This window comes from Eubalaena glacialis, chromosome 11, assembly GCF_028564815.1.
Source record: "Eubalaena glacialis isolate mEubGla1 chromosome 11, mEubGla1.1.hap2.+ XY, whole genome shotgun sequence".
Classification (NCBI taxonomy): Eukaryota; Metazoa; Chordata; class Mammalia; order Artiodactyla; family Balaenidae; genus Eubalaena; species Eubalaena glacialis.
In genome coordinates, this window is record NC_083726.1 from 51,006,830 (window position 1) to 52,067,395 (window position 1,060,566).

Consider the following 1,060,566-nt stretch of genomic DNA (forward strand, 5'->3'; position numbering starts at 1 on the left):
TGAACACTTATTTTTCAATAAAAAATAATGATTATCATGAATAAAAATGTAATCTGATACACGTCTAGTTTTCCTCTCCTTGACTATCACAAAATGTTATACCACATCATTTTATTTTCCCAAGGTTCTAGCACTTAATCAGCAAATTCTTTCATGGAGGCTATGATTAGATCCAAAGAAACATTTTTTTTCCCTTCACTCCTTTTCTTGCCTTTTGGCAGATAGAATTATCAGGAAGGCATGTCAAGAATGTATTTTCCTGGTAATAGTTGATTTAATGCCAGTGTCACTTTGAAAGTGGTGGCTTGATTTTTTTCCTTTGGACCCTGATATGATTAAGAGTATAGGTATAATAGTCCGTTGTTGATTGCCAATATTCAGTAGAAATTTTTTTCCTTTGTTAGAAATAAAGCCAACATAGCATCTATTTGCACCTTTGTGTATTAACTATTCTATGTTGCCTAAACAACAAATATAGAATAATGTTAATAATGATAATGATAATAAAATGATAATATTTTAAGTGCCAAGTACATAATATATGATCAACAAATATTTGTTTAATATTGAATAAAATAGAACTGAAACTGGTATCGAGCACTGTGTATAAAACGTTCATATTAAACTTATTAAATTGTTAATAAATTTCAGAGATGTGTATTTCACTATTTTTGGACAGAAGACTTTTATAAAGTTTTTGCCTAGGAGACCCATACTTAGCTTTGGGGACCCATTTAACTTGGGGACCCATATTTAACTTTGTCAGTGGGCTGTGTTATTCAGGGCATCCTTGACAATAGCAATTAGTGACATTTTTTTCCTCCCTTTTGTAATAAATATCCCTGCATTTGTTGCCCATCCTACAAAAGCCCCTGTCTCCACTATTCTCCTAGAGTCTGCATTCTAAACCCTTTGCTCAACAGAGAATTCCATATTTATTATTGTTAACTAAGTACTGTTATGCTTTCTGTTATTATTGTTTGGGTGCAAAACACCATCTTCTTAACTCACATTTATCAGAATGCTCAGGAATTAGCAGTTTCACTCATATTACTCCCTAAACCTCTCTTCTAGATTTCACCTAATGTCAAAACAATAGGCTCTTTCTTTTTAAAATCTCTCAGAGCCATTACTTTCCTTTCACTCACATTATAATCACCTTTACACAACCCTCAACATATCATATCTAGAGATAATCCCCTTCTTAATTACAATATCTCTTTCTTAAATTCATCCTAAAGGATCTTATAAGATAGATCTTCCTAAAGAGCTGCCAAAAGACCTCATGGTTAGGGATATGGGAACTTGGGATCTAATCTCAGCTTTGCTCCTTCTAACAGTGTGACGTCATGAAAACCACAAACTCCTTTAAGACTCAATTTCCTCCTCTGTGAGGGAGAGGGGTTGGGGGAGGGATGGAGTGGGAGTTTGGGGTTAGCAGATGCAAACTATCATATATAGGATGGATAAACAACAAGGTCCTACTCTATAGCACAGGAACTACAGTCAATATCCTGTGATAAGCCACAATAGAAAAGAATATGAAAAAGAATAGATATATATTTTTGTATAACTGAATCACTTTGCTGTACAGCAGAAATTAACACAACATTGTAAATCAAGTATGCTTCAATAACATTTTTTTTTTAAATTTCCTCCTCTGATTTTAAGACCAAGTTACTGTAGGAGCACAATAAAGTTCTCCAGTGGTGGAAGAGATAGAAGTAGCATGCCTTACAGCTTTCCCTACTCCTTTAGATCCCATAATCTCCAAAGTGACAACACAATTATCAGTGGCTTAAATCCAGGTGAGATATACCCCTAGCACCGCCACTGATAAAGGGGTAAGAGACTCCCCAATCTTATTGCCCAGGTACCCTACAATTTCACTGCCCTATAACACTTCTAAATCACATGCCTCCCCAACTTAGAGACCATCAGTGGCTTCCTATTCCTATCCATTCATTAACTCAACAAATATGTACTGAGCACTTAACATGTGCCAAATCTTTTCTGGGTGTTTAGTGGAAGGTGTCCTCAGAGCATTTGAGTTTAGCGGGGAAAGCACACAATTTAAGAGGCAGTAGCAATAAAATGTGATATGTGTTTGGTAAAAGATATTTTGTGGGCATTTAATTGGAGCATTTAACCTCATCTGGGGAGATCAGAGAAAAATTACCAAAGGAAATAAAGTCCAACCCTCTTTTCTTCCAAACTTTCCATCTTCTAATCCCATCTACATTTTTTTTTTTTTTTTTTTTTTTTTTTTTTTTACTGTGTGTTTGCTACTCTCCCTTGCATACCCTACTCTCCAATCAAATGAAGAATACATTCTGTGCTGAGTGTCCTCTACACTGTTATAAGACCACTGTCTTCTTCTCGATTAGAAAGATATATATCCTGGAACCCCTCTCTCCTGCCTATTGCTAAGCCATAGATATTTCCAAGCAGTATTTTAGATGTTGGGGAGCTTTTCATTCTAGCCTAGCAGCAAAGTTTTGGGCGCATGTTTTTCTGGGCTGATTTTATAACTAGTTTGTCTCCTTTACACTTACTTCAAACTCTGCTGTTCAGCCACCACTGCACAGCAGTCTATAATCCACAAAGTAACTTACTGGACTTGTTGCACTAAGGTACAATCATTTGCTCCAAGGAAGTTTATCAATGGTCCCCTCAAGGATTCTGGGGATGTTTGAAATCCATCGAGATAGAGAAGTATGCTGGAGACTTTGAAACATATTCTAAAATAGCATCTGGGTCCCTTGTTGTAACGTCAGGCATGGGTGCATAAAATAGATTGAGTCCAACTGTGCCCATTATGTACTTGTGCTTCACACCATTAATGATGGGCGAGAAATCAAATCAAGCATTTTCAGCGCTATCTCAACAAGCCATTCCACCAGGAAATCATTGCCTTCAGTCAATCAGGCACTGTGAAGTCATTTCAAGTATTTCCATCACTCTCATTTCAGCCAAATGCTTGCTGTGCTTCCAATAGTACAATCCTTTCTGAAAGGAGTTTAAGATACAAATTGACATTTGAAGGATTAGACAGGACAGTGGTTGAACTCTGTTCTGAGCTTGGATTCTGCCACTCATTCCCTGCGTGCCTATCACAAGACACCAGCCCACCCACACCTATTTTTCCATTTGAAACTAGAAATTGATGGCTCTGGGGAGGTATGTGCCTAAAAGAGTATCTGTGAAATTCGTGGAATGCTTTGAAGAGACTGTCATATAATTTAAGTTCATCACTATTGATATTAATCAGCCATTTTTCTTGACACATTATTCATGTCAATTAATTAATATAATTACTAGTACTCAACTTTGTCTTTCACAATGAGCATAGCACCTCTTTTGTCCTTATTCTTTTTTTTTTCTCTTATTTGCATTTAGCCTTTTACTTAGCAGTAATCAACCATACATACTTGACTCATGGAAAAAACAACACATTAATCATTATGAGTCATTAAATAAATTCTTCTATTTTTGAGAAAAAAAATAATCCCTCCCCCAAATAATCTCTACTCTCTGCCAAGATTTAATACAGTGGCTGTTAATAATTTTTCCTGCCATTTCTACCTATAAAAAGCTGAGAGTCTGAAAGCCAACAGCATTTGATCACCTTTTTCATGCCTTACGCAATAATTCGTTCACCTTGAAAACATTAGGATTGGCCTCAGTGATGGACTGAAAATTCTCTTCATTGCAAGACTGAAGCATAGACACAGCCTGAGGCAGTCTGAAGTTTTGACTTGGAATTTACATCAATTAGACTGGGGGTTAAGGCAATATTGAGCCAATCTAAGGCAAAAATCATATAAAAGGTAAAATCTACTTTGACTGCCGTCCTCCTACCTTCTATTTTTATTTTACCCCAGTATCCTTATGCTGTCCATAGTTCCCAATTTCTTCCCAGCTCTATTCCCCGCTTATGCTTTTCTCTTCCCCTATGAAGTTCTTCTAGTCCAATATTACCAAAATCCTAGAATCTCAGAGTTGGAGAAGAATACAAGCTTGTCTGGTTCAAACGTCTAGCCAGTGCATCAATTGTGCCTACAATATTTGTCAGAATATTTTCCAGCTTCTGCTTGAAATCTCCTGAAATGAGAAATTCACATCCTCTGGAGGTAGCCCATTTTATTGTAAAGATTAAAAGAATCTTAATTGATTAAAAGAATTTTTTTCCATTGGATCAAAATCCTCTGTTAGTTTCTACTCATGTCATTCATTTTGTTTGTTTATTGAGGAGGGGACAATTGGGCAGAATCTTTAAGTGTAACACTAAGCGTTTCCAGAGAAGAGAGGATGTCTTCACCTCCAGCTGGACAGAGAAAGCAGAAAGAGCAGGATATGAAAAAGCACAGAAAATTTGGCTGCAAGTAGTTTGGGGCAGATAGTTTTACCCCTCCTTATCTGTTTCTTTCATGTCTTGGAGAATCTTTCATCCTTTACTAACCACGTTCTTCTCCAGGACCTTGTGCTACCAGAGATCACCTTTGTTATCTTTTGTATTCCTGTCTCTCCTGCATCCTTTCAAGTCTTCCCCAACATAAATGCCTTCCATCAACCCTGCCTGGCCTCAAGTTGCCACCCTCCTTCTTCATTTCATAAATAATTCATGGCAAGAGTCGCCCCATGCTCCTTAAGGTATGGTTCATGAAAAACTCACATCAGACTCACCCAAGTGCTTATTTAAAAAGCAGCCTCCTGGGATCCAGCTTCAGCACTAATAAAAGCTGTGTGGCAATCTGTCATTTTTTTCTTTCAAATCAAAGTTGCGTACCACTGTATATAAAATAGATAATCAACAAGGACCTAGAGTAGAGCACAGGGAACTATACTCAATATTCTGCAATAACCTATATGGGAAAATAATCTGAAAAAGAATGGATATATGTATATGTATAACTGAATCACTTTGCTGTACACCTGCAACTAACACTACGTTGTAAATCAACTATACTCCAATATAAAATTTTTTAAAAGTTGCTCTAAGATTTGAGAACCACTGAAGTAACCAATTGTCCCAGTGTCTTCAATCCACTGTACAAAGCCTCCACCCCATCTCTTTACTAGATCAGTGCTTTCAAAGAGCATCAGTGGACATCACAGTGTTAACCCCACAGTCTCTTCTCTACAGCAACTACCCCCCTTTTTCTAGAGTTGAAAAGTGCAATAACTTCAATGAAATATTTACTAGATAATCTTTATTAAAAATTTTAAGGTTTTTTATTGAAGTATAGTTAATATAATATAGAAATATATATATATATTCTTTTTCAGATTCTTTTCCATTGTAGGTTATTATAAGATATTGAGTATAGTTCCCTGTGCTGTCCTTGTTGTTTATCTATTTTATATATAATAGTTTGTATTTGCTAATTCCAAACTCCTAATTTATCTCTCCCCCGCTCCCCCTTTGGTAACCATAACTTTGTTTTCAAAGTCTGTGAGACTGTTTCTGTTTTGTAAATAAGTTCATTTGTATCATTTTCTGGATTCCACATAGAAGTGATATATGATATTTGTCTTGCTCTGCCTGACTTACTTCACTTAATGTGATAATCTCCAGGTCTATCTATGTTGCTGCAAATGGCATTATTTCATTCTTTTTTATGGCTAATATTCCATTGCATTTATATACCACATCTTCTTTATCCATTCATCTGTCGATGGACATTTAGATTGTTTCCATGTCCTGGCTATTGTAAATAATGCTGCTATGAACATAGGGGTGCATGTATCTTTTTGAATTAGAGTTTTGTCCAGATATATGCCCAGGAGTGGGATTGCTGGATCATATGGTAGCTCTAGTTTCAGTTATTTAAGGAACCTCCATACTGTTCTCAGCAATTATCCCTTCTTAAAGTTCTAGCCCCTTGTTTTCTGAAGTCACCAACTTTTGGTGATTTTTCTCCTTACTTTTGACTCCCCTTTCTCTGTTCTTTTCTCTGACTCTTCACTTGCTCATACTTCAAATGAAATTGCTTTCCAGGTGCTCACCCATGACCTTTTTCTCAAACTACATGTGCTCCCTGAGCAGTTCTTCTAAACAACGGCTCCAATTCCCATCTATATATCTATGATCCCCAATATCCATGATCTACTCCAACTCTATTACAAGCTTCCTACTGGTCATAACAAACTATCAAAGTCAACATTTAAAAAATAGAGTCCTCTCCATAGTCCCTCCTCCTCCAACCTGTTTCTCCATTTTTGAGTTAATAAGATATCAGTGAGGATGCTTTTAAGGTAAGTAACAGAAAACCCAGGCTTAATTAGTTTGAACAAAAAGGAAAATGTATTATTTCATATAATGAGCATTATGGAGATAGGTCAGTCCCTTGATTGGTTAACTCAGAGGCTAAATGACATGAAGCAAGACCCAACGTCTTCTGTTTTTACTTCCTGCCATTTTCAGTCCATTGGCTTATCCTCAGGCTGGCCTCCCTTGAGATCACTGCTGCTATTCCAGACATCATATCAAGACAGGGAAGTGTCCACTGAAAGAAGGTAGGAGCTATTCCTTTTTCTGTTTGTCTTTATATCAGAAACAAAACAAAACAAAATCTTTCCCAGGAGCCCTCTAGAAGACTTCTCCTCACATCCCACTGGCCAGAATTCTGTCACATGCACTTGTCAAAATCACCTACTTTAAAATGGAAAGAGAGGGACCACTGTGGTAGGCTTGCCCCTCTCACACCATGTGGCTGCCTTGAGGATGGTGGGTGTCTGAATAAAGTCAGGGTTCTGTTAGAAAAGGGAGGAACTTCCCTGGTGGCCCAGTGGTTAAGAATCCGCCTGCCAATTCAGCAGACATGGGTTCGATCCCTGGTCCGGGAAGGTCCCACATGCTGCGGAGCAACTTAGCCTGTGCACCACAACTACTGAGCCTGCACTCTAGAGCCTGCGAGCCACAGCTATTGAAGCCCGCATGCTCTAGGGCCTGCGTGCTGCAACTACTGAAGCCCACTCGCCTAGAGCCCGTGCTCCGCAACAAGAGAAGCCACTGCAATGAGAAGCCCGCGTACTGCAATGAAGAGTAGCCCCTGCTCTCCGCAACTAGAGAAAAAAGCCCGCGCACAGCAACGAAGACACCATGCAGCCAAAAAAAAAAAGAAAAGAGAGCAGGTAGTTGAATCAGTTATGATTAGGTTTGACCCAACTCAACGGTAGTTTAAATATATAAAGAAATCCAGAAGCAGACAATCCAGGACAGTTGTATTAGCTCCATAAAGTGATGAGGGGTCCAGGCTCCCTCTAAACTTCCTGTTCTTCTGTATGAGGCTTCCATGCCACAGTCCAGCCAGCATCTTCACTCTAGACAATAGGGTCCCAGAAATGAAAGAGAAGAGTCCGATCTCTTTTAAAGAGACTGCCCAGAGGTCCCAGGCAAGGTTTCTACTCACATTGTAAAGGAAGCTAGTAAATGTCATTTTCAGCCTGATATGTTGTCCAGGGCTTTGTTACCAAAGAAGAAATTCTAATGGGAGGCAACCAGCAAACCTGCAATGGGGTGAATGGTCGTATAGGCTGCCAATCATGTCTGCTACTCCCACCATCCATCTCAAGCCATCCAAGCTAGAAACCAAGCATCTCTGTTTCTTACCATTGACATACTCAGTAGCACACTGGGCCCCAATGATTTTGTCTGTAACAGATGGAACAAACCTTTTCTTTTATCTTAACTCCCACTGCCTCTGCCTTAGATCAGACCTTTATGATGTCCAGACTCTTGTAATATCTTCCAGTCCTCTCTGTATCTGGACTTCTTATTTCGGTCTCTTCCCCACACTACCTTCAGGTTCTTTCTTAAACTCAACTCTGATTTACTAAAAGAACTACAAAAGCACTCTACAGCTTACAGAATAAAGTTAAGTCACTTAGTATGCCAATCAAAACTCTCAATACTATGACCCCCAGCCAACCTCCTACTATTCCCTGCACTTTAGTCACTTCAGACCAAATCCTTTTAGAGCCACCAGCTCTGATTAATTTAGTGATTTTTATTTTGATAATATATTACAATATGCTATTAATTTATATTTTTCCCCTTGCTCCATGGGCTGCCAAATGATTTCAGCCAATGAGATCTCAATGTGCTTTCCTAAGTTATGAATATTCTGCAATGTGTATGGCCTCTCTATCATTTACTTTCAAGATTTGGCAAAGAGTTTGAATACATGATGGCTAACTAAAGGTGCGCACATTATATTCTTGAATTGATCACAAAGGAGCAAATGGAAAATAACTACCTGGACTTAAAAGGCAGGGTTTTCATTTGTTTTAGTTTTTTTTCCCAGCTTTATTGAGGTATACTTGACAAATAAAAATTGCATGTATTCAAGGCATACAACATGATATTTTGATATTTGTACACATTGTAAAATGATTGCTATAATCAAGCTAACTAACCTATCCATCACTTCACATAGTTATGATTTTCTCTGTGTGAGAGAACACTTAAGATCTATTAGTAAATTTCAAGCATACAATACAGTATTTTTTTAAGGTATACAATGTGATGATTTGATACACATTTATATTGTGAAATGATTACTGCAATAAGATTAGTTGACACATCCTTCACCTCACATAATTGCCATTTGTTGTTGTTGTTGTCGTTATGGAGAGAGCATTTAAGATCTATTCTCTTAGCAATTTTCAAGTATATAATATAGTACTGTTTTCAATAGTCACCATGCTATATAATTAGATTCCCAGAACTTATTCCTCTTATAACTGGAAGTTTGTACCCTTTGACAAACAGTTCCTCATTTCCTCATCCCCTGGCAACCCCCAATCTATACTCTCTGTTTCTGAGTTTGGCTTTTTTAGATTCCACATATAAGTGAGATCATACAGTATAAAACGCAGGTTCTGGGGGCTTCCCTGGTGGTGCAGTGGTTAAGAATCCACCTGCCAATGCAGAGAACACGGGTTCGAGCCCTGGTCTGGGAAGATCCCACATGCTGCAGAGCAACTAAGCCCGTGCACCACAACTACTGAGCCTGCGCTCTAGAGCCCGTGAGCCACAACTACTGAGCCCACATGCCACACCTACTGAAGCCCGCACACCTAGAGCCCGTGCTCCGCAACAAGAGAAGCCACCGCAATAAGAAGCCCGCGCACCACAACAAAGAGTAGCCCCCACTCGCCGCAACTAGAGAAAGCCCGCGTGCAGCAATGAAGACCCAACACAGCCAAAAAAGAAATAAATAAAATAAAAATTAAAAAAATAAATAAACAAAACACACATTTTAAGGAGGCTCAAGACATCCTCAAGGAGGTCGGGGAAAAAAAAGAGTAGCAATGCACAGATAATTAGGGATTGGTGAAAGTCCTTTGACATTTGAGAAGCACTATAAATATTACTGCAAACCAGGAGAATTAACCATATATTATTTAAATTGGAAGATGCTTAGGTTGGAGACACATCATGACTCCAGGGATTTGAAGACAAATAAAGAGAAACAACTGGGGGATGATACTGGGAAAATATTTCCCAAAATTTATGCTATAATAACCCATATTTATTGATTTAGTTAGTGCTTTTATTTCTAGAAATGAATCCCATTTTTAAGTACTGACAGGCAGAAACAGATTTATCATGAAGCTAATTAAGCTTAAGCATAAAGACCCCACCAGTACAATTGTTTTCTGAGTTCATGGCAGGGTCATAGCTCTGTGTTCATGTAGTTGGATAGGTATTTTTAATAATTTAAAAGTGATAGCAAAATTGCAAAAATAAAATTGGCTGTTGCCAATTGTCCCAATTATGTGCTTTATAGCAAACTTAGGACAATGTATTGTATTTACTTCTTTTTGCATGGCTTTTTTTTTTAAAATTGAAGTATAGTTGATTTATAATATTGTGCTAGTTTTAGGTAGACAGCAAAGTGACCCGGCTATACACATACAGATACATCTATTCTTTTTCAGATTCTTTTCCATCATAGGTTATACATGATATTGAATATAGTTCTCTGTGCTTTACAGTAGGTCCCTGCTGTTTATCTACTTAACGTATAGTAGTATGTATCTGTTAATCCCAAACTCCCAATTTATCCTCCCCCCTCCACCTTTCCCTTTGGTAACCACAAGTTTGTGCATCATGTCTGTGAGTCTATTCCTGTTCTGTAAATAATTCATTTGTATCACCTTCGTAGATTCCACACATGACATCATATGATATTTGTCTTTCTCTGACTTACTTCATCTGTGTGTGATATTCTCTAGGTCCACCCATGTTGCTGCAAATGGCATTATTTCATTCCTTTTTATGGCTGAGAAATATTCTATTGTATATATGTACCACATCTTCTTTATCCATTCATCTGCCAATGGACATTTAGGTTGCTTCCATATCGTGGCTATTGTAAATAGTGGTGCTATGAGCGTTGGAGTGCATGTGTCTTTTTGAATTAGACTTTTCGTCTTTTCAGGATATATGCCCAGGAGTGGGATTGCTGGATCATATGGTAACTCTATTTTTAGTTTTTTAAGGAACCTCCATACTGTTTTACATAGTGGCTCCACCAATCTACATTCCCGCCAGCAGTGTAGGAGGGTTCCCTTTTCTCCACACCCTCTCCAGCATTTGTTATTTGTAGACATTTTAATGATGGCCATTCTGACTGGTGTGAGCTGATACCTCACTGTAGTTTTGATTTGCATTTCTCTAATAATTAGCGATGTTGAGCATCTTTTCATGTCCCTGTTGGCCATCTGTCTTGTTTGGAGAAATGTCTATTTAGATCTTCTGCCCATTCTCTGATTGGGTTGTTTGTTTTTCTGATATTGAATTGTATGAGCTGTCTGTATACTTTGGAGATTAACACCTTGTTGGTTGCATTATTGTATTGCATTTACTTTTAAGTCTCTTTCAGTCTGAAACTGTTCCTTACTCTTTCCTTGACTTTTATGACCTTGGTGCTTTGAAAATTACAGACCAGTTATTTTGTAAAATTTCCCTCAGCCCAGGTTCATCTGATGTTTCCTCAGGACTGGAGTCAGCTTTTGCCTTTGTAGCAGGAACATCACAGAAGTAATGCTGTGTTCTCATTGCATCTTCTTGGGTAGTACATGATTTCCATTTGTCCTACCACTGCTGATGTTAACTTTGATTATGATTGAGGTGGTGTCTATTGGGTTTCGCTAGTCTAAAATTACTCTTTTTCCCTTTGCAATTAACGTCTTGTGGAGAAGTGTTTTTTTTTTTTTTTAATTTATTTATTTTTGGCTGTGTTGGGTCTTCGTTTCTGTGGGAGGGCTTTCTCCAGTTGCGGCGAGCGGGGGCCACTCTTCATCGCGGTGCGCGGGCCTCTCACTATCGCGGCCTCTCTTGTTGCGGAGCACGGGCTCCAGACGTGCAGGCTCAGTAATTGTGGCTCACGGGCCCAGCTGCTCCGCGGTATGTGGGATCTTCCCGGACCAGGGCTCGAACCCGTGTCCCCTGCATTGGCAGGCAGACTCTCAACCACTGCGCCACCAGGGAAGCCCAGAAGTGTTTTAATACTACGTGAATTTCCTATTCTTTCACCCGCTAGTTTTAGCATTCATTAATGACTTGAATTATTATTATACTGGTTGCCCAAAGATGATCATCTAATTTGCTCATTCTTTCTACATGTGTTAGTTGGTATTCTACTGGAAGAGCCTTCTCTTCTCCCTATTTATCATTCATTAATTAACTAATATTGGTGTGAATTCATGATTGTTATTTTATTCAATGAGCAATAATCTGTTATTATCATACTTTATTTTGATCTCAAGTTGTCCCAGATTTGGCCAGTGGGCACCCCTTCAAACTGGTTTCTGTGAATCTTGACATGTCCCCGGAATCTCTTGCTTTCTAATAGAACAAGATTTCCAAGCTTATCTTGTAATTTCACTGCTCTAAACCTGCAAAGGTATTGACAAACCAAGATCTGGGCACTGGGAGTGCTCATTCCTTTCGGGGTATTGTTATTCCCAAGCCTTCTCAGTGGAGAAGCTAATGGACATACTCATATACACACATTTACATCTATATTTATTTTTATATCTTTCCATACATGAGTTCAACCAATACCTTCTATTGCAATCCAACATCGCAAGGTTCATTTTAGTTCATTTAGTTTAGCATATTTATAACTCTGCTCTCTGACAGTGAGAAACCTGGCTCCCAAACCTAAATTTATTTATCTTTTGGGTCAATTCCCCCTTTATGTAATCAATCTTCTCCCCCACCCCTGCCACATGGTTGCCCCCCTCACCTTGCGTCAGAGACCACCTGACTGACCATACATTGGTTTTCTCCTCACCCAACTCAGGTTCTGACACCCTGCTCTGGGCTGCCATGGCCACCACTTCAACCCACTCATTCCTACCCTACCCTGAGCTCGGATTTCCTCTTTACCACTGTTGGACTCCAGTGTCCTGCACGGGGCCTCATGGGCACTCTGGTCAGTCTTCCTGGTCTCTGAAAGCCAACATCTATCCATTTCCTCTTCCCTCTCACACAGATGCCCTTTACCTTCACCCCATGGCTTTGATACCTCATGCTGCCACCACTGCAACTGCCACTCCTGACAGACACCTACTTTGCTTGGTCCCAATTAATGCTGTTTGGACCAAATTATTCAGAAAATTAGAGTGGGAGGGAGGAAGGATTTTTATGTTTTTATAAAATAAGGATACTTATGCTTTCATAAGTTTGGAGATAGATTTTTTTTTTAACCACAATCAGTTAAGAACACTATCTCTGGGCTTCCCTGGTGGCGCAGTGGTTGAGAATCTGCCTGCCAATGCAGGGGACACGGGTTCGAGCCCTGGTCTGGGAAGATCCCACATGCCGCGGAGCAACTAGGCCCGTGAGCCACAACTACTGAGCCTGTGCGTCTGGAGCCTGTGCTCCGCAACAAGAGAGGCCGCGATAGTGAGAGGCCCGCGCACCGCGATGACGAGTGGCCCCCACTTGCCACAACTAGAGAAAGCCCTCGCACAGAAACGAAGACCCAACACAGCCATAAATAGATAAATAAAATAAAATAAAAAAAAAAATTAAAAAAAAAAAAAGAACACTATCTCTTCCCACTGCAGTTTCCCCTCTGTTACATGATCCTGATGGAAGAAATTCTCACATATTGAGGTATGGGCAACTCATTCTGGCTTATACATGATTTAACTTAAACTTGATGCTACCTAGGACAGCCTGTCCTACAGCCTGTCAAACATGCATTGTATATCTGCTTTAACCATTAGAGAAAAGAATCCATTTAAAAATCAAAATGGAGTAACTGTGGTTCAGGCATCCAAAATGGAGCCAAGTGACCATTGTGAATGTGGTTTCAGACACATTTCTGCATCACTGAGAGCTTGAGTTTTCTGAACTGTATCAGACTCAAGTACACTACCAGCCATTCTCAAAACAGTATCTGTAAGCAGCTTCCAGCTGCAACCTTATGGTCTCAAGTTCTCCCCTTGTAACTATGCAACCAAGTTAGACCCCAACCAATCCTTACTTAACAAGCACTCTTACTTCTTGCCATCTCTAACCCTAATTCTTGGCAAGCAGCTTAGTCATTTTGCAGTTTTTGCCTCTATAAGCCTCCCCCATTTTGTAGTCTGGCGGAACACAATTCAAGTACTTCTTGAATCTGTCTCCCAAGCTATAGTCCTCAGTTTGGCTCAGATAAAACTCTTCTCTATTCTTATTACGGATTGGTTGATCAGTTACTTCCGTCGACAATCGCTTGTGTTGACTGGCACTGGAGTGGCCATCAGCATTTTGGGGATCCAGCTAAGGAGAAGTTGACCTGGAACTATATTTAGTCTGGATATACTGGAATATATTTACGTGGAACAAATATTATGTATTTATATTTAACTTTATTTTGCCACCTGAAAAGCATTTATGTGTGACTTTATTGAACAGAGTAAAACATCTGTTCAGTTGTAACCTGCCACTAGGCAACATTTACAATTAAACACTGTGAAGATCTTATTATTGATCATGAATAAGTTTGCAGAATATGTGCCATGTGCAGCTCATTCCTTAATCTTGCTGGAGAAGAAACTGGCCCACGGTTCCTGAGGTTGTTGATTACCTTGGTATTTTGTAAATCTGTATGTTTTCTGGTTCATCTCCTAAATAGGGTATCTAAACCCACAAAACCAATCTGGATTTATTTTCAGTCTGGATATAACAGTGTGATCTACCCATTATGAAGCTTTTCAGGATTTGCAACATGAACATAAGATGCAAAAAGTTTGCGTAAAAGTTAATAAAACTCAAAAATGCAATTTAGCTGTAATTTGGCAGTCATTTTATAAACATTTCCATAGAACTAGGGAGAAATTACAGATTCCTGATTTGGATGTATATGAAGGGGATGTATTTAATTTTATCATAATTAAATTTATTTATTAAAGAAATATAAAATATTCAGATGAAATTAATTAAATATGAAACACGATGAGTGGTAAAATCTATAGAAGTTATTGTGACACTGAAAAGTCATTCATAGGAAGAGATAAATTTTGAATAAAAGTAATAAAAAGGCTCATGGATATTGTTTGATAATCTAATTAATTGGGGTGAAGCATGTGAATATAGTGCAAAAAATATTAAATTTCTTGCCGATTTGACACAAAATAACTGACATTGAGAAAGAGGAAATAAAACACATGATATGCCATCAGAATGAAAACATTAATGACAACAGGATGATAATTTCATTAATTCAAAGAGAACTGAAGATGAGTCACTGCCAAAAAGAATTTCAAACACTCTGAAATCTTACAGCTTATGCATAAAAGTACCTTGACGGTGTTTCCCCAAATTTGAAAACACTCCTAAAAATTTAACATGGCATTAACAACAAAGAGTTGTAAAACTGAAACACTTTTTCTAAACTGATAATAAGAAAAATCAAATGTTATCAACCATTCAAGGAAAATTAATGAATTATATTTCTTTTTTCAATATATACCACGTTGCAAAATTGTTGCCATGTGAAGAGGGTATCAAAGAGTTTAAGCCCCTCCAAAATGATAGGGAAAAGTATTATAGAGTTATGTTGGGCAGCTAGCTCATTCAATATTATTCGTTCAGTATTATTGAATATTATTCAATACTATTTTGTTTTTCTGGATTTTGTGAGCTTTGTGATATTTGTCAGTTTTTACAGTCGTAACTTGTCATCTACTGTCTCATTCTAAATGCATCTTCACTTTAATATTTAATTGTATATTATAAATTTTTACCATTTTCATTAAAGAGGGTCCCTCAAGTATATAATCTCCAGGCCCAACATGGTCGGAATCTACCCTATAGAATTTATACAATTCAAGCAGGCTGTCAAGCCTTCACAGATGCTGTTCCCTGTGCCTGGAGCTGCCACACACCCTTCTTTTGTTACTTATTAATCAAGATGTAACTCAGGTAGCCTCCTCTCCCTGTAAGGAGAAACCTTACAGCCCTCACCCATCTCCCAGGCAGAGTGCTTTCAGAGCAGTGTGTATATATCGTATTGTAATAAGATACATAATTATATCCGCTAATAGGCATGAGCTCCTTGAAGCCAGGACAGTGCCACACTGTCCCCAGCCTTGTACCTGTTAGGAAGATTTAGTAAATACTGGGTGACTGATGAATTTATGAATGAGTTGTAATATCACACAATAGGGTGAAATATTAAGACATACAGTTGCCAATAACCAGAGATAGTATGGTCCTTTCTTTTTTATCATGTTACTTAGATTTCTGGGTCTTTGCCTGAGCGCTTCTGTGCCTGTAATCCAACTCTTATAGCAGGTCTTCTGTTGGTAGAAAAACACTTCTCATTTTCTAAAGTCATTGGTAAGGTATCCTTTACAAACAAGTAATTCATTAGGCAGGATAAAAAGGAAGAAAAAGAGAAAGCTGAGTCCACAATTTCATGGGGGATTTGTCGTTTCTTTGTAGTGTGGACAGAGGAACAGGAGCCCTTGGAAAGAATTTCTTTTCATTTCCTGATTCATACAGCAGGCTATGCTTATACACGCTGAGCTTTTTTTCTGCTTTTGTTCCTCCTTCCTCCATGGTATATTTCATTTCCTCCCTAAAACTGAACACATTAGCTCTTTCTCTGGGTCAGCTCTTGTGCACTGCTTAATATCAATGTGCTTAACTGCAGAAGTCACTTGTCAGGCCTGCCTGCTACTGTGATTCCTGTTTGTTCTCACCATTCGTTCAAGTCCAAGCCGACTTGCACGAAGCCATACCTGTCTTTGCTCAGGTCTTTAATGTATACGGTGTCCTAGACTGGATGTACCGCCATGCCCTGGACTTGACTGTCCTGCTGTGCACTGCAAAGTTAACTGGAGCCTCCGTCATTTATAAACAACATGCTCCCCATGTTCTATATCTGAACATTGTTTATTGAGATGCGGGCAGCCCTATTATCACTGAGCAGTTTGATTACTGCCTTGTGCTTACACTTTATATTCATTTATGCATTCCTTTATTTAACAAACTATAACTGAGTACTTCGTATGGATTAGGAATAAAAGTAATAAAAAGGCTCATGGATATTGTTTGATAATCTAAGTAACTGAAGTGGAGTGAAGCATGTGAATATAGTGCAAAAAATAGTAAATTTCTTGCTGATTTGAAACAAAATAACTAACATCAAGAAAGAGGAAATAAAACACATGATATGCCACCATATTAAGGTATTGGGGGTATAATTCATAGGACTGGGTCTTTGCCCACCAAGAGTTTTGCATGTAATTATAGAGTTAGGGAAAGCAGAGGACTTTTGGAGCCAGAACATTTGGGTTTGTGTCCTGGCTCTGCCTCCTACTAACTGTGAAAGGGTTTACCTGTCAGGTCTTCAGCTTTGTTACATGTAAAATGGGGAAAATAATATTCATGTTCTAGTGTTGTTGTTTGGATTAAATGATATAGCGATAATTTTCAAATCATCATTACATGGTAGATTAGGGAAGGGTATGTAAGCATCCCAAAGTTTTCTCTATTTTAATTATAAACACACCTTTTCTCCTTCGAGGAAATGAAAAGGCTGGGTCTACCAAACAGCACCAAAGACCAGAGAAGTGTTCTCAATGCCAAAACCCAGCCCCAGGAGAGGCCAGCCCAACATAAGGCGGAGGGAGCCACGCCCTTGTTCCTTCCTAAGCCTTTCCAGCATCAGGCCCCAGGCCCAGAGCTGGCAGCAGTAGTGGCTAGCACTTGATAGTGACACTGACTGAAAGAAGCATCAAAGAGAAAGAAGCTGTGACAGCTGCCCCCAGCCCCAGAGCAGCAACAAGGGTGAGAGCACCCAAGAAGTGAAGATTCCAAAGAGAGAGAGCCATATCCCTCGGATTCCCAACTTCCAGGCACTTAGTACAATGAATATGACCTTGACAGCAGCTTTAAGCTGCTGCAGGAGAAGCCAATGACGCTCCCTTGATGCAGAAGGAAACAAAAGGGTCCAGCGTTGGGACACAGAGGGTAGAGAGTTGAGTCCAGAACGATTCTTCCCGGGACAGTCAAGAACGGTTGGTTTCACTGAATTCTTGTATTTCCTGTAACTACACACCACTTTCTTTCCAGTTTCCTGCTTGGGAGACACCTGCTACCTGACCAGAACTGCAATCCTAGTGCATTGAGTACTTTCTGTCTGCCAGACACCTTACTAGATCGTATGTATCTATTTCACCTTCACAGCTTCATAGGAGTGTTATTCCCATTTCACAGATGAGGAAGAGAAGAAAAGTATCTTTTCCATGATCACACAGGGAAGAACTTGGATTTCAACCTGGGAGACTGAGTCACACAACCAGGCTGCTTCCAGGTCCCACTTTGTAGGTGCTCTGCTTTTATGGCTTGAATATTGAGTGACTCATGGGCCTGCTTCCCTCTTCACAAGGCCCAAGAGATTCAAATATGGGCACTTACGGTTTTCATGGCTATTACTTACTTTGTCATCTCCTGAGGAGGGCAATGGAACTGTGGATTGTACCCCAGGGAATTGTTGGAAGTGCTGTTCAAGGACCTTCCTCCACTTCAGAGGACTCCGTGTGTGTGTGTGTGTGTGTGTGTGTGTGTGTGTGTGTGTGCACGCACACACACAGCTACTGCCTGAACTAACATTGCACAGAGGAGACTGCTGTCTCACAGTCAGCAGTAGGAACAGGGCAATATTCCTGTCTAGTGTTTATATCACCTCACTTCTCCCAAGAAACCTCTCCTGAATGAATCTACCAGGTTGTTTATTCTCACACGTGGCTATATAGAATGATTTATCTCAATCCTAACGTAAAAGCCTTTTCTCTGTTTTGTTGATATCCATACTGAATAGTGTCGGTGCTCAGGAAGTATTATCACTTTGAAAGCACGGTGATTATGTTGGGGGTGGGGAATGGAGGGGAGAAAGCAGTGAGAGGAGCTGGGCTTTCCCCCGCTCCGGTGCCGCGGCATGTGGGATCTTAGTTCCCTGACCAGGGACGGAAACCGTGGCCCCTGCATTGGAAGGGCAGAGTCTTAACCACTGGACCGCCAGGGAAATTCCAAGCTGGGCTTTTTGAATAAAACGCACTTGCACGTGTAACCTGTATTTCCCCAGCCACAGCAGCCTTGGGGAGATATTTTTCAAAAATCAAGGGACTTTTAACAAAAGAGTGTCTGTCTGGTCTGGCCCTTCCAGATGAATCGTGGGAAGCTCCAGCCCCCTTCCAGGCTTCCTGGGGTAGCTAAGGAAATCCTCAGAGGGTGTGTCACCTCACACTGGATTTAATCCTGCAGCATGGAAGCGTTTGCCCCCTCTTCCCCAGTGGTACTTGCTTGCGTGTCAGGTTGTGGTCATACCCCACGACCAGATGGCCGTGGTCCTTGCTTTTGACTCAGGTAGCACAGCCCAGGAGATCCCAGGTGAAGAGCATTTCTGGCTTGTAACCACTGCGACCCGTGCCAACCACCTTCCAGCTGAACTGAGGAATTTACTCCGCTCCCCCATTTGGGTTGTATTCTGTTACAGGCCACAGAGCTGCGCTGCCCAGCCTGTATTTTACAAGATGCTGATGATTAGCGTCTTATCGGACACTCTTCCTCCCTGGACTCTGGTCTCTGGCTACAGCGAGGGCCGGAGGGAATCTGAGCAACATGAACCTTGCTAACCTCAGGCCGCCCCTCCCCTCTGACAATGACCCATTGTCCTTGGTCCAAGCTTGCACACCTCAACCTTCTTTGAGTGAATTCCTTCCCACAGCCTTCCACGGTTCCTCTTGCGAATAACTCCCTGGCAGGCAGGACTTCCTGGCACATCCTCCAGACATGGTAGTGGAATATCAGCCTTTGCACTTGTTTCCCAGACCCAGGTCTCACTCTAGAACTTTACTAGACATCGGCTCCCCTTGGTTATTTTGAACAGTGGATTCTAAAGAATTTCTGTGCCATGAGTGCTCCTCTCTGAAGGACCACTCCCCACTCACTCCCCGTACCCACATGAGAGTTACAACTGGGTTGGGAATTTTTTCAGGTTATATCATAAGACTCCTGTTTAGAAAGCTGTTTCATTCCTAAATTTTCATTTTAAAAAGTACTCTTTAAATTATTTAGCAACTAATGCTTGATATTAAATCCACTGGAATGGCCTATTTTATCCTAAATATATGTGAAATTAGTTATTAGTAAGGGTTATCCTATTTATGAAAATATTGTGGAAAATTGGAAACTTGGCAGTCAGCCAAGACAAAGCAGTATATTTTAAACCTTTTATTTTTTCTTTTGGAACAAAGTCCATGCTACCCATCTCTAAACTGAAAATTTCTCAGACATCTACTGAAGGAGGTTTAATGGTATTCCCACTGAGGACAAGATGAAAATTTGGGGCAGCTAATTATCTTTGAGAATTTTTTAAAAGGTCTTGACTTTAGGACCTCTACTGAGAGAAAAGCTAAATTTCAGTTGCTTCTCCTATAACTTTTAATACCCCTCCCACCAAAAAAAGAAACAAAGAAAGAAAAAGAGAAAGCTTATTAAGAATTTAAGTAAACACAATCACAGCACACAGAACAATCACAACAAACACCAAAAAACACTTTTTTTTTTTTTTTTTAGTTTGGGCATGCTGAGGAGTTAGCTTCAATTTTTGAAATATTTAAATTAAGTAAGTGGAATTTTGAATGTATTATCTTAGCTGTTATAATGTGGCTAATCTTGGTTAAGCTTGTAATGTGTTGCTTAGAAAAAGACAACTTAATTTTCTTATTTCTTATCCCCAAGGAGAAGTATATGCATATGTAATCAGAATAATCCTGACTAATAATTAAACTAAGGGTCTTCCAGCTTCATGATATGGTGAACTTGTCCTAAATTTTTTCACTCTCTCCAGCAGTTGTTTTAATTTGGATCTTGTCTGTACAAAGTGTGTAGAAGTGAATTGTGATGTTTTGCATGAGTTTTTTCCTGGATTCACTGGACTCATTTTTATTGAACTAAATGAAACAGACCAAGAGAAAAATATACAGGGGATATACTTGTTTGAATAGCTTAGTAGAGATAGCTCTATTGCATAGTAAACAAAGGGCAAATGCCCCGTGGCCCTAAACTTCAGTGGCTTTGTAAAGCAGTAGAAAACAGGCAAGGGCAGGTCAGTCTCTGAGAGGCAGAAAGAGAGAAGTGGAGGTACACTGACAGCAGCCGATAAACACAAGACTGGAGGCTGAAGGTAGAGAGTATCGTCACATTAAATAATTATTTCAAATAATCTATGCGAATTCAACTATGCTTGCTTGGGAGAGAGAGAGAGAGAGACGTTAAAATAGCACCTGCCTGCCATGCCCCTCAACGATCATCCTTCCCAGAGTGAGTCATACAAGAGACATGAGTCTGATGTGACCCGAGTCTCAGTTCCCCTGTGAACCTCTTACCATATTTGAATATTCAGTGTGGCCCTTCAATACAAGTCAATTATGTTATCTGCTGCTCAACCAAAGAAACAAATCTACTCCAATGCCAAAAGAAAAACTAGCAGTTCATGATAGATGGTCTCATCTCCAAAGGGGGCTTTGCACAGACGTTTCAAGGGTAATTTTCAACATCTCCACTTTGTCTTGAGCTGATTTGAGAATGCCACCTCTGAGTAATTTGCTACTCCGACATACAACCATCTTATTACCGTTTACCTCCATCCCCATTCCCACCACCTCTCAGGGAAAAACCTATGATTTCTCTTCTCTGTTCCATATACACTTGTGAAAATATGGGACTAAGTGATTTGTCTCCAGATCACTCTTCAGCCAGGAGGAGCTCAGCAACGCCATCCAAACCTGGGCCATTGTTGACAACATACACCACTGTATACTTCGTCAATTTCTGCTCAGTTTCAACTAGTGGAAACCCTGATTCCAACTTCTCCAGTCTGAGACTCTGGTGTCACTGTCACAGTGAGGTCTGCCCCCACCAAGCTATTTAAAACAGTGATATCACTTATCAACATTCCCAATGCCTCGTGCCTTGGTGTCTTTTTTCTTTTTCTCATGGCTTTATCACCATCTCACTTTTTTATTTTGGTTATTTTATTCTGACTTTTCTTTGGACACTTCCAACTTTCTTATTATTTTATTGTTTGTTGCCTGTCCCCCCATACTAGAAGTAAACTCCACAGGGCAGGGATCTGTATCAGTCTGTCCACTGATGCATCTCAGTCACCTAGAACTGTGCCTGGCCTGCGACAGGTGTTTAATACATATATGCTGAATGAATATGTGAGGCTTCTGCATCTGAAGTTCCTGGGGAGAAATAATTTCAGGGGTAGTCACTGGCTTATAGTTCTTACATCTGTGCTACATTCTTTCACTTTATCATCATAAAAACAGGCCATTGCTAATTAGCAAAAATTTTCAAAATTGCTCATCAGTTACTAAATGCACATGAAGGTACAATGTCCAAAACGATTGACCATTTTTATAATAGATCAAAATCCATTACTGCAAATAGATTTGGAGCAGAAATTTGTATGACAGAAATATCTAAATCTAGCCAATGGTCCATTTATTTTAAATTAGGTTCTTAACCACAAAATCCTATTACCACAAAGTGATTTAAAGAGATTCTTCATCTTCTCTTTAATGTAACTTTACATTAAGTATTAAGGAGACTTCAATTGGCTAGTTTGATGAGGAATCTACATTTTCTAGACCACAAGAGTAAAACAAATGACACTTTCCTAAACTCTGCTGTTATCAAACTCTCAATAATGGCTGTCTCCTTCTGAAGTGTTTTTCGTAGTGAAGTAGGCAAGTCTTGAACTTTTACCTCTTTAATTTTCACCTGCAAGTGCCCTCAAGGGTAAAAATAATATTTTTTAAAGTTTGAAGAATTATTTAAAACACCAATCCACATTTTTCTTCATAACGTTAGAAATATAACACTGCCTGCTCACTTCAGGTGTACCATGATGTGTCTGATGAAATTGATATTAGCAAATCAATGAAGTGCCATTTCAGCACTGTGGGTCACATTTTTCTCTTTTTATTAAAAGTCTAGATTGTCCAGAGTCTCATTTTCTCATGTTCAGCCATTGTAATTTGTACAGCTGATTTGAGCTGCAAATGTATGGAGACCATATTTTCTGAAACCAAAACAGGTAGCATGCTGTAATGGTTTTGAAATTCAAACATGCGTTGATTAGTATTCTGCAGGCACCCCTCGCGGCCTGGGCCTGATCTTAGGCATGTTCTCTATCCTGAGACTCAGTTTCTTCATCCAGAAAACGAGCCTATTAACACCCAGTTGGCAGTATTACTGTGGTTAAACTCTCAATACAGTGTCTGGCACCTAGAGGCTATTATAAGCCATAAGTTGTAACTGTAATCATAATCATTAATTTTTCTGACCTGATCCTTAATTTATCTGAGAAATATCATACCGGCACAAAACATAAATCTCTTAATTATGTTTAATCAATTGCTTTTATAGAAAAACATTACATGGAGTCAATGTTATCCTAAAAATCCAGGTCATAGAATCATTCTTTATAGATCTTGATTCTTGTCCAAGAACCTGGAAGTAATTTTAACATTTTAGGAGGCCCAAAGATCACTAGTGGTCTTTGTTTAAGCAAAGGGACATATATACCATAATATACCATATATTTCTCATTGTTTTGGGTTGAATTGTGTCCCCTACAAAAAGACGTCGAATCCTAACCCCCAGTACTTGTGAATGTGATTTTATTTGGAAATAGGGACTTTGCAGATCATCAAGTTGAGGTAATTAGGATAGGCCTAATTCAATATGACTGTGTCCTTATAAAAAGGGGAAATTTGAACACAGAGACAGAGGCATACAGGGTGAACACCATGTGAAGATGAAGGCAGAGATCGGGGTGATGCTTCTACAAGCCAAGGAAGACAAAACAAAGGAACACCAAATATTGCCAGCAAAATGCCAGAAGCTAGGGGAGAGGTCTCGAACAGATCCCTTCCTCAGGGCACTCGGAAAGAACCAACCCGCTGACACCTTTCTTGGACTTCTGGATACTAAATTTCTGTTGTTTAAGCCACCAGTTTGTGGTACTTTGTTATGGCAGCTCTAGCAAAGTAATAGATTCACCCAAGTCACACAGTGACTGTTGAGGGAAGAGGGAAGTGGTGTATTTGCAATTCCCAGCATTGCTGCAACATCAGTATGCTCAACTTCTAGTTCTGAGAAGGTGAGCAGAGTCTAGAGTGTATATTTCACCTGGCAATCTAAACATACCTTGTTGCCTGGCCATCGGCTGAAAAGAGAGAGAAGTAAGTTGAAGACATGCAAGCTTGCTGAAGTGTTGCCAAAAAGATGGTGCTGATACAGAGGTCTTAACGTTCTTTCCCCGCCTCAGCTTCAGGCAGAGAAATCTTGCCACCATCAGGGCGGGGATTTTTTTCTTTTTATCCAAAGAAAGAAAGTTTTAAGCATTCACCCTTCCCCTAGCTTCCTAAAGTGAGCTGAAGCAGCAGCAGCTGGGCAATTACCAGTCTTAGCCTGCAAAGCATCATGGGGCTAAAAGAAGATTCATCACTTCCCACTTCCCCACCCCAAAGCAGAGCCCATCCAGCCCACCTGTGGCTAGTGCGCCCAGCAGAGCTATCAGCTGTTGGTGCTTATCCTGAATCAACCAGTGTAGTGTTGGAAAGCATCCATCAGGACACACACACACACACACACACACACACACATTTGGGGTCTCTAAACAATGTAGTCACTAGTAGTCAAAGTTTATCAACTACCTGGTTTATGCCAAGCATTGTGCTAAGCATTTTGCTTGCATTATTTAGCAAACATTCATTCAACTATGATTAAGAGCCTACAATGTGGAAACCATTGAAGAGGGTGCAGGAGATAAGATGATGACTAGGACAGATACAGTCGTTACCTATGGCAGAAAGTATTTTTTGCTTATCAAATATCCACTACAACTTTCTTTCCCAATTTAGACTGTGCAAAATCTCACTCTCCCAGCCTCCCTTGCAGCTTGGAGTTGCAAGCAACCTAGTTATGGCCAAGCTCAAGAATGAAAAGTTTGCTTTCCCACTAAAATGAGACAAATATGGCTATCTTCATCTCTTTTCCTTTCTTCTGGCTTTGTTTTAGATGTGATGGCTGGAGCTGCAGCAGCCATCTTGAACATGAAGTAAAGCCCAAAAGAGCCAAAGGGACATCGTGATATTGTTGAGCCTCTGAAACATTACCAGCAGCCACTATGTCTGTACTTTTTTTCGATGAGGAAACTGAATCTCTATTTGTTTAACCCACAGTTAATCAGGTTTTCTGTTAGTTGTAGCTAAATGGATACAGTTGCTTTGATGACATTTGTAGTCTATCTGGGGAGACAGACATAACCAATTTATTTCACAAAAATGATTTAATTGGCATTGTGACAAGTGCTATAAAGGAGAATTATAGGGCACTAGGAGCATGCATAATGGGTCTGTCCAATTCCAAGTCTATGCTCTCTGAGAACAGAGCTGGGGATAAGCCAAATTCTGCCACTTAACTAGTTGCATAACTTCGAGCCCATTACTTAACCCTTCTAAGCCTCAATTACTTATGTAATCTGTGAAATGGGGAATATAATATTATCTCTCATAGGCTTGCTGTGAGGATTAAGTGATAAAATACACGTAAAATGGTTTGTAAGTTCCTGGCATATAGTAAGCCTAATTATTATTATAAGTAAGCATTATTATATTATGTATCACACATATGTTAATAGCACATATATATATTAAGTATTCTTACAGTAGGCAGAATTCTAAAAGACCCCCCCAAAATTCCCACTCTCTGGTATACAAACCCTGTATAATCCCCTCCCATGAGTGTGGATAGAACTTTTTATATAATAATATAGATTCTGGGTAGTAAATTATATTGACAAAGATAAGCAATGAATAAGGAGTAAATTTAGTAAAATTTTTTATCATATATAGGAGTGATTTAAAATGTTGATTCATTTTTGAGTACAAAAATAAGAGAAATATATTTTAGAGGGTTTTAAAATTTTAAACATATCCTTAGGAGAATTAATAACAAGATGTCCACATTCTAAATCACAAAAAAAGTGGGTAAAAATTTCTTTATATTGCCGAAGGGAAACAAAACAGTATGAAAAGCAAGAAAACATTAAATCGACAGTATAAAACAAGATGATATAAGACCAAACATAACAGTTATTACAACAGATATAAACATATTAAACATGACTACTGAGAGATTAGAAGTCCAAGATACCGTTAAAACTTGAAATTCAAACTATGCTCTACGACACAAAGTTGGCAGATCTGGGATTCTATCCTCCTTCTCTTGGGCATTGAAGCTTATGCGCTTTCTGCTACATCATGCTGTTTACCTAAATATGCTAATGAAATGAAATTCTTTACATTTCAGATATTTAAGTTCATTTTATCTACATATGTAAATAATATGTGCTAATTAAATAGTATAACGTTTCTTTTATTGTTGAGGGAGTAAACAGGTTTCCTGAAAATAGATCCATTGTGTATTCTGATATACAAAATTTTTAAAAAGTACTTGAATTTGATGATATACCACTCCTGTGATTATATCACCTAATATGGTGAAAGGGAGGTTATCGAGGTGGGCCTGCCCTAATCAGGCAAGCTCTTTAAAAGCAGAGTTTTCTCCAGATTGTAAGAATCTGAGAAAGAAGTCAGAGAGATGTACTCCTGTTGGTCTGAAAGGAGCACTGACCATGCTGTGAACTGCGGCCACATGACAAGGAGCTGCAGACAGACTCCAGGAACTGAGAATGGGCCTGCCCTACAGCCAGCAAGAATATAGGAACCTCGGTCTACAGCAGCAAGGAAATGCATTCTGTCAACAACACACGAGCTTGGAAGAAGGGACCCTGAGCCTTAGGTGAGATGGGAGCCCCAGCCAACGCCTTGATTTCAGCCTGGAGAGACCCTGAGCAGAGAACTCACCTAAGCATGACCTACAGACCTGTGAAATCATAAATTTCTCTTGTTTTATGGCACTAAGTTTATGGTAATTTGTTATGCAGCTATAAAAAATGTATATTATATATCATATTATATTTTGTGGAAAGGTATGTTGCATTATATATTGCATCAGGTTAAAGTCTAAGATGCTTTTTCAAAGAGATTCAAAAATACAGTGGATTAGAAAATATTGGCATTTATTTCCCTCACACACTGAGGTCCTGAAGTGGGCAGTGCAGGTCCAGGTTGGCTTTCCTCTGCATAGGCATTCAGGTGCTCATGTTTCTCCCATTTTGTTACCCTGGCAACCCCCCCTCAGAAAGAGCCTTGTCTTCACCTGCATGGTCAAAAATGGGTCCTGGGCAGACTGGGAAGAGGGAGAGAGATCAGGCCCAGAGCATCAATTTCATTTTAAGCAAATGATGCAGGAGTCGTACTCATCACTTCCATTCACATTCCATTTTTGAGAATTGAGTCCTGTGACCACACCTAGTCTCAAAGGAGAAAGGGAAATGCAATCTTGGGGCGGGATGGGGTTATGCCCAGGAGAGGAGAATGGATTTTGGTTAACAGTGAGCAGTTTGTACCACAAATATTATAAAATGCTAATAATCACTGTGCTATACCACCAAATTACTCTCCGGCCTTGCTTTCCTGCTGAGCTCTTTGTTTTGATTACTTTGGAGGGGGCCACATTTAACTGCAGCAGAGACACCTCACAATTTTGTTTTGCTGAGTCATTCATTCATGAGGCAATGTTGACCTCTGCCTGGAATAGCAGTTACGTTAACATCCACCATACTGCTCGCCGCTAATTATTGCAATTCATAATCAAGTATAATCTTCTTAGTGCTTTGTGAACAGGTATGAATATGTTCTAGTCAGTGGTTTTATCCACCTACCCATCCTCACCTGTGACCTGGCGGGGAGGAGGGGAATGCTAAAAAAGGCAGGAGGCAGAGCCCTCCCTACACACAGCCTGGCATTTCCCTCCCCTTCATCTTGCCCCCTCTGGAGGATTTTAGGAAGAGGCCTGGTACAGGTTAGGGCCCATTTTCCTGGTACTTAGTCAATGGGCTAAGAGAGTTGTGCATTGCTGGGCAGTATGGTACTCGTGGCAAGAAAAGCCATGAGGGCAGCTTCCCATTTTCTTTGGGGATTAGGCTGATCAAAACACCCCTCTGCTGAGACTCCCCCAGGGACTGCGGATGGGTGTTTTGCAGGGATATGGAGAGAATGAATCTTATTTTGTTGAATGAATAGTCATTCAATAGTCATTTCCCTTATCCATTTTAAGGGAAAAGGGAACATTTTCCACAAATTTTCAGAACTCCTGTCACAGAAGCTTATGGATTGTTTATTTCCTTTCCTCTAAAGTTAGAGCCCAGAGTCAAGGATATTTTTCAAAATATCATGTATTTTGCCAACTGTATAGAACTCCATGTGTTATTTCATCCACAAGACATTTTTCTAATGCTCTTTTCTCTGGGCTGTAAGTTGATGATACCACCAGGCCTTGAGAAAAAGTCAGTCTTCCAACAGAATTGCTATCAAGTATCAAAAGCTCTCAGATTCTAATAACATCTTTTATAAAGGAGCTCAAAGCACCTCCCCAAATGATAAGCCCCTTCTCTTATTCTGGTCTACACTCTCACAGCAAATAGGACACTTAGTTATTAGCAATATTTAGTTCTTTTTTTCCTCCCAAGAATATTTGTGTGGTTTTTTTTGTGGTTTTTTTTTGGTTTTTTTTGTCACACTGCCTGGCTTGTGGGATCTTATTGCCCCAACCAGGGATTGAACCCAGGCCCTCAGCCGTGAGGGTGCGGAGTCCTAACCACTCGACTGCCGGGGAATTCCCCAAAGAGTATTTCTTAAGTAGCAGAATCCATTTTATTTCCAGTCAACCCATCTCAACAAATGGTTCAGTTCTCCATACACTAAATTCAATCTCTGCAGAGGCAGAAAGCTGGCCTTTGTAACTCCTGGCTAGGGCAGTCTTATGTAAGAAGAGAGATCATGACCCTCTGGAATGGCTCAAAGTATGGTTAATATACTGACCAGACAACCTAAGCAAGATGGGATCTAAGGCAGGAAAAGGAAGAAGTAAGGAATGTGACTCTCTTACTGCTGTCTCTTTCCCAACACTTCTCAATTCCAAGGACAAGGGATGGACCTGTGCTTTATTAAAATAATAGGCAAGCATGCAGGTGAGGAGCACGTCTGCCAGCAGTGTTAGGTCTCTACCTGATCAGGTAGGTACAAAGAAGAAATAACTTTCTCCTCTAAATTTCTGAGAACACAAGTTCTAGGTACCTGTACAGAAAGAGTACTCATTCCCATTATGGTTTGAGATTTTTTCCAGACCTCTGATGAGCTACTGAGGTAGGTCTAATTAAACATTAAACAAACTAACAATATCTTGAATTTGCTTGGCCATTTGTAGTCTTCCCAGCGTTTCACATCTTTTGTCTCGGATGTTGCTCACAGCAGCTCGTGGGAATAATAATCATAGGAGCTCTATCACTGGACATTTGTGGACATGCTGTGTGCCAGGTGTACACATGCTCACTCACTGAATCTTCACACAATCCTGAGACTTAGGTTCTGTTATTAGCCCCATTTTACAGATGAGGCTTAGAGAGGTTGAGATTCCCAAGTTCACCCAGTGATATGTGACAGAATCAGCACTGAGAACCTGTCTCCTAGGCTCAGGTGCTAAACCACTACACTTTGTTGGCTCAATGGCGTTTAGAACATAAGTGACCAGTAACAAGTAGCATTGGAACTAAGACCTATTTGCCCTGTTGCTTTTTTTTTAATTTCACCATTCTGCTGGTTTGGGGGCCTCTGATGCTTTATGCTGTAGATAATCTTCTCACCTAGATCCACTGTGGCTGTGGTTTCCTTCACTGTGGTTACTCGGGAATGAACCTTTTCCCTCAGGTCAAGTTCAGGATTTGAAAACTTTAAATTCCTTCAAGGTGACATTTTACCGTTTCATAGTCTCAAGCCTCCTGCAGCTTGTGAAGGAGTGATTTCAGACATCTACTCCCCACAGCTCAGAGAACAATTCATTTCAATCCTGGGACATTGCCCAGAATTCAAGACAACTAGATGATCCTTTCCGTCTGGCTTTTCATTTCCTTTACTGTCAAAAGCTCTGTCTACAGGCACAAACTATTAGGTAAAGAGGTGGGGAAAAAACAGCATTCTAGATCAGCGGTCCCCAACATTTTGGCCCCAGAGACCAGTTTCGTGGAAGACAATTTTTCCATGGGGCGGGGGGCGGGGGAGGGAGATGATTCAGGCGGTAATGTGAGCGATGGGGAACGGCAGATGAAGCTTTGCTCACTTGCCTGCTGTTTACCTCCTGCTGTGCGGCCCAGTTCCTAACAGGCCACAGATGGGAACCGGTCCGAGGCCCAGGGGTTGGGGACCCCTGTTCTAGATGATAGCCTTTACCTGGTGTTTTGTGTTGGGAAACAAAAAGTCCAGATAATTGATGAGTTTATTTATTCATCTGGATATTTTGGAATCATGTATACATTGGAAAAATATGCTCTATAAGGATTTATCACTAATTAAAGAATAGTAGTATTAACCCATCCAATTTAATCATAATAAAATCTGTTCAGTAGATCTAAAATAAGTCCAATGAGTCTAGGAAAAAGAAAAGTTCTAATTATTTGTGCCAGAGAATGGCTTTAAAAGATAAACATGAGGGAAGCTTCTATGACAGTCTTTTGACAACTCAAACGTATTTATAAGTGGAGACAGCAAATACAGTAGAAATGTCTTCAGAGACTTAGCTTGAAATAAACAAAATTATAGCATTCTCCTGGGGACTCGTTCTTGATAGGATGGCTATTGATCAAAAACAGTCTTGAATAAGTGATAAAGGGGCTACGGGGTTGAACATTTATTTTCCCTGTTCCTTAAATTCTGCTATTTACTATCGGTGACTTTTAAAAAAATCAGCCAAAATTTAGAGTTGTCAACAGCTAACCTAATTTAATTTTAATTTTATTTAAAATTAAATTCAATAACAAAGTTCTATTCTATTTAAAAGGATCAAGTGATTCTTTTAAACAATAAGCATAAAACCCATTACTCAAAGTCAATAACAATTCTAGAGATGGTTTTAGTAGAAAGTAAGGCTATTTTTTAACAATGGCAAAGTTAAACATTATTTGCAAATTTTTTTTTTTAATATTTCATAAATTTATCAGCAAAGGAGTTGGCCATCTCCAACATACTTGGTATAGATGACATGGAAAGAAGAAAGGAGTTAACATTTAGTGATCCAGAGCTATATATTGAGGAATAATATTAAAAGACATAAAGATCTTTATGATAGATAAGCAAAAATTTTTACGATCTGTTGTCTGCCAGTATCTCCACATACCATAGCCCACCCAGAGCAGAGCCATCCCTCAACCTGGACTGCTTACTTAAAGATTACAATGTGTGAGGGAAATAAACTCCTCAAACATTACATTATTCTCTAATCCTCCATAATTTAGGATCTCTTTGAAAAAGCATCTTAGACTTTACTTGACACAGTGCTCTGGCTAATCGCTTTAAAATGACAACCTTGCCCCAGCCCAAAGGAATTCATTTTTTAAATATGTATCACTTAGGCTACTTGCTTTTTGCAAGTCTGATGCCCAATCCATTGGCAATGTTGAGAATGAACTGGACAAAAAAAAAGTCTTTTGGACCAGATGGCATCAGTAGGAAACTCCCTTCTGGCTCCCTTACTTCTCTAATGGTGGGATGGCAACTACTGGTAAGAGGCTGGGCAAGGTATTGTAGTATTTTGACTCATAACATTTTCACAAAAGCAACTCTTTCCCCATCAGGTTTGGACAGGTCGTGTACCTGACTTTCCCGGTGTGGGAATGCCATGTGCTAATAAAACCACATGAGAGGTAGATTCTGAGGTAGATTCTGCTACCTCTCAGTGTATCTTGTTTCCATTTATCCCAGGACCCCAAGTGGCCAAAAAAAGTTTTAAAAGGAAGAGTGGGGTTCCTGGTTACTTTAATAGTATATTTCACGGTCTATTTTAAATTTCATTTTCACAACAAACCTTCAAGTTAGGGCTTCCCTGGTGGCTCAGTGGTTGGGAATCTGCCTGCCAATGCAGGGGACACAGGTTCGAGCCCTGGTCTGGGAAGATCCCACATGCCGCGGAGCGGCTGGGCCCGTGCGCCACAACTACTGAGCCTGCGCGTCTGGAGCCTGTGCTCCGTAACAAGAGAGGCCGCGATAATGAGAGGCCCTGCGCACCGCGATGAAGAGTGGCCCCGCGCTTGCCACAACTAGAGAAAGCCCTCACACAGAAAACGAAGACCCAATACGGCCATTAAAAAAACAACAACAACAACAACAAAAAAAAACTGTCACAATTTAAAAAAAAAAAAAAAAAAACCTTCAAGTTAGATAATACTTTGCTCATTTTGCAGATGATAAAACGCTCCAAAAGGACAGGAAACTTGCCAGAAGCTAGTGAGTTGGGAAGAAATAAAGCAGGATTTAACGCAGGTGAGTTTGCCTCTAGAGTCCCAAGTTTTCCCACCGACTCTTCCCTTTTCTTCCTTCTATGCCATGTCGGCTCTCTTCCGCTCCCACTTAAGTAAGGGATTGGCATTTAACAAGGGGTTGGGTGGGATGCCAAGATAAGAACTGCACCAAGTGGATAGAACAGAGCTGCTGGTTAGAGGACCCTTCCATATGCGCAGGCAGTTCAATGAGCTGGGAGGCAGAGAGTGCAACGGAAAGAAAAGCAGATCTTGCACTCAGAGCAGGGTTCAGATTCCATCTCCACGGTTACTGAATGGTGTCTGCTGCCTGCAATTAGTGTGGTTACATGTGACATTAGATTCCTAGGAGACACATAATCAATGCACCACAGCCTCTCCACTACATCCACTGCATCTACCCTCCCTCCCTGCAAAGTGTGTGTTCCTGACTCCCAAGCCCCGCCTGCACGTTAGAGTGTATACCAGGGGGCTCTGAGCCCTCTTTCCCAGTCCTGCCAGGCCTGAGAAGTCTTTGTGGTGGCATCTTATCCCCAACCTACCTAGTTTTCATTCTCTAATTTTTAGTCAGAAATAGAATTGAACTTGTCATGGTTTGAACTTCTTGATGTGGAAGGTAGATTCCTCCCTAGGAATCTTCCAGCCCCCTGTTCTCAGTTTCCTCTAACCCTGCTCCTTTAGCAGAATCGTACTCCCTCCTCCCAGTCCCAGCATGGAGCTGCCAGCATGCCTCATGGCTCTGGCTCCCCAGATCATTTCAGAGGTAGCCCTGGAACACTTGCTGGGCTGCACTGGGCACTTAAGGGGATTTGTGCTCACTTGGATTTGCACAAATCACCTCCAGCCTGGCTCTCCATATCCCTCTCCAGAGTGGTGAGGACAAAGCAGAGATTCTCCAGAAATAAAGGATAAATCTGCCACTTTCCTGGTGAACACCTTTCTTCCCACCCTCCTGTCATTCAGTGTCTACATTTTCACAGACAGCACCATATTTTCTGAAGATTTTTGGGGAGGTGAGAAGAAAGTGGGTTGAGAGTATCACTATCCTACTACAGAATAGATTCCATTTGATAAGGTATAATTTCTAGAATAAGCTTCTCTCTTGACATTAGAGTTCTTATTGCATTTGCAGAGAAATGTATTAGTTATTGAATCTTTCACCACTTTGTATTACGATAAATTTTAAACACATTCAGAAGTGTAGAGAATAGTACAATGAACTACCATGTAGCCATCACCAGCTTCAATAATTGTCAATTCATGGCCAATCTTCTTTCATTTATACTCCATTCCACATCTCCCGTCTCCTAGATTATTTTATACAAATCCAGAAGTTTATATCACTTTATCCATGAATGTTTTATAATACGTCTTTTAAAAATAGGGATTCTTTCTTTAAAAAATAAGCACAATACCTTTATTACACCTAAAAGTTAATAATAATTCCCTAATATTATCAAATACCCAGTCTTCAGATTGCTCTGATCATCTGACCTAAGAGATCATTTGTTTACAATTGCTTTGTTCAAATCAGGAGCCAAAATTATACATACATTATTATATTAATGTGTACAAGAGCATATGTTACACATTAATATGTCTCTAAAGTTCTTGGAATATATGTATCTTTTCCTTTTTTGTCTTTCTTGCTGTTTGTAGAAGAAAGATATTTTGTCCTATAGAATTTCCCACATTCTGGATTTTGCTGATCGCCTTCCTGTGATATCCTCTGTCTCCTGTATTTCCTATAAAATTGACAGATGTAGCAGCCTTGATAAGAATCTCGTTCAGTTTTTATGACTATTTTACAGTTAGGGTTGTATATTTTCTTTTGCATCATATGGGGAGGCGCAGAGTGTAGAGTTGATTCCTTTTTGTACTGTTAAACTTGATCAGTGGGTTCCGATATTGTCAGCTTGATCATTTTTTATAAAGTTCTCCATTCGTTTTTCACCTATGGGTTTAGAAGCCATTGACGATCATTGCCCAGATTCTTTATTTCATTAGGGATCATAAAGTGGTGATATTTAAATTCTAGTATCCCTTCTGCATTTATTAACCGCAATTCATTAAAACAAACAAATGAACTTGACTTCATCAACTCTTTGATTACTCTGAGATAACCATGGTTCTTATAGTAAAAGCATGGTAAAAGAATGATAAATGCTTGATTCTGTCTCTCCTCCTCCTTCTGGTTACCGGTTTCCAAAGATGACTAATGAGTATTTTTAAGTATCATTATAAACTTGTGTATTTTTTAACATATTTAATACAGTTCTCTATAGATAACATTCTTTAGACTGTAGGTATGGATATGCAATTATAGATAACAGAAAGTCAAGGACTGTATGCTAATCTAAATCAGGAAATTCTGAAGGTATATAAAGGACAGTTGGTGGAAATTCGATCAAGCTACGAAAAGCAATCAACCACAAAAAAATCCTCAAAGATTTTTCTCCAGCAAGCAAGGAGACAGGGAGCAGTGCAAGATCCAGGAGTGATGGGCAGACTAAGGAGCGGGCAGAGCCAGTGAGTCAGCACTGGGGCAGTTGCAGTGAGAATCAGACTTTGAATCCTAACTAAAGAGGTAGAGCTGGGAGCCAGAGAGGAAGGTGTGAGTAAACCTGGGATCAAGGGGAGGAATGGGAGCCAGCAAACCCAGCAGGGAACCTCGAGAGACAGCTTTTGAATTAGCGTAAGGTGTTAAACTACAACAGCCTAATTTAAGTTGAAGCAACTGTGCATCTGTACCTTGACTAACCGCATATGAGCTAAGATGCGCTCACTTCTGTCGTCGTGCAGTCCTGCTGGGCATGTATTACAGCTCAGAGGTAATAACAGGAGGAAGGCAGCACAAACAGGGGAAAGGAAGAAAGAGAAAAGCCTTAGGTTCAAGAATATAATCTTCGGAGCAGAAATCTTTCCATTCTTCCCTTTTCTCATGCAGTAACCCAAAGACACTAGGAAAATTCTATGGAGATTGTCGAGGATCTGTGTTATCCCAACAGAAAGCCATAGCTGACACAAATATTTTTATATTCTGCCTTGAGCTAATGTAAAAATGAATGTCACAACAATTTTGATGAAGATTTTTACCATGAATTTTAAGGAAAGGTATAATAAAATCTTCAGAGATCACAGTGTAGGAAAGGCTCTTAAAGGTCATATAGTTGTAGTCCTAAATGAGAATAAGACAATTCTTATTCCATTAGAAAAAGTTGACATTTAGGTGAACTAATTCAGCAGAGGGCTAAGCTCTTGCCTCCTGGGCATGGAAGAAATAACAGCTTTATGAAAGAGTTTTAATAATAAAAAGTAACAAGCAAAACAAACAAAACTCACAATCGTAAATTTTTCTTACAAGAAGTATTCTCATATTTTTGAAATTGTAGATTGCCTATTCAATTTTCGTTTTAGAATTAGTAGTTTCAAGCCACCTGCAAATGATTAACCTTGAGACCAGAATTTAGAATAAATATGGAAGTATTTTGAACTGAAATATGAAATCAAACATGTGGATTTGGGGAAAATTATATTTCGTTGACATTTTTCTTTTTGTTGAACATAGCTTCATTTATCTACCCTTAACTAGAAGAGAGAAATTTTATGTTTTTAAAAGATCCTTATCTCTTGGCCTTCTTTTACCCTTCCTTTTATTTAAAATACAATATTAAGGCCTCTGAAAAACAGAAAGTTTACCAGACATAGTATATTTTCACTTAAAATATTGTGACCATTTGTAACATGTCTTATGACAGACTGGTCATAGCCTTAACTTCAGCCTGTTTTTCCTATTTTTTAACTGCTAAAGGAAGCACCCTTTCCAAAATTGCCTACAAAAAAGTCACATTTAATGGTTAAAAGCATAACTTGACTTTTGAAAGTATTTTCACTTTCTTAACAAGGCAAATCCTCATTATTAACATTGAGTATTTTAGGGCAAGTTCACACATGAAGTTGGAGCTCACTCTTCACCAACATTCCTCCCTAAATATGCGATCTATTGTTTTTTAAGGAAATGCTAGATGAACATCAATAAATGTGTACATAAATCTGAAAATAAATGTTTAAACATAACACACATTAATTAAAAGAATGTATTTGGAAAACTATTTTAATGGATATCTCCTAAGGCAATGGCAATATTACCTCTTCAAATTGTGTTTGTGTGTGTGTGTGTGTGTGTGTGTGTCTCCAGATGATACCAGAATAACCGTTACAGTATTATGGAGTATTATTTTGAGGATGTAAATGAAGATTCCATAACTAGTCTCTACAAAATTTGGTGTTACCCTCTTCTCCCCTACAATAGTTTTAAAATATAATTTTAATTATGCTGTGCAGACACTTATGAGCTTAAATGAACCAAATGCTGTCCTTGCATTGTGTGTCAGAAGGCTAAGCCACAAATATCCAATGTTCTATTTAAACAGTAATAAGACAAATTCTGAATGCCTCGTTATTCTTATTTTAACAGAAATCATGATATTCTGAATATTTCATAGGGATATTAAAACCTCAAGGGCCAATAATTTTGAAGTAGTTGTCCCATCTAAGTAAGATATGACTTATTTAGATATGAAATATCTTAAATCAGATATGACATATCTATAGAAGATATGGCAACAAAATAGTTACATGAATTACATCAGCCAGGCTTGAAAACATGTCTTATTATTGTAGTCACACTCTTTCTGAAGACCTGAGTTACTCTGTAACCACTACCCATCTCCCAACACTGTCCTAACCAAAGGAGGTAGTATTCTTAGAAACTGTTTACTCATGGGAATGACTGTTACATTATTTGTCAAAGTAAAAATGGTGTGGAAAAATTGACCTGACTTAGAAAAGAATTATTGATTCTTTCAAACTTCCCACCCCCTCTACTTTTGTGGAGTTAAACAAAATAGGTAGACAAAGACAGAGTAAGTTGTGTGTGTGTGTGTTGTGTTCCAGAAAGATTACTTTAAACCAGACATAAGTTTAGCTATTTTACAGAAAATAGCTCTGTGTCTCTCCATGGATCAGTGATATGGTCATTTTTGACCTCTTGCAGCACAACTCAAATAATAAAAAATTCAAGTTAGACTTGCCATTCATTCCAAAGTAAAACTGACTTTCAGATCATTATCAGAACAAAAGCTCTGTAAACAAACTTTTGAACCATGAAGCAAATAACTCCCAGGTGGTACCTCCTAGAGTCAGGCAATTCTAGCCTTCATTATGGAAAACAGAAAATGTCTCCATAGAAGCAAGCCTGTGTCAGCATGTCAGTTCTATAACCCCTCTCCCTCTTCATCTTAGGAGTAGTGTGATATCCAAGGTAAAGCCTGGAAGACCCCTTTCCCAATGTTTGTCGTTGTTGTTGTTTTTTTTAATAAATTTATTTTATTTATTTTGGCTGCGTTGGGTCTTCGTTGCTGTGCTCGGGCTTTCTCTAGCTGCGGTGAGCAGGGGCTACTCTTCGCTGCGGTGCACGGTGTTTTCATTGCAGCGGCTTCTCTTATTGACGAGCACAGGCTCTAGGCATGCGGGCTCAGTAGTTGTGGCTCGCGGGCTCTAGAGCGCAGGCTCAGTAGTTGTGGCGCACGGGCTTAATTGCTCTGCAGGATGTGGGATCTTCCCGGACCAGGGCTTGAACCTGTGTCCCCTGGATTGGCAGGCGGATTCTTAGCCACTGCGCCACCAGGGAAGTCCCTGTCATTGTTTTAATGTAGTCATAAATCACTTGTAAATAGATACTACATACTGTCATGTGACAATGTTTAGTTTGAGGGATATGTAAGGAAGAGGTGCAGAGGAAATGCTTTTCTGTTGCCTACCTGATAGGGGTGGAGCATGAGGTTTGGTCCAGTTGCACATTTGAGCCCCGACTGGTTGGCATCATCACCTCTCCCAACCTATCTATGCTAATTGGGTCTCTGTCCAGCAGTAAGGATTTAGCTGATACACAAAACATGGAAATGAGTCCATCCCTTTCAGTCTGGATTCACTGCATCGGTGGGACAGATCTGCATATGACCCATTGCAAAGGTTAAAATGGTGCCCTATCAGCTTGTACAACGAAGAAATTAAAATTAGGAAATGCAAAATTGAATAGGCTACTATTTCACTGCAACTTCTGCCTTTATTTCATTGGTTACACTATTTGATCACTACCTATAATTGTTTTGAGGTTTTGGAAGACAAAGGACTATGTTACATGATTATTTTACATGTGATTTCATAATCAACTGTACCAAAACCGAGCTTTTAAGTCAATACTACAAAAATTCACAAGGTAGTGTTGTCTCCCTAACCATGAGGTATATCACATAAGGGAAAAAACTAGGGATTATATTTCTTTTGTATTCATGAAGCAACTGTCCTAGCACTGAATACCCTAGACATAGACATATGGCTCCTTGATTATAATTTGTTTAAAATATTCCATGGTAGCTCTCTCTATAATTACAATGTCTAAAACCTTTAAATCACAGAAGTAAATTCTAGTAGAATAACATCTAATTTTAAAAATTTGTAACAGCTCACTTATGGGGTACTTAGTATGTTCCACAAAAAATAAGTACTATTATTATCTCCATTTTACAGACAGAAAAACAAAGTCTCAGTAAGATTGCTCAAGTTTACATAGATAGTAAGTGATGAAACTGGGATTCCAATGCAGTTCTGTTGGATTCTATGCTGTCAGCCACTGTGTTACTCTTTCTCCTATATTTACACATTTCATGTGAGCCGTCTGTACTTGAATTTTTATTTTTCAACTTTAAGTTTTTCCAATTAAAAAAAAAAAAAAGGATGAGCTATTGTGGGAAAAATATTTCAAATGGGGATGGTGCGAGGTAGCTGTCAGTTGTCCTTGATCCCTTAAGTTTGTCTGCCCACCCATGAGGGTTGACGTGTTCTCCATCTTTGTTACTGTCTGCACTTTGAAAGAGCCCAAGAATATAAGGGCTACTTACTCATCAGTGCCTTCAGAGTGGACCAAGGAAGAGCAGGTTACTGATTTTCAGTGTGAATGATTTTTATCCAGTTAGAAGTCAGGCAGTCTACCGATATTGCTATCAGAATTAAATGCAACTCCAGAGCTGGCAGGGGTGGACCCCCAGGAATGTTGTAATGTTGTAGATGATATATTTTGTCCTTTTTGCTTCAGACTGGATATTTTATTTAAAGAACTGCTTGGAAACAGTTGCCTCAGAAGAATTGGGAGGCGTGGGGTTAGTCTCTGGAGGGACCCTTCAGCATTAGCTAATTCCCCATTTCCTGGTTGGGCAGTGCCTTCCTGCTGCCTGTCTAGGGATTTTTCCATCTCTTCACCGTAAGTCTGTTTTCCTGAGAACAACTCCCCATCTGGTTTCATCTGTCTCCCTAATCTCCTGGCAATTTCTACCTGCTGAGCTGGTTGCTAGTTGGTTAAAATGTGATAAATCAATCTGATTATGTCATGACTGGTGCTAATAAGTTAATGTTTTACATACCTCAGGTATGTTTTAATGTGAACTTCACGGAGACCATGTCACCTTGACCCAAAGACTCTCTTTCTAGGAGTGGGAAGTGCAATCTCAGTAACAGAAGAAAGAATAACACCATGGTGGTCTCAGAGTCTATAGGATTAAACTTAGAGGCAGAAAAAAGAATTACTGTTCAGAAAAGAGCCCTGGTTGGTGCTTATGTCAAATGATTGGGATCACTGAACAGATCAGGTGGGAGAACGGTAATAACACAAAGCTCTTGACCCCAATCTATACTTTGGTTAACAGTTTTCCCCCTTTAGAGAATATATGCTATAGTGAATCTTTTGAAAAAATTTTTTTCCTTTTGGTGTCTTAATAAATCTATAGTTGTAGTATAATCATGAACAAGAAATTCTTACTCTTGGTTTAGTAGAGACTGTTTAATAAATTACATTCTTACGAGAGACCATTGAAGCAGTAAAAATTGCTAGTCTTCTACTCCAACTGAAAGCCTTTGTCTGAGCAAGTTGTTCGAACATGTTCAGAGATGCCTAACGTGGGAACATATACGAAGATCAATTGACTGTGGGAGAAGGCAGGGATTAGTCACTCACAAGTTGGCAGCGTAAAGACTAGGTAAAGGGCTGTACACCAGACTGACAACCATGAGATGAACGGACACCCTGGTTTGGTTTGGGTGCTCGCTTATTTCTTAATGAATTAAAGAGTTTTCCACAGACTTTATTAATAAAACTGCAAAAGAAAGAAGATTAGAATACAATTTAATAAAGGGTATTTAAAGAGTTTCTCTATTCATGGTATACTCCCTAGGGATTATTGATTTCCCAATAGTGAAAACAATGGTTAACCAGTCGGATAAAGTGTGAAACTATAAATAAATGAATGCTTAACATGTCAAGTATCAAATGCTAACGTAACAAGAACACTCGTGTTATGCAATTGCTTGATTACCTCAAAATACCTGGTCTAGGGTAAATTCTTACTAGACAACATCTTGGTTTTCAAGTATCCCGTGATAACCAACATAACCAATCTGCTACCTATAGGGCTACTTTATTTGCTGAATGTTTCTGAGATAAGGCTGATGCTAGCAAATATTTTATCACTGACGCTCTTACGGGATCCCCTCCATATCACATGCTGCCATGGTCTACTGTGGATAGGACTGTGTAGAAGGATGGTGAATTGGGAGTGATTTTAGGAAGGGAAGGGTCAGTCAGGCTGAAGGAGTTTGGAAGCACCAATGAATAATCAAAAAGAAAAGTATCATTTTCTTTCTGGAATAGAGATGGTGGAAGTGGATAAATGCAGAAGTGGCTGTTCTTAAAATCCCCAACCCATTCAGTGTTTTCAAAAATGGAATAAGGCCAACTGTCCCCCTCCTCCCTCCAGGATCATTGGTGTGTATATCAGAGAAACATATTGAGAAGAGGAAATAAACTAAAGAAAAATTACATGATGATCTTTTCTCTTACCAGTCCTTTTATTTCCCCTGTTCTAAGTCTAGTTTAATCTCACAGAATGAGTTCCTAAGTCTTGCTGGTAGCATCAGCCAATATCCAATTCATTGCCCATTATTTCTACAAAGCATGATGATTTTCTCCAAAATGCACGTAAGCACAATGTAGAACACTTGAAGTATTTTCCATTGCCCTTACCATGTAAGCCCAATTAAAAATTTCTTGTAAAAATTCATCACAAAATGCAGAGACCTATATGAATATTTCTGGTGCTTTGTATTACATCCTTAATATTTTTTGGAAATAGCCAGGAAAGAATAGATTCTAAAATGCAGTGATTCATCTCTCAGACCTCATTATTCTGTCCTCACAATGTGTAGCACAATGAAATGACTGACTAAGGACTTTGAATACAAGTAAATATAGAAGCTCTATGTAAATATGCTTGTCGAATCAGGAGAAAGGAAGAAAAAGCTCCAAGGAGCTGTTCATGCTTGCTTTTATCTAAAGTGCCATTTTCTCTGTACATCAGATAACATATTGATTTCAGTGTACTTCAATTCTCAATTTTCCATAAACCATAAAAACCTTAATGACTTTTCCGAAGCTCAAGTGAGAAACAATCAATTAATTTTCCCAGTAGTTCAACTCTGTCAAAATTAAAGTGCTATTTTAATGAATTTTTCAGACATTTAGGATCTACACAGCAGCAGCTTAATGCCAAAAGCCTTTCTCTTACCATTGCAAGAAAAGTTTAAATATATACCAATTAAATAGAGAGTTCAAATGTTAGTGTTTGTTATAGACATGAAAATGCAAGTCGCTTTACATGGCGTGTTTCTAGGGTTTAACTTAATGCTGAGTCCACAGCAGCTCCAGACAGAACTGTTGCAGAATCATCTATAATATAATAGTCAAATCAGCTACAACCCTTGTGACACCATTCCTCTGTGTTGTGATTGAAGAATAACCAAAAGGGCTGTCCAGTTTTCCCCCATACGTCTCATATCTTACCTAAAATTCCCACTGCTAATACTACCTCTTTGAAATAAGGCGTTCTTTTTTTTCTTTTCTTATTGAAGTATAGTTGATTTACAATATTTTGTTAGTTTCAGGTATACAGCAAAATGATTTGGTAATACATATACATATATGTATATGTCTATACTCTTTTTTTATTCTTTTCCATTATTACAAGATGTTGAAAATAGTTCCCCGTGCTATACAGTAAATCCTTGCTGTTTACCTATTTTATATATAGTAGTGTGCATCTGTTAATCCCATACTCCCAATTTATCCCTCCCCACCCTTCCCTTTGGTAACCATAAGCTTGTTTTCTATGGTTGTGAGTCTGTTTTTGTTTTGTAAATAAGTCCATTTCTATCATTTTTTTAAGATTCCACATATAAGTGATATCATATAATATTTGTCTTTCTCTATCTGACTTACTTCACTCAGTAGGATAATCTCTAGGTCTATCCATGTTGCTGAAATAAGGCATTCTTTAAAAGGCCCTAGTAAAAATTCCTGGAAGGAAAAGAGGTTAGGAAATCAGCATGGTCTCATTTGCACAGTAGTGACCTATAGTACATTAGCACGTTAGCATGGATTAGTTTATCAGATTAGTCAATTGTCACTTAGAAAGCAGCGATCACAGTTGCGACAGGTGCAGTTTGGGGATGGTAGACAGGAGGTGAGAAGGTCTGTATCTTGAAGTGACAACATGGAAGTTTCCAGGGAGAAAGAGAACAAACAGCAGTGATGGAAAACAGGATGCTGAGAAGGGTCAGAATTTGAAAAAGCTAGGGGCAGCCTCAAAGTAAAATTTCTTTCAGGCTGCTCGGAATATGACTAAGAAGAATAAAACACTAGAATAGTAATTGGAATTGTGAAGTGAGTTTAAAATAGAACTAAATTACATGGAAAAAGGATACTATTGTCGAAGTTTCACTAGTAGCATGTGGACCGTTCTTTGTTGAAATACAAGTTCAGTGATGTTGCTGGCTTGATAAAATTCACTTTGTTTGGGGGCCTGAGAAGATCAACTGTGGTCCTGAGAGGATGCCATCATGGCGTTTCAGCCGTTAAACAGACCAATTTGCAAATTGTTGCTTCCTGTTAGATTTCAGGGTGGCTGTAGACAGTCCCATTTCTTGGTGCTCATCTAGTCTATTGTTCCTTCAAATTTTTAAGTACTTCCTTTGTCTACCCTTTAATCATCTATAGGCATTTCCAGAGTATAGGTCTTTTTTGATGTCCCTTGGGGCTGACTGCGAAGTGCAGGGCGGGGGTAGCTTCTTGGTCAAGCTCTTGGGACTTCCTGCTTCTTCACTTCTGGAAATCAGGTTGGTATTTCTTCTTGGAAACTGAATTGCCTCATGGTTTCAAGGAGGAGCTAGCGAGTGTCATTCTGAGCTAAGGGCAGTTATACCTCACCCAGTCTTCATTTCCAGTCACACTGTTTCTTAAAGCTTAGGCTACGGTGTGGGTGGGCAAAAGGAAGGGGCTGATTACCATTCAGGGCATAAATAAAAATCAGGAGGCAACCCAGTCACCAAGCACAAGAAGGAAAATCATGTCATAAATCTCAGAAGTTATTTTCCATTTACATAACCAGTAGCAAATATCCCTTGCAGGGCTTAAATAATGTAAATGTAAACTAGGAGCGACTCTATCCATGGATCTTAATGAAACATCATATATAATAAGTATGGAATAAAAAGGCTCATTGAACAGATTTTTAAAAGTCAAAGAGAATATAAACAAATGCTCATACATGCATAATATATATGTGTCAAGCGCTTTGCATTCAACCCTGAGGCTGGAATTTTCAGGTTATAAAGATAAATAAGCTTACAAATCCCTAAGGGGCATCTTTTTTTTTTTTTTTTTTTTTTTTTTAAGTCTTTTGGTACATCAGACAGAAACTGATCTGAGGTTGGCGTTCCTGGGGATTTCAATAGATTGGCTGGTCTGGACCCCACAGCTAGTGTAGAAATGAATGCTGCTTAGTGATAAGTTAAAGGGGAGACAGATTTGTCTTCACAAAATGCCTTGTTCATGCTCTTTGCTCAGACTCCCTGCAATTATGATATCTATTTGTTTCATTCCAGATGTTCACTCCCTGCTACTTTGAAGTAGGCAAGTGAGCATTATTGTGTATTTCTTACACATAGGAATAGGAAAATTCTAGAAAGCTCAAACCTTTTGTAAATGGCTAGGCTGGCAGAAGAGAAAATGAAACCCAAACTTCTCAAATTCAATTTCTTAGCCTATTTACTACAGAATTGCTGATAGATATTCCAATTCCAGAGTACTTGGAAAAAAATCTCGTCTTCAACTATTTGCTTTCACTATTGTTTTTAAAGACAATATTTACTAAGATTTTCCTATTTAAAATGTAATATTGCCCTTTAGAAAAATTGAAAACTATAAAAAAGTATAAAAAGAATAAAATTCACAGATAATGCTAATACCCAGAGAGAACATATTTTGACATTCTCTCTTCCCCTCTAAAAAAAGTTAGATTTATACTATATATACATATTGCTTTTCATTAATCTAGGTCATCTATTATATTAATATTATATAAATACCTATTTTATGTACTATTAAGAAACAAGAAAAAATTGCTGATAATTTGAAACAATGCTTAACTACTTAGAATTATTATTTTATACTTGTTGAAAAAATCCTCTAGACATAGGTTTTTATCAGATGTCTTGAGCTTACATGAATAAAACATAAGTGAAATTAATTCAGTAGGTATTTCTAAAACTTTTTCATATTCAAACTTCAACTCTTATGATTCAATCTGTGATTCAGACTTTTCAATGTTTGTGTTTTTTTGCACAATTATCTTCTTTCCCTGCTAGGGTATTGGTGATAGGGCATTTTTTGAAAGTGTTCTGCTATTGTCTCCAGAATTTGCCTTTAAGCTGATGTCCCCTATGTGCAAGTTTTAATATACAATGCACAGGCAATTAAACTTTAAGAAACACGATGATTTTAGATATGTAAAAATACGAAAAACTATGCATCTTAGAATCTATGAGATATGGTATACGCAACCTTCTTTTTGGCTGAACTTTATATCAAGAGAACTTACTTCTATCTTTTAAATTAATGATATTTAAGGGCTGTACAACATTCAATATAATTTATGTAAACAATTCCCTATTATTGCACATTTAGGACCTTTCCAATTTTTTGCCATCGTAAACTAAAATGTGATAAACATCTTTGAGAGTAAACCTTTGTCCACATCTTTGATAATTTCCATAAGAGAGAGTTCCAAGTTAGCCTAGCTAGGTAAAATGATACGCAGTTTGCACTTCCTGTACACTGCCAAATTGCTTTCCAAAATGATTGTATCAATCTGTATGTTAACCAGTAGAATATGCAGGCACACGGTGTTTTCTAACCAGTGCTTTGCACTATTCGTCAACAGTATGTACAAGTTAAATCTTGCTTCTTGGGCTTCCCTTGTGCCACAGTGGTTAAGAATCCGTCTGCCAATGCAGGGGACACGGGTTCGAGCCTTGGTCCAGGAAGATCCCACATGCCAAGGAGCAACTAAGCCTGTGTGCCACAACTACTGAGCTTGCGCTCTAGAGCCCGCGAGCCACAACTACTGAAGCCCGGGTGCCACAACTACTGAAGCCTGCGTACCTAGAGCCCGTGCTCTGCAACAAGAGAAGTCACCGCAATGAGAAGCCCGTGCACCGCAACGAAGAGTAGCCCCGGCTCGCTGCAACTAGAGAAAGCCTGCGCACAGCAATGAAGACCCAATGCAGCCAAAAATAAATAAATAAATTTATTAAAAAAAAAAAATCTTGCCTCTTGGGCAACCTACCCTTTCCTTTCATTTCTTCCTTTATTTTTATTTATCACCTGCCAACATGATAAATAAGTCCTTTCCCTTTTTGGTATTTACTCCTTTACTGAGTCCATGAATTTCAACCAAGAAAGCTCTTAGTTATCGCTCAGCCAAGTTATACTAGATGTGGCTGGCTACCTTAATTTTCCCTCTGAAGTCAGTTTCCTTAATCACTTCACTACTCTAATTTTTTAGATACTCAAGGGGCTAAACCTGAATATATTATTAGACGCTTTTGGTCATGAAGGTAGGAAGCATCTATTTAATTTTCTTGATGAAATGCTTATTTCTGTGTAGTCCTCCATTCAATTACATATTTTTGCTCTTTTCATAATAATAGTAAAAATAATAAAAATTCATTGCTCTCCATTCTAACCTAAAAGGTTTCTTCTAGAAATATTGTCAAGCCTTGTTGAAATAAGTGAAATTTCCATTACTAGCACATTTATCGGCCAGTCTTCATGATCATTGGAGATTTATTTAGGAAATGAAAACTATTTTTAATATTCATCCTTTCAGCAAGCATCCATTGGGCATGCACTACAAGGTACAATACTTGATGTCTGCAGCAATGCTAAGAAGCAAATGCCACATTCCTCGCTCTATGATGATGATGATGATGATGATGACGATGATGATGATGATAATCATAGAAATTTATTGGATTCTCCCTGTATGCCAAGTACAGGTCTAAATGCTTGACATGTACTAACTCATTTAATCCACCCAACTACAGTATGAGATTGGTTTTATTATTATCTCTATTTTATAGATAAGGAAACAAAGGCAGGGAGAAGCAAGTAATTATCCAGGACCACACAGATGGATTTGAACCTGGACTATTTTAGTCCAGAATCAGCTTGCTTAATGTATACTTCCCTATAAAAACTTGAGTACAGTAAGATAGACTTACACAACATAACTTGCAATAATATACTATCACTAGGAAAATATGGTAGTACAGGGGGCTGGGAAATTAGAGAAATCAAGATCCAAAGAAGAGGTAGAATATTAATGGGCCTTGAAATACAGAAACAATATTGTTTTGAGTAGAAATGAAAGTGGATAGTTCCATGTGGGGTGGAATGATAAACTCTAGAGCCCAATACCTCTGGGTTCAAATTATGACCCCAGCACATACTAATTGTAAGGCAAATTCACTTAGCCTCAGGAACTCAACCTATTTCAGTTGTAATGAGCAAAGATATAAGAGTTTGGAGGCAGATGATTTGTTTAGGGAATGGAAGTGATGCAAAGTAAAGGGGGTTTAAGGGGCTATTGGGGGCAGTTCAAGGAGAGAATGAAGGATGGGAGGAAGGGAGGGAGGGAGGGAAGGGAGGAAGGAAAGGAGACAGGGAGGGAGGGAAGGAAAGGAGAAAGGAAGGAAGGAAGGGCAGGCATATGTGGAGAGCATTTGCAGCTGAAGGCAAAATGAAATAGGTATGGGGACTTGCTGGAAGACTTGAGACAGCAGAAAGAGAGCATGTCATTTTACTCAAAGGGAAACAACAAGGTTGGCAGCGGTGTGGTTTGGAGTAAGGAGGGGCTGAAGAAGTGAAGCCGCAGGAGACTACTGGGATTATCCAGGTGAAAGATAATAAAGGCAGGAGTCAGGGCAATGTTCATGGAAAGGAAGGAGAGAGAGTCAAGAATAATTTCAAAGGTAGATTTGAAAGAACTTGGTAACCAACTGGGGATTTGGGACTGAGTCAAAATGTTCCTCTGGTTTTCGCCCCAGGGTCCTGAAATGATGATCATGCCTTTTTGCAGAGGGAAATTGCAGTTAGGTTAGGAGTGAATCAGAACTGAAAACTTGGGTGTCAGCAGTATGGATGACTTTGTGAAAAGTTTGAATTTAAAGGCAAAGAGAGGATGGAGAGTTTGAGTGTAATTCTAAAGCTAATTTACGAAGATAAATCTCTTTTGGATTAACTCTTTTCTTTAGCAAAACCAAAAGTTAATTCTATTATGGAGTCTTCTTCTCATTCTTATCAGGGACCTTTATTCTCTTTTTGGATTTGGAATTCCTGTGAGAACTTGATGAGAACTATAGACTTTCTTGTATCCCCAAGTGCATGTGTGGCGGGGAGGTGAAGGGCGATGGAATCATAAACATTCATACAAACATTTGCACACAATTTTAGGGAATTCTTGTACTTTTTGAAACCCAGCCATGAGTCTCAAGAGTCTGCTCTGCATAACTTCTTTTTTAACCAATGCATTAATATATTTTCCAACTATAATTAACTACAATTTAGGTCCTGTGCTAAGCGCCTAAGTGCCAGCTCATTTAATCCTCGCCATTACATTGCCATATAGGTACTACATTTCAAACGTGGAGGAACACATAGGTTAAATAAATTGCCCAGAGTTACAGAGTTATTATGTGGTAGAGGCAAGATTTGAACCTAGGTTTCTGTATTAGGTTTCTCCCTAGAAACAGAACCAGTAGGATGTGCGTGTGTGTGTGTGTGTGTGTGTGTGTGTGTGTAAAGAGATTTATTCTAAGGAAGTGGCTCATGTAATTACAGACGGTCATGAGTCCCAAGATGTGCAGTCAGCAAGCTGGTGACCAGGAGAGCTGAGGCTGTAGCTCCAGTCTGAGTCCCAAGACTTGAGAACCAGGAGAACTGATGGTATAGTTCCCCTCCAAAGGTTGGGAGGCTTGAGACACAGGAAGAGGTGAAGTTTCAGTTTGAGTCCAAGGACAGGAATAATCTGATGTCCTACGTCAAAGAGTGTCAGGCAACAGGAATTCTCTCTTACTCTGGGGAGGGTAAGTCTTTTTGTCTTATTCAGGCCTTCAACTGATTAGATGAGGGCCACCTACATTAGGGAGGGCAATCTGCTTTACTCAATTCACGAATTTCAACATTAATCTCATCCAAAACACCCTCACAGAAACACCCAGAATAACGTTTGACCAAATATCTGGGCATCCCATAGCCTAGTCAAGGTGACACATCAGATTAACTACTAGTAGTCCCAACCACTGTGCCCTGTACTGTCATTTAAAAATAAACTCTAGGGGATTCCCTGGTGGTCCAGTGGTTAGGGACTTGGCACTTTCACTGCCAGGCCCCCAGGTTCAATCCCTGGTCAGGGAATTAAGATCCCACAAGCTGTGTGGCATGGCCAATAAATAAATAAATACACTCTAATATTTTTCTTAGATGAACTTTCATTTGGCTTTCACACATGCCTTACTTAAATTACTCACGTTAGAGCTGCTGCTTCTCCCATGTTTCCCCTTTCCCCAGTTATGTTCTCCTAACTGAAGATTTTAAAGTAAAACCCACTTGGATTCATTCTGTTTGCTTTCTGCTCCCTTTATTTTTTCCCTAAGAAGATAAACTATCCACGGAAGCTTCCTCTTGCATTTTAAATTTTCAAAGAGGGTTTTGCAGCTAAAAGTGAGTTAACAACATCTAAAAGAATCCTTGGGTACCCACTAGGAGTGCATATTAGGTGTTAAAAGAGTTTTCAAATTCACTGCATGCAGTAGAAAAGAAGTGCTGGGTTTTGGTAGCAGTATTGAAACTTCCAGGTGGCTGTTCAGTATGCAGTGTGGGTGTTCGTAAAAGTCAATGCACGATTAAAAAAATATATTGTGGATGTTTTTAGGCCCTGGAGCCAATCCAAAATAACAGCTGGGATCTTACATCTCCTGGGGGACTCCTCAAACTTATGAAATTCAGTCCCAAGAAGTCATAACACTCTGTTAGAGTGAAAGGCCCTGTGAGCAGGAGACTGGAAGCTTAATTGGCGGCACAGAGGAAATGCAAGGGCAGCTACGGACTCTCTCCATCACACACATTTCCAAATTCTTTAATGAACTGAGTGCATCCACGTAAGCTTGAAAAGGTGATCAAGCAGCCACATTAAAGCCTTTGGTTTACAGGTTTTTTTTCCCTTTTGTACCAGGTGAGAGAGGCACTAGTAGTAAGAAAACATGTCTCTTCTCCACCTTATTTTGAAAATTGTAAATAGAAAAGTAGATCAAGCGAGGCCACATTTAGGAGTGTCCTATGCCCTGTGCAGTCAACTGTGTACCTGTCAAAGTAAAACAATTGATTTAAATTAAACTTTGAATTCTGTAAATGCAGACTGCAAAGCCATTCAAAGTGCACAAATACCTTGGAAGGATTTATGTTCAGAAAAGGAGCATAAATTCTTAAGTGAGCAGATGTTTAGAAACAGACATTGCAATTGTAGTTGCGGTTGTAATCTTTAAAGAACATTGATTTTCAAATTTAGTAAAGGAAAAAATAATATATCTTATATCCTACCCCAATAGCACTATAATTTCCTTGGAATAGGTTTTTAAATATAATGCTTTGAACATAAGATGGCTTTGGACAATGGAACCAAATATATCAGACTGAATTTTAAATGATTTAGTTCTTTTTTTTTTTTTGGTTTGATATTATCAAGTGGTGATCTCACAGTGTTAGGCCCTATTTCCCTTAGATAATATGCTAGGGGTAGCCCTAGTGAGGTTAAATACCATCATCATCAACCATCATTGACTGAGAGCTTACTGTCCCTGGCTCTGGAGACGGAAAGAGATAAGCCCTATTTCCCCCTGACAGAGCTTAGAGCCCAACTGATGGCTTAGATGTACATACAAAGATGAAACAAGGCATTGGATATTGTTGAACAAGGGTTTAGACAGTAAGTACTTTGAGGTTGGGGAAGATATGAATCTTAAGAGTTTCTTTACCACTCTCAGTTGTATAATCTGTAAAATAATATTTGACCGTAACACACAGCAGAATGTATTAATTTAATCTTCCACTACTAAACATCAACTTCCTTCTTGTATCTCTAGCTTTTAGCCCAGAGTCTAACACATAGTAGGAATTTTGTCTACCCTAGCTAAAATACTATTATTTTAACAGTTGTGAGCTGCAACTCCCTAGCAACTGTAATCTGTCACTCATCTTGGCAGGATAACTGCACCACTGATTGCAATGTAACTATAAGAGTATGGTTTAGTCCCTACCTTAGTGTGTAGGTCTTCTGGAATTAGGCTTGTTAGAACAACCACATACAAAATATGCTATATAAGATGCTATTAAAACAAAAAGCAAGCACGCCAATGCTGCAGTCATTTCTATGTTGTCAAAACCTAAGTCTTTGCGGTGTACAGGCACCGGCTGTCCTGGTTATGGCTGGGTTTACCCTGTCCCTTTGGGAGAATCTATGACAAATGCCGTTCTCCACATAAGACTGGTGGGACTACATCTTGAAACAAGAGCAGGACAAGAGGAAAATACCCAAGGAGCCTTGTTAATTTTAGGATGGAGAGTGGGTCATTTAAGGGTGACAGGTGCGACATTCATATTGATTTTCTGGATTTTACTTCTCAAAGAGTCTGGAAAGAAGATTTGAGCAGCTCAGATGGGATTTCTACTGATAACCCCTGGGATGGTTTCACTCTGCCCTTCCTTTAGCCCTTCAATTCCTTTACTCATTGAGGTTCCTGGGCCTGGGCCTCTCCTTTGTTTAGGAGAGATAGCTACTTGTCTTTGGCAGCTCGGCAGTTCTGCAATGACAGACAGCCACCCAGCCAAGGGGCAGCGGCAGGAGCAAACATCCCAGCCTGATAAGACTGCTTATGCAGTGGCAGGGAAAAAAAGATTCTATCTTCCTGTCTTTTGTAGTTATTACATTCCTCTGGCTGTATTATTACGTTTCCAAGGGAAGAGAGAGAGAGAGAGAAGCCTGGCAAGGGCCAATGTCCTCAGTTTCGGAGAGCAAACTGCAGTTCCTTCAGAGGCCAAAATAAACTGCAGGACAGAGAGAGTCCTAAGTGGTTGGTCCCTGACAAATACAAACCAGTAGTTATAGCCTCAGGGGCCCCAAATTCTTCAGTCCCCATCAGACACTCAGGAGGTGAAGACTTAGGTATTATCTAGCTGGGCCCCCAGCTAGATAACCCCGCAGGACAGGCAGTTAGTTGCCAAGTGGAAGACTGTCAGGAAGCCCTCCTAACAGTATCCTTTCGAAATCACAAGCAAGCGCCCCCAAGTCTGGGCGGAATCTTCCAGACTCTACCGTAAAGCTGCCCTCTCCCCTCAATTCATTCTTCCACCGATATTCTATGAACCTATGACAAGGGGAAGAAACTAATCATAAAACCTGATCATAAAACCCTTCTTATACTTGAAGACAACGATTAAATATTCACTGAGCCGAGGTCTCCCGGCTTCACTGAAAACAAAAGAGGTTCTCTACTCACGCCCTTCCCACCCCAGCAGAAAATGTATTCCCGGCCCCGGCCGGCTCTGACCAGGCGAAAGTTGCGATTTCTCTCAGCTGAGGGCAAAGTTAGCGACTCCGCAGCTGCGAAGTCTCAGCTAGGGGGAGGGGGCGACAGCCCGGGCCGGGGGGAGAGCGGCGGGAGGAGGGGCTAGAGGGAGAGACACTGCCCCCTACTTCAGCAAGGTCGTCGTCCAAGCCGGTGCAGCCGCCGGTTTGGGTTCGGGGAGGGAGGGGCGGCGGCCGCGGCTCGGCGCCAGGCTCGGTACCTGGCAGGCCGGCCGCCCGGGGCGCGGAGGGTGTGAGCGCGCGCGCCCCCTCCGTGCCCGCTCAGCCTCGCGCGCGTCTCGGGGGAGGCTCCGCCGCCAGGCGCCTGGGGAACCCGCAGCCTCAGTCCTGCCGCCGGCGGAGCTTTGTGCGGCGGCGGCGGCGGCGGCTCCGAGTCCCACCTGCTGGCGGCGGAGAGACAAGGAAGGGGAAGAAGGAGAAGGAGGAGGAGGAGGGGACAGAGGCGGCGGCGCGAGCCCACTCCCGCCGTCCGCGCCCACCTCCCGGGGGCTCCGCAGCCCCTGCTCTCGGCCTGGACGCGCCCCCCGCCCCCGGCCCGGCCAGGCCTCTCGGCCACACGGCCGCCGCCGCGGCTGCAGCCCCTTCTGCCCGGCCCGGCCAGCCCGGCCCGGCCGCAGCCACCCGGAGCCGCCGGCGAGTTTGAGGCGAGCGCGGGGCGCGCGGCGCCGCCTCGATGCGCCCGGGAGACGCCTCGGCGCCCCAGCCCAGCTGAACAGCCCCGAGAGCGCCGCGGCCGGCCCGGGAGGGCGAGTGGGGAGGCGCGGGGAGGCGCGGCCAGCCCCGGGAGACGGAGAGCGAGCGGGCGAGGAGGAGCGAGCCCGAGAGCGAGCGCAGGGAGCAGACACCATGCCGGGCTGGAAGAAGAATATCCCCATCTGCTTGCAGGCGGAAGAGCAGGAGAGAGGTGAGCGGGGCGACCGGGCGGGGAGGGCCGGGGAGGGGGTCCGGGCCGGGGGCCGCCCCGGTGCCTCCCTCTCCCCGGGCTCCCTCCCGACCTGTCCGCGGCCGACGGGGGAGGGGCGCCGCGCCCTCCGGGGTCGCGGGGGAGTCCGGGCGGCGGCGGCGTGCGAACTCCAGATTTCTTTCTTTTTTGGGGGGGTGGGGGGTGGGGGAGAAGGAGGGTGCTGCAGTAGGGAACTTTTAAGTCGGGCAGAAATTTTTTTCTGGAGAGGACGTGGGGGGGAACTCTAGCTTCTCCAGGGCCCATTTGCACGTGGAGCCCCTGGCGGCCTTCTGCGGGGTGGGTGCTGGGGTGACCGGGCGCCGGGGTGGGGGTGGGGGGGGAGTCCTGCAGTGTTTTAAGTGAGTTTTCAAACTTTCCTCCTCCCTCCCGTGGTCGCTTTCGCGGTGTCCCCGCCTCGGGCTGGGCTTTGATGGTGCTGCCTAGCCCACCCAAAGTTGCTGGAGAATCAGCAAGAAGGAGGAGGAGGAAGAGCGTGGGGGACGGCAAGTGGGCGCTGCCGCAGGTCTCCAGAGGGGGAGGGGAGGAGGGGGAAAGCCGTCCCTAGGCTGAGGGTCTGGGGCTGAGAGTGCCTCGGAGATGAGTTATGCCCCAACGCAGTCCCCGCTGTCAAGTTAATACCGCAGGACTGCGGGCTTTTCGTAATTGCTGTCTGTTTCCTTTGTAAAAGGCAGCTCTCGGTGCCAGGTGGCTTGTAGACCTTTTGTGATTCAGCCTGACAAGTGTACTGGGCACGTTGCTTTTAAGTGACTTGCGGCGAGGAAAGTTGAAGGCCTGTTTTGCACCTCCAAGGCTCGGTTCTGTTGAGGTCATTTCATGGTGTTTGGATTGTGCGGAGGTTGGCCGGGGAGTTCAGCTCGGTAATCTGGAGATGATGTACTGAGTGTGCCAGAATTTCCTCTACGGGCGCACGGGGCCATGGGGGTGTGCGCCGTGGCTCTGCTAGCGTCCAGAGGGACCCTGGCTGGCAAGGTCCACCAGGGTTTATTCCTCTGCTCCTACCACCCCGGCCTGCCCTGCTTCGAGGAAAATGCTTTAGAGTTGGAAGGGTTTCAGGATGCTGGGTCCGCATGGGCTGTGCGACCGCCTGTGCCGAGGATGAAGGGTGCTGCGTGGGTGGGGGGCGGTGAGGAGGCCAATCTGGTGAGTGGAATAGGCAGAGTTGTCAGGGGAGCGGAATCCAGCAGAATGACGAGTTGGTACGGAGGGTGGCTTGGTTATTGGGCATGCCAAAAGTTTCAGGTTTTGGAAATAATGCCTACTACTGAAGAACGAATGTACGATTTTCAGTTTTTCTCTAGGTGGCACAACCTGTCTTTGGTTTATATCCTGTTTAATGACTCAGGGAATTCATCCCTTTTTTAACCACTTCCTTATTAGAGATGTGCGTTCATTTTCCAGCACACGTTCTGGTGACCGAACTTACGTTCACCGACTCAGAAGGCACCCCTGCTTTAGAAATACTTCTGCTTTTCCCTTTAGTAGGTCATATCTTAAAAGGTGCAAATAGTAGTACCAATAATTTATAAGCAGGTAAAAGCACTAAAATGAAAGCCTTCTGTCAAGCGTGGAGTGTCTGTCCTATCAACTCAGCGTCACAGTGCCCTTGGTGTTAAATGTATCCGTTTGCTAAAAAACCATTGCAGTACTGCCAACAGGTTTTATCAGAATGCTGAAATGGGTAGATTTTTGCATCGTGACAAAAGGTACTTGTATGTCTTTTAGAAATATATGGTAACTTTGAAAGATGATCGCCTAATCTGCTTGTTGGAGATAAGACTGAATTTCCTCCAGAACATAAAAATCTGAGTCAGAAATTGGGTATTCTGCCTTAACTTCTCCAGTAGGAGAAAACAGGGAACGTTTGTTACTCGGTGTCTTTTTTCACTAAAAAGTTTCTTACTTCTTGCTTATATTAAGTGATGCTTTTCTAATTAGTATTGTTTTTGTTTGGTTGTGGCATTTCTTTTTGAGGCCCTGCTTCATTGGGAATGCACAAATGTGTGTTTTGTTTCTTTTAAAATCTCCTACCTGGTGTTTGTGTTTCAGTTGTGTGTGTGTGTGTTAGTGTATCCATATATATGTATACATATATTTGAATGAATTGATTTTTAATGCATGTGTCAGAGGATACTACTTGAGATTGTCTTATCGTTTCGGAAGAATTTTATTGTAAAATAATGAGCGGTTTTCTATTTGCATTTGAAATCAGATTGTATTTAGCATTTTTCCTTTTAAGTGATTCAAATAGTGTTGAATTAGGTTCTTGTCAAATATAAACAGAAATATTAAACTATCAGGTTGGTTAGGAAAATAAGGAACATAAAGGGAACAAATACATTTTAAATTTTGTCTGGGGATAACATTGACCAAAAAGTCCATTTCTAATATCTTACCATTAAATTCTAAGGTTGGTTGTGCTCATAGAACCATTGTTCTTTCCACATTCCCCCAACCCCAGTTTACATTTAAACATTCTAAAACCCATTATGGAGACTACTCTAGCATACCATTTTTTCATGTAGATTTTATTTAGCTAAATCTCTTTCTGAAACTTAATGCAAATTAATACAGGCTGCTAGCTTCTTTAAGGACCACGTATTTGAACAAGTATTTCTAGGCATTATTCTTGAAAAAAAAATGCTAATCTCAATTCAAAGATTTAGGGAACCTGCCTTCTTGGTATTGTCACATACAAAGAGAGGTTTGGCCAATCCATATGACTTCATGCCATACCTACACACCATTCATAACTTGGGTTCACCTTGAATGCCTCTGTCAAGATGATATTGAGTGAACTATTGCTACTGCATGCAGTGCTGAGCAGAGAAACTAACATATGAGTTGCTGCAGGAAATGCCATCATTTCCAAAATGGCATGTTAAGATTCACCCATGTACGGTAAAAATTCACCCATGTGCTATTAAAATTCAGGACACATTTCTCTGTCTTCCCCCCAATTTTCTGCCTGAGCTGATAAACCCAATCCATTTAGAAACTGCCTAATACACTTTTGGGTAAATGTTTTAGAAGAAGAGAAATGATTCTGAAAACTGTTCTGTTTAATATCCCTTCCAAGCAAATTAAATTAAGCAATTTATTTGTTGTTTTAATCTGCTTATTAGCTGATTGTGTGTAATAAGAATATAGTTGTTAAGGAAAATCTTAGTGTAAAGGGATAGGTGCCTCAGTAATTAATGATGCCTTTCTTTTGCCTTGTAGCTTCCCTTCTGATTTGTGTGGACTTGGTTAGTAAATGTTTGTGTGTGTGTGTGTGTGTGTGTGTGTACACATTCTCCGTGGGAAAATGTATACATTTCGTATATCTCCCCTCCCTCTTGCCTTTCTGTTCTTCTCATAAGTTTTGGAGGTCTACAAGTGAACTTGAGAACTTCCCTTTGGACCCCTGTAGGAATTACTGTGTCTGGGGTTTTGCTTCTGTTTTGTCGGATGAGAGTATTTGGATCTTATTAGACGTAAAGAATTAGTGTTTATAAAATATGTATGAGAAAGCACAGGGGGTTTAAATAGTGTGCCTTTATTACATCTTTGGTTTGTTTCATTTTCCACATCACAAGGAGATCTGGTGACCCTACCCCACATAACCTGCTTAATAAAAAGTCCAATTTGAAATTTGAGTCTTGACTGGGAAATGCTGTGGGGAAAAGAGAAGAGATCAAAATGCACAAGAGTCTGCTGTGCATTGGGCACTGTGTTTGACATTTCCCGAGCATTATTTGGTATAGTCCTTACCACGTGCCAGTAAGGTAGCTATTATTATTTCCCCTGACAGTGGAAGAAAGTGATGCTCAGAGAATGAAAAAATTTGCCTCAAGTTACAAAGCCAAGACTTAGGGCACCAGTTTCTAGAGATAATTCGAAAAAGAAATTGTTACTTTTCCTAAGATGAAGGTTTTAGCTTTATATTAACATTATAATGTCTTACGGTTTTTCTTTTAGACAGAATTTTAATAAACTGCCACCAAATATTTCATTACGAATACACGAGAAGAGTTTTGTAGTTACATATCCTGCGGAAAAGCTTCTAAAGTATATTTTGGGCTTTTGAAAAACTGTCTTTGCTAGATAGATTTATTAACCCTAGCTGTAAGGATTGGCATGTCAGCATATTTCTAAGTGGAATTATTTGATTAAACTTAAAGAGACTCATGTAAATGAATGGCTTTTCCCCCAAGGACTTGAAATATTACATAGTTTTCCTTTTTTTTCAGAGTATTTGCCATGAAGGCAAGAATTAAAAAGAATTAGGTATTTTCCCTCACTGTGATGAACTAGGAAACTACTCTATTGTTAATAGCCACTGTACATTTGCTCTTTTGCCAACTTCTTATTTAATTAAAGCCATCCATCTGAGCTCTCAGCCTGGCTATCTATCAGAAGGCCCAGTGGCCAGTGGTTTTTTTCTGCGGCAGCCTTATTGGTTTTTCATGAAGAAAAAAGAAGTATCAACTTAAATTGGTAAAGGATATTGAGAATTGAATATCATGGGTTTTAAAATGGTTATATTAAATGCTGTGTGAAGGCTGATGGTTTAAGGCATTTAGGATTTGATCAGTTGATTTTCAGTTAAATTACAATAGTAGTTCAGTAATAAAAAATACAAGAATAGTAGTAATACAAAGTAACACATCTAACAGAGAATGCTATTCAAACACAAGAGCAAAACCTGGGTTTAAATCTATTGTTTTATCTTTTAGGAAAGTTTATTTCTCCTTAAATTCAAAGGTGTCCTGAATATAAATATAAAAATCTGTCGGAACAAAATTCCATATTCAAGATATCTGTTTATTTAGACAGGTCAGTGGCCAAAGGGTGTTGTCAGTTTCATGGGAAAGTTAACGTTCTTTAAGTACTATCTGCTGATTAAAATGCGCCTGATTGAATTTCTTACCGCCTTTCATTTCAACAGTGATTAAACTTTAAGTACTAAATCAGGTGTTGCGTAGAATGTGAAGACAAGGCTAGTGTCCTGGATAGATTCCTTTGCCTCACCCAGCAGAGTGATGCAGGACAAGGTATTTGAAGTGAAACAGCTGTGGGTTTAAAGCCACTTCAGCACCTCTTAGCTCTGTGATCTTTTAACTTTTCAAAGTCCTTGTGTTTTCTTCTTTAAAATGAGCACAAGTAACATCTACCTTGTGGGAGGAGTAAATGAAATTAAAAAGTGTGGGGGAATTTCTGTCAGTACCTTGTATATAGTTCAAGGCTGAGTAATGGCAACCGGTATTATTTTTACGCTATCTTGATATAGATCTGTAAACTCGACACCTCAAGGCGTCCTGATGATGAAATGATAAAAGTTTTTATTCTTTAAAAACTTCATAAACCAGTAAAAAAGAAATTCCAGTGTTTTGTGAAAAGCTGTGTTGAAACACAGAGCTTTATGAGGCCAAGGTCTTTGATATATTCTAGTCTGACCCTCTCATGAAGAAGAAGAAACTCCAGTATAGGGGGAAATGTACCCAAGGCCACATTTCATACATTTAATAAACAGTTATTGACAACTAACTGACATTTGGGTGCTGGGGATGAGCAAATCATCATTCCCATTGTCATGAGATTATCATGCATAGTTACAGAGTCATGGATATGATATCCTCTCTTCTCCTGTACAGATTAGCTCTGGGGGAGCAGAGAAGAGGGGTTGAATGTGCCGAGGGCAGGTGGGAAGAGGGAAGCTTCTGAGGACGCTCTCAAAGGAGGTGGCACAGAGGAAGTGTTAAAGGACTTGAAGGAAGGGGAGGAGTGCAGAAGGTTGGGAGGGGATGTGAGGACAGATATTTCAGGCAGGGGGCATGGTGTGTTCCAAAGCATTATGGAATAAAATATTTTAAGAACCACTACTGGTTTCTTAAGGGGCTGAAGCATAGAGTATGAATATGCATATGGACTGTCGAATAAGAATAACGTATTTCCCCAAGAGGTGGGGAGACTGGGTGGGAGAAGATGAGACCACATTTGGAAGGACTTTGTATGCCAGGTGGCAGAGTTCAGATTGTATCCAGCAGGTGATGAGGAGTTAATTGAAGGATTTCCAACAGAGGAGTGAAGGGATCAGATTTATGTCTTAGAAAGGTCATCTTGGTAGCAAGGAGGGAAGCTTAGGAAAACAAGGGACTGGAGAGGTGGGAATTGGGTAGGAGTCTACTGCCCTGTTGCAGGCCATGCAGAGATGTTCAGGAGGAGGACTTGGTGAGCAGGTGAACGTAGGAAATGTGGAGGGCGTAGGTCTCTGGTGAAGATAGTGATTAGATTTACAGTTGTGGCTTGAGACCCAGTACCTTGATACAAAGCCTGGTATTCTTTCCACTACATGTTGCCTTTCTTTACTCCCCCCTCCCCAATCTATGTAGGGGAAAAATGTAAACATAATCTGGTAGAATAATGTAAAAATAGACAACCACCAAAGTGATTGGGTACCAGGCTGGATCATGATGATAGCTTAGTATGCACTAGTTTTTTCTTTTAATTATATAAAATTCATATAGTATCTAATCTTAAAGGAAAAATAATTATTATTCTGTACACTTATATCCGAATACTAATCTGGAATTTAAAGTGATTTTTTTTTAATGGACAAAAGAGAAAAGTGGTAGTTATTATCTTATAGAAATGTCTTCCCCTACTAATAGAATTGGGTGGGGTTTTAAAAAATTATTATTTTCTGAAAACAACTAAATTCTCTATGAATAAAGTTTAAAAATAATTCTAACATTGGACTCAAAAATTCAAAAAGTGGGTTAAAGTCCTCCCTTGGCCATGTTCTTGATTACCTGGTCTAGGCACAGCCTGCCCGTCTGAACCTCCATTTGTTCATCTGAAAGTAGAGATGATTCTTGTCATACTGACCTCCTAAAGTTGTTATCGGGTGAAAGCTATTATTGCTATGTGGTTACATTACAAAGGGAAGAAGTTGTTGAAAGGCTGAGATTCTTAAAGCACATCTATTAGCTGGCCATTTCTGGATGGAGGCGTTATTGCATAACTTCTGTTTCATAAACTGGAAGCCTTCATTAAAGAATCTTAATTCTTAGTTTTCCAAAATGAAGTTCAAATATGAGAGTCCCCCCTTAGGCTCCCATTGATAACAAAATAACTCAAGTGATGTAACTGAGTTACACTATATACACACAGGCTGCACAGTTCTTGGAAGCAGCCTCTTTCCCCACTGGCCTTGGAAGCATCCCGCTCAGATGCTGAGTGCACCTTGCTACCTCTGCCTCTTGAGTTTCTGCTGCTCTCCAGCCTAGGTTTCTGACCTCAACGCAAAGCCCAAGACACCATTACTTCTCAAATTGAAATCATGTATGGAACCTTGTTAAGGAAGAAAAAATTCTTGCAGCCCTCCACTGCTGACTTTATTTCTGTTACGTTACTTAAATATGTACTAACGTAAAACTAGGTGTAAACTCCTGATGCTTATAGGTCTCATACAACCACAGAACCAAAACAGATTTTACAAATGAAATGTAAACAAAACTACCAAAAACACAATAACTTTCAAATGAACAGCATCTACTTTATGCGACTTGATATTGTTTGCCTGAAACAAAATTCCCTTTTGTAGTATGAATATGGTACTTGCTGTTATGGAAAGTAGTTGAACTACTTTCACTTTTTCCCTAGTTGAACTCCCATGGAACGTTGGTCTCAACAGTCTGATGTCACCTGGTCTTTCCGGGGCATGAACATGTCATTTGCTTGTGAAGTTCTCTATTCTCATTGGTCTGTTTTGCACCATTGTGATCCTAAATACAAACCCCAGTATTGGTAATGCAGTTGGTGGTAGTATTAGGCTGATCTACATTAGTACTTCTAAGACTACTCGTGGTGAAGGGCTGTTTTTCCTCCAGTCTGATATGTGGTCCTATAGTGACTGCACCATGTGAAACTTCCCACATGAGTCTGACCACACCTGCACTTGTCTACGTCCTGTTCAGTGAGATGTGCCCATTCATCACGGACTTAGATGTTGGGGCAATGCCAGACTGCTGCAGGAATTTCTAAACACCTACCCTCATTTTCAGTATTCATCTAACCATGGATGGGTGATAAGCAGTTTTCTGACTGGCACTTTCCGTAGACCACACTTTGGATAGTACTGGTTTAGAATATGTTTATGTAGCTAGTGTTGGGAAGCAGAGTTCAGAAGGATGGGTGTATGTGTGTGTGAAAATGGACACGCTACTATTAAAATATACAAATGAAATGTTTATTTTCTATAGCTGCTTTCACTTTGCCTTCAAGATCCCATTCCCACTGAAAACACCTGATCTTGTCCATTAAGAGCAGGTTAGTTTCCAGTTTAAAGACTTTTTGGTTGTTTCATTTCTCAAGGGTTTTCCCTTCCCTCATTCCCAAGATGGTGTTCGGGTGAATGGGAAAGCTCAGTATCCTCATGGCCCTGGGTGAAGGGCATTTTATTCATTGTGTGACCCTCACTGTGTCCACTGCTTTGGAGTTGGCATGCTTGGTGACTGTGAGTTGTGCCCTGGTATCCACTGAAATGAGACTGGTCCCATTTGGTCTTTGAATGTCATCCTGGCAGCTGATTTGGGCTTCCTGGACCTTGCCATTGAGTCTGGTTGTAACATCCTTATAGCCTGTGACCTTTTTGTCAAACCCCAGGCCTTATCTAGGTTCCAGTCCTGTCAACATTTCTATATCCCTCCTGGGAGCCAGAGAACACAACAATTTCCCCTGAATCATTATGGAGTTTGTGGGATCTTGGGAGGTGCCAACATCCCTACCTGTCTTATGCCACCTTCTGCATATATTGCCACTGTATTGTTCCAGTGCTACCTTGAATTCTGCCTATGCCCAGTAAGGGACCTTCATGCTAGCAAGACGGATCATTGGTCAGAGTGTTTATTAGTGTCCTCAAAACCAAACAGGTGTTAGCTTTTCTCTCCTTTTGTACTTGTCATGAGTCTTGAATCCTTGCAGGGTATTGGATACTTACGTCTGATCTTTTGTCCCTCCCTTCTTTTTTTTTTCTTTTTTCTCTGCTGTCCCAGATATCTGGAGTGGCTTAAATGACTTGAAAACTTAAAACTGGAAGGGACAGGACTCAGCAGGGTGAATAAATAATAAGGGAGAAGAGTCCAATAGGCCATCATTAGGTGGACACCTGTCCGTAAGATCTGAATGTCAGGGAAAAAAGATATAGAGAAGAACTGTCTAACAGTCCAGAGATAACGTAGCTTGAGGCTGGCAAGTAATTTTGACCAGTACCTTCTCTCGGCCTACCTTGTACACAAACTTTTCTCACTTAATAGTTTTATTAGAAATCTGTACTTTGTATTTTATCAGCAAATGTGTGAACTTGAGAACTGACATATTTCTTTTCATGGTTGGTCGTGTAATTGCAATGTGCATTTTCTGTTATTCACGTATTTTAAAGGTTTACTTTGTATTTTGAATAAAGATCTTTAGAAGAGATTAAGACTTTTTTGTATGAATTGATGTTAGAATTAATAAATATATTTTTTACTGGTGAAGTGTTCATTTCTTTTGCTTTCACAGTTGTTGAATATAGCAGACAGTATGAAAATTTGATAGTTTGACAGCATAAGTTGCTAGAGTTTATATCTTTTTTAGGTACAGTTCATCATTTGAGAAAAAGTTAATGAATGTAGCTTTTACCTGTTAGCGCATTAAAAATAACAGCAAAACAGTGGAAAATAATGTAGGTAAACATTCAGATAATAATGTAGTAGATATTTATTTGTTCATGTATTCTGATATATAATCTGAGAATAGTTTTCCTCCTTGATACCTTCTGATGTCAGGTATTTCTCCTGTTACCAATATTCAGAATTTCCATTGAAAAAGTGCACTAATATCCTCAACTTAGTCATAAGGATTTCTACCTTGCCCTCTTCTGAAGTGTCAGGATTGTTGATTAAAAGAGGGTGGCATTTAAAATTAGATTTTTCAGATGAATTCAAGTGTTTCTTTTTAATATGTAATTTTCTAGTATGTGCAGAGCACATTTTCGTTAAATGAGAACCTTGAACAAGGGAATATAAATTTAGTTTCTCTGTTACTATTTCACTTCCCCCTCCTATAATTTTAGTTAAGAGAATGACAGTTTGCCAGGCTAGAATCAGATACCTGTAGTGCTGCATCTACTAAGAAGTAAGAAAGCACCTCATCTGGCTTTCTAGTGAATTTGAATGCCGATACACACACACACACACACACACACACACATACACATACATACATACATACATACATACATACATACATGCATGTTTATCCTACCACCAAAGAGTAGCCCTAGTTTTCTCACCAGCAGTCATCTAAAATTATCAAGTGTGATCTGGGCTCTGCATTCCATGACTGCATTGACTCAGAATCCTACCCTCTCAGCCTCTGCTGCTCATGCTGAAGAAGCAGGGAGAGCAGTGTATTAGTCTGCTTGTGCTGCCGTAACAAAATACCCCAGGCTGGGAGGCTTAAACAACAGAAATGTATTTTCTTACAGTTCTGGTGGCTAGAAGTCCTTGATCAGTGTGTCAGCAAGGCCAGTTTCTGGTGAAAACGCTCTTCTTGGGTTGCCAGTGGCTGCCTCCTGTCTGTGTGTGCTCACACGGCCTTCCCTTGGAGCATGCATGAGGTTGGGGGTTGGGGGTGGAGAGAGTTCTCTACTCTTTCTTCTTTTAAGGACACTAATCCTGTGGGATCAGGGCCCCACTCTTACGACCTTATTTAACATTAATTGCTTCCTTGGGAGCCCTGTCTCCAAATACAGTCACACTGTGGGTCAGGGGTCTCAACATAGGAATTTGGCAGGGTTGGGAGTGGGGGAGACACAAACATTCAGTCCATAATGGGCAGGAACAGAAGATTAATCAATGGTTTAGGTAATGTTCCTGTAAATTTCATCTTTAAGTGTCTGGAAATGGCTCCTTTTGAACAGAAGGTGACATACTCGTTGCTTCCCCTGTGCTCTCTCAATTGGTGGCAGTTTTCTCTCACATACCCCTGGAGGAGGAGTAGAAGGTTCTCTTTGTCCTTCTTTGCTACTTCCAGACTGTTCTTCTCTCCTTCCTAAAAATCCTGAATTTTGAATCTCGTGCCATCAGACCACAGAAACCATGGTTCCTCCTTGTTGCAGTCACTTCCTGCAGGCTTTGACCACTTTCACTCCTGGCTCACTATTGTTCCAGCCCTACTTCTGTCATAATTCTTGTGATTTCAATATTCACATAAACTGTCCCTCTAGTTTCTTCGTTTCTCAGCCCTGCATCCTCCTCTCTTTCAGTTGTTATATCTGCCACATGGCCACACCTTAGACCAGCAGTTCTTAAAGTGAGTGTTCCTGAGACGCTTTCCGAGGGTCTGTTATTTCCATAACGATACTCAGACATTAATTGCCGTTGGAACTTTCATGCATTTATGAGTGCACAGTAGTTTTCAGAGGTTACATGACATGTGATGAACATCTTCATTCTGGCAGCTAGTGAAATGTGTACTTGTATATTCTTATGTTTAAAAATTTTCTGTTTTAATTCTAATATGGTAAATATGAATAGACCTCACCCACGTTACCAAAAACTTTTTGGAACACTCACTTACTTTTAGGAATGTGGTAAAGCCACCCTGAGACCAACATGTTTGAGAACTGCTGCCCTCAACCTTGTCACTGCCAGTGACTGCTCCCCTCTGGCTCATCTTCGGGTGTCCTGCTCTCCAATCAGCACCTATCTTTCTAACTCAGTCTCTGTGATCCTGACTCCAATAATCCTCAATCCCACTAGGACCTAAAACCCATTGATCCCACCCCCTTTTTACTATTCCACACCCCTCTCACGTCCTCCTTTCCCTTTCCAGCCTCAGTTCCTTCATATCATATAATCAGTCTTTTGGGTGTACTCTTAATTTCCTCTTCCCTCTTCCATGTTGTAGGTCTCGTCTAGAAAACCTGGTTAAACTCAACTTTCTACCACCCTCATTTTTGCCTCTGCCGTTTAATATGGTTGGAGAAAAACACTCAGCCAAGCTGACTGGTTTCACTTTAATTTCAAGATTGCTACTCTCAAATGCACTTTTAGTGCTGCTGGCTTACCAAGCTACATTTGCTTGGTCTTCATTCATGCTTCTGCTCTCCTAGATGACCGATACTCCTGCTTTCTCCTCTCTCCTCAAATCTTCACCGCCTCTGCTTCCATTCTCACCCTTTGTTAAAGACTTTGCTCCCTATTTCACTTAGGAAATAGAAGCCGTTAGAAGAGAAGTTCTGTTTGCATCTGTGCCTGTATATTCTGTCTTCACTCCTGCTACTACGGTTGAACTGCGTGCTTTTATTCAAGGCCAGCCTTCCACTTGTGCATCAGATTCCATGCCCTTGTGCCCCCTCCAGGACGTGGCTCCAGCATATTCTCTGTCTCTCCGGCATCATTAGTTTCCCTCTCTACTGAATTATTGCCATTCAACCATGATGTTATTTCACCCACTTTAAAAAACAACCCTCTCTTGACTCTTACTCTGTCCAGTTACCACTCCACTTTTCTGCTTCTCTTAAAAGCAAAATCCCTTGAGAAATTTGTCTGTATTCACTCTTTAATATTGAATAGTTCTCCACTTATTCTCTCTTGAACCTAGTCCAATCCAGTGTTTGTGCCCTATTCTGTCTCCTTCTACCAAGGTGACCAGTGACCTCCATATTGTTAAGCCTACTAGCTAATTCTCAGTCCCGTATTACCTGACCAGTCAGAAGCATTTGAGATAATTAACTACTCCCCTCCTGGAAGCCTTTATTCACTTGGCCTCTAGACTGTCACATTGTCCTACTTCCCTTCTCATTCCTACTTGGTCTCTTTTGGTTTATTCCTTAGATCCCTGTTGTCTAAATATTGGAGTGCACCAGGGTTTGGTCTTTGTGCTTCTTCTTCTTTTGTGCTGTCATCTGGTCATCAATACATGATGCTTTCGAAATTTGTGTCTCCAGCCTGGTCCTTTTCCTGAACTCTAGGCTTCCCTGTTCACAGGACTTCCAGCGTCTTCATTTGAAGGTCGAACAGGCAAGCAACTTACCTAACATATCCAAACTCAAGCTCCTCGTTCGCTCCCTCAAACCCACTCCTCTCTGGTGTTCCCCATCTTTGTAAATGGCGCATCCATCTTACCACTTGTTCATGTCAGAGCCCTTGGTATCTTACTGGGACCCTCTGTTTCTCTCACACTGCACATCCAGTCTGTCAGAAAATCTTGTTGACTACACCTTCAAAATATTATATACCTAGGGGCTTCCCTGGTGCCGCAATGGTTAAGAATCTGCCTGCCAATGCAGGGGACACGGGTTCGAGCCCTGGTCTGGGAAGATCCCACATGCCGCGGAGCAACTAAGCCCGTGAGCCACAACTACTGAGCCTGCGCATCTGGAGCCTGTGCTCCGCAACGGGAGAGGCCGCGACAGTGAGAGGCCCGCGTACCGCGATGAAGAGTGGCCCCCGCTCGCCACTGCTGGGGAAAGCCCTCGCACAGAAACGAAGACTCAACACAGCCAAAAAAAAAAAAAAAAAAATTATATATCTAGAATCTGACCATTGTCATCTACCTCTGCCACATCCAATGCAGTTCAAGCCACTATCATCTATATTTACGTGGCTTATTGCATTCTCCTCCGAGCTGGGTTTTCTGTTTGTCCCCCTGTCTTCTGTTCTGACAAATATCTTATGCGGAACAGGCATAGTGATGCTTTTAAAATATCTGAGGTCTGCTCAAAACACTTCAGTGGCTTCCCGTTGTGCTCAGAGTAAAAGCCAAAGGATAAGGCCCTCCATACCCAGGCTTCCTGCTACCCACGTGTCCTTGTTTCCCCATACTCATCCCTCACTTGCTCTACCGTAGGCACCCTGGCCTTAGAAACACCCAGTTGGCTTCTGTCTCAGGGTCTTTCTTCGCCCTCGCCCACCCCACCCCCCTTTGCTTGTGTGACGCCCTCTCTCACCTTCTTCAAGGCTTGGCGTAAATGTCACTTCCTTAGTGAGGCCTCCCCTCCCAGCCGTACTTGAAATAGTAACCTCCCCAACACCCCTCCTCTCTCTTCCTTGCTTTCGTTTTTCCCATGGCACCCTAGGACATGCTATTTCTTTTACTTTTTTATGCGTATGTTGTATATGCCTATTGCTTTTTGTTAATGGAAGCTCCACGAGGGCAGGGATTTTATCTGTTTTGTTAACTGCTCCATCCCCAACACACAGAAGTATTGGGCTCACCATAGGCGCTCGGTAAATCTCTGTTGAGTGAATTGAGGTGCCAAGGCAGTGGTACTAAGAAAGCAAGAGAAATGGTTTTCAGATGACGGAGTAGTTATGTTCCTATTTACGTTTTGCTTTCAGGGTTTGCGTTTGAGCTTTACGCCATCTTGATTCCAGGGGAAGAGGAAACAGGAACAGTTTTAGTACTACTCCCGTATCGTTCCTGGTCTCCCCTTTGGGGCTGAAGAAGAAAGGAGGCAGATGAGTAGAGAGTTTCCCTTCCAGTACTGGCAATCTGTGGACTGGCCCTTGAAAAGTGCTCTTCAATGTCTTAAAACTATAAGTATTTTCTGCTAGAATATACCTCTGTTGATGATACAGTTGGTGTTGGAAAGCAGAAAAATGACCGAGGAGTGTTTTACAGTGAAAATCTTTTTCTTGATGTTCTGAAATATGATTGTTGTGTCAGCAGCTGTGTCGTAGCCTTATTTGTGTCCACGCCGCCTACCATGGTGCAAGGCACTGTGTAGATATTTAATATTTGTGAAATGAATGAATAAATGAGACAAAATAAGTTTGCATTATGAAAAATCATGGTAAGAAAGAAATAAGCCTATCTGCTCCCCTCTATCTAGAGACAAAAACTATGTACAAGTCAAGAGTAGAGTATATTACTACCTGGTACCAGGACACATCATTGGATTACATCATGCAATTGCTTTAAGTGAAAAAATAATTTTTGTTTTTGTTATATGTGGCATTTGAAGAAGCTGTACCAAGGACAAGGTGTTTTTAAAAAGCAAATCTGAATGGTTTACGTATTTCTTTATAGTTTTTTTTCATTGTTGATCCTTAGAAGAGAACTGAAAGCAGTATCTTTCTAACAGCCTCTTTCTGGCCCTAGATAAGTCCAGTTGGTTTTACCAAGTGTGTAGTAACATGCCAGTAAAATGAAGATTAGTATATTTTGCCCTAATTTTTCTAAGCCAATTCATTATACTCTAATGGAGTGAAATTAAAAAAGGCCTTTAATTGAATAATTTATTATGTCATTTGTTTTTTTCTTGATATGAAACACAGGAAGCAGTACTTAATTTCCTTTCTTATTACTGAAACCAAAGGACTGAATAGTTATATGGCAAACCTATTAGGGAATGTTTATATGTATTCTTAGGAAAACATTTATAATGTTATTATATAGCATCATTCTTTTTTTTTGGCCGCACCGTGCAGCATGCAGGGTCTTAGTTCCCTGACCAGGGATCGAACCCATGCCGCCTGCAGTGGAAGTCCCTATATAGCCTCATTCTTGGTTCTAAGGCTGTGTTTCATATGTACATGCACTCTTAACTAGTACAATATTTTTTCTTTAGATATGGTTGATTGCATGGTAGATAATCTCAAAGTTCAGCATAACCATGAATCGTACCTAGATTAAGGAAACCAATTTAATGCAATTGTTCCTCCCCACAAAGCACCTCTTTAACAACTAATTTTCCTAGGCTCCTATTACATGTAAACTGTCATTTGCTTGTGTATCAGTGATTCTTTATCCTCACAAGATCCCTACTTTAGCTCTTTCTAAATTCCCAAGGTATTTGCTCGGTTTCCCCCCTTATCCCCCAACATTAGACTATCAGAATAATGATCAATTCTATTACTTCCGTATGTTTTTTTTGTCATGCCTGGCACAAAAAAGTCTCAGGCGTTCAGTAATCACTTGTTGATTGATTGATCTAAACCCCTTCATCTCCTGTAGACTGTTTGACTTAAGGAAGACTCCCAAATGAATCGAAGGCCCCTCCTGGGTTCCTTGTCATGTCATCTAGATTTGGGATGTATGCAGTGGATGAGGAAAAATACTCAGTGATCAAAAGTTTACTTTCTATTATGGGAAAACAATTTAGGAAACTTGACTATACTGCAAGATAATTAGAGATTTCGGCTTGTAGGGTCAGAATGGAATTTGAATACTAACTCCTAACTGGCTCTTTGGCCTTCGACAAATTATTTGGCTTCTCCTTTGTTTCCTTTGTAAAAAGAACGTAACAACACGTACTCTGCAGGGTTGTAGTAGCTTTTAAGAGTAGCTCTAAAAGTACCTGTCAGTAAAATCTAGAGGAGTGTACTAATTACAAGATGATATCAAGGTAAGTCCAGGTTTTTGTGTAATTGTGGGTGATGCAGTTACCTGAGGATTGTTTTTCAAGGTGGGTTCCAGGATGTTTGGAGATCCCTGTATCCCGTGAGGAGTAAGGGGGTCATTCACAAATTTCTGCCACTAATATAAATATTTGGTAATAGTAACAACTGGTTAAAAGTATTTGAAAAAGTGATTATGAACATAACCTAGAAATTCATCTAGGCTAATTTGCATCAGACTTAAGGGCCTGAAACTCATTGTAGAATTATACATCTCTGGATAAAAGGACTGATTTTAAAACCACATGCCTCCATTTATTTCACTGCTGATATGTGGTTCGGTTTGACATCAAGCTTGTGAATCACAATTTCCAGTTCTTTTCCTGTCAGTGACTGCATTTGAAGAATAGCTTTGTTCACTGCAAGGCTTTCAAGATATGTTAAACCAAGACAATAAACTAAACACACCAAGTAAACTATTATCCTTCAGTGTAGAAAACCTGCAAAGACGTGATGATTTATAAAGATTTTGTTTCAACACTACAGTTAAATGCTTACAGACAGATGCAAAGCAATACAAAGCAAAAACAGCAGAGCCACTCTCTGACAAGGTTGTGACCAAGCTAACCTGGGATCCAGAGAGGATTCTTTTGCCAGCCGAGACCCCTTCTGCCACTGGAACCTTGCATTATTTACAGCCAAAGGAGCTGCCTGGCTTCTCATTCCACTGACGCCTAGATGTTACCTCGTTGACCCCACTCTGTTCACTGTCTAACCCGGTTCTGAGCCTCCCAGGGGGACTCTGCCTGGGAGAACTTGATTTGTTGTCGAAGTCAGCGCTGATGGCCACTTCCACTTGGTACTCTGTCCCATCACAGTAGGTTTAAAGAACGTACTGCCAGGGTACCAGTCTAAATGGATGCTACACATCGCTGAAATAAATCAGGAACATGGGGCTGGTTATAATCCAAGCTTTCACACATAACTCCTTAGTGGACAGATCGTCAAGTGGAAAATTTTTAACAATCCCTGTGCAGAGTGCATTGCCCTGCCCCTGGTAAATGAGCGTTGAATAATTAGCCTGGCTCGGAAGCAAATGATGGGTAGCCATAGGGATCCCACTGCATGCTGTGGTCCAGCCCACCTCTTGGTCGGGGTGATGAGGCTGCCACATCCCTCTGGTCCATCTTCAGACTCCGCCTGGGTCCCTGTTTCCTGTTCCTGGTTCCTGCTGCATGATCTTCCAGGATGCTGATGCTTACTTCTTGCCCACTCTACCATGTAGCCTGAGTCCTGCCAGCATCCTTGAATGCCTCCTGTCTGGTCTGTTTCTCCTCCAGTCATTGGTCTTTTTCTGTGTCCTAAGTATGTGCTTTGTCCAGGATCTTCCTGAATCCCAGAATACTGATTTTAGTTTTTGCTAGGACCCATCATTTCCCTGGTTCCCTCCTTTCTGTCTGGGTACCCCAGACAAACTCTGAATTCAGTTTCTTCTCTGTCTCCTTTGAAAATGAGTACCTGCAGAGTTTCTCAGAGGTTTATTTATGCAGAAGTTCACTGTGCCTCTGGTATGCGGGTGAGTTGAGGAGAAGGGGTAAAGCAATGTGAAGTGGTTGCCAAATTTACTTGATCACAGGATTCTTGCTGTTGGAGCATCTTGAAGGGTGATGTAGTTCACAGCACACTTAGAGAAATGTTGCCCCATAGACTAGTAGTGATATTTGGGGCTTGAAAAAATGTTAAGAGCAGGTGTTATCTCCTCAACAACAGAAGAACATCAGTGCTGTAGAATGTTTGATTTTGAACTTTCTTGATGTTTTCTCTGTAGTGTTGTAGTGTCAGCCTAATTAAGATCTTTCCTCTCAGTTCTGATGTTTGGTTACTGAGTTTGCCTTTTCTGACTGCTCTGTTCTCTCTAATTGAGGAAAGTCAGCATTTGTCGAGAACCTACTATGTGTCATATGCTGTGCTAGTTGCCGGAAACACAAATAATGAATATGCTAGGCCTGCTCTTGAAAAACAAATTAGAGTGCAAAACAGATATTTTATGAAGGTGGTTCTATATCAAACCAATTATTTTGTTTTTCTTCATTTCAGGCCTCAGACTTTTATTTTTTAAAAACAGGGTTTTTCACTCCAAATAATAAAGGATCCCCTTAGGGTAGAGAAGAAATTTCTGAGCATGTTACAAAAAATAAGAAATAGATACGTGCATGAAAATTTAATATTTCTGTACACCAAAACCTACCATAAACAAAATTAAAATGCAAACTATAAACTAGGAAGAACATTTGCAACATAAAAGACAAAAGTTTACTATCCTTAATAAAATAAGCACACAGTATCTTTTAATAAGTCATTGTTGGATGAATGAGTGAGTGAATAAATGAATAAATGAATTCAAAGCAACAAGGACAAAAAGCACCCCAGTAGAAATATGAGAAAGATTGGGACTTCCCTGTGGTGCAGTGGTTAAGAATCCGCTAGCCAATGCAGGGGACACGGGTTTGAGCCCTGGTCCGGGAAGATCCCACATGCCGCGGAGCAACTAAGCCCGTGCACCACAACTACTGAGCCTGCGCTCTAGAGCCCGTGAGCCACAACTACTGAGCCTGCGTGCCACAACTACTGAAGCCCGTGCGCCTAGATCCCGTGCTCCGCAACAAGAGAAGCCACCACAGTGAGAAGCCCAGGCACCGCAACGAAGAGTAGCCCCTGCTTGCCACAACTAGAGAAAGCCTGCGGGCAGCAACAAAGACCCAATGCAGCCAAAAATAAATAAATAAAATAAGTAAATTCATATAAAAAAAAATATGAAAAAGATGTGAAGAGTGGCATAGCACAAGTCACGTGTGTGTGCACACACAGAAGTACAAAGCCAAATATACAAGAAAAGCAAAGAGATGGAAATTAAAACAAAATAACTTTTTAATCAAATCTTCCTTAATTTGATAAATGCTTATTAAACACCTGTTATCACCATGTTGTTAAGTTGCTTTATGAATTGTATTATTTTATTTAAACAACAATCGATATAAAATAAGTATTGTTATCCTCATTTTACTGATGAGCAAAGGGCTTAAAGAAACTGTCTTTTTTTTCTTTATTTAAAAAAACTTTTGGCTGCGTTGGGTCTTCATTGCTGCGTGCGGGCTTTCTCTAGTTGTGGTGAGCGGGGGCTACTCTTCGTTGCGGTGCGCGGGCTTCTCATTGCGGTGGCTTCTCTTGTCACAGAGCATGGCCTCTAGGTGCGCGGGCTTCAGTAGTTGTGGCACGTGGGCTCAGTAGTTGTGGCTTGCAGGCTCTAGAGCGCAGGCTCAGTAGTTGTGGTGCACGGGCTTAGTTGCTCCGTGGCATGTGGGATCTTCCTGAACCAGGGCTCGAACCTGTGTCCCTTGCATTGGCAGGTGGATTCTTAACCACTGCGCCACCAGGGAAGTCCCAAGAAACTAAGTATTTTAATTAGGATTTTGGAGGCAACATTTGAACTCATAGCTGTATGCCTTTAAAGTCCATGCTCTTATCTACCATAGTGTTCTGTTAGCATTAAAAATACCATGAAGGGCATTTGATGATATGGCAAGTTGTTTATGAAATAGAGTTAATTAAAAAAACAATTGCAAAACAATATGCACACATGATCCCACATATATTCTTTTAAAAATGGTATAGCATAGAGGAAAATTTGGAAAGATATATACTAAAGTGTAAACAGTGCTTTTCTGTGACTTTTATTTTCTTTTTGTTTACCTATACTTTCTAATTTTTCTACAATGTATATATATTGTGTTAAAAGCAACAACATTTTAAAAATTTTATTATATTTGGGTGTGTCCGTGCGTGAACACGACAGAATGTTTTGAAGTTTATATAAGAGATTTTACAGAACCAACTTTTGCCCAAAAGGAGGTGAAAGAGGAAACACCCAGGGAATAGAAGAATATGGCTACTGGTGCAAGGAATTCAGAGTGACTGAGTAAATTGCTACATGATATGGCTAGACAGCTGAGAGAACAGGAAATACAAATGTTTAATACATATTTGGAGAAATAGTCAATATAGGTAATTAAAGACCTACAAGTAAAACTACCATGAGATAACTTTTTATCTGTTAGAGCAGGAAAGCTTTTTCAAAAAGAGTGCTGAAATAGATACTCCAAAGGTACTACTTTGGAGAAAGCAATTTGATGATTGGTATCAGAAGTCTTAAAATTGTTTATACAAGACTTGGCCCAGTAATTCAACTTCTGGAATTTGATCCCAAGTAAATAATCCTAAACCCCGAAAAATCTTTATGCAAAAAGATACATGGCATTTCCCATAATAGTGAAAAATTGAGAACAACCTAAATGTGCAGAACTATGGTCATGGGGTAATAAGTCATAGGATAGATCATTTGATGATTAATTTATCCTACAAATATCCAGCCACTGCTTCAGTGTTGAGGACACAGCAGTGAACAAAACCTTTTCTCGGGCTTCCTTGGTGGCGCAGTGGTTGAGAATCTGCCTGCCAATGCAGGGGACACGGGTTCGAGCCCTGGTCTGGGAAGATCCCACATGCCGCGGAGCAACTAGGCCCGTGAGCCACAACCACTGAGCCTGCGCGTCTGGAGCCTGTGCTCCGCAACAAGAGAGGCCGCGATAGTGAGAGGCCCGCGCACCGTGATGAAGAGTGGCCCCCGCTTGCCACAACTAGAGGAAGCCTTTGCACAGAAACGAAGACCCAACACAGCCATAAATAAATAAATAAATAAATTAATTAATTAATTAAAAAACAAAACAAAAACAAAAAACCTTTTCTCCAAATGATTTTTAAAAAGAGGATTTCCATAACATGGGAAATGCTGCCTTTTTAAATGTTGGGTATAAAAAGTGAGATATTAAATTGTAAATATATTGACCTCAATTGTGTAAAAAAACCCCAACAAAACAGAAAAAAGCTTAAAAGGAAGTGCATGAAAATATTAACAGTTATCTTGCAATTGGATTGTGGATTTTTTTCCTTTATATTTTTCACTATGTCCCAAATTTTCTACAATAAAAATATATTGCTTTTTAAGTTAGAAAAATAAACGTAAAACTTAATTGCTGTTATTATATGTTTGCAGTACTCTCTTTAAATAGGAAAATAGGAACTTATGTCCAAGCTATGATGGGAATTTAATAGATCTAATTAAAACTACCAGAATTCATGATTTTATTGAGCTCCTAAAACATCTTTGGTTTTACTGATATGTTTAAAAGTCTTTAAGATGCTACTTTCATTAAAACACTTCTGTAGTAAATGGTAATTGTATATCAAATAGATAAAAACTTACATTCAGCAGATCAAAAAGTCCAACACGATGTCAATTTGATTAGGTAAATGCAAGTTTAACAGCCTAGTAATTCTTTAGTCTTCTTATTTTGCATGCCATAAAGAGTGCAGTAATATAATTAAAATTCTGAAAACGGCTATTTAGAATAATGGTGTGTTTTTTCCTTTTCCTCTTTTATAGTAAGATGAGGGAATTTAAATTTCCACTCAAGCATTATTTCCTATAGTGAAGGATCCCACTACTGTGATTCTAAGTAAACTTTAATTATGTTCTATACTTACACATAAATTTATTTTGTGTAATTGGTTTGTGTTTTGAAATGTTTTAGATAGAGTCCCTTAAGTTTAGGCATTGTTTTTATGCTTTCTGTTTGAAAACTGGGTTTGAATTAAAAATAAAGATGTTTTAAATTTAAAGTTATAAAAGTTCAATAATGGCTTAAAATGTTGAGCAAAGGTCAGGACATTCTGTATTTTGGTTGTACGAGAATTTATTATGACCTATGTAAATGCTCCATAAAATATAAAACTCAGGACTCAAAATTATTAAAATTAGCCTGAAATTCAGTCGTGTTAGAGTTAGTCATAGAGCAAAAAGCCTGGTTAGAAAACTGAAGCAGTGGCAGGAGTCTTGGGTAGACTGGAACCCAGGTGGATTGCATACTTGTTCTTTCACATGAGATTGCATCATGGAGGGGAGCGCTGAGGACGGAGCTCCTCTGTCTCCACAGTCATTGCTCTCAGCACCATACTGTACACGTTCCTGCCCCTTCCAGTGGGGCAGGAGGTGAAGACTTGTTGGCTTTGACTTGGAGGCTGAACCCAGTTGGGAAGCAGAGGTCAGTGAAGAGAGCTCAGGTTGCTTTCTTTCCAGATTCATCAGATGATAAAGTGGCTGCTGCCCCTCTGTCTCCATCTCTTCTTTGTGGAGTGCTCTTCTCTCCAGACAGCCTCACCGCTGGGGTGTGCTTCAGACGCCAAAATGTGTATCCCAGAATTGGGGAAGTTAGTTGTGTGTGTTTCAGGTTCATGTTCCCCTCTAAGGAGTCTGCTATTCAGGCCTGGCCAGTGTGTCCAGTCATCCCTGTACCTGGTGCAGGTCTGGTGGCTACGGTGGCAGTGCTGGCAGTGCTGGCATCCCTGGTGCCATCACCAGCATTTGACTGGTGTCGGTGATCGCGGACAAAGCTCTCAGTCGGTGTGAAGTGTCACGTGTGCGAGCGCAGCCTCCAAACAGAGTGGTCTGGACCAGCCTACAGCCAGCATGGGCATCTTCCTCTCAGTCTTTTATTTAATGGGGCTGCACCTGAGTTGAAACTTGAGGCTAATTCCTTAATGACCTGGGAATTCCATTAGGTCTCACACTGGCTTCCGCAGCCCTCTCCTCTCTGTGTAGAGTTTGGCCTCCCCAGACCCAGACTGTGGGCAAGGGACTCCCTTTCCCCTCAGGGAACTAAAACAAAAGGTCACGGCCTTCATGATGGCCCTTACAGGAAAGCTGCATCCTGTAACAGACATGCTGTGGGGTTGGAAGAGTAACACAGCAGAAAGAACATTTTTCTCAAGTAATACCCTGTTTCCTGTTAACTTATTAACAGGGCTCTAAGCAGTAGCATGATCTGGATTTTCCTGCTTCCTCAAAACTCAGCAGAAGTTGATGTTGGACCTCTTTCTTCCTCTGTCACTCTGTCTCTGTGTCCCTCCCCATCCCTTTCCCTATCCCCCTCTCTCTCTCCTGACACAGGATCAACAGTATTTTGCTTGCTAATTAACTTAAAGGAAAAAAAAAAAATCTGAGAATAAAATGGCCCATTCTTCCCAGTGTAGATGTCTTGATTTTTTTTCTAAACAATGTTATTTAATTAATTTTTATAATAGCTTTTATTATTTATAATAGCTTTAAAATTTATTTTTAATTTTTTAGGTGCTAATTATTTATTTATAAAAAATTTTTTTTAAATTAATTTTTATTGGAGTAGAGTTGATTTACAGTGTTGTGTTAGCTTCTGCTATGCAACAAAGTGAATCAAATCCCATCTCCTCTGTGTTGTTTGATTTTCTCCATGGGCAGAGCTAAGGTAGGGTTGACAGCACAGACCCTAGAGATGGCCTGCTTCCATTCAAATTCTGGCTTTGCCATTTATTGGTTCTGTGATCCCAGGCAAGTCTTTAATGCCTCTGTGCCTCAGTTTGCTAGTGGTTGAAATGGAGATAATTACAATACCATCCTCATCTGGTTGTTGTGAGGATTAAATGAACTAACATATGTAAAACTCTTAGTACATGGGAAGTACTCAGTGAAAACTACGGTGTTGGCCAACTCAGACTCTCGTTCTGGATTAGTAGATGCAAAAAGCATTTTAAAGTAATGTCTTCAGGGCTTGGATTGTGTTGTAGAATTCTTTGAGGGTTTTTAAAGAAATGTAGACTAGTATAGTACATGACTCTAGATTAGAATCTGTTTAAATTCTGAAACAGAAACATTATGACAGTCACTAGAGGAGAATTAGAAGTAGCTGGTGTCAGCTTGAACACGCAGAATGAGATAAAGAGCAATTGCGATACATAACATCCTGGGAATCAATGGGAATTTTACAGTAATTATGACCACAGTTGTACTAGGTTTTCACAGGAGCTTTTTCTTTTTTTAAAAAATTAATTTATTTATTTATATTTGGCTGTGTTGGGTCTTCGTTTCTGTGCGAGGGCTTTCTCCAGTTACGGCGAGCGGAGGCCACTCTTCATCGCGGTGCGTGGGCCTTTCACTGTCGTGGCCTCTCTTGTTGCGGATCACAGGCTCCAGACGTGCAGGCTCTGTAGTTGTGGCGCACGGGCCCAGCCGCTCCGCGGCATGTGGGATCTTCCCAGACCAGGGCTCGAACCCGTGTCCCCTGCATTGGCAGGCAGACTCTCAACCACTGCGCCACCAGGGAAGCCCTCACAGGAGCTTTTTATTTCAAAGATTTTGAAGGGAAATGTACAGTCACTTAGAAAAAGCTGTATAAAAAAACTGTAATCACTTTAGTTTTCTATAGAAGGTAAATGTGAGTAAGAAAATGGTACAAAGGTTTAATAATACCAGATCTATCAGTGGTAAATCCAAGCAGCTTAATTTCTGATTTACTTCTTTAGTATCTACAAATCCTTGTTCTCTCAAGGTGGGAGCAATTTACATGTGAAATTTAGGAGAAAAATTGTTTGGATTAAATCCCTTAGGAGAATGTAACATGATTTCCTTCTGCAAAAATATTTAACTGGTCGAAGAAATGCCCCTACTACCCACCCCCCTACAAGCTACCCGCCCTAGGAACAAACTGATGGAAATAGCTCTGGGGAGAAATTGGAAGCATCATAAGCTTTTCTCTAAGCATTAGTGTGTTTTTCTAGTTCTTTTAGAGTTGAATATTCAGAATTAATAGGCAAATGTTTTAAGATTAAAACTCATGGCTCTATTATAAAAGGTGCTCTCAGGGTCAGTCTTACTCGTGGGTAGAGTGGGCTCTAAATAAGTTGTTTCAATTCAGTGGCTGTGAAATGCCTTTGAATTCCTTCCAAATAGTTTCTTTATCTATTGGCTGTTTGAAATTCCACATTAGATTCTCCCTGTTTTTAAACTTCAAGTTTTGTTACCTTCTACAAATGCAGATGTCGCAGGCATGACTAAAATAATATGTCCAGCCTTACAGTAATGTGTTAGTGAGTTTATAAACTCTTTTCCTGATTATGGAGTTTTTGTTTGGCCTTAAACAGTACTGCGTAGGGAGGGTGCACCGTGATTCTTGGTTGTTGGGAGAAGGAGACGCCCTGACTGTGATGGTGGTGGTTACATAAAAGTGGGTGGCTAGAAGCCACATGTCATCTGCTTCGTTCCTTTGCTCTGGGATAGGCCTTCTTTTTTGATCTTTGAGTAAACAAGCGGAAAAAAAAAAAAAAACCTCTAACATTATGCCTCCATACTTTTCATTGTATCTCTTTTAAGAGGGGCTGATATATTTTGCTTTTGACTGAGAACTTAGGATTACCCTCTCTTGTCCTCTGAGAACAAAGAAGATATTTGGGAACTGGACACTTACAGTTCTGGTGAAAGTGAAAAGATTTTCAGATCTTCCCAAGTTCTCCTAGCTGACTTTAGGACTTTTTTCCAGTGTTTAGCCATTCCTTCCATTAGCAGGCTCCAGGAGATAATGTAATAAAAATGAATATTTAATCCATGGCTCTTAAGAGACTGAAAACCACAGGAAGAGTCTATGCTGTATCAGTTCCAACGATGGCAATAGACCTGCAAGGGCTCCCAGAGGACTGTCCTCTCGGCTGCAGTCCCCGGCACCTGCAGAGCCATCCTTGGCCTCTGTCAGCGAACAGCACACACCTGCTAGCCTTTATCTCCCCACACTAGTGAGGCCATTTAAAACCAAGACAGTGGGCAGATGGCCCTGCCCTGGGATCCTTTGTCATTCCAAATTGGGCTGTCATGTGGACAAGTCCATTTGTCTCACGGGAGGCTCTTCTCTGCCTGTTTCCTTGCAACTTGCCTGAAAGATGTGTTCTGTTCCTGTCCAGATCGTTCCTCTGGACACTGACCCTTTCCTTCTCACTCATACTTAAGAGTCTAACCCTTTGTGCTTCGCTCTGTCCCAGTTCCCTTGCTCTGACTTCACTCAGATTGTTGCAACTCACAGTCATGATACACCCCTTGCCCATCAAAACTTTAGTCTTCCAATCTGGTGCCACCCTAATTGTTCTCACCACTGAATTGTCCTCATTCCTGGCCTCCCGACCACTTGCAGCCTGGCCCTCTCATAGATTTACGTTTACTGAGATAATTAAAGAAATAAAGGGATTTAAAGCCAAATGCTAGGTAGGAGACTGGAAAATTAGGACACACAATCCATGAGACATGAGACAAGGAAAGAAATATCAATAAAATGCCTGGCAGAGAAATAAAGATATTTATATCCTGTGAATTGAAATAGAATGAAATTACAGGGTTTTGAGGTATCCTTTGACCCTCTGCTAAACAAAAATATGGAAAGAGATTGTGAAAAATTCCATACTTCAAAGACATGAAGCTGATTTATTTTATTACTTTTCATAGAAAAAGGGGTTTCATTTTATGATAGTTTTATGAGCAAAGCCCAGATCACAGAAACATATGCCTACAAAATCAGTGGGCAATAAATGAATAATCATGTTGTTAACATCACTGTGGTTTTGCTAGAAAGATGCAGGCATTGGATATGCTCTGAAGGAGCTTACAGTGTAACATAAATTCAACAGTAAAACGCATAAATCAATTAATTTACTAATTGCAAGTCTTCTTTTGCTGTTGCTTTTCTTCCTTAAAGTTTCTTACAAAAAAGAGACAGACATATTAAAGTTTTTAAATGTATTTGCGATTCTTAGGAATGGGTCCACACTGATATTTTGATACCAAGTCATCCTTGGATGCTAGGTGAACTACTTTGGGACATTTACTTGAATATCTGGTTTTGCTGAGGATTATCCAGTCCTTTTTTGATTTGAAGAAGTTTGAGGTAATTAAGCTTTTCTTCCTTTCTGTCTCCTTTGTAGTTGAAATTACAGGATGACCAGTGTATTTGGTTGAATGGTGTAATAGTGATGATGATTATAAATAATTCTGATAGTAATTGTATCAGTCGGGGTTCTCCATATATGTATGATGACAGAGAGGAGAGGGAGACATGGGGGGTTGGGGGGAGAGAGAAAGAGATATTGATATATTTTAAGGAATTGGGTCATATGATTTTGGAGACTTTGCACGTCCAGAATCTGGTGGTGAAGGCTGGCAGTCTGGAGGCTCAGGGAAGAGCTGCAGTTTGAGTCCAGAGGGAGTCTGCTGGCAGAATTCCCTCTTGCTGGGGGAGGTCAGTCTTTGTTCTATTAAGGCCTTCAGCTGTTTGAATGAAGCCCATGCACATTATGGAGGGGAAGGTGCTTTACTCAAAGTCCACCAATTTCAGTGTTTTCTCAGCCAAAAACCATCATCATAGAAACATCCAGAATATTTGACCAAATATCTGGGCAACGTGGCCAAACCAAGTTGACACATAAAATTAACCATCACAGTAACCAACCTTCACTGAACATATTTTGAGTGCCAGTTCTTTCTGAGCATTATCTCATTCACGTCTCTTATTAACTCCATTGTTGGGCATCTTAATTCCACAGTGGAAGATACCTTAGGGATGAAGTGGATAAGTTACCTGCTCAAGGGTACACAGTAAGTGGTTGAGCTGGAATTCATGTTTCTTTTTTAAAATTTTTAAAATTTTTAATTTTTTAAAACTTTTTATTTTATATTGGAATATAGTTGATTAACAATATTGTGTTAGTTTCAGGTGTACAGCAAAGTGATGGTTATACATGTGTCTATTCTTTTTCAAATTCTTTTCCCATCTAGGTTGTTACATAATATTGAGCAGAGTTCCCTGTGCTATACAGTAGGTCCTTATTGGTTATCTATTTTAAATATAGCAGTGTGTACATAACCAATCTCAAACTCTGTAACTGTCCCTCCCCATTACCCATCCCCCCTGCCCCGGTAACCATAAGTTCATTCTCTAAGTCTGTGAGTCTGTTTCTGTTTTGTAAATAAGTTCATTTGTGTCATTTTTTAAGATTCCACATATAAGCCGTATCATACGATATTTCTCTTTCTTTGTCTGACTTACTTCACTCAGTATGACAATCTCTAGGTCCATCCATGTTGCTGCAAATGGCATTATTTCATTCTTTTCAATGGCTGAGTAATATTCCATTGTATATATGTACCATATCTTCTTTATCCATTCATCTGTTGTTGGACATTTAGGTTGCTTCCATGTCTTAGCTATTGTAAACAATGCTGCAATGAACATAGGGGTGCGTGTATCCTTTCGGATCATGTTTTTCTCCAGATACATACCCAGGAGTGGGATTGCAGGATCATATGGTAGTTCTATTTTTAGTTTTTTAAGGAACCTCCATACTGTTCTCCACACAGTGGCTGTACCAATTTACATTCCCACCAGTGTGGAATGTGGAGTTCGTGTTTCTTACCTCTCTCCTTAAACATGAACAGGACAGATGGGTAGTAACTGTTGGGGTCCTGTGAAGGGACATCTAAATTGAGTTCCAAAACACTATCTGTGAGAGCAAATAGTTTATTCACTTCCTGAGATTGTGATCAAAATAGGGCTTTATATCTTTATGGGAAGGATCCCAGGGCAGGGCTCAGAAAGATCCCTTCAAAGTGTTACTGACAGACTAAGAAGCATAATTTTAAAATGGCGTATTTTGTGTCTGCGGTTGAGGCAGAGGCTTTCTCTAGTTACATGGAATCAGACTATTTCAACTTGCTGCAGTAGGGGCTGGCCACGTACTATTGGAGCTCACGCATTACTTGCTGGAGAAGGACGGGGTGTGGGATGGAATCTACATGGGCTGTAATTACCCTGCAATTATCTGGAACTTGGCTAATAACCAGAGGGTATGTGAAAGAGGCCCACAAATGCCATAAAAATCATGGATGGTAACCCAGGCCTTGAGTCAGCCTGTTTGCTCTTACTGGAAACACTGGTTTCTAAGGTTAGGGCAGTGTGAGAGGCTGTCAGTTAGAAAGGGGGGAGGGAGGAGAAACCTTGCAATGGGCAGACAGCTGGAGAGAAGTAAGAAATAATAGCTGGTTGACTAAACTGGGTGGAAGGGAAAAGCTTAATAAAAGCAAACATAAACCTAAAACATACCACAAGCAGGGGCCATGCACATATTAAAACATCCTTTCGCACCAAAGACCATTTGACACCATATAGTAATTGTCATTCATAATAAGTTGCCAGGAGTTCAAATCACATTTTGAGCACTTAGTTAAGAAGGCCTAGAAGTATGCAGTACATTCTAGAAGCATCCCCTGGAAAATCGGTAAAATGTTTTAATGCTTAGCCTTCATTTATCTAGAAAGAGATTTCTCCATAATGTTTCACACTCCTAGGTTCTGGATATAGATATCTTTATGAAACAATAATCATTATTATGAGACTCTTTTGAATTCCTCCTATTGGTACAGACCCAGTGTTGCAGTGCTTTTTTGGAAATGGAGCTGTCAGCCTTAATTGACTTTTGACTAGCACCCATGTTGGCTGTAGTTTAGAGTTAGAGAGCCCAGCTGTGCTGAATTCATTTCCAGTGTTAAAACTCAAATTCATACTGCCTGTGCAGCTAGCCTGACTGCCTTTTATCCTGCATGAAACAAATTTGTTTTCGTTTGATATACTCATAAGGGAAGAGTCACTATTTAGAATTTATTTCTTTGTGCCCGTGTCTGGTAGAATGTGGCATGTAAAAAAGACCCAGGACCTGTTTTCTTTTATCTAAACATGTGAGAATAAGCCTGGTATTTAAGCAGTAATTGAATTCGAATGGTGTATTTACCAGTTGTGCTTTGGGGAATTGCCAAACAGTTAAAAATGTAACATTCTACCTGACCCAAATATAAATCTTGTCTAACTCCTGATTTTCAGTAAGGTTGTTTATAACTTTAAGTTTTCAGGACCTCTATTTTTCATTTTAAAAATGTTTTGGGAATAAGTGCTAAGAGTGTATGTATGTGTCTGTGGTTTGTGGCTTTTTCTTGTTACGTGTGTATAGAGATTTGGGGATGAGTTTGGTCATATTGCTGTGGAGCATATCAAGGCCTTGCCTAGGACTTCAGGATCTGTGTAGAGTATGGATTTGTAGTGAGTGCATATAGTTATTGCTACATTAAAGCATTGATTGATCATATTCTTAGTCAATAGTGGATCATTTAAAGTAAAATGGGTATTCGTGGCCATCAAACTAATTCTGAGGGGAAAAATGCCCCGCTGATTTGTATAGAATCAGCCTTTGCTAAGAAGGAATGGGCAGATGCTTGTGTGATGGATATTTCTGGGATGTTTTCCTCCACTCTTCCCCCTCACCACCATATTCTGAAGCTAAATTTGAAACGCCTTGGTTGAGAAAACACATTGTATAAGTTTATACTAACGTATACATCATTGTTTTTCAGAATAGGCTCAGTGGAGCAGTAGCTCAAAGGCTGTTAGTAGATACGAAAAAAAGCTCTACTGGTGCACTTAGTTTCAAACATTATGAGAGTTTTCTGATGCTTTTATATTAATGTGCATTGTGAAACTCTAAGGATAGAGTTCTACTCTTTTAATAGGTAAAGATGTTTATTCCAAGCCACAGACACCGATTGGAATTAAATTGAAAAGAGAGAGAGAATTTATTAAAAGGATTTAGAGATGTCTCATGAATATGATGGTGGGGATGGAGCCTGGGTCACCAGAATGGGCTGGAAAACTTTTAGCATCCTCTCCTCATGTCCTTATTTCTGTTTCTCTCAGTGCCTCTGCTCAATTTCTTCCCTTTCTCCATTGTTAGCCTTACGTAGTGAGTCTCCTTGGAAGTCCTTCTTCTTTTAATAACAGTAAAGAAAGCTCTTAAAAAGTCATTGGTTAGTCCTTCATTAGCTGGATTAGTACTGGGTGGTCAGACAACAGTTACAGAGGTCAGATGGCCAGTGCGAATTGTATTGATGAGTATATGTTTGTCATCAACTTGAATATTTAAAGTTGATAAATAGCTTTTGTCAATTTCAGTATATTTAGTTTAGTGTGTAGCTTAAAGTAGCTTTAGTCATACTAAACCCCCCCTGTTGAAAACTTACTTAAAGAAAAACCTGTGTGGTGTTGTAGTTGACCTAATATTTAGCAATCAGATGAAACTTTCTACAGTCTAGGTTAATGTCCTGCTGATAGACTGAAATATAAAATGAAATAAAATTCATAATGTTAACATTTTCTTGAGGACAAAAGGTTGAGTAAACTTTTCTGGTCATCACCCATGCTAAATGCAATCCTACTTCAATGGTTTAGGACCTAGATTTAGTCTTTCACATGTAAGGAAATGATAAATACCGAATTTAACTCTTTTGCTTGAAATATAGCTCATTTTCTTTATGCCTGCTTTTGCTTCATATGAAGAACATTGTAATTCCTCTTTGTCACAATGCAATAAAGTTCCATTTATTTGGAATCCAAGAGCTTAAATAATCATATTTTCTTTCTACAGCAATGTATAGGGAAAATCGATGTTCAAAATAATGCCCTTCAGGCACTGCAAGAATTGACTTCTGAATCTCCAAAGGAAGTTTACATTATGTTGGTATAGCATCAGCGTTAGAATATTATATTCTTATTCATACAACATTGGTACAGTATTTAACTATGTGCTCATAGCCCCCAAGCCATCCTGGTTTACACACTTGCTATAGACTCTGTGGGATTTTCATGTCTCCAGAAATAGGGGTAATGTTTATTTAGTGTGTTTATGTCTTTGGATTCATATTTTTGTGAAATTTGGAAGGAGAATAGGGGCAGGAGGTGATTGGGAGACAACTTGGGCAACTTGTGGAGAGCAGTCAAAGTTTCTAAGTTTCAAAGCTTCTAAGTAGAAAGGGTCTTAGAAGCATTGGATTGGAAGGTTTAGTAATTTGGAGCTACAAGAAGAAGGGAGGATTTTAGAGGCCAGCAATTTATGAAAGAGATTTAATTACGATGCTATTACAGCTGAGAGTGCTGTGTAGGTACAAAAGTGCTGCCATCTTTATTCTCTGTTATTGTGACTATACTCATTGAGTAGAACATTAGGCAAGTAGGAGGGGACGCTAATCTATTCTTGTGATAGTGACTCTGACAGAAGCAAAAAAGTATAATGAAGTGCAAAGTTGGCTTCTAAGTTTTTCCGCTGTGTCCAGGCTAATTAATGATAAGACTTTGTACAAGTCACTTAATCAGCCCAAGCTTCCAGTTCCGGTGGTGAAAAGATGGGGTTGAACTTGATGTCATCTAGCTGTAAATGCTGAATGATTTTTATGAAAATTTTAGTCGAAGAGAAGTCATATTTACACCAACTCTCTTCAATATATATTGTAATCCATTTATTTTTATCCATTTATTTCTTTAGCAAATATTTTTTGAAAACCTAGTATATGGAGGACTTGGGCAGCGTTCTAGTGTTGAGGGTATAGCGTTGTCCCTGCTTTCTTAGAACTTATATTCTATTGGGAAGGGAGGCACAATGCACACATGTTAAAAAAAGATCTGTTTGTATATATAACATGTCAGGGAGAAGTGAGCTATTTTCCATAGGGTGGTTAGGGAAGAGAGTTTCCAGTTTCCAAGTAGAATCCAATTTATTCCCTCTCTCCTGTTTTCCTGATATTTTTGATGTCCCCTTGGCAGCCTCACGTCCTTGCTAACCTCTCCACTCCACAGGATCACATTTTCCAGCAAATACACCACGAGCACTTATTTAAATGCCTCATCACTGGCAGCAGTGCAGCTGTGTTCATCATTGTCTATTCTGATTTGTATGATGTTCCCATCCAAACTTACCTCAGGGTACATTTGCACATCTAATTACAACATTAAAACTATTAATAGCCCGATAAAATACGACTCAGACAAATGTCTAAGCAAACAGCTGGCTGTTCCATTGTGTCCTGTAGGACAGGCAGATTCAGACTTTGTTCCCTGACTCGAGGGCCTGAATTCCAAACTGCGCCATGAACACCCTACCGAGGGGAGGCTTAGGCAGGAAGTATCTAATTCAAAGAGATGTCCGGAGATGAAAAAGCCTGCATGAAACCGGAGCTTTATGGAACTGCGTGGAGGAAAAAAATGGTTTTCTTTCATTTTATCCAGAGGAAGACCGCGACTAAATTCACACTGGGCCAGAAGACAACAGAATATTGGTACAAGGTGTTATTAAAGTGCCTGACCATTCTACAGAACCCAGAAAGTTAATATCTAAAATTTCTGAGGAAAGAAGGCTAGGAATAACTTAATCATGCTTTTTCGATATTTGAAGGAGTCATGCTGTTATCACTTGGAAACAATGGCAGGCTCTATTTTCCACAAGTGATTGAGTTTGTGCGTTTATTAAGAGAGAGAAAATTTGGTAAAATTGGTTTTATCTTACTGGCACACAGTAAGCCTTCCTACTAGCAAAACCAGTGAAGTGGGATATTTAGGAAACAAGTTAATTCTCCTTCCGTGGTAAGTTTCAGTGCAGGAGGCAGGCTGTGATCCTAAGGGGAGTAGGGAATTCTTCCTCCAGGATTGATCTGTGTCCTCTGGCAGGTTGCGTTTGCCCACGTGGATTGAAGCTAATAATTAAGCTCTATTTTTGTTTCTGAAACATCGACTGAAAAATGTAGACCTTTGGGAAAACTTTTTTTTTTGGTGGGGGGCAGGTGTAGTTGCTTTACAATATTGTGTTAGTTTCTGCCGTACAACGAAGTGAATCAGCTATATGTATACATATATCCCCTCCCTCTTGGACCTCCCTCCCACCTGGACCTCCCTCCCACCCTCCATCCCACCCATCTAGGTCACCACAGAGTACTGAGCTGAGCTTCCTGCGCTACACAGCAGGTTCCCACTAGCTATCAGTTTTACACATGGTAGTGCACATATGTCAATCTCAGTCTCCCAGTTCATCCCCCCCCGCCCGCCCCCCGCCCCTGCATCCATATGTCCGTTCTCTATGTCTTAGATTATAAGAGTTGTCCCTTATTGGAATGTACTGTTGAGAGAGGTCTTACAATCCTTCCTTTAAAGCTTTTACATAAAAATTTATAGTTTCATCGGCCTTGACAGATTAGCTATAATACTCCTGAGGGGGAAAGAATGGGTGAAAACAAATCTCCAAGTTGCTTCTTACCTTCTGATTCTATTATGTGCTGCCTTTTCAGATTCAACAAACATTTAGGATCACAGGACCACTGAGCCTGATATTTTCAAATTATTAGTTTATTTGAGGTAATTCTCACAAAAACAAAGGAGGTGACATTGTTTCTATTGTCGGTATGAAGAAACCGAGGGTCCAGTAGGTGAGTGAAGTTGTTCATTGAAAACAGCACAGCTAGGAAGGGGTGGGGAGAGGGCTTGGAACCATGGCTCTGGACCTGGATGCTGCCAGTAATGAGCGCTAAGGTCTCAGGCCGATTTCTGGTCCTGACTAGACTCTGGTTTCTTCATTTGTAGAATAAAGGGTTTAGAATGCGAAGATTTGGATTAAGTTTCTATCCCAAACCTCTGTAACACATGACCCAGGGGGAACTTGAGAGAGGTCAGTACTTAATGAACAGGTTTTCATAAACAATGTGAGAGCACCTTCTGTAGAGTACTGAGATACGTGTTTGAAAATAATAGAGTATTATTCCTGGGCTGGGGATTTTGGGTGTGGAACGCAGATAAAAACTGACATCTCTACATGACCTACTAGTGAAATGCACTGAGGCAGTGGAGGAACGGCATTCTCTTACAGACATTTCTTGATTTTCCTTATCTTTTTCCACATTTACTTTCCTATCCCAGATCCCCTATCATCCATCTCCTTTAAAATTTTCTGATCCTGAAACTTGCTATATTTGATTATAACTATGAATAATTAGGAGGCAAGAAAAGAAAAGGTTTCTTTATTCTTCTTGAAAAAAATGAGTTCTCAGCCTAGGGAAAACTGTCCAGGGCTGAGCTGTTCAACACGGTGGCTACTAGTCACAAACGGCTACCAAGTAATTGAAATGTGACTAGTCTTAACTAATATATGCTGGATTTCGAAGACTAGTAAGAAAAAAAGAACATCAAATATTTCATTAATAATTAAAAAAAATTGATTACATGTTTAAATGGTAATATTTTGAATATGTTGGGTTAAATAAAATATAATACTAAAACTAACTTAATCTGTTTCTCTTTATTTTTTTAATGTAGCTTCTGGGATATTTAAAATTATACAAGTAGCTTACATTTGTAACTTTCATTATATGTCTGTATCATAGTGCTGGTTGAGATTATTCTCAACCACAGGCAACTCCTTCCTCTCAGTACGTCTCGCATCCTCCAAGGTACATTTGGCAATGTCTGGGGTCATGTCTGATTATTACACTGGGCATACTACTGCATCTAGTGGGTGGTGGCTGGAGATGCTGTTAAACATTCTACAGTGCATAGGACAGATACCCACACCCCACAACAAGAATTATCTGGTCCAGAATGTCAAGAGTGCTGAGGTTGAGAACTCCTGTACAGATGGTTCAGAAAGGAGAAGTAGGGGAAAAAGCCTGGGAGCTAAAACTGCTTATAGGTTAATTTGATTTGAAATATTAGACTGCATAAGTATTTAGCAGCATTAAAGAATGACTCTTATTGTAGGTAAGAGTAAGGAATTGGAGATGGTTAGGGTTAAAGCAACAGGCTTTGTTAGTTATTTCAACAAATATTTATTGAGTGACTACAAATCTTTCTTAGAACAAGATGAGGGAAGAATAAACACACATATATATAAACATACACAAGTACTGAAATCTGAGTATATGCAAAGCTTCTACAGGGAAAATAGAGATAAATAAAATACAACTTCTGCCCTCAAAAAGCCTGCAGGCTGGTAGGGGATGGCATGAGAAATGCACTCTCTTGTAAGCAGCATATGATGTCAGAAGAGAGATGTGGCAAAAACAATGACAACCAAAAGAACTATGGATTTCAAAGGAAAATATACCAGTGTTGGTTGGGGAAATCAGGCAAAGTCTTCATGAGACTCTTCTGTTTGAAATGTACCCCCAGTGGACAGGATAACTACCCATGGAGATGACGGAAAGGCATACACCACAGAGGGCACAGCATGGCCCAAGGCAAAGGGGAGTGTGGGGAATATTCAATAGTCAAGTTGACTTTAGAATCCCAGTGTGGAGCACTTAAAAAATGAAAACCCCAAACAAAAGAAGTGAACAAAAACAAACAACAAGACTGAGGTCATTTATAACAGATTGGCAAGATGAAAAGAGAGATGAGAGACACATAGAGACAAAGTGTCTAGGACGAGGCAATTGACTGGAGGTCAGTAAATAAAGGAAAGGAAGGAATCAAAGATGATCCTGGGGTTTTAAGCTTGGGTGTCTGGGGACATTAATAGGGATAGGGCAGGAGGATGGGTTGGTTTGGCAAGAATGGAAAGATGATGAATTCAGGATTGCCTTGTTGAGTTTGAGGTAGTAATACGTATCCAGGTGGTGGAGAGGTTGAGGAAGCCCCTGCGAATCAGATCTGAGGCCAAGAGAGTAATAAGGACAAGAAATAGAGATGTAGGGGATCATCTCAGGTAAAGTGGTCACTGAAGTTTTGAGAATGGAGAAGATTACTTGAGGAAGGTGGTACCCAGTGAGAAGGCTAGGATACACCCTTAGGTGTGACTGTCTTTAGGTGATGAAATGAGGAGAAGTCAGGGAAGGAAGTAAAAGATGAGGCAAAAGACACAGAAAGAGGATTCTGTGTAATTTAGCATCACAGAAGTAATCATAGAAGCTAGGAGGAGTTTGCATTGGGGATGTTCCACAGTGGTCAGCAGTACTAACAGAGTGTGGAGGTTGAAGCTGGAGCGACGTCAAGGAGTTGGATTTCACCACGCGAAGGATGTTGGTAGCCTTCTGGTACCGGGTGGAAAGCAGATGGTAAGGAACGAAGGAATGGGCAAACTGCTTCTGGGGACCCAGACTGTCCCAGAGCTTCTGTTGGGGAACAAGCACGTGCTGATTTTGTGACATTCTTTCTGTGGGGTCATTCATTCCTTCAACAGGTATTCATTGAACATGTATCTGTTTATTTTATCTACCATGGGGTGAGTGATTAGGCGTGTACAGAGACAACTAAGGTGTAATCTCTACTGCCGCCTCCACCTCTGGGCTCAGGAAAACAGAGCTAACAGGGTCACTGCTTGAAAAAAATGACAGAAGGAAATTTTTAGTAATTAGGCTCCTAAATCCTAAAACTGTGTCCTTGTCCATATTTCTTCTCTATCAAAGCTCTGACAGTCTTGAGTTGATGTCCTAAGTAAGGGATCATGTCTAATTCTACTTGCCCTTATGCATTTCGGCTAAAGAGAGTGTTTCTGGTAAAATAAATAAAATGGAAATGATGGGGGGGGGTGTTCAAATACATAAGTAAACTCTTCCTAGCACTGATCACCTGTTCATAGCTAGAAGTAAAGTAATTTGAATTTTTAATTTTATCTACTGTTTTTAAAATGGCGAAACTGGAGGTCTGACTGCTTCATTTTAATATTTATTCCTGAGGGGGACTTGGGAAATAGCTGAACAGGTTTTTATGGATTAAAGAGAGAAAATAACAGTTCCAAATTGGAAACTTTTGCCATTTGAATATTAAAAAAACATGTTAAATGGTTATTCTTGGTCTTTTCTACATGTACCTCATTGCTAGAGTTATGGTACCATAAAGAGGTGGTGTTTCTCAATCTGGACTGGGTGGGGGATGTATTTATATTTTACCTTAAGGTTTACATCCCTGTGCACGTCATGGTTGATAACTTTTACTTCCCTACAGCAATGATCTTTTGATGTCCTAAGGAAAGTTTGTAGTAAGACTCTGGATAAGATTTTTTTCTATATTATTGTTATTGGAAATAAGTAAATAAAAACATGTAAGCAATTCACATTTGAAGAACTTAAACATTTTAAAAGACAAAAGTACAGAAAAATACAAAAATAGAAACACGGTTGCTAGAAATTACCTGCAGTATAAATAGTCAAGGTTTCAGTCAGCATGACTGGCAGACGTCATTACTGCTTTTGTGGAACTTTGATTTTAAAAATAGATGGAAAAGTCAAAGCAGTGTTGTGTGGTTGCCAGAATTTTGGTTTGGTAATCAAAATGTATCAGCTTTACCTCTGAATTTGCGAAAGGTTCATTATTTGACCTTGGTTAAGTTTTACGTAAACCTATTTAATATTTAAGCCCAAGGCTTCATGTTTATAAAATGAGAATACCAATGAATCTCATTATCAGCTTCCCAGCGATTAAGTCTACAGGGCTATCTTAGGCGCTGCAATAAGTAAAAATTATAAAAACTTGAGAAATTCTATAGCCAGTGTTCCCCACAAGTGGTATTGCCTGCTTACTTTAAAAAGTGACTTATGAAGTATTAGTAATGTAAAATGTAAAAAGTACATTCACTAGGAGTATAGTAAACAGTAAGAGTATTCCTGATCTCTGCTTTTGGGAAATATTATTTCTTAAATTATTGACATTAAAAACACGGTATGGAGAAAAAGGGAAAGGAGTCACAGCATTTAATCTTTTTAGTCAAAGATATTAAAGAGGTGGAAACTATTGAATAAAGAGAATTCTTAAAAATTATTCATAAATGCCTATCCACCAAGCTAGCTATGTTCTGTGTAAGAGTAGATAATAGGGGTATGGGTGATGTTTCCTTTCCCAGCAATCTTTTCACAACACTTTCTACTTATATGAATACTGAAAATTGCTGTCATAATTACAAGTATCCACTTGATCCAAAATATGCTTGTGAAGAGACTACTAAAAATGTCATTTATTTAAAATTGCCTCTGTTCAAATATGGTTCGTTAATTGTAATGTTCAGTTTTCCAAAGGCAGTGTTTGAAATCTCTGGATTTGGTGATTGGTGTAAGCACAGACCCCAGTTCTCCCCAAATTCCTAGCAGAATGGCTGGAAGGGTATAAAAATAGGGGGAAATCTGCATTAACAAGAGAAAGCAGAAACAAGGAAGGATACAGTCCCTGTGGCAGAAAGTGAGGGGAATTTTTGTGAGCAGTTCCTTGGTGGGTCTGGATTGAAGGATGTCCCAGAGCCTTTTCCCCTCACTGGATCCAGAAAATAAGCAAGTGACGGAGTGATGCAGTGTTTGGAGGTGAGGGCAGGTTGAGGCCCGGCTGGTGAGCATGTGACCACAGCATCTTGAGACTGAAATTGCCTCTACGTGTCTCCCCACATCATTCTTACCCTCTTCCAATTCCTTCTCCTCACTAGACTCCATGATCCTTTTAAGGGGTAGGTCTGTTACGTGATCCCTTTGCTTAAGTGCCTCCAGGGGTTTCGACTGTTTTTAGGATCAAGGCAGACATCCAGAACATGGACCTTTCTTGCCTTCCAGTTCCGTGTCCACTATGTCTTCCATGCTGCAGCCACCCTGACTTCATGGGCACCACTGGCTCTGGCTTTTCGCACTGGCCCCGAACTACTTCTACCACTTGGACATCTTCTTGCCCCTCTTTCCTAGTTAATTCCTCATCATCCTTCAGATCTTAGCTGCATTGTTCCTTCCTTAGGGATCATCAGAGATCTGTGCTGTCATGGCATGCTGTGATTCGAATTGTGCAGTCATTTTCATGATTATTTACTTAGGATCTGTCTCCCCTGTTAGACTATGAGCTCCACTTATGAGTGGTATCTGTCTGTGTGCACCGTTGTATCCCTAGCATTTAGCGTAGCACTTGGCATATATTAGATATTCAATAAATATTTATGAAATGGATGGATTGATGGATGGATTGAGGGATGGTAGCATTTGGATTTCAACAGCTACCTAGGATACCCTTTTGACCTTTTCTCCCTACAGAGACAACTGCCACAAGCAAAGGACCAGGCATGGTGATAGGATGTGGTGTGGCTGCCATATCAAGCAGAGGTTTTGGAAAACGGGGCATTTCCCAAAGAATAGGTTCCACGTTGGAGGCCCAGAGACTTTCATTCTGGTTCCTTCACTGTCCCCACGGGCTGCTGGATGTCCTTAACTGATAAAACAGTCTTCTTCTTCCTCTTCTTCTGCTCCGGATCATCTTCTCTTCAATCTAGATAAGGATGTGTTTCTAAGAAAGATTTGGATGGGAATCCACAACAAATTCTGCCAAAAAGCAACTCAACTCCTATTAGGAGATTATTTTATCAGAAAAATAAGGCTCCCTCACATGGATTCTATTAAGAGATTCTGTTATTCAAAAGAAAAGGATCACTGTTTTCCCTAAAGCTTCAGAGGAATTGTTTCCTCTGTGATAGATTGACCATGAGATATGAGACGGTCTTAGAAAATATGTTTTTCTGCTTTCAGCAACACTTGAGGGTTTGTTGCACGTATGGAACTATAGCAGTCTAAACAGGCCATTAGGTAAAGGAAGGAGAGGAAGGATTACACAGAGCTGAAAGACGTGGGAGCCAGCCTCATAGAAATAGTGACAAGAGCTAATGTTTATTGAGCACATACCAAGGGCTAGGCATTTTTCTAAGGCCCTATGTGTTTTAACTCATTTAATCTTCATAACACCCCTATGAGGGATATGCAGTTATTAACTCCATTTAGAAAACCTTTGTCGAGGAGTCAGTAGACAGTGGCACACTGAGAAATAGTCACCAAAAAAGTAAAGTAGAAAACAAACTTGAGGAAAAAAATTCAAACATAAAGGAAAAGGGATGAAAATGTGGAACCTGTGAATATCTGGGGAAACCGTAGTAGCTTTTAAAGGTTTTATACTTGGGTGGTGAGATTAGGGATGGTTTTTACTTTCTTCTTTATACTTTTCAATTTTTTAGCAGGAACGTTTAAAAAGACACTGTTCTTTGAACAAAAAGCATAGTTGGCAGAAAGCGTCTAAGGTTTTCAATAAATAATCTTAATAATTCAATGAAAATTAAGTTGCGCTAGAGACAGTGTTTAGGGAGTTAGGCAAAGAGTGAAGCAGCCCAGGTAGGAAGTAAACCTCCTAATTGGGAAAACAGACCAGGGATTCATGCTGCTGAAAGATGGTGACTATGCACTTTCACTCTTCCAAGTGGAAAAAAAAAAAAAAAAAAAAGGGAAAAGAACAGCACTGGCTAGTTAAGAGCATTTTGAGAATTCAGATTAGAGTGCTGAGAAAGCACTGCTGTACACAATAATTAGAAACTAGTTAATAATGTATGCTTGTAATTTCAATAATTTATTTATTTTAATAGAATGTGCATAATTGCCTGGGTCATGTGTTCTTTCATTTATCCACGTCTGGGGTATAATAAACCTAGCTGACCGACCCTTGCCATCATGACCCAAGATACCACCTGGTGGCAGATGTAGAAATTGCAAGTTAAAACGCTGGGGAGAAATAAATCTGAGCCAGTCCCGCCTTAGATATTCAAGTCCATGAGGTGTTACTAAAGGTAATGAACGTTGAAAAGTGCTAAGGCTGTCTTTGTAATGCACATTTATTTCTTTTAGCTTATATTTCTATAGAAATAAAAGGCTAAAGTGTAAGCTTGCCCAGAAGAAAAAAATAATTATAAATTAAATGGATATGGAATTTAAAATTCCTTATTTTCTTAGTTTTCTAAAGGCAGTCTTCTGTTTTTTGAATTGCGGAATTTTTTTTCACAGGCTGTGTGGTTGTTCTCTTTGCTTATTCTTATAGAGGGAATTTTATGCTTTCTCATAGTCGAGTAGAGAAGGTCTCATTCAGAAATTGGCATAGGTTCTCAACCACATCTTTTGGAGGAATCCTCTGTATTAAATTAGTGGAAAAAATGGCAGTGAGAAAGTTGTTGTAATTTCTTTGAATGGAAATAAGTTTTTGAATACTGTTGGTAGGAGAACCACTGACTAGGAATAATCATGACAAACATTATTGTAATGATCCTCTGCTTAAAAATACATGTGTGTCAGTCCTTTTCTTTCTTTGATTGTACCAGGAATTCAGTAAAATTAAATATGGAAGAGTAGCCATTTGTATTTCTGATCTTTTGTAAGTTTCTAGGACATAAAGAGACCTAAAAGATTGCATATGTGAAGCGATGAAGGTCATAATACTTTTCCTCTCTACAATTTATAATTTAGACTTTGTACTTAGGACGCAAATAAAATGGTAAGATTTTTTTAAATGGGTCTTTTATTACAGAGGCAGCCCCTGACTTACAAATGGGTCTGTGAATGGCCAAAGGCCTTTAGAAACAGTGAAGCAGTCAGTTTTATTTCAGCTATGCAGCCTCTGCCAGGATTGCCCCTCCTTTCTCCTTCATGTCCCTTTCATTGCTGTGGTTTAAACCACTCTCCCCTTTCTTCCCCAGCGGTTTTTGTTATCCACCCCACCCCACTTTTTATGGCTGCAGGTCTGTCCTTCTTTCTACACTTCCTCCTGCTCATCCCAGTGTAGCCCCAGCCAGAACTCTTGAGACACTTTCCTCCTCAGCAGGAATCTTCCCGTGAATCTTCAGTCTTTAGGGCCATCATGGTTATGATCTTTTGTATTTTATCTTTCTCTAGAATGACGGAAAGTAAAGAAAGGGAAGATGATGAGTGATGGGAGGAAAACATTATTATTTTTGATGACTTTTAACTACTTGTTGAGAAAGGACCCAATGTTCCCCAAATGTGGACCTTCTCAAAAGGGCTTTTTGTTTGCTTCGGGGACCTGAGAGTTGAGAAACGGCCGTGAAACTTCAGTTTCCAACCCTGGCTGAAAGGTGCTGGGGTTAACAGTGGAAAAGGAAGTGGGGGAGCTAATCTGTAATAGCCTCATGAAAGTAAAGAAGGAAGGAGAAAAGAGGAAAAGTTAAGGGAAGGAAAGTAAAGAAAAAGGAGAGAAAAAGTGAAAGAGGGAGATAACCTTGGGTCCCCATTGGGACATACTGGCCAGAGACACCTTACCCTCTATCTGGTTTAATCTCAGACTCTTACCTTCTTAGCCCCTAGTCCACTACTGGTGTGAGGCTGACAGGGAGGGAGGGAGGAAAGGATGGGAGTAGAAGTTCTGGATTCCACTGCCTTAGATTACTTCTCCCCAAACCGATTTATAGAGTCAGTGTAATCTCAATCAAAATTCCAGCAGACATTTTTTTGTGGAAATTGACAAACTGATTCTAAAGTTCCTATGGATATGCAAAGGACTTAGAGTAGCCAAAAACAGCTAGAAATGAAAAAGAACAAAGTTATATGACTAGATAACTGATTTCAGCATTTATTATAAAGCTACATTAATCAAGGCAATGTGGTACTGGTATCAAGACAGATGAATACGTCAGTGGAACAGAATGGAGAATCCAGAAATAGATCCACACATACATGGACAGCTTCTTTTTGATGAAGATGCAAAGGCAGTTCAGTAGAGAAAGGATAGTCTTCAACAAATGGTGCTGAAAAAATTGAATATCCATATATAAAATATGTGCTTCGGTCTACATCTTACATCATAAAAAATTAACACAAAGTGTGTCACAGGCCTAAATATAAAACTTAAGAAAACATAGAAGAAATCCTTTGTGACTTTGGGTTAGGTAGACATTTCTTAGCTACATCACCAAAAGCATAATCTAAAGACAAACAAATTGATAAATTGGATTTCTTTAGAAAAAAAAAAATCTGCTTTTCAAAAGATACTGTTAGTAAGTGAAAAGACAAGCCACAGACTGGGAGGAAATACTATATTTGTAAGGCATATATCTGATTTTGTATCCAGAATATAAAGAACTTTCAAAACTCAATAAGTAAACAAACAACCCAATTTTTAAAAATGGGCAAAAGATTTGAACAGACACTTAGGCGAAGAAGATATATGGATGGCAATTAAGCACCTACAAAGATGCTCAGCATAATTAGTCATTAGAGAAATGCAAATTAAAGCCACCGTGCCATACCCATGCACATCCGTCTGATAGGTGTAAAATGAAAAGATGAACCATACCAAGTGTTGGCAAGGAAGTGGAGAAACTGGAGCTCTACTACACTACTGATGGCAATGCAACATGGCACAACCGCTGTGCAAAACATTTTGGCAGTTTCTTAAGAGGGTAAAGTTTTACCTGCCAAATCATCAAGCCATTCCACTCCAAGGTGTTCGTACAAGAGAAATAAAAGCATGTGTATATTCAGATACTTGAATACATGAATATTCATATCAGCTTTATTTGTAATAGTCAGAAAAGCAAACAACCTAAATGTCTATCAACAGTAAATGGATAAACTGTATCCATACAACAAACACTACTTAGCACTAAAAAGAAATGAACTATTTATACATGCTACAACATGGATGAATCTCAAAATAATTACCCCTGATCCTCACAAAAGAGTGCATACTCTGTGTTCTCATTTATATTAAATGTGAAAAATAGTCAAGCAGATTGTTGTTCGCCTAGAGACTGGAAGATAGAGTGCGGTGGGTGGAAGGGATTAACGAAAAAGTTGTGAGTAAACTTTTGGGGGTGACGTAGTTACTATCATGATGGTGGTGATAATTCCTTGGGTGTATGCAGAAGTAAAAATGTATCAAATTATATATTTTAAATATATGCCATTTTTTGTATGTCAATTATACTTTAATACAGTTGATAAAAAAAATATTAAGTTTAACCCACTAATGTGTATTTACTCTCACTGGTTTAAACGTGCTTTTTTCTTTTAAATTTATATTTATTTATTTATTTATTTATGCCTGCGTTGGGTCTTCACTGCTGTACGTGGCCTTTCTCTAGCTGTGGCGAGCGGGGGCTACTCATTGTTGCGGTGCGCGGGCTTCTCATTGCGGTGGCTTCTCTTGTTGCGGAGCACAGGCTCTAGGCGCGGGGGCTTCAGTAGTTGTGGCTCGCGGTCTCTAGAGCACAGGCTCAGTAGTTGTGGTGCCCAGGCTCAGTTGCTCCGCGACATGTGAAATCTTCCCGGACCAGGGCTCGAACCCGTATCCCCTGCATTGGCAGGCGGACTCTCAACCTCTGGACCACCAGAGAAGCCCTAAATGTGCTTTTGAAGAGTATCTGGTTAACACTTTCTGATAGTTTAAGTTGATGATTAAGTGTTTGTCATATTTAAATGTTTTTAGACATTAAATGTTATGCACAGGCTTAAAACGACACCATTGGAGAACCAAAATTTCATGAGAAATACTCTGAAATAAAGCAAGATTAATTATTAAATCAAAACTTTCTCCACATGACACTGTAGAAAGTACAGTGTAATGACATGCTATGTACTAGGGTTGAAGACTCTTCCACATTTATTCATTCATTCCTCAAGTATTTCTGTATTAAGTCCCTTTTGTTTACTTGATACATAAAGTGAAAAAAAAAAGTCACAAAAAAAGAACTGACTGCCAGAGGGGTTCATGTTTTAGTTGCGAAGATGAGATTAATATACATAAATTAGCAGCAATTTAAGAAAGCCATTAATTGAGATCAAGAGTACTGTGCTTGAAGTTTGTTTCCTGTAGTACTTACCTTTTCAGGTATTGATTGAGAGCTCCAAACTTCTGCAAAGATAATGACATTTTCTCACGTTTCAGGTCTTTACATTAATCTTTCATGTGCACACATTTTATCACGAACCACCTCTCTCTATTTTAGTGATTACATCTAAGGATTATAGGGGAATTTATTCTGCGTTTATCCTCCTTTTTAACATATCTACCCAAGACCTGACTTGATAAATCACTAATGCCGTTGCTGGCCTTGTCACCCTCTCTTGAAATTATAGCAACAACATTCAGAACTATTAGCATTTTTTCTAGACGTTACCTCTCCAGCTGTGAAGATTTTCCTTATGATTCATGGGACACTTGCAAACTGAAGGTACTTTCTGGAGACGCACTTACCTTTTCTCCTGCTCTTATTTGGAGTGGCTTTACAGTGACCATTTTTCATGGTGTACGTCGTTAACGTATTTACCTTCCTTCCGTCGTATTTCATCCTTGAGTATTACAGCTCTGCGTAGTCAGGGCCAGAGGAGCCGCTGGGTGCCTGTCGCTGGCTCCCAGGCCAACTGGGTGAGAAGAAAGTGTCTCTATTTACATCTTGTTATCGCTCAGGGCCCCCTGAGGTGCCAACTATGCTTGCTTGCCTTGTGCAGCTACTCAGCAGATTTTTGGATGGCCCGCTTCCCCCATAGATTGTATATGTGTATGCGTCTGTGTGCCAGCTGTGGGCAGAATTTCTAGAAGGCAGTTGACCTGTTGTGCCTGAAGCCTCATTTTTTTTTTTTTTTAACATCTTTATTGGAGTATAATTGCTTTACAATGCTGTGTTAGTTTCTGCTGTATAACAAAGTGAATCATCTATACATATACATATATCCGCATATCTCCTCCCTCTTGCATCTCCCTCCCACCCTCCCTATCCAACCCCTCTAGGTGGTTACAAAGCACCGAGCTGATCTCCCTGTGCTGTGCGGCTGTGAAGCCTCATTTTTGAAATCCTTTCTCTGTCCCCAACTCAGGACCCCTTTTTTACCCCTTTTCAGGTTCACAGTTTTTGTGCTTTGTTCTCCTTATTAAAACCTGCTCTTAGGAAAAAAAAAAACAAACCCTCTTATCAGCTCCATTGAATGTGAGTTTAAGCCAACTTTCCTTTGATGTATTTGCATTTTAAAGTCTTATTTCTGAGTGTGGTGTGCAAGCTTTTCAAGTGTTTCTCAAGTGTCCTGTCTTCTATCATCTTTAGAGAAAGAAACCATTTCAACCTAATTTCTTATACTTACACAGACACAAGCTGTGAAGCAAAGTGATGTTTCTCTTTCAAGGGATGGTATCATGTGCATCTTAAACAAATACATAGACAATTGAAACTACTGTGCTACAAATGGTGTGAAGGACCTCTGACCTCCCAGTAACCCAGAGTTACATGGCTCTGGACTTAAGATGTTATTGTGCCCTTAAATCCTTACTCCAGCCCCTGAGAAGCAGATAACAGCAGTGATGGTGGGGCCAGCCATAAACCACAGCTGGGAGTCCTGGTAACCAGAACTCATCGTAATCAACCATGCTTTTTGCTAATGCCACATTGTTTTTGCATCTCGTGTGGGGATGATGTTGTTTCTGAGGCCCAGCAGCATTTTCTGATTTTATGCCAACTGTTCTGTTGTCAGCTGCCAAGACTCCTCCTGAACCACGTACCATGCATCCTTCCTCCTGTAGAAATTGAAGGGAAATCGCTCTCTTGCCGTCGCAACATGGTTGCAGCCCCGAAGCCAGATTGTTTGCACTTGGCATCCAACGAGGATTGTTTGTTTCCTTCCTTGCAAGGCTTTGGGTATTCAATGCTGTAGTCAAGACATGCATTCTGCTTCCCCCCATACTCTCTCAATTTCAGATACCCAACGTGGAATTCCTGTCAGAAGTCTTTTCAGAGTGGTTCTCCAAAGCTCCGAGGATGTTCTGAATTATAAGAATTCACCAGACTCAAGCTGTAGTGAAGATGCCAGTCTGTCTGCTGTGAGCAGGATTGATTTTAGGGCATCTCTGAAGCTTTTTGTTTTATTCTACTCAAAATCAAGAGAATGTCTCTTGAGGACAGTGAAATATGCCCTGGCACATTTCTCCTGAGCACATTTATATTTCAGCACGAAAGAGTCCCCTAAGCGTGCTAAGAATTTATCTAGTGAAGGTTGCAATTTCTCAAGTCCCTTGTAACTACTGTTGATTTGATCTCTGGGATAATACACATGTTAACAGTGTGGAAGATTATCAGTGTACACTTCTTTTGATCAAGGTAGAACTCTACTTAGACATAATTACTGATGTGTATGAGTGCATGTTTTCGTAGCTTTTTTCTCTCCTAGATAATAGGAGAGAAGTCATAGCACCTTAGAAGGTGCTATTTTAGTTTTGTAGTAGACATTCTGTTATTCACCACTCCTAATTAGTCACCAGAAGAGGTGAGGTTTTGTTTTTTCATTTTTTTAATTATTTCAGTCTTAAAATTTTTAACCATTTTGTAAGGAAATCTTTCTAGAATATATTGAATACTTTTCAACTTTTTAGACCAAAAACACTCAGTGTAATTTGATGACTTTTTTTGGATGACTCAGAGTCATTAATTACTGCCTGCAGCTTTTCCCAAATTGGTGTCAGCAGAATAGTTATCTACTGCATAGTAATAGGTGTCTTTGAAAAACAATGCTCTGTGATCAAATAAATTGGGTAAATACTGAGTAAACAAAATGAAGTAATTTTCTTTTTTTTTTTTCAGAATTACTCAGAGCTTTTACCATATTCATGTATATTTTAAGTCTCCACGGAGAGTTAGAGAATGGAGCTTTTCTCAAATATAATGAACCAGAGAACCCCCTTTGTGTTAGATTGTTGTAGTTCCTGAAGAAAATCTTTAGAAAATTTGGGGAAAATGCTGCTTTAGTGTGATAAGCCTCTAGGGCTGTCAGTATATATGGGATTATTTGCCTCGATGTTGAATGACTCACATTGCTGCTGGATTTTTATGTCTCCTTTTAAATTACATTTTCTGTACATTCTTGGTTTTTACCATTTTCACTTGTCACTGTGAGTGTTCTGGCCTCTCCTAAATGCCGGAGCCCCTCCCCTCCCCTCACATCAGTTATGATTGGGGCACCCATATAATTGGTTGTTCAAACCGGAATACTTTTGGAAGCGAAAGGGAACTCTGTTAATAGTTATACAGGGACAGTAGCTGTAAACTGACTCTCCAGGGCAAACCAAGATTGTTGCGGCTAACACAAAATTAAGACAAACTAACCTAATTTAAACAATAGAGGGGTTTTACTGGCTCATGTAACTGAAAAATCTCAGAGGCTGAGTTGGCGTCTGCTGTGGCTTGGTCAGAGATCTGGCTTCATTTTCCTGGCTCTAAGTATATATGGTTTATCCTTGCACTGGCCTGTATCATGGTGCAAAATAATTGCAGTTTTTTCAGGTTTTACTTCTGGCTGTCTGTGTTGCATAGTTTGCCATCAGAAAAGAAGAGCATCTTTGCCCAGAATTATTAGTAGAAATCCTGAGCTTTGTGCTGATTGGACAAACTCCTGAACCAATCCCCAAGGAATTCTGAGTGCTTATTTATTGGTTTGGATATGATGCAGCAATTAGTGTGGAAGGGAGATGGGAAATTCTGATATTACCATGGTTATCAGAGAATATCCCTGGAGGGAGGACTGAATCCCACCTAGATAGAATGGCTGGTACACATTGGAGCCTGGATAGAATGGATGTTGGGGAGACATGTCTACTATATGTCCCTCCTTATTTGTTTCTCCAATTCTGTAAGAGATTTCATTACCAGATACCTAAGTTTATTAGAATTTTCTGTAAAATAATAAGATGGGCCCAAAAGGCCCTCCTGTAATGAATGTGCGTGAATACTGGATTTGTCACATGTATTTGGGCTGTTCAGAGGCTTTTTTTTGCTTTCTTCCTTATTCTCAGTTGTTTTCCAGGTAGGTAGATGGAGTAATTAGGAAGGATTTGGTCAATAAATTACTGAGAAAATATTAAGAGTACATCCCCTAATCAGATTGTTTTTGACCATTTTATTACACACGTAATATATTTTCATCATTAAAAATATAGCAAAGATAGATAAGCAACTTGAAGATAATAAAAAGTATTTGGAATCCCATTGCTCTGACTTAAAAACAAGAATAATTTTTGACCTCCTTCTGAAACAAATATGCCTATTTTTATGTAAGCTTTTGTGTATGGAAATGGAAGGTCTACTGTGTCTTTGAAAATCAGAAAAAGCAATATTTATTCTGTGCTGCACCTGATATTTTCTTTCCCCAACAAATGTTACCCAAATTATATTATGTGGTAATTTATAATGTTACCTGACTAATGCTTTAGCTACCTGTTTTCCCTTCTATGAAATGTAGATTGAAAAATAATAGATTTTCTCACAAAGGTGAAAATGTTTCTCTTAGACATAAATTATTTTCTGTTTACAAAGCTGTTATATTTATTTAGCATATCTCAAAGGAAGATTGTTTTCCAAAAGGATTGTTTCGAGACACACAGTTCTTCAACGTTCCGTCAGAGCCCTATAAGGAATTTGATGCACATTTCTTTTTGAGAGACTTATCTTTCAGTCCTAAATATATAGGGACATGCTGGGAATTGCATGTCTGTAAATATGGGGGTCTTGGGGAGATGCTTGAGAAGGGACTGGCGTGGCTGGGCCAGGCAACGGAGTTTGTGATAAGAGTACGGTCACAGCCCTGTCTGGCTCCTGGTCCTGCTTCTACCCCTTCACCTTACCATCCCTGAGTCTCAGCTTCCTCTCTGCAAAATGAGGATAATGCCATTTACACTTAAAGGGTTGTTTCAAGAATTAGATAGAACATGGTGTATAAAGCTCTTGCCCCACATTAGGGACATGGTAAATATGTTAATTGCTCTTCATGGGCAGGTCCCAAGTGAGAAGTTGGAAGGCATTTTGGAGGTCTTCTGGTCCAACCTCCTGCCAATGCAAAAATCTGTTCTGGAGCACGTCTGATTGATGGGTCTTCAGGCTCTTATTAAATAAGCCAGGGGGCCCCCACTGCTTCAGAAGGTAACCTACATACATTTTTGGTCAGCTCTAATTCTTAATGATAGCAACACAATATTTTGCTTGTAGTTTACAGAATGTTTTCACATCTGTTATTCTAGCTGATCTCTATGGTATAATGTGTAAAGTCGGTAGAGCTTTTAGGAAGCTTTTCCTTTGAACCAAACCTGCTCTTCTCTAACTTGTACTTTTTGATCTATAGAGCTTCATGGAGCCAGTTTTATTGTGACAGTCTTTCTGATTGGATCCATTCAACAACTGTTTATTGTGCAACGGCTGTGTACCAGGTACTTGTCTAAGCAGCAGAGATATAGCCGTGAGAGTAAAACAGTCTTGTTCCTGCCTCCCTGGAAGTTATAATCTAGTGCAACTATAGCCTTCAGTTCAAATCCAGCCCATTGTCTGTTTTTATAAGTAAAGTTTTATTGAAATATAACCACACCCATTCTTTACCTACAGTTTATGACTGCTGTTGTGCTACAACAGCACAGTTGAGTAATTGCAACAGACCCTGTGGTGTTTATAACATAAACTATTTACTTTCTGGCCCTTTACAGAAAAATTTTGCTGACCCCTGGTCTGGTGGATAAGGTAGATATTAAATTCTTGAACGCATCACTAAATACGTCGTTGCATATTTCTGTAGTGCAGAGCGCTAGGAAAGAGAAAACAGGGAGAACCTAATTTAGGTTGGGCAGTAACTCCTCCCTGAGAGAATACACTTAAGCCCTGAAGGACAAAAAAAGAGCCAGAAGATTGTGAGGGTGTGAGGAACACATAGGCAGAGGGACAACTCACAGGAAGTCCTGCAGAAGGAAGAGGGCTTGGCATAATTCAAGAACTAAAAGGCCATTGTGGCTGGAACCAAGTGAGGAGTGAAGGTAGGTGGTTGGAGGTTCAGCTAGAGAGGTAGGCAGGGGCCAGATCAGGCAGGGCCTTCTGAGAATACTGTACTTTCCCTAAGGGCACTGGGACATTACTGGAAAGTTTTAAATCGATTTGCATTTCAAAGCAATTACGTGGAGATGGAGAGAAGTGGTTGGATTAGCTCTTTGGTGGACCAGTTGCTTTGGTGGGTGAGTAAAGGGGAGTAAGGAATCTGGGATGATTCCCAGTCATCTGATGTAAGCAACTGGGTGAATGAAGTTGCCATTTATGAGATGGGGAATTCTGGAGAGGAAGCAGGTTTGGTGCGAATTGGTAGTGATTTGAGTTTTGGAGAAGTTTAGTTTGAGATGCCAGTGAGATATCTAAGTAGAAATGTCAAGAAGACAGTTGGATGCACTAATGTGAAGCCTAGAGGAAAGATATGGGTAGTTATTATAGTTTGGATGCCTTCAGCATTTGAGGTTCTTTGAAGTCCTGTTGGTGGGTGAGATTGCCTGGGGACATGAGTACGGGGGGGGGGGGCGGGGAGAGGGCTAGGCTCAAGTCCCAGGGGCTCCGACATTGATTATTTGGGCGGAGGAGGAGAGGGACCCTCCAAAGGACAATGAGGAGGAGGAGCCAGGGGAGTAGGAATCGACCTAGGAGAAGTGGCATCCTTCTGCTAAGCAGAGAGAGTGTTTCAAGAAGGTGGGCAGGTTTCTATGCCCCGTAGCACTGTTGCTGATTGTCAGGCGGAGACTGAGTGTCCTTCAGGTTGCAGACACGAAGAGCACTGGTGACCTTAGCAAGAGCAGGCTCAGCTAAGTGGCGAGGGCAGAAGCCAAGTGAGGATAGGTTGAGAGGTACATGAGTAGGAAGGGAGGATGAAGAGACATTTTTCCAAGTTGTTAAGCTGTGAAGGAAAGGAGAGAGAAGGCAGCTGCTAGCGAGGGAGAGGAGATGCAGACAAAAAGTTGTATTTGTTTCTAAGATCTTGAGCCTCAGTGGGAAGGAAAGAGTAGGGTGGGGAGGGTGAAGAGACAGCAGAGTAAAGGGTACCAGATGAAGCCTCTGATATTCCTAGAGGGGAGGGAGCCTGAGCCCCCGGGGGAGGACTGGCTTTCCATAGGAGGAAGGACACGCTCTCCATCGTAACAGGAAGGAGAGTGGACAGGAGAGATGCAGGTGCAGGTAGGCTTGCCCGTGTGCTGGCAGGAAGTTGCGGGAATGTCCATGAGTGGCTTCTGTCTTCTCTGTGAAATATGAAACACGGTCACCTGCTGAAAGGGGGAGGGGTAGATATCAGGAAGGAAATAACAAGAAAATGCAGAACACAGGACATCGTTGTTGCTGAGAGAAGGAGGGCGTGTTCATCAGAGAAAGCAAGTAGGGTTGCTGGTCAGTTGAGGGTGACGTTGATCACTTTACCGTGAACTCATCTCTGGTTTTGTGGTTGTTCTGCAGGTGAGCTCAGATACTTGAATTCATGGATTGAGAGCACATGGGTAGGTGAGGCAGAAGGTGAGATGGGAGGGCAAAGGGCAAGACGAGTAATGGTGTCTCCCAGAGAGTTACTGTAACGATGGACTATGGAATCTAACTTGGCAAAGGAGGATAGTGCATTCAAGAGGGGACTTACAGATAGGGATAAAGATCAATGGGTTGAAGATGCCTCAGACACACACACACACACACACACACACACACACACACTGTGGTGGTACTTGAGCTACCAACCTGGAAGTATAGTAGACTGTGGGCAGTGAATAAGATATCTGGATTAGTGACTTCAATTTTGGTGCCCAGGAGGTGGTTAGTGAAGTTGAAGAGGTCAAGGAATCGAGATACCAGTGTATTAGGTCACACAGGATGATAGATTTGGGGTGAGACAAGACCTTAAAAGAGTCCTTAAAGCTTCAGTGATGGAGGTGAGTTGATAGAAAAAAGAAAGAGGGGAAAGTCGATCTGCACCTTAGAGGAACAGTGACCTAGAAGTGGTCTTGGAAGACCAGACTCCCAATACTGGCCCTAGGTAAGGTCTGAGAGCCTAGGCAGGTGTGGCAGACCTGAATCCTCTGGCGATAGCCAGGTTTCAGTTCAGGTAAGGAGGTGAAGGCAAGGAAGTGAAAATGGCTGTTCAGAAAAGAGGCTGAGGATATGGAGGTTCAGTGGTCTCTGCAGTTCCAGAGGCCACATTTGAGGATGTAGGAGGGTGGGATGTGTGGTCACTGGCAGGGCAGAGAGCGTCTGTTGAGTCACTGGGGAGATGATAGCTGTGGTGGTCTGCACCACTCGAGGCTCCAGTGAACCATGCCTCCCTGTGTCAGGTCCTTACACAATCCCCTTCACTTGAATTTGACCTGAGTCTGTGATGTGCTTTAACCAACAGAACGTGGCATTAGTGAGGCAGTGCCAGTTCTAGGATTAAGCTTCTGCTCTCCTGAAAGCCCCAGATGCCATTAAAGGAATCTGGTTTCCCTGCTGGAGAGACCATATGGAAAGGCCACGTGGAGAGGGAGAACCCTTAACCCTACATGGGGAGAGAGGGGGAGAGGGGAGGGAGGAGAGGAGAGGAGAGGCCCAGGTCATCTTAGCCGAGCCCAGCCCTCAGCCAGTCTGCCAGCTGAATGCAGCCACCTGGTGACTACTAGCAAGGTCAACAGAAGAACTGTCCATCTAAGCTTAGCCTAAACTGCACAGTAATGACAAAAAAAAGATTATTTTAGTCGCTAAGTTTTGGGCTGGTTTGTTAGCAGCAGCAGGTAACTGAAGTGGTGTTTGAGTGCAGAGGCCTGCGTTTAGGAGGTAACCAAGGAAAGCAGAGAATGTAAGGCATCCTAGTGGATTTGGTTTTGATGTTCCCCCAGAAGTAGGACATAACATGATTCAGCTGTGGCCTGGACCACAGGCTCAGGAGTTGTGGTATGGAGCCTACATTCCCCGTTTCTGCACTCAGCTCTTGTTGACAGGTTAGTTACAATGAGGTGAACACACCACCACTAGCCTGTTCTACCAGAGGTTCTTCTTCTGGCTAATGTCTTAATTCCTTCAGTCCTTTTTCACATCTGGTTTTGAAACTCCTTAACATTCTTAGCACCTTCCCCAGGTATAGTCTAGCTTGTCAGTGGCTTTCTTAAATATGGTACCCATAACTGAATTCATCAGTTCCTGGTATGGTTATAGCTTTCATAATAGAAAGGGACTGTCACATTTTCTTGCTTTAGGCACTTTTCTTTTAAAATGTAATTTCAGATTGCTTTAGCTTTTGGGGGAAACTGTAACACTGTTGACTCATATTTTGCTTGAAGGCAACTGAAACACCTATATCATTGTCGTTGTTGTCGTCTTTTTTTCTTAACACAAAGCTATTAGGTCGTCTTTTTTTCTTAACACAAATGGCTATTAGGTCAAATCCTATGCTTGTGCAGTCAATTTTTGGAACCTAGGAATGGAGGATTAAATTTAATTTGCTGTGTTTCGGCTCATTCATCTAATCTGTGGTCACCATTTTGAATCCTGGTTTTGTTTTTTTTTCCCCTTTTATATTACCTGTACTCTTAGCTTTGCATTATGCACAAGTTTAAGTATATATATGTATATTTTTTTATCATCATCTGAATCACTGATGAAAACTATGCAAAAGGAAGGTTCGGAGACAGTGCTGTGGTATACCCATGGAAACTTTGTCTAGGTTGACGCCAGACCACTGAAAAACACCCTTTGAAGTGGTGGTTCAGTGTGCCTCCTTGGGTTTGTTACTCCTCTCCCTTTAGTAAAAGCTCACTGGGGAGGTTATTTGAAAGTCGAAAGAGAAGTATCATGAGAAGGGTATCATGAGCACTTTTGAAATTCTTTTTTTAGTGATAGATCTTGATATTGGTTCCTCAACTAGAATTTCTCTAGGATGGACTCAAAGTTTAGTCTAAAGTCTTTTTAAAAAGGTAGCATTCGGTTCTCCCCAATTCCAGATCTGTCCTTTAGGTGCACATCCGGGATGTACAGCCTTCTCAGAAGCCTTCCTTGAGTCCTGTATCTGTCTTGGCTGAGGATACACAGATTGTAGTCTATTTCAGTCAGATGTTGAGGAGCCATGAAGGACTTTCACACCATTGATCCATCCATCTGTGGTCAGTCTTTAATTCACAAGTGGAAACATTTTGGGCCAACTATAAATTCAGCACGAATCACAAGCTGTTAATGTTTCTAAAGAGTCTGTGCATATAAAACCCTTCTGAGAATGATGGTAGGTAAGAATATGCTCTTTGTGGGTTAAATTCCAATCCTCAATTATATAAAACAAAAGTAGTGTGTTCTAGCTATTTTGACTTTTAACAGCACCAGATACGTCCCACATAGCTTTTTATTTTAAAATTAATTAATTAATTTATTTTTGGCTGTGTTGGGTCTTCGTTTCTGTGCGAGGGCTTTCTCTAGTTGCGGCAAGTGGGGGCCACTCTTCATCGCGGTGCGCGGGCCTCTCACTATCGCGGCCTCTCGTTGCGGAGCACAGGCTTCAGACGCGCGGGCTCAGTAGTTGTGGCTCACGGGCCTAGCTGCTCCGCGGCATGTGGGATCTTCCCAGACCAGGGCTCGAACCTGTGTCCCCTGCATTGGCAGGCAGATTCTCAACCACTGCGCCACCAGGGAAGCCCCCGCATAGCTTTTAGATGAGCTGAGTATGCACCCTCCTGTCAAAGTTAAGTGAAAGATAAGCATCTTCCTCCAATGCTGTTAGCGAGGCAGGTGAATCCAGGGGCTGATTACTCTCAAAAAGAAGGCTAAATAATTCCCATTGTCAAAGTCTTTGGCAATTAGAGTTACAATATCAAATAAATTACTTTTTTGCTTGATTCTCATGGGAAACAGTTTGTAGCTAATTCACTGGAGGGACACAACAGGATGCAGTTTTTAAAAATAGAAATCTTGATTAAAGTAGCCAGCTGGTAGTTCCTGCTCTTAAAATATTTCAGACCAAAGTCACTGCTATCTGTTTTATGATAAAAAAAACTCTAGTGTCTCAGCTGCTTAGGCCCTTGAAACACGTGCACAATGAATTCCTGAACCACATTTTATCTCCGGTTTGCAGGTTTTCTTCTAGGCCACCTTTGTGTCAAGGTGAAATGACTTTTTTTCTTGGAGACGGGAAGGGGCCAGGTTCTTTAATTTTTATAACTATATGGCATGTACATATTTGTTAGTGAAAGCATATAGATTTTTTCTTTTTTAAATAGTTAATAAGGACAGCCTGGCAGCTTGGAGAGTACTCTTCTAGAATCTCTTATTATTAATTACAAAATTAACAGCATCTGTAGTTTCTTGAGCACTTACTATTTGAATGCTAGCTTGGTGCTAGAACTTTATGTATGTTATGTATGTTATTTCACGCATAGCCCCGTAAGAGGTTGGTGTTATCATTGGTGTTTTACGGGCAGGAAAATTGAGGCTTAGGGATATGAAGTAACTTGTTCAAGGTCACATAGCTAGTAGGTTGTAGTGCTGGAGTTCAGATCCCATCCTCTCTGCCTCCAGAGTCTGAGCTCATAACCACTGTGGCAAACTGCTGTTTTATCTGCTCTGATTGGATGTGTCTTTTATTGTACAATTAAATCAAATTCCTTTTTTGAAAGTAAGCAGAATGTAAATAATAATGTATTGAGTGACCTGTTAAAATGAATTCCTAGTCTTATTTTTGGCAGTTTTTAATATAAATTTATTTATTAACATCTTTATTGGAGTATAATTGCTTTACAGTGTTGTGTTACTTTCTGCTGTATAACAAACTGAATCAGCTATATGTATACATATATCCCCATGTCCCCTCCCTCTTGCATCTCCCTCCCACCATCCTTATCCCACCCCTCTAGGTGGTCGCAAAGCACCGAGCTGATCTCCCTGTGCCATGCAGCTGCTTCCCATTAGCTATCTATTTTACATTTGGTAGTGTATATATGTCCCTGCCACTCTCTCACTTCGTCCCAGCTTACCCTTCCCCCTCCCCACGTCCTCAAGTCCATTCTGTACCTCTGTGTCTTTATTCCTGTCCTGCCCGTAGGTTCATCACAACCATTTTTTATTTTGGATTCCATATAAATGTGTTAGCATATGGTATTTATTTTTCTCTTGCTGACTTACTTCACTCTGTATGACAGACTCTAGGTCCATCCACCTCACTACAAATAACTCAATTTCGTTTCTTTTTATGGCTGAGTAACATTCCATTGTATATATGTGCCACATCTTCTTTATCCATTCATCTGTCGATGGAAACTTAGGTTACTTCCATGTCCTGGCTATTGTAAATAGTGTTGCAGTGAACATTGTGTTACATGACCCTTTTTGAATTATGGTTTTCTCAGGGTATATGCCCAGTAGTGGGGTTGCCGGGTCATATGGTAGTGCTATTTTTAGTTTTTTAAGGACTCTCCATACTGTTCTCTATAGTGGCTGTACCAATTTACATTCCCACCAACAGTGCAAGAGGGTTCCCTTTTCTCCACACCCTCTCCAGCATTTATTGTTTGTAGATTTTTTGATGATGGCCATTCTGACCGGTGTGAGGTGATACCTCATTCTAGTTTTGAGTTGCATTTCTCTAATGATTAGTGATGTTGAGCATCTTTTCATGTGTTTGTTGGTAATCTGTATATCTTCTTTGGAGAAATGTCTGTTTAGGTCTGCCCATTTTTGGATTGGGTTGTTTGTTGTTTTGATATTGAGCTGCGTGAGCTGCTTGTATATTTTGGAGATTAATCCTTTGTCAGCTGCTTCGTTTGCAAATAGTTTCTCCCATTCTGAGGGTTGCCTTTTCGTCTTTTTTATGATTTCCTTTGCTGTGCAAAAGCTTTTAAGTTTCATTAGGTCCCATTTGTTTATTTTTGTTTTTATTTCCATTTCTCTAGGAGGTGGGTCAAAAAGGATCTTGCTGTGATTTATGTCATAGAGTGTTCTGCCTATGTTTTCCTCTAAGAGTTTGATAGTGTCTGGCCTTACATTTAGGTCTTTAATCTATTTTGAGTTTATTTTTGTGTATGGTGTTAGGGCATGTTCTAATTTCATTCTTTTACATGTAGCTGTCCAGTTTTCCCAGCACCACTTATTGAAGAGGCTGTCTTTTCTCCATTGTATACTCTTGCCTCCTTTATCAAAGATAAGGTGACCATATGGGCTTGGGTTTATCTCTGGGCTTTCTGTCCTGTTCCATTGATCTGTATTTCTGTTTTTGTGCCAGTACCATACTGTCTTGATTACTGTAGCTTTGTAGTATAGTCTGAAGTCCGGGAGCCTGATTCCTTTAGCTCCATTTTTCTTTCTTAAGATTTTTTTGGCTATTCAGGGTCTTTTGTGTTTCCATACAAATTGTGAAATTTTTTGTTCTAGTTCTGTGAAAAATGCCATTGGTAGTTTGATAGGGATTGCATTGAATCTGCAGATTGCTTTGGGTAGTATAGTCATTTTCACAGTGTTGATTCTTCCAAACCAAGAACATGGTATATCTCTCCATCTGTTTGTATCATCTTTAATTTCTTTCATCAGTGTCTTATAGTTTTCTGTATACAGGTATTTTGTCTCCTTAGGTAGGTTTACTCCTAGGTATTTTATTCTTTTTGTTGCAGTGGTAAATGGGAGTGTTGCCTTAATTTCTGTTTCAGATTTTTCATCATTAGTGTATAGGAATGCAAGAGATTTCTGTGCATTACTTTTGTATCCTGCTACTCTACCAAATTCATTGATTAGCTCTAGTAGTTTTCTGGTGGCATCTTTAGGATTCCCTATGTATAGTATCATGTCATCTGCAAACAGTGACAGTTCTACTTCTTTTCCAATTTGGATTCCTTTATTTCTTTTGCTTCTCTGATTGCTGTCTCTAAAACTTCCAAAACTGTTTTGAATAATAATGGTGAGAGTGGGCAACCTTGTCTTGTTCCTGATCTTGGAGGAAATGGTTTCAGTTTTTCGCCATTGAGAACGATGTTGTCTGTGTGTTTGTCATATATGGGCTTTATTATGTTGAGGTAGGTTCCCTCTATGCCTGTTTTCTGGAGAGTTTTTATCATAAATGGGTGTTGAATTTTGTCGAAAGCTTTTTCTGCATCTATTGAGATTATCATATGGTTTTTATCCTTCAGTTTGTTAATATGGTGTATCACATTGATTGATTTGCATATATTAAAGAATCCTTGCATTCCTGGGATAAACCCCACTTGATTATGGTGTATGATCCTTTTAATGTGCTGTTGGATTCTGTTTGCTAGATTTTGTTGAGGATTTTTGCATCTATGTTCATCAGAGATATTGGCCTGTAGTTTTCTTTCTTTGTGACATCTTTGTCTGGTTTTGGTATCACGGTGATGGTGGCCTCGTAGAATGAGTTTGGGAGTGTTCCTCCCTCTGCTATATTTTGGAAGAGTTTGAGAAGGATAGGTGTTAGCTCTTCTCTAAATGTTTGATAGAATTCGCCTGTGAAGCCATCTGGTCCTGGGCTTTTGTTTGTTGGAAGGTTTTTAATCACAGTTTCAATTTCAGTGCTTATGAGTAGTCTGTTTATATTTTCTGTTTCTTCCTGGTTCAGCCTTGGAAGGTTGTTCTTTTCTAAGAATTTGTCCATTTCTTCCAGGTTGTCCATTTCATTGGCATATAGTTGCTTGTAGTAATCTCTCATGATCCTTTGTATTTCTGCAGTGTCAATTGTTACTTCTCCTTTCTCATTTCTATTTATGTTGATTTGAGTCTTCTCCCTTTTTTCCTTGATGAGTCTGGCTAATGGTTTATCAATTTTGTTTATCTTCTTGAAGAACCAGCTTTTAGTTTAATTGATCTTTGCTATTGTTTCTGTCATTTCTTTTTCATTTACCTTTGATCTGGTCTTTATGATTTCTTTCCTTCTGCTAACTTTGGGGTTTTTTTGTTCGTTTTTCTCTAATTGTTTTAGATGCAAGGTTGGGTTTTTTATTTGAGGTGTTTCTTGTTTCTTGAGTTATGATTGTATTGCTATAAACTTCCCTCTTAGAACTGCTTTAGCTGCATCCCATAGGTTTTGGGTGGTCGTGTTTTCACTGTCATTTGTTTCTGGGTACTTTTTGATTTCCTCTTTGATTTCTTCAGTGATCTCTTGGTTATTTACTAGCATATTGTTTAGCCTCCATGTGTTTGTATTTTTTTACAGTTTTTTTCCCTGTAATCGATATCTAGTCTCATAACGTTGTGGTTGGAAAAGATACTTGATACGATTTCAGTTTTCTTAAATTTACCAAGGCTTGATTTGTGACCCAAGATATGGTGTATCCTGGAGAATGTTCCGTGAGCACTTGAGAAGAAACTGTATTCTGTTGTTTTGGGATGGAATGTCTATAAATACCAATTAAGTCCATCTTGTTTAATGTGTCATTTAAAGCTTGTGTTTCCTTATTTATTTTCATTTTGGATGATGTGTCCATTGGTGAAAGTGGGATGTTAAAGTCCCCTTCTCTGATTGTGTTACTTTCGATTTCCCCTTTTATGGCTGTTAACGTTTGCCTTATGTATTGAAGTGCTCCTATGTTGGGTGCATAAATATTTACAATTGTTATATCTTCTTCTTGGATTGATCCCTTGATCATTATGTAGTGTCCTTCTTTGTCTCTTGTAATAGTCTTTATTTTAAAGTCATTTTGTGTGATATGAGAATTACTACTCCAGCTTTCTTTTGATTTCCATTTGCATGGAATATCTTTTTCCATCCCCTCACTTTCAGTCTGTATGTGTCCCTAGGTCTGAAGTGCGTCTCTTGTAGACAGCATATGTACGGGTCTTGTTTTTGTATCCATTCAACCAGCCTATGTCTTTTGGTTGGAGCATTTAATCCATTTACATTTAAGGTAATTATTGATATGTATGTTCCTATTACCATTTTCTTAATTGTTTTGGGTTTGTTACTGTAGGTCTTTTCCTTCTCTGTGTTTCCTGCCTAGAGAGGTTCCTTTGGCATTTTTGTACAGCTGGTTTGGTGGTGCTGAATTCTCTTACCTTTTGCTTGTCTGTAAAGGTTTTAATTTCTCTGTTGAATCTGAGTGAGATCCTTGCTGGATAGAGTAATCTTGGTTGTAGGTTTTTCCCTTTCATCACTTTAAATATGTCCTGCCACTCCCTTCTGGCTTGCAGAATTTCTACTGAAAGATCAGCTGTTAACCTTATGGGGATTCCCTTGTATGTTATTTGTTGCTTTTCCCTTGCTGCTTTCAATATCTTTTCTTTGTGTTTAATTTTTGATAGTTTGATTCATATGTGTCTTGGCATGTTTCTCTTTGGGTTTATCCTGTATGGTACTCTCTGTGCTTCCTGGACTTGATTATTTCCTTTCCCATCTTAGGGAAGTTTTCCACTATAATGTCTTCCAATATTTTCTCAGACCCTTTCTTTTTCTCTTCTTCTGGGACCCCTATAATTTGAATGTAGGTGCATTTAATGTTGTCCCAGAGGTCTCTGAGACTGTCCTCAATTCTTTTCATTCTTTTTTCTTTATTCTGCTCCCTGGCAGTTATTTCCACCATTTTATCTTCCAGCTCACTTATCCATTCTTCTGCCTCAGTTATTCTGTTATTGATTCCTTCTAGAGTATTTTTAATTTCAGTAATTGTTCATCACTGATTGTTTGCTCTTTAGTTCTTCTAGATCCTTGTATATGTTTCTGGTATCTTCTCCATTCTGTTTCTGAGATTTTGGATCATTTTGACTATCATTGCTCTGAATTCTTTTTCAGGTAGGTTGCCTATTTCGTCTTCATTTGTCTTGTAGGTTTTTACCTTGCTCCTTCGTCTGTAACAAACTTTTTTGTCATTTCATATTTTTGTTTTTGATGGGTGGTGCTGTATTCCTGTCTTACTGTTTGTTTGGCCTGAGACGTCCAGCACTGGAGTTTGGAGGCAGTTGGATAGAGCTGGGTCTTGGTGCTGAGACGAGGACCTCTGGGAGGCCTCACTCCGATTGATATTTCCTGGGGTCTGAGGTTCTCTGTTAGTCCAGCGGTTTGGACTCGGAGCTCCCACCACAGGAGCTTGGGCCCGACCTCCGGCTGGGGAACCAAGATCCCGCAAGCCTGTCGCTGGGGGTTCCTCCCATCCCCTTAGTTGTCCATGGTCCCACACCAGTACCTGGTAGGTGCCCTACTTGTGAGGAGATGCGAATTCCGTGTCTTCTTAGTACGCCATCTTGACTCCTTAATATTTGAACTTTTAACACCTCAGTACCTATTTTTTGCACTGATAACTTCTGGAATAGGGTAGGCTTCAGGTTTAAGGCAGTAAAGTGTGGGGCTGGAGGTGAGCTTCCAGGAGCATTTCAGTAGAAGAATATAAGGTTGGAGATTGTCCCCAAGTCCTTGTCATCCTCCCCAACCCTTAAGCGGCCGAGTGTGGACAGTCCAGAAGCGGGGACTCGGCTCGTCTGCCCTAGGGCATAGTCGGGGGGACCTCCATGGACTCCAAGGGCGAGGTGAGGATCGCCGCTGGATGGGAAGGGGTGGGCTTATGATGCAGGATTTAGGAACTCTAATATAAATCTTTATATGCAGTATGGTGAATAAACTTGAGACTTGCTTATCTGAACTCCACATTTTCCCCCCAAAGATTTGGCTATTTATGCAGATTTTCTTTTACTTTTTAAAAATTTCATTTTTTATGTGTGTAAAGCTGTACTCTGAACATTAATGAGGCAGTATCCCTTATCCTCCCCTTTCTCTACCACACATATGAAGAGGCAGTGGATGTTGTCAGCATTTAGACTGGTGGTATCTTTTCAATGAGTATGGAAGGATTTGATGATATTCTGTCATTTTTCAAAAAGAAAAGTTAAAATACATGCATATTATCCTACGTCACAGAATCCTTTAATATGATTGATTCCTTCTGAAGCTGTATACAGTGCAGATGTTTTATTCATGAATTGTTATTTCTGCAAAGACTCAGTGGGTTCCTATTTCATTTTCCTTGGCTGAATATGCCATGATTTGGTTTTTTGTTAAACGTATCCTTATATAGGCAGTGTTATTTCTGAGATGTTAATGCACATCGTAACACTAGAACACAGCTGTTTGTAAAACTTAATGATGTTGACTGAAGTTAAATCCCCATGAGTTTATAGTATAGATTTCAAAGGCATTGATTGTGCAAGAAAATTCTATCTTTGATTTATGTGGCAAAACTGCTATTATACCATGACCTTAATTTTCCTGTGGTGGCAGGGGTGTTGTTGGGGAAGACATTGAAAAGAAAATATGTGACTAGTAATAGTAACAAGAGGAATGGGGTGTGGAGTGAATGCATCTGTCTAATAAGCTTTTAATCATTGTATATTTATGAAAATAATTACATGCCTAAGTCTAGACACCAATATCATCTTTGCTCATTGCTCTTCTCTCATTTGCCTCACATTGTTTTTTTTGGGGGGAGGGGTACATCTTTGCATTGCTTTTTGCTCATATAAGAAATGCAGTGGATTATTAAAAGTATAAAAGAGGAAGATAGGTTGTTTCTACCGGTCACACATATTTTGGATATTACTTTTCTGAATAAATGCTGAATAGATTTCTTTTCCTCTCCCATATAAATCTTGTTGCTCTGAATTTTGGAACATACAGGCATCCCTCAAAGCTATTACATGTTCAGTTCCAGACCACCACAGCAAAGTGAATACTGCAGTAAAGCTAGTCACATGAATTTTTTGTTTCCCAGTCCATATAAAAGTTACACTATTTACTGTATTCTGTTAAGTGTGCAATAACATTATGTCTAAAAAAACAAAATAACATTATGTCTAAAAAATGTATATACCTTAATTTAAAAATACTTTATTGCTAAAAAATGCTAACCATCATCTGAGCCCTTGGAGAGTCATAATCTTTTTGCCTCCATGTTCATGGCTGCTGACTGATCAGGGTGGTGGTTGCTGAAGGTTGGGGTGGCTGTGACGATTTTTTAAAAAAAAATAAATTTATTTATTTATTTTTGGCTGCGTTGGGTCTTCGTTGCTGTGCACTGCTTTCTCTAGTTGCGGCGAGTGGGGGCTACTCTTTGCTGCAGTGTGCGGGCTTCTCATTGCGGTGGCTTCTCTTGTTGCGGAGCACGGGCTCTAGGTGTGTGGGCTTCAGTAGTTGTGGCTCGCGGGCTCAGTAGTTGTGGCTCGTGGGCTCAGTAGTTGTGGCACATGGGCTTAGTTGCTCCACGGCATGTGGGATCTTCCCGGACCAGGGATTGAACCCGTGTCCCCTGCATTGGCAGGTGGGTTCTTAACCGCTGTGCCACCAGGGAAGTCTTAGACCGCAAATTCTTAAACCAATCATCTGTTGTCCTTTGTGTGTGTGTGACAACAGGAGGAAAATCATAATTACCTAGTTAGTAATGCGAGGTGTTTTTTGACCCCTCCGCTGGCCTATCACAACCATGTTCTCCCTACTTGGGCTTTATTTCCCATTATGGACGTTAAAAGGAAATCATAAAGGTGAGCACTGGTTGCCCTAGCCTGATCCTAGCTCTGGATTCCTAGGAATTAGAGGAAACAATCTCCTTGCATGTTCTTGGCTCTACAAACCAAGGCAACAGTTTGTCTTTATGAAGTTTCTCATGGTAAATGGGAAAACAACACACACACAAACAAACAAAAGCCCTTTTTGGTTTACTTGCTGCTTAGCTCTGCTTTGGACCAAATTATTTCCTCTCTTCCTCTCTTTGGAGCCTGCTCCTGTCTGTCTTTAGGTTGTGCCAGCCAGCATCCTCTTAGATGCACCTGAAAGTCTCCTCAGATGCAGGCTGGCAGTGTAGCTTTTTTTTTTAATGTCAGTGCCTACATGACTGGACACAGGCAGTGGTGGGGAAGTGACTTGTGACTTGCTTTTGGTCCTTGTATTTTTTTCTGACTTGTTTTTGGATGCCTCTTTCTATTTTTTTTTTTCATATATGCTTATCCTTAGCGTATCAGGTCATTAGAAAACCTGGCACCATTTTCCCCTCCAAAATGTATTAAAAGTGACTGTGCTCCCTAATCCTCACCTTTGGAAAGCCATGGAACTGGCATGTGGATGTGAGGCTTAGAGGTCAGGGGAAATGGAGGTTTAAGGTAGTCCTGCCTCACCAGGCAGATTAGATGCCTGGGTTCCCTTTCTGTACTTGGTCTGAGAAAGTCTTATTAAATGTGACATAAATCAACGGTCTTTATTGTTGGCACACTCGTCAAGGATGCTGCCTTTAGAATTTTCCTTGTTGTGTTTAAATGTTGATCTGCCTGTGGTTAGATCACTGCATTTACTAACTGTGTGACCATGGACAAGTTGCATAATCTTTTTGTGTGGCAGCTTCCGTAGCTGGGTTTAATAATAAGTACCTAACTCCCAGGGAGGTCAGGAGGAGCATCTTCATCTGGGTGGTTGTCTTGGACACTGCCAGGCACACAGTGAGCGTTCAGGAAGTGATTGGTGCCATCATACAGCAACAGCAAAAGATGGAGTTCCACTCTGGAGTTAGGCTCTGCATTTGAATCCTGGCTCTGCTATTTCTAGTCTTGGGATCGTGGCTTTATGTTCCTTGGCTGCAAAATTTCCATGCAGATGATGCTTCCCTCATAAGATTTTTGTGAGGACTTAAAGAAATCATCCAAGTGAAGTGCTTATAGCACAGTGCCTGGTTGATAGTAAACAATAAAGTCAAGTAATATTATCATTGTAGTGAATTTCTGATAATTCCCTGACTGTCTTTATATTTCAGGACTTTTCAACTCATAGTGTTTGAGTTGTCAACATTATGTTTATGATGGCCAAAGCTGTTATCACCAGACTGCTTCCTCTCTGCCCTGCGAATTCAGAGTAGATGTAGAAGAAGGGATGGAAACTTGGTTTCTGAAATACCTGAGTTTGTTTTCTTAGGTACCGTTTGACTTTATAAAGGGAAGAGAGCAGCAAGTGGTTAAGAATATTTCCCCACATCCTACTTAGGAAAAGACTGCTTTGGTCAGATGTTCATAAGAAAGTAAAAATTCTTACTTTCGTACTTCCTGCCCACAGTGATGAACATAAATTGATATTTTATTTGTCTTCTTTTGAAGTTAATGCAACAAGGCTAGCTTATGACCTTTAAAAAACGCTCCCATGGTTTCACTTGAAGACAGCTTTTCCCCATTGCTTTTAATCCTTTGATAATATATTAAATTTATCTCTCTTTCCGGTATGTGCGCATTTCAAATGTTTGTACATGACTGTGACCTATCTTAGGTGAAGCTTGACCAAATTAGTCATATACTCTACATTCATTCAGTTTTCTCAAAGCTTAGTTTCATTCCCAGTTCTATAATATTTTTATTCCTTCCCTTTAAGCTTAAAAATAATTTGTAGTAGGTTCTGCTGTCAGGCAGTGCTCAACATTTAACTCGTGTGTTTTCGTGCGGTGTCCTAGAAAGGATATTTTCTTGTCTCTCTGTTTCTTTCATTTCCATCCAATGAGAGTGTCCTGGGTAGATCAAATTTCAACATATTATATTCTCTGCATAGCCAGGCTTGTTGGTTTTGTAACAGTAGACCTTTATCCTATTCATGGAGTGCCTTCTAAACTGGGTCCTCATCAAGTTCTGAGAGGTACAGTTTTGCCCACTGAACAATTTCTTAATTTAGTCCAACTCACTTTGCCATCCAGGTGATTTTCCAGATTAAGAATCTTGACTCTTTCAGCTGCTAAGTGCTAAGGATGACTATTACAACTGGGGCTTGTTTAGTAAGAATGTAGTATCCACAGTATACTGTGTAACTGAAAGCATGTAGCTGGCTAGTGCTACTCAGCCAGTTAAGACCTTTTCCATGTAGCACTGTACTCATCTTATAGTAGGTTGAATAATGGCCACCTGAAGATATCAAGTCCTACTTTCTGTAATTTGTAAATGTTACTCTCTTTAGATAAAGCGTCTGTAGGTGCAATTACGTTAAGTATTTTGAGATGGGGAGATTATCCTGGATTATCCAGGTGAACCCTGTTTGCCATCACAAGTGTCCTTATGACAGAGGGTAGAGGGCAGTCACAGAGAGAAAGTGACATGAAAGGTGGAGGCAAAGATTAGAATGATGCAGCCCCAAGCCTGGAAACGCCAGGACAGCCACTTGGAGCTGGCAGAGGCAAGGAAAGACTCTCCCCTGGAGCCTCTGGAGGGGGCGTGGCCCTGCTGGATTTCAGCTTTCTGGCCTCCAGAACTGTGAGAGGAAAACTTTCTGTTGTTTTAAGAGGGCAATTTTGTGGTGATTTGTTACAGCAGCTTCAGGAATCTAATGTCCATCTATTCTCCTCTCAATATGTTCATTCCCAAGTAGATGAGGGAAAGGAAAAATGATAGGGATGATCATTTTTGAAATGTCGGTCTTCATTACAGAATTAGTGGTAGGGAACTACATACTCAGGAAGTTAATTAGACTCATACTGCTGTAAATAACACAACATAATAATCAAAGTACAGCATATTTTTCTGTCTTTAGCATTAGATTGCCACTTAGAATGTGAAACTGTTCAAGCACGTTGGTGTTGTCCCGTTTGGGGCAGAAAGCAGGGGGAAGAGGAGGAAAAGAGGGTGAGATGATACCTAAATTACTGAACGGTGGTGCTTCCACTTACATTTTGCTTTTCTTTAAGTTGTACATTTAGGAGTGTAGCACAGTTCCTTACGGGGGAAATAAGGCAGGTGCTGCCTTTCCAGACCACGGCTGCCACGTCTTCCTAGGACGTAGTACACAGAGGGACCTGTCATCTGCTGGTACTTAGCTAGGGAGAGTAGAAAGCAAATGGTAAGGAGAAATCAAGGTGCTGATGGGCAGGTTGGAGGCATCAGTGATGGCTGGCTCTCTCTTCCCCAGACCTCCTTCCCTGATGGCAGAAAGGCAACTGTAACTCTGATTTAACCCTGATAAGGACAAACGACTTTTTGTTTTAGATATGTCTCTGGAGTTAAATATTAAAGGAAAAGGAAAGAAAGGAAAGGCAAAAGAAACTAATTAAAGAAAAGCGAAGTAGAAAACCATGATTCTGGTACAGTTCCACAGGAATAGGGTCTGTCTGGGTTCTCTTAAAAAGGATTGCATGACTACCTAAAAATGAGAACAGAAGCTAGGTACACATACTATGTCATGAACCCAATTATTCATAGATGGCTGTAATAATAAAAGAAAATAGTTGTTTGTTTCTTTAAACCAATTAGAGATTTTTAATTTACTTTGTTGTATGAATTGACTTGTGAAGAAGGCCAGTATCATCGCCTGTTTAGCACCTTGGATGACAGAACCTTTGTGAGGTTGCAAGTTTAGGAGGTTTGCTAAACAAACATGAGATAATGCACTACATCAGGCTTCTCTGTTCCAGTCTGTTCTGTTACTGGTGTGCAGCATTTACCAATTATTCTACTGGTATAATCTGTGGCAGTTTTTCATTTACATTCTTTGTAATATTTAGGTCAGTGAATTTCAGCATGAAGATTTGCTGATATAAATGCTTTGCTTCAGGTTGTCTTCAAGTGTTGACAGATTGTACAATTTACAAACACCGTTTTGAGTAGCAAAAAAACAATCCTGCTGCAGTTGTTTTGAATAGGGAGCACCGGTTGCATTTATCATTGCTCTAATAATAGTGAAAGTACTACATATGTTTCAATTGAGTTTGAATCCAGTACTGTTCATTTAATATGCAGGACTTAGGTGATTCTAAACCTCACATTTCTCTCTTGATTTGTAACTTGCCACATATTTTCCTCAGGGTATTTTCCCCCGATCTTATGTGCAAAACTCTCTGTCTTGGGTTGAATTCAGCTTTATTTTACATCTGGGCAAACGTACTCTTCTATCCAGGTAGGATATTGTACAAACGGCTGGCAGGGACAGGGGACCTACTAGGTGTGAGATGCCTGATTAGCTCAGAGAATCTCTGCAATGGGAAGTAGGAGCCAGAATGGTTGGTTGTGTGGACTTGTGAAAAGTGAAGGGTTGGTCTGAGAGGGTCACAAACCCCAAGGCAGGTGAGGTAATAACGAGTGGGATCTTCCGGGATTCCTGGGGGGCCTGTCGGCTCTGGTCTCTGGTTATCATTTAGGAATGCAAGGTCAGAATTCCTAGGACTTCTCTCAAGAGAGACCACAGATGGGGTTTTTGGGTAATATCCTGATTATTCAGTTTGAGTAATTAGTTGAAAATTCTTAAACAAACAAACAAACCAGAGGATTATGCTGTGTGGGCCAAATAAAGCATGCCTGGGTCTGTGAGCCTGTGGCCTCTGGTCAACACTGATTGACTGATTGGAGTTCTCCAACCCCAGAGTCTTACAGAAAATATTTATTGGCTCGCATCTGCTGCCTCTCTCTCCTCCATGACTGCAGATGTATCGTGATTATTTTTTTCCTCTCTTTTCACTCCTGGAGCCTGTGGAAGAGAATTTAAATAGCTCACCAGCCCTCAGTATAATTTATGTTGGGAAATAGTGGTGGAGGGTTGGCTCTTTTAAAGCAAAGAGCTGAGCTAGAGCAAAATCTGAAGAGAAAATCAGAACTCATTTCAAAAATCTCCGGTAGGAACAGAGCTAGGATAAGCAAGTAAAGTAAGAGGGAGAGAGACTGGATTAGCCCGGAAGCATTTTTACAGAGATACACGTTCAGGCAATGTGACATCAGTGCTAAATGAAGGTGGTTCCAGAAATATGGCAAGTCTGATTTCTATCCTTTAGGGTAGAGTTTGCAGAACACCCAGTTAAATTTGAATTTCAGATAAACAACAAATAATGTTTTAGTATAAATACGTCCTCTGCAATATTTAAAAAAATATAAGTATGCCCCAAATATTGCAAGGGTCACAGTTGTCCTAAAACATTTTTTGTTGTTTGTATAAAATTCAAATCGAACTTGGCATCTTGTTTTTGTGTTGTTTGTATTTGCTAAATCTGGCAACCCTATATTATGAGCCTGGGCAAAATTCAGAGTCTAGGGCAGAATACCTGAAATTTATAAGCCAGAAGATAGTGAAGAATTCCCACAAATTCTTTCAGTGGTATTTGGATTGATTGTCTGATGTTGAATTGTCCTCATGAACTTACTGAATTTTAAAATAACCTTTACTAGAATTGCTGCAGGCAAGGAGATAGACTGATCTATGTGTGTGCAGAGCTATCATGGAAGTTTATAGGAGAATACAATTCAGCTGTTTGTCCATAATTGATTGAAAGCTCTCCAAAGGGATGACAATTTTAGGGATGCTTTAGAGATCGATAGAAATGATTGGTTAGGCATATTAGCAGATACAAAATAATGGAAAGTGATTAGATATTAGTAATGGCTAATATCTAATTCCTCTTATTTGGCTAGCAAAGAAATAACGACTTGGGGGAAATATTGCTAATTCCTGCACATTACATGTTTCATAGAAACATGGTATTCTTTTATTTTTATATGAAACTGTCGTTAAGTATTAGATAATTGAAAACGTATTCTTCTTGCCATCTCATATTTACCTAATTTATTTATAAAATACTGTGATAGTCCCTGGGGAGAAAAAGAGAAGTACAAGACAGAGTTGCCTTCTCCAAAAGGTCCCAGATAAGTTTGAGGGGACAATAAACTTGGGAAAAGATAGAGTAATACATGATATAAATGTGTGCTGTCGTGTAGCTAGTTACCCTGTGTGTTGTAGCAAAGATTTTGAAATCAAGGAGGAGAGAAATCTTTGAGCTCCTCAATCTGGAAAAACTTAATGGGAGGGAGGAAGAAAGGTCGGGGGCTTTGAAATAAAAATGGGATGAGAAAAGTTATGAGTGCAGGAAGGTATAGGACAAATATTCAGGGGAGCGAGTGTCCAGTGTAGCACGTGATCATCTGTTATTATCAAAACATCTCACATTACAACCAAACATTAACAACTATTGTGAGTAGGTGGAGCCATCATTTATAATTACATCTTGATTCTCTCAATATTTTTATTTTTGCTATTTTCACTATGAATCCTTTTTTGCATTTTTCCTTTTAGGCATCTCTTTTTGCTCCCATTTGTGTGTTAATTATATAGATAGTTCTGTATTATTCTTTTCCTTATTGGTGGTTGATGCCATTCATCATTATCTTTATGACCTTTAGCTGATTTCAGTGTTCACTTCCTTAATCCTCATTCTTGGATGATAGTTTTGCTTTGTTTCTTGATGACTTGGCTAAAATGTTCATTCAATGAACAAACAAAAAAGTGTATTTGGAGTACCTGTTGTAAAGAGGCAGTGAAATGTAGTGGTTGAGAGTATGGGCTGTAGGGATAGCTTGCTTGGGTTTCAACCTGGCTTTAGCACTTGCTAGCTGTGTGGCCTTGGGCAACTTACACCACTTTCCTGGATCTTCGTTTTCTGAGCTGTAAAATAAGATATTAATAGGATGTTTCTCAAAGCTGTGAAAATTGAATAAAATGACTCATATTCAGACCATGGCACACTAATTACCGTTACTTTATTATTTTTTGCTCCGTTGGAGATGTGGGGTATGAACAAGGCAGACAAGGTCTGCAGTCTTGGAACTATTTTTCCTACTGATATAAATGTTATGAAGAAAACATCCTAATGTGATAGAAACTGTGGGTATGGGGTGTGGGCAGCTTTGGAAAGGGTGGTCAGTGAGAGGCACCTTGAGGAGATGTCATTTGAGCTAAGATTGGAGTGAGGGGAGTAGAAAAATGGGGATATAGCTGGAGGCACTTAGGGTGCAAACACCCTTTTAAAAAAAAGCTTTGGAGCATGTTTTTATGCTGGTGAGCATGACCCACTAGAGAGGGAGACTGCATGCTGCTGGGTGGAGAGGAATAATGGCAGACGTGTGGTCTCTGAAATGGGCAGACCAAGGTACAATCAAAGGGGCTGGTCTTTGTTAGAAGCTGGGGCTCCTCTTCATTTACAAATGCACGTGAACCTGATACAGGTGAGTTCCTGTTTAGCTGCTTTATTTTCTCTTTGACAAGTGAGGTGAGGTCTTTGGTCAAGGAGGAGCTGTGGGGATTGGAAGGGGAAAGATGGACAGAGAAAAGGATGGAGAAGCCAAGTTTGAAAGAAGAATGTGTGAAATGAAGTCATCAGGGTTAGGTAGTGGAAATCCAGGCAATTCTTAATGGCCATTTGGGATTCATGGTCATGAATTGAAAATGAGACTAGTCAGCAAGGTTGCATGCATAAACAAGCATTTTTCTCAGAAAGGTACAGGGGTTGTATATTTTCTGACATTTCTACAGAACTAAAAAGTGTCTTCTCTAACCTTCAAGCAGAAATTCCAACTTCCTCATGTGATTATCTGATTAAGAACTTTTATTTAAAACTCTATGGTCTAGCTTGTCCAATTGAACTTTCTGCAGCTATAGAAATGGTCTATATCTGTCCTATCCAATATAGTAGCCTGTAGCCATATGTGGCTATTGAACACTTGAAATGTGGCTAGTGCCACTGAGTAAGTAAAAAAAAAATTTTTTTTTCGCTTTCCATTAATTTAAATTACCATTCTGGACAGCACAGTTGTAGACATTATTCCATTGCCTTCTGGCATTTATTACTGCAGAAGAGAATCCAAACTCTGTCTTGCTTTCAGAAAAATTGAAATTTTGTAAATGATGGATGTGACTTCTAGATTCTTAAAAATAACTTGCTGAGCACATGACAATTGCTAGTCCTTTCCCAGGTTTTGAAAGTTTTCTTTTAGCATATCTTTTGGATGCTGTGATTGACAAAACCCATACATTTAGAGACCGTATAGACCTGGGTTTGTATCCGAGCTGCACAAATTACAGGTTGTGTGGCCTTTGGAAAATGCCTTAACCTTTCAGAATTATTTTCTTCCAGGAGAAAAATCAGGTCAAAATACAGGGTATGTTCCTTTTCCCTGCTCTGCTCAATTCGTTTGCTTTGGTTTCTACTTTAAGAATACCTGTTATTCGTTCTGATCAGACCTTCAGAATGGTTACCTGCAGACTCATCCTTTTCAGTTTCTTCTTTTGGGTCCTTTCTCAAGTTTGTTCTTCATCTTCATTCCATTTTCTGTTGTGTAAAGTCTGTTTTATATTGCTTCTTATGTGAATTAAATTTCTTCTGCTGTGCTTTTTATTTTACTACTCACTTTTCTTATTCTGCCTGTTCCTGTTTAATAGAGGCAACATCTTCTTGAGTCTTAGTGTGAGCAGTAAACACTTATGCTCTATGTATTACATGCCTTTTTGTAAAAAATAAAGAGGAGGATTTTGCATTAAATTCTTAGGAAATGTCACTCTTGTGCTGTAGATTTTTTTCGAAGGTCCCATTAAAAAACCAAACAAACAAAAAACCCTTCTTGAGTAAAGGCAGAAAGCCAGTATTGGAGAACAGTCAAGATTTAAAGACTAATTGTTTCTCTCTGTCCGTCTCTCTGTCCCGGGATTGCCAAGGTCTTCAGTTGGAAGCTGTGTGGTGAACTGTTGCCACAATTCGTGGGACGTGACATCAGTGCTGGTTCTTCCGTCTTCCTTTTAAGTGAAAAGCCTGTGGCAGAAATTTCTGGAAGTGAAGGTTTTTCTCAGGTTTGGAATGAGGTGTGGGAGGTAAATGAGGTGCAAGAACTTCTTTCAGTAGGTGGAATTTCATTCAAAGGAGTGGAAAGGTGAGAGAAATCCATACAATTCCAAAATTCTCAGAGGACAGTGGGGATATGGTCTTAGGTAAAGCCCTAATCTCACTCTGCTCTGTCTCCCAGGATGGGCCAATCTCTGTTAACAACCAGTGCCTCTACCTCATGCCATTTTTTTTCCTGTGGTCCCGGGTAGGGAATCAGTCAGTTTGGCCTGGGCTCTTCTGTTCATTCAGGGACCAAGCAAGCTGTTGGTGGGGTGAGGTAACGGTGGTGTCGAAGGGGTGATTCAGTAAGTTCACTCTTGAGACTCCAAGGCCATTAGGTAACCTAGAGGCAACCAGAGTGTCTCAGTCCCACTGCTTTGGCTGAGTTGGTGGCAGGCCTCTAGAACCTCTGCGTGCAGTCAAATGTCCCTTTTTTTTTTTTTTTTGAAAAATTGTAAGTTTTAGATCATTAATTCACATTTTTAACAGACTTTTTGAGGTCTAATTTACATACACAATTCACCTGTTTAAAGTGTACAATTCAATAGTTTTTAGTATATTCAGAGTTGAGCAATCATTACCACAATCAATTTTAGAACATTTTCATTGCCCCCTCAAAGAAAACCCATACTCATTAAGTAGTCACTCACCACCTCCCATCCTCCTGCCCCAGCACCCAACTCCTCAGCTGTAGGCAGCCACTAATCGACCTTCTGTCTCTGTAGATTGACCTATTCTGGACATTTCATATAAGTGGAATCATATGATATGTGGTCTTTTGTGACTGACTTCTTTCACTTAGCGTAATGTTTTCAAGGTTCATCCATGTTGTAGCACGTGTCACTATTTCAGGTATTATATGATGCAGCAGTTTCACTCCTAGACGTATCCCCCAAAGAAATGAAAATATATGTCCACATAAAAACTTGTATACAAATGTTCATACCAGCATTATTCATAATAGCAAAAAAGTAGGAACAAGCCAAATGAACATCAACTGATGAATGGATACATAAAATATGGCGTATCATACAATGGAATATTTTATTTGCCAATAAAAATGAGTGAAATATTGAAATGAAAAAATTGAAAATGAAAAAAATTGGAATTCAAAAAAATGAATGAAATATGAAATTGTTTTTTTATTGCCAAATAAAATATTTCATTGTATGGATACACCACATTTTATTTATCCATTCATCAGTTGATGAATGCTGGTATGGACATATGTCCACCCAAGAACCTATGCACAAATGTTTTCTTTTGGGTATATGTCTAGGAGTGAAATTGTTGTGTCACATAATATCTCTATAAATGCTTTTGCTGCATCTCATAAATTTTGGTATGTTGTATTTTCAATTTCATTTATTTCAAAGTATTTTCTAATTTCGCTTGTGATTTCTTCTTTGATCCATTGGTTATTTGGAAGTGTTTTTTGATTTCCGCATATTTGTGAATTCCCCAGATTTCTTTGTTATCAATTTTTAGTATCATGCTATTGTGGCCAGAAAACATCCTTTGTATAATTTCAGTCCTTTGAAATATGTTTGTAGCTTTGTTTTACGGCCTACCATATGGCCCGTCCTGGAGAATATTCCAGAATATGTACTCTACTGTTGTTGGGTGGAGTGTTCTATAGGTGTGTGTTAGGTCTAATTAGTTTACAACACATGTCTTAAACATTTGTTAAATAGACTTACCAACTGTTTAATTGGGCCTTGTTGGTATTTAAATGTCTCTGAAAGAGGCAGCTGCCTGTTTGGTTATACTTTCTCTCTGAATTGACATATATCCAAACACACTAAAATTGAAAATGTATTAAAAAGCAAAACCAAAACAAAGATTAAAAAAAAAGAATACTTTTAAAGTTATTATTCTAGGGTACAGGTATTAAGCTTTCACTGAGGGATATAGTTTCCAAAAGCAGCTTGTTTGCTTATTCAGTTTCTGTTACTGAATTATCTTAAAAGCAATAGAATTACTGCTTCTCTAAGAATTGTGCAGCACACTGACCAAAAATTCAGTTTTGGAGGAGATTCGCAGGTTGTGATGAACATGAATCCTGCCTTACGTCTCTGCAATTGGCCCTGGATATCTGCATTAGCAGACCACAGCCCTTAGTGTGGATGGGATCAAGATTTCAACTGAGTGCAGTCAATGCTATTAAGAAAACATACCCACAGTATTCTTGGGAATTTGAACATGGCTAAAAGCGTCTCAGTATTACTGTGAAATTTCTGTTTAAAGCATATTTTGGGTGGTGTTTGAATGTGTCCTGTTCTGTGAAAGCAGTTTCTCTTTCATGAAACTGCTGAAATTGAGGCCAATAGTGCTGTTAATCTGGAATCCAAATTGAGATGGGCTCTGGCTGAATACACCCTAGAGACTTAAAAAAAAAACTATTCAGTTTGACAAATTCCAGTGTTTTCACTGATGTAGTTAATATTGATTAAAGTATACTTATTATCATTAAGTATCATTTTAGGTAGAATAAGTTGTTTTTGCACAGCATTTATATCACCATTAAATATCTAACTGGCTCTATTTCAACATTGCTATTAATAAATCATTTGACTCTCACAATAGGAATTCGTGACTGTGTTGCCCCTTATTGAAAAAGTTGGTTGTACCCAAGCTGACTTCATTTTTTTCTGTACTCTTTCACTCAGAAATAATAATTTGCAGGAAAGAAAGTATTTTGACTAATAATTCCATTTTTTACTTTGACCCTTGATGTTATATACAACGTCTTGCTTTCCTGTCACTTGGCTGTATGGAAGAAATATTTTTTTTCATCCCTTGCCTGCTGTGACAATGCCTTATTCTAATTTGGAAATGAAGCCACATCTCTGATCGTGACTAAACATATTTTCTATTGCACATTTTTTGGTAGAGTTCAGATAAGTGCAGAGCTGATTATTCATGAGCACAGTTTATCTTTTAAACAACCCTTGCCCCCAGCCTGTTCTATATTGTATTAGACATATTTGTGTGTGTAGTGGAGAGAACTGATAATAAGGGTTTCAAATCCCAGCCTGACCACATTACTATGTGATCCTGGACAAGATACCCTAAACTTATGAGCTTTGGTGAGCCCTATGTAAAATGGGAATGACGTTGGGAAAAGAATGTGACGTGGATATAATTGTCCAGGGCAAGATACCCCAAATTTATGAGCTTTGGTGAGCCCTATGTGAAATGGGAATGACGCTGGGAAAAGAATGTGACATGGGAATAATTGTCCACGGTGTTGCAAGGGTTAAATGGGTTCTTGACTGCAAAGCGCCTAGTACAGCACTTGGTGTGCAGAATAATCTACAGTTGTTAGCTTCCTTTTCCTTCCTGTCTCTTCTTTCCAGTGGTGGATAAGCTCTTTCGTGTTGATCGGTTTATATTATCCTGTATTTTTCAAACCTGGCCCAGAGCTGGAACCTAATAAGTGTCACATACATTATGTTTACAGCTTTAACCACCTCTCCCCAGAACTTCAAAAGCAAATCCCATCTCCCTAGGTTTCTAACTTTCCAGAATTTGAGTCGGTGTTTCCCTCATCCTTGCTATGGACCATGCCTTTTAATGAAATATATTGATATTTAGTATATTGCTGGTCAGGAATAGGCATAATATAATGATCTGAGAACTAGCAGTAATACTTGCATTTATTTTAATTCTATGAAGTCTTACCAAACAACATCTAACTGTGTAGTTGCACATTTTATCATTTTCCCTGGGAATTGCAATTCCTTGAACATCATTTACACTTTTCTTCCTTGCCTCTCACATTGCCACAGTCATTAAAGCTGATTGTATTCATCTCTCCAGTTTGTAACTAAAATTCCATGAAAGGTTTTGGTGCTGCCAGCCAGATCATGCTGGAGCCAGGGATTCCATTTCCCACTAACAAACTAATAGCTTCCCTTATTTTTCTTCCTTGTGTAGTGACAGTGTTTATTGTTGTTCCAAAGCCAATTTACAGCTTAACTGTAGAAACGCTGTATTTTAATCTGACCATGTTAAACTTAAAAAATTCAGAAGTCTCTTAAGCGTGAGATAAAGGTTTTCCGTTTAATGATGATTAATAACCTATTTAGAGGTATTCATCTGAGGAACTGAGGATAATTTTGCCATCAGGCCATTTGTATTAGGGCACAAACAGATGGGTCTTACTCTGAACCCTGATGGCAAACAGATCAGACACCCTTTAATTGCTTGGGGAAGAAGATTCCTATGGCCATGTCTCCTTCCCAAGGACACACTGATCTTCACTGTGACAAATCTCAAATCTGATACATTTCAGCAAGGCAGAAACCCTCACTGCATTCATTTGGTAAAAACTTCCCCTACTGTGCTGCAGTTAGTCACTCAGAGTAACAACAAAGAAAAGACCCTCCAGTGAATAAATCTGCCTTTTGATTGTGAAGCTGCGGCAAGTTTACATACAAGAGAATTAAATGTGAATCACACAGAAATTTAGAAATGTTAGAACACTGGTTGGAAATTGCCTATGACCCTTGGGAATGATGGCTTGAGATTCAGGAATTTGTGATTCACAGGACAGTCTTCTTCAGCCTCTTGTCTTGTTTGCAGTTTGTTCTATGGGACTGGTGATACCTTTTTTTAGAGGGCTGTTTTGATGGTGGAATCTAAAAGCACTGGTTCAGCGTAAGTGCTCAGCAGGTGGTAGTTATGATGACATTTAGTTTCTGGAAATATTTATAAATGAAGGTTCTGATCACCAGTTAGCTTGCCTATCCATTATTCTAGTTCATAAAGTTAAGAAAATCTCAAAAAGTAAGCATCTTCCCTTGTAAAGTTGTCAAGTCAATCCTTTATTGAGAGTTAATCAATAAGCACTTAGCTTCTTAACTGTCTCTTGAATAACTAGATAAGTGAACAAACCATACAATTTATCAGAATTTGGGACAGCAACCTAAAATTCCCAAAACATGGATCAAAACTCAAGTAGTTATCAATCATAAATACAAGTTCTGGAACATCAGAGAGGTAACACCATGCTGTGCATCTTGTGCATGCCTAGTAAAAACATACGGTTATTTCTTGGGCAAAGAAATAAGTGGCACCATTAGATTACAAGAAAGAATTAATTAGCACCATTATTTTACACAATCAGAAAGATTATTGTTTGGAGTCCTTTCTTAATTACTTATTGATTTGAAGAATCTGTGACTAGAGGAGACTGTTAAATTTATCTATTTCCGATCTCTGGTTTTATAAATGAAGAGACAGAGGCCCTGGGGGTTAAAGGACTTGGCTCTAGGTAGCTACTTAGTGACTGAGGCAGGCTTGGAAATCAGGGTAGATTTACTGAGGGCATGAAAGAAGAGAAAAAGCCCATCTTGTGGCCTTGTGCACCTGTAGGGCTATTGACTGGCATTCCGAAAAGCAATGGTGGTCGTCAAGACTGGCAGAGAAAAGAGGAGCTGAAAGAGGCAGTCTTCTAAAAAGAAGACTTTAAATGAAGGAAAAACCTCTTCCTTGCTTATTTTTGATGGGACCAGCAAGAGTGTGAGTACCATGCTTTGGTGTCCACTCCGTGGCCCTTCAACCCTGTAAACGGAAGGTCAGCTTAACCTGCTCCAGGTAGAGCTCCTTTCCAGAAGGTGAGGATTCTTGCAGTTGGACTGCAGAGATGACCTATTGAGTTCACGTGGGTAGATTTTCTCTCTTGGCAGATACACCTATACATTGGTAATTGGGATACACAGCTCTGCACTCTAGCTCTCTAGACAGGGGAGAAGGTTAGCGTCCTACAACGGATGAGGCTTGTGAGGAGGGAGAGAGAATGAGTAGGTTGTTAAGAGGGCAGAGGTCTAAAGGGCAGGGTCGGCTATCAAAAGAGAAGAGCCTGGATTCCCATCTCTCATTGCAGTGTATCTCCAAGATTCCTACCATCTATCAGTATCATTCATTCATTCATTCATTCAACGAATACTGGTTGAGTATCTGTTACCTGTCAGGTACTGTTTTAGGTGCTGGAGGTATCACTGTGAACAAACCAACAACTACCCATGTGTTCACAGAACTTAGATTATGGTAGGAAGAGACAATAAATCCTATTTCTCCCCTCTCCTACCTGCCTCACCTTGATATCCTGCCTTCCAGGTTCTTATTCCTCGTTCTTTCCAAGAAACAACCAGGAGTTCAGCACTATTCCAGTTTATTTCACCTTCTTCTGACCCCTGGTAAGCTTTATCCTGGTAAGCCAGAAGGCTCAAATACTCCTGCTGAACCCTTTATTTGCCTAGCAGACCCTAAATAGGGAAAGCTCTTGTATGTTTTTTTTACATTTACAGAATGTCTCTGAGCTTCTTGAAATTTCCATATGTCTCCACATCATTTTCAGATCAGAATTTTGTTAACACAAGTGTATCTCTTGCATGGATTGTGGATGTGGATTCAGAGGGAGTGCAGAAATCAAGATTTGTGATTAAGTAATGTATAAGATTTAGGTCAGGTGGGGGAAAGGCATCTCAGGCTGGAGAACAGTATATCTCAAGGGTGAAAGTGATGATGAAGAGAAAAAGTAAGCAGAAAATTTAATAGGATGACCCTGAATTTTAGACACAAAACTTACTGAGCACTTGTAATCAGAAGGAAATCAATAACTGCTGCTGACCATTGACCAGAGGCACAGGAACTACAGTGTTGGAGTTGTTTTCTAGTGTCCTTAGTGAAGGATCTACAAATGGCATGCCATTTTGGTAAAGTGAACTGAGATTTTGATTTACAGTGTTTTTTAGGGCAGGATGAAATGTTTCAGAGGAAGTAGGTGTTACTTGAAAATGACATTTTCATCTTTGAAGCCCGAGTGGCAGTGTTCATTTTGTCCAGTTTAACATGATAGAAAAATTCTAATCTTTCATGGTATCAGTCCTGTCTCCCTAACCTTTCCCATTAGAAGGGTGATTTAACCTCAAATTTGGTCCTCAGGAAGTTGAAATTGGATCACATACAATTAAATTATAAATGGAAATGTCTTGGAGCTTTATAATAGGAAATTTAAGCAGTGAAAAATTTATTTTAAAAATAACTCATGAGATATTTAATTAGGATGTTGTTGACATTACTTATTTAATTCATTTATTTATTGTGTAGGTACATTATATTTAGCTTTTGAAAAGGTGTAATTGCTTTGTCATGACAGATTATATTTTCCAAAGATGGCTGCCACAATATATCTCCTACCGCCAGCAGTTCTTACAGTATGACACTGACACCCTTTCCGTCAAGTGGTGGGATCTATGTCTCCTCTCTTTGAACTTGAGCCGACTTTACGATTGCCTTGACCAATAGTTGGAAGTGATACCATGTGACTTATGAAGCTAAGTCATAAAAATGCCATGGACTTCCACCTTATTCTTTTGGGATGTTTACTCTTGGAATTCAGCCACCCTGCAGTAAGGAAATGTGTAGGTATATTGGCTGACTGCCCAAGCTGAGGTCCTCTCTGATGCCAGTGATCTACTAAATGAGTGAGTGGCTTTTCAGATGATTCCAGTCTGCAGACATAGAGTCACCCTCTGCCCCAACAGCCTTTCAGCCACCCTGGTTGACACTGTGTGGAACAGAGACACATCCTGCCCAGATTGTGGATTCATGAGCAAAATAAAATAGTTGTTGCAGTTTTAAGCCACTAAGCTTGGGATAGTTTGAGATATTTTATTTCCCAGCAGTAGATAAACAGAATACATGGCTAGCATACCCAGACTTAAATGAGTCTTATTAGTCAAATTGCTGTAAGCGGGGTTGCTTACTTAGTTTGCCCACACTAGAGAATAGTCTCTTCAGTAGCCGGACAGAGTCCGTGTGATCTAGTCAACAGATAATAATATCTGGATGTATTTTTAGTATAATTGAGAGTGAGATTATCTACATAGCTCTATCACCTCCTAGTTTATGGAAAAGTTACTTAGTTTCTCCATCTGTAAATTGGGGATGATGCTAAACCACTTAACTCATAGAGTTGTGAGGATTCAATGAGTTAGTCCATGTAAAGCACTTAGAACAACACTTGGTACATAGTAAGCACTCAATAAATGTTAGATACTGTTAGCATCATTTTAATTCTGATGCTTTATGAACACAATTGGAGGGTTTGTGGAGAGCAGTTGAACTCACGACGTATTATGACTATTTTATAGCTTTCTACATGTTCTTACATATGATAAATTTTGTATGCCACATAATGGCTTTTGATATTAGTCCCAGGTTTCTCCTCGGTAAGGAGCGCAGGTGAGAGTCTTTAATGAGTGGGGACATGGACATGATTTGGCCCCAGACTGGATCTTCCCTGTGCTTTTGCATCTGCTGAGATGTCTGCTTTTTGCTGTAGGCTCATTATAACTGTGTTTTCTTCCTCTTTGCTTATGCTCTTGAAATATAGTCTTTAAGTATAGTCTTGATTTATCTGTGGATTTCTAAGTGTGGCTTTGCTTCTCGTGGGTTTGTTCTGTAAATTGCTGGCTGTGGTCATGTAATGCTGTATCCCCAGCCTGAACATCCCCATCTGTGTTTTCTTTGCTGGAATTGATGTCTTCTGTGTGCTTCAAAGATAGGAGGCGGGTTTTAAATCTCCCTTGGTGGGAAGAGGTGCGTCCTGCTTGGAGTCTGATTTGGAAATAGATACCCCATTGTGCAAAAACAAAGATACCAGGATACTTCCTGGGTAACACCATTAAGTATACCTTGGATAGCGGCAGCCCTGGGCAATACTATTTAACCACTTCATGCACAATATGCTGTCCTTTACATTGATGATAACTGGCTGATGACATATAGGTATGGAATTTAATTGGCTACTTATTGGGCTTATATTTCTGATTTTCTTGTGAATTATTTTGGAAACATAGAAACAACTTCATCAAATCCATATATAACATAAGGTATTTAACATTTTGCATTGGCTTTATTGTTGAGTTACAGTAAATTTTTATGATGCAACTATTAAAGTAATTACCTACAAATTTATTTTCAAAAACTTATTAGTAAACTAAAAATATTGCTAAGAGTTAATTATTTAAACATCTATTTATTGTCAGTAATTTATTTCTGGTCTTGACATTAAATGTTAATAATATTTTAGATTTTTAAAATAAAAATAACAATAATGCTTTGTTTTTATTTTGTTTTGTGAGAATAAAGTACTTCGACACACCTGTCTGTGTAGAAAGGGAGGCTGTTATTAACCTCCAATTTTATAGAGAAAATTGAACATTCAGCCAAAGCTGAAAAATGATTAAATTAGTTAGAATTGCATTTCACTCTAAATAGCAAGACTCAAAAAAGGTTTCTTTTTCTTTTGCAACAAAATGTCAAGAGGAAAGCATTCCAGTGTTGGGATGACAGCTCCATGATGCCATAAGGGGCCTGGATTTTTCCCTCTTTTGTCTCTACCTTTCTTAATGTGTGGGTTTTGTACTCATGGTTACAAGATGATGGCTCCAACTTCAGGTATCACATCTGCATTCCAGGAAGACAGAAGGGGGAAGGTCAAGTGTCAAAAGCACATGACAGCTGAGTTTATCCCTTTTTATCATGAAAATAGTAGCTTTCCCAGTAATCCCATTCCCTAGACTTCTGCTTACATGTTGTAGGTCATATAGCCCCTACCAACTTCCAAGGAATGGTGTTAGTTATCTGCCATTGCATAACAAATTATCCTACCTTACAAGCTGAAACCACAAACATTTATTATCTCATAGTTTCTGTGGGTCAGAACAGAGGCTTAGCTGGGTGCCTCTGTCTCAGTCTCTCATAAGGCATCATTTGGGGCTATGGCGTCATATGAAGACTTGACTGGGGGAGAATCTACCTCTAAGCTCATTCACGTGATTGTTGGCAGGGTTCAATGCCTAATGAGTTGTGGGACTGATGGCCTCAGTTCCTCACTGGCTGTTGGTCACAGTTGCTTTGTTTCCTTCCATGAGATCCTCTCCACAGGTCAGGTCACAACAGGGCAGTTGGCCTCTCTTAGAGAGAACAAGGGAGGAGAGAGGGTAGCCCAAAATGGAAGTCCCAGTCTTTTTTTTTTTTTTTTTTTTTTAAAAGATTTTATTTATTTATTTATTTATTCATGGCTGTGTTGGGTCTTCGTTTCTGTGTGAGGGCTTCCTCTAGTTGTGGCAAGTGGGGGCCACTCTTCATCGCGCTGCGCGGGCCTCTCACTATCGCGGCCTCTCTTGTTGCGGAGCACAGGCTCCAGAAGCGCAGGCTCAGTAATTGTGGCTCACGGGCCTAGTTGCTCCGCGGCATGTGGGATCTTCCCAGACCAGGGCTCGAACCCGTATCCCCTGCATTGGCAGGCAGATTCTCAACAACTGCGCCACCAGGGAAGCCCCCCCAGTCTTTTTTAACCTAATTTTGGAAGTGACATCACATCATTTTTGCCCTGTTCTACTTATTAGAAGTTTCATTAGGTCCAACCCACGCTCAACAGGAGGGGGCTAGACAGGCACTACAAGGTGGGAATCATTGGGTGCCATCTTAGAGGCTGAATACTTTTAGTTGCGATGTTACCATCACACACAAAATCAGGAAGAAGTGGAGAAGGGCTGTCGGGTAGGCAGTTAGCTATCGCTACCATGTGGAGTGGATAAAGAGTACAGAGTTTGGAGTTAGAAGGAACTGGATTTGAGTCCTTGAACTGCCACCTATTAAATGAACCTCTGCCACCTGTAGAATAACATCTTTGACCTATTTCCTCAACAAAGTCACAGGCTTATTGTCCTAATTAAATAAGGTAATGTAGCATAAAAGTGTGCTTTGTAAATTCTTAATGAATTTTTCCCAAAGGTAAAAGGAGCACCTTCCCCCAAAATAACACATTGTAGCCCAGACATACAATTCTAAGATTGACAGTCAGGAAGCCTGAAATCTGGGCCCTTTAAAACTTCCTTATTTAGAAATTACCATCTTTTTGAGTAGGCCATCTCACCATCTAGGCATATGTAAAGGACCTGTGTATGGCAGAGCTGAGTGCTTTCTGCAAATATGCTGTTAGAATACCTTTACCAATCGAAGTATGTGCTTCCTTTACCTTTGGAAAATTATAGTTTTTCGTTTATCGTTTTAAATAGTGTCTTTATCTTCTTACCTTTATCTAACCAAAGACAGGTTATCTTAGGACCTTGCAGCAAAGCTACATTTTTTCTTTTCTGCTTTTTAACCTTAAATCTAAGATCCAGGTTTTGTAATAGATAGGAACTGATTCTCAAGGGGAAATCCCTTTATGTCACTTTGAGTGGATTGACTAATCAATCTGTGTCTAGAATTCAGCATATTCGTACAGTAGAATCACTAGTCTACTACTATGGTCATTATATATTTATCCAGTTATTCATTCAACAAATATATTTTGAGGGCCTGCTTTATGCAAAGCACCAAGGAAGCTGCTGTGGGGAAGACAGACCTAAAATGTGGTTTTGGCATCAAGGAATTTATAATGCAAAAAGGGAAGTAACACATGAAAACAAATAATTGTAATAGAGGGCAGTTTCTGATGAACATCATAAGAAGCGCTAAATGTTAAGGGGATTTAGAGAGAGGAAGGGAACACTTCCCGCTGTGGATCATTGGGAAAGCCACCCTAGTCATGGCCAACCTCTGATTAGAGATTATGCACATTAAGCGTGTGAAAGGAAGACTTGCTGACATTGTCACCTTCTCTGCTTAAGTGCTTGGTTGATGTAAATAGGAGCTTTGTTTGCTATAATTCAATTGGAATAGAAGGCCTTTTAAATCAAAAATACTTAACCTCTCTGCCCTAGAAAAAGTAGGAAACAGCACATTTGAGGAAGGACTCAGCTCTGCTGTGTATGGGTCCTTTACATCGCCTAGTGGGGATTTGGCCCATGTCCAAAACGGGGTAGTGGAGAACAAGGCAGGAAGAATGGAGGAAGATGAAAGGCACTGAGTAGAAACAGTAGCCTGGATAAGATGAATAGTCAAAACTTCGTCCAGTGGCAGAGGCGCTCTTGCATGCTGGTGGAGAAACGCGCTGCAGTCGGATGGCCTGGGGTGTCAACCTGTGGTTCTGCTGCTTTCTGATTATGCGACCTTGGGCAAGTGAATTCCTTCTTGTCTTAGTTCCCTCATTTATATAATATGGATAATAATATTTTAATTTCATAAGTTTGTTGTACTAATTAAATGACGTACTATGTATGAATTCTTAGAAGAGGGTCTGGCCCACGGTAAGCAAGCAGTGTGTGTTAGTTATGATTGTTTGAAGTGTGGTGAATTTCTAGAATGCCCGTCAGTCCCATTCAATAGAAGTACAAAATAATTTTTCAAAAGCCAATGGGTTGGGGCCTCCCTGGTGGCGCAGTGGTTGAGAATCCGCCTGCCAATGCAGGGGACACGGGTTCGAGCCCTGGTCCGGGAAGATCCCACATGCCGCGGAGCAACTAAGCCTGTGTGCCACAACTACTGAGCCTGTGCTCTAGAGCCCGTGAGCCACAACTACTGAAGCCTGTGCACCTAGAGCCTGTGAGCCACAACTACTGAGCCCACGTGCTGCAACTACTGAAGCCTGCTTGCCTAGAGCCCGTGCTCTGCAACAAGAGAAGCCGCCCGCGCACCGCAACGAAGAGTAGCCCCCGCTCGCTGCAATTAGAGAAAGCCCGAGCGCAACAACGAAGACCCAACGCAGCCAGAAATAAATTTATAACAACAACAACAACAAAAAGCCAATGGATTAACTGTTTTTCGTATTTCATCTCATCAGAGAGAACTGAGAATTGAGCAAACCTAGTGAATGATAGTAGATTGTGACCATTCTGATTTGGCCGTCTGCTGTGTTGTAGAAGAAGGGGTATTACAGGAGCCTTGCTGGCACTCCACTTAATACACTCATCGTAGCCTGATTAGTTTCCTCGGGCTGCCACAACAATGTACTGTAAACTGGGTGGCTTAAAACAACATACATGTATCCTCAGAGTTCGGGGGTGCTAAAAGTCCAAAATCAAGATGACAGCAGGGCCATCCCCCTCTGAGATTCTGGGTAGAATCCTCTCTTGCCTCTTCCTAGCTTCCGCTGTTGGCCTTTGGTCTTTGTGGTCCTTGGCTTACCTCTGCCTCCCTCCAGTCTCTGCCTCTGTTATCACGTGGAGATCTCCCCTGTGTGTCTCTGTTTTCACAGGGCTTTCTCCTCTTACAAGGATGCCTGTCATAGTGGGTTAGGGCTGACCCTAATGAATTCACCTTAATTTGATTACATCTGCAAAGACTCTATTTCCAAATAAGGTCACATTCACAGGTCACATTTTAAATAAGATCACATTCGCATTCATAGGTACAGGAACATATCCTTTGGGGAGATATAATCCAGCCACAATCCCCACACAGTGTCCTCAAGATTGAGATTTGGAACCTTAGGAGGCATGGGGAGATGTTTTGATGAGTTCACGAAGACAGGAGCTGTAGAGCTCTGGCTAACCTTTACTGCTGGCTAGTACGGGCTGTTGCCACATAAAGTAGGTTAGCAAGTCACTTTCACTCTTGAGTCCCCTCACTGAGTTTGTTTCCACCTTCCCCAAATGTACGAATGCATAGAAAAGCAAAAGTAATTCCAGAATTATCTAGTGGTGGTGGTACCTGCAAGGTGACGGGATGTTATTTTGTTTTGCTCTTTTTCTTTTTAATAGAAGAGAGGCTTTGTGGCTTTGGGGATGTTGTGTGAATCCTCAGGTGGGCTCATGAGGATCAAAATGTTTGAGATTTATTGCTGTTTAGGGAGAGCAGTGTATTTTCTCTTTAATTCCTTGGGAAGAGTCACACATGGGATCACAGCCGGTTTAGTAAATCATACATCCTGGGGCAGCGACCCAGATGGTGTAAAGCTATTGACCTAGCACAGAGGGTGGAGGTGCGCTGCTGAAGGCATCAAGCCTGGCCGGCCTCCACGGGCTCGAGCTGTGGCCGTGTCACGGTCTACCACTTTGACATTTGTCCCCGTGGATCCTGAAAGCTGCAGATAAAATTTTCAAAGGCTTGGCTGCCTGTAATTTAAGAATGAACTTGGGGGCTTCCCTGGTGGCGCAGTGGTTGAGAATCCGCCTGCCAGTGCAAGGGACATGGGTTTGAGCCCTGGTCTGGGAAGATCCCACATTCTGTGGAGCAACTGAGCCCGTGCACCACAACTACTGAGCCCGCGTGCCTAGAGCCCGCGCTCCGCAACTAGAGAAAAACCCGCGCGCAGCAACGAAGACCCAATGCAGCCAAAAATACATAAATTAAAAAAAAAAAAAGAATGAACTTGGTTAGAACTCAGATCAAGTAAGAGAAAGTGAAAATGTCATTGCACAAGAGAAAAACGAACAATCTGGTGGAAATGCAGTAGTTTTAAAAACGTTTTTGTTTTTTCTTTAGTTGTTTTTGTTTACTTTTTATCTTTACTTTTGAGGCAGATACTTCTCTTTTTGGCTTTAACTGAGTAGCATTTAATGTTTGGGGGAAAAATAGAAAACAGCTGGTCTGAGACATGAAAAAAATGCTGAAGTGTGCATGGGGACACTATCCCTCATACAGTAGCATTGCCTCCTTGGGAAAAATATGACCGGTTTGGAGATGTTGACATAATTACCCAAAGACAGAGACTGAAGGGGGGACAGAGTGGTCAGTTTCCAATTATGCAGTCAAGAATAGGTAAATCAAAATTACATGATTTTCATATACATGCATCGACTTGATCTACAATCAAAACAGTTTATTCTATAGAAATGCTTTTAAATCAAACTTTCAAAAATTTTAGAGTATAGTACTTTGTCATTACTTCTTTTTTTCAGTGTAATAAAAGGAAGTTCCTTTCTTGTATGTGTGAATATGTACTTTACCCGATCGAAAACTCATCCCTACACCACCCACCTCTTGGGTTGAATCTGTGTATTAACTCCTGTTGAGGTAGTTTCTGGATTTGGAGTTAAAGTGTAAAATGGAAGACTTTATTAAAAAGAAGAGCCCCAACTCTGGAACTAACTCGAGTAACTGAAGAAGGCATTCTTTAATGATACGTTACAAAACTAGAGTGTTTGGGCTATTATTGTTACATGCAACAACATAATTATGAGAAAAAGAAGCCAGGTGCAAAAAAGTATTTATTGGACGCTTCCTACTATGCTCAAACATAGGCAAAACTAATGGTGTTAAAAGTCAGAATAGAGGTGTGTTTTGGGGAGATGTAGTGACTTGGAGCGAATACAGTGAGGGCGTCTCAGCTTCCGGTAGTGCTCTGTTTCATAACCTGGGGGTTGATGGCTTGAAGGATTCATCTTGTGAAAATTCATCAAGCTATATACTTAATCACTTGTGTTCTTTTCTGCTACATTTATTTTACATTTTAAAAAGTTAGAAAGATATGTTATAGAACTTAATGGACATTCAGAACTCTTAAGATAATTTTATCCTGAAAAAATTTAAATTCTGTGGGCTGGCTGATACATCTTGATGAAAATTTGCCCCAATCTTAAACATGGCAGATTTGGGAGTGCTAATGTTTATATATATATTGTTTTTCATAATTGCACCAAAATTGAGGAATCTTTCTCTGGGAGCTGCCCATTGATATTCCTGGTAATTAGCAACCTGCTTCCGTTTCTCAAATTGTATTTCAATCATATAAGTGTGTTTAAAATTAGCTACAATTTATATTCAGTGGGAGTCAGAATTAGCTACAATTTATATTCAGTTCAGAACATAGAATTTGTTTCTCAAATTTCTCATTAGCTCTGAGGTTCATAAACTTGGATGTATGTATGTGTGTTTGTGAGTTTTAAAAATCTAAGGATAGGACAAAAGGGAAAAACTAAGAATATGGAGGAGGTATAGAAGAGTTGAAGAAGAGTGAGGGTAAGTGGAAATAATGAAGACACAAATCTTCAGATGTTCATTTAAAAGTAAGAAAATGAAATACTTTTTTGGCCAGACATGTGACACATCCAGTGAGGCGTTTGTGTTTAACTCCTGTTGGTTTTGAATGGACTGAGCTGTTTGAACTGAGGAAGAAGTGGTGGTGGTGGTGGTGGAAGGAGTTTAGATATTTTTTTAAATAGCTTTATTATTATTTATTATTATTATTTTTTTGGCTGAGTTGAGTCTTTGTTGCTGCACGCGGGCTTTCTCTAGTTGTGGCGGGCAGGGGCTACTTGGGCTTCTCGTTGTGGTGTCTTCTCATGTTGTGGAGCATGGGCTCTAGGCACGCGGGCTTCAGTAGTTGCAGCACGCAGGCTCAGTAGTTGTGGCTCGTGGGCTTAGTTGCTCCGCGGCATGTGGGATCTTCCTGGACCAGGGCTCGAACCCGTGTCCCCTGCATTGGCAGGCGGATTCTTAACCACTGCGCCACCAGGGAAGTCCCAGATTTTGTTTTAAGTATTGCTCATTCAAAATACTTTGATCAATGCTAGGTGAGGGATGTAAAATAGAAAATATGATACATAATACAGTATAAGTCTGCCCATTGAGAATGTCTCCTGCCTGTTAACATATTCTCTAGTTGGAGAAACAAGGCATTTAGAGCTAAAATGTTTAAATGAAATATATGTGCAAGATAAATGATATAAATACATACCATTTATAACATACATAACAATATAAATATTGTTACTACAATATTTGACACTTACTGTTTATTTGTTTGCCAGTTAGGTGACAAAGACCAACTTTCTAATAGAAAAATGGCAAAGGACTAGGCCAGGTAACCTATAAGGAAAGATTTACAAATGGGCAATACATATATAGAAATAAGTTCAGCATCCCTAGTAATCAAAGAATCTCAAAATTTCATCTATCAGATTGGCCAAATTTATAAAGAATGATAATAGCTAATATTAACGAAATTTTAAGGAAACCAAGACTGTCAATTGGTACAATCTTTCCAGTGGGAAATTAATCAGTTTGTATCAATATTTACAATGTACGTACTCTGTGACCAGGGACAGATAGAGGGTTTGTGGAGCCTGAGGCTTATACATTGGGGGAGGGGGAAGGGAGGGTTCTTTTTAAAAAAAAAGATTCTAAAGTTATGCATACAGAATTGGGTATGAAAGTAAATATTTAGTTTTAATGAGAAAAAAATCATAACAAATTTTTATAAAGTTGGTAAATACCACAAATGTCACAAAATTCATCTCTAACTGGCAAACTTGAGTCAGTCTGACTCTAAGGCTTGGCTCACAACAGCTTTGTTCTGACAGCCTCAGAATTCATCACCATGTATGTCTGTTGACTACTAAAGACCAAAAGGTATTTGCAACTTCTCACCACCTCTAATGCTGGTGCCCTGGTCTAAACCTCCATCTTGTCTCTCCTGGACCATTGAAATAGCTTCCTAACTGGTCTCTGTGTTTCACCCTTGAATGGAATTTACATGTTATGTTTATTAACATTTTTAGTAATGAGCTTCCTGACATTCCTCTATAATAATTTATTTCTGTATTACGTTGGTTACTCTTTGATTGTCTTTGCAGATGACAGTGGTTTTGTATTTTCTACAAAGGCACAGGAAAGATAATTAAGTCTTCTAGCATGGTAGATGGAAATTTCTTTTTATTAATAGTTAGGATGCATAGAATGTGAAAGTTCACATGCACACATACTTGCTGTTTGTAGTACTGCTATAGGTTTGTTGTACTTATAATTGAATATACTCCATTACTGAGTACATTCTCGACAGGAAATTACTTCCATTTAGTCTAGGCACTGAAAATGGAATTCAGTACTTTGCGTATGATTTTAGATGCCTGATGATTGGAAGAATTTTCTACCGACTAGCTCCTGGCTCTATACATTTCAAATCTTGTTTCTCCTCTGTTACCCACATACTTCTAATTCTAGGCTTGGCAAGAGGCATTCTCATTGTGATGTGTGACCTTTGGCCCTGGAGAGTGAGGTGGAATGATGGGCAGTAGGAATATTCCTGGCCATTTCTCATTTGGAATAGCTATCACTAACTATCTTTGGAAGTGACCTCAAAGTCCGTATTATAAAAGCCACTAAACTAAAATACAATTCCCAACTCAGTTTGCCCTTATTGGATTCTGAAAATGCCCATGGCTACTAGATAGCCACTCAATATAAGGGGCGACTTGGTGAAAGGGAAACTGGAGTGGAAGGCAACAGCAGTCATAATAGATGCAGTTAAACTATCTTATTTTTACAAATTTTACAAAAACATATGGCCATGTGAACATATTTTGATGACTCTTCTCATGTCTTGGAAGAGGCTCTAGCAAATGAGGGGGCCTGATGATTAAGTTTTATTAGGCACTTAATATACATGCCTCTCTTTATGACCAGTAATTGTACTTCCAAGAATTTATCCTAAGGAAAGTGTGTAATAAAAATCAATAAGAGCAAACATTTGTTGAGTGCTTACCATGTGCCAGACACCCCGCTAAGACTTCATTTTTATTTTTTATAATGAGCACTTTGACTACTTTATAACAAAAACTGTATTTCTATTTTTAAAAAAAATCCAGAGAATAACACCAATTTAAATGAGGGTTTGAATTTAGACAGTTTTGAATTATGATCATTTTTACTTAATCTTTTCACTCCCTATGTATGAACCTGTTCATTAAATTTAAGCACTAATTACTTACTGAACGCTAGGCAGGGTTCTAGATGTTCAAATCCCTGCTTTCATGAAGCTTACATTTTATATGAGGAAGCTCTAGATAAATAAGTCAACAAATAAGAATGAATAAGTAAAGTCCATGATACATTAGATAGTTTTGTAAGTATTAAGGAAAAAGAATACAGCAGACGAGGAGGTAGAAATGCATGTGTATTGGGAGTAGGGGTTGAGATTTAAATGGGTCACATCATGGAGAAGGTGACATTTGAGTAAAGACCTGAAGGAATTAGGCAGCTTTGTAGAGCATAGTAAGAATTTTAGCTTTTGAGTGCTGTTATGCAAAGCATTTGGGATATGTTGAAGAATAACACGATCTGACTTGAGTTTTAAAAGTACCCCTCTGGCTGCTGGGTGGAGAAAAAGAGAGGTCAAGGGTGGGTGGGATAGGGAGATGAACTAGTGGGAATTCTAGTGATCTGACTGGGGAGTCATGGGGCTGTCTGTGGCCCAGGGAAGCAGTGTTGTAGGTGGTGAGAAGGGGCCGGGTTCTGTGTTTGGTCTCTAATAGTCAGATAGACATCTGAGTGGGGGATTCTAAGGCAGTCACAGCAGAGTTCTTAAGAGCCTACTCGAGACTACAGGTTCTGCCACTCAACATGATTCACGGGGACTTCTGTTCATGTCTCATGGTGATGTCTTTCTTTAGGACTGGAAAGACAAAAACAAATGTTCTGGAGTTTGTGTAGCAAGATCTAATTGCAAGGAGATAGATTTAAATCTTTCCTGCTCTGTCTTCTAGCCAATTGTTATTAAAAAGTAACTTAGAGATAATGACAGGGTGGGGTATCCTTTTTTGTTTGTTCATTTAGAATTTTTATATTGTAGCCACTACAATCACTTGCTTAATATCTTAAAAAAGAGAGAAAAAGAAATGAAAAGAAAGGAAAAAGAAAGAATGCCCTCAAAGCCCAGACTTAAATATTCAGTACGCCATGGGGTCTTCTTATATAATTGTAATGCCTGGATTAAATTGGAATGCTAGTAAGGAGAAGCCACAACTGTTCAAGTAGATGATGTACTTTTATTTGATATATATCTTTGGTAAGAAGCAATATCTACCTACACAATTATTTCAGTGTCATATTACATTTCATCTTTTATGGCATTGGAATGGAATTGCTATTTAAGGTAACAGTATATCTTTCCTGGAGTTCTTTAAAAATAGGATAAACACTGGCATAGCTGTGATGTTTTGATTTAGGCCAATAGAGGTCAGATTACTTTGGCAGACCGCAGGTCCTTTGATTTAGTAAGGTGAATTCATTCAGAATTCACAAATCGTTTCAAAATACACCTTACTATATGGAGGCAGCAGGATCTGAAGCAGGGGAATTACAGATGTCTTTAACAGACTGCAAGAAGGTTTTTGAAGTGCATTTTCCTTTTTTAAAAAGTTGTCGTGTCAGTCAGAAAATTTAGAAAGTATTACAAGACTCTGAATAAGCTAGATAGTATGTGTGTGTGTCTGTGTGTGTGTGTGTGTGTGTGGTGTTAAAGAATGCTTTTACCAAAAAAGTACTTTTAACCATAGTTCTCCTGAAAATAACATAGTTTTACATGACACATGCATTTATAAAAATTGTGTGTTACCATGTTTATAGAAGAAGAATGATGGGCTGTGTTTTAGGAAGAAATTGAAGCAACTTTTGTGTGAAAATTCCTAGGTGGTATTGAAATAGAACTAGGACTAGGCGCTCGGGGGTCCTAAGGTCGGCTTTTATCTTAGTCTCTTAATAGTTTCGTGATGTGTCAGAGCTAACTTTAATAGTATCACTGTGTCCCATTTTCTTGTATCTTCCTCTCTTACTCCAGCCCCCGTCTGGGGGTTAGAGATTCCTTGAAGAATCTGAAGGCAGCATGGAAGCTGTCCCATCAAGAATGCACATGTATACATAAGAGATTTATATGTAAATTCAGGGGTGTTTCATGGTTTCTGGAAACCATCTGTATACCTTAGCTGAGTGTGAGTGAATTAGAATGTGTCAGTAAGAACTTGGGGGCTACAAGAGATGCCATGTGAACAAAGGTTAGAGCACCTCAGCCTAATTAGCTGGAAAAAGAAAAGCTCGGGAGACAGGCCAATAATGAACTATCACACATATTTGAGGAGTTGGCATGTGGAAGGAGTAAGTTTATTCTGGGTTGCCTTAGAGCTGGGCGGTCCAGTACTGTAGCCACTGGCCGCATGTGGCTATATAAAATAAAATAAAAGTAAAGTAAAGTAAAGTAAAAAGTAAAGTAAAGTAAAAAGTAAAATAAAATAAAATAAAAATAAATAAAATAAATTCAGTTCTCCAGTGACAGTGGCCACATTTCAAATGCCCCATGGCTACTAAATTGAGCAGTGCAGGTATAGAATATTTTATCATTGCAGAAAGATCTATGGGACAGAGCTGCTCTAGAGTTTTAAACTTTAAACAGGGTGGATTATGGAAAGGCAGATTTCATCTTATTATGAACAAAAGCATGCTGTCAGTTTAACTGTCCAGTGCCTGTTCTGTTGAGTTGGCTGCCTCAGAGAACCGTGAGCCTCCTGCCATTGATGGACTCATCCAAAGACTGGATTCCTTCCTATTTGGATTGATGTGGAAGAGATTCCCACACAGAACCTTAGGGTATTTAAATGGGAAGAGGACTCAGTGATTCAACCTTTTTTTTTTTTTTTTTAAACTAAGGATGAAGACAGACTCAGAGCCAAGTGATTTTGCCCAAGGACCCGTGACTGGTTAGTGGCAGAGGCTACGTGTCCTTATGAATCCTAGACAGTGTTTTTTTTCCATTCCACTCCCTGTCTAACGTTTTAATAACAAGGTTCTCATGGTTCCTGTTGAACAACACATTTCTGATTCTGGTGTCAGCCAGCTTTTCTGCTGTTCTTTCATACTACTCTGCAGCCCAGCTGTATTGGAACACGTTGTTGTATTATATTGTATTGGCCGCATTGGAACATAATATTCTCATTACTGCTGCAAGTCTTTCCCATAGCTGTGCCCTTTATCAAAGTGACATTTCTTCAGAACCTTAATTCTACTTATTTTCTAACTTGTGTTCAAGCCCCAGAATGCTTCAACTCGCACAGTTCCTTTTCTTTGCTGAACTACGTTATGACAATGTCCTCCAACATATATACTCCTTGTGATGATTACATTTTGTTTTGTCAGTCTGATTAGCTTCTTAAAGGCTGAGGTTAGTGTTTTCATGTGTATATCCTTTTTCTGTCTTTCTCACTAGAATATAAGTTCTGTGAAGGCAGGGACCATAGCTGTCGTCTTCATCACTGTATCCCTACTGTCCAGCACATGGCCTGGCATCATAATAGGTGCTTAATGAATATTCGTTGAATGGATGAATTTTTGTCTTTCAAAGTACCTGGTACTATGCTAAGCTTGTCATGAGTTCTCAATAAATACTTTCTGTTCTCTATAAAAATAAATATTAAAAATATGAGTATGAAAAGACAGCATAAGGAGCTTGGAAGTCATTGCTTCTATCCTTACAGTAAGAAAAAGCTGAACAAACTGAAAATCAGTGATTTTTTTTCTTAGCCCCATCAGTAGTTGTGGGGCAGATACTACCCCGAAATTGGGAGAAGCAGGTAAATCTAGACAGTCACCACTCAGATTTGCTTGCCTGCAGCTGAAGCAGCAGAGCCATAAACTGGAGGAACTACTTAAATAGTAATTTTGCTGAATTGCAGGAGGCTCAGTGTAGTTCAGCTTGAGACTGAGAAACTCTTAGGCACAACAGTTTTAGAGGGGGGTCTCACACTTATGTGGATTTTGCCTCTAGAACTCCATCAGAGTCTCACAGGGAAGAGTCAAGAAAGATACTTTGCTGACTCTGGCAAGAGGAGGAGAAATGTAACCACTGTAAAATACAGAGCATTCTCTGTAATGAAGGTCTACTCTCCAGGGGAAATGACTTTAGCAGAGTCCTACACCACCTGGGGAAAGGGCATTTCTCTGACTTAAGCCCTCCCTAGCTTTTCTGTATCACCTAAGGCCAGGAGGAAAAAAGCTAAGAAACACTAGTAGAGGTCACAGCACAGCAACACAAGCCTACCAAATGACTGAGATTTCATCATGCGATTCTAGAATGCTTCCCCTTCTGCACTCCTTACCACCGCACCAACTGGGCTCCCCTATAATAACAGTAGATTACAGCTGAAAGAGCTGCAGGATGCAGACTTTATCCAAGGTGGGTTCTTAGGAAAGCCTAAAGATAATAGAGGAGACAAAACAAGGACACAGGAGAACTTTGAAGCTTCTGGCACCTACGTCTACAGCAGGCATTAAACACAGCCCAGCTCCTAGCCAGCTTAATAGAATACCTCACACTGAAGTCCTGTTTACCTTAGTTCCTATTATCCCGTATGTGATGCCTGGCTTTCAACAAAAAACTACAAGATATGCTAAAAGGCAAGGAAAAACACAGTCTGAAGAGACAAAGCAAGCATCAGAGCCAGACTCAGGTATGACACAGAGTTTGGAATGATGAGACAGGGAATTTAAAATAACTATGATTCATACATTAAGGACTCTAATAGAAAAAGTAGACAGCATACAGGAACAAGTGGGTAATGTTTGTTAACAAATGGAAAATATAAGAAAGAATCAAGTGGAAATGCTAGAAATCAGAAATGCAGTAACAGAAATGGAGAATGCCTATGATGGGCTCATCAGTAGACTGGACATGACTGGGCTAAGTCTCAGTGAGCTTGGAGACAAGTCAGGAGAAACTTCCCAAACTGAAATGCAAAGAGAAAAGATCATGAAAAAAACAAAACATTCAACAACAATTTCAGAAAGTGAAACATTTATGTAATTGGAATTTCAGAAGGAGAAAAAAGAATGGAACAAAAGCAACATTTGAAGTAATAAAGACTGATATCTTTCTAAAATTAAGGACAGGCACCTAACCTCAGAGAGAGGAAGCCCAGCAATCCTCAAGCAATATAAATACCAAAAATCTATGGGACTTCCCCGGCGGTCCATGGTAAGACTTAGCGCTTCCACTGCAGGGGGCACGGGTTCGATCCCTGGTAGGGGAACTAAGATCCCGCATGCTTGCGTTGCAGCCAAAAAAACCCCCCCAAACACCCTCCTCCAATCTATACTTAGGTATATGATATTCAAACTGCAGGAAACCAAAGACAAAATCTTGAAAGAAATCATGGGGTTGGGTGGAGTCAGGGGGAACCTTACCTATAGAAGAATAAGAATTACAGAGGACTTCTCATCAGAAACCATGCCAGTGGAGTGAAATATTTAAAGTATTGGAAGAAAAAACCCACCAGCTTTAAATTCTATATCCAGAGAAATTGTGCTTCAGAAGTAATGAATAAATAAAGACTTTCTCAGACAACAAAACTGAGGGAATATATTACCAGCAGACCAGCTCTTCATGAACTGTTAAAAGAAGTTCTTCAGAGGAAAAGAAAATAAAGTTCAGAAACTTAGATCTACTTAAAGGAAGTGTTTCAGAGAAGAAATAAATGAAGGTAAAATAAAATCTCTTGTTTTTTAATTGATCTAAAAGAAAACTATTTGGTTAAACTAATAGTGGTAATGATGTATTTGATGATTACAGCATGTGGATAAATGAAATGAATGACAACAGTATCATAAGAGATGGGAGGGAGGAAATGGCAATATTGTTGCCCCTTTGTATCTGTGGTTGCAGAACCCAAAGACATGGAGGGCCAACTGCGCTATGCCATTTTATATAAGGGACTTGAGCATCCATGGATTGTGGTATCCACAGGGGTCCTGGAACTGATCCCCCACAGACACCAAGGGATGACTATACTCTGTTATAAGGTACAGGCGCTACACATGAAGTGGCATAGTGTTACTTGAAAGTGGACTTGGATTAGCTTAAAGTGAATATTGCAAATTCTAGGCAACCACTAAAAAAAATTTTAAGCATAATTGATATGCTCAGCAAGGAGTTAAAATATCATATAAAGCGCTCAATTAAGATAGTAGAAGGCAGAATAAGAAGAAAAAAGATGAAAACAAATAGAAAACAGTTACAAATATAGTAGATATTAATCCAGCTATATACAAATAAATTTAAATGTGAATGGTCTAAATATATCTAGTAACTAATTAAGAGATTATCAGAGTAGATTACAAAAATAGACCTTGCTCTATGTTGTCTATAAGGAACCTACTTTTAATATAAAGCCTCAGGTTAAAGTAAAAGATTGGAGAAAGATATACCATGTTAATACTAATCAAAAGAAGGATGGAATTACTATCTTAATTTCAGACAGAGAAGACTTCAGTACAAGGAGAATTATATAGGGTAAAGAAAGACATTCAAGAATAATAAAGGGGTTAATTCTCCAGGAAGACATAACAATCCTAAACATGTATGCACCTAATAACAGAGCATCAAATACGTGAGACAAAGACTGATGGAACTGCAAAGAGAAATAGATAGTGCCCTATTGTATCTATAGACTTCAACAGCCCTCTTTTAGTAATTGATAGATCAAGGAAGCAAAAATTAGTAGGGATATAGTTGACTTGAGTAGCACTAGCAATCAACTTAATCTAATTGTCACTTATGGAATACTCCATCCAACAAGAACAGAATCCACATTCTTCTCAAGCTTGAATGGAACATTCACCAAGATAGATCACATTTTAAGCCATAAAACACATCTTAACCAATTTAAAAGAGTAGAAACCATACAAAGTATGTAATGAGAGTTAAACTAGGAATCAGTAAGACAATTGGAAAATCCCAATGTATTTGGAGATTAAATAACACTCATAAATAACACATGGGTTGAAGAAGTCACAACATAAATTTAAAATTTTTTCAACAAAATGAAATTGAAAATACAACTTATCAAAAATTTTAAGATGCAGCAAAAGCAGTGTTTAAAGGAAAATTCAAAGCATTAAGTGCATATATTAGAAAAAAAGACACAACAAAGCAACAAAGATGTCTTTTAATGATAGATGGATAAACAAACTGTGGCACAGCCGTATAAAAAATAAGTCAGTGGAGGAGAAGAGATAGTCTCATCTGCAGAATTACAAATATCGATGTCGCTACTTCGCCCTCGAGAAGGTGGAGCATAGCTCTTCACTCCTTAAGTGCAGGCTGTGCATAGTGACTTTGTTCTAAAAAGTACAGTGTGGAAAGGAGGAAACAGGTAACTTTACAGTGGTTATATTAGTTACAAATATACCTCAGCCAGGTGATTACGATTGACAGTGGCAGTGATAAATGGTGTTGATATTAGTACTTTAATGCTCTTTATAGGATACGGTGAAAGTGACATTTTACCTCTGTAGTCTTCATGCCCACCCCCCCATGAATCTAGTCTAATCATCAGACAAATCTTAATTGAGGGACAGTCTACAAAAATGAGTACTCTTCATAACAAGGGAAGTCTAAGAAATCGTTAGAGCCAAGAGGAGCCTAAGGAAACATGACAACTAAATGAAATGTGTTATCTTGCACGGAATCCTGGAACAGAAAAGGGTATTAGTTAAAAATGAAGAAAATCTGAATAAAGTAGGGATTTTAGTTAATAATAATGTATCAATATTTTCAGTAATTGTAGCAAATGCACATGTAGGATGTTAATAATATGGAAAACTCTGGGGTTATAGGAATTCACTGTACTATATTCACAGTTTTCCTGTAAGTCCAGAACTGTTCTAAAACTACATTTTATTTTTTAAAAATCACTTTAAATATATCTACACATTTTATTTGTAGAACTCTTACCCAAGGCCATTTGGTCCAGTTTCAAGAATTTCTGCTGAATAGAACTTTTGGTATTAATGATATTCAGTTTATTTCTGGAATATAGCAAGTCTTTTGTTTCCCCCTACAAACATTTGCAAGGACAAAATTGTCTGTTAGTTGTTAAAATCCTGTGTCTTCCATATATTTTTCAGTGCTTGTGTTATTCATTGTCATTTTACAACTTGCTACTTAAGGACAATACATGTTGAGTCACGAATGAAAAAGTCCATCTCTTTCATCTACCCTTTATTTTATTATCACGTTGTGAAGTGCCAGTATGGAGAAGGTGTCACTTTGAAAGCAGACTGCCTGGCAGAAGCTGCATTTTGCAAGGGTGTCATCCAAACTCTGGGGAGTTCTGTTATTCAGAAGTCTTCCCCTGTTCATTCATGCATTAAGAGTATGAGCCTTTCGGTTTTCTCCTCCTGACAGAGGAGAATGTTGCCATGACAGCTGTTAGGAGAGTGGAGATGCGGTAAAGAGCATCCATAATGAAAAGAGAAAATAGCCTAGCTTCTTGGATCTCACTGATGATGCATGGAATAGCATGCGTGGATTCTCAAAATGCACCTTAAAAATCTGTTAGCTTCATTTGAGGCATCATACTTTATAGACACACACATAAACATACACACACAGTTTAGTTTTCAATAGCCTAAGCAGCAAGTAGAAAAATTAAACCTCAACTAAAACCATCCATAGAGCCCTCCTTCCATCTTTAGAATGCAGGCTGAATATCTGCCATACTGAAGATTTTAAAAAATTGTTTTGAAAATGGTTATTATAAAGAGAAAACTTTTCCAAAAAGAGAAAATCTTTTGTTAAAGGATTATTGCACCTCAAAACCTGAAAAGAGGTTAGGGAATTATCAGAGAGCTAAGTAGGACTTATCTCTTTTCTCCCAGAGAGAAAAATACGTTGTCTTTATCCAAAGACATTGAAAGAATATTTACTGATTAAAGTATATGATATCTTGCATTTGCCTCAAAATAATATGGGAGTTGGGGAGGTGGTTAGGATATAGGCGACACAAGGCTGGCTATGAGTTGATTACAGAGCACTGTTAGGGGCTGAATTGTGTCCCCCCGACCCCATTCATATGTTGAAGCACTAACCCTCAGTTCCTCACAATAACACTGTATTTAGAGATAGGGCCTCTGAAGAAGTGACTACGTTAAAATGAGGCCCTGCCGGTCGGTGGGTCCTAACCTAATTTGACTGGTGTTCTTGTAAGAAGAGGTAATTTGGACACACAGAGACATAAGGGAAGCACGTGCATAGAGGAAAGACCACATGAGGACATAGGGAGAAGGCACCCCATCTATAAGCCAAAGAGAGAGCCTCAGAAGAAACCAAATCAGCTGCCACCTTGATCTTGAACTTTCAGCTTCCAGAACTGTGAGAAAATAACTTCCTGTTGTTTATGCCACCCAATCTGTGGTATTTTGTTAGGGCAGACCTACCAAACTGATACAGATACCTATCACATCATCAGAGCACACGTCCTCTGCTCTCTGGGTACTTACAGATCAGAAGGGAAAACAGACGAGTAATCTGGCAGTAACAGTATATAGTATGGTAAGTGTTAAAGGGGACGTTTAAGTTGCTCTGGGAACCTAACGATGGATAACAAAATTGGAACTGGGAGAATCAGGGAAGACTTGCTGAAAGTAGGTGGGAGTTAGCCTGGTTAAAAGGGCAGGGGAAGAGAGCTTTAAGTAGAAGGAACAGTGTGTACAGAGGCCTGGACATGGGAGCGTGGCATGTTCGGGAAATCAAAAGCAGCTCAATGGGGATGAAGTCCAGGGTGCGTGTGAATGAGGGAATGGGGAGATTTGGCATAAGAGTATTAACCTATTATCACCCCCCCTCTCCCCCCGTGCCACACACACACACACACACACACTTATTTTGTTAAATATCAGTTGGTCTCTCCCCACTGGAATGAAACCTCTGCTGTGCCTTTTTGGCTTTTGTTCACTATTCTGTTTTCATTAGCTGGAACGGTGCTTGGCACGTAGAAAATGTTCAACAAAAAATTTGCTAAATAAATGAATGAATGGAAATCATGATTTGTTCTTTTAAGTAATCACTGTGGAAAATATTTGGAATGTGGCCCCAAGCAGGGATAGGTTAGGAGACTGTGGTATTAGTGCTGCTAAAGTTGATGGGGGAGGTGTGGACAGAAAGACTAGACTGATGGAAGAGTTAGTCAGGACGTAGAATCAAGAGAACTTGTAATTTGACTGGATTTAGGGTATGAGGCAGAAGAGGGGAGTCCAGGATCACTCCCAAGTTCCAGCCTTAGGCACTGAAAGAAAGATAGGTCATTTCCCGAGGCAAGAAATGTACTAAGAACAGTAGATTTGGGGGTGGGTTGGAGGTACTGAGTTCAGTGTTTGTCATGTTAAGCTTTAGGCAGCAGAATGATGTCCACATGGAGATGTCTGCTTGGCTGTGACTGTACAGGAGGGTTTCCTGGGCTGGATCTAGAGTTAGGAACCTTCAACTTCAAGGTAAAACGAAAACCAGGGAAATGATGCAGTTATTCCAGAAAAGTATGTAGACACAGAAGATAAGAACAAGGAGTACTGAGAGTGAAATGGAAACAGAAAATCAAAACAAGCAGTGAGAAGGTTAGTGCTCTTCCCAAAAGTTCTGTGAATTTCTCATTGCTATGTTTGTCATTACCTTATAGAACTTTAAGAAGAATGTGTACTTTAAGTTGTAGCTCTGAAGCTATAATCTTGGTAAGTTGCTTAACCACTTTATACATCGTTCTTCTGCATCTTTAAAATGGGTCCAAGGATAATGCCTACCTCTAGGTTTGTTGTGAGGACTAGATGAGGTAGATATAAAGCTTGAGAACATAATATGCACCCAATAATTGTTAGCTCTTATCATTATTATTTTTAATTATATTATGTCTCCAGTTTGGAACATTAGTGCTTATGGCTTCCAAGATCAACCACAGAAGATTTCTCTAGATGTGGACTTTTGTTGAGTGGGGTGGAGCACACCTTTATATTATGTTTGTGCATGTGTATGTGTGTGAATAATCACACAGTATACCTACCAATTACTAATTACAAATTGTAAACCAAATGATATTAAACTCAAAGCAACACTGAATAAAATACAAACTCCAGAGTAAATTAAGTGTGCCATTGACTAAACCTTATTCGTTACTGTTAATCAGACTCTCATTGTTATCTCATTTTGTTTTCAGATGGACCTTTGTATTAGTACCTTAAATATCTAAAAGTCCTGGACTCCTACACAATTATTGGCTCATTAAAGTGTGTATTTGCAGTTTTTTTATCTGTTGTCTTTAACTGACATCTTGCTAGCAAGGCTACCTATGGGGTGTCCAGTTCTTACTGCTTCCTTCCTATTTTATGCAGAGAAGCTGCTTTCATTCTCTAATATCATGCTTTGGTCTAAATAGCACCGTTTAGCTATAAGAAAGGCTCATTACAAAGGCCTCATGCTTGAGTTCACTGCAAAACACACCCCTCTGACCATCTTTTCCTCATCAGAAAAGTCCTTCCCACCTGATCCACTTTTCCCATCTTAATTCCATTCCCCTTTGAAGTCCAATGTGGAAGTTTCTTTTCATAAAACTGTTTACAATAATACATTAATCCTGTTAGTAGGTTTCTATACATTTCAAAAAGTCACCTTTCCTGAAGATTTCCTTTTATTATTAAAAATAGACTGTTTTCTCCCTAAATGTTGAAACTGTTAGCTTGGGCTACACTTGTATCACTACTACCACATCCATGGCAAAAATACATGTTTTAATATCCAAGAGGGAGGAAGAAAACTATAACTATAAATATATATACCATTTGAATGAGGCTGACCCCAAGGGCAGGCTCTCAGGCAGGACTGGCCTACTTATGGGTGACCTCTCTGCCTCAAAACATCATTCTTCATGCTGTGAGGCTATTTTCTAAAAATTTTGTATGGTAATTCTGCATGAAAGCCTATCCTTGTGAAATACATTAGAGTAAATGTCATTTTAAAAAATAGAAATGTATTCATTCATTTGTTCATCACCCACTTCCCAATCAGTGGTTATTTTTTGGATGCCAGGCAGTAATGGTAGTTTCTTAGCGTTTAGTAGTGAACAGAGTAGATGTGGGTCTGGCTCTCATGGAGCTTATCGTTCAGTGGGGAACACAGACACTAGACAAATCCTATTTAAGTATTCAAGAAATCTTTGATGAACAAATGAGCTTAAAAATATTGGGATTGAAGGTGATCCCAAGAAAGGGGAAGCCAGCTGATTTTTTCAAACCCCCCAAACCTCCTGAAACTTCTACAACTTGGGCTGTCATCAATATCAGAAGATACCACAGGCAAATCAGGCTTTTGTGGTTTTTCCTCAAACTTAACTACTTCTCATAACATTGTCTATCTTAACATTGATGATGCATACCGAATGCCAGATAACAAACTCTAAACATAATCACTTGGAATGCTTCATATTTGTAAGGAAGGCTTGCTTTTTTTCCATGTCAAGTTACTCATCCTTTCTCCTACCCAAATTCCCTGTGTCCTCTACGCCTCCCTATTCTTACTCCTTCTGAAATAGTAGTTATCTTTTCCCTTGTGTGGTAAGCATCTGAGAAAGAGAGACATTTAGGAAGGCGACCAAGGTTGGGGATTAATGAGGAGTGAGGCAAAATTTCATCTCTCTTTTTATAAATGTATGCCTGTGCTGTGGCTTGTTGAATTATAACAGAGGTTTGAAAATAATTTAGGGGAGATTATAAAAAATATTCTCTGTATGAATAAGACTCTGAACCAGTATATACAATAGTTTGTTTTGCAGTAGCAGCATTTAGCACTGTTGGTGTTCGTGGCACCAGATACTCCTGGTGTTCCTTCCGGTTCTGTGGTTGCCCCTCCTCTATTCCTGACCCATCACAGTCTTCAGGTGGGGTTCCTAAAGCCCTCATTTCATCACACTTTATGTCAGGGTTTTTCAGCCTCGGCACTATTGAGATTTTGATTCGGGTAGTCTTTGTTGTGAAGGCCTGCCTTGTGCATTCGTTGTAGGATGTTTAGCAGCGTCCCTGGCCTCTCTTCACTAAGTGCCCCCGTTTGTGACAACCAACAATGTCTTCAGACATTTTCAAATATCCCCTGAGGGTCAAAATAATTCCCCTACCCCTGGTTGAGAACCACAGCTTTATACTCTTTTCCCAAGCAACTCTATCTTGGATTCACTTATGGTCTACATGTTCATCATGCTCATTGTGTAACCTCAGTTCAGACCTTGTTTTTGAGCTCCAGTGACAACATATCTTCCTGGATATTTCAGAGAGACTGCAAAGCTAAAAGTCAAAATGCTGATCTTCTTACCATACTTCCTCTCTTGGTGTTTCCTATCTGGTAATAAGGCTCTATCATCTACCCACCTCCCTCATTCCCTGTTTCTAGTTAATCACTAAGTGCTGGGTGATTTTGTATTCCAACTCTGCCCCAGATCCATACCCTTCTCTTCATATTTATCCTCCTCCCTACCCGACCCCCAACCACTGCAGGTCAAGCCACCATCATCTGTTCCTAGACCACTGATGAGCCTCAACCCGGGACTTCAGGAATTTCTACTTCCCTTCAATCCATTCTCTATATCACTCAGAGGATCTTGCAAAACAATAAACTTGAACAAGTCACTTACATGTGCTTCCATCTGCTTTTAGGTTAAGGATGCAAGTCCTTAACAAGACCAGATGGCCTGTGTGATCTGGCCTTGCCTACCTTCCCTTCATTTCCTGAGCATACCATATGTCTTCCCACCGCCATGTCTCTGCACGTGATTAGAATATTCTTAGCCAGCTCCCCCTCAACCCCATCATCCTAGCTAATTCCTAGTATTAGGGATATATATTTATATTTTTTTCTCTTCTCATTTGAAATTTCACTAATGCTGCTATAAAGAAGATGGTTCGTCAGCTCCATTTTTTTGTGTGCATGTTTCCTGTATTCAGAAAGTTCGAGAAATGTGATAGCATGAATATCTATGTTATATCATTTTCTTAAAATGAGAAAAATATATTTATAAAAATATGAAACTAGCATGAGAAATGAAGAGGAGATGGAATTATATACGTATATACACATATACATATATATTTAAAATTGTCTTTAAAAATAGTATTTCCTACGTATCAATTTTTGGTGTGTGTTTTCTGATTTTTATTGTTGTTGTTAGAATGTATCGAAATATTTGAACAAATGCTGTGGCAAGAAAATGTACTGTATTATAAAGATTCAAGAAGAGATCATTTGTGGCTACTGAGCCAGAAATGTATATGAGTCATAAATTAAACCTGACAAACTTGTCATAAAATACAAGTTTTAATAGAAGCATAATCTTTGCTTTCATGACTGTGTCAGAATCAGTAATACATCATCAGCTCTTTTTCACATTGGCTCACATAATGCAAAGATGTGAAAGCAAACACATTTTTTAGTCCATGAGCAAAATTGTAATGTAAAATGCATTTTACAGAAAAAAATTTACAAAAAAGTAAATGTGGCTTAGGCCAAAAAAAATCTATAAATAAGCTTAAATTGTAGAATACAGAATATGGAAAGTAATTGTTTAAAAAGAAATATATATATATATACATATAACAGGCAAAGAGTTAATTTCTTTAATATACAAGCACTGTTACATGTCAATTTAAAAAAATGTATACCAATAGAAAAGTGGACAAAGTACTTGAACATAAAAAAGTTTAAAAGGAAATTCAAATGACAAATGTTTAAAACATTGTTCATCCTAGATAGGAATCATTTATAACTACAAAGAAAGTTTTGTCCATTAAATAGAAAATGAAAAAAAAAACGATACCTGGTGTTGGAAAATATGGAGCAGTGGGCAGTTATTCTCTGCAGATGGGACTCTGGAAGGCTACTTCATAATATGCCTCAAGAGCCCTAAACTCACAATTTCTAATTCTAGGAATTTATCCTAAAGAAATAATTAGTCATGAGTATGATGATTTTGATACCAGAAAGTTTATCCCAACATTATTTATAATATCAAAACACCTAGAAACAGTGTAGATATGCATCAGTAGATGATAATACATTATGATTTATCCATAAAATAGAATATGATGCTTTTCAGAAAATGATAATTTAAAGTGTGCATTTACATGGAAAAAATACTTATGATGAATTGTTAGGTCAAAAATGTAGGTTACACTTAGCACCCAGATCTTGGTTCTTAATACCATTCTCCAATAAAAGAAATCAGGAATCATTGGAGAAATAACTGATTTTAGGGCTATTTCAGGAAATCAAAATGAACTTGGAGCATCTTATAGTGCCAGAAAGTAAGGAAGTGTTAAACAAAAACAAAACGCACAGTGAGAGGGTATTTCAGAGGGTCACAGGGACCAAAGCTGGTACAATTTGAGCAACAGAATAAAGTGTTGGATTATAGTTCCAAGTATGAAGTAAATATTCATGAGTGTATACTAATATAAATAAATGATTGAATAAATAAATGGAGAGCAAGAGAAATATGGTCCATGCAGAGAAATGCCAAGTAATTTACATAGATACTCCACCCTCAAGGAGGTGGAATGCAGCTCTCCATTTGTGAAGGTGGCCTACACAGAGGGACTTCTTCCAAAGAACACATCATGGAAGGGTAGGGGGAGCAAGAGGATAGCTTTACAGTGGAGGAACATGAGAACATTACCTCAGCCATGTGATCAAAGTAAATATCAATAGTGATAAGTTACGTGGATTGTATGCACCCTTGATATAATGTGGTGAAAGTGGCATCTTACCCTGTGATCTTCCTTCTCCAAACCCCAAACCCCAGTCTAATCATGAGAAGAACAGCAGACAAATCCCAATTTAGGGAAATTCTACAACATACCTGACCAGGAATCCTCAAAAGTGTCAAGGTCATCAAAAATAAGGGACATCCAAGAAACTGTTAAAGCCAAGGGTGGCCCAAGGAGAAATCATGTCTCAGTGCAGTGTGTTAAACTGGATAGAATTCTGGAACAGAAAAGGACATTAGGTTAAAACTAAGGAAATCTTAATAAAGTATAGACTTTACTTAAATGATGCATCGGTATTGATTATTTAATTGTAATTAGTAGAAGACTGAGATCAAGGTGTTGGAGAGTTAGTTTCTTCCAGGGGCCACGAGGGAAGGATCTGTTCCAGGTCTCGCTCACTGGCTTGTAGATGCCTGTCTTCTCTCTGTGTCTTTACATTGTCTTCCTTCTGTACATATCTGTGTTTAAATTTCCTCTTCTTATGAGGATGCCAATTGTATTGGATTAGGGCCCACCCTAATGACCTCATTTAAGTTTTGTTATGTCTTTATAGCTCCTATCTCCAAATATGGTTACAATCTGAGCTACTGGGAGTTAAGACTTCAAGATAAGAATTTTGTGCCAGGGTGCGGGTTGGGGGGAACACATTTCAGCCCATGACACCATATTTCTCACTGTCAGAGAAAGAAGGGATGTTTACAGATAAGCAACAGAGGAAGGCTAGAACAACCCTGTGGTGATAGATTAGGATTGGAGATACTAGTGGGACTCATGTTTACTTTAATATATATGCATATAGATGCAGAAATAAATATAGTTATGTGTGTGCACATGGTTAGTATATGTGTACATATTACATAGCTCATCTGCCGAGAGGTCCTAGAAGCAGTGACATTCCAGTAGCAACAAACATACCTACTGGCAGTTAGTTTCTAACTACCATTCTCTAAGCAAAGGAGAAATGGCTGATTCTAGGACTGAGACAAGAAAAATATGATTAGTCTGGGAGAAAATTAAAGGAGAAAAAGGATATGTACATAGTCTCAAACTATCTCATCCACTCCAAATATTTATTAATTACTGTGGTGGTTTTTACATATGTCCACAAACACATTTATATGCCTCCCTCCAAGAGGTGGAGCTCAGTTCTCTTTAAGTATGGACTTAATGACTCACCTTCTTAAGTTATAGGAAGAAAAATAGGAACTTTTCAGTGGAGAAACCTGTCAGACACCACCTTAACCAAGTAATCAAGTTCAGCATCACCAGTGGTAAGTCCTGTTGATACCACGTACCACTGGTAGGATGAAGTGGGAACAGCACTTTACCTCTGTCACGTTCTTCCCTCAAATCCATAACCCCGGTCTATTCATGGAAAAAAAAAAGAAAATTCTCAGATTAAGGGACATTCTACAGCATGTTTGATCAATTTGCTTCAAAAGTGTCAAGGTCATGAAAAACAAGGAAAGACTGAGAAACTGCCAGTAGTTTCTGCCAGACTGAGAAACTGAGAAACTAGAGAAAACTAAACATAATGATTGAATGCCACATGTTATCCTGGACTGGAAAAGAACATTAGTGGGAAAACTGGTGAAATCCAAAAGTCTGAAGATTAGTTATTAGTATTGTATCAATGTTAATTTCTTAGTTTTGATAAATGTTATTTAAGATGTTATCATTAGGAGAAGCTGCTTGAAGGGTATATGGGAATTCTTTATACTACCTTCACAACTCTACTGAAAACCTCAAATTATTATAAAATAAAATGTTAAAAAAATGTAGCATACGTAATAGCATGGATTCACTCAAAAGCTATTTATTAAGTGCTTGATATGTGGCAGATATTCTTCTATGTGCTAAGAATCCTGCAATGAATAAAACATATTATTCTTGCCCTTATAGAGCTTTCATTTTATTACCAATTGATCTTTTTTTTAAAAAAAAAAACTGTATTTGTAAATATGTAATATATACTGTAATATGCATTTTGCTTTTAAGGTTTAATTGGATGATAAATGTAAACATTTGAGTGAAGGCGCTGTTGTTTGAAAGAGAAAGTGTATAATTTGGACCAGAATATGGGGATTTGGAAACAGGTCTTGCAGAGATTACCTCGTTCCTTTAAATCAGTGGTTCTTGAAGTGTGCTCCAGGAACCAGCAGCATTAATGAGAACTTGTTAGAAAGGCAAATTCTCAGGTTGAACCCCAGTTTTGTTAAATTGGAAACTCTGGTGACCGGGTTCAGCCATCTGTGTTTTAACAAGTCCTCCAGGTGATTCTACAGCTCCAAATCCCAGTATCCTTAGCTGTAAAATGCAAACAATAATACTACAGGCCTCTGATGGTTTTATGTATGAGTGTGCAATGCAAACCAATTTAGCAATTGCCTGGCATATTGTAAGTGGTTCAGTAAAAGTACCAATCAAGGCCAGATACTGCCACCTCTTCCCTCGGATATTTTCACAGCTAACTCCCCTACCGCCTTTGGGACTTTGCTTGAATGGCACTTGATCAAGAAGGCCTTGTTCGACTGCCCTCTTTATAATTGCAACATGCCTCTCCCTCTTGCCCCGCTGTCTGGAACTCCCAATCTCCTTTTCTTCCTGGTGTGTCCCCCCCACCTCTCATAGCACTTATCACCATCTCATAAATTATCTAACTTACACATTCATTATGTACGTTCCTAAATGTCTGTCTCCCCCTGCTAGATTGTAACTCCTCAAGGGCAGGGGATCTTTGTTTTCACTGATGGAGCCCAGGTGCTAAAATCAGTGCCTGACACATGGTAGGCACTTTAATATTTGTTTCCACAATGAATGCTTGATAAAATCACTTTATGAAAGCAGGCTTCCAAGTGTTCTTCAAGCGCTTTAGGTGTTCTGAATGTTTGATTTGACTTGTGAAATGCTTCCATAATTAGGCTGTGCTTTGGGCACTGGTTAATGGTCTCTGTACCCCAAAGCCATCTGGAGAGCTGCTGGGGGTTGAGGCAGGAGTGGGCTAGTCCCAAGTGGCTGGATTCTGGGAGAAAGTTCACTGGCAGAAGGACTGTGTAGCTAAGAGAGTTTGAAACTCACTTCTCTATACCATTAAGCTGAAATGAGTTTGTTTTCCCAAATACTGCTGAAGTCTGCAGCCATTTTTTCTTGGTGAGAGTGGCAGTTAAGAGGTGCGGATTTGTTGCCGGCAGAAGGAACTGAGTAGAGATGTCATGAGGAAAGAATTAGGAGACAGAAGAGATGAGACAGCGGGGGTTTAGATGGACCAGGCAGAAGCACAGGTTGCGGTGAATGAAGTAGGAGAGGTGATAAAGGCAAAAGCCCACATGAGGAGAAGGCCTGGAAACCCAGTAAGAGAAATGTGAACTCTGTGCAGGGAATCAGCAGAGGATTCTGAGAGAGAAGTGTTGTGACAGCTGCAGACGAGATGGGTTTTGACAATATTTTTTTTAACAGATTTGGGGATGGGAAAAATCTACTGAGCCAGAAACCAGATTTTGAGTGTGAAGTTTTATTAGAGGATCCTCATTACCTAGGTGGGAGATGGCATGCACATGTATGTATGTGTGTGTGTGTGTGTGTGTGTATGTGTGTACTTGTGTATGGATGTTTGTGTGTGGATGTGTGTATTTGTGTATGTTTTTGTGTGTGTGTGTGTATGTGTGGCTGTTTTTATGTGTATTGGTGTGTGTGTATTGGTGTGTGTGTATGTGTCACACTCTGTCTTTGGTCTGTCGTTTAGTAGCTAGTCCAGGATCACCCAGTGTTACTCAGTTTTGTTTATTCTTATTCTGGCCTCTCTGTTTCCTTTTTACTTTTTTTTTTCCCTAATCTTTTATAGTGCTGCCTCTTTAATCTGTCATTCTTGGGGAGAAAGAAGAGTCTTCCTAAGAAACCACTGAAACCTGTGAGCACTGAGGCAGTGACAAAATCATGACCGTGCTTTAGTGATAGCACTTCTAAAAGCCTTTTTCCTCTCTTGCTCTGCTGAGCAGAATTTGTTTTCTTTTTTTTTACAATAAATTTATTTATTTTATTTATTTATTTTTGGCTGTGTTGGGTCTTCGTTGCTGCTTGCGGGCTTTCTCTAGTTGCGGTGAGAGGGGGCTACTCTTCGTTGCGGTGCGCGGGCTCCTTGTTGCTGTGGCTTCTCTTGTTGCGGAGCACGGGCTCTAGGTGAGCAGGCTTCAGCAGTTGTGGCACGCAGGCTCAGTAGTTGTGGCTCGCGGGCTCTAGAGCGCAGTCTCAGTAGTTGTGGTGCACGGGCTTAGTTGCTCCGCGGCATGTGGGATCTTCCCGGACCAGGGCTCGAACCCGTGTCCCCTACATTGGCAGCAGATACTTAACCACTGTGCCACCAGGGAAGCCCAGAATTTGTTTTCTTGATGTCTCAGGCTAACCATTGTGAGCATTATGACTTATGCTAAGAACAAACAAACCCAAACTACCTCTCTAAGTGTTAGTTTTCTTGTTTAAAAATGGGAATAAGGACATTATTACCCAATTCAGAGAGTTGCTTCGAGGTTCGAATGAGATAATCTTTATGGAGCTTCCTCAGGGCCTGGCACAGTTCCGAGTCCTGAGTGAATGACGGCTGCCAGTGTCACCGTCACCATCCTCCAGCCCCCGAGACTGAGTTAGATAACTCCACCTACCTTCTTGTTCTTTCCCTCAGAGCCTTGGCTCACATGGAGCATATCTGTTTGTTCACACTGTGGTTTAATGTTCAACACATGGAAGACACTTGATAAATACTGACAAAACGAATCAATGAATACATGATTATTTTAGATATTTTTTAGATTAAAAGATATTCTCAAAAAATGTCATTTTCCATTTGTTGCTGGCTGAAAGATTTCTTTGGGGATGTGGTGTACTTTCTGTGCTTTGCAAGTGTACCCCAGTATAACATTTTCTCTTCTGATTTGGGTTGCAGCTATGCTCAACCAACTTTGGAATTTAAATTTCTATGTGCCGCAGAGTGGAGCTGTACAGAATATTTATAAAAGTCCTCATGTAACTCTAATCATAAACTTGAATCACTTTGCAAGGATGCACAACAGAAATGAACTAAAAATGGCATATGTTTACTCATCAGAATCATGTTCCTTTCAGTCTTCTAGGGCCTGGATCATGTATGCAATTTATGAAATCATTCATCCAGCAGCAAATAGAGAATGTCTTTGATGAGATGTCAAATCAGATTGAATTGTGGTCATGAAAGATGTTGAGTATATTGAGTCAGAGGAATTTGAACTCCATTGAGATGAAACATTATGCTTTGTATTGAAATGAGAAAGCAAATGTTTACCTGCCATTCATATTTTGTTTTTACGTCCCGTTTTACCATAGCAAAGAGCAAGAAGATGTGATCAATAATGGAAAAAAAAAGAATGGATTCTGGTGTTGCTGTTCATACTTCAGTTATAAAAGGAGATTGTTGTTCACCCTTTTATTGGGTCGAATTAATAGGCCGTTGATAAATAATACTATATGTGATTTTCATTCGTAATCTCGAGCTTTGAAACTCTCTACGTTTATACAAGAGCAAGTCAGTGCTTTAAAATATAATCTTTCTTGATCACTAGGATCTCTGATGCACTCACTGTCCAAGATCTAAAGGACTATTTCGGTCTTCATCTTGTTGAATCTCTCATCAGCGTTCTACCCGATGGCCACTCCCTCCTTGAAACTGTCTCTTCCTTTGACTTTGGCACATGATTTTCCTTGACACTTTCTGTGTGCTCCTTCTCTGCTCTGCCCAGCTGCTCATCCTCAAGGCTCAGTCAGCCTCAGTCTTCCTCTTTTCCCTTCCCTGCCCTCCCTTTCCCTCTCATCTCTTCTCACTTTATACTTTTTCCTAAATAATCTCATCTGTGACCCTATCTGTCGTCAGTTACCTGCACTATGCTATTGATTCCAAAATCAAAATCTTCAGCTCATACCTTTCCTCTGCACACCAGACCTGCCTATCCAAACATTTACCCTTTGCCTCTAGGGCATGTCCGTGGCTCAGTGTAAAACCCTTTTCCACATCACCACTGCCCACCCAGGTCTAGGTGAGAGACCTAGGAAGTATCCTGACTTACATTCCCACCAATAGTGTAGGAGGGTTCCATTTTCTCCACACCCTCTCTAGCATTTGTTATTTGTAGACTTTTTAATAATGGCCATTCTGACCGGTGTGAGGTGGTACCGCATTGTAGTTTAGATTTGCATTTCTCTAATAATTAGTGATGTTGAGCGTCTTTTCATGTGCCTATTGGCCATTTGTAAAAACATTATTATATTATTACAAGATATATTATTATTTATATCATGATATTAACAATTGGTATCATCTCTGCAACCAGGTGAGGCTTCCTCATTATCTTTTTTTAATCACACTTCATAGCGTTTAACAGTTATACCTTATTTGTGTGTTTATTTGATTAATATTTGCTTAGACTATAGGTTCCATGACAGCAGTGATCACAACTCTTTTATTCATCATTTTCCTCCCTGGGCCTGTCATGGGGCCTATATAAATTAGTCTTCATAAATGCAGGTTACATGGTTGAATGAAAGCCAAAGATACTAAAATATTTGCAAATTGTTCTTCTAGATGCCAGATGTTGTCAGTCTTTAGTTTCAACATATTATCAGCAGTTTCTTTAGAAGCAGTTTCTTTTATCTTGCAGGATGAGCCCAGTGGCTGACCTACATACTGCCCACTGTCTCTGAGACATAGACTAAATGACCATATATTCGTCCGTATTCAATACTTTTTCTTAATGAATGTAATGCAGTTAAATATCAGCGTGTTTATTTTTCCAGTATTTTGGGCCATGACCCAGTTTACCTTATGATTTATATAGACACACATGCACACACACACAACTGAAGTAAAACTTAAGAAACCAATATTTTCCATTGCTGCATGCAGTATATTCTATAAATTTCTATTCTGTTCTTGTTTGTTCTTTTCTATTTTATGCTATTTTATCTTATTTATTGATTGACATGGGTTAGAACTAACAATTGATTTCACAGTTAGAAAAAGTTTTTTTTTTTTTTAGAGAATATTTTATTTTTGAAGCTGTGGCTTTTCATAGATATAAATGTTAAAATCAAGTAATAATTGATTAAGATTAGATATACATTTTATTTCTAAGTCAATAAAATTATTTTGATTGAAGAAAGGAAAATGTTTTTGAGGGTCTAGGACACAATCTCATTGAAAGTATATTAACTCTCTATAGGAGAGTTAATATATCAAAATTGTTTTCCAGCTGGCACTTTGAAATATTAGTTTTGAGAACTATTAGCTGTTTTGGAATTCCCTTTTTTTGTACCTAAAACTATGTAGTACAATATGGACATTAAATTTGGTTTTGAATCCATCCATCAGGACCAGAAATGTTTTGACAGTGTTTTGATGAAGATTTGGGTGGAGAAAGACAAACACGAGAGAAGGAAAATTTAAAGGAAATAGAAACTCTTGTCTGTTTAGTTCATGACGTTGGATTTGTACAGACAATTTTTGAGAAGTAAAGCTTAAAACATCAGGTTGGTGGGATGCCACAGCCAATCAGAGAAGTGAGGATGGTTAGCGTTAATGCACTTTCCTGTCTACTTTTTAGAATAAGATATACAGTTTGTCATTAAGACAGTTTAACTTTAATTAATAAGACAAACATTCTTTTAAAAAGGTTTTAAAAGAAAGGTACATTTTCCATTCATCTTTAATTTAGCCTTAATCAGTTCACTGTGACCATTAGCTACTGGGCTCGCGAAGTCCCATCTTAGCCATAGATTTGCACTCACATCACGTACGTAGGCTCTTTCTGAGTTGATTGTACATAGACCTCTCATTTGACTTTTAGTTGCTCAGAGTAAAACTGGAGGAAAATGGCTTTATGATTCTTTCCCCCAGTCAGAAGGATATTCTACTCGTCTTTTTGTTTTCTTTTTTCTTCATAGAAAAGTCTCGAGAATTTTTCTGTAGGAACTGGTGCAACTAGGTTAATATACATACCTTTTTTCTAACAGCTTTTTTATAATCAATAATTGAAAATATGGTCTAGGGTGCTTGTAATTATGTCTTCAAATCTGTTCCTAAAGAGTCAAAACCCCCATACAAAACATTTTTAACAAAATTTAAGCAATTGCTTTTTGAGTAGTTTAAGCTAGTTTAATTAGATTAATTTGGTTAAAAAAAAAAAAGGAAATAATGCTGAATTAGAGGGACAGGTCTTTTGCTCTTAATTTTCTCTCCCTTTCAGGTCGGCTATGTGCTTCTAGTTTATGCTTTTAGCTGCAACACATCTTTAGTAATTTATGAGAGATTCTCTAACATTGGCTAAAAATAGAAGTGAAAGTAGATGTACATAAAGTGAAATTCTACAGTTCTAACTTTCTGTGGTAGGAAGTGAGGAATTTGTCCTTGATGCAAATTGAAGGAAAGATAGAACTTGTATTAGTATCTTTCCTTTCTCTCCCTTTCTCCTCTTCCATTTACGGATACATCCTCGGAAACCCAGCTCAGACAAAACCTCCGTTTGAAGCCACCTTCGTATCTCTAGGAAGTGAGTCTCTCCTTACCTGGTGTTCCCAGTATACAGTATTTGTTCATTATTCATCTGTCTTACAGTAGTTCATCTAGTCATATGTCTGTCTCTCCCCCTGGACTCTATGCTTCTTTAGGACAGGTACCATCACTTATTCATCTTAGGTACCCTTTTGTATGACGCTGTCTTTAAGACAGTCTCTGCCCAGTAAGATTTGATGGTTCAACAGCAAATTTCCACGTCACGAGTTCTTAAGCATAGTCATGCCCTACATCATTTAGCTAAATGAAATAGAGAAGAAGGAAGAGAAGAAAGAACAAATAGGTATCTAACAAACCCAGTGTCAGAGAAACTGACTAAATACTATTTAAGGACAGATCTAAAAGTCCACCCTCCCCCGGAAGGATATATAATGGCAATTTAAAGTATTAAAATATTTCTAATATCTGAGAAACATCAATTTTATAAATCAGTCTTTTAATGTATTGCAAATAACTATCATTAATCCACTCTACATGCTCGTCCATTGCTCCGCTTAGGTTTTCCATTTTCCTGAAAAACCACCTCATGATGCTAGTTTAGCCCCTCTCTTCCTCCTTCCCCAATTAACCAAATGGAGATTTCAAGGTGTAACCCATGCAAAATTTATGTGTGACTAAAAGGACGCATCTGTTATTTAAAAACTAAATAAATAAAAAATAAACTGATCTATTTAATTCTCATGCCAGCTGAATTTCTAGCATCTCTAAGAACAGGTTGGCAAGAATAAAAAATGGGCCTTCTCCGTCAAAAAAAACACATTTAATGTAAATCTTTAAACCCTGGCCTTGGGAATAAGCACATCATCTGATTTTTAGTTTTAAGCTTTTTTTGCTACGATGGGAGGGGCTTGTATATCTTGATGTGATCTGACACTCTGAGGTGAATCCACTTTATAAAGGGATTTTACTGGCCATTCTTATATAAACAATGAGGTCCTGAATGACAGAGGAGGCAGGAAAGAAAATCGTATAGGAGCAGCTCCCTTTCTACACTGAACTAGGAAGGTGGTTCTTTAATTTCAGCCACAGATGTTGCTTACAGAGCCTGTCACTGTGTTGTATGGTTTTATGTCTTATACTTGGTTATTGATTAGGTTGGTAAATTTAAGGAATCCTGCAGAAACAGCCTGTCTCAGGAGAAGTCTCACTGGTAAGAAGATGCTGAGTCGCTGATGCTGAACAGTGTCTAAAATTTTGGTTGCGATTCTTGTTCACAATGCCTTGTCAGTGATGTCGTGGGAGCAGCCGTCAAATCAGAGCATCAACCCTTTCTATGCCAGAAGTCACCCATCTGTCACCTGCTCAGAAGAGTACAAAAATTATTGTCACATCTACAAGCTAAACACATGAAGCATCATGTACCATATCAACTATTTTCACCTCCTCCAAAATTCTCATTCTTTACATGTTCTCCCCTGCCAGCATTCAGGAGTAATCAGTAACAATCATGGTGATTAAGGGGAAACTATGGAGATGGAAACTGAGCATCATCTTCTAAACAGTTTCACATTTATAATGTAAGGCTTGAGCATATCCTTATGGCTACTGTGATGACAGGGGTCTGGGAGGGATGATTAATATGCAGACCACACCAGCCCACTATCAGTAGATCTTACAGGAAATAGACTAGAATCTGTGGGAATAGCAAGATTCATCACTATGTGTGGGCTGAAAGGGGACAGGTGAAACTATTTGTTTGCTACCTACACCTAGAGGAGAAAGCTCTAGCCATTATGTTCTTAAAAGCACTCTGAAGCACTTCTGCCCTTCTCAGGTGTGGGGATGAGAACTTATGTTAAAGCAGGGATTTTTAAAGGGACAGTATTAGCAAAGCCCAGAACATGTTTGAAATGCAAATTTCCAAACCGTCTGAAACCAAAACTCTGGAGATGAGGCCCAGCAATCTGTGTTTTGCCAAGCCTTCTAGTTGATTCTGATACATGTTCAAGTTTGAGAATAACTGTAGTAAGGTATCTAATGAATAATACACTCTTAATGTCACTTTTGGAAGTCATGGTAATAAACTTTAGGCTAGCTCTTATTTAGAGTTGGTGTCCATCATTTAGGGCATGTATTTGAAGATATTTATAATGGGAAAATGTCATTATTTAAAACCACAGTACTACTTAAGAATTGTCAATTATTTTTAAGGAAAGACTGTAATCTCAGGCTCTCTAGTGGGTTTGCATTATTCAAAACTGGGCCTGGAATTGAGTTTATGAGTGTGGAGAGAATTGAATTGCTCTAAATAATAAAGGGAGATTATGTAGAATTTTCTTGGACGAGGTGGGAAGTAGAAGGAGAGAGAAGAGCAAGCAAAGGGTGGGGAATCTAGATAGAATGGCCCTATGAGAAGTCTTGGAGGGAAAGAAGTAGAAAGATCTTTCAGGAAAAGGTTAGATTGTTGACCAGGCAGTGCTGTGTTGTAACCCCTTCCCATGACCCACCAGCTTTCTCTATAGATGTTCTCCTAAGCGCAAGAGCGGTGAATAATTGCCCAGCAGGAAGAAGGGTGGGCTCTTGGGGGGTTCCATGTTTGGGTCTGTGCTAAGGTTGAGGAAAAGAGTAGCTGCAGGGTATCAAGCAATGAATGAGAATTCTGCAGAAGTGGAAAATCAGAGCCAGAGCACAGAAGCCTGCAAAGCTTGCTAAAATATGGAGGAGTACATTGGATTACTTCATAGAATAGTCAGAAATAATCTGATGGATTATTGATGGACTAATTAATCCATAATCTGATGGATTAATTGGATGAATGTTTGAGCCAAACGTTTTTATTTTTTATTTTTATTTTTTTGGCTGCGTTGGGTCTTCGTTGCTGTGCGCCGGCTTTCTCTAGTTGCGGCAAGCGGGGGCTACTCTTTGTTGCGGTGCGTGGGCTTCTCATTGCAGTGGCTTCTCTTGTTGCAGAGCACGGGCTCTAGGTGCAGGGGCTTCAGTAGTTGTGGTGCACGGGCTCAGTAGTTGTGGTGCATGGGCTCAGTAGTTGCGGCTCGCAGGCTCTAGAGCGCAGGCTCAGTAGTTGTGGCGCATGGGCTAGTGGCTCTGCGGCATGTGGGATCTTCCCGGACCAGGGCTCGAACCCGTGTCCCCCGCACTGGTAGGCGAATTCTTATCCACTGTGTCACCAGGGAAGTCCCGAGCCAAACATTTTTGAATTTTACAGGGTGTGGTGGTCAAAGATGACATTTGGGCTCCATTTTTTTTTTTTTTTAAATTAATTTATTTATGGCTGTGTTGGGTCTTCGTTTCTGTGCGAGGGCTTTCTCTAGTTGTGGCAAGCGGGGGCCACTCTTCATCGCGGTGCGCGGGCCTCTCACTATCGCGGCCTCTCTTGTTGCAGAGCACAGGCTCCAGACGCGCAGGCTCAGTAGTTGTGGCTCACGGGCCCAGTTGCTCCGCGGCATGTGGGATCCTCCCAGACCAGGGCTCGAACCCGTGTCCCCTGCATTGGCAGGCAGACTCTCAACCACTGCGCCACCAGGGAAGCCCATGGGCTCCATTTTTATTGTAACAGTTAGGTGAATGTTTTTGTAGTGAGTCTTGTTATCCCGTGAAAGAGAATGGCAATTCCATGTTAAAAACGTCTTGCATATTTTGACTTTTAAACTGTTGATGGGGAAAGAGTACAAAATGGCTCAGTGGTGGATTTTGGAGTGACATCTTGGGCCCTGCAGTGCTGGAGAAAGCAGCTGACCTTTCCCTTTCTGACCCTCTGTGTTACTGTCCTGTCTTTTGCCCCCTCTCCCATCAGCTCCTCAGGCCACACAGAAGACTTTCTCACACAGCTCAGAGTTCTCCAACAGCACGCTAACTCTCGGAACCATGCTCCTCCTTTTTTCTTCATTGCTTGCAATGAATAGACTGGCCTCTCTTCAACAAAGTGGCCCATCAAAAACGTAGTCTTGTGACTCGAATGAATCAGTACTCCACTTAATCAATGTGAATTTCCAGCCTGTATGTCACATTTACTTAAAGGGACATAGCCGTTTACATGGGAAAGATAGACTTTTTATCGTAGCCTTGAGGTCAAGCTCTCTGTCATGCTTCACGTTTATAAAGGAGGAAACCAAGTTGCCCACAGTTCACACAGTCATCTCACGTGAGGACCTTAGCGATCGTATTGCCTAACCTCTTCATCTAACAGATGGAAAGCCTGAAGGGTTGGGGTAAATGAGTTGCCTCAGCTAAAGAGTGAGCGCCTTTCACAGCACAAAAGCCTCTCAGGGTCCTTTCTGTCAACAACGTAGAGAAAGGCATCAGATGGCCCTGCCACTGGCAGTTGGCTTGGAAGAATCTATAGTACTGTATAACATTAACCCCTGCAAAGCCTGGGAGTTGGAATTATTGATCATCTCAGGGTATCAGGGAAATATTAGTGATGATAGTTTTTTAACAATATTGGTTTTTTCTTCCAGATTACCTGGGTCAAAGTGAATCTTTTAAAAATACTGAACCTATGAGGATATTAGATAGGACCCAACTTCCTGCTTCAAATGGATACAAAGGGAACTTAAAGACTAATATATATATATATATTACATATATATATATATAAATATATATGTAATATATATATATATATATATATAAAATTAAATTCTCCTACTGATTTAGTAGAGTTTTAGTTACATTGCATTTTTAGGGACCACTGAAGATCTTTTTTAATTCAAGAAACAAAACATACGAACCAAAAAACCTTGTAAATGTTCTATGGTCCAAAGATTAAGAAGATGATTATGTGATATCTATCAAATGAAATTTCGCAAGTGGAATAATCTGTAAATGCATTTACTGTAATGCTGCTTCCCTTTTAAGAATTTAATCAGGGACATGCTTACTGCCTTTCTTTCCTTTTGCATTTATTATGAACCGAAGCAATTTCACAGAAAAGAGGAGTATAGATAACATTAAATTCTAAATATTTGTAATACTATCTTTTTTATAAAGATGTCTTTAATGCTTATAATACTTAAATAGAGCAAATCAATTTATGAATATCAGTTAAGTTGTTAAATACATTGTGGTTCCTTATGTCATTCAAAGATCCTCCCATCAGAAAATTCTTCCTTGGCAGTGTCCCTCCCCTTCTCCCTCAGCCTGGTACTTGTTCCTGGAATCCCCAAGCCTCCCCAACTTGGGGCCTTTGCACCTGCTGGACCTCCTGCTGTGAAGGCCCTAACCACCTGTTCTCTGCCCCATTCCCTCTCTAGGATAACCCCTATTTGATCTTCAGATGAGGCATTACCCAGAGAAATCCAGGGTTAGATCGTTTTAGATGTGCCAACAAGAATGATGGAAAGATTCTTCATAAGAGTAGAAGACAAAATTATCAACAAAAGAATCCTCGAATTTACATGTTTCCAATCCACATTCTCATAAAGCACCACCAAAAATGAAGTTTGCAGTGTCACTACACAAAATGACTGCCTTTCTTACTACCCTTCTTACTAACTACAGGTATTTCCATGGAATGAAGGATGTTAGGCATGATTAGTAACAATTGGTCTGAAATATATCCCCTTCCCACAGACTATTTAACATATACCTCCTTGTTCAGTTCAGTTATTAAGTCAAAGTTGGGGTCATTTGTATACATGGGTGAGGAAGCTCAGGTCAAAGGAAGTAGGAAGATCTAGAGTGGTAGTGCTATGCGTGGTGGTTATCTACACACTAATGTAAATTTGTGAATGAAGAAAGCTTCACATTACTTAGCATTAGGAAAGACTTTGGACAGCTGAGAAATAACAGAAAAACTGAAAGAAAAAAAAAAAAGGCTGGGAAAAGAAAGACAAACTATTTACTTTGGAATTCCTCCCCGAGGCCCTGGTGGCAGCCACTACTGGCTACGAGGCCTTGCATAAATTCTTCTACCTCTCCTGGGACTCAGTTTCCTCATGAGAAAATGATGATCATAATAGCACCTTCCTATGGTCATTGTGAGGATTAAGTGAGTTAATGCATGCAGTCCACTTAGAACTGTGCTCAACACCCAATAAATGCTCAATGAAAGTTATTTGATAATAATACTACTATTAGCCCTTTTTAGGTTAGTAACTGTCTTATCAGTTCTTCTATGGGTAGTGCTTACCGCAGAGCCTAGCACAGGGCATGGCATGTAGTTGATGTTCAATAAATGTTTATTGTGTAAGTGATGGGATGATTTCTGTCTTTTTTTTTTTCTGATTCAAAAGTTGTGGGCTTATAAATATATTTTTATACATATACATGTATCTATTCTTTTTCAAATTCTTTTCCCATTTAGGTTGTTACGTAATATTGAGCAGAGTTCCCTGTGCTATACAGTAGGTCCTTGTTGGTTATCCATTTTAAATAGGGCAGTGTGTACATGTCAATCCCAAACTCCCTAACTATCCCTCTTTGAATGTAAAAGATGAAGGGATTTGATAACTCTAGTGATCCTTACAGATAGAGATTATAAATAATCCTCCACTGAAGAAGGCCAGATATTTCAGGAAGATCAATAATTCAGGACGATCATGGTTATGTTACTGATTGCCTTTTAATTGTATGGTGTTTTATTTATCAGTCTATTTATGATTCCGTTTTAAACACGTCAGGGGTGTAATGAAATAAAAATTGAAAGGTGGCAGGAAATAAGAATGTAGAAATGAGCAAGGATTTTCAGACATGGTACCTTGATGACGCCCCAGCAGCACCTCGTGGTAAAACCAGATGGGTGGAAGGAATGTTTAGCTTTGAAGTAGAGAAAGCTCTAGAGGACCAGCTTCTTTGTGGAGGGGGGATTAGATTTATGTTGTGTAGCTCAGGACCGAAGTCTAAAAATTACTGGGGAGAAGATTTAGATTCATTGTAGAGAAGACATTTCAGAAATGGCAATAGTGACCTTGTAAAAGGAGTGAGTCATTGGAACTGTTAATAGAGACCAAATAACCACATGTCAAGAATGTTATTGATAGGATTCCTATGTGGCCTGGGAGACTGAGACTGAATAACCTCCATGGGGTTCCAACACTAAGATTTTAAAGGTGGCCAAATGAATCAGTTGATTTGGGTTCTGGTACACTTAGGCAGTGTGACCTTGGGCAAGTCACTTACCCTCTCTGAGCTTTCTCACCCACTTAGTTGGTATAAAAATATCTACCTGTTCTGAATGAATTTTTAAAAAATTACATGAATTGATGTATGGTCTTGTAACATGTTGTTAAGGCATACTTGCGTTTTCTGCTTATTTGTCATTTCCTGCACATTCATTAAGTGTTCTAGTCACTGGAGACTATGCTCAGCATTGTGATTTATTTTAATCAAATGCATTATTATTTTCCCTAGGAACTTTTTTGTGGAAACTGTACTTATTCAAATAAGAAAGGAGACTTTGATATCAAAAAATGGAAATCTTTACTCAATAAAAAATGAATTTATATCTTATTTCTTTTTACAGAGGACTTAAAATAGGTTATTTTTCTGATAAAAACGCACCCTCTTATTATTTTAAGACATCGTTCTTCTGTTGAATTTTAGATTGTTGGAATTCAGTGGGTGAAGTTTATGAGCCTTTATTCATGCTGATAAGGAGATTCTCATCACAACTTTCTATAATTTGCTTTTCAACTTTGTAGAAACTGAATCAGTAGTCTGTGATGGCCCTGATGATTTTCCCGCTCTTCAAGGACTATTCAATTAGCTTGGTTTAATTTTGCTAGAAAATGCTCAAGCAGTTAATTTTTATAGAAATTAATGACATTTTTATTCTGGAACCATGTGCTTTCATTTTAATACACAGGGAATGGTTGACTGCTTTCACTGATGCACTGATACCTTTAGGAGAAGAATAGCTACTATGCTGATTGATATACTTTTGTCATTCTTTTGGGGGCAGGTGGCCACGACCAGATCGGAAGGGGTGGTGGGGTTTGTAGAGAAGGAAAAGGACTGAAGAACTAACACTGAGCGCCTACTGTTTGCCAGATTGTTCATTTAATTTTCACACTGCTCGAGGTGTGTAGCATATGAGCTCCATTATCTTGGTGATGACATTGAAGTTCTGAGAAGTTGTTCACGTTCCCAAGATTCTCAATTTAGTAAGCCATAGAGGTGGAATTTGGATCCAGGTTCTTCTGACTCTAATGTCCATTGCCTCTCTTTCTGCCCTGGGCCTGTTTGAACCAGAATGAGCCCCAGAGATGGTCAGTTCTTGCCCCGCAACACACACACATACACACCAGTTGTCATCAGAAGTTAACTTCTGTCATCAGAAGTTATTTGGTTCTTCTGTGAAGAGAAGAACCAAAAAGGTCTACACAGGCTGATTTGTTTCTACTAAGGAGATTTTGCTGTTTCACATTATACCTTTTAGAAACTAACTATACCAAACAAACTGTATTTTATTTTTTGAAAGAAGTCAGGAAAATGAAAGAAATATTCTCTTTTGTAACCATCTGGCATCTTAAGATAGTGAAAGCACATAGCAGTTATGTGCATATTTTGTTTTATAGAAAGACTTCTAAAAATAATATTGTAGGATATAAGCTGGTATTTTTTAAATTTTTGAATGAAGGATAATTATGGTTTAAATGAGAGACAGTGGAGTACATTTGTAAATTGTCAGTTATTTTCCTTTATATCTGTAAAAGTAGAATGGGAAATATATTTTTTTCCCAATCAGAAGATTTAATCTTTTTAAGTAAAAGAAGGCATGACCCTTTTGTAGCTAGAATTGAAATTGTGCTGAATGGACTATTTCTACAGCCCATGCCTCAGTGGAAACAGCACACAGGCCTTAAACTGTGTATATCTCACTGTCAGCTCTGACCTCAGGGCCTAGTTTACACACAGTTACTGTATTTGTCAGGATTTATATTGGCATTTATCTATTTTTAAGTACTTGTCTCTCCACTAGCCTGAGAACAATTTGTGGATAGGAACTTACTCATTTTTAGATCCCTAGAGCCTAAGATATGTAAAATCCTTAATAAATGTTTGCTGATTGACTGTATTGTAGTTGGATGACTTATTCATCCACCTTGCCTCCCAAAAAGAAGTTGGTCTTGACTAAAGGAAATGCTCTCAGCTTTGGAATCAGCCCGGAGTAGGTGAACTTCAAAGTCCCTACCTCTCCAGTGATTTAATCTACCAACCTTCCTCTGACACATGAACTATACCTATTTTTCTTTTTTCTTTTTTTTAAATTGAGATATAATTGGCATATAGCACTGTGTAAGGGTACGATGTACAGTGTGTTGATTTGATACATTTATGTATTGCAGTATGATTACCACCTTGGCATCAGCTAACACCTCTATCACATCCTTTTTTTTCAAATAACCTTTTTACTTCCTCCCTGATGTTGAAAATCAGCTTTCCCTTGAAGACACTGCTTCTTTAGCAGACTTCTCTAATGAAGGCCATGCCTTCTCTCATTTCTCCAGATTCATGGGGGCTGATAATCAAACCTGCAGAATTCTTCATATACCCCTCGGACACTCCTAGACAGGTGCTCCCAATAGAAGTACAATGCTAGCCCTCAGATGTCATTTAAAATGTTCCTTTAGCCACATTAAAAAAGTGAAAAGTAGGTGAAATTGATTTTATTTAGTCTAATATATCCAAAAATTATTTTAACATATACTTAATATAAAAAGTTTCCAATGATGTGTGTTCCATTTTAAAATTCATACTGAGTCTTTGAAATCTGGCGTTCATTTCACACTTTCACAGCACATGTCAGTCTAGAGTAGCCACAGTTCTAGTGCTTAATAGCCTCTTGTGTCTAACAGCTACTGTACCCGACATCTGGTTTCAACTATTGTTCCCCTGCAATTTCTCAACATTTCAGAGCCTTTCTCTTATACCACCTGATTTTCATTATCTTTGCTGTGACCAACAAGCACTTTTTGGAATTATAGTGGCATCAACTGCCATGCAGTTTCCCTATATTCCTTTCCCTGTCATCATGTTTGAAGATTCTACGGTCTTACCATCTCTCAGTGTCTTAGCTCATCCCCACCTCACTCATCACCATCATCACCCCCAAATCTCTTAACCTCCACAATTCCTTTCTCTGAGTATGGTTCCTGGCATTCTGTCATTCCCCGTCATCGCACTTTGCCTCCTTTTTGAACTGTGGGGAAATCATTTTTACAGTTACTTCAGGTATGAGCCTGTGAATTACCAGCAAATACAAAGGCCTCAAACCTATTTGTGCGCTGTTGCTAATAAGAGGAGCCTACAGAGGAAAGTCATCCAGAGGAAAAAGCAGTCATTGGCTTCTCCTCCAAACTGAGCCTAATGGGAACTGTGTAAAGATGGGAAATGGCAGAAACCACTACTGAGTCCAGCCCTTTCATTTTACTGAGGAGAAAACTGATACTCAGAACAGTTTTGTGGCTTGTCCAAGATCACAGAGCTATTAAATGGCAAGTTTGACCCCGGACCCAGGTACCCTGACTCCGGGCCTGACTTTTTTTTATTCATGCTGAATAAATATGGTAATTGTGTAGTTACCATGGTAGAACAGTATAATACCACGACTACCTCCTGGAGATTCCACAGGTTAAGAGCAGAGTTCCCAGCAAGACTGCCTTCACTTCAGATGCCAGCTGCAAGTTTGGGGGGTTTCCAGGCCACTTGCACTTCTGACCAACTGACTACAAATTCAGGGGTTGCTACAACTCCCTCAGGTTTGATAATTCACTAGAATGACCCATAGAACTGAGGAAAGCACTAATGTTTACAGTTACAGTTTTATTATAAAGGCTACAAATCAGAACCAGCCAAATGAAGAGACATATAGGGCAAGGTCGAGAAGTGTTTTGAACACAGAGCTTTCAAGTATTCTCTCCTTAGAATCAGGAGACATTGCCCTCCAGACACATTAGTTTGTTCATCTACCAGGAATCTCACCAGAGCCTTGGTGTCCAGAGTTTTTATTGGGGTTTCATTGCATAGACATGGTTTATTGAATCATTGGCCATATGATTGAACTCAATCCTTAGCCCCCCTTCCCTCCCCAGAGGTCAGGCTGATATCACAAGGCTCAAAGTCCCACCCGTCTAAATCTCGTGGTTGGTCTTTCTAGCACTGCTGGTCCCCAGCCTGAAACTATCTAGGGGCCCACCTTGAGTTGCTTGGTTAGCATAAATTCAAGTGCGGTCTGAGTATCTACCATGAATAACAAAGATACTCTTGTCACTTGGGCAGTTCTAAGTTTGGAAGCTCCCTTCCAGGAACCCAGCACAAAAGCATTGTTTTATTATATAACATTCTTTATTATACAGCAGACAGAAATTCAAAACCTATTTGGCTTAGGAATTTTACTGAAGACATAGCTGGCCCAGAGATAAGAAAGTAGCAACTAAAAGAGGCAAAAAAACCCAACCAAACAAACAAAAAAATCCTGACTAGGAAGGGAATCTCCATAGCCAAAGCTCAAGTTCATCTTTTTGTTAGAGGGGCAGCTGCTAAGGGTAGAAAAGAACCATGAATGAAAACATGGTTTACTCCTATTTTTCATCCAGGCCCCTTCTGGAGGACATGGCATTGCAGATAGATTTAAATTGCTTGGGATAAAGTTGATGTCACCTGCTCTTTGGCTTGAGGGCTTTGGCAATTCCCCTTTCATTACCTCATAGGTGAAGGAAGATCTTTGCTAATGAAGTTCTTTCTGGTGTCTCCTGGGCAGAGGGTAAATCTCATAACAGATATTTGTTCAGTTGCTTACTGTGTTTCCTCCATCAACTTCCACGATCCCTGTAGGATTTTTCAAGTTTAAACAAGTATTTACATGTGTTTAATATCTAGTTAAAACAAAAAGCTAAATAAGTAGACAGCTTGTGTTGAAAAGAGGAAAAACATTGGACTGAGTTAAACATTCTTTGGTTTAGGGAACTTGATAATTTCACAGGTTTTTGTCACTTGATGTTTTTACTGTTAAAAATTTATTGAAGCATGTTTTTAAAATTCATTAAAGTGTTTATTGGGCAAACATGTTTTTTTAGTATCTGGCATATGGAGGGCTGTGTGCAAGACACTGGTCCACAAACATGACCAAGACTTCATCTCCCCTTTTAGGTGTGCTGCCAGATGATTATATACAGTGTAGCAAGTTCAGTTAATATGGTTCTTTCTTGTGTACTGTGCAAGCACAGAGGAGAACTTAAAGAACCCCTGGGGAGCAGAGATATAAGGGTCAGAGAAAGTTTCTTGGAGGAGGTGGTGTCTGAACTAAGTATTCAAGGATGAAAAGGTGTTTTGCCTGGGAAAGAGTGTAGCCAAAGCCTCTTCCAGGCAGATGTAAAGCAAGAGCAAAGGCTTGGGGGTAAGATGGAGCACGCGTGTTTGAGAAACAAAAGCCATTCTGTGGACTATAAAGTGAGTTGTAAGAAGTGACCTGAAAAGATAAGAAGTGATCACAAAGGAGACTTTTGAGATCTTTTAAAAGACGAGATCAAGGACAAGAAAGTACCATTCAAAACAAGGTGCTCTCATCTGAGAATACAATCTGCAAGAGAACATTTTTAGTACACTTTGGGAGAATGAGTAATGCTGCTGGGGGAGGTTAGTGGGGTTAAGACTGGGGAGAAAATACCTCTATTAACGGTAACTTATGCAAGGGAGAACAACCTGCTGTAGGAAAAAAAACCCACTGAATATCATGTGAATCTGATAAAATTTAGATCTGGGCTATGGTTTAATGCTATGCAGAATAAAAGTTGCTTAGTCACTTGTTTAGATCCCTGACACTACAGTATTCAAATATTTCCAAATATAAGCAGGGAAGCAGATTTCACTTTGATGGAAAACATTGCTGCAGTATGTTTGTAGGTGGTACATTTATATATCCATTCACTAAAATGTAAGCTCCATGTAAGTTCTATGAGGGCAGAGATGTCATTTTCTTCATTACATGTCCTTATGATGTCCTCAGAGCCTATAACAGCAGCCAGCACATAGTAGGCCAATTAATTTTTGTTGAAAGAACTGAATATGCAGAAACTAAGATGTATACCCTGGTTAAAATGTGTAGAGGAAGAAGTTAAATAATAGCTATTATGCATTTAGTAGGACAAATGAATTTCAGAATCAACAAAATGCTAAGCTGATTTTATCCTCAGACTAGAGTTATGTGTGGGGAAAATGTCAGCAGTCATTCCATATAATATAAGACAGAATTTATTTTTAGTTTAATTATGCACAAGTGATCTCATCTTATATTGTAGATTTCTCTGGAGAATTAACATGATGATCCCAAACTCCTGTGAAGCTCCTCTGGGAAGAGGTACACTCTTAGTCATGCCTTTGTATTGGTATAAGACTTGGGAAAGTGGTGCCAGCCTCCATTATTGTTGACTATACTTAAGAAAAAGGTTAGGTCAGATCATCAAAAGGTTATTTGCTTTGGAAACTTATGCTCAGCTAACAAGCCCAGTATCTGGGAGAAAAATTAGGCCAAAGGCTAAAAGATGTCACACATAGGAAAGATTCTTAATAAAAATAGCAGTTGCCACCTATAAGAATAATATCATCCCTTGGTAAGTTTACTGTCATTAAAGCACATTGATAATCTGTGAGTCTTTTTTCCCCCTCTGATTTTAGTCCCTTGAGCCTAATGGCTTGGATATTGTTTCTTAGTATATACAATCTTTATCCTTCTCCTCACTTGACTGAGAGACTCAGTTCAGTGTTGGTGTCCAAATAAGTGACCTGTTTGCTTCAGTCTTAGAGCTGGCACATAGGAGTCCTCAAAAAATACTTGTTTGAGTGAATCCCATTTTGTTTTATTTTATTATACTGTTTTTTTAAAATTGAAGTATATTTGATTTACAATGTTGTGTTAGTTTCAGATGTACAGCAAAGTGATTCAGTTATACATGTATGTATATATTTTTTAGATTCTTTTCCCTTATAGGTTATTACAAAATATTGAGTATAGTTCCTTCCCTGTGCTATACAGTAGGTCCTTGTTGGTTATCTATTTTATACATAGTAGTGTGTATATGTTAATCCCAAACTCCTAATTTATCCCTCCCCACTTTCCCCTTCGGTAACCATAAGTTTGTTTTCTATGTCTGTGGGTCTATTTCTGTTTTGTATATAATTTCATTTGCATCATTTTTTTTAGATTCCACATATAAGCATTATCATATGATATTTGTCTTTCTCTGTCTGGCTTACTTGAATAAATCCCTTTTTAGAAGTTAAAATATTTGAGCAGGGCTTCCCCGGTGGCGCAGTGGTTGAGAATCTGCCTACCAATGCAGGAGACACGGGTTCGAGCCCTGGTCTGGGAAGATCCCACATGCCGCGGAGCAACTAGGCCCGTGAGCCACAGTTGCTGAGCCTGCGCGTCTGGAGCCTGTGCTCCGCAATAAGAGAGGCCGCGACAGTGAGAGGCCTGCGCACCACGATGAAGAGTGGCCCCCACTCGCCGCAACTAGAGAAAGCCCTCGCACAGAAACAAAGACCCAACACAGCCAAAAATAAATAAATAAATAAAGTAGGTGACTGTAAAAAAAAAAAAAAAAATATTTGAGCAGTTGGTAGATGATTCTGAGGATTCCTTCCCAGGACAGGAATTTGTTCTTAGAGTATCAGAGTTTCCAATTTGTCACCTTTCTCAAATGACTAATGAATTAACAACAATTAAGTACTAACAGATGGTTAGACTAATGGGTGGATTTATGCTAGTTTGTGCTTTTGTTGCTCCAGACGGATGGAATCTTCATGATGCTCCCTTTGGGGTGGTAGATCAGAGCCGAGATGCACGGTGCTTCTGGTTCTTGGGTTCCACTGCCTTTACCAAATTTGCTGGTAGCCAGGATCCTTTATGTTATCACTTAGTCTTGCTGGATTGTGGTTGAAAAGAATAGATCTTTGATGCTCTCAGCCTGTAAGATATGAAAAGTAATATTTAATGACTTTTCCCTACCTATACAAATGCATGTATTTTAAACACCATTCAAAAGAATTTCACTTTTCTTCTGTTATAATCTTTGTATTCAATGAGTATGGTAATGTCTAGCCATCAAATCATACAAGTTCATTGTTCTATTTAGTTGTAAGAAGCCTTCAGAATTTGGCATATAACCTGTTGTTGATATTGGGGGCCATGAAGCGATATTACAAAATAGTAAAAAGAGAGGTCTAAAAATTCCATGGTGTTTAGCAGAGTTAAGGAAGAAATTATTGGATGCAGTTTCAAAAAATTATGGAACCTTTCCTTACTGGTATTTTATCACTATTCTCAGATTTCTAATTTCTGGGGTTGAATTCTCTCCCCTCATCCCACTTGTGCCCCTATATTTTCAAAAAGGATGTACATATGGTTACTCTTACTGTTTTCTAAACCTGACATAGTCTTCCCAAATGCAAAAAATGGCAATCATGCCAATTACTTTTACTTAGAGATTTAAATAGTGCTTGCAGATTTTAACATCTCTCCTACAATATTGAAATAGACAACTACTCCCTATTTCTTCCCTGAATTCCACTGTCAGTCTTTCTCAGCAAGCATGCCCTGGTTTCCCTTTCTTCATTCTTGTATTCATTGCTCAATCACCTGCCAGAGTGATCTCCTTCGTTATCCTTCTGAAAAGTCCAAGGATGTCAGGGGCCTCCTAATCATGCAGTATTCATTCTTTTCCCTTGATGCAGTCACTGACACTGATGGTCACCTCTTTGCCGTATTTCAGCCTTCCCTCTGCCTCCGGTGATCTCTGTGACCTGACACGGCTCTCATTTAGCTCTGGGACTGCTGCTTCTCTTTCTTCCTCCAGTCCTTAACTGTAGCAAATTGTAAGGTTCATTTCCTGGCCTCTTGCTTTTTTCCTTTACTCCACTTCCTGTGAAGAGGCGTACATTCTCTTCCCTCGGCTTTCAGTGTCCATTTGAAGGCAATCCATTTAGAAAGCAACAGTGCAGAACACAGTGTAGAGGGGGCTAAGGGAAGAGTGCATTGTGTCTTAGGAAATATTTCACCCCGTGCACATTGGTGGTTGTGGTTTTTCCAGTACTTCTGAAATCCATCATTTGATAGAGTCAGGAGAAGATCCCACCTAGGTCCATTAGAAGATCCCACCTAGGTCCATTAGAGCTGCTCTAAGTTAGGCTAGATTCTGGGAGCCAGGGGAGATCTGGCACACCAATCTTCCCTTTGCTTTACATCCTGCTCCCTAGCAGACAGTGAGTAGGGCTAAGAGCTCTGTGAATCACCTGTTTGGTCAATATATGAGCCTGGATAGAACTCCCCTCCTTGTAAGGATGAAAACAGAGTAACCCCTAAGTTTGGGGCCCACAAAATAACAGTGCAGGTTAAGGGGAAAAAGCAAAAGCTGAAGGATCAGAAGAAGAGAGTATTTCTGAGTATAATTTATTACAGGAAATAGCATGCTATTTTAAATAGGCATCCTACATCAACTACAAAGAAACAGAAGCTCACTAATAGCACAGAAAGTCCAAAGGAAATGATGCTTTGAGGTAAAAAAGAGAACCTGGATGACAGGAGGAAAAGAAGGCAAGGGGGAAATAACCAAATGAAATGACAGAATTAAAATTTGCATTGGAGTGTTTAAGGAACAGAATTGACATCATGGAAAATATAGTCAATCTCATGTAGGACAACCTTAAAATGGTCTTCTAGAACACAGAGAAAAAGTGCACTGAGATGAGAAAGGCAAACAGGTGACGGGATCAAAGGTGCTCCCTATGTTAGGGTCTGGGCATATAAACGTGTGGGCATAGAAATGTGAACAAGGCAAGTTTCCAGTTCCCCATGACCTCACAAGCTAGTTGGGTAAATAGATCTAGGGGAGGCTTCCTGAAAGACGTAAGATTTGAGTTGTCCTTAGAATGGGTAATGCTTGAGCAGGAAAGATAAGGGAGGAATGGTGTTCCAGGAGAGTGGCAGCTTGGAAAAAGAGAGATAGGACAGCATAGGGTACTCATTTCTTCTATGTGCAAACCCCCAATTCTGGTGTGAGCAATGCAGAAAAGGTCTGTTCTTTGTGGAGCTTATGTTCAAGAGGAAGGGAACTGGAAAGGGAACAAATACATACATAATTTCATATTGTGATATATTCTGTGAAAGAACCAAATCAGAATGACATGGTAGAGCATAACTGGGGGTGGGAGGACCACTTTAGATAGGATGGTCAGGGAAGGCTTCTTTTGTAAAGTGGTAATGTCTGAGCTGAGACAGGAATGCTGGGATGCAACCAACCATGAAGGGAGTCAGAAGAGCCTTCTAAAGAAAAGGCACAACAAGTGCAGAGGCACTGAGGCTGGGCATGTTCAGGATATGACCCACAGCCTCATGAATTTGGTTAGAGCTGTTGCTGAACTTCTAATTTGCATTGCTCTTATTTTCTTACAAAGATCAAAAGAAGCATTTGGAGAGAGTACTGGTCTTGGAAGTTACAATGAGCTTGATTCTCTTTTCAGCTCTGCTAGTAATATCTTAAGAACTTTGGTCAAGTTATTTAACCTCTCTTGGCCTCAGTCCTCTGATCTGTGACATGAGGGTAATGGTTGGATAAACATACCATCTGCCCCTGGGGTTACACAGTGGTATGTCAGTGAGGACAACCCACAGACAGAATATAGACACTACTCATCTTCCTGGGTTATTAATTTCACTAAAGATTTGGGAAAAATTATATGTGAATAATATTCTGCATTAGAACACAAAACTCCCTTGCGTTTTAAAGATTAGAAAGTCAAATGCCAAAGATATTTCATGCTTTTGACAAGCTACTTCAGGCATGATTTCTATGTTCATAAAAACATTTCCCTCATGGATTTCAATGGAAAAGTTTGAAAAGCATTAATCTAGACACTCTGTAAGGTTTTTTCCCTGCTGTGATTCTATGACCATGATTCTTTTAAAAGTTCTTCATCTTTGAGTTACTTATTGTTAACTTTTTGCCTCTATTAATGAATGAATTATCCAATGAATACTGTTTTATGTTGCTTTTAACTTAAGGGAATTCCTTTTCAATTCACAAAAGAATTTTAAAACCAAGCATCAAGGGTATTAAACATCAAGTTTTGAGAGAGGGAAAAGAACCTTACAAATTATTTGTGGTAAATGTTGTTTGGACTTTACAACAATAATCACGGATGCCTCACTCTCCAGCTGGGTCTTGGAGGAGGTATGCTGCCCTTCTGGTCAGAGTTTACATTTAAATGCATCCATGGATTCTAAAAGCACATTTCTTCTCTCCTAATCTGGAGTTCAGCCAGTAGCTTCCAGAGGATTATATGAGGATACTTTTAACTATGGGTAACAGAAAACCCCACTTAAAATGGCATAAACAATAAACAGTTATATTATCACATATAACTGGAAGCCAGAAGTTGGGCAGTTCCAGCTCCATTTTTCTAGTATCTCAGGTCTACTCTCGTCTCCATGTCACCTTTTTTCTCAACCTGGCTTCCACCATGGTCACAAGATAATTGCCACCACTAACAGCAGTTGTCCCTAATTACAGTGGAAGAAAGGGCTTCTTCTCCAGCCATAGACTAAAAATCCTTTCCTCTGGTCTGATTGGTTGACTTAAGTTATGTGCTGACTTCTGAACCATCAACACCAGGGTGAATGAGATGGTCATGGTAAGAGTGCGCTGGCTAGACTCAGCCTTGGATCTGGGGATAAGACCTACTTCCCCTGAGAACTATGGGCTCAACTGAGAGGGGGAGACCTGAACTAAATCATGGCTCCATTAGGAAAGAGGTAGGAGAGGATGGGTACTAGGTGGCAATCACTCCTATAAGGTAGGAGTCTATAGAAATGACAAAAGATGTTTTAATAGTGAGTTCTGATTTGTTGTTGGCAGCCACACTCTATGGAGTAGCAGTGTCCTTCTTGTGAACAGAAACAGAGAGGGACTGACATTTTCATTTAGAAAGCATTTACTGAGTTCCTACTGTGTTTTAAGAACTGAAACCCATAGGGTAGTCACGTAAACAAATAATCAGAATAGTGATGGAAATGACCAAGAGCACAGGGACATGTCTTATTGATCTAGTCACCTTTTATCAATATCTGCTCAATGATAAGGTCTATGGGAGTGGGGACTTTTCGACTGCTTTGTTCACTATGTGTGTCTAACACCTGACACACTGCCTGACACATATTGAGCACGCCACATGTATTTATTGAAATAACAGTTATTGGAGCCAGAATCATTAATGATTTCTGAATGGATAATGGAATAATAGAGGCTTGTACAACAGGAGCTCAGTTATAGGCTTGAGTAGTTGGAGGGTTCTGTGAGGTAAGAAGTCCGGGGAGATAATTCCTTCTCACTTGGAGGATGTTAGCATGTAATGAAGGACTTCTGATGTTGGGAAAGCTCTGAGACTTTGATATCATGTAACAAGTTAGGAGATATCTATGCCCTAGAAGACTTTTTAAAAATTTATTGAATGTGTACTATGTGTTAGATGCTGTGCTAAATATAAAGTTATTATAAATATAAAATTTAGCACAGCACCTAACACATAGTACATATTCAATAATGAATGAGTGAATGAATGAATGAGTGAATAAATGGTGAGCTTTCTAAACAGATTTACAAGAATATCGTGATTAGATTAAATAGTTCATATCTAACTGCGCCTTCGTGAATTTATTTTTTTTCTTTGCTTTTAGTGGTGTGATTTGTGATAATATTAGTGCTTTGTGATTTTAATGGCGAACTATATTTCTAATGGAAAAATGTAACCTAGTGAAATATGCTTTGACTCAGTATTCCAATGTCAAACAAAAGTCTGTTATTTGGAGCACACAGGCATAGACTTTGCACCTAAAAGAATCGCCTTCTTAATGTCTGAAAGCAGATAAGCTCAGGGTCTACTAACCAAATATGCAAATTGATGTCTAAAATCATATAGAATAGCTTGACAGTGTATTTGGGAAGGACTTGAAAGACCATTTAATCAAATCCTCCCATCTTGTAGATGGAAAACATGGGATCAGACATGCAGGGTGATGGCATGCTACTTCAGTGCTGGGAAGTGGGAGAGACAGAACTCAAACTCAGGCTTTTCAACTGAACTGCAGAACTTCAACCATATGAGGAAATAAAGGAGAATTGAGAGCAGCAGCCTTATTGTAAAACTCTGATTTTAGGCAGTAGCTTAGCTTCGAGCCACGGGAGTCTTGCAAGTGCTGAATAGACCTTTATTTCACTAATGGACCATTTGGAATAAGGAAAAAAAACATGAAAGTAACAGCCTCCTTAGGTGGTGGAGAACATTATTATGTGTAAAAGACTGAAGTTATTGTCAGAGGAACTGGTAACATTGATTGTATAACACGGAGAATTTTAAACAAAAACTCCGTGGCGACTCCTTCTGAAGTACATGGTGGGGTAATGACTCTGCTGACGTTGAGGAAGGAAGCATTACTTTGAGATGCTGCTTTAGTTTACTGTGTTAAGAAGAGTCTGTTTACCTCTTAGAATATCTATTATCATTGTTCCTATATTAAAATGTCTAATACCTTTAGTCAATTTATTCATTTATAATTCCTACCTTCATGCTGTTTATCCTTATTGTTCAGAAATTTTCTCAGACAAGTTTAACTATAATCCATATGGTTTTAGGACATCTTCCAGGTATCCCTGTCATTCTTTACCCCCTCTAAATGACCCAGACAAATGAAAACTCAATGTATGTTCATTCACTCTCCTGTATGATGTAAGAGGGATATTGCATTCTACTTTCCACAGGTCATACATACGTGAGAATGTGTTTCTGCTTCCTTTTTCAAAATAATTATTTTCTGGAATGTCATTCCTGGCCAAACGCATGGCAAGTTTCGGTACTTTGCATGGGGCTTGGTGATCTGCCCTAAACCCATTTCATTGGTACTCTCACATTCTGTGTCACTTGTAGGCATCAGTGTGTATGTATAGATCTTTATTACCTATTAAAAATAACCTCTGACTTTGTATATGGGATGGTGATTTAAAAATTCTTTTGGCATGGTTTCTTGAATTCGTAGAGTCCTGTGGATTTATTTACTTATCTTCCCAAGTGCCCCAAATCTGTTAGAAATGCGAGAGTCTCATCATTTCTTTTAAAATAACATCACTCATGATCTGACTTATTTATATTTTGAAGGAGAAAATTCTTATCTTGCTGTATTAACTTTCATCCAGCTTCTCTTCTGAGCTAGGCATCATTTGCTTTGTGATACCTCTCAGTGTTCTTTCAGTTAGTCAGTCCAATACAAGACCACTGTTCAAATCAGCCAAGCACATCTCCATACCAAGTTTGTTGCCTAGAAAAGACAAAAGGAAGTCAGAGAATGTGATCATCTCTGTGGGCTGATGGTGCAACTCTGGTTGAGTTAGATAAACATATCTATATCACTCTACCTGCAGTATGGGCTTAGTTTATTTTCCAGGGATTTTCCCTAGATTTTACATGGAATTTGTTTTAATGTATAGTTCATTCAGCAGATGTTTATTATGTGCCTCCAGTACGTAAGGCTCTTTGCACTGTGGTGATTGTGACAGATATGGTGTAGAATTACAATACTTAATTACAATACGGACTAACATTGTTTCAGTGCTTCCTAGGTTCCATGCATTGGTGTGCTAAAAATTTATCTCCTTTAATCCTTTCAAAAGCTCATTAAGTGCAGATACAGTTATTTCCATTTTATAGATGAGTTGGAACTTAGGGTAAGGGATCTTCCGAAGATTTCTCAGCAAGTGGATGGGATTCCAACCTGGTCTTTCTGCACCCAGAGTCTGGGCTCTTAACCCATACTGACTCAGAAGTACAAGGGGGTTTGTGGATTTGGTGGAGGGAGCTCTGCTGGCCCTTATCTGATAGTTTCTGCTTTTTTTTCTGAAGTGGAAGATGAGATCGTCTGTTGAGAGTTGAGTGGGGTTAAAAAGAGGATAGAAGTTTTGTGGAAAGTTGAAGAGATTTGGAAGAACTCTTTTTTTCAGTAGGAAGGTGAGATGATGGTGGAGACTGAGTAGAGTGTCAGGCATTTCCAAGGAGTCAGTCGATGCTGTGGACCATGAACCAGTGGTGGTCTCAATTGGCCAAATAAGGTACAGTGCTGCAATACAAATTTCTTTAAAAGAAAGTCAAACGGCCTCTAATAACTATTTGTATTAATTGAGATAGTTTCAGCTGCCAGTAGTAGAGACCCGAGATACTAGTAACTTAAGATAGAGGTTCATTTTTCTCATATGCAAAAGAAATCTTAAGGTAGGTAGTCAAGGGCTTCTATGATATGTATACAGTCATCAGTGGCTCAACTGTTTTTATCTTTCTGCTCCACTCTTCTTAGGCCAGGCTTTCCATCTTCATGGTCACCTCTATTCACAAGATAACTGCTGGAGCTCTGGCCATCATGCCCACATTCCAGAGAACAGGAGGGAGAAAGGAGGAAAGGCGAAGGGCTGTCAACTTGAGTCAGTTCTCTTTGAATAGCGTTTTCCAGAAGCCTGTCAATGACTTCTGCTTAAATCTTTAAATACTCTTTCATACAAAGGAGTTTGGGAATTACAGAGTTTTTTTTTTTTTTTTTTTAAATTCAGGCACATTGCTGCCTACAACAATACAGGGACCTGCTTTTAAAGGAAAACAAAGAAAGGGGGATGTTGAGAACAACTGCAGTCTCTGCAACACTTTTCTGTTTCCAAACCTTCTCTTGTACACCCAACATTTGGAAACTTCAGATGAAAATTAGACATCAGAAAGGTGCGTTGTGAAATTCTCTCACAAGGTTAGAATGTAAATAGCTGCTGTTGTTTTTCACTTTAAGATGACACGAGACCACGGAGTCATGATTTTATAGAGGAAAAAAAAGGTCAAAAAAATGATGCTTCCTCTTTTTTTTTCTTCCCCAGGACAAGCCTTGCACTCTGTAAATTGTTCCGGGGTTACTGATGTATTCTAGAGGAAAGGAAGCTGGTATATTAAAGAAGTGTTTACTGCTGATTGTTCTGTGTATTTATTAATTGGTTTTCTTCATTCTTTCCCAAAGAGAATTTCACAGTCCTTGGTTCTTCTTATAAACAGTTGGTTTCCAAATGAAATGTAAACCAGCTACATCCTTTCTAAAAAGATAGGGTAAAATAAACACTTTTGAAATAAAAACAGTTTGTTTCATATTAATAATTTTCTGTACTTCTGCTCTTGGAAGCAGTGGTCCTTTTTTCTAATTCTCTTTTCTTTCACATGGCAGGCAAGTGGGAAAATTTGGCGTATGGTCAGTGGTGGGAGACGCCCATGGGGTCTGCAGCGTGTGGGCGCAGTGGCAGGATTCAGCAGCCCTGGGAGACAGCAGTGCACAGGGCCGCGGGGTGGGAAGGTGGGTTCAGGTGGGAATTAGAAATGAACACGGGAAGGAATTGCTCAGGAGCCTGGCTGGAAGGCAGCCCAGATTCCTTCAGATGATCTTCATGGGAATTTTTTGTTCTTATGTATCAATATGTCAATACTCAGGGGCCTAGAGCCAGGAGCCAGGAGTAGTCCCCTTCCTCAGTATTGTGTGTGGAATCTTGCATGGGGCTTTAGGCAGCTGACGCATCTTGGGTTTATGGAAAACAGTTTTCCTGGATATTTTGTCTGTCTTTCAGGATGACATATCAGGTGGGAGGCTACTGTAGCATTTTCTTTGCTGTTATAAACAGTTCTCTGAGCTGAAAGGCGTCCAAACTCATCTATTATTTCCCTCAGGGTGAGAAGTGATGTCTCCTGTTTGGAAACGAAGGCTCACATGTCACCTGCCTTTAAAAGTAACATCAGGGCATCTCATTTCCCCATAGTGTGACCTTAATGTCCTGTCCTCTGGATGCCGGTGTTCAGAGGCTGGGTTATGCCATCCTGAATGAAAGGGGGTGACAGGAAGCATCCTTGCCTCAAGTTACAGTTTGCCACAAAGTATTCAGAGGAGTCCTCGTATGCCTTACTCCAGTGAATGGAGCCCACTGTTGCATTCCCATTATCTGGTGATGGGATAGGGGTGTTGGGGAGGTAGAGACTGTTACACTCAGAATACGTGGGATTCTCAGCAGGGCAGTGGAGTCCTCATGGACGCTGATAAGGTGTGAAAAGCAATTGATAGGATCAGAATGCCCAGGAAGTGTGATGCTCAAGTAGAGAAAAGATGAGGAAAAAGCTGAATAGAGATTCTCCCAAGGTTATGAAATTTTAAAGAAAGTCTTTTGGGGTCTGGGCCTGATTAAGGCTGTTCATGTCCACCAGTAAGTGAAATATGTATGAATTAGCATAACTTCTTTTTGCCCTGGAACCATGAAAATATTGACTAAGAGTGATCAGCGATAGAGAGACAATTCTGAACCAGACACCAGTAGGTCTCCTTAGTCCTTGAGTTTCTTCCATGATTTCCCTGATGGGACTTTTCACTCTGAACAAATTTCTTGGTGTCTCTGAGAGTCACCGAATGGTGCTGAGCGCCTTTTGAGCTTTTGGGACATGAACGTAACATGTGCCTTGTCATCGTGATTGTGGGGTTTTCTCTAGCCAATTCAGCTGCTTGGGGGAGATAGAGAGAAAGCATAGGTTTGGGTATAATCAAGTAATCATGCTGTTGAGGGAGCAGGGACAGGGATGAATGCAAAGGAGTGATGGCAGTTCTGGGCCAGGAGACATGAAGCTGGGTAAGCAGGAGACTGAGGACACGAGGAGAGGTGAAAGTAAATCGCTGACATCCTTCATTAACGTGGGTGGAAGAGAACGTCGCTTGACAATGCAGGACAACTGAAATGTTAATATTTAATCCAGGTCAATCAAAATTTGGCATTTTGGGCAGCTTAATTGTTTTCTTGTTTCATCCCAATTATTGATAATCCTTATGGGCTTTAGGATTCAAACTGATTTATAATTGCCAAAATTAAATGCATCAGCAAATAACCTATTTATATAAAATTTCTTTATATACCTATAAAATATCTCTGTTGGATTTATATTATTGATAATTGTTTGCTCGTCTAATATCTCTGGTTAATTTGCATTATTTAAATAACTATGTAATACCTCCAATGTACAAATAAATATTTCCACCCAGAAATACTTTAGCTTTACCAAGGTAAAAATTTTCTTAAGGTGTTTTTGTATAGAAGACTTTAAAAAAAATCTGTTAATATTTTCTTAACACATCCACAGCCCTTTTCTTTATTTGAATGTCTACTGCCTCCTCTGTCCTACTTTGATGGAGAGGTATGTCAACGTTATACATGGTGACACATTTTTCTGGCTTACTTCACTTCCTTATCCCTCTCATTGGAATGGAGAATTGAGATAGTCCTCTGGGGGGCAGAATCAAGCCCCAAACCAAATTCTTTCTTCATTTCACTGGTGTCATTGAGGTGCCTCCCTTTATATCATTAGGAGACAGCCAGCAATCTATTACGTAAGATAAATAAAGGAGAATGAGATAATGATAAGTGCAAACAAGTTCCTGTGTAGTCTAGAAAAGCAAAGGGAGTTGCAGAGAAAGAATTTGCAATTTTTCTCCAGCACTGCCTAGAGGGCAGGTGTTCTGATTATTAATGAGTCATCCTGCTCTTTCCACAAAAATATCCCCAGGGTAGAGAAGGGTAGTTCATGGGGCTCCATGGCTCAGCTTCCCTAAGGAGTATCATAATCTGTGCTTTTTCTGTTCTCACCAAACCAGCTGCCAGTTGCTAACTTTGCTTCCAAGTGAATACCCTCCCCCTCCCCCAACCCCCAGGAAGGATGTGTTCCATATAGATACGTCCCTAGTTTTCAGGTCAAACAAAATCTTACATTTAAATAATTGATGATTTTAGATTTAAATAGGTTTCTTTCTCATTAGATTCCTGTGAATCCATTCCATTATACCCATTACAGCATGGGGGAACCAAACAAAACTGCTTTTCTGAAACTGTAAAAAGTCAGATCATGAATCATGGTGATGACAGAGGTCCAGCCCCTTGTGAGCCTGAAGCTCAAATGACCATCTGGCCTCACCCATTTATGAACTATTCATGAAGTATGTTCAATATTTGTGGATTATTTTTTCATATACACTTTAAGGTTATTACAAGGCTCTAAAGAAAACTTAAATGATAAGATTCTGTGACATTTGTGTTAATTTATTCATGTATTCTTACTCTTCATGTTACATTTTTATAGAATGTCTTTACCTTGTAGCATTAATGATATCCTGGGAGTTTGGAGACAAGTTTCCAAATGGAGATTGGTATTTAAATTTAGGCTTAACATTTTCTTTTAGTTTATCTTGAGGATATCACTGCTTTATTGTGAGAGCTAACATAATATGGAACTTTATAAATATGAGAAAGAAGGGATCATTTTTCTGCTTGAGAAGAAAACTTATTGGTGCTGATAAGGTTTTTCTGAATAATTTAGAATAACTGTTGTTTGGAAACATTTTAATCCTCTAAAACTCTGAAATTTGGGAGAATTAGGGGAAAGTACAGAATAAAAGGAAGTACATGTGGGAATGTCATCGGTTGGTTTGGTGGTTAATCTTATGTGTCAATTTGTGTGGGTCACCAGGGTGCCCAGATATCTGGGCAAGCACGAGTCTGCATGGTCTGTGAGGGTGTTCTGGCTGAGATTAACATTTAAATCGGTAGACTGAGTGAAGCAGATTGTCCTCCCTCCTGTGGGTAGGCCCCATCAAGTCAACTGAGGGCCTGAATAGAAAAAAAGGCTGATCGTCCCGTGAGTATGAGTAAGAGAGAATTCATCCTGCTTGTCTGCCCTTGGAGTGGAACATAGGGGTTTTTTTTCCTGACTTCAGACTCAGACTGGAACTGAGGGTGGAAACTTTGGCTCTTCCTGCATGTTGAGCCTACGGGCCTTTGGACTGGAGCTGTACCCTTGGTTCTCCTGGCTCTCAGGCCTTCGGACTCAGCCTGGAACTACACCAGCAGCTCTCCTAGGTCTGCAGCTTGATGCCTCACCCTGCAGGTCTCGTGACTGATCAGCCTGTATAACTGTGTTAGCCAATTCCTTATAATAAATTTTTTTCTCTCTATATAGGTGTCTATCTGTCTTTCCACATCCTAGTCGTTTTGTTTCTCTGGAGAACCCTGACTAATGCAGTTGAACTAAGTTGTTTTGATTCAGAGATATAAAGAGAGAGATGAGTAATTATTTTGAAAATTACAACACCAGAGGGAACATTATATAAAATGACTTAATTTGTCCAGTTTAATGTTTCCTAGAATGTCTGATTTAAAGAGAATTATTCTGAGAAAACAGGGGAAATTGAAACAGTGTATTAAATGTGGTTCAGAACATTCTTTAAAATGTCTAGTGATTGAAATTAATGCAGTAAATTTCCCCTCTGACAGATTTTAGGTGTTGGATAAATAATGATTAAAGTGAAGCCGTACACTTGGCATGTGATAAAGGAAATCATGTCTTTACTTTCCATTTATCAATTACTGTCATACTTTAGTTATATTATCATGAAAATATACACTTATAAACCCTGATTTATGCTTGATAGGCATCATGGCATAGTTTTACCGTAAACAATTAAGAATAGATCCTATTTAACAAGATTTTTTTCCTTTCTGGTTCTCCTGTTACTCAACAGTTCATTCCTAGATTGAGGAAGGTGCCTTCACAATATTGGAAAACTCTTTGCTTTGCAGGAGGTACTGTATTTGAAATCATGTATTAGGAAAGCATAGATATTATTGATTACTGACCTTTGTTGTTTTTTTGTTATTGATCAGAGTGGCAGCATGTGACTGTGTCCTAAATTAGGGCTATGCTGATAAAGTATAGAAAGCTTAAAAATAAGCATAAGTAAAACAAGAGATGAAGAACTTGAAAGTATTCTTTAAATACATGGGATGCAATTTGAAGATTATGGTAGACTTTCAGAAAACGCTCTCCATATTAAATTTTGTAAATCCTCTAGACATGTTTCATATCACTTGAAAATAGATCTTGAAACTTGGAACATTTGTAAGTAAAAAATACTTTCTAGCTTTAACAAACAAACAAACAAAAATCCATTCTGATGTATTTTATAAAGATATATTCCTAGTGCTATGTGATATCTACCCTGTGCTGAACGAAGTTAATTTTAACACAGCGAAGGAAATATAAATGATCTCTTTAGAATATCAGGCCTCCAGGTAAAGTAAAAGCCTTTTGATCCTAGGCCAAAGGGCATAATAGAAGAAACTGTAATTATTTAATGTTAAGATTTTTTCCTTTACGCAAACCTTCAGTTCCTAGATTTTCTTGACTGTTTTTTTCTGATGGTGGCTCTCTTAACATTTTTGCAAAAAGAAAAAAATAAAGATTTAAATACTCTTTTTTTTTTAATCACCTAAGAAACTTGTTGGAATCTGAGGTTTTGAAGTATGTGCATTTTGCCTTTGAAAAAACATAATGCTTCTAATACTTTTTGTTTGAAGGTGGGATTTTTTTGAACACGAAAGGTCCTTTGTAGTACAGGGGCAGGTTCCGAAGCAGGTGGCTGGAAGGCAAAGTGCTGAGACTGCTGTCTCTACACAGCCAGGACCTCCCAGGGGAGTTGAGCTCTACATGCCTCAACCTGATTAGGCCTAAACTGTCTGTGGGTGGAGGGGAGCATGAACACACGGAATGCTCTTGCACATTCTCCAAATAGGCATGTCCCAGCCCCTGAGAGCCCCCTCGCTGTGGACTCCAGCCTGAGAGGGCAGCTGTATAGTCATTCCCCTGTCATTCGTAGGGGTCACAACCTAAAATATCACGTAGGACACCTTGTCTTTTAATTGTGAATTTAAAAGATCATTTCATTTACCATTTTCCTTTTTTACTAGGCTTTCTTACAGCATCGTTTAATAGGTAGGGCAGGGGTGGGCATACTTAGGGCTCAGAGGGGCCACACTGTGCACTGCGCTGGGCACGCACACACATGCATGCACATGCCTGGCGTGCCATGGTGTCCAGCCAAAGCTCAGTAGGTCCCTAACCACCCAGCCTTGCCCCCTCAAGGCTCGCCAGGTGCCTTCTGGCATAATCAGTTCCTCGCAAAGGGCTCCTGTGGGAAGAGTGTTCCGAACCCTTCTTCTCACTTTGCGTCCAGTTTTGATTGAGTGTTAATAGGTGCAGGACCACCTGAAGGTGGAGTGGGTTCGATTCTTCGCCTCGTCCCCGGTGCCTAGCGCAATGTCTGGCCCACACTCTTAGCTCATTGGTTTTGTTTATTGAGCAGCAGGAAACAGTCCTGAGGAAACGTCAGGCTTGCAGCCTGGCTCGCTCATTACCCAGCATACACGACGTGGGTCCCACCCTAATTCAGCCTGTTTAATATCTTTCTCATTCACTGAAAGCCCCACACGGAGAAGCTTCACAGTTGGGAGATCTGTGCCATCTCCGGAACCTGCCTGTTTGGCGCGCACAGTGATTGAAGACAAACACTGTGTCCAGGCTGCCGTCCTGTTTGATGCCCACCCGCATCTGATGCCTGCTGAGAAAGCGGGCTCTGTGTGATCTCACCCACTTTCTGTCTCGCTCTCCTTGGTCATAATGTACTCTTTTTCCTTTTCTAAAGCTAGCTGTCTCCTTGTCTAGACAACCCCCTCTTCCATCTCCAGATGGCTTTGTCTGGGAAACCCATACACTTTCTCACTAGAACTCCTTCCCCGGGACGCACAGGCAATTAAGCTAGTCTGACTCTCGTGGTGTTACTCCAGTTAGAAAGCATTTGCCAAATAAGTAAGATTTTGCCAAAAAGAAAATCACAGCATTTTTTTCTCAGTTAGTGAATTTCTCTGGGATGTTTATGCCTTTCAATGGTTAACACCCTTTACTTGGAACATGTCAGGAAGGGCATCTCAAAAGCAAGGTTCTGGTCTGCTGAGGTCGCTGTGGGACTTCATGTCATTCGCCTGTAGAGGGCCTGGATATTAGGAAATGAATTTCCTTTAAGATCAGGTAAATTGGGAGATAGAAACTGGGCCATCCAGAGGCATGGTTTATGTCTCATAAAATAGGAAAGCTTGTTTTCTTTCTCAGATTTAATCTGATTTTAATTCAGCTTTCTGATGGGACCTGCCTGCAGTGTCTTCGTATTTGTTTTTCTCGAGCCAAGGTGCATGCAGATTCTTTGGTTTCCAGGTCTTAGTGTCACGATCTTCATGTGCTCTGTGACCCACCAAACTTCTCATCAAGGAAAAGTTGGACTGGGCAGCCCTCTCCCAAGGGCAGTATTTATTTATTTTTAAAATTTTATATAGCCACTTATTACAATCATTCAATGCCAGTTATATGCACTTACTTGTGCTTGGTTTGTCTTTACACTTATTACAAACCATTTCCTTTAAAAGCTACATTTTATTTTATTTTTTATTGTTAAAGAACAGAAGAAGTGATCCAGGGCAGATACAATAGAGAAAAAACAAATAGGTCAAAAGAGTAAAAGAATAAGGTAACTTTAAGACCTTGAACTGGTTTTTTATTTCTTAAAATTATAACATTTCCTCTCATACATTTTCTAGATTTGGTGTTAACAAAATCGATGCCCTTTGAAAGTCAATGATAACAAGGAGAAAATACTCAGAATACTAATTTGGATAAATGACATTTTAAAATTCAAAAAGTATTTGCTGAAGGTAAATTAGTAATGAGTGGGTTACTAGTCAGGGAGATTGTTAGGTAAATTTTTTAAATGTTATTATAAAACATTTCAGATATATAAAAAGAATAGACTAATACAAGTGCATACATATGCACTACCCATCTTAAAGAAAACATAACCAGTACGGATGAAACTGTATATACCTTGCCAAAACATTTTTCATCTCTTCTACACACAGGTAACCAAAACCATTAATTTAGTATTTATCATTCTCATGAATCTTTTTATGATTTACACACGCATATGCACACACACAGTCCTTCTCACTTTACTTTGCCTCATTCTGTCTTCTAAGTTCAAAATGTAGATGCTTGGCTCATTAATTTTCAGCCTTTATTCTTTCCTTATAAACATTTTTTAAAGCAATAAATTCTTCTCTAGTTACTATTTTATTTTTTTAACATCTTTACTGGAGTATAATTGCTTTACAATGGTGTGTTAGTTTCTGCTGTATAACAGAGTGAATCAGCTCTATGTATACATATATTCCCATATCTCCTCCCTCTTGTGTCTCCCTCCCACCCTCCCTATCCCACCCCTCTAGGTGGTCACAAAGCACCGAGCTGATCTCCCTGTGCTATGTGGCTGCTTCTCAAGGGCAGTTTTTAATATCGGCATTTCTTACACACTGTGACATGATATACTAATTGCTCAATTCTGATCAATGATGCATTAACACATTCCAAGATTTTCTAATGATTTCCTTTTTAATTTAGTCTAAAGTAGATTCTAATTTATTCCTGTGATACTGCTCATTAGTTTATGATATTCTTTCTTAGGTGGAAGAGAAAGGGTTAGAATTGAAACCAACACACCATGAGTTGCCAATCCTCTGTGATTATTGCTGATGTGCCAGTAAAAGTTTTGATAATTGCCAGTTATATTAATGTCTACATCATGGTTATTAGCAAAACAGCGGAAAAGATGATGCAAGTAATATTTGCAATAACATGATTCATATTCATTACAATTAAAAAAATCTATAAATTCTATGTAATTCAAAACAACAAAATATGTAATATATTCTTATGCTTGTTCTTCAATAACGCATCTCTTTTGCTTAATTAATTTTACCAGTAGAATAGTTTTGGGGAAAGAGACTCATATTTTAAAAAACTTATTTGAACTAATAGTAACTGTATATATTCATTTTTCCCACATAAAATGACAAAATTTTGAGGTCTTTTAAATTGCAGTTTCTTGACCCATATGCCTATAAAATACTTTCATAAATACCATAGCAAAAATTCTATCATATTCTGTTTATTTTATCAAATTTGATTTTGTCAAGAATAGGTTGGGGGAATTCCCTGGTGGCACAGTGGTTAAAAATCTGCCTGCCAAGGCAGGGGACACGGGTTCGAGCCCTGCTCCGGGAAGATCCCACATGCCGCGCGGAGCAACTAAGCCCATGTGCCACAACTACGGAGCCCGCGTGCTGCAATAGCTGAAGCCCATGCGCCTAGAGCCCATGCTCCGCAACAAGAGAAGCCACTGCAATGAGAAGCCCGTGCACTGCAACAAAGAGTAGCCCCCGCTCGCCGCAACTAGAGAAAACCCACGTGCAGCAACAAAGATCCAACACAGCCAAAAATTAAAAAAGAAAAAAAAGGTCAGGTTTTGGGAATATGTCGTATATGAACCTCATCTGTCAAATGTGTTGTGAAGAAAATAAAGGTCAAGAACTATGCTTCTAGAGATACTAAACTGAATGAATCAAAAGGAAAACACCTGTTCAGGAGTATTTATAACCTTACCAATATTGTTAAAAACAAACAGACCAACCCCAAAGAATTAGGTAGCCAAGAAGGATTTCTCTTATCATTACTGGAGCCAGCATTATTGATTACTTGACTCCCACAATCTTTGAGATAGATATCATAGATCAAATTAAAAGCACTTACGATCCCAGAATTTGCTATTTGTACAGTGAGAAAAGTGGTTAAAATTTAGAGGTAAAGAAAAGATCTCCTTATTTCTAATAGTATCCTTCTATAGTCCATAGACCATTCCTCACTAGTTAAACAGGGATGGCAATAATAATACCAATCTCTTAGGATTGTTATAAGAATTTAATGGCAACAGGAGTGTACCATGACGTACTATAGCACAGTAAGTACTGGCTATTATCATTATTGAGCCCAGGCTGGTGATGATTCTTCAAAACCAGTGTTTATCTTTCTTTCTTTCTTTTTTTCATTTAAGTATAGTTGATTTACAATGTTGTGTTAATTTCTGTTGTACAGCAAAGTGGTTCAGTTATACGTATTTTCATATGTATTTTTCATATTCTTTTTCATATTCTTTTCCACTGTGGTTTATCACAGGATACTGAATATAGTTCCCTGTGCTGTACAGTAGGACCTTGTTGTTTATTCTTTCTATGTATAATAGTTTGCATCTGCTAATCCCAATTTACTCCCACACCTCCCCCACCCTTGGCAACCACAAGTCTGTATGTCTGTTTCTGCTTCAAAACCAGCGTTTAAATGCCTTTTTTTTTTTTGCCGCACCATGCGGCTTGTGAGATCTTAGTTCCCTGACCAGGGGACTGGTGCCGCCTGCAGTGGAAGCACAGAGTCCTAACCACTGGACCACGAGGGAAGTCCCTTAAATGCTTTTTTGATGACAGGAATGAAAAGGAATGAAAAGGAATTATCTACTAGTAGACTAGATTTCAATATCAAATGGTATAAACAGTATAATATTTAAATGTCCTTTCAGCTTAATTTATCTTACTATTACAACTTTCAGATTTATCACTTGAATGACCTCCTGACATAATTGAATAGAAAACATTCCTATTTGGGCTGAAGACGTTGAATTTCCATCTCCAGCTCCAGAAAGCAGCTGTTCTTGTCACATTATTGTCCTAAGGAGTCACTGTATATAAACAATACCAAAGCTATTGTTGCTTTGTTAGTAATTCTCCAACAATGGGAGTCTGTTTGTTTTTTTTTGAGGTGGTAATACCTGTTCCTAAAATATTCAGGCTTGTGGCATTTCTGGTCGTATTTTCCAAACTATGTTCCTTGGGACATTAGTTTTGTAAGATGCTCCAAGAAATGAGAGCATTGTGGTCAGACAAGTTTACTGCCCATTCTGGGTCCATTTTGGAAGGTCCACATTGCATGTTAGCTAGTTAAAAGTTCTGAGAAGTCTTGGAGTAAAAAAATACTGGGAGAAACAATATTCTTTGGTACAGTATTTTGGAGTTTCAAACAGGCACCTTTTCAGGTACTTGAGCAGATCCAAAGCTGCATCTTGATGCGGGTTTTGGCCTGAGATGCTGCTGCAGCTGACTTGTGTGGAGATGATGAGGTGACCCCTTACCCAGGCAGGGATTTTAGATAGTTTTTCGGCTTCTTTAACGGAATGTTAACTTTGCACTCTCATGTTTAGTACCCTAAGTTCTTCTTCCTAGCATGGATACCAGGTACCTGTGCTACATTTTTTTTTCCTTAGAGCTTAAACTTGAGGTAACTTCCATCTATATCCTGTAACAGCTGCAGTAGAGGAAGAGAAATAAAGAAAATAATAGTCATCTTTTTCTGTGAATTCAAATTCCACTCAGGAGTTGATGATCACAATTCAGAAAAGAACTATATTTCTTGACTTCTTCAGTATAACTCTCCATTAAAACACCCTCACTAAATGGTATTAATACTGTGCCCTCAAATTTTACAGATCTATGTCATACTTAACATTAGGATTGTTTTCCAGCCTTTTATTGCATGTTTTTGTTGAAGACATGGTATTGCTAAGTGTTCTTGTTTAAATTCCCTTGATTAGTATGTCTTGATAAACTCTGTTTGGAATTTAGTAGTAAAAATGTTTGTTCTTTCCTAAAAAAAACCCTGGATATTTCATCTTATCAGATGTATCAAGTATAATTAAGTATTCTTTCATGTTTTCCTTTTTGCCTAGGCTGTCAGAAAGATCAAAGTCAAATTTAATACACACCATAGTAATAGCTACACATGCTTTTTAAAATTTAAACAGGCTTATATACTACTTCAATTCCCTTGGAAGCAGGTGGTACTTAAATTTTATGTTAATAGTGAAAGATACTTATTATGCAAAGCGTGTGTTCAGAAAATTTATCTTCAAACCATTTTAACTGATAAATTTTTTCATAGAGATAAAGTTATATGTGTGTTAGTTATATGTGTTTCACACTGGCCTTCAAAGATTCTTAATTTTTAGATAGCAAAAGTCCTGTGCCTAGAAATTGTGGTTAAAAAGAAAAAGAAATACCAAAATGCTTTATAACATTACATAGGTAAAACAGTTTGGAATTTTTCTTAAGCATGGTAATTTTCTAAAGATTTCAATAAGTAAAAAGCAATTAAAAATGAAACAGTAAAATTTTAATGAAAAATAGATGCTGGCCATGAAATTTGCAAATGTAGGTAACATTGCTTTCTTGTTTGTTATAGATTGACCTTCCTTGATTACTTCTTGGTGTAGGTTTATTCAGTGAAAATCGGAGACATAGTTATCTTAGGCAGCAAATCTCAGATGTTCGTGCAGGCAGTGATGGGAGCTATTAGTCACCATGTTCATTCCAGTTTTAAACAGCATGTTGAACTATGCATTTGAATGATGGACAGACAACACACTGAACATAGCATGTGTTGTAACAACATCAATAAACCATTTTAGTGTATGTTCTTATATTTTTTGTCACCCTCTAGATTTCCATTAGTTTTGAATGTTAATATTGAAGAAAAATGAGCTTTCAAGATCTGTAGTCACTTTTCATCATGTCTAGTTTCATTTACACGTTTTTTCTTGATTCCATGATGGCACCAGGACTGCTCTTAAAATTATCCCAAATAAAACAAAGTTCTCACATAGAAGGAATGATTTCATCAAGTCCCCGTTCTCCCCAGATTCTCTCCCTTTTTGTCTTGGTTGCATGAAACCATAATATAATTGGTGTAAATAAAGGCTGTATACCTAGAGGGTGGAAAGTCCAGGGAAGGGAATGATGACTGAACTCAAATCTTCAAAGACAATTTTGTGGAAAAGGTTAACAGACCTGGTCTGTGTAGACTTGACAGAACTAGAGCTGATGGATTGAAGCCACAAGAACATAGATTTTAGCCCTAAAAAGAAAAATTGAGAATAATTACAGGTGTTAAAAATAGAATTGGCTACCTTGTAGAATTACCCACCATTGGATATATTTAAGCAGAGTTTCAAAGCCAATTTCAAAGCCAGTTTCCAGATGTTAAAGCATCTGTTTTGTGGAATCTCAAAGCTCCCTGTTCTTCCCCATCATAGCACCCTATCACATTCTGCTCTGAATTTTGCATCATTTGTCTATCTCCCCATATCCAGGAAGAACCCCTGGAGGACAGCAGCCGTGTGTTACTTATTTTGGTATCTCCATCCCTTAGCGCAATGCTTGTCACAGAGATGCTCAATAAATATTGGTTGAATGGATGAATGCATGAATGGATGCAGTTCGAAATAAGTTTTTTTTAAACTTATGTTTTTCAAGCTGCAGAACCAGTACTTCAAGTTGAAGTCTGACATGGAGGTCTAGTATGTAAAAGAGATAAAAATGTTGCTGCTCTGGTGAAGTGGAGTTCTAGAGCCTGGAGACCTACCCACTTAGTCCTTGAAGCACCTTTGAAGAACAGTTAAAAAATCTCTGATCTTCAGAGTTGAACTTAGAAGACTTCTTTGGTTTACTTTCTGATCCCCGACCTTAGGTCTCTTAATTTCAAGTTTTCTGTCTTTCATTTTCAGACTTTTTCTTTTCCTCACAATGTTTCCTGAGGTTAAGAGCCAGGTGCTAAATAGGAGAGGGCTGTGCTAGTATTTACCCCCAGACCCAATTTCTTAGGTTCTTAGGCTAGAAAGGCTGTATGACACATTCCTCGGTTCTTGCTTGAACACTGTTGCCATGGGCTTTTAGTTTCAATACATCTTGGGTCCTCACTGTTCTGGCTCCTGGCTCTGACTGTGGTTGAACTGGAAGCTTTGTAAGCCCGAGGTCATTACCAAGATGTGAAATTACGTTTTACAGAAGCCAGGAGAAGAAAGGAAAGGGGAGGCCCAACCCTGAAGATGGAAATAGGTGTCTGAATGGCCCTCAGCCCTGCTTCCTCTTTTGCACTTGGGCGGAGAGAGAGTGAGAACTGGGGATTAGTGCTAGTGATGAATCTGTCAGCAAACTGACCAAAAAGACAGAGGAAAGGAGACTAATGAATGGCAAGAAGACAGGGGGGAGATGGGTCCCTGGCCTGGGTATTGCTTCCATGCAAGGGATATTCATAATTCAAGTGCTTCTTTTATGTCTGGAATTCCATGTTCTACCTGTGCCAGTCATCCTAGTAATAGTGCTTTTCAACCTTGAGAGTCCATTAAAAGAAGACTTTGATTAAATGCACTGACCAGAGATTATGATTTGCTTAGATGAGGTGAGAAATTGAAGTGGTGGGGATGAGATATTTTGGATGCTATCAGTTTTTTTTTTTGTTTTTTTTTTTGGCTGCGTCAGGTCTTAGTTGCACCATGTGGGATCTTTTGTGCGGCACACAGGCTCTTCGTTGCGGCGCGTGGGCTTCTCTCTAGTTGTGGCGTGCGGGCTCCAGAGTGCGTGGGCTCTGTAGTTTGCGGCACGCGTGCTCTCTCATTGAGGCACGCGAACTCAGTAGTTGTGGCGCATGGGCTTAGTTGCCCCGCAGCATGTGGGATCTTAGTTCCCCGACCAGGGATCAGACCCATGTCCCCTGCATTGGAAGGCCGACTCCTCACCACTGGACCACCAGGGAAGTCCCTGGATGCTATCAGTTTGTGGAAAGTCTTTGATCCCATTTTCAGGAGATTTGACACTATTATGGAAATAACTTGGAACCATTTTATTGTGTTTGGTCAGCTAACTAGAGATGGTATTTTTATATATATTAGAAGAGAACTAGTCTGGAGTAAAGAGAAAGGGAAGGTAGGGGAGGGGATAAAGAGAAACAAAGAGGGCCAAAAGATGTTTGGAAGAACATTGTAAACCTTGTTCCCACGCTCCCTGTAGCCACCTCCATTATAGCAGCTGTCAACATATGATTACTTGCATGACCCAAAGAATGTACTCAGTAGCCGCTCAACACATCCTCATTGGCTTTAAGTAGGAACGGAGTCAAAGAGTAGAGTGTGGAGACAGAACGGACGGCTGGCAGCAAGGTTGGGGATGATAAGAAAAGTTAAATTGACCATGTGAGCTGATGCCGAAATGTCCCTGTTGAGATGTTCTGTAAACAGGTTTTAGGTTAAAACTAGTTTTGCATATGGAACAGTTTTCAAAATCCTTATCAGTACCGAACAGGTGAATACCCTATTTGTCTGAAGCATCCTGGATTTAGCATTCACCGCAGGCTGTCATGACAGCCTCATCTCCCTGTCCCCCAGCAGGTGACCTCCTCTCTGACTTCACAGAGGACACTGGAAGGGTGTGGTGGCTGGTGTGAGAGAGGCCGTTTAGGTGGAGGTGAGGGAAGTACCACAAGCTAAGGCATCATAATGTATCGATAGGGCAAACTATGAAACAGAAAGGAATGCTGACACGGACAGAGAGAAGGAATGAGGGAAAGCAGATTAAAAACATTAAGTTAGCAAGAAAAAAATTTAATAGAAGTCCGTGGACAATACTAGCAAACAAATAAGAGAAAGGGAAATAGCAGAAATATCAAGGAATGTGCTAAAAAGGAAGAAGGGTGTTTGATGCTAGGCTCTAAGTAAGCACCTGTGATGTATGACGTTTAACGTTATCAGCTCTGTTGAGGGGCAGAGTTTAAGCCAGTCTTGGGGGTGCAGCAGGTTTCCCTTGGGTCCTCTTAAATCTGGGGTTTGTTTTCAGGGCGGAAGTTGGAGAGGGTCAGTGTGCAGGCAGACATCTTGTGTCTACTTCTCTTAGACCTGCAAGAAAGACATCTTCATGGCTGAACGTTACTGCAGCTGTTTTCACCAGAGGACCCCTGCAGACGTGCAGACGTCTTTCAACCAGACCCCTCTCTGGCTCACTCCTTCCCTTTGGTCAATGAACATAGTGTCCTCCAGAAAAATGCCTCGTCCACCATGCATTCAGTGCTCCCTTATCTCATGCCTTTGCCTCATAGACAAACTCTCTGGAAGAGAGTTTTCAAGACATAGCACTGTTTCTTCAGATCACATTCACCCCTCAACTTGTTTTAATACAGTATCTACGCCTGTCTGTGACTGTTCTGAAACCATTCTAACAAAGGTCACCCGTGACAGCCAACCTGCTAAGGACCAGGTGACATGAAACATTTTAGTGTTCCTCCTCCTTCACAACTGTCTGTGGGAAGGCATGCCTCCTTGAAGTTCTCTCCTTCCCTGATTTTGGTGACTGAGTTTTTCATGGACATTTCCCTTTTCTCTGGTAAGGTAGGCCTGCCTCTGATCTTCACTGGCTTCTCATCTACCACTCACACCCGGCATATCAGTCTTCGACTGCCCTCTTGCTGAGCTGCGTTCTACCCTCTTTTATCCATCTCTTGTTCTTGTGGGTTTTGATACTGGGTGTCATCAGAATCTATATTTTCAGCCAAGACCAGGACATTTAGAAGCCAGAAACCCTGACATTGTATTTCTTATGTGATGCAGTTTAAAATAATAACACTACTGAGCCATTAAAATAAGTTGAAGGAAATTTTAACAGAGTTCTTACAATTTCCATGATGTTGATGCCTTTTTGGGAAAATAATAAGTCTCTTTATTTTTCCAAAAATTTTTTCTTACTTTTGGTACTCTAATTTTGCTGATGCCCTAGTCTTTGTCATCTTGCAGGGTAGTCCAACATTGTTCTTGACCTCCCAGTGTCTCTTGATAATTTGTATCTGCTAGTCTTACATTGGCTTGGCCTCTCTCCCTTCCCTTTGCTCCAGCCATCCTCTTCCTAAATAGCTCAGAAAACAAACAACTAATGGAACTTGTTATGCATTTGATGTAAGAATCTCATTCTCCTTTACTTTTCCACCTAGGTCTTCTCTTATTTCTTTGTTCTTATTGGAAGTTTCTCATATGTAACCAACAGTTAACTGTTCCCAATTTCCTTTAGCCCCTCTTCTTCACATTACTGCCTTCCATCATGTGTCAATGATGCAGCATATGAAGTTACTGGAAAATGACAAGTACTCCTGACTCTAGGCATTTGCAGAGGCTGTTCCCCCTTTCTGGAACACTGTGTCCTCCCTCAGCTGACAAACCCCTGGATAGATCTCAGCTTACTGCCTGCCATTTCCTCCAGGGAATCTCCCCTCACCCCTTAGATGATGTGAAATCCATTTGCTGAATGTTACCCATCCTCCTTCCCTCCTCTTTGTAATTTTCAGTGCACTTGTCATGATTTGTTTAATACCTCATAAAATGCATAAGAGCAGAGACCATTTCTACCTTGTTCAAGGCTATATTTGCAATGCCTAATGGTCTTCCCATTACTATAAATAAATGTTGAATTGAACAGATGAGATATAAATAATACATTGGCAAAGTCCTACTTTATTTTTCCAGACCCAGTTCAAATGTCATCTTTCTATGAAGCCTCCCCATCCCCAGGCAAAATATAGTTCCCTCAGAGGATTTACACATTCCATTATGGCTGTTCAGAAGTCAACTAACAAAACTGTCAAGGTCATGAAAGGCAAGGAAAGACTGAGGAAATGTCACAGAATGGAGGAGACTAAAGAGACGTGATGATGAATAAATATAACATGGGATCCTGGCACAGAAGAAGAACATCAGTGGAAACGCTGGTGAAATACAAATAAAGTGTGCAGGTTAATTAATAGTATTGTACTAAGCTCAGTTTTTTTAGTTTTGATAATTGGTATGAAGATTTTATAAGATATTAACATTAGGGCAAGCTGGGTGAAAGGGATGTGGGAACCTTTTGTACAATCTTTAGGACTTTTCCCAAAGTCCAAAAGTATTTCAAAATATTAAGTTAAAGTCAACCAGGAGCTTTCCATAGACAGAAAGTATGCCTTAATAGTTAGATTCTCAGCCACTAACAGTGCCCAGCCTAGTAGGTGCTCAATAAACGCTGAATGAATTTACCCTTGCTCGCTCCCACTTTGGTTATTTGCAGTCTGTGTTTTCTCTTTGGCCTTCCTGCCTTACCTAGCAACAGCTTGGTGCCTTTAGGGAGGACCTGGTCCCAGAGTGCCTGTGCTTGAGAGGCCAGCATCCTGCCTTTTGGTGGCAGTGATACTGTACTGCATACACACTGTGTATTGGCAGTTTGCTTCCATCAGGACTGAAGGTAATAAAGAAGAGTTGTAGTAGAGAAAAACAAAATAAAAATGGGGAATCTGGTCTCCTTATACCTTGATTTTTAAATTGTTTGTATTTTATCTTCGAATTGAAAATTTTTGTTTCTATTTGAATGCCAAGATATTCCGGCCAGATTCCTGACTGAGCATCTTTTTTTTTTTTTTTTTTAAATAATGATTCAATTCATCCTTATTTTATTTTATATGTTGTGGACTGACCACCTTTTTACTAATAGCTAATCTCAAATTTTGTGTAGAAAATGTCCCTCTAAAATGTCTTAAACATATAAAAGAATATCTTTATCTTAATATATTATGGTAGAAATCCAGAACACTATAGCTTTTAAGATAACTTGTAAAGGTTGAAAAAATAAGTTTAAAACCTCAGAAATCCTTGTAAAAACATCCCTGAGCATTTCTAAGAGCTTTCGTTTTTTAAGAAATAAATTTATTTATTTATATATTGGCTGCGTTGGGTCTTCGTTGCTGTGCGCGGGCTTTTCTCTAGTTGCGGTGAGCGAGGGCTACTCTTTGTTGCAGTGTGTGGGCTTCTCATTGTGGTGGCTTCTCTTTGTTGCAGAGCACAGGCTCTAGGCACGTGGGCTGCAGTAGTTGTGGCTTATGGGCTCTGGAGTGCAGCCTCAGTAGTTGTGGCGCACGGGCTTAGTTGCTCCGCGGCATGTGGGATCTTCCCAGACCAGGGCTCGAACCCGTGTCCCCTGCATTGGCAGGCAGATTCTTAACCACTGCCCACCAGGGAAGTCCATCTAAGAGCATTCTAAACTTAGTCCATCACTGTAGAATGACTATATAATAGCACGTATAATTAATAAGAGCTATAATAAGACCTTCTAATCAGCTGGAAATTTAAGAAAAGCCTCCTAAAGGTGGAACCCTTGATAAACGTTTACGGTCAGTGTGTGGTTATTTTCCTCTTGCACGTAAAACTTTTGACTTGCAATTATTTCCTATTGAAAACACATGGTACTCCATTTCAGCCATAACTTCACTGTCATTTGCTCACATAAACCATGCACTACTAACAACAGGGTTAAGGTTGTCTTAGCAAAGAAAAGTCCCTCTTGTCTGTTTCTTGGCATCCTCCCCTAGGGACTTCCTGCTTTGCACAGCTACCTACCTGGGTATTTCTGTGGCATCTATCATCTCTGTATCTAGGCATTCACACCTCACAAACACAAACATCCACAGATGGAAAGTGTGGAGCTTGGAGCAGAGGCTTCCTACAGAGAACGTTTTTACAGTTTAACAAGGCAGCTTGCCACACTCTTGTTTCTTTAGCATAAAACTGAACTGGGGGGCTTCCCTGGTGGCTCAGTGGTTAAGAATCCACCTGCCAATGCAGGGGACACAGGTTCGAGCCCTGGTCCGGGAAGATCTCACATGCAGCAGAGCAACTAAGCCTGTGCGCCACAACTACTGAGCCTGCGCTCTAGAGCCTGCGAGCCACAACTACTGAGCCCACGTGCCACAACTACTGAAGCCCGCGTGCCTAGAGCCCATGCTCCGCAACAAGAGAAGCCACCGCAATGAGAAGCCAGTGCACCACAACGAAGAGTAGCCCCAGCTCGCCACAACTAGAGAAAGCCCGCGTGCAGCAACGGAGAGCCAACACAGCCAAAAATAAATAAATAAATAAAATAAATAAATTTATTTAAAAAAACACCAAAACCTGAATGGGGCTATTTCAGCTAGAATTTGAAAGAAAAGAGGAAAAAGAGAAACCCCAGTTTTCATAGATAAGGCCATTTTTAAAACATTTACTGAATACCCAAATGCTACCCACTTTGTGAGGTATCACAAACATTTCTGCACGGTCAACATGTGTGGAGACTCAGCAACATTTACTGTATCTGAGGACTGTAAGGGGGACATTACATTTCGTGAGTACACTGCACAAGTGGCCTAGCTTCTAAACTCCCATTTGCTTTTCCATTCAAAAGATTAAAAAATTACCAACCTTACATTTTAACAAGCTTTCTAAATTTAAGGGCTTGGGTCTTCCATACACAAAGAACTAAATATATGATGATATCCCTAGGTAGTTATATTTTAAGGCACAATCTTAGAGTATAAATTTCCAGCATTTCGTACAGTTACCTTACTTTTACTGTTTAATTCGTAACATCAACCAGCTCTCACATCAACTAGTTCTCTGAGAGCCTTGCTCCTTATCATTAGGACTAATACCTTCATGACTTCCATTTTTCCATGCCATTTTGTACAACAAAATAAGAAAATACACTGAAATATTCAAGTAAGCACCGCTGCTCGCTGAAAGATGGTGTCACTGTTCAAACTTACGTGTTGGCCAGTAGGCAGGACCATCATGCAGTGGTTTGAAACATTTGTTCAATAACTGATGTGCAATAGTCTGGGTTAGACAAAGCTTGAAGACATATCTACAAAGATTATACCACACTGCCCTCTAGCCTGTATAACAGGAAGAAAAATGGCTCCCCTCCCTGCTGTTCATTTCTGGAGGTACATTATTTAGCAGCAGCCTTTTAGCTATGGGCAGGCTCAATATATTTGTTATATAAAGGGTACTAACCACCTGTTGAATACTCCCTACAATGCTTTTTCTTATAGCAGACATTATCAAATCACTTTCTTGAAGAGCCAGAGACTTCTTGCAGAAGAAATATCCAGTATCCTAAAGTGCTAACAGGTGCAGAAATAGCACCACTGTGTCTGGAGACTCTATCTTTGATTGAGTCAATGTAGAGAAGAGCTCCATTTCCCACCTTTCCTCCCTTCCCCGCACTGAAAGCCAGCAATCCATAAACGATCCTTGAATGTGACCAAGGCAGGCGTCCTTGGTGTTGTCTAATTATCACTGATCCTGAACTCATTATTTTCTGTCACCCACATTCTCTCCCCTCATAACATTTTGGGAAAGAAAAAAAAAATCTATAGATTTAAGCCTTCCTGTCTATGTTGATTTAAGTTCAAAAAGTAGACTTTAAGGAGAAAATTTAGTATTTCTTAGAAGCTTTCTTTGATTACTAGTTCTCTGTGGTTCTCTTCCCCACCTCCCCTTCTAGGGGAAATCTTGAAAAACTAAAACTTGAACCCCAAGAATTTCATTAAACGAGGTCCACAATATATATTTTCTTTAGAGATTAAAAGGATTTTTTTCACATTTTATTTTATTTTTTTTAATTTATTTTTTGAATTTTATTTTATTTTTTTATACAGCAGGTTCTTACTAGTTATCCATTTTCTACATATTAGCATATACATGTCAATCCCAATCTCCCAATTCATCACACCACCACCACCACCCCCGGCCGCTTTCTTCCGTTGGTGTCCATACGTTTGTTCTCTACGTCTGCGTCTCTGTTTCTGCCCTGCAAACCAGTTCATCTGTACCATTTTTCTAGGTTCCACATATAGGCATTAATATATGATATTTGTTTTTCTCTTTCTGACTTACTTGACTCTGTATGACAGTCTCTAGATCCATCAATGTCTCTACAAATGACCCAGTTTTGTTCCTTTTTATAGCTGAGTAATATTCCATTGTATATATGTAACACATCTTCTTTATCCATTCGTCTGTCAATGGGCATTTAGGTTGCTTCCATGACCTGCCTATTGTAAATAGTGCTGCAATGAACATTGGGGTGCATGTGTCTTTTTGAATTATGGTTTTCTCTGGGTATATGCCCAGTAGTGGGATTGCTGGGTCATATGGTAATTCTATTTTTAGTTTTTTAAGGAACCTTCATACTGTTCTCCATAGTGGCTGTATCAATTTACATTCCCACCAACAGTGCAAGAGGGTTCCCTTTTCTCCACGCCCTCTCCAGCATTTGTTGTGTATAGATTTTCTGATGATGCCCATTCTAACTGGTGTGAGGTGATACCTCATTGTAGTTTTGATTTGCATTTATCTTTAAAATCTCCAAATTGCAGAAGTAAGTAAATAGTAGAACATAATTTATTCTACTCTGTCACTAAGTAACCTTGGAAGACTTTTTTTTTGCTAAAAAGGCAGTCTCTTTCCTAATTATAGAAAACAGTTAATGGGAAAAAGTACTCCTGAGGTTTGCGGTACATAGACTTCTTAACTTAAAAAAATATACTGCTGCATATTTACACTCTGCCATAAAGTACTATAATGAATAATTAAAATAGAACTAGAATTGTCAAAATAAATGATAACTATGGATTGTGGTAGGGTGCTCTTAATTTTTTTCATGCTTCTTTTGCTTGTTGATTTGCATAGCATAGTAATAGGCAAGGGATTTCCCAGTCATTCAATGTGAATTAACAAGAAGGTATTTTAATGGGCATTTTGGTGTCATTTCAGACTTTAGCCAGTTATTTAATTCTGTTCTCTTACATTGACTCTAAAAAATAACTTAGCTATTTGTTTAAATAGTAAGTGTTTGGAAGTAAACAGATCAGAACTTCATGGTTGGAAAAATAACATGTAGCAATTAATTTTTAACAGACATGAAGCTTTCCCTAGTGGCTCGATTCTGAGCGTTGAAGAAATGAGCAAGTCAGACAGAACATGTATCTTTACTATTAAATAATTCAAAAGCAGTAAAAACAGTATACTTTTAGGATCTTTATATTTCATCTTGATGTATAAGCTCTTAAAACCACAACAACAATATTTCTGTGTCTATATCTAAATATATTAAATGATTTCTAAATGAATTTTCCCAAAAGACTGTCACTATTTCCTACCTTAGGCCACTGGTGCTGAAAACTCCACTTCACTCTGTCTGTCTCTCTCCCTGTATCTCTTTTGCAACATTCCAAAATGGCTAAGGCTAAGTCACCAGGTAAGCCTGGTGACTTCAACCTTGAGCTGATAACTCCACTGAGAACTAGCAGTTTTCATAAGTCGCTGCCTAGTCTTGGAGCAAAGGACATGGCATAGGACGAAGACCACTGAATGGCTGTTGGGAGCCTGCTCAGGTGACCTGAGCTTTGAAGCTGATGCTCTTCCCATATCCCTGAACCTTCCCAGAATTCTTGCCTAAAGCATCCCTCAGGTCAGCTATTTCTTCCAGGTCGGCACCTAATGTCACATTGTGAAGGAACGGAAGTTTTTATCCATGGCTCTGCTAATAATGGCATCCTCATTTAACCTCACGGTGTATTAATATGATCAAATGGTGCTAAACATGTGAGCCTAAATCCGAAACAAGGAATTGTTGAGAGTGGGCAAAGGGGTGCGGTAGTGAGGTAGGAGAGAAGGAGAGATTTGAACACTTGTTGAATACCTACTAAGTGTCAGGTGCTTGATGTGTTTGATCTCACTGAGTCATTGCAACACCATTATAAGGAAGTAAGGAACTGGTTTCCCAATATTGCCTATGAAAAATGTTAATTGCTTTTCCAGTGTTACCCTTGCCCAATGAATCATGATCTTGGATTGCCAGCCAGGTATTTTTGGCTCCAGAGCTCATGTTTTCCCCACATATACACATGCTCAAGAGGATTTTCTCAGGTAGAAATACTTACTTTTGTTGTTGTTGAAAGCACTGTGGCTTTAAGGCTTTAATGTATGGCATTGCTCTTCACACAGTATGATACAGTTGTGCAACATTACACAGACGTTCAGTTCATTATTGCAGTGACCAGGTGGCAAGGAAATAAGCAGAGCAAGTCTTCGCCCTCCTTTTCCTGTTCCTTCCTTTCTCTTGTCTGATACCAGGTTTTCTTTGGGCCAGCACTTAGAGTTGGACCTGTGGTTGAGATATTACTTGCAGGGCAATAAATACTCCAGGTAAAGAGTCTCAGTGGCTGATTATAAAGGTCAATCCAGGTTTATTAAGTCTAGCATACATCCCAACTTTCTCGAGATAGCCCTGTGTTCAAGTGCTCTTATTCTTTGCCATAAAAGCAATCTCTTAAATGTGTACCATCTCACCTATGTGAGACTATTCCATACGTTGGCACAAAAGAAAAAAATCTTCTGTCAAACCATATAATCTGATTTTCCATTCAGAGATTATGTTGACTATAGCCACAGGGTACCAGGAACCGTAAGGATAACCTAGTGAAATATTTACAGCCTTCCTCTCCACCAGATGTGTCCCAAACATGGTTGAGTGAAGCCATCCCTTGTGTAAGCAAGAGTGACAAATCTTAGGGCTACATTCTGCTTTCATGTCTTCTTTGGTCTGTTGCTTAAAATAACTGAGCTTTATATTCTTTTCCCTCATCATGTGAAATTGCAGATGTTTACTGGTTTCATTCTTTGTTGAATTAACTCCCCCTCTAATGGATGTTTTTAGTTTTCAAAACAAAGCTTTACATTCCAGTTTGAATAGCTCCCTCTGACATGATCAACTTCTGTTATTTTACTTATATAATCAAGATTTCCTTTCATTTTCAAGCTAAAAATACTGTAAGCAATGTGAGTGATACATTTCCATGCAAGTGGTTTAAATATCCTGGTCTGTTTTCATCCCCGGGTTTCCACTGCCCTGGGAGAAATGTGGAGTTAGGGGAAATACTTTTAAATAATATGTAGGGCTTAAAAGTCAAGACCAGAAGTATTCTGTCTAGTTTATCTTGTTAGTAACTGATAGTTACCTACCCAGTATCCATTCTGCCTTCACTCACAAGAAACCTAGTTTTTTTTCCCCAACTGGCAGTGTGCCTGGATAAACACCTTTGTTTCCCAGAACCCCTTAGGTGGTCAGTGAAGTGAAGCTGAAGTGGTTGGATGGGCTTCCAGGAAGGCTCTGTTAGGCAGACTGAGCCAGCTGAGAGGCATGAATTTTGGCCCTTTCCTTCTTGCTCCTCTTCCTGCTTGAAATGTAGTATCTGGAGCCTCACCGCAACCTTGGACCTCCAGGATGAAAGCCACTTAGAAAGATAAGATTCAGGGTTCCTGATGATTTTGGAGCTGACATGGCAGTGTATACCGCCTACATCTATACGGTTGTCCCTTGGTATCCGTGGGGCGTTGGTGCCAGGACCTGATGGATACCAAAATCTGTGGTTGCTCAAGTCCGGGATATAGAATGGCATCCATGCATACGGAGGGCCGGAGGGACCATTGATCAAAGTCGATCCTCAGTCAGTTGAATACGAAGATACAGAAGATACAGAACCTGTGGATGTGAAGGGCTGACTGTACTTCCTTTGTCTGAATCGGAAGTAAATTTCTGACTTGTTTAAACTACACATTGGAGCTTCCTGTTATATGCAGACAAACCTAATCATACCTGATAGGTATGATTTAACTTTCCCATGACCGAAATACAGAGACATCTATTCCTACTTCACTGGTCTCTTCTCTTCTCCCAACTCTTAACTCCCTCCTTCTCTACTTATTACTAGCATTCAAGAGGACATTCTCAGACAGGAAGAGCCTGCCTGAAAATCACATATGCAGACTGGTCCGGCTGCAGAATGTATTCACAGCTATTTCTGCTGCTTCTTCCTTTGTTCTCCTTTGAACACAGAGCATTTTCAGAGGCGCGGGGACTTTTCACAGCAGCGCTCACAGTAGTTGTGGGGTGGGGTGTGCAGGGCAACTGTTTTGCAGGCACGAACCACTGAAGTCTAGAATCTAGCCTGTAGGACAGGATGAGTTGGACAGGGTTAGAGTCTCACATGGGGCAGGAACATAGCTTCTTTCACATGATGTCTACAGGAAGTAGATTCTTTCCTGCCAGGAGCACTTCACTGGGTGAGTGTTTCATGGACCCGTGAAGAAGAGAGCTCCCTTCAAGCCTTTACTAAGAGGCAGGGGCCCCTTACCTGCCTTCCTGCAACTTTCTGTGGCTTTGCTAACGTCAAAGAAGATAGAGGTCACATTCAGCCAAGGGTAAATTAAAGGAGTGATCCAGTGAGAAGAAAATAAAACCTTGAAGGAACATTATGGACATAAATTGGGAAGGTGGAGTGAGTTACTCGGGCATACATCCAAAGAGAGGGGCAGGAATGCAACATAGAGAAGCAAGACCACCCGATGCCTTTCTCTGCCACATCCCGCTGTTGGAAGGGACGATGCCACCATGTGCACGCTGTGTCATATAGCTGTCACCCTCAGTCACTGTCAGGATGGTGGGTGTTGAGGTGTTACGTAAACCTCCCTGCTCAGCAGCTCAACCCCTACCAGCATTCTCTGTTTCCCCTCTAGGCACCGAAGTGCTTGGCATGTGTGTAGAGTGTAATTTCAAGGTAGGTTATAATTGTCCAAAATAAACACACTACATTGGGTACAAGCTGGATTAGGAAAGAGGGTCGTAAAAAGAAATCTGTGATGATAATGGTTTGTAAGTTGATAATGAATGTGCTAACAAGATAAAGCTTTTATTAAAATTACCAATCAAATCTCATTCTCTCTCCCTCTCTCTGTCTCACATAAAAAAAAACTGGGAAGGATTATTTCAGGTTTACTTAGCATAGGTTCTTCATTTTAGGAAATGTGTGTGTGTGTATGTGTGATATATATATGTGTGTATATATATACACCCACATATATATAACATATGCATTCTGAGGGCAACGTCAAGAGCTTGGAATGGGTCCAGAGAAGAGCAAATGCACTTATCAATAGGTTGGAAAATCGGGCCTTTAACAAAAGGTTAAAGGAGTTGGATGCATTTAGTCTGGAGTAGAGGCAATGTAATCATTATTAAAGAGCTGTTATTAAGGAGGACATTGGCCAACGTTCTCTCTCCCCATGGAAGACATATATAAAAGGAATTGTTTAAACTCAAGGAGAAGAAAGGGGTTTAGTTTAAATAGTGGGAAGCATTTCTTGAAAGTGAGCATCATTAAAGAAAAAAATGTCACAAACTATAACCAGTTATTGAGGAAGGTTGGGGAATCTGTGTCTCAAGATATTAGTGTCATGGGCATAGTGCAGCCTCTGAACTCAGAACTGGTTTTGAACCTTAGTTCTTGCTTTAGTTAATATGAATAAAATTATCTTTAAAATTCCTCCGCTCTGTAGGATTTTCAGGGATTATGGAACATAGTATTTGGACAAGCATTTAGGTGATAAAGGTGATAGATAAACATGATTTTTCCCTCTTAGCTTCCAAATTATTATTCGTTTGAGATTTTATAGCACAAGGGTTAGGCAGTATATTCTTGTCAGTATTGATTGTTTTCCTTTGTCTTGCAAAGGATTTGGCTTTTATAGAAAAATGGATCCTAGCATTTTGTGGCAGGTGATTATTATTACTGGGATTTACAAAGCCCTAACTGATGTGTGTGTATGTGTTTGGATTCACACTGACACCAAAAACAAAACAATATAAAAAAGGTATTTCAAGATCAAAGTCAAGAAAAATTAGGTGTTGTAAGTCACAAAAAGAAATCACTGGTCTAATACTCTATGCCTGAGGCACAGTATTAATTTCCCCTGTTTTGCTATAACTGGATCTGTTCACATTACCGGGCTTATTGTCACTTTGTCCACTCTTTGTGAAAATCTCTGTATAGAGGGAACACTGCACTGTTTGATCTCAAAGGCCACCATCATTGGCTCCCTCCCATTCGTGTGTAGCTGGTCTTTGAGGCAAGCGTTCTGAAGCTGCTGCTTGCCCGCCTTGGCTATAATATCAGTGTCTTAATCAAATGGAACAGAATGTATTTTTCTTACCTAAATGGTATTTAAGCATGTGCAGGTGTTTAAACTAGTGTCAGTTTTCCGTATTGCCAGAGGCTAATCGAGAAGAGGCAGAAACTCTACAAGTTGTTCTGCTTTGACCTTCACTTTCATAGAAGGCTCCAAGAGTCTTAGGCTGTGATCTTAACTTTTCTTGCTAAGTGGGGGGAATATGGTTTCTAGCTCTCAGGACAGGGCTTTCCAGTGCTTTTGGTGAGCTGTTTCCTTCCTGTAATAAAGGGAGCAAAACATATTGAGGGCTTTCCGGGTACCTGGTGCCAATCTAAACGCTTTACATGTATTAATTCAGGTCATCCTCCCAACTGCGCCATGAATTTAGTACTATTTATTATCGTTCACATTTTTAAAAAATTTTTATTTATTTATTTTTGGGCTGCATTAGGTCTTCGTTGCTGCGCGCGGGCTTTCTCTAGTTGCCGCGAGCGGGGGCTACTCTTTGTTGCAGTGCGCAGGCTTCTCATTGCGGTGGCTTCTCTTGTTGCGGAGCACGGGCTCTAGGTGCGCAGGCTTCAGTAGTTGTGGCACATGGGCTCAGTAGCTGTGGCTCAAGGGCTCTACAGCGCAGGCTCAGTAGTTGTGGCTCACGGGCTCTAGAGCGCAGGCTCAGTAGTTGTGGCTCACGGGCTTAGTTGCTCCGCGTCATGCGGGATCTTCCCGGACCAGGGCTTGAACCCGTGTCCCCTGCACTGGCAGGCAGATTCTTAACCAGGGAAGCCCCATCGTTCACATTTTATAGGGAAGAAAATGGAGACAGAGACTATGAGTAGTAGACTGATAGTAGACTAGGAGGATCTAGCAGCTGGCAAACGACTGAGCCAGTATTTGGTTTCAGGCAAGCCAGCTCGAGCTTGCGTGCTAATCACCGTGCTGCACTGCCTCTCAGTTTGAGCAGCTTCCTTCTGCTGTGGAAGCAGGATTTGGGAAGGGTCTGGAAAATGCCTTGACACATTCTAATTATTGTTTCCTTACCGCGGACATGTTTTTTGAAATTGTGGAACCAGAAACCTGCCAAGCCATCTTCCTAATCCTTGTTTCGTGACACTTAACTTAGAATACAGAATTTGTTATGGCTGGTTAACTTGGAACTCTCCTGGTTCTAAAAACAGCTTCCCGACTTTCTCTCCAGTCTGCCAGAGCAGTTCTTGTGGCAGCCTTTTAACCCCTTCACGTCTTCCTTCCCGTCACCTTGACCTGATCTTATACTACGGCCACCCCTTGAAGAAGGGGGTGTCCATTCACCTACAGAAACACATCACAGGTGACAGCTTAGGAGTTTCTTTGTTAAGATTCAAGAACACTTAAATCCTCTCTTGTACATCCCATGGGGAATCCCGGCCCACCAAAGACTTTTTTTTTTTTTTTTTTTTGGCAAATTCTCACAGTCACTTCTAGCTTTGAGTTTGAGTTTTAGTTCTCATGGAAGTCTTGATCGCCCTTGCTCTTTTCTTCCCTCTGCTCCATTTTAACCTATACGTGGCTTTTCACCTCTAGATTTCCCTGTCAATTACTCAGACAAGACATTTTTAGGTATAACAGACTTTACTGAAAGTTTGGGGCAACAGGGGACAGTTAGCAGTTACATTACCACAACACAGATAACCTGGAATTGAATTTATTTATTTTTATGTTACATTGGAGTATAGTTGATTTACAATGTTATGTTAGTTTCAGGTATACAGCAAAGTGATTCAGTTATACATATACATATATTCATTTTTTTTTCAGATTTTTTTCCCATATAGGTTATTGCAGAATATCGAGTAGAGTTCCCTGTGCTGTACAGTACGTCCTTGTTGATTATCTGTTCTATGTATAGTAGTGTGTATATGTTAATCCCAAACTCCTAATTTATCCCCCCCCGCCATTCCCCCCGGTAACCGTAAGTTTGTTTTCTACATCTGTGACTCTGTTTGTGTTTTGTAAATAAGTTCATTTGTATCATTTTTTTTAGATTCCACATATAAGTGATATCATATGATATTTGTCTTTGTCTGACTTACTTCACTTAGTATGATAATCTCTAGATCCATCCATGTTGCTGCAAATGGCATTATTTTCATTCTTTTTTATGGGTGAGTAACCTAGAATTGAATTTAGACATTCCTTTTCTTAAATGTCCCTCAGCCACTCCATCACAGAGAATTGTCTCACAAGTCATCCTTGCTCAGCCTCACGCTGCTCCAGTTCTCACTATGCTTCAAATTCAGTTTTTCTCACTTTTTATGCAGAGTGGTGTAGCACGACACACTCTTTGGCTCCATGCCTGCCTCTATCTGTCTAAGGATTCATTACTATCTTGCCAAGCAAAATGGCCATCCACTCTTTACCAGCACGGCAGAACTGGCAGTGACTTTGGAATTTCAGCCTTTCCTCTCCCTTCTCTGTCCCACCTCCTCACCTCTGCTCAGGTTCTCAAAGTGCAAAAGATCAGAGGAGAACACATGTTTTTTTCTCAATGATACGAATTTTGGCTTTCCTGTTAGATGCCAGAGTAGCTACAGTCAGTTTGAATTAAATACAAATTCGGGCTAAACTAGCAACAAAGGAATAGTAACATTATAATTAAGACACATAACAGGAACCACAGACTACAAGGTGTGTATAACCTCCTTTCCTTCTGATAAATGAACGTTAATATGAAATTAAGCCAGTAGCGCACAGACATTAACCATAGGAGGTAGTGGCAGGTCTGAGGCTACATTTACCTTTGAAGACAAATCCTTGAATAAGGCAATGATTGGTAATTATTTTTGCTTATCAGTGGTGCTCAGTGGAGCATGCAGTGAGCTTGAGACATACAGGGCTCAGGCAGAAAGAAGCAGAGAGAATTCAGACCAAGTGAGGCTGTTACAATTGACTGTGCTGACAGGGCACCTGAGTAACCCAAAGATGTGTCTAAAGAATGGGTGTGCTGAACATGCATGGACCTGGACGGCATTATGCTTAATGAAACAGACAGAGAAGACAAATACTGTATGTTATCACTTATATGTGGAATCTAAAAAATAAAACAAACTAGTGAATATAACAAAACAGAAACAGACTCACAGATCTAGAGAACAAACTAGTGGTTACCAGTGGGGAGGGGGAAGGGGGGAGGGGCAAGATAGGCGTAGGGCATTAAGAGGTACAAACTGCTGTGTATAAAATAAATAAGCTCCAAGGATATACTGTACAGCAGGGGAATATAGCCAGTATTTTACCATAACTATAAATGGAGTATAAGCTTTAAAAATTGTGAATCACTGTGTTGTACACCTGAAACTTATATAATAGTGTACATCAAGTATACCTCAATAAAAAAATTTTTTAAGTGGTCTAAGGTCATAACAAAAAGAATGGGTGTGGGCTTCCATGGTGGCGCAGTGGTTAAGAATCTGCCTGCCAGTGCGGGGGACACGGGTTCGTGCCCCGGTCCGGGAAGATCCCACATGCCGCAGAGCGGCTAGGCCCGTGAGCCACAACTACTGAGCCTGCGCGTCTGGAGCCTGTGCTCCGCAACAAGAGAGGCCGCGACAGTGAGAGGCCCGCGCACCGCGATGAAGAGTGGCCCCCGCTCGCCGCAACTAGAGAAAGCCCTCGCACAGAAACGAAGACCCAACACAGCCATAAATAAATAAATAAATAAATAAAAATTAAAAAAAAAAAAGAAGAATGGGTGTGCTTGGCAGTCCGTGGGCCCGCAGGTTGACAGTCTGGCAGGCGAAGTGCACTGCGGCTCCTCGTGGAGCATAGAGGGCAAAGTCAGGCACGGCTGAGCCATGTCAGAGAACCTGGTTCCTTCACAGCAGAATGACCGCCACCGCCTGGAGGAGGGCAGCAAGATCCCAGGGGAGGGTTAGGTGGGGTACAAGCCCAGCGGCTAGGGCTCCAGTCCCAGAGGGAGCCTAGGTTATTGGTCAGTATGTCCAGGAAGATTACAGAAAAAAGTTGTCTCAACACAGTGACTCAAAGAATTGCCACTGGGAGGCCTCACAGGTGCCCCCTGCTCGTCCCCTGTCGGGGCAGATTGACAGCAGAATTGAATTCTCAGGTCTGTGTCTGGAAGGCAGTCTGTGTCTTCTAATCAGCCTCTTGCCATTGTCATGATTAGCTCAGGAATCAGGGCAGGCCTGGGCCCATGAGGAACTGGGAAGGCAAAGGCAGGGAAATGTGGCAGGAGCAGGGATCCCAGAGCCCCATTCTGTGCACACTGTGCCCGGGTACCGAAGACCCGGGCCTTCCTCCTGGGGCTGGGCAGCTGGAAAGAGCATCTTCCTGTCCTCACGATGAAAAAAATGAAAAAGCACTTCAAACCCCAAGTTCATGTATTTTCTCAAACTCATTGGAGAGCCTGGTTGCGGGACAGCCAGCTGACCCCAAACCTAAGGAGACAGGTGGCTGGCAGAAGAGACAAGATGCAAGCACTGGCTTACCTGCGGTAGACAGCGCGACGCTGGATGGTAAACTGACTGTGGAGGAATGAGAGGGTGTGGAGGCCGTAGGGGTGGCAGTGGTGGGAGTACACACTCCCTTAAGGGTTTTTCTCCATGAGCCCCAGTGGGCACTCATAGGAAAGATTGGAGAAAGACTTCAAAGTGTTCTCTCTGGATAGACCTATGATACTAAGTGAGGCAAGTTAGAGAAAGACAAACGCCCCATGATATCACTGGTAAGCGGAATCTAAAAAAATGATACAAATGAACTTATTTACAAAACAGAAACAGACTCGCAGACATAAAAACAAACTCATGGTTACCAAAGGGGGAAAGGAAGGGGTGGGGGAGGGATAAATTAGGAGTTTGGGATTAGCAGATACGCACTACTATATATAAAATAGATCAACAACAAGGTCCTACTGTATAGCACAGGGAACTATATACAGTACCTTGTAATAGCCTCTAATGGAAAAGAATCTGAAAAAGAATCACTTTGCTGTACACCAGAAACTAACACAACATTGCAAATCAACTATACTTCAATTAAAAAAAAAGGAAAGAAAACAAAGTGTACTCTGTGGATAAAATAAAGCAGGAAAGGGAAGTGCTCTAATTCTAAAGGCTGGGCTTTGAGGATGAGGAAGCAAGGCACATGGACGTCTGAGGAACGAGCTGTCCAGGCCAAGGGGACAGCAGGCATAAAGGCTCAAGTTGGGAGGAGCTTGGTTGATGAGCAGAGTAGAAGGGAGGCCAGTGTGGCCAGAGCAGAATGAGCAAAGACTCAGGTAACGAGAAATGAGCTTAGAGAGGTAATGAGGACCAGATTCTGTAAGGTGTTTTAGAAGACTGACGGACTTTGGTTTTTTGTTTTTTGTTTTTGTTTTTTTTAACATCTTTATTGAAGTATAATTGCTTTACAATGGTGTGTTACTTTCTGCTTTATAACAAAGTGAATCAGTTATACATATACATATGTTCCCACATCTCTTCCCTCTTGCATCTCCCTCCCTCCCACCCTCCCTATCCCACCCCTCTAGGTGGTCACAAAGCACCGAGCTGATCTCCCTGTGCTATGTGGGTTTTTAACTGGAGAAGCCCCGGGAGGGTTTTGAGCAAGAAGTGATATAACATGACGTTTGGTTTAAAGTAATCCTGAAAATAGTTTGGCGATTCCCAATAAAGTTGGACATACACATACCATCTAACCCCGCAGTCAAACTTCTGGGTATTTATCCTGGAGAAATGGGAACTTAATGTTTGCACAGAATCCTGTACAGTTTCATAGCAGCTAAATTTTCACAGCAGTAAATGTTCATAGCAGCTTTATTCGTAAAACCCCCAAACTGGCAACAACCCAGATGTCCCTCGGTGCTCAATGGGTGAATGGAAAAACAAACTTTGGTGCATCCAGACACTGAAATACTACTCAAGAGCAAAAAGAAAGAACTATTAAATACACAGCAACTTGGATGGAGCCTAAGGACGTTATGCTGACGGAAAAAAAAAAGCTAATCTCAAAAGGTGTTATAGTCTGTGATTCCATTTATGTAACGTGTTCAAAATGGCAAAACGATAGTGATGGAGAACAGGTCGGTGGTTGTGAGGGTGAGGGTTAGGGAGGATGTGATTGTAAAGGAGCGGCACAGGCATTTCTTTGTTGCGAAGGAAGAGTTCTGTATTCTGATTGTGATGTGATTGCACAAATCTGTATGTGTGATAATGTTTCATAGAATCAAACAGTGAAAAAAAAGAGTGTATGAAAAAATGTGGTGACAATCCTAATAAGGTCTGTAGTTGAGTTAATGGTATTGTACCAACGTCAGTTTTCCTTGCTTGGAAATATACTATGGGTATGTAAGATGTTATTTATTGGAGGAGCTGGGTGAAGGGTGCACAGAATCTCTCTGTATTATTTTTGAAACTTTCTTGTGAGTCTAAAACTACTTCTAAATGCAGTTTAAAAAGGAGCTCCCTGGCAGTTCCGTTGAGTCAACACTGATGGGGGAAGAAGGGGAGATAGGAGACCACTTAGGAGGCTACTGCCTTATCCAGGTGAGAGGTGATGGTGGCTGGCGCCAGGGCGGGGCCAGGGTGATAGAGCTCCTATCTGTCCCTTCTGGGCCATGCAATAGAGCCACTTTCAGAAGTGCCAGACGCCCAGCCTGTCACTACCCTGTCACCATTTCTGCTGTCATCTCTGGATCTAGTCTGTTGCCCGTTGCTCATGCTGCTTTCTGCCATCGTGGCTGCCATTTGAGCTTCACAGCCACTGTAGGTGCTGCTGCCCCTGATGTCACCATGGATTCCTGCTTCCTTGTGCCAGAATTGCCCAGATCTTCACAAGTCCTTGACTTCTACTGTCTGAGCTGCATTTCCTCTGCCCGTCCATTAGGAAGAAGACCACCACCTGCCCCGTGTGGTTGGAACTGGACTTTGCTACTGTTTCCCACTGGAGGTGTATCACATTCTCGTCTTCCCACTGCTTCTTTCTCAGGAAACTTGGTGAAATCCTCTTGGGAAGCTTTTAATTCCTTTTCCACATCCATGGGGAAGAGCTCAGTTTAGGCATATTTTCCAAAAGGGTCTCCTCACCTCTTAGCTCTTTCTCAAGACACATTCCCATCTGAGAGAAGGAAGGAAAATCTCTGTGCCAAAGTGTTTTCCTGCCTACTGATTCAGATTTATGATATGTATTCTCACCCTCTCTTAGGAGCATGGCTAGCTCAGTGATCTGTGGGGAAGGACCAAAGTCACAGTCATTCCACTTTTCCACCCCCTGTGATGTGGAGGATGCAGCTGCCCCACTTCTGTTTTTGGCAGCCAACCCTTCAGGCATCATCCTCACATCAGCACACTGGCCCACACCCTTCCAGTGCATCCTTCTGGTGGGAAGGTAACTCTCCCCTCATTGATTCCAGGCCACAGCGAGGCTCTCCACCATCCCGTCCTCCTGGAAACATATACTGATGGCTTTGTGATCACTCAGATATGAACACTATTCCCGGGCTGATAGCCCTGCCAGGTCCTTGGTATACAACATTTACATTAAGTCCTTGAGCGGTTCTGGACCGTTGAGTCATAACTGCAACCTATTTCTTAGTAAGATTGCGAGAATCCTTGTATGAATTTTGAATCAATATGGCATTATCTCAAAAAAAAAAAAAAAAAAAAGTTGGGACTTTTGCCAGTTGCTTCCAAATGTAGAAATCTTCCTTCTTGGAGAAATATAAAAGCTTTAGCTTGCTTTGAGATCCTTCCACCTTTATTGCATTAAAACAGACTTTTTATTAAAGTGCACATGACTTCTAAGCAGCTTATAACAATCATAAAATTGCTACTAGAAAACCAACTATATAGTTTTTAGATCAACATTAAAATATAGCAACACTTTACTTGTTTACTCATTTCTGCCCAAAATCCATATGTTTTCTGTGATGTTATTTAAGTCTCTAAGAAACACATCATAAAGTCATTGAACAACCACTGGTAATCTTGTAAGATGCAAGATCCAAAGCCTTAGTTTCAATTCCCACATTGATGCAGTTCTTTCTAGACATAGCACTTCTGTCACCCTGTTACATTCCCTGCCCTCCTGCTAAGATTTATCTTTAGTCAGATAATTTATTTTTCGGATCTAAAGATGCTTAACCCATTAACCTGTATAATAAACTCATTTGTATTCCAGTTATAATCATCTGAATTATTTACATTTAAAAATTTTTTCTCTCTGCCTGTTTTTCTAACTTTATATTCCCTGGAGCTCACTCTCGGGTACAGAGCGGAGAGTGATATTTACTTACAGGTGTATCATTTCTGAACCCTGTGTCATTTTTCTGTCACTCAGACTAATAAGGAGCTTCTTCAGCAGTCTTACATTCAGGATTTATCAGTGTTAATCTTCATCATCAGTGTTTTCTCAGACAATTGGGGTCTCCTCAACCTAAATTATACTTAAATTCAATTTTATAAAAAGATTTTAGTCTAACTTTATATTCAACAAAATTGAACTTTGAATGTTCTCAAATCAATTATTACAGCAGTATAAATTTGTGGATAAAATATTAGCTCTGAAACAAAACTGATTTGGATTGGGATCCTTAGTTTGCCACCAAATGGCTATACTTGTGAGCACTTTAAATTTTCTAAGCCTTGGTTTATCCATCTATGAAATTTATATAATAACCTTAAAGGCCACATATGTAAAACACTGAGTACCATGCATGGCATACAGTAGGCACTCAATAAATAGCAGTTATTATCATTGCTATAGTAATGTTGTTATAACATAGTTACTATTGTTACAAATGCAGTCTCCAACTCAATGTGAAATGTGAAAGGTTAGCACATTATGACACATGATGGCACTTGCCATCATTCTCCACCCGGGAACACAGCTCAGGGGTCACACATTTATGCTTTAACTATTATACAGATAGTGTAAAATTAAACTTAATAAAATTAGTATTATCTAATGTTTATTAAAATTTGGAAGCCAACTAAATGTATCTATTCTGATCAGAAGCTAAGGATATATTTTAGTTTGTGTCACTGACCATTTAGCACGGTTTATAAGCGTAGTTTTAATATTCAACATATATAATAGATAATGTTCAGTATTGGATCACAGTTCTTCAAAGTCTGTGAAACTGTAAAAAAAAAAAAACAGAATGCTTGTGTATGTACAGACAAACAACTAGACTTAAAATAGAGGAACTGTAGCAGGGTAGGAAGAAAGGTTTGATAGAGGAACTGTAGCAGGGTAGGAAGAAAGGTTTGATAGAGAAACTGTAGCAGGGTAGGAAGAAAGGTTTGATAGAGGAACTGTAGCAGGGTAGGAAGAAAGGTTTGATAGAGGAACTGTAGCAGGGTAGGAAGAAAGGTTTGATAGAGGAACTGTAGCAGGGTAGGAAGAAAGGTTTGATACAGAGCCTGCTCTTGACTTTGTTCCTTTGGACAAATCATACACCTTCTTAGAGCTTCACTTCTCTAGATCAGCTGTGTTTTCTAGCATTACTTCTTCGTTTACACCGCATTGTGGTTATAGAGAACCAGATTGTTTTTTCAGATATCTTCAAACTTTGTCAGACACTATATTCTTCAGGTAAAAATGTGGCTTCATTTATTTAAATGTGTCTTTTGAAGTCTGAAGATAACAACTCTATTTTTTAGTAGTATAACATCATAGCCTCAAAAAATTTTTGTTTCTGTTAGCAAAATAGGATCTTGGAAATTGAATTTGGGCCCATGGTTCTCAACCCTGGCTGCACATGCTTATAACTTGAATAGGCTTTAAAATGTTTTAGTTCTTGGGCCCCACCCCTGACCAGTTGGATTAGAATCACCAGGGGCGAGACTTTGTTAGAAGCTCTCCAGAATCTAGATGATTCGGATGTACGCAGAGGACAGAGAACTGCTGACGTAGGCCTATCCTTATCTAAATTAAATTTCCTTTTAATTAAAGCAGCATTTTTCTTCTGATAGGGGGCCGTCTGGGAATAAATGTCTTCACATTTATTGGTAAAAATCTTCTTTGGTTAAGGAGAAGTACTTTAACATGGGAGGCACCTCTCTGCTGCTTTTAGTAAAATAAACTTTAAAATTTATAAAGAATCTTTAAAAATCATCGTAATCATATCTTGCTGGTCAGTTCCTCTAGAGATTTTTTTTTAAAGATTTTTTTGATGTGGACCATTTTTAAAGTCTTTATTGAATTTGTTGCAATATTGCTTCTGTTTTATGTTTTGGTTTTTGGCTCCCAAGGCATGTGGGATCTTAGCTCCCCAACCAGGGAGCAAACCCGCACCCCCTGCATTGGACGGTGAAGTCTTAACCACTGGACCGCCAGGGAAGTCCCTCCTCGAGATTTTTATCTTAGAATAGCAATATATAAAACATGATAATCCAAACACACTGTCAAAACATATGTCTTAGCCTGTTTGGGCTGCTGTAACAAAAATACCACAGTCTGAGTGGCTTATAAATAACAGAAATTTATCTCTCGCAGCTCTGGAGGCTGGGAAGTCCAAGGTCAAGGTGCCGGCAGATTTGGTGTCTGATGAGAGCCCATTTTTCATAGATGGCTGTCTTCTCACTGTGTCTCCGTGTGGTGGAAGGGGCAAGGGAGCTCTCTGGGGTCTCTTTTAGAAAAGCACTAGAACCATTTATGAGGGCTGCATCCTCATGACCTAATCACCTTTCTTGCTTGCCTTCTAATACTATCACCTTTTGAGTTAGGATTTCAACATATGAATTTTGGGGTGGATACAGACATTCAGTCTATAGCAACATATATAGAATTTTCAAATTAGTTAAAAGGCAACTAAATATCAGAATTAAGTATCCTTGACTTCTAGAAAAAAAAAAAAAAGACCTGGATGAAGATACCTATAGTTTATTATTGTATCATTAGAAATGATAATGCTATCAGCTAACATTAACAGGATCCTGGTATTGCAGACAGTATTCTAAGCACTTTAGGTCGGGATTTCATTCTGTCCTCACAACAATCCACGAGGCAGATACCATATTACCCCATTTTTACCCATGAGAACATTGAGATACAGTGAGTAACTTTACATCTATAAATATTATTTAAATATTGTCATTAGTAATTACAATTTGAATTCTAAGCCTTCTCAAAAATTTCTGTACCTTAGTAGTCCTTATGATTTCTAAGTTCTGCTGGTATTTGAAATGCCAACCTTTATTAAAGTATGTTTTGCTCCTAAGGCAAAGCCAGAAGGCAAAGTCTTCAAAGCAGTTGAATCTCCTAGGCTGACATGGTTAACAAAGCCTGAAAAGCAAAGGGTAAGATCAAGTGGTTCATACTCCACAATTTTAATTGCTTTGCTTTCTCAATTCCCCAACTTTCAAGATTTGAAATTCATTTAACATCTAAGGAGGGATGCTTGGAGACGGTGAGCACTGGGAGAAAGAACCCAGGGAGACTGAAACCTCGTTCCAGCTCTCACTTAGGGGTGTGATCTTGCAAAAAACTTGAACCTGTTGAAATATCATGTCGTGCTATCCAATAGCGGGAGCGGAGTGGTAAGAGCAGTAATTAACAAGAGAGCAGCATCTGCCAGAGCCTCTTCACAGTACGGCTGGCACGATCAAATGAGATATTTGTTGGAGAGTGCTTTTGGCTATATGATGATATTTAGATACTAGTTTTTTTTTTATTACTACTACCTTGTCATTATTGTTACTAGTATTATTTTTGCTTATGTTTACCACCAACCAAAAGTGGTCCCACCTTTCCAGAGTAGATGGAGGGTAGGATGAATGGGTACTTGAGATGGGAGCCAAGCTCAGGAGTCTACCCTTGTAAGATCATTGGGAGATTTTAAGCTTTGGAACATGAAAATAATTTTAATTGGAGAATCTCTTAGATTTGCTTTCAAAAAAGAATTTTGACTGCAGAGGGAGAAGATATGGGGGGGCGGGGTTGTAAATGGGCCTGAGGAGTAAACAGAAATTGAAAAGTAGAAGCCACCCAGGATATAGATCACTGTGAATGTATCCATCCAAATGCACAGTTTTTCATTTTGAAAACTAGTCATTTTGTTCTATTTGTTATGAGCATTTTTAGCTTGAAAGCCTCTGTTATATATGCCTTAAAGATAATCTCCTTTTTCTTTAAAAATTATACTATATTAAGACTGATATCCACTTATAGAGTTAATTCTCAGCTTATTTATTTACTTTTCACTTGAAAGAATCCAAGCTAAAATATTAATAAAACATTGTGGCGCACTTATACAAGCTCACTATTTGATTAGAGGAGGTAGCAGACAACTCTAACCCCTGCAAATATTATCTCATTTCCAATATAAGCTTCATTATGATTTGAGAAAGTTCAGTTTTTAGGTACTGTGCGATCTAAATTAGTGGTAGGCATGTTCATAGCCCGTATTGCACAACACACGCTGGAATTCTATTCCTCAGCCTTTTCTCCTCTAATTTTCAGGTGCTGACGTCATTCAGTTTGATTCTGCTTTCAAGGAAAAGAGTTTGGACTTTAGGGGGTTAGGAACACCTGGGTTTGAATCCCAGTTTTGCCACGTATCAGCTGTGTGACCTTGTACAAGTTCATTCACTTCTGTGAACCTTGGACTCCTTCATAAAATGGAGATACTGTTGCCCATGTCATGTCATGAGGTTGTTGTGAGGATTGAGTAAAGAGTGAGTGTGTTATAATACCAGGTTGTAGAAGGCCTTCAGTACATTTTACCTACACTGCCCTTTACCCGCCACTCCACAGTGCTTTTTCTACAGTTTTTCCTATCATTTCTTCCTTTAAAATAGAGAGTTTTCCTAGGGAGGCAGGAGGAACTAACTTTTGCTCTGCGTTGGATCTTTCCAGGGTTAACTTTGAACACAAAGATGCTCTCAGTTTAATTTTCCATAAGTTGGACATTGAACGTATGGGAGGATTTTACATGGAGAGTCACATACCATAACTTTACTCTCCTCCTCCTGTAGCACTTAAGTCTCCATTTCCCCATTTCCTCATAAGTTTGCCCATTCAAGGTAAGAAGGTCAGTTCTATGTTAGCTCTTCTTCTTCACGTAAAATCTTAGTCTTTCAGAGTTCTCCTTTTCTCTCAGGCAACATCTGGAAAGCAGAGTGCGGTGTGGGCTACGCAGCCTCCAGACCTTGGTGGAGGGGCCGCGGCTGGCTCATCAGCTGTCCCCTGGTTCTCCCTGCCTCCTCTGAGATGGCTTATCCTGCCTGGTCTTTGGGCACCAGCCCCTGCCCTCACTCCATCTGCTACTGACGTGTCCCTGCTCTGATCTTAGCACAGTCAGTGCCTGGAGCTCTTTCTCTGACTTCGCCATCACTTCGGCTTTCTTCCCGTGCTATTTTCTCTCTGAGATTCAGCCACACCTGCGTGAAATCCTGGCTTTGGTCTACCCACAGCTTTTGTTCCAGCTTCTCTTTGTCTCTGGCTACCCGGGTAGGATAGCACATTTCGCCGTAGCTCACAGCCGTCCTCTATGACCCTCTCAAGGGCCCATGGGAATTCTCAGGTCTCCTCCATGCCCTGCTGGTGCCCACGGGAAATGGTGTGGAGGGAAGTGGGAGTGACTAGTTCTGTCTGTCTAAATCTGCCCGCTGGCATTTCTGCTCTGTTGCAGCCTTCTTGAGTTGGCATTGGCACCACTGAGAGTTTCAATTGAACAGAGACCAGGAGTGCCCTCTGCTTTTGGATGCTGAGTCTCTCTGAAGAGTTCCTGTCTACCCTCCTGGGGTTTTGATCTCAGTGGGCAAAATCCACCAGGCTCATTGTAGAATTTTATTCCCAGTTCTTCAAGCTAGTTTTGTTATTTAAAGCACATCTTCAGAGTCCAGGGGAAACAAACCTCTTTTAAGTACCCAGCTCTTACAAGGGAAAAATCAGCATTTCCATAACCTGTTTTTGTTTTTTTCTTTTATTAATTTATTTATTTTTGGCTGTGTTGGGTCTTCGTTTCTGTGCAAGGGCTTTCTCTAGTTGCGGCAAGCTGGGGCCACTCTTCATCACGGTGCGCGGGCCTCTCACTATCGTGGCCTCTCTTGTTGCGGAGCACAGGCTCCAGACGCGCAGGCTCAGTAGTTGTGGCTCACGGGCCTAGTTGCTCCGCGGCATGTGGGATCTTCCCGGACCAGGGCTCGAACCCGTGTCCCCTGCATTGGCAGGCAGATTCTCAACCACTGCGCCACCAGGGAAGCCCCTCCATGACCTGTTTTAAAAAAAGCCTACTTAAAATCCAAGATGGGCAATGGCCCTGCCATCTCCTTTAAGCAATGGATGCCTCAGCTGAGTAAAGGACTTTGAAGTAATGAGAACTGCCAGGATGATGCATATTTAGGATGATATTTCAGAATATTCTATTACCTGAAAAGTAATATTTTTATTCTTTTATTTTCTGTTTCGCATTTAGTTTTTTGCTTTGCCTTTCAGTCTAAGAAATTGCACATCAGAGATTCATTGTGCAGCTCTTGTATTCAAGACTAAGCTTTATCTCCGTGAAACCTGCGACTTCTTTTTTTATAATCCATTTACAATTTTTGTCTCTTAAAGCTTTCATTTCTTATAACTTCTACATTTCATGATTATTCATTTCCAATTGATGTCAACTCTGCTGAATAGTAGTATTTTAAGCTGCATTAACTTTCCTTCCTATTCCTATGTATTTTGATTCTTATTTCTCTAAAATAAATATATCATTTATCATAAGATGATTCCAGAGGGTAATAGTCTCATTTTCTAGTCTTAGCCTTCTCTACCAATTATAGATCCTCAATGATATGCTTTATATAATTATTAGAGGCTGGAGAGAGGCAATTTTTCAAACAGCTCTCTGTTCCCTTGTGGCTGACAAGAGTTCTAACACAGCTGGGGGAGGTGCAGATCTCTGCTCTTTGTAGTAAGCAAAAGCACTAAGTGGTCTCACTTAAATTATTAACAAAACACACAGGTCAAGCATGCAGCCTTTTGCCCTGCTTTTCCCCATTTCTCTGCTCTTAAAAGCACTATTGTAGTGTTGCCCAAAAGGCACTCATACATGCTTTGAGTTAAGAACCTGACTCAATTTGTTGGAATGTGTTGGAGAGCTAACATTTGGTAATTGCAGTTTTTCTTTTCATACATGCAGGCACAGTGGAGCGATCAGCTTCTCTAAATGGGTGATAATAATGGTAGCTAACACCTTTGAGCTGTGTGCCAGGCATTATGCTAACCACTTTTCAAGCATCATCTCATTTAATCTTTACAGTCCCTTGAAATAGATACCCATTTTGCAGATGGAAAAACAAATTTAGAGAAATTGACCAAAGTCATACATCTGGAAGGTAACAGAGCCCAAACCAGGTCTGCCCTTTTCCCCGTCCTGTAATATAGTGTCTGTATGGGGACATATTTGAGAGTGAAATGGGACACTGTTGCTATTTTTACTGGGATAACAGTTATAAATCAGAGCTTTTCTGTGCAGACTAGGACATATGTTTACCCTGACTATAAGCCCTCTTGGTGACTAGGACGTATGTTTACCCTGACTATAAGCCCTCTTGGTGGGGAGCTTTCAATCACTGAGACAGTAAAGGAAGACTTTGGGGTCCTTTCCAAGGTCCTTTCTCCAAGGTTGGAAAGTCCCTAGCTTCTAATCAGATTCAATTTTTACTCAAATTTCAGTTTTCCATGAATGTGTCCACTGATGCAATACTAGGTAAACATGGTCAGGGCTGTACCCCCATCCCCCCTTATTTGTATTATAGAGTTTCAGTTTGTTTGCTGAACATACCATTTGCTGAACATTTACCATGGGTTGGGTATTTTGATGGGTCGTGGGAAAATGAAGATGAAAAGACACAGTCCATGCCCTCAAGGAATTTATAATCTAATGTGGAGACAAAAGCCGACAATGAAACAGAGTAGGGTGAAAAGAGCTCTGAAGGGGAGGAGGGGATGCACTGATGCCCTGGGACCATGACTGGCAGAGTCTGTCAGGGGCTATAAGGGAAACCCCTGAAGCAGAGGGACTTGATGGAGTTTTCTGTGGAGAATGGCTGGGAGGGGCAGAGACCAGAGAGACAGGATGAACATCAAGCGGTAGTTTCGGTTATCGCAGTGAGAGATGATAGAGGCTGGGGCCATGAGGATGCAGTGGAGTGAATAGAAATGAATGAAACAGAGGGGGTAGAATACACATAACTTGGTGTTTAATGGGACGTGAGGGGTGAGAGGGAAAGACCCTTCCTTCCTCCCAGTTTTGGTTTCTTACCATGCTTGTGTGTTTGTCTCCCCCATTTCTGGAGCCAGAATCCAGGAGTTCTTTAGGTATGAACTCTGCAGAAAATGGCAGAGGAGAGCGAGTATTTAAAGCAGCTCAGATTCCTTGTCTGTGAGGCAGACATAATAACCTTCCCAGTCCACAAAATGGGAGCATGAGGAAGGTACTTTTGAAAGTAAAAAACAAAATATGAAATAAACAGAATCCTATTATTATAAGTAATATTAATGATTATAATATTCATTCTGGACTTATCCTGAGATAAAATGATGATGATGGTGGTCATAGTAGTTAATACCTTATTTGGCACGTAATACATTCCTGACACTGTTCTCAAGGCTTGAGATGTATTGACTGATTTCATTCTCACAATACCCTGATTTTACAGAGAAGGAAACTGAGGCACAGAGAAGTTGGGCAGCCTAAATTTTGATGGCCTAAAATGGGTTTTGGTTCAGGTCTACTGGCTCCTCTTACAATACTTCCTTTTTTCTCCTGTACCACCCTTGTCAGATCCCAAGTACAATATACTTTGCATCCAGTTTTTATCTGGCCATCTTGGAGATTTCCCGCCCGTGTACACTGTTGCCAGCTTTCCAGACGTAGTTCCCATTCTCATTTAATATTAGCCTTGTGTTGACTCCGGTGCTCGAACATCTACGTTGATAAAGTTGTGGTCCTTTAAGCGATGGCAGACTGTATTTACACAGGGGGTGGGTGGTGGTGCAGGAGAATAGGGCCCAAGGCTTAGGTCTCTGGTGAGTGTTTCACGATGAGGTTCAATACCTGTTCTTTCCATGTGCCCCCAGCGGAGCAAAATGGTGCCTCTGCATGAGATGGAGGGTGTAAGACGAGGAGGGAGGGACAAGGGGAGGAAGAAAAGGAGCAAGTGCACAGGAAAGAGAAAACGACAGAGAGGAGGACAAGGAAAAGGGAAATAATAGGAACTAGAAGTAGGAATTAGATGCTGCCTCTCTGACCGATTAAGCGGATGAACGGATGAAAGGACAAGATTTTAAGTGCCTGCTGTGTACCAGGCATGCTCAGGCCTTTTGCTATCAATTATCTCAGTTCTTCCTGGCAACGACTCCACCCTTTGTGGAAGAAAAGGCAGTACGACCGTTTTATTTCTAACAGCCCGTCGCCACACACTGCAATGTCAAAGTTTTTTCTGGCTGGGTTCCCAAGGGTTCTCGAGTAGACAACTTGGCTGGGAATTTTCAAGCTGTTCAGCCTTCCACAGCTTTGTGTTTGACCGTTTCCCCCTTATTTGTAAAAATATCCTTGGGTTTCATGCCTGCAATCCTTAGATCCTTTTAACAAGACCTTCCAAAGCTGTAAAGCTCAATAGTGCTGGGATGCACGGTGCAGGGAAGGGAGTAAAACGAAAGTTCTCCATCCCTACCAGGTCCTATGAAGGAAAGAGTGTGAATAACGGGTTAATAGAGCTCTTAAGTTATAAAAGTCACAATTATAGATGCGTGTAATTTTTAGCACAGAGATATATTAATTTGCATTCAGATCATTAGAGCCAATTAGCAGCTTCAGCTTCTGCAGCCATGCTTTAAGTCTTTTACCCTTTACTTCCCTGGTGAACCCCAGATCACATCTTCACAGACTAAGGCTTAAAACTCACCTCTGGTGTTAGTGTCCAAAAAAAAGGAAGTTCTACACTGTCGCCCCCTGCCCGCCATACCCAGAAGCTTCTTCTCCTCTTTCTCTCTTTTTTTCTGTCCATCGGGGCCTTTTTCTTTAACTGTATATACTATTCATTAGAGAGCCCATTTGTAGCAATATCTGAGGAGTTAATAAGGGAAGGGAAAAGAAGTGAAAACTCCCTTTAGTCCTCTTTTTCCCACTGAATTGAGACACCTGTAATTTTCAGGAAAGGAAAAGAACAGAAGAGTAACAGAAATTCTGCTTGAAAACCTGACTTCTAATGTTGGGCCACAGGCAAGATCTAGAAATTTCTCCATTCATCTCACCACTTACTTGGATATGCTGTCTGTAGGGAGCACATACTAAATGAACCTTGAGAAACATTAACAAAAGTCTACTTAATTTTTAAGAGTTTGCCTATGGAGTGGTACCGGTCAGTTAATCAGTTCAGCATTCTTTTGGGATTCATTTGGCTAATCTTTGGCTACTATCAATTGGTTGCTTTTGCTGTATTCCAATTACATTATAAACTGGGAGTTGGAAGCGATAGCGTCTACATTCCTTATTTGCTGCTAATCATCGCATCCTTATAAATAATTTAAAAATTAGTTCAGGAATCCATCATGCCCACGCTGATTGTCTTTATCCCTGGTGATTGCTGCAGTCTCGCTGATTGTCTTTATCCCTGGTTATTTGCTGCAGTCTCTCTGGTTTCCATTCCCAAGTGGTTGCGAATGGATCAGGATCTCCCGACGGTGGTGATGATCGATGTGTGTGCTGACCGATGAACTCAGCGTCAAGGCACTTTACCTTCACTGCGTCCTCAGTTTTGTCGCGATGCATTTACTTTGGATCCCCTGTTGAATTTCCCGTCAGTGTAATTAACACGGCTATTTCTGACCTTCTCTAAGACAAAGCTTTTAGCCACCCCCACCTCCCTTCCTCTCAGCAGATGATCTTACCCGTCACAACTCTAGAAAGTGTGAGGTTCTCAGGCTTCATCTGCTGCCTCCCTTGCACCCTCGTTTGCCCTTAATTGCATCCATCCTTCACTCCTTCCTAACTTTGCATGGCTAACCACCTCCTCTTTGTTCTTCACGAGCTGGCTTCTGCTCACTGCTCCAGCTGCATCTTTTCCAAATACTCACACTCCCTTTTGTCTCCGCTACAGTAGGTGCCATCTGCATTTCTTCAAGTGAACCTTGCTGTAAACACCTCCACCTACTGTGAGCAGACACCTCAACCTTTGCTGAATTGGTTTCACTCTCCCTCATCTGAATGCAGCTCTGAGGTCTGGGTTTTAGATACGCCTCCCACAGGTTCCCAGACCCTCTGCGCATATCTTTATCATAGCACTAATCACACCATATTCCAACTGCCTGTAAACTGTCTTATCTAGTCTTATATTGCTGCATCTAGAGTAGTGCCTGGTACGTAAGCGTCAACAAATGGGCATTGAAAATTGAGCATTGAAAAAAAGGATGAATGAGTGAATGTTGTAACCAGTTGCCAATCAATCCATTCTGCTTTGAGAGTGACTCTTAACTCTATTGCTATCTTTGTCAACCCTCCTTCACTGACAAGTTTTCTTCAGCTCAAGCTTTTATTTATTTTGGGAGAGGCAGTTTGGTTCAGTGGTTTCATGTATTGTCTTTTTGCTACCTTGTTTTAGAGCCCCTGTATCTTAGTTTGCTAGCTGTGTCCAAATTTCCTAGTCTCTGTGTCTCATTTATGTCTTGTTCCCTTTAAATGAAAGAAAATAATCACACCCCTTCCATAAGGCTGTTCTATGAATCAACTGAGGTAGTTCCTGTGTAGCCCTTACTGCCTAGTACATAGTAAATGGTAATTATATGTAAGTTATTTTAATTACTTCTAGCTTCTACTTTTACAATTTTCTTTTCTATTTTTGTAAACTATTTCAAACATGCAAGTAGGAATAGAGGCTGATATAACAAGCACCCATGCAGCCGCTACCAGCTTAAGAAAGAAATCAACAAAGACAATAAAAGCCACCTCAGAACCCTTTCCTATATCAACTTTTCCCTCGTTTCCTTTTCTTCTCCCTTCCTCCATCCCAGAGATAACTACTGACCCAAATTTGGTGTTTATCATTTGTATGTATATTTTTACACATTGACTGTGTAGCTAAGAATTATGAATGCAGTATGGTATGCAATGCATTGTCCTCTAGTTACCTGCCCCCCAATGCATCCCTCAAATCAGTAATTCATATTATTTCTAGAGTTATCATCCCAAAACACAAATCTGTTTCTGTAAATCATTCAGCTTTTTTCCTTCCTTCTTTCCTTCTCTCCTTCCTCTCTCTCTCTTTCTAGACTTGGTGTTTTCAGGGCAGTTTTAATTTACAACAGAATTGAGAGGGAAGTAGAAAGATTTCCCATATACCCCCTGTTCCCAAGTATAGCTTCTCCCATTATTAACATTACTCACCAAAATGATCCTTTTTTTTTTTCAAGGATGAACCTCCATTGAACATCACAATCTCTCAAAGTCCATAGATAGTTTACCTTAGAATTCACTCTTGCTGTTATACATTCTGTAGGTTTAGACAAATGTATAATGGCATATATTCATCATTATAGTATCATATAGAGTATTTTCACTGCCCTGAAAATCCTTTGTACTCTTGCTATTCACCTCTCTTCCCCTGTGCCCATCAGAAACCACTGATCTTTTTATTGTCTCCATTGTTTTGCCTTTTCCAAAATGTCATATGGTTGGAATCAAAGACTACAATATGTAGCATTTCCCAATTGACTTCTTTCACTTAGTAATATGCATTTGAGGTCTCTCCATGTCTTTTTATAGATTAATAGCTCATTTTCTTTTAGCGCTGAATAATGTGCCCTTATCTAATGTATCACAGTTTATCCACTCACCTACTAAAGGACATCTTGGTCACTTCCAAGTTTGGGCAGTTATGAGTAATGCTACTATGTAAACATCCATGTGCAGGTGTTTGTGTGGACACACATAAGTTTTCCTTTGGGTAAATACCAAGGAGTGCAATTGCTGGATTGGATGGTGAAGAATATGTGTAGTTTTGTAAGAAACTATCAAACTGTCTTCCAAAGTGACTGTATTATTTTGCATTCCCTCCAGCAATGTGAGTTCCTATTGCTCCACATCCTCATCAGCATTTGGTGTTGTCAGTGTTCTGGATTTTGGCCATTCCCATAGGTGTGTCGTGGTCACAATCTACTGTTGAATCCCTATTACATATATTCTCATCTCCTATAAGCCGTTATTCAAATGCCACTATCTCAGTGAAGCCTTCCCAGGACATTCTAAAATGGCAACACCCCCATTCATTTTCCTTTCTTCCTTTTTCTCCACAGTACTTTTTACCCTGTGACATACTATGTATTTGTTCTTCTTTATCTTTTTGTATATTTCTACAATTAATTAAGTAAGCTCCATGAGGTCAGGAATTTTGTCTGCCTTGTTTCCTGCTGTATCCCCACTGCCTAAAACATAGTAGGTGCTCTGTAATATTTGTTTAATGAGTGTTGAATATATAGAATACTGCCCCAGCTCCTCAACCTGGATTTCAAATTTATATTTATTTTGGCCCTCTGCAGTGTTGCTTCCCACCCTAACACCATCATTCCAATTTGTTCTGCATCTTCTTCTCTCCCAGGCCTTGGTTCAAGCTGTTGCCTGTGTCTGGGCTACCTCCCTCTCCTACTCATGTCTGCTTACCAGAGCTTTTCTTCTTCCTCAAGCTCAGTTCAAATCCTACCTCCTCCAAGAAGCCTCCTCAGGTTCCCCCAGTTGAAATGAATCTCCTCTTCTCCCAGGCTACTTCAGCACTTTGTTGCTCTCTTACAACTTGTTTCATGGTCTTCCTTGTTTCAGATTTATTTATCTGTGTGTGTCCTGCAGGAATGTGGAGGGTAGGAATCCCTGCATTCCCGTCACTCTCCGTAGCACCCAGCACAGTGCTCTGCCCCTCTGCTCAGTGAGGGCTCAGCCCATCTTGTTTAATCAATGAACCTGCGTGTGAGGAGGGACTTCAGAAAGGCCATCATACCCCTCAGAAAAGAGTTCTGAACTCTCGTTTAACGATTGTTTGACAAAGTGACCCTTCTAGATGGCAAAGCACTGAGGAAACTTTAAGCTCTTCTTTAGTTAAAATGATGATACTTCGTTGTAATTCTCTGAATATTTCCATGATGTCAGCCCACGGTGCAGAGTAATCAAATTACTTTAATTCCACATCGTCTCTCTCATTTGCCATACATTGTTCCTATTGCTATTCCTTTCACTTAATTTATTATATTTTTTCATTTAAAATTAATTTGTCAGCATAGTCTCACTTTTCTAATCCAGCTGACTTTCTGCCAGCTAAGTTTTATGTGTGGGTTAAAAGGGAAGAATGAACATGTGCGGGTGTATGTAGAATGTCATTTTCTGCTTCACAGGCTAGGAGAGGCACTTCCCATCATAAAAAATGTGCAAATTAGGGAATTTCCAGAAATATAAGTCTGTATTCTGCGAGCAATCATGCTAAGTAAGAGGGAGTGTGTAATTTACCTTTGATTTTGGCTATAGCTACTTTTGTAGAGAAAAATCGCTGGCTATGGCTTTATTTAATAGGATGGAGTAGAATGTTAAAGCTGGGTGAGACCTTAGATACTCCTAGTCCAGAATTTCTTTATCTTCTCAGAACTAGTGCACTCTTTTTTGACAAATATTTAGTAACAATGCCTTACTGGCTTAAAATAAATTTCACCAACAATTTAATCAACAAACACATATTTTTAAAAATCAGTATAACAGCCTGACTGAAATATCCAGGAAAAATAAAATAATATATAATAAAATTAAATACATGTATATAAAATTATATGTGTATATAATTTACATATAAATAAAATTAAAATTTGGAATATATATATAAAAGTGTGTTTATAATAAAAATTATACACGTACATATACATGCATCAGTATCGGTATATAAATGCTTGAGCATGTCTCTTCTGGAAACATGAAGTAGTCAGATGCACCCGTACATAGAATTATCATGAATGCAACAGCCATAAATGCCTTTGGATAAAGGTGTGTTGTCTTGGCAACTCAAATACCGTATGTTTTATGTCAATGGTATGATTTTCCCAGATAGTGAACTATAATTTAAAAAATATTCAAAGTGAAGCACCTTCACTCATCCATACACAGTCACCCACACGTACACATAGACTGCAGCTGCATGCCTGGAGAAATCAGGGTGTATTAAAATAGCACGAAACAAAAAATACTTTGTGTTTGCATGTGGAAAAGGAGTTACTTTGTAGGCTCAGGTAGTTACAAAAAGGGTTTATTGAATATCTGAATGTCTGGTAGAACATTTGGAAAATCATGCAGAACATAGGACAGTTTTCCTCTAGTGGAATTGTTCCACTCTTTACAATTTCTGTGACTGACCCTTGCCCCCCACATGCCCACAAGACTGGTCCACAGTCATTGTGATGCCACCTCCCTGTAAATGTCCAGATTGCTCCCTAGCAGCTCATGCCACCCAGTTTCAAATCTCTAGTCTAGTTCTACCACCTTCTAAAGGACTTTGAGAACCAGAAAGTCTCAGTTACCTGAGACTAGTCACATAACTAGTTAAGATCTATGAGGCTCATGAGCTGCTTGACAGCTTTGCTCTGTCTATAGCTACTGTGTCCATCAGACCTATCGTCAGAAATATCTAGACAGATGATAATTACGAGAAAATGTGAAATCGGACTGCCTAGAATTTTAACTTGCCACTTACAAGTTTTAGGCAAATAATTTGTGCTAGTTAACCTGTTTGAGCCTCAGTTTCTTAAATAGTAAACCATAGGTAATAATAGAACCTAACTCATAGAGTTGTTTTGAGGATTAGTAGAAAGTGTGTATAAAGTGCTTGCTATCGAGTAAACATTTGGTAAAGGATGGCCATGATGATGATGATGATGATGATGATGATGACGATGACAACGGTGACAATGACAATGAAAAAGAATTGTACTTGAGATAAAAAATTTTTTTATCCTTGATTTTTTTCTAACTTAACTAGACATTTTTTTCTTTAAGCAGCTAGATCGCCTAGCCTAGTTTTTATTTCAGTTTGATCCTTATTATCACTCTTACAGATTTCTTTAAGTTAAATGCTCATCCTTTTCCTTTTAGCTAATACTGTAATTTAAATTGCCTAGCCCTTGAAATCTTTTCTTCACTGACACACTGGAGATTTGAATACATGACTTTATATGAAGTTGTACTAATAAAATCCTGTTTACATTGGTAGAGAATAAATGTCTAAATTTTATCACACCACTGTTTTTGAAAAAGGTATTTCCCTTCACTTTTGTAGAGGCTGTATTCCCAGAACTTAGCTGCTATAATGATTTCTTCAGTAGCATACAAATTCTGTATTAATCTCTCAGCAGTTTTCTCAGTTAAGTGCACTTTTATGCTTGGCAGGATTAGGGTAGTCTAGGAAAATTAGTTTTCTTATTACTTTTCCTGTTTAATTTGTAACCAGTTAAAACACCACAATATGATGGATGATTGAGCCTAGTAAAACAGCAAAGTTAAGGGGTAGTTGGCAGACTTTGGTTAAGCAATGAAGTCTTCCACTACCTCTCAACAAACAGCCTTTAAGACAACCTCATTATTAAAATGTACATCCTAGCAAAATTCTGGGTGTGTGTGGAATTTGATTACTGACTAAATAGCACCGATGCCAGGGTTTTATTTTTATGGTTGATGTGTAATGTTTGTAAAGCAGCCTGTGGAGTGGGTGAGCCCTGGCACTCACAGAGGAGCTTGCATGGAAATGGAATTTTGCAGCTAGCTAACTATATCCTGATCACTTCCTGTTCACTTAACAGGGACACATACATGCACACTTCCAATTGTTCGGTCCAATCAAGAATCATTCCTGGAAATCTAGCTCAATTTACATATTTTGCTTGTGGAAATTTAATCCTTTCTTGTGATGACAGTCCAGGATGTGAGCCAGTTATTTTCTTAAGAAGCTGAGGCCCCATTTTATAACTATGTAGTTATTACCAACTTTATTTTGAGGTGGGTTCATGGGATAATGAATGAATAAGACAAGGTGACCTAAGACCCAAGTATGCCTTTTTCTTTCATTTATTCAATCAATAATTGCATCATTTTACAAATGTTTATTGAACACCTACTCTGTATGAAGCACTACTATGCAAGGTGCAGGGAATATGTAAGATAGACATGGTGCCTATCCTCATGCGTCTTATTACCAATTCTGATGGATTTGACTTTAGCGTACAGACAAGGTATGTATGCAGGAAGTGTAATATATCTTAGAATGTAAATCTAATGACCATCTCATGGAATGTCAGCCATCAAAAGTTTAAAAATTTAGATTCCTAGCCAAATATAAAAGAGCTAGCATTGTAGTGCATGAACTGTATATTCATGAAAGCAATGTGTAATCATAAAATTCTTGTCAACAGACATTAGTTGAACAAACACTATGTAAATGAACTGGGTATCTGTGGTTAAGACCCAAGCCCTGGCCTTGAGGAACAAATGCACATTCCATTAAAAAAGATGCTGGGTATATTTTCTTCAGGAGAGGTTTGGTACCTTAAGAGTAATAGCCTTCAGTTGTTACCTTTGCAATCGGACAGTCAAAACTTTTAAATTTGCCAAGAGAATAACTGATGAGCGTATATCTTGAAATAACCTATATCTCCCCCAGATCACATACCCATGAGAAGAAAATGTCCTTCAAGAATCTTAAGCGACCTTTCCTAGCAGAATCCGTTTTTGCCTTGAAGGGAGTCAGGAAAGACTTCAGGGCATCTTTTGGCACTGGCGTTAGAATGTAGAGAAATGTAATTGAATTTTTCAGTGGAAAACTCACCTGCAATGATCTGCTCAGTGAGTATGATATAAATTATCATGCTGTTATCAACACCATCTTCCATCTGTAAAACTAGGGGAAATACATGAGCATCATAAAAACCCTTTTACCATCAAAAGAATTTTATATTCATGACATTGCTCTGAAAGCAAACACAAGATTTTTCAAGAGATCTTTAACGATTTTGCAGAGGAATCATAGCACTAGGAGCTTATGCTAAGCTGGAAGAAACACAGACTATATATTAATTTGGACTATTACTGAGAGATTTTAGTATTCAGAATGTAAGTAGTCACTAGATTTCTTCTAGAAGGGTATTCCATAGTCAAATTATGTACTGATGGATGAAAAATAGAAAGCAAAATTGAGAAAGTCAGCTTCTCTTTTTGGGAGCTATACCAGATATAAAGTATTATGATAATATCAAGCCTCGAAGTACCCCAGCAGTCTAAATGTCTGACTACGGCTCCTAGACATCTTTAGAATTAACATTTGGGTTCTAAATCCATTTTGCCAGCATCACTGTGTCAGATTTCATTTTCCAAAGATGGATGCAAAACACCTCTCATTCCACACACTCTTGCACAACATGATTTTGCCATTTCCTTATGAATCTAATTTCCCTCCTCTTGATTCTGGGCAGGCTTGTGACTGCTTTGGCCAATAGGGTATGCTGGAATTAACACTGTGTGGCTTCCAAGATGGGTCATAAAAGTCAGTACACCTTCCCCCTTGTTCATTGGAATACTTGAGCTGACAAGTAACAAGTCTGATTACCCTGAGGCAACCATATTGTGAGGAAGCCAAGGCATCTCTAGGTGCTCCAAACAGTGGTCCTAGTCTTTGAGTCATATCAGCCCAGGCAGCAGAGATGAACAATGAAACGGGGTCTCCAGGTAATTCCAACTAGAAAAATCATTGATAAGGTAAACTCAACATCATAATGACAAAGCATTATTGTCAACTGCGAAGGTCTGGACAAAGTCTTTCCTTCTCTGTAGAAGAAGTATTTGTTGAAAAAGTTGGAGAAGAAATTTGCACATTTATGGTAGACATAATTATATCAGCCACCATTTTAAAACACTAGGTGTTTTATATATATTCCTGGTACGGGTTGATGCCTATATTCCCTTTCATAGTAGATGTAGCTCTTTCAGTCAAGATTTATAATGGGAAGCAACACAAACCAACTTGGGCTGATTAACCAGAAAAGGACAAGGCTATTAGGTAGCTCACAGAACTGTGAGCTAAACATGTAAGAACAATTGAGTTTAAACTTACAGGAACTATCGTAAAACCATGCATCAGAACTGGCCTGATGAATAAACTGCAGCTGCTTTTGCTGCCCACTGAGCACCAGGGGGAACCTCTGGGCTGGCTGCCCGTGATTGTTGGGTGCCTCTGCTGCCACCAAAGCCAGCAAAATGACCTCCTCCCAAAGCTTGTCCCCTCAAGTTGCTTGTTTCCAAACCAAAGAGTCAGGAGCACGGACTGGCTGGCAAAACCTTGTCCAAGTGCCTGTTTCCTAGCTGCAAGGGAGTTTGGGAACTTGACTTTTCCGGATTCTGCCCTGATGAAGCCAGAATCCATAAGGCTGCAAATTCCCCAAACGTAGTGAGAGTGTTTGGAAGGTGCTGGACAGCTTGAAAACATGACAGTTATGTATGAGATGGGATGCATTAGAAGAAGACAAACAGAAGTCTTGCTGCCCACAGCTCAGAAGATTGCATTATTCCAATGGTGCCAAAAAGCCAAACTAGAGACAGCTGATGGAGCGTTCAGGTCTACCCGCAGGCTTAAATTTTATACCAATGTACATAGGTCAAGAAAAACCCCTTGCCCCAGCACATCGCTCAATCTTATTTTACTTTCAAGTCTCTCTTAGCAAAACCCCTACCTGGCATAATGTGGAGATAGGGGGAAATATGATCAGAAGCAATGAAATAAATAAGCTTAACTCTGTAGTCTTTACACTGTAGGGTGGGGACGGGGTTCCCTGCCCATCATCTCCTATCTCTTGGCAGAGTGTGGTCCTGAGAACAAATGATGATGATGGTGATGGTGCCAGCACTTATTGAGTCTTTACCACATGCCAGGCACTCTTTTAAGTACTTTATACTTATTAATTCTTTTAAAACCTTATAACAACCCTATGAGGTAGGAAATGTTATTATCTGATGTTACAGATGAAAAAACTGAGGCAAAAAGAGGCCACGTAGCTAGTAAATGGTAGTGCTGGCATGTGGACCCAGGTAGTCTGACTCTAGATCTGCTTAAGCACTGATAAATAGGGATTTTACAAGGTATCTTGGTGGTTGTTCTTTCCCCCCTTGTCAGAGTGGATGCCAGGAATATGTAATGTTTATATATTAACTAGGGGGAAAAGTAGAAAGTGTTCTAAAACACAGGGTTTCATAAGGTGGGCCTGTTTGAAAAAGGAGAAAAGAGCACAGAACTGCAACATTGTCTCATCCTTCAACAGTCTGCCTTCCAGACCCTGCTGCCCAGGAAACTCTTCTTCCTTCTCTTGCAATGATTCCAGTTGTAGCTTTCCAACCTTTTGCCTTGTTTAATCATCACACGGGTGCTGAGAGATTGGTCATTATGCCTCTATTTTACACATGAAAAAATGAGTCTCAGAAGGTTAAGTGTTATGGTCAAGATCAGACAGACCATAAATGATAAAAACCAGGCTTTGAATACAAACCCTACATTCTCCACTGCTGTGTAAGCTCTACTGTTAAGGATCTCAGTGAAATGCAATAGTTCAGCACAGGAAACAAGATCAAAAAGCAACAATGGCAAGGGCACCAGATTGGTATGTAGTCTTTGGAAGTGGAGTGGCTCTTCATGAAATGGCAACATATGAGGCCATGACTATAAATCCTAGCATTTAAGAAAAGTTTACATCTTGTTGGTCAAGTACCCATCTTTCCAGTCTGAAAGCACTTGTCAATGATCCTATGAGAATCATGAACCCAGTCCCTGTGCCTTTTCCATCTCCATGTCTATGCCCAAGTTTGGCTAACCTTACATGAGAAATAACTTCTGCAGTTAGACCAAATGCATTTGGTGAGACCCAGAATGAACAAAATAGAACACTTAAAAATGAGAACTGAAAAATCAGCTAATTTCAGCCTAACATTTATAAACATTTATGTTAGACTAAACTGATATTCTCTCTTTCTTTGCACCAAGAAATGTTTTGTGGAGGAATAGCATTGCCCTCTAAGAGATTAAGATTAAAAGAAAAGCTTTGGGGTCTGTCCACACATGACTTTGCCAAACATTTCTCCAACCTGTTTTTGTCAATCCTGGTCCATTTCCTGAGGTGAAATTAAATTTACAAGTTTGCATCCTATTTAGTAATACTGCTGTGATTTAAAAGGCACTTGAAAGTGCATCCCTTCAGCTACACCTGAAATTTAGCAAGCATATGCATATTTGCATCAACTCTCTCGTGGGATGTTTATTTCTGTCACATACTTAGCAGGTTTCATCTCCAGTTGGGGACTCTGTTGGTCACTTTAGAGCAGTGGTTCTTATAGCAGATAGTTTTGCTCCCCAGGGAGGATTTGGCAATTTCTGGAGATATTTTTGGTGGTCACAACTGGGACTGTGCTGCCGGCATCCAGTGGGTAGAGGTCAAGGATGGTGCCAAACATTCTGCAGTACCCTGGACAGCACCCCACCTCCCAACAACAAAGAATTATCCACCTACAGTGTCAATAGTGCATAGGTTGAGTATCCTGCCTAGGTGTCTCTCTATGGATCCTTTCTTACTTTGTGTGTCTGTCTCTCTTCAGGCACAGTCCCAGAATCTGGATTTAATGCAAAGGGAAAAAAATACCCTTTGTTTTTCCAAACTCTGCCTGACAATACTTGGAAGTTTTTGGTCTGAATGTTTAGAAAATGCCTGAGCTTAGGGCCTTTCCAGAATTGTTACCAATGACTGTGAATCTCCAAGTCCAGCATCCTATATGATACTTTTGTATTTTAATCCTTAGTTTGCACTTGTCTTCAATGCATGTCTGTCGCTCTTCATTCCACTCAACTCTGCCATTTATTTTCTTTGCCACTTATGTTTATCAGCTTGACTTCTTATCTGCAACACATTATGGCTTCATCAGCCAGATGATTTATATCTTAAAAAAGGTTAATTAAGGTCAGCTGCAACAGACTCTTTGTTTTAACTCCTTTTCGTTTAGAGAAATTATACATTTCTCCTTCCTTCTTGTTTGTAGTTTTGAACCAGTTTTCTTCCCTTGGCAAAAACATTTTCCCAATTACCACGCAATTCAGTTGGAAAAGTATGCCCAGTGAGTTCTCCTTGGCCACAAACTGATGTCAATCTCTTAAAGAATTCTAGATGTAAATTCTAAATGTAATTCTAAATAGTATCTCCCCTGACAGAAACCACAGTGGCCTTTCCACCCAGCAGTTGTGCTTCCTGATGTGGTGAGGGGTTGATTCAATTAAATATTGAGTATCTATTATGTACAGGTCAGTATGCCAGGCTGTCAGGGCATACAACCTGAATAAGACAACCTTTGCTAAACAGCTTAAAACCTAGTCAAGGGTGGTAAGATATGTACATAAATAACTGTAATATACTGTTGAAATAGATGTACATATACGAGAGATGCAGTTTCCATGGTGTGTCTGAAGCCTCTTGCTGGTAGAGCTTGCCTGCCAGTCATGCATGAAAGTTCAAGTTACTGATCTAGACCTCTGAAACCCATATTCTGTGTTAGAATCGTGCTGACAGGCTTCCAGACTTCTCACGTAAGGATAATTTTGGAAATGACAAGTTGTACATTTTGGCCCAGTGTGTCACTGTTTCATCCTGAAGTTCCAGGATGAAACAACCACTCCTGGTGATTTATTTATGTCTAGTGTGTCAATTAGACTCAGATCATCACACATTCTGAACATTAATTTGACCTCTCTGCTTCAAAAGATTATTTTAGCTTTCAGATCTCCATAATAACTGCTGAACACCTAGGCAGGATACTCATAATAACTGCTGAAGGAAGGACTCAAATGAAATTTTTGTTTAATTTCAGTGTTCTTTAATTTCACCATTTTGGGGATAGATGATTGCCCTCTCTTCCCTCCACCCCAACTTACATTCTGTAGTCTTTTCTCTTCTTGAGGTGGCCTGGTATAAAATAATAAGATTTGGAGTCAAATATATCTGGATTTAAATCCCTGCTGTAACTTTGTGTGTTTTAGGGTAATTTTTCTAAATTCACAGAAGTATGATTTCTTTGCCTGTACAGACAGGATAATAACATCTACTTTTCATAGTTTTGAGAAGATTCATTAAGATGACATATAAAATGCTTGCCAAAAAATGCTTCAGGGAGTCCTCTCCCCACCTCTTCATCTTCCTCACTTAGGTGATATTTCTTAGGGAACTCTCTCCTCCTCTGTCTCAGCTTCTGTGGCTTCTGTTGCTTCACTGTTTACCAGGCCAGATTCCGCCCCCCCGACTCCCACCCCGTCCCTTCCTGGCCATTCTGATCAACAGCATACATTTTCCCACTTGTCTTCTAAAAAGTTACGTTTAATGTAAAATTTTAACTAATTCCATAATTTACCATTGCTATCATCTGAATGTTTGTGATCCTTCCAAATTCACATGTTGAAATTCTGACCCACAAAGGTGATGGTATGAGTAGGTGGGGACTTTAAGTAAGGAAAGGTGTAACTTTCATGAATGAGATTAGTGCCCTTATGCAAGTAGTCCTAGAGAGCTCCCTTGCCCCTTCTGCTATGTGAGGACACACCGCAAAGTCGGCAGTCTGCAACCTGGAAGAGGGCCTTCACCAGACCCCGACCATGCTGCCACCCTGGTCTTGGATGTCTAGTCTCCAGAACTGTGAGAAATAAATTTCTGTTGTTTATAAGCTACCCAGTCTGTGGTATTTTGTTATGGTGGCAGAACAGACCAAGACAAATATGCTTTCCTTTGGTTAAGAGAGCCGTGTGTTATATTTTTAAGCAGTTTTCCTTCTATAGCCCACATGTCGAGATTAATTATGTGGTACTTTTTGTTATCCCATCCTTTACCAATCACTACTTCCTATTTACGATTCCTATATTTGTATTAAAATAAAGAATCATATTTTTCTTTCCCTATGGAATTGAAAACTTAGTGTAGTTTAATACCAAATTTTTCTGCATGTCTTCGTACAGAAGATTTTTGTTTCCTGTTTAGCAATCTGTTTTTGACTTCAAGGTGGTTCATTTGAGTACCTTGTATATACAAAGCAAGGTGCCTTAAATTCATTATCTCACAACTCCACAAAAAGTTGTGAAGTATCTCTGTCATGAATAAAGTTCTTTAGCACCACATGTGGTATTCTGGTAGATTTATTTTTATTTAAAAGTGTCTACAGATAATAGATGTTCTGCCATTTTATAAAGAGATACCATTATGAATCAGTTCTTTTCAAAGAGTGGACTTTAATAATTTTGTTTCTATTATATATTGAACATAGACAAGATAATTATAATATATATATAAAGTATAAAAACAAAATAACATTGCATATCCACCAACCAGTTTAAGAAACAAGTATTTTTTTAAAAAAAACTTTATTGAAATATAGTTGATTTACAATGTTGTGATAGTTTCGGATGTACAGCAAAGTGATTCATATTCATATATATACACATATATATTCTTTTTGTACGTTCTCTTCCATTATAGGTTATTACAAGATATTGAATATAGTTCCCTGTGCTATACAGTAGGTCCTTGTTGGTTATCTCTTTTATATATAATAGTGTATATATTTTAATCCCAAACTCCTAATTTATCCCTCCCCCCTTTCCCCTTTGGTAATCATGAGTTTGTTTTCTATGTCTGTGAGTCTGTTTCTCTGTTGCAAATAAGTTCATTTGTATCATTTTTTTAGATTCCATATATGATACTTGTCTCTCTCTGTCTGACTTCACTTCATATGATAATGTCTAGGTCCATCCATGTTGCTGCAAATGGCATTATTTCATTCTTTTTTTATGGCTGAGTAATAATCCATTTTATATATATGTATATATATTATATATATTATATATACCACATCTTCTTTATCCTTTCATCTGTTGATGGATACTTAGGTTGCTTCCGTGTCTTGGCTGTTGTAAATAGTGCTGCTGTGAACATTGGGGTACATGTATCTTTTTGAATTATGGTTTTCCCTGGTATATGCCCAGTAGTGGGATTGCTGGGTCATATGGTACTTCTATTTTTAGTTTTTTGAGGAACCTCCATACTCTTCTCCATAGTGGCTGCACCAATTTACATTCCCACCAACAGTGCAAGAGGGTTCCCTTTTCTCCACACCCTCTCCAGCATTTATTATTTGTAAACTTTTTGATAATGGCCACTCTGACTGGTGTGAGGTGATACCTCATTGTAGTTTTGATTTGCATTTCTCTAATAGTTAGCGATGTTGAGCATCTTTTCATGTAACAAGTGTATTTAAAAGCTCCTGTGTGTCCTTTGCCTACTCCAGCCCCGCCCAAAGATAACGTTTAAATGCTTAAATTTTGTATGTTTAAATTTATAAGGAAAACAATGATGCTAATTCAGTGTTTCAAGCTTTTCTGGTATTGAGTCAATTGCAGTCAAGGGGCACCAGTGTCTGTCTCAGAAGGTCAAATTTTGGTCATCGGTTTTTAATGCACAATATGAAATAACTGCCTTTTCTTTTTAAAATAATTTATGAGCAGGTTTTCCCCTTATTTCTTATAGATTTTTTCATATGGTTATAAGTTATTTTATATGTTTTCTCTGGGTGAAGTGCTGGCACAAAAGCTACCAAGTGAGAAGTCTGTTGGTGGCAGCCATTAAAGTCACAACCCCAGAGGGGCTCCAGATAAAAGACCCAGCAAAGGAAGGCCTTGGGTCCTTGTTCTTTTCTTGCTTTACAAAGACCCCTGAGCAAAAGCTATGGTGTTCATTTAAATTTGCTTCTGCCGGTTGACAGAAAGAAATGGAGAGTTACATATAGAAGAAAAACATTAGATTTAGGTAAAGGAGAAAAGTGGGTTGGGGAAAAGGCAGTAGGAAAATTGCTGAAGAAAGTTGATCATTCAGGAATACAGAAAGATGAGCATAAAGATATGCCTAGGGTTTTGTTTTAAATCTTGGGATCTTGGGGAAGAAAATATTATTTGTTTCACTCTGAAGGTTAGAAAAAGGAAAGAGATAGATCAAGTGATCAACTGACAGAGAGAGAGAAAGATGTGGGTGAGTGGATGGGTTGGGAAATGGATGGGTGGGTGGATGGATGGATGGATGGATGGATGGATGGATGGATGGATGAGTGGATGGGTGGATGGACAGATATAGGAGAGAATAGACTGTGTTGCTAACTACTGTAGATTGAATGTATCTTCCCAAAATTCATGTGTCGAAATCCTTAACCCCCAAGATGGTGGTGTTGAGAGATGGGGCCTTTGGGAGGTTATTAGGTCATGAGGGTGGAACCCTCATGAATGGGATTGGTGCCCTTATAAATGAGGCCCCAGAGAGATCCTTCATCCCTTCTGCCTTGTGAGGACACAGCATAAGGGTGCCATCTGTAAGCCAGGAAGTAGGCTCTCATTAGACACCAGATCTGCCTGTGTCTTGATCTTGGACTTTGCAGCCTCCACAACAGTGAGAAATAAATGTATATTATTTATAAGCCATCCAGCCTGTGGTATTTTGTTATAGCAGCCTGAGAGGACTAAGACCTTTGAAAACTCTATGTACCAAATTAAGAAGATCCCTTTGCAGCTAGAAATGAGGATATTTCTGTCCATGCAAAAAAAGCTATGGCAAAGATCTGCTGTTCTGATAATCCTTCTTACTGCCCTCCTACTCTTAAAAGATTTTCATCTTTTGTAAGGGAGAAAGTTATAATTTTGAGAAAAATAATAACATTCTCTGATTAGGAATGGTGTTTTCTTTTTTTAATCAGGAATTTCATCACAAATTGTGATTCATTCCAAAGACACACTCAAGAATGTACAGATGACTCTGTTTCTGCATAGTAAAAATAAAGTTAGAATCACCGCAAAGTTTTTCATATTGGATTTTAGAGCAATAATCTTCTTGCTGTGCTTCTTTGAGCTAAAATATTGAAAGCTAAATTTTCAATTTCTTTACACATTTAACATAGCAGATCATTCCTTCTAATTTGAAAAGTAACTGTAGGTCTGGGACATATACAAACAATGCTGTTTCTTGGTCACTGACTTTTTAAGGGCGCATTTAAATTCTTCAGCCCTACAGGTCAAACTGCATTATACCACATTTCATTAGAAAAGGAATCTATATAGGACTAAGATGGTAACAAGTTCCAGCCAGTGAGCCATGTATTTCAAGAAATATGCCATAGACAAGAGATTAGAACTACAAAAGTTTTGAACCAGTAACGATTTTCTGGATTTGATCTGTAGAGTTACAGGGAGCTTGAAAAATGTCAGCACTTTCCAAAATGCTGTAAACAGGTCTTTAAAAGATTGTTTTATATAGTCACATCATATTATTGATGACTGGTCTTCATAGGTCTAGTTTAGAGCTCAATTCAAGAGCGTGTATTGAGTGTCAGGTTAACATAATAAGTATAAGGTTTCTGAAACAGTCTCTGATATTTAAGAGTTTAGACTACTTGGAGAAATGTGACATGTATTCAAAAAATCATAATATCGTGTAGATGAATGCCATGAAGAGTAGACCAAAAAAAAGAGAAGAATTTTCGTTGAAAGCGATTACTTTTGGTGGGCGTGAAGGAGAAGCCACGAGATGAGGTCAGTAAATGAACGTCAAGTGCTGAGAGGGCTCCTGGCTGAAGGTATTCTCCGTAAGTGGTGGATATGTTTCCTGTAACTGAGTGAACTCCTGCCACTTGGCACTATGGGAAGGGACAGAGGTCTCTGAGATCAGAACCTTTGAGCGGTGGTGCAACTGCTCAGAATATAATTTAAGGCACTGACCCTGGCCTCCCAACCCCCCTCAGTGCTGTGCAGTGTGCCCCTCCCCATCACTGCTGATCTGAGAATAGCTGTGGGTCTGTGAGGAGACAGATTCAGAAGCGTTTATAGCAGTAGATATTGCTGTGACATTTTAATTGTACTTTATAAAAGAACTGATCTGCAATGAACTGTGAAAAACACACCAGTGGTTCCTTACCACGGAATGTTTGAGGAGCACTTGCCTGTACAACCTTCCTGCTGCATCTTCTGTCCTTTCCCTTCATTCTCCACCTGCTTCCCACCATGCACCAGCGGCCTCCTAGCTATTACTTGAACTTGCCAAGCGAACCCTTCGTCTTGTGCTTTTCCTTCTGCTTGGGATGCACTTCCTCCACGTGACTACACCTTTCTCTCCCTAGCTTCCTCCAGAGCTCTGTTCAGATGTTACTGTACCAGAACCGCTTGCCCTGGTGACTGAAACACGCCTGCCTCATTACTGTCTCCTTACCTTGATTTCTCTTTCTTCCCTAAGTAATTCATCCCTGGTATATATTTATTGAGCTATTACTTATTGTCTGCCCCACCCTACTAGAAGTCAACTCCACGAGTCCAGGGACTTGTTTATCTTGGACACTGCTGTAGACTTAGCACCTGGAACAGTGCCTGACTCATAGCTGGCCTTAATATTTGTTCAGTGCATGAGTGCAGGAAGAAGTGAGTGAGGGAATGAATGGCAGAACAGTTGCAGTGGGGCCAGAAAACGCAGATATGCTCTAGGAAACAGGAAGTAATTTAATTTGGCAAGTAAGAAGGAGAAGAGAAAGTTTTAGTCAGCTCTAGTTTCGGTTCAAGTGGGTAGAGTCATATTTTGGTTCTAGACTTCAGCACTTAAAATAAAAGAACATTCTCCTTTTTCTGAGCTTTACCAGATGCCATATTACCATCAGGGATCCTTTTCCTGACCAGCTTGAGATGTGCTTGTTTTGTTTTGGAATTTCAGTCTCAGTGCCGTAGTATTCCATAGCTTAATTTTCATCATCTTTACCCTGTAAGAGTTTGCTCCCAAAACTCTGGTTCAACATTCCCGAAACTGCCGCATATTGGAAATTTGTATGGATGCAGGCAGAGAAGAGTAATGCTGTCTTAACCATTTGGAAAGATGGAATGCAGGGTGCGGTTTCCTTTCCAGTACAGCTGGGGCCTCAGGCGATGCTCAGTTCATGAAAATGTACAGTTGGGAATCATCCCGCTAAGGGTGATGAAGGCCTGGGGTGGGGTTAGCCTTGACAGTTGGAAAGAAAGGTCAATTTTCCCCGGCTACTGAGGAGATCCTGAAAGATGAGACAAGACAGCTGGATGAAAAATCTGCACCCCACGTGAGCTCCCAGCACTCTTGGCATTGCTGCTGTTTCCTTCCAAGAGCCATTTGGTCTCACTCAGAAGAAAGCAGTCCCATTTATGAGTGACAAGGAAGCCGTTTTCTCCTCTTGGAGTGGCCTGGTATACAAATAGCATACATAATTAATGTGCCCCAGAAAGCTGTTTAAATTAATTATGGGATTGTCCCCCAAGAAATATTCTACAGGAGGAAGTGCTTTAGGTGTTTTCAGCTAGGATCTGGGAGTGCTAGGTTCTTTTTTCCTCTCACTGTTAGGACTTTGTGACCTCAGGCAATTCACTTAATGTTCCCCAAAATACCTATAAGATACTTTATTGATCCGTATTTTATTCATACTTTCCACTTCTAAATCTTTGGAAAACCTCAGTAGAGCCATTCGCAGGGTCATTGAATGAAAGCCAATAATGCCCTTTGAGATCCTTTATAGAAATTTGCTTAAAAGGGCCTGGCTACATATATTTTTTCTAACATCCCAAAGTAGATATTTCACAGCACTAATCATTATTCTTTAATATGTGCAGTTAAACCCATCTTCTTAATTCTTTAAAATGGAAGACTGCCTAAGACCTATGTGATCAGCTCTTGCAACTAGACTGAGTGCATATCAGGTAGGAAATTGTTAAATAACTTCAAAATTATATTACTACTCTGATAGAGCAAGTTGCACTCTCCTTGAAAGATGTCAGTAGGAAAGTCTTACCTAAGCCTCCCATCTTTCCCATTTATTCCTTTCTTACCATTTGTGCTAAAGAATTTGACCAGTTTTAAGGCTCAAGAGGTACTTGTGTGCAGAAGTGAACTCGATTGGGGGTTTATATTTTCTGCTGTTATATCTGTTTCTTGCTTGGGGTGCTGCAAGATAGTGTGCGCTAATATTTTGTTGATTAGGTCATGTAAACTCCAGTGGTACCCAGAAAACCAGGTTTTCTTTGGAAGAAGGAAGCAGTTCTTTCTTCTCCACGGCCATATGGGATTTCTGGGTTCAGCCTTTAGTCCTGCGTCAGTATACATATCTCTATAAAACTGTTCTACTTCTCTAAGCAAAAGGGCATAGATGCTGTACAATATTCTCTCCAATAAACAAGTGCAGAACAGTAGGAAGTTGCTTTAATTTGCATAAATCTCATTGAAAAGCCATAGAAATCTTTATATTATTATTCCCAGGGGGTTATCTCATAAAAAGCCATAGAAATCTTTATATTATTATTCCCAGGGGTTTATCTCGTATTTTTTCCACTGCACGTCAGCAGTCGTCCAGCAGATGGCACTGTGTGGTAAATGGATGACAGCTTCCTTTTGCAAACGTGTCTGTGTGCATTTCTGGCCTATATATTTACAAATACTCATTCTGTTAACATTACTGTGGTGGAGCGAATGACACTTGTTTGAAATACAAGGTATTAAATGTCAGAGATTGGTAAATTTGTGTCTTATTCCAGCACATTATTATATAGTGTTGCCCTATAGCGCTATAGTGAAACTGTTCATTGTTTCTTAAGGAGCTTTTTATTTTCTGATGATTAACACTGGAGTTCACTTAATAGCTTGTCCTAATAGGGTAGAGATATATCAGTAAAGAATCCCCATAGAGTATTAGCCTGGGTGTCCCCATCCTCTGGTTTGTGTCGAGCAAAGGATGCGGTTGGGCTGAGGGTAACAGCCCTCAAAGAGCTGCTCACAAATAGCTCCCTGTTGCCACTTCATGGAATATTGTGGTGGCCAGAAAGGAAGGAAAGGAAACTAGTACGTAGTTACTCAAAGTGTGGTCCTTTGACCCCAGCAGCATGGGTCTTCCTGGGTGCTTGTCAGAAATGCAGTGTCTTGGGGCTCACCCCAGATGTAATGCATCAGAATATGCTTTTTAACAAGATTCCCAGATAATTCATATGCATGTTAAAGTTGGAGAAACACTATTAAGTGCCTCCTTTTCCGTTAATGTAAAGCAGATGTTGAGAGCCTGCTGGAAGTCAAGCAGTGCACCTGGGCTTGGGTGCAGCTATGGCCAAGTCAGGATACCAGCCAGCAGGGAGCTTAGAGTCAGGGGATGGAGAGGGTGTTTAAAAAAGAAGAAATTCAGCCATGTAGGTGCTAAGAGAGGTATGTACTAAGGGCAAGCATGTGTTTGGTAGGCAATGGGCTGAGATTCACATTTAATCTTTGTGACAGCTCCGAGAGAGAGAAATTACTGTCCCAGAAGAGGAGACCATGCAAAGTCACTCACACGGCCAGTCAGTGATGAGCAAAAGCATAAACCCAGCTCTGCCAGGCTCCAAAGCCCATGGTTTTGAATAAGCTGCATCCTAGAAGCCCAGGCTCTTCCAGTAAGTTATCTATCCTTATCACCTCTGTTATAGATAACAAAGGAAAGGGTTGATTTCCAGACCAAGGATCTGAGGACCTTACACTGAAATATCAATTTTGGAAAGTTTGTGAGTTAAACACTGAAGAGTGACTCCCCAAATGGGGGTGGTGATCACTTATACCTTGTGTGTGGGTCGTCTGAGTTCCTCCATCTAATACAGCCTTGCCATCCTGAGGAAGTCGAGACTGACTGCAGATGGGTGGCCATTGGGTACCTTTAGCTGGAAAATTTGTAATAGAGTGGGATTATATTAATGCTGAGCTCAGGAGATCTAAGAACCAAGTATTCTCTCCCAAATCCAACCCGGTGCCACTTGCAAATCAGCGTTTTCAGGACACTGACTGAGCCCTGCATCGCCCACAGAGCACTGGTTTTAGGAATTGCCCAGATTGGCACTGATCTTTTCAAAACCATTTTCAGGGGTTAATATAGTTGTAATTACCTGCACTTACAGGAGCCTGGTTGTGTTAGCTAAATGTGTTGATGAGTCTCCCACAGAGAACAGAATTAGATATCTCAGTAAGAGAAGGAAGTTACATCTATTTTTTTGTTACTGTATGTAGGAGGATTGTTGCTTAGTCTGAGAAAATTGTTTCAGAGCCTTTTTTCTTCTTGTATTATCTTTTACTAATTCATGTATTGAACATATCTGTAAGCAGAAATGAATGTTAAATTTGAATAATGGTTTACAGCAGACTCATACGTATTTGGCAACAATAAAACTTGCTTCCTGAGAGGAAACCATGGGTCATAGAACGAGGCTAAAGGAACTAACTGGCCTGTTGCCGTCTTTGATGGCTAACATTGGTATTTTTCAGAAAATGCAGGGAATATTTATCTTAGTCTTTTCAGCCTCATTTTGTTACTTCCAGGTAATTTGTTGCATTTCCTATCCTCGAGTCAAAAATTGTTCTGCTCTGGCTTATTTATCTGATATCAGCGATGAATGCACATTCCAAATATGCCTCATATTCCCAAACAGGCAAAGTGGTGTAGGGTGTAGTAGAAATTGTTAGGGAAAAATGTATACCTGCCCAAATTCACAGGGATTGGGTAATAGATAGGAAAACGAGGTGGAAATGGTTAGTCATGATGGGTATGGTGATAATTTGTCAACGAGTATCCTTATCTCATTCTTGGAAGGAATAGCTCTGATACACTAAATCTCTCTATAACCAACACGAAGAAAAAAGATACTGAATTAACACAAAAGTACTAGATTTTTTTTTTCCAGGGATGAGATTTTCCTCCCTTTCAGTTACTACTTCCCTCATATACCCCTAAATGCTACTAGTTTGCTTTTCATTTTTAAACTTGCTTCAACTCCACGTCTCCTTAGAGTCAAGGATTTTATTTTAAATGTAGAGAGATGACCACAACTATGAAAGAAGTTTATTGTGAATCGTTTCTGGTGATTGTCTCAAGACACTTTCAAAATCGGGCTCTTGACCATTTCATTTTACCCTCACCTTTCTCTGTAAGAAAATGAAATGTTTCCGAGGAGAACAGTAGACTTTGTTGTCTAGTATTCCGTCCATGGGAAAGCCGGTAACGGTTGCCATCTGCAGAAGAGACGAAAATGCCAAGGAAAAAAAGTCAATTTGAGTGATTTAGATTTTTAAGAGTGGTTCTGGGACATAATATAAAGTCGATTCATATTCATCTTAACTTCTTAAACATACAAAGCTCAGAGTCATAAAGCTTACCATGGCAGTGAGGGTAAATTATCACAAAGAAGCAGTAAGGGTGCCGTAGGTATTCTAAAATCTGCGGAGCTTTGTTGTAGTTAAGAGCATGTGGACCACCTTGAAAATTAGAATAAAAAATCTCTCTTGTATATATAGTAATCCTCTCCTAACCATATTGGTTAATTAAACAGAACATTCTTTCCTTTATCAAGCTGAATAACTTCACAGTACTGACAGTGGAAAAATACATTTAAAAAACACCCAAACAAACGAAGAACGCATGAGAAATGTGTTGCCCATGCTAGGGTTGCCCTGGAAAATACGATCAAAGGAAAGGTGTAAAGTGTACCTTCCCCAATCCCTGTGCTCCAGCCAAGCTGAGTTACCGAGAGCCCTGCGAATGTGCCGCGCAATTCCACACTTCCATGCTCCGCATTCATGTTGCCTCTACCTGCAGCGTCAACTTTGACGCTCCATCCTCTCTGCACGCTTGATGAACTTGCACGCATCCTTCAAGACTTGGATCAGGTAGCCTTTAATCTTTGAAGCTAGCCAATCACTCCTGCGCTCCTCTTTCCGTTACAGTCTCCTATTCTTATTCTTGTCTCACTGTGTTGAAATTAGATGATGATATGCCTCACGTCTCCCCACCCCAGATGAGCTTCTTGAAGCCAGGAGCCACATTTTATTCATTTATGTCTGCCTAGTTCATGGATGGAAAATATATGGCCACATGCCTCCACGCTTCAATTCTGCATCTGTGGCAGACACTACAAGTCAATCATGGTACTTTTTCTCTCGGAATCTAGGCATAGCCGCATGGTATTTTTGAACACCATGCTTCGGTCAGCCGCTTACTACAAATTCATTGTGATTGACACACTGGTTTCAGCTTCCTTGCTACCCCTGGCCTAGGAGAACACCTGGCTCAGAGTAGGCATTATTTTTATGTGAAAAATGATGCTAAATGGAAACCTTATAAAATCCATGTTTGATTTGACTTTTGATTTAACTAATCTGTTGGAGTTGAATCTAGAAATGTTATAAAACTTTCTGGGATCTCAGTCACTGATATTCAACCACTTCTGTTGCTTTGCTTTCATTATTTTGAAGCACTCTGAATTAAATAATATTAAACAGGTTCTTTTACATTGTAAGACTTTTCAAGCCTTTATATGCCAGAGTGCACTAGGAATCTGCATGAAGAGAATAAAATATTTCCAGTTTCACAAACTTATTGGAACAATGAGGGAATGTTTGATGGAACTAGCATTCCTCAGAACCCACTTTGGGGAACACTGCTGTAGCAGATTCTAGCTGGTTCTGTTCATGTCATCAGCAGACTGTGTTATTCCGTGTTTGTATTTGGTAATCAGTACTCAGTAATCGGGATAATGAGAACCTCAGACTTTTCTTTTGCTATCTTAGAATGACATAATCTATGATATTCTTGTAGAAACATGGTGAAATGTTGACTTCCTCTAGTTGATTTGTAAATGCTTTAACCTTCAAAAATATACTATTAATTTAAAAAAAAAATCTTTCTGAAGAATGAAGATAAAGCATTAAGTGGTGTGTGTCAACAGGCTTGGATTCAAGAACCAAGCCTGACATTCCCAAACTCTGTGAGAGCGTACTTGTCATTTCTCTTCATGCCCTTAGTTTTCTCACCTATGAAGTGGGGATGATTGACTCTGACATGAGAATACAGGCTCAGAACAAACAGTGCAAAGATGTATTTTCTCTCTGCTTCATTCCAGATGTAACACTCTTGAAGCTATTTTTTAAACCAACTTGCTCAGAGAGTAGTTTCATTTCCAGAAGATAAGGATGTCCTTGAAAGTGACTAACAGCATCTGACCAGTTATATAACGTGCCTTGTGTACAGTAGCAGCTGGTAAAGCCTAATATTTCTAAGTCAGTCTTAATGACTTAGTAACATAGTTGGAGACATTTGATAACCAATGTGATTTCTCCGCAGCCTTCCAGCCACCTTCTGTCTTCACACACACCAAAAAAAAGCAGATGGGTAGGGAAGAATAGCCTGAAAACATCTCTTCAAACAGTGACGATGTTGATGAAGAGGGACACTGTAATTTAAAAATAAGTAATTTCTTTTAACAAAGTGCCATGGGAATGAAGTCCATAGGAAAACAGGTTGGGGTTTCTCCATGTTACCTGCCTGGCTGGGTAGTGTGGGTAGTAATGTTCCTGTCCTTGGCCCCATCTCATACACGCCTCTCTTGCATCAGCGCTATGACTTTTGTTTTAAATTGGTAGCAGCATCTATGTATTGGTCATGAAGCTTAGGCTGCACATAGGTTGTTCGGGTTTCATTTTGCGTTTTGTTGCAACACATTCATGCAGTTGGAAAATTTGGAGATTGCAACCCAGGCAAGATTTAAATTCCAGTCTTACCACTTATCAATGATGTGCTCTTGCCAAACTATTTAATTTTTCTTAGTCTCCTTTCCTTAGCCATGAAATGGAGACGGTGATGTATAGGATTGTTGTGAGGATTCCATGAGACGATATAAGTAAAGAACCTGGTGTCTAATCGCTGCTTGCTAAATGCTGGTTCCCACAAAGCCCTCCTTCATTAGTTACCCCTGGAGTAACTAATATGATATTAATCTGTGCTTTCTATGTCGTTGCACGTTTCCATTTTAATACAATCTGTTTATCTGTTCTTACAAGATTGCACATCAAGGGTCCAAGTACCTTATTTATATTTATATTCCCAGTGTATAATATCTAGCATACAGCAAGCGCTCAGTAAGCCTTTGCTTTATGGATTCTCTCTCACTTTATTTTCTTCCTTATCCCTGTCAATCCAATGAGTGTGAAAAGATTCATCATTATTTGTTAATCCTAATAGGGCCAGACATGTTTTAGTAATTTTGTGAATCAGAAAAATAACTCTCTGTTTTAAATATCTATTTAGAAAAAAAAAAGATAGACTTGTATGTATGTTAAAACAAAAACTCCAATGACAGCAACCAATCATATTCATGAATTCTCAAATTATATTCTTATAGAATTAAGTGTAATCGAACTTCAGATATTGAAGTCTTTCTGCAGCCTCAGTGTCATGTTTACTCTCAGTAATTGGGGAAGAATTCTGGTGTTAGAATGCATGCCAGTAATTGTTGGCTCAAGAATTCGTGAAAGGTACACACTCGATTGGGGTTTTAACTTTGGCTCATGATTTATAAGTGTATAAATGGCAAAAAGACATTTCAAAATTGTATATATTCGTGCATGTGGTGTTAGAACTTCTGAGAAGCTCTGATTCATTAGAATTGAGCTGACATTTATAAAGACATAAAACTCCTGTGTAGCAGCAGCTTTAATTATTACTTAAGAGCAGAGTTGTTAAAATGGCTCCCTCAGGTACTTGAGCTTTTGATTATGTAAGGAGAAAAAAAAAGATAAATTTCAAAAATGAAGTTCAGTTATCCAGTTTGCACTGCCAGTTACCCTATAATTCATCGTGGGGACAACTTTTACATTTGGTCTAGGAAAGAAGCCAAATATCAAATGTGTCCTTGGCGGCTGACAGGTAATGATAGCGTCTTAAGAAAAAAAAGCACCTTGCCTCTTGTAAGAAAGATTTGGGGGTATTTACAGAAGTATTTGAGCATCTTCAGAGTACATGAGCTCTACAGCAACTGGAAGATTTAAAAATCTCCCTTTTCTGTTATTCATGTAAAGAGTTCTCTCATGGTTACTGGAAAATGCTCCCAATCAGAAGAAAAAGCCCCCAGCGTTTGACCCATGAGACACAAACTCTGAGCTAATAACGTCTTAGTCATCTGTTACTTTTCATATTTATCAAGGGGAACTTTAACAAGGAGAGCAGTTGCCTGGGAGGGTTAAGATGCATTCTGCCAACGTGGCATGTTTTACTTACTCTTATGTTTGCAATAAATGGAGGTTGGTTTGTGTTAGGATGTGAGTCTATTCTCCGAAGACATATATGCTGATAGCACTAATGATTTGCAGTATTTAACAGCAAAACTGTTTTACTTGCTGTGACTCCAGGCTTTGAATTATAAATGGAATCATTTTATATCTTTTGTCATTAGTTGAAATACATGGGAATTGTCCCAGATTTCCCATTAATAATGTATCGAGTAAATATTTCAAAATCATTAAATATTTCAAAATCTATTTCTATTTTGAAATAGAAATATTTCAAAATTGATATCTCTAATTGGTATTTAGAAAAATATGTTTTATCAAACTATACATTTATATAAATTTGTATAAATTTACACGGGTTGGAAAAAATATCCAAATTAATTTTAATGTATACAGTGGTATGTTATGTTTATTTGTGTGCATAAGCAGTTTTTATTTGCTTATTGTTTGGGGTGATTAAAAATTCTGCCCAGACTCAGGAGGTATTAAGAGGTTGTTTCCTACTGTGGTCTCATTCTAAATGACATTTCTTTTTCTTTGACCTCAAGTTTAACTTCTTGGGAGGGCTGCTAACTCAGCACAGTAAGTAAGTCTTGGCCTCTTTCCTGATTTAAAGCTAATCATATGCAATTTTGGAAAGGCATCAAATTTACTTTCGAAAAAAAAAAATCTCTGGCACAGCTAATGGGAGATATAATTTTCATGACTAAAGTAGGTACAAAAAAGTGTCCAAAAATGGAAGAATGAACTTGTGTTTCCACAGACAGCCCTTTTCAGAGTCTTGACCCAGTCCTTCTCAGCTAAAGTTGCTGGCCCTATTTATGGAAGACTTTAAATACCCCTAAATTGCAATTAAATTTTTTATTTGAAATTGTATCCCCTCTATTTAGAGATTATGACTCTAATGCATGATGATGTGATGAGGAAAGGAAGTGTTAGTCATGAAGAAGTTAGAATTGTGAATGGGGTGACCTGTCATGATAGGGTTTTTTGTTTTTTTTTTAACAGAAGTATAGTTGATTTACAATGTCGTGTTAGTTTCTGGTATGCAGCAAAGTGATTCAGTTACATAAATATAAATATTCTTTTTCATATTCTTTTCCATTATGGTTTATCACATGATATTGAATATAGCTCCCTGTGCTATACAGTAGGTCCTTGTTGTTTATCTATTTTATATATAGTCGTGTGTATGTTAATCCCAAACTCCTCATTTATCCCCCCTGCCCTCACTGTCTTCCGCTTTGGTAACCATAACTTTGTTTTCTATGTCTGTCTGTAAATAAGTTCATTTGTATCATATTTTAGATTCCACATATAAGTGATATCATATGGTATTTGTCTTAAAATACTTCACTTAGTATGATAATCTCTAGGTCCATCCATGTTGCTGCAAATGGCACTATTTCATTCTTTTTTATGGCTGAGTAGTATTCCATTATGTATATATACCACATCTTCTTTATCCATTCATCTGCCAATGGACATTTAGGTTGCTTCCATGTCTTGGCTATTGTGAATAGTGCTGCTATGAATATTGGGGTACATGTATCTTTTTGAATTAGAGTTTTCATCTTTTCCAGATACGTACCCAGGAGTGGGATTGCAGGATCGTATGGTAACTCTATTTTTAGTTTTTAAAGGAACTTCCATACTGTTTTCCATAGTGGCTGCAGATAGGTTGGTTTTTTATAAGGTTTACAATTATGATTATATAAAGACACATTCAACCTAAAAAATGCAAATGGTTTGTGATTAAAAGAAGAATGCTCAGTCTTTTCATAATTTGCTTAATATGAGAAAGAAAAAATGTATGAAGAGACTGCAATTCAGAGAACAAAGAAAGAGGATCCAAGATCCTGCTCAGCCAAGTACTAGTGAGCACCTGGTGACATTACCCACTTTCCATGGCAGGGATTTTAGAGCTAAAAGGGAACTTAAATTAGCCCATATTACATATAGAGAAACTGAATCCAGAGAGGTGAAATTGGTGTGCCCAAGCACACTTTAGCTGCGTCTTCTGATTTCCATTGCATCATAGTCACTTCTAGAATGGCCCGGCTGGTCAAATCTACAGGATGGCTGTGAGGCCCTGCAATATGAAGATTTGGTTAGCTGTTTGCAGTATAAAGAGGCTATATAAATTTCAAATGTAATTATAATATAACTCTATATTTTGGCTTTGGGCAGCTGAGCTCTTGGATGGACAGCTGTTCTAGCTGTGAAAACATCTTCCTACCCATAACTTCCTCTTTCGTCAGAGACAGAGGCACTTGCCAATGTTCCTGCTTTAATGCGCAGCCTCCTGTTTCCAGATGTCCTGTGTCTTGTGAAAGGGTGTTGTTCTTTCAGATGGGGAAGCTTTTAAAAAGGAATAGCTGTATCACTTACTAATAGTTTATCTCCATGCCTTTTATTCCCAAATTCCTCTTGCTTTTCAGTTTATCCTTCCCTCTCAAGAAAACTAGGGGTAATTTAAATAGGGGAAGGAGGGGAAGAAAACTAACATTTCTTCAGCACTTACTATTGGCCAAGTATTCCCTCAAATCGCATTTGGCATGAGGTCAATATGAATAAATAAATCACTAAAAGATTCCAGGTATCATGGTAGATACCTTACCTGCATCGTTAATGGCTGAATAAATCAAGGCTCAGAGATGGTAAAGAAGTCAGGGAGAGAAATGAAAGAGCTAAGAAGCCCAAAAGGAGAGACAGCGCAAGGAGAGAGGTCACATTTTCCTTTTATCATTAATTAAAAAGAGAAGAAAGAAAAAAAGGAAAGAAGGGAGGGAGGAATGAAGGAAGGAAGGAGAGAGGGAGGGAGGGACATTATTTGCTGGCTGGTCCTATCTGAAAATAGTAAATAAATATATTTACATATTTTTATTTCAGAAAGATGTGCTTTTAAGAAAATGTGCTCTGCATTTCTTTGCTAACTCTATTCAGTAACTCTTGCAGCAAAGTTCCTCATGTCCTAGGCATCCAAGAGGCACCTCTAGGTATTCCTGAGAACACCCTTTGGTATCACTGAAAATGTTTTGTTTCTGTTGCATCCCTTTCCCATCTCAGGCTAAGATTGCATCAAGATCTGTGATTTCAAGATACAAAGTTGAAATCCATTCTTACGAAGTGTTGAAACAAAAACAGCATGTAGGGTGATAGATGTGAACTTGATTTATCATGGCGATCATTTCACAACATATGCAAATATCGAATCATCATATTGTACACCTGACATTAATATAATGTTATATGTCCATTACACCTCAATAAAAAAGAAATCAAACAAACAACAACAACGAAAAACAACATAAAAACTTTGCCACCTGCAAATCCAATAGGGTGATATTTTACTGAGTCTTACAGTACAGTTTCATCACCTGACAGAGGGCTGTCCTGACTGTGAATCCACAACTGTTCCAAGATCTTGAAAATTGTGCAGTCACCTCTCAGGAACCCAGATCTGTGTTCACAAGGAGGGCTGGACGACAGAACTACAGTTTAAACTGCTTGCTGACTGGCCAGAGTTGTCAGCTAACGTCCTAGAGAGATAATGTGTTCAAAGAATGAGCTGTCACCTCCCGTCACCGTAGTTTTCCAGATTCGTTTTCATCTGTGGGATTTGTAATACAATTCATCTCCTCTTTTGTCTCATATCCCCCTTACATTGACTGGTGCTTCCTTCTTTAACCAGTTACCGCTCTGCTTATCTAGACGTGCCCGGGGTTATAGAATGTAAGTATCTCCGTACAGGAGAGACTGAAAAGGGACTTTAAATATTATCTGGACGCAACTTCTTCATTTTGTGGATGAGAAAATTGTGACACAGAGATGTTAGGAGGCTAGGTCAGAGTTATTAAGCTGGAGACTGGCAGAGCCAGAAGAGCCAGAATTGAGCTTGGAATTAAGCTGGAGACTGGCAGAGCCAGAAGAGCCAGAATTGAGCTTGGAATGCGGGGCTTTTAGTCCAGTGCTTTCTGCACTAGACTACATCTGCCAGCCAAGAGGTAACTTGATCCTTGAAAATAAAGAAGAGAGATAGATTGTTGTTGTTGTTTGCAGTCAGAACGGCTAGAGCTTTAATGGACATTTGGCAACTTCTTAGCTGAAGACCGTTTTCCATCCTTTTCTAAGGGGCTCAAGCTATCAGCACTGCCAACCCCCTGAACACTGAGGGACAGAGATGAACAGGGTGAGGAAGGGGTCTGGTGCCCTGACTCTCTGGGCCCCTGAGCAGGGCAAGAATCAGACACTGTTGAGTGGTGATAGTGGCCCATTCATGCTGGGGCAGGGCTGGCAGTGCTAAGATGGGTCCAGAGCACCGTCCTCCACCATTTGAAGGCAAAGGGCACCTGGTGGATGTTGGCACAGGGATTGTAAATAGGGCTATTTTGTTTCTTGTAAGTCTATTTGTTCTAGGGCAAGCCCACATGTTTTTTAGGAACTAGGTATGTCTTCATTTACCTTCAATTCAGGAGGTAGTCTGGGTTTAACACGATTACAGAGAGGGTGGTAAGGAGGAGAGGTAATAAAAGGATTTTTAAGATCTAAAAGAATTTGTAATATAATTAGGGAAATGAAAATAACACAAATTGTGGTGTTGGGTAAAAAAAAAAGAGGTTTCAAAATAAGTGGCACAGTAGATGTTCAGATAAAGGGGAAAGAACACAGGCTGGAGTGACCTGCAAAGGCTTCACAGAGGAGGTTGGGATGCGAGATGAGCTTTCTGTACCTATAAGAAATGACCAGATAGAAGAAGAGGCTCAGGCCTCCTTAGCAGGAAGGAGCAGGTATCAGTGTTCCCAGCACTGAGTGTGCATTGGAGCCTGTAAAAGGTAGGAGGCTTATCTCGGGGAGATGAGGTGGGACTGGTGACACGGGGTGAGATGAGATGCTATCTTGAGGGCCGCTAGATATCCTGGAGGAGAGACGTGACGTGTACAGGTTGGATGGGAGTTGGGAAAAACTAGGCGGGCAAAAGGCAAGAGCTAATGGACTCCAGAATACTTATAATTAGAAGCTACATCAGCATTCTTTCTACTTAAATTGAAATTTATTTGGAATGTCCATCTGGCTGATTCTTTGATGTCATAGTTTAGATGTCACTTCTTTCAGAAAGCCTTCTGTGACCCCTGGGTTGAGGTTATTTTCCTTCCTATGTGCTCTTGTAGCACCCTGCACTTCTCCTGCCATAGCCTCTCCCATGCTAGGTTGTAATTGTCTAATGGTTGGCCACACCTTTGGACTGTGAGCTTCCCAACCACAGGACTCGTTTCTGTCTTGTTCACTGTTTTATCCCCAGGGCCTGGTAGAGTGTCTGCATAGAGATAATGCTCACTAAATTCTTATTGAATAACTGAGTGACAGACCAGCTGAAAGAAGAGGAGAGACAAGAGGGTGGAGGGGAGTGGGGAGAGAGAGGGAGAGACAGAGAGAGAAAGAAGGGAAGGAAGGAAAAGGAGAAACAAAGATTCAGAGATAAAACTAATTTAGGGTTATTACAAAGAACTTTGTTTTTTGTTTTTTTACAAAAGAACTTTGTTTTCAACTAGGCTTCATGTGCCTTTCCACAAAGCCTATTCATACTGATTTAGTATGATGTTGGCATCATGGCCTTTGGAAGTCACATATGAAGCAAATCATATCACTCATCGACTGGTTCTGTCTCCTGGTAAAATGAATCAAAATGTTCAAGTTAGTGAGGGAAATTATGACAAACCCAAGGATCAAATAAACTTACTTGCTGCCTCTTCAATAAATGTTTTATTTTAAATGATGATACTGCATCAATAAAAAAGAAATTAAAGCACATTCTCATATCCTCTTTCCACAGTTTAAATGCTGTAGGAAAAATCTCATCTTGAAGTGAGTTTTTAACATGCTACCCTTGGATCCTGAGGATGTTTAGGAGTCTGATGGAATTGTCAGACACGTCCTCAAGCAAAATTTGTGCCATTGTTACCTCATGAGTTCCTAGAAACAAGGATTTTCTGAACAGACATTTTCATTGCAAGATTCAGTAATCAAATTTAAGATGTTTACCTGAAACCTACTCTTTCTATGGAAATAAACCCAGCCATTTTGCCTTCGGGGTTTGTATAATGATGCAGATAAGTATGTATAATGGATAGCAGCATCTGATTAATTACTGTTAAATAACATTATTTAATTTGCCAAGTAAAAATAAATCATAGAACTGGAATTGGTTTAAGATGTTCATTAAAATTCTTACACCTGATGTCTTCTCAGCAGGAAAGCACCTTTTTGTGGAGCAAATGACAAGGTATATATACAGGTAGATAAGAACTAAGTATATAGTGAGGGGAAGCAAGGTGAAACTGTGCCTGGGGAAGTGAGAATACCAGAGTATTCAGGGGTTCATAAACGGTGTTAGAGACTTGTCTTTATTCTAAGGCAATAGGAAATCTCCGAAGGGTTTTAGGGGAGGGTGGAGAGGAACTTAGAGATGAGAGAGTGACGGATGGGAGGCCTTTACAAGGCTGTTGCAGTAAAGGGTCCAGGGTGATGCGCTTGTAATATAGTCTAAGTGCTGTCTTGACCCTGTTTGGGGGCCTTGGCTGGAGACTGGTCAGTTCCCCTTCGGGAGCAGCTGATTAAGTCCACACCACTAACCACCTCCTTTCTTGGGCTCTCACTCTCTGGCCCACTCTCCACCTGCCCTAATCACCCCAAGGCCAGATGCCAGACACCCAGGCACAGCCCCAGTGCCCCAGAACCTGCTGAAGTTACGAGCCATGATTCCCTGTGTGCCCCCCGTCCTCTGCCCCGTGTGGTGTGACACCTACTCCCTCTCTTGGGAACTGTGAGTAGAAGAAACCGTCTCTTCAATGGCAGTCATCTCCCAATCTGTTGGCTTTACCATACCTAAATAATAATAAAACCTATTAAAACAATGCAGGCCTAGGTTGGTGGTGGAGACAGCAAAAACCTGGTCAATGCAAAGGTAGGTATGAGATAACAACAACGTTATTCCAAGATAGGTCCATATTGAGGATGAGAGGAAAGTAGGTGATGAAGATGACTTGTAGATTTCTGGCTTGTGTCACAGGGGTCATTCATCAAGACCAGGAAAACTGGAAGAGGCCCTGGGTGTGGGATAAGGTCTTGAGTTCAATTTGGGGTGCATTGATATGGGGGTAACTTTGAGATACTCAGGTGGAAATGTCAAGGAGACAGTCAGACAGACAGTTCAAGAACTGGTGACTAGATCTCGTTGAGAAAAGAGGATTATATAAATAATAGACTTTTAAAAATCTTAGCAAGTGAGAATTACAGATGGTAGCAATCACCAAAGATAGCAGACTCCAGACTGCTTATCATGGGGAGTACCTCCTGCAGGGAGTGAGACATGAGCATTGCTGGGTTGAGGCAAGAGGACGCTAAGCAGGAGAAATAAACAGTGTGAACAAAGGTTCAGAAGCAAAATGTGTGTTGCAGATTTGGACAACAATGAATAGTCCAGCTGATGAAAGCAGACAGTTTGTATGGGGGAGGAGTAGAGTACCTTAACACCAATCATTCCCCCCCTTGAAGACCTGGAAGGTAAGGAGTTTATTTAAGGTGCCAGCAGTCCTCTGGGCACTTCCTTAAGAGAATTAAATAGAGTTCCTCTTGTTCAGGCTTTTGTCTTTTAAAATAGATGTTCCTGCAGGACGGAAATTCTCCTTTGCCTGCTGATTACTCTCAGCTAGTGTAGAGGCTATTAATGTTTGAGGCTCAACAGAAGATTAACCAAACATTATTATGTTAATTTTTTTAGCACCAACTATCAAAGATTTATTATTAGTCTACTGTGGGCCCAAATCATGGGACCCAGCCCACGATCCCACGGAAATTATGGTTTTGTTGGGAAGACAGAACTTATACTTACCCAATGATTTAAAAGAGAGAAGTGTAACCTAAAATTTAAAGCCAGAAAGAATATGTCATGAAATATTTCTGTATTTATCCTTAAACATTTTTATCGTGTATTTCTTTTCAATTGCGGTAAAATATACCACAATATAACATAAATTTTGTCATCTGAACATTTTCTTAGTTTGGTAGTGTTAAGTACATTAACATTGTTTTGCAGCCAATCTCCAGAACTGTTTTCATCTTGCAAAACTGAAACAATTAAATTAAACAATAACTCCCCATTCCCTTCTCCCTTTCCAGTCCTTTCATGTAAGTGAAATCATACATTATTTGTCTTTTTGTGACTGGCTTATTTCTTTTTTATTTTTTGGTCGCGCCGTGCAGCTTGCGGGATCTTAGTTCCCTGACCAGGGATCGACCCCGGGCCCCCAGCAGTGGAAGCATGGAGTCCTAACCACTGGATTACCAGGGAATTCGTGACTGGCTTATTTCATTTAGCATAATGTCTTCAGGGTTCATCTGTGTCCTAGTTTGTGTCAGAATTTCCTTCTTTTTTTAAGACTCAATAATATCCATTCTGTGTATATACCACATTTTGTTTTTTCATTGATCTATTGATAGATACTTGGGTTACTTCCATCTTTTGGTTATTGTAAATAAAGCTGCTATGAACATGAGTGTACAGATATCTCTTCAAGATCTAACTTTCAATTCTTTTGGACATATACCCAGAAGTGGAATTGCTGGATTATATGATAATTCTAGTTTTAATTTTTTGAGGAACCACCATACTGTTTTCCATAGAGGCTATACCATTTTATATTTCCAACAGTGCATAAGGGTTCCAGTTTCTCTACATCCTTAACACTTGGTATTTTGGGGCGTTTTTGATAGTAGCCATCCTAATGGACATGAGGTGGTATTTCATTGTGGTTTTGATTCACACTTGCTTAATGATTAGTGATACTGAGTATCTTTTCATGTGCTTATTGACCATTTGTATGCCTTCTTTGTAGAAATGTCTATTCAAGTCCTTTGCCCATTTTTAAAATAGGTTGTTTTTATGTTGTTGCTGAGTTGTAGGAGTTCTTTATATATTATGGATACTAGCCCTTTATCAGAAATATGCTTTGCAAATATTTTCTCCTGTTTTGTAAGTTGGCTTTCACTCTGGGCTATTTCTATACCATTAGTTTCCATGTCTGTCATTATACCAGTACCACACTATTTTGGTTACTATAGTTTTGTAATACATTTGGAAATTAGAAAATATGAGACCTACAATTTTATTCTTCTTTTTCAAGATTGTTTTCACTATTTGGGGTCACTTGAAATTCCATACAAATTTTCAGATGGATTTTCCTATTTCTGCAAAAAATACCACTGGGATTTTGATAGGAATTACATTAAATCTGAAGATTACTTCAGGTAGTATTGTCATCTTAACAATATTAAGTCTTCTAATGCATTAAATGGGATATTTTTCTACTTATTTATGTCTTTAATTTGTTTCAGCAACGTTTCTTAGTTGTTAGTGTACAAGTCTTTTGCCTCCTTGATTAGGTTTATTCCTAAGTATTTTATTCTGTTTGATACTATTATAAATGGAATCTTTTTTTATATTTAAACGTTTTGTTATTAATTCAGAAATAGTAGCTCACATTTCAGAAATTGGTTTAGGAGCTTTTGCCCCTCTCTCCACTATTACTTGGTATTTTGCCCCTCTCTCCACTATTACTTGTAAGGGTTTTATAAGGAATTTTTTGGACAATTTCAGTTAAAAGCTTTTTCAGTCTGATGAATGAATCTCTTCCCAAATACAAATTTATGTAATATTCCAACAACTTTAACAACCTTTATTCTATTATAAATATCAAGTGGTTCTACAGACTGAATCTTTGATTTCAAGGACATAAGAAGCTGGTGACTTTCTATATTTTACTTTTTAGTTTCCAGAGACACATCTTACACGTGGAAACAAATGAAAATATGACCTGTGCCACTAAGCCAAAAGCCATTGGTCCATGATTTATTGATTAACTCATTCAGCAGTATCAATTGGGTATCCATTATGTGCCAAACATTGGAAATCTATACAAAATTTCATTTCTGGTAGTATCAAAGAAATTCCTCTCAGTCCTACTGGAATTTTTCTCTTTTATCTACACTCTTCTGTTCTGATTTTTCTAGCTTCTCGCCTTCAAAAGATATACAAAATAATTTTATCATAATTACAAAAATACTAATAGCTAACATTATTTAGAATTCATAATGTGTTAGGCAGTATATAAGTGCTATACTTATTATTAACTCGTTTATGACTCATAACAACAACCAGAGGAAACCAAGGCAGGGAGTGCTGATGGCCACACAAGGTTAATTGGAGGTGTTGGGATCCAACACAGGAAGTCTTGATCAGAAACACTAAAATATAGACAAGTGATGAATCATGGATTCATCATTCAATCAGTATATCAATCATCAATCAATTCAGTATAAAATCATATGTCTAACATATGTTCAGTAGTGCATGTACAAAATTTTATATAGAATAAGATTATAAGTAATTATATATTATGTAAGTTGTATATATATAAAAACTAATAAGAAATATGAAGATGTTATCAGCAAGCATTCTAGACGTTTGGGTTTTTCTCTGGGTAATTCATTTATTCATTTAAAAACTTTTTCTATCGTGGGCATCATTTTTATTTTTAGAAAAAAAGTTTAAAAATGTGCCTCATCTCAATGAGGGGACTAATAACAAAGCACTTGAAATTAATCTCCGTGTTGGGAGTGGCATAGGGGCAAGAGTAGAGGAATCACTGATGATCTTATTTTGACAAAAATAACTAGGCCTGTGAAGATTATAGAAAACTTTAGTCCTGTACATACTTAAAAAATAAAATCTGTGTTTTGAACGTGTGTGTTTAGTTATTTTGCCTACTTAGCCTTTGTAAATGTGATTTGCAGAATTGGGAAATATAAGCCTTGAGCTTGGCATTTGTGAAAGGAGGATGTTTACCCCAAGATGCTCCCCAGAAGTAATGAAGGTGTCTTTGGGCTGCTGGAATGGCTCCCCAGTTTCTGTGGTCTGGTTGCTTTGTATGTCAGTTAACTGTGGCCACCTATATGGACGTATTTCCTGAAATCCTAGTTGAGACTTGAGATTTGAGCCCAACTTAACTGAGTCCAAAGGCATGAAACTGAGCTAATACCTGTAGAAAATAATTTAGGGAATGAAGGGTAAGCCTCAAAATGTATATTGAGGAATGTGAAGGATATGGAAAACACCCCAGGTAGTGCCCTGCTTCATCTCATGTCTTTGTGTGTTAGAAGTATTTTAAGGGATGTTTGCTTATTAGATAAGGATGCATGTTTAACTAGACTTGATCTCTTTCTTTCTATAGGAGGTTGCTCCTAGCCTCCTCTTTGGCCCTAGCACATGTCATATTTCATTACATGACCGTATTTGTTTTATTAGTAGTATGCTCACTGAGGACAGGAACATAATCGTCTTGGTATTTCTTTAAGGCCTAGCAGAGGGGCAAGAAAAGAAGGAACCAACACATGGGAAGCATTGACTATATGCCAGTCACTCAGATAGATCTTCAGTTTAGGTTCCTTTTTGCCTCCCACCCCGACTCTGAGCATTTCTCTCATATCCTGGGGAGCTCAGCTATGCCAGATTTTGCAAATAAAATACAGGGTGCTCAGTTAAACTTGAATTTCAGAAAGGCAGAAAATGCTTTTTTGTTAGTGGAAGTATAGCCCATGCAGTGTTTGGGATATACTTATATTAAAAAATTATTCACTGCTCCCTGAATTTCAAATTTAAATGGGTCTTTTACCTGGCAGTTGGTATTTTACCTGGCAATTCTTTTAAATTTTAAAATGGTTTTAAAAATATTTTAGATAGTTAGAAAAAAGTAGATGAATGACCAGCCAATTAAAATAAAAAAGATTCACTGGGCTTGTGTGTGCGCATTTAACAGTACTGTTGTTGGTCAGGTACTGGAAGACCAGAGGCTGACATGACTTCTACCCTTGAATGTGCCTCAGGCAGCCCAAATGACCAGTTAGAGGCCTTGGGGACTCTTGTCTGGCGCATAGTAGGAGTTCAATAGGTTTCAATTTAAACAGTAGATTTCTCAGTAATATGAAAAATCTTAAGGTCTTTCAGAGTTGATACTACGCCCTGATGTTGTAAAATGACTTCACTTTACAAGGTGAATGATAACATCACTGGCAAGAAAAATGCCGGCCAATCAGCTAGGAAAAATTTTACATCCGCCTCATTAACAGGGCAGCCCTCCTTGTCATTGTCTAATGATCTTGTTCCTTTACTGCTCTTGTCTAGGACAGATTTTCTTCCTACATTGTTTTCTAGTCATTTCCCTAGCAGATTAACATTAGGAAAATGTTGAGCTTTCACAATTTCATTAGCAATTAAAAGCCACCACCCCAAACTTGTAGCTCATTATTGTTCCTTGATAAGAATAACCTCCATTGCTTTATACTTGAAATAATAACTATGGAGATTAAAAGCTCCTCAAACTTGCTTTAGTTGGCAATCAATAGCAGGAGCCTATTATTATTATTATTACTATTGTTATTACTTAAAATTCCCTAGTAGTAGAGATAAATAGAGATCCTTTAATTAAACATTGAGGAGTTGTTTATCCTTGTACTTGGGGTAGCTGTAGCTTGAGGCATTTATGGGCTTGGAAGAGAGAGAATTTGTTTGCCTAAACTACAAAACAGCAATGCAGGACCAAAGCCCTAGAAATACCAATATCTAAATTAAACGAATTTCCCATTTTGGTCATGGTTTAAACTGTATTGAATTGGCAGCCTTATGGATTATATTTGCTAGCTAGAGTATCTGTTGAACACACTGTCAACTATAAGTGGAAGTATTATGGAGATAAGAGATGAGATTGGTACAGAGCGCCAGTGAGTGGGAATTCGTCTGACCCTCTGCGGACCTGAAACACTTGGCAGAGAACTTCCCACAGAGCAAGTGCGAAATTAACACGTGTTGAGGTGAACTTTATGTCCCCCTCCGGGTCTGACCAGGTAGGATACCCATTCTACTTAGGATACACATTCTCCTAAGTAAGCTGTCACTTAGCTGACTACCTGTTTCAGGAATCCATTGTGCCATGAATTCTTGTTTTCTTTTTTGGCTTTTGAAGCCCAAGCTTGTCCCTTTGGGGATATATCTCTTCATTGTTTCTCACACTACCCAGCTGCTGAAACTGAATTGACTGAGTTGAATTTTGCAGATGTTCCTTGTATGACTGTGAGTCTTCATATAGTCTCATACATATATTCATGGACTGAGGCATTAGTGTGTATATGCAAAGACATGTTTAAAATAAACTCAGAGGTGAATACTACATGCAATTAACTTGCAGAATTAAATCCTTTTGAAAGTTCTCATTCCATAGAATTGTGTCTATTACAATTTGACCTCATAAACTGGTAACATAGGAGAGAGACAGCTGGGCCTGTAGACTTGAATTACAAGCCCACAATGGTCTCTATAATAGGTACATTAGGGATTCTAGAATCACTGATTTGGCAATTTTGCCTACTAAATTATTCCCCGTCCGTTATTTACCAGCAGTGAAGGAGAGGATTCTTTTTGTTCAGTAAACGCAAGTTTTTCCATTTTTCTCTGTTTCCTTTTGTATTTTTACCTGGAATATGAGCCTATTGGGAATTAAATCCAAAGTAGTCTAATGTTCTTTCACAGCAATGGTCCTATTACAGTAATGCTTATTACTGCAGCGGCCAGCACTTAGTGTCTTGATTTCATTCCTGGGCTAGAAAACGCTCAAGCCTGTGCCGGAGTTCTTGTTGTATTTGTGACCCAGGCAACTCATCATTTCTGCCTCTGCTCTGACTTGCCCTTTAAAATGTCTTTTTCACTGCTAAGTTTAAAATTGGCCTTTATACATAGGAGGCTGCCCTTATCTATGACCCCAATATTTCGCTCTGACAATTTTGTTATCCTTATGCCTCTTCTGTCATCCTTTCTTATTTATTTGTCTTCTCTTTATTTACCCTCTTCTATTTTCTCACTTGCCTGATTACCGCTATTACCAAACCAGAAAGAATCACCTGACTCACTCACCTATTTTTATCAATTCAAACCAACGTATACCCTGCCCCCTTTATCAGGCAATGTTCTGTCCTTGTGCTTTCCTTTCCTATTATTTTAACCCAGTCACTGACCCCAAACATTCCTAATCAAATCCTTTGGCTTTATTATGTCTAAGTTGATTTGTCCCCATGCATGAGTGAGTGTGTCACACCTTTGCTCCTGGCAGGAGTCTTGTCTGATCGGAGCTTGCATCTCCTGCATTTGCTCTGGGCAAGTAGAGTCCTGTCTCGTTAATGTAATCCTGATGTTCTAACCTCATCTCTCTATCTGCTAACGATTTTACCCATTACCCACCAAGCTTTCTCACTTTGAAACACTAGAAGTATTTTTTAAGGTTTGAAAATTAGTGCTCTAAAAAACATAGAAGCATAAATAGTACCCGGTGGTAGATTAATGAATGAAGAGTATTTCTTCTACCTCACCTATTGATGTTCTGGGAAAGGCTGAACTCATTGCCTTTTCCCTAAAACTGTTCTCCTGCTGGGTTCTAGATCCCCTTTCTCAAAGAACCCAAGCTTAAAACTGGATCCTCACCCCTGATGCTCTCCTCTTTATTCTGCCTTAAGAATATTTGACCTTTCTTCTCTACCCATTCACTCCTGCCCTGGTTCCCACCCTCAGCCCCATGTGCCTGGACTATTGCAGTAGGTTTCTACTACAGGTTTCTAGTAGGTTTCTAACTGGCTTCCTACCATCCTTCTCCAGTCTACTCTCCATACTGCTCATCAGTGATTTTTCTAAAACTCAAATTGGTTTGTGGCTGATCATTGCTTGCAAGATCAAATATTAACTCCTTAATGTGCCCTTTCATTACTTTGCCTTGCCAACCTCTCCATCCTCTTTCTACTTTTCCTGCACACATTGCACACTGGACTAGTTACAGTGGGCCTCTCTGGGCATTGGTGCCTGTAGCCACTGCTGCAGGAATGCCTTTCTTTTTGGAAACTATACAAAGTGCCCATCAGTGATTGGCTCAGACATCTTCTCTGCTCTGAAGCCTCCCTTGACTCACCCAAGTAGCGTTAGTCACTTGCTTCTTTGTCCTTTCTCTGTATGTTTTAGCTACCTTTGTTAATGCAACTCTTCTCTAAATCTCTCACTGTAGTGTGAGATTTTGAAGGTTGGAACAATGCCTTATTTACCTTTGTATCCTGCTGGCCTGCTATGGCTCATAGAAGGCACTCAGTAAATATGTGTTAAATTAATTTGAATGAGAATAAAGGCATTACTAACTTTTTCTTGGAAAAAGGAAAGCCATGAGTAGTGAGTCTAGGGAAATAAATGAAAGTGACAGAATCTGATGTTTCCACGTACAGTGGAACTGATTTCGTACTAGGTTGTGTTTTTTTTGTTTTTTAAAATTATTTATTTATTTATTTATTTATTTATGGCTGTGTTGGGTCTTCGTTTCTGTGCGAGGGCTTTCTCCAGTTGCGGCGAGTGGGGGCCACTCTTCATCCCGGTGCGCGCCTCTCACTATCGCGGCCTCTCTTGTTGCGGAGCACAGGCTCCAGATGCACAGGCTCAGTAGTTGTGGCTCACGGGCTTAGTTGCTCCGCGGCATGTGGGATCTTCCCAGACCAGGGCTTGAACCTGTGTCCCCTGCATTGGCAGGCAGATTCTTAACCACTGCACCACCAGGGAAGCCCCATACTAGGTTGTTTGACGGCAGTTATCATTTGGATAAAGGCATGCATTTCCTCCTCTACAGCCCTCATTTGAAGGATGGGCTTTGAAGAGAAAAACAACATGAATGTACCCTTCCTTTCTTTGAAAGAGCAGTGGACTGCTTTGATGGTCAAGCTTCCCAACTGTGAGCGATAAACATCCTCCTCTAATGAACTAATCATCACTCATCCTTTTGGTGGGGCACCCGGCTGCCAGCCTGCAAATGAGGCCTATTAATGATATTACTCATTTCCAGTCTGTAAGGGTGAACACAAGGGAAGGAGGACCCTAAGGACTCCTGCTGGCCGTTAATCCATGATATTAATGGAAGCATTTTTATCAATGCCAGTCTCTCATGTTTCTAATGAAGGAATTCTCGTCATTTCATTGTTTACAGTTAAAGTTAAAAGGTATGTGTGTTTAAAAATAGACATTAAAAAATTATTACACTTGTATTTTCTCTCCAAATTTAGTGAAATCAATTTCCGAGAGGGTGGTTGTGGGGATCCTTCTAAAGACATTTCTACTTCAAGAGCTATGGCCTGTTTTAAAAGATGTATTGAAAAGCATGCTAATGTAATTGCCACTATGTCACCGCCTGAAAGCGCCCATTAACTAGGGGCAGGCTTATATAATAGGGTTGTGGATAAAGACCCAGGAAGTCTGGAAGCCAGAGAAGGCATGGGGGAGGCAGGCATCTTCTGGAGGAGATAAGGTCCTGACACTCCCAGGCCTGGGCTCCTCCAAGCATTTAGAAATGTGTGACGTTGTTATCCATGGGGAATACTTACTCAGTGTACCTTAGATGGGTGCAGAGATCTTAGACACATCAGGATGGCAAAACCATCATGTCATATTTGTTATTTCCTTAGAGCTTTAACTCCTTACCAAGAGCAGTAGCAGGCTTGTATAAAAGAGCTCTTTTTATTACCTATACATATGGTCCAGCCTATTGCATGCTTCTACTAAAATGACATAAATCATCAGCAAACCTTAAATATTTTAAAGCTTATTTGAGGCAAATACAGTGGAGAACAAGATATAAAGAAATGCTAACATACTGGCTGCTAATTTGACTATTATTAATTGCTATTTAACGAAACCTCAGTTTTTCCTTGATCCGAAGGAAAAGCTTTAATTTCATTTTCCCTTTGGGATTATAAGCGCTTTATCTTGCTTTATCATACATCTGTATTAATTCAGAGTCACTGTTTTCTCATGCATATACTAAACTGCCAGTGAGGAGTAGAAGGCCATTGCTTAATCATTTCACAGAGGCAGTGCAATATACTATTTAAATCCTGGTTCTACCACTTATTAAGTGTGTGACATAGAGTGATAGAACGTCCCCAAAGCTTCAGTGTGATCATTTGTTAAACGGAGCTAATAAGAGTAACACTTAACTCATTGGTCTGCGTGGAGGATTAAAGGATATAATCCTTTTAAACTGTTATTTGATGCTGGGCACATAGTAAGCCTTTGATACACTTTGTTTGTTATTATCTATTAAGGCTTTTCTCTCTACTCTCAATTCTTGAGCTTCCTTATTTTTTTAAAGGAAAATAATATTGTTACTCGTTTTACGTAGTTGCGCACAGTATCTAACTTCAGGATGATTTTTAAATGACGGAGATCATGATGACAGGAATCCTAAGTTTAGGGTTGATGGTGAGGGTCCCGCATTGGGGTGGGGGAGGGGTGCAGGTCTGTAGGTTACAGTGAATAGGGGAGGGTGTGAGGGGGAAGGAGAAGGGGAGAGGAGCTGGGAAAAAGGAGGAGAAGCTTGGGCCCAGTGACACAGGAGAGAGGCCTGCTTCCCCTGGAGAAAGGGAGGCCGCATGGCAGAGTCCCAGGGTGATGTGAAGACACCCTGGATCTCCACGGGGTGGGGGTGGGCAAGATGGGGGTTTTATGGGTCTCACCTGGGGCCCAGCAAAGAATGGTTGACAATATGGTGATGCTTCTGAAGAGAAGGAAAAGCAGTGCTGCTCTCGTGCCAGAGTAAAGAGGGTGGCAAGAGTCAAATATTCCAGAAGGACCGCTATGGAGTGCACACCCTGCCTCAGAGCCCTGGCCAGGGGTGCCTGTAAAACAGGCAACCTTGCTCCACGCTAGACCCACTCAAACACCTTCCTTAGGGCCAGCGCTTGTGGAAGCAGCCAGGAAAGCTGGCTGCATCGTGCAGCTATGGCCCCAGCTTTAAGGAGGAAATTGGCTTTGTGCAATTGGGAATTCCTGGATCAGGTTCTGCCCTTAGTTGGCTCCGTTCCATCTCTCTGTCTCTGTAAGCTGGGCACTCACTTCAAGGGACACCAGAAGGAACACATCTCAAAGCAAACCCCCTTCTGCAAAGGTGAAAAGAGCTCAGAAAGTCGGGATGCTTGTAGTCATGCCATTGGGATCGAGGGTCAGAGACTTTGCCTGGTGATATCCAAGATCTTCCCCCGGGGAACCACCTGTTACACAGTATCCTGTAATCACTGATATGCTCTACTTAACACGATCTCACTTGAATGTCACAACATGCCCGTAAAATAAACAGGGTAGTTATCATCATCCCCTTTTTATGGGTCTGCCTAAGGCCAGATAAATAGTCAGTGGAGAAGCCTTATGTAGAATTTGTTTCTCTTTATTTTCAGTCTGAAGGTTTTCTTAACACCTCACTCTTACCAGTTAAATACTCACCTCCCAACCCCCAGTTTGCTCCATTAACAGGGCTCAGCTTGCAGTAAATCACTTCCTTACCAAGCTCTGCAGTTCTGAGAGGAACATAACAGATGTTCCATAAACAGATGATACGGTTTTTAACTTGAAATATTCATTAATTCCAAGGACAGATGGAAGGAAATATGGATTAGGCGTTGATTTAGAAGGAAGGGTACCAGCTGAAGTTCAAGAAGCCCCTTTGTAAAATGGCCCTGGTCTTTATAGGAAGATTTTAGGTATCCCTGACCTTGAGCCCCAAATGAAGCGTGAGGCATGGTGCTCATGGCTTTGGGTCTGTCCACGTCTGAGATTTAAATCAGTTACCACAGGAAGCTATAAAACCTTTTTCTCTGGAGGTATTTCCAACTGAGGTAGATAATTTCAGAAGGGACCTGGCCACAGCTTGAAGATGAGCTTAGTGACCGCTTGGTATTTTCCAAGCGTGAAACTAATTCGGTAGGAATGCACAGGTCTTAAGCGTACACAAAGAGAGTCTCAGAGGTAACTTGTCTCAGTTCACAACGTGTCCTGATCTTTTGCAGAAGCTAAGATTTCTCCAAATATGGCTCTGGATAAAATGAGGAGTAGTGCAGAACTACTGTGGAAAGCCTGGCTTATAATTCAAATTTATTAATAAATAGTAATCCTGGTTAAAAATATGTACTGCACACCTTACATTATTCCAGGGACTTTTCTAAGCACTGTGTACGTGTTAACTCATTTAGTTTTCACTGTGGCCCATGTGATAGGGTGTTTTGTTGTCCTGGTTTTACAGGTAGGGAAACTGAGGCTTCCCGAGGTTAAGTCACTTGGCAAGTAAGAGGTAAATCTGGGTTTATAACGTGGTCCTCCAAAAGGGCAACACATCCCTCCTTGGTGTGAAATCTAGAAAGAGCGTATGCCTTGGAGCTAGACTGACTTGGGATTCCAGCATTGCCATTTTCAGTCTGTGTGACCTCAGCAGAGTTACTTCTCTGAGTCTCAGTTTTTAAAACTGTAAAGGGAGGATGAAATACTTGCTTTGAGGTGTTGTTTGTGGGGACACACATAAACTGTTTGCTGTTGTAATTTTGAAGTATGTCCAGAGAAGTTGGTTGGGTCAACATATGACATTTTGAAAGGAGTATGATTAGTCCTACCTTTAAACTTGGGGTGACCGAGCCAACTCATTCTTTCTCTTGTCATTCTTGAGGGAAATTGCTAATGTAAGATATCTCAAAATCCTTGACAATATCGATAACATTAACATAATGCTAATGTGAATACATCAACACGAACTAATCAGCCTTCCTGGAAAAACAGAGCCAAGTGTCACCTTGTACAAGTAAAATAGCAACTTTCTGTGGACCTCTGAACCTGGCTACATGGCCAGCTCCCAAGTAGTTGGTGGGAATGAGACTCAGAAGTTACTGCCTTGGAGAGAGAGTTTCAGATGCTTGCTGAGGCCTCTGAGGGCGCCCTGGGGTGGGGGAGTGGCAGGCAGCCTAGACCTGCTCCCACCCACCACTCCCCGTCACCTTCCATCAGAGCAAAATTGCTTTGATCTCTTTTATATATTGAGATTTCCAGGTACGATTTTGAAAAAAACAATTCTGTTTTTTAAAAATGTTTGAAAATCACCTTTTAAAAATATGCTGGCCTATATTGCGTTAAAATATTAATAAAGTACTTCAAATAGTTTTGCAAAATGAGTATTAGTAACCAGTGGTGGAAAAAAAGGTGGTCATTTTTTTCAACCTACCACAGGGACAGAAGGAAAAGTAGGGGAAATGTTTTCCGAAACGGTGAAGAGCCTTCACTCAGCGGCTCAGTGAGGGGTCATTGGTACCCCGTGATGAATGCTTCTATTAGCAAGAGCACTTTTCTGAGGCGTTACAGGACACAACCCCCGACCAAAAATAAAAAACAAGTGAAATCCCTTCCCTTGATGAAGTTCCCATCCAGCAAATGAAATATAAAACACCCGTGAAAACAACTGAAAGTTCAGAGTAAAAGAAAAAGTAACATAAAGCTCTTCCGTGCAGAGAAGCAGACAGAAGGATGCGCTAGCAGAGGGCAGAAGGCGCTCACAGAAGGCTTCCTCGCCCAAGGAATAGTTGGAGCTGATATTTAAAGAAATGATGGTAATGTAATTTCCACTGCAAAAGAGAGGTAAAACTCACTACATATAATAAAAGTCAGACTAAAAAGTGGTAGGGGTAAATCATCCTTGATTCCATTTTTACTTATCTAAAATGAGATAATAGTTACGAATGTGTTTTGAAAATGTGAAAGCTATGGGGATGTGAGGTGTTGGTTATGAATAATGCTGGTAATCTCCACATCATATTATATGAGTACTGCACATCAGTAGGTTAGAAAACGGATGGCGTGGCCTTACGTTTTAAAGGGTTAACTAAATGTCAGGAATTCTAAGTATCATGCCTACCTACGAGTTCTTTTCCGTATAGCCTTTGGCAATCTCTTTAACCTTATACTATCACGTACAGCATCAGCCATAATTGTGATCACATTGTCTACAGTTCACAAGGACTGTCTTGAATTTATTTAAGCCTGTAGAAAGAATGTGTCGCATGAATGTTGAACTGGTGTTGCATGAATGTTGAACTAAGATACAGTCACCGTCTCACCATAATGCTGGTAAATTATGTCATCCTGGGACAAATATCTGGTCCATCTTGATCTTGAGGCATAGGAATGCCAGATGCAGGGCAAGTCCAGTGTTTGACAGCGATGTCTCTGCTTTTTGGTACAGGCTGAAGGGTTTCCCAGTGAAAGAGCCATGAAAAGACTCATACTCTTCTTCTCAGCAGCCTCCAGCCACTGAGCAAGTGCTGAAAAAACTAGAACTCTAAGCACCAAGAAAATTCCAAATAAGATACGTTTTTACTAAAAGGATTCTGTTTAAAATTTGAATTATAGGCAAATATTTAGCTAGTGTTCACGGTCACTTCAAAATAATATATCAAAAGAGCCAGTACTCAATTATTGAGGGGACAAAAGGGAAAATGCATAATGCAGACTTTTAGTCTTCTAAAATCAATATTGTCATCCTTCTCTTCCACTAAAAATGAATCTACTAATAAGTATTAAAATACATGAGTGTAGCAGACAGACCCTTAAAGTGACCTTCATCCCGCTGCCTGATGGTACTCATGCCCTTGTGTGATCCCTCCCCTTGACTGTGGATGGTGACTTGCTTCCAATCAATAGAACAGGACAAAAGTGACAGGATATATGTGATTATGTATATGTGATTATGTGATTGTGTTACATAAAATTGTAGTGTGTCATGCTGGGGTGTCTCTCTCTCTCTCTCTCTCTCTCTCTCCTTTGCTGGTTTTGAGAAGGCAAGTAGGCATGTTGGGGAACCCTGGGTAGCAAGGAACTACAAGCAGCTTCTACAAACTGAGGGCAGCCACCAGCTGACCACCAGCAGGACCCTGAAGCTCTTAGTCTTACAGCTGTAAGGAACTTAATTCCGCCAACAACCTGAGTAGGCTGGGAAGTAGACTCTTCCCCAGTTGAGTTTCAGATGAGAGCTTAGCCAGGGTGACATGTTGATTGCAGAGGACCCAGCTAAGCCTTGCTCAGACTCTGACCCACAGAAACTGTGAGATAGTAAGTGTGTGTTGTTTTGAGCCACTATGTTTGGGGACTATTGTTTTGCTATGTAACAAGAGATGTTAGTACAATGAATGTGATTGATTTTTCTCTCTACATCCAAAAGCTTGCATCAAGGAGAAGAGAGAGAAATGCAGGCCATAGGTATTAAACAAGATGCTAATCATTTTGGAAATTTTAAAATATATTTAGGATGTATATTGTTTCTATATTGATTTCCCTATACCCAGACTCTCTTTTATGCATTTTCAAAGACAAAACACAGACTATACCAGGTGAATATTTTGAAAAGAGGAATTGAACTTATGATATATTCAGAATATGAGAATTATTCCTACCTTCACCCCAATTTTTATTTAATTCAGTGGCATTTAAAATTTTGAGCTTTAGAGGAAAATCATTCCTTCCTCACTTTTAAGTTATTTTTTCATTGGATAGAATGTAATATGTTGTTGTTTTTTTTCTTTTCTGTGGCTTCATTTTCATCTAATATGTATAGTACAGAGATTTCTCTAGTTGACACTTTAAATCTCTAGTAGCATTTGAAGTAGGAATACTGCTGAGGATTTAGATTCAATTACCAGAAAATAACATTTTGCTAACTTTTCATTTCAGTTTGCCTAATTCTTTATAAGTACTTTGGAATCATAGACATTCAATATTAGTCAAAGGTTTAGTTCCTTAATTCTTAATCAAAAATTTTATTTCAGAGACATAGGATACTTTTTAACATTTTAAAATATAGTTTTGTTCCTTAAAAAAGGAAAAAAGAAATTGGCTACTAGTCATCCAAAGGGCATCCCCATCATTTTATTACAACAGCAGCAGCAGCAGAAGAATTGTATTAAATGTCAGAGACATTTATGGGTGCTGATTACTTGCAATTATCCTCACAAACATATGGTGAGTAGGTACTGTCATTATGCCCATTTTACAGATGAGGAAACTGTGGGATAAAGAGGGCAAATGCCTTATCTAACGTCTCAAATGTAGTAATTGGCAGAGTAAGATGGTAACCAAGCTGACTCCAGAACTAATCCCTGAAAATAAGGGTGGAGGCATTTTTATAATAATCTAGCTTCCCCAGGAGAAAAGGCAGTTAATGCCATTTGTACTAAATAATATGATCATGCCTAAAATAAAAAGACTCTGTATTTAACTTCTCATGCTTTGTGTGTAAAATCACACAGAGAAAAGTAATAACAATAATGCTATTAAAAAGTCCCTGTTAAATGAATTACAAAGCAAAAATTGTTATAACATGAAAAAATTTACTTAGGAACTACTTTAAAATTTGTCCTTGTGAAACCATCTCTCCTGTATTTACTGTCTTCCTTTGCCTTGCCAGTTTTTTCAGTCATTCTCTCTTCCTTTTTAAGAGATCCGTAAATATATGCTGTTGCTGATTACTCTTCTTTACAATGAAGAACAGTGTACATTGAAAATCTCACCAGAGTTTCAGAGTTTCATGAGATGGATAAGGAGATGTGGACAAACTGCTCAAACCTAAAAATAGAATTGAACTAGTTAAAAATTGAAGATGAAAAATAAGACAAGAATAGTGGTAATATGGGCACTTCAAAAGAGGATGATTTGCGTGTCGAGGGATTTAGTGAAGCCTTTGGGAAAATTAATAAAGCCCTTGAAAACTTACAAAAATGACCTTTTTAGACTGAACTGTGTAAGTCCATTATAAAGTAAAGGATGTTAAATTCTTCTATCGTATAATTTTGTGCTATCATATAAATTTACCCCAAATTTTAAAAATTATGCCCTCTCTAAAAACAATAAAAGTCAATAGCTGATTCATCTTTGGGGGTTCAGTTTTCCAGCCTTCTTATTTCTGCTCAGTACTATGAAATTTAGCTTCTGTTTTAAGTGGATTCACTTTGAGTGGCCTTTTCTCGGTACCAACTATCCCTGAACGGTAAGCCCCCCATGCTTCCTGTAGGCAAAGCACAGTTATTTAACTCCAATGGATAAAGTGAAGGAGAGACTGGGCAACCACTTGTCCCGATTATGGGGAGGGCATCTAACTTGATGGGGAGAAGGTGGTGTTGGACTTAGGACCTTCAAGGCTAGCCACTTGCAGTGCCAGAGTCCTATGAAATCCCCTGAGTTATGTCAAATCAAAAAGACCCAGTGAGAGCCTTGAGGCGAGCAGTAACTGCCCGGTGCCATTCAAGGAGAGGCTGATCCTGTGAGGCAGCCCTGGCGTAGAGGCCTTACCGGGGCCTGGGGCTTCAGTAGCACACGCTGAGTCTTTCTTTATTCACCTTTCTTTTCTCTATGGAGCATTACCTTTTAGCAGCCCCAAACAACCTCTCTGAGAGTGCCATTCAACCAATAACTCTTGCTTCTTTACTTCCCGCCTGTGTGTGTGTGATTTTCCAGTTGACGATCAAAATGCCTTATCCTTGAACCTCTTTGTGTTTAGGGATTGTGCCTCACCCACCTTTTTAAAATCCTGGCAGACTCAGGGCACCTCTACCATGGTTACACTATGGAAATCACTGCTAATGCTATTAACATTTGAAAACTTGTCAGGCTTTCACAAAGAATGAAACATTAGGTCCTCGGGACAGCTGGAGCCCATTTCTATGTACTCTCCTGAAAAGGACAGAGCTGTTAGCAGAATTAGAACTGGTTACGCTTGGGAATCACCAGGTGCTCTGTTTCAGAGTTGAGGATAGTGTTGCATTTTCTTTCCTACATGTTGTCCAGTGGATAAGAAGTTTAGTCCAGGCATGGCAATAAGAAGCGCGTGGATATGTGTTGGTGTTTGGGACCCAGAAGAGGGAGGCTTATGCTCTCTCCCCCAAATTCTTTCAGAACTCTTTTCCCATGAGTCCAGCTTGCATAGTTGCTATAAGTTAGTGCCAGGATTCTCAGGTCTAGAAAGCATTGTATAGAGAAATGATTCCCAAGTATCACAGGTGGTGTCTACTGAGTAAATACTTGATTTCCAGTGTTGCTTCTATTAAATGTCTCTAATTTTTTCGGTCAAAGAAGAAAATCTTAATTCATCTCCCAAAGAGGTTGATATGTGTGGTTGTTAGATGCCAGAGTATGTACTAAATACTGAGGAAGGAGAAAGGTGAATCTTAATGAAGGTATAATTTTCTTATAAACCAATACTTGAGCAAGAGAAGCTTTAAATGATCATTGATCATTTTTTATCATGAAAATGTTAATGTGCAAAGCACTTTACTAGACTAGACATTATTGGGTAATTAACCACATAGAAATCTAGAGATCACCATCCTCAAGGAATTTTAATCTCCCCAAACAAATACAAACGTAGCAACTTGAGAACCATTACCAACATGTACCAAATAGCGCATAATTGTAAAAAATAATTCTTTGCAACACTCCCTTGATTTCTTGGGAAATTTTAATATTCAAGGTGTTTACACATCTGAGGATATATAATCATATTTACAACTGTCACATAAGCTATCATATTGTTCAATCCCCTATTTCACAGATGAGAAAACAAGTCTAGAGAGGTTAAGTCATTTACCCAAGGTTGTGCAGTTAGTTAGCAGGCTCTTCTGGAACTAGTAACCAGGTCTATTTTCAGTAGGAGACCTATTTCTGCATCACTAGCTTTGGCTTTGTAAATGGAATGGCATACTGACCTTTGGAACCTTTCATAGGTATGCTGAGAAAGCGTAAGATTTTGTTAGCCATAAAACATTATAGGTGAAAATAAGAAAACAGAGTGATGAAGCCACCCTCTACCACGTATTCTGCTTCTCCATATGTTGCTGTATGGCTTCTAGGCTTTTGTTAAGTCACTTACAGTCAGTCTAATTCATTTCTTCCTAGTCCATCTGCGTGTATCAACTGCATGATGCTTTCTGAATAACAACTCTTTGAAAAGAAAAGAAGGCATATTTATTTGGATGCTGTGTGCGCACACACACACACACACACACTAGATAGACATGACACCATCACTTAGCCCCTATTCTACCTCTGGTCCAAGATAAGAAATGCTCATATTTTGGGTGTTTGTCCTGGGATGAATGTGGTTGTCCAAGGATGTGACTCTCACAGCCCACCTTAGATCATGAACTGATTGCGGCAGAGCCTCCACTTTTTGTTACTTGATGAAACATACAGATGCCCCCCTCATTCGGGTGGGGGGGGTCCAGATCCCATATTCAGTCCCCCTTCTTTCCATCAGAGACCACCTACTTTCACAAGACTTTTTCAGAAGAGGGGAGTTGCTTATGATCTCAATGGTTTGTTTCTAAAACCCAGAAGAGTGAGTATGTATTAGAGAGATTTTTAAATTACTATTGGCTCAATTTCCCTAGGGAAACTAGTTAGCAGCACCAAAAATTAAAGTATAACACTGGCTAAATTGTATTGACAAAGATAATGTTTTTATTTCTGTAGACTGACATTTGTTTAAACTTTTTCCAACCCAAGTTATAAAATTACAAACATAATCTATAGGAATATACTTTATTTCTTATGGCAAAAAGCAAAAAGTCAGAGACAGTCACAGTTATTCATATCATGGTGCTCCTGAATTGAGTACTCATGGCATCTATTAAGAAAAAAGCCAATAATCATTGACCTTTATTCACCTCTAACTCTCTATATTTTGGCTGAAACGCAAAGTTTATAGCACCATTTTTGTAGTACTTATCTGATGATAAATTTTAAAAACAATGTCAAGTTAAATTTCTTACTGAATTTCACTCTTCTCTACCAAGGTCATAATTTTACTATAAATGCTAGAATAGGAATAGGTTGAATTTTGACAGTGAATATTAAAAATTATCAGTTTAGCTTGACATTTTGAGCATATAAATCTCAGAAATTACCTTGTACTGGTATTATAAAAAAATTGTTTCAACATAGCAATGTGTGTTATTTAAAAACTTATTTATCAAATATTTTTTAGTGCCCAGTTCAATTCCTGGTACATAATAGTTATTCAATAAATATTTATTAACTGTTGAGTGAATGGTTTAATTCATGTGTTTTTACCATAATTGCTTTGTGAGGCAAGTAACCTAAGAATACTATAGTGTAGCTACTTACAGAAAACATTTGAAAGGTTGATTACTTAACATCTTAAAATATTGATGTTTCTAGTACAATTCAATATAACTACTACTTTATGGTATACATTGCTCTAGTTGATTTTTAAACTTTGTAAAAACTTTTTACCAGCTGAGCTCATTGACTGAAAGGATTGAATTTGTAATTTTATCCTTAAAATCACCAAAAGAACAAGGTTTTGATACATACACAACAGTTTGTATGTATCAAAAAAAAAAAAAAAATCGAATGGAGGCAGATCTAGTAACTGAGGTGGCCAAGCAAAGGGCCTCCTTCACCAATCCATGTGGAAGCAGTTACAGACAAAAATTTTAAATTAAAAGTTGATTCTTTCAAATGTACTAAACTAAATATGTGTAAAAGACATTTAACTAAGTTGTTGGCATTATACTTCTGAAATTATTAAAGCTTTACATTGCACTAAAATTTGGGGGAAACCCTTTGTGAGAACTTGGAGGAAATAACAGAAAACCAAGGCTCTTACCTGTTTTACTTAGCAGTGATTCTGTATAGCAGGGTTCTCAAAGTATAGTGGACCCTTGGGGGTCCATATTATTTGCTGTTACCCGATGGTGGATAACACCTCTGGAGCTTTAGTACCAAGACAGTGGCATCAAAATGCGCCACGACTCATTTATTTTTCACCACCATATGCTTGCAATTAAAAATAAAAAGTGGGTTTCACGTAAGAGTGCCTTTGGTGAAACAATAAACATGTTTTAATATTCTGTGTTACAAAATGGGAAGCAGTCTTAGAACACTTCTGTTGCATACCAATGTACTAGGGCTGTCTCGAGAAAAAGCACTTGCCAGACTGTTTGAGTTGTGAACTGAGCTAGCCACTTTACCATGGAATAACATTTTACTGAAAGAACTGACAGGCTAACTATGGTTATTCAGACTTGGGTATTTGGCAGGTATTTTTTTGAAAACGAACAAAATGAACCTGTCACTTCGAGGATAGCAACAGATAATATTTGTTACCAGGGATAAAATTCGAGCTTTCAAGTGAAAATTGGAAGTTTGGGACACTTGTATCTACCATCATGAGCTTGACAGTTTCCCAATACCGTAATACTTAATGACTTTTCTGAGATGAGTGGTGACAATTAATGTGATGTATTGATATGGTATAATGGAATATATCAACATTTGCAAGACCTACATAATTCACTGAACCATTATTTTCCAAGTGACCAATACATGGTGCTATAAAATCATATGTAAAAGTCCATTCAAATGTAAGATAGACCAATGGATTTTAATGTAACAGAGTATAAAAAGTTCATTGACAAAGTTTCAGATTCCACACTGAGACTAATCTTTAAGAAACTACCCCTTGTTGATTTCTGGTGTAGTCTCAAAGAATATTCACAACTATCTGAAAAGGCTATTAAAATACTACTTCCTCTTCCAACTACATGTCTGTGTGAGGTTGGATTTTCTTTGTATGCTTTGATCAGACAACATATTGCAACAGATTAAATGCAGAATCTGACATGAAAATGCAGCTATTTCTTATTAAGCTATAAATTTGATTTGTAAAAATATACAACAGTGCCAATATTCTCACTGAATTTTTTTGTTTTGAGAAATGTAGTTATTATTCATAAAATATGTTACTTATGTTAACATGTCATTTTAAAATAAATTAGTACTAAATACACTTTCAGATTCTCAGTTTTATTATGGTAAATATAGATATAACTGATATGCTGTTTGATGTCCTCAATAATATTTAAGAGGGTAAAGAGTTCTTGAGACCAGATAGTTTAAGAACCACTTAACGTGAGGTAGTCCATGGGAAAAAAAAAAAACATATACTGTGGTGAAATTTTTACTCCCTATCAGAGAGTCACAATGCACAGTGGCATAGAAGCTCTAAGTCCTTCAGTTGAAAAACATGCTTAATTTTGTTTAACTTGGCAGTTCTCAAACTCCTGAATAAAATCCTATTTGTTTTCTGAGGAAGAAGTGTTTGTGAGGAACACTATTGTGCAAATATTGCTTCATTCACATCTTGCTTCAAAGATCTAGTGCCTTGCCTAGGTTAAGATGTTACTGTATTGCAGAATTTCATTCCTTTTAAAGGCTGAATAATGTATATATGTATATACTACATACTAAATACTATGTACTATAATGTATAGTATGTATATACTATATAGTAAATACTGTATACTAAATTTTCTTTTTCCACTCACCCATCAATGAGTATTTGGGTTATTTCCACATCTTGGCTATGGTGACTAGTGAACATGGGAGTGCAATTATCTCTTTGAGATCCTGATTTCAGTTCTTTTGAATAAAGATCCATAAGTCGGAATGCTGGATCATATGGTAGTTTTATTTTTAATTTTCTGGGGATCCTCCGTATTGTTTTCCATAGCAGCAGCACTGTTTTGCATTCCTACCAACAAGTTTCGGTTATGTAAGATGAGTTAGTTGTAGAGATCTGCTGTATAACAGTGTGCCTATAGTTAAAATACTGCATTGTACATTTAAAAATCTGTTAAGGGGGGACTTCCCTGGTGGTCCCGTGGTTAAGACTCTGAGCTTCCAATGCAGGGGACACAGGTTCGATCCCTGGTCGGGGAAGTAAGATTCCCGCATGTTGCGTGGTGTGGCCAAAAAAAAAATTAAAATGAAATGAAATGAAATAAAATAAAATAAAATAAAATAAATCTGTTAGGGGGCTAGATCACATGTTAAGTGTTTTTACCACAGTAAAATAAAAATAAAAATTTAAAAAATTTATTTTAAGCCCCACAGTTCTCTAGAATAGAATAAAAGGGTGGTAAGCTTAATCATGAGACAGGTGATATAGCAATATGTAATGAACGTAAGTGGCTGAGGATCTAGTTTTTTTAAAATTTCAAATGTTTTCGAGATTCTGTAAGAAGTTCAAAGTCTTTCACCATCAGAATTCTTGTTTCTTGTCCTATTTGCATTGGTATAACATAAAAATAAGGCTGTTAATATTAGAATAATCACTTGAAAATTCTAAGACATTGCCAATGAAAGGTTTTGAGGCTAGATTTTAAAATAATAGCCTCAAGTTTTGGTGTTTACTTCAAACATGCCAGCATGGCTTTTTGTAACAGCAAGGGATTTGAAGAGTCATACAAGTTTGGTTTCAAATACTGAATCCATAATGTATTGAGTCTTTAAATGGGCATGTTTATGAATATTGGCATCTATAAAACGGGCTTATTTTACCTAGCTGACTAGGTTATTGTAAAAAGAAAATGAAATTTCGATAGAGCCTGTAGTATAGTCAATACACAGGAATTGAGTGCTCCTTAGAGGCCAGGCTCCGTGCTCAGTACCAGGGTAACAAAGATGAATAGAATACTGGTTCTTTGCTGAACAGACTTTGAAATCAGCTCCAGGGAAGACCAAATAAGGTCTCAGTCACAACAGAGAATAATAATGCTATAATAAAGTAAGTGAGGGGAGATAAATTAGGTATGCTCCAATACTTATTCACCCATTCTTTAGTGAACTCCCACATTTTAGCTAAGCACATAGGTACTCAGCTGGAGAAACCCCATTTCCCTTCCTTGATTTCAGTACAGTGTGTCCATATAACGATGGCAGCGGGCAGAAGTAGTATGTGCAATTTACTGGTTCTGTGTTTGAAAGGAAACTTTACCATTTTTCTCCTTCTTTGGGCTGAGACTTGGCCATGGCAGTGGTGAGCCAAACTCATGGCTATAAGGAGAGCACACCAAGCTATACCATTTCAGATAGAAGGAACCCAGATCCCTGGGTGACTTATATAGCAGCGCTACCTGCCATCTACTTTCCCCAATCCCCAGCCACCATCCACCAGCGCAGACCCTAATATGAAAAAGAATACCTCCATCGTGTTTCAGCACTCTTACCAATTTGCTAGTGTCCTAATTAATAGAGTAAGCTCAGGACACTGTAACTCCTAGACCTGGACCACTTGGAAGAGATGGGGGAGGGTGAGCCCAAGACAAGCCTTCCTGGAGGAAGGGCTCCTTGACCTGGGTTTTGAAGGGTTGTTGTGAGTTGGAAAACACTCCTCCTCAGGTGGATCTGACCCCCCCTCTTAGGAACCCCTCCGCCATGAGAATCACTGATATGATGCCATATAATGAGACTTGACTTTTCTTTAGTATGATTCCAGTGGAAGATTGCATGAAATAGGAATTGCTTCATTCTTTAAACAAATGTGTATGGAGCACTTACTATATACACATAAATAAAGAATATAAATAGCCAATGTAGGACCTTCTTACCGATTTTCTTTGTGTATTTACTTTTTCTACAAACTTGTCACCCCTCCCTCCCCCATATAAGCTTCATTAAGATGTGCTCATTGTCTGTTTTTTAATTTTTTTTTGGTATCAGTTGTACTCGATGCCATTGGTCACGTAGTTAGCATGCAGTAAATTCTTTGTTGAAAGAGCCAATGAATAAAGATGAATAAAAGGAATAATATATGCTTAGACATTCAGCCCACAGCAATAAATAGGACAGTTTTGCCCTTGAACTCACAGTTAACTAAGCAGATGATTACAAGTTTGTGTAAAAAGCAACTATGATAGCATCGAGGAAGATGTTCTGCCTTTGAAACTCGGACAGTCGTTACTATAAAAAATAATTGAATTTTATTTCTTTAATAACGCATTACAAAATGAGCGCATGCTTAGATATCCTTGTCCCTAAGTGGGCTCTGAACAGTTCAACTTTAACTATATCACTAAAATAGCTACATCAGTTCTTGAGAGTTTGAAGTCAGTAGGGTACTGCTTAGGGAAAGAAATTTACTCAGTGATGTACCAGTGATATGAAAAAAAAGTCAATATGGATATGGATAACTGACTTTCAGTGACCACGAGGATCAGATGCAAATCATGACTAACACCTTGGGCCCTACAGGAGAAAGCTTCCATACTGGGGAGCAGTGTGTATTCCAACGTTAAAGAAAATTTCTTTAGTTCGTATCTGTCAATTTTAATGTTTGATTAGTCAAAGGAAAATTTTTTCCTGGATGTAAAATCTGCGTCAATAATTTGCCTTTTCAATAATTTGTAATTGAAAAGTGTTATTGTGTAACAATTTTAAAACTTAATAAATAAAAATTCAACAGAAAGTTTTCACATACTAAGTGGGATTTTGGCATTGAAATTATGAAGTATGTTATGAGAGTTTTTTTCTGTATGTTTTCATGTTGTATCTTTATTATATTTACTGAGTAACTGATAAATGCAGATGACAAATGAAATGACAGTATTACGAAACCAAATATGTTTAAATAAAGAAAGCTTCCTCTTTACATACAATCTAAAAATGAAGGTAAATGCTGATAAATACAATAGTTACCTAGCACTCTGTAGCACTCAGTACTCATTTGATTTCCCAGACCCCTGTATAATCTGATGATTTCTTCAAAGTATTTCCTTGCTTTCATTGAAATTGATGCAAACTGTTTAAAGAAATTTTCCATTAACAAATGAAAGCACAATCAAGTTTCTAACAGAATTTGAATGCACAAAAAAATACTCCTTATCTTTAGAAGACTTTTCTTGAATAACTCCTAATTGGGTCTCTAATTTGATTCCCTCTAATCACTAATTATTTGTGTTGTTTATTAAATAAAGCATAGAGCCACCTGCCTAAACAGTAGTACATATAGCCTAAGTTTGCTAGTCTGCAAATTGACGAATAAACTAAGCCAGTTCATCCATCTGTGAAATATTTCAAGGTCGACCATCCATTGGCTAAAAGATTTTGAGTTAAAAAGACAGTGGAGGACAGTGCTTACAGTTTGATAATGTCTGCTTACTGAGCGTGAAATGAAATTTAACTGTGGCATGTCTGCATTTGTAAATTTATCATGGTTGTTTAGGCTTCTTGCAAAATGAAATGTCAGGCAGTCATTCTGAGGTTCCAAATATATTAGGCTTCAAAGAGCTTGAGTGAATGAGATGATTCTTTCAGTTTTAAAAGATTTTTTTTCTATTTTTTCCATCATGTAAAATTAATATATTCACTCAATAACTACTTGTGGAATAAGCGTAGGAGAGTTAAAAATTAAAACTTAAAAATAATTTCCAAATTGGAAATTCTAAATGTGCCACATGAATATTATAGGGGTTTCAGAAATTTGCAAAGTATCAGAATTCATACGTTCCCTGAAGATGTATTGTCGATAGAAAGATTTAGACTAGGAAGTCTCTTCTAGCTGCAAGATATTATTATTTTTATACAGCTAGGTGCTTTCAAGTGATGAAAAAAAACTAGTGCTGATTATGAAGTCCTTTTAGGTAATGGTGAGAATTCATCTGATCTATTTAAGCTCCATATTGATGGTTCTGAACAGTATATTACCAAATGGCTTCTATTGCCTGGGAATTCATTCGTACTTCCTTCTGCCGTCCCTCTGTCCCCTACTACCTTCCTCCCCCCTTCCTCCTTCCCCCCTCCTCCCTCCCCCTCCTCCGCTGCCCCCCCTCCTCCTTCTTCTCCTTTCTTTCTCCTTCTCGCATTCTTTCATGTGCTTCTCGGCCATCTGGATGTCTTCTTTGGAGAAATGTCTATTTAGGTCTTCTGCCCAGTTTTTGATTGGGTGGTTTGTTTTTTTAATATTGAGCTGCATGAGCTGTTTATATATTTTGGAGATTAATCCTTTGTCCACTGATTCATTTGCAAATATTTTCTCCCATTGTGAGGGCTGTCTTTTCATCTTACTTATGGTTTCCTTTGCTGTGCAAAAGCTTTTAAGTTTCATTAGGTCCCATTTCTTTATTTTTGTTTTTGTTTCCATTACTCTAGGAGGTGGATCAAAAAATATCTTGCTGTGATTTATGTCAAAGAGTGTTCTTCCTATGTTTTCCTCTAAGAGTTTTATAGTGCCCGGTCTTACATTTAGGTCTCTAATCCATTTTGAGTTTATTTTTGTGTATGGTGTTAGGGAGTGTTCTAATTTCATTCTTTTACATGTAGCTGTCCAGTTTTCCGAGCCCCACTTATTGAAGAGACTGTCTTTTCTCCATTGTATATCCTTGCCTCCTTTGTCATAGATTAGTTGACCGTAGGTGCGTGGGTTTATCTCTGGGCTTTTTATCCTGTTCCATTGATCTATATTTCTGTTTTTGTGCCAGTACCATATTGTCTTTATTACAGTAGCTTTGTAGTATAGTCTGAAATCACGGAGTCTGATTCCTCCAGCTCTGTTTTTTTCACTCAAGACTGCTTTGGCTATTCGGGGTCTTTTGTGTCTCCATACAAATTTTAAGATTTTTTGTTCTAGTTCTGTAAAAAATGCCATTGGTAATTTGATAGGGATTGCACTGAATCTGTAGATTGCTTTGGGTAGTATAGTCATTTTCACAATGTTGATTCTTCCAATCCAAGAACATCTCGCCATCTTTTGTTATCATTTTAATTTCTTTCATCAGTGTCTTACAGTTTCCTGCATACGGGCCTTTGGTTTCCTTAGATAGGTTTATTCCTAGGTATTTTATTCTTTTTGTTGCAGTGGTAAATGGGAGTGTTTCCTTAATTTCTCTTTCAGATTTTTCATCATTAGTATATAGGAATGCAAGAGATTTCTGTGCATTAATTTTGTATCCTGCAACTTTACCAAATTCATTGACTAGCTCTAGTAGTTTTCTGGTGGCATCTTTAGGATTCTCTATGTATAGTATCATGTCATCTGCAAGCAGTGACAGTTTTACTTCTTCTTTTCCAATTTGTATTCCTTTTATTTCTTTTTCTTCTCTGATTGCCATGGCTAGGACTTCCAAAACTGTGTTGAATAATAGTGGTGAGAGTGTACATCCTTGTCTTGTTCCTGATCTTAGAGGAAATGCTTTCAGTTTTTCACCATTGAGAATGATGTTTGCTGTGGGTTTGTCGTATATGGCCTTTATTGTTTTGAAGTAGGTTCCCTCTATGCCCACTTTCTGGAGAGTTTTTATCATAAATGGGTGTTGAATTTTGTCAAAAGCTTTTTCTGCATCTATTGAGCTGATCATACGGTTTTTATTCTTCAGTTTGTTAATATGGTGTATCACATTGATTGATTTGCGTATATTGAAGAATCCTTGCATCTCTGGCATAAATCCCACTTGATCATGGTGTATGATCCTTTTAATGTGTTGTTGGATTCTGTTTGCTAGTATTTTGTTGAGGATTTTTGCATCTATATTCATCAGTGATACTGGTCTCTAATTTTCTTCTTTTGTAGTATCTTTGTCTGGTTTTGGTATCAGGGTGATGGTGACCTCATAGAATGAGTTTGGGAGTTTTGCTTCCTCTGCAATTTTTTGGAAGAGTTTGAGAAGGATGGGTATTACCTCTTCTCTAAATGTTTGATAGAATTCACCTGTGAAGCCATCTGATCCTGGACTTTTGTTTGTTGGAAGATTTTTAATCACAGTTTCAATTTCATTACTTGTGATTTGTCTGTTCATATTTTCTGCTTCTTCCTGGTTCAGTCTTTGAAGGTTATACCTTTCTAAGAATTTGTCCATTTCTTCCAGATTGTCCATTTTATTGGCATAGAGTTACTTATAGTAGTCTCTTAGGATGCTTTGTATTTCTGTGGTGTCTGTTGTAACTTCTCCTTTTTCATATCTAATTTTGTTGATTTGAGTCCTTTCCCTCTTTTTCTTGATGAGTCTGGCTAATGGTTTATCAATTTTGTTTCTCTTCTCAAAGAACCAGCTTTTAGTTTTATTGATCTTTGCCATTGTTTTCTTTGTTTCTATTTCATTTATTTCTTCTGTGATCTTTATGATTTCTTTCCTTCTGCTAACTTTGAGTTTTGTTTGTTCTTCTTTCTCTAGTTCCTTTAGGTGTAAGGTTAGATTGTTTATTTGAGATTTTTCTTGTTTCTTGAGGTAGGCTTTTATTGCTATAAACTTCCCTCTTAGAACTGCTTTTGCTGCATCCTATAGGTTTTGGATCGTCGTGTTTTCATTGTCATTTGTCTCTAGGTATTTTTTTATTTCCTCTTTGATTTCTTCAGTGATCTCTTGGTTATTTAGTAACGTATTGTTTAGCCTCCATGTGTTTGTGTTTTTTACGTTTTTTTCCCTGTAATTGATTTCTAACCTCATAGCGTTGTGGTCAGAAAAGATGCTTGATATGATTTCAATTTTCTTAAATTTACTGAGGCTTGATTTGTGACCCAAGATGTGATCTATCCTGGAGAATGTTCCGTGCACACTTGAGAAGAACGTGTAATCTGCTGTTTTTGTATGGAATGTCCTATAAATATCAATTAAATCTATCTGGTCTATTGTGTCATTTAAATCTTGTGTTTCCTTATTAATTTTCTGATTGGATGATCTGTCCATTGATGTAAGTGAGATGTTAAAGTCCCCCACTATTATTGTGTTACTGTCGATTTCCTCTTTTATAGCTGTTAGCAGTTACCTTATGTATTGAGGTGCTCCTATGTTGGGTGCATATGTATTTATAGTTGTTATATCTTCTTCTTGGTTTGATCCCTTGATCATTATGTAGTGTCCTTCCTTGTCTTTTGTAACATTCTTTATTTTAAAGTCTATGTTATCTGATATGAGTATTGCTACTCCAGCTTTCTTTTGATTTCCATTTGCATGGAATATCTGTTTCCATCCCCTCACTTTCAGTCTGTATGTGTCCCTAGGTCTGAAGTGGGTCTCTTGTAGACAGCATATATATGGGTCTTGTTTTTGTATCCATTCAGCAAGCCTGTGTCTTTTGGTTGGAGCATTTAATCCATTCACGTTTAAGGTAATTATCAATATGAATGTTCCTATGACCATTTTCTTAATTGTTTTGTGTTTGTTTTTGTAGGTCCTTTTCTTCTCTTGTGTTTCCCACTTAGAGAAGTTCCTTTAGCATTTGTTGTAGAGCTGGTTTGGTGGTGCTGAATTCTCTTAGCTTTTGCTTGTCTGTAAAGCTTTTGATTTCTCCATTGAATCTGAATGAGATCCTTGCTGAGTAGAGTAATCTTGGTTGTAGGTTCTTCCCTTTCATCACTTTAAATGTATCATACCACTCCCTTCTGGCTTGTAGAGTTTCTGCTGAGAAATCAGCTGTTAATCTTATGGGAGTTCCCTTGTATGTTATTTGTCATTTTTCCTTTGCTGCTTTCAATAATTTTTCTTTGTCTTTAATTTTTGCCAAGTTGATTACTCTGTATCTCGGCCTGTTTCTCCTTGGGTTTATCCTGTATGGGACTCTCTGTGCTTCCTGGGCTTGGGTGGCTATTTCCTTTCCCATGTTAGTGAAGTTTTTGAGTATAATCTCTTCAAATATTTTCTCGGCTCCTTTCTCTTTCTCTTCTTCTGGGACCCCTATAATGCGAATGTTGTTGCATTTAATGTTATCCCAGAGGTCTCTTAGGCTGTCTTCATTTCTTTTCATTCTTTTTTCTTTATTCTGTCCTGCAGCAGTGAACTCCACCATTCTGTCTAACAGGTCACTTATCCGTTCTTCTGCCTCAGTTATTCTACTATTAATTCCTTCTAGTGTAATTTTCATTTCAGTTATCGTATTGTTCATCTCTGTTTGTTCTTTAATTCTTCTAGATCTTTGTTAAACATTTCTTGCATCTTCTCGATCTTTGCCTCCATTGTTTTTCCGAGGTCCTGGATCATCTTCACTATCATTATTCTGAATTCTTTTTCTGGAAGATTACCTATCTCCATTTCATTTAGTTGTTTTTCTGGAGTTTTATCTTGTTCCTTCATCTGGTACATAGCCCTCTGCCTTTTCATCTTGTCTATCTTTTTGTGAATGTGGTTTTTGTTCCACAGACTGCAGGATTGTAATTCTTCTTGCTTCTGCTGCCTGCCCTCTGGTGGATGAGGCTATCAAGAAAAGTCTGTTTTTAAATGCCACACATTTATTTGTTTATTTATGTTTCTTGGTTGGTTGATTCCTTTTTCCAGAGCATTGCATTTCAAAAAGCTTAGGGTTTTTTTTTTTTTTTAAATCAATTCATTTGGCTATAGGAACATTCTCTTGCTCTTTAAAATAGTTTCCTGTAGTCTCACTTCTTTTTTGAATTATGATGACTAATCTAATTTAAATTTCTCTTCGTTTCTTTCTTGTAAGTGCTTTGCCATATGATTCATCTTAGCTTCTTGACCTTTTCCTCTTAAAGTCATTTCTTAGACCCCTAATTCTAGCTGTCATTTACAGGCACACTTGTCTGGTTTGCTATCAAAGTACTTACAAGTTGTTGATTTTTTTAGGAGTTGTTTATCCAACTTGGATTAACCTGTGTTCTTACCTCTCTTCTTTACTTTTATTATTAAATCTTTGGCTGGTTCATTCCTTTGTTTATGCATTTATTTGCTCAATTATTTCCTGCATACATATTATGCACTCAGTATTTATTAAGTAGTGGGTGTGCAGCAGGGGACAGGAAATTCCAAGCCATCTTTCTACTTGATATTAGCTTTAGTTATAAGTTTAGTGAAGAGTTTGAAACCATTAGCTTAAAAGGGCTTTTGGAGTGTCTATAGCTTTAAAGATTTATTTATTCACTCTGTAAAATGTATTTAGCACCTGTGACATGCTAGATACTTAATGCATGCCATCTCTAACCAATCTTTAGAACTGGCCCTATTTCATATTCTTGCTGACCGATTTTGGTGTTTAATACACTTTCAGGAAGGACACTTTAAAGGCCCTTGTGTAATTTAAATAGTATGTTTCCATGAACCATGAAGAGTATGTGCTCATCTCACACTAAATCTGATTCATTCATTCTACTAATGCTTATGGTTTGTCTATATTGCTAGGCATTGTTCACAGCTGGGAAACAGAGCAGTGTACATGAGGGTAAACGCCCCTCTTCTCACAGAGATCATATTCTAGAAGAGAAAAAGCAGATAACATACGCGTAATCACATTGTGAAAGAAAGTAATTTCTGACAAGGAGAAGTGACAGGGTGATACGATGGAAAGTGACTGTAGGGCTATATCACAATGGGGGAATCTGGGGTAGCCTCACCAGGAAGAGAGAAAAGTTGAGCTGAAGCCTAAATAATACAAAAATATCCATCCATGCAAACATCTGGGGGCAACACATCTGGTGCAGAGTGAACAGGAAGGACAAAGACCCTGGGCTTCCCATTTTGCCAGGGACAGGAAAAGATCAGTGTGGAAGGTAATATGAGCAGATGCTAAAGAGGTGGGCAGGGGCCAGCTCAACTTGGGTTTTAAAGGCCCTGATAAGGTTTGTTGAGTTTTACTTTGTATGTATTAGGAGTACCTAGAATTCATTGCAGAGTTTCAAGAAGGGTAGTGACATTATCTGATGTATGTTTAAGGTGGTCATTCTGATTGTTGTATGGAAAATAGAGCAAGAGTAGAAGTAGGGTGCCTAGTTAGAAAGGATGCTGTCTGGATTTAGGGGTGGCAGTGGAGCATAGATAGGTAGGCTTGGGAGATATCTATCTATCTATCTATCTATCTATCTATCTATATATATTTAATTGAAGTATAGTTGATTTACAATGTGTAAATTTCTGCTGTACAGCAAAGTGACTCAGTTATAGACATATATACATATATATATTCTTTTTCATATTCTTTTCCATTATAGTTTATCACAGGGTATTGAATATAGTTCTGTGCTGTACAGTAGGACCTTCTTGTTTATCCATCTTATATATAATAGTTTGCATCTGCTAATAGGTTTGGGATATATTTTGAAGGTATAGCTGATAAATTTGATATGGATAGTCTAAAGGAGAGGAATCAAGGATGACTCTGGTTGCTGGTTTGAACAACTAGAAGGATAATACTCTTTACTAAGATGGGAACTATGATGAGAGGTACAGGGTTGAGGGCTGTGCCTAGAGTTTCTGACCTTGCTATCTTGGACATGCCTGTTACGCATCTTAGTAGAGAGTTGGATACGGTTAAGTGAATCTGGAGCTTAGTGGGGGCATAGCATATGGGTGAGAGTATAAAAGCATTCTCCTTTTATTTAATACCACAGTGCCAATTATAAATTGCACTAAGATACTTTCTGTGTTTATTTAGCCTTGCTTCCATCATCATCCAGCAATGAAATACTTAAAAGGCATAATGTACTACATACCTGTTTGGTATACTGTACCTCCATTTGGTAAAATCAGTGCAGAAAAAAATCAGTTTAGGCATATACTAGGTATTATGCACACTTGCAAAACTAATTTGGTTATTTTGAAAGACTTAGCAACAAACTCTACACTTTACATCATTCTTCTTGAAAACAATGATCCAATAGTTTATATTCTTTTTTCAGGTATATTTTATACAAAACAGAGATTCCAGCCTTTCCTGATAAGATTTTACATTTTGTTTTCACCATGAAGCTAAATTTCCTGACATGAAATACTTAGTTAGAATCGGTGAAACTTAAATAGGTAGACCAGAATTTCTTTCCTTGGGTTGGCCTTTGAGCTACATGGATTATGAAAATTTTCTCTCATAATCCGTAATTCCAGAAACATCCAATTCCAAAAACATCTACCAGAGGTTAAAAATAAATAACAGAGAAAGGCAGAAATGGGTTTATTTTCAATGTCCAAAGAAAGTAAGGAGTGTGTGTTGTTTTTTTCTTAAGCCATAGTGTCAAAAGCCTAATTTAGTTTTTCTAACAAGTAGCCATTACTGATCCTCAAACTGAAGAGAATCTTTCACATCCTGGGAGGACCCGAATAGGATTCTCCTCATGGGTGCATTGTGTGTCAAGATGCACATTCTTGGACCGACGGAAACAATGATCAGTGTCAGTCACGATCTGGGACAATTTCCTTGACATTTCCTAGGCGGTCACTGGTCTATTTCTCAGGCTCCCCCAATGTGTGTTTGGGCCAACTCAGTGCCTGGGGCTGGGTGCTCAAGTGGTCGCAGTCAGAACTGAAAGAAACCTCAGAACTTACCTAAGACTTCATCCATTCATTCCATTTTTAAACATGTATTGAACATCTACTCTGTGCCCGGTGCTCTGCCAGAGACCAGAGATCCAAACATCAATAAGATATGGCTCTTGTTCTGTGTACCTCCCCGTCAAGAGAGAAAGACAGATTTTTAAAAAGGGGCCTTTGTAATACAGCGTGAACTGTACTAGATGAGTCGGCAATGGTATCCTAGTCAGCATGCACTAATATGGCCGCATCAGGAGCCCCTCCCAAATCCAGTGGTTTCCAACAATAATCATTTCTATTCTCCCACTCACGGGTGTGCAGGGAGTGGGTTGCAATTGAGTTAACTAAGGCTGGGCCCAACCTGGCAGCTCTGCTTCAGACTGCTAAGCAGGTGGGCTTGGCTGCAGCGGTGGGCTTAGATCCGCTCCGTGTCTCTCATTCAGGTCTGTCTCCCCTTTAAGTGGCAGTGACTTACTGGCTGTGTTCCCTTGGAGCATCTCAGGGAGGTCAAGGCAGCAAGCCTAAATTTGTGCTTTAATGCCTCCACTCACATCCCTGTCTTCTTCATGCGCTGTTAGCCCAGGTGGACTGGACACGGTTTTATTTCCACTATACAACAGCTTTCCCACTCTTGGTGAGCAAGGTTATGCAAATCTAGTCTCTTCAGCCATCCTTCAGTCAAGTATTCATTCATCCATTTATTCACTCTTCATTCCATCTTTCATCTGCTCATCAGACATTGAGCATATAACATGTTTTTGCAACTGAGGATACAAAGGTGAAAAAATCACCACGACATTTAGGCAGTTTTCTCAAACTTTTTTGCACTAAGGGAATTTGAAACACAAATGCATTCCCCTTGCAGATTTTTAACTTCACATCTGAAGTTTTTCATCATAATTTTCCTCATTTATATATTTGTGAAATAGATCATTTCTAGCACATTATACATTTTAGATAAACCTGTAAGATCATTCATTTGAATGTATACAGTGACATCAAAATTACTATAGCAATTTGTTATAATCATCATTTAAAAGATACTGTACTGTTCAAGTAGAAGAGCTCTTGAGAGGCAGCATAGCATGATAGTGAAGAGCCTAAACTCTAAACTGCCTGGTTTATTATTAGGAGGTTTATATCTATTAAATTATCTAAGTAATGGTTATATGATGTATGAATTTCATTTCACAGTAGTAAATATGCCACCCTCAGCTGTGCGGCGGAGAACAAGTTATTTAACTATTCTGTATCTCCTTTCCTCACCTACAAATAAGGGTAAAGGACTGTGCCACCTTCATAAACTTGTCGGCAGGATTAAATGAGTACACGAAGTTCTTGGAGGCAGGCTCAGAGCAATAGATGTTTAAATTTGTTGTTGTTGTTATTATTATTATTAAGGGTTAATTGACTGAAAACAGCCTTATAGGAAAGAAGAGCAAAGGCAGTTTTTCATAAGTAAATGAAATATATACTTATAATTTTCCCTGAAATAAAACAATGATAGCACATCAAACAATAAAAATATGCGTGCCATTTTACGTATCTCAAATCAGTAGTAATGACTACCATGCATTAACTGACTAGACTTTTGAGTCAGGGGATGTTGTGAGGAGGCAAAAGTTACGTTAACAGAGGCAGAAGCAAAGAGCCGTCAGAGTGCAGAGGAAACGTCCTTTATTCTGCTCCAGGCGAGGGTCTGGGGTGCATCAAGAAGACATAGGTCTAAGGCTGGGCCTTGTAGGATTTCTAGAATCTGGTGCGAACGTTGGGTTTGAATGTCGGTGGGGATTAGAGAGGCTGAGAATGATGTCTGACATCTTTTCTAACATCAAAATTTTGTGAATCTAAATTCCTAAAAAAAATATTTAATTAGATTACCTATCTTTTGTTAACTAAAGTATCTTGGCATTGTTATCATATTAATGCAAAAAAAAAAAGATTTATTGAGCATCTACTATCTGCCAGGAGCAATGAGTGCCTATCTCTGTGTGGATGTGTCTCCTTACCCACAGATAAGTATGCCTGAGGAGAGTATAGAAAACATTTACTTGTACACTGAAAGCATTTTACTTCAGGCTCTGATGCGCGCTGTTTGGACCATGAGCTATTGTTTTGCTGTTTATTTTTTTAACAGTGAAAACAAGTGTTTTCATTACTGAGATAAATGTACGAACTGGAGTGTTGGTTGAGCTGCTGCAGGGCTTTGGTGACTTTATCTAGAATGACTTAATTCTCGTATACCAACAGACGGTGTTTTCCTTCTAGTAAACCTAAGTGTAGTTACTGGCAGAATAATAATTTAAATGCCTTGGATGTGGTGTGAAGACTTATTTTTAATCTGAAGCATTCATTTTGGAACTTAGTTTCTCTTAAATTTTACACAAATTCATGAAGAGCAAGAAGACAGGAAGGATTAGTATTATACCACTCATATTTCTTAGGATATTACCTGTCTTTGAATATCAACTGCTGAAATAGCTAAGTGTTAAAATTAGTCTTCACACTTCTAAGTATCTTAAACAGGGTGAACAAAGGCGGGGCAGAGGGTAGGTACTACACATATAGGAAGAAGAATCCCAGGGGTAGGGCAGCATTTGCTTGGTTAATTTATAGTTTAGCTCGGTGGTTGTCAGAAGGAACAACCCATTGTTCCTTCCAAAAACCTATTGGAAATTTAGAGGGACATTTTGGATTGTCACAATGCTGGGTAAGGTTGGAGGGAAGGGGAGGGTAACCAGCATTTTGTGGATGCAGGCTTGGGGTGCTAGAAGTACTGAAATGAGGGAGAAACCCTGACAAACCATCCTGCATCTTTATAACATTCAAATATCTATATGAATAAATATTCCTGTAAGTGAAAGCTTATTTATAATTATTTGAGCCTAGAAACTAATACTGTTATATGCAGAGGCATACATACTGTTATATAGAGAGGCATAAATCTATTTTTTAAGCAGACTTTATTTTTTAGAGCAGTTTTAGGTTCACGGCAAAATTGAGCAGAGGGTACAGAGAGTTCCCATCTACCCTCCTACCCCCCTCGCACGCATAGAATCCCCTCTTATCAGCGTCCCCCACCAGAGTGCTCCATGTGTTACAATCCGTGAACCTACGCTGACACATCACTGTCACCCAGAGCCCATTAGGGTTCCTTCTTGTTGTTGTACATTCTATGAGTTTGGACAAATGCATAATAACATGTACCTAGTATTGTAGTACCATACAGAGTAGTTTCACTGCACTAAAAACCCTGTGTGCTCTGCCTATTCGTCCCTCCCTCCCTCCCAGCTGACTTCTAGCAACCACTGATCTTTTTACTGTCTCCATAGTTTTGCCTTTTCCAGTATGTCCTATGATTGGAATCATACGGAATGTAGCCTTTCACATTGACTTCTTTCACTTAGTAATATGCATTTAAAGTTCCCCTATGTCTCATCCTGGCTTGATGGCTCATTTTTCTTTGGTGCGGAATAATATTCCATCATCTGGTGTATCAGAGCTTATTTATTCACTCACCTATGGAAGGACAACTGGGTTGCTTCCAAGTTTTGGCAATTCTGAATAAAGCTGCCATAAACATCCGAGTGCAGATTTTTGTGTGAACTTAAGTTTTAAACTCTTTTGGGTAAATACCAAGGAGTGTGATTGATGAATTGTATGGTAAGAGTATGTTTAGTTTTGTAAGAAACTGCCAAACTGTCATCCAAAATGGCTGCACCATTTTGCATTCCCACCAGCAATGACTGAAAGTTCCTGTTGTTCCACATCCTCGTAGGCATTTGGTGTTGTCAGTGTTCCAGATTTTGGCCATTCTAATAGGTGTAATGGGTATCTCATTATTGCTTTCATTTGCATTTCCTTGATGCTGTATGATGTGGAACATTTTTTCATCTGCTTATTTGTTGTCTGTAAAACTTGCTGAGGTGTAAAGTCTTAGCCCCATTTTTCAATTGGCAGTTTGTTTTCTTATTGTTGAGTTTTAAGGGTTCTTTGTATATTTTGGATAATAGTCGCTTATGCGATGTGTCTTTTGCAAATAGTTTCTCCCAGTCTGTGATTTGTCTTTTCACTCTTTTGACATGAGATATTTTTCAGTTTTAATATATGGTGAACATGCTAATTTTTACTGTGCTATCTGTGACTCTACCCTTTTAGTTTCTGTAAATTGTATGGAATGGCTTTTGATCATCTCTCAAATTTGAAATTTTTTATTAGAAGTAGGTGCAAGGGTCCAGCTTCATCTTCTGGTGTGGTCAGTGTCCTCAGATTACTAATTTAAATATCTATTGTTAAACATATATCTAAATGTAGATTATTATTAAGACATTTTATGTTGAAATTATGTATGTATGGGTTGCATAATCTATAAATTTCATTTAGACTAATAATAGGGCATATTACAAATCTTTGCTGCAGTAAAGTGGTGTTGGGTCTCACAGGGTCATTTTCAGGACCCAGAGTGTTTTCCCTGCCTGCTCTGTCATCTTCAGTATGTCCGAGTGTCTCCCCTCAGGTCACAGGGAGTCTGCTGCAGTTTTTGGCATCACATGTAAACACCATGGCATCTAAGAGGGCCAGATTGATTTAATGTCTCACAGATTTCTCTAATAGATTGGATGTTCCATACTACTACTCAGAAAATACTCTAACCACTACTCAATCTAAATAAACACAGAAGGGCCCTACTAATCAAGAGATCTAGGGAAGATCATAAATCGAAGATTTAATCTCAATAGTTGATCTATTCCTCTTTTCCTAAAAGGCAATAGAGAATCTAATTCAGAAGAGTATGGAAACCATGAAAATGCTATTCAGGCAATTACCTACTTCCCAGAAAGAAAAGATTTAGCTTTTTTAAAAAAAAAAATTTGCTGGCATATATTTGCTATTCTTGGTTGAAGTACATTTTGTTGACTAATTCAACCTGCTTTATTTTCCCATGTGAACAAATTTTTTTCTAAGAAAATTAATTTTATAGTTTAGTGAACATTTAGTGCCGCAGACCGGCTGCAGAAAGCTGGGAGTTCCTGGCGGTGAGGGGTAAGGAACTGAAAAGCACCAGTATGGGATCAGAAGGGCCAAGACAACTGATGGTTGCAAGGCAAGTTTATTCAAAGAACATGATCACATATATAGGTTAGTTAAGGAACAGAAAGAAGGCAATAAATCAGTAAACCTTGTTTTCCACATGATCCTGTTGCCACCTGACTATGCGTCAGCATGCCCAGTGGGCCATTCTTTGGAGTTACAGACCGTCCCTTCAGGGCAGCACGTCCTTCTTCTGGGGAGCAACCAGGGGCTCTTTAGCCGGAGCAGAGTCCTGGGATTAACCAGGGGCTCTTTGGCCAGAGCAGACTCCTGGAACGAAACTGGCCTCCAGCCATTTTCCTTTTTTACGCTCAAAACCACAGAGTCAGGAGTGCATACCAAGAAAGAGACAAGCAGTTCTCCAGAAAGCAGAAAGCTGATTAAGCTTACAGCTTGGGGGCTACCACAATTTAGTTCAACTGAAACCAATTTGTCATAATAATCTTCTTTCTTTACATGAAAATATAAGGGACCTGAAATTTCTCTTAAAGAAATTTAGTGTTTTGGAATTGGCAGGATAATACCTCAACCAAGGTTCACAAGCATAAAACCTTACAGGGGCCAGATGGTAACTGGATGAGAGAATTGGGCCCAGGGGAGGGGACTGTGGCTAAGTGGAAAGCACATGTTTATTTATGGTTGGCAGCCATCACTCAGTTCTAATCCATAGTTGCCATGTTGGAACTTGGCCCAGAGTTGCCAGATCTTTGACTTTGCAAGGAAAAAAAATGCTAATGTCTGATTTATTTGTGAAATTCCTGACTTTCAGATATTGGCCCAGTTAAAAAAAAACAAAACTCTAATGTGAGCCAAACAAAACACAATTGTGGGAGTTACTTGTTCTGTGAACTGCCATTTGCAACCTCTAAACCATCCCATCTGTTTAGACTGTAGGGTACAGTCACTGGGGAATAGCACCACTTAACCAGTGTTTGCGTTATGGGGTGAAAGGGTGATTCTACAGAAACAGTAGTGTACTTAACTTGAATGGACTTGAACTTCACTCCACTAATTTATCAACTCTTGTGGCGTATTAGTTAATTATTGCAGTGCCTCAGTTCATATAGATTTTAGGTTGCTAAATATGGAGTATTCAGGATAGAACATGGGAAAAATTCTGGGCCTGGAGTTATGGGCCCAGGATGATGGGTTAAAGAATCCTGTCCTCGTGCACACCCCTCAGGCAAGGTAACAAGTGTCTTGCCTTCTGTCTTTTGGATTGTGACACATACACAATGCTCCTTTCCCCTCGCATCATACACTGCCACCTTTCTTCATTCTCTGTGACCCAGGTAGACTCCTCTAAATACCTGATTCCCTATTCCTGCTTCCCAAGCATCTATGATTGTTTCAATAGGGCTGTCACCTCCTCTCCCATACCTCTCCAAATATATGGCTGAACTCAAAACTTTTCCCTAGCACCACTAAATCTCATCTTATATAATAATCATGTCATTATAATGACATACCAAAATGTTAACCTTCTGAATAAAATCCTACAAAACTAGGAAAATAACAGGAAGGTGCTTAAGCATAATTTCTGTGTATTTATGAGAATGGTTTCATATGTAGATAATTTTACTTTGCATTGTTTCTTGTTAAAAAATGGTTGCTTATCACCGCTTGGGAAACTCTCAGCCTCTTTAAATACTAAAATTAAAAATCAGTAAACTGTAATGAAATGTTTTAAGTTTGGTCTCTGGGAAAAGGATCTTCTGTTAAAGCATCATCTGTTTTGTAATGTCAGTCCTTTCAGGTTGAACTGGGAACTAATAACTATAAAACTTAAATAATGTGGACTCCACAAATTTAGGAGTTATAGTAAGTCAGGGATAGTTGGGTAAAATTTGTTGCCTGCATTATCTCGGGGGGACAAGTGTATTTGACAGATTAATCATGTGACCCAGGATATATGTTTAGCCCAATTGAAAATGAAAGTCCGCTACTATTTTCAAACTCCATTTCAATAGCAAATGACGTACATAGAAAAAATTGAATCACTGAATGCAAATAATAGATAATCTCTGAATTTGTATGAAAAAATACCTGGTACTAGGTGATACTTGGCAGTGTTACCTTCATGATCTTGGATAAACCAGTAGAACACCTTTGAACCTTCTTTCCTCATCCATAGGGGTATCACCTCATTATAAAGGTTGTTAGAATTAAATGAAAGAAAAGGTTATGTATTATTATTATCATTTATTTAGTGACCTATTCAAGATCCAGACTCCAGATCTTCACATTTTTAGTTCACTGTTTTTAAACTGTTCTAGTTTATTTTTTTTTTTTGAGAATAATAAATGATTTGAAACCTACAGACAAGTGATTTTTTTGTTTAAAGATGTTCGTAGAACATTTTATAGTATCTTTTTGTCAGCATCATTAAGTTTGTGTTTCTCTTCATGGGCTCACTCATAAGGCATAAAGAAGAGAAATCTCTAGGAATAGGGGAAATTCATGTAATCATTGAGCGTAACTGTAAATCTAACTGTACACATTTCAGAGATGAAATGTTCTTGATTGATGAACTTTTACCTCTTTGAGTAAATGTCTCCCTACTCCATCATTAGCAGTTAATATCTGAAGATAGAGAACTGTCAAAATCTAGAGGAGAGACAGATTGCCTGTGAATCTAAGAACAGAAAAGGCAAAGTGCAATCACTTCCCTCTGGGATGTTCCTACAAACTTGATATTGCATAGATATTGAACGACCTTTATACAGTGAGAAGCTTCTTTAAAAATTACATTTCTGGGAATATGGAGCTTCTGCAGAATATTATTAGTTTAGTAGGTAATATGCTAACATGTTTGATTCATTATATTGTAAACAAATCGAATTTTTCCTGGTGTTAAAAATTTGCATTCATTGGAAGATCTGAAAAAGAAACTGGAGAGGAAAAGATTATCCATGATTAACGCTGACCTGTCTAGACTTTAGTGTACCTCTTTAGTCTAGTCTGAAGTGTTTCTGATTGTCATACTTTAAAAAAAAAAAAATAGTTGAGATTATAGAGACAAAGGATGAACTGGGTGTGAGCATTTTTCAAAACTTCTCTCCCTCGTTACATCTTCATCAAGAACTAAATTTTATTTACTATTTAGCCCATTTGTTTGCATCGTTTTTAAAAAAGTGTAACAACTCAGCTAGATTTATATTTGAGTTCAGTGTAAGCAGAAATTGGATTTGTTTATATTTCTTTCCCCCAAACCATGCACTTTCCTTTATTTGCTGATTATGGTATGCTGTTGCTAAGCCTATGAGAAACCTCTCTGTGAAGTGCATTTTAATATTTAGATCAAACAGCAATTGGAATACATTAATGCCCAGTGGGTAAATGTGTCATTTGAAAGCAGCTGCTGAGCCTTCTCCCTGCTACTCCAATTAACACATACTGCACACTTTTGTCAGCAAGAGGCAGTGCATATGGATGAAACCACTTTGCAGCTCATTAATATGATATGCAGGAGTGAGCAAAGGCTTAATCAATCTGCCCATTGCAAACAATACCTTGCCAAGACCTTTCCCAAGTACATGCTTTGCCCTAAAGGGTGCTAGGCTCTAGGGGGTGGGATTAGCAGGTAAGAAAAAGTCGCCTGGGTCTCTAGCTTTGGTTCAGTCCATTGACTAACAAGTTTCCCCGCCCCTCTCTTCTCCTTCACCCCCCCTCCCCTGATGATGGAGACATTGGGTAGTGAAATTCTAGCGCTGGGACTCCTCGCCTCTCAGCGGAATCGCTCGTTGAACTTTTTTTGTTTTGTTTCAAAGCTATTTGAAGTACAGAGCTTTGCTGTTGATTTTTTCTCTTAGTCTTTCATTATCATTTCACTTGCTCTCTTCCTTTTTTAAAAAAATTCTTTCTAAATTGCACACTTGACATTTTACTGAGCAAAGTAAGAAATCTTGTAAACCCAATCGTTGTTATTTTTTCCTCTCCCCTGGCTAAAATCTCTGCGTTGGTGGTAGCACGGAGGCAGATGGAAGGGTAGCGCGTCCCCCAGCCCAAGGTTTCATGCATGCTCCGGCGGCTCCCCAAGCAGCTGGGCTGTTGCTCCACTCTGGTGCTGGCTGAGCCAGGCTGTGCGGTGAGTGAGAGATGGACCGCTTCCTGGGTTTTGTCAAGCAGATAAGAAGATCTAGGAGAAGAAAGGGGAAAAAGTACCGACCAGAAGAGGATTACCACGAGGGCTATGAGGATGTCTATTATTACGCCTCAGAGCATTTTCGAAGTAAGCGCTACCCTCCACCCTCCTGTTCCTTCTCGCATGCTGGGGCTAACAATAAACCTTGTGTGGAGCTTTAATCTTAAATGCAAAAGGTTTTCCAGATGGTGTTCTCTGGGAGCTGTCTGTAAGTACTGAAGTGCTACATTTTGCTTGATTTGTTGCAAGAATAGCTATCAGATAGCATCTAGACAGTATAAACTGTCCAGATCTATACACATGGTTAATATTTTCAGTGTAATTAATTGATTATGTTAGCATTTTAATGAGCCACTCAGAAAAGTATCTTGCAAGCCCATGTAGTAGGTGGTTAGAATACGTTCGGTTTTAACTGTTGCTCTTAGATAACTGTTTTTTCTTTTTAATTAGGAGAGTAGTTTATTTGGAAGAAATAATTGTTCAAGTTAATGCTGATAATTACTGTTCCTTATGCAGACTTCTAGACAGTTATCTATGATTAATCCGAGGTGTTGTTTGTACAAGGAAGTTCAAATGCTTTTCTCTGATGCATGTTGATAATTTTATTACTAAGTTAAGGGAACTCTTATTTGCTGTCAACTAGAAGCAGTGATACCGTAAGAAAAAAAGAATATATCTATATTAAGACATTTGTAAATGAGCTTCTAAATAGCAGAGAACTAGAATTTTTCTTGTGCTTATCATTGCTTTAAGTTCCTGGTGAGGTTTAGACTTGTCCTAATAGATTTAAAATGCCTAGAAACACCTAAGGGTGCAGAGAGAAAGCAGCTACATGGTTTATGAGGTGTCCTAAATGGGGAACACTGGCAGTTATGCATGCTCTACATTTACAAAATTCAAAATTATTTTTATCTTCTTGAATAAGGATCTTTATAGACTTATATTTCGGTTCTAATATATCCTGGCCTTTTGATGTTTAACCATGAATATATACCATTTACAACTTGTGAATGTTGACTGATAAATCATTTAGATTCCATTTCCGTGGTATTGAAATCCATGAGAATTAGTTCTAAATGCCAGAAATTCTGTTGTGTGATGAAAGTTGAGGGTTGAAAATTCATGTGGTGGCAATAACACAATAATGCAAAATTATAATTCTTTGACATTTGCTTGAATAATATGGCTGTGTTGCTTTTACAGAGTAATTCCTGAGTTTTAGAGATGTTTCTCTTTCATCATGCTTTTACATGAATAATCTGTTCTATTGTAGTGACGATCTATGTTTCCTGAACTTAGTTTCCATTGAATTTAACTAAGATTTGTGTCACATCAAAAAATACTGTCAGTTTGCGTGCATAATTCTGAAAACTCGGAGACTGAAAAGAAAAAAGGAGCTTAGGAACTTTTAGTTACTTTGGTGTTCATTGTACATATTTCTTACGACCAATATATACTGAGTCAAATTCACACCTTCTTGGGTTTGTACTGTGATGTGTATGTGCAAATAGAATCAAACAGTCTCAAATTCCTGCATCCTACTAGTTTTGGTAAGAATTTAAAAACAACAGAACTACTTTATAAGTTTACAAAATGCACCCACAAGGAGAAATATTTATGGAGATATCTAAGAAGTAGCCCTAAACTAGAGTTAGGAGAATTACATATCAAAGACAGTAGTCTTCATACATTAAATGCAGTAACTTAAAGAGAATCATGTTTTATCTGATTTATCAAGGTCATGCTGAGGATAAGATGCTGAACATCAAAAGTCATTTGCTTTAGATGCAGAATGGACATGTTTTCCCCGATGATTTATCAGAAAGTACCCGTTATGTAACATATAACTTTTGGAGTTAGATGCATATCGAATCTCCAACTTCAAACTACTACATAATAAACAGAAGGTGTCACAATGGGCTCTGACACTTGGGATTTGACATTTCATCAAATGTCAAATTGCCAGGGCTTTTAAAGAAGCCATGTCATACAACATAATGACCTCTCAGTGCATCTTTTGGCTTCCGTTTCAGGTCCTGTCTGAATGGGGTAGGAAAGACATCCCCTTATATTTTACAGGTGTAAAATAGCTGTATTTTATAGCTGAAAAATAGTAAGGGTGAGACTCATCCTTAAGACCAATCCTCAAAGAGTTAACATGGTTGAATTTAATTACATCTACAACGTATCTATTCTAATTAGTCTTTGGCATAATTTGAAAGTTTTATGCCCTGCATTTCACTAGATGGCTTAGAAAAATTATTTACATTGAGACTCAAAACTTGGTGAAATTTACTGATGACGTCCACATCTTAGTTAATGGTGCTATTGATAAACCAGAAGTGTCATTATTATTTTTCTCCCTGTGGTGTTTGTTTCTTGAAAGAAACTTACCTCTCTGTTTTGTCAATTTATCCAATGGTTCAGATTACCACAAGGACTTTATACGTATAATAATGAACGACTGAGCTTAGAAAGACCTTCCCAGAAAGGTCCCCAATATGTCTGCCCTTCCTTTAGTACATTCTCAAGTGTTTGCTGATATTTAACTTTATCCAAGATAATGTCTCTTCTATTGTAAGGGTTCTGGTTTCAAATTTTGCCATCTTTTCCTTCATCTGAAATACAACAGAGCTTATAATTTCATGAAATGCCAAAACCTGAATTAAAGTATCACTAGGGTCTGACAGTATGAAAGAGAAGTTATCCTAAAAATTGATAATTTTTCTGTAACTCCATCAAAACTGAGTTTTAGCAGTGATCATGGTGATAGACTGATTTTAAATCTTCCCTGATTTTATGTTGACTTAGTGAATGTCACTGTGCATGGGATGACTATCTTTGGTTTTTTAAAATCTGCTTTCATCATTCATCTATCCTTTCATAATTCTAAAGTTAGAGTTTAAATAAACTAAACAATTATTTTGGGAAAATGACCACACTTTTCTGGGGTTTTGTTTCCTAAAATGTGACAGAAGAGACATTTGTTTCTTAAGATTTTTCAAGTTCTAGGACTCTATGATTTTAAACTTTGTTTTATTTTCTAAAGCAATTCAGGTAAAGGTATTGGCTGAAGGATTTTAACCAGGATTTAAACTAAAAAATTCACCTGTGTTATGGGGAATTGGTTTTTCTGGCAGGAATCATAGGTAGGACGATTCTTGTTCCTTTAAGTTAGTAATCTATCATTGGATATGCAGGAGTTTTGGAGAATGTTTATAAACCTATGAAATTCTGAACATGTTGGTAAGTCCTAGACCTCATCTTTTATGTAATCTTATCTGCCGAAAACCACCATTTACTCTGAAATTCTCACATGGATGATTCATTTGATATTTTTACTTAAGAAAACCTGGCACTGATTACAGAACTGATTTATAAACCTTACTGCAACAAAAAGCTAAAAAAAGGATACTGAAATTCAGTTTTATGGTATTTGTTGCTTTTATTTGTTGTTCCCTAAATACTGGCTTATGACAATGCCTTTTTAAAGACTGGCAGATCATATTTTGATTAGTCTGTTATACAAAAAATTAAATCCTCTGATCCTGTTTTTAATGTATATTCTTATTTAATCACATAGGATAATATTCAAGTTCTAAGACAGATAATGTGCATTTTATAAGTATTCTCTTAGCTCTGTTCATATCCATGATAGAAATCCTGACCTGCCTGAGTCCAGACAGGGTATGGTTATTGAATGACTTGAAAAGGAGGAATTTGTTTATCTCTTACTAATGTGGAAGTATGTGAGCCACTTTCACTTATGGCCCTGGCGCCTTTTTGCACATGTGTAATGGCTTTGAATTAGGCATGGAGTTCCTCCAAGGTAGCCACTCTTTTCTGCTTTCATCCTGACTCACCTAGGCAGGTGTGAGCTGTGCGGTGAAGCTGCTCAGGGCAGTCAGTCCTCAGCGACCCATTCACCTTTCCCACTGAGGTCCTTTCAGGAAAACCAGAGAAAGGGGGAATATGGTTTAGGTCTTTTGAAAATAGGTCATTTGTATTTACAATTTTTTTTTTGTTCTTTTGTTGTTGTTGTTTGCCTATTCTAATAGGTATCGAGCAACAATTGTGATGTATGTGCATACAATCACTGTTAGCTAAGTTACTTTATTAAACAATGTCTGCATCTAAAGTCCCTAGTTAGCCAATTCAGGCTTTAAATTGCCTGAGATGTTCAAAATGCATTTTAAGAGGGCTGCTCACTTTCTTTTATTTCATTGAAAGATGTCCTACACTGTTCTTAGAGGAAAAACAATTTTGGTAGTGGGTGTTTGTAGTGTGAGAATTTTTAGGAATTGTGGGTAATTAGTTCAAGCAATTTCTTCTCACTAGTTTCCTTTACAAGTTTGTTTGTTTGTAAATTCATGTAACCACATCCTCTCTGCTTCCTGGAATTGACATCAAATTCGGATTCTGTCTCTTGATAAGCATGCCATAAGGATAGAGTGAGAACTTTCACCTACACTTTGGAAAGATGGCTGGTCCCTGCTCCTCTGTGTGCAAAAGCTGAACACAGCAATCACAGGGTGGGGGAGTGAGGGAGAGGAAGGGAAGAAGAGAGGGCAGCACATTTCATAGGTCATCCTTACCTATCTGAGGTTTCCAAGCATAAAATCCATTTATTTCTATGTTAAAAACAGTGATCATCGAAGTGGCAGGTCTTAGATGTGAGATATGAATGATTCAAACCTTAGCTGTACTTAGTTTGATTCACAAAATCCCAAATGAGAAGCATCGGTTATATAGAAATAGGGCAAACTTGCTTGTTTTATGACTACACTGCTTATTTTTCTTTCCTAAGAATTGCTTTCCATCTCTAGTATAATGGTTTGGTTGAAAATTGATTGGCTACCATGTTACATTTGCCTGGGGTGTTTTGTGTCATCAACTTCATTATCTCAAGCTGTATTTTTTTCCCACATGGAATAGTTTAAAGGAATATTAAAGTTGAAAGGGACCTTAGAATCCATTTGTCCAATCTGAGTCTTTTTTTAGATGAATAAAGTAGGATACAAACAAGGTAAGTGGCTTATGCAAGCCCCCACTGATCCTCAAGGCAGACCTGATAGAGTCTGGTCCTCCATCCTTTATTCCAGACTCATCTTTTAGTTCTCCGATGATTCTTCCGAAATTTAAGGGCTCGGATCCATCTACAAATGAATTAGAATTTTAATTTCCCTTGTTGGTGGCTTTATTCTTTTGAGCAGTGGATCATCTTATCTTAAACTAAACTCTTGAACAAAAACTAACTCCTAATATAATACTGCAAGTGAAATTAACTTGGTGTCTTATTTATAGATGATGCTAGTCACAGTGACTGTCACTGACTCAAAAACCAGCCAACAATATTTTTTGTATCACCTCCCATTTGCTCTGTGGTTTGCAAATACAGCCACTTCTGCCAACGAATATCCCTTCAGGAGACTTAAAGTGGCATAAGTCTATCAGGAATATTAGAATTAGGAGGATCCTTGGAGTTCACTTAGGGAGCCCTGCTATTTCATATAGGAAGTTCTTTCTCAGCATCCCTGCTATATGGACCTCCAGCTTTTATTTATATCCTTCCAGTATGAACACATTCATTTCCAGACTAGGCAAGTCATTGAATAAGCCTATGTCTCTTTTAAACAAGCTCTAAATTTTATGTTAAGTTGTTTGCGTATTCCAACAAATACTGTAATATGCTCAAAATTGTATCTTGACCCAGATAAACATAGACTCTATTATATTTAATGTGCAATAAGATTTCACGCCTCCCCTCTCTTCACATTATTCTTTTGCCGACGTAACATATGGTATGTGGAGGTGAGTAATTCCTTCAATGCTATTTTTGTTTTAACTACACAAACCCAGAAGAGCTCTGCATTGGGCCCACATCCATTTGGTAATTTTTCTTTTTTCCTTCTTTCTTTTTAAATTTCTTAAAGGTCACCAAATCTCCCATTTATTTAATGAGAAATACATATTGTGCTTTGTGTTTGCATGATGTAGTGGACATCTATTTGTCTGCCTTGAAAATCTTTTTTTCCCCCTGGGAGGAACAGTTCTCATATTTAAAATATTCCTGTTTCTATTCCAATTTGGTCATTATTGATTAATCAGAACCGACATAACTATATTATACCATTGCCTTGGCTATGGTGATTGGTCTGGCAATGGACACATAAACCAAGCTGGGTCAATGAGAGCGCTCCTCTGGGAGCTTGCAAATTCAACTCAGTGCCCTTTATCACATGGAAAAAAACAGTCTGGAATAGGAGAGAATCAAGTAAAAGAGATGAGAATAAAAGATCAAGAGACTTTTCACAGTTTTTTGTTTTTTTTTTTAAAGGTTAGCGTTGTTTTTTTTTTTTTAATATTTTATTGATTGATTGATTGATGCCGGGTCTTAGTTGCGGCAGGCGGGCTCCTTAGTTGCAGACTGTGGGATCTTCGTTGTGGCATGCGGGATCTTTTTAGTTGTGGCATGCAAGCTCTTAGCTGCAGCATGTGGGATGTAGTTCCCTGACCAGGGATCAAACCTGGGCCCTCTGCATTGGGAGTGCGGAGTCTTAACCACTGTGCCACCAGGGAAGTCCCCCTCTCACAGCTTTGTAGTCACCAGTCCAGACCTTGGGGTCTCTAGGGCTGCCCACATTGAATTTCATGTAGCTAGAAAGGACCAGAACCAAAACTGGAACTCAGATCAGCTCGTTTCTAGTTTGATCGTGTGGGTAATTTTTTTAATTTGGAAAATATTATTGTTTGGTTTTCTCATCGATAGAAATAAGTGCCAGAGGTAGAAACTAGATTCTTTCAATTAAAGTTCCGACCCTCCAAAAAAGTAATTTTCTTAATGGGATTAAGAAACTCTGTGACTTTAGAGGAATCATGTGGATCTCTATGCTTCTTCAGTTTCTTATTTGTAAAGTGAGGGTACTCCATCCCAGTGCAGAGGACCAGAGACCCTCAGAGAGGATCCATTGACAGTTCTAGATACAGTATGTAGAGCTGTGTCTCTCAGGGCACCACACAGCCAAAGCAGCTGGAGGAAGGAGATGGCCAGTAGACGGATTTGAGCAGAAGACATGATTTCACCTAGCAGCATAACTGCTGTGCATTTAACGTTCTCTGCCCTCACTTTCTGTTCAGAGTTAAATCTTGTTTGAGAGGGGGCCACACAACTTCCGTATCCACATCTCACTGGAGTTCTGCCACCAGTATCTATAGATGCATAAAAGAGGGTTTGGATACACAGAAGACAATTCTTTCTCATCAGTATATGCCCTAAAACTAGGTGCTGTAGAATACCAAGTACAGGACAGTGAGTCCCCCGAAAGGACATGCGTGTGTGCGTGCGTGCGCGCACGTGCGTGTGTGCGTGTGCATGTGTGTGTGCATGAGAGAGAGAGAGAGCGCACTCCCCCAACTCACACACAGGGCTTGTATAGATATTTGTGAGGTCAAAAACAACACCCTTTCTTAACCCTAAGGCAATACCTATTTCTCCAGGCAGGCTGTGTCCTGCTGGTTAAGGATGTGGGACCTGGGTGAGACTACCTGAGTTGGAATCATTGATAAGTGAACTTGGCAAGTAAATCTGTCTGTGCCTCAGTTTCATCATCTATGAAATTGGGTCAATAACTACCCATCTCTTAGTGTGGGTTACTGTGAATTGAATGACATAATACAACACTAAGTGCTTGACACATAGTGAGCACTTAGTAAATGTTAATAGAAGAAAGCCTTATTCATAAATGTATTAAGTAAAGCACAATGGATAGTTATGAATGGCAGGCTAAGGAGCTTACATTCATTGTGCAGGCACTGGGGCACTATTGTAGGTTTTCAAGTAGAGGTAGAGCCAGCAAAGAGCTGTACTTTAGGGAGATTAGTATGGTATTAGTGTATAAAAGGGATTAGAGGTAGAGACATAAATAAAAGGGCACATACAGCAGTTGTGGGAAAACATAGGTGTGAACAGAAAAAAATATATTCGACACACTGAGTTTGTGTTGTCAGGAAGATGTCCAAGGAGAACTGTAAGGAGGCAGCTTGAAATATGGAAGTTGGAATTGTGGAAAGGGGATAGGATTCAAGAGATTTGGAAGATGTGTATATAGATTGGATGGATGAATCATGGGACTAGATGACCTTGATAAGAAAGAGCGGTCTTTTGACTCTGTCTTATGCTGACTATTCTTGGGACCAAATGAGGAAAACTGATTAAACATACAATTCTAATGATGTAACAGAGAGTGTCAACAGATAGAGGAATCAATTCTGTGGATACCTTAATAAGAGAATTCTTAATGAGCACTGAATGCATTGCCCATTTGATTAATTTCTTATAATGCTGATATAAAAGATTAATTGCAAGTTGATTATGCAAAGGAAATGCAACTCAAAATAGGTGTTAGGATTCAAAAGTTGGATTTTTATTGGTGTTGTACATTCGGTTTTGGTGTCCTGGAGAGAAAGCAACTTCTAAATGAGTTTAGAAAGAGGGGATACTAGTATGTGCTGCAACATGGAAGAACCTCAAAACATGCTAAATGAAAAAGCTAGACTCAAAAGACCATGTACTGATGCAGACGGGCACAAGGTTTCCTGATGGGGTGATAGAAATGTTTTAAAAATTAGACTGTTATAATGGTTGTACAGTTCTGTAAACTTACTTAGAAACCATTAAATTGATTTTTAAAAAGATAGAGTGATAGGCACTCAAATGAATATATGTAAGGTTTTTGTTTTTGTTTTAGCAGCTCCCAAATGAGCAGAGTTTATTTTCCACTATGGAATGTCCTAGGCATTAGCTTAATCAAGAAGTGTTTGTTAAGTCCCAACTCAGAAAAAAAGCAAATCAAATATGGAATACAGAATGATTCACCATGATGCCAGAGGGAAACACTTCCAGTGGTATTTTAGAGTATATAACAGAATTGATTATATGCCTTTTTTATTTGAAGTGTTAGAATTCCACTCCGATATCTCATTAACTATTACATAAGCTTAGAGCCAAGAAGCTTTTCTGAAACATTGAGCCATAGAACTGAGCACTTTGGGTCAGTAGATTTGAACTAAATATCAGCACTTAGGTCTATAGTTATGTAGAAATTGAGTTGGACTTCAGTTAACATACTAATATACCTTTGAAGTGTATTACTTAATATACTAATATACTTTTGAAGATCTCTGTTCTAGAAACTGCCTGAACCGAGTCCAAAATACTATGGCTAAACAGATTATCATAATTAAGTCATTTTAAATTTATTTATTTAAATTAAGTAATATTTAAGGTGGAGAATAATGCTTGAATTTTCTCCTTTACTGCCCTACCCTGCCAAGAATAGAAAGACAACTTATGGTAAGCACCCCATCATTTTTATTCGTTCAGCAAATATGGATGATACTCTTCGCATGCCAGGCGTCATTCTAGGTGCTAGGGATTGGGTGGTACAAAAGACAGAGAAGGTCCTTGCTTTACTGGAACCAGAAATCTAACGGGGGAACAAAAAATAAAGCATGTCAGGTACAGTGGAGAAAATCAAAGTTTTACGGGCTAGAGTTCTAGAGGTAGTAAAGGGGGTGCGTGTCTTAGCTAAGGTGATCTCTCTTTGAGAACTAGATGTTTGGGCTGACTCTGATAGAAGAGACAGAGCCACCTTGTGATAATCTGCATAGGAGCCAGGGCATAAAACCCTCCAGTATTAGAAATGTGTTTATTCATTTTCATACAGCGCTTGCATTGACATCTTCTGAATGAGCTGTTTCTTAGCCTTCATTTGTAAAATCAGTTGTTTGGAATTGCGACTGCATTTTCCCCTAGATTTCAAGCTACGCCTGACCCTAAAGGCCTTTGCAATATTTCACTAACAGGTAAAGTATGGCTGTGGCCAAAGGAGGGGTAGTTAGTGGAGAAAACCTTAATTTTGCTGAAAAAGGTAGGGCTGCAGTTGCCTTTCATGTATAGGAGTCTTCTGTTAGAAGACTTCTGCCAAGTTAAGGGGTGCCTAAAGTGGCAGCAGTGTTTTGGAGGAATGAGAAAATAGTTTGCTTTACCTTTAGATTAGTGTCACTTGATTCTAAACATCCATTGAGCACATTTCTTAACCTAAAAGTGTACTTGCCATGTAATCAGAGGATACTCTATCCTCTGTATGCTTGTTTTATAGTTTCTTGTTCTTTTTCTGTAAGACAAAAATATATCCCACTTCTCCCTGGTCTTTGAAAATCACCACAGTATAGATACTGAACGGCTTGTGCATTTTATAGGAAACATTATACGTCAAAGAATTTTTTTCCAGAGAGTGAGCAGAGTTGTACAGGGTCTTTGGGTTACAGCCCATAGCATTGCCAGTCTCTGTGCTTTATGGAGAATTGGACCCTTTACATTTCTGTTGTTTATTATTTTACTAGCAGTAGATAGCCAGGGAATTTTATATTGCTTGTTGGAATATTAAGTTGTTTTCCAGATGAGTTACTATTTGTTAACTATGATTTATAGGATAATTTTTTATATTTAGAAATAAATTCAGTGTAAGATTTAAAATATTTTTCTGTTTTTTGGCGATTGTCTGAATTGCTTTTCTGGAGATGTGTCAAACCAACAAACTTAAAACTTATGCCTGATTTCGATGCTGTGATGAACGCTTTGTGAAAAGAGGTGCTTCTGATCACTGCAGAGCTGGTCTTAACGTTTTCATGTTGCTCTTCTGCTGGTGGTGGTATGTGAATCATGAATTTGCAGGTGTGGAAAATATTTGATTTGTGAAGCCCCATTTTTGAGATAAAACTAGGCACATGTCATATGCACTGGTTAAATGTCAAATGTAACCAGTATAGAATGTGAAGCCAACAGTGGCATCTTGCTGATTCTAAAAATTGAATGTAGGTTAACAAATAGCCACAGTGGAGAGTTTTGCAGTCACAGTTGTGGCTAACATTTTTTTTTTTTTAACATCTTTATAGGAGTATAATTGCTTTACAGTGGCGTGTTAGTTTCTGCTGTATAACAAAGTGAATCAGCTATATGTATACATATAGTGCGATATCCCCTCCCTCTTGCGTCTCCCTCCCACCCTCCCTATCCCACCGCTCTAGGTGGACACAAAGCACCGAGCTGATCTCCCTGTGCTATGCGGCTGCTTCCCACTAGCTATCTATTTTACATTTGGTAGTGTATATATGTCCATGCCACTCTCTCACTTTGTCCCAGCTTACCCTTCCCCTTCCCTTTCCAATCCAAGAACATGGCATATCTCTCCATCTGTTTGTATCATCTTTAATTTCTTTCATCATTTTCTTATAGTTTTCTACATACAGGTCTTATGTCTCCTTAGGTAGGTTTATGCCTAGGTATTTTACTCTTTTTGTGGCAATGGTAAATGGGAGTGTTTCCTTAACTTCTCTTTCAGATTTTTCATCACTAGTGTATAGGAATGCAAGAGATTTCTGTGCATTAATTTTGTATCCTGCAACTTTACCAAATTCATTGATTAGCTCTAGTAGTTTTCTGGTAGCATCTTTAGGATTCTAACTGTATAGTATCATGTCATCTGCAAACAGTGACAGTTTTACTTCTTCTTTTCCGATTTGGATTCCTCTTATTTCTTTTTCTTCTCTGACTGCTGTGGCTAAAACTTCCAAAACTATGTTGAATAATAGTGGGGAGAGTGGGCAACTTTGTCTTGTTCCTGATCTTAGTGGAAATGGTTTCAGTTTTTCACCATTGAGAACTATGTTGGCTGTGGGTTTGTCATATATGGCCTTTATTATGTTGAGGTAAGTTCCCTCTAGGCGTACTTTCTGGAGGGTTTTTATCATAAATGGGTTTTGAATTCTGTCAGAAGCTTTTTCTGCATCTATTGAGATGATCATATGGTTTTTATCCTTCAGTTTGTTAATATGGTGTATCACATTGATTGATTTGCATATATTGAAGAATCCTTGCATTCCTGGGATAAACCCCACTTGATCATGGTGTATGATCCTTTTAATGTGCTGTTGGATTCTGTTTGCTAGTATTTTGTTGAGGATTTTTGCATCTATGTTCATCAGTGATATTGGCCTGTAGTTTTCTTTCTTTGTGACATCTTTGTCTGGGTTTGATATCAGGGTGATGGTGGCCTCGTAGAATGAGTTTGGGAGTGTTCCTCCCTCTGCTATATTTTGGAAGAGTTTGAGAAGGATGGGTGTTAGCTCTTCTCTAAATGTTTGATAGAATTCGCCTGTGAAGCCATCTGGTGCTGGGCTTTTGTTTGTTGGAAGATTTTTAATCACAGTCTCAATTTCAGTGCTTGTGATTGGTCTGTTTATATTTTCTACTTCTTCCTGGTTCAGTCTCAGAAGGTTGTTCTTTTCTAAGAATTTGTCCATTTCTTCCAGGTTGTCCATTTTATTGGCATATAGTTACTTGTAGTAATCTCTCATGATCCTTTGTATTTCTGCAGTGTCAGTTGTTACTTCTCCTTTTTCATTTCTAATTCTACTGATTTCAGTCTTCTCCCTTTTTTTCTTGATGAGTCTGGCTAATGGTTTATCAATTTTGTTTATCTTCAAAGAACCAGCTTTTAGTTTTATTTATCTTTGTTATCGTTTCCTTCATTTCATTTTCATTTATTTCTGATCTGATCTTTATGATTTATTTCCTTCTGCTAACTTTGGGATTTTTTTGTTCTTCTTTCTCTAATTGCTTTAGGTGTAAGGTTAGGTTGTTCATTTGAGATGTTTCTTGTTTCTTGAGGTAGGATTGTATTGCTATAAACTTCCCTCTTAGAACTGCTTTTGCTGCATCCCATAGGTTTTGGGTCATTGTGTTTTCATTGTCATTTGTTTCTAGGTATTTTTTGATTTCCTCTGATTTCTTCAGTGATCTCTCGGTTATTTAGTAGTGTATTGTTTAGCCTCCATGTGTTTGTATTTTTTACAGATTTTTTCCTGTAATTGATATCTAGTCTCATAGCCTTGTGGTTGCAAAATATACTTGATACGATTTCAGTTTTCTTAAATTTACCAAGGCTTGATTTGTGACCCAAGATATGATCTGTCCTGGAGAATGTTCCATGAGCACTTGAGAAGAAAGTGTATTCTGTTGGTTTTCGATGGAATGTCCTATAAATACCAGTTAAGTCCATCTTGTTTAATGTATCATTTAAAGCTTGTGTTTCCTTATTTATTTTCATTTTGGATGATCTGTCCATTGGTGAAAGTGGGGTGTTAAAGTCGCCTAGTATGACTGTGTTACTGTTGATTTCCCCTTTTATGGCCGTTAGCATTTGCCTTATGTATTGAGATGCTCCTATGTTGGGTGCATAAATATTTACAATTGTTATATCTTCTTCTTGTATTGATGCCTTGATCATTATGTAGTGTCCTTCTTTGTCTCTTGTAACAGTCTTTATTTTAAAGTCTATTTTGTCTGATATGAGAATTGCTACTCCATTTTCTTTTGATTTCCATTTGCATGGAATATCTTTTTCCATCCCCTCACTTTCAGTCTATATGTGTCCCTAGGTCTGAAGTGGGTCTCTTGTATAAACAGCGTATATACGGGTCTTGTTTTTGTATCCATTCAGCCAGTCTGTGTCTTTTGGTGGGAGCATTTAATCCATTTACATTTAAGGTAGTTATCGACATGTATGTTCCTATTACCATTTTCTTAATTGTTTTGGGTTTATTATTGTAGGTCTTTTCCTTCTCTTGTGTTTCCTGCCTAGAGAAGTTCCTTTAGCATTTGTTGTAAGGCTGGTTTGGTGGTGCTGAATTCTCTTAGCTTTTGCATGTCTGTAAAGGTTTTAATTTCTCCATCAAATCTGAATGAGATCCTTGCTGGGTAGAGTAATCTTGGTTGTAGGTTTTTCCCTTTCATCACTTTAAATATGTCCTGCCACTCCCTTCTGGCTTGCAGAGTTTCTGCTGAAAGATCAGCTGTTAACCTTATGGGGATTCCCTTGTATGTTAATTGTTGCATTTCCCTTGCTGCTTTTAATATTTTTTCTTTGTATTTCATTTTTGGTAGTTTGATTAATATATCTCTCGGCGTGTTTCTCCTTGGATTTATCCTGTATGGGCCTCTCTGCGTTCCTGGACTTGATTGACTATTTCCTTTCCCATATTAGGGAAGTTTTCAACTATAATCTCTTCAAATATTGTCTCAGTCAGTTTTTTTTCTCTTCTTCTTCTGGGACCCCTGTACTTTGAATGTTGGTGCGTTGAATGTTGTCCCTGAGGTCTCTGAGACTGTCCTCAATTCTTTTCCTTTTTTTTTCCTTATTTTTCTTTGCAGTAGTTATTTCCACTGTTTTATCTTCCAGGTCACTTATGCGTACTTCTGCCTCAGTTATTCTGCTGTTGATTCCTTCTAGAGAATTTTTAATTTCATTTATTGTGTTGTTCATCACTGTTTGTTTGCTCTTTAGTTCTTCTAGGTCCTTGTTAAATGTTTCTTGTATTTTCTCCATTCTATTTCCAAGATTTGGGATCATCTCTCCTATCATTACTCTGAATTCTTTTTCAGGTAGACTGCCTAATTCCTCTTCATTTGTTTGGTCTGGTGGGTTTTTACCTTCCTGCTTCATCTGGTGTGTATTTCTCTGTCTTCTCATTTTGCTTAACGTACTGTGTTTGGGGTCTCCTTTTTACAGGCTGCACGTTTGTAGTTCCCATTGTTTTTGGTGTCTGCCCCCAGTGGCTAAGGTTATTTCAGTGGGTTGTGTAGGCTTCCTGGTGGAGGAGACTGGTGCCTGTGTTCTGGTGGATGAAGCTGGATCTTGTCTTTCTCGTGGGCAGGACTGCATCCAGTGGTGTGTTTTGGGGTGTCTGTGAACTTATTATGATTTTAGGCAGCCTCTCTGCTAATGGGTGGAGTTGTGTTCCTGTCTTGCTAGTTGTTTGGCGTAGGGTGTCCAGCACTGTAACTTGATGGTTGTTGAGTGGAGCTCTGTCTTAGCATTGAGATGGAGATCTCTGAGAGAGCTTTCACTGTTTGATATTATGTGGGGTGGGAGGTCTCTGGTGGGCCAATGTCCTGAACTCGGCTCTCCCACCTCAGAGGCTCAGGCCTGACACCCAGCTGGAGCACCAAGACCCTGTCAGCCACACAGCTCAGAAGAAAAGAGAAAGAAAGAAAAAGATAGAAAGAAAAAATAAAATATAGTAAAATAAATAATGTTATTAAAATAAAAAATAAATAAAATTATTAAAAATAGAAAAGTAATAAAAAAAACAGAAAAGAAAGAAAGAAGAGAGCAACCAAACCAAAAGCAAATCCACCAGTGGTAACAAGTGCTAAAAACTGTACCAAAAAAAAAAAAAAAAGCACAGACAGAACCCTAGGACAAATGGTAAAAGGAAAGCTATACAGACAAAATCACACAAAGAAGCATACACGTAAACACTCACAAAAAGAGAAAAAGGAAAAAATAAATATATATATATATAAAAAAGGAAGAGAAAAACCAAATGAATAAACAAATCTACCAGTGATAATAAGCTCTAAATACTAAACTAAGATAAACATAAAACCGGAAACAAATTAGATGCAGAAAGCAAACCCCAAGTCTACAGTTGCTCCCAAAGTCCACTGCCTCAATTTTGGGATGATTCGTTGTCTATTCAGGTATTCCACAGATACAGGGTACATCAAGTTGATTGTGGAGATTTAATCCGCTGCTCCTGAGGCTTCTGGGAGAAATTTCCCTTTCTCTTCTTTGTCCGCACAGCTCCTGGAGTTCAGCTTTGGATTTGGCCCCACCTCTGCGTGTAGGTCGTCTGCGGGTGTCTGTTCTTCACTCAGACAGGATGGGGTTAAAGGAGCAGCTGATCTGGGGGCTCTGGCTCACTCAGGCCGGGGGGAGGGAGGGGTACGGATGCGGGGCGAGCCTGCGGCGGCAGAGGTCAGTGTGACGTTGCAGCAGCCTGAGGCGCGCCGTGCGTTCTCCCGGGGAAGTTGTCCCTGGATCAGGGGACCCTGGCAGTGGCGGGCTGCAGAGCCTCCCGGGAGGGGAAGTGTGGAGAGTGACGTGTGCTTGCACACAGGCTTCTTGGTGGCGGCAGCAGCAGCCTTAGCGTCTCATGCCCGTCTCTGGGGTCCGCGCTGATAGCCGCGGCTCGCGCCCGTCTCTGGAGCTCGTTTAGGCGGCGCTCTGAATCCCCTCTCCTCGCGCACCAGGAAACAAAGGGGCAAGAAAAAGTCTCTTGTCTCTTCGGCACCTCCAGACCTTTTCCCGGACTCCCTCCTGGCTAGCTGTGGTGTGCTAACCCCTTCAGGCTGTGTTCACGCCGCCAACCCCAGTCCTCTCCCTGTGATCCGACCGAAGCCCGAGCCTCAGCTCCCAGCCCCCGCCCGCCCCGGCGGGTGAGCAGACAAGCCTCTCGGGCTGGTGAGTGCTGCTCGGCACCGATCCTCTGTGCGGGAATCTCTCCGCTTTGCCCTCCGCACCCCTGTGGCTGCGCTCTCCTCCGTGGCTCCGAAGCTTCTTCCCTCTGCCACCCGCAGTCTCCGCCCGTGAAGGGGCTTCCTCGTGTGTGGAAACCTTTCCTCCTTCACAGCTCCCTCCCACTGGTGTGGGTCCCATTCCTATTCTTTTGTCTCTGTTTTTTCTTTTTTCTTTTGCCCTACCCAGGTACGTGGGGAGTTTCTTGTCTTTTGGGAGGTCTGAGGTCTTCTGCTAGCGTTCAGTAGGTGTTCTGTAGGAGCTGTTCCACGTGTAGCTGTATTTCTGATGTATTTGTGGGGAGGAAGGTGATCTCCACATCTTACTTCTCCGCCGTCTTGAAGGTCTCCCTGCAACACTTGTTTTTATAAACTGTGATCGGCAAAAAATATTAACGTGTGGAAAAAATTAATTTTGCAAGTATTTTGAAGACATGAATATGAACTTACTTTGCTCAGTGAGTTTCACCCTGCCTAGAATCATGATCACTTTTAAGGGAGCAGCTGTCAAAATTTATGGTGAGAAATACAGGTGCTCAGCTGCTCGTTATAAATTTCCACTTTATGGATTTACAGTGGCCTTTCATTATTGGAATAGAGTTGGGGAATTCCCAGCACGTAAGAACTACTGTTTATGGCTCGGTTTTTCTACCAATAGCAAGTTTTCATGACTTACAGGAACGAACACCTCTTTCATTCTTTAAAATCTCAAAGCGTTTGTGTAATGGTGTATTTAGAACCATTTGGAAGGTGATCAGGCATGAAAGGAAACTTTGAGCAAAGAAAAACTATTGGGATCTTCTAGTCCATCTCTCTGATGCTACATATGATGAATATTCTTAACAACATAGGAATTTGCTCAGTAATTGTTTTTTAAGGCTTAAAGAGAGAAAATATTTAACTCGGGGGCACATAGTCTGCTAAGAATAGGACTGACGTAAGTATTTAAGTCTCTTAACTTGGTGTATTTTTAATCTTATCTTTCTCTAAACCTTTCCCGTTGAGTCAAAGATTGTCTTCAAGTGAATCTCCATCCCACCCCAATCCCAAGGGTTAGATCTGGGGGCACGTATATATACAAATGATGCCTTACTTAGTCTGTCAGTTTGTAATTACCTATATGTCTCTCCTGTGAGTACCACTCTTTATATTCCAGCACCTAGGACAGTGCCTGGCTGCCTGGCACATTCTGGGCCGTCAGTAGATGTTTCTTGCTTAAAAACCTGTGGAGACTGATTCCCATGAGCCACCCACAGACACCTATCTTATTCTTTTATAGTAACTCATTCATATATCCATAATGATTAGGAAGTTTAGAAAATAATACTCTTTGGTGGGAAGAATTTGCATTTGCCCTATCTGTAATTCTGATACTACCCCTCTGTAACTCCACGTAGCATAAGATAGCACAGCTCTTACAACAAATTTTTAAGAGAATCTAAATGCAAAGAAAATGTAAGGGGAAAAGAAATGTTTGTATTTTATAATATTTTATAGACCTACCTTCTTTTTTTCAACATACACTTGTTACACACTTCTTGAGACTTGGTCTTCTGGGGTTAGTGCATGCTGGGCCCTGTGCTAAGCACTTACATGAGTTATTCATTTTCACAAATTGAGAAGATATTATCTGTGAGACAGATATTATCATCCTTATTTTCCATAAAACTAGGGCCAAATGAGCTTAATTATCTGAGCTGTTAGATGTTATTAGCGAATATTCATTAAGCAGTTACTGTGTGCTGAGAGTGGAGCCAAGTGCATCCCATCTCCCACCTACTATGCTGTGTGCCTTCCTCCCCCATGGTGCTGTTTGAGGATGCTGTTGTGATAGGAACCTCTACCCTTTTGATAGGTTGATGAACTCCTGGGTCATCTTGGACATAATTCCAAGTTTCCAAAGGTAAAAAGACAGCAAAAGCAACTGCTGTTATGACTGTTTTTGTAACAAGGTAAATTTTCTCCTCAGTCCTGTTCATTCAATCATTTTGAAATCAGTTGTGCTTTGAACAGGTTTATTTGCCATATTACATTCTGGTGTAACTTTGTGAGGTTTGTGTGTGTGTGTATTCTTCCCCACTGAATCTAAAATTAGGAAATGATGTATATAATTCACAGCATATTTGGATTAGAAGAAAACTTACAATCACCAAAGTGAGCAAACATATCCAATCTAGGGTGGGGTCCTTGACTAAGCCTTGTTCATAATCCCACAGAAGCATAGAAGTGACAGCAGGAGGGCTGGGACACATTTGGTCATCTGAATATGAATGCATGTTGTGTCTATGCTACCTAAAACGCAGATTATTAAAAGTTAAACTGTCCAAAACCAGTGCATCTGTATGAATAAAAATGTGAATATGGGTATAAATCTGTCATAAAAACAAAGAGTTCTCTTAGGGGTTCCAAATAAATCCTAGAATTTATGAGAGTTAGAAAATGATATAGGAACTAGTTTTCTTTATTTATTTTCTCTATTACTAAGTCACACATGAATCATATCCCACCCAGATAAAATACTCACCTGTGAAGTTTGCTGATGGGAAATATTAATCAAGTAGAGTGAAGTTATTTACTATAAGGTATAAATTTTAGGAATGGGTAATATTCTGATACTTGACAATGGTGATCAAGGAACTCTCAGTGCCAGGTTACATCATTTATATTATCCAGTTTGAGCTTGACTCTATCAAAGTATCATCCTTGGGGTTTTGTAAATGTCTCAGATAATTAGCTGTTTATTCTTTTTTTTTTTTCATTTGCAAGTTTTCTGTTTTTTACTTAATTTTTTTTTTCCTTTAAGCTGCAAGTTTCCCAAGTCATCAGAAATTAAAATACTTTATTAACTTGACAGGGATCTCTTAGTTTGAAATATAACAGTAAACCTCAGAAATGACCTGATATTACTTAGAATTATGTAATGTTAAAAGCAAAGTATAAATTTTAAGTTATATAGCGAAAAGTTATAGGGAAGTGTATCATTTTTTAAGGTGATCAATCAGTTATTTTGAATTGTTAAGACACTGGGCAACTTTTAATAATATCAGGTTTTCTCTCTCTATTTTTATATCCTTTTCTTTTCAGAAATCTCATTAAATCCCCCTTTTCAACCTCTCCCTCACCATGAAACCTGAATGTTAAACTCACCAGACCCTTCGGTCCCTACCTGTCCCCTCCACCTGTCAGAATGTCGCTGACTTCTCATTCTTTCATTAGAGGTCCAGTTCCCCTTCAGTATGTTGTCTCCCCTGGACTGCAGCCTCACGTGCCTGCCCGTGCTTGGTCTTAGTGACACCAACGCAACTGTGGTCTTTACTCCTGCTCTCAGGTCGCTGACATTGTTGGAGTAAAAAGACTGTACAGCCATGGAGGTTGGCTGCATTACAACTTGATGAGTTCCAGCCTTAGCTGGGCTTTCAACACTAGTCATCAGTCTTTCTTGATCTCTAGCCACTCTCTTACCCTTTCCCCAAGCAATTATTCCCCTATTGTACCTCTCTTCTGAAGTCCCAACCTGCTCTTCCCCTCCCTAAACACACTCTCAACCAAAGACATAGACTACTTCTCAGTTTTCTTGACTCTGCTTCCCCACCTCTCCCCACCTCCCAAATATCTTTTACAACAACAACAAAAAATTCCACATGTATAGCTTGGACTTTGTCATCCCCAAAGCACAAAGAAGGTGCTCAGTTAATATTAGACTGATGGATGCCTCAGGGTCCTCTGGATTCCACACCTGCCGCTTCCCTGAAAGTGATCCAGCAAAGATCATGAGTGACCTCCTGAATGTATATTTAGCAGCCTTTAAAACTTCATAACGTTGTTGATCTTTCTGTAGCATTTGACAGTTGGTCATCATTTTGGTTTTTGAGTCTTTTCTCTCTTGGCTGCTCCATCTTTTTCCTGGTTCGTCTCCTCTTTTCTGATCACCTATTTCTGCTCCCCCTTTTCCTGGCTTTTTTGCTTTCCCCCCTCTTGTAAACTTTTCCTGGGCAATCTCTGTCTCCCTCTTCTTTGTAGTTTAGATGGCACGAATGAGATCATACTGCCAACTGTCATCTGGATACTCCATCACCTCAGATTTCAGCATTTCCTAAACTGAAATCTGTACCTTATCTCCCACCCCACACGTTTGTTCCACCTTCCTTCTTTCTTTTAAAGGCACAGTCCTCTAAAAATTCGTCCAAAATAAGAAGCTCAAAATCATTCCTCACCCTACCTTCTCTACATTTTTCAATTATATTTTATCTACTTCATCTACTTTATACTTTATCTTTGTATTCCCTCTGCACCTGGGCTAGCCCATAGAGCTTAATAAATGTTTAATTTAATTTTTTTTTCACACCAAAATGTAGACAACAAGAATGGTGGATTCCAAGGGACTTGTCTACAACTTTGATGTATATATTAATATTTAGGCCTACTGGAAAGATACGTGGCAGTTTATGATGGCTCGAGGCTAAAATTTTTCTGAGGTAATGTTTTCTATTAATGTCGTAGTATTTCAATTCATGATTTTGACCTTGTTCACTAAAAGCAAAGTGACCAACTTGAGTCTCAAGAACCTGTGTAGCTGGAAATACAGCTGGAAATTGGAGTCGAGAATTCAATAACCATTGATTGCCTCAGTACAAAGCAGTTTATTGTTGATATCTTTTCCCTAAAATGGAGTCAATTATTCTTACCAATGCATTTTTATTAACGGACTGGCTATTTGGACTAAAATAATGAATTGAAGAAGTGCAGGCGCATATTGAAAATTTGAAAAAGTGTTTTTCAGTGACCTCAAAATGTTGATCTAATAAATCAGAATATATCAGAGGAGGTTTAGTGAAGAAAGGCAATAGAAGTAATGAGAACGTGTAATTGATTCTAAATGGTAGCTCTAGATATTGTTTAAATTTAACATCAAAGAAAATTTTGTCTCTTTTTTTATAGAATGGAACTTTTTTGCTTACAAGAATCATTAATTGACCAAAATGTTTAGAATTTTCATGTTCTTTGTAATTTTCACTCAGTTTTTTAAACAATTACAATAACTCTTTTCTCACAGAGAATAAATTTAAATGAAAGTATGAGAAATTTAAATTCAAGGGAGAAGTAATTCACATCGCATGGTTTTGGAAAGAATGATCAAGACCAAGCAACCTTTAGAGTGCAAATTTCAAATTTAAAGACATATTTAAATAGTTAATAGAAAATAAATTTTGCATGCTAGTAAACAAAAAATTAATTATGAATCATTCTTGTCTATTTTGTAGTAAAGCCTGAATATTGTAGTTTTGCTAGTAAGCACTGCAGTAATTATACTTTTATTTTATTTCAGAATTTTACAGTACTTTTATGTCCATTTTACTTTGTGGTCCTTCTAGCAATCTTATGAGTTGATAAATTAGCTGTTGTTTTGTTATTCCCTACTTTATAGATGAGGGAAAAGAAAATAGTGGAAAATTAAATGGCTGTACAGTGTCAAACAGTTAGTGAGTAGTGGCACTCCTCTTGATTCTTCTGGGCTTTTCTCCTTTCCTGAATGGACTTGGAGATCTATTGAAACAGCCTACCCTGCCCTATTTATCCTCCTGTGCCTGCAATATAACAGATGCATAAAGTGTATTTGTTGAACAGATTACTGTACGCTAGAATGGAATTTCAATTGTCAGTCTCTTAAAGAATCTTACTGCTCAAATACGATATTTTATCAACCTAATACAATTATGCTGTGCACTTGAAACCATTGAAACTGCATTTTTAAAGTCTTCTAAATGAAGTACTTTTTATAAATTGAGACTTGTCACAGGAAACATAACAAAGAGGAAAAGGATGAGTACTTTATTGTTAATCTATTTGGGGTTAATTCCATTCTATTAGTTCTCTATGGCTGCATGACAAATTATCCCCAAATATAGCAGCTTAAAACAACAAACATTTATTATATCATAGTTCAAGTGGGTTGGAAATCTTGTGCATCAGCTGAGTCCTTGGGCTCACTGTGTCTCATAAAGCTGCAATCAAGGCCTAGGCTGGACTGGGTGAGGATCCCCTTCCAAGCTCATTCATGGGGCTGTCGTCTCAGGTCCCTGCTGGCTGTTGCTTGGAGACATTAGTTTTTTCCCAAGTGGGCCATCTATTAGGTAGCTCAAAAATGGCAGCTGGTTTCCCTTAGAGCAAGTGAGCTGAGAGAGCATGAAAGGGCATGCCAGACAAAAGCTACAGTCTCTGTAACTTAATCTTGGAACTGACAACCCATCACTCTTGCCTTCTGTTCATTAGAGGATAGTCACCAGCTCAGCCCACACTGAAGAGGATGGGATTACACCAGACTGTGAATACTAAGAGGCAGAATCATTGGAGGCATCTTAGGGCTGTGTAGCCCATTCATATGAAATGCTCTTGTTCAAATAGACTAAATCAGAAGTAAAATTCCGGTAGACTGACCTTCACCTTGTTCAGACTTTTGAAGGAAAAAGTTAAAGAAACCCAGCTCAAACTGGCTTTAGACCTCCACCCTCAAAATCAATTTATTTGTTTATTTAACAAAATAGTCATGGGGTTGTCCTGACTTTAGGTCCAGCAGGATTCTGTTTTGTCCTCCCAACACTCTGCTTTCTTAAATAGTCCTGAAGGGCTTCTATTGGCCTGTCTTGTGCTTCGGGCTCATCCCTATGGTTATCGGGAATGGAGTTCCCCAACTGACCAGTTCTGGGTTATCTACCAGGCCTGGAACCTGGGGGAAAGTGACAGAAGCAGAAATCCAAATCATATGAACTGCGAGTGGGGGAAAGAAGGATTGAGGTGCTGTCCTCACAATAAGTGTTTTGGCTAATGGGCAAGCAAACCAGCATTTGCTCTCATCCATCCTCGTTACGGCCCTACTTGTTCTCATTCATGCAATTTACTATGTTTGTGGAGGACCTAAAAATGTACAGGAGGGCAAATCTTACTTTGGTGGCAAGAATAAGTACTACTCCTGAACAAAAGAGTTCATGCTAAATAATTGTTTAAAGCTAACAACAAACGGCAATCCATAGTTTTGCAGTGTGTGTCCTATGGAAGCAAAATGTTTCCTAAACTTTTTTGTGTAACCTTTAATCATTACCAGAGCTCATCCCTAGGACTGAATCCAGTTCATCTCTCTGGAGTTTAGCATGAATGCAAAGCCTTATTAATATGTTGGCTCACAGAATGCACAGGTGTGTGTGTGCCCGGATATTAATTGGGGTCAGCTGGGGCCACTGGGGGGTCAGATACTAGGTATCCAGGGTCACTGGTGTGTAAAATTAAACCTAATAAGCTGTAGCTATGGCTTTATAGCAGCTTGTTGTTGTTTTGTTTGGGGCTTTTTTCCCCTCCTACTTTTACATATCTGAAAGATGAGACCTGAGGGATCAGCTGGGCTCTTTTTTAGAAAGAAAGTGGAAGTATTAGACTGCCACTGTGATTCAGTTAAACTGTATGAGGTTGATAGCAAAGCCAGTGATCGTTTGTCAGATCTTGGAACCCTGTGGATCCATTTAAATGGGACTCTAGCGTAAGCATGCCTGTGGGCTCCTCCTCTAGTCCCGTGAGGATCCCTGGGAGTCAGAATGTCCTGGACGGCCAGCCAGCCAAGGCTCTCACCACAGTACTTCAGGCAGCAGCACTTGCAGGCTGGACATTTGATGGGGAGACTGTCCAGCAACATTCATTCTTGAGTGCTTATTACTAGACATTGGGTAAGGCACCGGGGTTGCTGAGGAAAACAGTGGTCCCTGTCTCTGTGTGATAAGAAATAAATCACATCTGCACTTGGGTTCAGGAGAGAAGAAAGCAGCTGCTTAACTGGCCCTGAATTAAATGGCCATGAAGGTGAACTTGCTTCCTGAAACCGCCGTCCACAGCCCTCCTGCTGCCCCATGGTTGCCGCTTGGTGCCCATGGTGATGTTCTTTCCAGGTCTGCTCACCAACAAAGTACTTATGGCCTCCGTGTGTCTCAGGTGTTTGGTTCCTGTGCCAGTTCAAAACTCCTCTGTCCTCTGTTCATCCATGAATACTGATTTTTATTTTGCAAAGCAGGGTCATCATATCCATCCTTCAGAGCGGATTTTGGTTTTCTCTACCCCTCCACCAACCATCCCCAAATTCCCAGTCTCCTTTACCTTCTCCCTAGCACTTATCCCAGTCAAAAAGTTATCATCTCAACACCAAAACGTACTGTCATTTGCTAAACCAAATTACTTTCTTTTTTTAAAACTCACAAGGTGTGTGATTGTCTGGTAACCCATGTTATTATGGATGAGTTTTATGGTTTATTTTGCTTTTGTTTTTGTTTTTTTGCTTATTAACCCCAATAAGTCTTCAAATGTTGAGATTTCAGGCAACATAGGAGAGAGCGTTTGGACTGGATTGCTTTTACTAAATTTTGCTTCTAAGCGTATTCTATTTAGATACGAGGACACCTTGATGTGGGGAATCCTCGGACTCTCCTGGAAACAGTTCCATCTCCGCAGCCTTCTTCCTTTGTCCAGTACTTAACTTTCCTCTACTTTCCTTTTCCCGTATCCAGCTTCATCTTTGGTGTTTGAGGCCTATGCTGACTTAGTAGAATATTAAATAGCATAAACTCATAGAGCTGTGAAATTGCTTTAAAAATCAGTCCTCGGGTGTGATAATCAAGAGAGCCAGAACGTGGAAGGGAGGGATGGGCCTGCTGCACTTGGGCTGGGCAGACCTCTCTAGAAACATTCTGTTGGCTTTGGGGAGATGTGGGCAAACTGAAGCAGTGCCAGAGAAGAATGACTAGATGCAGGAACGGCACATATGGGCTGGCTGAAAGAACAGAAGGTGTTCACCTTACTTAAGAGAAGACTTCGCAGAAAAATAGCAGAGAGGAGGTTGGAGGTACAGCAGTGCTGCCATGTGCAACCCCAGAATTTGCTCTCTGTGACCTTTAAAAACAAGGCTAAAACCAGTGTGTAGCTTTGAGGAAAGATTCTTTTTTCAGAAAACAAAATGGCATCTTTTCTGTGACCACTGTTAGCAGTGCAATGAAGGAAGGTGTGCACAGAGAACCAAGATGACATCTAGCTTATATATTATGTGCTAACTCCACTCAGCTGGTGGAAGCTGGCTGTAGTACTATAAGCAGCCTGGCCCTGGACATAGGAGTACAATGAACTTGGCTTTGAATGCCAGCTCAGCCCCTTCCACCTGGGTGACTTAACATCAGACTCTCAGTGGCCACACCTCTAAAAGGGGAATAGTAGTAGTACTTATCTCACTAGGAATATTGTGAGGCTATTAAAGGGGATGATGCCTGTAAAGCAGTTAGTACAGTGCCTTACACGTACTATAAGTGATGCATGTTAGTGTTGAAAAAGATTGTGAGGTCAGAGAAAGAAAGATTCTGAGATCATGGTAGGTGAGAAAGCAAGCCCTGCTCAGTTGCCATGGGAGTGAGAGAAAGTATGCCATATATTTATCATCTTTGGGATATAGTTAGAATGAAACGATCATTTATACTCAAGTCGTATTTTATTTTTATGTTACATAGTTATCTACTTACATCTTAAAAAATAAATTAGAGGGAGCATTGGCTTAAATTAGGGACCTTCTCCCATGTATATTTCCTTTTGTTCCCTCCATCTTTATTTGTATTTCCTAAGTTTAAAATTATGACAGTTACATGGAAGGAAAATACAATTTTTGTTCTCCTGTTAGCCTTGCTAGTCTTGCCACATGAATGAATTGGAAGGAAGTACATTTTACAATGCATAATGAATGAGCCTGTGCTTCTTAAATGTCTTAGTTCTACTACAGATTAGCTATTTGGAGAGAACGTGAGGGAACTCAGATGGGAAAGCAAGCTATCTTTTTGACAAATCAAATATGTCTTATCTGGCTATACTTTTCTTATATTTGTATTGAACTCAAAATAGTGTATTTTCAGCACTTTAGTGTATGAATAGTTACTTAGACTCTACTTGGAGTACCTTATTGTAAGTATCCATGGACACTTAAGAAGAAAACTGTAAAATTGATGTGTTGGCCGTGAATCTTTAACGCTGCCTGTTGTATGTTGTCAAGAACGTTGCTAAGGACGTAAAGCTGTGTCATTAAAAGAGGTGATGTTGCATGGTCATCTATTTGGGTGTTGAATAACTTCTAGAACACTAAGCATAGAGCCACTTCACTTAGAAATGGCTGCCAAGAGGAAAATGTGAGTGCTTACTGAAGACAGCCTTGATCCAATGGATGTATCTTCCTCAGATATGAATAAGTGAGAACAACTAGATTTTAACATAGAAATAAATTACATACTCACTTGTTTTTTCCCATGACACAATGATTAAGGAACAACACATCTATTTACTCATTTACCCGTCAGCTTAGAAATACGGTGATGTACTATTCATTCAAAGAAGCAGTATTGCCCCTTGGCTAAATCTCAGATGCTAGAATGAGAACGAATTGAAAATCCTGGCTCCTCTATTTTATTGGTTTTTAACCTTGTCAAGGTATACGAACTTTTCTGAGCATCTCCAGTTTTACCCTCTGTAAAATGGGGATAACTGTGATACCTGTTGTCTGTTGTGGAGATTAAATTAGATCAAAAGGAATGCTCTTGTCACAGTTTGCTACCTGGTAAGCCATAGAGTAACAAACGTTATTATTGGGAAAAATGGTTTACGAGTCAAGAGTTATGATGAACCCAGCTTTGTCACTGACTAGCTGTGTAATTTGGGGCAAATCCTATCAGTTCCCTGGACCTTAGTTTCCTTAACTGTAAAGTGAAAGAAATTGATCAAATGACCTTGAATATTGCTTCCAACTCTAAAATATTATCCTCGTTAGCAGAAGCATTTAAAAACTCTAAAACAAAAAGCCTCCATTATTCCTAAGTGGTAGTTAACTATTTCAGTCTTTACTAAACATTCCTTTATGTGAGGGGAAGACCTTTTGCTTTTTCCCACCTCTGTTTCCCTAGGAGTTTCAGTGCCACTAGTTCAAGGGAAAGGTGTTAAGGAGAAAATTAACACCTTGTTTTTAGTGTGTGAACACTAACCGCTTGTAACTGCTCTCTTTAAGGTGGCTCTCTGTTAATGAGCTTGGAAATTCTGTTTCAGTCCATATTCTTAATATTCCTTTGTCAAACACAAACCTATCCATTCCTGAGTTAGCTTTTTATCGAAGTCTGCAACCGTATAGAAAAGTGCACAGATTATAAGCATACAACTTGCGGAATCTTTGCAAAGCGAACACACTCATATAATTAGCACCCAGATCAAGAAACGGAACATTCTCAGCACCTCAAACTCTCCCTCACGCTCCCTTCCCGTCACTAACTCCTGTCCAAGGTTAACCGCTGTCCGGATCTGTGCTACTGTAGATTGCTTTTGCATGTTTTTGAAGCTTACGTAAGTGAAACCACATAGCAAGTAGTTGTTTCTGTGCTCATAGTGTATGTACATACGTGCAGCTTTAATAGACACTGCCAGAGAGTTTTTGAAAATGGTTCTGCGAATTTATACACTCTCCCCCCGCCACCCCCAGCCTCAGTAGGGAATGAGAATTCCATCTTTAATTATTTATCTACTTTAAAATCATGTTTCTTAAAGCAAGCTACTGTTTTGAATTAGGTTATACAGATTTCTTCCTAACACCAGTACCTTCTACTTCGGGTGATAATGTACTCTGATTTGCCCTGGACAGACCCTGGATATACCAAGTTTATACCTATTGTCCTTGTATAATTTTTATTAGTGCTCCCTTCACTTTTAAATTGTCTTAGATTGAGGGGATGAAAATGTTCTAAAATTAGATTTTAGTAATGGTCGCAGAACCCTGTGACTATAATTCTAAAAAACATTGAATTGTACTTTATATGGGCAAATTTTCTGGTGTGTGAATTATATCTCAATAAAGATGTTTTGAAAAATTGTTCTAGTTTAGATGATAAATCATGTGGTCATCCTGCTTGACCCCTTTTCTACCATTTTATTTATTTATTTATTTATTTATATTTTTGGCTGTGTTTGGTCTTCGTTTCTGTGCGAGGGCTTTCTCTAGTTGCGGCAAGCGGGGGCCACTCTTCATCGCGGTGCACGGGTCTCTCACTATCGCGGCCTCTCTTGTTGCGGAGCACAGGCTCCAGACGCGCAGGCTCAGTAGTTGTGGCTCACGGGCCTAGTTGCTCCGCAGCATGTGGGATCTTCCCAGACCAGGGCTCGAACCCGTGTCCCCTGCATTGGCAGGCCGATTCTCAACCACTGCGCCACCAGGGAAGCCCTCTACCATTTTAAAAGTGAGAGAAAGAAAAAAAGGAAGAAACTTAATGTGTCTGGCTGCTTCTTTTGGAAAATACAGACCTCCCTGGCATGGTTTTTGAAGGATTTGTTAACGAGATGCCATCCAAAGCAAAGAAAAATTGATTATGCTGCACCAATCCATTAAGCTACTCTTTTGAAAGGGGAACCCTTCCACTGGCATTGAGTTTATTTTATAATTTACCAAAAATAAAGAAGACTTCTAAAATAAGCCTGCCTTAAAGTTTGGCTATGAGATTAAAATTTTTAATTAAAACTATGCTCTGTTACAATTTCTAGGTAACTTACTACCCTAAAACTCAATAGTGAAATAACCATTTCACCATGCTCTTGGATTCTGTGGGTCAGAGATTCAGATAGAGCACAGGAGAGGTGGCCTGTCCACTCGACACTTTCTAAGGCCACAGCCTGTTGTTGGCGGGGACCTCAGCTCAGCTGTCAACTAAACTACCTACAGGTGGCCTAGTTTGGGCTTCCTCACATTATGGCAGCTGGGTTCCAAGAGGGAGCATCCCCAGAGCACAAGGCAGAAGTGCATGGCATTGTTATGATCTCGTCTTAAAAGTCACCTGCAGTCACTTTTGCCATGCTCTGTTGGTTAACTTTGTCACAAAATTCTGCCCAGATTCAGGGGGAAGGGACATAGACCTAATCCTTTGATGGGAGGGGTGTCAAGGGCACCATGTAATAAGAACATGTAGAATGGGAGTTATTGTGGGGTGCAGCCTTGGAAAATATGCCTCCCACTTCCCTGGATCTTCTCTTTCCTTCACCACTATTGTTTCTGTCCTGCTCAGTTTTGATTCCACTCCCAGTAGTTTCTCCTCAGTGTGGAGTCCTGTCCTGGAAGGGATCCCTGGCTGGATCAGATTCAGAAGTTCACGGTGGGTAGCCTGCCAGACCATGTCTTGGCCCTCACTGGCTTTTGGATTGGGCAGTTTCAGCCACTATGATCGAACTGGTCTGCAACACTCTCTAGTGAATACCTGTTGGCTGTTTGGAGGTTCTCCTGTTCTCAGATCCACCAGAGACCTCTTTGCTTCTCTGCTTTCTCCTGCACAGGTGCTGATGTTGTTCCTCTTGGTAGTCTGTCCTCACTAGCTTGGAATTTGGAGTCTGTGAACAATCAGTACATCATCTCCTAGTTTTGTCTGAATGTTGTCCCTAGGGTTTTGAGTTGGCTATCTAGTTACTCTCTGTTTTTATGTGGGGATCTGGGAAGATCCAAAATTGTGCTTCTACTACTACCATCATTTTACCATAATTCACCCAAAGTGATCTTTAAAAATGTGAATCAGATCACACCAGTGCTATTTAAAACTTTCCGGTAACATCCCATTGCAAGCAGAGTGAAATGCAAACGTCTTACCTTGAGCACTCAGCATATCAGGATTTTCATGCCTCCTCCACTGCCTGTGCTCAGGCCACACTGATGAATGTCTAATCCAGGTTCCCTGATTCTGTGAAAGCTATCATTATGATCTCTAAGCTGCTTTGTCTTGAGGACCTCAGTTTACTGAATCGCCTTCCCATCTCTGATACAGTAGACCTGTGGCATTCATGGGGAATATGCCTAAGGGGCCTTTCTTGTTTCCACAAATTCACAAATACTATACAGTTTGCTCCATAAAATGAAGTAAAGTATGACTGAAAAATTTAAGTGACCTCCTAATGTTTCTTTGAATTCAGAACTAAAATCAGTCCTAAAGCCTTTAAAATAAATCCAGCCACTAACATAAATGCTGTACTACATTAAACAAGCTTTTTATTGATATTGTCAAGAGGTGCTTACTATTCCCCTCAATGCTCTATGGTGTGGCAGATAGTGAAGTCCAGCTTAATTTGAAAATCTGCCGTATTGACCTGGAATAGAAAAGGCAAACTGTCCTTGGGCACCTGAAATCTGATATCACTTGTTAAAAAAAGCATCTTCTTCAAGTACAGCACTTCATCACTCTTGAGCTGGTGTTCTAGTTTCTCCCTCTGGTCCTTTATGAATTCCTGTTTTGGGAGACAGGCTTCCAAAGTGATGTGGTCAGCTGTTGTGCTCTCCCCCAGACCTCTCGTTCCATAGAGCGCTTCCCCTCATTTCCAAATCACCTCTCGCTTGGAGGTGAGGCCAGTTCAGACCTCGCCCTCATGTCTGGGCTGGTGTTGGTACATGCTCCTTGGCTGTCCATCAATTCTCATTTCCCTTTCCTACTTTGCAGTTTTCACTGTTGAAGGATTTGGCACCTCCTGAATACTATGAAACTATTTGCATATAGAAATATGGCACCAACCCTGTACTGAAAATTCAGCCTTCATTCCTCATTCATTTCCTGCTTCTGTTTTTCTGTGTAAGATGCAAATCTTTATTGTGTCTTTAATTTTCCTTTCCCCGAGGAAATACAATCTGCACAACAATGCAGAAACAGGATATCCCCCACTGCTTGATGGTAAGGCTCATGGTTTCATACAAGCCTTATGAACTTTTCCTCTGGAGAAGAAAATCCCAGCACTATACCATTTTATGGTACACCTTTGTGTACCAAGTACTTTATATACATTTATCTCTTTCATTTCCACCGTAATCCTGCAGGGTAAATGATCGTATCCCCATTTTACTGATAAAGGAAACTAAGGCTCAGGGAAGTTAAGTAAAAGCAAAACTCGTTTTCATTACAGGTCCCACTAACTCACAGTCTCTTTACCATTCTCGTTAGTGTGTGGGTACATGTGTATTTGTATGTATGTGTATATATGGATATCTATCTATATGTTTTTGGAGAGAGAGCAGCACTGTCCAGTAGAAATATAATATGATCCACAAATGCAACTCACATATACAATTTTATATTTTAGTATAGCCATATTTTTAAAAGCCAGAACAGGTGAAGTTAACTTTAATGATATATTTTATTAAACCGGTATATACAAATTAGTGTCATTTCAACATGCAATCAATCTAAAAATTGTTAATGAGCTATGTTACATTCTATTTTTCTGTACGATTCTTCAAAATTTGGTATGTGTTTTACACTCACAGTATGTTTCAAAGAGGACTAACCACATTTCAAGTGTTCATTAGTTATGAGTGGCTAGTGGCTGCCATATTGTATTGTACAGAGAGAGGAAGGGCGGGAGGGAGAAAGTAATAATGTATAAGAGGTTGTACAGTACGAAATAAGACTCTCTACCCTGTTATTCCTCAGTTCCTCCATCTTTCTCCTCAAAGGCCAACACAACTTTTTATGTACTTTTCAAAATTATTCTATACGTCAAGTATATTTTTCTTCATTTTTTTAACACAAATAAAGGCATACTATACACACTTTTGTATTTTAGTGCTTTTTTTTTTTCACTTAACACCATAACTTGGAAGTTATTCCTTAGTAGTATGGGTGTGTGTGTTTATGTGTCTATGCAGATATGCATGTATGTGTGTATCTGTGCATATTCAAACAAATTCAACAAATATTTATGGACAATCTACTATGTGCCGCATGCTTTGCTAGGCACTTGGGTTCTATCAGTGAGCAAAATTGATAAACACCTCTGCCTTTGGATGTTACATTTTAGAAGAGTGAGATAGACAGTAAACACCTAATTAAGTAAACTCTTTAGTATTTTAGAAGGTAATAAATGCTATTAAAAAAAAAAGAAAAGGAAAAGCTGTAGCGGGTCAGGAATTTCCATTTCCAATGGGGTGCTCGGGGGAGACCTTATTAAGAAGGTAAGATTTGCTCAGTGTCTTGAAGGAGGTGAGGGGTTATCTGTGGATAAATCTAGGAGGGAGGGTGTTCCAAGCAGGGGGAGGGCAGTGCAAAGGCCCAAAGTGGGAGGGTTCCTGGCATGTTTTTTATTTTTAATTTTTTTCATTGAAGTATAGTTGATTTACAATGTTGTATTAGTTTCAGGTATACAGCAAAGTGATTCAGTTATATATATGTGTATATATATTCCTTTTCAGATTCTTTTCTATTATGGGTTATTGTAAGATATTGAATATAGTTCCCTGTGCTATATAGTAGATCCCTGTTGGTTATCTATTTTATATTTAGTATATATGTCAATCCCAAACTCCTAATTTATCCTCCCCCTTTCCCCTTTGACAACCATAAGTTTGTTCTCTAAGTCTGTGGGTCTATTTCTGTTTTGTAAATAAATTCATTTGTATCATTTTTTTAAAGATTCTGTATACAGGCAGTATCATGTGATATTTGTCTTTGTCTGATTTACTTCACTTAGTATGATAATCTCTAGGTCCATCCATGCTGCTGCAAATGGCATTATTTCATTCTTTCACGGCTGAGTAGTATTCCATCGTATACATGTACCACATCTTCTTCATCTGTTCATGTGTCGATGGACATTTAGGTTGCTTCCATGCCTTGGCTATTGTAAATAGCGCTGTAGTGAACATTGGAATTCATGTACCTTTTAGTGAGGAGCAGTGAGAAGGCCAGTGGAGTGAAGTGATTGGAGAGGGCAGTGGGTCTTGTCTACTTGAGAGGCTCCTGTAACCCCTGGAACTCTTGCTGTGAGAGTAAGGAGGTCTGCCACGTTCTCACTGGCAGCCACAAAGCATTCCAGTGTTTGGAGGTACCATGTACCAGTCTCCTATTGAGAGGGACAGTTAGGTTGTTTCTGTCCTGTTTGATATTCTAAACAATGACATAGTATATATCCTTGAATCTACATGTTTTTGCTCACAAGTGTGAACTTTCATGTAGAATAAATTCCTAGCAGTAGAATAACTCATTGAGGAGATGCTAATTTTTAATTTTCCTAGATATTGCCAGTTTACCCTCTAAAGAGGTTGTACAAATTTATATTCTCACCCACAATGTAGGAGAGTGCTATTTTCCTATTAACACTGTAGCCATTAACCAACGATTTTATTTTTGCCAATTCTGTGAGTAAAAGTGTTCCCTTACGGGTATGATTTTGGGGTGATCCCTCCTCCACTCTAAATCATATAATAATGTGGTTTCTATCCCGCTCCTCTTCCTTTTCTCAGGGCTCCCAACTGCTTTGCACTTTACATCTCTTCATAGCATTTATTGCTTGTATTTTAATTGTTTATGTCCTTGTGTCCCATTTTTTTTTATTATAAACTTCTCAAGGGCCAGGCTAACCTTATTTTTTATACCCTCCCCCTGTGCCTAGAACTTTGCTTAATGCACCATGAACAGTTATCATATCTTTGTTGATTAATGAGTGAATGACATAATTCTGTTTGAATTATGCTATATAATCTTATACTTGTGTTATGAATTTGATAATTAAAATGACAGCAATAGCTGTCACTGAAACACTTTGATTTATTGGATTACATGTTTCTAACTGCTAGCTGAGAACAATTATGTATTCCATCTGTAGTGTTCAGGATGGAAATAGTCAATGCGTTTTCTTATTTCTAATCCCCAAAGTAAGCATTTCTTTAAATATACAAAAACCTGAGTGGGACTGAATTGGATCCTGTGCAGGTGACAGTTTATACAGTTCAATCAGATTTCAGTAGCTTTGTCTGCTTCTATCTGGTTTGTCATCTTGAAGCTGAGCAGCAATTTCTGGTTTGCAGCCTTGGGCATCTGGCTGCTGAGGTCATGAAGTTAACAGCTATACTGTCACTTAGTTTTGAGAACCTTGAAAATGTGATTTGAAAATGGATTTGGGCAGAGGATTGTGTGGGCTGAGGGAGATGAGCCGCGTTTCCTGGGCTGGCTTTCCCTGTACACTTGGGTCCCTGGAGAGAATAACAAATGTTCCATGTCGGAAATGTTGTACTGAATCTCTCTCCCCCATGCACAGAAGCATATGAAGGGTTCTGAGAAGCCCAGCAGTAAAGAAACCTCTTTATCCCAGTGTTTCTCAAATTAATTTGACCACAGGAAATTATTTTTTTTCCTAGTAACACCTGTCAGTATATCACAGGATATCAGTTTTCCACAGAACAGAGCTGGAGAAAAAACAAGAGAAATTGGTGGGGTTTTTTTTTTTTTTCCTGTTTTTCATCTTGTACCAATAGAGATGATTATATAAATTTATAAATAATTATCACTAAATATGTCTATTTTCAGTTCCTAGCCTGTATTCATCAAATGAAGAGTTGCTGTCTAGTATGGGCTGGTTTGTAGCCGTTGACCACAGAAATAGGCCACAGATGAATTGAATGTTTTAATTTATTTATCTGTTTTTGTAAATAGACTACATCCTAGGACTAATTAGAAACTTTAAAGTTAACCTGAGAGCTTAGGAACAGGTATAAGACGGAAAATGGACATATGAAGAAAGTGATGATTTTAAAAAGTAAACCTAGATATTAATTTCTCCTAACTGTACAACATCTTCACATATCTGAAATGTTGTCAGAAGAATGCTTCTAAAACTTCTGTCTGTATTGTCAAAGAAGCCAACTGATGACCACTCTTGCTTGTGTTTTAAATTATGGAGATTTACTTAACAGGCACTGAGAACTTTAATCTGTGCATAGAAATTCTTAAATGGCCCTCCCCTCCCTTTGTTACATTTCGTGTTTTTCAGGCTCTCTAATGCACTCAACTTGCTTCTTCCTCTTCTTGTCATTTCCCTCGCTTCCCTCTCTGTACGCCTTAAAAACATCCACTAGGCTGGCAATTACAGGCTGAGCACAGATGCAGCCTTTAATTTAATTTCACATTCCATCATTTGAAACATGACCGAGTGTGTGCTGCTTCTGGCCTTCAGAGTGCTGGGAAATCAATATGTGAATTTACCTCCATCTTTTCAAATCATCTTTGAGAGAGAGAAGCACCTCCTGTGAAATGAGAGGCTCAGACCGGCGAGGTGTGGCTGTGTGTCTGAGACACAGCCCCAAGTACTTGCACTCTCCCACCCCACCCTGCTTTGTGAATGAGTTCTGTTCTACAGTATGTTTGTAAATTGACTGTTTGGGACTTCGAGCACTTTCTTTTTCCCTTCTACTGAAAAATGTTGTTCATGATTATTATGATTCTAGACCAGCCCTTAAAAACCCATTAACCCCTACTGTATCTAAATCACATGTAATTCATGGAAGCTACATTAGTACAAGTTTATTTCCAGTTGAAGACAAGGAACAGTCCTGCTCTCTTGTACTGGAGTGATGGTTCCATTAGTGCAGCTTATGGTTGCATTTCCTTTTAGCATCCAGATCTTATTGGTGACTCATATTCAGCTCGTGGTAAGATGAAACCTCCAGGGTTTTTCCTGCATCAAATGAACTAAGGTTAGAGCTGCACCGCCCTCTGCTTTCTTGTACCTGTGCAGTTAAAATGTTTCATATTAATGAAAAATATATTCTTGTTACATTCCATCTCATCTGGTTTTGTTCATGCAAGTGGAGTGCTTTATTAATCTTCTTTTAATCATTATTCAACACATTAGCTTTAACTCAGTTGTGTCACTTTCATATTGGGTTAGTTTTATTTCTGTGCTTTTATACAAACTGTGGATAGCAATGTGGGACATGGCAGCTTCAAGAGCTTCAGTTTTCAGAGCATTTTCACAAGAAAACATAGCTCAGTTGAGCATCCCTCAAACTGTGAGGATGGAGCTAATGATCTTAATGATCTTCATTTCTGTGGATGGCAGAATAGAGGCAGCAAGGTTATCAATAAATGATGACTCTGAACCATACTCTAAGCATTTAGTTTTGTCCTTTTTCTACTACATGACAATAAATCACTGAATGTATTCTCAAATATACTGTTCTCTATTTTTTGAACATATATATATATATATATATATATATTTTTTTTTACTCCCATCTTCTAGCACCATTTAAGTTTACCGTGACTACACAGATTAACCACAGTAGTTCTTAGATCACTGACCCAGTAGTTCTTGGATTCAGGAACTACTGTGGTTCATCTCTGCAGAGTTGTGGGAAACTGGAATGTATTATGAATGCAAGAAAGGAGCTCAGCACTTATTTTTGATTTTGATATTTTCTTAACATTATAGCAACAAAAACACCCCCCCAGCAAAAACAAGAACAATGGCCAACAATGAGTTGGTTCCTTTCTTTCTTCTTTCCAAGACCAGAGCTTATATAACCAACCTCAGCTTCCAAAGGTACTGCCAACCTGAGGGTACATAAGGGCCTCAGTAACTATTAAATTGTCATTTCTAGGCCCTGCCTCCTGTCATGATTCCATTGTGTGTCCGCCACCACTAACAGAATTGCAGGAATTCCTTCTCCTCTTAAATCTCCTCCACATACCAGCTCTCCAACTTGTTTTGGAAGTCTTTTGTTTACTTGGCCCAGAAAGTTCTGTTTTCCCAGCTGCCATGAGTTGGGGAGCCTCTCTTGTGGCTTTATGGGTCTCCTGCCACTCCTAATGCTCCGAGGCATGGCTGTCCGCCTGTGTTCAGCCCCCATTTGAATCTGCAGTGGGCTTCAAGGGTCAACCCAAATGGGAAAAGCTCTTTCCCTTCCACTTGTGCTATGCTTTGTAACATGGACCTTAGGGTGGGCTGCTCTGTGCTCTTCAAAGCCTAAGGGGCTTTAAAGAAGCAGTGGTTTTCTATCTCCAGTCTCCAGAGTTCTGGCACAAACCTAAGGGCTGGGGGAAACACACACTAATGACTCAGAATCAGGCATCCCTCTAACCTGGCGCCATTATCCTTTTAGACCAAGCCTTTGTGTGGCAGCAGGCTTCTCTCTTAGGATATATTATTCCCTTGGTGGTTTCTCATTCCTCTGTTAAAGACATACCCCATTCCTCTGTTAAAGACATACCCCATTAGCCCTTCAGACTGCTCAGCTGTGGCTGAAGCTTGGCACTTGCAGGATTTATGCTCTCAATCTTGTATCCCATCAATAAAATGTCCTTTGTGTCATTTTCAGTAATATTCCAAAGGATCCAACTTATTTGGGGTTTTAGCTCCCCATACTGTCCTTTAGGATCACACTCTAATATTCTTTCTTGATTATGTGCCAATTCTTCCATGTTGTATAATTTCTCATCTAAGATCTAAAACCACTGAGGGGTTCCCTGCTCAATTGCTCTCTACTGAGGTAAACTAGGGTAGGGTTGAGGGTTCCAGCTCTGGACATCCCAGGCCCAGGGTTACATTCTGGCTCTGTATATGACTTCAGGCAACTCACTTAATGTTACTAAGCCATAGTTCCCTAAACTATAAAATGGAGATGATGATACAGTACCCATCTCATGGGGCTGTTGGGGCATAATGTGAGATAACCCTGTAGAATATCTGTACAGTATCTAGAATATATTAAGCTCTCAGTAAGTCTTGGCTACTTGGTTATCACCACTATTATTATCATTTTTATTATAATTTTTCCTTTGCCATTCAAGCATTTTTAGGTGCCATTTATATGTGTAGGTCCTGTTTGAATAAGTTAAAGACTCTTCCATCAGTTTTGGCACATGCAATGTGCCTCCATGGACTTACCCTCCATAGTAGATCCTAGGCTTGGCTGTAGGTGGCCCAAATCCTAAGGACTTGGTCTGTTTCCAGAGCTAGCGAGCTAACTTTTCTTGTTTACTTCAGGGTTAAGGGAATTACTTTTTTTCAAAATCATTTAGAAGGAGACTCTCTGGCTTTGAGGTAGCCTTTGTTCACAAGAGCCCCTCCAAAAGCCAGGTCAGTTGTGTAACCCTCTAAGCAAATTTGAATGAGTCTTAGAATTCACCTGTTCTTTGGTGGAGACTCTGGCCTGGAATTGGCTGAAAGCAGATTGTATCCAAAACTTTAGACCAAAATGAGCCCCTAATTTAATTCAGCCTTAACATCTACTCCATAAATACAAAGCAACAGACAGTGAGTGGGCCTTATTTTATGATGTACTCTATGGTTTGATTATTTGCTTGGATAGGAGTGCGTGCATTTTGTGTGTGTTGTGTGTGTGTGTGTGTGTGCAAGGTCTTGTATGCTTATGGCCCAATATACACATTTCAGTACAGTTGAAACTTAATGGTGCGTTGTGTTGCTATATTAGATTTGAGTATCAGGTTGGAAAAATGTCATAATGAAAATAAAATTATCATTATTAAAATGAATTTCCGTTAAATAAGCATTTTCTGAATTTAAGTGGGAGATTAGGACTCTCAAAGATGAAATGGCCTGTGGTGTTGAGTCTTCGACATGTCTCTGAATAATAAACCACAACACATAGGCCAGCTGCTGAGTTTTGTACTGTGGCATGGACTGATAAGTTAAATCAGGGATGCTGGTACCATGAGATAGGGAGTATAACTTGTTATATTTATCAACATAAAGGGGAGAAAATCCATAATACACAGTAAAGTTAAAGCAGACCCCTGATCCATCCAGCTCATCTTTTCGAGCTTCATTGCCCATATGTTTATTCCTCAGTCACCTGCTTCTCTCTGGCCATCTGATGGCCCTCTTCCAATTGCCCTGCCTCAGCTTCCCCCTAGGCTGAACCAGTGGGTCAGCCTCAGGACGTCACTTCCCGCCCTGCTATTTGCCATTCTGTTCTGGTTAACTCTCCGCTCCATGGAATGAAAGACCTGAGTCCGTCTTCTTTTCTTTTTCTTGGCAAAAGTTACTTTCACAGAATAAACTTGGGCCTGACCCGGCTATAAAAAATAAATGTCATAGCACGTCTGTGAATGAACTTCATCCTGAATCAAACTCTCCATCCAAGCACTCTTAAATTTTGGGTCCCCTGAGCAATAACTTAGTCTGAATTTGAAGCTTGATTGACCTAAAAGACTGCCTTTCCTATTATCTGGTTAGTCATGTGTTTATTCATTTATTCTATCCTTCATTCAGCATTTGCTGAGCATCCACTATGTCATAATAAAAACAAAAGCTCACATTTTTTGGACACTTATGTGTTAGGCATTGTGCTAAGTACTTTATATGCTTTAGTTCATTTCAGTAATCCCATGAATTAGGCATTATTATTACCTCCATCGTACAGGTGAGGAAATGGAGGCATAGGGGGTTAACTAATTTGCCCCCAGGGTCACCAGCTGGTGAGTCCCATATTTTTTTTATTGGAGTATAGTTGATTTACAACATTGTGTTAGTTTTAGGTATACAGCAAAGTGATTCAGTTATACACATATATATTCTTTTTCAGATTCTTTCCCATTATAGGTTATTATAAGATATTGAATATAGTTCCCTGTGCTATATACAGTAGGACCTTGTTGTTTATTTTACATATAGTGGTGTGTATCTGTTAATCCCAAACTCCTAATTTATCCCTCCCCACCTTTCCCCTTTGGTAACCATAGTTAGTTTTCTGTGTCTGTGAGTCTGTTTCTGTCTTGTAAATAAGTTCATTCATATCATTGTTTTAGATTTCCACATATAAGTGATATCGTATGATATTTGTCTTTCTGTGTCTGACTTACTTCACTTAGTATGATAATCTGTAGGTCCATCCATGTTGCTGCAAATGGCACTATTTCATTCTTTTTATGGCTGAGTAGTATTCCACAGTATATATGTACCACATCTTTATCCTTTCATCTGTTGATGGGGTGAGTCTCATTTGAATGGCTCTAACACCCAGCCTTCAACCAAGTTACCAGAGGAGTTTTAAGTTATGTGCAGTTAAACTATTCTATTATCCAGTCCTCTTATTCCTCACTAATTAAACCTGAGAGTGTCAGCATGGTGGGCTCAGGAAGGAAACAGCTCCTTTCCGAATACTCTATTATTTTTTGTGAGCTCAGGAGTGGATGCAGAGAAAGTGATGCATGCAGCCAGGAAGACATAAGGAGATATTACAAAAAAGTTATTGGTTGTTATGGTGGACTTGCTGGAAAGGAGGATTTTTTCCCTCTTAAATTCAGAGGGTTTGCAGCAATAAGAAAGATAATGAATCTGTTTCTGTTGAAAAAGAATAGATACGTGTATATGTATTACTGAATCACTTTGCTGTACACCTGAAACTAACACAGCATTGTTAATCAACTATACTCCAATATAAAATAAAAATTTTTAAAAAAAGATAATGAAGAGATGCTCAGTACGCTGGAGACTTTGTGACGGAGTCAATTTCTCAGACACTGTGTTCTGAAAATGTTACCTGTGAATAATGTAATGAAGAAACCACATCTCAGGGGATTCACTCTTTCCCACTTCTAGGTTAGGACTCAGTGGCCTTTCTATGCTTGAGTCATTTTGATTATTAGGGGAGAACTATTTCATATTCATACAGGAGGAGGGAGTAAAGAAGTGGTTCTCAAACTTTGTTGAGCACAATCACAAGGGAGGAGTAGTAAAATGAAGTTTCTGGGACCTCATCCAGAGTGCTCCTGATCTCGGACATCTGGAGTGGGGCCTGAGAATCTGCATTTCAGCGGGCACACCAGGGAAATTTGATGACAGTGGTCTGAGGACCACACTTACAGAAAGGCTAATGTAAAAGAACATTTCTAGCCCGAGAACCATTTATGCAACTGGATCCACTTAATGGAGGCAGTGATCCTCAAAGTGTGGTCCCTAGACAGCCCAGCATCACCTGGGAACTTGTAAGGAATGGCAATTCAGACCACCTAAGCCAGAAAGTCTGGGGGTAGGACCCAGCAATCTGTGTTCTAACGACTCCAGGGGATTCTGAGCAAGAGCCACTGGCTGAAGGGAAGAAAAGCGCTGTTGTAGAATCCTGTACCATTGGTTCTCAGATGCAGCTGCACATCAGAATCACCTGGGGAGGTTTAGAAACTATGTCACATTGCCAGAGATTCTGATTGAGTTGGTCTGGGATGTAGGCTGGGTATCGGGATTTTTCCAAAGGTCCCCAGGCTACTCTAATGTGCAGCAGAATTTGAGAACCACTGTCCTATAGCTCTGATTACCTGAGGTTTTTTTTGTCACCCTGTAATGTGAAAACTCTTTAATGTAAGCATTGCCTTTGTCCCTAGTCACCCATAATGAAATGCCACTGCATCAGGAAAAGGATAAATGTTATTATATATAAACAGTGTCTAGCTGACTTGTTTGTTTTCCATAATTCACGCTTATACTGAGCATGGAGAAGGCACAGAACTTCCTCGAAGCCATTGGGAAAGTCAGAGCCGAGGGTGAAATAAGAACACAGTGTTCCCGCCTTCACTCCCGTAGCCCGCTATGCAGTCCACCAGGCCACGTAAACTCTCACATCACTGACTTCCTCAATTCCCGCAGGTGTATCTTCCCCTGTGCTGGCAGAATCTCGTCTTTATTACCATGGAAGCAATTGGCAAGGTTGCAAGTCCCAACCAACCAAATCTGTAGCATCTCCAGCTGCATGTGGCTGTATGTGAGTGTGCATTTTTAGACAAATACTTCAGTGATTGATGATGGTAAAAAATGTCATTTGGGGAAGTGGGTGCCTGCTAAACCGAGATTATATAAAATATTAATGTCAGTGAAGTTAATCAGAAAGTGCCAGCAATTTGCAAATGGCATTCCCTGATGGAAGACACCCTTACCTGGTTTTATCCTCGAAGCCCAGGCAAGCAATAACTAATGTGCTGCCCCGCCTCCACCTTCAATACAATATATAGCAAACAGAGCATTTAATCAGTGTCACTGGATGTATAGTTGTGACTCTAGCATTTCTCAAAGTGCTTCTTCAAGGACATAGAGGTTATTACTCATTGCTGAAGCAAATTGATTCTACGTTTTATAAGCCTACAGGATACAAACATTCGACAGGAATTGTGTTGATTCTTAACCCTGTCTTCTTCCTGTTATGCGGTCTGTGGTTGTTTTAACAAGGCACATCACAAATGAGTCATTGGACCTCAACATTGTTCCCAAGGGGAACAACCCAAGGCTATTATCTTGTTGTAAGACATTACCTCATACGGCACCAAAACATGTATGCATGTTATGTCTCTGGTGGATAAAGCTGAGGAGAGGCAAACCGACATCCTGGCAGGGCTGCTCCGTCTCAACTGACTCATGTATGAATTATTTGCTTGTCTTCTGCTTCAGTGATTATGTAATTTTCTCTCATGTTAGTTTCAATTTTTCGGCCTACTGTGAGAAATCATGCCTGGTAGGCTATTAATCCTGTCAAAGGTCAGTTATACTGATTAAAGCTATTTTTTAACATAGAGACCGCCGCTTGCTGCGAAGGCAAAAACGATGATGAATAGCATTCTTCTTCAGCTTCTACTGCTTAATTAGGTATATCAGAAAACTCTGGTGCCTTTAATCCTGTCCCAGACCTTTCCATTGGAATAACTCTTTAAACATCTAAGCACAGATGATATGAATAATGAAAGTCATTTTGTTTATTTTTTCCTAAGTCCCTTATCCTTAGATGCATCTTCTGAGAATTTCTTCCCTCCTCCCATCTCCCCTTCTCCTCACTGCTCATCCCCCAGAGCTGGTTGGCTTCTTCTGATTTGGCGTGTGTCTGGAGATGCCTTGTTAATGTGAAGTACCTTTAATGTAAGTGCAATCTGGAATTTGCAAGTATCTCTTTGTAACAATAAGACTAGCTTACACTGAATTTTTAAAGCAAATCAAATTAAAGCATTTATATTCAAAAGCTGTACAAAGACTTTTCTGAGATTTGAAGATGATTAGATTGGTAGGAAAATAAAAGAAATTAATCCAAAAAATTGTGAACCATTCTTTAATCCTCTGCTTTGTTTAATGACTATTACCTGGAAGCACAGAAAAGATTTAGTGAAGGGTGTGTAATGCAAGCAAACCTCAGGCAGTAGCTTGCTAAATTCTGTATCACTTCACATTCTGTCAAAGTGTTTCCGATTTCGTGGATGAAGAAACTGAGGCAAAGATGTGTTATGACCTGCCTTTGAGCCAGTGACCTCTAGGCTATGGTTTTATTTGGGGTTTCTTCACTCCTTGAGGAACATGAGGGTTTTGAAACTGACTTGTTAGCTTTGCTTTTATATGTGCGCTTTTCATAGTGTAATTCAACTAAAAACAAGCCAGCATTCCTGTTGATATGGGAAGTGTGTTTGCCACAATTAGTGTATTATACCTCTGATTAATTATAAAAATCTTTTTGGGTTTTTTTTTTATTAGAAAAACGTATGGATTTCAAGCATGATTTTCATTTAAAATAACTGATTTTATTCTTGTCAAATTGGGGGCCAGTATTAAAAAGGTACTCCATTTCTCCATGGTCGGTTGTTACCTAAGCCTAGGCATGCTAAATTGACTTTCAGTATTTAGTATTTATGCTTCTACTCATATTTTTTGGTAATTATCAAAGCAGTTAGGTCACCTGATCTACTGCTCAATCATCAGGCTTATCTTCCTTTAGTTAATGATGTCTTGTTCACTTTGAAGTCATTTTAGTTTTTATTTAAATGCCTTAAAACCAAACCCTTGAACCATAGAATTTTGAGTCTCCTCAAAATTTAACTTAAAGATGATCAAACCCAACCTATTTTTAATGGGTAACAAATTGCAGTAGAATGGGGAAACCAGAGTGATTCCCTTATCCACATGTTCATTCTCTTTCTCATTCATAGTCAATGCTTGCTCAATGGCGGGTGGATTCTTCAGTAGGTATTACTCAAAACTTCACTTGTTGAGAATATGCTTGCGTGAACACTGAATTAGAAAGAACAAGTTGGAACTCCGTTAAATAAAAATCACAAGTATACCATTAGCAAGTTTATATTTTGATGAAAAGATTAACCAGTCTTGGCCTTGATTGTTGATCTTTAAGTCAAGGTCTTGTCAATACCTGGAGAGGCTCCTGTACTGTTATTGCACCGCCCTAAATGTAAGACTGCCCATGTATAGCTGTTCCTCGTGTGTCTGATTCCTTGCAGGGCAGCCACGTGGGAGGGAGGGGTGATCAGCCAGGCCTGATACGAAGTGCTGAAATCTAAAGTTGACCAACACACAGTCTCTGCCCCCAAGGGGCTCACAGTCTGGTGGGTGGAGACAGACACATGAGCTCCAAGTATGATAGGGTAGATGTTTTCATGGAGGTGTGTGTGCTGTATGCTAGTAAAGGCTCAAAGAAACGAGTGACAACTCTGCCTAGAATGCCAGCCACCTTCTGAAAAGAGATGCTATGTACAGAGAGCTGAGAAACCTAGATGAGCTTTTATCCAAAGTCCAAGGGGAGCCCCAGGAATTGAAGTCAGTCCTGGAAAGGACCACTGACCTCCACAATATCTCTGCCACTTGTTGATGGATCCACTAAATTCAAAACCTGGCACTTCAGCTCTCTAAGGTTTTAATTCCTTTTGAAAACATTCTTTTGATGGCGCTGAGACTTCAAGTTGTCATCAGTCATTTACATCTTAGTGTGGATGAGCTTGAGGTGTTTTTTCTGAGCATGTTTTCAGAGTATAAGGAAAAAAACCAGAGCCACAGGATAGTAAGTCATGGAGAAGGGTGGATAAAGAGGCTCAGAAAGCTGGCTGGTAGCCCCAGAAGAATAGACTTGGGTGGTCTGGAAGTTCTGAAGATAACTACGCCTTCACACCCTTTCCCTAAGCAGGTCCTATCCCTGCAGTCATCACCCCCTCCTGTTCATCCTCCTCGCCCACTTCCTCCTGCCTCCCCCATCTTCTCCTCCTGCCTCTTCCCTCAAACCCACTGTTCAATTCTTTCTCTCAAATAGAATGGAGTAGTGAGTCTTCACACCATTTGTTAAAGGAAAAAAAAAAAACTGCTTTGGCTTCACTTATCGAGAGCTTCCTACTCAGCATAAATCTTAGTATGTTTTCACTAAGGCAACGTGAAGGAGTCTTAGGACATTCACCAGTGGAGAAGCCAGAGGAAGCAAGGAGAGTGTGACCACCAGGAATGAGGATCAGATCTCCCAACCCACACATGGCGACCAGCCTCCTTCATTTCGTTACATGGAATTCTGTAATATTACGCTCTTGATTTCAGCTAAGATCTATTTAAGAAAACAAACTAGGACATTGCTCCTTACTATTTCACTTGCATAGAGTAACACTTCAAAGGAAGAAGTTCTTGACTGACTAAAGAAAAGCCATTTCAAAGACTGTCGGTGGTGTGAATCAACAAGGGAGCCTTGACACCAGGAGCTCTTCATCCGCAAGATAGGCTGGAGGTGCTCAGAGGATAGCTGGAAATCCATTCCAAATGGATGGTTCTGCAGCGGCTTGAACATTGCCCTAAATGACTCCATTACCTTTTTCAACTTTAAGAGCGTTTGAATCTATGAAGCATCATCACCAGATCAGATGAATAGACTGTGACCAAGGGCCTGTCCCATCAGGGAGTAAGACCAAATGTGCCGTCAGTGATAGGTATGTATTTAGTGAGATAAGGAACTCCATCTCCTTTCTAATCATGTACTGTATTGAAGTTTCAAGAAAGTAACCTTCTTCATGAAAAAAATATGAATACGTGCACTTCAGTTTCCTTCTCTATCAAATAAGGATGTTAATACAGTCTACTTCATAAAGTGTTGTAAGGATTAGATGAGTTAATTCACATAAAGCACTTAGAACAGTGTTTGGGACATAGGAAGCAGTAAAGTATTAGCTGCTACCAGTCGTACTGTTGTTATATTTTGCAGTCTTCATAAGCTGTCCTCCTTCTCATAGATAGGGGAACGTGGTAGTGACTCTGTACAGGCAAGAGATGGTAGGCTTTGCTCAAATTCAAGTGACTTTCTTTGTGTCTGATTACATTTTATTCCAACAAAGAAAAATATAAAGAAAGGAGAAAGACAGCACGTTTGTCCGTTTCCACCCCTCATTCTTTCAAAGAACTGTAAATAATAGGCCTTATAAAGTATATAAGCCTTCTAAAATATATCCATGACTAGATGGGGTTTTGGTAATTATAACCCATTCATTTGCTGTGAGCTGTAGGTGAACTTCTTGTTATAAAATAAAACACATCCCTGAAAGGTTTAGCTTACATTAAATTTTGGTCAAAGATCTCAGTATAATTTAAGTCATAACTATTATCAAAATTATTTTGTTACTTATTAGGTTTTCCTAAGGCATACCTTGAGGTTGCAGTAGGCTGATGTATGAAGATGCCCTAGCCAAGCCACATTAAGACTGCTAATTAATAGTGAAATGGCTGTAGCCTAAAGCCAAGATCAAGGAATTCTAGCTCCTTTCATCTTTAATATTCACACTAAATCTTCCATTCCTTATATTGGTGAGCTATTGGCCTCTGATTCTTTTCCATTTAGTTTTTTCACTCTCCGCCCAGTTTTTCTGTGGCCAGAAACACAAATGGAACCTATTTTCCAAATGATTGTTTATATGCAGTTTCATTTGGACAGCCACATGGCCTCTCTGCATGGCCCACATCACTCTTGCCTTTCTTGTTCACAGCTGCCCATCAAATAGGATGGGGAAGCGTGATGCCCCATAGCTGTCCATGGCAAGCTGCATTTGCCTTGTTCGGCAATGTTAGTGCTTTGCTGTACCACTTTGTAATTTGTGTCACTTGGATACAAGTGGGAAGACTTTTAGAGAATTTTCAGAGAAAAATATAAAACAAACTCCTTCAAAATGTGAGAACATAATACATGCTTAGCAGGCTGTCATGGGTGATCTGTATATAATTATTACTCAGTTTTAAGTGGTACTTAAGCCCTTTGTCCAGGATGAGAAGATTCATTTGTATACATCATCATTATCCCTCCTGACATGGGCTTTGGTGACATTAATCTGTGTTTTATTTCCTGCAGCAGTAACGATGGGGTTGTCTTCTGTGGCTTTATTATGTTGTCATGTTTTCTCGGTGATCGTCCTCACAGCACAAAAGACATATCTCATGAGGGGATAAACTCCAAAGTAGCTGACATCTAACAGTCATGCTGGCAAGCATCTAGTTTTCTTCCACTTCATTCTTTTTCCTTGTCAAGCTGAGTCCTGGGGAATTATCATTGACTGTGGTCAGCCCGACAGTTGTTTGTAATTTTATGTCAGAACACATTTCTGAGGTGGAGCTTGTTTCTAAAGACTGGGTAGCTTGCACAGGGGTGGGCTAGAGGAAACATCAGTCCAAGCCTGCAAACAACTAGCTGATTTGAGGGAAGCTTGGCACAGAAGAGTAGATCACTAGGGTGACTGATTTGGAGAGACCAGCAAGTTGCAGTCAGTGGCCTTTGTAGTTCGAGGGTCAAGTTCTAAATCTGATGATGGAAGCACCAAGGGGAACAAATGCACCAGATCCTGTGTTGAGGATAGCAAGGGTCACTTTAGTAGTAGAAACCTAATGATCCCATTTTAAAGCTACAATTTTTTAAAAAGTATCTCGTATGACTTTTATTTGCATTTTGCAGTAGCAGAACAAACAATGTGGGCATGGCTTCTGTAAACAGAATATTCAAGAATATGATGATCAGTTACTATTCTCTGTACTTCAGCTCAGTAGCCCCTGGTCACAGCCTCATATACAAAACACATGAAATACAAGGAATGATGAAATGAAATCGACCAGTATTGTTTATTAATTTGTTAGATGTTTTAATGAAGACAATCCCCAGGGCAGAATCAATCTGTGTAACCACTGCACATTGTCTAATCTCCTGTTGAGGCACTTAACACATTACCTTACAGTTGTGTGTTCCATGTCTGTCTCTTTCAGAACGTGACCTCATTTCTCTTGGATTCCGCAGCGTAATGCCCAGCACAGAATGGTGCCGGTGGTGTTTGGGGAATTGAATTGAACCAAATATTGCATCTGTCTGCTGAAAGATTTAAGCAGATGTTTAGCTACAAATTTTAAGTTGTACAGAGCACACTGTGAAATAAAAATAAGGGGAAACTAGGAAGGATATTAACAACAGGTAATAGGAAAATGAGACTGGAACGGAAGACAGGAGACATGCTTGCAGCCCCCAGCCCCTTTTCCTGTCAGCCTGCTCTGACCAGGGGGAGATGAAACTCTCAACATAGCTGTATAGCAGGAAGCTTCCTCCAGGCCAGCTGAATTGCCTGCAGTCTAGAATCTCCTAGTTGACAATTATGCCTTCACATTTAACGTTAAGTAAAACTCATACTAAGTAAATATAAAGGGCCAGAAAGTTTTGTCCAAGTTTGTAGAACCATGCTTTCAAAATAGAAGGTGACTATCACAGAAAGAGCAAAAAGCATGGAGACCCAGTTTTAATATTATTTTAATTTATTATGTGTAGGCACAGAGCTAAGTGCTATACAAATATTAACTCATTTATTTTTCTTAATAACCCTCTAGGGTAGGCAATATAATTACCCTTATATTACAGATGAGGAAACTGAGTCAGTGGGAAATAAAGGCTAAAGAAATAAGACCTGCTCAGGGTTACATCATGGCTAGTATGTGGCAGAACTGAGACTCACCCTCAGGCTGCATAGCTGCAGAATCTGTACTCTTTCCTGCTGTGCTGGGTTGTGTCTCTTTTGTTCAGTTGTTGAATGAAACACAAAGACTTGAGGCAGCTGAGGTTTGGCTCTTTTAGCTCTAGGAGTCCTTTAAAACTCAGCTTATAAACACCAGAAGCCCTTGAGATTGATATCTTAAAGCTCCTCTTTCCATTAAAAACATATTTAATGAGCCTTGCTATGTGCTAGACTCCAAAGGAAAAGCCAAGATAAAGGTGACACACGTCCTCCAGAAGCTTTCAATTGAGTAGGGTGGTAATTTGGGGGCTTCTGTAGAGTTCAAATCTTTCATTGAATTATGCTACCTGTCTGGCATCCTGGCCAGAATCATGGTAACAGACAAAGATGCCCCAGACTATCTGGGGGGAGCAATAAAGAATACTAACAGGATGAGGCACTAACATTGAAACAAGTTCCAGATCGAATTAAGGATGTACAGAATATTGATAGTGTGTAATCCTCATTGTGTATGGATTTTTGTCCCAAATTAATTTCACAATACTCCTGTTTCCAGAAGTACTTCTTACTACTTTTTTTTTTTCTAAACTAACTGCATTTTGTAAGTATGTATTATTTTTCACAGATTCTATAAATTTTCTGTTTTATTCCTATAATAAAGTATACAAGAAAGGTTTATTTTCTTCCTAGATTTGTTTGGGGAAAAACGATAGAGAGAATTTTATGCATCTGTGAGTCTTTTTCATTTCAAAGAATCGTTTTGGGGATTTAACAACAACGAAAAGATGCGTGTAGAGCATTGGCAGAGTTCCTGGCACAAAGGAGGGCTCAGATTGATTTGACTGAAAGCGAGGCAGCATCTCTCACACACATGGTTAAGAGCCAGGCTCTGAGGGCAGAAAGGCTTCATTTCAAACTCCAATTCTGCCACTTCTTGGCTCTGTGGCCCAAGACGAGTTCTCAGTTCACCTTGATAACCTCAGTTCTTCCTCTGTCCTATGGTGATGATGAGACCTACTTCACCACAGGTGGGATTAAATGAGATAATGCATAATGCCTGGCCCAAGGAACTCAGTAATGGTTAACTGTCTCTACTACCACCATACCGCTACCACCTCTGCCATCACTAAAGCCCAACTACCACCGTTATTGGGGCTTTTGTGACCGGTTTAATATCTACAATAAAAAGTTAAGATAAAAACCAGGTACTTACAAAAAAGGGTACTTATGGAATGAAATGTTATTATATGATTTAACTTTCTAGACTAGTTCTGATATCCAAGTCAAGGATCTGTCTCCAAGAGACAGGTTTACTGCTCCAGTGAGTTAACTCTCAGGTATCAGAACACTGTGTTCTAGCCAGAATTTTCTAGAGACTCACCTGAGGCAAGGATTGAAGTACGAGGACTTTATTTGGGATATCCAGGCCAGTGAGGAAAAGAAACAGGGGAGGATGTCACAAAAAGACAAATGAGCTATCAAAAGCAGCAGTCAAACTCAGAAACAGAAAGTAGGATGGTGGTTGCCAGGAGCTGGGGGGGGGGGAGGGGAAATGGGGAGTTGTACAGTGGGTACAGAGTTTCAGTTTTGCTAGATGAAAAAGTTCTAGAGATCTGTTGCATGACAGTGTGGATATACTTGACATTGCTGAACTGCACATGTGAATATGGTGACAATGGTAAATTTTATGTCGTGTTTTTTACCACAATTTTGAAAAAGGAAAGGGGGAAGACAGTTACCTGCCCACCTCCCTCCCATCTCCCATAGGTCACAGTTTGCCCCTTGGGAAGTTAACTCCCCACATGTGCAGGTTGCATTGGGCCTCTCCAGCTGTTGTGTGGGACGCCAGCTTCCACATCGGTAAGTAGAAGGAGAAGCCAGAAGCTCCAAGTGGGTGACTGATGGGCCCAGCTGCCCAGCGGCAGCCATATTAAGGGAACATTCAATATTCCCAGGACACGTGATGCTGGTGATGTAAACTGAGCTCCCCAGGTAGGAGGAAGCATGGCCAAGGGAGTCTGAAGATGGCAGTGGTTTCCCTTTTTGTTGTGTTAATGAAATAATTGCTACTGCGCTCTACCTTTCTTTATTTATTTTTTTCTTTTTTAATAACAAAAGCATTGCTGTGAGTCAGTATGCCTCATATTAGAAGCCAATATATCATTATTACTTGGCTGGATGCAGAACGTGATTGTTCCTCTTGTTCTTTGCCCTCTTTGCCTTTGGAAATAAAGTGAGTCCTAATTACTTATCCTAGTTACTTATTTATCACATAATGCAATGAGAGATAGCAGTTTCAAGATATTTCATATTTCTAAAAAAATATGAAAGTCTTAATTTGTCATGGCCTTTTTAATGTTCTAAATATTAGCAAGCATCACTGTAGCAATTGTGTTCTCAATTCCTGCTCTGGACTTTTTCTCATAGGAAAATTTCCGGGTAAATATCACAGGTTCCCTCAGTGTTTTCTTTTAGCCCAACTTCCTTTTGCTTTACTAGAATCATCACTATGTTTGGGAAGACAGATCAGTCCGTATTCCCTAGGGGGAAAAAAAAAATGTAATGGCATTTTAGAAAATATGAAAGTACTTCTTCACATTTTAAAAAAAAAATTCACAGAAAATGTGGAAGTCATGCTTATTTACCTCTTGATAAATGGTGGCATAGTTTTGTGTGTAAGGAAATGGAGTTTTGATCATAACCCTCAGACCAAACTCATATGACAACCAACTAGATAAAAGGATATTAGAATGAGGCAGACAGACTCTGGAAGATGGGCTTCCCAAAATGCTGGAGTGTAGAGTTACTTTGAGGAGCATCTGGGCTTTCCTCCCTTCACTACTTTCTGGTCTCCACTTCCGCCCTCAGATGGGGCCGCCCTCAGGCTGATGTTGGTTTGAGAGTTGAGAGAACTCCATGTTAGGCTTACTTTTTCTGGAATAATGATATATACCTGAGTTGTAAAGGGCAGTGGTTTAGGAAGAATTGTGCTCTTGGGTCCTTTGAGACCCTACCCTGAGTGGGCTGTCTGCCCTTGCTCAGCATCCTGAGGGCCAACAGAATCTGCACTGAGATATAATGTTTCGTCTCTTTCATTAATTAAACAGGGGATTGAATCCAGTCGTATTGTCTGTGTGCATATGTGTGAGCGTGCGTGTGCATTTGCTTCATCCCATTTTATAGCTCCAAGAAATCCTGCAGTATGGGAATGCAACTTGGGGAGAGAGGCAGGCACGTAATACTTAGGAACTCAGAAATGGATGGGTTTTGTTTTAATTTTTGATTTTATAGACTATAAGTTGAACCTTTACATATTTTCAGTTTTACATTAACATTCGTTTTGCAGGCCCTCTAAAATTATTGGGTTGGCCAAAAAGTTCATTCAGGTTTTTCCATGTTACAGAAAAACCCGAATGGACTTTTTGGCCAACCCAACATTTCTGGCTAGATTTTTCTTGAAGGAATACTAAAGGTATCCTTCCAACGATCTGTTTTCCTTTGTCAAAAAGAAACGTAAAAGTATTCTAAAAATTGCAACAGATCATTATTATTTACCAGCAGGTTGTCCCTTAAACCCTAGGTGGCTATTAAGATTCAGAGTAAGACAAACACATCTATAATAGTTGTATTTGGTGGTTCAAATTGCCAAGCATCATAAAGGAGAAGAGTAAATGATATATCATGTTTATCCAAAAAAATGTTACTGTTTAAGCGTGGAGTTGAAGTGCAAGTTGAATACATTGTTGGATCCAACCGTAGTATTTTCTCATCAACTACAAAAGAAAAGTGTTTTCTTTTGTGTTCTAAGTCAAATACAGGTATAAACATTCTAGTAAGTTAATACAACACTCTCAGATACCATCCATTGTTCAAGAACTTTCAGTAAACATTCATTGAGTACTCACTATGAACTAGGTGTTACAAGATTCCCAGATGAATAAAACAGGATCTACCTTCAGGGCGCTCACAAGCTAGTTGATGAATTAGACAACAATAAATAATAAATATACATAATAAATGCTCTGGGAACACAAGGAAGAAGGTGATTAATTCCACCTGAGGGGGTGGAAAAGACTTTGCAGAGGAGGAATCTTTCATCTATGACTGATTTCATCTGTGGTGTATTTGTTATGGTAAATAATGCTAGCTGTATAACAGATCAACTCCCACATATTAGTGGCTTAACACAATAGGAGATTTATTTATCACTCATGTCATAGGCCAACAATCCAAAGCGGTGATGAAAGGTGTCTCTGCCTGACACAGTGATTTGGGGACCCTGGATCCTTTCCAGTTGTTGCTTTACTTTCTTCCAGATCCTTAGAATCAGAGGTCTGCGGATGGAAGTTTTTATGGGCCAGACCAAGAAGGGGTCCCTATCACTCCCATTCACATTCTGTTTTCTGGGACTCAGACATATGGTCACATCGAGGTGCAAGGGAGATGGAAAATGTATTTTAGCCACATGCCCAAATAGAAGGGAACACAGATATTAGTAAATGCTAGTAATCTTACTGCAATGAGTTTTTTTAGATTAAAAGTAAGGTTGGAGATACACACTACTATTGTATATATATAAAATAGATATACAGCAAGGACCTACTGTATAGCACAGAGACCTATATTCAGTATCTTGTAATAACCTATAATGGAAAAGAATCTGAAGAAGTTTTATATATATGTTATACACATATATATATTCACACACATACATATACATATATATAACTGAATCACTTTGCTGTACCCCTGAAACTAACATCAACATTTACAAATCATTTTTTAATTTAAAAAACGAAAAAAAAGTGAGTTTGGATAGGAATATACACAGGAGAGAAGTGCATGAGAAACACACAGTGATCTGAGTTTGGGAAAGAGGACGTTTTCTACTTTTTCTCCGTGCACAGCCTAGTAGGCAGGCGGGGATCAATGAGAAATAATACTAGGAAGGTAGTTCAGGGCTAGATTATAAAAGTTCATAAATACCTTACTAAGGAGTTTCCACTCGCCTTAGAATTATAGCTCTTCATTGTTGTTTTAATATTGTAAGTATTAGTTGACAGATTTGCTGGGCTGAATTTTTTTGAAGTAGACTTTATATTTATTACTTGTGATGGGAGGCATTATATTTTCATAATGCAATTTTTAAAAATTCAAGCTTTGTTTTTTCAATAGGATTATAATCTTGAAGGTAAGGGCCACGTTTACACTCCATATATTTCCCTATAGTTTCCCTAGGCCACCGAGGTACAAAAGTACTCAGTCAGTGTTTAATGAACTAGCTGACAGTTTAATAACAGCTTCACAGAAATGGCTTTTATTTAAATAGGTGTAAGAAAGCAGTGTCACTGGCCCATGGTACTGTTTCTAAATAATTCAGTTCATACAGACTAGCAGCAAAGGGGCATCTGTATTGAATCATGAGATGAAACATGTCACTTGCCCATAGGTCCAAGGCTTTGAGTTGGGACAGAATAATGAGAACAATTCTTATTCTCTAAGTATTTTAGATTTTGAATTAACAAATTGTATATCGTCCTTGGAAAATCTTTACCATATTTTTGAGTATTTAGTCCTATATCAGAACATTGGTCTAATTTACTATATTTTGTTTCAAACTAGAAAACATTTAAAATAGACATGTGAATTCAGTTTCCCTGAAAATAGTAGATTAATGGGACTCTCCGATGGAGGATTATGCAGGTGTTTATAAAAATACTTAACACTCCAACCAGTTTACTTTGTTCATCCCATGCCAAGGCCCTTATAACCATAGTCTCAGTTGTTGCTTAAATGGAAGCTTCTAACCATAATAAATTGTTATGTCAGACTTCGTTATGGTTTGTAATATGGATAAATATTTCCTCTATACAAGAAGCATTTTCATTAGTGACTTGTTGAGAAATTGAGGGCCTGCCAGTGAGAATGACAGTCCAGTGTACGCTCTCTCTGTGCCTATCGCGTCAGCCTCTTGGATTTGTGACATTACTTACTGATAGTTCCTCGTGATGGCTCTGTGCTTTGCTTTTATTTGAAATTGCAGCAGGGTAATTGAAGTCACTTTAAATTTCACTTCCCACCATTGGAGCCTAATGGAGACTTTAAGCTGGTGACACATGTTCTTAGCACGTTCAGATTACATGGGGAACTTAAAAGCAAATTTGCCAAGTTTATGAGTTAGGCAAATTTGGTACAAAATCTAAATCTATTCATTTTAACCAAACAAACTGTGAATTGTTTCCCACTGGGGTTAATGAAGGCACTACACTAAGTCTATCTTCTTATTTAATTCAATACTCCTTCAGGGAGCGTCTGCCTGAGAGCCAGTCGTGAATCCCAAGGAGAAGTCCTCTACGTCCTGCCCTTGAGGCGCTCACCCAGTGGGGAGAGAGAGCCTCAGGGAGGAGGTGACTTTCGAGCCAGGTTAGAATTGAAATATACCAAACCAAGCAATCAGTAGTTCTTCTGTGGGCTCCACCCTGCCCTTCTGGAAGAAGCAATCACGAATATTTCTTTACCTTTAATTTCCAAAGTGTACAGACTAGGTCGGGGGTTCGGGTAGCTACAGACTACCTAAATGCAAAACATGGGAAGAGAGAATAGTTTCCCAGTTATGCTGTTTACTTCTCTTCTGTCCATACGTTTGTGCATCCATCAACAGGCACATGTCTCCTAGTCTCCCTGCTCCCCTGACTCCTCGATGTGCTTTAGTTTTCTTAATCTTTTTTATTTTTCTGTTCTTTTCTTCTCTATTACAGTTAGAAGTGAGAGAGGTGAAATTTTTCCATGATGGAATATTGATGAGGACAGCCACTCCAGCATCCCCACCTTAAAGTCTAATAATGAGACCTCTGGAGCATTCCACAAGCTGCATCTATAATTCTTTCTGAATTTCTCACTTAAAAAGTATTTTTTAAAATCTAAAACCTTTCTTAAAATCAGCGCTGTGCCCCGTAAAGCAGACTACTACAATAAATATGTGAAGATGAAAGAGAATGAAGTTATAGCAACCTTAGAATATTTCAGTCTTTATTAGTTTAAATCAGTCTTCCTATTACTTTAGGAGATGCATTACAGTTCATTGCCTATGCTGCTTTAATGATCGAATGTAAAGAATTTATTTTAGATATCTGTGGTTTGGTGACTTAACCCCTATTTCACAAGTCTTCTGCTGATTCTGTGAAATTCTACTGCTGTTCATATGTGTCATTTAAGAGTGATTTTGGAATTGTATTCCCTTTACTACTCTTACTTTAATACTCTGTAGGTATTTTTGGCACTCTGATCTGATCTAACAGATTTATTCAAAGTCGTTATTGAAAAGCAACTCTATGGGGCTTCCCTGGTGGCGCAGTGGTTAAGAATCCGCCTGCCAATGCAGGGGACACGGGTTCGAGCCCTGGTCCAGGAAGATCCCACATGCCGCGGAGCAACTAAGCCCGTGCGCCACAACTACTGAGCCTGTGCTCTAGGGCCCGCGAGCCACGACTACTGAAGCCCGCGTACCTAGAGCCCGTGCTCCGCAACAAGAGAAGCCACCTCAATGAGAAGCCCGCACACCACAACGAAGAGCGGCCCCCACTTACCTCAACTAGTGAAAGCCGTGCGCAGCAACAAAGACCCAGTGCAGCCAAAAAATAAATAATAAATAAATAATTTATTTAAAAAATAATTATTAAAACAAAAAAAAACAAAAGCAACCCTGTGTCCTTAGATATGTACAGGGAGTGGCAGCCCTGGCTTGACCCTGTTGATTCTGGGTTGCCTGGACAACAGGCAGCTGGGACAAGGCGGAGGAGGAAGGGCTGCCTCCTTTTCCTGGTGGGTGAGATTATACCAAGCTCAAATTCAGCTTCCTGCAGGACCTGTGACTCCCTCCCCTAGACAGGTCCACCGTAGCATCCGGACGCTTGGCTTTCTCCGGCCATTCACGTAAGCAGCTAGCACCCTACGTTGCAGCTGCCTAACAGTGAGGCCTGAGCACTGACGAGGCTGATTCCCATGCTCGCCCTAGAAAGTGGAGGCTCTCGGGGGAGCTAGATTCCTCCGTTGGAACTCAGACTCACACTGTGGCAACAGCAGCACCCCGCCCAGCACGCTTCTCTGTGGGATGATGAAAGCATCAAGGAGCCTTTGGCTTACAAATATTTTCCTTATAAAGCCTATTTAACTCATGCCATGTGGTGTTGTGCAGTTCTCCCCATTCCTGGTCCTTGACAGGTGTGATTCACCTTGTCTGATGGTACTGGGCAAAAGAAAGTAAGCGGATATAATCTCTACCCATTAGGAAGGAAGAAAAAGGCATGCACATTCTCTGTGGTATAGACAATGGGCATATAACTTGCCATGCATTATCCCTGGTTTGTTGGGGCTGACTCTGTGGCAGTGGTGGAATCCATAAAGGTATCCTCAACTGGTACTTGGTTGTCTGCCTGAGAAATGAGAGGAGTATGGAGGGGTAACCCAATGAGATAATCTGCTTTTATATCAGTTTTAAGACATTAACTAAGGTAGCAATTTATTTCTCTCTCATGTACCCATCTGGGCAGAAACAGTCCATGGCAATAGGGACCCAGGCTCCTTCTACCCTGCTGCCCTCTCCTCCCCAGGGCATTGTCTTTATCCAAGATGTCTCACCACCACTGCATCTCCATTTCAGCCAACAGGAAGGGCGAAGGAGGTGGGGAGGGGCATTCAGAAGATGCGCACATAGATTCTGCTGCAGGGGAGGCTGGGAGATGAAGTCATCCCCACTGACCTCAGGTGGCAAAACTGCCAAATTTCCCTCCACAGGAAATCTGACTATACTATATACTAGTCAGTAAAAAGGATTATAGTTTTACAAAATTGGCATCTAGGAAGAGTCAGTAAAACACAGCACAAAATGAGCAAATGGCTTATGGAACATTCAGTTAGAGAACAGAAATAGCCCCATCAGTTTTGTCATAGACGAGCCTAATACATTGCCTAATATATGGCTGGAAAAAGGCTAGTATTCTGGGGTGAATGACAAGGTTAGGACTGTTGAGAACTGGGCTTGTTTCTTTCATAAAGCCTGCTGACCAAACAATATGGAAAAACAAGTGGACCAAACATGGTGTCATTCATTCAACATTTGCTCTGTGCCTCGTAGGTGCCAGATACTGTGTTAGGAATTATGACAATGAGATTGAAGGAGACATAGTTTTTGTTTTTGAGGAGCTCATATTCTAATGAGAGAGACAAGCATGTATCAATAATTAAAATATTATAATGGATATACCCAGATAAAATCAGGGATTCTGTAAAAGAAGGGGAGAATGGAAAGAAGGGATACTGGTGAGCAACTAGCAGTCTCTGATACAGTTGCTATAGTAATTAATTTATCCAACAGATGTTTATTAATTGTCTACTAAGTGTTAGCCCTGCTCTAGGTGTTAGGGTTACAGTAGTGATCTATCTGTCTATCTATCTATCTGTCTATCTGTCTATCATCCTATTATCTATCTATCTATAATGTATGCACAGTGAAAAGTCTGGGGTTTATACACATACTAAGTCTACAAGAGTGATCACCTCTGGGGGTGGATACACTTCTATACAGTATAAATTTTATAGAGTGTATGTTTTGTCCATATAATTTAAAAAATTACTTTAAAATGGTAGTAGCAAACAAATTGGAGCATAGACTATTAAAATACCCAGGAACATCTGGATAGGAAAAAACACATGGAAAGTCCGCATAGCCAAGAAACAGCAGACCATTTGTGGGCCCAGCGCTCGTCACTGGACATTGGGAGGCAAAGAAATTAAAATTTCCTACACAACAAAGGTGGAACTGGACCTTAAGTCTCTGTGGATCCTAAGGCAGCTAGGCACATGGTATTCTTGACACAACTTTTGGTTGGTTACTGATAGGACTTTGGGGTACATGCCATCAACAACTGGGAGGTAAAGGGAATGTGCTGCTGCCAGTTGAGTAGGGAGAGTTACAAGACAACCAAGAACAAATACCACGGGAAACATGTAAGATATAGGGATTACTGTTAGCCTTATTTTACAGATGAGGAAACTGAGCACAGAGAATTAAATATATCTTCTAGGATCCTGCATTTAAAAATGGTGATGCTAGGATTTGTGTCCAGGCAGTTTGGCTCTACTGCTTATAGTCTTGGTACAAGTAATTTATAATGATGGCTTAGCACAGTGGAGAAGTTGTAGAATAAGAATGCAAGATCAAAAGAAAAAAGAAAATATATGTAGCCAAGAAGCAGATATATACATATACATACTTACATGTAAACGTTAATATGTATAAATTTCCCTTCCTCTCTTCTTTATAATTTTTGAACTATTATTGAATATGAATTACAGCTTATTATACTCAAAATATTATTGTAACTCATATTTCATTCTCTATGAAATTAAACAAAAGCTCAAACATTTATTGACTATTTCTGAGCGAGACAATCTACAGTTTTCACCAAGTCCTGGAGACAACCCTGAAAGAAAGGTAGGTGTCGTTAAACTCATTTTTCAAATTAAGAGATTAAGTCTCAGAAAGTTTAAGTAACTTGGCTCTTGCCGTGTATAAGCTTTTGCTCAAATCGAGATAGAATTGTACCTGTATAGCCTTTCTTATTTTGTTTGTGATCCCGTGCAATATTCTGTTCTCTATTGTCCAAAAATAAATTCCTTTTGAAATGATTTTATTTTTCTCTTGAACCTTACCTACCTGTTTAGTCACCCAATGAGAAAACACAGGAAGAGATGCTTCTTTTGATTCACATTTATTGTAGATAATTTAAATTTTGGACCCCTGTCAAGAACATATAGCTTGCCTGATTTTAGAAGCATCTACTGAAGTACATTCTTTTCATGTACACAGTTGCCTCTTGGATTGTGTAGGCAGTAATGCTATGGTTATTATTCAAATTAGAAATGGCTCCATTTGATATCTCTCCCCCTTTTTTCTAGTTTCGATTTTTAAATAATTTATACAGCCAAACAACCTGGACATAACTTTTAGTTATTCACCTTTTTTATCCCTTATATTTTTTCTAGAGATCATCTTAAATTTTATTTTTTTGTATAGAGTATATAATTTGTTAATTTCCTTCTCAGTTCACTTCTTTTCACTTCTACCTAAATATATTTTTTCAGTTTTTCTAATCCTAAACCCAATTTACTGTTCTGTCTATCCATGCTCTCTTATTTATCATAATATATAATTTAATCTTAGCTAGTCTGCTTAGCTGTCATTACCATTGTTTCCATAACTCAGAAGAATATGGTTTAATGTATTGTAACAGTATTTGACCCATAAGTGGATTCTAAAAATTTATTGTTCTGCTAGCGGTGGTCTGGAGTAGATAGGAACAATACATACCTGAAGGATTCTCAGCTCAAAAAGAACTCTTTGCCATTGATTATGAATTAGAAATCCATTTGGATTAACACATACCCTTAAAATGTCAGCGCTTGCTGAGAATCTTAATCCAATCAGCCTTTTACACCTTAGTGCATGATATATTACTTTAATGAGATAATCATGTTCTTTTTCCCTTAGTACCTAATTGAGCTCAGTCGCAATGCTGTAGACATATGGGTGATGTAGGTATTCCGAGGCGTTCCAGGGAAACCTCTGATAGATCTGCAGGATTTCAATTGAGACATCAACAAAGGGGCGCTGAGGAGCAGAGGTGGAGAAGGGCGTGTCCCTATTTAGTGTCTTAGCAATAGTTTCCCTGCCCCTTTATAGCATGGACAGTTTCCCCAGTTCTATAAAACAATTCTTTGCGAACTTCATTGTGCATGTGATTCATCTAGGGATCGTAATAACCTCAGTTTCTGATTCAGCAGCTCTCAGGTGCAGCCCAAGATTCTGCATTTCTAACAAGTTTCCAGGCGATGCTGCTGCTGCAGCATCTGAGTACCACACTTTTTTTTTTTTTTTAATTTATTTTTGGCTGTGTTGGGTCTTCGTTTCTGTGCGAGGGCTTTCTCTAGTTGTGGCAAGCGGGGGCCACTCTTCATCGCGGTGCGCGGGCCTCTCACTATCGTGGCCTCTCTTGTTGGCGGAGCACAGGCTCCAGACGCGCAGGCTCAGTAGTTGTGGCTCACGGGCCCAGTTGCTCCGCGGCATGTGGGATCTTCCCAGACCAGGGCTCAAACCCGTGTCCCCTGCATTGGCAGGCGGATTCTCAACCACTGTACCACCAGGGAAGCCCTGAGTACCACATTTTGAGTCCCAAGGCTGTAAAAGGTGTCCAAGAAAAGTTTTGAAAATAAGTGACTTTTTGGATGTTCTTTCATTTCTAAATTCTTTTTAGCTCCTCTTACAGAGATTCATTTCTCTTCTAAGTTCTCTCAGCAGCATTATTTTGTTTTTTCAAGCAACAAGATCTCTGATGTTTCCTTCCTTTTTCTCTCTCTCTTTTTTTAAAAATTCAATTGACGTGACAGCCAGCAAACCCTGCCAGTGCAGAATTTATCTTTTCTTATGACTAGACTGGCCCTTCATGTGATGTTTATTTTGTGAACTATGCTAAGCTCATACGTGTGAGAACTAACTTCAAGTGAATAAATGTACTCTTCTTAAATTGTAAGCTTTCCATACAACCTACAGCAGCCAAAGTACCACATGCTTGGGTGTGGCTGAGTGCTGGAGGCCACCAGCACTCACCAGCTTTGCCACCTCTGGCTCTGCTGCCCACACTGTGGTCACTGAACATCTGTCCTCCCCTGGCTTCTGGGGCGCCTCTGGGTCCTGCTCCTAAGTGGTCCTTTTCAGGGCACTTTATTATCTTGACCTTCTTCCTTTGGTGTCTCCAACCTTTTCTTACATTTTGAAATGCCCCTGTACCTCTCTGTTTTCAAGATAGGATTCAAAGGTTACTCCTACCTGCTCCATGCAGTTAATTACGGGTCTCTCTGCTCTGTAAAGGGATTTGCATAATTCTTCTAGAGCACTTACCAGCTATTACAATGTTTTATTTATGTGTTTGTCTTAGCACTGGAATGTGAGGTTCTCAAGAACAAAAGCACTATATCTTCTTCATTTTTATTTCTATAGGACCTACTGGGCACAGAATAAATGTTGAATGAATGAATACATTTATTACTTTTAATGTGTTGATATTTTTATTGAAGTATAGTTGATTTACAATGTTGTGTTAGTTTCAGGTGTACAGCAAAGTGATTCAGTTCTATATATATATATATATATTCTTTTCCAGATTCTTTTACATTATAGGTCATTACAAAATATTGAGTATAATTCCAATTAGGTCCTTATTGGTTATCTATTTTATATATAGTAGTGTGTTTATGTTAATCCCAAACTCCTAATTTATCCCTCCCACCCCCTTTCCCCTTTGGTAACCGTAAGTTTGTTTTCTATGTCTATGGGTCTATTTCTGTTTTGTATGTAAGTTCACTTCTATAATTTTTTTTTAGATTCCACATATAAGCAATATCATATGATATTTATCTTTCTGTGGCTTACTTAGTATGATAAGCAGAATACATTTATCGATCAGCCTCTTTTTCTTATCGTTTTCTCTGTCTGATTCCCCAGTTACCGTTTACCTCACATGACTTGCCTTTTATCAGCTTTGATTCGTCTACAATCTTGGCCAAACCAATAATATAAATTATCCATAAGTCACTTGTGTACTTTCTGCTAGGTTTTACTGACTGTTCCTGAATACTGATTCTGTAAAACTGCAGTCCTTTTTACTGACTAGTTTATATATGTTATTGTCAGACTTCCTGTAGAGGTAATTTGTCAGCTTTGCCACCTGGGAACAATAGAAGCTTTTGATGTTACTCACCATCTACGGACCTCATGTGATGGGGCAGTGCTTTCAGTTACAGTTGTCAGGTGCTGCATGAAATGCTTTGTCCCTGACATTCAGGAGGCCCCTGCAATGCAATGCCTCTTACTTTTGCCTTTTATAGGACCAAAGTGACTTTGTTAGAACTGGGAGTCCAATTCATTAATTTCCTGCTGATGATAGATAACATAACCATACAGTACCATGAATTTAGTCATTGTTAACAGTGCTAATAGAACTGTTTGCAACATAATTGGATAGGATTTCTGTGTATGGAACTAAGTTATGATGAATGAGTTACTCAAAGGATGAGGAAAAATCACCTTTAGATTGTATCAGAGCCTGGGTGGTGCAGGGTTGTCTATGCAGAATGTCTCAGACTGAGACACCAGGGACTGGGCTGCGGTGCAGACAGGAGATAAAGAGGTTGGGGAGCCAGGCCTCAGGAGGGTCTGGGGACGCAGGGTCAGTATCGAGGTCTGCCGTGGGTTTAACAGTCCAGAGCAGATTGCTTCACAGTCAGGGACGCTCGTTCAGACAAGTCTTGGCGGTCACAGTGCACAGTAGGATCCAAGCCCAGGAAGACAAACAAGGCATCTTCCTGAGGATCCTGCAGGGATCCTCCTGAGCAGTCTAGGAGCAAGAGGAATCAGAAACTCAGCAAAAACTCTCTGTAGGAGCGATGGGCACCATGCTTTATGACCTCCCAGGCACCAGTCCCCGAAGAATGGAGTGACTAGAGGAGGAGTGAAGGGGAAGGCTATTCTTATAGAAATGGACCATTTTTTTCAGGAATAGAGGGCCATCTTGATAAATGCATTGGTGAAGAATGAAGGGGAAAGAGGGACATGAAGTAAGATTAGGGTTAAGCAATGTTTAATTTCTCTCATTTTTAATGTTTTTATGTATTTGTTTGTTTGTGTATTAGTTGACTACACTGCTTACTTCAGTAACTTTTCGCTGCCACCATCTGGAAAAATAAAAGCTAGGTGGATCTCTAGGGAACACGCTCATGGAATGAAGATAAATATTTTAATTATTACATAGGAAGCAATGGAAAAACACTGAAGGCACCTTCTGAGAAAGAGATAACTATTACCATAAGTAACAGCAAGGAAGTCCGCACAGCTAGAGTGTCTGTATTGGTGCCTGGAAGGTAAGGACGCTACTGGTAATGAGAATTTGCCTCCTTACACAGAAACATACAAATGAAGAAAAGGTCCTCCAGAGATTTCAGTCTTTCCATACTTGTGGCCCTTGTGGTAATCCATGGGGAACTGATGGTTTTGAATAGAAGGTAGATTAATTTGTTGGCACACTAACCTTACTACCATTAACTTTGTCTGGTTTTATAGAATGTTAACTTTCCTTCTCTTTGTTATCCCATACTTTGGTGGGCTTGTACAACATCCTAGACACTCCAGGACAGACTCCTTTTATGTCCTGGTAAAGGTCAAGTGCCTGGTTATAAAAAAAGTCTACATACATTATGGATATCATGTACTCAACTTGCTCCATGGAGAGCATGGCCACTATTCTGTACTAGCTGATGTATTTATTCACTTCTCCCAGGTCCTTGGCTCCTGATCCATGGGATCTAGTTTAATCAGTCAGACCTTGGCTCCGATAGGGTTCTTCCTCATGACCCGTATTCTGATTGGGATTCATAATAAAGTTCCTTTTGATCTCTGCACCACCTCAGATAATAGCAGGACCCCTGTTGCCACCCAGTCTTAACCCTTCCACTTTGGGAGAGGTTTCCACTAACCCAGTAGTTCTCAACACTTTTTCTACCCCAACATATTTGGGGGTAGAAATATACCTACCAGTAACCCACAGCTATAGGCATTGCCCGAAAATACTTTCAGCAAATATTTAATGAGTACTTGCTTTGTGCCAGGCATTACAGTAAGCTCTGGGGTGAATATCCGGGGAATAAAATGCAGTCTCTGCGTTCTAGCTTCAGACCCGTTCTCTTTTTCATGTTTACTCTCAGTGGGTTTTCAGGGGCTGTTTGTTTGCCTTGAGAAATAAACATCTCTTATTGGCCTGTTTATTTGCACACTCTGATGGGGAAAGGCTGCTGGCACTGTGGTATGTTGAAAAGGTTCTTCACAGCTAGACATTAACTGTTCTGTTCACAGAGAGGTATATCCTGCTCTTTTTTTCAATATGAATTTAATTCTTAAGTTGATTATTTTACCTCCTAATTTTGCTAGTCATTAACCGCCTTGAATTAACTATTGTTTTTAATCATCAAAATACAGGTAATAAATCGGACTGACATTCTCTCTTTACCTTTTATTGCCTCATCACGTTTCATTTGCCCTTTTCTTCTCTCAGCTTGCAGTCTTATATTATCATCTGGGGAAACTGCAGCCATTTCCTCAAATGTTATTATTTGTCTTTCCGTTCCATCCCTCACTTGAAACAACTTTACAATGCAATGCTTTTGTATTTTTCTGGGTAAAAAGTGTATGGCGTGATACACCAGACATGGCCACAGATCCATTTATCTAAACAGTGTTAATCTGTTTATCACCTCATTTCCAATTCATCTTTCTTCGGGATGATCTTTGAAGTGCTATGGTTGTTTTTTTCTTGACTTTCTAATTATCTTCCTGTAATAATATATCCTACTTCCGAAGGGTTTGGTGGTTTTGTCAGGAGACCCTTCTGGGCAGCATATCCACTTTAGGCAATTTCATACCAGTTCCTTGATGATTTCAAGCAAACATTTCCATCTGGTAGTTGTTTCTTACTTGGATTCTGTTCTCTGTCTCTCTCTTCTCCCCCTTCTCAGTTTTTCCTAAGGAAACCATTTTATTAGCATTTCACTTGTAACAAATATCCCAACTTTTTTGGGAAAAAAAATGAGTTGAGGAGGCTTCCCGTAAAAATGCAAATGGAACAGTTTAGTTACCATCAGAAAGTAAGATCAGACCTCTCATAGAGGAAACGCTTTATGGAGTTTTTAGCAGTAAACCGCTGAAAAACTGGCAGCCCTTATACATCAAAGGGAAGATATATGAAAGTAAAATAATACAAGAGTAGGGAAATAACCTAGGTACTGTGTAAAACAGAGGGAAGAAAAGGTACAATGGCATATAATTTTACACTTTTGTATTGTGATCTGTTGACAGAAAATTGTTTTCTCTAGTATGAGTTGAGTAAAGAATTGGTAGAGATGATGGGGAACAATGAAAGGGAAAAGTTCCAGGAAAGAAATGGATGAGGAGGGAACTAGCTATTTTCTGAGGGTGGGAAGCTATGATGCTCTGAAACTCAAAGAATATTCAGATTTGTCGCAGTTTAGCTCTGTGTTGTCCAATGCCGTAGCTACTCGCCGCTTGTGACTACAGCGTACTTGAAATGTGGTTAGTCCAAATTGAGATGTGCTGTAAGTGAAAAATACATACCAGATTCCAATTCTTAGCATCAAATGTATATATATTTTAATAATCTTTAATAAGATATGAGCTATCTTCTTAAGTTTTAGGTTGATTACATGTTTAAGTGATAACTTTTGATACATTGGGTTAAGTAAAACGTTACTAAAATTAGCTTCACTAGTTTTTTTATTTTTAAATATGACTACAGAAAATTTGCATATGTGGCTCATATCATATCTCTGTTGGACAGGGCTGGTCCGGCCCTATACCACGTTAGTAGGACTGTCTTGTATCTCTGGTATTTTAACCACAGTTTCACTTTCTTATGTGATGAATTTTGCTTCCTCCTCACATTTTCCCTGGGAATGTGTTCATTTTCTTTAAAGTAGTTGTTTTTTTTTTTTTTCTTTTTTTTTTTTTTTTTTTAAACATCTTTATTGAAGTATAATTGCTTTACAATGGTGTGCTAGCTTCTGCTTTACAACAAAGTGAATCAGTTACACATATACATATGTTGCCATATCTCTTCCCTCTTGCATCTCCCTCCCTCCCACCCTCCCTATCCCACCCCTCTAGGTGGTCACAAAGCACCGAGCTGATCTCCCTGTGCTATGCGGCTGCTTCCCACTAGTTATCTATTTTACATTTGGTAGTGTATATATGTCCATGACACTCTCTCACCCTGTCACATCTCACCCCTCCCCCTCCCCATATCCTCAAGTCCATTCTCTAGTAGGTCTGTGTCTTTATTCCCATCTTGCCACTAGGTTCTTCATGACCTCTTTTTTTTTTTTTTTTTTTTCCCTTAGATTCCATATATATGTGTTAGCATACTGTATTTGTTTTTCTCTTTCTGACTTACTTCACTCTGTATGACAGACTCTAACTCCATCCACCTCATTACAAACACCTCCATTTCATTTCTTTTTATGGCTGAGTAATATTCTATTGTATATATGTGCCACATCTTCTTTATCCATTCATCCAATGATGGACACCTAGGTTGCTTCCATGTCCTGGCTATTGTAAACAGAGCTGCAATGAATATTTTGGTACATGACTCTTTCTGAATTATGGTTTTCTCAGGGTATATGCCCAGTAGTGGGATTGCTGGGTCATATGGTAGTTCTATTTTTAGTTTTTTAAGGAACCTCCATACTGTTCTCCATAGTGGCTGTATCAATTTACATTCCCACCAACAGTGCAAGAGTGTTCCCTTTTCTCCACACCCTCTCCAGCATTTATTGTTTCTAGATTTTTTGATGATGGCCATTCTGACCGGTGTGAGATGATACCTCATTGTAGTTTTGATTTGCATTTCTCTAATGATTAATGATGTTGAGCATTCTTTCATGTGTCTGTTGGCAATCTGTATCTCTTCTTTGGAGAAATGTCTATTTAGGTCTTCTGCCCATTTTTGGATTGGGTTGTTTGTTTTTTTGTTATTGAGCTGCATGAGCTGCTTGTAAATCTTGGAGATTAATCCTTTGTCCGTTGCTTCATTTGCAAATATTTTCTCCCATTCTGAGGGTTGTCTTTTGGTCTTGTTTATGGTTTCCTTTGCTGTGCAAAAGCTTTTAAGTTTCATTAGGTCCCATTTGTTTATTTGTGTTTTTATTTCCATTTCTCTAGGACCTGGGTCAAAAAGGATCTTGCTGTGACTTATGTCATACAGTGTTCTGCCTATGTTTTCCTCTAAGAGTTTGATAGTGTCTGGCCTTACACTTAGGTCTTTAATCCATTTTGAGTTTATTTTTGTGTATGGTGTTAGGGAGTGTTCTAATTTCATACTTTTACATGTACCTGTCCAATTTTCCCAGCACCACTTATTGAAGAGGCTGTCTTTTCTCCACTGTATATGCTTGCCTCCTTTATCAAAGATAAGGTGACCATATGTGCGTGGGCTTATCTCTGGGCTTTCTATCCTGTTCCATTGATCTATATTTCTGTTTTTGTGCCAGTACCAAACTGTCTTGATTACTGTAGCTTTGTAATATAGTCTGAAGTCAGGGAGCCTGATTCCTCCAGCTCCATTTTTCGTTCTCAAGATTGCTTTGGCTATTCGGGGTCTTTTGTGTTTCCATACAAATTGTGAAATTTTTTGTTCTAGTTCTGTGAAAAATGCCAGTGGTAGTTTGATAGGGATTGCATTGAATCTGTAGATTGCTTTGGGTAGCAGAGTCATTTTCACAATGTTTATTCTTCCAATCCAAGAACATGGTATATCTCTCCATCTATTTGTATCATCTTTAATTTCTTTCATCAGTGTCCTATAATTTTCTGCATACAGGTCTTTTGTCTCCTTAGGTAGGTTTATTCCTAGGTATTTTATTCTTTTTGTTGCAATGGTAAACGGGAGTGTTTTCTTAATTTCACTTTCAGATTTTTCATCATTAGTATACAGGAATGCAAGAGATTTCTGTGCATTAATTTTGTATCCTGCTACTTTACCAAATTCATTGATTAGCTCTAGTAGTTTTCTGGTAGCATCTTTTGGATTCTCTATGTATAGTATCATGTCATCTGCAAACAGTGACAGCTTTACTTCTTCTTTTCCGATTTGGATTCCTTTTATTTCTTTTTCGTCTCTGATTGCTGTGGCTAACACTTCCAAAACTATGTTGAATAATAGTGGTGAGAGTGGGCAACCTTGTCTTGTTCCTGATCTTAGTGGAAATGGTTTCAGTTTTTCACCATTGAGGACAATGTTGGCTGTGGGTTTGTCATATACGGCCTTTATTATGTTGAGGAAAGTTCCCTCTATGCCTACTTTCTGCAGGACTTTTATCATAAATGGGTGTTGAATTTTGTCGAAAGCTTTCTCTGCATCTATTGAGATGATCATATGGTTTTTCTCCTTCAGTTTGTTAATATGATGTATCACGTTGATTGATTTGCGTATATTGAAGAATCCTTGCATTCCTGGAATAAACCCCACTTGATCATGGTGTATGATCCTTTTAATGTGCTGTTGGATTCTGTTTGCTAGTATTTTGTTGAGGATTTTTGCATCTATGTTCATCAGTGATATTGGCCTGTAGTTTTCTTTCTTTGTGACATCTTTGCCTGGTTTTGGTATCAGGGTGATGGTGGCCTCGTAGAATGAGTTGGGGAGTGTTCCTCCCTCTGCAATATTTTGGAAGAGTTTGAGAAGGATAGGTGTTAGCTCTTCTCTAAATGTTTGATAGAATTCGCCTGTGAAGCCATCTGGTCCTGGGCTTTTGTGTGTTGGAAGATTTTTAATCACAGTTTCAATTTCAGTGCTTGTGATTGGTCTGTTCATATTTTCTATTTCTTCCTGGTTCAGTCTCGGCAGGTTGTGCATTTCTAAGAATCTGTCCATTTCTTCCAGGTTGTCCATTTTATTAGCATAGAGTTGCTTGTAGTAATCTCTTATGATCGTTTGTATTTCTGCAGTGTCAGTGGTTACTTCTCCTTTTTCATTTCTAATTCTATTAATTTGAGTCTTCTCCTTTTTTCTCTTGATGAGTCTGGCTAATGGTTTATCAATTTTGTTTATCTTCTCAAAGAACCAGCTTTTAGTTTCATTGATTTTTGCTATTGTTTCCTTCATTTCTTTTTCATTTATTTCTGATCTGATCTTTATGATTTCTTTCCTTCTGCTAGCTTTGGGGTTTTTTTGTTCTTCTTTCTCTAATTGCTTTAGGTGCAAGGTTAGGTTGTTTATTCGAGATGTTTCCTGTTTCTTGATGTAGGCTTGTATTGCTATAAACTTCCCTCTTAGAACTGCTTTTGCTGCATCCCATAGGTTTTGGATCGTCGTGTCTCCATTGTCATTTGTTTCTAGGTATTTTTTGATTTCCCCTTTGATTTCTTCAGTGATCACTTCGTTATTAAGTAGTGTATTGTGTAGCCTCCATGTGTTTGTATTTTTTACAGATCTTTTCCTGTAATTGATATCTAGTCTCATAGTGTTGTGGTCGGAAAAGATACTTGATACGATTTCAATTTTCTTAAATTTACCAAGGCTTGATTTGTGACCCAAGATATGATCTATCCTGGAGAATGTTCCATGAGCACTTGAGAAAAATGTGTATTCTGTTGTTTTTGGGTGGAATGTCCTATAAATATCAATTAAGTCCATCTTGTTTAATGTATCATTTAAAGCTTGTGTTTCCTTATTTATTTTCATTTTGGATGATCTGTCCATTGGTGAAAGTGGGGTGTTAAAGTCCCCTACTATGATTGTGTTACTGTCGATTTCCCCTTTTATGGCTGTTAGTATTTGCCTTATGTATTGAGGTGCTCCTATGTTGGGTGCATAAATATTTACAATTGTTATACCTTCCTCTTGGATCGATCCCTTGATCATTATATAGTGTCCGTCTTTGTCTCTTGTAATTGTCTTTATTTTAAAGTCTAGTTTGTCTGATATGAGAATTGCTACTCCAGCTTTCTTTTGATTTCCATTTGCATGGAATATCTTTTTCCATCCCCTCACTTTCAGTCTGTATGTGTCTCTAGGTCTGAAGTGGGTCTCTTGTAGACAGCATATATATGGGTCTTGTTTTTGTATCCATTCAGCCAGTCTGTGTCTTTTGGTGGGAGCATTTAATCCATTTACATTTAAGGTAATTATCGATATGTATGTGCCTATTCCCATTTTCTTAAATGTTTTGGGTTTGTTATTGTAGGTGTTTTCCTTCTCTTGTGTTTCTTGCCTAGAGAAGTTCCTTTAGCATTTGTTGTAAAGCTGGTTTGGTGGTGCTGAACTCTCTCAGCTTTTGCTTGTCTGTAAAGGTTTTAATTTCTCCATCAAATCTGAATGAGATCCTTGCTGGGTAGAGTAATCTTGGTTGTAGGTTTTTCTCCTTCATCACTTTAAGTATATCCTGCCACTCCCTTCTGGCTTGCAGCGTTTCTGCTGAAAGATCAGCTGTTAACCTTATGGGGATGCCCTTGTGTGTTATCTGTTGTTTTTCCCTTGCTGCTTTTAATATGTTTTCTTTATATTTAATTTTTGATAGTTTGATTAATATGTGTCTTGGTGTGTTTCTCCTTGGATTTATCCTGTATGGGACTCTCTGTGCTTCCAGGACTTGATTAACTATTTCCTTTCCCATATTAGGGAAGTTTTCAACTATAATCTCTTCAAATATTTTCTCAGTCCCTTTCTTTTTCTCTTCTTCTTCTGGGACCCCTATAATTCGAATGTTGGTGCGTTTAATGTTGTCCCAGAGGTCTCTGAGACTGTCCTCAGTTCTTTTCATTCTTTTTTCTTTATTCTGGTCTGCAGTAGTTATTTCCACCATTTTATCTTCCAGGTCACTTATCCGTTCTTCTGCCTCAGTTATTCTGCTATTGATCCCATCTAGAGTATTTTTAATTTCATTTATTGTGCTTGTCATCGTTTCTTGGTTCCTCTTTAGTTCTTCTACGTCCTTGTTAAATGTTTCTTGCATTTTGTCTATTCTATTTCCAAGACTTTGGATCATCCTTACTATCATTATTCTGAATTCTTTTTCAGGTAGACTACCTATTTCCTCTTCATTTGTTAGGTCTGGTGTGTTTTGACCCTGCTCCTTCATCTGCTGTGTGTTTTTCTGTCTTCTCATTTTGCTTATCTTACTGTGTTTGGGGTCTCCTTTTCACAGGCTGCAGGTTCGTAGTTCCCGTTGTTTTTGGTATCTGTCCCCAGTGGCTAAGGTTGGTTCAGTGGGTTGTGTAGGTTTCCTGGTGGAGGGAACTAGTGCCTGTGTTCTGGTGAATGAGGCTGGATGTTGTCTTTCTGGTGGGTTCGTCCACGTCTGGTGGTGTGTTTTGGGGTGTCTGTGGCCTTATTATGATTTTAGGCAGCCTCTCTGTTAATGGATGGGGCTGTGTTCCTCTCTTGCTAGTTGTTTGGCATAGGATGTCCAGCACTGTAGCTTGCTGGTCGTTGAGTGAAGCTGGGTCTTGATGTTGAGATGGAGATCTGTGAGAGATTTTCGCCGTTTGGTATTACGTGGAGCTGGGAGGTCTCTTGTGGACCAGTGTCCTGAAGTTGGCTCTCCCACCTCAGAGGCACAGCCCTGATGCCTGGCTGGAGCACCAAGAGCCTTTCATCCACACGGCTCAGAATAAAAGGGAGAAAAAATGGAAAGAAAGAAAAAAAGAGGATAAAATAAAATAAAATAAAGCAATTATAATAAAAAATAAGAAAAAAAATTATTAAGAGTAAATTTATTAAGAAAAAAAATTTTTTTTAATTTTTAAAAATAGATTTATTAATTTTTTATACTAAAAATAAGAAAAAAATTATTTAGAAAAAATTTATTAAGAAAAAAAATTTTTTAATTTTTTTAAAATAAAAAATATGAAAAAACTTATTAAAAATTTTTTTAAAAATAGAAAATAAGGAAAAAATTATTAAGAAAACATTTATTAGGGAAAAAAAATTTTTTAAGCCAAAAAAAAAAAAAAAAAAAAAAAAAAAACGGACGGACCTAACCCTAGGACTAACGGTGAGAGCAAAGCTATACAGACAAAATCTCACCCAGAAGCATACACATCTACACTCACAAAAAAAAGGAAAAGGGGAAAAGTTAATATATCCTGCTCCCAAAGTCCATCTCCTAAATTTGGGATGATTCGTTGTCTATTCAGGTATTCAACAGATGCAGGCACATCAAGTTGTTTGTGGAGCTTTAATCCGCTGCTTCTGAGGCTGCTGGGAGAGATTTCCCTTTCTCTTCTTTGTTCGTACAGCTCCCGGGGTTCAGCTTTGGATTTGGACCCCCCTCTGCATGTAGGTCCCCTGAGGGCGTCTGTTCCCCGCCCAGACAGAACGGGGTTAAAGGAGCAGCTGATTCGGGGGCTCTGGCTCAGTCAGGCCGGGGGGAGGGAGCGGTACGGAGGAGGCAGGGCGAGCCTGCGGCGGCAGAAGCCGGCGTGACGTTGCAGCAGCCTGAGGCGCGCCGTGCGCTCTCCCGGGGAAGTTGTCCCTGGATCACGGGACGCTGGCTGTGGCGGGCTGCACAGGCTCCCGGGAGGGGCGGTGTGGAGGATGACCTGTGCTCGCCCACAGGCTGTTTGGTGGCGGCAGCAGCAGCCTTAGCGTCTCATGCCCGTCTCTGGGGTCCGCGCTGATAGCCGCGGCTCGCGCCCGTCTCTGGAGTTCGTTTAAGTGGCGCTCTGAATCCCCTCTCCTTGCACGCCGCGAAACAAAGAGGCAAGAAAAAGTCTCCTGCCTCTTCGGCAGCTGCAGACTTTTTTCTCGTGCACCCTCCCGGCTAGTTGTGGTGCGCTAGACCCTTCAGGCTGTGTTCACGCAGCCAACCCCAGTCCTCTCCCTGGGATCCGACCGAAGCCCGCGCCTCAGCTCCCAGCCCCCGCCCGCCCCGGCGGGTGGGCAGACAAGCCTCTCGGGCTGGTGAGTGCTGCTCGGCGCCGAGCCTCTGTGCGGGAATCTCTCCGTTTTTCCCTCTGCGTCCCTGTTGCTGTGGGATCCGCGCTGATAGCCGCGGCTCGCGCCCGTCTCTGGAGCTCGTTTAGGCGGCGCTCTGAATCCCCTCTCCTTGCGCGCCGCGAAACAAAGAGGCAAGAAAAATTCTCTTGCCTCTTTGGCAGCTGCAGTCTTTTTCCCGGACTCCCTCCCGGCTAGCACCGAAGCCCGAGCCCCAGCTCCCAGGCCCCGCCCGCCCCGGCGGCTGAGCAGACAAGCCTCTCGGGCTGGTGAGTGCTGGTCGGCACCGCTCCTCTGTGCGGGAATCTCCGCTTTGCCCTCCGCACCACTGTGGCTGCGCTCTCCTCCGTGGCTCCGAAGCTTCCCCCCTCTGCTACCCGCAGTCTCTGCCCACGAAGGGGCTTCCTAGTGTGTGGAAACCTTTCCTCCTTCACAGCTCCCTCCCACTGGTGCAGGTCCCGTCCCTATTCTTTTGTCTCTGTTATTTCTTTTTTCTTTTGCCCTACCCAAGTACGTGGGGATTTTCTTGCCTTTTGGGAGGTCTGACGTCTTCTGCCAGCGTTCAGTGGGTGTTCTGTAGGAGCAGTTCCACGTGTAGATGTATTTCTCATGTATCTGTGGGGAGGAAGGTGATCTCCGCGTCTTACTCTTCCGCCATCTTGCCCCTCCCTTAAAGTAGTTGTTTTACTTGTTTTAGAAATTTTAGTTTTCAAATAGGTAGATATGAGTAAAGAGAATGAACAGCATAACTGGAGAATTATTTTTATGGACAGGCCCTGGAGACAGTTCTCTAAAATAAACGATTTTTAAGTTCTTCTTAAGTAAAAAATCCTGTCAGATTTTCATTATTGATAGATACACCACACAAAAGCACCTAGGAGAATACATTTTTTTAAAAATTTTATTTTATTTATTTATTTTTATACAGCAGGTTCTTTTTTAATAGATTTATTTATTTATTTATTTATTTATTTATTTTTGGCTGTGTTGGGTCTTCATTGCTGCATGCGGGCTTTCTCCAGTTGCGGCGAGCGAGGGCTACTCTTCGTTGTGGTGCACAGGCTTCTCATGAGCACGGGCTCTAGGCGCGCAGGCTTCAGTAGTTGTGGCACGTGGGCTTCAGTAGTTGTGGCTTGCAGTCTCTAGAGTGCAGGCTCAGTAGTTGTGGCGCATGGGCTTAGTTGCTCCGCAGCATGTGGAATCTTCCCGGACCAGGGATCGAACCCATGTCCCCTGCATTGGCAGGCGGTTTCTTAACCACTGCACCACCACGGAAGCCCCAGCAGGTTCTTATTAGTTATCTATTTTATACATATTAGTGTATATATGTCAATCCCAAAGAATAGATTGATTTAGAATACTTCTGTCTTATTCCTATTAGTAGGAGTAGATGTTGCATCTTTCTTGAAAAAGGGAGCTGTGAATGGTTTGTTAAAGAGTGGGGAGCTGTTTTTCTGAGCATCATTCTTCACCACCACGCCCCTGTCTCAAAGATTCGAGAAGCCTTGGTCAAATTTGATGTTTTTTCTTTAATTACATTTCTAACTTTGAAATTTAAATTTGCATACGTTTAAAAACATATGTGTCCATATGCATGTCTTCAGTACATGTAGCTATGCTGAAAGTATGAACCTTTCCATCCAGGGTTGAGAATGAGGGCTTTGGCTGGCTTCTAACTCATGTCCTGGCTCTGTGATCTTAGACAAGTTCCCTCTCCAAACCTAATTTTTCTCAAATGTAATGTCAAGATAATTATAATAACTACTCATTGGGTTGTTGTGAGAGTTAAATGAGATAATTATTCAAAGTATTTAGTACAGTGTCTGGCACATGAATGCTCAGTAAATATTAACTGGTCTTATAACTTTGTGAAAACACCATCTTCATTTACCTCCCCATGTTTTGGCCCTGTATTCTTCTAATGGGGTGAATCAATAGAAGGCTAAGTGATTTTTTCCAACAACTTTAATGAGTTAAAAGCACTCCTGGCATTATAACTCAAATTTAAACTCTTCTATGCCTTGGGCCAGCAGCCAGAAATTATTGCTGGCCACAGTTCAGATTCTAGGAGAGAAGCTGGCATGACTACAGTCCTCACATCCCTGTGTTGAAGTCAGGACCTTACATGGATGCTGACACTGTCATTTGTATCACTTATGCCTCGTAGGCACTGACAGGGCTGGGGATGACCCAGTTGAACTTAGAGGGCTAGAGCAAACTGAGAAAAACATGACCTGGGATAAGATCTTTCCCATGGTAGGGTGGAGGTGGGGATAGGAAAGGCAGGCAGAACACAAATCAGAGGTTATGGCAACAAATAGACTTATATTCATCACTCGAGATCCAGCATACGTGGCATTATAACAAGGACCTCTCTCCACCAAACCACGCCCAATCACCAGGCTTCTGGACACTGGCAGAATTTGAAGATCTTTTCATTCACATCAGGGGCATCTATTAGAAGAGCCTAGATAAAATGCCAGGACTCAGTACTGCAGAGGAGAGCTGGAAGAGACAGGAGCACCGTCCTAGGGATACGGGGCTTGCTGCTGGGGAAGAGGCTCAGGAAGGAATCCGTTTATTCACACTCATGTATGAAGAAGATGGCTGCCCCAATAACAGATAGAAGCTAGTTCAGAGGACTGAGCCTCAACGAACTTGTAGCAAGATTAGCTTGATGTTGATTTTTTTCCCTTAAAGAGCAAAATTGATCCAATATTGTCCCTTAAATCTTTCTTGCCTGAGTTGCAGAACCGGACGTGAGGCTGAGTTTACAAACTAGAAAGGGGGGGATTGGATAGAGGCCTATTAAATGACTCCCTCCCCAGGAAGAGAATACAGAGAAGTAATCAAGTTACAAAAATCCCAATAGTCAGTTTGACAAATATGGGTATCCCCAAGACTGTGAGAAATCCCAGTAATACCTTTAACTGGTCTGTGGGACTTGGAGCCAAAGATTCCTTTAGAAGAGAAAACCTCTTCTTGTGAGATGTGTAGTACCTTAGCAGATAGATAAGTTAGTTGCAGAGTCAGACTGATGGCACCACCATTCACTCTGTGTGCCTTTGTGCAAATTATTTTACCTCTCTAAGCCTCAGTCTATTCATCTGTAAAATGGAGGTAAATTACAGGACCCACTTTATAGGAGTTCTGTGAGGTTTAAATTAGACAATCAACCTAGAATACCTGGCATATTGGTAAGTACTCAGTAGATGTTAATAACAATTATTATTATCTACTTTCTAATCTTAGTTTTCCTGTTGGCAGGTATTACAGTAGACGGTGTACTTCTTTGATGACTTCAATATCATGATCCCTTTAGCCCAGAGCTTTATCGTGACCCAAGCAAAGTGTAGACCCAGTGTTTGTAGTCACTGGAAAATACACTGACTTACTACTCATGCCAATCTGTGAACAAATATCTAAGGCTCTCCTGGTCAAGGAATAAATGCTTGAGGAACTTCTGAGCAAAAGAACAGACAGAAGAACACTGAATATGTAAAGGAGGAATCGGGCAGGATGGCTTTCTAGCAGGAGTGAGAGGCAACGTGGGAAGGTAAACTCCCATCCAGACAAGAGTTTAGCACCTTCACGTTATTGCAATCGGAGAAACATCAAGGGCATTTATTAGTTGCCTGTATTCTCCGTAATTAAGATCTCTTACTCCCACCCATTTCCATTCATTCTCGCTGCTGGCACCATCGTCTCTTCCCTGGAGTGCCTTGGTGGCCTCCTAGCTCGCGTAGTCTCTGTGTCCCCTTTTGCTTCTCCTGATCCATGTTCTCCATGTCACAAGAATGCTGTCTCTCGAAACATGCAATGGACCGTGCCTCTTCTTCCTGCTTAAAATCCTCCAGTGGCTGCACATTGCTCTTGGAATAAAGCATGTCAGACCTTTAACTTACACGGCTCTCGTGCTCCATCCCCCGCCTGCCTCACCCGCTCTCCTCCCGCTCTGCTCCCTCTCCTCCTGGTCCGTCTCTGCATTTCTTTCCAGTCTTCAAACATCTGTGCTTCTCGCTGCCTTGAGACCTTCCAGCCAAGGGGTCCTGGGCACCAGAAGTGGATTCCCCTCACCTGTCCCTTCCCTTCTCCTGTCCTTCTTCCCAAGTGAAACTTTCCTTGATTTCTTTGAGCTGGTTGTTAACTGCTCTCTTTGCACTCGGCCCGTCTTCTTTGCAGTGAATCATCACAAATGTCTTAAATAATCACATGTTTGGTGTCTGCCTTGTCAACTGGAATTTAAAATTAAATTTTTAAAATTAGAATTTAAAATCTAAAATTTAGATCTTATGAGGACATACAATTGGTCTGCCTTGTTCCTTGTGGTAACCAGAATGCCTAACATGGCACCTGGCACAGGGTGCGTGATGATTAAATATTTATTAAAGGAGGGACAAAGGAGTAAAGAAATAGGTCCAAGACAGAGCAAAGAGATGTGGCAATATTGTTTGCTTTTAAAAATAATCTCAAAGGGATACTAGGGTGAAGGGAGAGGAAGAGAGAGATAGAAGTTATGCTGGAAAAGCTAGAGCGATAATGAGTAATGAGGTGATTTTATGAGGTGAGAGTGTGTAATAGAGACGGAGAGTATCCTGGGAGTCACTAGAGGTGAAATAGGGGACGATTTGAAGAACCTAGAAAGGAAAGAGGCAGTCAGTCACAGCGGACTGCAACCTAGGCAGATAAGCATCTCGCGCAGCTTAGGCTAATGACTTAGGAACCTTCTGGTACCAAAGGGAAGGACACTGACCCTTGTTTAGCTCTGTGCTTAATTTAACCCACCGAGATGTACACATGATCATGGCCAATTCTTCAGACATTAGTCTTCCTTGCTGCTTTGCAGCTGTACCTGAAAATTCCTAATGAATAGTCAGTCTGCAAAGCTCTGTGGAGGTTAGCATGTTAGTGTTTCACCGCAGCATCAAAAAGACTTGAGAAGCAAGGGAAAGCCAAAGCAAGCACTGATATATATTCAATTTGAAGACTTCTTTCCCAGAAAATGCCATAATGGACCTCGTCCAACTTTGATGCATCTTTATGACACCAATTCATCTACTTAGCAAACCTCTTTCCCAGTATCTCCTTAAATTTTTCATGTAACTTTTTTTTCCAGGGATTTTTAGCAGCAGATAAGTATCAGTTCAGATACTTAGAATACAGTTCACCTTCTCTGTCCTTTTCCTGGGTGCCACATCGCAGGTCTCTCTCAAGAGCCCTCTTCTTCTTTAACTGTGTCATATCCTAAGGGGCGTGTTTGCTTGCTGGCAAGAGGGGAGTGAAGGGGAGAGCCTGGAGTTACTGTTTAATGCTGAAGCGTATTCCTTGGGGGATGGATTCATGATGAAATTGATGAGAAATGGGATTATGAAAAGATTTGTCTATCTGGAAGTCCCGCCACGTATGATCGATTGCCTCTGTCTTCCTGGAGCTTTCCTTATGTGGCCTATTTTCTCAAACCCCTTCTTGATGGTTTCTTTCCCCCTGACACCTCACTTTCCCTCTTCCTGCCACCTTTGTTCTCAGGTTTTCTCCTCTCTTGTCACCTCACTTGTTGTTTTCCCCTCCTGCTGCCACTTAAACTTTTTATCTTCCTACCAGGTTTGATCAGATTTTCCCCTTTGTCATAAAGGAGTCTTAGAATGACTCCAGGAAATATGGAGCAAGTCAGAAATTTATATTCGGACTCTGGGCTTGTCATCCCGCCAGGGTCCCCTGTCAACACTGGCACTGGGCTACTGAGAGCTTTTATTATTGACTCCACAGTCCCTTCAAGTGACTTTGTTCCTTTAACTTATCTTTAGTCCAGAATTCTTCTTCCTTCCCAGTCCTTTTTCTATGCCTCAGAAAACTCTTATTATCATTTCAACATTATGAACATATGGCTTTTAATATCTGTAGAGTATCTTAAAACCTGCTTATCCTTCTTTCATAAAACCGTGGAAATCTGGTATAAGAAAGCTTACTATTCAGTAGATTTGTGCACAACCTGGGGAAATCATGCTCTCTTAAATAGAATCAGGAAGAACGCAGATGGGTCCACCTCTTCTTGCCCATCGTTGCTCCAAAGACAAGTATTTGCATATTTCTTCACTCCAGTTTCCATATCTGTGAAATGGGAATAATAAGTACCTACTTCCTAGGATTGTCATGAGTGGTAAATGAGTTCATAATGTAAAAATGCTATCAAAAGACCTGTCCATAGTTAATGCTCAATACATTATAGTTATTATATTATACTTAAGCTTATTATTATTACTGAAGCTTGACATAATATGCAGCCTTTAACATACTATCAATCTTATAAAGAGATTTCATACTTCTTTAAGCGTCAGTTCTTCTGGTGATGCTTCTTTCTAATAAAGAATCTCCTAATATTGCCTTTTTGCTGTGTTTTTATAACTCTTTCACCATTCACAAAACTTATGTGTTAATTCCTACCCATCTAGGGAGAGTTCCTTTTGTAAAGTCATTTTCTTCTCACAATGATCTGGGTTGATCCCTTCTTTAAATTTCTTGCTTATTTTGTTCCTCACAAATCATTCCATCATAGACCTGCGGACCAAGAAAATTAACACTTCTATATCATGACTCTGGTTTCCCTCTTTAAAGTACAGTTCAGAGAGGTGATTTTAATTTCTAAACACTAATCATTTTGAGCCTTTGTTACCATAGCAACCACAGTTGTCATCCTGAAACATGATAGCACTGATCACCCCTGACAGCTCACGGACCTGAATTTCAGACAATCAAAAGCAGAGTAATTTGGAGGTCTGTTCGTTTAGAATTTTCTCTTTCACAGTTTCAAGGAAACACAGCTCAGGCTCTCTTCCAATTTGTCAAAAGCAGAAAAAGGCTTGAAGATGGCCACGTTTCAGACCAAGATATCAGTTCCAAACACGTTTTTATTATTCTCTGGAAAATAAGGTTGTAAAAATATAATTGCTGACATAACCTTAATGACAGCAGTTTAAGTATGCTGCTGTAGTTAAAATAGGGATTTTATTATCCTACGCCTCTGAGAGACTAGCATATATACCATTCAGATCTCAGGATTTACAAAGCAAGCAACTTTGATTCTTGCTGTTTTGCTGTGTGGGCCACACATTTCCTTTGTGCCTCTCTGAGTTGCAGCTTGAATAGAAAACCTGGCAAATAGCAATAAGCATCTGTGTTCAGAATGATGCCCTGTGGTGATAGTGCCATGGCTTTCAACACACTAAACTCTGAAATGTCACAAAAGGAGCTACTCTTTCTCCTTTGATTTCCCCTAGAATAAAATGTTTATATATTGCTCCGTGAGGTTAAAACTCTACAGGATATTTTGGTTACAGTTTGAAGAGGGCTCTCTTCTTTGCCCAGGATGTCGTATCCATTTTATTCCTATTTTACCTGATAGGTTAGTTAGAAATTGTATACAGCTGCTAGTTATAAAGACCCAAAGAGAGTGGCTTTAAAAAATTAATTGATTCTTATTCTCCCATGCTGACAATTTTTTAGAGGTTGGCAATTCACATATGAAAATGCCACAGCCCACAATGGGATCCAGGCAACTTCCATTTTTTCTGCTTGGACATCTTTACCAAGTGATTTTTGCCTGGGGCCCCAAAACAGCTACCAGAGCTTCATCCATCTCATCCAAGTTTCAGAGTAAGAGAAAGGGTCACATCCCAGCTAAGTCAGCCCTCTTTTTAAAGGAGTTTTCACCAGAAGTCCCATCCAAACACTATCACTCTTATCTTATTAGCCCGAACTTAGTCACATGGAAAATACAGAGTTTATCAGCTGAATATATTACCATCTCTCCAAAAAAATCAGTGTTCTGTATTAAGGAGGTAGGAGAGAATTGATATTGCTTTGGCAGTTAGCAGTCTTTGCCACAATTGGCCATGTATGAAAACAGATATAAACAGCAGATTCCTCTCTCTTCATCTTGTGCTGTTTTCCACAGCAAATACTTATTTATTCAGCATGTAAATAATCAGGAAGCTATAATTCTTTTCTATTGATAGAAAAATTACTCTTCGTCATGGTAAAATTTAGCCCCAGCACAATCCTTAATGACTTCAGAATCGTCAAATATTTTTAAAGTATAATTTTCATGTTAACCTTCGTGTTTTAAATTATTTAGTAGTGGGCCATTTGGATATGACACTTTGAGTACCTTTTAAAAAGAATGTTGAATTCTCGTCCACATTACATTTCTCAATCCTTTGAATTAAAGCAAGTTTCTTATAAAACTGAAGTCCAGTACATAGATGTTTAAAAACTTAGAAGTCAACACATTTCGTGCATTAATACAAGTCCTGTCTCTGTTGTTAACTCACCGTAGTCCATTTGTGTTTTTATCTCTCTATTATGGCCTGATTATTTTCTTGTCTACCATAGTATCTGGCACAAAATAATGCTCTATCGATGTTTGTTCATGCAGATGAATTTTTAGGTAACATGTTCCCACCCTATTTACTTGGAATTCCAGTGATTCAATAAAGCAGATATTTTGTAAATGACCGTAAGCAGGTCTAAATGGACAATGTATTACTTAACAGTGAATTTTCTATCCAAAACAGTGCATAAGTAATTTTGTGCAGTTACAGCACCTTCATTCCCATGATCTCTAAAACTGAATTTAAGACATGTGAAACTCCAAATGGCTAAGATCATCTTTATGACAAGAATAATTTAAAGTCTCTTCTGAGTCCAGTGCAGTAGAATACTAACTTAATGATAGTCCAAAAATGTTTCTCACTTTTAATCTTTTTTAATGGCAATTATAACAAAGACCTCTTTTCTTTTTATATTCTATTTCATTCTGTCTTGCTTTTAGCTGAATCTATTCCTTTCTTCATTGGCAGTCCAATGGTTCTCCTTCAAATAATGAAATCCACCAGCAGAGAAAATATCTAATGAGATCTCCCTAAGGAAAAAAAATATGAAAACCTTATGGGCTCTTTATGACCCCAGAGCTGAAAGAGTGGGCTTATAGTCTCCTTTTGCTATTTAACCAAGGATAAAACGACTTCAGTTTTTTTTTTTACTAGAACAAATTAGTGTGGTTTATTGCATTAGCACAAAAGTACAGACAGAAAACTGATATCTTAAAAAAATATCTATATTAGAATATATATATAATGACTTTAATTTTAACATTAATAATCATGCTTTCCACACTTACGTAGTGCCTTTTCTTCCCAAGAGTACAGACTATTGTATTTTGACATAAATTTTCAATGACAGGTAAGGCAACCAAAGGCACATGGAGAAATAGAAGTTATATACAAGTTTTTTGCAAACTTGAAATAAGAAGCCACTTTCTCTGCGTATCAGCTCAGTGCTGTGCTCTGGGCATGGGAAACGGGCACGGGAAATACTGCATATGTCTCTTCTTTGTTGATGATCCTTCTGGCATCTTATTCTTGGGCTAGTATCCAGTTAGGGTCTGAGCCTCGTTGTTAAGAACAAGCATATTTTAGGTTAACGATTTGTGTCTTCTTTAGATAACCTATTTATGGCAAAATGATGTGTAATTTACATATATTTTTGAAAGTAATGTGCTTTTTTAGGACAAATGATTATAAATGTTGTAACATCAAGAGATTGCTGCTGATCTTTAATAACAGGAATTGTAAATATAATCATAAGCAGTAAACAATGCATTTTCCAATCATCCTTTCTTCTCCTAAAATGTTACAGCAAACTATGTACACATAGTTCAAATATTAAGACATTTGCAATTATAGCTACTTATGAAATTATTTGTGGTATTCTAAAACCGCTACTAGCCATTAATGATAGGTGATATTTTATAATAGAAATTCAGAGTGGTGAAATTGGATATGATCTTGGGAAATGTTTGTGATTTTTAAGTGTTATTACCATAAAACAAAAACCACTAGTATGGTATATATGTATTGGAAAGCAGATGAAAAATAGAACTACTGTTAAGTGTAATAATTTCACATTTCATTCAGTCATTCCACAACTAACCTGCGGCTACTATATATGAGTTACTCTCCTGGATGCTGGTTTTGTGATGAATTAGAGACAGAATTTTCTGAATATTCATTTAACTATAAGATGACAAGACAAAAAGGAAGTATAAAAATAAAGGCATATATGCAATTATCTAGTTACCTCTAAATTGTGTACCATTTTCCTTAAGATATGTGCTGCAATAAAACAGTGGTTAAGCTTGAGTCTTATAATCAGAGACTTAAATGTGTATCCTGGATTCACCTTCATCATTGAGTAAACCTGTGACCATAAGCTAGTTACCCATTTCAAATTTCTGTTCTGTAATTTGGAAGATACAGTAGTCTCTCCTTCTAGGTTTATTTTTTAAATTTTTTTATAAATTTATTTATTTATTTTTGGCTGTGTTTGCGGTGTGTGGGCTTCTCACTGCGGTGGCTTCTCTTGTTGCAGAGCACGGGCTCTAGGCGCGTGGACTTCAGTAGTTGTAGCACATGGGCTTAGTTGCTCTGTGGCATGTGGGATCTTGCCGGACCAGGGCTCGAACCCGTGTCCCCTGCATTGGCAGGCGGATTCTCAACCACTGCGCCACCAGGGAAGCCCTAGGTTTATTTTTGAAAAAGGAATGAAGTGAAGTGAAGTAATGTCAGGCACAGAGCATGGTACCTGGCACATAGCAAGTATTCACTACATGCTCACTTTATATTGTTACTACAGAGAAGCCATAGACTATTTATTGGGAAAAGCTCCATATACTATACATAAATAATTGTGCACATTCAAAATAAGTATTTTATATGCAGAAAAAGATTAACGTCAATATGGTTTAATCTTAATGTTAACCAAAAACCTTACGGATAAACAATATCAGAAGGTAAAAGGTAAAAATATGTGCCTCTTTTTCATCAAATTTAGGCCATTAATGCTAGTGATCAACATGAACATGTTTTGTCTGAAGAAAGCTTTCTTTCCTTTTTTTTCCCACCTTAATTGAGGTGTAATTGACATATAAAATTGTAAGATATTTAAAGTGTACATCAAGGAAATTTGCTGTACTTATACATTGTAAAAAGATTCTTCCCTTCGAGTTAATTAACAAGTCCATCATCATCTTTGTGTGTATGTGTGTGGTGAAAACATTTAAGTTCTACTCTCTTAGCACATTTCAATTATACAATTCAGTGTTATCAACTATAGTCACCATGTTTTACACTTAATCCTCATGAAGAAAGCTTTTTCTTAATCCAGTTAATCCACCAACCCTTTTTGATCTGACTGGTAAGATGTCTTGGATAATGTTAAAGATTACTGGATTTTGGATTTTAATCAGCACCAAAGAAGGAAGGGAGGGAGGAAGGAAGGAAGGAAGGAAGGAAAGAAGGGAGGAAAGTTGACAGATGTCACTTTAGTTTTATGTATGCCGGGATTCTGTAAGTTAATTAGTGTTGTTAGTGTTTTGTTTAGGTCTCGAAATGAAATGCTGTTGTTTTATTTATTTCTGTAAATTTCTGGTCTCGGCTTGCCTAGTGACTTAGGGCAGGCTGTTGAAGGACTGCATGTTTCTTGCCTGTATGTTGTATGCTTGACACAATAAAAACTGTAGCAGAGGCTACTGGTCCCCTAAATCCATTCTTTCCTTCTTCATTAATAGCAGGACTCCCTGTTGTTTTTTGTTTGTTTGTTTGTTTTTAACCTGGGTGCATTTCTTTAAAGCTACCTGTGAATCTAAGCTCCGGTTAGTTTGACATAAGCTAAAATGTAACATGGCACATCTCGGAAGTGCCCTGCAAAGAAAGGGTATTATCTTCTTTATCTCTTCCTCTCTTCTGCTTCCTGAATATGGATGTAATGGCTGGAGAGTAGGAAGCCGTCTTAGAGCTTAAAGGGGGATCTGTGTACTGAGAATTCTGGGGCAAAATAGAAAGACCCTGGGCTCGGGGCATTGTGATGAACCATTCCAACCTTGCTTCACTGCCTCTGAACTGTTTTGTACAAGACAGAAGAAATCCTACTGTGTTCAAGCCACTATTAATTTAGATTATCTGTCACTCATAACCAAACATCATCCTAAAAACTACTAGTAACATAGGGAAATTTTTATAAATTGTGAATATGAACTGTATAAAAATCTGAATTCTCTTCCTCCATTTCATTTTTGTAGCAAGTCAGCCCTCAAGTTGGATCTTTCGTCTTGGCAATATGTCTGTTGTGGTGTTTTAATCTTTCAAGTGCTTAGTCTCTCCTACAAATTCCTAGCATCTGTGATTATTAATCAACCTCTTTGTGGATTTAACTTAGGTCAAGATTTAGTATCATCAAGAACAGCGCTGTTTAAAAAATTAGAATTTTTCTTTCCCTTCTGTTTATACAGAATTTTCCCTGGTTTCTTTGAGTATATCAGCAGTTCCTCAGAATTTATAGGCATATATCTGTACCCATGTTGTCTGTTTCAGCTTCTACATGTTACCTTACAGATCGTCACAAGACAACCATTCTTAATTTCCCTGGCATTTCTGTTCTTTTTCTGCTTTCTTTCAAGAGTCTTCTATGTTTAAAGAGTGGAGAATTCGTAGAAGGAGTTTTGGAAATTCTTTAAAAAGATTCTATCTCTGTGTTTTCCTCATTTGTACCAGTTAGGTTTTTCTCCACCAACACAGCATGATAGACAAACCCAATGTTTCAGTGCTTACAACAATCCAATCTGCATTTATTTTTCTGCCTCCTGGGTCTCTGGGATGCGGGGCAGCTTTACTTCTGAGGCAGATTCGGTCAGATTTGCTCCACACGTCTCTCCTTCTGCAGCTGGCAGCTACCTGGGTCATATTCTTCCACTGGCTGCTGGGGGAAGAGCAAGAGGACTGAGCCTCTTAAGGCCTCACCTCTGAACTGTCATCCTATCACTTCTGCCAGATTCACCTGGGCAAAGTCAGTGAGGCAGGGCTGTCTATCCCGCCTGTTCCACTGATGTGCGTTGCAGTTACGCGGTGAAGGGTGCAGATCTACAATCCTATTACAGAAAACTGAAAATTTGAAACAATACTTTATTCTACCATACCACTGTGAGTGAACGTAGCTTTCTCTTGATACCCACCATATGCACGTGTGCATGTGTGTGCGTGTGCGTGCACACACACACACACACACACACAACACACATGAGCACAGAATCATCTAATTCTGACTTTAAGATCTAGATGGAGAGAAGTCCAGAAAGGAATAAATGTACTTTGGGAGGTTTGAGCTGTATTTTAGAGTATTCTTTATTTTTATTGTCTTTAGAAAGAGAGATTTAAGTTTTTAGTATTAAAATATAAATGGTTAAAATATAAATGGGTTGGTCGGCTAACCAAACTACCTATAGTATATGTTTAACAAATTCTAAAGGCCAAGGCTATCAGCCAATATCCTGAAGGGCACATTGGGTCTCTAGAGGAAATTTGCTTTTGCTTCTGATAACTGATGTCGCTTCATTTTAGGATCCAGCTGATTTTACTTAATGGACAAAATGAAGCTAGTGGCTAACTTTACTGCCTTAAATTCTTCCAGCTCAGTGATGCTTTGAGAACTGTGCTAAAAATACCCTGCCCAACAGAGTGTAGTTTCTATATATGATTGCAATATACTTTGGGGCCTCTGTGGACATAAAATATTATAGCTCCACGACAGCCTGCTTCACTGGCTGTTAGAGGTCAGGCCAATTATAAATAGGTGCTTAAGCTTTTAAAAATTTATTGTTCATGCCCCCAGATCACAGTCTGAAAAACAGAAACACTAATCATGATGATATGTCGGATACTACAGTTTTATACCAGTTAGGCTGAGGAATAGGCACAAATACACCTCAATATACTTAGTTGGTTTCTAACAATTATATTATCACTCAATATAGTTAGTTGGTTTCTAAAACTTATAATGTAGCTCAGAGTAGTTAGTTGGTTTCTAACAATTTTGGCATCATTGGCTGGGAGAGGAGAGACCTTGACTGCTATGGGTGTATCCTTCTGTGGCCCCGTGTTTTCTGGCTCCCTTGTAGTTGGGTAGGACCATTTACTGGATCTAGACAATGATCTGTGAGTAGGTGTTATTGTGATCTGCTGGGCCAGTGGTAAGAGCCAGCATGCCACCCTCTAGCTGTCCTTTTCTCTTACTGTATTGACCTGGAAGCTGCATGTGGAGATGATGGTACCACAAGATGGAAGCAGCCTGGGTCACGGGGTTACCACAGGGAGCACAGTTACCTTGGATGCTCAGTCAGCCTGCACTACAAACAAGGCAAACAAGAAATGAAGGTTGTTGGAGTTATGGCTTACATTCTCTCAGGTGTGCAGGGCAGTCATTTCCATTTTACAGATAAAGAAAGTGACTGAAGTTCGTAAAGTCAATATATTTTGCCAACCCATAGAGTGATAATCTGACATTTTCTACAGCATGGTGGTTTACAGTTAACCTAACTACCGACTTGTATCGGTGATAGCTTGATTTTTAGTCAGCTGTAGAAAGTTACTGGACCTGTTGCCTTAGAATATTATAAAGCTGTGTGAGAAAATTTACTCATAAATCATGTTAGCTATTATAAATTTTTTCTTATGGAAAATGTTGAGCATTTTTCTATATATTTCAGGGTGCTGTGTGCTCCCCCATCATCACCTCCAACATACACACACACACACACACACACACACACACACACTCAACACCCACACATATACATCTCTATCTGTCAGTGGTTAGTGGTTCACAGTGTCCAGGAGATAGAGACGGTGTGGGACAGAAACAAGAAGATCTGACCCTGCCAGTGCCATTTATTCACTGTGTGATCTTAGGAAAACAATTTCTGAGCCTCAGTTTTCTTCTTCTTAGAAGAAGGGGTTTAATTAGATAAGGGTTTTTTTTCCAAACTGTGAGTCCCAACCAAGTAGTGAGTTATAAATCTGCAGAAGATCTCTGCTAGCATTTTTAAAAGACTTTCACGGCAAAATTAAGAGGAAGTTACAGAGAGTTCTCGTATACTCCCCTCCCCCCCACATGCACAGCCTCCCCCATTGTCAACATCCCCCACTAGAGTGGTGCATTTGTTAAAATTGAGGAACCCACACTGACACATCATAATCAAAGTCCATAGTTTACATTAAGGTTCACTCTTGGTTGTGCACATTTTATGGGTTTGGACAAATGTGTGATTCCATGTACCCATCATTATAATATCCTACTGAGTACTTTCACTGCCCTAAAAATCCTCTGTGCTCTGCCTTTTCAGCCCCCCTGCACACAACCCCTAACAAGTTTTTACTGTCTTTTAACAATCTCCATAGTTTTTTTAGGATGTTAGAGTTGGAATCATACAGTATGTAGCCTTTCAGACTGACTTCTTTCACTTAGTAATATGCATTTAAGTTTCCTCCATGTCTCTTTATGGCTTGATAGCTCCTTTCTTTTTAGTGATGATTCATATTCCACTCTCTGAATGAACCACAGTTTATTTATCCATTTACCTACAGAGGACATCTTAGTTGCTTCCAAGTTTTGGCAATTATGAATAAAGCTGCTGTAACATCTGAGTCCAGATTTTTGTGTGGACGTAAGTTTTCAACTCCTTTCGGTAAATACCAAGGATTGCTGGATTCAGCTACATTACTGGAACATATGGGGAGAGTTTAGTTTTGTAAGAAACCATCAAACTAACTGCCAGAGTGGCTGTAATATTTTGTATTCCCACCAGCAATGAATGAGAGTTCCTGTTGCTCCATTTCCTCATCAGCATTTGGTGTTGTCAGTGATACATTTTTATTATTATAAGAGTAAAATAGAAATGATTAGAGTGCTTAGTAAGGGTAAATGTTATTACATAAAACTTTTGTTTCTGGTGTGTGTGTGTGTCTAACAAATATGAATGTGTGTACTGAGTTGCGATGTAAAATGTATTTTTAATGTTGTGTAGTCACAGTTTGAAATAGATGGTCTCTTACATCTTTTCCAAATCTAACATTTCTTGATTCTGTGAATTTTCACATGCGTACATATGTGCACACACACACAATTTAGTGATTTTAAAAGATATTCATAATATACTAAGTGAAAAAACTCAGTTTTTAAAAGCAATACATATATATTTTATGTGAGTGTATAGTAAAGAAAATATGTATGTGTATAATAGAAAAAAACTGCAAAGTTAATACCAAGATTAGTTGATGTTTACCAGAAGATGTTTTTAAAAATTTTTATTAGTTTCTTTGCCTTTACATTATATAATATTCATGTATTACTTCTATTTTTTTAGATGTACTTTTAAAAGATTCTCTTGTTCTGAAAGGAATCCCTAATTGGTGAGCTTCCATTTTGGTGACAAAGTAGAGAGAAATAGGTGGGCAGTATGGGGAAGAGCGTCTTGCAGTCAGGGCCTGGACGTGCCTGCTGTCCTCCCAGTGGGTGACATAGGGTCATGGCAGGACTCTGCTTTGACAAGGTCCCTTCCACTTCTGCAGGCCAAAGTTCTCTGAACTCCCCAGAATTTTTCTTGGCGCAGCAAATGGTGATGTGGGAAACCCAGGGTGGCAGTAGCTTTATTTATCTGTCCATTACAAATGGACATTGAAAGAAGAAATAACTTCTAAAGGGGAAGTTCTAGGGTACAGAACACCGTATGGTCACCAGCCTCAGATAGTGAAGCCACCTGTTGTTACTATTTTCCCCGGAGTCCATTTTGGACATCAGGTGACCAAAGCCCCCTGAGTGAGTGATAAAGAGATCAGTTTTTAAGGTAAACAGCTGAAGGCTGCCAGCTGACTTTTCACTGAAATGTTCTGTGCTTCAATGACAAGCATGATGTAGGACAAGGAAGAAATTAGGAGCTGGGATGCAGCGAATTCCTCTCTCCCTCAGTGGCGTGAAACACACAGCCTAACACTCAGTTGCAGCTCAGCACCTGTGAGCCTTCTGCCGAGGCTCCGGCTGAGAAAAGGTCACCCTAGTGGCCTGTTCCATGGGTATTAGTGGCACCCCATCTGCTCCTCTTTCTTGAAACCGTCATGGGGCAATTTGCTAAAAAGTGCTGTTATGTGTAAAGAGAGGACTGCCAGCACCCTGCTCAGATGTGCCAGAAACTTCTCACTGTGGGAGAACCAGAACAAGCTTTCCAAAGAAGCTTGTTTCCAACCTAACAGAGCTCTGTACAAGCATCTTCTCTCATTACTCAAGTGTGAATTCCCAGAGTCTCCTAAAAGTAACTGTGCACAATGGGACTTCCCTGGTGGCGCAGTGGTTAAGAATCCGCCTGCCAATGCACAGGGCACGGGTTCGAGCGCTGGTCCAGGAAGAGCCCACATGCCGCGGAGCAACTAAGCCTGTGCACCACAGCTACGGAGCCTGCACTCTAGAGCCTGCGAGCCACGACTACTGAGCCCACACACCACAACTACTGAAGCCCATGCGCCTAGAGCCCATGCTCCGCAACAAGAGAAGCCACCGCAGTGAGAAGCCTGCGCGCTGCAACGAAGAGTAGCCCCCGCTCGCCGCAACTAGAGAAAGCCCGCACGCAGCAACGAAGACCCAAGGCAGCCAAAAGTAAATAAATAATGTATTTAAAAAAAAAAAGTAACTGTGCACTAATTTGACTCCGAGACTCTGATTTTGGACTGGAGGAGTGTCAAGGTGTTATGACATGTGGTCTTGATGCTCTCCTACCCTGTCATTTCTACAAAGCACCATTTCCCTGCTTTATCTTGTTTCTGTTTCCTAACCCATCTTCTCCCTGCCACATCACAGCTTAATCTATAACCCATTGACCTAATAAAAGAAATGCTCATTTTGCTGAACCACTGTTTTCTTCATCAGGTGTGTATTTGCAAAATGACCCTTAAAATGGGTAGCTGTGCTTAATTCTTTGTGCTGAAGCTATCCTAGAAAGTTGCTAATTCTCTGTTTCTCCTACTTTTTCTCGGCATGAAGCGTCTCCAGTTGTTTTGCCCATAGATCCCTTGCTATTGTGTGGCTTTCTAGTGCCTCACAAAACTCCATGGTGAAGTGGGTGTGTGTGCAAAACTCTTCTTTGCTTTGTCAAACCATAAAGAAAACGAGAAACTCTTATTTGACGGAGGATTCCCATGTGTAGAAATTCAGTTGATTATGTTCTTCCGTTTGCTCATTTGTTTTCCAAAAGATATGCTGCCCAGGAACCTGTGGCTCCTGTGACTTGATTTAGGATCAATGAAGGCCTAAGGGCAAATGGGTCTTAAAAATGTAGGGTTTTCTGTTTTGTTTTTCTTTATTGATTTGATGAAAGTACTTCAAAACAATGAAATACCAAAGACAGCATTGGCAAAAACAAAAATTATGGGAACAGGCAGACAGAATGGAAATACTACTGTACTTGTCTTCAAGTGACATGACTGGGGTTAGAATTCTGGTTCTTCCCATTTTACCAGTTTGACCTTAGTCCTATCATGTACCTTCCCACCTGTAAAATGGGAGCTTTTGATCCTATATTACTATTCATCACTAGTAAAGAGTATTAAAGTTGAAATGATTAATTACTTCTGTATTATCTTTATTTTGAATTTCCTTTTCTAGGGACTAGAAGAATTAGAGATTTGTTCCAGAAACCATATAAATCACTACCTATTTTCATAAAATGAGAGCATTCAGCACCTTGCAGTGCCTGAAAATTCATCTTAATTTGTTAATATATGCTATTTTCTTATGTGAGGATAGGTAAAATAATTTTAACTTTCTGTACATGTCCTACTCAGATCCATACCTAGATTATGATTTCAATTATGCTCCTAATTTACTGTTTGATATTGGGTAAGATACGTTATATATCCCTAGGCTTGTGTCCTTATGAGGAAACAAGCAAACTGGATTAGGATGACCTGCAAGTTTCCTTCCGCTCCACATTTTGTTCATCTGTAAGTTGTACCTAAGTCCGCACCTCCCAATTCTTTATCATCGCTGCCCCTGGGAATTTTCAGAGCCTTCATTTTTACATAAATGCAGTGGCTTCTTCAAGACCAAGGCCTCATGGCAAAGTGTCCAGTGTGGTTTAACTTGTGTGAAACTCAGTTACTCAAGTTTGATGATGTTTCTTTTGTTCAGTACTGTATTCTTTATATGCCTTTGGGCAAATGATTAAGTGGAAAAAGTTGGATTATAAGACATTCTGAGTCCTCTCTTGAAACAATCATGTTTACTTAGATTGAATTGTGGTGATGTCTCAGGACTTTGCAGTAAGTTTCCATTAGTGAAATCATAGAATTATAAAACATTAGTTGGTTCTTAGAAGTCATATACTCCATACTCAAATAGTATCTGTCGCTCATCAACATCCAGCCTCTGTTTGAATACCTCTAGGGAGGGAAGCAGGAGGCACATCTTCCCAACAGAATTTATTCCCTTTTTGGACGGATCTAATTTCTAAAAATTTCCTTTTTACATTGTGCAAAAACCTTTTTCCATCTAATTTCCCCCTCCTCCTATTATTATTGTTGTTGCTGTTGTCATGATTACTATTACCATTGTTATTGTTGTTATTATTATCATTGTCTTCTAGAGCAAAACACAGTAATACTCGTCTTTCCTATAAATTATAGCCTTCAAGTTGGGAAACAGTATGACTGCCTTTCTGTTATCTTTAGCCGTCAGAATGTTTTGTTTTGTTTTGTTTTATGCCTCTAGGACCAGACATCCCATTCAGGATAGTCCCACTTTATGCTATTTTCCCAGCATAAATATTAATGGCATCTCTTTTCACTCTCAAAATTTTCCTAATAGGACAATAAATCATATAGTCACTCCACGCCTCTATAATAGTGTCTACCAAAATTATTCTGCAAATTTCTAGATCTCAAGAGTGCTCTATGAGAAACGAGGAAAAATATATTTAGGAAACATTTGTATGTACCATCACCCTTCCTATAGATTCACAAAGAACATCAGTGAGAATTTCTGCAGGAAGGAGATCTGTTTTATTTTGCTTATCCTGCTGTTTTTCAAACTTTTAAAATCATGGAAATACCCAGTGTTCCAAGGAAAACAGCTTGAAATTCTCTCTTTTGGAAAAAGAGCTTAGGTGAATTTTGAATTTTAATTCCTATTATTTTAAGATTCTTTTCCAAATTGTTAAGCAACTTTTTCCCGGAATATTAACCACACTAGCTCTTTGTTTTCTAGCTGTAAAATGAGGGAATTAGAGTGGGCTCTGAAGCTCAACAAGTTGGAAAAACCTTGGCAACCATCATGGAAGAACCTCCCTCATCTTATTTCTCCAGTGTTGGTAGTTCATGGTAACGCAGAATCAACAGGACATTGGGGGTGTTGGCAATCCACTGGCATTATTGAAGGGCATCATTGCAGCCTGGGAGGACTGACCATTGTGTGAATGGTAGCTGGAAACTAGTCAGGGGATTTGAAGAAAACTGAAGAGCAGTTACCCAAGTGTGATGTCAGAGGTGGATCTCCATGGAAACCGTGTTGCGATGACCCCATTAGCACTGATTCGGGCGGTGCTGCCATCTCCAGGAACACATCTTCCCCAGGACACAGGGTACCACCTACCAGTCCTCTCCTACACAAGAGAACCACAGATTTGTTATTGTCTAGTCCAAGAATAGCTATTAACCAAAACAAAAATGGGAAATAGACTTCTTCTAGAACCTCTTATTTGGTTTTAAAATCAATACCTTTTAAAGTCCGCTAATTTAATTTTGTCAATTGGGTACATTGGATTTAAGTGCAATATCATTTATAATTAAAGAAAAGACCAACACAATTACTATTCAATATGCATCACCATTATAAGGCAGAGGCAGCCATAGAGAGTCAATTTTAAAATGATCTGCTGAAGATTACATTTTTTAATTGTCTTTCAACTGCACTGACGTAAATCACTTTGGCAATACATTTCTTGGATTTGCATAATGACAGAGCATGACAAGATTAGTTATTATTTTTAACTACTGGGTTTTCTGGCATGATGCTTGTCATCACATCTGTGTGTATTCCCTTTCCAAGGCCATGGTGATATCACATGCATACATTTTTTGAACCAAAGAAATGAACACTTCCCTGGGTCATGTAGTGATTTTTTTTTTTTAATGGTGAGCAAAAGTACCAGTCCACTATAAATAAACAATATTCAGAGGTTTAAAAGGACCATTACAGAAAGACATCTTAGAGCATTTTCTGTAAAATTGACACGCAGGCTTTTGCTTGTACAGTTGGATTGTGCATGCTGCCCTCTGTCTACAAAATTCAAGAAAAATAAATTTCTGTCTTAAGTTGTAAGAATAGGCTATTACAAGTATGTGTGTCCTGTAACTTGCTGGACTTGTCTTTGTAGGGTAACAGAGACTGTTTCTGATCTAAGTGTAAGTTGTGTTTCTATAAAGGTCACTGTGACTAAGGTTTTTGGAACTTGGAACATATTCTGTCTTAAAAACAGAGCTATGTAAATAGTAAATGGGCTCTCAGCAAGTTTACCAGTTTCTTGTCTAGGCTGTGTGTTTGGTTGTAAGAAGGGTTAAGAAGGGAGACTATAAAATAGTCTGAAATAGCTGAATTAGAATACTTAGGACAAGCCTGAGTTTCCTGTCCTGAGAGCTGGGACTGTGGAGTTTATGAGACTGTCACTTTTCTTCCACTCCTAAGTGCCCCTCACGCCCACATCGCTACCAGTCAAGCTCCTAGGATTGCAGAGTCATGAAGAATCGGGGAGGCACATTTAGCACACAGGTCTTATTTGTCTGTCTGGGGTCCAAATACCTGTGTTCTTAATATCAATACATGTGTCCACTTTGAGGAGCGCCTTCTCAAAGGATGTGAACCTGAAACATAGATTTTTCCACCTAGTCGGTTATTGGAGTACACCAGGAGCTTTTAGCGACCTGCAGATTCCTGGGCTTCTCCCTTTATAGCCCCTGACTTCCCAGATCAGAAATGGGCATGGGCATCTGTATGTCCCCAGGAGCCTCTAATGAGCAGCCAGGTCAGGGAACCAATAATCAAAACATCTGAATCCCTTCCCTCCTGATCAAAAATCCTGTTTCTTCAAATCAGTTAAACTAGACTAAGGAAAAAAATACAAATTATTTTTTTTCTTTTTCTTTTTCTTTTTTTTTTTTTTTTTTTGGCTGCACTGCACAGCATATGGGATCTTAGTTCCCTGACCAGGGATCAAACCCACACCCCTGCAGTGGAAGCGCAGAGTCTTAACCACTGGATTGCCAGGGAAGTCCCCCAAAACACAAATTAAATGAACTCACGTAAGCTGGGAGTAAAAATAATAAATTAAATGTGTTTGATATTTTTAATGCTTCTCAAAGTAGTTTCACTTCATCACATTTGAACTTTATAGCAGAGAAAAAAGGGAGGTTATTATTTTTTAGATAAGGAAACTAACCTTATAGAGCAGCTATAGCAAATCTTCCTTAGCGCAAAATGAGTATCAGTCAATCTCGAAAGCATCATAAATGAGAGGAATTCTAGATGGGTGAGTGAGATCTTCATGCCAGCTGAGCAGTGTATCTTTTGGTCACAGGGGTACCCAGACACTGACGGGGCCTGATTGAGTGTTCCTCTGTGGGAAAACCCTCTTAAGTTATTCCAGATTATCACAGTTTCTTCCCTTCTGAAGCTTCTGGATCTACAGTGTCTTCATCAAAGCTCCCACAGCAGAATCAGTGAGGACAGGCGAGGAGGAGAGAGATGACTAGAGGTGGGGTGAATTAAGCTCTTTATAACTCTGCCTGTATTCCCACGTATTACTTGCTTTAATGTTTTCGTAGTTTCTAGCACAGCTCTGAGCACGACCAGTCAGGCGTAGGTGAAGTGGACAACTCTTCATTTATTCAACCCGTATTTACTGGCTATCTTCCTTATGCCAGGCACTCCTCTTGACATGAGGGCAACAAAGATGAAAAGAAATACTCATGACCATGAGGTGTTTAATCTAGAGGGGAGACAGACACAAAAACAAAAACTACAATTAGAAGGTTGCTGTGGCAGAATTATGCTTAAGCTCAGATCTAATGGATAAAATAAGAGTTTGTCAGTCCAGTAAGTGAGAAGGTTCTAGGAACAGGGATCACGTGCCTTGTCTAAGGAGGAGCAAGACCACGTGACAAGTTCAAGAAAGTACCAGGAGTGCAGCGAGCATTGTCTGAGGGGCCAGAGCCAAGTCTAAATATGGCCCAGGAGACAGATCATAAAAGACCCTGAGTACCTTGCTGAAGAGTTCAGGTTTTTATGCCCTTGGCAACTGAAAATGATTGAAGGCTTTTTAGCTGGGAAATTGGAAGGATCACTGGCCCCAACTGAGGAGGGAGGAGAAAAAACAGACAGGAAGACCTGCACTGGAGAAGCAGAAGTGGGCATAGGAAAGAGCCGGGAGTCATACGAGATATTTATGTAGTACAATCTATGGGACCTTGCTTTGACTAACAGGTGGCTTGGTGGATGGATGGATGGATGGATGGATGGGTGGATGGATGGATGGATAGGTGGATGGATAGGTGGATGGTTGGTGGTATGGATGGATGATGAGGGAAGAATCTAGGCTCACTCCCTGTTTTCTGGCTTGATCACCTGGAAGATTGGGAGCACCATTCACCAAGTGAATACAGAAGTCACTTTTGAAGAAGTCATATAAATAAATGTTCACCAAATAAAACTTAATGACATGCAGTTTTCTCATAGTATACTGAATAACGCAATGTTCATTGTAAACCATGCATGAAAAATGCAGTGATTATTTAATAATTACCATAACTATAAAAGGGGTACACATTTTATGCTGATCTCCTTTGAAGAGGTTATTAGGTACAATTACAAACAAATTAAGATTATGTGATATATTTATTTTAGATAGAGTCTGACACAAACTTTTATAGTAACAGAATAGAAGATGAAAGATTTAGAGGACACATTTCGTAGTCAAGTTGATAATTAAGCCACTTCATATTATTTACTGATCTTCTCTGCTTATGTATTTCCCTTAATCCTTATAGTTTCTTGCGCTCATAGTATTTCAGAGTTAAATTATCATTTTCAATGAATATAGTGTGAATAGAAAATGTTTACTTCAAATGTTTCACATCCTAAATATACAAAATCCTTAAGTTATGAGTTGGATTCTAGTTTTCTTTTCTAAAAAGTCATTAGATTTAAATCAGACCAAACTGATCTGTTGGGTAGATTTAGAGAGTGAAACAAAGATATATTTTCACGTTGGTTTAGAATACTAAGTCCTAAACTTAGAAATTACAACTGAAGACATCTTGTAGGAAATTTTAAAATAATAATAAAATTCTGTGTTTTGTCAAAACAATCTTGCAGTTTGGGGAATTTGACTGTGTTGGGTCACTGAGCTGGCAGTAGGATGAATTTCAGTGAATTTTTTTACCCATGCCAATCTCTGACTAAGGACATTCCCAAGTTTATCTGTCAGGGAGCTTTTTCAGTTTTTCCATTTATAATTCAGTAAATGTTTCCTGACCATCCACTGCATACAGGCTCTGTGCTAGGTCCCAGGAAGCAGAGATGAATGGGGCTTAGTTTTTGTTGACAGAGCCCCTAGAACAGTAAGGGAAGCAGATGTGTAGAGTAATAAATTACATAGCAGCATGGTAAGCTTGTGATTGATAGAAGGGCTCCAAGGTAAGCAAAGGGTAAGAGAAAGAAGAAGTTAACTCTATAATTAATTCTCTGGGGGACAGGGATAATTAGGAAAGGTTCCTAGAGGCAGTAGCATTGGAGTAGAACAATGAAGGGTGAGTAGGTGGGTGATAAAAGTGGAAGATATTTTGGACAAGCCTTGCAGCGCGGGCAAGGGCACTGAGAGTGGGGGTTCAGGACACAAGCTTGCTAATTTCTGGTTCCATTGTTGTGAGAGGGAACCCAAGAATCTACGTTTTTGACAAGTACCCCAGGTGACTCTTAGGCAGACTACGGTCTACCTTAGTGCATCCTTAAATTTTAAAGTCTGTGAGTGGAGATTGCTTTACTTATCACTGAATCCACAGTACCTGGCACACTATCTGGCACATAGTAGGTAATTAACAAATGTATTTTGAGGAACAAGACTGGTTGCTAAACATTTGGCTCTTCAGAAATAATTCCGACTCTATTATTTAGCTGTTTTCTGTTTTGGCTGTGAGTAGATGAGTGTATCACTGCCCCATCCCTCTTGGAGAAAGTAAGAGGGTTGACTATCATAAAGACAAAAATTAAGGAAGGAAATGTTTGATGGATGGGTATTAGGTTATTTTAGTGGAAGAAAAAAGAGGCTACTGGTTTATTTTCTGTCTTTTCTGTCTCAAAGGCTTAAATTAAAAATAAAAGAAGTGGTCTGTGAAAAGTGCTTTCAACTTTCTGAATGTGCACTGTTCATTCAGCACCCATTAGCCGTTTTTTGGATTTAGTAATCTGCTGATAAAGTCCTAGGACTATAGAGATGAAAAAGACCGCCCTCAGCAAGCACTCAACCTAGAGGTGAAGACAAAGAAGCAAAACTCAATTGCCCTACCTGGTGATACATGCTAGGACTGTAGAGTAAGTGCCAAGCACTGGGTTGAGGACTTTCCATATGCTATCCTCTCATTTAATCTAAGAACCTTATAAGACAAATATTTTTCAGATGATGAAACTGTGACTTAGGAATTAAGTGATTCACCCCAGCTCACATAATAGCAAGGGCTGAAATTTGAATTCAATGTCTGTAAAAACACGTTGCTATTACTCACTGCATTTCTCCATCACGATACTCTCCTTTTGCTTATGTTTGGCTTTATTTGTTCACGCCCAAATAATCAGGAAACATAATGGAGCTGTATAAAATGCACTGGCGTCTTAAGTTTCCTCAAAATTCAAGTTCAGAATGGAGAGCTATCCCAGAGGAAACAGAATCCCTATGTCATATCAATATGCTCAATACGCTGTCTGACATCAATCATTCATTCAGTGTCCCTGTAGTCAACGTCTGAACTTGTTTTATGCTGAGAATTAAGGCTTTGCCATTTTCCCAGCTCTTATGGGATCTTAATGATTTTAGTAGGCTTTAGCCATAAATTATGTCCATTTCCTTTGACCAAAAGTACCACTTTCTGCATGATAATTTTATTAATATAAAATATTTTTGCAGTTGGTAAGTACCAAGGTTAACTTAAAATGTAAAAGGATAAATTATGGTCAGAAATCAGACTGCTTAGACACAGTGTGAAGTAAGAGATGTATAGGATTGTATTGAATTTCAAGGTTTGAAAGCGCCCATATTTTTTTTTTTAAATAGTTACTTTTTTAAAAAAAACACCTGGCACTAAGATAAAAAGTAAACTACAGTTCTTGGATAACTCAATTCAGTTGATTTTTCACTGATGTGATAGTTTTACCTGAATATTTATTTTTAAAAATTACGCAAGTCCTAAATCAGTTGGGATTCTTTCTGTTCATACCAACTGATGGTCCAGTTTTGATCTACCCATTTAGGATCTGTGACTCCATGTTCTGTATAGGTTGGCAAATAACTTTTTGGGTGTTCTCAAACTCATTCTATAAAACAGTAGTGTTATTAGTCATACTTTTCCATGTATAACCCATTGAGGCAGACCCAAATAGGCCAATTCTGAGTTCCAAAAGGGCATTTTTGGTAGGTGGATTTTTATTTTATCCATTACTTGTGTAATGCCCTTGGATTTACAGTCATTCAGTTTATAAGACATATAAATTTACCAAGGTTTGCAGCAGTGTGAACTCAATTAATGTAAGAAAAATCCTAACATTGGATACAAATATGTGTTTTACCTCTCATATTTTAGGCATTTAATATCTAAGAGCACAGTGAATTTTGTTTTATTCATATATTTCAAGGCTTAGGCAAAATTTAATTTTCTTGATGTCAAAACCTTTTGTTGAGTTATGGTGAGATAAAATTTACCATGCTCAGGAAAATTCTTGATCATTTAGTTATGCTCATAAATTCTTAGAAATCTCTAGATTTTTTTGTATAAACATTTATAAAATTCTGTTTCTCAAGGACATACATTTACTAATAACAACTGAGATGCATCAATTTTGAATCCACTTTTAGGGAGTTTGCTTTTCATTTGTAAATGGAAGCTTTTAGGAATACCCTTCTTTAAGATCCTGTATTCATATTTTCCTGCTAAATACATTTTTAACCAAACATTTTGAAAATACTTGTTCTTAAAGCAGGAGTCAGAGCAAACAAGCTCCAAAGCAGGTTATCCAGATGATTTAGATCCATCTGAGCTCTAAATCAATACCCAAAGCTATATCTGTACTGGTCTGGTAAATTAAATCACTATGTTTGAAGAATGAAGGAAAAGATATCCTCTATAAAGTCACAACAGATTTCTTGGAGACAAATCTACCATATCTGTGCCAAACACACCATATTATTTAGGGTTTTCAGAAACTCATGTGCTCTGTACTACTGACGTAAACTGTGCTGAAGTGATCCAGAAGGGCAGAAACCTTTGGAAGATTCTTCTATAAATTCATTTCAGAGTTATTTAGACTCACTGATATATTGTATCCCTTCCTCTTCAGAAGCCTCAGTTTGAATTGCAATTTGTGGTTTTATTTTTTAAAAGAACTGCATGAATATTTAAAATGCAATTTGGTGTACTATGTTATTGATCATGCATTATTTATGTTAAGATTCTCTTTAATCATAAGGACTTGCAAAGTGTGTGACAGGGGGAATGGTGTGAATTTCTTCTTTGTATTTGGGGTCATTAACTCAGGGGTTATAGCAACAGTAAATTCTCAAGGTAAGTGCTTTGGTTTCTATGCATCTTGTTTATAGAGGTGCGAAAATTCACGTAAAGGTTTGGAAACAAATTGATAGGGCTTGGAAATATTCATCTACCACGTTCATATGTTTTAACAAATAAATAGTAACTTCCTTCAAGAATAAGACAGATTTACAAAAGATGGAAAAAGCATCATGGCTGACTTGCTTGTTTCCAACGAAAAGGAAAACTGCAGAGCACCTCTCAGGTGGAAATGTCTTAGGGAAGCTCTACTTATTTCCTTAAGAGACTATTTATTATTCTAAGAGTTCCCAGGGCTAGTTTATGATCTTCCAAAGAGCAGAGTATATTTTGTTTATTTTATCGAACTATTTCTCTTCTCTCTTAAGACATAATTCTACCCTCTTCTACTTTTAAAAACACTTTGCAGAGGTGGAACATAAACTCCCGACTCCTTAAGTATGATCAGTCCCTTTGAATATTCTCAACATGATCTAGATTTAAGTCTCTTTTCTATCCTTTTTTTGATGGCAGAGTAGTTATAAAGGTGCAACCTTAAAAGTCAGGATGAATTGGGGTCAGATCCTGGTTCTGCCACATAATAGCTGTTACCTTTGCATCCATTATTTGACCACATTGAGCCTCAGTTTTCTTATCGGTAAAATGAGAGTAAAATTTTTACTTTACACAGTTATTGTAAAATAAGAGATAATTTATATAAAATGCGTAGCAAAGGGCTGAGCAAATAGCAGGCATTTTAAAAAATAGCAACTCACTATAAGCTGGCTGATCTCCTTTTATTAAGGAAATTATTATGCTCCTTGTTATGCTAAGTCTCTCTTCTGCACTTGGTGCTGTGGCATTTTTGGTCCTTTGTGCATACTGTTATTTACCCCTTTTAGTTTAGTTTTGTTATACATTCACAATCCTTCATCAGAAACCCATAAGGAAGTTTTTTTTGAACTACCAGCCTTTAGAAGGTAACACAGTGGCCCCTGTATCACCTGTATGTTACCAAATATGTCCCCTGCCCAGGATTATCCTAACAGCTGCCTGTAATCAAGTATATTAATACTTCTGCAGTGAAAAATGTGGATATTCACATTTAGTGGGGCTAATAAAGATTTATATAGCCTCTGGTTAGCTCAGGTCAGATTCTGCCATCAAAAGGGTTAAAAGCAACTCTCAGTGTTGGGTGTTTTTGGTTTGGGGACCGTAGACAAGAGATTAACTTCAGTCAATCCATGAGGCCACCCTTGAAGATCACTTTGAGTCCTGAGTCTGTCATCAACAGTATACGAGTGTTCCCTCCTCCTTCTGAGTAATCAACAATTTTATAAATATACTTTTAAAAATTTTCAAGTCACTATGATAAAAAACAAAGTGAGCAGAAACCTTTCTTCTTGTAGATCTGACCAGATCCTGAGACGTTTTGTTTTTCATTCATTTAAGAAAGTTGTTTGTCCTTAACAGAAATAGACCCACAGACATAGAAAACAAACTTATGGTTACCAAAGGGGAAGAGAGGGAGGGATAAATTAGGAGGATGGGATTAAACATATACGCACTACTATATATGAAATAGATAACCAACAAGGACCTACTGTATAGCACAGGGAATTATACTCAATATTTTTTAATATAAGGGAAAAGAATCTGAAGAAGAATATATGTATATGTGTATATATATGTATGTATGTACATATATATATGTGTGTAACTGAATCACTGTGCTGTACACCTGAAACTAACACGACATTGTAAATCAACTATACTTCAATTTTTTAAAAAGTTATTTGTCCTTTGCAGACATAGAGAATGGACTTGAGGACACGGGGAGAGGGAAGGGTAAGCTAGGACAAAGTGAGAGAGTGGCATGGACATATATACTACCAAATGTAAAATAGATCTAGCTAGTGGGAAGCAGCTGCATAGCACGGGGAGATCAGCTTCGTGCTTTGTGACCACCTAGGGGGGTGGGATAGGGAGGGCGGGAGGGAGACCCAAGAGGGAGGAGATATGGGGGTATATGTATATGTATAGCTGATTCACTTTGTTATACAGCAGAAACTAACACAACATTGTAAAGTAATTATAATCCAGTAAAGATGTTAAAAAAAAAAACGAAAGAAAAGAAATACTGGAGTCAAGCAATCCCACTACCAGGCATATACCCTGAGAAAACCATAATTCAAAAAGAGTCATGTACCAAAATGTTCGTTGCAGCTCTATTTACAATAGCCAGGACGTGGAAGCAACCTAAGTGTCCATCAACAGATGAATGGATAAAGAAGATGTGGCACATATATACAATGGAATATTACTCAGCCATAAAAAGGAACGAAACTGAGTTATTTGTAGTGAGGTGGATGGACCTAGAGACTGTCATACAGAGTGAAGTAACTCAGAAAGAGAAAAACAAATACCGTATGCTAACACATATATATGGAATCTAAAAAAAAAGGAAAAAAAATGGTCAGAAAAACCTAGGGGCAAGACGGGAATAAAGATGCAGACCTACTAGAGAATTGACTTGAGGACACGGGGAGGGGGAAGGGTAAGCTGGGACAAAGTGAGAGAGTGGCATGGACATATATACACTACCAAATGTAAAATAGATAGCTAGTGGGAAGCAGCTGCATAGCAGCGGGAGATCAGCTCGGTGCTTTGTGACCACCTAGAGGGGTGGAATAGGGAGGGTGGGAGGGAGGGAGATGCAAGAGGGAAGAGATATGGGGACATATGTATATGTATAACTGATTCACTTTGTTATAAAGCAGAAACTAACACACCATTGTAAAGCAATTATACTCTAATAAAGAGGTTAAAAAAAAATACTGGAGTCAAAGCAGGAAAAAAAAAAAAACAGTTATTTGTCCTTGAATATAATTACAAATACTTGGATAGACTCTAAAATTTGTTTCAAAATGATTTGTTTTGAATATTTCCTTTTCTTTGTGTACTTAATACCCCCCAGGAGCTTTTTTCTTATTTTTCTTTGTGTTCTAATTCGTGGTGGTATATTATCTTTTATATTAACTTCCCTCTGCTTATAAAAGTCATGTTCCATGGTAATGGTATTAATTTGTCAGATTTTACAAATTATATTTATATATTTCATCTGTCAAAATCTTGGCAAAAAATGCATTTTCACCAAAAATATCATTTTCAGCCAGTAGAGGGAGTCAACTACAACTAAATGTAGTTTATGACATTCAAAGTAAAAGTATAAATTTTAATTTGTGGATTTTTAAAATGTATGATCATATAGATTTTTAAGTATATACATGTAATCTAAGCATAAATACAACCTAATTTCATGTATTTTCATTGTGGACAGACTAAAGTTTATTTGTCTTTTTATTTCCATAAACATATTTATCTATATTCTTTTGTTCTTCTGCCTAACATTGTTTTAATTTTCTTTTAAAACAAAGTATAAAAAAGATATGAATGTTAAATGAACATATAAAACATGTGTTTATATTTGAGAGCTGTATAAAAACTAATTTCTCTTAATATTTCAAAGAAGTAATAATATTATAGCCCTAATGGTATCAAATTGTATCTTTGTACCTGTGGCTTATTGTTATCAAAGGAACTTTTAAAACTGTTACAAAATCTTAAGGTGAAACAGTATATTACTGTCAGTTTCCCTTATAAACTAATCGCAGGTCCTGCATAGACCGTGTGTGGTGACCCCAGGCTGCGCCAGGAGCACCTGCCTACTTCCGCATCAGTGAGAAAAGCCAGCAGTTCTGTGGCATCTTCTCACTGCCCCTCTGCTACTCTCCTTTGTACCTCTTTTATTACATCACAGCCCTCTTCCGGGTTAGTTTGTTTTACTTTGCTGCACTGATGGGGGAGTATACACAGCAGTTTCACCAGCAAATCTAGTGATCAGGAAGGTGTAGGGACACACCCCTGATTCCATGTCAAAAATCTATCCACTCCTGAGGCTTGTACAAAGGGAGCACCATTAACTGTGTGCTCCACTGCCCACTGTCTCCATCTCCTAATCCTTCAGTGTGGTTGGGCGCACCCCACCAGACATGCTCTTCTATCTGACATACTGTTTTCATTGCGGTTGCTGTTGTTTGTTTAGTTTTGAGAAGAAAAAGAAAACTGAGAAATTTACTCAGAGAATCACTGAGGGGTTGGTTTTATTTTTAATTTTTATTTATATTGGAATATAGTTGATTCACAATGTTGTGTTAGTTTCAGGTGTACAGCAAAGTGATTCAGTTATACATATATCTATTCTTTTTCAGGTTCTTTTCCCATATAGGTTATTACAGAGTATCGAGTAGAGTTCCCTGTGCTATACCAGTAGGTCCCTGTTGATTATCTATTTTAAGTGTGTATATGGATTGGGATTGACATATATACACTAATATGTATAAAATGGATAACTAATAAGAACCTGCTGTATAAAAAAATAAATAAAATTCTAAAATTCAGAAAAAAAAAATGTGTGTATCTGTTAATCCCAAACTCCTAATGTATCCCTCCCCACCTTTCCCCTTTGCTAACCATAAGTTTGTTTTCTAAGCCTGTGAGTCTGTTTCTGTTTTGTAAATAACTTCATTTGTATCATTTTTTTAGATTCCCCATATAAGTGATATCATATAATACTTGTCTTTCTCTGTCTGACTTACTTATGAGAGGTTGGTTTTCTTTTTTACTCTATTTTTTTTTCTTTCTCTTTTTATTTATTTATTTTCTTATTAGTCATCCATTTTATACACATCAGTGTATACATGTCACTCTATCTTTAAAACAATTTATTTGATCATCACTTGGAAACACTGGATTAACATCTACCTGAGCCTGAACTGAGAAAATAAGCATTACAAATTAAAACTTCCTGATAGAATTTAAAAGTAAACTAACAAAACATAACTCTGGCGCTGTAAATCTTTAACATTGCCTTGAATGAATAGTCTTAAAAGATACTCTTTTCATTACAGATACCTAAGATTTAAACAAATAAAATTTTAGACTGATTTTTCCTTTCTTTTTTTTTTTTTTTAAATTACTGTTAATTTGCCCCATTCAGTTCTATGGGGAGCTATGTTTAATTCTGTTTATCAAGTACCATGTAAAAGAGCATTCCGGATGCCATTGTTACATTCCTCCCGCTGGGTGCATGTGCTGTGTGTGTTCTGTGTCCCAAGACACACCCCAGTGCTACTGGGGGCTTCAGAGATTTTATGGACCAGTTCACTTTAAGTAGTCAAAAAGCAGTAACAGGGGATCCTGAAAATATGCCCCTTTAAACTATTAGCAACTTTCTTAGAGACTGTTACACAAATAGCCATTGCTTCTCTCTGTTTCTTTTTTCTTTTCAGTTTTATTGAGGTGTAACCAACAAATAAAACTGTAAGATATTTAAATTGTACAACATGATGATTTGATATCCATGTATATTGTGAAGGGATCCCTCCATCAAGTTAATTAACACGTCTATCACCTCGAATATTTATACCCCCCCTTTTTGGGGTAAAAACATTTAAATTCTACTCTCTCGGCAAATTTCAATTATGCAATACAGTTTATCAACTTCAGTCACCATATTAAACATTAGATCCTCAGACCTTATTTATCTTAAAACTGAAAGTTTGTACCCCTTTACCAACCTCTCCCTGTTTCCCCCACTCCAGTCCCTGGCGATCACTTTTCTACTCCCTGTTTCTATGAGTTTGACTTTTTTTTTTAAGACTTCACATATAAGTGACATCATGCAGTGTTGGACACTGTTGGTGAGAATGTAAGCTGGTGCAGCCACTATGGAAAACGGAATGAAGTTTTCCCGAGAAATTAAAAATAAAACTAGCGTATAGTCCAGCAATCCCACTTCTGGGTACATATCTAAAGGAAACAAAAACATTGTCTTAAAGAGATACCTGTACTCCTATGTTCATTGCAGCATTACTATTCACAAGTACCAAGGTGTGGAAACAACCTAAATGTCTATCAATGGATGAATGGATAAAGAAGATATAATATTTTATATATATATATATGTATATATACATTTATATATATGTATATATACATTTATATATATGTATATATACACATATACACAATAGAATATTATTCAGCCATGAGGAAGAAGGAAATCCTCTCATTTGTGACAACATGGATGAACCTGGAGGGCATTATGCTAAGTGAATAAGCCAGACTTAGAAAGACAAACACTATAGTATAACATTGATGTGGGACATGTTAAAACTGATGGAGGACTGTTTTAGCAAAAATGCATGGGGCCCACTCTCACCACTATTATTCAACATAGTTTTGGAAGTTTTAGCGACAGCAATCAAAGAAGAAAAAGAAATAAAAGGAATCCAAATCGGAAAAGAAGAAGTAAAACTGTCACTGTTTGCAGATGATATGATACTATACATAGAGAATCCTAAAGATGCTACCAGAAAACTACTAGAGCTAATCAATGAATTTGGTAAAGTAGCAGGATACAAAATTAATGCACAGAAATCTCTTGCATTCCTATACATTAACGACAAAAAATCTGAAAGAGAAATTAAGGAAACACTCCTATTTACCATTGCAACAAAAAGAATAAAATACCTAGGAACAAACCTACCTAAAGAGACAAAAGGCCTGTATACAGAAAACTATAAGACACTGATGAAAGAAATTAAAGACGATACAAACAGATGGAGTCATATACCATGTTCTTGGATTGGAAGAATCAACATTGTGAAAATGACTGCACTACCCAAAGCAATCTACAGATTCAGTGCAATCCCTGTCGAACTACCACTGGCATTTTTCACAGAACTAGAACAAAAAAATTTCACAATTTGTGTGGAAACTCAACAGACCCCGAATAGCCAAAGCAATCTTGAGAAAGAAAAACGAGCTGGAGGAATCAGGCTCCCTGACTTCAGACTATACTACAAAGCTACAGTAATCAAGACAGTATGGTACTAGCACAAAAACAGAAATATAGATCAATGGAACAGGATAGAGAGCCCAGAGAAACCCACACACATATGGTCACCTTATCTTTGATAAAGGAGGCAAGAATATACAATGGAGAAAAAACAACCTCTTCAATAAGTGGTGCTGGGAAAACTGAACAGCTACATGTACAAGAATGAAATTAGAACACTTCCTAACACCATACACAAAAATAAACTCAAAATGGATTAAAGACCTAAATGTAAGACACTATAAAACTCTTAGAGAAAAAAATAAGAAGAACACTCTTTGATATAAATCACAGCAAGATCCTTTTTGATGCACCTCCTAGAGAAATGGAAATAAAAACAAAAATAAACAGATGGGACCTAATGAAACTTAAAAGCTTTTGCACAGCACAGGAAACCATAAACAAGGCGAAAAGACAACCCTCAGAATGGGAGAAAATACTTTCAAATGAAGCAACTGACAAAGAATTAATCTCCAAAATGTACAAGCAGCTCATGCAGCTCAATATCAAAAGAACAAACAACCCAATCCAAAAATGGACATAAGACCTAAATAGACATTTCTCCAAAGAAGTTATACAGATTGCCAACGAATATATGAAAGGATGCTCAACATCACTAATCATTAGAGAAATGCAAATCAAAACTACAGTGAGATATCACCTCACACCAGTCAGAATGGCCATCATCAAAAAATCTACAAACAGTAAATGCTGGAGAGGGTGTGGAGAAAAGGGAACCCTCTTGCACCGTTGGTTGGAATGTAAATTGATACAGCCACTATGGAGAACAGTATGGAGGTTCCTTAAAAAACTAAAAATAGAACTACCATATGACCCACCAATCCCACTACTGGGCATACACCCTGAGAAAACCATAATTCAAATAGAGTCATGTACCACAATGTTCACTGCAGCACTATTTACAATAGCCAGGACATGGAAGCAACCTAAGTGTCCCTCAACAGATGAATGGATAAGGAAGATGTGGCACATATATACAGTGGAATATTACTCAGCCATAAAAAGAAACGAAATTGAACTATTTGTAGTGAGGTGGATGGACCTAGAGTCTGTCGTACAGAGTGAAGTACGTCAGAAAGAGAAAAACAAATACCATATGCTAACACATACATATGGAATCTAAAAAAAGAAAAAATGTTTCTCATTAACCTATGGGCAGGACAGGAATAAAGATGGAGGTGTAGAGAATGGACCTGAGGACATGGGGAGGCGGAAGCATAAGCTGGGACAAAGTGAGAGAGTAGCATTGACGTATGTACACTACCAAATGTAAAATAGACAGCTAGAGGGAAGCAGCTGCATAGCACAGGGAGATCAGCTCGGTGCTTTGTGACCACCCAGAGGGGTGGGATAGGGAGGGTGGGAGGGAGACGCAAGAGGGAGGGGATATGGGGATACATGTATACATATAGCTGATTCACTTTGTTATAAAGCAGAAACTAACACACCATTGTAAAGCAATTATACTCCAGTAAAGATGTTTTTAAAAAATGCATGGGTCTTCAATACATAGCTTTCATTACAGGGCACTGAAAGGAATTTTATGAGTGGTTGAATTATGGGCACATTCACATTGTTCCAACTTTGTAAAGGAGAAATAAACAAGAAGGACTTTCACCCACACAAAAAAACCAACCTCTTCTTAAAAGAAATATTACTTGAAGTGCCCAAGAGGGTCATTAAAGACATTATCAGTGCCTCTAAATAGACCAGTACAAGTTTTCACACTTTTTAAAAGAAATCAGTGATTGGCTCGGCAGTAAAATCACAGAAGGCTGCTACTCAGAGAAGAAAGATTGTGTTTACTCTTTTTAATCAGACTTTAGAGACTGAGTATAAGTGAGTTTTATACACATTGCTTATTTACATGGTATGTTTTAGCTTGTCGAAATAAGTGTGTACATTTGCAGAAGTAATAAATCGTGAGATCGGCAAATCTGGGAAAGTCTCAGAGCAGCAGCTACAGCTTAGAAACCATGGCACAAAGGCTCTAATGTTGGCCATCTCCAAGAACATGTGGATTTGGGGACAGAGTGAAGGTTCCAGAGTGGACAGAGCATGAACAGCTTCATGTACGGGAAACAGCTTGCAAGCTGAAGAATTTAAAACAAACGTGAAACAAATGTCTTTAGTTAGTTTTAAATTCTGTGTAGTATTTCACAGTTTATCTGTACAGTATTAACTTTTAGTGCAGTAGGCGAACTGTATGAAAGGATGCTGTTTTTTATATCTTTTTTTGTAGTTATTCTGAGTAGAAAAGTCACGTAAGAGCTATTTCAAATCTTAAGGAAAAAAAGAAAAGTAAAAATGATTGCAGTCCTGTTTCTCAGCAATCATACATTGATTCATTCATACAGTCATTCAACAGGGACTTTGTTAAGGACTCTATTAGGTGAATGATATATAACAGAGAAGGAGACTTTAATGGAGCTTATCGTTTAGATGAGAATTCTAGGCAGAGGAAGACAATATCAACATGATGAGCTGCCTTTGGGGGACCACAGGATGCTCTCGCAATGTTTTGCAGGGATAGCAATGTGGACTGGCTGCAACTTGAAGGAAAAGAAGAACTTATCTAGATAAATAATGGGAAAAAATGTTCCAGGCAAAGGAATCAATAAATCCTTTATTTTTAAGTAGAAAAAAAGAAACTGTGATGATATGCAAAACTCTTGGCTATATTTCTGAATATTTATTTGGGATAGATCCCGACAATGCAGTTACTTCGTCAGGGGATGGGAACATTTTTAAGGCTCTTGTTAAAGGTCATGAGGGAGCTCTCTGCAGAAGTGGTACCCAGTTGACCTCCTATCTGTGGCGCATAGGCTTACATATTCTGCAGAGTGCTTGCGAGCATTGGAGAACTCAATTTCATAGGTGAAAAACGTGTCTCATATTTCTGTTTGGCAGTTCTGTGATTATTCGTGACGCTGAAGAGTTTTTCATTAATTTACTGGATATTTGTGTTTGTCTTTTAACGTACTGTTTCTTCACATTTCTTGTTCACTTTTCTGTTTAGATCTTAGTGGCCTTTTTATTGATCCTCGTGTATTGTGTCAAATTCTTTACCATTCTGATTTACCTTTTATTTCTTTTAATATTAATATTTTTAAAATATGAAAATATTTTGATTTTCTTTACCATTCTGATTTACCTTTTATTTCTTTTAATATTAATATTTTTAAAATATGAAAATATTTGTTGATTTTTTTCTTCCATTGTTTTTATGCTTTGAAAATCCTTCCCTATCCATAGATCAAATATTAACCGAAATGTTTCTCTGGATAGTTTATGTTCTTTGTTTACATATTATGCTTATCAAACTGTAGTGTATTTTGATATCTGTGCAATGTATCTAAATTGACTGTTTTGGAGGAGCTAGCCAGTTTTACCCTCTATTTCTTTGCTATTGATGTATTATATGTCATCTACTGCCTTCTATGCACTGCTTTAGATCTATTTCCTTTCATTGTCACTTGCGTACTTCTCATACCTTTGTCACATGGTTTTTGGGTTGTTTTTTTTTAACTATTTAAATCATTTGAAGTGTACCATTCATTGGCATTAAATGCATTCACAGTGTTGTGCAACCATCACTATTATCCATTTGCAGAACTTTTTCATCATCCCAAACAGTAACTCTGTGCTTATTAAACAATAACTCCTCATTCCCTTCTCCCCCAACATGATTTTATCATAGATTTGTAATCATTTTTAATATCTGATAGGCAGAATATCACCCAGTGCATGGCTTTTCTTTGAAGTTGATGCTCTTCATTTACATATGTGTAGTGATGTTTGAGATGCTTCTCCTGGTTTATCTCCTATCCCATGAGTGGCTCCACCCTCCAACAATCATTTGGGCCAGAAATCTGGGTGTCGTCCCAGGCTCTTCTTTCTTCCTCTCTCCTCACATCCATCAGTGTCCTTTTGATCCCCTACCATTAATATTCCTTGAGTCTCCACTTTGTTTCTACCCCACATGGGCCCTGCTCTTCTTCAGGTCCTCATCACCTGCCACAGGGATTATTGCCTCAGCCTCCTCTTCCTTTGCCTCCTCCCAGCCATCCTCCACACTGGTGCCACCTGATGGTCTTTTTTTTTTTTTTTTTTTTAATTTTGGCTGCGTTGGGTCTTTGTTCCTGCTCGCGGGCTTTCTCTAGTAGCGGCGAGCAGGGGCCACTCTTTGTTGCGGTGCGCGGGCTTCTTACTGCAGTGGCTTCTCTTGTTGCGGAGCACTGGCTCTAGGCGCGTGGGCTTCAGTAGTTGTGGCTCGCAGGCTCTAGAGCACAGGCTCAGTAGTTGTGGCACATGGGCTCAGTAGTTGTGGCTCGCAGGCTTTAGAGCACAGGCTCAGTAGTTGTGGCACACGGGCCTTAGAGCACAGGCTCAGTAGTTGTGGCGCACGGGCTTAGTTGCTCCGTGGCATGTGGAATCTTCCTGGACCAGGGCTCGAACTCGCGTCCCCTACATTGGCAGGCGGACTCTCAACCACTGTGCCACCAGGGAAGCCGTTCCACCTGATGGTCTTTTTAATACAAATATGATCATGCCACAGCTCTGGCTTAAAATCTTCCTGAAGTTCATGACTTTCAGGATCAAGTTCAGATTCTTTGGCAAGGCTTTAGAAATCCACTACATCTCTTTCACCTCTGCTCCACTCTCCCCACTACACACACACATACACACACAGCCAGCAAGCTTAAGCCTAACTGAATTGCATTCACACTCCAGGAAGGCCAACCTCTGTTTAGGTTCCATATCTTTGCTCAAGTCCAGAAACCTCGCCTGTTACTCTCTTTCTCCCTCCCTCTTCCCCTCTCCGTCCCCACCACTGGCTCCAGTCTATTAGGTCTCCTGCCCCTGAGCTTCAGGTCCTTCTGCCTCCTTCCCCCTGGAAGTCACCACACTGCTATGTAATTGTCTGCTCCCTAGAGGTTCCAGTTAGGACCTCCATCTCTCCCGAGCGCAGTTTACGGCACAATAAATATTTATGTAACTAGAGTGAGGGTATAAGTGTACGCCCATGCTCACTTACACTTCATTCATCTCGTAGTGTTTCTTTAAAACTGATTGAAATTAACAAGATTTGTCTGAAATAATTTTTCACAAGGTTACTGGGAGTTGTTTTCTTCCTTGAATTCTAACTGCCACTTCCTATTGCTCACAAAAGAGACCCTCACCCTTTCCTAGTCCACCTCTTGTTAAATAGAATGATTCATTAACTTCTACGTGAAAGAAACTTCCTTTTTCTACCACCCACTCAGTATTTAACTTCTGAATAAGCTATTAATGTGCATTCTATTATGTCTCTTTTTTTGCTATGTTATGGTGACTTTTAATTGAGTTTGTCTTTATTACACTGCCTCTTATGGCCACTTTGTTATAACTCATTTCCTAGTAATTGGATATGTACCTTCTCTGAAATGTAATTTTCTTTGGGCTTGTAAAATGCACAGAGCAAGCCATATACATAAACCCCTTCATATAACTTTTGCTGTCATTAAAAATAGGATCAAAAATTACTACCCTGAAAGCAGAACTCTAGGTATTTAAACTGCGATTAGAAACTGTCAAGAGAACAAAAGAAGTGAATTTAGCCTAAGAGATCCCAAATTAGGGGAGGAAGCATAATTCTAGAGCATTATTAGGTGAAAACATTGAATCACAGTGAAAAGAAGCATTTAGTCTTTCCCTGGAAGACTATCTGAGATTCATAAAGAGTAAACTAAATGAGCCTGGTGGTCTCCTTTTAATGGAATATCATGAATATAATAGAGCCAGCATTTAAAATTTAGCCTGACTGAGTATATATAGCCTGGTGTAAATAGGTAGAAATGGCAGAAATAATACCCTTGTTGGGGTACTGCTGGAGGAATCTGTACTCCCTTTTCCCCATCATTTACGACCCAGACTTCTCAAAGTGGAGTTGGAATTTGTGTTGCAGGACCAGCTCTGTGACACTTGAACGTCTTGAGATTTAGATTTTTGAATGACTGCATTCACTATAATGTCAGCATCCACAGTAATAATTTTTTCAAGTACTTGTACAGATGGGGTTCTAAAAAGAGATTGATTACCAATTAAGTAGATAGCTATTGCAAAAGTAACCATGTAGCAGCTGTGTGAATGAGTTCTCTTAAAGGTTTACAGGAGATACACCATTTAAGCTAGCATGAAGTTAATTTAAGGTTTAATTAATCAGCAGGTATTTATTGAACACCTACTGTGTGTCTAACACTCTGATGTGTGTAACAGCCATTGCCCTCAAGGAGACAAGGTTAATATATATGAAACAATTTGAGGTTAATTGTGTGCTAAACTCTGGGGCACTGCATTATGGATAATAGGAGGAATCCAGAGGAGGAAGAAAGCAGTGAAGGCAGGAGTTGGAGAAGCCTTCTTATGGGCAGCCTAAAGCACATGTATCTATTTATGTTTACACGTGCCCTGTATGTCTTTCCAGAAGTATTCCATAAACTGGTAACAGTGTTACCAAACTCGGGATTGGCTGCTCACCACTCAAAAGCCAATAATTTGAGAGGCAAGTGTCAGTAGAAAGGAAAGTCGCTTTAATCGGGAAAGGCGGCAGTCTGCGGAGAAGGTAGACTTGTGTCCTGAAACCAACTCCAAAGATTCTGCTCAGCCATGACATTTTTTTTTTTTTTAACTTTTTAAACATCTTTATTGGAGTATAATTGCTTTACAATAGTGTGTTAGTTTCTGCTTTATAACAAAGTGAATCAGTTATACATATACATATGTTCCCATATCTCTTCCCTCTTGCATCTCCCTCCCTCCCACCCTCCCTATCCCACCCCTCTAGGTGGTCACAAAGCACCGAGCTGATCTCCCTGTGCTATGCGGCTGCTTCCCACTAGCTATCTATTTTACATTTGGTAGTGTATATATGTCCATGCCACTCTCTCACCCTGTCACATCTTACCCCCCCCCCCATATCCTCAAGTCCATTCTCTAGTAGGTCTGTGTCTTTATTCCCATCTTGCCACTAGGTTCTTCATGACCTTTTTTTCCCCCTTAGATTCCATATATATGTGTCAGCATACTGTATTTGTTTTTCTCTTTCTGACTTACTTCACTCTGTATGACATGACATTTTTTAAAGGAAAAAAAATGGGGGTTGGGGGGGCAGGCAGGGAGAATCTCAGTGAATCATGCAGGCAGGAGGATAGGTTCTGCATCATTCTTCATTGTGTGCAGGCTGGCTGACTCTCTCTTCATATGTTAACTTGCCTGCATTGCTAAAGGGGCTGCTGGGGGTAAAGAGCTAGTTATTTTTTAACTACTTAATTCTTCATTCTTACTTCTGTCCATCTAGGAAGAGAACAGATTAGGCAAGGCATGGTGTGCATTCAGGAGAGCATAAATCAGGAGTTAGTTTAAATTGCCTAGTGATCTCATTCCTATAATTAGGTTCTTTCAAGGTTAGAGGGGAATAGAAATGGGCAAACAGGAAAGCGGCAAAAGAGCTGCTTTCAACAGTAGCTGCTTCTGGAGAAAGGACCTGGGGAAGGACTTACTTTTTTACTGTATTCTCAATTAGATTGTTTGGCTTTCTTACCTTGTGTATATATTTACTATTCACAAAATAAAACGTGTGTTGTTGTATAATTAAAGGTGGTAGCTCAAGGAGCTACTCAATGGAAAAGCATCAATACGCAATTGAAAATATGGCACAGGTACAAGTACGACCTTGACTATTCAATAAATATTTATGTTTTAAAAACATCAGACATCCTCATATATAAAGAACATGATGTTGTAGACAAATAAAATTTTCTTTCTAAATCATTTGCAATAATTGTGATCTTAATTACCTTTTCTCACTCCTGGTTGTATTTTTGATGTGTGGATTCATTGCAGTGCATATTCAAGTCCAGGTGCATGTTGATGCTATGATGATTAACAGAAGAATTTTGACACAGATTTGACATAACCTGCATATCTGATGGCACAAGTCCCATTATCGATGTGTTTCATTCTTTTTCAAGCTCCTAATCTCTGGTTATTTTAAATATTGTAGGAACTATTGCTTGTGATCTTTTCTCTGTTTAATGCTATACATTGAAGATCTTTTTCTAGTTCTAGGATCCAGATGAATCTAGATGTTTGGTGCCGATCAATAATGAGAAGATCAATAAGCTATTATTCTTATTCTGCTTCCCTATACTGAAGGGGTCTTAATTTGCATTTGCTAATTAAAGCAGTTTGTCTGCAATGTTGACATGAGACATGTAGTTTTAAAAGGGTCAGTACTTCCTACAAAGAGAGTAACCCACTTAAAATACCTTCAAACCCATTGCTTTTCATCTTCTTTACACCTCCTCTCCTGGAATTTAGTTCAAAATCAGGGCTCTCAGTGGACAGAGGAAGATGCATTCCTTTCAGCGCCCCCAGCCCCGCCAACTTAGTTCAGTGCAGGCTGATAGCACACTTTAGAGCCATTCACCGTACAACCTAAAGTAAGGTATTCAATTTGTGATTGCCCCAAAAGGGAGCCCTGAGTGAGTCCAAGGCTGAGGACCAGGTGGGTTTGTTTTGTTGACAGTTTTCCCTATTGCCACATAGCTCGTTCTCTGTTCTACTTGAAGATATTTGAGACATCATCAAAAATGGTTTGTTTAAGGGTGTGACAGCTATATTTTCACAAGAAGCTTACAATAATGAAATAAGTACCTGTAGTGGCCCTCTTCGACAAACTCCAGAAGCTTTGCACATATTAGCATAATTACCCTTCCCACATCCCTCTGATGTGAGAAAAGGGTCATGTTTATGCTTCTCTTGATCCAAGGAAAGTAAGATATGGCAAAGGTGAAGTTTACGGTAGGTGAGTAGAGAATGAAATGCAGTCTTTATCTTCCCTTTAGATTTTGCTCTCTTACTTACTGATTGGTAACATTCAAACAATTCCATCCTTGTGTTCATTAAATTTGCTTATTCCTTCATTCATTCACTATCAAATATTTATGAAGCACCTGTTGTACGTCAGGCGCCAGGTCAAACATGTCTACAAAGCGATGTAAACCTTCACTGTTGTACAGCAATGACTTTGGGGTTTACAGAACCCAAGCCACCTCCAAAAGGCACAGTCTGTAAACCACTGAAGTAGAATAATCATTTAATCATTCATTCAACAAGTTTTTTTTAGCATCTGCCATGTTCTTTTAGGGTGGGCTGTCTAACATCCCTCCTAGATCTACATTTCTATAATCATTTTTTAAAATTTCTTTTTCATGTATATTCTGCCTTTTTCTAACGTATGTTCTTTTGGCATCTGGTCTTTATGGCTATTGAGAATCAAGGACTTGTAGAATTTCTTTTCTGTTACTCCACCCATAATAATGTTTAGATTAGTATTCTACTTTACTCAGAAAACAAATTTTTGAAAATGACAAGGAGCATGCAGAGTTAGAATCTTCTGTATATTTAGAAAGTTGAATGGATTGACTTGTATTTCTGTACACCCACTGGGGCAAGGGACCATTCCTGAGGCATGGAAGTAACCTAAATTTGTGAGGAGCCCCACAGTGGGAGGTATTGTGGGGTGCTGTCCTCTTAATAAAATGGGGTTTTGAGATAACAGTAACTCTGCTTATCATTAGCTTCCCCCATATTTATTAGCTGAATTGTAATTTGGATTTGTCTTCACCTCTTCACTTAGTTCTTTAATTTCTTTCAAACTTAGTTCCCATCTGCCCCAGGTGGCATACTGCTTCTTCTACCTGAAATATTTGCTGCCTCCTCCATGGACGAACTCCTACTTATCCTTCAAGATCCAGCTCCAATTCCACGTCCTCTGGGAAGCTTTCCCCCAGTTGTCTTACTCCCTCACTTATCCCTTCACCTCACTAACTTGTTCCCTCCTTTTTGCTTCTGCAACCGTCTGTTGATAATACCAACGTAACATGTATCCTGTTGAATTATGGTTACTTGTTTAAAGTGATCCTGCAAATGTAAATTACATTGCAGAAAAGGTGTTCATTAAACAGTATTTCCATTCCATTCCATCATTTTCAGTAACTCCTAAGAAACTCCCTAAAGACAAGGATCATCATGTGCATTTTGTATGTCCGGTATCCTACCCAGCGCTTGAAACATTTGCTTTTAAACTAGTAACAGCACACAGTAGCAGTTTGGGATAGAATAACCTCCCACGTGCCTGGCAAGGTCTTTCAGATTTATGCTCATGGATCAATCCCATTAGTGGTGAACGTGGACTAGAGCCAAGAGAAGGGGTTGGATCCAAATGCTGACAAGGCGGCAGGATCTGCTCCCCACATGTGGCCCCAAGCCTGTGCTGTGTATGCCAGCCTCCGGTTAATCAGTCCATTTCTAGAACAGGTGTTCTCTGTCCTGCATACTGTTGCTGAGAGCAGAGGGGAAGAGTTGGCCGCCTGATCAGAATTTGTGTAAACAGATGCTGTAAAGGAAAAGCTTCGATTGCCTGCAGTGACAGCAGTTTGGGAGTGACTTGAGGAGTGTCCTCCCTTCTAAGAGCAAGGCTCCTCTTCACACGTGCCTGCCCCCTCCTTCACCCCCAGGTGTCAGAGCCTTTTCCAGAAACCAAGGTCTTTTATGCTGCTCATTCCTCCTGTTGAAAACCTAACACCGGACTTCCCTGGTGGTGCCGTGGTTAAGAATCCACCTGCCAACGCAGGGGACACAGGTTCGAGCCCTGGTCCGGGAAGATCCCACATGCCGCGGAGCAACTAAGCCCGTGCGCCACAACTGCTGAGCCTGCGCTCTAGAGCCTGCGAGCCACAACTACTGAAGCCCACGCACCTACAGCCCATGCTCCACAACAAGAGAAGCCACCGCAATGAGAAGCCCGTGTACCACAGTGGAGAGTGGCTCCGCTTGCCACAACTAGAGAAACAACGCGTGCAGCAACGAAGACCCAGTGCAGCCAAAAATAAATTAATTAATTAAAAAAAAATAATACTAGAAAAAAAAAAAGAAAAGAAAACCTAACACCCCTCACTGCACTGGGAGCCCAGTGGTCCTTATGACTTGGGTAGGGACAGATGATTTAGAGGTGGGACTGAAAAGTGTCTCTCTCTTATTTTAAAAAGAGTTGTCTTCCTTTTATGAAATTAAAACAACAATGACGGCAGTAACAACCAGTAATACTACATGCTCCGGAGAGGTGTCAACTCTCAGATAAGATAGAAAAGTAGAAGGTCCCTGTTAGTCTTGCACTCAGCCTGGAGCTGGATCTGCCCTTAGCTTCTGGGTGTTCCCTGGTCATTGGGATGCCGAGTGTGGTCATCCAAGAATTGGTCACCTTCATCTACCTCCTGGGATATGGAAGCATCTCATTAGTAGTGATTACTTATGATTTTACACCTAGAAAACTGGAATGACAGTATGCTAGAAAACTGTGGGGTGGGGGGAACATTAGACCACAGAAATAATAACAGGTAATATCACCACCAATATCAACAATTAATGTTTCTGTATGTCAAGCACTGTGCTAAACAGTTTACATATTGGGCATTTACTATGTGCTAGCACTAAGCCCATCTGCCAAAATCTTGTCAGAATCATAATTGACACCCTGATTTGTATGGCTATAAAACCGAAACTCTTTGGGGGAGTCTGGGTAAGGGATTCATTTGTGGAAACTCTCTGTTCTATTTTTGCAGCTTTTCATGAAGTCCAAGAGTAGTTCGAAATAACGTTTTTTTTAAACCTCAGAACAGGACTTCCCTGGCGGTCCAGTGGTTAAGACTCCGCACTTCCACTACTGGGGGTGCGGGTTCCATCCCTGGTCGGGGGACTAAGATCCCACATGCTGCACAGTTCAGCCAAAAAAAAAAAGAAAAAAAGAAAAGAAAAGAACAAAACCTCAGAACAACACAGCCCATCAGCACTGCTCTTTGCTGCCCCACCTGGGTAACAAACAGCCTTCTGTAGTAATAGTCAGCCCGAGTCAGGGAGGCTTACAACTCACATCATGCTGGAGACTCTTGTGCAGCTGTACAGAACTCCAGGGCTCCATGTCTAGGGAGTGCCATTCTCATCTTAGACATGGTGAATATATGTACATAGTTAATATGGCACTTTTCCCCCAGCAGATGGCAGTCAAATGTCTTGAGGAAGAGATGCCTTTTTATAATGCTCGCCACTGTACCCTTTGGGCTAGCAGTGACCCTGGCAGTGAGGAGACGCGACACGGAGAAAAGATGATGGAATTGAGAAGTGTTTAGGAGGTGAAATGAGATAGCAAGCTCATAGGATGATTTTATTTTGAAGATGTCAAATTTGACTGAAACCAAATCAACCACTAAATTTATCATCGATTCAAAGCATTTAGTCTTCCTAAGCGTAGTCCTCCCATTTATACATTGTGTAACTTACTTTATTTTAATCATGTTCTCCTCCTTGCAACACATGATAGTCATCTAAGGAAGTGTGAGGGTTAATGGAATTTTCTTGTCCATGAGTAAACCCTTAAAGCTGGGAGTTTTCCCATGAGTGGGCTTTAGGGGGTCCATGACCCCCCTGGAATTATCATATGCTGTGAGCATGTGAATTTATGTGTATTTTACTGGGGAGAGTTTCCCTAACTTTCATTAGATTCTCAGATGGGGTAAAGGCCATAAGAAACGCATTCTGTCCGAGGGCATATCACCCAAGGAGACCTAGAACAGACTCAGGAATGGCAGAGGCAGCAAACGAGGGCCAGCCAGATAACACGGTGAGTGAAGGCAACCTGGGGGGGACTGAGGTGAGCTGCATAATGTGCACCCCAAATACCTAAGGAGGCAGCTACTGCTCAGCCCCTGGTGAGAGTCACCCGGAATGCAGACCCAGTGCGGGATGACCTCTGGATTTTCCGAGAGAAGCCACAAATCCATAATTTTCATTGAACTTCAGAAATTTCTGAAGTGTACAACTCAATCAGAACGTTTGTAAGCATGGTTCAGGCAAAAAGGACGTACCTACAGTTCACGTGTGACCCTTGAGTTGCCAGTTTGATAACCTGAGTTGAGGCATCAGCCTGTGATCGATAAGCTGAAGACCTGATTCTCTTGGGATGTTACCATGTTAGGGAATACTAGTACTTCTACTAATTATTGTCATCATTCTAATAACAACATTCATAGTAGCAGTGGCTAACACTCCAGCACCTATGATGTACCAAGCACTACCCGAAAGACCTGATTCACAGTAACTCCTTTTACCGTCTCTGAAACCTTGTGAGTTAGGCTACTACTGGTTTTGCAGACACTTATATAGCATTTACTGTATGTCACTGTTCTAGGGACTTCTAGGTACAAGCCTTAACTCGTTTAACCCTTATAACAATCCTAGGAATAACTAGGGGCACTGAGGCATGGAGCTATTTAGTAACTGGCCCCAGCCCAAGCTCTTATTCAAACCCAGGCAGACTGGTTCCAGAGCCTGTAACTCTTAACCACTGTGCTGTTCTGACTGCCTCTGTGGTGCTCTGGGTACTGACCACTCTTCAAATACCTCTCAGCTGTGGTGCCTCGTGGTCCCAGAAAAACCCTGTCTACATTAGCATGGCCATGTGGCATTTCTGACTGTCTCAGCCCTGGGTCTTCTTTGAAACTCATCTCATTTTCATGCATCACCAGACATGCTTTATTCAATCTTTGGAGTTTTTAATCTCCTCTGAAATGAGCAGATCGTAAATCCTTTGCTAGATGAGATTTCCAAATAGTGGTGAGAGATGGCCTTGTCTTTTGTCTCTCAACAAGTTTAGCCCCCGCTGACATCATCTGAGCAGTGGAAGGGGTGGAATGAGAGTGAGACTGCGGTGCCGGAGAAGAAAGCGCCCACTTAGCTCTCTACTCACATTTTTGTTTCATCTGAACCTCCTCAAATGAGAGGCTTTCTAAAGGTTTGCACAAAATAAACTCCTGAAATAGATGAGAAATTACGGCTGTAATGACAGGGAATTGACTTTAAGTGCAGCAGCAACGTGGAATCTGTGTCTGATGTACAAGGATGGGATTATGACATGGGAGCATTGTGCTGATTTGTGACACACACTTGTTTCCAGTTCTCTCCAAACCCTGCTGAGAGACTGATAATGGAAAACAGAGGGAGGGAGGGAGACAAAGGACAGGGTGTGAATTTACTCCAAAGCGGTGATATGCCATGAATTATATCAATGGGTCTCTAATTTCCTGCTTCGAAGATGCCCCTTAGATTTGGCTGTTGCTTTACAGCTTTGCATTTTCATCAGCTCGCTGGTTTGTGATGCTTCCTGTAAGCAGTGGGTCTTAGAGGTTGGTGCACTTCCTTTAGCTTATGCTTATGCGAAATATTTCCTCACCTTATGACTCCCTTTTCATCAGTTAAGCTCCTGTGATTCCCTCCTGAAACAAGTTCAGAAGAAGATCTGCAGAAGACCTTTCGTACTGGGGACTAGTTTTACCATCAGTTCTGAAATAAAACATGAAATATGAAGCCAAAAGGAGGGTTTTAAAAGATGCCAGTAAAGAGTACTCTTTTACTGACCGCTGGAACTCACAACCAAAAATATGGAAGAGTGAGTGAGCAAGGGCATTCTGGGGGCATTGTAGAATTCCAGGCTTAATTATATAGCCAATCGTTAAAAACCATCCAGAGATCTATATGTTGGGAAAGGCAGAAGTTGATGGATCTAACTACCTTTTGAAACGTGTATATATTCTTTTAAATCCTGTAAGAACTTGAACGTAAACTTTCCCCTATTTTATTTTTGATTAAATATTTGGACTTTTTTTCCTCTTTTTATGAAAGAAAAATCTGGTGTGTCCATTTGATGCTTTCTCCTATTGGGTCTAAACATAAATCACAGGATTTGCACAAACCTAATGTTTCTACTAGTTTGTGCCCTTGTTGTCATCTAGGACCACAGATACAAACAACTGAAAGCATGTTGCTTAAAGAAACCCCTTACTGTGAGGAATGAAATGATCAGAATTGGTTTAGAAAGTGCAAATTTAGTAGCAGTTGCCCTGCAGTTGAGCATGTGAAGGTTAGTTCTAGAAGTTTACCAAGGGGGAAAGGGGGGGAAGTGATAAATTAGGAGATTGGCATCGACATATACACACTACTATATATATACAATAGGTAACTAATAAGAAACCACTGTATAGCACAGGGAACTCTACTCAGTACTCTGTAATGACCTATATGGGAATAGAATCTAAAAAAGAGTGGATATATGTATACATACAACTGATTCACTTTGCTGTACAGCAAAAACTAACACAAGATTGTAAATCAGCTATACTCCAATAAAAATTAATTTTTAAAAAAAGAAAGAAAATAGGCAAATCCCACTAAGTAAAAATAGATTATTTTCCTTATAAGGCAAAAAAAATTTTAATTAAAAAAAAAATAAAGTTAGAAAGTGAGGCAAAAATCTCATAAAGTCAAAACTACCCCCGACTGATCCTTGTATTTCTTGGGTTGTGCAGATAGAATAGCCGGCCAAAATATAGGGGCTGGGTTATGTTCAAATACAGAATCATCTTCAGTGTGGCGAAATGCTCACCTGATGAGAATCAAGCAAGAACTGAGAACTCGTATGGAATGAGAGAGAGGGAGGGAGGGAGAGAGAGAGAGAGGGAACTCAAAGTTCCTGAAATCATGTAAGTTAAATCTGTATACATTGACTCCACCATATTGCATTTTTTAAATTATAGAAGTTTCAGGTGTACAGAATTCTAATTTGAAATCTGTATACACTCCAAAGTGATTACCAGCACAAGCCTAGTTACCATCCCTCACCATACAGTTGACTCCCTTCACCCATTTTGCCCACCCCCTGCCCCCTTTCCCTCTGGTAGCCACTAATCTGATCTCTGTATCTATGGGTTTGTTTTGTTTTATTTTGTGTGTTCATTTGTTATTGTTTTTGTTTTGTTTTGTGCTTTTAGATTCTTCATATGAGTGAAATCCTATGGTATTTGTTCTTCTCCATCTGACTTATTTCACTTAGCATAGTACCTTCAAGGCCCATCCATGTTGTTGCAAATGACAGGATTTCATTCTTTTTTTATGGCTGAGTAGTATTCTGTTTTGTATATATACCATATCTTCTTTATTCATTCATCCATCCATGCGCACTAAGGTTGTTTTCATATCTTGGCTATTGTAAATAATGCTGCAATGAGCATAGGGGTGTACAGGGTGCATAATTTTTCAAATTAGTGTTTTCATGTTTTTAGATAAATACTCAGAGGTGGAACAGCTGGGCCATATGGTAGTTCTCTTCTTAATTTTTTGAGGGATCACCATACTCTTTTCCATGGTGGCAGCACCAATTTATGTTCCCACCAACAGTGAACATGTTCCACCATGTTCCAACATGTTCCCACCAACAGTGCACAGATCTTTCCTCCAGATCCTCTCCAACATTTATTCCTCGTCTTTTCAATAATAGCCATTTTAACAGGTGTGAGGTGATATCTCATTGTGGTTTTGATTTGAATTTCCCTGCTAATTGTGATGTTGAACATCCTTTCATGTGCCTTTTGACTATCTGTATATCTTCTTTGGAAAAATATCTATTCAGATCCTCTGCTCATGTTTTAATTGGGTTTTTGTTGTTGTTGAGTTGTATGAGTTCTTTATATATTTTGGGAATTAACCGCTTTTGGGATATATCACTTGCAAATATCTTCTCCCATTCAGTAGGTTGTCTTTTTCCTTTTGAAAAATGGTTTCCTTTGCTGTATAGAAGCTTTTTAGTCTGATGTGGTCACATCTGTTTATTTTTGCTTTTGTTTCCCTTGTCTGGGATTCAGATCACAAAAGATCACTAAAACCGATGTCAGTGAGGTTACTGCCTATGTTTTCTTCTAGGAATTTTATGGTTTCAGGCATTACATTCAAGTCTTTAATCCATTTTGAATTAATTTTTGTGTATATTGCATTTTTGATGCAGCATGTAGTGATTTATTTTTTTTTTCTTACCACAAATCCAAACTGCATGCTCTCTTCCAAAGCTTGCTTCTTCCATGAAGCCTGCCTAAACGACCTGGAGCCCCAATCATATTTTCTTCACTTTGGATAAGTACAGCACATATACTGCTGAGAACTATTTCATGATTCATTTATTTGGATCATGAGCTTAAGCTCTTCAAGGCAGATACCCCTGTCTTCTGTCTCGTTTATATCTTGAATGGTATCTAGAACGTGCTTATCACAAGACAATGTGTGTCATTGAACGAATGATTTTACAAAGGCTCAATACTGAACTTCTTCAGTTTCTGGCATGTATTTAAAGCTATCCCCATCTCCTGCTTCAATTAGTATTTTTCACGTAGACTACATTCTGTATCTGAAGACTTCTTATTGACTTATAATTCACAGTTTACAGCTGAGAATTATATTGGGAACTCTCTTGACCCGAAGAAAATTGTCTGTAACAGATAAGTGTTCCAGATGATTAATGCTTCTTATAATTGGTGTTGATTAACTTTTTTTGACAAATCTCAGCCTTTTTTTGGAACAAGAGGGAGAAGGGGAATGGCTTGAGAGATTTGCCTGGAGATGGATATATATATATATATATATATATACACACACACATATACATACATACCCACTCATGTTTTATACATAAGTATATATAAATTATATATTAATAAATACTTTTACAAATTTCATATAGATTTATGTATGATTATTTATATAACAATTTTACAAGCATGTGCAGTTGGTAGGGCAAGCATTACAATTCAAATTTTATAGGTGAGGAATCTGAGGTTTGGAGGGGTTAAGTGATTTCTCTGAGGTTATCCAGCTAGAAAATGATGAAGTCTCATCTCAAACTAAAGTTTCTTGAATTTTAGTATTCATTCATCCATTCATACATGCCTTCAGTGTTCCAGTTACATGTACAGAGTCAAAGACAAACAAGACCCATCTCTTCCTTAAAGAGTTCCCAGCCCAGTAGAAGAGATTAACAGTTAAACTAATAACAGTCCACAGCATCGCAGGCAAGAGTGGTACAGGAAGCAGAGGTATGGATTTCAGGGTAGACTGGGGTGTTCTGGTGCTCCTTGTCATTCTGTACGGCTGGAGCTTTACCAGCAGGAGTGGTGAGACAGGGCTGGAGAAGCAGGCTGCGGATCACTTCATGAAGATCCTGATGGCAATGCTACAGGGATTGAAAGAACTGGGAGAGGGATAATCAACCTTTTTTTTTAAAGCAAAAGTCAGAAGGATGGATCAAAGGAGTATGAGATGAGAATACAGAAGATTAATGCAAAGGGAACACTAAGACTAGTACAAAAGTTAGGGCAAGACATGATGTGGTTGTAAAAAGGCAGTTTAGCATGTGGGGGAATTGGTGGGCAGTTGGATATGGGACTGAAGAAGTCCAGGATGGCACCCAGGTGTTTGGACTGGGGATGATGTGTCATTTAACAGGATAGGAAATGCAGGGGAGGATCAGAAGAAGAATTTGTCACATAACAAAACGTTGCAACCTAGTGGAAGTTCTTTTCATAGTTGTTATAACATAGAGTGCATTAGACATGTGATATTCAATATGGTAGCCACACATGGCTAGTGAGCACTTGAAATAGAGCTTCTCCAAATTGAGATGTGTTGTAAGTGTGAAATACACAGCAGATTTCACTAAGTATGTGGAAAAAATGTAAAATTCTCATGGGTAATATTTTATATTGATTACATGATAAACAATAGTATTTGGATATATTGGGTTAAATAAAATATGTTAATTAATTTTTTCTTAATTTATTTCATCTGTTTCTTTTTCACTTTCTTAATGTGGCTACTGGAACAAAAGAAAATATATATAGTCTTGCATTTGTAGCTTGCATTAAATTTATATTGAATAGCACTGCCTTAAAAATCAGTAGATAATACATGTTCAAAAGGCTTAGGGCAGTGAGGATTTGGGAGCAGCACCTAGAATCCCTCCCGTGTACCTCATATGTGAAGCTGATTTCCCATTGTCCCTTAGGATAATTTTTTTGGGGGGGTTCTGTTGCTATTTTACTTATTTTTTAGACATCTTTATTGGAGTATAATTGCCTTACAATGGTGTGTTAGTTTCTGCTTTATAACAAAGTGAATCAGCTGTACGTATACATATATCCCCATATCTCCTCCCTCTTGCTTCTCCCTCCCACCCTCCCTATCCCACACCTCTAGGTGATCACAAAGCACCGAGCTGATCTCCCTGTGCTATGCGGCTGCTTCCCACTAGCTATCTGTTTTACATTTGGTAGTGTATATATGTCCATGCCACTCTCTCACTTCGTCCCAGCTTACCCTTCCCCCTCCCCATGTCCTCAAGTCCATTCTCTACGTCTGCGTCTTTATTCCTGTCCTGCCCCTAGGTTCTTCAAAACCATTTTCTTTTTTAAGACTCCATATATATATGTTAGCATACGGTATTTGTTTTTCTCTTGCTGACTACTTCACTCTGTATGGCAGACTCTAAGTCCATCCACCTCACTACAAATAACTCAATTTCGTTTCTTCTTATGGCTGAGTAATATTCCATTGTATATATGTGCCACATCTTCTTTATCCATTCATCTGTCAGTGGACACTCAGGTTGCTTCCATGTCCAGGCTATTGTAAATACAGCTGCAGTGAACACTGTGGCACATGACTCTTTTTGAATTATGGTTTTCTCAGGGTATATGCCCAGTAGTGAGATTGCTGGGTCATATGGTAGTTCTATTTTTACTTTTGTAAGGAACCGCCATACTGTTCTCCATAGTGGCTGTATCAATTTACATTCCCATCATCAGTGCAAGAGGGTTCCCTTTTCTCCACACCCTCTCCAGCATTTATTGTTTGTAGATTTTTTGATGATGGCCATTCTGACTGGTGTGACGTGATACCTCACTGTAGTTTTGATTTGCATTTCTCTAATGATTAGTGACGTTGAGCATTCTTTCGTGTGTTTTTTGGCAATCTGTATATCTTCTTTGGAGAAATGTCTATTTAGGTCTTCTGCCCGTTTTTGGATTGGGTTGTTTGTTTTTGTGATATTGAGCTGCATGAGCTGCTTGTACATTTTGGAGATTAATCCTTTGTCAGTTGCTTCATTTGAAAATATTTTCTCCCATTCTGAGGGTTGTCTTTTCGCCTTGTTTATGGTTTCCTTTGCTGTGCAAAAACTTTTAAGTTTCATTAGGTCCCATTTGTTTATTTTTGTTTTTATTTCCATTTCTCTAGGAGGTGTGTCAAAAAGGATTTTGCTGTGATTTATGTCATAGAGTGTTCTGCCTGTGTTTTCCTCTAAGAGTTTTATAGTGTCTGGCCTTACATTTAGGTCTTTAATCCATTTTGAGTTTATTTTTGTGTATGGTGTTAGGGAAGGAGTGTTCTAATTTCATTCTTTTACATGTAGCTGTCTTTTCTCCATTGTATATTCTTGCCTCCTTTATCAAAGATAAGGTGACCATATGTACGTGGGTTTCTCTGGGCTTTCTATCATGTTCCATTGATCTATATTTCTGTTTTTGTTCCACTACCATACCATCTTGATTACTGTAGCTTTGTAGTATAGTCTGAAGTCAGGGAGCCTGATTCCTCCAGCTGGTTTTTCTTTCTCAAGATTGCTTTGGCTATTCGGGGTCTTTTGTGTTTCCATACAAATTGTGAAATTTTTTGTCCTGGTTCTGTGAAAAATGCCATTGGGAGTTTGATAGGGATTGCATTGAATCTGTAGATTGCTTTGGGTAGTATAGTCATTTTCACAATGTTGATTCTTCCAATCGAAGAACATGGTATATCTCTCCATCTGTTTGTATCATCTTTAATTTCTTTCATCAGTGTCTTATAGTTTTCTGCATACACGTCTTTTGTCTCCTTAGGTAGGTTTATGCCTAGGTATTTTATTCTTTTTGTGGCAATGGTAAATGGGAGTGTTTCCTTAATTTCTCTTTCAGATTTTTCATCATTAATGTATAGGAGTGCAAGAGATATCTGAGCATTAATTTTGTATCCTGCTACTTTACCAAATTCATTGATTAGCTCTAGTAGTTTTCTGGTAGCTTCTTTAGGATTCTCTATGTGTAGTATCATGTCGTCTGCCAACAGTGACAGCTTTACTTCTTCTTTTCCGATTTGGATTCCTTTTATTTCTTTTTCTTCTCTGATGCTGTGGCTAAAACTTCCAAAACTATGCTGAATAATAGAGGGGAGAGTGAGCAACCTTGTCTTGTTCCTGATCTTAGAGGAAATGGTTTCAGTTTTTCACCATTGACAACGATGTTGGCTGTGGGTTTGTCATATGTGGCCTTTATTATGTTGAGGTAAGTTCCCTCTATGCCTACTTTCTGGAGGGTTTTTATCATAAATGGGTGTTGAATTTTGTCAAAAGCTTTTTCTGCATCTATTGAGATGATCATATGGTTTTTCTCCTTCAATTTGTTAATATGGTGTATCACATTGATTGATTTGCGTATATTGAAGAATCCTTGCATCCCTGGGATAAACCCCACTTGATCATGGTGTATGATCCTTTTAATGTGCTGTTGGATTCTGTTTGCTAGTATTTTGTTGAGGATTTTTGCATCTATGTTCATCAGTGATATTGGCCTGTAGTTTTCTTTCTTTGTGACATCTTTGTCTGGTTTTGGTATCAGGGTGATGGTGGCCTTGTAGAATGAGTTTGGAGTGTTCCTCCCTCTGCTATATTTTGGAAGAGTTTAAGAAGGATAGGTGTTAGCTCTTCACTAAATGTTTGATAGAATTCGCCTGTGAAGCCATCTGGTCCTGGGCTTTTGTTTGTTGGAAGGTTTTTAATCACAGTCTCAATTTCAGTGCTTGTGATTGGTCTGTTTACATTTTCTATTTCTTCCTGGTTCAGTCTTGGAAGGTTGTTCTTTTCTAAGAATTTGTCCATGTCTTCCAGGTGGTCCATTTTATTGGCATACAGTTGTTTGTATTAATCTCTCATGATTCTTTGTACTTCTGCAGTGTCAGGTGTTACTTCTCCTTTTTCATTTCTAATTCTATTGATTTGAGTCTTCTCCCTTTTTTTATTGATGAGTCTGGCTGATGGTTTATCATTTTTGTTTATCTTCTCAGAGAACCAGCTTTTAGTTTTATTGATCTTTGGTAATGTTTCCTTCATTTCTTTTTCATTTATTTCTGCTCTGATCTTTATGATTTCTTTCCTTCTGCTAACTTTGGGGGTTTTTTTGTTTTTCTTTCTCTAATTGTTTTAAGTGTAAGGTTAGGTTGTTTATTTGAGACATTTCTTGTTTCTTGAGGTAGGATTGTATTGCTATAAACTTCCCTCTTAGAATGGCTTTTGCTGCATCCCATAGGTTTTGGGTCATCGTGTTTTCATTGTCATTTGTTTCTAGGTATTTTTTGATTTCCTCTTTGATTTCTTCAGTGATCCCTTGGTTATTTAGTAGTGCATTGTTTAGCCTCCATGTGTTTGTATTTTTTACAGATTTTTTCCTGTAATTGATATCTAGTCTCCTAACGTTGTGGTCAGAAAAGATACTTGATACGACTTCAGTTTTCTTAAATTTACCAAGGCTTGATTTGTGACCCAGGATATGATCTATCCTGGATAATGTTCCATGAGCACTTGAGAAGAAAGTGTATTCTGTTGTCTTTGGATGGAATGTCCTATAAATATCAGTTAAGTCCATCTTAATTAATGTATCATTTAAAGCTTGTGTTTCCTTACTTATTTTCATTTTAGATGATCGGTCCATTGGTGAAAGTGGGGTGTCAAAGTCCCCTACTATGATTGTGTTACTGTCGATTTCCTGTTTTATGGCTGTTAGCATTTACCTTATGTATTGAGGTGCTCCTATGGTGGGTGCATAAATATTTACAATTTTTATATCTTCTTCTTGGATTGATCCCTTGATCATTCTGTAGTGCCTTGTTTGTCTCTTGTAATAGTCTTTATTTTAAAATCTATTTTGTCTGATATGAGAATTGCCACTCCAGCTTTATTTGATTTCCATTAGCATAGAATATCTTTTTCCATCGCCTCACTTTCAGTCTGTATGTGTCCCTAGGTCTGAAGTGGGTCTCTTGTAGATAGCATATATACAGGTCTTGTTTTTGTATCCATTCAGCCAGTCTATGTCTTTTGGTTGGAGCATTTAATCCATTTACATTTAAGGTAATTATCGATATGTATGTTCCTTTTACCATTTTCTTTGTTGTTTTGGGTTTGTTATTGTAGGTCTTTTGCTTCTCCTGTGTTTCCTGCCTAGAGAAGTTCCTTTAGCATTTGTTGTAAAGCTGGTTTGGTGGTGGCTGAATTCTCTTAGGTTTTGCTTGTCTGTAAAGGTTTTAATTTCTCCGTCGAATCTGAATGTGATCCTTGCTGGGTCGAGTACTCTTGGTTGTAGGTTTTTCCCTTTCATCAGTTTAAATGTGTCCTCCCACTCCCTTGTAGCTTGCAGAGTTTCTGCTGAAAGATCAGCTGTTAACCTTATGGGGATTCCCTTGTATGTTTTTTGTCGTTTTTCCCTTGCTGCTTTTACTATTTTTTCTTTGTATTTAATTTTTGATAGTTTGATTAATATGTGTCTTGACGTGTTTCTCCTTGGATTTATCCTGTATCCTTGGATTTATCACTGTGCGCTTCCTGGACTTGATTGACTATTTCCTTTCCCATATTAGGGAAGTTTTCAACTATAAATATTTTCTCAGTCCCTTTCTTTTTCTCTTCTTCTTCTGGGAGCCCTATAATTCGAATGTTGGTGCATTTGATGTTGTCCCAGAGGTCTCTAAGACTGTCCTCAATTCTTTTCATTCTTTTTTCTTTATTCTGCTCTGTGGTAGTTATTTGCAGTATTTTATCTTCCAGGTCACTTATCCGTTCTCCTGCCTCAGTTATTCTGCTATTGATTCCTTCTAGAGAATTTTTATTTCATTTATTGTGTTGCTCATCATTGTTTGTTTGCTCTTTAGTTCTCCTAGGTCCTTGTTAAATGTTTCTTGTATTTTCTCCATTCTATTTCCAAGATTTTGGATCATCTTTACTCTCATTACTCTGAATTCTTTTTCAGGTAGACTGCCTATTTCATCTTCATTTGTTTGGTCTGGTGGGTTTTTACCTTGCTCCTTCATCTGCTGTGTGTTTCTCTGTCTTCTCATTTTGCTTCCCTTACTGTGTTTGGGGTCTCCTTTTCACAGGCTGCAGGTTCATACTTCCCGTTGTTTTTGGTGTCTGCCCCCAGTGGGTGAGGTTGGTTCAGTGGGTTGTGTAGACTTACTGGTGGAGGGGACTGGTGCCTGTGTTCTGGTGGATGAGGCTGGATCTTTTCTTTCTGATCTAGCCTCATCCGCTGGACTGCGTCCGGTGGTGTGTTTGGGGGTGTTTGTGGCCTTATTATGATTTTAGGCAGCCTCTCTGCTAATGGATGGGGCTGTGTTCCTGTCTTGCTGTTGTTTGGCATAGGGTTTCCAGCACTGGAGCTTGCTGGTCGGTGAGTGGAGCTGGGTCTTAGCATTGAGATGGAGATCTCTGGGAGAGCATTTGCCGTTTGATATTACGTGGAGCTGGGAGGTCTCTGGTGGACCAATGTCCTGAACTTGGCTCTCCCACCTCAGAGGCATAGGCCTGACACGCGGCCGGAGCACCAAGACCCTGTCAGTCACACGGCAGGCTCTTTTTGGCCCTCATCTTCCGGTCCTCTAGCCACCACACATCAGCCACTTCCACACCCTCAGAGTTTCCCAGCGGTGACCCCCTTAGGGTAATTTTAAGAGCTCTCTCTGGCCAGATTGGATGGGTGTGTTTGGAGTCTTCCGGCCCTTAAAGTACTTCTGCTGTGTATTCTGAAGCCAGGGTGTTTAGAAAGTTTCTAAAACTTTCCAAGAAAACTCCCAAGAGACTGGGATTATACGCCCAAGAAGTCTCCTTGGAGGAGAGGCGGAGGCACAGCAAGCCTTTGGGAGCACAAAGAAGACTGAGAAATGGGGAGAGGAGCCCTAGACTTGACCCTGCTTCCTAGAGCCGTCTTAGCCAAGGTCCCCCACATACTCCAGAAGCATCCCGCCCCTTCAGGTGACCTGACATCTGAAAGCCCCAGCCCATTCAGAGTGCTTCATGCCAGATACCTGCAGTGCCTGCCCCCAGCTCTGGTTAATATGATGCTCCCTGAAATGTCTGTTGTTTCTGCTTCTCTAGTACAGGAAAGGGCCTAAGAAAGAAAAGGTCCAGAGGTAGCGAGGAAAATGATATCTGCTCTCAAGACCCCACTTCCTGGACTGAGGTGCTCCATGAGAGCTGCTCTCTGGGCACACAAGTCTGAGAGCTGCGGCTGTTTTGTGCTTGGTCCTCGGCCTCTTACATCCCAATGTATACTGGCTCTACACTTTGAAATAGGACTTCCTGGTTCTCCCTGTCCTTTCTTCTCATGCCCCCTTCATTCATTCATTCTTTCATTCAAGGAAAAAAGTATCAAGAATCTACTGTTCTTCAAGTCCTAGGCCTTGAGATGCTCAAAATGAAAAGACGGGCTCTGTCCTCCAAAGCTTTCAGCACCCTGGAAATTTGACCAATTTCACCAGCATTGCTCCTAAGTATAGTGGGCAAATAGAGGAACTATTTGGAACTCCCTCAACTGCAAAATGGGGTAATCATAGTTCCCCCTGCAGTGGCTTTTTGTGAGGATTCAATGAGGACATGTAAGTCTAGGCTTGGACCATGCCCAGCACACAGGGAGCTCCATGTAAGTGCTGGCCTTGCTGCTACTGCCGATGGTAATGGCATTGATGATGGAAAAGATGACAACAGTTGACATAATGGGTTCCCTGAATTCTAAGCCAGAACCCAGGTGCCCCAACCTCCTCCCCACCTTTCCTTGACTTTGGCTCCCCCATGGCTTCTCCCTACACCCCTGGTTTCTTGGTGACTCTCTACTTATGCTCCTGTCACTGGATGCTCAGGTAAGTCCTTGCATTACTGTCAACACAGGCTTTGTCATGAGCCATAGAGAACTCTGAGGGGCCCCTGCAAGTTAATGCTCCCTGCCTTATGATGGGAAGCTGGGCCGAGGTCTTCTCTAGGCTGCTGGCCTCAGTTTGGTCACCTGGTCAGTTCCAGGCAGGCCCTGCAGGCCCATTTCTGATCCTTTGCTGCCCTCTAGTAGCTATTCACCCAATTGAGCAGCCAGAACATAAAGCTGACCCTGCTTTTGCTGGATTGCAGGGGGCTCACGGAACTGGATCTTTTTATTTTTTTAATTTTATGTTAATTCTGTTATTTTTTATTTGTGTCCTAATGGATATTAGGATGCCTGATGAGAGAAAGAACGACCCTCTATACTGACTTCTTTTCTCTTTTTCTTCATTTCTATACTCCTTCCATCTTTATGGAGTCCTTTTTTTCCCTTTAGAAATTATTAGAGGGCTGTTTCCTCTTAAAGAAACACCTTGAATTTTTTCTCAGAGTCAGTGATCAGTGATTGAGAGTGTTTGCAAAACATCCCCAAGGAGCCCTTTAATGTTATTTTTATAAGGAAAAAAAAAGTGAAAAATAGTGGGCACCATTTTTTTTAAGTGAGAGAGGTGTGGTAATGAGCTTAGGAAGACAGGATATAGTTCGTATAAACCTTTGAATTCGATAAAGTATGGATTTCCTATGAGAGGAGACCTTTCTCCCCCTTGTTTTCTGAGTCTGTACTCCTTATGTAACTGTATTACAGATGGGTAGATTCCGGAGCCTCCTAATGTTTTTTCCAACACACACGTGTGCGCATGCATGCACACACACAGACACACACACACACACAAACACATATGCACACACACATTTGAATATTATTATTTTCAGAAACTCTCATGCTCTTTATAGAGCACTTTGACAAAATACTTTCCTATTCACTATCTCATTTGATCACCACAGCAACCCTGTAAGATAGGTGAATGCAGTATTGTAATAGAATGGCAGAACTGCAAGGGATTTTAGAGACACAACCTCCTTATTTTACAGGTCAAGAATCTGAAGTTCAGAAAGACGTTTAGTTAGTCAAGATCTTTTTGATCCCAAGTGACCGTAACCCAAGCCAAACTGATTTAGCAAAAGGGAGACACTATTGACACATATAACCAAAAAGTCCAGGGTTTATGGTTTTACGAGAGGATGGATCCAGATGTTCCAACAACATCTCCAGGAACCTGTCACTCTCCATCTCTTTCCTCTGTCTTGGCATGGTTCAAAGACAGCTTCTCCTAAACTCGTGATAAGATGGCAGCTCTGGGCATATAACCTACCATTCTTGGTGGAATGAGAGTTATCTTCTTTTTTGTAGTTCTAGCAAAAATCCTGGGATTGTATCTCATCAGCTTGGCTTGTATGACTGCCTATTTCTGGACCTGTTTGTGTGGTCAGCCCTGGAAGGGCAGTTGGAGGGAGTGCCTGCTGCACTCGCATCACATGGTCTGAGAGTGGGTCCTCAAAAGAAAATCAAGGTGTTAACCTTCTTTAAAGGGGGAGGGGGACCTTGATGCAGCGTAGGCCTGAGCAGTTTATAAGGCTATATGGCAATTTGTATCAAGTGGTTCCATAGTCTTTTGGTTGGAATTCTGGACTGTGTATTCTAAGTTGGAATTTATCGCCGCGAATGTACGTTTGCAGCAAAGAGATTGTGTATTTTTCACCTTTGCACTCACAGGGCACATCACGGTGGCCAGCATGAAGGAGGTGCCCAGCAACTTTTATCCGACAAATGCCCAATCTGTAACTGCATCAGAACTTCAACCTTAGCCTTCTGACTCCTTAGGGCATCTCTCAGTTCTGCCATCCTATTTCCTGTGGGTTTTTTTTTTTCACACTTTCTGCCATCATTTCCCTGTTTTTTGATTAAAATATTCTAGTGGGTGGTGGCCTTGGTCACCCAATTAATTGTATGTGTTTTAATGACCCACAATACACATTACTTGAAGGTGTGAAACATTTGTCCATTTCATCGTATCATATATGATAATTATATCCAGGCTTACTTTTCCCTCATTTTATTAAAATTATTTAGATTTTTATATATCCATAGTATGCCTTAAAATATTCAGTTCAGTTTTATTTGAATGAGTCAAGTGTCTTAGAATTGAAGAGGCTTTTGTTGTAGTTTGTTTTCAAAGTATACATTCGCACTGCGGAAAGTTTTACTCCTGTATTCACAAAATGAAAGCTGTCAGAATAATTCCATCCTAATTTATCCTTTCCCTTTCCCCTTTGGTAACCATAAGTTTATTTTCTATGTCTGTGAGCCTGTTCTTCTTTTGTATATGGATTCATTTGTATAATTTTTTAGATTCCACATGTAAGTGATATCATATATTTGTCTTTCTCTGACTTAGTATGATATTCTCTAGGTTCATTCATGTTGCTGCAAAATTTTCATTCTTTTTTATGGCTGAATAATATTCCATTGTATATATATACCGCATATTCCTTTTTTTGAAAAATTATTTATTTATTTATTTATTTTTGGCTGTGTTGGGTCTTCATTGCTGGGCGTGGGCTTTCTGTAGTTGCAGTGAGTGGGGGCTACTCTTTGTTGCGGTGTGTGGGCTTCTCATTGTGGTGGCTTCTCTTGTTGCGGAGCACGGGCTCTAGGTGCACAGACTTCAGTAGTTGTGGCACGTGGGCTCAGTAGTTGTGGTGCACGGGATTAGTTGCTCCATGGCATGTGGGATCTTCCTGGACCAGGGATCGAACCTGTGTCCCCTGCATTGGCAGGCGGATTCTTAACCACTGCGCCACCAGGGAAGTCCTATACCACATATTCTTAAACCAATCAGCTGTTGATAGGCACTTGGGTTGTTTCCATGTCTTGGCTACTGTAAATAGTGCTACTATGAACATACAAACTACTGTACACAAAATAGATAAGCAAAAAGGATTTACTGTATAATACAGGGAACTATATTCGATATCTTATAATTACCTATAATGGAAAATAATCTGAAGAGCTATATATATATAACTGAATCACTTTGCTGTACACCTGAAACTCAAAATTGTATATCAGCTATACTTCAATAAAAGGAAGAAATTAAAATAGCAGCTAAAACAGCAACAAGGTCAGTTTAGAGGTTAATTGTTGTAGTAAAAAGTCCTGTTGAATATGGAATTTCAAAGTTTTTTAGCCATGTGTCACTAGATATGGAAACTTTTAAACAGATACATACTGTTACTTTAGAGATATATCCTTGACAGGCGATAATTATGCTTGTCACACCACAATCTACTATCAGGATGAGTTTGTATTTGCTACTTTCTTTATTCACAGAGCAAGCCAAAGACAGAATTCTTTTTAATTTTAGCATTACTTTTACTTTGCCTTTTTCTTTGTTGCTCTTGCCGCCTCTGACTTCAGTGAAAAACCAGCTGTGTTGTGTGTTTCTTCATATTTGGAAAAGGACAAGGTCCTCATGGGTCACCTTGTCAGAAGTACCAGGAATAAATCTGAGGTACGCTCTGAAAAGGAAGGCACATGGTGCATCCAAAGAGATGGCTTTGTGCCATTGCGATCATGCAAGACTTCATGGAAAAGGGATCATTTTAGCTGTGAATCCCAATGCCCATCTCGAGAATCTGGGCTCTGTAACCAACTGCCAGATTGTAAGACTGCATCCTCTACCAAATACCTAGTGACTAATAAAACCTTTTGCTATTCTGTGTTCAAGCCACTTTATACAAATAAAACAGTTAATCATTAAAACAAGCCTAGAAATGATGTTCACCATTTTACAAATGAAGAACAGGAAGGGTAAGAAACTTGCTCAAGGTCACACAGCCACTTAGTGGTAAGAGCAGGATTCAAAGCCACGCAGTTTGATTCTAAAGCCTGGGCTTTTGGCCACTATACCGTCTTCTCTCTACCTAATGCCCCAGTAAATAGTTGGATTTAACCTGGGCTCAGGAGGATGATTTGTGGCAGGTTTCCTCTTGTACTGCATTTCTCATTTTCTACATATTCCATGCTTTAATGTTTTTCCACCAGATGCTTTTAGCTGACAAATTTCTAAGGTCCTTACCTTGGTGGGAGCTTTCCTGGCCTTCTCATGTTAAGTGGAAGCAGCCTTCCTCCCCTGGCACTGTGAAGGGCATTAGGGCCTGGACGACAGAAGCACGGAGTGTGCGTTGTACCCTCCCTTTTATATCACAACACACCAGAGGCTCAGAGCCACTAAGTGCTTTTTAATCACCCCAGATTTGCAAGAGTATGTCCTAATGACACTTCCTAAAGGGCATCATTACTTCTGCAAAAATGTTTTCTCATAAAATGTTTGTTAAAAATGCCTAATAAATCCTGTCTTGGGCAATTACACCCTCACCCTTCACACTGCTGTCAGTAAATTAGGTCTTGTTCTTCCTCTTTCTCATAGTCGCCCTCAGCTCCAGTTGGGCAGTGGCATGCTCTGTTTGCAGCCCGATCCTAATATTTGGCCTCACTTTGACGCACTCCATAAATTAAGTGGCAGACAGTGGCCGCAAGGATTCTAACCTGTTTGAGGCTCATGGCTGCTTTTACCATCTTTGAAAAGGAAACTAAAAGCAGCAGATTATAATCTAATGATGAGTCAGTGAGAGTGTCCATAAGAAACCGAAAAGGGGGTTCTGGTCACATTTTAAGACCTCCATGAACACTGCTATACCCTCAAGACTCAGGAAATGCCTTATAGTTATTAACTGTGAGGGAAAAACATCAGTATACTCAATACTAGCTAATTCAGGATCTCCTGTGGTGTTTAAATAATGGCCTAAACATGTTTAGCATTTTGAATCAACTGCATTCAAAGAAAAAGAGGTAATATTTAAATAAACAATCAAATGGGGTCTATCAAGCGTGTTCTGTAACAGAATTACAAAATCAGTTGAAACAAGGAAGAAGGTACAAATTAGTAATTTAATCAAATTGTTTCTAATGATATAAAATAGTGGGGTATTTGTTTGTGGAGTTAACCATATTTTTATGTTTTTTTATTTTTTAAATGAATTCCCCAGGTGTAGGTAGGTGGCAGGAAATTTATGGTTCATGATGACTCTTGCTAAGAATCAGGAGAATCTGCAAACAGCAGTGTTTATTTTGGGAGTGGAGATATTATATAGAAGAATGTATACAATGGAGGAGAATCAAAGAGATGAGAAAAATTAGCAGAGTAAGAATGTGTGTGTGTGTGTGTGTGTTCCCACCTACTACTGATGGTGCTATGGAATGGTTTTGAGAAGATACTGGAGTCCTTGAGCCAGTATGAAAGGGTTTTTTGGTCCTCACTCCCCTCCCCCATCCTAGAATTAGTACCATACTGTCATTGGCAGTGATATTCAGAATATTGAAAAACAAGCATGACAAAGATGCCAACCAGTCAGAGCGGACAAGCTATCTAGTCAGAATGGACTCCTTTGGGAAACACTTCGTACGTAATTCATGGTCTGGAGCCTGGAGGTGCCTGTCTTAACTGCCTCCGGTTTCTGGTTCCTTCTGGTCACTGTGGTTCTGGGCACATTTCCTGTGCTTCAGAGGGGCATGGGCACAGGCGGGGGAGAAGGGGACGTTGAAGAAGTGATTGACTCTAGATTTGCCTCCTATTATAAAATGTAACTACACGTAAAGGTTCTTTGTTAATTGGACTTTTTTCCCCCTGTAATAGGGATCACGTTTTCTATCAATGAAAAAGGGACACAGTGAAAAGGCAAAGAGTAGAAAGAATATTCAGCCCGGGTGAGAAACCTTGGATTCTTTCCTTTTCTTTACCACTTACTAGCTGAATGACTGTGGTGAAAAATGCTCTCTCTGAGAACCAGGTTCCTTACCTGGAGCAAAAACCCATAACAGAGTCCCTCCAATGAGACACTGTGTATAGATGTGCTTTGTAATCTGCTTTTAAAAATTTTACATACACACACACACACACACACACACATAGAGATAATACACACAGTATACTTGTATTATACCTTAGCAAAATTAATATTTTTTTTAAAACCCTGAAAGAATTATCGTTTTAAGGGAATAACCAACCCTAAATCCAGCAAGCCCGTATTTTCATATATTGAGTTTAAAAAAAAAAAAAAGAGGAGTAAATTTCATGAACCAGCTCTTCTCCAGATCACCTTGGAACTTAATCAGATATATATTTTGTGTAATTCTGCCTGCTTTTCTGTCTCCATAACCCTCACCTGCTGACCTCAAAGAGCACGTTGTTAAGTTTAAGCCACCATAAAGAATGCGGTTGACGGCTCCAAAGACACGTGCTTGCATTAGTCTGGTGGCTGAGACATGGAGGTTCCTCTGCCCCAGTGGTGGCTATGGTAGGAGACTGTGGTCCAGTTCCACAAGTTGCCTTTAGCTGCTTGGGACCTTTGTCCTGCATGTCAGTAAATTTTGAGATTAAAAAATTCACGCTACTGGAAGGCATTTTGCCAGCATTCGAATTCAGGATCTGAGGCTGGGCTCCAATTAGGTGACAGAAGAAGGAGGGGCTTATAGTAAGAAGGCTGAGTTGGGAATGACTCCCGGGGAAATCTCTGAGGACCAGAGAGGCCACACGTGGAAGGAGGTGGGAACACGTGGCAGACTCCTTCATTTCCTGGAAAAGGGTTACTCCAGGATGGCTCCAGTTCTGTAAGATTCCTGGAGCTTTGAGCATGAGCTCAGCTGGATTAGCTGGATTAACCACGATATACAAAGAGAAAAAAAAAATAAAAAAATCCATAATTTGAGCCCTCGGGAACCTTTAAAAAGGGCTCTAGGATGGGTTACTTCTCCTGCCAGAAAAACAGGATGTTTTGGCAGTTCTGAAGATCTTTCTAGGACCAGAGGACAGAGCCTTAAAGAAAAAAAAAAAGTGTTCTAGTAAAAGAGGAAATATTTGATTATTTTAGCCTTAAGGAAGAAGCAAATTAGATCTGAGTAGGCATAATAGCAGGGGGCAAGAGATTTCTGTATGATTTTGAGTTTTATTTGAATAGACATTAAAAAAATGGGCTAGAGTGGTGATGTTCCACTGGCCAGACTTTACTAATGCTATTTGACAGCTGCATATTCTGAGTGCCTGGATTTAAAGAAAGACAAATTTAGGGAAGGCTCTTTTAAAGAGCTAACTATAAATATTTATCTCATTTTCACTCATAACCCAATTCTCTACCAGTAAAGTACATCTCATTTAAAGCAAACAAACAAACAAAAAATCAAGGAGGCTAAAATATTACTAGGGGATGACCTAATAGAGATGAAAATGAGATGGGTTAAAATTCAAAAACAGATTTGTGCTAATTGAAACAGTTATAAAAATTTGATTCTGCAATACAATCCATTTAATATACTTTCCTATTGATTAGTGGTGGCTGACAGCTCTAGCTAGACCATCCCTGGTAAGGGAATTTCATTCTTTTCAAAGACCTTTAAAGTAGATGCTTACGCTATTAAACTATTTTTCCCACAGATATTATTTTTCTATTGGACTTCAAGTAGGAAGCATATACATTCCAATATCAGTGGGTTGAAACTGACTTATTATGGCATTTATGAACGGAGAGGAAAAAGCTCTATCGTTAAATTTGGAATATTGGGAGTTATTTTAGAAACCAGCTTGAAAGATTTTTTTTTTTTTTACAGCTTTAGAGTAGAGAATAAGGCTGTATGAATAATTTATATAGTCCTGGAAATATTAATCAAATAGTTTGGACAGTGATATATCTTTTTGTTTTGACTAATTCACTGAGTTCCTGGCCAGCTATGATTTTTTTTCCTTTGGTTTTTGGAATGTTCATCGAGGTTCTTGAATTAAAATTCCATACCAGATGTGAGTTTGTATTGACTGTATAGTGAGTAGGCTGGTGCTGGCAGATGAAGAACTTCCTCCACCTTCTTCTCATGTCGTGAATGGATTGTGAAGAGTTTGTTCATTTGCTCTAAACTCCACTGCAGCAGATACTCCCAAATATCTGCTGTGTTGCAAGACTGTTTTATTTGAATAATGAGAAGAATGGTTTGGGAGAGGGTTGTTTGGGAAATAGGATAATAAGGTACTTTAAAAATAGAAACACTTGGCCTTGTTTGCTTTTATTCCTGGTACCTTTAGAAACTGTTGCTTTCCGGCCAAGTCCATTTTTGGAGAGGGTGATTAAAGGGGCTGGGATTCCATCTGCCTGATGATCGCCTTGCCTGCACCCTTTCCCCGAGCCCTTCTTGCATTTCCTCTCTCCATCTAGACTGGCTTGACCCTCATAGATTTGTAAACTGCCACATAGTGCTGTCTTTCTGACTGTCATAGGGCTGCATCTCTTCTGTAGGCAAAAATACTATTCTCTCCTGCATCCCAGAGATAGACTGCCTCCCTCCTTTGCCTTTCTTTTTTGTTGTTAAAAGAACGTAGTATATGATACATACGGTTCCCCCTAAAGTAAGGGTGCAAGCATTTCACTTGCATTTCCCCTTAAATGAGAAGCCCTGAAGCACACTGACCTGATGCTGAGCCGGAAAGGGAAGGGGGTGGAGGGCTGAACTGACTGGAAAACATAGCCCTTTGCCTAAAACTGTAGGTATTGCTCCGTGTTTAGTATTAGATTTATGGAATGGCTCCTCTCCCAGCGTTGCCCCTGCTTTCTACAATTTGGTGCTTTGTTGCTATTGAAACAGCCTCACTTTCTAAGCCATTGTGATTGTGCAGGAGGAGGAGGCTGTGGCGGGCAGGGGTGCTAGGAGTTGTGAATGACACAGGTTTGCCAGATGACAAGTAGCGGACCTCTGCATCAGCCAAGAGGAATTAAGCTTTGTCACTCCCCGCTGGGACTACCTTTCTCCTGGTATGTGCGCAAGGAATTCATATGCTGCTGCTGCAGCCACCAGAGCAGAGCCGGGAGTACACCTTGCCACGCACGGCAAGCAGTGAGCAAGAATGATAGCTGTCTCTTTTAAATGCCGTTGTCAAATTCTGAGGCGACTTACTAAAGGTACCGTAATTTCCTTGTTATTCACTCCGCGAGTACGTCGCAGTAGCCTATAAACACAGTTTAATGGTTTTTACTTTCAAGTATGACTGCCTTTACAATTTATTGTCAGGCAACAAAGAACTCTGAAATAGGTGTAGATAGATAGAGAGATATGGACTGATAGACTGGGCTTTGCTTGCTGTCCTTACGTCCTGATTGTGTTCATGCTGAAATCATGACCCCGGCTTGTGTGTGTCTGTGTGTCTGTGTGTGTCTGTGTGTGTGTCTGTGTTTCTTCTTAGCAACTTCATTCATTGCTGAAAAGAAAATGCGTTTGCGTCCGGTGCTGAAGTTATCATGGGAACCTGTCATTTTGCATGCTGATTAACTGGGCAAGAAAATTCATGTGTGTGTTACTGTCCTTTCCATGACACACGTGCTAAATGCAGCTGGCAGCTTCAGGACCCACACAGCTGACGAATGCACAGAATCATTGTTTATTCTGTTAATTTCTGACATCTCATGAGCTTTGTCCCAGGACAGCTTTAGTTTTTTTGTTTTTGATTTTTTTTTTAGAATTGCATGTTCAGAAATGTAGGTAATTTGAAATGCTTTGGTCTTATGTGCTGTTTGAAGAAGTTTATTTGAAAGTGAAAAACCATTGCTTTGTATCCTCCCTTCAAGAATTCCTGGCTTGTGATTGTCTCTCTTAGAACTCTAAAATATTAATTAAATCTCTCCGTAATATTTTAAATATGCTTTTCTTTGAAATCACTCTCCCTATGCCATCTCATTTACTTTGTGAGCATTCTTTTGCAAAGTTAGTGAATGTTGCTTTTAAAAATCTTGCCTTAGGTGCAGATAGATGTGTGAGCTCTTTTGCCTTATTTCCTTTAGATAGAATCTTCTTTAGAGGGAATTTATTATTTAAAAAAACTTCACTCTGAGTAAAAGTGTGTAGCTGCAAATGCCTTTCTTTTTCAGCCTGTAACATGAGTACTGTCAAGTAATTAATGGATGTAATTATGCTCTAGAAGCTCTGAACCTATAAATATGTTAATGGATGCTGTTTCTATCAGTTTAGCTTGACATATCAGAGTTCTTTTATCACCAGCAGTACAGCTAAAAATGCAATTAATATTTTATTTGGCAGAAGAATGAGCACAAAGCAAATAGTGAGGAATAGATCTTGAGTCAATAACAGGAAAGAGAATAAATACTATAGCCAAACTTACCGAATGCATTTGCAAGTTGTTTGGATAGCAGAGCAAGTCCTTTGAAAAGGTACTTTGGGGAAAATATAGGAAAGACTATCCATTTTAAATTAGGCTGTTAGCATGGGGTAGTAAATTCTGTTTTGACTTTATCCTCTGCACTTGGTACAAATGTACCATTTCTGTTTATGAATCACTATTAACAGACTATCTTTTATGTGATGGTTTGGGCTAAGACTTAGAAGGTCTCTTATTGTAAAAAGTTCTTAGCTGATTTTAGCATTTACTCATCTTGATGTTAAGAAGTTGATGCTCTTATTAGATTATAATCATAAAACAATTGATATCTTCTATTCATGTGTATCAGAGATTCTTTTACAAATCCTACATACTAGGATGAAAGTGAACCTAAGCAATTTTTAGTTTTTACAAATATTTTTAAACTTTGTCCAGTTTTCTGTGTCTTACGGAAGCATTGCTGTCCATTAGTGAAAGGAGATTTAAATGTTTACTAAGATAGTTTTAGAAATCTAGATAAATGAGGAAAGTATTGATACCTTCTTTGTCATTGCTATTTCACTTTTCTTCCCCAAAATCTTTATATCTGCCTCTTTTCTCTTTGGCATCTGGCTGAAGACTGCCAATTGATGACTGCAGTAAAATCTCTATGTGGAATCAATTTGCCATCATTTGGCTCCTCTGTGCATTTGATTGGATGTTCAGATGTTGGCCAGGAGTGTGTCTGAGTAATGCACCACCTACCTTGTCATCTCCTTACCGTCCTGTCAAACAAAGTTCAAGTCCCACCAGTGCTACCTGTTGTTCCAAACTGGATACATTGAGTTCCAGCACCCCACCCCTACCTGTTGTGCTATTTTTCTTAGGCTGTAGTAATGAAACCAAGAACTATATGTAATTACAATCTTTATTTTTTATTTTTATTTTTTAATGCTATTCTTGTCTGCTTACATTCTTTTTATGTATGTATGTGTGTATGGCTGTGTTGGGTCTTCGTTTCTGTGCGAGGGCTTTCTCTAGTTGCGGCAAGCGGGGGCCACTCTTCATCGCGGTGCGCGGGCCTCTCACTATCGCGGCCTCTCGTTGCCGAGCACAGGCTCCAGACACGCAGGCTCAGCAGTTGTGGCTCACAGGCCGAGTTGCTTCGCAGCATGTGGGATCTTCCCAGACCAGGGCTCGAACCCGCGTCCCCTGCATTGGCAGGCAGATTCTCAACCACTGCGCCACCAGGGAAGCCCTGTAATTACAATCTTAAATTACCCTTCTTTGGTTTTTTTTGAGGTGGGGAGTAATGTGCAGGTACGCACTTGGATGAAGTTTCTTTCCTGCCTTGTCCCCCTCCTCACACAGCTCCCACACCCTCACTCTCAACCCCCAAAGGCACATATTTCTTTCTAATACACCTCCTCCAGATATTTACCCCAGTGCCCTGCAACTTGTCTATTAAAAGGAATTAGATTTGCCTAGTTGAAAGTGGTAGGACTTTTGAATTTTCTGTGAGTTTTTAGCAAATGCTTCAAGTTCCTTATTGGACCCCTTGTGGCTAGAACCTTGCCCAGCTCTTAGGAGGGGCAGGGAAGATTTGCTTTGTGTTTCTGAGACTACTTTGCTATTTGTGGTTGATATCACCCACAAGAAAAAACAATATGACAATTATAATATCTTTTTGATTCTCTTAAAGAGAAAAGGATGCAATTAAAGGTAAACTATTTTCTACACACACACACAAATTCTTAGTAGTTTACTTGTGTTTTAGGTTTCTTCATTCATTCATCTATTGTCCATTTAACAAATCTACTATTCTTCATTCATTCTACTATTGTCCATTTAACAAATGAGTATCTACTATGTATGCCAGGCACTGCCATTTTTGTACTAAAATCCTGGGCTGGGACACTTTATAAGGGTATCAAGCATTTTAAAATCAATATATTTTTAACAATAAATTAATTGTTCTTTATTTGTGAAATGATTTTTAAAGATCTATAAAATATACACTTTACAGACAAATCCTTTGATCACCCTGCATAGAAGCATGACCCACAGGTTTATGGCAGAACATATTTTAGGTGGCCTTAGTACTTTTCAGACTTGGGAACTGAGTCTGTTTTCTTATTAAGGCTTCAAGTGACTGTTTCAATTTGTTTGCCTTATGGACCTCCTACCAAGGTAGATCAAGAACAAGAAAATAACCTTTTCTTAAAAGGCCTGGTCCTACAGTTAAGATAGGAACTTTGGGCCACTAAGAGACCAAAATTGTCAAAAGTATTCTTTTACATGTAATAATGAAATCTAGAGAAGAGATGCTGTCTTCTGCCTCTGTTCTAACTCCACAATGAGACTGTCTACTGATTACCTAGCGTTGGAGCCAAATCCAGAAATAATATTTTCTCAGCTTTCCAGGCACATCGAACAAAGGAATTTTCTTGAGCAAGTAAAGCTAGGCGTCTTGGCACCTACCTTCACAACTGCTTACCTCTGAGAGCCTGCTTTCTTTGCCAGGGGTTACAGTATCTTAAGAGAAGTGAATGTGTTCTTGGAGAAGGGAATATATTTTCACAGCTTCTACAGCCATTGTTCTTTTTCTCACGTCATGTTTGTGTCATTTTATTCTACTTGAAATTGGTTGGCCTCCTCTGCAAAGAATCATTTCCTGTAGTGATAACTGGTGTGACCCCACTTCTTTCTCAGGTGCCACTGTTTTTAGTTGGGAGATCGGAACTTCCATGCTCCACTGGTAATGGCATTTTTCTTTCACAAGCTTTCCTCTGTCTACCAAAGTCAACATCAGCCAACAAATATTTACTGACACTCCACAGGGGGCATGCGGCTCTGGTCACCTCTTGTTTTTGGTCTCCATTCATTTTATCTCCCCATCTTCTCTTTAGTGGCTCAGGACTCATGTCCAAAAATCTCTGCCTTCACTTTAGTATAGATTTCAAAATCATTTCTCATAGCTGGCCTAAGTGTCATTTTATTTTCCTTTTTTTTAAAAAATTTTATTTATTTTTGACTGCGTTGGGTCTTAGTTGCTTCACACAGGCTTTCTCTAGTTGCGGGCGAGCAGGGGCTACTCTTTGTTGCGATGCGGTGGCTTCTCTTGTTGCAGAGCATGGGCTCTAGGTACACGGGCTTCGGTAGTTGCGGTGCACGGGCTCAGTAGTTGTGGCTCGCGGGCTCTAGAGCGCAGGTGCAGTACTTGTGGCGCGCGGGCTTAGTTGCTCCATGGCCTGTGGGATCTTCCTGGACCAGGGCTCAAACCCATGTCCCCTGCATTGGCAGGCAGATTCTTAACTACTGCACCACCAGGGAAGTCCCTCATTTTATTTTCTACTTGCCTTCTCTTCCTCTCTCTTCCCAAACACACATATGGCCTAGAATAGAATGAACGTTTCCTGTCCCTTTCCCATTAGCTTACTCCAGGCAGCCCTGTTGAGTCCCAGTGGGGCATCTGAGCTTGTGGCTGGCATCCCACTGCCCCCTGCTTTGCACTCTTTCTTTCTCCTTCCTGATTACTCCTCCCAACCTGGGTATCCTCTCTTCTCCCCTGCTGCCTGGGCATTCCTGGGCCTTACTTTATCCACTGGCACTGGGCAGGATTAAAAGGCACTTCCTCTCAGTCTTTGCTCCGTGCACTTCCCCCAGTCATGGAATCATCGTGCTTGAAAGGGAAGGTCAGACATTAATCTAGGACTTGTCTCCTGATGGAACTGAAACTCAACCATTTTAGGCAGTCAGCAATCTTATTCTTAATTCTCTTCAATAAGAACAGTCTCACAATGTGTCTGATAATCTTTCAAAGGACTATTTAAGTGACCTCTGAGTCTTTTTAAACTCTTCGGCACTCATCCAATGTTTAAAACTTTTTCTATTCAGAAATTCATCTTCTATGTGTAATCTCCATCAATTTCAACAATACATTTAATTTTTTTTTTTTGGTCTTGATGGAAGAGGAAAAATATTTCCTGTGTCTTCCCTTCTGCAATATTCTTGTAATCCAAGGAATTCTGTATCAGCCACTGAGTTCAATGTCATTGTTCTGAATGTGATTGCTCCTCTTTTGATGGCTTCGAATTTTCTGCTCAGGTCCCTCTGCACTTCACCATCTGTCTGTGTCTAGTCTCCCAGCTCCTCTGGCATTCTCCTCTGATGACTCCTCATCCACTCCGTGATATGATTCAGAATTGATTATCATCTGGGTTAAGAATGTTCTCTCTCCCTGCTGGACCTCATTACTCGCATTTCCCCATCCCCATTTCTTCTGCTAACCCACGCTCTCCTCCTCTGTCAGATCCTGCCATCTGGAACAGCTTGACTGTATCTCTCTACCTCATTAACTTTCCATCCCTTTTCACATCTCACCTGAAAACATATCCTTTCTCCTTTGCCTCTACCTCTTAATTTCATCCCCTCGAAGCATCATTCCAGCCTATAAACTTTTAAAAATTCCATGCCCTTAAAAGTTGTTGCACGAAATAAGATTGTCTTATTTTGTTGAAGTGTCCTCTGTTGCTAGGACATGAGCATATTTCTCTCACAAACGGAGAGACCCCACTTGAATAGCAGAATTCTGCAGCTGGATCTCAGGCAAGTCTTGCTGTTTCCCCACAAGTGCTGCTAACTGAGGGGATGGTGATGGATTTCTAGAAGCTGTGATTCTAGTCCAGTGCTCTGAGGGAGTTTACATGGAACTGCGGCTTGGACCACATTACTCCTCGTGGTCTGAAGCTTTCCTTTTGTAAAACTGGCTAGGCTCGTCATAGTTGCAGGTTTATTTCTCCCCCATCTTCTTGGATGGGAATTGCATGCTGGAAATGCTTTTCCTCCTTCCAGAAGCCACGCATCCTTCTGATGGAGTAACAGGCTATCCTTCATATAACCTCCTATGAACAGGAGTCCAGACTCTTCTGATATGACTGTGGCTGTTCAGAGAGGAAAAGCTGGTTCGTTACTGAGAAAAGGAATTCCAATTCAGGATAGGCATTCTCACTTTGGGAAAATGAGACCCAGTATTTCATTGTTGCCCCACTTTTTCTAGAGTAGGAAAAGGGGATGGGAACCATATATTGATACCTGCTCACCCAGAATATTAAAGGGAAATCAACCAAGGTAATACATCACTAATCCCTCAGTGTTCCACATGGTATAGGGGCAACAGAATTGACTTAGAAGTGAGATGTCATGTGACCTTGTCCCAGCTCTTCTGTTTTTACCTGTGTGGCCAAAAAGAAGAACTGAACCTCCTCATTAAACCTCAGTTTCCTCATCTATAAATTAAAAATCATATGCAAAAGCTTTTGTATGGCTTTATGCTCATGTTAGCTATAAGAAAATTGTTTCATTCTAATTTTCTACTGCAATTGATTTGAATTTCTATCTTAGTCAATTTACTTTACTCTGGCAGAAAACGTATTTTTGGCAATTCTAGAGAAGACAAAATATGTATTCTAAAAATTTCTAGAAATATAAGGGAACAGTCAATGCTTAGATCCTTCTCTTTTTTCTCTCTTTCATTTAGTCTCTTGGCATTATTCTGCCCATATGCATGAGAATTATATGTTCGCCTAAAAATTAATCATCTGTGCCTTCTTAAATCTACAGAAGAAAATATATTGTTGCAAAATTTGTTTGGTAATTACTTTAAAGTTTCAATACCACATGTATCTCAAAGAAAAGCCATGCACACTTAGCTTCTTGAAGGATGTTACTTCACCTTTCAAATGCAAAGAGAAACTTTGACCTTGCCATTAAAAAAGCAATTGAAACAAAATGGTCTCATATTTCTCAAGTCAGTGGTAACCACCTAAATTCAGACAAAGCTTCTCAGGCTATTAGAAAATGAGAAAAAGTATTAATTTGTTATTATAATAATAAGAATTACTGTTATTAGTTCTTATTAATAATTCAAACTAGATTATTAAACAGCTGAACATATGAAGAAAAGCACAATAATTAAAATTTGTACAGAGTAAATTTTCTACCCAGTTTTCAAAACAAAGATGAATTAGGAGAAAAGGTAAAATCTAACATCATGTCGCTAAAAATACATTGCTGGTGTTATAATGGAAAGCTGGAACCTGGTGTGGGGGGGCAAGGTGATTTGCAATTTATCCTATTCTATATGCTTTTCAATAAGAGTTGAAGTTATACTATATGTGAACACATATCTTTGCCCTACGTTTTCTTCTTAAAATTCTACCCACTTGTGTGTGTTAGCACACTGTTGTCGTAAGATGTTACTGACTCTGTAGTATTCCATTATGTGGATTACCATACTTAACATATCACCCTAGTTTGTTTCCACATTTTCACTCAAATAAATGATGGTGTTGAGTATCTTTAAAGAATTGCTTTGTATCATTTTTTTTTAGATTCCACATATAAGCAATATCATATGATATCTGTCTTTCTCTGTCTGGCTTACCACAGTGTGATCCATGCTGCTAGGTCCATCCATGCTGCTGCAAATGGCATTATTTCATTCTTTTTTATGGCTGAGTAATAATCCACTGTATAAATATACCACATCTTCTTTATCCATTCATCTGTCGATGGGCATTTAGGTTGCTTCCATGTCTTGGCTATTGTAAATAGTGCTGTAGTGAACATTGGGGTGTATATATCTTCTTGAATTATGGTTTTCTCCAGATTTATGCCCAGGAGTGGGATTGCAGGATCATATGATACAAATGAAATTATATATAAAACAGAAATAGGCCCACAAACATAGAAAATAAACTTATGGTTACCAAAGGGAAGGGAGAGAGGGATAAATTAGGAGTTTGGGAGTAACATATACACACTATTATATATAAAATAGATAACCAACAAGGACCTACTGTGTAACAGAGGGAACTATACTCAATATTTCATAATAACCTGTAAGGGAAAAAGAATCATTTGTGTTCTAAATTGTTGCCTCAGTATATTTTCACTTTAAAATCTCCTGACACACGTCTCCTGAGAAATGTGTTTGGGATACGTACCTCACATGTGTTCTCAAAGGCTTTTTAAAGCTAACAAAGGTGGCAGAAATGTGTTTGGAATACATAGGCCACGTGTGTTCTCAAAGGCAGAAAGAAAAACAGTGAGGGAAGCAGCATTTGGATGCCATAATATCCAAAAAGCGAAGCAAGGATCATATTTCATACAGGAGAGAGAGAGCAGCCTTCAGTGAGAAGGAGGGTGAGAAATGGACAGCCGTTCAGCTTTTTAAGTGGGTCATCATTGACCTTTGAGAGAACAGTTTCAGCAGGGTGGTGATGTCCACAACCAGATTATAAGGGCTTCAGGCACACCTAAAGGTCGTGAGTGCACACCTCTCTTCCAAGGTGGACAGTGGAGGTGAGGCTGTGGCCTGGGAGAGCCTCTAGGGGTGGAGGGTGGGACCACAGGGAATAGGGAAGGGTATTATGAGATAGAGATGTGGGCATTTTTTTAGGTTTAGAGGAAAGAGCTTGCAGAGAGGTGAAACTTCAAGATGCAAATCAGAGGAGAGATGATTCCAGAGCAAGGCAAGGCAAGGTGAGAGGGAGTGAGAGCCAAATGCAGATGGAAGATGCAGATGGAGACCAGCCTGGGCCAGCAAGAGGAATGCCTTCATCATGGAGATGGTACAGCACAGGAAGAAAGCTTTTGAGGTAGACACTAAGAGAGTTAACCTAACAAATCTTTCTTAATAAATTAGAAGGAGATTCGAAAAACTCATATTCTTAGGAGCTCCTAATGTAGGGGTTTCTAAATTTGTCTATGCATTGGAATCACTTGGGAGCTTAAAAAATAATGACACCTGTGTCAACCCCAGAGCTTGTGATTTAATTGACTGGGGATGTGGTCTACGCTTGGGAATTTAAAAAAATTTCCCAGGTGATTCTGCTTTGCAGGTGCATTTGGGAGCCACCAACCTAACCATTTAGGAAGCCCCATGGGGACATCACACTGGTCCTTGGGAATCAGACATGTTTCCGCCAGAGACAAGCCCGGGATTTTGTTCAACTGCTGGGAGGGAGAAATTGAGCAGATTTGACTTCCTGTGACCTTGAAGGCAGAGACCATCTGAAAATGGAAATGGAGCCAAAAGAAAGAGACACCAGGTCCCAGTATCATCACCTGAGCCTCTGGTCAAGAACTACCTTAAGTGAGCTCTGATCTCTGCCCTAGACTTCTTCCGTTATATTAGCCAATAATTTTCCCCAACACCTAAGCTAATTACAGCCAGGCTTTTTTCAGTCACTTGCAATAAAAAGAAGCCTGATATATGGGTGGTAACAGTTGAGGGTACACATTTTGATAACCAGAATCACTCACGTTCCCCAGAACACCAGTACAACCTCAACAAATCTTGGTCCCCCAGCTCCGTGCTGAGTTATGAGCACCACTGCTCATTTAGGATTTCCTTTGGATCATTTTGTTTAGTGGACCATTGATCAAGTGCACCCCTCCCCCCACTTGGTGGTCCACATCAGCATAAACTAGAAGGAATGTCCAGATAGGAATGGAAAGGAATGTTTTATTTCCATGTGGTTTTTCTGTCTTTACTATCCCAGCAGCTAATTCCTCCCCTCCCCTCCGCACTAAGCAGAAGGTGATTGTTTAACGAATTCTGACGTAGACCTACTTACGGTAAAGGATTCCACCCTCATTTGTGTTCTTCAGGAAGTCTGTCACCCCAGCCCCCAGACAGAGGTAGTTGCATGCTGAAGCCAGCTTATACTAGCTTAAAAGAGCCAATGGTTAAATTTTCAAGAGTTTTGTGAGCCAGTTGTTAAACATATCTGTTATTAAACATCATTTTATATAAACTTATGGTTAAATAAATTATATTAAAAACAAAGGTAATAAATGCTCAAACTTCATCACTTCCCAATCATTGCCTAATTATTATTTTGCAACATTTTATTCTCTGTACTCTTAAGGTCTAGTGTATCAGTATGGTGGAAATACTATATAATGGTGTGCTACTGTACATTTCTCCCCAATTCCACAGTCAGTGACATCACATTAATAGCTTTAAATTTGCTATGGTGTGTTTACACCATGGAAATTGGCACACGCAATAAATCAAGGCTTCCCCATAAGCCCCAGAAAGCCAGTTGTTAAACATTTACCAACACACCACTGAATAGGTACCTCTGCTCTACGTATTCATAAAACATGTGTAGATGTCTTTCCTTTTGCTTTCCAAGTGGAATTGTGATTGTCCGTTTATCTGTATACAACCATCAGACTATGAATTCCTTGAAATTAATATACATGCTTTACTTATCATTATATCCCCGGCAAATACACAGTATTTGGTGCAAAGAAAATGCCCTGTTGAAGGGATAGTGTTAATTTCTAAAGGTCTCCTGGATTAACCAATCTCATGTGTTCATTTTGGACTTGGAATGTTTCAGTTAACTCCTTCCTTTTCTCCAGAGCTCTTGATTTTTGAAAATATTCTTTCAGGTTTTCACATCACATGAGAAAGTAAGCACCAGGACTATTCCAAGGAGCTTCAGCATCCTCTAACACCTGCTGATTTCCCAATTTCCCTCCTAACAAGAGGGGTGTTCAACATCCTCCTCCTTTCCCTCCTTCTCTGGAAGCCTGCTCTGGGCAGTCTAGAGGAAGAGCCTGGCAGGAGGCCAGGAACAGCACCTGGGATCTGGAGGCTGAAGGACAAACTGTTGTTGAATTCTGCATGACCAGATTCCCAATTGAATTCAACCTGGGCAATATTTAGGACCCCACAGAGTTACTGATTGAATTGAATTTTTCCCATTCTGTAAAGCTAAGGGACCTCATATAGATCAAAGTGAAGTTCATTTATTGCCTTTGTTTTCTAAATGCTTTGTTGGTAAGTTTGGTTCATAAACTGTGAAAATTCAGTTATAAAGTCTCAGAATCAAAAGAGTTTCCAAGAGTATTAATTCCTAATGATATTTTTATGTTGATGATATTTATTTGTTTTAGATGTATGCCTCCCAAATGTGAAAATCTGTATAAGGATTAGGGGCTCAAATCACACTGACCAAAAACTTTCCCTCAGCTACATCCCAAACGTCAACATGAAAGCAAAAAGGGCAGTTCTAAAAATGGAAGTAATGGATGGATATCAAGAGACCAGAGATTTTCAGAACTTTCTGAAAGATGGAAAGTAGATAAACCAAAGCAGACATTACAGTCCAGGACAAATACAAGAAAAATGGAATGGGGCGGGAGGGAGTCATGCTTCCTGGGAGTGGAGGCACAGATAGGCTCCAAATCTGTGTTGATTTGGGAGATCAGGAAGAAGAAGGGGGTAGAAAATCATGTGATTTTTTTTGAAGGGTGAAACACCTGGGAAAGTCAACCCCACTCCCCTTTAATCACCTTCCATTATAGTATTGTTCCCTAATCTAAACCTAGAAAACTAGCCTTTTAAGATATTCCTGGATATGTAGTGATGATGACCCTCAGAGTAAAACCCTCCTCATTTTGGCATGAAGCTAGTGAGGAATAGGCAGGTATAACATGCCTGTTTACCTTACTGTCTGTTCCCAGCCCGAGGGCTTCAGGTAAAGCCTGCCAGTTTTCACATCCTGTCATTCTGAGGAAAGGTTGATTGAAGAAATATATCTATATAATCCACACTAGCTACTTGTATTAGCAACTTAGTTTTCTATTAATAAATGTAAACTGATAACAACTGACATTTGAGGGCTAACAACTAACTTGAAGAAAGGAGAGGTGATTCAAGAACAAAAGATACATTTTTAAACATTCTAATTATTAACCTCAGAAACATTCAAGAAGGTATAATACTACATACATAAAACAAGACCAGCTATAATGATAAGGGGGCAAAAAATATGCAGAATTGTTAGAATATAAAAATATGACTACTGGGACTTCCCTGGCAGTCCAGTGGTTAAGACTTCACACTCCCACTGCAGGGGGCACGGGTTCGATCCTGGTTGGGGAACTGAGATCCCACATGCTGCATGGTACAGAAAAAAAAAAAAAAAAGAAGAAGAAAGATATTTTTTAAAAGTAGGTACATAGAAGATCAATTGGAAAGACACAGCAGCAACCTAAAAAGACATTGGGAGAACAGAGAGAAAAATAAATTATAATGGATATGACTGATATAAGTTCCTGAAACAAAAGAAAGTTTTCAGATTGAAAAGGCCCATTGAGCCCTAAGCAAGATGACTGAAGAAAGACCTAGACAAATTCTCTTGAAAGTCTAGGACATTATGAAAAAGAGAAGATCCGAAGAGTTTCTCAAGAGAAATAAATATAGACTTCCTATAAAGGAATGAGAGTCAACTTGGTATCAGACTTTTTATTAACACTAGATTCTAGAAGATTTTTTCAATGCTTTCAACGTTTTGAGGAGGTGTGCTTTTAAACCTAGAACTGTCAATCAAGGGTGAGCATAAAATAAAGATACATTTAGGCATGCAATGATTCAGACGATTTATATCCAAATGCACTTTTAGAAAAAAGCCACTGAGCACTTTTAGAAAAACCTTGCTGAGATACTTAAGCAAAGAAAAAATATGTATATGTATATGTATCTCTCTCTCTCTCTATATATATATATATATGTATATATATTATATATACATATATATATATGTCTAAAAGTGGAGAAGCAGTGCGTCTAATTTAAGAGTATGGTAGAAAGATATCCCAGAATGGCAGTTATGTAGTAGAGAGCAGTCAATTCAAATTAGGACATATCACCAGAGTCAGAGGTCCTGAAGAATAACATCTTCCAAAGAACATGGATTTCTTACAATTATTAATGCATAAATTTGATAAAATTAATGATGAAATAGAGATATAAGTATTCTTTTGTCAGCAAGAAAAAGTAAGGCAATTAGAAACCCTAAAGAGTACGAAAGCTGGACAAAAAAGTAAAAGCGCAAATATGAAGCAGTGTAAAATGTGCCATGTTTTTGAACAGTTGTTGGAGAATGACCTTGACCTTTATACTTGGAAGATTTCCATTGAGTAGCACAGATATAGTAACTTAAAACTGCATAAATAACCAAGAGATCACTGAAGAAATCAAAGAGGAAATCAAAAAATACCTAGAGACAAATGACAATGAAAACACGATGATCCAAAACCTATGGGATGCAGCAAAAGCAGTTCTAAGAAGGAAGTTTATAGCTATACAAGCCTACCTCAAGAAACAAGAAAAATCTCAAATAAACAATCTATCCTTACACCTAAAGGAACTAGAGAAAGAAGAACAAACAAAACCCAAAGTTAGTAGAAAGAAAGAAATCATAAAGATCAGAGCAGAAATAAATGAAATAGAAACAAAGAAAACAATAGCAAAGATCAATAAAACTAAAAGCTGGTTCTTTGAGAAAATAAACAAAATTGATAAACCATTAGCCAGACTCATCAAGAAAAAGAGGGAGAGGACTCAAATCAATAAAATTAGAAATGAAAAAGGAGAAATTACAACAGACACCGCAGAAATACAAAGCATGCTAAGAGACTACTACAAGCAACTCTATGCCAATAAAATGGACAACCTGGAAGAAATGGACAAATTCTTAGAAAGGTATAACCTTCCAAGACTGAACCAGGAAGAAATAGAAAATATGAACAGACCAATCACAAGTAATGAAATTGAAACTGTGATTAAAAATCTTCTAACAAACAAAAGTCCAGGACCAGATGGCTTCACAGGTGAATTCTATCAAACATTTAGAGAAGGGCTAACACCCATCCTTCTCAAACTCTTCCAAAAAATTGCAGAGGAAGGAACACTCCCAAACTCATTCTATGAGGCCGCCATCACCCTGATACCAAAACCAGACAAAGATACTACAAAAAAAGAAAATTACAGACCAATATCACAGATGAATATAGATGCAAAAATCCTCAACAAAATACTAGCAAACAGAATCCAACAACACATTAAAAGGATCATACACCATGATCAAGTGGGATTTATCCCAGGGATGCAAGGATTCTTCAATATACGCAAATCAATCAGTGTGATACACCATATTAACAAATTGAAGAATAAAAACCATATGCTCATCTCAATAGATCCAGAAAAAGCTTTTGACAAAATTCAACACCGTTTTATGATAAAAACTCTCAAGAAAGTGGGCATAGAGGGAACCTACCTCAACATAATAAAGGCCATATGCGACAAACCCACAGCAAACATCATTCTCAATGGTGAAAAACTGAAAGCATTTCCTCTAAGATCAGGAAAAAGACAAGGATGTCCACTCTCACCACTATTATTCAACATAGTTTTGGAAGTCCTAGCCATGGCAATCAGAGAAGAAAAAGAAATAAAAGGAATACAAATTGGAAAAGAAGAAGTAAAACTGTCACTGTTTGCAGACGACATGATACTATACATAGAGAATCCTAAAGATGCCACCAGAAAAGTAGTAGAGCTAATCAATAAATTTGGTAAAGTAGCAAGATATGGAATTAATGCACAGAAATCTCTTGCATTCCTGTACACTAATGATGAAAAATCTGAAAGAGAAATTAAGGAAACACTCCCATTTACCATTGCAACAAAAAGAAGAAAATACCTAGGCATAAACCTACCTAAGGAGACAAAAGACCTGTATGCAGAAAACTATAAGACACTGATGAAAGAAATTAAAGATGATACCAACGGATAGAGAGATATGCCATGTTATTGGATTGGAAGAATCAATACTGTGAAAATGACTATACTACGCAAAGCAATCTACAGATTCAATGCAATCCCTATCAAATTACCAATGGCATTCTTTATGGAACTAGAACAAAAAATCTTAAAATTTGTATGGCGACACAGAAGACCCTGAATAGCCAAAGCAATCTTGAGGGAAAAAAACGGAGCTGGAGGAATCAGACTCCCTGACTTCAGACTATACTACAAAGCTACAGTTATCAAGACAATATGTTACTGGCACAAAAACAGAAACATAGATCAATGGAACAAGATAGAAACCCCAGAGATAAACCCACACAGCTATGGTCAACTAATGTATGACAAAGGAGGCAAGGATATACAGTGGAGAAAAGACAGTCTCTTCAATAAGTGGTGCTGGGAAAACTGGACAGCAACATGTAAATGAATGAAATTAGAACACTGCCTAACACCATACACAAAAATAAACTCAAAATAGATTAGAGACCTAAATGTAAGACCAGACACTATAAAACTCTTAGGGGAAAACATAGGAAGAACACTCTTTGACATAAATCACAGCAAGATCTTTTTTGATCCACCTCATAGAGTAATGGAAATAAAAACAAAAATAAACAAATGGGACCTAATGAAACTTAAAAGCTTTTGCACAGCAAAGGAAACCATAAACAAGACGAAAAGACAACCCTCAGAATGGGAGAAAATATTTGCAAATGAATCAATGGACAAAGGATTAATCTCCAAAATATATAAACAGCTCATGCAGCTCAATATCAAAAAAACAAACAACCCAATCCTAAAATGGGCAGAAGACCTAAATAGACATTTCTCCAAAGAAGACATACAGATGGCCAAGAAGCACATGAAAAGCTGCTCAACATCACTAATTATTAGAGAAATGCAAATCAAAACTACAATGAGGTATCACCTCACACCAGTTAGAATGGGCATCATCAAAAAATCTACAAACAACAATTGCTGGAGAGGGTGTGGAGAAAAGGGAACCCTCTTGCACTGTTGGTGAGGATGTAAATTGATACAGCCACTATGGAGAACAGGATGGAGGTTCCTTAAAAAATTAAAAATAGAATTACCATATGACCCAGCAATCCCACTACTGGGCATATACCCTGAGAGAACCATAATTCAAAAAGACACATGCACCCCAATGTTCATTGCAGCACTATTTACAATAGCAAGGTCATGGAAGCAACCTAAATGCCCATCGACAGACGAATGGATAAAGAAGATGTGGTACATATGTACAATGGAGTTTTACTCAGCCATAAAAAGGAACGAAATTGGGTCATTTGTAGAGATGTGGATGGACCTAGAGCCTGTCATACAGCGTGAAGTAAGTCAGAAAGAGAAAAAGAAATATCGTATATTAACGCATATATGTGGAACCTAGAAAAATGGTACAGATGAACCGGTTTGCAGGGCAGAAGTTGAGACACAGATGTAGAGAACAAACATATGGACACCAAGGGGGGAAAGTGGTGGTGGTTGGTGGTGGTGGTGTGATGAATTGGGCAATTGGGATTGACGTGTATACACTGATATGTATAAAATTGATGACTAATAAGAACCTGCTGTATAAAAAAAAAAAGAAGAAGTTCATTTGGTTGAACCCTGAGTGATTGACAGCTGAAACTGGAAACAAATGTGCCATGCTTACCAATGTGAAGCTGTGTTCTCCCTCTTCACCCACTGGACTCTCACTCCCCTTCTATTCCAATTTCATCTGCTTTAAGGATAAGGAGGATTTGTGGTGGGGCCCAGGTCTCTCTGGCCCCAAGGAGGACCAAAGGCCCCATACACTCTGAACTATGGCATGGAGAGGGTTTTAAACTTTTATAACTCTATTGGTTCCTGCACCCAAAGTGCCAGCCTTCTCGCTTCCATGGGAGAGGAGGTGTCCAAATATAGCTAACGCAGTTAGGCTAGGGTTCATAGGGTCACAGTAGGTGAGAGAAGTTTGGACCAACTCAATGTACTTTTTTTGGCTGCTTCTACATCTCATGTATATAGTAGGAATTGGTATATTATATGCATGTACTTCCCATCCCAGTAGTGTCAGGGGGGTTCTCCTAGGAGTTGCGGTAGAAAAGTTGCTTCTACCTCTGGGTTACTGCAACCCTAGCTCTTTGAATTTCAGTGACTGATGATTTTGCTGATTGGAGCCTGCTGTGGGTTGAATTGTATCCTCATAAAAAAATATGCTGATGTTCTAACCAAAAAAAAAAAAAAAACTGCATCAGGGATTCCATCACATTATTTTATTTTGCAAAGAATCATATTTATATAATCGTAATTTTATAATTGTCATTTATTGGATTTTTAATTTTTATAGTCTAGCTGTACAGGGAAAGCACAAAACTAAATTACAATTAGGGAAGAGAATGTAAATGCTATATACTTCTATAATATAAAGATAATTATATACCTAATAAGCTTGGAGGTTTATGGAGAAGAGAGAAGTGAAAGGAAGTATAGGGCTGCTAATTTCCTCAGTTTATGTGGAATATATCTTAAGGTATTATGTAAAGTTAACATGTTACGGAAACAAAAAGACCACAGTTAGAAAGTCTGGCACTGTGAAATGTTGACTTGGATATGAGGCAACTGAACATTTCATGCACTTCTCAGGGAAGTAAAATTTAGTACAGTCACTTTTGGAAAACTGTTTGGTGATGTCTACTGAAGTGTAACTGCTACACATTATCTAGCCCAGCAAGTCCACTCCTAGTTTTATACCCAACAAAAATGCATAAATATATGATTCAAGACTTGCACAAGAATGGCTATTGCATTAGTATTAGTATAAGGCTAGAAACAACCCAGATATCCTTTAACAATAGAATGGCTACATATATTATGGTATTCAATGGCATACTGTATGTAATTAAAAAGAAAACACTACTGCTCCATTCAATAAAATGCATGAATCTCACCAGCATAATTTTGAGTGAAAGAGGCTAAACACGAAAAAGTATACGATTCATGTATTAAAAGGTTTAAAAACACTCAAAATCAAACTATGAGGTTAGAAATCAAGATAATGGTGGAGACAGGAAGGAAATTGATCGGACACTGGTACAGGTCTGTATCTTCATCTGGGCTGTGGTTACATGAGTGTGTTTACTTTGTGAAAACTCATGTAGCTGTTCACTTTTACCTCATGCACTTTGTGTGTACAATAAAAAGTTTATTTTAAAAATCCCAAAGTTGAAGAGTACACTATTTATACTTCATAAATATAACTAATAGAACTACCAATATGAGAGGAAGAGGGAGGAGTGGACGGTGCAAATTTCCGTCTTTCATAGACAACATTGACAAACACTGTTTTAAAATGATAAATGAAGAAATGGTAACATTTATTTTGGTAGTTTCAGAAGTTTGGTAACTGAAACAATTTAAAAATAAATGTTTCCCATTGAGGAATGGGAGTGAGAATGAGAAATAATGAGGAAGGAAATTTTTACTTTTTATCTTTTACTCTTCTCTACCATAACTTTAAAAAGAGAAAGACAAAACAAAAGTAATATTAACAGTAATAATCATAGCTGCCATTTATTTCATGTTTACCATTATTGAGGTACTGAACTAGATATTCTGTATAATTTATATCAGTTAAATCTCCACACTTGATATTCTTCACTGCATTTATTAGGGTGGAATTTATTAACCCAGTTATAATGATATAACCTAAACATAAAGATACCCAATTATAATGCAAAAGACATACAACATTATTTAGAAGGAAAAATTCTCAGCAACCCAGAATATATTTGTTATAAGATTAAGGTACATATATTTGAGTTTGAGCTCCCTAGCAGTTGGGGGCAGGGGAAGCTCTTATTGTGGTTATAAGTCTCATTGCCCATTTAAAAACCTGGAGAGATAATCGGTACCTGGCAACAAATTCTGGAAGGAACGTACAGTATGAATATTTGTCTAAGGTGTGATAGATGCTATAATTATGTTATGGCAAAAAGATGGAAAAGTTATTTGAAAAACTGTCTTATTGACTCACTATAAAAGCCAAGAGCATCATATTATATCATAATGCAGGGAAGTAATTTCTTTAGGAAATGCAGGTAGTAGAGTCAGGACATATTGATTTCTGGAGAGTTTCCCAACCTTTGTTCTTCAGAAAACTAATTATGCTCAATGTTAATAGTTACTTCATCAAAAAGTGGGTTAAATTATCTTTGAAAATGCAGCAAACTGTAATCTCCCTTTCATAGACTCAAAACTATCCTAGCATATTAAAGAGCCTTAGAAGTTCAGTAGAAAATAAAGCTAATTAATTTCGTTTAACCCAGTTTTTTCCCCAGTTTACTTAATGATAGGACCTTTCTTCAAGTAACACTGATACTGCAGATACCAGAGTTTGGGAAACATTAGTTTACCTAGTACAGGTTGGAAGGTAGCAAGCACACAAGCACCAGTGATAGTAGCTTTCAAAACTAGTTGTTTCAGATACACTTTTGGCAAGTACTGGAAGATGAATTTTCTGAGAATTGCCTCAAGTACCAGTATTCTCTGGTATGTATAAAATTAGACCCATAGGATACAGAGTTCAAAAGTATAGAAAACAAAGTTTGTGTCCTGTTAACAGAAACTTAGGACTCTGACAAATTCTTTCCTAGACATACTTCTCCTATTTTTACATGGAAATAAACTGCAGGGTTGTCTGCCGCTAGATGATGCACACACACACCCCCCATCCCTCCAAAGTGCAGAGCTGTCTGCATTTTGAATCTGTCAAATCATTTCACCTCAATTCTAGGAAACCTCTAGGATCTGTGCCATGAAGCACAAAAGAAATGATTCGATTCATAACATTTAAAAGGCACTGTTACAAACTGGCCACCCAATGAAAGAGGCAGATGACCCCCAGACACTGTCTAGTTTTTACTGCAACTACTTCCTAAGGAACCTGGCAAACTGAGTTCTCTACAAAGTATGCCCTACACCCAGAGAGCTGAATGAGTAAACTTTGGGGTGGAGTTTCAGTTTTTCATTTATGTATTAGAGAATGTCTGCCAAATATAAAAATTTTATTATGAGTATATCTTATGCTAAATTCTTTATAGCAGAATTAATCAGTATATCCTGATAACAATGGCGTATGGTCAGCTTTCAGTGTGGTAGAATCTGTGGGCATAATTCTAATGGAGCTCAAATGTTATCAAGTTACTTTGATAAAGGTTAACAGGAAGGGAGATGCCACACCATTTAGAATTAGAATTTGATCTGTCAGACAAGCGTTCTTATCCGTGCTGATTCTGACAGTGGTATTATGGTATACCCTTTGAAAAAGCGTTAATAGCTTGGACTTTTAATCCAAGAGTGTACAGCTTGACTCATAGATAGTTCTGTTTATGAAATCAAAGGCAAAAAAGATCAATGAACATGACAAAAAGTCTTACCTCGTCTCAGTGTGGTAAAGCAAGGGGAGAACAGTTAATCAGCAATGGAAGAGTGGCTCCTTAATGCAAGGTAGTAGATTGAGGGACCCAGACTTACCATTTTTCTTTGTATTTATGAAGAAAATGAGTCATAGCTTTGCACTTTGTTTCTTTTTTTTTTTTTTATAAATTTATCCATTTATTTATTTTTGGCTGCGTTGGGTCTTCGTTGCTGCATGCGGGCTTTCTCTAGTTGTGGCAAGCAGGGGCTACTCTTCGTTGCGGTGCGCGGGCTTCTCATTGCAGTGGCTTCTCTTGTTGTGGAGCATGGGCTCTAGGCGTGCGGGCTTCAGTAGTTGTGGCACATGGGCTTCAGTAGTTGTGGCTCGCGGGCTCTAGAGCACAGGCTCAGTAGCTGTGGCGCACGGGCTTAGTTGCTCCGAGGCATGTGGGATTTTCCCAGACCAGGGCTCGAACCCGTGTCCCCTGCATTGGCAGGCAGATTCCCAACCACTGCGCCACCAGGAAAGCCCTAGTTTTGCACTTTGAATGAAATATAAGATGGTTTCCTACTTTGAAAGGAGAGCCCACCAGGAAGGAATTATGTGCCAAGAAAGTCATTACAGTAAGTGGCCTGATAGAAAAGACACAGGCACATGGGACAGAACTGTAATAATTCTTGGAGGAAAAGGTATTTTTCTGAGATCTTTTTCAACATTTATGCAGGTGATAGAAATTTTTAGAAGAGGTTTTTTGGGGAAAGAAATAACAGGCGTTGGTGAGGATGTGGAGAAAAGGGATCCTTCATACACTCTTGGTGAGAATGTTAATTGGTGCAGCCACTATGGAGAACAGTATGGCAGTTCCTCAAAAAATTAAGCATAGAACTACCACATGATCCAGGTATCCCATTTCTGGGTATTTATCCAAAGAATATGAAAACACTAATTCGAAAAGATATATGCATCCCTATGTTCATCACAGCATTATTTATAATAGCCAAGATATGGTAACAACCTAAGTGGCCATCAGTGGATGAATGGATAAAGAAGATGTGGAATATATATACACAATGGAATATTACTCAGTTATAAAAAAATAAAATCTTGCCATTTGCAGCAACACAAATGGACCTTCAGGGTATTACGCTAAGTGAAGTAAGTCTGATGGAGAAAGACAAATACCATATTATTTCACTCTTATGTGGAATATAAAAAACAAACAAACAACAACAAAAAAAAACAGATGAACAAAACAAAACAAACATGTAGATACAGAGAACAGAGTTGTAGTTATCAGAGGGAAAGGGGGGAGGGTGAAATGGGTAAAGGGGGTCAACCGTATGGTGATGGGTGGAAACTAACTTTTGGTAGTAAGCATGCTATAGTGTATATAGAAGTCAAAATATAATGTTATGCACATAAAACATATGTTGTTATAAACCAATGTTCCCTCAATAAAAAATAAATAAAAGAGGTTTGGGTTTGTTTGTTTTTTGGTTTGTTTTAACCAAATTTTAGGAAGAGACAGACCTGTAAACTATAAAATGTGGGAAAAGCATCATGAAATAATTCACCCAACCATCTATAGAAACATGTGCTTCTGCTCTTCCTCCTGGGGACATTATAACTCAGATGACAATGCACAAGACCCTCAACTCTTGTCAGCCAAAATTGTTCACAGAAACTTACTAGGACCCTTGCCCTGCCCCCAAAGGAATATGTTGCACTGAAAAGATTTTGAAGTTAAACAGTTTATGCATGATTTCCTCCATACTGTACAGACTTTTGGTGGGAGGGTAGAGTGGGGAAATGGGCAGGGAACCTGGTAAAGAAGAGGGAGAGGGAGGAAGCAGGATTCCTGACTTCAGCAGACAGTGAACTGACAAATAACAAAGGGGCCATCAAGATGAGTAGATATTGGTCAGCCATGGTTAGAAGGGAAACCTCTCCAGAAGGACATTTTGAATGGAGTGAATCTGGATCTTCTCAGCCTAGCTCCTCATTTGAAACACAGAAAACAAAATATTTTGAGTGGTTATTTTCTTAATCCTTACTGGGGTGATACACAATTACTGTCATTCTACATGTGCAGGGGTATGGACAACTTAGAATATTAGGGCTTAATTCTCTCACTGAACCCAGAGTGGGAAAGGCTGCAGTGTTATTGATGGGAAAGAAAAGATTTTGCTTTATGTAAACCTTACATGCCCCAAATTTCACTGTTCAACTGATACATATGGTGAAATCTTAAAATAGTTATATTAAGTGCTAAAGATTAATTTGAGGATGAATTAATCATTTTATTTAAAATCTCTTAAGGGCAGAGATGGAAAAAAGTGGATTGGTAATTGTATAAATAGGACACTGGTCATTGTAAAGCCTTGAGAGGGTACTTTTTAGTGATACTTAAAATAAAACTAAACGAGGACTCAGAAAAATATTAGTGTGGGGAAAAGAAAATGTTTCAATTATCTTTTTCATTACTTTGGTGAAATTCTAGACAATACTGAGTGTATGTTATATGGCATCTGATATTCAAATGAAGTCCATCTGAGATTTTAATGAAGACTATGATGAATTTTCTAGACTGGGCTGTCTGTCCCCAAGTCAGATTGAAAAATTGTAGTAGGTATGGTTTGTTTTGGTTTCTTTGCCACCTCCCCTATTTTTCCAGAATCTAACCAGGGTTTTATTTTCACAGGACCTAGCTTTCAGAGCTAGTTTTTTTGTTTGTTTGTTTGTTTTGGAGAGAAGTAGTCTCTGCTTTGAGAGATTGACTCCAAGGGACTTTGGTGGTTTGACCGCTCCAGCACTTGACCTTTTTCATTGGAAATTCTAGATGAGCAAAATCTCCTTAAGACTCAAATCTCTAGGGGGAGAACTTTGAACTCTCTGGTCGGCTGATATTTAGCATAGGAAGTTCAAATCAGCTACATAAATTGCTCCCTACTCATAAAAATAATTCTGCTTTCAGATTACTCTATAGAAGCCATTTTTCCCCAAATATTCCTTAATTTCTATAAGGTCACGGATCTTTCATTACAGCTGGGCACTTGAACATATTTCTGTGTTTCTAGGAAAGCCACCATATATCTGCATATTTTAACTTGTATTTTCCTAAAAATTATAGCATCCATTCCAACTTCAGAATTTATGTGTGTTCAGAGTATAACTAGTGATTTACATAGATCAGAAGATATATGTATGTGTAATCTGTAATATATATTTGTATATATGTAATACATATGTATATATATAACATATATACATGAATACACATATATACACATACAAACATGCACACACAAATTTATTTGATGCTGTGCAAAAATACATTTTTTTTTCCATACTTAAACTGTCAATACTGTAATGGGCACAGCCCATATCTTACTCCTCTCAGTATCTCCAGCACCAGGCAAAATGCCTAGAACATATCAGGCAGTCAATAAATATAAATATATAAATAAATGAAATGAAATTGATATTAAATTAGTAACTTATTTTCTGTTCACACATCTCCCCCCAAAACAGAAATGTGTTAGTGAAATGAAATAGTGGGCTGAAAATGACTTACGAGAAATGTATGTAAAAGTGCTATGTAAAATTTTATATAAATATGGTGTAGTGTTATGTTCCCATGAAATATTAACATTTGAAATGTTATAACTGTACAATATACGTAGTTTTAATAATAGACCCTGGATTAATAATAGTCAATTGAGACTAGGTCATTAGCTGAGGAATAGGTCCTTGACTTAAAATATCAATAAGAGGATAATTCATGGGTGTAATCATTTTTCTTCCTTGCCTCAAATAGCATTAAATGTTGTTCTGTGACATAGAAACAATGTGATAGCTATTCTAATATTAAGATGCTGCTAATCATTTGACTATGTAGGCACATCATTTTAATGGGTGGTGTGTTATGATATTGATTTCATTATTTATTATTTAGCTTTTATTTTAGGGTATGAGTGCTAGAGATTAGTTTTTGTTTGTTTTTAATTGAAGTATAGTTGATTTACAATTTTGTATTAGTTTCTGGTGTATAGCAAAGTGATTCAGGTGTGTGTGTGTGTGTGTGTGTGTGTGTGTGTGTGTATACTTTATTCATATTCTTTTCCATTACGGTTTCTTACAGGATATTGAATATAGTTCCCTGTGCTACACAGTAGGTCCTTGTTATCCTTGTTGTTTATCTCTTTTATATATAATAGTTTGTATCTGCTAATCCCAAACTCCTAATTTATCCCTCCCCCTTGCTTTCCCCTTTGGTAACCATAAGTTTGCTTTCTATGGAGATTGTTTTAACAGCATAACTAAGGTTTTAAGATACATGAAGAAAATTTTAATAAGGACACATTATTGATTCCTTATCCTCAACGATGGCCAACAGTTCACCAGAGAAGAGTTGGGCTGAGGCTGTTGAATTGTATGCAGTGTAGGCACCAACATGAGAATCATGGGAAACAATAGATAGTTTAGTTTTTCTCTCTAGAGAAGCATGAGCATTGATTTATTTTGATGGCTATCTTTGTACAGCAAATGGAATCTTTTAATAGAAGAACAATCCTTTGTTTATTTTGTGTGTAGAACCTATGTGTAAACTTGAGATATATTTGGAGAGTTTGTACTGTAAAATACCATTTTTATGGTCTAAAATCCAGGTAGAACTTCTTTTTATTTTCCACTGGAGAGAGTTTACATTACATAGCAACAGTTCACCAGGAGTTAATAGTTATTGAGCCTCTAGTGGGTACATGGTACAACTGGGTCCTTCAAGAAATGTATCTTTTAAATGTCCATTTTTAGAGGACATACTAGATACACTGTCAGAATGAACAGCCATTTGAAAGGGAAAAGAACTGTTCTCTTAGATTGAGTTCAGTGTATATATATAGTTTATGTTAAATTAGAATCTATATTGAGACATGTCCTTTTTCAGTAACCTATAAAATAAAAATAGTACATTAATAGTCACATCCTCAAGGATTGTGTGACACTATATTACATGCATGTGGAAGTGTAGCTTTTAAATGTTTTGTTTTGAAGGAAATAAAGTTGTTTTCAAAAAGGAATGTACAGTGACAGCTTCATTCATTCCTTCACAAATATTTATTGAGCACCCAAATGTCAGATAAAGCTGTGGGTGGTGGGTATTCACACCACTGTGAGCAAAACAAGTGTTGCTCTTAAACTATGGAGGCTAACTTTTAATGGTAAAGTCAGACAATAAACAAATACACGAATAAATGCACACTCTCAGTGTCATGCAGAAGTTAAAGGAGGACATAGGGGTAGAGAGTAAGGGGCAAGGCACTAAGTGAGATGGGGGATGTCATCTCATCAGGGATGGCCTCTGATGAGATAATATCTGGGCCAAGACCTGAGAGCCATGTGATTATCTGGGGGAAGAACGTTCTGCACAGAGGAAACAGCAAGTGCAAAGGCCCTGAGGTCGGAATGAGCTTGGCGTGTGAGGCTCACTGAGAGGACAATATTGTTAGAGCAGAGTAAGAGTTGAGTAAAGTAAGCAAAGCAAAGAGTTGAGGAGCTACTTTTTAAATAGGGATTTTAAGTTGATTGCTTATCATCTCCATATGCAGTCACACCCCTGAGATCTCTAAAAAGGTACAGATTACAAGAATACAAGGCTTCAAGCTTATTTAGTACCATACTTTACTTTCTAGGCATTTCTTCATGTTTATGAGGACCGTTCCTAGCTGCAAAGAGAGCCCTCATCCAGATCCACGGTCAGCATAGACTGCATTAAGTTCTCAAAGTAATTTGCTAATTAATAGTAGCAATAATCCTGTGCATTGTTTCCACTGGTCTTATTGATTCCTTTTTTTTTTTTTTTAATTAGGATGAGCTGTGGTTTAACAACTTATTTTTATACAGCAGGTTCTTATTAGTCATCAGTTTTATACACATCAGTGTATGTATGTCAGTCCCAATCGCCCAATTCATCCCACCACCACCCCCCCCCTCCACTTTCCCCCCTTGGTGTCCATACGTTTGTTCTCTACATCTGTGTCTCAACTTCTGCCCTGCAAACCAGTTCATCTGTACCATTTTTCTAGGTTCCACATATATGCGTTAATATATGCTATTTGTTTTTCTCTTTCTGACTTACCTTATTGATTCCTTTTGTCTCTACCTCTCTGGGGTTTTTTTGGCATTATCATGTCAATCGAATAAACATTCTTCATCATGTATGTTGTTTAACTATTGAAATCATTGTGTATCATTAATTTCACTAATAAGTACATTTTAAACTTGAGAATTTGCCTTCCTAAGGGTTTATGAGGAAGGAATTACCTTCTTAGGGTGAGAGAAGACAGTAAACTATTCACTTATGAAATTTAAAATATCTTTGGTTCTGTAAGAACCAAAATTTAAGTTAAATCCCCCAGACAAATCACTTTTTCAAATATTTAAGAGTAAACTTTAAAATCACATAAAATAAAGTCCCTCCTGTTGTCTGGAAGACAGTATGGCTATCATGCTTTGTGTATTGTCTTTCTCTTATCCATCTAAGAAGATTTTATTAATTGTCATGGCAGTTTGGTACATGTGGGGTTGGGGGCACCTTTAAATGCCGTGAAAAGGAAACCTGTTGTAGCTGGAAATAAACCAGCTCAAACCCATCTAAACAGAGGAGTGGGGATGGTGCAGCTTTTAGAATCTGCTTCTCCAACCAGAGTCAGATGTCCTCTATTTTTAAGCCTGGAAAAAATTATCTTCTAATCAAAGATCATTAGCTCAATAAAAATAATCTTCTATTGATGGGAAGGACCTAAAAGGACTTTACTTCATTTGAGCAGAAGCTTGGAGAAAGGCTTGGATTTTCAGCCACAAGGACACCTCACTTAAAGACATAGCCTGCGTGTCCCCACCACCTTTCCTGATGCTGTTTTCTGTCCAGGTATGAGGATTAGGCACCAAAGCAACCCCCAAAGACAGCAATGTTCCACTTTGCGTGGGGTCCTCTTGAAGTTTGAGAGGGACTTCTCCGGGGGATCACACCACATGCTGACAGTTCATCATGTTTCTCCTCTCAGGACCCTTGCTGGGAATGCATCTTTGATGGAGAAATGGTCATTAGAGAGTTGTCTCGCATCATTAAAAATGACAACTTGAGGAGGCAAATCTAACCTTTTGATTAATTCCCTGCAACTGGCAATGCTAGACTAGAGTTGAAATGAACAACTCCCATATTTTCTTATTTAAATCAAACTACAGTTTCAACTTTTAGAAATATTATATGTGCTGCCAGAGTCATGACTGGTACTACTGGGTCATTCTAGTAGAGAAAATAGAGAATAGGAAGATTTCCAGATTATTAGGATTTTCTATTGGGATGAAAACCCCATGACTAAACACTAAAAAGCTAAAGAGAAAGTGTCTTTTGTAAATATTTCATTCCTAAAAGAATCTGAGGAGAGAACTAGGTTACAAACTGAAATGCTGACAAGAGCCAGGCGTTTCATATCTATTTAATAAATAAATAAGTGCCATCCTGCATGACCTAGACTGACCTGGACACACTGTTTGCGTGTTAAACACCTAAGGGCACAGTCTTTACGTTTGCAAAGAAATATGTTCTCTCCAATCTGCATGAAACACTGGGCCCTCTCAGTCCATCTGTATTTTTCCCTTTCTTGGAGGCTAGGATACAATGAAAAATTTCCAAACAACAGTTCAAGGAATAATCCATGTTAACTGACAGTTGGCCTTGGTGTCACAGTGGAAATGGGAAGGAAGTGGTGGTGTCACCTTGGAAACATATGGCCTGTTTAAAGGTGGCTGCAGCTCCTCACCTTGATCGCTGCCAGGCAGAAGTACAAGCCTGGTATTGTCAGATATTTAGATTTTGTGATAAAAGCCAGGAATCTGGTTTTTTAATAGGAAACCTCCCAATTTTAAAATGTTGCTTCTGTTTAAAAAATACTGTGTTGGCAAACGAAATTCACTTCTAACTCAGATTTTGCACGTGGTTGCCAGTTTCCAAGCTGTGCATTTGTATATTCTGTAGCAAAAACAGAAGTTGTTTATACATCCATCCATTCCTTTATTCAGTCAACAAACATTTACTGAGTATTGCATCATGATTAGTGCTATGGGGCTTTCAAAGATAAATGAAATATGGGGTCTTTGCACCAAAGAACTGAGTCTAGTGGATGCCTCCCCGCTAGCCTGGAAAACCGTACTCATCATTCAATTATTCCCTATAGTTTTATAGGCTTCAAATCAACACCTACACTTCCAACCTCTCACCTGACCTGCAGTATATCTGTTTTCCTTTGACTATGATATATCAGTAAACCAAGACTACTTGTATCAGCATGAATACATGTTCAAAGCATAATAGTGAGAAAAAAATTTTAAGTTGCAAAGAAATATGCAGAATGATTTTATGTGATTTTTAAGGCACACAAAACAATACTATATATTATAGGAACATTCAACTGTAGGAAAAGTATAAAAACCTCCACAGCTGAAGGATAACAACACCCACTTAAGGACAGTGGTTGCCTCTGGGGGAAGAGGGAGGGAAATGTGATGGAGATGTTGGTCTGTAGTTGTATTTGCAACACTTTGTTTCTTAAAAATTATCTAACACATGTAAACATTTGTTAAATCTTGATGATGGGGGACTTAGGCATCCCATGTTTTCTCCATCATCCTGCTTACAATATTTTAAATAGATAATAAAAATAAAATAAGAATGTAAAAACACAACGTGACTAAATTAGATTTTTTTTTTTATTTCTGAGAGAATGCCTTTTCTAATTTTCACCATTGCTTTAGTGGCACTAGCCTCCCAGACTTAACATATTTAAAATTTCCCTCTTGTTTATCCCTGGGGGCTAATCCAGTCTGTTACTTACAAAATCTACCTACAAAACATCTCTTTCCAAATGAACCTATGGTTACCAGGGGGGAAGGGGGTAGGGATAGATTGGGAGTTTGGGATTGACATATATAATACATACTGCTATATTTAAAATAGATAATCAACAAGGACCTGCTGTATAGCACAGGGAACTCTGCTCAATATTCTGTAATAACCTAAATGGGAAAAAAATTTGAAAAAGAATAGATACATGTATATGTATAACTGAATCACTTTGCGTACACCTGAAACTAACACAACATTGTTAATCAACTATACTCCAATATAAAATAAAAATTAAAAAAAAAATCTCTTTCCATTTTTATTGTATCATTATGGCACACACATCATCATTTAACCCTCTCATCACCTCCCAAAATGTCTGATGACCTCCACATTCCCCCTCTTCTCCATCCTGTGTAATGCCATTACTTTTTGTTCATCACATTGTCATCCTGCTCCCATTGTTCACAAAGCAAATTCAGCTCCTCTCCCTGGCACTTAGGCATCACCATGGCTTGGCTCCATCTTAATTTATAAAGCATGTCTCCCTCTCCCACAGTCCCTCTTTTCTCATCAACCCTCCATTGCTTCCCAGAAACCAAGCACCATTCCATGTTCAACTTCCACAATTTTGCATATGTTGTTTCTCCTTTCCAAAATGCCCTTTCCTCTTCTACTGTTCCAAAACTTATTCCTGTAAGTCTGGTTCACATTCTACCTCTTCTATAGAACTTGACCTGTATTTGTTGTTGTTATTATATTTGGGACACTGATTGCATTCACTTTGGTACTTTATTATGCCTTTTCTTTGCAAGTTTATCTTAGGTGGAAGTTTTGGTTTGGTTGTTTTTGTTGGGTTTTTGTTGTTGCTTTGGGTTTTTTTTTTCCATTTCCTTAAGATCACCTCTCCTTGCCACAAATTTTTGTAGCTATCTCCTTCTGTCCTCCTGGGGTCAACCATTGAGAAGTAGGTCTTCTTATGCCTGCTAGGAATTCTCTTCCTAAGTCTGAGAGTTTAAATCTAGAACTAGGTTCGGTGCCTGGCAGCTCTGCTTTGTCCCTCTTCCCCCGTCAAGCAGTGATTATAGTCCTGGGCGGCGGTCACAGCATTTTCAGCCTCTGCTTGCTAACAGGGTTGGCCGTCCCCGCTGCTCTTTCATGCAGTGATCCTGCATCCATTGACTTGTGCGAGTGAAGGGCTTTTAGTTCCTGTTCTCTCTGAGCCTGTGTATATCAGATTACTGTAGTCTGTACCTAGTCCTGAGGCCAGTAGGCCACTCCAGTCTCTACCCAGTGGTGTACATTTCAGCTCAAAATTCAGTCCACAGAGAAACTTACCTTGTTTTTAAGTGTGGCTATGCCCCCTTAATTTTGCTTTAAATTTTCATTGCTATGTGTCTAGCATGAGCCAGAGGAATGCTTCTCTTGGATAGGGTTTATGGTAGATCTGCCACGTTCTTATAGCAAATAGTTTCTTCCTTTAGGTCTAGTGTGGATCAACAATTTCTTGGGTTCTATATCCTCTGAGTGACATAAATGCTGAGCTGCTAAATTGAGGTGTGTAAGAAACTGAAGAAAGGGAATACTGGGATGAAGCTTCTATTCTACTACATTAGATTAATAAATGGAGGAATTGCTAATCCAGAGATGTTATTATTCACTGATTTTATTTCCCAAATTGGTATCAGTACTCGTTCGAGGTGATACTTCCAGGAGACAGGTGGGCTAGTATAAAACGGCTAAATATTCTGTGAGAACGTGCACTGTTCAGCTTACAGGGGTACCTCACGTTTATAAAGTGCCTGGTTTAAGCTATTTGGTGTTTGGCAAACAGATGCTTGGAAAGTTATAATAAGGTAGTAATTAGATCAATTATATATTCATACTTATGGGAAAGAGATTTTTTTAAAATTATTATGCCATTTTAAATTTAGAAACTCTGTGAAAATTGTATGTAGAAACTGAGAGCCTGAGATCTAGAAATCAATGTCAAGGAATCCAAAGACTCAGCTCTTACCATTGCACCTCCGTCAGGCACAACTTTTCTGGCACAATAGAATTGTAAGCACAATAGGATTTATCACAGAACAACCAAATTAAAATACATGAGTGTGGGATGTTTTAAAGATAGTCTTCTTTACCTCTGGAATCTTTCAAGTAAACCAACTGACATTCGTACTTTATAGATCAAGCAAACTAGAGGTGAAAACTGTAGCCTGTTTTATAATCCTCATGTGCTCCTTTCCATCATTTGCAAGGTATAGATAGGCCCTAAAGAAAATCCCAAGTAAGCGTCTCTGGGGTGGAAATCTTTCATCACATTCTAAGAAGAAAAGCCAAACTTCTGGTGAGTCAAATCGGCTTTGGTCCCAGAAGGGAAAGCATATGTGTGGAGAGCACGTGGGCATGGGCACCAGCTCACAGGTGAGATGCTTTCCCAGCATCCACTGTGCAAAGGCTCCACTTGTTAACTCTACTCATGGACAACCCAACACTAACTGCCCACCGTCAATTAACTTTCAAACTCATGTTTTCCCTCTCCCGCTATATTAGAATATCCATGAAGGCAAAGAACTATCTCCTGTATTTCCTTGATTTCCTCCATAGCTTCCAGTATAGGACTTGCATATTGGAGTACTGGAATAAAGATTTGTTTCATATTATTTGACTTTTCATTAAGAAAATTTTTCACCTTTCCCAGAAAGCAGAATACTTCTCTATCATTCAGTTTGAACATACTACCCAGAACCCCTTTTGCTTCCTAGTATTTTAATTTTTCCCACAATAATTCCCAGATGCCACCTCTGCTAAGAAAACTCTTAAAATACAATGCACATTATAGTGGGAAATGGATCTGGCAGCCCCATGTGCTTCTGTCCTGATTCTAATACTTTTTCTTTAATAAAAACAATGTATTCAGAAGTGATGGATGGTATTATTTAGTTTAGAATGAGTGACTAAAGACTCCCCTCCCTCCTGCTTAAAATTATGTCCATAGAGATTGCCACCAAGCAAAGGAATTTTTTTGCTTATTACCCAATACTGTGAAATTCTGCTTAACGTGTGGCCAGAGTGCCAGTGAATGGTCACAGGCCTGCAGATATAATCCTAATGTGCTTGTTTCCTGTTTTCCCCCAATTAGTCATGCTGTATTAAAGTGAATAACATCTTTTAAAGTCTATTGGCAGCTATTTTTGCTGAAGCACTCATATCCGTGCTTTTTAAAAAGAACAGTAATTGTGAACATTCTGATTTGGAAATAAAGAGAATTTGAAAATGGGGTGGGGGGAAGCTAAATGACGTAGGGAGAAGAACAGTCCCTAGAGCAGAACACAATAGCTCTGAAAGCTTAAGATTTAGGAAATAATTTAAATTTTGCTGATGCCTCTCCTCCAGCCTCCGACTTTCCTGGGCTCTACAGAAGATTGTAGGATGTGAAATGAGTTAAGTATCCGTCCTGCTTTAGGATAATCCTTACATCTATGGACTGTGAATTTAAGGAGATTAATGGATACATTGAGTGAAATTCTAGGATTCTTATTTTGGTGCTTAATATTCCAGAGTTGCTACGCCACTGGTTGTCTGGGCAAAGTGGAATCTGATAAAGCCACAAAGTATATGCATCCTGATGGGAAATGAATGTTCTAGCAGTAGCAGGGGCACCTAACACATGTAGGTGATATATACTAACACGTACTAGGCAATAATAAAAATAACTGCTAACTCTGTTTCCTGAGCACTTTCCATGGAATTAGGCATTGTTCTAAACATTACCCGTATTATCCCCTTTAATCCCTATAACAGTGCTGTGAGTCGGGTATTATTACCATATTTTAGAGATGAGGAAGTTTAGGGACAGAGAAGTTAAGTATTTTACCCAAAGTCATGCAGCGAGATTTGAAATTGGTCTGTGTGGTACCAGAGCCTGACTCCTGACCTCCACTCTGTACCACCTTCCTACATGTACATTAAATACTTGTTGAATCAGTGAGAAGGAGGAGGAGTTTGCGGAAGGCGTTTAATCCTCAAGTGTATAGGGGGTTGCCAGTTGGGTTTGTAAAAGAATGTTACACAACACTGCGGTAATCTGTTACTCTAAAATATTATATACCCAAAACTATAAGTCCCAAGAGGCACACCAGTATATGTTGGTGTTCATTACATACCATGTACCAAATTGCTAGCAGACAAGTCTCAGAGTATCTTTGATCTGTAATGTCCTATGTGTTTCAAACATTGGTTTCTTGTCGAATTCTTCCTTAATAATTAAAATCAGTCTGTGGTCTAAACTCTGAATAGGTAATAGTAGTGACCAGTATGTGTAAACTATCCTTCAAAGAAGGTATTTACGTGTCACAGTGCCTGGCAATTGAGATAACATTTGAAGTATTTCCATTAGCTTCTTTCTACTGAGAAAACTTAAGTTGCCTCTCTCTGACTGTCTTTTACTAAAATTCATATTCCAAAACATAGCATGTTCATCACTTGATCTTTGAGGGCTCAAAATTTCCTCCGAAGCAGACTGACAATGGATATGATAATATCTCTCTAGTAAAATATGCTTTGATTACTAAATTTCTTGGAGGAAACCCACAAGATTAAGGCATATTTCTGTCCTATTGCTTCTTGTCTCCCCTCATCATCTTGAGACACATAGATGGACCTTGGCCAGTGAGGTATCCCATTGGCCAGATGACCCAAGCAGACTTGTAAAAGCATTAGTCTATGAATGACTTAAACTGGGATACAGATTTCTGGTTGCTGCATGGGTGGGGTGGGGTACTCTCACTTGGATGTGGAGCTGACCACCATGGGGTACAGGAAAGGAGTGGCCAGGAACATCTGTGCTTGTTCATTCAGATGTTGGGGAAAGATAGGCAGGGAAAGGACACTGGGATGTGATGGAAAGAATATGAGCTCTGAAGCTTTAAGTCTCAGATCTATCACTCACGACATGTGTTCCCTTAGAGCACTCTAAAAGCTTTCTAAGGCTCAGTTTTCCTTTTCTTTAAAATAGACATAATACTTAGCCCTAAAAGTCACAACTTTGCTCCCTGCGGTATGGACTAGAGTATTTCCAGCCTTTTCTGTCACTACCTGACAACGCAAGAAATTCGGATATATTCCTCTGTCTAAATTACGTATGCAGTTTTCTATTTCAATGTCTTTGATTATGTTGTTCCTTCTTCCTGGCATATCCACTTTCCTCATTTGCATGGGCCTGAAACCTACTTCTTTTGCAAGTCCTAGTTTTAAATACTCTGTCTGAAAATGAAACTTTCCCCAATTCTACGACACAGAAGTAATTTCTCTCTTCTCTGTATTCCAGCCACCCTTTGGGGCACTCGGTGACATTTAGCACGCCCTTCCTTGGATTATACTCATTTATATGCTGCTTTTATCTTTCCTGCTGGATTTCAAGCTCCTTGTGAGGGAGATAATGTCTAGCCCATCACTGTTTCCCTATCCAGTGCTAAGCGTGGCTCCTTGCACATCGGCAGTCAATAATTGTGTGTTTAATTGAGTTGAATGAGAGAGGGAAACTGAACTTTGTGCAAATCTCTGGACCTTTCTCTCTGTCCAGGCTTGAGGGACTCAGCTACTTTGACTGAGTCTGCTTTAACCTAAGGTGATAAGGGAGACAGAGCTGATGACTTTCTCTACTCCTCTTACCTGTATAATCTTCTCTGTTCTTCAAGTATTGGTTGCCTGCTGGTAGATGGATTTTATAGATTGAATACATTTTTTAAATACTATCGAAGAGAATCAAGCCAGACCAACTTCAAACATGAAATTGCCAGGGGAAATATCCAAACAATCTGCATTTTATTTGATTTATGGTTAGGAAATGTATTGATTCTTTTTTCTTTTCTTAGTTATTGCATATGGTATTCTTGCTTTTTAAACTGCAAGAGTGATCATCCCTTTCTTTGCTTCTTAGCCCCTATGAGTCTATAATGATGAGAAACCAAGAGAATGAATTTGCACATTGCCATGTATTTGATAAAATGAAATTTACAAAATAAGCTCAAACTTACAGTGTTCACTTATTAGGATCATCAACATATTTTACACATTGATTTTTTTCCTCTTATTGTTTTAGAAATATTTAGTTATCAAGCTTCCTTTACAGTGTTATTCATGCACTTAGGTGATACAGAAAATGCCTTTAAATGTCCAGTTGAAACTGGACTTTGAGCCGTGGACGCACATTGGACAGTCTGGTGCTAAAGATTTGCCATAAGTGAACCTCCAAAATATAACCAACATGGGAGATAATCTCACCAACTCTCTCATCAACTTCTTGCTCTCCGTGCATTCAGCCACTCTCTCATTAAATCCTTGACTTAAATACATTATTCTATTCACCTGTTTTATTGCATCTCAGCAGCTACTAATAAACCCAAAGGACTCCATCTTTCAGAGCATTTTAACGACTGCGGTAATCACACCGGAATGCTCTACAGTGAAAGGAACATTTTGGCTGAAATTCAATTCAACGAACATCTATTGGGCAACTGCCATGGACTGGAAGACCAGAGATACCATTCCTTATTTTGCTTGAGCTTAGAGAGGGAAAAAGACACATACCCAGCTATCATATAGGTCAAACCATGATGAATATGAGGCAAAGCACCAAGGATGAGGAAAGGAAAAACATGCACACTTGCTGCATACCACAGCTTCTCAGGGATCTATTCAAAACATTTAACAATCTGTATGCCCAGGGCTTCCCTGGTGGCGCAGTGGTTAAGAATCCTCCTGCTAATGCAGCGGACATGGGTTTGAGCCCTGGTCTGGGAAGATCCCACATGCCGCAGAGCAACTAAGCCCGTGCGCCACAACTACTGAGCCTGCGCTCTAGAGCCCGTGAGCCACAACTACTGAAGCCTGCGCATCTAGAGCCCGTGCTCCTCAACAAGAGAAGCTACCACAATGAGAAGCCGGCGCACCACAACGAAGAGTGGCCCCTGCTCGCCACAACTAAAGAAAGACTGCGTGCAGCAATGAAGACCCGATGCAGACCAAAAAAAAAAAAAAATCTGTATGTCCAGACACTAACCAAATAGATTAGGCATCGACCATAGCCTGGAGCAGAGTCCTGCAGAGCCAGGCAGTAGCCCTTATGTTGCCGGATCATGGGAAGGTCTGAGGGCTTCTGGGTGAAGAGGGCTAGAGCTGGAGTAGCTAGAAGGCGCTGTGGTGTGTGTTGAGTGGTATGGGTGCAAGTGAAGGGCAGCAGCTTTTTCCAGCTGATTTCAAAGTATTTCAACATGTTACCCCTGATAGGGCCGTCCCGGTGCAAAACAGCAGAAGATCAAACACAGCCACCCCAGGAGCTAAGTATTATTAAGCAGAATTTAAAATGAGGAAATCACCTTTGAAGGAGGGGATGGAGGCATACAGCTAGTAAAGGGTAGAACTGAGACTAACCCACATCTCCCTCATTCTAAAGCCCGTTGTCTGTAATGGTAACTAATTCATACTGACAAATCCAGAGGAGGAGGAGGAGAAGAGGAAGATGATCATGGCCATGGTTTACAAAGAAAGTGCCTTTTGAGCTGTACCTTTAAATTCAAAAGATATATTATCATCATATCTCCAAGAATGTGTGATACCAGGTGTTTGTTCCATCCCTAGTAAGGATTTTCTAATCATTCTTTTCCTAGCTATCCTTCTTTCCCTTCCTTTCTTCCCTCACCTGTCACTTTCTTTAGATGAAAGTTCTTAATTTAGGGTTCACAGGGGGCCATGCACGAGCTTCAGGAATCTGAGAACCCATTGCATTTGTGTCTACTAACGTACGTTTTTGTGGGAAGATGATCCATAGTTTTCTTCTGGTTGTCAAAGGCTTCTGTTTCCTCCATTACATTAGAGGAAACTAAGAAACATTACACAGATGAAAACTGTAGGTATGATGATGTCACATAATGTAACATTCTGAAAATTCAGCATATCCACTTGAATTTCAAAGACCAAAAGAGTGAGTACTCTCTCTTTGACACTTGCACATATATTATTATCCAGTAACTGGCATTTTCCATTGCACACAGTAAATACTCTAAGCATTTTAGAGAAATAAGAGACCACAGAATTTAGGCACCCAACCTTGGTAGACCTTGCTGGCACATTAGATGTGGCTGACATTAAAGAAATCACCGGTTACATGGGCCGTTCCAGCACATGTGAGGTGATGGTCTAGTGCAATGGTTAAGTTCAAGCTTAGAATCCGACCACTGAGGTTCAACCTTGGCTGTTGTTTCCCTGCTCTGTAGCTTTGGACAAGTTACTTAATCTCCATGTGTCACCATATTCTCATTTTGAAAAGGAGGGCACTGTATTGCCTGTTTTTAGTAGTTAGTGTGGAGAGTTTGCCATCACTGTTGTGCTGGGGTCGCCTGTTGCTGTCTTGTCTTCACATGGGGCTTTCCCTGCCCCATCAATGAGGTGGCAACAGGCGTAGGGAATGAAAACTGACATGATTCTGAAGGCTTGTCCTGTCTTCATGTAGCAAATAAAAATATCTCGAGATTCCAGAACTACTTATTCAATCGAGGAAAACTAAAGACAAAGGAAAGCAACCCCTCAGTTTTCTGCTTTACCCGACAAGGCTTCTATTCTTAGTTCCCTAATATGTTTCTCAAGCACAGTTTACAGTTGTGGCCATAGCAGTGAAACTGTCAGTCAACAAACATTGCTTGAGAGTGCAATACATAAAACACAAAGGGGAATAAAAAGTAATTTCATTTGTAAAAGAGCAAATGTATAGGATATGAAGATTAGCAAGGATTTTGTGAGTATTATCATCCATTACCTATATTAACTGAAATCATGTGTACCTCTTCGTGTTTAGAGTTTTTTGGAAAATGAATGGACCTTGCAGCCCATTTTGAGAAAGCCATGGCAAAGTCAGTTAAGAAACGTCACTTTAGCACTTCTGAACCTTCTGTTGCAGCATCTTTAATCCTCAACAGCATCTCCTTTAATATTGATGGTTCCATCCAATACAAAGAAAAGCCATATTCCTCTGCCTCCGAAGCCCTAGAAGCTTACACTGATGATTTTCATTGAAGCTGTGAGCTTCCTGAAATTAATGATACAAAGGTTAACCTGGATCAGAGCCCTCTTGAATTTCTTGCTAAACTAAACAAGGGTAAGCTTTCATTATTCTCTGAGTTCAATTTTTAATTATCTGTAGGAAGCTGATGCTTTGAAAAGACATATGAGATAAAAGAGTTTTTTCCTTGGGAAATAATTGTGTTAACAGTTCGAGAACCTTTTTATCAGATTGCTATATAATTTTAAGTTTCCAAAACTTTTTCAGCAATGGATTCCTTCGAATTGAGAGTTAGAGAAAACACATCCCAGTCTTGATTTCAGAGTGAAAAAGTTCTGGTCCTGGTATAAAGCCTTGGGCTTTGTGACTGAAAGTGTTACCGAGTCACTTAAATTCTCCAAGTGACAGTTACCTCTTTATAAAATGAGAATAATATTCATCATCATCATCATCATATAACCATACCTCACACAGTGATTGTGGGAACTGAGTATGTGGGAGCACAGTCTGTAAATTGCTATGGCTGGGGGATGCTCGGGCTCTCTCTCTAGCACGGTGAGCACTTGTAATAGAGGAAGGGCACTGAGTTCTGGTTCCCATCCCGCTAATGACACTTGAGATGTGAGGAGAGTCGCTTACTCTTCCTGCGCTTTAGTTTCTTTGTCAATATGATGAGGAGACCAAACTTGACATCTCCATAATTATTCAATTATTATATTCTGTAGATGGCAGAAAAATAAAATTGGTCAACTCCAGTATTACTCATTGAAAAAGAATCATTCATATTAGAAGCTGAAAAAAATACCATCATGAAAGCAGTACTGGGTGTGAATCTGAATTTGTGGCTGATTGACTGTGAAACCCTTGGGAGAATAAACTCTAATCGTAACTTCTCTTTTCTATATAAGTAGGGATAATAATAATAATAATAATAATATTAAAAATGCCTGCTCCTCCACTAAACATGGTCTTTTTGAGACTATAGGTTATGTGCACAAAAGAATATTGGAAAACTGCGTTACAAAAGTAAGGTGATATTTATTGGTTTTGGTCTTAGATTATTATGAAAAAGACACCTACCATATTAGTGCTTGATATGCAAAGTTAGAGTACATGAAACAACTTCTTATTGTTTCATAAGTGAAAAAACAGAGAAACATGAGGATTCGTATGAATATGACACAGTCCCACACGAGAGAAAAACATCTTCCTCAAAGCTAAGTTGTACTGTTTATGATATTTGACACAGTTTGATAAATGGGCAGGCATGATATGGGGATTGCGTCTGAAAGTGTGGTTTGAGTGTCTGCATTATCTATGCAATTGAAGTGCAAAATATGTTGTAATTTATTCAGTAATGCTGCTGGTTTTCGTGGCAGGGATCTTCATTCTTCTTTTGAGGTTCGGTGGTAGAAAGAGTTTTTCTGTGTCTGTTTTTCTTCTTGAATCCAGAGAGAAGAGACTTTCTAGCTGTCACTTGTTAATGGCTTGGAATGTGATGCAGGCACTTGCTCTTTCCTTTTGAGTTATTAACTCCACTCTCAGTGCTATTCTTGACACTTCTTTGTAAAGGCAAATAGAGTTTGTACTTTTTTATGATTATAAAAGTAATATATACTCTTGGGAAGAAAATTTCATAAAACATCTAAGAAGAAAATAGAAACCAACCATAATCCCAACACCAGAGAAGACGGCTGTTAAATGTTCTATGTAAATTTCCCCTTTTTATATACAAATATATAATAGAGTTGTAATAATCCACACTGTACCACAACCTTGTTTATTCACTTGCCAATGTATTGTGAATATCTTTTCATGTCATTAAAATAATTCTTTATCTTTACATTAAATGGCTCTACAGTACTTCACTGTCTCATGACACTTTAGTCATCATTAATATCTTTACTATTCAAAATGTTGCAATTGCCACCATTGTACATATATGTTTGGGTGGTTATTCAGTTATTTCCTCAGGATAAATTCTTAGGAATAGAGTTTCTGGGTCAAATGGCATAACATTTTCAAGGATTTGTTTTATATTGTTAAATTGTCTTCCAGAAAGGACATACCAATTTTATACATTCTCACCAGTAGAATAGAAGCATCCTTATTCCCCTGTAATCTCACTGCCCATGGATATTATGAACTTTTTAAATCATTGCCAATCTGCTGGGTAAAAATTGGTATCTATGTTTATTTAGCATTTGCTTTTCTTCTTTTGTGAATTGCCTAGTAATGATTTTTACCTGTTTTCTATTCTGTACATTTAAATCTTTACTTTACCTAGAATCTATTTTGTTGTTAGGTATGGTGAAAGCCTAATTATTTTTTAAAACGGTTCCACTTGCCACCTTTATCATAACCTAAATTTCCATAAATACTTGGGCTTATTTCTTGACTCTTTGTCCCACTCATCTGTCTATACCACTTCTACACTTTTATCACTCTATTTTAATTACGGTAGTTTTAAAATGGATTTAGTGTGTTGACTAGGACAGAGGGTGGAGGGCTTAGAAGCAGCCATGCCTGTTCTCATTCATTCATTCTTCCAAATGGACTTCAAAATCATCCTTCACAATTTCCAAATGCTGGTTTTCGGATTACTTGGATTAGATTCCTAACCGGCCCCCAGGCCTTGCCTGGTCCCCCCCAGGCCGTTCTCCACCTGCAGCTAGAGGGACCTTCTACATCACAGACCTGCTTCTGTCATGTGTGTGCTGCAGGTGCTGTAACAGCACCTCCCTGGCCAGGAAATAAGGCTCAACCCCCTAATGTGCTCTCAAGGCCTTTTGTGATCTGGCTCCTGCTTGACAATCTAGCTTCAGTTTCTCACCTCTGCTGCCACCACACGCCATACACACACACACACACACACACCACACACACCACCACCACACCATATACACACCACCCAACATATACACACCATATACACGCCACACACATACCACATACACGCACACTTGCCATCCCACCGTGCTCCTTGTTCCATTCTGGTCTGCCTCGCTACTTCTTTTTTTTTTTTTAATGAGGAAGGCAGAATAATTCTTTATTTATTTATTTATTTTTGGCTGTGTTGGGTCTTCGTTTCTGTGCGAGGGCTTTCTCTAGTTGCGGCGAGCAGGGGCCGCTCATCATCGCGGTGCGCGGGCCTCTCACTGTCGCGGCCTCTCTTGTTGCGGAGCACAGGCTCCAGACACACAGGCTCAGTAGTTGTGGCTCACGGGCCCAGTTGCTCCACGGCATGTGGGATCTTCTCAGACCAGGGCTCGAACCCGTGTCCCCTGCATTGGCAGGCAGATTCTCAACCACTGCGCCACCAGGGAAGCCCTGCCTCGCTACTTCTTGCCTCTGGACCTTTCGCATGCTGTTTCCTCTCCCTGGAGTTCTCTCCTTCTCCTCCTCCTCCCCTTCTTGTGGTAAACTCTTCTTTCTGCCCTCAGTTTAGATGTCACTTTTCTCCCTCTCCCCCTAAAGTCCAGTTTAGTTGCTCCTGTTGTGTTTTCCCTTAGCACCTGCAGTGTCCCCAGGGCGGTGTTGAACGCTGTTTTGTCAGACCCTGTTCACTGCCTGGTCTCCCCCACTAGATTGACGAGGCCCTCTAAGCTCGAAGTCTTGTCTACCATTATCATATCCCCCCTTGTAACCTGGCACTGAGAGTGCACAGTCACCTCTGGTTGAAGAATGAAGCAGTGGATGAAGCATTGCTGCTGTGGTCATATCATGTATTGTCTGTGACTCCATTAGCTTTTTTCCTTCAATTTTGGGCTATACCCATTCTATTGACAATATGGCCATTATAGAAACTATTGTCCTCCCCTTTTGCATCCTTATGTTGCTGTCATTAATCTAATTTATGATTTTCTTATTCAGAATAGCGAGTGGTACTCTTTATTTCCCCTTCATCAGATCAACCTGAGCATGATCTGCACAGTGCCAGGGACTGGTAACACTGAGGACCTTCTAAGTTATGTCCGAAGTAAGGGAGAGGGATGGCCCATGACATTAACACCTTTGGGAATCCTTTCAGGTCTTTACGAAATTCTCAACTGATGATTTCTTTTTTTTTCTTGGTTACTTTTGTCTTTTTTTTAAACATCTTTATTGGAGTATAATTGCTTTACAATGGTGTGTTAGTTTCTGCTTTATAACAAAGTGAATCAGCTATACGTATACATATATCCCCATATCTCCTCCCTCTTGCATCTCCCTCCCGCCCTCCCTATCCCACCCCTCTAGGTGGTCACAGAGCACCGAGCTGATCTCCCTGTGCTATGCAGCCGCTTCCCACTAGCTATCTATTTTACATTTGGTAGTGTGTATATGTCCATGACACTCTCTCACTTCATCCCAGCTTACCCTTCCCCCTCCTGTGTCCTCAAGTCCATTCTCTACGTCTGCGTCCTTATTCCTGTCCTGCCCCTAGGTTCTTCAGAACCTTTTTTTTTTTTTAGATTCCATATATATGTTTTAACATATGGTATTTGTTTTTCTCTTTCTGACTTACTTCACTCTATATGACAGATTCTAGGTCCATCCACCTCACTACAAATAACTCAGTTTCGTTTCTTTTTATGGCTGAGTAATATTCCATTGTATATATGTGCCACATCCTCTTTATCCATTCATCTGTCAGTGGACACTTAGGTTGCTTCCATGTCCTGGATATTGGAAATAGAGCTGCAGTGAACATTTTGGTACATGACTCTTTCTGAATTATGGTTTTCTCAGGGTAAATGCCCAGTAGTGGGATTGCTGGGTCGTATGGTAGTTCTGTTTTTAGTCAACTGATGATTTCTTTGGGCCAACCTCTCAGAGACCTTCGCCCGCCACCTCTTCACTCAATGGGACTCATTTAGGCTCATCTTGTAAGACTCACCTCACATGTTATCATGTGAGACTCACCTCAGATGTTTCACATGTAAGACTCACCTCACATGTTAACATGTAAGACTCACCTCAGATGTTTCGCATGTAAGACTCACCTCACACGTTTCGCAGTTTTCTCAGCCCCCACCAGCTGGTGCTCCTGAGTGGTGGTAACACCTGTGCAGATCTTCTTACCACGTCTGCCTTCATGTGTCTGTTTCTGAGTTAGTTCTGTGAGGCATCAACACTGTCTCGATTATTACTGTTTCCACAGAGTCTGGCATAGTTAAGTGAACCGAACTAAACTGACAAACAACCCTAAAGGATTCCTACCTGAATGTGTCAGATAAAACTGTATTTGTCTAAAAGGAGGGGGAAAATGTGACTGTATCTACTAGATGCACTCATACTCAGCCCACTCTAGCACATCTTAGGTATGGCACAGAAATGTGGGTGATCCTCTCTAAGAAGGGCCTAAATTGATAGACAGTTTTCATATTTTATTTCCTTGGTTCATCTTAGAAAGAACTAATTGATGAGCAGGAATAGCCCAGAAGATAGGAAAAGCCCATAAAGTTGAGGGAAAAGCTAAGAACCTGGCTAATTAACTCTTGACTTGTTAATTATTTTTGCTGTCATTTAAAAAAATTATATTTTAAGGTAGTCATAAGGAAACAGTATAATGGCCAAAAGTACTGAACTTTGAGTGAGACGAACTAGGTTTGGATTCCATCACGCACTGTCTCTCTGGGAAGGTCCTCCCTGTCTCTCTCTCTCTCTCTCTCTCTCTCTCTCTCTCTCCTTCTCTCTCCCTCCCACAGCCCTTCCTCTCTCCCTCCCTCCATATATAAAATAGGAAAAGTAATACCTATCAAGGGTGATGTATTGAGGATTAAAATGATAAATGTGAACTAAATAGTCATGTGTCACGTTTTCAGTGTACCCAGTATAATTTGTTTACCCTGGTGGAAGAAAATGTAAAATATGACGTTTCTTAGTGGTTTGGATGTTGTTTTTTTAACTCTTGGTTCTCACCTTCTAACATCTTAACATCACTCCCACCTCCAGCCATAACAAAAAAACTCTGTTTTCACATGGGCAATGACATTCTCACACGAAGGGGAAGAGGTTGCTCTTGACGTTTGTGTATGTAGGCCTGTGGCATGTATCTGAGTGGCCCTCGGGCTTTACATATATGATGTGGAGTCTCGGTTAGCAGCATACAAGCGATTTTTATACTCTTCACGGTGCACTTGGATTTTGCAGCACCTCTGGTAAAATTGTGATGTACATAGCCCACTCTTTTAACCAGTTCAAGTAATTTATTATATCAGAGTTGTGCTTGCTTACTTATCTGTCCCAGTTATGCCCTGAAACTTGAAGTTTTATACTCTATTTATTTATGATCTTCCATTTCTCTCCTGCGTTATCATATTGTAGACACGCTGGGAAACTATAACAATTTGAGATCAGTGGAGGATTTCACTTTCTTCATGGCAGATTGGTTCCCAGGGGGCTCAGTATTTTAATGGACAAAATAAAAAGTTGAGATCTTTAAATTGAGTAAAATTAGTTTTTTAAGCTCTGTACCATTTTTTGTAAATTAAAAAAAAAAAAAAAAAACAGCATAAGAACATAGCAAGGGGAGAGACATAAAAATTTTAACAAAAATTTTGGACCAAAATGGATGAAAGATAGTTAAGCTCTATGCTTTGGGTATTGCATATTGTTATTAATTTCATTTATTTAATTGTTAATAAATAGCCTATGTATGTAAAGTATGAGTATGCAGAGTAGATATTTATGTTTTAAAGAATAATAATAATAGGACATCCACACGCCCACCACCCAGCTTAAAATATAGAATATTGGTGACCATGTGAAGCCCCTATACTCCCCCTGAAGGATATATTGTTCTTTGTCTTCCTAGATGTAATATTATCCTGTGTTTTTCAATGTATTATTCACCTATTTTATGTATAGTTTCTATCCTCCTTTCAGTGTCCATTTTGGTTGTTTCCAGATTTTCCTAATACAAAAGCTGTCCCAATCAACTTCCATGTTTTTATCTTACGTTGCACACATGCTAGAATTTTTCTGGAGTGCACCCCAGGCAATGGAGTCACCGGCTTATGACTGTACACCTAGACCTGGCCAGACTGTCCCTGTGTCTACTCTTATCAGCAGCATACGAGCTCCCACTGCTCCATTATTACTGTCTTAGTGCGCTTGGGCTGCCATAACACTTAGTGCGCTTGGGCTGCCATAACAAAGTATCATAGGCCGGCTGGCTTAAACAACTGAAATTTATTTTCTCACTGTTCTGGAGACTGGAAAGACTAAGATCAAGGTTCCAGCAGGGTTCAGGTTCTGGTGAGGCCTCTCTTTCTGACTTGCAGACTGCAGCCTTCTCACTGTATCCTTAAGGGTGGAGAGAGAGAGCAAGCTTTCTGATGTCTCTTCCTCTTTAATAAGGACACCAGTTCTGTTGGATCAGGACTCTACACTTATGAGTTCATTTAACTTTAATCTCCTCCTTACAGGCCTGCCTCCAATACAGTCACATGATGGGGAGCTGGGGGGGGGGGCTCAGGGCTTCAACATTTGAATTTATAGGGGTATGCATTTTAGTCTATAGCAATTATAAACACTTGCTATTGTCAGAAGTTTTGGTTTTTATTTTTTTTTTGTCAGTCTAGTGTAATAAATTGATATCTCATTGTGGTTTCTTTTTTTGTGGTAAAACATATATAACATAAAATTTACCACTTTAACCATTTTTTAAGGGTACAGTTCAGTAGCATTAAGTACATTCATATTGTTGTTCAACCATTACCGCAGTTCATTTCCAGAACTATTTTCATCTTCTCAAACTGAAACTTCATACCCATTGAACAGTAACTTCCCATCCCCCACTTCTGCCAACCCCTGGCTATCTTCCTTCTATTTCTGTCTCTATGGATTTGACTATGTACCTCACATAGTAAAATCATACAGTATTTGTCCTTTTGTGCTTGACCTGTTTTCACTTAGCACAATATCTTCAGGGTTCACCTATGTTGTAGCATGTGTCAAAATTTCCTTCTTTTTAAAGGCTGAATAATATTCCACTGTTAGTATTTCCATTTGTCATCAAAATACAATTTGTTTATCCACTCATCTGTCCATGGACACAGATTGCTGCCACCTTTTGGCTGTTGTGAGTAATGCTGCTATGGACATTGATATACAAATAAGTGTACAAAAATGGGTGTATTGTTTGAGTCTCTGCTTTTAGGGTTTTTTTTGAGTATATATTATTGAGGTTTTTAATTTTCATTTCCCTGATTACTAAAGAGGTTGAATATTGATCTTATTTTTATTGGTCATTATTGGCCATTATTAGCCATGTGTGTTTTCTTTTCTTTAAATTGTATGCTCCTATCTTTCACCATTTTATTTTTCTAATGTGTAACTTGTATTTAGTTTCCTTATTGAATTTTAGAAGTATTTGTGTATTCTAGGTACTAATTCTTTGTTACTTATATGTGTGGCAATTTTCTTCTCCTTGTTTGTAGACTTGTATTGACAATCTCTTTGTGGTAGCTTTTTGTTGAATAGAAGCCCTTAATTTTAGTGTAGCAGAATTTATCATTTTTTGCTTCTATGACTTCTTATTTAAGAAGTCTTGTACCTTGAGGATATTAAGATTTTTTTTTTTTTAATAGGTAAACCAAATGGATATTTTAGGGAATACAATATAAATTATGGGAGAAATTTAAGGCTATATTAAAAACTTCCTTTATCAGGTATTTATTGAATCCTACTATATACCAGACACCATTAGAGGCCACAGATTCTTTGTCCTCATGGAACTTACATTCTTTCTAGGAGAAAGACAATAGCCAAGTGAATATATAACATGGCACTGGGTTGTCAGGAATGCTATGATGAGAGCCTCAAAGAAGTTCCTGTCATCAGGGCCAGAACACTCCCAGCCGTGTGAGCTATTTGCAAAACAAAAGAAGAAGGGTACAACGTTCAAAGCAGAGTGAGGCTGAAAGGGTACAATGGCAGCCCATAGATAGGACTTCTAATCCAGGCTTGTTCCCTATTTCTGTGAGTTGTGTGAAACTCATCTTATTTATTAGTTAAATGTGTGGTTTGAATCACATAACTGGTATGACTCCTTTCCCCTTGAAAATTTTTCTAGAATCTAAAAGATTTTTGCTTTACTAAGCCTCCTTGGGATAAACTGTTTAGAAGGAAATAATAGGGTATTTAAAATTTTCATAAAGCTAAAAGAACATGGTTCACTTCCAATCATAATTCTTAACTCTGTTTCCCGGGAAGAGTGATTTTTCATCATTTCCAATAAAACCAACGTTAGATTCCAGCTGAAGCACTGTAAATGGATAGCCATTTATAAAGGAATTTCCCTATAATTAAGATGACTGCAGAGAAAGCTATAAAAGCAAGTCTTCCATGATTGGCTGCAAAAAGCAAAGCACTAAAATTGCTAAGTAATACTATAGATTTCAAAATTTATATGTACCTTTAGAGCTAGTCTCATAAAAGGAATGATTATTTAGCAGTCTAAATTCTCGAAAATGGTTTTCATATTGGGGAAATAAATGTAACGCATACTGCTATACTTCTTTATCTATGGACATTAAAACGTAGATTTCACCTTGGAGCGTGTGGAAAATCTTTTCATGGAATGAATGCTAAATTAAGTGTAACAGGTGATTGTGATTAGTCACTACTTATTACCAGGAGAGGAAAAAAAGAAACCTTTGTTGCCTAATGAAATATAACACAACGCAAAAGGAAAATGCAAAGATGGACCATTTTTGAAGTAAAATATAAACCATTTCGCATGTTTTTGAAATACTGAGTGAAAGCATATGCATCTCATGCTTCCCATCATCTGAAGGTTACCCTGGACTCTGACCCTCTTGAACTTGAAGGTTCAGAGTTCCTTCAAGATAATAATCCTCAAGTGTGCTTAAAGTATGTTATTTGACTGCCATTGGCAACTTTACTCTGAGATGTTGCCAATAGAGATGGATGAAGCCAGTGGTTGCTGAGGCTGTGACCAGATGTTACATAGAGTAGATAATAGCAAAGCCTCTGGAACACAGCTTCCTGTTCAAATTTAGTTCCATCACTTGTAGCTGAGAAAACTTGAGCAAGTTGTTTAACCTCAGGTAATTTCTACCCTTCAGTAAAATGGGGATAGTGGTAAATTAATCCATGTCTTTACTAATTAAAAGAAAGTTTTGGCCGTCTTTAAATGCTCAAAAGCTATACCCATTTCCCTATTTCTCCACTCACTCCTTTTTGATTTTTTTTGAACTGGAGATGAAATTTTCATTTATAAAGAATAATTTTAAAAATTGAAGGTAGTCTTATACCTACTGTAGACATTGATAAATTTCTTATTCTGTCCTTTACTGGCTGGCCCTGGAGCAAGTCACTGAACCTTCCTGAGCTTCTGTTTTCTTATTTATGAAATGGAATTGATACCAATTCATAAGGATCATAGGTCTCATGGACTCTGAGTATTACCCTTTATCAATATGTAATGGGTCAGAGCAAGAATGTGCACATTTATCTTAAGCAATGATTTTAAACCTTGGATTCAAGTATGAGTTTCTAGAATTCTGGAAATAATATATATTTGTATTTGTGTACATGGCTTTTTCTGGAGAGAAACTCCTTATCTTTCAAAACATTCTTAAAGGAGTTTATGACTCAATAAAGATTAAAAACCACTTCCTCAACATGAGACCAAATAACTGCTTAAAAAGCAAGACTTTTCTGTAACCTGACCAAATGTATTAATATATAAGGATGTATAAATATATATCTATTTAAGGAAAATGTTCATAAGAACAGAATTTGGTGCTCATTGGAAGCATAGTAGAAAGGAGGATCACAGAAGTAAATACTGGCACCATCCAGGGAGGAGAGGAAATCTTAGCTAATGGTTTCAAGTGGTCCAACCTGAATACCTAGATCATTCCTAACGTATAGAGAGGAGTGTTGTCAAGCTCTTCTTGTTGCAAGCGTTCCTACTTCAATAGTGTTGCCATCCATTTAGATATAGTTCCTTTCGTTTTCATTCCCTTCTCACCCAGCAACCTTCAGAATATATCTTGCCTCCCATGTAGTTTTGCTTACAGCAAATATTCTTGTACCCATGACAACTTTCTCATTATACATCCATCTCAATATACATCAGTCTCCTCAGTTTGATAACATGTTTCTTACTTCTGAGAAATGGGGCCATGCTGGGTGAGCCAACAAAGCAAGTTTCTAGACCTGCAAGGCAGACAGCTTGAAGGAGAACCAGGGTAAAATCACCAAGGAGTTGAGTGCCACCTTGGAGGGCCTCATAGAAGACGGGAGACTGGGACCCCAGTCTACTTACTACCCCTGTGCAGTACTTCATATGTCATTTTCCATGTTGAACTTCTCCAGGAAAGAATACCTACCTCATAAGGTTATACAAGAATGAAATAAAATAATACATGTAAAATACTAACCAGCCCTGGGCACATATTCAGTGTTAATCCCTGCTCATTCCACTTTTCCTCTACTTCTATCACCTTAAAAAACTCACCTGTGACAATCCTCTGCTTAGATGGAAATTTCTGATTCAACCAGTTCACAAGGTGGGACCACCATGCTACGATTTGTCACCAGCCTCCCAGAATAATGACAAAGATAGTATCATTTGTCCCTTTTTTTGTGTTATGTAGAAATCAGGTGGCCGCAGTAGATGGCATTGTAATAGGAAAGAGAGAGAAAAATCTTGCCTCTTTCTAATGCTTGCTAAATGAAGGAAAACAACAACAAAAATCAGTGCTACACTATATATGTCTTTAGTATTGCTGTTGTAGTCATAAAAAGGTTGGGTACAGGTACTGTTTCTTTTTCTCATTAATACGTTTTCATGTTCTATTTGAATACTACCTGTAATATCTCTTGTATCTGAGCAGTAAGCAAAAGTCAATAAACAAATACTTATTAAGCACCTAAAATGTACGAGATATTTTGTGGGGAACAAAAATGAATTTGAAAATGGTCCCAGAGTCACTCCGAAGGGTCACAGACACCTGAAGGGATTCTCTTAGCTCCTGCTCTGCCCCCAGCTTTCCACAGGCCCAAGGTGGTTTAGAAGGTTCCCTCTCAGGACCACTGCTCCTTTTCCCCTCCCCAGCTCTCCCCCCCAACGTCAGTCCCGTGCCCCACTGTAAAGGCAACCTCTAGCTCCTGCTTTGGAAGCTCTCTCTCAGTTCACCTGCCCTGCCTCCAGTCTCCTGAATGAGCCCTTGATAAAGAACCATGGGAAAGAGTTGATAGTACAGGAGACCTTCAAGATGGCAGCAGAGTAAAACGTGGAGATCAACTTCCTCCCCACAAATACATCAGAAATACATCTACATGTGGAACAACTACTACAGAACACCTACTGAATGCTGGCAGAAGATCTCAGACTTCCCAAAAGGCAAGAAACTCCCCACGTACCTGGCCATGTGGCTGACAGGGTCTTGGTGCTCCGGCCGGGTGTAAGGCCTGTGCCTCTGAGGTGGGAGAGTCGAGTTCAGGACATTGGTCTGCCAGAGACCTCCAGGCTCCATGTAATATCAAATGGTGAAAGCTCTCCCAGAGATCACCATCTCAAGGCTAAGACCCAGCTCCACTCAATGACCAGCAAGCTGCAGCGCTGGACACCCTATGCCAAACAACTAGCAAGACAGGAACACAACCCCACCCATCAGCAGAGAGGCTGCTTAAAATCATAATAAGTTCACAGACACCCCAAAACACACCACCGGACGCAGTCCTGCCCACGAGAAAGACAAGGTCCAGCCTCATCCACCAGAACACAGGCACTAGTCCCCTCCACCAGGAAGCCTACACAACCCACTGAACCAACCTTAGCCACTGGGGGCAGACACCAAAAACAACGGGAAGTATGAACCTGCAGCCTGTGAAAAGGAGACCCCAAACACAGTAAGTGAAGCAAAATGTGAAGACAGAGAAACACACAGCAGATGAAGGAGCAAAGTAAAAACCCACCAGACCAAACAAATGAAGATGAAATAGGCAGTCTACCTGAAAAAGAATTCAGAGTAATGAGAGTAAAGATGATCCAAAATCTTGGAAATAGAATGGAGAAAATACAAGAAACATTTAACAAGGACCTAGGAAAACTAAAGAGCAAACAAACAATGATGAGCAACACAATAAATGAAATTAAAAATTCTCTAGAAGGAATCAATAGCAGAATAACTGAGGCAGGAGAACGGATAAGTGACCTGGAAGATAAAATACTGCAAATAACTACCACAGAGCAGAATAAAGAAAAAAGAATGAAAAGAATTGAGGACAGTCTTAGAGACCTCTGGGACAACATCAAATGCACCAACATTCGAATTATAGGGGTCCCAGAAGAAGAAGAGAAAAAGAAAGGGACTGAGAAAATATTTGAAGACATTATAGTTGAAAACTTCCCTAATATGGGAAAGGAAATAGTCAATCAGCTCCCATGGGAAGCACAGAGTGTCCCATACAGGATAAATCCAAGGAGAAACACGCCAAGACACATATTAATCAGGCTATCAAAAATTAAATACAAAGAAAAAATATTAAAAGCAGCAAGGGAAAAATGACAAATAACATACAAGGGAATCCCCATAAGGTTAACAGCTGATCTTTCAGCAGAAACTCTGCAAGCTACAAGGGAGTGGCAGGACATATTTAAACTGATGAAAGGGAAAAACCTACAACCAAGATTACTCTACCCAGCAAGGATTGCATTCAAATTCGACAGAGAAATTAAAACCTTTACAGACAAGCAAAAGCTAAGAGAATTCAGCCACCACCAAACCAGCTTTACAACAAATGCTAAAGGAACTTCTCTAGGTAGGAAACACAAGAGAAGGAAAAGACCTACAATAACAAACCCAAAACAATTAAGCAAATGGTAATAGAAACATACATATCGATAATTACCTTAAACGTAAATGGATTAAATGCTCCAACCAAAAGACATAGACTGGCTGAATGGATACAAAAACAAGACTCTTACAAGAGACCTACTTTAGACCTGGGGACACATATAGACTGAAAGTGAGGGAATGGAAAAAGACATTCCATTCAAATTGAAATCAAAAGAAAGCTGGAGTAGTAATTCTCATATCAGACAAAATAGGCTTTAAAATAAAGACTATTACAAGAGACAAAGAAGGACACTACATAATGATCAAGGGATCAATCCAAGAAAAAGATATAACGATTGTAAATATTTATGCACCCAACACAGGAGCACCACAATACATAAGGCAAATGCTAACAGCCATAAAAGGGGAAATCGACAGTAACACAATCATAGTAGGGGACTTTAACACCCCACTTTCACCAATGGACAGATCATCCAAAATGAAAATAAATAAGGAAACACAATCTTTACATGATACATTAAACAAGATGGACTTAATTGATATTTATAGAACATTCCATCCAAAAACAACAGAATACACTTTCTTCTCAAGTGCTCAAGGAACATTCTCCAGAATAGATCATATCTTGGGTCACAAATCAAGCCTCGCTATATTTAAGAAAATTGAAATCATATCAAGTATCTTTTCCAACCACAAGGCTATGAGACTAGATATCAATTACAGGAAAAAATCTGTAAAAAATACAAACACAAGAGATCACTGAAGAAATCAAAGAGGAAATCAAAAAATACCTAGAAACAAATGACAATGAAAACACAATGACCCAAAACCTATGGGATGCAGCAAAAGCAGTTCTAAGAGGGAAGTTTATAGTAATACAATACTACCTCAAGAAACAAGAAACATCTCAAATAAACAACCTAACCTTACACCTAAAGCAATTAGAGAAAGAAGAACAAAAAAACCCCCAAAGTTAGCAGAAGGAAAGAAATCATAAAGATCAGATCAGAAATAAATGAAAAGAAATGAAGAAAACAGTAGCAAAGATCAATAAAACTAAAAGGTGGTTCTTTGAGAAGATAAACAAAATTGATAAACCATTAGCCAGACTCATGAAGCAAAAAAAGGTGAAGACTCAACTCAATAGAATTAGAAATGAAAAAGGAGAAGTAACAACTGACACTGCAGAAATACAAAGGATCATGAGAGATTACCGCAAGCAAATCTATGCCAATAAAATGGACAACCTGGAAGAAATGGACAAATTCTTAGAAGAGCACAACCTTCTGAGACTGAACCAGGAAGAAATAGAAAATACAAACAGTCCAATCACAAGCACTGAAATTGAGACTGTGATTAGAAATCTTCGAACAAACAAAAGCCCAGGACCAGATGGCTTCACAGGCCAATTCTATCAAACATTTAGAGAAGAGCTAACACCCATCCTTCTCAAACTCTTCCAAAATATAGCAGAGGGAGGAACACTCCCAAACTCATTCTACAAGACCACAATCATCACCCTGTTACCAAACCAGACAAAGATGTCACAAAGAAAGAAAACTACAGGCCAATATCACTGATGAGCATAGATACAAAAATCCTCCACAAAATACTAGCAAACAGAATCCAACAGCACATTAAAAGGACCATACACCATGATCAAGTGGGATTTATCCCAGAAATGCAAGGATTCTTCAGTATACGCAAATCAATCCATGTGATAAACCATATTAACAAATTGAAGGAGAAAAACCATATGATCATCTCAATAGATGCAGAAAAAGCTTTCGACAAAATTCAACACTCATTTATGATAAAAACCCTCCAGAAAGTAGGCATAGAGGGAACTTACCTCAACATAATAAAGGCCATATATGACAAACCCACAGCCAACATCGTTCTCAATGGTGAAAAACTGAAACCAATTTCACTAAGATTAGGAACAAGACAAGATTGCCCACTCTCACCACTATTATTCAACATAGTTTTGGAAGCTTTGTCCACAGCAATCAGAGAAGAAAAAGAAATAAAAGGAATCCAAATCGGAAAAGAAGAAGAAAACAGTCACCTTTTACAGATGACGTGATACTATACTTAGAGAGTCCTAAAGATGCTACCAGAAAACTACTAGAGCTAATCAATGAATTTGGTAAAGTAGCAGGATACAAAATTAATGCACAGAAATCTCTTGCATTCCTATGCATTAACAACGAAAACTCTGAAAGAGAAATTAAGGAAACACTCCCATTTGACTTTGCAAGAAAAAGAATAAAATACCTAGGCATAAACCTACCTACGGAGACAAAAGACCCGTATGCAGAAAACTATAAGACACTGATGAAAGAAATTAAAGATGATACAAACAGATGGAGAGATATACCATGTTCATGGACTGGAAGAATCAACATTATGGAAATGACTGTACTACACAAAGCAATCTACAGATTCAATGCAATCCCTATCAAACTACCAATGGCATTTTTCACAGAACTAGAACAAAAAATTTCACAATTTGTGTGGAAACACAAAATACCCTGAATAGCCAAAGCAATCTTGAGAAAGAAAAACCGAGCTGGAGGAATCAGGCTCCCTGACTTCAGACCATACTACAAAGCTACAGTAATCAAGACAGTATGGTGCTGGCACAAAAACAGAAATATAGATCAATGGAACAGGATAGAAATCCCAGACATAAACCCATGCACTTATGGTCACCTTATTTTTGATAAAGGAGGCAAGAATATACAATGGAGAAAAGACAATCTCTTCAATAAGTGGTGCTAGCAAAACTGGACAGCTACATGTAAAAGAATGAAATTAGAACACTCCCTAATACCATACAAAAATAAACTCAAAATGGATTAAAGACCTAAATGTAAAGCCAGACACTATAAAACTCTTAGAGTAAAACATAGGCAGAACACTCTATGACATAAATCACAGCAAGATTCTTTTTGACCCACCTCCTAGAGAAATGGAAATAAAAACAAAAATAAACAAATGGGACCTAATGAAACTTAAAAGTTTTTGCACACTAGAGGAAACCATAAACAAGACCAAAAGACAACCCTCAGAATGGGAGAAAATATTTGCAAATGAAGCAACTGACAAAGGATTAATCTCCAAAATATACAAACAGCTCATGCAGCTCAATATCAAAAAAACAAACAACCCAATCCAAAAATGGGCAGAAGACCTAAATATACATTTCTCTAAAGAAGATATACAGATTGCCAAAAAACACATGAAAGAATGCTCAACGTCACTAATCATTAGAGAAATGCAAATCAAAACTACAATGAGGTATCACCTCACACCGGTCAGAATGGCCATCATCAAAAAATCTACAAACAATAAATGCTGGAGAGGGTGTGGAGAAAAGGGAACTCTCTTGCACTGTTGGTGGGAATGTAAATTGATACAGCCACTATGGAGAACAGTATGGAGATTCCTTAAAAAACTAAAAATAGAACTACCATATGACCCAGCAATCCCACTACTGGGCATATACCCTGAGAAAACCATAATTCAAAAAGAGTCATGTACCACAGTGTTCATTGCAGTTCTATTTACAATAGCCAGGACATGGAAGCAACCTAAGTGTCCATCGACAGATAAATGGATAAAGAAGAAGTGGCACATATATACAATGGAATATTACTCAGCCATAAAAAGAAACGAAATTGAGTTATTTGTAGTGAGGTGGATGGACCTAGAGTCTGTCATACAGAGTGAAGTAAGGCAGAAAGAGAAAAACAAATACCGTATGCTAACACATATATATGGAATCTAAAAAAAAAAAAAAAAAAAAGTTCTGAAGAACCTAGGGGCAGGACAGGAATAAGGACGCAGACGTAGAGAATGGACTTGAGGACACAGGGAGGGGGAAGGGTAAACTGGGACAAAGTGAGAGAGTGGCATGGGCATATGTACACTACCAAATGTAAAATAGATAGCTAGTGAGAAGCAGCTGCATAGTACAGTGAGATCAGCTCTGTGCTTTGTGACCACCTAGAGGGGTGGGATGGGGGGGTGGGAGGGAGATGCAAGAGGGAGGAGATATGGAGATATATGTATATGTATAGCTGATTCACCTTGTTATAAAGCAGAAACTAACACACCACTGTAAAGCAATTATACTCCAATAAAGATGTTAAAAAAAAAAATGGTCCCAGGTCCAATGATTTTCCAATCAAGCCATTGCCCAGGGAAACACTAGCTTTACTGTAATGTTGGGAAGCTTCCTTCCTATCATTATAGTAATAGGAAGTTTCACTTTCCTCAACTACTGCTTTCAAAGTTATCCCAAGAAATGCAGCCAACATATATGGAAATTTGCTTTTGCAGGAATGTTTTTCGGCTTTTTCTTCTCTATAGGACAATCCCAATAAATGCTAAGAACAGACATTTCTCCTCCAATAGTGACTTTCATCTGTTGGAGAACATCTTTTACTGAATCTAAAAGTGCAATGAGAGGCCAAAGCAGATACTGCTCTGTGATTCATAAGATTGTAACTGAACCATTCTGAGGTCTCTTCTCCCTGCCTACATGGACCATGAAGTCTTGTAATGGTAGAATGACTACGTTTTCAGTGTACTCCCTTAAAAGACCCAGAAAGGTATACTCTGTTTTAAGGTGCTTTTTAAACTAACCTCTCTAAGCCTTACTTTTCTTACTAGTTAGAGGAGATCTATTCTTTCACTCAAAAGAAATTTGTTTGCGCAAATTGAACTCAAAAGTCCATGTTTTTCTTTCTGCCCCACAAGAATTTAAGCTTCTTGAGGGCAAAGAGCGGAGTGAAAAAAAATTAAGGGAGGCTCTAAGTTGGGATTTGAGGACAAGAATTCTGAATTTTTTACATCTTCTTCAGTACCTAGCCAAAAGGGCCTTGTATATTGGAGTTGCCGAATACAAAAACCAAAAGAAAAGGTGCTTAAAGTTTCCGAAGTGTTATATTTGATAGAGTGAGAACCAGAGACTCAAGGATTTTCAAGGGGGAAAAAAACCTTTTTAAAGTCAAATTAAGCTTGTATCATTTAAAACTAGAATCTTGAGGCATTTGTTTCATAGAAAAATTTCAACAGGGAAATATAACAGATGAATGCATGCTTTCAAATGCAGGCTCTGTGTGTATTTAAAGAATTCACTGACCCATGGAGAAGGTAAACATCTCTGGATGAAAATAGGCCCAGTGTGCCTTTGTAGCATGTTTTTAAAGATGATCTAGGTCTATAAACTAGTTACTTTTTATTTTTATATAGTAGTGTATTTCAGTACATTGTTTTAGATTTGCTTTAATAATTAACCGGCTCCTTTCCCCAATGTTTTTACATTGTAGCTCTTCCAGAAATTGACTTCTATATAAAAATCACATTTGAATGTTCACTTGAGGTAAAGCTCTAAAGCAAATATTTATGACTCAAGATTGTAATTAGAGGCTTTAGAACTACGAGGCACTGAGGACTTGGGTCGGTAGAATGCAAGCTTCCTGTTCTTAGGGAGCAGATGGGAAGTATAGGAGGCTGAATTAGCATTTACGTAAGGGATATTTTGATGACATCACTGTGCAACCTCTGTGACATGCCAGTCATCACATGTTAGGTTTCCTGCTATTTGTGTCATGGAGGCTTGTCAGTTCTATATACTGCAAAGTATGAGCGATTATTACTGCAGCCGGAGCCATACATTCTATAGGTCTTGTCAACCTCCCAAGAATTTCCTAATACATTAAAACAAATATTTTCATATGGGACATTTTCATTTTGGAATGGAACCTCTTCAATTAAACTAAATTACAACCATGCAACCGACAAATATTTTTTCTAGAAAATGATAATTGAGTACAGAGAATTACATTTGTCTTGCTAGCATACATACTTACAGTAAAGGGGAAATTGCTTGAATATTGTATTCTGTTTCAGAGAGAGTTAACATTTCTTTAAAGACAACGTTCAATAAATGATTGTTGAGCGCCTACTACTTGTAAGTCTTTGGGAATATAATGGTGCAAAACAGACAGTCCCTGCTTTTTTGGAACTTACGATTCGGTGGAGGAAAATACATCAATCTAATAATGACAAAAATAGATCAGTAGTTCTAAACTGTGAAGATCTGTATAAGAGTTTCTCAGCCTCAGCACTACTGACGTTTGGGCCAGATAGTTCTTTGTCTTGGGGAGTTGTCTTCTTCTGTAGCATCCTTATCCTTACTCACTGTATGCCACCGGCCACCTCTCTCAGTAGTAACAATCAAAAATGTCTCCAGATGTGGTCAGATGTCCTTGGGAAGGGGAAGCAAAATCACCCCTGGTTGAGAACATTGATTTCTATAAAAGAGAAATACAAGGCATTTTGAGAACATATAACAGGGAACCTGGACCTAAATTGGCAAAGCTTTCCCATAAGTGACAGGGAGATACTTGTGTTAAGCTCTGATGGAAGGTTAGCTAGACTAGAATGCTGGGGGAGAGGGGGAAAAGGACATGGAGAAGGGGAGGGGAAAATGAGAAAAAGAATAAGTTATCTTAGGTTTCTTTCTGAAGGTGGTTCTCCAAACATGATAGTTACCCTGGCAAATTCTGCAAGGGCGGGGCCAGCATTCTGCTCCTGTTTGAACCCCCTGCCTTTAGTATAGGGCTGGGGACATAGAGGCACTCAAGGAATTTTCCTTGAAGGCATACTGTGTATCCAATCTAACAGGCACAGTGCTGTGCGCTAGGAGATATATATATGACCAAGCCATGTTCTCTGGTGTCTGTGAGCTCATGATCTCTTAAGAACAAAGTCAAGGTAGCAAGTAATCCTTTTGGGAGGAAGGAAAGTCTCCCCTGAAGAGGTGACATTTGAAGAACAGTGAAGAAGAGGCAGGTGCCAGGTGGATGTGCATTTCCCCAGCTGCTCCAGAGTTGGTTACTTACCACTTGACACTCATGTTGTGGTTTATCAGAACTTCTATCATTGCCCTTAAAACTTTGGAGCACAAAGAGATCTAAACACTCAAATGTAGGAATTAGCACCTAATTAAATAGATAGATAGATAGACAGATATAGATAGACATATCTATTTATATATCTATATATCCAAATCTATCTATCTATATAAAGAGGTGCTAATAAAGGGAGAAATGGTTGCTAATTAGACCAAAACATCACTTGTTCACTACAGTCACCTACCTTATTCACCCCTTCCTGACTACACTGTGAGCCCTGCTACCGTGACATTGACACTTGTAAGACATGTGCTTGACACCTGGAAGCTATTCAGTAAATATTGTGAATTATTATTGAATTAATGAGTGAATAAGCAAGTAGCCTGGTAGTTTCATTTTGTTTTACATGTAGAGCTCCAATGATTGAAGAAGAGTCAGGAAAACCAGTTAGGAGCCTGGTAGTCCAAGATAGAGATTTGGTAGACTTTGGGCATTGTGTTGAATTTCAGGGTTGCAGTTTCCTTCCTAGCTCAGTACATAACATCCTAAGGTTAGATACTGATCTCTGCCATGAAGAAACCATCTGATGAAGAGACAATAGTAATATGGTCTTTCTAAGGTGGGTGTTGACGTGCCTTGAGAGATGAGCAAGAACACCTAAGTATTCTTCATCAAAGGAAAGAGTACAGCTGTCCTCATGTCTGTAGGACGGATAATGGCTCGACAGCCAGTGGCAGATTGATCAAGGGCCTGATCTGGGGTCAGAAAATGGGAAGGCACAGTGTGCAGTGACATTTGGAGCTTAATGTCCATGCAAATGAATTACTTGGATCAAGCAGAGGTGGTCAGAGAGCATAAGAGCACAAATTCTGGCAAAATAGCATCCATGCCAAGTAGTTGGGTGTCCCCGCTCAGTGCCCTTTCTTTTTACCACCTGCAGAGTCACCTCTGTAGAAAGAAGCAGACCTCTCTCTCATCAGGATTCCAAGCTCATTTCAGCACAGTGGAACGTGGAGTTGTGGTGCTGACTCTAGCTGTTTTGAATTGAGACACGAAGGCCTTTTCACCTTCCCTAGCTCACAGGAGGGAGGGACGCAATATGAGACACTGGCAGAAAGAGAGGCCAAGAGAAGTAAGGACAAGGCAGATGTATTAGGACAAACCATAAGCAAATGTTTTCAGGATATGGGTTATCCAGCTACTCCTAGCTTCTGCTGGCTTACATTCAAAACATTTAAGAACTATATCCTCAGTTTTCTTTATAGAAATACTATTTATTTATGTACATCCATTCAGTATATACATGTGTATATATATGTATACATATATATGTGTGCATGTATATTGTCAGAACACAATATATATGCACCTTACTTATAGATATATTAATTTGTAATTGAATTTTTGTTTTTAACTCTTTTAGCATTTGGTTTAAAAATAAGTACACTTTTTTTTAATTTTTTTTTTTATTTTTATGGCTGTGTTGGGTCTTCGTTTCTTTGTGAGGGCTTTCTCTAGTTGTGGCAAGCGGGGGCCACTCTTCATCGCGGTGCACAGGTCTCTCACTATCGCGGCCTCTCTTGTTGCGGAGCACAGGCTCCAGACGCGCAGGCTCAGTAGTTGTGGCTCACGGGCCCAGTTGCTCCGCGGCATGTGGGATCTTCCCAGACCAGGGCTCGAACCCGTGTCCCCTGCATTGGCAGGCAGATTCTCAACCACTGCACCACCAGGGAAGCCCCCAAAATAAGTATACTTTTAACGTGCGTTTGAGACTGATGTTCTTGCTCTGGCCTCTGCCTGGAACCGTCCTCCCCAGAGGTGGGCTGCTCCATGTCCTTCTTTGGGTCTCAGCATTTCCTACCTAATGGTGCATCCTCCCTCCCACTCAGGAACTCTCGGTATCTGAAATTCTTAGTAGACATGAGACAGATATTTCTTGAATCCTGTTTGGAAGATACTTGCAAATGTCTCTGTATACTCTTTATGCTATTTATATTTTTGGCAGAATTCTTATCTAAATAATGCCTGACTCCTCAAATTTGATAGGTTATCTTAAAATTATTCCTTTCTAGAAGCTCTATTTAAAATTTATGTTTGCAAAATTATTCTACCTCAGTAACATTTTCCATTAAACTCTAACACTTAAAAAGCTACTTACATGGGCTCAAACTTTAAGATTAATTGCATCATTTTGAATTTCTTCATTTTATGCATATTGTCAGAGGGTCATTATATTAAAAAATCACTAATACCAACTATGGTTTTCCTTATATAACAGTACAAATGACTATATTTCAATCTAAGTTTGTAAATATTTTATCACTTTATTGAGTCTCTTTGAAAATTAGTGTAGGTAATTTGTAATATTATAAATACTCAGAAAAGAATGTTATAATACCTACTGGTCATCAGTTCATATGGGAAAGTACATATGTGAAAATCTGTCCATTTGCAAGTCTGACGCATGAGCCAGATTAAGGAGTCAGTTCAGTTTGGGCAAAACATAATGTAAGCTATCCATAATGAACGGATTATAAAAATAGAAAAGACAACATTTGAGCTATATTGGTTAACAAAAAATGAAGCTAGTATAATATATGTGAACATGGCCGCTCATCTGGCCCTTTGAAGGCCTGTCTTCAAATGGCAGATTTATAACTATAGGGTCATGACAGATGTGAACATGTGTCTTCTCCTCCCTGAGACCTTTCTGCCATGTGTTTTAAACAAAGAATAACATTACAAGCTTACCACCTACACCAAACCTATTTTTCTGGAAAAGGGACTGAAATACATGATCTAAAAGTAAAATATAGCCTTGCCTTGGTTTTTATTTGCATTTGGCTTTTAAACGTGGCAAAAACCAATAATGGGTTTTCACTTTGAGCTGTTTCTAAATGTTACGTTGGAAATTAGCTGCAAATGTTACATTCTCTTGCAACAAGTTAAATTGGAAATGTTGTCCATGCTAAATGAAATATACCCACAAGCATTCTCAACCATGAATGAGAATTCATGAAAGAAAAATGTACTTTTCATATAACTTTTAAAGATTTACTGTGTAATATGAGAAACTGCACATGGGGAAAACCAAATAATAACCACTATCTTTCCTTAGAGATATAGTTAAAAGGGCAAGAGGTATGAAAATGAATGTATGTGCTGTTAACCATCAGCCTGGTGCTTGCTGCAGAGAATAATTTTGATTCTTTTCTCTATGTCCTTAGTATAAGTGATCACTTTATAGGCTTTATTTCTCTAATACATTCAGAAAGACTCAATAAATTATATTTATTATTCAGATGCAAGAGACATTTTGCAATCTATGTAATGATAAATTTCTAATGCATCCATCTTGCCTTAAAATGTTACTTTACTTATAATTTTTTTCTCTCCTTAAGAGGATAATTCACAACTATAGTACCTGCTATATACTTTGACTTAAAGCTGTAAATCATTTTGTTGCATATTTTTGTACTTCCTGAAATGAGATGTTTTGTTTAATTATTCAAACCAAAGTAATGATATCAACCTCTATGCCACCGTATTCTAGCCTTTTGAGAGGGCAGATATGAGTATGGAAAAAGAGGAACCAATTGAAATAATTTATTTTCTTACAAATTTTTTAATATCTCAAATCATAGAATGGTTTAATTTCCACGGTATTGGACAAACCTTTTTAAATGGGAAGATACTGAGAATAAAAGTTGTATTTCCATCATCTAGCATAGTACCTGGCACCTTGAAAATACTGAATAAATATTTAAATAAATGATTGAATGAATGAATGAGGAAAGAAAGGAGGAAGGAAGGAACTGTGTTTAAAGAGACACCATGCTATGTAACAATAATAATGTGGCTGAAGATTACTTTTATTGAAGGCAACTGATAAATAATAATTTTAAAAGAAAATAATTCAAATATCCCTTAGGGTAATAAGCTGAGGTACTACCAGCTAAAATTGAGAAAAGGACCTAAGGGTTATTTTAGGTAGTTATTTAAATACATTGATCGAATTTAAAGTAAAGAGGTATCAGAAACCAAGTAAAAAGTTTTATTTTTAATCCTGAAAATGAATATTTTTTTAAAAGCTCTGGTCTGCAGCTTTGTGACGGTCTTATTTTTGTTCTTGCTCTCATGAAAGGCACAATATACCTGGTGTATAAGATCAGTCCTGCTGGCTCCTTAATTGTGTATTGTTCTTTGAACATGTCTAATTGTTAACATCTGTCTGATATTGAAGTGGGATGTCCAGAAGGTGAGAGCAGAGCTTTCTGAGGATTGCAGAGCCGCCTACTCAGGAAGAACCAAAGGAAAATCAATTTCTTGTTCAACTCATGGCTCAAAATTATATTGGCCTTTTGGGTGAAGGGAATTTGAGGGTCCTGGATGGTGGCAGTGTATCAGTGCATCTTTGTAACTATCATTGAACCGATTTTTGAGAACTCTCTCAGCACACCATTGGCACAGACTGTCAAAATACCTTTAGTCCCTGGCTGGTTACTCTAGAGGAAAACTGAATACCTTATTTTTTTTTTTTTTTTAAGATTACTTGCACATATTCTTAAGGATCTATGGAGAACAGAGCACAGAATTTGTGGAGTCGTGAACTGGATTTGAATCTCTGCTCCACTATTTTCTACCTGTGCTACCTTGAGCAGGTAGTTTAATGCCTCTGAGTTTTGGTGTCTATATATTATCTGTATTACAGGGATGATAATATCAGCTCATCAAATGAAAAAATGAATCTAAAATTGCACTGAAATTGTAAATGCCTTCTAAATAAGAATTGTTTCTATTAGAGGTTTGTAAGAGGCAGTAATTTCATCCCCAAACAATGAATTACTTTTAACTCTTCTTTGATAATCAAAACCATGTAATAGTAAACCAGTATTTTTAAAATCTCATTCTTTTTTAATCCTCTGTACATGTAGAATTCTCTTTGGATGTTTGCTTTCTTGCTGGAGAATAAAATTAGCTGGACAATATGCAGTCACTCTTTTTGTAACCATTTTGAGAAGGTTGTTCCTACATAACTATCCTCAAATGTCTTTTTCTTTCTCCTTTTGGTTTCTTGTACAAGGCAGATAAAAATGAAAAGTTTAATGTTTTGGCCATTTTATCATCTTCACTGATTTCACCTTCAGTGTTCATTTATTGTTCTTTAGTTTACCCAATACATGGCAAATGCTAGAAACTTACTGCTCCATTCTTTCCGAAGTGGGCCTTGAGTACAAATACTGTGAACTGCTACTTTTGTCAAAGATGCCACCAGGGAGAAAGCAAAAATTCCCTAATGTGTTCTGTTGATTCAGGGAGACCAAGAAAAACCATCCCTAATGGCTGCCGCTACTTATGTCCACTTTTTCCTACTCCACTTGCCCATTAGGCTTGATGATCTAGTACCCAGTTCTCAATGTGTCATTTTAAAGTTGTGAACTGTGAACGTTATGTGTCCATCTAAAAATACCTTATGTGAGTTTTTGGTTGCCTTTTAAAAGAGAAATATAACTCTTACATTGTAGTACTTCTTGCCCTGTGGCTCCTGAGCTATTTCTCTAATCACAGTGTTTCCTTTGATTTTAACGTGTACATTTTAGTTTATCTTATTTTGTCTATCTTCATTTGGATACCTTCTTAACTATCCAGGCAAGACTTCAAATAACTGCAACAGCAACAGACTTGGAGGAAATGCCGTTTATACTTTCATCTGAGTGTTTTAAATACCCTTTGTTCACATCTGCCTGAACATCATTTTTAAGCATAATAGAGTAAGAGGATTTGTAACTTATATTAGAAACCTGTAAAAATAAAATAAACAGATCCTTTATTTGTCTTACTAAGATACGTGATAGTGATAGCTACTGAATGTTTCGTTTTTTCTCTTTTACTGTAGGTGATAGTGGTGCTTGTCTTTTTTCAGCATTCTCCATCTAATAAGCTTCAGATCCTAATTGTTTTACAAATATGACATTTAATCAATGCTCATTCGCAAGAAACTTCATTCACTACATGCATCAATGGCTCTTTATGTTTCATTATGCACATGCATTCATGTAATGGCTTTCACTGTTTATCTTTTGATACTTATTAGACTTCCTTGGCAAAGAAAGCTGTCAGAAAAATTTTAAGTATGTTCAGTTTTAGATACATAGATATATATATATATCAATACGGTTTTGGAAATTGTGACATCCTAATCAATAATGCTTTACTTTTACTTTATTTTTTTGAAGAGGTAGATTCAAATGAGGTAGATTCTGGTACAACCAGATGGTTCAAAACACAGAACATATAAAAAGGTATAAAATAAAAAGATTAATTCTCTTCCACATCCCCCAGCCAGCCAGTTCCCACCACTATGTACACAAAATGGAAATCACATTTATTCGTTTCTTAGAATTCCTCCAGATGTTCTTTATGCAAATATAAGCAAATATAAATTCATATTCAAAACTTTCCTTTTGAAAACAAAATATAGCATTCTATGCACACTCTTCTATATATTGCTCTTTTCACTGAAAAAGTAAATCTTGAAAATCGTTCCATATTGGCACAAAAAGTGTTCATCATTCGTTGTTTATAGCTTCATGATGCTCTATTGTATGAGTACATTCTAATTTATTTAACCAAGCCCTCATTTGTGAACATGTGAGTTGTTTCCAGTCTTTACTTATGCACATTTGAGTTGTTTCCAATATCTTGCTATTATGAAATTGCTGTAATTAATATCCTTTTACATGTATTATTTTATACATGTGTAAGTATATTTGTAAGATAAATCACAGTAATGGAAATCTGGGTCAAAGATTATAGTATGAATTTATATTGTTGATAAATATTGCCAGATTGCCCTCTTTAAAGGTTATACTGGTTCATAGTCCCACCTACAATGTGTGACAGTACCTGTTTCCCCATAGCCTTACCAATATGTATGTTATCCAACTTGTAGAATTTTGCTAATCTTAGAGGTGAAAAAAAATGGTATTTTGTGTGGCCTTAATTTGCATTTCTTATGAGTAAGATTGAACATCTTTTCTTACTTTTAAGAGCCATTTGTATTTCTTTTTCTCTGAATTTTGTTAATATCACAGGCCCATTTTTCTACTGGGTTTTGGTTATAGTGTATTAAAATCAAGTATGTGTAAATATCTCAGATTTGGGCAAATGTTAGAAACTGTTTTCTAACCAAAACCAGTCTTTCTTTATCCTGTCAGACTCTTGGAATATGCCCACTTTTGGATGAAAAGTAGAATATCTAGGTCATCCCTGAGATTTTTACATTCTTCAGGAAATGATTCTAATTAATACTGAGAAAAATAAAGAGAGAATGTGATGAAGCATTCATATTGCTAAATTAAATCATATGGTGATTCAAGTACCCCGATATCATTAGCTTCAATTAAACATCGTTCTTGTAAAACCAATTAAGAACTAAAGCTTATTAGAAGGTAATGTCACTAAAGAAAGATGAATAGGACCACCAACACAGTAGTTTACCAGCATCTTTTTTTTTCTTTTGGCTATGTGGAGGAAAGAGCCAGACCTGAACTGGGGTCTCTTTGGATAAATAGAACTGAGTTATCCCCAGCCTCACCGTAGAGCTGATTTTCTGAAGTTGAAACAGACCTCAGGCTATACATCTCTTCACCTTCTCCAGAAAGACAGACAGACACACACACACACACAAACACACACACACACACACACACACACACACATTTGTACCTAAAGCTTGTCAAATTGCTCCCTAACTCTTGAGGAAATGAATTTGGTTTCCTTTCTCCTATAACTTGCCTCTCAGGACCCAACAGACCTTTCAGAACACATTCTGCAATACCAATAAAGCCCTTTGGGATTCATCCTAATAAATAGATATTTTGCTCTAATTTCAGTTTATGCCTGGAATGCAAGTGCAAGTCAGGATATGGCTATGGCCAGAGAAGGTTGTCCTCATTCAGGATTAGGCCACAGTAACTGCTAATCCCAAACAGCTACTCATTTTTCCCCCAGAGTATCAGAGAGGCAGTGGATTGAGAGAGATAAAAAGAGTCACATCAGTTACTTTCACTTATTTGGTCGGTTGGTTTTCAAGTTCTGAGACCAGAAAGAGTCTGTCCCTCCTCACTTCTTGTACACTGGATTTCAGCTGCCTTTTGATGGCTAAGATCTCCCCCATCGCCTGCCATCCTCTCCCCACATGACTTGCTTGCAGTTGGCGTGAAGGCAGAAAGAAAATCACATATACAAGGTCTGTCCTGGGTGCTAGGAGGATCACTTGGCCCAGGTTTTACCATCATAAAGAACTGCAATCTTGGATTTTTACCATTATTTTCATGTATTCATCCTAGAGATTCACAGACAGCGTTGCAAGGAGTAGGTGTTCCTCTTAAATTTTTAAAATATTGTCCCTGCAGCAGATCATAGAGCCTCCAGTGCATGACGAATAAGCTTTTTAAAAAAATCCTATAATAATAAGGCACTCTTTCAGAGGTTAATATGTATAATGTAAATATTTAAAATATTCCATAACTTTGTTAACTTCATCTAAATATTTCTTTATTTAAAAAAATGCCTATTGTCTCAAATATTTAAAGTGGCCCAGACCTCTCTCAGTGTCCAGGAAATTCCTGGGCACTCAAGAGGGCTATATTATATATATCATTATGTCTCTTAACTGAAGTCACCCAGATAACGAAATGCAGTTATGCAGGTTTTTGGAAGTGATGTTTATGGACATTTTTGGAGAGAAACTATAAAAGTCAGTTAAAACTTTCCTGGTTATATTTTTAAGAGACATGTGCCATTTGGTTGTCCCTGAAAAGGTTTCTAAATTCTAATGCAAGCATACGGTTAATTAAAAGGTTGCCATTTATTATGAACACTAGCATATTCATTTAAGATAAATCAAATTTATGATTAAAAATTATATTTTTACCTGCTGTGCATAATGAATTGCATTTTGGTGCTGGATTTGGGTTTCTTTGTATAGTCAATGAGGTCTATAAAATTACTTATGTGTGTTGTATAATAACGGGCAACCAGCTGTATTTGATGCTGTAGTGGGGACCTGGCCAGGCCTGACTCTGCCTCTCTTTCACTTTGTGAGCTCTTTTTGGCTCACTGCCCACCTCTAAGCCACATGACATTGTAAAATAAGAGGGTTCATTATAATTTCTAGGACCCTTCCCAGTCCTTGAACTCTATGACCAGGAGCATGATTTCATTATTTTAAATTATTATAAAGAATTTTAGTTGTTATGTTTGACTCTAGTATATGGTATATCTATACTACCTTACATATATATGATGGTCAGGAATGCATTCAAAATATATATTCAACAAATATTTATTGAGCATCCACTATGTGCCAAGACACATAGACTATATACGCAAGGACCCTACTCTCACGGAGTTCATATTCTAGTGGAGAAGACAGACATTAGAAAAGCAAATAAATAGACATTTCAGGTAGTTATAGGTATTGGGAAGAAAGTGAAAATAAGTTAATGGATAGAGAGTGACTTGAGAAGAGAGGATCTGGGAAAGGATGCTCAGGGATAAAGAGATGGCATTTTAGCAAGATCAGAATAAGAAGAGGCTGGTTGTGCAAAGGCCTGGAGGAATAATGTTCCAGGTAGAGGGAATAGCAAAAGTAAAAGCTCTAAGGTGAGAATGACCTTAGTATGGTCGAGGAGTGGGAGGAATGCCCATGTGGCCAGAGTGGAGGGAGAAATATACAAGACGAGGTGAGAAAGTTGGATAGAGGGCAGATTACACCTGACATTGGGGTCAGGTGTCTGGATAGTTCTCTCAGTATAGTGGGAAGCCTCTGGATAACTTTAAGCCAAAGAATAATGTGATTTTGCTGGGGGAGCTAGTTAAATGATAATTCTGGCAGTCAAGTGGGCAGTAGATAGGCAAGTTTCAGGGTCTGTTTTCATAGTGCAGAGAGGTGTTGGTGGCTTAGACCAGGTTGGTAGCACAGTAGGTCGTGAGAAGTAAATGAATTGGGGAAATAGTCTAAGGAAGAACCAGCAGAATTTGCTTAGGGATTCAAGGTAGAATGTAAGGGCAAGAAAGAATCCAAGATAACTCAGAGATTTCTAGCCTGAGTAACTGGTTGAATGGGCATGTCATGGGGTTGGCATGGGGGGGAAATCAATCATTCTGTGTTGGACATCTTAAGATTAAAATGCTTTTTTGATGTTCAAGCAGAGATGCCAGATAGACAGTTGTATGTTGTGAGTCTGGAGCTCAGGGGAAGGTCATGGCAACAGATAGAAATGTGGGAGTCTTTTGCATCTTAGAAATGGATGAGAGAAGGAGAGAGAGGTGTAGATAAGTGAAGGAGGGTCATATCTGTATTTCCAGGTCTGAGAGAGGGAGGAGTAAAAGAGAAGGGGGCACCAATAGAGGCTGAGAAGGTGTGGTCATCAAGGCATGGGGGAAGCCAAGACCAACTGCTATATCCAAAGCCAAGAGGATGGAGAGATTGATTCCAGTAATGCTGACAAAATGTCAAGAATGAAGAGATCAGGGAATATTTTTAAAATAATATTAATGCTAATATGTCTTAAGACATGATTTCTAGAGAACCTTCGGACCAGAAGTGAGTGCTACCTATACTGAATTCTAAATGTGTGCTATTTCTGTAGTTATAAACTCCAGGATGCAGAAGGATTTTTCTTTAATGCTTGCACAGAATAAACCTAAATCCAATGAAAAGTAATTGCCCTCTAATAGTGATTCAGGAAAAAGAACAAATCAGTGTGCCCTGGGCAGCCTTCCAGCAGATCTGTTTCTAGCTGGGAGATAAATGATTTATAATACCCAAGAGTACTCGCTTTTTGCCGTATTTCACTTTTGAAAGTAAAATTTCATGGAAAGAAATTTGAAAGTTCTTTTTTTTTTGTAGCTGTTGCCAAACTGGATAAGGATTCCATTCTGTCCTTTGTCATCATTTATCACGTGAAGCAAGGAGTCTAGTGCATATTCATTATTTAAAAGCTGTGGATGCCTTGTTATTGGATTATTTCTCATTTATTTAATAAAAATTTGAACTGAATTGTAACACATAGGAAACTTCCTATATGTAGACAGAGTGTGCGTCCCAGAGTTGGTCTGTATACAAAACGATGTCATTGGAGGTACATAATGGAACAAATACAAACCAGATTTGTGCAATTAGTGATAATTATGCATAAAGGATCAGGTGAACAAATCATCTCCCTCATTCTAACTTAAACCTTTACAAGGAGCATTAGTTCTAGGGCCACCAGGGTGCTATGAAAGTGGTAATTTAATAAATGATATCCTAGTACCATGAAAAAATTGGCATTTGCCCACCTGATATGTCTGGTTTAGGGGACTAAGTTATGCCTCTGGGAGGATTTACCCCATAACATTTTAAAGATATGTTTTATACTTAATAGGTTTCTTGTGTATTTTTTGGATTATTTAACTAAGCTTTTAAGGAGCCATTTTTAGTCCTCTGAGAACTCATCTCTAATCAATTCAATTATGTGTGAAGAGCAGTGGTTTTGTTTCCTGTTGTTGGGTTCTGTCTTTCCCTCATCAAAAAATAAAAACATATGAAAAAAATTCTAGGCTTTAAAAAAATCTCTATTTGCATGATTTTTATTTCTACCAAATATGATCAATTAACATGTATCAAATGCCCAAGAGGTCCATGAAATCATACCAGGCCAAAGTGGCATGAGAAGCTGGTATAATTGAGGCTGGGCTGTATACCAAGGTCTTTACATGCATTCTCCCAATTCTCATAAGTTTGAAAAATAGATATTGTTATCCCCATTTAAGAGATAAGAAAATCACAGCTTACATAACTTGTCCAAAGTCAATGGAGAAACCGAGTTTCAAATATTTTATGAACATAAAACCTGTGTGCTTTCCACATTACTGAGTTAACTCTCTACAAAAGAACCCCCATTCCTCTGCTCGAATTGTTTGCAGTTATATTAGCCAAGAAACATTAAACACTGCATTTGTGTACTATTAAGACAGTACACACATGCTCTGTTGCTGTAAACTTTAAGAAGAAAACCTTTAGAAGAAAATAAAGAATTGCTTCTCTCACCTATTTCCAATTGGCTTATCTTTGCCGATGGCAGAAAAAACAAATGTGGTCAATGCATGCCTCCTTCTATTTATAAAATTTCTAATAGGCCCACGTGACTCACAGTCTAGATGAGAAGAGATCGTTAGTGGATGTGTATCCAATCCTGAGTTTGTTACTCACAGAAGAGCTTGCCCTCAAATGATTCTGAGGGCTCCTAGGATGAGTTCAGCCTTTGCTTCATACTTCTTCTCAATTATGCAAAAATATGCCATACAAGAAGGAAATTCTGGGGTCAGAAGGATAAAACATAAAGGAAATGGAAAAGAAGATGGTTTAATTATGCGAATTGCTCGAGACTTTCTGGTATTTCTCCAACTAGTTTAACGTCTTTTTTTTTTTTTTCAATTAAGTTTGTAGGTATTTAACAAAGGTGGCAAAGCTTTCTACTTCATTTAACAAAGAATTTTTTGACCTAATAGATTTTTAGCTAAAATCTCTAATAATTGGAATTTATAAAAGTGTCCCTTGAAATTGTTTCCTACAGGAAAGATGCTGACAGGAGTAGCACCAGCAGTGCTTACATATATCAGTTTTATTAAGTCTGTTTACATAAGTGGAGTGTTTTTCAGATAATGCACAAATGCTTGCAATACATCCCTAATTGTCAAAGAAGCAAATATCTGAGCTTTATGGTACCCAGAATAACCATTATGTGTTGTTTACTCTTTCTATCGCAATAAATATCAAATGTTTTGTTAAGCTTGTCTTAAGCAAAATCGAAGCCAATAAAGGCTGCTGTTATACAGTGAAGAAATGTGAAGGCAGGCTACTCTTGAAGTCAGTACCCAAATTGTTCAATAGATCTACACACACGTGCGTAACCTTTCTAAGCTACTTCTTTATGCAGTGGATGTGTGGATAGTGCATGTCAAATGGTAACCATGCCCACCTCTACAATGTCTGCTTTGCTGTGCTTGAATTATTCGCTTTGGACCACTGAGATCAACTCATTTCTCACATAACTCTTTTGTGCTTGTACAAGCTGTGTCATTACATATTTATAGGCTGTGTCCAAGAGAAATTACAGTTTCTCTGAAAACATCTTTTGCTAGAATGTGGCACTCCTAGGTGTAGAATTCCAAAGTCTATGAATTATATAAATTAAGGCACAAGTTTGCATATATTTTCTAAAAGTTGAAGTTTCTGGAATATTACGAAAGCTTTTCCATCTTGGGCCTTGCCATTAGCTCTAAGCTTCTTGTTATTCTGCTATAAGGCTAAATAAGACGTCACTGCATTAAAGATGGTAGTAGTCTCCAACTTTTCCTCATTATATTTTGCCCTGCAGAATAGGAGAGGATGACTTGGGGCTGAGGGGTCCTTTTAGATCTCCTGTTCATATGTGTACTTATTCCTAGCAGTGCTCATAAATAGATACATATATATGGATGAATATATCTATGAAATATATATGTATGTATGGATGTATGGATGTGCATATGTGTGTATGTGTGTGTATATCTTTGTGTTTTTCTCATATAGCATTGATGAACTGATCTGGAAAATTTAAACAACGTTTATATTGAAAAATGCTGAGTGATTTCCGTGTCAATATGGGATTTCATAAAATATCTGTGTTTCAAAATATACTGTGGCTCAGTGTTAAATGCTTATTAGGAGTGTCCTTCTAAAGCTTTGACAATGTAATTTTCAAATTTTCACCTTAAAATACCTTAAGGTGAACTACATGGCAGAAGAGAGAGAGTCAGAGAAAGTTTCAGTTTTCATAAATGAACCTCCTCCTGTTAGTATTATTGCTAACAGAACCCAATATAGTTTTACATGATTACTTTCATGATTGAAGTATCCCAAAGCAGACCCAAAATTCAATAATGAAGCTGACAAACAGTGATGGAAGGAAAGGTTTCTTTTATTCTAGATGTTCGTAAATGTCAGTAACTCGTTGATTGGAAAACTGCAAGAGTCCTACTGAGTATAATGCTACAAAATCAGTTTAAAATTAAACATTCGCATTTTGTGGAGTTGAACTGCATTTTCCTTGTTTGTCCTAATCAACTATAAAAGCTGAATCTTTCAATAAAGATGTTTAAAAAAAAAAAGCTGAATCTTTGCTCAGACAGGGTTTATGGGGAAAAGTAGTGAAGTTGATGAAGTAGACATAACCCAAGGAGAGTTAGACAAGCAAGTAATTCGTGAGGAAATTGTACGTCTGAATAATTTGTCTCAGAAGCAAATGAAGATAATTTGATAATCTTTGGACTATTAAATCTAGGTTCCTGGGTTTTAATTTTTATTTTGCCACTGACAAATTGAGTCATAATAGACCATTTAATATCAATGAATTTCTCTAACTAGAAATTCAGCAAATCGTAGCCCATAATGGGCCTTGACAAAAAGATGTGTCAAGTGTCTGCATCTTTATTATGATAGAAAGTGGAAGGACAGGTTTGGGCAACACTCAGATTGGTCTGCAATGGCCAAATAACAGACTCTCCTCTCCACTAAGGGTTGTTTGTCCTGCAGACTCTCTTTATTGAGGCAGTGGGTCCGTATTGGGAAAAGAATGGTCTTTGCTGTCAGACAGACCTTGGTTGGAATCATGTCTCTGCCACTTATTAGCTATTTAGCCTTAGATTTTTAACTTCCCCGAGATTCAGTTTTCTCATCTGTAAAAACGGGGATAGTAATATTTGTGACTGTAGAAGTAAATTCCTGCTCAAAGGCGTTCATACCTTAAAGATAAGCAGGTTGATGTTTACAAGGCAGTTCGGTAAGTGGTGTCATGGGAACATGTGTTTGTTGCTGTGGGATCCCTGTTAACTCTGGTCTATCACTCAGCTTCCTCACCCACCAGATAAAGGGATGCAGCCACCACCTCTTGAACTCAGCCCGTCCTGGTGCTTTATTTACACTATTTTATTCAATCCTCACAGCAATTCTGTGAGGTAGGTACTATTCCCATTTTATAGGTGACGAAACTGAAGCTCAGGGAGAAGAAGGGACTTGTCCAAGGTCACACAGCTAATAAACGGCAGTGCAGTATGAACTATGAAAATTGCATTACAGTAAAATCTAGTGTATTAAAACTGGGTTTGTGTTTTCCATACAAAAGTTATCTCTGTTCTAACACCCTGGTAAGGTTTTGTCTGTGTAATCACCGCCTCTCACTGTAAAACCAGAGAGTCTCCAAAGTACGGCTTTAAATAGTGAAAATCACAGACTTCCAGCCTTCCGACAGCCATGATAAATCCTGCTTTAATCATGCATTAAAAACATGTCATCTGTTTGATAAGCATTCTGCTATTGCTTGACCTAGCAATGAATTAATGAAGCAAAATATGTGACAACTCAAGGCATATGTATGAAATATGTTATTCCCAAGGCATCCAAACGTGATCCTTACCCCCAATCCTGGGCACAAAAAGGTGTTGGTTCTAAAATAGTATATAACAACACCAGCTCACGCTTAGAAATTGAGCTTAAATCTGGGAATTTTCAAAACTAAAAGGAGTTAAGAGATAGGTCCTGAAATGAGCCAAGGCCTAAAGAGATGACAATATTGGAAAGAATGGCTGATAAGTGCTCATCAGCTGGTTTCCAAAAGCTCTCTGTGAAATTCTTAAGTTCAGCAAAGAGTCTGCCCCTGTCTGCCCAGTAACCCTGCTGCACAGAGCCTCTCCTGAGTCTGAGAACAGAGATTGCAGCCTCCCTACTCTGGAGCCTGGCTATTTGTAGGGGTGGCTGGGAGAGCCAGAGGGAGAGGAAAGACAGATTCAGTGATCTTTGCTAACAGCACAAGTCATTCCACCATTTTCTTCGTTGCATTGCTCCATGTCGCCGGGTCTAAGATTTATTTTACCCCTCTAGCTGCGTGAACACTAATGAAAAGTTTGACATACTGTTAGCAGCAGGCTCTGAACCTGTTGTCTGGAATACGAAAGGAGAAAAGAGAAGGTCCCACTATTTATTCATTTTAAGATGATAAACCCCTTGTAGGAACCAGTTCATAAATGCTCTCTCGGGGACAATGGTGGGCATAGAGGAGGAGTTGAGAGATAAATTCAGCCAAATTTCATCTCCTAAAATGCTTGGAGCTTCGTGGCTAAAAGGCATTCTTCCAAGTAGTTTGTTTATGTGCTGGAAAAAAAAAAACTTGAATCTTATAAAGTAAACCAAGAACTCATGATGAGGAAGTGAGATGTGAAAACTTGGAGAAATGATATGTTCTTTTCTCAACTGAAATTTTAGGGAATCTTCAAATGCAGCCTCAAGTCCCTATTCTGTATCAGTGATAGATAGTCACCCAGAATACATCCAGTAGTGACCACTATATGAAAATGTGCCTTTCTTTACACATACACACACACACACACACACACACTATAAAAAAGGATGTCAATCAAATTTGGGCAAATAGTATATCATAGTGGTAAAGAGCATGTAAGTTAAAGCTTTATTTCTACACTTTGCTTCCTGGGAACATTTAGGCACCTTGTTTCATCTCTATAAGCCTCTGTATCCTCAAATTTTCGGAAGTGTTATTGTACCTGCACCTGTGCAATTACATCGTCCTAAGTATTGATAATGTAGATGAAGTACTAAGCACAGTGCTAGGCGTGTATGTACACCCACACTGCTCTCAGCAGCAATATAATTGTAATGCCATTTAGAATTCACCGTGGAATCTCGCATGAGCAATGGCCAATTCTTCCTGAAAACCAGGACTCCTTTTGTAAAATGAAGTTACCATTTTTTACAATTTTAAATATTATTGAGTTGTTGAGAAGAAAAAAGACTATACATGTAGAGGATTTAGACTCGTGCTGACACACAGTGAGTGCTCAGTGTTAGCTATCATTGTGTATAGGAGCATTAGTATTACTGGCATAAAAAATCTTCTAGTTGACTCAAGTATGCTTTTTTTTTTCACATAACTTATATCCCTTACATACAACCCAGGGCTTCAACCTGAGGTTTACTTTTCCTTCCATCTACTTTGCGTTCTGATAACTTCTGGCTTAATCCGTTTTCTCCATTACCACTAAGTCTCATCTCTTGTTTCAGTGTTTTGACTATTAATGAAAGTAGACTCTCAGAAAAAGCATTGCTTTTCTCAGCATATTGGAAACATTCTTTGGAGTATTTTTTCTAAGACCACTGCACACTTCAGCCATGAAGGAAGGAGTTGGGGGTCACAGAGTGGGTTTTGGCACGCGTATGGCCCTTGTTCTGCAGTCAGATCAATGACCCTGGGGAGAAGAGTCTGTGCTTCTAGCTCCAAAATGTTACTCAAGATTATAAATGTACACTATTCATTTTGCCTTTTCTATTACGCCAGGGTGCTAGATGTAGAGACCGATTTTCAGCTTGTATTTTGGAAACTGAGTCTGGACAATATTTATTTTTCCAGTTTCATTAGGAATTTGTCAGCAGTAGGGAGTATCTGATCATTTATTTGTATAAAGTAATTTTTCAGCAGTTGACATTTGTTTGCATTTACACGACACTTGGTTAACAGGAAAAAGAAAGAAAGAAAAAAAGAAGAAAAAATACTGAGCCACTGAACCAGGTTGGAAAGTTACCTTAGTTATAAGATTTCATCATGTCACTGATTGTCAGAGCAACAGGTGAGGGTTTAAAGGCTATTTTCATGGTAATCAAACCTAGACAAGAATGCTCCTCTCCACAGATCAATGTGAATCATTCTTTTCTTCTAATGACACCCAGCATTCATTCACACACTGGCACAAGATTCAGGCCTCTTAAAATAAAGTCATCCTGATTGCATTTTGCTTCCTCTCATTTTCCCATCAATCTTGACCCCATTCTAGAAACTACCTTACTGAAATTTTCTAAATGTAGAAATCTTTGCAGTAATATCATGTAAAAGAAGAGTTCTTGGAGAGCCCTGATTTTACAGAAAGTTCCATCTTTCTCTCTACAGTTTACATTAGAAATGCAAAAAAGTTCCCAGACAAGGGGCAAAAAAAAAAAAGTGATTTAAGTAATCAAGAGATATGATCATTTAAATGATCCAGTTTTGAAGCTGTGACCGTGGTTATTGGAATGTTAAAAAAAAAAAACAATCTTTTTTTTTTAATTTTATTTATTCTTTTTTCACTCTCAGTCTTTTTAATGAAAATATTTTTAACATTTTTCATTAGTTACCTCAAGAAAATCTATGTACTGTTTTAATTATTTTCCTTCAGTCTAAATTGTGATCAATATGTATCCAAGTAACTTAATTTTCTATTATTCATTGGTCAAAAAATTGGGGGGAACCCTAATTTCTCCAAATGTCTTATTTATTTCTATTGATCCTACCATACAGGTCTAGTTGCTATTACATAAAATCATTGATTCATATGCCCCTCCAAGAATACTCAGATATGGTATAGCCTATTTATGCCCACAGGAATACTTTCTCCTGAAGAATGGTACACTTTTAAAATAAGAATTAACAGGTGTGGTTTTAAACAGTCAATACTCACTACGCTGAAGTAATTCATATTTTTTATCAGATTATTAGTCTAATGCTTAGAACTTATTGAACCTAGGCGTATTTCACAGTGTTGAGGTACGGAGAATGCCAGCTGGCATAATCTGATGATCAAACCAAAGATTTACAGCAGATAGGCCTCCCTACATATAGAAAATGTAGAAGCTGTACTGAAAATAAGATTTTAAAGTTTTTAATTGGGGTCTGATATGGTAATGAAAATGAGTTTTATGGCACAGAGTCCATCCCTCTAGAAATTTTTGGTGATGAAGCCTATGACTCTTTTTCATCTGTCCTTGCTGGAAACAATACTAAGAAGAAGCATCGGAGTTATCATTTGTGATTCAGACACACAAGCAATAGGAATGCCAGAGGCAGAAAATGTGCAATTTCATGCTCATTAATTTCAGAGAGGATTTACAAATTAACCTGGCTTGAGATATTACTCTTCCAAAAGGCCTGCAGGCATAATGGAGCAGCACAGTTACCACAGACCACGTCCACAAGGTTGACCAGATGCTTGGGGGCCACAGTGGTCTTATTTATTCCCACGTGAAGATTATAGGTCAAGTTCTGTGCTGGAGACCTTCCTTGCAGATGCATGGAAGCGACTTTGTGTCTGAAACAAAAGAGTTTAAAGAGATAGTACCATGGAAGATGCTTTCCCCCATGTCCCTTCTACGAGGTAGGACATAAGTTTTCATTTTCAGTTGTTCTTTACTAGCTAAGGGGTAGTAACTCAATGCTATTTTCTCTCTCCACTTTAAAGTGTAAGTTGACTAATAGATGATTATTACAGTCAATCAACTGCTGTAGGTAATCTGACCTTAGATGTATCCAGGTACCCCCATAAATCAGCCATGTTAGGACTGTTAAAGTGTTTAAAGTGGATCAAGAGAAGATGAAATTTACTTAAAACCATACATTGCAACAGTTTCATTTCCATTTGAGGAATTCATTCCATAAGCAATTTGATAATTCTAATATTTGAGGTCTGGGGATAGTATTGAAGCCATTCTGCCAGCCTCTTTATGGGCTGCCACTGACACAATCAGGTGACAATCAAGACAGGTGGATCCTCACTAGTTTTGCCTTTGCTGTTGGTCAAATCAATTAGAGCAGGTCTTTCTTCAATGTGTGTGCAGATCACCTGGAGATTTTGTTAAATGTAGGCTCTGATTGCATAGGTCTGGAGTGGGGCCTGAGATTCTCCATTTCTGACAAGCTCCTAGGTGGTGCCCATGCTGCTCATCTGTGGACCTCATTTTGAGTAGCAAGGCATTAGATAATGGAGCAGTGAGGGAGAAAGATGGTCTTACAAGACAGGCCAGCAGCAATATGGGCTGTATGGTTGGCATTCTTTTTAGCTGTGATATTTAATCCCTGAAATGGCGATGTGATTGCAATTAATATAATTTTACAGAACATTCTATCATTGTGAATAAACCACCATACATTTGGGTTTTTTTAAATCTGTAAACGTTTTTTAAATTGTTATTTTATATTGGAGTGTAGTTGATTTACAGTGTTGTTAGTTTCAGGTGTACAGCAAAGTGATTCAGTTATACATATACATATATCCATTCTTTTTCAGATTCCTTTCCCATATAGGTTATTACAGAGTACTGAGTAGCGTTCCCTGTGCTATACAGTAGGTCCTTGTTGATTATCTATTGTATATATAGTAGTGTGTATATGTTAATCCCAAACTGCTAATTTATTCCTCCCCCCTACCTTTCCCCTTTGGTAACCATAAGTTTGTTTTCTAAGTCTGTGAGTCTGTTTCTGTTTTGTAAATAAGTTCATTTGTATTATTTTTTCAGATTCCACAGAAGTTATATCATATGATATTTTTCTTTCTCTGTCTGACTTACTTCACTTAGTATGATAATCTCTAGGTCCATCCATGTTGCTGAAAATGGCATTATTTCATTCTTTTTTATGGCTGAGTAGTTTTCCATTGTGTGTGTGTGTGTGTGTGTGTGTGTGTGTGTGTGTGTGTGTACTATATCTTCTTTATTTTATAAGGTGGTCTTATAAGACAGGCCTGCAGCAATATGGGCTGTATGGTTGGCATTCTTTTTACTTTTTATTTTTTTGTTTTCCTTTTCTTTTTTTTTTTGAATTTTTGAATTTTATTTTATTTATGTTTTTATACAGCAGGTTCTTATTAGTTATCCATTTTATGCATATTAGTGTATACAGGTCAATCCCAATCTCCCAATTCATCTGACCACCACCACCCCCGCCGCTTTCCCCCCTTGGTGTCCATACGTTTGCTCTCTACATCTGTGTCTCAATTTCTGCCCTGCAAACCGGTTCATCTGTACCATTTTTCTAGGTTCCACATATATGCGTTAATATACGATATTTCTTTTTCTCTTTCTGACTTACTTCACTCTGTATGACAGTCTCTACATTCATCCATGTCTTTACAAATGACCCAATTTCGTTCCTTTTTATACCTGAGTAATATTCCATTGTATATATGTACCACATCTTCTTTATCCATTCGTCTGTTGATGGGCATTTAGGTTGCTTCCATGACCTGGCTATTGTAAATAGTGCTGCAATGAACATTGGGGTGCATGTGTCTTTTTGAATTATGGTTTTCTCTGGGTATATGCCCAGTATTGGGATTGCTGGGTCATATGGTAATTCTATTTTTAGTTTTTTAAGGAACCTCCATACTGTTCTCCATAGTGGCTGTATCAGTTGACATTCCCACCAACAGTGCAAGAGAGTTCCCTTTTCTCCACACCATCTCCAGCATTTGTTGTTTGTAGATATTCTGATGATGCCCACTCTAACTGGTGTGAGGTGATACCTCATTGTAGTTTTGGTTTGCATTTCTCCAATAATTAGTGATGCTGAGTAGCTTTTCATGTGTTTCTTGGCCATCTGTATGTCTTCTTTGGAGAAATGTCTATTAAGATCTTTTGTGCATTTTTTGATTGGGTTGTTTGTTTTTTTAATATTGAGCTGCATGAGCTGTTTATATATTTTGGAGATTAATCCTTTGTCCGTTGATTCGTTTGCAAATATTTTCTTCCATTCTGAGGGTTGTCTTTTCATCTTGTTTATGGTTTCCTTTGCTGTGCAAAAGCTTTTCAGTTTCATTAGGTCCAATTTGTTTCTTTTTGTTTTTATTTCCATTACCCTAGGGGGTGGATCAAAAAAGACCTTGCTGTGATTTATGTCAAAGAGTGTTCTTCCTATGTTTTCCTCTAAGGGTTTTATAGTGTCCTGTATTACATTTAGGTCTCTAATCCATTTTGAGTTTATTTTTGTGTATGGTGCTAGGGAGTGTTCTAATTTCATTCATTTACATGTAGCTGTCCAGTTTTTCCAGCACCACTTATTGGAGAGACTGTCTGTTCTCCATTGTATATCCTTGCCTCCTTTGTCATGATTAGTTGACCATAGGTGCATGGGTTTATCTCTGGGCTTTCTATCCTGTTCCATTGATCTATATTTCTGTTTTTGTGCCAGTACCATATTGTCTTGATTACTGTAGCTTTGTAGTACAGTCTGAAGTCAGGGAGTCAGATTCCTCCAGCTCTGTTTTTTTCCCTCAAGACTGCTTTGGCTATTCGGGGTCTCTTGTGTCTACATACAAATTTTAACATTTTTTGTTCTAGTTCTGTAAAAAATGCCATTGGTAATTTGATAGGGATTGCATTGAATCTGTAGATTGCTTTGGGTAGTAGAGTCATTTTCACAATATTGATTCTTCCAATCCAAGAACATGGTATATCTCTCCATCTCTTGGTATCATCTTTAATTTCTTTCATCATTGTCTTATAGTTTTCTGCATACAGGTCTTTTGTCTCCCTAGGTAGATATATTCCTAGGTATTTTATTTTTTTTGTTGCAATAGTAAATGCGAGTGTTTCCTTAATTTCTCTTTCAGATTTTTCATCATTAGTGTATAGGAATGCAAGAGATTTCTGTGCATTAATTTTGTACCATGCAACTTTACCAAATTCATTGGCTAGCTCTAATAGTTTTCTGGTGGCATCTTTAGGATTCTCTATGTATAGTACCATGTCGTCTGCAAACAGTGACAGTTTTACTTCTTCTTTTCCAATTTGTATTCCTTTTATTTATTGTATTCTTTTTCTGCTCTGACTGCCGTGGATAGGACTTCCAAAACTATGTTGAATAATAGTGGTGAGAGTGGACATCCTTGTCTTTTTCCTGGTCTTAGAGGAAATGCTTTCAGTTTTTCACCATTGAGAATGATGTTTGCTGTGGGTTTGTCGTATATGGCCTTTATTATGTTGAGGTAGGTTCCCTCTATGCCCACTTTCTTGAGAGTTTTTATCATAAATGGGTGTTGAATTTTGTCAGAAACTTTTCCTGTATCTGTTAAGATGATCATATGGATTTTCTTCTTCAATTTGTTAATATGGTGTATCACATTGATTGATTTGCATATATTGAAGAATCCTTGCATCCCTGGGATAAATCCCACTTGTTCATGGTGTATGATCCTTTTAATGTGTTGTTGAATTCTGTTTGCTAGTATTTTGTTGAGGATATTTGCATCTATATTCATCAGTGATATTAGTCTGTAATTTTCTTTCTTTGTAGTATCTTTGTCTGGTTTTGGTTTCAGGGTGATGGTGGCCTTATAGAATGAGTTTGGGAGTGTTCCTTCCTCTGCAATTTCTTGGAAGAGTTGAGAAGTATGGGTGTTAGCTCTTCTCTAAATGTTTGATAGAATTCACCTGTGAAGCCATCTGGTCCTGGACTTTTGTTTGTTGGAAGATTTTTAATCACAGTTTCAATTTCATTACTTGTGATTTGTCTGTTCATATTTTCTATTTCTTCCTGGTTCAGTCTTGGAAGGTTATACCTTTCTAAGAATTTGTCCATTTCTTCCAGGTTGTCCATTTTATTGGCATAGAGTTGCTTGCAGTAGTCTCTTAAGATGCTTTGTATTTCTGTGGTGTCTGTTGTGACTTCTCCTTTTTCATTTCTAATTTTATTGATTTGAGTCCTCTTCCTCTTTTTCTTGATGAGTCTGGCTAATGGTTTATCAATTTTGTTTATCTTCTCAAAGAACCAGCTTTTAGTTTTATTGATCTTTGCTATTGTTTTCTTTGTTTCTATTTCATTTATTGCTGCTGTGATCTTTATGACTTCTTTCCTTCTGCTAACTTTGGAGTTTTTTTCGTCTTCTTTCTCTAGCTCCTTTAGGTGTAAGGATAGATTGTTTATTTCAGATTTTTCTTGTTTCTTGAGGTAGGCTTGTATTGCTATAAACTTCCCTCTTAGAACTGCTTTTGCTGCATCCCATAGGTTTTGGATCGTCGTGTTTTCATTGTCATTTGTCTCTAGGTATTTTTTGATTTCCTCATTGATTTCTTCAGTGATCTCTTGGTTATTTAGTAACGTATTGTTTAGCCTCCATGTGTTTGTGTTTTTTATGCTTTTTTCTGTGTAATTGATTTCTAATCTCATAGCATTGTGGTCAGAAAAGATGCTTGATATGATTTCAAATTTCTTGAATTAACTGAGGTTTGATTTGTGACCCAAGATGTGATCTATCCTGGAGAATGTTCCATGCTCACTTGAGAAGAAAGTGTAATCTGTTTTTGGATGGAATGTCCTATAAATATCAATTAGATCTATCTGGTCTATTGTGTCATTTAAAGCTTGTGATTCCTTATTAATTTCCTGTTTGGATGATCTGTCCATTGGTGTAAGTGAGGTGTTAAAGTCCCCCACTATTATTGTGTTACTGTCGATTTCTTCTTTTATAGCTGTTAGCAGTTGCCTTATGTTTTGAGGTGCTCCTATGTTGGGTGCATATTTATTTATAATTGTTTTATCTTCTTCTTGGATTGATCCCTTGATCATTATGTAGTGTCCTTCCTTGTCTCTTGTGACATTCTTTATTTTTAAGTCCATTTTATCTGATATGAGTATTGTTAATCCAGCTTTCTTTTGATTTCCATTTGCATGGAGTATCTTTTTCCATCCCCTCACTTTCAGTCTGTATGTGTCCCTAGGTCTGAAGTGGGTCTCTTGTAGACAGCATATATATGGGTCTTGCTTTTGTATCCATTCAGCAAGCCTGTGTCTGTTGGTTGGAGCATTTAATTCATTCACGTTTAAGGTAATTATTGATATGTATGTTCCTATGACCATTTTCTTAATTGTTTTGTGTTTGTTTTTGTAGGTCCTTTTCTTCTCCTGTGTTTCCCACTTAGAGAAGTTCCCTTAGCATTTGTTGTAGAGCTGGTTTGGTGGTGCTGAATTCTCTTAGCTTTTGCTTGTCTGTAAAGGTTTTGATTTCTCCGTTGATTGTGAATGAGATCCTTGCTGCATAGAGTAATCTTGGTTGTAGGTTCTTCCCCATCATCACTTTAAGTATGTCCTGCCACTCCCTTCTGGCTTGTAGAGTTTCTGCTGAGAAATCAGCTGTTAACCTTATGGGAGTTCCCTTGTATGTTATTTGTTGTTTTTCCCTTGCTGCTTTCAATAATTTTTCTTTTTCTTTAATTTTTGCCGATTTGACTACTACGTGTCTCGGCGTGTTTCTCCTTGGGTTTATCCTGTATGGGACTCTCTGTGCTTCCTGGACTTGGGTGGCTATTTCCTTTCCCATGTTAGGGAAGTTTTCGACTATAATCTCTTCAAATATTTTCTCGGGTCCTTTCTCTCTCTCTTCACCTTCTGGAACCCCTATAATGCGAATGTTTGTGTGGTTAATGTTGTCCCAGAGGTCTCTTAGGCTGTCTTCATTGCTTTTCATTCTTTTTCCTTTATTCTGTTCCACAGCAGTGAATTCCACCATTCTGTCTTCCAGGTCACTTATCCGTTCTTCTGCCTCAGTTAACCTGCTATTGATTCCTTCTAGTGTAGTTTTCATTTCAGTTATTGTATTGTTCATCTCTGTTTGTTTGTTCTTTAATTCTTCTAGGTCTTTGTTAAACATTTCTTGCATCTTCTCGATCTTTGCCTCCATTCTTTTTCCAATGTCCTGGATCATCTTCACTATCATTATTCTGAATTCTTTTTCTGGAAGGTTGCCTATCTCCACTTCATTTAGTTGTGTTTCTGGGGTTTTATCTTGTTCCTTCCTCTGGTACATAGCCCTCTGCCTTTTCATCTTGTCTATCTTTTTGCGAATGTGGTTTTCATTCCACAGGCTGCAGGATTGTAGTTCTTCTTGCTTCTGCTGTCTGCCCTCTGGTAGATGAGGCTACCTTAGAGGCTTGTGCAAGTTTCCTGATGGGACAGACTGGTGGTGGGTAGAACTGGCTGTTGCTCTGGTAGGCAGAGCTCAGCAAAACTTTAATCCACTTCTCTGCTGATGGGTGGGGCTGGGTTCCCTCCCTGTTGGTTGTTTTGCCTGAGGCAACCCAACACTGGAGCCTACCCGGGCTCTTTGGTGGAGCTAATGGCAGACTCTGGGAGGGCTCATACCAAGGAGTACTCCCCAGAACTTCTTCTGCCAGTGTCCTTGTCCTCACGGTGAGACACAGCCACCCCCCGCCTCTGCAGGAGACCCTCCAACACTAGCAGCTTGGCCTGGTTCAGTCTCCTATGGGGTCACTGCTCCTTCCCCTGGGTCCCGATGTGCACACTACTTTTGTGTGCCCTTCAAGAGTGGAGTCTCTGTTTCCCCAGTCCTGTTGAAGTCCTGCAATCAAATCCCGCTAGCCTTCAAAGTCTGACTCTCTAGGAATTCCTCCTCCCGTTGCCGGACCCCCAGGTTGGGAAGCCTGACGTGGGGCTCAGAACCTTCACTCCTGTGGGTGGACTTCTGTGGTATAAGTGTTCTCCACTTTGTGGTCGGTCACCCACCCAGCAGTTATGGGATTTGATTTTATTGTGATTGCGCCCCTCCTGCCATCTCATGTGGCTTCTCCTTTGTCTTTGGATATCTTTTTTGATGAGTTCCAGTGTCTTCCTGTCTATGATTGTTCAGCCGTTTTCCTCGGTTGGCATTCTTTTTAGCTGTAATATTTAATCCCTGAAATGGTGATGTGATTGTGATTAATATAATTTTAGAGGACATTCTGTCAGTGTGAAGAAACCACCATACATTCGTTTTTAAAATGAAGTTTTGCTCTGTTTGGATGTTTTTTAATGTTCAGAATCAAAAGACCTGGTCCCCTTTAAGAATATAGAGCACATCAGTGTCAGAATGAGAAAACTGTAAGAAAACCTGCAGAGTAAAGGATAGGCAATGATGCCATGCAGATGCAAAACAAATAACAAAAGAGAGGAGAGAAGTAGAAGGTTGGAATAGGGGGAATCATCTCTTCATAGGAAAGGGACTGTAATGGAGCAGCTCGCTGCCTCTGCCTCCTGCCTTCAAGCTCAGATCGTTCTTGCTCCCTTCTGATTTAAACCTAGTTGTGTGGACCACTTTACCCCAGTAGGGAAGGAGATGAAATTAATTTATTCTCAAAAACTCATGCCAAAGCAATAGAGCTAAAGTCTGTGTAGCACCCAGAAGCCTCTGACTCTAGGAGAGATTAAGGGTGTACTTTTCATTTGCCCTAGAAAAACAGGGTCATTTTAATCAGGAATTAAGAACTATTTCGGATTGCAGAGGAATATTTGGCCATATCATTGAGTTTGCATTTCTTTAAATTATGCAGGGCCTTGTGCTTGTAGTTATACCTTGTCTTAATAAGTAGAGAAAGACAGAATTAAGATCTATGATCAAAACCATGTGACAGCTAGCCTTCAGGAAATCTTGCTTAAATTTTAGAGTATGCCATCAAACCAGCAAGGCAGCAGACTGAACTGGAAGTCTAATGTCAAAAAGAGAGAAATATATTATATCTGGCTGCTTTTTTGGTCCATTTTCAATCTCTGTCACTACTACAAAACTGACAATGGAGCAAAAAAGCAGCCAGAGATAATATGCAAATTAATAGCTGTAGCTCTGTGCATATGTACTCCTGTTTTCTAACAAGGATGAGTTGCATTGTCTTAGGGCCGTGGTTTGTCAGCTGTTTTCAAGAGTCAAGATGCTTCTTTGTGTCCCAATTTCTGAGTTTTATATCATTAGTATATGTTGAATTTATCAAATGTTTTTTTCTGAATTGTCTGTGATAATAGTTCTCTTTATCTCCTTCGTTCTGGGAATTTTCTGAATTGCAGCAACTGATTTTCAAATGTTAACAAGAATTTGAAAAAGAATAGATACATGTATATGTATAACTGAATCACTTTGCTGTACACATGAAACTATCACAACATTGTTAACTATAATATAAAATAAAAAGTTTTAAAAAATAAATAAATTCTCACTATGGCTTTCGTAAATTTATTAAAAATAAAATGTATGCCTGGAGTATAACCCAATTGAATGTGATGAATTATTTGTCTTTTTAAAAAAATTTTTAAAGATTTAGTTTTTAAAATATATTGTCAGTTTTTCTTATTTTTTGTTTTGTTTGTTTTGTTTTAGATGCACTGTGCTGTAATTTTTCTTCCTTGTAATATTTCTGTCGCACTTTTCTACCAAGACCATGTTGCTCAAACTTACAAAAAAAAAAAAAAGAGAGGGAGAGAGAGAGAAACAGTCAATCTGTAATATGTTCCTGCTGGGCTGGGATAAAATGTTCACAAGACCCAAGTACTGGAAAGATTATGGTCCCACACCACACAAAACTTCCAGGCTAGCTGAAAATGAACATTGCCTGTTTCTTGATTTTTCTGATTGCAGAATTCTGCATTAATTCATCACAGTGGAGCTACCTTTCTCCTACTGGGTCCCACCTCCACCAGTACCCTAAGCCTGTGCTCATTTTGCCCCTCAGCTAATGAACCACATGCTCCAGTCTCAAACCTATGACGTCATAAGGATTCCTCCATCACCATTCATTAATGGTGAATATAAAATTGGATATAAGATATGAGTCTTATTATCTTATATCCACTTTCTTAGTTTGCACATAGTAGGCACTAAAACTTGTGGAATGTAATTGAATTCTAGGGACAGATTATTTCCTTCACAATGGATTTCATTTTGTTCATTCACGAAAAACAGTTTTCTTCTGCGTTCGTAACGATGTGCATGAACGTTGTGGCATGAGCTGGCTGTCTCCCTCCCTACTGCTAGGAAATGGTCATAATGTTTAATTGCACAAAATGCCTTTTTTTCCCTAATCAAGAAGTTGAGGGATTTTCTGGCTTAGCAGGCGCCTCAATTGCACATAATTAGTTGCTAGGAATTGTTTAGCATAGGCTGATTAGTCTCAGCCAAAGGAAATTAAATTTTTTTTTCAATGAAGCCCTGAAAACAGCTAGAGAGTCTTGAAACCATAGTCATATCCGGTTTCTCTGGGAAGCCCAGACTCTGGGAATGGGAGAAGCAGAAGATGGAGACAAGGACCAGCCTGATTACACATGGATGCTATTTGATGCCAGGCAACCATTCAAGGTTACGAGAACATGAGGGGACGTGAGTCCATTCCTCAAGATGGGTTTCTCCCAACTCCAGCATGGGCTTTGGTTGTGATGCAGAATGAAACCTTGCTTCTTAGGTGCCTGCCATTTGCTTTCCAAGTTTGTAAATACCAGCTTCACTCGGAACATGTAATCAAAACAAATGATCTGTATTTGCCCCTCCTGTGTTTGGCACATAAGGAGAGTGGCCAAATTAGGGAAAATGAGAGGGATAGATGGGTCCCCGCCATTGTTGCACTTCTGTTTTAAGTACATGCTTGACTAAGCCCTTTCTGTGTCTCTGTCACAGTGTCGATTCTCCATTTAATGGAGGGCATTTTCCCTAGCCTCATGGGATGTCACCGTAAAGGGGACCCATGCTCTTTCTTGTTATGACCAATGGCAATGGGTGGCCATCATATGTGCCAGTGATTATCTAGCTGCTAAGATGTCATGTTAAAAGGCTGACAGTTCTGATACCCTGAGGTGCCCTTGATGAGTACTTGTAGCATTCACTTCAGTGAGCAGTGACTCACTAGCTCAATGCCTCCTTTGCCCCTATAGTGACTTTCCATAAGGATCCCTTGTTAATATGATCCACCGTCAAAGTCAAGGTTGGGCATCTGGTATGAAAATCAGAATTCTTTTGTTTAAAGGCATTATGTTAAAGGTTGTTCGATAAACCTTTCTGCAGTCTGAACGAAAATTAAAGGAAATATATTTTAATATTATTTTTATAAAGAGTCACAGATTTTGAACATACAATAGGGCAATACTTAATAGCTGTTAGGTGGTGATGTGGCTTTAAAAGCAATAGGGTGTAAACCTAGAAAATGAAATCAGAAGGAGGAGGCAGGATAGCTCCTAACAAATGTTTGACTTTCTTCAGTTTGCTTATTTACAATAAATGCTCTAGTTTGAAAAGTTAAATGCAGTCTAATCAGCTATCAGCAAATATTTAATGAATGCATACTATGAGTCAGGCACTGTTCTAGAGATATTATCTATAGATTGATTCCTTTCTTTGTTATTTGAGCTATTTTTTAATTCACTTACGTAATTAGATGGAACTGGAAAGTCTATTTAGTGTCTTCCTGATAAATCAAAGAAGTATTACCATAGATCTTATAATTCACTGAAACTTTTGAGGCCTTTACTGAGGAACAGTGAATTGTATTGGCATTTATTTTATTTATTTTATTTATTTTAATTGAAGTATAGTTGATTTATAATGTGCTAATTTCTGCTGTACAGCAAAGTGACTCAGTTATACACATATATACATTCTTATTTTATATTCTTTTCCATTATGGTTTATCCCAGGAGATTTGGATATAGTTCCCTGTGCTATACAGTAGGACCTTGTTTATCCATTCTAAATGTAATAGTTTGCATCTACTAACCCCAAACTCCCAGTCCATCTCTCTCCCTCCCCCCACCCCTTGGCAACCACAAGTCTGTTCTCTATGTCTGTGAGTCTGTTTCTGTTTTGTAGATAGATTCATTTGTGCCATATTTTAGATTCCACATATAAGTGATATATGATATTTGTCTTTCTCTGTCTGACTTCACTCACTCAGTATGACAATCTCTAGGTCCATCCATGTTGCTGCAAATGGCATTATTTCATTCCATTTTATGGCTGAGTAATATTCCATTGTATATATGTGCCACATCTTCTTTATCCATTCCTCCATCGATGGACATTTAGGTTGCTTCCATATCCTGGCTATTGTAAATAGTGCTGCAGTGAACATTGGGATACATGTATCTTTTCGAATTATAGTTTTCTCCAGATATATTCCCAGGAGTGGGATTGCTGGATCACATGGTAGCTCTATTTTTAGTTTTTGTTAAGGAACCTCCATACTGTTCTCCATAGTGGCTGTACCAACAGTGTAGGAGGGGTCCCTTCTCTCCACACCTTCTCCACCATTTGTTATTTGTAGACTTTTTAATGATGGCCATTCTGACCGGTGTGAAGTGGTACCTCATTGTACTTTTGATTTGCATTTCTCTAATAATTAGTGATGTGGAGCGTCTTTTCATGTGTATTGGCATTTATTTAAAATTTTTGTCTTCAAATAAGTGACCTTAAAGGTATAAATTGGTTCTGCAGTACAATTTAAATTTACTTATTTTAGGCAAATAAGTATATGGAAGAGAGGGAAGTGAGATTTTTCTATATACACAAAAAGAACTGGCTAAGATTGCTCATTTTTGTAGGCTTCTCCAAAGTAATTGACTTATATGATGCTAGGTGTCTGCTGGAGTGGTGTGTCCAGTCACTTGCCTGTGTGATGCCGAAATGTGTGATACCTGATAACCTATCAAATCTTGTTGTCTATCCAAGAGGAAATAACATAAGAAGGAAAGAGCACAGAAATAGGAATAAAAGAAATTCAATCTAGACTCATTCTAGATGCAGGTCCTTCTATAAATTTTCATCTCTGGACCTCAAGTCCTGACTCTAAAATGAAAGAGTGGTCTAGAGCATCCCTTATAATCATGAGATTCTAGTGATATATCTACAAATGGCCATTAAAGGACTTACGAGAAAACTACCATGGAAGACTCCACAGCTCTCCATGACTGTCTGCTCCCGAGACATTCTTGCCCTTGAATATCCTATTATGGAGCCATCAGCCACTGATTCATTCAGTGTCTTCCCTCTGTTTCTATATTCAAAGGTTGAATCAAGAATTGACTTTGCGTAAATCGCATCAAGAGAATTGATGTGCATTCTCTGATGGGTAGGTTTTTATAAAAGGCCGATGATGCCTCCTGGAGGTTTAAATTAAAGATATATTCTTAGGAAAAAGTTTCTTTAAAAGCAAATGTTAAAAGGTGCCATGCTGCTCTGTTGCTATGCTCTCCTTAACTCATGATGAATGTTGCCAAGATTCTGCCTCACTTCCATTAAGAATTATTGCTTTCACCCTGACTAACTTCGGTAAGCTATTCTCAGATAATATCAAACTTATTTCAGTCTGGTCCTTTGACCAATGCAAATTTTGACTTCTAAGTAATTGTCTACTTCCGCCTATGTTCAGCAAGGACACTCTTGATACCGGGAGTGAGGCTGGGGGCTGGGGAGTGGATAAGCAGAGGCTGGCCAGGTGGCCATCTATAATTCAGTTTCAACCTTTTAAGGATGTGTATAACTAGACTTCTCAGCTCTAAATCAAGGACATTGTTTTCAAATATAAATGAGAAAACAGTTTTACCAGGGTTGACTGCTTCTGTAATGCAAACTGGGTAAATTTCTAAAGACAGGGCTCCTTAAAATAGAGCATCAAGTGCAAAACACCCCAGAGTCTCCTGGTCAAATCTCTTATTGCCCTTTAAGAAAATCCAACACTGAATTCAACCCAAGACTTTAATTGGCTGGACTCTAGACAAATTGAAAACTGAGGAAAGCCCTTAGGCTTCCAAGATGCTGTCCCTGAAACTGGTCATTGTGATTGGTATCTCCTGGCTCAGTGCTCTGTACTCATAAATACACAGTTTCAAAGTTTTAGATAATAAAAGGAAATACATTTTTAAATTGGTTTTATAAAGAATCCAGATTTTAACATATAGTAAGTTTGTTTTAATGGGTGCTATATAAAGCATATTGCCTGGTTATTAAATCAACACTGTGAGAAAAGAGTTCAAATACTCAGGTGGGCATGGTATAGCAAAATGAAGACTTCTGTAGTATAATGCTTGCATTTTGTTTTGTGGTTTGTGATTCTACTCAAAATCACATTTGCAAAGAGAAGAGTCAGAGATCTAGGATACTGCTTCCTAAGCAAAAGTGACGCTGTTGAGTGTATTGGTATCTGAAAGTTGGTAGTTTATCTTTATGGTTGGAAGAATTTAAAGAATTGTGTGACAAATGGAATAGAAACATGAAACAGCATGACTGCCATTTTTTAATTGCAGCTTACAGCAGTGTTAATCTTTCCTTTTTGTCATTGCTTACAAAGACCTTGTTAGTTTTATGAAGAAATCGTGAATCATTTCAACCAGAAGAACATCCTAAAGAGGAATCGATTTCCTCAATTTTGCAACACAAACTACTTAGTTGGGAGAATTATGTTTTCAGATGACTAAGTCTTGTTGCTGAATTAAATCCTTGTTATATTTAATAGTTTGCCATGCACAATATAATGCTTTTTAATCCTTTAATGATTTCCTATCACAACAATGACAACAACAACAACAAACTAACCTGACAGTGTGGCCAGAAGTAACCTTTGGGTCATCCAGCTTGAGTAGATCTGATAGGTAATTATTTTACATTATGTCTCCTCAGGCCATATACATCCTATTCTTGAAAATGTTTAAGGTTGTCACTCAGACATCTCTTTTACTTTATACAAATGTCCCATGCAAACTAGAAAGAATACTTCCTTTCTATTTAACCCTGATATTTGCCATCCTAGATCATTATTCCTATATTCCAAGCCAGACTAAATCCTTTCCTAGATTAAAAAAAAAAATCACTTTACTTAGAATTTGATGGATCCATCACTTGTATGATTTTGTCACCTAGTGTTTTGCTCATTCAGCTTCTTGCCTAACTGTCACAGGTATACTAGGCTTTAGTCCTTCTGTCTCTTCAGTTGCTCTTTTTCTGGTTCTGCAAGTTATTTCCATCTCTTTCTAAAAGAGAGCAAATCAACTCATTGCGATATATGTCTTCTTTTCCCAAACCATCCTTCCTTCCCTGTTCTTCACCTAGCTTCTCTGGTCTTGCTCTGAATGTCCCTGTGCCTTTATTTTCCACTGGATATCAGTTCATACTTCCAAGAGGAACCCACTAATTCTGTGTCTTTATTCCCCTGCAATACTAATACTCTGTCATCTGCTTCTCTGAAATAACAACATTTCTTTTCATTTCCTTTGTTCTTCTACCTGTTTATTCTTAGTGCCCATTGAGCCATTTTATTCCTTCTTTGTCTTCTGGTTACTGATATTCACTGATACTTATTTATCAATGAATATAGGTGACAGGCAAATAATCTGTGTACTGTATTTACAAACTTCTTACCATCCTATGCCTTCATGTGCATTATAGCTTGATCCTGACAATCCTAAGAGGTCGATGAGAAAGTATATCCCTCTTTCATAGGAGAGAAAACTGATGTTCAGAGCATTTTAAATGACTTGACCTTGTCCTATGGCTAACCCAAGGTTAGGACCCAGGTCTACAGACTCTTTCTATTGTATCATATCACCTCTCTCTGGCAGAAGGATTGCAGTCCATTGAAAAATCTTCACTACATTAGAAACTGGATGGAAATTAACCAAACCCTTCATTGTACCTTTGCAGATGAGAGTCCCTACACTAAATCCGCCAGCCAGACAAAGCCGCCTGATGGAGCATTGGCTGTGAGGAGACAGAGCATCCCAGGTTAGACCAGACTGTTGGATTTTTCAGCTGTTTTACTTTTGAACCCTGTTATTTGGTGATCCTAAATAGTTCCAACTTGGTAAAAAAAAAAAAAAATGCTATTTCATAGGGTGGAGACTGCATTCTACACAGCTTGTTCAGACAATGTTCATGAAAGCTAGACTCTGGAAAAGCTTGCAAACTTGTGAAAATTCATCTTGTGTGCAAATCCTTTGTAAAATGACTTGAATTTATATCAGCTCTCACTCATTGACTTACTTTCACCTCTGATTTCAGGGGATGATTCTCACAGCAGCATCTATCCCTTTACTGAGACAAACCCGGCATAACAAAGTAGTTCAAAATTGCTGTGGCAGATCATATATATATGCTGAGTAACAAATTACTCTTTTCTTCTTGTCTCGTTGAACTTGAATTTACTTCCATCGAACAACTCTTGCAGAATTCTGGGACTTTATTTCCTTAGGAAGCTGTGATTAGGTTCCTTGTAGTACAATAAACGATACCTATTTTTTTCAACAAAACATTTTGCAGAAATATCTTAAAATGTCTTTATCCCAAAACTTCCATATTTTGAAACTTTGAATTTGAAAATGACATAAACATTCTAAAATTAAAGGAGTAAGGAGATTCAAAATATTATTCAAACTTTATCTGAACTAGGTAATTTGTGGAAAACCTCTTATGGTAGCAACTATACTTAAGGATTAAAAGCATTAATACATTTAGAAATTTATCAAAATTAATGTCTTTCTATATTATATACGAGTAAATTGAGTACAGCTAAAGCTTAGTGACAGGATTCTAGAGTACAGTAGTTTAACAATCCAGGAGAAACAAAGCAGTGTTTCCAATGTTAAACTGAATGGTTTGGCACATCTGTCAGTGAAAGGGGAATTTTCCATTTGAATAAAGAGCAAGATGAGTCCAGTTTCTGCCCTGTTCATGATTATTGTTTATTTTTATAAGAACTACATGTGGTTATTTTTATTCTTATTCTGAAGGCTTAGACTCATAATGAAAGTACATGGCTTATAAAGAGGCATGTTGTGAATGTTACCTATCCTTGTCTGTGTGCTTTGAAGATTCTAAAGTAATTTGAAATTTGTAATTAGATGGCATCACCCAGTGCTGAGATTTCTTCAATTCCATCCTATAAAATGTCATTCTTAGTGCCGATCACGTTTAGGAAAACTACTGCCATCAGCTATGTGCTGTGTTCTCTGCTTTCTCCTTGTCAGCAGTAAGGAAGTACCCAAAGTTTGAAGCTCAAGAATGCCAGTTATCCATCAATTCCTTCTTGGCCTCTCTAATTAGCTGGTACTTCGTACTCTGCTGGCAAGAGTTGAAAAGACTTCCCACTGTCCTTACCACTTTATGTGGTACTAAACAAAAGCACCGACTAGTCTCATGTTTTCCTTTCATGGGTTTTCTAGTGTTACATACTAAATTATAACAGGTTTATGGGCCAGACTTTTCCTTAAAGTCAATAAGTCATTTTTAACGTTACATGTTAGGTACAGAGAAGTTGTTAATTATAACCCTTAGTTCATGACATACAGTGATTCTTTGTAATAGACTTTTTCCTTTTGTTCTTCCTCAGGTCAGTTTTTAAGTCACTGGAATCAGGAACCTTTTTTGTAGGCTTCAGGGGTTATTTTCCTGGAGTTGGAACATGAACAAGCACCCTTTTGTTCTCTCTTAGAAGGCAGCAGCCAGAAGGGTTGGGCGTCCTCAAAATCTTCTTAATTATTTAGAACAGCCCAAGAGAAAAAAAGAGTTCACCAGCCAGAAGGCTAAGAAACCAAAGTGATTAATAGCTGATTAGGACTTACTGTTATATCTTAAGAAGAAAATTAGGGAACTTCTTGGAAACTGCTTCCTGACTAAGTTCTGACACTTGGAGTTCTGAACCTTTACTGTCTTACCTAAAAATCCCCATTAATTCTTGTTCTGGCAAAAAAAAAAGGGACTCTCCCCTGATCTTTGGCCAAATAGTTAAGTCAAAGGGAGGTCTAACCCAGCATTCAGAAATCTTAACCAGTCACCTACCATGGCAACCTTTATCCCTGTGAAGTCAGAGAGAGAGAGGGAAATGCGCAGAGACCTGGAAAATGCACACTTTTTATTATTTGCTGGAGCTTCAGCTGAAAAATCCCAAAGTGTCCTCCCGAGGAATTAAGGTGGACCCCGGGGAGCTAAAAGAGCAAAATCAAAGTTTACAGCCTTTTTTTCTTTCTCCTGTGCTTATCTCCCAACCCCACTTCCCTCAAAAGTATTATCACCACCCTGGTAGCAAGGAAAGATGTGTCTAAAGAAAAAATGCACCAAGGAACTGAAAAAGGCGTAAAGGAAAGCTTGGCTCCTCTACTGGCCCCTGGATCTTCTCAGTGCAAAGGCACTTCTCAGGGCAGATTTTGGTGCCCCAATTCCTGGGGCCATTTTGGTGCCCCAATTCCTGGGCAGTAAGCAAACACCCGGAAGCTGAAATTTTAAAGGAGCTATGGCTTTTCCTCACATCTCTCCCCACTGATCCAATGATGGTGATTGAATTTGATCATTCATGTGAGCACTTTCTCTGATGGAAGGGGGGGAGGTGTAAGGGAGGAAGAGTATAAGGTAGTGGAAGGCATTTTAAAGCTCTCTATACACGTTTTTATGAAAGCTTAAGATGTTCTTTGAAACTAATTCTATAGAGACCTGATGCTTCCTGGAATAAATATTTGTACACATAAACATAGATAAGGTTTCTTAACATGGGTTCCACTATTTCCATGACATAACAAAGAGTAACTTTTAATAATTCTGACCCAGAGAAGCAACCTTGAATGTTAACAAAAATATAATTTGCTTTTCATTCGTATCAAAATCTACTACCACTGTCTAAACTCAAGATTGCTATAGCAGTTATTTTATAATCACAAGTCAAATATGTATCCTTCATGAAATGACAATTCTAACTGTAAATCCTTTCGTCCCACTCCTGTCTCTTCTCAAAAAAGGGAATGGATTAAACATCTCTTAGGAGCAAAATGCATTTGATTTGGATAAAGGGGAAATGCATTTTTCTTGTTATTTGGAAACTTGTCATTTTAATCGTGTCTCTTATGGCATAATGTGTAAAAAAAAGGTTTTTTAGTCTTTCATAAGGTTTTGTAAAATTTTTAATAACCATAATAGTAAAAAAGAAATGACATGACTATCTATGACACTGAAGTTTAAATTTAAAGACTTAACATTCTGTTTAAAAATATTAAGGAGGCATATTTCAATCTCACTTCTGCTCATTTTTTTTTCAAAGAGAAAATGAATTCCAAGTACAAAGCTATTTTGAACTAACAGATTCTACTACACATCTATGATTATTAGAAAGAATCTGTTGGTCTGATCTTCCTTTATTTGAGAGATTGCTGGTGAATCAAAGTTTGACCACCTGAGGGTTTGTCCAGATTATTACAGGATATCTGTATGATTCTTGGATTAGCATATTTTACAATAATTTGCGGCTTTAGCCACTTAGAGATGAGGCATTTAATCATGTCTGTCTAATGTTCATGAACGGAAAAGACAGGATACTATACTAGACCTGAAGGCCTAGAGTTAGTGTATTATTTATTTGATTCACCTACTTTTTCCAGGTAGGATAGCTTTCTTTGTTTATGCTAGTCTTGACAAAGAATTCTGGGCAATTCACAAAAGCAGGAAGATGTCAAGTGTTCACACCCATTGCATTTCCAAACTTTGGTGCCCCAGGAAAATTATCTTAACTCTGTAGCCAAAATGAGCCCTCAAAAGTTTGTGTGGGAATTTTTTTTCCTCCTAGAATATGAAAAAAGACATTTATCAATTTGGTCATAATTAAATGAAGATGATATGTCTTTCTTGCTTCTCACATTTGAGTATTTGCAGAGGGTGTACAGATATGGAGCTGAGAGTCTGAAATGCCCATTAGCCCAAGATGTATACACTCACGCTGTTTAGAATACATCCAGGAAGCATTGACACCTACTGAAAAATCAAAGTGTGGAAAATAATACAGTGCCCTTGGTATCACAGAGAAGCTGGCAACCTTGAATTGAGGGGGAAGGACAGGAATTTTGAAGGTTCTGCCCTCCCTGTTCAGCATTTTCCTCTTCATTAACACACAATTTGACGCTTCATTGGTCTAAATTTTCATTATTGTAGTAGATATATAGTGTGACATTTACAATAGGATTTTATAGCTCTAACACTCTTCAGGTGGATGAAGGGCATTTCCTCTGATTTTCGGGCCTGGTTCTCCTTCCTCTGTTTAGTTCCACCATTGAGCTGCTCCAAGAAATGGGCGAGTCTCACAGATAGGAAACCAAACTCAGCTGACTCAAGCAAGTATGTCATGTCATAAAAAGCACGGTGCTGCACAATGCATACGTGTATCAAATCGTCACATTGTACACTTTAAATGTCTTACAATTCTGTCAATTACATAGAGAATTTCAAAGGCCAGAGGTCTCTCCCCCAAGTCTCATTTGTTCCTGTTTGAACAGAAAATATCTGTGCGATCCTCTAACACCTAAAGAGAACGTTTGAGCACAATTTAACAATAAAATCGACAAGATGAGAGTGATTCATTCGAGAACGTGTGCTGCTATAGAAAAAAGCCCACAAAAAATATGCAAAAGTAGCTGGAGTCTGTAAATAGAGTGATGCAAAGCAGAACTTATTACTTCTTATGGCAGGTACGCATGAAGGATTTCCCCCGGAGAGCTGATCCACTTCGCTCTGTGGTACATCCTGAGTTCTCAAATAGCGCTGGGCAAAACGAGCAGCTTGATTTGTGTGGTCAGTGCTGCAGCTTTCATTAGCGATTCAGACAAATGACAGTCTATTATGTTTGAACTTCTCTCCCGCCTTAGTAAACACGGGTGAAATATAATGAAGTGGTACATAGGCAGCAAATGATTTTTAAACAATAGTTCTTCCAGCATGCAGTTTAGGGGAAATTATTTGTAATGAATTAGTCCTGTGCTTGGATATTCCCTGAGCCCCACTGTGTTACAGGAGTGGTGGCATTTGGTCAATGTCGTGCTCTGGGTACACGAAGTAATAAGAATGACTCTGACGACGGCCAGCACAGCTTCCCAGTGTGTGCAAACATTTTACAAGGAGGCTCAAGGAGATGTGCACAAGAGCCACAGGAGAAAGTCTTTTCTGTCTACTACTTTGGCAGTGAAGAAAAATGAATTCTCCTGCTCCCCAGGTTAGGGAGACCTTCAGTTCAGGGTGTTTTAATTAAGTGACTTTAGAGAATTTGGCTGGGTGCAAGCTGTATGGATAAAATAGATAACCAACAGGGACCTTCTGTGTAGCACAGGGAACTCTACTCAATATTCTGTAATAAGCTATATGGGAAAAGAATCTGAAAAAGAATGAAGATATGTATATGTATAATGAATCACTATGCTATACACCTGAAACTAACACAACATTGTAAATCAACTATACTCCAATAAAATTTTTTAAAAATAGTTGCTCTGTAAAAAAAATAAAAAATAAAAGAGTTGTATGGATTGCTTGGCACTAGGGAAAGAAAAGAACCATCCTACACAGTTTAATGTAGAATAGAGCAGTTGGGCTCATTAATACTCCTTTCTTATTAGGGCTGACATGACTTAGAACAGCCCCCCAATTTCAGTCGTGTCATCTTCATAACGTTTGTTATGTATGTTTGTTCCACCTTGACTATAATTAATATGATTTTAAGTAAATTTAAATTGATTCACTTTTTTCCTTATCTTTATCCTAAGCTTTATTATCTTGAATTTGATATGCTAATTATATTTTTCTAATGTAAGTTTTTAAAAATTGTAACTCTGAAATTTTTTTTTTAAAGTTTTATGTGTTCCCTCAAATACATCCATCAATATTTACATACACTATACTTTGGGAAACGCTGGCTTGGAGTGAGATTCTTCTCCAAAGAAATGCCTTTGAGAACTTCAGTTTGTCAGTATATTGATGAGTAGTCGTTGATTTATAGTGCAGAAATGGGGCGTTTGGACGGGAGTGGAAGGCATTTGGAGCTTTTGCTATAAAATGGAAAGAAATACTGATAGCGAGGAGAGAGAACAATATTAACCCAAAGCCTAGGAAATAACAAGAATGCAATGATCACAAGAGTAACCTAATCTAGAAAGAGAGAGTGAGGGAAGCCATAGATAAATTATAAAAATACTGGTTGTCATTCATTTCATGCTGTGTTCCAAGTATTGGCCTAACCATTTTGATAAATAATGTTGCATTTCTTCCACAACACCTGCAGGAACTAAGTTTTGTTCATTTCCCTCTAACAGTTGAGGGAACAAGTTGGGAGAGCTAAAGTAACATGCCAAGGTCATAGGGCTAGAAAGTAGTGGACAAAATAAAATTGTATCCAAAATGCATTTAGATAACCATGAATTTCCACCAGAGTCCTGAGCAGTGAGTGAAAGGAGAAGGTGGTGCGAATTCTTAGTGAGAATGAGGTGTAAAGACTGACTCCTAGTGGCCAATGGAGCCTCTTCTCTGAAGTAATGTAAGAAAATGTAAGGTGAGCCGAAGCCTCTGAGTGTGGGTGGCCTCTGCCTGTCCAAGTTGCAGAATCTATCTCAGTCATCACTGACTGTGCCCTTGATTACAGGTGGGTCAGCGAGTAGAGGCTGCGCTCGTAGGGGTCATGCCGTTATTTCTCTAAGTAACTGAGGGCTAGCAGAAACTGAGGAAGCAAGCTGGTAGTTTGCTTTAGGCTGTGCTGTCATTTATTCTATACATTTGTAATTTTCAAGGAAAAGAACTGAAATTGCCGAAGCAGGCTTTTAAATACTTGTTCTTGAACAGGTAACACCATAACTCTCTGCTTTGTGTTTCCCTTCTAAAACCTTAGAATAATACAGAGTTTTAAGATAACACTGAATGAGTAAAATGAGTCACTTTGCTCTGTGGCAGAGCATTTCACCTGGCAAATAGATTTCTAAAATCAGTTCACATATATCTCCCATTATCTGATTCAGTGAGTAAAGACTGACTCTGGGCAATGTGCTCAGTGTATACATTTTCAATTCTCTTAATATTAAACATTCTTGCACATTTCTAAGGACTCTTACTGAGCTAGATGGTAAACTGATGTTAGGAAGATTTCTGCTTCAGAACTGGGGTGGGGGGGAAACTTTATAGCACCTGGGAAATCTTTCTGTCTTTAGGAGTTTGATTACTCCCCTGGTGCTTTCCTGCCTTCTGCATGTAAATGTAAACTGCTTACACATTGATTCCATGCATTTCACCCTTGCATATTTCACCGCATGGCCTTTATTTTTCCTCCAGCCAATCCTTTACTTGCTCCCTAAGTCCATTATAACTAAAATGATCCTCTCTCATTTTTTATATGTGCCTAGTAGTGTTCCAGAAGCTAGCAGTATCCTACAAGCCTCTGTCCTCCTGGAGTTGGCATGCTAGTGGGGAGACTGACATTCAACAAGCACTGACTGCCTAACATAAGGTCAGGCTGTGCTAAGTGCAGTAAAGTGAAATAAACTAGTATAAGGTGTAGAGAGTGGTGGGCAGAAAGACCTGACTCTGTGTTTGAAAAGAAAGTCAAGGATAGCCTCAATTAGGCAGTAACAACTGAGTGAGCCTAAAAAGAGGGGTGAACCCATAATGGTCTGGGGGAAGAGGATTCTAGGCCAAAAAGAACAGCCAGTACAAAGGCCCTGAGTCAGAACAAGCTTGGCTTGTTAAAGAAACTGAGAGAAGGCCAGCATGACCAGAAAGGATGAAGCAATGCTGAGAGTGGCAACTGATGAGGTTGGAGAGAGGGAGAGACAAAGGTAGGTTCTGTAGGACTTGTAGCCAAGGTAAGAGCTTGAGTTTTATTCTTGGTGTGACAAGAAACCATTGCAAGGATTGAACAGTTGAGGTACTGATGCATTTCTTTTTAAATCTCTCTAGCGTCTATATGGAAAATAGACTTTAAGGAGACAGGAACAGAGACAGGGAGATCAGCTGCCATTGCACTATTTCATTCAAGAAATGATGGTGTCTTGGACTAGGATGATGGAGGTAGAGGTAGTAAAAATGGTCAAATTAGATGTAGAATGTGAGAGGCAGAGAGGACTCTGGGATGAGTCCAAGGGTTTTGCTCTTAACTGGGTAAGTAGTGATGCCATTTACTGAGACAGACCCTGAGGAAGAAATGGATCAGTGGAAGGGGGGAGTAGGGAACTCAGAGGAAAGGTCAGTGGAGATATAAATTTTGGAGCAATCAGTTTGTATTTACACCCTTGGGGATGAGGGATAACCATGTTGGTAGTGCAGATAGATGGAGATGGGGTCCAAGGTCTGAGCCTGGGGCTTCCAGCCTTCCGAGGTCAGCCATGAAGGAAGTTTCAGCAAAAGACTTGAAGAAACGGAGGCAGTAGGAGGAGAAGCAGGAGAATGTGGTGCCCTGGAATCCAAGTTAAGAACCACATGGGACCAAGGAGGGAGAAACAAACTGAACCAAGTATTGATGATAAGATGAATAAGATGAGGACTGAGAACTGGCTAACTGATTGTGTAAGAAGAGAGTTTGCAGTGGGCCCTAACTAGAGAAGTTTCAGTGAAGTGGGAGCAAAAGCCTGCTTTGAGTGGGCTGAGATGAGAATACGACCTAAGTAAACAGAGTCAGAGAACATACACAGCTCTTTCAAAATTTCAAAAGACTTGGACTTCCCTGGTGGCACAGTGGTTAAGAATCTGCCTGCCAATGCAGGGGACACAGGTTCAAGCCCCGGTCCGGGAAGATCCCACGTGCTGCGGAGCAACTAAGCCCATGCACCACAACTACTGAAGCCCACACTGCAGAGCCCGCGAGCCACAGCTACTGAGCCCGCATGCCACAACTATTGAAGCCAGTACACCTAGAGCCCGTGCTTCGTAACAAGAGAAGCCACCGCAATGAGAGGCCCGTGCACCGCAACGAAGAGTAGCCCCCGCTCGCCCGCGCGCAGCAGCAAAGACCCAACGCAGCCAAAAATAAATTAATTAATTAAAAAAAATTTTTTTTTTCAAAAGACTCTATCAAGAGGAGCAGAAAAATGGGACAGTAGCCGGAGGAGGCATGTGGTCTCAGAGAGACTCCCTTTTTAAATACAGGAGAGGATACAGCGTGTTTGTGTGCTGATGTGGTTGATCTAGCGGAGTGGGAGAAATTGACGCAGGAGGAAAAGGGAATGAAAGCTAAAGCAAAACCTTTGAAGAGGCTTGAAGGGGGGCATCCAGCATGCAGTGGAGGTGTCAGCAGGAGGGAAGGCAGAGGAATCCAGAGGCACAAAGGCAGGAGGATTATGGTAGGTTTCCTGCTAAGAAGATACGTGAGTCCTCTTCTGACTGCTCTGTTTTCTTCTTGAAATAATAGGTGAGGTCATCACAGAGAGGAAGGAGGGGAAGGGGATGATACAGGCTTGTAGAGTGAGGAGGAGGTGTCATTTCAAAGGCTGGGAGAGTGGATTGCCTTGGGCAACGTCCAAGGATTGCCCTGCAGCCTTGTAGATCCCTAACTAAATAGAACCCTCTTCTCTCTTAACCTGACTTCTTCAAATCAGAAAGGGATGAAATGAACTTACACATCTGATGCTGATGCCCCATGCCGTCCCCACATGTCATATTCCATCTCCCCTTGGAGCTCTCCTACAACTTCTACCTTTCATAAGCATTTCTTTGTATGAACACCCAGAATATCATGTGTTTTTATTAAACCTTCTGGCAGGTTAGCTCATCCTGTTTCAAGTCGCCCTGCAATTATTTTCCTGGGTTCTAGACTTACCTCTAATTTAAGGTACAGTCCCTTATATTCAAGAAAATGTTTCTTTATTTAAAGTTCTCCCACCAAGCTTTGCCCAGCAGGGTTCATAACTGGGTGCGGTCTATGGTTGTTGTATTAAAGACTTCTCTCATCACCTGCTTTAGGATCTGATCACTGTTATGCATCAAACCTTACAAAACACTGAGATGGAATGATGAAGCATGGCTTGTAGTACTCTTACTGGTCTTTCTCTTCCAAACACTGTCCGCGCGCACACACACACACACACACACCTTTCCTTCTGTTTTCCTCTTTCAATATAGGAAACTTCACATCTAACCTCTTCTGCTTAATATTTTTAGAGACAGGAAACTTACTATCTTACAAGGTAACCCCTGCTTTTTAAAATCTGTGTGTGTTAGGAAGTATTCCTTATGCCAACAGGCTGGGGTTTCCCACCTTATACCTCTACCCATTGGCTCTTCTAATTCTTCTGAACTTCCCCAAAGTCTTTCGAGTACTTTAATGCACCTGTCAGCTCCTCCCTGAGCCGTCATTGTTGTTTAACCAGATAAAGCATGTTCCTTCCTTCAGCCTGGCCTTCTGTGACATATTTTCCACACCCTGGTAGCCTTTCTCCATTTTGTCAATGCTCTCTTGAATGTGGCAGCCAAAACTGAATCCTTCCTCCAGCTAAAGAGCGCAGAGTATAAGAAAACCAGTACCTTCCCTGATCTGGGTGTTCTACTCAATTAGTGCAGATTAAGATTGTATTTTTGAATGAAATAATGATGTTTGTTTACACTGAACTTTCAGTCAATAGGCCTTATTCTCATGAATATCCCTCAAGAGCTAGTCTTCCTGCCTTGAACGGTAGCACTTCGTATAATGCTGGCCAACACTGTACCCTTTGTTCAGTTGTCTACACATGTATTTCTGTTATATTCCGCTAGGAAGATTTGAGAAGAGGAGAGGAGGAGGGGTACTAACGATTGTTGAGCATCAATTGTGTACCAGTCTTATTTATTCAAAAGAGGTATTTAATGATCCCAATTTTATGGAGGAAGAAATTAAGGCTCACTGAGGCATAAGTAACTTGCGCAAGTTCATCCAACAACAAAGCTGATATTTGAGTTTAGATTAGTGTAATCCAAAGCCCCTCATCTTTCAGCTCTTGTTCCCAGCTCTCAAATGATTCAGCTCATCTTTCCAACATAGTGGAAATAGTCTCTGTTCCTGCACATCACATATATTTACCACTGTCTTAGCAGTGAATTAGCCATAAATTTGACAAGCATCTAACAATGTTAAGAATTTTGAGCGTACCGTGCTTTGTGACCACCTAGAGGGGTGGGATAGGGAGGGTGGGAGCGAGACACAAGAGGGAGGGGATATGAGGATATATGTATACGTATAGCTGATTCACTTTGTTATACAGCAGAAACTAACACACCATTGTAAAGCAATTATACTCCAATAAAGATGTTAAAAAATAATAAGAAAAGAAAAGAATTTTGAGCATAGCAGTCAGTACCAAGGACAGAGTTCTGCGGCACCCCCACCACCAGAAACCTTGATCCTCCCCCATCAACAAGACTTTCGGCCTTTTGGGTATCATCCTCAGTGAGCTTCAAAGCCACCAACTTTTAGTTCATGGTAGTCTGTTCTGTCCACAAGTTATCATGAGAGATCTTTCTGAAATCCCACTGAAATATTCAAATATGCATTTACACTATATTGTCTTTATATATAGGTATCCCTTGGAGATACTGTAGGTTCAGTTCCAGACCACCACAATGAAGTGAATGTCACAATAAAGCAAGTCACACAAACTTTTTGGTTTCCCATTGTATATAAAAGTTATGTTTACACTATACTGTAGTCTATTAAGTGTGCAATATCATTATGTCTAAAAAAAACCGATGTACATATCTTAATTTAGAAATACTTTATTGCTAAAAAATGCTAACCATCATCTAAGCCTTCAGTGAGTCGTAATCTTTTTGCTGGTGGAAGGTCTTGCCTCAGTGCTGATGGCGGCTGACTGATCAGGGTGGTGGCTGCTGAAGGGTGGGGTGGCTGTGGCACCTTCTTAACATAAGACAACCATGATGTTTGCCGCATCGATTGACTCTTCCCTTCATGAACAATTTCTCTGTAGTGTGCAGTGATGTTTGATAGCATTTCACCCACAGTAGAACTTCTTTCAAAATTGGAGTCAATCCTCTCAAACCCCGCCACTGCTTTATCAACTAAGTTTATGTAATATTCTAAATCTTTTGTTATCATTTCAACAGTCTTCACAGTGTCTTCATCAGGAATAGATCCATCTCACGAAACCACTTCCTTTGCTCATCCGCAAGAAACAACTCCTCATCCATGAAAGTCGTATCAGAGACTATAACAACTCAGTCACATCTTCAGTCTCCACTTCTAATTGTATTTTTCTTGCTATTTCCACCACATCTGTAGTCACTTCCTCCACTAAAGTCTTGAACCCCTCAAAGTCATCCAGGAGGGTTGGAATCAACTTCTTCCAAACTCCTATTAATGTTGATATTTTGACTTCTTCCTATGAATCAGGAATGTTCTTCATGGCATCTAAGAATGGTGCATTCTTTCCAGAAGGTTTTCAAGTTACTTTGCTCAGATCCATCAAAGGAATCACTCTCTATGGCAGCTATAGCCTTACAAAATGTATTTCTTAAATAATAAGACTTGAAAGTCAAAATTACCCCTTGATCCGTGGGCTACAGAATGGATGCTGTGTTAGCAGGCATGAAAACAACATTAATCTCATTGTAGATCTCCATCAGAGCTCTTGGGTGACCAGGTGCTCATATTTTGAAATAAATCTTTTTTTCTGAGCAATAGGCCTCAACGGTGGGCTTAAAATATTCAGTAACCATGTAGTCAACAAATGTGCTGTCATCCAGGCTTTGTTGTTTCATTTATAGAGCATAGGTGGAGTAGATTTAGCCTAATTCTTAAGGGCCCTAGGATTTTTGGAGTAGCAAATGAGAATTGGCTTCAACTTAAAGTTACCAACTGCATTAGCTCCTAACTGACAAGAGAATCAGCCTGTCCTTTGACGCTCTGAAGCCAGGTATTGACTTCTCCTCTCCGACTATGAAAGTCCTAGATGGCATCTTCTTCCAATACAAGGCTGTTTCATCTACGTTGAAAATCTGTTGTTTAGTGTAGCCACCTTCATGAATTATCTTAGCTGGATCTTCTGGATAACTTGCTGCAGCTTCTACATCAGCACTTGCTTCTTCACCTTGAACTTTTATGTTATGGAAATGGCTTCTTTCCTTAAACCTCATGAACCAATGTCTACTAGCTTCAGACTTTTCTTCTGCAGCTTCCTCACCTCTCTCATCTTCATGTAATTGAAGAGAGTTATGGCCTTGCTCTGGATTAGGCTTTGGCTTAAGGAAATGTTGTGGTTGGTTTGATCTACTATGAAGACCACGTTCGTGTGTTCACTGGAGTAGCACCTTTAATTTCCTTCAAGAACTTTTCCTTTGCATTCTTGTTTGGCACAAGAGGTCTAGCGTTCAGCCTATCTCAGCTTTTGATGTCTTCCTCACTAAGCTTAATCATGTCTAGCTTTTGATTTAAAGTGAAAGATGTGTGACTCCTTTCACTTGAACACTTGGAGGCCATTGTAGGGTTATTAATTGGCCTAATTTCAGTATTATTGTGTGTTTAGGAAATAGGGAAGCCCAAACAGAGGGAGAAAGATGGGGGAAGGGCCAGTCAGTGAAGCAGAACACATGAAACGTTTATCGGTCAAGTTCACCATCTTATATGGGTGCAGTTCGTTGTGCCCCAAAACAATGACAATAGTAACATCAAAGATCACTAATCACAGATCACCACAACAAACATAGTAATAATGAAAAAGTTTGAAATATTTCGAGAATTACCAAAATGTGACACAGAGACATGAAGTGAGCAAATGCTACTGGGAAAATGGTGCTGATAAACTTGATGCAGGGTTGCCACAACCCTTCAGTTTGTAAAAAAGCGTAAAGCAAGCCACAACAAAATGGGGTATACCTGTATAATGTTGGTTTGCATGCCTTATTCTTCAGTGGTCTAATAATCCTTTCTAAAATTTTGCCAGTACATGCCATCAATCCCAGAGATCTAAGATTTCCAGAGCCCCTGATTGTAGAAATTTAGTTGCTCACTTATTCCCAAACTTTAGGCATATCTTTCATTTTTATGTTTGTTTCATTATTACATCTGTGTATTCTTTTAATTCTCTGGGAGGTAATTTACCTGACTCTGGAAACTCGAATATATTTTAAACAACTAAGGGATTATTTTAATATCACTTTACTTAACCTTTAGCATAAGTTTCCTCTTACTTTAATCTTAAATTCTGTCCTTTCTAGTTTAAGGTTATTATCCTTGGAAGCTACTGGAGGTGCATCATTGGAATAGAGTAACTCAGCATTTCACCATGCTAAAAGTAACTTGACACCAGCTTCTGTCAGAGGTAGACTTCTTCCCCAGGTTCTTCTTCTTCTGGCCTGTAGAACTTGGAAAAATGACTCTAGTTGACCTTATCATCTCCTGTTAGCTATAGTTCTCACTTGATAAAGTTGTCCATATTTCAATAAAGCATATTCAAGAACTGTTCTTTCCAGGAGGCCAGATGAAGGTGGTAGTCATTATGGTGGCAAGGACTCCTCTTCTGCTCTCAAGGCACAAGGAATAAAGGGAAGAAAATATTAGAAGTTTGAAAAAAAATGAAATGGCAAATATTTAAAATGCTGATTATATCAAGTGCTATCAAGGATACAGGAAAATAGAAACATATATTGTTGGCAGGAATATAAAATTTTTGGAAGACACATTGGTAGCATCAATCAGAGTGTTTAAAAATATATGCACTTTTCCCAACATTTGTGAGAATATATTCTACAGTAATCCTCACACTTGTGCACAAAGATGGAACCATACTTGCCTACTTATAAGATGTGGTAATTTTTGAGAATCATCCCAATCTGATAAAGAAATGCTTTGAAAAAGTGCAGGTAGCCCCCAACAACCACCGTCACCATCACTCACTGCCTCTGAGGGAGAACGTCACTGGCTTTGAAGGAGGGTGACTCCAGGGGTAGAAAGGGACCTCTCCCAACTCTGGTGCCTCACTGTTGAGAAGTGGGGACTGAGAATCCCTTTAGTCGTCCAGGAGTTGGACAGGCGAAGTGTGTTTGACCGTGAAAATGGGCAGGTCTGGGGATAAAGTGTGCCAGCAAATTGGTATTTACAGAGATGTTCATTGGAGCTTTGCTTATTATTGAAATATTGGAAACAACCTAAAGTATCCATCAGTTGAGGAATGGTCAAACAAACTAGGGTGCAGCCATTCTAAGAGAGATTATAAAACTGTTAAAAAGCATGAGGTAAACCTATAGACCATGTCATGAAAAGGTCTCCAAGACATATTGCCATGTTGAAGGCAGCAAGTTAGGGACTTCCCTGGTGGTGCAGTGGTTAAGAATCCACCTGCCAATGCCGGGGACACAGGTTTGAGCCCTGGTCCGGGAAGATCCCACATGCCACGGAGCAACTAAGCCCGTGCGCCACAACTACTGAGCCTGCGCTCTAGAGCCTGTGAGCCACAACTACTGAGCCCACGTGCCACAACTACTGAAGCCTGTGCACCTAGAGCCCGTGCTCCGCAACAAGAGAAGCCACTGCAATGAGAAGCCCACGCACCGCAACAAAGAGTAGCCCCCGCTCGCCGCAACTAGAGAAAGCCTGCATGCAGCAGCGAAGACCCAATGCAGCCAAAAATAATTAAATAAATAAATAAATTTATTTTTAAAAAAAGAAAGGAAAGAAAAGAAAACAGCAAGCTAGCATTGCGTGGTTTGACGCAATTTTGGTTAAATGTTAGTGCCTGAAAAGAGAATGGAAGTTGGGCACAAACTTTGACAGTGGTTTCCTCTGAGATGAGAGGAGGAGTAGAGGGAGAGTGTGGAAGGGTGCCCTCAGGCTTTGGTCCGTATACTTCTGTATCATTTGAATCTTCCACTAAAGTATATTTGTATAATACCTGGGTGGTTTTTAAAAAATGCTATAATAACAACAAGGAATATTAGTGGATTGGAGCCGCCTGGCATATCCACATCTTGGAGGACATACCAGACCCAACCCTGCAGATAGAGAAGAAGAGGAGGAGGCATGCCTGCCAGCTGATACTACACAGAGCCAACAAACTTGTAAATATTTATCCATGTGTCAAGAAGCTCATCTGCAAGAGAGAACTACAAAAATGTGAGGGTATCGCCGTTCATTTAAGTAGAAGAAAATAGAAGATTGGAAACAAAAATGATTACTGGTATGTAATATTTTAAGTCATGCGGAAAAGGGGTCCATGTGTTCCCTGTGATCTCAGAAGCATAACATTAACTTGTATGTCAGAGGTCACCAGCCAACATCATCCCACTGGCTGAGGGCAGCCTAGATACGCTTGGCCAGCAAATACCGTGAGGCAGTACCCATCGCTCTTCACTCTGTTTCATGTCCGCACCCTACTGATCAGGTCACAGATGGCCTGCTTCATTCATTTAATGTATCAGATTCGTACGTGCATTTGGATTTTTCACCCATGCTATAAGGGTAAGTTATAGGAAATCAGATTTGGAAGCAACTTAAAGTGGAACTTTCTAAGAAGTACAGAAAGGCAACCTACTTTACTGGCTGGGAACACAGACTCTGGAGTTAGCCTGCCCCTTATTTGAATTCTGGTCCTGCCACCTACTGCTATGTGAACTTTGGCTGGTTGCTTAAGTTTCATGCTTCATGTATCAGTTTTCCTATTGTGTGAAATGAGAGAGTAATAAGTTAGTGCCTATAAAGCATCTATATTAGCTATCTATTGCTGTGTGTCAATACTACTGCAAATTTCACAGCTTAAAACCAACACACATTCATGATCTCACAGTCTCTATGGGTCAGTTATCGAGGCATAGCTTCTCTGGTTCTCTTTTTTAGGGTCTCACAGAGCTCAATCAGGGTGTCAGCCAGGGCTGCAGCCTCATCTGAGACTTGACTGGAGAAGGATCTGCTTTTAAGCTCACTCAGGGTGTTGGCAGAATTCGGTTCAGGGCTTCGGTTTCTTGCTGGCTGTCAGCCAGAGGCCTTCAGCCCTAACCCAGTTGCCTGCTTTTCCAAAACCCACAAGGGCAGGAAAGCCTCCAGCAAGATGGGTGCTACAGTCTTACATGCATAATCACTTACATGTCATCGCGTACATCCCGGCACCTTTGCCATATTCTACTGGTTAGAGGCAAGTCACAGGTGACACCCACACTCAAAAAGGGATAATACAAGGCCTCATAGTCAGAAGTTAGGCATCATGAATGACCACCTTAACGTCTGTCTGCCACAGCATACTAACTCAGGCCCAGTACCTATAAGGTGCCTAATATGTGTAGTTAGTATTCATTTAAACTGTCTGAAGAAGACATAGGTAGCTTTCTGAGAAGATTAGTTTCTCACACTGGGGGTACTCAGACAGGACTGGATGGTGACTGTAAATAAAATCAAATGGAGGTAGGTCTTGAACCAGATGACCTTTAAGATCATCTGTGATTTAATTCAGCCACCAGACAAGGTGAACAAACTGCCCTCCTCCAAAGTCTCCTGCAGCATCTTTATGCGTTTGTTGCTGCTATTCTTCTTGCATGGTATCTTATCATAAATAGATGTTGAATTTTATCAAAAGCTTTTTCTGCATCTATTGAGATGATCATATGGGTTTTATTCTTCACTTTGTTAATATGGTGTATCACATTGATTGATTTGTGGCTATTGACGAATCCTTACCTCCCTGGGATAAATCCCACTTGATCATGGTGTATGATCCTTTTAACGTATTGTTGGATCCGGTTTGTTAGTATTTCGTTGAGGATTTTTGCGTCTCTGTTCATCAGTGATATTGACCTGTAATTTTCTTTTTTGGGGGGTATCTCTGTCTGGTTTTGACATCAAGGTGATGGTGGCCTCATAGAATGAGTTTGGAGGTGTTCCTTCCTCTGTAATTTCTTCCTCTGTAATTTTTTGAAATAGTTTCAGAAGGATAGGTGTTTTGCATGGTATTTTTTTCATTTTTACCTGACTTCCCCTGTGTAAATGGGAACTAGAGCAGCCTATATGATTTTCTCTGAGAATTCTGAGAGTGACTTTGGTCCCTCTTAAAACAGCCGAGCTTTAGGGGTGGGGTGGGGAGGAAGGAAAGAAATGCATTTTACCTTGACTAAGATTTGCAGAGGTGCAAGCCCTCTTTTCAGCTTCTGGGCCTCTCAAAACCCTAATCAGGTTTGTGTACCTAGACTGCACTCAATGAAGTCCGTGTAACATTACTGGGAAGAGGGTGAGATGATGGATTGGACTTCTAGACTCTCTCTAGATCTTGCTGGTGACTAACGAGGCTTTTTACCCTTCTGATTCACTCACCAGCTCAGCCTCCGCTGTTTGCACTGAAGGCTTGGTAAACATAAACTTTCTGTTTAGTAGCCCAGCCATGGAAGAGGATGAACAAGGCAGTTCCATTGTGGCAGCACAGAATCCAGAAAGCTGTTTTTTATGCCTGAGAAATTGTTGATTTAAGACATACATAGCCTTGCATGTGAATTGCATCAGTGCACACACCAGCCCTATTTCTGCATTCAGCCTCTGAGAAATGTGACCAAAGAACCACATGCACCACACATGCCAACACCCAAGTACACCCTGAGTCACGCACACACTAGCACCTGGCCCTGTTGTGCTGGGGAGGGGGGGAGGGGGATGACTGAGGCACTCTACAGCCATGCGAGTGACTAAATATTAGAAATACAATAACCATGATGCATCCCTGTTATTTCTTTAATTTAAGCAGTTTCCCAGTAGAGTGTTGAGGTGTTAATTGCTTCTGCGCTTCTTTGTTGACAGATATGTTCTTTTTCACCTGGCTACGAGAAGCAATTATTGTAATGCTCTCCTGGGCTTGGTGAGATATTCTTTAATAGATTTTAAAGGTATTGGTAGAGCAGTGTGCTTTTAAAAAGAAACTGTTCTCTGCCCTGTTCATACTTGATAACATGGGTGGATATTGTATTCAGACCACATGATGAATCTGTTAAAAGAGAAATATGCAATGAAGGAAAAAAAGATAGGAGTAATATTTTTTCAAGAAATATATATCCAGATTTCAGATATGAGAAAAAAATGTTCCTGTGTGTGTATATCACTAAGTGGAACGAAGATTAAACAAAACAACAACAAAAAGAAAGAGTAAGACTTTTCTTACAGCATTCAGCAGGGCATATTTCTCATGAACTTCAACACAAAGTTGTTATTTTCTGGGACAGGTGTGGCCTTCCAAATGATGGTCTGGCAGGTCACTAACTCAATACAAATCAGTAAATATTCTTTTACCCGTTGCGTGAAAATGACTTTCACAATCCACTTGAACCACACACGGTTTTGTGTTTCATACTTACATTCAAGAAGAAAAAGAAAAACAGTCTTAGAATTTTTTGTTAGAATTTGGAACTTTTTTTTTTTGGCGAGAGTCACTTTGGCAACCTGCCAAGCCAAGGCAACCCATGTTAACCAAAGTGATGTGAAAAGAAGACTGAATTCAGAGTTGAGAGCCCCTGGCTTTAAGTTCTAGCAAAACGGTTTGCCTGATACGGTGTCCTTAGGCAAATCATCTAACCTTGAAAAGCTTCTGTGTTTTCATCTTTAAGATCCTGGGTTTCTGTGAGAATCAAATGAGAAAATGTGACACTGCTAGACGCTTCTTCAAGTGGTATAGAGATGTAAAATGGTGTGATCAAAGGAAAATATAGGTTTTTGTGGTACCCAAAGCTTATACAATTTGAGGGTAGGCAGCTTTTTAAGGAAAAAAATACAAAAATGTCTTTTTAAAATTTTACAAAACCATGTGACCATGTGAACACCTTGCTAGGACTTCTACCAAGGCTTTAGAAGAAGCCTGTGGCAGTGAAGGTCCTGGAAACTTGAGTCAGTAGCTTTAGCTGTGCGTTATTATTACAGACTTACAGAATGCCGGAGCTGAGAGTGGCCATACCTGCCAACCAGTGTGGGTTCACACCTGTTTTTTCCCAGTAGAAACTTCTTTGGAAACAAAATCTTACATGGAGAAACAGAAGAGAAAACAGATAGGTGGAGCTGAAGTTAGGACAAGGGATTTAGTTAGAACTGTGTCCGTGTGGCCTCCTCCTTCCTTGGGTTCCTAAGAACTTCAGTTGAAAGGGGAGTTTGGAGAAACGCTGTATTTCATTTATTTGAAGACGGCCCCCCGTCCATTTTAACTACCATGAAACCAGGATGCACCTTACAGCTGTTCTTGAACCTGCAGTGGTTGTGATGTCATCGTTATTGCCTGTGCATGCTCTTACTTGGTTGTAATTCCTGGTAATATGATTGGATAAATGCAACCCCTTGAAGTTTCAGGCATTAAATCATTTAAGGACCATTTGAGGCAGGAACATGCATTGTTGTCTAAAACATTCTGTTGACACTTTGGGGGAAGATCAAGGAAGCATAAGCATCATAACTTGCCAAAAGGGGTCTCAGCAGCTTGGAAGAAAGACCAAGAGACAGTAACATAGCCCTCTCTCAGAAATTGGCATCATCAGTGTTCTTGAGGTCCAGAGGACAATGTCATATGGCAAATAAAGACATCAGTGGCACTGGTTCAGAAAGTGAATGTGAAGAAGATATAGAAGTCCTGTAACTGACTTTAACTTACATCTTCCTTCTTATGTATGCACTTCGAGTTCATTTGTAAGTACAAAAAAAATTTAAACTTAGTGGTAAGAAAGCATTATGTTGTAATTTAATTGGCAGCATTTCTTAGTGGTAAATAAAACAATAGCGTTCCTTAAAAGTGCTGGTGTCTTGGAGTCAATGAAATACGGTACTTTTTAAACCATTTAGTTCAATTCTCTCATTTTGTAGTTCAGAGATTAATACCCAGAGAGGGTTTAGTGACTTGCCCAAGGCAATATGGCTGATTTTTCCAGGGCATAATGAACTAGCTGCAAATATTTTTCAAGCAGTTGTTCCCTAGTTAGCCCCAGACTAGAACCCTCACTCTTTATTTCACTAATCATCCCTAATCAGATTTGTTATTATTTTTTAATTGCTTGGGATCTGTATTTCCTACTAGAATATAAATTCCTGAGGGCAACAATGAAGTCTGTCTTGTTTACTGCTAAGTAGCAAGGTGCCTACCATTTAGCAACTGATCATTAGATTTTCCAGCGGAAGGATGGATGGATGGATGGATGGATGAAGGAGGGGTAGATGAAGAGAGGGATAGATGGATGGAAAGGACTAAAACATTTCATACTCAGATTGAGGCTACAAGATAGTTGGATAAGGTGGTGTTATATACGGCAATTGATGTACTAATACAAGTATGGACTGAGCAAAGGAAATCATAATGACTCTGGTTTGTCTGCTTATTCCCTTGCTGCTCACCCTGAGGGGGAGCCTTTCCCTTGAGACAAGAATATGTTGTCTCTCAAGTAGAGCAGGAAAAAAAGAGCTGGACCAGGAGAGGGACCAGGAGAGAAGGCTACCCTGCTTGTCAGGGTGGAGGAAGCTGACAGGGAGGAGGTGGATGTAGGATGGGGGAGCTACCCTTGACTTGGGCAGCACAGCCTCCTCCAGTTCTGGATTCCAGCGGGGTCTCAGTAGGGCTCTAATAAAACGGAAACTCACTGCAGCAGGCTGCTTGCCTTCTCCATGGAGAGTCCACAGGACTCCCTTGATGCCTTGCCTCTTGGTTATCTGCAGTGACTGCAGTTTTCCATCTGTTCCTTTGAAATGGATCAAGTCTCATAAAACAAGAGAGTCAAATAAATGCCTCTGACATCTGTAACAAAGTGATAGAGATGGATTTACTGATTTACTGTTGCCCTGGTGGCTTGGAGTTGGCCTAAGGCTGGCCTTATTTTTCAGCTCCTTTCTCAGTAGTATTTCATCTACATGTTTTTGCATCCATTGTTTAGCAATTACTTTATGACGGTCTGAACATTTATAGCATTCAGTTATCTGAGAAGGCAATCCCCTGCACCTAAAACAGATACAGATTTCTGCCTAACAAACCAATTTTCAAGTCTCAAGTTTCCTGATTTATAAAATGGAAGTGTAATCCTCTTCACAGGGTTATGCTGAAGGTTAAATTAGATGACAGATGTGAACCATTTTGAGAAGTATCAGCTGCTTTAAAAGGATGGATAATCTTAAACGGTGTCAGGGATTTCTTCATTTTAATTTTTCTCTTCAATCCAGTTATCTCACTCATGATAGACTCACGGGTACTTTGGTCTCCATGGAAGGAGGAGGCCAAGCAGCTGTAGCTCTAAGTCCCATTTTGTCCTGATTATTCAAGAAGTCTGATTTCCTGTTGAAGTTTGTCCTTCCTTCATTTCCTTTTCAGGCAGAAAGAATGTTCCCCCCAAGCATTGTTCTTTTAATTGTCTTTGAAGATGCAACGGCCCCTAAACAGTGTTTAGCTTCCTGTCTTGGGCACTAGCTAAGCTCCTAACTCCTTGATGACTTGCTCTCACTAGCAGCCTTACCTGATGTCTGTCTGTCTCAGGGTTTTCCTTTTTTTTTTTTTTTTTTTTTTTTGGAATTTTTGTTTTTAAATTTTATTGAAGTATAGTGGATTTACAATGTTGTGTTAATTTCCGATGTACAGCAAAGTGACTCAGTTATACATGTATATTCTTTTTCATATTCTTTTCCGTTATGGTTTGTCACAGGATATTGAATATAGTTCCCTGTGCTATACAGTAGGACCTTGTTGTTTATCCATTCTATGTACAATAGTTTGCCTATGCTAATCCCAAACTCCCATTCCTTCCCTCCCCTACCTCCCCCTCCCCCTTGGCCACCGCAAGTCTATTCTCTATGTCTGTGAGTCTGTTTTTGTTTCATAGATATGTTGATTTGTATCGTATTTTAGGTTCCACGTATAAGTGATATCATGTGGTATTTGTCTTTCTCTATCTGACTTACTTCACTTAGAATGATAATCTCTAGGTCCATCCATGTTGCTGCAAATGGCATTATTTCATTCTTTTTACAGCTAATATTCCATTGTACATATATACCACATCTTCTTTATCCATTTATCTGTCAATGGACATTTAGGTTACTTCCATGTCTTGGCTATTGTAATAGTGCTGCTATGAACATGGGGGTGCATGTATCTTTTTGAATTTCAGGGTTTTCCTTTGCTTACAGAGTGTTTCTTTCTTCTCACTCACGCAGCTGAACAAGACATATTTCTCATCCCTTGTTCAGCCGGGCTCCCAGACCAGACCATCTGATCACTCTAATCCTAGCATGGGAGCTCTGGTTTTTCATATCTAAATAGTTATTTAATATAAGATACTAGCCAAAAGGATATCCTAAAAGTCATGCAAAAATAAAAGACCCTCCCCCAGTAATATCTCATTAATTTGCTAAGCAAATATTGATACCTCTATTTCTCCAACTATTGGGTGGGAATGATAGTAATATTGCAAGTAAATTTCCTACTCCCCCCTAAAGAAAGTATTTAAACCTCCAAATACACATCCATAGCCTACAGGGGCTTTCCCAGGACCACGGATTGAACTGTTTGTTATTCTTCAGGCTCCCAGGCCATGCTTTGCACCAACCACATTTCATTGAAAGTATAGACATTTGTCTCTTAGACACTTAGAATGCAGAAAGGTAGAGGTTGTGATTATGGGTCTTGGAAATGCTAGCCCCTAGCACAGAGTCTGACAATAGCAGATGCTCACAAAATATTTTTGGACCAAAATGATCCACAAGTAGCTCTAAGAATGCAGTTAGCTTCTCTAGGAGAACATTGAAGATCAGAGTAATTTCAAAGTTAGCTGTGCTAGTTGCTTAGTTTCACTGGTAGAATCCAGGTTTCAATCATGTCAACAACTTTAAAACTGTGAGTACAACCACCTGCAAGTAAAAAGTTCCCAAAGGAAAATCGCCTGGGGCTCTTGAGACAAGTGCAATTATTGGATCTCCTGGCCAGTGCCTTTTGCTGGTCCTTTGGATTCTCAGATATAAATGTCCATCCCTCGGGCAGTCCTGCTCAGGAATCAGGGGAGTTTCACCGAGGTGAGTCACTTCCTGTTTCTGATGTCTTGAATATGGTTTCATCTTGATTTTTAGATGATTTTTAGATGACTACGTAGGAACATGTCACTGATAGGTTTGACATTATTTGCTGTTTCATGACTCCCTACCTGACATGCACACAGTTTATAAAATGTCAGCCTAGCAGAGGATGTACTTTGATTTTCACATTGCTCAAATCTGATCTGACTTAAGATCTTCAGGATTTCTATGTAGAGTACATGGATAGAGTTCAGGGTATCCATGAATTCCCCTGAAACTGTACACAAAATTTTTCTGGGAAGAGGGCCCATGGCTTTCTTTACATTCGCAAAGGAATCTGTGATTCCACAAGTGGTTGAATACTGCTGCTAATTGTTTTGTCTTCTATTCATCACAATCAAAATACAACAGAAGATTGGCAACCTACATACCTGGAATTTTCCTGTATCCAAATAATAATAATGATGACAACCGTAATACTGTGACTAACACATATACTGAACACTTACTATGTGGCAGGTACTATAATAAGTCCCTTATGAGAATTTTATCACTTAATCTTCACAACACCCTAAGGGTAGGTACTTTTTTTAACCATTTTTAAAAATTGAAGTATAGTTAATCTACAATGTTGTGTTGTTTCCAGGCCCTGCTCATCATGAATGTGGTGGTGTGGTGTGTGTGCTTATCTGGGCCAGGTGTGTGTGTGCCCACACGCACGCATGTGCACAGGAATGTACATATCTCAGTGATTCCAGACGCCACCACATGGTTCTCTAGGAACCATACCCTTGACTCATATTCTAAAAACAAATTCTTATGCTTCATCTAAAAGCAAGAGCAGAGAATGGTGTATGAGAAGCAGTAAATATTTTATAGCAAAAATTATACAACTTTATTTGAAGATGTATATTTTTATTGAAGTATAGTTGATTTACAATGTGTTAGTTTCAGGTGTACAGCAAAGTGATTCATATATATATATACACACACACACACACACACACATTCTTTTTCAGATTCTTTTCCCTTATAGGTTATTACAAAATATTGAGTATAGTTCCCTGTGCTATACAGTAGGTCCTTGTCGGTTATCTATTTTATATATAGTAGTGTGTATATGTTAATGCCATCCTCCTAATTTATCCCTCCCCCCCATCCCCCCTGGTAACCATAGGTTTGTTTTCTACATCTGTGACTCTATTGCTGTTTTGTAAATAAGTTCATTTCTACCGTTTTTTTAGATTCCACGTATAAGTGATATCATATGGTATTTGTCTTTGGCTTACTTCACTTAATATCATAATCTCTAGATTCATCCATATTGCTGCAAATGTCATTATTGCATTCTTTTTATGGCTGAGTAATATTCCATTGTGTGTATACATATACATATATATATATATGTATATATATATACATCTTCTTTATCCATTCATCTGCCAGTGGACATTTAGATTGTTGCCATGTCTAAGCTGTTCTAAACAGTGCTGTTGTAAACATTGGGGTGCACATATCTTTTCGAATTAGAGCTTTTTCTGAATATATGCCCAGGAGTGGGATTGCTGGATCATATGGTAGTTCTATTTTTAGTTTTTTAAGGAACCTCCATAGTGTTCTCCATAGTGGCTGCACCAATTTACATTCCCACCAACAGTGTAGGAGGGTTCCTTTTTCTTCACATAAGGGTAGGTACTTTTATTATCCTTGTTTCAGATGAAACTAAGACAAAAAAAAATTAAATAACTTATAAGTTGTGACACTGGGAAGCTTAATAGAAAATTTTGACAATTAAATTATTGATTTTGGAACAGTGGAAAACTGAAAGAATCCTAGTATTGCCATAATTTAAAAGCAGTGATATTTCTTCTAAATGACTCAAAAGACATAATATATCTGAGTCAATTACACCAAGAGTCCACATTTCTGTTTAATCTATTTTTTAAAATGCTGATCTATACATCGCATACTTTCAGGGGTCTCAGATTTTTGTGGCTGGTACTGCATATTTGTGTATCCTCTTTCTCTTGAGGTGATCTGAGAAACTTACAGATATTAATCCAGCCCTCCCGTCACTGTGGGAGATAAATACCTATCATAATTTTGTTTCACATGAATATTTGTGGGAGGTAATATTTATGTGCTCTACATCCCTGCCATGAATCTAACTTATGTTCAGATTCCCAGGGGATGAGAAAAATTCTGGTACATCCTTCATGTCACTATACAAAGGTGGAAAGTACCAGAAGACCTTTCCCTGCTAGTCTGGGTGGCAAGAACTGAGACAGAAAATGCAGCCATTCATCACAGAAACCCAGCTTTGAGCCCGACAGCTTTGCTGAAGCAGGGGATGTTAGAAGGAACTTAAAATGAGTATCGGAAAAAGCATCTGTTTATTTCCTGAGGGGGATAAACATCCTAGTGGCACCACTAAAAGTAATATACAGATAAGACTGCATTGTGAGCAATAATATTCTCTCTAAAAGTAATACACAGGAATAGCTATAGTATTCTGGTATGGGCCTCAATCGCCCTTATGAAGGCAATGGTAAAAAATAATCAACCAAAGAAGCTTAGAGAAATAACTCTGTCTGCTCCTGTTCAAATTCTGCCGCTTTATCATTTTGCTTTGGCACCATCCAGCAAGAATTCTGTTTGCCACAAGCCGATGCTCATCTCCAGGTCATAATTCCCTGTGTTGGGACTGACGTGCCCATTCGTTCAGTAGCTCCCAGGAAGCACCTACCACAGTGCCAGGTACCATTCTAGGCACTGGAGATACAGGAGGGAACAGAACACTATTTCTGTCACTAGCATTTGAAAATCTGTGACTTACTGTATAAAGTATTTATACAATAAATATATCAATAGTATTTTTAATACTCTTGGTATTATGTTTATTTAATATACTATTTATTAATTTATTTTTTGTTCAATAAAAAATACTATTTTTATCAATAGCATTTCTATTTTACTGTTTATGATATACTTTTAAAAATCTAGTGAATGGAACTTCAATAAGTAAAGAGCTCCCAGGGTCTATTTTGCTGAATGTGCCAATGGTGGTTGCTGTTACACGGCTTTTTTTTTTTTTAATTTACTTTTTGGCCACGTTGGATCTTCGTTGCTGCGTGCAGGCTTTCTCTAGTTGTGGCGAGCAGGGGCTACTCTTCGTTGCGGTGTGTGGGCTTCTCATTGCGGTGGCTTCTCTTGTTGCAGAGCATGGGCTCTAGGGTGTGCAAGCTTCAGTAGTTGTGGCACACGGGCTCAGTAGTTGTGGCACATGGGCTCAGTAGTTGTGGCTCGCGAGCTCTAGAGCGCAGGCTCAGTAGTTGTGGCGCACGGGCTGAGTTGCTCCACAGCATGTGGGATCTTCCTGGCCCAGGGATCGAACCCGTGTTCCCTGAATTGGCAGGCAGATTCTTAGCCACTGCGCCACCAGGGAAGTTCTGATGGTTGCTTTTAAGATGCGTTTTTTTCTTTTTGTGATATGGCTCTAAGGTGAGGGTCTTACAGACCCTTTGGGGTGTGACAAAAACTATTCTATGACTGGGTTTTTCCCTGGTACTTAAATCTCATTTGGTTTCTCTCTAACTGGCATTATATCACGTGACTTTGCCCTCTCCAATCAGTCTCAAAAACGCAAACTTCCTCTCTTTTCTGGATTCCCTTCCTCTCTTTTCTAGATTCCTAGTCAGACAAGGTGGAAACCTTGAGATCCTCTTGTCCGTCCTAGTTCCTCACTCCCCACACATTAATTTGTCTCTAACTCAGGGGAGCTCTTCCTCGGTGTATCTGGAGTTCGTGCCATCCACATAGCTACTGATGGATTTCAGTTTTTCATGTGTTGCCTACCTGCCCCCCCAAGTCTACACTTCCCTCATTGCCTTGGCATCCGTCCACACTCCAGTTCTTAGCCTCCCTTGCAGTTAGGTGTGGACGTGGAACAAGTTCTTGCCCTGGGGATGTGAACAGAAGCAGGTCAGTGGTGGTTTTTGAGAGCTTTTTCCCCTTCCCTCAGAGAAATGCAGACAAGATAAAGTCCTAAGGCAGAAGTTTCCAAACTTTCTCAGTTCACAGAGCCCTTGATGTCTCAGTAATTTTTTCACAGCACCTCTAGGTCAAGTGAAATATCAGTAGTTCCACTTATTAAGTAGTTAGGTCCAAACAACGTAATACATATTATCTCCTAACCATTTAGTAGCCATTTGAAGAAATATAATATGTATAAATTTAAAGAATCACAAATACTTAGTAATGGTATGTGTGTGCTTGTTAGGCATTGCACAGTTTCTCAAACCTTCAAATCAAATGAAATACTGACAAACTCATTTCCTGTTCCTCATTGACTTTCACATAGAACTTCCTTTTTGTCATAGAAACCACCAAAAAACCCAGCTTTGGAAAGATAGGCCATCAACAAAAGCAGGGTTGTGTGTTCTAATGTTGAACAAAACTGCTAGTAGGTGGTGGTGTGCCCAACTGATATCACATATGGCTGTAATTCCTTCAAATTTTTAAGATACTCCACCGTGCTCCCATGAGTTCACTTTGAAACCTTGAGGCACCTTGTGCACAGTTTGGGAACCAGATCCCTGGGGGATGACAGAGCCACAAAATGGAAAAGAGCAGAGATCCCTGAATCTCTGTGTGAAGGGGAGCAGGCTGCTGATTGGGAACACTCACCGCAGGCTTGTAAATATATGAGTGGAATAAGCTTCTGTTGTGGTTGAGCCATTGTTCGTTTTTGAATTTGTTGACACAACCTAGCCTAACTTAATTAATACCTTATAGTACTGCAGTGACCTTCTAATGGTTCTCCTTGATCCAAATCTAATGCCTTCCTCCCCAACAGTTCATGTCATCATTACCAAATCTACTGCTTTACGCTAATAACAGGCTAAAACTTTTCTAAAACTCAAAGCTGAGCACTTCCTTTGTTTGCTTCCCAGCCTGATTTCCACCACCAATCTTTCCTCATGCACTAAGCCCTAAATCAGTGTCTCTCAATCTTGACTACATATAAAAATCACCTGGGGAGGTTTAAAAACTACCAACGCCCAGTTCCCCACCTGCAAGGATTATCATCTGATTGCAATGGACCAGTTCCTTGAAGAGCACAAACTACCACAACTCACTGAACCTGAAATAGATCATTTGAATAGCCCTGTAACTATTAAGGGAAATGAATTTGTAATTTTAAAACTCCGAAAAGAAGAAATGTCCAGACCCAGATGGCTTCATTGAAAATTACACAAATATTTTAAAAAGAATAAACACCAACTCTACGCAATCTCTTCCAGAAAATAGAAGAGGAAAGGATGTGTTTCTCAATTCATTTTATGAAGCTAGTATTATTACCCTGATACCCAAACCGAAGAAAGAAAAAAAGAAAACTACAGATGATATCCCTCATGCATATAGATGCAAAAAAAAGTCCTTAACAAAATATTAGCAAATAAAATTCAGCAATATATAAGAAGAATTATATACCATAAGCAAGTGGAGTTTATTTCAGGAATGCAAGATTGGATCAATATTAGAAGATCAATCAATCACTACATTTTCAGACTAAAGAAGAAAAATCACATCATCATAGGCAAAATTCAAACTCATGATAAAAACTCTCAGAAAAATAGGAATAGAGGGGAATTTCCTCAAACTGATAATCTACAAAAAACCTGCAGGTAACATAATACCTGATGAAATACTGAATGCTTTTCCCCTAAGATAGGGAACAAGGCAAGGATATCCATTCTCACCACTCTTATTCAACATAGTACTGGATGTTCTAGCCTGTGCTTTAGGCAAGAAAGGGAAATAAAAGGCATATAGATTGGAAACAAATAAAAACTGTCCTTTCTTGCAGGTGACATGATTGTCTACATAGAAAACCCTAAGGAATCTACAAAAAAAAAACTTCCTAGAACTGTTAAGTGAGTTCAGTGAGGCCACAATATATGAGACAAATATACAGAAATCAATTGTATCTCTGTATACTGGCAATGGACACATGTACATCGAAATTAATAATACAGTACCATTTGCAGTTGTTCTCCCAAAAATGAAATACTTTGGTGTAAAACCAGCAAAACATGTATAGGGCTTGTATGCTGAAAACTACAAAATGCTGATGAAAGAAATCAAAGAAGTTTCTACATAATTTGAAGAGATATGTTTATGGATTGGAAGACTCAACATAGTAAAGATGTCTATTCTTTCCAAATTGACATACAGCTTTAATCCAAATCCTATCAAAATACTCACAAAAGTTTCTATAGATATAGACAAGATTGTTCTAATATTTATATGGAAAGGCAAAGGAACTAAAAGAGCTGAAACAATTAAAAAAAAAAACCAATGAAATAGGAGGAATCGGCCTACCCAATTTCAAGACTTATTATATCGATATAGTAATGAAGACTGCATGGTATCTGTGAAGGGAGAGATACATCAGTAGAACAGAATAGAGAACCCAGAAACAGACTGATTTTTGACAAGATGCAAAAGCAATTCAGTGGAGAAAAGACAGCCTATCCAACAAATAGTGCTGGAGCAGTTGGACACCCATCCCCCTCTTCCCCCCAAAAAATTATATGAAACTTGACTAAGTCTCACACCTTATGTAAAAAATTAACTTAAAATGGATAACAGACTTAAATGTAAACCATAATATTATAGAACTTTTCGAAACTGTGGAAGAAACATGGGAGAAAATTTCCAGGGTCTAAGGCTCAGCAAAGAGTTCTTAGACTTGACAACAGCATAATCCGTAAAAAGAGAGGTTGATCAATTGGACTTAAATGTTCGCTCTGCAGAAGACCTTGTTAGGAGGATGAAAAGAAAATCTACAGACTGGGAGAAAATATTTGCAAACCACATATTCAAACAGGGGACTAGTATCTAGAATATATAAGGAAGTCAAAACTCAACAGTAAAAAAGCAAACAATCTAATTAGAAAATGGGCAGAAGACATGAAAAGACATTTCACCAAAGAGGGTTTGCAAATGACAAATAAGTATACGCAAAAAAATGTTAAACATTTCCCATTAGAGAAATGACTCGAAGTACCCAAGAATTAAAACCATAATTAGATATCACTAACACACATATCAGTATGGCTAAAATAAAAACAATGACAGTCAAGTACTGGCAAGGATGCAGAGAAACTGGATCATTCACCTGCTGGTGGGAATGTAAAATGGTACCACTACCTTGGAAAACAATTTGACAGTTTATTAGAAAACTAAATATGCAACTACTGTATGACCTAGTACTTGTACTCCTGGGCATTTATCCCTGATAAATGAATACTTATGTTCACACAAAAACTTATTCATGGGGCTTCCCTGGTGGCGCAGTGGTTGAGAATCTGCCTGCCAATGCAGGGGACACAGGTTTGAGCCCTGGTCTGGGAAGATCCCACATGCCGTGGAGCAACTAGGCCCATGAGCCACAACTACTGAGCCTGCGCGTCTGGAGCCTGTGCTCCACAACAAGAGAGGCCGCGACAGTGAAAGGCCCATGCAACGCGATGAAGAGTGACCCCCGCTTGCCACAACTAGAGAAAGCCCTCGCACAGAAACGAAGACCCAACACAGCCAAAAATAAATAAATAAATAAATAAAATTCAAAAGTAAATAAATAATAATAATAAAAACTTATTCATGAATGTTTATTGCAACTTTATTCGTAATAGCCCCAAACTGAAAACAACCAAAATGTCCTTCAACAGGTAAATGGTGACACAAACTTTTGTATATCTATACCATGGAATACCACTCAGCAAGGAAAAGGAACTCTTGCCACACACAACTTGGATAAATCACCAGAAAATTATCCTGAGTGTAAAGAGTCAACCATAAAGCTTTCACACTGTGTGATTGCATTTATTTAACATTCTTAAAATGACAAAGTTATAAACACAGAGAATGGGGTAAGGGTTGCCTGGAGTTTAAAGAAGGGGTTGGGGCAGGAGGGTAGTGGGTGATTTATAAAGGATAACACGAGGGATCCTTGTGGTGATGGAAATGTTCTGTATCTTGACTGCATCAAGGTCAATATCCTACTTGTGCTATTGTATTATAGTTCTGCAAAACATTACCATAGGGGAAAGACAAGCAAGGTAAAGGGAACTAGGGGGTCTCTCTGTATTATCTCTTACAACTGCATGGGAATCTTACAATTAAGATTCAATTAAGTTATCTCACAAGTAAAAGTTGCATTAAAAAAATTGCCCATCGATTGGGGGTGGTGTTCTGATCAACTTGGTCTGGGGTGGGCTCACACATTGGTATTTTCAAAGCTCCCCAGGTGATTCTAACATGCAGCCAGAATTGAGAAAGTGCAAATTGAACTGATGGACTTGCACTCCCCAGAACCTATGTAATCGTCTACCATTTCTTGTTCCTCTGCCTTTAACACCTCCCCGCTCTGTTTGCTGAGCTGAGGCCTTCTTTATGACCTAGCTCAGGAATAACTCCTCTGAGGAACTGTCCAGAGCACGACTTGCCCAGTCTGATGATGGATCCTCCCAGGTTGCACCATGGTGGCCCTTTCTTTACTCTGGTTATAGCTCTTATCACTCTTTGTTGTAATCGTCACTTTTTGTCTGTCTCCCCGCTTTCAGCAACTGTTGTTACAATTGTTCACTTTGTAATTCCCTGATCATTTAGCCCCTGAATTTTAGGGACCTTCCAAAAATTACAGGTAACTCCCCTTTCCTGCTCTAAGCCTAATTATACTTTTTAAATAATCAATGAGGCAAGAACTTCTAGATACCAAAAGTTTCACAGAACAAAATAAGGTTATTATGCTGTACCTTTATTCTATGCAAAACATTACAATCTTAGTATTACAAAGCACTAAGATGTTCTAATATGGGTTCTGAATACCCTATGCCTATGATACGTGTTTTCTTTTCATTCTTTCTTGCTTTTGTACATCTAAATAGATCCGGACTCTGACCAATGTTTGGGAGGCAGACACAGAGGCTTTGCCAGCCTCCCCACTCCAGGCCCCTGCTTCCGAGGTGTCTGGTTAATTTTTTAATCTCTCTCAGGGTGGTGTAACATCCAGTCATCGTCCGTCACCTCGTGCAGGTAGGCTTCCTGGGAAGGCTCTTCCTGTTCTTTCATAGCAACATTAAACTGCCAGCTGGTAGACTTTAGGAATATAATTTTTCACAGAATCTTTGCAAGGATACATGTTCCATTTTTGCAATAATATAAAATATAGCTGTGCCCTCCAAATCCTAGTGGCATTTTTTATTGATATTGTGAACTTTATAGATTAATTTAGGGAGAATTGTCATATTTTTACACTGGGCTATGAGCCCACTGGAATATCAGTTCCTAGATGACAGGGATTTTCTCTGTTTGGTTGAGTTCTATCTCCAAAGCCTAGAACAGTGCCTGGCACATAGTAAGTGCTCAGTTTTTATTGAATGAATGAATGGGATGCCTTTTCATTTGTTCTGGTTTTATATCCCTCAGAAGTGTTTTAAAGTTTTCTTCATAGAGATCCTATATATTTTTCATTAATTTTTTTTCTTAGGGATTTTAGTTTTTGGCTATTGTAAATGGTTTTTTTCTTCTGTGATTAACTTCTGACTAGTTGTTGTTTGTTTATAAAAGGCTATGGTTTTCTTCATATTATTATTTTTTTTTTTTAAAATCTTCATCCTTCCTGTTTTAAAATTTATTTATTTATTTATTTATGGCTGTGTTAGGTCTTCATTTCTGTGCGAGGGCTTTCTCTAGTTGTGGCAAGCGGGAGCCACTCTTCATCGCGGTGCACGGGCCTCTCACTATCGCGGCCTCTCTTGTTGCGGAGCACAGGCTCCAGGCGCGCAGGTTCACTAATTGTGGCTCACGGGCCCAGTTGCTCTGCGGCATGTAGGATCTTCCCAGACCAGGGCTCGAACCCGTGTCCCCTGCATTGGCAGGCAGATTCTCAACCACTGCGCCACCAGGGAAGCCCTTCATATTAATTTTTTAACCATCTATGTTATGGAATTTTCTTATTTGTTTGCAAGAATTTTTCATACTTCTCTTGTTTTTGCTGGATATCATTGTTACTTTTCTTAAAACTTTCTGGAGTTCAGTAATTAAGAGGAATGAATTTCAACCCCAAAGAAAAACAGCAGACAACTAAATCTCATTCTATCAGTGAGATTCTTGTTGGTTGAGTGTGTGCTGGTACAGATGTAAACCTGCAATTTCTTTTCTAAGATAATTAAATATGGTGATTAAGGAAACCGTCAAATCCAGAACCGTCTCATTCCTTGCCAGTTGGGTATCATCTGTTCCCTGCGCTGCTTGCTAATTTGGAGAGGCTGCAGTCTTTACTACAGAATCCTCTTAATTTGGGGAGGGATATTTGTAATTTAAATCACAAGGAAAGAAACTGTCAATATATATTGATTTGCCCAAGTTCCACTGTTTCACTGCGAGCTTTTTTCAGTAAGCCTTGATATACAAGCGAACTTATGCAAATGAATGCATCTGTCTTCATTTCTCCTTGCCATTAGATCATTATGCAAGCAATAAACACCAAAAAAGACGTAAAATGAGTGATTAGTCTAGTGGAGAGTGCAGGTTAGCAGAAAGCCAATGCCAGAAACATGTTCCTCCCTCTCCAAACTGCTTCTTTTCTCCTTTCTTCAGAAACGCCCATAAATGATTTAGTCAGTCCTTCAGGGACTAGAGATGCTTATTGGCAGTTAACATTCTTGTGATTCAGCACATTTTCTTGCAACAATATTCTATCTTTTCTCCTGAGTTTTGCCTAATTTAGATTCCGCCATAGGTCTGTTCTTCTCCACTAATCCTGATTGATAAGTACGGACAGATTAGACAGAAGACAAAATTGTGAAATAGATGTTGCATTTGGAACAGCAAGTTTTCATTTTACATTGTTGCCAGGACCATCTCCTCTGTGGCCGCCTTCCCCACAACCAACACCGTGGCATGGGCTCTGTGACTCACTTGCCTCTGTGACTGGGTTTTAAGCATCTCTGACTTTTTCCATCTTTGAGTTTCATTGTCTGACTCATAGTAAGCACTCAATAAATGCTTGAATCAATGAATACACAAATTACTCAGTTAACTGGTACATTAATGTTTTCTTTCTTTCGTGTTTTTAAACTAGCTCTTGGGGAAAGATTTGAAATATTTTTAAGCAAGAGGGTAACTGACTATTACCAGTTTAAAAATTAGCCCAGATGGATTTGTATTTTAACAGAGATCAAAGCAAACTAATTGAATTTAGCTTTTCTAGCTTTTCAGGATTCAGCCAGAGACCTGGGAAGGACCTGGTTCCTTCTGGAGGAAACTGCATTGTCCACGTTCCATAAGGCTACACTTAAGTCCTGGTATCCCATTTTATTCAGGAAGCACACTCCTGAAAACCAGAGTACAAATGAAATTCTTACTAATTGAAACTTATTTCTCACTTGTCTGTTACTACTATTTTATAGTTGCTTCTTTGTGCATTTCTGATTGACCTTTAAGACAGGCCCTTAAAAACCCATGCTCCCAACTCCTTAAGTAAAGCTCTATAATCAAGTGCCCAAACATACAGGGTCAATCTACATATTTAAAGAAAATGCAAATAATTTGTTGGGTAAAATTGTTGTATACATTATGTCTCTGTAATATGGAAAGTCATCATCCATTATGTAATTTTCATTCCTTTAGTTATTAACCTTATTTTTAAAATAATTTATACCTAGCCTTCTGCCAAGGAGGACTGATAGGGGTTGTTTGTTAAATTGACCTCTTCAACTATCAGTTGGGCCTATGTATGTCTTTATGGGATATATAGAGGGTTGTTCTGTTCTGTGTTAAGAGAGCTTAGGTAAAATGCACACTGTGGTGGACTTTTGTTACAAATACTCCTGGTAAGTGATGTGAAGGGCCCTGTGCTTTTATGGACTTGACAAGAATTTTGCTTCTTGAATGTCTATCTTTATTTGGTCTCTCATTCAAAATGTAGTAAATGAAGCTGACATCACTCACACTCACTGACTCTTCCTTGGCTTCTATTTTTTTTTTTTTTAATTTATTTTTGGCTGTGTTGGGTCTTCGTTTCTGTGTGAGGGCTTTCTCTAGTTGCGGCGAGCGGGGGCCACTCTTCATTGCAGTGCGCGGGCCTCTCACTGTCACGGCCTCACTTGTCGCGGAGCACAAGCTCCAGACGCGCAGGCTCAGTAGTTGTGGCTCACGAGCCCAGTTGCTCCGCGGCATGTGGGATCTTCCCAGACCAGGGCTCGAACCCGTGTCCCCTGCACTGGCAGGCAGATGCTCAACCACTGCGCCACCAGGGAAGCCCCCCCTTGGCTTCTATTTTAAAGAGCAGTAACGACTCATGTATACAGTGTCATGAAACTGCCATGAAAAAGGAAGTATGCAGGGCTGCTAAGGTCACAGGATCTGGCAATCTTGAAAGTCCTGCCTAGACTGACATTAATACATCGAAATCAGTGGCCTGTCCCTGTTGCCTTCTTTCCCCAAGTACTCTGTTCTCCTCACTAGATCAAATGAGAGATTATTTCTTTCCCTAACATGATTTGATTTTTTTATCAGCTAATGGGATAGTAGACCAGCAGCAACAATTTAAAAACCTTTATGATAAGCATTCATAAATTTTGAAATTATAATTAACTCTGTCATGTGTAATAAAGGAAAGGGCAGAGGTGTGTAAGTAATCTTTTCAGTTTTTTGACTTTGAAAAAGAAAGTCTGTTCTTGAATTTTAATATGAGTGTCTCTGATGTCCTGGAAGTTCATAACCCCTGAAATTCACAACCTGATCCAAGAGGAGTTGGAAAACTGTCCAGTTTCCCCGTCCCTACCCAGAAAGTGTATGCAGAGAGGGGGGTAATAACATAACAGAGAATTTTAAAACAATGTTTATCATAGTTAGCCTCTGGATAGGTAAATACTGACGCATTTTTATTTCTGAAAGCAAGGATAGTCTTAAAGTTTTCTTTCTGTAGTGCCTAAAATCAAAAGATGTGGGTTCCCTCTTGGTGCGTAGACATTATCCCCACAAGATCAGTGAGATTTTAAAATTTTGAAAGTAGAGAATGAGGGGTTAACGGAAGTTCCCTGGGGATTCTGAGGACCAACCCTGCTTTAACATACTGTGACACATTTTGTAAGAAATGATGTAAGTCACAACATGAAGCTATTGTACTTTGTTTTCTGAAAGACAAAAAAAAAAGTCAATAATATCTTTCTTGAACCTGTAGAAAGCTCTTCTCTTGTGTCACTTGGCTTCCTCAGCAAAAATGTATCGGGAACTTGGAGTCTGCACTATATGCTTTTGTATCATTATTTAAAATTCCATTCTAGCCCCTTGTCTTACGACTCTCAATTGTCCCCTTTGGAATTACAAGGAGAGACACCAGAGAAAGTCACTTCAGAATGACAGAAAACAAAGGGTGAATATTATCCTTGTACATAAGCCATATCAGACTATTGTGAATCTAGAGCGAACTACCCCACTGGTACCCATTTAATAACCTGTAATGGAATATCTGCTCCGCTTTATCTGTATGCTCATCTTTATGAGATACTCTGCAAATTACAATGGAAAAGAGGCCACAGATCTTTTCCCAGAAAAGAAAAAGTGCAAAGAATTTATGGGGAGGAGTCACTTCACCACCCACAAAAACAACCCCTTGCGCTTCTACTGTCATTTACTAAAGCAGATGCTTTTCTTTTAACAGAGGAATTCAAGGGCTCCACCGTGGTTGAACTGATGAAGAAGGAAGGCACTACCCTCGGGCTGACGGTCTCGGGTGGAATTGACAAGGACGGCAAGCCGAGAGTATCTAATCTGCGGCAGGGAGGAATTGCTGCTAGGTAACTGCATTGTGTGGAAACCTAGAGAAAGGAATGTATGATGTAATTAATTCAAAAGTTAAAGCTCCGTCAGAAAAGGTCACTAGTAAACAAACGACACTGCCCTCTGCCGGGCAGAAGCATAGAGGGGCACGTTGCAGAAGCATGGCTTTTCTGGCCTGTGCCAGAATCACCAGGGAGCTCTCGTGTCTTCTCAGGAGCCCCCAGGCTCTCCTAAGATTTTAATTTTAAAGTGTCTGTATGGATCTAGTCCTCAGATTGCCACTGAACAGCAGACAGGCTGCAGTGGGAGTGAGATGGTCCAATCATCTAACGGGGAACAGATGACCCATACGCTGTGGATGAGGGGAAACTGCCACAGAGGGATATGACAAGCCTAGAAAAGGAGGGAGGCCCAACTCCAGGTTTCTAAGTAACAATTTTGCTTCTCCTGCATATTCTCAGCTTTTCTACTTGTGAGATTTTCCTTTCATTAAGACAAAGGGATGGTTTCCAAAAGGACAGAAGGCTTGGTTGAGGAGGTCTCATTTTATCCTTGTTCTGATGAACTACAGATGGCACTGCGTCTTGCTGACAGCAGAATGTCCTGGGTGCTGGGCAGCGGTACATTTGCTTTGCAGGCAAATTCTAAATCTACCTCAGAAAGAGGGGGTGGAATGCCCAGGTTTCATTCAAAGTGAGGTTAATGTCCCTTAGATCCTGGACACCAATATTTGTGTCCACATAAGCACAAATTAAGTTTTAGAGCTCTTAACTTACAAAGTGTCACCTGAAATAGTGATTACTTTCGATGATCAACCTGTTGGTACAGTTTATAAGCTCAATCCAATTGATTGCTCCATGATCTGGGGAATTGTTTGTAAAACAGGCTGATGTCAACACAAGCACCTTAGTCTCCTTCCTTAAACTTCCTTTAAGTTTAAGCACCTTAAACTCCTTCTCCTTAGTTTCTTTTTTTTTTGCATTTTTATTTTTTTTTTTGATTGAAGGACAGTTGATTTACAGTGTTGTGTTAACTTCTGCTGTACAGCAAAGTGATTCAGTTATACATATACACATTCTTTTTTATGTTCTTTTCCTTTATGATTTTTAAGAGATTTCTTTCCACACCATAGCCTCCTTTAACTTTTAACAGTCATGGCCAATCCATGATGCTAGGACTTCCTATGTCTCCAGGGCTTCTGCATATGTAGCCCCTAAAGCAAGTGTGATTGGCAGGGGAGAGGGTAAGAATGTGGTTTTCACATGTATTGATGCTATAATTAAATGTAGCGCTGTGCCAGTTATGTTGAGTATTATCGATCACCAAATATTTATTATTTAAGCCACTACCATTTAACAGGTAGTAAACCAAAATAAGTAAAGATAAGATCCCTGCCCTAGGGGGGTTTATAATCTATTGGGGGAAATAAGGTATAAAAAACATGAAAAGTTTGGGAGCAATAATCGCATTGCATAATAGCAAAAAGCAACAACATAAGGGTTGTCACAGAGCATTAGGCAATTAAGTTGCCAAATAAGTGTCAGTCAGTAAACCTGAGTTAAGAGTGACAACACGTACTGCTGGCTAGAGCGGATTACGGAGGCTTCGAAGGAGGAATGATTGGAGCTGGGCTTATGTAAAACAAATGAACTTGGTATTTTTATTTGGGGAGAAAATATTATTGAATTAAGTCCTATCATAGTTCTTGCTGCCTGCTCTTGGTTTAAAAGTAGAGTTTGACTAAAAGCCCCAGAGTAGCCAAGGTTCTGTTGTGATGGTGAAGAGAGGATAATGTTACTGAAAGCCAGTACTTTCGTTGTACTTTCTTCTTCACCAATACTTCTTTTATTAGTCCCGCTATAAGCAATAAATAGCAAAATAAGCTCACCCTCTGGTTGGCCCTGGACACACTCCCAGTGAAGATACCAAAAGTGGTGAAATGTCCAAAAGGCAGGCAGCAAAAATGAGAGGGAATGAGAAGAAAGGGAAAATTCTAATGTGTCCAGGATCTGGATAATCTGCCCCAAGAGCGCCACCTCTTTATGGGCAGAGCAACTAAAAATAACTTTCTCTTTATTTTGTTTTACGGTGCTCCTTAAAAGTAAAAGAGGTAGAGGGTTAGGAAGAAACTGGAGACAGCAGCAGACCCAGTACCGGACTTCCGAAGTGTGCAGTCAGCATGAGAAGAGGGGTCCACTGAGTCCCTCATCCACCCTCAGCTGCGCACCCGCTCCGAGGAACCAGCCACATCCTAGGAGCCAGGACTCCAGCTGCGTCGGCATTCTGGGCTTGCACGCTTACCCATGATGGGGAAGAGGGAAATATGGTCAGACTGGCCTGCGGAAAGGAGGGGTCCACTGAGGTGACATTCTCTGTTTTGCAGAAGTGATCAGCTGGATGTGGGTGACTATATCAAAGCAGTGAATGGCATCAACCTGGCCAAATTCCGCCACGATGAGATCATCAGCTTGCTGAAGAATGTTGGGGAAAGAGTGGTTCTTGAAGTTGAGTATGAGCTGCCGCCAGCCTGTAAGTCATCGCAAGCCAGGGGCAGAACAGCTGCACCACGTTTTGGCCTAAAACTATTGGTTCCTATCTTTTTCTCTTTTGCCATCATTGTCTTATTACAGGAATGGTAGAGTACAGTTTCTTAATATTTAAAACTTATTTGAATTGCTATAGCCTACTCAGGAAGAATGTAAAAGAGCATAAATAATGATGAAATTATCTAGGACTCATGTTTCATTAAGGCCATCTGTGAACATCATAATTGGACTTAAGCTATTTTAATGAACTGTCCACATATTTATAAATTCTGTGCATTAAGTTCCATCCAGGCTTTGTACTTGTGACTAAGTTTAGGAAAAGCATGTTTAACGTGATTTCTATTGATTCTTGTATAGTTATGTTCATTTCTGAAGCATGAAAATAGAATCAGAATACATTGTTAAGTAATAATAATAGACATAATAAAAGCGCAGCCAACATATTTTGAGAGCTTACTAAATGTCCAGCATTATAAGGAGCCCCTTTTATTGGTACACTTAAATCCTCACCACAAAGAAAGTCAGCATAGCAGAGCTGAACTTTGATGTCAAATAGCCAGTTAAATCCCAGCTCCAACTTTTACTAGCTACATGCCTTTGAGAAAGTTACTTAAGCTTCTTGTGTTTCAGTTTGCACATCTGAAAAATGGGGATGATATTAGTAATCTATGGTATTACTCACAGATCTGTTAAGAGGATTAAATGCGTTAGTATTTGTATAGCATTTAGGACAGTGCCCGACACTATAAAATTTTTTGTTAAATAATAAATATATAAATCAATCAAAACTGTAAGATAGGCATTATTTTCATTATTATTCTCATTTTACAGAGACTTAAGTTAAATATCTTTCCCAAATTAGTAGGCATCAAAGTCGGCTCTTTGCTCTTCTGTACTACTGAGAACTCAGACTGATTATTACTAACCGATAATAATTCATTTGTTTAGCAATGACTTATTGGCATTACTATGTTCCAGTCCCCACAAAGTACATCGGTGGAATTTATATTCTAGCAGGCGAAGACAGATATTAAAATAAAACCACAATAAATAAGTTAATTACAATTGACGCTTGAACAACAAGGCGGTTAGGAGTACCAGCCCTCCGCACAGTTGAAAATCAATGCATAACTTATAGTTGGCCCTCCATATATGTGGTTCCTCCAAAACCAAGGTCCTTCCATATCTGCAGATTCAACCAACCAGGTATAGTGCAGTACTGTGGTGTTTACTATGGAAAAAAATCCACATATACATGGACCCATGCAGGTCAAACCCATGTTGTTCAAGAGTCAGCTGTATGTTGTATGAATGTTATGGGTCATGAATGCTGTGGGAAAAAGAAAATAAAGCAAGGAGGGGGGTTGGGAGTGCTGGGCTGGGGATGGGATTGCAATTTTAAATAGAGTGGTTAGGAACAGCTTCATTGAGAAAGTGACATTACTCAGCGACTTGAAGGAGGTGAGGAAGTTAGCTGTATGGATTTCTGGGGGAAAAGAGTTCCAGAAAGAAGGAAAAGCCAGTGCTAAGATCAAAAGCAGGAACATATCTGGCATTGTTCTGAAACATTAAGAAGGGCGGTGTGTGCTGGAGTAGAGTAAGCATGCAGAGAAGTGGGGGGAGGTGGTCTGAAGTGTAAAGGATAGGAGCGTCTGTGTAGGCCATTAGAGGGGCCTTAAGTTTTGCTCTGAATGGAAGGCATTGTATGATTTGGGGCAGAGGAGTGACATGATCTGATGTATGTTTTCAAAGGCTCTTCTAGCTGCTGTGTTGAGAATAGACTGCAGGGACAAGGGTAGAAGTTTGGAGGACTATTGCAGTGATTCAGATAAAAGATGGTGGTAGAGATGGTGACAAGCACTCATATTCCTGATCTATTTTGAGGATAGAGCCAACAGGATTTCCTGATGGATTTAATGTGGGTTGTGCAGAAAGAGAGGAGTCAGGGCCCACAGGAGGTTTTGAGTCTGAGTAACTGGAAGGATGGAGTTGCCATTAACGGGGGTGGGTAAGCATGGAGGCCGAGCTGACTTGCGAGGAGAAGATCAGTAGTTTGTTGTTTGAAAGGCTACAGTTAAGGGGCCTATTTGCCATGCTGAGTGGAAATGTCAAGACGAGAGCTGGAGATACGGTTTGGTGTTTGGGAGAAAGATCTGGACTAGAAATGTAAATTTAAGAGTAATGGAACTATAGATGGTGTTTGAAGCTTTGGGACCAGATGACAGCACTCAGAGAGTGAGTGTACATACCAATCATGAGTTCTTATTCTTAACATAAAATCTAAGACTGAAAATCTAATGGTGATTTTACAACAAAATCCATTGGAATCTGTGTTCTAAAACCTTACTACAATGTTTTTCATTTTCATTAAGAGCAGGCAGTAAAATAGAGTGTTGAGAGCTTGGGCTGTGTCACTAAATGTCAGTTAAATGTCAGTTTTGTCCCTTTCTAGCTTTGTGACTTAGGGCATTTTATTTAAGTTCTCTGAGCTGTAGGTTTCTCAGCTATAAAATGACTATAATGGATGTAGAATTTTTGTAAGAATTCAAGGCTATACTCCTGTAAAGTATTTAGATCATAAGCACATACTCACTAAGCCACAGTGCGTCTTAGCCATTATTACCATTATTATTATTATTATTACTACTACTAGTACACTGAAAGTACTGTGTTTTCTTGAACTTATAGTCAGTTTGCTTTGAAATCACTATCTTGAACCACTGCTAAGGAGTTAAGAGGAGTCAAATATCTAGAGCTAATGCTCTTTGATTAAGCATCTGTATTCTAGTGGGTAGATGAATATCAATAAAACACAACCTCTTCCTAAGAGGAACTCTTAGTATAGCTCTCAGGGTGAGGCCAGTAGTGGAGATTTGCTGAGTATTATCCAGCAAATCCAGATAATCCAGAGCTGGGGATTTCGGGGTAGATTTGAAGGAGTTTATGTAGGTCCAGGAGGAAGACGAACACTCCAGGCACAGGATATGGCAAGGAGGTAAGAAGATAGTCCAGTACGTAGGTTGAACTGCAAACGGTTTGGAGTTGCTGGAACACAAAGGGAAAGAGAGGGCCTGGAGAGGGATGAGGCCAGTGAGGTAAACAGGAACCAAGTGAAGGAGGGCCTTATAAGCCATGTGGGTAGAGTGTGGATGGTGTCAAGTGGGCAATAAGGAGCCTTTAAAAGCTTTTAAGGCCAAGGAACAGCATCATCAGATCAGGGTTTTTAGACTTATTTTAAGAGGTCAAATGGAGAACAGATCAGAGGCTATAAGCCCCAAGGCTGTTATAATTTCCCAAAAGAGAGGTAATATCCTGAATAACTATAGCATTAGTAGGGTTAAAGAGGAGAGGGTGGGCATCAGAAATATTCAGGGGTTGGTGATTATACCAGCTTTTCCTCCCTCACACAGTAAAGCTGATAGAAAAAGAGAAAATATTTTTAAACACAAAAGTGTGAATTTTGTGGTAGAAATCAGATAGAAGAGGTCTATTCGCCAAGGATTATCTCTGTCTCCTTCTATTATGTTAGATAAATTGATCAGATCTGTGAGTTCAGGGAGGTTGAAGGGATTAATAAGCCTCCCTTTCACTGAGCTTAGACAGCCAGAGCAGGAGCAAGCCAGCAGCAGTGAGGGCCCGGGAGGAGAGCTGCCTGATGAAAGGTAGGCCACCCGAGGCCGAGACTGGAACTCTCTCAACAATCACAGCAATCTGAGGCTCAGCCAATCCCAGAGTCCAGAAAGAATTGGAGGAAGGGGTGTGGGGGGTGGGGGGGGAGAGAGAGAGTGAGAGAGAGAAAGAGAGAGAGAATGGTACAGAGACAGAGATCTGATAGAAGAAAAATGGAACTTTGACCTTGGGCAAGCCACTTACCTTTTCTGAGATTCAGTTTTTTAGTGAAAATGGAATAGTCGATCTTCATGAGCTCTAAAGTTCTTTTTGACTCTAAAATTATGTGGTGTTTTGAGACCGTATTTAGAGAGAATGTTACCAGGCTGTATCTTGGGTATTAGTGTGTTCAAAGTTGGTCTAGAGGAGTGCCTTCAAATTTTTTGGTTGCATAACCCCTAAAAAATTTTGAAATATTACATAATTCTCATCCAACTTTTAACACCTAAAATTCTTTATGATAAACTACAGTAGTTGGATAGGATATAATTTTTAGCATGATGCTTATTTTATACATCTTTGAATACCATTTCCATTCAAACCTTGGAGCTACAGATTTACCTCATTTGTTTTATGGAAAACGTCTGCCACAGAGTCTTGTTGTCAATGGCGGTCCTCACCGTTAAACCATCAGCTAAATCAGACTAGCTTTTTATTGGAAGGAATGCTTCCTTAATTCAAATAAATGTGTTAAAGCATGTCCCTGTGACAGCCTTATTACTTCTTATTTCTAATTCTAAGAAAGATAGACAGATGATAGATGATGATGATGATGATAATATGATGGGGAGGTGCAGCATGGTGGGCATCCCAGGTCTCCTCCCCATGGTTCATTCTGGGATGTAGTCTGAAGAAGCATCAGCTACCCTGGGGAAGCTCTTCCTGTGGCAATGGCAGAGGGAAAACAAGACAAGCCCAACCACAGGAGCACATTTCCAGACTCTGCTCACGTGTCTTAACACCCCATTGGCTAAAGCAAGTCAGCTGTGCAAACCCAATGTAATGAGGTGGGAAAGTGCACAACTCCTATTCTCCTATGGGAAATAGTATATATTGATAATTTAGAAAAACCAAATCCACCATAATAAAATAGAGAATGTCACTTTATGTTATAGAAGTATATGCATATGCACATATAGAAACAAGGGACAACAGTACAACTAAAATACTAGGGAGGAGTATTTTTGCATTATAAAATTGGTTTCTACCTAGCCTTCCTATGTGCCCAGTTTGATTTTTTGGGTAAGCCCCTTAATTGGATTTCTATGTCCACATACACACATGTGAAGTAATGAGTAAAATTCACGTGGCCAAACAGGATGTCTGGTGCTGAATATGAAAACCCAGTCGCCAAGAGCCAGTCATGCAAATATAAATTATAAAGACCAAATCTGTTTCATTAAATATATTAAAATGTAGTCAACATTCCCTTTTATCTTTGTAAGTGATGAACAGCAATAGTGTGGATAATCTAAAGCTGTAGATAATCCCTGAAGTCTTTATATTGACTTTAGATTTGTTTGTAAGATTTTATGGTCAGCAAGATTTAGTTCAAGCAAAATTGAAATTACTTTGTGCTTTGCATCCCCAGAACACTCAGCCAACAAGGACAGGTGGCCCAGAATTAGAATTTGGTTGTATATAATTGAAAGTTGATTTAATGATTAAATGAAATAAAATTCGTAAACTGCTTTGCAGAGTTCCTTGCATACAGTATATGGTCATTAATTATTTCTCCCCATATCTTTTCCTTAATAGAACAGAAAGATCATGTTCTTAACCAGTTTCTTCAAGTGGCTTGTTGGGTCATGGAAATAAGAAAACATTTGGTTTGAACTCAGTTTTTTACATTTAATTAAAACTGTACCTCAACACTTTCAGCTATTTGTATGCACTGTTCCTAGCTGATTAGAATAAACTGAAATTCCCCTGATAGCAAGAATATGACATTTAATTAAATCAGCAGCGTACCAAAACATTTTGTTCAGCTGTAGGTTTATGTTGTTTTTTTAGCAGATCCAAGTTCTTATTGTACTTTATGTCCCAGCTGGCTGTGTGCAGTTTTGTGAATTTAACTGTGTACTTTTCATAATCATGTCCATTCCTTTGAGGATTCAGAATTTCTGATAATTAAAAAATAATTATAATTAATGCTTAATTAAAATTACTTCCTATTTCTGTCAATGGCAAGAAACATTCTTTTCAAAGATACCTTTAAATTCTCTCTGTATGTTTCTTGTTGACAGCTTGATGTAATAAGCCCTTCAGGATTTAGTAACAATGTAAAAAATGTGTCATTGATAATGAACACAGCCTTAGACAATTAGACATCACTGTACAAATTCAAGACAAGGAACTAAGACCATTAAATTCTATAGATTGCCAACTCTTGTCTCCATGAATAAAAATATCCTTGTATCCATAATGATAAAATATTTTTTTAAATCTAGCAAGAGTATACTGTATAATCAGAATTACTCACTAGTTTCTTGAAAAACAGTCTTAAAGAGTAGTTTAGTTACTATTCATATAACTTATCCCCTCGTGTATAATGTAATTAGAGATAGCAACTTGGCAATGCAATTTCATTTTGTGAAATGAGAACAATAACCAGGCAAACACAACCTAAGCATGATAGTATCAAATAAAATTAAGTAGATCTTTATTTTATTAGTCAGTAATAATATTTTGAATGTACTTCGAATTTCTTTTTCTCTCCAAGTTTCATTCAGGTTGCTGGTGTCTTTGTTTAATTGCTATGTATGATGTCAGAAAATCAGTTTGCATCAGCTTAACCTATTAATGGTAATCTGAGAGTAATACTTTTCCTTCTTGTGCTAGCTGCAAAAATAAATATAAAGACAATAATTATTTCATAAGTTTTATAAAAATCATATTATTTTTGCATTATACAAAGGGAAAACAATTCTATTTATCATATGAAGATTGTCTCTCTTGTTATATAGAATTTTAACAATGTGAGTATTATGATCTGTCTAAAAACTGGCTACACAGGAGGGAAGGAAGTATCTCTGATTTTGATTCCACCTGGACCTATATAAGTCATTTATGCACATGACTATTTTATGGTATTTGTATGTCATTCCAATTATTTTTTGTAACATTTTCTTTAAAAACAGATTTTTTTGCTGTTTTATTACTCAACAAGAATTATTTGCAACACGGGATCTGTAGTATTTTATGCCTATCAAAAAATCCAGAGATGGTATTATGATCTAAGACTTATATTTCCCCTCTCTTTCCTGCATTCAGCTGTTCAAGGATCGAGTGTTATTTTCCGAACGGTGGAGGTCACGTTGCATAAAGAAGGCAATACCTTTGGTTTTGTAATACGAGGTAGGTGGCGGTTAGAAAATAGAACTAACAGATATTCTTGGAGAATTTGTCAGTGAAATACTGGGAGTGAACTAGAAAGTCATCCTAAAAAAACCTGATGTTTTCAGTGCCTAAAGTCACATTATAATATTTGCACCCATTTTTCTTTAAAGAAATAAAGCAGTAATTGGGAATCAAAGTGGAATCCAAATGATCTAGCTAATTTATTCCGGTTTGTTAATACAGAACAAGAAGCCATTATTTGTAAACCTTGTGAACTCACAGTCATCCTACTGATTTGCCACTTGTCAACATGTCTTTTGTCTTCCCTTTTATACTTTTCTATATCACTGAGTCAAAAATGTTGATGAATATGGGTGATTTGATATAATGCACTAGGATTAAGTAACTTTGTTTAAATTGTTTTCTCCTAAAATACATATTGTTACTGTAGCTTCCACCTGATGTGCATCAGCTCAATTCATCTTATTTTGGAATGATATGAATAATAAAAATGTTAGGTGACTCCAACTTGTCTACAAAACCATTAATTCTGAGCTGTAATTCTGGCTTTTATTATTTTAGTTTTCTTATTAGTAATTTCATCCCTTAAAGATTACACATACAAGGGACTTCCCTGGTGGCGCAGTGGTTAAGAATGCACCTGCCAATGCAGGGCCATGGATTCGAGCCCTGGTCCAGGAAAATCTCACATGCCACGAAGCAGCTAAGCCCGCGAGCCACAACTACTGAGCCTGCATGCCAAAACTACTGAAGACCGCACACCCTAGAGCCCGTGCTCTGCAACAAGAGAAGCCACCCCAATGAGAAGCCCGTGCACCGCAACGAAGAGTAGCCCCCGCTCGCCACAACTAGAGAAAGCCCACGCATAGCAACGAAGACCCAACACAGCCAAAAATAAATAAATAAATTTATTAAAAAAGACTACACATACATTAATAACTCATAATTCCTAGTATGACAGTGAGGTTCAATAGGGAACTAGGTAAGCATCAGGAATTTTTTAACATTTCTTGATTTTTTTATTTGTTTTTACCTATTACATTTTGTACTTCACCAGAGTCAAAATTCTATCAAAATTATTAAGACATTAATTAAAATTAACTAAGCATCTTAATAAATGTACATGCATCAAGGAATAAAACAGATGTGTTCACTTACACAGACTTGCCTTAATGACTGAGCTTTGGGCATTCGGTTCAATTCTGTGTGAATCATTTAGAAAATCAATCAATCAAATATTCATTAAGGGCATGTCAACATGTCAGCATCAGGCAGAGTACTATGGAGTCATGAGACAGGACCCCTATCTACAGGAGATTACAGTCCAGTGAATTTAAGACGTAAGTTGATAAAGTGCCCAAATGAATATTAGAGAAAACAGGCAACTAGGAACCCATGGAGTGATTTAGACCAGTAGTTATTACACTTTTCTAACCAAGTCCTCCATTTAGGTGGAGCGACAGACCCCAAGATCATTTACCTTAACCATTTTCAAATTTCTGTGCAAAAAAACTAGATGAATGTAATGAAAAGTCAGTGTACAAGTAATTTTAGTTTGGAGGGTGGTATATACAAATCTGGTTTTGAAATATAAATATGAAAGAGAGGCACACTTGAATCACATGCCTACAAGCCTGATTATTGAAATGCTGCAGTAAAAAATACTGCTGGTGCAGATATTCATCACTAGCTGCTGTATGGTTAATCAATAAAAAATCAAATTGCTAATGAAAGAGCTAAACCAACAGTAATTTATCACTTAAGAACTAAAAAGAATAGAAGCAATTGCAATCTACAACCACTTCAAGACAACTGATGATATGATGCTAACAAATGTCCTTCCCACCATTTGCAGGAATTTCAAATATCCATGTGTGCATGCATAGTAAGAATTTTTTAATATGAGCCTAGACTCCTACCTAGTACATGGTAGGCACTTAATAAATGGAAGAATGAATGAATGAGGCCTAGATTTGTGTGGACATCCGACTTCTTGGTATTATACTGGTTTTAAAACCTTAGTAATAATAAGCCAATTTTAGTTTATGAGCACCAAATTTTTGTAGGTTTTAATAACTCCCTTAGTATGTCGGTTGAACATAAAAATGTGTCAAATTTTACATAATTTTTAATGAGAATAAATAAAGAACTTATATTTTCAAATCAGTTTGAGGCCCGTCTGGAGGGTTTTCTTGCTCAAAAGGTGGCCATTGCCCATCCCTTAAGAGTTATTGGTTAATCGCAAACAGAGTTGCAGATTGAGAAAGTACTGTGGATAAATGCTATCATGGCAGGTAAAACTTTATGGCATAGATGGTATTTGAGCTTAACTTAGATCAATGGGGAATACCAGGACATTCAGGGAGGAGGGAGGGGAAGTTATTGCAGATGAAGCATATTCATTTAGTGCTGGAGAATTTCTTCTTACCCAATTAGGATGGGTCTTTTAACAAAAAACCAGGCTTTTAGCTGATGAATGGAACTACGTTTCTAATGCTATATGTCACAGATCCAAACACCTTCACTGCCCAAACAATAGAACCTTGTACCCATAAAATGAAAAATGATGTTCTGGCCTAAATCATGGAGAGTAAAATTTCTGTTAATTCCTTTGCCACCAAGCCAGAAGATGATTTAGGTTAACAGGAAAATTCAATGAACTTATTTATAAAACAGAAAGAGAGTCACAGATGTAGAAAACAAACTTATGGTTACTGGGGGGGAAGGGAGGGAGGGATAAGTTGGGAGATTGGGATTGACATATACACACTACTATATATAAAATAGATAACTAATAAGGACCTACTGTAGAGCTCAGGGAACTCTACTTAATACTCTGGAATGACCTATTTGGAAAGAGTATCTAGAAAGGAGTGGAGATACTTTGCTATACAGCACAAACTGACACAACATTGTAAATCAACTATACGCCAATTAAAAAAATTTTAAATAGATCAAAAAAATTGTGATAAATTAAAAAAAAAAAAAGGAAAAATCACTCTGCCACTAATTTGCTTTTCACTTTGGATGAGGAAATTTCTCTAGTCATTCTCAACTATAAAATTGTAGGTATGTGTACTCATTTAACATATGGAACCCAATATTCAGATTTGGTCTGCATTGTGTCCCTGGCATTGATATTTTTCTAATAGCATGCCAGGTGGGTCATGTTAATGGGCAACCAGGATTGAAAATACCACTGGTCTCTGAGTGGTCTTTTTTATGCTTTACAGCTCCAAACATCTAGAACGTAAGTGAGGCACAAACTAAACTTGGCTCATTATTTCAAATAATGACAAAATGTCACATACCAATAAATTTAGAGTTATCTCTCTCACACTTTAACATGTATTCACTGTTACATACTTGTATTTGGACCTCCAAATCAAAATAGTGGAAAGGTTTCTTGCTGTCTTCAGCCTCTTTCCTCTTCTAAATCAATACCCCTCAGGGGAAAGTACACCTATCTTTTTATGATCACCTTGCAAAAAAGAAGTTACATAATGCTATTTATATAAATATGGTTAAGCATGTGCTGTAACTTACCATCATGATTTTCATTAAAAAAACTTTTTCTGAAAAAATTCTGAATTTTCTTTTTTAATTAAGGAAGAATTTTAAAAGAAGCCATCAAATTGATTGAAAGAAATAAAATACTGAAATAGAACTTTTACCAATCAACCAGAATAAATAAATCGCTTGTAATAGCAATGAACATAAAGGAAGCATTTGCTTTCATCAAGAACAGTGAATGCCTTTTAAATTTTCTCTTAGGTTAGGTTCTTTAAGCTGACCTCTTTACCATTGCCAAATTTGGGAAATGGCACTCTGTTCTACCAGACAAACATTAAATGTTACATGATGGTGAGAGGGTAGACAGCAGAAGCAAGAAGAACTACAATCCTGCAGCCTGTGGAATGAAAACCACATTCACAGAAAGATAGACAAAATGAAAAGGCAGAGGGCTATGTACCAGATGAAGAAACAAGATAAAACCCCAGAAAAACAATGAAGTGGAGATAAGCAACCTTCCAGAAAAAGAATTCAGAGCAATGATAGTGAAGAGATCCAGGACCTTGGAAAAAGAATGGAGGCAGAGATCAAGAAGATGCAAGAAATGTTTAACAAAGACCTAGAAGAATTAAAGAACAAACACCTAGAAGAATTAAAGAACAAACAAACATATATGGATAATACAATAACTGAAATGAAAAATACACTAGAAGGAATCAATAGCAGAATAACTGATGCAGAAGAACAGATAAGTGACCTGGAAGACAGAATGGTGGAATTCACTGCCGCACAACAGAATAAAGAAAAAAAAAATGAAAAGAAATGAAGACAGGCTAAGAGACCTCTGGGACAACATTAAATGCACCAACATTCGTATTATAGGGGTCCCAGAAGGAGAAGAGAGAGAGAAAGGACCTGAGAAAATATTTGAAGAGATTATAGTCGAAAACTTCCCTAACATGGGAAAGGAAATAGCCACCCAAGTCCAGGAAGCACAGAGAGTCCCAGGCAGGATAAACCCAAGGAGAAACATGCCGAGACGCATAGTAATCAAATTGACAAAAATTAAAGACAAACAAAAATTATTAAAATCAACAAGGGAAAAACGACAAATAACATACAACGGAACTCCCATAAGGTTAACAGCTGATTTCTCAGCAGAAACTCTACAAGCTAGGAGGGAGTGGCATGATATATTTAAAGTGATGAAAGGGAAGAACCTACAAACAAGATTTCTCTAGCTGGCAAGGATCTCATTCAGATTCTATGAAGAAATCAAAAACTTTATAGACAAGCAAAAGCTAAGAGAATTCAGCACCACCAAACCAGCTCTACAACAAATGCTAAAGGAACGTCTCTAAGTGGGAAACACAAGAGAAGAAAAGGACCTACAAAAACAAACCCATAACAATTAAGATAATGGTAATAGGAACATACATATCGATAATTACCTTAAAAGTGAATGGATTAAATGCTCCAACCAAACGACACAGGCTCGCTGAATGGATACAAAAACAAGACCTGTATATATGTTGTCTACAAGAAACCCACTTCAGACCTAGGGACACATACAGACTGAAAGTGAGGGGATGGAAAAAGATATTCCATACAAATTGAAATCAAACAAAGCTGGAGTATCAGTACTCATATCAGATGAAATAGACTTTAAAATAAAGAATGTTACAAGAGACAAGGAAGGACACTACATAATGATGAAGGGATAAATCCAAGAAGAAGATATAACAATTATAAATAAATATGCACCCAACATAGGAGCACCTTAATACATAAGGCAAATGCTAACAGCTATAAAAGAGGAAATCGACAGTAACACAATAATAGTGGGGGACTTTAACACCTCACTTACACTGATGGACAGATCATCCAGACAGAAAATTAATAAGGAAACACAAGCTTTAAATGACACAACAGACCAGATAGATCTAATTGATATTTATAGGACATTCAATCCGAAAACAGCAGTTTACACTTTCCTCTCAAGTGCACACAGAACATTCTCCAGGATAAATCATGTCTTGGGTCACAAATCAAGCCTCGGTAAATTTAAGAAAATTGAAATCATATCAAGCATCTTTTCTGACCACAACGCTATGAGATTAGAAATAAATTACAGGGAAAAAGATGTAAAAAACACAAACACATGGAGGCTAAACAATATGTTACTAAATAACCAAGAGATCACTGAAGAAATCAAAGAGGAAATCAAAAAATACCTAGAGACAAATGAATATGAAAACCTGATAATCCAAAACCTATAGTATGCAGCAGAAGCAGTTCTAAGAGGGAAGTTTGTAACAATACAATCCTACCTCAAGAGACAAGAAACATCTCAAATAAACAATGTAACCTTACACCTAAAGGAACTACAGAAAGAAGAACAAACAAAACCCAAAGTTAGTAGAAGGAAAGAAATCATAAAGATGAGAGCAGAAATAAATGAAATAGAAGCAAAGATCAATAAAACTAAAAGCTGGTGCTTTGAAAAGATCAACAAAACTGATAAACCTTTAGCCAGGCTCATCAAGAAAAAGAGGGAGAGGACTCCAATCAATAAAATTAGAAATGAAAAAGGAGAAGTTACAATGGACACTGCAGAAATGCAGAGCATCATGAGATGACTACAAGCAACTCTATGCCAATAAAATGGACAAACTGGAAGAAATGGACAAATTCTTAGAAAGGTATAACCTTCCTAGACTGAACCAGGAAGAAATAGAAAATATGAACAGACCGATCACAAGTAATGAAATTGAAACTGTAATTAAAAATCTTCCAACAGCTTCTCTGGTGGTGCAGGGATTAAGAATCAGCCTGCCAATACAGGAGACAAGGGTTCGAGCCCTGGTTTGGGAAGATCCCACATGCCACAGAGCAACTAAGCCCATACACCACAACTACTGAGCCTGCATTCTGAAGCCCACAAGCCACAACAACTGAGCCCACGTGCCACAACTATGACGCCCGTGCGCCTAGAGCCCGTGCTCTGCAACAAGAGATGCCACCGCAATGAGAAGCCTGCGCACCACGACCAAGAGTAGCCCCCACTCGTTGCAATTAGAGAATGTCCGCACACAGCAACAAAGACCCAATGCAGCCAAAAATAAATTAATTAGTTAATTAAATGAATAAATATTTTTAAAAAATCTTCCAACAAACAAAAGTCCACTACCAGATGCTTTCACAGGTGAATTCTATCGAACATTTAGAAAATAGCTAACACCCATCCTTCGCAAACTCTTCCAAAAAATTGCAGAGGAAGAAACACTCCCAAACTCATTCTACAATGCTACCATCACCCAGATTCCAAAACCATACAAAGATACTACAAAAGAAAGAAAATTACAGACGATTATCACTGATGAATATAGATGCAAAAATCCTCAACAAAATACCAGCAAACAGAATCCAACAACATATTAAAAGGATCATACACCATGATCAAGTGGGATTTATCCCAGGGATGCAAGGATTCTTCAGTATACACCAATCAATGTGAAATATCGTATTAACAAATTGAAGAATAAAAACCACATGATCATCTCAATAGATGCAGGAAAAGCTTTTGACAAAATTCAACACCCATTTATGATAAAAACTCTCCAGAAAATGGGCACAGAGGGAACCTACCTCAACATAATAAAGACCATATACAACAAACCCACAGCAAACATCATTCTCAATGATGAAAAACTGAAACCATTTCCACTAAGATCAGGAACAAGACAAGGATGTCCACTCTCGCCACTATTATTCAACATAGTTTTGGAAGTCCTAGCCATAGCAATCAGAGAAGAAAAAGAAATAAAAGGAATACAGATTTGGAAAAGAAGAAGTAAAACTGTCACTGTTTGCAGATGACATGATACTATACATAGAGAATCCTAAAGATGCCACCAGAAAACTACTGTAGCTAATCAATGAATTTGGTAAAGTAGCAGGACACAAAATTAATGCACAGAAATCTCCTGCATTCCTATACACTAACAATGAAAGATCAGAAAGAGAAATTAAGGAAACAATCCCATTCACCATTGCAACAAAAAGAATAAAATACCTAGGAATAAACTTACCTAAGGAGGTAAAAGACCTGTATGCAGAAAACTATAAGATGCTGATGAAAGAAATCAAAGATGACACAAACAGATGGGGAGATATACCATGTTCTTACACTGGAAGAATCAACATTGTGAAAATGACTATAGTACCTAAAGCAATCTACAGATTCAGTGCAATCCCTGTCAAATTACCAATGGCATTTTTTATAGAACTAGAACAAAAAATCTTAAAATTTGTATGGAGACACAAAAGACCCCAAATAGCCAAAGCAATCTTGACGGAAAAAAACGGAGCTGGAGGAATCAGACGCCCTGCCTTCAGACTATACTACAAAGCTACAGTAATCAAGACAATATGGTACTGGGACAAAAACAGAAATATAGATCAATGGAACAGGATAGAAAGCCCAGAGATAAACCCACACAGCTATGGTGAACTAATCTATGACAAAGGAGGCAAGGATATACAGTGGAGAAAAGACAGTCTCTTCAATAAGTGGTGCTGGGAAAACTGGACAACTACATGTAAAAGAATGAAATTAGAATACTCCCTAACACCATACACAATATAAACTCAAAATGAATTAAAGACCTAAATGTAAGGCCAGATACTATAAAACTCCTAGAGGAAAACATAGGCAGAACACTGTATGACATTAATCATAGCAAGATCCCTTTTGACCCACCTCCTAGAGAAATGGAAATAAAAACAAAAATAAACAAATGGGACCTAATGAAACATAAAAGCTTTTGCACAGCAAAGGAAACCATAAATAAGATGAAAAGACACTCCTCACAATGGGAGAAAATATTTGCAAATGAATCAACGGACAAAGGATTAATCCCCAAAATATATAAACAGCTCATGCAGCTCAATATTAAAAAAACAAACAACCCAATCCAAAAATGGGCAGAAGACCTAAATAGACATTTCTCCAAAGAAGACATGCAGATGGCCAAGAGGCACATGAAAAGCTGCTCAACATCACTAATTATTAGAGAAATGCAAATCAAAACTACAATGAGGTATCACCTCACACCAGTTAGAATGGGAATCATCAGAAAATCTACAACAGTAAATGCTGGAGAGGGTGTGGAGAAAAGGGAACCCTCTTGTACTGTTGGTGGGAATGTAAATTGATACAGCCACTATGGAGAACAGTATGGAGGTTCCTTAAAAAACTAAAAATAGAACTACAATATGACCCAGCAATCCCACTACTGGGCATATACCCTGAGAAAACCATAATTCAAAAAGAGTCATGTACCAAAATATTCATTGCAGCTCTATTTACAATAGCCAGGACATGGAAGCAAGCTAAGTGTCCATGGACAGATGAATGGATAAAGCAGATGTGGTACATATATACAGTGGAATATTACTCAGCCATAAAAAGAAACGAAATTGAGTTATTTGTAGTGAGGTGGATGGACCTAGAGTCTGTCATACAGAATGAAGTAAGTCAGAAAGAGAAAAACAAATACCGTATGCTAACACATATATATGGAATCAAAAAAAAAAAATGGTCATGAAGAACCTAGGGGCAAGACGGGAATAAAGATGCAGACCTACTAGAGAATGGACTTGACACAGGGAGGGGGGAAGGGTAAGCTGGGACAAAGTGAGAGAGTGGTAGTATATATATATGGACATATATACACTACCAAATGTAAAAAAGATAGTGGGAAGCAGTCATATAGCACAGGGAGATCAGCTCGGTGCTTTGTGACCAGCTAGAAGGGTGGGATAGGGAGGGTGGGAGGGAGATGCAAGAGGGAAGAGATATGAGGATATATGTATATGTATAGCTGATTCACTTTGTTATAAAGCAGAAACTAACCATTGTAAAGCAATTATACTCCAATAAAAACGTTAAAAAAAAATGTGGGTACTAAAAATGTAGTGCTTTTAGAATGCACTAATATTTTGAACACCCCGTTTTTAATGGAGGCCACTTCAGCCACTTGAATTTTTCTTTTTTTTAATATTTGGATTTTTTTTTCTTTTCCTTTAGTTTTTGCTTCATGTCAGGTTGTAGACTCACCAGTATAACAGCCCAGGTTGATTGACACCAAATACACCCACCTACACTTTGTTTATAACCAGCAACTGTTCTAATTGGGCTAGTATTTATAATTATTTGATGCTCTTATCACAGTAGTTGTTAAACATTTTATATCTCACCCCGATTACAGCCATATATTTATTGAGAGGAGGAGAAATGTTGACTTTAACAATATATTCTATATAAAATGAGTAAGATTTTTAAGTCTATCATGTGCCAGAAGGAAAACATATGTATTCCTCCATACAACAATAAAATATGTTTCTCAGCTGGCATTTTGTAAGTGAATTTTTTAATGGCAGCAATGAGAGCATTTTTTGATCCATATTCCTTTTCTTTACTAGGGGGAGCACATGATGATAGAAATAAATCTCGTCCGGTTGTAATAACATGTGTTCGTCCTGGAGGGCCTGCTGACAGGTAAACTTCATCTTTCTGTGTCACTATCCAAATAGATTAAATAAAGCTGGGGACTTCGGCATAGAAGTTGATGAATTAGAAATTTCATAGTAACAGATAGGTATTAAGTAAATATGTTGGAATGTGAAAACAAAAGAGTTCAGGCTGCAGAATCAGAAGAAAGTTTGACTCCAAATTCAATGCTTGCTACCCTATGTTTTTGGCAAATGACTTAGTTCTAAGCTCAGTTCCCTCCAACTGTAAAACGTAGATGATAATGCGTACCTTTCAAGATTTTTTGTTTTATCAAAGATTAGAGATTTATGGTGCCTTGCAGGAGGCCTTTCATACTGGAAGGAAATCCAAAAAAGAGGGGATATATGTATATATATAGCTGATTCACTTTGCTGTTGTGTTAGTAGAAACTAACACAACATTGTAAAGCAACTGTACTCCAATAAAAATTAATTATATTAAAAAAAAAAAAAAGGCAGCTGGCCCTTTAACAGCAGGTCCTTGAAATGCATCCTCTCCAATTGGTAACATCCTAACCTGAAAAGACAGGTGGTGGTGTTCTCTGACTCTTACTATTGCCAACGTCCTTATCATGATTATCACCCTTTGATGATGATTATGTATGTCAGAATAGAAGCGACTTTTAGTAAAAGGGAAGGAATATTGTCAGTGTTAGTGTTTAGAGCATTCTCTTCCTGGCTAATTTGAATATCTGAAAGAAGCTCCTTCAGCTTTCCTACAATAAACCTTGGGGGTCCCAACTAAACTCACAACTTAGATGTCTCAAGAGATGCTTATCTTTGTATTAATTTCCCACAGCGAAAGTCTGCTCCATAATGGTAGGGACCACAATGCCTGCCACTAGATATAGTTGAAGGAGAGGAGGAAAATACACTGATTACCCCTGACTCTGCACTATGTTTCAGCCTAGGATGGATTTTTTAACACTTTTCTTAAGCAGTAGAAATAGTAATAATAATAATAAATATTGCTTGTTGAGTGACCACCATGGGTCAGGAACTGTGCTTAGTACTTGGCAGACATTATCTTATTTTATCTTCACAACCATCCACTAAATCAGGTATTTTTATCCAGATTTACAGGTGACAAAACTGAGGCCCAGTATGGTTAAATGACTTGCCAGCTAGGATAGGAATTCAGATTTATTTTCCTTCAAAGCTCATACTGGTAGCTCAGTTTTTTTTTTAAGTCAGTGTTGAATATAAAATGAGAAAATATGAAGACACTGGGTTCTCCTCTGCACTAAAGTGTATTTGCCTTTGCAGAGGATAATACAAAGTCAAAATTTCCAAGGAAATTTTGCTGTTTTTTTTTTCTTCTCATGCCTTTTCTTGTGAATTATTCTTCCTGAAGCAAATGAGTATATTTCTATTTCTTATTAACATTTTAGAGTTGGAGTTGACAGAAATGTCAGGAGCAGGCTACTAGTTTGTGAGCAATGTATTACCAAGTTAATGGAGGACTAAAGGAAATCTAAGAATTTAAGATAAAAATTTAGAGTCAAAATACATAGAGAGTTGCTGGGTGAAAGATATTTAAGACAGCATTTTTATTCTTTCCAAATCCTAAACTTGTAATCCCCGCATTTGATTTTCTCATCTTCATTGACCCTCCCTGAGGCAGGAGGGTTATAATCTGGTAGCCTCTTTGGCTACATTTTAGTGGTGTCATTACTGTCCTGAGGCATCTTCTCCCAGTGCCTTGAGTGTCTGTGGCCACAGAAGGGAGAATAGTATTTGCCTGCCTTTTCCACTGAATGTGAGACTGAATCAATTTAATGATCGTCAAATGGCCTTATAAATCAGTAGGAAAATTTACAGACTAGGGAAATTTTTCACCAGCATTCCCTATCCAGCTTGGGTTCACTGGTGATAAATTGAATGAAATCAGCAGGCTTTTCTGCTCACCTGGCTTTAGGAAAATAGGTGAGTGCTATTTCCTGGGCTCTAATAAATCAATTTTAGACATTTTGGCAAAAACCTAGAAAAGAGAAAATGTGCCTTTATTACTTTTATACCCCAAGAGTTCATCGTGGGTGACCTGGTTATTTGCTAATGTGTAGTTATTTTCTTATGACAGATTTTCATATTGCAGCAACTTTCTGGTCAGGGTTACCTCTCTACTCTCTTAATGTCACACCTGATGCTTAAAAGGAAATGCAAATGGCATAGATGGTAGAATGTGTGTGAAAGAGCCTCTTTGGCTAAGTGACTATTAATGCTAAGCCCCATGATGCTAAATTAATGACTATTTCTTTATTCTCCCTTCAGAGAGGGCACAATCAAACCTGGTGATAGGTTGCTCAGTGTGGATGGAATTCGGCTTCTTGGAACCACACATGCTGAGGCCATGAGCATTCTCAAACAGTGTGGGCAAGAAGCGACGCTGCTGATCGAATATGATGTCTCGGTCATGGGTATGTCGGATCCTGAGGTTGGGATCTCTAACTAAGCTCTACATCATGTCACTGTCTATCCCTGATAAACCACTTTGGATTAAGAATGAAATGTTATGTCCTCCTGTAGCAGACAGAATTTCATCAATACCATTTTACTCTGTTTGAGTTCAGAAAGAGGTGAGAAGTACTTCTCAGCGATTTTGAATTCTTGTGTTGATAGAGTCTGTGATAACATCTCATTCTGTCAGTGTGTTTCACCTAGCAGTCAGCTCTTATACATGGATTACCCTTTGGCAGGAAAGTGTTTTCCCCCTACAAATCACAAAAGTGGTATTATTAACTTAGGGGCTAGTACTTTTTCTTTTACTACATGGAGACTGGAAACAGTAGGGGATTCCTTTCCTTCTTGTTACGTCACAGAGTGAAGCCAGCTGATCAGAATTAATGGAAATTACCATTTTATCATCAGACTTAGGGACAAAGAAAGGAAAGGGGACAAATAGTATCATTGATTAAAATGAAAGTTGAGTACAATATTCTTTCTTGAAATAATGATTCCAATAGAAAGTAATTCTATTTCTACCCTCTCAACTGTAGTACAGCTGGAAAGATATTCTCAGGTGGCTTTTCAATGTGAAGAGAGAGCCAAAGTTTTGTGTAAAGTTGGCTAAGGCAGATAAATTATGAGAGAATGAATTGGAACCTGAAATTGAAACTTAAATCATGTTGTAAATACTTTCTACAATTATCAGACTTCATTGTGTGCCTGACTTTACCAGCAAGTTTTGTCCTGGTAAAATGTAGCCAAGAAAAAAACACTTATTCTGTAACTGCAAACTCCTTTATTTCCTGCTCTATATAATTCACGTAGAACAGTGTTGCTTGAATGTATTCTTAATCTGTCTATTGGCCTGAAATGTCTTTGAGAGGTATGAATCTTCCTAAAAGACTTAAAGTGTGAGTTAAGGAGTTCTTAGCAGAATAAGTGGTATGATATGCCCTTAAGATGGAAAGGTCAGGAATGAATGAATTTTCCTCCCTCTATTCTTCCTTTCTCTTGTCTTCTCTTTCTCCCTTTTTTCTTTCTCTTTTTATTGTTTTGTATGGCTTTTGAGTTAGATGATTTGGGTTCTGTTTTCAATTCTACTGATTTCTAGCTATTAGTTTGGACCATGTTACTTATTTCCCTGTGCCTTAGTTACCTCATTTGTCACATGGAGACCAGCAATGCCTATTTTAAAAGGCAGTTAGGAAGATAAAATAAAATTATACAAGTAAGATATATTTTAACTGATGATCCAATTTATTATTAACATTAAAAATTGAAGCAGATGTTTGACATATTTAACTCATTCAGTCTACAACTATATATTTTTTTAATATTTAAGCTGAGTGACAGGTACCAAGAGTACAGAAATAAACAAAACAGACCTGGTCTCTGCTCTTATGAAGTTTGCAATTGACAAGGAGGAGAGACAGTAAACAGGAACATGACCAAACAAATAAACACTCAGAAAGTGATCATTACCTACCATGAAAGGGATGAACTGGATTCTGTAATAGGGAATAAGGGCAGGCACAGGTGAGGGTTGACAGATGCCAATCAGGAGTCAGTGAGGAGGTGACAGGTAGGCTAAAACCTGAAGGATGAGAAGGAACCAGTTCCCAAACTAAATACAGCAACAGTTTGTAAGTTCTGAGCAGCCCACCTCAGAGAGACAAGGGCTCCCCCCCTGGGGATGGGCACCATTCCAGAGGAGAGCCCTCCATATCTCATTATTACCAGAGTCAGGAGGGGAGAGGATGCCTCACCTGTTTTCCTTCTTCCCTACTCACATTCACATTCTGAATCATGCCTGACAGTTTTCATACCTCAGAGTTCTCAGATATCCCCCTAATATAGGGGAAAGTGCCGTCAGGAAGGAAACTCATTAAAAGTTTCTCTAAGTTGCTAGATATAAGATCAGTATACAAAAATCAGTTACATTTCTATATACCAGCCAAAACCAGAAAGTTAATTTTTAATATACCATTTATAATAACAATAAAATAATAAGGTTCCTATAAAGAATAAATACAACAAAAGTTGTATCTTCCCATTAGATATAGATATTGATATAGATACAGATATTCATATACATAAAGAATACTTAAATAAATGAAGACTTACATCATGAACTTGGGTGGGAAGTCTTAATATCTAAAATATATCATTTCTTTCAAATGCATCCATAAATTCTATTCAGAATCCCAGAAGGATCTTTGGAGGACTTTAATAAGCTGTTTCTAAAACGTATACGGAGTAAGAAAAGTGGGAGGGGGAAAACAGCCAAAATGTTTTTGAAACAATATGAAAGCAGAGAAACTTGTTCTACCCAATATCAAGACTCATTCTAAAATTGTGCCATTAAGTCTATGTAATATTTACATGAGGTAATAAAGAACCCAATGGAAGAGAATCGAATGCCACAGACCACTACAGATATGTAAGCAGAGGTATAGTCTTACATCAGTGGGGAATGGTTGAGTTAGTCAGTAAATGATACTGGGTCAATTAGTTAGCCACATGGGAAAAAATTCAGTTAATCTCCTACTTTATACCACACCCAAAAATAAATTCTGTATTTATATAACCATTTCCCAACAGACTGCTATTATAGATAACTGGAATGAATATCCTTTTACCCAAATCTTTGTCTGTGTATCTGACCTCATTAAGTCAAAGGGCATATTTCTTTTTTAAATATTTGATACATAATTCCAGTTGTCCTCCAGAAAGGTTATACTATTTTATAATGTATTACTACCAGCAATGTTTTAAGTGTACCTGTCTCAACAGAGCACCAGATACAACATTGAATAGTATTGGTTTTAATCTTACTGATTTGTTAAGTAAAAATTACATTAATATTTTAGTTTACTTTTTAAAAAAAATTTCTAGTGCAACTAAATGTTTTTTCGTATGAACACTAGCCATTTTCATCTCCTATTGTCTGCTTATGCCCTGTATTCATTTTTCTATTGGAGGTGCTCTTAGTTTTTTTTTTTTTTTTGATTTGTGTAACTATTTGTGTTTTAAGGATATTAGTTCTTATCAGTTTTTTGTAAAAACTCTTCTTAGTAGTTTATTTGCCCTTTCTGACGTATCAAAGTTCCTTTTCTTTTAAATTTGGATCTAGTATTTTTCTTAGGATATAAATATTAATTTTTTCTAAAGTTACCTAATATCCCTGGATTATTTAATAAAGAATCTATCACATGCCTACTGATTTTTTAAATCATACCTTAAGTTGTTAAATATACTGGACTCGACATCTGGGCTAGCTAGTCTGATTGTATCTAGTTTCACACCAGATTTCAGGATAGGACTTTTGAATTTAAAGTCTTAGTATAAGAGCTCTTATTATCATAAAAAGACACGTTTTTGGAAAATTATTTATCTGCATACTACATTTATTGTATTCTAAGTTTCGCTAACTTTATACAGCAAATGAGCAAACTTTGATTTGGGTTTTTTATGTCTTTTTAAATTCCTTTTTCTCTCTTCTCTTCCATTCAACTCTCTTGCACTTGCTTACTTGCTCTCAGCCTTTTCTCTCCCACTGTGTTCCTCACGCTCTGTCTTCCTTTCTTTCTCCTTCCCTTTCTAGCCTCCCAGTTATTTTTTGTATACTCTATTCTCGGTTTCCCACTTGTCAATACCCTTCTTTATTCTAATCGTCTTACTTGGATTGTTTTCAGTATTCCCCTGTAATTATTATCCTTTCTCTCTGTTTTGTCCTTCTTGCTTGTTTCAATCCTGTTTTTCTAAAACAGGGTTAAAATGGGATTAAGTATAGATAAGGTCAGATAATTGAGAATGACAATTTGTGGAAAGAAGTAAAAAATGGTACCTTAGAAAATCAGAATATAGGATACTTTCAATTAGAATTATTGTTCATCAAATATTAACTAACCTTTCCTTTTACCAATCTCCTTAGATATTAGACTCAATGATTTCATTTCTTCGTATCATCTTCTATAAAATAAGAATAATGATATTTACCCTGTCGAGCTCATTGGGATATAAAAATCCTCAATAATTAAACTTTTAAAGTAAAAAGCTATTTATCTTTAAAGGAAGCCAGGAGATATTTAGAAGTACAAAGGAAATAAAATTATGAAAGAATGTATAAAACTTAAAGTTCATGGACCTCCACTGAGACACCTTTCTGTCACTCCTAGATAAAGCTAAATAGGTGAAAAATTGCAATAGAAAGCTTAAGGTCTTAAATTAGGAAAATGAGGAGCAATAGATCATTAGTATATGAAGATGCCATCAGGTACAAATGGCAGAAACCAATTTAGAATAATTTAAAGAGGGAATTGATTAGCTTGCAAAAGTGGGGAGTCAAGATATATCCTGGCTTCAGAAGAAGTTCAGTAATATCACAGGTGTTCTGTCTCTCAGGTCTCTTTGCCTGGGAAAGGCTCTCCTTGTGTCATGACCAGATGGTCCCAGGCAGCCACAGGTCTATATTATGTTGTGAGTTCATAATGCCAGAAAAAGAAATGAAACTGGATCTCCCCTAAAAGATGCTGAGTGACTTAGCTTGGAGCAAATGCTGACCACTGCAGTAATCACTATGTCCAGGGATATAGTGTACCCTCTGCTCTTTGGCAGGGCAGGAAGGAATGTGTGTTGAACAGAACAAGACAAAGAATGGCACTTTCCCAAAGCAGATGATGTTAGTAATAGATGCCACACATATGAGAATTTTCCTTACTTCACGTCCTCACCAGCACTTGGTATTCTCAATCTGTTTCATGGTAACTATTATTATGGGTATGTAGTGATATCCCATGGTAAATTGAATGTATATTTCCAGGATGAATAATGATATGAAACACCTTTTCATTTGCCACTTGGACATTCTTGTTGCATTATTTTACTTTTAATACCTTCATTTATTTACATACTATTAAAATTACGTCACATTGTATCTTAGGAAGCATGTGTGTGTCTATAATCATAAATATAAATATTGATTTTATTTATATGCTATTAAAAGTACACAAATTATTTTGTAGGAAACACGTGTGTGCATGTGCAGAGATATTGATATCTCATCACCGGAATGAGATATATTTTCTAGTAAATCTCAGATCACAAATTTTAGCAAATTCAGTAGTCTGGGAAAGCTATTGAAACTATCAATTTTATTAACTAAAGTTGAATTTAGTCTTTGTTAAAATTTTAAAGAAAATTTATTGAGATAAGACTGGTAGGAATAGGTCTGGGGGAAAAGTAAGAGTTCAGTTTTGGATATGTTATGTTTGAGGTGTCTATCCATCATCCAAGTGGAGGTATGGAGTATACAGATGGGTCATTAAGCCTGGAATTTAGTGCAGAGGTTAGGGCAGGAGGTATAAATTTTTGAGTCATCAGCACAGAGATGGACCTTAAAACCACGAGGCACCTTAAGGAAGTGAGCGTGGACAGAGAAAAGCAAGGCCCAAGAATGGAGCTCTGGGTCTCTCCAATAGTGACAAATCAGAAAGGTGATGAGGAACCTTTGAAATAAATTGAGAAGGAACATCAAGTGATGGAGACAGAGAACCAAGGCAGAGTGTGGAGTCCTGGAGGCCAGATTTTTCCTTTGTAAAACGGTGGTAATTATACTACCACGCTCACAAGTTGCTGTGAGGAGAAAAAGAGTTAATGCATATGTGGTGTTTGGCCCATAATATGTGCTCAATAAATATGAACTAATTATTTTAAATGGTTATAGGGAAAAAACCCTCCACTTCATTATTGTTGAAATGTATTACCAAATGATTGGGTCTCAGAGCCCTGATGTTAGAAGCCAAATAACATAAAATATAAGGAAAGCTTGAACATCTCGGGGCAGAAGTTCTGAAAACAATAACTTTAGTAAAATGTAGTGCCTTTTGAAGTCAGACAAACTAGGTTTTGAATCTTGGCTGTCTGTTGACCTTGAACAAGTTACTTAGCCTCTCCAAGCTTCAACTTTCTCATCTCTAATATAAAGATGATAACAGTACTTCTTCAAAGGATTGATGAAAAGATTAAGCGAGTGAATACATGTAAAGTGTTTATCATAACTAAACTAAACTTTTGTTGACTACCAGGGAATTAAAGTTCACTGTTTCCATGCTCCACTTCCCTAAAATGAACCTCAGGTCTCCCATTACCCTGGATTAAGCAGCAGCTGGGGCTTTATTCTGTGACAACATTGAGTCCTCAGTAAAAAGAATATTTGAAAAATGATGTGTTCTGGATGGCTTTATTTTCTAAAATTCATCAGAATACTTATTTTGCTTAAACTTTAGCTGAAAATATTTCTAAATAATGTTTTTGAGAATATATATTAAAGATACTTGGGTCTTTGGTAGAGGCACATACAGTTATCAAGGACATCATTCTGAATGTCAGTCCTTAGGCCTGTGTTACAGAGACAAGGGGTACAGATGGTACCAAATCTGTGCTGACATAATTTACTCAGGATTTTTAAAACTTACACGATTCTCTAATAATTATTTATTTTATGACTTTTTCTTCCATAGGAGGAGCAGGGGAGGGCTTTTGGTTACTATGGATTTCTTGTTGGCAGTATTAAACAAGAATGACTGTAGTGTGATATTTTGTTTTTGTTTTGTTTTTATTTCAGCTTTATTAAGGTGTAATTGACATATCTGTAAGATATTTAAAGTGTGCATCGTGATAATTTGATATACACATACATTGTGAAAAGATGCTACACTCTTAGCATATTATACAATACAGTGTTATCAACTATAGTCACAATTTTTACGTTAGATCCTCAGACCTTATTCATCTTCTAGCTGAAAGTTTGTACCCTTTTTTTTTAACATCCTTATTGGAGTATAATTGCTTTACAATGGTGCGTTAGTTTCTGCTGTATAACAAAGTGAATCAGCTATACATACACATATATCCCCATATCTCCTCCCTCTTGCGTCTCCCTCCCACCCTCCCTATCCCACCCCTCTAGGTGGTCACAAAGCACCGAGCTGATCTCCCTTTGCTATGCGGCTGCTTCCCACTAGCTATCTATTTTACATTTGGTAGTGTATATATGTCCATGCCACTCTCTCACTTCATCCCAGCTTACCCTTCCCTCTCCCCGTGTCCTCAAGTCCATCTCTACATCTATGTCTTTATTCCTGTCCTGCGCCTAGGTTCTTCAGAACCATTTTTTTTTTTTTTTTTAGATTCCATATATATGTGTTAGCATACGGTATTTGTTTTTCTCTTTCTGACTACTTCACTCTGTATGACAGACTCTAGATCCATCCACCTCACTACAAATAACTCAATTTCATTTCTTTTTATGGCTGAGTAATATTCCATTGTATATATGTGCCACATCTTCTTTATCCATTTATCTGTCGATGAACACTCAGGTTGCTTCCATGTCCTGGCTATTGTAAATAGAGCTGCAATGAACACTGTGGTACATGACTCTTTGAATTATGGTTTTCTCAGGGTATATGCCCAGTAGTGGGATTGCTGGGTCATATGGTAGTTCTATTTTTAGCTTTTTAAGGAACCTCCATACTGTTCTCCATAGTGGCTGTATCAATTTACATTCCCACCAACAGTGCAAGAGGGTTCCCTTCTCTCCACACCCTCTCCAGCATTTATTGTCTGTAGATTTTTGATGATGGCCATCCTGACTGGTGTGAGGTGATACCTCATTGTAGTTTTGATTTGCATTTCTCTAATGATTAGTGATGCTGAGCATCCTTTCATGTGTTTGTTAGCAATCTGTCTGTCTTCTTTGGAGAAATGTCTATTTAGGTCTTCTGCCCATTTTTGGATTGGGTTGTTTGTTTTTTTGATATTGAGCTGCATGAGCTACTTGTATATTTTGGAGATTAATTCTTTGTCAGTTGCTTCGTTTGCAATTATTTTCTCCCATACTGAGGGTTGTCTTTTCGTCTTGTTTATGGGTTCCTTTGCTGTGAAAAAGCTTTTAAGTTTCATTACGTCCCATTTGTTTATTTTTGTTTTTATTTCCATTACTCTAGAAGGTGGGTCAAAAAGGATCTTGCTGTGATTTACGTCATAGAGTGTTCTGCCTATGTTTTCCTCTAAGAGCTTTATAGTGTCTGGCCTTACATTTAGGTCTTTAATCCATTTTGAGTTGATTTTTGTGTATGGTGTTAGAGAGGGTTCTAATTTCGTTCTTTTACATGTAGCTGTCCAGTTTTCCCAGCACCACTTATTGAAGAGGCTGTCTTTTCTCCATTGTATATTTTTGCCTCCTTTATCAAAGATAAGGTGACCATATATGTGTGGGTTTATCTCTGGGCTTTCTATCCTGTTCCATTGATCTATATTTCTGTTTTTGTGCCAGTACCATACTGTCTTGATTACTGTACCTTTGTAGTGTAGTCTGAAGTCAGGGAGGCTGATTCCTCCAGCTCTGTTTTTCTTTCTCAAGTTTGCTTTGCCTATTTGGGGTCTTTTGTGTTTCCATACAAATTGTGAAATTTTTTATTCTAGCTCTGTGAAAAATGCCATTGGTAGTTTGATAAGGATTGCATTGAATCTGTAGATTGCTTTGGGTAGTGTAGTCATTTTCACAATGTTGATTCTTCCAATCCAAGAACATGGTATATGTCTCCATCTGTTTGTATCATCTTTACTTTCTTTCATCAGTGCCTTATAGTTTTCTGCATACAGGTCTTTTGTCTCCTTAGGTAGGTTTATTCCTAGGTATTTTATTCTTTTTGTTGCAATGGTAAATGCAAGTGTTTCCTTAATTTCTCTTTCAGATTTTTCATCATGAGTGTATAGGAATGCAAGAGATTTCTGTGCATTAATTTTGTATCCTGCTACTTTACCAAATTCATTGACTAACTCTAGTAGTTTTCTGGTAGCATTTTTAGGATTCTCTGTGTATAGTATCATGTCATCTGCAGACAGTGACAGTTTTACTTCTTCTTTTACAATTTGGATTCCTTTTCTTTCTTTTCCTTCTCTGATTGCTGTGGCTAAAATTTCCAAAACTATGTTGAATAACAGTGGTGAGAGTGGGCAACCTTGGCTTGTTCCTGATCTTAGTGGAAATGGTTTCAGTTTTTCACCATTGAGAACGATGTTGGCTGTGGGTTTGTCACATAAGGCCTTTATTATGTTGAGGTAAGTTCCCTCTATGCCTACTTTCTGGAGGGTTTTTATCATAAATGGGTGTTGAATTTTGTCGAAAGCTTTTTCTGCATCTATTGAAATGATCATATGGTTTTTCTTCTTCAGTTTGTTAATATGGTGTATCACATTGATTGATTTGTGTACATTAAAGAATCCTTGCATCCCTGGGATAAATCCCACTTGATCATGGTGTATGATCCTTTTTTTGTGTTGTTGGATTTGGTTTGCTGGTGTTTTGTTGAGGATTTTTACATCTATATTCATCAGTGATATTGGTCTGTAATTTTCTTTTTTTGTAGTATCTCTGTCTGGTTTTGGTATCAGGATGATGGTGGCTTCGTAGAATGAGTTTGGGGGTGTTCCTCCCTCTGCTATATTGTGGAAGAGTCTGAGAAACGTAGGTGTTTCCTCTTCTCTAAATGTTTGATAGAATTCGCCTGTGAAGCCATCTGGTCCTGGGCTTTTTTGTTTGTTGGAAGATTTTTAATCACAGTTTCAATTTCAGTGTTTGTGATTGGTCTATTTATATTTTCTATTTCTTCCTGGTTCAGTCTCGGAATGTTCTTCTTTTCTAAGAACTTGTCCATTTCTCCCAAGTTGTCCATTTTATTGGCATATAGATGCTTGTAGTAATCTCTCATGATCCTTTGTATTTCTGCAGTGTCAGTTGTTACTTCTTTTTCATTTCTAATTCTGTTGATTTGAGTCTTTTCCCACTTTTTCTTGGTGAGTCTGGCTAATGGGTTATCAATTTTGTTTATCTTCTCAAAGAACCAGCTTTTAGTTTTATTCATATTTGCTATCGTTTCCATTTCTTTTTCATTTATTTCTGATCTGATCTTTATGATTTCTTTCCTTTTGCTAACTTTGGGGTTTTTTTGTTCTTCTTTCTCTAATTGCTTTAGGTGTAAGGTTAGGTTGTTTGTTTGAGATGTTTCTTGTTTCTTGAGGTAGGATTGTATTGCTATAAACTTCCCTCTTAGAACTGCTTTTGCTACATCCCATAGGCTTTGGGTCGTCATGTTTTCCTTGTCATTTGTTTCTACGTATTTTTTGATATCCTCTTTGATTTCTTCAGTGATCTTTTGGTTATTTAGTAGTGAATTGTTTAGCCTCCATGTGTTTGTATTTTTACAGTTTTTTTCCTGTAATTGACATCTGGTCTTAATAGTGTTGTGGTCAGAAAAGGTACTTAATATGACTTTAGTTTTCTTAAATTTACCAAGGCTTGATTTGTGACCCAAGATATGATCTATTCTGGAGAATGTTCCATGAGCACTTGAGAAGAAAGTGTATTCTGTTGTTTTTGGATGGAATGTCCTATAAATATTAGTTAAGTCCATTTTGTTTAATGTATCGTTTAAAGCTTGTGTTTCCTTGTTTATTTTCATTTTGGATGATCTGTCCATTGGTGAAAGCGGGGTGTTAAAGTCCCCTACTATTATTGTGTTACTGTCGATTTCCCCTTTTATGGCTGTTAGCATTTGCCTTATATATTGAGGTGCTCCTGTTTTGGGTGCATAAATATAACAGTTGTTATATCTTCTTCTTGGATTGATCCCTTGATCATTATGTACTGTCCTTTTTTGTCTCTTGTAATAGTCTTTATTCTAAAGTCTATTTTGTCTGATATGAGAATTGCTACTCCAGCCTTCTTTTGATTTCCCTTTGCATGGAATATCTTTTTCCATCCCCTCACTTTTGGTCTATATTGTCCCTAGGTCTGAAGTAGGTCTCTTGTAGGCAGCATATATATGGGTCTTGTTTTTGTATCCATTCAGCCAGTCTATGTCTTTTGGTTGGAGCACTTAATCCATTTACATTTAAGGTAGTTATTGATATGTATGTTCCTATTACCATTTTCTTAATTGTTTTGGGTTTGTTATTGTAGGTCTTTTGCTTGTCTTGTATTTCCTGCCTAGAGAAGTTCCTTTAGCATTTGTTGTAAAGCTGGTTTGGTGCTGCTGAATTCTCTTAGCTTTTGCTTGTCTGTAAAGGTTTTAATTTCTCCATCGAATCTGAATGAGATCCTTGCTGGATAGAGTAATCTTGGTTGTAGGTTTTTCCCTTTCATGACTTTAAATATGTCCTGCCACACCCTTCTGGCTTGCAGAGTTTCTGCTGAAAGATCAGCTGTTAACCTTATGGGGATTCCCTTGTACGTTATTTGTTGCTTTTCCCTTGCTGCTTTTACTATTTTTTCTTTGTATTTAATTTTTGATAGTTTGATTAATATGTGTCTTGGCATTTTTCTTCTTGGATTTATCCTGTATGGGACTCTCTGTTCTTCCTCGACTTGATTGACTATTTCCTTTCCCATATTAGGGAAGTTGTCAACTATAACCTCTTCAAATATTTTCTCAGTCCCTTTTTTTTTCTCTTCTTCTTCTGGGACCCCTATAATTTGAATGTTGGTGCGTTTAATGTTGTCCCAGGCATCTCTGAGACTGTCCTCAATTCTTTTCATTCTTTTTTCTTTATTCTGCTCTGCGGTAGTTATTTCCACTATTTTATCTTCCAGGTCACTTATCCGTTCTTCTGCCTCAGTTATTCTGCTATTGATTCCTTCTAGAGAATTTTTAATTTCATTTATTGTGTTGTTCATCATTCTTTGTTTGTTTCTTTGTTTGTTTCTTTGTTTAGTTCTTCTAGGTCCTTGTTAAATGTTTCTTGTATTTTCTCCATTCTATTTCCAAGATTTTGGATCATCTTTACCATCATCACTCTGAATTCTTTTTCAGGTAGACTGCCTATTTCCTCTTCATTTGTTTGGTCTGGTGGGTTTTTACCTTGCTCCTTCATCTGCTGTGTATTTCTCTGTCTTCACATTTTGCTTAACTTACTGTGTTTGGGGTCTCCTTTTCACAGGCTGCAGGTTCGTACTTCCTGTTGTTTTTGGTGTCTGCCCCCGGTGGGTGAGGTTGGTTCAGTGGGTTGTGTAGGCTTCCTGGTGGAGGGGACTGGTGCCTGTGTTCTGTGGATGAGGCTGGATCTTGTCTTTTGGTGGGCAGGACCACATCCGGTGGTGTGTTTTGGGGTTTCTGTGAACTTAGTATGAATTTAAGCAGCCTCTCTGCTAATGGGTGGGGTTGTGTTCCTGTCTTGCTAGTTGTTTGGCATAGGGTGTCCAGTACTGTAGCTTGCAGGTCATTGAGTGGAGCTGGGTCTCAGCGTAGAGATGGAGATCTCTGGGAGAGCTTTCGCCGTTTGATATTATGTGGGGCTGGGAGGTCTCTGGTGGACCAGTGTCCTGAACTCGTCTCTCCCACCTCACAGGCTCAGGCCTGACACCCGTCCAGAGCACCAAGACCCTGACAGCCACACAGTAGATCCGCGGTTGATCAGAAAATGATATAACTCAGGAACAGCCAGATGAAAGGGATGCATAGGGCAAGGCACAGGGAATGGGAGCAGAGTTCCCATGCCTTCTCTAGACGCACCACTCTCCCAGCACCTCCGCGTGTTCACCAACCCAGAAGCCCTCTCTGTAGTGTAATTTAAACAAGGTTTCTTACTAAGAAACAGTAATCTTAGTCATTTTAGTAGATGTCAAATGTAACCTACAAACTATTATAGTTGATAATAAAGATGGAAAGATAGCTAAATGTTTCTCCAAAATGTCATGAATTTTCCCACTGTTGTTCCCAATATTTACTATTCCCATGTATAAACCTTCCAAAAAAATACGTATACTAGATAGATAGGTAGATAGATAATCTCCAATTTAAATCTACCTCCCTCCCTCATCCTGCTCTTATTTGTCTTACTCAATCTCTCATTTTCTCTTTCTTTTGAACTCCCGTATCACTTTCTTGGCAACTCTTGAGGGTATTTACATTTTGCCTTGTCTTAGTTATTGATGAGTTTTTCTGTTGTGCTGCTAGGTTCCATAGATTCCTTGGGGACATTAATAAACTATTTGTTGTTTATTTCTATTGCACTTCATATGGAGTCTTCAGGCGTACTAGGTATAATAGGAGGCTGTTAATGATAATTGTGGATTGAACAATGCATTCACATATAGATTAGTTGTTCTTATGACTAATCATCATTAAGTGGGTATTTATAGAATATAGCAAAATATCAATGTTTATCCTGTAGGTTTGAAATGAAGTTACTTCATGATATCATCTTATGTTACAGAATGACATTATAAATCTTTGAGTCACAAAACCTCTTAATCTACCTGTGGTGTTTTTCTGAATTCCTGTAAGCCTGTGACTTTCCTCAACTATTTATCTGCTCGGCTTCAAACCTTTCCTTCTATTTCCTTCTATTTGCTTAGACTAAGCCAGCATGAAAAACCAAGCATACTGAGAAAAATGTTATCCTTTTCTTAGAAATGCCCAAGTGTATTACATCTTTGCCCATCTGTATGGCTAGTCCTTACTTACATTCAGTCCTAAGCAAACATAAAATAGTAATTTTCAAGTAATTGTTTTATCAGGGATGGATTTGAATGTTATGAGTCTTCAGAAGAGATGATTCATTCTCTTGCAACCAAACAGTATATAGGTTTATTGGTGTTACCACAACTGAATCTTGGCTAGGCTTTGCATTTCATTTTTCCAGAATATGACAACCAAGATATATAATGTCCACCAATGACTTCTCAGGCATAAGTACCAAGAGTAAATTGACCACTATTTGTATTGTCTAATCCGTTTCTTCCAGATGATCTCAATTTACTGTAAACTGAGTTTTTCAAGGGCTCCTAAAAGTATTTAGGAGCATGCTTCCTTGTGAGTCCCCAGCATAACCTTCTCCTCTTCATAGAAAATATCATAAACGGAAGCCCTGAGAGTTTCCTCCATAAAAGAAGTCTAATTTTTAAATGGCAGTAGCAGTTTATTTAGAATGTTACTTTTCTATAATTAAAGGTAGATTTTCTTATACATTCTCCATTTTTATCTAAAGAATGAATTTTTGCAGAATCCTCTTATTCCTACTCACTACTCATTCACTTTTACATATTCAGAGCCACTTGTCATATATTTGGGAAATAAAAGTAGTAGGTGAGGAGAGAGTTACCCTAAATTTTAAAAACTAGATTTTTTATTTTAAATTAATAGATTAGATTTGTTTTTAATTTATACTTTTATAGTATAGTACAATACACAAAAGAGAAAAATGTTGAAATCTTATTTGTACAGCGTGCTGAATTTTCACTTGTATATTCTCCAGCCAGGTTAAGAAATAGAACACAACCGTCATCACCAAAAACCCCACTGTACCTCCTCCCAATTGCTACCCCGTCTCTTCCACCAATGTTACTCCTATCTTGACTTCCTAAGCCATAGATTTATTTTCCTAATTTTTGAACTGTATGTAAATGGAATCATATAGTATATCTCTTTGCTATTGGGCTTCTTCTGTCCAACATTATGTTGTGAGATGTACTCATTTTGTTGCCTGTAGCAGTAATCCTTTTTCATTGTTCTTATAGTAGTCCATTATATGAATAGATCACAATTTATCCCTTTCTTGGTGATGATCATTCGGGTATTTTCCAGTTTGAGACTCTTGTAAATAATGCTATGATGAGCTTTCTGGTATATATCTTTTGGTGAACATGCATATGCATTTCTATAAGGTTATACCCAGAGGTAGAGTTGCTAGTCCATACGTCACATCTATGCTCAACATTACTACCTAGCATCAAACAATTTTTCAAAGTGCTTGTACCAATTTGCATTTCCAGTAACAGTTTCTCTGCCTTTACATCTCACTAGCACTTGGTGTTATCAATCTTTTTCATTTTAACAATTCTGAGAGAGTGTAGTGGTACCTATATGTGACTTTAATATAAATTTCCCAGGTAAATAAGGATGTCAGGCACCTTTTCATTACTGGCCATTTGGATATTCTCCTTTGTGATATTTCTGTTCAAGCCTTTTGATCCATTCTTTTATTCTGTTAGGCAACTCTTCCATCATTATAGATTTATATGAGTTCTTTATATATTACGTATGCAATTCCTTTTTAGTTATATGTATTACAAATTAACCCTAAATACTGCATGCGGAATAAATGCCAAAATCAGTATATATAAGCTATAACATTCCAATAAACTGTATTTGGTTACTTTTTGGAAATTTTCTATGATTTAGACATCCAGAAGCCTAGAAGAAAATGTAATATTTCATCTGGTTTGTTCTACAATATTCAGGTAGATGTTGTCGCTGGATTTTAGTACTGTATTAGTTTTCTATTGCTACGTAGCAAAATATCACAAACTAGTGGCTTAAAAACAGCACCCATTTATCATCTCACAGTTCTGCAGGTCAGAAGTCCAGGCAGGCTTTCCTGGGTTCTCTGCTTTTTTTTTTTTTAGAGTTATTTATTATTTATTTATTTTATTATTTATTTCTGGCTGCATTAGGTCTTAGTTGCGGCACACGGGATCTTCATTGAGGCATGCTGGACCTTTCGTTGCAGCGCACAGGCTCTTCGTTGAGGCTCGTGGGTCTTTCTCTAGTTGTGGCGTGCGGGTTTTCTCTCTCTAGTTGTGGCACACAGGCTCCAGGGTACATGGGCTCTGTAGTTGTGGCGCGCAGGTTCCAGAGTGTGTGGGCTCTATAGTTTGCAGCACGTGGGCTCTCTAGTTGAGGCGTGCAAGCTCAGTAGTTATGGCGCGCGGGCTTAGTTGTCCTGCGGCATGTGGGATCTTAGTCCCCTGACCAGGGATCGAACCGGTGTCCCCTGCATTGGAAGGTGGATTCTTTACCACTGGACCACCAGGGAGGTCCTTGGGTTCTCTGCTTTGCATCTCTCAAGGTCCACATCTGTACAGGGGTTTTTAAAAGTTGGAATCAGTTTTCAACATTTAAAAATAAGGATTTTCCATTTAAAATAAATCTAACTATCTGACTGCTCTTAAAAGTTTGACTCCTCTGGGCCAGCATTCCTGCATGTAACTGTTGGCTTGAGTTGAGTCTCAGGCTGCCTCCTTGGATAGGGGATATTGTCTTCCATTCGTCCAAATTGTTTCCCTGGCACCAACACCTTACAGCAAGTCCCCATCTTGCCTGTTCCCCACAGGCATTTGGGTTTGTGCCACTTGCTTTACCCCAGGACCTTTCTGTTTCAGCCAGAAGAGCTCCAAGACACTGTAGGTTGTGTAGGCGCTCACAAAGAAGGTCCCGACTAGAATTTCCTGTTCCACATAGTCTACATTCTTCTCTACCTAACCTCACATTTCCCAAAACAGCTATGTGAGGGCTCCTGGGAGAAGGGTGAAGATTTTTGGCAGAGTATCAGAGGTGAGAGCTGAGATGCTCCACCTAACTCATTAGCACGATGCACTCTCTCGGTCCCCCTTTTCTGAGCAGCTGTTGGCCTCCACATTCTCTTCCCTACTGAACCTCCTTCTTCATGCTTGTTACACCCTGATTGTTTCCTGGGGCTTGGGGGCAGATACCTACCTTGAAGGCTCATCACTTATAAGTTAGTTTTTAGTTTCTGGGTCTCCGAAGCAATTTGGATAGTCTCATTTTAGTGTCAGAGTACTTACTGACATCTTTAAAGATCTGAGTCCCACTAATGTAAGAATAGAATAGAATATCGTTCCGGAGCTCCTTCTGGAAGTTTAGTATTATATTTGGTGTGAAGGGGATGAATAGTGTATCAGACTGAGAGTAACATGGATTAGCAATCTAATATTTACCTTTTCCCTAAGGGCCCATTTGACTATATTTTAGGTGACATCCATTGTGATAGAAGGGTCTTTTAAATATTTTGGGGCACTGTTCCTCACTTGTAACATGAGGGAACTAGACTACATCATTTCAAAGTTCCTTCCAGCTCTAATATCCTATATGATGCTTTGAATTTAGTAACTTCTCTTAAAAGATTTCAGAAGTTATCACTTTTTTAAATTGACATAACCGTAACTCCAAAGCAAAATATTATAAATAAAAATAGTATTTTTATTTATAAATAAATAAAATAACATTTAACTGTTGTTCAAACTGAATTAAAATGATTACAGCTTAAACCACTATTTAAAAAAGGAAAGTTGGTTGTTTCCTTTGTTAATCACATCAAACCCATCAGTCACACTGACAGTTACAAATTTCCAGGAGATTATTTTCCGGCATTCCCAGAGTAGGCATAAGGCCAGCATGCTGCTGTGAAGTCATTATCTGCAAGGATCTTGATCTTGGCATTCTGAGACATTTAATAAATTAATGGAAAGTTGGTTAAAATTCCCTCATTTTCAGATTGTATATTATACTTCTAAAATTAAACACGTCCCTTAAGGGGAATATTAGCCCTTTAATTTAGTGTATTTTAAAAGATGAAAAACTGACTGAACCCTGTCAGGGGAAATCTCTCTTCTCATGAAGTTTCTTTGAAGTCGTATACATGTATTAGGTAGACTAGAATTGCTTTTCTTTTTGAGAGGGGTAGCAGACAAGCACTTCAATTGACTATAAGGGCAGTTCTAGGCCATCTTTTTAGAGTACTACCAAAGAACTAATCAAGATTACTTCTTTCTGTGGTTGGATAATAATTTTTTTAATTTAATTTAATTTATTTATTTTTTATACAGCAGGTTCTTAATAGTTACCTATTTCATACATATTAGTGTAGACATGTCAATCCCAATCTCCCAATTCATCCCACCACCACCCCCACCACACTTTCCCCCTTGGTGTCTATACTTTTGTTCTCTACATCTGTGTCTCTATTTCTGCCTTGCAAACCAGTTCATCTGTACCATTTTTCTAGATTCCACATATATGCATTAATATACAATATTTGTTGTTCTCTTTCTAACTATAACTTCACTCTTTATGACAGTCTCTAGGTCCATCCACGTCTCTAGAAATAACCCAATTTTGTTCCTTTTTATGGCTGAGTAATAATCCATTGCATATATGTACCACATCTCCTTTATCTGTCCATCTGTAGATGGACATTTAGGTTGCTTCCATGTCTTGGCTATTGTAAATAGTGCTGCAATGAACATTGGGGGTGCATGTGTCTTTTTGAATTATGGTTTTCTCTGGGTATATGCCGAGTAGTGGGATTGCTGGGTCAGATGGTAATTCTATTTTTAGTTTTTTAAGGAACCTCCATACTGTTCTCCATAGTGGCAGTATCAATTTACATTCCCACCAACAGTGCAAGAGGGTTCCCTTTTTTCCACACACTCTCCAGCACTTACTGTTTGTAGATTTTCTGAAGATGCCCATTCTAACTGGTGTGAGGTGATACCTCATTGTAGTTTTGATTTGCATTTCTCTAATAATTAAGTGATGTTGAGCAGCTTTTCATGTGCCTCTTGGCCATTAATATCTCTTCTTTGGAGAGATGTCTATTTAGGTCTTCTGCCCATTTTTGGATTGGGTTGTTTGTTTTTTTAATATTGAGCTGCATGAGCTGTTTATATATTTTGGAGATTAATCCTTTGTCCACTGATTCATTTGCAAATATTTTCCCCCATTATGAGGGTTGTCTTTTCATCTTGTTTATGGTTCCTTTGCTGTGCAAAAGCTTTTAAGTTTCATTAGGTCCCATTTGTTTATTTTTGTTTTTATTTCCATTACTATAGGAGGTGAGTCAAAAAAGATGTTGCTGTGATTTATGTCAAAGAGTGTTCTTCCTATGTTTTCCTCTAAGAGTTTTATAGTGTCCGGTCTTACATTTAGGTCTTTAATTCATTTTGAGTTTATATTTGTGTATGGTGTTAGGGAGTGTTCTAATTTCATTCTTTTACATGTAGCTGTCCAGTTTTCCCAGCACCACTTACTGAAGAGGCAGTCTTTTCTCCATTGTATATCTTTGCCTCCTTTGTCATAGGTTAGTTGACCATAGGTGCGTGGATTCATCTCTGGGCTTTGTATGCTGTTCCATTGATCTATATTTCTGTTTTTGTCCCAGTACCATATTGTCTTGATTACTGTAGCTTTGTAATATAGTCTGAAGGCAGGGAGTCTGATTCCTCCAGCTCCGTTGTTTTCCCTCAAGATTGCTTTGGCTATTTGGGGTCTTTTGTGTCTCCATACAAAATTTAAGATTTTTTTGTTCTAGTTCTGTACAAAATGCCGTTGGTAATTTGATAGAGATTGCACTGAATCTGTAGATTGCTTTGGATAGTATAGTCATTTTCACAATATTGATTCTTCCACTCTGAGAACATGGTATATCTCTGCATCTGTTTGTGTCATCTTTGATTTATTTCATCAGTGTCTTATAGTTTTCTGAGTACAGGTCTTTTATCTCCTTAGGTAAGTTTATTCCTAGGTATTTTATTCTTTTTGTTGCAATGGTGAATGGGATTGTTTCCTTAATTTCTGTTTCTGATCTTTCATTGTTAGTGTATAGGAATGCAGGAGATTTCTGTGCATTAATTTTGTATCCTGCTACTTTACCAAATTCATTAATTAGCTCTGGTAGTTTTCTGGTGGCATCTTTAGGATTATCTATGTATAGTATCATGTCATCTGCAAACAGTGGCAGTTTTACTTCTTCTTTTCCAAATTTGTATTCCTTTTATTTCTTTTTTTTTCTCTGATTGCCATGGCTAGGACTTCCAAAACTCTGTTGAATAGTAGTGGTGAGAGTAGACATCCTTGTCTTTTTCCTGATCTTAGAGGAGATGCATTCAGTTTTTCATCATTAAGAATGATGTTTGTTGTGGGTTTGTCATATGTGGCCTTTATTATGTTGAGGTAGGTTCCCTCTGTGCCCACCTTCTTGAGAGTTTTTATCATAAATGGGTGTTGAATTTTGTCAAAAGCTTTTTCTGCATCTAATGAGATGATCATGTGGTTTTTATTCTTCAATTTGTTAATATGGTGTATCACATTGATTGATTTGCATATATTGAAGAATTCATGATCAAGAACCACTTGATCATGGTGTATGATCCTTTTAATGTGTTCTTGGATACTGTTTGCTAGTGTTTTGTTGAGGATTTTTGCATCTATATGCATCAGTGATATTGGTCTGTAATTTTCTTTTTTTTGTAGTATCTCTGTCTGGTGTTAGTATCAGGATGATTGTGGCTTCATAGAATGAGTTTGGAGTGTTCCTTCCTCTGCAATTTTTTGGAAGAGTTTGAGAAGGATAGGTGTTAGCTCTTCTCTAAAAGTTTGGTAGAATTCACCTGAGAAGCCATCTGGTCCTGGACTTTTGTTTGTTGGAAGATTTTTAATCACAGTTTCAATTTCATTACTTGTGTTTGGTCTGTTCATATTTTCTGTTTCTTCCTGGTTCAGTCTAGGAAGGTTATGCCTTTCTAAAAATTTGTACATTTCTTCCATGTGGTCCATTTTATTGGCATAGAGTTACTTGTAGTAGTCTCTTATGATGCTTTGTATTTCTGCAGTGTCTGTTGTAACTTCTCCTTTTTCATTTCTAATTTTATTGATTTGAGCCCTCTCCCTCTTTTTCTTAATGAGTCTGGCTAATGGTTTATCAATTTTGTTTATCTTTCAAAGAACCAGCTTTTAGCTTTATTGATCTTTGCTGTCATTTCCTTAATTTCTTTCTCATTTATTTCTGATCTGATCTTTATGATTTCTTTCCCTCTGCTAATTTTGGGGGTTTTTTGTTCTTCTTTCTCTAATTGCTTTAGGTGTAAGATTAGCTTGTTTATTTGAGGTTTTTCTTGTTTCTTGGGGTAGGCTTGTATTGCTATAAACTTCCCTCTTAAAACTGCTTTTGCTGCATCCCATAGGTTTTGGATCATCGTGTTTTCATCTTCATTTGTCTCTAGGTATTTTTTGATTTCCTCATTGATTTCTTCAGTGATCTCTTGGTTATTTAGTAGTGTATTGTTTAGCCTCCATGTGTTTGTGTTTTTTACGCTTTTTTCCCTGTAATTGATTTCTAATCTCATAGCGTTGTGGTCGGAAAAGGTGATTGATATGATTTCAATTTTCTTAAATTTACCAAGGCTTGATTTGTGACCCAAGATATGATCTATCCTGGAGAATGTTCCGTGTGCACTTGAGAAGAAAGTGTAATCTGCTGGTTTTGGATGGAACGTCCTATAAATATCAATTAAATCTATCTGGTCTATTGTGTCATTTAAAGCTTGTTTTTCCTTATTAATTTTCTGTCTGGGTGATCTGTCTTTTGGTGTAAGTGAGGTGTTAAAGTCCCCCACTATTATTGTGTTAATGTCAATATCCTCTTTTATAGCTGTTAGCATTTGCCTTATGTATTGAGGTGCTCCTATGTTGGGTGCATATTTATTTATAATTGTTATATCTTCTTCTTGGATTGATCCCTTCTTCGTTATGTAGTGTCCTTCCTTGTCTCTTGTAACATTCTTTATTTTAAAGTATATTTCATGTGATACAAGTATTGCTACTCCAGCTTTGTTCGATTTCCATTTGCATGGAATATCTTTTTCCATCCCCTCACTTTCAGTCTGTATGTGTCCCTAGGTCTGAAGTGGGTCTCTTGTAGACGACATGTATATGGGTCTTGTTTTTGTATCCATTCAGCCAGTCTATGTCTTTTGGTTGGAGCATTTAATCCATTCACATTTAAGGTAATTATCGATATGTATGTTCCTATTACCATTATCTTAATTGTTTTGGGTTTGTTTTTGTAGGTCCTTTTCTTCTCTTGTGTTTCCCACTTAGAGAAGTTCCTTTAGCATTTGTTGTAGAGCTGGTTTGGTGGTGCTGAATTCTTTTAGCTTTTGCTTGTCTGTGAAGCTTTTGATTTCTCCATAGAATGTGAATGAGATCCTTGCCGGCTAGAGTAATCTTGGTTGTAGGTTCTTCCCTTTCATCACTTTATATATATCGTGCCGCTCCCTCCTAGCTTGTAGAGTTTCTGCTGAGATATCAGCTGTTAACGTTATGGGAGTTCCCTTGTATGTTATTTGTCATTTTTCCCTTGTTGCTTTTGATAATTTTTGTTTGTCTTTAATTTTTGTCAATTTGATCACTATGCGTCTCGGCATGTTTCTCCTTGGGTTTATCCTGCCTGGGCCTCTCTACGCTTCCTGGACTTGGGTGGCTATTTCCTTTCCCATGTTAGGGAAGTTTTCAACTATAATCTCTTCAAATATTTTCTCTGGTCCTTTCTCTCTCTCTTCTCCTTCTGGGACCCCTATAATGCGAATGTTGTTGCATTTAATGTTGTCCCAGAGGTCTCTTAGGCTGTCTTCATTTCTTTTCATTCTTTTTTCTTTACTCTGTTCTGCAGCAGTGAATTCCACCATTCTGTCTTCCAGGTCACTTATCCATTCTTCTGCCTCAGTTATTCTGCTATTGATTCCTTCTAGTGTATTTTTCATTTCAGTTATTTTATTTTTCATCTCTGTTTGTTTGTTCTTTAATTCTTCTAGGTCTTTGTTAAATGTTTCTTCCATCTTCTCAATCTTTGCCTCCATTCTTTTTCCAAGGTCTTGGATCATCTTCACTATCATTATTCTGAATTCTTTTTCTGGAAGGTTGCCTATCTCCACTTCATTTAGTTGTTTTTCTGGGGTTTTATCTTGTTCCTTCCTCTGGTACACAGCCCTCTGCCTTTTCATTTTGTCTATCTTTCTGTGAATGTGGGTTTCATTCCGCAGGGTGCAGAATTGTAGTTCTTCTTGCTTCTGCTGTCTTCCCTCTGTGGATGATGCTATCTAAGAGGCTTGTGCAAGCTTCCTGATGGGAGGGACTGGTGGTGGGTAGAGCTGGCTATTGCTCTGATGGGCAGAGCTCAGTAAAACTTCAATCTGCTTGTGTGCTGATGGGTGGGGCTGGGTTCCCTCCCTGTTGGTTGTTTGCCCTAAGGCAACCCAGTGCTGGAGTCTACCCAGCTCTTTGGTGGGGCTAATGGCAGACTCTGGGAGGGCTCATGCCAAGGAGCCCTGGGAAACCTAGCTAGCAGCAATCCCTCTCTCCCCTTAACTTCCATAATGTCTTGTTTATACACCTCATAGTCTTTACCCCATCAGTGTGGTAGTCTAGTTATTTGTGTATGTTACTATCGCTCCTCTATGACGTTATAAACTCCTTGGGAACATGGACTATTTCATACCCATACTGTATCCTTTGCAGTGCCCTATACATGGAAGACACCTATTTCTTGGTTGATTGAAGAAATGAATGAACAAGTAAATGAAGAGTATTTGACGTTGAGACTATCATTCCCCTAAATTTAATAATGTTCAAAATAATTTCTCATGTATTTAGAGCTCTTTTAGCTTATAGTGTACTTCACAACTGCAATCCTATTTTATCCTTCTATTACCTATTAAGGAAACCAAGCTTCCTCTTGTGTTTTTTTTGAGAAAACCTGAAACGATTATGTTGACCACAGGAGTCTGGCACTTTCTGATTAGTATAAGTATCCACAAGACTTCTACGGTAGGTCAGTTCACACAAAGCTGGTGAATTCATTCACGTTTTAATTGAGCACATCAAAATACATTCTTGAAAAACATAGAAGGCTTTATAGGCTTCATGGTCATCACACATTTAATGTTTAATGTTGAAGATTACAGTTCAGGAATATTAGATAAGACCTTTGTTGTTAACATTTGAACATCTTAGGGAACTTTTTGTTCCTTCTCAGTGAACATACATGAGACTGACCTTAAATAAGGCCTTTCCCCCAGTTCACTCTTCTCTTCACAGTGCTGTTTTTTCACAGAACTCCTGTGGTCACAGACTGTTAATGTTCCTGATCTTCTCTTCCTTATGGTACGAAAAAAGAATCTTTCATTCCAAGGCTTCTCATCACCTGTCAGTGGGACCTATGGGATCAAGACTAAATCAAAGATGTTAGAGTAGAAATTATTGTTTGTATATACCTTGTGATGTAAGAAAGGAGGGTATTAGGCTGTTTTAAAAATTAGAAATTTAAGGTTCCTTATTTGCCTGGATGACACAGTTTATAAATGTCAAAGTCAAAATTCATCCTTTTCTCTAGCATAATATGCTGCTATTAGCAAATTACAGTAATAGTAACTGCAATTTACTAAGTACCTATTATGTGCAAGGCAATTTTATAAACATTATCTCATTGTATTCTTACCATAAGAGATAGGCATAGGTATCCCTATTTCAGGAATCAGAGGAAATAAAAGAACTTGCCCAGGTAGAAAGGAACAGAGTCAGAATTCAAACTATTATGTCTGATTCTAGAACCTTTGCTTAAAGCAAATGAACCATCAGAGCAGTCTCTTTTAAAATTTATTTTATTGAAGTATAGTTGATTTACAGTGTTGTGTTAATTTCTGCAGTACGGCAAAGTGATTCAGTTATACACACACACACACACGTTCTTTTTCATATTCTTTTCCATTATGGATTATCACAGGATATTGAATATAATTCCCTGTGCTGTACAGTAGGACCCTGTTGTTTATCCATTTTATATATAATAGTTTGCATTTGCTAATCCCAAACTCCCAGTCCATCCCTACCCCTCCTCCTCCTTGGCAACCACAAGTCTGTTCCAGCAGAGCAGTCTTAATGCAACATTTATATGGTAATTCTTAAAGCTAAATGTTTAGAACTGAACTTGGCTTCTCCCCTTAGCCTGTTCCCCTCCCACGTTTAGAACTGAACTTGACTTCTCCCCTTAGCCTGTTCCCCTCCCATCTTCCCCATCTCAGGCGTTAGTGCCTCCGTCTGAGCAGCTCTCAAATCAAGAGTCTGGGTCATCCTTCATTTTCCCCCACCCCATTTATACCTAGCTCTTCCACAGGGTCCAACTCTCCTCCTTCCAGCCACGCTCCTTGTCTCCATCTTCACTTTCCCCGCACTTGTCCTCGCCGCTCACCCACATACACCACCCTCTCTCTCCCAGCCACCTCCCAGCTTGCACCCATCTCCACTCTTTACTCCCTCTTCATTCAAATCCATGCTCATACAGAAGCCTGAGAGACCTTTACATAGCATGCATGGAATCGTGTCACTCTCATTCAATTGTCATCCACTAAATTTCAGATAAAATTAAACTCTATGCCATGCCTATGAATCCCTGCATGCTCTCCCCCATCTCAACTCTCCATGGTTTCCCAGAAGCTCTCTTCTCTGATTCCCAAGGTTCTTTTTTTTAGCTCCTCCCACATACCAGGCTCCTATCCTCAGGGACTTTGCAAGTTCGGTTCCCTCTGCCAACACCTCCCCACCCTGCACATGAACAAACTCACATTCTTTACCCAGCTATTTTGTACATATCCTTTCATGTCACTGCCTCAGAGAAGACTTCCCTGACACGCTGTCTAAATTAGGTCTCCCTGTTTTATTTACCCAGGGAACTCTTACTTTTCCTTCACAGTAATTATCACCATTAAAATGCTAATTTGTTGGTGAGCTAATCTGCTGTCTCCTTCACTAAACTATAAGCACCATAAGGGCAGGGACAGGGACATTATATATTTTTTAACCGCTGTATGAACAGTGTATGCCTGAAGCACAGAAAAGGTGCACATTAAATATTTGTTGATGGAATGAAATGCAGACAGCTTAAAACCAGCACATCCACTTATTTCACTAAGTTGAGAGTAAATACTGACTCTTCTCTGAAGGACTCCAAAAGTAGTAGTAAAAGATGCAATAAAGCTTTAAGTAACCAATTTGTACTGCTCTTCTGTTAATCTTATCCATTCTTTCCTCCCCTCTCTTCTCTCTCCTCTCCCCTCCCCTCACACCCCCTTCCCTTCCTTTTCCTTCCCTTCAAGAAGCATTTCCTCTAGGTTATCAGTGAAAGCATCAGGGTACCTGAATCCCACAGAGCTACATGGAAGGGCTTTCCGTGAATCATTGGCCCATACCCACAGTTAATTTCTCACCCAAATTTTCATTAGTTATTTTCAGTGATTCCAGAACACCATAGCTCCAGAGTCTAACAGTAAACATTCGTCTGGAGATCCAGACTTTTAGGGAATATACCAGACTCCCCCAAAGAAGGTGCACTGGTATACAAGCAACAAATTATTTCTCTCCAGTTCTTTGAAGATTGGGAAGTACTGGAATCAGAGTACAAAGTGACCTGTATCACCCTGTGTCCAGCCCTTCTATTTTAGAAGACCCTTGTTTTCACCAAGTAGCAAATATGAGTCTTCATGATAGAAGCCCCTAATATATGTCTTTTGAAAGGTACCCTGCTGTGGTATCATGGCTGTTTGAAAGCTTGGTGTCCTGTAGGTCATTTGAGGACCCCCAGCTTCTCTTTTTTTTTTTTTTTTGTAACCCCTAGATCTTTTTTTAAATTTTTTTTTAATTGATTAATTAATTTATTTATTTTGGGCTGCATTGGGTCTTCGTTGCTGCGCACGGGCTTTTCTCTAGTTGCGGCGAGGGGGGACTACTCTTTGTTGCAGTGCGTGGGCTTCTCATTGTGGTGGCTTCACTTGTTGTGGAGCAAGGGCTCTAGGCTCGCAGGCTCTAGAGCGCAGGCTCAGTAGTTGTGGCACACGGGCTTAGTTGCTCCGCGGCATGTGGGATCTTCCCGGACTAGGGCTCAAACCCCTGTCCCCTGCATTGGCAGGCAGATTCTTAACCACTGTGCCACCAGGGAAGTCCCAGCTTCTCTTTAGTTACAGCTATTGCTGCTAATTGGGAGTGTAAATCAATTGTATTGTCCAACCCGTCATGTTCCAAACCATCCACAGAGGCCTCAGCCGTGTAGGCACTGGTACAAGGAAGATTCTCTTAGACACTCAGGCGTGGTTTCAGGTAAACATCATAAATTTGAACCAGCAGAGTACTGAGACCTGACATTTTTAGCCCACTGGAGACTTTCATTCTGGCTTAAGTTTGTGCCTCTCAAGAGGTTAAAAAAAAAAAAAAAACTACTAAGTCACACACTCTCTCTCAGAGAGTAGGAAGGAGTAGCTATCATTAATTCATAAGAACTCAAGTAATATTTCAGCTGCACCCATGTCAAGTCCCACCAGGCTTTTTGCCTTATATACTTTGGTGCATCGCTGTTGGTTGCCTGCTTCTTAGGACCCTCTGAAGTTTTGTTCCAGACTTAGATTATCTGAGATGTCTCATGTGGTGGAGACCTGCTGTGGGCGACTCTGGGACTCCCTACTTCTCAGAGGTGATTTCCGTAACTTGAACACATCTTTTGAATTCCTTAAAAGACAATTTTGTGCTGAGTGGTACATTCACCAGTGGAATCGGCTTCACTTAAGCCTTACTATCCAAACAGAATTATAGTACAAGCTTGGCAGACTTTCCATCAGAATTCTCACACTGGGGAAGGCATATGGGGTGTCTAAAACAGGTTTGAGGGTGGTCAGTCAAGCTGAAGATATCATTTGGCAGGAATATTAAATATCCCACCTGTGAAAAAATGAAAATTAGCTTAATTTTCATAATTTGTGTAGTTGAGAGCCTCCATGTGTAGATTTTGTTTTAGTACCTTGTCCAAGATATGGATTCATTAGCTATCGATTATAAAACTCAATCCATAGCAGTGTAGCTAATCTGAAATTGCAGAGAGAATAATATTGAAATCATTTACAACACTTAAAACTAATTAAGTAGAACAATGCATGAAAATCTAACTAGCGATACACTCAAAGCTCTTTGGCTCCCTCATCCTGCCCTCCTTTCTCTTTCTGTTAGAAATTCTCTTGATGACAACATCACTGCATGTTGCGTAGATGCAAACACTAAAAGTTTTGGAGGCATATAAATAATAATTTAATTTTAAAAATTTTTTATTGGAGTATAGTTGATTTACAATGTTGTGTTAGTTTCTGCTGTACAGCAAAGTGAATCAGTTATACATATATTACATATATTCACTCTTTTTTTTAGATTCTTTTCTCATATAGGCCATTATAGAGTATTGAGTAGCGTTCCCTGTGCTATACAGTAGGTCCTTATTAGTTATCTATTTTATGTATAGTAGTGTGTATATGTCAATCCCAATCTCCCAGTTTATCCCTACCACCCTTACCCCTGCTAACCATAAGTTTGTTTTCTGCATCCGTGACTGTACTCCTGTTTTGTAAATAAGTTCATTTGTACCCTTTTTTAGATTCCACATATAAGCGATATCATATATTTGTCTTTCTGTGTCTGACTTACTTCACTCAGTATGACAATCTCAGGTCCCTCCATATTGCTGCAAATGGCATTATTTTGTTCTTTTTTATGGCTGAGTAATATTGCATATATGTACCACGTCTTCTTTATCTATTGCTCTGTTGATGGACACTTAGGTTGCTTCCATGTCCTGGCTGCTGTAAATAGTGCTGCAACGAACATTGGGGTACATGTATCTTTTTGAATTATGGTTTTCTCAGGGTATATGCCCAGTAGTGGGATTGCTGGGTCGTGTGGTAGTTCTATTTTTAGTTTTTTAGGGAACCTCCATACTGTTCTCCATAGTGGCTGTACCAATTTACATTCCCACCAACAGTGTAGGAGGGTTCCCTTATAATTTAATTTTTTGATTTAATAGTCCTTTCTCTAGCTTTCTCTGGCCAAGTAAAGACAGTAATTTTTCACCATCAACTAGGAAATTAATTAAGCAGCATAGATAACGTCAGCATGTCCTGGGTTTAACCCAAGAAATAGTAGAGAAGGAGAGAACTAACAATTGGTGTGGTTCATTTCTGCCAAGAGTTGTACAAGGTACTTTATACATTTTATTAACTCTGTCATAGCAACTCAATAGTTAATACATTATTATCCTTATTTTTCATAAATGAAGTAATGTCTCAAAGACATTACAATAATTGCACCAAATAACACAGATAATATCATGTTAAACCTAGGCTCAACTCACAGATCTGATATTGTACCCACAGAAGATTGAGTGTAATTATAGCCAGTCTATGAAGCAATAAATGTTTTAAGTATGGATGAAAGTTTTGAAAGCAGCAGAAAAACTAATGGAATATGGCTTTGTTTTGTTCTAAACGTAAGATTCTGAAATTGAAATGTAAGTTTCAGTTTATATTCTTTCAAAAATAAAAGTTTTACAGGGACTATTTAAAAATAAAAGTGAAATCTTATTATTTAAAATATAATTGTTTTAGGTTCATTATTGAATAAAAGTTCATTATTGAACGCCCCATTAAAAATCCTGGAACATCAAATATTTAACATTAAGTACCTAAGAGTGTTCTGAGTATGAAGGAAGAAAGTGAGACACTGAATTAATTATGTACTGGTGTTTAATCATTCAGGCATTTTTATTGATTCAAATTATGGTAAAGTTACTCAGACTAAGGGAGTGAGGCATAATTTTCCAGGAATCCTCCTACTTCTTTTTTTTTTTTCATTTGAAACATATAGTGTTTATTTTTTTGTTTTGTTTTGTTTTTGGAATATAGTTGATTATATATATAGTGTTAGTTTCAGGTGCACAGCAAAGTGAATCAGTTATACATATACATATAGCCACTATTTTTTATATTCATTTCCCATATAGGTCATTACAGAGTATTGAGTAGAGTTCCCTGTGCTATACAGTAGGTCCTTATTAGTTATCTGTCTTATATATAGTAGTGTATATATGTCAATCCCAAACTCCCAATTTATCCCTCCCTTCCATCCCTCCTGGTAACCATAGGTTCGTTTTCTGCATCTGTGACTCTATTTCTGTTTTGTAAATAAGTTCATTTGTACCATTTTTTAGATTCCGCTCCTACTTCTTTTTTCTTTTCTCTCTTACTATCTCAAGTATACACAGAGACATCTTCACAGATTCCTGGGCACTACATCTGCAGCCCAGATTTCCATAGTGAAACAGAAGTGTTAGGATCTAGCTTGTCTTCCAAGTGAGGGGAGGAATAGATAGTCCAGGAAAAGGCCACAGGTGTACTCCCAAAGCAGGGTCTATGTTCACTTCTTAACGTAATAAAGATACCATGAATGATACAGCACCATCAGCAAAGTCGGGGTTCCATGATGAAGGGTTTAAAATGGAACAGTCTGTTAGCTCTTGCCCTTTGGCAAAAACTGTCACCTTTCTTAATTCTACAGATATGTCCAGAATGTCCTTGGGCTCCCTTAAATCCTCAGTTTCCCACCAAAAAGAGTTGGCTCTACTTCCTGCTGTTTCTACTGGTTTAGAGAAGTTTTCTACTTTCACATTTTGAAGTATTTCAGGAGTTGTTTCAATTTCTGTTAGTGGGAGTATATCTTAGGGTGGTGTGAAGTGCTGTTTATCACTTTCAAATGCCTTCCCTTGTCAAGAAGCAGATGCCTACAGAAGATCCTATCTAATCCAATAGGTGAAAAGACGGTGTTCACAACATGTTTCTGAAGACGTGTAAGGGTCCTGGGAGACAATGTTCTTTAAAGTTGATAACACCACAGTAATTGAATCTCAGCATCATTTGCTTGAACCACTATCTAATGCTGGAATTTCTTCAGAACTTTTCTTACCAAGCTCTATTTGAACACCTGTAATAACTGACATCTTCCTGCCGACCAAGCCTACAGCCCAAAGCAACAGCCCTGCACCTTCACTGCATGATGGAATCACCTGGAGGGTGTTTAAAATGCCCAGGCCCGGGACTTCCCTGGTGGTGCAGTGGTTGGGGATCCGCCTGCCAATGCAGGGGGCAAGGGTTCGAGCCCTGGGCCGGGAGGATCCTGCGTGCCGCGGAGCAGCTAAGCCCGTACTCCACAACTGCTGGGCCTGCGCTCTGGAGCCCGCGAGCCACAGCTCTGAGCCCACGTGCCACAACTGCTGAAGCCCGCGCGCCTGGAGCCCGTGCTCCGCGGCGAGGGGGGGCACCGAGGTGAGAGGCCTGTGCGCCGCGGTAAAGAGTGGCCCCCGCTTGCCGCAACTGGAGGAGGCCCGCATGCAGCAACGGGGACCCAACACAGCCAAAAATAAATAAATAAAATAAAATAAATTTATTAAAAAAAAAAAAATGCCCAGGCCCATCCCAGAGGGTTGTTGTGAGAAACAAAGCAAGATGAAATATGTGAAAGCACTTTGTAAACTGTAACTTACAGAAAAAATGTAAGGCACATCATCATGCATCCTGTTAAAAATAATTTCTAAATATTCACCCATCATTCCAACCTATCTAAACTTTTTTAGATCCTGATTCTGACATCCAACTTATTTTCTATCCCTTCCAGCTATATGTCAAACTTTTCTATTTAAAATTTCATTTATGTCATGAATCATAAATGAGTATTATTGAGGACCTACAGAATTCAAGACACTGGACAGTGTGCCTAGTATTCCTAGCCAGTGGTCACATTCGCCCAAGTTGGGGGCCCTCTTAGTGCCCTTGTTCTGTTGATGCCCTGGTCAGGCTTTCTTTGCTTTTTCATTGACAAGGGATTGGTAGTTTTAATACGTAGTAGTCAAATAGTTTCTCTTTTTTTTTAATCTAACCATGTCTTTAGACCTGTACATTTGCCCCATGTTGGTTTTTTTTAATATTGCATTTACCCCCTGTAAAAGCCCAAGGTCAGTCAGAAATATAGATGCTTTAAGTATTTCTAAGTATATTTTTGGCACCTTATAAGTAAATTGGCTTTTAGGATGTCTGCATGGTTGGTATTCATTTGTCTTATTTCAGATCTGTTCCTAGAGAACTAGGGTACTTTCTTTTAATGTAACCATAAAGCTAAACCTAGCACAAGATGCCAGAGTCTGTGTCTTGCCATTAAGCCATTAACTCTTCCTGAATGAACGTTCCCTTCCAGTTTTGGGATGTTAAGAACCCTAAGTAGTAAGAATTCTTTTTCTGTCTGGCAGACACTTACTCCTACTTAAGTAGTTTCTCTGCCTCAGTACAACCTGATGGAGATTCATTCCATTTTCTGTGTGGATCACTTATCCAACTCAGAAAAACCTGACACTGACTATTTTTAGATGGAGGAGGAATCAGGCTTTCTGGAAAATGATGATATGGAATATGATGATTGTGCAGTAGTCATGTATATGCCAAATCTTTTTAATAACCAGGCTAAAGGATTTCTCACTTTGTGGCTAATATTTCTACTTTCTCATTGGTATCGGTCACTTAAATGCCAGATTCATTTACACTTTTTACAGCAAGTAGGACATGAACCTTGTGAGTTTCCTGAAAGCTTGCTGCTAGTAGACAGAATTATGCCCTTTTTGTTAAGTCCTTGCATTGGTACTGACAATGGAAATGCATGCTTCCAGAGCTTGTGCAGTAAGGGACACACACGGCCTTATCTACGAAGTGTGCCCAGGTCACTCTGCCTGAGCTCAGAAATCTCTGTAAGGAATTGTGTGACCTGACTTTTCTCACCCACTCTTTTAAAAGTTTAAAAGCTCTTTATCATTTTTCTATGGGAGACAAGATTAGAGCCCTAGAAATTTTAATTGGAAGATTTTTATTAGTATTCTAAAAAACACATTTAAATATCTATAAAAACTGTCAGTCTATCGAATTTAATACTGAAACCCACCATGTAAATCCTAACAATTATTAATCGTTAGGATTAATTATTATAATTATTAATAATTAGGTTTATTAATAATCCTAATGATTATTTCACATGTTATTATTCCCTTAGCCAGGAGCCTCAACTCCCTCACTGATTTAGTTAATGGGTTCTAGTTTCCCCTGAAGTAAATACACAATAAAACATCACTCTACAAAGGGCCAAGGAAAACCAAGGCAGGCTTAAAGAATAATAAAACCAGAGAACTTATAGTACAAGGTACCCAGATCTGTTAACAAGCTAAAGTAATTAAGACAGCATCATACAGACCGATTGAGCAGTGGAACAGAGAAGAGAGTCTAGAAACAGAACTGTACACATATAGTCATCTAATTTATGACACAAGTGGCATTGCAATGCACTGAAGAAAAATGATCTTTTCAAAAAATGGCCATGGGTCAGCTATATCCATGTGGAGAAAATATATGGTGACCCTCCTTATCCCACACCATACATAGAAATCAATTCCAGATGGACTACTGATGTAAATGTGACAATTAAATAGTAAATCCTGTAGAAAAAGCATAGGAGGACATCATCATGACTTTACAGTAAACGAAGATTTCTTAAAGAGAACACAAAGTATAACCATTAAAAAAAAGAATAATTAAGAACTTCTCTTTATCAAAAGACACCTTTAACAGTCTGAAATAGTAAGCCATAGAGGGGGAAAATATATTTCCACACCACATATCCAATAAAGGACTCATATCAGAATATGGTTTTTTTTTTCAATTCCCAGAAAACAATAAGCCAGATAACCTAATAGAAAGTTGGGGGCAGGGAGATTTGAACAGACAGTTTGTAAAAAAAAGATATCCAAATAGCCAATGAGCCATGAAAGATTGCTCAGCACCTTAGTTGCCAGGGAAATGCACATTGAAACCACAATGCAATACTACTACACACCCACCTAAATGGTTATGATGGAAAAGACTGACCACAGCAAGAGCTGACAAACTTGTGGAGCAACTGGAACTCTCATTCCCTGTTGGTGAGATGGTAAATTTATACAACTCTTTTGAAAAACTCTTCGACAGTATCTCCTTAAACTGAACATATTCATACCCTACAGCCCAACAATTCCACTTCTAGTTATGACTCCCACAGGAATGCATACCTGTGTTCACCAAAAGACATACTAGAATGTTTCTGGGAGTGATATTTGTATTAGCTCCAAACCAGAAAAAACCTAAATGGTAAAATGAATAAATTATGGCTTATTTATACAATGGAATATTGTTTAGCAATGAGAAGGAATGATCTAAAAATGATCCCCAACAATATGCATGAGTCTCAGAAACGTAATATTAACCAAAAGAAGCCAGATACAGAAGAACACAGGCAGAGTCTTTTTTACAAGTACAAAAGTAAGCAATACTAACCTAGGCTGCTAGATGTTAAGATGGTGGTTACCTGTGTGTCAGGGGAGTGATTTAAAGGAGCATGTGGTGTGGGAATTCTTTGATGCTGGTATTGTTCTATTTCTAGGTCTGGGTATGGTTACACAGATCAGTTTATGAAAACCTATCAAGCTCCAACTTTAGGATTTATGCATTGCTCCATGTTTGTTATACTTCAGTAAGAATTTTAAAAACACTATAAGCTAATACTCAGGGTACAAAAGAAAAATCAGTCCTGTAAAATGGAGGTGGCAATGTCAAAATATTCCAAAGTTAATAAAATTACTAGGTTGAGGCTGCTGCAGAGAATGACAGTTAATCACCAGTCATGCTTTAGCTAAACTCAAGGTGACATGGGGTGTGTTATTTAATTTCACTTGCATTGTTTGAACTCTTCTTCTGATACAGTAACTGTTCAACTTGACCCCTTTAACTCCCCAAGAAAAACTTAGGATTTCAGATAAAGCTCATTGGAATACGGAAGGTACATTTTTTGTTGTATGGGAATATTTTCCGAGTAGTGCATTGCAATAGACAAAAATAAGTCAGCAATTTTTTAAAGTTAAAAAAAATTTTATTAGAGTTTAACTCATCTGAAAAGGGTTGAAATTATTAGTAGCATTATTCGAATAGGATGTCACGGATAAAAATACTTTTAACTAATGGGTAAGTTGAAAAGCCCCCAAAGGTACTTTTTATCTGCAGGAAGGTACAGCAGGCAAAGCTGCTGTTACCAAGCACACTCTTTTGCCTCCCCTGGGAGGTTCTAATCAAGCCTCGTGCTCTGATTGAAATGCAGGGCTCAAAGTGGGAAAACTGATTAACAAAATAAAAAACCTAAAGTGTTTCCCATGCAAACAGTCATCAGCGTATCTTATGTAATTATGTAGCCCATAAATCAACACAGCGTGCAAGGACTTCAGTCAGAGTGTAAATATCTTAATGACTGAGACATCTTTAACCATGAATAATTTATACCTGCATGATCCATTTTTCTCAGCCATACTTCACTTCAGCAGAATAAACTAATCTTCCGTCAGCGGATGGGCTCTGCATTATTCCTGATTTTTCTTCTGTTTGTTTTTCTCATTTTGACACAGTCCATTTTTTTCTCTTGCACTTTCTTAAATAAGGGTTCCGCATTCATCCACCCTGTCTGCTTGCTTTTATTTTTCCTATGCATCTTATTAGACATCTTGGAATAAAGCCAGAGCTTTTGGACTCCGGCTTTTCATAAGGCCCTCTGTGGATGGAATTGGTTGGCAGCTAGGGAAATAGGCTTAATACCACAAGGCAGCATGAGCTTCCTGATGTTGCTGTGTGGAAACATTTATTATGGAAAGCAATTGCCAGAAAAGGCTAATGATCAATTAAACGTGAGCATTTGTAGATCCCCTTCTGTGATGCGGAGAGTAACGGCCACATGGTAATGCTGGAACGCAGTACTTGCTAAAATTGTTTGTTTTCCTAGAGCGCATTAAAATAAAGGCAGCTGAGAAGCATTCAGTTTAAATTCTCTCATCTAAGAAGCTCATCCCGAGCATCCCAGCTCACCACGCTCAGCCTCCTCTGACCCCCATAGGTCTCATATCACTGCCATTCCCTTGACATGTGCCATAGATACTTGGTAATAATAATTGCGCAGGCGGTCCAGTGGTTAAGACTCCGCGCTTCCACTTCAGGGGACACGGGTTCGATCTCTGGTTGGGGAACTAAGATTCCCGCATGCTGAGTGGCACGGCCAAAAAAACAAAAAACAAAACAAAATAAAAATAATTGCCTTTCCCTAGACAGCCCTACGGACAGGGAGCTTGAGTCACCTTCTGTGGATGATGACATACTTGACATACTTTTTGACATACTTGAGTAAGCTTCCTAGAAAGCTGGAAATCATATCCCATTAGATAACCCAATATTTTTATAAGCACTTTGACACTACTGTATTAAAGATTTCACAGGGGGTGAGAGGATTGCAAACATTACGTGTCCTGCAGTTTTTTTAAAAAAGTAACTAGACACTTCATGAGGTTCAACAGAATAAATTTCCATAGTGGAATCCAAGAATTCTATCCCATCCCCCTGCCTTTTTGGCAAGGGATCCCAAAGGGTTATGAGAAGGAAGGGATAATACATTTTCATCTTTGAGTCCCCAGTACCTTCTGAGGTTCCTGGAATATAGTTAGCACTCAATAAGTGTATTTTAAAATTCATGTCGTTGGGACTTCCCTGGTGGCACAGTGGTTAAGAATTCGCCTGCCAATGCAGGGGACACGGGTTTGAGCCCTGGTCCGGGAAGATCCCACACGCCGCAGAGCGACTAAGCCCGTGCACCACAACTACTGAGCCTGTGCTCTAGAGCCTGTGAGCCACAACTCTTGAAGCCTGAGCACCACAACTACTGAAGCCCGCGTGCCTAGAGCCCATGCTCTGCAACAAGAGAAGCCAACGCGATGAGAAGCCTGCACACCGCAATGAAGAGTGGTGGTGCCACCGCAATGAGAAGCTCGCCGCAAGTAGAGAAAGCCCGTGTGCAGCAACAAAGACCCAACGCAGCCATAAATAAATAAATAAATTTATTTTAAAAAATTCATGTTGTTGCAGGAATGATGACTTAGGCTGCAGACTTAGAAAGCCCAGTGTGCAGGAATGTGAGATGGGTGATCTTCTATCCTGGCAAGAAGCTAGTTAGGCTTCTCCAGCCTCCTGGCCAAAGCATTTGGACTTGGTCTCAGTCATATATATAAAATGCCAACAGAGCAGGGTCTCCTCACAGAGGACCTTCTTGAATTATCTAACATCCAGCTTCTGCTGGAAACCTAAGTAAGGGAAAAGATTGCTATCTAGGAAGATCTCCAGAGAGACATCCAGTCTGTCTACCCAGGGATCTGTCTTTAGATCAAGTTGACCATCACATTAGCTTGTCGCATTTAGAGACACCAGCATTGATTTGCTTTTTAATCTTATGCCTCAACTTTGATGAAGGAGTAGTCATTATGAAAATGCACTGAGGGCATTACCCATTATATCAGTTTGCACCATCTATATACAAAACTCCATGGGAGAGAGAGCTCTTAGAGCTCCCTGCTACAAGGAAATTTCCACTGTAGGGATGAGAAGACTCCCTCTTCTCCAACAGTGAGAACTGCATAATTGACAATGTTCCTGTAACCGTTGTAGTTCCCAGGAAGTAGCGTCATTTTTTTTAATTGTAACACAATTCACATAACATATAATTAACCACTTTAAAGTATAAAATTCAGTAGCATTTAGTACATTCACAATATTGTGCTACCATCAGCTCTGCCTGGTTCTAAAACTGAAGCAGTCACTCTTTATTCCCCTCTGCCCCCAACCCCTGGCAACTACTAATCTACTTTCTGTCTCTGTGGATTTACCTATAATTTAGAGTCATTTTTGCAATTCAGTCAAAGCATCTCTATTAACCCTTATAGGCAAGCATTCGTAGGTCTTTTTATTCTTCCTGATTGCTTCTTTATATTACATATTTTGTTTAAAGCAAGCAGCCTCCAGACTTTTGTGGAAAGAAGTTGAGTGGAGATATGTACAAATAAGGATATCCTCCTTCTTACCTCCAGAACTGCTCACGACCCTTCTCCATGCTACTCTGCACTGTGACCTGTGTGGCCTGCATTATGGGCTCCCATGTCCTCTGGCTCCAGTTGGGTTTAGCTAAGAGGGAATCATGGCCAGAGATCAGAGGGAGGGAGGACAGTGAGGTCCAGTGTTATTCCCTGGCTTCACCCTGTGGATTCACTGGGGATGGCTGCATCCTTTGGCTGAAGGTCCCAGCTCCTGTCAGCTAGCCCTCTCCGTACAGTCCTTTCTGAATCCTGGTTTCGCTAACAGCTCTATCCTTTGCCTTTTTGGGCCTAGTGGAGTATGGTGCCCTGTTGCTTCTAACCCCGGAGTATTGCATTATCCCTTGTGGTTTCCCTATAACCTGCCCACACATTTCTAAATAAGTAAGTCCCCTACATACGAACGAGTTCCATTCCAAGAGCGCGTTCGTTAGTCCAATTTGTTCATAAGTCCAACAAAGTTAGCCTAGGTACCCAACTAACACAATCAGCTATATACCGCTGCTTTTACGCTTGCTTCCAGACATCCTGGGCCTGAAATAAAGTTACTGTCCTACTGTACTCTATACAGTACTGTACAGTAAAGTACACAAAAGCACAACCACTTGTAGAGGATGCACGCACGTGACAGTGTATGCCAGACACGTGAACTAACTTACGTGATTAGGCATGCAAAGGCACATCGCATCTTTGAAAGTTCGCAACTTGAAGGTTCATATGTAAGGGTCTTACTGTAGTTCCTTCATTAAAATCTCATCAAATTATCCTAATTTGAGTATATCATCTGTTCTTTGCTAGGACCTTGACTTAGTGAGCTTATGCTACTCCATGTTTCTGTTCAGCTGTCAGTCAACGTGATTTGCTCAGAGTCCTCTGCATATCATCTGGTCTGGCAGATTCTCCAATGGCCAGACAGTGTCCTTTCCCAGGCATCCAGAGCATTCACATCTCTTCATGCTGTTACGGTACAGAACCTTTGTTCAATCTCTGAGTGATGCCAATCTCTTTCAAGAGCTCATAATCCTAGAAGTAGCTTATTTACTTGACCATTTCCAGCTATTACAATACCCACTTATAGAAGGGAAATGACCAATGAGTTCAAGTTCCATCTGGAAGAAGGTGGGTTACCTTTCGTGGAATGGATTGTTCCCTAATGATTTTGCCATCAGATAAACTCAAACACTTCTCAGTCTGGTATTATGAGGCATTGAATAGAATTCATTATGCAGGCTTAGAATTTAGACAAAGGAAAAATATCCCTCATCATCAACATCATCTGGGTATGCATGTGCACCCTGTTACAAGAACAGCCATTCAAAGGGTTTAAACATGGGGTTAACATGACTTCAAGTACACTAGGAACTCTTAAGCATAACAATATGACTTAAATGTCTGCATCATCACTACTGTTAGCATAACACCTTGAATAAAATAATAGGTCTTCATTCATTCCATCAACAAATAACATTGAGCACCTACTGTGTACACAGACGCTATGTAGACAGTATGGAGAGTCACAGTCATGAGCAGGACGTACACAGTCCCTACAGCATGGAGTTTACATTATTAAAGAACAATTAATTATAGAGGTAATTGAACAACTAATTGTTGAATTACGTTTATTAGAAGTGCTGTGAAGGGAAAGCATAGGGTTCTGTTAAAGCATATAGCAGACAGGTTGACATGGTTTGCAGGGCAGGGCAGGAATCCCTGCAGAAGTGACATTTGAGCAGAGAGCAGCATTGAAGGAGGGACCAGGGGAGAGTTGGAACATTCCAGGTAGACAGAACAGTATATGTAAGGGGCCAGAGGCAGGAAGGCACACAGTGTTTTTGAAGAATTGAAAGAGGACTAGGAAGCTGGGGCAGAGAGAACAAGGGCAGAATGGTGGTAAAGGAAACTGGTGAGGTAAGCAGGAGCCAGATCACGTAGGTCCTTGAAGACTCCGATAATACATTTTACCCTGTTACAAGAACAGCTGTTGAAAGGTTTTAAGCATGGGGTTAACATGATGAGATCTGCACTTTTAAAAAATTGGATCTGGATTGGGGAAGTGGGGAGCCGTGAGAAGATGAGGGATATATCAGTTGATGGAAGCTTGGACTAAAATGGTGATGATGGATTTGGAAAGAAAGAATGAAATTGAGAACTCTTTAGAAATTAGAATCAAGAGGAATTTGTGAGAGTGAGGGAGAAGATGGAGTTGGGGATGACTCCTGGGTTTCTGGTTTACCTGATAGAATTAAACGTGAGCCATTCACTAGGAGGAGACATGGAGAAGAATCAGTGGAGTGGGGTGGCCTCACCATTCACTTAGGACATGTTGTGTTTGATAGGCTTATGAGACATTCAGGAATTGTGCAAGGCAGCAGTGAAGGATGTGTGCTGGACACATGCATTTGAGAGTGCACATGGTGAGGTGAAACTCTGGGCTGCTAAGGAGAGAGAACAGAGGACTGAGCTCATACGCTGTAAGCTGTTGTCAACAATCCCTGATCAGCTTTACGTGAGATAAGCGCCTTCTTTTCCTCATCATTTTTTTCTGCATAAGTTAGGACCTCATTATGACACAGTCTTGTTAGAAAGTTAAAGTTGTGCCCTAGAAAGTTCTTAATGTGAATGCTTCATATTATGGGATGAATGTACGAAGGTGGGGGACCATCCCTCAAACTCAGCCTTTAAAGGATGTTAGTGTTGTCATCAAAATATTTAAAGGTCTGAGGTTTTTCAGCCCATCTTTTTTTATATAAATTTATTTATTTATTTATTTATTTTTGGCTGTGTTGGGTCTTCGTTGCTGTGTGCAGGCTTTCTCTAGTTGCGGCGAGCGGGGGCTACTCTTCGTTGCAGTGCACTGGCTTCTCACTGCGGTGGCTTCTTCTTTGTTGTGGGGCACAGGCTCTAGGCATGCGAGCTTCAGTAGTTGTGGCACGTGGGCTCAGTAGTTGAGGCTCGCGGGCTCTAGAGCGCAGGCTCAATAGTTGTGGTGCACAGGCTTAGTTGCTCCGTGGCATGTGGCATCATCCTGGACCAGGGCTCGAACCCGTGTCCCCTGCATTAGCAGGTGGATTCTCAACCACTGCACCACCAGGGAAGACCCTGCATCCCATTTTGATAAACATTAATTGTCTAGAATCACCTTTATATCTAGCAGCTCCCCTCTTCTACCCATTAGTAGGATACTGGAATTTAAATTCAGCTATTGTGTATTTTCATAAAGTTTATTAACCTTCTCTAATTTTCCAATTCCCGCTAGGCTCTTCCTTACTGACATTGCTAGTTCTTTGCAGAGTCATAGATTATCAGAGTTAGAGATCTTTTATTGAAGTTCCCTAATTTTACAGATTAAGAAGATGAGGTCCAGGGGAGATGATGGCTTGGGCCACATGGTAAGTTGGTGGCATAGCTAGGACCACCCTCCAGACCTCCAGATCTGAGCCCAGCTTATAATCACACTGTGTCTTCTCTTAACCATGAGTTTACATTTCTCTTTTCAGAGTTCTGAAGCTTTCCAGAGTTCTGAAGCTTTCCACTTTAAATTTTAAAAGAAACTCATTAATTGCACGTTAGGCTCCCCCAAATGTAAATGTTGCATTTGTTGTTCCTTCAAAGCTTTCATGGGGAAAGTACTGCTTAAAGAGAGACTGTTATTCTAGTTTCCATTCCAGAGGTGCACCAGAGCAGCTATGAGTACACTCTCTCTCTCCCTCTAAATTAATGGTGGCAGAAAATATGATACCCTTTTTCTATGCTTCTTAATGTTCCTGTTCCTATCATTTCTTTCTATAAGAAAAAATTTAATATTAATTCTTCACTATAACTGGAACATTAGAACCAAACATAAGAATATAATTTTTAATACCTTGACAAATATATAGGCCAGGAAAAAAGAATAGCAATGTAAGAGTTTATATTTAAACAACTTTCACATATGCCGATAACCTCTTTATAAACTCTGATCTTTAATCCTGATGTAATGCTTTTAAGAAACATGAAAACCTAGTGTGTGTACTGGGTGATGGTTGATGGTGGCTTTATAAAATTTACATCTGCAAATAACTATAAATAGCTGCTTCTTAGAATAAAAGTTCAAGAAAGGTATGTTGGAGGCATAAACTCAAGTGAAAAGACCTGTCACAGTACAGATTCAGCTAGCAACAAAAACTCAAACTTACACTACTAGCTTAAATGTGGAAGAAGTTTATTTCTTGGGAGAGCAAGCAATCTCTGGAGATACAGTTTCAGGAATCTAAGCATCCCCTATCTGGGAGTGCCATGCCCTTGTCTTCATGGTGGGAGATGGCTCACCAGTTCTGGGCCCACAGTGCAACATCAAGAAGGGGAAAATGAGGTAGGGGAGGGCACAGCCATTCTTTTTAAGAGTGTGTCACATCTCACTTCTACTCACTTCCCATTGGCTGGAACTTAGTCACATGGCTAAGTCCTCACCTCACTGCAGAGGACGCTGGGAAATGTTGTCCTTAGCTGGGCAACCATTCGCTCAGCTAAAACTCAGAAAGCTTATTACTAAGAAAGAAGGAAAGATGGGATGCCAAGGAACAACTCTAATTCTGTCATTTGTAAGAGGTTAAGTTATAAGTAACAAAAAACTTTCTTACTTTCATCTGTTAAGCCCAATAAATTTATCTTTAGACAGAAAACCATGTGGAAGAATACATGTGATTGTCACCTCACAAACCTGTCTGTTAAAAATCCAACAAGTCTATGAGAAATGATTTGGGAAATTAGTCCTTCTAAAATTAGTCCTAAAGTTCTATAAAAATAATGTGAGAAAAGGCCCCACTAGGCCAGAGCTCATATGAGGTTCAACCTGAACAGGAAAAGACATTGCAAGGGAGCAAACTCCAGAAAGAGGAGGACAATAGACTTCTGGGGATGGAGCTATAGGCATCAGGTTATGTGCACTTGGCTTAGCAGCAGAACTTTGACTGTTAGAGTTGCAAGGGGGGAAGAACCAGCTACCCTCGTGATGGAAGGACACCTCACACAGGGGCTGGAAAGCCAGCTCACACAGGGACTACAAGGACTGACCAGAATTCTTCACTACGAGGTGCCAGTGAGACAGATGACGTGCCAACCACTGTTGCAGATAGGCCTGGGACCACTCACTATAAACTCCAAGGTGAGAGTAAGGCAGGACCCTGGGCAGCACATGACCAAGGGAAGCACTGGAGAGAAACAAAGCAGGAAACGAGGGAGAAGGAAGAGAAGCCAGATGATGTCAATGGCCTGAGATCAGGGTGTTGACACAGCAGGGTGAGCAGGACCAGAGAGTTCGGTTTATGGGAAAATTATAGCCATAACACCCCAGAATCAAAAAATCCTCTTAGTGGACTAAGACCTTTGGCTCCTCCCAGCTTTTATTAATGGGACTCTGCCCTGAAATTGACAGGAAGAGGTACAGGCCTTTTAACCTTTTTTAGGGCTAAATATTGCCAATCATTTAAGAAACATAGTGCATACAATAATCCTTAGCCCTGGAATATGAATGCAGTTGGCATGACTGTTCTCATCTTTACCTTATTTAAGAAAAATCTTGCTTCATCTGGGACTGAAGATGGCTCTCTCCCAGGGGACTTTTAGCTTCAGGAGTCAGTGCATATTGCCTGAGCTTCAGCGACAGGAATACAGATTTCCTAGTTCACCATATCTGAGTGGTGGCTTGGTGATAAAGATGTACTTGCAGGAAGACAAAGTGGTATTAATGAAGTCTCAAACACCAGAGCAGTAGAAAGTCATAAAAATACTACCTAGAGGACCTTCAAGATGGCGGAGGAGTAAGACGTGGAGGTCACCTTCTTCCCCACAAATACATCAGAAATACTTCTACATGTGGAACAACTCCTACAGAACACCTACTGAACGCTGGCAGAAGACCTCAGACTTCCCAAAAGGCAGGAAACTCCCCATGTACCTAGGTAGAGCAAAAGAAAAGGAAAAACAGAGACAAAAGAATAGGGATGGGACCTGCCCCTCTGGGAGGGAGCTGTGAAGGAGGAAAAGTTTCCACACACTAGGAAGCCCCTTCACTGGTGGAGACAGGGGGTGGGCGGGGGGTGGGGGGAAGCTTCGGAGCCACGGAGGAGAGCGCAGCAACAGGAGTTCAGAGGGCAAAGCAGAGAGATTCCCGCACAGAGGAGCGGTGCCGACCAGCACTCACCAGCCCGAGAGGCTTGTCTGCTCACCCGACAGGGCAGGCGGGGGCTGGGAGCTGAGGCTCGGGCTTCGGTCGGATCGCAGGGAGAGGACTGGGGTTGGCGGCGTGAACACAGCCTGAAGGGGGCTAAGTGCACCACAGCTAGCCGGGAGGGAGTCTGGGAAAAAGTCTGGACCTACCTAAGAGGCAAGAGACCATTGTTTTGAGGTGCCTGAGGAGAGGAGATTCAGAGCACCGCCTAAATGAGCTCCAGAGACGGGCGCGAGCCGCGGCTATCAGCGCGGACACCAGAGACGGGCATGAGACGCTAAGGCTGCTGCTGCCACCACCAAGAAGCCTGTCTGCAAGCACAGGTCACTATCCACACCTCCCCTTCCAGGAGCCTGTGCAGCCCGCACTGCCAGGGTCCGGTGATCCAGGGACAACTTCCCCGGGAGAACACACGGCGTGCCTCAGGCTGTTGCAACGTCATGCTGGCCTCTACTGCCTCCGGCTCACCCTGCATGGCGTACCCCTCCCACCCCCCAGCCTGAGTGAGCCAGAGCCCCCTAATCAGCTGCTCCTTTAACCCCATCCTGTCTGGGCAGGAACAGATGCTCTCAGGCAACCTGCATGCAGAGGCGGGGCCAAATCCAAAGCTGAACCCCAGGAGTTGTGCGAACAAAGAAGAGAAAGGGAAATCTCTCCCAGCAGCCTCAGGAGCGGCGGATTAAATCTCCACAGTCAACTTGATGTACCCTGCATCTCTGGAATACCTGAATAGACAATGAATCATCCCAAAACTGAGGCAGTGGACTTTGGAAACACCTGTAGACTTGGGGTTTGCTTTCTGTGTCTAATTTGTTTCTAGTTTTATGTTTATCTTAGTTTAGTATTTAGAGCTTATTATCATTGGTAGATTTGTTTCTTGATTTGGTTGCTCTCTTCCTTCTTATTTATATATATTTTTTATTTTTCCTTTTTCTCTTTTTGTGAGTGTGTATGTGTATGCTTCTTTGTGTGATTTTGTCTGTGTAGGTTTGCTTTTGCCATGGTTTTACCACTTGTTATCATTGGTGGATTTGTTTATTGGTTTGGTTACTCTCTTTTTATTTTTTTAATTACTTTTTAATATTTTTTATTTTAATAATTTTTTTATGTATTTTTTTTCTTTCTTTTTTTTTTTCATTTCTCCCTTTCTTCTGAGCCGTGTGGCTGACAGGGTCTTGATGCTCCAGCCGGGTGTCAGGCCTGAGCCTCTGAGGTGGGAGAGCCGAGATCAGGACATTGGTCCACCAGGGACCTCCCGACCTCTCATAATATCAATCGGCGAGAGCTCTCCCAGAGATCTCCATCTCAGTGCTAAGACCCAGCTCCACTCAACGACCAGCAAGCTCCAGTGCTGGACACCCCATGCCAGACAACTAGCAAAACAGGAACACAACACCACCCATTAGCAGAGAGGCTGCTTAAATTCATACTAAGTTCACAGACACCCCAAAACACACCACTGGCCGCAGTCCTGCCCACCAAAAGACAAGATCCAGCTTCATCCACCAGAACACAGGCACCAGTCCCCTCCACCAGGAAGCCTACACAACCCACTGAACCAACCTTAGCCACTGGGGACAGACACCAAAAACAACGGGAAATATGAACCTGCAGCCTGTGAAAAGGAGACCCCAAACACAGTAAGTGAAGCAAAATGAGAAGACAGAGAAATACACAGCAGATGAAGGAGCAAAGTAAAAACCCACCAGACCAAACAAATGAAGAGGAAATAGGCAGTCTACCTGAAAAAGAATTCAGAGTGATGATGGTAAAGATGATCCAAAATCTTGGAAATAGAATGGAGAAAATACAAGAAACATTTAACAAGGACCTAGAAAAACTAAAGAGCAAACAAAGAATGATGAACAACACAATAAATGAAATTAAAAATTCTCTAGAAGGAATCAATAGCAGAATAACTGAGGCAGAAGAATGGATAAGTGACCTGGAAGATAAAATAGTGGAAATAACTACTGCAGAGCAGAATAAAGAAAAAAGAATGAAAAGAATTGAGGACAGTCTCAGAGACCCCTGGGACAACATTAAACGCACCAACATTCAAATTATAGGGGTCCCAGAAGAAGAAGAGGAAAAAAAAGGGACTGAGAAAATATTTGAAGAGGTTATAATTGAAAACTTCCCTCATAAGGGAAAGGAAATAGTCAATCAAGTCCAGGAAGCACAGAGAGTCCCATACAGGATAAATCCAAGGAGAAACATGCCAAGACACATATTAATCAAATGATCAAAAATTAAATACAAAGAAAAAATAGTAAAGGCAGCAAGGGAAAAGCAACAAATAACATACAAGGGAATCCCCATAAGGTTAACAGCTGATCTTTCAGCAAAAACCCTGCAAGCCAGAAGGGTGAGGCAGGACATATTTAAAGTGATGAAACGGAAAAACCTACAACAAAGATTACTCTACCCAGCAAGGATCTCATTCAGGTTCGATGGAGAAATTAAAACCTTTACAGACAAGCAAAAGCTAAGAGAATTCAGCACCACCAAACCAGCTTTACAACAAATGCTAAAGGAACTTCTCTAGGCAGGAAACAGAAGACAAGCAAAAGACCTACAATAACAAACCCAAAACAATTACGAAAATGGTAATAGGAACAAACATATCGATAATTACCTTCAATGTAAATGGATTAAATGCTCCAACCAAAAGACATAGACTGGCTGAATGGATACAAAAACAAGACCCATATATATGCTGTCTACAAGAGACCCACTTCAGACCTAGAGACACATAAAGACTGAAACTGAGGGGATGGACAAAGATATTCCATGCAAATGGAAATCAAAAGAAAGCTGCAGTAGCAATTCTCATATCAGAAAAAAAAGACTTTAAAATACAGACTATTACAAGAGACAAAGAAGGACACTACATAATGATCAAGGGATCAGTCCAAGAAGAAGATATAACAATTGTAAATATTTATGCACCCAACACAGGATCACCTCAATACATAAGGCAAATGCTAACAGCCATAAAAGGGGAAATTGACAGTAACACAATAATAGTAGGGGACTTTAACACCCCACTTTCACCAATGGACAGATCATCTAAAATGAAAATAAACAAGGAAACACAAGCCTAAAAAGACACATTAAACAGGATGGACTTAATTGATATTTATAGGACATTCCATCCAAAAACAATAGAATACACTTTCTTCTCAAGTGCTCATGGAACATTTTCCAGGATAGACCATATCTTGGGTCACAAATCAAGCCTTGGTAAATTTAAGAAAATTGAAATCATATCAAGTATCTTTTCTGACCACAACGTTATAAGACTAGAAATCAAAAAATCCCTAGAAACAAATAACAATGAAAACACAACGACCCAAAACCTATGGAATGCAGCAAAAGCAGTTCTAAGAGGGAAGTTTATAACAATACAATCCTACCTCAAGAAACAAGAAACATCTCAAATAAACAACCTAACCTTACACCTAAATCAATTAGAGAAAGAAGAACAAAAAAAAATCCAAGGTTAGCAGAAGGAAAGAAATCATAAAGATCAGGTCAGAAATAAATGGAAAAGAAATGAAGGAAATGATAGCAAAAATCAATAAAACTAAAAGCTGGTTCTTTGAGAATATAAACAAAACTTATAAACCATTAGCCAGACTCATCAAGAAAAAAGGGAAAAGACACAAATCCATAGAATTAGAAATGAATAAGGAGAAGTAACAACTGACACTGCAGAAATACAAAGGATCATGAGAGATTACTACAAACAACTATATGCCTAAAATGGACAACCTGGAAGAAATGGATAAATTCTTAGAAAAGAACAACCTTCTGAGACTGAACCAGGAAGAAATAGGAAATGTAAACAGACCAATCACAAGCACTGAAATTGAAATTGTGATTAAAAATCTTCCAACAAACAAAAGCCCAGCACCAGGTGGCTTCACAGGCGAATTCTATCAAATATTTAGAAAAGAGCTAACACCTATCCTTCTCAAAATCTTCCAAAATATAGCAGAGGGAGGAACACTCCCAAACTCATTCTACGAGGCCACCATCACCCTGATACCAAAACCAGACAAAGATGTCACAAAAAAAAGAAAACTACAGGTCAATATCACTGATGAACATAGATGCAAAAATCCTCAACAAAATACTAGCAAACAGTATCCAACAGCCCATTAAAAGGATCATACACCATGATCAAGTGGGGTTTATCCCAAGAATGTAATGATTCTTCAATATACGCAAATCAATCAATGTGATACACCATATTAACAAATTGAAGGAGAAAAACCATATGATCATCTCAGTACATGCAGAAAAACCTTTTGAAAAAATTCAACACCCATTTGTGATAAAAACCCTCCAGAAAGTAGGCATAGAGGGAACCTACCTCAACATAATGAAGGCCATATATGACAAACCCACAGCCAACATCGTTCTCAGTGGTGAAAAACTGAAACCATTTTCACTAAGATCAGGAACAAGACAAGGTTGCCCACTCTCACCGCTATTTTTCAACACAGTTTTGGAAGTTTTGGCCACACCAATCAGAGAAGAAAAAGAAGTAAAAGGAATCCAAATCGGAAAAGAAGAAGTAAAACTGTCACCTTTTGCAGATGGCGTGATACTAAACATAGAGAATCCTAAAGATGCTACCAGAAAACTACTAGAGCTAATCAATGAATTTGGTGAAGTAGCAGGATACAAAATTAATGCACAGAAATCTCTTGCATTCCTATACACTAATGATGAAATCTGAAAGAGAAATTAAGGAAACAGTCACACTTACCATTGCAAAAAAAAGAATAAAATACCTAGGAATAAACCTATCTAAGGAGACAAAAGACCTGTATGCAGAAAACTATAAGACACTGATGAAAGAAATTAAAGATGATACAAACAGTTGGAGAGATATACCATGTTCTTGAATTGGAAGAATCAATGTTGTGAAAATGACTATACTACCCAAAGCAATCTACAGATTCAGTGCAATCCCTATCAAACTACCAATGGCATTTTTCACAGAACTAGAACAAAAAATTGTACAATTTGTATGGAAACAACAAAAGACCCCGAATAGCCAAACAATCTTGAGAAAGAAAAACGGAGCTGGAGGAATCAGGCTCCCTGACTTGAGACTATACTACAAAGGTACAGTAATCAAGAGAGTATGGTACTGGCACAAAAACAGAAATATAGATCAATGGGACAGGACAGAAAGCCCAGAGATAAACACCCGCACATATGGTCACCTTATCTTTGATAAAGGAGGCAAGAATATACAATGGAGAAAAGGCAGCCTCTTCAATAAGTGGTGCTAGGAAAACTGGACAGCTACATGTAAAAGAATGAAATTAGAACCCTCCCTAACACCATACACAAAAATAAACTCAAAATGGATTAAAGACCTAAATGTAAGGCCAGATACTATAAAACTCCTAGAGGAAAACATAGGCAGAACACTGTATGGCATTAATCACAGCAAGATCCTTTTTGACCCACCTCCTAGAGAAATGGAAATAAAAACAAAAATAAATAAATGGGACCTAATGAAACTTAGCTTTTTCGCAGCAAAGGAAACCATAAACAAGATGAAAAGACAACCCTCAGAATGGGAGAAAATAGTTGCAAACGAAGCAACAGACAAAGGATTAATCTCCAAAATATACAAGCAGCTCATGCAGCTCAATATCAAAAAAACAAACAACCCAATCCAAAAATGGGCAGAAGACCTAAATAGACATTTCTGCAAAGAAGACAGACAGATTGCCAACAAACACATGAAAGGATGCTCAATATCACTAAGCATTAGAGAAATGCAAATCAAAACTACAATGAGGTATCACCTCACACCAGTCAGAATGGCCATCATCAAAAAATCTACAGACAATAAATGCTGGAGAGGGTGTGGAGAGAAGGGAACCCTCTGGCACTGTTGGTGGGAGTGTAAATTGATACAGTCACTATGGAGAACAGTATGGAGGTTCCTTAAAAAACTAAAAATAGAACTGCCGTACGACCCAGCAATCCCACTACTGGGCATATACCCTGAGAAACCATAATTCAAAAAGGGTCATGTACCACAATGTTCATTGCAGCACTATTTACAATAGCCAGGGCATGGAAGCAGCCTAAGTGTCCATTGACAGATGAATGGATACAGAAGATGTGGCACATATATACAATGGAATATTTACTCAGCCATAAAAAGAAACGAAATTGAGTTATTTGTAGTGAGGTGCATGGACCTAGAGTCAGTCATACAGAGTGAAGTAAGTCAGCAAGAGAAAAACAAATACCGTATGCTAAAACATATATATGGAATCTAGAAGAAAAAGAAAATGGTTCTGAAGAACCTAGGGTCAGGACAGGAATAAAGACGCAGACGTAGAGAATGGACTTGAGGATATGGGGAGGGGGAAGGGTAAGCTGGGACGAAGTGCGAGAGTGGCATTGACATATATACACTACCAAATGTAAAATAGATAGCTAGTGGGAAGCAGCCACATAGCACAGGGAGATCAGCTCGGTGCTTTGTGACCACCTAGAGGGGTGGGATAGGGAGGGTGGAAGGGAGACGCAAGAAGAAGGGGGTATGGGGTTATGTATACATATAGCTGATTCACTTTGTTATACAGCAGAAACTAACACAACATTGTAAAGCAATTATACTACAATAAAGATGTTAAAAAAAATACCACCAAATATATACAGTCTTGAAAAGTGAGATGACTCAAAGGCTTGAGGTCATAATATATCAATAATAATAATAATATTCTATGTGTATAGCACTTTATAAATTACAAAATGCTTTAACTATACATTGATTTCCATTGTAGTAAACGCTGAGGAAAAGGTACCATTTTCTAGGTAAGAAAGCAGACTTAGAAAATTTTAGTAACTAGTCTACGATACCGTGATTTCTTCGTTTACGCAAAATATTGAGAAAAGAAGAAATAAGTACAGGTGTTATAAATCCATGTCCAGGCCTCTTTCCCATGTGACCTCTGCCTCTTCTGAGCTTTAAATGACGTAATGAGTTTTCTCACTTATTCATACATTCATCAACAACTATTTATTGTACAACCTCTGTGTGCCAGTCATTATGCTGGGCACTGTGGATGCTGTGATGGACAAGACACATGCTCTGCCTTCACAGCAAGCTTGCCATCTGGCAAAGGACAGAGGCATGTCATCCACACTAGTCATTAAAAATGAGTGAGGTGTGTGCGACAACAGCAGGAAAATAGCAGGCTGTGGGAGCACAGGAGAAAAGGATCTCACCAAATCATAGGTCAGGAGAGGCTTCCCAGAGGAATTGATGTTTACATCCCCAAGTACCAGTTGATGGAATGAAGAGAGTTCCAAGCTAAAAATAAAGCATGTACGAAGATGCTTCTGAGGGCGAGGTGACCCTAGATCAGAGCCAGAATAGGGATAACCCAGAGGATTTACATATTTAACGTAGTGTATGCCTTCCTACTATTGGCCTACTTAGAGACATCATCTATTCACCCTTCCTTCCCATTCATCCATCCATCCATCCATCCATCCATCCATCCATCCATCCATCCATCCATCTATCCATCCATCCATAGTAGGTGCTGTGATGTTTATTGAGTTAATTAATTTTTTAAACTTTTCTCAAGAGACCCAGTATGTGCCAGGCACTGTGCCTAGTGATGTAGAGAGCATAAAGGTACGCAAGACATCATCCCAGCTGATGTGAAGCTTAAGTGTTAATTGAAGAGATAAACCCGTGCACATATTACCGTAATACAAGCTCGATAGAACGGGTGTCCTAAAAGATGCCCTAAGAAGTTACCACGCACTGGACGTGGGGATAGTACACGGAGGGAAATCTAAGTTTCGGTGATAACGTTAACAGATCAACATCAGACTGAACATTCTCCACCTTTTTCATGTGTCTGTTTGATTATTTATTCTGTTTTGTTTTGTTTTCTGAAATTTGTTCTTCCATAGATTCTGTGGCAACAGCATCCGGGCCACTACTAGTTGAAGTTGCCAAAACTCCTGGTGCCAGCCTTGGTGTGGCCCTGACTACCTCGATGTGCTGTAACAAACAGGTCATTGTCATAGACAAAATCAAATCTGCAAGTATCGCAGACAGGTGAGTGTCATAGAAAGTGCCTACTCTTCAAAACTGCATGTGTGTTAAAATATGTAGAGATATATTTATATATGTATATACATGCACATATGTAATACCTACACATATACACACACAGTAAAAAAAGAGCTCTTCTACCAGTTTATGCAAGCTTCATATACAAAACAAGTTACTGTTCTAGCATTTAAAAATTCACCTACCTTATCAGCCACCCCATCATGTAATGTTGCTTCACCCAAATGTTTGGTGTGGCCTTTAGAAATGGGAAAAAAAGTCAAGCAACTCAGCACATTTACCTACTGTGTCCTAGGGTAATAGCACGTTTTTGGTTTAGGGTAGCTAAGCAGATCTTATTATGTGAACAATTAATCCTGCCACCATACAATCTTATTCCTTTTTTTTTGAAATAAATAAAACAACATTTTTTAAATGATACAATCTTGAAAGAAAGGCCCTCCACCGTCATAGTATGTTAGTCTTAGGGTTTCACCATTTTCAAGGGTCCCCGAAAACATCATTCATTCCCAGGACAATAAAAACGCAGGACTTTTATCCTGAACTCTTCTTCCTAATTAATATTTTAGACTTACAAGAAGGGGGAAAAAAGACTACCTTAGCACCTAATAAATTATTTTACAGCTTCTGGTAAGAAAACCCCCAGCTCATAGCTGAAGCACTCCAAGTGCATCCACGTGGAATTTTATTTTTAGATGACTTGAAATGCTTTTGTCTTGAGAAGTAGACTCTGATCACCGTGGAAATGTTTAGATCTATTGGGCTGGCCGAAAAGTTCATTTGGGTTTTTCCACAAGATCTAACCAAAAAACCTGAACGAACTTTTTGGCCAACCCAATACTTGACTACCCAATCTCCCTGCATGTTTCCAGCCCTCTTCTGCCCAGGCCCTGGCCCTGCCTGGTGAACCTCTGACTCCGATGCACCTGTGGCAACCCCTGTAGTGGTCAATCTACAGCTTCACTGTGCTGGCTGTTACCTACATTCAGCCCTTTAACAGTAATGGCCGTTGACCCACGGGTGCTCTCCCATTCAACGGTGCAGGATGCTTTCATTTTCCCCCTGTTTCTTTCCCATTTCGCAGCGGGTAAGCAGTTTAAGCAGCTGTCCACTTGACTGGTACCTCGGGATGCTGACTGCTGTGTTTGCTGTTCTCAACTCATCCAGTAGCCAGTCTCTTGAGTTCAGCAGGATGTAGCAGCCAGCCCCCCATCCCAGCTACCCCCGCGCCCCACTCACCACGAAGGCCTCCTCTGACTACTCTTTGACTCCTGCATAATTTCCATCATCACTGAGAGCTTTTGTACTAGTAATTGTTTAACTCCAGAAAAACAAAATAAAACACAGTAATCAAGCACTGGTGATCTGAGAGCTTGAGTGAGACAATTCTGAGCAAGCACTGGCTCAATCTTTCCCCAAGTTATTCCCATTAACACAGAAAATAGTTGTAAATGACCCTATTCCCATTCTGTGAGTCACATCTTCACATTCTGAATGTTTACCAACTCACAGATATAAAAACCTAGGAGGAAAACTCACAGAAAAAAGTCAAGGGGAAACATTTTCCTGTTCTTCCCTCCCTTCCTGCTCACTTCCCCTCAACTTGCAGCATCACCACCCCCCAAATAATGTATTTTGTATGAAGGACAAAAGAAAAACATTTCCTTGAGTTTTTCTGTATATTCTACAAGGTTTTACATTCCTCTTCATATCCAAGGAACTTAACATCTGAGAGGCGGTGTTTCCTATAACATCCAAACGATTCCTTTTTTTTAAGTAAGTGAAAACTGTGTGAAGTTTTAACTATGAGGACATGAAAGTCGGAATCCAAGGAGGACGGCACGCCATCGTAGTGAGACTTTCTCCTTTCCGTAGATGTGGTGCTCTGCACGTGGGCGATCACATCCTGTCCATCGACGGGACCAGCATGGAGTACTGTACGCTCGCAGAAGCAACCCAGTTCCTGGCCAACACCACCGACCAGGTCAAGCTTGAGATTCTTCCCCATCATCAGACCCGCCTGGCCCTGAAGGGACCTGACCATGGTGAGAGGATCCATCCGGATAAATATCTGTTAATCCTCCTCTTGCAATGATTGCTTCTCCAGCAGAGTTAGAAAGCAGGGAGAAGCTGAGTTTAATTCTGCCTGTGTCATTTCTTTTCAAAACCACAGGTGATCTTTGTTTACTCTTCTTCATCTTCCCAATCCCTTTTCCCAAGCCACAGGTAATTTACTTGAAACCCGCAAATTGAGGAAAGAAACGTTGTTTGAAATAGAATTTTCAGCCTTGTACTATTTAATTTTTTTTTAAAGCCTTTGGTGCAAATTGAGTGTGGAGAGAAGGGAAATAATTTGACTTCCTGTTATTCATATTGAATTTCCACTCTGCTGAAAGGACAGTAAAGGCAAATAGTAAAACTCCCAGTTTTTAAAAATAAAGTGGGTATCATGCCAGACCCTTCAAATATTGGGGGAGGTGGATGGGAACAGTTGCATGAGGGATGACTTTCTCTAGATTTTGTCTGTTCGCCAGAGTCGTTTTTTTCTTAGGATGGAGAACAACCTTTCTGACCAAATATTTCTCCTGGGAGTATCAGAATATTTCACTACAGTTATGCAGTAACAAGTGTCAATTGAGGGAATCTGCATTTTCACTGTCTTGAAGCTCACAGATCTACTTGCTGAGCATTTATATACCATCCCACCTAGGCATCTTTAAATAAAACCCAGTGCAAGAGAAAGGACTTTGAGCCCAAAATCAAATGAAGAAAGACTCTCCAGTGAGGTCTTTGTTCCAACCCTCCTCCCTCCTTTTCCTTAAACCAAGCACCCTCCATTTTTATTCCTTGAAACCAATTCCTCGAAGCCTCACTAATAGTATCAGGGCTCCCTAAAGGCGAAGAACACATTTCTGTATGTTTAGTTAGCAAGAGAAGAATTTTCTCTGGAACCGAAATTTTGCTTATGAGGAGGTCATTTGTATCCTATGTCTTCAACCTTCTAAAACACACTGCACTTTTCCACAGTTTAGGAAAAAAAAGAGGTACCAAATAATTTTCATACTGAATGAGTCAGCTGGATGCAACCTTTTTTAATTAAATGGAGCTTAGACAGCCCTGGAGCTAATGAAAATCTCCAGTACAGCATTCCCTTTATCAGATTTTAATTTTACACATTGGAGTTGGAGAAATGAGGCAGCCGAGGCAGGTTATGAAATTCCGCCTCATTTGAATGGAAATGATAAGGGGGTGCAATTCATGGGAACATTCCCTTCCCGTCAAGGGGCCATGCGGGCCTCTCCCGCTCACTGGCTGAGAAGGGAGATTTCTAAAACCGTTAAGTTTCTTCTAAATTAATCTGAAGTCGCCACTGGATTTGGAGCACAGCGGGCACAACAGTGCCCACTGCCTAGTGCTTTTTCAGCGTGAGATTTCGCTTGGTAAATTCTGGTATCAGTGAATCAGGAAAGTGAACAGACCCTATAAAAATGTCCTTGTCTTTAGCAACCTCATTTTTCCCACCTTTTATTTGCCCTGTATACAAATCATAAATAGTTCAAATAGTTTCCACTCATGAAATATTAAATATTTTTACCTGCCAAGACAGTCTGAGAAGATGAATTTATATATACTAAAATGGATGGAAACCAAAAATTAATTTTTCTTTTCTTCACTGTGGAAAACCTGACATCATTTGTGATTTTTCAGGGGGGTGAAGGGCTGGTCATTTTAGTAATTCTAGCTTCTGTTTTTGACCCTGTCATCCACTTTTGTTGAAAATTGTTCACCATCTTCTTTATCTAACATACAGACATCTCCCTATATTTTACATTAAAATCAGACTTGTATTTCCAAGAAGAAATAAATATTGGCTCTTAAACATAATTAAATCCCCGTTAATCCTCAAAAATGTTATTGCGTTTATAATTCTCAAACTTCTGTTTTGGTATGTAGTGGTGTTGGTTTACATAGTTTTACCCCTTTACTACAAGAAAGTTCTGGTTATTTTTTCAAAATCTCTGATGCCTAAACAGCATGTCTCTCATCCCATAGGTGGATGGAGATATAACATTTCCCAGATTTTGCTTAGCAACAAAGCATTCAGGAAAATATAGCATTCAGGGAAATATAGAAATGGGCACATCAACCAGGAATAGATTAACTGTGCCTTTTGCTGGGAAGTAGCAACATTCAAAAAGCCAACAAGAATGAGTTTTTAAAAGAGCTCAGAAATTGTTCCCACTGAGGGTCTTTGGGAGGCATAGTCATGACTGGAAAAAACTTTGTAAAAGATTTCGGAAAAGAAAATGTGAGCAGAGTCATGAGGTTCTATACATTCAGTACCAGGAGGACTTCCATTTCTGAGCCCCAGGAGCAACCACCAGAGTAGCTGTTGCCTACACCCTTGGACTCCTGGACAGGACAAGAGGGTACACTTAGAGAAGAGGACAAAATTTCAACAGTGATGTCACCATGGAATGATAGGAAAAACATTATATTTTCCTTGCTGTTTATCTGTAACAGAGGACTTAGGAACACACATCGGAAGAGACAGTGGAGTGTGGTGGCTGAGGGCAGCAACTCAGAGTCAGACTTTGAGCACTTTAATTCTGACTCCACCGCTTGGGAACTTAGCAAGTTACCCAAGTTTTCTATACCTCAGTTTCTTCATCTGTAAAATGGGTATTATAATAATACCTACCTCATAGGTATATCGTGAGTATTATCTGAGATAATCCATGTAAAAGCACTTAGCACAGTGCCTGGTATATAGCGAGTACTCAGTGAAAGCTGACTGTTATTATGGGGACCATTAAATGGGAGAATATAAATGAATGTTTTTTGCAAAATGAAAGAGCATGCCAAAAATGTAACATCTAATTTTTAAACTAAAATACTTGCCTAACATATGAATATTAAGTACACCACCATGAAACAGAATAGATTTAGAGTGCACGTTCAAAATAGGCTATAGCTGTCTTCTCTGGCCTACATTGTTTGTTGAACGCCTTTTGCATTCATTATCCATGGCATGCAGTTTTGTGCATTATCGAATATAATTTTTGTCTCAATTATTTTATGTGTATGAAGATTTAGTCCCCAGTAGTAGTTCAAAGTCAAAGTAAATGTTATGACCTACATTTAACCTGCCTGCCACAAATGGCACAGTGCCAGGCATACAATAGGTGCTCAATAGCTTTCTTATTGAGTTATTAATTGGGCTTGACAGTAATCAAAAATGCCCAGTAATTTTCAAAGCACTCCATAAAGAACTGGGTCGAAAAGTGAGTGTAGAATTCTGAAGTTCACTCACTGTACCTCATTTGACAATATTTTACAGAGCTCAATAGAATGGCTGTGGGGTAGATTAGCCAGACCCAGCAATGACTGCATCTTGCTAAAAAGTCTTCTGGTACACCCTAAAGTAGAATGAGGATGGTGAAAGAGAATCCATCAGGGACTTCCTGGACAGTGCTCTTTATCTGAAGGAAACTGCTGCTGCAGTGTGGACAGTGGGGACATGGACCCTCTGGCTGATATTCCTGTTCATTCATGCATGCATCCATTCACACATTCATTCACTCATTCATCAGTCATTATATACCAGACACTGTTCTAGTTGCCATGATACATCTAGTGAGCAAGACAAGCAAAGTGGATTCCTAGTCTCATGGAATTTACATTCCAGTGTAGAGGGACAAACATTAAAAGTATATTAAATAAATAAAGCCATTTCAGACAGTAATAAGTGATATGAAGAATATAAAACAGCAATGGGATAGCATGGATGGGAGAGGGCAGCTGCTTCATCCAAGGAGGTCAGAACAACTCTGAGGTGATGGTACCTGAGCTGAGACCTGAATGATAGTAGGAGGCCAGCCATGCAAACAAGGGGGAGGAGAATATTAGAGGTAGGAAGAACAGGAAGTGCAAATGCCCTGAGGCAGGAAGCAGCCTGGCTTGTTCTAAGACAAGACAGAAGACCAACATGGCTCAAACAGGCAGTGATGAGGAGAGTGCTAGGGGATGAAGCTGGAGAGATAAGTAGGGCTTACTTTTGATTCCGTTTGTAATTGTAACCCATTGAAGTACCTTAAATGGGAGTCACATGATCTAACTTACGTATTTGAAAGATCATTCTGTATTGTGGATACAGAGATGAACCAGGGAGCCAAGTCTGAAGATGAGGAAGTGATCTAGGTGAAGGAGATGGTGGCTTGAAAGTAGAATAGTGGAGAGGGAGATGGAACCCAAACTGGAAACAGCAGTGGATAGAAGGAAAGGGCCAGATGGTTTAGGGTTACAAAATTATGGTGGCCAGAAAAGTGTGCTGCAGATTCCTGAAATATTCTCTAAACTTAAGTGCCCAATGAGTGAAATTTGTTGAGTAAGAGATACATCTATTTCCTTTAAAAGATGATTCATTGGCAAGTAGATAGAAAGTAGACAGAATCAGTGCTATTAATAAAGGGTCATTGGATTTTATTCTGTGTACGAGCATTATGCTAAACACCTTAGGTACATAATTCTCACAGTTGGCCTGTGGAATAGATGCTTTCATGATCTCCACTTGACATATGAGAAAACTGAGGCCTCGAGAGGTTGAGTAACTGGCCAGGGTCATATACAGAAGACGGGCTGGAGCCGGAACAGAAACTCAGGTTGGCCTCAGCCCATGGTGATCTGTCCACACTAGTGCTTTTGTTCCATTTACTGTCTCATTCCAGAAAGGCTGTGAAGTGGCCAGTGAGACTGATATCACGGATGGTATAATCTAAACTCTTATGTAAATAATCCTCCTTTAAATACTTACAGAGTATTTGACCTCACTACATGAATAGATGCTGCAAAATCATTCACATGTAAGGCATCTAACCTTAGAATCATAACAGTAGGAGATAAAAGTTCATATTTTATTTTTCATTTTTTAAGATACTTAAATGAAAAATTTCATGTCAATATAGTAACAAACATAAAAGTGCTCGTATTTCAGGACACTGGGTAGAAAATCAAATCTAAACTATTGAAATTAGAATGGAAATATGATATACAATTTTTTGAAAATAAAGGGGACACCAGAATTTTGAAATTGACTTTATTAAAAATTCATGGCATCTTAAGGAAATATAAAGTATTTGAAATACTTTAATAATTAAATATCTCTTTCAAATGTAAATACATCTTTTAAAAATACCCCCCAAATTGTAAAATATATTGAGACTTTTATCTTCTGATTAGAGTATAAATAAGATCCTGATAATGATAGATGATTAGAGTGGTTTATTGTTGAGAAAAATCAAGTTCAAGGGATGAATAGTAGTGTAATTAAAATGTCAGAGCAGTAAATTTTGATGTGTGACTAGTAAACCCCTTGAATCAGGAGCCAATGTGATTTATCGTTCCTTCTTTCCTTTTTCTCAAAACAAGTGCTACTAACTGGCCAAGAATTGCAAATCTTTAATCACTAATCTTGTGCCATAGATCTTTGTGGGGTTGACTTTTAAGTTTAAAAAAAAATGTTTTTAATCTCTGCTGTGAAGCACAGGGGGAGATTAAAATTGATTCAATAGTCATCTTAAAAGGAGAAAAAATGGGCTGGGGAAAGACATGCATTATTCTTGGGAAGATGAAAAGTTACCATCCCTGATGTTAATCATCAGTTTTGCTGACCACTGAGAAAAGGGCAAAGTCAATATATATATATATATATATATTTTTTTTTTTTGCAAGCAGCTTTCATTTTTTTGTTACACTTTTTATTTGTGCAATTCAGTTACTTTTTCCTCTTTTTTTTTTTTTGGTTCTTTGTTTGTTTTTCTTATTTCTCATCATCACTTCATATGGGCAGTGAAAATTCAGAGGAGCGACAGGCAACCTCCCTGGGATTCCTGGGCCAGCGACCACTGCAGTCTTCACACCTACCATCACTATAATACGTACCACCCTGACCATTGCAGAGCGCCAGCCCTGACATTCGCGAAAGCACCTCCTCCAAACAGCCCTCGTAATGTTCCAGGCTTTCGCCTCCTGGTCTTTTACTTAAATTATATTCTTCTCACCCCTTCCTCATCTGATTCATACCATTTTTGGTTTCATGGGTGTGGTGTGCTTTTCTTTATGTAGTAGCAACTTATCATTTCTGTCATCTCTTAAGTCCTTCTTTTCCATCAGAAAGCATTTGTTGTTAGGAAAGGACGTAAAGGTTCAGAATGCTTTATGTGTGGTCAGGAAATAACAATGCAGAATAGTATATACAGTACAGTATTCTCAGACCTTATTTGTGTATGTGGAATCACTTGTGAAATTCATGTTAGAAAACATCTATGAAAATGAGGTTATGTATTTGGTGCACTGAGTTGTTATTTATGGAGAAACTTGTTTTAATGTTTACTTTTTTGTCTAAAGCAAAATTCATAGAGCCTCTCGGTGTTGCATTATACTTATGAGGATCAGTGCTGCTCCTCAGGCATTTCCGGGCCCTTGTAACTCAGATTCTAAAGCGCTGTCTCCATGGCTCCTGAGATCTGGTCTCTGATTGGTTGGGGTGCCTACTAGCCATTGCTATGCCTCTTGTGTGTCTTCCTGTATTGTTGCTGGTTGGCAGGTGTGGCAGGCTCACACCCCACCTGAGAATGCTCTGTGCCAAGTCCTCACTCTTTTACAGCAGCTTTGTCTTCATCCTTCTCTCCTACCTCCACGAGTGCATACAGCCTGAGTTCCCTGAACATGGGGACTTTGCCTCGAAGCCTCTACTCCACTAGCCCACGTGGAACCATGATGAGGAGGAGGTTGAAAAAGAAAGACTTCAAAAGCTCACGTAAGTGAAATGTTAGCCAATGACTTTTGGCCTGGAGGAAACTTGTGGGTCCGTTGGAGTCTTGGATATAAGGAAGCCTGCAGGAAGAGTGTTTCACAGGTAGACGCTAAGCAGCTCGCAGACCTGTGCCAAAGACCGTTGAAATGATCTCTCTTATCGACATGGTAATGATTGCACCAAATACAGTTTCAGACTGAATTTGTTAGTTCATTCTACCTTTGTCTACAACTTTTTTTTGAGATCTTTTTCTTGCTCTTTTGATCTGATAAAATAACCAAAGATGTGATTTTTTTTTTTCTTTAAGACTCCTTCCTTATATTCTGGGTAGTTTTGGACATGAAATCTTTGTTCTTAGTTTCTTATTCACCCTAAAGCAATTTTTTGAAAACTAGGTCCCCCTTTTGATAAATATAAGAGTTCCATGCAGTTGTTTAATATTATTATAAATTTCATACTAAATTATATTTCATGAACCTCCCCCTGCAAAAAAGGCAATGATAAGTTTAAACATGCCTTTTCAAACTATATCTCATTCCCCTTGAATGTGCCTTTTCAAACTGTATTTCACTCCCCAAGATTCTAATACTTTCCCCAGGAACCTGCCCCGCTGAAAATCTCTGCCCTAACATATATCTCTGTTACTCACTCCAGCGTCAGGAAGATTGAAGGATGCTCATCTTTACAACAAGCATCCTAAGGTCCAGGAATTTCGACTGTGATTCTTAGAAATATGATCTTCTGGGACAGCCAAGCACATTATAGATTAGGCAAGACTAGGAAGATGTGGTTGGCTGCTTGCTTCTGGATAGCTGGTTGTACATGTAAACAAGAAAAGGGTGGTTGAATGCCTTAGGGAAGAAGGGAAGAAACACATCACTCCTAAATTTTTCTTTTGTGGTGACGGGAGGGCAGAATATAATCTCTCATCATAATCACATAAGTTTTAAAGGAAGAGAACACCTATCTCTCCAGCCAGATCTAATCATAGTCTAGAGAGGTGTGAGTATTTCTTGTTTTTTTTGGTGGCCATGATTGTGATTCCTGTAAAGAAGCTCAAAGAAGATGGGACCTCTTCCTGTGCTTACCATGGGGATAAAGTAAGGACCACTCTTAAGTTACCTAAACAAAACCAAACCCAGGTACTTCAAGACTGGTGTTAAAGAGAAAATGTTCTTGTGAGGAAGGGTGGTTCTATCTATTGGCTCTTCAGCTCGTTTGCCAGAGATTCATCTTCAGAGGTGGGTCTGTGGCCAGGCCTACCAATGCCACCATCAGTGTGGGAGACCAGCCATCACCCATACTGGGACATGGTCTCTTCGTGTTATAAGAATCTGAGGTTTCCTTACAAGGAAAACCATCGCAAACCTCCACTGTGGTGTAGTCATGATATTGACGTGCATATCCCTTCAAATATAAGATTTGTCATCTTTAGGTAAATAGAAGGAAGACTGAGAACAAGGAGCTTCTAGAGCCTCATATGTTTCTTAGCTGACTCGAGAGAGTAAATTATTTACTCGTGGAAGAAATGAGTTGAAGGCAACATAGTGAACTGGTTATGAGCATAGCCTCTGGAACCAGGTTGTGTGGGTTCTCATCCCAGTGTCATTAATTTCTAGCTCTAGGACCTTGAGCAGATTTTTTAAGCTCTCTGCACCTTGGCCTTCTTAGTTACAAAGTGGGGCTAATTATAGTATTTACCTTATTGGGTAATTGTGAAGATTATATGAAAATGTGTATATGTGTGTGTGTGTGTGTGTGTGTATATGTATATATTCTCGCCACTGAAAGGAACATACAGGACAAGAAATACATTCTAGACTATATATTCATATATATATGATATGTTCATATATATGTATGAATAATGATATATTCTCATATAATCTTCACAATTACCCAATGAAATAAGAACTATAATTATATATATACAATAATATATAACATATATATATGCTAGAACAGTACTTATTAAATAGTAAGCGCTATTGAAATTGTTAGCTGTTTTGAATAGCTTAAGTGTTTGCTATTATGATGCCTAAATCTGAAATGTTGACGCTGCTCTCAAACTTAGGCATTTTTCACATGGTTCCACTTTGACGTAATACATAGGTTGAGTCTTCCATTTAATGCCTCAGGATTTGTGGTGGATATTTTTATATGAGATTTTTTTACATAAAATGCCTTCTTGTGCAGCACTGCTTACTGAGGGAAAACAGGCTAACAGCCCTCAGCAGGGAAGGGCAATTAAAGCGGATGCATTCATGTTCACACTTCTGCTTTAATGGCCAAACATTTGTTTGTGTGAGGTAAGACTGCTGTCTTGATTAAGGATATTAGTGACTACAAATAAATGATAATCTGTTTGGCTATCTCAGGTGGATGTTTACACATCTTAAAGTTTTTTGTTTTTTGGGTTCTTTTTTTTTTTGGCTGTGTTGGGTCTTCATTGCTGCACATAGGCTTTCTCTAGTTGCAGCGGGCGGGGGCTACTCTTCGTTGCGGTGTGTGGGCTTCTCATTGCGGTGGCTTCTCTTGTTGTGGAGCACGGGCTCTAGGCGGGCGGGCTTCAGTAGTTGTGGCACACGGGCTCAGTAGTTGTGGCTCGTGGGCTCTAGAGCATAGGCTCAGTAGTTGTGGCGCACGGGCTTAGTTGCTCCGCAGCATGTGGGATCTTCCCGGACCGGGGCTCCAACCCATGTCCCCTGCATTGGCAGGCGGATTCTTAACCACTGCGCCACCAGGGAAGCCCTACACATCTTGAAGTTTGTAGTAGGAAACAAAGCCGAGACCACTCTGTCACCAATACCCATAACCAACTGATAAATTCTCTCTTGAAACAGCACATTATTCTCCAACATAGTACAAATATAAGCAGAAACCTGGTTCTAGAAATTTCTTGATATTTATGTTTGCTGTAGACTGTAGCCAGTAGAGCACCACTGACCATGTACCTATCAGAATTTGTCTTGAGAAATCATACATTTGTATTTTAATCAAACAATAAGATACAAAAACTATAAACTTTTATTCCCACTTCAGAAAGACCTAAAAAAAAAACTAATGATAGTTTTCCAAAGTCAGAAAAAAACTGAGGATTTAGTTTTTTGGTTTTCTTTTTCTCTTTTGCTTAAGCTTGGTATGGTCACGTTAGATGTAAAGGTTTTCCCAAATAACTGATAATAAAAGTTTTATTGCTACTCTCACTATACCATGGCTTATTTCCATCACTTTACTTATGTCTTTATTCTGTGCCACCATTTGCTGCCCCCTTTCTAATACTTATGTTTCTATAGCAACCAGGCCATTTGTATGGATGCCGAATCATGGCAAAGTCACAATATAATAAAAGTCTCTTTGCCGTATTGGTGATGAGTTGAGGCCAGAGCCTGCAGAACAGAAAAAATTCTTACATATGTTTCTAATACAAAGGAAAGACATGGCCAGAAAAGAATGAAATCTTCTCACATAAATATTAAAACATTCTGTGTCATTGACCAAAGGGGAAAATACAGGAAGTCTGTAACAACATGTTACAAGGGTTAAAAGAGTAAAGTGCCATGTTTGTGTCACAGGGAAAATGATAAGTACCCCCAGCACTAGGCTTCCAGGAGTGTCACAAAGCCCTGGGAGGGTGGCAGAGCCATGTCACAGAGGGAACCCTCTTGTCACCTCTTCCGGATTCTTACTGACCTTTCCCCCACGGCCTGAGCTGCCCCTTTTTCTGCCACGGAGGCCAAGGCCCCTTCCAGAACCCCATCATCCCCTGTGATGGCAGGGCATGACTGAGCAGTGGGTCTGGCTATTTCCCCCTGCTTCCTACTCCAGTACACAGAGCCAGTGTAGACGCTTGCCTGTTCCCAGTCTGCCTGAATTGCAGAAAAGGGTAGAACTTTGAACACATTCTCAGAATAATCTTTGCCTCTTCTGTGGTTATCACTTACTACTAGGGAGGGCACCATTGAAAAGAGCTGAAAGGAAGAGAGTGAAAAAACCTAACAATTTTTGTCCCTTCCACCAGCCCCTGAAAAAAAGAACAGAAGACAAAGCTCATGGTAAGCTTTTATAAATGACCATGCAGGGAGCCCTCGAAGGGGACAGCTTAAGAGCTGCCTCCACCCCCATTTGGAGAAGAGAGCTCTTAGCCACTCCCACTGTCTCCTGAGCTGGATCACGTGATACACAATGTGCTGAGTCCACAGCAGGCGGACTCTAATGTGGAAAACTTTAGTGAGATACAGGTCTTCAATTACCAGATCCAAGAATGGCAAACACAATACATTAATAAATCTTTGATACCTACGTGGCAGGGGAGATACCATGATCATGAAGGTGGTTTTCCCAGGGCGAGTCTCATCCTTTGTACTCTGGATGCGCTGACCCCTGCGATTTCCCCAAATGAGGGACATTCGACTGCATAATTTGTGGTAGTGGGGGCCTGTGTTCGCACTTTCCCTTGTTTAAAACAAAAATCTTTGAGGTCCATTTCTCTATATACTTTTTAAATGCTTTTCATATCTGACAGTAAATCTCATAGCCATCTAAATTAAGGAAACACTTGGCAGATTTTTAAACTTTAAGATCTAACCAGTTGTCTTTGGCCTCCCCTCCCTTTCTTACACTAGGAAAGACAAGAATTGACAAAAACACGGGGTCATCTTCTGCAGAACCCTCCAAATGGGAGTGAGAACAGGACACAGCAGGTGTGAATCCTGAGCACAACCTTGGCACACACCAGTTAGCAGTATTCAAACACAGCATGTCAGCAACGTAGTCTTTTCCATCTTCACCTATGAGTAGAAACAGGCACACCTCAGGCCAGAACTAGTACCTTGCAGGAGTATTTGCTGCTGGGGAGAGAGAATGCTTTATACAGCTGTTTAAACTACAGGATTATAATTCATACATCACCTTTATTTTCTTCTGCTGGTTGACCACATTAGTGAAGCAGGATAATCAAGCTCATCTTTTTCTCCTCCAGGTAACATTGGTTGTTTTTTCTTCTGGCCCATCATCTTTAAATCTTCAATTTATCTTTTTCATCTCTGGTAGTAATTTTCAAGACTTTAATATGTGTGAGTAATCAGTACATTGAATTTCCAGTGAAATTTTACTGTTTCAAAGAACAGATTCTAGTATGTCAGAGGACTTTTAGAGTTAATGGTAAAATCCTAGATTATTTAATATCATCCTATATTCTTCATAAAATTGTAAAACCAATGTTTAATATATTCTAATTCTAAATTAAATGTCCTAATAATCTCTATCACTTCAACTTGCCTCCAGGCAGAGGTTATGAATTTAATGATACCCATAGTGAATTTCTATTTCAAAACCTTCTGGAGAACGAAATTCCTCAACTATCTTCTCTAACTGTTCCTGAAAAATATAGCAAGTGTCTTCTTTGAGAAAGTCTTTACTATATCTAAACTAATTCCCCCTATTACTATTAAATTACTATTCCTTCTTGATTTTTTCTTAGTGGAAATAGTAATCGGCTGACTTAACAATTCAAAAATAATGTTTAACTCCAAATGAGTAGCCCAAAAACCTATACCAAATTGGGATCGCAAATGGAAAAAAATATTAATGTGAACCTATAGAAAGTTCCATAGAAAGTAAAGTATTCCTGTTGAAGTCCAAAAAGTAAGAAGACAGGGTGCCAGTCATCTGCCAAATAGGTGATGTTCTAATATTATATTCCCACCTGCTGTGAGTACTAACTGGAAAGAAATGCAACTCTCCAGATCCTTACTGACAGGAAATGGTATTTTCTGCTGGTTTTGTGCCATCAGTAACAAAATGTATGGTCTGAAGAGCAATCAAAGTACAGTTGATATCAACAAAGGCACACTAGAAAATATGATCTGAATTAATATTTGATAGTTTATGTGTCAGATCTGGGAATTGTGGGCCACCATCTGTAAAACAGTTTAGGGTTGGAGGCTACTTTCATCCCCTAGTACAGGCTACTTTAACCTCATTGACATTAATTCTGCTGGGAAAGGACAATGATGGTGCTTCTTAAGAAGTAGATTTTCCTCACTCCTACTGGAAAAATGATCCATCGCACCATCCTCTGCCATGTCAGCTTCAGTGCTGGAATGATCTACATGGTAGAAAAATTAGGGTCCCAAAGAACAACATCTAATTCCTTGACTCAGCAGAATCCACATCAAGTGTTGGTTCCAAAAAGGAAAGTGTTGATATTTCAAAACTGGATTCATTCCTCATGTGTTTAGCCTTCATGGAATGTTGCAGGCACTGGAATTTCAGAGAGGAAAAGATCTGGTCCCAATCTTTAAAGAACTCAGGGTCAAGTGGAGAGACAGGCAGGCAAATAAAAACCTGATAAATGCTGAACTAGGACCATGTATTAGAAAAGTGGAAATGTAGAAAAGTAAATACCTAATTCTATCTGGATAAGGCAAGGGACGGGACATTAAAAACCCAAGGGGGGTACTTCCCTGGTGGCACAGTGGATAAGACTCCGTGCGCCCGATGCAGGGGGTCCGGGTTCGATCCCTAGTCAGGGAACTAGATCCCACCTGCATGCCACAACTAAGAGTTTGAATGCCACAACTAAGGAGCCCCATGCCACAACTAAGGAGCCCACCTGCTGCAACTAAGGAACCCATGTGCTGCAACTAAGGAGCCCACCTGCCACAACTAAGACCCAGTGCAACCAAATAAATAAATATCAAAAACAAAAAACAAAAAACAAGGGAAGGGCTAAAGTGGCAGAGGGCACAGCACATACAGAGGTGCAGAGGCATCAGAGCAGGCCTGGAGAACATGACTCAGGAACAGAGCATAAGGGAACATGAGACTGGATGGGCAGGAGAAAATGAACTTATGAAGGATCCTGCGTAGTCTGCTAGAACCGAAGATTTTGTTCTCTAGGAAATCGGGAGCCATTAAAAGATTCTAAACTGGGGGGGGTGACCTTTGCATAGTAGAAAAGCCCCTTGGGAGCAATTTGGAGCTGTTAGCAAAAGATAAGGGGCAAGGACACTGGTTGGAAGCCTATGTAGTAATCTCTATGTAGTAATCTCTCAGTGATGAAGCTGTACTCTAGGGGAGTAGAGAAGTTGGGGCCTCATCATAAACAAAGTTAATCTGGCAATAATACACGGAAAACACTGGACATGAGGGAACCCAGAAACAGTTATATTAGAATAATTGGAATAATGAATTGAATGCAATGAAAGTAATGAGAGCCTGAATTAAGGCATTGGCGATTAGAAAGGAAAAGAGGATTTATACAAGATATATTTTAGTCATCATCCTGGGAGAACTTAGCAACTGATTGGATTTAAGACAATGAGGAGTTGTGATTCAAAGGTTACTTTGAGATTTCAAGCCTGGAGGACTATCAACATGATGGTCCCATTCACAGAAATAGTGGTGGCAATGAGAAAGAGAAGTTGATTAACTCAATTTGAAGATGTTGAGTTTGAGGAGTCAATGAGACATCCTTGTGGATGGGACATCAAGGAAATTCATCACTGGAGCTTGAGAGAGTCTAGAGAGGGAGACACGAGAAGATACATGAGAGGTCATATGACAGGTGCATTGGAAGTGAATGGGGGAAAGAATGAGAGTAGAAAACGCTTAGGACAGAACCGTGGTCAGCTCTATGTTGGGAGTGCAGAAGGCAAAGGAAGTGGTAAGGGCTGGAAAAGTAAGAAACGAAGAACAAAGCTTCATCAAAAGTAAGAGAGGAACTTCAGGAAGAAAGGGATAGTTCCCAAAGCCAGTTGCTGCAGAGTGGTTAGAGAGGACGAGGCCATTGATTTTGGCAATCAGGAAGTCATCCTCGTGAGAGTAGTTACAGTAAAGGGTGAAGGGAGAAGTCAATTTTAAGCAGTTTGGGAATCAGTACAAATCTATAGAGAAAGGTCAGAAAGCTAGGGGAGTGAGTAGGAAAGTTAGGAAAAATGTCAAGAGAGAAGCTTTTATGGCACAAAATCACAGAGGGAGTGGAAAGGGAGGGATAGTATCAAAAATAATGAAAGGAAGAATTAGCCTTGTACATCCTCCTGAAATGGGGGTGGAGGGGGAGAACACATGATGATACTGAGAAACTGAGGTTGAGAAGCAAGTTGTTTAAGGAATTCTTGTCAAATGGCTGGATCTTTTCAGTCTTGTAGGAAAGGAAGTAAAGTTTGACCCTTAAAAGAGTAGAAATGTTTGTGAAAAATCCCATGAGGAATCAAATAAGGTGCCAAAATATTACACCACAAAAGATTCCAGGGCCCCATAGAGAATAATGTGAATTCGTCATGACTTTCCATAGCACCCTTCAGCAACTCAGTAACAGCAGTGGAGTAACTGGCTATTACCAAAGAGTATGGTGTATGAGAGTAGACAAAGTCACATGAGGTGTAAGAATACTAGCAGAGGCATCATTGCAATGGTCACCGGAGGTCCAGGTGGAGTGTGGAGGAAAATGACGTTAGAAAAGGCAACGAGCTGGTAACTGACTAGACTGCTGAACTGAATGAATAAGCATTTTCAGAACTCTAATGGAAAACTGATGAACTTATAAAAGTGCTAACAAAAGATCAAGATGAAAAAAAAATTAATTACATGGGACCGAGTGAACTGATGAGGATGATTATAATTTTTGTGACCTTCTGTTTGAATAAAAAAAAAAAAGACAACGAGGAAAGATGATGGCTTGCAAACCAGATTCTCACGTGAGGGAGGGAGAGGCTTCTGGAGTGTTCTGCTCCTACCTCATTACCTGCAGTAGCTGTGTTTTTATCTGGAATACAAGGGCATCTCTTACGTACTTTCATATGAAGGGGGGGAAATATCTGTTGCCAAAAATGTTGTTTGAAAGCCATTAGACTAGGAGACAAGTGAGAGAAAATGGGACTAGACGTCATAAAGAGGAGAAAGTCAGATCGTAGGGACTTGGGAAGATGGCTCATAAGGACGTGTGATCAATAAGGAGGATTCAGATATTGAGATCCTAGAGCTCTATCCACTTTGAAGGAAGATGGGGTCCAGCATAGGGCTCTGCTGGCAGAGAACTGGAGGAGGATGGAACTGCTAGTAACTGGCATTGAGAGAGACGAAGAACCGTCAAGCCAGCATGTTAGGAGATTACGGCCATGATGTCAAAGATGCCGAGGACAACGAAGGGTTAGAGGAGGTAGGTTCAGAGCCAAGTCCTGAAGTCAGTGAGGAAATGGAGGGACTTTGCAAAAACAGAAAACTATGGGTTTGAAGATGAGACAAAGCAGAAATAAATACAGAATATGGAACTTGAAATAGGAGTGATTTGAGATAAACAGCACTGCATACGGGGAGCAAGGAGTATTCTAAACCCTTCTCTCTCCTTGCCCCAGGCAGGGAGCGTGAGGGAAAATAGCTTCTGGTTGGAGAGGGTCCTGAGGTGTATAGTGTCATCAGGTTTCAGTTGCAGGAAGGAGGCCAGAGACCTTTGTTGGAGGAAGTGGCAGTCAAGCGCAGGACCCTACAGGCAGAGAGCTTGCTCATAGAGAGCAAAGGAGGCACGGGTGCCAGTGAGCAGCGCTGAGAGGAAGGCATTCCAGGAGGATGCTTTTTCACGACCTAGGCTGGGAATGGGGACAAGACAGCTGTGTGCCTGGGGGCTTGGATGAATATCAGAGAAATGAATGAAATAAGAGATGACAAAACAGGCTGGCGAGCCAGTGGGAAAGAACAAGAGCTGAAGAGACCAAATTTGCGGGTACGAGGAATGTAGGGTTTAAAGGACTCCATTGTGGCAACCCAACGCCACGTTAAGGCTGATGACCAGCCCATCCTCATCACCCCAGGAGCCAGACTTAGATCAGTTGTTTCTTCAAAACTGAAGGTCAAGTTGTTTGTAAAAAGCTGGAACCTTGGGCTTCCCTGGTGGCGCAGTGGTTGAGAATCTGCCTGCCGATGCAGGGGACACGGGTTCGAGCCCTGGTCTGGGAGGATCCCACAAGCCGCGGAGCAACTGGGCCCGTGAGCCACAACTACTGAGCCTGCGCGTCTGGAGCCTGTGCTCCGCAACAAGAGAGGCCGCGATGGTGGGAGGCCCGCGCACCGCGATGAAGAGCAGCCCCCGCTTGCCGCAACTAGAGAAAGCCCTCGCACAGAAACGAAGACCCAACACAGCCAAAAATAAATAAATAAATTTATTTAAAAAAAAAAAAGCTGGAACCTTAGGTACAAATGGCTAAAGTGGGGGGAAAAAAAACACATTAGACCAGTTAAGCCCAACCCCCATTTTCCTAGATAGGAAGGAGATAAATGACTTACCCCAAGGTCACCCAACTGGTTGCTTAGTGCTCGAGCCAGGACTAGACCCCAGGTACCCTGACCCCAAGACCATCCTCTTCCTACAGCTCCCACAACTGTCCCTGCTATTAGGGGGGGCCTGAGGAGGGGGCTACACTGATGCTGTGACTTCGATGTGACGAATATTGGGAGAATCGTCTATCCTGTTCAGCTCTGGTGAAACTTTTTATGCTAAAAGACCAAAACCTCACATCCCACCACTGCCAATGAGCTTTTTTTCCAGAGACATGATCTGTTTCAGAAACGCTGGCATCCCTGGTGCCTGTTCCAATCTAAAGTCATTTCTTGTGTGTGTGTTTGTTCCTCTAGTGTCATTAGCCTCCAGTACGGTGGGCTTGGCTGGGCAGGTTGTTCACACAGAAACCACAGAGGTTGTGCTCACAGCAGATCCTGTCACAGGATTTGGAATTCAACTGCAGGGCAGTGTGTTTGCCACAGAGACCCTCTCCTCTCCACCTCTGATTTCCTATATTGAAGCTGACAGCCCGGCAGAGAGGTGAGACATTTTCTTTCACGGCATCGTTGTCTGCCCTGCATTTCTCGCTGTCTATCTTTGACTAGCTAATAAATTATGGAACAGTGCTCAATGCAGGAAATGCAAGACGTGATGAACTCTGTTCTGACAATAAAATTTTATGTTCTTGATCAGGTTTGAGAAAGAATAGCGAGCATGAGTGCCTTTAGCAGATTTTTGTCCATTGGCGACTAGAGGCTAAATTAATTAAAAAGGAAAAAAAAAATCTCTGAAGTCCAAACTTCATAATAATTTCTCTGCCATGGGGGAATGCACATTCATCATTACTATATATTGGTTCAGATCAGATTATAACAATACCATGGTGCTGAATTATTAATTACTTTTCTGGGATACTTCAAGATTCCCTTGCTCACATTTGTAGCCATGAAATGCAAGAATGTAGGACATTGCATATAACCGAATCACTTTGCTGTACACCTGAAACTAGCACAATATTGTAAATCAACTACACTTTTATTAAAAAAAAAAAAAAAGGAATGTAGGATATTGCAGTTGACCTAATAGGATGCCCACAACATTAAATAAATAAGACCAAATGCTATTTGCCAGGATCTTGGCAACTTCAACTGGATAATTATTTACTCTATCTATGACCTGTAATGTGTGGTTCTAAATTCAGATGTGGGGTGCTACAGATTGGAGACAGAGTGCTGGCCATTAATGGAATTCCAACTGAAGACAGCACCTTTGAGGAAGCCAGTCAGCTCCTCCGAGACTCTTCAATCACAAGCAAGGTCACACTGGAAATTGAGTTCGATGTTGCAGGTATGATCATATAATCTCAAGTCAGCTGCAGAGTCAGGAGTGGACTGCATGTGAATTATGTGGATTATGTGGCAGGGGATGGGGGAGGAACGACAAATTGTTTTTATATAACGAACGTGTTTTTGTTTCGGAGGTTCAAGGTGTCATTTTGAATTGAGCATTGCTTTTGTATTATTCATTAAAATGTCACCACAAGAACAACGGAAAATAAATGTGACATAATGAATAAGTAATAGCTGCTATAAAAGTGATTAAAAAAATCATGTAGCTTTTATTCTTCCTGACTTTTCCCCTATATGCTAGAGAAACCATACTCTTCAGTCACAGGGACAAGAAATGCCTCTCTTTGACTCTTCCCACTGCAGAAAAAAATATGAAAGTTCTGTAGGGAACAATGAAAATTCATTGGGTGGATTTATTCAAGCCCAGTAGGTAAATATTTGGTCTCTAGTGTTAAAGAGAAATCGCACCAGACACTTGTTAAAAATGACAAGGGAGACTTTATTCAAGACTATTTCAATAGCGATCAAGACTTGCAATAGGAAAGAGAGATTGAACTCAGTGTCGAAAACAGCAAGTGCATTTGTATGACTTAAGTTTGGCCATGGAAGGAGTCCTTGTCAGTAGCTAATAGGTGTACAGGTTTTAGAGGTCGGTGCTAGTTCCCATTTAATAAAGTTGTCTTCTCTTAGTGAAATACTATCTCACAAACCCAATAACCTTTACCAATCAATAAAGATATGCTTTTGGACATAGGGATCACATTATCCCAACAAATATTTGCTGAATGTTTACTGTGGGCCAGTTACTATTCTATACAATGGAGATGCAACAGTGGACAGGAGAGGGAAAAAAAAAAAATCCCTGTCTTCATGAAGCTTATATTATAGCAGTACAGAAAGTTAATTTAAAAATTAGTAAATATAAATTTAAGCAGTAATAGTGCTCTGAGGAAAATAAAGCAGAATGGGGGTTAGAGAATGACTGTAGGGTTTTTTTTTTTCCATAGGATAACTGTCTAAGGAAGAGACATTTCAGCAGAGATTTAAAGGTTGAGAAGGAGCCAGCCATGTCAGAATCTGGGAGGAGAGCATTCCAGGCAGAGGGAACAGCCAGTGTAATAAGCTTGGTGGATTTGAGTAATAAGCTTGGTGGATTTGAGAAACAGCAAAAAGGGCTCTTGCTGGAGCATATAAGGGAGCTGCGGATAGGAGTCAGGTTTGGATTTGGAGGTGGGGTGGGAGAGGTTGGAACAGGCCAGTGCAGTGCCTTGGTACAATTTTATATTGTATAAGTGTAACGAAGTCATGGAGCATGTTATGGAGGGGAGTGAGATAACCTGATGGATGTTTTGGAGAGATCCTTATGAAGTATAGGGGGGACAGTAGCAAACTTAGAAAAAAACAGAAGATTGTAGCAGAAGATTGGTGGCTTGGACAAAGTGATAGTGCTAGAGATGGTGACAGAGAGTGAAGTTTAGGATGTGGCTTGAAGCAGAGCTAACATAACTTGCTTATGGGTTGGATATGAAAGGTGAGAGAAAGGGAAGATCATAATGATCCTGAGTTATGAAGGTGAGTGGTTGAGCAGATAGCGATATCTTTAACTGAGAAGAAGACTTGAAGCGTAGAAATTTGGGGATAACAAAAAGAGTTCTGTTTTAAACATGAGTAGGCAAATCCACTGTCAATACTAGGGAAAAAAGGACAAGTACATCCATTCCTTACTCAAAAGACTGTTCCCAAGTACCAGTTACTAAGTGCTAGGCGCTGCGCTATGTTCAGATCATTGAAAGAAAGAATAGAAAGGATCGACATCTTCAAGGACTTTGTATCCAATTAGACACAAGAAAGAACTGCTGAAAGATAAGAATAGACTTGCTGAAAGTGTGTTGCCACTGGAATGCAGAAGGAAGTGCCCAGGAGACTGCAGGCTACCTCCTGGAGCCTGGGATTGGGGTCTCTGCTGGAGAGCAGGACTGAGGAGTGACCAACATGGTGGTGATGGTTAAAGTCATGGAATAAAGGACACCACTAGGGAAAGAGTAGTGTTAAGAAGGGGACTGAGGAGGGGACTTTGCCTGAGGAATACTAAGATTTAAAGGGAAAGGACGCTAGTAAAGGAGACGATGAAGATGCTATAGGAGAAGTGGGAGGAGAACCAAAACTCTTTGGAAGCCAAAGCAAGAGTTTCAAGGCAAAAGTCACCGTCAATAGCATAAAAGTGCTGTGCAGAATTCAAGTAAGAGAGGCAGGAAAGGATATGTCCACTGGATTCAGCAATTAGGAAGAAAGACATCGTAGAGAAGTTTCAAGGAACTGGGGGACGGAAGTCAGATTGCAGGGAGCTGAGGGGTGAGGGAAGAAAGTGTGGAGAAGTACAGACAAGCTGTGCTTGTTGTCTGCCAAGGGGTTTTGGAAGACAGTCTGGCAGGAAAAATGCAGGGAATAGATGAAAAGGACTGGAGGCCACCATAGGCTCCTCTTTTGAGAACTTCTGCAACATTTAGTTACATACTTGGTGCTCTGTTTTATACTGTCCTATCTTCTTTTTTTTAAATTTATTTATTTTATTGATTTATTTTTGGCTGCATTGGGTCTTTGTTGCTGCGCACAGGCTTTCTCTAGTTGCGGTGAGTGGGGGCTACTCTTCGTTGTGGTGCGCGGGCTTCTCATCGCGGTGGCTTCTCTTGTTGCAGAGCACGGGCTCTAGGCGGGTGGGCTCAGTAGTTGTGGCTCATGGGCTCTAGAGCGCAGGCTCAGTAGTTGTGGCTCATGGGCTTAGTTGCTCTGAGGCATGTGGGATCTTCCCAGATCAGGGCTCCAACCCGTGTCCCCTGCATTGGCAGGCGGATTCTTAACCACTGCGCCACCAGGGAAGTCCTATACCACCCTGTCTTCTAATCAGTGGTTCTTAACCAAGGTGAGTTTTGCCCCAGAGGACATTTGGCAGTGTCAAGACATTTAGCTGTAGATGAAAGGAGATGGGACAACAGATAGAAGGGGATTCCGCATTCAGAGAGGTGTTATTTTGTTTTAAGACTGGAGAGATTTGAGCATGTTTGGGGCCCGAAATAAATGAGAGAGAAAAGAGATAATTGGTCGATACGGGTTTCCAAAGGGATGAGAAGGGAAGTTATCTAGAACATAGGTAGATAACTCGTCTAAGACAGAAACTAGAAGACCTCTCCCTAGGAGTTTGAAGAGAAAGATGTGAGAATATAATTACATTTTTAGCTGTGTTTAGGAAGATCATGTAAGAACTGTCAAACAAGGGTGAAAGGGTCAGCACCTTTGGGAGTTGAAAGGAATGATGAAGGTTTAGAATAGCTAATGGGGAAATGAATGAGATAACCAACCAGACTCATGTAAAGGGGTTTTCAAGACCAAGCAGAGTCCAGAAGCTCTAAGTCTATAGCAGCATCAACCTGCATGGTTAAGTAGCTTTTTGTCGGGAGACCTCAACTGCCGAAGAATAAAAGCAAAGACAGTAGATGATTAGATTGATCCAGAGACTGAGATTTCCAGAGAAGTTTCAAAGAAGGAGCGCGTAAGTCATAGAGGTTCAAATCGTTGTAGGAAGAGCAGAGGAATGATTATGATAATAGCATCAAAATTATCATGATATTTATCAAATGCTTACTCTACGGCATGTTACTTTTCTAAGCCCTGCCTGTGCATTAGCTCATTTAGTCCTTAAAACAGCAATGGAGAAAGTTACTATTATTATGTCCCCAGAAAACGGAGATTCACGTTAATGGTAGGGCTGGGATTTTAACACAGGCAGTGCGGCTCCAAAGGCCACACTCTAAGCACTACGCATACTGCCTGTGCTTGAAAGAATCTAGGTTAGAGAGGGACGGAAATCAATAAAGAATCAGCATGACAGACCAAAAGGAAAGGGAGCCGTTAAGGAACTAGGAGTCTTCAGGAAGGAAAATGGGGGCAGTGAGAGGAAGGGGATAGAAGGCTAACAGCCAGGAGACTGAGGTCAAAGTGGCATATTAGAGTTTAAGATTTCAGAGGTCAAGTAAGGCTCTCAGGGTAGTGAGCTGCCGAAGTGAAGCGGAGTGGAGGCAAGTATCATTCAACCAGAGGTCTGGGAGTGGGGGATGCAGAGTGATGGGAGGAGCATCCACATGGTGAAATCTCTCAGGAGGAGGGCAGGACTTGGAATGAGGAGGGAGTATGAACTAGCTGCTCCTGACATGCACAATCCCATCAAAGTCTCTCTGCAGTTGCTGTTCCCTCTGCCTGGGCAGCTCTTCCCCAGCATGTCTGGGTGGTTTGCTCACTTCACTCAGATCTTTGCTCAGATTGCTCAAAGAAGCCTTCCACGACATCTGTCACTGTCTGTCCCCTTGCCCAGATTTATAGCTCTTCTTATCCCTTCTTATGCCATGATGTTATGGGGTATATTTATTTGTTTATTATCTTGTCTTCTCCAGTAGGAAAATCTGTGATGTCAGGGACGTTGTGCCTTTTGTTCAAGAATGTACCCCAGCACCCAGAATAGCGCTTGGAATACAGGAGGCTCTCAGCCAATACTTGGTGAATGAATGAATGAAGTACAGTTAGCACTCCTGAGGGACTAGGATCAGGAACTTCAATTGGCACCAAGAATTGATTTCATACCCATTGCTTCTCTGAGGTTCCTGGTCTCTTGGTGCTGCTTGTTTCTTCACATCTGCTCCCTTTGTCCCTGGACAAGTTTTCTCTGACTTCTGACTGTACATGATCGCCCCATCCTTGCTAACATGCCCAGCCAGGACCAGCCATTTTTAACTTCTAATTCCCAAGAAAAAGCATCTAATTGGCCCAGCTTAGGTGTGGCATCTTCCCCTTCCCGTCAGCTGTGGCCAAGCAGAAGCCAGTAAAAGACCTTATAAGGATCAGTCAGATGGCACTGAGGGTATACCTTTCAAAGAAGGCTGTCCAGTGGCCCCAGAATGTACTTATTATAACTGTAGAACATTCATGGCGGGAGGACTATTATAGTCCAATACCTTCATTTATTTATGAATGGGAAAACTGAGGTTCAGGTGGGGAAACTCAAGGTCATACAGCAAAGTGAACGGTAGATCCCGGCTCTGTTGACTTGCACCTGTCTTTTCCATATCGTATTACACTCCCTCTTCAAAACGATATTAGGGTTCCCAGCGTGAAACAGCAGGATTTCTGAGCCTCTGCCCTCCTGACATTGTTTGTTGAGGGGAGGTGTCTATCCTGTGCACTGCAGGATCTTGAGCAGCATCTACTCACTACATTCCAGTAGTGGGATGGCCAGCACAATTGACCTTCTCCATAGCAGTGTCTACTAAGTATTTACTTGTGCTATACATGCATTTTTATTTTATGTGTGTCACTCCTAATTGTCTGGATATGAACCACCATTCATTTCCAATTCTTCCTCAGAAATATATTATACCCAGACACTAATTCTCAAACTATTGGATCTTAGAGATTACCTATCTCTATTTTATAAACATTCTAAGTGACACAGACAGTGGTTTAAAAGCTTGACGGTGAGTACACTTTTGCCTAAGTCTATCTCTTTTTACATGGGTACCACTGTCCAAACAAATTGTAGTAACGTTAAAGGGATTTTTCTTACGCTAAAGTTACTTAGAACCCCATCATTCTAATAAACAAAAGTTTATTTTTTTTATATTTCTTGACCAAAGTCCTTTACCATACATATAATTTTGTAAAGCTATAATCATAACATATGCACAGTTTACCTTCTGCCTTTTTCAATACTGTCTTTTAAATACCAGCGTACAATATCATGAGTACTTAAAGTTTCTACTTTAATGCTGAAGTTACTTTGTTGGAAAAAATACAGCTTTGTCCTGGCAAGAAGCCTCAGTGAAAAATCCTATCAAATGATGTTTGCCATCATTACTAGAATCCCCAGTGTTTTTCTCTGTGTGAGTGGGAGTTAAACATTTACATTTGCCCCCGTTATAATTCCTTAATTTTTTCAAATCTCACAAGGGTGTCCAGGTTGATGAATTGTGATGTGGTGGTTATCTTACTGTGCCAACAATGAATGCTTTGGGCAGAAAAAGCAGACCAGTTGGAAAGAGGCCTTTGTTTACCCAAATGTGCTTTTAAATACAGTATTAACAAAGATAAAGCAAAACCAGGGAAGCACAAAATAATCACATGGGAGTCTAAGAAAATAAATGTTCTGTTTACTTACTCTAAACCTGTTGTTTCTCCAAATATTGGATCTTCTTCCTCTTTATTAGTATTTCCTTAAGAAACCCCAAATTAAATGTGCCTTGGCTTTAACAACCAAGTAATTGTATGGGGGGAAAAATTACCAAATAGAAAATAAATCATGTTGACATTTAAGATTAAAATGAAGCCACAGCTTGATCAAAGAGATTCATATGTTGATATTTATTCATCATTATAAATATTTCAAATCTTATGTAGTCAAAAGTGATCTATTACTGTTTTCCAGGAAATGATAATGTCTCCTTCAGTGTCATTAACAATGTTAATCTTGGTCAAGATTCCCTACATTAAAAATATAAAGCAAGGGCTTCCCTGGTGGCACAGTGGTTAAGAATCTGCCTGCCAATGCAGGGGACATGGGTTCGAGCCCTGGTCCAGGAAGATCCCACGTGCCGCAGAGCAACTAAGCCCGTGCACCACAACTACTGAGCCTGCGCTCTAGAGCCCGCGAGCCACAACTACTGAGCTTGTGTACCACAACTACTGAAGCCTGTGCGCCTAGAGCCTGTGCTCCGCAACAAGAGAAGCCACTGCAATGAGAAGCCCTCACACTGCAACAAAGAGTAGCCCCGGCTCGCCATAACTAGAGAAAGCCCACAGGCAGCAAAGAAGGCCCAACGCAGACAAAAATAACAAATAAATAAAATAAATAAATCTATTTTAAATGTAAAGCAAAATGTTGCTATAGTAACTATTTTAGATCTGTGTTTTCCAGGCCCTTATGAATCAAAGACTCACTTGTATAGCATCTTGGGCAAGATGTCATATACATACGTGGATACACATATAAATACATTATGCTCCCCTGCCCTTTCACAGAGAACGTTTTCGTAAAACGGATAACACTAAAACAAACATACATGAAATGAGTTCTCTAAATAGCAAAGTTGTTTGTTCCTCTAAAACTTCTAATACATTTACTTATGGACCACTTGGCATACTTCATCCAAGTAATGGAAAATTTATTCCTGCTACACTCACAAACATTGTATGGGGGCTTGCTATTTGGCTCCCATCCCATTTCCTCTACTGGATCAACGTGTTCATTAAGATCTTTCAGTTGCAAGCCACAGAAATGCACTCAAGCTAATTTAGACAGAAGAGAGGCATTTCCTGGAAGCACACTGGTGTTTCACAGCCTTTGAGGACGGGGAATAGGCAGCCCCTGGAAGAGCTAGACCCAGGGGCTGTGAAGGCTAACTGGCTCTCTCCAAGACCTCACACTCTCTCCTCAAGTACACTTGTTTCTTTCTGCCTTCTCTCTGCAGCCTGGCTATTGGTGCATATGGGCCAAACTAGCCTCTTCCAAATACCCTCTCTGCTCCCAGTCTGCATGCTAATTCCAAATTCCTAAACTTTCTCTTTTGGTGGTGGGAAGGAGGTAGTAATTAGCCTTCACAAAAATTCAGAAAAGAGATGAAAGGAAGGATTTGAGAGATCTTTTAGAAGTAAATATTTGTGATACTTGGAGCACCTGAAGTAAGGAAGTAAAGCATACCGAGGTGGTTATTACTTAACCTCATTTCTCTTTTTCTGCCCCAATATATTAAAATTAGCCAGTCTTTTTTGAAATCTACTGGTGGAAATAACTAATTTTATCTATCTCAAGTTCTGATTGGGAAATAGGAAGGATACAAATTCTTCATGAATAAATAAACAAATAAATATATGTTATTACTTCCTGGCACATCTTAGTTGAGTCTTAGTTGAGGACAACATCTGTGACACTCAAGGGGCCACACCTGACAGGACAGGAGAATTAAGAAGAGAGGGAGGAAGTGGGAGAAGGCGACAGAGTCCCTCACGCCCCATGAAGTGAGGAAAGAACTGGGAAGAAGGAAGAGGCCAGAGGGGGCAGCCTTGCCTTTACCCAGCAGCCCAGGCTGAAACTTACCAGGGCAGTTTGGGGAACCTTCTTTACAGATGACTTTCTAGAAGCCTGGAGGGCCCAGGAAAATCAAAATTTTATTGTGTTCTCCAGTTTGTCTATGGCAGTTACTCTGAGTTGGAAGATCAGGCTCTGGTCTTATAAAAGGTTTACTGCCTAAATTCTTCATGGGCAAGTAGAAAAGGCCAGGAAGAGCAGGTTAAGGCAGATCAAGGAAGGAAGTACTCTGTTTCCATGAGGGCACCCCAAGTTTCACCTCTGCTTTGCAGAGACTCAAAACGTGTTAAAAATGTGATTAACAAATTGGACCAGGGGCCTGAGGACCTAATAGTTCTACCCACATCACAGCAGCTGTAGTTAATTCTTTGTGGCAGTTTGGGAGCTAGCTTGGCGCAAAATCAAGCAGAAAAAGTGGTTTCACTCCGCGGTCCCACAAGCCTCCCCTTATGCTAATGTTTCCTTTGTTTCTTGCCAACCCTTCCCACCCCTTTCTAAAACCTTCAAGAAAGGATTATAGTCATTAGCTACTTAGTGTGAATAGATGTTATCTCTTCAGAGGATATTTCCATTTTAACCTTGTCTCGAATTGAAGGCCTCCCAGACTGTTAGAGGAATTTTAAGAATATATTTAAGAATATGTAGCAATTCTTTTCTTTCTCAAATACTAGTCACGCCCTGGTAAAATCACAGTAGATCTATCCAAGGTTGAGAGTCGAGCAGTACACACCGCTTCCCTCTCTGTTGCACATTAGCTTACTTCTCTACTGGTTGGCCAACATTTGAGCCCAACTTCGCTCTGTTCCAGTGCCCCCTGCCCTCCTGCTCCTCCCTGAAACCTCCCCATGATCCAGAAACTAGAGGGTCATCCTTGGTGCAGTGGGACCTCATGGGTCCCTTTGTTCCAACTCTGCTCAGCATTCAGTCTGGTTGGTTGTGGTCAGGACCATTCTGGTTGTGAGATATTTTGAATATCACTCCTGCTTCTACACCTTTTCCACATTTACCTTACAAATTCAGGCACACCTGTCCTCCTCCAAATCAACAACCGTCATAGCTAACTGAAATCTTTCCTGAAATCGATCTCCCCCAGCTATGAATGAAAAAAAGAAAGCACTGCTGAATAATAAACTCTGCAAAAAATATGGTTGGGGGGAGAAAAGAATATAACTACTTTTGCTTCTTCAACTTTAGTATACCTAAGAATCACCTGGAGAATATGTTTAAAATGCAGATTTCTAGGCCTTGTCTTCAGAGATTTGGATTCCACAGATCTGAGATGATTCAGGAATCTATATTTTTAACTTGCATCCTAGGTAAATTTGATGGAGATGCTGTCTGAATCACACTTTAAAAACATGGAACTCGACTGTTGCTGTGAATTATGCACTGTTGCCTGTGGGTAGGACGTGTGTTCTTCACCAGGAGCTTAGTTTATCAGGATTTTATGTCAATTCCTACAGCTTCAACTACAGATGATGATGATGATAACAAGTATTCCTGATGCATTTTCATTGATTGGTGCTCCAATCTTCCTAGTCTTCTATAAACACATTCTTTTTTGTTTTGAAATTACAGAGTCTGTCATCCCGAGTAGTGGAACATTTCATGTAAAGCTCCCTAAGAAACACAGTGTGGAACTTGGAATAACCATAAGTTGTAAGTACAAGTGATATCTTTTAAAATGCAGAGTTTTAGGAAGACATTAGAAAAGTGTATTCTCAAATGGTTTACAGGTGTGGCAAATGTTTTAAGTTTCATTGCCAAGTTTCTACCTAATGGTACAAAAATGTAGAGCCGGTCACCCTCCAGCGCTTAATAGCTGTGTGAATGGGGAAGTTACTGTAACTCTTTTCAGTCTCAGGTTTCTTCACCTATAAAATGGAAATAAGGATATCTGCAAAATATCCTCATTTTGTAGGTTATTCAGAGTATTAAATAAAATAACATATTTATATACCTAGTATAGTCCCTGGCAAATAATGAGTAAGTACTCAATAAATATGTCTCACACACCCCACATGAATAATTAGATGGCATATGAAGGCATAGAGGTTCTCTACATTTTAACATACTGTAGATTAAGTTTTCACAATAATCTATTGAGACTATCTTCCCATCTGTCCACTATGCATCTGTAATTCATTTTGCAAGAATGAAATAATGTCTTTTTCTTCAGTAACTTCCTGAATTCCTCCATGGTACAAGGTGCCTGGGTAACCAAGCCAAAAAGAAAAGGAGGACATATAAATGTGTTTAATTCCCTCTTTTCCTCAGGCTCTAGATTTATAACTGCTTTGGTAAAACAACTTTGAAAATTTGAGCCCCAGTGGAAATTTATAGAATGGAAATTGAGGTCTCTGTGCTTTTAATATCCATAAACTAAGTTCATCCATAAATGCTCCAAGAAAATGAAGCAAATGATTAATGCATGAAGACCAAAGGAGACCTAGAAGCAACATCTGTGACCAAGGTGTGGTCCCTTCCAGAGAGTGATGAGGCTACATAAAGGTGCCTCACTACACTCTGTCGGATAGCATTTACATCAGTGGCTAAGGCAAAAACAAAGAGTTCTCAAGTGGGTGTATGAAATGGGAGCTGTCCAATTCAACTTTGACCATATACATTTAACACCGAAAATGAAGTTTTATTAATAACCAATAAATCACATATATCTAATGCAACACCAAAAATAGTGGTACTACAATATGGAATAAATGTTAAGAACAAGAAGCCATATGTATGAGAGCCTGTATCTCCCCCAACCCCCAGTACTGGGAGAAAAGTAGGACTGATGGATCTGACGTTCCTCTGTAGAGTAAGTAGAAAGATGAAATGGGACTTTGGAGACTCCAGACCTATTCTAGTTGCTAATACAATCATTTACGCCTTTAACTGGGTTGCTTCCCCTTTCGGTCTGTTCATTACGAAGCAAAGATGGTATGCCACTGTTCTGTCACCAGCTGTGCTTGCTGAGATTAAGGGAGAGCTCATCAGAACTTACTATTCTAAAAGTATTTGGGGCTCCACGTGGCTTCTGCAACCCCCATGTAACTTTAACCCTGCTCTCATTTATCCTGTCTATTCCATTCCATTCATTTATTCCATCAGAATTGGCCGTGAACGTGGTACCTCTTGGAGTTGCGCAGTGTAGAGCCTGCTGGGTGCACGCAGAGACCCTGCTTCCACCCCATTCTGTCTTCCTCCTGCCTCCATTCAGTAAAGACACTCTGAGTGCCACGGCCCAATACTAAGTTTTGAGTCCTTAGAAATGCTTACTACTGGTGCATCTACAGAAGACACCTATTCCTCAGAAGCTTCTCTTACCACACAGTTTGCCACACTGTAATTTTACTCTCAAATTTTACTTAAGAGGATGGTCTTTTTTAATGCAATAGATTTATTCTTTTTTATTTGAAAAACAGTTTTATTTATTTTATTTTCCGTTATGGTTTATCACAGGATATTGAATATAGTTGCCTGTGCTATACAGTAGGACCTTGTTGTTTATCCATTCTATATATAATAGTTTGCATCTGCTAATCCCAAACTCCCAATGTTTCCCTTCCCCATCCCCCTCCCCCTTGGCAACCACAAGTCTGTTCTCTATGTCTGTGAGTCTCTTTCTGTTTCATAGATAAGTTCATTTGTGTCATATTTTAGATTCCACATATAAGTGATATCATATGGTATTTGTCTTTCTCTTTCTGACTTACTGCACTTAGTATGATAATCTCTAGGTCCATCCATGTACATAGCTGCAAATGGCATTATTTCATTCTTTTTTATGGCTGAGTAATATTCCATTATATATATATATGTATATATATATATATATACCATATCTTCTTTATCCATTCATCTGTCCATGGACATTTAGGTTGTTTCCACATCTTGGTTATTGTAAATAGTGCTGCTATGAACCTAGGGGTGCATGTATCTTTTTGAATTATAGCTTTGTCCAGATATATGCTCAGGAGTGGGATTGCAGGATCATATGGCAACTCACAATAGATTTATTCTTAAAAATTAATATACGTAAAAATTTAATTTAACTATAAAGGAGAGTATCCCTTTAAAAACTAATCCTGTGATAGATTCCTTTTTCAAAGTCAGTATTTATATGTTCAGTTTGTTTCAAGTGTGGCCATGTACACACAACTGCAAAACATTTTATTCACATAAAGAATCATGTAAAATTATGCTTTATGATGATGTTACATATGTACTAAAACTGATTTTAATACCAATCATGGAAACTATCCCAAAACCCCACAAAACTGCTTGAATTTTAGCCAGCTGTAAGCTAAAGCTATTCGTGGAAGCTAAAAGTTTTGTGCCATTCCTGGATGGAGAAATGATACGTAAGCTCATCAGACATGCCTGTCAGTCCTTCTAGAGCTCCAGCTCCATTTACACAACTAATCATCACCATCCTGAGTTTGTGTCTCCTCGTGGAAAATACTCATATTTTGCCAGTTGAGAAAGCAGAATTTGATAAAGAAAAAAAAAAAAAACAGAATCCATTTTCATTGTTACAAAATAGTAAACTCCTGAGGTCTAGCACAGTTCCTGGCACATACAAGATGCTTGTTTAATCCCTGTCTTCGTTGAAGGAGTGGATGAGGAGTTTGTAAACAATGTTTTTCTAACCAGTGTGCCCTCCAGGAAGTGAGCCTCTGAAGGCGATGCGGAACATAGATGTTTGTGCAAAGTCTATTGCATGAACTGAAGAAGCATGAACTTGGAAAATGATGAAGAGCAAGGACTCAGAGCCCAGACTGCCCCACTTCCCAACCCTCTTGACCTCTCTGTACTGAGTTTCCTTGTCTATAAAATGGTGTGCTCATTACCTTCTTTGTAGCATTGTTGAGAAAATTAAATGAGTTAGTGTATGTAAGGTGCCCAGACACATTGTGAACCGTAGTGAATGTTAATTATTATAATGATCGAAATTTATTTTCCACACAGAGCCTCATGAAATAGTGCCAGTCGTAATTATCCTACCTAAGTAGGAAATCAAAGGACCCTCTTCTCACTCATATACACACAGGTACTGTTAGGGAGACTGAGGCACTACAGGGGTTTATGAATGTTTCTCACTATCTTTATACAAAGTCCTCTTTCTGTATCTTCATCTTGTGAAAGCTCTGAGTAGTGAGAAATAGGCCTCCGTCTCGGGGAGCGTACCATCAGAGCCTTCACACTTGGCTTAAGGCTCACTCTTCATACCTAATTGACTGAGAAATGAGTCCCTCTGATTTTGGATGTGGTGAGCAGTTTTAGACTAATTTTCTTAAGTTCCTGGTGAGACATTCATAGCACATTAGCATCAGGCATTACTTTTATAGATTTTATTGCTATGATATGGAGTAATTTATTATAGCAAATAAAGTAGAACAGCCTGGCAGAAGGATGCAGTTTGGGACAAGAAGCAGCGTCCTGAAGCTCTGACACCTCTGCCAGTCAGAAACCAGAGCCCATACCCTCCAATGCAGCTCACCTGCCTTTCAAGTCAGAGAACTGTGGTTGTCTCTGCCATGTGTAGTTGTCAGTAAAGACCTTTCGGTATCGATGTTTTCTTTTGAGGTTTTATTACAAGGCAGTTCTATCTACTTTGTACCGTGCATGGCACTAAGCAGTTTATGTGTGTTTTCTCATTTAATCCTGAAAGTGGCCCTATAACATCTGTGTCCATTTTACACAGCTGGATAAGCTGCCCAAAGACCCAGAGCTAATAAAAGGCCAAACAGGGATTCACACGCTTTCTGTCTGACTTAACACTGGCTGTGTTAATGTTAACACTCATCCCTGTCACCATCTGATTGATGAATCTTCCCAGATCCTATACTAGAAAAGCAAAAGACAGCATTTTGTGAGTGCAGTTAATTTGTTGGCTTTCCATTTTAGTTGTGACCGAATTGTCTGCAGGAACAAAGCCTTGCTTTATTTTTTGTAAAATCATAAAGCAGCCTTTATAACAAGAACAAGTCTGTCATTTTCGCCTTAAGTCTTAAATGTATTTAGAAGAGAAAGGTTCATGGTTTTTTGCCAACTTTGCAATAAAAACTCTACTCACTGGTCCATTTCAAATCAAATAACCAGTTTTACTTGCCAGGTAGTATATATATATGTGTGTGTGTGTGTATATATATACGCACATATTTATATGGTTACAATGAAAGTAAAATTGAATGATTGTGTGAGTGTGTGTGTGTGTGTGTGTGTGCTTCTCCAGTGTAGTTTGGACAGTTTATCAGGCCCTTTGGGCAAAGTACCTTGACCAGCAGAGTAAGTTCCATGAACGGCTAGACGTTATAGAATGTTCTTGGAATGATTCACATTTAATTAGCTTCACACTGCAGAAGATTTCACCTGTCTTCAGATACAGAAAAAGTGTTTTAAACAAAAGATAGGGACTGTCATTTTCTACCTCTTCCAACAACTGTTTGAGAAGAAAAGAATCCAAATTCACTGTGAGAACCAGTTTCTGACAGTGACAGACGACCAGTGATTTTAAAGCTTCGTGAGTCCAAAGATGCTAGCTTGAAAACATGCATTTAGCCCTGCTCCTACCCCAAAGCCCTGTTTTAAAATGACAGTATAAGATTTTTCAGGAGGCAGAAACTCATAAGGAGAAGAGGAAAAGAAAAACAGATAACAGCAACCAAATTTGGAAGTGGCAAAGAAGATGGAGAAAGATTAATTTAAAGAAGCAGAGAGGAAAGCTGACAGTGACCCTGATTTGCATCCTAAACTCCCAGCAAGTCAGAGAGGTGGAATCAGGAACTTCTGGAAGCAAGAGTGATGGGAGAGTAAGAAGACAGGGGGATTGGTTGAAAGTCTGTTAAGAATGAATGAGTCCCTCAGATGCCTTCCCCAACTCAGAACTGCCAAGCACCCCTCCCCTTCCTGGCAGAGCCTAGTTTTATCCTCTGGAAAACGTGAAAGGGAGCGTCTCTGGATTGGGAGGGCACAGCTGAGTGTACCAGTCCAGCTCTGAAAGCAGAGATTCAGTGAAACACTGAATGCGGAGGCTGCTGGTCTTCTCACAGATGCTCAAAGAAGCCAGGTATCCAGGCTTAATCCCCTCCGAGCTGGAGGAAGAATCAGTGCCATCTGACCCAAAGAAGCAGTCTGGCCTGAACTATACAGTGACGACTGTAATCCAGGAGCCCCACTCAGTGGCACCAAGCTTTCAAACAGCTTCTTTGCAGAGCCATCTGTGATGTGAACAGACAGCTAAGAAAAACACAGGCACTTGGAGGAAAGAATCTAAGATGCAAGACTATCACCAAAAAACAAAGAAGAAAAACAGAAACAGCACATGCAGGAAGAAGAAAACTTTAAAAAGAAAAAAAAAAAGATCATTAACATCATTTGTTTCCCTGGGTGGGAGGCCCTGAATACTACTACACAGTAGCCTCCAGAGGGGAACAAAGAGCTCTTGAAAAGTAAGAATATGGCAGAAATGAAGGAGCTCAACAGAAATACTGGAAAAAATGTTGAGGAAGATTTCTAGAAATTAGGACAAAACAACAAACAAATAAATGAAGAATCTAGACTAAATAGGAAAATTATACAAGATGAGTCCAAATAACACAATATCCAAATAATAGATGTTACAAAAAGAAAGAGGAGAGAAAAGCATCAAGGATATATTTTCATAAATTTCCTAGAATTGATGGATATAAGTTTCCAGATGTATGGGTCCATGAGCTATGGATGAAAACAGACCCACACCAAGGCATGTCATCATGAGATTTGAAAACTGGGAGAAAAAGACAATCCTACCGGCTTCCAGTGGGGGTGGGCAGTTTTCACACAGTGTAACAGAACACAAATAATAACCGAGTAATCAGAATGGCGTCAGGCTTCTCAACAAATAGCAGTTCTGGAATCTAGAAACCAATGGAAGAGTGCCTTCAAAATTCTGAGGGAAAAGAAATTTCCAGCCTAGAATTCTCCATCTAGCAAAGGTGGAAGTAAAGAAAAGACAACTATGCAAGAATTCAAAATACTCTCCTCCCATGAACTCTTCCTCAGGAAGCTATCAGAGAACGTGTACCAACCACCAAAAGAGAGTAAAGCCAGAAAGAGGGAGAATTGGATTCAGGATGCAAGGGCTCCAAGGATGCAAGAGAGAGTGTTAAAAGGTAAACCGAGGCATATTAAACATTTTAAGAGTTTATTTGAGCAAAAAAATTGATTCAAATCTGGCAACACCAAACCAGAAGTAGTTAGGAATGCTCCCCCAACAGGAGTCTGGGGAAAGACAGATATAGGAAGAGCAGAGGCAAAGAAAGGAAATTATTTAACTGGCTGTAGCTTAAAGCCTAGTTGGCTGTTTGTGGCTGGTTGTCCTTAGTATTTTGATTTCATAACCTTGTAAAAGCTTAGATTTTGGTTGGCTTCCTTGGGCTACCACAGCATTAGAGCCACCTCAGTCTAATGGCCTCCTTCTTTAATTAATTTAACAGGAATGAAAAGAAACTCTGGGTTCCCAGGGTCTGTGGGAAGGAAGTTCCCAAGGTCTGTGTAGTAACCCTAGAAAGCAAACATTCCAGATGGGTTGGAAACCTCTAATAGAATTCTTGATATGATATAACATGTTGAGAGATTACAAATCTGAGGAGTTGAATTCATGGTAAACACAAGAAAATTAAGCCAACAAAGACAGCAAGACAACAGAAAATATATCCTGTAGAAAAGGCAGGTAATCATGCCATGCAACATGACTTGTCTTCTAATACTGTTTGCAGTCATACTAAAGTAAATGCTAAATATCGATTTTACAAAAAATGGCAAAACTGTATTGGAAGAATGGGGAGACAAGAACTGTGTCTGAATATGGTGGTGATGTAGAGGTGGAAGAGGACTGACTTCTCATCTTTCATAATAGAAAGAGGCAGCATGCGAGATTTTTTTTTTTAGTTGCGGCATGTGGGATCTAGTTCCCTGACCAGGGATCGAACCCGGGCCCCCTGCACTGGGAGTGTGGAGTCTTAGCCACTGGACCACCAGGGAAGTCCCCCCTGTCTCCCATTTTTATCCAGCTTTTCTCCAGGATTTCATGGCCAGTGCCCAGAGCACACGTGCCTAGCTCATAGTTGGCGTTCAATGAATATGTGTTCGATGGATGACTCTGTGAACTTCAATTCAATGGATTTCACAGAATTGTTCAATGGAGAACTCCAAGCAAATTCAAAGCACTGAGTGAGTGCTAATGTATTCTCATTCAAAGGGTCACAAAGCCCTCAGAGGTGAGGCAAGTCAGGAAGTGAGATCCTTCCAATGAGGACAGTGGCAAATGAGAGACGGAAGGCTCCATCTGAAGGAGAGAATGGGAAAGTGAGTCCAATGTTGCTGGATAATCATCATAATAAACACTTATGTCGTGTATTGTATGCGCACTGCTCCAGTCACTTTACATAGAAAAACTCAATCCTTACAACAAAAACTGTATGAGATCAGCACTGTTGTTCTTTATCACCGTTTCACAGACCAGGAAACTAAGGTGTCTGAACACTATGTGCTCAGGCATACACGGCTTATATGTGGAAGAGGCAGGATTTTGAACCCAAGCATTCTGGCTGCCAAATCTTGCCTCTTCATCACTATACCATCTTGCCTCTCTAATTTTTTAAAAGAAGCTGTACATGTGTATGAAATCTACTACTTTTTAAATGTTGGCAACTAATTTTTTAAAGCACTACGAGTCAAGCAAAGCATGCTTGGTTTGTACCTTCCTCAGAGAAGAATCAAAACATGGTGCTAACCTAAGTGTCCATCGACAGATGAATGGATAAAGAAGATGTGGCACATATATACAATGGAATATTACTCAGCCATAAAAAGAAATGAAATTGAGTTATTCGTAGTGAGGTGGATGGACCTAGAGTCTGTCATACAGAGTGAAGTAAGTCAGAAAGAGAAAAATAAATACCGTATGCCAACACATATATATGGAATCTAAAAAAAAAAAAAAAAATGGTTCTCAAGAGCGTAGGGGCAGGACAGGAATAAAGACGTGAACATAGAGAATGGACTTGAGGACACGGGGAGGGGGAAGGGTAAGCTGGGACGAAGTGAGAGAGTGGCATGGACATATATACACTACCAAATGTAAAATAGATAGCTAGTGGGAAGCAGCCACATAGCACAGGGAGATCAGCTCGGTGCTTTGTAACAACCTAGAGGGGTGGGATAGGGAGGGTGGGAGGGAGACGCAAGAGGGGAGATATGGGGATATATGTATATGTATAGCTGATTCACTTTGTTATAAAGCAGAAACTAACACACCATTGTAAAGCAATTATACTCCAATAAATATGTTAAAAAATAAATAAATAAATAATATAGGCTAAAAAAAAAAAAAAAAAAAACATGGTGCTAGGTCTATTCACAATAGCCAAGACATGGAACCAATCTAAATGTCCATCGACAAATGAATGAATAAAGAAGATGTGGTACATATATACAATGAAATACTGCTCGGCCATAAAAAAGAATGAAATAATGCCATTTGCAGCAACATGGATGGACCTAGAGATTATCATACTAAATGAAGTAAGTCAGAAAGAGAAAGATAAATAACATATAATATCACTTATGTGTGGAATCTAAAATATGACACAAATGCACTTATTTATGAAACAGAAACAGACTCACAGATATAGAGAACAGACTTGTGGTTGTCAAGGGGAAGGGGCGTGGGGGAGGGATGGATTGGGAAGTTGGGGTTAGCAGATGTAAACTATTATATATAGAATGGATAAACAACCCCAAGGTCCTACTGTATAGCACAGAGAACTATATTCAATATCCTATGATAATCCATAATGGAAAAGAATATAAAGAAAGAATGTATATATATGTATAACTGAGTCACTTTGCTGTACAGCAGAAATTAACATAACATTGTAAATCAACTATACTTGAATAAAAAAATTTTTTAAAAGAAATATAAAATAAAACATGGTGCCAGGGTGTGCAAACCATGACTGAGCCCTCAAAGCCCCAAAGGCGTGGCCACATTTAATGTGCCTGGTAAGCATGGTAGTGATAGTGTCAGGAGCTCATACAGATTTGGAGCCACTTCTGGGCTCAACTTCATCACTCCAATGGGCATCTACCCTGATGAACCTTTCAAACCTCAAGTATGGACTTGATTAAAGGAGAAAGAGAAGAATGTAGTAAACATCAAATGGGCACCATACGTGTCTGTAGACCATTAGAAGTTTCACACCTCTCTGCAAAGCTGTGTGGGTTTGTCCAGAAGTCACAGTGTTATTTTCCTCTGTTAGAAGGATGACAGAGATGGGTTTGATGTATTTCGTTGCCTATACTATTTTGTTTTAGTCCATTTCAATGGAAAATGAATTTTTTTAAAAACCAAGGGAAACATTGAGTGCTCTGTGATGGTTACTAAAGCTTGGAAAAATATCGTGTAAAGTTATTGGCAGATGCTAGGAAAGTTGTATTTGCTGGTCATAACAAAGTTTTTGTTTTTGTGCCCTGTGCCCAGAACAATTTGCTGTTCTGAAATGTAATATGAGTAAAACCGCTGGATGTTTATATTTCTCTAGTGGAATTATATCAAATCATTTAGTGGAGGTTTAAATTATGAATTAATTATAGTGAACAGAATGTCTTGCATTCTTTGCTAGAAGCTAAGAATAATGATTGGATGAAGTCCCATTAACATTTACTGTGGACTGACTCAGACAGTGGGTAAGGTATTGGTATATGTGTTTGCTTTTTCTTTCAATGATGTGTTGCGATATTAAACCATCTGTTCTTGTGCATAAACATTTTCCTGGGATTCAAATGGGATTATGGGATATGATATGGTTCTATGATTATTATGGGGTGATCAGACTGTTTATAATAAAATCTTACATTAGGCGCCTTTTAATGATCCTTAAAAAGAAATCACTCCAGGCTTCAGGTTGGTAAAACATCTCCTCTTGGAGGCAAATTGTTGTTTATAAATGTTGGTATGTTCATTTTAATTATCGAACTCCTAAATTAAATGTAAACTTTCTAGGTCAAGATGATATTTTTGTACTTAAATATGGACTCTAGTTCATTTTGAGGATTAAGTCTAAGTAGACTCATTCCTAATGGCTTTTCATTATTATTATTTCATTATCACCAAAGGGAAATATTCCTAAGAAAAGTTATAAAGCCCAAAACTGACCACTGTGCAGGATAATAGATTTATCTATAAACTCAAAGTTACATGTACATGTTTAAATATGAATATATATATAAATATAAATAAATAGCATCAGTCAGATTTCTGAACATTTCAGAGCATTCTAGATATGAATTTGTGAGCACAATTTTAATATTTGCAGTCTATCTAGCAAAAGATATCCTTCTGGGGGAAAAAAAAATTTACATTAGTGATTCTCATCCACTTTCCCACCCAGTACACTTGAGTAATATGGCAGGATCCCATGAAGAGTGGTGTCTCCTCACTGGTAAGGAGTGAAAGAATGGGTAGGAGAAGGGATCACATGTAAGTACCACCAAGGGGAGCCCCTAATTGCTTTTAATACACTTTTCTGTTGGACTATTCACTCTTCACCTCCCTCTCTTGAGAATCACAGATTGAAATAGATTTAATCCAGATGGGCAGCTTTTCAATTGCTTTCTCTAATTGCAGATTTAAAATAACTTTGCTTTAGTTTTCAAGTTTATGAGTACTTTAACACAAACATATTTTTATATCAAGAAGGGGTAATATTCGCATTTTTAAATTCATTTGCTGATTCTCTTTGCTTTGCATACAAACTGTACTTGCCTTAATGGTTGCTATACAGTGAGACCTGTACAGTAGTGGGTGAATCGTGGATATAAAGATGTGACTATTCTATCTTCATTATTACAGCACCATCCAGTAGAAAACCAGGAGACCCCCTGGTCATATCAGATATCAAGAAAGGCAGTGTGGCACACAGGTAAGAAAGATGGATTTACTGATTCATCCCAAGGTATTTCTTAATTACAGCAGAAATGACCTCTTCCACACCCAAGACAACCTTGCTAATAGGTCATGGTATTCTCAGTATTTTCCAGGCAGCCACGATTAATCGATTATATTTGACATCCCTAATGTCAATGGCTATGTAGAGCTCTCCCCCGGTGTCAGTTTATTTCTGCACCCAGTGCAGACAACAATCACATGAAAATGTTTTTTAGGGTCATTCATGAGTCCAACGTAGCCTCTCCTACACTGATCATCTTCCATCCTTCATTTTTCCCGCTAAAAAACTGAAAGTGGCCCCAATGATGAGAGTCACCCCACATGGAGATAATAGCTTAGGGGAGAGTTTTGCTAGATGCCAGAATGTCCTCCCTAGTCAAGCCAGGTCCTTGAGCCTTAAACAGTGTTTATGTATCCTATTTGGTTCATAGACCACAAAAATCAGGGAGCCTCAAACTTTCAATTTCACAGATCAAAAATATTTTTAAGTGATTAGGAATATTGATGTGACTGTTAAATTTCTTTTTATTTTCCAGTTAAGGACTTAAAAAATCCCATCTGTTATTACAGTCATTTCATTAAAGAAATATTTTAACACTCAAAAAGTAGGAAGGACATTGTATGAACTTAGGTATATAGGTATAGGCTCAGATACTGTGACAAGGAGACATAAACGGAGTGGATCCAACAAGACAGAAGTTTGTCTCTCATACAGCAGTTGGGAGGTAGACAGGCAACGCAGGGCTGGAGAAGCAGCTCTGCCGTCCTCTCCAGCTTCTCCAGTCATTGTGATTTTCCAGCCATAGAAGGGAGGTGGGGTGGTGCAGAGAGAGTCTGGGGTGTGTATCTTTAGGGGATGACCCAGAAGAAGGAAGGGAGAATGGATTCTGGGAAGCAATTAGCAATCTCAGTCACAGACATAATGCATAAAGGATGGTTCTTACCGACACATAACCTTCCTTACAGATATGTGTGCATATACATACAGAAGCACCTGCAAGCACATATACCTTCTCATTGTTTTTCTCATTTCATGATGGACCTTTAAAAACTTTCAAGACCTGAAGCAGTCCATAACCAGTATTAGACTCTCAATGGCCACCTTCCAGATAGGTAGCATCCAATTCACCTTTTCTCCCTACTGCAGCCATAGTGGGTTCCCCAGTGCAGGTGGAAATAGCAGAGACACCAGGACTCAGACCTCCCCTAAGTCCATCCCACCTTGACTTGCCTCACTCCCTGTATCCTCTCCGAGTATCTGGACTGCCAAGGACCAAAAGTGGTGCAACAGTCTGGAGAAGCATAAGGACACCCGGGCTGTGTAAACCTGGGCCCATTACCCCCCTTCCTGGAAACCTTAGAATTCCTGAGTGACGCTTATATGGTTGTCCTGGTCTAATTGAAGAAAGCAGAAGAAAAATGTTTTTTAATACTCTGCAATTTAATGTCATGGCAGCCATCCAAATTAAGACTGGAAAAAGGGGATTTGTCAATAAAATGCAGTTTTAAAAGTTGAAGAATCTTATTTCTTCTAAAGACTACCATAATGCTGCTTTGTGCTAAATGCCTCTTAAATGGCCTGGTTAAGTGCTCATCATTAATCATGCATTTGCTATGCCTTTACTATCAGAACGGGAACCCTGGAACTTGGGGATAAATTACTTGCCATAGATAACATCAGGCTGGACAACTGTTCCATGGAAGATGCAGTTCAGATCCTCCAGCAGTGTGAAGACTTGGTGAAGCTGAAAATCCGCAAAGATGAAGATAATTCAGGTATTGATAACCTCCTTAGTTAAGACTGATGTCTCTAACTGCCCGTCTGTCACCAAAGATATTAGATCTTGGTGTTTTACATACAACAGCTGGCTAGTGACATTGCAGCAGTGTTTTTTGTAGTTAAGAGGGTCTTTAAATTGGGCGTTGAGAGTGTAGTATGAATTTTAAATAATGATGCTTTTAAATGATATAATTAAGATATTTTCATTATATAAACATTATAGCTATATTAAAATAACTTTAAAGATGAAAACTAGGGACTTCCCTGGTGGCGCAGTGGTTAAGAATCCGCCTGCCAATGCAGGGGACACGGGTTCAAGCCCTGGTCCAGGAAGATCCCATATGCCGCAGAGCAACTAAGCCCATGTGCCACAACTACTGAGCCTGCACTCTAGAGCCCATGAGCCACAACTACTGAGCCCGCGTGCCACAACTACTGCAGCCCGCGTGCCTGGAGCCTGTGCTCCAGAACAAAGAGAAGCCACCGCAGTGAGAAGCCCGCACACCACAACAAAGAGTAGCCCCCACTCGTTGCAACTAGAGAAAGCTCGTGCACAGCAACGAAGACCCAACGCAGCCAAATAAATAAATAAATAAATAAATAAAAGATGAAAACTAAATCATCACCTGATACCACCCTAATACAATAGAAATGGTCATTTTCTAGTTGATATTATATTATGTAATTATAACCACAGTGCGTGTTCTCTTTTTTCCTTAGCTTTATAAACATGTTACCATTTTAGAAACCCTTAATAGCTATCATTTTAATTTACTGCCCGTAATTTATTTACCATTCTTTTCTTCTTACTTAGATTGCTCCCAGTTGTTTTATTACTGTAGGTGGCACAATAACAGATATTTTTATGCGTAGATATCTTTATTCAACTTTTCTTCTTTTGAATTATTTCCTTAGGAAATATTCCTAAAAGTAGGGTGACTGAGTCAAAATAAAAAGGGAATTTTTATGATTTCTGATGAGTCTTGTACCATGTTGCTTTCTAAAAGGGCTGTATCCATTGTTAGTGCTTCCAGTAATGTGCGAATACAGGAGAGCAGTGCTTCTCAAACTTGAGAAGGCCTCAGAATCACCTGAAGAGCTCGTTAAAACACAGTTCCTGAGCACTCACCCCAGGTGGGGCCTGAGACTGTCATTTCTAGCTAACTTCGTCATGATGCTGCTGTGGGCCAAGACCCAGCAATCTGAGTAGCCCTGCAGCAGACACCATTTTATCTGATTTTGGTAAGAACCCAAGCTAATTGGAAAAAGTTCATGAACTGAAAGAGTCAACTAATGTGGGGATTTATAGAAAGTGACATATATCTATAACATAAACATTTAATTTAAAAATTTACCAATCTTACGGGTGAAGCCAACACTTTCTGCTGATTGTAATTACAAGTCTTTTGACTTGTTTGCCTAAGTCATACCCATAATATACAGTTTATGATTTCCAGGTTTGGTTTTTGTGTGTTGTTTTGCTTTAATGCAGTGAGAATTTAAAGAATTTAAAGCAATCTGAATGCTTACTCCATCTAGATTTTTATTTCCCCAATGTTTTCAAGTTTTTCCTCTATGTAATTAACTGTTGATTTTTGCCTAATAATCCCCCTTTATTGAATCTTTCCAAAGCATTTGATTTTTTCATAGATCCAATATACTCATATTTCATAGGTTATGTAAGATTCATTAAATTACGTAGTTACAATAACAAGTAAAACTGGCATAAACAGGATTGGGAATAATCATAATTGACTCTAAACTTTTAAGCTTTTGACTCAATTGGTAGCAGGAACAGAGGTACACAGGGTACTACAGAGGGAAACCTATTATTCTGGAACATTCAATGGCATTGGTCAGTATATTTTACAAAGAGGATGGAGAGTCACAATTAATCCAGTAAATTGGTTAAAGGGAGATTGGTTAAGAGAGTTTCTACTGAATATAGTTTCATCCCAGCCAATAATGAGCAGTTGTCCATGTCCTGGAATCTCCTGGAATCTAATCCTCTAGATCCAGAGTTCGTGGTCATGTCACACCTTGTGTTTATGATTCCTATTCAAAGTCAAAACAAGTTGGTAGTTACATCCATCAGTACAGCTGGTAAAGATGATTACATCCAAGTATATTTTATAATGAATGTTTGAAAATATGCATAGATTTCTACTAGTTATTTCCCAAGCAACTGATTTTCCACACCAACATTTGCATTTCTCTCCTAACAAGCATGCCTCAATGGCATTTTCTTTGGGGGATTTATTTAAAACGAAGGATAAAGCCTCCAGCATCAGACTAGGTTCTGTCCTAGTGAAGAGGCAAAGCCCTGTGGAGAAACCCATTTTGCATGATTTGCCAAGCTAAGCAGATCTCAGCTACCTTCCTTGCAGAGTGAAGAAGCCAAGCCACAGATGAATATGTATGGTGCTTGTGATTGGCGATGTTGCCAGTGCCAAAGCCAGGCTGTGCAGACACGCTGGGAGGAGTTTGAGAAACAACAACTGAGCACTTGGAGAGCCAGATCTTACTTTCAGTTGCTTCTTTCCTTTGGCTCATTTTTCCCCTTTAGACCCTTCCCCCTACAATCCCTATGCCTAAGACTACGGTAATGATCATGCTTGTTAGGTTTTTTTTTTTTCTAATTTTAAGAGGTCCAATTTTTAAAATCCTAAATCCTTCCATTGAAAACCATGCACCTACCCAAAATAAGACTGTAAATATAGGTGCAGGAGACATATTTACCCAAACCAGATTTTCTCAAGTTGTCATACTAAAATATACACCCACTTAGACACATTTTTATAACAGACCATTATTTGAAAATTATCATCTGATCATCGATTTGGAAGAATTTGAGTGTTTCTGTATCCTCTTCCCCCATGAGAATATAAGTATAATTTGAGTAACTGAATCCTTTTTTATTCAGAGCAAAGCAAAGGGAAGGGATTATTCAAAATGTCAAACCTGGATATAGACCAGTTCAAGGCCAGCTATGTAGACATAAAGAGCACACACTTTTAAATCCAGCTCTACCACATTTGAGCTGCGTCAGTTTGGGCAAGTTACTTAACCTGCCTGAGATTCAGTTCCATTTTCAGTAATGTGCACAAAATAATACCCACCTCGGGGAGCTGTTGTAGCTTGTTGAGAGAGAGATTTCCTGGCACAATTGGTATTCAATAACTGGGAACTATATTTATTATTATTACATCCTGAAACGCCTTTTCCCACATTCGTTCTGATCCTTGGTCCAGATATAAATGAGTGGGAAATAAGCATTATTCATGACAATGGTCACTGATTTTGGAAGTTTGATACCTTGCTTAATCTGAAATTAAGCTGGTGATTTAACCTGTTTCCATCCTTTGTCTCTGTATTTTAGAATGGTGATACTCAGTATATATTCTTCACTCCCTAAAATACTGCTTATACTAATATTGGACTTTCTGGACTTCAGGAGTCTTCCAGTTCTTTCCTTAAGTGTCTGCTCCTCTCCATCCTTGGTTCTCTGATGAGTTACAGAAAGTTTATAACCATACTTGATATAACTTGGTTTCCTAAGCTAGTAATACTGCAATTGAGTTTAACAGATGTTGCTTCAAAATGAAAGCCTGTCTTCCAGCTGCAGTAATTTTATTGCTCTGCCTTGTACTTTAAAGGAGATGGTAGAACTATTCTCAAATGTTGTTAAAGTCTTTGTTTTTCATTCAGTCATGCCATCAGCATTTATTTAGTGTCCGTAAGGTACTAGGGACTGCCAGTTCTTAGATTAAAAAGGACACAATCTCTGCCCTTAAATCAGTCACCATGTTATAGGAGAAACGGAAGAAAATAATCAATAGTATGATGAATGTTCTAGGTGTGTGCACAAAACGTTAAGAGAACGTGAAGGCACCCATTTGAGACTGGGGAGCTCAAGGAAATGCTTCTAACAACCTTGGTCTTGAAAGTATTTGGGAGGCGTTGTTAAAATTGACCAGAGGAAGAGTATGAGCCACGGGAAGTCAGAGAGAGTGGCACATCCTTGTAGCAGATATAGCTGAAGCAAAAAGTTTGTGTAAGGACTCAGTAGTGGGTGAATAGATGGATACACTGAAGCCAGATCATTATGGTCCTTCTAACTATGTTAAAAAATTTGAACTTTACCCCAGAAGCCAATGAGGAGCCATTAAAAGACAAAAAGCAGGGGAACAAGGCCAGGGTATTTGGTCTGTGATCACTGGTTGCAGTCACTTACTGAAGTAATGAAGAGGCATCCGAGAGAATCTGCATTAACTCTGTTTCTAACGCTGGCTGGGGGAAGCAGTAAAATAAAATGACTAAGAACACTAGACTGACTTCACAACTGACAAGCTGGGAAACTTGGGAAAATTAACTTCTCTGGGCACCAGTGCCCTCATCCACAATGTCCATTGAATGCGTCCTGCAAATGGCAGTTTTAAGGGTCAAAGGAGACAATATATATTGATATTTAGGCACTCAGAGATAATGAATGGCACCAAGTAAGGCCCAGTGAATGCAGACTATCAACAGCCATTATTAGGATGCTCTTAAAATTAATTTTAGCTTTATTTTACTATGGCCAAATCTTTTGGAACACCTGGGATTGTAGGGAAACCCCCCACCCCATATTCAGTGGCCATTCTCTCTAGAGGAGCTTTTACATCTGTCATCTTTCATTACCACAGGAACATAAATCGAGTAGAGCCAATCGGTGCTTGTCTGGGTCCAAGCCTCTAGAACCCTGACGGTTACCTAATCCCCAGGCCCTCAGAGATGCAAATAAGATCTATTGCTTGAAATAAGATCTATTGCCTTGACTGCATCTAGATCCAGTGTAGCTGAAGAGGGGAGAGTTTGGAGATCTGAGAAAGAACCCTGAAGCAAAGGAGAGAATTTGGGGGAATTGTGGGAAGAAATACATGGAAGCTTCCAAATCTGTCCCAAATAATTTCTAAGGGTCCGCTTTGTATCACTGCCTTTGTGCCAGTCAAATATACAGACGCTAATGACCTCTCTCTTGATTTAGAGCACCTCACTTCTAATACATAGCATGTTTGTAGAGACTAAAAATTCAGTATTTTCCCTTCGCCGGCTCTGATCTGCGTCGAGAAACATTTCCAGGCTGCAACTTGTCCCATCTGAAGCAAATTACCTTTTCACAATTTCAAATAGAGTCTTATGCAAATATAGCCTTATTAGTACCAGTTAAATCTGCCCTTCAAAGATTTGGGCTTTCATTTTTTTTTTTTCACTTCATCAGTTTTAAGCCGGCTAAGTAATTTGCAGCAGCTTTTTTCCCCTCAAATCTAGGTTGAAGTAGCAGAAATGCCCCATCAAAGCAACCAAGAATGATCCTGGCTATCTGAAGAGCAGTGGTAGGGGTTGTTTTGGCAAGAGGCTGGCTGCAAGAAGAAACTCTGATAGATTTTTTTTTTTAAAGTACTCTTCCCTTTTTTCTGCTTTATCTCAAAGTAGTAATGATTTTCAAACTCAAGTCGACATCACAGTCACCCAGGGGGCTTGTTAAGACACTGGTGACTGGGCCCTTCCTCCAGAGTTTCACATTCCTACGGGTCTGGGATAGAGCTGAGAATTGGTATTTCTGACAAGTTCTCAGATACTGTTAAAATTTCTTATCCCAGAACTACACTTGAAGAAACACTGTCACAAGGCAACCTAATTTGGAGACTTATAAATGATCACTTACATAAGGAAATTCAAATTCTACTCTTAAACACTCAACAACTCCTTGGAACATGACTTTGGTAAGGCCAGTAAGGTTGGCCTTACTGGCACAACAGTAAGGCAGTTGTAGAGAGTATTGTTCTAAATGGTTCATTTTCTCAGGTCTGTCCACCTCCAAGAAATGTAGCCATACTCTGTGAAATGAATTCCATCACTTTTAGTTGAAGTGAACTTTGATTGACCTGTACATTTATGCATTCCAAAGACCCTCTCCCAAATCCAAACCTCCCAAATCCAGCTGCCATTATGGATTCAAGCCAGATAGCGTTCATTTTGTTAAACAGGCGGCACTCAAGAAGCCTGAAAATAACATTGCAGATGAGTAATGCTGCAATTTTGCATCTGTTCCGTGATCCCATTAATTTCCTTAACTAGAGCTGAGCAGAACAAACAAGTTGGCTGGCCCCCTTTCATCTCTTTTGCTAATAGTGGTAAACCTTCTGTTGTGATATAGAAGCTGTTTATAATATCATTAAGATCTGTTTAGGCTCACTTTGCAACTTCCTGGTGATCCTGCATTCTTCCTTCTCAGAAAGTTTCTGTTCTGCTTCAACACTCCAGTTGCTCCTTTCCAAGCTGGACCAGCCTCAAGGAGAGAGCGTCTTGGAGTGCTTCCACCTCCAAAATGGTCTGAGCGTAAATGGCAGTTATCACCTTCCTCCCAAGCTGCAGGGCCTTACAGCTGCCAGTTGGGCCGACGCCCGAGAAGGCAGATGGATTTGGAAGTGCAGCCTGCAGCTAACTCAGGCAGCCCAGGCTTTATTCTCACTCTTTGAATGAGCCTGATTGGGTCTGCATCACCTTGGAGAAGGAATCTAGACCTTGGAGTAGCCGGAAGGGTGACTCACAAAGCTAGGAACCAGTGACTGCCTGCTAACAGGCATTTGTCCTTTCACTCATTTGTTTAGGCATTTACTGGAGTCTCCTTGGTGCCAGGCATAGTTCTAGGCTCTGGGCATGTGAATATAAAAAATCTTAATTTTCAAGGTGATCCTGTTCTAATTAAGGAGACACATAGAGCGAAAAGCATATAGTAGACCATGCATTCCCGATGGGGGCAAAAATTGGTTCTCAGGTATAAAGGAAAAGAATCTGAAAAAAATAGATACATATGTATGTGTAACTGAATCACTTTGCTGTACACCTGAAACTAACACAACATTGTAAATCAACTCCACTTCAATTAAAAACAAATAAAATTTGGTTCTCAGAGAGCAAAGAATCTTAGATATTACGTTGCAATAGTTTGTGACCCTCCAAAGCTCAACCCTACCCGACTGACTCTTATTCCCTCGTATTTAATTTCTCTCATTAGGGAGGATTTAAATTTAATTTTTCTCCTTGATGGGAGGAGAGGAGGCAATAATTTTTTTAAAAAGAAGTTGAGAAACACTAGAAAAATACATAGGAGCTGTAGGATCTCATAGGAAAGGTCTCTAGTCTCAGCTGAGGAGCCAGGAAGGCTTCCAGAAATATAAGACATCTGAGCCAAGTTCTAAAGTAAGAGTAGAGAAAAAAATAAAAATAAATAAATAAATAAATAAATAAATAAAGTAAGAGTAGAAATTCTCCGGGGGAGGAAAGACATCTGCTTCCAGGGAGTAACACGTGCCAGGTTAAAGATGCGAGCAAAGTGTTTTTAAATGGACCACAGGTCATTCAGTGGGGAGAGAATTAGATTGGATTGGGATGGGAAAGGATGGTGGAAGACAGAGGCTCCAGCCCTGTTCATGCCAAGGGGTTGCGCTTTATTCTTCAGAAATCTGGGACCTAACGGAAAGCTTCAAGGAAGAGAGTAACATATTCAGATTTATGCTTTTAGAATATTCTGGGAAGAAAAGAGAGGGAATTCAGTGTTGGCAGGACTGGTGAAAATAGATGTGGGAGAGAGGGACAAAGTCTGGATCCGAAGTAGGAAAACAATTTAGGAAGAGACCATTGCTGTGAACAACTGGGCAGAGCTGAGATGGGGCCTCCTCAAGAGCACATGGCAGTAGGATGCTCTGGGAACCCTGCCTGGTGGGCAGATGGGTCATAGGGTCTGGACGAGACAGTGTACAGGCAGCCATCATCAGCTAAGAGAGTAAGGATGCCTAACTCATTGTCTCTTTACTCAAGGCATCCACATAGGGTTTTCCAAGGGAATTAATATTTTTCCTTTTTAAAAAATTACTATGAAAATATATTTAAAAATAGAGAAAGATGGTGTAATGAACCAGCCTACATCACCTAGCATCAACAGTTAGCAACTTAGAATCTTGCTTCAGATCTACTCCCACACTAATTTCTGCACCCCACCCACACACTGAATTATTCTGAAGAAATTCCAGACATCATGTCATTGCATCTTGCAAATATTATTAATGTATCCCTAAACAATACTCTTATAAAAGACTTATACATAACTAAATATCATCACAATTTTAAATTTAGCAATAATTCTTTTTTTAATTTATTTACTTATTTATTTGTTTGTTTTATTTATTTTTGGCTGCGTTGGGTCTTCGTTGCTGTGCGCGGGCTTTCTCTAGTTGCAGCGAGCCGGGGCTACTCCTCGCTGCGGTGCGCGGGCTTTTCATTGCTGTGGCTTCTCTTTTGTGGAGCACGGGCTCTAGGCACGCGGGCTTCAGTAGTTGTGGCTCGCGGGCTCTAGAGCACAGGCTCAGTAGTTGTGGCACGTGGGCCTAGTTGCTCTGCGGCATGTGGGATCTTCCTGGACCAGGGCTCAAATCCGTGTCCCCTGCATTGACAGGCAGATTCTTAACTGTGCCACCAGGAAAGCCCCAAAATATTAGCAATAATTCTTAATCTCCTCAAATATGTACTCAATGTTCCCATCTCCCTGATTTTCATATACATGGGTAGATAGACAGGTTTTTAAAAAACAGTTGGTTTGAATTAGGATCCAAAAAGAAGTATTCATTGCTTTTGGTTGTAATGTCTCTTAAATTTACCCATTCTGGTTTTTGTTTCCAAGTTCTTTATTTGTTGAAGGAATCAGAAATCAACTACATTTTTGTCATAATCTAAATATAGCATCACTTCTTCATTAATATACAGCCATTTTCTTGATTTGCATCTCACCACTATTTAAACTCATTGAGTCCCTAACAATTGCCTTTTGTTATTGTGACGCCTCAGCTGCCTAATTTAAAATGTTCCTACATAAAGTGGCCTGAAACCATCCTAAACTGGTTTACTCCATTTCTGGCGTTATTTTGTCATCTTAGATGCAAGTTGCAAAACTGTCCAGAAATAACACAGGGCACTCACTCTGGGTTACCTGAAGAATGAGCTAGCTGGAACCAATTTCTCCCCTTTCTCCTGGTGAATGGGACCGCACCCCAGCTCACCTTCCTATGGGCCAGTGGTTGTTTTCATCTAGACTAAAGTTTCAACTGAAGCTTCCCACAGGTTCCTGGGTTCTGGGCAGCTGGGTTCCATGTACTTGGTAACTGCCATTTCCCACAACTCCCATAAAGAGCTGATGGCCACATCCAGAATGCTTGGTGCCCATTGACAAGGCAGTGCTCGCACTTGCCCTGTAAAGGAGAAGGGCAATAAAAGGGCAGGGTCTTCCCACTGGCACACACACCCACGCTGAATGGCCAGCAGAGTGCCCAGCAGTAACTAACACTTAACTATATATATCAAGGTTTACCAATCAAATGACTCACCTAGAATTTTATGCAGAATATAGTTGGTGGCACAGACTGCAAAATACGTGTAAGCTATCCAGTAATACCCTATTCATTTATGTCAAAGCCAGCTCTGACAGGTGATGATATATCACAGTGTAGAAAAAGTTAGACTTTTGACTGTCCCTCCATTTTTGGTTACTCTGCATCCTGGTGCTTCTCTCAGCAGCTGCTTGGCAGCCCATCACCAGCCTGTTGGCCACAACTAAAGTAGAACCCTGGAAGAAGTGTGTAAACCACGAAACAGAGCCGTTGAAGCCTTGATGTGGAGGATTCTCAGCTGCCAGTATAAATTTGAGTCTAATGTGGAAGATGTTTATACCCTAGGATGTTGATTTAAGCATTCCAGTGTGTGGTAGATGGTCTTTATTCTCTATGTATGGAGCTTCTTCTTCCTCCACTGAGGCAGTGGAGGCAATGGGTACGTCCCAGAGCTCCCAATCTGTGGCCAGAAGTGAAGTAAGTTCTGGCAGGAAAGGACACATTGCTTCCTACATTTCTCTACAGACATTTCATTTTATATTCATTATAATTCTTCATCGCACACACAGATAATTGAATTGTTAATTCAAGCTTTTCTATTCCTCCTTAGTTAAGGGTCTCATATCATAAATGAACAGCTGCTTATTGCAGAAATGTGACTGTATTAATGCTTCTCCAGGATACAGCCTGACTATAAAAGCTGACTATTTTGATCAAGTATCTACTGGACCATTTCATTGTATCCTTAGGTACAGCAAAGAACAACTCCGTAACCATTCACAGCTCCCAGGCCCAAGGAATAAAGCAAGAAATGCTCAAGAACTTTCAGCATGTCATAAGCAAATAAAACCCTTTGAATTCTGAGACTTCATATTTGCAACTTTGATGCAGTCAAAATACCCAACCATGTGAAAGGTGTCCCATGACATCTTTCAAGCCAATGCTTTAGGCAGACCACACTCACAAATGTTTTCCTTCATAGGAGCATTAAATGGTGAAATTTAGCTCACCAGAGTGTGGCAACCTGGCATGTGCTACTGAAATGTAACTTACATGGCTCCTAGTCTCAAGAACAGCGGAGAGATAATCATTCAAACGTCTGTTTTACTATCTGTGTATTTGTGAATAAGATTCACAGATTTTGTGAATAAGAGTCACATTTTAAGACGCAGTGGAACAATAGGTAAGGGATTCCAGATTTCCAAGCCCCACTTAACCGTGCATATATTAAAGTTTGCTCCAACGGTGAGTTAAGTCAGCTTTTCTATATTGAGAGTGAGCTTGCTTGTAAAGGCTGAAAATAGGAATTGCGGAGCCCAGTCTCTTTGTTTACGGCGTGACTCTGTCCACCCATATCGCCTCCTCAGCGGTGTGTTCAGTCCACGGATATTCGTGGCACACTCACAAAATGCTGGGCAAGCACTGTGCTAGGCAGGGACATTGTCTAAAGGGCCCGCAGTGCCGGCTGGGTAGCTCGCTCACAGATTTAAAACATAAGTCATCAGTCAGAGAACCCCTTCCCTGACACTGATGACAACGACATCCCTGTATTAGAATGGTATATCCTACTAAGGAAATGCTACTTCCCCAAATCATTATTTTCTGAGACCCAGTGCTTTGATGATGATGTTTGGAATTTCTTATTTTATGTATGAATATATGTGTCTTTTTACTCTGCTTCTTCCGAAGAAACCAATTACGACTCGTTGGCATTTATTGCAGATGAGCAAGAAAGTTCCGGAGCAATTATTTACACCGTGGAGCTGAAGCGCTATGGGGGGCCCCTTGGCATCACGATTTCAGGAACTGAAGAGCCTTTTGATCCTATAATCATTTCAAGCCTCACTAAAGGAGGGTTAGCTGAAAGGTAACATTCGAAGCAGCTGCTACAATTACCTGTCTGAAATGGGTTTCCTTCCTCACAGCCACATAAAAGCATGCTCCCCTCTCCTGCTTGGTTATCTGTTGACTTTTTCAACTCTGCACAAAGGATTGATCTTAGAGCTTGGGAACTCTCAGGCAGAGCTCTGACTTGATTTTGAGGGGTATGTTATAGGCAGTGAAAAGTGTCCTGGGCTTAGCATTGATATTAGTCTCCAGAAATGTGTAAACCGACCACAATTGACTAGAGGTAAATTTATATTGTGTCCATTTTGAGAGGAGGAGGGTAAAGTTCAAGGAGGTTAAAAGGTTTGTCCAATTCAATTCAGCAAACATTTCCTGAGCCTCTGTTACCTGACAGGTACCGGGCTTGGCTGCTGAGAGGATGACAGAAGCTTCGTCTTCAAAGATTTCAGGAAACAGTGCAGTGACTTAATAACATCTTGAAATTTGGAATGCCCATTTGTTCCTTTGGCAATTTGTTTCCATTGGCATGCACCCCACCCCCATTATACTGTATTTCTTTCCAAGACATGTTGTAGGACATATTCCAAACCCCATAACCCGATCTGTCCTCCAGTAACCTAGCTCGGGAGTGCACACACACTGTTCATGCTGACACTTGAAGACACTGGTTTGCAAAACAGAGATATAGCATCACAGAATTTTGGAGCTGCAAGGTACCTTAGAAATCAGCTCATCCAACATCCTCATCTGTCAGGTGAGGGCACCGAGGCAGCTCAAAAAAGGCTGCCCTGTTGGAATTTCGTATTCTGATATTAACAGAGACACCTATGATACGGTATTCTTCAGGTGTCCCCCTGTCCTAGGTTTCTCTGTTAGACAATGAGGAAAAGATTAATGTTGATCTGATTCAGCAACCTCCTGGTCAAGTGTTCTATGGCTTACAGCATGGCTCTTTCATAAACTGGAGACTGTTGTTTGTTTTTGTTTTTTTTTTTGGCTGTGCCGTCGCACAGTTGTGGGATCTTAGTTCCCCGACCAGGGATTGAACCCAGGCCACGTTAGTGAAAGCACCGAGTCCTAACCACTGGACCGCCAGGGCACTCCCCGGAGACTCTTTATGGAAGAATGAATTGATCTCTTTTTTTTTTTTTTTTAAGGAAAAAAAAAAATTCCTTGAGAGTAGATGCATTGGTAGACTTGTTAGGCAGCCCCTCATAATCTGTGTGACCCAGTGTCACCTCCGTTGCCCCAGTTGCTGCTGCCCAGCACCGCTGCCCACCGACCCCAAAGCAACCTGGGGTCGGACCACTCAGTCACAAGCAGGCTGTGAGCTGGGCTTCCTTCACTCAGGATATTTCAAGTGAGCCAGCACCCCAGAGGCTAGCACATGGGATTCCCACTCTACATCCTTCAACCCAGGTGGAGAGATCTGAGTGTTTAAACCTTTCCTGAGTTTGACTACTGTGAGTCTGCTCTTCCCCCATCCTGTGCTTCCAAACAAAGATAGATATGGTGAACATCAGAATCATAAATTCCAGTCTGCTGGTTCAGAATCGGGTGAGAATGGGACGAGAAGGGAAAAGATCAAAGGTTTATCTATTGATCAATAAATTAATTTTCTTTTTCCACATTTCAAGCAGGATGTTAAGCCCTTTTACATGTGTTTTCCTATTTAGCCCTCAGAGCTTCCCTGTGAGATGACTATCCCCATTCTAGTGAGGAGGAAACTGACACCTAGAGAGGTGAAAATAAGGTGCCCAGGTCACACAGCTGGTAGGTGACAGAGTTGGATTCAGATTGATTCCTGGCAATTCCCTGGCAGTCCAGTGGTTAGGACTCCACGCTTCCACTGCAGGGCACACAGGTTCGATCCCTGGTCGGGGAACTGAGTTCCTGCAAGTCGTGCAGTGTGGCAAAAAAAAACAAACAAACAAAAAAAACTGATTCCTGAGTTCAGCCTTTTTCAGTTCTTGCAATCACCACTGGGAGGTGGCGGGGGCCTGCCACACCAGGGTCTTGTGTCTAAGCCTTGCTTCCGGTAAGCTGGGATACTGACTGATTGTGTTCAACACTTCTAAGTCTGTAGAAAGAAGGACTGCTCCATGCTAAACATCACTACTGTGATCGTCCCATTTTGTTCGTTTCCTTGGGATTTTTAAGAGGGTTATCAAATGACTCAGCTTTCTTGGAATTTAAAAATCCCACAAGTCCATTTTAAATACTAATTAAAACATTTTTTCTGATTTTATTTGAAACTAAAAAGTAATTCACAACACGCAGTTATCTTGTAACATTGCTCAGGAGAAGGCAAGGAGTGACTTCTAGAGACCCTTGCCAAGTCTTTATTATTATGAATAAATAAAGTATATCAGGGAACTTATATTCAGTAGCATTCAGGGATTATTTCTACCTTTCCTATTATTATTTGGTGTTTCAGAACTGGCGCGATACACATAGGAGACCGAATCCTAGCCATCAATAGCAGCAGCTTGAAAGGGAAGCCTCTGAGTGAAGCCATCCATTTGTTACAGATGGCAGGAGAGACTGTCACCTTGAAAATTAAGAAGCAGACAGATGGTGAGTGGGTTGAAAGCCACAATTAAGGATTTGCAGTGCATTTCCTTCCCTAAAAGAATGTGCAAATGTCTACGTGTTTGTTTCTAGGGAAACACACAGCCAGGGAGTGTTGGCGTATCTTTGTATTTAAATTTTCTCTGGTACTTAAGCTCCTTTTCTGTCTTTAAAGCCCAGTCAGCATCCAGTCCCAAGAAGTTCCCTGTTGCCAGCCACCTGAGTGACCTGGGAGATTTGGAGGACCCGTCTCCAGCACAGAAGCCAGGCAAACTCACCGATACGTACCCCTCCACTGTGCCCAGCGTGGACAGTGCCGTGGACTCGTGGGATGGCTCCGGAATAGAAGGCAGCTATGGGAATCAAGGTATGTCCTCGCCGTGGGGTACAGGAAATTTGTCATTGGTGAAGCTCAGGTTTCTCAAAGATCCACCTCTGCTCCGCGAAAAGAATATCTTTATTTGACTTGTGTCTGCATCATTGTAACCATAGTGAACACATTGAATATGGTGGCCTTTCATCTCCTCCTCCTTAATGCTAATAAGTTGTGAACATCTATCCAACACTAGCAGCCCCCCGTTAGACCTACCGCCGTCCAAGTGTTGGATCCATAGCTTGTCCTTCGAGCACAGTTTAATATGAGGCAAACCACACAATAAATTGGGTCACTGAAGACCGGCCCCATTGTCTTACGTTTTTTAGCAGGCTTTCCACAAAGATGGAATGAGGAGGGCAGGGGATGTGCAAAGAGATGAGCCAAAGATTTGTGACCCCATTTATTCCTGCCTCTTCCTGACTTTTCATAGAAACGTGTAGGGGTTTCCCCCAAGGCTCATCATTAGAGAGTTATAATCATAGTATATTAAAGTATATTGTAGTTCTTTCTTCACAAACAGCATCTTCATGGGACGAAGTATAACCCACATGAAAAGGTAAACCTCACTAACACAATATAAACACACAAAAAGTATTAGACTGAAGACAGAGTATAAACTAAATGCTTCCTTTAGAAATATGTTTCCTTCTTAACGATACTTAGCATCCAAAGAGAAGTGTGTCAAAAATTCTCTGTATTTCTCCTTATCTGAGCCTTACCTTCTCTTTTAACACCCTGTATAAACTCCAGCCTCCGAATCCCTTTTCTGCTCTTGGTTTAAGTCAAAGAATAAAATACATCAACAGTTTGGAGAACATGTGTTCGGGCGGGAGGGTTGCTTTGTAGTAACTTAGGTAACCACTTTTGAGGAGGGTCTGTATCCAGTTTGCTCTCTTCCTGGTTCTAGTTTTTTTCTCTCACCCTGCCTCTGCCTATGTCACTTTCTGTTAAATCCCAAGAAGGATGGACAAAAATGAAAAGAAATGATATTTCAAAGTTATCAAGTCATTACTTGTTAGAGATGATATTGGAGTTTGGTGGAGAAAATATTTTGGGGGTTTTTTTTGTTTGTTTTATTTTTTAAAAAACAAGAAAATTTTATTTAATTTTTAAAGAAAATTTGATTTTACTGGTTTATTCTTATTCAAGACACTATATATTTTAACAGCTTTTTTTTTTTTTTTTTTTTAAACATCTTTATTGAAGTATAATTGCTTTACAATGGTGTGCTAGCTTCTGCTTTACAACAAAGTGAATCAGTTACACATATACATATGTTGCCATATCTCTTCCCTCTTGCATCTCCCTCCCTCCCACCCTCCCTATCCCACCCCTCTAGGTGGTCACAAAGCACCGAGCTGATCTCCCTGTGCTATGCGGCTGCTTCCCACTAGTTATCTATTTTACATTTGGTAGTGTATATATGTCCATGACACTCTCTCACCCTGTCACATCTCACCCCTCCCCCTCCCCATATCCTCAAGTCCATTCTCTAGTAGGTCTGTGTCTTTATTCCCATCTTGCCACTAGGTTCTTCATGACCTCTTTTTTTTTTTTTTTTTTTTTTTCCCTTAGATTCCATATATATGTGTTAGCATACTGTATTTGTTTTTCTCTTTCTGACTTACTTCACTCTGTATGACAGACTCTAACTCCATCCACCTCATTACAAACACCTCCATTTCATTTCTTTTTATGGCTGAGTAATATTCCATTGTATATATGTGCCACATCTTCTTTATCCATTCATCCGATGATGGACACCTAGGTTGCTTCCATGTCCTGGCTATTGTAAACAGAGCTGCAATGAATATTTTGGTACATGACTCTTTCTGAATTATGGTTTTCTCAGGGTATATGCCCAGTAGTGGGATTGCTGGGTCATATGGTAGTTCTATTTTTAGTTTTTTAAGGAACCTCCATACTGTTCTCCATAGTGGCTGTATCAATTTACATTCCCACCAACAGTGCAAGAGTGTTCCCTTTTCTCCACAACCTCTCCAGCATTTATTGTTTCTAGATTTTTTGATGATGGCCATTCTGACCGGTGTGAGATGATACCTCATTGTAGTTTTGATTTGCATTTCTCTAATGATTAATGATGTTGAGCATTCTTTCATGTGTCTGTTGGCAATCTGTATCTCTTCTTTGGAGAAATGTCTATTTAGGTCTTCTGCCCATTTTTGGATTGGGTTGTTTGTTTTTTTTTTATTGAGCTGCATGAGCTGCTTGTAAATCTTGGAGATTAATCCTTTGTCCGTTGCTTCATTTGCAAATATTTTCTCCCATTCTGAGGGTTGTCTTTTGGTCTTGTTTATGGTTTCCTTTGCTGTGCAAAAGCTTTTAAGTTTCATTAGGTCCCATTTGTTTATTTGTGTTTTTATTTCCATTTCTCTAGGACCTGGGTCAAAAAGGATCTTGCTGTGACTTATGTCATACAGTGTTCTGCCTATGTTTTCCTCTAAGAGTTTGATAGTGTCTGGCCTTACACTTAGGTCTTTAATCCATTTTGAGTTTATTTTTGTGTATGGTGTTAGGGAGTGTTCTAATTTCATACTTTTACATGTACCTGTCCAATTTTCCCAGCACCACTTATTGAAGAGGCTGTCTTTTCTCCACTGTATATGCTTGCCTCCTTTATCAAAGATAAGGTGACCATATGTGCGTGGGCTTATCTCTGGGCTTTCTATCCTGTTCCATTGATCTATATTTCTGTTTTTGTGCCAGTACCAAACTGTCTTGATTACTGTAGCTTGGTAATATAGTCTGAAGTCAGGGAGCCTGATTCCTCCAGCTCCATTTTTCGTTCTCAAGATTGCTTTGGCTATTCGGGGTCTTTTGTGTTTCCATACAAATTGTGAAATTTTTTGTTCTAGTTCTGTGAAAAATGCCAGTGGTAGTTTGATAGGGATTGCATTGAATCTGTAGATTGCTTTGGGTAGCAGAGTCATTTTCACAATGTTGATTCTTCCAATCCAAGAACATGGTATATCTCTCCATCTGTTTGTATCATCTTTAATTTCTTTCATCAGTGTCCTATAATTTTCTGCATACAGGTCTTTTGTCTCCTTAGGTAGGTTTATTCCTAGGTATTTTATTCTTTTTGTTGCAATGGTAAACGGGAGTGTTTTCTTAATTTCACTTTCAGATTTTTCATCATTAGTATACAGGAATGCAAGAGATTTCTGTGCATTAATTTTGTATCCTGCTACTTTACCAAATTCATTGATTAGCTCTAGTAGTTTTCTGGTAGCATCTTTTGGATTCTCTATGTATAGTATCATGTCATCTGCAAACAGTGACAGCTTTACTTCTTCTTTTCCGATTTGGATTCCTTTTATTTCTTTTTCGTCTCTGATTGCTGTGGCTAACACTTCCAAAACTATGTTGAATAATAGTGGTGAGAGTGGGCAACCTTGTCTTGTTCCTGATCTTAGTGGAAATGGTTTCAGTTTTTCACCATTGAGGACAATGTTGGCTGTGGGTTTGTCATATACGGCCTTTATTATGTTGAGGAAAGTTCCCTCTATGCCTACTTTCTGCAGGACTTTTATCATAAATGGGTGTTGAATTTTGTCGAAAGCTTTCTCTGCATCTATTGAGATGATCATATGGTTTTTCTCCTTCAATTTGTTAATATGATGTATCACGTTGATTGATTTGCGTATATTGAAGAATCCTTGCATTCCTGGAATAAACCCCACTTGATCATGGTGTATGATCCTTTTAATGTGCTGTTGGATTCTGTTTGCTAGTATTTTGTTGAGGATTTTTGCACCTATGTTCATCAGTGATATTGGCCTGTAGTTTTCTTTCTTTGTGACATCTTTGCCTGGTTTTGGTATCAGGGTGATGGTGGCCTCGTAGAATGAGTTGGGGAGTGTTCCTCCCTCTGCAATATTTTGGAAGAGTTTGAGAAGGATAGGTGTTAGCTCTTCTCTAAATGTTTGATAGAATTCGCCTGTGAAGCCATCTGGTCCTGGGCTTCTGTGTGTTGGAAGATTTTTAATCACAGTTTCAATTTCAGTGCTTGTGATTGGTCTGTTCATATTTTCTATTTCTTCCTGGTTCAGTCTCGGCAGGTTGTGCATTTCTAAGAATCTGTCCATTTCTTCCAGGTTGTCCATTTTATTAGCATAGAGTTGCTTGTAGTAATCTCTTATGATCGTTTGTATTTCTGCAGTGTCAGTGGTTACTTCTCCTTTTTCATTTCTAATTCTATTAATTTGAGTCTTCTCCTTTTTTCTCTTGATGAGTCTGGCTAATGGTTTATCAATTTTGTTTATCTTCTCAAAGAACCAGCTTTTAGTTTCATTGATTTTTGCTATTGTTTCCTTCATTTCTTTTTCATTTATTTCTGATCTGATCTTTATGATTTCTTTCCTTCTGCTAGCTTTGGGGTTTTTTTGTTCTTCTTTCTCTAATTGCTTTAGGTGCAAGGTTAGGTTGTTTATTCGAGATGTTTCCTGTTTCTTGATGTAGGCTTGTATTGCTATAAACTTCCCTCTTAGAACTGCTTTTGCTGCATCCCATAGGTTTTGGATCGTCGTGTCTCCATTGTCATTTGTTTCTAGGTATTTTTTGATTTCCCCTTTGATTTCTTCAGTGATCACTTCGTTATTAAGTAGTGTATTGTGTAGCCTCCATGTGTTTGTATTTTTTACAGATCTTTTCCTGTAATTGATATCTAGTCTCATAGCGTTGTGGTCGGAAAAGATACTTGATACGATTTCAATTTTTTTAAATTTACCAAGGCTTGATTTGTGACCCAAGATATGATCTATCCTGGAGAATGTTCCATGAGCACTTGAGAAAAATGTGTATTCTGTTGTTTTTGGGTGGAATGTCCTATAAATATCAATTAAGTCCATCTTGTTTAATGTATCATTTAAAGCTTGTGTTTCCTTATTTATTTTCATTTTGGATGATCTGTCCATTGGTGAAAGTGGGGTGTTAAAGTCCCCTACTATGATTGTGTTACTGTCGATTTCCCCTTTTATGGCTGTTAGTATTTGCCTTATGTATTGAGGTGCTCCTATGTTGGGTGCATAAATATTTACAATTGTTATACCTTCCTCTTGGATCGATCCCTTGATCATTATATAGTGTCCGTCTTTGTCTCTTGTAATTGTCTTTATTTTAAAGTCTATTTTGTCTGATATGAGAATTGCTACTCCAGCTTTCTTTTGATTTCCATTTGCATGGAATATCTTTTTCCATCCCCTCACTTTCAGTCTGTATGTGTCTCTAGGTCTGAAGTGGGTCTCTTGTAGACAGCATATATATGGGTCTTGTTTTTGTATCCATTCAGCCAGTCTGTGTCTTTTGGTGGGAGCATTTAATCCATTTACATTTAAGGTAATTATCGATATGTATGTTCCTATTCCCATTTTCTTAAATGTTTTGGGTTTGTTATTGTAGGTGTTTTCCTTCTCTTGTGTTTCTTGCCTAGAGAAGTTCCTTTAGCATTTGTTGTAAAGCTGGTTTGGTGGTGCTGAACTCTCTCAGCTTTTGCTTGTCTGTAAAGGTTTTAATTTCTCCATCAAATCTGAATGAGATCCTTGCTGGGTAGAGTAATCTTGGTTGTAGGTTTTTCTCCTTCATCACTTTAAGTATATCCTGCCACTCCCTTCTGGCTTGCAGCGTTTCTGCTGAAAGATCAGCTGTTAACCTTATGGGGATGCCCTTGTGTGTTATCTGTTGTTTTTCCCTTGCTGTTTTTAATATGTTTTCTTTATATTTAATTTTTGATAGTTTGATTAATATGTGTCTTGGTGTGTTTCTCCTTGGATTTATCCTGTATGGGACTCTCTGTGCTTCCAGGACTTGATTAACTATTTCCTTTCCCATATTAGGGAAGTTTTCAACTATAATCTCTTCAAATATTTTCTCAGTCCCTTTCTTTTTCTCTTCTTCTTCTGGGACCCCTATAATTCGAATGTTGGTGCGTTTAATGTTGTCCCAGAGGTCTCTGAGACTGTCCTCAGTTCTTTTCATTCTTTTTTCTTTATTCTGGTCTGCAGTAGTTATTTCCACCATTTTATCTTCCAGGTCACTTATCCGTTCTTCTGCCTCAGTTATTCTGCTATTGATCCCATCTAGAGTATTTTTAATTTCATTTATTGTGCTTGTCATCGTTTCTTGGTTCCTCTTTAGTTCTTCTACGTCCTTGTTAAATGTTTCTTGCATTTTGTCTATTCTATTTCCAAGACTTTGGATCATCCTTACTATCATTATTCTGAATTCTTTTTCAGGTAGACTACCTATTTCCTCTTCATTTGTTAGGTCTGGTGTGTTTTGACCCTGCTCCTTCATCTGCTGTGTGTTTTTCTGTCTTCTCATTTTGCTTATCTTACTGTGTTTGGGGTCTCCTTTTCACAGGCTGCAGGTTCGTAGTTCCCGTTGTTTTTGGTATCTGTCCCCAGTGGCTAAGGTTGGTTCAGTGGGTTGTGTAGGTTTCCTGGTGGAGGGAACTAGTGCCTGTGTTCTGGTGGATGAGGCTGGATGTTGTCTTTCTGGTGGGTTCGTCCACGTCTGGTGGTGTGTTTTGGGGTGTCTGTGGCCTTATTATGATTTTAGGCAGCCTCTCTGTTAATGGATGGGGCTGTGTTCCTCTCTTGCTAGTTGTTTGGCATAGGGTGTCCAGCACTGTAGCTTGCTGGTCGTTGAGTGAAGCTGGGTCTTGATGTTGAGATGGAGATCTGTGAGAGATTTTCGCCGTTTGGTATTACGTGGAGCTGGGAGGTCTCTTGTGGACCAGTGTCCTGAAGTTGGCTCTCCCACCTCAGAGGCACAGCCCTGATGCCTGGCTGGAGCACCAAGAGCCTTTCATCCACACGGCTCAGAATAAAAGGGAGAAAAAATGGAAAGAAAGAAAAAAAGAGGATAAAATAAAATAAAATAAAGCAATTATAATAAAAAATAAGAAAAAAAATTATTAAGAGTAAATTTATTAAGAAAAAAAAATTTTTTTTAATTTTTAAAAATAGATTTATTAATTTTTTATACTAAAAATAAGAAAAAAATTATTTAGAAAAAATTTATTAAGAAAAAAATTTTTTAATTTTTTAAAATAAAAAATATGAAAAAACTTATTAAAAATTTTTTTAAAAATAGAAAATAAGGAAAAAATTATTAAGAAAACATTTATTAGGGAAAAAAAAATTTTTTAAGCCAAAAAAAAAAAAAAAAACAAAAAACAAAAAACGGACGGACCTAACCCTAGGACTAACGGTGAGAGCAAAGCTATACAGACAAAATCTCACCCAGAAGCATACACATCTACACTCACAAAAAAAAGGAAAAGGGGAAAAGTTAATATATCCTGCTCCCAAAGTCCATCTCCTAAATTTGGGATGATTCGTTGTCTATTCAGGTATTCAACAGATGCAGGCACATCAAGTTGTTTGTGGAGCTTTAATCCGCTGCTTCTGAGGCTGCTGGGAGAGATTTCCCTTTCTCTTCTTTGTTCGTACAGCTCCCGGGGTTCAGCTTTGGATTTGGACCCGCCTCTGCATGTAGGTCCCCTGAGGGCGTCTGTTCCCCGCCCAGACAGAACGGGGTTAAAGGAGCAGCTGATTCGGGGGCTCTGGCTCAGTCAGGCCGGGGGGAGGGAGCGGTACGGAGGAGGCGGGGCGAGCCTGCGGCGGCAGAAGCCGGCGTGACGTTGCAGCAGCCTGAGGCGCGCCGTGCACTCTCCCGGGGAAGTTGTCCCCGGATTACGGGAGCCTGGCCGTGGCGGGCTGCACAGGCTCCCGGGAGGGGCGGTGTGGAGAATGACCTGTGCTCGCCCACAGGCTGTTTGGTGGCGGCAGCAGCAGCCTTAGCGTCTCATGCCCGTCTCTGGGGTCCACGCTGATAGCCGCGGCTCGCGCCCGTCTCTGGAGTTCGTTTAAGTGGCGCTCTGAATCCCCTCTCCTTGCACGCCGCGAAACAAAGAGGCAAGAAAAAGTCTCTTGCCTCTTCGGCAGCTGCAGATTTTTTCTCGTGCACCCTCCCGGCTAGTTGTGGTGCGCTAGACCCTTCAGGCTGTGTTCACGCAGCCAACCCCAGTCCTCTCCCTGGGATCCGACCGAAGCCCGCGCCTCAGCTCCCAGCCCCCGCCCGCCCCGGCGGGTGAGCAGACAAGCCTCTCGGGCTGGTGAGTGCTGCTCGGCGCCGAGCCTCTGTGCGGGAATCTCTCCGTTTTTCCCTCTGCGTCCCTGTTGCTGTGGGATCCGCGCTGATAGCCGCGGCTCGCGCCCGTCTCTGGAGCTCGTTTAGGCGGCGCTCTGAATCCCCTCTCTTTGCGCGCCGCGAAACAAAGAGGCAAGAAAAATTCTCTTGCCTCTTTGGCAGCTGCAGTCTTTTTCCCGGACTCCCTCCCGGCTAGCACCGAAGCCCGAGCCCCAGCTCCCAGGCCCCGCCCGCCCCGGCGGCTGAGCAGACAAGCCTCTCGGGCTGGTGAGTGCTGGTCGGCACCGCTCCTCTGTGCGGGAATCTCCGCTTTGCCCTCCGCACCAATGTGGGTGCGCTCTCCTCCGTGGCTCCGAAGCTTCCCCCCTCTGCTACCCACAGTCTCTGCCCACGAAGGGGCTTCCTAGTGTGTGGAAACCTTTCCTCCTTCACAGCTCCCTCCCACTGGTGCAGGTCCCGTCCCTATTCTTTTGTCTCTGTTATTTCTTTTTTCTTTTGCCCTACCCAAGTACGTGGGGATTTTCTTGCCTTTTGGGAGGTCTGACGTCTTCTGCCAGCGTTCAGTGGGTGTTCTGTAGGAGCAGTTCCACGTGTAGATGTATTTCTCATGTATCTGTGGGGAGGAAGGTGATCTCCGCGTCTTACTCTTCCGCCATCTTGCCCCTCCCTCCTTAACAGCTTTTTTGAGATATAATTTACATAACATAAAGTTCGCTGTTTTAAATGCACAATTCAGTGTTTTTTTAGTATATGTACAGAGTTGTGCAACCATTACCATAATCTATTATAGAACATTTAGTGACTCCAAAAAGAAACACCATACCCATTAGCACACACCCACCCTCTCCACCCAAACCCTAGGTAACCACTAATCTACTTTCCGTCTCCATAGATTTGCCTATTCTGGACATTTCATATAAGTGGAATCATAATATGTGGCCTTTTGTGACTGGCTTCTTTCACTTAGCATAATATTTTTAAGTTCATCCATGTTGCAGCATGTATCAGTACTTCATTTATTTTTATGGTTCAGTAATATTCCATTTTATGAGTAAACAGGTGGAGAAAATATTTTGAACACCCAAAAGAGGATTGGGACTTTCACTTATCTGGCAAGTAATTTTTTCCAAGTCCAAATACCTTGTGACAAGTTAGCTATGCCACCAAATAACAGCTATTTTCATTACCAGGGAGTTGATAAATTCCCAGAGGACACTCTGGATAAAGGACCCAAGTCAAATTCTATCAGCGTAGACTGAGGTTTATTTCTTAATGTGTTTGTTTATTGTTTATTTATTAATGTGGGAACTTTTTTGTTACACAGATTTTGGTGAGCTATTGATTATGAGTTCTGCCCCTAAGTGATATATGAGAACTTAACTTAACTCTGTCCTCTTACACAATAAAATCAGGCCCATGATTAGCACACTGAATATAAGGCCTATCCCTCGTTTATAAAAGATGAAGAACCATGTATTATTTATGAAGGATTTTGAAAATTTGAAATCCTAGACAGAGAATAGTAGTCATAATTATTGGTATGATAAGTTTGGCATTTATAAATTAAAAATCATTATGAGTTTGAAGAGAGATTAGAGAGATATAGAAAAAATGGCAATTGGGATAGAATTGACATCCTCCAAGGTGATGAAAAATTGGTAACAATACCTTGTATTTGTAAAACACTTTAGAGTTTACAAAGCACTTTTACATAACTCATCTCAAGTGATTCCCATAAGGAACACGGAAGCTGAAATCACAGGATTTCGGTATTGGGAGAGAATTTGAAGTCAGCTAGTCTGGCGTCCAGTGCAGCCCTTGACGTCCTGTCCAGCCTGGCTGCCCGCCGTCATGCTGCACGGCCTAGAGCGCCCAGAGTGACAAGTTGCTGCCTAACTGCTAAGGCAGCTCTCCCAGCTCCCCGTACTTAGTTCTGACAGCTCGGAGTTCTCCCTTGTATTGAGCTAAAATCTGTCAGCCTGTAGCTTCTGCCTATTTGTTCTAGTTCTACCCTCAAGGTCATTCCAAAGTAAAGCCTCCTCGACACTTGACAACCCTTCAGCTGCTCAAAGACAGCTCTCATGCTTCTCTTGAGTCTTTCCTTCTCTAAGCAAAGTAGCCCCAGTTCCTTTCACTGTTCCTCACATAACTTACTTTTGAGTGTTTTTGTCATCCTGGGGGCCTCTCTTCTGAATATGTTCAAGCTTAACTCTATACAAGTGTAGCACTCAGAAAGGAAAGTCATACTGTAGTATGGCAGCCCGGAGCAACTCAAGCCTGCCGCCTTCATCATTGGAAATTGTAGAACCCATCAGCGCAGCCTACCTCACCATAAGAGTTTTGGTGGGAAAAAAAAAAAAGAATTTTGGTGGGCACGTCCTAGTCACTCATTTTGATCTTATTGTTTACCAAGATCTCAAAGTCTGTCTTTTTCCCCTTTACTTGTGATATTGGGTTAAACCAGATCTCTCCAGATAGTGCTTGTGAAGTTGACTTTTTTTTTTATAAATTTATTTAATTTTATTTATTTGTTTTTGGCTGTGTTGGGTCTTCATTGCTGCATGCGGGCTTTCTGTAGTTGCGGCGAGCGGGGGCTACTCTTCGTTGCGGTGCGCGGGCTTCTCATTGTGATGGCTTCTCTTGTTGCGGAGCACGGGCTCTAGGCGTGTGGGCTTCAGTAGCTGTGGCACACGGGCTCAGTAGTTGTGGCTGGCGGGCTCTAGAGCGCAGGCTCAGTAGTTGTGGCGCACGGGCTTAGATGCTCCACGGCATGTGGGATCTTCCCGGACCAGCACTCGTACCCATGTCCCCTTCATTGGCAGGTGGATTCTTAACCACTGCGCCACCAGGGAAGCCCGTTAAGTTGACTTTTTAAAGGAAGGCATAGAACCGTACCTTTTTTCCCCTGTGATATATCATGTTGTGAGATGTAGATTATCTTTTCACCTTGTCCACGCAGCCTCTCAGCACACTCTCTCTACCATATCTCAAGAAGACTTTTACCTTTAAATCTATAATAGTTGCTCCATTCCCAGTAGGATGTTGTACCTCCGTCATGCACATCTTCCTCCTTGGGCTAGGAATTCATGTCTCTGCAGCCATGTTCCTTATTGTTCTCTGCTTCTACTCCAAAATGTCAAGCTTGCCCCATTCATTCATTAAGTAAATATGTAATGACTGGCACAATAAAAGCCAATATATGATGGGTATACAATGTTGGACAAAAGAGGTATGGTCCTTATTCTTGTGGAGGAGGTTACCCAACTGAAGGGCCAGACAATTAACAAGTACCAACAGAGTGAATTTTTACTTAGTTAATGAAAAGGGAAAAAGGATGGAGTAATCAAAGCTGGTGGAGAAAGAAGGACTGTGTTTAAAGAAGTCTCACAGTGGGATGACTCTCAGTTCTATTGATGCACACCTTTTCTAGTCTGCTTCTGGGCCAGCTTCTTCCACTCCCCATTCTCTTGACTCTTATACTATTCATGCCTTTCTGCCTTATCAAGAGCTTAAGCTTTTGGCCCCCTTGTCTTAGTTATTCCTCCTTCAAACTCTCAGAAAACCCTATGATTGCTTTCCTTAGAATTTGCAAAGGTCAATCAATACAAGAGGAGACTGACAAATTGATGGTACCTGGACTGTCATACTCATGGACGGTGAGGCTCTTGTGACGTCTGTAATTCTTGACTCTTAAGTCAGGCAGTCTGATCCTGTCATATATATTCTTTAGGTAGTTCTCTCTTTTGAGTTTATTTTTTCAACTTTATTGAGGTGTAATTGACAAATAAAATTCTATGTAGTTAAAGTATACAATGTAATAAGATTTGGTATACATATATATTGTGAAATGATTACCACCAAGTTGATTACCACATCTCTCACCTCGCATAGTTACCATTTATGTGTGTGTGTGTTTGGTGAGAAGGCTTAAGGTCTCCTTTCTTAACATCATGTATACAATACAGTACTAGTAACTATCATCACCAGGCTGTGCATTACATCCCCAGAACTTATTCATCTTATAAATGAAAGTTTGCACCCTTAGACCCACATCTCTCATCTCCTGCTCCCCAGCCCCTGGCAACCACATACTACTCTCTGTTTCTATGAGTCTGACTTTATTTTTAGGTTCCACAGATAAGTGAGCTCACATAGTATTTGTCTTTTTCTCTCTGGCTTATTTAACTTAGTATCTTGTCCTCCAGGTTCATCCATGTTGTTGCAAATGGCAGGATTTCCTTCATTTTTATGGCTAAAGCATTTCCCTTGTATATATACATATATCCCACACTTTATCCATTCATCCATTGGCAGACACTTAGGTTGTTTCCATATCTTGGCTATCGTGAATAATGATCCAATGACATAGGAGGAAAGCCATCTCTTCAATACAGATTTTATTTCCTTCTGATATACACCCCAAAGTGGGATGGCTGGATCCTTTTTGAGGTCATTATGATCATTTGTATTATCTCAGAAAAAAGAAAACAACTCCATTTCATCCAGGTTTTCAAATATATTTGCATATCATTATATAATCTCTTATTTGATTCTTGTAATTTTCTTGGTTTCTATAATTATATCCCAAGTATGGTTCTACATTTGATGTATTTGCCCTTTTTTTTAACAAAGAACTGACTCTTGCATTTATTTAATTCCGTTCTGATTTTTTAAAATAAATTTTTGCTTTTAATTTGATTAACTTTGTTCTTCTTAGATTTTGTTCTTTTTATGACTTGAATACATAATTCATTTATTTCCATGCTTCCTTATAGTTTTCATAAAAGGTGATGGTAATTGATCAGAAAGACACCAACATGTACAGTCAGAGAGTCCAGCTCTCCTTGAACGTAGTTAGGTAACACAACATAGTACGTACAAAGAGTAGCACAGAACAGGAGACTCAGCAGGATTTTCTCCATTGGGGGAGGGTTATTTTTCTCTTCCATTTCTTTTCTGATCTCTACAAGCTCATGTTTCATCTCCTTCTATCATTTTGCCTTGCCCAGTTTTCCTTGAGCTCTCATATCTCTGATCTCTTGTTTTACAGAGATGTGTATTTTTTTAATTTTGTTGTGATGTATTTGGTCATATTCATCATTTGCTCCATGGCAGTCTTTTTCTCATGAGTGTCCTTCATCTGTTATGGCTTTGTATTTCTGTGCCTTCTCTCCTTTGTTTAAATATTAACTTGGTATATGTCTTATGCCAGTTACTTTTAAATTACTGCTTATGTTTAAATGAGATGACTTTTTCCTAAATTGGAAGGGCGCAAAATTTACCCCCAGTTCACGGTACCTGTGATGAGTGCATTCTTCCTCAGCCGGCAGAGGGCAGCAACTGCAGGCCGCCACCAATGTAGAATTCCGCTCTGCCAGCCTGGCTCACTGGGAGATTGCTTCATGCAGTCTGTGGCATGTCTGGAGGTATCTCTCAGCCCACCTCCCTGGCTTTTCCCTGGTGCCAAACTGGGTCTAGGGCACTTCCTGCCACCAGTCAATGCAATCCATTCTAGTGTTCCAAACAAAGCATTGTTGTTTTGCCTCATGCCATGGCCCCTGCTTTGGAGGACTGGGCCTTCTCCAATATCTCTGGTCAGAGGTGTCTCCTCTTGGCTTCTTAGCACCACACCCCATTTGTCTTTCACGGGATTTGGTAACTTTCCCCGTGTATTATGGTTCAATGTTCTAGTTTTGCTGAAGATGGACTTTACATTCTGTTCTTTGTTTTGAGGTGATTTCTAAGAGAAGGTAGATCTATCTTTGCTCTGCCATTTTGAAACCACAGTCTCCTCTAAATGCATTGAATATTTCTTGGCAAGAACAATTACAAATTGTTACACAAATGTATGATTTGATTTTCTCATTCTTAGCAAAATTGGGGCTTTAGGAAATAAATTTGGCAGGAAATTATCTGGCTCGCTCTCCTGTGCTAAAATTGGCTTTCAAAAATAAACATAACGGCAGGAGCTACAATCCCAAAATTGTAGAGTTGAAGATTGATTTTCAAAACCATTCTCTGATTTTAAACTTTATGAATAAGAACCAGCATCACTTTTCTAAATTAATAGTGAATGTGAATTAAGAGCTACAAATGGAAGGTATTTATCTGCACAATATTGTGGTACTAAAAACAATATTGAGCATCCGAATTTTACAAATATCTGAGGTGTAGTTACCCTAAAAATAAAAATGATTATACCAAGATTCCATCAACTTTCAGAAGTACCTACATTTGTGAAGACCTATTTTTTCATCATGCAACTGAATAAAAATTAAACATTACTCTCAGTGAAAGGAATCTAGACTGAATTTTATACCTTGTGTTAGTTTTCTTGGGCTTCTGTAACAAAATACCACAGACTAGAGGCTTCAACAACAGAAATTCATTTTCTCACTGTTTGGGAGGCTAGAAGTCCTTGATCAGGTGTTGGCAGATTTCGTTTCTTCTGAAGCCCCTCTCTCCTTGGTCTGCAGATGGCCACCTTCTCACTGTGTCCTCACATGGCCTTTCTTCTGTGTACCCACATCCCTGGTGTTTTGTGTGTGTCCACATTTCCTCTTCTTATAAGGACACCCATCTGATGGGACCATAGCCCCACCCTTATGACCTCATTTAACTTTAATTACCTCTTTAAGGCCCTATTTCCAAATAGAGTCACATTAGGGGTTAGGGCATCAACTTATGAGTTGGGGGTGACACAATTCAATCCATAACATCCCTCACATTATTATACAGAATATAAGACCAGATACTGAAACCTAGATGTGAAAGAAAGAAAGAAGGAAGGGAGGGAGGGAGGGAGGGAGGGAGAAAGGGAGAAAGGGAAAGGAGGGAGGAAAAAAAGAAAAATGAAAAGGTTTCCAGTTCTAAATAAGAAGAGTAACTACTTAGGAAATACATTTTTAAATTACTTCTATCTTTCAATTTTTTAATCAATTTAGAATTTTAAATCTAGTTTACAGTATCATACCTGTTAATTTTATGTGCTTATTTACATCATCACTCAGTAAAAACAAAGTCTAATTATATTTCTGGCAATTGATTTTTCTGGCACCTGGGCTGCCTCATTTATTTTATTCTTTCCATGGCTTTTAAGTTTGACTCCTAGTGTAAAGGGATATTCCTCGGGGCCTGGTAACATCTTCTCAACTGTGGCAACCAACTTACCTTTACCCAAACCTAATTTCCCTCAGATATTCCCTATTTTAAATTACACTGTCATCAACCACCTGCATCAGTTAGGGATTGGATTCACCTGCGTATAAAAGAAAATACAGATGATGGTGTTTAAACAAGATAGAGGCTTATTTTTCCCCCACTGTAGGGCAGAGCCTGAGGAGGCAGGTAGCCCCACTGTGTTATCAGGACCCAGACATCCTCCTGCTTTCTACTAGCTCAACATCTCATGTCTCTCCATTCATTGCCATTGCCTTTGTTATAAATCCTTCATCAGGTCTGAAATATTTACTTCCTCATTCATCTTACTTTGAGCATCTTACCGTTCCGCGTTACTATCAATGACCTTTAGAAAACCTAATTCGAACAATGCCACTCCCTTTAAAAAAAAACTCTTTTGATGGTTCTCTCTTGCTGTCGGATGAAGCCAAAGGTCCTTAGTTTAAAACACAGAGTTCTTTGTAATCCAGTCCCCAACTGCTTTATCGATCTCAGATCTCATCTCCTGACACTTCCCCACAGTACCTTTTACTCCTCATCCTGAACTTCTCACTCTTCTCTAAGCAAGCTTTGGTCTTTGGTACCCTGATAGCGCTAGGTGTTTTGATGTTAATCAGTCCCTGCCTTTATCAATTCTAAATCTGTTGGGAAATAGAAATTGGAGTCAGCAATGGATTAAAATATCAACATCTTAATTTTTTTTTTTTTTTTGACAGAGTCGGGGGGTTGTTAGAAAATCTGGATTGAATGTACACCCAGAGTCAGGATTGTTATTTCCCTACCCCAACCCAGGTCTGATGTTGGGACTTAAGTAAGGGGAAAGTCAGATCTACAAAGCAAACTCTAACCCCAGCATATCAGTTGGATTTGACTTAGCTGAATAGAACTAAAAACCCTAATACTGCAGTGACTTAAATCAAAAAGGAGTAGGCATTTCAGAACTAGTATATAATTCAACAGTGTCATCAAGGACCCATGCTCTTAAGTGTTTCTTCTCTATTATGCTTAGCACTTGCCTTCCATCCTTGGGTCTATCACATAGTCCAAGATAGTTATTGGGGCTCCAGCCATTTCATCTACATTCCGGGCAGCAGGAAAGAGAGTTGTAAGGAGCCTTTCTGGAAGTTTTGTTTACATGTCATTGGCCAGAACTTTCTACATAATTAAATTAACACAACTTCAAGGGAGGCTAGGATATATAGTCTTATCCTGAGCAGTAATATGCCCACCCTCAAAACTGGTATTCTAGTAAAAAGATGAAGATAAGAATGGATGTTTTGATAGGCAATTAGTAGTCTGCCACAGTCAGCTAACCGTGCAGTCTTGGCCTCCTGCCTCCTTTGAGTTCAGTGAGCCCCAGGAGTGGGACCCAGGTTTGCTTACCTCACGGTGCAGCAGCAGTGGGAGAGAATGGGTCTGGAGAGAGCCAAGAAGGGCCCAAGGGTACATTCCCAGTGCTCTTTTCCAGAACTGGACCATTGGGTAAATCGCTGCTCCTCCTCTGGGGAGGATTAAGTACAGATGGTAAGAGGGACCAGAAAATCGCTGGACTACTGCTCCCTCCATGAGAGTGAAGCGGGAACCCACTGACGGAACATGAGGCCAGGGAGCAGCGCTTATCATGAGTGCACCTTTCCAGCCCCTCCTGCTAGGCCTGCACTGCTTCCGCAGTACTTCCACTGGTAAATGCCAGCTTATCCTCTAAGTCCCAGCTTGTATGTTGCTTTTCCATTGACACCTTTCATGACCTGTATTCTGACCCCCAGACAGATCTCTGTTCTTTTCTGTCAGTGTGTTCAGTCTGAAAGGATAACACTTCTCACATGCTATTAGAATTCTCATTTTCTATCTATGCCTGTTTCTCCTCCTCTTTCTCCCAAACCTATACTAAACTGTGCAGTTTGGGAGGACAGGAGCCTAGTTTTATTATCTTTACATTTCAGCTCCTCCTGCAGTACCTGACGAGTCTTAGAGGTGCTGGAACATCTCCTGAATTAGCAATGCTGATTTCCTACTTTCCCTGTTTTATAATAAGGAGACTGAGATCTTGACAAGTTGAGCGACTTAGTAAATAATAAAAGTAATGAACATTAAATGAGGTTTTCATTAAAACCTCATTGTGTTCCAGGCATGTTCATGAGTGTTTGTGTATGTTATTCTCCTTAATTCTCATATCAACCTGGTGAAGCACGTGTCATGATCCCTATTTTACATGGAGGTGAGTTGGCCAAGACTGCAGAGCAAGGAAGTGGCAAACCTGGGATTTGAACCTAGGTCTTCTCTTACTTCAGTCCCTGTGCTAGCATAGCATGGAACAGACCCAGGTCTTCTAAGTTCAGGCCTAACGCAAAAATATTTGAATTGTATCCCCTTTTCGTGCCCTGCTTTGTTGTAATGCAATAATCGTTTAATAATGCTTATTAAGACAAGGCATCCTTGGTATAGAGAGACACGCCTTTCGGCAGGGAGGGGACATTTTCCTAGTACTGATGCTTCATATCTGCTCAAGGCCATCCTTACACTCTTGCCCAAGTCACCAAGAACTACTTACAACAGTTGGAAGGAAAATCAGAAAGTTAATCTGCTCTGTTTAAAACATGTTGGAATTTCCCCTGGGAACGGAATGGTCATATGGGTTAATGCCTGTCAGAAAAGGATGCTCCTCCCGAGGACACAACCATTTAGCATTTGGCTTTTAGCAAGTTTAAAGCTGGGTAAGGGAAGTGAGGCGCGGGCTTCCCCTAACTCTTTTTAAGAGACTTCATGTAAATATTTGGGGGTTAATTTGTTTGGTTCAGAAAGAGAAGATGCATAGCCTGTCAGATGGAGCCAGGAGAGATGCAATGTTGCCCAGTCACCCCCCGTCAAGAGGAGACTCATGTGTTCCCTTAATTCAACACTTACGACGGAAAACTGCACATTCATCACACAAGACTTCTCCCCAAATGTCTAGCCACACTCTGCAGTTACCCAAGAAAGAAAATGAGATTTTGAACTGTAAATAGTTCCTCTGTGCCAAGGACTTCTAATCCTTGGTTTTCTAAAACAGGAGATTCGTAGAGTATTTCCATGATGCGGCTGTGTGCTTTCCCCTGCATTCTGGAGATTAAATCCTTTTGATCAGAGAGCGTTATCCTTGGCCATCCTGCTTTCTCTGGGCTCTAACAGATAGTGAGGATGGCATTATAGGACCAAACGAGTAGAGGGAAAGTGAATGGGGAAGACAAACAAAAGGATGGCATGGAGACAGTCATCTTATGTGGTTGGGTCATTGAATTGTATGTGAAATTGGAGCCCTAGGCCTGTTTGCTAGATTATGTGTTTTAAGCATAGTAAGAAATGTATGTAATATTGCAACCCGGTACACACACGTAAACACACACACACGTAACGGGTCACAGCCTGAAGTAGTAGATGAAGCCATGTGTGGTGGTTACAGCACGAACCATAAAGTCAGACCTGCCAGTCAGCCCCTGCTCTCCCAGCTGAAGGCCCCTCGCGAAGAATTTTGAAAAACTGAGACCCCGCCACACACTTAAAGTTGTCATCCTAACTTTTTTCTCCTCAAATTATAATACTTGCAAAAACTGTTATTTCCAGTTTGTGGTAAATATGCTTAAATATATTTTTGTCAAAATATGGAGCCACAGATTTAGCTCAAATTCGTGGAAAATTGTCCATTATATAATCTCATTGTCAAAGCCATTCCTCACTGTCACCCATCAAGCCAATCAGACTTAATTCCCTGTCGGAAAGGAAGTCAGTCTTTGTTTTGCAGCTCAAATAAACATCATAATGTACCTACCTCCTCACCCTGACAGCTGTCCTTCTGAATTCTGATTCTGAGATGCAGGGAGATAGATGGATGAGAGAGGGTAAAAGCCTTGCGCTAAATCTGTGCCTGGTTGAAATAAGGCTCCACTCCAAGACCTTCCCTCAGGAATGAGGCTTTCCCGAATTATCCCTTGATTTGATGCCTGGGAGTTTTTATATCCCAGGGCCAAGCTCATTCAGAGGTTTGATATGGATGAGAAATATGTCTTTCATTTGTAAAGGGGCAGGAAAACAATTGTGAATGGGGAAGTAAGAAGGGAGACTTGACAGATCTCAGATCCTCCCGGAACTTTCTCAGTGAGGACGGTTTTGGGAAGACCTGCCTGTGGAATTTGAGGATCTGAAAACTGATTCTCCTAAAGTTAGGACTGGAACCCCCAGGAAAGTTTGCAAGTACCCCTAGGTCCTTGAATGCAAATAATAACAGTATCTACCTTCAAAGATAATTATGAAGAATAAATAAGGTGATACAAGTAAAGCACTTAATGAAGTTCTGGGTGCATAGTAAATGCCCACCTTGTGTTTGCCGTTATTGCTGGTGCTATAGTTATTTGACCCCTCTACTCACTAACAATGTCATTTCTTGGTGGATGAAATAATCCTCAGGCCCATCCCTAACATTGGTGGGCGCCAGCCGGTTTAGCCACGGTTGGTCCACACCCCTGCAACCAGCGCCCCTTGGCCACTCCTTGGGCCGGGAACCCACATCTGTTGGCAAATTCCACTGTCAGAAGGACAGACTTCCACCCTGGAAGTGGACACAGGGTGTCTGGGCAGGAAAGTCAGGGTTCTGACCTTCCGGAGCTTGCACTAGAAAGGGTTAGATACAGGTCTGGGCATATTCCACCACCACCGCCCCCAGGCCCCCAGCAGATTTCTCACCCCGACCGAGGAGGGCAGGAGCCACAGAAAGCACAGGTCCAGCACTGTGGCTCCTCCTGCTCGGGTCTAAGGGTCTTACCTCGGGGTTGTTGTTAGATTCATTTGGGATAATAGGTGTGAATGTGTCTTTAATGTAAGATTTAAGTATTGTCTTGATGGCCTTCATGATCCCAAATTCTGTTAAAGTCAGCCCCCTTGAACAAACTAATGGAAACTACAGAAAAAGACAGGTTACTAAAATAGAATATAATGCCTTGTTTTTGTTTCAGGCACTGGCTTTCAGGCCTCAGGCTACAACTTCAACACCTATGACTGGAGGAGTCCCAAACAGAGAGGCAGTTTGTCCCCAGTCACTAAGCCTCGAAGCCAGACTTACCCAGATGTGGGGCTGAGTAACGAAGACTGGGACCGGTCCACAGTCAGTGGGTAAGGTTTTCACTAACTGCTGCCCTGTCCCAACTGCTTCCGGGTCATTTGGGCCAGATGTGAACTTCCCTACTTCCGGTGGCACCTACTGCTAGCATTGGAAGCATTGTGTGAAGCCACTGTCACCATCCGTGCTGGCCCCATGCCCAGATTCGAAGACTTGGGCCTGCCCAGTGGGAGCCAGGGCTCCACAACACAACAGGGCAAGAGCTAAGTTTCCCTGAATGAAAACAACAGTAGCACATGAGGAAATTCTACTTCTGTAAACCGTGTCCTCACTCTATGACTAGTTCCCTCTCCTTTCATTTAGAAGGTAGTTTCACATTACCTTACATTAGAAAAAAAAATTTTTTTTAACTGAGGGTTCCATATTTTTAACTGAGAGGTCTATCTTAGCAGTTTGCTCCTTACCAAAATATTTTAAGGAAATTCATAAAAAGCGATAGCACTTAACGGCTCTATACTGATGTTTATAATGAGTGGGGAAAACATATTTTTCTCTCTTAGAGAAAAGTTTGATTTCCCTTTCCCTGTGGACAGAGCAGATAGATACTCCCACGGGTGCCATGTTGACGCAGCCGTGAATACTCTGATATTCAATTAGTAAGACCATGGTCCTTCTGGTCTTTGAGATACTTTGAGTTTCCTAAAGCGTCCTTCTACTGGAGCTGGCTTGACTTGGAGGCCACAGTGGGAAGAAAGCCAGATCCAAAACGAATCTCTATTTTGTGTGTGAGATGAAGGAGAGAGAGATTCTGGATACCAAAAAAAATAATAAAAAAATGTCTGGCAAGTTCTTAACCCAGACTGTTTTTCACAACAGTTTTACAGGGGCTCCCGACAGCGCAGAGGCCGAGCAAGAGGAGAACTTCTGGTCTCAAGCGCTAGAGGATTTGGAAACCTGTGGACAATCAGGAATTCTCAGAGAACTCGAGGTAGCCTCGGTCCTGCTACTTTTATTGTTTCTACATTCATTTTTTCTCTTGGTCCTTTTGAGTTGGCATTGATCACACCAGTTCATTTAAAAGCTTTAACCCTTTCCACAGGAGAAAGCTGACAGGCGTGTGTCTTTGAGAAACATGAATCTCTTGGTAGCTACCCTTTATGTTTATATTTTTGCTTGTGAAGCTGCCTTCCCTGCCCCCTTGCCGTCTGGACAGTGATTTGATTTTATCCAATGCAGTTAAAAGTATTTCTTTCCCCATTTCCACCCCTCCCCCCCGCCCCGAGCTTACTGACCTGTGGCTTCTGCCATCGCTCCCTGCTAACCCTGACTGTACCTGTTTGCCACTGGCTCGTTCGGGGCGAGCTAAGCCTCCCAGCAGTGGCATCTCTCATTCTCTTATGTGCTTTAGAAAGGTTTCTTTGGCATGTTTTCATTTGTACCTGGTAGAGACATTAATTTGATCGTGAAGAGGAACATAAGAGGAAATTTTATTTTACTTCGTTTTGCCCTTAAAGTAGATGACAGTGCAGCTGGTGAAAAAAAGCCAGTCTGTTTGAAAAGCAGCCAACATATTACAGACCACGTTGCTGTTAATTGCAAATCCTGATTCTGTGTTAACTTAGTGTGAATTCAAGGAGTTGCAGAGAGACGGAGTATAATAGCTGAACTCCTGGTGAGTTCTTTAATCCAAGCCATAAATTTGCTGACGGTATTCACACTTCGGTCTGGGAAGTCCTGGACTGTTTCCTTTTATGTTCTTTTAAATTTTCTGAGCTGTAAAAAATAAAGTGGCAAAAGTTTCGTTTTTATTTTGATGTCATATGAGGTCCCCAAGTCACCATAAGGAATGTGAATGGCCTAATGGGGTGGAACTCTTGCAATTCTAAAATGATGACTCATCTTTATATTATTTTGCTTCTCAAATGCATGTGTGGATATTTTATGTGATTCTAATGTTTGTGAATCTGCAAAGAGAATTATAAAGAAAAATATTAGTTTGAATTTGTAAACATCATGATTATTACCTGGCATGAATTGCAGCTTCAGTGCACAAGTTAAAGGACCTGGAGATGGATAATCCTATAAAATTTAAATAAATTAAGATGTTAGCAATTGATTCCCTCTTATGAAACTTTCAGAAAAAGTAGAGTGCTTAAGTATCAGGTGGCTTATTTAAACTTTTACCACTTCCCGTATGGAGAAGGATCGGCATTCTCCCAAACTGAATAAAGATCTCAGTTCACAATTTTTGAACATATTCCTGCTTTTCAAAGCATGTTTTGGCTCATATGCCTTTTTCATTTTGCATTTTGAAATACTTCTCTTTTGAAGAAGCAGCTATTCTTCTAATAGCTTCTTCTACATTAGGAAAAATGAAGATGATGTAAAAAGTAATACAATGAAGTTGTGTTTTCACTCAGACATTGAGTTACCTAATGGAAACAACATCCGTCAGCATAGAAGTCATGTTGCAGGAGCCAATAGGTTTTCTCTAACATCATTTCAGGCAGGTGTGGCCCTCGAAATTATACATCCAGGAAAAAAAATGGGTTGAATTAATAAGCCAAAGAGAAATTAAAGTTTTCAACTAGGAAGAATGATTGACAAATCCATAAATTAGAGTCTCATTCACACTTTTAGCACAAAGAATATTCATTTATCAGTTTGGATGAACTCTGCTCCCTTGATTGCAAAAGCTACTATGCAAAAAATATTATTGGAGCTAGGTTCCTGCATAAGAAATTTATATCCAGCATTAAAAGTTAAAGCATACTATAACTGTAACAAATGTAGAAGATTAGCTAAGATGAAAAATGATTACAATTGAAATGAAAATGAAAATTATACTAGTCATTTTCCCCATTGCTAGCAATAATTTAGGTTCAGCTTTAGCGCTGAAAAATATATAGTTTTAACAAAAGAGAAAAATTCAGACTAAGACTTTGGCCAAGTTACTTAATTTCCTTATCAGGTATTTCTTCTTTAAAATATGGGAATTATAATGACTAATGTTTATACGGCACTTAACATAGAACATGACACAATAAATGTTTGATAGAAATTATTTTTGCCACTTTTTTGAGTAATGAATACTGCCTTAACTATTTTTTGCTTAGTATAACATAGGAAGAAGGTTTAACTAAATGTCAGATAGAGAACTCTTGAACGTATTCCTCCTAAGTTGTATGTATACCAGTTATCTCACTAATAATTTTGAAAAAGTATAATATAAATTATGAATTGTGCAAAATGAAAACAGGCAATACATACTCTTGAAGCAGAAACAAATCCTAGAAAACCTTAAATAATTACTTTTTATTTTAGTGTTTGTATTTGTGTTTTAATTTTAATATTCCTTCAGCAATATCACTAAATCAATTTACATTCACTTTAAACAAAACAATCTATCCTTTGAAAACTCGACCTGAAGACCTTTTGATAGTCTGTCATTGCTTCCATTAGAACCCTTTCTAGATCAGATTGTAACTTCTGTTGTGGCTAAGGCTCATCAAAGCAGAAGTGTTGCCTCCCGGCTGTAGTGATTATTTGACTTCCAATGTGTTTCCTGTTGGTCTAATGAAAAATGAGTATTAAAAATAAATGTTAACAAAGCAAATAACTAGTCTAAATAGGTAAAAACAATAGGTGGATGGTCACCACAGCAAGAAAACAATCATCAGATGCTGTCAGTAACAGTAGATTAAACAAGGAAATGATATGTGTGAGTTAAATGCCATAAAATAAAAGGATGTCCCATGTTACCAACAAAGCTAGTAATAGAAAGGTTTCAATTTAAAGGGGATTTATCTGAAATAAACCATTATATGGATAATCCACACTGGATAAATGTTAAAGGTTTTTTTTCATTTACTAAAAAAAGTCAGTTTTATGTGTTTCAACCTCATACTTGACTGAGAACCAATATAGCCTCATAGTCAAGAATAAGAGTTTTGGAGACAGATTGCTAAAGTTGTAATCCCAGACTCTTGGGCAAGTTGCTTCACTTATCCAGGCATCCCCTTCCTTAAGTGAAATGAGGAGGTATAATAATTATAATACCTTACCATATAGAGTTATTATAAGTATTTAATGGTATGCTACATACACACACACATATGTGGTACTTAGCATTTGTAAATGCTCAATGACCCATAAGGGTTTTTTTACAATTGTTTTTTTCAAAATTATCAGTAAGATAACTGATCTAGTCATGATATTGATAAGTTCACTTGTTTTGTTTCTTTTTCAACAGAGTTGTAGATATATGTACCTGTGTGCTAATACTTGGCTGTCATTCAAAGATCTTGTTAGTGGCATGTGTATAGCTGAACACCAGGTGAAGCTTGGAATTATAAATCTTAGCAAGATAACAAATGAAAACTCTACTCACTTTGCAGTATTCCCTCCTGATCAGTAATTTTAGATAGTGCACTTGGCTCATTTACTACCTATGGGACCTTGTGTACGTCAGCCTTTTTGTGCCTCAGTTTCCTCACATGTAAATTAGGAGGAATAACAGCACTTACCTCATAAAGTTGTTGTGAGGCTTAAATGCGTGAATACATTCAAAGGACTTAACAAATTACACTTCTGTTACTTTTAGCATCGGTATTAACACCACTAGATCATGTTGTAGCCAGTCATGTGGCACGTGGAATTTGTTTTCTGTATCCATGATTTCATGCAGATTCACTGATGCTGGTATACCATTATATAACCATCATATGGAGGAACACAGAGCTGGCTACAGGCATATTTTCAGAATTTTAGCATCCTCTAACCATGAGAAATGAGCATTCCCAGCATGATATTGGTTTCAAATGCTCTTTTTGTTCCACTTCTGAGACTCAGTCATTTTTGAGATCTAATCTTACCATTCCTTGTGTATTATGCAGGGAACATATTTGAAACTGAACAACCTTCTCAATTCACTGGTAAAATCCAATCCAGGTCTCATCACTTTTGAGCAAAGGGTTGAATACGGTAGCGTGATAAATGATTATTCCTTAACCTCTCTGAGGATCTTACACAAAGGTCATTTCTAAGAAACACTGACCTACGCCAAATGATGTGGAGACCTAGTGATCTACAGACTTCTCCGGCCGGCCACGTGGCCAAAGGAAAGACAATATGCCAGAGCTAGGCAGCCAGCATTCAGTAGAAGCCCTCGCCTTTGTTATCAATAGCCTCATTTCAGCCCATTGTTACCTCCAGGTGGGGCTAGAGGCACCACTGCAAATGGGGTCAGCCTGGTCCCCACTGAGGAGTTCTTAGTTCATTTCTGTAAGATATACTGAAGGTTGCCTCGTGAATCCCATCTTTAGATCCCACTCAGTGGAAAGTTAATGCTTAAAATGTAGTTTGCAGTAAGCAGATGTTAGAGCTTTTCAGTTTGCCTCCAAACTGCCAGGGGTGGTATTTGATTAAATAAACTCAATGGCTTAAGTACTTAAATTGGATTTGAGTTGTGCATTATAAATGTCACTTGCGAAGCATTTTCCCTGACTTTCATGGTGCAATTAGTACGTCCATTCTCCAGCCTTTGGTTATGCCCTGAAGAGACCGTATTTTGACTGGGCAGAAGGAGAAATGTGCTTCATGTTGTGCAACCAAACGCTTTTCTTAGTCCGTGGCTTAATTGTTTCTGAAAATTGTCAATGCCACAGGCAACAATCATGTCGGGGAGCACGATGAGTTTGAATCACGAGGCCCCTACACCTCGCAGTCAGCTGGGGCGACAGGCCAGCTTCCAGGAACGGAGCAGCTCACGGCCACACTACAGCCAGACCGCTCGGAGCAACACTCTGCCCTCGGATGTGGGCAGGAAGTCTGTCACCCTGAGAAAAATGAAGCAGGAAATGAAGGAGATCATGTCCCCAACGCCTGTGGAGCTGCACAAGGTCAGGAAACTCTCTTCTCTTCCCTTAGCGTCACATTCTGTTCAGCGTGGCCACCCTGATGCAAGCATGATCATGACATTCTACTGTGGGCTCAGCCAAGGAGAGAAGCTAGAGCTTAAAGGCAGATCATCAGAGACCGATTGTTCTCAAAACGTGATCTCTGAGAGGTGATCTCATAAAACGGGGAACACTGGCTTTCAAGCAGTGAATTTATCAGAAATGTATTTATGGCCAAAATCTTCTCACAGAAGTTTGAGGTTCTAGTGTCACGTGGAGCTTGAATGAGTTGGTCTGTTATTCCAACTTCATTGGAAAGGGGGAAGGATTTTCTAAATGTCGTACACTCCCAGTGTCACTGAAAAGGGGTTTCAGGGGTGACGCTGGAAGGCTTAATTATCAGTTACAGACTTCTCAGTAGACGGTTATATTATTCAGGGGACATGAAGTTCTCTTTGAGACATGATTTAGATGTCTTGGGTCAGGACAGGGTAAGCCCTGGTTATGTTCCATCTCTGCTGTGATAGTTGCCTCACTTTGCTTCATGGAAGAAAACCTATGACTGCAAACAGAGCTGAACTTGAGTTGCTGGCAGAGTTTGAACAAGGCACGTGTAGGTGACAGTGTCTGTGGAACCCAGGCCAAGGAAAGCGGTGGGAGGGAACTTTCTCTGGTTTTCTTTTGTAGAACTCTAATGCTTTTTGTTGTTTTGTTGCTAATACATAAGGATGTATAGCTGGTAACAATCTCACCCTACTTTTCCCGAGAGCCAAGACCCTCTCTGTAGTTAATAATCTGTTAACTGGAGATAAGTTATCTGTCTTACCCAGAAGAGCATGTAAATGTCAGGTTGAGAGGAGGTAAAGGCCAACTACTCCCTTTTTCCTCTAACGACTTCAGTCTCCCTAACTATTAAAAGTAGCTGTTTTGCAGCTGACAAAGGCTATAGTGAAAGAAAAGATTGTATAGGAAGTTGGGTTCTGAATTCTGTGTTCCAATCCTGGGTTCATTCTTTCATCACTCATTCATTCGTTCATTCATTCAATGCATAGACTGTGCATTCGTTTACTTAAAGAATGTATTATAAATCCCCAGGGAGCACATGGTCTAATGGGGAGACAGTCCAGGAAACAGTAGGAAGATGGTGGGATAAGTACAATAGACGCTAGACTAGGCTGCCCTGGGGGACAGCGGGGGCAGGGGCGGGGTTGGGGAGGAACCTGAACCCACTACAGAGGAACGATAAAGCCTTCCTAGATGCAGGTGTTGACTCCGCAGGAAGGTGGAGGATGGGAAGGCGTTCCAAAGCACAGAAACATGTACAAAAGGATGTCACAGATAGTGTACTGAGGGAGTGCAGATCTGCCAACGAGAGCCTTGTGCATTCAGAGGCATTACAGACTTTATAGAAAAGCAAAGACGTTTCTGACACTTTAGGGTGGGGACCCAGCTCTAGCCCCATATCACAAGTTAGTTTATCCAGTTACCCTGAATTGACATCTGTCTGGTAGACACCAGCCTTCACCACCTGTCACATATCCTAATCTGCTAATTGACAAACACCATTAGGAGGCTGTAAGGACTCCATTGGTGATTAAATTGCAGAAGCTGCTTAGTCACTGCTAATTCTGCTGTACCAAGAAAAGGGCTGGCCCTTCCTGATTCCCTCGGTTATTTAGGAACCCTGCCTTCCCCTCTTATCTAAAAGTCTACTGCCCAGGCAGAGGGGAGCATGCTGGGTAACCCACCTTCCTTCAGCACCAAAGGAAAAGGATACCAGTGAGTGCCTCCTGCGTGCTGTATTCTTTCTATTTTTAGCCTCCCACAACAATGCTTCTTAGCAGATATGTATTACCTCCAGCTACAGGATAGGGAAATAGCAAGTATAAAATAGAGCCATTTTTCCTTCTGGAGTGAAGCGGTCTCCTCAAAGGGAGATTCCTGATAGCCCAGCAATACCAAAGGCTTGTCTCCCCATCCCTCCTGTACTGAAAGCAGTTAGCAAAGATAACGACAGTCAATTGGCTGTGCAGGTTGTTATAGCTGCGGTTTTAAAAAATGTGCTGAAAATAGAATCATGCGTTTAGCAGCACAATGAGTGGCAGAGGACGGACTGTTTGGAACATTTGTGTGGGGGGCTGTGAATTGAGAGGCCACAGATCACAGACTCCGCTGGACCCACTTGACCTAATAAATGGGGCACTTCTTTCTTCCTTCACTTCAGTCATTTCCCCTCAATGGTAGCAGTAAGTGCATTTCCCATGTGGCGTCACTCTTCTTCCAGATTGATACCAAACAAAATAAGATGCTCAGAAGTAGGTGGTGTCCTGGGCATTGTAAGACACCCAAAATGATCTTGTTAAGTGAAAATGTAGCGGAGGAGCCTGCTGCCTGACAATATGGAATTCTGGGAGTGGTTTATGCTCACGTCTCGGGTATCTTTTCTTTTTTAAGTGAATTCAGTTACCCTGATAGGCCATCCACATGTTTGTTGTTAAACACATTCTCCAATTTTGAAATGCTTGAGAGGAGAAATAGTCATTAGAAGAGTCACTTTACTCAGAGCAGAGACTGGTAATTGCGCTTGTGTCTTGATTATGGGCGTCCTTTGAACACTGGAGGATTACCTGACACCATGAAAAGGCACAGTGCCTTGTTGATGCAATTGAGTTATCTTCCCATTGGGGTGCTATTAGCCTGTACTAAACCTTCACAGAAGTGAGGAAAAAGTACTCTTTTGGGGGGTGGTGGTGTGGAGAGGGGACCAGGGAAATAGAAAAACATCCCTTCCTCAAGTTAAAAATAACCCCAAGTCAAGACTGCACAGCTTGGCAAGTGGAATGACGGCTGGTTTTCAGTTCCCTGAGCCCCTTGGGTGGACTTTTCTACATAGACCTAGTGGAGGAATTCCCAAGGGGGCTGCAAAGACCAGAGTGGAAAGGCTGGGTAGGGTTAATAGCACACCATTCTGAACACACTTGGTGTTATTTTCCAGTTGCCATCTTTCTCGTGGCTGTGTGCCACTTGGTGAAAGCTGGCCATGAGAACAAGTTGTGGATCTGTCCGTGTCCAAGCCAGTACCTACCAACTCTTACTAGCACTAGAAACTGCCTCAAGAGGATAGGAATGAATGGGCCGGTATCCATCCCCCTTCCTGGGGAGAACAAACAAAAAGCAAAAACCACTCCGTCTCCTGATACAGAAAGAATAAAGCGTGGGCTTAATCTTCCAGTTTCTTGAGTTTCAACTTCCTCTCCATTATCTGCCCCTCCTTTTCCATCCAGCCCTCCTCACCAATACCTTTCCTTCCTTCAGACCTTATGAAAATACAGAGCTCAGGTGAGAGAGGCTACACGGTTTTTGTTTATTTCACACTAGCTATTGTGTCTGAGGCTCTGCCGTGTCCCAGCAGGTCTTCCGTCAGGTCGTCCCCGTTCATTCCTGAACCTGAAAAGCTAGTTATCCTTCCTGACACTTGAGAACAAAGCACCACAGCCTCACTTCCCTTTTTGGCCTTTGTGGTTGGAGGAGGAAGTTGGCGCTGGAGTGATGATTTGGTACTTAGATGGGGAGCACGGGAGGTGGAGAAGTGAGGGGGTCACAGGGAAGTGATACTCGTGTCTCCAGAGGCCATTGCCTCTCAAACTTTCTTGGCTAAGACACAGTCCAAAATACATTTTACCTCACAATTCAGGACACACATACACCCACATTCATATATGTAAATGAATCCAAAAATTGACTGCACAGTATATGCTAACATTTTCTGTTTTGTTTGATGCCCACTTCTTTTGCAATATTCTCCCCAGTTCAGGAACAGGCTCGGCCTTAAGAGGAAATATGAAATGGAAATACATATCTTATTCCGGCACAGGCATCTTTCTTCACCAAATATTTGCAGTTGGTACTCAAGATCCAGTGAATTGTCAGGCAGACAGAGGTTTGGTCACAATCTGACAGTCATTGGCTACGTCACTCCTCTGAACTTCAGTTTACTCACTTAGCAGAAGAGGGGAGAGATCACCTGCTATCAGGAGAGGAGACTTCACAAATAGCATTTCCCAGGTGAAGTCACCATTCAGAGTCTTACCTCAGCCCTACAGCGTCAGAAACCCAGAAAATGAGATCTCCTCAGGATCCCAGCCTTAAAGACGATTCAGGCAGCTGCCTTAGAGCCTCCAGAGATGGAGGTGTACACCATAATGAGAATCTCTTTAGAGAGAGAAATGGACGTGTGTCTAGTTACTAGTCACTACATCAGTCTGACAAGCATATTCTCTCCTTGTAAAACCAGGGGCAGCTGACAACCAGTGTGGAATTATAGGACAAGGGTTGGAGTTTAGGTTGTATGTTTTATATGAGTAATGACATCCAGCCCCGACAGTCCTCAGAATAGATTGTTTCAATCAGCTTCCCTTGTCTGTGATTCTGTTAAGACTTACTTTTCAAAAATGTAAAAAACAAAATTCTTAAACAGATGATTGGCTCGTGCAAAAAAAAAGTGTTTTTTAACTCATTAATGAGGACTGACAGCAGGATGAAAAAGCTTGTTCAAAGGGAAGATAAAGAAACTATACCATATATATATATATATATATATATATATATATATATATCTCAGTCCATGGAGGGAAAAAAAGAATGCCAAATAAGATTTCCTAGTTAAAATGAAAGCTGCTCAATGACTTACAGGGAAATAAAAGCAAGGCCTTTGAACTTATCTTTTCTGAGGGACCGAACTCAGTTTGCATCGTATCTCTTCTCTGTAAGTTGCCGTCCACTTTTACAGAGTCTGAGCCCTGAGCCATAGAAATGCTAAGTCAAACAGAGTGCAGTCCCCTAGACTCAGATGACCCTTAGGCGGGCTTGTTAGGCAGTGGTCTAGTGTGCCTGATATCTCAGTTTTTGATCTCTCACTTCTGTCCAGAAATGTTAATAGCTTCCCTTAAGTCTAGCCCTGGCCTAGGGGATCATTCATCTTTTTCTGATGTTTTTGCTTGTCTCTGTTGTGATCAAATGTGTTTATTAATAGGTCGTAAAATATTGTTACCTACGGGATATTCACTTTACAAATGAGGTGGCTCCCTGAGGGTCACTGTTTCCCTAATGTCCAGGTCCTTGGAGAGTAGCCTGTTGGACCTCTTCCTCTGCCATCGTTCTGCTCTATTGTGTGTCTATTGCGTGTCTGGTCGGGCTGTGGTGAGGATGACATTGATAACAGTCCAGCCCAGGGCTGCCCTCTTTCTTCCCCTTAGATGGAGCTCTTTCTTGTTTGAGGATCTTTGTAGCGTCAAACCACAGCATTCCCTGGAATGAGGAAATAAAATCAACTTTCTTAGTGCTCAGTGCAGTGGGAGTTTGGTCCGCTGTAATTTGTCATACTTCCCGAATGACAAGTTCCTGCCCCCAAATCCCCAGAAGCCCAGAGGATGGGTGAAGGGGATGCCTCTCACCCAGAGACGCAGGTGGCCCTGAATCAAGGAGGCCACCTGTGACACTGTGGTTTATAATAAGTATATATTTGATCTTGGTCCCAGTTGCTGGCACAAAGCTCCTAAAACCCTTGGAATTTATTAAGTGTTGAGAGTGAGAAAGGCATCTTTTGTTATGTTAATGAGGTTCCCTTTAGATGCACTTAAGGATGGGGGGTTGGTTGCCGGTGGAGCCGACCCTGTGATTAGAGGGTTGGAACTTTCAGTCCCACCCCCAACCTCCAGGGAGGGGCGGGGATTTGCAGGTGAAGTCAGTCACCAAAGGCCAATGACTCAGTGCCTGTGTAATGAAGCCTCTATAAAAACCCAAAAGGCAGGGTCTCCAGGAGCTTCCAGGTTGGTGGGCACGTGGGGATGCGGGGAGAGTGGTGCGCTCAGAGAGCACGGAGGCTCCGCGCCCTTCCCGAAAACCTTGCCCCAAAGCAGCGCTTCCGGCTGGCTGTTCCTGAGTTGTATCATTTTATGATAAACCGGTGATCTGGTAAGTTCTATGAGCCGCTCTAGCAAATTAGTCAAACCCAAGGAGAGGGCTGCTGGAACCTCTGAGATATAGCTGGTTGGTCAAAGGCACGGGTGACAACCCATGTCTGAAGACCATTGTCTAAAATGCTGGGGTGGAGGTGAGGTGGCATTGTAAGACTGAGCCCTTAACCTGTGGAGTCTGACGCTATCACCAGGGAGATAATGTCAGAATTGAGTTGAATTGTAGGACACTCAGCTGGTGTTGCAGGATTGCTTGGTGGTGTAGGGAACCCCCCTACCCCCAGCACACACACACATGTTCGAACTGTGATGAGGACATCTTGCCCACATGGGCCTGAGGGTTATGGAGGTCAGTAAGTTGCCAGGGGGACTCAGGAAGAGTCAAGAGCTGGAGGAGAGCCAGGCCAGAGCAGCCCTGGGGGCCGGAGAGCAGAGGCAGGTGTGGAGAGGGGCCGGCAGGCAGTCCTGAGCTGAGATGCTGGAACGGTCTCTGCCAGGCTGGCTGACTTGGTGCTGGCTGGGCAAGTAGAAAGGGCCAGGGGCAGAGCTGACAGTAACTAGGTGTCCATCAGCTGCCCGTGGCGTGGCTTGATCCCCTGGAGAATTGGAGAATGATCTGGTTCTTTCCTCTTTGGTATGATGTGAAATGAAAGCTGCAAAGGTGCTCTGAGATGAATTGGGAAAGCAGCCCTCAATCGTCCATGGATCTTAAAAACTGTGAACTTCCTTGTTTGGGACTTAGTTCTCCGAGGGCCAAGTCAGCCCTGACACGCACAGACTTAGGGCCACCATCCAAGCTCTGACTCTCCCATTGTTAAGCCCCCGTTTGTCAAGCTCATGGGGCCACATGCTTGCCAGAAAGCAGGAGGCAGCATCTGACACTGCTGTCCGTCCAGTTCTCTCCTCTGCCAACGAGACTCCCGGACAGGAAGGCAGCAGCTGCTTTTCCTGACCCTGTTCATCTTGGAACCCACACTTTTGAGTGGCAGAATCCAAGATGGCTTCCTCTGGGCTGGAAGAATGCAGCTGGAAAAGCCATACTTTTATTTTTTTCTTCCAGCCCCACAGGTAGTATAGGATTGTGCTCAAAACCAACATTACTTGAATTGTCAGGTTTAAAGGAACAGGGCTCCCCCAGCGGTGTCTGCAAGAATAAACCCAAGTGCCCGGTAATTTGTGGAAATACTAGAACCATCTCTGATAAGGCCATCGGGCAAGGGGCTGAGCCACAGAGGCAGCCAGGGCTTAGGAACTGCTTCTGGGATGGCTGCCACTTGCCTTGACGTGCTCAAGATAGTAGACACGGTTGCCATTAAAATCCAAGCGGGGAGAGTTGGCTCTGCTGCTGAGGCTTTTCACTTGTGTCAAAACTGAAAACACAGGCATTAGGATTCTGATCTTTGCCTCGAGGACATTGTTCAGACATGCAGATAGACTTGCTTAGAAATACAAAACAAGGCTCAACTTGAATCACGGTGAAGCCCGCCACCTCCTGTTAAAGCTTCTGTTCTCAGGAGGGTTAGAGGCCGTTGCAGCGTGCGCTGTGATGAGTGGTTAAAACTGAACTGAGTTTCGTAGAACGGTATCCTGGCCCAGAGAGTTGCGTTCTGAGAGACTCATTGGCCCTTTTAGAACAGAAAAATCTATCGTTGTGTTCTAGTGCATTCCCCGGAGGCATCCTCTGGTCAGCACAGAATGGAGACCTTACAAGAAACGTCTTGATTTACTTGGGTTAGGGTGGAACACGAAGAGCTCTTAGCAGCTGGGAGCAGTTTGGCCAGATGCTTGGGGAAAGCCACAAAAGGGCTCTGATGAGAAGAAATACAGCAGGTGTGATAAATTATTCATCTTTAGTTGGTTGGGCAGTTGGATAAAAACTGCCTGACCAGCTAGTAGATTTGTATGTCGAGGGGAAAAAAAAAGTCATGATTTGGTGGAAGGAACACAGCAAATGAGGTCAGATATTCTAATACTGAAATCCCCAGGCTTATGTATTCTAACTGGACAAGTCCATTCATCAAGTTCAAGGGGCGGTGTCCTCATTCGTAGGAAGGGCATGATTCTACTGCACAGAGTTGTTGGGAGGTCAAAAGCAGTCATATATAGGAAAGTGCCTGGTGAAGGGATTCATCTGCGGGGGAAAATTGTGACTTAAACTTTGGAATCCTTAGAATTACTTTTGGACAGGAAATAAATCAGAAGTAAACACTACCCATCTCCAGCTAAACAGGAGGGCAGCAGCTACATGGCACAATTTATTGTTGCTGCTTTTGAGAGCAGCTGTGCATCCTATTTTTGTGAATTATTGATTCCTGGAATCTTACCTCTGTGTCATTTTAAAATTTCATTTTGTTATTTGCTATTTCCAAGCTATTTCCAGGAGAACCATAGCGCTGGCTATGAAAATTCACTCTCCTCTAACCTTAGGAAATCTTTCTAGAGAAACAGATTACCTTCAAATTTAAACCTTTTATTAGCCTCTCATCCTGAAGAGTTTGCCATAAAGCTATATCATCAAGTCTAAGGCTCAGGAGAGCCAAGCCTCTTAGCCAACAGCTGTGACTTTACAGTTAATGGGCTAATCTGCTAACCTGCTCTGGTTGACATCCATCTCTGCTGTTGTGGTTCACGTATTACCGCTGCCTGGTGCTGGCAGTATTTGGTGACACTCATCCTTCTGCCCCTTCTGGGTTCTGGCCTGTGGAGCAAACACCCAAGCAGCACAGGCCAACTGACCAATGAAGAACTTCACTATTACTTGAGGCCCACACCAAATGTACCCCAAGTGCAAGAGTTCAGGTTCACTGTATTGAGAAACATATCTCAGAGCTAAGACAGAGTTGGGCTTCCTAATGTCCATTGCAAGCATAGGCTTTGTGACTCTCAGATTCAGGTGTGACTGAAGAGTATGGCTTGGCTTGCAGAGCAGACGCCAATCCGCTTACTGACCAGCCATATGCAGAGGGTCCATGGGACTGCTCTCCAAACCTGTACCTAGTGGAACAGAGATAACTAGAATGCACCACCTTCCACCCCAGCTGTGCTGCTTGTCACATAGAGAGAACCTGACTAGGAACAAAGATGGAAAGGGGGCATAAGGACAGGAGATCCCACAGACAAAGCCAAAGAGAGGCATATAAGCAGGGACCTTGGAGCAGAGTAATTTCATCCACTAGTAAACAGAGTCCCAAGAATAGCAGAGTGTCACCAACCATATTAGCTATTTGTCATTGCCACTCCCTCCTCCTTTGTACCCATCTCTCCCTATTCCTCGCCTTCCTCCCTTTGAGAAAGGAACATGCGTATGGGAAGAAAGGGACTAGAATGTAAACCAGAAGTGTTTCCTCCAATCAAGGCAGGAAATGTTCATGGTGAGTCTATGATATCTCGTGCCAGAAAGCAAATAACTGATCAGAGCAAATGGGTCCTATCAAAAGGACAACATGAAGTCAATATGAAGGACTTCCCTTGGCCAAAGATGAGGAAACTTGAGCACCCAAAAGAAGGATGCAATTGATCGTAACATATCATATATATAAAAACCCATAGGTTCATATTGATAATGTACTTTAAAAAGGTCGTTCCCTTCCCCCTCACCTCAAAAAAAAACCTCATTGGGACACCATTGGAAATATTTAGTGCACTAATTCCCTATTTTAAAAATGAAAGGAAAGAATTAGCATTCATTTTGCCTTTCTTGTACAAACTGTACTTCAGAGTAACCAAACAGCACTAATTGAAGAAATGAGAATTCTTTACAAAAGAATTCTAGCTCATATAGAAGATAGTAAGAGATCATAAAAAGATTATCATTTTGCAACCCCTAATAAAATTATTGATTCAGACAACGGTCATCAATGGATGAAACCATTAAATTGAAGTTTAATGGGGAACCTTACGATGGAAGAATTAAACTGGCATCACCCGAACCCACCCAAAGTGGGACAACTAGACACTGGGTGATGTGTTGTTATAGGAATCATTGTCCTACCTGTGATCTACCCCTCCCCCCAAAGCTGATTCTGACTCAACTCAAGCATCCAGAGCTAACTTCCATTTAAAGGAAAATGGGGCACAGAAGGGCATGCTACAGAGTGAATGACATGGTTTCAACAATAAGTCAGTAGCACAGGGAAAAAAGGATGGGGGCATGCTCTAGGTAAGAGGACATTTAAGAGACCTAACACCAATGCGTGGGCCTTGCTGGAACAAACTAACTCTAAAAATCACTTTGTGAGACAATCAGGGAAATTTTATTATAGACCAGATATTAGAATATATCAAGGAATAAGTGCTGATTTTGTGAATGAATGAATGGCACTGAGGTTGTGTAAAAAAGTGGTTATATTTTTTAGAGATTCATACTGAGTTATGTAAGGGTGAAATGACAATGAGGACTGGCGTTTGCTTTAAAATACTCCCCCAAAGAAGATAAAAGACGGGGGGATGAAGTAAGTGAGCTCTTGATGCTGTTGGATCTGAGTGATGAGTATATGAGGATTCATTGTCCTAGCCTCTCTGCTCTCGAATATGTTTGAAATCTTTCGTTAAAAAATAGATTTCTCAGGATTTACCTGGCTGTCTAGTGGTTAGGACTCCACACTTCCACTGCAGGGGGCACAGGTTCCCCTGGTAGGGGAACTAAGACCCCACATGCCTTGCTGCATGGCCAAAAAAAAAAAAAAAAAAAAAAACTTCCTCCTAACCAAACTTATTGTGGTAATCATTTCACAATATATGTATGTCAAGTCGTTATGTGATACACCTTAAACTTCTACAGAGCTGTATGTCAATTATATCTCAGTAACATTCCCACCTCACATAAAACTCTCCTGTCCTATGGCCTAAGGCAAAATCATAATTCTAGAGGGGCTTAAAATATCTTATCTGCAATGAATATTTATTAAGCAACCACGTGCTAGGTAAAGAGGTAGTATGCCATGCAAAGATCCATGCTTTGCAGTCAGAACCACTTGGGTTTGAACCACTTCTCTGTTGCTTACTATCTGTTTACCTTGGGCAAGTTTCTAACCCTCTCTGAGCTTTCATTTCCCCGTCTGTATGATCTGCTCCACCAACTAGGTGGAGACAGTAGCATCTGGTTTGCTTTTTAAGCTAATCAATCAAGTCCCACAGCAAGAAGTCCAACATCTTGAGCTGGAGGACCCTCCATCCCACCCTACTCTCCGTGCAAGAATGGGGCTTCCTCAGCTCAAGACAGGGCAGGCCTGGCTCTAACGTCAGAGGTGCTCTCACCTCTCGTGGCCACACGGTGTCACTATGGAGCTTTGTCCTGGCGGGCCCCATCCACGCCAGCCACCCTGCAGCTTTTTGCCTTGCTCATTTCCAGCATGGCCTGCCCTCGGGCCGGGAGGCGGGGCATGGCTTGACCCTCAGAACTAAATCCCACTCCATTCACACAGCACGTGATGGTCAGTTCTGACTAGCTTCCAAACGCAACCACATGGTATGTCAGAACCAGTCGTTTCATTTATTCGACAAAATACTAGCCCTACTGTGTGGCAGGTACCATTTGAGGAGTTTGGGATATTATCAGTGAAAAAAACAAAGATCTTTGCCCCCCTCGAGGAGCGTGGCAGGGCATCTCCCACATACTCCCCTCAGGCTTTTACCTGAGCCCAGGTTACCAGCAAAGACATCTCCTTTCCTCCTGATGAGTTTTGCTTTGAGGGGAGAGGGTGCTCTCATTCATGCAGTTTAACTTCTCCCCATGCATCATCAAGGTACATGTCAGATGCGGGGGACTGGATTTTGCTAAAATACACACACCTCTTCTATAGTAAAGTAGGACTTTCTACTCTATGCTTGTATAAACGAGTGCCACAAAAGCGATCCTTCCACAGATATCAGGTCATTTCAGGTTTTAAAACTTCATATACACTACCTCATTTAAAACTGTGATTCTTGCCCGTTTTGCAGGATTGTTAGGAGGATTAAGTCAGATATGGTCTCTGGACTGTATACTCATGATGGCTGTGCTGTGTTTATTGCTGTATCTTTTTTTCACTCAGTCCTTCAAACAGTGCCTAGCACATCATAGGGTCCAATGCACACGTGTGCACCCACACATACGCGCATTCATATACGCACAGTGATGGAATGAGCCTGCCAAGAGTGTCATTAAGTGTTAGTTCCCTCTCTTCCTTTTCAGAACATGTAATAGCCCCTCTGGTGTGTGAAGTACCACATAGAGCAAACTTCATTGTGCACAGAAATTGGCAGATGGCAGTTCAGAGCAGGGTCTGAGATTCTGCATTTTAACACACTCCTGAGTGATGTTGACGCTTCTGATCAGGACAACCTGTAATTGGCAAGGCACAGCTTTTTTTTCTCTTAAAGTAAATATGTAACAAAATTCTGGCCCCTTTCCTTCTAGTGTATTGTTGGAAAGAGGCAGGTAGGGGTGAGATGTTGATATACCCTATTTCATAGGTCCTAAGATTACCATGGCCTATAAAACACAGCCTGATTTCAGAGAATTTAAAGTATGAAAAAAAAGTACATCTTAGAATCTATGAAATAAGGCACTTGAGCGGCAATAGAATATAACGGTTAAGTGCCTGGAGTCAGACAGACACGGCCCCACCATTCAATACTTTTGTGATCTTGGGCGAGTTACTTAACGTCTATAAAATTGAATTTCCTAACCTCTAATATGGCAGTAACCACTAGGGCGTCCTGGTGATTAGAAGTGACCCAGCCAGCTTGATATTTTAGCTCTCTGTCCAGTGAGATGAAAATCCACAAAGGACCACTTTTGTATTCCTTCAATATTCCATATCTCTCTGAAGTAAAATAACTTGGTATAAAAACATAAACCCGCTATAAGAGTATTAATCTTCACGTTTTGCCCTGTATAGCTCTGAATTTTTTGACTCTTCTACAAGAATGTATTTAGGTATTATGTGTGTTAAAATAAATAAGACATACATTTTTTTCAAAAGATTGATTTGGCTGTGCTGGGTCTTAGTTGTGGCACGCGGTATCTTCGTTGCAGCATGTGAGATCTTTTTAGTTGCGGCATGCAGGATCTTTTAGTTGCGGCATGGGGAATCTTTAGTTGAGGCATGCGGAATCTTTAGTTGCGGCATGCAAACTCTTAGTTGCAGGATGTGGGCTCTAGTTCCCTGACCAGGGATCGAACCCGGGCCCCCTGCTTTGGGAGCACAGAGTCTTAGCCACTGGACCACCAGGGAAGTCCCAAAACGTATATTTTTAAATAATTAGAGTTAAAAACTAAGCCCAAATTATTGCTTGATGTGTGCATAAGTTTTTGTGGAGGGCATGCAGCAAACCTTACTAAAAATAGCGGTCACATTAAGTGTTAAATGAGTGTGATGTGCTGAGTATGTTGTCTGGCGTGTCCAGCACAGGGGGTCTCAGTGAACATTACACATTAATGTGTTTGCCTCTAGAAGGCAGCCTCTTCCCTCTCATTCACTGCTGTTTCCCAGCACCCGGAACCAGGCTTAGCACATGGAGGGACTCAGTACACATTTGATGAACGTGTAAACCTCAGACTAACTCTTGCAGGTGGTCAGAAGGAGGACTGGGGGTTGGGGGAAACTTTAGCTGGTGGTACTGCCTTAATGCAGAGAGAACAAGCTGAGGCCCGCAGCTGAGAAGGGTGGCTTTGCAAATCCTGGCATTTCCAGGAATGCCTGGAATTGCTAAACCAAACCCAAGACAAGGACTGAGGGAGCTACTGAAGGCAGGCCCCAGAGGAGGGTGTTCCTTACAGGAGCACTTTCAGGTCTTTTAAGACTTTTCAAAAAATTGAACTATAGTTCATTTACAGTGTTTCAGGTGTACAGCAAAGCGATTCAGATATATATATATATATATATATATATATATACACAAACACATACATATATATATTCATTTTCAGATTCTTTTCCATTATAGGTTATTACAAGATATTGAATATTGTTCCCTGTGCTGTACAGTAGGTCCTTGTTGTTGATCTATTTTATATTATAGTAGTGTGTATCTGATAATCCCAAATTTCCAATTTATCCCACACCCCCTGCCTTTCCCTTTTGTAACTATAAGTTTGTTTTCTATGTCTATGAGTCTATTTCTATTTGTAAATAAGTTCGTTTGTATCAGTTTTTTAGATTCCACATATAAGTGATATCATATGGTATTTATCTTTCTCTGTCTGGTTTACTTCACTTAGTATGATCATCTCTAGGTCCATCCATGTTGCTGCAATGGCATTTTTCTTTCTTTTTAATGGCTGAGTAATATTCCACTGTATATATACCGCATCTTCTTTATCCATTCATCTGTTGATGGACATTTAGGTTGTTTCCATGTCTTAGCTATTGTAAATAGTTCTGCTATGAACATTGGAGTGCACGTATTGGGTTGGCCAAAAAGTTCTTTTGGTTTTAAGTAATAAATAAAAGACACATTTTTCATTTTCACCGAGAACTTTATTGAACACGTATTCATTAACCAAACAAACTTTTTGGCCAACCCAATGTCTTTTCGAATTAGAGGTTTGTCCAGATATATGCCCAGACGTGGGATTGCTGGATCATATGGTAAATCTATTTTTAGTTTTCTAAGGAACATCCATATTGTTTTCCATAGTGGCTGCAGCAACTTACATTCCCACCAACAGTGTAGAAGTGTTCCCTTTTCTCCACACCCTCTCCAGCATTTGTTATTTGTAGACTTTTTGATGATGGCCATCCTGACCAGTGTGAGGTGATACCTCATTGTAGCTTTGATTTGCATTTCTCTAATAATTAGCAATATTGAGCATCCTTTCATGTACCTGTAGACCATCTGTATGTTTTTGGGGAAATGTCTATTTAGGTTTTCTGCCTGTTTTTTGATTGGGTTATTTGTCTGTTTGATATCGAGCTCTATGAGCTGTTTGAATATTTTGGAAATTAATCCCTTGTCAGTTGCGTCGTTTGCAGATATTTTCCCCCATTCCGTAGGTTGTCTTTCCATTTTGTTTATGGTTTCCTTTGCTATACAAAAGCTTTTAGGTTTAATTAGGTCCTATTTGTTTATTTTTGCTTTGGTTGCTATTACTCTAGGAGACACATCCAAACAAATATTGCTGTGACTTATCTCAAAGAGTGTTCTGCCTATGTTTTCCTCTAGGAGTTTTATAGTATCCAGTCTTACATGTAGGCCTTTCATCCATTTTTAGTTTATTTTTGTATATGGTGTTAGAAAATGTTCTAATTTCATTCTTTTCCCAGCACCACTTATTGAAGAGACTGTCTTTTCTCCATTGTATATTCTTGCCTGTTATCATAGATTAATTAACCATAATTATGTGGGTTTATTTCTGGGCTTTCTATTCTGTTCCATTGATCTATGTACCTGTTTTAGTGCCGGTACCATACTGTTTTGATACTGTAGCTTTGTAGAATAGTCTGGAGTCAGAGAGAGTGATTCCATTATACCCATTCTTCTTTCTCAAGTTTGTTTTGGCTATTCGGGGTCTTTTGTGTTTCCATACAAATTTTCTTTTCTTTTTTTTCTTTTTTTCTTTTTTGGCCACACTGCGCAGCTTGCGGGACCTTAGTTCCCCAATCAGGGATTGAACCCAGGCTACAGCAGTGAAAGCACTGAGTCCTAACCACTGGACCACCAGGGAATTCCCTCCATACAAATTTAAACATTTTTTGTTCTAGTTCTGTGAAAAATGCCATTGGTAATTTGATAGGGATTGCATTGAATCTGTAGATTGCCTTGTGTAATATGATCATTTTAATAATATTGATTTTTCCAATCCAAGAACATGGTATATCTTTTCATCTGTTTGTGTCATCTTCAATTTCTTTTATGAGTGTCTCATAGTTTTCAGAGTACAGGTCTTTTGCCTCCTTAGGTAGGTTTATTCCTACGTATTTAATTCTTTTTGGTGAAGTAGTAAACGGGATTTTTTCCTTAATATCTCTTTCTGATAGTTCATTGTTAGTGTATAGAAATACAACAGATTTCTGTATGTTAATTTTGAATCCTGCAACTTTACCAAATTCATTGATGAGCTCTAGTAGTTTTCTACTGGCATCTTTAGGATTTTCTCTCTATATTATCATGTCATCTGCAAACAGTGACAGTTCTACTTTTTCCTTTCTAATTTGGACTTCTTTGTTTTTCTTCTCTGATTGCTGTGGCTAGCACTTCCAAAACTATGTTGAATAAAAGTGGTGAGAGTGGGCATCCTTGTCTTGTTCCTAATCTTAGAGGGAATGCTTTCAGCTTTTCACCATTGAATATGATGTTACCTGTGGGTTTGTCATATATGGCCTTCATTATGTTGAGGTAGGTTCCCTCTGTGCCCAATTTCTGGAGAGTTTTTGTCATAAATTGGTGTTGAACTTTATCAAAAGCATTTTCTGCACCTATTGAGATGATCATATGCTTTTTATTCTTCAACTTGTTAACATTGATTTGCAGATATTGAAAAATCCTTGCACCCCTGGGATAAATTCCACTTGACCATGGTGTATGATCCTTCTAAGGCATTGCTAGTATTTGGAATCAGTTTGCTAGTATTTTGTTGAGGATTTTTGCATCTATGTTCATCAGTGATATTGGCCTATAATTTCTTTTTTTGTGATATCTTTTGATATCAGGGTGATGGTGGCCTCATGGAATGTGTTTCGAAGTGTTCCTTCCTCTGCAATTTTTTGGAATAGTTTCAGAAGGATAAGTGTTAACTATTCTCTAAATGTTTGGCAGAATTCACCAATGAAACCATCTGGTCTTGGACTTTTGTTTGTTTTGGGAGTTTTTAAATTACTGATTCAATTTCAGTACTGGTAATTGGTCTGTTCATATTTGCTATTTCTTCCTGGTTCAGTTTTGGGAGATTGTACCTTTCTTAGAATTTGTCCATTGCTTCTAGGTTGTCCATTTTATTGCTGTATAGTTTCTCATTGTAATCTCTTAATATCCTTTGTATTTCTTTGGTGTCAGTTGTAACTTCTTTTTCATTCTTGTTTTGATTTGAGCCTTCTCCCTTTCTTTCTTTATTCTTATTTTTATTTTTGGTGCTGTGTATTTTTTTAATATTTATTTTTTTATTTTATATTTATTTGGTTGTGTCGGGTCTTAGATGCGGCAGGCAGGCTCCCTAGTTGCAGCAGGTGGGCTCCCTAGTTGCTGCAGGTGGGTTCCTTAGTTGCAGCTCAAGGGCTCCTTAGTTGCAGCTCGCTGGCTCCTTAGTTGCGGCAGGTGGGCTCCTTAGTTGCAACAGGTGGGTTCCTTAGTTGCGGCTCACCTGCTTCTTGGTTGTGGCATGCAAACTCTTAGTTGTGGCATGCATGTGGGCTCTAGTTCCCAGACCAGGGATCAAACCCAGGCCCCCTGCGTTGGGAGCACAGAGTCTTAACCACTGCACCACCAGGGAAGTCCCTCCCTTTCTTTCTTGATGAGTCTGGCAAAAGGCTTATCAATTTTGTTTTATTTTTTCAAAGAACCAGCTTTTAGTTTCATTGATCTTTTCTATTTCTTTTAGTCTTTTTCATTTATTTCTGTTCTGCTCTTTATGCTTTCTTTCCTTCTACTAACTTCAGGTTTTGTTTGTTCTTCTTTTTGTAATTGCTTTAGGTGTAAGGTTAGGTTGTTTATTTGAGATTTTTCTTGTTTCCTGAGGTAAGCTTGTATCACTATAAGCTTTTGCTGTATCCCATAGGTTTTGGATCATCATGTTTTCCTTTTCATTTGTCTCTAGGTATTTTTTGATTTCCTCTTTCAGTGATCCATTGGTTTAGTAGCATATGTTTAGCCTTCATGTGTTTGTATTTTTTGCAGTTTTTTTTTCTTGTAGATGATTTCTAGTCTCATAGCCTTGTGGTTGGAAAGGATGCTTGATGTGATTTCAGTTTTCTTAAATTTAAGGAGACTCGTTTTGTGGCCTAACATGTGATCTATCCTGGAACTATTCCATGCGCACTTGAAAAGAATGTGTATTTTGCTGCTTTCGGATGGAATGCTGTATATATATCAATTAAGTCCATGTGGTCTAATGTGTTATTTAAGGCCTGTGTTTCCTTATTGATTTTCTGTCTGGATGATCTATCCATTGATGAAAGTGGGGTGTTAAAGTCTCCTACTATTATTGTGTTACTGTTGATTTCTCCTTTTATGTCTGTTAATATTTCCCTTATATATTGAGGTGCTCCTATGTTGTGTGCATATATTTACAATTGTTATATCTTATTCTTGGATTTATTCCTTGATCATTATGTAGTGTCCTTGTCTCTTGTAACAGTCTTTAAAGTTTATTTTATCTACTCCAGCTTTCTTTTGATTTTTTGTTTGCATGGAATGCCTTTTTCCATCCTCTCACTTCTGGTCTGTATGTGTCTTTAGATCTAAAGTGAGTCTCTTGTAGGCAGCATATATACAGGTCCAGTTTTTTTGTATCCATTTCAGGCAGTCTGCTTCTTCTGGTTGGAGCATTTAGTCCATTTACATTTAAGTTAATTATCAATATGTATGTTCTTATTGCCATTTTGTTAATTGTTTCGGATTTGTTTTCATAGGTCTTCCCCCCCTCCTTTTCTCTTCTCTTATGATTTGATGACTATTGTTAGTGTTATTTTGGATTCCTTTTTCTTTTTTGTGTGTATATCTATTATAGATTTGTGGTTTGTGGTTACCATCAAGTTTCTGTATAGCAGTCTATATATATACCTGATTGTTTTACGTTGCTGATCTCTTAATTTCAAAAGCATTTTAAATACCCTGCATCTGTATTCTCCTCCCCTCATGATTTCTGTTTTTGATATCATATATTACATCAAATTGTTTTATGTATCCCTTAACTGCTTATTGTGCATACAGGTGACAGTACTACTTTTGTCTTTTAACCTCTCTACTGACTTTGTGTGTGGATCATTTCCTACCTTTGCTGTATGTTTGCCTTTACTGGTGAGCTTTTTCCTCCCATAATTTTGTTTCTAGTTGTGACCCTTTTTTATTATTATTATTATTATTTTTTTGCCTAGAGAAGTTCCTTTAACATTTGTTTTAAAGCTGGTTTGGTGGTGCTGAATTCTTTTAGCTTTTGCTTGTCTGTAAAGCTTTTGATTTCTCCATCAAATCTAAATGAGAGCCTTTATGCGTAAAGTATTCTTGGTTGTAGGCTTTTTCCCTTTCATCACTTTAAATATATTGTGCCACTCTCTTCTGTCCTTCAGTTTCTGCTGAAAAATCAGCTGATAGGCTGTGGGAGTTCCCTTGTATGTTATTTGTTGCTTTTCCCTTGCTGCTTTTAGTATTCCGTCTTTAATTTTTGTCATTTTGATTACAGTGTGTCTTGGTATTGTTCTTCTTTGGATTAATCCTGTGTGGGACTCTCTGTGCTTCGTAGACTTCGGTACCTGTTTCCTTTGCCAGGTTAGAGAAGTTTTCAGCTACTGTCTCTTCAAATATTTTCTTGGGCCCTTTCTCTTCTCCTTCTGGGACCCCCTATAATGCAAATATTAATATGCTTGATATTGTCCCAGAGGTGTCTTAAACTGTCCCCATTTCTTTTTATTCTTTATCTTTTTTCTATTCAGCAGCACTGATTTCTACTACTCTTGTCTTCCAGCTCACTGATCTGTTCTTCTGAATCATTTAGTCTATTATTAATTCCTTCTAGTGCATTTTTCATTTTAGTTATTGTATACTTAACCTCTGTTTGGTCATTCTTTATATTTTCTAATTCTTTGTTTAAAACTTTTAACTTCTCACTCTGTGCATCTGTTCTTCTCCTGAGTTCTTTGATCATCTTTGTGACTATTACTCTGAACTCTTTCTCGGGTAGATCACCTATCTCCATTTCATTTAGTTCTTCTGGAGTTTTATCTTGTTCCTTGGCCTGGAACATAGTCCTCTGCCACCTTATTTTGTCTAAGTTACTGTTTGTGTTTTTATGTCTGTGGTAGGTTAATTACATTTCTCAACCTTGGAGAAGTGGCCCTTTGTAGGAGGTATCCTATGCATCCCAGCAGTGTACTCCCCTTTCATCACCCAAGCTATATGCTCTAGAGGTTCCCCCTAAGAGGGCTGCATGGGTCCTTCTTTGTGGTAGGCTGACTGTGTGGGCAGTCTGGTAGGCTTGGTTGGTTGCTAGACCCTGCCTTGTGCAGATGCTGCTGGTACTGTTTATGGGGCCTTGTCACCAGGCAAGGTGACAAGGTTGTGCAACCCTAGGAGGCCTCGGGGATAGTGCTGGCTTACTGATGGGCGGATCCAGGGTCCCAAAGACTCTGGGGCTGTTGCCCACCCACTGGCAAGTGAAGCCAGATCCTGGGGTTAGTGCTGGACTACTGGCAGGCAGAGCTGGTTCCTGGAGTCTGTTTGCATGGCCCAGGGATCCCAGAGCTTGTTTCAGATCATTGGTTGGTGGGGGGTAGGGGTGGTTTCCTAATACAGTTGGGTATGGGGGTCTGTGGTGTCCAGAAGTTTGCATTGGCCTGCTAGTGGGGAGGGCCGGGCCTCAGCTGGCCCTGGGGTAGGGTCCAGCCTGCATTGTGGAATTGTAGTTTTCTTGCTTCTGGTGTCTGTCCCCTGGTAGGTGAGGCTGATCGTGAGGCTAGTGCAGGCTTCCTGGAGAGAAGGGCTCAAGCTTACCCACTGGTGGGTGGAGCTGGGTCTTGGCCCTCTGGCGGGCAGGGCCCTGCCTTGGTGCGAGTCCAGAGGCGGCTGTGGGGGCTGTGGGCTCAGGAAGTCGTTAGGCAGCCTGTCTGCTGATGGGTGGGGCTGTGTCCCTGCCCAGTTAGTTGTGTGGCCTGAGGCTTCGCAGCACTGGAGCCTACAGGCTGTAGGGTGGAGCCAGGTCTTGGTGCTAATGATCCAATATGTCAGCCACCAGGAGTGTTCATGTGGCTGAATGTTCCCCAATATGTCTGCCACCAGTGTCTGTGTCCCCAGGGTGAGCCACAGCCACCTCCCACCTCTCCAGGAGACTTTCCAAGACCAGCAGGCTGGTCTGGCCCAGGCTCCTATCAAATTGCTTCTTTCGCCCTGGGTCCTGGTGTGCATGAGATTTTGTGTGTGCCCTTTAAGAGCGAAGTCTCTGTTTCCCCCAGTCCCATGGGGCTCCTGCACTTAAGCTCCACTGGCCTTCAAAGCCAATGCTATGGGGGCTCATTTCCCTGGTGCAGGAGCCCTGGGCTGGGGAGCCTGACTGTGGGGCTCAGAACTCTCACTCCTGGAGGAGAACCTCTGCAGTATAATTATTCTCCAGTTTGTGGGTTGCCCACCCGGGGGGTATGGGATTTGATTACATCACGAGTCTACTGGTGGTTCCATCTTGTGGTTCCTTCTTTGCCTTTCGTTGTAGAAGATGTTTCCTGGTAGGTTCCAGTCTTTTTCATCTATGGTTGTTCTGCAGGTGGGTGTGACTTTGGTGTGCTCATAAGAGGAGGTGAGCTCAGGACCTTTCTACTCTGCCATCTTGGCCGCTCTCCCTTTTAAGACATTTTTTGCCTGCAGTACTGAAGCACTGACTGGGATACTAGAGAAAATAAAATGGTGGACTTCCTGGCTCTTGCTCAAAGGCAGAGGATATGCTGAACACTGAACCCAGCACAGCACCAGGCACAGTGAACAGGAAGGAAAGGCCTTTGGCTTAGTCCTGATATCCAGCTGCAAAGGGCTAACTAACCCTGGCTTCTCCCAACACCTAGGGGTTGCTCCAGGAGAAGTGAACATGCCCCTGGGAAATTCTCACCTATATACACCTGATGACTGCAAGTAAAAAAAAAAAGAGAGACCAGAACTCTCCAGCATTTCTCCTCCTTTTCCAGTTCTGGGTGGGACTTGGCAAATTCCAAGGATGTTCCTAGAGAATGGAAAAAGCTTCAAGATTCGGGGGAGCTGCCTAATCTATTACACATTATACTGAAATTAGTTTGAAAATATGGTTTGTCAAGAAACTTCACAAGCATAAGTCCTCAAGCTACCTAAATATCCCCTTCACATTTTCTCATTTTCCAGGTGACCTTGTACAAGAGCTCTGACATGGAGGACTTCGGGTTCAGTGTAGCAGATGGCTTGCTGGAGAAAGGAGTATATGTCAAAAATATTCGCCCAGCTGGGCCAGGAGATCTTGGTGGCTTAAAGCCCTACGATAGGCTCTTACAGGTAAGACCTCAGATGGAATTTTATTTGGAAATTAATCTGGAAGTCTTATTTGGTCAGTGTCCACCCATCCTCCTTTGCCTCAAGACTAGATTAGAGGCCCCTCCTATAGAGGATAGACACTTTTTCCTTTGGTAGAATTTACCAGTTACTGAAACAGCCTGTTTCCCTGTATATATTCCCCAGCAGATTCTAAACTTCTTGAGAACAGGGCTAGTACCTTATTCTCCCATTTCCCATTATACAGTGATTGATATCAGTATCTCACACAATGTCTAAAACCCAAAAGCTGAACCTTGTTTACTATTAAGTACTAGGAGTACTGTGGTGGTCAGGTATAGTTTCATTGAGCAAAGCAAATTCCTGATCGTACAGTTTTTAGGAAAAGCATTTTGCAGGAAGAGGAGAGGGTTGCCATCAGTCTTGAAAGTATGTTCAAATGAGTCTGTCCCTAAACAGCTGCCTTTCAAAGCATGAGGCTGCACTGATTGGTTGGCTTTCAGACACGTGTTCACTGAGCAAGTTGTCATTGATTCATTAGACAGTTTTAAAACCAATTCTGCTGATCTTTTTACCATGGCAATATAACAATTACTCTTGTCCTAAGAGTAAGGAACACGTTTATTTTCCATAGATACTCTAGCATTTGCTGAATAAATAACTATGGACAAGTTATTTGACCTCTTTGTCTTCCTAATCTATAAATTAGAGCTATACCTACTTTTATGGAAGATGAGGCTATAAAAGTAGACTGGACTCAGATTGTGAAGGGCCTTGAAAGCCAAGATAAAGCTCTTGGACTTTATTCCGGAGGTATATTCATTTTCTAAGCAGAATAATGACACATTTTATAATTTAGAAAGACAACAGAATTATATCATAGGTGGATTGGTGTAGGGTGAAGAAGGGGAGGATCACAGGAAAGGAGACCAGGTAGGTAAGGGTAAGACACGTGTACCAGACCTGAGTCTTTAATGCCTTCAGTGCATCCTGGCAGAGCAGTCTGTGAGGCAGCTGGCAGCTTGCATTTGTTGCTCAGGAGAGATGATACAGACAAAAGTAAAGATGTGGGATACTGAAGGCATGGATTTGGATAAAGTTGCCTATGGTGGATTTCTAGTAAGGAAGAGAAGAGAACTAAAGATAGAATTCTAAGAAAAACAAAATTTAAAGGACAGGAAGAAGTAAAGGCAGGAAAGGTCTGAAAGTGAGCAGTTAAAATGGTAAAAAGGTCAAAACAAAGTGGTGTCATAAGAGCCAAGGAAGGAGTTTTAAGGATGAGTAGGTAAAGGCCAGAGGGGATGAGAACTCAAGACACCATTCCTGTGTTGGACAATTGGGGTCATTTATACAATATAAGGGTCAGGTCCCAGACTGAGAAGATTGGGGAGAGAGTGAAAAGTCAAGGAATGGAAGCAGCATGTAGATGATTCTTTAAACTTTTAGGGGGAAAGAATAAGGAAACATAATCTCATACAGAGTGAAGAAAGAGAAAAACAAATACCGTAGGCTAACACACATATATGGAATCTAAAAAAAAGAAATGGTTCTGAAGAACCTAGGGGCAGACAGGAATAAGATGCAGACGTAGAGAATGGACTTAAGGACACAGGGAGGGGGAAGGGTAAGCCGGGATGAAGTCAGAGAGTGGCATGGACATATATACACTACCAAATGTAAAACAGATAGCTAGTGGGAAGCAGCCGCATAGCACAGGGAGATCAGCTCGGTGCTTTGTGACCACCTAGAGGGGTGGGATAGGGAGGGTGGGAGGGAGACACAAGAGGGAGGGGATATGGGGATATAAGTATACATAGAGCTGATTCACTTTGTTACACAGCAGAAACTAACAACAATGTAAAGCAATTATACTCCAATAAAGATGTTAAAAAAAAAAAGAAGAAGGAAACATGAAAGAAGATGAATGCATGTGTAAGCTGAGGAGGGGGTGGGCTCATGACTGAGAGAGGTAGTTCAGTATCATGGTCAAGAGCACGAGCTTTGGAATCAACCAGACTGCCTGAGATCACATTCTCGCTGGACCACTCACCAACATCCTAGCTGGACCACTTACCAACTTCTGATCTCAGGCAAATCTCTTAACCACTATGTGCCTTACTTTCCTCATCTGTAAGTTAGGGATAATATTTGGCACTTGGAGCGCCTGCCATGAATAAGGTGATCTGCTCAGCATGGGGACATTGGGATGTGTCCCTGTTCCCTGCTCTCAAGGGCCTTACAATTTAGTAGCAGAGAGTAAGTAAGCCAATGCCCACGTTACAGTGTGGTCAGGGCCAGGATAGACCTCTCTGTACAGAGTGCTCATTTAAGCACTTTCAAGACTCTATAATCAACCTGTTATGTCTGAAATGTTACTCTGGGTTTTGGGAATCATCTTATGTCTATAACAATAATTCAAAATGGTGCTTCTTGACCTTTCAGGTTAATCATGTCCGAACGAGAGACTTTGACTGCTGCCTTGTTGTGCCCCTCATAGCAGAATCTGGTAATAAGCTGGACCTGGTTATTAGTAGAAACCCCCTGGCTTCACAGAAGTCCATAGAACAGACTCTACCAGGAGGAGAATGGAGTGAACAGAACAGTGCTTTTTTCCAACAGTCGAGCCACGGTGGTAATTTGGAGATACGAGAACCCACTAATACATTATAGCGATGCTTTTTATAAAGCAGGACAAAAGACAATATCTACATGGTGCTAAAAAAAAAAATCCCTTTAAGAAAGATTTCTGTGATATTTGAAGCACAGATAATCATGTGGCATTAACTGCAAGCACAGGGGTCTTTTAAATCTCATGGCTCATGTTCACTTCCCCTTTCAAGTTGAAGAGGTTTCTTTGTTGATCACTATGGTATATGACAGGCAATCCCCTACCAAGACCAAGGGTAGAGAAAAAGAAAAACAGCTAGGCCACCCCTCTCTACAGTTAACATCAGAGGAAATTTTTTACAAGTCCATCTTCCTATTCCTTTTTAAAAAGAGAAATATCTGTTTGAAAATGTTCACTATGATAATTTCCTTAATTCACTTTGAAATCAGTTTCTTACTACAAAGTCATTCATGTAAGAATTTAACCAACAAGGCTTTTCATAAAGCTGGCTCTACTAGGAGAACTAGTTTGGTGAACTGCTGGGACTGCTGCTATGGGAGGGGTACAGATATAAAATCATCTTACAACGTTTCAGCAATGATGCACGTAGGCGACCATAATAGGTGGTGGTAAATGTTTTGCCCAAGTATAGGAATGATTTTTAACTAAGATGTATGCGATTCCCTATGCAACAAATTATCAAACAAACAGGATATGTCTTGTGACCTGTTTTTTTTTTAAGGACACATTTTTAATAGCTGAAAAATCTCTGATAATGAATTAGGGTGTTTAGCAACACTGAGAATTAGTTATCTTATTTTTAAAATTCAAGACTAAGAATTTGAGAATGAAGAGTCTATTAAAATGAGGTTTATCTTGATAGGCAAATCAAACTCATACTGCTTGACATGTTTTGAAAACTGATTATATTGAGGGGTGTACAGCACATGTACTTAAAAATGACACTGGACTGTCTTTTGTTCTGAGCCATGCCACTTACTGAAATTGTAAATACATTTTTCACAAAATGCATTGCCAATTATTACCATCCCTCAAAGCAATAAATTGTGACAGTTGCTTTTAATGTTTGTCAGCAACTGTTTTCATTTGTTGTGTTCAGATATTTTGAATAGTTACACTAATAACTGTTATTTGGTGAATATAAAAAAAAATAGATCTGTATATTAATTGTAGAATCTCCATACTGAAACAGTTATTTTCCAAACAAACATTTTTATTTTGGTCAATAATTCAAACAACTGCTTAGGTAAAGCATTTGAACACTGTGTCCTTTGTTTAAGGAAAAAGAAGTTCACATTGCTTTCTTTTTTGTGCAAAGAAATATATTATTTCAATCATAGTTCAGAACTGCCAGGGCAAGAAAGTATAAAGCAGAATCATGTTAAGGAAAAAAAAAAAAAGATCATGAGGAGTCACTTAAATATGTATTTTTATTTGTAACAAACAAGTATTAAACTGTAAAGTATTTTTGTACAAATTTAATACTTTAATAGCATGGTATTTATCGTCTATGTATGGTTTTGGGGAATTAAAAAGCGTTGCAAATATTTGTATGGGGAAAAAAAAAACCCTCTACCAAATGGAATAAACAGTGATTTTAAAAAGCCAAAAGAAAAACATGTTTTTTGGGTTTTTTTTTTTTTTTTTTTTTTTTTGGTGCTTTGAATATATTTTAGTGTTCTAGACTGAGCCCTGCACAATACTTATAGTTACATAATTTTCTACAGGGGGAAGATTTTGCCATAAACTTGAAAAGCAACATGGAAGAGCAGGAAGAGCTTAGGTTTTGAAATTCGATCTGGACTTGAAGTCCAGCTCTGGTACTCAGTGGTGGCATAAAATTTAATTACTGTGGGTCAGTTTCCCCACCTATAATACTGAAGGTCATATCTACATTCCAGTACTTTCATGAGAACAGGTGTGATACATGTGAAAATGCTAAAACAGCCTGCAAAGAGGAACACCTCCAAGACTAATGGTACGTTTACTTTAGGTGACAAAGCTTGATCTTCTTAACTCAAGGATCACAGCTACCCTGAGAACATTATATGTATTCTGTAAAATACATTTTCAAAAACTATTAAAATATAAATTTTAATCATGCTATCATCTTAAAAAAGTATTACCTTATAGTCCCAACGTTTTCATTTTTGCAGATTGCCTAGCAGGCTTTGTAAATTCACAGGAACAAGGCAGGATGTCCATTCTTGCCACTTCTATTTAACAGTATGACAAGGAAATGAAATAAAAGGCAACTAGATTGGAAAGGAAGAAGTAAAACTCTACTTGCAGATGATACAATCTTGTGTATACAAAAACCTTAAGGAATCCACTAAAAAACCTATTAAAACTAATATGAGTTTAGCAAGGTTACAAGATACAAGATCAATATACAAAAATCAATTGAATCTCTATACTGTAGCAATGAACAAACCAAAAATAAAGAAAACAATTATATTCTATAAAGCACAGGAAGCTCAGCTCAGTGCTCTGTGATGACCTAGTTGGGTGGGATGGGGGTGGGGTGGGATGGGGGTGGGGTGGGAGGGAGGTCCAAGAGGGAGGGGATGTAGGTATACATATAGCTGAGTCACTTCATTGTACAGCAGAAACTAACACAACATTGTAAAGCAATTGTACTCCAATTAAAAAAAAAGAAAAAGAAAACAATTATATTCTCATAGGAGCAACAATAAAATACTTAGGAATAAATTCAATAAAAGTACAGAGTAGGTGTGGAAGACGGCAGAGTAAAAGACCCTGCGCTCACCTCCTCTCATGAGCACACCAAAGTAACAACTATCTGCAGAACAACCATCTGTGAAGAAGACTGGAACCTACCAGAAAAGATCTTCTACAACTAAAGATATAAAGAAGGAACCACAACAAGACAGATAGATAGGAGGGGAGGACTTGAAATATAATCAAATCCCATACCCCACAGGTGGGTGACCCACAAACTGGAGAATAATTAGATTGCAGAGGTTCTCCCACAGGAGTGACAGTTCTGAGCCCCACATCAGGCTCCCCAGCCTGGGGGTCCGGCACTGGGAAGACAAGCCCTCAGAGCATTTGGCTTTGAAGGCCAACAGGCCTTCATTGCAGGAGCCCCACAGGACTGGGGGAAATAGAGACTTCACTTTTCAAAGGGCACACACAAAATCTCACATGCACCAGGACCCAGGGCAAAATCAGTAATTTGATAGGAGCCTGGGCCAGACCTGCCTGCTGGTCTTGTAGACTGTCCTGGAGAGGCAGGGGGATGGCAGCAGCTCACCCAGGGGGACACAGACACTGGTGTCAGACATTGAGGAACATTCAACTGCGTGACTATTCCTGGTGGCTGACGTTGGATCATTAGCACCAAGACCTGGCCCCATCCAACAGCCTGAAGGCTCCAATGCTGGGATGCCACAAGCCAAACAACTAACTGGGTGGGGACACATCCCCACCCATCAGCAGACAGGCTGCCTAAAGACTTCCTGAGCCCACAGCTGCCTCTAGACATGCCCCTAGACATGGCCCTGCCCACCTGAGGGCCAATATCCAGCTCCATACACCAGTGGGCAGGCACCAGCCCCTCCCACCAGGAAGCCCGCACAAGCCTCTAGACCAGCCTCACCCACCAGGGGGCAGACTCCAGAAAGAAGAAAGCTATGATCCTGCAACACAGGCCAGACCCCACCCTAGGACTAGTTGGCCCCCTGCCCTGCCCACTAGCAGGCTAATACAACCTTCCAGACACTCTGGACCCATGAGCAACTGTCAGGAATGGCCCCTGACAACACCAACAATCTGAAATGAGCTCTGAGATCCCTGGGCCCTGCAGTCAAACTCCAGGAAACACCTCTAACTGCTAGTAGTCTGGTACTACTCCCAGGATCTGGCTTCACCTCTCAGTGGGCGGACAACAGCCCCAGAGTCTTTGGGACCCTGATTCTGCCCACCAGTGTGCCAGCACTAGCCTCAGGGCCCACTAGGGTTCCGCAACCAGCCACCTCATGACCAAGCCCCTCTCAAGAGCAGCCAGCAGCATCCACGCAAGGCAGGGCTGTGCAAACAACCAGACTAGGCACCAACCAAGCCTACCATACCACCCACATAGCCAGCCAAAACAGAAAGATCCATGCAACCCTCTTAGGGGGAACCCCTAGAGCATACAGCTTGGGTGACGGGTGGAGTGCACTGCTGGGACGCATAGGACATCTACAGAGGGCCACTTCTCCAAGGATGAGAAATGTAACTAACTTACCACGTACATAAAAATATAAATAGCAATAGATAAAATGAGGTGGCAGAGGACTATGTTCCAGACCAAGAAACAAGATAAAACTCCAGAAGCAGAGTTAAGTGAAGTGAATAGGCAATCTACCCAAGAAACAGTTCAGAGTAATGACCATAAAGATGATCAAAGAACTCAGGAGGAGAATGGATGCGCAGAGCAAGAAGTTAGAATTTTTTAACAAAGAATGAGAAAATGTAAAGAACAACAAAACAGAGATGAAGAGTACAATAACTGAAATGAAAAATACACTAGAAGGAATCAATAATAGACTACATGATACAGAAGAGTGGATCAGTGACTGGAAGACAGCATAGTAGAAATCACTGCTGCCGAACAGAAAAAAGAATGAAAAGAAATGAAGACAGTTTAAGACACCTCTGGGACAACATGAAGCACATTAATATTTGCATTACAGGGTTGCCAGAAGGAGAAAAGAGAGAAAGGGCCCAAGAAAATATTTGAAGAGATAATAGCTGAAAACCTTCCTAACCTGGGAAAGGAAACAGTCACCCAAGTCCAGGAAGCACAGAGTCCCATGGAGGATTAACCCAAAGAGGAACACACCAAGACACACTATAATCAAAATGACAAAAATTAAAGAGAGAATACTAAAAGCAGCAAGGGAAAAGCAACAAATAACATACAAGGGAACTCCCATAAGCCTATCAGCTGATTTTTCAGCAGAAACTCTGCAGGCCAGAAGGGAGTGACACAATATATTTAAAGTGATGAAAGGGAAAAACTGACAACCAAGAATATTCTACCCAGGAAGACTCTCATTTAGATTTGATGGAGAAATCAAGCTTTACAGACAAGTGAAAGCTAAAAGAATTCAGCACCACCAAACCAGCTTCACAACAAATGTTAAAGGAACTTCTCTAAGCAAAAAAGAAAAGGCCACAACTAGAAAAAAGAAAATTATGGAAGGAAAAAGTCCACCAGTAAAGGCAAACATACAGTAAAGGTAGGAAATCATCCACACACAAAGCTAGTAGGGAGGTTGAAAGATAAAAGTAGTAATATCACCCGTATCCACAATAAGCAGTTAAAGGATACCTAAAACAATTAGATGTAAAATATATCAAAACAGTAATCGTGAGGGGAGGAGAGTACAAATGCAGGGTATTTAAAATGCATTTGAAATTAAGAGAACAGCAACTTAAAACAATCAGGTATGTATACAGACTGCTATACAAAAACTTCATGGTAACCACAAACCAAGAATCTATAATAGATATACACAAAAAAAAGAAAAAACAATCCAAAATAACACCAAAAATAGTCATCAAAGCATAAGAGAAGAGAACAAAAGAAGAAAGGGGAAAAAGAAGACCGACAAAAACAAATCCAAAACAATTAACAAAATGGCAACAAGAACATACATATCAATACTTACCTTAAATGTAAACAGACTAAATGCTCCAACCAGAAGACACAGACTGCCTGAATGGATACAAAAATAAGACCTGTATATATGCTGCCTACAAGAGACTCACTTTAAATCTAAAGACACATACAGACAAAGTGAGGGGATGGAAGAAGGCATTCCACAAAAATGGAAATCAAAAGAAAACTGGGGTAGCAATACTTACATCAGACAAAATAGACTTTAAAATAAAGACTGTTACAAGAGACAAAGAAGGACACTACATAATGATCAAGGGATCCATCCAAGAAGAGGATATAACAATTGTAAATATATATGCACCCAACATAGGAACACATCAATATATAAGGCAATATTAACAGACATAAAGGAGAAATCAACAGTAACACAATAATAGTGGGGGACTTTAACACTCCACTTACATCAATGGACAGATCATCCAGACAGAAAATCAATAACGAACCACAGGCCTTAAATAACACATTAGAACAAATGGACTTAACCCATATTTTTACAGCATTCCATTCAGAAGCAGCAAAATACACATTCTTTTCGAGTGCACAAGGAACATTCTCGAGGATAGATCACATGCTAGGCCACAAAACAAGCCTTGATAAATTTAAGAAAATTGAAATCATATCAAGCATCTTTTCCAACCACAACACTATGAGACCAGAAATCAACTATAAGGAAAAAAACTGTGAAAAACAAACACGTGGAGGCTAAACAATATGCTACCTAACAACAAATGGATCACTGAAGAAATAAAAGAAAAATAAAAAAATACCTAGAGACAAATGAAAATGAAAACCCGATGATCCAAAACCTATGGGATGCAGCAAAAGCAGTTTTAGGAAGGAGGTTTATAGTGATACAAGCTTACCTCAGGAAACAAGAAAAATCTCAAATAAACAATCTACCATTATGCTTAAAGCAACAAGAGAAAGAACAAACAAAATCCAAAGTTTGTAGAAGGAAAGAAAGCATAAAAAATCAGAGCAGAAATAAATAAAATAGAGACAAAAAAAAAAGAAAAAAAAATCAATGAAACTAAAAGCTTGTTCTTTGAAAAGACAAACAAAATTGATAAACCTTTAGCCAGACTCATCAAGAAAAAGAGATGGAGAGCCCAAATCAATAAAACCAGAAATGAAAAAGAAGTTACAACTGATACCACAGAGATCCAAAGGATCATAGAAGACAGCTATGAGCAACTATATGGAAATAAAATGGACAACCTAAAAGAAATGGACAAATTCTTATAAAGGTACAATCTCCCAAGACTGAACTAGGAAGAAATAGAAAATATGAACAGACCAATTACCAGTACTGAAATTGAATCAGTAATTTAAAAACTCCCAACAAACAAAAGGACCTGACGGTTTCATGGGTGAATTCTACCAAACATTTAGAGAATAGTTAACACCTATCCTTCTGAAACTATTCCAAAAATTTGCAGAGAAAGGAACACTTCCAAATACTTCCTGAGACAGTGGTCTCAGGGTGAGACCACTGTCACCCTGATACCAAAACCAGACAAAGATATCACAAAAAAGAAATTACAGGTCAATATCACTGATGAACATAGATGCAAAAATCCTCAACAAAATACTAGCAAACCGACTCCAACAATACCTTAAAAGGATCATACACCATGATCAAGTGGGATTTATCCCAGGGGTGCAAGGATTTTTCAATATCTGCAAATCAATCAATGTTAACAAACTGAAGAATAAAAAGCATATGATCATCTCAATAGGTGCAGAAAATGCTTTTAACAAAGTTCAACACCCATTTATAAAAACTCCCCAGAAACTGGGCAAAGAGGGAACCTACCTCAACATAATAAAGGCGACGTTTGACAAACCCACAGCTACCATCATATTCAACAGTGAAAAGCTGAAAACTTCCCCTGTAAGATTAGAAACAAGACAAGGATGCCCACTCTCACCACTTTTATTCAACATAGTTTTGGAAGTGCTAGCCACAGCAATCAGAGAAGAAAAACAAAGGAGTCCAAATTAGGAAGAAGTAGAACTGTCACTGTTTGCAGATGACATGATAATATAGAGAGAAAATCCTAAAGATGCTACTAGAAAACTACTAGAGCTCATCAATGAATTTAGTAAAGTTGCAGGATTCAAAATTAACATACAGAAATCTGTTGTATTTCTATACACTAACAATGAACTACCAGAAAGAGATATTAAGGAAACATTCCCATTTACCATCACATCAAAAAGAATAAAATACCTAGGAATAAACCTACCTAAGGAGGCAAAAGACCTGTACTCTGAAAACTATAAGACACTGACAAAAGAAACTGAAGATGACACAAATGTAAAGATATACCACGTTCTTGGATTGAAAGTATCAATATTATTAAAATGGCCATACTACAAAAGGCAATCTACAGATTTAATGCAATCCCTATCAAATTACAGAACTAGAACAAAAAAATTTTTAATTTGTATAGAAACACAAAAGACCAAAACAGCCAAAACAAGCTTGAAAAAGAAGAACAAAGTTGGAGGAATCACGCTCCCTGGCTTCAGACTATACTACAAAGCTACAGTCATCAAAACAGTATGGTACTGGCACAAAAACAAACACAGAGATCAATGAAACAGGATACAAGGCCCAGAAATAAACCCACACACTTACAGTCAATCTACGACGGAAGAGGCAAGAATATACAATGGAGAAAAGACAGTCTCTTCAATAAGTGGTGCTGGGAAAACTGGACAGCTACATGTAAAAGAATGAAATTAGAACATTCTCTAACACCATATACAAAAATAAACTCAAAATGGATTAAAGACCTAAATGTAAGACCATATTTTAAAACTCTTGGAGGAAAACATAGGCAGAACACTGTCTAACATAAATAGCAGCAATACTTTTTTTGGATCTGTCCCCTAGGGTAGTGGAAACAAAAGCAAAAATATACAAATGGGACCTCAATAAACTAAACGCTTTTGCACAGCAAAGTAAACCATAAACAAAATGAAAAGACAACCTACAGAATGGGAGAAGATATTTGCAAACAATGTCACTGACGTGGTATTAATTCCCTAATATGCAGACAGGTTATAGAGCTCAATACGAAAAAAAAAAAAAACCCAATCAAAAAATGGGCAGAAAACCTAAATAGATATTTCTCTGAAGAAGACATACAGATGGCCAACAGGCACATGAAAAGATGTTCAACATCGCTAATTATTAGAGAAATGCAAATCAAAACTACAATGAAGTAATCACTTCACACCGGTCAGAATGGCATCACCCAAGTCTCCAAATAATAAATGCTGGAGAGGGTGTGGAGAAAAGGAAACCCTCCTGTACTGTTGGTGGGAATGTAAATTGGTGAAGCCACTATGGAGAACAGTATGGAAGTTCGTCAAAAAACTAAAAATGGAGTTACCATATGGTCGAACAATTCCACACCTGGGCATATATCCAGAGAAAACTCTAATTCGAAAAGATACATACACCCTTATGTTCATACCAGCACTATATTTACAGTAGTCAAGTCATGGAAGCAACCTAAACGTCCATGGATAGATGAATGGATAAAGAAGATGTGGTATGTATATATATACACATATATGTATACAGACACACACACACACACACACACACACACACACACATACATATAATGGAAGATTACTCAGCCATAAAAAAGAATGAAATAATGCCATTTGCAGCAACATGGATGGACTTAGAGATTATCATACTAAATGAGGTCAGACAACAATAAATATTATACGATATCACTTACATGTGGAATCTTAAAAACTAATAGAAATGAACTGATTTATAAAACACAAACAGACTCACAGACATAGAAAACAAACTTACGGTTACCAAATGGGAAAGGGGTGGGGATGGATAAATTAGGAGTTTGAGATTAGCACATACACACTACTATACATAAAATAGATAAGCAACACGGACCTACTGTATAGCACAGGGAACTATATTCAATATCTTTTAATAACCTGCAATAAAAAAGAATCTGAAAAAGAATATACTATGTATCTATAGATATAGATAACTCAATCACTTTGCTTTACACCTGAATCTAACACATTGTAAATCAGCTATACTTCAATTAAATAACAGCACAAAACTATACTCTGAAGCTATAAAACATTGTTGAAAGAAATGAAAGAAGACATAAATAGAAAGACATCCCATGTTTATAGATCAGAAGACTTAATATTGTTAAGATGGCAATACTCCCCAGATATATAGATTCAACACAATCCCCATCAAAATCCCAGTTGGTTCCTTTGTCAATAAAATTGACAAGCTGATCCTAAAATTCATACGAAAAGCAAGGGACCCAGAAGAGCCAAAAAATCTTGAAAGAGAGGAGTAAATTGAAGGACTCACATTTCTTGATTTCCTTTTTTTTGGCTGTGCCACACAGCATGCAGGAATCTTATCTTAGTTCCCTGACCAGGGATTGAACCTGCACCCACTGCAGTGGAAGCGTGGAGTCTTAACCACTGGATCACCAGGTAAGTCCCCACATTTGTTGATTTCAAACCTGCAAAACTAATGAAGACCCATGGTGCTGGCATAAGGACAGACGTTTGGATCAATGGAATAGATAGAGAATCCAGAAATAAACCCTCACATTTATAATCAACTGATTTTTTGACAATGATGCCAACACAATTCAATGGAGAAATAGTCACTTCAAGAAATGGAACTGGAACAACTGGAGAGCCACATGCAAAAGAATAAAGTTGGGCTCCTACCCCACCATATAAAAAAATTAACTCAAAATGAATCCAAGAGCTAAATGTAACACCTAGCACTATTTAACTCTTGTAAGAAAAAATAGGAGTAAGCCTTCATGACTTTAGATAAGCATTGGTTTCTCAGATGTAGCACCAAAAGCACAAGCAATAACAACAACAAAAATACATACACTGGGGAGACGCAAGAGGGAAGAGATATGGGAACATATGTATGTGTGTAACTGATTCACTTTATTATAAAGCAGAAACTAACACACCATTGTAAAGCAATTATACTCCAATAAAGATGTTAAAAAAAAAATACATACACTGGACATCATCACAATTAAAAAATTTTGTAAATAATGTTTCTAATGAGACTGGTATGTAGAATATATAAAGAACTCATACTCAATAATAAAAAGGAAAATAACCCAATTTTTAAGTGGACAAAGGATCTGAATAGACATTTCTCTGAAGAAGACATACAAATGGCCAATAAGCACACGAAAAGGTGATCAACATCATTAGTCATAAGGGAAAAGCAAATCAAAACCATTATGTCACTTCATATCCACTAGAATGGCTATAATTAAAAAGTCAGATAATAACAAATGTTGGAGACAATGGAGAAACTGGAACCCTCACACACTGCTGGTGTAAATATAAAATGGTACAGCTGCTTTGGAAAACAGTTTAGCAGTTCCTCAAAAGGTTAAACATAGAGTTACCATACGACCAGCAATTCCATTCCTAGGTATATACTTAGAAGAAATGAAAATATATACCCATACAAAAACTTGTACACAGATGTTCATAGCAACATTAGTTATGATAGCCAAAAAGAGGAGACAACCCACATGTCCATCAACTAATGAATGGATAAATTCAACGTACCATATCCATACAATGGAATATTTCGTAATAAAAAGAAATGAAGGCCTTCTGCCTCACTGCACTACTGAAAGCAGGATGGGTCATCAGCAACTCTACTAGAGCTACCTGCAAAAATTCAGCCAAGGTTCCTGATCTCGCCACATCAGCTCAAACCAGCATGGTCTGATCTGGAAATACTACCTCAATATATGCCGCCAGTTTTTCCATCAGTACACGAAAGATAGAGGCTTCATCAAGTTGGATAGAATGATACTCCTTGAATGGATTATCCAAGACATATACCCAATAAAAGAAATAATGCTAGTTCTTTGTACATAATTTTTTTTAAAACTTTAAAAAAGGGAGAGGGATGAAGCACTGTTACATGTTACAATGTGGATGAAGTCTGAAAACATTATTCTAAGTCAAAGAAGTCAGTAACAAGGGATCATATATTGTATGATTCCATTTATATGAAATGTCTGAAATAGGCAAATCAATAGAGACAAAATAGATTAGCAGTTCTAGGGCTGAAGGGGAAAAGGGATTAGAGCTAAGAGGTACAGGATTTCTTTGGGGGATGATAAAAATGTTCTAAAATCAATTGTGGTGTTGGCTGCACAATTCTGTGAATTTACTAAAAGCCACTCAACTATGTAAACGGGTGAATTGTATGTGAATTATATCTCAGGAAGGCTATTTTTAAAACACTGGGATAACAGGTAAATTTTTCCTAACTTTTTCTTTTACCATTTAATAATAAATAAAACTCAAAAAAATCAAATCACTGAGAGGAAAAAAAATTTTTCAAAGTGGAATATCTTTAAAACAATATACTCTCAGAAGAAATGATAACTATGTGACATGATAGACATATTAGCTAATGCTACAGCGGTAATTATACTGCAATATAGAAGTAGTGAATCAACATGATGCACACCTTAAACTTACCCAATGTCCTATGTCAATTATATCTCAAATTAAGAAAACAAAAACCAAAACCAATGTGCTTCCAGCTCAGCAGGAATTTCCAGGAAAATGTACCAGGTAAGCCCAGGCAGCAGTGACGGAGCAAGTAGCAGCCTTGTGAGATGACCACTTTGCAGACACAATGTCCTAGAATATGTGCTAATAATTTAAGAGATATAATTACAGTTTATCTTTACCACTGCTTCAACCCAATGGCAAAGATCACCCACAATGATGATGGAAGTTAATAAGGCATTATTCTAAAAATAAAACACTTTTAAAAGTACTGAGTTTTTTTTTTAAAAATATATAACATATTTTTCCCTCATATATGATCAGTGCTGTCAGTTCTCCTGATGACAGATGTCAAAATCACTAAGGTTTTCTTTGATGACATGATTTGAAAACATCTGCTAACACAAATGCCTTAAAATAAAACTCCAGTTAATAGACATCCTCTTTTGTCTTGATCCTTTGAAGCTATGACGTTCATTTTGTGTTGAATGGAAAAAAACAGACAATTACTTTGAGCAATCTGAAATAAAACTAAGTTTCTTGATTATTTGTAGGTTTGAAAAGTTGCCTGGGGGTTAAACTATTTAGTCTCAAATTCTGAAGTTTAGAAGACACTTGTGGAGATGATTCTTCCACCTGTTGGAACAACAATAAAAATAAAGTTAATTTGATAAAAATATAGTCAGTCTACCCTGTGTAATTCTATTCCCTCTGACTGCTTCTCAGCAGACATCATACATTTTCCCACCCCGTGGAAGCCTGGAGCAGACCAGAGCAATCAGCTGTCATCCTGCTTTTGCTCACTGTGGTAACGCCACTACCCACCTCTGGGACTGGCATGTAGAAGTTACTATTTGCTAACTGAGTACATATATTTAATTTCTAAAAGTGTGGACAGGGTCCACTACATGATTTGGCGGTGCAAAATTAAAATGTGGGCCCCTTGTTCAAAAACTAAGAATTCCAAGATGGCAAGCAGAGAACATTAAAACAAGCATGGGTTCCTTCTAAGCACGAAGCCCTGTATGACCGACTGCCCAGCCTGCACATCCACGCCGCCAGCTGTAGGTGTGGTTAAGACGATACACCGCAAGTACACCGCAAGTATACTCTTGGTACCGTTAGTGATTCCCAAGCACCAGTCAATGGACCAGTAAAGTCATGAAGAAGATTCACCACCACAGGGAAAGAGAAAAATAAGCAAAATTCAACTCATCATTCATCATGCTAAATCTGTTCAATTTAGAGGACGGTGATGGTTAATTTCATGTGTTAACTTGGCTAAGCCACAGTACCCCGATATTTGGTTGAATAATACTGTTCTAGACGTTTCTTTGAAAGTATTTTTTAGATGAGACCAACATTTAAATCAGGTGACTGAGTAAAGTGGATTACCCTCCATAATGTAGGTGGGCTTCATCCAATCAACTGAAAGCCTTAACAGAAAAAAGACTGACCTCCCCCCAGGAAGAAGGAATTCCGCCAGCAGACTACCTTCAGAACTTGAAATGCAACATCAACTCTTCTCTGAATCTCCTATCTGCCAGCTTACCTGCAGATTTTGGACTCTACCAACACCAGCTTTCACAATGGCATGAGCCAACTCCTTAAAATAAATTCAGATAGATAGGTTAGATTAAATAGCCTAGATAGATAGATAGATAGATAGATAGATAGATAGATAGATAGATAGATAGATAGATGGAGACACGCCCTATTGGTTCTGTTTCTCTACGGAACTCTGAGGAAGACAAGGACTATCTTTATTCAGGGACGATGTGATTGTGCCTTTCCTAGCTTTTTTTATTTTTAAGTGAAAATGTCATTTTCTTTCCAAAAATTCTGGAAATCCTGCTTTAAACATGATAAATTTTAGCAATATTTTACACATATGTTTTTATTTTAAGGGTCATTTTTGTCCCCCATCCCTTTTTTTCTATGATGGTGGGAGGCTAGGCAAAAGGAAAAAAAAAAAATCAGGTCAACATTTTCTTTGAGGACTTTTTTCCAAACCCAAAGCTATTAATTGACGGAAAAGCAAAAGCTTTCTTCTAGGAGGGAGGGGCTCAGGTATTTTAGTCATTGGTATTTGTAGAATCTAAATACTGGTTTGGCTCTTATGTAGCAATACAAATATGAGGGATGGATATGTGGGCAGCCCTTGTCATAGAATTTGATCTTTCACAAACGACACATCTCAAGGCACCTGAAAGTCTAGAATTACGAGGCATAGAAGTCCCTAATTTATAGAAGCCCTGAAGCTTTGAATTCTAGTTTCCTCATTTCTAGGGATTCTTGTAAATGCCACCTACTTGTGGCAAACCATGTGAGAAAACTCATCCTCTTCAGTTAGAGGACTTTGCTTGTACTGCTGCCATCATGCAGTGAGAACAACCCACACCGGGCAGCTCCCCACCGTCATTCTTTGCGCTCCAGACCTTCAGGGATATTAGCCTCCCCTGGAGCTTAAAAGCTTTGGCAAACTCAAAACCGAAGATGAATAGTGCTGCCAATTTCTCTTCGTACCATCCTATAAACCATAATTCCCCCACCCCATGTTGGTGCTAAGAAATAAAAAGCAAGAAACTTTTAGAAAAAGACGCTTTCCTTGGAACTGCTTCTGTTTTCTGCTCCAGGTCAGAAGCTTTATTTATCCCACGGTCTTTGTAAGAGGTAACATAGTTAATTAAAAAAAAAAAAAAAAAAAAAAAAGATGCTTTGTTAAGATGGAAATTCCATCTCAGCAGAGTTGATCTGGAGTACTGAATGAAACTTAGAATCAGCAGTGATCCTGCTATTTTGAAGAAGAAAAAAAGGGAAAACTTTTTTTTCTGCTATGTCCACTTTTATCACTTTCTTTTTTATGGCTGAGTAATATTCCATTATATACATGTGTATACATATATGTGTGTGTATACACACACACACACCACAATGTCCCCAAATCCTATCTAAGGGAAACTCCTCTACTTATGCTCTGGATCTTCCCATCTCACCCACTTCAGGACTCCATTCCTACAATTATCCCCTCTCTCTGAATCATGAATTTCTTGTTTTCCATTGGACCATTCCATCCATACCCTAGGATGCTTTAATGTACCCATCCAAAATAAATAAATCAATAAATCCTTCCTTGACCATGAGTCCTCCATCCAGATACAGCCCTATCTCTCTGCTCCTTTTCATAGCAACCTTCTTCAAGAACCCTGCCTCTACTGCTTCCTCCACTCTCTCACCTCCTAGTCTCTGACCAGTCCAGCCTAGGTAGACTTTTGTCCCCTCCCGCCACCCTAGTCTTCCTTTTCTCTCACTCATACTTCTTTTCAGTCACCTTTGCCAGTTCTTCCTCCTCTGCCAGACCTCCGAAAGTTAGGAGTACCCCCAGAACTCAGTCTTAAGGCCTCCTCCTCTATCTGTGGCATCTCCTGAAATTAACCCACCACTATATGCTAATGACTCCTAAATGGACATTTCCCTCCCTAACCTACCCTGACGCTCTAAACTTCTCTACCAACCACTGCCTTTCTCAACAAGTCCACATATACATCTAATTAATAACTTAAGCATAACATGCCAAAAGAGAACTCTCCATTTCCCCAGACCCAGTTCTCCTCCTATCTTTCCCATCTCAAGAAACGGTACTACAATTCACCAAGTTGCTTCAGGCAGAAATCCAGGAATCGTCCTGGGTCACTGTTTGTTTTACCCCCTCACATCCAATCAGCAAGTCAAGTAGGCTCCATCTCCAACAGGCATCAAGAATCCAACCACTTCTCATCACCCTCGTTGCTCTTTCACTGCTCTCCCTGGGACAACCCTGACTGGTCTTCTTGCTTCCACCTTCCTTTCCACAGGTCACTCTCCACAGCAGAGAGATGGTTGTCAAGCATACATCAGATGATATCGCACCTTTGCTTAAAGCCCTCCAATGGATTCCCGCGGCAAGTAGGATAAAGTCCCAGCTGCCTCCTGTAGTTCTGCCTATCTCTCTGAGATCATCACATCTTCTCTCTTCCTCATTCACTAGGCACACTGGTCTCCCTTCCCCTTCCCATAAGGTCATTCCTTCTCAGCTTTGCATGTTCTACACCCTCTGCCTGGGATGCTCTTCCTCAGGGCCTCAACCAGCTGGCTTCTTTGCATCATTTAGTGCTCAGCTCACACGTAACCTCCTCAGCGAGGACTTACCAGACCACCATGGCAGAATAGCACCTTCTGCCCCGCTACTCCTACCGACCATTCCCTACCTCATTACCTGTATTTTCTTCATAGAATCTTTCTTGACCTGAAAACTTTATTTTCTGTGGTATGGATTGCCTATGACCCATTGGTACAATGTAATGGCCATGAAGCCAACAGGGACCTGTCTGTTTCTCTCCCTCCAACATTTAGATCAGTGACTAGCAGAGGAGCTACGTTTTTGTGTCTTTTTTTCAAATGCTGAAAGAGAGGAGGCAGAGAAAAGGAGGAATCCAAGAAAAACCAAAAGGAAGAGATGAGAATAAGTTTGGTTCAATGTAGTGAATGAATGAAGACTAGATTGACTATAGAAAAAAAAAAAGGAATAGTGGGAAATAAATGAAATGATGCTGGGAAAGATGGAATCGAACAGGGAAAGGTCTCAAATGCCAAGCTAGATTGCCTGGAATTTATGCAGTAGGAACTAGGGAGCCACTGAAGCCACTGAACTTCTGAATTCCCAGTGCCTGGAATGCAATGGACAGTTGAAAACTATTTGTTGACCAAATCACCAGTGCAAAGGTGACAGCTAAAACTGAGAGAATGGGATCAGTTCTCAAGAGAAAGAAGCCCTGAGCCTGGGGGAGACGTCTCCAGTCAGAGGAAGGGAAGAAAAGGAGGGAAGACATGAAGCGGAGACGAGCCAGGGATGGAGGAGAAGTGTCAGAGGGGAAGGGAACACTGAAACCAAGGGAAGGAAACATGGCAACAGCAACTGCAGTTAAAAATATTAACTGTCAGGGGGGAAAAGTCCAGAATGAGACCTAAGAAAAGGCCTCTGAAGTTGATAAGAAGATGACTGGGACCAGCCGCTTCAATGGAGCTGTGGGGATAAAAATGGGACCATGGCCTGTGAAAGGAAGGGGAAGGTGATGAGGAAGATGAGGAGAGAAGATGCAGGAAGACTAGGAAGTTTCTCCTGGCACGCCACCTCCACCAGCCCACTGACGTTGTCCAGAGTGCCAGCCTCAGGCAGAGGGAGAAACATCCAACCGAGATCAAGCTAAGACTCAACCGGATATAGAAATAGGGAGGAAATGGGACAGAGGTGAGAGGAAAACTTGTTTTTTAAGTCCTGCAGCACTATGCAGCATTAACAAAAATACATAGTCATTTATAAGCACACTGAGGCCAGCAATATTTAAATAAAACCTGAACATCAGTCCTACCATAAGAATTTTGTTTGGACTTGCAGTGGCATTCATGCAACATGTTCTTTTGGACCCTCTCGATTGTGATGGATCCTCAATTGCATGCACTTCATCAGATGAAGATAATTTCCATCCTTCAGCAAAGGCAAACAGCGTGTCACCAGCCACAGAGGCCCTCCTTCTGGGGACGTAATCTGTCACCCTGTCATCTGTGACTGTAGGGAGTGGGGATGCTGATGGATGGGTGCTGGGTCTCCTGCTGTCTTCAGGGCTCTTTGATGGGGATGCAAACTCTGCTGGAGATGCACAGCTCTCGGAGAGCTTGTTTTGCAAAAAATGTTTTAAACGAGTTTTTCTGCGAACACTGTTTTTCATAATTGCGCTCCGAAGCTGAGACTCTTCTGCAATGACGTACACTCTGCAGCGGCCCCGGGTCACCGCTGTGTACACGTGCTGCCAGTGCTGGCGGCCCGCCTTCCCAACCACATACACGACTGTCTTCTCCTCCGACCCCTGAGAGGAAATAATGCACGAGGGAGATTTAATACGGCATGATGGGTTCATGTCTCTGGATAGGCTACAAAGGCAGAAAGGAGACAAGTCCTCAAAGTGCTCTCAAGAGCATTCTACCTGGCCAGAGTATTCAAATGAATCCATCTGATGGGTTCCATTTTATTCATTATCCTGGAATTCCCGTTTTCTAATTACGCTGCTAAGTTTGGGTGTCACAGATCCAAAACTGGCATGTAGAAACCCAGCAATAAACTTTAAACTGCATGCAGGGCTAAATCTTCCTTAATAAAAGAATTTGAAATGGCTGTATGGGCTTTACGTATAGATGTCTTACCCCACTGTTACTTATATAACAAAAAACAGACACCTGAAATATTCAATAATAGGACAATAAATAAATATATATATGCATATATTTATTTTTCTATATCATGTATCTATATATGTTGCAAACATCAAATATGCTTTAAAATATAACAAAATTTTAAAAACTTGATACATATATATTAAAAAATGATCACAACCATGTAACACAAAATAAAATTCCTCTGATCAAAAATACAAAGTGAACATAAAGATGTTGGGACTTCCCTGGTGGCGCAGTGGTTAAGAATCCGCCTGCCAATGCAGGGGACACGGGTTCGAGCCCTGGTCCGGGAAGATCCCACATGCTGCGGAGCAACTAAGCCCATGCGCCACAACTACTGAGCCTGCGCTCTAGAGCCCGCGAGCCACAACTACTGAGCCCGCGCGCCACAACTACTGAAGCCCGCTCCCCTAGAGCCCATGCTCTGCAACAAGAGAAGCCACTGCAATGAGAAGCCCACGCACCGCAACGAAGAGTAGCCCTTGCTCGCTGCAACTAGAGAAAGCCCGCACGTAGCAATGAAGACCCAACGCAGCCAAAAATAAATAAATAAATAAATTAATTAATTAATTAATTATTTTAAAAAAAGGATGTAACAAAAACAAAGTAAATCACAAAGCAAGAAGGAAATCCTACCAAAAATTTAACCAGTCTGTTTCCAAACAGAGGGCCTATGGATGATTTTTTTTTTTCTACTTTCCATATTTTTCCAATGTTGAACCATTTATTACTCTTATCAAGATAAGACAAAAGAGAATGATGAACCTTTGTTTCTTGGGTTTAACAAACCAAGAACTATACTATAGGCAAGAAAAATGCCCAATGTCACCATGTAACTGTGAGAAAACAATTTCAAGAAAACAATAACAAATTGTGGCTATTCTTAGTCCCTGTATTTTCAGTGCCAATATAAACTAAGACGGGGTTAGAGCCATTCTCTCTCCCAACGCTCCCACATTCCTCTGCTGAAAGAGGAATTGTGGGAAGACAAACAACAAGATGAGGCATGTAGAAAATACACATCTGCACTAAAAAAAACCTTGTACATACCAAACACTTCTACCTTCCTGGACACAGAGAGTTTGAACCAACTCTTCAGATTATAAAAGTTTGATAAATACTTCCTTCCAATGCTGCTGAATCTCAGAAATGAATGTAAATGATACTTAATTCTACAAATGCTAAACACACTTGCTAGATATACAGCACCATTCCCCCACGCCCCCGTGGACTTTATACTTTACACTGTATTTTCGTAAACAGGTAAACGTCTACCTAAACTCAGCTGGGTTCTTAATCATCAATTAAGTATCACTGAGAAAAATCTAATAGCCTCCTAATCAGTCTCCCTGTACCACATTTACTGCAATACACTGTCCTCACAAAGAGCAGCCACAGTGCTATTTGTCAAATGCAAATCTAGTCACATCAGATTCTGCTTAAAACCCATTAATGGCTCCCAGGCTCTCAAAAAAAAAAGTCCTAACTCCTTAATATGGCTCCTACAGCCCTTCAAGAGCCAGCCTTGGCCCTGTTTCCCCTCCTTCCTTCCCATGAGCCAGGCTCCATCAAGCACAAAGAACTTCCTTGTGATCCTGCCTGAGCTCCCCAGTCCCTGGCCTCCAGCTGGCCTACTTCCGGATTAGCTGCCCCATCCATGTACTTTCCAGTACCCTGTACTTCCTCTATCACAGTATTTTTACCAGACTGGACTGTCACCAACTGCCTTCTGAACTGTACTCCTCACTGGACTGTAAGCCCTGTGAAGGCAGGACCACGTCTGTCTTGCTTACTGTTCTTTATCCGGTGTCTCATTGAGTGAATGAGGATAAAAATTAGACGGTCAGCCAAAGCTGTCCTCCCAAAGTGGGACATGGGCACCTACCTTCACCTCACAACCTGCTATTAATCATTTGCCCATGTCTTTAAATCTTCCTCAAATCATTAAGAACTGTCAAACTTCTCAAAGGAGGCAAGTTTTATTTATTTACTTCTCTAAATTTGTTCTAAAACTCAACAACTGGTACGAATAGTCACAAACCATTAATGCCCTTCATGATTTTATGGACCTAGAATCTGAAAGTCTATATGGACCTTAGAGTGGGGGTCGAAAAACTTTTTCTGTGAAGGGTCAAAGCATCAGTATTTTAAGCTTTGTAGGCCAGATGGTCTCTATGGCAACCACTCAGTTCTTCCTTTGTAGTGCAAGAGCAGCCATAACCAATATGTAAATGAATGTGGGACTAGGTTCCAATAAAAATTTATCTACCAAAACAGGTGGTGGACCAGATTTGTCTACCATATTGGATAACACAATCCTAGAAGGCCCCAGGAGGTGACCTGGCCCACATCACTCCTCTAACCTCATCTCCTGTCACTCTCCCACACTGGCCTCCTTGCTGTTCCTGTTTCTCAAACCTGCTGGCCAGCCACCCACCTTAGAACTTTGGCCTTGGCTATTCTCTCTACCTAGAATGCTCTTCTCCCAGATATTCACATGGTTTAACTTCATTACCTCCTTCAAATCTTTGCTCAGATGCCACCTTGTCAGTGAGGCCTACCCTGACCACCTATTTAAAATTACAACTGCACCTCACCCCCACTCCTTTTCCATAGCATTTACCACCTTCTCCCATAATACATAGTTTACTTATTTTTTTTAATTACATCTGTCTCTATCCCCTTCCTTACCAAATATAATCCTCATAATGTCAAGTATCATTGACTATTTCATGGACTGACCTATACCAAGCACAGAGAAGAGAGTCTGACTCAATACATTTTTGTTGAGCTGAACTGAACTTGAAGAACAAACTATACTGATAGAAGACAACAATCACAAATGTTCTCAGAGGTAAGAGACATTATTTCAACCATGAAATAAGAGCCAGATTCAATGAAAAGAACATTCCAAGATATCTACTCCAATCTCCACCCAGTAATAATAAAGACCCTTCACTACTTATTTGTCTAGAAATGCAACAGAAAAACTGGATTATAAATTTGAAGAAATAAATAGAGCAAAACATTAATGAGATGGAAAATAGGAGAGCTGATAAGAAATTCAGGTAACCAGTTCTGGAGGTCCAATATCCATACAGTAGAAGTTCTAGAAAGAAAAAACAGAGAAAGCTGAGGATGAGATAATGAAATTATTTAAGAAAATTTCCCAAAATTGAAGAATATGAGTTTCCAGAATTCCAGAGTCCCCATCACAAAAATCCATGGGAGAAATTTCTCCCAGTTCTCACAGCTACGAATATTTGCCCCTCTCAACAACTGTTTGTTTGTTCATTTACTTTAACCTAGTAGACATAGTCAACTGACTGCTTCTCTCTTTGCTTTGGGAACTTTGGCCTTAAGGGAACTTAAAAGCTAAATCTGCAGTCTACATTAACACGCAAATAGGACAGTATGCATATCGGCATTCCAATCCACTCTTGGCAGTAATCCTTTTACCATGTTTAACTTTATTTTCCACTTGACATGCATTTTTCTCTTTAAATAAATTTATTTATTTATTTATTTTTGGCTGCGTTGGGTCTTCGTTGCTGCACACGGGCTTTCTCTAGTTGCAGTGAGCCGGGGCTACTCTTCATTGCAGTGCATGGGCGTCTCATTGCAGTGGCTTCTCTTGTTGCGGAGCACGGGCTCTAGGCACGCAGGCTTCAGTAGTTGTGGCACGTGGGCTCAGTAGTTGTGGCTCGCAGCCTCTAGAGCACAGGCTCAGTAGCTGTGGCGCACGGGCTTAGTTGCTCTGCGACATGTGGGATCTTCCCGGACCAGGACTCAAACCAGTGTCCCCTGCATTGGCAGGCAGATTCTTAACCACTGCACCACGAGGGAAGTCCCTGACATGCATTTCTTTATATTTTAAAAAATCATGCTCAACTGTGGGCACTTTGTGTAAGCCATTTCAAATTCTTTCTGGAATTGAGGTGGGGTAAGTTAATAAATAAAGCACCTTCCACTTCAAAAAAAAAAAAAACCCTATGCTAATTAATGTTTGCCTACTATTAGAGAATATAGTCTAACCTATAAAATTTCTACATAAAAATGAAAGTGGGGGCTTCCCTGGTGGCGCAGTGGTTAAGAATCCGCCTGCCAATGCAGGGGACACGGGTTCAAGCCCTGGTCCGGGAAGTTCCCACATGCCACGGAGCAACTAAGCCCATGCGCCACAACTAGTGAGCCTGCGCTCTAGAGCCTGTGAGCCACAACTACTGAAGCCCGCACTCCTAGAGCCTGTGCTCCGCAACAAGAGAAGCCACCACAATGAGAAGCCCGCGCACCGCAATGAAGAGTAGCCCCCGCTCGTCGCAACTAGAGAAAGCCCACACACAGCAACAAAGACCCAATGCAGACAAAAATAAATAAATAAAATAAATTTATATAAAAAGAAAGTGGATGCAGCTTTGTCACCAAAACAACATAATGGCAGAGAGAGGAGTTCAAAACAATGAGATAAATAACAGAGCCACAAATAACTTGTGAGAATTAACAATATTAAAATAAAGTTGAAAAGCAAGTTGCAGCAAATGCAATGTGGTGTCCAGAATAAGATTCTGGAACAGAAAAAGGACATTAATGGACAAACTGGTGAAATCAAAATAAAGTGTATTTTTAGTTAATAGTACTGTACCAATAGTAGTTTCTTAGTTTTGACAAGTATACCATAGTTATATAAGATGCTAATATTAGGGAAAGCTGGGTGAAGGGTACATGGGAACTCTCTGTACTAACTTCCCAACTCTTCCATAAATCTAAAATTATTCCCAAATAAAAAGTAATTACCTCACAAGGGTAGAGGAAGGGGATACATTTATCAAAACCCATCCCACTTTGTAATTAAAATGTGTTTGTAAATTATACCCCAATAAAGTTGGTTAAACAAATAAAAAAGAAGTTGCAAAAATATATATAATCAATACAATACCATTTATGTAAAACTTGGTTACCTCGTTTCTACATGAACAGACAAATTCAGGTCAGAAATCACCTCTGAGGAGGGTGGGAAGGCCTGGGATGAGGGGAGGGCAAATGAGGCAGCCACTTTGGGTACAAAATTTAAGAGGATACCAAGAAACTCAGCATTGCTTTGGGTACAAAATTTAAGAGGATACCAAGAAACTCAGCAATCAAGATAAATAAATTTAAAAAAATTAAAAACTCTCCAGAAAGTGGGCACAAAGGGAACATAACTCAACATAATAAAGGCCATATATGACAAACCCAAAGCTAACATCATACTCAACGGTGAAAAGCTGAAAGCATTCCCTCTAAGATCAGGAACAAGACAAGGATGCCCACTCTCGCCACTTTTATTAAACATAGATTTGGAAGTCCTAGCCACAGCATCAGAGAAGAAAAACAAATAAAAGGAATTCAAATTAAAAAGGAAAAAGTAAGACTGTTATTGTTTGCAAATGACATGATAGTATACATAGAAAATCCTAAAGATGCCACCAGAAAGCTACTAGAACTCATCAATGAATTCAGTAAAGCTGCAGGACACAAAATTAATATATGGAAATCTGTTACATTTCTATACACTAACAGTAAACTATCAGAAAGAGAAATTAAGGAAACAATCCCATTTATAACCACTCCAGAAAGAATAAAACACCTAGGACTAAAAAGGAGGCAGAATACCTGTACTCCAAAAACTGTAAGACACTGATGAGAGAAACTGAAGACGACACAAACAAATGGAAAGATATACCATGTTCTTGGATTCTTTCAATATTGAAAGCATCAATATTGTTAAAATGACCATAATACCCAAGGCAATCTACAGAGTCAATGCAATCCCTATCAAATTACCAATGACATTTTTCACAGAACAAAAAATTTTTAAATTCTATAGAAACACAAAAACCCAAAATAGCCAAAACAAGTTTGAGAAAGAAGAATGGAGCTGAAGGAATCATGCGCCCTGACTTCAGACTATACTACAAAGCTACAGTCATCAAAACAGTATGGTACTGGCACAAAAAAAGACACACAGATCAATCCAATAGGATAGAAAGCCCAGAAATAAACCCACGCACTTATGGTCAATTAATCTGTGACAACAGAGGCAAGAATATACAATGGAGAAAAGACAGTCTCTTCAATAAGTGGTGCTGGGAAAACTGGACAGCTACATGTAAAAGAACAAAATCAGAACATTCTCTAACACCATATACAAAAATAAACTCAAAATGGATTAAAGAGCTAAATGTAAGACCAGATATTTTAAAACTCCTGGAGGAAAACATAGGCAGAACACTCTTTGACATAAATCACAGCAATATTTTTGGGGATCCATCTCCTAGAGCAATGGAAACAAAAGCAAAAATAAGCAAATGGGACCTCATTAAACTTAAAAGCTTTTGCACAGCAAAGGAAACCATAAACAAAATGAAAAGACAACCTATGGACTGGGAAAAAATATCTGTAAACAATGCAACCAACAGGGGATTAATTTCCAAAATATACAAACAGCTCATACAGCTCAATATCAAAAAAACAAACAACCCAATCAAAAATTGGGCAGAAAACCTAAATAGACATTTCTCCAAAGACATACAGATGGCCAACAGGCACATGAAAAGATGCTCAACATTGCTAATTATTAGAGAAATGCAAATCAGAACTACAATGAGGTATCACCTCACACCAGTCAGAATAGCCATCATCAAAAAGTCTATAAATAATAAATGCTGGAGAGGGTGTGGAGAAAACAGAACCCTCCTACACTGTTGGTGGGAATGTAAATTGGTGCAGCCACTATGGAGAACAGTATGGAAGTTCCTTAAAAAACTAAAAATAGGGAATTCCCTGGTGGTCCAGTGGTTAGGACTTGCACTTTCACTGCTGAGGGTGTGGGTTCAATCCCTGGTCAGGGAACTGAGATCCCGTAAGCCACACGGCGTGGACAAAAAATAAAGTTACTTGCATTTTTAAAAAATTTTTTTTAAAAACTAAAACTACAAATAGAACTACCATATAATCCAGCAATCCCACTCCTGGGCATACTAAAAACAGAGTTACCATATGATCCAGCAATCCCACTCCTGGGCATATATCCAGAGAAAACTCTAATTTGAAAAGATACATGCACCCCAATATTCACAGCAGCACTACTTACAATAGCCAAGACATGGAAGCAACCTAAATGTGAATCGACACATGAATGGATAAAGAAGACGTGGTATGTATACACACACACACACACATATACATACATACAACGGAATACTACTCAGCCATAAAAAAGAATGAAATAGGGAATTCCCTGGCGGTCCAGTGGTTAGGACTTGGTGCTTTCACTGCCGGGCTTGGGTTCAATCCCTAGTCGGGTAACTAAGATCCCACAAGCTGCACAATGCGGCCAAAAAAAAAAGGAAAAAGGAATGAAATAATGCCATTTGCAGCAACATGGATGGACCTAGAAATTACCATACTAAGTGAAGTAAGTCAGAGAAAGACAACTATATGATATCACTTATATGTGGAATCTAAAAAAATGATACAAATGAACTTATTTACAAAACAGACATAGAAAACAAACTTATGGTTACCAAAGGGGGAAAGGAAGGGGTGGGGAGGGATAAATTAGGGATTTTGAATTAACAGATACACTCTACTATATATAAAATAAACAACAAGGACCTTCTATATCGCACAGGGCCCTACTGATATATTCAATATCTTGTAATAACCAGTAATGGAAAAGAATCTGAAAATATATATACATATATATTTACACGTATAACTGAATCACTTTTGTGTACACCTGAAACATTGTAAGTCAACTATATTTCAGTTTAAGAAAATAATTTAAAAGTTAAAATTTAGAGCAAAAAAGATCCACATTGAACAAAATATCAAAATTTTAAATAAAGGCAAGATCAGTAAGAGTGCCATGCCAAGTGACACTGGAGACGGAAGCAAGAGGGAAATTCAGTTATCCTGGTCCTGACCGCTCTTTCCCTGGGAGACATGGGAAGGCCTGCAGGATGAGGCTTTAACTATGTCTTAGATCCAGAAAATAAAGACAGCTCTGAAGCAGAGAGTGCAAAACATTAGAGTCTGTACAGTAGTTTCAGTACTTCTGTGTATTTTGTTTCCTAATTAAAAAAATAATAAAAGCAACAAAACTTAGGAAGAAAATAATGCAAGGTACTCTATCTTGGCAAGCTATTTAAATTGCTTTATAAAAGTCCATTCTTACCTGAAAAGTGTGAATAGTTCTTGCCCATGCATGTTTTATGTGACAATATTGCATTAGTTTCCCAAAATCCACAGTTACTTCGAAGCCAGCCATATTATTAATGGTCAAAAATCTTTGCTTTCCAAAAGTTATATCAGTTTTATCCTGTCATCAAAACAAATAACTGTTTTGTATGTTTTCAAATATGTACACTGTAAAGGTCTATTTTGGGGTTGAACATAAAATGCAAGCACCTTATGAATAAAATAGCATGTATAATTGTTAAGAATTTCAAAAAGCTTAAAATCTATGCTTGAGCACCTACTGAATATAGACACACCCAAATATTTTAATAACCACAAATGGAAGTTTTGGGTCCTTGAAATTTAACCTTAATTTGACTCTTTGGAGAACAGTCTGTGTTGTCTTTCTTATTTTGAAGACTATACATTTCACTTCTTGCACTGACTATGTAAGTCTGCATGTATTTTTTGCAAAGAGTTTACTTTTCCTCACAGATTTTAAAGAATAAACTTGTAAGTTTAAAAGGGTGTTTATACAATGAGGACAAATTCAAGGTGACCGCTTCTATAGTTTCTACATTTAAGCAGCAACCAAGCAAGTGATGCTTTGTAAAATATAATAAGTGTGTCACTTGTCCATTGTTTTTTGTTACTCAAGCACTTCAAACTTATTAAAAATATGTTTCTTCACAAAGCCTTCCAGACTTCCCAACTCATTTTATGAGGCCAGCATTAGTCAGACACCAAAACCAGACAAGATATCACTAGAAAACTACAAACCAAGATCCCTCATGGACACAGATGCAAAAATCCTTAACAAAAAATTATAGAAGAACGCCAGCTCTGATATGATTAAATTCTGAATCAATCCTCGGGCAATAAAAGAAAACCAAATCTATCCCTCATAGGTAAAAAGGTACTATTTTTCTGTTATCATTTACCTCTGTTATGAAAAATACTTCTCCATTGCAGAGTCGAATACCACTTTCAAAGTCATGCTTATTTTTAGCAAAACCATGAGGAGTACCATTGAAGTCTTCGCCACTGGCCTTTAGTTCATTATTTTGTTGGCTGTTGAAGGTATTTTCAGGGAGTAAGTCTGAGAGATACACATTCCTGGTACAACAAATTTTATCACCAACTCCAAATTCAAGTCTATTCTGATGGTTTCTGGGTTAGAAAATAATAATACAGCATCAGAGTTTGGAAAACCTCAATTTCATTTTCTTTAAGCATTGACTCTTACTCAGATCTGATCCAGTTCTCAAAATTATTTCCACAGTCTCTTTACGTCACTTTTGTTCTCCAAAGGTAAACAAGAAATCAGGCTCCCTCAGTTGTGGTCTGACTATCTACACTTTCTGCACACCTCAAACTCAGTGACATTTCCCAGTCGAATTTTTTCAAGTTAGAAATCTTGGCATAAAGGCTGATGTCTCTCTTTCCCTCTATATTCCAAAAGTTACCAAAAATCTTATCGACTGTACCTTTTAAATTCATCCTCTCCTCTCCAATCTCTCTTATCACTACCCCAATTCAAGTCTTACAGCACTTACACATGTCTATTGTAATAATTATATTATATCAGAATAATAGCAGCAAATCAAATAAATGCTGGTGATAATACCAGTTACCGTGGTAAGTGCTTTAGGTATATTATTTCATTTCATCCTTACTACAACTTTATGAGGGAAATTCTGGGTAAGTGTCCTCTTTTACATACATAGAAAGGTGAAATTACCTGCCCAAGATCACAATTACTGTGACCCAGACTGGATGGCCCCAATCTTGTGCTTTTCAACCCTTTGTTGGGCTACCTATCATGGTTTTTTGTGTCTTTCCTCAATAGACAGGGAGCTCCTCTTGAAATTTACACTTCTCTGGGTTCTCTGCACTTAAAAAGAGTAGGTATTGATAAATGCCAGAGAAGTGAGTTAGTCTGTCCTACGTGTGAATAGAGCGGCTTTTCTATGCTATTTCCCTGATAAAAGTCCACCTAAGGTGCTCTCTGTAGGCACCCTGTTGCTAAGGTTCTTGTACACATTCCACACATACTCTAATTTGAAAAATTGCCCTGAATTCTCCACGCTTATCTTGGAGAAGCTAGAGGTAGGAAACCACAGGGACAATTTTATTCTTTATTTTTCTTATTACCCTGATTACCAAAAAGTCAATTCCTAAGGATATATATTATATTTAATTGAAGATATCATTTGACTTCACAAAGGAGAAAAAAGATTTTTAAATATGCGCTACAGTGATAAATGTCAAAACAAACAAAAGCATGGCGAATCCAGGAAGCACGGTCCTCACTTGATTAGACGGCCCGTGTAGTGCTTGCAACAGCAGGTGTTGATCACATCACAGTCCTGCCTGGAACACAGAAAAATACAAGGGTCATCTTAATGGAATCTCTTTTGTGTGGATTTCTGTTACCAACAATTATGAGATACTGGATTCTATCAAAAGTTTCCAGGACTGGGACTTCCCTGGTGGTCCAGTGGTAAAGAATCCACCTTGCAATGCAGGGGATGTAGGTTCAATCCCTGGTAGGGGAACTAAGATCCCACATGCCACGGGGCAACTAAGCCCACGTGCCACAACTACTGAGCTCGCTCGCCTCAACTAGAGCCCGCGTGCCATAAACTACAGAGCCCACACACTCCGGAGCCTGCGCGCCACAACTAGAGAGAAAATCCGCACACCACAACTAGAGAGAAGCCCGCGCACCACAACGAAGAGCCCGCGCGCCGCAACTAAGACCCGATGCAGCCAAAAATAAAATTAAATAAATAAAAAATAAATCTTAAAAAAAAAAAAAAGTTTCCGGGACTTTCTCCAGGAAAAGTATTGTGTAATTTTGATCTTAACATAACCCTTTCTTCCACTCAGATATCCTATGAGTTACCAAATATAATATTTGGTAGAAATAGCACCTCTTTAGGGAATTCCCTGGCAGTCCAGTGGTTAGGACTCAGCGTTCTCACTGCCAAGGGCCCGGGTTCGATCCCTAGTCAGGGAACTAAGATCCCACAAGCTGCGAGGCGTGGCCAATAAAAAGAAAGAGCCCTCTTTAGAAACTGCCTTCTGCTGGACCTAACCCAAGAAATACCTCAAAATAAGAGAATTCACAGTGATGAACTACCAGTCTCCTATTCCAACAGCACCTAGATTCATAAGATATGAGATTTAAAAGCTTCATTAAAAACACCAAAATTTTGTAAATGCTTTACCTTCTAAATGCAATAAATTGTGATGTTTTCGCATCTTCTAGGTCCTTTTCTTTGAGTAAAGTACTAACGGCAGAGTATAAATCTGATAATTCAAGAGAAAAAAGTTAACACAGCAAAGCACTAAATTATAACATTGTTTCAATGGAGAAACTAATTCAGAATTCCTGCTAAGGGGTCCAGGAAAACATCTCACCAAATGGGATACAAGTTCACCATGGTAGCGTCAACCTCATTTGTTTCATCAGCAGGAACAAGAGAAAAGAGAATGAAGGTGATGGTTCCAGACACTCTATCCTCAATCACTAGCCAGGACAGCTCCTAATTTGTAATATCACCACTGCATATTTACTGATGGTTTGTGAATGCTGAATTTAATGTATGAGCAAGAGGACAAAATATGTAACATAATTACTAATGTAAGACTTCTGTCTTAAGTTCTAGCGGTACTAGTGGTCATGAGTTATAATTTGAGAATCTATACGCTTTGCGTATGTGATTTCATCTTTAATCTTCACAATACTCACATGATGCATGTATTATTGTATACAGGGCCGACACTGAGCTGATACATACCAGTATAACATATGGAGATATTTCTGTTTTAACTAGAAAATAGCTACTCCCCGAACACCACAATGCCCTCCCTCCCACCCCAGCCATGTCTTTCCTTCCTCCAGAGCCCCCAGATCTCCCCATGATTCAGCAACTAAAAGGTTAACCCTGACACAGGAAGGGCATCCATTCCAAGAGTGACCAGACCCTACCAGCTATTAAATAGTTTAACTAGCACCACTCATTACATCCTTGTTAGGACCCTGAAACTGAGGCTCTTGGAAGTAAAAGAAATTTTCCAGTGGGGTAGGGTGACCAGCCTCCCTCTTTTAGAGCTCAGATCGTTGACAGTGATGATGTCCACTTACAGCTTGTCCTTCGCAGAGCACTGAGAAGCAGGCTTCCTCTAACCTCTCTCAGCAATGTTACAAATCAGGGAACATTTCTCAGGAGAGGCAGAAGAAATAAAAATTGGGGTAAAAACATTCCAGGCTTTTGGGTCTTTCCCTCTTAGCAGATAAACCACAAGGGAATGAAAAAGCCCAGGCCTTGTGATCCCCGCTCTAGGAAGACTGAATCAGTTGCTCGCTGAGCCCTTCATTTTTCAGATGAAGGAAGGATTATCATTAAAAAATGTCCAAGACTCAGCTCACCGCCAGCCAAGCCCCGCTTGCCAAAGGTCTCACAAAACACTGGTTTCTTTCACACACACAGGATCGCGCTGTTCTGCTCCTTGCTTTGTTCACTCTCTCTACATCTCCCAGATCAATACGTACGCTGTACTTCATTGATTCTAAGATACGCATTTTTTTCTCATATTTTAACATCTCTGGAATTCTAGCCCAGCTACGAAGCCTGTCTTAGGCCTTTGTACCTTGCAATAATGGGAATAATTGAGTAATTTATTAAGAAATACTTATTACTTAAGTATTAAGGAATAATACTTAATTATTAACGAAAAAATACTATATGCCTCTCTAAGGAGTAATTTATTCAATTCTCTTAAAGAAGAGACTCATTTCCCAGCTGAAGTTTGTAATTAAGATAGAAAACAGCTCCAGCAAAGCTCCACTACCATTCTGAAACAACTTTTTTTTTAAGTACATTCTCATTAATGTAAAGAATGGGTGCCAGAAATAAAACTAAACATATTTTAGGTAGATCTAAATGGAGTGGCAAAGAAAGCCAGTTTCTTAACCATCTTAAGTCTCATTTTCTTCATCTGTACTAATACCTACTATGAACTAAGTAAGCTGTGGAGAGAATAAAACATTATCTATAAATTACTCACAACATGTGTAATAAAAAACAAGTCAAAAAACAATACACAGCTTTTAACCAAATTATGTAAAACTAATATATGTCTGTGTATGGATATAATACGGTTTAAAAAAAGAAACTCCAAGCTCTTCCTATAGATGTGACCTTTATGGGGTTGATTCAGGGGAAGAGGACAGGGGATGATTAAAGGAAATATTAATTTTTACTTCAAACACTTCTGTATCACTTGACTTTTGTTAAGGAATATAAATGATTTCTATAATAATTTAAAAAAAGCCAAAAAGGCATTTATAGAATCCTATTATTACATGAGCTCATTTAAAAAAAAGAATAATGTAACATGTGAATGAACACTAACCCAAAGGAACTGAGAGGGGAAATACAAAGGAGGAAAGGCTTACAGATAAAGTTGAATGTCAATTAATTTCACATGCAGAGTGAAAGCTGCTAAGGAGGAAGGATATACCTTGAAGAACTGTGGCAACTACCATAAATCCTCAATAAAAATCATTTAAATTTTCACTAATTCAATTTTGAGTAAACCACTACACTATTTAAAAAAGCGTGCTAAGTTAAGTTTATAATATAAAGATCAAATTATTTAAATAAATAAATAAATTCAATTTAAATAAATTCATTTGCAATAGATAATTTAATACCTATTATTCACAAAAAACTAACGTTCATAAAGTTCCTCAAAACCTATGAACGCCCTCAACCTTCACAGCTGTCCCCCAGGCACTGTCACTATGACTCCCATTTTACAAATGGTAGAGTGATGTGACATGGGTCATACACATAAGGCAGAAGATTCCCTATCCCATGCACTTCCTCAACCCTGCCATGCTGTCATCCTAACACCCATAATTAGAAGTGGTGCTTGTCCATTTTACTAGAAACAGAACTATTAGGAACTCAGCTTGGCAAGAGTTTGACAGCCATTACTTTTGTTTCACAAATGTACTCAAAACAACAAATGTAGTATTTACTTTTCCAGCAAATACTGTACTTTTACAGTATTTGCTGTAAAAGAAAAGCTTCATTAAGACATGCTTTCTCCTGAATGAACCTGGATTACTTAGGGCTTTGCTTTATTTTAAACTAATCATCTACATCCACTTATTCACTCAACAAATATTTACTAAGTCCTTAGTATGCATGTGTCAAGAGCTTACTTCTTTACAAAATTCTAAAGTAATCTGCTTTTGATGATTAATAAATTAGCTTATTTATTTTCAGTGCCTAACGTTTTATTAGCAATATTTATTTTTACCATCAAATAAAATTATAACTAGTCATTTAATAACTGTATTACAAAACTGAAATACTTAACCCTATATAACATAAAAGTTTATACTTACAAGAGTGATGATTACTTTTTGAGAACTGAGAACTGGCATCTTCTTCTGGGAGTCTAACAAAAATAAATGATTTATCTTGTATTGAGACAGGGAATGTTGGATCATCAGAGATATTCAGCTCTGCATCAAATGTTGGAAACTGGCGTCTTGAGATTCTTAAATAAAGGTAAAATAATACACCAAGAGCATTAGTATCCAAAAACGTATCTTCACATATGAGCAGAGATAATGTCATTACAATAATTAATATCTGTGAATAGGTCATAAATAGGGTAAAAGGGCTACCCATATATGCATTATAAATAGTAAATGAGTTTCAAAATACACTTAACAAGACCATAATGTTACCTTTATCCATCAGTCCCCTACCCCTAGCACATTAAAAGCATTAGAAAAAATTGTCATGGAATTTACTAAGCAACATTCTGAGAACTTGACCTACTTTTCTCCAGACCACTAAAGAACCATACCAAGTAGGTATTATCCTCATCTCACAGAGGAGCAACATGAGGCTTAGTTAACTACAGTGGGGTCGTCCAAGATCACAGAGGTAAAAAGCAGGGGAGATAGGGGGGAAATCTGGGCCCACTGGGCTCCATATTCCTTTCTATTTAAATTAATTTAAACTCTTTGGGGCCTTTTCCATACATTTACATCATACTCTTTCTTTTCTCCTTTCTTCTGTATATATCATATATATGGTCTCACCTTCTCAGCTGAACCAAGTATCCACATCTTCTCTTTGTTTCTGTTCCCTCCTCATCCTTCTTTTGTTCTTGTATTCCCCAAGACTAGCAAGTCATATCAGAAAGCACAGTAAAGGCCAGGGGCCTTGTCATACTAGAGTCCCTCCTTGGTTATTTGGAAGAAAACTGACACCCTGTAAAGACCTAACAGCAGCCTAGCTATCAAAGGTACAGTACCCTATTGTGTCATCTTTCAATCCTTCCCAACAGGGTTGGAAGGGAGGAAAGGAGAAAGAGGGAAGAAGGCTGTCCCTGCTGGAACTATCCCAGATTTAATTTGGGGTACTGAGAATCACCATGGATTTCCTGTTTTGCTTCTGACCCAGGACATGTAACATACTTCTATCTCTAGAAGCTTTTCCATGGTATCATTGGGATCCTTCTGTCGTTAAACACTTGGTGATGATGACCAAGAAGAAATAATGAAAGGAGCACAGCTCAGCCCAAAAGATATCGAAAGGGTTACTAAAAGGAATTCCTAAATTTCAGATAATATTGAGTTCTAAGAAACCTAGTGTGCTTTAGATTCTTCCAAGATTTCTAGACTTTAAAATGACCAATCATCTACCAACATTCCAAAACTGAGGTGGACTTTAGGTAGGAGCAGAAGAGTTATAGGTAAGAGTTATAGAAGAGTTATAGTTACACTTCCAACTGCATTATTTTTCTTAACGTCCCAGTATGAACCTACATCATCTACCCTATTCCTGTCCATTCTGCATCTACCTCCACTATCTTTTCCAGGGTAGATGGGGCAGGGAAATAGTAGGCTTTGAATATTCTCGTTTCTGCTGACATCCAACCAAGAAAATGTTTACGCAACAAAAACAGCATCTTGTAGTCTAATACAATATCCTGTCCTGCTGAATATCTGAACCCGATAGCTACTGCAGACCTCCACATAAGCTACTAAGTTTTTCATCCATCATTAAAGAAATAAGAACTCTTCTGACAGAAAACAAATCATCGTAAAGAAAGCACTCCTTTGAGCAAAATCTACCTTCCAATTTAATTCTACGTTATCTAGTAAGTCATTTTTTGTCCTCAAGTATAGTCAAAAATCTAGTTCCAGGTCCTAAGCCCCAGATGGATACATACCAGGTCCAAAGGCAGGAGGACAGACACACAAAATGTTGCACAAAGAAGACCTAAGGCAATGAAGTTTCAGGCTAAATTCGTGATCTTAGCAACAGTTCAGGACCTGTGCTAAATTTTTATTCAAATCAACTATAATCCTCTGCCACTCAGCTGATTGCCCCATGATCCCTATAATTCCCAAAATAACGGATAGTGATAAGGTAGAACCAAAATAATTCCATGCAGATACAGAAATAAAGCATGCACTACAGCCAATAAAGGGAAAATGAAACCTAAAACCAACCAACAAACAAAAACAGCACCTTGTAAAAGAGAGTCAAAAACAAAGATAGGGCTTCCCTGGTGGCGCAGTGGTTGAGAATCTGCCTCCCAATGCAGGGGACACGGGTCCGAGCCCTGGTCTGGGAAGATCCCACATGCCGCGGAGCAACTAGGCCCGTGAGCCACAACTACTGAGCCTGCACGTCTGGAGCCCGTGCTCCGCAACGAGAGGCCGCGACAGTGAGAGCCCCGCGCACCGCGATGAAGAGTGGCCCCGCTCGCCGCAACTGGAGAAAGCCCTCGCGCAGAAACGAAGACCCAACACAGCCAAAAGTAAATTAATTAATTAATTAATTTTTTTTAAAAAGATAAATTTTGGCCCAATGAATAAAAAGTCTCTTAATATTCTGTGGTCCTATCACGTCTACTACAGAGGATTACTCTAAAGGCTTATGCAAAGATTAAGGAAAGAGAAGGATTCTTTCCTACTTTAAGGAGAGTAATATGCCACAGGTGCCACCAGGATTCATCAAGGAGTAAAATACCTTTTTCTTTACCTTTTTCTTTTTTTTTTTTTTTTTTTTGCTTTGGGCTCCCCTTATAAAAATTATAGGAAATGTCTTCCCCAAGTCACCCTTGAACTCTAATGAATTCATTTCCAAGTCTCTGTTCCCCTTGGGTTTATTCTGGTCTCTAAGCCAGATGCAACTTTATTTCACATATATACTTTTAAAATCAAGAAAACACATTTATACTTAAATTTCAACAATAATTTATCTTGGATCAATAATGAAAAATACTTTGCTTTTCTAACTGCGGGACAAAAGGTATACATACACCTGAAGGACAGAAAAGGTTTGCTAAAAGAGCATGGTAAACATACTGCACTGAATCACCCTAATTCAAAAGCTAATATTTTTTTTTACCTTTATTTCTAATACGACAGAGGGAAAATGCAAAATTTTAGTTATATTATACCTTGTAGCATTGTCCACAATTAGTTCAGATTCTGCTCTATGGTTTGTCTTTAGTTCAACAGCACAATTTCTTGACTTGAGAGTCTCAAAAAGATCTTTCAGCAAGTTACCAGGTTCAATACTGGGTAACTGTCTAATATCACCTAAAAGGGGGAAAAATAGGTAGAGTAGGTTTTATGTAACTGGGATCTCGAAATTTAGAAATTATTTTTATTTCTCCCTACTGACATATGCTATAATTATAAAGACTTACTCTGAGGAAATATGAAAAAAAATCTTCGTTTAAAATTACTTAAGAACATTAAGTCTTCAAAAATATTCAACAACAACAATAACAACAAAAACCATTCCAATTAAACAATATAAGATAGAAAAAATAGTGATAACACAGTAAGGTAAAACATGAATTGAACTTTTTTCGTATCTATAAACACAGGCAAACTGTTGGGGCATATATTTTCACCAACAGGTAAAGAAAAAAACAGGCCTTAGATATCTAGAATTTAGTCACTTATTCAATCTTGCTCAATGTCTTACTAATCATGGAAGAATCTATGGCCTCAAATAAATAAACTTAACGTACAAAATGCAAAATAAACAAACCCAGTGCATTTGATAATAAATTCTAGTAATGTAATGATAACATTTTGCTCTATTAAAAATCTTTTTACTTTAAACAAACAAGCAAACCTTAGAGAAAAGAGAAACTATTTTCTGGGTGGAACCTGAGAGAATGCTTAAGCTATTAATAAAATCAACTGCTTACGCAATATCCTCAAATACCTAAAACAGTTATTTATAAATATACTGATTCTCTCATTGCAATTCTCTTTTTTCCTCCATTAAAAAACATGGTCTACACATCGGTTCTACCTAATAGCATCAAACTGAATCTCACCGGAATTGGAAAGGACTTACGAGGCTGGTGAGGTCTAATGTGAATTATTAGCTTAAAATCATAAAATTACTTTTAAGTGTTCTATAATTCAGACTTTCTATTACTTCCAAATGATCTACATCCTGATTTACTCTGAGTCTGTGAGAATTTTACTATTTTAATAGTCATCATTTAGGTAATTACAGTAACTCCTCACAACTCTATTTCATTCACAACCTAGCTTGCTGATACCCTGGCCAAAACAAAGAGCCACCCAAGCTGATAAAGAGACTGGTCAGACTGAACTCAGAGTGGCTTCAGAGTGGGGTCTGAGAAATGGCTTCCCGCCTGTAGGATATGGATATTAAAACAGTGAAATGGTATAAAGAACCTATTAACCACAATAATTTGAACCAAACAATTAGGATTCCAACAATATTTTAACTTACCAAGGATAATAAGCTTAGAAAGTTGGGAGTGCTCACACAGTAAATTTAAAACTGATTTAAAGATTCTGACAGATACCAAACTCCCTTCATCCACAACCAGAACTCTAACCGAAGAAAATTTCCATGGCATGTCCTTGGTCATTGTTTTTTTCTCCCATAAGTAGAAGCTATAATTGACCTACAAGCAAAGTATGGCATTCTTAAATTCAGGTTATAAAATTTACCAAAAAAAAAAAAAATTTTTTTTTTTAACAACATACTCTTTTAAAACAAAACTCTTAAATGGGGAAGGGACAGGGAGGATGTACATAGAGTAACATAGGGAAACAGACTAAAGAAATAGAGAACACAAAAGTTATAGGATGAATCCCAGAAAAGACAGATGAAACAGTTCAAAAAATTGCTTCCCAGGGAGTACTTGGTGTGTTTAACAAGCTTCTCACACAGCACCATTCCACTGCAAGAATCCCAACTGTTCTCTTATCACTCTTGACCAGAGAGAACTCCCTATTGTTTTCTACCCCCAAATAAACCTTTCTCTTGGCCTTCTGAGATGGCCCAAACACTTAAGCCCCACTCTTCTCCCAACTGTAATACTCCATTCTGGAAATTAGGGGGTGCCTCCCCAAACTAACTATGAAAATACTACTTTTTCTCCTAGTATTCTAAACTCCCTTACTTCCCCAACATTGAAAAAACCACCACCACCAAGACAACTAAAAAAACTATTTATTACAGGGGTAATAATATTTACTATTTAAAAAAATACAGAAGAGGGAAAAATTTTTTTGTAAAATTACAACCAGAGAATGTTAAATGTTTTGTTGTATACCGTTCCACAAATGTTTCTATGTTGTATGCATATATCTATATATGCTCACTTACACTAAAAGATTATTTGCATTTTTATCTGCTAAACCTGGTATCCCTAGCCCAAGGATGATAAATAAGTGGCATAAGTGCCACCTCAATGCCTCTCCTGTGCCCTTACACTCTTTCCTGAGCCTAAACATGGCTTCAGAAATGTCCTCCCAGCATCCCAACCCGATATTAAGTTACTACCAATTGATCAGAGTTGGAACATAAGATGAAATCTAGTAATGATCCCTCTCTGGCCTCTCCTTTTCTAATTCAATCCTTCAGACTAAACAGAAGTGAAGGCGTAATGGAAAAAACCATAAACTGATCAGAAGACTCTTCCACCAATGAGCTACACTGAACTTCTCTAGGACCATGCCCACTCATGTGACAAATAAAAGTAATGCAAAAGCAATTTCTGAGGTGGCTCGTGGGTCTATGATTCTAGGTAGCCTTCCTTAGAACTGCTTTCTTCATTTCACTCTCTTGCTTAGGAACCTAAATCGCTCCCCAGTAAATCAAGTCCAAGTTTCTTTGTTAGGTATACAAGGTCCGTAGTAAATGAGGGGGTCATGGCACCTTGGAAAGAGAAGCAAGCTGGGAGGTCAGAAATGTGAATCCCAGCGCTAGCTCTGCACCCAGTTAAGGTTTGGGGCCAATTGTTTTAACACACCCAAATTTTAACTGGCTCTCCTGTAAAATGCAGATAACATCACTTACCCACTTCACTAGTTTGTCAAGGATTTAATGAAACGGCAAGATACTTTACAAACTTTAAAGCTCAAATTCTCGGTCTAAACCGAGTGTAATTCCCATTATTTTACAATACACAGACGTCATTCCAATCAACGCAGTCCCCTCAAAACCCTCTACATGCACTTGATCATTCACCTCAATGCCTCTGGGAAGGTCCTTCCCTTAAATAAAATGTTCTTCTCCTTACCTGAGCTTCCTTGTCCATTAGACTCCAATTCAATTATTATTTCCTTCAGAAATCTTCCAACGACTAAGTTCCTTGATCTATAAAATGGCAGATCAGGGCTAAAGGAAACTCTCCAACTCTTTACAAGTTTAAAACTTCAGGACTCTTAACTATAGCCAAAGCTATTTTTTTCAAGCATCTTAATTCATTTGAGATTTTTATTATGCAACTACTATTTGCCAGGCACTGTTGTAGGCAAAGGAGATAAAGCACTAAACCAGATGATCCAAGTCCTCACTTTGACGGAGCTTTCATTCCACAAAATGTGGACTCATGTTTGAAACCAGTCCCATTGAGAAACAGGGCATGTGGCAGAATCTAAACTAACTACAGCATTAAGCATACACTTTAGTTTACCTGACCTTTTTTTTTTTTTTTTTTTTTTTCATAATAAGACTTTCTCAATGAAGGAAGCAGTACACTGATCTACTTTCTGGCACAAGCTCCTATCTCACTGCAAATAGTAACAGTTTATAGACTGGCTGTTTTGAGTGGCACTGATCTAAATGATTAGCTACCACAAGGCAAGGATCTAGAAGACATTCAATAAATGCCTACTGATGGCTGTCAGGAAGAAATGAAAAATAAACTCATTACATTAAGCCCGTGTTTAAAGCAAATGTTTTATGTAGAGAAAAAATGTAAAAGGCTTTACCTGACATAGCGTATAAGCGTTGAAACCAGTTTTCTGTCTCAGTAAGCCAGCTGCTTTCCCTGTAGGTGCTGTAAGTAAAACTTCTATAGCCTTGCCCGGCTTCGGCTGACTTTGCTGGGTGAAGGTAATCCATTCTTCTGGTACATTCTGGTCTTGTTCAAAATCTTCACAAGCTTTTTTCACTTCTCTTTCTTCCAACAGCTCTATATGCTTAAAAAGCTGGCTAACAATTGTGGTCTTCCCACTACCACCTTTCCCACTTATGACTGTCACAGCATTGGAGCAAATCATGTCCAAAGCAGCCACCTGATCCTGATCCAGTTGGACTTCACTTATTTCTGCCTTAACTTCATTTTCACCATTATCCAAAATATGGTCACCGCTGTCCTGCGTGTCCCAAATATCCACAGGATCTTCTAATCTTGTTTCGTCAGGTTTACTTTTATTCAGCGTATCATCACTTCCTGAATTCTCAGGTCCTGTGGTGTGAATAGACGCAAGCACCTTTTTGACATCAACATGTAATCGCCACGGCGACCTTGTCATCAAGTCACAGATTGAAGAGGCAATGCCTCTTTCAGCCTGGTAAAGGTCATAAAGAAAGACACAGCCCTTTTCATACGTCACCACACCGATATCCTTCAAGAACTTCAGAGACTGCCAAGCATCATGAAAAGACATGCGGTCTGACAATTCAGAAGTTAAGTCAGCTTCTTCAACACACGTGTGCCCTTGCTCTCTGCACATCTGCTTCAGTTCAGAATATATTACTAATGCATTCTTCTCCAAATCAGTCATCAACTGGAGAAGAGACCTGCACTGACAAAACGATGTCCAACTTGCCTCACATTGCAGAAGCTTCAACTGTCTGTAGGTTATCTTTAAGAAAAGAAAGTTCAAGTTTGCTTCATAAAAATTATAAATATTGATGACTATTATGAGAATTACAGTGAAAACTATGGTGTTTATTAATAATTTTTTAAGTCCCAGAAGACATGTGTTTCAACAAAATTTGGGGAAAAAAAACTATGTACCAAATACATCACTAATTTTTTTTAATTAACTGTACTGTGATTAGAGATCTATATAATTTCATAATTAAAATTATGTTTTTTCAAAGCAATACCCATACAGTTTTAAAAGTCAAATAACACTATGAGACTTATCACAAAAAATAGGAATCCTCTGACTTACCCTTTCCATGCCTTCTAAAGGCAACACCCTCAACATTTTCAGTTATTTCTTCCAGAATTTATCTCCACATTTCTACGTAGTTTATACTATTCCTTAATTTTTTTTAAAAAAACTAGGTAATTAGAGTTAACTCCTTACTATGGAAAGTCTTTCTTCATGGAAGTTTGCTCCCTTTATACTGTCACTTCCACACATGCTTCTCTTCCTCCCATCTTTGAGAAAAGTTATAGTATACATTTTGAAAACTGATCTTGGTTAAATCAGTGTAAACAGGATTCACGGCTGAGTGACATGATATGCTGTGATTACATTAACTTTGTGTTGAACTCTTGTGTGTATTGTGAGGTTACTGACCGCCTCATTTTCTTGGCTTGTTTAGTTTTCCATGTGCCTATCAACAATTCTGCCCAAACTCTACTGAAAAGGTACAGAACTTCCTTCACCATGATCCACTAAGTAGGTCGTCTACCAGCTCCATTTTTTTTTCCATGGAGACATCACCCCTGGAGCCCTCCATACATTTTATGGGCTGAAATGTGTCCCCCCAAAATTCGTATGTTGAAATCCTAACACCCAGTACCCCAGAATGTGACCATATTTGGAGATAGGGTCTTTAAGGAGGTAATTAAGTTAAAATGAGATCACTGGGGTGGGCCCTAATCCAATATGACTGGTGTCATAAGAAGATTTTAGGACCCAGACAAGCACAGAGGGAAGACCATGTGAAGACACAGGAAGAAGACAGCCATCCATAAGCTAAGGAGAGAGGCCTCAGAAGAAACCAACCCTGCTGGCACCTTGACTTTGGATTTATAGCCTCCGGAACTGTGAGAAAATAAATGTCTGTGGTTTAAGGCACCCAGTCTATGCTGTTTGTTACAGCAGCCCTAGCAAATGAATACAAAACCTCAGTAAAAGTCTTTATTCTGGGTGGTGGTTTACCTGCTGAAAAGGTGACTCCAAGCCTCCTTTTCCCACTTGAGTCCCAGAAGGCTCATTGCTCTGCTTCTCTTTCTTACTGAATAAATATATATAATAATCTAATGTTCCAGAATCTCATTTCTCCAAGCATATTGAAATCATAGTCCTTTTATAGAGGGAACAAATTCATTATTCCAGTATTTCTCAAATGGGGGGCAGGGGGGTGGGATCTGTAAACATTCTTGGGGATCCCACCAATTATCTCAGAATTTTTAAATTGTATTTTCATTTGGAAAACCACCTGTAACCCAGTACTGCTAAGATTTAAGTGCCACATTTGGTTTTCAACATCTCTGGAGCTTCACGGTACCACTTTACTACTCCTGGTCTCTAATAAGAAAAACAGAAGTGCCAAAGAAATTGTAAATAACATTATTGTGCCAAAGAAAAAAAATCAAATGGCATCATCATATACCATGTGAATAATGAAGGTCTTCGAAAGTTCAAATAGGAAAGTGAGGAATTGCATAGCACAGCAGAATGGACTTGCCAAACTCATAAGAACTTGTCTTCGATGAGATCTATATTCAAGGTGCAATGGCAATTTAGTTACAAAAAATGTCATATGAAATTAAATTATGTAACTTAAGTATTGATAATTTGAATGTCATTTATTTTGTTATTTTGTTTTCCTTTGTAAATTTATTGCATAAGAGCTACAGGTAGAAGAAGTTTATATTTAGTTGCAACACTGCAAGGAAAATAAATCAACATTGAAGTCATACAAATTTCTTTTCCTTGAAAGAGATGCAAAAAACTATCAAGCTTGAGACATCCTCCCTTGTATAAGATTACAAAATGCTAAGCAAATGTCTTTCTTACTTTACGAAATCCGAGTTTCCATGGCTGTGTACCTAAAATCTCTTCTATCTGTTCCAACACCTCTGCAGAATCTGAGCTTATGAGCCGTTTAAAGTGTCGGGGCAGAAGAACTGGAAGGAATTCCATTATTTTTGGAAACTGCAAAGCTCTCATCACAGTTATATATGGAACTACAGGATATCAGAAAAGAACAAATAAAAACATACAAATGAGCTCATAGAACAACTGATTTGATGGACTTTCCCATTTAGCACAACCAGTTTAAGAAATCCAAATCAAACAGAGAGTAATAAATTTACTGTGACCAGCAAGAAAATTGATTGTATTATAACAATTGCTTTTGTATCAAGATGGTTTTCATTGTGTTTAACACCAAAATTTATGTTCTTCAAATGCTTAGATAGCTACCTCTTAGCCTTTTGTTTCCTTCTGCTTGCAATAGAATCAGAATAAAATTTCTGACTCAATAATATATAGATAAATTTAAAGCTAAGCATTAAAAATCATTTACATATTAATCTTTATAATCATTCTTCTTACTGTAATCATGATGCTTTCATCATTGAAATCATTCAATGATGTACTGCCAAATTTATTTGATAAAATTAAGAAATGAAATATTCCATATGTGTGAATGTCCAGATAACAAACCATATTTAAAAGTTATTTTAAACTATTTTGAACTGAAATCTTTCCAAAATGGATTGCTCATATTCTTGCCTTTCTTCTCTGCCTTCTGAAACAGAATAATTGATAACTGAACTTCTTCTTAATGACTCAAGGTAATCCTATGGACACAAAAGTTAGAGAGAGACCTAGAATCACACTTTTAGAGCAGGAAAGGAACTGAAAGGTGTTTAAAGATCATCTCACCCAATCTCTTCACATTATAATGAGGAACCTGCAATGTCAATGACATACTCCAAAAGCAATACAAACACATTTCATCAAACCAATTTTAAAAAAGAATACTATACCAAGATATCAATACTGTACTGGTAACATTTTAAACACACCAGTCATCCAGTATCTCAATTACACTAAAACTCAATGATAAAATCACTTACTTGTGTTTTCCAGAGGAAGCAGTATCTCGTAATCTGGTGGTGACTCTTCTTGTGTTTTCTGTGTAGATTGTTTTTGAGTATTCCTTCCAATATTCTTTTGGTAAGTTCTTAATTTTTCCCTAAGATTTTCAAAGTTGAGGTCTTTGTAACTTGATTCATCATTTACCCATGTTAAAAATTTATTTCTGTTTTCACTGGGGACATTACAGTCTTTAAGAAAGAGGGAACAGATGTGTAACTGATTTGGTGCTGACATATCTGACTGTAAAAAGTAAGAAGGAAATCCTCGAACTTGATAGCTCCTTGATCCTACAGGCTGTACCTGTACCTTCACTCGCCACCAAGGACCCATTAATGGAAAACGTCCAAACACTTCACATTGCTGGTGAGTGTTTTCATCAAAAATTGAAACTAAAAAAAAAAAAAAAAAAAGTTAATTTAGGATAATTTAAAATCTCTTCCCAATGTTTTGTCAAATCCACTACTCTCTTTAATCCCTGGACAGTACCCTCTACAGATGTCTATTACAGTGTCTATATTGCACTTACCTGTTTATCTGTCTCCCTCTACTACACTGTAAGCTCTCTAGAACATGACAATGTTTCATCTGTTTTTGTATTTCAGGAGGGAGGCATGGTACATGGCAAAAGTCTGTTGTTCATCTTCTAAAAGCAGGCCTCTCTCTGCTACTCTGATCTCAGTCAATACTGACCTTCAAGCAGTTTCTAAAAAATGTCATGGTCCCTCCTACCCAGGGCCTTTGCAAAAGCTGTTCCACTTGCCTTAAATAATTTCTTCCTTACTGTTTACCCCATTTACTACAGACCTCAGCTTAATTGTCACTTCCTCAGGAAAGCCCTGAATCTCATGAATATAACCTCTCATAGCACTTCTTACTATTCATTCTAAGCACTGAGTGATATTATAGTTACTTCTGTGATTATTTATAGAATGTCTGTTTTTTTTAAATTATATCTCAAAGCTCTTAATTTTTATTTTTATTTATATATATTTTTTTGGCTGTGTTGGGTCTTCGTTTCTGTGCGAGGGCTTTCTCTAGTTGCGGCAAGCGGGGGCCACTCTTCATCACGGTGCGCGGGCCTCTCACTGTCGCGGCCTCTCTTTGTTGCGGAGCACAAGCGCAGGCTCAGTGGTTGTGGCTCACGGGCCCAGTTGCTCCGCGGCATGTGGGATCTTCCCAGACCAGGGCTCGAACCCGTGTCCCCTGCATTGGCAGGCAGATTCTCAACCGCTGCGCCACGAGGGAAGCTCAGAATGTCTGTTTAATTCATTAGAGGGTAAGCTCCATTAAGACAGCAACCTCATCATCTAATCTCTCCAAGGTATCCCAACAAAACAAACACCTTGCTTGGAAGATGGTAGCCAATCACTAACACTTTAAGGATAAATGACTAAACCCTCCACAAATACTTAAAAATTTTCTAAACCTGTGTTGTCCACTCACCTGTGACTATTTAAATTTAAATTAATTAAAATTAAAATTTAAAATTCAACTCAGGTGCACTAGCTGCATTTCAAGTTCTCAATAGCCACATGTGGCTAACAGCTGTTGTATTGGACAGAGCAAATATAGAGCAATGCCATCACCAGAGAAAATTCCACAGTACAGCAGTGGTCTGAACATTGAAACATTCTTAAACATCAGTCACCAGGTTCACATAATAGGTATAATTCTTAGGACAGGAAACTATCCAAGGTAAACACAGATCACAAGGTTATTAACACAAAGTTAATGAATCAACAGTGCCTTGGGGTGTTTCTTATGTGCGTGTGTGTCTAAGTAGCTGAAAAGTAACCACATACTCGACTCCAGGAAAGACAGGAAAATAGTTAAAAGCCCTGATTCTGGGTGTGAATACTGGCTGGACACCCATTGTTTCCTCGACTATGAAACTACCTGAAAAAGTTGTCATCATTAAATGAGATACACGTGGACCCCAAGCTTAACACATAGTATTTGCTCAAGTCTCTGCTATTCTTGTGGTTGTTGCTGTTTTTATTTTATCCTAAACAGGACGAAACAGCTAGGCCATCCCAAAGGAAATCTATTAGCAGCGACGGGGCGCCTTACTTGGGACGAGGCCATAATGGGAAACAGTTCATTAATCCTCCAAACCCATCCCCAGGGGCGAGTTGCTTCCTCACCACGGAGCCGACCAGGGAGGCTGCCCGCCTTTACGCCCCCACTGCAGAGCTCCTCGGCATCGACAAACACCGTATCTTCCTCCTCCTCCGCATCCCCCCTCAGATAATCATCTTCCTCCTCCACCAGGTCCTTCGGTGGGAGCAAAGGTCCCTGTAGCTCGCGCAATGCCTGACTCAGCGAAGCCATACTCCACTCTCCCGACCTCAACCCAAATTCCGGAAAACCCGGGCTACGTAGACGCCCAAGATCAGCCAATCAGCTCCGCGACTGTAGGACCGTCAGCTTCCAGGGGGTTGGGAGAAATGCATGAAGTGGGTTAACTGTATGATGACGGATCGCAACTAGACTGTAGTGGTGATCACGCTCTAGTATGTACAGATGTTGAACCACAATGCTGTACATCTGAAACTTATTTTCTAAAAAAACACCATCAGCTTTCGCAAACGCTCCCACTCCCCCGGCGGCTAGCTTGCGCGGAGGGGCGGGGCGGCAGCTAAGCTCCGCCCCAAGCTCCCAGCGGAGGACCGGGATTGCGTGGGGAGGGCCGAGGCTCAGCTGGGGGCGGGCAAGGGGCGGAGCGGATGCGGGGGCGGGGAGCTCTCTCCAGCCAGACTTGAGGCTTCGCCAGGTGCCCGGAGGGAACCAGCTGATTGGGCAGCGGCATACGGGCACTTGCAGAGCAGCTAACCCACTGCGACTCCTGCATAGAGAGAAACGCGAGGGAACGCCAGTCTAGTGAACACAGAGAGCCTGGAAAAGCAAGCCCTCCCCGACGCCTCCAAAACGAAAACCCAGATGCCCTTCGGCCACCACCCAAAGCGCAGAACCGCGAATCTCCAGTCGGGAGACCCGCCTAGTCGTGACTCCTTTGGGCCTCTGTTTTCGTCAGGTGTTGAATTTATATGATCAAAGGCACTTTATTCAAGGTACAGATCTCTAGGCCCCATTCCATACCCATTGTATCGGGATCTAGGGCAGAGACCCAGGCTTCTTTTCAACCCACGTCCGAAGTTGTAGATTTTGATGCTCATCCACATTAGATGACTTTCAAAGTCCTCTTTATCATTTCCTCTGTGAGTACACCCTAGCCTCCCAAACTTCTTTAAGCTGGGCTGCTGCCTGCTCACAGTGGGGCAAAAAAGTCTAGTTACAGCCCAGGGTATAGACAGGAATGAGGGAAAGCAAGTAGAAGAGAACAATGGTTTAAAAGTTATTCTGGAGCCATGGTTCCCATACTTGATGGGGATAGTGTCTGAAAGTCATGGTACTTCTTGAGGAACACCATAAAATATATTACTACATTACTATTTTGATACTATTGTGAAATTACTCAATAATAAACCTAAAATAACTAAGCATACACTGTTTGCTAAATCCAAAAGTATCTTATTCTAGATTCTAATATAGATAAATAACAACCACCACCAAAGTTTTTTTGTTTGTTTGTTTAATTTATGGGACCATAGACCTGAAACTAACACAACTTTGTAAATCAACTATACTTCAATAAAAAATAAAGTTCTTTTGTTCTTTTTTTAAAAACTTACAGGGGAAAATACTAAAATTGATTTTTTTTCCTTTGGGTCCAAAGCAACTTTTGTTACTTTTAGAAACACTCTCTGTTGCATCAGTGTTTCCAAGGCTCGTCTATATGAGGTGGAACGCCTTCCTTAACACTCAGGATGGCTGCTGTTTCCACCACAACATGGAATCTGATCTGACAAATGTCTCACCACTGGTCTCTTTGTTACTAAATGCAGTGGATACCTTTCTGCCTTTGTCTTGCCCCACCTCTCAACAGTATTTGACACAGATAACTATTTTCTTCTTGGAACACTCTGCTTCCTAGGCTTTTGTGACTTGTCTTCTCAGGTTTTCCTCCAACCTCTCTGGCCATTTATAGTTTCTTTGGATTCTTCTACTGGCCTCTTAAGTACTTGTGTTCCCCAGGGTTCCATCCTAAGCAACTTCTCACTCTGTAATCCTTCTCTCAATCATCTTTCACCTACTCTGTCACCTACATGCTAATGACCTCAATCTAATCTCCAAACCTGTGCAAACAACTGCCTATTAGATGCCAGGACTGGATGCCCCTTGGCTCCCTCTCACTCAACGTATCCAAACTGAAAGCTACCTGCTGCCCAAATGTGGGTCACTTATGCATTTATACATAAGATAACCTTGTTACCAACAGGATGATTTAGGCACAAGACTCCAGATGTTAAGCTTCTGTTTATACAACTCAATTGCATTCTAGGTAGTGTAGGTTAGGATTCAGGATGGTAAGGACTTTGCTTCTTTACCTGTTGATTCCTCATTTTTTAAAATGTTAACAATTCTAGGTTCCTGGATACCATCTTTACAGTACACAGTAAGCAACAATACTCAAACCTGGCTGTGCCTCAGAATCACTTGGGATGTTTCTAAAAATATGATTCTTGAAGCTACATTTCCACAAACATAAGACAACATAGGCATAAGGTTATTCACTGTATAACTTTTGTAGTAGCAAAGGATTGGAAACAGTAGAAATGTGCACCAGTAAGAGACCTATTGAATAAACTGTTGTACATCCACACAATGGAGTATTCTTCAGCAATTTTATAAAAGAAAGAATGAGGAATACCTTTTTGAACTGATAAGGAGACCTTCCAGGATATTACGTTAAATAAGAAAAAAGACATAAAACAATGAAAATAGTTTTATATGTTTGCATATGCTTCTTTCTGCAAAAACAAAACAAGCAAACAAACACAGGGAACATAAACCAGAATTTAATGAAAATAGTTACCTACAGATAGAGTGGAAACAGGATAACAGAGAAAAAGATGGGAACAAGATCTCTGAGTAACTTTTTATAAGGGTTTTGACTTCTGAACCATGAAAATGTTTCACATATTCAAAAATAAACAAAATCAAAACCTAAAATTGAACACAAACAGAAACAAAGGAAACTATCTATCAGATGGATAACATAACCTCTCAGGGAAAATAATTACTTCAAGTTACTTTTGAATACTTCGAATAAATATTTTATGTTACTCTGACTATATACCCTTAGTAGGTTATATTCTGAGGACAAAAGATCTACAAAGTAATCTTAAAATTTACCACACACTATGGTTAATGTTAGTTGTAATATTGTTACTGTAATTTGAATACAATGTGTATTGTAGGATAAAGCAAATAAGTAAATGTCTTTGTGTTTTATCAAAGGAAGGTTTTTAATGTACGTGAAGAGAAATACAAACATAGAATAAAAGAAGTTAAGAAAAACTCCTATAGCATTATACCTGAGCTGGAAATATCAATATGAGCTTGTGATTTCTTAAAATATGTATTCTAGCTCTGTCTACTGAAAGGGCCTGAAAGTAACGTCACCCCAGTAACTCTGATCACATCTACCACCTTCATCTTGGTTTTGGAATACCATTTCTTATTAAAAGAAATGGAGGCTTCTTAAGAAATGGCTGGGGCTTCCCTGGTGTCGTAATGGTTAAGAATCCGCCTGCCAATGCAGGAGACATGGGTTCAAGCCCTGGTCCGGGATGTTCCCACATGCGGCGGAGCAACGAAGCCCGTGCGCCACAACTACTGAGCCTGCGCTCTACAGCCCGTGAGCCACAACTACCGAAGCCCGCGTGCCTAGAGCCCGTGCTCCGCAACAAGAGAAGCCACCACGGTGAGAACCCCGCGCACCGCAACAAAGAGTAGCCCCTGCTCGCAGCAACTAGAGGAAGCCCGCGCCCAGCAACGAAGACCCAACGCAGCCAAAAATAAATACATTAAATAAATTAATTAATTTTTTTAAAAAAAGAAGAAATGGCTGATTCCACCTCCAGGACAGGGAAGTACAAGGTGGCCCTAGGATTTCCCGTACCAGAAGGCAAGGAAGCACTCAAAAGCTAACAGGGTTATGATAAAAAGGATTCAGGAGCCAGCTTGAAGGGCCTCCCACTAGCCAAATTTAGAGAGATTTGAGTAACAAAAAGAATAATGACTGCACTTGATTGTAACACACTGAGCAAATGAAAACTGATGTGTCCAGCGTGATACTCACTAAAAAAATTTTTTTAAGGAAAGGAAGAAAAGAATGTCAGTTAAGGAATTTAACTGACATTAAATAAGACAGTATGGAGAGTAGTATAGAGGTTCCTTAAAAAACTAAAAATAGAGTTACCATATGATCCAGCAATCCCACTCCTGGGCATATATTCGGAAAAGACAAAAACTCTAATTTGAAAGGATACATGCACCCCAATGTTCGTAGCAGCACTACTTACAATAGCCAAGACATGGAAGCAACCTAAATGTCCATCGACAGGTGAATGGATAATGAAGATGTGGCACATATATACAATGGAGTATTACTCAGCCATAAAAAGAATGGAATAATGTCATTTGCAGCAACATGGATGGACCTAGATATTATCATTCTAAGTGAAGTAAGTCATATAGAGAAAGACAAATATCATATATCACTTATATATGGAATCTTTAAAAAATGATACAAATGAACTTATTTACATAACAGAAATAGACTCACAGATATAGAAAACAAACTTATGGTTACCAAAGGGGAAAGGGGAGGGGGAGGAATAAACTAGGAGTTTGGGATTAACATATACACACTACTATATATAAAATAGATAAACAACAAGAACCTACTGTATGGCACAGGGAACTATATTCAATATCTTGTAATAACCTATAATGGAAAAACTTTGAAAAAGAATATGTATATAACTGAATCTCTTTGCCGCACACCAAAAACTAACACAACATTGTAAATCAAGTATACGTCAATAAAAAGTTGTTTGTTTTGAAAAAGTAAAAAATAAAAAATAAAAGAAATTTAAGAAGAAATTCTAAAATAAAAAACACCATTTTGCAATCCCCAGTATAAAAACTAATTCAAGCGAGGATCACCAAAGGATACTAAAACCACTAAGTGAAAAGTCACTGGGGGGCTGATAGTCCCATGGCTATAAGAAATTATAAATTGTGAAGGGGAAAGTGGACCTTTACAGTGGAGACACTTGTCAGTCTCCTCTTAATCAAGTTATCAAACTTAGTGCCGTTAATAATGGCACAAACTGATGTGTGTCTCATGCTGTGATGCACTATGATTATATAGGATCAGCTATGAAGTATTCTTGCCAAAAATATTTAACCTGATTTTAATCAAGGTTCTATACAAGCACTGTCCAATGGAAATATAATGTGAAGCACATATGCAACGTAAAAGTTTCTGGTAGCCACATGAAAAAAAGAAACAGGTGATATTAATTTTAATGATGCATTTTATTTAATCCAATATATCCAAAATATTATTTCAACATGATAATCAATATAAAATTATTAATGAAATATTTCACACTCTTTATCCTAAATCTTTAAAATCTGATGTGTATTTTACCCTTATAGCACACCTCAGTTTGAACGAGCCACATTTCAAGTGCTCAATAGCCACATGTGGCTGGTGACTGTAATATTGGACAGCAAAGTTCTAGACCTACTTTTCAATTTGCCCAAAATCCAAGGAACTGAGGTACAAAGTGAATAATACCATGTGGAAACAAAAAGATCTAGAATAAAGGTCAGAAAGTAAATACTTTAGGCTTTTCAGGCCACAGATGGTCTCCATCACATAATTCCTCTCCTCCCACTCCCTCTCCCTCTCCCCCCACCCCCCTCCCTCTCCCCCCACCCCCCTCCCTCTCCCCCCACCCTTTTTCCTCCCCCTTTTTCTTTTCTTTTTTTTTTTTTTTAATTTTCTTCTAAAACCCTCTTAAAATGTAAAAACTATTCTTAGCTCTAGGGCTGTACAACAACAGGCCATAATATGTGCATACTCGATCTGGCACATGGGATATTTTACAAGACAACTGACCTGGATTTTCCAAAAAGTCAATGTCATGGGAAAAAAGGCAGGAAAGAGCAAGAGGGATTCCAGGATTGACAGAGGCCAGTAGCTGAAGTCAAGAGTAGGAGGAGTGGGTAGGAGATGAGGCTGGACAGAGAGCCTGGCTAGAGCCAGAACTTGCAGTACTTTGGGAGGCCACAGTGAGAAGCCAGTGAAGGTCGTAAACAGAAGCTTAACCATATTCTTCTGAAAACATGGCTATTCATCTCACACAAACCAAGCTCTCATTTCAATATCCCCTCGAAATCCAGGCAATGTTTGTTAAATAAATCAATCAACCTGAATCATGAAGCAAAGAATTTCAGTATCTCATTCATATTGCTTCTCACGTAGAAGTTTTTTCCCCTAAATTACACAGAATGTATTTTCTAGTTACACTGGAAATACATTTGTTTTAGTGTGCCTGGATGGTATCAAGGCAGCTAACACACTGTGAAGCTATCATTAGTAAAACCTAAACGTTTTATTGGGAGAGTAGGGAGGGAATAAGGTTTAGTGACCTGTTTAATTAATGACTAGGTAAAGCATGCAATTAAGATGTAGTCATGATAATGATGGTTTCACAGTTATGGGAAAGCACTCTGAATTAATTTATCCAGGTGAATGTTTAAATTAGCATTTTGTCTGTTTTGTTTACTAAACTGGGGTCCAAAGGAGAACAGTAGAATTAAAAAATGAATTAAATAATAGGATTACCAAAGAGATTGACAATTACATACAGAGCAGAAATCCTAATTAAAAATGTGTTAGATTTTGTTCAGTTAAGAGATTGCATGTGTGCGGCACGTATTACCCCTGTCTACTGGTATCTCGTTCCCCTCTCTTTCTAGGCACACAGTAGGGCTGTACTTCACCTATTTGGAGTTAGTCATGGCCATCTGACCTGCTTTGGCTGATAAAATGATAGCGAAGCATCATTTCAGGGTGGAGGCATTTAATTTTGGGCGCTCAACTCTCCTTGCCTTGGTGATTGTAGGAGTGTGAGGTGCAACGATGAGCCATCATCTAATGGACAACTGCCCTGGAGAGTGACAGGGACCCGCAGTAGGGTCTGAATAAATAAGGAGAAATCCTTTTGTGTTAATCCACTAAGGCAGTGGACTTGTTTCTTTCTTTCTTTCTTTTATAAATCTATCTATTTATTTATTTTTGGCTGTGTTGGGTCTTTGTTGCTGTGCGTGGGCTTTCTCTAGTTGCGGCGAGTGGGGGCTACTCTTCGTTGCGGTGTGTGGGCTTCTCATTGCGGTGGCTTCTCTTGTTGCGCAGCACGGGCTCTAGGCGTGTGGGCTTCAGTAGTTGTGGCTTGCAGGCTCTAGAGCACAGGCTCAGTAGTTGTGGCGCACGGGCTTAGCTGCTCTGTGGCATGTGGGATCTTCCTGGACCAGGGCTTGAACCCGTGTCCCCTGCATTGGCAGGCGAATTCTTAACCACTGTGCCACCAGGGAAGCACTGGATTTCTTTTTTTTTTTTTTTTTTAATTAATTTATTTATTTTTATTTTTGGCTCCCTTGGGTCTTCGTTGCTGCGCACGGGCTTTCTCTAGTTGGGGCTACTCTTCGTTGCGGTGCGCGGGCTTCTCAGTACGGTGGCTTCTCTTGTTGCGCAGCACGGGCTCTAGGCGTGTGGGCTTCAGTAGTTGTGGCTCGCGGGCTCTAGAGCGCAGGCTCAGTAGTTGTGGCGCACGGGCTTAGTTGCTCTGCGGCATGTGGGAATCTTCCCAGACCAGGGATAGAACCCGTGTCCCCTGCATTGGCAGGCAGATTCCCAACCACTGTGCCACTAGGGAAGTCCCTGGACTTGTTTCTTAAGTCAGCAGAACCTAGCCTATCCTTCCTGACACAATAGTGACCACATACCAGATGGTTGTGTTTGGTGAGTATAGTGAGAGACATAAGTAAATAATAATGGCCCTTGCCAAAAGTTTCTACAATTTAATTAAGGTATGTAGATTTGGGATTAATGGGACACAGGGCTGGAAAACTGCACTGGGGGCCTGATTCAGAGGACCTTTGAAAGCTAAAACACTGTGATAGTATTGTGCAGTCCCAAAATGGATTTAAAGAAGCAAAAAGGGGAATTATACTCAATATTTTATAATAACCTATAGGGGAAAAGAATCTGAAAAAGAATATATATATATATATGTATATATATATGTATATATACATATATATATGTATGTATATATACATATATATATATATGACTGAATCACTTTGTTGTATACCTGAAACTAACACAACATTGTAAATCAACTATACTTCAATAAAAAAAGAAGAAACAAAAAGACTTACTCACAAAGAGCTGACATCTAGTTCCATAATTCTCTAATCAGGACTCCAGACTCCTGGTAGGTAAGTGGTGGTACACCAGAAAGGGACAAAAAGTCTCAAGATAAAAGGCTTTTTGAAGTGTCCAGTTGTCTCATAATGTTATCTAGTACACTGTTCTAATATTTAAAAAAATAAGGATGCATTACATAGAATGAAAGGTTGGCAAGAATTTTTAAGGTAAAAGATAAAACTTAAAAGTAATTTCACCTTTGCAAAGACAGACTGGCTAGTACCTCAAGACCCCATGAGGCATGCGAGCCCTCTTCTTTGCCATATGGGCATTTCAGTGGAAATGCTGATGAAATTAACTGACTTTGATGTTAAGCTCCTGTCTCTAAATGTTACAAACAAAGAAATGGCCCCAGTCACCTCAATTGCAATTCAATTTAGTTTGCTTTATTACATAAGTTTTTGCTCAAGCTAAAATATTGGTAGGGCTAAATCTGTGCCCTTCTATTTCTGTTTCAGTATATGAGTTTTTAAGTTGTAGGAGAATATATTGATAAAAAATTATTGCCTCCTTAAGTATATTTTCTAGAAGCTCCTTTCCTAACAAACATGCCATGAGTGAGGTAAGCACCAAAGCAAAAGCATTCAGCTCTGTTACCACAGAGAGGTGGTGCTGGGGGTAGATCCCTACTCAGTCATATTGGTCTTTATTTGTGAGGCATTTTATGAAAATTATTGATCTAATCTTATACAATAAGTGAAATAAAAAATAGAAATAAGAAACAGAAAAAGTATGGGAAGTAGTCATAAAAAGATTACAACTCATTTATTCAGTAAATATAGATTTCAGGACAGTTATTGTTCTGGGTACTGGAGAAGAACAGTGAACAAAACAGACCAAGTCCCGGTATATTCTAGTGAGAGGAGATAGTCAAAAGTAAGTAAATACAAATATCAAGTGATGATGAGAACGAGGAGCAAAAATAAGAGTATGTCTAGAGTGGAAGTTACTTATTTCAGATATGGATCGATAGAAACAGAGGCAGAAATATTAAACTGACATTGATAAGATAGTGTGTTACATTGGCTATGGGATGAATTATTGAACAGAAGGAAAGCAAATCAGGGACCAAGTAAAAAGTGCTATGCCCATGCAATTCATAATCAGCAATAGAAGACTGACTTCGTGGGATAGAAATATATTTGAGCATTCCATAGGGTCCACCCTATGTCAGAAATCAAACTGCCTTCAGATTAGCAGGTGTGTTTCCCTGGGTTTATTTTAAATGGCTGGAAAATTTCCTCCCTTTGTGAGAAGATTCCGCATATGACATCTACTTCTGGCTAAGGACAAAAAAAACCCATCCAGCTTATGAAGCACTGGAGAAAAGTAAGATATAAAGAACTAGGCTGGAATAATAAGGAGCAAAAAAGAGAAGGAATGTCTGAAAGAGAGACAGACAAGGAGTACAATGCAGAAAGAGAATTACACTGAGGATAAGGGAGGTAGATGCATGGCAGGAGAGAAAAGAATTTGAACACTGCTTTAAAAACAAGTCATAATGCTGTAATACCACCTCATTTTACCCAATGGCAGATTTCATTAAGAAATATAAAATCTCCAAAATTCCATTTTTGATGGGAAAAAAAAAACAGAGAATGTGGAGAGTGCAAAGAAAATGTTTTCACACTCAGAAAACAGAATATTTCTGTATTTTTATCTTCATCCTTTATTATTATTTATTATTATGATAAACAATAATAATGGCTAATTTTGAGTGTTTACGAGGTGCCAACCACAAAGTGCTTTTTGTGAATTTACTCTTCACAACAGTCCCATGAAGTGGTAACATTAAAATGCCCATTTTATTTTGTAGTTAAATTAAGATTTAAAATCTTACATTAAAATTTTCAAATATTTCAATAATAATAATAATAATAAACAAGATGTCCATTTTAATTATGAGGAAACTGCTACTGAGAGGTAAAATGACTTGATTAAGGTTGGAAATGGCCGAGCCAGGATTTGAACCCAGGGAGTCTGGCTCCAGTGCCCATGCTCTTTCCTGCTACATGTTCTCAGCTTCTGTGGATGCACCCAGAACACTCTGGGGTTGTGTGCAGACTCATATTGCAGCAGATTAAAACTCGTTCTTGATTTGTTGCCTCTCTCTTGTTTGTTTGAGATTTGTAAAACCTACACATACTTCTCTGAGATCTTAGAGTAGATTTAAAACTATGATAAAGATACCTACAACCTGATGTCATCGATTAGTGATAAATAACTCAAATTGCATGGAGGTTACTTATTTTTCACATAGTTAGTGGATCAAGTTATAAGAACTCTATACTCAGGGGTCTGAGGTTCATCGTACATGTGGGAGAAATGAATGCTCTTTACCTCTTTCCTGGCTGGCTCTGTTTTGGAGACATTATTGTTGGCTGACACCTTCCGCATAATATTTGACCATGACTTCACATTTTGAGAAAAGTTACTTCCTTACATCTCTCACAATGCTTTTCAAAAATCTCCACCTATTATTTCTTTCCTAAATCATATGATTGCCAAATGATGGGGGTAAGCACAAGGTCTGAGGCATTTCTGTAGTGGGGAAATTCACCTAAAAAGATGACACTAAGATAGACACTCAGATATCGGTACATCTAATTAATCCCTAAGTTGTATCTATGCTTCCTCTTTCTCTGAAATATCTCTTTGATTGCCCCTTCATTACTATGGCAGGGCCATCCCTAGGGTGTGTGCGCCCCTGCACAAATATTTTTTATAGGGCCCCTGTCTATGTAAACAATTGAAGCCACCCTAAATCAGCATGTCAGTGCCATTCTGGCAGCCCAATCTCACACAATCCTTTAAAAAAAAAATACTGTGTTGTCCAATGGGCATGATTAGCTTGCCAGGTCACCATCCCAGAATTAGGACCTGGCAACAGAACCCCAGGATGACTGCACAGGCATGAGTTATGGAGCAACTTGGGACAGCTGGTCAACCCACTCATTGGCCAGCAGATGGGAGAGCATCCCAAAAGGGAGCCACTGGGACTGAACTCACGTGGGGCCAGGTTCTAGCTTGGACTGCCCCATCCAGATAGATGCCAATGCAATCTCAGCTGGTCCTAAGTACCAGAGAAGCTCTAAAAAATTGAGGATGTCCCTCAAAGAGAGAGACCCTTTGGATGCCTCGGGCCATTGTTAGGAGCCCTGTTTGACCAAGTCTGAGTTACACCAACACCTTATTCTGTACCCTTTTCACATAATATATTACAGCTTCCTCCTGGTTAGCCTCCAGACCTCCACTTTCTTTCCTTTTGTGTCCATTGCTCTCATAGTACAAACATACTATAATATTTTACTGTCTTACTTTGCACCCTGTTCCTTCTTACTGATTTTATAAAATATGAATTTCTCCATTGCAGTCCTCATGAAGTGAGGAATTCATTCCCTCTCATCTCCTCAGGAACATCACTCCAGAAATTCTCTTCTCGCTCCTATATCATTCATTTCTCTCTCTGTCTCTCTCTCTCGAAGTATTTCCATCAGCATACAAATATGCCATCTTTAAAATCCTTTCTTTGTTCTCACTTGCCCCACCAGAGACCATTCCATTTCTTTGCTCTCCTGAAGCTTGTCTATATTTATGTATCCCCTGCTCCTCTCTTCCAGTGCTGACCTGGGCTTTAGTTCAGGCTATGCTCTGCACAGAGGCATTTGGTAGAGAAGGCGTGGGTAGAAGCTGAAATCCAGTCCATTCTTTGCCTGCCAAGCAGAAAGCCTGGCACAGGGCTTTGTCATCCTTGAGGAAGGAACAACATTTTGAAACTGATCTACCCAGGGCGCCACCATTTCCAGCTGGTCAGCCTGAGGCAGCCTTCTTTTCCTAATTTGCACAAAGGTCCTGTATATGCTTATGATAGCCCTGTTCTCCTGTGCTTTGTTAATGCACTTCAGTCAGCCTTTTCCCCCCATCATTCCCCTGAAATTCCTCTGGTCCAAAGTCACCAGTGACCTCCACATAGCTATATCCAGTGGTTAGGGTATTCATTTCCTACTGCTGCTGCAACAAATCACCACAAACATAATGGCTTAAAAACAACACAATTCATTCTCACACGGTTCTGGAGGTCTGAAGTTCAAAATGGGTCATCGGGACTGATATTCTTCTGCAGACTCTAGAGGATAATTCACCTCTTGCCACATCACTCCAACCTCTGCCTCCATTGTCATATGCCCTTCTCTTCCTCTGACCCTCTTGCCTCCTCTTATAAGGACACCTGTGATTACATTGAGCCCACCTGGACAACCTAGAATAACCTTCCCATTTCAAGGTCCTTAACAAAATCACTTTGACGAAGTCTTTTTTGCCATGTAAGGTAACATGTTCAAGGTTCTGGGATGAGGATATGAACATCTCTGGCGGGCGGGGTGGTTATTACTCAGTCTACCACAGTTAGTTCTCAGTTGCCTTTATTTTTTTAACATCTTTATTGGAGTATAATTGCTTTACAATGTTGTGTTTGTTTCTGCTGTATAACAAAGTGAATCAGCTATATGTAGACATGTATCTCCCTGACCTACCAGCAGTATTTGATGCACTCGATCTCTCCTGCCTTGATAAATTTTTGTTTCTTGATTTTGGGGACACCACAATCTCTTGGGTGTCTCCCTCTCTTGTGGCTGCTGCTTCTGAGCAGTCTCCCTTGCTGGTCTCCCCTATTCTCTCTGACCTGGTCTTTGGTCTTCTCTTCTTTGTCTAGACTCCCTTCATTCAGTCCCATGTCTTTAAATATCATCTATAAGCTGTCATTCTTAAATCTCGGCACCTCCATTTAGGTCTCTAACAGGCATTTACAACTTAACGTGGCCAAATATGAATTCCTGATCTTTCTCCCTCCTTAAATTTGGTCCACCTTCGATCTTCCCCATCTCGGTTGTTGGCAACTGCATCCTTTGATTCCTCTAGCCAAACTTTTTGGATTCATCCCCAACTCCTCTCTGTCTCCTAATATCCCATCCACCATCCATCAGCAAATCCCAGTGACTCTACTTTCAACATATACCTAGAATCGGCACTTCTCACCATCTCCACTGCTTTCATGCTACTCTCATTTCTGCCCTCCTTTCTGTGTGAACTTATTGCTAATGCCTCCTAACTGGTCTCCTGCTTCCGATTTTGCTCCCTGTAGCCTTTTCTCAACATAGCAGCCATAGCGATCCTTTTAAAACAGGACTTGGTGTGTCACTCCTTTGCTTAAAACCCTGCAATGGCTCCACATCACCCTCATGATGAAAGCAAAAGCCAGTATCATTCTCTGCCCATCAATCTCGCTGACATTCTCTCCTCCTAGGCTCTCCTCTGCTCATTCTACTTCAGCTACACTGGCCTATTTTTTGTTCCTTGAACACATCAGATGTGCTTCTGCCTTAGGGTCCTTGAACTGTCTCTTCCTTCTGTCTGGAATTGTCTTTCCCAGGGAGCTGTGTGGCAAATTCCTTTACCATCTTTGAGCTTTGCTCACATATCATCTTCTCAGTGGGACTTTCCCTGTCCACCCTGCCAAAGGCCTTTCGTGGGAGTGTGAATTGCTAGAACCTTTTGAAAGTAATTGCAGAATGTCTCTTAAGATATTTAGCCACATCCTTTAATATAGCCATTCCATTTGAGGGAATCTCTCCCACAGAAATAGAAAGCACAGAAGCACCACTGTGTAAGTATCCATTTATAAGGATAGTTATTGCACCATTTTTCATAGGCTAAAAAGCAGCTGGAAACAATCTGATTGCTCATCAATTGAAAAATGGTTGACTTAATTATGGTAAATCATATTAAAGAACATTATGCAGCTATTAAAAAGAATGAAGTTAGATATATAGTTACTAAGCTGAAGGATGGCAATGCTGCATAATTAAGCCAAAGCAACACACATTGCAGAGTAATGTGTAAAGTATTATTACATTTCTGAAAAACAGGAGCAAAAATCTATATGACTGTTTTAAGACCATGGGAAAAGTGTAGCTGGATACACACTAAGCTGTTAACATCAGTTACCTAAAGGATATGGAAGAGAGCAGGAAAACAAATGATCTTTTCTTGAGATATTTTCCAAGTGTTTCATTCAGTAAAATGGGCACATAATAATTCAGTAATTACAATTAAAAAAACGTAAACTGCAAACAACTTAGTAATAGCTTGCTTGCTATGACCTCATTGTCCATTTTCACTCACTTAAGTAATTGCTGATCACCTGTTGTATGTCAGGCACTTTGCTGGATGCAGAGCTACGGGAAGGATAGAGGATGGGGGCAGGGGACAGGGTGTGCTTGTTTTCCATCCAATAGTTGGGTTTTTTAAAAAAATTATTTGTTCCAATTAAAAAATCAGAATGTTTCACATTTTAAAAATGTAGACCTCTCTTAAATTGAGAATATCTGTCAATACTGGGCCTGCATTCCCTGATGGTAAGAATCTGCTTAAACTAAGTATTTTGTGCCCCCTTTAAATGAAGCTTGTTGTCTCCAGCTGGTCACAATCCTCACTGTCCTCTATTACTGGCATGCGCCCTATCTCACTTGTTTATCTCCTGTAGGCATTTGAACCTGTGACTCCTGGCCTAGACTAAGGCTGGGGCTGTGTGGATGCAGAGGAAGTGATGAGTACAGAGATGTTAATGGGACAGACGTGAGAGGGCTTGGTGACCAATTAGTGAGGGGGATAGGGACCTGGAGGCTGGGATGGCTGATGATGTCACTATCTAAGACATAGAACACGGGAAGAGAACCCAGTTTGTGGGGGAACGACGGGAAAGACGAGGTTTCAGTTTTGGACTGTTTGAGGCATCTGTAGACCATCTGGGAAAAGATATGCAGATAACAGTTGAAAATATAGATCCTAGGAAAACGATCAGAACTAAAGATAAATATTTGTGAATCAAAGAGGTACTTTGTAAGGTAACCAAAACATTGGTAGTTGATAGACTGTTCAGGGAGGGAGGGTGAGGGAGTGAACTCTCAGGAACATTCCTTTTTAGAGCAGAGCAGAGGAAGGCACTAGCAAAGGAGACAGAGGAGAAGCATCAGGAGAGGGAGGAGACAGCCCAGGGGGAAGGTGGTCATAGAAGCCAAGCACCTACAAGAGTCTCCCAGGAAAAGAGTGGTTACTAGCCACACATCACAGAGCATCATTATATCGTTATCTAGTCCTTCAGAACCTAATCTTAGACACACCTAGAAGTCTTGGGCTCACATCCCAGCCCTAGCACAAGCTTAGTGTGTGATCTTATACAAGTCTTTAAATTCTGGGCCTTGCGTATCATATCTGTAAGTAAGAAGGTTGGACCACGTGCTTGATCCCTAAAGTTCTTTGAAGTATTGAATACTAACATCCTAGGATTCTTAAAAGCCTCCTCCTCCAGCCGGTTATCACTACCCGTCCTTCCTGAAGCCATGCAGCTTCAGGAAGTGTAAGTGTATGTGTGGGGGGGTGTATTTCAACCACTTTTACATTTTTAAATATAATAAGTAAGGCTAGATTTTGTCAGTTTTACCTACCTCAAAAGAAGAAGCAAACAACTGCTCTCTGAGAAACGAAGGAACTTAAAGAAGACCCTACTGATAACTCCCAGTTTCACAGATCACTTGTAACACGTTCATGAATTCTCTTACTCTGAGGTTACTTCCAAAAGTGAATTCACGGGAATATGAGAACAGTGATTTACAAAGGGACCAGTTGTTCTCTGGCAACCTGTATCAATCACTTCTCAGAGGGAGGATCTCCCCTTTGGTTTCTAATGTTATAATTCATTAACTAGATTACAAGTTTCTTAATGGTGAAGCTTTTTCTCCTACATAGTAAGCCCTCAATAAATGTGTATTGAAATGAATGTGTGTTAAATTATTCAATGTTCATGTTTAACAATTGGATTGAGAATGGATGTCTCCACTTAATTAGAGAAAGGAACACTTAAGAAGTGAAATTTCAGGAAGGCCCCAAAAAGAAAATGAGCCTTAGAGGAGAGGGAACGTCAAAGAAAAAATGTGTGGAAAATGGCAGATTCTGAAATAAGAGAATTGGATTGTTACGCAAGGTGAGAGACCACAAGATTAAGAAGGGAAGGTGGATACAAGTTACAACAGTCACAGTGTGTGGGGTTAAACAATCATTACCCAATCAATCTATGGCCACAAATGGAGATGTTGCACAACCGCTTTCAACTGTTACCATCTGATGCCATCACAGTGCAGGAAGGGACAGAGGAAGGGCCTGTCACCCAGATCAATCCAGGTACCATTACAGAGTCTTCTCCTCCAGAGCAGACTTTTAATATTGGCTGACCTTGAATTAACCAATCCCCTGTGTGATGAGCACCTGCATTCGACTTCTGTAAGCTCACCAACAACTTCCCCATCCACTTCCTCCTAACAGGTTCCTTCTAAGGACCAATGCCACTTCTGGACCATCCGTCTGGTTCACATGCAATGGCACTTGTTAGTGTGGCCAGGTGAAACACAGGACACCCGGATAATTTGAATTTCACATGAACAATGAATACTTTTTAAATATATGTATTCCCAGAGTGTCATGTATTTTTATTTACTAAATCTGACAAACCCTGCACTTTGTATTCCGTAACATTTCTGGTTCTGATGTTTCTGACTTTGACTTCATTGCGACACTTCAACTATCCCCTCCCCAGTGATTTTCACACCTCTGCTGCCCTCTAATGGTCACAGTTGGTCACTGGCGCCAGAGGGACAGGCCAGGTAGCTTGTGTCTAAAAGAATGTTGAGGGACAGTGGATCAAGCTTGTTCATTCAGCAAAGAGTCATGGAGCATAATGTTACTATGTTCCAGGCACTGTGCTGAGCTAGCTAACAATTCCACACCCTCAACTCCCAGGCTAGAAGACGAGAGAGATCGGTACAGAAAGTATACTGGATTCAAAGTCAGAAGTCTCCAAAAAAAAAAAAAAATTCTGATCTAAAATCTATCACTGACAAGCTGTGCAACTTTGAAGTCACTGAGGATTTGGAGGCTTCTGTTTTCTAATCAAAATAGCGTATAGACAGCAGGAAGGAAAAAATTTACTGTTTGAAATGTGCAGCAGAGTTCATCTGGGAGAGAGAAGAGCTTTGGAGAAATTCTTGGCTATGCAAAGCCAAGACGCAGAGACTAGCAAGAATGAGAAATATTAAACATAAGTAGATAAAACTGTTGTCAATCAAATGGAAAAGGGCATTGTCCTTGGAGGAATTTTTTGGATAAGTGGTTTGGGAAGGGGCTGGGGACAGAGGGTTGGAGTCTTAAAGAATGGGGAAGAGAGAAGTGAGGTAAGAGATGCATTATAAATGAGAGCACAGCTAGCAACATGGCAGCTGGCAAGGCCCAGGAGGCGGGCCAGGAAGGCCAGTGGGAGGAAGGGAACGTCTGATATCTGAGTCTAAACTTTCTTACTTTGCTTAGTAAATCTGCTCTATTTCCTTCCAGCCTTTTATTTATTTATTTATTTATTTTTATTTTATTTATTTATTTTTGGCTGGTTGGGTCTTCGTTGTTGCACGTGGGCATGCAGGCTTTCTCTAGTTGCGGCGAGCGGGGGCTACTCTTTGTTGCGGTGCGCGGGCTTCTCATTGCGGTGGCTTCTCTTGTTGTGGAGCACGGGCTCTAGGCACGCAGGCTTCAGTAGTTGTGGCACAGGGGCTCAGTAGTTGTGGCTCGCGGGCTTAGTTGCTCCGCGGCATGTGGGATCTTCCCGGACCAGGGCTCAAACCGGTGTCCCCTGCATTGGCAGGTAGATTCTTAACCACTGCGCCACCAGGGAAGCCCTTTCCAGCCTTTTATAAAGGAAGTTACAGAGAACAGTACTAGGCTTATAGGGTCTTAGAAATAAAAGTCTGGGGCTGTGTAGCCAAATTAAAATGAAGTGCATTTGTTTATTCAACAAATATTTACTGAATGCTTACTTCGCACCAGGTAAGGTAGGTAACGGTACGCAAAGTTATACCTGGAGCTCTCCTGGAGCTTCAGCTGAGTCTGAGAGTCAGTAATTAATCAAATAATAACCAGTGTTTAATTAAACAAGGAGGCCATTAGACTGAGGGGGCTCTAATGCCATGGCGGCCTGCATAAGAAAACCAAAATCTAAGCTGGAAATGCCTCAACATTACGAAAGTGAAACATAAGGACAACCAGTCACAACAGCCAACTAGGCTTTAAGTTATAACCCATCAATAATTTCCTTACTTTGCTTCCACCTCTTCTCTATAAAAATCTCTCCTCCACCTCCTGTGGGTGGAGCGCTCCTAACCACTTCCGGTTTATGGCTGCCTGATTCCAACCGATTTTTCCTTGAATAAACTGTTAAAATTTTTAATATGCCTCAGTTTATCTTTGAACACCAGAAAAGCAATGCAAAATTGCAATAATGATAAGGGCTGCAAAAGAGAAGTATTTAGAGCTAAGAGACAACTCAAAACAGAAGTTGGACCTAATCTAAGAAGTTAGGGAAGGTTTCTTCTGAGGGAAAGATTGAGCCAAAACCTCAAGTCAACCCTTCTGTTAAAGTCCGGAGGAAGAAGAGTTCATTCCATTGTGGGCAGGTAGGGTGTTCCAGGCGGAGGACACAGAAATAGCTTCCCATTATGGGAGAAAATACACGCACTGGGGAGTCAGAGTAGAGCTGGTCAGAAGTGCTCATGCAGGCCAGGATACTCCAAGAGTTCTTCCCAGAATCAACTCAGGGATGAGCAAAAAGCCAAGCTGAAAAAGCAAGACCTTTCTCCAGCTCAGTGAATGTTGAGGGTTTTCCACAGTGGTGTGACCATTCCTGATACCAAAACCCCTATGAAATATGCTTACACACCTAAGTTTACCTAATGTGGTTTCCCTGACATACTGTGGATAAATGACCCACATCCATATGCAGTCATTAGAGAGGGAAACTTCTGTTATGGGATGGAGACACTTCATGAACTTTCCCCAAGTTGACGGGAAATGCTTTCAGCCATTTCTATCAAGCAACCGTCCTTTAGCTAATTCCTCCCCTGTGTTCTCATAGTGTTTGTTTTCAATGCACTCACCTCATGGTATTTAATCATTTGTTGATGTTTCTGTGTCCTAGAAGGTTGACAGCCAGTATAAACTCAATGTTTGACCAATAGCTGTGCTACTACATTTGCAGTGTTGCTAAAAACCATATTTTCCCTTAAGAACAGAATCTTGATACCACAGCTCTTCTGGAGGTCAGTCAAGTATATTATAATTGAGAGAGTAACCAAAATAGTAAAGCATTATATCTATGGTGAGTGTATTTGCACTGTTTTTAAGTGGCTATTAATTGCTAGTAAAATCAGTTCTCCCCCTTTCACTCCCCTTATTAAAAATCTCTGTGGTATGAGGCAGATCAAGATAATCAGTAGGAATATACCATTAATTTTGCAACTGAGGTCAAATGAGAATAAGTTTAGAAGAACAGGCCTCTGGGATAATCTATAAATAAGCATATTTGAAATTAACTAGCTAAATATTAACCTTATCCAAGGATATTAACCTAAAATATAGAAGAAACTTTCATATAAATTGAGTGATCTGAATTCTTAAAATGCAAAATTAAACGCTATGTTCAATTTTGTTTTTTACACAAACATGAGTATTGACATTATCCATACAACCAGAAAGAGCTGGCCATCATACAGTGCTTCAAGGCTTGTACAACATGACAGAATTTCAGTTTCCATTAAATAAACAACAAATGACTTTAAAAATTTAAACACAAGCTGAATTTTTCATAAAGAATTGATTTACTACGTGCCTGCACTATTTCTTCCTAAAACGTACAGAAAGTGACCCCTAGTGGAATTTTGAGGAAGCATTTCTCCAGTATTTTTCATTGATCTCTTTAATCCCTGTATAGATGCTAAAGGTCTGCTGTGTGCCAGGCATCATGCTAGGCTCTGGGGACAAAACATGATTGAAAGTGAAGTTCAGTGTGGCTGAGAGGCAAACATTTATAGAAAAGACTGATCAGAGCTGTGGTACACATAGACAAAGTGGAAATAGCTAATTTGGCCAGGGGCTGGGGAGAGGCACAGAGGAGGGTAGAAGTGGAGACAGGCTATTCAGGTGGAGAGGCTGGAGCAGCATGGTACCTTCTGGAAATTGTCAGTGGTTTCATTTGGTGAGGCATGAGCTCTTACAGAAGAGTGGATAAAGTAGACAAGTAGGCAAGGACCAGGCCTTTATCCTGTTGGATAGTGTCTCCCACACTCTGTTCGAAGGCTACAAACAGAGTTGCAACAAATACTGCACAAAAACATGCTGAGAACGTCAGTATTAACTAGGCTTTACATAGTATGGGAGACTGTTCAAAAATGGGCTTCTTTAAGTTTGCAGCCCTCAGAAAGACTGAGTCAGATAGAAGATTATTTAAGTCAGGAAGTCAAGAGAGAGCATCCCCCGCTCTATGTGGGTTAGACAGGTGAGTGGGTTAGATGTGAGAGGAAGCAGACAACATGCAGAGCTCCAGATGTTGGGATTATGGATGGGAGGGAGCACGTATGGGTGAGTCTTACAAATACCCAGCAAGGGTTGAATAGCAGCTACCCTTAAACAGCACCACCATTAGCAACAGCAGCAGTGGCAGCAACACTACCATTTATTGAATCATTTATATGTGCCAGGAACTGTGCTGTTTCTGCATTATTTGAATCCTCACAATAAGCCCTTAAGATATCTATTACTCGTCTCATTGTACAAATGAGGAAGCTGACACTTACCTAGGTTAACCGATTTGCTCCCAGGCCATTCAGCTGGTCCGCGGAGTGGCTAATCAATGCTGAATCCACTGTGCTACTCTGGTCCAGTGGGCCTGGAGCCCGGCACTGTGGGCTCCTCAGAAAATCCAGGGCGGTTAAAGCCAGAAAGACCAAATGAATTCATCAAGACAGGCTGTGAGAGGCAGAAAAGAAGAGGGGTGGAGGTGGGAGCTCAGAGAATGGCAACACCTGAGGGAAAGGAGGGGGGAGGGGGAGAAAGAGAAGAAAGAAGAGAGGGAAGAATCAAAATGGTAGTAATATAACCAAAAGAGAGTCATGTCTTGGAAGGGGAGAGAGAGACAGAGACAGGAGAGCGAGAGAGCGAGCCCTTCCAGAAGGAAGTAGAATTCAACAATGTCTGATGCTGCAGAGGAATCAAGGGTGGTGAAGTCTGCATGTTGATTACCAGCATTGGCCCTTAGGAGGCCACTGATTGTCTCAGAAAGACAAATCTTTCTGGCATGGAGGGCAAAGCCTTCCTTCAAGGAACTGAGGAACAAACAGGAAGTAAAGGAAGGGAGCAAGCCAGTGCCATCTGCTTTATCGAAGAGTCTGGCTGAGAATAAGAAGTTAGATAAGATGTGATCAAAGAAGGGGTTTCCCCCTAAACATTGAAAAAATATATATAATCACGTATCTATGTTGAGGAGAAGCAGACATGGAAAATAAGAGGTTGACGGTAAAGTACAAAGGCTAAATGACCGAATACAGGAGAGAAAGGGGGTCTAGAGCATAGACAGAAAAGGCCAAGAAGACCGATGGAGAAAGACAGGGAAGGAGAGAAGAGCGCCGGATAGGCAGATCTGTCCACCAGCAGAAGAGGGAGGGCAGAGGCAAGCCCGCTGCCGTTTTTTTCCCTCTGAAGTAGGGGAGGATGGCTCAGAGTCAGAGGATAGAAAGGAAAGGAGGCTTGGAGGGAAGCCTTCTAACAAGGGCTGTTCGGTCTGGAGGTGACGGACCACCTGAGACCAGCTGAAGCCGGCGGGGCCGCGTGTGTGCAGGCCCCCGTCTGCGCAGTGCTGCAGTGGACTTACCCCCGGCTCACCTGGTACAGATGCAGAGAATGCACATCACAGGGAACTGGAGAGGCGCTGGGAGTAAGCCGGTTAGAGCCGGAGGGATAGGAAGGTGTGATCCCTGGGGAAAACGCTAGCCATTTCGTGAGAACACCTATGTCCCAGGCGCCATGCTAAGCGCATCTTGTATATCATTTTATTTAACCTTACAGCAAACCTATGAAGTTAATATTACTCTCCTTATTTTACAGGTGAGGCCACGGAGTCTCAAAGACAGCAGCTAACTTGTTCAATGTCACACAGCTGGTTGACCTTCCCCAGAGTTGATGGATTCAATTGGACCCTGAGGTTGAGAGGCGGAGCAGTTAGATAATGCAAAGCAGGAGGATGGGCTCCAGGAGCGAATTCCTCTCCTAGACTGGATCTGAAGGTCAGTGACGTAGAGAGCTAGGTGTAGATGGGTCCGTCACATTAGTAACGGATTACCACACCATAATAGCTAGGAGTGGGGATAAAGATGCCAGCCAAGGAAGCAAATTGTATGTATAGAAGCAAGAGTATTGAGGAGAGAGGGTGAAAAAGCCAGATTGTATGAGTCCTAAAAGTGCTGACTTTTTTGCATGGGGCTCAGCAGGGCTAGCTATGTAATTTGTAGGGCCCAGTACAAAATGAAAATGTGCGGGCCTTTGTTCAAATATAGTGCTGTTAAATGTACTGAAATATTAAAAACCCTCTTTTGTCTGCAGTCGCTCTCTCTTGACCTGTCATGGTGTTTTTATTTACTATTTCATGCCTTGGTCCCTTGGACAAGGGGAATCCCTGCAGAGTGAGTGCAGACCCTCCCAGGGGCCCAGTGGCGGCTCTGTCCCATGACTCAGGGCATGGTCCACCGGCTTAGCAGTTCTATCTTCCCTGAGATGCTGCACCCCAGCTGAAGGCAAAGAAATCAGTCTCCCCTTCCCTCAACCCACCACGCCACCCCAGAGCAGGACAACCCCATGCCTGGTGCCTGGATTTGGTTGGGCAAGAGATTCAAGCACACACACTGTGACCCTGCCGGCCTGGAGAGGAGATGGTGCTTCCATGCTCTCCCTGAAGATGGCACAGGGCAGTGTTGCCCCAGCTTCAAACCCTGCCTGTGCCTGCATGCAGTCCCTCACCAGGGGCGGAGGGCCACAGCAGGAGCAAGCCCTAGTAGGCTTGTTCTGCTGACATGACCCAATCACTGTCCTGGGGAGGGCACGGAAGGGGGAAGGCTGGATGGGACCCAGGGTGCTGGGGATCAGGGAAGGGGAGAGTGAGAGGCAAGAAGCTGACCAGGGAAGGTGGGGAGGCGGTGGAAGGTGGAGCCCCACGTGAGCCAAGGCTCCAAGCCCCTGGTGCAGGCTCCATTGTTCAATCAGACCTCAGTTACAAAGTACAAATTAAAAGGTGAAACTGTTATGTTCGTTTCCTAAGGCTGCTGTAACAAAGAACTACAGATTGAACGGCTTCAACAGCAGACATTTATATCATCATATTTCTGGAGGCTCGAAGTTTGAGATCAAGATAATGGCAGGTTTAGTTTATCTTGTGGCCTCTCTGCTTGGCTTGGAGATGGCCATTTTCTCCCTGTGTCTTTATGTAGTCTTTCCTGTCTGTGTCCTTATCTCCTCTTCTTATAATGAATCTTATAAGATTAGGAATCTCCTTTTCTTCCCAGTCATATTGGATTAGGTCCGATCCCAATGACCTCATTTAACCTTAAGTAAAGGGTCTTTAAAGGGCCCTATTTTCAAATACAGTCACATTGTGAGGTACTGAGAGTTAGGACTTCAAAATATGAATTTTGGGGGGACAAAACAATTCAGCCCATAACAATTGTTAAGAGTTTCAAGATGACCACTGCAGAGCATTAACCCCCAAGCCTGGGACAATTCTGTGCACGGGGGCCCGTGTGACTGCACTGGACACATAACCGTGAAGCCTCCCTGGGCTGGGAGGTGAATGGCATAGGAGCAGCGGTGTGCAGCTGGAAGGATGGGACCTCCTCCTCCCTGCCCTAGAGGTGTCAGGTTCATGGAAGAACGAGCACCCTTCCCAGGACCGAATTGTAAAGGAAGCAAAGCAGCGTTCTTGGTGAGAGCCAGGTTTTGTTAAGATAATGGGAAGATATGGTCTTTATTAACACAATATCTTGAGCAGGTTGAGAATGAAGAGACATTTCTGTGCAAGCAAATGACCATTCCACCGGACAGAGCAGAGCTGTCTGGGAGGGAGGTGGGCAGTGAGCAAACAAACCCTGGAAGGAAGACGAATGTATGAGGATGAGAGAGAATAGAATCAGAGGACTTTACATTTTATTACTTTTAATTATGCTGGTTTTAAATCCTCTGAATTCAGAAATTGAATTAAATTTCTATTGAGTTACAATGAAATATTAACATTCCTTGATCCAACTGCTGCTGGACTTCACCTACAAACATGGTATGACTGACCAGTGGGAGGGTATTTCATGCTGGTCCACCTGTGTTCTCCTGCGGTCTCCATTCCAATCAAGCAACGTTTGCGGGGGACGGACTATGAAGAAGTACATTCTGCAGCTTTCATATACAGTTTACTCTCCCACACTGGAAACGGAAGCGTAATTGGTATCACATCACTGTAGTATTCTAACAAATTCAGCTGAGTCCCTTGAATATTTGCTTGGGGGTCATTATCCTCACTATCTTTTAATAGTCTCTGCCAGAGAACAACAACAAAACAGACTTGTCTGCATTTATATGGATAGAAATACAGGCGATTAATAAGTTTAAAGAGCTCCTCTAGTGGAATATCGCTACAGGAAATTAATAACATGTGAAGTAGAAAGATAAAAGCAGCTTTCTTACACAGAAAGCTACATAATGAAAATACTGATATACTGTTGCATATGGTTTTTATTTTCTATTCAAATCCCATCAAATAAGATTATGAAAATTAATTTTCAACTATTCTAATAATGGCAATCATTTTTAAAATGGAAGTAATACATGTTCATTGTAGAAAATTTAAAAAAAACAAATAAGCCAAAAAAGGGAAAGCATCATTGTAATCCTAACCACTTTCTTTATTTTTATTTTCTTCTAGTTCTTTTTCTATAATTATGTATCCATATACTTTCTTTTTGCAAAAAGTAGGATCCTATTTTACATAGTGTTTAGTAATCTGTCTTTTCCAACTTAACAATGTAAGACGAACATTCTTTATAACATTATGTTAATAACTATATTTAGTTATAATTTCACAAATTTCCTGTTGTTGAACATTTAGGTTCTTTTCAGCTATTTACTATTATAAACCATGTAGCAATGAACATCCTTCTAGCTATAATTTTTGTACCTCCACAGGATATGATTTCCATAGGATAGATTCATAGAAGTGCCAACAATGTGTCAAAGTTTTTAAGTCTTTTGAAAAAACATATGTTTAATCAGGTAAAAAAGGCTAAGAACTAGTCCTTCTTGAATAATTATTAGGGATTTCCACAGGAAAATAATAATAGAAAGCATACCAGATTAGAGCAACAAGACCAGGGATGAATTTCTGCCTCTTCCACTGACAAGTTCTAAGACCTTGATTAGCCACTCAACGCTTTTAGGTCTTGTTGTCATCAAAAAGAGTTGGCAATGAGGTGGAAATATAGTTGTCCTTGGAGTTAAATTAGTTAGATCTATACACAATAAATATGAACAGGAACAAACCAGGAGAGCATCCATGATTATATAAATGGGAAGAATGGGAACTCAGATACAAACATAACTTTGTCACCAGACATTTAGTGAAATTTCTTTAAGTCCTGTCTGGGCCAAGAGATGTTGGTTGACCAAAGCTGCACAGGAAATGGAGAGTTAGCAGACATGTTGAAGGTGATCACCCAGGCCCTGCCCAGGCGTGGCAGTCTTGCTTAAGCACCAAGTTTCCTCGGAGAGACTACTTCTCTAGTGCATGAGACAGTCTCAAGCTTCCTTCATTGAGAAATACTTAAGATCAACGAATTCCCCTGGGCCATATCATATTGCTTCAAATATAACTTGCCTCCAGGGGGACAATGCACTAATAGGTTGACTTGAGGATTTCAGTTCTCTGGACAGTTATATTTTTTCATTAGAAAGTAGAGAATTAGTATGCTGATTTTTATAAACCTCCATGAACCTGATCAATGCAGCTCTGCCACTGAGAGTAAGTCCATTCCAAACAGACTGAGGAATTCAGGTCTCTGAGATGGCAAGGCTAAGATGGATCCCAAAAATACTCACCAATGTCAATGCCAGCCTTGATGGAAGCCAGTCCTACTGGGCATGACCTGCTTTTTTAAAGCTGTAACAAGCAATGAACTAAATATTTCATTATGTTTTCCATTTATTCAATAGATATCAATCAGTACCTAACTTCATACCTGGAGGAGGTCAGCATCTTAACACTGAAAAGAGACATAAATAATATGGTAAAGATTACAAACAGTAAGCAAAATGCAAAAGTGGACAAACATCTAAATTACTGAGGGAGAACAGAGGAGTGGGTGATTAATCACCCAGGGAAGTTTGGGTAGGATTCATGGAGAAAGTGATATTTATGATAGGTCGTGGATGGTGTATAAGGATGCACCTAGCTGAAGGTGGGGATGGGAGAGGAGGGTATTCCAGATAGCTGGAACAGCATGTGCTAAGGCATGGAGATGAGAAGGGACGTGGTATGCTTCAGGAATCATAACAAGTTTAGTGGGACTAGAACGAAAGATACAAAGTCTATGGAAAGGAGGCAGGAAGCAGGTAGTGATGGGATATAAATGACGGAAAAATTGTTTGGGACCAGTTTGTGAAGTCCCTCTTGCACTACTTAAAGACCTTGGATCATATCTTGCATTGAAGATAAAGAAGTATATTTTGGAAAATGAGATGAAATCAGAGTTCGTTGAATTTATTCCTAATTTTTAAAAATTATTGGAAAGACATTAACCTCAAAGAAAGTACTCTGTGGAGTGCCACATGGTTCTGAAACTGGCCTTATCCTGTAGAGCACTTTTTATCAACAATTTTGTGGATAGAGAAAGCAACCTCATCAAACCGGCCAATGATACAAGTCTGAACAGAACTTAAAGGTTGGATAATAAAATTAAAAATTTTAAGAAAATATTATGATATCACTTATATGTGGAATCTAAAAAAATAATACAAATGAATTTATTTACGAAACAAAAACAGACTCACAGACCTAGAAAACAAACTTATGATTACCAAAGGGGAAAGGGAAGAGGGATAAATTAGGGGTATGGGATTAGCAGATATAGACTACTGTATATAGAATAAACAACAAGGTCCTACTGTATAGCACAGGGAACTATCTTGTAATAAGCTATAATGGAAAAGTACCTGAAAAAAAATATATATATATATAACCAAATCACTTTGCTGTACACCTGAAACTAACACGACATTGTAAATCAACCATACTTCAATTAAAAATTTCTTTAAAGACTAGCTAGTTCATGTATTCAAAAAATGTTTATGGAGCATCTGTTATATTTCAGGAAATTTTCTAAGTGTGGCAGGGATCCATCGGTGAACAAGTGAAAGTCCTTGACCTCATGGATTTTATATTCTAGAGAAGAAGATTGATGATAAACAAATAAATATATAATGTCATGCACTGACAAATGAATTGAAGGAAACAGATACAGTGTAAAAGGTGATAGAGAGTAATAGCAGAGGGAGAAATTCTGGGGGAAGAGAGTTCCAGGCAGGGGAACAGCGAGTGTGAAAGTCCTGCACGGGAACGAGCTTGGCATGCAAGAAGGCTAGCGAGGCTGGAGCTGACTGCTGAAAGGCAGCGTGATAAGCTCAAAAGGTGGGATCAATAACAATCAAAACAAACAAGATGGCACTGAAGCACGAGGCATATAAAGTCATTTAAAAATGGTTGGATAGTGTTATAAAAATGCAAATGTAATATACTCTGGGTTTTATTTCATAAAAATCAATTACACAAGGAAAGGATGAAGGAGAGGTGTGCTATCAGCAGTTTATGTGAAAAAGACCTCAAGACCTTGGTAGATCCACAAGCTCAGTAAGAGCTAGTATAGTGATGAATTCGAGAGACACACACACACATACACCACAGACAAGCACATACACACATGCATATGTGCAGGCATGTATCTCCACCTAGCACAACCTTAGACTAAATTAACAGTAACATACCCAAATTAAATGACAGAATAAACTAATATTCTTTTTACCTACCATATTGAAAGTATTACATTTGATTTGACCATGTATTTTAAGAGAGTTATTGATGATTTAAATGTTTCCCCAGTTTTCAATGACCAGGATGCTGTGAAAAATAAAAATACCCGCTCACATATTTTTTTTTTTTTTGCTTCCCATCTCTTCTTCCCAGACTCAGAACTCTGCTAACTTAAAGGTCCTGGATCTCAAGTGAGAAATGATCCCTGTGGACACAACCATGGTTTCACTGACCTGGAAGTTGAGGGACTGTCTTTTGGGGCTCTTTGTGCCACTGAACCAAGAAGAAAGAAGTAGGTTATTATACTGGCTCTGGGGACTGATTGCAGTTTTCAAGGGGAAATCAGATTGGGGAGCACAATGAGGGCAGGAAGGACTAAGTTGGGAATCCAGGGAATTCTGCTTGCTAATAGTTCCATATCCAGGGGTAAAAGTTAATGTGCAGTCGTTACACACTAATAAAGGCAGGGTCACTGAGGAATGACCCTTCAGGAATGAAGGTTTGGTGCACGCCATCAGGGAAGGAAACACAGACAACCAGGGTGCTGGCTGAGGGCAAAGGGAACATGGAAGGAGACTAAAAAGAAGCACATTGTAAATACAAATTGCAGCCTTGTGACAAATTACAGACACAAAGACCACAGCAGCCATGCATATTTCCTTTGTTTTGTATTTGTGTATATTAACCAATTTTTATTTTTCCCTCTCATTTCTTCTGTACAAGAAACGTTGGTGATGATTACCTTTATTCTTAGAAAATCCAGGTGGAAGATAAATTAAGATCACCTAGAGACGGAAATGGTGACTGATGAGACCTTGTGTCTCCTCTTTTGGGAGAGTGACAGCATCTTGAATTATTTAAGGGTTATTTGTATGATACTATTATTGTTACTGCAAGGTTAAATATAGGGTACAAGGGTGAGGATAAATGCTGAACAGCTGAAGAGTAGGATTTGTCTTTTGGCTTTTAGCTCCATGCTTGCCTGTCTGTGCTTTCCACTGTAGTTCAGACAAAACTGTATTTCCAGGACTTCCCTGGTGGCGCAGTGGTTAAGAATCCTCCTGCCAACTCAAGGGGCACGGGTTCAATCCCTGGTCCGGGAAGATCCCACATGCCGTGGAGCAACTAAGCCCATGCGCCACAACCATTGAACCTGTGCTCTAGAGCCCATGAGCCACGACTACTGAGCCCACGTGCGGCAAATACTGAAGCCCGCGCACTCTAGGGCCTGTGCTCTGCAACAAGAGAAGCCACCGCAATGAGAAGCCCGCGTACCTCAACAAAGAGTAGCCCCCGCTCGCCGCAACTAGAGAAAGCCCACGCGCAGCAACGAAGACCCAAGGCAGCCAAAAAAAAAAAAAAACAGAAAAACCTGTATTTCCTAGATGCCCTTGGCAGCTAACTTCTCACTATGGGATGTGGAAGAAATAGAGGTTTTTCTTTCCCTGCTTCTTACTGGGCCCCTGGCAGTGACAGTGGCAGCAGCACAGGTGGTGGGTCCGTCCACATTCCTGCTTTTCTCCTTGGCAACACTATTCCAGAAGCATCGGCAGCAAGTTGTCAGCAGCCTCAGCAGTACAGTGGTCATGGACTCTTAGTTATACGTTTTCCCTTTTTTCTCTTTCATCCATAAGAGTGAGAATGGCTTCCTGTAGTTATTAATCTCTGGATAACTTCACATTTTCCTCTTTTCGTTCTTCTAGGCTTTCCAACCCTTTGATAGCCGATTCCCAATATTAAATTTCGTCTGTTTGAAACACCTAGTAGGGGTTCTATTTCTCCATAAGCACAATCACTGATACAGATGAACGCACGGCCCAGCCTATGCAAAGGAAAAAAAATGGAGCAGATGGGAGAGGAAGAGGACGGTCACTGATAGGCCCGGACAAAATGGAGAGATCAGATAATGGGAGGTCTTTATAAAGTCAAGGACAACATACTGTGATTTCTGATGTGTAGCAGCTTCAGGTGGCAATAGGGTCCAGTGTGGCCTTGGGAACAGTGGCTGAAGGGAAGTTTAAGTGTGGCTTCACTGTAATCAATGAGATCTTTTAACTGTGATGCAGTAATGCTACTTGGTTCACTCACATGACTATTGAAATCAGGAGCGATGATGCCAGGATATGAGATGGGGAGAAAGAAGAAGACATGTCAGACTATGCCTTCTAAAATATGGTGATAATTTTTTTATTAGGGAAATACACTTTAATGGCCAAGACAGGCTACTAGCAATCACATGAATTATTTCTCCTGCTTCAAACTGCCAGACAAATGCATAATGAAAATGTCAGAGATTGTTCCGCCTCCCATCACAAAGCAAATGGCCTTAGAGCTGCAGGCAGTGAGTTAACATAAACATGCATATTTGGCTTTGTAAGCATACTGGAAGGTAAGCACACACTTTCCTCCAGGTATATAAAATAAAAACAATAAAAGGTCATTGATTAATATTTGCCCTTGGCTGAAGTCACTGCGGCCCTTTTTAAAAATCCTGTTACAAACATTTAAAAACATCACAAGATCCAGTGTTCAATGGTCCTGCAAGTACACTATAATTTGCCTGTACACTTTCAGAAGGACATGAAATTATCATTAGTGAATAATGGGACTAAGAAGACCACCAGAAGTTATTTCTACCTCACTCCAACGTGCTGTTCTGAATGATTCCATTTTACACTGTATTTATGTATTGGATTCCTTAACTTCTCTTTTGTTGAAATCTTTGTAATGATGGTACCATTGGGATTACCTGGCATTTCCCTTCTAGGAAACACAAGAATAGCACCAACACATTAATTTATTATAAAAGAACAAAATTTGTGGCTATGTTATGCTCTTAAGAAGCCAACATTCATTTATCTTTTAGCTGGATTTGCCTAGGAAGTGTTTTTATCATATTTACACACTCTATAACCTCATTATGTCTATGACAGTCCCAGATAGAACTCATCAGAATTTGGTATTTTACCCTAGAGTATACTTTGCTTTTTCCCTTTATAATTCATGTGTTATTGTGGATCCCGTTAGCATTGCTATATAGCCTCCATCTCTACCTGCTGGAGAAAAGCACGGTACTCAGCCATTCTTTCTCTGCACTGTTGCAAGTTTTATTTTCAATTGATTACGATAACCAGAGTCTACTAAATTCAGCAAGTTAAAATTTGTATGTAGGCTAGAAACGGATAGTGGGGCACAAGTCTGGGGTATGGATACTTAAGGGTGAAAAATTTATCTCCCTAAAGATCTTTAATTTAACTGTAGGTTGCTTCTTGAAGTACTTGAAGTAAGTATAGATCTTAAAGGTAACTTTTAAAGATTCTACCAAAATCAACGAATATTTAATTACAGATATTCTCAGTTGTGTACTGTGATCTCTTCTCCATTCTTCTGTATTTCAGCTTGTCTGGTTTTCGCCTCTTGGACTGCTTTTTTATAAGCCCTCTCAAAACTTGTTACTCAGGGGATACCAGACAAATCTATGTGGGAGCTTCAGTCACTAAGGTTGGAAGACAGAAATAATAAAGGGCATTGGAATAAAAGCATTACTACCAGTTGCCAGTTGTTACCAAGGGCACAGCTGAGCGAAGAGTCAGGCAAATATAGAAATCTGGAGAACATTTTTTTCCAAAATAAAAATAGCTTTATTGTTTTCTGATAATAAAAGTGATACATGCTCATTATAAAAACTTCAAATACATAAAAGTCTAAAGAAAGTAAAGATCACCCAAATGCCACAGCCCAGAAAGAAACCATCATTAACTTTTTAGCAAAGATTTCTCTATGAAACACATATTACTTTAAAATATCTAATGTTATAAATGGGCCCATATTAAACATACTGTTCGGTAGTCTGCTTTCTCATTCAATAATATTCCAGGGACAAATTTTCTATAGCAATAAACACAGATCTAAACAATTTTTAATTAGTTGCATACAACCCAATTGTATATTTGTGCTGTAATTTATTTAACCCATCTTCTATTGAAGAATATTTAGGCTGTTTCCAATATTTTAATATCCAAACATTAAAAAGTACATCTTTGCCCTCATGTTTACACACCTGTGAAATTTTTATTCATTAGGATAAATTCCTAAACAAATTGCTGGGTAAAAGTGTATCACCGTTTAAAATTTTGACGTACTACCTTCTAGAAAGGCTGTACTAATCTGCACTCCTGCCAACAGTGAATAAGAATGCCCATTTGCCCATATTCCTGTCAATTGTTTTAATCTTTGCCCATCTGTGAGGACAAAATTAATAATAATTAAAAATAATAAAAACATATTTATTAGCTGTTTTCATTTTCAAATAGGGGATACTTTTAATTTTTTAGTTTACTCCTTTTCAGAGCAGGTATTTCCTGGGCTTAAATAAAGAATTTTCAGTTTGTATCCCCATCAGTGTGACTCAGAATGCCAGTCAACTTCTTTGAACCTCATTTTCCTTGATCTTATAGTAACAGAACCCAGCTCAATAGATTAGATGATGTGTGAATGCAGCTAGCATAGTACTAAACACACCAATATTAACTGAGTCTGAATCTCCTGCAAGTACACTCTTCCTACCTTCTTACCCTCTATCCCAATTAACGTTCATCTATAAGAAAATTTTAAAACTAAGGAGCCACTGAAATACACTGGAAATACTCTCTTGCTATTTATAGAGATGACCATAAAAATTTGCAATTAGGCAGATGACATCAATAAGAAGGCTCTTAAGTGAAAGTTTGGTGGGTAATGCAGGTTTGGTAGGCATCTTTGGAATAAAAATGCCTCCCAAGGAAATACCTGCAATAAAATCTAATGGACCATCAAATACACATAAATAATTTGGGACAGAAAGATGGAAGCAAAATACAACAAACATCAGTTTATTCCCTGTCAAAATGTTAGCTTATCATTGTGTAGACATGGTTTGGGAATGTTTTTCACCATGAAGCAAATTTATAAGCAACATATACAATTTCTAATTCCTCTTTTCAAAGATATCACAGATATTAATATTTGAAATTAATAACTTTCATCCAAGAATGGTGAAATGGAACCATTTAAGCAAATGATTGATGACAGTCTGGATATTAGAAAGACAGACTTTGGGTGCAATCTAGATGACCGTGTTGAGACACTAGATACCAATGATTCTGAAGAGGTTTTGAAGGATTATTCAATTCATTCATTTTACAAATATTCGTTGGGCCATAGTATGTGCCAGGTACTGTGCTAGCTGTTAGGGATACCAAAAGGAGCAAGATATAGCCTCTGCCCTCAGGGAAGTTTCAGTTTTATGGAGGAGAGAGGTCAACACGCAGTTCCAGCTTGGGGTGATGGTGCAGTGAGGCATGTGTAGATGCTTCAAATTTCTTAGCAGAAGCCTGCTGAAGATGGCATCAGTAGCCCAATGAATGCCCTGAAGAAGTCATAGGTCAGTGGAAGAACAGCTGCTGTCATGATTGCCACAAAGTATGCCATAGACACTAATAGCGAAGCAACAGGCTAGCATGGAGACATGAGCTATACCACAGGACAAGGAGAAAACTTCTCTGAACCCTGACAAAAGAGCTGGCAGAGGAGCCAGGGTCTATGTCTGGAGAATACTCTTGAGACGACTCAGCTTGGCTGGTCCCACGGAGACCTGCTGGTTAGTGTTAGAACTGAGATTACAACTCTCCCACAGCATTTCCTGCTCATCCACTCATTCATTTTTCACTCAAATGTAAGTTCCATGAGGGCAGGAATGTTTGTAGGTTTTGATCTTCACTGTATCCCCAGCTCTTAGAACAGTGTCTGACACAAAGGAGGCCATCGATAAATATTTATTCAATGAATGAATGGATGAATTCATTGAACTCTTATCAAATGACTGCAGAGGTGGGTGCCTGAAGCAGAGGAACAGAATAATGAAAAAGGCAGGAAACATGGTGAGGCTTCTGTGCCTACTGAAAAGTTTTAGAATCAACAAATGACCTTTGCATAGGGGCTTGAATCTGCAGTGGCTTCTTTGCGTCATGTCGAGTACAGGAAAGACCATGGGCTTTGAAGTCAGACAGATGTGGGTTCAAATCCTGGCTCCTCCAGATCTGGGACGACCTTAGGCAAGTTACATACCCACCCTGAGTCAGTTTCCTCGTCTATAAAATGGGATTCATACCTTCAGGGTGGCCGTAAAGGTTAAACGGGAAAAAACATCCAGAGCTCTGGACCCAGTTCCCTTTGCCCTCATGCCATCCTTCCAGCCCCAGAGATGGGGCTGTGCAGAGGTAGAGCTGTGGACCCCTGGCTCCCTGGGTATCCATCCTGGAGTGCTTCTTGGGTGTTCTTTTCTATTTCTCTTAACCCCTTCTCTCTTTCCAGGAAGCTTCTCCAAGACACCTTCCTTGCCCTCTCGAAAGTGCACAGTAAAGGGTAAGCCTCCTCACCCTTTCAGCCCTTACTTTCGGTTACAATAGTTTATGGTTCAAATAACAGACATCACTGAACAGTTAACTTGGGTAGATGCCTTTTCGTCCTTTCTAAAATGTTTGCTCCTTACTCGGTACCCTAGTAGCTAACACAGTGCCTTGATTCTTCATAAATGCTACTCACGTAACCCTCACTTCCTAGTCTCATCATACCTCAGGTCATAAAAGCTGTTTTACACAAGCTGATGTACCACCTTATGAAACTTCACAATTATGCAGTGGGTCACAGATCATTATAACAATTCTCCGGAAGCCAACAAAATTGATTATGTCAGAAATCCCATACCTAATTTCAAAAACAACAAAATACTTTCTTCATGTTTTGGGGATTGTAAAATGGCACAAAAACCTATCAAGTAAATAGGATCTGCCTGGAGGATTGCCCATGGTGCGTTATAAGGATGAAGATGAGTGAAATTCTTTACTAATTCACGTTTGCTGATCAGAGGAAACACTTCGGGGCTCATTATTGGTTTCTTCATGTGTCTTAGTCTTTACATCATGAAGCCACAAAGGTATCCTCTTATTGCCTGTAGCAGGATGCAAGATTTAATTCCTATCAGTTAACATTTATTAACGTACCCACTAGAAGGCAAATCTAGTAAGGACTGGATCACTCAATAGAAAATTCTGGTAATTTCTAGCCACAGTGGTATCTGCTTACCATATCATTAATTAGGTTATTGCCAGCTAATCTGACTTGGTCTTTAAGATGTCCAAAATAGTCACACCCTAGCAAGGTGATCTAGTTAAAAAGATCATTGACTAATAGTATTTCTAGAGCTTCTACTCAGTGCTAAGCAAAATCCCATGTAATAGGTTGGGAGCTAGCAATCTGTGTTTTTAACAAGCCTTCCATGTCATTTTGCTGCACGTTAAAGTTTGAGAAACACTGCTTTAAGTCAACTAAGCAAGTTCAAATCAACATCATACCAACGGATTACACATGTGATGAATAACGGTGTGGGCCTGGTGTCAATCAGAGCTTCCTTAATGATCTCTCTTTGAAGGTACTGAGGGATTCAGATTCAAAGTGAAGAGCAGTTTAACACAGTCAGTTCTTGATTATCTTGATTACCTCGTTTGAATTATTAGTGGCAACTTCACACAATTCCAGGCTTATTTGCCCGATTCAGCCAAAATACTTTCAGACTACATAAGACAAGCTAAATCGGCCTCAGAATGGTTGGCGATATGTAAGGCCAAATGTTGAAGACTTTTACTGATTCTTTGATTAACGTGTATCATCAAGAGTTTTCAAACTGGACAGGTCACAAGAGGTAAAATCACATGAGTCTAGTGCAACCCTTTCCCCTGATAGTCTTAGCACATGGGCAGTTTGGGAGCACTGTGAACACATACTTCATGCTCAGATGGGGAAGACAGCACTGGGCAGCCAGGTCCCCCCAGACCAGCCCTCAGGGATGGCCTCTCCCAACTGCTTGCCTGGGGCTTTTATTTGGCTTGTCAATCAGGCTAAGGCTTATTGTGTTTTGAACCTCACTTCCTGCCATGAGATCCTTTTTCCCAGAATTGTAGCTCCATGTTTCTGACCTTGGTCTGTTAACCTGACCCTGATTTCTGACGACTTCCTTCTCTGATTAATTGTTCTTGAATCTGGACTCCAATCTGACTATGATTAACTCAACCGTACTGACTTATCAAAAAAAAAAAAACCTACAAAAAACAAGCATAGGCCTATTCCTTTGATGCAGAGAAAACTAGAGGTCTGCCCTTTTATTATAAACATCCTGGAGAGGGAGATTCTGTAAATCCTCTGGAAATGGTTTTTGTGGAGTGTTTCTGTCCATCATCATAAAGACAGTCATTATCCCCACTTTGTTCATTTACTCTGGAATGTTTATTATAGCTGAATTTTTGATTATGTGGGTTCACAGAGATAATGTAACTCAATTTAACTTATAAGGAAACACCTGCTCTGTATAGGATAACATGCTAGGCCCTGAAGAGATGGACCCTACACAGTCAGGGAATGTGATAGACAGAGTAATGGCCCCAAAGATGTCCATGTCCTAATTCCAGAAACCTGTGAATATATGACTTTAGAGGAGAAAAGGGACATTGCAGGTGTGATTAAATTAAGGATCTTAAGGTGCAGAGATTTTCCTGGATTATCTGAGTGGGCCCCATGCAATCACAAGGATCCTTTGGAGGGCCAAAGCAAGAGGAAGTGGTGGTGAAAAAGAGTTCAGAGAGAGAGGAAGAGAGAGATCTAGATTTAAAGATGTCATGTTGCTGGCTTTGAGGATAGAGGAAGAAGCCATGAACCAAAGAATGCATACAGCGTCTAGAAGCTAGAAAAGGCAAGGGAACGAATTCTCCCCTAGAGCCTTCAGAAGGAATGCCAAGGACTTCTGACCTCTAGAACTGTAAAATAATTAATTTATGTTGTTTTAAGCCACTAAGTTTGTGATAATTTGTTATAGCGACAGTAGGAAACTAATACAGGAGTTTACCATCTAGGAAGAGAGATATGATAGCACAGGCAACTTGGATATAATTCAGAAAGTAACAAATATAAAACAGAAATACAAAGAAATTGCTACAGATGATACAAATGAACTTATTTACAAAACATAAACAGATTCACAGACACAGAAAACAAACTTATTGTTATCAAAGGGGAAAGGGGGGGTCAATTAGGAGTTTGGGATTAGCCGATACGAACTACTATATATAAAATAAACAACAAGGTCCTACTGAATAGCACAGGGAACTATATTCAATTTTCTGTAATAAACCATAATGGAAAAGAATATGAAAAAGAATATGTATATATGTGTATAACTGAATCATTTTGCTGTACACCAGAAACTAACACAACACTGTAAATCAACTGTACTTCAATTAAAAATCTTTAAAAATGGAAAAAAAAAAAAGAAATTGCTATGGAAATGCTGATAAAGTGAGTAGTATTGGCTGGAAAGATTAGGAAAGCTTCCTGGAGGATGGCAGTTATGGTGGGCCCTGAAAGACTGGGTAGGATTTCAAAAGGGGGAGATCCAGTAAACACCAGGAGTAAAGGCACAGAGTTGGAATCAAACAAAAAACTGACCTAGGCCTTTATGACCAGCCATTTTCTTGGAACAAAAATTGCTTGATTAAAATTTCATACATTCTACTCAGGATATAATAGTCCCTATGTAAAAAAAATTGTAATAATAGTCAATATTATATGAGATAAACTATCTTAAGAGTTTAAATACAGAAATACAGATCTTGGGCATGTCATGGCTCATGTTCAGATAGGCAGACTTGACAGGGATGAACAGAAATATACTAAGAATCGATTGAAATAAGCAAAAAGGCAATTCTTTAAAAAGGTATGGTATCTATTAACATTTACAAATTAGACGTTTCTGACGACCTTCGCAAGCAAGCTAAACCAAAACAATGGAATCCAACTGAACTGAATGTACTTGGCAGACTGGAGGCTCTGAGGACTCACGTGGATGTTGATAGAGAAGACACTGAAATCCACTTCCTTTTTGGTAGGTTTTGATTGTTTTGTTTGTCTGAAGTCAGAGTCTACGATCTTAAGTAATTCTGAATGGTTCTAATTTAGTCCAGGTTTGATCATGAGGCAATGATCGTGCTATAACAAAATTTTAAGCCACTCTGTTCTACAAGTTGGAAGGAATGGAATGGAATTGTTCAGATCATTGATCTGCATTACCCAAATTCACCATCAATCATCCTCTTGGCACTACCGATAAAGACAATGTCTTCCCAAGATGACACCTGTACTCAGGTGCCTCAGCAATACTTGCTTTCTTCTTTATCTTCTGGTGAAATTGATGCCTTTTTGTACTGTTCACATTCATTCCAGGAAAATTCAGAGGAACAGCTAGTCTCCACTGGCATGCTCCTGTAGGAATGCCCTGGAACTTCCGCAGAAGGGTCCATATTCACACCAGAGGCCCTCAAGTCCTGGGATGGAGCTGCATGCTTTGGAGACCAACTTTCTTCACAAGGAGAACTGGGCACATTGCAAGTGTCCTCATTCCTCCCACTCCCTGTCTTTCTGTCAAAGCCCAGGAATGTAACCTCAGACTGGCTGCATTCAAAGGGAGTTTTCTGAGTCGTTCTCCCTTTTCTCCAACCTTTATCATGAGGCAGCGATGGATTATTCTGGTTTTCATCATCTTCCACTGGAATACTTGGTACATTATCAAAGAACAGAGGAGAAGGACTCCTGAAGGACTTCAAGGATGTGGGAGGATCTTCCGCAAAATACAAGCTGGCTTGTGTACTTTCAAGAACAGTTAGGACCTGATTAACCAAGAAGCCAACACACATTGAATGAAGTCTGAATAACCTCTCCTTTTAAAACCTTTTTTTTCTGTCTACCTATTAAGGAATATTCTCTTATTTTCATGAAATAAGTTCAACTATAGAATTTGAAATGTGAAGGAATTAAAGATTAGCTAAACTCCTTCATGTTAATAAGTTAATTAAGTGACTTGAAGCAAAGTAGAAAAGAAATTGATTACCAAGAGACCTGACTTTAGGCCTAGATTTGCCACCAACTACTTTGTGACCTTGGATGAATCTCTTATCATTTTTTACTTCAGCCTTAACATGTGGAGGATTGGAAGGGGTCAGGGGATGGTGAACCCAATCTATAGTTCTCAAATGCCAGACTACCTAGGGAAGCTTTCTTAAAATACAGATCCCTTAGCCCCAACCTAAAGATGGTCATTCAAAAAATATGGACATGGGGGCCCAGGGATCTGTATTTTAAAAGCTTTGCAGTTGATCTGGATATGCAGCTGAACTGAGAACCATTAACCTGATATAAAATAACATACCTTCACACACACACGTAATTAAAAAAATACATATAGAGAGCTTTATAATTTACAAAGTGTTTTCACACACAGCACCTCATTTAACCTGCACAAACATTAATATCCTCACTTTATAGATGATAAGGCTGAGGCTCAGAAAAGGGAATCACTATCACCAGCCAGTAAGGAGCAGACCTGCTGCCTGACCCCACGTCTTCTGGCTCCCAATTTCATGTTCCCTCCACTACATATCTCAAAGCTCCTTTCCGGGCCCAAGACTGCAGGTCACACAGCTCTTACTGGTGGTGTCAGGCCTAGAACACAGCTCTCCTGACTCCCAGGTCAATGGTCTTTATATTCTGATTACGTCAACTCCTTGTTTAAAACCCTTCCATGGCTCTACAATAGACTTAGGGTGGAATCCAAATTCCTAGAATGGAATTCATGTCCCTCGATCACCTGGAACCTCCTATTATTTTAAACCCGTCCAGTTTTTGCTCTCCACCATCCCACTTCCATGATGCTAGACTATCTGCAGTCTTGGTGCCAAGGAATCCACTGCACCTCTGAGCTTTTGCAGGTGTAGATTCTCTCTGCCTGGAATGTCCTTCCATCCTTAATACGTAAATCCAACCTGTTCTTCAGATCATAGCTCAGCTATCACCTCCATCAAGAAGCTTCCTTGACTTCATAGGCTGGGACGTATTCTGACTTTATGCTCCCATATTGGCCTGTGTTCTCATCTATCATCATGCTTATCTTCTGGTACCGAAACTTCATGTTTATAGATCTGACTCTCCCTTTGGACTGTGAGCTGAAGGGCAGCAATTCAGTATCTTGATCACTGTTGTATCACCAGCACCTAGTCCAAAGTCTGGCACGTGCAAAGCAGGTACTAAATATTTGTTTATTGTAAACAAATAAATGTCTAGATGATTAAATTGATGGACAGATGAGTAAATTAAAAAATCAATAAGGGAAATACATGCTGCATTTTTTTTAAAAATTGGCTGCACCACGCAGCATGTGGAATCTTAGTTCCCCAACCAGGGTTTGAACCCAGGCCCTGGCAGTGAAAGTGCTGAGTCCTAACCACTGGACTACCAGGGAATTCCCGTATGCTTCATTTTTAATGGACCAGATCTCTTCACGAATGTTGAATAAAATATTCTCTCCAAATTAGTCACTTATGTCTTTTCATTAAATTTTTTGTGGTTGCCCTGGTTCTACCCAGTAATACCCTCTTTCAGAGTACCGAACGATGTGACTTTTTGATCTGGAAAAGCTATCTATTAGGGGAGAATTCTCTGTTGGGAGCTGCATTTGTCTCATCGATATTCACATAGATACACAATTTATCCAATTTAGATTTTCCATGGTTCCATGGACTCAGTTTTTAATAAAACCATGGGTATACGCACTTCATCCATCGAGGGTCTTAATTTTGCCCGCGTTGCAGCACACTGGCCTGCCAAAGAGAACAGCTTGGCGGAAAAATTCCGAGGACAGGGATGTACTTTCTTATCTAGAAATGAGATACATGAATCGAGGCCTCTCTTCTCCAGCAATTCTATAAGGAGATCCCTCTAGGAAGAAAAGGAGACAACCTCATCATTGGGAACTCAGAATCTATCCAAAAAGTGACCAAGAAATAGGCACCGAGATGAAGACAATTCTTACCAGCTGGATATGCTTTGGCTCATCTAACACCACTTTACAACCTGTCAGAACTTCCATTATTACCTACAAGGAATATACAGAAACTCAGCTACATAATATTAATATTATACACATAGTAATAATTACTAAATTATTATAAATATTATTAAAATATTACAAATATTAAATATATACACATAATTAGTCGTGACTATTAACCTCAATACTGAATACCGTTCATTCTAATTAATGACTTTACATTTCATTACTTGATTGATTACACAAAATTAATGTATAAGACAATGAGTAACAGAAAATCAATAGGTCTAAAAGCTAAAGCCTTTAAAATAATTCTTGGAATTTAGTGTATTCTTGGCAACAAACTCTTCTACTTTGTTAACTGGTAGTTGGTACTTACAATTCCAAAGCTGTAGACGTCTGTTTTAACAGAAAGTTTGCCCTGTCTGATATACTCTTCTGGCATGTACCACAAATGCTTACTGCTGCTGCTGGTCATGCTTATGACAGAGCTCTGAGGTTCTAGGTGGGGTCGGATGTGTGCCATGGCAAAATCAGTTAGTTTGGGTTGAAACTGATCATCCAGAAGTATGTTTGCACTGAAATTGTGATCAAGGGCAAACAAGACAAAAACATCATAAAGGTATTTCGAAAACAGGACAAGCTCACCATTATATCTGATCAATTCCAAGTAAAGCCATATGTTATTTTCCATGAACTTTTTAAAGGACATTTTCTCATTTTTCTTAAAGTATAAATCCAAGTGTTGTATAAAACCTAAAACAAAAACCTGACCTAGGAACAGTAGGCATTTCAAATTGACAGGCACATATATGGAGCTGGTGGATAAAGCTGATGCTTTGTCAACAGGAGAAACTAAAGTTAACCAAAGCAGCTTTCCTTGTGTTCTTCTTACATGCATGTAATGAGAACATTAACTGAGTTTTAATCAGATTATAATTAAGTGTCTGATGTGCACAGGGCTGTGCTGTGGAGTGCTCGGCTTAGAGCTACTGATCTGCAGTAATTTGAGGAATCTTTGGTAGCCCCTGCCTTCCTAATAACCCTATTCCATTGTTCCACCTCTATGGATTTTTTGTCTTTGAGTCTTTTTTAAAATATAAATATCTGCAGAGGCAAAGGCAGAGTGCTCAGAGTCAGTTTTAGCTGCTTGGCACATAAAAACCTTAATAGTCACTTAACATCTTAGCTGAGAATAAGCAGCAGCTTCTTTTATCTTTGAAGGGTGGTCTTAGCAGGGATGGGAAATGATAAGCTTTTCACAGGGCACACACCTGGGAGCAAGTCCCAGCTCTGCCTCTTCCTGGCTCTGTGACTGCCGGTGGGTTACCTCACCCTGTAAGCCTCAATGTCATCTTTCCTCACACGTGAAATGAGGAAAAAAATAGAACTCACAGAACTGATATCGGGCATATAAATAGCCTGGCATACGGTAATGCTCAATACTGGTAGCTGAGATGAAGATTAGCAACCCCTCATAAGACAGCAGATGGATATTGATAAAAGAGGTGGGTGGATCGTGAGAAAGTCATCTACTTTTCCACTTCACTTAGGGCTATCTAGAGCTTGCTTTTCGTCCCCTGAAACCAAAGCTTCCAACAGTAGGCCTGCCCATCCAAAATGCCACATGGGATATTTGTAGTAAAAGTGGTAATAGCTATAGGATAAGAAGAAGAAATTCTTAGTCTAGAACAAATATTGGATCTTATGAAAGTTCTAGAAATTCTTGCTGTCCCTATACAAGTAGGCCCACAGGCAGACCCTAGTTCTAAGGTCTGAACTACAGGTCTTATTATGATTCAGAGTATTCAGAGTCCTAGTTCTATTTAGAGGATTTGATGCTAATGTCTTGAGAATTCTAGTCCAGACTTTGTCTAGGACTGAGTTGACAACAAACAAAATGATGGGACTCCCCAGGGCCCTTTAAGGATAGAGAAAGATGTGCTCTAAACTTTATTTCACTCTCTCTCCTCTAAAGGTGGCAGGAGAGTTTCAAAGTCCAAAGAGCCCACCTTGTCCATAAGCTGAGGGCCTTTACCTGTTGCGTGATCCTTGTACCTACAAGGAGAAAGTCAGAGAAGGCCTGGCTCTCTAGACTTGTATCAATAAGCACAGTCCTCATTATTCTCCTTGCCTGGTCTTTTCTCCCCAGATATTTCAAACCTGGCAGTTTCTAAGGCCAGCTGGGGTCTCACACAGCACCATCTATGTTACTCCTTACCCGTTCTTCCGTTTTCTCAGTTGGAGAACAGTGGTAGCTATCCTGAACCTCTGAATATGCGGAATACATTAGAGCCAGATCCTACCTTCGACCCAGCTCTAGATAAGAACAGACATTTAGTTCTTAATGACTTCTTCCATAGGTGTATACTTCACTTGTTCAGATCAAGGCTGGGGCTTCCGGAGATGCCCTGATCATTTCAGAGTCCTGGGGTATTTAATGCAGGAGTTTGCCAGGTGTGCCAGGAGGCGGGCAGAGAGGTTCATTAACTCTCATTACCAGGACCCAAGCTTCTGCCACCCTGAGAGCCTGGCTCTCTTCTGCCCCCCTGCCCTACCAGTGCCCCCTACCCCGCTTTATTTCAGCGTAAGAGGCGGACAGCAAAGATCTGAATGCCAGATCTTCAAGGTCAAACATCTCATCCTCTTCTTCCTCCATCCTAGCCTTAAAGATGGTATAAAACCATAACTTAAAAGAGAATGCAGGGCTTCCCTGGTGGCGCAGTGGTTGAGAATCTGCCTGCCAATGCAGGGGACACGGGTTCGAGCCCTGGTCTGGGAGGATCCCACATGCCGCGGAGCGGCTGGGCCCGTGAGCCACAGCTACTGAGCCTGCACGTCTGGAGCCTGTGCTCTGCAACGAGAGAGGCCGCGATAGTGAGAGGCCCGCGCACCGCGATGAAGAGTGGCCCCCACTTGCCGCAACTAGAGAGAGCCCTCGTACAGAAACGAAGACCCAACACAGCCAAAAATAAATAAATAAATTAAAAAAAAAAAAGAGAGAGAATGCAAAAAGCTGAATTGGTGAAACAGAATCCTTGAAGAATAGGTCTTTTCTAAGTACAAAAGGAAAAAAAGAAACACCACCACTCATAATCTAATCCATTTATTTGATCCTCAGAAAAACTGGGGAAGTTTTCAGCAACTGGTGACTCATGCTTCTGTAAGAGTTAGGCAGAGGTGAGCTGAGTAACCACAGTGTTACACAGCGTTACACAATAAAGGACTTTGGGTTACACAGAGGACTTTGGGTCAGTGAGAAGCCATCAATAAGAATGTGAAATTGTTCCAGGGCACTGCATTTACACTTTGAATAATGAAAGTGTAAAGACAAATTGTTTACCAGCAGACTTTAGTGTACAACACAAATTTTGAGTCCAGTGATTTACTCTGTTCTAAATAAAGGTTAATGGTAGCTGAGGAAGAAGGATGTTCTGTTTTAGCAAAGTGGGAACTGCAAAAGGCCCTTCAACAATCAATTGTACCTGAATTCTTTCCCCTCCTTCAACCTCAAATAGAATGTTCAAACATAAGGTGCCTTCAGCTACCTTGCAGGTCAACTGAATGCATTCACCCTACGGGAGTAAAAACAGACTAACAAAACAAAGACAACATAAAGTAACTAAAATCATGTAACGACAGAATGCAACAAACAGATGAGAAACATCCAATGGCCCACGCCTTCAATTTAGTGCTTCTACCACCTATTTCTTCTCTCCTCTCCCACAAGGCTACTTACTGTAGCAGAAAGACCATCACCTCTCTAGATAACTCTTCTAGCAGAAGGACTAGTAGTGGTACATTAAGGTGATGGGGAAAATCCCACACAAAGTGGTGAATTTGTATTCTGATTCTGGGGATGTTACTTCATCTCTCTATTGCTAGGGGTCTCTAGGACAATTCTTTTTGGGTACCTTTTGCTCACGTTGTCTCCTAATTTAAAGTTGAAGCCCTTGGGCCTTAAATATAAAGCAAGATGATACACCTAGATTGTAACGCAGGATCTAAATTTAAGTGCAAATATGGTTGACATGTAAGCGCATGACTGGTTTTTAAAAATCTGTATCTATATTTTGATTTTAGGGGGAGTTGTTGGTGCTCAGTAGCCCAGTCCCTGAATACCTGGCAACTCTCAGGAAAAGTCCAGACTTCACTTAATTGGCCCCAGAGATAAAGAGCACCCAACTGGCTCTCCATGACAGCCTGAGGCAACAGGACAGCTTGCCGTCTGTGTCACTGCTGTTGCAACACTAAGACACCCCTCACCAGATGTCTTGCCTTCCCTCACCAGATGAGGGAAGACCCAGTTTCTCCAACAACCTGCAGATTACTGGAAAAAGGCATACACACCCTCTCCCACTTCAGCATGCAGTGTATCTGGCCTCAAATGATGCGAAGCTGAAACCCTTTATGTCCCTCTTGGATTATACAGCTTTCCCTTTCTTTCCCATTGACCTAGGCAGCACTCAGAGACAGTATTATGGCTTGTTTTTGCTTTATTGGTGTCTTGTGAGTCCTAGGCCCAGTCAATAAGGGGTCTTCCTCCTTTAAATGTGAAATTTCGTCTCTGACCAGACTGGCACAACTTCCCTAAGCCTCAACTTCCTTGTAGGTAAAAAGATCCAATAATGCTTACCTCACAGGGTTGTTACAAGGACTAAATGAGAAAACGTAAGCAGAGTGCCTGATGCACAGGGAGAGCCTCGAAACATGCTTTCAAGGATGTAGGCTGGCCACTGTCCCTCCTATACCCACCACCTTACCTTAAAATCCTACAGAACTTGGTTAGGTGTCTCTAGAAGTTCAAGGACACCAATTTGACGTAACAAAGGCACAGAGGGTTGCAGAATAACCCTGGAGATCTGAACACCCTTGGGTTAATCAGTTTCAAGGCATCGGTTGTGTTTCAAAATAGTTTCAGAGAACTTCTGGAAGAACCTGACTAAACTAATATTCCCAGATATTTTAAGACCATGGAGAGAAAAATATACGTATTGTTTGGTATGTATGTGTGCATGCATGTATGTATTCCTGTATATAAATAAATGAACATTGGGGTTTAGAGTAATAGGGAAAATTTTAATTTATGTAATATTTGTTTTGGCATTCCTTAGAAAAAATGAACATATTTGGATATTTTAGAAGAAGGCAGGCACTAGGGGGAAAATAGGAAAAATCTGAGGAAAAAGAATTGCTATATCTAAAATGTTTCTGAAAAACAAAAGTAGTTTTTTTTGGAGGGGGAGGGGGGTGACGTCAGACAGGGAGGAGACTGGTTAATTAAACCATCAATCAAACAAACATTTGCACTCCCTGCACTTTTGGTCCCTGCTAAATGCTGAGCTGGAGCCCAGTGGCCTCGCCACACACATCAGGTCTTGGGGGTAAAGGCAGGAGGAGCTTGGGTCCATGGGCAAGGGTGACGCAGTCACACTGAAGGAGCCCATCTGTGGCTGCCCACCCTCCTTCCCAACTACTCAGTCTTTCTAGTCCCTCACAAAGGAAATTCCCTACGCACTTACTACGACCATATATATTTGATCAATTTCCATTTTTAAAAAAATTCATTTTTAAGCAGATGGCTTCTTCCTTCCTTTCTTTCCTAGACCACCTCCCTTGTATGAAAGACTGTTGCACTTGGCAGGAGACACACGGCCATACCATAAGAGAACATGATCTTGTAGGAAACATTAGAAATGTTCCCCAAGATTATCTCTTCACTTTGGCAACATTAACAAGAATGAATGTCTGGGATGAAAAATGCCGGGGATAAAATGCATTTCAATTTAAAATCATTCATAAATGTGAAAACAGTTAAGCTCGCTGAGGAATACGATGGAAATAACAAGAAGGTTCACTGCCTTCAGATGCTTTTATGTGATCCCGTAATTCAGAAACATCTTCGTTTTCCCCAATAAAAATGTAAGGGTCTTTCGCCAAGAACAGAGACTTCAACTCTTTAGGATTCTTTTCTTTCAATCCTTTTCCTCCTCAAATTCCACCATCTGGAAATGGATTTTGTTTTTATAACATTCTCTTTGCAGAGTTCAAATTACTAAGACATTTTGGGGGTAACTAAACCAGCAGACTTCTTGAAAATACCTTTGAAATGTGGTCTCGGCTTCATCCTTGGTGTTCTGCAGCTGTGTCCTTGACAGCGTCTTCCTTCGAAGACCATTTACTCTCTCTCTCTGCTTGCACAAGGCGAAGATTCCGAATGCAGACCACCAGGCCTAATCTCCCCCCCAAAGTCGGTCGCCTGCTGCCATTTTCACTAGGAGTCCAAGGTCAACATTTCCACATTTGCACGTACTAATTATGTTCTCCTCTCCTGTCCCATTTCCCTGCCTCTGCTGATGAAGCCGACATGCTCCCAGGAGTCCCGGCTAGAAAGGCTTAATTACCTAATAAGAGCATGACTGTTGGACCCACACAAGCGTGGAACCCACCTCCTCAACTCCATCTACAGACACGTGACTGGGGCAGGTTACTAACCTCTGTTAAGTCTCAGCTTTCTCCTCTGTCAAACCAACGATAAGACCAAACGATGCGTAAACTCAGTCCCCTGGCTTTCACTGAGCTCCCTAATACGTCTGCAGCCTATCAGCCACGCTGAAGGTACTAACACTTACCAGTGCAGTCAGGATAGGCTGGGCTTACTGCTGTCTGGGGGCCTTCTTTATGCTGCTCGCCTTACCTGCAAAGTACTCCCTCCCACTTACTGTCATCCAAATCCTCTATGCAGCTTGATTCACTTCCTCCATGGAGTTTCCACTAGACTGCTCTGAATTCCAGCGGCCCTCCTTTCTCCAAGTTCCTACTGTACAGCCTGCACTCTTGGATCTGGCACTCCCTCAGAGACCAGCTTCTGCTGTTTACAGAAGCATAATGCTGAATCTACAGAAGATACCAAGTAAACATCTGATCATATAATCAGTTTGTAAATTAAGAGAATTTGAAACCGTAAGCAGCCTTAGACCACTGGGCATATGGCAGATATGTGTTCTTGGCAGACATCACTAACTGAGTTCAGAGCCACCCACCCCAGATTCCCTTTCAACAAGGCACATGGGAAGTCATTACCAACCAATCAAAGATGGAATGTGAGACGAAACAGATTTGTCAGCGCTGCTAAAAGTATAACCACTTTTTTTCAGATGAGGTAAATGAGGCCCAGCTGGTTGAAATGACTCATTCTATGCAAAACAGCTTACACTAAAGCCTAGCCCTCCTATTTCCCTGTTCAGTGTTCTCTCGATTTACTATAGTTAACTGAAAGAAACATCTTTTGATTCAGCTATTTGTAAAAGATCAAGAAACTGTTGATTACAAGGCAGAAAGGAAATGAATTTTATCTCTTCTTCTCTTTAGTTGTATATAGATAATTCCGGTGCCAAAATAACGGCTAATGGGTGAGTCACATTTTGGTGCAGCGCACAGGAAGTTCTAATAATTAGAGCTGCACCCAAATAGAGGTCTAACAATGTGCTGTGCAGGGGTCCAAGGGCAGGTCAGATGAGATACTTGAATCTCCATTAGCTGGGAGGAACTAAACTCACTGCCAAACCCTGGGCTGTGCTTCACAGAGATTATCTTATTTCATCCTCACAACCCTGGGAAGAAGTACAGTGGTTCCAGTTCCATATAAGGAGACTGAGCCTCAAGGAATTGAGTAATTTACCCACGATCACACTGCTGGAAAGTAGTAAAGCTGGCGTTTGTACTGAGACCTGGGAGACCCCAAAGGCCACACCCTTAGGCAGTGACAAGAGACAGGGGCAGCAATGAGATCACTGGGGTGGGTGCTAGAAAGGGGGAAGGACAGGGAAAAGACTGGGGAGGTGTGTTTCTGGAAAACAGGCATGTCAGAACTCTCCCTAACCTGCCCTAGGGTGAGCAGGTGTCTGGAGGTGCCTCCTGAAACATATCTGAGCTCATCCTCACTCGGAAGCTGATCAGGGGAAAGCCTGGCCAAGATTTAAGAAAATGTGGCGTCATGTCATTCTCCAGCCACAACCCCTAGATTTGTGAGTATAGGGCACAGTACAAAAACAAGCAGGTGAAATGGCACAGAATTTGAAAGCAAGAAGAGGTCCAACTCGAGATTATCCCACTTGGCTCCGATGTACAAGTGAGAAAACTGTGGCCTGAGAGTGGGGGGCAGGGCCTGGACTTGAACCCAGACTTCCTGTGCTCTTTCCATGTCACCCCCGTGACAGCATTTCGTGTTGCCCAGACAGAAGATGCTGCTCACACTTTGGGCACCAGGCTGCTGAAGGATGACCTTAACAATCTTCATTTTTTTAAACTATTTTTAAAATGACAAAGGTGTGAGATTATCAAGCTTCTTTGCAGACAGAATTAATTACAGAGAATGGAAAGAAACTTTGGGATATCATTCAGCAACTAGAGACTCCTTCTTGAAATTTCTGATTCCCTGGTTTGAGATAGAAAGGTCTGATGCTAAGTTATTTTTTTTCTAATAAATTTTATTTTTATTATAAGAGTAGACATAATCCTTAAATCAGAATTTAGTATCAAGTAGAAGTAAAAAATAAGCCATTAAATGAAAAGCCATAGTCTCTCCATCTAATTAAAGCCTTATTGATATTTTGGTATGCTCCACTTTTAATCTTTTTTTTAAATTCCTGAAGTTGTAGTTCTACAAGGTTATAATTGTGTACTGTTTACTATTTCAATTTGGCTTTTTGCACTGTCACTTTATGCACACTGTATGTTATTTCATACTATTAAAAACAATATTTAATAATGTCAAATGATGTATGATAACTCTTCGGTGATTCATTAGTCTGAGGCCCAAGTGCAGAAAAGAAAATAAAGGTTTTCCATTTCTCACTTCAACAAAAACAGAGCTCTGACTTACCCACAGAAAAGGTCACTGTTTCAACACATTCTGAGATGTCCTTTTCTGAGCCAATTATCAGGACTGTGCCATAAAATGACATCTCTTCAAGAAGCTGCCTTTCCTTGCAAAGAATTAGAAAATTAATATGACAAAGGCCGAATAGTAGGGATTTCAGACGTCCCTGAAAGCACAAGGCTGTACACAAGGTGGGACCAAGAATCGGGGAGGCCCAAGTTTAGAGCAAAGTAAAGGATTCATTTAAAAGAGATTCAGGAGGGTGATCTAGGTCAGCCAATTCAGGTTTGGTCAAGACTGCAGGGGACTGAATGTCATTCCCATCTGACAGATGTTCAGTGCCCTGAATGAAACGAGCTGGTCTCATTCCAGTTTCTAGAGAACAGGTGTGCACATCACCAAAGGAAAGGGGGAAAGTCTACTGTTATAGTTGGCACTAATTAACACCTTTGCTGGCAGGCTCAGCAGAAAGGCCAAGAGTTCAGTGGCTGTGGAGGGGGCTGATGTGCTCTGGAACAGACGGGGACACACGGATGAGCCCTTGTGAAACCACAATTCTCAAATCAATGCCCAGAGCCCCAGAATTCCACACCTTGACACATGACTGGGTGGGTGTAATCTATAGATGGTTATGTTTGAGCCCTTGGACCCTTTGGAAAAACCAGAAAGGCAACAATCAGCAGCAGCCCCTTCACCAACAAAAAATAAAATAAAATACACTGCTAGCTGCATTTCCAGCTCAATCCTGCCTCTTCCATGAAATTCTACCTTTCTCTGATCAGATCTCTTTTGCTACTCGTATCAATATTACCTGTTGAGCACTCTGTGTTATTTAAGTGATTTTATAGCTCGGCACATCCAGACAAACACCTGGGATACTGGCCTGAAAGAAATAGCCTCCTTTTAAATTGTGAGACCACCTAAGAGACTTCAGAACCTTTCTGTTCCCACCTATACCCCAGAGAGAAGAAGCCTCAGAGTCCCTTGTAAGAGCCTAGCTTCTCAAACCCAGGTCCTCAGCCTAGGAAGCATTCAAAGCTCCATCCAACCCTCTCCCCACCATTTTCCTTATTTTTCTCCAGTCTTATCTTTCATTATTCTCCAACCTCATCCTCTCCTCTCCAATCAACCAACTTGTCTTTTTTTTTTTTAAAAAGTGTTTATTTATTTATTTATTTGGCTGTGCCGGGTCTTAGTTGCAGCATGCGGGATCTTTAGTTGCGGCACGTGGGATCTAGTTCCCTGACGAGGGATCGAACCCAGGGCCCCTGCATTGCGAGTGCGGAGTCTTGGCCACTGGACCACCAGGGAAGTCCCTCAACTAACTTGTCTTGATTTCATTATACACCCAGCATTTCTTTCCTCTGTTCCCTTGAACAAATTATGCCTCCACCAGGAATATTCTCTTCCCTTCTTTCAACCAATCCACTGACAATGACCACCTCCTCAAAGATTTGGCTTGGAACTACCTAATTAGAATTAGCCTTCTCAGACCAACCACACATTAGGCATATTTAGTGTCGCACTATATATTTTCTGTGTTTTCACTATCTATCTGATCACCAGGTTGAAGCTTCAAGGTCAAGACTATGATCGTCAATGTCTTCCCCCCACTGTGGTCTAAGACAATGCTCTGCACACAGCAGATGTTCCATAAATATTTGTGAACTAAAATGAACGTGATTTGCAAAATGTTCAATAAACATGTGCTAACACAGAAATGATTTTTATTAAAAGATAACTTAGTTTGTAGGTCCACTTTTCAAACACAATAAATTGATGATGGAGGTAAGGGCTATGCACTGAATATTTGTGTCCCCCCTAAATTCCTATGTTGAAATCCTAAGCCCCAATGTGATGGTATTAGGAGGTGGGGCCTTTGGGAGGTGATTAGGTCATAACAGCTCCCCTCATGAATGGGATTAGTGCCCTCATAAAAGAGACCCCAGAGAGACCCCTCACACCTTCCACCAGAGAAAAGACGGCCATCTGTGAGCTCTCACGGGACACAGAATCGGCCAGTGCCATGATCTTGGATTTCCCAGCCTCCAGAACTATGAGAAATAAACGTGTACTGTTTATAAGCCACTCAATTTACAGTATTTCTGTTAGAGCAGCCCAAATGGACAAGTCAATAGGTAAAAGGGTGAGAAGTAAAAAGGCTGACTGGCCAGAACACCTCTTAGCCTCTGCCGCTGCTACTCCTACCACTGCTCGACCATTGTAACAGGAGCCACCATTTAGTGAGTGCATCCTCTTTGCCAAGCACCAGACAGACTTTCTGCCATTTAACCCTAAGGGGTAGAAGCTATTATTCTCTTATTAGCACTTGGCAGAGGAAAAAACCTGAGGCGTAGAGGAGTCAAGCAGTTGGCTCAGAATCGCATTTTAAAGCCAGCTTCTTAAACCAGATCTCTCTGATTTAAACAATTGTGGATGCTGAACTAAGGACAGGATGGCAAGAAGGTGGGGAGGAAAGTACAAGAAAAAGAAAATCATTTGGTCACATTTTGCAGAGCGTCATGCAGCTGACTTTTCCTCCCTAACTGTGGCGGCTGCAGTGGTGTGGCCCCATCCTTCCTTCACGATCCAGGGAGGCACTCGGTCCCCAACAGGGAGGCATGGCTGCTGAGGGCTCCCAGCTGAGCCCCAGCCTGGGAATTGCTAGTGGGAGAAGGGAGCTGCCTCACCCCAATACAGCCCCACTCAGGGCTGGCTGGATGCAGGGATGCAAAAACCCAAGCACCTTGCCTCATCTGGGGATAGTTTCGAAGGGCCACCCCAACTTCAGCAGTCCCCGTGGCATCTGCCGAGGCCTCTACGTCCATATCCCAGCTCAGCTCCTCCAAGTGCCCAATTCTGTCTTCCTCCTCCTTCCCTTACTTTTGTTATTCCCGAGAGCATTCTCAAAAAATTCCCCTGCAGGCAAATCTCTGCCTCTGAGCCTACTTCCTGGGAACTTGCCTGAAGACACTTGCCAATCATGAGAAAGCAGAAATCAGGGTCACAGCCTGTGCTCTGACCTAAAAGCAGGAGAGGGATGCTGGAGGGGCACATGCAAATCTCCCTGCCCAGTGTCAGCTATGGGAAAGCCTTGTGACTCAGGCAGAGCCGGGATCCTGATGTTCCCTTTGCTCTGGTCGGTGGCCTTCCCTGTCCCCCTCTCCCATCAAGTACCAGAACCTCCACACTGTCTCCCTTCTCACCCCTCTTTCCTATCAAGCTCTGCTTTCAGGAAAGGAGGTGATGAATCAGTCACACAAAAGGAAAATTTTTAAAATTAATGGATTACTTCATGGGATTAAAAATAAGTTCAAGCCCGCTTTAAACCAAAGAAAGAATATGTATAGCAAAATTCCAGGTATTTATTTATCTATCTACCCAGTTAGAACATATATTTAAGCACCTACAGTGCTGAGCTGGCTGAGAGCTGAGTGGAAGAGGGAGGTTCCACCGACCGCTGAGACTTTCACTGTCCATCTCTGTCCCAGGCCCCATGAGGGCGCACAAATTTTACGCTGATTCCACTGGCAGTTGATGAACTGCCACACTGCAACAGGAGCAGATGCCTACGGGTTGTGTCCCCTCCACCCTACCCCCACCACTCCCCCAGGACAAAATAAAATCTAGAGTCTTTTTATATGAAATTCACTTCACCAGAAAAACAAAGTAAGCAATCAGTTCCTCTTCGGTTCAATTCGAAGGCACACTTAAAGCTTTTCCCAAGATACTAGGTGATGGTTCACAAGAGGCAGAGCCTTTTAAATTCAGTCTCCCCTGCTATTCAGCAAAGATGTATTTACCTACTTTGAGACAGGTTCATGATGAAAGGCACACAGGAAAAATTCACAGCGGGGTGGGGGGGGGGGTTTGCTACAGGGTATACTCTTTGTCTGAATGATTCTTTACGTCTGCTGAAGAAGAAAAAAGACGGAAGATGTTGCTTCTAATTTTCTCACGCGTCTCAAAAATGAACACTGGGATTGCCGCTCAGCTTGTCACAGGTGAGTACCTACAGCTAGGAGGCAGCGGGCTCAGTGGCATGGCAGGAGGCTGGACACTCAAGGAGGAAGAATTTAAATTGCCGATCACTACTGTTATCGTGTCAGGAGTCCCTGTATAAGCCACTTAACCTTTCCTGAGACCTCAGTTTCTTTTTTTAAAAAAGTGAGATGAATACAGGTTCATTTCACAGTTTGCTGTGCGGTATAATTAATAAAATACACAAAACTGTCTATCCTACGCTGTTCATTAATAATTCCCAAAGATCATACAAACTCTCCGATTGGCAATATAAGTACAGCCTTTAAAATTTGGTAGACACGTTTTCATTAAAAGGTAAGATTTTAAATACTTCAATGAGATTTCTTAACACATACACATACACACCACGGAAACTACAGACAGAAAATAGGGTGAAGTCCGACTCGTCCAGGATGATGAAAGGGGCCTTCAGCTGTAACCTACAGCTCTGGGATAATTTACCTTGATATACTGCCACAGATGACGGAGCACGGTTCCGTGCCGTGCAAGTACTGTACGGCTTTGGTTGTTCCTATTAATATACTGATTCGAATGTGCCAAGAGAGTGGGGCTGTGTCACCCTGAAAAGACAACAGTAGTTGGTTTCATTGTATTTTCTGAGTAAAAACCAATAAACGCTAATGAGGAGGTGGGGAGAGGGGGTAAATGAACATTGTCGTTTACCATAACCTATTTTTAATTCAAAATAGGTTTTCCTCTACTACCAACGCTGGTTCTAGGCCCCTTTATAGGCAATGGAAATACCCAATAATTTTAATGTTATCTTAATTGAAATATGGCTAATAAGATGTTTAAGAGTTCATTAAACAAGATTTTAAAATTATTGTGGCACCATAGTGTGGGTAATTGAGAATAATCTGTTTTTATTCTCATCTTAACTGAAATCTAACCAATTTGGAATCAGTTTTTAAACTTATCTTTCGGAAACATCACAAAAGAGAAACCACGGCATTTATCCAACCTCCTTCCTTCTCTTTAAGGTGTCTATCACTTTTATGTCTATCCTTTGTACTGAATGGTACTTTGTGTAAAGTTATGCAAATAAAAATTATCTGAGAAATAAGGGTAGTTGATGTAAACTCATTTGAGACATGGTATCAGTGAGGAGTAAGGACCCAGCAACTCTTCTGGCCACCATGTTGCACAACACACAATAGCTCAGGTATTTCAGCAGCTGCCCCAGGGCTTTAGAGGGTCAGAGTATCAGGCAGAGTAATAGATATAACTTACTACACACTGTAATCTGTCAAAAAGTGATCCATTTCTCATATACGGATAAACCAGGCAAAACTTCTCACTCTCTGTAAAATACGCAGCCAACTCCAATATGTTTGGATGTTGGAACCTTGAAACAAAAGATTTTTTAAATCCATCAAACTGTTTATTCAAATAGGAAGTGAATAACACTCTGTTTTGGGGGTGTTAGGGTGGGTTGGGGAATAGGTATAAAGCAGAATATAAATTTGGCCAAGACAGAAGGAATTTCAACGGACACATGATACAGATTTGCCTTCCAAATTAGTCTAAAGTGTTCTGACAAATATTAGCCAATATCCAAATATAAGACAGACATTTTAAGAAAGTAAAGAGTTCTTAAGATTTGGGGTTTTGAGAACTTTACAACAAATAGAAAACAATATTTGATATTAACTTATTTTTATCAACATGAAACCCAATATAACTTATTTATTAAAGATAATACAACTAAAATTATCCATTTCATTGCTTTAGGTATACATGTGTAACTAAAATCACCAAAATAGAAGAGTTCAGAAGACTGTTTTCATTCATCCATTTACTGAATGCTACCATGTCAAGTGCTCTACTAGGCCCCAGTCACACAGTTAAGAGACATCCAATGCCTTCAGAAAGCTTGTATTGTTACCTAAAATCCATGTGACAAGTAAAGTTTGATGTTGAAAAACACATCACTGATTTTTAAATCCCAGAATTCTATGTCAGTATCGTATACATTTTTCAGGCTCCTTTTTAAAAAAACTCTATTTCTTGAGGGCATGAGTCATCACTGTGAAAACCAATGGAACCCAGTAACAGCTATGAAATATAAAACATGTGAAATTCACCACACATACTGTGAACTCAGCTCAATTCAACAATTATTTATGGAACACCTCCTATGTCTTAGGCATGCCTGGTGATATTAAAATAAATAAAGCTATTTTTCCATAAATGGTGTTATATATAGTCCTATTATTCATTTCTTCAGTAGCAAAACTTACCTATAAAACACACGTGTGTGTGTGCGTGTGTGTGCGTATGCATGCATATATATATATCCCTTCTGAGTCCCTCTATTCCTTCTTCCTCAAGAAAGGCAATGTGTGGGTGTGTGTAAGTGTACATACATAAACACATAATACAATCCCTTAAGTAGTTCCCTTAATATTAAACAAAAAAAAACTCATCCTCAGGTCTCAGCTTAGATGTTACTTTTTCCAAGACACCTACTCTGCCGCACACCCCCCTCCCCAAATTAGCATTTCCTCCTCCCTCAGTGCTCTGTACTTGCTTGCCTTATTATTATCATTATTATTATTTTATTATTTATTTTTCGCTGTGTTGGGTCTTCGTTTCTGTGCGAGGGCTTTCTCTAGTTGCGGCGAGCGGGGGCCACTCTTCATTGCGGTGCGCGGGCCTCTCACTATCGCGGCCTCTCTTGTTGCAGAGCACAGGCTCCAGACGCGCAGGCTCAGTAGCCGTGGCTCACGGGCCTAGTTGCTCCGCGGCACGTGGGATCCTCCCAGACCAGGGCTCGAACCCGCGTCCCCTGCATTGGCAGGCAGACTCTCAACCACTGCGCCACCAGGGAAGCCCTGCCTTATTATTTAACTTACTGAAATTGCCTGTTTGCTTGTGCACTTCTCTCCTAAACCCACTCCAGACAGTATGTTCTAAGAGGAGAAGCCTGCCTCTGACTTATTTACTAGTAAATGTCTGAGAAGAGGGAGATTGAGTATGATTCAGGAAATAAATTGGATCTTGTTAAAAAAAAAAAAAAAAAAGTAGGCTCTGCCTCAGTTTCCTCATCTGCAAAATGGGGATAATAGCAGGACTCACCTCACAGGATTGTTGTGAGGATTAAAGAATTAATACATGTGAAGTACTTGGTATAGGGCTTAAAACTAAAGAAATGTTAGCAATATAAATGATAATGATGGCACACCAGGAATATTCAATGTCATAGAGTTGTTAATTCTCTCTAAAGTAATACATAAATGCCTCAGCAGAATAAATCCAAATGGATCAGATATATAAATGTAAAAAATGAAAATATAAAAGTACTTGGAATAAATGGCATAATTATTTTATAACCTCTCAGTGGGGAAGGCCTTTTAAACTACAAAACCCAGAATCCATAAGAGAAAGTATAGATTAAATTCAACTACATGAAAACTGTTTCCACATGGCAAAAACTAGAATAAGCAAAGACAAATGAAAATGTGGTAAAAAATTATTTGTATCTTGTAACGTAAAAATAGGGCTAATTTTCTCTAATATATAAAATGCTCTTACAAACCATTAAGAAAAAACCCAACAGCCTAATAAAAAAATGGGCAAAAAACATTAACAGATATTTCATGGAAAAGGAAATATATCTCTTAATATGTGAAAAGATTCATTCATCATAGAAAAAGAAATTTAAACTACACTGAGAAACCATTTTCACTTAGCAGATCAGAAAAAACTAAAAGAATAAATGCTATGTTATCAAGAATATGGGGAAACAGGCACTCTAACATATGACTGGTGTAAGTGTAAATTGGTATAGCTTCTACTGGAGGACAATTTGGTAACATGTAACACATACAACCATTTGACCCTATAATTTTATTTATGTGAAGCTTTCTTAGTTTTCTAAGCGATATTAAAACTTAGATAAGTTTTCCAACAGGTATGAAATAACATATATAAAAGGTTTCTTGTTGTAGCATTTTTTTTTTAAAGTAAAAGATTAGGAAAAATCTAAAAATCCATCAATAGGAAAACGGTTAATTACAGCACGGCACACAGTGGAATACTAAAATAAGCAAAGTGAACAAAGTATGCATGCTACCTCTTGTGTGAGAAGAGGAAAGTAAGAAAACAAAATACATATATGCTTACACATAAAATATCTCTGAAAAGATATACAGGAAACTGATAACTCTGTTGCCTTTGGGAAAATCAGCTGGGTGGTTGGATGAGAATAGTGGAAGAAAATCTCTTGGCTTACCCTTTTGCCCTTTTGGAATTTTGAAGTGTCTGAACTTATTTATTCATAAGCAAAGAAATAAAGTTTAAATATAAAAACCTTCTTATTACAATTCTGGTTTTAGTTTTTTGTTGACTAAATGATATATTAAGTGTTTATACTTAGCCTCTAACATTTTGAATTCTGGTCCTCGGTATAAACGGAGAAGGATTTAGGATAATACCTCCCTCCCCCCAGTTCATGTATTGGTTTAGAAAACATCTGAAAAGAACATTTTCTGTTTGTAAAGGGTGATGACTGAACTCTATAGGGTTAGGGGTCTTCAGTGAGACAGGCTGCACAGCTGCAGATATGAATATATATGAAAATGAAGTCATTTTAGTTTGTCTCCAAGGACTTTCAGGCTCATGAATGAATTCCCAGAAAATAATGTGCACATCGAAAGCACTTGATTTCTTTGTCTAAAACTCTCTTCCAGAAGAGGTTTATATTGATGAAACAGTTTCTTGACTGGAATGTCTCTAAGAAAGGGGGGAAATGGTAAAATATATACAATTCTAATGTTCTAAGAATTAGTTTACATTCAGTCATGTTAGTCACACATGATTTAACCCATTTCCTTGTGACAGTTTCTTGTTAAAATATGTTCAAGTGAATTATGTAAATGGTCTATTTTAAAATGTATTCCAAGGAATATACTAAAGCAGATGTCAAAATTTTACCCAATGTTCTAACATCCAACCCACATTTATTAAATGCCAACCATGCCAAGCTCTGTGCTGTAGAATCAAAGATGAACAGAGATGAAAACCAGGCACAAGTGGAGAAATCCAAAGCAATATACTCACAGCAGTAAAACTTCAAGCTCAGATAAAAAGCTCTTCCATTGTTTCTTACATTGCATTTTTTTCCCCTAAATATCATACAGAAAAACAAGAAAAAAAATAAGGAAAGGATCTATTTCTGGGATTCTTACCTAGGGTCTATAGTCTCCCTGAAATTAGATACTTTATGGTATAAATGCATATGAACATTTTTCTGGGGAGAGGATCCTTAGCTTGCATCAGACTTTCAAAAATCCATTAATCCCAAAACAGATTTAGAACCACTGCTTTTGAATTAGAAGTTTTTCATGAAATGTATCATACTGCTATATTTTATATTCAAACCCTTTCACCATATTTTGTACACATTTACATGAATTCAAAAATATGTATTCAAAGAAAATCCCATGACAGAAACTCCCCACTTGATCTCAAAGAATCCTGGTTGGCATTTATGACTTGGGTCATTTGGCTGTTGGTTCAAGTTTACCTTTGTACTAATTTTGAAAAAATGGGCCCACTAGGAAAATGAAACATATAACTCCTTACTTCAAAGAAGATTCAGAAGCTAGCAGAGTGCCTGACATATGAATAAATTAATGAATTCAATAATATTGTATGGAGCACCTCCACTGTTCTTTTTTTTTTTTTTTCTTCACTGTCCTTGATGGCTTCATACACCTGACATCGTTGCATGTCTCTGAATCTCACATTCCTAACTTCTACCATGAAAGGGTTAAAGTAAGTGTGCTCCAGTTATCGTTTGCAAATTGCTAGACAGGGCAGAGTTCTTTTTTGTTTTTGTTTTTTTTTAATATTTATTTATTTATTTAATTTAGTTTTTGGCTGCACTGGGTCTTCATTGCTGTGCGCGGGCTTTCTCTAGTTGTAGCGAGCAGGGGCTACTCTCCGTTGTGGTGCGTGGGCTTCTCATTGCAGTGGCTTCTCTTGTTGCGGAGCACAAGCTCTAGAGCGCAGGCTCAGTAGTTGTGGTGCACAGGCTTAGTTGCTCCACGGCGTGTGGGATCTTCCCGGACCAGGGCTCGAACCCATGTCCCCTGCACTGGCAGGCGGATTCTTAACCACTGCACCACCAGGGAAGTCCCAGGGCAGAGTTTTTAGAGCTCTCTGTCCTCAGGAACAAAGGGAGAGAAATCCAACAGGAATCCTGGAAACTATTTTCCAAGTTAACCCAAGAAGTCAGAAACAATAAACTAGTCTAACAAATCATTTGCAAGGACCACATTATGAGAATTTACATTTTAAAAAACCACTGCCCTGGGAGCGAGTGGATTGTGTCTCAGGCCCACCTCTAACGCTCATTATTTGTGACTTATTGTCACCAAACCTCCCTGGGGTCCTCGTTTTCTTAATCTGAAAAAGTGAAGGGGTTAGTTTTTGTGTTCATGCTACCCTAGCACTCTTGCTGCTCAAAGTGTGTTCTGTGCATGAGGAATACCAGCTTCTCTGGGAGCTGGTGGGAAATGCTGAGTCTCAGGTCCCTACCCAAACGTGCTGAATCAGAATCTGCACTGTAAGATCCCCAGGTGAGCTGGATGCACTAATCTAACACACCTAAGTACAGTTCCCAGCCTCAGTCCCTCTAAGAAAGGTTACTGAAATTGAGGTCTCAATGTTACAAAACTACATTTCTTGTAAAAAATGCTCTGTGGCTAAGGCTTCATTAAATTATCTCATTTTTCCTGATGTGTATGTGTATGTGTGTGTAGGACTTTGTACAATCTCTAGGTCTTGGGTAACTTTGTTACCTCCTGTCTTTTTACTAATACTGAATAGCAACTAAATTCATGAAGACAGCATATGTGCTTCATTCAATTCACCCAACAAACATTTATTGAGCAACTACTATAGGCCAGGCCCTGTAATAAGGCACTGGGATACAAAGATAAATAAAAGCTCCTTAAAGAAAACCATCCAGTCCACTGGGAGAGGCAGGTGAAGAAATCAATACTATGAGACAGTGGTATTTTGCTACGACTATACAGAGGAGGGTCACCAAAACCATCCTGGAGGGGTTGGAAGCAATCAAGGAAATGATCACCGTCTTCGGGACAGAAAGGGCAAAGACATCCCGTTCTGAAGCCAGACCCCTGGAAAGAACACTCCCAAGAGGGAGTGTGAGTTGGTGGCAGCTGCAGAGAGAAGAGGAAAGTAGACGCATGGAGTCTTTGGGGAGGTGGCCCTGGGGCTCAACCAGAAGAGAAAGTACAAATAGGGCCAGGGACACACTGGCCCTAAGAAGCAGGCTTCAGTTAGGACACCTCTAGAGTAACCACATTCTTTTTGTTGAATGGTTATAACAATAGATTGTTTCATTTCTTCATTAGACATTCATCTTCTCAGGAATCTTGAGATGTCTATACAGAATTAGTGGGGCAAATGCAATTTGAGGAAATGGACAAATTGGGTTAATAATTTTTTTAAAAAGGCCCTGTAATCTAAGCTGCAAAACTGGAACCACCTCAGATCCCTCCTTCTCCCCTATTTCCCCAGCCCTGTTTAACAGATCACCAGATTTGCTCCATTTCACCTCATCTTTCAGACACAGTACCCTCCCTTGCCATCCCCACTGCCTCTGCCCTGGCTTAGAGCGGTTACCAACACTGGTCACACATCTGAACCACCTGGGGACGCCTACCACCACCACTACTCTGACCCAACCAGATGCTGCAGAGCTCAGTTTCTAAAACGCTTCCTGGGTGATTCTAATATTAAACGGGAGAATACAGGTTTCAGCCCTATCCACTTCAGTTTACACATCTGAAATATCCCTCTGCCAGGTCTTTCTACCTCTAGTCTAATTCCTGCCATCTTTCCTCCAGTGCCCCTGCCAACTTCCAGCCCATCATCTGACCGGTAATCAAAGTGATAACTTCAAAACACAAATCTCGTCCTTTCACTCTCCTACTTAGAAACCATCCATGGACTTCACCTATCTTTCCAGTATCATCTGATGCCACTGCGTTCCCACCCTCTCACACTAAACTCTACTCCACCAAACGAGCTGGTCTTCGTGAGTAAGACACAGGCTTTCATGCATGTGCCTCTAGGCCTGGGCACCTGCTATCTCTTCCATCTAGAAAGTACTTCCCTCGCTGCCTGGCAAAATTCTCCTTATCCTTCAAAATCCAGTTGAAAGGTCACTTCCTTTCAACCACTTTTCCATTTGTTTACTGAGGAAATGTTAATTGCATGGTTACTCTTGTGCCAGCCCCTCCTCTGCCTATCTTCTATGTGCTCCCATGACCTTTGGGGCAAATCTCTGCTAAAGTACTTATCCCACTGCAATTTAATCTTTTCTTTACCTGTTTTCCCCATAAGACTGGGAACTCTTGGAGAATGTAACTATGCTTTATTCATCTCCACCCAACACGCAGCCCATAAAAGAAGTTTAGTAAATGTTTATTGGCTGTTGACCAACAACGAAGAACAGCTCTTTGGGTATGCGTGTGCAGACCTATCTCCTCCTGACTCCTGAGTCGGACCCCCAATAGCCTTTCTGCTTCCCTGGCTGTACTCAGCTGTATTCTAACCTGCTCTGATCATTGCCGTGCTGCTCCTACCAAAGCCTCCTCTTTCCCCCTCTCCTGAACTGTGATTGAAGACGATTTATAAAGTAGCACCGAATATCAGTCTGTGGCTTAGCCTGTGAAGCTGCCTGGAGAGGGCGCTGCCCATTCTAGAAAGCCAGGAAAACTGGAGCAGACCAGCACAATCCGACCATCTTAAGCAAAGTCCCAATGGTCCTAACAACGCTTTTCAGAAAAGTCTTTCTCAGGCCACACATCTGGGGAGGGGAAGGATTTAACTTCCACATTCCTGCAAGACAGGCATTCATTTCTCAGTCATTTCTCCAGTCACCAGAGGTCATATATCTTATTTCCATTTATGAAATTTTATTTTCAAGTACACCTCCTTTCAATGTTGATGAAAAATGACACATTTTAATGTGAAATACGAGCCAATAAATGGAAGGAATATCCTGTGATAGTAATTCTTTCCATACCTGTTTAAATAATTTAATGGCATATGTTCGGTTTTGGATTTCCACTCTGTATACCTCAAAAATTTCCCCTTCTCCGATTAAAAAGTTTTTGTGGAAATTTTTGGTTCCTTCTATGATGTTGTGAAAGCTGATGGAGGATTTAAACAATATTCCTTAGGAAGGAAAGTAGGGAGAAGATAAGTTACTTTTTCTCTTTTTAAGAATCAACCATCATTATAAAGAACCAAGACTTCCCTATTAGAGACAAATCAGAGCCCAGTGAAAAGTCAACAGAGAAAGGCCCAGGACCAAAAACTGAAGCCCACCATGTGCTCTCTGTACATTTACTTGGGCCTGGCTCCCACCATCCCACAGAGCAAATGGCTTTTTAGATATTCAAACAAAAGCACTGTGATTCTATCACCTTTCCAAAGAGATCAGCCAGACAACTTAGTTGGGGAAACTTTTCCAAGACGGTTTCCCTGTCATTAGATCAACAGATTGCTGTTGACCCACTATGAACCTAAAACCAGTAAAAAAAAAAGTATAGAAGTGGAAATTTTGATATGACTAAATAATATTCTCTAAGCACGACTGGTAGAAACGTTTTTCATAAGCCAAATCCTCTAAATGGCTAACTAACTTGCTCAGAGTAAATTAGGAAGATGCTTCAGCTTTTTTAAAAAAATCATCTAAAGCAGAGATTCGGAGGAAACATTTCAAAGGTAATCAAATACAAATTCAAAGGGAAAAGCCTGGCTAAATCCTTCAGAGACCAATTTTGGCTATATTTACACACTTAGTCTGTTTGATTTAAACCTTTTTTGCTAAACATTAAAGGACCACAACCTTATCTAACTATTCTAATTCTTTTTTTGAACCAAAGAAGCATCGGATCTAGTGGCAAAGATTAGGCAAGGCAGCCTTAAATAGCCACTAAAGTTTATCAGAATGATTCCCAGATAGAAGTAAATTATTCTCCCTGATGATAAAGTAGGAAAGTTGGTGTGGAAAATAACTGATTTTCATAGTGACCTTCAGCACTGCTCTACAATCACCTCTAAAGATTTCTCTGTAAGTGCTATGAAAATTTCTAAAACTGTGTAAAACCCAACATAATTTTTAAATGTCTTCCTATGACACATAAAAATACAAATATCATGAAATTCTCCTGAGACCACAATTATGCTCTTTACTGGCCAATGAATTTTTAATATAATAATATATCACCCATCAGAACTATGTGTTAGTCAAAATTGAGAATATTTTGATATCTATGAAAAATTTATCCTGAATCTACATATTAATGAATAGTTATTATGTTTATTGGATCTTTCTAAATTTCACTTAAAAGAATTCATGAATTCACTTAGAGGAAAACATGATTTAAAGAAAAGTTGTTTTGTTTTTCTTACCTTTTTCATTATGTTCAGGAATAAGAACATTATCCACCGTGACACTAGCTGTTTCCTAAGAGAAGAAATACATATTAAAGTATAATTCAATTTCATAAAGTCCAGAAAGAACAGAACCTCAACAGAAATCCAAAGCTCCCCCTGGGACTGTACAGTGCAACAGGGTGGAATCTAATTTAGAAGAAAGCTAGTGGAATGCAAAGTTATTTTATTTTATTCAATAGTAGTCACTGCTATATATATTTAAGGCTTCCATACCAATGGTAAAAACTCAAGTATCAAAGTCATAGTTGTAGTCAATTTTAAATGACTTCTATTGCTGTAAAAATGATCACCGCTAATTTGCTTTAATAAAAACTAACAGTAACATGCAAAACACTAGAACAGGAAAACTAAAAGCTGAGTTAAGACAAATGTGTAACTTACAGTACTCTTAAAAGTTCTAAGACTCATCTCTGACAGATCACTGAGAGGACAAAGCTCTTAACTCTTCAAACATTTACAAATCTCCAATTTCCTGAATCCCCAAATAAATGAACAAGAATGAGAGCTAAAGCTCTCCTGACTTTAAAAAAGTACCTGCAAATACAGCATTTTTCTGCCTGATAACTTCATTCCTTACGCTCAATTATATATGCAACAGGGTTCAAGGGTCATTCTCCATGCACACACACTCTACCTTGGATAACATGATTGGAAATCCTTTTTCCTGATGACTCTGCTCTGAAGGATTCAAGGCTGCTCCTGAAAGAGAAATAAGGGAAGCTAGATACAAAAAATGTTATGTCCTTAACAAACTTTTTTTTTCTTTCTTACACTGTGAAAATAAATACCTTGCTAGTAAGGTTCATTTCTAAAGCTCAGTTTCATTCCCATTGAATGGTTACAAATTTCCATATGTGAAAGAGCTTTCTAATGATACAAACATACCTTTGTTCACTTAAAACATGAGCACCTATCTTTTTTTCTTGTTTGTTTGTATTTTTGTTTTTTTAATTTTTGGCCGTGAGGCGCGGCACGCGGGATCTTAGTTGCCTGACCAGGGATCAAACCCGTGCCCCCTGCAGTGGAAGCTCGGAGTCTCAACCACTGGACCACCAGGGAAGTCCATGAGCACCTATCTTTAATTATTGTTAGACATCATTAAAAATATTAAAGTATGAAGGAGAGAATTGACAGGAAAAAAGCAATGTTGTTATCAGTTTTTTGTACATGTATTTAAAATTTTTACCATTATGGGATTATATCTCTCTCGGTTAGTTCACTTTTTATCCCATCTTGTGCCACAAGGTATTAGAGGGGTGAGTGTGAGAGTGTGTGTGTGTGTGTGTGTGTGTGTGCACGCATGCAATCAATCACAAATGCCCACAAATGCTGCCCAATTGAAGACTATTACTTCTGTCTGTTATGGTTCTGTCTGAACTAAGGAAGTCTATGTAGCTTCCTACAAAAAATTAAAACTGCAGTATTTTGCTGTTACTTCTGACATTTTGATTCAGACTTCAGAAGAGTTTTATTTCATCTTCTAGTTTTTCTTAGATTGTATTCTAATGTTTCCTAGATTATTTTGCTTAGAAGACTAGCAACAAAATACAATCAATTAATAATAAGCCTCCTTGAACAAAACTATAAATCAATTAGACCGAACAGACATCTATAGAACATTCCATCCAAAACAGAAGAATATACTCATACTTTGCAAGTGTACATTGAACATTCTCCAGAACAGATCACATGTTAGGCAATAAAATGAGCCTCAATAAATTTGGAAGGATGAAATCATACAAAGCATATTCTCTGACTACATGGAATTAAAGTAGAAATCAAGGGCTTCCCTGATGGTGCAGTGGTTAAGAATCCGCCTGCTAATGCAGGTGACATGGGTTCGAGCCCTGGTCTGGGAGGATCCCACATGCCACGGAGCAACGAAGCCCGTGCACCACAACTACTGAGCCCGCGTGCCACAACTACTGAGCCCACGTGCCACAACTACTGAGCCTGCGTGCCACAACTACTAAGCTCGCGCACCTAGAGCCCATGCTCCGCAATGAAGAGAAGCCCCCACTCGCTGCAACTACAGAAAGCCCGCATGCAGCAACGAAGACCCAATGCAGCCAAAAAATAAATAAAAATAAATACATTTTTTAAAAAATGCAAAAAAAAATAAAGTAGAAATCAATAACAAAAGGAAATTTTTTTTTTGGAAATTGACAAATACATGAAAATTAAACACCAAACTTGTAAATAACCAACGAGTCAAAGAAGAAATCACAAGGGAAATTAGAAAATACTTTGTGATGAATGAAAACAAAAACACAACATGCCAAAACATATGGCATGCAGCAAAAGCAGCACTTAAAGGGAAATTTATTGCTGTTAATGCCCACCTTTAAAAAGAAGAAAAATATCAAATAAATAGCCTAAACTTTTGCCTTGAGGAACAAAAACAGAAGAAACAACTAAACCACAGGAAGCAGAAGGAAGGAAGAATTAAGACTGGAGTGGAAATAAATGAAACAGAAGAAGAGAATAGAAAAACAGAAGAGAAAAATCAATGAAACTGAAGCTGGTTCTTTGAAAATATAAACAAAGTTGACAATCTTTTAGTTAGACTAACCAAGAAAGAAAGAAGACTCAAATTACTAAAATTAAGAACAAAAGACATAACTACTGACCTTACAGAAATAAAAAGAATTATAAGGGAATACTGTGAACAACTATTTGTCAAAAAACTAGATAAATGTTATGGACAGATTCCTAGAAAGACACAAACTACCAAAACTAATTCAAGAAGAAATAAACAATCTGAATGGGTCTGTAACAAGGGAAGAGATTTAATTAATATTTTAAGACTTCCCATAAAGAAAAGCCCAGGCCCAAATGGCTTCACAGGTAAATTTTATCAAACATTTAAAGAAGATTTAAGACCAGTTCTTCACACATTCTTCCAAAATAGAAGAGGAGGAAGCAACTCCCAAATCTTTCTTTGAGGCCAATATTATCCTAATATCAATGCCACACAAAACAGCACAAGAAAACTACAGGCCTATATCCCTTATGAATGTAGATGCAAAAATCCTCACCAAAATACTAAATCCAGAAACATATAAGAAAGATGAGATACCATGACCAAGTGGGATTCATCCCAGGAATCCAAGGTTAGCTTAATATCTGAAAATATACCACATTAATGAAATGAACAAAACTCATAAAATCTAATAATCTATCATGATGAAGCTCTAGGGAGAGAAAAAAATTTCCTTAATTTGTTAAAGGGCATCTGTGAAAAACTTACAGTGAACATCATACATAATGGTGAAAGACTGAATGTTTTCCCCTTAGATCAGGAACAAGAAAAGAATGTCTTGGTCTTGCCACTTCTATTCAACATTATACTAGAGGTTCCAGCGAGGGCAATTAGGCAAGAAATAACAAACATCCTGAATAAGGTATTGTTGTGTAGAACAAAATTTGAAGTTTGGGGACTGCAAGGGCACTAAAAGCCATTGTCCTTTTGCTGCACATAAAAAGACGATACTTCACTGTCATATAAAATGGAAGATTCAAAATGGCTTGACTAAGGTGAAACCATCCCACCAAATGGAACAGTTTTAAGGAAAGCTAGGCAAAAGTAGATTATTTAGATAAGTGATAACTCTGTTCATGGTAGCAACAAAGAAAGACTAAATCTTTATGCATTTCAATTAGGAGCTCCAACTCCTGACTTCAGTGAGTTGCTGTCATAGGAAACACCTGTGCAGCAGGTTACATTTAAATGTTTCCAATGAATCATCATGTGGCTGCTTTCAACAAGCTATACAATTAATGTTTTTAAGATCATAATTCAAAGCATTAATTCAATAAGCTGCAAATAAATAATGCTATTTTTCTTAGTAAAGGATTCAGAACAAAGCACTATCCTCCTTTTCATCTCAGATGTATCTATCTCGTGGTATTAGGGCAGTAAATAATTGCCTTTCCACAAATCAACTAATCCCACATTGTAAAAAATAAATTAATTTTCCATGTGCAACAGACTAGGAGTCAACCAAGGATGTGGAATTTTTGTCCATATAATTCCCCGCTGCATAAATAAACAACATAGAGTGTGAAAAGACACCCTGAAATCTATTCCAGAGCACTGAAGTATAAAATATACCCGTGTCCTATCAAATTGGTGTGAGTTTATACTGTGAACAAGTCACGTGGGTGGTTTCAGTGGCTGGAAAAGGCTCAGATAATGAAAAGGCATTACATTTACAGCTCCCAGAGACTCACTGCATTTTACCTGATCAGTCAGCTTCAGAGTGAAGCATTCTGCTGTATAAAACTAAGTGAAGGGACTTCCCTGGTGGTCCAGTGAGTAAGAATCTGCACTCCCAACGCAGGGGGCTGGGGTTCAATCCCTGGTTGGGGAACTAGATCCTGCATACATGCTGCAACTAAGAGTCCGAATGCTGCAACTAAGAAGTCCACATGCCACAACTAAAGAGCCACATGCTGCAGTGAAGAACCTGCGTGCTACAACTAAGACCCGGCGTGGCCAAAATAAATAAATAAATAAACGTTAAGAAAAAAAATCCTAAGTGAAGAAACAGTGTGCAACAGAATAAAGGGATTAGCCAAGTTATACAGATAATATCATGGTGGAAGCCTATTGGGAACTGTCTAATACCTTCTTAATGTGAAAAACCTATAAAATAAAAGTCATTCTGAAGCTACAGTTTTCTGGTACAAACCTCTTGGGATTTCTTCTTGTGTGTGCAAAGCTTCTTTAGGTCATGAGGCAGTGGCTTGAGTGGACAAAATATATTATCAAAGAGCATGTGTGCAAATACACAGAACTAAAAATATGCCTGGATGAAAAAGCCAAAGAATAAGGCTGCTGATTTAAAGGAGTTTCCAACCTAAGAGCCCTGAATCTATAACATAAGACCCAAGATCACTCAAGATCATTCTTGTTGAAGCCAATGAATCTAAAGTGGAATAAACAGAACAGGTGACACTGGGAGATTATTTTATTGACAAAGAATGAACAGAGAAAACTTCATGAGCTTTACTTATCAGGTTACTATAAATGTAATGCATGACACAGCATCAGAAAGAGAAGACAAAGAGAGGAAAGACTCAAGCCACTGTGAAATGGACAGTAAACAGGTTAGAAGTTAGAAAGCCACGGCATGAAAACAGCAGTGAAGATAATAGAGAAATCCCAGGGTTATTTTGGAGGTATCATCTGCACTAAAATACAGGGGGGAAACCCAATTATTTTTAACTTCTAATCATATGGTAGAACAAATTATAGCATTATTTGTATTTTACTCATATTGTGGTTCTGGTCATGTTTATGACTCAGAGATTCAGAGTTTTGGACAGAGAGCTGATTCTCTTAACTAAGTCAGAATGAAACATTTTAAGAAGTGTAGCTTGTAAATAAATATTTTTTAAAAACCAAACTATAAAGTGGTAGAAGGGAATGTGTTGTATAAGTTAGGCAATAAGAAAAGAAAGTGTCAGACACAAAAATGTGAAGCTGCAAACCCCGCTTCAGATAAAAGTCACAGGTAAGGAATCACTGACATACAGCATGACCAGTCAATGTCTTAGATAAAATACAATATTTACAAGTTACAATTCATATAAAATTGAGTAAGAGCCACATCGTTAGAATCAATGCTTACCATAAGTTGCAATTAAATGGATAGCTCGATGATGCCCCATCTCCTGGAGAATCTGTAAAAGGTCACCGATAGTCTTGTTTTTCTGTGCCCAGGACCAAAGTAATTCTCTTGTTCCACTTTTACCCTGGTCTACATATTTTTCAATGTGACGAACATCCAGCCAGCTGCTTGAAAGTCGCTCCGCTGTAGCAATTACAATAGGAAGAACCAAAGAATAGTTTACTTTTATTGGAATCCCTGTTTTTTTGTGTATACCTTATATGTTCTGTTGCATTTTATTTATATTTTTATTTTGAACTAATTTTAGCATGTATTTCTCACCCAACTTCCCCTAATGTTAACATCTTATGTAACCAGGGTACAAAGATCAGACCCAGAGATTACTAAACTGAAGACCTTATTCTAATTTCACCTGTTTTTCTACTGATGTCTTTTTTCTGTTCTAAGAGCCTATCCAATTTCTCACATTGCAATTACTTGTTCCTTCTCCTTAATCTCCACTAATCTGATGTTCCTCAGTTTTTCCTTATCTTTAAGGACAGTGAAATGCTGTTGTATCCTTCTCGGTGCATAATATCAAGAGGTTCATGATGTCCATGTCTTATCACTGGTGATGTTAACCTTAATCCCTTGGTTAAGGTGATGTCTGCAGGTTTCTCCACTATAAAATTATTATTATTTTTAACTAATAACTATGTTGGGGGAGATACTCTGAGACTATGGAAACATCCTGCTTCTCAGATTTCGCCTAAAAATATTTGCATCTATCTATGGTTCTTGTTTATCATAATTATTACTGTGGGGTTTGCTTAATGGTATTTTTCAATTTTTCCTTTTTCCTTCTATGTTCATTAACTGCAATTCTTCTGTAAGAAAGTATTATCTCTTCTTGCCCATTTATTTAGGCAATTAATTTATTTATATCAGTGTGGACTCATGGATATTTATTTTACTCTACAGGTTAAAATCCAATACTATCATTATTTATTTTGTTGCTAAAATTGCTCCAGCTTTGTCCATTCAGGCTGCTCCTGTATTCTTTTGACAAGCCCTATCATTTTGGGAACACTTTCTTATTTTTCTGGCTATACAAGATGCTCTAGGCTCATTTTGTATTTCCCCTGCCTCAGCCCTTGATATAATTCCTTTTCCAAGGAGTCCTGATTCCTTTTATTGGATAATAGTGTTTAAAAAGCAAGAACTTAGGGCCTTCCCTGGTGGCGCAGTGGTTGAGAATCTGCCTGCCAATGCAGGGGACACGGGTTCGAGCCCTGGTCTGGGAAGATCCCACATGCCGCGGAGCAACTAGGCCCGTGAGCCACAACTACTGAGCCTGCGCGTCTGGAGCCTGTGCTCCGCAACAAGAAAGGCCGCGATAGTGAGAGGCCCGCGCACCGCGATGAAGAGCGGCCCCTGCTCGCCGCAACTGGAGAAAGCCCTCGCACAGAAACGAAGACCCAACACAGCCAAAAATAAATAAATAAAAAATAAAGAATTAAAAAAAAAAAAAGAAAGATCTCTTTAAAAAAAAAAAAAAAAAAGCAAGAACTTAGATGCTATATGCGCTCACTGCTGCCAGGTCCTTCAAGCAGACAGAGGTGGGAGATATATGTATGTGCTCTCACCCATGCATCCGTATTTCTGTCCGTACACACATTAAAAACCATGATTTTTAACTGATACCTCTGATCCAAGTCAATACCATATGGCACATTTTAGACCTTTCTCACTTATATAACTTCATTCTCACACAGTGAGAAACTCTGCTCTCATTATCCACAATATATTTGCTTGTTTGTTCAGTTCTACTACGTACATAAAGTACTTTCAGAATGGCTAACCCATAGCCCTGTGAGGAACACATTAACTAATCAAATTACAGCATTTGTGCACACTTGTTTTTGTCCTCAGCCTAAGGGTATTCTGGGAAGAGCCTGTTTTCCAAGGTTACTTAGTTTAGTTCTTTTCTTTCTCATTCTCTTCAGTGTGGTTACTCATTGATAATATAGTTAGGTTCATTTATTGAAGCTTTTATGAAATGCTGTTTAAAATTTTTGTTCTACGTAAAATAGATAGCTAGTGGGAAGCAGCCGCATAGCACAGGGAGGTCAGCATGGTGCTTTGTGACCACCTAGAGGGGTGGGATAGGGAGGGTGGGAGGGAGGGAGATGCAAGGGGGAAGAGATATGGGGACATATGTATATGTATAACTGATTCACTTTGTTATAAAGCAGAAACTAACACACCATTGTAAAGCAATTATACTCCAATAAAGATGTTAAAAAAATTTTTTTTTGTTCTAGACTATCTTTGCTGAATATTTTTGAGCAATTCAATTATTATCTGGGTAGGGTCAGGGAAATGTTCTACTGGGATAACAGGATTTTAATTACTCGAAAACAGTGTATATGACTTATTTAGGGTCCTGTATAAATACCTTAAAGCTGTACTGAAAGTATATGACTTTTTAAACAATTTTTATTGGAGTATAGTTGATTTAGTATATGACTTTTTATGGCACTCTGAGATAATAGGATTCTTCAGGTAAAAAATTACACGGCCTTTCTGCATAACTCCCAAATTTTAAAGTGTATTTTAAGGCAAAGGAGGAAGAAAGCAAGCAAAGGACAGATGGAAAGAATAGCTTTCTTGTCCCTGGGACAGTACTCCTGGATTAGTCCAGCCATCCTGAGTACTGAAATTAGCAATGTGTTTTAGGGCTGGTGATGGTGATGACAGCATCCCCTCATACCTTTATCCTCCAGAATCTTAAAAATTCAGGCAGCCAGATACAGATCTATAGATAAAATCCAACTGTCACCTGAGAGTGGTTGTGGGGGCCTGCAACACATCACTGTCACTGGCTGTGGGAATCGGCCCCTCTCCCTCCGCCACACACAAATACGGAAGCTGCCCTCCAAGAGGAATCAAGGTAACCTCACGGAAGGGCTCACTTCTCCAACAATGATGTTCTCCAAAGGCTGATGTCCTTTTATAAGACGAACAGGTTCTCAGCTCTGAGAAGAGCAATAAGCCCTAGGGAACTATCTTTTGTTCAGTCTGTTTCAGACTCCACAGGTTTTAAAAATTTCTTAAGGAACTACTACACCAGTTACAGTCTTTGAACTAAGACATCAGAGAGGCAAATGTCTTCTGTTTACTATGGCATCCCTTGCCCCCATATTTTTAGTCCTACAAGGGTTTGCTGGATTATTCAATTTCCTTCAGTTTTGTGTTCCTGCTGAGACTGTAAGTAAATCCTAAAAGTTGAAAGAGATCACAATATGCTACCATTATTGCCCCTATTTCAGAGCAAAAAAATGGACTTGGTAGACATTGTTAGTGCCCACCAGTATTTCTAGTCCTCTACCCCATCAGAGAGGATGATATTTTCTTGCTCTAGGTTGGTCATGCCTATGTGTCTCTTCCAGCCAGAAACACTGAAGAGCCAGGGTGCAGTTCACCAGGCTCCCATCCCTGTCACAGCAATGGTAGAAGCACATGTCAAGATGGGGGTGCCCCAAGATGCTGGACCACCACATGGAGATCAGCTGCCCTGGATTCTCAGTGCTCTTCCCATGAGCCAAAAGTAAGCTTCTGTTATGCTAACCACTGAGATTTAGGTGGTGGGGTTTTATTTGTTTTTTTTTTTTTTTTTTGCTTTTTACTGCAGTATAACTTAGTCTAACCTAACTAATACATACAAAGTTTTTTATCTTGAATGTTTTATTTTTTTAAATTAATTAATTTATTTACTTTTGGCTGTGTTGGGTCTTCATTGCTGCGCGCGGGCTTTCTCTAGTTGCGGCGTGAGCCGGGGCTACTCTTCGCTGCGGTGTGCGGGATTCTTACTGCGGTGGCTTCTCTTGTTAGGGAGCACAGGCTCTAGAGCGCAGGCTTCAGCGGCTGTGGCACGTGGGCTCAGTAGTTGTGGCTCGCGGGCTCTAGAGTGCAGGCTCAGTAGTTGTGGCACACGGGCTTAGTTGCTCCGCGGCATGTGGGATCTTCCTGGACCAGGGCTTGAACCCATGTCCCCTGCATTGGCAGGTGGATTCTTAACCACTGCGCCACCAGGGAAGTCCGAGTGTTTTGTTATTTCAGTCACATCTTATACCCGAAAAGAGTGAAAGGAAGTGGCTGCTCTGGTAAGTACATGTCAAACAAGGGAAGATAAAGTTGAAACATTCAATCTGAATGCCTGCTTAGGCTGTAGGGGGAAAACAGTTACTATAAAATATGTGATATCATTCATTAAGTTGGAATGTTTTTGACCGTCTTCCATATTTTAAGTTCTGGCAAGAATATCTTCCTTTTACATCTCTTTGGAGAGATGATGTCTCATGAAGAGGCAAGGACTATCCAAATGCCAATATGTTTTAGATAGAGTAGCACTAAAAAAAAATAGAAGGGAACCTTCAAAGCAAAAATAGTTGGCGGGGCTTCCCTGGTGGCGCAGCTGTTAAGAATCCGCCTGCCAGTGCAGGGGACACAGGTTCGTGCCCTGGTCCGGGAAGATACCACGTGCCGCGAAGCAGCTAAGCCCGTGCGCCACAACTACTGAGCCTGCGCTCTAGAGCCCATGAGCCTCAACTACTGACGCCCGCACGTCTAGAGCCCGTGCTCCGCAACAAGAGAAGCCACCGCAATGAGAAGCCCGCGCACCGCAGGGAAGAGTAGCCCCTGCTGGCCACAACTAGAGGAAGCCCACACGCAGCAACAAAGACCCAACTCAGCCAAAAATAAATTAAAAAAAAAAAAAATAGTTGGCAAGACACGTTAACTCTATTTTAAAGTATTTTTGGATGATGTCATCTGCCTATTTGGTTGAGGCACGTTTTTATGAACACTTTAACTCTTTCTAAAAGCTCTTAGAAGAAATACTGTAAATCAGTGTAATTCAAACATTTGTTGAGCATCTACTGTGTGCAACAGCGCAGTAACTGCACATAGCACGTGTGAGTGGAGCACGAAGAAGGGTCCCTAACTAAAGATGGGGCATCATGGAAGGCTTCCTAGAGGGGTGGTTTCTGGAGCCTGAGCCAAGTTTAAAACTATGAGTATTTCTAAAGAGAGGCCAATTCTTAAGGAATAACTGGATAGGGTATACTACCCTGGGGAGAAAAAAAATCACTCAAGTTATGATTTGAAAACAAGACAAAAGAATGAACTCTGAGCCCCATAGACTATGCTGACTCCTAATGAGAAAAGCCACCAGTCCAGACATCACTGTGGCCCCCTGGATATATGCAGGAACACGTGGGTTTAGTGGCAGATCTGTCACCAACCTATAGTACAACTCCAGACAAGTCACAGCCTCACTGAGCAATCTCAAACTTCTCATCAGTTAATGTCCTGTGACAAACAGTCCCTCCTAAAACAGACACTAAATTTGGTTGCCCTTTGCTGGCCTGCTGATTACATAAGCACTGACTTTAAAACACCTCCAGTCTTTAAAACACTTCCCAGTCTCCAAATTAACATTCCAATAAGGGAATGCTAAATAGCAAATTTCAGCAAAGGGAAAGTTTAGATTTCTACTTTGTCTGTTAGTAAATCAACTGGCTAACATTTATAGAGGCATAATGTACCATATAAATTAACAATTTATGTAACACACAGCAGGACTTTTTTTTTCCTTATTAAAACAGTTCCCTTTCCACTTTGACTCTGTGAGATAAGACATGCACATAATTTAACAGGGGTGAAGAAAGAAGATGTCCGTGTGGGCTACCACAGCCCGGGAAGGAGCATGAGGTGGTGGGACATCTGCTGACTCTGCAACAGCAGGGGACTGGGGCAAGGTTTCAGTCAGATGAAGGAAGAGGGAAGAGCCTGTCAGATGGAGAATTGTTCCAGAAATGAAGAAAAGGGCATGACGGGGCAAAGAGGAGACCACTATGCTTAGAGCAGAGGGTTCAAGTTAAAGAAAAGGTGAACAAGCTCCATGAAGTCTCCGTGTTACCTGCATAGGAATGCGCTTAGCACATAGCAGACGTTCAATACGTATCTGCTGAATGACAGACAGAGGCCCTGAGTGTCAGTGTAACTTAAAATTTTACCCTGAAAGTAAATGGGACCAATCTAAGATTTCTGAGGAGGTGATGCAAAGATGGAAGCTTTAGTTTTTGGAAGATCTATCTGGTGGCAATAGCAGCAGGAGTCTCATACACAGTATTTGCACATAAAAAGGTATAAACATTTCATGGCTCACAATTCTCACAGTAGGAAAGGAACAGTTTATAACTATTAAGGAAATCTGGAGTTAACCTTTCAAGTTCCAGGGGATGTCAGATTTCCCACATAATTCTAGTCCCCATTTTTCTTCTTCTTCATTTCTGAATTTCCTTTTTAAAAGTGCAACAGGCCATGATTCCCTTGAGCACATCTCTGAGATTTAGCTGGAGGGTGAATGAACAGATGCCAAAGGAGCTGAGGTTTTTACAGTTCCCTAACACTGACCCCGGGGGCAAAGGTTTCTGAGTCTTAGACAAAGGTGTTTTTCCAAGAGTACATAGTTGACAGTGCTGAAACTGACCCAGCTCAGTGAAAAGGGATCCTGAAAGCATGGCTTGCTTCCAGGACTGGAAATGAAATGTTTTCTCTTTCCCTAACTGGTGATTCACAGTACAATCTTAATAGCTTTTCTCCAATGATGATGCATTGGGAATAGAAACACCACTAAAAGAGTATTCTTAGCATCCATAAAATGTATAATTCATTTAGATCAAATTCTGTAAAACAATAGCTTCAATATAATGTGACAGGAATGCAAACTCTTAATTCCTGTTATATTCTTCAACATGCAAAGTTTTCTCTAGTCCTTCCTTACTTGTTCCTTCCAGAATGTAGAACTTTATTTATTAATAGTCCTAAGCAAAGAGTGAACTTCCCAATGACTGTTGTGTTGTAAAAGTGAAGAGCCTTCTACATGAAAAGATAAATCAGGAAAAATATGCTGTACTTAAACACAGTTTAAAATCATTTTTTGGAAGGCAAATTTTTTGTTTGAAAGGCATCTTGGCATAATATAAGCCAAAAAAGTTGACCTGAGAAGTCCAGAAATAAACTGATCTGAAAACAGTGACAGCTTAACAATCATTCAATGCTCAAAGGTCCTCGGGGCTCTGTTTTGAGAGGGCAGGACTATCTAGGAGTGCTAACGCTGGGGAATTCAGCTGTAGAAATCACTCACCACATGCAAATATGTCTCTGAAGGGGTTTTTTAGAATAACGCAACATACCCTATTTGGAATCTTTGTATTTGCATATAACCACATGCCAAAACCCCTAGGAAACTGTCTGTGTTCTTGCAAAGTTTGTTTTGAGATAACAAAATGGGAAAAGGAAAAGATGGCTTTTTTTTTTTCCCCCACAAAGCACACAAATTAGGCAATTAAAAAAAAAAAAACTTTAGGATTGAAAAGATATTTTTAATTCCTAAAAAAGTAAAACAAAACTCAAAAGCATAATTTAGCTCAACTCCTCTTACAGACCATAGCATTAACACCCACTAGGTCATACATTTTACAAGAAATAATACTTGTCCACACTTAAGCTTATGTGTACTTTTTACCCCCTACATGAGTAGGACTCCTATTTCATAAACAGGAAGGCCTGCGCATGATTTTTCAGGGATCTTTCCATCTGTCCTGCTCTCTCAATCCCAGACCCAGGGAAGGATCAAACTTTAATGACTTCTGGGAGACAAGTGAAGAACAGTTCACCCTCAACACCAGTGTTTCAGTCTGGAACTCAGAAGCTGTACAATGCCACACTCAGGTAATGATCAGTACTATTTTCCCATACTTCCTTCCCTTGTTAAATTTTATAGCATCTCTACTGTTCTGTTGCCTATGTTAAATTGGAAAATCCTTACACGCAGGGGCCATGACATTGTATCTAGTATAATACTTTGTCTAAGATTCTGCCCAAAAAGGTTTTGGATGTTTAACAGACATCTGTTCATTCATTAATTCATTCAATCAACAGATATTTAGTGCATACCTTCTCTGTACCAGGTACAATATTAGATCCTAGAGGAATAAGCAGAAAACAAGGCAAACAAAAATCCTTGCCCTCATGAAGCTTATTTCTAGATGGACAATAAACAAATAAAGAAATATATACGTATGTATATGTATATATATATAAAGTATATGAGGAATGATAAGTGATACAGAGAAAAATAAAGCAGTAAAAGAGCATAAGGGAGCACAGGGGTATCAATTTTAAAAGCACAGTCAGGGTGTGTAATAGTTAATCAAAATCATGAAGGATGTGAAGAAGTAAGCCTCAAGGTTACCTACAGGAAAAACATTCCTTGAATGTCCACGGAGGCCAATTTATCTGGTGTTGAACAAATAAGAAGAAAGACGTGAGAAAAGCAATGTAGGGCTTTGGTGTTTACCGTGAGATGGGAAGCTACTGGACGGTTCTGAATAGGATAATAGTATAAGATGCTTCATATGTTAAACAGGCTCACTGGCTGCTGGGTTGAAAAGAAACTTGAGGCGGGCAGATGCAGTAGCAAGGAGCCCAGTTAGAAGACTGCTGAAATTAACCAGGTGGAATCTGATGGTGGTTTGGACAAGGATGGCTGTGGTGGCAGTGATAAGAAGTGGTCAGATTATTAGATAGATCCTGAAGGCCGAGTGAACAGCATTTGCTGAGACACAGGATGTGGTTTGTGAGAGAAAGCAAGAAGTCGCAGAAGACTAATAATTTTGGCCTGAACAAATGAAGGATGGGGTTGCCATTAACTAAGATGGGGAAAAACTCTGGGGGAGGGGAGCACTTCTGGACTGTTAAGCTGGAGATGTCTGTCAAGTAGGCAAATAGGTGGACTAGGTAGATGGTGCTGATGTTCAAGAGAGACACCCAGGCAAGAAATCTGGGCGTTATTAGCACATAGATGGCATTGACAAGATAGTGGGTAGAGTAGATAAACAGAAGAGAAGAGGTTCATGGACTAATCCCAGGGGCGTTCTAAGAGATCAGAGAGAGAACGAGGAATGTGTAAGAACAGAAGAAAATAAAGAGTGTAATGTTCTAGAAGTGAAGTAAAGCTTTCAGGAGAAAGGAGTGATCAGCTGTGTCAAATAAGGCCAAGACTGAGAACTGACTGTTGGATTTAGCCACGGTGACTCTGGACAAGAGAAATTTCAATGGAGCAGTGCAGTGGGAGGTGAAGGCCTGATTGGAGCAGGTTCAAGGGAGAATGGAGAACTGGAGTGTAAACAGCCCTTTTGAGAAATTTTACCATAAATCGGAACAGAAAAAGGGGTGGTAACTGAAGAGTAGAAGTTTGATCTAGATAGAACATTGTAAGATGTGAGAAATGACACGGTGGTCAAAAGAACATGGGTTCTACTCCACTTTCAGGGAGGGGAGGCATAACTCTCTATTCCTTAAGTGTGGGCCACACATAGTGACTTCCTTCCAAAGAGCATAATATGGAAAGGGGTGGGAGGGGGCGCGGGGGAAGACTGCTTTTACAGTGTGGAAACCTGACAGACACTACTCCAGCCATGGTTAACGTCAACAGTGATCAGTCATGTAAACAGTGTGTTCCCCTGATAGGATGTAACGAAAATGGCACTCTACCTCTTGTGGTCTGCCTTCCCCAAATCCACAACCTCAGTCTAGTCATGAGAAAAACATCAGACAAATCTCAATTGAGGGACATTCTACAAAACAGTAGATCAGCACTGATCAGTAGTGACCAGTACTCCTCAAAACTGTAAAGGTCATCAAAAACTAGAAAAGTCTGAGAAATGACCACAGCCAAAAGAAGCCAAAGGATACATGATAACTAAATGAAATGTGTGAAATGTGATATCCTAGATGGGATCCTGGAAGACAAAAGGGACTTGAGGTAAAAATGAAGGAAATCTGAATAAAGTATGAACTGTATTTAATAATAATGTATCAATATTGTAACAAATGTACCATACTAATGTAAGATGTTAATAATGGGAAACTGGGTACAGAGTATATGGGAAGGATAGAATATATGAGGACTCTTTGTACTGATACTATCTTCTAAATTTTTCTGTCAATTTAAAACTGTTCTAAGCAATAAAGTCTATTTAAAATTAAAGAAAGACAACAACATAGACTCTGGAGTCTGACAATCTGGTTAGAATCCTAGTCTGCAACATACTAGACTATGATTTGAGGTAGGTTACCTAAATTCTCTGAGAGTCAGTTTTCCTATCTATAAAATGGAAATAGGAAGAGTACCTGTCTCAGAGTTTTTGTGATAAATAATGAGATAATCCATGTAAAGTGCTTAGCACAGAGGGTCTGGCAAATAGTAAGCACTCAAAAGATGGTGGCAATTATTAGTATTATTATTGTTTTAAATCTTTACTAAATATTCAAATGCATATTTAATGTGATTTTACATTTAATTTGTTTTAAAGTGATTAATAGTAATTTCTATGATAATTTTCTTTCCTTTTTTGAGAGGAAGAAAATTGAATACAACCTATTACATAGTATCTGTAAGCAGGGTTCCTCTCTCGTTGTAAGTGTTGAGAGGTTTTACAGTGTGAGCTGCTCCAAACAATTTAAACACTAGTTCAAGGTAATGTAATGAAATCAGTTGTCACCAGAGGCTCTGCGTATACCTTATGTCTTTGAGGTAGTTGTAAGATGAATGGCATTTTCTACAGTGGTCCTACTTTCCTTATAAAGCCATAAAATCATCAACATCAACCAGAGAATACATGATCTTGTGTTTACACCATTTTCAATAGCAATAAAATATAAGTGATTTAATGATTAATATGTAGAATGTGTTTAAAGATAGAATTAAGCAGAGTAGTGAAAGACTACAGTAAAGTAACTGTTACAATAAGATGTTATTAAAGAAGAGAATTTGGCCGAAGGAAATGGCTCCCAAACCAGGCTGTGCGTCAGATTCAACCGTGGGGCTTGGCAAGAAACAGAAAGATGCTGGACCCTTGACCCAGACCTACTGAATCAACAGCTCCAGGGGTGGGGTCTGGGCATTTGTAGCTTTTAAAGACTGCACAGGTGATTCCTGTTTGTTAACATGCTGTCTACCTTATCCTGTATACACTGATTATACCATATAGGTCACCCTATGATCTGCCTTTGTCTGAACTGCCTTTGTAAACACAGCTTGATATTCACCATCATCAAGAATCATGATAAGCTCGAGAACCAACACTTGGTTTGGTTAATCTCTTCTACCGCTTTTCTCTTCTCTTGCCCATTACTATTACAGTTGCTTTCTATATCGAATTTTGGACCCTCTGTATCCTCAGGCTTTCAGCTGTCCTGAGCATAAAAGAAACTGTCTTCTTGATTCAGTCCTCCAACAGTCCCCCTTCCGCCCTCTAAGGTCAAGTTTTCCCTCCCTGCACCTCTTTCCCCCCTTTTTCCTTTCACTGTGCCAATGGGGAAACTCAGCCTATTTAACACAGGCAGTTGCCCTCAACCACCTGGAACGGAGCCAGCCTTCCCTTTCTGCTGAGCCAACAATTCATGAAGCAGCTGGTCCGTTCCAGGTCTCCTTCTAGAGCTCTGGTCCAGACAGCAGGGGCACAAACCCCCTATACAATGAATTATAGCTGGAGTATGAAGGAGTAAACAGTTAAGATTCTTCCCCTATAAGAGAACAAATATACAAAGGAACAATGGCCAGATAGATATACAAACAGAACTCTAACCCACAACATGCATCAACCAGCCCAGGAAGCCAATGTTCTATCTAGAGTAACCAGTCTAGGAAGTCAAACTACTATCTGTAGCAACTAGTCCAGAAAGCCAAACAATAACCCTTATAGCAATTGGCCCAAAATGGCCAAGGCTTCATTAATAGCTGATAGCTTTCCTAATTTTTGCCCCAATTCCAATTTAGGGCCAACTGGAGAAAGCCAAATATGTACCCTTAATTAAACAGAATTCCCCACTCCTAGTTGGCCTGCATACAGCTTCCCCCATGCCAACAGCCTCCAATCAGGGTATACCTGAAGACTTCTCTTTTTCAGCTATAAAGCTTTTCCAATCCTCTGCTTGCCTTTGCATCTCAGTCAAATGCAAGCCATGGGAGCTGACTCCCTTGCTTTGAATAAATAGCCTTTGCTTGTTCTCATTTCGGTGGTCTTCATTTATTTCCACTACTAGGAAAATGGGGCTGCATGTTTGAAATGGTTCACTGAATGGTTCTTTCATGGCAGAAGTGGCTGTACTTCAGGGAGACTGTGAGATGCAGCTGAAAGAACACAGCAGTACTTGTGACCCTGAGGAAGTCATAGAGGGAAATGTAGACAGACTCCAGAGTCTACGTTTTTTGTGTTTTTTGTTTTAATTTTAAATAGACTTTATTGTTTAGAACAGGTTTTTTTTTTAAGATTTAATTTTTAATTTTTTTGGCTGCATTGGGTCTTCATTGCTGCACGCAGGCTTTCTCTAGTTGCGGCGAGAGGGGGCTACTCTTCGTTGTGGTACACAGGCTTCTCATTTCGGTGGCTTCTCTTGTTGCGGAGCATGGGCTCTAGGTGCGCGGGCTTCAGTAGTTGTGGCACGTGGGCTCAGTAGTTGTGGCTCTCGGGCTCTAGAACGCAGGCTCAGTAGTTGTGGCGCACGCGCTTAGTTGCTCCGTGGTGTGTGGGATCTTCCCGGACCAGGGCTTGAACCCGTGTTCCCTGCATTGGCAGGCGGATTCTTATCCACTGCACCACCAGGGAAGTCCCAGAACAGATTTAAATATACAGAAAAATTTAGAATATAGTCCAAAGAGTCCTCATATGCTTCATCCTTCCTGTATAATCTGCTTCAAGTCCTCCCTTTGCACTTCCCAGCTGTTGACTTGGGCCAGTTACTAAACCAATGTGCACCACAGTTTCCTCACCTTTTCAAACAATGATGATGATAACAGCGCCTGCCTGACAGGGGCATTGGAAGGGTTTATGAAACAACGCAGGTAATGAATGAATATCTGAATTTCAATGCTGAGTAAGAGGGGGCAGGGAGGGAGGGAGAGAGGTGGGTGGGAGAGAAAAGATTCAGCAACACTGAGCTGAACTTCCTGAAAAGGAGCAGCGACCTGGGGCTGAGTACTCACTGTTTTAGATGAGGCATATGTTCTTATATTTTCATAGTCTACACCAACCTACTTCACACATTTATGATATCTACTCAGTCCATTCACTAACCATGGACTGGACTAAAAACATTTTTCACTTACAAATTCAGTACCTCTAGGAAACCAACAGGTGCAAAAACTGCCATGCCATCATCCATTTCAAAAAGATCTGGTGTGGGAGGGATATCTCTCAAATACATACTAGAAATGTCCATGCTTCCCAGAAATCAGAGTTTTCTGATTTTTACTGAAGGGCTACAATATAAAATTACAGAGCCTATAATGAACAATCCTTATACAACTAGAAACCCAATGCCACATTCCATAAAGTGTGACCATACTGTTCATCAACAACAAATTAAACTTTTTTCCTCCTTGGTCTTCTGCTATTTTTGGTAAGAATAATAGCTATTTCAGGGAATTAAGGCTAAGCTGCTTTGACATATTTGTGTTTATTTTCAACTAACATTAATTGTGACATCATGGGGTATCAAATCTAACCATGAACGCACGTACTTACAGATTTTTGCCTGAATTATTTCTGATCACACTCAACACTTCCAACAGGCTGTTGCTCAACTTTCCAAAGCCTGCATAAAATGAAGTCTTGGAGCCAACTTGCTAGACTAAATTAAAAAGCCACTCTCTAGCCTAAAACTTCATTCCACCAGATTGGGTAAATAAGCAAAATATATTTAATTAAGAAAACTGGGAGCCACGTTAATTACAAATAATGTTTTACTTTAGCATTTCACCTGAAGTGTAATTAAGGGGAGTGCATTGAAAACACCACAGGATAAGTATTTTAAAGGTATAAACATGTCTTCATACGAAAATTATATTCTGGGGGTCATTTTGAAAGGACAAGAAGACATCCCACAGGCGTTTCTTATTGAAAATATTCCGAACCAAGCAAGGCAGGAATCGTGGAGAAACATTAGATGGTTTCACGCGGGGAGCTGGTTTCCCTAAGGCTCCGCTCACTTAAATCTCACCCGAAGTTTCAGGGACGAAGGGGGAGCTCGGGGGTGGGTCTGGGGAGTCGCTCCCAGTGCGAGCGAAGAAAGCGTGGGTTTGCAAGGACCCCCGGAGGCCGCGCAGTCCTGGACCGCGCGGGCCGCACGTCGGACGGAGCGTGCGCGCCGCTGCCCCGCCGCCCCTCACGGCCCCCGCCGCCCGGGCCGCACTCACCGAGGCCGCGCCAGCCGAGCGCGCTGTCGCAGCTGTCCAGGACAGCGCAGAGCTCGCCCAGCAGCGCGGGCGGCATGTCGAACAGGAGCGTGTGCGCCGAGAGCGCGCCGCGAGCCCCGCGGCTCCCCGCCAGCGCCGCCGCCGCCGTCCAGGCCATGGCTGGGCTGCCGGAGACGAGGGGCCAGGCCGGGGAGGAACGCGGAGCCCAGGCCTCTCCGCGGAAGCGCGATGTCGTTGCACAACCGCGGAAATCCTGCTTCCACGACGGCTGCTAAGACGGCCGCTCGCGCGGAGTCCGGGCCGCGCCTGGGCGGGCCCCACGTGACGCACAGCGCCGCTCCCCGGAGAGGGCCCTGGGCTCGCCTGGCCCGGCCTGGCGCTGGCTCGCCCGGCCCCGGCTTTCCCCTGCAGGTTGGCTTTCGGTTTTCAACAGTCCTTTCGTTCCTCCGGCTTTGGGACGTGAGTGAAGAGACCAAGCAAAGAGTGAGAGGTGGAGAAAGACCAGCAGCTCAGAACTGATGGAGAGTCCGCCACCCCCTCGACCTGGCCTGGATGGGTATGAGTTGACCTGTCATGACTTCTTTTTACAAAGTTATTTCGTTTTGTCCTGTTTCTTGAGGAGCACTTGGAAAACCCAGAAAAACTGAAAGAATAATCACTTATAGCCCCTCCCCCCCCCAGCTGAAGACAACCACTCTAAACGTTTGGCACATTTTCCTCCCAACTTTTACCGAAATTAAACAGGTAAATGTGTATGTCTGAAATAATAATTGGAAAAAGACGAACCTAGATACCAAGAACAGAAAAACATAAGAGAGAACGAAGTGAAATAAAAGTGTGGTCGTTTTCTTCTCGAGACTGGCCTTTCTCCAAACTGCTATTTGGTTTTCTACCTTCTCTTGTCCATGGGCTTTCCTGATGAAGCATTTTTCGACCACTTTTTCCTTCCTCAGAGTGCTTCACAGCATCTTCCTCTTGCTTTCAACAGGGAGTTTAAGTAAAATTGGCTATTGTTTTGAAATCTTCTACCGTTTATGCTGTAATATCCCACCGCAGGCATGATACGAATGCCACTGCCAAAAAAGAGGGCATGCTTCGAACGTGGTGAGAAAAATCCCAGCCTGAAGGACTGAAGAGTGGACGATGGCTATACGCTGAAAAATATCAACACCTATTTGCAACCTTTCAGATGTGGACTTTTTGGGAATGACACCCTCTAGAGATCAACAGTGATGATGCACCATCATTTCGTAGCTACCTGAATTTCCAGGTCGTTCTCAGCTAAAGTATTCCACAAAATGTACTTGAAAATTGGTAAAACCAACATCGTTTGGGCAAGAGTTTCTGTATCCCTGTTTTAAATGTTCAAATGGCTAAAATTTTACAGCCAATCTGTACACGCTTTAGAAGCCCTATACCCCTCAAAGGGACTACCTGAATAAGCTGAGTAACAGAGGCTAATCCAGTAGCTCTTGAATTGCTGGAACAGGGGAGCCAAACTCAAATACGCCAGGGAGCCAGGAAATCACTGTGGCTGAGTGAAGCAGTCAGCACGGCCTGCTTTGCCAGATCTTCTGATTTACAGAGAAGGAAGAATTTTATGTGAAAGCCAGACTATGCGAAATCTATGTATAGATTATGTGAAATTTCTTGCATTTTCAATGTTGGCAGTATCAGACCATGCTTCCTCCCTGTTCCCTAAAACTGTCTTTGACTTTTGAACTTTATATCATCAGGTTGTATCACTCACTGTTGCCATCATCCATTGCTCTCCCCCACCTCAATTTCTCCTCCTCATTTTTAGACTATATAGCTCCTGCTTACTGTAATTCTTTCCAGTGCTAATTTCTTCTTAATCCTTGGTGATTTAGAATATATGTAGAATAGATGATGATCTTTCTCATACCCTGGACTCTAAGTTCCTTGATATGTCTTCTCCAGTGATTTTCTCCTCCCCACTATTTCAGCCACTTACTCATCCCCTAGAACTTCTCATTATCAATAACTTCACCCCTTCTGTAAATTCTGTTTCATTAATCTGCTCGAGATTCATTAGTAGTACATCTCCTATCCTCTAATACTCTGACCCCAACAATCCCTACCCCTGTCTGGATACCAAGTCCAAAATCTTGCCACCTCCTCTCTGGCCCCAACCTCTTGACGTTCTCACTTTTCTCTTTATCCATAAAGTCCACACTCAGTTATTATAATCCCTCCCTTGCGCATGCTGTCCATTCTCTTGCTCCCCTCTCACTTTGTTGAACTCCCTTGGCAAATCTACCATACTGATGAAATCCAGTTTTCCAATTTTGAGCTCTACCCATACACCTGAATGTAGCTGGAAGCGGGAGGGGGAATAAAAACCCTGTTAATTGGACTCAGTTTAAAATCAAAGTCATGGCTCTCAAGTGGGTCCTTTATGCTGCCAGGCAGTCACACTTGTGCCTTTAGTCTATTTACTCTGCTGATCTCCTTGACAACTAGTATGTGGCGTCTCTTTTCTCTTCAATCCCATCACCTTCTCCCCCATCGTCATGGTCAGCTGATGATCTTGAGAGTGCTGATGCACCAGGAGAAAACTTCCACAGAATCTCATTACCGCATCTACGGTACCTACCTGCATTTGTACTAATATACACTCCCCCTCCCCTCACCTTTTCCATGGATCAATTATCTAGGCTCCTAAATCTAATCTCTTCACTTGGGCACTAGATCCCATCTCCTGTCCCCTACTCAAAGACATTAAGGGCAGCTGTTTGCACGCTCTGCAAAATCAACAGTTTCTCACTGTTTACTGGATCAGTTCTATCAGCATACAAATATGAAGTTATTTCTTCCATCTTAAACCAAAAAACTTTTTTGATGCCATTGTCCCCTTTGATGCCCCAATCATCCCATTTCCTTGCTCCTTTTTGTAGTAAAGAGTTGACTATTTCATCTCTAATTTTTCTCCTTTTATTTTCTCTTAAATCCACTGTAACTAGGGCCATCTGTCCCACCTTACTCCATTAAAACTGCTCTCTTCAGAGTCACCTATGTCTGTATCACTGCTGAAGATAATAGTCAAGTTTCAGTCCCCATCTTACTTGACTGACTAGTCGTTTTTGACGCGGTTGATCACCCCCTCCTTCTTGTACACTTTCTTCATTTATCTTCCGCATTCTCTTACATTTTCCCTGACTTCATTGATCACCCTTCAGCTTCCCTTGCTGTTCCTCCACTTCTCCCTTAACTCAATGTCGGAGTGCCGCAGGGCTCAGTTCATAGTTCTCTCTATTGACACCCACTCCCTTGGTGATCTCAGGTGGTTTCGAGGCTTTAAATACCAACTTTCTACCTAGCACTGCCAAGTGTACATGTTTAGCCCAGACCTCTCTCTTGAACTTCAGACTCATGTCCAAAACTGAACGCTTGATCATGCCTCCTGAACCTGCCCTTCGACATTCTTCCTCATCTAGGTTACTGCATCCTCCCAGTAGCTTGAACCAAAAACTATAGAGTCATCCTTGGTTCCTCCTTTTCTTCACAGCCCATGTTCAATCCACCAGCAAATCCTGTTGACTCTATTCAGAATATATTTAGAATCTGACACTTTTCTCCACCTCCACAACCGCCATCCTGGTTTGAGTCATCACTATGTCTTGTCCAGATCAGTGTAGTTGTCTCTTAACTAAAAGTAGCTTTCACTATTGCTTCCTACAGGCTTTTCTCAACACTGCAGCCAGATTGATCTTTTTAAATCAGATCTGATTATGCCTCTCCTCTGTTCAGAAACCAAGAATGGCTTCTAATTTCAGTCAGAAGAAAAATCAGATTCTTCATACGTGCTGCATTCTCTCTCCCACTCCCCCTCCACTCTGTTACACTCTGATCACGATTCCTTGTTCATTCTGCATATCCACACTGACTCCTTGCTGGTCCTTGAACACAGCAGGCAGAATCCCTCATTAGAGCCTTTGTACTTGCTATTCTCTTGCCTGGTATGCTCTTCCCATGTGGCTAAGGTCTACCTTGACCTCCATATTTAAAATTGCTGTGGTCCATGTACTCAGATTTAGGCTGGCACGTGACTGGAATTGGCAATGATTTATGGCCGTGGGAACCAAATCTCATTCAGATTTCTCTCTTTCTTGATCTGAATAAGAACAGGCGGCAGCTCTGGCCATCTCTGGAGCCACTCTGCAACCACACAGAGATCAATATTAGAATGAAGTGAGTCTTAAGGATGGTCTAGTGAGAGAAGGAACCAGATGCTTGATAAGGTCATTAACTTGCTCATTTGTTTTATGCCTGGAGAATGTCCTGCTTGTGGACTTATAATTATATGACATAAATTCCCTTATTAAATCAGTTTTTAAACCAAGGATCTTGTCATTTGCAGCTAAATGCATCCTGATTCACTGAACAGACATTTGGTATTACTCCCTGATTTTGCTGAGGGCCTGAAACCTATGGGAGGGAAACTAACCCCTATCCAAAACTGGAGTACAAATGTACATTTACAGCTATATCTGTGGGATGTGAGATAGGCATGGAAACTGGATTGCAGAGAGAGACAACTGGGTAGCTGAGAGAAAATGAATGCTAGTAGAGAATGATTCTGGCAGTGTGGGTGGAAGCAATGTGAAGTTCATGAGACGTACCTGAGACTGCGCTAGACGTGCATGAGACTGCACCAGAATCCATGAAGACTCAGACCCACTGCCAGCATACATGCTTTCTAGTGAAGAGAGGGCTGTGGTGAAACCGCAAAACTGCTTCACACTATGACCTAGCCATTTGCCACGGAATGCTCTCTAGCGCCACCCCTCCCCTTCAAGTTTTGGACCCTAGAAGAAGAAAGTGTTTCCACCCCAGCTGGAGGTAAGAGTAATGAACTGCAAAGATTACAAACGGAGATGCTGAGGAAAACCTGAAGGCCAAAGTGACAATGGCACAGATACATGGTATTATCAGTGGTGAAGCTCCGGCTAAGCACGGGCATCAAAGTCTCAGAAATCTAAAAACAGGTGAGAGAAAGCAGGTGAGGCAGATAACAGCTCTTAATATGTATGAGACAACTATCTTGGTGGCAGCTATTTACCCAGTATCCCTAAGGATGAATGTTCAAAGGACACACAGGCTTGTGGGTCGTAGGCGATTTTCTGGTTTTAGAAATAATTTTTGAAACAAAGATCACTAACCTATCCCGTCTTTGAGTTTCATCTCATCCTTGAGCCTTATTCTAGAGGATCATAGGTGCCCTGGGGTTCAGGAATAGGGTAAAGATCAATAATGGGGTGAGAACATTTGTAGTGTGCATTACTTGGTAATTTTGAAAAGTGAAAGTTCAATGGTTTCTTGGGCTTTCATCAAAATGACCTCACGAAAATAACATGCAATAATTATTCCCCCAGTTCCTTCTCTTTTCTCCCTCTCTCCCTCTCTCTCTCTCTCTCTATTTTTAAAGAACATTAAGGTTGCATTGTCTTGTAACTCAGCCTTTTCCCATTTAAGGTATCAAAACATTTTTCTAAAAATCTATTATTTCACAACGTAATAAATACTAAAATTTTAACAATTATCCTTTTAGGGTTGATAGAAAGGATTTGGGGGATTTTATTTTCTTACTTTGTGTTTTCTAAACTTACTAAAGTTAACGTATTATCTCTATGATTAGAAAACCTTCAACTATAGAAAATAATTTCTTCCAGCACTTTTATGGTTCATCCCATTTCACTATTTCCTTTTCAAATTATTTTCACAGTATTTTTCATCCCAGAATGTATGTCTAGAATAACTTTTGCCTAACTTGCACGCACACAAACAGAGAGAGGGAGAGGGAGAGAGGGAGAGGGAGAGGGAGGGAGGGAGGGAGGCAACACTCTGGTGTCTCTTCTTAGAAAGACACTAATCCTATCTGATCAGGGCCCCACCCTGCATGGCTGTTAGTATAACTGGGCCATCTTGGGCCTGTTCAGTTCCTGCTGTCCTTCCACTGACCCTACCTAGGGCTGTACTGTGTAGTGAATCTCTTTTCTGTCATCAAGGGCTTTGTAGTTATTAGATATTGTTTAGTGATCATTAGGTCCAGGTGGCCTCTATGCTCTGTTAGTCCCCAAACGATGTAAAATGTTGCTGACGTATTCCCTGTGCCCTCGAGACTAGTTACCCCTTCATAAATCTTGTTTTAGGAGTACACATCCTGTTTCCAAGCACCTACCCCCATAACCCTATAAAATTGTCCCAATGGCCCCTCAGCTGTGTGGAGTGCAGCTTTGAATGCTTCCAGATTGTTGTCCAACTAATCACACCCTGTGAGTAAGTTACCCTATAATAAACTGACCCATCGAGTGTATGGAGCTGCCTGCCTCATTTTTCAGTCTCAAAATGCATTCTCAGTTCAGTGGATACGTTTTGTCCCTTCCGTTCTCCAGCACACCCTATGACCTCATTAACCTTAATTGCCTCCTTAGAAGCCCCTTCTCCAAATTCAGCCATACTGGGGGTTAGGGCTTCAATATATGAATTGGGGTGGGGGGAATGACACAGATTTCAGTTCATAAGAAACCCTCTGCACGTAAATTCAAGAAACAATGCCACATCATCAGGTTTCAGAGTACACATCCTAACAACACTTGGTCATTAGTTATCTACATCATGTAGCCTTTCATAGTGGTCATAGTTCCTCTTGTTCTTGTACTGAATTTATTTCATTGTTCTGAACTTTTGAAAGAAAAATAAAAGCTTGCATTTTAATCTGGTGTCTTGATAATGAAAGCAATAACAAGTCTGTATATGAAAATATCCAGCATATTTGGGTCTAAAGATACTAGTAATTTTTCAGATCAAATGGCCTCCGGGCTTATTCTGAGCATTAGTCTCTCATCACATCATCTTTCTTGAATTTTTGCCTTTTTTTCCTCTGTGATGATGCTTGGTATTTTCTTCCTATATTCATGATTGTTTCTTCTGTTTTCCCAACTGACTCTTCCTCTGGCCTGTACTATGCACCCACAGGCTGAATTCTTGGATATTTTTATTCCAGTTGGAGATTTCATATAATCTCATTTTAATCTATTATCTCTATGTGGACTACACTCATATATATATATATTTTTTTGCATGTGTCTTTTTTTTGAATTTTTGAATTTTATTTATTTTTTATACAGCAGGTTCTTATTAGTTATCCATTTTATACATATTAGTGTATATATGTCAATTCCAATCTCCCAATTCATCACACCACCCCCCCCCCCGCCGCTTTCCCCCCTTGGTGTCCATACGTTTGTTCTCTACATCTGTGTCTCAATTTCTGCCCTGCAAACCGCACTAACATTTGTGTCTTCAGCCCTAGCCCGCCCTGCAGACTCCCTTCTCACTCCTGTCTCCAGTATTTATTCATTTCATTTCAGTTTTTTGCTTTCATCTCAAATCAACATGCCCCAAACTGATCATTTTCTGAAAAATCAACTCCTTGTTTCTGGTGACATGGCCAAGGGAACTCTTAGTAATTTTGATTAATTGATTGATATATTCAAAAAAATTTTCTGAGCAACTGCTGTGTCAGACATTGTGCTAGGTGCTATATTTGATAAGTCACAAAATTTTTTCTTCTGTAATGTCTCTCATAAGTGTCTGAGTCTTTTCCAATTTGTCTTTACTAGTTATTTCATGTTTGTGTTTTTTGAGTATCTCTTGCCTGGTGAACCCCTACTTATCCACTGAGACCAGTTGAGAAGTCACCACCTCTGTGTTGTAAATTGACTTGTGTGATACCAAAATATGTGCTTAAATCCTAACCCTTGGTACCTCTAAATGTGACCATAATTGGAAATAAAGTCTTTGCAGATGCAATCAAATTAAGATGGGGTCATACTGGATGAGGATGGGCCTTAATCCAGTGACTGGTGTCCTTATAAGAAGAGGGAGATTTAGACATAGAGACACAGAAGGTAGAAGGCCTATTGCCACTGGAGAGACATGGAACAGATTCTAAGAGCTTCTAGAAGGAACTAACCCCACTGACACCTGGATTTCTGACTTGTGGCCTCCAGAGCTGTGAGAAAAGAAACATCTATTGTTTTAAACCCCAGTTTGTGGTAATTTGTTACAGCAGCCCTAGCAAACTAAAACACTCTATGCGGCCATTTATAACCTCCCCAAAGTTAATCATTCCTTTTTTGGTTCTATAGCACTCAGTACTTATTTCCATCATCACTTTTTGTTGTTGTTGTTATTTCCCTGTGGGCTTGTTGAGGGTTGGAGTGTAGTGGGACAGCCCTAGTCATCTTTGGGTACCTTGCATACTGCTTGGCACAGGGTAATTACTCAACAAATGTTTAACAAATGAAAAAAGTGATGATTTTGCCTCTAGCCAATAATAATTACAGCTATCATTTATTGAGCACTTCCTCTGTACTGGGCACTGTGTCAGTACTTTACATACTGTGTTCCAACTACAATATGCTGATACCAACTGAGTGTATTACAGGTCAATCTAATTCTAATACTCATTACTGGAGTTAGCATGGACCCCACAAGTTAAGGTCAAAGGCCTTCATTTCTGACACTAACTACCCAGAGTTAATACAGGTCCTTCAAGTTAAGGGCTTAGTCCCACATGACTGACCCCACTTCAGATGCCAGCTGCAAGTCTCAGGTATCCCAAATCTACCTGTATTTCTGCCTATTTGACTACATATTTGAGAGTTCCCAGAATCCAGCCCACACCAATTTGATAATTCACTAGAACAACTCACAGAACTCAGGAAAACACTATACTTATGATGACCATTTTATTATGAAGGACACAAATGAATAGCAAGATGAAGAGGTAAACAGCACAACAGGGTCTAGAAGGGTCCTGAGCTTCCTTGTCCCCTCCAGGTGTACCATCCTCTCAGGACATGGATGCTTTCATCAACCAACAAGCTCCCAGAGCCTCACTGTTTCAGAGTTTTTATCTAAGATTTTGTTACATAAGCATGATCGATTAAATCATCGACCACTTGATTGAATTCAAGATCTAGGAGGGTGTGGCTGAAAGTTCCAACCCTCTAATCACAAGCTTGGTCTTTCTGGTTTGGCCAGCCCTTTCCTTGTAACTATCTCAAGGCCCACCTAAGTCACCTCATGAATTAGCATAAATTCAGATATGGAGGAAAGGGGTTCTTTGTGAATAACAAAAGATACTCTGATCACTCCAGAAATTCCAAGGTTTTTTGAAGCTCTGTGCCAGGAACCGAGAACAAAAACAAAATACATTTTTTATTATACCACACATATGTATTCACATGAGGGCTCCTTGAAGTACGTATCTGTGCCATCTGCATCTTACAGACGAGGAAACTGAGGCTTAACCTCAAAACTGTGTTGCTTCTCTAGCCTAGCTTTCTCCCAATCCATTTTATTTCCAAATTAATCTACATTAAACAGAGATTTCATCACATTACTTCCTTAGTGACTCTCTATTACATAGTAAAGTCCTACTATTCAAGTTTCTCTAAAGTCTGTTTCATGGTGGTTGTGTTCATTTCTACCTCTAGCCATGCTTAATGCCTGCTTTTCCTCCCTCCTTCTAACATTCTCCCCATTCCTCAATAACTCTCAAATCCTACCTATTTAGATTCAGTGAGGGTGAGATAGAGCACCTGCTATCACAGAGCTAAGTGCTTTACACATGTTGTCTCCAACGTTACGTATGTTAATACCCCAGCAAACCCACAGTTTAGGTGTTCTGATTCTTAGTTTACAGTAGAAAAAATCTAGGCCTGGAGATATAAGTTTGGGTGCTTGAAAGTTAGTGAGTGATTGAGCTAGGATTCAGACTCAAATTTATTTAGCTCTAAAAGCCCATGCTCTTTTTCTGTAATTCATGAGATTTGTAAACCTCTACTGTTCTGGTCCCTAAACTTGAGTTGTAGATAAAACTCTAAAGATTAAAAAAAAATTTTAAGATAGTAGCAGCTTAAGTCTCTACTTCCTTCAATGTCGAACGCAGATTATTACCTAAAAGCCAAAAAAAAAAGGTTTTCGAGTCAATCTAGGAATAGGATAGAATTATTATAGTCTGGGAATAATCTAGAAGAGATTTTAGCCTGTAGTTGGTAGAACAAACATATTAAGTGAAAAGGAGGGGAGAAAGAAGAAGAGACAGTAAGAAAGAAGAGGAAAGATGCAGGAAGAGGAGAGATGCAGATAGGTCTTTAAAACCACTGAAATTTGTTTAGATTAGTGACTTTATTTACAAAGCACTTTCTTTGAAATTGCAGCTTTAAAGGAATAGAGGAGGGAATTCCCTGGTGGTACAGTGGTCAGAGCTTTGTGCTCTCACTGCCAAAGGCTGGTGTTCAATCCCTGGCCAGGGAACTAGATCCCACAAGCCGTGTGGCCAAAAAAAAAACAAAAACAAAAACAAAACAATACAAAACCCAACAACAACAAATAAACTTGTTCTTGAAAATATAAGCTTAAAAAAAATAGAGGATACTGAGTTATTGGATTCCATATCTGCAATTAAGTGCTTTATTGTCATAAGATAACTTTCTTATCTAAACTGAGAAGGAGCAAATAACTTTTGTCACTTTTAAAAACACAATTTAAAAATTTTAGTATAATACACAAAACAGTACACAAACCCTCAGTATAAACAGCTTGCTACATTATCACAAGTAAACATATGTAATCAGCCATCCCAGAAGTCCTTCTAAGTGCCTTCTCCCAGTTCTCATCCCTTCTTACTCCCCAAAGATAATTTCCTGATGTCTAAGACCACAGGTTAATTTTGCTTGCTTTTTAAAAATTAATTAATTAATTAATTAATTTTTGGCTGCATTGGGTCTTTGTTGTTGCGTGTGGGCTTCTCATTGCGGTAGCTTCTCTTGTTGCGGAGCACGGGCTCTAGGCGTGCGGGCTCAGCAGTTGTGGCTCGCGGGCTCTAGAGCGCAGGCTCACTAGTTGTGGTGCACAGGCCTAGTTGCTCCGCGGCATGTGGGACCTTCCCGGACCAGGGCTCGAACCCGTGTCCCCTGCATTGACAGGCGGATTCTTAACCACTGCACCACCAGGGAAGTCCCCTTTTGCTTGCTTTTTAACTTTACATTGAATCTCATAGTGCATATTCTTTGTATTTGGTTTTTTTTGCTTAACATTAGGTTTGTGAAGTTCATTCATGTTGTATATAGTAGTAATTTGTTCATTTTCACTGTAGAAACTATGCAATTATATGAATATACCACAATTTTTTAATCCATTTTACCAACAGTGGTCAGTTGGGTTGTTTCCAGTTTTTGGCTATTATGAATAAGGCTGCTATGTGTATTCTTGGACATCTTTTACAAATATATGCATGCATTTCTGTTGAGCGTATACTCCATGTAGGAGTGGAATTGCCGAGTCATAGACCTTGTTGTGTATGTTCAGCTTTGGTGGATATTGGCAAACAATTTTCCAAAGGGCTTTCTCCATATACAGTCGCACTAGCAGAGCCGGCTACATTATATGTGGAGCCCGGTGCAAAATAAACATGCGGGGCCCCTTGTTTAAAAGGCAGGGAGAAGTCCCATTAAATGTACTAAAACAGAAAGCTTTTTTGTTTCTTTTGCAGTCTCTTGACTTGCCATGATTTTTTAACTTGCTATTTAATGTCATTTTAAGTAAAGAAAAAAATATCATTTAAAGTTATTAGCACAAATTTTACCATTGATCTTTATATTGTGCAATGCCAGTTTTAAATGCAAACTCATGTGTGGAATCATCAAAATTACATAATTTGTATTTCATAGCTTGTACATGGTTATGTATTTCATTCTTACTTCAACTGTGGAAAAGCTGCATGAAATTAACTCAAAATGTTTTTATTTCATTTCCTGATATGTGCACAATCTACCAACAGTCTCTACGTTCAGCTTCTGGATAAGGATGGACTAGAGGGAAAAGAAACTATAGTTGTGCTATCTCTCTTTCCTTCTATATCTTCGTTTATAGTGTAAGTGGTTGGCTAATGCTGGGAAGTAACACAAATTTTAAAAGTTATGATAGGATTCCTTGGTCATTCATGTTTCTTAGAACACCATTCTTTCTGCAAAGTAAGTTCTGGTTGGTAAGGAAAGCTTGGCCTCCTTCAGCTGTCTTCACCCTCCCTCCCTTTCTCTTTACTAAGCTGCAGATGTAACGCATTTATCTTGTACTGTTTTGTTTTTCTTTTTCTTTTTTTTTTTTTTTGGCCATGCCGTGAGGCTTGTGGGGTCTTAGTTCCCCTACCAGGGATTGAACCGGGACCTCGGCAGTGAGAGCGCAGAGTCCTAACCACTGGACCGCCAGGGAATTTCATCTTGTACTGGTTTTCAATCTAGCCTAACTCCCATGCATTACAGGTCTAATAGAATTCTGCACTAATGGGGCTGCCTGAATGCTAAATGCAAATGGTTGGCAAGGAAGAGTGTACACACTTACATATTGTGTGTAACTCTTCTGCTCATGCTCCGTTGTGCTTTCACTTATAAAACACAAGTTCAAAGGAAAAATTATGAAGAATTGCAAAATGGCGACAGTTGAACATTAAGTCAAATGCAAGGTCCTTCTGAAAGGAGGGCCCTATGCAATTGTACAGGTTACATGCCTATGACGCCAGTTCTAGTTTAAGAGTTCCAGTTAATCCACAACCTTTTCAACACTTGGTATTGTCAACCTCTTAACTTTAGTCATTTGGTGAATGTGTAGAGATATCTCATTGTGGCACTGATTTGCATTTCTCTGAACATTGAGGGTAAGCATCTTTTTATATGTTTATTAATCATTTAGTGTGTGTGTGTGTGTGTGTGTGTGAGTGTGATGCCTGTTTGCCTATTTTTCTGTTGGCTGCCTGTCTTTTTTCTTGATTTGTAACAATTGTTTTTATATTCTGGAAAGAAGCATTATGTACATTACATGGGTAGCAAATATCTTCCTCTGTTCTGTGACTTGCTTTTACTCTCTTATAGTGTATTTTGATAACTAGAAGTTCCTCATTTTAATATAGTTTAGTTTGTCAATCTTCTCCTTTGGGGTTAACTGCTAGTTTGTATCTGGTTTTAGAAATCTTTTCTTTCCTCCAAATCATAAAGATATTTTCCTATATATCATCTTCTCAAAGTTTTATTGTTTTGTCTTTCACATTTAGATCCACAATCCATCTGAAATTTACTTTTTGTAAATGGTAAGAGGTAGGAGATCAAACTTTGCTGATGGTGCTTTTAGTCAATAAGACAATGGGTTTGGACTTTCCTGGTGGCACAGTGGTTAAGAATCCACCTGCCAATTCAGGGGACATGGGTTTGAGCCCTGGTCCAGGAAGAACCCACATGCTGCAGAGCAGCTAAGCTCGTCTGCCACAACTACTGAGCCTGCGCTCTAGAGCCCGTGAGCCACAATTACGGAGCCCACAAGCCACAACTACTGAAGCCCGCGTGCCTAGAGCCCATGCTCCGCAACAGGAGAAGGCACCGCAATAAGCCTGTGCACTGCAACGAAAAGTAGCCCCCGCTCGCCGCAACTAGAGAAAAGCCGGAGCGCAGCAACAAAGACCCAACACAGCCAAAAATAAAAAATAAATAAATAAAATTTAAAAAAAAAAGCAAAAGAGTATGACATTAAAAAAAAAAAAAAAGATGATGGGTTCCCAGTCCAACTCTGGTTAGTTCTATATAATAAATCCTATTATGACTTTATATTAAAATGAGTAATGTGTTTTTGAAATGCCTGTAAAATCATAAAAGGTAACTTTTTTTTGCTTGTCTTTATGGAAATGAGGTTAGTTCCTTTTTTTCGTTATTTATTTTATTTTATTTATTTATTTTTGGCTGCATTGCTGTGCGTGGGCTTTCTTCTAGTTGTGGTGAGTGGGGGCTACTCTTCTCTGCGGTGCATGGGCTTCTCATTGCAGTGGCTTCTCGTTGTGGAGCACGGGCTCTAGGCACGCGGGCTTCAGTAGTTGTGGCACGCGGGCTCAGTAGTTGTGGCTCGCGGGTTCTAGAGCGCAGGCTCAGTAGTTGTGGTGCACGGGCTTAGTTGCTCTGCAGCATGTGGGATCTTCCTGGAGCAGGGCTCGAACCTGTGTCCCCTGCATTGGCAGGCAGATTCTTAACCACTGTGCCACCAGGGAAGCCCTGAATTTAGTTCTTTAGAAAAAAGCTTCCAATAATATCAAGTTTAAGGATTTAGTTTCAGAATAGACCGTTCCACAGCTATTCTGAGTTCTACTTGCTAAGTCTTTTGAGTGTTATGGTTAAAGTGAGGATGGCAAATGTGGGTGTATCAAAGTAAATGCGTCAAAAAAATTCCAAGGGATCCTGGGATGATATTACTCTGTGTGTATCTACACCTCATCTTTGTACTGGAATGACAGCAATACCATGAATATTCACTCTGATCCATCGTGTTTGCCACCATCATTTCTTTTATTAGTACAGCAACATCCCTTCTTCCCTGGCTGTGGTCATGACTCTACAATGTGTATTCTACATTTGGCAGACAGTGATCTGGCCTTTATCTATTCAGCCTCATACTTTGCCATCTGTGCCCTACTCAAACTGAGCTTTGCTCCCTGCTCCCCGCCGCTTTGCAGATGTTGGTCCCTTGAGAACCTACCTACATCACTCCACTCTTCCCTGGTTGGCTCCGACTTGTCTTCCAGGATTAAGCATTATCTCATTAAGAAAGCCTGGTTTATAGAAAGTGCTCAATAATTTTAGGGATTGTTATTATTAAAAATAGTGTAAATAAAATCAACTATACTTCAATAAAAATAATGTAATTAAGTGTCTCCCTAGTGTGATTATTGACAGAGTATATGAATGAGATGGGTATTTGTTGAAAGGAAGGATGAATGGGACTTCGCTTTTATCACTTTTAGCAACTCTCCAGGTCAGAAGATTTAAGAAGCTTGTGGAGGAAAATCTGAGAAAACCTTCACTTCAGATGACGCCGAGAATGTAACTCGTTTTCTCTCCCACCCTCATCTGAAGCCATCTCCTTTTTCTCAGCCTAACTGAAGTTTTGAGGCGAGATCATCGATTAGTTGGGGCTTGGCTCGGCCTCAGCCGCTCGGCTAGTTGGGGCTGGATCGCTTCCTCCGGAAGTGGCTTGGAGGTTGTTGTGCTGGCGTCGTCTCAGTTCGGAAAGGTGGTTGGGTGTGCCGTTCGGACATGGCGGACCCTGACCCTCGCTACCCCTGCTCCTCCATCGAGGACGACTTCAACTATGGCAGCTGCGTGGCCTCCGCCAACGTGCACATCCGAATGGGTACGTCGCCGGGCCCGTCCCGGCCGCCCCTAGTCGGTCCCGCCGCGCCGCCGGCCTTTGAGGCGAGCATCCTCACCGGCCGGGTTCGGGGGAGAGCGCCGGTGTCCTGGGGTTCAGAGGGCAGCCTTTCCTTCTCCTGCCGGCCCCGGCGGCTCGGAGCAAGAGCGTTCTCCCTCCGCAGGGGCTCGGAGGGAGAGGAGGTGGTCCCTCAGCAGTGCGCTCAGAAACCTGAACCCATCGTGCCTTAAACCCTGTCTTCGGTGGAGAAGGGGACAGTTGTAAACCTCAGTAGCCTGAATGTGGCATCTTTCAGTTAAGAGAAACCTAGGGTTATTTTTTCGGTTAAAATAAGTTTATTATGTGATCATCGTGACGTACCCGTGAATGGAGTTATCTGCTTGGATGTTTTTGGTTTAGGGGGTGTGAACTTGTTTCCAGGTTCCATGTCCTTGTCTTCTTTGCTGGATTGTAAGAACTGTGAGGGCAGGGACCGTATCTATCTTGTTTACTGTTTTCTCTCTGCAGGACCTAAAACTCAACATAGGTGTGAGTATTGTTGAGGCACTTGCTGGGAATGGAAGTTTCCTAGGTCAGTCAAAATGCCATGTTAGTTATAAGTTATTATGTAATGTCCAGCGGGTAGAAATTATTTTGAATTTAAAATGCTCAGCTTCATGTAAGTGGAATTCATTGTCCGCTCTAGTTCAGCCAATGGATCACAGAAGCTGCAGCAGATTTTCATCCTATCCGGCAGCTGGAACTTGTTCTGGGAGAGGACTTACGAAGCGCTCGCGCGCTAAGAATCTTGATCTGTGTTTCTGGAAGTGAATTTTGGAACTATTTTGGCAATAAAACTCAGTTTTTTTAATAAAAAATTTTTTAAATTGTGGTAAAATACATACAGCATTAAAAATTTAGCATCTTAACCATTTTTAAGTGTACAGTTCAGTGTGTAGTGTTAAATATATTCACATTGTTATGCAACTAATCACCAGAACTTTTTCGTCTTGCAAAACTGAAGCTCTGTACCCATCAAACAACTTGCCACTTTCCTCTCTCCCGAGCCCCAACCCCTCTACTTTTTTGTTTTATGAATTTGACCACTCTAGATAACTTCATATGAGTGGACTCATACAGTATTTGTCTTTTTGTGACTAGTATATTTCAATTAGCATATTTTCAGGGTGTGTTCATTTTATGGCATGCGTCAGAGTTTCCTTTTTAAGGCTGAATAATTTTCCATTGTATTATTTGTATATGAGGAAAATACAATTTTCCATTGTATTAATTCTATTATTGCACCCTCACCAACACTGAGATCATCAAACTTTTTAGTATCTGGCAATCTGGTAGATCAGGGGTTGGCAAACATTTTCTACAAAGGGCCAAATGGTAAATATTTTCAGCTTTGTGGGTTCTAAAGACACTGTGGCACAGCTCTGCCATCGTGGTGCAAGAGCAGCTGTAGAGGACACACACGTGACAGTGTGACTGTGCCCAGTAACGCCTACAAGGTCAGGTGATGTGCTGGGTTTGTCCCTTAGCTGTAGTTTACTGACTCTTGTTGTGGGTAAAACATGTTATCTTATTTTAATCTATATTTCTTTAGCTAGGTGAGTGAAGGTGAGCGGTTTCCTTTGTTTACGCAACTTTATTGGGCTCCCTACCAATATTAGGGATATAGCAGTAACCAGATAATATTTCAGTTCTCTAGAGTTGTTATTTGGGTGGAGGAGTAGGGGAGATAGACCCTAAAGAGTCAAGCAAACAAATAGACTACTAACAGTGCTAAGTTCCCTGAAGAAAAGAAACAGTGATGGAGTAGACACTAGGGTCTAGAATAGCAGCAATTTTAGTTCAGGAACGGCCGGGAAAAGAACTCTTAAAGGAGATGGCAGTTGTGTTGTATTGGAAGGAGCTAGCCAGGTGTACGAGTTATCTATTGCTTTATTAAAAATTACCCCAAATTTTAGACGCTTAAAACAACACATAGTTATTACCTCACACAGTTTCTGAGAGTCAAGAATCTGGGAGAGGTTTAGCTAGGTGGCTCTGGCACAGGGTGTCTCGAGAGTCCACCCAAGTTGTGGGCTGGGGCTGCAATCAGCTAGGGCTTGACTGGTCTGGAGGATCCGCTTCCTGGAAACCTCATTCATGCAGATGTTGACAGAGGCCTTAGTTCTTTGCCACATGACCTTTCCATAGGCTGCATGAGTGTCATGGGCATGGTGGCTGGCTTCCTCAAGAGCAAGCAATCCGTGAGAGACCATCGAGGAAGCTGCAGTGTCTTTTATGACCTAGTCATGGCAGTCCCACACACCATCACATTTTCCTTATTGTATTTATTAGAAGCAAGTTCCTAAGTCCAGTCCACATTCAAGGGGAGGGTATTTAGGCTCACCTTTTGAAGATGTGTCAAAGAACTTACAGGCATATTTATTTCCCTCTGGCTACAAATTATTTTTCTTCCACATGCAAGCTAAGACCCTCCAAAAGTCTTATCCTATCATAACATCAGCTCAAAGTTCAGAATCTTGTCATCTAAAGGTATGGGTGAGGCTCCTTGGGTATGGTTCCTTAAGTATAGCTCTTCTGAGTACATTTCCTCTCAGACTCTGTGGAACTAAAGAATTTTTTAATTACCTGTATCCACACACCCAACATCCAAAGGTAAGATAAGCATAATTTGGTGGTATTTTTGCCAATAAAATTCTTCAAAAAACTTTGTGGGTCTCCTGTGATTCTTACTGAGGTTCACTCCATTAAATAAAAGCCACACCCAAATGTCTTAGAGTGAGTTTTGGCTGAGACTGATGAGTGACTATTTCCTCAAGCCTCTCCGAAGCCCTATTGTTTGAATGATTTTTCCTGAAGTACAATGTTGGATATTTGTGAGGTTCGTTTTGTTTTCTTTTCTTTTTGGCCGCGCCATGCGGCATGCGGGATCTTAGTTCCCTGACTAGGGCTGGAACTCGTGCGCCCTGCAGTGGAAGCGCAGAGTCTTAACCACTGGACCGCCAGGGAAGTCCCTTTGTGAGGTTCTAACAAAGAATTTTATAATCACATGCTGTGTCATCTCTTGCATTTTAGTATGAGCAGCGAGAAGGCAGCAAGTGCATGCTCTGTCTGGAAATCTCCTTACTTTGATCACCACTTCATTAGGCACATCTTCTACTTTCCATGTTCCCACAGGTGACAGTGTTGCTAAATTTTTTGCAAGTACATAACAAGGATTCTGTTTCCTCCAGTTTCCATAAGATTTTCCTCTCTTTAAGTCCTTACCCACAGCCTCCGTAAAGGCGTCATCCTTCTATAGTTTCTTCAAGGCTCTTTGAGCTTTTACCTCAAAGACCTACCCACTTCTACCCACTACCTGGTTCCAAAGCCTCTTCCATATTTTAGGTTTTTGGTACAGCAGCATCCCACTTCCAGGTACCAAAATCTGTATTAGTCTTTATTGCTGTGTAACAAATTACCACAAAACTTAGTGGCTTGAATAAATGTTTATTATCAGTTTCTAGGAGCCAGGTAGCTGAGAGATTCTAGCTCAGGATTTGTCATAGGTGTAGTCAGGATGCTGGCTGAGGCTGCAGTCATCTGAAATCCTGACTGGTGGTGAAGGATACGCTTGCAGGAAGGCTCACTCACATCACTATTAGCAGAAGGCTTCAGTTTTTCACTGGCTGTTGGCAGGAGACCTCACTTTCTCATGGATCTTTCCAGAGGGCTGCTTGAGATTTCTCACAGCATTGGCAGCTGGCTTCTCCTACAGTGTTCATTCTCAGTGGGGACAGTATTGCCTCCAAGAGGGTGAAAATTGGTTCCTGAGGTGGAGAGCAAAAAATCTCAGGTATTTCAATGGCTTGTAGCCTTCCAAAGAGTTGTGATACATAAACGTATGTACAGTATATTTGTGGCATTAAATTTTTTTTTTTTAATTTGGCCACGCCACGTGGCTTTTGGGATCCTAGTTCCCTGACCAGGGATTGAACCGGGCCCTCAGCAGTGAAAGTGTGGAGTCCTAACCACTGGACCGCCAGGGAAGTCCCTGTGGCATTAAAATTTTATTGGAGGACTATTAGGATAAAAACGTTCAGAAGGCTTCTTAGATGGGCAATGACAAAAAAAGGTTGATAAACGCTGCTCTAGAGCAAGTGATCTAAGAAAGAGCAAGTAGGTATAGCCATATTGCCTTAAAATTTTTTTTTATTGAGGTATAGTTGACAGGTGTTTCCTTTTATGACTTAGAAATAATACACACTGCCACTTCCACCTTATTCTTTTTGTTAGAAGTGAGTCACTTGAAGGGAGTGTCAGAAGTTAAACCATCATTTCATATAAAGAATGATAAGGGCATTTCAGGCAGAGGAAACAGCAAAGGCACAGGCCCAGAAGCAGGAAGGATTTGGCATGTTTGGGGAACAGAAAGGTGGCTAGTGAGGGTAATGCATGGTGAGGAAAAGGAAGAGTAGTATGAGATGAGGATAGAGAGGTTCCATATCATGTAGGGCCTGTAGCCCCCACAGAATCTTCAAAATTTTGTTCTAAGTTTAAGGGAAACCATTAAAAGTAGTTAAGCAGGGAGTCACGTGATACGGATTACTTTACAAAAAGATTGCTGACAGCTGTGGAGAATGGGTTGGGACTACAGGTGGGACCAGTGAAAGCGTAGAGACCAATTAGAAGGCTGCTCTAACAGTCCAGGTGAGAGATCATAAGACTGACTGGAGAGGCTGCAGAGGAGACCAAAGAGGTCGACTTTGCAGGTGGAAGCTGTGGTAGTTGTTGATGGATTGGGAAAAGGGAGGGGAGTGAGAGATGACTCCTACATTTTTGGCTTGGGGGATGTTGGTGCTGGTTACAGATTGGGTAGAAATGAAGAGTTCCTGGTTTAGCCTGTTAAGTTTGAGTAGAAAGGGGAGAAGTAGAAGGGGAGAAATTAGGACTCAAAAAAAAAAAAGAAAAAAATTGAAAGATTGCTGTTTGGCTTGTTTTCATATCAGATCTTTTATTTTTCCCTGTGAGCTGCGTATGTATATCTTTTGCCACTTTTTATGTTAGTTATTCAAAATGGGTGTCAGGTGTTACTTTTTGTGAGATTTGATTTAAGTTCTCATTTTTAAAGAGTATAGAAAAGCTGTGATCTAGAGTATCTGCATAAGGATTATTTTTATGATGAATTTATTGGCTTAGCATAGGTTTCTTTTTTTTTTTTTTTGATTTATTTTATTTTTGGCTGCATTGGGTCTTTGTTGCTGCGTGTGGGCTTTCTCTAGTTGCGGCGAGCAGGGGCTACTCTTCGTTGCGGTGCGTGGGCTTCTCGTTGCGGTGGCTTCTCTTGTTGCGGACCACGGGCTCTAGGTGCACGGGCTTCAGTAGTTGTGGCTTGCGGGCCCTAGAGCGCAGGCTCAGTAGTTGTGGCACACGGGCTTAGTTGCTCCGCGGCATGTGGGATCTTCCCGGACCAGGGCTTGAACCCGTGTCCCCTGCGTTGGCAGGTGGATTCTTAACCACTGCGCCACCAGCGAAGCCCCCTGCATAGGTTTCTTTAAAATGTTTTTCTGTTACAAAAGTAATAAATATTTATTGGTGATATATTAAAAAAACACAGATTAACAAAGAACTGAACATGGAAATCACCTTCAGTCATACTGCCCAAAGAAAACCATTATTAACACCTTCACTTGTATTCTTTCAGTCTTTTATCACATATGCACTTGTGCACACGCACATATACAAATAAACATTAAACACACTGTTTTGACTGTAGAACAGGTCCATAAAATGTTAAGGATTAACATTGACTTTCACTGCTTAACTGAGAATATATATTATGTGCAATAGATTTGAGTTACATAAGGTACATTGTAGGGTATCAAAAGTAAAGAATATGATTTTTTTACAGTCCAGAAAATCCCTTGGGGGAATAGTGGTTTGACCTTTGGTTTAGAATTAAATTTGCGGAAACATAGCCCAAGTAACATTGTCTATGGCAGATTCTTTGCTTTTGTGAAAAAGGCAGAAACGACTTCCCAAAGCTTGCAGACATCAGGGCCTTTTTAAGAAAGTAAGTTGTAGATTGGTTGTGGAAATGAACACTATTTATCTCCTTTTTGTTCAAGATTACCTCTGCCTAGGCCAAAGTAGGACTGATTCTCACTGTGACTGTGAGTCACTGGTTACGATATACATTCATTAAAACCTGTTTAAGACATGAGGAAAAACTCACTGTATGTTTTGGAAAGGGTGCCAGAAGGAAACACTGATTAAGATTTAATTGCGGGGCCTTTACGAATTAAATCTTTAGTATTTATGAAAATTCCCTTATTCTTATAAAATATTTATTACTCGATATTTGGCAGACATGCCGTCAAAGCACTTCATCATTCCTTGAGGAACCAGGTCTTGGGTAGGAATTTTTTTCAAAGAGAACATTTATCATATTCGCCTTGTCATGAGAGTCAAGAGACAGTATCACATCTTTTGTTGGGTAAAAGTCATTCAATAGTGTTTTTCTTGCCTAAGAACAATGCTCTATAGAAGTTATGTGGCTCTATTATTGTTTCAGAATAAGACCTTTTCCCTGACTGGCAAGATTCACTTTTCATTAATTCAATATAAGTTTATTTAAAAGCAAATAAAATTTAATGAGTATTTATTCTGTGCCAACTCCTTGGCTGGGTGCTAGGAGTATAAAAATGAATATTATTATCCTATTATTAGGGAGCTTTTTTAGTCTTTATAGTCTAATAGTGAAAGACAAGTAGACTTATCACTATAAAATAAAGTGACTAGAAGTATATTTAGGGTCCCTTGGGAACATGAGGAGGAACATTTAATTCAGACTGGGGAACTGAGAAAGGCTGAATTTTTTTTTTTTTAACATTTATTTACTTACTTGTTTGGCTGCGTCGGGTCTTAGTTGCGGCCTGCGGGATCTTTTAGTTGTGGCATGCAGGCTCTTAATTGTGGCATGCCAGATCTAGTTCCCTGACCAGGGATCGAACCCAGGCCCCCTGCAGTGGGAGTGCCGAGTCTTAACCAATGGACCACTAGGGAAGTCCCGAGAAAGGGTGAATCTTGAAAGATGATTAGCAGTTTGTTAAGGAGAGGTGGGAACTGTTGTTAATGTTTTATTTCTGAAGCTGGTGGTGAGTTGGGTGTTCACTGTATCATTTATGTCATCTGTAGCTCAGAAGATGTTAATAAGTATTTTTAGATCATTAGGCCTTGGAGTTGATATATGGATGTTGGTAATATTTTGAAAGTAAGAATTTCTTATATAGAAACTAGAGGTAAAGGTACTAGAAGTGAGAAATAAAAATAGGTGAGTGAAAGTAAGTTTAAATATTGTTTGCCTTTTATGGAGAATTTCATTTTGGGGAAACATTTGTATTGCTTGGAAATTAAGATTTCTCTTTTAATTTTATATCTAACCATATGCTTTCTATTCCTGCTTTTCAGTTTCAACATAGCTTTGTTCTTTAAAATGTTCTGTTTTTAATCTTTTGCTTTGTTGTATGTTTTACAAATATGCATTTAATGTTTTCTTTTTATTTTGATGAAAACATTTGTATTCTGGACCATTAACTTAATTTTTTTTAAGCTCATGCTTCCTGGAGGATAGTTATCACTTAATATTTTTGATATTTTGGGAGGCGTTTTTGTTTTTGTTTTTAGTTTTAGTTACAGATTGCATTATTTGGATTAAGATTTTAAAAAGAATTCATGTAACAATTTAATGTTTCTAAGAAGAAATTTGATCTTGCTGTTCTCTGATAAATGCTTAAGAAAATAGTCATGTGTAACTTTTTTCTCTTTCAGCCTTTCTAAGAAAAGTCTACAGCATCCTTTCTCTGCAAGTTCTCTTAACTACAGTGACATCCACGTTTTTTTTATACTTTGATTCTGTACGGACATTTGTTCATGAAAGGTAAGGTAATGACATGGTTCTGAATCATTTTCAGCTGTTGCATATCACTGAAAGGGCATAATATGAGCAGTTAGTTTTTTTTTCTATTAACTTTTAAGGTTAGAACGTAAAAAAGGTTCATTATTAACTCTTGTAAATAAGTTTCGATAAGGAAAATGTTCTACAATATGGTATTTACCTCTAAACTTTTTAGCTTAATTTCATAGGGTTAAATCCTCATCTCCTGGAATAGTGTTAAGAATTTTTAACTGTGTATGCAGTTTTTTTAAGTCTTAGTTTTTTGTGTGTTTATTAGACTTATGCCCTGTCCCCAAAGCCCAAGACAGTGCTTGAAAAGTTAAAGGTACTTAAAAAAAGTTTAACTTACCTTAGTGTTGGTTCACAGCTAGGAAAATTTCACTGAAAAGTTTTCAAAGGAGTTGCATATGATTCATCCCTAATTTGTTTAAGATCTGACCTCCAAAATAATTATTTCCACGGCTAAAAGTAATATAGGTTCTTTATATTAAAGGAAAGGAAAAGTAGAGAATGAATATTTTCTTAGAAGTCGATAATTTCTATTCTCCCTTTACGAAAGGGGAATCTTGAACTATTAGTTTGCTATTTGGAGTAAAGTTCTTTAATTTAAATTACAGCTATATAGTAAATACCCTAAAAAAAGTAGTTAGGTATAAAATTGGTTTATTATTTAATAGTTTTTATGTATTGTATTTTAGTTTAAAAAAGCAGTATGCTAATTGCAAAAATTATTCAAGTATGTTAGAAGTTCATGAAGTAAAAAGGCTACGTCTTCCCCATTCATTGTGGGGAAGATTCTTCTTTTTGTTTTTTTAAAATTAATTTATTTTTGGCTGCGTTGGGTCTTTGTTGCTGCTCACGGACTTTCTCTAGTTGCGACGCATGGGGGCTACTCTTTGTTGCAGTGTGTGGGCTTCTCATTGCAGTGGCTTCTCTTGTGGAGCCTGCGGGCTTCAGTAATTGTGGCACGTGGGCTCAGTAGTTGTGGCTCACAGGCTCTAGAGCGCAGGCTCAGTAGTTGTGGTGCACGGGCTTATTGCTCTGAGGCATGTGGGATCTTTCCGGACCAGGGCTCGAACCTGTGTCCCCTGCATTGGCAGGCGGATTCTTAACCACTGCGCCACCAGGGAAGTCCCTGTGGGGAAGATTCTTTGTCTTCCTGCTCCTCCCCATCTCACAGTCCTCAAATTTTCCCCATGGAAAAATAATTTCTTTTGACAGTTTGGTGTAGATCCTTTCAGATTTTTTTTCCTGTACTTTCACAAATACATAGACAAATTTTATTAAATTGCATAAAACTATAGTATTTTTTAACTTGAGAATGATTTAATTTTTTGTCTTTCAGTCCTGCCTTAATTTTGGTGTGTGCCCTTGGATCTTTGGGTTTGATTTTAGCCTTGACTTTAAACAGACATAAGCATCCCCTTAACCTGTACCTGCTTTTTGGATTTGTGAGTACTTTGACAATATCTGTTCCTTTAACATTTATTCCTGAGTTTTAAATTTATTTATTTAATTGAATGCATATACATATGTTACAGTAACAGAACAAAATTAATGAGTTTTTAAAAAAAATTCAAGGCTTTACCTTTATGATAATCTTCTATCAGATAAAATCTAACTAGAGTAAGCATGTAAAACAAAGATATGTAATTAAGGGGAAAGAGAAGCTAGAGGATGAAGCTCAATATCCCTAACTCTTATTTAGGGTATGAGTTTAGCTACTTTTGACATGGCTTAAACAATGACAAAATAACAATGGCTTAAACAAGATGGTTTACTTCTCTTTCATATAAAAATCTGAGTGACTGTTCAGGGAAGTTCTCAGGGGCCCATTCATCTGCTATGGTTCAGACATTTCTAAAGTGTTGCATGGTATAAGATAGCTCACCACCATATCTACATTCTATCCATTTACTTAAAAAAATGAAGAGAGAAAGGAGAGAGCAAGCCTTTTTGCTTTTTGAAGTTGTATGCCTCTCTGCTCACATTCTGTTGACTAGAATATAGTCTTGTGACCAGATCTAGCTGCAAGGGAGGCTGAAAAATGTAATGATTAATCTGAACAGTTGTGTGTTGAAGCAAAAATTCTGTTACTAAGGAAGAAAGAAAAAAAAGAATATTCAGAGACAGTTTCAAGACTCTGCCACACCAAAGTACTACTTAAATATTTTATTCTTCCTGTGTTTGTTTGTGTGAGGTAGTGAGGTTTTTATAAATGTGCATATGATTTGCAGTTTCATTTTTATTTACATTATAGTGAGTGAGAAAAATAGAATTTTCTGTATTACTTTTAGAATCTTCCTGTTACAGATATGAAAAATCTAGTTGAGTTCAAGGAGTAATGGGATCACAGTTAGAATCTAAATATTCTCACAGGAGTTCCCTGGCGATCCAGTGGTTAGGACTTGGTGTTTTCACTGCCGTGGCCTGGGTTCAGTCCCTGGTCAGGGAACTAAGATCCTGCAAGCTGTGCTGCACAGCCAAAAAAAAAAAAGAATTCTGAATATTCTCACTTAATACATTGAGGTCTCATTTTCATTATGGTGGGCTTATTATCTGTCCCATATACTTCACAAGGCTGCTCTGAAGCTAAAATGAGATCATGCATATGGAATCACATTGAACTCCTGGAAATTAGAACATGTACATAACATAGTATAAATTTTACATGCACCTATGTAATTTCAATTTCTTTTTCTTAGACACTGTTGGAAGCTCTGACTGTGGCCTTCGTTGGTAAGCCATAATTGTGCTTCCATATGTTACAGTAACTTTTTAATGTGGGTAAATGTTTTGGATAAAAACGTATTTGGGGCTAAAGCTTACCATCATGGAATGTCATATTAAAAAATATGGCATAGGATGAAGAATTCCTAAAATATAAGCAAAAATTAAATGTTTATGTAGTTAACTGAGTTTAGAGGAAGTGGAAAAGAATTAGGAAAACAATAGGAATAAGAACAATATTCATTTTGTTTATCCATTTGTGAAAATAAGACAACCATAGCTAATCTTTTCCCTTATTTAAAGGGAGCTTAGAAGAACTGATAACATGTTTGGAGCCATGTACTTTCATCACATAAGCTCAGTATCTCAAATTGTCTGCATTGAACTGTACTTTATTATTATATCCTCATATTTTATCAAATGGCACTACAAGAAACTGTTCATTTCTGTTTTGTATTTTGTGTTAAATATATATTTAAAAGGAAGTATCTGTTATAGTTACTTGATGTACTCTATGTAATGCCTCAAGTAAAAAGTTTTGTGATTTATTAACAATAAAAATTCTGATTGACTCAAAATGATTAATCTGGTATACTAAAAAGATCAGAATTGACTATTACTCTCAATAACAGTAAATTGTTGATCCTTATTGTTAATATATTTATCTCTTCCTATTTTGTCATTACTGTTTTTAACTTTTTAATGCCAGTTTTATTGAATCTATTTTTTGGTAATTCATCTCTTTTATAAAAGAATCAGAATATAAATAAATAATAATAACAACTAAAAAAAATAGGATTGAAATTTCTCAGCATAGAAAGGAAGTATTATTAATATTTACTTATTATTAGTGTTATTATCTATTAATGTTACTTACTATTAATGTTACTATCAAGTCCATCTCTGTCGTCTCTGGCTCCCACCATTTGTAAGGGATGTAGGAGAGAGATTTATTTCAGGGTTATTGGAATCCACCTAATCTTACACTGAAATTTCTAATGAGAAGCAAAAGTGAGTTCATGGTTTACCTTTTCTTTGTTCATCTTCCTAACCCTGTAATGGCATAAGTAGAGAAAGTCCAATTAGTTAGCATTTAGGAATAGAAAGAACTGGATAATTAATCCCCCTCAAATTAAAAATTACTTAAATGGTTTTGGGTTCAAAGTACTTAATTTCCTTTAAATAGGTTATAATTTAGTATTCTGTTAAAATGTTAAGCAGTTGTGTTACAGTAGCCATAGTCAATCCAGATGGTCATTCTAAAACTTCAGAAGGGAATTCGATATATATTCAGTAAACCCCCAATAACGTACTCCAAGATAATGCAGATTTGGATATAAAGCAATTAGTGGTTGGTTTCTGTTCCCTATGGTGTTGGTAAATGGCAGACAGCCCCAGACAGCCCCAATATTTTTCTTGCCTGGGAATTCCCAGCCAGCCACAGGACCCAGAACCATCCCTACTGATATATATATATATATTTTTCAACTTTTTTTTTATATTGGAGTATAGTTGATTAACAATGTTGTGTTAGTTTCAGGTGTACAACAAAGTGATTCAGTTATACATATACATGTATCTATTCTTTTTCAAATTCTTTTCCCAATTAGGTTGTTATAGAATATCCTATTGATATTTAAGCCAGAATTGACAGTCACCACTGTCAACTATGGTGATAAACTGCAGTGGGGACAGAAATGGGTGAGAATCATTTCACCATATCCCCCAAACTCCTAAACCAACTAGCTGTGTGATATCTCTCTAGTCATTTCTTTAACTTCATAATAACGTGACCCCTTATGCTGTATATTTTGGAGCCTGTTTATTGCACTATAGGTGTGGTTTTACTGTACCAGTATTGAAGACTGAATAAAGAATCTTTCCATAATTGTTTTATTAGCAAGTAGTACAGGACAAAATAAGGCACTTCTGTTATATGACAGAAAAAAAACTTTTTTTTTTACATCCTCCCATACACTAATATTTCTTTTTTTAAAAAATTGAAGTATAGTTGATTTATAAAATTTTATTAGTTTCAAGTGTACAAAGAAACCAATACTTTTTTTTTAACATCTTTATTGGGGTATAATTGCTTTACAATGGTGTGTTAGTTTCTGCTTTATAACAAAGTGAATCAGCTATACATATACATATATCCCCATATCTCCTCCCTCTTGCGTCTCCCTCCCACCCTTCCTATCCCACCCCTCTGGGTGGTCACAAAGCACCGAGCTGATCTCCCTGTGCTATGTGGCTGCTTCCCACTAGAAAAAAACTTTTATATTGAGTATGTTTATATGTATTTTAAATCACTGTTTTGTAATTTTACAGTTACTTTCTATGACGTGTATATTGTTCTGCAAGCTTTTATACTGACTACTGCAGTATTTCTTGGTTTGACTGTATGTACTCTACAATCTAAGAGAGATTTCAGCAAATTTGGAGCAGGGTAAGTTATATATATCATGGTTATGATAGATAAGTATATTTAGTATTACCTAGTTTTGAGAGAAGTTCTATACTGTTAGCTTTGGATACTTTAAAAATGGAGGGTAATGAGAGGTCATCCCTTTGAGTACTAGGGCCAGGCCCTACTCTCCCAGAGCATGCTAGGAGATGGAAAGTGGCTTTGAGTCTTTTGCTTCCCCCGTATTGAAAGGGAAGTGAATGCGAAAAAATTTAAGCCTTCTAGAGAGGCTAGGCTTGCATGCTTTATAAATGGTATGAAATTTACCTAAATTATTTAGATCTTTGTCTTAGCATAAATGTTACCAAATGTTACCATCTACATCTTTGTGGCAAAAGCAAGGTAATTGTGACCCAGGAGTCTGCATGAACTTTAAAATCTTTTTGATCCATCTGAATTAACCTGTATCATTCTTCAAACTAATTAATATAGGGAATGATCCTTTTTATACTAGGATAATGGTACTGTTATCACCCTCACCTTGATAAGAATGCCTAGACTCTTTCCTCAGTTCAAAATGGCCTTCTGTTTGCACATAATCACTCAAACACTTTCTGTTCTTTTTCTGGTTACAACACTAAAAATTTACAAGTGGTCTAGTTTTACGAAACTTTCTTTCCTCCCCCTTTTTTTCTGGTAATCCAGATTACCAGAAGTCTCTATGGGGGTAAAATATAGTTGGTCAGCCAACACTGACAATTGTGCAGGATGCTTATAGTTGTATTAGAATGGAGTTTGATTTAGGGAGAGGCAACATTATTTTTCCTTTCCTGTCTTATATGTATGTTGGGGGGGGGATGTTTTTTGTATATTTGTATGTTATATATGATTTATGCTGTATATGTAGTTTCTTTCTCTGCTTCTTCTTCCCATCCCAATCTCCATATGCACCCCTTCCTCCCATCCACTCTACTATAGTCTCTAGAACTCCTTATATATCTTCCTTATATTTTAGCCTCTTCAGAATAAATTCTTTCTTCTTCCTTATCTCAGCTGAAAGTCGATTCCTCCCTGAGAACACTGCTCTCTAGCTGATCATTCCCCCACACCCTACGTTGTTTGGGATGGGGGGTTAGTATTGAAAACTGCTTCTGTCCCCTAATGCTCCTTTCATTATTCCTCAGCCTGCTGGACATTCATTGCTTTAAGGTTTATGCTGTCTGGCTATATGCTTCATACTCTTGCTCATTACTGTTACTCATTCCCTTTTTGGTCAAGCCTCCCTCATGCTTTAAAGATGTTAGCATCAAACTGCATTTTAGGCCCATCCATCACCTTGGCTTCTTGATATCTCTGGACCTCTTCTACTTCGGCAGCTTTCATCTTCCTGCCGTGTCCACATCGTAGACATCACATCGTAGTGATTGTCATCACTAGGGGTTGTTCCATTGCTGAAATCTTAAATATCAGTGTCTCATTTTCTTTCTTCACCTTCTGTCCTCTATTTCTTTCATTTCTTTACTCCCACAACACCTGTCTCCTATGCCTGTTCTTCAGCTACTGCTATTGCTGTTACAAACCACTCTTCATCTCAGACCTAAGAGTCGCATGTCTTCTACTTAACATCCATGAAATTCTGCCAGACGAACTTACTAGCTTACAAGTAGGTAAAATTTCAGTTGGTTTACAGTTCTTCATACCACCTTCCCCATACTCCTTGGTGCAGAAGCTTTGGAGTTTCCCTAGGGTTTAAGTATGAAAAAGCAGGTCCTGAGTCCTTTTCAATCCTGAAGGATCTATACGGTGAGGTGGCAAGATACATCAGTCTAACTTAAGTATACCAGATGTATCCAAGAAATTCTGTGGCCATTCCAGCAAGAAAACTGAGAGCTGGAATCTCACCATGCCCTTGATTCACCAAAGTGGATTATAATACTATGTATGTTTAATTTCTGATTTAATTCTTGTTAAAGAACATACTTTATATGATTTCAGTCTTTTGGCATTTTTTGAGATTCATTTTATGATATCTTGGTAAATGTTCTTTGTGTACTAGAGGAGAATGTATATTTTGCTGTTGTTAGATGAGTGTTTAATAAATGTCAATTAGGTCAAGTAGCTTGATAGCATTATTCAAGTCTTCTGCAGGCTTACTAATTTTCTGCCTGCTTATTCTATCAGTTAATGTGAAAGTGGTGTTGAAATCTCCAGCTACAAGTATGGCTTGGTTTGTTTCTCCTATTAGTTCTGTAAGTTTTGCTTCATGTTATTTGAAGCTCTGTTTTTATATGCATAAATATTCAGGATTGTATGTCCTCTTGATGATCCCCTTATCATCATGAAGGGGTTATCTCTGGTAATATTCTTGCCCTAAAATCTACTTTGTTAAGATAGCCACCCCAGCTTTCTGTTGATTGTGTTAGCATGGTATATCTTTTTCCATCCTTTTATATTTAGCTTATTTGTGTCTTTAGAGTTAAAATCGTTTTCTCGCAGGCAGCATATGGTTGGATCTTACTTTTTGTCAAATCTGATCATCTCTGCTATTAATTGGCTTGTTTAGACCATTTATATTTAATGTGATTATTGATATGGTTGGACTTAAGCCTACTCTATTGCCACTTGTTTTCTTTCTGTTTGTCCTATCTATTCTTTGTTACTTTGTTTCTTTTCTCTTTTTCTTTTGGATTATTTAATTTCATTTATCTCCTTTATTAGTTATTAGCTGTAGTTCTTTTAAATAGAGGTTGCTCTAGGTTTTACATTATACATCTTTAAATCATCATAGTCTGCCTTCAAGAATATACCATTTCATGCGCAGTATACTTAGGTTGCTTCTCTTCTACCTTTGTGCTATTGTTGCCATAACTTAGTTCCACATATGTTATAAACCTCATGATACATTATTATTATTTTTGCTCTTTTATTTTTAAATCTTTAAGAGATTTAAAATATAGACAAAGCCTTTTATGTTCACCCACATATTTACTGATTCTGTTCTCCATTTCTTTGTGTAGATCCAAATTTCCGTCTAATATTTTTCTGTCTGAGGGATTTCCTTTTAACGTTTCTTATAGTGCTGGTCTGTTGGTGTCAGCTTTTGTGTGTCTGCAAAAAAATCTTCATTTTACTTCTGTTTTTGAGAGTAATTTTTGCTGGTGCAGAATTCTAGGTTTGGGTTTTTTCTTACTTTCAATACTCTAAAGATGTCACTCCACTGTATTCTGGCTTGTGTAGTTCTGACAAGAAGTCTTGCTTTTTTATCTTTGTGCCTCTGTACATAATATGTCTTTTATCCCCTAGCTACCTTTAACATTTTCTTCGTAATTTTCAGTAATATGATTAACATTTTCAGTAATCTGATTATGATATTCCTTGGTGTGTTTTTGTCATGTTTCTTCTGCTTCTTGGATCTGTCAGTGTAAAGTTTTAATCAAATTTGTAACATTTTTGGCCATTATTTCTTCAAACATTTTTATGTTCCCCTTCTTTCTCCTCTCTGTTGAGACTCCAACTACATATTTGCTAAGCTTCTTGATGTTGTCCCACAGTTCACTGGTGCTCTGTTTGTTTTTTTTTTCTAGTCTTTTTTTCTCTGATTCATTCTGGTTAGTGTCTGTTGCTGTTTTCAAGTTCAATAATCTTCTTCAGTGTCTAAACTGTTGTTAATCCCAATCACTAATGGATATGCATGTTCACAGAATAATTTGTTATTGTTATTTGGTTAAAAATGCAATTTTGTTTCATTTGTTCATTTATAGATTTTCTAGAAGTTTTATAGCTCTAGAATTAAAATACTTCTAATGATTTTTAGCTTATATCAATATTTATGTTCCAATTGAAAACTTTAAAAATGATACTCTTAACTAGTTTTGTACACCATAAAAACAAATGTTGAATAGATACCTGTTCTTTCCATTTCTGGGTGTTCTACACTATTCATTGTACAGTAAAGAATTCTTACATTTCAATTATTCTTTGGCAAATATCAGGATGGATTTATTTCTTCAGAAAATGTTGAATGGGTTTACAAAGTTTTTTGGTTAGGAACAATATTCTAAATTATTAATATTTTGTTTTTATAGACTATTTGCTACTTTGTGGATTTTGTGCTTGTCAGGAATCTTGAAGGTAAGTTGTTTTAGGATGGTAACTTGAAATATAAATAATCTCAAAAAGCTATAAGAAGCATCTTATGGTCAGACACTTGGTTATAATTATCTGGGAACATTTGTATGTAGAATGATTTTAAAAATGACATTTAAAAAAATCAAGGTCTTATGCCAATATTATTGATTGAAAGGAAGATGAATGAACAAATGAGTTAAATTACATAGAAAGAGGCCCTCACTTGTAATTGCTAACCTTCAAGTGGCACATGTAATTCTGAATAAGAAATATATTTTAAATTATTTATATTCGGAATGCTACTGTTCAAAGTCAGGTGGGTAATTTAATAAAAGGAGGATATCCATTGGTTTATCCATTCACCCTTTCATACAACAGTAGTGGACCTGCCTTGCCTTTTTCTACTTTTAACATTTGTATTCAAAGTTGTACAGAATTATTAAATACGTATGTAGAATATGTAACTTAAGAGCAAGTAACTTAAGTATTCTTAATGCTGTTTTTAAATATAGAATTATTATTTTAATCTCTTGCCTATAGTTATTTTTTTACAGTGAGACAGTGGAATTGGTCTTGGCTGCTATAGGAGCCCTTCTTTTCTGTGGATTCATCATCTATGACACACACTCCTTGATGCATAGGCTGTCACCTGAAGAGTATGTACTAGCTGCCATCAGCCTCTACTTGGATATCATCAATCTATTCTTGCACCTGTTGCGGGTTTTGGAAGCAGTTAATAAAAAGTGATTGAAAGCAGTATATAGAAACTGATTCATTAAGTAATAAAGTTTGAGATATAACTATTAAATACTTTTAAGATTTTATTTGTATGCCATGTACTATATTATAAAGTATAAATCTCCTTTTACTAGGAGATTTTAATCTTATTTAGAAAAGAAAAAGTATAAAAGATAAATTCCAGAGAATTATTCAGTATTATAATAAAATTATATTAAAATGTTAATGACATTTCATTATAAAATGATATATTAAAAATTAAAATTCTGCTTGACAGATATTTTGACATAAAATTTAATATTATTAGTTTTTTAAAGTATAGGTTTCATTTAAAAATTATAGCAGTATACCAGTGACCAATGAAACTGGTAAATTCCTGACCGCATTAGTTTGCTAGGGTGTCATAACAAAGTACCAAAGCACCAAAGACTGCGTGGCTTAAACAGAAATTTATTTTATTACAGTTTTGGAGGTTAGAAGTCTGAGGTCAGGGTGTCAGCAGGGTTGGTTTCTTCTGAGGTCTCTCTCTTGGCCGGTAGATGGTCATCTCCGTCTTCACATGGACTTCTCTCTGTACTTGTCTGTGTCCAAATTTCCTCATCTTATAAGGACACCAGTCATATTGGATTAGGGCCCATCCTAATGACCTCATTTTACTTTAATTACCTCTTTATAAAGATTCTATCTCCAAATACAGTCACATTCTGAGGTACTAGGAGTTAGGACTTTGCAGTGCTCCTAATGTTTGTGTCCCCCCAAATAATTTGTTGAAACCTAACGCCCACTTGTGATGGTATGAGGAGGTAGGGCTTTTGGGATGTGCTTATTAGGTCATGAGGGTGGAGTTTTCATGAATGGGATTAGTGCTCTTATAAAAGAGACCCCACAGAGATCCCTTACTCTTTCTGCCACATGAGGTGATGGCGAAAAGACACAGTCTATGAACCAGGAAGAGGGCCTTTAAACTAGACACCAAATATGCCTGCTAAACTTCCCAGCCTCTAGAACTGTGAGAGAGAAATTTCTGTTGTTTATAAAGCACCCAGTCTCTAGTGTTTTGTTTTGGCTGCCCGAATAGACTGAGACAGACTTCATCATATGAATTTTCAGGGGATGCAACTCAGCACATAACACTAAGCATTAAACTACTAAACTGAAATAAATTAGTAGTATATAGATTTAGCTTTTGGTGAGTTTTAGATGTAAATTTGACTCCATCACTATCAATTAATTATTGAATACCCAGTTGCATAATGCTATACTCAAGTTTAACATAGCATCATAGGTAAGAGAATTTAAATTGGAATCCTTACTAGGCAACTTACTGGTGATGTGACCTTTGGCAAGTTACTTATTCTTCCTTACTTACGTCTTTTACCTTATCTTTATAATGGGAATAATAACACCTACTTTATTGGCTGTTATAAGGATTAAATGAGATGGATATATCATATAAACTAAGTGCTTATTAATGTCAGCTGCTGTTATTAATTAATGTTATTGTTGGTCCAAAGGGAGAATGTACTGAATTGTGACTAGAGACAATAAGCAAATGCAGATTTGACATTTAAAAAATGTAAAACAATACCATTTTTCATCCAGTAAATTATTGTTTGGTTTGGGAAATGTAGTTTCGTTAATAAAAATCGTGTAGACATGTAATTAATTTTTTTAATGACAGGTAAACTTTTAAAGATTTGTCTTTCTGATATGACAAATGTTGTAATTTCTAAGAGTGTAAAGAGATCACAGGACCAAGAAGTTTGACAACCACTGGTGTGTTTATTATGTTTTGTAAATTGACCATAGTTATTCATACATTTTTCTGTTAATGAATTTTATATGGTTCCTCCTTTTTTACTGTCACAATCAGTACTGCCATATGTACATCCCTGTGTGTGTCCCAGTGTGCATAGATATGAGAGTTTGCCTAGGTAGGGAATATACCTAGGAGCAGAATTGCTGAATAAAAGGGCATATGCAACCTCAATTTTCTACAGCAAGTAAAGGTGAAAATACCTAGACTCACAAATAATAAAAAAGGGGAATTAGCAGGGCTTGGACAGAGTGACAGGTAACTGTAAAACGTACCAAGTGCAGCCAGGGAGGTAGGAGGAAAATAGGGAAGAGCAGTATCTGAGATCTGTTTTTATTGAATATAATTTGGGGAAAGAAGTGCAGTGGGCCCTGTCTGCCTGCCTTCATTTCTTTTCTACAGACCTCGCACCTGGCTTTTATCCACTTGATCCACTTCTGGGGATTAGTGGTGTCAGCAGCCAGTTGTGGGCCTTTTTGGAGCAGCTGGGAAGTTAAGTTCTTGTTGCTTGTTCATCTTTAAAGCTTTGTTTTGAAGTCCCTGTCACCTAGTGCCTGGGCAGCTTGGAGTCACCATCTGAATGCCATTCGTCTTCCTAGTCCTTACTAAGTGATTATTCAGATCAGGAATTCCATGGGCGAGGCCTGACTGTAGAGGCCCCATTAGCTGGTGCCAGTAGTGTAGCATGGCTTTGAGATGGGAAACCATTCTGCTTCCTGTCAGGTATTCAGTGCGACCCCCTGTGCCTCCTGTCCCACAGGCTCCTCCTAGCTCTGTGATGGAGCTGAAGCAATGTCCAGTTTGACCCTTAAGCTTTATCCCACCATCAGGGGTTAAAGGTTCCTGAAGACAGTAGTTTAGTTCCCATCATCTTTGTATACCCAGCATAGTGCCTATCACAGAATGCATACTCAAGTGTATGAATGAGGGAATGAATTAAGGATATTTAAATATATCAAGGCCATTTAACTATTCTGTTAGAACTGCTTTTATATAAACTGGTGAGGAACATGTTCATAAAGGTTTTTTTCTCAGTAATGCAATCTAGGATTCAGCCTTTTAAAGCATCAGTAATGCAGAATTATGGCACATATTTAACACTATGACATTTTCATAATAAACTTTTCTTTTTTGGTGCCAAGTATCTTGGCCTGGTATGTTAAGCAAGATGCAGTCAATTTGGACTATCTGAAAGTGAGCTTTCTCTGATTTAAAATGCAATGTGAACATGTAGTTTGGGGAGAGGTGGCCAGATCTAACATATAGTTAACTTTAAAATAGAAATTCACTTGCTGTATAGGAATTTCTTAATCTCTAAAGAAAGCAGGTTTTTCAAGCATTTTTTAAAAAATATACCGCATGTTATGAGCTTTTTCCAGCCTCTGTTTAAAAAAACAAAAAACAAAAACAACTTGCTGTAGTCTGAGTTTAGTAATTTCCACATGATGCATGGTTTCTTCAAGGACACAAATTTAAAGAAAAAAGGGACCTATAAATTGTCTCAGAATGAACTCTTTTACTAGTAACCAGACAGGAGTTTACTAGGCCATGATTAAAGACAATTCATTTACTGGTTTTTGGTGTATGTTGTAAATCTCTAGAAAATACTGCTTACAAATAGTCCCGTGCATGTTTGAATTTATTATGTGAAAATGATATGAGCGGCCATTTGTTGAGCTCTTATATCCCCTACCAAGATTAGGTTGTATTAGCTTCGTTCTATAGATAAGGAAATCCAGGCTCTGAGCTAGTACTCATATCACTCACAAGGAAGTGTTAGAACCATAAATACCACAGACCTGTACGGTTCCAAAGCCAGTGATATTGGGAGCATATGTAAAATAACAACAAAAAGAACTGGTGTTGTTTGCGATCAGCGTGACCGTCACCGAAGCCGAGTGTCCTAGGCTAAGTATTGTGTCTGGTATACATTAGTGATTAGCCGGGTAAACACTGATTGAACTGAATTAGTTTGATCATTTTACCCTTTGAACTTGTCTTCGGGATGAGAAAGGGGTTTTTGTTTTTGGTAACAGCTTTGAGGTATAACGGACATACAATGAATTGCACATACTTAAAGGATACAATTTGACAAGTTTTGATATATGTGTACAACCGTGAGACCACCACCGGGGATGGGGAAATTTAAGGGCTGCAAATAAAGATCTTAATTCGGCTTCCAGAGGAACACGTGACGTGGTGATTATGTGCGAATGGGGAGGTCTGACGTGAATCTAGAGGTCGGCTCTGAGCTCCCTACCTGACGGCAGGGTCATCTGGCGGTTCTCCCTCCTCGGGTTAGTCTCGGGGCTACCCCGCTCATGCTCGGGACGCAGGCCTAGCTGGTGTCCGACCCTCGACCCGGCTTCCCCGCATTTCCCTAATCCGACTTCAGAACCTATCTGGGAGGAGCCCAGCTCCCAGGTCCGCACTCGCACCCAAGGCAAGAAGCGCGTCAGCCCGGGACTCCAGAGGACCCCGCCTCTCGAGGCCATCCGGGGCATTTTGGCTCCCGGCGAGCAGCGCGCCGCCCGGGGGGCGGGGCAGTAGAGCGGGTTGCCGGGAAGGCGGAAGTGCGGGGACTTCCGGTCGGCGTGAGCCGCGTGCGGTGTCTGAGTTCCTGGGTGTCCTCAGGTGAGTTCTTTTTACCGACCGGCTCCAGTGGGGCGTGGGACTTGGGACTCGATTCCGCCGCCCGTGGAAAGACTCTCAAGCCTCGTCCCTCTCTGGCAAGGTTGAGCCCGGGCCAGAGACGCAGGCCTCCTCTAGGACGAGGGTCTCCCCTTGTCTTGGTTGTCCTGGTCGGGCTTCCCGGTGCTCTGTGGGAAGTGGAGTCGTCCTTAGTGGTTCAGCCCCGCTCAGGGCTGTGCACCGCAACCCTTCTCTCCCAGCCCCTCGCAGGGCGTGCATTGTTGTACACACGGGACAGAGTGAGTTTGTGATTGCTGCCGTCCAGAAATGTTACTCCGCCAGTCGTCCGCTTAACAAATGTTTGCTTAAACTTTACTGTGTGCACAGTGCTACGCACTGGGGGATCCAGCAGCGAACAAGACCTATTTATCCCTTGCCTTCGTGGAGCCCACAGGCCACCGGGAATGACAGAAAATAAACTTAACAATTTTAGATTGTAACACGTATTAAACAGGAAAGAAAAGGATGAGGTGGTAGAGAATAAAAGGAGGTGAGCTTACAGGAGTCAGAAAAGCTGTCTCTGAGGTACTGAAGTGAAGGATAAGTTCCCAGGCAAAGGGACGGCAAATGTAAAGATACTGAAGTCAACGTCATTTGGACATTTTTCTTTTTCTTTTTTTTTCTTCAAAATAATGTCTTAGTGATTAACTGCCTATTGATGTGTAATTAACACAACAAACTGCACATTTTTAAAGTGTGTAAGATATATCCATGTATACTCACACACACATAAATCTGTCAGCACAGTCAAGATGATGTTATAAGTCATTCCCACCAGCTTCCCTCTAAACTGTTTATAGTCCCTATAATCCCTTCCCAGCCCTCATCACATCTCCACACTGTCCCTCGGTTGTCATTGATTGGACTTTCTTCAGATGTAGTTGGTGCTTGGGGATGGGGTGGAGCATGAGATAAGAGTTAAAGGAGGCAGGGGCCAGGTCACCAACACCCTTGTAGATCTTGAATATATGAGTTGGAAAATCATTAATTCCAAGAAAGACAGCGTCTGCTCTTTAAGTTTTTAAAAGCTCACGTTGACCACCTTCTGGGGGATGGGCTGGGACTGAGGGGTTGAGGGAAAGCAAGAGTAGAGATAGACAAGTTTAAAATAGCTAGATTGATTTGAGGGGGTGGATAATGAGGAAAATTGGGGTGGGTGGGGTCGCCTGTAGGTTTGGGGGAAATCAGGATTCAGTTAAAAGATTTATAAAATATTTTGTGATTTTTAAGTTGTTGCATAAATGTAAGGTGATGGCACTCTTTGCATTTGGGGGGAAATTAAATTTCTGCATCTTGTATGGAAACTACAGGAGCTTTCAGCATTGGCTTGACTCACAGTGTGCCAGTGGCCACGGGGAGTTTGGTTTGGTGTTCTTAATTGTTATTCAGTGGCTGTATATGCCACATTGATCCTCACATAATTTGCACATTATGCCATCATAAATCATGAACAGAGTGAAGAGTTTACTTTCCAGTTGTTCATGTTCTGCAGAGATGCCTTTTGACCTGGTTTTCCAAGGATTTGTTTTTTTGATAGTAAATAGTTGCTTTTGAAAATGTAATTTTTTAGCTTTCCAGGTAAAATATGGCTAAAAGTTTACGGAGTAAGTGGAAAAGGAAGATGCGTGCTGAAAAGAGAAAAAAGAATGCCCCAAAGGAGCTCAGCAGACTTAAAAGTATTCTTAAAGTAGATGGTGATGTTTTAATGAAAGACGTTCAAGAGATAGCAACTGTGGTGGAACCCAAACATTGTCAAGAGAAAATGCAATGTGTGGTGAAAGATGAAACAGGTGAGTTTATGTGTTTCATTTAAAAAAAAATTATATCAACTTCCTTTTGTGACTCTTTTTCCCTTTTTCACTGTCTTCCATTCTTTCTCACACTTGCTTCCCTACAAACGTCCTGCCATGCCCACATAATTCTTTGGAGGTGCTACTAGAGATTCTATGCTAAGCTATTTTAAAGCCACCTCATGTGAGTAGGTATGTTTTGGATTATTCAGAGAGGGCCTTTTGTGCTTATACAATAGCCTAAGTGTCCAGAAATAGACAGTACTACAGGAGTAGACAAACCTAGACACACTCTCGTTGGGAGGGTACACAGGAGTCAAGAACTAGGCAGGATAGAAGGAGGTCTTTCTTCATTTTACCCTTTGCAAGATCTAGGTTCCATTCTGAGAGTCCTCTGCCCTTATATTATTATCCTAAAGATTAGTTTCCCTGTATTTGATTTTGACAGATTCTAGGTACGTCTGTGTTTTAATATAGTCTAAAGTTGGAGGCTGTATATAATGTGTATAATAGTCATTATTCTCAATCCCTCTTTCCTTTATCCCCCACCTGTAAACCATTAGCACATCTTCTTGACTATCTCCAAAATACATTAGGAATCTATCCATTTTTCTCCTACTTTCATGTTTTCACGTTAATGACAGTTATCTCTTGCCTGAACCACAGTAGTAGCCATTTTACCTCTCTCTTCAGCTTTTGCTCATTTCTGATTCATTTTTGACATATCACCCAGTATGATCTTTTTAGGATATAAATCAATTATGTCATTCCCATGCTTAAATCACCTCATTATATTTCCATGTGCTTACCACAGCCTGCCTGGTCCTACTTAATCTCATTCCAGTACTTCTCTTTAAAAAGGCTGTAACCACAAGCTGAAGTTTGCTTTGTCATTCTCCCCTCAACAGAACATTGAGAACTCCATGAGAGCAAGGAGCTTATTTGGACCACTGTATCCCCAGAACCTAGAACAGCACCTAAAATAATCATTCAGTGACCAGTTATTGAAGGGCTAATGTGTATCAGGCACTATTCTAGGTACTGAGGCAACAATGATGAATAACAGAAATGGCCTCCATCCTAGTGGGATTTACATCACATTGGAGGAGACACAAAGTAAACCAGATAAATGAACTAATATAATATGTCAGGTAGCAGAGTCCACAGAAAACCTGTATACCCTGGTAAGTTCCCAGAGAGGGACATTATGGACATGTCCTTCACAATAGATAAGGTTGGTGATAGATGGACCACAGCATGGCTGTGCTGAGCTTCCTGCTAAGTCTTCCGTTAGAAGAACTGGATACCTGAGTGTGACCTGGATAAAAAAGTGTGGCAGCCCCAGGATATCCCGGTCTGTTCTGTCATGAAGCTTGCTGCTTACTGCTGTTCCTCTTCCAAGTACTCTTCGTTGGAAGTGGCCAGTCATTCCTAATAGGTTATTTTCTTCTAAGTCCTGTCCATTAGAAGCGTGGGTGCACTTTTTATTGACACAACAATTTTATTTAGCTCAAGAAAGCACCTAATCCGAGGAGTGTTCTCATAACTCGCATGTTTTCAGAACCATAAACTTACTCCTAATGCGGTAATTCAAACCCATATCTCCTAAATGTTTCCTATTTAACTTTCACTGTTGCAAAGGACAATCATAACAATGTTCTCTTTTTTTTAAATTTATTTTTTATTGACGTATAGTTGAATTACAATGTTGTATTAATTACTGCTGTGCAGCAGAGTGACTCAGTTATACATATATATACATTCTTTTTCATATTCTTTTCCAGTATTGTTTATCACAGGATATTGAATATAGTTCCCTGTGCTATACAGTAGGACCTTGTTGTTTATCCATTCTATATATCATAGTTTGCATCTGCTAATCCCAAACTCTGACTCCTACCCTCTCCCACTCCCCTCCTCTTTGGCAACCACCAGTCTATGTCCCTGATTCTGTTTCTGTTTCATAGATAGGTTCATTTGTGTCATATTTTAGATTCCACATATAAGTGATATCATATGGTATTTGTCTTTCTCTTTCTCACATACTTCAGTTAACATGATAATCTATAGTTGCATCCGTGTTGCCGCAAATGGCATTATTTCGTTCTTTTTTTTTCTTTTTTATGGCTGAGTAGTATTCTATTCTATATATGTACCACATCTTCTTTATCCATTCATCTGTCGATGGACATTTACGTTGTTTCCATGTCTTGGCTATTGTGAATAGTGCCACTACAAACATAGTGGTGCATGTATCTTTTTGAGTTATAGTTTTGTCTGGATATATGCCCAGGAGTGGGATTGCTGGATCAAATGGTAATTCTGTTTTTAGTTTTCTGAGGAACCTCCATACTGTTTTCCACAGTGGCCACACCAACTTACATTCCCACCAACAGTGTAGGAGGGTTCCCTTTTCTCTGTACCCTCTCCAGCATTTGTTATTTGTAGACTTTTTAATGATGGCCATTCTGACTGGTGTGAGGTGGTACCTCATTGTAGTTTCGATTTGCATTTCTTAATAATTAGCAGTGTTGAGCATCTTTGCATATGCCTATTGGCCATCTGTATTTCTTCTTTGGAGAAATGTCTCTTTAGGTCTTCTGCCCATTTTTTGATTGGGTTGCATAACAACATTCTTTAGAAAGTTTCTTAGTGACTAAATAGATGATGTCTCTAGTTCCTCACAGATACTTTTTATGTCTTTCATGGTTGTGGGAACACATTGCATCGTGTGTATGATTCTACTGAATGTGCTGTAAGGAGTTTTTTGAGTGTTAGTCAAAGATCATTGCACAAATAAAGGAATTTTTTTTTTTTTTTGCTTTTGTAGTTTCATGCCACTTTTAAGTTCAGTGTCCTCATTGCATTAATGTGCTTTTTCATGGGGTTGCATTCGTGAGTATTAATAGTTTTTCCATTTTTTAATTCAGATGACGTGAAAATGGAGACTGATATTAAGAGAAACAAAAAGACTCTTCTAGACCAGCATGGGCAGTACCCCGTATGGATGAACCAGAGGCAAAGAAAAAGGCTGAAAGCAAAGCGAGAGAAAAAGAAAGGAAAAAGCAAAGCAAAAGCCATCAAGGCAGCGAAGGGTTTGGCCTGGTAGACCCTTAAAAACTTGAAAAATGCCACATGGGATGGGTCTTTGATTAGAGTGTATACATTGATTTCAGCTTCCACCAAATGGAAACTTTGTTTCCATTTTTTAACTTGGCCTTTTTCTTCAATTCAAGCCCAAGGTAACTCCTCAAATTTGTCTTGGTAACTTGAATAAAATATTTTCTTTGATGAATGAAAGCTACACTGATATTTTAGTTGAATGCTATCCAATATGCAGGGATTATCAGACATCAGAATTCTCTCGAGTATTAATGCGGTTGTAATCATTCAGTCTTAGGAAAGATGAAACATAATATTATACTGACAAATTTGAGCTAACTCAGATTTAAAGTAAATTATGTATCATGTGAAAATATGTCAGTGGATCGTATAAGCAGTACTTGTTTGGAGTTTTGATTTTGTATAATTCAGAATAAAAGATACTCTGTCTAGATCTTGAAGATCTGTTCTTTCATATATCCTTAAGGTTTCCTAGTAGTAGAGAAGACCAGATTCTTCAGTTAAATTTTTTAAAAATTTAAAATTTTGGGGTGGAATATTGACATGTGCAAATTATTATGCTCCATCTTTTTAGGAGATTAGAAGATCCTGGGAACTAGTTTAATATGCTTCAGTTTTTATATTATTCTCAGAGTATGATTCTCAGAATTAGCTTTTCTGGATGTGTGGTGAAAAAAATATATTACATGGTCATTAAGTTTGGGAAATGCTACATACTTGAAGATTCAAAAACAATATTAGCTTAGTACAGGCATATCTCGGAGATACTGGACATTCAGTTCCAGACCACTGCAATAAAGTGGACCACATGAGTTTTTGGTTTCCTACTGCATATAAAAATTACGTTTACACTATACTGTAGTCTATTTTGCAATAGCATTGCATGTAAAAAAACGATATACATACCTTAATTAAAAAATAATGCTGTTGGAAAAATGACGCTGATAGACTTATTTGACAGAATGTTGCCACAAACCTTCAATTTGTAAAAAAAAAAAAAAAAAATGCAATATGTACAAAGCGCAATAAAACGAAGTATGCCTATATAGTCATATAGAGATCTAGCAGACTTTTCCAGGTGCTAGGGACCCAGGGAACAAGACGAGGTGTCTGCCCTCACGGGTATGTACTCAGAAGAGGCTGTTAGCTTCAGAGAAAACCAAGTTAAAAGTGAGACCTAGTGGAATAAGGTCACTTAGGCATCAGGTCACAAATTTTGTACTGGGCACACAGCTACGCTGGGACACAGTATAGAGATAAATAGGACAGGACCCAAATCTTTTAGGAGATTTGAAGCTGAAATTTAATGCTAGTAAAATCTTAGGATTATTTTATATAATAGGCTTTTGTCAATCTATTCAGTGGTTAGTTCACCAAAAAGTTAGTGGATTATTTTTAAATACTTAAGGAAGCTGACAGAAGATGTGAGTTGGAAAGTTCAAAAAAGTTCATGGCCTTTTTTTTGCCTTTTGGTATAATTTTGAACAACAGAGTTTGTGAGGAAAAGGCAAATACATAAATGTTTATTCATGAAATAAAAATTTGCTAACATTATCTAATTAAGCCATGATAATATCAGCCTAAATATACCAGCTGTTCCTTTTTTTTTTCCCCATGATAGGAATTGTCTACATCAGTGATGTTACACACTTAGTGCTTATTTAAAATTTGGCAGCATCGTTATGTATGTTTTTTCTGGATTTTTGAGGTCAGAAACCAGTACCAGGAATATCATGTTTTCTGAGGCTGATAACCTCCAATTTCACTCCAACGGTAGGTAGTAGCTTTGAGCTTTCATCCAGGGCCTTTCAGTGATGTTAGGCTGGTCAGTTACGGTTGTCTAGTCATGAAGTTTGTACAGTCAGGATTTAACTTAAAAGTTAACAAAATCAAAATATCACTATCAAAAAACGTATTTGAGAAACATGTTCTCAAGTGTCCTATGTCCTCTGGCAAGTTGGCTATGAAAGAGAAATTGTCTTGCATAGCTTGTGATGGGGACCTCTACGGTCACTGAGTTCCTGAACTGTGTGGCTAGCAGGATTCTTCCTACCTCCAAATTTTAGCGGGAAATTTAGACTAGCATTCCAGAATGAGTGCAATGTACGATCACTTCTTTGTTGCTTTTTTCCTGGAGGTTATAAATTGAGAAGTATAGCATAGTCCTTTAATCTCTTAAATGATTAGCTTCATAAAATTTGTCATCTCTTTGACTGATGTTTTCCAGAGAATTCTGTAAAACCACCAGATGGAGCTCAAGCTAAGCACCAAATCATTTTTTGGAATTATATTGAGTGGGCTGAATCACATTAGGGATTGAATGTGACATTTTATTTTTGGTTTTTAAGAAATTAAAATTAAAATCATCTAAGGATAATCAAAACTGCTTTCATTTATTGGTTGCTTTGCATATCAGGCTTTGTTCTAAATTATTTAATCCTAAACTCTTCAATAGAAGTATTAGCTCATTTAATCCTCCCAGCAATTAATGAGTTTGGTATTGATATTATCTCTTTATACACCAGGGGAAACTGAGACACACAGGCCATATAGCTGGGATTCAAAGTCAGACAGTCAAGCTCCAGAGCCTGTGCTCTTGCAGTGCCATTCTGCCTCTCAAGGGTGTGCAAACTCTTGCTAAGAAAAAAAGGTAGTTTTAGGGTAGAATACTTATTTTTGGTTCAATCTGTTCGGGGGGCTCAGGATCAGATGAAGAGCTGGTTTCAGTAGAGAAATGATTTATTGACCCCTTCTCAAATCTCTAGGCCTAAACCAGACTGGAGTTCCTTTGGTAGCGTGCCCTTAGAATGGGCTGATCCCATCCTAAAGGTATAGCCTACATTCAGTGGTACCCAAGCTACTAATCAGAGAAGGAATGTGAACTGCCATTGACACTCTAAAGTAGAATCAAGTGGTTTTGACTACAGGTTTTTTTCTAATGTCACATTTTAGATACATTTTCCCCCTACTAGTTCACATGCTGCGTAGAGTAAATATGCAGCAGAATATATTTGCTTATGAGGAAATCTGAATATATTCAAAATTTGGATCAATATATCTGGGATATGATTTTTAGGAGTTGGAGAAAAAAAGTAACTGGCTATAAATGACTTGATTTAAATATCTGAAATGGACTGGTGTTGATGGTGAGGGTAGTGGTGTGTAGGAGTAGTGAAGTGCTAGCCACAAAATAGAATAAATAGGAGAAATCTAAAGAGACCTCAGGGAATTCCCAAATTTATAAATACTACAATTGAGATGCAGATGGTGGGCTGTTGACTAAGCTTACTAGCTAAGCAACTAACTTCTGATGCCACCTGGCAGAGTGATTGACATTCATGCTATAGTCAAAAAATACAAAGCTTTTCCCCTGTATTTGCCAGAATGTAAAAACACCATTGCAGCAGGCACATGCCAGTTTAACAAGGAAATGTTGAGGGGGAATAGGGAACTGTTAAATACTCATGCCAGATTAAGGCCACTCTGTTGTTCCCAGGGCCCCATCAGGCAGCAGGAGGGCCAGGGCGAGGTTTGTGCCTGCTTACAAAAACCCTTAAACTTTACACAGTTGAATGCCAAGAGTCTTTCGCGCCTATTTTAGAATAGGAGAAGAATAGGATGCGATGTCAATTAGGACTCATTTGCTAGAATACTAGTAATAACCAACATTTAGAGAATGCTTACTGTGTTAAATGCTTTACCTGTATTATTTCATTTAATCCCTAAAACAATACTGTGGGGTCAGTACTCTTATTATCTCTATTTGCAGAGGAGGAAACAGCTTTGAAGAGGTAAGTAAAGTTGCCTAAAGCTATGCAATTATTAAGTAGTGGGCAAGGCTGTCCCAGAGTGTAGAATGAATGTCTCTGATGGGAAGCTTCAGAGACAGGTTTTGATTGAATCTAAGGAAGAACCTTCTAACTAAGATGTTTGTTGGGAGGTGGAACAAGCAGCTTGGGAGGACTATCCTGTCAAGCTAAGACTGGACAGTCACTTGTTTGGAATGTGGCAGAATGGACTCAAATATTGTACTTGGAATTTCAGTAGAAAGCTGGTGAAGTCCTTTCCAGCTAAGAAGTGCCTTGCAGGAAGTTGTCACTTTGAAATGTATTGTGCTTATTTTGCCCTTAGATAGTTTTTTGGTACCCCATGATTGCAGACTTAAGTATCTTTTTGGTGGAAGTAACAAAATCTGAAATCTTAAATTTGTTAATGTCGTTAAGTCTGGTATTCATTCCACTAAGTTCCACTTTAAAGTATGGAAAAACGTTATGAACATCTGCTTTAAACAATGAATGGGGTGAAGTCCTTTGCATTTTAATTTAAAAACGGCATAGTTTTATAATACATTAAGTTTATAATATGCAGAGTGTGTTTAATTTCCTAAAGCGATGACGTGTCTTGGCATTATGCTGTCTTACGAAACACTTTCTCATTCTCACATTGTCTTTATAGTTTTCAATATCAGCAAAACCTTTAAATAGTCTTAGTTGGGTGTTGTGTATCACTGTACAGTAACTGCTAGTACATATGGTATTTCTGATCCGTGTAATAAAGTACATTTGTCATGTATCTTGTGATCTACATACCTTTCAGCTGTTACTTCATAAATCTGTTCCATCAGAGAACTGCTTTGTACAGCAGTGGTTCAAGCTGCTTCTAATAAACTAATATTTTGTGTCTTTTATATGTAATCAACGGGGAGTATTATAGACTTGTGCCTCTGTGGAGAAACATTCCACTAAACTTCTTTTCTCTTGACAATAATGGGGGAAAAAAAATAGCTTGGGAAAATCACAGATGTTCAAGAACATATGTTGTTTGCTCCTAAAAGTCAGCTGAAGATCTTTTGTATTGCTCCAGGTTTTTTGTTTGTTTGTTTGTTTTTATTTTTTTAATGCTTTAGAGAAGAAACAGTTTGAGATATGTGATGGGGGCACGGGGAGTTAGGATTACAAATTTCAGTGGAGACCCACATTGGGTGCTATTTTTCAAACTTCTAAAAAGCTTCATCTTGCTCACACAAAGGGGTGATATCTGAGCAGAGTGGTAAGCAGTTGGCCAAAGATTGGTCATTCCTGCGTGCTTTCCTACTCAGACATAAGCATTCTGCTCTAGGTTTAGTCTTTGTTCTGTCCCAAACTTCAAACTAATATTGTCTTCACAAAAGCATAGGTATTTACTAATGCAGGCAGCCCCTTGAGTAATTGGATAGGGGCTATTGCCTTTCTCCAGCTGTAGAAATTTGCTCAGTGGGTAAGCTCTCCACAGACTAGGCAATGGGTTATTGATAACTGTATAGTAAAATATTCGTGGAAAATGCTTAAAGAAGCTGTATGCCATGGGTGAAATTGGTATGGTTGTCCTTTATAAGCCTGTGAATCTTTAAGAAGAGTTGCCATAAAGAGAATGGGAATCAGCTGTTCCGAATCTCCACTGACGAAATGGGTTTTAACTGTAGCAGAAGGGATTTGAGTTAAATGTAAAGAAGAACTTCCTGAATGTGAGTGTTATTTAAAGCCAGGTATGGGTTGAGAAGAGGCTGTTGAATTGTCTCTCTGGAAGAGGGAGAGCGCTAGAGAAAGAAATGGAAGGGGGCGGAGAGTGGGAGACCCCCCACTTGAGATGATTTAAATGTAATTCTGCCCAATGGTTATGAGTCCTTTATTCTCTTTTCTCACACTCACATCTCAGGTTTTGAGGTTTAGAAGGTCAGACCTGAAGAGTACACTTTAATCATTAGAACTAAAGTGCCAGAGGACCCCTAGGTCTGGAGGTTCTTTTGGTGTAATTTTTAATTGAAAGGAAATGCTAAGTTGTGACCAGTGGATGAGAAAATTGACCCAGGGTTGATTTTCCACCCTTGTCATTAAAGACCAGTGTACACACTGAGCTCACAGTGCCAGAGAGGAATTTGACATTGAGCAATTTCTGGAAAGGCAAGTGGTTGGTAGGCTGTGACCACTTAGGTTTGGGGTGGGTTAGAGGGCTGGGGGAAGGGTACAGCTGCCACGTCGCTGCTTGGGCATGTGCCTACTAAATATTTTTTCCAGGAAAACTCCAGCAGGACCAGAGTGTTGCAGATCAGACTTGGCACTTTAAATTCCAGAGAGCAGAGACTGAGAGGACAGGGAAAGTTTACCCTTTCCTTTTTTTTTTTTTTCCTGGCTGTCACCACCCTGTCCTGTCCCCATTTGGTACTCTTTTGCACCTCCCTTTGCTTTCCTTCAGTCTGTTTTTCTTGCATATAACTGAAAGAAAACAAATTTTTTTAAAATAAAAACTTAAAGCTGTGAGTCAAACATTCTTTATTTATTTCTTAGGGGAAAAAAAATCCCACCAAGTTTAGTTGTAAGTGCTTTTGTTTATAAATGACCCCTGGCATTTTTCTTTGTGGTCCAGTGACAATAGCTCAAATAGATTTCCCACTTCTGTGCTGTTTTTCCTCATCAGTTTGTCTTTCTCTCTTCCTCTGCATTTTCCTCTTTTTTTTTTTTACTTTTTACTTATTTTTTTTTTTTTTGGCTGCATTGGGTCTTCATTGCTGCACGCAGGCTTTCTCTAGTTGCGGTGAGCGGGAGCTACTCTTCGTTGCGGTGCACGGGCTTCTCACTGCGGTGGCTTCTCTAGTTGTGGAGCACGGGCTCTAGAGCGCAGGCTCAGTAGTTGTGGCACACGGGCTTAGTTGCTCCAGGGCATGTGGGATCTTCCTGGACCAGGGCTAGAACCTGTGTCCCCTGCATTGGCAGGTGGATTCTTAACCACTGTGCCACCAAGGAAGTCCCTCTTTTTGTTCTTAATAGTTTTACCACCTATGCATGAATCCCTAAATACCATACCTTTGTTTTGCCTATTTTTATTTTTTTTATTATTAAAAAAAATTTTTTTTAATTTATTTTTGGCTGTGTTGGGTCTTTGTTGCTGCTCATGGGCTTTCTCTAGTTGCGGCGAGCGGGGGCTACTCTCCGTTGCAGTGCGCGGGCTTCTCATTGCGGTGGCTTCTCTTGTTGCAGAGCACACACGCGGGCTTCAGTAGTTGTGGCGCACGGGCTCAGTAGTTGTGGTTTGCAGGCTCAGTAGCTGTGGCGCACGGGCTTAATTGCTCCGAGGCATGTGGGATCTTCCCAGACCAGGGATTGAACCTGTGACCCATGCATTGGCAGGCAGATCCTTAACCACTGCGCCACCAGGGAAGTCCTACATTTTCCTCTTTTAAAAAAAAATTTTTCTGCACTGGCCTCTTTTTCTGTGTGGATATTACTTCAATTTCCTCCTTAGGCTCAAATCACTACCCTTCTTGCATTCTCTCTCTCCCCTCTCATCTCAGTTTTTCCACTTACTATGTTTTTCTTTCTCTTCCTTTTCACCCTCATCTTCTAACCTTAACCGGATGCATAAATAGAAGATATGCTTTACAATAGGGGCAGGCCAATTGGCTGGTCATCTGTTTTTGCAAATAAAGTTTTGCTGGAACATAGCCAGGCCCACTCATTCATGTGTTTTCTATGACTGCTTTTGTGCAACAGAGGCAGAGTTGAATATTTACGAATGAGACCCTCCTCTGGCCTGAAAATCCCAAAATATTTACTATCTGGCCTTTTAAGAAAAAGTTTGCTGAATCCTGCTTTAAAATATTTTCTGTATTTATTAATGAAGGCTTTTTGTTCTTTATCTGGAAATTCAGGTGAGTTGGATCTATTTTATGTCTCCCTACTTAGTGAAATTGAGTTGCATTTTATATTTGCAAATTTCCCCCAAATTTCTCACTTAAAGGCAGTGGTATCCAAAGAAAAAAGACAAGCTTACCGTCCTATCAAAGCTAAGTGGGTAACGGTGGTCGTTTGTGGTGTGTGTGTCTGTGTGTTTAGATGTCTTCCCCACCTTCCACCTCCGACTGGGCTCTTTTTAGTCTTTGGGGGGAAAAAAAAGATAATTCCATTGTAAAGCTCTTCAAAAATCTCACAGCCAACTTTTCCTTTAAGTCTATGAACCATTTTTGGAAATGTTAAATGCTGGAGAAAGGACTCTTAACTTAATATGGCACCTAGAATACTGACACATATAAAAGCATTTCAATGTAGTTTTATTTGGTGGGTGGTCTATCTGAAGATGTTTCACACAAGTACCCTTACAGATTGGTTTCATTAACATGAAATTAATATGAACTAAAATAGTCATAAGACTTAAGGCTGAAAAATGTTTTAGAGATGACCTATTTTAACCCTGCACTTTTCAACAGATGAGGAAACTGTTGAGGCCCCAACTTTGCCGAGATATTAGGAGTTCATGACCCAGTTCAGAGCCCAGGTCTCTTTACTCTCAGACCAATCTTTTTCTAAACCATAAGGCAGTGACAAGTGGCCACACAAATGTAACATTCTGACTAATGTCAAGATTAATTCTATTCTTTTCCTCTCTATAAAAAGAGGGGCTGCTAAATGAAACAATGGTGTGTGATTAGTCTTTTCTGCAGCTCTATTCCTGCTGTGGTTAATAACCAAACCTTTCCCATTGGTGGCTGTGCCTCTTTACCTCACAGGCAGTATAACATCTTTTAGTTAAAATGAAACAACACAGTAACAAACTTCTCCTCTTGCCCCGTGCCCCCATAAAAAGCTAGATTTTTGTTTGTTTCTACTGTCTTCTAATTCACCCTGTGTAGTTATCGATTTCTTTTTATATTTTATTATTTTTTCTCATAAAAGTAATATGTGTATGTTGTAGAAAATTAGAAAACCCAGGAAAATCTAAATGAAATACAATCATTCATAATCCAGCCACCCAGAGAATATGTATATGTGTCTATATTTTCATAACTGTCTCAACACTGTACAGTTTTATATTCTGTTTTCTTAACTTTACATCATGAGGATTTTCCCCATGCCACTGAAAATCTTTTGAAACATTCCCTCATATTCTGTCTCGTGGGTAAACTACATTTTCTTGTTTGCCTATGTTTGGACATTTAAATTTTTTATGAAATATTTTTGTGTGTGTGATTAAAATACTTCCCTGTAATATTAATGGCCTTACTAATCCTTATCTGATATATTCTTGTAGAAGAGTTTTAGAAGAGAATGAACTTTTCTTAAAAAGACTCCTGATCCATATTGCCAACTCATTTTCCTGAAAGGCTGAAACAATTAATAATCCTTCCCGGAGCATGTGACTGCCTGTCTGGGGTGCACTGGAAGGGCTGTAAATTAAGCTTTTAAAACATTCCTTTCAATATGTCACTCTCCAGCTAGGAAACTTCCCATGGCTGCAAGATCAGATCTAAGCTTCTTAGTGTGTACGCTCTTCCATTTCTTCACTTCCAGCTAATTTCTCAACCACTGCAATTTGGCATCTGCCCCCATCTGTCTGCCTGGAAGCATCAAGGAAACAGCCCTAGACTAGACTAAGTGTCAGGAAACTAGTGTTCAAATCCCAGCCCTGCCACTTAGTAGTATGTGACCTTGGGCAAGTAACTTAATTTCTTTAAGCCTGTTTCCTCAGGCTTTAAAATGGAAATAAAAAAACAGACCTTGATTTTGGGGGCTCCCGTGAGATAATAGAGGTAAGAAATATTTTTAATCTGTGGAACACTGTAAACATTAGGGGGTGTATTGTTATTGAGACTGCTCTTGTGGTAGTGTGGTATCCACCAAATATTTCTGATCCTTTTAGGCTCATGGTAGAATCTTACTTCCCCACCCCTTGCATTGGAATGTGGCCACATGACTGACTTCCGCCAATGAGATGTGAGTGGAAGTGACACATGCATTTGCATGCAAAATCTTTTATGAGCTAGGCCTTAGTCAGCTACTCTCCCATTCTCTCTCCTGTGCAAAGGGCAATGCTGCAGGTGGTTGCTGCCCAGGTCCTGAAGAAAGAACATCAGTGTGGAGAGGAATTCCCAGCCACCCAGTGATGGGCATGTATCTTGAGCAAGACTTTGTTTTCTAAAGCCTGAGGTTTGGGGTGGTTTGTTACTGCACTCTCACCTAGTGGTACAAGCCTACTCTTGGTGTGTCTTTCTGTGTAGCCCTTGATATTACTGAAATTCTTGAAACCCTCTTTTCCTTTGACTTGGTGCCACTCACACTCTTGGTATTTTCCTCCATCTCTAACAAATCCTCAGTCTCCATTGTATTCTCTTCCTTTTTCACTCAAATATGCACATAAGATGAGTTTCTGACTTCCTCTCCTTTCGTTATATGCTTACCTTCGTCAACTTAGTTTACTCCGACAGCTTTAAATATTATGTCTTTCTTAGCCCTGTATGTTTGAAAAAGGTTTCCAGTTTGAGGATTACTGGTCTACCCTTTTTCTTATGCCTTGAGGGCAGGGACCCTAAACTGGAATCAGACGGCCAGCTGGCTCTTCCACTTGTCTACCTGCCAGAGACCTAACCTCTCTATGCCTCTATTTCTGCATCTGTAACATGGGGTTAATTGTAGTTCCTACTTCACAGGTGGTTGTGAGGGTTAAATAAGAAAATATATGTAAAACACTTCCTGCCTACCTAGGACACAGTAAGCTTACTATAAATGGTGGTGGTTGTTTGGTTGTTACACATCTTCTTTTCTCTCCTTCACTCCCCAAGTTCTATCTCCAGTTTCTGGTAAGGTATGCTTAGAAGTAGAAGACCCATAAGAAGTGTTTGTTTTAGTTCTAACATCACATTGATGGCTGATAATAGGAGTGAAAAATTGGTACCCTTGCCCTGAAGATGCTTTGTGCAGTGATTGCTTTTTTTTTTTTTAAGAGAAAGTCCCAAATCAAAAGAGCTTTTATTGAATCTTTAATATATCACAAATGAGTCTGAAGAATCATCTGGTATCTTTCTGTTTCTGTAGCCAGACCACTCGGATCTTGTTCATCAGCCTGCTGAACTGTTCCTTTTTCAGAAACATAGATACCATCCAAAAATTTTCTGATGTCCTTGTTTTTAACTGTTGTGGCTTGCTAAATCAAAGCAGCTGAATTTTTTTTTTTAAACATCTTTATTGGAGTATAATTGCTTTACAATGTTGTTTTAGTTTCTGCCGTATAACAAAGTGAATCAGCTATATGTATACATATATCCCCATATCCCCTCCCTCTTGCGTCTCCCTCCCTCCCACCCTCCCTACCCCACCCCTCTAGGTGGTCACAAAACACTGAGCTGATCTCCCCGTGCGATGCAGCAAGCAGCTGAATTTGACACAAGTTCAATATCATTTCCTTCAAGAATCAACTCATCTTTCTGGGCTTGAGATACTGAACAAGCAACGCCTGGGTTCATCTGAACCCTGCGGATGTATTTTTCACCCCCAAAATTTCAGATTTCAACAAGAGAACCATTCTCCTGAATAACAACGTTGATGGGGAAGTGAACATACACAGACCTCATCTGTAACGGAAGCCCATTGTAACACCCTTGATCATGTTCTATACATGACTACAGATAGTGTAAACAGTTGCCAGTTCCTTTCTATTTACCTACCATTTGTCAGCCAGGAGCCTCTTCTTTTTCTTTCCAAGGAGACTGAGTTCTACATTGATGTGATTGAAGTCCCATTGCAGGGTGCCTCTGGGGCCCTTCACAATAACTGTGTGTCCCTTCGGAGTAACATGGACATTTTTTGGAATGTCGACAGTCTGATTGTTGAGAATGGTCTTCATTCTTGCAGCAGATGCGGCAAAGAGCTGCTTTGTTTTTTAACTGAATATTGCCTTTAGGTGGGTCAGGCACTTCTAAGTTCTCACAGTAATCCCTACACCCTGTCGTTTTCTACACAGTTACCTGACTGACCCTGGGAGGAAATCAGCTTTCCGCAAGCCTGCTCTACCCACACTCACTCATCTTTCCCTTGTGTACTCCGGGCCTATCACTGCCAGGCACCTTGGCTTCCACTGGCTTTTCCCCTGACAACATCTTTTTTTATGGTAAAATATACATAGTATAAAATTTACCATTTAATCCATTTTTAAGTGTACAATTCAGTGGTATTAAGTACATCCACAATGTGGTGCAACCATCACCATTATCCATTTCCAGAAATTCTCCATTATCTGAAACAGAAACTCTGTCCCAGTTAAACAATAACTCCCCATTCCACCCTCCACTCAGCCTCCAGTAACCACTGTTTGACTTTCTGTCTCTATGAATTTGCCTATTCTAAGTATACCTCATACAAGTGGAATTATACAGTGTGCATCCTTCTGTGTCTGGCTTCTTTCACTTAGCATAATCTTTTCAAGGTTGTGGCATGCGTCAGGATTTCATTCATTTTAATGGCTGAATAATATTCTATTGTATGGATATACCACATTTTGTTTATCCATTCATCTATTGATGGACATTTAGGTTGTTCTGCTGAGAATATCTTGAAGCTCACGGTGCTGGCTCATCCAAGTTCTTCAATCTCAAACAAACGTCTCTTCTTGAAACTCCTTTGTACTCTTTGTCTGCCTCAAAGTCATATACTGAGTGATGAAAATATTGGGGAAGGAGGTCGGGAAGGAGCAGAGGAAGAGGTCACAGACCATGTAAATGTGATGGTGATAGATCTTTAATTTCTTTTTGCAAACAAATGTATGATTTTAAAAAATACTCTTAGTTAACAATATAATGCTGTAGGTTTCACATGCTTTTTTTTTGGTAGCTGATTTCATGTGTTTTTCAATGCGTTTTGACTGCTACAGATAGCTTTTTTTGTTGTTGTTTGGAAAGTTGGTGGTAGGAGATACCCAGAGCCCCTCAAAGCTGTACTTATGCTGACTTGTGACACCTATTATTTTGTTTGGGGTTTAACTTCTGAATTTGGGGGGGTTGCATATCTCATGTCTTTGGCACTGTATATTAAGTTTCTCCAGGGAAGAGACCATTCTATGCTTTGGTATATCCAGATAAAAAACATATATTTCTTAAAGAACTTGATGCATACTTGGCACTCCTTAAATCGTTTCCTTTTACTTTCTGTTTCTTTTAGCAACATTAACACAGTATCATGCAGCTAGTAGGCATGTTATAGTTTACTATTTAACAGCTTGATTTGTCTATGGAGTCTAGCTTTCCAGAGTGCCTGCTTTTTTAAATAAAAATTGATACTAGAATATTTGAAATATGCATCTTCCTTCATAACCACCAACATTCTAATTAGAATACATTCAATACTGATCTTGAGCTATAATACAAAGTTATCCATTTATATCAGCCCTGAGTATAGAAAAAAAATTTCAGGGGCAGAGGATGAAGTTTTTCCTTGCTTTCTCTGTGAGCTGTGCTAGTTTGCATCCCTGGTTTATATGGTAAAATATTTTAGTGCTTATTATAGCACCTTAACTCCCTGAGATTTACCAAGGACAAATGTGATCTTAATATTGTATTGTATTTCATTTCACAGGTTTGTTTCATAACCTCAATAGTTATTTCTATTTGCAATTCTGTTTCCTTTCTAAATGTGTTAATAAAATGCTTGCACTAGGATTGGCTTGATGCCAGAATTCAATATGGTCATTCTTCAAGTAAGTGATAAAACTCGTGACAGTGTAGCACTTGGAGATCTTTGGATGCATCCTAACTATACAAGTGGGGAAACTCTTAGTTCCTTATAGAGTTAAATTAAGGTCAGACCTGGTTTCCGACATGAAGTTCAGATGTATTGGCAGATCCCCATGCTTGCATTTATTATACTGTAATTTGGGGCTTAAAGAGTTATATCCAGTCCATCCCCAACATCTGGATAGTGTTTATAACGATCACATTTGATCCTAATGTAATTTTGTTGGGGAATTCACTAGAATTCCTCTGTTGGCTACATTACAACTGAACATGAGATCTGCTAAAATATTACCCCAAACTAGTGTATATCTACAGAGAATATAAATATAGATAGATTTCATCCCCCATCCAACCCCCCTGCCACTAAGGCATCATGATCATCTAGCGGGGCTTCCTTGTCTCCATTGATAAAAATGGGGGTGATGCTTTAACAGCAGCCAACATTCATCAAGGGTTTTGAACCTTGAAAAGCAGAGCAGGCACAAAAATCTTTCAAGGATGATTATTGTGCATGTACAACCACAATGGCAGCATCGTAGACTCAACAGATAGGGATGACATGAGCTTGTTGGTGATTTTTTCCTTTCATTTTCATTTTGATTTAGATGCAATTCCTTACTGTTAGGAAAACATCACTTGGAAAGTAGAGCCAAAGGATTGGTTTTAACCACCCTCCCCCATCAATGGAAGCCCCAAATGAATCAAGTTGAACCTTTTAAAGGCTATTAAGGGAGGCTTTAATTATGTGAGGGGGACACGGGGGAGGGCACATGGGAAGTTTGGCAATGCAGTTTTAGGACCTCCCAGCCCTGCCAGCAGGGAGATTATTAGCATATTTCATGTAATTTGTGCACAGCCATATACTCTTTCCATGAAATAATTTTAACATTCAAAAAGAGGTAGATGAGAAAAGAAAAAGACAGATAGGGAAGGACAGAGACTGCAGCAGTCTTTAGAGAGGGAAAATTATTTCATTAAATCTAAATAGCATATGCTTTTCTGATGCATAGCATATGCAAGTCTATGCAAATTATTTAATAGCAGTGCACTCAGAGTAATTTCCATTTCCTCCCTCGCTTGTGACGGGAATATTCCTTTTAATCAGATTAGATGACATCCTCTGCAAACTTTTGGGGGTTTCAACTTAATTTACCATGCTAAGTAGTTAGGGTAATTTGAAGTAAAGCAATCAGTGGGCTGAAATGAAGCCAAACCTCATTTCTGTCTTGGAGATGAGGAGCTGGCCGGCTGTGTGAGCCCCACAGGACTTCTTTCCCCTCCTCTCCTCGCCCTGCTCCCCAGCACCCGAGACCTCAGCAGAGTTACTAGTGGCCAGTTCCTTGTTTTTGATGGCACCTAGTCAGATCTGTTTTGCATCCACAGAGCTTGCATACGATGCTGTATTCCATTGGCTCTCCATGACTGTCACAATTTATGGTGCTGCCTCAAGCAATGATGGAAAGATGAATTCACACTCCTTAAAAACTTTTTCACCTGGGGAGGTCATGGACCCCTAAAGGGGTCTTTAAAATGATCTGAAGGGGCCCTGCAGATATTCCCAGTCTAGAGGTTCTGGAAAAAGGGAGCAACATTCAGTCCAGTACCACGGATGGGCAAGAAAAGTCTTTGCAGGGAAGAATTCGTGCGAACCCACACCTAAAGGTGACAGCCACTTATCAATGGTGCCTGTGCTGCATGAGTAGTGCCTTGGCAAAACTATGAAGCTTATTTTGAGCTGTTGCTCACAGTTGTGTGGGCTTTGTGTCTCACAATTCCAGGGGGTGCCATTGTCTTGTAGTCAATGGGAGAATCTGTGCAGTTGATACCTACAGTTGTCCAGCAGATGGCAGTAAAGGGTCTTTTTTTAATTTTTTTTTTTTTTTTTGGCTGCTTTGGTTCTTCATTGCTGTGCGCCACTTTCTCTAGTTGCGTCGAGCAAGGACTGCTCTTCGTTGCGGTGAGCGGGCTTCTCGTTGCGGTGGCTTCTCTTGTTGCAGAGCACAGGCTCTAGGCACACGGGCTTCAGTAGTTGTGGCTCGCAGGCTCTAGAGCGCAGGCTCAGTAGTTGTGGCGCACTGGCTTAGTTGCTCCGCGGCATGTGAGATCTTCCCGGACCAGGGCTTGAACCCGTGTCCCCTGCATTGGCAGGCGGATTCTTAACCACTGCGCCCCAGGGAAGCCCCCAGTAAAGGGTCTTAAGGATAAAATTACTTTTAAAATTGTATCAACTAGCAGTTTGAACTGGACCAGAGGCTGCTCGACCTTCCCTTTCACCAGTCCTCTGTTTTATGGATGGTGGTGTTTGGGTAAGGGAAAAATTTTAATTGCTTAAACTAATTCCCTGCAGAGTGTTAGCAGATGAGGTTTAAGAATCATCTATGCCAAGGCTGCTAGGGATTTACTAGCCACTGGGATATAAAAGAGAAATTTAATGGTGAAATTTCATGTACCAGGACAAGTAGTAAAAGTTCCTTTCCCTCTTTTTTCTTCAAATCCACCTTTCCCTCATGGTAATGCCTCAACTGGGGTCTTGATTTTGAGGCACCAAGATCTGCTCCCTGTGGCATAGTGAGGCGTTTCTCCTTAAAGTCTTGTTTACAACCTTTGGATGTGGCAGAGATGGAAAAAAACAGGCTGCAATCAATTAACTCTTTAAAAATGATTGAGGACGTCATATAACCAAAGCAAGTCCCTTCCTACATGCAGGGAGGAATTCGGGCTTAGGGTTTTCTGAGTGCCTGCTGCGTTTTTCCATTCCTTGTTTTCCTTAATCCCGAGGCAACCCTTAAAGTAGTTATCATCTCCCCCATGTCACAGAGAAGAGAACTTCAGGGAAGTTAAGGGACCCACAGGAAGTCTCTCAGTTAGCATGTGGATTCAAATCTTAACCTGGCTTACCCCAAAGCTCAACCTTGTGTCCATAGGGCACCCTACCACATGACTACTAAAAAGGGGACTGAGGGAGACTTCTTTGTGATTCTTTTGCCTTTTTGTTGAATGGGTAAAACATATGCATGATAAATTCAAAGACACAGGAACAAATAGGTTTCTGTCCTTCCATTCTTCCTCCTCTGGCCATGCTCCCTTTACCCACCACAGGCAAAGTTTCCTGTGTGTCCTTTCAGAAAAAGTTTGTGCTTTTATAAACATATACATATATATTCTTCTTTCCCCTCATGTAAATGGTAGCACACTACACACGGTGTTGCATCTGTCTTTTTTCACTTAATGTATCCTGGAGGTGAGCTAAATAATTCTTTTTAACAGCGGCTGAGTTGAGAATACTTTCCATTGTATGTTTGTGCCGTAATTTTATTTAGCTTAAATTGATTTATTTAACTGATGTATTCAATATTTATTTAACTGAGATTGATGAACCTAACAGAGATTATATTGTCGAATGACTATATTCCTGTCAATGTAGCCAGCCTTTAGAAATATCTTCATGAACAAATGCCTCAAAACTGGAATAAGCAGGGACTTCCCTGGTGGTCCAGTGGTTAAAACTTCGCCTTCCAATGGACGGGGTACGGGTTCAATCTCTGGTCGGGGAGCTAGGATCCCACATGCCTTGCGGCCAAAAAACCAAAACATAACAGAGAAGCAATATTGTAACAAATTCAATAAAGACTTAAAAAAAAAACTGGAATAAGCATACGGCCTCCCAGAGTCACTTAATAGTAGGTACATTTTTGAAGAAAGTTATTTTGTGTTTTAAAAATATATTATCATTTCTAACATGTGCCTACACACATGTACACACACACACACATACACAGACACCACCTGAACTAGAATGAAAAGTTACCTAAGAAAGATACTAAGGTTGTTTACGAAAAGTTAGCAGGGCTTACAGGATCCTTATGCCCCTTTTACAGTAATTGAACAATGAAACATAGTCTGTGATCTGTCTAAACCTCAACTCTCTTTCTTTGGAGTAGGATGAGATGGATCAGTAAGAAAAAAGTAGGAACAGATCAGCCTTCCAGGAGAGAAAGAGAAGGAAGTAATAATAAAAGAAAGAATTTTACATTTCTGAAGATAAAGAGGGAAATTCCTTTCTAATCCAACCTAACTTCAATCTCTTTGGATAGGAAGAATTCTTTCTGGGCTGAGGTGAATACTGGTTGGCTTTCTATGTTGACACTTTATTAAGATGAACTACAACTTTAAAAGTGCTTAAGAGTTCCCCAAAAGGTGGAATTTATCTCCCGTTAAATTTGTGTGCTCCCCAGAAGTTACAGGGAGCTTGTTTAAAAGAGAGAGAGATAACACAGCAGTTATTTTCCCCATATCCATCTACATTTAAGGTCAGGCCCTGTCTAGGGATTTCCAGTATATCAGTGAAATATCTGTGATGATGAGACTTTCAAATATTCTACATAGTTACATTTTTCCTCTATCTTAGTTTTTCTATTCAAATGACAAATCAACCAAGTTATCTACTGAGTATTAATATTTATCCAATCTTTCCAGTATGGCACTTTTATTTCCACATTTGTGCTATTAATCAAATTTTGCCCTATTTCCAGACACTCCTGTTTCTTTTTTTTTTTTTTTTTAACATCTTTATTGGAGTATAATTGCTTTACAGCGGTGTGTTAGTTTCTGCTTTCTAACAAAGTGAATTAGTTATACATATGCATGTGTCCCCATATCTCTTCCCTCTTGCATCTCCCTCCCTCCCACCCTCCCTATCCCACCCCTCTAGGTGTTCACAAAGCACCGAGCTGATCTCCCTGTGCTATGCGGCTGCTTCCCACTAGCTATCTATTTTACTTTTGGTAGTGTATATATGTCCATGCCACTCTCTCACTTCATCCCAGCTTACCCTTCCCCCTCCCCGTATCCTCAAGTCCATTCTCTAGTAGGTCTGCGTCTTTATTCCCATCTTGCCCCTAGGTTCTTCATGACCTTTTTTTTTTTTTTTTTTTTAGATTCCATATATATGTGTTAGCATACGGTATTTGTTTTTCTCTTTCTGACTTATTTCACTCTGTATGACAGTCTCTAGGTCCATCCACCTCACTACAAATAACTCAGTTTCGTTCCTTTTTATGGCTGAGTAATATTCCATTGTATATATGTGCCACATCTTCTTTATCCATTCATCTGTCGATGGACACTTCGGTTGCTTCCGTGTCCTGGCTATTGTAAATAGAGCTGCAATGAACATTTTGGTACATGACTCTTTTTGAATTATGGTTTTCTCAGGGTATATGCCCAGTAGTGGGATTGCTGGGTCGTATGGTAGTTTTATTTTTAGTTTTTTAAGGAACCTCCATACTGTTCTCCATAGTGGCTGTATCAATTTACATTCCCTCCAACAGTGCAAGAGGGTTCCCTTTTCTCCACACCCTCTCTAGCATTTATTGTTTGTAGATTTTTTGATGATGGCCATTCTGACTGGTGTGAGATGATATCTCATTGTAGGTTTGATTTGCATTTCTCTAATGATTAATGATGTTGAACATTCTTTCATGTGTCTGTTGGCAATCTGTATATCTTCTTTGGAGAAATGTCTATTTAGTTCTTCTGCCCATTTTTGGATTGGGTTGTTTGTTTTTTTAATGTTGAGCTGCATGAGCTGCTTGTAAATTTTGGAGATTAATCCTTTGTCAATTGCTTCATTTGCAAATATTTTCTCCCATTCTGAGGGTTGTCTTTTCGTCTTGTTTATGGTTTCCTTTGCTGTGCAAAAGTTTTAAGTTTCATTAGGTCCCATTTGTTTATTTTTGTTTTCATTTCCATTTCACTAGGAGGTAGGTCAAAAAGGATCTTGCTGTGATTTATATCATAGAGTGTTCTGCCTATGTTTTCCTCTAAGAGTTTGATGGTGTCTGGCCTTACATTTAGGTCTTTAATCCATTTTGAGTTTATTTTTGTGTATGGTGTTAGGGAGTGTTCTAATTTCATTCTTTTACATGTAGCTGTCCAGTTTTCCCAGCACCACTTATTGAAGAGGCTGTCTTTTTTCCACTGTATATTCTTGCCTCCTTTATCAAAGATAAGGTGACCATATGTGTGTGGGTTTATCTCTGGGCGTTCTATCCTGTTCCATTGATCTATATTTCTGTTTCTGTGCCAGTACCATACTGTCTTGATTACTGTAGCTTTGTAGTATAGTCTGAAGTCAGGGAGCCTGATTTCTCCAGCTCCGTTTTTCTTTCTCAAGATTGCTTTGGCTATTCAGGGCCTTTTGTGTTTCCATACAAATTGTGAAATTTTTTGTTCTAGTTCTGTGAAAAATGCCATTGGTAGTTTGATAGGGATTGCATTGAATCTGTAGATTGCTTTGGGTAGTAGAGTCATTTTCACAATGTTGATTCTTCCAATCCAAGAACATAGTATATCTCTCCATCTATTTGTATCATCTTTAATTTCTTTCATCAGTGTCTTATAATTTTCTGCATACAGGTCTTTTGTCTCCTTTGGTAGGTTTATTCCTAGGTATTTTATTCTTTTTGTTGCAATGGTAAATGGGAGTGTTTTCTTAATTTCACTTTCAGATTTTTCATCATTAGTGTATAGGAATGCAAGAGATTTCTGTGCATTAATTTTGTATCCTGCTACTTTACCAAATTCGTTGATTAGCTCTAGTAGTTTTCTGGTAGCATCTTTAGGATTCTCTATGTATAGTATCATGTCATCTGCAAACAGTGACAGCTTTACTACTGCTTTTCCAATTTGGATTCCTTTTATTTCTTTTTCTTCTCTGATTGCTGTGGCTAAAACTTCCAAAACTATGTTGAATAATAGTGGTGAGAGTGGGCAACCTTGTCTTGTTCCTGATCTTAGTGGAAATGGTTTCAGTTTTTCACCATTGAGGACAATGGTGGCTGTGGGTTTGTCATATATGGCCTTTATTATGTTGAGGAAAGTTCCCTCTATGCCTACTTTCTGGAGAGTTTTTATCATAAATGGGTGTTGAATTTTGTTGAAAGCTTTCTCTGCACCTATTGAGATGGTCATATGGTTTTTCTCCTTCAGTTTGTTAATATGGTGTATCACATTGATTGATTTGCGTGTATTGAAGAATCCTTGCATTCCTGGGATAAACCCCACTTGATCATGGTGTATGATCCTTTTAATGTGCTGTTGGATTCTGTTTGCTAGTATTTTGTTGAGGATTTTTGCATCTATGTTCATCAGTGATATTGGCCTGTAGTTTTCTTTCTTTGTGACAGCTTTGTCTGGTTTTGGTATCAGGGTGATGGTGGCCTCGTACAATGAGTTTGGGAGTGTTCCTCCCTCTGCTATATTTTGGAAGAGTTTGAGAAGGATAGGTGTTAGCTCTTCTCTAAATGTTTGATAGAATTCGCCTGTGAAGCCATCTGGTCCTGGGCTTTTGTTTGTTGGAAGATTTTTAATCACAGTTTCAATTTCAGTGCTTGTGATTGGTCTGTTCATATTTTCTATTTCTTCCTGGTTCAGTCTCAGCAGGTTGTGCATTTCTAAGAATTTGTCCATTTCTTCCAGGTTGTCCATTTTATTGGCATACAGTTGCTTGTAGTAATCTCTCATGATCGTTTGTATTTCTGCAGTGTCAGTTGTTACTTCTCCTTTTTCATTTCTAATTCTATTGATTTGAGTCTTCTCCCTTTCTTTCTTGGTAACTCTGGCTAATGGTTTATCAATTTTGTTTATCTTCTCAAAGAACCAGCTTTTACTTTTATTGATCTTTGCTATCATTTCCTTCATTTCTTTTTCATTTATTTCTGATCTGATCTTTATGATTTCTTTCCTTCTGCTAACTTTGGGGTTTTTTTGTTCTTCTTTCTCTAATTGCTTTAGGTGTAAGGTTGGGTTGTTTATTTGAGATGTTTCTTGTTTCTTAAGGTAAGATTGTATTGCTATAAACTTCCCTCTTAGAACTGCTTTTGCTGCATCCCATAGGTTTTGGGTCATCGTGTTTTCATTGTCATTTGTTTCTAGGTATTTTTTGATTTCCTCTTTGATTTATTCAGTGATCTCTTGGTTATTAAGTAGTGTGTTGTTTAGCCTCCATGTGTTTGTATCTCTTACAGATTTTTTCCTGTAATTGATATCTAGTCTCATAGCGTTGTGTTTGGAAAAGATACTTGATACGATTTCAATTTTCATACATTTACCAAGGCTTGATTTGTGACCCAAGATATGATCTATCCTGGAGAATGTTCCATGAGCACTTGAGAAGAATGTGTATTCTGTTGTTCTTGGATGGAATGTCCTATAAATATCAATTAAGTCCATCTTGTTTAATGTATCATTTAAAGCTTGTGTTTCCTTATTTATTTTCATTTTGGATGATATGTCCATTGGTGAAAGTGGGGTGTTAAAGTCCCCTACTATTATTGTGTTACTGTCAATTTCCCCTTTTATGGCTGTTAGTATTTGCCTTATGTATTGAGGTGCTCCTATGTTGGGTGCATAAATATTTACAATTGTTATATCTTCTTCTTGGATTGATCCCTTGATCATTATGTAGTATCCTTCTTTGTTTCTTGTAATAGTCTTTGTTTTAAAGTCTATTTTGTCTGATATGAGAATTGCTACTCCAGCTTTCTTTTGATTTCCATTTGTATGGAATATCTTTTTCCATCCCCTCACTTTCAGTCTGTATGTGTCCCTAGGTCTGAAGTGGGTCTCTTGTAGACAGCATATATACAGGTCTTGTTTTTGTATCCATTCAGCCAGTCTATGTCTTTTGGTTGGAGCATTTAATCCATTTACATTTAAGGTAATTATCGATATGTATGTTCCTATTACCATTTTCTTAATTGTTTTGGGTTTATTATTGTAGGTCTTTTCCTTCTCTTGTGTTTCTTGCCTAGAGAAGTTCCTTTAGCATTTGTTGTAAAGCTGGTTGGTGGTGCCTGAATTCTCTTAGCTTTTGCTTGTCTGTAAAGGTTTTAATTTCTCTGTCAAATCTGAATGAGATCCTTGCTGCGTAGAGTAATCTTGGTTGTAGGTTTTTCTCCTTCATCACTTTAAATATGTCCTGACACCCCCTTCTGCCTTGCAGAGTTTCTGCTGAAAGATCAGCTGTTAACCTTATGGCGATTCCCTTATGTGTTATTTGTTGTTTTTCCCTTGCTGCTTTTACTATTTTTTCTTTGTATTTAATTTTTGATAGTTTGATTAATATGTGTCTTGGCGTGTTTCTCCTTGGATTTATCCTGTATGGGACTCTCTGTGCTTCCTGGACTTGATTAACTATTTCCTTTCCCATATTAGGGAAGTTTTCAACTATAACCTCTTCAAATATTTTCTCAGTCCCTTTCTTTTTCTCTTCTTCTTCTGGGACCCCTATAATTTGAATGTTGGTGCGTTTAATGTTGTCCCAGGGGTCTCTGAGACTGTCCTCAATTCTTTTCATTCTTTTTTCTTTATTCTGCTCTGCAGTAGTTATTTCCACTATTTTATCTTCCAGGTCACTTATCTGTTCTTCTGCCTCAGGTATTCTGCTATTGATCCCTTCTAGAGAATTTTAAATTTCATTTATAGTGTTGTTCATCACTGTTTGTTTGCTCTTTAGTTCTTCTAGGTCCTTGTTAAACGTTTCTTGTATTTTCTCCATTCTATTTCCAAGATTTTGGATCATCTTTACTATCATTATTCTGAATTTTTTTTCAGGTAGACTGCCTATTTCCTCTTCATTTCTTAGGTCTGGTGGGCTTTTGCCTTGCTCCTTCATCTGCTCTGTGTTTCTCTGTCTTCTCATTTTGCTTAACTTACTGTGTTTGGGGTCTCCTTTTCGCAGGCTGCAGGTTCGTAGTTCCCATTGTTTTTGGTGTCTGTCCCCAGTGGCTAAGGTTGGTTCAGTGGGTTGTGTAGGCTTCCTGGTGGAGGGGACTAGTGCCTGTGTTCTGGTGGATGAGGCTGGATCTTGTCTTTCTGTTGGGCAGGTCCACGTCTCAGACACCCCTGTTTCTACTGTAAGCAGCTGTTTGATCTGGAAGCCCAGGGGTCCTGCAGCACCAACTGTCTTCCCTGCTCCTCTGCCACCCCACCACTGTGCCCTACAGTAACTCACAACACATCCCATTCCGTCTCTCTGCTCACCTCCTTCCCCTTCATCTAAAGGCTGTGGCATAAGCGTCTGGAAAGGTGGAGGCCTCTTGCATTTGTTGGTTGCAAAGGACCTCAGAATTAACGACGACACTAAAGTGTAGGGGCACCTCCACTTGGCTTAATGCAGAAGCTGTCAGAATGGAGGGACTACATGTGATGCAGTGAACAGATGGCGTGAGCTAGATTGTGTAGAATCATAAAGTTTGAGATTTGGAACAAACCTTAGAGGTCATCTAGTCTAGAGGTTCCTGAGCCTGGCCATGAACATCAGCTGAGAAATATTAACACACACACACACACACAAACACACCTGTGCAAGAAATGTCACATCACCTATCTAAGTCACACAAAAGCAGTTCTGACTAAGGCAGGGATACTCCCCATCTCTTTGGGTTGTATAAGTTCCTGGGAACTTCTATGTCGTTATGATAGTCAGCTATTGCTTCAGTGATGTTGTACCACAAGCTCTGTGGCTTGTAACAGTAAATTTATTTCCTATGCTCACAGGTCTGTAAGTTAGATGGGGCAGATCTGCTTGGGCTGTAGGTTGGGTTCAGGTGTGCTCCACGAGTCTTTCATTTTCCTTCAACCAGGAGCCACCCAGAACATGTTCTTCTCATGGAAAATTCCAGGAATGCAAGAGATAGAACAAACCATGCAAGTCCACTTCAAGCCTTTGCTTCATTCACACCCACCGGAAGTAAGTCATGTACCCAAGCCCAGTGGAGGTGGGCAGGCACTACAAAGCTACATGGCAAATGGTATGGATGTATAGTCCTATGACGTGTGAGTGAAGAATTGGACTGATAATCCTTATCTTCATCTGGCTTCCAAGACATCTTACTCATGATTTTCTGCTTGCCTCACTGGATATTCCTTCTAAGTTTCTTTTGTGAATCCTTCTCTCTCCAAGCATTCAGCATTAGATTCCCAGGGCTCATTCCTTTGCATTCTTCTCTATTTGCTTGTATTCCCTTTCCATCACATTGTAGACTCAGGGCAATACCAAGGACACACACACTTTCCTCTCTAGCCAGTTCTGAGCTCCAGATGCATATATCCTCTTGGATGCCTAACAGACATCTCAAACCCAGTAGGTCCTTTCTAAAACTGCTCTGCCTACAGCCTTCTCTCTTTCAGGGACTGGAAAACCCATCTTCCAACCTTTTAGGTCGATAACCTCGGAGTCATCAGAGTCTTCTATTTCTCTCACGTCCTTATCCAATCTCTAAGCAAATTCAATTGGTTCTACCTGCAAAAGAGACCCAGAATCTTGCCACTTCTTACCACTCTCATAAATTACCCTTTTTGTCTGAGCCACGGTCATCTTTCACCTGGACCACTAAGATGGCCTCCTAACAGGTCTCCCTGCTCCTACTTTTGCCACCTACAGTCTGTTTGGAGTAATGCTTTTGAATTGTAACTCACATCAAGTAACTCTTCTGCTCAAAACCCCATTTCACCCAAACTAAAAGCCCAAATCCTTGCAACGACCTACAACACTGTACATCATCTGTCCTCAGCACTTACTTCTCTGACAATCATCCCCTGCCATTCTCTTTCTCACTCTCCTCTCCCCAGTCTAGCTTCCTTGAATGCATGAGGCATACCCCTGTCTTAGTGACTTGGCTTTCTCTTTCTTAAATTATCTTCCTCCAGATATCTGCTTCTCTCAGACATCTGCTCCAGATAGCTCCCTCACCTCTATCCAGTCTTGGCTCAGATGTTACCTTCCCAGTGGAGCGACTCTGGCCAATAGATTTAATACCAAACCTGATACCTCTCCCCAATCCTAATCCAGTACTCCTTATTCCCCTTAATTTGCTCAACTTTTTCTTTTTCCATAACACCTATCATCTTCTAACGGTATAGCATTTACTAATTTATTATGCTTATTGTTTATTGTAGGACAATTTGTTGGACAGATGGAGGTAAGATGTCTTGAGGAAGGGACATCTTTTTTGTAGTCACACAGTGTTCTGTATTTGCTAGTAGTAGCCTTCACTTGGTGCAAATTCATACATTACTTATAGAATCCACTTCTTTTTCTCATTAGCCCATGATAATAAAAGTAGGACTCTTTGGTGTCTAAGCAGTTGTAAACACTATTGTAAATGTGGGCTCTGGAATTTCAAAAACAATTGCAAGCCTAGACACTGAAGTTACTCAATTAAATATGATCATGATGATAAGATTACATTAATTTTAATTAATTAATTAATTAATTTTACATTAATTTAAATGAAAACACAAAAATTACTCTGGAAAACTCTCTGGATCTCCCAGAATACACTTATGGACCCCAATTTTGGAAGCACTGCCTTATGGAATGATAATTCCCAAGCAGATTATAAGGTCACCCAAAGTGAAGCCCTGAGCTTGAAACTTCTGGGATGTTTCTGACACTGTTACTTGTTCACCTGGTAAAACAAAGCATAAGTCATGCTCTTCTTTCCAACCCTCACCCCCAATAGAGCAAATTCAAAGTATTAAGTAAGCAGGTTGAAAAGAAAAAGGAACAAATATTTATAGATGTCTGGTGTTTTGCATGTACCATCTCACTCGTGGTCCAATGAAACTATTGAATTATTTCACACTTTTACAGAACAAAAAGCAAACTCAGGGAAGTTCGTTGACTTGCCTAAGGTCACATAGAAAGTGGCTGAATTTTTTAAAAAATATTTTTTATTTGACAGACTTCAAACTTAAAGTTGCAAGAAAGGTAAAAAGAAATGTATATTCTTCACCCAGAGACCCTATTTAAATTTTGCCAGTTTTCCCAGTGACACCTTAAAGAATCTAATCCAAGGTCACATGTTGCACTCAGTTGTGTTTTCGTTAGTCTCTTTATTCCGGAACATGTCTTCAGTCTTTTCATGACATTGATGTTTTTGAAAATTATACACCTGTCATTCTGTAGACTGTCCCTCTATTTGTGTTTTTTTGATGTTTTCTCATGATTAGACCCCAGGATGCATCTTTGGCTATGATATCATGGATGCTGTGTTTTCTTTATTGTATCTTATTGAGAGGCATGTGGTGTCTGTCCTGTGACTGGTGGTATTAACTTTGACCTCTTGATTAAGATTGTGGTGTCTGCCTTGTCTCTCTTTTGTAAAATTATTTTCCCCCTGGTATTAATAAATACTTTGTGGGGAGATACTTTGAGATATATTCCTCACTCCACTTCCACCCACTAGTTTTGGCATCCATTGATGTTTCTTGCAAGAGTTAATTATTGCTATGGTGATTGCCACTATGGTGGTTTTCTAATTCCATCATTCTTTCTGTATTTATTGGCTGGCTTTCTACTTTAAGGAAAAGCTTTCTATTCTCTTCATTTATTCATTCATATCAGTGTGGACTCATGAATTCCTACTTACCAAATGGATCATAATTCATTACTGTCATCATTTATTTTGAGGCTCAAATTGTCCCAGATTTGGACAGTGGGAGCCCCTTCAAACTGGTTTTGAATCCATGTCTTCCAAATCTGAAGTTTCTTCAGATACCATTTACATTACGTTAAATAGAAATAAAGGAAAAAATAAATTCAAAATTAGAAAAGCAATGAAGAAGGGATAGTGCATGGCATAGGTTAAGTATTCAGGCTTTGAAATTACCTAAATATTGGTTAAAATCCTGGCTTCATCTTGCCTTTGTTGAATGCTATTGGGCAAGTTGTCTGCCTTGCTGTGCCCTCATTTACTCATTTATAAAGTGGAGATGATAAGATTTATGTTACTAGGTTGTAAGAATTAAAAACATAATGCATTGTATATAAAAAAATGTGATGCAGTGCCTGGTATGCAATTAGTATATAATAGGTGGTAGCTATTATAAATAATTATGAGCCACATTCTCCTCATCTTTAAAATGGGGACAAAAACATATCTCACAGAATCATGAAAGATTAGATGAGCAGTGTGTGTAAAACCATCTAGCACATGTAAGTATTTTTAAAAGTAAGCATTATTATTAATATTATTATTCTCTGAGCTTTCATTTCCTCATCTTTAAAGGGGCAACACTATCTGTGTCACAGATTTGTTGTGAAGATTAAATGAAATTACATACGTAAAACTCCCAGCCCAGTGCCCAGGACTTAGAATGTGCACCATAAATAGGAAGTATCGTTGTCAGAAAGCAGATTTAAGAACATCTGGAGAAGTTACAAAGGGAAAATACCACTTCACCTGAGGAAAATCATGCATGCTCTGTGTGTGTGTGTTGTGTATGTGTTGTATGTGTGTTGTGTATGTGTGTGTGTTGTGTATGTGTGTGTTGTGTGTGTTGCATATCTGTGTGTGTTGTGTATGTGTGTGCTGTGTGTGTGTTGTGTTGTGTGTGTTGTGTATGTATGTATGTGTTGTCTGTGTGTTGTGTGTGTATGTGTGTGTGTTGTGTATGTGTGTGTTGTGTACGTGTGTGTATGTGTGTTTGTTGTGTATGTGTGTGGTGTGTGTGGTGTGTATGTGTGTGCTGTGTGTGTGTTGTGTTGTGTGTGTTGTGTATGTATGTGCGTTGTCTGTGTTGTGTGTGTATGTGTGTGTTGTGTGTGTGTTGTGTATGTATGTGTGTGTTGTCTGTGTGTGTTGTGTGTGTTGCGTATCTGTGTGTGCATGCGTGTGTGTTGTGTACGTGTGTGTTGTGTATGTGTGTTGTGTGTGTTGCGTATCTGTGTGTGTATGTGTGTGTTGTGTATGTGTGTGTGTTGTGTGTTATGTGTGTGTTGTATATGTATGTGTGTTGTGTTTGTGGTGTGTGTGTTGTGTATGTGTGTGTTGTGTATCTGTGTGTGTGTGTGTGTGTGTGTGTGTGTGTGTTGTGTGTGTGGGAAGCCAATGACTATAGCTTACCACTCAGAGTTCGAGTCTCTTTTTTTCCTGAATCACTGCTCGCTCCTTTGGGCTGGAGCAGAAGGCATACTTAAATTTAATTGGTTTGGTCAAGTGCAGTGGTTTAGAGATGCACTCACATTCCCTAATCTCATTTTTACCCACTTTCCTCTAACAAGGATTCTAATCGGCCTCCCCACTGATTTACTTCACTTCCTGTAATAAACGAGCACTCAGAAGTGACATTAAAGATGTGGCGGCAGTCACTGAGGGATCAGCACCTCAGCTGAAATGGATATAAGGCTATTTTTAGCATAAAATCAACAGATCAGCATTAATGTTTGTAAATTAATAAGTCCTGCCTTCGTTTCCATTTTCCATTTTCATTTCAAAACAAATCGCATTCAGCAGGTCTGCAGCCAATCAAGTCAAATGCCAAATTAGGTTTATCCTTCGTAACTAAGACCGATAACATCGGACATTGAAGTCCCAAAAAACAGGTAACTAGTGCTTGGAAAACCTCGCCAAGTGGTGGTCTCAGAGAGAGGTTGAAAGTGGCCTGGTGCCAGCCTAGCACTATCCCTCCTCATTCATTCAAAATAAATGCCAAAGGCGTTTCATAATCAAGTATTTTACAGAAATGAAGTAGAGTCAGTTCCAGGCTTTAAACACAGCTGGGTGGCGCTGAAGCTGAAATAGTCCAACAAGAATCCCAAACCATTAGGTTTGGTGTGCCAGGTACTGTCAGTCAACACGCTACACGGATTGTTTCAATTAATCCTCACAGCGATATTGGGTGGCAAATACTATTATTATCTCAATTTTTGGACGAGGGATCTGAGGTAAAGAAACTGCTTAGCTAAGGTCACAGGACAGCGGCTCAGTGAGGATTCACACGGAGGCAGTCTGACCCTGGAGTTCAAGCTCTTATCCTCCTCTAAATACCAGAGGGATTAGAGTTTTGTTATTACTGCTCTTTCGTTTTTGATACTTCTATTTGATTATGAAGCTGTTGGTTGCGCTAGGAATTCACTTCGAGCCGAGTAATGACCTCAGAGGATGCTGGATCATGATTGCTTCTGCATCCTCTCTGCACGCAGACTGCCTCCTGCCGCTGGATGCTCGGTCCCGTTTCTCAGACTAGCCCAACAGCAGCCTGAAGCGCAAGGAGGCTGCCCAAGCGTTTATTTCATGATCGAAAAGCTGCGGCCAAGTATCTATTTGTTTTGTTTCTGTGACTTTTCTCCAACAGTGATATCTAGCTATGTGACTTCCGTTTAGTTATTTAACCTCCCCAGCCCTCTATTTCGGAATCTGTACTCTGAAGTGTTGCATGAGATGTTCTATAATATTCCTTCCATCTAGGACCTGCTGAGTTTCTAAACGTCTGGGTAACTAGGTTATTATCTGTGTTCCTCAGCCTCTCCAGGGATCCATCCCCCACTACCCTTCGTTGACTCTTTCATTCCCCCCACCGCCTCATAATTTTGTCCTCCCTTTTCCTCTTTTTCTATCCTTTCTCTCTTGCTTTTTTTCCTTTTTCCTTTCTCACCTTTCTTGTGCTGGATTCCCTCCTGCTTCCTCCCCCCACCTTTCCTTCCTCCCTCCTTGGATTTCCTGTCTCTGCCCCCTTACTGTCTTGTCCTCTCTCACCCCCTCCATCCCCCTCTCTCTTTTCTGTATCTCTCTTTTCTCTGAATGTTCTCTTCTCTCCTTCTATTCCTCACCGTTTTCTTTTTCTTTCTTTCATTGAATTCAACACACCGTATCTTCCTTTTGTGGCACTGTTTAGATACATGTAGATCCTTGGAAAATAATAGGATTGATCAAAGGAAAATCAGAATGTGTGGTACATTTCTTTCACAAAAGAGGCATGAACACTTGGGATAGCTGGGAGTTTCGGAGCTGAAAATGTATTATCTCAGTTTCTCTGTGGTGCAAGATAATCTCATCACTGCCCTTGCAAATATGATTGAGGTTCTTATTCAATAGAAACTATTTTTCTTGGGCGTGCCATGTTTTGGGTGCCCTTCTAGAATAATCTAGGTTCCTATTTATAGTAAAAATAGCACTTACAAGTTGGTAGTTTTATTTAGAAAACTTGAAACAAGAGAATGATCCTCAAAAGACCTAGACCAAAACTTATACCTCTGTGAGTATATCAAATTGAATATTCACATATTATATCAGCTGGATTTGGGCTCTAAATGAACACAGTAAATGATGTCACTATTTTATCTTGTATTCTTTCTCTGTGCATCACAAATCTATTTTGTATCCCTCCATTTTTAGTTAGATTATTGAAGACTTATCCTTTTCTAACAGGCTTCTTGTATGTATATCCCAGATATCTTAAGAAGAAAAACAACTGTTTTGTTTTGAGTAATGAATCGTCCATTTATCTTCTGACACACAGGCATTAGTTGGATTTTAGCAGAGTGTCTTTAGATTCTCTTTCAAAAAACAACCATTTTTTTCTAGGCCCCTTTTCTGCGCCAACTGAAGTGAGATCAGCCTTTGAAAATAAAACAATGTTTGGATACAACCTTTATTTTAAAAATCACTCATGCTTGTAGAACCTGTTGTTTTAAACTCTTGTTGTGGTCTGGGACTTAATACTGTGTGCTCTTGTAAACACTTAGATCCATTCAAGTTTCCGTTCTTGTTTCTCAGGAGGGGCGGATCGCTAAAATCATCAGTATGCTTCCAATATTGTTGTGTTAACTCATACCAGTATTTTTAAGGACATACAGATAGACCTATGTTTGATGTGAAGGGATGAAGAAATTGTCTTTGAGTCCTAATTTCTACCAAATTTTCCACACCATCTTTTTTTTAGAGATCTCAGATAACCATAGCTTTTGAAAGAGGCCAGGTTGATATTTGGTTCAAGAGGGACCCTACCCTCCTCTCAGAATTTTGGATTCTAGCCTCAAAATATACATCAGGTTTGGAATTTGATTTAATTCTTGGAAAATACTTTCTTCATCGATTCTTTAATAAAAAAGAGATTTCAGAAATCTCTGATCAGGTGGTCTCCATGTAGAGACCTACGGGACACTTCCTGATTTGTGTGAAAGGACCATGGCTGCTTAGTCCTGGGCTTAACCAACAGCTGGGGCAGCTCTGAAGCCCACCGCCTGTGGCTGACATGGGCTTACATTCAAAAACGTCCAGGCCCCCAGGAGCTCCCAACTCAGAGCACCTCAACAAGGGGCCGGGCGGGATGATAAATGGGCTCATTAGTGATGTGTGGATTATCCACAACGGCCTTCTGCACCTGAGACCCAGAAAACATTAAAGAGGAGAACAAGCTCAGCTTCTGAAAAGTAGAAAGATGCCATGAAAAGAGCGCACCCTCAGTGGGGAGATGACATTGGACCTGCTCTCCAGGAATGGACCTCATGAGATAACTTGCTCAGAAAGTCACTGGCAGAGGTGAGCCATCTCCTGCAGCCTGTAGTGACCTCACGACTTCTGAACGGAGGACCAAGATCTGTCCACTGCTCTTTGCAGAGAGATAATCATTTTAGCACCTACACACACCACCTCCCCTCTTTTCTCATCAGCTTCATTCTACCGGGAACACTATGTGCTCCTGAGAGGGTGTTTCCATGAAGACACATTTGGCCAGGACAACTCCCCTTCCTCACGTTGATGCTCAGACAGAGCAGATAGATGGCCATCTATGCTTCTGGTGCAGAATGTAGCTTAAACCTTGTTTTATTAGAAGCATTGCTGTTCAAAAACGAGACGCCTGATCATTCTGGTGACACTCAACAATTTGGATGTCTTTTTTGTGAAAAAGGAAATCAGCACAGCTGGGTATTTTAAGTAAAATCGGGCCACCACATTGGAGTTGTGGACGTCTGGCAACGTGGAGGTTGCTTTGTACTGAAAACACAACTTTCCAAATCCAGGTCGCTCAGTCAAACGGCCGGTAGATGGCACCATGAGCATCTGATATCAGATCCAAGGCTGAGAATATTTATCTTCTCAAAGCTCTTCTCGAAATATTAAGCAAAACTTTGACTGTAACGCAACCATATTTGGACAAGCAGGTTTATTTTACTTTAGTCCTTTGTTATTAGAAACATACATATGTGTGTGTACTGTGTGTATACATTTTACTATCAAACCCTGAAGTTCTGGAAAGTATCCTTGATGGTTAGGATGGACTGTAAACTTTTACAGTATTATTTGCAGGCAGGTTTTTCAATTTCTTATTTAACTAACTTTTTCTTAGTATGAGGTTTAGTGGTTATGTGTCATACCATTGCTCAGTAAAACTCAGGAGAATATTTTTCACGCTCTAATACCCCGTAAAAGAAACTCATTCGTAGAAACGCAGTGTGACACATTGTGTGTTTTTTAAAAGAACAGCATAAATAAATGTTTTTATTCCAATGAATGCATCTATAATAAAGATATGCACACAAGCACATACAGCTCTTGATCAAGATTAAGAAATAAAAGAATGTCTATGTGTGTATAACCGAGTCACTTTGCTGTACAGCAGAGATTGGCACAATATCGTAAATCAACTACGATAAAAAATTTTAAAAAGACATAGATGGATATGGTTTAGAATAGGAATGTCACCTCCATCTCAGACTCTGCTCCACCCCCAAACCTGAAGGTTTCAGAGTAGGAAATGATTCTTAGAATTCAGCTGTAGGTATAACATTTGGAAGGGACGTTATCCCTTAACTAAACAAGCCATTGCCTTGGGTGGAAGTCTGAACAAAACCTTCGACTATCTCTTCGCGGATATTCTCCTTGTTGGGTAAGCAGTCAGACAAAACGTGCTGGACACAGACAAAGACTATAGGGCAGATTAGAGGGTCTAAGACCAAAGTCAAATGCCCAAACTGTATTTGGAACAGAAGCAAAGTTGGGGTCAATTATCAGAAGGGTATTTATGAGAGACACCGAAGTTCCAGAGGCACATGTAAGAAGAGAAACATTCAAGACTCAAGGTGAAAGGTGCACACACGTGGTGACTAGGACTTGTGAGCAGGGATACAAGATTAGCTTCTGAGATGAATATTGTTTGCCTGTAATTTTGTTCTATTTGAAGATGCAAGATTTGCCTTCAAGGATGCCTCTTTGTCCTTCTTAAATGACACTCTTTTTTTTTTTTTTTTTTTTGCATGCAGTATCTGACAGACATTGATTTCTTCTTAATCACAAATATTGACTTCAATCATTAATTCAGAGCTTACTTAATTTCTAACTTTGACACAGAGTTATATCTTGCAGAAAATAAAATAGTCATTCTTTGAGGTACCCTGGATAGAAGGGGAGGAGGAGTACTGGGGATGACCAGAGAGGGTGAGCTGCTGTTGGGTTTCTACAGGAATTTCTATTATTTGGGTTGCCAGTTGGTTTGGGGAAAGCCTTCAGGAAGTTGAGTGGGAGAGAAGGACAGGCAGGAACTGCAGGAGAAGAGAAATCCTAGTCAAAGGCATCATGCCCAAGGCCTGATGTTTGCAGTGACAGAGGTTTCAAGTGTCACCAGGATATATTGGGGGAAAATACTTTTGCATGTGACATTTGGAAGCAGATTCAAATGTAGTTGGCTTTAGGGGTCTTTGTATCACCCTTCCCTGAGGTGGGCACATTTTCATCAGCTCATTGATCTTGATGCACAAGGATTAAAATAGTTAGAGGCAAAGAGCAAAGCCATGTTATCTTCAGTCAAATTCGAAATATGAGGAGAAAGAAGTATTAGAGTTTACCAAATGGAAACAGAAACTAGTCTGTGGGAAAAGAAGTTTTATTTTCAGTCTTCCAAGACATTTCAAATGGCAGATGATAAAAAGTAATATGAAGACTATTGAGGAATTGCCTGAAACACACAAAAAGGGACCAGGCAAACAGTTAATAAAGAGAGCAATATTGCTTTAGTGTCCACAGGAATGTTCAAGACTTTTGAGGGGAGAAAGTGCAGAGAGAAAATGTACCTAATTGCTTCTAAATGGCTAAAACAAGCTAAGTCTGATTCTTTCCACTTCACAAGGGAGCTAGAGATGTTGGAAAGTCTGGGAGTTTATTCAGTTCATTCAACAAAGAATTATCATTGTGTAGTTCTAGCTTTGGTATCAGATCTCCTTTTGAGTTGATGCTCCAACAAACACTAACTGTGTGATTTTCAATAAGTTGCTTAACTTCTCCAAGCCTTAGTCTGACAGTCATATCTACCTCAAGGATTAAATGAAAGTATGTTAGTAATGAATGTAGAAATACTATCATTCATATTAATAAATATATATCAAATGCCTACTATATTCTAAGTATAGCTCATCAGTTTAAATTTTCTCCATAATTATTTATGTCGTAGGTGCTAGTTCAGGACTTTGCGTCGTGGGGGAGAAGCTGTTTTTCCCAAAGACTGAGGAAGGCAATGTGCAGGAGCTAATCTTCAAGGTCTGCTGAACACAGAGCTTAGTCTTCCCTCAGCAAAAACATGGTAAAGGACCGTTATTATTATTTTAAAGAGAAAGAAAGGAAAGATATATTGTTGGATTTCCCTTGTATGTTTTCATTGCTATTCTTTCTAAGTTTCTTCTAGACTCACTTCCGCTACATTCTAAAATAAAATGCCTTCTAGACACAGGTAGTTAGCAGGGACTTTGGCCCAACATCCTATGATGGAACTGCTCTTTAAACTGACAGTGTATTTGGGGGTTCCACGTTTGCCAGCCACTGCCTTCAGTCAGAACAGGTCAATGGTGTGGACTGGGCTTTCTACTCTAGGCAACAGAGATAATTAATTACTTGAGATATCTGTAAAATGAAAACTAAATATAAATGAAGAGTAATATGAGTATTGCTGCAGAGGGAAGTATGAAGCCTGATTCTTCTTCTCCTGTAGAAAGCTTCTCAACAGGATGGAATTTTAGGGAATTTTTTCAAACAGAATTTGGAAGCACCCTTTAAAAAAAATCTTCAAGTGTTAGTTTTGCTGTGTAATAACCAACCACAGTGCATCAGTGATTTACAATGATAAGCGTGTAACTCTTGCATGGGTCTATGTGTTGGTTAGGGTTCAGGTGGAATTCACGTCTGCTCATCGTGTCTTATTCCAGGACCCAACTTGGAGGAACAGCGGTCAACTGAGACATGTTCTTCCCATGGCAGAAGTCAGAAGCTCCCAGAGGGGTGAGTGGAAACTAGTGTTGCCTTATAAGGCCTAAGCTACGAACTGCTGCCTTGTCATTCACCCCACATTCCACTGACCAATGCAAGTCATGTGTACAAGCCCAACATCAGTGGAGTGGGGAGAGAATCTGAAAAATATTCTAATCTACCATAAGTAGATATTCCAGTTAACTACCAGAAGCTATGAGGTAGTGGTGATTACAGATTAACCAGTATTTGGTACAGATTTGGTGATATGAAACCATGCTTTCAAGTACTAAAATTCAATGAACTTATATCTGTAAGTTTTCTTAAAGCCATTACTGATGATAATAGGACATAAGAGCTCTAAAGAGCTTTTTCACAGCCACTCCTGTGCTAGCAGGGCAGGATGAAAGTGCAGTAATGTTGTCCACCAGTGGCTCCATCTCTAGGGAGAGTTTCACCTGTCCCCTGCTCCTCCAGCAGATGCTTTTAGATTAGCAAATGAGTTTCCTTCATGTAATAGTCTAGACACTTTTCAAACTGCTGATTTTTTAATGCATCTTGGGACAAGAGAGACTGTACATGAGCCCTGTAGAAGGGGAATCTCAGTTTCTTGTATCACTTTGGGTCCCTGGACATCAGCCCTGTTGACCCTCTAAGCCACGCATTTTGGGGCTTGTCTCTCTGGTGCAGATCCTAGGGGTTGGGGTGCTTGATGGGGCAACAACTCCTCTCTCTTTTGGGGGAAGCACCGGACTGGTGAGATTCCTCCCTATGCATGTTGCCATGCCATGCTGGGAATGCAATTTTTGCCAAGACTGTGTCTCTGCCTTTCCTACCCATATCGTTGTGGTCCTTGTATCCTTTGTTGTGGAGAAGCAGTTCACCTAGTTTCCAGATCTTTTTCAGAGGGAAATGATCCATATGTAGCTGTAGACTTGGTGTGTCCACGGGAGGTGGTGAGTTCAGGTTCTCCCTATGCCACCATCTTGGACCTTAGATGGCTATTGCTATCTTTAACCAGAAGCCTACTTTACTTTTCTATATGAAGTTTATTCTGCTTCAACCCAGAACGTGTTTGGCCATAAATTTGTCCTCGGTCATTTAGGAAGCGTCTTTCTTTACGCTACAGTATCAGGTGGGAACCCTGGTTTAAGTAATAACAAAAAGTGGGGACAGACAGCAGTCTGGGAGCACTTCATCTTTACTGTCACTCTGTTTGCTGCCCAGTGAAGTTGTCTTGTACTCGGCTCTGCCTTCTGTCTCTTCGGCCATGATGCTCTGGCCAGGCTTAGAGATACTTCTCCCAGTAATCCTCCCCTGACCACAGACTCAGCATCTCATGGCCACCCCTCTGTGTAAAGGATGCTACCTTTCACTTTGTCCTTCGTCTCTTCCCCAGTCTCAGAGAAACTCAAACTCCCCTATGATCTCAACTCCATCACTTTCCCCTCAAGGGCTTACCCACTTTAATCTTCAGTGTGTATAATCTATGGAACTACTACTTATTCCTCAACCTGAGTGAGGGCTGGGGGCAGCAGTGCTGGGGAGTCAGTATTATAAGGCCAGTTGATTAGCTTAGAAATGCAGTACAGGTTTCTGTTTCTGGGATGGTGATGGGCAAAAAGATGCTAACACTATGTATTTTTTCTTAATAATTCGCACTGTTATACTCTGCTTGGAAGCCCTCTACCTCCCTCTTTCCAAGGGCTTCTCTTCTCCCACTTCTTGCTCATTTCACTGGGTTTTTTAATTTACTGCCTCGGGACAGAGATAAAGTCACCTTTTCAATGGGTAAGTCGAGTCTCTACAGTAAGTGAAAGCCTTTTCTCATCTAGGGAACATTCTGTTATACAATTGAATCTTATAAGCATGACCATATTTAATTGAGTGACTTCAATGTCCATGTTTGCGATTGTTTTTGAAATTTTAGAGCCCACGTTTATAATTGTGTTTATAATTGCTTAAACATTTAGAGAAATTCAGTTTCTTTTTCTCTAAGGAAAAAAATTAGTTTAATTCTTCTGCACTATGAATGAATTCTCTCTTTTTGGATGTGGTGACTGGGTATCACTGGCAATACAGACGCCTAAATAACAATAGCTCAAATATCTTAGAAGATTTTAAAAAACATTCAACATTTTAGTTTAAACCCAAGATTTATTAAATATTTGCCTCAAGTATAGGTCATTTCTCTCCCTCTGCCCCAGCTCCCCAATTAGTATTTCATAAAGAACATAATTTTTAGAGTTTTTGATTCACATCATTTTTCCCCTCACAAAGAGTGGTTTAGAACATGGGTTTTAGAGTGTGTCAGAGTTCAGGTCTAGGCTCTGTAAAATAACCGCAGTGTGATCTAGAGGAATTTCTTACCCTTGATTTTCCCTACCTGTGAAATAAGGCTAGTGCCACTTACCTCAGGGACTAGACAATCACAGGAAAACATCATTCGTAAAGCACTTTACCCAAATGAACACTAGACAGATTTGAATATTAACTAATGTTATTGTCACATAAAAGAAAAGATCAAACTTTTCTATAGATTCTTCTATCTACTGTAAGGACTGTAAAAAAGGATATGAAATGTTTTGAAGCTCAGAAGTTTTTCTGGACTTCTCAGTTCTGACTATAAGATATGACATCTACCTTCATGAGAAAACTGGGTGCATGTTCTAAAGATATTATTTTAGAGAAACTGGATATAAATTAATTTTTTTGTTGTAAAGTTCTATTTCACATATGCCTGTGGCCACCAGTCAAAGGATTGTTATGCCACCTTCTATTGTAAAAGGCAGCGTGAGGGACTGTCTGTAGTCAAACCCATATTGTTGCTGTCCCCTCCCTGATCTCCTCTGCATCACATTTCCCAGAATCTCCTTCTTCATTTGTTCTAGACTTGAGTCTGCCAGTGTGAGACCCAAGGGTGAGGTCTGGAAGGAAGTTGAGAAGGAGAGGCCATTTCTCTCCAGAGGTATTTTCAGGCAAACCCGTGGGCAGATGACACAAGAATGGTTCACAGCTGCTACTGGGTGAGCGCCTGCTTATTGCCTGCTTTGGTACTCTCAGAGGTTGATGCAGTTGGAAGTGGCTTTTGGAAACTCATTTGCTTTAGTGCAGGCTGAGACCATCAGAAAGGCTTCTGGAAGAGCTCTGGAGAGCCACCAACATAGTGCTGCAGACTGAGATCTTCGGTGATAGCCTCCCTGACCATTTTTCCCCAACCCTTCCAATAGTTGTGTAAGCCTCTATTTCCCTCTGTGAAAGCCCTTCCTGCTTCAAATACATAGAGCAGCTTCTGCTGTCCTGATCAAACCCTGACTGAAATTGGCAACATGGTATACTGAACACTAAACTGGGAGTGGAAAGATCTTGTATATTATGGTCATTCCATATCAGCCCACGTTGACCTAAATCATTCTTTTTAAAGCAACTCTTGATTTTCCATTTTTTAGATGTATCCTAATTCATTTAACCAATCCCCCGTTGAAAGACACTTAGTTTCTCATTTCTAGTTTTTCTCTAACACCAATGAACATCCTTGTATTTGTACTTTGCACACTTGTGTGAGCATATCTATGGGATAAAGTCCTGGAAGTGAAATTGTTGTGTGCCAAAATAGTTGTAGCAGTTCCAAGAACAGTGTCTGATTTTTACTTTTGCCTTTTAGAAACCATACGTGTGATTGGGTGAATTAATTAAATAATCTGAGTTTCACTTTCTCTGTCAAAAACCCCTCACTTTTTCTAAGACAGATGTTCTTTATCCCCAAGGGAGTAATGAAAGTGAGAGCACAGATATTGAAATCCACCTTCTTTCTAGAGGACCAAATTAGACACATTATGAAAATATTTTTTGTATTTTATATTTAAAAAAATATATATATATCATTTGAGGGTAGTTGATTGGGCTTTCAATAAAATAAGTCAGAAAGGATCCCATTACATATGTTAGCCGGGAAACAAAGAGACCATGAGGTGAGACCTTCTTGCTTCATGCCTCCTTCTCTCTGAAATGCCAGAACTCTGTGGGAGGATCGTGTTTGTATATTTGTGGCTGGATATATATTTGTGTGGGAAGCAAGAAATGCTTGAAACTTTACTATCAAGTTTAGAAGTTTTATGCTCTTCCTTACAACTAGTATCAACACATGTAGCTTCCATAATAAAATCTGTCCTTTTTTCTTTTTTATGAAAAGGCTAACTAACGATTTGCCTAACTAGATGGAAACATATACCTTAATGCTAGGATCACATTAGGGAGGTAAGTGTGCCTAGACCTTGGCTTATTTAGGATCTCAATTCTGAGGCTAAATTGCAAGTTTGATAGTGCCTAATCCATAATCAGTACTCAAGAAGTATTTGTTGAAAGAATGAATGAATGTATTAATTACAGAGGGTACTGTGACATTTATTTTCATTAAAAATTATTTGTGCTGCCTTGAAGAAAATATTCTTTGTCATTGCCTTTGTGAAAGAAAGACAGCCTCTCATGAGGCTGAAAACCTTACAGAATTTCTGGGTTGAACTTCTTTTCTCAAGAATACCAGAAGATACACTAGCTGTTTTTTGAATGAAAAGTTTCACTTTCATTTTCGAGCAGGATAAATTATCTTTGCCTTGGCCAAATAGGTGAAGGTAGAGCCTTGATCTGGTAGTGGAAGGTGGGATTGAATGGATTCCCCTTTGTCCACCTTTCCCTCATTCCTGGATCTGATTTGCAGATCACTTTGGGGAATGATTAGTTGGTACTGAGATGGGAAGTGATGAGAAAAATTAAAAGTAATGGCTACTTGATGGTAAGCCATGTGAAGACCTTTACATGGTTCAAGCTGTGAGCTATTCCTAAAATGGAATTATAAATGGGATTTTAACATGTAAAGCCAGGATTGATGGGAAATTAACACAGAAAAAAAAAGTGTGTGTTGTAACACAAACAAACAAACAGACATTGGGCTTGGAAGCCAGATATATTTCACTTCACATTTTACAAATTGTGTGACGTTAGGCAAATAGGTTTTCCCATCTTTACAACAAGGTGATCATGCCATTCTCAGAGGGATACTAAGAGACTGAAATGAGATATGCCAAACAGTTTGCAATGGATAAATCTTGACCTCTTCTCCTTTCATTATCATTAAATACTTTTGCATGTTCAAGGACCCAGTATGTACTGGTCCCTCTTGAATTTGTATTTGTAGTTAGTAGATCAACAAAACATAGGTTCAATGAACTAACCCCTTAGGACTATACAGGTTGTATCTAATCTCCCCCTACAAATCTATTTTTTCTAATGGAGCTTAAGAAAATTTCGTTCAGTTTTAATGCTTCTCACCTGTAAAGTGAAGGTGTTGGCATAAGGGGACTTTCCAGCCTGCCTGTGGCTCTCCAAGAGGAAGTTTACAGCTGGTCTTGTTTAAGTGCTGGTACAAGACAGATTACAACTTCGGGTTATTTTTCTTCCTGGTCTTGAACCCTCTTTGAAGGACCCTTATTCTATGTCACCCACCCTCTTTTCTCTTGACAAAACATTTAGTCATTTTGTATCTTTGGACTATCTATGATCTCCAGAAGAAAACGAGGAGCTGCGAAAACACCTTCCTAGAATTTAGAGATAGTAATTTGCCGAATCATTGGGACAAGTCATGATTCATGCCAAAAAGTAGAAAAACTTGATTTCATTCAATTAAAAAAAATATTTTTTTCATTTTTTACCTTGGTGTTGAAAGTGGAATAGAAAGATTGTGAAGTTGGTAAAATGGGGGACTTATTTTTAAGGCAAAATACACCATGGTCTCCTCAAAGTGAAGTAAAGAACTAAATTCTTACCCTTCCGATGTATAGATGGCACTGTTTGCAAAGGAAAAGTCTCTGGGCCCAAGAGAAGCACAAAGAGACTGGGATCCCCCCCATGCATGGATCTCTTCTTCCTCCTCTGTTCTTAGGCAATAGCTAGCTCTAAGGGGCTTGCTACTCATGTTCTTTCCTTACCAACTTCCCTTAGGAAATGGTTCTGAGCAATGACTCATAGCTAAGGTGTTCCACTGAGGAAAGAGAAATCTTGGAGCCAAGCCCAGCAACTAAAGAGAGAATCCACTTCCCCCATCCCAACTTAGGTACAGTCCCTTAGCTATTAATCTGAGCTTCCGCTGTGGGTTGGAGGGACAGAGATAAAGGGCTGGAAAATTCACCAAGACTTGGTAGGGCTGAGGCTCATAATCTTTAACTTACTCCCCTGGGTGCACCACACCATTAACCTGTTAGGGATGGGAGTGGATTTCACAGAGGGTGAGGCTGGTAGACAGGAGGGAAGGGATAGATTAGACGGCTGCAGACTGGAGCAGGTTAAAGAGAACATGGCAAGTTGGTGAAATTCATTCATTCGGTGCTTACTTTGAGCCAAGCACATGGATTATTTAATTTAGTTCTCATAACAACCCTGTGAGGTGGGTTGCCACCCCCATTTTACAGACTAGGAAACCGAGGCTTAGAGGTTAAGTTACTTGCTTAGAATGATATAGCTAGTAAATGAGTTACTTACTTAGGATGACATAGCTAGTAAGTGGTGGAGTCTGAGTTTGATCATCATTCCTGTACATCATCATCAGTGCAAGTGTTTCTTGCTCTTCCACTTTTGAACACTCCCACAGAGATACATGCATCTCCATCTCTATACCCCTAGCACTTCCCAGGGTGCTGGGCAGGTGTCTGCGAATGTGTCTTCTGCCTCCTCCTTCCTATTTCTGCTTAACCTGAGCATGTGGCCAAGCTCACCACCAGCCTCATTAGAGTCCATCCTTGAGAGTCAATTTCCTGTTGCCCCTTCTATCAACCTACACTTCCTGGTTCCCGAATAACCAAATCCCCACCCAGATCAACCCTTATTATTGTCTTCTCAGTGAACTATCAGGATGCAGTGCACTACTAAGAAAAACCATTAGCCAGTATTTTACTTTTGTGTGTTGTTTTGTTTTTGGTGTGTACAATATCTTTAGGGTAACTTCCAAAGGTCACTCACTATTACTCAGCACTTTAAAAATCCATCTCTTGTTGATTCTGTTTTTATCATATGCTTTATGACAGCTTTTCTAAATCTCCTAGAACCTTATATTTACATTAATTCCCATTTCTACTTTCTCTTGAGATGTTGCACCTTCAATTGGCTACTGAAATCTACTCTTGAAGGTCACCAGTGACCTTCTAATCATCAAGTCATATGTCATTTTTTCATGTCTGACCTCAGTGATGGCCTGGCTGGCCATCCCTCCTTTTTGAGAGTTCTTCTTTTCTATATATTCTGTGCCTTGGCACCTCCCCTATGTGGATAGAGGCCATATATACATATATATATATATATATAATTACTGTGCCCTTTTTCTTTGGGCCCAGTATTGCATTTCCAACTACATGCTAGAAATCTTCACCTGGATTCAGCACAAATTCTTGAACTTAATATGTGAAAAACTAAATTAATCATTTTCCCATGGAAACTGGGTCCTTCTCCTGATTTCTTTATTTCTGTTTTTTTTAAAAAATCTAATTTCTAACCTAGAGATCTCCTTTCATATCCCCATAGCAAACTTGTTAAAGTTCTGTGAAATCAATTTTCTCCATTTCCTTTGATCCTCCCCTCCCCCACCTCTTTAGCACCATACTCCATTCCCTGGTTAGATTTGTAATTACCTTGACCTAGACTGCAACCTTCAGCCCTGGAATCCACCTAACACAGCCTTATCATGTCAACATCTTAAAGCATAAGTCTCATCTTAATATTTCCCCCGTTGAAAACAAAGATAAAATCCTCAATAGCCCGTTGTTATTTACTAAGTTGATTAATTTCTTAGGGTCTTCTAAAATATATTTCCAACTAGCCTTTCCTTTTGTTTCCTGCTTCTCCCCTCACTTACATCCTATTTCAAGAAACATCTTTACTTAGTTCCAAGAAACTAACCCATGTTTTCCCATTTCTAGGCCTTTGCTTTTAAGGTTCCTTCCCTGTTAAAATGTCTCCCCCTGACACTTTGGCCTATTAAAAACACATCTTTTTGTCAAGGGCCACCTCAAAGACCACCTCTTCCTGAGAATCTTTCCTGAACCTTCCAATATGATTTTTTTCCTTCTTTTCTTTCTTTATTTAAAAAATAATTCATGCCATACAGTGGGAGTTCACCCTTGATGGTAGGTTTGTCTTATTCATCTTTGTATACTCAGCACACATGTCATAGTCTCTTAATAAATAGCTTTTGTGAAGAACTAGGTTGAATGTACTTTGTTTACCACTACTGCAGATATGGAGAAATATAATGCATGGTTCCTGCTCTGATAAATCTTAGAGACATATTGATGAGAAAAGATATTTAGAATTAATGAGATCTCCATTGAAAGCCTATGATAAGGGCCAAATCAGTGCTACAGAGTTTAAGTACTGAGTGAGTTTGGTGTTAGATGAGTTTTTGGCTGAATGAATTTCATCTGGTGATAGACCTGAACTTAGTGAATGGGTGAGAGCCGAATTGATGCCCAGAGATAGTGGGAAAAGATATTCTAGGCTAGGGCTGGGAGGAAGGGCTTTTCTCTGCCTCTCTGTGATTTCTACCCACTGGTCCTGGTTCTGTTCTATGGGGCAACAAAGTATGTTTGCTCTTCAAACGTCAGTTCTTCCTTCCTCCCTCCCTCCCTCTCATCCTCCTTCCCTTCCAGCCTTCCTCCCTCCCTCTTTCCCTCCTCCTCTTCCTTCCTTCGTTTCTTTTTTGGTTAAACATTCCCTATTCCTTTGGGCATGTCACAATATCATTTGTAGATCCTTCATCATTCTGGTGGCCTCTGAAGACATGCTGCTCTTAGATAAGGTACCTCTCTTACATGCATCTCCAGAGTTGGATACACTGGCCCAGATATGATATTTTTAGGTTGGAGGGCAGTGGGACTGTCCCTCTCCTGTCCTGAATTTGTACTTACATTAAAGCCATCCAATAGCACATTGACCGCTCGCTCTTCCGGACAAATGAACACGTGGACACTCCTGCCCCTTTGTATACTAGGAGCACTTTTAAATTGAGGTTCTCCACATGCTTTTATGAGCACTAATTAATTAAGTATCACCGCACCTTGGTGAGGACCTGGGAATCACTTCTTCCCGCAGGGAATTACAGACTGCGCCTCCACGGAATGCTAACCACCATGCCCAGCAACGCTGTGAGGTGGAGGGTTGAGACTATCATATTCAGTTGAAACTGCAGGGGGAATTTTAGGGAGGCAGAATGTAATTACTTTAGTTGGACTGGAGCCAGGATTCCGGAGTTAACACAACTGCTCTTAGAAAGTCTGCCATAAGATCTCTGGTGACCACAAATGGTTAGGTCTGTGGTTTTAGGTTTCATGCAAAAGGTAAACAGCTCAGTGTAGCACAGTGCCCTGAACACCACGCGGGACATCGATTCACACAGCCCCGGAGAGGAGAGGCCACCTACTGAATGAGAAACACCATTTCCTGAAGTACCTACTTGTTCCTGGGAGGTCTCTCATCCTTGCACCAAAGCAGCCCAGCCCTTACTTAGCTAGTGAGAACTGACAGGCTCCCAGCACAGAGTGGTATGGCTGCCAGACTAAATTATGTGCTTGTCATTTTTCCCTGTGTTGTCCAAGATTCCAGCAACAAAACAGTAGGGAACTCCCCGTACTCATTTTTTGCTCAAAATACATTCGTTTCTCCTCTCAGTAAAGTTCCTGGATCCCACAGTCCAAGTTAAACACAACTGGAATTTCCCTATAAGTCAAAAACAATATTAACTCTGAGCCCACATATTTTTCTTCTCATAGGGAATGTACACAGTTAAACACAGCACATGTTGCAGACAATCTGCAAATGGTAAAAAGCTCTGGAGGAAAGAAACAAAAAGGAAGAAGTGCAAGGGAACATATTTTTCAACAAGAGAGCAGAGGAGATTTGGTGGGGTGTCTGACCCAGCAATGAGAATTTTCCTCTGTGGTCTGTTGAAAGAAGAGCAGAGGCTGGCATCATGCCGTGGGTGGACGGTTGGAGGTTTCTGTACCACACTGATCTTCAATGAGGATGACTTCTTGGTGGGAAGCAAAGAGATTCTTGTACAATATTAGCATGGTACACAGCTGAATTCATGTGTCCCTGACTTGGGCTGTACAGGAGACATTAAAGTACCTGTTTATCTGAAGTCTCAGGATTACCATAGTCATCTTTTTCAAATTAAAATGGCAATGTAAAGTTTTGTGAATGTTAGTTCTTCTAATTGACAGTGGCTTGTATAATTAAAATAAAGTCACTAATATTTTCTCTTGTTTTCTTTTTTATCACTGAAAGTTCATTTTTCACTAACCCAGACAAGGTCTTCATTTTTATGAAGACCCATGCTGACCCCTAAAAAATCTGATTTTTTTTTTTAGTTAATGTTTGTGCCCATCTGGTTTGAATTTAGCATTCTTATGAGTCATTTCACTGTGATAGGAACACTCCACTATAGAAAACTTCTGTTAATATTTTAACATTTTAAATCAAACACCACATAGAGCATTACCTAAGCCCCCTTGCAATTATAGGAAACTGTGCCTTCTATTTGTTCATGGTTCCTGGCTTCACGTTTATTTTCTTTAAATTGAACATAGTACATGGTAAATAAGTGCATACCCTGTATGTGTGTTCAAATACTTTACCATTTTGGCCCAACGTATCCTTTTGCAGCTTAAGAGCCTTTTGGAGGCGACATTTGCCTGAGCAAGGAAGAATAATTCTATAGGAAGTCGGATGGTCTTTACTTCTCAGGGCTGACACTTAACCCATTTAAAAGAGCTCAATTTATTTTCCGATCAACGTTGACTTTATAACTTACATTTTTACTATCCAAATTTCCTGATTTTGAAGCTTGAACTCATTTTCCTTTTACTGCTGGGCAACATTTCTCAAGGTAGTCTTTAAGGTGAAACGAAGGAGGAAAAAAATGCCAGGAATCTCTTTAAGAAAATACAGCAGTGTCTCCTTCACCTTCTTAAGCAAATGGATGGTTCCCAGGGAGGCTAGATTTGGTTGTGTACTTAGTCAGTAAATCGAATCTGCACATGGGGTGGACATAATTTAACTTAAAAAAATAAAAAGGAGGATTTTGAAGTATTATTTGTATATTAAAAGTAAAGCAAGTATGCTTTAACAAGCCAAGCCATTTTGTCTTTTATTTGTTATATTTAAAATATTTCATCTTAATTTTGGAAGGGAAAAAAAATATCAGTGGTTTAAATCAAGTGCTTCAGGAAGGAGCAGGCCATTTTTAAGGTAGGTATGAGTTCCACACTTTAGCGGAGATACAAATGAACTCCTGCTCTGAATGAATAATAAGGTTGCATTGCCCTGTACCCCCATTCAAGTTTCTTGAGTTTATTTCCTAATCTGCAGGAATAAAGCTTAACAAAACAAAGCGCCTTACCTGGGCTCTGAGCATAAGTTTCTTAAGATAACTTTATTCTAATTCTCATTACATTTTAGTTCACTGATGGCGCTTGGAGAAGTTTAAATCAAAAGAGGAAAAAATAATAACCGTTGACTCACAGAGGTGGGACCCAGTTTCTTAGTCTTTGTTCAGGCAAAACATATGTTGGAGGCTATGAAAGCTTTGCAAGATCCAAATCCGGGGATTTTCGCAGCCACATGCCATACTGCAGATCCCAGGCTCTGGGCATGACGAATATGGTTGTACTTTCCGTTAGCCATACTGTTGTGACTGAATAAAAAATGTCGTCTTTTTTCACACAATTTAATTAGAAGTACCAGATGTGGTGTTGTATGACTGATGTCGAAATACGACACTTTTATGTAAACACTTTAACTTAATCAATCAAGTAAATAGCTTTCACTATTTTAAAGCATTTCCAACCTGCTTGGTACAAATACATTATTTTTGTGTTATGCTAAATAGATCATGGCCAGCTGCAGCATTATTAAGAGATTAGGGGAATAAAGTTAGATTTTACTATATTATTTTTCAAGGTCCGGCCTTTACAATTTCCTCCTCTGGGAAAGACAAAAAGAAGACAGGGTTAGAAAATCCTTTAATTTTGTGGTGCCGATGAAAGTTCTCCTAGGGAAAGAAAAAGTTCTTTCTCCACCCCCATCAAATATCGTTATTAAATGTATCTTTGCATTCCCCGATGCTTCCAGGGAAAATTGTTTTTCTCTGGTTCCCTGTACAGTAAACAGCCCATCGCTGAGGCAGTGGACCTTCACTAGCATATTAAGTGTCCTGGAAGTTTGATACTCCCGGGAGTACAGCCTGAGAACTGAGCATTCAAAAGCCAAGCCATTAAGTTTCCAAGCACCTTACCTTATCCTGCTTAGTTTGAATCCTTTGTTAAGTTCAAATTGCCCTGTATCACTAGGGTCACTTTAACTTCATCAGTAGAAGTGGTGATGCTGCCTCGAGATGTCCCTCTTTGAAGAGCAGAAGCTTAGGGGAGACAGGAAACTAAGTGATGCAAGAAACTCAAGGTCTCAACTGTGAACTATAGTTACATGCTCTGAGAGTCGTGTGAATCTTTGTGGAATGTTCACAGGGAGGGTGGCTGAAATGGCACTCAGTGGGAAATACTTCATTTGAAGAGGAAGCAAAGAAGGAACAGATTTTAGGCTTCTTCAGGGCCATCGTGGCTCAGCAGGATGGCTAAATGTGTGTTTCTAATAAACCTGTTTCTCACTTGGCCCTGCTTCCCCTAGTCCACTTTTTTCCTCCCCCACGTGGGACGTTTGTGACAAAAAGAAGGATCGTTTTGGAGAGTGGTTAGGAGAAGCGCTGGGTAAATGTAGAAGCTGATGCACATCCAGCTAATGTTCTAGAATGGTCTGCAGCCCCTAACCTTGGTGGACCTTTGGGATAGTTCTCCCACATTGCACCATCCACACCGCAGTTGACAAAAGCTCGGTGCTCTCTGAAATTGAGCAACCTAGCAGCTTGGCTTGATCTCCTGTGGAAACTAAGGGGAGGACAAAACGAAAATGAGACCATTACCTGGCAGGCTCTGCCTTTTCCTGCTTTAAGAACTATGGACAGAGAGAACATCTTCTGGAGAAAATTCGATCGATAGCTTATATCTATTTTTCCTTTCAGGTAACACTTATTTATTTATTTCGCTCAAGTCAAAACTTTTTTGTTTGGTTAGAACAATGAGATTGCTTTAAAACTCAAAACAGAACTAAAGCTAAGCTTAAACAGTGCACAGTTTGTTCAGAATTCCCCTTTAAAAGCCAGTCATACATGGTGAGTGATTCTGTGTAGAGAGGTGGGCAAGATGAAATCCCCACCCAGCCTCTTGAAAAAGGTTTGAGATTATTGGAAAGCCCACGCGTGCTGGGTGGCACTTACCCCATTTCCATGCCAGATTGGGAGTGTTTTAGTCAGAGAGGTCTCTACGGATTCAAAATTAGGAGAGTGCTGAGTAACCTGTGATTGATCTTTCTGTTAATTTATATGTAAAAATTTAGCCATTTTTAGCTCTATGCTCTGCTACCCATACCTTGAGAGGACTCGGGCATCTGAAGACTGATCAGACTTTCCCTTGGGTCCCAGGATAAAGGAGGCTCTCCTACTCCCGCCTGCATCTCCCTCCATCTTCTCCCTCCCGCCCATGTTTCCTGTACTTTATCAAGGGCTACTAACTTTACCGATCCTACTCAGGTTGCAGGCATTACCTGGAGAAAACAATAAGTGAGGAAACCGAATGAACTTGCAAAGAAGAGGTGTGGGCTTTGTCCTCCAAATGGATTGGTTTTCTGGACCACACACCGTGAATGCAATCAGTTGGTGGGTCTGCTTTTCATGCCACTTAAGCTGGGTGACTGGGTTGTTGTGTGCTTTGAAAAGCTACAGGAGTCCTGTTGGCATTCAGATAATTTTGCTGTGTGAATCCCAAAGTGCAAAAAGTCCTGAAGGGATTTATTTTCCCCTTTCTCCTTTTTTCCTCTTCTTATTCTTATTCTTTTTTTTTTTTTTTCTTTCTTTCTAAGGCATCTCTGTTTGCTTTGGCAGTTGTATAAGTCTAAGTGAAAGGTGGGTGGAGGCATTCAGGGAAGGAAGTGTGTGGAGGGAGAAAATGGAAATGCGGCGAGGCCGGCTGCCACCCTGTTTTGTTTTGCTAGAAGACCTGAATAAGCATCAGATGAATGTTTTGGAAGAGGCTATTCGGTAGGACCCTCTCTCTCTCCCTCTCTTCTCATTCTCTGTGGTGGGAGATGAGGCAGGCAGGGCCTGAGAGAGGCAATAGGATCTTCCTGGTAGACTCATGAACACTGCAGAGGTTGCTCCCAGACCAAACAGTTCCAAAGAATTGCCAGCACCATGGCCAATGGTGTGATTGTTTGACTACTTTTCTTGGTCTGTCTTGCAGTATCCCGTTTTCTAGTGCTCAGCTTACACAGCAGTTTCTAGAAAGATACTCCTCTATTGCCAAGCCATGACGTGTTAATTATTTAATAATGAAAACAAATACCCATACTGCATCCAGTTCTTCCCTGCCTTATGGCGTTTAGGCATGCTGTCACGTGCTGTTCCCTCTGCTTGAAACTTTTTCACCTATTATCTCCCCAATCCCCTTCCCCAGGGAAATTTCCATTCATCTTCTGTATTTTCTATTCAGGTCTCAGCTTAAATATCCTCTCAGTGAAGTCTTCCTTGATTCCTCTAGGCTGGGCAAGTACCACCTTGACACCCCTCATGTGTGACGTCTCTCTCCTTGAGAGCATGCATCTTGATTGTAATTTGTTAACTGTTTGGGCAATTACTTGTTTACCACTAGGAGTCCCTGCTGGACTGCAAGATTCTGAGCGCAGGACTGTGTCTGGTTCACCACCAGATCCCCAGAGCCTGACATAGATGCTTTGTGAAAATTCGTAGAATGAGTGAAGAACCAATGAGTGCTTGGATGACCACTAGATAGGTGCTGCTGGAGTGGGAGGGGATTGCTACCATGTATTGGAGACCGATAAACTGTTAGCTCCAAACAACACAGCAATAATGATCATGGTTATGCAGAACAGTTAAAAGCCAACTTACGTATAATCATGGGACATTCAATTTAAAAAAAAAAGATAACCAGGAGGAGAGTGTGTGATGATCACTGTATTTTTTTAAATTTTATTTTACACTTTATTTATTTATTTATTTAGTTTTGGCTGTGTTGGGTCTTCGTTTCTGTGCATGGGCTTTCTCTAGCTGCGGCGAGTGGGGGCCACTCTTCATCGCGGTGCGCGGGCCTCTCACTGTCGCGGCCTCTCTTGTTGCAGAGCACAGGCTCCAGACGCGCAGGCTCAGTAGTTGTGGCTCACGGGCCCAGTTGCTCCGCAGCATGTGGGATCCTCCCAGACCAGGGCTCGAACCCGTGTCCCCTGCATTGGCAGGCAGATTCTCAACCACTGCGCCACCAGGGAAGCCCGATCACTGTATTTTGATCACTGCAGTATTCAATAATGCGTCTTCCCAATCGTGTTAAGCAATCCTAGGAATTTTCAGAGTTCCTCATCCTTTTTTCTGGTGTCCTTTCCCTTCGGTTCGAATAATATATGCATACTTAGTGAATTTGCATGTTAGGAAACTAGACGCCTACCTTGAAATGCATTCACTTCACTTATTCATTTAAATACATGTTGAGTATTGATAACATAAGTCACCATTGCTAATGGGTGACATTGGGTAAAACAGTTAACCTCTGTGTGCCTCAGTTTCCTTAAATGTAAAATAGGGTTCTAAGGATTAAATGGAGTAATACTTGGAGTGAAGTTTTTGCACAGTGCCTGGTGTACAGTAAGCCTTCAGCCATGTTAGTGATTATCTTTCTTTTGATGTGTCAGGAGCCATGTCAAACTCTGGCCATCCAAAGATTAAAAAGAGGTGGTCCTCGCTCTCTTGAGTTCATGGCTTGTGAGTGATTGGCACTGTGATGATCCAGAGTGCCTTTCCTTATCTACAACCTGCCAAGTTCATGAAATGAGCGCCAGGGGGAGTTTCTCATTGCACTCACTCTGCACGATGGCTCCCAGCTTTTCAAATATTTTGGCAGGAGCTGCCGTTATGTTCACCGTGCCTCATCCCCAGAAGAATTGGTTTTTCTTCTTCTGTGGGCAAGAGCCACCTGAAGTCCTCCACTCTATACCCCAGGGCATTTGAGTGGCAGGGCAGATGTTGGCCATTTGCTGTTGTGCTCAGATTATGTGGAGCTTGGGTGCTGCTGGACACAAACATGGTGGAAGGTTTAGCGAAAATTGTTCACAATCTGTGAAGCATGTGAATTATATTCCTGTGACATTTAAAAAATTCTTGGCAGAAGGAGAAGTGTTGAGTGAAAGGTAATAATCCACTGTTACCTTCCCCTTCATTTGGCTGCTGTAAGAGCTGTTGGAAAGGCCTTTGAGAAATCTGTTGAATTGGATTCGTCATTGTGCTTCCCGTTCATTAGATAACCTCCTCATTCTTCTGTACCATTTTCCACTGACTGCGTGCGATTAAAAAATACTTTTTCCACAGGCATGCAATTGATGTTTGCTCCCCAAGAGATTCACTTCTTAACACAGTGGGTTCTAAGTGAAATTGAGAACAAATTTTGGCCATTACTTTTATAGGTGAAAACGTCTCACAAGTGACTGCTGTTTCGTTAAAAACGTAATCTCAGCCTTGTGGGAGGTTCGTTTTTGTTTATGGCAAAGTTTGGGTGATAGTATAGAAGTCTCCCCTTATATTTCCTAGAGACTTTCACCCAGATGTAAGAGAAAACTCCCCAACTGCATAACTCAGAACCATGAAAGCATCTGCATATAATATCTAATTTTTCAAAAACGGTGTTCACAATACTGTTTGGCAATTCTTCTTTCTTCCTTCTTGACTTCTCTTTTATTTATATTTTCACACTGACTGTATTTGTGAATACAGTTAATACTTCCAATTTATTATGTTCTAGGCATTGCTCTAAGAACTTTACATGGAATAACTTTATTGACACCTTACAACAGCTTTGCGATAGAGTAGTAGTATTATTATCCTTATCTACAGACAAGGAATCAGAGGCAGAAAGAACTAAAATAAGTCACCCAAGGTCACGAGAGAGTGAACAGGGGAGCTGGGATCTGAACCCAAGCAGTCTGGCTCCAGAGCCCTTAACTGCTATGTTCCACTGCCACTCAGGTCCTAGTCTGTGCAAAGTGAACCACAGAGAGGACCTGCATAGCTCAAAGGACTGTAAGTTATTGGAGATCCTTGCAAGGCAACCAGTGGCCTTTGGGTCTTGGTGTTGGAGAGCAGTTTGCCCACTTGCCCTTCACTAGAGGACATTCATTGCTTTGCTGCTTAAAGTAATAACCTTCGGAGAGCAATTCAATCTTTATGAAAAGCAAGTTGTTCCCAGGATAAAATAATAAGAAACTTTTCTTTTCAGTGATGGTTCCATTGAAGAAAATCATCCTTAGTTATAGTTAAAACACATAATCTCTTTTTTGGCTTTCAAATATGGACCTTGTAAACGAAACCAGACAGATGTGTGCATCTTTCTCCTTTCTCTGATTGGTATTATTTTAAAGTATTAGATGTCTTAAATTTTGTTTTCAATATTAAATATTGCTTCTAAGAGGAAACATAAGAATAAAAATGATTTCTATGATGAGTCCACTCAGGCTGAGGCTAGACTTAGCCAATTCTGTCATTTGTCTTTTCATGTCTGTTTGCCTTCTCACATTTGTTTGTTTGAATGAATTCCATTTCTTTTACTCCTGTTTGGTCCAGTAGGATGATGGTTTAGACATAGACTGAGTTTACTGACTGCAACATCTGTTTTCAGAAATCTCAGCACTTCTCACCTTTAGTTGGAAGCTGCTAAGTTCTACCCCAAGAACGAGGTACACTTTGAAAAGTCAGGGTGAAGAGTTTACCAGGCCCTCTTAAACGTTCGTATCTTTTATGCCTTCCTGAACAGAGCTCTGGGGATAGAGCAATGTGGTCTCGGCTATTAAAGATAGTGGGCCAGGAACACCTGGTCACAATAAATATAGGCTCCTTCTTTCAGCTTTCTCTGTGGTCTTAAAATGAATCTACAAATCTTAAAATCTGTCATTTCCAGGATTATGATAATCCCAAGTAATGAGACATTTTCACAAGTCTCACATTGTAAATCTGATGCTTGCTTATTTAAAAGGCCATATCAAAAGGAGACTGAATTTTGTTAATTGTGCAGTTTCCTGGATTTAATTCATACTCACACCAGATAGACTGAAAAGTTAAGAATATTTACAAGATATCTAATTATAAAATCATTAAAGCAAATGAATTCATTGAATGTTATTTTAAGAAACTGTCCACCACACTGGAAGCAGTTAAGCAAATTCCTGCAGTGTAGAAATAAATTTGGGCAAGCCCAAATATCTATGGGCTTCAGCAAGTCTAAAATCTTCTTTCCAAATAATATTTATTGGTATGTTTCTAATTACAAAAGTTGTTCATGCTTATTTTAGAAAACTTGAGGGGAAAAAAGAAGAAAACAGAACCATCTTCATTCTTACTCATGCCTGAAATCTTGACGTCCAAGAAAAAACCAATTGTGTGTTCTGTTGAGGGTCCTTTTTCAAAGCGACTATATTTTGAACTGAATATGCACTTGAATTTAAAATACAAATGAGAATATCTGATAGTAGCACCAATAACAATGGCTCTACACCCTATTTTCTAATGGTTGGGCAGCTCAGCTTAAGATACACTTTCCTGATTCTTTTTCTAAGTTACTTTTTCCAATTGTGAAAGTAACACCTTAATTATGGAGAATTTGGAGAACATAAAAAAAAACAAATCACTCTCAATGATCCCTACTTCTCCTGAAGACAAGCACTGATGTTGGTATATATTCCTCTAGCTCCCTACTTCTCCTGAAGACAAGCACTGATGTTGGTATATATTCCTCTAGCTCCCTACTTCTCCTGAAGACAAGCACTGATGTTGGTATATATATATTCCTCTAGCCCCAAATCTTTTTTTCTCACATCAGCAGGTGCTTTCTTAGAAATGGATTGGCTCAGGTCCTGTTAGTAAGGCAGGCAAATTTAACAATGTTAGACTACCTGGGCCAGGGTTGTGTAGACTAGAACGGTGTAAGGGGAGAGTTTCCAACCACTGTGCTCTCTGGGCAGAAATTTGTGTGTGGGGTGCCTGGGAAGGGAAACGAAAATGATCTGATCCATCAAAGTGAATTCAAATGTACTGGAGGTCAAATGACCTGTCTGTCTGTAGCTCAGATTTGCTCCAGGGCTTCTTTGGTGGAGAGAAGTGGTACCTTGTCCTTATTCCAACTCGTCCTCCACCACAATGTGGTTTTCATTCCCCTATCGACTTGTGAAAATAACCAGCCCCGCCTAATAGAATTGGGCACATGGTAGGTCCTATATAAATGCTTATTGAGTGCAACTAAAGAAAACCAAATTTATAATCTGGACTGCAATCTCACTTAAGAATATCAAATTGTTTTCATGAAAGAACGATAATTGAACTTAGTTAAGGGATATATCTTTTAAGTGAATGTGGATATGATTTAATATGCACTGGATGAGGTGACGATGATGACGATGACAGTGGAAAAGGAGGAAAACGTGAAGGCCAGGAAGAATTATTCATTTAATAAAGCATTATGCTTATCTCAATGAATATATATATATATGTATATATATATATACATATATATATACACACACACACACATGTCTCTAAGTGTATATGTACAAATGAAATTTTCTACAAAAATGTCTTGGCTGTGGTGCCGGTAGGCTTATTTTTAGAAAAAAGAAGAGGAATTGAAAATGCCAAAAAATAGAGAATGTCAGATGCCAAGATATATATTCAAGAAATAAAAAACCATAATGAGAAAAATGTTACGTTTATACATTAGCAGGAATCTTATTTTTGCTTCCATGAATTTTAAAGTTGCATTGATTTGACTCAACAAATTTCATTAGCATCCCATTTCGCTTAGAATTTAATGATATGCAAATGATCTATCTGAAATGAAGGCTGGAAACACACATACTTGGAGATTATTTTTTATTCCTTGGAAAATTCCTTTAATATTTAGAAAGTGTCAACTGTGGATACTGTCTACTCAGCGTAGAAAATAGAATCAGTGAATGTTCCCTCTGCTTCAACAGATGCTCTTTATAATCTCTGAGATCCTGAGACTCAGAGGGTCTGTGTTTCTGAAAGGGTGGCCCAAAGACCACCTATGTCAGAATCACCTGGGCACTGATTAACATGCAGATTCCTGGGCCTCACCCCGGATCTACTGAAAGAGAATATTTAGGTATGGCGCCCCAGAAATCCAGGTGACGTTTATGCATACCAGAGTTTGAAAACCCGGTGTAGGGTAAATATTAGGAGATATTTGTTTAAAGATTTAGGCAAGTCCAGACGGGAAGGGATGGAATGGAATACACTGGTTCTTCTACCAGTAGGGGTCACTCACTCTTTAGTCTTGAATTTGGTTCCAACAGGCTAAGAGATAACACAATCCACATGCTGAGAGTGAACTGATATTCAACAGAGGAGAAAATCAGGAGGTCTCTTCTCCAATGGACTAATCAGTTTTTCAGGCATTGTAATAACGATAATAATGATACATGCCATCTTTTGATTACTTCTTTGCATTCAGCACTTTCCACATGCAACTGTAAGGGATCTCATTTGATCCTCTCAATAATTCAGTGACATGGGCACATCTTTATTTTATTGATGGGGCCCCTGAGGCTCAGAGAGATTAAATAACTTGGACTGGGTCTTCCTTCTAGTAAATTGAGGAGATGGTATCTCTGCTTTCAGAATCTGGGACCTTAGCCCCCAAACCACAGTGCTTTCGCAACTTTTCTAAATCTCAGTTTTGAGGGCACCTCACAGGGAAAGAGCTTTAATTGAAGTGTCTTTCCCCCTCTTCCATACTTACCTTGGATCCAGCTTGAGCAGTTGGTGTCACACCTCCCATGGTGGGACCCAGAAGCCCTGTTAAAACCACAAGCAGAGGGAATTCAGCTCTGGCTATCGTCATTCCCTATTGCTTTCCAGCTCCAGGGATTCACTATTCTTTCAAATCATGATATAGAGAAAGATCTAAGTGCCCACTGTGGGTGAAGATACATTGCTAAGTTTAAAAAAATCTGTAAGGCTGCCGAGAATGTTCTGTTTCTTGATCCAAGTACTTGCTACATGGATAAATCCAGTTTGTGAAAATTCAGCAAAACTGTACACTCATGAAATATGCACTTTTCTATATGTCTATTACATATAGTTAAAAAAATAAAGCTGTAGTCTTATACTGAGTTAAAAAAATAAAGCTGTAGTCTTATACTGAATTATGTAACTTAGCTGCTGAAACTTGTCTCCTCTCTGCCATCTTCCTCTCATTCCCACTCCCCCTTTCATTTCCAAATCAACAAACAGTTCTCTAGTGAGAAAATGGTAAGGTAATTATTCCAACAACTGCATATAGAATTGTTTGTTAGACCAAAGACTCAGAGTAGGAGTTCACCCCGGTGAGGGAAATGGTCTGTTTCCTTGTTGAATCCTTTTCATGTCTTGGTTTCAGTAATCTTAAATGTTTAGCACATTTTTCTATTATGTTAACACATTGTGTACTGAATAGGCAGACTCAAAGCATCTTGAATGTGCTTTAAAATTTTTGCTGAAGTAACCTCACAAGACTCCCACATTCTTTAGTTCTGCCTGTATTGAGAATCAGCAGTTACTTTTAAGTTTTAATAAGTTTCACATGTTTTGCACTGAAACTGTGTTTGGTTAATTCCAACCTTTAATTAGTAGCCTCTGGATTGGTGTATACCAGACACGGGGATGTTATTAGTGTGAACTGAAAGCTATGTGTGTTACTCCATAGCAGATCAAAACAAACCTTGTATGCTCTGACAGCATTAAACCCCACTGAGACCTGACCAGGATATGGTTTTCAGTTGTAAAAGAAAATTGTAATTCACAAGTCCTTGCCAGATGTCGTACCCCAATACCTCAACTTCATTACATCTACCCAGAGTAGGTGGTCATATGAGGTTCAGCCAAAGGGACTTAGTTTGGTATTTTAATCATGTAAAAATTAGATTTATTCAAAATATTTAAAGTGGGCATATTGGTGCATCTTGGGATTGTTTGAGCTTTTTAATTTTTAAAAAACATTTAGAAAGTACATTCTTAGGGATGTAAATCATACTTTTTAATTTAGGAGAGAGTTTTGAAATCCTCATATATAACAGAAGTTCTATCTTTTGACAATGTTAAATAAAGAAGAAAAATTTCATCTACAAAATGTAAAAAGAGGCTAAGGTAAAATAATGGGAAATAACTCTTTTAAGGAGTAAACAAATGAATTCTAAAATTTTCTTATCTCAAACCCAGGCTACACTGTGGATGTCACCAAGTGAAAAATTACAAAACAAACAAACAAACAAAAAAATTACTAGGTTGACCGAGAGAAAAAGAGCCAATAAGTATTTTTAAAAACTAGTTTGATTGGCAGTGGCCTCTGAAGTGTTGAAAGGTATTTGATAAACTTCAAATACTGATGCACATGGTGAACTCCCGGACTTCTAGGCAATTTGCACACTCTTCCCTGATCAGTGTGTTATATGACTTTAGCAAAATACACATTTTGTAACTTACATTTCTCATATCCTTTTTTAAACTGTTAGATTTGTGAATGTTTTCTTTGGTTAGACAGTTGGTCTTATTCTAATACTTATTTCAATATAACTTCAATGTAAGCTCACAGTAATATATAATGCAGATGGTAGGGCATAGCAGTAGCTTTCATCTTACAGGCAAATCATATTTTATCTGGCTATAACTATAAAAATTTATTCTTGAGGGAATGTTGTAGCAAGATTTTTTTTTTCAATGAGAGTTTACTGTAGTAAAGGTCACTGTTAAATTCCAATGATTTAAAATGTAAATTATTGTATTATTTTTTTCCCTATAAAGGGGTAGCTACAGAAAGCAACCCCAAGGTATTCTAGTTATATACATAATTTGACACTAGGTTCCCTATTGACTAATTTGAAAGATACCATTATGTTTCTTTGCTTTTAGAAGCCCCTGATTGCCCATCATTGACGAAAGAGCAACATTTTTAAATGTGGTAGAAGGAAGTTCTTTTAAAGAAACTCCCCTCTCTCTTTTTACACATCTTGAACTTGTGAGGAACCAAATAATCACATTTTTGAGAAAGAGTGTTTTCTTTCATCAACGCGAGGAGCAAAAGATTTTCTTTCTTTCTCTTTCTTTCTTTCTTTCCCTTTCTTTCTTTCTTTCCCTTCCTTCCTTCCTTCCTTCCTTCCTTCCTTCCTTCCTTCCTTCCTTCCTTCCTTCCTTCCTTCCTTCTTCCTCCTTCCTTCCTTCCTTCCTTCCTTCCTTCCTTCCTTCCTTCCTTCCTTCCTTCCTTCCTTCCTTCCTTCCTTCCTTCCTTCCTTCCTTCCTTCCTTCCTTCCTTCCTTCCTTCCTTCCTTCCTTCCTTCCTTCCTTCCTTTCTTTCTTTCTTTCTTTCTTTCTTTCTTTCTTTCTTTCTTTCTTTCTTTCTTTCTTTCTTTCCTTCTTTCCAGCTGCCTTTTAGGATCTCCAGTGCTAATTTGTGTGTGTGAACTAAGCAATAAAACCACACAGGCAAACCTGAACTAGGCTCTGAGGTTGGAGAATAAATTTGAACCTTCTTTGGAATTTTTCCTTTTGACTTGTTTTCCTTTCCAGATACAAACCACAGAAGTGGAATTTGTTGCTCTTCATGCTGTGTATAAATTGTTGTTGGCACCGACTTTTTGAATGATATTATCCTCTAAGCATCCTTCAGAGGGCTAAATTTTTACTCTTTCCTCTCCATTTTAAATGTAAAAATTTCAACTTCAAGAACTAACAAGATCCAAAGGTCTCCTGGTTCATCATCTGTTCAGAGTTTTCATTAACAATTCATTTTAGAAAAATTTCCCCTTTTTCAGATTAACACAGGTAGATAATGAGTTACTCCTTTTTTGTTGATGTTGTTTTTTGCCTGCAATGAAAAAGATTTAAAATCATTATCTATAATTTAAAGAAATGTCCGGTCTTCGAAAAGTTATTAGGTAGACTAAGAAAAGTACATCTTACAATCAGTAAAATCTTAACGTTTCATGAAAACTGATAAATATTTGATCCTTTTGGACTTTATTATTAGGCTTGTTAACAGTTACAATTGCTACTAAGTTTTTGTAAAAAAATTAAAATTGACGTGTTTTAATTCAAATGATCATTTTAGCAGCATAAAGAGATACAGTAATATCTCCTTATTTGTTGAGTGTATGTGCATATATGTTTGTGTAGAGCAAACTTTCCATCACTTCTCTTTCTACCTATTATGGCAGAGCAATTATAGCAGAGGATTTGAAACCAGAAGAAAGGCCTGCTTTCCAGTCTTCATTCTGCCTTTTGCTGGTTGGATGACTTTAGGTAAGTCCCTTAATTTCTTTGAGCCTCAATGTACTCAGCTCTAAAAAAGAGGAATTAACAACACCTACCTCAAGGATTGTTGTTAGAGAGGACAAATTCTAACATATGTGAAAACATTTTGTAAACTGTAAGGTGATATATAACCACGTTACCAACCAGGGATGAGTATCTGCTATAAGTAGCTCTCCAATTAGCATGTTTATTACCTAAGACAATGGGGAGATAGTGGTTAAGAGACAAGTCTTTGGAATTAGACATTCCTGCGTTCAAAACTTGGCTCTGTGTGTTGTTAGCTCTAATAAACTTTGACAAATTTTCTTGATCCCTCGGACTCAGATTTCTCACCTGTGAAAAAGGGGATAATAAACTTACCCCAAGGGGTTACCAAGAGGATTAGATTTGGTAATATTTCCATTGAACACTTAGTATAGTGCCTGGCACTTGTAATTGCTCAGTACGTAGTAATATAATTTTACGATTTTGTCTTTGCCCATGGTAGTCACTGTAAGTTCTCCTTGAGTAATTATAATCATTACTTTATAAAAAAAAGTGACATGTCAAGGATTTATAGCTGATAGTATCTATACAAATGAAATAACTCAGTAAACATTTGCTGAGTGAATATATATAACCTTAACCAATATGGAATTTTTAAAATGTACTTTGCATTATCTAGCAAACGCTTAGCCTTTTAAAAATATTTTTGTAAGACAGCTATCAATCAAGGCATAGCTACATAAGTTTCCAATGATTATTTCACCACAAAACTTCAAACAAAGATACTTATAACTGTTCTCTGTTCAAGGACTTTAGCCTAAGATAGGTCTTTAGTCACAACATAATTATCTTTATACAGTGCACTCCCTTGCTAATAACGTCAAATCCCTACACTTGCTATACGGACTTTTCCTAGTGCTCAAGAAATTCAGCAGAATTATAGTCGTCCAACAATTTTGGAGACTAACGAAAAACGTTTTTCACCAAAAAGAACATTTTGACAGTTTCATAATTTTTTCATAAAATAAAACAAGTATCTTGATTTTCTGTGAAATAAATCAAACCAAAAACAGAAAGTCCGCAGATTATTCTCCAATTTTATTGCACTCCTCAATTTGAACTTTTATTGGTCTAAGATGTAACAGTAGCTGACGGCATATAATAAGTGCTATGTTAGTGTTTATAAAATAAATCTTTAGTACTATGAGGAGGGGTAATGGAAGGTTTGGCTACTTTTTTTGGATTGATTTCTTATTTTATTGCATTGTGGTCCATGAAAATTATTTGTATAATATCATTGTTCCAGAATTTGTTGAGGCATCCTTTGGGGTCAAAATACTGAACATTCTCTGTATGAAGGTTAGAGTTTTAGGTTAGGCTTGTTACTTGTCATAACCTTTTTAGTTGTATTAACCCACTGATTATTTTATTAGTCCAAAAGAAATGTGTTAGTATCTCCTACTATAATTGGGTGTTTGTCAATTTCTCCCTGTAGTTTTATTGGTTTTTGCATAATACATTTTGAAGCTACGCTGTTAGGATCTTATAAATTCACTAACGGGGAAAAAAAAAAGAAGAAGAAATAACAGTAGCTTAAAGAGTGGAATCACACAAACAATTGTGGGCATAAAAGTCAACAAACAGTGAAAATAGCCAAATGGTAAACAACAGAGAAAGAGTTATTGAAAGCACGGCTAATACACATATGAAGCAACCAGGCTCTGGAATTTAGATTACAAATGGTTGTTTGAAGAAGCTCTTTTTGTGAGACTGACAAAAACGAGGACGCGACTTATTGCTGTTTATCTGGTCTTCCCACTGGTGTGGCTCAGGTCTTCTATCACATGCTTGAGAATTTAGGAGCAGACGCTACCATTATTTGACAGAAAAAGAAGGGGAGACGGGAGAGCAGTTAGGGGTGTCTGGGAGACTGCGGGCTGGGGGCCGGGGGGAGAAGATGCTGGCAGCAGATGTCATGAGCTGAAGCGGTCTGGTGTCTGACTCAGCTCTCCCTGCAAAGCCCCCTACAAACACTGCCCCACTTCTCAACCTTCTCAGGAGGTTTCCTCTTGATCGGTAGACGCCCGGGAGACTCCCAAATCATGCCATTTCGGCTTTGAGCTTGCTTCGCCTTTTGCCTGGAAAAGTCCTCATCCTCCTCTTGGGGACCTTCTGTTCTTTCGGAGCCGCTCAAACATCACTTCCTCCATAAAGCCTCCCCTCCCCCGGGCACGCCCCCACGCACCCCACGTGGTAGTGTGGCTGATCTACAGGCACGGGTCGTGTATTGTGTATCGTCAACCATTATCCAGCTCCCTGTGCTGTGATCAGTGGTTTACTCACCTCTCTCCCACTGTACTCTCAAGTCTGGCTCGTGTTGGATTCCTTAACGTTCAACCCACAGCATAGCGCCTGGCAGATAGAAGGCCCCAATGTAATCTAAAATAATGGCATATAAATGTAAATGAAGCCATTTTTATTTGCATTTTAATTATATAATGGCTTTATAAGAGAGCTCAAGCACAATGAATAACCCTGTAGGAAATTCTAAACCTGAACATTGATTGGGAGATTAAAAAATTAATTTTCAAATGTAAAGGAATGACTTAGAGTGGCATTATTAGGTGCTTCTTGACAAAAAAAGTTTTCTCAGGATTCAAAAAGTTAGAGAAATATGGGGTTCAGCAAAATTAAAAATAACATATCTTTAAACTCCAGGTTTTACCAGAGCCTAGTTTATTGTGTTTTGTTTCCTTACCTAAATTTTAAATTCCTTAGAGAGTATTTTTATTTCTATTTTCCAACAAGTAGGCACTCTGCTTGACATGTAGTTAATGCTCAGTAAATGCCTAATTGACATTACACACACACACACACACACACACACTCTTCACCACCACACACAAATACCCCACATCCTGAAACCCAGTGGGAAGCCTGGCACTATTTTTGGTTAAGAAACATATAAGAAGTTATCAGCTTTTAATTGAAGTAACAAATATATAGTTAATTCATGAATAAGAGAATACGTGTCTTAGTCAGTGAATGATTGAGAGTCCCCCCAAATTCCTGGCAGCCCAGTGACTCCAATTAAAGAAAAAAACTTCAAGGGTGTTTTCCCAATATGGAACTTAGGCTTGTGTTTATTTTGTATTTGTGAAATCCTATAGCTGCTACTGTAACCCAAAAGCTGGTGTGATGTGAATGTGCCTCTAGCTGCAGGAATGATTTCAGCTGTGAGGACTTCTCCAGACAACCTGTTTTCTCTATTTGTCTGAGGAAGAGATAGAGAGCAAATACAAGAATTTCTCCCTTGTAGGACTGACTTCCTCTGAGGCCCCAGAGAAGCCATTTGAACACTCTTCCTTAGTTCCTCCAGCTGTAAAATGGAACTAATAATGACTAATAATGTATTTCACAAGGTAAGTGTGACGATTAAGTGGTCAGTGTTTCAAGGTCGTAGACTCTGAGTATTGAAATATTTCTATAATGTGAAACTCTGTTGGACCTATTTTTTTTTCCTGGCTGAGCATTATTGTTTTCTATTAGATTGGGTTTTCAAATCTCCTAAGTTCATTTAAATACTCAATTCAAGTGACATGCAAGCAAGGTGATTTATTTCTATGTTAAGAATTCCATTTTGTGGCAAAGACGTTTCTAGAAACAATAACACTTAGCATCAAGACAATGTGAATTCCTATCCCAGCTACATTGCAATGTGGGCAGGTCCCCACATTTCTTTGCTCCTCTGTTTCCTTTTAGGTCCTAACTCAAAGTGTCTGGTGCCTGACTACGGGAGTGTGAGAAGTAAAGAGGTAACATATGGTGAAATGCTTTAAGCTCTGTGGTGAGGATGCCAGAGAATATTATTCTACAGATGTGAAAACTGAGTCCCACAGAAGCAAACAGGCTTGGCTTAAATCATGTGACAGGTGAGCATCAGGAACTACACTCGATGCCCTGGATTACAACCGGTTATTTTGGCCTTATCGCTTCCTAAGGAATCAAGTTCCTTCAAGGGTCGAGTTTTCTCTTGGAGGAACTGCCCTTCCCGCTTTGATGGAAGTCCGCTTTCTTTCACCTGTTGAGCTAGCTTTTGCCTTGCTCTAAAAATGGAGCTCTCTTTGCCTGCAGGACAGAAGAGGAAGCTGCTAGAGCTTCTTGCAAGGAAAAGAGCCTGGTTACAGTGTCCAGCTGAAGACTTATCACTGGCTGTCGAGAACCCCATTATATGGCTTGTAGAAATCAAATAAAGTCTTGAGAGGAGGCCAGAAAGGTAAAGAAATGCTGTTAAATCTTGAGACCTTTATGATGCAGAATAAGGGGAAAATATAGGGTGTAAATTGAGTTGTAATTCCGACCAAGTCAATGCAGTCAGTTGTGATGGCCAAACAACAGATGCATAAAGGCTTAAGGACCCCAAATGTTACAGACTCTGGCTGCTACCCAAACACCCTTGCAGCTGAAACAAAAGAGTCTTGTATTCTTGCAGAGACAAAGCCTTAAAGACAAAGCAGCAGACCCTCTTGACTAAAAGGGTTTGCAATGGATATATTGCTAGTAATCTTAAACCTGCTAGGCAGAGACTGGGCAGGCTTGGAAGCAAGCAGCTTTTGTAGAATGACGGGTTTTGTGTAATGCCTCACATCTTCGTGGTACCCAGTGACCTCGTTATTATGCCTGTGAGTACTGGTTGATGTAGCACAATAGTATATGGACACGGGACTCCCTGGATGGGGAGTTTCTTTTCTAGAAACTGGCATGATTTCTTCAACTCCTTCCTGCTGGTCCCACCTCTTTGGGTCTGGGCTAAAAGGAGGAAAGAAAAGCAAAAAATAATAGCTGGCATTTTTGATTGCTTATTATACCCCAGGCCTGTGGTGAGTATAAAGTATCTCATTTGACTAACACAATATATCTGTGAAGTTTATGGTCTACATTTTTTAAGAAAACAGGGGCTTAGCTAGGTGAGACAGTGCAGGTGTTAAGAGCTTGTGGTCCCCTACTTCTGAGCTGCCTGACGTTGGGCAAGTGACTTAATTGCTGTCTCATCTATAAAGTGGTGTGAAAATAGTACTTACTACCGTTATGATGATTAACTAAATTAATAGACACAAAACATTGAGAAGAGTACCCAGCACATAGTAGGTACTCTGTAAATGTTACTTTTCTTTTTTCGGCCTCGCCACGCAGTTTGCAGGGTCTTAGTTCCGAAACCAAGAATCAAACCTGGGCCCCAGCAGTGAAAACGCCTAGTCCTAACCACTGGACCATCAGGGAATAACCTTATTTTTATTACTGCCCAAGGTTTTAAGCACAACTAGGAACAGCTGTGATAGCAGAACGGAGCCTAGAACTCAGGTCTCTCTGAAGCCTGAAGTGGCTTTTCCCTTAACCATCTCACTTTATTGCCGATATAAGAAGAGAGGATGTGGCCAGGAAAGGCAGAAGCGATGTTCTGGAGCAGTTTCTAGCTGTTTAGCAATAGTGAAGCATCAGAAAGACAATGCCTTCCAGGCTCCGCCCTCAGCCACTCTCACCACCACCAACTGTATTTATTTTATTTTTATTATTTCCAATTGCTCCCACTGACAGCCAAAAATAAGAGTAGCACAACATTATTTACTTTGTGCTGTCTCAATTTTGTCTGCTAGCAGTGTGTCCCCCTGCTGATTCTTGCCTTTCCTTTGCATCCAATGTTTCTTGCAAACAAGAGAAAGGAGAGATGGTTTTTCTGGTGTTCCTTATGAACTTAGAACAAATAGCTTCGGGGGGGGGGGAATCACCAATTCTATTCAGTGTTTTAAAGGCACAGGCATTTAGATGTTGAAAGGGGACTGTCTAATGTGATTTCCTTCACACAACCCTTTGGACTTGGCTTCAGTTTGGATGAAACACACAGGAAAGCTCTCATCATCGGCTTGGATACATACTGCTTTCCTCACAGCCCTGTATGTTGTCTGCACAGGGAAAGGAGAATGTATTGTGTCCTCTTATGCTTGCAGCTGCCAGCCATGCTCTGGTGGCAGCAAGGTCCTAGGCTCTCTGCAGGTCACAGTTAGATTTCAAGTAGGATTTGAAGAGCCTGAATCTGTAACAGAGTGAATTGTAAAACTCAAGCTACCGGTTTAGAGGAATAAAGCAGTTATTAGGTTTTTAATTTTAATAATGATGTTAAGTTTTTAAAAACTTAGGACCGAAAGAAAGTACTCACATGGCTGTATTCACGGGGTTTGCAAGTTTTAACCCGGGACATCTGAATTGATTTGGTCCTGCTGGCAGGCTTCTCTGATGTCCAGTAAGAGGTGGGAAACAGCGCCATGGAAGTCCCTGCTGTTAAAATGGTGCAGGCAGGTAGGGCCCTGCCTAGCAGCGTGGGGACATCTTCTCTGGGGCCTGCAGCATCACAGCATTCTTCTGCAAGTGGCCACTGCTTTGCCTCAGACTCCATAGGTTAGAGACCCAGAAAAGACCTCCCACTTGTTGGGTGGGAAACCAGGACTTAAAGGTTTGAGTTACTGAAGGGATTGAAGCGACAGTGGAGTCCAGGAACTTGGCCTTCGCCAGTGAGCACAGAGGGCACTAGAAGAATCTACAGCACAGTCTCTGGAGGCGTTTAAACCCCATTTCCCACCCCCCCACCCCGCATATAGCAAATGTTCTCTGGCACATACCCAGGGGCTGTGTTATATTTTCACTTCAGAAGAAACTAGCCTATCTCCAGTGGCCACAGGGAGACCATGTCAGAGTATTTCAGCAGCTCTCTCTCGGGGGCAGGCTTCCTTCTGTCCTTGAATGGGTCTGTTCATCAGCAAATGAACAGCATGTGCTATTCAACATCTGGAAACACTGAGTCCACACTCCTGCCCAATGGGGAAATCCTTCTACACGCCTGACACCGAATATGCCCTGGGACAGGGCAGGCACTACTTTCAGGGTTTGATGGAATAAATCATCTTTACACTGGGTCAAAGGCTTCTTAAACAGAAAATGATAGAAATGTAAGATTGACCAGCTAACATTCTGGACGAATATCTGATTTGTCATTATGTTGGAGCTGGCTTCCCTTTCTGATGGTTTTGTTAGCTCCTGCATATGGAGCTGGTGTCTGTGTGGAATGATTATGAGAATTTTCCTATTTTGTAATAAGCTTGATCAAAGAGTTTTGTTTGTTTGAGGGAAGTTGAAACTAATACCTAAATTAAACAAGAGTGTCATCTATGCATTTTTCTTATGCTTAGTGTTTTCACTGCCAATCTTGCTGGGGAGGGGGGAAAGCTATGATTGGTGGGTACTAGGAAAGCAGCTCCTTCCCCTCTTTTTTCTTCTAGAAGTATGAAAAGTCACTTTACATGGTGAAAAGTGGGTAAGTTCACAGAAGCCTGTTCCCTGCTGGATGATCAAGACTTGTCTCAGGTAAAATTGCTTTCTAGAAAACGTTTTGCTTCATATTAAAGACCTACATATGGACACACACTTGGGCTCATTGGCTTCCTACCTCCCTAGATCTTTTAAGCACTCGTCTCTGAGGTAGATGTTGGTGATTCCCATACTGAAAGAAAATGTTTTAAAATTGTTTTTCTTATCAATGGGTGATACATCATTCGCCCATTTAGCCATGAACACAATGCTGCTAGTCAAAGTTCTTCTTTGTTCCAGGTTTTCTATGTTAACGTGGTCTGCGTAGTAAAATCCTTGCCAGTGAAGGGAGAGCCAGATTTGTGGCATGGCCCATAACACACATACGTTACTGAGACCACACACAGATCAAAAAGATAAAGGCACGCATTGCTTTTGAGCAGTGACCCGTGTGCCAGAAATGAGGTTTCACCTACAAGAGACCAGAAGAATGTAAGAGTTTGGGTTCAGGGTATCAAGAGTTTCCTTTTCTGTTCTAGTCTTTTTTTTAAAAGGACAGTAGGACAACATTTCTTAACCCTTTCGATTGTCCTAGTCTCACTATTTACAGCTGAAAAAGAAATAAAGAACATCTCCCTCCCACCAGTAACCTTTGCGAGGAGAGGAGTAGCCTGATGCAGGGCTAAGATCTGTGGCTCTGGAGCCAGACTACTTGGCCTCATTTCTGAGTAATCCACTGTTTAACTATGGGCCTCAGTTTCCTGTAAAACAGGAATAATCACTGTACCTACCTCATGAGATTGTTGTGAGAATTAACCAAGATAATACAAGTAGAATGCCCAGCACGGTACCTAAACCTGAGGAAGGTTTCAACTGTTTGCTATGAGTACAGTAAAAATCTTGCCTTGATGCCATCAATATGCTCCAAAAATTAAATTGCATAAAGTATGGGGTCAATTTACTCCAACATTAATAAATAATATACTTTCAGTCGATCTGTGCTGTTTCAAAAAGCACCAAGAAGACTAGACAGTACAACTATCACTGGACTGTGAAGGTCCATGAAAGGGTCACCTCTTGAATGCATCCTCTTCCAGAAAATTAAAGCTTTACTCATCTGCCCACCTCCCAGCCCCTTATAGGGTTGGGGTGTAGCATAGGTATAATGTGTCCGGACTGGTGTAACAGTAACAGGGGAGGGGAAACATTATGGAAGGTGTTACTTGTTATTATGGTGGATATCTCAGACCTGCTTTTAACCTTTCTAATAGGTGGCTTTTGACCTGGATGCACATCAGAATCACCCAAGGAGCTTTAAAGACATTGGGCCCAGCAAAATGTAGTCACCCGGACTTGGGTTCAGATTCTGTCTCCACCATCTTTAGATATATAACATTTGACAGGCTATTAACCTCTTTCTTTTCTCATCTGTGAGATGGGGCTGTTGTAAGGGTTAAAGATAATGTGTTTAAAACTCTGAGCGTGAATCTTGGCATGTGGTAGTTTATCAATAAATACAATTTGTTAATAACCTATTTTCTCTAAAGAGCTCAGCCTGAAGTGTCCTCCACCTCCACTAAGCTAAATTATAGAAACTTTGCCGTGAAAATGGTTAAGAACTGGTTAAGAGGGCCTCTTATTTTACAAATGAGAAAACGAAAACACAAAAAATTGCTCCAGGTTACACAGCTAATAATAGGCTAGAACTTGAACCCAGGTCTCCTAACTCTTTGTTCATGGTTTTTCTTCCTGTTCCACAGTTTTCAATCAATCACATGATCTCTGAGGCCCCGAATTCTGGCCCTAGACCCCAGTTTCAGCTTCACGTTTTGACAGTCCCTTCCTGCGTTTGGCTTTATGGTGCATCAACACCAAATTGTTACTTCCTGAAACTTGTGCTTGTTGTTTCTCACCTGTTTTCCTTGGCTTATGCGATCATTCTTGCCTGAAATGCTCTCCTTGTCTTTATTTTCTACCAACTACACTAGCTCCTGCTTCTGCTGTTGATTAGCTACTACAGCAATTGCCATACCACCGTAAACATTTAGAAATCAGACAAAATGTCAGCTATTGGACAACAAGACTTTATTCTTGTGAATGAGAAAGCAAATAAGGTGAGCCCTATGATTGCCAGAACTTACTGCTTGGAGGCAGTTTCCAAGCCACTTCTCAGGATGGGGGAATGAAAGCAGAGCCCAGTGATCTCACTGAGTTGAGGAGGCAGACATCAAAATCTGGGAAGACCAAGGAGGCAAAAATCTGCAAGTCATACCGCCAGAAAGGAGGGCACTAAATGCAAAGGAGACTCTGGAGAGCTGCAAAGCTTACTCAAAGTGTTTGGCTGAATATTATCTGCACATGCATGTGAAGAAACTACCAAGACTAGGGAAAGAATGCACTGAGCTGAACCATACCTGGAGCTCACACAGAATTGGGAAGAGTTTCTGTCTCCACTAGCTCATGTGAAGAAACTTCAAAATCCACAGGGCCTTGGGTGGAATTCTCAGAAGTGTCAAGCCTTAGTAGTGGGGTTACATTAGTCCTAGAATAAAAGCTGCTGTGGGCCCACCATAAAAAGCTTGAAAGCTAGTCTCTCATGGATCAAACTGAGCTGCTATAAAATCCAATATTCTTTAAAGGAAGACAATAAAATCCAGCATCCAACAAAATAAAATTCACAATATGTGAAATTCAAAAAGTAATGACTAGACATATACCAAGAAGAATGAAAATATTGTTTATAACAAGAGAAAAATTAATCAATAGAAACAAGTTGAGGAAGGACAAAGATAAAGGAATTAGTAGATAAGGACCTTGAGAATACTGTACAAAGCTTATTCTTATGCTGAAGGATGTAAAAAAGAAAACATAAACATGATAAAAGGAGAATGAAAGATATCAAAATGACCCAAATGTAACCTGTAGAGATGAAACTATTTGAAATTAAAAAGACTGGTTAGGATTAGCAGCATATTATATGATACAGAAGAAAAGATCACCAAACCTGAAGACATAGTAACAGAAACTATCCAAAATGAAGCACAGTTTAAAAAAAGACCAAAAACAGAACCAAAAACAAGTACACACACAACAGAGCCTCAGTGAACTCTGGGACCATATCAAGCCATGCAATATATGTGTGATTGGAGTCCTAGAAATGTGGTGTTGGGGAAACAGAAAGACTATTTGAAGAAGTAATGGCTAAAAATTATCCAAATTTTATGAAAAATATAAACCCACAGATCCAAGAACCTCAACAAACTCCAAACAGAAGGAACATAAAGAAAGTCACACCCAGGCACATCATAATTAAATTTCTGAAACCAATGCCAAAGAGAAAATCTAAATAGCAACTAGCAGGTAAAAAAGATACCTGCTATAGAGGAACAAAAATAATAATCATAGCAGACTTCTCGTCATAAGCCATGCAGGCCTAAAGGCAATAGACTGTTATCTTTTAAGTGCTGAAAGAAAAAATTCCCAACCTAGAACTCTATACCCAGCAAAGATATCTTTTAAAAATGAAGGCAAGATAAAAACCTTTTCAGGGCAATAAAAGGTAAGAGATTTCACTGTAAGAAATGCTTTTTTTAAAAAATAAATTTATTTATTCATTTTTGGCTGTGTTGGGTCCTTGTTGTTGCGCGTGGGCTTTCTCTAGTTGTGGAGAGCAGGGGCTACTCTTCGTTGCGGTGCACGGGCTTCTCATTGCAGTGGCTTCTCTTGTTGCAGAGCATGGGCTCTAGGCATGCGGGCTTCAGCAGTTGTGGCACGTGAGTTCAGTAGTTGTGGCTCACGGGCTCTAGAGTGCAGGCTCAGTAGTAGTGGCACACGGACTTAGTTGCTCCACAGCATGTGGGATCTTCCTGTACCAGGGCTCGAACCCATGTCCCCTGCATTGGCAGGCAGATTCTTAACCACTGAGCCACAGGGAAGCCCAAGAAATGCCAAAATAAGTCCTTTCAGCAGAAGGAAAATAATATCAGATGGGAATTTGGATCTATAGAAAGAGGTAAAGAGCAATCCAAATGATAAATATGTGGGTAAATATAAAAAAACATGTTTTTTTCCTCATTTTCATCTCTTTCACACCTACCCATCCTTCTAGGGAGAAACCCTATACTTCTTTAGCAACTCTCCTTAGGTCAAACTCAACACCCTATATGAGCCAGATTGATTAGGTAAATGAGGGAAGCCCGTGAATGATGACAGGAAATAGTGGGGACAGTGATAAACTCAAGAACGTATGCCTCATCTAAAAGGAACATCTGTTACTCAGCTTTGGCTGATTTTTGTTGGGAGGAAATTGAGCACAACTCTTCCTTTATTTTAATGTAGTCAACTAATCAAACTCAACCAAAACTGAAAAGCCCTGTCTCTATATATTATACTCATGGGCTATATTTAGCCTCTGGACCACCAGGATACAACTAGTATGTTAGCTATTCTTCACGTGTACTCTCATAGTACTCGGTGGGTATCTCTGTTACACTTACTAAAATGTATTATAATGTTTTGTTGATATATATATGTCTTCCCAACTAGATTAGAACTGTTCGTGGGAAAGAGCCATGTCTTATTTGTTTTATATTCCAAGTGATTAGCACACGGCCTGGTACAGGAAGCACTTCAGAAATGCTTATTAAAGTGGAGATCATTTCGATGTATTTTTTTCACAAATAAGCTCATACTATCTGCATCTCAGAGAACTGAGGAAAGTTTAGGAGTTAAGCACTTGACTAAAAGTTTGGTGCAGTACTCTGGGAATGCATCAAAATAATTTGGTTTACTTTCTTTCATTCAATTGATAACTCTATGCTATCCGTACTGTGGAAATGTTCTGTGACAACCACCAATATGAGGATTAAAGCAATCTGGCATTTCGGTAGCTGCAGTCTTACTTCAATGCCTTTATTTTTGGACTAAAAAACAGAAACCACAAAGCTTGTCCCTCACCTTCTCCAGGAAATACCTCTCCTAAAGTAATTTCACAGAGGTGCATTTGTTACTGGGCTAGTTTCTATCTAAGCATGAATGGAGGTATGGGTGGGAATCTCTCATTTTATTCCACCCCAGGTTTTCTTTTTAGCCCACCTCCTCTACCCACCCACCCAGCCTCCCTACACATACACATTTCACCTCATCCTGCACACCTTGGTCTCACCATTAAAAAACCAAGTTGACAATGAGCGTCATTTTTTGGAAGTTGTCCCAACACTCAGAGCAGTAAAAATAAAATATTGATGGTAGTCAATGCCTCGAGTCCTTATTATGTGCCAGGTAGATGATATCATGTCATTTAATGCTCACAATAATCTCTGTTTCACAGATAAGAAGACTGAAGCCCAAGGTTTCACAGCTCATATGTTCTGATATTGGATTTTGTGTCCTTACTTGCTCCTCAAAGCATCATCACCTTCATGTCTGTTAGAAAGGTAGCATCTTGGGTCTCACTCAAGACCCACTGAATCAGAACCTGCATTTTAGTATGATCCCAGGTGACTCGTATGTACGGTAAAGTTTGAGAAACACTGGTCTACATGGCACCACTTCCTGCTGGGTACACACTTCCTGATAGTGTCCATGATCTCTGTGGCTGAAAGCTCCAACATACTTCTTGGTGTGCCCAACTTTCTCTTCAGGAGTGATTTGAGCAGCAAGATTGTTGCTTGTAGAATCCCATTGTGTTGATATGAATACTCACCCCAAGAACTCTCCTTTCCTCCCATCCATCATCATGTTTCATTTTCCACTTTTGGACTTAGCTCAAAGATGTGAACAAGGAGGGCCAGGAGGCTTGCAGAGAAGTGGGTGGGCCACTGGGCTTGCTTGTGGCACTGATGCCGTAAACAGTATATGGCCCCAACTTCTGAGTGACTCTGGAGGGCCACCTAACTAATAATTTCTCCCAGTGGCTGCTTCTGTCCCTGTGAAGGTCATAGGGAAGTGCTATGCATGGGAGGGCAGGGGAACCCTCACAGGAAACACCCCTCAAACAAGAAATTGGCAGAACTAGAGGTATAGAAGCGGTTATGGGTACAAAGGTACATGGATGCTAGTAACTTTATTAAAGCTTATTTTTACATCAGTACCACTCACAAGCAAAAGTCTAACCATTACATACACATGTTATTGGGTCCAAAACAGCGTGGAACTGACTTATTGTAAAAGTGGGCTCTCAAAATACTATGTGAATCAAAGTTGTTGGGTGGTCAATGAAAAATGGTTTTTCCAGTTAAGGTGTTTCATACATATTTGCTTTGATATGGCACTGGTGACAAAGGATGCTTTTTATGACATTCTTCTAAGCACCATTATGATGTTAATAAATAAATAATTAATTTTCTTCTTTTCAAGAGCTAGGGTGTCTCCAAGCTTTTTTTCTTCCCCCCAAGCTTTTTGTTTGCCAGTTCTGTCTTAGGAAGCCTTTTGTCTTCATCACCAGCCATCTGTAGGGGTCTGAGTTAAGCAGAAGGGGCTGCTGTGGAGTGATGGGAGGAATTCTTTCCTCCTGAGATGTGGTTGAGGCAGAATGCTGGGACAGGGGCCAAGTTTCTTGCCAACAGTGTAGAGCATGAAACCGTAGGATACTCACTGATGTTGTTGTAACTTTGTTTTCCACATTAAGTGAACATAAACACTTCATAGAAATAATGTCATTTTGTACAGACAGCATGGCATAGCCAACCAGAGCCCTGTCTCTGGACACTTATCCACCTGGGTAGCAAAGGGACATTTTCACAGGGTTCTTGCATTAGCAAGACTAGGAACTTATGGGAGTATCTTTACCATAGAATCGAAGTGCTCCAAGGAGGCGCTGTAAGATCATTTTATGTATTCTCTTCAAAGATAGGCAAACATCCAAATTTTTACAGAGATGAGAGGCAGTGAGGTATAATGAAAAAAAGCTAGGCTGTAGGCTGATCCAAATATTGGAATGAATTGTAGTCATATTATTTATTAACATGACTTTGAGGGAGTTGTTCAAGCTCTCTGATTTTTAATTTTCTCATATTCAAAAATGAGGAAATAGGTGCTTTTGTACTTTCGATTGTAAGACAGTGAAACAATGGATTTAACGGGTGAGGCATGCTGTTTCCATATAAGTTTTGCTTTTTAGACACAATATTTTAATGATTTAAATTCTAGCATCTCACCTATGTTCTTTAATTTTGTTTCTCTTCGCAGCTGAACAAGTAGTAAGCCTGTTTAAGTGAGAATCTGGTGAGGTTAGAGATTTACCATTTTTAACATGCTGAGTAACTTTTCGTCCTCTTCTGGATTGTATTAAGTTTGTGATACTCCTATTACTTACTAGTATCTATCTTTTATTTTTCTATTTTTCACCCTTTTAATAGAAAATAATGATAAATTGAAATAAAATATTCAAATAACTGCACGAATATTGAACTTTGTTTGGATTGCTCTATTCACAGACGTTACTTATTGGGGTAGTTGGTAGTTGGTAGCTGTTGCTACAAAGAACTTCCAAACCTCAGTGGCTTGGTTTATTTTTTTGCTCACGTAGAGTCCAATGGAGCTGATCTTGCTTGAGCAGTTCTTCTCCAAGATGGGACTCAGGGTTCCTGGCATCTTCCCTGGGTGGCTCTGTCACCCATTAGGGCCTCCTTGGGAGGCCTCTGCTGAATCTGTTCTATTCAGCTAGCTGGTGTGCAAAGAGAAAGAATGAGGAGAATCTCATGGGTCTTTCTAAGGGCCTGTAAGTAGGTATATAATATCTGCTCATATTCCATTGGCCATAAATTGTCAAAAGATCCCATCTAGATGCAAGAGGAGTGAGAGATGTTGTTTTCCTCTTTGTTTTCCAAGAGAGAAACAAAATGGTTTTGGTGAACCCATCACAGTGTCTCTGCCTGACAGCACTGCTGACCACACTGAATTATAGCTCCAGGCAGCCAGCAGGTGATCTCTCAAAAAGTTTGTTCATCAACTGATGTACAAAACGGTGGTTTGGTTGTATAGCAGGCAGTTTATAGCCGTCCACGCATGGTATATGACAGCTGAATGTATGAACATTGTAGAATTATCTGTATGTCTATCTCTCAGAGTTACATCTACTTCTGAGTTGTCACAAAGAGTCAGGGAGAGAGTTAAGTGACAGTGCCTGACACCGAGTTAGCACTGACCAGTGGTTCTCATGGTGCAGCACCCAGATCAGCATCATTGGCATTACCTTGGAACTTGGCAGAAATAAATGATTGAGTTTCACCCCAGACCTACTGAATCAGAAACTCTGGGGGTGGGGCCGACATTCTGTGTTTTTACAAATCGTTCCAGGTGATTCTAATGCAATGAAGTTTGAGAACTACCAGCTGAGACATCGGTAGGAAGGGAAATATTCTTTTCGAAGAAAATAGATTCTTTCACAATCTCCTTTGGTAAACTTTTCTAGTGATGAATGGGTTCCAGCTACTCTGAAATTTCTTATAGGTTGCCAAACTTGATTCTTCTACATTTCATCATATTCATTTTGAATTGTCCTCAGAGAAAGAGTAAAACATCTGATCATCACTCTTCCTGTACTTCTCCATCAATGTCAAGACCGTTTGGCCAGCTGTAAGTCTTTTCTTCTTTAGGTTCACTTAAAACTTTTATGACTCAAAAATGTATTATGACTCAAAGTGTATTAACTGCTATTTTCTTGTGGCTTTTTGGGTGTGAAATATGGAGCATTATAATAATTTCATACCTGAGAAAATTTCCATTGACTTTTATTTCCCATTCAAAAATGGATGTTCATTTCTTCAAAGCTCTTTATCAAATAAGACTGTATAGCATATGAGAACACATCAGGAAAACAAAGATTTCTTTAGAAAATTCAGAATGTTAATTTATTGCAATGGGCTACTGTTATCTGAAAATTGTCAGCCATACCAGCATAATGATATTTTCTATCAAGAACATATGAGTGATACTTGCTATTATGATCATTATTTATATCAGAACATTTTAAAAAGAAGTAAATCCTGATGAGTTCAATAACTTGAACGGTATTTGACTTGAGTGAAAAATAGTTAGGTCATACAATAAACCACAATTATCTAACCAGATCGAAGGTTAGTAGTTTTTCTTCTGGACTGGTGGTGAGATCTCCCCTTTCTGCATCTGGTGGAGAGAAAAGGAAGAGATAATGACTTCATAGGTGAATTTATAGAAGGCACTTTTAAAAAGAATAGAAAAGAAATACAATCACACACAGAAAATGGCTTGGGACACTGGCTTGGGAATAGGGCAGATCCTTTGGAAATACCTTCCCAAGATTTTCACCTTATCCTTTTGTTTAATTTTGTCTGCATCTGAAAACTTACTATCTTCTGGGAATGAATCCGATCTGTCCTGGGCCTTCCTTCTGATGTGCCCCTAGGATTCAGATCCTCAGGAATGAGGAGCCACCTCATAATGTGGACACTTAAGGGAACAGAGACCATGTTTTCTCCGGTATGATTTGAACTTGGGAGGACTGATTTGCCTAATTTCAGAAGTGTGGTGACCCGGAGACATGAGGGCCATGTTTTCCTGCTTCCTTACCAATCCACTTACCAGTTTCCTGTCCAATTCTCTTCTTTTGCTTAGTAGCTTTTTGGATATTTTCATTTATTCATGTTAAAAATACCTTTTCAGATGAATTACTCATTTACACATTCAAATTAGAATTTTCATTTGCCAGTTTTATCACAGCTGGCATAATTAACAATGTCAAGTTTTTAAACTATATTGTGACAACATTTAAACTTGTTATGCTTTTGCTTGTGGATGTAATTAAGACAGTGTGTTTGGTATCAGTTTATTCTCAAAAAGCAAAGTAAAAGCAGATGAGGTGTATTTATAGACTCATCAACCAATGAATGGATGAAAGATAAAAAGAAATTAATGGGGAAATGTCAGCCAGAATGGAGGAGGGACCCACTGCGAAGTTCATTTCCAGACCAACTATTTGGAATTTATTCCAAAGACAGCTGTCTCTTGAATTACAGTAGGGGAAAAAAAATGACATTGTAAGACTATCAGGCCTCAAGTTAAGAAGCAGGCAAAGAGTAACATATTTCAAATAAACTTCTGCAGTCAGGATGGGGGCCCAGGCACAATACGTTCAGTCAGAGCCCCACCTGGAGTTATGCCCTCCTACAAAGATTGGGGCTTAGGAAAATCTGGGAAAGAAGGAAAATCTCTAGGAAGCGTAGGAGCTTTGGAACTTGGTCCTGGCCACTTGAAAGCTGTTTTGATTTGGAGCCAAGGACCCCGCTGTGGGGGAGGGGAAGTAGAGGAAAAGGCAGAAGACAAAACTGTAGCGTGAAACTCCAACCCAGGGAATTCAGTTTTCAGAACAGGCAAAGAAGAAAAACGAATCGGAAAGCTTAAGGGACCTAGATTCATTTCTCTGTGTTTTCTTGCGAGCCTGCGCAGTACATTTCCTTGACTGTGACATGAAGTCCAAAAGTCAGAGATTCTTGGGCACGTGTCTAACGTTAGACACAGGTGAGGCAGAGCAAATCTGCATCGTCTTGAGTACATATAAAGGGGCGGCCTGGTGGGAGGAGGTATGGTTGTTTTTGGCGTCCTAGTTTTAACCTTCAGTATTTCAGAAACTAGGAGAAATGACTTGGGTCCGATGGAAGTTCTGTGGTCTGAAAGCTCAGCTGCGGGCGGGGTGGGAGGCGGGAGCGGCAGCGGGAATGGTTTCACCAATTTTCTTCGCAGAAGAGTCTAAAGGAATCTCTATTAATGACTTAGAAGAAATTTCTCTGGATTTTCATGGATGAACGGCCAAGAACAGTTCTTCCAAAATTCAGATTGAAAATCCCTTTTCTAGACAATTAAAACATGTTAGTGAAAGGTGACTTAATTCAGGAAAAAAGGGGTTCATGGAGGAACGCTTCTTTTGTTTGCTGTGGACGCTCCTCCGGATCCTAATGTACCCGTGTTTCCCATCCGTAGTTTTGTTTCTTCGTATTTCCCTACAGTCTTTTCCTCCTTCTTCCACCTCAGTGAATATTCTTGACATAATTTATTGATGTGTGTGAACACGGGCTCTTGGTTTCACTCTTTAAAGAGAGAGAAGATTATGACACTGTCTCTACATAGAAAATAAAGAAGGGAGGGAGGGAGGAAGGGAAGAAGGAAGGAAGGAAGGAAGGAAGGGAGGGAGGGAGGGAAGGAAAAGAATCGAGGCATAACAAATCCAGTTGTTTTCATCATCTAATCAAACCATCCTATTTCTGAACAATCTCCTCAGCTGTGGCACATCTGGAAAGACTGAGGAAATGAGTTCACAGAGTTTCGAGCTTTGTTTTTGTTGAGTTGATTTTTCTGTCATATAGATAAGGCCTGTGTACATACATATTTTAAATATATATATATACATATATATATGTGAAAGCCGTACATTTAATTCACAAGGCAGTTACCTGACTATCCAGATCACTTTGTAGTTTAAAACAATGCTTCTCAAACTACCTGTGACAAAGGTCCTGTGTGAGAATTTCCAATCAGTCATGACTGATACTTTTGTAAAATATAACAAAAATGAATTACAAGAAAAATTAAATTTAAAAAACAACCCCTCAAATCATGCACAATGCAAACCTCTAATGTTAGATTTAGCAGGCAAAAAAATTACCTGTGAAATTACTCTAAAAGTATCTAAATGGTTCCTCTCAGTTTCTGTACTTCACTTGTTGTATGGTGACAGTCAGCTCAGGGGCAGGCACTGTCCATCGAGTAGCACCAGTTTAGATGGTCTCTGTGCTGAGGTACGGAAGGAAAAGGATAATAGTTTAGATTGTTAAACTTCAGAGCCATTAACGTACTCTTGAAATACAGACAGGGAGATCAATTCGGGTACTTTTCAAATAATTTGGTCTCGTATAATTATGTATTCTTTTCTTTTGAAAGAAAATATTTAATTGCCTGAGCACTGTTGATTTATAAAAATCACTGAAGTGTTTGCTTAAGTAAAATAAACTATATACATGGAGTATCTCTGGTATCATATGGGTCCTGTTTGTACTCAGACACTGGAAGAATGAATCTACTTTAACACTGAAATTGTTTTAAGAATGAAACAGTTTCTAAAATGTAAATAAGGGCATGGTATTCTGAAATGCATATACAGCTGACATGATATACACATTCATGTATGCCATGTTTTTTTTTTTCAGTTGATCTTTCTTTACCCAAATATAATGAATTAATGTGGACCATTGCCTAATCCAGTGTTGACTGAAGTAGTATTAATTCACATATTGGGTTGAAATGCCAGGAATATTGTGGAGAGCTGAAAAGATTGTAAAGTGAATTGTATGTTTTCCTCTTAAACTATAAGACATTTACCAATTCCCACCGATCCTGAGTTGCCGTAATGAACTTTCCACACATAGGCTAATAGAATTTATGTCTATAAAAGCAGTAAGTTAAAGAAATGGAAGCTTGAGTCACAAAGACATTCTCTTGCTATAAATTTATTATTTGTGAGGAAGAATTTCTTTTTTAACAAAAGATGCAGAGCAGAACTATTGATTATCATCCCCACATGGACCAAGTGGTGAAAGGACTGTGGCATTGTGGAAATCATATTTATTGTTATCATATGTTTTCCTTAACTGTGGCTATCAGAGAGAACCTTTTTGGGAGGGTGTCATTTACAATACTCTATTGTTTGACATTCAGCTCTACGATTCTGTTTCAATAGTAGTTTATTACCATCACATCTTTTTTTTTTTTTCCTTTGTAGATTTAATTTTAGATAAATGTTGCACTCTAGTAATGAGATTTTAAGAATTACTCAGTAATTGAGCCATGTGAATTAAATGGTCTCTAAGTCTCGGGTCTTAAGAAATTACTGAGTAAGTAAATTTTGGGTGGTGAGCATGAAGAGAGTTCACATAAATATGTAATTTAAACATGGAACTAAAATCCACAGAGAGACAACAAATTGACACCAACAGGCTTTGTTGTGGCCAGTGAGAGGAGCTGGCTCTCCCAAGGCTGAATTAGAGGTGGGGACAGAATGTCAGAGCTTGCATGGGGGTCTTTGTGGGTCCAGGTGCACTAAGGCTTGGAGTGTGACTGTTGACTCTGTACTTTGGACACCTCAGGCTGCTGAAACCTCTTACAATTTGCCCAGTGTAAGTTGTTTGCCTCCCGTAGGGGACCCTTCCAGTGCCCTGGACAGCAGGAACCATCCAGTTTTGTCAAAACACATGCATAAATCTGAGGGGCTCTGTGTTCTGAGAGAGGATGCATCCAGGAGAAGACCATCATTCTCTTTGTCCCTTGGTTAGATCCATGTTTGACCCCAGGGCATGACTTGCCATCATTTGGCCTATTCTGGGTCTCTGTCTTCCGTCCCTTGTACTTGCTAATATATAGCCCCCAGCTTGTTGCTTTTTTGTGTGTGTGGTGAATATTTTTATGTATTTATTTTTAAATTTTATTGAAGTATAGTTATTTTACAATGTTGTGTTAATTTCTGCTGTACAGCAAAGTGACTCAGTTATACAGATAAGTATGTATATATATTCTTTTTCATATTCTTTTCCATTCTGGTTTATCACGGGCTGCTGAATATAGTTCCCTGTGTTGTACAGTAGGACCTTGTTGTTTATCCAACCTATATATACTAGTTTGCATCTGCTAATCCCAAACTCCCAATCTTTCCATCCCCCCACCCCTTGGCAACCACAAGTCTATTCTCTATGTCTGTGAGTCTGTTTCTGTTTCATAGATATGTTCATTTGTGTTGTATTTTAGATTCCACATATAAGTGATATCATATGGTATTTGTCTCTCTCTTTCTGACTTAACTTCGCTTAGTATGATAATCTCTAGGTCCATCCATCTGGTTGCTTTTTGAGTGTCAGTTATGATCCATATTTCCACAGTGATGACATTGGCTGCTTCGGTTTTAGGAACTGTCAGAAATAGCCACTAACTAAGAGAAAGAGAGCAAGGACTAGGCCTGAGTAATTGGTAGGCAACCCTGGTTTTGTCAGTTTCATTTTCCTCTTGCCTCCTGGGAAATACAGTCCTACAAAGTGACCACTGAGAATGGGTTGAGACTCCAGCATTGTCAAACCCAGAAAGATGACTGTGAGTTCCATCACCTCGTCTGTTCCCTATGGACCCAATATTAGAGTGTTTTAGGAGGCTTGAATCAGATTCTATACTCTGACTCTGGTCTGTTCTCCAAATGGAAGCACAAGGGGAGAATAGACATTATTTGTCTTCCTAACTTTCTTACAAGGTACTAAGTAACATCGTTTGGGGACCATTTTGAAGATGGGGAAATTCATTTTTCAAGGCCAGCAGGGCTGGTTGCTATGAGCAGACTGATGTCTGCGCACACACCCTGCTCTCCTCAACCTGTGAAGTTTCCAGATGATGAAAAACTTTTCCATAATCAGAGGATAGTAGTTGAAGGATGAGGGGGTCACTAGATTATGAAGATGGTTATAGTAACAGTGACTGATCATTTCATAAAGTTTTGTTGAACCTTTACTTTGTGAAAGGCCCTCTGCCAGGTGCTGGGGAGTAGTATATTTTCATTGCTTTGTGAACTCTTTAAAGTCGTTTTTGTTATTTTATTTTATTAGCATTTATAAGTCAACATCTAGGGAACTTGATCAAAGCACTCAATAGAACTTCCCCCAGTGGGCAAAATCTTGATCTAATGATTTAGATGCCTCTGTCTCTCTGTCTCTCTCTGTTTTCTCTCTCACACACTCCCACCCATACACACTTCTCCTTCTAAATATTTATCGAGGTTGCAGTGGGAGGAACAGTAATATAGCTATACCATTACTTGAGTGAATTTAAAATGATTATTTGTGAGGCCCCTTTCATTCATGTCCAGAGAAGCAGAAATAATTTGATCTAGACTTTGCTGAAGCAATGTTTCAAGGTGGAAAATACTGGTTACTCATTTCAGAAGAAGTAATAAGTAACACGTTGTGTTTTATTGCTGAGGTGTGTAAGACATAGAATTATAGAAATCCAAAGAAGGAAGTGTCTTTAAGGGAAGATCTCCATGGAAACCTATCAAGCTCTGAATTTGAAGAGTGCTAAGTGGTTTCTGGTAAAGCCACATCATTGGAGAGGTTTATCACTTAACAGTGTTCGCACATGGAATGCTGTAATTCTGTGGTAACTGCAGCCAACACCTCCTAGGTTTTCTGGACAACTACACGAATGTTTTCTCTTAGTGTGATATTTAACATCTTCTATCGTAATTCTGAACGTTTTTCTCATGCCTCTGCATCTGAAACAATTCAATGCTGTATTTATTTGAAGTCTCTCCTGGTCAGCGGGCTGGCTGTTAGTGATGTATCACATACAGTGGTTTCTGTGATGTGGTTTGCTGACCACAGAAAGATGAATGAAGATCACAGTCACATCAAGTTGAGGACTATGGTCAGACTTAAACCATTTTCCTTGAGTTGTATGGCTGTTTATTAATCAATGTCCTCATTTTTAAGAATGAAATCTTCTCAAGGTTGCCGTACACTTTGTGGATGTATCAGATGAAGTATAATGTTATACTCGCTCATAACTTCATAAATAAGAATATATTGCTTTGAGGCTGGAATAAAATGACAAGCTCTATTTGACATCTCTATATTAAAAGGGTCATGAAGAGATTAATGGTTGTTGGCAGCTCGTCAAATTTCTTTGATGTCCACTATTTTTTTTTTCCACTAGAATTCTGCATCTGTCACTCCTTGAACGAGTTGCCCACACATTTATGTACACAAATTATGGTGCTTTTATTACATCACTTCCAACCTATCTGGATAAAAGCATGGTGGGATTTTTTTCCCCATGTGCAATTTCCATTTTGGTGGCATTTCTGCTTCTTAATAAATTCCAGACAAAGCAAATACCCAAGCCTGTTTTTTAAATGTAGTTCAGCTTTCTGTTTTCAGTCACACTTTGTTTGGGAGATATCCTGCTAGGAAGTTACTTAGATTCATGAATATTTGGAGAGATACTTGCAGACATGGGGGTCTGGGGATTCATATAATCCCATTGTATATGGTATCTCTTTTCTTTTTAAATTCTGTATTTTAAATTTTAATAATTTGGATGTGATATTTAGTAACTTCCTGGCTTAATTAATTATTTACTTAATAGTTTCAATTTTGATCTCTTTCTAAACTGTTATCAGAAGAATGTAAAAAAAATCCAAAATGAACTCTGACAGATACAAAAGGTGCCTCCTCTATTCATATGGTTTTCTGGTCTTCAAAGACAGGCCAGGAGGAGGAGTCAAGATGGCGGTGTGGGAAGACGTGGAGTTAGTGTCTCCCCACAACTAGGGTGCCTGCTGTACGCTGGTGGGGGACTCTGATGCCCAAGGAGATGGGAGGAACCCCAAAGTGAACCGGTAGGATGTGGGGGGATTGAGAGGGGAGGAGAAGTGGAGGCCAGACAGGATCAGCACCCCTGAGGCTGGGGAGATCTGGAGAGACAGGCGAGAGGAGCAGGAGAGGAGAGGAGAGTGTTTGCCCCGCCCACTCGAGGCCAGGAAGGCTGTTGGGCTCCCAGGTGAGGTCCCCTGCCCTCTGAGACCAGGGGTGGGGGCACGCCTGGGCCCCTTCTGGTCCTTGAGCCTAAGTCCCACGCCCCACAGCCCCCAGGGCCTTTTCCAGCCCTGTGGGTCCTGAGCATTGGCCCCACCCACCATCCAAACCTTGTCCTTGCTCAGGCCCCGCCCTCCACAGCCAAGGCCTTCCCCTCCCTTTTTTATTTTCTTTTCCCTCCTCCTCTTTTTTACTATTGTGGTACTGATGTACATTCTGGTTGTTGATTCATCTATATTTTTATTTTTGTATTCTTTCTAACATTTCTGTTAGTTTCCCAGTCTAATTTTAGTTTTTACTTTGTTATTGTTTTCTTTTTTCCACCCCATGCAGCAGGATCTTGGTTCATGAGCTGGGAGTCTGGCCGAAGCTCCTGCAGTGGGAGCTCCAAGTCCAAACCACTGGACTAACAGAGAACCTCAAACCCCAGGGAATATTCATTGGAGTGAGGTCTCCTGGAGTTCCTCATCTCAGTTCCAAGACCTACCTCTACCCAATAGGCTACAGACCCCAGTGTTGGAAGCCTCAGGCCAAACAATCAGTAAGACAGGAACACAATCCCACCCATTAAAAAAAAAAAAAAAAAAAGAGATGGCAAAAAAATATCTCACAAATGAAGGAGCAAGGTAAAAACCTACAAGACCAAATAAATGAAGAGGAAATAGGCAATCTACCTGAAAAAGAATTCAGAGTAATGATAGTAAAGATGATCCAGAATCTCGGAAATAGAATGCAGGCACAGATTGAGAAAATATAAGAAATGTTTAACAAAGATCTAGAATAACTAAAGAACAAACAGATATGAACAACACAATAACTGAAATGAAAAATACACTAGAAAGAATCAATAACAGATTAACTGAGGCAGAAGAATGAATAAATGAGCTGGAAGACAAAATGATGGAAATAACTGCCAAGAAGCAGAATAAAGAAAAAAGAATGAAAAGAATTGAAGACAATCTCAGAGACCCCTGGGACAACACTAAACGCACCAACATTCGAATTATAGGGGGTCCCAAAAGAGGAAGAGAAAAAGAAAGGGTCTGAGAAGAGACCCTTACTACTCAGCCATAGAAAGGAACGAAATTGAGTTATTTGTAGTGAGGTGGATGGACCTAGAGACTGTCATACAGAGTGAAGTAAGTCAGAAAGAGAAAAACAAATACTGTATGCTAACGCATATATATGGAATCTAAAAAAAAAAAAAAGGTACTGATGAACCTAGTGGCAGGGCAGGAATAAAGAGGTAGACATAGAGGATGGACTTGAGGACATGGGTGGGAGGGGGAAGCTGGGGCGAAGTGAGTGTAGCATCGACGTATATACACTACAGAATGTAAAATAGTTGGCTAGTGGGAAGCAGCAGCATAGCACAGGGAGATCGGCTTGGTGCTTTGCGTTGACCTAGAGAGGTGAGATAGGGAGGATGGGAGGGAGGCTCAAGAGGGAGGGGATATGGAGACGTGTATGCATATGGCTGATTCGCTTTGTTGTGCAACAGAAACTAACAGTACTGTGAAGCAATTATACGCCAATAGAGGTCTATTAAAAAAAAAGTGAAGGATAAATAAAGACTTTCTCAGATTAAAAAAAAAAAAGACAGGCCCACTCTTTAACTTCCACCACTTCCCTAGCATAAAATGTATAGGTGCCCTAAAGAGGTCTCAGCCCACACTCACTTTTCTGTTACTTCCTTTCTTCATTTCACTGCTTTTAGGTGTGGAAGTTGGCTTTTTCTATCACTTGAAACCAATGTCTCAAGGATGAGTGTTTATATATTTTTATTTTGGTTTTTTAGTGTTTTAATACTAACACACCACTGAATAAATGTTTCTGGGGCAGATAAAAAGTCCAACAAATATTAAATCAATAAAATCAGTTTATTGATTTTGCTTAAACCACGAACAAAACAGGAAACACATTAATATCTAAACCTGCAGTCTCTCAAAGTAAAAAATATAAAATTGTTATATTCGTTGTACTGAGGATTCAGTAATACTACTAGATTTACTGAGAAAGCATTCTACCCTCTGCAAAGATGTGTATAACAATATGACTCAATTATCCAGGTCAGTGGGTTAGAGCCCTAGGCTCATGGGAATCCACAGAGAAATATCAGAGCATGACATTTCTGGTCAGCAGTTTTGACTTCCAACCCATACACTTTTTACTCACCTGGACTTGGGTTGACTTGTTGCATTGCTCTCCAGTGGAGATACTTAGGAATATACTCAGAAGTTGGCAGTGGGTAGGGTTGGCAGATAGTTGTGGAGAGAACAAAAACCCCTAAACCAACAGACAGGCAGTTATCTGAAAACTGACTATGATGTATGCAACAAAGGTGACTCCAATGTTAAACTTTCTGCTCTAAGAAAAACCACTTAAGATATATTTCACACCTGTTAGAATGGTTATTATCAAAGAGGCAAGAGATAACAAGTGTACGTAAGGATGTGGAGAAAAGGAAATACTTGTACACTGTTGGGAATGTAAATTGGTGCAGCCACTATGGAAACTGCTATGGAGGTTTTCCTCAAAAAATTCAAAATAGAACTACCATATGATCCAGCAACTCAACTTCTGGGTATTTATTTGAAGGAAAAGAAATTACTAACTCGAAAAGATACCTGCACTCCCGTGTTCATTGCAGCATTATTTACAAAAACTGAGACAGGGGAAACAACCTAACTATCCATCAGTAGATGAATGGATAAAGAAAATGTGGAATGGAATATTACTAAGTCACAAAAAAGGAAAGATATCCTGACATTTGTGACAATATGGATGGTCCTTGAGGGCATTATGCTTAGTGAAATAAGTCAGACAGAAAAAGACAAATACTGTGTGTAGTCTTAAAAAAAATTATATGTGGAATCTTAAAAAAAAAAAACAAAAACGAACTCATAGATACAGAAAACAGATTGGTGGTTGTCAGAGGTGGAGGATTGGGGGTAGGCAAAATGGATGAAGGTTGTCAAAGGGTACCAACTTCCAGTTATAAGGTAAATAAGTTCTAGGGGTGTACAGCTTGATGACTATAGTTAACAATACTATATTTTTTTTAATTATTATTATTATTATTTACATTAAGCTGATTTTTAATTGTTTTCTCTTTGCTCATGGTAGTTTTTTTTTAAATTGAAGCATAGTTGATTTATAGTATTGTGTTAGTTTCAGGTAACAAAACTGTATTTTATATTTGATTGCTAAGAAAGTAGATCTTAAAAGTTCTCATTACATGCACACAAATTTATAACTATGTATGGTGATGGCTGTTAAGTAAACTTATTGTGGTGATCATTTTGCAATATTTACATATGTCAAATCATTATGTTGTACACCTAAAACTAATACAATGTTATATGTATATCTCAATTAAAAAATCACTTACATAAAACAACAATAAAAACAAAGTTAAGTCAACAAAAGAAATCTTCCCCAGTCCCAACCATTAAGGGAGGGTTATTTGCAGATAGAGTTTTTGTTTTATCCCAGGCTCCTTCTCAGTCTTTTTTCTTTGTTGTTGTTAAACTCAGTAATCTTTGCTATTGCATTAAAAAATAATTCACTTAATAAAACTGGAAAAAAAGTAAAACAAAAAAATAAGCTAAATTTTAATTTCAAAAAATTTTCACTTAAAGAGTTAAGTTTTAGAACAAAGTTTTGGTAGATGTACTTTGTATGTCTTGTACAACTTGTCAACTGCATATTGTGAACTGCTATTACTACATTTTGTGGTAATGTCTTCCTATCTTACCACATAAGATACTGAGTTTTCTTAGTCCTAAAGATGAAAGTATAGTGTCTTCTGTACATGAACTAGTAACCTCATTTAACCTTAATTATCTCCTTAAAGGACCTATCACCAACTACAGTCACATTGGGGGTTAGGGCTTCAATACATGAATTTGGGTGGGACACAATTCAGTCCATAACAATCACAGACAGTTGTCAGAGTGAGGTGAGCAGTAGAAAGACGTGATCAGACTTACCTTTTGAAAGGATCACCTTGGTTGCTGAGAAGCTGGGAGTCCAGTTAGAAGGCTGCCACATAAAATGTGGAGAGACGGTGACAGTGGTGAACCACGTGTTGGATCTACTGTGCAGGTGAATTTGAGAATAATCTGGATGCGACATTTGTCCTTCCATTGAGCTCTTCTGTCAACCTCTCAATTCCTTTGTGCATCAACTTCTCTGATATAAGACTCTGCTGTGTCTTAGTCTGTTGTGAAATGTGTAGGGAATTTCATTTTGATCAAAATTAATAATAATAGTTAAAATGTCAAATCTTACTAATGAAAGTTTAAAATTCAGAATAAAATATTTTGCTTTATTCTTAGTAGGATGACACTTGCACTCACTTGCAATTTTTTAAAATAAATTTTATTTTATTTTTTTGGCTGCATTGGGTCTTCGTTGCTGCGCGCGGGCTTTTCTCTAGTTGCGGCGAGCGGGGGCTACTCTTTGTCGTGGTGCGCGGGCTTCTCATTGCGGTGGCTTCCCTTGTTGCGGAGCACGGGCTCTAGGCGCGTGGGCTTCAGTAGTTGTGGTGCACAGGCTCTAGAGCGCAGGCTCAGTAGTTGTGGCACACGGGCTTAGTTGCTCCGCGGCATGTGGGATCCTCCCGGACCAGGGCTTGAACCCGTGTCCCCTGCACTGGCAGGTGGATTCTTAACCACTGCGCCACCAGAGAAGCCCTCACTTGCAATTTAATAAGTTATCTTGGGTAGAAGAAGCAAACAGGTTAAAGAAAAGCATAACTGGGGAAGTCTATAGGAGCAAGTTTTGGCTGAAAAATCTGCATTCCTCCAGTCTTCACATGGCTGGCTTTTTCGTATCATTCATGTCTCAGCTCAAGTCTTCTTGCCTAGGAGGCCTTCCCTGACTACGCAATCTAAGGTATTTACTGTTGTCACTTTCCATCCCATCACGCTGCTTTATTTTCTATATGGCATTTTCACTGTCTGATATTTTCTTGTTTGTTTGTTATTCACTATCTGCCTGCCCCTCATAAGATCTGCACTCCGAAAAACAAGCTCTTTGTCTTGTTCACCACTGTATCCCTGCATCTAGAACATTGCCTAATGCATAGTAAGCACTCAATAAATATTTGTCAAATAAATGAAAGGATAAAAGAAAAACGTGAAGACCCAGTTATGCAGCTCACCAAGACTTACAGACTATGTAAGGGGAAAGAAATCCCTTCTGTGTAGTGCAATGTTGGTGGTTGACAGAGGACCACACAGCAGACAAAGGGCTGGGCAGATTTCAGGGCTAGAAGGTTTGTATTTTTGATGGTTTATGTGCAGATCTGGGAGTCAAGAGATTGGGGGTTCACATCTGCTCTATCTCCAAGTTGCTGAGTGACTACGGTACAAATCATGAACTTCCGCCAGCATTAGTTTCTCCATCTGGGTGGCGTTACTGGCTAGTTTAAACATTTAGAAACCTTCATTGGCAAATATGACTCTATTTATGCTGTTTCTTTCAGGAGATTGAGTGCTTTGTGGAAGCGAGCCCTGTTTTTCCCTTTGGTTTCTGAGTTGCCCCACCTCGGCAGGCAAGGTGATTAATTGCTCCGGATTCCTCCTGTGCTGTTCCCTTTCCCAGCCTCTCCCAAATATGTCCTCATCCAGTGAGCCTGCGTGGCTTTGATGGGAAAAACGAGGCCTTGGTCACCTTAAAACTGCCTTGGGTTGTCATTCCCAGACTTCATTCCTCTTTACTGGCCTCCCCTGGCTAGATGAATCCACCAGCTCTCCACCACCCAGGCTTAGTACCAGAGAGAGGCTGGTAGCTTTGATTCATCTCCCACGTGATTGAGCACAGAAATTGTCTTGTGCCCAGATTCAAGAGGCTGTCCATGCATCCATCACCCATTTATTCTTCCCTGCCAACCAGACCTGCTCTGCAGGAGAAGGCCTTGACCCTGTGAACAGCCATTGAGTGATTTCCATCTTCACTTCAGGGCATTCTTACCTGCTAAGAATCAAGCTTTCCTCTAGATATGGCTCTGCCTTCTGTCCTCTGGCCCTACCTAGCTCAGAAGCAGGAGGGCTATTGGACACGGCAGTAAAGGGCATAAGCTTTGGACTCAGCCAGACTTGGGTTAAAATCCCAGCTACACAACTAGCTCTGTGAGCTTGGGCAAGTTACTCAACCTCTCTGAGCCTCAATTTTCTCATCTGTCAAATGAAGATGAGGAGGGGTGATAAGAATTAAAAGATGTAATATGGGCCAAGAATTCAGTGTAGAGCCTGGCATGCGAGTCTAGGAGTTACTATTCTCAATGACTGGTGCCCTCTTTACAAGTCTAGGGAACCCACCTGAAAATGTTATGCTCCCTCTTTTTCTTAGTTCCCAAGGCTGTTATTGAAGATTTACATTTTGGGTTTAAAAAAGTTGATCTCCACCTTTTTGAGACCTCATTTGTACGGTTAGATAATCAAATGATTTTCACTCTCGGCATTATCTATTCGTCAGCTCACCACTGATGGCTAGTGTTGCTATTGGTCAGAAATGTTTCACTTCATCCTTTAAGTAAAAACCCTGAAAAAAGGAAGTGTTCTATCTAATGCCATGTCTACACAGACAAAATCCAGCAGAAGTTCATGTAATTTCTGGAGACTAGGATTGTAGAGACAGCCAAACTGGATGATTCCACTTGGATTATAACATATTAATATTTTATAGGCTACTTAACTTTTCTTAAAATGTTTGATATGAGCAATATTTTAAAAAATGATTTTATTCTGAAACTGACCTGATCTAATCTTTTCCATGCAATGAATGGTGTATTGGCTTCCCACACAGCCCAGATTGATGAAATATTTGCTTAGTCCCATGGATGGAATTTGTTTCCTCTAAAAAAGGAGATATCTCAATAGGGGCATTTGTTATACATTTTCCAACTTATCGAGTGGTCCAGCAGGTTTTCCTGAGTGGCATGTAATGTTACTTTCTGGTTTAAAGTTCTAACTTATCCTGTAGGTTAGAGCAGTGAAAGGGGGCATAATCTTTTGGTGTTAAGAAGTCAGCCTCAGCACTAGAAGAAAGAAAGGAAGAAGGAGAAAGAAAGAAAGAAAGAAAGGAAGGAAGGAAGGAAGGAAGGAAGGAAGGAAGGAAGGAAGAAAGAAAGAAAGAAAGAAAGAAAACAATGGAAGCATTGTAAGAAATATTTATACGTCAAATGTTACAGAGAAAAACCCCAAACAAAAACCTATTTCAAAAAATGTTGGAGGAAATGGTATATCTTTTTATGTGCTTAAGAAAACTGTTAAAAAGAACTTCACAGCATTGGGTCTATTAAGTACATTTATTCCAGTGATTTCCCAGATATTTCCAAGTTCCATTTAAAACAGAAATCTCCTATCAAGCAATCCTTTGAAATTATTTACTCTTTTGTGGTTGTAAAGTATGGAAACCTAATACTTTTAATGGAAACCCTAACAAACGGCACATGCTACAAAGTGTCTACTGATGTGCTTTATAGGCTGGGATTCTTACGTCACACAAACTTGCCAGTCTATGTTTCTGATCCCAATAAATGCCCCAGTGATGTGGAAGAGGATGGCTGGAAGGGCAGGGCCATGCAAGAATGGCATGGGTCATTCATACTCATCAGAAAGGTATGGCAGCCGGAGTCCTTCTGACGGGAAGCACACCCTGCCAGGAGGCAGAAACTGAATTATTTGGATTAAGGACTTTGTTTTGTTTGAGGGATGGTGATTTGGCGGGCACCATAACTTGAAAAAGGTTTTTCTTATATTCAATATAAAGGAATGTTTTGTAAAAACCTGGTTGTGAATCCCCAGGATAAAATACTATGTAATATTTTTAGCACATATTTAATTGGCAACAGAAAAATCAAAACCACTTGACTTATAATGTTAAAATGGTACTCTGGTTAAAATTAACTCCCAATCAAGAAAATTTAATGTGCTTCACCAAATGCATATTTTCATACAAAATAAATGTATTTTAAAGTTATATACTCTTAATTTTATGCTGAAATAGTACTAGCAGTTCACAGATGGATTTCCCCACCCCCCCGGCAAATTATTTTTCATTGAAATGTTTTCAAAGCATTCTCACTTGGTGAGTATGCTTCGATTTAACAATTCAGGCATTTTACATTAAACAGTAATTGATTTACTGACATTTGATGGATTCACACTCACGTTCCTTGGTTTAAAAATCTTGTTAAAATGTTGTTAATAATCTGTGGGTATATATTTCAAATAACTGCCATTAAATTTAGAATAACTGTCATTAAATAGAGAGAATTAAATTTAATGGAGTAGTTACTATATATTTAAATACCAATGATGATTAGAAGCAGATTTATTGAGGGTTTAATCATGGCTGGACAGATTCATGCCTTTCCAGCAAATAAATATATTCATTTTATTTCTTTTGTTTTATTTTTCTATTTTAAAGTAAATGGCTAGTATGCATTTAAATTGGTAATGTATCGAAAGCAAAAGCTTCAATTAATTATCATTCAAAATATACAGAATACATTTTACTGCTTGAGACAATTCAAGACTGTACCTTAATTCTTTTTTTTTTTTTTTTTAAGTGGAATGAAAGGGGCTTTTTTAAAAATTTTTTGTTAAATTTTATTTTATTTTTGGCTGTGTTGAGTCTTGTTGCTGTGCACAGGCTTTCTCTAGTTGCGGCGAGCGGGGACTGCTCTTCACTGCAGTGCGCGGGCCTCTCATTGTGGTGGCTCCTCTTGTTGCGGAGCACGGGCTCTAGGCGCGCAGGCTTCGGTAGTCGTGGCTCGCGGGCTCTAGAGCGCAGGCTCAGTAGTTGTGGCGCACGGGCTTAGCTGCTCCGCAGCATGTGGGATCTTCCCGGACCAGGGCTTGAACCCATTTCCCCTGCATTGGCAGGCGGATTCTTAACCACGGCACCCCCAGGGAAGCCCGAGAGTGTACATTAATTCTTCATGAACCTGGAAAAGTATGCCTTTTGTAGAAAGACTCAGAGAAGCCCAGAGAAGAATGGCTATGAGGAAAAGAGAGTTAGGAAATTCACCTGATTTTGTTCATTTTTGCCACTTGGTAAAACAGTTGTCTAACCACTTTTAAAATGTCTTTGATACTGTGGGTTAAATAGCAAAGACTGATGCTTTTAACAACAGTGTTCAGAAAATGTCAGTTTGATACACTCAGACTATCATGTTTTAGTTTTGTTTTTATTTTGAAATAACAAGAGATATCTTCCAAACTATCTGGAGAGGTTGGTTTCTATTCACAGGCCTTCAGCCCACCCTATCCCAAGTTTGAAGCATTTTGTTAGATCTCTTTGATCTGTTTGACTTCTGCTTCATGGAAAAATGCTCATAAACCTTCAGAGAAAGGCTTTCTTTACTTTTAGCTTTATTCAAGAGTTATAAACAGTGCACAGATCTATAGCAAAATGATTTTAAGAGCACTTAGGACCCCTATGCTAACTTATTTGCTCCCTAGCAAAAAAAAAAAAAAAAAAAAGAGCTTGTTTGGTAAAAAGAAGTTAAAAAAGTTCAACTTTGCTTAGTGAAAAAGAACTCCACTTTTAAGTGGCTGAAAGTATTGCATTTCATTTTTTTAAAAAAAATATTAAGGTCTCTAAAGCAACAATCTTTTTAAAGATGTTATGCACAAGGATTGGCATGACGTTTGAAATGGCTTCAAGAGTCCTGTTACTCTTGACATGGTGGCAAACACTTCACAGATGTGCTTTCTCACTGCAGCCGCGTCGAGAGAGAAGACAAAAGCTGCGTCTTCCAACGAGTCCCCGCGTGCGGTAGTGCTCCGGTGAGATAGGCTAGAAGCCGTGAGGGTGAACGAACCCTATTCCCTGTAATCCATCCTTACTCCAGCCTTATTGTAGCTTCTCCATGAATTATGGGATCCACCAGCTGAGCTCTACACTCTTAGATGTGGGATAACAGCTGTAGCTTCAGAAAAAACGAGCAAACGATCAAAGTTCGAAATCTTTGCCATGTGGCATTTTGCATTTCTCAAAGTATCTTCAGTATAGAAAGTGAGAGACAATTAAAGATTGTTTCTGCTACTGCTTTTTAAAAATAGAGTCTCCTGAAGCTCTACAGGAGTTGTAAAATGATGTTTCCTGGGCAGAACCAGTACCGTTGAGGAATTTTATTCGGAAAATCACTTAATTTCATGTAAAAATTCAGATTTCAGCTTCTCTTGGAAAATCAGATCTGACTACATTGGCATTTTCTCCAGCAGCATCAAGTGGAAATAGTAGTGGCTGAGCATTTTATAGAGACAGTTTCAATTTTTATAATTTTCCCCACTCTTTAACCATGTCACTGGGCTGCTCATCTCACTGGTGGACCTCAGTTGGCATGTGGGTCTGTGACTCCTGTAGCATAAGATTACTCTGAAATACCAACAATGTTACTGGTGTATAGGCTCTGTCCAAAAGGCACCGAAACACCTGACCAATTGCTGGTATTATCGATTCAACCAACTGGCTTGGCTTTCTTATTTCACAAAATTAACTGTTCGGCTGAATTGACTGATCAGTTCTGGATCTTGCAGGGGGGTAAGGTGGGTGAAGTAAGCATTCAAGAGTTAATCTGTGAACCTGGACCAGAAAGGGTATATGAGATACCCTGAGTTAAACTGGGTTTTCAGCCTCAGGCTCTCTCCTCTCACCTGGCAATTGGCCTCCCTGACCCCATCATTTTTTAGCTAGAAAGTCTAAAGGGTTGAATTTTCTCTGGGAATCCCCTTTGACCTCTGGTTTGTTCCCCTATGGCTTGAAAGCCTGGTCAAACTCCCAAAGCTTTTGGCCTTCCTTGCTTCCTTTTGGCTGTGTCTGCCTTGTCTCAGATTTTCATCTTCGTATGTCTAGCTCTGGCCTGGTAATCTTACTCCAACTCCTGATTTCTCCCCCAGCCTGGCAGTTTGGGTTTGTGTATTTTTGACCTTGAACAGTAGCCAGACCCAGTTAATCCAACCATAGGAGTGCAGCACACAAAACTCAAGGCCTTTGAATTGCAGTTGAACTGATCCTAACCGGTCAATTTAGCATGAGGCCAGGAAAGTTATTTAACTTTTGTGTCTCATGATTACATTTTCCTTCCTTCTTCATGGAGCTGAGTGGACAGCTGTAATGGTACTTATAAAGTCATTAATAGAAAAATGCTCATGAATTCCAGGTAGTATAGTAATATTTTTTACTAAATTTATGTTGTTATATTTAAATATAATTACACAGGTATAACCACAAAAACAATCTTCACCTACAAAATCAAATAATTATGAAACCCAGAATGGAGAATCAAAACTGAAGCAAATGTAGAAAGAGATGACCATTAAGGTGAAATAATTAAACAACTTCTGGATCCATATTTTGTTAGATAACACTTTTGTCTGTATCCCTCTCTATAATTTTTTTTTCATTAAAAAATTAGTGTAGTTTAGATACAACAAAATTTACCATTTTTAGTATAAAGTTCTATCAGTCATATAACTACAACCACATTAAAATCATAGAACAGTTTCATCACACCAGAAAACTTTCTGTGCTTCCTTGTAGTCAAATTATCCCTTTAACCTCAGTTTCTGGAAATCAGTGACAACCAGTATAAAATATTTGGGTTCCCTAACCATTTGCAGATATCATCCGGCCCTCTTCAGGCTGCCCTGTGGGAACTGGGGTTAGAGTTACTAGCACAAGAAAATACTGATATTTGATGAGTGCTATTGCTGTAAGTAATAAAGTCCTTTTCTCTGACCCAGGAATCTTGTGCCCTCTGCCAGCATCCATAAACTGGGGCAGGCTAACTTGTTAATTTGCAAGTAGGGTAAAATTTCAGACCATTTATATGGCTCTAGACCAGTTTATTTCCTCTTTTCCAATCCATACGCATCTTTTTTCTTTTTTTGCCTTATTGCATTGGCTAGAATTTCTAATATGATGTTGAAAAGGAGTGGTAGAAGAGGACATCCTTGCCTTGTTTCCAGTCTTATGGGGAAAACATTCAGTTTCTTACCATTAGTTATGATATAAGCTGTAAGTTTTTGATAGATGCCCTGTGTCAGATTGTAGATGTTTCTTGTTATTCCTAGTTTTCTGTTTTTGTTGAGGATTTTTTTCATCTTTGTTCAAGAGGGATATTTGTCTGCACTTTTCTTACAACATCTTTGGTTTTGATATCAGAAAAATGCCTGCCTCATTAAACAAGTTGGGAATTTTTCCCATCTCTTCTATATTCTGGAAGAGTTTGTACAAAGCTGTTCTTATTTCTTTCTTAAGCATTTGGTAGAATTTGCCATGAAGTTATCTGGACCTGGAATTTTCTTTTTTGGAAGATTTTTAATTAGAAATTCAATTTCTTTAAAAGATATGGGACTAGTCAGGTTAACTATATATTCTTGAAGGAGCTTAAAGTCTCTGTCTGATAGTTCCAACGTCTCTCTATTATTTGAATGTGATTCTGTTGATTGCTTTGTCTGTTAAAATAGTGTAGTATTTTTATTTTCTGCTTTGTGTGTCTTGTAATTTTTGGTTGAAAGCTGGACATCTTATATAGAGCAGTATAGACTAAGGTAAACTGAATTTATGCCTGAAAATGGGCATGCTTCCTATTTTTGCTAGTGTGTGAGATTGTCATCCTAGATGGTAGGGCTGGGTTTGGGGTTATTTTCTTGCTATGGTTGCCCTCATTGTACCACAAGCTTCAACGTCTAGCATTACCTTGTGTTTAGGGTGGGGAGTGGTTTGCTAGAAGGTTTTTCTCAATGTCTACTTCACTTTCAGATTTAGATCTTCCCTTTATGCCTATGCTTCAGAAAGTTCTCTCCCCATACTTTCGAAGACTGCTATTACTCGTTTTTTGAGTTTGCTAACCTGGTGTTGGGGAGTAGAATGGAGGTGTTTTCTGTTGTTCTGCTTCAGTCCCAGTTTAAACAGACACTGCATCCCTGGGTCTTACAGGTGGAGCCCTCACAGTGATCCTTCTGCTAACCCAGCAGTTGGGTATCTCTAATGTTCTGAGCTTTGAAAGTATTCCTGATCTTTCTCAGAGGGTATTTTTGTTCCTCTCCCCAGCTGCAATATATCTTCATCTGTACTCTGATGGTGACAGGGTTTAATGTCTTTTCCCCAGTGGGATAAGGCTTTTATTCTGTAGGAAATATAGGAGAGAAGGAATGGGCAGATCTTCATGCCTTCACCTCAGTGCCTGCTCTTCCTTTCCCCAGGTCTGCACCACAAGGGATGCTTCTCCAGACTCTCATCCCGTCTCCAGTTTTCTTATGCACACTCAGTAAAGTCTGTGGAGAAGAGCCTGTAAATGGGTGTGAATTCCTCTACATCTGTGACTCTCAGTAGCTCTAAACTCTATACCCTATACTCTTACACTTGCCCTTTAAGGGTTTGTTAAATATTTTAGCCAAATTTTTCTTACCAGCTTGTATAGCACTTGGTATTTGCTGCAGTTCAGCAAGTGCTCTCCTTGGAGGCATCTGTCCTTCTTAAGTTAATTTTCTGACCTGTGACCACATCTCTGTGATAGATTCAAGAAAAGTTGTAATTTTGTAAGTTATCTACCATTTTTTTTTTGGTTGTGAGTGTGGGGTGATGTTCTTTCCTATTTTCTACATCCCATAGTGAAGCCAGAAACCTATTTATTGACATAAGAAAATTCATTTCTAGGTGTTCAAACCATCTATAGGTAAATCTTATTTTATAGACCAAATATCAGTTAGGTCACCTAGAACCTCAAGTAACAGAAAATCCAACTTCAAATATTGAAACCAAAAGTTATTTATCATCTCATTTGAAGAGAAAAATAGAGGTAAAAGGTTTAGTTAAATCACGTCAACAATTTTATTAGGGTTCTAGGTTCTTTCTCTTTTCTACTCTGTTATTCTCAGGATATTGTTGTGTCCTTTTATGGTAACTTCCTCCAATGTCCTAAGATGGTTACTGAAGTTACCAAAGAAGAGAAAAAAAGCACATAAAAATATAAATAAAATTAATGGCCTTTTTGTATTATTATTTGCTCAGAGAAAGAAAAATATCCCAAGAAGCTTCCCATTAAGACTTCCTACATGTCTTATTTAGCAGGATTGGATCACACGCCCAGTTGCTAAATAGGAATGGAACTACCATGTTTGATGTAACATCAAGATTCACCTCTGGTCTGGGAGGGGAACAAATTCCTCTGAAGCAGATAGCCACCTGGTAGCTGAGCAAAATCAGGATTCTATTACTAGCAAATAAAAATGTAAGGAATAGCTGTTAAGTGATTGACTAATGGTGCCTGGTAGAGTGATAAGGTGTAAAGAGGACAAGCTTTGCAGTCAGACATATCTATCCTGGCCCACTGAACTTTGGAAAGTACAAAGGGGATAATATTTTGTAAATATTGATATTTGTCTCCCTCCCTTGTTAAATCATATTCCTTGGCATTCATTATTTTGTTATTGTAGCCCAGGAAGGGGGCATGGAGAATGCCACCTGAGGAAGATAGAAGAGATGATTTTGGACTTGGTAGATGCTCAGAATAAGATAGAAGAGATGATTTTGGACTTGGTAGATGCTCAGAATATGTAGCTATTGTTAACCCACAAATATATTCTTATAATATATTTAGCTAATGGCTTTTTCTAATGACAAGCCCTTTATTACAACTGCACTTTCCATTTTTGAGGGAAGATAGGGAAGTGTTTTCTTGCTGAAATATAGAGTGACAGGCCTTTAGCTGAGCACCTCTTATGTGATAGCAAAAGACAGGGTCATATGGCAGAAATGGCAATTTAAGCCTCTCCCATTAGAGAGGAGGGTCCTATATTCCTCTCTGATTGAGGTGAGCCACAGCTGTAGAGGATGGAGGGCCAAAGAGGTGCAAGGGAAGTAAGAGAGCTCTTCAGGGACTGGTGTTTGTCTTTCCATCCACAGCTGTGGGACTCTGCAATGAATAAGAAAAGTAATAGCACTGAACAGGAAATAGATAAACTCCTATTTATCTTTAGCCATAACAAGAATAAGACACTGCTCAGGTTAAAGTACAATGCATTTAATATAGGTCCAAAAAACAAATGAGTCTTTCTGTTTGCACATCAATTTTACTTCAGTTACTCTAAAATTTATGCTTAGTCTTAGTGGTCTCTCAATGTATTTATTTCCCCAAGGCCCTCAATCATATTAATTCCTTCTTAATCCTGGAATAATTTTTCTAAATTGAAAGTGCTATAGCCATTCTGAAAAATAAGATGGACCCCCATCCACAATTTGGTTCCAATATAGAGACACACCAAGAGGGTATGAAAAGGTTTATTATTCACTTAACTGAGGATTTTCTGGGGAAGGCAGGGCAGAAACCCCAAGTGGGTCTGAAAATGGCTTGAGAGAGCAAGGAAAGGAGATGAGCTTGGGGTTTTAATGGTGTTTAGGGGTGGATCTGGGCTGAGGGTTCCTGTGCATGAGTGGAGATTTGTGTGGTTTGAACCCCCACCAGTGCCAAAAGAGGGAACACCCAGATTTTATCAGTTTGCCCAGATGTGGGGCAAAGGGAAAGAGAGAGGTGAGGCTTACAAGCTGTCAGCAGTTAAGGCAAAAAATGGAGTCAGACTCCTCATTAAAATAAGATATCCTTGTGAAGTCCTATTGAAGATGATATTCCAGCTATTTGGACCTCTTGAGAGCTGGGTGGGAAAGTTGCAGGAAGCGGGATGAAGAGAGGATGGAGAAGAAAAGAACAAATAACCTTGCAAAATCTTTTGCTAGTATTAGTTACTTATTCTAGTTCTCAATGAACTTCAGACATATTACTTTTGCCTACGGCTCCTTCGTGACCAAGCTCCTGCCTGCCTCCTCCCTGTCATTCACTAAACTTCAGCCCCACTGACCTTTTATTTTTTTTAATGCTTTACAATTGTGAACTATTTCTTACACACACAAAAAATTTCTTTTAAGAAACTATTTTAAAAAATATGTTCACATACCCATAACTCAGATTTAAAATATACAGTTGGGAATTCCCTGGCGGTCCAGTTGTTAGGACTTGGTGCTTTCACTGCTGGGGCCCGGGGTTCAATCCCTGGTCGGGGAACTAAGATCCCGTGAGCCCAGCGTCACAGCCAAAAAATATATATATTTAATAAATATATATTTTATATATATATATATATATATATATATATATACACACACACACACACACACAGTCAATTCTCATTATTCATGGTAGTTAGGCTCTATAAAGTTCCAGGGAACACTGAGTTAGTGAATATCAGACCATTAGTACTAGGAGAAATATAGAGTTAAATTCCTGCTGATCAATGCATAACCTGTCTTATATGTTTCTGTTTAAAGACATCTTATTTAATGTATATTGTTGATTCACTAACACTGAACTCACAGCAACAGCATTATAACTCATGCCTGATTAGAGCTTATATAACATGTGTTGTCAGACTTCTTAATTTTTGGCAAATTACTTAGCATAATGTGCTATTCCACTTTCGTTTAATTTGCATTTTCGTAATTACCAGGGAAGTTGAAAATCTTTCTGTGTGATTATTTGCCATTTGGTTTCCTTTTGTTGTGAACTGCTTGTTCAGATCATTTACCCAGCTTTCTTTTTCTTAAATTAATTAATTAATTAATTTTTGGCTGCGTTGGGTCTTTGTTGCTGCACATGGGCTTTCTCTAGTTGCGGTGAGCGGGGGCTACTCTTCGTTGCGGTTCACAGGCTTCTCGTGGTGGCTTCTCTTGTTTCGGAGTGCGGGCTCTAGGTGCACAGGCTTCAGTAGTTGTGGCACGTGGGCTCAGTAGTTGTGGCTCACGGGCTCTAGAGCGCAGGCTCAGTAGTTGTGGCGCATGGGCTTAATTGCTCCGTGGCACGTGGGATCTTCCCGGACCAGGGATCGAACCCGTGACCCCTGTGTTGGTAGGTGGATTCTTAACCACTGCGCCACCAGGGAAGTCCTCCAGGTTTTTATTTGATGGTCTTTTCCTTATTAATTTATAGATTTTTTAAAATGTACATTCTGTATACTAATATTTTCTTGATTATATCATCAACATCTTCCTCCAATAGTGTGTCTTTGCATTTTTAGATGAGCTTTGCCATATGGAATATTTCAGTTGCTTTCATGAGGTAAATTTTGTGTTTTATTTAAGAAATTCCCTAGCATTACAAGGTTATAGAGACATTCCTATATATATTGATACTCTCCACATTGTCTTCTCATAATTTTAAAGTTTTGCATTTCATAGTTAGACTTTGAATAAACCTGGAATTCATTTTTATATGTGGAATTCATTTTTTAAACATAAGGGTAGTCAATTTTCTCAGCCTCATTTATTAGATAGCCCATTCTTTCCCCACTATTTATTATGCCACTTTCAGGGGCCCCCTGACACCAGAAGTACATATACCAAAGTACATATATCAGAAGTACATATTGGGAAATATGTGAATGTCTGTTTTGGGGTTTTCTATCCTGTTGCATTAGTCCATCTATTTGTCCTCCAGCTAATATCACACTGTTTTAAGGACCAAAGCTTTATAATAAATCTTGAGGGCAAGATGTCCCCCTCCTTATTTTTATTTTTCAAAATTTTCTTGATTACTCTTGGTCCTTTATTCTTCCATATGTATTTTAGGATTAGCTTGTCAAATTTAGTCAAAAGCCCTGTTAAGAGTGGGATTAGAAGGGCAATAAATTTACGGATTAATTTGGGAAAAAATTAACATTCTTACAACATGGAGTCTTTCCATCTATTAACATTCCAGGGACTTCCCTGGTGGCGCAGTGGTTAAGAACCCACCTCCCAATGCAGGGGACACGGTTTCGAGCCCTGGTCCGGGAAGATCCCACATGCCACAGAGCACTAAGCCTGCGCTCTAGAGCCCGCAGGCCACAACTACTGAGCCCGCGTGCCACAACTACTGAAGCCCGTGCGCTTAGAGCCCATGCTCCTCAACAAGAGAAGCCACCGCAATGAGAAGCCCGCGCACCACAACGAAGAGTAGCCCCCGCTCACCGCAACCAGAGAAAGCCCGTGCGCGGCAGCAAAGACCCAAAGCAGCCAAAAATAAACAAATAAATAAATTTATAAAAACAAACAAAATTCTATACATCTCCATTTATTGGTTTTATGTCCTTAAATGCATTTTAATATTTTCCACTAAGAATTGCACATCTTTGGTTAAATTCATTATCTGCCTTATATCTTTTTGCTGGCCACTGTGAATGGGATCTTTTCTTTAGTTACATTTTCTAAATAGTTGTTTATTAGGTATAATGAAGCTACTATTTTTATATATTGCTTCTCTTTCCAGCAACTTTAATGAACTCTCATTAATTTTATTAAACCAATTATGGATTATCTTCAATTTTATATGTCGATAACCATATCATTGGCTACTATTGACCCTCCTGTTTCACTTTTCCAGTTCTTTCTCTCTCTCTCTCTTTTTTTCCTGTTATGGATTTCTGTCCTGAATAGAAGCAGTAATAGTGAGCATCCTTCCTCTGTCCCTGACTTTAAAGGTAATGCTCCTGTGATGTTGTACACCTGAAACTAATATAATGTTATATGTCAATTGTATCTCAATTTTTAAAAAGTCATGCCTCTAATGTTTCACATTTAGAATGAAGTTTGCTTTAGATTGTTGGCAGGTAGCTATATCAGGTTAAGAACATTTCTTTTTACTCCAAATTTATAATGTTTCTTTCTTTCTTCCTTTTTCCTTCCCTCCCTTCCCTCTCTTTTTTCTTTTTCTCTTCCTTTCCTCTCTCTTCCTCTTCCTTACTTTCCTTTGTAAAAAATTAATGAACAAATGTTAAGTTTTACCAACTGTTTGTGCAACTATGTTCATAGCTATGCTTAGCATATAATTTTTCTCATGCTGTACTGTCCATGTGGAGTTTTAATATCAAAAGTTTGCTAGTTTCATAAAAGGAACTGGGGATCTTCTCCCTTTTATTAGTTGTTAGAACTGTTGTTATATGGTCTTTGAAGGTTTGGTGATATCTGATCCAATACCTTTAATATATATTAGATTAAACCTATATCTAATAGATTGAATATTAATAATTATTAAATTAATGTATACTTTATACAATTATATTAATATAGCATATTAATATAAAATAATGATTTAGTGTAATTATTAAGACAATGTATTAATAATGATATATTAAAATATAACTTATTAATTGATTATATTTCTTATATTATATGAATGTAAATTAAAGTTTGGTATTTAGTATTTCCCTTTACCTCACAGTTGAGGTAGCAGCTGTATTACAGCTACTCTGGTAATTGTTCTAATTTTCCATTTGGGCACCTTTTGAGCTTATCTTCCTTCTCTGGGAACTTAAAAACTTCCACGTGATCTCAGTGTGTTGAGAAACACAGGCCTAGCCTTCTGACCAGTTCTCAGAGGGACTGTCTCCTTGGTGTCTCCTGTCTCTCCATTGCTCACTGGGGTGACCTGGAAATCACCTTACTGTGGGGTTAGGATCTTATTTCGAACATTGAGAGCAACACGATTCTATGTGAAAACAAGCTTGTACACCTTTCCAACTGAATCTTCCCAATGGTCTCTGAATAAAACTCACCCATAGCAAAAATTCAATGGAAGTTAGTTCTGGTTTTAATAAAGCACTGTCAAACAGTATCATGAGCCATTAATCCATGCCAAAATAAGAAAGTAGAGAAGATGTCAACTGCTTGGTCATCTACCATTTGAAGGCTCCTTGTTGATTTTTTTAGGCCACCATAAGGCATCTAATAGAAGAGGCCTGCATGGACATGGTCAGGCCTTCCCTTCCTTTTGTGAGATCTAGACCTAAACGTGTCATCTCTGATCTGTTTAGGTGCCCTTCCTTCCAACGAGGGACCTGAGAACTTCTTCTACCATCTAGGTATGAAGCCACCATGGACAACACAGCTCAAAATCTCTATGCTGGATCTTCTTTGCGTCAAACGGTAAGTAATGGCCTTAATCAGGTCATTGAAAAGGAGGGTCTCTTGATCCTTCATTCTCATTTCTGAGCTTTATTTTCTCTTCACTTCCACCTTTATTCCCTGAAATCAGTATTGCCTAGAAATTCTTCCTACCACAATTATGCTTTCCCAGAAACTCTGGAACTGGCAGGCAAGAGCCATCCCGGTCCACACCCAGGCCCCTGCACGCCGCCATCCTTACTCACAGCTCCTGTGGGGTTTTCCAAGACTGAGAAGATTCAAAACACACTCTTTGAGGCAAAATGGCCCCAGGAGGAGATTCATGCTAACATAACAAAGTCTGACAAGGAGTACAGCTCATTCCGACCCCTCACCCATATCAGGATGCATGTTTGAGAAGAATTGCCAAATATTAAATTAAAAAAGCACACAACTTCATTCTTGTGGTTTTTGTACCATTATTTCAGACAGGCTTGGACAAATTCTACTAATTCTATTGCTAAGTGATGGCTCCAGAGGCATTTCCAGCAACTCGAGGGAGAAAGGAGGTAGGGAGGGAGTGGGAGAGGGGGAGCGGGTTAAATAAGCCTGGCGGGCTCCAGTGGGGCCACCCAAACTACTGAGGGAAGCTGCTGCCACTCACCTCACAAACGTTTTGAAACTTTGCTCCTATTGAGGTAGAGGCTGGTGGGGGTGAAGGGTACACGGTGAAGAAGAAGGAAGGAGTATCCCCTTCGGCAAGGGGAGGTCAGCTCATTCTACCACCCTGCGTGGAACAGCTGTTGCGTACAGAGGTAAGCAATGCCCACACGCTAGCTGAACTAGGGGACAGGACCCTGGCTTTAGTGGTTGTCCAGGTACCAGGACTGATCCAAACAGGCCTAAGATTGTAAGTTTTGGTATTCAAAGCAAAGTCTGGGGCTGGAAACAGGGATTGCAATAAACTATTAAGCCCAAAGCTGATCACAAAGAATAAAACCCAAGAGTTGGAAGCACAGTGAGCAACCGGGCCCAGAACAGGTATAGAATGCGAAGCCTGGAAAAATCCCAGGAAGGAGACCCCATGGTGCGGAGAGAGCTATACACAGCCCAGCCCTGATCAGAGAAGTGAATCACAAGGTTTCATCCTCACAGAAGGAACCACACCAGAAGACGAGATAGTCACGTAAACAGATAAACCTACACTACATCCCAGCTGCAATCGTGGATATAATCTCCCAAACGCTAAGGTAAAAGAGAGAAGAACCTGACTGGGTCCATTGTGGGGGCAGTGTTGTGGAAGGTTTTGCAGAGGAGGTCACGATTAAGAGGGTTTAGCGTGATGCTGGCAGATAAGGATGTGGGAAAGGCAAGAGAATGGCTGTGTGAAGACACAGAGGTGTGAAACAACATGGCGTGTGGGGAGCCATAAGGAGTGAGGTCATTCTGGAGGGGAGGAAGAGAGGGTGAGGGTGAGAGTCAAGACTGGAAAGGAGGACCTATGGGCTGGGATAATGATGGACGGCCTCAAATTCCATGCTAAGGAGTTGCCTCTGCTGTGTTATAACCAGGCTGTGTGACTTCATCATTTTTGAGTTTTTGAAGGATAAATTTCTGGAGTCTGAAGCAGAGAATATTCATTTTGGCTGTAGGAATGAAAGGACTTGGCCATTTAGAAAGCTACTGCAGTGGTTCATGTCAAGGCTAAGAAGGCTGGAACCAAAGTAGTGGCAGTGGGATTGGGGCAGGGCATGGGGAACAGATCCAAGATATAATTAAGACTTGATCATGAGTCAGATATAAGAGGTGAGGTAGAGATAAGGGTCAAAGATGACCAGCTCAAGTGCCATTCATCCATCTGCTGTCATCTCCCATGCCTCTAACTTTCCTTTGCACTTGACCTTTACATATAGTCCATGTGGACCACAAAGCCCTCCTTACCTGTAACCTCCACTAACCTTTCCAAATTCACTTCCTACCCTTGCTCATTGTGCTTTGGTCACACCGGTCACATCAGATACTCCAAGCACGCTCCTGTCTCAGGACCTTTGCACTTACCTGTTCCATCTGCCTGTAATGCTCTTCACCCACATATCCTCATGGCTGGCATTCTGATTTCTTTCAGGTGTCTGACGAAATATCAATTGATCAGAGAGGACACCTGTAACTACTCTATCTGAAATAGAAACAGCTTCTGCCCATATCATTTAAAAAATACCCTTAATTGTGCTTGATTTTTCCACAGAATACTTAGCCACTCCCTTTTTCCTGAAAAGTTCTGATTATCCTGTGGTAATGATCATCACCAAACATTAGTGGCTAAACACAACAAAAATGTGTCTGACTCGTGCAACACGTCCACTGCAGACCAGCAGGGGGCTCCACTTGTGGTAATCACTCAGCGTCTCAGAGTGATGAGGTTTCATGTAACATGTTGCTTCCACAATGACCACAGCAGTGGTAAGGGAATGTGGTAGTCTGTGCCCAGGCTCCTGAAGCTTCTGCCGGCAAGTGACACAAGTAATTTCTGCTCCTGTGTCACCGGCACTAACAAGCCATACGACTACACCTAAATCCAAAAGGGGAAGGGAAGCGTGCTGTCACCATGTGCACAGCAGGCAGACAACCAGCAATATTTGGGGAACAGCACGCACTATTTGGTACTGTAATAGCAGACACATTAAAGAGTTATTTCTTTCTCGTCAATCTCTTCTCCAGAATACGAGCATGATAGCCACGTCTTTACTTTGTTCCTGTGGTCTCCCCAATGTTGAGAACATGCTTGGCATATAGTAAGCACTTAAAAAACGGTTGTTCAATGATTAACACCCATCCAAGGTCTTCCTCTTGGCTGAAACTCCCTGAGGGCACATTCAAGTTTCCTCTATCTTTGTATCTCCTTTGATTTCTGGACAATGTCTTGGACCTATTAAACACTTTCTTAGGGAAACACAACCTATGGCTTAAGTCCATGCCACCCTGTTTTATCAGAACTCAAAAATAAAATATTTTTTAGCCAAGAGAATACTAGAAACAGATTGGGAGAATGAAGGGAGAGAGAGAAAAGAGGAAAAGGCAAAAACCTTTTGACTAAGTATGATGTGCTAGGCCCTGTGTTAGGTAATTCCAGAACTCTCAAAGATTGGGGGTAGGGGGTGTCAACTGAGTCCAGATTTCTTAAAATAAATTATATTTGCTACCTGCTTTTTATTTGAATCCACCTTCTCCCCCCTCTCCCCACAAAGCACATAGTTTAACACAATTCTCTCTGATTTGGGTTAGAAATTTTTACAACTTAGAAAGCCACATGGCTCCCTGAGTACAGATCCAATCATCAGACACTGACTTTTTAAAAAATTGCCGTCCTCTTTATTGTTGGTTTGGAGTTTATCAATTAGTCAGACTTCTTTATAGTGGGAAACTCTGCAGTTGTGGCCTTCCAGGGACAAGCCTTAGTGGGAAAGTGAACTAAACAAACCACCGTGAGGCACCTGAGGTTGTGGCTGAGAGAAAAATGCTGTTTTTAACACAGGCGATTGACTCAAGTTTCCACTTGTTGGCTCCTGGATATTGGGTGTCAACCCCTCAGAAACGTGGAGTGAGTAGACGGACGAACATTCGGTCTCATTCAGAAGCTGAGGTTCATAGAACACATCTGTCCTAGCTTTCGAATTTATGAATAAAAACATGGTAAACATACACACAAGGAAACATGCCTGGACCAAGACAGAAACTCTTGGAGGCCTTTTCAAAAATGGAAAGTATGAATGTTCCCTCCTACCTTCACCTGCCAGAGAAAAAGCTGGATACAAGCATAGCAGTGAGTGCTGTGGTTGCAGAAGAGCTGGGTTTTGCTTGTTTGTTTTTCGTCTCCCAAAAGAGGAAAAAAGCTGTATGTTGGTGGTACGAAAAATAGTGTCAATGGTAACACATACCCTACAAGTGAGCACCAAAGGAGACCCTGGGGAAGGGAACTGGTCTGCATCTTGGCCTGAGGACCTTATCATCGTGGCACCCTCGCTGGAGTGTGATGCAGGGAGGTGGCACCAGACATCTCCAGCAAGAATGGTTCCTTAGTGTTAGCAGGCTTCTTGGAAACAAAGGCAGGATTTCGGAAAAATGAAGATGATGCTCAAAGGCAATATCCTTTGCCAGGTCTTTTTCTCTGGCTAGAGGCTATGATTCAATCTGGCACCAACTTCTACCTGTGCTTTGGAATGCTGGGATACCCACCTGCCTCTCAAACACTCCAGATTGCGGGAGAGATCGGAATAGCGGAGAGGAACACCCAGTGTCACCACTAGCACCCTTAAAGTGGAGGGAGCCTAGGGCAGGGCTTTCACTAGTACAGTTGGTGAATATATACAGATTCAAGTAAAGTTCCCCTTCTGAGCAGACACAGTCCTGTACCAGTGTTCATGATTTGGCAAGCAGAGTGCTTGCTAGATTTTAGTCTTACTTGCCACCTCAGCTGGGTACCCTTCCACAGTGAGCAACCTGTACAGCCATACATGGCAGCCTAGCTGCTTCAACTTTCTTCAGCAAACTCTCCCATCATCTTCTGGCTCTTAGTGACTAAGATTCATCTGTAGGGAAATTTCTTCATCAAGCTTTTGTATCCTGAGAAGTAATTCTTTCCCTTCTCTGAATATTTCCATTCTTCCAAACATTTCTAATAGAAGCAAATGCTTCTAATTTGAAAAAAAAAAAAAGTGTGTCTCTCAACTAATTTCTTGGTGGGGCAAGTAGACTCACAGTAACAGCACTTAAGAACTCTACAAAAGGAAACCCTTATCTCTTAGCTCTGTCAGTTGAGTAACTGTGTTTCCCTGTTGGCCGGAGATTCCCTTAAACCACCACAGAAACCCCAGCACCAATCCATTGAGATGAGCACGTTTTAGAGATGGGCCAGATGGAAAGAGTCCAGATTCCATCTGTTTATTATATAGACGTGGCCACTGTCCAAATCTTGTAGAATTGCCAGGAGAGAAAAAAAACCACAAGGCGGTGCATTTTGAGGGTGATCACAGTTCTTTGGACTATTTTAAAAGCTCTGTCTGTTCCGTGTGTGTGTGTGTGTGTGTGTGTGTGTGTGTGTGTAAAGGACACCTTCCAGGTCTCTCTAGATCCAGGCAGACCTGGATTTGAACTTCTGATCTATTGCTTATTAGCTGTATCAGGGCCGGTTAATTCATGTTGCTGCCCTTCAGTATCTCCATCTATGTCAAAGGGTTGGTGTGAGAAGCAAGAGATTGTAGAGACCATTCATGGAGAGCACTTAACATAGGGATCAGCACATATTAAATGACTGATAAATGGCAGCTGTTATTATTGGTAATAATAATATTTTTTTCAAATAGGAATGAAACACCCTTGGGTTGTATATTCACAATTTTTTTTAAATTGGGGTATAGTTTTTTTACAATGTTGTGTTAGTTTTTACTGTACAGCAAAGTGAAGTGGAGTTCCCTGTGCTATACAGCAGGTTCTTATTAGTTATCTATTTTATACATATTAGTGTATATATGTCTATCCCAATCTCCCGGTTCATCCCACCCCCTGCTTTCCCCCCTTGTGGTAATAATAATTTGTTATTATTTTAATTTTCATTAATATTTTATTGTTTGCAAGGCTTCAACTCCCTCAAAGCATTTCTAACACTGAGCTAATGGATTCCCTGCATCACTCAGACTTGAGACCTTCGGGAATAGTTCACAACTGTGCTTCCCGCAATATAGCCTTAAGGATAAATTCAAATATGCCAGTAGTAATTTTTTCACTTTAATTCAGCAATTGAATGTGTGGAGTACTTTCTTGGTTTAAGATGCTGGGCTGGTTAGAACTGCAAGGATATTTGTCCCAGGATCCCTTCCTTCAGGTACTTCCTAAGACATGCACAGTGACTGTGACACAACATCTTTCTCCACAACACTCTCCACATAAACCCTAGAGAGCAAAATTGCTGCCTGGTTTGTAGTTGTACCTCCAGCGTCTAGCCTAGTGCCTGGCAAGTGGCAAGTACTCAAAACAGATATTTCTGAATGAATAAAAGCAGTAGATGATGTATATCTGCTCTAGATGTCTTTCTCCAAGTCTTATCTCTAGCTCCATGCCCAACCATTCTCTTATCTCCACAAAACTTTATGCCCAAATGTGTCACACATACTGCATTTCACAGTGCATGATCACTCAGCTTTGCACATGCTGTTCTTACTCTCTGAATGCCCTTCCTTCCTCTGCCTGTTGAGTTTCTAACCATCCTTGATGATCCAGTCAAGCACCAGCTCCTCAGTGGAACCTTCCTTGACCTTCCAGAGTTAATCACACTCTTCTTGGTACTCTCTTGGTATTTTGAACGAGGCTGCCCCTATCATTTGCAGGGCTCAGGCAAGAGCACAAATGGACATCCACATACCACATGTCCAAATGTTTAAGTTATAAATCAAACCAATCAATGGTTGAATAAAATACGTTCTATCTTCTTCCCTTGTCAAATGTATACAGTAACAGAATAAAAAATATGAGACAACATTAGTTTTATACGACTGAAATTTGGCAAAATATTGAAGATGGCTGAATTTAATTTAACCATCATTACTAAGCACCATTTAATTTATAGGCTGGAAATATTTAGATGAGTAGTAAAAAAAGATATGCAGAAAGATTGGTTCAAGATGGTGGAGTAGAAGGACGTGAGCTCACTTTCTCCTGTGAGAGCACCGTAATCACAACTAACTGCTGAACAGTCATTGACAGGAGGACACTGGAACTCACCAAAAAAGATACTCCACATCCAAGACAAAGGAGAAGCTGCAATGAGAGGGTAGGAGGGGAGCACTCACAATAAAATCAAACCCCATAACCATTGGGTGGGTGACTCACAAACTGGAGAACAATTATACCACAGAAGTCCACCCACTGGAGTGAAGGTTCTGAGCCCCACATCAGGCTTCCCAACCTGGGGGTCCAGCAACGGGAGGAGGAATTCCCAGAGAATCAGACTTTGAAGGCTAAAAGGATTTGATTGCAGGACTTTGACAGGTCTGGGGCAAACAGAGACTCCACTCTTGGAGGGCACACACAAAGTAGTGTGCGCATCGGGACCCAGGGGAAGCAGCAGTGACCCCATAGAAGACTGAACCAGACTTACCTGCTAGTGTTGGAGGGTCTCCTGCAGAGGTGGGGGGTGGCTGTGGCTCACCATGGGGACAAGGACACTGGCAGCAGAAGTTCTGGGAAGTACTCCTTGGCATGAGCCCTCCTGGAGTCCGCCATTAGCCACACCAAAGAGCCTGTAGGCTCCAGTGCTGGGTTGCCTCAGGCCAAACAACCAACAGGTTGTTGGTGTCTGATAGGTGTCAGCCCCACCTATCAGCAGACAAACAGATTAAAGTTTTACTGAGTTCTGCCCACCAGACCAACACCTAGCTCTACCCACCAGTCCCTCCCATCAGGAAGCTTGCACAAGCCTCTTAGATAGCCTCATCCACCAGAGGGCAGACAGCAGAAGCAAGAAGAACTACAATCCTGCAGCCTGTGGAACAAAAACCACATTCACAGAAAGATAGACAAAATGAAAAGGCAGAAGACAATGTACCAGATGAAGGAACAAGATAAAACCCCAGGAAAACAACTAAATGAACTGCAGATAGACAACCTTCCAGAAAAACAATTCAGAATAATGATAGTGAAGATGATCCAGGACCTCGGAAAAAGAATGGAGGCAAAGGATGGACCTAGAGTCTGTCATACAGAGTGAAGTAAGTCAGAAAGAGAAAAACAAATACCGTATGCTAACACATATATATGGAATCTAAAAAAAAAAGAAAATGGTTCTGAAGAACCTAAGGGCAGGACAGGAATAAAGACAGAGACATAGAGAATGGACTTGAGGACGCGGGGAGGGGGAAGGGTAAGCTGGGACAAAGTGAGAGAGTGGCATGGGCATATATACACTACCAAATATAAAATAGATAGCTAGTGGGAAGCAGCCACATAATACAGGGAGATCAGCTCAGTGCTTTGTGACCACCTAGAGGGGTGGGATAGGGAGGGTGGGAGGGAGATGCAAGAGGGAGGAGATATGGGGATATATGTATATGTATAGCTGATTCACTTTGTTATAAAGCAGAAACTAACACACCACTGTAAAGCAATTATACTCCAGTAAAGATGTTAAAAGAAAAAAAGAATGGAGGCAAAGATCGAGAAGATGCAAGAAATGTTTAACAAAGACCTAGAAGAATTAAAGAACAAACACCTAGAAGAATTAAAGAACAAACAAACAGAGATGAATAATACAATAACTGAAATGAAAAATACACTAGAAGGAATCAATAGCAGAATAACTGAGGCAGAAGAACAGATAAGTGACCTGGAAGACTGAAAGTGGAATTCACTGCCACGGAACAGAATAAAGAAAAAAGAATGAAAAGAAATGAAGACAGCCTAAGAGACTTCTGGGACAACATTAAATGCACCAACATTCGCATTATAGGGGTCCCAGAAGGAGAAGAGAGAGAGAAAGGACCAGAGAAAATATTTGAAGAGATTATAGTCAAAAACTTCCCTAACATGGGAAAGGAAATAGCCACCCAAGTCCAGGAAGCACAGAGAGTCCCAGGCAGGATAAACCCAAGGAGAAACACACCGAGACACATAATAATGAAATTGACAAAAATTAAAGACAAAGAAAAATTATTAAAAGCAACAAGGGAAAAATGACAACATACAAGGGAACTCCCATATGGTTAACAGCTGATTTCTCAGCATAAACTCTACAAGCCAGAAGAGAGTGGCACAATATATTTAAAGTGAGGAAAGGGAAGAAACTACAAACAAGATTACTCTACCTGGAAAGGATCTCATTCAGATTCGACAGAGAAATCAAAAGCTTTACAGACAAGCAAAAGCTAAGAGAATTCAGCACCACCAAACCAACTCTACAACAAATGCTAAAGGAACTTCTCTAAGTGGGAAACACAAGAGAAGAAATGGACCTACATAAGCAAACCCAAAACAATTAAGAAAATGGTAATAGAAACATACATATTGATAATTACCTTAAATGTGAATGGATTAAATGATCCAACCAAAAGACACAGGCTCACTGAATGGATACAAAAACAAGACCTGTATATATGCTGTCTACAAGAAACCCACTTCAGACCTAGGGACACATACAAACTGAGAGTGAGGGAATGGAAAAAGATATTCCATGCAAATGGAAATCAAAAGAAAGCTGGAGTAGCAATACTCATATCAGATAAAATAGACTTTAAAATAAAGCATGTTACAAGAGACAATGAAGGACATTACATAATGATCAAGGGATCAATCCAAGAAGAAGATATAACAATTATAAATATATATGCACCCAACATAGGGGCACCACAATACATAAGGCAAATGCTAACAGCTATATAAGAGGAAATCGACAGTGACACAGTAATAGTGGGGGACTTTTAACACCTCACTTACACCAATGGACAGATCATCCAGACAGAAAATTAATAAGGAAACACAAGCTTTAAATGACACCATAGACGAGATAGATTTAATTGATATTTATAGGACATTCCATCCAAAAACAGCAGATTACGCTTTCTTCTCAAGTGCGCACAGAACATTCTCCAGGATAGATCACATCTTGGGTCACAAATCAAGCCTTGGTAA

The 1,060,566-nt window shown here is 39.5% G+C and overlaps 5 protein-coding genes, 1 non-coding gene and 2 pseudogenes across 11 annotated transcripts; 5 read left to right on the top strand and 3 right to left on the bottom strand.

Annotated features, from left to right (window-relative positions):
* The first annotated feature begins 52,815 nt into the window (after positions 1-52,815).
* GRIP1 (glutamate receptor interacting protein 1) lies at positions 52,816-774,357 on the top strand. 6 transcript variants are annotated; one of them, XM_061206276.1, is made up of 25 exons: positions 52,816-53,081; positions 552,800-552,880; positions 590,593-590,728; positions 593,095-593,240; positions 600,200-600,283; positions 610,286-610,361; positions 612,647-612,792; positions 664,524-664,671; positions 666,562-666,731; positions 672,536-672,691; positions 673,352-673,504; positions 684,134-684,320; positions 684,982-685,127; positions 694,836-694,916; positions 706,156-706,225; positions 707,882-708,027; positions 719,179-719,323; positions 721,742-721,881; positions 722,051-722,242; positions 742,591-742,747; positions 743,571-743,682; positions 743,794-743,838; positions 748,361-748,594; positions 770,560-770,706; positions 773,146-774,357. In XM_061206276.1, the coding sequence occupies exons 1-25, from the start codon at positions 53,024-53,026 to the stop codon at positions 773,371-773,373; spliced, it is 3,384 nt and encodes a 1,127-aa protein (XP_061062259.1). In that variant the 5' UTR covers positions 52,816-53,023; the 3' UTR covers positions 773,374-774,357. The 6 variants fall into 6 exon arrangements, with proteins under 6 accessions (XP_061062259.1, XP_061062260.1, XP_061062261.1 ...); XM_061206277.1 differs by lacking the exon at positions 743,794-743,838; XM_061206278.1 differs by lacking the exon at positions 743,794-743,838 and having other exon boundaries at positions 673,355-673,504.
* LOC133101891 (U1 spliceosomal RNA) lies at positions 677,797-677,960 on the top strand. Its single transcript, XR_009702778.1, has one exon. It is a non-coding gene; the product is annotated as a U1 spliceosomal RNA (small nuclear RNA).
* Positions 774,358-784,730: 10,373 nt separating the features above from the next.
* Positions 784,731-784,973, top strand: LOC133101658 (small ribosomal subunit protein uS14-like; annotated as a pseudogene).
* Positions 784,974-786,149: 1,176 nt separating this feature from the next.
* HELB (DNA helicase B) lies at positions 786,150-819,855 on the bottom strand. Its single transcript, XM_061205340.1, has 13 exons — positions 819,669-819,855; positions 817,503-817,913; positions 816,436-816,605; positions 813,439-814,317; positions 810,944-811,121; positions 809,619-809,760; positions 806,536-806,690; positions 803,342-803,423; positions 802,422-802,481; positions 801,050-801,278; positions 800,107-800,250; positions 791,027-791,521; positions 786,150-786,254 (listed from the first exon to the last, which is right to left on the bottom strand). Exons 1-13 carry the CDS (start codon positions 819,853-819,855, stop codon positions 786,150-786,152), a joined length of 3,237 nt encoding a protein of 1,078 aa, XP_061061323.1.
* Positions 819,856-857,335: 37,480 nt separating this feature from the next.
* Positions 857,336-904,760, bottom strand: IRAK3 (interleukin 1 receptor associated kinase 3). The gene is made up of 12 exons (XM_061205657.1): positions 904,322-904,760; positions 890,014-890,196; positions 885,012-885,076; positions 884,333-884,387; positions 882,939-883,090; positions 878,936-879,000; positions 875,105-875,219; positions 874,316-874,434; positions 861,329-861,527; positions 860,932-860,994; positions 860,673-860,837; positions 857,336-858,733 (listed from the first exon to the last, which is right to left on the bottom strand). The coding sequence occupies exons 1-12, from the start codon at positions 904,476-904,478 to the stop codon at positions 858,218-858,220; spliced, it is 1,854 nt and encodes a 617-aa protein (XP_061061640.1). The 5' UTR covers positions 904,479-904,760; the 3' UTR covers positions 857,336-858,217.
* Positions 904,761-919,406: 14,646 nt separating this feature from the next.
* On the top strand, positions 919,407-939,372 carry TMBIM4 (transmembrane BAX inhibitor motif containing 4). The gene is made up of 7 exons (XM_061204796.1): positions 919,407-919,582; positions 927,407-927,515; positions 928,879-928,984; positions 930,239-930,272; positions 932,595-932,712; positions 936,756-936,801; positions 937,339-939,372. The coding sequence occupies exons 1-7, from the start codon at positions 919,486-919,488 to the stop codon at positions 937,543-937,545; spliced, it is 717 nt and encodes a 238-aa protein (XP_061060779.1). The 5' UTR covers positions 919,407-919,485; the 3' UTR covers positions 937,546-939,372.
* A 2,261-nt stretch (positions 939,373-941,633) lies between these two features.
* On the top strand, positions 941,634-947,387 carry LLPH (LLP homolog, long-term synaptic facilitation factor). The gene is made up of 3 exons (XM_061204797.1): positions 941,634-941,986; positions 943,614-943,833; positions 946,764-947,387. The coding sequence occupies exons 2-3, from the start codon at positions 943,629-943,631 to the stop codon at positions 946,940-946,942; spliced, it is 384 nt and encodes a 127-aa protein (XP_061060780.1). The 5' UTR covers positions 941,634-941,986; positions 943,614-943,628; the 3' UTR covers positions 946,943-947,387.
* Positions 947,388-957,750: 10,363 nt separating this feature from the next.
* LOC133101659 (large ribosomal subunit protein uL6-like) lies at positions 957,751-958,605 on the bottom strand (annotated as a pseudogene).
* Positions 958,606-1,060,566: the final 101,961 nt, after the last annotated feature.

Excerpts from the sequence above, each read along its gene's own strand:
- GRIP1 (XM_061206276.1), top strand. The coding sequence starts at position 53,024 with ATGCCGGGCTGGAAGAAGAATATCCCCATCTGCTTGCAGGCGGAAGAG. Across the intron at positions 684,321-684,981 it reads GCTGACAGCCCGGCAGAGAG|ATGTGGGGTGCTACAGATTG; the intron begins GTGAGACATTTT and ends TTCTAAATTCAG. Across the intron at positions 742,748-743,570 it reads GACCGGTCCACAGTCAGTGG|TTTTACAGGGGCTCCCGACA; the intron begins GTAAGGTTTTCA and ends TTTTCACAACAG.
- HELB (XM_061205340.1), bottom strand. The coding sequence starts at position 819,855 with ATGGCTTCGCTGAGTCAGGCATTGCGCGAGCTACAGGGACCTTTGCTC. Across the intron at positions 806,691-809,618 it reads ATTGTGGACAATGCTACAAG|AATCTCAAGACGCCAGTTTC; the intron begins GTATAATATAAC and ends CCTTTATTTAAG. Across the intron at positions 803,424-806,535 it reads AAAAAGTAATCATCACTCTT|ATTTATACTCTGCCGTTAGT; the intron begins GTAAGTATAAAC and ends TTGAATTATCAG.
- TMBIM4 (XM_061204796.1), top strand. The coding sequence starts at position 919,486 with ATGGCGGACCCTGACCCTCGCTACCCCTGCTCCTCCATCGAGGACGAC. Across the intron at positions 928,985-930,238 it reads TGTACCTGCTTTTTGGATTT|ACACTGTTGGAAGCTCTGAC; the intron begins GTGAGTACTTTG and ends TCTTTTTCTTAG. Across the intron at positions 930,273-932,594 it reads TCTGACTGTGGCCTTCGTTG|TTACTTTCTATGACGTGTAT; the intron begins GTAAGCCATAAT and ends GTAATTTTACAG.
- IRAK3 (XM_061205657.1), bottom strand. The coding sequence starts at position 904,478 with ATGGCCTGGACGGCGGCGGCGGCGCTGGCGGGGAGCCGCGGGGCTCGC. Across the intron at positions 875,220-878,935 it reads GAGCTTGAAGTTTTACTGCT|GTTCCAACATCCAAACATAT; the intron begins GTGAGTATATTG and ends TTTTGTTTCAAG. Across the intron at positions 858,734-860,672 it reads TAAGACCCTCGATGGATGAA|GTCCTAACTGTTCTTGAAAG; the intron begins GTGCGTATACCC and ends TTGGTTAATCAG.
- LLPH (XM_061204797.1), top strand. The coding sequence starts at position 943,629 with ATGGCTAAAAGTTTACGGAGTAAGTGGAAAAGGAAGATGCGTGCTGAA. Across the intron at positions 943,834-946,763 it reads TGTGGTGAAAGATGAAACAG|ATGACGTGAAAATGGAGACT; the intron begins GTGAGTTTATGT and ends TTTTTAATTCAG.